The sequence below is a fragment of the Acomys minous genome (genome assembly GCF_964271855.1).
Source record: "Acomys minous genome assembly, chromosome: 13".
In the NCBI taxonomy this organism is placed as follows: Eukaryota; Metazoa; Chordata; class Mammalia; order Rodentia; family Muridae; genus Acomys; species Acomys minous.
The window spans coordinates 24,676,317-25,565,748 of record NC_140495.1 but is presented as its reverse complement, the minus strand read 5'-3'; the positions used below and the strand labels follow the sequence as shown (position 1 = coordinate 25,565,748).

The window sequence follows — 889,432 nt, the reverse complement described above, 5'->3', positions numbered from 1 at the left end:
TGTAGAAACCTCAAAAGAGGCAGGGAGCTCTCAAATTCAATCTTTAGTTGCCGGGCAACCCCTTTGCCTCTGTGAATATGGAGTGAATAAGGCACTCCATAAGCAACTCAATTTAGGCTCATCTGGGATTTAGAGAGATGGTCAGGGGAAGACCATTCGCCCATCGTTAGGTCAAGAAGGCCAATGGCAAGTGTCTTAACCGATGGCAGGTGCAGAGCTCTGGTGTCCCACTTCCCCACACCACCCTAAAAAGGAAGATAAATCTCAGCAGAGAACTGGAATTTCTCTGGGCATTATCATTCAATCTTTTTAAACTATCGGGAGCCTGGGTCTAAGAGAGGTAGCAGTTTAAAGGAACACACAGCTGGCATCCAGTGGAGATGGCCTGGCTAACTCATTCCTGGACTCTACTGCCCACTTTCAAGACTTCCCAAGCCATTTTGAAACTTACTTTGGTTCCCACTTGATCCTTCCCTTCCCTTCCCTTCCCTTCCCTTCCCTTCCCTTCCTTCCTTCCTTTTTATTTTTCCCTCTCTTCTCTCTCTCTCTCCTCTCTCTCTCTCCTCTCTCTCCTCTCTCTCTCTCTCTCTCTCTCTCTCTCTCTCTCTCTCTCTCTGTGTGCGTGCATGTGTGCACTTGACTGCTTATATTAGACTGAGAATCCGGGTTGACACTGCCTTCTGTCTCTCTCTCCCATATTAATTAACTCCTTAATTAATTTATTCTGGAGACAATGTCTGTCATCAAACCTGGAACTTACTCTTTCCACTAGACCTGTTGATTAGGAAGACCCTGGGGTCTGGCTTTCCAGAGCGGGATTCTCAGATATATACACCTGGCTTTGACCTGTGTGATGAGGACGTAAACTCAGGTCCTCAGGCTTGCAGTAGCAAGCACCTTGCTTCCTAGCCTATGTTTCCTTCAATAGAAGGGCTGCCTGTTTCGTATGGCTGGGATTTACATGTGCGTATCATTGTAATTTCAGTTCACTAACTGCCTTAATTAATAAGCCAGGACCCTAAGCCTATTTAACTAGGCTGACTGCAAAGAGTCTAGAGGAGCAGGTTCTTCTCATGCCGTTCTAGAGGCGTGTACAACTTTTTGCGACTTCTCACTTTCACTCGGTGCTCCACCCCCTTCCCTTTGTCGCACCTTGGCAGCTCTTGGATACACCAGAGTCTGATAGATGACAATTGGGCCAGGGGTCTTCACAGTAGTGTCATTGAATGAGTACCAGTTGTGGAAGCTGCTGCTGTTCTGCGGAGGCTGGGCTTCCCCTGTGGCACTCCAGTAGGTGTAGAGGCCGTCAGTTGTCTTGGCGGGCGCGGCCGACTGAGCCCTCCCATAGGCCTCCAGGCCCATCTTGGCCTTCTCATTGTTGGCGCTGAAGGACAGCAAGGAGGAGCTTCGCTGGTAGATCTGCCGGTTGCCAAAGCTGTGGGTGCTGAACGTGACCTTCCTGGCGATCATCATCTCTGAGTGGATAGGGTACTGGGAGGGGAGAGAGTCCCCCGAGGAGCAGGCTTTCTTGGGGCCCGTGGGAAAGAGTTCGTGGATGGCATTGGAGAGTTCAGCAAAATCCAGGGGGACGCAGTGGAGGGAGTGCAGCCGCAGCTGGGGGTCGGGCCTGAAGGTGTTCTGGATGCCCTCCTCGATCTGGTCCACCAGAATCTTGGCGGACTGCAGGAACGCCACCTGGCCTGTTTCCTTCAGCGCTTCTTTGGAGTAGGCAATCAGGCCATCCATTTCGTTGACTTTCATGTTTGTGATGTAGACGTATTTCTCAATCTCCTTCTGCCTGGACACTTCTAGATTCTCTATCTGCTCCATGATGATCTTCTCTTTCTCCTGGAGAATGGCTCGCAGTTTGAGAAACCCGTTACGAATCTCCTTCCGCTTTGCCTCCTTGTCTGCCCTAAAGCTGCTTTTTAAAATGTTGAATTCCATCAGGTCGTTGTCGATTTCATATCGGACTGAAAAACAATCAGGTTGGTTACCGTGAAATTTTTCATTTCCCCAGATGTCAAAGCCCTATCAAAGTGAAACAAATTTCTGTGGACTCAAAGGAGAAAGAGAGAGAGAGAGAGAGAGAGAGAGAGAGAGAGAGAGAGAGAGAGAGAGAGACAGACAGACAGACAGACAGACAGACAGACAGACAGACAGAGGACACTTGGAGCTGGGCTGACACAGGCTAGAACAGGCTGTTTAATTAGATTCCCCTTTGTTCTTCCTCTCCACGTCTCTGTTCTCTGGCACATGTCTCTCTTGTAGCAGAGAAAGAAAGACATTTCTGATGACTACTGAATACTAATTTACAAACAAAGCTCAATCCAGTAGTCTTTAGGCCACTCCTTATAGACGTGGACTATACGTGCTATTGGTCCCCCACCCTCCCCCAGCCCTGCTTTCTAGGTTTGGAGAGTCTTGTCACTGTTCATAGCACTGGTGTTGGGGAGACTGGGTGTGCAGCTTACTAGCTGCCTTGTGCCGACCACTTCATTTGAGCACAGTCACCTCATCCATTAAGGGAGTCTAGTGTCTACACTGTGTGGTGACCGAGTCTGGACCTGGTATAGTCCAAAAGCATTGTGGGTAATCTGGAAAGAAGAAAGTGACTGCACAGGATTGGCCTGTAGGCAAGTCTGAAGGCATTTTCTTGATGGATGATTGATGTGGGATGTCCCTAGCTCACTGTGGGCGGTGCGACCTCTGGGCAGGTGGTCCTGCATGGTATAAAGTAGCAGACTAAGCTAGGCACGGATGAGCAAGGCATGAGCAGCATTCCTCCATGGCCTCTCTTTCAGTTTGGGTTTCCAGGCTCCTGTCTTAAGTTCTTGCCACCACCTCCATCAGTGATAGACGGTGGTACGGAAGCGAAAAATAAAACAAACTCTTTCCTCCCCAAGCTGTTTTTGGTCGTGGTGTTTCATCACAGCTGTAGAGAACCTGATTAAGACAAAGGCTTACATGGAAAGGTCTCCTATAGATGGCGCCATTCCCTAAACGGATTTCTAGGTCTAACTGGGCATGAAGACATAGTTGACTTGGTAAACACACGTTCCAAAATTACGAAATGCTTTACTAAATTTTATGAAATATTGTTGTACTTGGCTCCAACATAAAAAGCAGGCTCAGTTTCGTTTCTAGAAATTGTATTATACAGCCACTATGAGCAAATGTGACCGTGCAGACAGACAGAAGGAAAACGGTGGCTGGCCAGAATATTATTGGCTGTTTTGGAGTTTTCCTCTTACTATGTGCCTATTAATAGCCACTCAATTTGTTGTCTGCAACTTGGACAGAAAGTTCACGGTAGGTAGATAACTTTAATTGAGATGACTCTCAGAGTTGGATTAAATACACCACCCCCCCCCCCCCCCCCCCCCGCAAAATGGGGAGGTGGGAGGTGAAAATAACTGCCATGTTCAGTAAAAAACAGAACAGAACTTCAGGATGTGACTGGAGAAAACGGCTTATTTTTCCTCTTTGGAAAACAAGGCCAAAGTTCAGGAAAATTGTAACAAAGATTACAAGATCTTTATGTGCTTATTACACCCTAGGTGCTGCCCCCCTCCCCAACCCCCAGAAGAGCATGTTCTATAAGACTAAATCATTTACTCTTCCCATTTACCGAATTGGGGGGGGGGGCTGCCACTGTCCTTCCCATCCTATAGATGAAAAACTGAGTCATAGAGACACAGTGACTTGGTGACATTAAATGGCTGGTGATAGCTGTCATGGACCCTGTGACAGTGGCTTGCAGGCCATCTCAGGGTCTCCCAGTGTCTGGATTTCTACACCAGGAGGAGTAAGTCTCTGAAATAGGTTCCTCCACCCACCTCCCCCAAGCCCCGCCCCGCCCCATCTTCTGGTGTTTTCCACAGTTGGGAGTTACTCTGAAGGGGGGAAGCAGGAGGGAAACCGACCAGGACCTGCTTTGAACTTGGCGATGGCACTGAAGAGGGCGGCAGACCTCTCGGAGCAGGCGTCTATGAGGCTGACCGTGTCGTGGCCGTTGTGGAAAGCGACTTTGCAGAAGGTGCAGAGGAGCTGGTTGTCACTGCGGCAATACTCGCTGATGCGGCTGGACGGGTGGTGGATGCAAATCTTCTCGTCCTGATCCTCCGCGCTGGTGTCCACGAAGACGTGGTCCTGCATGGCTACATCGGAGTGGAAGGCCTTGAGACAGTCGTTGCACAGGTTGAGGCGGCAGGTGACGCAGCGCTTGTAGGCAATGCGCCGGCTGCGGCACACCTGGCAGAGGATGGGCCCTGAGGATCGGTCGAAGCGCCACTTGAGGTAGCCGTGCTGCTGCATGTAGCGTTTGGTGAGGCGTCCTCGCAGGTAGTTTTCGGGCAGGTGCATCTGGTGGCTGTAGGGCATGCAGTGCGAGCGGTTGCACATGGGGCAGATGAGGATGAAGAAATTCTCAGTGACCTCGGCATGCTTTTGCAGCTGCCGCAGACACTTCTCGCACAGGCTGTGGTTGCACGGCAGCATGAAGGAGTGCAGGCGCAGCCGGTTGCACATGGGGCAGGTGAGGTGGTTCACTAGGTGGCTGCTGGCAGCCATGGACTTTGGCTCCTCTAGCTGAGTGTCGCTGCTCCCTATGCGGAGGGCGGTCTTTGAGCTGAAAAACAAAGCAAGTCCAGGCTTTAGGAAACGCACACCAAGGGGTCCAGGAGGATCTTTCCAGAGAGGTGGCGCATTGGAAACGTGATCAAATGGCTCCTGCTTGGTGCCTGTCTCCTTGGCTTGCCTCCACTCTCTCAGTAAATGAACTCAGACAAGGCGTCTGGTGCCTGCTGCTGGTACCCATGCCAATAGCGTTTTAAAAGATGGCTAAGACAGGATTTAATGCCAGTATGGACTGAATACAGCCCTCAGATCCAGCAGGAGCCTTGCTGTGCCAGAGAAAAACAGTAGAAGGGTGTGGCACCATCAACTGGGCCTGGATGTTCCATTGCACATCAGTAGCACCACAGAGCACCAGCAGGGTTCAGGACCACGGTGGCTCTAATGGATCAGAGCAGAAGTAATACTGCTTCATGATGCTGGAACTCGGACCAGAGCCTTGTCCAAATGGAAAAAAAAAAAAAAAGCAGCCTCCCACCCTCCTGTGCAGGGGAATATGAGTGATTTTGCCTGCAGATTCAGGCTCCATCTGATCTAGGGGCCTCCTGGACCGGAGTAGAAGAGCTGACAGACTGACTCTGTTCTCACTTACCCAAGCCGCAGTCCTGTCACGCCTTCTTACCCAGGCACCTCACACTGGCACTTAGTGGGACACGTTCCCACTTGATGCAAGGAGTCAATAAATCCAATCTCGCCCATTACAGGCATGCTTCTGGCGGCTGTGCCCGGCATGGTGACATTGCCCTTACTGTTGCGTGCAGGGTGGGACAGAGGAGGTACTAAATGGCCTTTCTAAGACGGCAAGGGCCAGTTTCTGCACTGAGCCTAGAACCCGTGGGCTGACTCCCAGATCAACAGCAATACACAGGGCTTGCCTCGGGAAACTTACATATGATGGGGCATGGTACTTTTAGAGCTGGCCATTTAGAGAGATTATTAAGCTTTTTTTGTGTGTGTGTTCAGTTTCCCCACCTGTATATCAAAGATTACAGCGCTTCCTTCATGGGGGTTTATAAAGTATACATGAGAAATAATCCCCCGTCAGTGTAACTATGGTCCCTCTAATCACTCTCTTGTGCTATTCACACGATAAGAAACAAAGTAGAGGAGGAAATCGCAGTAGAAGAGAGCAGTGGTCCAGCCCGTGAAAGCCGGTGCATGCCTCCATCGCTGTAAGTTAAGGGTCTTTATTCGTTTAAGGTCTGAGGTCTGCTTCGTGCATTCAATGGCAAGGACCACAAATGGTGAGACGGTGCTTGTGGGGTTCAAGTGCATGCTCTGAGAAGATGTAGTCAGAGTGAAAGCAGTTTAGGGAAGTAAGTGACTTGGCTGTGGCAGCGGAGATGCAAGCTGATGCACACACACCCTGTGGTGCTTCCTGTCATTTCTCTGTTCATAGTAAGGCACTGCTCCGGACACTGGGCTGTGCTCTCTTCTGTCATAACCTTCCTGATTCTCCTTCTCTCTGTCTCCTCCTCCTCTTTCTTGTCCAAGAAACCTGAGCCCTCAGAGCACTGGCTGTTAAGGTGCTTCCCAAGCTTGATGCTCTAGGGTGGCCTTGAGGTACAGAATGTCCCTGTGTATCCTTAGGCGTGCAGAGAGCTAGCTCATCCCTGAGGACTTGGATGCTGAGACCCAGGAAACCAACCTCACTGTTTTCAGGCCTCTTTCCTTTCTGCCTCCCAGCCTCCTGCTTGGCCCCGGAGGGTCATTTGGAGTCCCACGTCAATTATACACGTAGCTCTATTGGCTTCCCTGATAAAGGGTAAGACTCGGAACCAGTGAATAATACTTGGAGAGAGGAAGAGGGAGAGATCAGGAAGAGGGAGAGGGGGGGGGCGGAGATACTGTGTGGAGAGGATGAGCAAGGACTCTGTTAATGGTCAAAGGGATGGGAGTAGTTATGAGAAAGGGAGTGAGGAAACGAGTGAAGCCAAGAAAACTAAGTTAGACCAGAGTGAGGGAGAAATGAGGCTGCTGGGCAGATTGGGGAGGGAAGGATTTTGGAGACAGAGAGAGAGACTGGGGGTGAGGGGGGGGGGAAAGAGTTGGAAGGCAAACACCAGTGCATCAGAGCCGACTCCCTGGCTCTTGCATAGCATCCCTGCCCATCCTCAAACAGACTGAAAAAAAAAAAAAGACCTCTGCACTCCCCACCCCTTCCCCGGGCTGAACTTCCAAGCCAAAGCAGTCAGCAAGCCCCACAGCTTTGCCCTCCTGATGAAGCCTCTGCCTCTGGTCCCCTGCACACCTCCCTCCCTCCTAAGTTTTGCCTTACAAGCCTCTAGGTCCCCATCCTTGACTCCTCTGGTTCTTGAAGTTAGAATCACCTGATGGGGGTTGAGTTCTTGCAATTCCGAAGCCCAGATTGTACTCTTAAGATCAATGAGGACATTGAGAGGCGGAGGCCGAACATGAGTGTTGCCATGATCCTGAGGGGATGTCATTGCACTTCTGAGTCTGGGAGCCTAAGACTCCCTGTCCAAAGCCCTGATTTCACGCCTCCTCCCTCTACGCCACAGTCCAGGACCGGGCTGTGATCCTCCCTTCTGTCTGAAGTCTCCTCTTGCTCCTGGCTCCCCTGACATGTGACATAAAAAGAACAGGGTGCTGGATGTGGGGTTTGTCACCTTACCACGTGACTGAGAACCTGAGTGCCATGACTTTGCATGGGAAAGATGAGGTGGCGGTCAGTTCCAGGGTACCTCTGTAGGTTACTAGAGTCAAAAGTGAGCCCCGGAAGTTCTCACTCTTTGGGTACATGTTGCAGTTCATAGGTGGGGGGGATGAAGGACCATTTGTGTATATATATATATATATTTTGCATCACATAACATGGTCTCCATTTTGTAATATGGCGTTTTTAAGAATTAGGACCATTGACCCAGCTCTGGGTTCAAGTCATAATGCCACCCCTTCCTCGCTGTGTGGTTTTTAGCAACCTAGTATCTCCCAGCTAAGTATTTTCCTGGATGCAGTGGGCCCAGGGTGAGAGAGAGGAATGGGTGCACAAACAGTGGCTGGAAGTTATCACTTGTTTGCAGGATGAGAGCATTTGGGGTCAAAAGGGCGCAGAGCGTACACATTCACATAAGTAAAGGAGCTTGGGTTCGGGACCCAGGTGGGGGTCTGTCTATACCACCCGCCACCCGCAGATCTTTGGTTCACACTTAACTGCTACAAATTTGCCATTGATTATTTTTTTTTCCAGGTGGAGTGCACTCTAGGAAGCCCTGGCCTGTTCTGGGGTTCCCACAGCGGGCAAGAACCAACGTAGCCACGCAACGGATGGCCGGCACTTACGAGATGCGGATGGTCCGGAGGAGGCCCCTTCTGAACGTGATGGTGGCGTTGCGACAGCAGCGGCTCTCATAGTAGTAACACTTCATGTTGGTGTTGGTTGTGCAGCAGTACTTACAGTTGGGGTCATTGGCCCAGGAGCAGCAGCACCAGTGGCAATTGGGGTTCTCCGCGCAGGTGCAGTGGCAGAACTGGCAGTTCTTCTCATCCTTGTAGGGGCAGGGGAAGCAGGTGCAGTTCCGCTCCGAGGTGAAGATGAACTTGCAGCATAGGCAGGAGAACAGCCGGGGGCAGCACCTCTGCCAGGTGCAGCATGGGGAGCAAACACACATAGCCGTCTCCATGGCTCCTAGACCCTTGGGATCGGTCCTCTAGAGTTCTGACGGCTTTCCCCTACTAGATCCCTGAGATCACTTCTTCCGCGGAGGGATCCTCTCCCCTTCTGGTGAGCCTGGCAGTTTGGGAGCGGTGGCAGGAAGTTGACCAGTTTCTCCCAGCAAGCCTCTGAGCCTGGCTTTACCTATCTCAGCCTGTGGGCATGTGGTTATGTCATAATCCCTGCTGCCACCATGTCTTCACATGCTCAGTAGGTAAGAGAAAGGGGTGTGAATGCATCCTGAGTGTGTGTTATCCGTGAGACCAACTACATAGGAGTGGTGGCACCCTGAACCTCTTGGAGGCTTTAGCTGTCATTTGTCACCTTTTAAGTGCTCACATAGATTTTTAGATTTTTTTTTTTTTCTCCTTGGACGGTAGGTTCTGCTGCTGCTATTTCGGTAAGTTGACTTCAGGGTTTGTCTTTATTCACTGAAAGGCTGGAGTACGGCTAATTAGAAATACGGGTTGACATGGTTTTCCTCTTGCCTCAACAGAACTCTTTGGCCAGCAAAGCACAGTGTTTATAAGTAACAGCAGCATCACAGTTAAAGAGACATTCCCTATTCAAAGAAGGGACTGAAGGGACAGGCAGGTGTGGTCCCTGCTTACGTTCATGAAGCTTTTTGCCTATGGCACTCACAGGTTTGGGACTCAGGCTTTGTTTCTATCTCCTCAGTATCCCCACCCCACCCCACCCCACCCCACCCCACCCTACCCCACCCTACTCTACCTTGCCTCATCCATGTATCAAGAGGCTAAGGCGCAGAATCACCCGTGTGCACCCAGGAGCCCTAGGAACAGGGCCTTACATATGGGGGGTGGGGTGGGGAGGAATTTTGCTTCCCTCTTCATGCAGCTTGCAAAGATTAAAGGAGCAGAGGCTTCACCACCATACCATCCTAGAGCAGGAACACTGTCTCATTATATTTCCAAAATACAGCAGAAGTGGAAGCTGAATCTGGCTGCAGGAGATTCGTGAATAATTTATTACCTCTTCCCGTGATTATCACCCTTGTAATAGGAGAGAGCATTCACTGAGTGCTAACGGGGCCAGCCTCACGTGACTTTTAGATCTCTACAGTTGAAAATCCTAAATCCTACAGTGTGCACTTTAGGTTTTGATAGATACTCCTAAATTATCTCTCCAAAGAATACTCCAGATTACATCAATACCAGGGATAGGTGCAAGACACTGCCTTTTATGTTTGCCTAAACTCAGTTTTATCAATAAGCCTCCCTACCCTGCAGGCACAGAGGTCTAAGTTCCATTGACAGGCCATTTCAACATTGGTCTCTATAAGGCATCCTCTTCTTTCTCTTAAAAAAAAAAAAACATTATCAAGATGTAATTCACTTACCACTAAAGCGAACAGGTCAGTGCCTTTTGGTATAGTCAATAAATTGAGCAATTATTACAGTTTCTAATTCTAAAACATGTCTTTTACCCCCTAAAGACACCAATTAGAAGCCTTTTTCTCCTGTATTCCCTGAGGCCTCTGATTTATGCATTTGCCTATTCTACAAATGGAATAAAAGGAAGTCTTTTCTGTCTTGTTTCGTTAGCTTAGCATGTTTCAAGGGCTCACGTTGCACCACATACAGGATTTAAGTGTGTGTGTGTGTGTGTGTGTGTGTGTGTGTGTGTGTGTGTGTGTGTGCACATGGGTGCATATATGTGCATGTACACATGCAGCTATGAGAAGATGTGCTTGCCTGCATGAGCATACGTGGAGCTTAGAGATTGCTCTTAGCCTCTTGTTGCAGTGACTAATTGTTTTGCAGAGATTCTTAACTGGTCAAAATGCCGAGAACACGTGACTCTGAATGGCCAGTCACCCATGCGCCATTCATATCAACTCCCCCCAACTGAAGGCTAAGGAACATTATTGAAGACTGGACATGAAGAATGTAAGAGCCAGATGGTGGGGAAGACTATCATTGCACACAAGAATGAACAGGGCTGTGATGACCTGCAGATCAAATGGGGAAAAAGTCCAGCATTATGCGGGCAGTGGCTCCGAAACCCCACCTCTAGCTGAGGAGCTTTGGCAGTTGTTGGCTGCCAAGGGATGGGCGGTCACATTTCCTTGGCGGTATGACATGTGCCTATGCCCTAGTAGATGGTCCTGTGCCCATATGTTCATGGACAGCAATAATTAAACTCAATGGATTATTAATTAAAAACAGTAAGAGGGCATGCAGATGATGGGTGGGGGGGGGAAATCCCTTGGGGGAGTCCTGGTGGCAGTTGGAGGGAGGAAGTAGGGGTGGATATGATAAAAATCAACTGTATACGTTGTGAAACTTTTAAAGAATAATCAAAGATTAGATGATCCCGTGTGATCTGACCAATTATAGAGGCTATCAAATGAAGGGGAGCTCCCTAATTATTTGTTTTTTGTGACCAAAATGAATTCATTAAGCCGAAATTGACAAAAAAAAAATGTAGTTGAGAAGAGGCAAACGAGAGCCCAGCTAATTTAATGCAACACAAATGGAAGCTTTTAATAAAATATTCAGCAGATTGCAATAACACATTTAAAAAGCCGTACAACTTTACCTTTCGTCATTTCTTCTAATAGGAGTCTTCTCACAATCATTTGAGTCATCTGTATGTTCACGGAAGAGGCATTTGGCATAATATGCGTATTCATGTTAAAAATACCAAATACTATGAGGCATTTATATATAGTTAAATTTTTTTTTTTTTAAAAAAGATGAAGTCTTGCTAGGTGACTTAAGCGAACACAGAACTCATGACAATCCTCTTGCCTCAGCTTCCCAGCCGGTGGGATTACTAACATGTACCACCTTACCTGACTTACAGTTGACTTCTTAATATAATGAAGTTTAAATACATCAGTCTCAAAGCACAATACCAGGGTGTTCCTGAGAAATGTAAGATAAAAAGGCAGTGATGCCTAACACCCACTTCTACTCACCCTGATATTGGGGGCTCTACACAGCAATCCAAGCAGGGGACAGGGCTTACAGGAAAATGAGTAGAGAAGGAAGAGAAAAGCACTGCAGGAAGAGCAAAGTCAGGCAAGTCAGACTACATCAGACTAAAATACTGCACAGCCAAGGGAAAGGCACAGGTAACGCAGAGCGCAGGACCAGAGGAAAACATCTGCGAGACGTATATCTGAGAAATAGTTTGCATCACCAAGGCAAAAGGAACGTCTACAGCCTGACAGCAAAATGCCACATAACCTTCTAAGGTAGACGACCCACCCCACCCCAAATAGATGCTTCTCCAAAGAAGACACAGTCTCTAAGTATATGAGAAGGTGCCGAATATTGCCAATTATCAGGGAATCAACCCCACAGGGACACAGTGATACTCCTGCACGTGCATACAAATGCAATACATACGAATCCAATCAGTGCGTTTAATGCTTCCTTCTTAACACTTTGTGTTTGCAGTCTCTTCTGCCCTCTTCACTCCACCCCCGGGCCCCACCCCCCATGGGATACATGCGGGTCACTGTGGCCTAGAGCTCTGCTGTACAGCACTAGAACTTATTCCTTCTATTGCCTTTCATTTTTATTATTTTTTTAAAAGATTTATTTATTTTATGTGTATGGATAGTTTTCCTGCATATATGTGTGTGTGTGTGTGTGTGTGTGTGTGTGTGTGTGTGTGTACTACATGTGTCCCTGGTGGCTGTAGGGGTGTTGGATCTCCAGGAAATGGAATTATGGATGGTGATTAGCCACCATGAGGGTGCTGGGAATTGAGCCTAGGTCCTCTGTAAGAACAGCAGCTCTTAACCACTGAGCCATCTCCCCAGACTCCGCCTTTTTAACTCATTATCTACCTGGTCTCCTACCATCCTATCTTCTAGTAGTCATGGTTCTACATTCGGAATGACTTTTTTTTTTCATCATTCATATTTGAGGGAAACTATGAAGTATTGGTCTTTCCATGTCTAGACTATTTGGCTTGACATATATCCTTTTGTTCCATTAATTACGATGCAAATGATAGGGTACAGTTCTTTTAATGGCTGAATAATATTCCACTGCACTCATACGTGCTAAATTTTATTTATCCTATTGATGATCATCTAAGTTGATTTATATCTTAGTTTTTATGAATTGTTTAAAAATAAACACAGGACATACTTTCTTTGACATGATTTTATATTATTTGAGTGTACATCTAGAACAGCATTCTGATCTGGTAGATCATGATTTCTTTGGGGGCTGCATATCAGATATCCTGCATATCAGATATTTACATTATGATTCCTAACAGTAGAAAATTACAGTTATGAATTAGCAACAAAATAAGCTTATGGTTTGGGGTCACCACAACATGGGGAACAACTGCATTAAAGGGCCGCAGCATCAGGGAGGTTGAGAATCACTGATCCAGAAGAAAAATAGTCATATGATAGATTTATTATTATTTTTTTAAGAACCCCCATGTTACTCACCTAATAACTATTTTATTTAACTTTCTTACCAATTGCTGATGAGTTTTCTTTTCTCCATACTCTTCCTAACAATTTTGTCAGCTTTTTCTTTCAGGTAATAGTTGTTCTAACTGGCGTGAGAGATAGCATATTGTGTTTTTTTTATTTATGTTTGCCCAGTAGTTAAGGATATTGAATATCTTTCAGAAATGTATTGGATATTTGAAATTCTCCTCTTAATATGTGTGTTTGCATCTGCTTATATCCTTTGCCCACTCTAAATTGGATTATCTGTCTTTGCTACTGAGTTGCTTGCCTTCCTTATACATCTTGGGTATTAATCCTTTGGTATTTGAGTAATTTGCTAAAATTTTACCAACCTGTAGATTTTCTCTACAATCTTGATCATTTCCCTTGTTGTGTGGAACCCTTTGTAGTTTGATTTAATCTTCTTTGCATATTTTTGCATTGTTTTCTTATGCTTCAGGGGCCTTAGGCAAAACAAAACACAAAGCCCTTACACACACTGCCTTCCCTCCTGCCTTGAGGCATTTCCCCCTCATACTTTCTTTAAGTAGTTTCATGTCTTATATTTATATACTTGATCCTTTGAGCTTATTTTCTTTCTCTAAGGTGAGAGAGGAGGCTGAACTTCAAGCTTTTGCAATTGAATACCCAATTTCGCACCATAGCATCACCCGAGACAGCACAAAACCAAAAGGAAACATGAATCACTGTGGACAGAGACAGATCAAGGAAAAGGAGCTGCACACAGTGTCGGACTGAGCTGACAAAGGAATGAGGGAGACCCTTGTCTACTGGTCTAAACAGTCCTGAGCTATATTGAAAAGAGCAGTATAGATGTGGTATATGACACACCACCACTCACCTCAGGGAAAGCCTGGAGTCTTTGATTTATATTTTGTATGCTATGTAAAGATAAATTAAGCTAGATTTATGAGAGTGCAGGAACAAAATGGAAGGGCTTAGGTGTCTTAGTTTATAGAATTGATTTTAAAGCTAGTAAAATACATTTTTACATAACCTTAAAGCACAGTAAACTACAAAGAATACATTGGAACAGATAAGTTTAACTATAAGTTGAGTTTTGTATAGAAGGGATTATTTCAAATCAAACGAGGTAGTACGGCAGCACAGTCATCTGAGTAGGCCCTCTGTGAAAGTAATCCTTTAGGGTGCAGCCAACACAAAACAGAAATGAGAGTAATCCTTTAATTCTTTATTAGTCACACAGATTTGGGTGGTTACCATATTGTTAAGAAAGGGATGGGCGTACATTGAACAACAGTGTGTGTGAGAACTTATGCTGCTATTAATAAAGAAAGGACACACAGACAGGTGACAAATGACAACAAGGAAACCCAGCTATACTGAATTGAATTGAAAATATCAATATCAATGCATGCTTTAAAAAAAAAATAAAAATTAACCTCATTTTGTAAGTTAGCTCCGGTTGTGTCTTGTTATCTCTGGAGCCTTTGCTTAGCTGTTGTGATTGGTTAACAAATGAGCCCAGAACATTCCCTTAAAAGAATGATTGACTCTGGCTATAGAAAAGGCCCAAAGGCCATGACTTGCCCAATGCTTTTGTTCCCCAGATTGTGGTCCCTGGATACCACTAAGAGGAAACTTGGCTTTATGGAGGAATGTATGACTTAAGTTTTGAGTAAGTACACAATAAACATGGACATAAAAAAACTAGGTTCATTTTTGGTAGAGGTCACACAGTAGGCAGGACATCAAGCTAGTATGCAGGAGCAAGAGACAGCTCAAAAGGGAGGGGATGAGACCAAGTGAGCAGGTAGAGTGATGCTGAATGTGATGCCTAGGGACCTAGCTGGACTGAAGAGAAGGGATGGGACCAAGTGAGTAGGAACAGTGATGCTGAGGGTGATGCTCAGGGACCTACTGGTCCTAGTAGGGCCAAGGCACTCAGTTCCTCCATTGGCCTATAGTAGCAGCTACTCACAGCTCAACTGAATATTTAGAGAAATTGCTTGCAGTTAGCAGAAGCAACCTCATCGAAGATTATACCCCTGTTCAAGTAGTAATCCTGATTACAGTGGGACAACTTTAAAGGGCTTATCACAGCTGCCAAAGAGGCCCTGTTGGATTGGCTGAGCACTGCATCTCCCGTTATATTACCAATTGTCTTTTATTCCTGTTCAGTCCTGTTTACTTCAGTCTCCGGGACGATGACAAAGCCCCCACTCCCCAATAGCTCAGATATTTCAACACTTGCTTCCCTGTTGATCACGCTGTCTGAGGAAGTTGTGAAACCTACAGGAAGTAGCCTTTCTGAAGGAAGTACATTGGGTGGGGGGGGTGGGGGTGGGGGGTGGGGGGGTGGGGTGGGCGGACCTTATGGGATTATAGTCTTGCCCCATGTCTGTTTCACTCTTTCTGCTTTGTGTGTTCTGTTGACAGTATGGTTGTTCATCTCCTGCTCTGGCACCTGTTTCTGTGCTTCCCCTGCCACTATGGACTCTCTCTCCCTCTCTCTCTTGAACTGTAAGCCCCAATAAACACTCCCTCCTAAGTTGCTTTTTGGTCATGCTATTTTATCGCAGCACAAAAAGTAACTACTATAGTTTCCAAATCTAGTCCCAGGCAAAACCACTTTTGTGCACATCTGCATCTCATTCTGCTCCTGGTGGAACCCGGATGAAGAAAACAGGCATGGGAGCACCTGGTTTAGAGCCCCGCCACCCATCAGACCCAGCACCGTCATTGTGTCCCACGGGAATAGCCCCCAGTGGTCCTAGTCCAGGACAAGACCTGTAGCCACAGCTCTAACTGTGGACTCCCACTAGGTATTTAGTTTATTCACTGTCCTCCCAGACCAAGCGTGGCTTATTATCTGAGGTCATTTTCATCATGAGCAATGTTGCCAGGTAACATAGCTGACTGTCCACCTTTATTAGTTTCCAGGGGAACGGAGCTGGATGGTTAACCCAAGGTCATTTTTCCACAGAGAAAGAGATTTTGCTCTGTTAACTGTTTATTTACATCTTAGAAGCCACGAATTCACGGGGACAACTTCAGTAAACAAAAATGCCAACCACCCTTATTTAGAGGATACTAGGAAACGGCACTTGCTATTTTGAAAACCCGTTAAATAAAGGGAAGGGGTAGTTTATCCAGACTTTCTCATGTATACTGTGCCTTAGGGTAATGAATGATCTGATAAAGCGGATTAAAAAAAACAGAACTACTCCAGCTAATAAAGGAAGGAGGACAGAATTAAGACATCATCGTACTATTGCAGCTTCTAATGAAAAGATGAATCTAGGCCTTAATCATCTGCGACTGCTAATAGTGCCAGAGGGAGACAACTTGATGCTCTGCACCACTGATGGGAGCTCACAACATGACTTACAATATTCTTGCAGAAAATTAAAACCTAAGTATGATCAGAATTCTAGTTCCCATAACCAACTGTCAGAGATCAAGGATCATGCTAAGTGATGCTGTGATCCTGTTCCCAAAATCTAGGCTATGGAGACTATATAAGACAAGTGAGCCAATTTCCTCAATAAAGGCAGTGGCCAGAGAGGAAAAGAAGAGAGTGGTGAGAAACAGTTAAGTGGAGAGATGAGGATTTATAACTCAAAGAAACCTAAAAGGTGAGGGCTTGCATACCAACCAACTGCAATCATGAACTGTATTTAGACTCTGATTTAAACAGCCTGTAAAAATGACTCAGTTGAGGAAAATTTGGAGTTGACTGAAGACTGTACAGTACAAAAATGATTATTTATGTATAGCTATAATATATTGGATGCATATTCTTTACTCAGAATGCTTGGAACCAGAAGACTTCTAGGGTTAATTTTTTAAAAAATTGGAATATTTACACACATTTGTATATGTATGCAGTATGTATGTAGTATGTCTGTATGTCTGTATGTATATATGTATGTATCTTGGGTGCAATCCAAGCATAAAACCCAAACTGACTTATTTCATATACACTTTCTACAGACAGCTTGATGGTAATTTCATTCATTATTTTGACATTCTGTGCACAAAACAAAGTTTTATGGTGGTGAATTTCTACTTGTGGTGTCACATTGGTGTTGGAAACATTTTTGAATTGTAGGGTATATCAGTATTTCGAGGTTTTGGGCTTGGGATGCTCACTTAGTCTGCCCTTTGTATTGTGTTCATTTTAAGGGCACTTTCAACTTTCAGAGGTAGAGACAGATGGAATCACAGATGAAATGGTAAGACAATTTGCTTTTCTCCAAGATAATCTACACTATGGGGAAATGGGTATAGAATTAAGTAGGATTAGCCAGGAATTTATAAACAGTGAAACTGGGAATTGGTTTGTTTGGCTCAGTGTTGTTCCCTCTACAGTTACAAGTCTGAACATTGCTTTTGAAGCGACTAGAAGCACAGATACATTTACACTTTAGTACAATAACCTCAGTCCAGAATCGGTCCATAGACAGCACCTTCATCCTGTGGGTCTTACTATTTACAGTAGCTAGGGTTGTGTTGCTGTGAAGAGAGAGCATGGCCACCGAGACTCTTAGAAATGAAAAAAATTGAATTGGAGTCGGCTTATAACTCAGGGGTTTAGTCCATTATCATCATGGCGGTAAGCATGGCTGCACGCAGGCAGACATGGTGCCCAAGAGGGACCAAGAGTTCCACATCCGGCAGGAGGAAGGATGAATGAGTTGCTGGGCCTAGGTTGAGCTTCCGAAACCTCAAAGTGTCCTTCCCCTTGAGACAGTTTGTCCAACAAGGCCACACCTACTCCAACAAGGCCACACCTCTCAATAGTGTCACTCCCTATGAGCCTATGAGGGCCATTTTCATTCAAATCACCATGTTATTGTATACATTTGCGAACAAAATAGGACTTCCTATAATACACAAGGAGGGAATAGACAACAGACACTGGAAAGCCAGGGTAAGATGTGTCTTTTCAGGCTGCTCTTTGGCTACCTGGTAGCTGAATAGAAATATGGTCCTCTTAATTGTGCATAAGCTAAAGACATGAAGGTCTCAGGTCAAGGCAGTGGCAAGGCCATACTCCCTGTGAGGCTCCAGGGCAGCATTTGGCCCAAGCTCTTTGTTTTCTAATAAGTCATTAATTTTTAGTTAGTATCCAACATAATTACACATGTGTATTGTTGGAACATATCAAAAGAATGACCCATGGTGAGCAATGTCCTTGCTAAAACAAACCAAAACAACAAAAACAAACAAACAAACAAACAAAAACTAAAAAGGGAGAGATACTGAAATATGGTGAACATTGTCTTGGGGAACCGTGAGAGAATCTCCAGGAAAAAAGACAAGAAGACCATATTCAGATTCCGGGTACACTGGCCAGATTGCGTTCCACAGCTATGTTCTGGCATCCAACAAGAGCAAACATGTCTTATAAATTGAATGTGTTTGTCACCCAAGGCATGAAATCACTTCCAAGAACAATCCAGAAAATGAAACGCACCTGAGGTGAAGGCCCTTGGCCTATCTTCCGAGAGGCTTTCTCACAGGCCCCCAAGGCATTGCTCACCCTGGGTCATTCCTTTGACTGTGTTCCGAGACATCGCATCATGATGATTTCTTCTTATTTGTTTTCCTCCCTTGATGCTCCTTCCAATGTTCTGTGCTCCCCATCTGGTTGGCTTTGTTTTCCTGTCAAACAGTCCTCTCTTCTGTTTCCATGTTACACGTATCCTGTCACCCTGTCATTCCTGGGCCCGTGCTCTTAAAATCTCTTCCTCCATTCTGAGGTTCCACATGTATATATGTAATGATACATTTTGTTGTCTGGTGGAAAAACATACAATATTTCTCTGTCTGGGCTTGGATGGGCATGCCTCATTCAATTATTAGAGTGTGTGTGTGTGTGCCCGTGTGCATGTACACATGTGTGCTTGATGTGTGTATGTGTGTACATGCATGTGAAGGTCGGAGGACAATGTTGGATGCAGTTCTCTCCTACTTTTATGTGGGCTCCAGGCATCACATTTGGGGTGCCAGGCTTTCGCCGTGTGGTGGTCTGAATACAAATGTTCCCCAGAGGCTCGGACACTTAACACTTGCTCTTCCGGTGGTGTCACTGTTTGGGGGGGTGGGGGCTTGTGGAACCTTTAGGAGACGGAGCCTTACTGGAGGAGTCACTGGGGCTGGGCTTCGGAGGGCTATAGCCTCACTTCACTTCTGGTTTACTTTCCCTGCTTCATGATCTATCAACTTCCTGCTCTGGCCATCTGCTGCTATGCCGCCCCTCACCATAAGATTCCTTCTGGAACCATAATCCAAAAATAAGATTTTTCTTGCTAGTTTTTTGTCATGATGTTTTATCACACCAATGGAAAGTAATTAACGCAGACACAAATAATACATTAAAAAAAGATTTATTTTATTTTATGTGTGATTTTTTTTCTGTCTGTATGTAAGTACGCTATATACCTGGTGCCTGCACAGGCCAGAAGAGGGCATTGGATCCCTTGGAACTACAGTTCTAGAAGGCTTTGAGCCATTGTGATGTCCTAGAAACTGAACTTGGGTTCTTTGTAAGTCTATCAAGTGCTCTCAACTGCTAATCCATTTCTGTATCCCCCAAAATAATAAATTAAAAAGGCAAAAACCTATGAATACTACCCAACATGCACTTGTATATGTATACATGTGTGCCCACATGAACAACACAGACACAATTAAAAAATAGAAGGAAACTGATGATAAAATGTAAACAATAAATTGTAGAATAGACAGAAGAAAATAATAAGAAAAGTGGATCAAAAGTTCCTGTGGATAAGATGCTTGCATCGGAGACAGTTCTTTGTAGTTCACGTGCCCATCACTGCAGATGCTCCCATCCTGTGATCCCAGTGGTATTAATGTCTCAGCTGCAGCAACTTTCTCTGGCTTAAGTTTTGGTGTGTTCGTTATGAGTCCATCTAGGCTGGAGGTCTCTCATCTGTGACCTGAGACTCTGTCAGGTGTCCAAGCCACAGAACATACATACTAGTGATGCTCCAGAGGGTATGGACAACCGAGTCCCCCGTTCCGCTTTGAGCAGGTGGGGGCCTTTGTCATTGTTGATCTTGGCAGCCTAGAACTGGCTATTTCTAGAAATCTTATTGACCACACTACCCTTCGTTCTCCATCACAGCACATGGTTTAAACTTCTCACTGGACTCAGATCAGCGACTCCCTGCAGCCATGACTGTTTTATGTGACCTCATCCTTTGGCCAATGCAAGGCACAAGGCACAGTGCTCATGGGGACCCTGCATCGTGATCATTCCTGCTCTCTGCTTCCCAGAGCAGTTTAATTTTTAAGGACTGGACCCTTGGCAAGATGGCTCCTGCTTGCAGTGCTCTGAGACGGCAGAGTTGAATTCCTCGACGGTTCGCTCGATGTGCAAGCGGAGTCTCTCTTCAAAACCAGGTGCTTGAAGTGAGCTCAAAGTGGGTAGGAATCATGGGTTTGCCCGGCACTAGGACTGATGGCCTACAGATTTTATCAGTGATGATGTCATCAATTCACCTCATGTGGCAGCCTGTGCTGTGACTGGATCCTTGCTTCTCTCTGGGTGTGCCTTTCAAGTTCTCCAGCTGTGTCCACATCTCCACCATTTTGAATGCTTACAGTATGATTTTTCTTCTTCTGCTAACTCTGTTGTCACAGAGTTAAGTGATAGATGTTGAATGATTGTCTTAAGAACCTGGGGTTTCAGAGATTCTGTCTTGGAGACTATGTAAGGGCAAAAGAGATGCTAGGTGGAAGAACTCTTAGATAGCCATCATCCTACCCCATTGCCTTATTAATACAAGACAATTCCTGTCCATGGTTTGTATAAAGAGGCTTATATATAGGGGTCTATACATAAGGAGTACAATGGTTTATCTTTATGGGCAACATTTCTGGTTTTGGAAACACCTAGGAAACATGTGTCTAGTACGTCTTTGAAGGTGCTTTCAGAAGGTTTAACTTACAAGGGAAGACCCACGCTGAACGTGGTGGCACCATCCCATGGGCTGAAGTTCTGGACTTAATAAAAAGTGGGGAAAGGAGGAAGCCTGTCTCTGCTTCTTCATCCACCAAGAGACGTTTCTGGTGTCACCGCTGTGAGCTGCTCCTGTTGCTAAGTCTTCCCCACTATGGTCTGCTGTATCCCTGGGCTCGGAGCCCAAACAAACCTTCCTCCTTCAGTTGCTTTTTGTTAGGTATTTGACCACCATGGTGAAGAGGTAACCACATACTGCGGCTTATCACAGGATTAAAACTTGCCTTAAAATTTTTTCTCTTACTTAGTTAAGTTTCCACATGTGAATTTTTTTGGTTTGCAATATTTTAAATAAGATTCATTACAAAAGAATCCCTCTTACCTGAGATATTTTAAACCTTCTGAAACTCAGCCATGAACCTCTAATGGTAAAGCTGTATGCCCCATTTCTCCTCCTGTCACTGCACACGCCTTTCAGCCTATGGTGACGATGACACTGATGCTCTCTAACTGAGCTAGACTTACCCGGGCATAAGGAGCCTGCCCCTGAAACCAAAGGAGAAAGGTATGACTGTGAAAGTCATAACCGCACACAGCCATGGAACGTGAGACGTCAGAGGCTCTAAAGAGAAGCGAATTCTGACTTTCTTGTGCCTGAGCAGAATAACTTTAGCGAAGTGTTGGCTTCAGCAAGGTCACCCCAGCACAGCTGGGGGTAGAATCCAGGTGGCCTGTGTTCCAGGTGCCTGCCTTGCCCAGGTGGGCTCAGAGCAAGATGAAAGGGGGTCTCTCCACAGCTGTGGAAGTGAAGGGTGGTGGGAAGGAAGTACCGAAGACAGTCCATGTGACATTTACCATCCCTGCGAGGTTCAGGTTGACAAGCTTCCCCACATCCAAGAGGCTGTTAAACTCTCTAATTGCTTGTTTATCTGATGTTAGAAAATCAGTCCCCACAGACACAGACTGACAGGTAAATAGCTCGGTGAGGATGTATTCAAAATGATAAACTAACACAATATGCCTTCTCTTAAGAGAATTGCCCAAAGCATACTACTGCAGCGCAGCTTGTAGCTCTATTTCTTTGCAGTCACCGCTGGCTGCCATACCCCAGTTTTCTTGGTAGCTGTTGCATCTTTTAGATCCATGAAGTATCGCACTTGAAGTAAAGTTGGCAGGTCCTATGGGGGCATGTGGAACAGAGCAACTTGGTGAAGCCTGAAGAAATCCCGGGTAGGATTGGAATTGAATCTGGAGAACCCTGCTCCTCTCTGCCAGGCGTGTTTTACCTTGAGCAAGAATGTAATTTCATGATGCCTCACTCCCCCTTCCCCACCTCAGTAAAATGAGAGAAAAAATAAATTATAATAGTGTTTACCTCATTGTAGGTTTATGAGAGTTAAATGGAATATAGCTTTACAGCATCTTATTCAGTGTCTGGCTTTTTATAGGTGCTGATTAATAGTGATCTACACTGTTACAGAGAGGCAAAAGAGATCACTGGCTCTAAGTGCCAGGCTTGGACTAATGGCACAGTATACTACAGGTTTGGGGCACCTTGGTATGCTTTTGGATTCTGTTGGCTTAAGTTTCAGTGTGGTTATGCTAGCTACGCAGCACTGAACGAACTGCTTAATCTTCTAAAGTTGCTGTCTGCTCTTCTGTGAAATAGGGAGCATGGTGATACGAGCACCTGCTTTATGGGCCATTTTTATTTTTTACATATAAATGATTTGCTAGTGGATCCTCAAACAATGTCTTGCATTTGTCTAAAATAACTATTACGGGTTTCTAGAAACTTATCTTTCAGATGCACTAAGCCTCTGGTAAAGGAAGCAAATAATGTGGCAGTCCGTATAATGGAAGTGTTGGGCGGAGCGCATGCTTCTAGACCACAGCGGACTGCTGGTTTATCGTGCTGTTGGACCTTGTGAGTGATTAGCACACTTGTGGAAGAAGTGACAAGAGAGAAGGACAATTGCCTTGAGAATACCCTCAAGTGAGGGACCGCACCCCCAGGACTGGAAAGGCATCAGTGGTGTGTTTCAGACTCCTGCTAACTTAAGGACAGCCCCCACCCATGCCTCCCTCAAGCCTCTTTGCACTTCCCTGGCAACAGGAAGCTTTGTCTGCCCAGAGAGACCCATTTCAGGTCAGCTCTGGAGAGGCTCTAGCTAGTGGGACGCTCCTGAGACAATATGTAGCAAAGCCCAAAGAAACTGTCACTTGGCCACCTGGAAATATTGTTTTCTTCTTATGAAATACTTTTAATTGATTTTTATTGACCAACCAATTTGGGGGATGTTAATACTCCCAAATTGGCGAACCACATGTTCCCCCCCACCCCACCCCATGACATACTCATTGTTTTATTTGCAGTGAAAAGCTTTCTGAAGCACACAGGAAAATTAGTAGTTTCTTGCGGAACCAAGTAAACAATCTATTTGTTTTGTATTAGCCTCAAGCTGCTCTCAGAATCACATGTTTCTCTTGTGCTAATTGTATGAAACGGAGCATCTGCCTTATTATCCAGTCATATGTGTAATTGTTCTGAGCTTGCTTGACAATAGCCGGTCAATGGTGCTAGTTTAAATCATCTGTGCCGAGATCTCAGGCTTGACTTCACTGAGCAGAAATGTTCCATTCCAGACGTGGAGGCTCTCTGCAGTGACCCAGGTTTCCTTTGAAATCTGGGGTTGATCACCCTAGGTGAGTCATTCACTACCTGGCATGTTGTGTCACTAGCGTGCAGAGCTTGGTACAACCATCTCTTGCACTTTCTCAACTAGTACAGCCCTGGAGTACAGGGACAGAAGTACAACCTCTTCACTGATTATTGAGGGAACCGATAATACCTAATATTGATAATAAGAAGGCAGCTGGTCTTTATTTGATTCCGAGACCCACGTACAGTAGTTGTGGGAGAAGAAATACCATACACCAGATGTAGTTACAAGAGCACCTTTTGTTAGATGCTGTACCAACAAGCTCTTTAGCGAGTCTTCAGCGCATCATTCTGTGATCCTATCTGCCTAGTAGCTTCCAGGGATTGGGAATGTCATAAAAGCAGCTAGGATTCCATGAGGAGAAACCATGCATTTCTTTGATGACAAAATGAGTTAGTTGGCCAGAAGCAGTAGAGTGAGAAGGTAACAGGTCAGTGAATAAACATTTTCTAAAGTTACAGCTGGGCATGGGCAGCAAGGGCTAACTCATAGCCAGCAGGAGTGTTGAATTCAGTGGGGGGAGAATCATTGTTCCCTTATGACTGAGGGAGACGTGTAATCAGTCGGCTACCTTGTGACTGGATGCTTTTCCAGGAATGGTCCCCAGTTGGCTCTCAGCAGTGATCTCTGCTGCGGGCAGCTTATGCTGAGCAGTGGTGAGAGGCAACCTAGGCTTCATGAAGGTTGAGCGATTTTAAGCCCATGCACCTCTGCCACCCCTGTTACTATATTAGAACCCATTTTACAATAGCCTCAGTGGCTTGAAAAAGAGGTTGGTTGGTGTTGGTCATTGTCCCCCTTGGGTGAACAATCACACAGGACTCAGATAGTTATAATTTGCACCCACGTCAGGAGGATCATTCACATAATTTCTCTCCAGATTTTCTGGCCACAGCTATTTTTCTTTCCAATTTTTCAACCCAAACAATTGCCCAGTGACTATGAATCAATGTAGACCCGATTTTCCAGCAGTCTTACCCAGACAAATTACAAGGAAAATGTGCTGTTCAAATGTTCTGCATACTGGCATGGGGGTCTCCCTTCATATGGTCTTTTGGGGTACTTCTGGTTAGGGTTGGAACTCTGCAGCGTTCCACTTTGGCTTGCGCCAGTATGTCGCAGAGTAGCATCTGCAAATTGCACCCCGGTGTGAGGCCTTTTCAGACTAGTGAAGATGGGAGGGGGGAGCGTGTTGTAGACGTGTTAGAGCTACCTGCTCATGCAATGTGTGTGCCCGCTGAGCCTGGGATAGGTCTCATGGGTCAATTGCCACTTCTCTATGATTGGGCTGCTACATATTCCTAGCCTCGTGGCTTTGAAAGCCATGTATGACCACGTTCATGAGGAATGGCTTATGTGTGGTGCGGTCATTTGGTATTTTATAGGGATTTAGTCTCTCCCACGCTTTGTTCAAAACCCTAACATCTCGTTTTTTGATCCTTTGTGTTCCTTGAGCATTGGAAGGGGAGGCTGTGATATAGAGGTCCCACTTACGGCTGAGCAAGAGGTAATACTTCTTCTCACCACCCATACTTAGTACATTTCTCTGGCATACCAAAAAGATAAATAGGTCTTATAGAATAAAGAATAACTATTTATTGTTGGAATATGAGGGTCTTTAGACTTTAGACCGTCAAAAGATGTAGTGTCCCTGGTTTACCTGTGTGCCTCGGAAACAGTGGCATATCAATTTTCATGTTATGAGACTTTCAATTTAAAAAAAAAGCGTTATTTGTTTTTCTTCTAACACATGAAAATGGAGGTTATGTAAGAAAGTCAGTAGATAGTTTAGGATGGCAAATCAAATATAGTCTGCATTGCCTTTGGATTCCCAAGTCGTCTTAAGCCTGGGACCTCTTTCTTTGTGATAGGCAATGAAAAAGCAGAATTTTCACCTTGGAGGGTGTATTCTAACAAAGCCTCAGAAATGCAGTTTTAGTCAGTTTCTGTGCTTTGTGGTTATTTATTTTCTATTTTCCAGTGTAGGCATCAGTAAGCATTTTTTCAGTTCTCTTTTTGTTTGTTTGGCTGGTGGGAATGGAATTTGTATGATGCATCAGTATAATACTTTGCCGAATGTCAAGGGGTTAAGCTCTAGTAAAGTGGATTATGACAAGCAAAGGGTTACCGTTGCTGTGAATCAGGAGAGTGAAGGCACATTGCTGTCATTAATAGGAGAGCAAATGACTTGTGAAAGGAGATGAGAGAAAGGGGGAAGGAGAAAGGAAAGCAGGCAAGCGGGAGGGAGAAATATTTGCAGATTAACAATCATCTACCATGTGCCAAGGCGGTAATACTTTTTCCCATTACAAGTGTACTATGGTTGGGCCCTTGTATTTCAACAATAAACAGTTATTATTTACTCTCTAAGATCTATTTAGTCTTTTTTTTTTGGTAGGCCAGATAAATGTACTAAGTGTGTGTGGTGATAAAAAATTGTTACTCCTTGCTTAGCCATTAATGGGACTTGTATACCGTAGCCTCTTGTTAACAAAGTTCAAGCAACATCACAGAAGAGGGGTTGGAAAGACTGTAAGGAGCAGACCTTGGAGAAAAGGAATTTTCCATACATGAGAGGACCATTGCCCTCCAGAACCCACAGTGACAGTGGTTGCCTGCACTAGACCCACCCAGGATCAAGCCAATTAAGACATTAGTGTGTGTGTGTGTGTGTGTGTGTGTGTGTGTGTGTTGGTCAGAGTCTCATGAGAACTCCAAGCCGAGGAGTTATTAATAGTTCATGGCTGCTAGTAGAAAGAGAGTCAGTTTTCTTTAAGGGTATGTATCCTGGTATGCCAACCACGATCCATGGATGACCCCACACTTGTGCACATATTGGCCACACAAAATCTGACTCAATGGCTATAAAACAAAGGGAGACATGACCTTGGGAAGGAGTGGAAGATCTATTCAGAAAGAGTTAGGAGTAAATACTATCAAAATGCAAAATTTCACATAAAATTTCTGTGATTCTGGATAGGATGAAACATTTATTTTGGATGACTCTCTGGCATGGATAGAAGGTCCCAGGGCCTCCACTTGCTTCCTTATGCTACCACAATCAGCACTCTATGGTGCAGGGACTTGGAACTGTAGAAGCTTCTAGGTTCTCAGCATGTCTGCGCCGATTACATGTTATGGAAATTGGGACTAACCACAAAGTGCGTTTGTAAGCTCGCTGGACACATGGCGGAATACTGTCAAACCCAACCACCAGTGTCTCTCCACGAGCTTAAGTAAGTGTGAGTTGTGCAGCCCAGTGGTTGAGTTCTCAGCCTCTATTTAGTGATAATATCTGAAAGCCTCAAAGTTCCACATATATATTCCTCCAAGTGAAAAGCAGCCTTATAAAAGCCCTTGTAGAGAGGCTTACACTGTGGGCATGTCCAAGGGGCCTTAGGAAGTGGCAAGAGGAGCTGTCTTCCTACAAGGGCTCACCAGATGTCCTCCTGGCTGCTATAAGCATGTGTGGCTATACAGTTAATTCTTCAGCAGGCTTGCAACCTATTTTGTCCACATGGATGCTGTAACCCACTAGGCAGGTACTAAAAGTTCCATAAAGCCAAAACATTCTGGTTGCCGTTAGTGTTAACTAAACAAATCTTGCATCTCATGATTTGTAACCACTCGGCCTCTGTTACCTCCGGATCCCATTATTTCCATTAAAATTCAGAGTCATTAATATGGTGATGGTATTTCACATTATTCATTAAAATTATTACCAAGATAAGTTGACAGTATTGTAATTTTTAAAACTTTTCAATGATTTACAGCTATACTTGACTTTTATAGATCGCACCTGTATACTATGAGCTTGTTAAATATGTTTATTGACCATAGTAATTAAATTGCAGATTTTTTTTTAGGATTTTTGTATAATTGTCCTTGTACTCTTTACATTGTAATTTTTATAAATGCATAGGCTTGTTTCTGAGTCATCACTTAGGACTTCCAGTACAAGGTTGAATAGAGATGTGAACATCTTTGCCACGCTTGCTGTGTATTTATTGCCTTTATTATTTCCTCCCATTCCTACTTCGAAAATTAAAATGGATGTTGCATTTTGTCAAGAAAAATTCCTGTTCCCATTGAGATATTCAAATGATATATTTTTGTTCTCTTAAATTACCAGTGAGATCATCCATTCTTTTACGTTTCTTCACAAGATAAAACAAAATTATAAATTACATGTCTAATAGTCATGGCTCATATTTTGTATTAATCTTGTCTGATTGTGATAGGTTGTGTTTTCACAGGAAATTATCTATGATTCCCTGAATATTAACATAGTTATTCACAACATCTTATTTTTGAGTACTTATAAGGTCTGTAAGGATAGTCCTGCTTTGATCCATGATGCTGAAAATATAGTGTTTTCTTATTTTGTGTTAGTAGAAGGCTTTCAATTTATTAATGTTTTCACAAAGCAACTTGGATTTCAGGTATGGTGGGTCAGTTCTTCAGTCCTAGAACTTGAGAGGTAGAGGCAGGCTGTCTGTGAATTTTAGGCTAGCCTGGTCTATGCAGCAAGTTCCAGGCTAGGGATACATAGCTAGGGATACATAGTGAGACCTTGACTTGATTTTGTTGACTTTCTGTGTTGTTTTCTGTTTTATTGATTTCTATTTTTATTTTCATTGTATTCTTCCCTCTACTTTCATTGTCACCTAATCATTCTGGCTTTGTTCGTTTATTGTCTCCTAATGTCTTATGTTGCAAACCTCGAGTACTCACTTGGTAACGTCCTTCGTTTCTGTGTGAATCTTTGAGGCTGGGGGTCACCTGACCATGGCTAGTTTGGGTTTTTGCTCTTTTTCCACTCGCAGCCATGCTCACAGGAGAGCCTGATCTAGACAGCTTCCCGGGTGAGAGTCTCTTCCCAGGTGACTTGGGGTTGTGTGAAGTCGACAAAGCTGTCACACGACCCAGCGTTGTTGAGGGGCACAAATGTGAGCACAAGACAAAGACTGAGGGAGGTTGTGTTTCCAGTTTCTGCAGTGATTTCTTGGTTCTCACTTCAGATATGATCAGGATTTCATTCGCCCAGTGGTAAGGATATTATCATGTGTCTTCCTCGGGAAGGTTTTAAAAATGATATTAGAGTTATCTTTACTCCAAATATTTTCTATATTCATATCTAAAACCACTAGGTCATAGTATTTTGAGTGAGTGGGCAATGCTAAGGGGACCTTTAGACGAATTCCTAGTTTCTTCCCTGGCTTCTCTCTCTTTTGGTAGTTTTGTATTTCATATTTTTATTTGGAAAATAACCCATAAATTTCATTAAAAAATTCAAAGTGCCTAATGTATTTCTGGGCAAATGCTCTACATGTGTTTAGATTTCATCAACACTTTGGATTTTTTTTAATTAATTACAAATTTTCTAACCCTGTAGATCCCCTCTTTTGTCCTTGATTAGATTAATTAATGTTATATGTTAACTGTTATGGTCTTTTATCCAAAGAATCTGTTCACAAAATATTTAACTCCATTATTTAAAATTTTAAAAATAAAATATTTAATTCTATTATTTGTTTCTTCTGTTTTTTGTATGCATTATAATAAACCTGTCTAGTCAGGGCAAAGAGGGGCTTTGGATTGGTGTGTTATTTAAGGGTTTATTCCCAAAGCTTATAAAGTTTTTATTTTCCTTGAATATTTTAAATAATTTTCTCTCCATTTTAAGTTTCTATGTTGTATGCTCATAAGTTCAGTAAAACTTTGCAATTTTGAACATGCCCTGGTTCTAATTTATAATGTTGTTGTTGTTTTTTTTTAAATAGTTAACAGTTACTATGTATCTATTATTTCTGATCCAATAGTTAATTAAGAGTGATTCCCTCCCCCCATTTCTAAAGGCTTGGCTTTTCTACATTTCTGTATTTGTTACTTAATTATTGCTTCATTGTGCTGCAGCTTAGAATGAAGTTTGTATTATAAGAGCTTGTTGGGATTTATGTTTAAAAGATGGTAATTTTGTAAATGCACCATAGCAACCTGAAAAGACATAATTTTCATGATATTGTTCCCATGTTTTGCTTCCTTATTTTCTTATGCTTTCTCTGTCAGAGAGCTAAAAAGGGACATTAAAGCCTTTTGTTACTTTCGTTGTTTTGGTCAGGGTCTCTTTGTATTTCCTGTGATTTTACAAATGTTGATGCCTTGCTCTTTGATTCCCAATGGTGTGTGTGACTGTGTGAGCTCCATGCTTTGTAGCCAGCATCACTATCAAGGGCTTGTTTCCAGCCTACATGTGATGCTTTTGACCCGGAGTTCAGTTCTGTCTCCTAGCAGCACCACAATTGCTGACTTTCTCAACCCAAACATCTGTTCCAGGTTAGAACTTTCGTTGTGGGGAAGTAGAAGTGGTGTGGTTACTTATCTGCCCTAGGTCTTACTGCATTGCTTGTCCTTGTAGCAGAGGAAGAGCCTCCTGTGGCCCCCGACTTCTCCACAGTCCAATGAAGGCCAGTGTTTCTGTCCAGCCAAGACAGAACCTTCAATCTTCCCTTCCTTTTTTTCTCCTGCTCTTTTCACTCTCCTCCTCTTCCTTTTCCTTATTCTTCTCCCTTTTCTTGTTAGAAGCTTTGAGAATGAACCCTTAAGTAATACAGAAACCCAAAGCCCCCCTTTGCCCTGACTAGATAGGTTTATTATAATGCATACAAAAACAGAAGAAACAAACGTATACAACAGGAATATGTTAATACACAGGCAAAACTGGATAAAAGAAAATTACTTGAGCATAGACTGCTAATAATATACTTTAAGCATTTTATTAGCATCTGTTCATTACACATGGTAATGGATTTCATTAGGGCACCTTCATAATGCAGATAATGTATTTTTATCACATTTCCTTCAATTACCTTCTCCTGTTCCCCTGATACTTCCACTGAACCGTTTCCTCTTCCTACCAACTCCTCCTACTTTCATGCCTTTATTTGTTTATTTATTTTGATGCCCCAATGAGTGTCATAAGAATTGTTCATAGGGGGTCTGTGCTGGGGGGTTATTTACCATAGCATAGGCTGTTCACCAGTGGCTATAGCACTAAAGAAAATATCTTCCTCTCCCAGTGACTATAGATGCTCAGAGAGGGGTGTGGCTGAATATCTGCATGCACATCCTCATGAGGTTCTCCTCTCTCTTTGCTCTCCTAACAGCCATGTTGATGGGTCCAATCTTGCATGGGTCTTATCTGGATAATCTCAATTGATATTGATCAAGCTTGCAACAGTGATGTTATGTTTGAAAAGCAGCATTCTAGGTCACGCCTCTCCTTCCACGGACTCTAGCGTTCTTTCTTTCTTATCTTCAGTGTTTTTTTTTTCTGGCCCTGGGGGAGGTATTGCAGAGGTCCATTTATGGCTGAGCAGTCAGCAGTTTTTTGTTTGTTTGCTTCTTTGTTTTTGTTTTGTTGGTTTTTCGAGACAGGGTTTCTCTGTGTAGCCTTGGCTGTCCTGAACTTGCTTTGTAGATCAGGCTGGCCTCGAACTCAGCAATCCACCTGCTTCTATCTCTCTGAGTGCTGGGATTAAAGGCGTGCACCACCACCACCTGGTTTCAGCAGTCATTTATTCTCAGCACATTGAGCACTTATGGGTCTCTGCTGTTACTACCGAGCCCTGCAAGAAGAAAGCTCTCTGAGCAAAGCATCAACATAGTTATTTAGGGAACAATATGTTGGGAACACCTAGCCCATTTAGCAAAACAACAGCTTCTTCACCAAGGCCTGTGGCTTCCCCAGCCTTGGATGCTTATGACTCTCCCCATGGAACAGGCCTCAGATCTGATCGGAGAACAAAACCCCCATTACTGATTTGAGGGTGTTGTATCAGTGGGTACATTTTCTCCAGCCATTCTGTAGTGCAGTACTCGAGGTCTACATCTATGAAACACCTTTGAAATAAAAATGGAAGATAGAACACTATAGGGGAAAGGGTTAAGTGAAGAGATGTAGTAGGGCCGTGGAGGAGAGGAGGAGATGGAGTGGGGGAGATTAATAAAAACTAAAGATGTAATAAAGGAAATCAGAATAAAGAAATCTGATAATGGGTAAGCCAGTGAAAAAAGATAGTGGAAAAGAGCTTAAACTGAAATGGATGGGTAAAGCTGCTCCCAGAAACTACAGATTCTTTTTTTTTTTGTTTTGTTTTGTTTTTCAAGTCAGGGTTTCTCTGTCCTGACCTGACTGTCCTGGACTCACTTTGTAGACCGGGCTGGCCTCAAACTCACAGAGATCCACCTGCCTCTGCCTCCCGAGTGCTGGGATTACAGCTGTGCGCCACCACACCCAGCAGCTATAGATTCTTAAACGTGTTCTATCTCTAGAAAGTTCTGTCTAACACAGTTCACCCGGCCCAGAGCTTCTGGTATAGTTGCATCCAAGGCTCAGATAGAATTCTTTTAAGCTGATTTTCCGCCATTGCTACTTGGCTACTATCTCAGGTTGCATGTAGTAATATGACAGAGACAATAAACTTCCACTGTCCTTCAGGATTAAAAGCAGAAATTCAGATAAAATGTTTCTCTCTCTCTGAGAGCCTTAACATATTGCTGCATCTTTTTGGCTCTGGCTTTTTTTTTTCATGTGCCTATCTCTAAGACAATCAATGTAGCCAGGAGAATGAGATTTACATAATATACTCAAGTTACGTGCTCATCTTTACATCTGGCTGTTGGCTCATCTCAGTGCACACAGAGCAGGGGTGGTTTCAGAGAGAAATGAGGGTACCTCACCACCACAGTAGCAAACAGATAGCAGGAGTCAAATGTTTCAGACAACATGCCTAGTCTGTCAAAGGAGTTTTGAACTTCTAGATATAAAACCAGACTGAAAAGAATAATACCATTTCAAGATACTGTCATTGCTGGAATGCATTTTTTTGCGGGGGGAGATGGCCAATGATATGTTAGTCACAGAAAAATCAGAGGTTTATCACGTTTGGAGTGCTACCTCAATCTCTATAGTCTTTATAATTATTTAGTAATATCTTTCCAGAGAAACCAAACAGAGGAGAAACTGTGTCTCACTCAGTCTGGATACTCCTGGCAATTTTGACAGATATTGTTTTGAAAACCTATTTATTATTTGTGTCGAGAAACTACAAATTGCTTTCAACATTTTTTTTTCTCCCAGAGAAGTGTGAAGTGTTCTGAAGACTGCCAATGAAATGTCAAATCGTCCAATAGAGAGAGAAGGGCATCATTGTTTCGCGGTGACTTACACTCCATCAGAATCTGATTGGCTGACCTGAGGAAAGAGAGGGTAAAAGGATGAAGCGCTGAGCGAGCTTCTTGCTAATGGCTTCTGTGGGAGAGATGCCACCTTCATCATTGTAATTCTAGGGGGAACACCCGTAGCCTCAAAGATATCAGCATGCCTTTGCTTGCGTAGCAAAACGTATAGTGAGAAAAGAGACCTCAGCACAAATTTCTATGGGCATCTTTTATTACAGACTTGGACCAACTAAGTGATTCTTCAAGAGATTCTTCAAATTTCCATGAAGGCAAATAAAATTATTAATCATAAAATATTCATCATGATTTTTTTGTGTCTATATTTTAGGGCAAATATGTGACAGCAATGTTGTGCCAGGGCAGTGAGCTGGTGGTGATGGATTCAGAGGGCCCTGGTACATAGACTACACAGTGAGGCAGCAGAGGAATGAACAGAGGCAAGATGAAGCCTCTAAGAACAGGAGCTTCGGGGCTGGAGAGATGGCTCAGCAGTTAAGGACACTGACTGTTCTTCCAGAGGTCCTGAGTTCGATTCCCAGCAACCACATGGTGGCTCACAACTATTGATAATGTGATCTGATGTCCTCTTCTGACCTGCAGGTGTGCAGGCAGAGCACCATATACATAATAATAAATAACTTTAAAAAAAAAGAACAGAGTTTCCAGGGATCCAGGTCTCCCTGCTAGCTAGAGCAAGTATTTAGGCAGGCATTGAACAGAGAGTCATAGAATCACTTTTAGGGCATTTCCCCCCCTTGGGATACTGAGGGGTAAAAATCAATGGGTTGAATTATTTGTCCTTTATATTAAACTCACAGAAAGTAATACTTTTTGGAAGGTTTGTGTGGCAAAAAGTCAATGGCCGTTTCCAGTGGTGCCAAGGTGTTCTAGGGACCTAGCTTGCAAACTTCTAAGCTCGAGAAGGCAGAAGCTAATGATGCTAATATCTTAGCTGATTCAGAGCTGTGAGGTCCCAGTTTAAATTTTCTTTCCCTTTTCTCACGTCCCATATGTTTGGATGAAAAGGGCAAGAAACTTTCTATCCAGATATTGTTTCTCTCAGAAAAGGACTGGATGGCAGGCTACAGAGGGGGCTGGTTCCTGGTGTTCAAAAATCCCTGCCCTTCTATTTTGAGTCCATTCTCTTACGATTACATCCCCTCCACTTTGGCTAGAAAAGATGTCCCCCAGAAAGCTTTGCTTCAGATGCCACCCACACTTGGTTCAGCCTAGCTGTTTGGGGACTAGAACGGACCTGGGGCCCCCATAAAGGAGAGAAAGGCATGGAAAGTGACCACAGAGGTGGCATCAGAATATTTGGCATCTTTGATACAGAAGAATTCAGCCCCTTTCCGTTATCACGATTATGGCAAGAGGATATAGGTGGACTCAGGTCATTCTGACATCACCTCCTAAGCCTTTGCCTCTCAGGAGTAGAGCACGAAGGACAGGCAGAGGGTGGGACAAGGTAAGGCAAAGGGTGTGGTGGCAGTGAGTGCATTGAGGATGGGGGATGGGAGAGTAATTGAGGCCTCTAGTGATGGGCTTATTACTAAAGTCACAGTAGAGAAATAACATCTATAAAGCGGCTCTGTTGAGGGATGTAGTGGCAGCAGAGTTCCTGCAAGAGCCTGGTGCCAAGTGTGGTCAGCTTACCAGTCTCTCTGAGCCACTTCGAGGCTCCACTTTGGTTCCTGCGATTGAGTAGGACATGCTGTTGACTCCTCTTGTCTCAGGGGCTTGTTGCCCAGTGACAGAGGATGTGCAAGGCCCAGGCCCCTCTCTCAACAAAGTCACCTGGAGGAAGAGATAGATGAAAGCATAAAGACTAGTGAAGACTATCTCAGAGTGCCCAGGCAAATAGTGACCAGGTCAAAGTTTTCACATCCAGTCACAAGTGCTAGGGAGAGATGGGAGCCAAGGGAAATGGAAAATGTGGCTCCTTATTTTCTGGTCCATTTCACACAAAAAAAGCACAGAAGGTGCGTGGATTTCAGATGAGGTGACATGCTGTACAAACAATGAAGATGATTTCAGTATAATAAGTTGACTCCACCTCCCACTCTCCAATTATCTTTAGCACTTTGGAGACAGGATGTTAACAATGCACTTGGCTTCTAAACTGTGGAAAGGGAAATCAAAACTGGGGAAAACAAGTAGTGGCTCATTTGTCCAGAGACAGAAAAGGCCGACCTTCAGACAAAAGTCAACCAGGCCTATTGCCCCGTTGCCTGTCTACTGATGCTGCTGCGCTGGGGTTTGTCTGTATTAAATGACTGCCTTTCTATAGTTTTGTGGTTTTATAGCCACAAAACTGCTCCATTCTGAGCAGGAGGGCTTCTCTTTTCCAAACGGTGAGATGTTCTGAATTGTATTCAAGTCTGGACAATTTCTAATGTGTGTGCGTGGGTGCGTGCGTGCGTGCGTGCGTGTGTGTGTGTGTATTATCTTGAAGGAGTTTGGGGAGCACTGTCAGGAATGGTATCCCATCAGTCTCACTCACCCTCTGTTTCTCTACATTCTGGGTGGTCATAGATGGATGTTGGAAGGGAGGTAGCCAACAATGTCCTCTCTGGGGCTGATAATTTTCTCACCAATAAGAAATAACACTGAGCAAGCCACAAGGAGCAAGCTGGTAAGCAGCATTCCTCCATGACCTCTGCTTCCGTTCCTGTCTCCAGATTCCTGCCTTGCTTGAGTACCTGCCTTGGCTTCCCTCAGTTGTAGACTGGAATCTGAAAGTCAAATAAAACCTTTCCTGTTCAAGTGGCTTTTGGTCATAGTCTTTCTTTCTTTCTTTCTTTCTTTCTTTCTTTCTTTCTTTCTTTCTCTCTTTCTCTCTTTTTTCTTTCTTATCACAGCAATAGAAAGCAAACTGATGCAACAGAGCAAGGAACAAGGGGCCCATGTTGAGGCAGTGGGGAGAGGAAACAAACGCCTACAGGCTGACCTCAACCACACTGACCCAGAGCCACAGTATGGCTCAGATTGCTCTGTGATGCACAATCAATGATCATCATTTGAAATTGATAGGTTTCCTTATAGAGCCATATATTCATATATTCGTGTTAAATACCAATAGACCTATATATACTATATAATATAGCTCACAATAGACTTTAATACTGGTTAAAGGCAAGATATTATTAGAGTATACAGTGGTGTTTAACAGATTACTAGAGGTGAGTGAAAAATATTTCAACACATCATTTCCTCCCTCTCTTCATTCTTTCTCCTCTCTCTCTCTCTCTCTCTCTCTCTCTCACACACACACACACATGATCCTTCATTTTCCACTTAAGGGCAGTGGTTGAAGAGCCACCTGCTTCGTAGTGTCACCATAGATTTGAAAATGATGTATTGATAAATGAATACAAAGGTGGTCTCTCTCTCTCTCTCTCTCTCTCTCTCTCTCTCTCTCTCTCTCTCTCTCTCTCTCATTTTCTATGCTTTTATCATTCTTTCTCCTAAGATCTCGACAGGCTTTTGGTTGCTTCTGTCTTGATGAGACACAGGTATTTGGTGCTAGCAATACTGCCCAAACAGAGCACTGCCTCAGGAAAACAGCAAGTCTTCCTTGCTCTCTTTTTGTCTTGATGATGCTTTGAGTCAGCCAAAGCGCCTTCCTACCATAGCCGCTACAGACAGGGTCTCCCCATCGCTGACTCCTTTAGGGCAGGTAACTTTCCCCTTTCAGGCGCAGAGAGTCTTTATACCAGAGATTTAGAGCATGAGAGACTTCTGAGGCAGCCGCGTAGTTAAAGTTCCTTTGGCTCTGTGTTCGGGGTGCTGAGATATAAAACATCACGATGGCAGCAAACAGCACATTTGAAGAAACAAGACTGTTTGTGTCCTGTGGCGAGAGGCATTTAAGAAAGCAGCCAGGCTGCAGACCTTGATAGTGTGCGGAGGTGCCTTGTCCTACAGCAGCCCTCCCACCCATCTACTCCAACGGTCGGCCTTTGGCTGAAATTTCATTTCAAATTGAAAATTATTTTTCTTGCATAAGGCATTTATCTAATTGCGTGCTTCATCTTAGAGCTCTCTGTTATCTGTGGTTTCTACTTATTTAATATTAATTTTTTGGCCTATATTTCCTAAGCCTGCCCCATAGAAGCTCATCCCATAGAATCTCATTTCAGTATGATTTATGTGTGTTTTTTCATGCCACCTTCCACGTGTTTATTCAGATAAGTCTGTCTTAAATATATAGACTGCGCTGTGCATGTTAATTTACACAAATGTTTCTGTGTTATAGACCTCGTTTTGTTGTTTATTTTTCCTACTTAGTCTGTTTTATAGATTTATCCATGTTGCTGTACAAAAAAAAAATCCAATCCATTTCACTCCTTCTCCAGGATGTCATTCCGTTATGGGTAAATGTCACAGTTATTCTTCCAGACAGAGGGAACACTAGGTTGTTTTCCTTTCTGGTTATCGCAAATAACACAGTAGTGAACAGTGTTGCCGCCTTCTCAGTGTCCTTGGGCTTGTGTCAAAGTTCCTTCCTGATAAATGTCCAAGTAGGAGGCTTCTTGCCACTCCCTCCTGCCACAATGACTCCAGATGTGATGACTCTGCTTACTGTCCCTTGAGACTGATCTAGAGAGTAATTGCTTAATATTGGCCAATAAATGGGTGTTTTGTGATGGTGTCAGCTCTTTTGTGTTCTGTTGAAAGGCAGGCCACCAGTAGCTGAGCTGTGGAGACCACAAATAAAACATGGCATTTATAAAAGCCCTTGTTGAGTCCTCTGATTAAAAAATGCAGCTGAACATGTCTTCATATTTTGGATTTCATTTTTTAAATGATTTTTCTCCAAATTAATGTCTACCTTTTTCTCACTGATATTTTAGAGAAAATAAAGGAGAATTTTATTTGGAAACCACAATGTATTTAGCTATATTGTTGATGTATAGGCTATTTTATATTGGCAAGATGCAGAAGATTGATTTCTTATTTGAAAAATCTATCCATATAATTTGCCCTAGTAACTGACTGACATTAGAAGAAGAAAAATTTGGCAAAAATTCACAAGTACTTTCAGATGAAAACTCTCAGACAACATGGAGCATTTAGTATTTCTTCAACCTGATAGAACATTTATTAAAACCAAAAACACGACCAACAAATGAGTCAGGTGTGGTGGCTTCCACTGGCTATCCTAGCAGTCAGGAAGGCATGCTGGGAGAGGTACAAGTTTAAAGGCAGCTTGGATTGTATAATTAACTTCAGAGTGGCCAGAACCTCAGGACAGACAGACAGACAGATAGACAGACAGACAGACAGACAGACACACACAGAGAGAGAGAGAGAGAGAGAGAGAGAGAGAGGGAGAGAGAGAGAGAGAGGGAGGGAGAGAGACAGAGAGAGAGAGAGAGAGACAGAGAGAGAGAGAGAGACAGAGACACAGAGACACAGAGACAGAGACAGAGACAGAGACAGAGACAGAGACAGAGACAGGGACAGAGAGATCATTTTCCCCCAAAGAAAAATGAAGAGAGAAAGAGACAAGATGAAAAAAAAAAGCTTACAGGTAATGCTACATTCAGCAGCAAAAGAAGAAATCACTTCTCCCCAGAATAAAATAATTAGAACAAAGGTGTGACCTCCTAGGCACTGCATCTCCCCCCTCCTCAATGGATTCCTCGACCCCTCTCTCTTTTCTGCCTTCTCTGCCTTGCTCTCTATTCTCCTCTCTCCCTTCTCCTATTCTTCCTAGTAAGATATGGCTGCATAGGCCAGGCCAACCTTGAGCACCTGGTCTTCTTGCCTCAGCCTCGGAGTTGTTAGGATTAGAAGTGTCCACAACCATGTCCAGACCCTACGCTGCTTTATTATCACCATTGTAATAAGACAGGAAAAAGAAATGAGACATATACACTTGGGGAAGATGGGAAACTGTATTTATAGATGCTATAACTATCTTTATATAAAGTTTTCATGAATCTACAAAAGTGCTGTAAGTACTGGGAAATGATTTTCTTGGCTTGAAGAGCACAAGGTCAATAATTAAAATTAACTTGCACTTTACTAGCATCAGGCATTTCAGAAGTGAAGCTGAAAATGCTATCTGAAGTTTTATCAATGATATAAAGTTATTTATATGGAAATTAAGAAAGAGGGGAAAATATAAAATACACAATAAGCATATGCTTATATTTTTTTCTAGTATATTGAAAATTATTGCTGGAGGAAATTTAAAAGGTTTAAGAAATGGAACAATGTTCTGTATAATGAATAAAAAGAGTCAACATTATTAAGATGCCAATTCCCTTGAAATGTTTGTATAGATCCATTGCAATTCCTGTAAAAATCCTAACATATTGGCTTTGGATAAAATTCAGAAGATTGTTGCACAATTAACGCAGAAATATAAAGAAAATAAAATTGAAAACAATTTTATATTAAGAGCAACTGAGAATCTCAATTCCTGATTTCCAGACTTCTGAGTAAATAAGGCTAGATGCATAACTCATTGCAATAAAGAATCCCCAAATAAGCCTGTGCATGTCAACTGATTTTTCAAGAAAAGTGCTCTACTAGTTCAATATGTAAAGGCCAGGCCTTGCAATAAACAGAGATGGATTGATTGGGTCATCACAGGGAAGTTAGCTTTCTCTCAATATCACACTACTGACAAAACATTAGCACTTAATGGATTATTCTTTCATAAAGGATAGACCTATAAACCTTATACAAACACCATATTTATGATCTTGGATTAGGTAAGGGCTTCCCAGCTATGTCACAAAAAGCAGAAACTTTATAAAGCAAAAATTGAAATAAATTGTACTTAATGAAAACCAAAATCTTTTGTCCTTTGAAAGACTGCTAAGAAAATGAGGGCACACCACTCTGGCAAGGAGAATATGTTTGTCAACTATATATTGGTGACACAAGAGTCACAAATCAGTATTCATAAAACTTTCTGAACTCAGTATTGAATATTCAAATAGCCCAAATTAAAAGATGAGCAAAGGCTTAAATGTCCTCATTTTTACCACAGACAGATTTCTGCCTTTAAAAAGGGCAAGCTTGGATGCAGGCAGAGTCAACTGCCTAATTCTGCCAAGACAGGGTCAGCAAGTCCTCAACAGTTCCTGCCTAACAAATATGTCTGTAAAATATTTTGGGCCAGAAGGCTGAAGAAGATGCTCCAACATAATAGAGAGTTTTGGGTTACTTCTCATTTGGAAAACTGCTAACCTGCACTCCTGGCATACTCAGGTAATCAAGTTTATTCCTTCTCAAGTCTCTGATGGAGTTGAAGACCAGGTAGCTTAGTTTTACAATGAAGCTTAGTTGTTTAGGGCTTAAGATGTTTTTAGGTCTAGATAGATGTTTTAAATTGATAATGACAAGATGTGATGGAGATTGATTTACACTCAGAATTTTAGATGCACCAAGATAGGAAAGATGTTTTCTTCAAGGCTGTCAAATACAAATAGCCAAAACTCTGAGAATGTAACATTTATATAATTGCTGATTGTGTCATGGTTATTCTTGCTATAGATAGTTTATTGTATATATGTGGAATAATATAAATGTGTGTGTAAAAAAGATTCCTTCACTGCTTATCAAAGGGAGAAGATGAGGTAAATAACCATGTTGAAAAGGATTTAGCATCCTAAAAAAGAATTCTACTGGTTTGTTGCTGTGCTGGTATTGTTTAGGTGACCATGTTCTTGTGATGTCATACGTGCATCTTCTCTATCATATATGAGAGACACTATCTCGAAGCAGATGTCTTGGTCCTGTGACTCTTACAATTTTCCCGTTCCCTCTGCCTTGAGGCTCCTTCAGCTTTAGGTGAGGGGGTTGTGTTGAGGATGCTATCAGTTGGGGCTGGAAACCCCACAGTCAGTTGTTCTCTGCATGGCCAGCTGATGAGTTGATGCTTTCTGTAGATGCTCTCTCTGATTAAAAAAGAAAGAAAGAAAGAAAAAGAAACTTGTTTCCTGTGGGTATAAGGATCAGCATTTAGAATGCAGTTAGAAATTACGTTGGTTTGTTAAAGTGTCAGCCATAGGTTCTCCCTCGTAGTGTTGACGTGTCAAAACGGACGTGGGAATTCTCAGTAGGACTCATTCTTCACAAAGAGCTACCAGCAGCTAATGGCTGCATAGGGAGGGTCAGTCAGTCTTCTCCAGGGATGAGACCCCCCTGATAGACTGCCCAATTCAAAGTGCCCAGCTCTAAACACATATACATATGAACAAAAGTAAATGGACTCAATGATACATATGTATGTATGTATGTATATATATATATATATATATATATATATATATATATATATACACACACACACACATGTGTGTGTATGAATGCATATGTGTATAAGAAGAGGTCATGGAGACACGGGAAGAGTTGGTGCAGGGAGAGGTAGAAATGATGGAAGTGCAATATTCATGTATGAAATTCTGAAAAAATTCAATTAAAAGACAAACTCAAATTAAAACAGTGAGATATGGCAGTAGCGTAGCTGGGTTCTAAAAGACTAACAACGTCACTGTCAAAGAGAAATCAGTACAGTGATATGACTGAACTCTTGTGACTCACTCGTGTGAGAATATAACGATATGAGTGCTTGGGAAGATAGCTTGATGCATTCTTATGAAGTTAAAAAAGACCAGATCAATATATTGCATATTCTAATTCTACCTATTTATCCTACAAAATAAGAATTTATTCTATATGAAGATTTGTCCGTGAAAAATAATGGATACTTATTTAACAGATATAAAATCTGAAAATAACCCACATGTTCACTAACAGGAGAAGTGGATTGTGATATATTCATCCAATGCAGAGTACTTAGGAATAAAAAGGAGCCTAATAAAGCAAGCAACAATATAGATAGATATTAAAATCAGGATGTTAAATGAAAGCAGCCAAAGCCCAAAGACAGTAAATACACTGTGCTTTCATCTCATGATGAAAGCCTTCTAGAAAAGGCCAAACTATATTAATGGATATGAAATGATGTTAAGTAGTGGAAGAGGTTGAGATGGGAACCAAAAGGAGCTGTCTGGGCTGATGAAAATATTTGGCACCTACTGTGTGGTGGTTAAAGTTTGCATACATTTTGCTGAGACTCATCAAAATGTATATTTTAAGATGGGTAAATTCTTGTGTACTGGCCTGGCCAGAACTTCAGTATATCTCATTTAAAATATTGTATGGTTTGTTGCATTGGCTTAAATGTTTCCACATTATTGCACAGTGAGTGAAATCTTAGAATGCTTTGGGGCCTCATAGGATACTGGGCAGAGTGCTGTGAAGAAAAGGAAGCACCCTGGGCATCCGTGTCCTCAGCTCTATAGAGGAGGTCCCTAGCACCTGCGTGCTGATGTCACGGTTCTTCTTACTGGAGCCCCCATCAGTGACTTGGGAGCCACACTTGAGTGCACAAGTGAATGCCTCAACTCTTTTCTGGTGAAGAGGAAGCATGCCTCACTCCAACAAAACTTAAGGAGGTGAAAGGAAGATGCTAGTGTTCCTACGGAGAGACAAACAGAGTGTTCTGGAAGATGGGTCAGGGTGTACCTGACACAGGCCCACTTGCTGGCTGTTGGAGGCTGCCTCTTCCTGCTCTATGACCCATCGGGACTCTGTGGTCCATCAGGACTGTGCTAGGAGCTTCAGTTTGTTTCTAATTTCAAGAACACCACATCCTAGAAATGCAAGCAGACAGGCAATTACTATAATGCTCTTGGCAGGCGCTGGAATGTAAGATGCGTGCAGGCTAGCAGAGGGCTAGGGCTTTCTTGAGCCCCAACAACGTCACCTATTAAATTAGAATGATAACAACAGCAACCTCCCAAGGTTGCTGTGAAGAATTAATCTAAACATGAGTTCTCGGACTACATATGGTGCAGCGCACGCTGCAAATGAAGCAGGCATTGGCGGCTTGGTTTTGATTCCTGTTTGCCCTTATCTTCATGAAAGGGAGGGTGGCTTATGTCTAAACAAGCTAATCATAATAGCTACCAGGCGCAGTGTAAATATTATAGTTTAATCCTTATAAACATCGTGCAGGGACCACACTATCAACCTGATTTTCCCCGTCCCCCAGGAGAAGAGTGAGTGTTGTCAAGGTTATAGAATTTGGCAAAAGTCACCCAGCCAGTGATCATGGGCTGCAGCAGTGGAAGGCGTTTTCAAGCCAGGGCTGCGTTTATTTATTTATTTATTTATTTATTTATTTATTTATTTATTTATTGTCTTTGTTAGATCTGTGCAGGCTTGGCTGTGCTTATGTTTTTATGAAGGGTTGCAAATCCATACTCCTACAGGAGATGTCAGATGAGGCAAAAGAGGGCGCTATTTGGAGAGCAGCCTGTAGGGGGCAGAGAGGCAGGGAGTCTGTGTTGTTGTATTCAGCCCCGCTACCTACTCCTCCCATATTTAGGCTCTTTACTGTCACCTCACTACTACTTCAAATTTTTCTCCTCCTCCTCCTCTTTTCTTATTGTAACCCAGTGAATCCAACTTGTTTTGCCCAATTTCTTCTGGGCCTGCAGCCTGACCCGAGATGCGGTAGAGCTTACCAGTGGTCACACCATTAGAGAAAACCGACTTTCCTCCTTCCAACAACTATCATATACCAATAGGATCTTAGCTGGTGGTGGAATTTCATGCCTCCCTCTCCCACTTCAAGCTGGGAATGTGTCGGCCTTGAGCCTACCCAGGTCTTGTGTGTGCTGTCACAGCCTCTCTGAGTTTGTACGTTCAACTGTCCTGTGGTGTCCAGAAAACATGATTGGAGCACGCCTTTAATCCCAGCACTCAGGAGGCAGAGGCAGGTGGATAGCTGTGAGTTTGAGGCCAGCCTGGTCTACAAAGCAAGTCCAAGACAGACAAGGCTACACAGAGAAACCCTGTCTCGAAAAACCAAACCAAACCAACAACAACAAAAAACATGATTTAAAAAATGTTTCTAGGCTGGGTGTGGTGGTGCATGCCTGTAATCCCGGCACTCGGGGGTGAGGGTGGGGGGCAGAGACAGGCAGATCTCTGTGAATTCGAGGCCAGCCTGGTCTATGAAGCGAATCCAGGACACCCAGGGTGACACAGAGAAACCCTGTCTCAAAACCAAACCAAACCAAACCAAACAAAACCAAACCAAACCAAACCATTCTACCACTTCTGGCTCTTACAATTTTTCTCCCTCTTTTTCCTCTCAAATTCTCAAGCTTGGGTGCATGTGCATACCATGTATATCCCAGTTAGGTCTGAATATTTCAAAATCACTTATCTCTGTACATCCACAAGCTGTAGGTCTCTGCGTTATTTAATTGGCATCTATTCCAAAAAGAAGCCACTCTGAAGAGAGTTGATGGATGCACTGAGCTACAGGATCAGCCGATCAGCCATTAGGAGTTGTTTTAATGCATTTAGCAGAGTAGCTGGCTCTCTATAGAGTCGCCTCTCCTATTTAGCTATACGTTCTTGGTCCTGTCAATAGTGCAAGGTATGGGTCCAGCTTATGGAGTAGGCCTTGGATCCAACCAGAGTATTATTGGTTACTCCTGTAACATTTGTACCACTACCATGAATGTGGCCATATTTTTTTCAGATTCTTAATTATTAGAGCTTGTAGGATTCACATGTGGTTGGGAATTTCTCCTTAAATCGTGTGTACAGAGCTTTCCAGCACTGTGAAAGCTAGCTGGTAAGGTTGATTTTTTTTCCCCTGGATCTATGACTGACATAAGTAGTGTTTTCAGCAATAGGGTCTTACTCTCAAGTCCTGGAGGGTAACTGAAAGCACTGGATGTAGCCAGTAATGTTTTGGGATCTATGAGAGACTCCATTTGCAAACAACTCAAAATTGCCCAATTTGAGAGAAAGAAATGGACACCTAAGCACAAGTGGCATTTACAACCACAAATATAATCAACCCGACAGTAACCTCTCCAGAACATGTTAAAGCCAAGATGTCAAAAACACACAGCAAAGAAATAAATGCTTAGAGCTGTAGAGAAAATGAACAACTTACCTACAAAGGCACACACATCAGACCTCAGCAACCTGAAAGCCCAGAAACCATGAAATTATATATTTCAAGGCCTAGGGGGGAAAAAAACTGCACTGAACACTGCACATGCAGCAAAGCTCTCTTGTTAAATTGGTGAAGAAATGAAGACATTTTATGGAGTACAAACTGAGGCAGTTCACAGCTACTGTGCCAGCATCAGTTTTTGCTTCTTTCTGACTGGAGGGAGCCTTACAACTGTAGCCCTGCTCAGCTTGGCTTTTCTTGGCTTATCACTGCCTTTCTTCTGTTTTTTTTTTCCCCTCTGTCATCCTGTCACCACCTTTGCAAAACTTTAAAATATGTCTTCCATTTCTTCCTTCGGAGCAGAGTCTTTTCTTCTTCACTGGTTCACAGGGAGGCAGCTTCTACTACGTCATCTCTCCAGGAAGGTCTTCCATTTTCATCTATCTTATTTATTTGATTCTATTTTTTTTAAGTCTTTGTAAAGGTTTGCAAATTTTATCTTTTGGAAAAAAAAGCCAACTCTTTGTTATTTGATGTTTTGTATTTTGTAGTTTCTATTGATTTTTGGTATGTTGGTGTTTCCACCTTAATTTGTAAGAATTATTTTATTGGCATGCATTCATTGTATGTAACAGTATGTTTCATAACGGCATCCAAATATTTCGTGTATTTAGATTATATTAACTCTTGTGCATATCCTAGCACGTCTTCCCCGCCCCATGCCTGCTAGCCTGGTGTCTCAGATAGCCCTTCTTGTGCTTTCCATATAAATTCGCATGTACTTAATCTAACATGCATGTATGATATAAAACATGTAATACTTATCTTTTGGGGTTTGACTTGTTTCATAAATGGTCAACAGTTTCATCCACTTTGCTGAGAATGAATAATTTTGTTCTTCTTTATGGCTGAAAAAAAAACTCCACTGTGTGTATGCATACTTTCTCTCTTCATCTGTAGGCAAACACCTAGGCTGGATTTGTTAATCGTGCTGAAATAAACATGATGTGCAAATCACCTTACAGTATGCTGATTTAGATGTTGGGGGTATTTTCCTAAGAGTAGAATAGCTAGAGTGCATGGTAATTTTATGCCTCATTTTTATGATGCTTTAAATTTATTCTTGAGAATTCCATACACTGATATGATGCATTTTGATCACATCCCTCCCCACTCCAATTCTTCTGGGACACCCCTCTCCACATCCTCCTACCAACTTCTTGCCCATTCTTTTTTTTTTTTTAATGACCCATTGAGTCCAATTGGTGCATCCCATTATACACATGGGCATGGGCCCATCCACTGGAGTATGGCTCATCAACCAGGAATCAGGAAAACGGACTCTTCTCCAACAAACAATCAACCGCCTTGAATAGCTCATCAGATGGGCAATAGGAGTGGGTTCTCATGTGGACTGAGACCCTTCATACGGGGCTGCGACAGGCCCAGGCATTTTGCTTGGCATTCACTGGCGTGTTTAAGTCCTTAGCATTCTGTCTGATACTATGGCTCACCATCAAGGGGCCAGTCTTGGATTTCTTACACAATCACTTGTCACCTACATCTTTTTTTTTTTCCTCCAGAGAGACAATGTTTCTTTCCGTTGTGTTGCCTGGTGTTGCAGCATAGATAAAATTTGTAGTCCTATGGCTGCCAACCCTGGCATGTGAGGGCGTATTCAGGATGGGGTAAGCATATTTGGGGATCTGCACCCATGCTTATCTGGGTTTGTGATCTGTTGTCTGATGTTTGGGGCTTTCATTCTGGAGATGTTGTCTCTGAAATTCAACCAAGTAAAGCCTACAGAGGAGGAAACCAAAGGGGTCAGTAGTTTGTTTTCAGACTCTGCATCCTTAATGAAGCTTGGAACAACTTTTTAAATCAGTACTGGCCTCAGGGTTCAAATAAAAATGCTGAAGAAATTAAAGCTGAAATTTGAGATCCAGTGAGTGAAGACTTCAACTGGCTGCAGAATTGTTAGTGACACCTCAGAAAAGGACACAGAGACTTGACTCACTTCTTATGAAACGAAGAAAGCCTCACAGAGGAGTTTAGAGTGGGAAAAGTGACTGCCTGAGAAAGGCACCGGGCTCTGTCAGAAGAGTATTGCACTTACATTCTCCCACCAGTGCTGTCCAAGCTGTGTTCCTGTGTGGATATAGCCTTAGGTGGCTCTGTGCGATCTGTTGGAGGACTAGGGACACAGCTTCCTGCCCTGACCAGTTTCTTTTAATTTTTAAAAATTTATTTGTTTAGTCATTTTACATCCTGATTGCGGCCCCTCCTTTCTTCCCAGGCCCTCTGTCATCCCCTTTTCCTCAAACTTCCCCCGTTCTCCTCTTTCCTTCTCCTCAGAGAAATGGGAGGTTCCCCATGGGTACCAACCACCCTGACAAGTTAGAGTGCTGCAGAACTAGGTACATCCTCTCCCACTGAGGTCAGACAAGGCAGCCCAGTCAGGAGTATGAGATTCAAAGGGAGGCGTCAGAGTGAGGGAGGGCTCCGCTGCCCTGCTCCAGTTGTTGGGAGATCCATATGAAGACCAAGCTACACATCTGCTACCTAAGTTGGCTGTGGGTCTCTGTGTCTGTTTCCATCAGCTGCTGGCTGAAGCCTCTCAGAGGAGCTATGCTAGGCTCCTGCCTATAAACATAGTACAGCAACATTAATAGTGTCAGAGATTGGTTCCGCTCCCATTGGATAAGTCTCAAGTAGGGCCAGTCTTTGGTTGGCCATTCCTTCAGTCTTTGCTCCACCTTTGTCCCTGCGCATCTTGTAGGCAGGACAAGTTTTGGGCAGGACAAGGATTTGTGGGTAGGTTTGTATCCTTATGCCTCCACTAGAGGTCCTGCCTGGCTACAGGAGGTGGCCACTTCAGACCATATCCTCCACTACTAGGAGTCACAGCTAGAGTGATCCCCGTAGGTTTCCTGGGGTCTCCCCTTATCCCAGGTCTCTAGCAAACCCCAGAGATGCCCCCACCTCCAATTTCTGTTCTCTCACTCCCCCTACACTTAATCCCCACCCCTGGTCCCCTCCCTAGTCCCTCTTGTACCTCTTGTAGCCTGCCTCCACCCACCTCCAATGCCTATCTTATTTTCCTTTCTGAGTGAGATTCAAGCATCCTCCCTTGGACCCTCCTTGAAACTTGTCTTATCCTGTACTTTATGGCTAATATCCATTGATAAGTGAGTACACACCATGCCTGCACATGTCTTTTTGGGTTTGGGTTACCTCATTCAGGATGGTTTTTTTTTCCTACTTGGAGCCATTTTTTTTCCCTTCAAATTTCAAGATGTCCTTGTTTTTGATAGCGGAGTAGTATTCCACTGAGTAAATGTACCACAGTTTCTTTATCCATTCTTTGGTTGAGAGACATCTAGGTTGTTTCCAGTTTCTGGCTATTATGAATAAAGCTGCTATGAATAAAGTTGAGCCAGGATCCTTTGAGGCATGGTGGAGCATCTTTTGGGTATATGCCCAGAAGTGGTATAGCTGGGTCTTGAGGTAGATATATTCCCAATTTTCTGAGAAACTTCTAGATTGATTTTCATAGTGCTTGTACAAGTTTGCATTCCTACCAGCAGTGGAGTGTTCCTCTTTCTCCACATCCTCGCCTGCATGTGTTGTTGCTTGGTATTTTGATCACAGCCATCCTGAGGGGTGTAAGATGGAATCTCAATTGATTTGCGCTCCCCTGATGACTAAGGGCACTGAACATTTCTTTACGTGTTTCTCTGCCATTTGAGATTCCTGGCCAGTTCCTTAAATGTTAAAACATGGAGCACCACTTCTTGCCTTCAGCAACCTCATCTAAGAAACAGGAGAGCTTCCTGGATGAGCTTTTCTCACCACATTTTACACTTCATACTTCGGATTCCCTTTCCACGTGAACAATTCTGTAATGCCACTGTTTACAGAGAGAATTAAGAGGTAGGTTAGTTTTTCCGATAACGTGGTTGATCCACACCTGCTTCTTGAATTGATATCATGGAGAAGCCAAGCAAATTTTAAAGCTGCTGTCACATTTATAAAATGGTTAATCAAGTTTCCTTTGTACATGTCTCATCTAATGATGCATATGCTTAAATATTTGTATATAAAATTACTAAATAAGACTCATAGCTGGGCGGTGGTGGCACATGCCTTTAAACCCAGCACTCGGGAGGCAGAGGCAGGCGGATCGCTGTGAGTCTACAAAGCAAGTCCAGGACAGCCAAGACTACACAGAGAAACCCTGTCTCGAAAAACAAAAAACAAAAAACAAAAACAAAAAAAGACACTTCTGATCCTCTGTGTAATTTCTACAGTTGAGGTATCTCTTTTCTGTCTCGTCTCCTTAAATATGTCCAAGACTTTAAAAAAAATTTTTTTTAGTCAAATCAAACAGATATGTCCTTAGAGGAATTGGCAGAGACATCATCTAAAATTCTCAAAGTAGACAAAGTAAAGGAAAAATAATAGAGATAAAAAGAATGCTTTTAGAGAGCTATCCAGAGCACATTAAATATGAGGTACAGTATGTGCGATTAAATTCCTGTAAAAGATGCACATTTAGCTTATTGTCAGTCAACATTGGTCAGCAGCTGCTGGCCAGGTGGGAAAAAGTCCACAGTAGAGTTACCCTCTGCTTTCTGGCTTGAAACCTTTAAATCCTGCAGCAGTGCCCCAGGGAGCTGGGTTTCTCTACCCACCATCCTGCTGTAATGTTCTAGAAATGGTACTGAGTGTAGGGCCAAGAGAGAGTCAGTACCAGGGTCCTGGTCCCCTCATCACCGTGTGGGAAAGCAGTGCCACCAAATACCAGTAGTGCGGTTCTACCTTATGTGAACCACGAGGGACACGGAATGCGCTTCTATTTTTGTTTATGCGACTTGGAAAGTCTTATAAACCATCTGACTTCCGTTAAGTGAGACCATGTAGCATGGATTTTTAGGAATTCTGGCTTTGCTTCTATATGCTAATGGTTGCTAATCATCATCTCCTCCACCCCCATCTCCTTGTATATGGAATGCAAATTTGAAAGGGTAGCACCAACCCTTCTTGTGAAAATAATGAAAGTGCAAAATGGAAGTTGGCATTTTGGAGAGGGGATGGCTGAGTTGGAAATGAGCATCAGGGGCTGTGACTATAAACTCTGAGATGAAAAGAGTGAATTTTGAATAGTGGAGACAATGTGGAGTAGGATGAGGACGGCCATAGGACACTGCAGATGGAGTCAGTGTTGGAGAAGATGCTAGGTAGAAGAGACAGTGTCCTGATGTCAGAGGGAGAAAGAGGCAGGCTCAGGGATGAGAGTGGTGCTCAGCTGCAGCCTGGGGCTGGCTCAGAGATGGAGAGGGGCTCAGCCACACCCTGGGGCCCTCTCACGTCTCACTGTCATGTCCTATTTTGTTATCGATGCTTTCTGTTGTTATCTGGAGATTTCTAAAGGTTTCTTCTTTATCTTCTCCCTTTGACGAGTTGAATTTAGATTTGTGTTTATCGAGTCCTATGATCAGAGTTTGAAATCAAAATTTCAAGTCATAAATCCCGGAAACCATTCTACTTTCATCTCTTCAGACATCACTCCTCATTATTTCCCCCATCTCTTCCTGCTCTTCCTCTTTTTTTTATCACTATGACTTTATAGTCATTTTCTGGGTTATTTCTTCTGAGTCAATTTCATTTTGTGTCCAGCAGAGTAAACTTTACCCATTGAGTTTATTTGTTTAATTATCTATATATTTCATTTTTAATATTTCTACTTGGGTTTTTGTGGTTTGCCGTTATTTTTACTGGTTTGAATTTTTTCCTCCTAACTTCTGTCTTTTTGGATGATACTTTCTCTCTGAGGATCCTAGTCATGCTTCTTTCAAATCTTTGTCGACTTGTTTATAATTTTAGTTTGATCTGGGGTGCATTGGTGTTTGGCGAAATGTTGGCTTACTCTGTTTTCTGTCTTACTTCCCAACACATTCTTCATGTGTTGGTGTGCAGGCTCATTTTATGAAGGAGGGGCTGCCTCACTTGCCCATCTGCATGGATTTGAAAGCATGGTCACACACAGCTGCAGTTAGGAAACACGACTTTAGATAAGAGGAAATCCAACCAATAGCAGAAAATGCATAATGGAATCTCCTTGTTTCAAAGTTTATTATATTTATTCATTCAGCATGTATGTGTGTGTGTGTGCATGTGTGTATGTGTGTGTGTGTGTGTGTGTGTGTGTGTGTGTGTGTGTGTGTGAGACCGTATTTATGTAGCAGGCAGGGCCCAACCTGTGGACTCAGTTCTGTCCTTTTACCATGAGGGTCCTGGGAATTAAGCTCAGGTTTTGGGGCCTGGAGGCAAGTACTCCTCAGGTAGTGCTGAGCTGTCTCATTGTCCTGCCATTTCTTCCTTTAGAACCTAGAGGCCGAGTGTCCCAAGACTCACTGAAGGAGTCAGTGAATGGCAGACACAATGTCAGCATCTGTCCTTTTCCTGTACAGTTGCAAAAAAAAATCTTGTAATTGTGCAGAAACATCCTGGGGAAGAAGAAGGACACAGACAGAAAATGGAAGTTCCCCTGAAATCCCAAATATTTTATCTTTCAGGGGAAAGAAAAAAGGTTTTGTACAGGTTGGATGCTTCAGTCGCTGGAATGCTTGCCAGGCAACGTGACAGTCTGAGCTTGATGCCCACATCCATCCAGAGAGGACCAACTCCAGAAAGGTTTCCTCTGACCTCCACTCATGTGCTATAGCACACACACCTGACTCCCAATAATAATAAATAAAAAATTTAAATGAAAATCTTTCCTAGAGCCTTGTGACATGAGTCCCTCGGCTAGTTTTTAACTACTCCCTACCTTTGCTGCCAGAATAAAGTTCGCAGAAGTTGTCCTGCACTAACAGACAGCTCGGCAGGACAGATGTTTCAAACCTCCTCACTACTTCGCAGGCCTCTACCACACACAGCCATCTTGAGCTTGACCCTGCTACGACGGCCATTTCTCTATACAATTCATCTGTACAGAAAAATATCATTGCTCTGTACGGCATCAAATGGGACTTCAAATGATCTTGATCAAGATTCCATGCCTGTTACCAATTATGGGATGTGAGTTAGATAACGAGCAACGCAGAAAACTCGAGGAGAGTGACATGACTTGAAGAATGTCGTCAGTGTGCTAAGAAGAGCGCCATCTTCCTCAGCCTGCGAAGCCATGAGAAGCACAGGTGAGGTTAAGAACAAGATGCCGATAAACACTCTCTAGGCAAGTCACCCCCTAAGCGCGGAGCGGGACCCCTGCATGGTCAGCTCACCGGTGCTTGGTGGGCGACTGCCCTGGCAGATTCTGCAGCCCAGCTAGATGTACCATATGCATCTCAAAATCAACCTCCAGAGCCCAAACGTGTCTCTTAGGCTTTGTGTCCGCTGTCTATAGCAGCGGAAGGGCACGCCCATATTTTGTCTAGGTCACTGTTGCATTAGTTGACCGAAAGGTGGCGTAATCCTTGAAAGGGGTGGAGTGGTCACACCTCGCTCCATAGAGCCTCTCTGATTGCCAGGTTGACATAGATGAGCATCTGCAGGCATGCAATGAGATGCAGGCAGTGAGGGAAGACAGGAAAGCTTTTCCTATTCCTCTCCCATGGGTGGCACAGTTTACAAAAAGTCATGATAGCCTAGATCTGGGTAGGGGTTTAAGGTTTACCGCCTGTATTGTCCTTGGCTGGTGCCTTAGTTTGAGCGGGACCCCTGGGCCCAAATCTGCCTATCATAATGTTCTACTTGTAGGCTTCTAGGACCCTCTGGATCCTTCTACTTTGCCATTCTCCCATGCTTCTCTCATCTAGAGTCCCACTAGAATGTCCTCCCCTCTGTCTCAGTTTCCTGGTAAGTGAAGGCTTTCGTGGGACATGCCCCTTGGGCTAATATGCAGATATAAGTGAGTATATACCATTTGAGTCTTTCTGCTTCTGGGTTAACTCACTCATTATGATCATTTCTAGCTCAATCCATTTATCCACAAATTTCGGGAATTCCTTGTTTTTAATAGCTGAATAGTATTCCATAGTGTATATGATCTAGACAATGGACAGAACACCCTCCACAGTAGAGTGGAGAGTGGGATATTACTTTCTCACATACTCTGGTGCCTCAACTTTGACCATGTCCCCTGGAGGGGGAGACCTGGTGGCACTCAGAGGAAGGATAGCAGGTTACCAAGAAGAGACTTGATACTCTATGAACATATACAGGGGGAGGTAATCCCCCTCAGGAACAGTCATAGGGGAGGGGAATAAGGGGAAAATGGGAGGGAGGGAAGAATGGGAGGATACAAGGGATGGGATAACCATTGAGATGTAACAAGAATAAATTAATAAAGTAAAAAAAAATATAAAAAAAAGAAAAATCCAAACAGAATTCAGAAAATGAAAAAAAAAAAGTCATGATAGCAAGTACACCACTGTGCATTTAGCTGTAACTGCAACTCTGTGCTCATCATGAGCTTTCCTAGGTTGGCCAGCTCAGGTTTGGAGTAGAAATGGTGGCATTTCAAAGCCTTTGTTTTCAGTCCATTTTTTTTTTTACCCACTTAAGGCAAAAAAGAAAACAAAACAAAACAAACAAACAAGCAAAAAAACTCCCACCAATTTATTTACTAGCAGCTTTTCCAAGGGTTTAACTAACAACTCAAATGCTGTGTGTCATAATCTTTTCTGCTCTTTTTCCAAAGAGAAAGCATTTACTGAAGACATCTTTTTTCTTATATTAGGTAGTGGCTTCTGATAGGGATACCTCAGCTGGCAGTGCCTGATTTTTGTCTCCCCAGATTTTTCTCAGCTGCTGTTCAAGTAAAAAGCTTGGGGCCCTGACCTATGACCTGTAAGTGCCAGATTATGTCCGCCACCCCACATTACGTCCCACGGATGCTGATCCAGTTTACATAGCTCTCCTGTTTCTGGCCCTTTAGTCCCATCGCACGCTTTGCCCAGTTCCACCTTTCTGTCCCTGTCAGGCTGCTGGTGTGTGTGGCTTGGGTCTGATTAAGGGCTCTCTCTGTCCCCAGGGACCCATTGTGAGTACCACAGGCATGGAGCACGTCTCATCTAAGCCCCTCTCCATCCCACTTGGGGCAGTGGCCTACATCCTTCAGCTTGTGGTACTTCTCTCCTTTCAGCAACTCGAGCTCAGAGCCACCAAGGCGCCTTCATCTGCTGAAGCAACACACTGTCTCTCAGCCCCCACACGTCCCTTGCCCACTTGAAGGAGCTATTATTGTGCGTAGCTCCTCAGCCGCTGCCAAATGGAGGGGACTGTTGCACTAATTGCCTGTAAATGATGAAGCTCACAGCAGATGTTGGCAAAAGTAAACCAACAGTTTACTTAGCTTTAGGGCTGTAAGTACCGTGGGGTGTAGGAAGAGAATCTTTTGGAGCTATTCATCCAGAGGGAGTGAGGTCTCAGTCATTGGTAGCTCAGGGAGACTGCTATAGCCTACAGTAGGGATGGTCAAAATATAACCAGTGGGTTAAATGCAGCCTGCTGCTTGTTCCTGTCAGCCCAGCCACACTCGTGTGTGTGTGTGTGTGTGTGTGTGTGTGTGTGTGTGTGTGTGTGTGTGTGTGTATTTTCTATTGCCAAGCATGGAGTTAAAATGACAACCCAGTGACCTATGGCCCGGAATGGTCCTTTGCAATGAAACTGATCAACCCCTGATCTCTAGTCTGTTGAGTAAAAGAAACTTAAGACTTCCTGCTAACACCAACCCCCAGAGGTTAAGAAAGCCTTTTCAGAATTCTGTATATTCCTGCCTCCCCACTATATTTGTTCTGGCTCCTATGTCCATGGACCAGGAGTATTGTAACTGCATTTAACTTGGTCTGTGTTAACTGCCAAGTTTAGGTGTGAATTCTTTCTGAAAGAAATTATAAAGATGAGGTGCTACTAGGATCAATAAAAAAATTGTGGTTTTGTGTGTGTATGTGAGAAGGGGGGGCTGTGTTTTTGGTTTTCCTGGTTTGGGATTTTTCTTCAGTGTCTTCTTGTTGGGCAGAGTAAGGTTAAGCAAGTCTCATTACTGCCTGTCTTAGTCCAGTTGGACCTGCTCGAGTCTCTTTGATGGTTTGAAGGCCGGGAGGACCAACAGAGCTGTGGGTGCTACGACTGCTCTCAGCCATGCGTAAAAGCCACCACACTGGAAGAGCTCCTCCCTTGACAGGAGATTAACTGAGTCAATAGGGTGCAGCCTGTGTTGGTTCATTCACACCAAGTGGCCTCAACGGCATTCTGGTTAACGGGTCTGCTGGTCCCTTTGCATCTCCCAGGTCATTCGCTATAATATTATGGTCTGTAGAGGACTTAAGGTAAATACACACGCAGCTGTGCTATCGATGGTGAGTGGCATTGAAGGATTAATTTCCTGTGAGAATGACCTATGTTAGACCTTCCTGTTTACGAGGAAGTCGAGCCCAGATGTGGTAAAGTTATGTGCTCATTTGCAGCTCTGTTTAATAGCAAGTCACCTCTTCATCCCCAGTGACAATGTTATTGCCTTGTGGACTCTTAACTAGGTTTGAATCTGGCCTAGAAAGGCCCTGCCCCTGCCCTGGTTTCTTATTCAAGTATTCTGTTCTTGAAAGGCCTTTTTTTTTTTTTTGATGGATGATACACATCCTGCTTCACACACACACACTCTTGTAAGGAGCTCCGCCATCCCGTACTTAGGGAAGAAAGCACGTCAATCGTGTCATTTGAAGCCTATTCTCCCTCGAAGACCCGCTGCAAACACAGGCTGGGACACAAGTAGCAGAGAAGTCTTTGCAGTGCAGGCACATTCAGATACTAGAACAGATAAAAGGGATCGCATTGTATCTAATACCTCTGCAGAATCGTCGGTTGCCAAGAGCGCACCACCAATGCCATACAGACTTGGCCAAACACACTGAGACTAAGAAACAACTCCAGCCAATCCAGACGTGGTAGTGACCTGATGCTGCTGGAGAAGGCCTTTTGTTTTTTTTTCTAGATGGATGTCAGTGTCGTTGCTTTGTAGAGGCCAGATATATTTTAAGGATGCTCAGCAAAGACAGGTGCACTCAGTAAAAAAAAAAAAAGTTTGGATTGCTTCAGAAAAATTGAGTCAGAAGTGACAGGTATGACTTATGGGGCAAATGTGACTCATGCCACTTTTGGTAAATAAAGTTTTATTAAAACATAACCACACATATTCTTTGATCTGTAGTCTACAGCTTGTATTGTGCATCAGTGTCAGAACCAAATAGTCACTGCAGAGGCCACAAAGCCTACAATGGGCACTGCACTCTTAGCCACAGATGGTCTCACAGATCCTGAACAGCAAATACAGTATCCTGCTCTTCCCAACTTGGCCAACACGTCAGCCTTTTGACCCCCTGTCCCTACCCTACTGTCAGCCTGAAGCAGTCAAAGGACCAGATTTCTGCACCCCTTATCCATTTATGATCAACAAAAGGCTGGATGTCAGGTTGGGCTGCAGGGCGTGGCCGGCATGGCCTACCCTCTACCTAGGGGCGGGGCTTCCCTTCTCCCAGAGATTTACTATATAAACCAGACATTTTAGTTCCAGGGCCCTCTTTTTACCCCCACCTCCCTACCCTCTCTCCTTTCTTCCCCACTCCCACCCCCAGCACACAACATTCCTTCCTTCCTCCCTCCCATGCCGCTTCCAATAAAACTGCATTTATATATTATAGCTTCGTCGCCAGTGAGGTCATTCTGTTTATTTAACCAACCATGCACTGCCTGGCCTTTTACAAGGAGATGATTTCTGACTCCTGGTCCTGGAGAATGGTGATTTTAGGGAGCAGAGAGGGCAATGTATCAAGGATAATGTCTTAGGTTTTGCTGTTGCTTGTTTGGTTTTTTTGTTTGTTTGTTTTCCTATGATAAAGCATCATGACCAAGGCAACTTACAGAAGAAAGATTTTATTTGAGGCTTACGGATTCAGAAGGTTAGCGTCCATGACCATCATGGTGTAGAGCATGGCAGCAAGGAAGCAGACGTGGCCACTGGAGCAGCAGCTGAGAGCTCACGTCCAGATACAAACAGGAAGCAGCAGAGAGCAGGCACTCTGGGAACGGCACAAGTGTTTTGAAACTTCAAAGTTGGCTCCCAGAACATACCTCTTCCAACTGGGTCTCCTGATCCTTCCCACACAGTTCCGTCAGCCGGGGACCAAGTATTCAAACAAATGAATCTAGGAGACTGTTTTCATTTAAAACACCGCAGATGGCTTTTCTCCTAAGCCTTGGGGGGAGCTAGAGCCCCCACCAAAGTAGGCATCAAAGTTCAGGCAGATTCCTAGCAGCGAGCTGGATGAGGACACTTTCTGGTAGGTCCTCTCCTTCCTGTACCTCCTCACATTCTGTAGACAAAAGTTTCATGAAGGGAAAAGTTGTGGAAACCACCCTCCTCTCAAGGGTGGGAAGTGTTTACTTCCATCTGATGGAGTGAGCTGAAAACAGGGCTGTTTACTTGAGGTTGTGGAAAACTCAATTTGCAGTAGCAGTGACAGGCCCATGCAGTGGCGGGCTGCTCTCTCCCCGTTGACATTGCCAGGATTAAAAATAGCTGTTCTGTTTGTCCTTCAGCCTGGTATTGAACCGGAGCCTTCGAGCGGCGTTCTCCTTAGCTTCATGCTTAATGAAGCATAATTTGTATTAATAGCAGCTATTAAATCTAGAGTGCTTAATAGGAATTTAGAGTGGAGTCCCTGAGTTACTGAGCTCCTCAAACACGGTCCCCAGAGAGCTGAGCTCAGGCTTGGACACCAAGTGGCAATGAATCACGGGTCTGGTACAACAAACCAGTTGTGGTTGGGCAGGAGGAAGAAGGAGGAGGTCAGGGAGTCAGAGCTCAAAATGTAAGCAGAATAGGGTTCCCTCTGCTCCCAGGTATGAGGTGGTGCCTCATACAGGCGACGGCTGCCTTAATGACAGGGCGGTCTTGGGAGCTGGAAAGGCCACTGGCTTGGTTGTACATAAGTATGTTCAGGTTCAGCTTCTAGTCTGTGAGCTGGCTCTGGTCTCTACATCTCCAACTTCTGGTTTCTCCCTCAAGGACTGCAGATACAAGGCAGCAATGCCCTGAGAGTGGCTGGGAAGAATGCAGACCCAGCACAAAGGCTGGATGGGGCCTCTGAGCCTCTCCGTTTGCCTTTTCTCAAGACTCAGTTCTATTTTACAGGGACTGTGAATGATTTCAGCAAGAAATTATTTGAGAAAGCAAACAAACAACCCTCCCAAAAAACCCACAAAAAACCAAAACCAAAACAAACACAAAAACCAAAACTAAAAACAAAACAAAACAAAACAAAAAACCAACCAACCAAACAAAAAAAAACCCAACCCACAAACCAAACCAAACCAAACCAAACAAAACCCTGCTTTTACTCCCTAACTGGCCACCATTTCAGACTTGTCCATGCCCCCACCCCCCCTCCATTAGCACACATTGTGTTTGCTTTTTGCTTTGGTACAAATTCTCCATTCAAATCTTAGGCCACCCTTCCAGAGCTCTTTGAAGAAAGTTGGAGAAATGCGTCCCGTTGCCCAGCACAGGCTTTGGCCCCAAATAACCGAGTGATCAATCATGTTTGTCATTATCACTGTCATTTCATAATTAAGAGAACAGTGTCCAATACAAGTTCTTCCTGCCTGTCTGTCTGCACATTACCGGCTGTTCTGCCTTGAGCAAATCACTTAGTCCATCTGGGTCTCAATATGTATTTCTGTAAAAATAGGGTTGCCCTTGAAGGCCCCTGAGAGGTTGTTGAGAAGGTAACCATGGCCTCCAGACAGTGCTCTGCCCTAGCCGCTCACCAGAGGAAGAAACCTCAGCAGAGTTGCCTCAGCCTATAGCCTGCCACATACCCCCCACGTTGCCCACTGGACGCGGACATCCTTTACTGCACTGAGCTGTGTGGTGGGTCTGGTCCATATGGTGCAGGTCTGGTTCTAAGCATCGCTTCTCAGAACTTGGACAGGGACAGGCTGTTACAGAATTGAAGTTGCAGAGGAGTTACAGAATTGAGCCGGCTGATGTTGGAAGGCAGCATCTGAGGCAAGTCCAGCTCAACTGTATGTGTCCAGAAGAAAAACTGCTTTACCACTTATGGAGGTCCCGAAGCAGGAGGATTGCACTCATACTGAAGCCATGCGACTTGTCCTTGTTAGAAATCACTACCTGTCCAGTACCTCAGAGCAGGGACAGGCAGCACGGGTCTCCTGTTCCAGTGACTGCATCTTTCGTGATCTTGGCTAAACTGTCACCTCCAATCACAGAGGTGACATCCTCATCTTACAACTTATGAGTTACTTATTGTATTTTTTCCCATTTAATAATTTCAGATCATAGTTGATCATGTAACTAGCACTGTGGAAAGAGAATCCATAGTTAAGGGAAGGACATTTCTGTTTATAGGTTAAATTATACCTGTAAGTATATGAACAGAAATTCATATATGTCACATTTTATTGATCATTCCTCAATTTTTCATTTTATTTCTACCTTAAATCACACACACACACACACACATACACACACGCACACACACACACACACACACACACACACACACACACACATATATGTGCATCACTGTGAGTATGTGCACATGTGCATGCAGATTGCTGCAGACTCCAGAAGACAGCTTTGAACTCACTACAGCTGGAGTTACAAGAGTCCATGAGCTGCTGCTGTGGGTGCTGGGAACAAAACTCTGTGTTTTCTGCAAGAGAGGGAGGCACTATTAACTGCTGAGTCATCTCTCCAGACGTGATCCCTTGATGTTTTTTTTTTTCCTTTCTTTCTGGTTGCTCTGTGGCATGCTTTCTTGGTTGTGTGGATCTTTCTAGTTTGTTGAGATGTCATTTGTCTATCGTGCTCTTAGTTGATCTAGAAAATCACCACTTGCCCCAGTGTTGAGGTGTTTTCTTCTGGTAGTTTCATGTCTTCAATATATGTTTTGATCCTTTGTAAGTTGACTTTTGTGGAAAGCAAGAGCCAGGGATTGAGTTTTACTCATCTTGATGGAGATATGAGTTTCCCAAGTACCTTTCAGTTGAGAGACTGTCCTTTCTTCCAAGTATAATTTGGTCTTCTTGAAGTATTCTCTCTGTTGGGCTGGCTACATGGAACATTTTGACAGCTTCTTATGAAACTAAGCAATCTTGTCAAATGATTCAACAATTGTCTCTGTTGCTAGTTCCCTGAAGGAATTAATAACTGGCCTCACAGAAACCTACATACAGATGCTTAGAACAGTCTTACTCACAATTAAACAAAGTTGAAAACAACCAAAATGCTTCTCAGTAAGTAAGCGGATAAACTGTGGCATACCAAGACTGAGCCTTATTATCTAGTGTTAAAGGGAAATAAACTAGAAAACCATGGAGGAAATTAAATGCACTTGAAGAAGAGAATGGACTCCATCAGGAAAGTCTCTGTCCATTTGGTTCCAGCCGTGAGACTTTCTAGTAACGTGAAACCATGGCAATAATAAGAAAGATCTGTGGTTGCCAAGGGTTTAGGAGGGTTGCCAAGAAGAGAAAGATTATATAATGAAGAATTTATATAATTGTGGTGGATGGAAGTAAACATGTTTTTGTTTTGCTCCCAAGTGTGGCATATGAACCTGCCTTATGAGATGGCTCATGATGTTTGCCCACTGGGAACTGCATGGTTTTAGTTGGCTGAAAAACATCCTGTACATAATCTGGGAGGGCGTCAAAGAACCTCCTTATGGAGATGGCTTCAAATGTGGCAAACAAGCCACTGGGCAAAAGGTCCTCATTTCTGCCACAGACAGAATAGGCAGAAATAGGCCTAAAAATAGGCAATCTTAGAGGCAGGCAGAGTCAACGGCCAAACTCTGCCAAGACAGGGTAAGCAAGTCCTCAATAGTTCCTACCTCACAAATATGTCTGTCAGATATATTGATGCTCCAATGTTATAGAGAGTGTTGGGTGACTGTTCAGTTGGTTAGAGGTTAAGATGCTTTTAGATCAAGATAGGTGTTTTAAGTTAATAAAGATGAGATATGATAGATATTGATCTTCATTCAGAAATTTAGATACAACAAGATAGGAAAGATGTTTACTTCAAGTTTGCCAAATACAAATAGCCAAGTCACTATGAAAGTAACATTTATATAATTCCTCATTGTCTCGTGGTTCTTCCGTGTTTTATTCATGTGTAATAATATAAATGTATACACTTAAAAAGAAACATAATAAAAAATTGACCCAGAGCAAAATCAAATCAAATCAAAGCCCTAAAAATGAAACAAACACAAACAAACAAAAAAAGCAGTAACAGTAAAAAATGGAAAACGAAGTTTCCAGGACACCTCCTTGTGGAGTTCAGGTTGTTTTTCAAGTCCAATGGTTAACTTGGCAGAACTCAAGGGAGCACAGATTTTGGAATAAGAAATGCCTTCCATTTACAGAGGCATGGCAGAGGCATGCTGCGTCCCCTGTGCCTTCCTTTACTGAGCATGATCCCTCTGCCAGCCACGGGGAAGAGATGAAAGAGAACCATGAAGTACAAAGTTCTTGCACACCTGGCAGTGGATCTAGCGCTTTTGTTCTCCTTTACTCACAATGTTACAAGATCGTGACTATAAATATTGACAAAAGTGAAAATTTAGATTGAGGAAGAAACTCCCTGATACTATGTATTCTTCACAGCTGACAAAATAAAACAATAATGCCTTATTTGAGCTCCAGACAATACTACATATCTTCCGCTGCCACGTGTTTTCATCACATCATTGATGATCTGCTCATGACAATGATTTTTGTAATTCTGTTTTCTGAGGGGGAACAGAAAGGTGATCAGGGATTTTGTAGACTCAATAAGAGTGTTTCACATTCTTGGTAATTGAGAAAAGTTTTGTTCGTCTTGTACTTTTATAGAACTGTGTCACATAAATGTGAGAGTGGCTGTGAGTTTGGGGAAATTCCTGTGTTGAGCCTGTGGATTCGGCCCTCTCTCCCTCTGCATGCTTTGTCTTGCTTGGTAGCACTCGAGGTCTCACATTTTTAAAAATACCATTTTAAAAGACCATTTCATTGTCTGTACTTTTGTGAATATCCTGAGTTTCCCCACACACTCACCCGGACCCCCCAGCTCTCAAGTCTATGTGATGTAAGATTTTGATATTTGAAGCCTCTGCTTGTCCATCTCTCAATGGATATTTTGTCCCTTGTCAAGATGCCATCTTTCTGCCATATTATACTCTGGATCAATCATTAATTATGAAAATGTATACTGAGTTGACTGAAGTTAAGACACACACAAAATATTTTAAATGTTCCTAAAAATCAGCACTCTGCATTTGACCACATAAATGAGAAGTCACCTGACTTTTACTCTATGCAACTGACAATGTAGGACTTTTGGGCTGTTATTTTAAGATCAATTTTATTTTTAGTTTATATGTATGTGAAGATGCTTGCCTGTGTAACTGTGCACCATGTGTGTGCCTGATGCCTGTGAAGGGCAGAGGAGAATATTGGCTCCCTTGGGTCTGGAGTTACAGGCAGTTATGAACTGCCAAGTGGGTGCTAGGTACTGAACTGGGCCCTCTGTAAGAGCAGCAAATGCTCTTAAACACTGAGGCTTCGCTCAAGCACCTGGATGGCTTCTTTTATTATTTCTTTATTTTAAAGATTTAATTAGTTCTTCAACAATTTCACACCATATCCACCCCATTCCCCAGCTCTTTCCAGATTCTGTTTCTTTCCTTACTACCAAATTGGACTTAATGAGTATTGATTTCATGATCTCTTCTGTAGTTATTGTTACACACACACACACACACACACACACACACAGAGAGAGAGAGAGAGAGAGAGAGAGAGAGAGAGAGAGAGAGAGAGAGAGAGATAGATTTAGCACTGCTTGTTTGTGGCTGATCACTGGGATTGGATAACTTATCAGACAGCTTGTCCCTGGAGAAAACGGACTGTCCTACTCACAGAGCCTCTGACTGCCTGCAGCTCTTCATCTGGGGGTGGGGGCTTGTGAAATTTCCCACATCAACCTTGGGGTGTCAAATGGTGCAGTTGTTAAGCAAGTTTTATTTAGACAACCTTATTATTGAAATCTCATGGTGTTTTGTTTTGTTATGTCTAGAAGACACTGTCCCCAGTTGACACTCTGGTCCTCCGGCTCTTTCCAATCTTTCTGTCTCCTCTTCCACAGTGTTCCCAAGTCTTAGATGTAGAAGCTGTGTTTTAGATATACCCACTGGGGCTAGTCACCTTATGGTCATCTTTTCCCCCTCTGCTCTCAAAAGAAACTTCTTTGAAGAGCTGTGAGATTTAAGCTTCTCTGTAGGTATCAGGATAAGTATTTAGGCTACAGTTAGAAACTGTATTGATTTGGTGAAATGTCAGTGTTAGGTTCTTCTCTAGAATCTATAACCTTTCCATCCATGGGCAGCTGGCTAGGCGAACAGTACCAGCCATAATGCATCTTCCTACTGAGCTGGTATTAATCCAGCTAGACAGTCATTGGTTACCCCAGGATATAAGTTCCACTGGGGATGTTGTGCTAGGTTAGTCATTACTGTGGCTCACAGGCTTTACAGCTTGCTAAGGCTAGTGATTGCTTCCTCAGATCTTTTGGTCACGGGCATGTAAAGGTAGCCAATATATTTTAGGAGGGATAACTATATCAGACATCATAAGAATAATAGTGAGGCGTGCGGCTCACCACATGGACCTCTGTCTGCAGGGTTAGTGCAGGTTTTCGTACCCCGTAGCCTAAGAATTATGATGTAATTTATTTTGTGACATTCTCATACAGTTGAAAAAGTATCGCTTGCCAACTCTATAACCGCATAACCAGCATAATTAAAACTATCCATGAGCAGAGAGGCATTTCTATGTAGGCGTGGCTGAGCACTGCAGCCCGTGCTTTTGATTTTATTCTCAGCAATTATAGGAATATCACACAGACCAGCTTCTGCTCCGTGCTTTCGGTCTGGTTTTCCCCTGCCTCCAGGCATGGTGCGACACTCTGCAGAGCTTTCTCAGGCCTTTCACTTTATACAAGCTTCTAGGAGTCAGACAGGTAGATGTTGAGTGTCTTCCACAGCATTATCACAATGTGCACCACTAAACCCACATGAGATCTCCCAGACAGCCTCTCCAGTGCTGTCTGCACAGAGCGAAGTGACGCAGAAGGAAGTCACTTGGAGAAAGATGGCTGTATTGCCCAACCATGCCCAAATGCCTTTGTTTTGATAAGTCACATGATTGTGAGAATGCACTGTTGGGGGCAGTGCCTCCAAAGAAGGTTGAATTAGGACATGTTTGAAGCCCTTGTCAGGACCTTGGGAAAGTCTGGGAAATGGAGGATCCTCAGCGTCATGGAGAATATGTTTGTCCTTGCCCACAGAGAGGTGACGGAAACGAACAGATAGACAGAGGGAGAAAAGACAATGACTCTTGTGAGACGGGAATCACGTACCTCTCACCCCGCGACCTGTGAGGTCCAACCTTACCAGAGTTCCTTGGCCATGCACAGCCTGCACTATGCACCGTTTAAGCGTGTGGGGGAAATTCTTTGTCTGTGAGAAATATGTAAACCAGCTCATTATTCTCTTTAAGTTGTAGGCCTCGGTCCCTAAGTTTAGTTATTAAAGACATCCTGAGACCAATGCGACACCAAAAGACACAGAGCGGCATTTGCAGTCTTTGTTAGGACAGCTCAGGACAAGCTCTTGCTCCTGCTCTGTAATGTGCCTTCCGTCATAAACACCAGCTTGCTTTGGTACCCACTTGTACCGAACTTCTTTTCTGCTGTGTGAGTCAGGCTCCTGGCTACACCAGGTAGCGGCCTCTAAAGAGCTGGCAACAGCTTCCACAGCCAGTGTTAGGTAAGGGTAGCTGTGTATGGGAAGACAGGGTGTTGGAAGAGGAAGGGAGGGAGGGAGGGAGGGAGAAAGACGGAGGGAGAGAGAGATGGGGGGCGAGGTTGGAGGAAACCCATAATGTGCTTGAGGTTTTGAGGTTCCTACAGGTCATCTTAAGTGAGAACGAGCATCCCTGGGTACCAGCTGCTCCCACAGTGAGGAATCCGCCAGAGAGGAGGAGACCACAGTAGAGATGAACTCTCTAAAGGGAACAGAAACAGAGTGCTGCCATGTATCCCGTCAGAGGCACAAAACAGAAAGGGCGCGTAGGATGGCTGAGGAAGAGGCACTTGGTCAAAGTGCTGGGAAAAGATTCGTCTCCAGGTTTTCTTTCTTTCTTTCTTTTTCTAAACACCAGCGTGACATTACAGCAGGGTGTGCTCGGGGAGTTTTCAAGGAATGCTCCACAGTTGACGTAGCCCAAATGGCCCAAACGTGATTTACATTTTATAGTTAAAGATAATTTTTCCATGTTGGCATTATCTTATTATTGTACTGATAATTTAGAAGGAGAATAACTTCTATTTCCTTTTATGTTCCCCCCTCCGAGTGACTTAAAGATTTTCAAAAGCATAGAGCTCTCTGTATTGGAGGCATGCAGGCATTTTATACAACAAATGTAGAACTCATTTAAATATAAAATCAGGGGTTTTTCTAATAACTGTGTCTCTATGACCTATAGCCAAGAACTAGCTTTGGCTAGTTCTTTACTATTTACTAATATTAACTCTTATTCTGTAGGCTTATGTAGAACTTTATTTAGGTAAGCACATCCAATCATTATTTCAATTAATTAACCAGACTGAAATTGCATAACTCAGTAGAAGCGAGGCTCCTTATCAGTGTTCACATTGACTATGGGTCACACCCAGACATTTACTCAGGGATCCAGGCTGTTAAGTCTACCTTCCTGAATCTCGGTCATCCAAACACTTGGCTTCTCTTTCTAGGAAAAAGGGATGGGAGTGGATTCTCGGTCACATCCTGGCTCTGAAGTCCTGAAATGCTTTGTCTCAGAATAGACATGCAGATACTATTTTGATCCAAAGCTCTGAAGCCAGAATAGCTATGCAAATACACCTAACTTCATGGGAGAGTGTATCTGTATATGAAAAACACCAGAGGCCTCTGTCACACTCCATATTATGCAGATCTAGAGCCCTAAAAGCTAATTTAATGTTGAGAAAACATCAGCGAATTAATAATAAGATGCCTTATGATTCATGTTAACAAGTATCATTAAAATGTTTTTTCTTAAAAGTATCTAATCAAAGTGAAGTGGAAATGTGCCTATATGATTTTTCCAATTTTGTTTCTTTCCCAAAAGCAATTTATTTTCAAACTACTTATTTATATTTTGAGATGTCTGCAACACTAGTTGTAATATCATTGGCTTTATGCTATGTGTTTTCCAATATCGGTGTAATTAAGAATAACTAGACCATTTTCTATTGTTGCTTTTATATGAAAGTAAGAAAAATCTTAGCCATAATGAGCTACTTTGCATTTGCTATAAATTCCTATCTTGGAATAATTAAAGAATGTCATAATATATTTCTAGTCTTTCTTTCTGTACTAACTGTACACAGAGAGAAAACACAACCACTTATAAAGAACCAAATTTCAGCAAAAGCTTAAATTTACCACTTTTCTCATTAAATTTTATAATGAAATTATTAGACTATGAATTGTTAAATTTCCTACTTTATTTCCTACTTTTACTATATGATGCAATTTTTATTTCTTTTGAACTGAAAAGTATTCAATATAAACTTTTCTAACTTGAAGTTACTGATTTAGGGAAAATAAAGCTCATATATAAGATTTTTTTCCCTTTGGACTACTGCTCCACCCCCTCTCTCGCCTCTGTCTAGGTTACATTTCACATGCCTGGCATAATAAAGGAGAGAATATTTTTTCTCCTTCTTGAAAAATATTTTTATCCCTGGAAGAAATTTTAATATTGTTATAATTTCTTAGGTTCCTATTATTTTACCTTAGTATAATTTTTAAGTATTGCTGGTGTTTGTAGCACAGCAGTTGCTCCCTTAAGAAGAGATTATGTTTAAAAATAAGACAAGTAATTAAAGCATGGTTTAACCCCAGGAGCATGTAGTTTCTAGGCACTGAATAGGAGCTAGAATTGGTTAGAGTCGTTCATTACTTATGGTTTTTAAGAAACATGTATTATGTCATTGTCCTCCTGGTCAGAACATAGGCATATGTCAAGCAGACCTTTAAAAAGACATTTTTTGAGAAACATTTATTTAAAATGAGGTTTGATGTTCAGTTATATATTTTATATTGGGACTGTGCGAAATCCACAGCTAGGTGCCTCTCACTGATTCTTCCCTGGGCACATGCTGCTCTGTGGCCAATGGGCAGAGGGGGACGAGGTCCCTAGGAAGCTTCTGAAGGCAGATCTTTTAGGATGAAATCCTGTGCTCTGGCAGCTCCCACAAGCTAGGCAAGGTCACTGGTCCCCAGTATGCTAATTAAAGAGACACCTGTGAAAGGAGAGGGAGGAGGTTTGCTGAATGTAGACACATTAGGAAGAGGAAGAAATAATGGGCTCCAGTGACTAGTGTGTGTCTTTGGGGTACTGGCATGGGGTTTAAATAGAGGATTAAGGACACACAGACACACACACACACACACACACACACACACACACACACAGTAGAGTAGAGTGCCATTCTACTCCGATCACTGATCCATCGTTGTCTCAGGTCTTGGTGGTTTCATTGGCTGTTAAAACCATTGTAAAATCTCTTCCTAGGATGCATGAGGGCTTCTTCCTTTTTCTCTCCACAGCACGACATTTCCAGGGAAAATTTAAGTCTTTGGGGTTCATTGTATGATAGCAGGAAGGGAGGGCACAAGTAAGTGTCTTCCTAGGCTACATCCTCTTTCTGCCAGGTCAGTTTCAGGAATGGGTGGTCTCCTTCCCATGCACTTTCACAGTCTAGAGCTCCCTTGTTCCACATGAAAATGGCAGCCTTGTGGTAAGGACACTTCTTGGGAGAAGCTTGCCAGAAAGAGGAGGGAAGGTGATTTGGTGAAGATGCAGCTGTCTTGGCCACACGGCTGGTTTAAGTCTCCGACAGAGACCAGATTCTTCTGTAAATACAAATGCTGCTGTGCTTGACATTTAGAGGCATGGAGCTACATCTTTCCACACCACAGTTTTGACAGAGAAGTATCACAATTATACAAGTCCCAGACTAAATTCTGTTAAATGTAGTGCAGTCGTGAATGCAGGGATGCAAGCTATATCCGCCAGTCTTTGCTCTGATGAGTCATCCAGGGCAGGACTCAAGGACCAGCCTGTCTGAAAGCCAAATGCCATTCTGGAGATATGGAGGCTCGTGGGTTGAGTGAGGCTCGAGATCTTTCTAGAAGGTAGTGGATTGCAGAGCTTGCTTTCTTACCTTGTGCTAATACCGTTAGTATAAAAGCTGTGGAAACCCTTGCTCTTTCTGCACGCAGTTTTGTGTCCTGAACTACATGCCATTTCATCAACATAAATTTGTGCCAATTTCCATCTCAGTTGCGATGGGATTTATTGGCTGAACCCCTTGATTAATGTTCTATTGTCACGAGTGGTCTCTCTTAAAGAATCTGTTCTTACTTGCCTACTCTCCCTTGCCTACTCCATTTTTTAGTGTATCTTTCATACGTTGTCTTTCATATGTATACACTTTTTAGAACATGTATCATTTCATGTATATTTATTAATTTATGTTAGTACTGGTAGACTAGAACTCTTAATATCACTTATTTTTTTCTTCCTTTGTCAATATGCTTACAAGATTGGCCCATGTTGTTGTGTCTAATGTTGGGCTTTCCTTGAACAGGCTCTGAGGCAGAGATTGAATTGACCATTGGGAAGAACAGAGGCTATCAGGCCAAATAGAGAGAAAGCCAGCTGGATATTCCTAGGCACTGGAAAACTGAGGACCTGAGTGTTGAAAGACTTCAGGACATGTAGAACGGCCACTCTGTGTGCCGGCCTAGAATCTTCTCACTCACCTCTGCTGCACAGCCTGCTCTATGTACTCACTACATGTATGTCCAGGGTCTTTGACACAGCATTTCAGGTCATGCCATTTATTCATGAGCACTTGAAAGTTTCTTTGGGAATTGCACAGAGGGAAGTCCTGGGTTTCTGGAGCCACTGTCTTTGCCTTCCTTCTCATCAGAAGTGCAAAAGGGGCTCTGGGTCTCACCAACGTTGTCACCACTGTCTCTCCAGATTGTCTGATTCTGATGGATTTGTGATGCTTAATTTTCACTTGTAAAACTATCAGTGACTTTGAGAATGCTTGATACGCTTTTCAGTCTCTCAAGTTCGTTCTGTGAATTACCTATTTATTTTCTTTATCGAACTTTCCGTTGGGTTCGGAAGAACTACCGTGGCCTGTTTTTAGCTGGTGAACAACCCTCATAGATTTTTTTTCTGGTGGTATTGAAATAATTTGAACAACACTTTTAGGTGTGTGGGTTCCTGCTGAAAGCATCTAGGTTTTAACTAGTCACATTTCCTCATTCTTGCTGTCTGTCTCCCTCTCTGTGTCTGTCTCGCTCTCACACATGCACAGCTGTTTGCGATAATTTTGTGGATGATCACTTTAATTATATAATGATCATGTAGTTTTTAACTGAGGGATTTTGAGAGTGGCTAATTTAAAAAAAAACACCTCTTTTTCTCCTTCCCTCCCTCCTTCCCTCGTGTGTGTGTGTGTGTGTGTGTGTGCGCGCGCGCGCGCGCGCGCGTGTGTGTGCACGCGCAACACGTGCATGTGTTTGTGTGTCTACCATCATTCTTAAACTGATGAATGCCAGTTCTGTGTTGGAACTCCTGGTTTACAGTCAGTTGAATTTACACAGGAACTGAAGAGATGAGGGGAGCTGGCTTTGCTGCACCCTGGTCTCTTTCCACCCATCTGTCTTCCTCCCTCCTCCTTTCCCCCAGCCTCATCACTTTGCTGCATTAGTCCAAATAGAACTTTTGTAAGTCAGAGTTTAACAACTTTACAGTTTTTCTGAAGGCCTTGATTTTACCTAAAAATGAAGTAATTTGAGAAGTTTTTGTCATACAAGAATGCAACTTCTGTAGCCATACAATGTAGGAGAAATGGCGTGGTTCTGAGTGGGCACATCCTTGGTCTGTCTCTTCACTCTATGCCTCTCACTCAGGAGGCAAACACCCCCAGGCTAGTCTGTTATCGCTCCCCAGGGAGCATTTATGTCAAGAGAATACATTCTCAGCCATCTGTCTTGGGTTGAGACTTCGTGTATACAGAACCAAACCCTCCAGAGGTCCTCATCACAGAAGCCCAAATTGCCTTCCCAGGGGGCTAACGGCGCCAGCTCAGCCTGCTCCTTCACCCCAGCCAGATTACCGTTTGTAAACAGTTACCTTACATTTATTTTCTTTGCCAGAGGTATCTCTTCTTTATTTCTCCCAGACAGGCACACTCTGGAAGATTTCACTCCTTCACGAGTCTAGACATAATATTTACTAAATGAGTTGAGGAAATCTGGCAGGAAAACCTGGTCCATGCATGCTGGACACACAGACAGACTGCCCCATCTGTGAAATCTCTCACTAGAGGTCTTGCTACTGAGAATTCTGTTCCTGCTCCACGTTGAACACATTTCCTGAGTGGGAGGCTCCTGCACGTAAGAGAATCTGCTTCAAGTTGTGTTTGCGTCAAAATGTGTTAGAAGTGGGCTCTGATGATAGCATTTCTAGCAGCTGTTGGGAGAAAGAGTGTGCGTGGAGGGCATTTTTAGAACCAAAGTCCTCTTCTATGAAGTGACAGAGTGGTGCATTTGTAGAAAGTGAACCATTACTTTATCACTTATTCACAAAAGAAAAATACACATGGCAGTCTTTTCCATGCCTAAAAGTCTTGTCAGAGGCAGTTCACGGCTGCCCATCACCTGTATTGTAGATAAATAGCCACATTTTCCAGAAAGCACGCTGCTTCTTTGTGATGGAGTTTCACTATTCGTACCCCATGTCTAGCTAAGTCTGATGAGCACAGGGATGAGCCTGGCACTACAAAATTCCACAAGGCTGTGGGAGGAGCTCCGTGCAGCCTGTGAGACGTGTTGGGAGCCACGCACTGTTAGTTTCGCATAGACTTGAGGTCTTGGAGCCAACGTCAGCAGGTGAGCAACATAGCCTTGAGTAACAGATGAAGTCCATGCCCAGGTGGGAGGTTCCCACACCTGTACCATGCACTCACTGTTGTGTCTTCGGGTGGCATCGCCCATCTGAGACTTGACAGACTGCCCTGGAGGCAAAACAGGAAAGAGACGTAGAGATGGCAAAGAGCCTTCCTGATCATGTGACCTAGCTTATGTTGGCTGCTGGAGACTTCTGGGGCTTAGACCCGCTATTATCTCAAGAGTCTGTGAACTAGCTTGTATTCCTCCCCAGATGTTGCTCGTGGCTCCAGATGTGCCTCCACTATAGATCTCACAGCCAGTGCAACTATGCATTTATTAACGAGACCAGCTGATTTTTATCTTTCTCTACTTGTCCACATACCCTGTAAGGAGCTGTGGGCATCTTTGGGCAATGACTAGGTAAGTGAGTGAAGGCTCCACATTGCCCTCTGTCCCCAGGTCCCCAGGACACGGGGGTCTACAAAGGTCCTGAGACCATTTTCTGGTGGCACTCTTCTTCTGGGAGAGGAGACGTGTTTGCTGTAGTTTCTAAGTGCATATTTTCACATACTGTGCTCTCCTGCTGGCTCTTTGTACTCTACAGCTTACAATTTTTACACATTTAAAAATTTTTTTTGAAACTGTAGTTATTTAACCAGGGAGTTTTCAGCTTATTTCTGCTGTGTTTGGGGGCCCTGGTGTTAGTCCAAGGTGCTAGAAAGGGAAACTTTGTGCGTCACCAGTTCTGGCACCTGCAGGCCTGGCTTTTGCAAAGGCAACCATTGACTCTCCAAAGCTGGTCTTTCTCAGTGTAGGCAGGCATTTGGCTTAATGGGACAAGCATGGGGCTCAGAACATCATGTTTGTGTGTCATCAGCGGCGTGGCCTTGGACAGGAGACCTGATCGTTATGAGCTCAGTTTTTTCATTCTCCGGAAGTGACTGAAAGAGTTGGATTGGAAAATACCAGTAAAGTCTTGGTCCAAAATAAATCCTTAGCAAACGTGTGTACATCGCCCCCTTTTCCTTTCTTCTTTTTTCCCCCTGTGGTCTCCACTGAGAAGGCAAGGAGGTGAATGAATGAGCTCACCCAGTGGCAGAGTGCAGGAAGGTCTGGATGGATGAGGGTGTGACCCACCCACACTAGGCATTACTTTGGAGTGCTGAATGGAAGTGGTGCAACTTACTTGGGGGGGGGTACGCAAAGGTCTGGACACTGTGGCAGACACTCGAAAGGTGTCTTCTCATTTAATCATCACAAGAACACTCTAAGTAAGGCTCCATTATGAACATTGTACAAATGAAATGAAAGGTCAGTGAGACTGTCGTGGGTCACAACTAAGAAGTTATTTTATTAAGGTACCTGGGAACCGAAGGGCATGGATGGGGCATGTGTGCAAGTTACCAAGGTGACCAGTAAAGGACCACTTATCAGATCAAGGCCTCTTTGTTTCTTTATTAGCGTTGTGATGCACAAGAGAAAATATAATTCAGCACGACAAATGTGTGGGTTACTGTCGTCAAGTGGAAATAATGCTGAGGGTATAAATGATGTGCATGTGTGAGAATCCGCACCTTCTTGTAGGATGATGGGCTTTGGTCGGCTATTCAGAGAGGAAGAGAGGATGATAAAGCTGCTTTTCCCAGAGAAAAGGAAAAAGTACATCCTTTTTGATATCCACCTGATAAGGAAGAGGAGAGGATGCCAGCGAGGGATGGATGAGAAGGCAGATGTGCTTGTGAGGATGCCCACAAGGGGTTAGGAACACAAGGATGCCTCTTGTGACATGCAGCAGTTTGCTTGTCATGTTCAGTGTCTTCTCTATGTCACCAATCTGATTTGAATTTGTAATGTACCTTGTAGGGTTATTGTTTGACTGCTTGGGACCCCAGATGATTGCACTGTTTGGTTGATGTTTTGGGAATTTAGAGGGCTGAACTGGAGGTAGTGGGTCATACATACATACATACTTGTACATACATACATACACACATACATACATACCTGTGTGCATGTAGAACAGAACCTTCTAGAAGAATATCCAATGCTCTAATCACTGACCTATCCTTCCCTCTGTCCAAGGATATTTTGCTTGAATTTTCCCTCCTTCCCCCTGATATTCAGCTGAAGGGTGAAGCTTAGCCTTGTGTTGCTGAAATAGAAACTAGAAGAGAGAATCTGGAAACTACAGCATCTAGAACCCCAGGGAAGTGCTCTGGACCTCCATTGGCTTTGGATGGTGAGAGGGAACTCATCTCTATGAGCTCTTGTGCCAAGGTGGCCCTGAGTGGCATTGTGACTAAGGGCAGGTCAGCATGTGGGGAAAGGGAATGGCTCAGCAGAGGGGAAGGACCATGTTCACAACCACCTTTCCTAGGCAGCATTCTGCATGCCCCTGGGTCTCATGCTTTTCTTGGGGTTATCAGGAGGAATAAGAACATACTTTGGGGTTCATAGCTCCAACAACGTGTAAGTACTCAATAAATGCTTTACCCAGATCAACTTTTTAGTTGTCTCTAAGGGCAATAAAAACTGCTGGCCCAGCTCTTGTGTAACATGAGGCCCCTGAAAGAAGCCTCAGAGGGGTCAGTTTCTTGTGTGACCAGTGTCACATTCATTCACCATGTTTCCTTCACCCATGTGGATCTAGGCTATACCTCTAGAGACGCTGACCCAGACAAAGCAGTTTGGAGCATCTCATACCACCACATGTCTCAACAACAACAACAACAAACTCCCAGAAGTCATCTTTACTGTGAAATTCTAAAATCATATTTATTCACCAATTCACAGGAGTGTCGTAGCGACCACCAACATGAATCAGTTTGTAGGCATTTACAAGCCAAGGCTGAAAATAAATATCTGTCTGTGTTGAATAGGCGTTTAACAAATCACTCAGAAACGGCAAGAAATCGAAATTGTTAGAAATTTAAAGTTTGGGATTTCAGGCATGATAAGATCACAGCCATGGGCAGAGACTCAACTGATTCCCCGAGAGGTTACTTTCCTCTTAAATCTTTATGTACACGTATGCTCTCAGCACCCTTCACTCTGCCTCAGTTGGAATCTAGTGGGGGTGATTAGGCTGGGAGAAGGTGCCAAGGAAAGGGGTGAGAGGGAGGGTTTTTCTCTGGTCCCCTGTGGCTGGGCAACCTTATTGACCGACAACATAATGCGCTGTTCTGAAGTTAGATTCAATTTTCTATGAATTCATAAGTCCTTTTAATAAGACATTTCAAGGTTTGCATTGTATCAGACTCACACACACACACACACCACACACACACACTGTAGCATAGTTACCAAATAAATACATTTTGTCGACTAAGGAGATTCCTTCTTGGAGGCAGCTCAAGAGGCTCAGAAGTCTACTGTGTGCCAAGAACACGCTGGGAAGTAGCCAGGTCAAGCTGGCTCCGGGTAAAGACACTCCAGCTGCAGTGGCCTAACGCGCCCAGTCAGGACCACATCCCATTCAATGTGGTTGGTTTTTCTCTGTGCAGGGTGAACTCTAGAGAGGCCCCAGTAGAGCAACTGGTCTGTCTGCCTTAGGTCATGAACTGAGGTTGAGGGCCTGGGAACAAATCGGCTTCTTTTTACAAGGTTTTAAAAATGGTGACATCGTCTCCAGAGATGGAAGGAGGGGAAGGCCTGAGATTGGTTGAACCCAGAACCTTTATAGTTAGTCCCAGCATCATTGACTGAAGACGATAGGTTCAACAGTATTTGCCAAGTACTGAGGGAAAGGCAGAGACAATGGTAGGCTGGGCAGACTCTACTCTATAGAAACAGCGCTGTAGGTGTTATTCAGATAAGTTCTAAATATGTGCAACACTGTCACTGCTCACTGCCCGAGAACTGGACCCAGTATCTGCGGCTGTCTGACTACAGCATGGATTATGGGAATTCACAAAGGCTTCTTTAAGTTAGGAGAGGTGTGTGGTCAACCTGCTTTCATATGGCTCAGTCAATATGGAGTTTAGTGATATACTGAGTCTTCACCAAGTAGAGAAAAGGTGGGTGCTTCACTTCCAAATGCTTATGACTCCTGCTGTGTTCCAGGTACTTTTTCCAGGGCTTTGAGAGCTAAAAGCAGATAATAGTAAGAATAACCTAAGGCGTCTAGAGAATTAAAGTCTATTCGGACTAATGACCTCTCTGTCTTGTATTTCACTTCCATATTATAGATATGTATATGCATATATGTACATACATATATATTGTCAGCTGGCCTTCACCTAGTTATGCCTACTATTTTATACTTAATACTCTAGTCCCTAAACTAACAGCCCATCACAGCATTCTGACTCCTTACAGACCGTACAATGCCCATGAAATAAACATAACAAAGCCCTTGCTAGAAACGATAGGTTTCCTTGAGGACACCCGGCTTCTATATAAGCTTTCTTCTTTCTGTTCTCCATCTAGTTTCCTCCCATTGCCTGCCACGGCTGTCCAGCTCAAGGCATCATCAGCTTTTTCTTGGAAGCGGATAAGGTTGGGAATCTGGTAGGTGGACTGATGTGTTGTCCACTTCTAGAGGCTTTGACTTGTAAAACTACCGAGGTGACAGTCTCTATGGTCACACGGCTACATTTACTCATGATTCCCTCGACACAGGAATATAGGTTTAACTATAGAGTAGTATACTGGCTTTCCTGGTTGCCTCTGATGCTGTCGCTCCTAATCGACTTCCAGTTCACTCTCCACCTCTTCCGTCACCTTCTCATTCACTATCTCGTCCCTTCCTTTTCAAGTGATTCATCTGGGTGCCAAGTCTAACTTACTTTCTCCAAAACTTTTTTCTCTATTTCCACCCCCTGGAGTGCGTGTGAAAATGCCATCCATACTCCCACGGGCTGCTTCTCCTCATGAAGGCCGGTAATGGTAAGAGCCACTCCCGGCCATACCCAAATGGCCAGGATGGATGCACTTTTGCCACCAAAAATGTATGCATGCATTTTACTCAGCTATGTGACCCGTGGGTCCAGTTGAACCCTTATTCTTGGGCTCCCAAGGCATCCCTCCTGAGGGCAGACCTACATCCTTCCCCCCCCCCCCCCGTCCTCCTTTTTTCCACAGGGGTGCTGGAGTCTAGACCTAAAAACTATGGATTGATTCTGTCTTTGCAAATAGGCATCACCTCTTAACTTCTTTTTCTGACAGTTCATTCTGCAGAGGAGAAGAGCCCTCGGTATTTATGTGTTTGTGTGCCACTTCTGTTCTGAAATGCTCAGTATAAAGAGTCCAGGTAACAGAGGTGCATTTTCATTCCCAGATAAAAGAAAACAAACATTAAAGCCAACATGATTTTGTTCCTGTGATTAATACACCATCTGCACCCTGGAGCCTCGCTTGTCCGCTGTGCTTTCTCATTAGTCTACTGGGGACTGAGCTTCATAGTGATCAATCCACAGTATATCTGACAAAAGGGGTGGGGCAGTGGTAAAGAGCTGGGCTCATTAACAAACCAAGGCTCCATTTCCTCAGTGCTGTGACTCTCAGGTGAACAAGCAAGGCTACCCTGGCTCCTGGCTTGGGGTGGGGGCAAGTCCTTTTACTGGTCCAACCTGGAAAGGGCCACTTTGCAAACAAGTGCCTTCCTGTGAGCTTTCATGAGGAAGCATGGCCATTGTCACCTGCCCTTCCCACTTCTACTCTTCTCCCATTTCTGCTAATTTTACATACGACAACTTATACACAAGACCTGGCTGGAGGAGTCTTTCTCTATAAGGGCATCTTAGCTCTTCAAACCACATTCATTCTCTGAGGCCAGGTGACCTCTGGGATCTTATTCAATCCCACATTTGTTGAGCCCATGCGGTGGGACAGTCACAGCGCTTGAGACCCACTGGTTACGTCCTTAGTGAAGGACCAGGGTCCTGGAACCCATCGGTTCCTCTTCTTGCCTTAGGGAGGTGGCAAGTGGAGGTAAGGAAAGTTGGGGGTCTATATTTCCTAGGGTACCCTGGGAAGGTGGACTGTGGCTCTGCCTCAGGGCACGCCACATCAGTGGTTCAGAAGTACCAGTGCACATATTCTGCTCAAAGCCTGCATTACATGTCTTGCTCCTGGACGCTCTCTTCAGGGACAGCATCCTGCTGCTCACTCAGCCACACTGGAACCCTGGCTGATCTTATGTCCTGCCCCGAGCACAAACTGTCTCCTTGCCCTACATGAGCAAGGCTGCCAGCGAGGGTCCTGCTTCCAGGTTAATCTCTGTCACTTTCTGTTTTGTCCTTTAGGAGGCCTTTGTAATAAATGGCTGGTGTGTAAGAGGAAGCCAGGAAATTGCCTTAAGTCTTGGGAAAGAAGGGTGCCAGCAGGGACTTTATTCCTCTATTTGTTTTCCTTGTATTTCTCACAGGCAAATAACTGGCATGTCCTATATTTTCTTCTTTCGTCTCCCTGCACCCCGCTTTTTCTTCCTCTACAAAAAAGGGGGAGCAGAGTCTAACTTCTTAGAGATGTGTAATCATGACATGGTCTCTGAGCTGGTCTCGGGCTCCCTTTAGAGGACTCAGGGGGCCCAGTGATGAGTCTGTCAGGGAGGGGTGTGTTTCTGAGCAGGATGGGGCTGGGTTTGTAGAAACTCAATATTCCTGGTTCTCCTGGCTCCTGTCTGTTCCTCTCCTGTGCCCTGACTTCTCATCTTGACGCTGAGATCCTGCTATGAGGCTAGCCGGAGGTCGCAGGCACGGTGGTAAAACTCCGCGGTGTTCCGGCTGAAGGTTTATAGTGACTCCACCATAGTGCTTAACAGGTTACACCATAGGCCATAAATCAGGCCAGATCATCTTCTAGTTCTACAAGCTCAATGTTTGGAACCTCGTGCCCACATAGGAATGAGATTCCCACTGGGGAAGAAGCTGCAGTTTTGATTTCTGTTTCTTCTTTTTCTCTTTCTCCTACTTTTAGTAACGCGGGTTACCATCCTTCCAAGAGAAGCGATCCACTCCCCCCTCCAATTTAGCGTTTGGATTGTGACTGCATTCCCCAGTCCCCACTACAAATGAATAGTGCTGCAGTAACTGGGGAGTGTCCTTGAATGACCCTGTTCTCCAGGCGCATGCTGTGAGCAGTGCAGCCTCCTAGTGGCCTGGTCTCATTGCTGCAGTTTCACTGGTTTCATTAAAAAAAACCAAAAACCAAAAACCAAAAACCAAAAACCAAAAAAACAAAAAAACCATGGCTTTGAAGGAGGAGGCTGCTTGGTGCACAGGAACTGGGCAGGTGGCCTCCCTAGGGCTGGGACACTTCAGCACCACCCTCCTAGGCAGTGTCTCTCACTCCTGTAGGAACGGCACATGTGGAGGGGAGGAACTGGAATTGGGGCTGTGTTCATTGAAATGATTGCTTCAGGGGCATGAGCTGCCATCAGCCCTGCTCTCCCCTCCCCCCCCCCCCCCGCCACTTTCCTGTCCTTACTACAGGAGCTGGCTATTTTCTCTGTTGGTATCTGCTCCTCCACGTGATTCTCAAAGCCTGGCCTGCCCAAGGTTCGCTCTTACAGCAGAGCTTAGCTGAGCCTCACCTCTAGAGTTTGCCTCGCTGGTTCCTGAGTGCTGCAGATGTTTCCACTGGGCAGCTCACACAGCCAGAGATCTGGCAGAGCTGTGTGACACAGTGGGCGATCCTCTATGGAGCCCCCAGAGCTCTCTCACATCAGGCTGGCCAGACCCTGGGCTTTGGCTGTCAGCCTCCCCTTGCCCCCCTCCCTCCCACTTAAGCCACTTTTCATAACCATAACCTGCCTGGTCTGCCTGCCTGCTGCTAGCTAACGACTTCCTCTGTCTTAGTTTCACCCAAATCTCAGCCATCAGCCATATTATTTCTACATAGAGGGAAAGGCTTTCCTTTATAAGTGACCTGAGCATTTAGGAGCACATTGCTCACTTCCCTAAAGATCTTCTCTGTCAGCTCATGGAGGTACTTTAGCACTGCTAGGGCCATCCCGGCCACCTGATATAAAATAGATGACTGCAAAGAAATTATTCTACCATTCTGCTTCTTCCCCCAGACAATCCTAGCTGCTTGTGGACAGCCCCCGACACTCCAAGACTAGGACATCCTCAAGGGCAAGGTTTAATTTCATCCTTCTTTCTTTCCCAGTCCTTTGGCTTAGAATCAAGCACACAGAGATGCTCCATGAGGACTTGCTGAGTCTGTTGAACATAGCTACAAACAGAGACTCCCATCTGCCAACTGACTGAACATGGCAGCTCTGCGATTGCTTTCTGATGTGCCGGTGGAGGTAGCTTCTAACTCTTTTTGTTACCACGGGATTAAAAAAAAATCAAGTTTGGTCTCTACTCCGTAGCTCCTGGAAAACCAACTCCCCTTTTCCTCCAGCTAGTGTCAGAAGGAAGCTAGTGCAGAATAAAGGTATAGAGTAAAACAAATAAAGACGGGCAAATGAGAGGGTGCTGGGGTTGACTTAGAAACTTGCCTCGCTCGTTTCCTCTGCCTGCAGATGGACAATGGAAAGTGGTGACATGAAAATTAAACCGTGCAAAGGGCTTTGGCTTGTCTGTCTCGATTAAAGTCTGGCACAGATAGAGAAGCCCGCAGCACCACATCCTGCCTGAGCACATTGCAGGAAGGCTTCTGGGAATCCCCCAGAGGCCACATGTTATGTGAACATCATCCACTTTTCACTGGCAAATTCTCTTAAAGAATTAGACTTATTCCCTCACATTTTTTTTTGCAAAGCCTATCCGGTTAATTTAAACGGGGGAGATGATTAAGAAAAAAGCACTCCTTTCTTTGTCGCTAATATTGAGTCGTAGAGGCAAGAAGGCTGTTGATTTTGAAGAGTGCCGGGTAGGGCTTTCTGCTGATTGCGTTGCTATTGATTCCAGCAGCCACAAGTCTTTAGAATCATTTTTAGAGCGAAGACATGAGCAGGGCCGAAATGAAAATCAGTCCCAGATAATGAACACTCCTGCCTAGAAATCATTATGGCCTGAGCCCCACTGGGACAGTGCTCAAGCCTGGGGACTTAGCTCTTGCCTCAGCAGAGGAGGGAGCTAGTCCTCAGTAATTAGCTAGTGCCCTGGGCCCCCGGGCATCCAACCCTTAGGAATATTTGTCTGATTTCATCCATTCAAAAATAACAAGTGGGATTCTGTCTGTTAGCTTATTTATTTATTTTGCGGTTTTCTCCAATCTCCTGTGAACTTCTAAGAGAGCTTTAATGAAAGAGTCTGGAGTTTTCCAGCTGCTCAGTTCCAGGCCATGGCCACTGGGGAGTTGGTGATGGGAACTTCTCCTGGAAAGTGGGGAAGGGGAGCTGCTTTCTGTGTATTGAGGGTGAGGGTGTGCCCTCTCGTGGATCTGCCTGGTGGTTGGTTGCCTGGATGTTTTGCAGGCCAGGTTTTGAGTGGAAAGTGTGAACTAGAGAGTAAAAAAAAGTTTATGACATGAAAACTCAATGAATTCAAATAACCCTTTCTGTTTTGTTTTGTTTTCTTCCGTATCATAGATCAGTTTTACTGGACCGTAGATAGGGACATTCATTGGAATGCCTCTTTGGGTACTCTCTGTAGAGGCTTCTGTGCCATGAGGCAGAGTTTAGTAGAGTAACAGTGAGAAAAAAATATCCTACAAACCCCATGTTTCCTCTCCTGATTGATCTGCATAAAATTCACTGAGCTCTGATATATGGGAAGAGGGCACTGCTTTCTAGCACTGATTGTCTTTCATGGAGACTCAGTGTCCCTGAAAGACATGTTCCCTTGTTAACTTCAGAGACTTTGGTCTAAACTGTGCAAGGGAGGGCGGTTGATTAATTCAAGGAAGTTCTCACAGATATCACATTCCCCTGAACCCATATCATTTGCGGCCTTGGTCAGACTTACAGAATTTGTTTAGATCTGTTAAAATACACTCAGCATTCCTTGAGACACTTCTTTGACGGGTTTGACGGCTTTACCCTGCTGGGGCAACCCACTCTATGCTGGTCTCTTCTGATCTCACCCTTCTTTTTCTCCTCCTCCCTCCTGTCTTCGGAGTTACCTGAGACTTGTAGCCCACCTATTTTCAAGCTCTGAATGGCGGACCCAGGTTGTTCATTTGACAAGATAAGCAATGGACTTGTCAGCTGCTTCCCTGGGGCTGAGGCTGACTCTGCCTGCCTGGTCACCTCTTCTGAGAGGTTGCAAAGCGTCCAGGTCACCTGGGAGTTTTGGTCTCAAAATACCATCCTATGGGGACTGGAGAACACCAATGAGATTAGTATCTTGCACTCCGTTGGAATATCTGCTGGGAGGCATACGTCATCACCTACCACTCACTCGGATACCCACTGAAACTCATTGTTATAATCCCCTTCCCCCGCCATCTTACCTAAGGTAACCAAGTGAGTACTGGGAACAGGTTAGAAACCTATTGTCCCAGTAGCACATTTAGATGCCTCAGCTTCAGAGCCGGCATACAGAGTGACCTTGTGCCATGAAAGAAGAAGGGAAAGGCTTTGTTTGGTTCATTGTCACCATTATTTCCCTACAAAAATGGGTCCGGTCACCAAATGTCTCTTAAAATGACACATCTTGGCTGCTTTACCTAAATGCCTCTCAACTTCCATCTGCTTCCTCTCTCACCCCCCACCACCACAAAACATGAAGGTCTGCTAATACTCCAAACAGCTCACCCAGCCATGCATGAGTAATGCAGCCACAAGAGTTAGCCCTGGGGACCCGAGAACAGCCTGCCACCCAATTGGAACCGAAAAGCCAGAGCAGAGGGAAGTGCTCTCATAAACCCTAGACTTAAATATTTGCAATCAAAATCTCATTCAAAAAGGATTGGCTTTAAACATACAAAGTGTTCCCTTTACTGCCATAATTTTGGGAGAATTCAGTAGCTCCTAAATGGCTGACTGAAGAATGTCTTTTTATTTAAATAATAGGATTGGGAAAGCCTAACCTGTCCCATTGATTTTTCCCCCCCTTGTAAATGTGCAGAAATAGCCTGACAGAAAAGGGGAACTTGATTGGAGTAATTCATGGGAGATGTGACTGTTTCCTTTCAATGAATATAAAATCTTGAACTTCTTCCAAGTGGGAAAAATTAGGGCGCTGGTTGAGCTGGTAAGTGTGTTCCTGTTCTTGCACTGGTTTCTGCCACGTCCTCCTCCTTTCTCCTGTGGAACTTTCATGCCTGTTTATGTCCCTTCTATAACTCTTAAGTCCTCTGTGGGAGAAGGTCTGTCTTATTCCATTCCCGCTGCTGCTGGTAGACTGCTTAGCACATAGTAGGTGCTGAGAAAACACACGTTAATAGGAACATAAAAGCAGAACCATGGACCAGAAGCAGAGGGTAGTTGATACCTTGGAATGACTCTGAGCAGACACTGAGTCTGAGCCTCAGTTTGCTCATCACAGGAATGTCCCTGCTACCTGTTTCTCAACTATTTCACAGGGTTATTTGGAAGCTCAAGACAGGGAAGGTATACACAAAACACTCCAAAAGATGGGAAAACTGCGTAAAGCAGATCTCCCCAGCCAGAAGGTTGGGAAGAGCTGGCAGGCATCCTCTCTGCTGGAGGGCTCAGTAGAGGGCATCAGTTGTAATCACGCCCTGAATGCTCTGTTTGGATGACACAGGGAGTTTTCAACACTCAGCTGAACCAGAACATTATGTGATGAGAGACCAGCTGTGGGCCTGGGTCAAGCCAGTTCAGGATGGGCTTGGGGCAGAGTGGGATGACGGGGATGACCTATACCGACTGAGAACAAAGAGGAGCTCAAGGTGTTTGAAACACGCTCATCCTCAAAGCCTCGTGGAGTTCTTATAATGGCTTTAATTCTTGCCTGCTATTCTCTGGGCCACAAAAGATTGCCCACCAGTTACTATAGCAACAGTTCTCACAGAGTGCCCATGTTGGGATGGAGATGGAAAAGTCCTCCTTATTAAAATAAGAAGAAAGAACAAGAAATTAGGGTTTTGATATATTTGCCCTCTATTCAAAGCATCCTTCCTTTTATGAGAAGAAAGAAGCAGCTGCTATTATTGCAAATATGCTCTGAATTCCTAGCTGTTGCATTTCCCAACTCTCATCTCAGACTGCTAGAGCCCATATTTGCTCTACTACATCTGAAAATGATGTTATTTCCTCAAGAGAAAACAGTAAGATAGGAGATAAGGGAGAGCAGGCTAGGTCGTGACAGCCTTGTCAACCTTCAGGCTGTCTTTATCTGGGGGAGTCCAGCCATATTAAACCCATGTCAAAGCAGGTTCCTATCAACCATGAAGCCTTTCTAGGTCACCCCATCAGTCCTTTCTTTGGCTCCTGGTGACAGCCATGCCCAAGCTGTCACTTGAGCAGTGCTTGTGTGAAGTGCTTCCTCGGCCCTGTGGTTCTGCATGCTTGTAGCCCTGGATTGGCCAGCCCTTGGGTTGAGGCATTCCCTAGGCAGGTTGGAAGGCTGGTCAGAAAGCCCTATGATGAGGACACAGTCTACTTATGGTCAAAGGCCAACTAATTCTTGGTTTTGAACTTATTACATAGTCTCAGAAAGAAGTAAAAAAGAAAGGCTCTCCAAGCTAGTGTGTGTGTGTGTGTGTGTGTGTGTGTGTGTGTGTACATGTGTATGTCTCTCTGTGTGTGCATATACATGTACACTATGAGCCTTCCCTTGGAAATTCAATTCTGCCCCAACAAAGGCTTTCTTTTCGATTCTTATGCCCTAAGATCTTAGGTGTATGAGATTCCACCGCCTTCCCTGTAATAAAGTAACCTGGAGACCCAGCAAGGGGACAACCTGCTGGTGTAGGTGGAGAAAGGCTATTTAGTCAAGTACATACACAGTGAGTTATAACCCAAGGAGTTTGAAAACACTGAGCCTAGGGGTGGTAAGTGACATAAAGTCAGATCTTCTCCCCTGAAGAAAAGAGTAAGGTGTTCAGAACTCAGCAGACTGGGTGACAGGATGTTGGGTGAGCCCAGGGAAGAAGACGTGAGGGCTACAGGACAATAGAACCACCCTGCAGTCCTCACTAATGGTGACACAAGGCTCTTGGAACTCCCCCCATAAGTTGGGACATAGGCAGTGCCCGAAGCATAGAGGGCAGATTCCAGGAAGCTGATGGCCTTCCCAGACCTGTCATAGAAATCAGAGGCGAGTGTGACAGGCTTGGGCCTACAGTGGGTTGGGCTTTACAGAAGGGGCACACAGGCTGGTCAGCAGACCTGTGGGCCCTAGTAGGGAAGCGTGGAATCATCCCATTCCAGCTGGGCTTGCCTGGTGCCACTCTGCCCATGTCTGACTCTGCCCATCCCTTCTTCCTCCTCCTCTTCACTGTCATCAGAGCCACTGCTGCTGGAGCTCAGGCCTTCCTCTGCTTCTTCTTCTTCCTCCTCTCCTTCTGTCTCATCTTCCCCATGCCCTGGTCCTTCATGTTTCTGGAGGCCAAGGAGAGAAATGAAATACGCATCAAGGACTCAGTGGGGGCTACTTGGGAGGTAAAGGGGCAGCAAACGCTTAAGACTCTTGAAATTCATTTCACTTAAAGCTAAACCCCTCCCCCTACTGTGAGATGGGATCTCCGGAAAAGAGACCCCGTAAGAGGAAAGTCAGAAAGTCAGACAAGGGTCTAAAATAGCAGCAAACCCCAGGACACACAGTCAAGGTAACATATTAGTGCCAATGATGGATGAGCATTTAAACCAGCAGCGTCACTTTACCGACTCTTTCAGACCCTTTTAATGGACATTTAACGTTCGTAACTATTTGCTTCCCAGGGTCAGAATCATTCTTGATCTTGGACACCTTTCCATGTGGGAACACTGTGCTGCTGGGAATCGAAGATCTTCTAAGACGAGGTGCAGGTATGCAGGTGTACTGTCATTCTAAATGGTAATTTTGCAAAGGCGAAAGTTTATGCCCTCCGTTTCCCTGCCTGGCCCCTTATGCCATGATTTGTGAATTAAAACCACACCCCACTCTTTCCAGTTCCACTTTCTCTTCTTCTATCATTTTAGTGACTCCAGCAACACTCTTTTTTTTTTGGATTTATGCTTTGAGTTGGCAAATCGGGTGATATAATGCCTGCGTGGCTACGTGCCTCTTTAGACTGCCTTCTATCCATTTCTCTTGCCTCCAAACCATACCCTTTCTACAAGGCCTCCCTTACTCTAACCTGCCACAATGATTGCTATTTCCTCAGATGGCCAGCCCCAAGACTCTACCCACTGGACGCTCAACAAGAGCTAGTATTACTAGGTTAGCCCTTTTGAAGCTCACTACTGTTTGCTCCTCAGGTCACTCTTGGTTCTCACTTAAAGCTCAGCTCTCTGAGCATGGAAACACTGGGAGTCCCACAGCAGCACGCTTAAAGAAATCAAGCCATGCTGGCATGCTGGCTGTGAGATGGGAGCAGGAGATGAGCTGCTGTTAAACCTGCACCCCGGCAGCAACGATGCTCTCTGTTATTTCCCTCTGACTTTTCCTGATCTTTCTCTGGGCTTGTGTCTTCCAGACTAAGCGCCTTTGGGCAAGAGGAATGATGGTCAGCTACATAGATGAGGGCCCCTGCATGGTCACAGATGGCTTCTGGAGGCCACTGGCCAACTGAAACCAAGTGGACTTCGGAATTGTACTGTCTTGAGTTTGAATGCCGGTTGCGTGAATTTGAACATGCTACAACCATTCTCCCACTTTCTACCTTGGTAAACAGAGGGTGATGCTTCCCATTTCACAGGGTGCTGATGTATACAGAACATCTGGTACAGGGTCTGGCTTTCAGAGGGCTTATTGCATGGCCATTGTTGTTGTTGTTGTTGTGTTTTTGTTTTAACTTATTCTGAGCCTCTCACTGAGCTCTGTAGGCCACCCAATTTGCACTGTTAGCTAATCAAGAACTCAATATTGAATTCCTGCATGTTAGTCAGCTCTGAACTACAGTGGGGATGAGGCAGAGATACTGCATGACTGCCTGCTTTAAGAAAAACATAGTTAAGTTTTGTGGGGTAAGAGTATTTCACACATTTTAAATTGGAGAACACAGTTCGTAGAGAAATATGGTGAGAACCACTGGATCGTGGAGGAATCTGGATCCAGGAGCTGGGCAGAGGAAGAACCAAGTTGATTAGCACGAGAAACACCTCACTCAGAGCTCCCATCCCAGAGAGGATGGATCACCTCCATAGGGTTGACTGTGATCGTCAGTGCGGAGTCATCCCAATCCATCTCAGCCTCCTTGGCGGCCTCATTCTCTTGGATAAAATGCTGGTGGGCAATCCGGACTCGGTATACGCCCATGGCCACAACAAACACTAGCATGCACACAGAGATAATGATGACCACCGTCGCGATGCTCGGGACCACTGAAACAAGAAAGGAGTCCAAACAGCACGGTAATTAAAGATGCATCTCATCCTTCTGAAGGGCAAAACATCCATGCTCACAATAATATCTTCCCTCCCATTTAACAGCAGTAGGGTTCTGGGTCCTTACCTCACTTTGTCTGTGATATAGTTTTTATCAAGTATGTATCAGGTGTTATACTCAGTCTGCTATGGTAGTTGTGAAGAGTAAGGGAAAAATGATCTCTGCGAGTGTCTACATAGGTGCAGATTAGGCATTTAATAAATGTAGATTCCTTTTTACCCATGGCTCTCCTTCTCAAATTCTGTGGAAGTTTCCACTGAAAGTCAGACACTACAAAGTCTAATAGGGACACAAGTGCTACCAGATGGCGACACAATATGGCAAGTGTTCAGACAAAAGCATGGGCAGAGGTCTTTGAATATGCTAAGTATGTGAGCATCCGTGGACAGCTTCTGAGTTAGGATGGAAATGACAAGCATAATTTTGTCCCAGCCCCTTGTACCAATCTGTGTCATTATTGATTGTGTGAGAAAGGGCCTGTAGCTTCTCCACTGGCAGGATTCCCTTCCTCTGAGCACTTTTGGGTACTACAATATAACTGTTTAGTGGCTACTATTGAGTCACAGTGTCTGAGTTGCCATTGAGATAGCCTACCTGAACTGCGCTGGATACTACTCCTGGACTCAGGGTGATGGACAGACTGGAGAAAGGGAGGCTGCACAATAAGGTGGTTGACATGTTCCTTGTTGGAGACTCTGACTTCATGGAGGACACTGACCTGGGAAGAGCAAAGGAGGTGTAAGTAGGTGGTTGTGGTAGTTCTCTGAGGGAAATGGGCAGGCATGGCAGGCCTTCCTTAACAGTGGTGGATACACTCACCTCCAAGTTGAACTCATTGCTAGTGTAACGCCCGTTGAGTTCCGAACACTTGATCCGGAACTTCCGAGTCTCAAAGGAAGTGGGGTGCCAGTTGCGGTAACGGAGGTGGTGCAGCACTTGCTCGTAGCGGCTCATGGACCCCACACCTGCACCAAGAAACCACACCCACTGTCAGGAGGCAAAAAAGGAGGCCAAACTGAGGACACAAGGGGCAGACTGGTACTGTCGGGGCTCTGAATCCAAGGGTAAAAGTCAGAATACTTATGGGTATGGAAGAGCCAAAGTAGAAGTTCCAAAGATTAAATCAATCCACAGAATTTCCATGTAGACTAGTCTATGACTGGAACGTTCGGCCCCAGTCTGCCAAGTATGTCTAAAGCATTTTCTGGGATCAAAAAGTGTATCACTCTCTTAGTCTCTACAGATTGCCCAGGAGCAAGGATATGGGACACTTTCCCCAGAGGCTGGAGGCACTCTAGAAAGTAAAAGTCTAGACACATAAGAATGACCCCTAGGACTGTGCGATCCTCTGCATCCCCAGCTGCTCCCATACGTCGCAGTCTCTGAACAAGGCTGTTCTGACAGAAGACCACTGAGCAGAGGGCATGGCGGGGTCTTACCATAGATGGAGTAGCCAGCAGTAGAGTTAGTGGCATCCAGGTGTCGTTGGTGGAGTTCACTGTGGTTGAGCTCCAGGCACTCTTGTCTTGGATCCAAGTCCCCTCCGAGCACCAAAATGTCACAGAAATCCAAGTTGTGTAGCATTTCTTCCAAGACTGCTGATTTGGGGGCTGTAGAAAGGAGTGCGCATGAGAAACACCAGCGTGAAAAGCTCTTGTTCACCAGGGTATCTCCACTGCTAGGGCTTGCAAACCCAAGTAGGTCAGGAGAAGAGGGTGTGTGACCCATCAGCCATGCCTGCTGCTCAGACATCAGACCATCTTCAAGAAGGTGGCATGAGACAGTGAGGAGAAGTGTGCAGATCAAACCCACTCTGCCACAGAGAAGCCACATAGTACTCACTTTTCTTGTCTGCAGGGACATTATAAGCCACAGCCGTAACTTGCATTTAGGGAGAGCTAAGTGGACCTTCATCCCATTTTTATAGCTTTTTCCCCATGGGGATATTGTGTGTGTGTGTGTGTGTGTGTGTGTGTGTGTGTGTGTGTGTGTGTGTGTGCGCGCGCGCATCAGGCTCTGAGGAGCTCAAGGGAAGAACTTTCTTTAGAATCTGGCACAGGAAGTGCCACGGAGCAGTTATCACTACATTTTGCTCAAACAGAGATGGATTGTTTATTAATTGTCAATGGAGTCATTGAGATATAAGCAAAAGTTAATTAATAATTGGTACATTTGAGTAAATTAATTAGTTCATATGCTCCCATAGAAGCACACTAGCAAGCTGGTTAGGCTAGTGGTCTTTGCCTGATTTTATGACTCCAAATTTCTCAAGGAAATATCTGTTTATTTGGAATGTTAGATCATTTGGCAGTACTAAATGAAAACCCCATTTTAAGACAAAGGTGATTGCTGCTTATGGAATATGTGTTGGGTGCCAGCACAGCGCAGTACAGACACAATACACACTGTGTAATCCACACCCCATTACTGGGGAAATAGTTGATCAAAGAAGTGAGCAGAATTGTTCTGACCCTATAATTTAGAAACTTGTAATCTCTAAGGCCATGCCTTCAGATATTATTGATATTAATACAAATAAAAACATTTAAAAAGATATTCAAAGGACAAGATAATTATTCAAATTAAAAGTTTTTCAGTGGTACCTAAAAGTTTTGTTCTCACTAACTATATACTATTAGAGTTTCCATGTGCCTCATTTTTCACTGTTAGCCAACCACACAGTTCCATGTGTCATTAACGATGTATAAAAGCACAATAATCTACGTTAACACTGGGGCCAACCATTAATGGTAGTGAAGGTGTCATTTCAAATCTCTTCCTGGTGTTTCCTAGCTTCCCGTGAGGCGAAGTTAGGTCACCTTCCTCATGACACGGCTAGCAGAGTCACACTAGGCAGGGGTATGTCCTGGGTGCCATCACATAGCAGAGATGTGTCCTGGGCGCCATCACATTGCTCTTTCCATATGGCATTCTCTTTCATCCCTACTTTCCTGCATTCACTATGTTGAAGGGACTGCTGGATTAGGAGCTCGGAGAGAAATCACCCATGGCTGAGCCCTCCAGGATTTCCTGCTCTGGTTTACCAGACAGTCAACTACAACTAAAAGCTAAAAACAGCTGTGAGCTGGAGGGAAGCACCAACAGTTGGCAGGCTATAAGACTGGGAGATGAGCTCAGCCTAGAGGTTAGGGCAATCATGGGCAGAACTTCTCAGAGGCAATGTTGAAAGAAGAGATATGTGCAAACCATCAGTAACAGGGCTCAGAATGGAGGTGGATACAAAAGAGTTAAGTAGCCCGGAAGCATGAAAACATGTATATGTGGGGGATTTATGAGTGTGTACGTGTGCGCGCGCCCGCATAAATATGGATAGGTGTGAGTATGTGTGTATATGTGTCAGTGGGGGGCACAGTGAGCCTGTCACTGTGGCTTGAGAGCAAACACAGTTAGTCCGCTCATTTAAGACTCTCGTAAAAATGACTATTTCAACTGTAAGTGAAGAAATTTAGAAGTACTAATAATAGCTCTCGGGCACTGGGCTGTGTGCTTTGCACGCACCTCTCATAAATAGAAGGTGAAATGTGGACCCAGTTAACTGGTTTCTCGCGCGTTTGCCTGTGTGCGGTGTCAGCTGCAGTACACAGCTCCTTGGCCCTGCAGCCACCGGAGTCAGCGGACCTTCCTTTCTCAGTTTGATTTTAGCCACAAATGAGGATAACTGAAGAGCAAAGGTCACATGACTTAATGCACCTTGGCATCTAACTCAGGCCCACCCTGACTGGCCAGGTGTGAAATACCAACTTAATTTTTTAGGCACTCGGGAGGCCCTGCCCTTTGAGAATGGAATCACTGGGAACCATCGTGCATTAAGGAGGTGGATAATTGGGACTATTATAGGAGTGGATCTTCAGGGACTCGGGCCTACTGGTACCAGCACCTCATTAGCAGTGGCTTTTGAGTGAGGAGGGGGGCTGAAATTGTGCTGAGTCCCTCTGAGGTGCAAGAGGAAGGCTTTCCCCCATCCCTCTCAGCACACTTCCCTCTCTGATGGCTTCTCTGCTTTGGTCTGCCTCCCAGCATACGCTCTGGCTTTCTGTGTGATCACATGTTTCTTTCCCTGCAGAGAACGGAAACCATGCCTTCCCTTAACAAGGGTCCTAATAGTGACACTGGTGGGAACAATGACCTGGAAGTTCCCCCAGAGCTTGGCCATATTGCCGAGGGAGATGCAGCCTTCTGCTGTGTGTGTGGTAGTGTGAAGCCGGGAATCTCTCATTTGCACACCTTTAGCTTTTCTCCTGGTGCTCGGAATAATACATGCCCACTGCAGGACATTTTTGTAGTCCCGGAAAAGAGAAGGCAGGCAGAAACAAATCATCTCTCTCCGTGCTTCTCAGAGGATGCTGCTGTTAGCACCAAGACCCTTTTCTTCATCAGAGGGTTATCTTTTCCTTACTTGGCCATGGTTGTGCTACCTGAGTACTGCTAAGTTCTGCATGGCACTTCTTTTCACTTATTAGATAGCACCCGTGTCTTCCTTCCTGCTTCCAGTCACTAACATGGGTGTGCTATATGTTGTTAGGCCACCCGCCCCTCTTGTGTTGATCATCTGAGTGTTTCTAGCTTTGTTTGTTTTTCCTATTATATACAACCCTGCCATGGGAGAACAGTATGGCTGTCCTGAGGTATCATTTTACTCGGATGTGAGGAGTTAAGGTTCACCCTCCCGGTGACCCCATATGCACCTGAGCCTGTGGTTCTCGTGTCCCCAGAGGCCTCCATCTTAGCAAAGGTGCTCACGATCTTGATGTCAGGGAACAGAGTGACCCCTCTGGCACTTTCGAACTGGGCAGCAGGTCTCCAGAAGCGTTCTGTCCCCTGGAGGGTGATCTGGGGTTCGCTGGCCTGCAGCACCATGACGTAGGCATCCACATCTGGGATGCTGATGCACACATCTTCTCCAAAGCACCTGGGAAGACATCTGTAGTCATGGCCCTGATCCTGTGATGATTTAAACCGTCCGCCCCAGAGCCATGGGCAACAGACTACCACCTCCAGGCCTTGTCAGGAGTCTTAGAGGATGTCAGGGGACCTTCAGATTTAAAGCCACATTACTAGCCTTACGACTAATGCAGGGACTTAAAAGATGGACTCCTGGGAGGGATGGGACTTTTCCATACTAGCAACAAGTAACCATTAAAGCTTTCATTATCTTTTAGCAAGGTAATCAATGGCAGCATTAAGTAGGAAGCAATTGCTTGCTCTTTGTGCGTTCGTATTTGGTAAGGGAAATTGTTGTCTGGTTGGCTGTAGCCTTCTTACAAAATGAGACTCCAGGGCTAAATGCTCTTGCTGTGGCATATGGGTTCTGTCTCTGTGGGGATAGCACAGGGGTGCACCTCTTCGAGGGGTGAGAGTGGAAGGCTGCTGTGGCTCCATTACTTTACCCTAGTGCACCTGCCACAGGGGTGTCTGGGAGACAGAAATGATTCTACAAGAACCAAGGCTGGGAAGTGAGAAAGGTGAGGATCCAGCCCTGCTAGGCCACTCCTGGCTGGGTAGTCCGTTGCTTTGTACTTTAACTTCTTGCCTATACAATAGGGAGAGCAATGCTGACCCTATACAAGTGAGGTTTAGTTATAAAGATCCCCCCAAAGAGCTACTGCCTGAAGCCTGCATCAGCGTTTGAGTCCAGTAAAGTTCACGTTTTCTCATTAGACTCACTGATGCCGACATATCACTGATGCTCTCCATTATCACTGAATCCAAAGCCTTGGGCAAAAAGAGTGAGCATTGCCTGGACCAATTGTGTGCTAGGGATTGAAGCTAGCTCCCCACAGAGGCAGCCATCATCTTACATGCTGTGGGAAGGTCCCCAATGGAAGAAGGAAGGGTAGTTTGTGTGAGTCCCCTGTGGATTTTTTTTTCTTCTCTTCCAGGCTCTAGGCGAGATGCTGATCTTTGGCTGCTATTGCAGGTCCCCAGTCCAACTTCCTGTTGTCTTTGCCAGGCCTACCCAGTGGGTTTCCCTCTCCTTGCAGTTTACTGATGGAAAGTCTCAAACATGGATGGACTCTGGGCAGTGTCTGCCCTCTCCTTTGCTCCAATTTGGAGCTGACTCAGAGGTGCCTACATCTAACCTTAGGCCTCTGGGGGTGGGAACACCCTTTTCATCACTTTTTTGAGTGTTGTTTCCCACCGTGGGCGTCTCTTCCAGGCCCAGAAATGCAGCAGTCAGCAGAACCCATCCTTCCCATCCCGTTCCTTTCCTCTAAGTTCTTCTATCCCAGATGTCTGGTGCATCCAACTCCCACCTCCTGGGGGTCTCTCTGGGGTCCCCTGCCTAGCACTCATCTCAAGTAGCTGACAAGTCTGGGAAGCAATTTGTCAAGGCTGTAAGTGAGCTGTCTAAAAGCTTCAGTAATCTCATCTCACTAATTGAACTCTGCTCCCTGGGGACAAGATCCATGATGCCTTCTCTCCCTCCGGCTTGACAACAGTATTTGAGAATTATATAAAGCAATGTTGGTTAATTTAATTGACTTTAATAAATATTTTTCAAATATCAGGTGCTATGCCTTAAAGTCAGACCATTTTTCATCTAGCTATTGGAGATTTTGCAGAAAACAGGGCTTTCTAGGCATCAGCTTAGACATGGAATAAAACAAAGTGTGGGTTTGAACAAGTGACACAATATAACAATTCCCTTAAGAAAACGAAAGGAGAGCACAGGTCCCTGAAGCACCATCCCACGCATAGCAAAGTTGAGGAATGCTGAATAAGAGAGGCCCTACTTGCAAAGGAGCATTTTTGAGGGACCACTGTTGCCTCCTCAGCTGGGCCTAGGCTGATTGGCTTTTACTCACTGGACTTTGGAAGAGAGTCTGAGGCGCCGGACACCTGCTGTTGGGAACTGCCTGGAGTTGATGTATGAGACCTTCTGGAGGGCTTGGTTGATGTTCCCAATCTCATCCCCTTCCATCACGAGGACAGACTGTGAAGGGTTGAAGTGATACTGAAAGACAGAATTGGGTATCATAAGAAAGATGGTCAATGGTAGGCACGGCCCTTTGAAAACCACGTAACTCCACACAGAGGCCACTAAGGCCACCAAAGTCATCCCTAGAACTTCCAAGAATGATGAGCCAGCTGTAGTCTCCTCTCTCCAGGAAGTTGTCCCATTTTTTTTTCTGAACTTCAAGACCTTCACTGGGAGTTCTTCCAAATGAATAGACGGTCCTGGTGATATTAGCCTTAATCACGTGATAGAGTTCTGAAAACCCAGTGACACTGTTCCTAGTAAGAGGTATTTTCGCTTTGTTTTGCAGACAGGGTCTTATGGTATGGAATTCATTTATATAGACCAGGCTAGCCTCAACTTCATAGATTATTAGCCTACCTGTGCCTCCTGAGTTTTGGAATGAAAGATATGAGCCATTGTTCCCTGTGATAGTAAAGGTTTTTGGTTATTTTCAATCTTACTGTTATCATAATCGAGAATCTCATACATATAAACACATGGATGCATCTAGAAGACAAATCCTGGCAAGGAAAATTTCTAGGTCAAAGAGTAATACATGCTCTTTGTCTATGCTGGCAAATTTCTGGCTGCTGCAATTGTCAAAACACACACACACACACACACACACACACACACACACACACACACACACACACCTTCCAATGCAAGTGCTCCTTCTCTAACCTCAGCAATCTCTTTGCTATGCTATTAGTCTTTGGGAACAAGGCGAGATAGACTAAGAGGTAACCAAGGCCAACTTACTCTAGTTTTAATTCATATTTCTCTTCCTACATAGGGAATTGAATATATGTTTTAATGGGTTTAAGGAAAACTACTCATTACTTTTCCATGACCTGACTCAATTGTCTTCACAGTCATACTCTTGTTCTGTGTTTGGAGATGGATTGTAATTGTTGGTGACATTGAACCACGTGAGTCACTTGCATGGTGGTCCTCGTTTACTGATGAGTTTTCTCTTATCCTTTAGCTACCATCTAAGTATTTTATTGCTGTCTATTCCACAGCTCCTAGCTTTCCTCCTTTGGTCCCACTGGGATGTGTGCTCTTTTTTTTCTGGTGGCACTTGCAAAATAGTAGTATGATTACTCAGCACACAGAAAAAGGCTTTTTTTTCTGAACCTAGGGACCCTGACTGACTCCTTGATCCAAGAAACTAGCTCCAGTGGTCGAGAACCCCAGCCTGCCACAATTTCCCATTTGTGTTAGCTGGTCAGTGCTTATGAAGGCTTGTATTTCAGAACTTTAGATTAAGGATCTAACCTGATGTGAACCTGATGTGAAGTTTCTAGGTTTCTAGTCCTCCAGACATATTGACCTAGTGTGATGATGATGATGACAATGATGATGATGGTGGTGCTGATGCTGATGACGACAATGATGACGATGATAGCAAGCATTCAATAAATGAAAACTCGGGCTATAATCCCCAGTGCTGTAGAAAGTCCATCTTTGTTGAGTCTTTAGTGGTGAACCTCTGTTGCCTTTCCTTTCCAGCTTTCCTGTCCCTCAAAGCCCTGGGTAAAATCTCTCTGAGCTGTCACCTCAGTCCATGAGCACAGCTCCCTTGCTCTAGATTCAGGAAGTCCCAGGTTCCTGCTTCACAGCCAGCCAGTGCGTGTGTCTCTAGCCACAGATAATCTTCAACCCAGGAGGCTCAGTTCTGAAGTCATCACATCCCAGTGGGTCATCATCAGATCTGAGGCATTTTTTTTTATCAGCCATCCATTTCAGATGCTAGAACATTTAAGGTAATCCTTTGAAAAAACACTTCTTAGAACTCTACCCTGTTTCTCTTTACAGTGTCCCCACTACTACTGTGCAGTCTGGTGCTGCTGCTGCTGTGTGTGAGAGAGAACCTCAAGAGTCTGGTTACTGGTTTTCCTCAGCTTTTCTACAGGGTCTCAGGCAACAGTAGCATGAATATGGCGGGGTTTGAGCCTGGCGTGAAGGCTGGCTAGGACAGTGAACACGTTCCTCTACAGCAGTGGTTCTCAACCTTTCTAATGCTGTGACCCTTTAACACAGTTCCTCATGTTGTGGTGACCCCTCAACCACAAAATTATTTTCATTGCTAGTTCATAAATGTGACTTTGCTGCTGTTATGAATTGTAATGCAAATAATCTGTGTTTTCTGATGCCTTCGGCAACCACTGTTCTAAAATGAGGATGCGATAGCATTCCTTGGCAATCAGCAGAGCACGCAACTCTATTGATTCCTCCTAGCAGGAGCACAGGCTAGCCAGTGTGTTGGCTCTCTAGTTAACATGCTAGTCTGGGCTTAAGAACATCCTTCTCAGCACAGCGTGTGAAGAAGGGCACAAGTCCAGCGGCCAATATAATTCTTACAGGATCAATAAAAGTCTCCACAGATTCTCATATTTTTCCAGCTGCAGTATTCCATGCTCAGGGGATATGTCTATAGTTATGTGGCACACATGTTTAAACTGGCATAACCACAGGGGCAAACAGTACCCACAGTTCCTTGGGATGATGTACTGTAGCCATAGTGACTCAGGAAGAAGATGACAGGCAGATGCCTTCCAGAATGGCCACTTCTCTCAGACACTCAGCTGGTTTCTTCAGTGTCCTTAGAGGTTAAACCACAAGCAAAATTCCTATCCACAGCCTAGACTCCCTGGGCCTCAGCAACAGGCTGGCCGTGGCTTGCTGGGCACCTTGCCATTTGCCACCTGCCAGCCTCCTTGATGTGTACCCAAATGGCTCAGCATACAAAGGCCTTTGCTACCAAGCACCAAAACCCCCCTGAAATTTCATCCCTAAGACCCACATGGTGGAAAGGGAGAACCAAATCCCACAAACTGTCCCCAGACCGCCATGTGAGTATCATGGCATGCACCCACCTCCAAATACACAAGTAGATGTAGTAACAAATTGACAGAAAGGTATCCTTGCCACACCAGTGATTAATTGAGAACCCATTAGGTTTGCTACAGGGATATGTATCTATATGTTTAGTAAACCAATGCATTGCTAAAAGATACATAGTATTAATTCCATTATATACATGGGGGTGGGACTTCAGGGGGTTGATATATCGTCCCCAGGGCCACCAAATAGTAAATAATTATTGGCATTGAGAACCTGGGAGTATCTGTCTCTAAGCTCCTTTCTTGCTCTCCCATACCATGAAGGTGATGATGGCAATGATGGTGCCATGAAAATCAGAACAAGATACTTTTTCAAAACGTGGCTGTCCCACAGTATCTTTCTTACATGGGTCCAAGACAACAGCCACCACAACCTTATAGAACAGTGGTTCTCAACCTGTAGGTCAGGACCCCTTTGAGGGTCACAAGGGTCACCTAAGACCATCAGAAAACACAGATACTTATATTGTGAATCATAACAGTAGCAAAATTACAGCTACAAAGTAGTAACAAAATAATTCTATGGTTGGGGGGCAGGGTTCTCTCTCAATAAGGAACTGTACTGAAAGGTCTCAGCATTAGGAGGGTTGAGAACCACTGTTGCAGAGACTCAAATATGCTCAAGAAGTAATCCAGAAAAAAAAGCATGCTGCTCAGGAAGACAAGAGGAGCAAGGAGCTGTTCCTAGGTGCTGTAAGGAGAGACACTCACTCCTTCTGCAAGTGACGCCTTGCTTCTTTATAAGCCAGACACACAGAAGGAGGCTAGTCACTGGCAAATCAAACGATAGTCATTCAGAAATGATGTGTGGGAGACAGGCAGGGACAGAAGGAAGTTAGGTTTAATAATGGTCAAGGCTATCCTTTAGTCAGACTTGCCGTTAGAGAGGGAAGAACATGGACCTATTTTGGACAAGTTCCCCGAGCCCCAGCCCCCTTGCTTTTGGAATGAGGTCATAATATTTAATTTGTTTTGAGTAGAGATAATGAACCTAAAATAGCCCCCAGTGAGTGCTCTGTGAACTGTGTGTCTTATTAACTTCTCTCACAGACCTTGAGCTCTCACAAGCCATGCCTTAGGGATGGGAGAGGGTCATTTGTGGTGACTTGGGTATGAGCAGGTGGGATGCTGAAAAGCCTCCCTCCAGACCCCTGTCATTTGTGTGACACATATCTTAGCACCTTTTCTTTCCACAGGCTATGACTACTCTGCAGAAATCACTTTGGTTCTTAGTTTATAATTCACAAATTGCCTGGCTGTTAAGTCTGGTATCTTTGGTTTATTTGCTCTGTCAAACCTGAAACTCTGCAACCGTGGTCCCTTGGGATGGTTCAAAGCAGAGGACTCATTCAGAAGCAGGCAGTGAGTTGGAGTGAGGGGAAAAAAAGGGAGGGCATTGAAGGCTGGATCTCTGTAGCAATGGATAGAAAATACCCAAGGAAATAATGCATGCTGACCAGACCAGCTTTTCTGCATAAAGTGGTCTTATATGCTTCCTCCAATGACATGTGATTAACATGTATGTATATGTATGTGTGGGTCAAAGCCATGGTAAACAATATCTGGAAAGTATTTCTTGCTTAACCACGCTTTCTATATTCCTTCTGTCTTCCCATTCTGACTCAATGTTCAGGGTGGGCACCTTAAACACTACCTTGCCAAGATTATTCTTTCTTGCTTGAGCTTTCAATGGCTCCTAGTGGCTAACAGGAAACAAATATACATCTAAATGTGTCTAAGAGTATCCATGATGTGGTCTCCACCCAGATCTTTGGTCCCACTTTTGTGGTAATATTTGGGTGCCCATAACACTGGCCTCGAGGTTCCTGCACATTTCTTGGCTTCTGTTCAAATTCCCAGATCTGCTAGGAAAGGTTATTCTCTTCGCTCCCCGTCCTTTCCCAGGTGAGGTCTTACCTGTCCCTTACACATCCTTCTCAGGCTTCCCCTCTTCTGAGGAGTCTTCTCTGAAGGCCATTCACCCTGAATCTGAAGCTCTGGAGAGCTACTGCCTAGATTTGGATTCTGGCTCAGCCCATCACTAGCTTCAGCATGGTTCTTGAGCATCCTTTATCTTTCAGTTCTCAATACGTAGTTGAGAACGGTCATGGTACCTTTTCCAGTGGGAAGGGGTATTATGAAGAGTAATGGTCATAAAGCATCTAGAACACTCAGTGCCTGCCTCTCAGAGGCCTTTGGGAAATGTCAGTGCTCACTGTCAAGTAGTGAGTGGTACCCAAGCAGGTTTATTCACCAATAGGGTTACTGAGTTATCTGAAGACAACATGTTAAGAGCATCCTCCTTTGTATACTAGTACCTTGCCCATACCTGAAAGATGATATGTTTGCTGAGGTAGTCACATCTTAGTTACATCATAGGTGCTCAGACCAGTAGGTCCTGCTTGGATACTTAGAGCCAGAGTCTTCAACCATCAGGCCCCTGTTAGGAGCAGGTTCTGCTGGAAATTGAGTCCCTGGCTTGGAAAGACAGGCCCATGGTAGGATGGCAAGGCAGGAATGGCAGACTGGGTACACATGGGTGTGGAGGCCCTCTGCTGTTGTCATCTTCCCTTGGGAAATGGCCAAGGGGGAAACTACTATGACTTCTGGGCACTCCAGGAGCTGTCATGGTCTCCAGGACACAGAGAGTGGGACATCCTGCCTTCTAGAAGGGAGCTAGAGAGTCGCCTTCTCATATTGGGGCCTGTGATGATTCACTGGGACCTTAGATGGGACTAACCCTGCTCTTTATTCAAAACTCAGGGGCCCAGGACCAGTAGGAGACAGAAAGTAACTGTGGGAGAGAAGTTTGTTGGGGCCATATCAGCCTCGCCCCCTATTCCCGCCCCCCCCCTCCCCCCGCAAGATACTTTTCTAAGGACGCAGCTCTGATTTCCTGAACCATTCAAATATTTTTGCTTCACATAAGCAATAAAAATCATGACTCTTTTTTTCACATTCCTTTTGACTTCCAGATATTGCTTGGAGGGGACTCAGCTTCAATTTAACAACGCCAGACCTAGTGACTGTCCTATCTGTTTTCCAATTCTACCTCATGTCTGTTTTCTCTTTCCTTCCTCATTTGTGCTTTGGAGTCCCAATTTTTTGTTTACTTTTTATGTTCTTGAAATGTATTCTTGCATGCCAAGTTGTTTGCCTTTAGGCAAAGGAATAGCAAGGCAACCAACCAATCTACAGACAAATGAGGTTTCATTCTTCCCTCCAGGCAGATGTGGAACCGTTTTAACTGTCTACTCTGAAGCACCTGTTCTGGAAGTTTCAGGAGCTGGCAGCAGAAGTCCATCCTGGATGTCATGGTCACTAACTGGTCCCTGTTAAAATGTGGTCACACCTTAACTGAGGAACCATTTCTGTGAGCCTTCGACTCATAAATCAGACTCTGGTCAGAGGCAGTACTGGTGCCTTCCTTACCTTTATTCCCTGCCCAAGGCTTTCCAGGGAATTAATATCCAGTCCTTCTTTGCAGGCCTGCAAGCAAGAAATCACCTTCTGGCTTTCCATTTTTCCAGGACGGATCGTGAGACTGGCGAGGCTGCCATGGAAAAATTGTGCAAACCGTGGTTTGGCCACTTCTCCTCCTGTGAAAACAAGGAATATTGTCACTTGCCGTGAGGAGGCCAGGTAAGAAGGACCAACAACACACAGTAGCATCTGTCCATGGGGCCAAGATCACTCACACTGCCTGTGTGTTCCTTAAGCCTAAGAGATGATTGTCTCTCTCTCTCTCTCTCTCTCTCTCTCTCTCTCTCTCTCTCTCTCTCTCTCTCTCTCTCTGTGTGTGTGTGTGTGTGTGTGTGTGTGTGTGTGTGCAAGCTTAGGGCTGCTACCATGGCCATGTATGATTCGAACTGCTCATATGGCAGCTTCAAGAGCCACGCCCATCTCCTCTGTGGTCTCCAAGCCAGGCTTCCCCTGTGGTCTGCTTATAGCCCGCCTCACTCATATAGCCTTTCCTAATATCTTTACTAATCACAGCGCCCCCAGACCCCACCCCCACTCCATCTTTGGATGGACTGCATGGACAGATCTAGGCTGGATCTTGCTTGACCTTTGGTTCAGAAAGGAAACAAGGACAAGGACATGGAGGAAAGATAGACCAGGACTGAGTCCCCATCTTGACGCTGCCCAGGGAAGGGTTTGAAAATTCTTTGAACCTCCACAGCTCCTGGTTCTGGTCGGCTGTCTCAGCAAGCAGCTCCTGCTGCTTCTGTGCTTTGCTACCTCGGACTTGACAACAGACTGTGCCTGCCTGTCAGCAGCTTTCCCAGCTCCCTAAAGGGCAGCTTTCCCAGCAAGTGGCGCTGTGGCACCTTTGGGGCCTTTTGGCAAGCCAGGGTGTGCCAGTGAGGCTTTGTGGGTGGTGGGTGCAACTCGGGCGCACAGTTCCTATGTTCCTTAGTGTTCGGTATGTCTTTTTTAATTCCCTGATACCCCACTTCTTTTTGCTTTTCTACTGAAATCACTGAGGTTGCTCCCTATTGAATCGTTTCTGCCGACTTACTGCATGGCTCTTCCTACTGCCTAGGTACAGGCTTGACTTGGTTTGCTTTCATACCTGTTGCATTGCTCTCACACTTGCTCATCCCCAACCTTGTCCTCCCTGCTGTCCAGATTAAGCAACTTTCACAGTTTTTCAAGGTCTCTTAGATTTCCCCATCACTGCTGTTTCCTCAGACTCTATTGAGTCCCTGCTTCCTGAGCCCTGTCCCTGCCTTGGGTCCCACTGTGCTCTGGTTTAGGGCTTGGATCACTGTTAGCTGGTTTTATCGCAGCCTCCTCCACCTGGCTTTGCTGGCGAGTTGTTTACATGTATGTGCTTTCCTCAGTAGCTTAAATTGTCATCTTCCACTTTAGCTACAAATTCTAATCATCTGCGGATCTTTAAAAAGATAAACCCCGTGCCTGGTACTTGGTCTGACCCCTTGGAGATTTTGATTTAATTGGTATGGAGAATTTTACAAGCTTCTTGTGCAAAGCAGGTGTGAAGCCAAGGTTAAGAAGCACCGAGCTGTGAGCTTCTTCAGGTGGGTCCTTTTGCATACTCCTTATGTGATCTCTCTCCTTGATGCTACCCGCAGGCTTGCTCTTTGCAAGCTGCTATAATTTATTAGTTTAAGTCTCTCTTTCCTCGATAGGAAGGATCACTCATGCATTATTCATTTTAATGAAGACAATACTGAGCAAGTAAGTATTAGGGGCTGAGGGTGCACCAGACACCGCGCATAAGTTGACTCATTTATTCTTCTCAAGAACACTTGGCTTCTTGTGTCCTCTTGGCATGCTATTCTCTGCCTGGCACACAGCAGACACTTTATAATTGTCTGTTGAATTGAAGGAGACGATGCACTGACTGCCGTCAGAGTCATCATGGTCACTGAGGCTCTGTCACCCATTCCTTCTTGCTAAGGCAGCCCCTGAGGCCTTGGGCATGGATAGACTTCAGGGGGAGAGTCTAAGCAAATTTTATTATGCCACCATTGCTGCAGTGATAGACTGAGGGCTGGGTCTGGGGCCAAGTACCAAAATTAAGCCAATCAGTGCCTGGCATTCAATAAGTCATAATTATGGTCCAAGAATATGCACGGGGCCAAATTTAGGCTACCATCGTGAAAGACGATGACTGGTAGCTCATACACAAAAGCTTCTATTTTTCTCCCTGAAGGTTTTCAATGAACTATTGTTGTCTTTCTACAGAGAACCCACAGCTGCATAAGCCATCTTGCCATCAGACTAGGACTGATAAGGACAATGCAGAATGTAGGGCAAAGCTAGAAGAGTCACATGGGACCAAGTAGGACCCAGATGGGTCTCCCCACTGCTGTGCTTTGGGACATCCTGTGCTACAGGAACCATCTGTCTTTATGTGTTAAGTCATTTTTGTCTCATAGGTTGTTTCCTTGCCATGCAAGGATTCTTTGCTTTGAATATAAAACAAGTCTTTATTTTAGGGCTTGGCTCACAGGGAATTCCAAAATAAATGTGGCTTTGAGGAATGGCCTGAAACAGCCATGGCTACGGGAGGACAATTTGGGTTTTTTTCTGATCTAGACACTCCCCTGTGGATAAAGTGCTTCTCTACAGCACTTGGATGCTCATGACCTAGTGTCATGGCTTGGATGCCAGGTGCCCTCAGGAAGGCTTCCATATAGAAGGGTGAGTCCCTCATGTCTAGAGGGTGGGCTTTTACAAAATGATTGAGTCATCAGGGCTCTAGCCAAATCATTGGCTTAACTCACAGAGGGATTCAAAACATGAATAGACTGTTGGGAGGCGACAGAACTGTGGAGGGTGAGGCCTCATTGGAAGATGCAGGTCACTCTTATCTGTTGCCTGGATGTTTCTACACCCTGACGCTTCACCATGGCCTAGGACCAATGGGACAGGCTGGCCAAGGATTAAAGGCTCTGAGACGATGGGTCAAGATAAATCTGTCGCCACATAAGGATTTTCGTTTTTGTTTTAATTTTTTTTTTTTTAGTATTTGTCATAGCAACAAAATGTCTGATTTAAAATCCAGTGAATGGATAGCTAGATATCTTTTTTTTTTATCTACAGAAAGGGGGATTAAAGCTTGACCCTAAATGGTGAAGTGCTTTCCAGATGGTCCTCTATTTGCCGCCTTGTCTTTACTTTTGAGCAGCAGAGTCGATGAGTAGCAATGACTAGGTGTGACCTGTGTATCCAACATCAGGAGCAGCCTCAATATACATTATCTCCTTGAGTCTTCATGAAACCCATGGAATAGAAGCATTCATTATATAGGCACCTTTGGTGGTTTGAGAAAAAAAATGGCCCCCATAGGTTCACAGGGAGTGACAGTATTAGGAGGTGTGGTCTTGCTGGAGTAGGCGTGGCCATGTTGGAGGGAGTGTGTCATTGGGGATAGGATTTGAGGTCTGAGATGCTCAAGTCAGGCCACTGGCTCATGGTGCTCTTCCTGCTGCCTTCCTATCCTGCTGGCTCAGCTACCTCTCCAGTGCCATGTCTGCCTGTGTGCCACCGTGCTTCCCACCATGATGATAACGGACAAAACCTCTGAACTGTAAGCCAGCCCTAATTACATATTTTCCTTTATAAGAGTGGCCGTGGTCATGGTGTCTCTTTACAGCACTAAAACCCTAACCAAGACAGCACACACACTAATAAGACTTAGGCTTGAAGTTGTAAAGTGTACGTCCTTACAATCTGAGTACACCATCTATCATCTAGCCTTCATTGTCAGGAGGCTCCATCTCAAAGGCCAATGGTTATGGCAGGCTTGGATATCAAGGTATCATATTCTGTATTTTCAACTTAAGAATCCAAGATCTGTGATGCACCATGTTTATGAGTCAGAATTCTCTAGGACATAGATTTTGCTAGCATTTTGCAGTTGGGGACACGTATAAGATTTGAAGTATGTTTTACCCAGTACTAGGTGTGATATTGGATATTAAAAATAATAGATATGCTGAAATTTTTCTCTTTTTAATATTGAAGATGTCTACATGGACTACACAGCTCCTCTGTCAAAATTTAGAATAAATATGGCCATGAATCATTTTAAGAGAACGACCAAAAAAAAAAGTCTCAAAATTTTGTTTCCAGACATGATTTTGGATTTCTTAGATTAGCTCAGCATTTTGAAAACACTTCCTGTGTATCTAGTCTTATGTTAGGTTCAAATTCTAGGCTGTGGGTTAGGGTATTCAGGAATTTATACTGAGTTGAAAGACTAAGGTAAATTAAAATGTAAGAATTAGATGCCCTTAACTAGCCCACATAATCAATTTCTAAACAACATGTCTGTTAGGTCAGAGGGAAAATAGCTACCATGAGGTCCTTGAAATGCAAATCAGGTTATTTCATATGCTATTTCATCAATCATTAAGGATGAGGGCATCCTGGAGATTTTAAGCTCCATTCTTTATATTTTTATTAGGAATTTCTTCCATCTCACTTCCAGTTATGCACACCTCTAGTTTTGCCACATGGATGGTCACAGAAGAGGCCCAGGCTGAGAACCTCCCCAAGTGTGGGTTTCAGATGTATTAACTCTTCAAAAGGCAGCCATGACAGTGGGTCCGCCTTTGGCACATACAGAGGAAAGAATCTGTTTTTTTTTTTCCCCAGATGAGGTAAGTTGGGGAAATGGAGAGGATAAGTTACAGAACAAAGTCATGGACAGCTGCTTCCAGGCTGAGCTCCAACAGGATCTGTGATATTTGTATTGCACTAGGCCGACTGTCCACAGATGGACGTACACAGAGAACACAAGAAACACCACAAGTATTGATGTAGCCTGTGGGAGGTAAGGAAATGCCGATGCAACTGGCAATCCTAAAGGACTATGAGTGACTGAGGACCAAAGGAGGAATATTAGCATCACTGCAGTGAATAACATGGAAAGGTAACCAGGCCCTCATTGCCCTATGACTATATCCTCACCACCCGGGTCAACCAGCCATTTCCCAAGGAAATGGGAAAATGCCAAATTTGAGGAGGTTAAAGCTCTCTCTCACTCACATGGAATGAAGCTTGAAATGAAACAAAGATGGGTGTGAGAAAAAAAACTCATCTTTGTGAATTGAGAGTCTTACCTGATACACTGACAACTCTTTTCACAAGAGAAGTTTACAGACAGGGTTTGAAAAAATTTTTTCCTGGGTCATGTGGCCAGGAACAACTAAAGTTAAGATTTGGCCTTGAGCCCAGCCTTCTCCCCACACATCATCTAATCAGACGTGGATGGAAAAGTTCAAGGGGGACTTATGAGAGGGGCACAGGTTGGGACCGATGCTGCACCAGCAGGGAGTACCCGGTTATGACGGTTCCTGTGGACACTGACTGGCTTCAGTAGCAATTCCCAGGGGGCTGGGATGAGGAGCAATGGAAAAACCCAGCTGTTCTGAAAACCAGCCAAACAGCTGGCCCCTCAGCATCTGTGGTTTCACATCCCCTGACTTAACCGACCACTGACCTGACAACTGAGAGACTGAAAACACCTAAACAACACTAAACACAGACATGTCTTTTCCTTGTCGTCACTCTCTAAGCAACAGGAACCGTTACAGAGCATCCGTACCACTTTAAGCTTTACAACTAGTCTGTAGTTAATTTGAAGCATATGGGAAGGTATTTGCCACTTAGTACTTTATATAAGGAAATGGAGGGTTTCTGATGCTTTCGCACCTGCACAGCATCTGGGGACCAGGAACCCACAGAAACCGAAGGACAGCGTCACTTGGCGTACATGTATGATGCACCCAGTCATATTCTGAAACATGGCATTTCCAGTGAATGGGGGAGGTGAATATCCACCACCCGCCACCCCAGCTTTCTGTCTTCGGAGAGGTGGGGTCTGTTCACTAAAAGTGAAGCCGTAAGAGCAACTAGAGTCAGAAGACCTACGTAACGCGAAGGCACCGAGGCTCATTTGACACGAAGGTACTCGGGAAGCTACTGTCTGTCCTGCCATCTTTTCCCTCGCTGTTCAGTCTAAGAAATACATGGGAAAGAGTGGAGGCTGTTGCTTTCTTTTGCTTGAGTCGAACACTGCTCTTTGCAAGGCTTGGGGATGGGGATGCCCCTCAATGAACACAATTTCACGGATGGTCAGCTATCAATTTTGAGCAATGCAAATGGCCAGACCGTCTGAAATCTTGCTTTCTCTCTCTCTCTCTTTTTTTCCCCCTCATTTCGGTGATGGAGACACCCATGGAATGCAAAGACTAAGTGAAGTGTGTAATAGACCCTCACAAGCTTCGGCTTTAAAACTATGTGCATATAACCCCAAAGGGGGTTCATATAGCTATAAGTTGCAGGTGACTTGCAAAGAAAAATGATCTGTCATCACAGATGGCCATGACACACATTCTCATCAAGCTTTCTTAACCTCTTTTTCTTTAGGAGAAAAAAAAAGGGTGCGTGTATACCATTTTCTTGCTTTTACAGCAAACATTTATATGGTACTATAGAGAACAAAATATATGACTTAGGGATGACCCCAAAAGTCAGATCCCTGAAATTGAGGACTTAAATTTATGGAGTCAGAAGGGTGCTCATGTATCATCCAGAGTATTGATTTCACTCTCCAGACAAAGAAATTGAGAGTCTGAGTGGCAGAACTGTCTTCAAAGCCCCAGAGTTGATAAGCAGGAGGCAGCATTGGTCCCCATTCGTCACTCCAAGACCAACCAACCTTTTCCGACTGTGGCCTGATGCCTGGTGGGTCTGATGCTATCTTTACATCACGGCTGAACTTTGTCAGACATCTTGGCGACTGATTTGCCCCCAGATTCCAGGAGCCTCTCGTCTTCTTTGGCTGTGGTGATTTTGTTCTGGTGATGACTATCTGGTACAGGTGTCTGTGTCACTCATGGCAAGGTCCAGAGTGTGGTGTGGATTATGCCCGTGCCCCATGTTGTTGACTGTCTATGGCGGAGCCCACCTAAGGTGCTCAGCACAGCGCCTAGTCCACGCCGACCATGCAAACATGAAGGCTAGGAGTGGGGGTGCTTTGTGCTGTTTCCTAAACTTGACCTTGGCCTCGTCTTAGAAAGGGCATCCTGTGAGAACGAAAGTTCTGTGCAGCCTCCTTGGGAAATACTGTCTGGATAGAAAGCACACTACGCTGGTACATTGCCTTTTTTTTTTTTTTCAGAAGTGGAGACCCGAGGGATGGAGAATAATGTGAACACAGACTTTATTAAGAGAAATTTGTACTAAATTAGATCAAGCTCATTAAGTGGAGGGATGTAGTGCAAGTGTCTGCACCAATGCTAGAGTCTGGCAGGAAAAAAAATGACCTGAAAATGTACCACAAATCTCAGGGCTGCATGTGGCTCCACTTGTACCATGTGAGCCTCATAAGCCGCTGCTTACAGCCCTTGGGCTATGTCTGCCTTTTGATACCTCTGACGCCATTCTTTGCTTTGTCATCACTTCATAGCTCCAATGAGTGTTTTGTTCTGTCCTTGTTCAGCCTCCATTTTTTAAGAAAAAAAATTCTTTTTAAAATAGAGTTAGGACTCAGCAAGGGTAGGAACCCAGAATGGAATGGCAATCTTCCTTATCCAAGATCAGTAGCATCATTTGGAAATTGAAGGCGGGGCTGTATATTCTAGAACGGCCAGGATTCCTTGGACTGGAGGAGAACATCTTGGCAGAGACAGGAGTTAGGGAGTACAAGGAGGAGAGCTACAGGTGGGGACCCCTATGTTGAAATCCATCAAGGAGAACAGGGATGCAGGTGATGTTTTCCTGAGGGTGCCTCTTCAGCTCCTCACTCATGCAGCCACTTGACTAAAAGACATGTCCCCCTCATATGCCTAACACACAAGAGGGAAGTCTGAGGAACTCTAGCTCACCAGGGTATAGGTGACCTAGCCTGCCACATTCTGTGGCATCCTCTATAAATCTCAAGACTCTGTGAGACACTGTCATGAACTAGCAGCCATCCAACTTACCTCCCTGCATAAGCAGCCTACAGGACCTGGATAATTAGGCCCAATGTAGGTATCTAGGAACTAAGCACATGTGGCTACCTTTATTTTTTTCTTTTCCCAGACAGCGTTTCTCTGTGTAGGCCTGGTTGTCCTGGCATTCTCTCTGTAGACCAGGCGGGCCTCTTACTCATAGAGATTTACCTTCCTCTGCCTCCCAAGTGCTGGGATTAAAGGCGTGCGGCACCACCGCCCAGCCTGATTTTTCATAGTATTTGAAACTCAACTCAATTGACTCAAAATTTTGTTCTTATAAGTGAAAACCTAAGGAAGGGAAATGAACTCAGTCTTTAACTGGTCTACCATGTTATGTCTTGCTGTTGCTTGAGTTTGTCATCCTTAGGTTTATAGGTTAGAGGTTTGGCTGGTTCCCAGAAGGACAATGCTGACAGGTAGCTGGACATTTTAAAACTGAGACCTAGCAGGTAATCATAAGACTGGTCCCTTCCAGTGCTTCAGATTGAAGTTTTACCATGACATCTTTTTTGCTTGTCTATTTTTCTTATCTTTGTGATGCTGTGCATCATGAGGCGACACAGCCAGGAGTCCCTTGCCAGAGCTAGTACCTTGCTCCTTAGAATTTGTTAACACAAATGAAAGATTCAGAAGACTGCCCTTGCAGTTCTGTGATGCTGCACGCACCAGGCCTCACTAGCAATGTTTCTTAAGTGTAAATGAAGTCTTATTTTTTTTTAATTACCGGAGAAATACCAGTGAAAATGAACTTCTGCTGATTGCATGGCTTTCATATTCTCTAACAGGACACAGCAGGCTAATTGGGTCTGCAGAACCCAGACCGGCAATGGTGCTGGTGCCAGCTCCCAGGAGAACCCAACACGCAGTGTCTATTAAATCACTTTCTATTCACTTTGTCTAACCCCAGCCGGAAATTTCACAAATGAGCACAAGTTCCCTAGCCAGCCTCAGGAGCACCAGAAAAGCTCCCCACATTTGCAAGTCCAAGGCAATTAGAGGGGGCACATGCAGGGCTTTGTGCTACGTGTGCAAGCAGACCATAGAAGGAGGAGCCGGTGGAGATGAAGACTGCTCCACAGGCCATTAATTTCACAGCAGCACATCTCCCTGGAAGATCTTTTGATTCGTCATATCCAGACAGAAATGTGGCTCTGGGAAGAATGTAGGGATTCATAGAAATCTAAATTCCTTAGCCAGGCAGGAGACTGTCCTAAAACTTAATTTCGGCTTCTCTCCTCATCCTCTCCTGCATTCCTTCTGGGTCATGTACTTTGCAGTGCTCTGGAGATCTGAACATGCTCATGCCTCCTGCGCTCACCTCCCTTCCCTTCTTGGTGGGGGTCTTACTCATTCGCTATTTCAAAGATTAAGATTTGGGGGTGGGGGATTCATTAATGTGTTGTCATTCCTCTTAGGGAAAGTACTCCAGTTTTCTCCGTGTTCCCCCCCCCCCCCCCGCCCCCGTGCTGCATGATTATGCTTCGGACTGCTTTTCTATCCCTGTCCTTCAAATTTTCCCTTCTGATGGACTGTTCTCCAGACTTCTCTTTGACAGTATGCATGAGCCTTGGGAAGGCGGAGTCTGAGTATGAAGAGCTAGTCCTAGGGGAGGTGAGGAAGCCGAGAGAAGGTAGGGAACCTTGGTAGAGTTGGGGCCGAGGGGGTTCGAGTAGGCCTAGCTCCTGTAGATCGCCTCCTGTGTCTCAGATTTGGATGAAAGGAAGGGAAAGGAAGGTGGAGGAAGACCCGGAGATATGTTAAAGTGACACATCCATTCACAGGAAACACACCAAGCACACACATCGCTCATGGAACCTTGAGAGACAAGCTTCTCTCTTATTTCATAACTGAGAGACTGGAAATTTGGGAGCACAGAGATGACGCGGGCATCATCACAACTCTGGGTTTCACATCATAGCAGAGGCACCACGGGGACAGAACAGCATGAAATGTGCGTGAAACCAGACACAGGGACAAAAGGGAGCAGGATGCAGGCCCTAGAGATTAACCCAGCAACCCAATGGCCCAGCAAACAGAAGCCGGAACTGACTAATGGGCTTATGTCAAATTAAAAAAGCTTTGGCTCAACAAATGGGGATAAAATGAATAGACAACCTACAGAAAAGAAAAATCTGTGCTAGCTAACCACCTGAAAGGGGACCAAAGTCTAGAATATATAAGAACAAAACAAAACAAATAATTTCAACAGTTGTTAAATGATCTAAAAAGGTATTTCTTTAAAAAATACTATAAATGGCTGGTAAGTGTATGAAAATTGTTGACTAGCTTTAATCTTCAGAGAAAAACAAATTTAATTTTATAATGCAGCTGTCCTACTCTGGAACATGTAGATCTGGAGGAATTGAACTCAGTACACACACTTGCAAGCCCATGTCTATTTCAGCACTGCTTACAACAACGAAGATATGGAGTTAATCTAGGTGCCCATTTACAGATGAACTATATGAGGAACACACACACACACACACACACACACACACACACACACACACATACACACACACACACGCGCACACACACACACACACACACACACACACACATACACACACACACACACATACACACACACACGCACACACACACACACACGCACACACATACACATACACACACACACACACACACACACACAGACACACACACTGGAGTATTATCTAGGAAAATGAGGAACGGAATCATGTTATTTGCAGAAAAGTGGATAGAACTGGAAATCATGTTAAAATAAGGCAGATACAGACAAGTATCATATCTTCTCTCATATGTAGAAATTAGAAAAAAACAATGCTCAGCAAATATCTCAGAAAGAAGAGTCCTGTGGGACACAGAGTAATTAGAATCCTGTGTAAATATATTTAGCAAGGGAGAAAGAGGCTGGAATGTAACTCAGCCTCAAAGTTTTATCACACCGAGGCTGCTCTCTCTTTCCCTCTGTTGCTTCTTGGAGAATTAAGGAAGTTTACAGCCTGTTAGTAAGAGGAAGACAGGTGTCTGTGTTTTGCAGCGATAAGGCTACATTCAGAAAGTAAAGAGTTTGTAGCACCTATGTCATGAGTACGCATCAGTTACATGGTGGCTGCTATACTTGTTCGGGTCCCGCACTGATGCTAAAGCAGAGAAGAGATTGGTAAAGACTGCCTAGAGACCAGCCCACTCCAAAGGATCCAAGGACCATCTTAATCACTTACAGACTCACTTTGATTCGGTGGTACTGTTTTCCCACCCCAGGTGGCAAGCACATAACTGGGGAGCAGTCGCTGTAACTGACTTGTCTAAGTAGAGGCTGATTGCAACTTGGGGTGATAGGAACCCAGATATGACCTCTGATGGCAACCAGGAAGGAGTCATGGTAAAGTCTGTAGGAGCATGTACCTCCAAGTGCCTTTTCTTATAGGTTTTCTCCAAGGTGGGCTCAGTAATGGCCATGTTGGTTTCTGGCTGGGGCACTGAGCCACACCAAGACCTTCATTTCAGCACAGCTGTGTTCAGCTGTTCAATCTCTATGTTAGTCCCTTTCTCTATCTGTTATTAATGGATTCTTGCCATAAGGCACATTTGTCTTCTCCTGGTAGCCTAGGGAAGCCTATAATATTGAAAAGACTCTGATCCCTATGTCCTGTAAGGATGGTAAACAAGGCTTGTCACTCTTGGGTGAAACATGCCACATCTGACATGGGTAGCCACAGCTCAGGAATACCTATCTTTATTCCTTGTTCACCTGTGTCTGCCTCTTGGCTTTTATTTCCCAAGGTGCACAGTGACTACTGCACTCTCGTCTTTCCATATGTTGTATCATGAAGATGCCCCAAATTGCTCTTTATCCAGCCCATAGGGACTTGTGTAGCCCCCAAGTCACTCCTGGCTCAACAGATCCACAGAGAACAGATTATTATATGATTGGCCTCTGACATTCACAGGGTCTTCAAGTGTCTCCAAAATACATCTTTAAGAATTGCATCTGCACTTCATGTTTATAGATGTTTAAATTTACTAAAAAAAAAAAGTGGTATAACAACTATTATCATAGTATTTATATTCCATTATGGGCTATAAATAATCAAGATTTAAAGTATGCAAGAGACTGTGTGGGGGTTATATGCAAGGACAAGTCATCCTAAGTGGGCTTGAGGAAGGCTTTGGTGTCCATGTGAGGTGTGGGAACCAGTTTCTTGTAAATACTGAGGGGTGGCTGCATTAAGTGCGCCTCTCCTCTCCCCATCCCATGGTGAATGACTGAAGGTACATTGGAATCTTTCACAGAACCTACCAACACAAGGTTGGGTCTTACATCGGGGTACTATCTGCCTACTTGAGAGAATTCTTGCTCCCTGCTAGTCACCCATCCCTGGTCTTCAAAGTAACGTCCATTACTTTAGAAAGAAGAAATAGACTCCAGCTGAGCTGAGTAAGATTAAAGGCTGTGGGCACTGAAAACTCCTTTGCCTGTTTCCAAAATGTAAACAGGGCTGGGCTGGGACATGAGACGAGAGGTGTAAGGGAGAGTGGAAGAAACAGACCTCTCCATGGGGGATGTCAACCTCTGTCCTAAGAGGTGAGGGACAGGGCTGAAGCAGAGTTCAGGACTGAGGGGTGAGCATACCCCGAGAGTGGACTCAATGACTTCATGGCCGGTGGACAATGTGCTTCTCATGGCCCTGGGCATATAGAGGCCAGGGGTTGGACACTGGAGTGACAGATAATGAGATCCCTGGTTTCTAGGTAACCTTGAGACAACTGGCAATTTCAAAGATTCTACATTCAACCCTTCCTAGCTGCAGCCACAGCTTGGAACCAGTTAAGATTCCAGAATAATAAATCGCCTTGGTAACTCAGAGGCAACCATGAACTTGTCTAGGTTGATGTGAAGCAAACACCCATTCTCCAGCCAGGTGTTCCATTATTACTTAGGGCTGGCGTCTCCATCAATGCTTTCTTTTATAAGCACCGTTTTGTTAGTAAAGGCCTAGCAACTTTTTCCTGGCTATATTTCATCCATTTTTTCCCTTTTTCCTTTTCTATCAATATCTCCTATTGACGGCACACAGAGTCAAAAGAGAGCTTCACTTAAGGTTACCTTGCCAACAGGCGCCGACAGTGAGTTGCATGGCTATATGAGATGGGTGAATGGGCCAGTCATTGGTCACCAGGTATGGTTCATACGTTGCTCCATCCATGTATAGGGTGACCACAGGAAACTCCACATTGATGACATAGTAATGCCATTCTTTGTCACAAATCTAAGGGGGGAGAAGAACACAGAGAGAGAAGCAACACTTAAAATTAAATCTACAATGCATCACCAAACAGACCTTTAAAATCTTATTCTGAAAGGAGAGGAAGATGTTTTGGGGTCACCAGTTACTACCCCCAAAGACTCAACATATTTTTGACATACATCACACATTGAGGTTATCAAACACAACGAGAAGAAGAATACAAGTGGATCCAGTCACTGGCTGATGAGAGTTATCCTTCACTGTTTACAGGATTGGCTCCAGGAACCAATCTGAGTTTAAAATCTGCAGATGCTCAAGCTCCTTCTATAAAATGGCACTGCATCTGCATGTAACAGATGCATATCCTCCTGTGTACTTTAAATCAATGCCATTTTACTTATAATACCCGATGCAATGTAAACTCTTTAAGTAATTGTTCAGCTGTATTGCTTAGGGACTAGCAACAAGAAAAGAAGAAGTCTACTCATATTCAGTATGGGAGCGACTCTCCAGTTGGGTGGGTGCAAGGGTACAGAACCTTTGGGCACAGAGGGCAGACTGCATTGGACAATGGGCAGAAAGACTGTCTTGTACACATAACTACCGTCTACTTAGTTAGGTTTGCACATTTCTGATGGGCAGGTAGGAGCGACTGCTTACACCTTTGAATGACATTTCCTTTACTTCTTCAATATTACAAGAAAGCGAAATTGAAAGCATTTTTCTAAGTTTTGGGATAGACGGAGCTGCGCCAACAATAGTGCCACAATGAAAATAAAGCTAAAGATTAAGATACATGAGGAAAGAAGGAGGGATGATGAAAGAAGAAAACCGCAGAGCAGTTTGAAGTCAGAGCTAGCGAGGAGTTAGAGAAAAGGCGACTCAGAAAGAAGAACATGCAGGAACCCGGAGGAATCTGAGCCCCTAATCCCATTGCTTCTCTGTTACGATCAGAGAAGCCCGTGTAACCTGGTCCTTCTAATTCAAGGAAGAGAAATTCCAAGGCAGACAGACTTTCTAGCAGCACTCTGCCTTCCTCTACCCTGGTGCAACTGGGGAGGCAGAGAAAGGCCACAAATGTCACCTGTTGGGCTGTACTGTTAGGAACTGGGTTCTCTTAGACCTGTCCTGGGAACCAGATACTCTTAACACGTGTCCTTTTACAACCTGTGGTACCCAGGGGTCCTGTTCTTGCTCATGTTTAGAACCAGCATTAATGGACTGGTAGAAGGGTGGCTTGACAGTTGATTTTTGACTGTCATCCTCACTGGGTTGAGAAACACTTGGTGAATTGGTGAAGCCGACCTCTGGCATGTCTAGGAGGACCTTTCTAGGGATGACTGCCTCCATATGGCTCTGCCCTAATGAATGAATTAATCCCTTAATGGCTTCATAATATGACTGTATCACTAGAGGTGGTGAAAACTAGTGTTGTGGGTCCTAGTTGGAGGAAGGTGTTACTCGGAGGGTGTCCTTGGGACTGTACACCCTGGACCCTTCCTGTGTTCTTTCTGTGTCTCCTGGCAATTGGGGATGGCTCTGATCTGCCATTACCTCTCTCTTACGATGGGCTGACATCTCTGAAACAATGAGCAAATGTAGCTCTCTCCTCCTTTTAGGTGTTTGGTTACATTGATGCAACAGTAAACTGTAAGTGAGTAGTCACAGTCCCTGGCTCACACTGTACATGTATAACAAAAGCGTGGGAAGGGAAGCAGGAACCAGGGAAGGCAGCGGGATTAGAGCATGGTGCTCCCCTCCCTCTGTGCAGCCTCGGGCTGGGCTCTCTCCTTCTGTTCCTTCTCCTCTGCTCCCTCTGCACCCTGTGGGATCCTCTGAAGTGTCTCTCATCTGTACCATCCGCTCTCCGTCACCCCTGCCACAAATGGGTGGGGAGGCTGACGAGTTCTACATGAAGTGACCCCAAGGTGAGGGCATCAAAGAGCCCCCTTCCCTCCCGCACTGGATTAAATGTGCTGTTTCTCATGAATAGATAACACCAACAGGGATGCTAAATGATCTTTTTCCCTTTCATTTTGGAATAAGAATTTTCCCCTTAATGTTCTTTTTATATTGTCCCATCTCATGTCTCAGAAAATTACTCCTTTTGAAGTCTCTCAGTCTGATAAAGCCTGATGAATATTTTACGGACTTTAGTAGGCAAACAGGAAAAGTCCAGGCAGTTTACTCCAATGTCTTGTTGAATTCAGTGAGCGCCTTTGGCTCAGTTTACACTCGCTATCATATTGATGTCCTGGATCAGACCAGAATATCTGGATACTGAGATTCTGGGTTGAGATTACGACTGATCACTGTTCACAGGGGTAGTACACAGATGGACCAGAAGATAGAGTCTAAGGCTGTTGGAAGAGTGAGGAACCAAGGGGGGAGTTATCTGAATGAAGCACCCAACCCAGGAGATCTCAATGCACCTTGTGTTTGGAGTTGGTGCCAAGGATAGCCAGGCAGCAGAAGAAACCTAGAAAACCGTTTATGTCCTGAGGCTATTCCAAGAGGTATCTGGAAGCTTCTGGCTAGATCCAGGGAGATAGTGAAGTAGTCCTGGACACAAATCCTACCCTGTGGGAAGTAAGTCATCAGGGATAACCTGGCAGGTAGCACCCAAGGGCTTCCTGCTCTGGGTCTCATCACTACCCTCACCACATCAATCTCTTTGTGCACACGGCAGGTTGATTCCGTGTGCTTCAGCCAATCAAATCACAGGCTGTGATTGCTGACGACGAAGGAGGACGGTCCTCTGCTGTTACTTCTCAACGTCCAATATCTGAGGAAGAGTCAGAACCATTTTACAGCAGCACGGCCCTTCTCAACATTAAAGTTTGTTCTAGATGCATTCCCTACAGTCTTGCTGAATGGTGCTTCTTTGATAGACAGCTTCCACGGTGCCCCTCATAATACAGTGAGCCTGTGTTCTGAGCTGAGCCTCCTAATGGGGGTGAAGGGGGCTTTCCCACTCTTATTAGCATATCCAAGGCTCCCAGCAGCCTCAAATATGCCTCTAATATGTTTTCAACCTTGGACGTGGAAACATTTCTATTTACAGTGTTCGTATAAACATCCCGAGAAACAACAGCCATGAAAGCCCTGTTTGAATCACACTGTTTAACGATTTGAAGGTTTACATGTATCAGTTAATGTTGGCATTCAAATAATAACTTCACAAAGCCTTATTGTAAGTGGGAATGTGATGTGGATATGAATAGCCTATAATATACTTATCTATTCTTTCATTATCAGATTACTTTTACAACAGCGATTACAGATGACGCTATAATCAATTTCTTGGGCATAAATATTGTCTCCACTTCTGATTATATCCTTAGGAAAGATTCCTGAAAGGGGATTTAATGGCTCAAATATAGCTATTTTTATGATTCTTGATACATACACTGATTTTTTTTCCAGCTAAAATTATAACTCTTCATCTTGGATCCACAGAATGTGAGAAGGGTCATGTATTATATTAACGCCACATTAAGTTAAAAAAAAAAAAAAGAAATCAAACTCCTAGAAATTTGTGAAGGAACACATCTTGTTTCATTTTTGTAATGAGTCACAAAAGATGGTATAATTTATGTTTCCAATCAAAACAGAGGCTACTACCTGTGTGAGGAGCAGCCAGGGCTCAGAGAACGAGCAGAACTGTGCTCCTGAGCTCTTAATTGCCCATCCAAATGGTCTTTTAGTTCATACTAAGCTTATGGCTGCAGACTTGTCCCGACGAGCTATGTCAGTAGCTGAAGGAAATGCCTAATTAGAGTTTCATAAATGTGGATCTATGATCAGGAAGAGACCCACACTGACCCTTAGCTGGAACAGCGGGGACAAACTGTAATTGAAAAATGACGGAGCCAGGAGGCAGCAGACATAGAAGTATTGCTACATAGGTCAACCGAGACAGGGAAACTAGGCAAAGTGACCTTTCCTTAGGGGAGAGGTGAACTTTAATTCTTAGCCGCATGTGAATCACTTGAGAACCTACTGGCTGGACACCTGTCCCATGATGCTCTCCTGAATGGATGCCCAAGGCATGACCTAGACAAAGCTACCTCCTTCCCAGAACACCTGCAGATGTGATCCTATGTTAGGTGGCCATAGCTGCTCTTTGGACGGTAAGTGAAACAGAGGCCGGCGATCGAGAGACACGCTGAGAAAGGCCATGCCTCTGGAAGTTTCTCTTCACAGCTGCTGACAGCCTGATTCACATTCCACACCAAGGGCCAAGTTGCAAGTTCTGACTTAGTTTCTCCATTTAAAACAGGTATTTTTTTTTTAAAAAAAATGCAGCTAGCTGTTCAGTATGTGACACACCGAATGGCCACCTTCTGTGACAATTACGATGTCTATTGAGGTTGCAAGAGAGAGCAGAGCTTACGAAACAGATTTCTTACCTTCATGGGTTTCAACCTAATGGACAGGGAGAGAGACCGGGAAGGGGGCTAGTGAGGGAACCACACACAAAAATATTCCAATATAATGGGGAGCGAAAGAAGTGGTGAAACTCAGGCGTGGAGCACTTCAAGGTTGCAGAGAATAGAGAGATCTTTCCAGCTGGGAGGAAGTAGAATGTAGGGTGAATACCACAGGCCTGTTAAGCTTTCATTGGGCATAGAAGGTAAGAATAAATTTCAAGTAAATGAAGCAGAAACCTCTTATTCCTTTAATCGGTCTTTCTCCACCCCCCCCCCCCCACTGTTGGAAGCACCAGTGTGGCAGCACACAGAGCCTAATTCTTTCAGTCATTTCTGTAGAGACCTACAAAACACATAGGCTATTTTGTGAAAAGAACCCGGAAACCTAGCTGCTGCTTCCAGTCCAACTGAGGTATTGATAACAGGCTTCTAACAACCTGGGACTCACAGCCATCCTAGGTTTGTGAAAGGCGCCAGGTAAGCGCTCATTGCGCGCGTGTGCGCGCGTGTGTGCGTGTGATATATTAGGGAGATGGGAGGCAGCAGGCACGGATACAGATGCAAACTGGGGCAGGACAGAATGTGTTTGAGGGAGGTGGAGGACTGTGGACCTGAGTTGCCTTTATTCTGTAGGCAACTGGACATCTGGAGGCCTCTGAGTCGGGGAGGGGTGGCAGTCATAGCAACAATCAATCTTGGAACATGCTTTCCATTTGGAGGCAGATTTCCATATCCTTGTTTAGGCTACCCAATTCCCAGCTAAAGCAGGAGGATCAATTCTGCTTTAGGGATCGTTTGAAAAGATGACGGGCAGACCTGGACCGAGGGCCATCTACTTAAACTACTGCACCAACCAAGGACAATACATGCAGTAAGCATTGAACCCCTACTCAGGTCTAGCCAATGGACAGGACATTCTCCACAGTTATGTGCAGAGTGGGGATTGACTCTGACATGAACTCTGGTGCCCCATATTTGACCACTTCCCCTTGGTGGGGAGACCTGGTGGCACTCAGAGAAAGAATAAGCAGGCTACCAAGATGAGACCTGATAGGCTGTGACCATATGGTGGGGGAGGATGTCCCCTTCTGTCACAGACCTAAGGGAGGGAAATAGGGTGAAAGAGGGAGGGAGAGAGGAAAGAAAGGATAGGAGTGAAGGGATAACAATTGAGATGTAATCTGAATAAATTAATAAAAAATTAAAAATTATTAAAAAAAAAAAAGAGTGAAAGAAATGACAATGCGTCCTATGACAAAGAGCTTGTAAACTTATCGGGAGTTGGAGGCGACGCTCAGGCCACCCTGGGCTTCTGTGTTTAGCTTCCTGTCCTTTCATTTCACACAATAGCAGAGATGCTTGTGCATCACAGTCGATCACACCAGGACCCTGAGCAAAGAGACCTGACCGCTGGGCAGTGGGATCACACGTCAGCTTCCCCAGTGCCTGGAGCTTCTACAGGCACTTCAAGTGCGCTGTGTCCGAAACTGAGCTCAGTGGTGCTTCTCTCCCACGCCAGCCTAAGCACGCTGTCTGTGTCCTGTCTCATGTGATCTGTCATCTAAGCCACCGCAGGCGGCGGTGCTTTAGACGTCTCCTACTCTGCCCTCTGCGGTTCATTTACTGTCTTGCTCTGATGCTTCTTGTCCCCTTGTCCTCTCCCCCCTCTGTCACATCACTCAGTACCTCAAACATACTCAGCACCTGCCGTTCCTGTTAGAGAGGGCCAAGAGGTAGAGGGAGGGACCACAGACCGGGAAGGCAGCCCTGGTGGACACAGCAAGGTGGAGGGGATGCTTGAGCAATGGAGGGGTCTGTGGCAACGGAATGATATTAAAGTGGGTTGGTTAGAAGTGACCAGTGTGCCCTGGGGCTTGAGGGAGCCACAACAGGAGATGGACAAGGAGGCAAAATGAAAGAGCAGGAGAGAGTTCATGTAGACTGAGTCTGGGGTTCTGGGGTAACTGGTTGAAGAGCACGGCTTTAAAAAAAAACTATTAATTTGTTAGGCTTTCTGTTCTGAACTCAGGGAGAAGAATCCTTTCACCTCTTTGCTGATTCATCCGTTAAGTGAGGATGATGGTAACAGCATCACTCGTGGGTTGTTGTTTGGGTTTAGCGAAGGCGCCTGCAACGCTCAGCGCGCACTTCTAGTCTGTCTTCTTCCATCATGTACTGAGATGCTGGGCAAAATGCAACAGCAACAGTAAAACAAAGAAACAAGAATAAGATATCTGGAGAGAGAGAGAGAGAGCTCTTCAGACGTCAAACGCAAAGGACGTAGGTGAGAACTGAAGTTTAAGGCTGCTGAGGGCTGTACCCCACCCCATCAGCAGGAGTGTCAAAGAGCCTTGGAGAAAGGAATGGGCATTTAGGTCCTTGAGCTGCTGCAAAAAAGAGGACTTGAGCTGGGATGGTTGCATGTAGTTTGTATTGTGAGGGGGAGAGCTTGAAGCCTGGATCGCAGGGCAAATACTGCTGCTGACCTAGGCCTGAAGGGTGGAAGTCAGCCAAGCACTTCGTCTCCTAGGTTTGCTCTATGCACGGGCATCAGGTCCAGGTGCAGACAGCTGACACAGAATGGAAGCCCTGAGCTCAGGAACTGACTTAAAATGCATCTATAATGCCCTTAGGGCCCTCGGAAAGCCAAATTCAGATATAGTAAGTATAAGGGGGAATGAAAATAACAGTATCTGCAACCAAGATACGATTGTGTAGCATCTCCGCCCTGCCAAGGCAAGGGTACCTCTCTTGTGGCTAATCCATTTCCGATCTTCCCAGGAGGTCACCTACACTTCTGCCAGTGTGCTTCCTGTGGAGGTAACTGTGAACAGATCAGGTGCCACCCACTGGGACTTCTGTCAGAAAGCTGACTCAGGACCACCTGAGCTTGGGGACCGGAGATAGAATGGTGGCCTGTGTCCAAGTCGCAATCCCAGTAGGGCAAATTGCCAAAACAATCCTGAAAGCTGCCCTTACAACCTGTACTTGGAGCACATAAATCAAGAATTGCTCACTACGCAGGTCTACAGTTACTCTGTGTGGACAGAAAAGCACACTATTCCTTTCTTAGACACTAGTGGTTTGTGTCTGGCACCCCTGCACCCTGGAACCATAGTATGATGCTTTGCTGTGGTTATAAAGAAAGAAAATCCTAATGAGGGCCCCATGTGTCATCACTAAGGAAAATGTTCTTCTGTGTGGCCCTCTCAGGCGTTGGTTCCCAACTGAGAATCTATAAAATGTTGTCTTGCAGGATGCTGCACACAGATGCTCTTTGGAAAATGTCCCTTAATACAGCTCAACAGGTTGGTTCTTGTAGGACTCCTAAAGTAGGGGCCCTAGGCTCAGAGGCAACAGCATCCCTTGAAAACTTGCTAGGAATGCAGACTTCCCTGGGTCCCCAAGCCTAGTCCCCATTTGCACGAAACCAGGGTAAGTAAGACTTTGCAGGCTGTGCTCCACAGGCTGTTTCAGCAAGCCTGCAGGCAGCTCCAGAGCAGCTACTTTTGTTTTTTTTTTTTTTTTTTTTTTGGTTTTTTTTGAGACAAGGTTTCTCTGTGTAGCCTTGGCTGTCCTAGACTCGCTTTGTAGACCAGGCTGGCCTCGAACTCACAGCGATCCGCCTGCCTCTGCCTCCCGAGTGCTGGGATTAAAGGCGTGCGCCACCACGCCCGGCAGAGAGCAGCTACTTTTGAGAGCCTTGGCTCAGAGATGCAGTGCAGGTGGGCTAATGTCTGTCAGCTTGACTGCACTTAGGTGCTGTGCCTCTGGGGCCTGTCTGTGTAGATCTTTCTAGAGAGGTTTAGCTGAGGTAGGAAGACCCACTCTGAATAGGGGCAAAACCATCTGATGCTCGCAGGGTTCTGGTCCAAACTAAAGGGTGGAGCCCCAGCACGCGTCTTTCTCTGTTCCCTGACCACAGATGCATTGTGATCGGATACCTCAGGTCCCAGCCTCCACAGTGAGAGACACCAGCACACCTTCCTGCTGTGATGGGCTGAACTCTTAAACCAAGAGCTAGAATAAAACCTTGCCTCCTTAAGTTGCTCTTGTCTGAAATTTTTTTTCACAGCAACGAAAAAGTAAGAAACACAATTTTAGAACCCTACTTGCTTTATTTCTTACTAGGCATTTGTAATAAAAATTCCCAGAAGATTGTTGCAAAATTCATTCAATTTTCCCAACACATGTTTACTGTATTTTCCCCTATGTCTCATATGGTCCTGGGGATGTGCCAGGAAATGATGTGCCATTTTCCCCTCCTCCCCATCATCAGAAGCTGGCCTTACGTGTTCTTCCTGCCGCTTTTCTGGAACTCTAGGATGATTACCTCTATTACTCCCAATGTCTGTCCTTGGCAGTGAAACTTTCTCTTTCAGACTTGGCTTCTAGCATGAGCCACTGACTTCCTCCAGGATGTTTCCTCATGAATTTCCTGAGCCAGGTGACATCTGTCAGGGCCCTGGGGCACAGATTCAAAGCCGCAGGGGCCTTGCATGTTGGAGGTTGTAAGCGTAAATGTACCAAGCACTTTCCATATTTTACCTGGTCAGGGAGCATATGCTTTAAATTTGCGATTTAGGAAAAGGACACTTTCTCTATGGCTGTTCTGATTCTAAGCAGGATCAACTGCACAGGGTCAACATAGTTTGTGTCTCCATATAGGATGAGTGCTGAAAGGGAGTCATGGTAGGATCCTATGGAGTACGGAGCATGGAGTCTTCTTCCTCCCCCAGCCTGCAGATTTTCCAGTCCCACCACATGCTAGAAGACTGAACAATTAGCACTGACTAGTTCTGCTTGTCCAAGCAGAGGGGTGAAAAGGCCCAGCAGGCACAGAGACCTCTACACAATGGACCAAATCCTTGGTAGGTATAGGGGCTTACACATTAGATCTAGAAGATGGGCTGATGGGTTTATCTGGGAGTCTGGCAGCTCTACATCCCTATTGAAATCCAGAGGCTATGATCAAGTCAGCTCAGAAATGGGGCATACAGCTTACTGAATGCCAGTTTCTGTAGGTCTAAGCTGAATAGAGCACTGTAGGGAGTGAGTGGAGTCCTGAGTGAATGTGTGCTGTTGACATGAGCATAACCACGTTGAGGACTCGAATGCCCCAGACCATAGAAGTCAAGTCACCATTGTGTCTGCGAGAAACCCTTTGGATGAGGTTCAAGGTGTGGCAGGGGTCCATACAAGGGAGTCTATATGAAGAACTCCACTCACAGCCTTGCACAACTTATTTGTTCTGGCAGGGGCTCTCTGGTGGACCTAGGTATGGAGTCTGGAACATGACATTGAAAGAAAGGAGGAGGGTAAATGGGCTAACAGGGCGCTAGCATTGATGGCAGAGGGACAGGGAGCAAGTGGTAGGAAGGGGTTTGTATCATAGGAGCAGGAGGCCTGGGAGGACCTGGGAATCACAGCTGTTTCCCTCTCCTAACCTTACCAGCATCAGCACTAACTGGGGTCCACCCCATCCTTTTCTGCTTTCTGCTCATCCTCATTGCTGTGGGGATTCCCTTTCTGACCCAAGAGAGGGCAGAAGTACAGTCTACATCGAAGGTGAAGACCTAGATCTCTCAGGGACAGAGGCCACGGCATTCTTTCCCAACCTTGTGAGCTCCGGAGAACCCTTGCTGTACCTTCGATTATAACATGGAGCCAAGAACAGAAGCCGCTGCCTCACGGAGTTATGATAAACACAACCTCCTACATATACCGCCTTCCCTTGCCTGTGCTGATGAAGGGCAGAGTCACCATGGCTGCTCACTTCTACCCCCAGTCACGGGTCTACCCACATCGTTCTGGCATGAGCTCTCTGCTGCCAAGAAGCCCCAGCCGCTGCTCTTCTCTGCACTATATGGACCACTTCCACTGCACCAGCCTGTGTCAACAAACCCTGCTGTTCTCCTCCCTGTTCCACATCCATGGCACACATGGGCATTTACATATTTTTATAGCCATATCTAAATAATATAATCTATTAGTCACTCCAACATGTAATCGATGTTAAAAATTACTTTTACACTTTTTTTCCTACTAAATCTTTCTAACTCAGGGTATATTTTATTCTCTTGGTACATCTTAATTTAAACTAGCCACAGCTGAAGAGCTGGAAAGTCACCGGTGTCCTATTGGTTAGCCCTTCCATATACCCTGAGGTCCACGAGGACAAGAGCCATGTCCATTCCATATCTCTGTGGACTCCTGTGGCATCTTGGGTGTCACCCAGGTATTAGGTGGGTTCTCTGTAAGTACTGACTGCACAGAGGGAGGGAGAGGTGATGGGTGCATAGATGAGAGTGTGCCCATGTCCTGTCAAGCCCCTGTGTCCCTCATAAGGGTCTTACTCTGTTACTGAGCACATGGCACTTAAGAAACAAAAGCAACAAATCTGCTTGTGGTCTTTCCAAAAAGAAGCTTGTGTGGGGGCTTAGGACCCCAGGGATTCAAGGCAGCCTCTTGAAGAGGGAAATGCAAAGAAATGTGGAGTGAGGATTCATCTGTGTAGACAGAGGGTCTGCACAGGAGAGTCCTGTGAGGAGGAAGGATGGAGCAGGAGGTTGACAATATCTCCAATATGTCCCTCAGCTTCTTGGGGACTTGACAGTGGAAGCAAAGGACCGGAAGAAGAGATAAAAAGGAGAATACTCTGTTATAAACATGTTTCTTTCCATCCTTAATTTCTCCCTTTGTTCCTTCTTGCTCAGATAAAAATCAGAGTTCTCACAAGTAGCATTCCTTCCCTGGAGGGAGGACGGTGTCTGTGGGAATCTACAGAAGAGCAAGTGGAGAGCTCTCAGAGAAAATTTCAGTCTTTCTGTGGCCCGCAGGTTGCCAGCGACCTTCTCAGTGTAACACGGCTGGGTCATATTGGTCATGGTGGGGGTGGACTCCAGGACCCCTCTCTCTTGTATTCGGGCCTGGCTTTTAAAAGGTATTTCTTGGCAACGAGAATAAGTCTGTAAGCTGTCAGATGGGAACCCCATCACATTAAAGAATCAGGAAGCTCACTCATGGATTTTATATGAGTGTTCTTTTTATTTCCTCAGATGATGGGATGAGATGAGCGCTGTTCCCAAGCCTGACTAATACATGGCTCAGGCCGAGCCCTTGTGCTTCTATCTAACTATCCCTAGGCCTAGGTCTGGAAGCTTCTTGCCTCCATACAATCTAATCTTCTGCAAGCCTGGATCTTGAGGGCTTCAGTTTCCAGCCTCTGTCTGCTAACGTAGAATGTTTTCAGCTTCTGAGACTTACTGTTGAATGAGCTCACCCTTTCTAGTTCTTCCCGAACTCCAGTTGGCTGTTTCAACTCAAGTGTTCTGGCTTAAAACTCCTCTCCAAGCTGACTGATTCAAACTGGTCTCTCTCGCTTCTCACTGAACTGTTCTGCTTAGAAAAATGGCCCCTGAACTCTACTAGTTGAACTGCACAAACTCAGCTACACTCAACTGAAGTGCACTGAACTATACTCCCAAGCTCTGCCACACTGTGCCCATGAACTCCCTTGTGCTCTCTCTCTCTCTCTCTCTCTCTCTCTCTCTCTCTCTCCCTTAGTTTTAAACAGATTCTCTTTTCTGTCAGTTCCTGTGAGAGTTGGGGATATGCTATCTTCGACTCATTTTGTCAAATCTTTCTCTGATTCATCACTTTGTCTGCCCCTCAGTTAGAAGTCATTATTTGGAACTAAAGGTGTATACTAAATTCCAGCCAGCAGGATTAAAGGTGTGTACTAAGGGGGTGTCTGTATTCTAGCTGGAACAATCAGACCTAGGTCTTTGGATGTGATCCCTTGTCACAGTAGCCATGTTGCTGGGTTAAACTACAATTTGAAAAAAATTAATTTTTCATTCTGCTACTCTGAGTATTGAAGTTGGCTCTCTATTAATATAGTCTGTCTGTAAGTGATAAAGGGTGGAATCGTTGGAAGTTAAAAAGAAAAAAATCTCTGTGGATGTCTTTAGAGAAACATAATTGTAATTTTGCTGACATATTTTCATATCTCAGTCTGCTGGAAGAAAAAAAATCGCCTGAATAATTCAAAGAGTAAATTCTGTACCCAGAACAAGCAGAATGATCTAGAATTGAAATGTTTAAGTGTTTTCACTTTTAAAGACATGGTACCTGTTGGCAGAGAGCACGTTCTGCATGTCAGAGCTCACTGGGGGGATTCCTCAGCTGGTGGCTTTGTGACCTGGCCAGTCCCGGGGGGTATGCACTTGTTTATGTGGGGAGCTTGAGAGAACAGAGCACTTGCACAAAGGCTCTGCACGTTTCCAGCACAGAGCGCTTCCTGCACTGGCTATGCTCTGGTGGGGCTCAGGGCTGTCAGCAGGCTATGCTGCGATCATCACATCAACCCTCTAGACAAGCAGCGCCATGCAGTGCCACCCACTGCATCACCTACCCCCTTGGAGAGATTGACATATATTTCACAACTGCTTTTCCAATGAATGCTTGCCAACAAGTTGTCTCTGCTTGGCATCCCACAGCAAAGAAATTGGGTATTTACTCCAAAAAACAAATTAGGCTATTAACTTTGGGGGAATCTGTAGGGCTCTTTGGGGAACCGTTGCAGTTTAAAATCCATGAGAACATCTAAAATCTTGAGCTTAGGCTCCTTACAGCATTATGCATTTTTACCAAGTGGAGTTTTCACACCTGGGTTTTGAGCTCTTAAAGAGCTCTGAAAAACTAGTAAAAAAAAAAAAATCCAGCCATCTCCCCACCTAAGTAAAAAACAAAACAAAATAGAAAGTAAACAAATTGCAGCAGGCACAGACCCAGCTTTCTGGCTCTGGAGAGGTAAGATGGTCCATTCACTTCTGTGCTCTGCCTCCCATGGACCGCTCAGCATAGACTCCTTGAGTGCTCATTACAGGCAAAGTACGGACCAATTCCAAGCTTCAGTCTGGTTGATGTCAAGACGTGCAGAAGTAAATATGCCTCCACTTCCACAGAAGTAGGTGGCTCATTTATCCTGGCTTGCAGCTGAGACACACTGTTCAGGACCATTGAGTGTGAGTGTGTGTATGATCGTGTGATCATGTGTGTTGTGTTGTTTGTTTGTGTGTGTGTGTGTGTGTGTGTGTGTGTGTGTGTGTGTGTGCCCCCTTATGACTCCCATGTGCAGGGCTTTTGGTAGAGAAGCCCAAGGAGATGAACTATTCAAACCCATCACCCACCATGACAGAAAAAGCAAAGTGAACTCCATACACTAATAATGATAATCTGTTCTATATGCTTAGTGGATTCTCTTTTTATATATAAGGAGGACCCCATATTAAATGACTATAGTAATAAGGTCACTCATTAAATGATTTGAAAACTGTATTAATCCATGTGTTCACTCATTGATTATAGGGCTAAGTATGCTTGGAGCCTCCATACAGAGGAAGATGATAGGGCCAAGGACTCCAGCCCTAATCAGTTTCTAGGCTTCCTCTCTAGTCATCTGGCATAACTGAGGCGAATGTTCAGACTTATGACTACTTCAGACAGTTTTGGTTCTTAAACCAGAGATGCTCAGTGATGCTATGGATTTAGCTGGAAGGTGCTGGAAAAAAAGGGACGGGAGGTGCAAGTGTGTAGGCTCTCCCAGGCCCTTGTTGGGTGTGGGCTACCTTTTCTATAGCTTTTTCTTGTGTGTTCCAATACAGCCAACAACTCTTGGGGAATGAATTACTATGTTCTCTGTTTTACAGATAAACTAAAGGTCATAGAAGTTAAATGACTTATTCAAGGCCGCACGGTGAGTTTGAGCTTCCTGCCTTGCTGGACTCCTTTGCAGCGATAATTGTGGGTCGTGAACCAGAGACACCACCATTCAGGAGCAGAGTAGGGCATGTGCCACCTGAGAGCTTTATTAGGGATACAACTCAGCTCAGACTCTGACCTTCTGAATCAATCTTCCCACCTACCAGACTTTGGGTGCTTTGTAGGCACTCTGTTTGAGGACCTCTGCTCTTGGATCGGTGGTTCATGCCTTCAAAACAATCAAAAAACCCCAACCCCTTCCTGGGTATGAATTTGGAATGTTTGTGTAAGGTTCTTGCAGTTTGTGGGGAATTAGACACTGGCTCTGGGACAGGAGAAACAGCCACCGTTTTACTTAAGCCCTAGTTTCTTGGGTATCCTCCTCCATCAGGGCTTTGTAAATTTGCTAGAGGACTGTCACTGAGTTTTCTTCCTTATGTGGTGACAACAGGAGCCAGCATTTCCCAAAGAGTAGCAGGGCGACTGGGCATCTCCTGTAATAGTCCCTGACTCCAGCTGCACTCTCAGCCTGAGCTGTGGAATGAGTGGCAAACACTGCATTAACGCAAGCCATCCCCCACATGGGCGAGCATGAGAGAGGACAGGAGGCAGGCTGAACATGGCGAGAGATGAAATGACCAGAGCTGGGGTGCCCTGGGTGCACAAGTGTGAAAGTGAAGGCTGCATCATCTACCATCTAGTGTTGGGGTTCTTCCCTTTACTGGGGACCCAGAGCAAGAGCAGCAAGATTGCTACTCAATTATTATAATGACTGCCCCCGCCCTGGGACCCATTCATTTAGATGTTATTTATGTATTTACATTCACTTCATTCCTCATCAGATTTAACATTAATCTGTGTTAATAATAGATCCTTAATAACCATCATTAATGGCAACAGAACTAATCGTTTCTCCATTAGTGAAGAACGCTTTATTATTTCCAAAGTGTTCCACAATACTACCCCTTTTTCCTCCCCAATCCCCCCAGGAGGATGAGTGAGTGAGTGTTGCATGTATTCTACGATGCCAAAAAAACCAAAAATGTTCATAGTTCAACGATTCCATCAGAAGCATCTTGGGGGAGGGGGGAGCTGCAGCCAGAGCCCAGCTTTCCTGAATCCTAATGCTGTTTTTTTTTTCTTGGCTGACTTTGCAAAGTGATGTAGTAGCAGACATGGAAATCAAACCGGCAGCAACAACCGAGGATCATCACAGGCAAGGCACAGAAGAGAGCACCCCCTTTATTGACCTAAGAGCCCTTCTCTTCATCCTGATGATCATTGTTTTAGGGTCATGACTCGAGTGATTTTAGGGTCACTTGAATGATTTTCTTTGACTCAGTGGCAGGATTATTCTATTGATTTGGGAAGTTTTTCTCTCACAAGCAGATATTCTGAGTGTATTTCTTCAGTGGTCATATAGCTGTGTATATTGTATCTATCACTCGTTTCCTTGGTTACCAGCTATATTTTGAGTCCACAGTAACCAGCAAAGCTCCTGTTTGGACCAGCTCTGTTCAGTTAGATGTAATGCCTGGACTAGGCCTTGTGTGTGGCTAAGGAGACATTTGGGTAAGCATCCCCTGATGCTCACTGACTCTAAGTCCTTGTGTTAAGATTTGGGGGACTAGTCGGCATGAGCTTCTCTGATCTCCCACAAAGCACCTCAACTTCCAACCTTGGCTGCCCCTCAGTGAGAACCTTTGATTCTAGAGGGTTTGTGTCAATGAAAGACACGCAGAGAAATATTAAGTCTCATCCCATTTTCCACTTCCCACACGAAGGGTGACTCTGTCAGTGACTCTGCCTGGCATGAAGATCAGCTTCCACCATCCTCAACTGCTCTCCAAACATCCGGTGCCATGGTTGGAACCAGCTGGGTCCTTGTTGCTTAGGTTACAGTTCTCAGCCCAGAAAAGTGAAAAAAAAAAAAAAAGAAAGAAAGAAAGAAAGAAAACCCAATTCCAATACATCCTCCCATGCCCTTGGCTGACCATCCAATTACGAGGTCCAATTAAAGTAATTGCACACCAGGGATCTTGAAGACATTAGGAAATTAAAGGCCACCTCACCGCGGAGTTGCAGAAAGGTATATTGCTTTTGCTGCTGTCAGGAGGTGGGGCTGTGAATCATACAGTTGAAAAAGCAAACCTGGATGCCAGGGAATCAGGAGTGAAGGAAGCTGCGGAAGACAGCAGACCCTGTTAGAGCTCTGTGTTGGGCTGATGGGGGTGACACGTGTTATCTGAGTCAGGTGTGTGTTTGTGTGTGTGTGTGTGCTCATGCTTGCTTGTGTGTGCACATGCTTTTGTTGCTAGTTGGTTGGTTTGTTTTTTAGCAAATCCCCATAGGCACATAAATCAGGTTTCTTCATTCAATGATCTAGCTGAGTCCCAGCTGGCGAGCACTGAGTTACATACAGATGAAGCAAAGTAAACCAGGTAATTCAGCTATACTAAATAGTTTTTGTTTTGACATAACCATTGTTAATTATTTAGGCTACTGTGAAAAATTCCTTCTATACTGGTATTACGGGTTCCAAAGACTTGCTGTCTTTGTACAATCTTGAGGTTGTTTTTGTTTTTGACAAATGTTAACCAAGGATATGTACTCAGAAGAAAAAGGTTGTACCTGGCCTGAGATTGTGAGCTCCAGGCTTCCTTGCTTTGAGCCAGTGGTAGTGAACATCGGTTTTCAAGTGCCCACTTTCACCACTCCTGGTAGCACTCAGGGAGGGAAGACAGGAAAGAGGCCTTGGTGGTGCGGTTCTTATTGGGGAGACCAGAGGAGCAATGAGAAAAGAATTGTTGCATTTATTTATATCTTGACCCACCTGAAATATATTTAATGTGCCTTGTGATAATACCAAAACAAGATTTTTTTTTAAAGTTGGGAAATAGAAGCTGTGAAAAGAAAATGTAGATTGGAAAATCTTGTTCTCTGAGACCCCTCAGGTGTTGGTACCAACTGGGGCAATAAAGGTTTGGGACGTGACTGCTTCTCAATGCCATCTGTCTTTATGGTCACCAGCTGCCAGGAGTGGGCATCTCAGAACCTTGCATCAAGATAGGACTGACTCCCTGTTGGCTCGGGCATGGTGGGACTTGTAGCCATGTCGTGTACGGTGTGTAATAGGCCTGGCCTTCCCTTTCTGCCCTCACATAAGACCTGAGAGTTAATTATTGCTACTTACAGTTTCATAGGACACCAATCTCATCTGAATGCAGCTCCATAGCACCCTTTGCCTCTCCCCTCATGCCTTGCCTCGCTCTATACACTTCCAGCTCACCTTCCCATATTTGGTCTCCGCAGTGCTAAGCAAAAGCTCCTCAAGTTCTACTTTAGGCCTCACTTTAAGAGGACCTGGGGCCGGGCACAGTGGCGCATACTTGCAAACCCAGCACTCAGGAGGCAAAGCAGGCAGATCTCTGTGAGTTCGAGGCCAACCTGCGCTACAAAGTGAGTCCAGGACAGCCAAGGCTACACAGGAGTCCCACAAGGAGACCATCAAGGCTGGTGGATCTGGACAAACTACACAAACTGATGCACCAACCAAGGACAATGCATACAGTAAGCCTAGACCCATGATCAGATCTAGCCAAAGGATAACTCATTCTCCATGGTTGTGGGGAGAATGGAGACTGCTCTGACATGAACTCTGGTGCCCCCAATTTGATCACTTCCCCTTGGCGGGGAGGCCTGGTGGCACAGAGAAAAAGAGGAAGCATACTATTCAGGACAAGACCTGATAGGCTGTGGTATTATGGTGGGGGAGGAGAGCCCCTTGTGTCAGAGATCTATGGGAGGGGAATAGGGTGAAAATGGGAGGGAGGGTTGGAAAGGGAAGATACAAGTAGGGGTATAGAATTGGGATGTAATCTGAATAAATTATAATAAAAATAAATAAAAATTTAAAAAAAAAGAAAGACTGAAAAATGGGGAGAAAAGGCTTAGGACAAGACAGAGCTATGGAGAGTCTTCTGAGGCAGTGTACATGGCTTTAGTCCTAAATGTATATTGAAAGTCTTGACACAAGTTCACAGAGGGAACACATGATCTTATGGAAACTTTCTAGCAGCCAGTACAAAGAACAAACCTGATGTGCCACACAGCTTAGGCCCCGGGAAAGAAACAGATACCTACTGTTAAAAACTAAGGCAGCCTTCTCTTCTGTGGAGTTGAGACAGAAATCTGTCTGCGGGTCATACAAAGGGGGCCCCCTATGATGTTTAAACCCTTGTTTTCAACACTCTGGTCCATCTACAGAGTTTTGTGAACGGGCTTTCCTAATGTTCTTCAACGTGATGTGAAGGTTAGGACTGAGGCATACCCTCTAAAGAGGTGGAGTTTTAGAGACCAGTTAAGAGTTATGTGGCTAAAGACAAGCCATTTCAATTCTCTGGCCTCAAGTCCCCTGATGTGACATCTGTGGTGATTCTTTTTTTTTTTACCCATTGCTATAATGGTTAAAAGGCTCTGATGGAGGGGACCTTACCAGTTGCTCCCTTGGTCCCCGTCTACCCTCTCTGCGTTACCTGATCATTACTACTGCTACCCAGACCCTGATCTGATAGAGTAGGGCTTCTGCCAAGTATTCCTCTGTCCCCACAGAACCCAGCTTCCTGTCTGGGGTAAAGCAGGCATGGCTCACAGTATTATAATGAAGAAGCAGACTCGCTCTCAGCTGCATGACTAACCCTGCGGTTCTTAAAACAGCACGACTGAGATTGCAAACACCCCTGTACTGCATGCAAATGATTCTCCGCCATCCTAAATAATAACATAGATTTAATTAAAAACACTTCTAAAACATCCTCTCAAAGTCTAGTCCCAATTCTCTGTTCCTTTTCTAATTCTCATTTTAGTGACTTGAATGTGATTTTCGCTGAAACCTCTGAATGGCAAATCAAATTTTCATCCCCAAGTGTGTGAGATAAAGCCATGTGAGAGAATGGAATAATTAAAGGTCAAAGAGGTAAACGTGGGCTCGGAGGTCAGGAGAAAACAAGAGAAAGGCAGTGCTGTTCACACATTTCCTTTGGCTGATTAAACCAAAGGTCTTGGTTATATATTAGAACCTTGTTTTCCTGAAATACTAATCTATGCCTTAAGTTTTTTTTTTTTTTAAAAAAAATCTCTATGGCTGATGTTAATATTTCAAACTTCTGGAGGAGAATGTCCTTGGTAGAGATAGATAGCTAAAGTTTCTTAGACTCTTTATGGACTATTCCTTATAAGGTGGGAGGCTCTATCTTTCTTGGGGAGAGGGTCCTTTAACTACAGACTCCTCAGCCTTTCCCATCTGTGTTTGCTTCTATCCAGGGCACCTGTCAGTTGATCCGCCTCCCCAGCCATTCAGCACACTCACAGGGAGTGTGAATGAAACGTTACAGTAAGCGCCTCACTGCTACCGGCCAGTAAATCAGGAAGACGTTGTCTCACAGAGAGACAACGCAAACTCAGAGAAACAGATGCAAAGCGAAACCCATCGTTGTCCCTATTGATACTCAACCCAACCAAATTTTCTCCACCGAAGTGCAAAATAGCCAAGGCTCCCAGTGGCGGAGGTAAGTGGCAGTGCTTGCCTGAGATGAGGAGGTCATTTTAGATTTGTGCTTGCTTAGTGACACTTTGGAAGAGTGGTCCTTCTCAAGGATGAGAACGGCGACTCATCTACCTCTTCTCAGAGCCCTACCGAACAGGTTCTTACTCATCCAACCCTGTCTATTTCTTAAATATCATTCTTGTCTATGCATAGGTTTCTCCTAAGCAGATGACTGAGCTGGACCTGATAGGGCCATTGTGGGTATCGCCCCAGAGTTTTCCAGAGTGGCTACATCAGCTGCTTCCCCCACAAGCAATATTCAAAGTTTCTGTTTGCTCTGCATCTCTGCCAGATACCTGTATTGTTCCATTTTTAAAATTTATTTTTGGAAATCTTGGTAGAGGTAAGGTGGCTCGTTACGGACTTTAAATTGACATTCCCCCCCCCCAGACATTTAATAAAGTTGAACACCTTTGGCTGTGTGTTCTGACCATTTGGATAACATTCCTTATATAATTAGTCATTTGGGTCTTTTGGCGGCTACTGGTGGGAAACTCTGTCTGCTTTATTTATTGTGTTTTTAGACTCCCAACGAACAATGCCTGTTAGTATGTAGACACTGGTAAGAAAGACTTCTTAAGCAAATGAGTGAACCCATATGCCTCCTCTGCTCTCATTTTCTTAACATTTTTTTCTCTAAATTAACTCACTTAAACTGACAAAATAATTTTATATCATCTCATAGCTGTGAAATCATGTTGTAATGTGTAAGTTACACGTTTTCTTATACTCATTAAAATAAATGGGTGGCTATTAAAATTTTTTAAAAGTCCATTCATGTATTGCTAATCCCTCTCTCTCTTAATGTCAGTGGTGATGTATTAATATGTCCCAAATTAAATGACTTGTTTCCCTTACTCATTTAAGTGTTCCTGGCATGCTGGCTCTGATGAGCCCTTCTGTAAGCAAGCCCAAGGCAAGCATGGCCTGACGATTCATGAAACACATCCTGAAAGGAAGCAGTGTTACCAGCTCAGGCCATTTGACTGAGAAGGTCACTGGGGCCAGGCAGCACAGTGCACACAGGGCTGGAGGGGTAGCATGGAAGATGAACACACAGAAACATGGGAAGGCAGATTGCACTCGACTTAGGTTGTGATACACAAACTTCGTTTCAAGATATTAAGTGAGCAATTGCCCTTTGCTCTGACAGATAGAAAGGTTTAAGTCTATTAGGGACAGGTGACTTGCAGGGGTTAAGATGGTGCAAAGTCGTATTAAATGAACAGCCTTTTCATGTCCTGCCTCTCCTTGGGTAGGCTTTGTGAGATGAAATGCAGAAATGCTGCAGCCCAGAGTCATAAGAGGTAATGAGGATTCTTGCTGGCTTGGCCATTAACACGAATGCTCCCTGGCTCCACAAGAGCCTGTATAGGGCATCACAGCTGGGCAGAGTAGGCCGTGTGACCTTTGTGAGGTGTGAGGTGTGTAGTCCCTCCCAGGTCAGGTAGCAGATGATGGTGTCAGTGCCCAGCTGCGCTATCGCTCGGTGAACAGACTGCCCATTACCGAAAGGTGGTAAGTCACAGTGACTGTTGAGAAGGTAGCTCTCATGGGGGTACCACATCCCAACCTGGATGTGGGCATCCTGCAGCAAAGGATGAGAGCCTTGCCTGTGGCTCAGCCTCACTTGTCTGAGGTAAGTGGGCTACCCCCATGTAGTCAGCAGATGAGCCCACAGCAGCAGCGTCTCTTTACTGCTGCAGCTGGGGAGAAGTGACACACAGCCTCAGGACCCTTATGCTCAGCTGTGACTTAGTAGCAAGGGGTTCTTTCTCCATGAGATGTGACAGCCCCTTCCTATCTGCAGTGAGGAAATGTGTGGAGATGCAGTGATGGGTGCAGAGTGCAGATGATTGATGGGACATCCTTTTAGAGGACAGGCTGTCATGCTTCCAGTGTAGAGCTGAGCAGTTGGCAGATGCAATGCTTGGGGAAAGACTTAAACACTCCATCTCTTTACACTAAACAAGAGCCAGAGCTCATGTAAACTACAAAGAAGACCTCAGGGCAAGGACTGAGAGGCTCAACTCGTTGAGGCTAATCGAGAGTGCCAGGGGGGCTTCAGCCAGACTGGCAGAGACCCTCCCTGCTGGGCACATAGGGAAGGGTCATCACCATCCCCTTACTGCAGGAGCCCCCAGTCAGAAAGTTACACTTGGTACCGTGTCATACAAACTTCTGCTCAACAGGTGGAGAAACTGAGGCGCCCAGCACTCAGGCCATGCACCCAGCCGTGTCATGAAATCAGGTTCTAGAACATAAGTGCTTCACCGAGCCAGGTGGCCATTCACAACCACGTACATTTGAGGAGGATAACCTCCTGCTTCTCAGCAACCCTGAATGCTAGACTCCCCCAGCAGGGCAGATCTGATCCAGCCAGAATTCTCATCTGATCTGGGGGCAAAGCGAGGTTAATAATAATAATAATGTTAATGTTAAAACAGTGACCATCTCTATTTAGAGGCTGTCCAGCATGAGTCAGATGGATGGATATATGGATAATGGTGCCTGGCAGGGTGAGTGGGGACAGTGAGGTGAAGGTCACCTCTGAAGGCCATCTCTATGAAACCGCTGGTCAGCCTGCATTATGCTCTTCAGAGCCCAAACAGGGTCAGTTGCCCCCTGTATCCTTAGATAGGCCAGCTTGTAGCACGTGTTTCAAACCTGTCAGGTCCTGCCCTCACGTGCAGTTCCTAGCGCAGGTGAGGTGACCCTTGCCAGCTAATTTTCTGCTCTTCCCTCCATTATAGCCCCAATCACGGCACTGTTAATTCTTTTTCTCTCCTACTCAACTCCTAGCTTCAGGAACAAGGTTGAGCTTCATCCATGCCCATAGGACAAAGACCTGCACACAGTGTCCCTCAGTGCATACTGTTTCCTCCATTTAAGCTAATTCTTGCTGGCACAAGGATTTCAACCCACACATCATTTAATCGAGTAGTAGACGGTGGGCTTACACATAGCTACAACTACACCAGCAGCTGGCACCCTCCCAGCTACCCAGAGGCCCCTTCCCTGAACACCTCTCCACACTTAACCATTCTCCCCTCCCCCAAAGAAACCCACTTCCTTGGCATCCACAGCCTTTGTTTCTCTAGTTTTAGCCTTTATCTCTGTTATCTGTTTAACATATTTGACCATTAAAAAACTTGTTATGATTCCAAAATCCTTTGAAATCTAAAGATTCCTCCTCATTATTTTCCCAACACTTACCTGCAAAAGAGTCCTGAGCATGTGAAAAACAGAATTTTTGAGTTTGGATCTTGTTATTTGCACACACACACACACACGTGTAGTTTAAAATGTTCCTTTCTCCCCCTCTTTCCTGTAATTAGGCAACAGGATCCAAGTACACTCTGGTCATCATTGGCACTAAACTCAGAACTAACTATCTTCATTTGAATTTCTTTTTTGGTAGAACTTATATTTATAGACCACATCTATATACAGAGAAAAAGAACGTTGTTTTTCTAGGAAGCACCATATAGTCTGTTCTCACTAGAGTGGTATTTCATATGTCATATGTGTAAGCTGCAGACCAACAGGCTTCATGAACTCATCAGGAAGACACCCTGTCATCCACCTGGTATCTATTACTCACCAATCCTCTCTCTCTCTCTCTCTCTCTCTCTCTCTCTCTCTGTCTATTTGTCTATCTATCATCTATCTGTCTGTCATCTGTCTATTATCTATCCATGCATCCATCCATCTATCCATCCATCCACACATACATACATACATCTCACCAGTGAGAAAACATGGTCACAGAGATGAAATGACTCACCCTAGGCCACAATGGTTATCTGGGGGCAGAAATGAGTTGATCTGAGATGTCTTAATGATTATGTCTCTAAAATACAGTTTTTAAAAAGTTGATCTTGCTCAGGACTTATGAGCGAATGACTGAATAAGTATGTGCCTCAATGGGCAGTGTGTAAACACAATATAGTTTTGCATTTGGCTCACACTTCCTTAAGGGTTTCCAGTATGGTATAGTCTTTTTTTTTCTAGACATGGAAAAGGCATATTTTTAGTATTCTAGAATAAACCTAAAGGCGTATTTTCACTGGTGGCTTATGAGACTCATTTTATTCATAAGCGTACAGATAGAAAAGCACTGTGGCTGGTTATCAGAGGATTCTCCAAGCAATTGAAGTCCCAAATCACATTTATGTTCCAACTGTGGGCTCACTTTTTTGAGTCTAGATAATAGATATGAGTTTATCTTAGCTCTGTGTTCAAATAGCTATAACTTCATTGCCCCCCAGTATTTATGACAGTAATAAAACCTTTGACAAGGTGGCAGTTCATGGGAATCTGAGTAGTGTTTTTTTTTTCTTTAAGGGAAGGACAGAGACTAATGGGATGGTCTCAGTTTCCAAGACAACCTAAAGAGGGATATGAGCTGCTTAACATCCAATAGTCCCTGCAAAGCCAAGGAGGCAGAGGCTGGAATCTCCCGGGAAAGGAGGAAGTCTGGCATACATGGTACAAGGAGTCAAATACAGAGATGCTCCTAACACTCTCCTCTGCCTCTGTCTTTGGATACTGGAGTCAGGAGAGAATCAGAAGAAGTGCCACTTCGTTCTCACTAATGGAGAGGTATAGAGGCCAGATGCGACTTCAATCTTTAACTTACACTAGCAAGAGGAAATTACTAGAGAGCCTCCACTGGGCTGTCCCAGAAAGCAGTGTGGAGAGTAAGAATGGCCCAAACACCTGAAGGGAACAGATGGGGACTCAAAGAAATTCCCAAACAAATGTGTCAAACTGCTGAGGCTTTGTGGGCACTCTTAGCTCTTCCCGTAGTTTCCCCCTTTCATGTGTCAATTTATATTTGGAGCCTCCATGCTTGTAGACCTTATCACTGATTGACACCCGTGACCTGCACACACTGTTTGAGTCATTCTGGGTATCGAGGAATAAATGATTCCTAGCCCATCCTTGGCAGTGCTGTAGCCCTCTTAGAGCATTAGCAGGGCTCCAAGTTCAGACAATGCCAGTGCTACTGCCTGCAGCCCCAAGAGCAACGTACTCTGCCCCTCTCGGGCACTCTCCATATCCCTCACATGCACCTCATTAGTGTTCCTGCTTATTCTCTCAAATCCAACCCTCGGGGTCTTCTGTCTAGGTGCTCTTGAATTCTGTTTCATGGTAACTAAGCAACTCTGTATTCTTAAGTAGTATGTTTGATGTGCCGTCCAGGGTTTGAGGGTGTTGTCTGGAAAGTCCAAGTTTGACTTCTGCCTTCTTAATAGTGGCCCACACCCACGGTCAGTGACTTTCAACTGAGAGCCGGTTGGCCTTTCTGTCTATTGGCTTTAAGAAATATATAATCTTCCGAGCTTGGAAGTTTTTGTCTGCCTAGTCCTTTCATCTTTCCGTGTCTAACCCCAAGCAGGCTTTCTTTAGTATGCATATTTATCATATCACAGCATACTCACGATTAACGTTACAATACCTCATAGAAAATGTGAGAGCCTGGGATCGTTATGACTTATTTAACACTTCTGTTCAGCATGCCTTCCCACATAGCTCACCGCCATCAGCACTAACAGCTAAGTACTTAGAGAAGCTGAGCCGGAAGACTTAGTACACACACACACACACACACACACACACACACACACACACACACACACACACAGAGCCACCATTTCCGGAGCGTTTCCTTCCTTCCCTCCCAATGGTCAATACTCTTTGAGCATCAGTTCCTTTTTACTCCAAGGATTTTCCCAGCATTCCTTTTGCCTTTTACTATTCAAAACTCTCTGTAGTTAATTACTCTTGTTCCTCTCTATTGCTTGTTTTTGCTCATATGACACGTTTCCCCCCCTGAGTGTCTTCAAGATTTCCTCTTTATTTCTGGTATTCAACAGGTTGTAGACAATGTGACTCGGTTGCTTACTTCGTATTGTAAAGCCCGAAGCTTGCTGATCTCCTCCCACCTTTAAAATGCTTTCAACAAGTTTGAAACAATTTGCACCATTACTTCCTGGCGTACTTCTTTGTGCCACTTGGTTTTTTTTGTTTTGTTTTGTTTTGTTTGGTTGGTTGGTTTTTCAAAACAGGGTTTCTCCATGTTAGCCTTGGCTGTCCTAGACTCACTTTGTAGACCAGGCTGGCCTTGAACCAACAGCGATCAGCCTGCATCTGCCTCCTGAGTGCTGGGATTAAAGGTGTGCACTGCCACGCCTAACTTTGCGTCATTTGTAAAACCACCCATTTAATTAAGACATCATATTTCCCACCTAGGCGTTCTAAATTTACTTGTAGCTGATATTTCCCCCTTTGTCTGTTTAATTCACTGACTGTGACAATCTCTACTTTCAGATGTTACCCTGGATCTTCATTTGCAACTTGTGGTTACTTCATGTATCTCACAATTTTTGTTTCACTGAAGCCTGGGGTTGATGCTTTGGCTTCTGTTGTCATTCTGGGAGATTGCTGACTTTAGTTAAAGGACTGGATGGTCCCCTGACCCTTGCGGAGGTTTGGCTTTCTGTTTTATGGAGGATTGTTTGCTTGCTGCTTTTGTTTATCTTTAGTTCTAGGCCAGCCCTTTAAACCCTAATACATGTTCATTAATCTCCAAGAGGGTCTCTTCTGGCATTCTACTAGAAAATTCTAGATGTTTCCTCAGCCTTTCTAGGAAGAAGGACACAGAGGCTGTGGTATCTCTGCTGGTTTTCTTATTCCCTGGTGCTGCTGTTTCCCAGGTTCTTGTGGTCTCCCCTATGTACACAGTTCACAGGGTGGTTGACAATTTGAAGGCTCCCTATCGTCTCTGGTGTTTGCCCTTTCAGTGTCTAACAACCCTGGCATTTCTCAATGCCTTAGAACTTCAAGCTTAGTGTGGCCTTTGCTGCTCCTCTTTTTCTGCCTCCACCCCTCTCTTTTCCAGTTTTTCAATTATTAATAATATATAATAGCTCTATTGAAGTATGATTATACTTCCTCATAGTCACTCACTGTAAGCATATAAGTCAATGGTTTTAAATAAAGTTATATTGTGGCAATTATCACATAATCCAGTTTAGAATATTAGCATCATACAATAAAATTGTCTGTTTTTACCCTGAGCCCAAGCCTATGCATAACAGGCACCTATAGAATTGACTTTATGGATGGATGTTTCCTGTACACAAAGTCATGCAGTGTGTCTGCTTTGTGTTTCAATCCTTTCAGTTTTTCATTTAAAAAAATTCTGACTACCATTCAGAGAATAAACACAAAAAAGTGGTGTGGCTTTGGAGCTCAGCGAAGGCTTTTTTTTTTTTTCAGTGTTCCTTGGATGATATGTATGTGGCCAAACTGGTATTTGTATATCTCTTCAAGAACCACAGTACAGATCAGGTTATGCCATGCTGATAAGTTGGAACATTAATATATATTTACTGAACACATCCTTAGGTTAGAAATGGAGTGAAAGGTTAGCGAGTCAGATATCTCAGGGTAGCAAGCAAGCTAGTATATAAATCAAGGCGGTAAAGTGTGGGAAAACTGGACTGAGTCTTTGTGATCTCTCCCCACAATGGATGTCAAGTCAGTTCTCTATTACTGAGGGACTTAGAGGTCCATCAGGGATGTGGCCCATGAGAGCAGGATTGACAGAAGAACCCAGAATGTGGTACATCAGAGAGCAGGGATGACTTGCTTCTGTGACACACATTTTATTCTTCCAAGCGAGGCAGACAGGTTCACAATGGGGCTGTCCACTCTGCCTGCACTATTGCCAATGGTGTGTCAACAAACAATTTCTGTGGCTTTCGGCTTAGGTCAACAAATGAAGAAATATGGTGCAGGTTTAGTTCTGCCAAGCTACATAAATCTCAACCAAATAAAAGCAATAATGGAAAGTAACAAGGAGCTTTGCAGAATGGCGGGCTTGGTCTAACCCTTTAGTCAAATTACATCCATTTCCAGAGCCTCAGCTGCAAAACAAGACTGCATCACCAAGGTAACTGTGTAGCTTAGACCAAAGGCTCAGAGATCAGGAGTTTACGGAGTGGGATGCAATAGTGTTTTAGCAAATGCCAGTTTCCCTTTTAATTCTTAAGTGTAAGGAGTTACTGTGTAATTGTTTGCCATTCTTGCCTCTAAAGGCACAAAGAGCTAAGGCAATCATAAGGCTTGTTTGTCTTTGGATTCCCATTCCTGTTGCCTCAAGAAAGCCACCATCTTCTAAGAAACGAAGGGATGCAGTTGCTGCTTCATAATGAGGCCTTGCTTTCTTCTAAATATGCACTGATTGTCAAGGTGATGGAGGAGGTTCATTATTTAGAGGCATAATTAAAGGGCACTTCCTTTAGCTAAACTAATGAGCAGTAAGTGCAGCAATATTTGCATGTTTAGACATTAAGGATGGAAACAGATGACTCGTAGGAGATTAGGAGGAAGCAGGGAAGGTAGAACAAATTAATCTCACCGCTGGGCCTCCAGGGTTATTGCTTTTTCAAGACTTCCTCAAAGGAGAGGTCTTCTCTGAGAAGTTGGTTCTACCATCTTCTCTTGTTTTATGGCACAGATGACTATCTCATTACTATTCCTCAGAAGCAAGGTCACTGTGGTGGCCTAAATAAGAATGTCTCCCATGGTGCTGATGTTTAAATCCTTGGTCCCCGGTTGGTGGGGCTGTTTGGGTAGGTCTAATACATGTGGCCTTATTGGAGGAAGTATATCACTGGGGGCGGGGTTCAAGTTTCAAAAGCCTCATGCCATTCCAAGTGCATGTTCTTTGCTTCTTGTTTATGGTTCAAGATGTGAGTCCTTGGTTTCTGCCCTCAGCTTTCCTGTTTCCACTGCCATCATGGACTCTAACCCTCCGGAATCATAAACCTAAATAAGCCCTTTTGTACTTAAATTGTCTCAGATACTTTTTTTTTTAAATCACAGCAATATAAAGGTTCCTAATACAGTGATATCTGCTTCAAAAATGCTAATAGATGATTCCTGATTAGTTGAGCTGGGAACCTGTTTCTGGGTGGACTTCTGTGCCTTGTTCTCAATGCTTGGGTATCATCATATATATTGTCAACTTGTACATTCATGAATATTATAAATGCTCATATGTCAAAAAGGGTGGCTTTAAAAAATCCAACATCTTTTCCTAATAAAAGTCCTAGAGAATCTCGGATGTGGGAGTCGTATCACAACACAATAAAGACGATATACAACAATCCCAAAGCTTAACAGATGCTAAATGGAGAAAAACTCATGACACTTTTACTAAAATCAGGAATATCCACCCTTTTTCCTTTTGGTCAATATATTGCTTGAAATTTAGGTGGACCAATAAGAGGAGAAAAGGACTCTGAAAAGGTGATGAGAGGAAGAAGTGGTGGCGCACGCCTTTAATCCCAGCACTTAGGAGGCAGAGGCAGGCAGATTTCTGTGAGTTTGAGGCCAGCCTGGTCTACAAAGCAAGTTTAGAAAAGGCAAGGCTGTTACACAGAGAAACTCTGCCTCAAAAAAAAACCCCAAAAATTAAAAAAAGAAAAACTCCTATGGCCGGTAAACATATTCAGTAAAGTAGCAGGATATAAAATTAGCACATAAAAATCAGCCTTTCTATATACAAATGACAAACATATCAAGAAAGAAATTAAGAAAACCATCCCATTCACAATAGCCTCAAAAAATCTTGCAATAAATCTTACCAAGGAAATTGAAGATTTACAGTGAAAGCATAAGACATTGAAGAAATAAATAGAAGTTACCAGAAGATGGGAGGATCTCCTATGCTCATAGGTCTACCAGTGGAGTTAACATTGTGAAAATGGCCATCTTACCAAATGCAATCTACAGTCAACGCAATCCTCATCAAAATTCCATGAAATTCTTCATAGATATTAGAAAAACTATTTTTAAAAATCATGTGGAAACACACACACACACACACACACACACACACACACACACGAATAGTCAAAGCAGCCCTGAAGAGTAAAAACAGCAGTGGAAGCATCATGTTCCCTAATTTGAATTAATACTACAGAGCCAACGTTATAAAACATTACAATACTGACATAAAAACAGACACACTGATAAAAGAAATCGAACTGAGGATCCTACAAAAGCCAGCACTCCTATGGCCACTTAGTGTTTAGCAGAGTCCAAACATATTTATTGGAGAAAAGACAGCCGATTCCATAAATAGTGCTGGCCAGAGTAAATAGCTACTAGATCCTTCTCTCTCACTTTGCACCAAACTCAACTGTGAATGGATTGAGAACCTCAACACTACATATAATACTCTGAATCAGATAGAGGAGAAGTAGGGCAAATGCTTCAACTTACAAACATAGGAAAGGGCTTTCTGAACAGGACCCTGGTAACACAGGCATTAAAGCTAGCAATTGACAAAAGGGACCACACGAAACTAACAAGCTTTTTCTGTATGGCAAAGGAAACCATTATTTGAGTGAGCCTACAGCCTACAGAGTGGAAATATTTTTTTACTAGCTATAGATCTGACAGAGGGTTAGTGTCTAGATTATGCAGAGAACTCAATAAACCAAACACTGAAAAACCTACTCCATTAAAAAAATTGTAACTAAACAGAGAATTCTCAAAAGAAGAAAGAGAAACGTCTAAGAAAAAAAAAAATTTAGATGTTAAACATCCTTATCCAATGGGAAATGCAAATTAAACTACTTTGAGATTTCATCTTACTGTAGTAAGAATGGCTAAGAAAAAAAAGAGAAAGAACATTGCTATGGGTGTAGGGAGAGGGAACACTTAGTCACTGGGAGTAGGAGTGAAAATTGGCACAGCCACCATGGAAACCAATGTGGAGGTTCCTCAAAAAGCTAGGGCTAGACTGGGCATATGATCCTACTGTACCATTCCTGGACATATCTCCAGAATACTCCATAGTACCCTCACCCATGTGTTCATGGTTGTGCTACTCTCAACAGTTAAAAAAGACGGAAATAGCCTAGATGGTTATCACAGGACAACTGGATGAAACTGTGGTTCCAATATACTGTTCATCTTTCGAGAAAGACTGAAATTATGAAAATTGCAGATAAATGACTGGAGCGAGAAATCATTAGTCTGCTGAGGTGATATCTACTCGGAAAGACAGATGCCTCACATCCTTTCTCGTACACAGAGACGAGCTTTGAGTCCTTAGGTTTGAAGTCAGGAGACCAACAAAGGTCCATGGAGGGGAGAGGTTCAAAGGGGAAAGATAGAATGATGTGGCTAAGAATAAGAAAAGGGAAAAAGTGGAATAGGAAGGCTTAAGCGGGTGGGGGAGGTGTCAGGGTAAAGGAAGGAGCAGGAAAAGAAAATACTCAAGACCACAAAAAGTAAAAATTGCCAAATGGAATCCTACTCCTGTAGAGGCTGCCTAAGACATATAAAAGGTGTTAAATTGAGTATCCTTTAACAGAGAGACAATACATCTCCCAAGCACCATAGGAAAATAAATGAAAAGTTCAGTGTTATGAATGGGTTGCCTCTCTCTGAGTTGCTGGTCAGAGGGCTTCCATAGACACTCCCCTGACCCACTCAACTACAGGCTGTTGCTGTTGCATACCTTCCAGAACTTGATGGTAAGATTCTATTGTTCAAGAGAACCATATACTTGAGTCATAGGGCGTGGAGACACCAAGCTGGCACCAAGCTGGAGGCTTCATCCCTATTTAGTTTTCATAGCACTGGAAGGTGCTATGCACACTGCTGAGAGGGAATGAGTAATCAATAGACCTCCCCAGCTGTGATCTCTGCAAGCTACAATGATGACGGGCCTGATGAGGAATGCACACTGGTTAACAGTGTCATCGGTGTTATTGGTGTGACCAGTGACTTTCTGATTGGATTTCAGGCTTCTTGCACAAAATGGAACCCATGCCTCATACCATTAACTAGACCAAAAATGTTTGGCTGGATAGGTTATAGGCCTTAGAGCAAAACCTAGTATTATTATTATGGTAAATAAGCAAAGTACTAAACTTCACACAAAGTTCTTGTCTTTATAGCCACAGATTAGCCCTCATTGGACACTCTTCTATTTTACAGTAAATGTCCATCAATGCAGAGACCCACATTTAGTCAAAATGAAGAGAATTGGAGACCAATAAATGCTCAGCTCTAAATGGGAAACTCCTTCAAAACTCAGCCATTGTCATGGAAGAAGGGTTGGAGAAATATACATATATAGAGAGAAAGTGCTGGGCATTCCTAACAAAACAGTATTGTCTGGCCATGACAAGGCTGTTGTGCACATGAGCTCAAAGTGGTTGAGACTGCATTCACAGGACCTTCATGAGATCGAGACAGTCTACAGCCTGGTGTACTAGGAGGGGCCTCCCAGGAGCTGTTGAGGGAAGGGATGTCAGTTTGTCTTCAGGCATTTAGGCCCGAGAGTCTACCCATGTCCCAGTAGATAGCTCTACACCAATATACATACAGGAAACACAGACTCTACTCGGTTGGTTAAAAAAAAAATGAATTCAGGAGTGGGGAGTAGTGGAAAGGATAGGTGAGACCTTGGAGAGGAGGAAATGGTGGGTAGATCTGGCCAAAATGCACTGTATGCACGTATGAAATTCTTAAACCCAACAACACAAATTCCTGTGACCTTCAGAACTAGACTAAAGCATGCTCAAGGGCCTGCCTTCAGAGTTAGTGCGTCAGCGAGAGCCCATAACAACCAAGCACATTAAAAAAAAAAAAAAGGTTCCTTTTCTCCTTAAAGTATGGGCATTTTAAGGTCATGTTCAAGGCTCTTGTATTTGTCAGGCTAGAACTATGTAAGCTTCTCACTGTGTCTTATTCTTCACCTCCAACCTGAGTGCTGCGCCTAAACCCTAAGGTTTTGTAGGTTTAAAACAAAGTGCCGCATATGAAGTAAGAGGCAGAATTATGCTGGTTCCAAGGCTCCTGCACCGGCTATCCTAGTGGTCATTGGCCTCACCGCTCCTGTGGAAGGGGAGTATCATTAGAATTGGCCATTTTACACTAAGATTAGGTTTTGCTAATTTCTTGTCTTTTCTGAGGGTAGAAAAATATCAGGCATACAACTAAAGTTAACATTTGGGTTCTACGCCAAGGCTCTGATGCCTGGAAGAACTGGAAAGGCCGGATCACGCCTCAGCCAAGCTGCCACTGTCAGGACCACCCGAGGCTCTAGCAGCTTAATTCATTATCTGAAAGGGTATTTTTGTTTTTTACGGAGCATCTTTAACCGTGTTGGTACCGATTCCTCATTTAACAATAAAACAACATTCTTTTTTAATGTTGGTTTACGGCCTTCTTTTTCACACTGCTTTTAAATATGTATTAAGGGCTGTCTGTTGAAAACATGCAGCCTTTGCCTCCGGGCAGATATCTAGGCTAAAACACAAATGCTGATTTCATGGGAGAGAGAAGCTGAGCCCGTGCTACCCAGGGAGAGGGGATCTGAGAAGGGCTGAGTTTGCCGACCGCAAGGCAGGAGAATGGAGATCAGGTAGCAACACTGAGTAGTGAAGGAAGGCAACTGACCCACTCTAGACTCCAAGAGGCAGTGGAGGGGAGGAGGAAGCGTAGCTACTCTGGACCACTCTACACTCGGTAGCCCACCCTGTCCTTTTGCATGGAGTCTTCTCAAGAAAACCATTTGAGCAATGGAAGCACTCTGAGAAAACCTGTTGAAACCGACCCTTCAGGCAAATGGCTCAGATGGGCAGTTTTTAGATTCCATCAACCGGAAGGTAGCCAACCTGTGGCAGACAAAAACTAAACCTCAGTAGCTTTATATCAACTTGATCAACTTTAAATTGAGGGAGGGTTCTGTCACTTTGGTTCAGCATTTCCAGACCCAAACACAGAGTATGCTATCTTTCTTCCAGTGATTGCAGAATCTTTTCCTTTTCTCCTTGCTGGTCCCTTGGGCAGCAGTACAATATATCTCGGAGAGGAAGGAGAGCCCCAAATCTGCTTCTTGCACAGCCTCGTCCAGAGTAAAGCCAAGCAGGGTTGAAAGCCAGGCATAAGCAGTGAAGGGGGTCATTGTTAGGCAGCCTTCTCCTCCCTCTGTCCTAGGGCCTTTCTAGAAAGGGAAGAGCTCAGGAAACCTGTGGCTGAGGCATCTACACTGGAGCACAGAGGAGGCGATAGGCCTGTTCTGAAAACATGGCTCAGGGTCACCTCGGTAAGATGCAAGGAGATGAGACACGTGGCTTGATTTATGATCCTGAGACCTCCCCAAGGCTCGCAGTGATGTATTTGTTGCCTTTTGCTGCTATAACAAATCACCTCTAACTTTGTGGCTTAAAACAACATAGATTTATGATCTTACGGTTTTGGAGGTCAGAGGATGAAATAAGTTTCAGTAGACTAAAATCATGGTGTCAGCATGGCCATATCCCTTCTGGAGGCTCCAGGGAAGAAAGTTTTCCACTTTGTAAGGGTTGCCAAATTCCTTGGCTCATGGCCTTTCACACCCTAGTGCATCAACGCATCGGGCCTCTCTTTCCATCTTTATATTTTCTGTTACTCCTACTGTTGCCTCCCTCACATTTAGATTCCTGTCATTACATTGGACCCCCCCCCCCCAAATAATGTGGAGCTATCATCTCTCTATCTTAAGATCATTAACTGGTCACAGATGCAAACACCTTTTTTCTGCCATGCAAGGGAACACACCCACATGGTACTCAGAAGGAGAATGCCTTTGGCGGTCATTTTTCTGTCTGCCACAGGTGGCTGCTTCAAATAAGCAAGGAGGAGGCATGGCACAGAGGGAACCAGGGGCAGCTGCACTGCAGGGACCAAGGGCATGATGGAAGGATGCTGTCAGGCAATGTTAAGATGAAAAGAACTTGGCTCAGCAATGGGTTGCATGCCACCATCTCTCAAAGCGTGTCTCTCACTGCCTTTTCAGAGACCAGTCCACCCAGTACCTGCAGTGCTCACCTGAGAGGATTGATTATGCCTTGAGAGCCAGAGGGCCATTCTCTGTCAGCTACCTCTTCCTTAAGGACCAGAAGCTCTGTTGGCTATGGAAAGAGGCTGGGGAGGGTAGGGCTCTGAGAAGACCAGGGGCTTTGCAGTGTTCCTACATATTCAGAAGTAAACCTTCTAGGTCCTCTTCGTGTATGGTAGTGAGGGTCATTGTGTTAGGGAACCTCTGTGTACACATTATTGACTCATAATAACCATGCAGATTGGTCTCTTTGAAAACCCTGTTATAGATTCTACTCGGCATGAGAAAACAGAGGTTCCATTCAGCCTTCCCTGTCTATTTGGAACACCTGCTCCCTGAGGAAGGCAGGCATCACTAAGACAGCTTATGGGTGGGGATGCTGAGCAGGGCAGTGATATCCCATTGGAAGAAACAATGCCAGCATGTCCGGGAGTGAGTTTTTAATAGCAAAATTAGAGTGCTGACAATGCCCAATTATGTTGCTCATTAAGATGACTGGTCCAGACTGGACTGACCATTCTCCAATTAACTCCTTGGCACTGGCTATAATAATGATTGAACTAACCCATTTGACTCCCAGTGTGGCTGACTGGGCAAATGCAAGGACACTGACTTTGCATCATTCTAACACTCCTCCTCCAAGAATAAAGGATGTGGTCTTCTTAAATCTTCTTCTAGGAGCTTCACGGTCTATGTAAGAACAATGGACTTGATAGGCAAAGTCCTTGGTTCAAGACACATGTGTGTAACTCCTGGTTGTGGGAAAATCCAGGCCTGTGAGTAACTGTCTCCTTTATGCAAAAAGAGAAAGATCATTGTCCATGCCAGTGGCCTGGATGAAGGGAGCCCATGTCCCCAAACTCCTCCCCTCTAGGTGTCGCCTGGGAGTGTTGTTTACCACTCACAGGTCCCTCTCCAAGGAGGTGAGCTATGGATCTGGGAGAATGAGGAGTATTAGGAAGGGCACAAGTAGAGGCTGAGGAGATGTCCCATAGGGTAAAGCACTTGGGGACTTGGGTTTGGGTCGCAGGAACCAACATAAAGCCATGTGTAGTAGAGAAAGCCTGAAATCCAAGCACTCCTATGGCCAGGATGGGAGCTAGAGACAGAAAGAGCTCTAGAAGTTTGACGGACAGCTAGCATGGTATGGTGACAATAGGACACTTTATCTTGTGTGCCATGACATGCATGTACCCGAATTCACACACATACACAAAATTTTTTTAAAAAAGAAACACACAATAAAATTCATCTATGAAGATCCAAACTTCTCAGAGAGGAGGGAGGGGGACTGTTTATCAAAAGTGGCCTTTTTTAATGAATAGACTCAACCTAGTCGGAAGATAAAGGTATACTGAAGAGTATTTGGTTTGGCCTAATGACATACAATTTTAATTGGGAACATATTAAAAATTGGGATGGCTCACAGGAAACCCCGATCTTCAGCTTCTAGACAGTTCCAGGTCTAGATGTATGGCCGAGAGATGAATCTTTAATTCACCCATCTAGGGATGTGGATCCACCTGGCTGGGCCTCTCAAATAACTGCTGCTTCTCCCTGTAGCCCACAATTATCAGAGTCTGGGACTCCTGCAGGAGAATGCTGCCAAGGAACATTAACTGGCCACGAACCAGCAGATCCGTGAGCCTCCTCAGAGTGAATCATACCCTTCTTGTCTCTGTCCCTGGTGCACAGACAAGACAGTGGCCAACCAAATGAGACCAATTTCTGCCTCTTGTGGGGCTCTGCGTTCTTCATGGATACATTATTTTCCTTGTATGAAGTGGGAGACCTGTGCTCTTTCCGTTTCACCGAGGCTGTCCCTCAGGCCATCTCCTCCAATGGGGAGTTGCTAGAGAACACCATTCTAACACCAACCGTTCCAAAAGGAAGATGATCAGAATTCACAATACTGAATCAGGCATATCCAAATAGTTTTAAAGCCAAGGGGATTGATAAACCTTCTCTGTGTGTGCTGGGAGCTCTTGTCTGAGTTTGCACATGACTGACTGCTGGCTTGAGTGTGGATCATGAGTAAAAATCCTTTTAAAATGACATTTCTCTTGCTGTTAGCATCACTTTAGCAAGATGCCCTAGATCCTCAGAGGCATTTCCTGGGGCTGCCTCATTAGACTTATAGGCGATCTAGGCACCTTGGCAAAAAGCCTTCTGAGGCATGGGTGCAGGGAAAAGGGTTGGAAACACATGATGTCTCTGGGGCATGAGCAACTGCTTCACTCCTGGCCACCCCTGGAGAGCTTTGTGGAAAGCATCCTGTACATCAAACCCTAGCTTCAATGCCAGTGAGGAACAAGGTCTTCAAATACACCTGGCAATGGCTGTGAGGATGGTGAGATGGGGAGATTAGTCCCTGCCACTGGCTCAGTGTATTGATCTAGCCAGAGTTACGTGGTTTGATGTGTGTCATACCAGATTCTCCACATTTGCCCACCCGTAACACCCATGGTCTTATATTGAATGATGGATACTTTGATTATGGCCTATTCACCTGGTTTGGGGGTGGGGACAGTGAAATGACACAGAAATCTACTTGGACTTAATTCCATCCTGCTCTACCATTCCTGAGTTCTAACACTTGGGTCCAGTTCACTGTCCGCCATCTTGGATGCCTGACTCTCCACATGGACCGCTCCATTCCAATGCTCTTTCTTCTTGCTTCCTTAGGCTGTTCCCCACAGGCCCACACCAGACAGCCCTGCCCATTGTCCCTACTGTGCCCTGCCTTCTGACCAGGCACTGCCTTCATGAGACCCAGGATCATGGAAACTTCTAGACACCTGAGGCTTCTAGTTCTGCACTGACCTTGAGAATAAAGCACAGAGTCTAACTCACAGAATAAGCTACTTAGGGAAGAAAAAAATAAGTCCCAGCAGGCATCAGAACCGATAAGAGGCTTTGAGAATTCCCAAGGTTAGGCCACGAGTTGAGTTACATACAACGTAGTATTCGACAAGTTTGAATTCGTTTTGGCAAAGGCCAGCTATAGACTCAGTGGTGGTTAATCCAGCTGGATCTTTGAAATAAGCTAACAAGATAAAAGATGAACACTGTTTAAGAACCAGGGAGTAAGAAAAAAAGCGGTAAAAATTGAGAATTCTTAAATGCTCAGTGATATAAACCAAACGTTCAATTCATCGCCAGAAGTTTTTGAAAAGATCTCTTGGCTTTTCTTCTCTCCACCTCGTTTGTTTTCCCCCTCCTCCCGAGCCTCACTGGGTCTCTCCCTCCACATCCTTTCACTGTTACACAGACATTTTTTGGGAACCAACGACGTGCGCAGAGCTGAACCAGACACTGTAAAGCTGGGGATGGGTAAGATACCACCCTGTTTGCAGGAGCTTGGCACTAAGGCAGCAGATGGGAGAGATGGCCGTGTGATGAGAGTGCAGAAAGAGTCACGAGGAATCTGAAGAGTTTTGGGGACAGACGAAATGTGCCAGAGTGGTCCCTGGTGGAAAAGCTTCACCAGGTCTGTATGTTCTGGGCATCAAGTAGTTTACATGACAGAGACTCTGATAAGGTTCTAACATCACAGGGAGCTGAGGAAGGAGAAATGTGGTTCTGCGGGCTAGCCTGCATTACACCGCTGGGTTGCAGGCAGGAACACTGTTGAGAGTTCCTGTGCCCTCCTCACTACAGCCTCCTGCCTTCACCTGGCAACTGTCCTCATGACCTGGAGCGTCTGATAGAAAGGAGTCCTTTAACTTTCACAAGACTCGTGTCTTCAGTACAGAAATGCTGAAGACTGAATTCTGTCCTTCCCAAACTTACAGATTGAAATACTAAACCCCAATATATTTGTAGATATGGCTTACGGCAGGCAACCGATATGAATATATTTGTAGATATGGCTTACGGCAGGCAACCGATATTAAATGAGAGAGTGAGAGTTGAGACTTCATATAACAGGGCTGGCTCCTTTTCAGAGGAGCAGATACGGGGATGCTATCTTTCTCTGTCTGGACCTGAAGATGAAGTGGGTGAAGGAAGTCCTCTGCATCCAGGAAAATGGCTCTTAGAAGCTCCTTGACCTTGCATTTCCCAATTCTTGACCTTAAGTCATGCAGCCTAATATATTTTTGTTAAGGCACCCTGCACGGAGTTAGACACAGGCTAAGACAGAGCTTAATCCAAGTAAATATCTGATAGTTTGTAGGGTTCCATGACAGCTGTAAATATTATGCATAATTCTTATCAATGAATTGATAGATTTGACATTTTAAGTCAGTGTGCTCATAAAAGGAACAGCACAAGAGAAAGGACAGGTGTTGGCTATAGCTTGCTGTAGGACAAAGGCAAGCTACAGGGCTGCCTGGAACAGAGAAAGCTCCAAGGAACAAAAACATCAACAACAGAAACAACAAAAGGGAACATCCATGGTACCAGGGTAGTTTGGAAAGTGCTCAGTGATTTAATTCCCTTTAAATGCATGGCTTTCAGAATTGCTACATCCACTATATATTTATCTATACAACCAGGATTCCTTCTTTGTCTATTTTTAATTCCAAACCCTTCAACTCCATTTGCCTGTATCCTTGCTTCTCAATCCCATCTCAGAAAATGCCTCGGGGTATCTATAATTATCTCTGCCAGTATGGCAATGTTCTTATTAAAGAACCCCTCACAATATGGAATTTATTTTAATTCACTTCAATTTGTATTATATATTTTAAAACATCCCATAAAAGCCATCTGGCACTTCAGGACGTAGCAGAGAGGTTGCTGAGAAATCATATAAACAATGTCAAGATTTTACCATTCCTCCAAGCCCCACGGTTCCTAACACAAAGAAATGCAGAGGAGCACATATGCTATCTTTTCACCCTCCTGGGAGCCAGCAGGGTAGCATTTACACAGATCAGGCCAGACAGTTGCCACTGGCTCTGCACACTGTCCCATGGCACAGCATCCTTGCTTTTTTTTTTTTCATTGAAGAAGTTCCATTAGAGAACATTCTTGGGGTTGAGAAATGTGGGCTTCACAAAGTATACATGTAAACATCTGTGAGGATGGAAGGGGCAGCAACCACTCACATTTTAGTGTGAGTAAATACTTGCTGAGGTCAGTCCCACTGGGAGCTGGTGGGGGGGTTGTTTAAAAGAGGATGGGGAAAAGGCAGAGTAATAAGGAGACCAAAGACACAGGATTATAAAACATGCAGGTCCAGAAAGGGAAAAGTAGCAATACACACAGTGAATATAGAAGAGAAAGAATAGGTCTGTAGGTCACAAAAGCACACAGCTTGGGATAAAGTTGGCATAGAATAAAAAAAAAAGAGTTGAGGTCTGAGGCATTGGGGACTGTAAGATGAGCATCATTGTTAAGTGACATGTCATCCCTGTTTCTAAGCATTTTTCCTTTTGTTGGTTTAATAACCATTAAAAAAAAAACAAAACCCTGCCCATTTTCACCTTTAGCTGAAAGTCATTTTGGTCTTGCTTCCTCTCCATGCAGCACCTTTCACTGCACATGAGTGCTCTCTGGTACCCTCAGTGCTGCACACACATTTCAAAGCTCTGGACTCAACCCAGACACATGCTTTGTTGTGGAGAAGTGTGATGAACCTAGCCCTGTGATCAAAGCCATAGGGCTCCAATGAGTCAGATTTTTCCCCCTTCAGTAAAGAAGCAGACCATTCTCACAATGCTCCATGTCACCGCTTTCTTCTAAGTCCTCAGGTCCCTGTTCTCAAGCACCTGTCACCAAAACCAAGTCATACTGTCACCCAAAGGAGGAAGGGTAGCATCCAAGGAGAGACATGATGGTCACATATACAAAAACAAAACAAAACAAAACAAAAAAAACCCCAAAAAACCAAAGCTGTATCTGTAGGCATAAGGTTATCATGTAATTCAAATGCTGATTTCTTTATCCCCTCATATCTGGTTGCAATCCTTGTTCTGAGAATCTCCTGTCTCAATGTTGTGTAAACTCTGCTCTCCAACTGTCCCCCTAGTATGCCAATAAAGCAACTTACTGCCAACTGCTAAGAAGAGGAGAGAATAGGGCTGGACTTCCCGCCAGCCAGGGGAGGAGGAGTTAGAGGAGGAAGTGAGGGATTCAGCTACTGGGAGAAGTCCAAGAGACATGAGGAAGGAGCCGCTGAAGCAGGAAAAGCCCGAAAAAGCAAGTATTGCAGGGATTTTGGCAAAGAGGGAGTCAGATCAGCATAGAGGGTTAAGAACATACTTAAACTGCTCAATGTTGTGCTATAAAGCTTATTTAACAAATAATATAATAGAGTCTCAATCATTTGGGTCATAGCCAGGTCCTGAGAAACAAACACAATTTTATAATAAGTAACTTTAACATGTATCAACAGAGATCATCAGCTGGGTTGGGGGGTCAGGAAAAGCAGCTTCCCATGGGGGCTAAACTAAGAGTAAGTGGAAAAGATACAGGCATAAAGGTCCACAGGTCCTCTGACTCTGTGGCATCTAAGACAGCTAGCACATATGGCCCCTTTCTCTTCTACTGGCTTTCAGGAGGCAGTGTCCATCCTGACCTAAGATGCTATCTTCCTCCCTGAACTGACTTTTCCAAAACCAGGAAACTGAGCAGACCTGGAGAGCTTACCCACTGGTGCTACCCTGAGAGCAAACTGATGGTCCTTGCACGGGACAGAGGAAATAATGTTCCCTGAGAGCCTTACCTGGTCCAGCTTCCAGTGAAACTCTGCAGGGCGAAAGGTGTCTGCCTGGTCAAAGTCCTTCCTCAGGAGAAAGACAAGGCGGCAGTTGTGCACATACAGGGCGTAGTGATGCCGGTTCATTTCTGGAAGGCAGAAACATGGTTGGGGCGTGAGAGAATTTCCATCTCTTTCCACCCAAAGTGTCTTCTGTTATGTTTCTAGGCATAGCTCAGAAGACAAAGAAATTGTCTCTCTTATTTTCTCATCTACAATTGGTTCCGATAAAATTTCCAGAACATATTTGGGGGAAGGCACTAGAATGAAATAAGCTCTGGGAGGGCCCATAGCAAAACATCTCAGATTTTGCCTTTAAACCCTAGCCCAACCTAAACTCCATCAGAGCCTGGTGAAAGGTGACCACATTGGCAAGTCCTCTGCCAATCACATGGGCTTCTCTGGGCTCCTTCGGCATGGCTGGTTTCTCCTGGAGTTATGGGATTTGTTTTATTTTGTCAGTCTTGACACAGTGACCACAGAACAAGTCTCTTTTGTCTCCCTAATCTATGCTAAGAGGGGCTGCCTTGCTTTTAGCTGCTAGGAGGAGACAAATTGATTTTCCAGCATTAGACATAACTCCGTGGCTCTTCAAAGCGATGAATAATCACCCCTTCCCCAGGCACAGTAATCAATCAATGGAACCTTTTCTTCCTCTGATATAAAGACTTCCTTACTTGCTTAGGAAATCGTATGACATGGTTTTAGCCATGACACTTAAGAGTCACAAGACACTACCAGTTGGCGAGAGAGGAGCTATTCTGTATCAACACATAAAGAAATGACATCTTGCTTGGCTGTAGAACACAGAGAAATTTACCAGGATGCATGTGTGCTGCAAGTAGGTAAATGAGTACATAGCCATGTATGTGAGTGAGCATAGCTGTGTATTAAGAAGTTGGTGGATCTCTTATCTTTGATGATGCTAGGAGTCATTTGGCTTCTTGGTGTCTCAGTTTCCTTACAGGCATTAAGGTAGGGATAGTGGACTAATTTAAAGTAACCTAAGGCTGGAATACTGTGACTGACTCCTGTCTGTCTTGTAGTAACTTTGCTATGATGTCAACACTGGCCTCATTTCTAAAGATGAGCCTTGACCGACTTTGACCAAATAGGCTCCCACCAGTTGACCCAGCACAGGAGCTGATTCAAAATGTCTGTCCAAGGTCATCAGAGAGGGCCATTCTCCTGGCCACATGGCCTCTGCTGAGAACTGGCAGGGGCGGCTTGGTCTAGGCTAATGGTTGGCAGTTTCCTAAGTAGTTCTGGGATAGGTGCCAGCAGAATGTGACCCCAAGAGATGTTGTCTTTCCTTGGGGGAAGTGCAGTGTATAAGCAGAGGTCTGTGGCACCTGCAGCCTTATTTGTTAATCTGAAACAGATGTGTGCACAGACATGGATCTGAGAAGATGCAGCGAGAGGAACGTGGATCTTGATCACACTTTACCTGTGTGAAGCTGTCATATACCTGGGAGTTTTCAGGTACAAGAAAGTCACTGTTCTCTGCTTTTAGTTGGATTCTTCACTTATATGATATCATTTGATCTGGACTTGCTATCTCTGTAATGGATAACATCTTAATTGCCACAATGAGGAAATGTGTGTAAAGCATCTGCTGGGAACAGATGCTCAGTGGCTGTCGGTTATTATAAAGGCCGTTGCTGTGCCTGGGGATTACGGCAGCACAGTCAGCCACGTCAGAGTCAGATGCTGTTTATGCTCAAGCATCAGCATTCTCCAGAACCCAATGCAGAAATGGATGGGCAATTGCTACCCATGTCCAATGTGTGGACATTCTTAGCCTCTGAATTGGCAAAACTCCTTTGGCCTGGTTATAGGGAATCTACTAAGTGCTTCTTGCCCTTTCATGATCATATATACATAATTTTCTGTGTTTCTGTTGAGAATTGTTAGGAAAAGGGAGGAAGAAAGACTTTGTTAGATTTATTTGGAATCAACTAGGGTGAAGAAGTGGACCAAGAAGAAGACCAGAAGAACAGACCTCCTCTGCTAGAGCATCTTTCAGCCGAGGTCATTTCTTCTCCCATCTGTCTCATGGCTTCTGACTCCTGGATCAACACACAGGCTAAGGAATAGCTCCTGGCCAGGCAATGGGCAGCAGGGAGTGAGTTTCCCACCTGCTCTTACAGTTGCAATCCTTCAGGTCAGAGCAGTTTTCTCGACACTCTGGGGCTGCGGGCACACCCTTGTTTTCCCATAGGCTGGAGGGCCAAGTAATACTTCCTACCAGGCTGACGCTCTGCTAGTGCTAAGGCCACACTGGTCCCCATGTCTTAGAATTCCCAGCAGGAAAATGTCAAGCATTATGTATGGCGCTTATCATTCATCATCTCCAGCTGAACTCAAAGTGAGCCGGACAGCTACAGGGACAGGTGTGCTGGCGTGAGGGGTTTATGGAGAGAGGGAAGGAGCTGGGGAGGGGTTGAGGGTGGTAACAAGCAATAGCATCATTCATTCATACAGAGAACAGGGAGATGAAGGCCGGCAAAGGCCCAAGCATCCCTGTGACAGCAGCACTGCTATGTGTGCATCTAACCCTGCTTCCTTTGCTTTGATATGGTTAATTGTATAACTCAGCCTGACCGTGGCTGGGTGACTGCCCTGTGACCAAGTTCTGGAAAGCAGAAGCTAATTAGAGCTGAAACATACAGCCTGCTGTCTTTGTCAATAAAGCCCTCTGTACTCAACACTTTCTTTTTCTTTGGTGGCTAAGTATAGACAGACCAAGCAGTGCAAAGATTCTTGTCACAGAACATCTGGACCAAGCAGAGCTTTTTCTCCGTACCGTGAGAGGAGAGTGGTGGCCACTGAGAGCTTTGTTGGTGGTAACGGTAATGGTGGCTTTCATTTTTTTCTCTCTTTCTTCCATGCAGTTAGCCTCTGCTGACTAATCAATTCTGCTATCCAGCTATTTATAGATGGCTTTATAATGGACCAGCACTGGTAAGTTTTGTTTAGTGCACCAAACAGGAGGCAACGTTATATTCATGAAGGCCAATGTCATAAGTTTCACTAAAAATTTTCTCAAAATCTATATTCTTTGACTTAATAATTCAACCTCCGGCCAGGGAGCAATCGGAAATGTGTGAAGGCTAGGTTCTAGAATGCTCAGTACAGCATTGCTTTATTTGCCTTTAAAAAGAGACACTCTAAGTAGCCGACAAAAGAAGCCGTTAAATAAAGTATGATAAATCCACATGGCAGAGTTTTAAACTGGCAGGCAATTTAGCTTCTAAAGACTATTTTATCAGCCAAGCATGGTGGTGCATGTTTGCAATCCTAGCACTTGGGATGTGGAGTCAGGAGGCTCAGAAGTTAAAGGCCAATGTGGGCAACATGGCATTTTATCACACGCACCCTTCTAAGAAGACTACTTTATTACATGGATATATGACCTCGGCATAGTTACATATAAAACAATAATCTCAGTGTGTTATTAGAATAGATTGAAATGGGAAGAACATTATACTTATTCATAGAAATAAAAGTAACATTTAAATGAAATATGCAGAACGTTAGCAGGTAATCTCTCCAGGTGTTTGGATTTTAGGTGGTTTGCATATTTTGATACTTTCCTGTGCTTTCTCTTTTTCTGTTGCAATATGTATCACTTTTCTACTGGAAAAATTTCTGATATAAGGTAAAAGTCCTAATCAGACCTTAATTAAATCCTAATATTTTATATTTATAGTACTTTCCCTGCAGGGAGCTAAGTTAGGCCAACCCCCTCCCTTTTTAAAAAAAATCTTCTCTGTAACAATCTTTTTCTAACATGTATTTATAATATGTGTGTGTATGCATGTGTATGTGGGGCAGGGGTAAACACATGCATGCATGTACATGCATACATATCAGTGCCTGCATACGTGTCTGCACACATGAACACATTGTGTTTGCGGAGGTCAGGGGGTAGTCTTCAGGAATTGGTTCTCTCCCTCTATGACGTGGGATCCAGGCATCAAACTGTGTTTCGCAGACTTGGTGGCAAGTGCTGTCAACCACTATACCACCTCTCCTGCCCTCTGTGCCAATCTTAAGCTAACTGTATGGTGTGACTTCCTGCGAGGACAGAGCTGAGGTACAGGCCTTGCAGGTCTGTGAGGTGCTGAGCTTCCTGCTGGTGAGCTACTGTAAAGAGAAGGCATCATTGCAGACTGTAGCCATGGATGCCCAGTTGAGTTCCCCTGAGGTGCTGATTTATGGACCTGAGGTGGGGCCCTGCCTGACATCTACATTTTATAAAGCATTGCTGGTTTATTCTAACAATAACTGGTTATTGTTAATTCCTCTGTTGTAAGAGTCTGGCTCTCGGATATGCAACATGAGGTCCTAGACGCATATACACTGTTTTAGATAGTTAGCAGTGTTGCCCTGTTATGCTAACTTTCCTGTTTCAGTTGCTCTTGCATAGGCAGAAACACTGCCTGGCTTCTCTGTCACCCAGGAGTGCTTGACACACATTCAAGAAACAATCCTATCTGTGGCTGCTCAATCTTCATCAGCTGCCTTGCATTTGCACCATCCTAAGCTGTGGCCTCAGTGTGACTTTGGCTCCTGGACCATTATGTCCAGAGCAACCACCAGGTATTGCTAGGACCAGGCCACTCAGCCCAGCTCCAAGCTCAGTGCCATCTCATGCAGGCCCATGGCATCTTCCTTGCCTGCAGGTCCCAGAGAAAAGATGTTGCTGGTGCAGACTCCCTCTGCATAGCCTGGTTTGTGAGTAGGCAAAAAGCCAGAAGACCCTGGAGTTGTGTCTCTCTAGAAGAGAACACATTAGCATAGACTATAGGGATCAACTGGGATGGAAAATGTGGAGGTCCTTGCAGTGGCATGAAGTGAAATAAACCCAGAAACAGCAATAGTAATGGTGGTGCCAGTGATACCATGTAAACTGATGGTGCACTGCCTCGGCATCTGATTTAAACAATTTCATATTTTATTTCAGGCTTATTTCTTCCACTTGGCATATGGGGAAACTGAGGCTCATGTGGCTTAATAGCTCTCCAAAGGTCACACTCTAGCAGCCATCTAGTTGGGCTGTGGACTCGGGTTGTCTGATAGCAGGTGCTGAGCTGCTGGCTACCCTCTGCACTGTCTTACAGTTATAAACAGTGATTTATTTGAGTTATTTTACAAAAGTCACATTTGAAATGGGAGACGGGAATCACAGTTAAAGGCAGAGCTGTAAATCTGGCAAAAGATCTCAAGTCGTGTGTGTGTGTGTGTGTGTGTGTGTGTGTGTGTGTGTGTACATGTGCATCTGTGTATGGAGGCAAATGCATGACAAATTGCATAGGATATGGACTTAGTATCACCTAAATTGACATTCTAGTGCTGGTGTTTATTGGTTGTGTAACTACTTGGGACAAGATGCACACCCTCTCAGTGGCTGTTTCCACAGTAATGTATTCATAAAATTCTTTGCAAAGGTTCAGAAAAGGAGTAGCTGACATCAACCATATATTCTCTGTGCCCAGCACTTTTCTGAGGGCTTCATGTATATTTAAGCTACTTAATCAGTGCAGATAACTCTGAGGAAGATACTGCTATAGCAAGGTCGTGCATCTGTAAGAGATGGGGTGTGGCAAATCCCCAGAGCTCCCGTGTGCAGGCCCAGCATGAGAGAAATGTGCAACACCTCTTAGCTGCCACTGTCCATTTTCAAACGACTGCTTTAAGTTGACAAGATCCTTCTTATTCAAAAGAGGGCTTTAGAAAATACTTACACAATATGGCAAGCGTGGGGTTTCTTTGTTGCAGTAAGGATGAAAAATTGCCCTCGTCACCTCTACCTTACTTACAACAACCCTAAGGTATTTCCACAGACGTGGGGGTTCCGAGGAACCCAGTTTGAAGATCGTGGATTCAAACTGCTGCACAGTCTTGTTTACACTTTTTTCCCCACTCTCACCCAGTCCTGCCTTACCTAAACCCTAGAAACCAGTACCTTGAAAAACAGAAAGCAGAAGATGTTTCCAGGCTACCTATCACTTTTCTACTTCGGCACACCCTCCACAGACACATCTGTCCAGATGTTGGGGACCTAGCAGGTTGGAGACTCACCAGTTTTATCCGAGTTACACAGGATGGTTTCCTTCTCAGCTCTCACGCCAGGGCTGGGGCCATGTTTCATCCACATAGTGATGGTGAACTGGTCTGTGAGGTTCTTGGGCACAATCCCATCAGGGATCTTGGCGCCCTGCCTGCCGTCAAACTTGAAGATCATCTCACTGCTGTCCACCAGCAGCCCTGCAGTCCAGTTGGTAGCCGCGCTAGGGGATGGCAAGAGGTCGATGATGCCCGATGATGCCCCTGCAAAGGGAAGAGATGAAAGCACGGTGGTTATTCCTCGGGGTGGGAGGACGGTGTCCGTGCCTTCCGACTTCTGCTTCTGGGTCAGAATGGAGTTAGCCTACTTACTGAGGTCTGTGCCTACACCTGACCTAGGTGGCTCAGAAAAGAGCCCAATAACATTCGAGCCTCTGACTTGATTCTGGTCTGCTTAGACATACACTGCTAATGTGCAGATAAAAGTGATACATATGTTCAGGCAGGTACAATCAGCTGTTGTACCAGGAAGAGGTGTAAGCAGAGGATAAAGGGTTGGGAGGATTGCAGGGTTTCTATCATCTTGGTTTCCTGTAGACAACCAGGGCTTCTTCGTTCGAGTGAATGGATTCATTCATGCACCCATCAATCAATTACTCTGTCAGTCATTTATTGAACATTAGCCCTATACCCTGACCCTTGCTAAGTCCTGGCCACATGAAGGCCAATAAGCTACTCATTGCCATGGTGACTCCATGAGACAAGATAGCACGATCAAGGCTGTGACTGGGAAAAATTCTAGGCTCTCATCTCGAGAGAAGGTGTGTAAGTCAGTTTGTACACACTACATTTTTCTACAACCATTTGCTAAAGCCAAAGGGTACAGTGCTTGAGAATGGGTACTCTGGGGTCAGAAGCACTTGAATTTGACACCTGGCAGCTTGACTTGGCAGCTCTGTGACTGGGAACAGGTCACTTAATCTCTCCGACTGTGTTCCATTCCTAGGTGCATGTGGGGACTGAACGGGGTTATCCATTCAAGCTTGAAGCTGCATGCTTAGCACACAATGAATGCCCACTCATTTTGCTGGTAATGGCATTAGGCCTGGGATTTGTGCAGCATGAAGCCAACCAATGACTCGGGCATGTATTGTTGGTTCTTGAAACCTGAGGGGGATGCGGAGATGCGGGCTGATCATTAGAACCCCTGCAAAGTCAATAGAGTTTATCCAAGAATGGTGCAGAGGTACACATATGGTGTCTTAGGGGGCCTGCTCTGCCATCAGTGGAGCAGCTAGGGTGGCACATATGGGATCTGGTGTGAGGCTTGGCAGGGATGGAAACAATCATAGGAGGACCCCTCTATCAGTTAAGGGGTTTCCTGTTCTCAAGCTCCTTATTGAATTCCTTCAGTGAACTGATGTGAAATTCTAGAATGTTTTGTGTATCTTGCAAATGTGGAAACTGCAGACCATGGAAGAAAAGGACTAGACCAGGGCTGCACATCACATGACAAGAGGCAGCTGCAGTTGTAACACGCAGAAGATTCAATCAGTAGCCCACTGAGCTCACCACCCCCAGTGAGATGCCCCTTCTCCACTCAGGTGCCTTCTCCCAGAGAGGCACACTGAGGCTACCCAAGGAAAGCTCTGATGTCTTCCTGTGGAGGGGATGGCAGGCCACCTTCCCTTTCCTGAAGATGCTGCCTGGCAAACACGATACATTTAACCAGATGGTGCAGACTTCCACGGAATTAACACAATGAATGTATTTCTTGGGGACATTTAAACAACAGAGGGAGATTTCGCTTCTACTCAGAGTTCTTTCATCTCTTCCTCCCAAAGGATTCCATAGGAAAACAAGACATGTCACTTGTAGACATGCTGTGGCAGCATTTGCACGTTCAAGTATGCTTACGTTGCTCTTCAGGGGTCCCCTGTGACAGTCCCTAGAGCCACTAGCTGCTAAGAATTCATGCTCTTCTGGTGCACTGTAGCTGTGGCCTCAGTGCTAGGGGCTCCAAAACAGAGGTGAGGTCTGATTCCAAGATACTGTGCTTTAGCAAGGTGGAGACGTTGTTCTGAGCAGCAAATGGGATCAAATGGGAAAGATTTATGGCCATAGGACAATGCAGGAGGTCAAATGGGCCATGGAGGGGTAGTCACCGAGATCTTTGTTCTCCTGTACACGGCCCAGGTGTGGATAGGCGGTGTCCTCTCACATTCCAAAGTAGAACTGTGGCCAGAGCGATGCGCATAGAGCCTTCAGAGTGCAGCGCAGGGCGGAGGAGGGGGTGGAGGTAAGTGGGAGGACCTTGAGAAAGGAACTGTCTCATCTAAGGTGAAAGCTCACTCTACAGTATCCTCAGAGGGGCATGACGACGTCATTCCACATTATCTCAACAAATGTGTAGGCAGTGTCCAAGCCATGCCAGGCACTGTCCTAAGACACAACTTTCAATCACATGGGCATGGCCCCATCTTTAGGGACCCGGTAAGCCTTTTAATTTCTTTTTGGAGGAACAGTTAGGTGGGTAGAACAGTTCTGGGTAGAGATTCTTGGCAGAGCCCAGAAAAGCCTCCTGCAAGTGCCTGGTGGAGCACTGGGCCTGCGTGCTAGAAGAGTGCGTGTGTGCGTGACATACTTCCCTTACCCACGATACCAACTCAACCACATGCCCTACGCTGGCCAGAGAAATGGGGATGCCAGTGACATGTTGTATTAGGAAAGAAGGCCACAGTTCACCATGAATTTTTTACATCTTTCCTGAGATGAACAGAGAGGCTACCCCATTAGCTGGGATCTTGTCCAACCCAAGAAGGACAAGTGATAGAAATAATGAACCACTGTCATTTTAAGCCAAGGAGATTGTGAGATGATGTGTCACTGCAGCCTAACCCGACTGACCGTCTTTACTGATGATTCATAGAAGCAAGGGACGTAGTTAAGTATGGTTTCCATTTTTACATCATTATGCTTGATATCTGAAGGTCTTGAAAACAGAACCTTGGCTTTCCAGGTGAAACAAGCTGGTCTTCAGTTGGAAGACCCCTGGGGTGGGGCCATGGGCACCTACTTAGTTTCTGACCATCTTGGGAACCACCAGGGTAGGCAAAAAGGCTTCTCTCAGACAAAAGAAGGTAGTGCTGTGGTAGCTTCACAAGTGGCCTCCAGGGAACAAACATATTCAGAGAGAGAGAGTCCCACTGCTCATGCCGTCGTGAGGAGTCAGTGTGGTCAGCCTGGTGCTGATGTGCTATCATATAGCATGTTAATCTGGTGCCAGATCCACTGAAGTGAAACTCTCTGAAGTAAAGCTTTGAAAGACTAAGGGGCTGCTACTGTCACCCGGGGAACACAACCAATGATGACTTCCTAGGTTTGTGGGACTCTGGGGGCATGGAAGCCTCTGAGAGCACTTCTGTGGACAAGCTCTGCTAAGCTGAAAGCTATCCTAGAAAGCCATGGACTCTTTCTCATACCTCCTAAATGTTGCACCGCAACTCCTTTTCTAACATATTCTGTCTTCCTAGGACACTGAATTATTAAATAGTTGTATGTTGTGGATGGTTCTATATTATTTTAAGAGTTACAGAGCATTTAGATAAGAAAAGAGACATTTGGTGAGGTAATTAATGCATGAACCAATCCCCCAGCTCATCAATATATAAATCTGGAGAAGAACACAGGGTTGGGCTATCCTGCCCTGCTCTGCCTTGGAAAGCTTTTGATTTTAATAGCATGCTCATACACCGTGGCCTTTCCTTCAACAGGACCCATCCTGGGAACTCTTGACTTATAAACAAAACAGCTGCTCTTGGCATTGTATTCAGGAAGTAGTGGCCAGCTGCCAGGAACCCTGCGATCCCCTGAGGAACACCCTGGCCTCTGTGTTACAAAGGGCATATGCACCACAAAGTACTTTTCTATTTCGTATAATATGGAGTGACATGGGGTTAAGGAAGGGAACCTTTTGGGGGGCTGCTGTTAATGTCAACTTTGATTTGTCTGCGAGGTATCCCTGAGGGCTTCTTCTTGCATTTCATCCTCAATACAGTGCCATGACTTTTCACATCTGGAAAGCTTGGTCCCGAGACAGGACCGTCGCCTGAATTCCTGAAGCTGGAAAAAGGAATAGGCAGCTGGCTACCTCCTCTAAGTAGCCTGGCTTTCCTGGGGTCTGGAAGATAGGACCAGCTTAGGCTGTATCTGGTCTGCAATCTGGAGGAGACATAGGACCAGGGCACTCCATTAAGCTGTTCTAAGGCAGAATGGAAGTGTCTCCATGTTTAAATCCTAGGAAGCAAAATGTCTGCCATCCCGCGTTTCTCCAGGTCCATCTCAGATGCTGCCACATCTGCTCATGTGCCTTCGGATACCAGCAGGCATCAGCTACTGCCCTCTTTCCCCTGAGATGGGATTCACTCGTTGTACCACTTAGGAAGCCAGCCTGGCTGGGTCACTGTCCAACCACAGTAACAGAGAAGCAACATTAGACATGGCCTAACTGGGTAAGGGAACAGATGACTAGTGACGGCAAAGAAAGGCTTGGGAGAGAAAAGCAAAGAGTTGGGGATGAGAAGAAACAAAAATACGGGCAGAGCGTGAGGTGGAACGTTGGCATGGAATGAGCTGCAGCGATGGGACTGCAAGGCTGAGGCAGATCCTCAGGAGAATTGAGAGGAGGCTGCCATGTGTTGTTGCACAGGTATGTGATTGCCAGTGATGCCCCAGAAATGTATCCTTACTCCTGGGTTTCTGGTTTAGGGTGTGGCCCCTTCATCAAGTTAGACACTGGTGCTGGTGTGTTAAAACTCCCTCCTCTCTTCCTTCCAACAGCTTACCACTCATTAAATCTTGCTGATTTTGCCTCTTAGCCGTCCTAAATTCATCCCTACTGCCACTCCCCTGGTTCAGAACTCATTATCCGTTGCTTAGACTATGGTAATAACATCCTAATTGCTCTCTCTGTTCCCTTCCAAAGTCTGTAAAGATTTGTAGGATGAAAAAAAAAATGCATAAACGCTGAAGTGTAAAGTGTCACAGCAGCTCTCCAGTTGGGAGACACAGCCAGAAACCTCTCTGCCATCTACCGAAAACCAGCAACTGAAAATACAGACAAGAGCCATGATGCGCAAAAGTCAGAGGGTACAACACGACCATGTGCTGGGCATGACCCAGCCCCCACCTTTTCCTTAGATCCCAGAGGGCCTGACTTCTGATGTTCTACCCTCTGCTTCTGCCCTGTTCTGGTGTACTCTACTCCAGGCCCATCAGAAATAAGGCTTCTGACATGAGGCATAACTCATCTGTCCACCGTGGTTACTGGGCAGGGATCCTATAGAAGTGGTATAGGCTGTGCTGCTGGAAAGGTAGCCAGAGAGAAACATCAGGCTGCCTCACTCAAAGGGCTGGCCCCCAGAAACAGATGAAGCACACCTAGGGAACACAGTTGTCTTCCCCAGCTGAGTTAGCCCGCGAGGCTGGCGGGCCAGATGGAGTGAGCTGTTAGCATGCCACATACAATTTCGTTTCTGCTGTTTCTCCCCTCAAAACACTCTTTGCACTCCCTGTATCTCCCATCTCTCCCCAGCAACATTCAAAATCAAGTCACAGACACGTGCCCTTGGGCCTTCTGATCTTTAACAAGCCGATTCATCATTTCCTTCTAAGCCAGAGTTCGGGAAATGTCTATAACCCATGGTGGACGAGTGGGCGTGAGTTCACTGACACTCCGGGTACACAGAGAATGAAAAGGGATATTCATTCCAAGTAACATGTCACCTACGATGGCTTCATGGACCAAGTAGGGGAAAGGATGGGATTTGAAGCATTCTGTGAGCATTGTAAATCCCTAGATATCCTCCTTTGAAATAGTTGTCTGAAACACCATTTCCCCCCAATCTAGTAAATACACCGCTTCCCCCAAACGAAAACATTGTTCCATTGGGGGCAGGCATCCTCACAGACCTTCTCCTCAAGAATGTGCTGATTAATCAGGGCTTATTTCAATTCTAGACTTTTCACTTGGTTCTTTGGGCAAGAACAATGGGGAAAAAAATCCACCCCAAAGATAGTGTGGTAGAGGCCCTTGTGAGGTGACACATTAAGCTGCACACAGAGGGCCCTCACTTTCCTCTTGAAAAAGCACAGTTCCTACACTGGCCAACTGCAGCCCATTGGAAGAAGAAGTCTTCTCCTCAGCACCCATAGGGAAGTTGGGGAGCTGTATGTATGTCCCTGGGGATCCCTGTAGAGCCAAGGGAGAAGGACTGTATGTCCAAGTGAGATGAAGAGGCTCATCAACACAGTAGCAGTCATCAGAGCATGTGGACCGGCCCCACCTCACAGGACATGTAGCCTCTCTTTCGCTTGAGAGCTACATTCCAACTTGAGAGGCAAGGCTGGCCTTGATAGATGCTCACCTACTGACCCTACCTTTCAGACTGGCCTGTTTTCAGACTCTTATCTCTGACACTGTGTATCTGTGTAAACATCAGCAGTCGTCATACTGTGACTTCTCCAAGTCTCCATCCTTAAAGCTGCTCGAAAACCTTGCAGTAAACACGTGAAAGCTAAACGAAGCAGCACACGGGAATGCCACGGGATACATAACGGTGGGTGTTCAATAAAGGCCTCCCCTGAGCTACTCTCCATGGCATCCTTTTATTAATAATTCCTGGCCCTTCTCCTTTCTTTCAGCCCACGCTCCCTCTCCATTAATAATTGCTGGCCTGTCTCTCTCTCTCACCCCCATGAGTGAATATTTTCATTGACCTGCCTTCACCCTACCTGAAGCGGCTCTGTTACGGGGCAGCCTGGCTCAGCTTCCCAGGCCTGGACCCTGAACAGTTTGCTCAGCCGCAGGCATGTGGATTGGCACTTTGCTGTTCCCATGTTTAACATCCTTAATCGTTTCATTTGCGCTGGGCCTTGGAAGTGATGCGGCTACCCAGTGGAGGTGAGTCAAAGCCTTCGGTGGGTGCCTGGCACCGCTCTTCATAATGGTCTTAGGCAAGCAGCTCTCCGTGACCTAACATGGTAGAAAGATCTAGAGTGCCGCTTGGCTTGGTGCCAGAACCTTTTACTCGAACCTTGCCATTTTATCCCTCTGTTACCCGTGAAGAAGGAGAAACGCTGTCATGCTACTTGCCTAAAGCCACACGGCCTGCAAACAGACTCTGAGTCGGTTGTGTCTGAGGCCAAAAACTGAGTTTTCTTACCCTTCTGCCCGAAGGCTGGTCCTTTTGGTATAATTAGATAGACTTCATTTGCATGTATCACTTGAAAGCCATTAATTGAACAAATTCTCCAAGGAAAAGCCTACCACATAATTTCTGAAGGGATTTCTCGGAGTAGGTCTCACGGTCACAGCCCTTGCCGATGTAATTAGTCTGCAGCTCTGCGGTGACCTGGAGGGAGGACACAGCTCCATCGCACGTCTCCAGATGGATGCTGGGGAACAAGGCCATACTCCCTGAGCCAGGCTGGTACTCAATCCTTTTGGTCCAGTCTGAATAAACAAGGAGAAGATTAAATCAGTCACAGTCAGTCCTGCTAGGCCACTTGTTTTGAAAAGGTGAATTCGTTCCAATAAGTCATTTGTTTTAACAAATAGATTAGTTGAACAGCTGAGGATAATGGAAAGTTTACATTTGCTGCATTAAAGATCCCACCTGACCTTAGAAGAGTACCAGGTGACCCAGTGCTCTGTACTCACTCAGTTCACTGAGCCGCAGAAGACTATGCAGAATATACACGCATATATACCCCAGCCATCTACTTGCTTCTCAGTTCACTATGGTTTGTGGGGAAAAACAGAGTGACCCGTAGCACCCAGAAATATCAGCGATACACAGAAAAGGTAGAAAGAAAAACATTATCACTTCTCATATGAGTATTACAATGACTTTGTCACTTGACCTTGAAGCTGCCTGGCATTTGCTGTTGAGACACGTGACACCTGTGTGGCACTGTGAAATGGTGGGAGGAAAGGCTGGCATGGAAAGTGGAGCCAGTGGTGTGAACAGGTGGATGCCAATGCGCGCTCTCTCTCTCTTTTCCTTTTATGCGCATTGCCGGAGACATTTTAGAGAGCTGTGTCTTACCCCATCTCCCCCATTTTATCTCGTATGGCGATTTTTAGGGACATACGTGTCATGTTTCAAAACAAAAGGGGGCAAGGTCCTTCAAGGCACATGTGAAGTTACAGAGGAGAGTGCAAGGATTCTCCAACACTCGAAACTGTGACTCCAGTCTGGCTGATCATCCTGTCACTGCTTTTCAGTGGGGAAAAAAAAAAAAATAATCGCGAGGTGATAAAGCATTGAAGAGAAGCAAAAACCACAATCAAAATGGCAGCACAGAAGAACGGAGCAATCAAGGGAGAATAAACACTGAGTGGGCTCATGCGGGAATTGATTGATACATACTAGCTTGATACATAATAGCAGCAATCGAACTCCAGAGCCACTGACTCAAGACAAAGACAACTCCCGAAGACTGATAATTCATGGTCCCTGACAACAGCCGGAATTCCACACTGCAAGGGTACATCTGAGAGGCGGTGCAGCCACTCTCAACCACACTTAAATGCAGAAGCGTGAGTGGAGGTGGTGAAAGATGTAAACTACGGGTGGGATGAGCTGACAAGTCCCAAGTGTTTGTCATATAGAGCATCATTAGATAGTATCCTTCTGCCACATAGAAATGGAAATCTATTAGGGGCCTGATCTCACCTGTGAGAACCTCAGAAAGTCCTGGCATCCATCAAAGAGATGCACGGAGAAAGCCCATCTTAGGGACCAGCCGGTGGGCTTCCTTTACCGAGCAGCCACTCGTTTGGTGTTTCCATGTGCCACACCCTGCCTTAGGGACCATGGATGCAGCAAGTGAAGAAGTCCAGAGTGAGTGAAAAAGGTAGGTGATAAATAAGGCTATCAGGAGGAAGGTGACAAGGAGCCTCCAGATTGAGATTTCTCCTATGAACTTGAGGCCTGAATGCCAAGGACTGATCTGTTCTACTTGGCGTGGTGGCAGCCAAGATCTTAGTTTGGCTGTCAGGTCATAGGCAGGCTCTAAAAGGCTTCCAAACTGTAGGGACCTCATCAGGATAGCAGGGACATAGTGGTACAGAGCTGGGATAAGAGTCAAGTGCGACAATGTGTTCCTGAATATAATGGGGTTCTGACTGAGGCTTCCTGGGGAGGCAGGGCCAATGCCTCCTCAGTATGTTCCAGATAACCATGTAATACAGGTTTAGCTCAGAGCCTCTGTGCTAATCAATGGCCTTTGACAGGGTTTATTAAAAGTCATGGCATAAGCAGAAGTTGTATTATCATGGTTGTGAGGTTCAGCCCCAAGGAACTGACAATGGGAGGGTGATCCAAACCCACAAAGGGAAATATGCCCAAATTACAGCCTTGGGGAGCTGTGACCAGACCGTCCTATCAGCCCATGGTCCAATGTCCCCAGTTCAACCCTAAGAATAAACCATGGAACAAAGGAAAGGAAGGCTTTTTGTGTCAGAGCGCTATCTGAGAGCCACGGTATTCTTAAGAGCCACCCACAACTAGCTGGTAACATGTCCCAGATACAAAACATTTCACGTCACTGTGTTTGATCGTGCTGTTTTTCCTACATGCTGTCTCCTCACTTCCGGTCCTACCCTGGATGCATCCTCCTGAGGGGTCTCTCATCTAGGTACATGCCTCTGTCATGTCTACACAGTGCTGGCCACATCATTATGCAGCATTAGGCCCTAAGTTTGGGAGATGGCTGAATCCCCAGCATGTTCCAGGTACCTGGTCCAGAGTTAGATCCTGTTAGTTGGTGGAAGAAAGTGCTCTGAGTCCCCTAACTAAAACTATCCCCCTGTGGCTTGTCTCCTTCAGTAACTGTGAATTCCTTAAAAGCAGGGGTTGTGATGTTCCGTATTAAATCTTCCGTGGCTAGCTCCTGTGGCAGGAAATGTTTGTTAGGAGGATCTGCAGAAGGCTGGAATCCTCACTGCTGCAAAGGCAGCCCATTTTGAGCCCAGACAGAATCCAAAGCCCATCTATAACTTTCTGCTGTTGCCCTATCCACCCTATCTTCAGCCCTTCAGAGCCCCCCCCCACCCCCCCCCACACACACAGCAGCACAAAACACATGCTTCTCTGTCCTTGGCAAGGCACTTGGTCCATAGCTGACAAAGAAGGAATCTTGTCGCAGACATGAGGATAAGTCATAAACTTTGCTCAACAAAGTTCCAGAGACTTCCGACTGTCCAGCATGATCTCTAGACATCCAGAGCAGCTGTTGAGGCTTTGCTTGACAAAGTTCCAAAGATCTCTGGCTGATCACCACTGTCCCCCAAATATTATGTATGGTCCAGTTGTAATGTTTAGAAATCTATTTCTCCTAAAACTGTTTTTTTTCCTCTTTATTTCCCAGACCTTAGGAAATTCATACAGGGAAAACTTTTTTTCCCACAGAGAATGTTGAAAAAGGGCATCTGGCCAAAGGCTCGAGACAATGATAGAGCTTTTTGCTCTGACTGTGAGCACCCAAGCAGAAACTGCATGAAAGAGAGCTAAGACCTTGACATAACAATACCTGGGTAGATATTGTTACCCGTAGAAATGTTTCATTTTAATCTGCTTTGAGAGCAATAGAAGGTGGGCCTGGAATGTCATGCTTTACAGATATTTTACAATAGAGGACCCGTTGGCAGTTAGTGTAGGCTTGGATAGCACACCTGTTGGTCTGGGACTGGAAGTGGGTCAAGTTTTTTCTTTAGAGAATGTCTAGTTCAAGCTATGTTGCTATGAACATCTTGTAAACAGATTGGTTTTAGCCTGGGGAAATTTATGATGACACTTTCCTGTGTATCATTTAAAAGATAACGAGCAGGTTATGCTGACTGTTGTTTGGACATTCATTGATTTTTGTTGTACGCTTTGTTGTAGGTTACAGAACTTTTTGTATTTCTTTGTTACTCTGTTGATTTTTGATTGCCCTAGTGATTGTAAAGATGGAAAAATCGTGATGTAATCTGTAATGAAAAAAAATTGAACTTCATTTAAATAAAACACTGGGGTTGGCCCAAGGAGAAAAGGGGCAAGCAAGTAACAGACATGAGAGAGAAAGTTAGAGTGAGATGGGGAACAGCAAGAGAGATGGATAGATGGGGAAAGACGAGAGAGATAGGTAGATGGGTAACTGCGAACAAAAAGAGAGTTAGAAAGATGGGTAACAGATAGAGAGAGAGAGAGAGAGAGAGAGAGAGAGAGAGAGAGAGAGAGAGAGAGAGAGAGAAGGACAGACAGCAAGCGAGACAGAGATGGAGACAGATAGAGAGCCAGAAGAAAAGTTTCCTGGGCTTTAAGACCTTAAGCTTGTACCACATATGCCTGAGTCTCCAAGTATTTCTTTTTCCTCTATTCCTCAACTTCTCCTCAACAGCTAGTTCCACTAGCTAGTTGTTCAATCAACGGTTGTTTTCCGTTAACCAGCCGCTCACCGCCTGCTCAATCCTCCCCATCTCGGATCCAGCAGATCCACCTCTCTTCACCGTTCCTGGAGCTGGCCTTGGGGAATGGCAGAATCTGCTCCCTTCTGAACAAGATACAGCACCAAGGAGACAACCTGCTTTCTCCCCCAACCCCATTCCTGAGACCCTCTCAGTAAATTGCAAATGGTTGTGTGAAGGGGACTTTGGTGTGGAGGCAATGGCATGAGTCCAGGGCCCTAGAGTGTAAGCACCCTCCCTTACGTGGACTGACTCCATTCACCCTGAGGGCTTTGAAGCCATCTTTCTCATCTAGATGTCTGAATGATTATTTCTGATGAGAACTATCACAGAAAGAGCACAAATAGAACAGAAACTAAATTGTGCTATAAAACCAACAGAAGTCTGGTCCCAACCAAGTGTCCTCTGGACATCCATCCCCTTGGTTGGCAGGGCTGCATTCTCTCTGGCTGTCAATAGAAAAGTCAGGGACAAAAGAGCTTTAAAAGCAACAAACTGCCAGTTGCTTTGGTGACCTCACAAGGCTTGTTTTTGAGGGTTACGAGGAACAAGCAAAATTGCCACTCTCCAGTAAAAGAAATCGCTGAAGCTTTCCGAGCACAACATCCTTGAGAGCACAGGAAGTTTACACAGACATCTCCAAGTCTTGCAAAAGGAGGCTAAGGAGTGCTCAAGAGAGCCAAAGGAAGTCATCACACCCAGCTTTTGCCATATGACATGTCTATGCCTCCTCATCATCTGGAGGGCGAGAGAGTACGGTGTTTAACAGTATGACCCCTCAGGCCAGCCCTCCCCATATCAACACCCGTCCTACCACACACTATGGAACTTCAAGAAAATCATCTGTCCTCTTAGAGTCCAGGTTTCCATAAATTTGTAACAACTACTTAGAATTTTGGGAGAGGGGATTAAAAAGAGGGTGATTTCACCAACAAACACAGGGCCATGTTCAAAAGACACATTGCTGTTAAGTTACCACTTTTTAAATGATATGTCAGGAAGTGGTTATCAGTCAGCGCATCTGCCAAGTACTTCTAGATCATTTAGTCCACCCTGGGAGCCACATGGGGATGCTATTGCCTTAATTGAACAAATGAGGAAGCGACAGCTGAAAATTGGTGTGACTTGCTCATGGCCATACAACACTTTTGCAGAAGTTTCCCACTGAGCCTGAGAATTCACCAGAACTGAGGGCAACTGCCATTTTTTTTTTCAGATTCATTTTTAGAGACCTACTTGTACCAGTTTCTTAGAGGGATAATTCATTATTGGCAAAGGCCGTAGAGCGTAGCTCACTTCAGCCTGACCTTGAGGCAGTTAGTCAATTCTTCGCCTTTGGAACAGGACAAGCAACGGATACATGTGATGCTACCAACAGTGATAGTGCGCCAATCTTAGGCTTCGTGCACACCCATTGTCACAAATGAAACTGTGAAAATGGCAGCTGTTCCCAGTTCTGGCACATCCCCAGGCTTAGTGGGAAGATTTGTAGAAGAATTGTATGGCCCTGGGGACATCATACCAATTTTCAGCCATGGCTACATGAGGCTCAGGTGACTATTCCTATCTAGAAGAGTGGAGAGATTTGAACTGGAACCTCGACTTCTCCAAACTCAGACATGTGACCTTAGCAAAGCCACTGTCATCTCATAGCCTTTGTTGCCTCATCTGAAATGATTCCACCTGCTCCTGGGCTGATCATGAGTCCCAAAAGACACAGTGCAGCCTAAGGGTCCAACCCAAGGACCTTTCCATGATGCCTCTGTATGAACATCTAACTTCTGGGGTCACAAGCCTCCTAAACTGTTCTGCTTGTAAAAAAAAGAAGAAGAAGAAGAATCTTGTCCATCTGTAAAGGGTCTAGATGTTGGTTTATAAGCTAATTCAACTTTTTTTCTTAAGTGAACAGAAAGTAGAGGACTGCCTGCTGTTTTAATAACGAGGCCTAAATTACCCTGCCAGCTTTCCTGAGGATGCTAAGAGTGGAATGGCATTGAGATTTAAACTCCTTTTTGTGGATTAACAACTTGGAAACATGATGATTTTTATTAAGATTCCTGCTAAATTTAGGGATCTCACATTTTCTTATCAGGAGGCTAGTAACCATCTAGAAATTTCACACTAAACACTTAAGAGTTGGAAAGAAGTGAATCAGAGATTTCCAGAGAGCACAGGCTTTGTGGCTTTTTAAAAAAAATACCAAGACATTCAAGTCATTGTTCCAATTTGGCCTTTGGGAATGCCTCGGGAAGATGGAAGGGACAGACATGGGCTTGGCCTAGATAATCTCCTTCCTTCTGCGCATGCCTGGATGTTTCCAGGTCCTTCCGGCCTCAGCTCTTAGCTGCTGAAGGAGCAGCTCCTAGGAAGTTGCTGGATTTCCATAAGCTGAGTGGCTGGACGTTGGGGGACTGTGGAGTGGAAAGTGGGAGAAAGGAGTTCCATGAGGAAGCTTGAACAGGAATCTTTCAGCTCTTTCTCTAAAATACGTAACTTGGATTTGGGCATCAAGAATCCCACCCCGATACCAGGAGAAGCTATCACGGAATCTTGGCTAAGCAGCGGCCATCTTGTGCATCCATATTGGGAGAGCAGATACGGAAAGGGTAGGCTGCAGAGGTTAAGTGGAAGTCAGAGGGTGAGTGCTGCATAAGAGATTTAGATTTCGTTTCAGAGCCAAGGAAGAGCCATAAACATGTGCTTAGAGAGGACACAAAAGACTCAGAGTGGGCTTTGAGTGCTCATTTGAGAGCTAGGCTGGGCTCTCAGTCACTTTCAGAACAGCAGAGCGCTCCTGTCAGCTACCTCATGATCAGTCAGTGCAGGGCATCACTTCTGCTGGGAGCATACAAAGAAAGGGGTAGGGCTCTCCATCCAGCCCAACTCGGTCATCTTTCAGAGTGTCACTTCTGCATCTGGACAGGCAGGGGCTTGAACCCTGGCTCTGCCAACCTCAAGTTCATAAATGTGAGGTCTGATTCACTGGACTGCCCTGACTTCCATTTCTCACACTGTATGATGAGGATCACCCAAAGGCAGTTTCTCCAAGAGTGTTCCAGACTCGGAGGCTGTTGCCATTACTCTCAGCATGTATGGTCCTTTCTTGTCATTATTCCACATGCTATGAACCATACTATGTACCAGACAGAACCTGGGGGATAGGAGGCAGAGTCCATGCCATTTATTTATTTATTTATTTATTTATTTAGTTAGTTAGTTAGTTAGTTAGTTTTTTTGAGACAGAGTTTCTCTGTGTAGCCTTGGCTGTCCTGGGCTCGCTTTATAGACCAGGCTGGCCTTGAACTCACAACAATCTGCCTGCCTCTGCCTCTCGAGTGCTGGGATTAAAGGCATGCACCACCACTGCCTGGCTGGTACCTCTTACTTTCAAGAAATCCACAATCACATGCCAGCTTAAGGGTGACAGGAGCAAAGAGGTAATTTATAGCACAGAGGACACTCAATGGCTTTCTGGAGGAAGTGACTAAGGTGTTTGTTTTAATACGGCGTTTTAACCATTGTTCTTACTATGCGCCTAAGGCCTACACATCAGGATACAATTTCTGTGAGTTCTCAGAATCCTGTTCCCCACCCCACCCCCAACCCCAGCATCTGGGTCCCCCTTTGGGCAGGGCCAGGGGAAGGTAGACGCTGTGGTACAGAATGAGTAGCTGGATCCTCAGTGCAGACACTGCTTCCCCTGCCTACCAGCCGCTGCACCACTGGCAGGCTACACGACCTTTCTGTGGCCTGTATCTTCCACAAAATGGGCATGGGGAGATTGTAGCTGTACCTCCTGAGGCTTTGTTCACTGAGAAGGTACCAGTTAGAAGCTCAGTGGGGCTCAGGAACTGTGGGCTGTCTTTATTAGGCTTCTGAATGCTGACTGCTTTTCCTTGAGCCCTTGGGCATCTGAAGGCAGGCTCTGCTATCCTTGCAACCAGCCCTCTGGAGAGGTGAGGAGCGCTCTCTCTCCTCTGGGTCCTGCCAACCCCGGGAAGGGGCAGCGGTATTCTCTCCTATGGGAGAAGAGAGGAAGCTGGGCTGGCCAGAGGGTGTATGAGCTCCTGGGAGTCGTAAGTGAGGCTGACCCAGAAGTTGTACTGGATTGACCTGAGACCCAAGCTTCCAAAGGCAACCCTTGCCTTGAGCTTCTTTTCCCACCTCAACAGCCATGGTCTTATCTTCCTCTGTTGGTGGAGGTTGGAGTCACTGAAGAGTCTGGGGGTGTGACAGGGTCCACAGTCTGAGCTACTTACTGCATGGAAGGGCCCTGATTGGTTGACTGGTTGGAAGGGCCCTGATTGGTTGACTGGCTGGCAGGGCCTTGATTGGTTGACTGGCTGGCTGTCACTGTCTTTAAATTCCCAATGATTTCAAAACAACAGGCCCATTTTCCATTTGTACCAAACCACACAGATGATCTGACTGGTCCTCTCTGCCAGCTTTCACTAGTCACGTTCTTTAACCTTCCTAAGCCCAAGTTTTTTTTTTTTTTAATCTGTATTAGAATGGGAACACTAATTAATTGTCCCAAAGGGAGGCACCAGAGCATAACTACCAAGACTAGGGCTTTGAAGCCAGCTCTGATGTGGTCCCAGCTCTGCTGTTCACTCCTGGGGGCAAGCCATTGCCTTCTCTCTGTGTGAATTTATTCACGCAAACACCTAGTTCGGAGTCAATTATAGTGTTTATATGAGATAATAAATGCCAGCCACTTAGTCCTGCGTCTGATATGCATAGGCACATACATTCCAAGTGTCTGGGTGGTAAATTATTTGCCTTTCTCTTTTTCCAATTAAAAACAATTACACTCAGGAACCATTTAAAAAGAAACACAACACAAACTCTGTGAACTCAATTACAAATGTAAGGGCTCCCCTCTCTTCCTTTATGACTGACCCTTTGCCATTTGCTATATTTTATTTTAGCAACAGCATTTTTACTACCTTTTAATTCTTACTAAAAGAGATAATTAACTACAAAAAGCAGGGGGGTGGTGGCATGGATCTCTATACCCACATTCTTGGTTAAGCCTCCTCGGGCCAAGCTTTTGCTGGGCCCTCTGTCTGTGGTTCTGGTTCTCCTCCTCCTGCTGTCATCTCCTATGTGGCTCTGGAGAGGAGGCCTCTCAGATTTGCCTTGGTGGAGAGTCTGTTGCCTACCTCCAGCCAGCTCCTGACCCCAAGCAACAATGATTTGCCTATTTGTTTATGTCCCAGCCCCATTCCAGAGTCAGATCAGTGTGTCACACACTGAGTGAGCAAGCACTCAATAATTATCTATAAAACAACTGGTCACATGTAGGACCCAGAACACGAGCACACACACACTCACACATGCATGTGCATTCTGCAATTCTTGCTTCCCAACACCAGGAATCTGTTACTATTCTTATGGTTTGGCACACCTTGCCTATCTTTCATCCCCAAGCATCTGGTTAGCTGCTAAATGACAGGGTACCAGGCCTTAAAATGGGATGGATTCAAGACACCCTCAGTGCTTTGGGGGTGGGAGTGAGTATGTATATTTAAATTATTATAAATTACTTTAATGTTGGGATCTTCCTTGTATTCTTTGCCCTATTTAGTCTCCTTGTTTATTCTTAATAAATACCAGATGAAGTAACTCAAAATTTGTCTTCCCATGACATTTTCTATTGTTTCTGGGGAACAGAGGGGAATTCATTCTGTCCCTGATCAATGCCATAATTACTGGCTCCTCTGTCACACCGGCAGACCTCAGCATTACACTTAGGTCACACCTGTTAGCAGATTCTTCTAGGCACATCCCAGTACACCAGCAAGCCTCAGGCAGAGCTTCCTGCCCACCAGCCAGTCTTCTCTTAGGTCCACTGCCCTGCTTACTGCCAGTGAACAGAAGAGCTTGTACCCTCAGGTCAGGATTTGCCTGGCAAGTGATCCCCATGTCTACCCCACTTTGTGAAGTGTGGGGGCAAGAGCCTGTTCCAGAACACGTTCTCACTTGCCCTGTACCCCGATCCAACCCCTCAACTTGCTTGCTCCAGGCCTACCAAGTCCAGAGACAGAGTGAAGTCATGGGCACTATTTTCCTATTTGTCCAGTCTAATAACAATAAGGTTTGCCCCTTCCCATGTTTTAAAAGAAACCTGTTTCTCTTATGATTTCATGACGTGCTGGTCCATGACTGATTGCGAGGAACCCCAACCCTTCCCTGAAGATAACTTGAGGGTCTCTGCTTTAAACAGCACCCATCAAAACGAGTTCCTAAAACCACTTTTAAGGCATTTGGCTTCAGCTTTAGAGCATCGCAACTTTTTAAGCTGTACATCCGGGCCGCCTTTAGAGCCTACTAAATCTGCACCATGCTTTAGATGGCTCCCAAGGCCAACGTGTCTTCACTCCAGTTTTAGGGCCATCATCATTTCTTACCTGAACCAATTACTATGACAACCTCTTTACTTCTCTTTGTTCCTCCGTCCTATACTAGACACCATTATCCAACCACCACTTTCGACTTTTCTTCTGAGATGTCCTCTGTGACTAGAAAGCCTGGATTTTTCTTTCTCTTCAGAATTCACACTGCATGCAAGCCCCACCATTGCGCTTCTCAAAATTCTGTCCGTAGACTGCATGGGATGGTGGTTGGCTTTAGGATCACACCAAAACTAATGACTATTCCTCTCCTGACCTCAGAAGATTGCAATAGGAAGGTGTTTTGTTTTGTTTTCATATCTCATATAAATTTGTTCCTAAAGTGCTCTAGTGGGCATAAATAGGCTTGGAAAACCCAAGCCTGGATAATATTGGGCAAGATGTTCCATCATATCCATGAGCCTTGGCCACAGAGGAAGAGCTGAGGAAGATCTATACCTTGTGACTGAATTTACACTAAGGGGACTCTGTAGCCTGGACACCGGCACAGTGCAGTGGAACCGCATATCAACGGACCTCATAAGAGGATGCCCTTCCTTTCATAGAAACCACAGATGTAGGACAGGGTGCTTGTGATGTTCTGGAATATGCTTTCTACTGCCAGTAGGGCTGCATATCTCTGCCCCTATGGAGTTGGTGTTAAGGGACACAATTGTTTTTGACCAATAAAACAACAGTGGCTAAAAATAATTTAACAGGTTGTGGGTGTTACGAAAAAGCCCCAGGCCCCAGAATTCCTGGGTTAGAATGTAGGTGGAGAGTCATTCAGTTGCCGAGGAGGCATTGTTGCTTCAGTGTTGCTTTTAGATTTGGTCAAGACGGGTAATGAAAATGGAAGGACTTCCCAAAGTTGGAGCCAGGACTACCACAGAACAGTGCACAGAAGAGCTGCACCTAGAATTTCAAGTCAGGGCCCCTTCACGAGCCTTCCTTCCCCTTGACTAGGGAACTTTGCAGCCTTTGTCTGTAAGGTTGCATCAGTGCTGTAGAACACTGATGGACAGCTGTGGGCTTCCTTCATTCCCTTTCCTGAATGGGACTGTTCACACACTACCCTTCCCTAGGACTAGGTGCTACCTATTGTGTCTGTGTTTAGCAAATACCGTGTTCCTTTTGGACCATGGATCTCTAAACAGAAGTTCCCTTCTCTAGACCTTCCAGGCACCATGGTTCTGGGGTGGTGATCTGAGACACTTTTGAAGATCTCAGGGAGGACATAGACGTATTTTTATAGACACAGAGAAGAAGCCACTTGTGATGAAAGCGGGTCTGTAGAGACTGGACTTTCACCTGTGGCTTTGGGTTTGGTTTGTGGCTCGACCAGCAGAGTGTGGGTGGGTGGCACAGCCGACAGTTCTGTGCAGAGGCTCTGTGAGGCGATGTGTGTTTCTATTCACTTGGGCTGGTTTCTGCATCTGCCAAGAGAATCACGTGCACCAGACAGGCCACTGACCAGTAAAATCTCTAGAATGAGAAGATGCTCAGTAAAGTCCCCGGGGGACCTGGAGCCAACACCAAGTTTGAAAACAAGACTAAGTATCCTGGCTCCAGAAGGGACTGCTACAATGGGTTGACAGTGGGGTGGAGAGCATGCTGGTGGCAGGGGTACGAGTGGGGGTCAGTGAACTGGTGGAGCCATAGGGTCAAGACCCTACCTAACCCTAGCGGAAATGGATTCAGATCAAACTGGCTAAGAATTCCCATTGGTCTGTTAAGGAGGCAGTCTGGGGAGGCTGAATCAGCAGCACTGAAGAGGATGATGTGGTGTATCTGTGATTATTTAGTAACAAACTGCTGTGGGGGGTCTCTTATTCCATGGGTGGGCTCAGTTGCTTCTAGCTTATCTTGTGGCTGCTCTCCTGTAGTCTGGAGGAAAGAAGACTGGGGCTACAGCTTGTCTCTTTGCTGATATTGCCTCTCCCAAACTCCAAGGCTCCAAGGAGACAGATAAGGAGCCTCCTTGGGACCGTCCCTTGAGCTTTCTTCCCACCTGGCTCTGTTCTTGCCTCACGTATTGATTTTCAGTTATTCATAAATACAAATATATGCTGACTTGGAATCAGGCTGGGCCATTTATTACCACCTACCTTTTGGTTGCCTTGTCTGTCTATTGTGTGATTTTCTAATCATTCTCTCTCTCTCTCTCTCTCTCTCTCTCTCTCTCTCTCTCTCTCTCTCTCTCTCTCTCTCTCTGTGTGTGTGTGTGTGTGTGTGTGTCTGCTTGAGCATGGAAAGGTTAGGGGTCAACCTCAAATATCATTCCTTGTGGGCTGTTTTTGTTTGTTTTTTGAGACAGAGTCTCACGTTGGTTCTCACTAAGTATTTCAGAAAGGAATAGCAAGGACACATCACATTAGAAAAGGTGCCTGTGACTGCAGGAATCCCCTAGCCTGCTTGCTATGGTCAGACTTTCTTCATTTTATGCTTACTGCAGGCTCCTTTGCTTAGTCCAGTCCTGCAGGTGATGGATGGCATTCTGCTTGACTGGCTTTGTCATTCATCTTGTATGCCACCCCCACTCCACCCCCAGGACCCACACATCTGTGCACAGACCTTAGGTAGGTCCTGCAGTGTTCCATCCTGGCTCAGGCACCTGAGATACTGTACCCCAGTCCCAGCAGCCACTGGCCGTCCATGTGTTGCGCAAGGGAACCACTCTGGTCTGTACAGATCTGTCGTGCTGGGATGAGTGTTTCAGTTCTTCAATAGTGTGTACTCTTGTGAATATGGGTACCACTTCATTTCAGGCTATGATAGCCCTTTCCTTTATTTTTCTCTGATTCCATGCCTGTTGGAGGGCAAGCGCCTGAGCATCCAACCCTGAAGAGACTGTTCAGAAAGCAGGGCCTAGAGCTTTTCCCCTCTCCCCGGCCCTTTGTCTGAGCCACTCACCTCCACCTTCGTGCTTCTCCAATAGAAGCAGCTTGATGCTGAAGGGATGCAGGCAGTTCAGAGCATCCCCGGTGAGAGATACTTCTCCCAAAGGAGAAATCATTAACTCAGCCAACCAGGGTACTTTCTCATAGATTTATAGAGATGCTTCTCTCACATGCCCAATAAACATGAGCATTTTCCAGGCAAATTTCTTATCTTGGGAAAAATGTATTATTGGTGTAAGATGGAGCATATGTCCTCTGAGAATGTTTACTTTTATGTCTCTGAATTGCATTCACAATGGAAGAGAATGAGTTCTCATGCATGCCTCTTCAGTCCTTTTGAAAAGATGACTTAAGTATGTTTTGTCACATTCTAGCCATGGAAATTTCATTAGTTCATCAGTTGCACACAACTTCAAAACTTAATTTTACACAAACGAACTTTGGCTCTATGTGGTCCAAGAGCACGAGGCTTAATGTTTCACTGGACAGTATTCTCAAGTTAGAATGCAATTCTCATATCTTTGGAAGATGTGTGCCAAGTTTCAGTCTGCTGAATTTATGTAAACCCTGGGGTCCACATGTGAGGTGCTAGGGAATGCAGGTGCTGCGGGATGCAGGTGCTGAGGGATACAGCTGCTGGTGGATGCAGCTGCTGGGGGATGCCACTGCTGGGGGATGCAGCTGGTGGAGGATGGAGCTACTGAGGGATGTAGGCGCTGGGGGATGCAGGTGCTGAGGGATGCAGGTGCTAGGGGATGCAGGTGCTGGGGGATTTAGCTGCTGGGGGATGCAGGTGCTGGGGGATGCAGGTGCTAGGGGATGCAGGTGCTGGGGGATTTAGCTGCTGGGGGATGCAGGTGCTGGGGGATGCAGGTGCTAGGGGATGCAGGTGCTGGGGGATTTAGCTGCTGGGGGATGCAGGTGCTGGGAGATGCAGCTGCTGGGGGATGCAGTTCCTTCTCATGCCTGGGGGCAAGGCTGAGTCACGAGGAAACAGGAAACACTAAAAAGATGTTCAGTAACCTGTCTCAGGCTTCAAAGCCTTCTGACTTTAGGGTAGTCTATGCACTCCCGAGAAAGTAAGTAAGAGTTTAAAGACTGTAGAGCATTCCTCATGAATCTTCATGATTGCTTTGAAAAGAAAACTAGAGCCATGCCAGTGGCTAACAACCATCAGCCTACAGGACAGGGCCAAACACATCTACATATTCCTCTGTAAAGGAACATTATGCAGCTTGTGAGGTTTTATGTGAAATATATGTATGCCATGAAGTGAGAAAAAACATATGGTTTACACATGATGATACTATTACATTATTAGATTATGGGTATTTTATTATTATGATCACCATTATCATTAATATTTCATCTTGTGTGAACATGTTTATGATTGTGTAATTGTGTTTATATGTGGGTTTGTGTACATTGGTGTGTGTGTTTGTGTGTGTGTGTTTGTGAAAGAGGACTCAGGTGTGCCACATGCACATGGAGGTCAGAGGACTACCTCATGCCAGCCTTTGCATTTCACCTTGTCTGAGGTTTTGCTGCTCTGTCTTCCAGGCAGCTGGCCTGCAAGCTCCCAGAGGCTCTCTCATGTCTGCCTTCCATCTCCCTGCAGGAGCACTGGGGACTGCAGGCCTGTGCCCTACCACGTCCCAGGATACATGGGTTCTGGAGACTCAGGTCCTGTCTTCCCTCTTGCACAGCACATTCTTTCCCTACCGAGCCGTCTCTCTCCCCTGCCCAAATGCGGGAACAGTTTAGTTGGTTCTTATTCTACCTGCTGTGATTACTCAAGCCTCACAGCTGGGGGACAAGGCTCCTGCTCCTCACAGCCCTGGTTCTACCCATGTGAACCGAGCTGCTATGATTCAGGGATTCAGAGTCACAGGCCAGAGGTAGACACTGACACTGGGGACACGGAGGGTACCAAGGCTGTCATGGCATCTGTCCTGTGGCACAGGCCTTGGTACTAAAGCAAGACAAATAAAGCTTGTTTTAGTCTGTGCCTAATGCAAGTTAATTAGGTCATAGTGGGAACACTCCCCTAAGAGATTAAATGTTTTATTAAGGGACTAGCTTAGGGCTAGAGGGAACAAATCAGGGCTCAAAGGACTTAATCCATTACCAGGAGAGTGAGTTATTATATGATAGTATGACTCTACGCGTCTCTCACCCCAGCTTCCTCTGACATACTCTTATTTCACTTTCATCTCCCCACTGTGTTATGATACAGAATAAGGCCAACCTGATCCTGGCACCCTGATCTGGTACTTTCTCTATTCTAGAACTGTGTGCAAATATAAACCTTTTCTCTTTATAATTTATCTAGCCTCAGATAATCGAGTATGGCTACACAGTGTAGGCTAAGACAGGCAGGGAGAAGGGATCCTTCTTGCTGAGGCCTATTTTGCCTTTGGGGGGCCAGGAGAACTTGGTGATTACACCCACTGTCTCACAGACTCCTTCTGAAAAGGTCTGGGAGGTCTACTTTACCAGCTGTCTACATCAGAAGCCCCACTGAAAATGAATAGGCAACAACTTTTTTACAAAAATCTTCAACTACATTGTGGATATCTGTTCTCTTCTGTTCACAAAGCAAGCCTAGAGGGCCTTCCCCAGCCCCTCAGGGCACCTAGGTAACTTCACTCACCTTTAGAAGCTCAATTCTGGTGCTGTCTCTTGTGAGAAGAGACACACTGCTGGTCACCTCTCCTGGGCAGCTGGTCCCTGGGACAAGCATCCTTGACCTCACCTATCACACTCTGAATGCACTGGTCAGTGCCCTGGCCACACCCTGAATGCACTGGTCAGTGCCCTGACCACACCCCGAATGCACTGATTAGTACCCTGACCACTCTATATTAGAACAGTCTGACCACTCCCCTGCTCTCACCTCGCCACTGTAGCTCATGGTACCCAGGGTCTCATCATTGGCCAGGGATTAAGCAAGCTCTGGGGACATTTTTCTTGAGCTTTGAGATCTTTCTAATTGATCCAGGACCACGTCTGCAAGGCGGGGTGGCATCAGAGACCCTGTAGCTCACATCAGTGCAAATCCACAGTTCTCCCTTTCTACCAAGAGCCCATGTGGTAGATATGGGGAGACACGGGCCTTATTCTCTACCTGTTTCAGTTGAAAACAGTATTGGAAGAGGAGGGGTTGCCTGCTGGTTGGGTCATGTTCATCAGAAATGAACCTGAGGCTGGCTGGCATACAGATAACATGGTGCCAAAGCTGGCTGGGCTATCTACTTGAGAGCAGAGAGAACGGAGGGCAGTGAGGAAGCAGAGGTCCCTTGCTGGGTGTGTTATGCAAGCCATCAGTGCATATGTTGCCCATCTGGGGAAGGCACTGGCTCATTTCACTCAAAGACACTTAAGGCTGAGATATCCAAGGCTGCACAGCCAGCAAGCTACACCAACAGGCTGGCCAGACTCCCCGGACACATCACTGGCTTCTGTTCTTTCTCTGCCTTCGTGCCTATTACTACCTGCCACTCACACTTGTTCCTTGTGACAGCCTCCCCTTGAGGCCTTGGTATTAGACTCGTTTTGCAGACACCACCTTTGAGGGCCCAGGGAGGTGAACTGTCCCTGTCCAATGTTCTGGAGTCCAAGGTGTGGTAGGCCCTGAACTTGAAGCCAGACTTTTCTGACCCAAGAGGCAGCACTCTAATTCTACTCCTGCTAATTTCCTATGGGGTGCCGTCTCGTGGACTACAGATGTGAAAGAACTCGGTGGCAACCACTCCGTAGCTCAGCCAGGTCCACAGGGCACGGGGATTCTAATGAGGGATCTCATTGGTCCCCTCCTCTAGTCATGGTTTCTCCTCTCACACAGGTGTCCTTGTCCAAGCCCTTTTCTCTTTGTTTGTTCCCAAGAGGTCACTTAAGAAGGCTGATCGATATCTGTGCCCGCATCTCTGAGTGAAGGCAGGTCCCAGTGGTGGCCTTGTATGAAGGAGTGACACTTCCTCCCTCCCGCCATCCTGGAGGCCACGGCCTTTCCTCAGAGCTGCCTTGTGCAATGATACCATGGGATGGTTTGGAGCGCAGAGTCCTTTGTGCAGCTCTGCTGCAGTACTCTAAAGGAAACTGTGCCCTCTGTATTTGCTTTGGAAGCATCAGAGATGGCCAGGCTGGGGAGCCTAGTGTCCACACACAGATGGCCACTGGCCTGGATAGCATGAACCCTGTGGAAAATCTTAACCTTGGCGTCTTCATCTATTAAATGTGTAAGCAGCTTTCAGGGTGTGTTAAAGAGCCCATGGGCCCTTAGCTGACACTTGGCAAATGGCGATTGCTCAAACAGCAGTAACTGTTGTTACAGTCTTTAATACTGTGTGGGTGGTGGCCATCCACCTCTCCCCCCAGAGCTGGCCCATTTCTTCCTAGCACGGGGTGGTGGTGGGGAGACAGGTGGAAGATGGCTGGAGTATGCTACTTTGATCCAGCAGGTCTTTAAGCACATTAGGACGCCACCGAGTAGGTAAATCAGCATCCCTTACAGAGTCATTTGTTGTACCTTAATGATCGGCTATGTCAGAGATGTCAAAACAGGTCGTTATTCACAGAGGAGTGCCCCATGAGGCCTGCAGCCAGAGCAAGCTGCTTGCCTGGCAGCTCTCAGCAAAGGCAAAGCTCGGGGGTCACCGTGTGGCAGCCAGCAGCTCTCAGGCCTTAGTGATAGCTTTGCTAGTTATCTGGGCTAAAATGACCCATTGTGGTTTTAAAAAACCGGAGCAAAGGGAACTCAGATAAAAGAGCTGCCGTATGCTGAGCCTGTTGTGTGGTTCTGTTCAAGGCCCTACGGGAGTAACCTTCCCAGTACAGAGTAGTGGCAGCTAAGCTGCGACTGGGACCACTGTTGTTTTCCCACTGTCTCCCTTTGGTTCTAGTCTTCAGCACCGACATGTGTGGCTTAATCCACAGTCTTGGTGTAGTCTATGGATCACTTATTTCCCCAGTTTTAATCAAAGCATTGTTCACACAGTGATTTTAAATTTTGCAACATTATTTCTACATAGAAATCTCTTTTGGTCCTAAAAAAAAAATAGTTTGGCCAAGAATTACGATTCATAATTTATTGTTGAGGAAACCAAATCTAGGTCAGAGAAATGGCTGAAATAAATCCTGTGGCCAGACGGGAGTGGAGCTAATCTCTGAGTCCAGTCCACACTCCATGCTTAGCCCGGTAATCAATGGCTTGTGCTTGACCCCCAAACCCCTGCACCTTCCAGGGCCCGGGGGCTTTTCCATGTGCGGATTAGGGAACACTGTTTGGGAAAGAGAGAACAGGGGTGCGATCAGAGGAAGATGGTAGAAAGACTGAAGGTCAGACAGAGATGAACAGAGAATAGGGCCAAGAGGAAAGAGAGACTATGGGCCCAGAGGGCAGAGTGAAGGAGGCTGAGGAAGCCTGGGGGCAGAGGGGACAGAAACTGGGGCTACAGGGTAAAGAAACTGGTCCCCTAAAGATGATGCTCAAATAAGCCAGGTGCCACCTTGCTGAATGGACAGGAAGACAGGGAATTTGCATGTGCATTTTCTTTGAGGGGAAGGTGACATCTTCTTGTCCCGCTATAAAGGGCCACAGTAAGGGCCAGCATCTTTGTGTTTGAAGCTTACTCTCCAAGTTCCGGGTTCACTCTGCATCCTCTGGCCTGTGAGATACCCGGAGGCAACTTTTGGTTTGGGCAGAGGGCATCTGAGAGATGCGCCTTCTGCAAGCATGGGTTTGCTTCTTAATGAGCTGCTAGAGCAGCTTCAAGAAGAAATGGCGAGTTGGGCGGGGCAGAGGGAGGAGCCAGACTTACTGCAGTGGCAGTGGGCACTTCATGGGTGCTTTATTGGGCATCATTCTGTTGAATTCTGGCTACCTTCCCACATGAGTCTCACCATCTTTGTAGAGCAACTGAGAAGGTAACAGGTTGCCCAGGAATGCCCGGGGTCACATCTATCTTCTAAGCTTTCTTAAAAAAACAGCCTTTGTAAAGCCTATAATATCCCCTGCCCTTGGGAATTCCCAACCTCTTCTCCCAGCCTCCTTCATGGCCTCTCTGTACTTCACCATATTTTTGGATTGATAACTAGAAATTTGAATCCCATCCTTGCTGTTTAACAGCTGTGAGGTTGGAGGAAACCCCTCAGTCTCTCTTTAGCCCAATTTCCTATCTGTAAGTCGGACTAGAACTGCTTATATCACAGGGTCATGCCTGTCCTCTCTGTGGTGATGCTACAGCTGTCTTATTTATGAACTTTTGCCTTTGTACAAATATGCCCATCTGGTGTCCTGGTCTTTCTAGACTGTGCTAGATAATACAGTAAAACATTTCCTCCTGAAGTGACAGCGAACAATAAGAGCTTGGTGAAGGGGTCAGGAAGCTTTATTCCCCCTCACACACCGTGGGCTAGAACGTGAATATTTAGATTTTGAGGGGCACATGGCCTCTGTCACCAGTTCTACTGTTTCAGGGCATCCATATGCAATGTGCAAGGAATGGAGCTACGTCCCAGTGACCCTCCTGACACCAAGACTTGAATTACTTACAATGCCCATATGCTATAAAATAGTATTCTTTTGACTCTTTGGTAACCATTTAAAATATAAAAATACATTATTTTAGCTCATGGTTCCACAAAAACAAGTGGTTCCCCAGATTTACCTATGGGCTAGAGTTTCTGAACCTTGGCCTAATCCATTAGTACTGAAGGTGGTATTTGCATCTTAAGAGGGGATTATTTCTTTAAAAAGAGTCAGCAGCATCATGGGACATTTCATATAGCCAGCATACAGCAAAGGAGAAGCAGGAGTGGGGGTGGGGGGTGGGGGAGGGAGCATTCCTCTATTCCATGCTATTGCCAGAGCCTTGCGTATCAACAGCATAACATCACCGGCCACTTCTCTAACAGATGGAGCTCCACCTTCTCCGCCCTGAGCAGGTTCCATACACCGATCTGCACATCTCACTGGGCCCATCACCTTCCATTTGGAACCAATTTCCTTCAGAGAATAAAATCTAAACCAGTTCTTCAGTATAAATCTGACTTTTGAAAGGGGTAGAGATGAAGCCAGCTGGCCCCTTGCTGGGCTTTCTTCTCCCGTGTTTGGACCCCTGGGTGAAACTCTAGCAACAAATGCTTGGCAGGAGTTTAAGGCATGTTATCCTTGACAAGGCCTCAGACATACCCAGTTGCAACTTTGACCCCCCAGGTATAGAGCCTTCAGATAAGACTATAAATTGAATCTCTTTTCCTTTAAATTGGTTTTGGGATAAACACTTGGTGTTAGTAAAGTGCACTCAGAAATAATTATTCCTTTTAGCTGGTCCCTGTTCACTCACTCTTTACCTTGGTGGTGAGGAAAGCCTGCTGCCCTGAGATCCGTGCTAAGATTACAGATGTAGGAAAGTCTCTGGGGCTTCTCCTTGACCTCCAAATAACAACAACATCTTTATTCTATGGCCTCAGCCCCTTTGGTCAGCCTAGTCTTCCTCCTCTGTGCCTGGCCACACTGTGGTCCCTCCCACTTTCCTAGTACCTCCTTGGGGCTATAACCTATAACTTTCTCTTCTGTACTCAAAGCCATCTATTGATCTAGATTTGATCTGGGCATGGCTTCCCCAGGGCCCCTGCCTGGTTCAAGTTCAGCATCTCTTTTGCATGTCCACAGGTCCCTACACCTTGCCCTTCATCCTCAGCACACCAGTGTTCCCGCTGCAGGAGTTCTGCTAGGTCAAATCTAGATTAAGTCTCTTTAGCACAGAGAAGGCCTCTTTCATAAGGGAACTGTTTGGTGGTCAGGGAAATACACTTAAGAACATCTCCTGCATCATGATGTGTAAGCAACCTTCAGATCTCTCTTATGAGGTGGCTAGGATAGGAGAGTTAATACCAGCCAACAACTTCTCTGCCACTAGCTTTTCAAAACAAATGTTACAGCCATATTCTGGTGGCCTTGATGACATCTCGATCCTCTTATTAAAAATGAAGTCTATCTATCTGCAGTACTCGGACCTGCCCCGGTCTTGTGTAGTCTCCATCAACATTTGATCCAGGCCTCTGGCTAATTTGTGGTGATCCCCAAACGATGTCATACTTCCTTCCTCTCGAAAGGCTGCCTGGTGAAACAGTGGAATGTCTGGGGTGATTTGATGCACCTGCAGATCATCCAGATCCCGGAGAACACAGGGGCAGCATCCAAGGGCACGGCTGCACCTCTCTTCTTTTCATCTGACTAAGATGCATCAGTGTGAAGGTTTGAGGAAAACGTGTTGTTCGGGCCCATGGAGAAACTTGCAGTGAAGTGAACTGTTGAGTGAGGCATGCCTAACGTCTTGGAGTCCTCTGCTCAGGGATGAGGGGCTTTCTCGGGGACTGGAGAGCTGACTCTGCAGTCTGGGAAGGCCAGATTCACTTGTCTGGTTGTCTGGTCAGTTACACGACCAGAGAAGACATAGTGAAGGCCACCACCAACAGGAAGGACCGTCTGCAGTGCTGCCTTTTGCAACGTATTATCTTGTATGATGGACAAGTGAAGTAGTGGGGTTTGTGTCTCACTTGGCAGGACCGGGTAGCAATTATACATGTACATGTTATGAAAGACAATGCTGTCAGTCTGAAAACACAGAGTGACCAGGGGAGCGAAAAGGAGCATAAGTAAAAGCATGCTGAAGGACAGCGTTCCTCCAAAGAGCAGACAAAATGAAACTAAATGCATTAAACCTCCAGACCAACAACTAAATGGGAAATGAGCCTTTAAGGGACTGGTTAATGCCTCTGTGAGGGGTCCATGAGGTCACACGGCTCAGTTCCATCCCTATTTGGGAGCACTGCTCTTACTGCCTCCACCCTCCTCCGATGGCCTCCACTCTACCTCTTGAATTCTCTCACTCATGAGTGGGTATTTGTTCAGACCTGCACAGCTTAGGTACTGGCCTAACTGGGGTGACGGGGAATGAAGAAATGACAGACATACAAAAAGCTGAGAGTGGGGGACATGCACTGTAATGGAGACACACCAGCGGTAGCTGCCAGAGACTCACTGTGTTTATTTTATGCATCTGTATCGAGGAGGAGGTGGGTTTATTGTATCCAGCTGAACAAAGAGGCGGGTTTCCGCTATTCTCTGTGGGGTGCAGTGTGTGTGTGGGTGTTGTCTCTTGTAGTGGAGCAGCCTCAGGCTATAAATATTGGGGAAGAGGGAGCCACTGTTGACACTTCCTACATACATTGTCAACATTTGCACGTGGGCCAGGGCACAGAGGAAGGCTCTGCCTTTTCCCTGAGCCTGAGCAGGGGAAGATTTTGCCATTCCTGTGGGTCTGAGGTATTGGGGTCCTCAATACGGCCATGCTCGTATCAACAACACACATTGACTCAGGAGTAATCTGCTCCCCACAGGTGTGGATCCTGCGATACACCCTCATAGAGCACCCAGGCCAGCTGACAACAACCAGAGGGAAATGACACACCGAGATGACTGCCATCCGTACATCTTGCAGGAGAGGTAAGATACCAGCCCACCCCTGTCCTGGGTTGAGCTGTGTGTGCCCCTCTTTGCTGGTTCACGATATGTATGGTCCTTCATCCCCACAACTGGGTGTGCCTCAGAACACATTAGCTCTTGAACAGTTGATCAAAACACAAAGGCAGTTTATGCTTCTTCCCTGACCCCACCGTGAAAGAGATTGTTCCCGCCAGTAAAGTCGGCTGACCTCCCACAGTGTGACTTGCCCCCTTTTCACTTGTCTGTGTTACTGCCTTGGAGTCAATCTCAAGAATGAGAGGGGTAAGCACGCCTGGTCTCATGCTTTGCATGCAAATCTCTCCTTCCTCCTCTTCCTGCCAGTGAGATCTCTGGGAAGCACACCCCCCCCTATCTGGGGGTGAAGCTAGCAAGTAAGTTTTTAGACTCTGTGTATGTGATAGAAAGTTCAATGTCAGAAGCTGTGCCAAGTACAGCTCTGCCCTCAAGGAGCTCATGTGCTTTCTGAGAAGATAAGACCAACCTACAGAAAAAAAGATAGGAGCTGGGAAGCCATAGTCTGAGGAGACCACACCTTGGCTGAGGTGTGGAATAAGGCTGGTGGCAGAGCTAGTGTCTTATACACCTTATACACGGGTAAAGCCAAAGGCAGAGCAAGGGAATGTGGAAGGATTACACAATCTCTCTCTCTCTCTCTCTCTCTCTCTCTCTCTCTCTCTCTCTCTCTCTCTCTCTCTTTCTCACACACACACACACACACACACACACACACACACACCACATCCCACTTGTGGACCTCTTCAGGGGCCACTGCTCTGAACCATCATTGGTGTCTGGGGAGGCTCCACCCATGAGCAGGTCCCCTTGCTTGGCTGTGACAGCTCCCTGGGAGCAGCTGGCTGCTAGAAAGGCTCAGCAGGGTGCAGATTGGGAGTGCTCCCAGGGAGGCAGGGTCCCTGAACATGATGGATAGCTTTCACTGAGCTGCAGTCCCCTCCTGCCTGCGGGGAAATGGCTTAGAACAGATACAAGACTTCAGACTGCCAAGCTGTGTTTGCTCCTCAAGCTGCCAGTAGGAAGTGAGCTGGGGGAGGGCCCTGTGCTCTCCTAGGGGACTACCAGGAATCTGACTGGGCACATGCATGTGACTCATGACTCCTTGTCGGGTCTGAGGGGTTGAGGCTCACTGAGGCTCCTCACCCTGACTTCAAGATCTTAGCCATCTACCTCACCGTACCTCTGACCTCCGCAATCGTGCCTTCTCCATTTCCCAATCATATGTTTCTGAAAGCTAGGCTACTCTTCTCCCTCAAAGACATGGCCTTTCTGGGCTCTTCTCCCATATACAAGATGCAGTATTGCACCTCCAGGTATTACGCTCCAGGTAAAATCTAACTTTTCTGCCTCTCACCATGAGGTGGCCTGCCTTGTCTACAGGTGGCAGAGAAACTAGCAAGATATGGTTCACTCTAGGTGGCCCTGCAAGGCTGGGAGAATGAACCAGGCAAGAAAGACAGATCCAGGATCACCTGAGTGCAGTTCTTCCCTGGAGAAAGATGTCCATACAGATTAGATAGGGCCTGTGCCCTTGATGGAGGGTAGAAGAGAGAATGGGGTGGGAGGGGCCAGAGGTGAGAGGTCCTTCCACATCTGGGACCAGGATATTAGGTTGGCAAGAGGAGTGTCCTCTTGAGAGAGAGAGAGAGAGAGAGAGAGAGAGAGAGAGAGAGAGAGAGAGAGAGAGAGACAGACAGACAGACAGACAGAGACAGAGAGACAGAGAGAGACAGAGAGAGACAGACACAGAGACAGACACAGAGACAGACACAGAGACACAGAGAGACAGAGACAGAGACATGACAGAAAGGTACAGTGACCCCTCCTGCCCACAACAGATAGCCTAGAGAGGCCAGCTATGAGCTGAAAGGCTGCTGGGGGAGTAGGTTAAAGAGGGATCTGGTGGAGTTATTAGCTGGAGGGACAGGCTCTCAATATAGAAACTGTGGCAGCCTCTGCCACCACACGTGACCAGCTCAGGCAAGGAGCCACCCGGAAGCAGCTGACTTTAGTATCACACATGTGTAAACTGTTGCCTGCCATGACGAACTAACTGATGCAAGGAACTGATTCTTTGTTCTAGGAAAGAAGCATTAAAACAACAACAGTAACAACCACCACCACCACCACCACCACAACAACAAATGAGTTCTCACTGCCCATTCATTAATCCTCTTAAGGTAGGGAGGGTCTACCTTATGTTTGAGCCTCTTCTGGTGCTGGAAACAGCACAGACAGCTGGCTCCGCCCTGGCTGCCCAACATCACTTATAGGCAGTCTCGGCAACATTACACATCACAGGGTAGGTGCCTCAAACACCCTTCACACACAAAATTAAGCACGCTGACAAGCTTTCTTCTTCTTCTTTTTTTTAACATACACTTAACATTAAATTTGCATAGATTTAACAAGTACAAAACTCTATAAATAATGTTTAAATATAGGCATGAACACTTACTCCAAAGTCTGTAGGTGCCTCATTTGTCAGAGTCAGAAAGTACTGGGATCCTTTTTTTTTTTTTAAGACACAACCTCATGCTTTGCTTTTCCCACTTAAAAGCCTCACTGTGATCATGCTCCGTGCTTACAAAGCATGATGTTGTTTTGTTTGTTTTATCCCCTGCTCCTGGGCTTTCTTTTGAAAGGCCAGGCTTTTGCTGATAATCTTTACAAGTTAAAATAAAACACAGTGACCTCTTAGTCGGGTATTGGCTCCTTCATTCATTCATTCACGCACTCACTCATTCATTCATTCATTGGTCATTCCTTAAGCAGCTTCCATGAGGGCCAGGCACTGTGCTACGCCTGAGAAATACAATAGTCATAGTAAAGCAGGAAGAGCCCTGCCTCCCACATCCTAGCGAACTACACCCACCTGAGCTCAGGCTTCATACACAGAGAAAACAGTTTCCTATTCCAGGCTGGCTTGCTCTGCTCTCTTGTCCTTTCTTTCATCACTGGATCACGTGTGTGTGTGTGTGTGTGTGTGTGTGTGTGTGTGTGTGTGTGTGTGTGTGTGTTTGTGTGTGTGTGTGTGTGTGTGTGTACTTTTTTTTGAGACAGAGTTTTGCTCTGTAACCCAGGCTGGCCTCAACTTCATGTGCCTCTAGACTTGGCTAGCATGGCTCTCTTTCTCTATTGCTATTGCTTGATTCTAAGCTGATTTATCCAAGGTACTCTACTTTTACACACACACACACACACACACACACATACACACACACACACACACACACACACACCATTTGTGGCTCTCACGATCATTTTATCTTCTGTCTACTTAGTTCAAGTCCACACAGTTCCAGATCTCTCTCACGGAGATGAGCTTCTGAGTTCCCAGCTCTCTCCTTTACATTTATGGGAGCTCAGGTTGTGCTGCGGGAAAGCTCACAGAGAGCTGCCTTTTGAGCAGAGCGAGTCCATCTCCTGCCTCAGCCATAGGTGTTTTTGCATTATGAATGACCAGTCCAGCTGTGGTGGGTTGTACTAAGCATGAGTGGCTGACACTACAGGGTGGCTTGGCATCAGTGTGCTCGACAGAGACATGAGTGACTAAAAGAGAGGGGGTGAATGATGAGGCCAGAAGCTTAAAGACACATCATTAAAAGGCAGTAAGCAGAAGCCAGAAGAGGAGTGACCTTGCAGAGCACCATGGGATATGAGGAAGTAAGACTGAGCAATAGCATTTCCAACACATGCAGAAGAAACAGAGCAGTCGGCACCAAACCTGAGACACACAGATAACACTAAGCATCCCTCTTTGGATTGCCACACAGGCTGATGTCACTTAGAGTGGTGGTTATTGTTCTAAAGACCACTCAGCTCTCTGTAAGAGCCACTCCCCTCGGTCAGTCATCTAGGGGTGACTGACTGGAACATGTGTTGTCTTTGCTTCCTGAAAGATCTAAACTGACCCAACGTGAAGCTTCCGCGAGCGTCACTGTCCTTCCTTCCCTGCAGCAGCTTTCAGAAACCCCCTCCCCCTGAGGCTCAATCCTTCTCTCCCACCCCCATGCAATATGCATGCATAAGGGCCATGCAGACATTGCCTAGGTGCTGAGCAGGGATGCAGAACTTGAAGCACATCAGTTAGGCTCAGAACTCTTGGGTAGGTCAACAGACCCTAACAATCTCTCCTAGGCCTTGAAACGTGATGAAATCTGAGTGAGGGAGAACTGTGGCTAGAGTAGATGGCCTCTGACCTTCTCAACTGAAACATGGAGGTTATACACACGGAAGGGTTTTGGGGAAACACACACTACTATTTCCTGCAGGGAAAACAGCTATAGTCTAAAAACTTCCTTTAGACACGGGGCTATGAGATTTGGGGCACACGGTGCCGGAGCTCGAATGGCCTTCACATAGTAGAACTGAGACACCGAGGCTCACCTTGCCAGCCAGGCTTGCACACTGGCTTCACGTCCACCTGCACTAGGGTGTCCTGAGCAGCGGGCTTCTGTCCACAGTCATAAGCAGTTACCAGGATCTCGTACTGGCGTTGCTTGTCATAGCTCAGCTTCTCAGTGTTCCGGATGTTGCCTGAAGAACAAGGATGCGCACAATCGTGTCTGACCACATGGAGTAGGCTTCACTTATTCCAAACCGCTTTCCCATCCCATCAACCTTCAGAGGGATTGAAATGACCACCCTCCCCTGCACCGTCTTCCCTCAACAAGAGGCTCCTTTGCTTTGGTGGTGGGTTCTAGGGGACCACTGGATGGAGCCATCTCTTTGTGTAATGGGCCTGTCAGAGAATTCCAAGCCACATGTGGAATCGACCTGGTCTGTGAATCTACATCTAAGTAGTGGGTTGCCAGGAAACTGCCCTGAAAGTGCACACATGTTCCTCGATGCGGGGCCCAGAGTGTCCATCCACCACGAAGTTTCTGGGAAAGAGACGGAACCCAGACAACATCCTGGCACAGAATTTTTATCATCTGGGCTTGTCGCCAGGAATGCTCACTGCCTCTTCTCACATTATTTTGCTACCAAATAGGAAGTAAAATCAATAAGAAAATGTGTGACCTCCCTTCTGAAAGCTGCACAGAATAACAGATTCCTCGCCCCGAGGAAGGAGACATTTTTCTTTTCCAAGAGAGACCAAACAATGTATTCACAGCCGTTTGTGTGTGTTTGCCCAGAGGAATTCAATATTATGATCAGAAATAAATATTTGGTCACTAATGAGCAAAACTTAGACTAGCTGGTTTCTTGATGGAATGCTAGTTTGTTCCAAAGGAAAAAAATGAATAAAGACCCAAACTCAATGCTCTTAAGTGCTTAGTGTTAAGAGATTAACACCTCCAACTTCTGGGAATCATTTCCTTCCTATATTCTCTCTCTCTCTCTCTCTCTCTCTCTCTCTCTCTCTCTCTCTCTCTCTCTCTCTTCCCCCCCCCTTTGATGCTGGCATTGACTGTAAATGTGAACTCAGATACTATCTCTTACCTCAGAGTGAAATTATGAAAACAAAATCAAGAAAACAAATCAACAAACATAGAATGTATGATTACAACACCTATGTTGTATTTCCTTACCACTAATAGAAACCTATGTAAATACGCTTTCTTCATTTCAACAGTTAAATATTATCCACCCAAAGTGGGACAGTATCCTACAACCAGAATGTCTTAGAAAAATCAAACTTTGCTCTAAAGACTGGGGAAGCTGATTCGGCAAGCACATCTGCCAGCATAGCCTGGAGGGGAAGTGGAGGCTGGTCAACGGCAGAGAAATACAAAGGCACCTTTGCTGTGTGCTCTCAACCATTTATGAAACACAACTGCATCTATGCATGTGGGAGTGTATTTTCTGAGTAAAAATGGGCTTGCTATGTTTCTGTATGTCTGTCTGATGTGTGGAACCCCTTGTACTTTCCTCCACATGTTGGTTTTACTCTGAAGGCTTGCACAGGTCTGGGATGGCTCCTAGGGTTGGTAGCACTCCCTATGACAACGGTGACCCCTTTGGGGACCGACTGACCCTTTCACAAGAGTTGCCTAAGATCATTGGAAAACACAGATATTTACATAATGATTCATAATAGTAGCAAAATTATAGTTATGAAGCAGCAACAAGATCATTTTATGGTTGGGGGTCACCACAACATGAGAAACTACATTAAAAAGTTGAAGCATTAGGAAGGTTGAGAACCACTTTACAAACTGCTCTGTGGCTGCCTTCAAGGACTCTGCCAAGTGGAAGCACCTTACACTCATCACAAGGAATGTTTCCTCAGCACTGGATTGAGTTTTGAACGGAAGCCTTAACTTTCTCTTTCTTCAGAGTGTAACTGTTCCAGAAAGGTGCACCACTTAAAAACAGGAAGGCTCGGGGTTGACAGTCGCGTAGCACTGAGGAGACAAAGCGCTATTGATTGGAGCAGAAGAATAAACACACAAACTGAATCTTTAGCTCAATTTGTTGCAGCTCTACTTCCGGAACAAGTCTTAATGAAACTGTCTGGGAGACTAATTTACTTTCTCCACCACCACCACCAACTCCATGCACGTGCAAATGAGCTTCAAAGCAAAGAGCTTGAAACATTAGGTCACAAATGAGAGAATAATAATGCGGCCCATTGTTGCATGGGAGAGGGTTGTTTGGGGAGAAGACACACATTTAAAATGCTCTGAAAGCTCAGAAAGAGACCAGCCATCTGTGTGTCTGTTGCAAACGTCTCTCTCTCTCTCTCTCTCTCTCTCTCTCTCTCTCTCTCTCTCTCTCTCTCTCTCTCTCAGTGAGCTCCTACTGCTGGCTGCTTACTGGAGCTGGGCCACAATAAACTCAGGTGTAGGCCTTCCCGACCTTCGTCTGTTTATTAAAGTCTAAAGGAATTTGGAAGGTAGCTCTTAATGCCCAATCAGAACTTACCTTAGTTTTTAAAAAATTTATTCTTGTTACATCTCAATGGTTATCCCATCCCTTGTATCCTCCCATTCTTCCCTCCCTCCCATTTTCCCCTTATTCCCCTCCCCTATGACTGTGACTGAGGGGGATTACCTCCCCTTGTATATGCTCATAGGGTATCAAGTCTCTTCTTGGTAACCTGTTGTCCTTCCTCTGAGTGCCACCAGGTCTCCCCCTCCAGGGGACATGGTCAAAGGTGAGGCACCAGAGTATGTGAGAAAGTAATATCCCACTCTCCACTCTACTGTGGAGAGTCTTCTGTCCATTGGCTAGATCTGCGTAGGGGTTTAAAGTTTACCGCCTGTATTGTCCTTGGCTGGTGCCTTAGTTTGAGCGGGACCCCTGGGCCCAAATCTGCCTATCATAATGTTCTACTTGTAGGTTTCTAGGACCCTCTGGATCCTTCTACTTTGCCATTCTCCCATGCTTCTCTCATCTAGAGTCCCAATAGGATGTCCTCCCCTCTGTCCCAGTTTCCTGGTAAGTGAAGGCTTTTGTGGGACATGCCCCTTGGGCTAATATGCAGATATAAGTGAGTATATACCATTTGATCTTTCTGCTTCTGGGTTAACTCACTCATTATGATCATTTCTAGCTTAAGTTTTTATTTTACTTTCAAAAACAAAAATTAAATGTAGGAGAGGAGGGCGAAGTCAGCACACTGATATTCACCCTCTGGCAGGTGGAATTTAAGTTGGGGCCACCCTTCTGGAAATGTGCCTGGTGATCTGTGGCGGGTCCCTGTGAAGTTGCCCAGACCTTTTCAGATGCAATTCCTCATCTAAAACTTGATTCCAGGAAAATGGTACAGGACAACCAACTGAGATATGTGTGATTCCTGTGCAGCTAGGCGTTGTCTTCCAGCAAGTGCCTTGTTGCGTTAATTTACTCAGATAGTTAAATCCCATTTTATTGGTAAGGATTTGAGACAAGGCTGGACTAAGTTGTCAAGGACTCTTATCCCTGTTCTCCCCAGATGAGACATGAAAGGTGAGTGTGACAGCATGTGTGTGCTTCCCTCAGATGTATAAGGTACAATTGACAAACACTTGCATTGTCAGTCACTGTGGCACATATCTGATAGGAAAAATTGAAGAAGGGGAAACGATGTGTTTTGAGTCTTGGTTTCAGAGGTTTTAGTGCACGGTCAGTTGACTCCATTACTTTTGGACCCAAGATGAGGCCAACTGTCAACAGTGAAGAGCATTTGGTGGGCAAAGATGCTTGCTTCATAGCAGCCAGGAATCAGAGAAAGAGAGGTTAAGGAGTATGGACATGACCTACCCTTCAAAGGCACAATCCCAGTGACCCACTTCTTTCAACTGGGCCCCCTCTCAGTTCCCACACCCTCCCAACAAAGCCACTAGAAGGCTCATCTACGGCTGAGGCCAGAGTCTTCCTGACTCACTCATCTGTCAGGGATTGGGTTCACTAGCTGGAGATGAAGTCTTAATATAGAAACCCTTTGGGTGCCTGTTTATATCTGTATCATAGCATATTGTGTACAGTATGACAGCTTGATATAATTGTAGACCTTGAAATGACTCTCATAGTCAAGACTTTAATATCTGATATATGTATACCTCACATAGTTATCTGTATGTGCTTCAGAATACTTGAGATCTATATTCAGCAAAATTCAAATTATAATGCATATAATACATAGCAACAATGGTTGCCATGCTGATTCCCCTTACACGTGAATGCTGATACACTCTGATGGCTCTCCTTTTCCCCAGCCTTCAATCCCTAGTGAACACTATTCTACTCTCTCTGTTACTGTGAATTCAACTTTTTTCTAGCTTCACATATACTTGACATCATAAAATATTTGTTATCCTCTCTTGCTTATTTCACAAACATGATGACCTTTAGGTTATCCAACTTGTTGAAGATGAACCATTTTCCTCTATTTAAGATTCAATAATTTTACAATGTGCATATTTGTATAGCTCACTCATGTGTCTGTGTGAGTGCGTGTGTGTGTGAGCGCATGTATGCACATCTCTTTCATTTTCATCTGTCTACATATACTTTAGGGTTCTGTGTCTTAGCTACTGCAAATTATGTTGCAATAATTTAGGGAAGTGAATTTTCCCCTCAAAAAAGCAACTTTATTTCCAAGAACTGGCAGTGTTAGACTATATAGTAATTCTATTTTTAATTTTTGTTTTCTATAATGAATGGCTATACAAATTTATATCCCAACCAACAATTTACAAGGGCTTCCTTATCCTAAACTACCGTATAACATTTTTGATATGAATCTCTCGGCTTTTTGATCAATGCAATCGTAACAATTGAGGGGTAACATCTTATTGAAGTTTTAATTTGTGTTTCATTTATTGTTGACAACACTGAATATCTTTTCTCAGACCCTCTGGCCATTTATATGTTTTCTTTGGGAGAAAGTCTGTTCAGGTGTGTGGTGCTTATTTTCCTAATGAGTTTTATGAATCCTGTATATGTTTTGCATACCTCATTATCGTGCATATGGCTTATGAATATTCTCTTTATTCTATAGGCTGCTGTTTTGCTTTGTTGATTGTTTTTATTTACTGTAAAAATATTTTAGTTAACTTTTTTTCTTGTTCTATTGCCTATGTTCCTAGTTTCCTAAGAACTATTTGTTTTATCGTGAAAAAAATATTGATGTTTTGTCAAATATATATTCTGCTTCTGTTCAAATGGTCATGTTTTATGTCTTTTATTTGGTAAATATGGTATGTTACATCATTTCATTTGTGCGTGGTGAGATTTTCTTGTATCTCAAAGATAAATTCCACGTGATCATGGCAAACTTCATTGTGTCTTATGGTTTGGATGTGAAATCTCCCCGACAGATTCATGTGTTTAATCACTTAGTCCCTAACCAATGGTACTATTTGGAAAGGAATCCTTAGAAGGTGGGGCCTCACTGGAGGAAGTGAGCCACTGGGGGGAGAGTAAACCTTAAAGGCTTTATAGCCCATCTCCATTCCCAGTTAACACTCTGCTTCCTGAGTGGGGATACAGAGTCACCAGCCAGCCTCCTGTTCCTACCACCATGCCTTACATGCCTGCAGCCTCTCCTTGCCAGGATGGACTATAGCCCTGTGTTTGAATAAGGCTGACCCCTGTAGGCTCACAGATTTGAATGCTCAGTCATTAGAGAGTGACATTACTTGACAGAGATTAGGAGGTGTGGCCTTGTTGGAGGAAGTGTGTCACTGGGGGTGGGGGTGGGCGGCGGAATGGGCTTTAGGGTTTCAAATGCTCTAGCCAGGCCCAGTGACTCTCTCTTCCTTCTACCTGCCAATCTGGATGCAGAACTCTCTGTTCCCTCTCCAGCACCATGTCTGCCTGCATACCCGTGCCTCCCACCATGAAGATAATGGACTAACCCTCTGAAACTGTAAGCCAGCCCCAATTAAATGTTTTCCTTTATAGGAGTTGCTGTGGTCATGGTGTCTGCCTCATCACAGTAATAGAACACTAAATAAGACCAGCCCCGCCCCCGGAAAAATAAACCAAAATGAAGTTTCTCCCTTAAATTACTTTTGTGAAGGTATCTTATCACAGCACTGAGAAAGCAGCTAAGACACAGTCTGATATTGGGAAATGGGGATTTGCTTTGACGAACTTGCTCATGTGGTTTTTAGGCTTCTGGGATTGGCTTGTGGGAGGAATTTGGAATACTTTGGAATTCTGAATTACAAAATACCTTCCATACTCTTTTAAAAAAAAAAAAAAAGAGCTTAATGGGCCCCTCTGCTGGGGGATTCAATGCTGGAAGAAACACAGGTAGTAGAGGCCTGGGTCACAAGGTTTGCCAAAGAACAAGGACTCTTAGATCCGAGCTAGGGTCACCTTGAATAATATTTTGACCAAATGTCTGGCTTCTTTCTCCTGCTTCATGAGAACTTGTATGAATCTGTTTGGCAGAGGGAAGGTGTGTGAGCAAGCTTAGAAATCCAGACAAGGAGACTATTGACAAGGCAGCTGTAACTTGCTGCTAAGAAGATTAGCACCATTAAGGAGGTATGACCAGCTGCCTTGTCTTCTCCACCCAAGATGGAGTGTATTTGAATTGTGAGCCAGAACAAGCCCTTTCTCCTGTAAGTCGCTTTTGTCAGAACACTGGATCACAAGAGGAAAAGTAACTAAGGTACTGTGCTACTGTTTTGTTGTGGATTACTTTTGCTTGTAAACTCCTTGTGGATATTGGCACGTAATTTTCCGTTATGTTAGTGTCCTCATTCTAGTTTTGGTATAGAGGTAATGTTAGCCTTTAAAATAAGTTAGGAAGTACTTTCTCCTCTTTAATCTTTTTAAGGAGTGTTTGAGAAGGACTGGTTCAAGTTAGTCTTTAAATATTTGGTTGATGGTCGTGAAGCTATCAAGTCCTAGGCTTTTCATGGATAGAAATCCATATTCTTTAATTACTGACTCAATCTCCTTACTCATTTTATTTACCCAGCCATGGTAGACTATATATATATATGATCCTAAGAATGTATTCCTTTTTTTTCTTAGGTAATTCAGTTGATTGATGCATGATCATTTTTAGTAATTTCTTACTTTCCTTTGTGTTCCTGTGGTATCAGTTTTCCTGTTTCCCTTTTCATCTCTCTGGTATAGCTACCTGTTTATCAATTTTATCTTTGCAAAATATCCTTCACAGATTTATTTTCTATCATTCACTTATTTTTTTTTTCCTCTTATTTCTGTTCCGATCATGGTTAGATCGTCTTTCTGCCTCTTTAGGACTTTCTGTGTTCTTTTTATATTTCCATGAGGTATAACAGCAAGTTGTTTAAGGTTTTTTGTTGTTGTTGTTGTTGTTGTTTTGTCTCTTTAAACCCCAGCGGTTACCCCTACAAATTCCCTTCCTAGAACTGTTTTTTCAACAGCTTAAGTTTGGATTGTTACACTTCCACTCCGATCTATCTTCAGATACTCTTCATGTTTCCTTTTGGTAACCACCCATTGCTTGGTCAGGTGAATGTTACATAATTTCCATCTGTCTGTGCATTTTCCATCTTTGGCTTTCTTCTTGTTATAATTCTCTAGCATCATACAGTTCTGGTTGGAAAGGGCAGTTGATGTGATTTTATTCTTAAATTTAAGGCTGGTTTTGTGCTCCAGCGTGTCTATCCTGAATATGTCTCCTGTGTGCTTTGTATTCTGCTCTGTGTGTGTGTTGAGCTTTAAAGTATAATTTAAGTGCAATGTTTTCCTATTGGTTTCCATCCAGATGACCTGTCCATTTCTAAAAGCGGGTATTAAAAACTCCTGCTATTATTGTATTATTCTTCATTTCTTCTTTCAGATCTGTGAATATATGCTTTGTATATTTAGATGCTTTATTGCTGTATGAACTTTTTTTTACAATTATGTTAGCCTATTGATAAATTTATCTTTATTATTAGATATTGACCCTCTTTGTCTCTTGATGCAGTCTCTTACTTAAAATCTTTTTTTAAAAAAAATCACTCAATCAGACTGTGAATTTTGATTGGTGAATTTAGCCCATTTACATTTAAAGTAAATATTGGTAAATTAGAACTTAATATTGCTATTTTAAATTATTTTCCAGATCCTCTTTCTATTCACCACCTCTCTTTTCTTTCCCTATGATTTGACAATTTTCTATAGTGGTATGTTTTTATAGCTTTGCATTTGTTATGAGGTTTACATGAAATGTCTTAAAGTTATACTTGTCTTTTGACAACTGAGAATTTAAATTCAATAAAAGCTCTGTACCCACTATCTTCAAGTGTGTGTTTTGATGTCACAGTTTACCTGCTTTTGTATTTATTAGTATATTATCTTAACTATACTTAGTCTTAATACTTTTTTTGTCTTTAAGACATGTTTGTAAATAATTTACCTATCACTGTGATAGTATTAGAATGCTGTAAATTTGATATGCAATTATTGATACCAATGACTTTTATATGGTTTTGATATTATTAAACAACATCATTTTCCTTTAGCTCAAGGAGTGACTTATCATTTCTTGTAAGATAGTTCTAGGGATAATGAACTCTCTTCGCTTTTGTTCATCTTGAAAAGTCATTATTTCTCTCATTTGTAAAAGATTTGCCAGGTAAAGTATTCTTTGTTGACAGGGGTTATTGTTGTTATTTTATTTTTATTGCTTTTAGTATATCACATTATTTTCTCCTGGACTGTAAGTGTTTTTTAAAGTACTTTACATTTTTTCTTTTTATCTCTGTGTGTGTTTTGCCTGCAAGTATGTCATTGTACCACATGCATGTTTATTGCCCATAGAGGCCAGAGGAGAGCACTGATTCCCCTGGAACAGAAATTACATGTGGGCAACGAGAATGACTCTTTCAGTCTTCAGTATCTGCCTGAGCATCTGCAGAAAGCTCAGCTACCTTTTGTAGAGTTTTGGGAATGGCTTCAGAAGTGAAATACCTTCTCTGTGTGGGTTTAGGAGAAACACTATGTCGCCATGTTTACTGTCAAGTATGTGTCTCCAGGTGTGAAAGGAAGAATACGGTGTTCTGGTTCAGGAATTTGGGGTTTACGATATCAGCAATACGTGGTCCTTGGTTGTACAAGGGATACGGTAGCAGAAGGGCACCTCGGTATCCTTATGGTAGCTATGACAAGGATCTGGCCCAGGAATGCACATGATGACAAGGACTGGGGTACGTGCAACTGTGGATGTATGGATAGGGCACTCTACATGCACACAGGTATAGGCATAAGGCTGGTTGGTAACGTGTACATATCCTATTATAAACACCGGCTTTGTTTATCCATTTGGGTCATGGGAGACGGACAGAGATTAGACCAATTGTCTGTATATATGTAACAGTAGGGCTTAAGCTGGCGGTATGAATGCAAGCAGATGCAGGAACTAGCTGTAAATGCAAACATGCTGGTGGTGCAAGTGATGAGGTGATGCAGCCGGGGCTGGCTGTGTACGTTTGTGTAGCTACAAGGCTTGACTGTGAGCACGTGAGCCAATGGGCATCAGTGACCACCTGCAGCTAGAGGCATCAGATCTTACAATGCTCCTGTTTATAGTTATGGGGGCCAGCTGTAGGAGTGAACATGACTGTGGAGTTTCGTGATGGGAGGTAGGGCTGGCAAGCATGCGCATGATTTCACAAGATAGATGCAGACACATGTTTAGCTGAGAGACCTGATAATTAAGAGTTGAGACTAGCTGATCATATGTCACGGTCAGCCTATGCTTGCAGTGTGTACACAGGTCATTTGTTTATGACTCCCTGGCTATACTAGTTAGGTGCCCCTGGAGGAGGAAGCTAGGTTATTTCCTGGAGAGAGCAAGAAGAGGAACAGTGGTTCAAACACCTGGAGACTGAAAAAGTGAAAAACTATGAGCTCCTTAGTGCTTAAAAAAAAAAAAAAAAAAAAAAAAAAAGGACAGAATCTACTTCTACTGTGCTATTGTTGGCTTCCTATGTCGTCAGTGGTGCTGTGACCCACCAGGCCAGACACAGCAGACGGCGTGACAATGAAAGCTACAGGGCTGTGCCGTAGTGACCAAGAGGGAGGGAACGGTACCCAGCAAAGGCTGCTGTGTCCTCTGAAGAGCAGGCCACTGGAGACCACGGTGATTTTGCACAGGGCCGACATTGAGAAACTCTGACCATTTAATTTGGTCCTTGATATTGCCTGACTTCTTGGCTATGTTGGCCTTGCTGGTGATGGGTGAAGGTGAAGCTGAAGTAAGTGCTTTGGAACCGGGGAAGCTGGTTGTTCAGTGCACTCTACCTTTTTTTTTTCCTATGAGAGGCATTGTGAGCCCGGGAATGCCCTCTCTGTGCTGGGCACTGCCAGTCTATGAGATGGGACGAGGAAGGTAAGATGAAACTCATGTTCTCAGCCAACTTTTGTGTACTTATTCTCAATGTTTCTTTCATTGTAACTTTTTCCCTTGAGATATGTTTTTTTTTTAGTCCCCCACTTTTCTTTTTAAAAACACACATATCCCAGCCCCACACTGTAATTCCAGCATGGAGAGGCAAGGCAGGAAGGTGAGCCCCAGCTCTCCTGCCTCCCTCATGCATCTCTTGGCACCTGTCTGCAGCTCAGGTCTCTGGAGTTGAAGGCATCCTCTCAAGGAGCTTTGCATGGACATTTCTGAGTTATGTGTCGGACTCAGCGCTGAACACTTGTTATATGTCCCCTCACGAGTCCTACACTAGTACTTTCAAAGAGCTTTGTTCTTGCGCTTTGAGGCTCAGGGGAGTTCGGAAACCTACGTCAGGTCACACAGTGAGAGGGCAATGACTTTGGATACACATCAGATAAGCCTAAGCTCCCTTCTCTTAACTCCAGAGAAGAGCCAGGCAAACTCACAGAAGCCCAACTCTAGGGTGGCAGGATTCCCAAGGCCCTGAGGGATCAGTGTTTCCTGCCTGTGTGAAGCCGGGTGACAGTGATTCGCTGTGGGTACACATGCTGTGCCTGTTACATTGAGATTCGATTTACTATTATATGGTTGGTGCATTCATATGTTGTCTTGTAACTTCTTAATTTGACCCCGAGCTTTCCTAGAGCAGCTGTTTTTATTTATGTATGGCTGGATACTTGTTCCTTGCTGGAGGAACGAACTGGTACCTCCTTCTCTGCCTCCATGGTGATCTTACTCCACAGTATGTTTAAGACCCTAAACTCCCATCTGTTCCTTCATTTATTATCAAGGAAGGGCTCTGCAGTGGCAAGCCCCAAGTGCCAACAGTATGACGATGTATTAGGAAGCTCTTCCTGCTTTGGGGCTCCTCTTGTCGAATGAAAATAGGGACTCAGATTCTGTTTATCTCAGAGAGGCTGGCGTAGAGCCAGAAACTGCAGCCTGTATAACACCTGACCCAGATCTAGAACTTTCCAAGACGGTGGTAAAAACCTCCCTCCATCGTTAGGTCATCTCAGCCCTGATTTCATGGACAGTGACTAAAGCAAACATCTAATGACTGTAGATTACTTAGCACTGCCTTTGTGGTGAGTGCTCTGAGCACGCCATTGTCCATGGTTTCAGAACCTGAGAGTGAGTTTGGAGCTGACACTGCCAAGGCTTCACATGGAAGGAGGTCCAGGGTTATAGGTGAAAGGGGTTGGGCCTGTAGGTACAGGAGGTCAGCTAGCATCTCCACCCTTCCTGCTGCTGTGTCTTCTCCTTTCTTCCCATAAGCAAAGGGCCTGGTGCATAGAACTAGGAGCATCTACTTAGCTGTAGTAGAGAACCTTGTGGCCAAGGGAGAGGCCTGAGAGTCAGCAGCAGTTTCCATGATATGCTCATCAGCAAAGACCTTCAAGGAGCTGAGAAGGTTGCCATGGAAGTGATGGATAAGGGCCCACTGGGAAGCTCATTAGGCTGGGAGCTGCCTAGGTCCTGTCTTAGTTACTTGGATAGCCACTTTTGCAAACCTCTCTGGTTTGGGCTCCCACATTCCCTAGGAGTATTAACTCTCTTCACCATCTTACATTGTAAACCAAAGTTGGAGGCAGAGGCCTGACAAAGGCCCATAACTCACTTTTAATGAGACAGCCAGGGAAATAAATTGGCATATGTTAGTGGAATGGCTCATCAAGGTGAGTAATTATCTTCATGACTAGGGCAGTTTACCCTCAGATGGAAGAATTTGCATCTCATCTTACCCTGAGAGCTCTTGAAAACAAGGACCAGGAGGCCAAGTGGAACTTGACCACTAATCACAGACGTCTTCACTCAGCTGTCTTGCTATTTACCATGCACTTGTCACGCCCCACATTCCCAAGCTTTTGTGGGGACAGATTGAAAAACTGATGACAAGGGGATAAAAACTCAGAGGAGAAAAACACAACAGTTCTTTTGTAATTTATGGTGTGTATGTGTTTGTGTGTAGTGTGTGTGTATGTGTGTGTGTGTGTTTGTGTGTGTGTGTGTGTGTGTGTGTGTGTGTGTGTGTGTGTGTGAGAGAGAGAGAGAGAGAGAGAGAGAGAGAGAGTGTGTGTGTGTGTGTGTGTGTGTGTGTGTGTGTGTGTAGTGGGTATCAGCCAGCCTTTCATAGTGCTTGGTTTGCTGGAAAGGCTAGGAGAGAGTGATTCTACAAATAGAACTTCTCTTCACTGTAGTATTCCCATCCTTTGTTTCCTGTGCACCAGTGCACCAGTCTCCTGCCCTGCACAATGAGTAATTAACAATGTCCAGACAGGTAGCTTTTCATCCTATGTCATTAAGCATTCTGTCACAACAACTGGACAGATCATCTGGGAAGCTACTTGAAAGTGAGGGTGAAGGTGTTCTCTTGCTTTCTGGACCCTATAGTTGTTCTGAGGATTCAGAAGATTATACCACAAAGCCATCTTCCCTCTGGTCGCAATATTATGAAGCATTCCTGATGACTTGGGTACAAGTGGCTAATTTGTTTCTCACTGTATATGTTGGCTAGCAGGATTCTCCAATCTAATTTGCATTCTAACTCCAATTCCCAGCATGCTTTATACATAATTTTACTCTTCATGTCCCCTTGATACTCTCCCTCCCTCCTCCTCCCTCCTCTTTCTCTCTTTCCTCACTTCCTGTTTGGTAAGATCCATGGGGGTAGGCTTGTGTCTATCTTGAGTTCTATTCTAGCTCTACTCTGAATCCATCACTAAATCTAACACTCGGTTACAGATGCCTCGGGTCTTGTAACCTTTGCACTCTTCTGTGATACCCAAAGGTTATCTGAAACAAGCTTGGTGATAATATAGAGACACCCACACAACTGCAGTGAGCAATGGACTAAGCAGATAGTACCACTTCATTATGATCAAGATATAGTCCAAGAGTACTAGGTTGACTGGGCTTCTGGCCATGTGTACACTATACTAAGAGTCATGTTAATGGTGATGGGAAATACCCAGATGGTTTTATGGGACCATTTTCAGTTCAACTCAAGCTGGGAGGAAGGCTCTATTACAGTTGAAATTCTCCAAGGGCAAGTTGGCAAGAGTTTTAAAGATTTCTTAACAAAGTTATGGTTGGAAGGTGCTTTAAAATTCCCAATTCTGTTAGTATCTCTTTGCCTGGAGCAGAAGTAAGTTGTTGTGGCAGTGACTGGGGAGGGACTCAGAGCTGAAAGTACTGAAAGGAATCCAGATGTGGCCAAGGTGATGATAAGGCACACACCCAGGTGATAATTAAGTAATTTTTCCAGAAAACCATGTTTGAATGCTTTGCATTCAAATATATAAGATTATGAAATCTCCAGACCTTGGGAGCAAGGGCAGTGAGTTTGTTTCCCTGCCTGTACCGGGTCTTCTCAGGAAACTTACCATTTCTGTCAATGGCAAAAGGCACATCCGTTGTGACAATTTCATAGTTGCAAATCTGGCTGTACTGGGGGGAGCAGTCCTCGTCAATGGCTTCTACTTGCAGGATGCTGTCGTAGATCTTGCCCTCTGTGACGATGGCCTTGTAGGCTGGCTCTTTGAAGGTGGGAGCAAACTCATTGACATCCTTCACCTGGATGTGGACCACAGCCCTGGATCACAAATCAGAAAGAAGAAAGGATGGTAAAGAAGGGAGCACACCATATGTTGTGGGGCACTGATCCAGCCCAGGCGGTGCGAGTGAGATGGCCTTGGGACTCTCGGGGCAGTTGTCAGCTGAGCCCTCTGTCTTCCTTCTCTCTGGGAGTCAACCCAGGCAACCTGCTGTTGCCTTGATGCTGAGCAAGTTGGCTCTAGAGAATGCTCCCCATTTCTGCTATTCCCTATCACCCACTTCACGTTATACATCCCCCCTCTATCTTCTCCCCTTTCCCTTAATCTATTCACTCATTCTTCCACACAGTAAGAAGCCAGCCACGCTCCCTTTGTGTTATCCTCCGAGCCAAACCCCATAAAGGAGAGAAGAGAGTTGACTCAAGGTGAGACACGTGGGACAGAGAGAAACAAAGAGCAGAAATGCAGAGGAAAATTTACACTGGATCTGAGGAAAGGGGTGAGCATAAGGAAGCTATGCTTTCACCTGGTCCTGAAGCTGGCCTAAGAGTCTCTCCCCAGGAAGAAAAGCAGGCACAGTATCCCCAAGGGAAAAAATCAGCTTATGCAAAAGCTCTGGGTGGGGGGACTTAACCTCATGTTGGCCACATCTGGGTCTTTTTCAAATAGGACCAGTCATAACATGAGTGCCCCGCCGCCCCCAGTCACCACCACCACAGCCCACTTTCTGCTCCTAGGCCAAGAGATGCTAATAGAATCTCAATTTTTAAACCACCCTCCAACCATCCCTCTGGTGTGACCTGCAGGTGGACATATTTAAAGAACAGTTTGTGAATAGACTAGATGGAGGTGGGTGGCCCAGGACAGAAGAGGGAGACAGGGAGCTCACTTGTGTGACTTCTTCCAGGCTGCCTCCCGGGGCCCCGCCCCACAGTCGTAGGCCTGGATGATGAAGGTGTACTCCTTCTGCAGCTCACAGTCGATGGGGCTCTTGGCCCGGAGCCGGCCCTCTCCCGACGTCTTATTGAGTACCACGGCCTCAAAGGGCAGCTCCTGCCCGTGGATCTTGAATGCACAGATTTCCCCTGCAGAGGAAGAGAATGGTGAGGGTGAGTGCTGAGAGTCTGACAGGCTGAAGACAGTGAGTGAGTGCCTCCGCTGAGCCAGATCCACAGGCCCAAAACTCAGAAGGCTCAACTAGTTCTTGGCCTCTGGAGACTAGACCTACACGCTCATTTTATGGAGAACAAATGGGAAGTGTTTCATGCACTGGGGGTGCCACTCAGCAGGTGCTTGTGTAGTCTTTGTATGGGGAGGGATTTTTTTTTCCCAGTTGCTTAGTCTTCCTGACAGACTTGCTATTGTCTTTTGCCCTGTCTGGGACTAAGGAACTTGCTAACAGACAAGAGACAAAGGACTGTTGATGGAACGAGTCAAAAGCCAAAGCTCTGTCCAGTCTACTGTCTAGTGACAACATTGTCTGTGCTTGAAAGTATGTTGCATTGGGCTGGCAACATTGGCAGGACCAGGAGATGGCCAGGGCCTTTATTCCTCTTATGCATGAAGGTTGCTTTTCTGATTCCTTCACCCTGGTTTACACATAGCACAACTGTTGCAGCTGAATCCCCCTCCCTTCCCTCAGCTTCCATTATGTCTCTCTACTCCCGCCACTGACAGTGGGAGCAGGCAATTTCCTCTTTTGAAACAGTGGGAGTGAGTCTCTGTGAGTTCAAGACTCCCCATGGAGCTTGAACAGCTAACTTCTTAAAGAGCAGAACATGTTGTGAAATTAATGCATTTTTGCCCCTTCCGCTGGGTTAATGTTTATTATAGCTGTTTCTCTGCATTAAAATAATAAGGGCACAAAAATATTCTCTTTTCCCTCTATTTGTGAATATTTATCTCTTGAACTCTGACTATAAAGCAAGTCCTATAGTAAATGTTTTGAAATGTGCTGAAATTTTGAGACATGTCCTTTTGTGGTATAGAGAGAGCACTTGTAGACTTCAGGCAGTGATGCTCAGCTGTCCAAAGGCTACTTGTAGTACAGATGGGTGTGCTAGCACTCGGAGATGGGCAGGAAAGCCCACCTGTAGGCTACTGAAGTACGGAGCAAGATATCTGGGTTCAAATTCTAAATGTGCTATACACAAAGTGATAGGTTTACGCCAAGTGATAGCACTTCTCTGGGTTTTAGGTGTGATGTCAGTAAAGTGGCCCAGGAGATGAAGTTAGGGAGAAGGCCGTCTACTCTGAGACACCTCAGCTTTTGTCTGACATTGCTTTGGCAATACTGCCCGGACCAGTGAGAGGTACATGAACTGCATGGGACATGCCTGGGAGAGTTTGTTGTCAGGGTGACAGAGGCACCAGTTTGTCTCACCCTCACCCAGACCCTGTTCAGATGTTGATAGGAGCTGACAATTCAAGGCCAGGGAACACTGGGATTGATTGCACACGGCTTTGGGCCATGATCTTTGTTTCTAGGCAATCCTTCCTATTTCACCTTCATAGCCAACCTACCCGGCAGCTATGCTATTCCAGTTTATACAAATCATTACCGTTCCTTTGTTGTTGACACTGGGTCTTCCCATTTAGTCCAGGACAGTCTGGCTCTCACAATCCTCCTACCTAAGCATCCTAAATGCTAAGATTATAGGTCTTTATGACTCAGATTTATACAGATTAGAGAAAGGAGGGTGAAGGAGAAGAGGAGGAGGAAAATCCTGAAGGTGCTTGTTCAATGCCACTTGAGCATTGAACCCAGGGGTGGCTGATTTGTAAACCCACATATGTTCTACTCTACCACTCCATCTCCAAAGGACCCCAAGATGTCTGACGAGCCCCCCCTCCACCCCAGGAATGCCTCTGCAAATGACTCATATTCAGACTCTAATTCAAGTGTGACTGAGCTGAGTCCCCCACTTTCCACTTTGGAAGCATGCCCTGATCTCTCACTAACAATGTTTTCTAAGATGTTCAATCAATACCAATTTTACCTGTGGGCTTTTGCTTTTCTTATTATTTCTCTGATCTTTGATTTCATTATGAACATTCCACTTTCACTACCTCCCTTTCTGGCTGTTTTCAAATAGAGATATACATTAGTGAATAAAACGGGTTGCGGGCTAGGTTATAACAGGAATCCAGGCTCCCTTTGGCTACTGCTACCCAAGGTTCACTGGGCATCTCAGCATTGCCCATTCTGATAAAGGTATCACTGTAGCCTTTACGACATAAGAATAGGTTTTAACTGATCCTTTAGTTTAACTCCTGCTCCGAATTAGCTAATGAACCCCATGATTCTGTCCCAAGATCAGTACTGCTGTGACAGTGTTACCAGTGTACTCAAACTGGTTCTGGAGGATTCTCTTGAGTGCCCAACCACCACCATGATTATAAGGCTAATCAGACCATTTCATTCTGAAGAGCCAAGTTAAGCCTAAAATAGATGAGGGTAATTTTCTGCTGGAAACATCTGATCACAACCAAAGTAGTTCACAAGACTCAGCAATCCTTAAGAAGAAAAAAGGGAGGAGGGAGGGAAAGGACACAGAGGAGATCCAGGGGAAGACGAGAGAAGTGAGCTTTTGGGTCACATAGCTCCATCTTGCGTAGCTCAAAGTAATTCAGTGGAAGTAGCAATTTAGAAGGCCAACTGTTATGGTTTGGCTATGATATGACCCTCACCCAAGACCCATACATTGAAGGCTGGATTCCCTATGCAGCAATGGTCAGAGGTGTGGCCTTGGGAGGCGGTTGAATCATAAGGGTGTTAACGTGATGGATGGATTGATGATCCATTGATAAGTTCATAACTGAACGGGCTGTTGGACTCTAGCTATACAAAGTAGGTCCGCAGAAGCATACACGTGAATACTTATGCTCCCATTGCACAAACATTTTCTTGCTGGATAATACATCAATTCATGTCATAAATATTTATTAGGAACTAAGTGCCGGGCATCAGGGAAACAGTGATGAACACAACCAGCCCTGGCTGTGGTCCACACACTACTACTTGCAGTCCAAGAACACAGGCATCCAGAACGCCACATCTCTAGATAAGAAATGGGAAGTGCCACACACACACACTGAAGAAGTGATGTAGAGTCCACATCTGGAGAGGCATGCAGGATATGCTTGACTAAGGATGCGAAATCTGTGCTGAGGCTACAGGAGCAGAAAGGAGATGCCCAAGCCACTGGAACAATATCTTGTTGCAGGCTGAGGGGACAATATGCCTTGAGGACCTTCAGTAGGAAGGGACTAGGTGAGTCCAACACTTCATGGTCCAGTGTGGCAGGAATAGAAACTACTAGAGTACAGTCAGCTTCTTGGGTGTGTGAGGTGAGAGTCACACAGGGTCCTTGGTTAGAAAGGCACCAAGTGCCAGTTAAATATTTGTGTTTAGAACTGGTGCTACTGAGGCTGCGGTACTTAAGGACCTGAATTTAAATCCCTGGCACCCATGTTAAAAATAAAATAAAAGGCAAAACAACAGGCATGTCTGTTCATACCTGTTAACTACAGCATTAAGGAGTGTAGGCCGAGTTCGAAGGCTTCTGGCTCTATGAGAGAGACCCTGCTTCCGGGTAATAAACCAGAGAAACAGAGAACGATAGAGGAACTCCATCCATGTCCTGCTCTGGCCTCCATATGCTCACACACAGGCACATGGGGTGCATGCACCACACACACATACATCAAGCACACAAACTGGCGCTACTTAACAGAAAAAGGGGTTTTTAAATTTTCTATAGTTAGAAGTATATCAAATAGAAAAATTAATATACCATAAGCTGAAAGAAAGACAAAGGCAGGAGAACAATCCAGGATGGAGTTTTGGAATGAAGATCCTTAAACCATCTTTCAGAATCAGTATCTGATAAGCTAGGTCACTTTGGTCTAGAGTCTGTAGCTAATAAAGGTTTTCTTTCTGTGGGAGGATGATGCACTTCAAAGGAAAAAAGTCTGGACTGAATGGTTTCTGGATAAAAAAAAATCACTATCAAAAATCTTGATTTTCAACATGCTTTGAAAGGGAGTTGGCATGGCAGAAATAGTGTATATGACACACCCAGGTTAGTGTGTGCACCAGGTTGGCTCAGGGACCTGAGCTCTCTGAGCCTCTGGGTGCCATTCCTTACCTGGGGTGGGAGGAAACTCAGGTAGATGGAGAAAGTAGATGGACTCAGCTTAATCACCCCCAAAGGCCTGAGCAGAAAGGGCAGTTACAGAGCCTAGGTGGGCTGTGCTAACTCCCAGCCTCTGGGCTTCTGTCTGTAGCACGCAGTTAGACGTTCCTCAGACTCAGCAGGAACGGGTATATCTGTCTGGTCAGCTCAGTCAGAAGTTTCTGAGGAAAATGCCTTTAAATTCATTTTCTTTATCTTTTTAAAGATTTACTCTGTGTGTATGAGTCTTCTGCCTGCACGCATGTATGCATGACACCCATGGAGGTCGTAAGAGGGCATCTGATCCCCTGGAGCAAGAATTACGGATGATGATGTTGACCCATCATGCGAGCCCTGGGAATCGAACTTGGTCCTGTGCAAGCACAAGCGCTCTAAGCTGCTGAGCCACCTCTCCAGCCCTTTAAATTGGTTTTCAAAGGATATTTTTGAAGCACAATTCTCACACTTGAATAATAGATTGTGTTGATTCCACCTTTCAGATGAGGAAACTGAGTCTGGGAGAGGTCAAAGGGCTCATCGGGGGTCACTTTGGCAATAAGGATCAAAAGGTACACCTGTGCATTTAGTCCCAGCACCTGTCAACACCATGGCGCTCAGCACACTGCCACTAGGATGCTCTAGCAAAGTGCTTCTCTTGAGCAGTCTATTGAGATCTCAAGGTTCTTTCTAGGGCTTTACAAGGGTGTGGTGGCCAGCCCATTAACACTAAGATGGTATCCGACTTTCACTGCGCTGGGCTTTGTACTGTTGATGTAAAAGCAATGGTGAATAAAAATCTAGAAGGCTGAGTAGTGGCTGCATTTTTACCACAGGATCCTCATAGTTTAAAAAAATTAAACTAATCATTCAGTATCAGTGGAGAATGACTTTAGTTCCTCGGTGAGAGGTATCAATGTTATAGAACTCTTTAGTCTAAATCCTTGGGTTTGTATTTTCTTCTTGTTACTGTTGTTTTGAGAGAGGGTCTCCATTATCTTGCCCAGGTTAAGCTCAGACTTTGTGATTCTCCTACCTCAGCCTTCTGAGGGCTGACATTGTAAGCACTTATCACCACACCCAGCTGCCTTCCTGGCTTTTAGTGTGACAAAGTTGGAAGTGCAGTTAACCCCCCAACCCCAAGGCACAGCAGGTGTGTTGTCTGGGAATGTGTGAAGAAAGTTAGTTGAGAGCTAAGCAGAGACTTTCCTGAGCATCATTTTTTACTTGAAAGAGTGATGGGCAGGCACACTGGGTCCATCCACACTTGCATGTGTGTCAGGTGTTCCTGAAAAAAATGCCTCTCAAAAAGAGACATGAAAGTGTTTGTTGCTGGAGTTACAATTTGAGCTTTTGGTTTTTGAAAACTGGTGCCTGCTGTAGTTAAACAATCTTGGGCAGTGATAAGGAATGGGACTTTTTGGTACCTTATGATGAAAGGTTTCCAATTTTGAAAGATCCCATTCAACAGGATACATGATACTTAGTAAATGACCAAAGTGTCACATGGTTATATATGGTAAAAATTCAAAGTACAAGACAAATCAATGACTTTTAGTATAACAGTGTACCCTGGGCAAGTTCTTTTTAGAAACCCAACTCTCAAACTGATCACTTTAGAAGGCGAAGCCTTTGGGAGCTAAATGCTCTACTTGTGTCTTCAGCCCTTGCATAAGATTGAGGGGAAACACCTATAAACTGATCCCTGGCTTTGCCCTTAGGACTAAGGATTAGCGCCTTTATAGACATGCTCTGGGCAGACAGCCTGCCTCTTCTATCATGGGAATTTAGAGTGATAAGGCGCCACTTAAAAAGAAGTAGTCCCTGGGCAGACAGTGAGTCTTTCAGCATCTTGATCTTAGATTTCCCAGCCTCCATAGCAGTGAGAAATAAATTTTGGCTGTTTTTAAAATTCCAGTCGGGGCTATTTTGTTGTAGCATCCTGCATGGACGAAGACACATTACATGATAAGTGTATTAGTTTAATTTCACTTTCTGCATTTATCTCTTAAAAAACTACTATAGGATCTCAGATGTATATAAACAAGAATGTCTACAATTTTCAGAAAAGATTATCAAAGTGTTTTCCTCTTTCTAATTGTCATATTTTCTTTACATATTCCAGCCTAAATAACTTAATAATGTACATGGAAGGCAGAACCAGCTTTAAGGCTTTTGATATACTTCTATTAAGCTAGCCATCAGACAGATTGCAAAAACATTGGCAATGCTATTTGTTATAAAATTGCTTTGGAAAATATATTTGTCAAATCATGTTACTTATGCCAGCATGCAATGAGTTTATTATTGCTATTTTAAATAAATGACTATGCATCTGAAAGTGTCTCAGATTTTTGTTTCTAATTGAATAAATATTGATGGATGACCCACATAAAGAACAGCGCTTGAAAGCACTTACTGGTGTTTGAGAACATAAAGAGGTCACGAGAACAAAATTCTTGGGAGCTGCTGTTTTTACCACATTTCATGGGGGGCATACCCTGTTCCTGGTGTACAACTATGACCCCAAGCCCTGCAGAGAACTCACAGACTCAGTTTGCATCTCACAAGTGGGTTACTGGCAGAAGTGTCCAGGCAGAGTTTTTTTTATCCATACAGAAGAAGAGGGATGAGGGAACATCATTTCTGCTTCCCGTGGATGTGAGAGCCAGACAGACCGGGCTGGACCCTTAGCTCTGTGGAAGACTGTCTTTGCTGCCTCTCTGCCTGCTTCCCCATCCCTAGCATGAGGTTCTACTAATGGCAGTAACCTCTTGAGTTGTTGGAGGGTTAGGTGATTTGATATATGCAAAGCGTTTTATGTCTAGCCCGGAGTAAGTGTCCCTATATTGCTTTCTGTGACCTCTGTCATTCTATTAAAAAAAAAGGTCACAGGATTCTGGCAAAGTCCCTCTTCCTACTTGAGAACCAAAGAGAGTGAATGGGCAGATTGTTTAGCCACCAGAAATGATTCCAGTGTATGTCGAACGTGCCATCAAAACAACCTGGTGAGTTCCAGCATCTAGCACTAATTGGCTGCTGCTCATACATCCCGCCCCCTCCCCACCCCAGAATGTCTCTAGCCAATGACAGTGCCTTGGAATTTACATACTATCAGTACTGTGCCATAGGGGAGCTCTGAGTGTGGGAATGGAATGGACTTGCTTGACCGGTTTGACTGGGTGGGGTTTGCTAACAGCCTTTTTGGATAAAGTCAGGGGTGCTGAGTATGCTACCCTGAGCAGGTCATTCCTGTATCTCCAAGATCCATTTTATCCTAACGGCTATACTGTCCCCTCAAGAACCTGTAGAGCAAGCCCAAGGACAGTCTACTTAGAGCGGACATCTGCTCAGGTCTGTGCTTCCCGGAGAGGAAAAGACAGACCTTTGGGAACCACTTCTCCAGACTAGGGAGGTCCCTTTACAGTTTGACAGTTTCCATCAGCTCTACACTCTGACCGCCCTTAGTACCCACGTGACAGTCAGTTAGCAATGGCCACACAGTCCAAGGGTTGAGTACAGGCTTTTGAGTGCCCCGTCCACCTCTATGTAGAGTCATTTGCAGTCACTGTAAGTCTAATGCAACAGAACATGACAAATGCTAATTACGTCCCGGGGTGATCATGCTCAGAATATTAAATGAGAGCTGAACTTGGAAATAAGTTTAGACTCAAACGAGTTGACTTTAAGCCCTCCTACTCCGGATTAAAAATGTATAATCAACCGCCAGTAGAAAATTAAGGGAAAGGTATTTGCGATTGTCACTGTTGGGGGGGTGGGGGCCTCCCAGATCTTGGAGTTCAGACAGATCAGGTACTGAGTCCTTTCTCTGTTTTCCCTAGCTGTAGGAGCTTGGGTGTTTCTGATGTTTTTTCTTTCGTTTCAGACGGGGAGTATCAACGATGCCCAATCGTGACAGTACCACGTGGCCGCCATGGCGCCCTCCACCCTGTATGCAGCTGGGGGAAGTATGAAGGTCACTCAGCATTTTATTATGATTACAGCAAAGCCTGCCTTCTGGCCTACAAGCACTTAGATGCATATTGTCACCTTGCCTCGATTCCCAATAGAAGCCAGAGTGGCGGCTGGCTCTCATGGCTTATAGCTTTCTGTTCTCTGCTTAGTACTAAGCAAAGCAAGGGCACATCCTTTAATTTGAAAAGCCATGTTCCTGAAGTTTTGTACTGACATCAACTCCACACCCTCTCTTTTTTTTTCCTGAAGCCTCACATAGCACAGCTATACGCTTCTGAGAAACTGAAGACAAGGCATTTTTTCCTTTCCTTGGCAGTGTCTGTTGAAAAAAAAAATAGATGCAACAGCTTATATATACACGCTGGAGATGTGGACAGGTCTCACAGCCCAGAGAGCCATTATTAGGTCAAACAAAACCTGAGCAGAGGCTGAGAAGTCCTTTGGTCGGCCTCCTGCCCAGTGTGTCTGCATTTGAAGGGCTTCCAGGACAAAAGCATACTGTACATATTCTTACAGGAAAATGTCCCTGGGGGGGGGGGGGGGAAACAATACAGCAGGACAGAATGAATGCTAATTTTTTTTTTTTTTTTAGAGATCATGGGTGCTCACATTTATGGGGCAGAGGCTTTGGAATGTGGTGGGAAGAGCCTGAATTTTTATTCATTGACCTGCCTGGCTGGAGATACGAGGCTTGGAAGAAATCAAAGTCAGCCCCATCTCTGTAGACAGAAGAGGCAGGCAAGTAAGCAAAAGTTCCCTGCAGTGCCAACTGCCAATGCTCTGAGCTCTGGAATCAGCACCCTTCCTTCCTTCCTTCCTTCCTTCCTTCCTTCCTTCCTTCCTTCCTTCCTTTTTTCCCTCCCTCCCTCCCTCATCCTCCCTCCCTCTTTCCTTCTTTCCTTTTCCAGAGCCCTGAGAATACAGGTAACTATGAATGCATGTCTTTTCAAATACTCCCAGACTTGGTTGTCTTGTGCCGTGAAGCTCCCTCAGAGGATGCTGTGGCTGCAGAAAAGGAGTTTTGGCCTGAACAGCTTTGTGGACACACAATCCTGCCCTATGACCATGGGTAGGAGGACTCTGTGTCGTGCTCCGGGGCTTCTGTTCCAAGGCGTCGCTGAGGCAAGCAAGCCTAGGCTTGAAATTTGGCTATCCACTTGCCATCTTTAGAACAACAGAATCCTGCTGACTCTCACTTCCCCATCTGTGTAATGGAAATAAAATTGCCTTTCTCCTTGAAAAACCACATTATCATTTAAACTCTTGGTTTTTGTTTTGTTTTGTTTTGTTTAAACTAAGAACTAGTGAGTAATGGCAGGATTCATCTCCAGTTTGACCATGTGCTCTTACTCATGTCGCAGGTGTGCTGTCTCTCTGGGATGTCAAGTATCTGCCAGTACAGTCACTATCATAGTGCACAGACAATAGAAAAATCAAAGAAATCACACCGAAAGGGATAGTAACTGAGTCTGTAATGGTTACAAGTTTAATATCTGCCAAAGGATTTTAAAACCCAAGTATCTAAAAAAAAAAGTGTACTCTCTGGGCCCAATTACAAAATTGGGAAAAATGTGGTTTTCATTGTCAAGCTGGAGTGGGATTGTGTTGAGTAAAGTTGGGGGGAGGGTCTTGCTGCAACAATTTTATTCAATCTGCTCACAGCATGTGGTCATCGGTTAAGCCAGACTGAAGCAGAGGCTGTGGTCTAAGAGTCTATCTCTTTCAATTCTCATTTCCCATTTAGGGACGTTAGTAATGGATGCCTAGATGCCTTGGAGGGTGGAAAGTTACATTCAAATATAAATTCAAGTTCCTTGGTAGGTATTGGATTTTATCTTCATACACTCTGGAGTAGTGTCTCTGCCCTGCCCCCGAGAGAGAACTGCAGCAGTTGCAGAGGCTCCCAGAAGCCCAGGACTCTGACCTTGCCTTCCAGAGGCTGATAACGGGGCTTTAGAAGCAGAAGTTAAACATAAAACCGGATCACTAGAGGTGTTTGGGGACAAGAAGCACCTGTAAGATCTCAAGATACCAGGGCTGACAATTGCAGAGGAAGACTTAGAATACAGACAGGGCTGTTCAGAATTGTGCTGAGAAGTCAAATCATTTTCTTTTAAGATCATTTTTTAAAATTTTAGTTTATGAGTATGTATGTTTTTCCAACATGTAAGCTGTGTACCAGAAATGTGCAGTGTCCAAGAAGGCCAGAAGGGGGCATCATAGCCACTGGACTGGAGTTACAGATGGTTGTGTGCTGCCATGTGGGTGCTGGGAATTGAACACAGGTCCTCTGGAAGAGCAGTCAGTGTTCTTAATCCTGGGCCATCCCTCTAGTCCCAAGAAGCCAAACCTTTAAGATCTCATTCTTTTTATATTGCCTGGTCTGCAATATCTTGCAATCTCAGAAAGGCCCAAGAGACATTCCTCAAGAGATACATGGTGAACACTCTGTGTCTGACTTCCGAGGTGTGGATGTCACTCCCCTCACATGGCTCTTGACACTTGAGAGGTGCCTAGTCTGATTAGGAAACTAGACTTTTGCACTTTATTATGTCATTTTTAAAGTTTAAAATTAAAAGCAGATACTTGTTGGAACCCCTAAGTGATTAACTTTTTGAGAAACAAATTATACAAAATCAAAATGCCAATCAAGAAGTTCTGATTAAAATTTAGTGTCCAAATTGGGATATTTTATAAGAATAAGGACTTGTAACATGAATACTCCTACTAAGGTTGCATGTTTGTAATTCCAGCACCCGGGAGGCTCAGTCAGGAGGCTCACCTGTTGAGGGCTAGCCTGAGACACGCAGTGAGTTCCTATCTCAGTGGAATTAAGTGAGATGAAATGAAGTGTTTGTACAACAATAGCAACTTTTATGAGTTCAATAATATGTCTTATTCAAATCAATTCACCTGTGTCTTAGCCATTAGTGTGAGAAAACACTATGACGACAACTGTTCAATGATAATAAATAAAGTGTTAAAATTAACTTTCCTCACCAGTCTTTCTTTTGAAGCCTCATATTCCTAGTGGCCCACTTCTTCCAGTAAGTCCTTTCCAAATAGTTCTGCCTGCTGGGTATTCAAATACTTAAAGGAGTCATTCTCATTCAAAGCACCATGCCCTGCTTCTTCTTCTTCATTTTTTAACCTGTGTGATATACTTACTAGAAAATATAGAGTTATGTGTGTGACTTGGGTCAGAATTTGGTTGGGCAGCTCTACAATACACAGTTAATAGCTCATACCATCAAAGGCCAATTTCCCCATAGAAATAAATGAAATTCAGAGAGAATGCATCGTACAATAACTATAAGTTATTCTTCTTATGTTGATTGTTAGTCTCCTGGCATTATTCATTGCATTGAGGATAACTCTGCCTCTTAAAATAATGGCCCATTTGACCTTCTTCAGAGGGAGAAATCTCACTGAACGGCAGCTCCCAAAGTGCCCATTGACAGGCCTGGAATTAGCACTGCCTCTTTATGACTGTTTGCATAGGACTGTTACAGGATAAAATAATATTTTTAAAACTTTAATAACACTGACGATTAAAGTAACAGCTTATTGGTCACTTGTAGGCATTGGATGTCTGTGTGGAGAAATGGCTTTTACTGCTCTCAGCTAAAGTGAAACTGTTTTAGCCGGAGAAGTCTAGTTTACGATTCACACAGGGTCATCAGAATTGAAGCTATATTTCTCTCTAAATAAATTATAAAACCAATAAATTTAATGCTGTTACACTAGAATTGGTTTACTGATAAAATAAATACTTTTGCAGATCAAGTAATATTCTGGCAATATTTTGATTGGCCCATTTCTAACTGAACAACAGGTTCATTATAAACTGTCATATGCATTGCTTTGTTAACTGATAGAAGGACAGACGCTAATGAGGGATCGATCTGTGGAATTTCGTGTGACGTGGATGACTAAAGTAACGCGTGGACCATTTCCCCACAACACCATAAACCTGCAAAAACTGTCTAACATGGCGGGAAAGGCTGAGCCTTGGACCCAGTTTCGGCTCTAGTATTTTCTCTCTTGGCTGCCATGGGTTTACATGCCTTGCACTGAGACTGCTGGCATTGATTCCTATGGATTTAGCCTTCCTTCTCTTTTGTGCCGGGAGACTTTGTACTCAAGTTTTTAAAAGAAGACAACAAAAAGTGTGTTTCTACCATAAAGGGAAAGCAGTAAGTCCTTGTTCTAATTTGGCCCTTGGCTCCGAGGCAGCCCACACCAGGTGGCGAGCAGGACCATAGCTCTGAGAGGAAACCTGTTGTCTGTCTGCCTTGGAAAAAATGGGATGCCTAGGGGGATGGAAGAGAAAACCTAGGAAAGGGAGACACCCTTCCCACCCCCTTGCTGCCCCCACCACCTCCACCAGGCTGTGGCTGATGCTGGCACTTGGAAATTTTGCAGGTGGGAGGCAGACTTCAGGCCCCGGGAAGTGGATTGAGCTGACTCCATGACAGGCAGAAGAACGCTGCCAGTCTGAGTTTAGCTGAGTTAGTGGATTGCTGGATGAAAACAGCAACAAATTTGGAAGAAATGAGACAATCCACAATATTTCACACATCACATTTAAAATATAGAAATATGAAATATGGAAGCTGGGAAACAGGGCCCTTTCATAACGAGAGAGATGGCAGAGACCGTATTTGAATTCTTAATCCATGACATTAAATAGATTCTTGTGAGTATGCTTAAAATCATGAAGCACTGTTGGACAGCATTAAAAGGAGAAACAGATAATTCCACACTCATAATCAGAGAACTTTAGCACTACCCTTTCAGTAATTAATAGGACGGATCCAAACACCATTAAAGTCACAGATGATTAATTAAGACCCTCAGCTATGCTGTCCTGCCTAATATGTACTAATAGAGGGCTACACTCAATGGCAGAAGGCACGTCCATGTCAACCTCTCATGACTGAGACCATATGCCGGCTCATGAAACGAACCCTACAGTTTACAAGGCTGGAAAAATGCGGAACATATTCTCTCTGAGCACAACGCAAATAAATCCGGCCATCCACACTTAACCATAGGTAATCTAGAGAAACTTCAGATATTTGGAAACTACGCAATGTGACTCTGAATGCACAGATCAAAAGCAAAATGAAAGAGAAACTAGAAATTAAGTAGATCTGAATGTGATATATGCACCATGTATCAAAGCGTATGGGGTGTCATTAAATCAGCATTTGGAGAAAAATGTATAGCTCCAACCCTTGTTATAAAGTACAATCTGGCGGCTGGAGAGAAGGCTCAGGGTTCAGAGTGCTGGCTGCTCTTGCAGAGGACTCAAGTTCAGTCGTCAGCACCCACGTGGCAGCTCCCAGTTCCCTGCCACTCCAGTCCCGGGGGCTTCGGTGCACCTCTTTTGACTTCCACGGGCTCCTGCATGCACCCAGTGCACACGTAAATACTCAGGAGCCCTCACATATATACACAAATAAGCAAGTCACTATTTTAAAATAAAAAATTGACACGCTAAAATAAAGAAGCCAGAAAAAGAGAGAGAGAATCACAAGATTTTTTTAAAACTATGATTGTATGTACGCCAAGTATATCTTCCAAGCCTGAAGTGAACCTAGGTCTTTGAACATGCTAGGCACTGAGCTGTAGCCTCAGCCCTCCTTTTTTTATGTGTCATTTTGAGACAGTCTTGCTAAGTTGCTCAGGCTGGCCTTGAACTCACTCTGAAGCCCAATTCAGTGAGAATTTTCAATCCTTCCACCTCAGCTTTAGATCTAGCTGGAACAACATGCCTGTACCACCACCGTTCAGCGCCCTAGATGGCTCAGCGATGGATTCTATGGTGTATTCAAAGAGGCAATAACCAATGGTGCACAATTTGCTTCTATAAAATAAACCAGACGTGGCACCAGTAGAGGAAGACGCTCAGAGTTCTGCCTGCCACCACAGCACACAGCATGGGTGGGTGGAAGACACCCTGGGGCCAGGCCATGTGGCCCACTTGCAGTGGGAGCCACTACAGTGTACATGTATGTGGTGGACAGATGGGAGAGAAAGAAGCAGAACCGTTTGAGCGTTATGAAGAGAGGTGGAACTGGGGGTGCGAGGGTGGAGAGGAACAGCCTACTGTGAGTAGCCTGTCCTGGCACTTGAGGCCATGCTGCTGCTAAAGGCCATGCCTGAGTTTGTGGCCACGCAGCAGCAGGGGTCCGTATTGATGTCTGTGGCTCATATTACCACTAAAAATCATGCGGACACCCCTGGTCTGGGCTGCCATTTTAGACTATGTTGATGTCCAAGGACTGTCACCAGCTGCAGCACTGGGGGAGAGTGGCCCCTGCACCTTGCCTGGGAAGCATAATAGAGCTGACCCTGGTGGCAGCGGTCTGGGTGAGCTGGCCCGAAGGTATGAGCAGGGAAGAGCGGGCCCTGCCACTAGCCTGCCATGGAGTGTCATGAGCGCTGGTGAGATCGCCTCTCACCCTCACCGCCACCTGAGGCTGTAGGGCGAGCTAGCCCCTCGCCAGCTGCAGCACTTGGGAGAGTGGGCTGTTCATCTTCACTGGGCAGCCCAGTAGAGCTGGCTGCTGTGACATGGGGGCTGGGAAGCTGGCCTGAGAGCATGAGAGCATGAGAGTAGGAGAACTGGCTGACTCTGCCCCTTGCTGGCTGTAGCCTACGGTGAGTCAGCCAGGGCAGTGTTGGAGAATTCATCTTGGTGGTATACAGGTACAGGAGAGCTGGCAGGTTGACCAGGCCCAGAGCTGGGCACTGAGCCGGCCCACCTCACCATCTACCCCATCTGTAAGCTGCTAGAGCACATGAAGGGGCTCGTCTTGCACACCCAAGGCTTCAGGGTCTCCATGACACAGGACAATAACAGGACATCCAAGAGGAGTCCCAGTGAGGATCCAGTATTGGTTGTGTAGTAGAAGCCAGAGTCCTCAAGCCTGACCAATGGCTTATTGCAATGAACATTTACAAGTAAAGACGTGTGGACACACTGTGGCACATTATAGCTCCTATGCTGAGATTTTATTTTTTTTATGTTTTGTTTTGCTTATTTTTTAAGTTTTGTTTTTTATTTTCTTTTGTGGGGGGAGGTACAAGGACAGAGGGTGGATATGAAGGGACGAGAAGATGAGTGATATTGGGGTACGTGATCTGAAACTCACAAAGAATCAATAAAAAGTTTAAAAAAAAACCAACTAAGCAAAACAGAAAGTACTTCTTTCCAACACACACACATACACACAAACACACACAGTCACACACACAAACACACATACAAACATACACACACACACACACACATACACACACACACACACACACACACACACACACACACACACACACACGTGTCTAATCTTCAATTAATCTTAGAAGTCAAAAATTAAATTTCTACTTCCCTGGCTTTAGAGTCCACAAAGGCCTTTATAGCCATATGATAATAATTGCTACAGTAATCTAGGGCCCAGAGCAGGTCCCTGTGCTTGGTTTTCTCTCTACACCTTCTCCTCTCACAGACCCAGAGGCAGAAACTAACCTCTGCTGCTACTCAGCAGGGAAGAGGCAGACCCGACCCAAGGCACTTCCACAGCAGCAGCAGCAGCAGCAGCAGCCAGATTTACGCCCCTCCATCAAAGCCCTGTGCCATCATCCATCAACAGAAACATTCAAGTCACAATGGCATTTTGCTGCTAAAAGTGAGCCTAATTTGCTCATTTTCATTATTTAGAGGCAGTTAATTAAAAAGCCCAGCAGATATTTATTTTGCTCCCTCCTGTCGCTCCCGCACTGTTCACTGCCTGGCTTTCACACTATTACCGTTTTATGGCCTGATGGGGCCTAAAGTGGCTTTCTTATGGCCATGTTTCCCATCACTTTAATTCCAAGCAAGGCACTAAAGCCTGTACAGTTCCAGAGGCTGGGGGAGGCGGCAGCAGCGCTGCCGATGTCTTTACAGAAGAACAGACACCCTTGCCATGGGGGTTGGATTCTTTCCCTGCCACAGGGAAAAGATACTCTCCCTTCTGGGTGTGAGAACCAGCTTTCAGTGGATAAGTTATCTCTTTCTCTCTCTTTCCCATTTATCTATCAATCTATATCTATCATCTATTTATTTATTTTGAGAAAAAGATCTCTCTAAGTAGCCCTTGCTGTCCTGGAACTTGCTATGTAGACCAGGCTGGTCTCAAACTCAGATATCCACCTGCCTCTGCCTATCAAGTACCTGAAAGTGCCTGGCTAAACTGGGTAAGATTTGGAAATTAAGAAAAAAACAAAAACAAAAACAAAAAACAAAACAAAAACAAAACAAGCTGTCTTTAGCACTTTATCAGTGAACAGGAGGCCATGGAAGTCCAAGGCTTGCAAAAAGTGTAAGATGTCATTAAGCAGTTGTTAAAGCCACCAACAACCCTTTGTTGCCAAAACCCATGAGGTATCCTACCTGCTCTTGGTCAAGCAACAAAAAAATTCTTTTTGTCTCTATCTGAAGAATCCCTCCAAAAGCTTGAGACCTCAGTGTAAGAATAGTCTCCTCCAAAGAGCCTGCCCAGGGTTCTTAAGCTGAGATGGGCACTGCTAAAGGAAACCCCCTAAAAACCAGGGCTATAAGACAGACTCCGTCAAGGCTTCACCAAATCTGATGCCCATGAAATTCCGCAAAGCGGCTAATACCCACCAAGGGCCCTGGAGTCTGAAGGTTAGAAAACAGGTGATCTGACTTATGTCCCACCCTGCAGTTTAGAAAAGCATTTTGTCTAGAGAAGCAGTTTGTGGGGCCTGCTTACTCTCAGCTGCAAAAACAAGGCTCTATACTGTAAGTTCTTCCGTATGCTGCGTTGCTGGGTTTGCAGGTGCCACCTCTCCAACCAGTACCAGTCTGCTCTCACTGTCTGAGGTCGGACTGTATTCTTAGTCTTTCAGCCGCTCCCCACCCTGCCCCCATCCTTTTGTGCCTTATTTATTTCTATGGTCACCTCTTTGGGTATCCCCAGGCCCCATCCTTACTTTTCCTTTCCTGTGTTGCCTATTGTCACCTGCATCTGTCGGCTGTTCTTTTCTTTAGGATTTTCTGAGGCTAGAACTTGTACTTACTCATCTCTCTGACTTTTCTGCATAGCTTAGGGAAAGACCTAACTTAACCCCAAATGCCCCCAGAAACCACACCTCAATGTAGGCAGAGGGAGCTTGGCATCGTGGCTAAGACAGGAGTTAATGAAATCAAAATGTCTCAGCTCCATCAAATCATTACTAAGTGTGACCTTGGCCAAAGAAACTTCATTCCAGCCTCCATCTTGCCCCCCCCCCCTATAAGATGGAAGCATACAGGGTCTGCCATACTGAGCTACCATGAAGGTTAAAAATCATCAAGGTTTACTGCATACTGCACTTTGCAAAGTTCTCAGGAGGAAAACAAGTATTGCTGATGTCAGTGGGAGCAACTTCTGGAGGGAGTAGGAACTCACCTTTTTTTGGTTTGACATCCCAGTGTAGAAAAAGCTTCCTAAGAGGGCACCATTCTGTGTCCAAAATATCCTATCCAGGCTCCAACTAGAGCCCCACCTCCTTGCAAAACTCCTCCAATTGTCAACCATCAGTCCTTTCACCAGCCTCATTTCAAGGCCTGTGTGACTGCTGCCCAGGGCCTAGCTTGCTCTTCAAGCCTCATGCAGAGAACACTCTCCCCTGGATGCCAGATTTCAGGGCCCGCTCAAGTACGATGCCACCCCTGAGCTCTGCGTGGCTGTCTTGACTCTTCCTCACCAGTGACACGAGCTGAGTGCATGGCTTCCCAGTCTCTCCCAGATTCACTGCCTGTCACTGTGCCTGCTGTGACGTGATCCCCTCTCTAGGGGACAGTCTAACTGCTGGGTGTGTTCCACCCATTTGACAGATGGGATGGCTTGCTCAAAGCACACAGAGAGCCTTCCCTTGTCCTGGCTCCAGGGCTTGCATTGGGCTGACTGAAGCTTAGTGAGGTAGAACCCCTTAAATCAGCGAGCAGCTGTGGGTACGAGAGACCATCTTTCTACCCCCCAACAGGTCCCATGTTCTATACGTTGTACTGAAGTTCTCAAATGTTTAGGTGAGGAACCCCAAAGGGGCAGAGGTATATTTAAAATGTTTAATTTAAGTCCAGGCAAGTGCCAGGGAAAATCCATATTTTGAGCTGCAAAAGAAAGAGAAATGGCAGTCTAATCAATACTACAGAGGTATATGGACTCTTTTACTGCTCCATCAATGGCTGGAGGTAATAAGTCACCATCTCAGGGGACAGTCTCAAACTCTAAAACAAAAGTGTAGGGGGTCTGCTGTCCACTGGGCATGATTTCTGCTTTATTCCACCCAGCTGAGGAGAACACAGGGCCTTCCTCACACAGGGGCCAGGAGACCTTTGTCCCCCTCCAGTCACAGTCAGAAGTGCTGAGCTGATAGCAAGAGCCTAGGTGGCTTGGCTAATTCTTCATCTCTCTGTCAGCAACACGGTCTGCCTAGCTCCCACCGAAGGCGTGTGGATTAAAATGTTAAATCAAACTCAGAAGAGAAATTTGGAAATCAATTTCAGATTCCTGCAGAAAAGGCCAGGGAGGATAATGAAGACTGAACTCCTCCTAGCGTCAGCTGTTTCGCTTTCTAATTTGAGAGCAAAATAAAACTCTTGTTTCCCAAAATTTGGCTGGTGCAGAAATGAAATGGCTAAAGGCCACATGCCCAGGTTTCCCAGTTCAGGGGTGTGCCCTTCTGCCCACCAGCCTATCAATACACCGACACACTGATGACATGCTGACTCCAAAGTCTCTCCTATTTCTTTTTCTTGTGCCGTTCCCCCTCCTCACCCCCAGCAATAGAAAGCCAATACAAATATAAATAGATGGACAGTCAGTGTCTAGGTTTGCAGTAAATAACTCAAAAGAGCTATAAATTACGGTGTTGTGGTGTCCAGGAGCTAACGTCTTCTAAAGCGGGACTCTCTGCAGCAGAACCAAACTCCTGCTTTGACAGCTTCCTTCACTGAGCACGGACATTTTTATTAGACAGCCCTTGACCCATGCTCTAATTTGCCTGTTGTGACTTGCAAAGACCTGGCAATGTGGACGGGCTGCTTCATTTCCCAGCTGGACCATGGAGAGACAAATGAACAGCCTGGTGAGTCATCTCACTATAGCCAACATCCTTGGCCACCTTACTTCCCATGCAATAAGCCTGCCAAGCAGTTCACTTTTTTTAGCTACTTAGAAGTGAGAGCTAGAATTCCTCCTCCCCTAAAGGAAGCCTCTGTGGATAATCCAGAGCCCCCAGCAGGGATGGTCACATGACTTATACCTCCCCCTGTGAGATCCAAACTTGCACATACCCCAGAAAAAGAAAAACAGACAGTCATTTGTGTTCTTTGTCCCAAATGCCTGTGATTTCCATCGATTGGGAAGCCTGGACTACATGTTTCCGCACGGATTTATCAGCAGTAGTTTTTCATCCTGCTCCTGCTAGGAAAATAGGCTCAACATTGCCAGGATGAGCTTAGAATGCGATCACATATCATTTGCCGGTTGTTCCCAGAGCAGATCAACCCGGGATCAGGATATTAGGACTAACTCACCAGTGCCTTCATGTACTGAACCCCGCAAAGGAGGCAAAAGAAATCCCTTCCCACCTCTGTCCTGCAAGCTGACACCTCCTTAGGAACAAGAGCTGTATTCCCGGATTGCCCCAGAGATGAAAAAGCTCTTCCCTGACCACCCAATTGCCAGGAAACTAAAGATGCCTTCAACTGAGCTGAATAGCGAACTTTCTACATTTGCTCTGTTTAGGGATGAGGAGTACACCCTCCCCCGGCCCCCCACCATACACACACAAACACAAACACACACTGAGCATATGCAACTATATTAATGCTTAGAGTTCACAAGTCTGCACAAAGAAGAGCCTGTAGTAGGTTTGTTTTTTTTTTTGGTGACCTCACTTCTTCCAGGAGAGATGTTATTCAAGGGTTCCTGCTGTGGTAGAGTGGTTAAGCCAAATCCCTGGTTGATGCTATTAAAGACAGTACCTGGGGGAGGTGAGTAGGTTATGAAGACAAAGCTCTCAAAGAGGGAATTCCTTTCCCAGGCTCCTGCTAGGGTGGAAGGGGGCGGGGCTTGTTTGTCTCTTCCGCTGTCTGAGGACACAGAATAAAGACCTTTCCCAGAAGGCCATCAAGCTGGTACCTGGATCTTGGGCTTCCTAAACTAAGAACTGGGAGGAAGGGACCAGTGTTTGTTCTTTGTAAGCTACCCAGTTTATGCTATGTATCTATTTCACATTTTAACACCAACCTTAACGGACAATTAGCCCCTTAAAGTAAGTCCCAGAAGCGATGAGGTGGAGCTCAGCCAGAAGACACAAAGTAGGCGCTGCCTGAAGGGGTGCTCATCATCTGCCTGGAGAGGGACCCGACTTCCTTGATAAATCACACTGACTGAAACACAACACGATCAGGAGCAGACTGTACATCACTCATTCTCCCTGGACGATCAGCTGCTCCGGTATTAAATGCCTACACGTGTGGGGAAATGGTGAGTGATTCAGTGCTGTCACCATCCGTCCAGTAGCCCCAGCACCACTGTGTTCAGTGCTTGAACTGGGTGTGGAGGAGTCCATGGGGAGTAAGCGCTAACAGGCCCACCCTCTAGGAGCTGGACTGATGGAAAGGACAGCGGGTACATCTGACACAGAAAGTGTGATTTCAGACTGCACTAAAAGATAGGTTATATACTCAATGGTCTGGTCTCAAGAACTAAGCGACAATCCATTCCTATTGTACCAGGACACTTAGGTCTTGGTTTTGTTTTGTTTGTTTGTTTTTCTTATGACAGTATTTAGCAGGCTCATACAGACCTTAGACCAGAGAATATAGTCTGCTTTCCAGCTGGTAAAGCCACAACTCTGCTTCCCTTCAGCTGTATGTTAGGGCCATTACTGTTCAACATTTCCCCTCCCCAACATCATGTCTTCCTTCCTTCCTTCCTTCCTTCCTTCCTTCCTTCCTTCCTTCCTTCCTTCCTTCGTTATTTTTATTTTGTGTGTTTGGATGTTTCACCCCTGTCAATCTCTGTGCACTACATGCATGTCTAGTACTTGTGGGGGCCAGAAAAGGGTGTTTGGTCCCCTGGAATTGGAGTTACAGGTGGTTCTGAGACACCACCTAGGTGCTGAGAATTGAACCTAGTCCTCTGGAAGAGCAGCCAGTGTGCTTAACCATTCAGCCATCTCTTCAGCTTCTATTTATTTTTAACAATCCACGGATTCTCATCTGTGCCCCCACCCCACAGACTACTGGATATGAGGCCATCCACTGGAGTATGGTTGACCTACCAAGAGCAACACACTTAAAGAAAACTGACTATTCCTTCCTTAGAAGCCATAACTATCTACAGATCCTCAGTGAGTGGTGGACACTCACTAATTCCTTTCCCCCTCCATGCTGGAAGAGTGACTGGTTTGGTCTTGTGTAGCCAATGGCAGCTGCTCTAAGTTCATGAGTTTAATGGCCCCACCATGTCCAAGCTAGCCAATGGGAAGAAGATCCTTGGTCAATACCAATTTTATCTCTCCATATCACGTAACCAATATATGCCACAGTGGAATACTATTCAGACATGAAAAAAAGGCCTTCAGGCCAAAGAATCTTCCCCTGCTATTACCTGATATTCCACAGAGAAAGCCTATTTTGAGGTTTGCTCACAATGAATGATGTCTCTTGCTTTTTTGTTTCATTTTCCATTTTTATCTTTTTGCCACATTTATAAGAAATATCCAAAGAGAAACAAATCATAACCCTTTGGGGGAAGCAATTGATAGTGACTTCAAGGCATATTTATTCTCAATCTTCTTCCAGTAAGCTTTTTTTTTTAAACATCAGAGAGCATGACTTTATATTTGATTCTGTACCTGGATCTGTATTTTATATTATAAAAACATTTTCTTATCTTATTTAAGACTTCCTTCTAGCATTACTGGGATGGATATATAATATCACATTTGATGAATATGACAGCTGTACATAACCTGTATCCAAATGGTTGAAATGTAGGTTGTTTCCAACTTTATATAGCCACATATAACACTGAGATATTTTTAAACTATCTGACAAATGGGTGATGGATTCCTAAAACTGGTTATGCTGGGCACGAACAACATTTGTGTTGTGTTTTTGTTAAGATATAGCCTCCCATTCTCACCTTCCTAGAAGATGCACTGTCAGCCACACCACCATTCCAAGACAGATAACTCAGGACACTAGCAAGGGCAAACCTTGCCAGTTCTGACGAAGCCAGCAGCCACAGCTGGGAGGACCCGGAGTAAATGACTTTAGAGCCAAGAAAGCATCAGCCATTGAGTCACTCTGAGGAGTCACTGACCAAGTACCCTCTGCAGTGACTGCAGTTTCCATCTCCTATGATACTCTGGGGTCACACCCTGCTCAGTAGGCCTACAAGTCATTTCCTTGGTTATGGTCCCAGCTCCATCCTGAAGACTCTCAGTAGGGAAACCAGGGTTCATGCTTGCTACCAAGATGCTCTTGGCTCCTGCTGGTAAACACATAGCAGCAAACACACGGGAAAGCAGCTTTTCTTTGCTTCTCCATTTCCAAGGATGGGACGGGGAAGTGGGGAGGTGGGGGCTCCCTTTGGGGTTTTCAAATAGCACCAGGCATAATGATGGGAGTGGATTGGAATGCGTGTCCCCAAGAAGCACGGCTGCTAACCTGGGCTGACAGTCGGTAATGGTGGGTGACTATGGATGGCCCTAAGCAGAATTTACTAGGAGCTGGCAGACTAGGAGGTGTCATTTAAATCACAGTCATCACTTCAGAAATAGGGGAAGGAGGGAGCAGGAAGGGAAGGGAAGGGTAAAGCCAAGTATGTTTGAAAATCTCTTATACACCAAGCAATGTGTACACCACATTCATCACACTTCTCCCTGGTGATACTGTGGGCAACTAGCTATTATCATTAACTTTAGGGGAAAACCTGGCACACTGGGAGGCTCTGTGACTCACCTAAGGCTTTAGAGCCAGGGCTTCTGATCCCCACACACAGGTTCCTTTTGGGTTCCAGTCTCCAAAGAAGTCCTTCTTGTCAGACCTTCATAGTCTACCTAGTGCGTCCCTCTTGGCTAATTTCACATGTGTAAGCCTAGTGTCTGTGAGAAAAGTCACGGGCATTGGGAAAATGGGTATGACAGCCCAACAAGAAAGAAATGCAGGCAGCGGTAGCTTGGTTCCTCCCTTCTTTATGCCAGCAGCAGGGAGCTTCTGGTCTTCAGGAGGGTTCCTTTAATTCAGCAAAGATGTGGACTCTGGTCCCGTATAAACTATATAGCAGATGTGTGTTGGGCTGCTTCTTGTTCTCCGGCAAGGTGAGATGGCTTTGCAGCTTACTGAGCATCTACTATATGCCATCCAGTATGAATGCAGTAATCTGCACACACACACACACACACACACACACACACACACACACACACACACACACACACAGAGCTTTGCTAAGAGTTACAAATGAGTAGGGTAGATAATAGACAGCCTGCAAATGAGCTTAGTTGTCAAGTGAAGCCTTGGCAGAGTGTCCCGGGCTGTTTGGAAGGACACAGTGAGACACCAGCAGACAGAAGCCCAGGGAGACAGGCAGGAGATGGTATTTTGGATAAAACTTTTCCCTTTCTAATGAGGCTTGGATATTCATGTCATCATTTCCATACTTGTGGGTGTCCCTCCCAGAAGCCTTCGATGTATGGTGTTGGTCTGGGTGACTACTTCCTGCCACTTAAAAGATCTCTGAAACACTGGACGTGCCTCATGACCAGCTTTTCATCTCAGACTCTCTCTTTGGTGATTAAAGTGAATAAGAAACAGTAAAGTCACAGTGTGCTCTTGGCAAAGAAATGACTCAGGCAACGGTCATTTAAAACAGCATAAAAGGCAAATAAAAAAATTCCAAAATCAAAACAGGTGAGAGTAAAAAAAATAAATAAATAAAGCTCAAAATAAACATTGAACACAGTGGGAGAAGTGGACAAAGTACAAGCCAGGCATAACGGTTGGTCCAAGTGAGACAAAGGAGGCTTGAAAAGCCATCAGTCAGCAGAGCACAATTAAAATGCAGGAAACAAAGGAACAGAATGGATGTTAGAGGAATGGATGTTAGAGGAATATAATCTACAAGTTACAGAGCTAACAGAACCAGGCAATGAAACAAACCAGAAATAAGGTAGAGCTCATATGGCCACGAGGCTAAGTGCCTAAGGCTAAGTTCCAGGGGCACACTGCATGGCCTTGCCAGGCAAGTCAGTCATTGCTGGTGCACAGCCACCCCACCCCCAATCAGTCTTCCCAAGGCAGGAGATCCCAAGAAATGTCTTCTGGGTAGCGATCCTCAAGGGTCAAAGAGCAGGGCATTTATCCTTCGCCTTTGGACTCTCTCCTTTAACGGGTGCCTCTCCCCATCCTAGCTCCTTTAGGATAAAAAATACGGCTCACATTTCAGGTGGAAACCGAGCCAGACCATCTGGTCTCTTTTAGCTCCTTAGCTACATGTCATGAGCAATAAGAAGCAGTGCCGGGGCATGTGCCTATAGTCTGTGTGAGTCCAAGAATTGAGATTCAAAGCTGTCATCGTAGATGAGGAGGCAAGAGGAAAGGCTGAGGAGCCTGTCTGTCTGTGGGTCTGCAATGTACACGGAGGCTTTGAAGTTGGCCCGCATGGCTGAAGAAACTGTCCGGGGCAGGAGAGGGATCTGTCTTCCTTGTTTCCACCCTTACCACGGTGGCAAAGAAAACCTGGTGATTAGCAGTAAGCAGGCCAACAAGGAGATGCGTATTCATGCAGGGAACTCCTCACAGGCTCAGAAAGAACGGACACCCACCCATGGATAACTGCTCATTTCACATATTCAAGAGAACAGAAATATTTAGGCCTGCTACTTCCCACATCAATCCTGATACATGTAACTTTTGAGAAATTTCTCGCATCGCTTGCCTTCAAATTTATTGCCCTAAGTTATTTGCACCACATCTTATTATCACGTAATACATGGCATCCTCTTTTTTTTTTTTTTTCCGTTCCTGGCATGCAGAATATAGGGATCAGATTAGGTTTTATTGTCTTCTACCTTTTTTTCTTTTGCTTTTATAAACATATGTTTAACAACAGTAAGCCCAAAGAGTAAAAATTAATGAACTAGCAGAGAAGTATATAATGCAGAGACCCATAAGGGCAGGGAAAAAATTAAAAGCCGTGCAGGTTAGCTAATAACATGAGAGGAAGGCGAGGCCTTGCAGGCCTTGTTAGCAATGCTGCCTGAGTTTGCTGTGAAGAGCCACTGGCAGCACAGGGAGCCTGGGAAGGGGTGAGAGGGGAAGGTTTGAGGCAAGGTCATGAGACACGTGGCTTTACTGTCTTGGTTTCTCCATCAGATTGAAGGCCAGAGGTCAACAGTAAGAGATGGCTAGGTAATCAAGGGCTATGATGTGGAATCTGGGTGAGAGGGGACACATTCCAAAGCCAATGGCATTCCTGGTAGCTGGGGAATGCTGTCCTGTAGGCAGACCTTTCTGCTGGGGAGCAGAGAGAGAGCAGGTTGGAATAGGAAGGGTCAGAAAGTGCTAGAAGTTGGCTGGATTCAGGGACAAGTAATGCAGTGAAGTTGAAGAGAAGGGCCTGAAGCCTCAGCTGAGGGAACATGGTCTTCCAGTCTATCAGGAAGGACTATGGAGAATTCTAGAAAGTATGAATGGCTCTTTTAGCACTCCTATGTTGGCAGAAGGGCACTAACCTGCACTGACCTTTCTCCTCCCCCTTTCCCCCTGATGGCTAGGAAGATGCACTCCATTCTGGTCATCTAAGACACCATTGTACTGTCCTGATTTATGGCTGTCAGGGTCTCATACAGGATGTGTATGTAGATCTCTGTGATTGCTCCTTGACTGTCAGTGACCCTTATACTTAGAGAGTTCTTTCCCTCAAGCACAGCATTCTGGATGGGTAGCCCCACATCTGGAAGCAAGGAACAATAGGACTGAAGATTTCTGTTCAGAGTGACATACAACATGTGAGATAGATCGATAGATAGATAGATAGATAGATAGATAGATAGATAGATAGATAGATGGAAGGATGGATGGACGGACGGACAGATAGACAGACAGACAGGCAGGCAGACAGATTCAGAGTGGCCCTGATTTGGGAGTGCATGATGCAGAAATCTGATCACTTTTTGTTTGAAAATGATAAACTCTGGGTGTGTTTCTGCCTCTGAGAGATGCAGGGGGAAGAGGTTATCTTTCCTTAATGTCTGAGCACAGCTTATCCCAAGAACAAGGAATGGCGGGGCTCAGAGCTCCAGTGTGGCCATCTCCTCCATTATCCATGTTGGGATGCCACTATGACCGGGATGGCAAGGTACACTCTGCTCTTCACAGTGGGCGTTATGTAAACTCACTGTTCTTTTAATCACTGTATCCATTTGGGAAAGGCTGAGTTAAAGTCAGGTTTCTTAATGGCAAGCCTTTAATATGCTGGAGGGTATTGCAAATTTTCAAGACAACTCATGTTGCCATGCACTCTTGGAGCAACCTTCCTAGAGCGTCATTGTGAGGCAGAAGGTGGCCAAATGACCATCTTCTCTATAGTCCAAGGGAAGGCTTGAGTTCTGAGGGTCACATGAAACTCAGCTCCCCATTTCCCTCTACATCAGAGCATCACTGTACAGGGGAATGGTAATATGTCACCATTAGGGGATATTAAATCCCCTGAAGGCACGAAGGCAGTAAAATGTGCAGGCAAAAGTCTCCAATCTTTTCCATATAGTTCTTCATTCTTTTCGTTCATACGTTTGTCCTTATAAATTTTTAACAAGCACAAATAATTTGCACTAAGACGTTATAGCTGTAGAATGCCCATTGAGCTAACTATGTTCACAGGAATCTCTGTGGGTGTGGGAAAGCAATGGGTTATTGCTTTCAAATACACACAGGGCTGACTGGCAGGCACAGAGATGGAGGCAAAAGTCACAAACCAAGCCTGTCTGTGAGGTAAAGATGCACCATGAAGCTTCTCTCTTGGCTGCTCTAGCATGAAAACAAGTGTACCAAGCACTTGCACTTTGTCCACTTGGGGGTGGACAAAAGAAATGGCAGGGATCTATGAAAGATGACATCTCAATGGGAAAGCAGGGGAAGTGATGCAGACAAACATCAGCCAGAACTAAGTCCTGGAAACAAGACAGCATGCTCTGCTAGAGTGAGCTTCGAGACTGGCAAGGTAAAAAGCACAGGATGGCTTTGGAGATAAGAGCAGCAGGGTGGAACGGACAAGTAGCTGGGTGAGGAGCATGGATCCCCTCCTGGAGGCTGGAGGAGCTTGGCAGCAGAGGACAAACACGAGAACACATGTGCGGACAAGCAGACAGAGCTCTAGTTAGCTAGGACTCTGCTGTGCCCTTCAGCTCTGGGACTGGGCAAGGTTGCAGTGAGCCTCCTCCATCTCCATCCCATCTATGAGAGTGGTACTGCTCTCCCAGGTCACCCACTTAGAAGCTCCATTGCTGCACAGGAGTTAGCGGCTTGGTTTCTCTGGCACCCCGGGTTTACCAAGAAACTTAGTAAGATGACAAAAGCTCTGTCCAGGGAGAGATGGCTCTGATTAATTAGTTTCTGAGCATTATTGAACTCTAACTGATTTGTTAGAGATAATCTGGAATTAATGACTATGTAGCCCTAGGCTAGTTCTATAATCTACCTGAGTTGCGACTGGACAAGTGACATTAAGGATTAAATTTAATTCCTCTCTCAGACTCTCTTCAGAAAGATCACATGGGGAGATGGGTATTTGATCCTAAACTGAGACAAAGGTGCCCAGACTCAGGTGGCCACCCAGGAAGCTGTGAATTTACTTGCAGAGGGTTCCAAAGGCAGTAATTTACATTCCTAAAGGAAGCCATTGTGGGGGTGGGTTTTTGTTTGTTTGTTTGCTTGTTTGTGTGTTTGATTGATTTTCTAGTGCTGCTATAACAAACTACCACAAAGTGGTTTAAACAATAGAAAGGTATTGTCTTATGTTTCTGAAGGCTTAAAGAAAGAAGTAAAGGAGCTGGAGAGATGGCTCAGCCATTATAAGCTAGGCTCACAACCAAAAATATAAGAAAGAGGTAAAGATATTGGCAAGATTGACTCCTCCTCGGGGCGATATAAAGAAGCTTCTTGTGGTTTCCCACAATGTCTGTGCTGTCATCTTCCCGTGATGCCTTTGCTGTGTGCAACAGTGCCCATGTTTTCCTATTTTATAAGGATTATAACCTTGGATTAGAAGCACAGCAAAAGATAGCATGATTTCATTGAGGAAAATTACATTAAAACAAGACTGTTATTCCAACCAAACGCCATTTGCTAAAATACTTAAAGGTAGGGCTTCAGTGCGTGGACATCGGGAGTTATGGGGGAGATGGCACAGCTCCTAAGAGAACATGAGACACCCTGGGAACTCAGAGCCATTGGTGGTTGTAGCCCACATCATGCCAGAGGCAAGGACAGCCTGAGGGGGGACGACATGGGGCATATTCCTAGTTTCTAGTATGGGGGTCCTACTGATATTAAAAGTTGATGAGCTCTGGGGAAACTGGTCGGTGTACAAAAATGCTTGATGGATGAATGGCCAGCTCTTGGCACAGGACTGATGACCCCCAGCTGTTGCCAACCACTGGCTCTCCCCAATCTTCTTGTGTTCCCACTGTGTGTGGAGAGCTGCAAGGTGCCACGCCTTAACATGGCGCAGGCCTTCTGCCATCCCGACGGCGAGCGCTCTCTAAGATAAACAAGTCCTTATATGGCAAAAGGCTGTGCAAGGGTAACTGGTAATCTGATGACGAGCAGTCCTGCTCTGACGCAGACCTATGAGGAGGTGACACCTGGCATGAGCTGATTGGCCCTTGAGTTGTACTTAAGCTTGGCCCTTCTCTTCTTCGCGGCCATTCCCACTGAGCTTAATCCTGAGTAAAGATCTCAAGAAGAAGTCTGGTTGTTGGTGTCTTATTTCCGCTGGACGGTGCGGCGCCGACAACTGAGTAAGTACTTGCCCTGGCCCTTGGCAGATTTGTTGCCACAGCCTTAAAGACCACGTCTTTCCGGCTTAAGCATCACTCTTAGAGTTGGATCAGTCTACTTGCATTCCCAAGCCCTTTGCTTCGGAAGCCTCTCAGACCCCTGCCTCTGAAGGTGGCTGCCACGACGTCTGGAGGGCACCCCTCACCTGGCTCTCTTTCTGCTTTGGCAGTGTCTGTGCCAGGGGAATCGCCTGTGAAATATGTCGCCTCTGAGAAGCGAGAAAATTCCTGCAGAAGATGTTTGCCACAGAGACAGCAAAAAGGTGTTGTTTTCACTTAGCAGGTGTTTAAATTTTTATGAGATGGAAACTTCATGGAAATCACAGGCTTTCAGATGAGGATCTGATAAATAGAATCACCACACTCTCCCACAGCATCACCAGAGGTGCGTGTTTTTTTGTTTGGCTGGGTTAGAGCATGTTCTGGGATTCTGATAGAAGTGTGCTCCTGGGCCTACAATGGCCCCTGCTAAGAGGTGGGCTATAGGAATAGCTGTTTAGTACCCAGAAGACAGTTCAACCTTGAAATGTGTATTTGTTCTTAGAGGCCTGGGTGGCTGTCTTGCAGCTGTGTGTATTTCTCACTTAAGATAAAAATCTATACTGCCTGTGTGAGGGCATGATGGGTAAGTAAAGTTCTCTCTGGCCAGTGGAACTACACTAAGGTTTCTTCCCACCACCCAACCCCCTCACCACCTCAAACATGACGCCATAACCATATCCTAAAACTACCAAAGCAGTGTCAATCAGGCCATAAGACCTCCACAGAAATTATCTCCCGTTTTCATAGACATTCATGAGTTTCAGCCAGACAGGCACAACGCAGAGTTTTGTGAAGGGTGCAGACTAAACATAAAGCCATCATGGGCCTTTGCCCTGGTGGCACAGGCAGAGCACAAGCTTTTGATCTTGGACTATGCTTCAAATCCCGGATTACTGGCCTCCAGAAGACTTAGCCTCCTCAGGGATCCTCCCCATTGGCTGCACATAAGAATCACCATGACGATGTGCTCTCCCCACTCCATGGAAGCAATCTTTATTGACTCCTAGAACAAATATGTGATCTTTCACATTTTGTTACCCAGGAAGAATACTTATATAACACAAAGTGAACCTCAGACATAACTGGCAGAGGACTTATTGTCTGCCCTGCATGAGGCTCCATAGGGCCATGTGTACACCTTTGCAAACACAATGCTCTTCTATCAGTCATTAGTTCCTGCTGGGTAATCCAGGACCAGGCAGCATAAGTGAAGTGGTTGAATGAGAGATACAAGTTGAGGGAGAGGGCTATGATCACAGCAACACCAATGCTGGCTCCAAACCACACAGGACACGATATAACTTCCAGAGATGTAGCCAAACAAGAAATGGGGGGCACATGCTGGCAAATCTTCACAGGTGTTTATCCTTTTAAAATAGGAAGTCTCCCACATTCTAAATGTTGAGGACAAAGAAGTACTTAAGATACTGAAACAAAGTGAAAGCAGAATGTGTCCTGCAAGTTAGGCATGTCAAGTGTTCATGTTCCGCTTGAGAGCTCAGAGAAGAGCAAGCGCATGGCGCAGGCAGGGCTCAGTCACACATCCTGTGATGAGTCGCATAATCAGCTGGTGCCACTTCTCCATTCACAGTGAGGTCAGAGAGCTGGTGTCCTTCCGCTGTGTGTTACGAAATGTAAGGAGCCAAGTTCATCCCGACCTGTGACATGGAATTCTCTCACTTTTCTTGAGCCGTGATTTAAAGTGGCTGTCAATGAGTGGCACCCAAGACAATTAGACAGTAAGCTGTAACAAGTGAGGTGCCCAAGATCTAGTTCACAAAGTGACACGCTGTTCCTCACTGGAACTAAAGGGCCGAGGTACAGCTGGGTGACGAGGCATCCACTCCATAGCCAGAAGTTTATTATTTAAAAACAACTTCTGAGCCTCCGCTTGACGTGCGCACAGTGACACAAAAGAAATAACATGTCCTACCCTGAGAGTCTGCTACCCCAGTGAAGAGTAAATAGTAAGTTAAAATGCCTCAATTATACACAGCGAGGGAGACCAGACAGCCAAGACACTGCAGGGAGCTTCCTTGTCTTTTTTTTCCCCCAGCTGCTTTCATTTTAGAGATGACCCAGAACACTGCAAGACAATCCACAAATGATGCTATTGTACATAAAACAAAATCAGAAATTTCCGCACTGAACAAGCTAGCAGACTGTGGGTGCTCTGCAAGGAAAGGGGCTAGCACAAAGGTCTTTCCTTTGTGGTGCCTGCCTACTTGCCCAGCCTAGATACCCGGAGTCCCCCATGCCAACGCCTTGCAGGCCTAAGTTCCAACTGGCTTGTTCACCTCATAGTTCCTCTTAACCTTTGTCTGGGTGCAAGATGAAGACCCAGAACATAAGGCAGGTGAAAGAGAGATTTGTGTGGAGATAAACAGCAGGGTGTGGGAAGAGTCAGGGGCATAGGCATTACTATAGGCCCTGGTGGGGCTGAGGAGGTGGTTTCCAATGGGCATCCATCTCCTTCTTGGCTCTAGTGGGCTGTGGCAACTGGAATCTGCTGGCAGGGAAACTGCAAAAGGTGCTCACTGCTGAGGAGGGGAGCTCCTGCCTAGGAAAGACAAGGAGGGCTCTGAGAGACAAATGGAGTCCAGGGCACAGCTACTAATCCTTTAGCACCCAGTCACGCCCTTTCATGAGAGGGGGGCTCTTTGGGTTACTACTTTCACCACCTAGGCCAATAGAGTTGCCCCTCCTCTGTGTTCCCAGAGTGTGGGAACTGGTTCATTTCATGTGCTCACTAGAAGTGTGTTGAGTACATGTGTGGATATATGGTTGGATCCAGTTAGTTCCAGGGCTCCTAGAAGCTAATGAAGCCTACAGGTTCCTATATTCTTCATTATATAGAGGGATAGTTTGTTGGTTATACTTTTTGGTCAATGTGATACAAGCTAAAGTCATCTGAGGAGAGGGAACTTCAACTGAAAAATGCCTCCATGAAATCAGCCCGTGGGTTAGTCTATGGAGGCACTTGCCTCATTAATGACTGACTTTGGAGAGCCCAGCCCACTAGGGACCATATTACCCTTGGGCAGGTGATCCTAGATTGTACAAAAAGCCAAGGTGAGCAAACCCTGGAGAGCAATCCAGCAGGCAGCACTCCTCCATGGCCTCTGCTTCAGTCCCTGCCTCCAGTTTCCTGCCTTGCATTCCTGCCCCAGCTTCCCTCAGTGGTGATCTGTGACTGGGACAGAAAAGCCAATTAACCCTTTCCTCTTCGTGTTGCTTTTGGTCATGCTGTTTATCATAGCAGCAGAAAGCAAACTAGGATGGGCAATGTTTGCATATACTCTGCGCACTTCCATACTTTAAATCATTTCCTGACTACTTAACCTTCCTGATACAATGTAAAAAAAATGTAAATACCTATGTCACATTATTGAATGAATAATAAAAATAGTAAAAAAAAAAGCTGTACATATTTAGTCCAGATGCATTGCTCTCTAATATTTTCTATGAGCTGTTGTTTGATCCATACATACAGAACCCATAGAAACAGAGGGCGTACTTTGTCTTCTTACTTGCTACCAGTGGTTCCTCATATTAAAGTAATGAGCTTCATATTTTAATTGATTCTAGGATTCTGCTTTACCTTTTGTCATCAGAAGGGCAGATTTCTTTCCTTTTTCCTTCCTGGTGATATGCCATAGGCCATGCTTGCCTCCTCCTGAGCAAAGATGTTGTTGTTAGAGCCATGTTTGCTGGGCTTCACTCTGCTCCAGCCCGGGGGAATAACTGACAAAGTACAATGAAGGAGCTACTACCATCTGACGCTGCACAAGCAGCAGCTGACGCTTAGATAGTGCCTAACCCTACAGATCTAGGAAGAGAAAGAATCAGACCTGGAGTCAGAACTTTAGGTACAATGGTGAATCTAACAAGAAGACCAACATAGCCAACTACCCAAGGCCCAGAGGGGTTTGTGGAGACTGAAGCACCAACCAAGGACCATACATGGACTAGAGGGGGATGAAGGAGAAGGGATCAGCATGGGTGAGGGGTGAAACAGGGCTCTTCTGCCTAACACCAGCTCTTGGAGATATAGAATCAGGATTTGAAAAAAGTATTGGCAAGTAGACTACGGAGACACTTGCCAGCCAGTGACACACAGACAAAGAGCTGGGCACAGGGATGGTGCTGGGGACTGATTGCCATTTGCCCCCCTTGGAAAACAAATCTTAGGACCAACTGAGTTTATTTCCAGTCAGCCAAGTGTCAGAGACAGATTGAGGCCCAGTCAGGGTTTGTGTTGCCTACCTCTCCTCATTGTTTCTAGATTAGCCCTCAGAAACATGCCTGATCCTCTGCTCTCCAGCTTTCCTGCCCTCAGTTTCCCCCTTACCAGAGTACCTCTACAACACCCAGCTTGGGTTGTTTTACAGATGCTTGGATGACTTCCCATCATCCTTAGCATAAAGTCTCAAACCACTGTGCCTTTCACTTTTTTACTCAATATCTCACCTCTCTCCTGCCTGGAGAAATAGTGAGGCTTGGAGAAATACAAATGAAGTGGCTCTCAGGTCCCTCAGACTGCCAGGCATTTCCACTATCAGGGGCCCCAGAACCCAGGCCCCTGCTACTCCATTGGTGTGGGCTTAAGAACCAGACATTGTGGTGGATGTAAGCATGTTTTTGTTTTTATCCCAAGTGTGGGATGTGAAGCTGACTTGTGTGAGGGTGTGTGGTGTTTTTCCACTAGAAAAAGACTTGTGAAAGAACAGGTGATGTTTGTCCACTAGAAGAGGAGCCACCTCTTGTGGGGGCATCTTATTTGCCAACTGATAAACATCCTAGTATGGACTCTCTGGGGATGTGTGTGTGTGTGTGTGTGTGTGTGTGTGTGTGTGTGTGTGTGTGTGTGTATACATGTAAATATATATGAGCCCAAAAGAAGAGGCAAGGCTTTTTGGTTTTGGCTGTTCGTTACTCCACTTCAAGAAGCTCCTAGAGAGAACTGCTCCAGCAAATGATTTGAGGTTCTGGGTTCCAGCTGCTGTTCCAGGTTCCAGTGGCTGCGGTTGCAGTCACTTTGTTGAATTGCTTGGTTTGTTGTTTAATGGGTCTATAGGAATCCTGCCAACTATGTCAGTGGAATCACTCCAAGAAACTGAGTCTAAAAAAGTCTATTTCTGTTTCTATTAACCTCTTTTCTCTCCTATCTAGGGTAGGTAAGTTGGAAGGAAGGTACAAACATTAAAGAACTCCAAATAAAGTAGGTTTAAAAAAGTTCAAAGCCTACAAAACATTTTGGTCTCTTTATATATATATTTTAACAACTTCAGTGGAGAATCATTTACGCACTGTTTACATACTCCAGAATTCATCCATTGCTAAGTGTACATACCAATTCTTTTCAGTAAGCTTATAGAGTTGTACAGTTATCATAATCCAGTCTTAGAACAATGCCTTCATGCCAAAATTTTTTTTAAAAGACAGATAGGCTTTCTGATTCTGTAGATGTCTTATTTCTAGATATTTCAAATAGATATTTTATTCAATATCTACTCTCTTTTGATAAACTCATTTTAGATAGCTTAATGTTTTCTGATTCATTCATCTTGTACTACACATGAGTAATTTATCCCTTTTTAAGTGTTAAATAATAGTCCACAGCATGGCCACTATACTTTATTTATTCTCTCACCAGTTATTCCCACTTTTAGACTATCATATCATCAAAATTACCATTATAATACTCATGTGTAAGTTGGTACAAAGGCATTTGATTTTTTTCAGATCTCATAATTATCCAGGTATGCTATTATAGGCAACCTCTTACCACTTAAGACTAAGTAAAGTGGCTCCCAGATTGTGTTTCCCCCATTCTCTAAACTAGAGGATGCATAAAGGCTATGGCTTCTTCACATTCTTGCTTACATTCCTTCCTATCAGCTGTCTTCCACTATTATATCCATTTTGGGATCCCGAAGTGGTTGGTAGCTGACTCTTGCTCAAATTTGCATTTTCTAATGATTGATGATGTTGAGTTTATCATGGCAAGTTCTCACTGAACATCTGGGAACCTTAACTCTGAAAAAATATCTATTCAAATATTTAGCCTCTCTTCAATCTGGGTTGCTTATCCCTCTGCTATTGAATTATAAGGACTCTTTATGTAATTTGCATTCAAATTCTTCATCTTGTGTGTGAAAGAAAAGTATGTGGCTTTTTTTTTTCATATTCTTCGTTATCCTCACACAGTTGGAAACAAACACTGCATTTACTTGGCCTGTATAGTAAAAAAGAAGGATCACAGCATGGTGGCTATTTGAAGACTCTTAACTGTCCTATTATTTGTATTCTTACCTTTGCACTAGAGTACCACTGTTCCCAACACTGGAGATTGATGGCGAGTTTTGCAATCATGAAATCTGTCTTCTCACTTTGTCCTTCCATTTCAAAAATGATTTTGGCCTGTTCTGGATCCCTATCATGTTCAAAATCTTCTTGTCAATTTCTGCAAAAACACCTGCTGGGATTTTTGCTAGGGATTGCATTGAATCTGGAGATGGATTTGCAAGGAGCCATACTTATAATAATATTGAGTCTTCTAATATATAAGCCATGACTGTTCCTCCATTGAATTAGATACTCCTAATCTTTTCTAAGTCATGTTTTTATGGTTTGCAATGTTCAAGTCTTGTACTTCTTTTGCTAAATTTGTCCTAGAGAGTTAAGTATCTTATGTCATTTGAATGCAATAGTTTTCTTAACTTCTCTCTCAGATTGTTCATTGCTAATAAAAAAAACCCACAAAGTTTACTTTTAAATATTACTTTGATTCTGCAACTTTGCTCAGTTTGCAGATTAGTTTTAGAAGAGGTGTGTTAAGTCTGTGGATTTGTCTACATTTGTCATTTTTAGCTTCTGCTGTCAACTTCACCAAACCTACAGTCACTTGGTAGTTGAGGATCTATTGCCTCTATTAGATTGGCCTGTGGTATATCTGTCAGGCATTTTCTTAGTTGTTAATTGGTGTAGAAAGGGCCAGCCCACGGTGGGCGGTACCATCCCTAGACAGGCAGGCCTGGGATGCAGAAGGAACCTGGGAGCAAGCCAGAAAGCCCAGCTCCTCCATGTTCTCTGTTCCAGGTTTTATCTTGAATTCCTGCCCTTTCTGTCTTTGATGCCAGCTAATAGACTGTCACCTGCATGACAAAATAAATCCTTCCATCTCCAGGTTGCTCTCAGTCAGCACTTACCAAAGCAAGAAACCAAACAAGAACACTTTGTTTCATGTTACTGTGAATAAGTGCAGTTCTTTTTCACTTTCCTTTCCTATTTTAGTGGTTTATTATCTTTTTAAAAATGTCGATTAGAAACAGCAGATATGTCAGAATGGAAGACCATAAGGGTCTTGCACTGTGCGAGATGGTGGGTGACTACAAGCATATGATATTTTCTGGACACAACAGGGCAGTTTCACATATGAACTCAGGGCATTTGTGCAGTGTGCACAAGCTTGCACAAGCTCAAGCCAGAAGACACTCCGAGCGAGGAGGCAGGAAGGTGGGCACAATGTCTTCCCATTAGCTGAGGTGCTGTTGATAACTGATAACTGCCAGAGGAGGGGAGAGCTAGCTTTCTTTTCTTTACAGGTGAGTCCCCTAATAGGGCAACTCCTCTCCAGGGCATGGCCACACACCCAAGGCTACACACAAAGTCAGCACTAACTGGGCTGGATAGGGTTTTGCAAAGTGCAGACACTAAGTTGAATGGGTAGGGTGGGTAGATCTGGGAGACGCCGGAGGAAGTGGTAAAGATGTTCAAAGTATAGTGTGTGAGGTTCTCAGAGAATTAATAAAAATTAGATTAAAAAGTAAATGATAATTTTAGAGGACCATGAGAGTGAATTTCCCACCCTACTCCATCTTCTGACGGGAAAATCTCTTCATTTTTGATTATTGATTAGGACATTAGCTATAGAGTTTCTGTCCTTTCTAATCTTGTTCATTATTATAAGATAGCATATTATTCTGGTTATTCCATGTGAACCCAAATTTTGGATCCTCGGACAAAAGCTTGGGCATTGTACATAATCTTTGAAGACGTGTTATAAGTCCAGTGGTGGTGGTGGTGGCACACATCTTTAATTTCATCACTTGGGAGGTAGAGGCAGGTGGACTTTTGAGGTCAAGGCTGGCTTAGTCTATAGGACAAGTTCCTGTCTCGAAAAACAAAAACAAAACAACAGCAAAAGACTTGTTGAAAAACTTTTAACATATTTGTTTTATTATTTACTTATGCATATGTATGATCCTGTGTGTGTGTGTGTGTGTGTGTGTGTGTGTGTGTATGTGTGTGTGAACATGTGTGTGTACTCTTAAAGGGAAGAAGAGGGTGTCAGATCCCACAGAGCGGGATTTACAGAAGGTTGTGAGTCACCTGGCCTGAGTGCTGGGAAAGAAATCCTAGTCTTGTGCAAGGGCAGCCATGTCTCTGTGCCACTGGGCCAGCTCCTCAGTTGCAGGACTTGTTAGTGTTTTGTGTAAAACCTCTGCCTTCATGTTCATGACAGGTATTGGCCCATGGCTTTACTGTGACTCTGGAATCTGGACAATGCTCATCCCACAGAAGGGTTAATTTTCCTTTGCATATCCCAAGAAAGACGTGAAAGAGTGATGACGTGTCTTTTTTCTTTAACTAATTGATGAGATTCGCAAATCAAATCTTATGAGTCGCAGATTTTCTGGAGGGACATTTCTAAAATTACTAATTTGTTTTTTACTAAAAGTTCTATATCATTGACACCGTGTAATTTGTTGACAGAGAATCGTTCATCACAATACTTGCTCATTATGCTATTTGCTTTCAGTTTCCAGAGCTCTGAAGTAGTTAATTCTGATGAGCTCTCTTGGCCTTATTGTCCTTATTGGGGAAGAGTTGTTGATCTCTTTGTGCACTACTACAGATGTGATGCCATTTTCTCTCGCTTTAATAGCACATCCTCTCTTCTCACTGTGGAAAACTGTGTGAAGGACTCTCGCAGCCATCCTCAGCCCCTTTGAGAGCTGTTCTTGGCCTGCCTCCCTCTCAAATTCCTTAGGTATGGTGATCAAGTCAGCCAGTTTTACTTCGTGCAGTGCTCACCGCCAAGTAGAATGTTCTGTTTATCTAGTAACTTCCTCCTCTGGGCTCTCTCTGCTTGCCTCCCATGCTCACCTTGACCTTCCTGCCATGATGCCAAGGCCAGGAAGGCAGCGGCAACCCTCAGGCTTAGGGCAGAGAGAAGAACCTAGCCTTTATCTACTGGTAAATGAGTAAGTAAAAGAAGAAAGGAAAGAAGTATTGAGAAAGGAGATAAATCCCCATAAGCTAATTTCCAACACACACTTGTAAATTCCGGGATGTGTTTCCAGGGTAGGCTGATGGGATGGCATCAGAACAGCCTCAGTGTGTACAGGAGCTGAGGGCAGCGAGCATAGATTGCCATGCCCCCCTTAGAGATAGGTTGAGGTCAAATGACTACTTCTGGCCAAGAAGATATCATTAGAGATCAAATACTGTGCGTCCGCTCTCCTAACTCAGCAAGATAAAGACACTGTCCCCCTTCAAAGACAAGACTAGTGTCTGTGGCTAAGCATGGTCCTAAAGCTCTCCCACCTGACCAGAGCTGGAGCCAGACTTCCTTTCAAACAGCTCAACAGATTTGAGATTCTTCTCTGGCTTTGCTGTTCAGGGAAGCTTACAGGGGAGTAATTACGCTGTTAGATTATTATAAACAATTAACACCGTAGATGGCTTATTGTGAATTAGGAAGAGAATCAAAAGCCCCATTTCCTCCTCTTTTTCTTTTCTTAATGTGAATACACATAACGTTTAGCATCAGCGAAGCCTTGGCTAACCATCAAAATTATTTTTTTTTTGTGCTGACTCAATTAAAATGTAGGGCAGATGAGCTAGTTAGGCATAGAAATGATCTCATTATATGACATACATGGCTTAAGCTTAAGCCTGCGCATAAGCTCTTCAAGTGTTTTTCTTCACTCACTCACCCATGGCACATTTTTTTTTCTGTTTTGAGTTCCTCAATCAGGAGATGCAGCGACAAGGGGGCTTGAGTAGCCCTGCTTTATAAGCTCAGAGGGAGCCAGAGCTGGCTACTTCATGCCACTGCCAACGCCAGCAAATCAAACGCCACCTCCTGCTTCTGAGCATAACTCGCTAGCAGAGACTGTGGGTGTGCATGAGGGGATGACAGGCTCATAGACGGCACTTTTGGACAGGAGGTACTTTTCTCTTAGTGTAGATGTCTGCATGTCAGAAGGGGATAGGACTCCTAGCTCTGCTTAGTAGAGTGCTGGACAATGTCCTCTGTTGCTCCGCCTGCTCCCCATGCCCTGGGGTATACCATATAGGAATCCTACTGTTCTCAGGCCTCCACTGTATCCTCACCTACAAAACAACCAGCTGGACCAAATCAGCTTTTTCTCCCACAACACACATCACCGTCACCAGCACTGAAAACCACCCTGGCTATTATCTCACCAATGAGTAAGGGAGGCTGGGTTTGGAGGGATGGCATGGACAGTGGAGGGCAGGCTCCTGTAGACACTCCCTGGTGACAGTCATGAGCTGCCAAGATTGAGAACAAGAGTAATATGAACCTAGAAAAACCTCCTGAGTCCCTTCCAGCTCGGTGTGGAAATTCAAATGAGGAAGACATGACTCACAAAGGAAGGGTCATGGTCTCACATCACATTTCCGTGGTTGGAGAACTTTGCTTTGATAATGCCTTGTGTTTTTCTTATTCATTAAGGGCTGACCTTTGATACTAAGATCATACTGAGGCAGGAGTTTGAGGCAATTTTTACATAGAAAAATTTATTAATGAGTAATTCTTTCAAAAAGAACAGTTCATAGTATTTTTCTCCCTTTCTGGATTACCAGCTAATTAGACATCCCTAGGACTCTAACTGCTCCATAAATCCATTAAGTTTCCAGAAAGTTCTCCAAAGAGAGTTGTAAAAGGTTGGCTATACCTCCTAGATACTCTGATAGACCTCAGAGACAGGTTTCATAAATTCCAGGCAGAGAAGACCCATCAGTTGGCCACCTCTGACACAGAGAGTGTGAAGAGACCCAGCTTGCCCAGCAGGCACTCTGGCAGCTGTCAGCTCTGAAGGGGGATCAAAGACAGTTTAACCCGACTGTGACAGGAGCAGCCTCCCTCAGCACCAGCCAAAACAAGGAGAGACACTCTTGCCAGGGCACTTCCCACTTAACCCCTCGCTGTTGGCTAATGGGCTGTCAGAATTCATATAGGACTGCCTTTTTGCCACGGCACCCGGAAACACATCCTTTCCTCCTAAGTATTAAGTTGTTGAGGCTAATCAGCTCAGCTCTGGGTTTACCAGCTCGGATGGAGAAATCTGAACTGCTGGATTACCCTGGGGGATCATTGGCTGTGCTAAAAAGGACAGTCTGGTTATGTTCAAATCACAGCCCTCTGTGCTCTGTATGAGGCAACCAGGGTCTCCAATATCCTAACTCCTACCCCTCAATCTCTAGGTAGCATAAGGAAATGTGGGCGAGCCAGCTTGGCTCTCACTCCTGCAAGCAACACCCAGCCCCAGTGAAAAGAGCCTCTCTCCCTTCTTCTAGCTTAAGGTCTGTGTTGGGGGTTAATGAGTCAAGTGGGTGTTTTCCGTTTGTTTTGTTTTTGCTGTACTATGTAGCACTGGCTGGCCTGGATCTCACTATGTAGACCATGCTGACGTCGGACTCACAGAGATCCACCTGCCTCTGCTTCCTGGGTTCAAAGGCATGCACCACTACACCCAACGTAATGAGTCAAGTGTTAAAGTAGCCACTATTATCCAAGTGTCACTGTTGAGCTGACACATCTCTGGAACACTCAGCACAGGCTAAGGCAGGGGAGAGTACCTGGAAGAGAAGGTGTCTGAGCAGAGGCATGGGAGAAGAGGAGGGGATGGTGACTTAGCCCTGAGATTGAGGCTTCTTGCTGCTCCATGTTGCCTCAACAAGCTTTCATTCTGTTTTTGGAAAACATAGGGTGAAGTGGCATCATCTGACCTGGCAGTCAGGCTCTGGGGCCGGGTGACCTGGAATTCTCAGGTTTGATGGAGGTAGGATAGTAAGTAAAGTCACTTTGTGCATGGAGTCTTCTGAATCTTCCAAGCCCCGCCCTAGGACACGGCCTCAGGAGACTGTGGCATGCTGCAGTCAGCAGATCCTACTGTGCTTTAGGCCCTTCAGAATTTCTATCAGATCAAACTGGCCACAGGAAACTATGCCTAAGTGTGCAAGATGCCATCTTCACATTTACGGTGCGAGCAGCCAGGTGCTATACCTGAACCTCACCTCATTGCACCGGAAGGTTAAACACACAGATGCCGACACACCTACCCAGCCTCCCCAAAGAGCCAGTCCTGATGAGACAGGAAGACACTGGAACATTCCAGACTATGGTAATCTCCCGCAAGAGACCTTTGTGCATCTGGTCTGGAGGAATAACACCTATGGAACATCTTTCTTCAGAAGAGAAAAAAAAATTCTGAGAAATGCAACTCTCTTGTTTGCAAACAGCTGAGTAACAGCCATGCTTCCTTCCTGTGAAACACCCTGACTCAGTCAGCAGCTCATCGGGGCCTCTGAGAACTCCATCAGGGGCCCATGGCTCTTCCTCAGACATCCAGTTCCAGACCTCATCGGGTGAGCCAGACATCTTCTCAGAATAATCAGATCAGGACAAGGAAGGTGCTGAGGGGCCTCCATTATTTTTTTTAGATACCTATCAACTAGTAGGAGGCCACATGAGGAAAATTCCTTAGACGTACAGCCTTGGAAAGACACATGTTTACCTGGAGGCCACAGTGACAGTGATGGTAGGCAAAGGGGAAGGTGAAATGTCTCTTCCATTCTCTCTCATGCTGAGGACGTTAAAATGGAACCGTGCACTTGATTCATATCAGACAAGGGTCTAGAAGACTCTTGGCACTTCCCTTCTACCCTAAAACCTAAAGACATGCCTGCAGCCTATGAAGGGCCTCAGGAGATAGCTCAGGAAGGGGTCATGGAAGACTGTGGGACAGGAAGAGGTTTACTAACCAATTCCAGAGAACCTATCAAGGTGGGCCTAAATCTAACATGAGTGTAGCCATGGCAGTTTGGCACAGAATCATATGGTTGTCACAAGGGTACAGAAATAATCGGTACTGCTGTCTTGTGTGTAATGGATATAGAGTTTCTTTACAACGTATCCATAAAGATTTCATAAGAGTTTAAGGGAATGGATATGCTAACTATTACAAGTTGACCACGTGCGCACATGAATTAAATATCACATTACACCTCATAAATATGCAAAAATGTACATCAGTGCATGCCAGCTAAATATATTCATGGGTTCTGAGAATTTGGATGTGATGGGGGTAGAATTATTCTTCCTAGTACAAATAACTTACTTATTAGCTTCTTTTGATTATGTGAAATAAATTCTTTATGTCAAAGCTTAAAAAGAGTGTCTAAAACATCTTTAACCACAAAATACACAGAGCCTTGCTAAGCTAGAGACTACTCCCAGTAGTAACAGACGCTGTCAAGGTAAGAAGTTCTGAGGGTCATATACAGTGTGCCTGGCCTGACCTCTAGGAACAGGAGTTCCCAGAAAAAAATATTGTACCTTCACCTTCTTTGCAAGGCTGATTACTGATTAGAACTGCAGAGAGACTGGGATGTTGCAAGTCCAAAGCCTAGTTACAATTTAACTAGCCCCATGAATAGCCTTTCCTTCTCCAACTTTGTGTCAGACCTAACATCCTAGGAATAACATACAAAACCCTTTTGGAATATATTAACTTAACAAAACCCTAGTTTCCACTGACCCAAAGGCCAGAAGTGTCATCAGATGACAACTGAGGTCGATAGCTAAATTTCTTTGCTTTTTACTGCCTACCTAATGTTTCTACTAATGTATTTATCTGTCCTGTTACCAAAAAAAAAAAAAAAAAAAAAAACCAAAATACCAAACAAACAAACCAAAACCCTCTCAAACTGTCACCACATTGGAACATGGACTTTGGGGTAACACAAAGCTGTGTTCTTGGGACACCATCCCTCATAGTTGGCTCCAGAGTAAATTCTCCCTTATCCTCTTTTGATGTGACAATTGTGGTTTTGAAGTAATCCCTCCTCCATCATTTCCGTGTTTGGAAGACCAAAGCCTTGTGCCCAGGTACTTTCCAAATGCCAGGAGCTGCTGCAAAATAAGCCAATACGTTCCTGGGTGCATAGTATGTGATGCACGAGAGGGAAGCCAACTTCCCAGGCTAAACATTTCCACTTGGCATGGCCCTCAGACCTGCCCTAACTCCACTCCCGCTCAGGATCTCCACAAGCTGACCTGTCCTTGGCAGGTCCTCATTCAGGATCCTAAAGCAGTGGTTCTTGACTGAATCTGGCCAGAGACAGAGAGCAGCCCATAGCATTTGCATTGTTATCCTCTGGGCATTACGACTGCAAACAATCTAGAGATACATAATTGTCCTCGAGTAAATCGTAGCAGTCTGTCTTACTGTCTTACTGGGCAGTATGAGTCAGCTTTTGAGCTGCGGTGATGGGAAAAGGTGAGAATATAGCACGTTATAGTGACCTCTCCCTGCCTCGGGTGCAAAGGGAGTAAAGCAGAGACTGCTTCTTGGAACTATGAAGCCTGGCTGATGAGGGTAGGAGTTGGGTGGAAAGATGGATTCCCTTGCTCTGCAGGAGATAAGTTGTTCCAATTAGGAGAAAAGTCCAATAATAGATAGCATCTTGGACAGTGGCTGTGAGTGAACACAAGGCAGTGCTGACCTGGGCCTCGGTGAATGGAGCCGCAATGTTTCTCAGAGAACTGCAGTACTGTAATGAATAGGTGGGACCTCTTGTTAATTAGCACATCCATTGTTGAAATGCAGATGTGCCTGCCCACTCAGGCAGATTCCTCTAAGTACATTACCTGTGTCCTAGTTTATAAGGTGATTGTCCCCAGACCTCTCCTTCTTTATTAATTGCTGCTAGGCTAAGGGTGAGGAGATTCTTAATAGGAATTGCGCAAAACTAAACCCACCTGGACATGGAGGAGGAGACTGAGGCATTTTAGAACAAAGCTGCAAGGACCACAGACCTCAGCTGGGAAGGAATTGATCAAGACTACCCAGCATGCCTCTGGGTCTCATCACAGGCCTTTCCAACCAATGTTGTGGATTCATCTGGAACCCTAGGACCTCAGTTCGGCTTTGATTGATTAAAAAATGGTATAAGGGTTATTTTGTAGTTGAAAGGTACCATTTGAAGAGAACTTGGAAATTGGAAATAGCTCCTTCAATTGTCACAGCACTTTCCCCCTACCTACCCTTGTTGGCTGAAGCCTTATTATCCCTGGAGCAGGAGAACTAAAGTGGAAGAAGAGTAGCTCAGTCCTCTCAGCAGTGTAGAACCAGGTCTGCCTCACTGTCCTGCCCAGGCATACCAGGCAGGCACACTTAGGAACGATGGTGACTCTGTGGTCCAACTCTCTACTTCCCCCATCTCTAATCCTAGCCCACCAAGAGTGGCAATTCAGGATGTTTTTTTTTCTTGCTTCTAACTTCTAGAACACAATGTCTGAGTTCACATCCCAGCATATTTACGTTTGCTGTTTGTTTCTTTACGGCCATTATGAAAATGCATTGAAGCATCCCTGGAGAATAACCTGGAGGAGACCAAAGGCCGCTACTGCATGCAGCTGGCCCAGATCCAGGAGATGATCAGCAGTGTGGAGGAGCAGCTGGCTCAGCTGCGCTGTGAGATGGAGCAGCAGAACCAGGAGTACAAGATCCTGCTGGACGTGAAGACTCACTGGGAGCAGGAGATCTCCACCTACCGCCGTCTGCTGGAGGGTGAAGATGCCAATGACCTCCACCAACCGCCAAATCCGCACCAAAGTCATGGATGTGCATGATGGCAAGGTGGTCTCCACCCACGAGCAGGTCCTGCGCAGCAAGAATTAAGGCTGCTCGGCTCTGCTCAGGCTTAGAATGCTCCCGCGTGGACACAGATACACAGAAAGAGCCCATCTACTGTCCCTAGACACTTCACCCTATACTTGACCCTTGTCCCTCCTGGCAAGCAATAAAGCTTCTTTTTCTGAGTTGCACAAAAAAAAAAAAAAAAAAGAAAATGCATTGAAAGATGATTCAATGACCCTCAAAAGTCATGATACACCAGGACTCTATAGACCTGAGGTCAAATCTAGACAACCACTAGAATTTTATAAAGTTTTATTTAAACACAGGCACTCAGTTTAATGTCTAGTGTTGTGCTTTTGCTTTGCTACAGCGGCTGAGCTGAATAGTTATGGTAGAGTCCGTGTCCCCATAATGTTTAAAGAATTTACTATGGGGACCTCCTTAAGGGGACCTGACTCTGATTTATTATTTACTATTGATTGGGGCCTACGTGTTTTCTACTCTGTTAAAGTTAACAGTGAGCTTGCAGTCTGACAAAGAGATGTTGTTAGAAAGAATCTTAAAGTTACACTTTTATCACCCTAGAAAATTACCCAGCTTTGTATCAACCTTAGCTATCTCTTCCCCACGGTTCTTTTATTTCAGACTATATAAAATCAACACGCTCACATTCTCTCCTGAATGAGTTTTGCCATCCCGGAAGTTGTTGCATTAAAACGTTAAGTCCACAAATAGCCAAATCACGATGAATGTAACATTTATATAATTCCTGATTGTCCCACGGTTCTTCCTGCTGTATGTAGTTTATTTTATTCATGTGTAATAATATAAATGTAAATGTATATGTTTTAAAAAGGAACACAATAAAAAAAATTTTTTAAAGAATAAAGGTCCAGAACCATAAAAAATAAATTAAAAAAGTTAAGTCCAATTGTTATATGTATGTGATTTTTACCTTATCATATATACATTCTCTCATACACACACACATACACACACACACACACACAGAGAGAGAGAGAGAGAGAGAGAGAGAGAGAGAGAGAGAGAGAGAGAGAGAATTTGAAATTTGAGAATTTCATTTTGACAAGCTCCTCCCACCAGACTTTAATACTTGGCTCCTTTGTGCCCTGCTTTGGCAGCCTCCATAGATGACAGACCTCCATCCTGTCCTGTTTCCTGGCCCCTGTCTGTCCCTGAGCACTCTGGGTACCCTTCTCCCACACTTGGAGTGAGTAAATCAAGTCAAATTCTAGGTCTAAGAGGTCTGGTGAGGACAGAGAGGGTGTGTCTGTCTGTTCTTCGGTAGGTTTTTGCCTCAGTGACCATCCTGTGGCTGTTCTTAGTGTGGATTTCTGGCAGGCAGCCTTTCCTGGCATCATTAAAGAGACCTAGCTTTCTGGAATGGGCTCTTTCAGCCTTTCCAAGTTATTGGCTCTCTTCCTGCCCACTTCCGCCCTCACCTGCCATCGGAGGAAGAAGCTGACTCGCATTTGCTGCCACAGAGAATGCACTGTTCTTGTGGACTGCGGGGCCTCTTGTATATTCAAAAGAGGTCATTAGCTCTCAGCCTCCACCTGACTCAGGCCCTCCTCTCTGGACATCAGACAAAGTTGGAGACGGTGTCAACCTCTGTGAGAATGCAGCAAGATGAGACACAGGGAAAGTCAAGAGAAAGTCTTGGAGAGAAATGCTATAATGTCAGACAATGCTTGTCCTCTGTTCAGAAGTCAACTGTGAAGAAAAAGTGAGAGGAAAATGGTGTATGCTCACTACCTCCAACTATAGGCATTTTCCAGGCCCTTGTTAGAGAAGAAATGTGTATGGGGAACTGAGGTGAAAAACAACAACAACAACAAACAAATGGCAGGCTGGTGCACCTGCACCTGGTTGGGCCTACTGTTGCCTTGCACTTCCTTGCACGCACCTGCAAGTTCACATGTCATAGCAGCTGCATCAAAGATGAGGCACAGGTTTCAATCTAAGCATTCATGGTTTGGCTTTGGGGAGGAAAGCTCAGTGTGCATGTGAGCAGCGTGCTTGGGGAAGGAACTCTCCCCAGCACAGGTAAACAAACAAACAAACAAACACAGCAAGGCCAGCCTCGCCTTGAGCAGATCCTTGTGTTATATATGAGGCATAAGTTAGAATTTTAACAGAAAACTTTCCCTGCATGAAGTCATGACCTCACCTGCTACTGCATCTCATCTTTCTGTAACAAGGAAACATTCATTCGATTCTAGGAAAAATTGAAGCCAATCCTTTACAGAAAAATAAGCATGCACAAGGCTCATGCTGAGATGTTTGAGTTGGAGGTTGGTCTGGTGTATTTTGATGCTAATTACTGGTTCCCAAGGTCTGCTTTGCTACCTTGATCCTGTGTAACCTTACCACTCTGTTTGACTTGTTTGACCAGTAAAGAGCAGATACCTGAGCAGGGTTGCAGGAAGGTAGATGTGGCAATGATCCTGATTCCTGGGCTTGGGGAGTGAAGGATCTTGGAAAGGGGGAAGAGACCGCAGAGGAAGAGATGAAGGAAGGAGGCTGCCACTATGGGTTAGGTGGAGGAGGAAGCACATGGCCAGCTCGCATGGATGAAGGGTGCAACCTAGATAAAAACTTTAGCAAGTATTTGGGATTATGGATGGGAGGTAGCTTGAAGGAAATTACTAGAAGCAGATGGTGTGGGATTCAAGGCAGGGAGAAACGGAAGGTAATTTAGGGGATTAGTATCTGCCCTGGCCCAGGTGAAGCAAGGCTATTTTAAAATACAGCAGGTGTCTGTTTTTATTGATTGATAATGGGTTGGAAAATACAGTTGTAATAATTATAGAGCTAATAATAAGCATTTATTAGATACTACCCTTAAATTAACAGGAACATGTCTGTCACGCACACAAGAACTCTTTTGGAGGACAGGCTGGTGCTGATGCAGGGGAGGACAGGAGTACCCTGCCCTGCGCAAAGATGAAGGATGGAGAGTGCTAGGCAACTGAAGCAGATCTTTGCTGACTGACCCTGGACTACAGCAAGAGGAAGCTCCTTTAGGACATTTAGACATATGGGTTGGAGCCCTTAATACATAAAACATGGAACCATGGCATTCAGTCCCTCCACCCTCCCAGCTAGACCAAAGTGCTTGGTTTCTGCCTTAAGTTTTTACGTCAGAGCAGTAGAGTTGTCCTGCCATCTCAAAAACTCAGCCCCTGTGAGAGTAGGAGAAGAGTGTTCCGAAGGCTTAGAGCTCTGTCAGGTGCCCGGAGCTGGTCACTTTCTGAAGGGTGGTGTCTTAGTTTTCCAGGCTGATAGAACTAATTGTTTGACCATGCATGGCTCTTGGGCTGAAAGACACTTCTCTTTGTCGGTCAGGAACACAGAAGGGGTTCCACACATAGCACACATTAGAGGTTCTTCTCTGCGCCTTTTCTGGCTGAACTGAAAGGAAACTGAGAAGACTGCCCTGTACATGTAGAGTGCATCTACCTGTATTTGGTGAAAATTCATGAGAGAGAAATAACGGGAAAGATAGCCCATTAGCAACAGCCCTTGAGACTGTGAGGAAAGAATGCATTACCTGGAGATCAAAGGAGGGTGTTTGCTGTGCTTGTACACACTGTGCCCCTAGAAGGGAAATAACCTACGGAGGCCCTTGCCACACACAGCTCCAGCCATGCTTAGCAAAGAGGGACTGTTTGTCGGCTATGCTTTAATGAGGAATCAGATGCTTGTCTCTCAAAACCCAGCAGAGTCATGGGGAGTTAATATGTCCATAGCAGGTAGCTCATCATCACTGGTGCTCTGGCTCAGGTTTCCAGGACAATGACTCGAGTGCCCCCAGGATGGTACACTTAGAAGCATCACTTTCTAAATGGTCAGGACACCAAACCACAGTGGTCTCAAGGTTCAGCAGCCCTGACAATCCGGCACAGGGACTTCAGCTCTCTTAGCGTCCACGCTACCAGGAATGGCTGAGTCTCTCTTGTTTAAGAATGAAAAGTTCACGAGTTAAGTACGTCTTCTTGTTGTCGATGGTGAACCAGTGGGAGACACTGCTCAGTGTTTCAGTCACTGGTATTTCATGAAGGAACCATCAAGAAAAAGCTATTCTTTTAGAAATGTGCAAGATGCTCAGGAGAAAAGAGAATACAAGCTTCTACTCTGAACATAAAAGAAAAACTTCAGTTGAGCTGTGAAAGCCCTCCTGGGAGAGAAAAGTTGTGAAAAATAAAAGTTAGAAAGATATTCTTCTAGTATTCACTATTTCTGCTGATTTGGAAGAAGAGGAAAACACGGTGGGCTCAGGTGCTGGCTGAGAGAAGTTCACACCATGAGGTCAGGCGAGAAAGGCCCTGAGGAGAGTCCAGACATTAAACACTCATCAGAGCTGGGCCACCCACCCGATGCTATGTAGGTCACTCCAGATCCATACCCCTAAGCCTCACAGCCAAACTCAAAGGCATTGTTGTTTCACTCATGATAGCACATATTATGAGGTACTCGGAGATGAAGCCATCAGCCGAGAAGCTGGCAATGCAAAGATACTCAAAGGAAGCTTTTGAGTCTAATTTGAGATAAACAAAGACTGATGGTATCTCTGTTCTGAGTTTCTGCATGTTGAAGTCTGACATCTACACTTGCCTACTTAGTTATCTCAATCCAACCCTACAACTTGACCTCTTCCGTTCTTGTCATCAATGCCAGTAAGAGACACAGCCCCTAAGACCTGAATGAGCAAACCTAGGACCCTGGGCCACCAGAGAATAGGATAGGCATGCCACTACATGGAGGGGGATGTCACCGAGCAGACACTGGACCACAGGTCATTGAGACACTGAAACCATGGGGTACCCAATGTACACTGTATCTAGCACAGAGCTATATGCTGCAGTCCCCTATATTCTTTTCCTTTAATTTTATATTTTGTTTACTAATTGTGTGTGAGGTTTTTGGGCCCCATGTGTAGAGGTCAGAGAACAACTTGCAGGAGTTGGTTTTCTTTTCTCAACCATATGAAGTACAAGAGATATGAACTCAGGTCCTCAGACTTGGCAGCAAGCATCTTTACCCTATCATCTCAGTATCTTTCATACTGTGGCTCTCTCTTAAATGAAATGATGGCCAGATGATTAGTTTGGGTCACCTTTATATGAGATAACTGCATGGATTCGGCTAATTTGAAATTCTCAATTCGAGTCAATGGTATGATAGTCAATCTTTACAAGTTTCCAGCCATTTCACCTGGCGTGGAGAGATGTCCCTGAACTGCTGCGTGTCATCTGAATGTCTGCATGCTTGTGGGATTAGAGATGGCATAAGAAGAGACAGGAGGCTTTGGGGCTCAGCCACATCTGCCATCTCTCAGGTTCTGTGTATTGATTTGGAAGAGAGTCCTGATTCTCTCTCTCCCTCCCTTCTTTCCATGAAGGCTGGCTCAGGAAACCATACATGGGCTTCAGAGAGCTGAGAAGATGGCCCATTATATCTAAGAGCACCATATTGAACCGCCAAACCCAGATAATTGAGTTACCCTCAGAATGATGGCTCACACTGAAAGCTCTTGGGTTTCTCTAAATGAGGAACAGCTGTGACTTTACGGTACCACCCCGCAAACATATACATCCCCATTTCTAGGCGCGTTTGGAAGGAACTGAAGTCTGGCGCAGGTTGAAAGCAGTCAGCAAGCCTGTCCTTTCCATTCTCACTTTTGTCCCTGGAAAAGAGGGTTGAGTGGCAGCTACGCATGCTGTGTCTTTGAGCAGATGCACACAGCCTGGTGGTCCACGGCCCGCGACCACAAATGCGCAGAGCACCACCAGGGGCAAAGCCTGTAAAGGAGCCCATATCCACCGGTTGTAGGACCCCCAAATTACTTGTGGGGAGTAGGCTGGTAACAAAGCAGATCTTCCCCTTATGCACGACAAACAGGGAAGACAAAAGGCAAAACGGCAGATGAGAGAGCCGGCTGCCATCCTGCCTGCTACATGGTCGGCACTGATTTCTCAGTCTTGACTTGCCCCCAAAGCAGATGGCACAGTCAGATGCACTCAGATGGCTCATATGGCTTGTTCCAAATAGCCTGCCTGCTTGGAAATGGCAAAGTTCCCTGGAGATGCCAGTATGGAAGGGCCCAACCCCCCATCTAGCACCACAAATACAACAGCATGTGTTTGCTCTTCCATTTCTCCAGGCTCTGTGCAGTATGTGGCAGAAATAAGAGTTAAAACACAGCTAGATATTCATGGAGTAACAGGGTAGGTAAAAAAAAAAAATTGGTATTGTTGTTCAGTCCTGTGGGGTCCACATTGAGAGGAAAGGCAAGGAATGGTTCACTACTAAGTGTGTTAGCAGAGATGATCTCCCAGAGGAGGGATTCCATGAGCTGGAATCTCAAAAGATGAGTTAGTCGGAGAGCAGGGTTGTTCGACACCCAAGATGATGCTATGCCACTAGAGGGAACATCGTATCAAAGGTCCAGAGACACTTGTAGAAGACCACTGGGTGTGATAGATGAGATTACTGTTGAGGAAATACTCATGTACTCTCCCCAGATCCTCCAGAAATCCCTCGGAATACAACTTGAGTTGGCAACTGGGACAGTGACTTGCTTGGGCCATCACTATGTGAATAGACGTGATGCCAGCAGACGTTTAATATGAGCATGTGTTTTTGGTCTTCACCTCCCCACATCACTGTGAACACAGCATGTTTTGGAAAGCTCTGTAGCAAAGAGGTGTATCCAGATTAGACACAGACTCAACCTCAGCTGAGCTCAGCCCAGACCTCCAAAGTTCAAAAGACAACAGGCGCATGTCCTTGCAGTTCCAGATGAAAGATCTCTGGGCTGGCTTTGTTATGTAGCTGTGGTGGAAATCTGGGCAAAGAGTAAGGAGAGAGGAGGCCAGAGAAGGGAGAATCTGCCTTGTGTGCTTGAAATAGCTACAGCAAAGAACCATAGGAAGGAGAATGTCTGTGTCATAATGTCCAGGCAACCCCTTGATGACCACTGGGCTACTGATGCCTAGGACTGGGCGTGGGTTTTAACATGAAGCAACTGCTTGGCAGATAGGCAGAGCAGAAATCCAAGGGAATAGGTATATATGCAAGAAAGACAAAATCTCCATCCCTGAGTGGGCACCAGAGCCAAAATTTTAACTAGGACTATAGCCTAGAAATATGTGTTCAAGTTTACAGAATGATCATAGAAAGGTCCCTAGTTTAATCAATGCATAGATGAATGTGAGTTATGAGTCAGGATTCATATTTGAATTATATTTAGTCTAAAGCCCTTAGACTCAAAAAACATGGACTAAGCCTCCACTAGCTAATGTTATGTATAGTGAAAGGCTCAGTTACTGGTATCAAAACTATGTATACAGCAAACACTTAAGTAGCACTCAGTGTGTTTAATTCATTGGTATATCTTAAAGGATAAAAGCAGATAATTTAAAATGGTCTTTTAGACATATTGTCATCATAATCTACTGTTGAGCCAAGCCCATAACAGCCAATGCTGTGGCTTTGCTTTGAGATGAACTTTCCTAGGGTAAAATGGACAAAGCTGTTCTCAGGATCCCTAGAGTTGCAAATCTGAAAGGTTCTCAGTGCCTCTGAGGATACTTGGAGGGAATACGGGATGTAAAACAGCAGTAGCATCTCCTGGCAAGGCTGGAGGTCATTTGCATCCTAGTCTCTCAAGACTCTCTGGAAGAGCTTCTGTGGAGAACGAAGCCAAAGAGACACTCTGTGGAAAGACAGTCAGAGTCAATGGGGGCTGAGGAAGTGGGGCAGGAGGCTGGTGGTATAAGGATGGGCATGCACACTACAGAAAGATACTATCATTGAAAGAACTGTGATCTGCCCTGCGTATTCTCTGAAAAGGTGACTTTTACCTTCCTGTCATCTCAAGGGCTGGGGGCCATAGTTAAAGCAACACCACAAGAGTCACAGAGCCTCATTGTAAAAGGAGATAGAGTTTCCATGCCGTTCTCTTGTGATAGATTGGAGCTTTGAGACACAGTTGAATGACATGCCTATAATGTGGGGAATCCCAGGCCACTCAGAGAGCTCAAGAGTACACGTTTGGAGCCTAGCTCCAGTGTAGTTCCAGATGACAGCTAGCATCAACTGCCAGAAAATAGCTTTGAGTGATCCCAGATCCTAGGACCAGTCTCTTTAACCATTCCATATTACTTGTAAGGAACCCTGGCCTACTTGGCTTTCTGCTGCTGTGATAAGACACCTCAGCCAAAAGCCACTTGAGGAAGAAAGCTGTTGTTTCAGCTAACAGTCAATCACGAAGGAAAGTCAGGGCAGGAATCTGGAGGCAGGAACCTAAAGGCAGGGACTTATACAGAAACATGGAGGAAGGCTGTTTACTGGTTTGGTCCTCATAGCTTACCAAACATACTTTCTTATACAACCCAGGACTACCTACTCAGGGGTGGTAGCACCCAGTATCCTGGGCCTCCTGCATCACTAATTAAGAAATATCCCATAGACATGCCTGCAGGCTAATATGATGGAGGAGTTTCCTCAGTTGTGGCCCCTCTTCATATATGACTCTATCTTGTGTCAAGCTGACAAGCAAAACCCCAAACTAAACCAACCAACTAACCAACCAACCAACCAACCAATCAAGTCAATTAACCAGTGCAGACTGGAACAAGTAACATGGCGATAGTCATGTTCTGTCCCTTCTAACACTCACTGAATCTACAAACAGTAGCTGCTGTGCCTCACTAGGTTTCAGGTATTTTGCTACGTAGTAAAAGACAATTGGAAGAAGAAGAAGATGATGGGGGTAGCATTCCAAGTATTTTCCTGCACCCTTGTGGGGCACATAGGCTGAGTGACAAGGGACAACAGGCATGGGGTCAGAGTGAGGTCAGAGATGGGTCTAAAGCCCCAAAACCCTCACACCTGAGACTGCAAATCTCATCCTGAGACCAGTAGGAGTAGGACCTCTCCTTCCCTGCATCCGTGCCTGCCTGCCTCGGGGCAAGTAGGCTGGTGGTCCCCAACCCTCAAGGTAATCACAGGTGGTCATGTAGCCAGTACCTGGATGCAAGTAGCGCATCACCAGCAGGCCATCCACAACCCATGGGGTGCATTCACCCTGAAAACCCCTTCTCACTCCCCAAGGTTTATTATATAGCCCTGTCCACTTTGAATATACTGGCACAAGCTGATTCACTGAAAATCGTCTAAGATTGCTGTTTCACTGAGCTGTAACACCTGAAGGGCTGTTTCAGAGACGGCTGCTGACCCTCCCACCTGCCCACCCAGCACCCTTACCGGGGAACCAGAGCTCCTGCCTGGTCCTGCGCTGTGCATGGAACTGCTCCTACCCTTGCCGCTCACTGTGTTCCCCCCACCCCCACCCCACTGCCCGCCCCTTTCCCTGACTGCTCCAATTCTCCTCCCTCTTGGGAAGGACTATAATTGCCTGGAAGAGTTGTAAGACTCCGTAGAGAAGGTCTTCTTCTATGCCTCAGCCCCAGCCCTGGGACCTCCCAGCTGGACCTACATAATTATACACCTCACCTGTTCTAGATCTGCTTCGTGCTTCCTGGCTCAGGACAGAGCCAAATACTGAAGCACACACCCTCAGGAGTGAATAGCTAATAGGTTCTCCATTGCAAACAAGGTAGAAGTGTTTCTACCTTCCAGTCCTCAGGCAGAAAGAAAAGCAATTTTTTTTTTTATTGTACAGGACCTAGAATGGCGCTCCATCCATTTAGAACAACAGTTCTCGACTGAGACAATTTTGTCCCCCAAGGGGGAAAATTTGACAGCATCTGCAGACATTTTGGAGTGTCGCACATAGGGAAAGCTGTGCCACTGTTGTGTACTGGGTGACAGTTGAGGGTACTGCCCCACACAGGCCTGCCAGTAATGGAGAATCATCCAGTCCATAAATGTCAGTCATGTTGAGATTAGAAAACTGTTCTTTAGAAGATTGCAACTACTGAGTGATAGGTACTTGGCTAAGAACGGACCACTTCACAGACAACTGTTACCTGGGCCAGGAAGACATAACTGTGACAAGGTGTGACTGCAGACTCTTGCTGGTCTTTCAGGTAATAAAGAAGTAACATCTGCAGGCTGTCTGGCTCCCAGTGCCCAGCTCCCAGCCCCCAGCCTTTAGGAACCTGCCTTCTCCAGCAGGCTCCCTCTAAAGTGGCAGCAATAGGCACCTGTTACTAGTCTCACTCTGGAGAAGGACTTCTTTTGAAAAACATATATGTTCATTAAAGAGAGTGGAGTTTAGGATCTGCTGCAGGTGGCCAGGAAACTCACCGCAGTAAAAACATGCAATTTCCGTGTATCATTCCCTTGCTTCTTTGTCAAAAAGAGAACTAGGAGGTGGGGAGGAGGAGGAGGATGCCGTGACAATTGACTCCTTTATCCCAGGACTGACTGAACAGGATGCACCTGGTCCTGTGCCTGGGGATGACGGTTGGTGTAGAAGGAGACACTGTCCTCCAAACTGCTAGGGTGTTTTCACACAGCTGTGTGAGAATCTCCTTCAGTGAGATTTACACCTGTTTGCCTTCAGCAGTGAGGAGAAAGTGCCTGAAAGTCCCCTTCTCTTTACAGGGAGGACGGAGATTTCTAGCCGGATTTATGGGCCTGCTCATGCCATGCTGTAAGGAGGTTTTTGGGTGTCTTTGTTTTTGTTTTGTTTTGTTTTGTTGTTTGCATGATATACCCTCTGTGAGGCAGGCAGCATGGTCAGAGGTGCCCAGCTGGAATTGAGGACAGAACAGCTACACAGGCTCCCAACAGACTTCTGGAGGAAGGGTGTCCCACAAGTGCTGGAAATGATGACACAACAAGGTGAAAAGGAGGACAATAGGTGGCTGAGGCTGCCAATGCTTCTCCAAAGTGAGATGTTGTTTTGGGTTTTTTTGCTTGTTTGTTTGGTTTTTGTTTTTTGTTTTTTTGGCCATCAGGTGGTACAGGAGAACAAAAAGAAACTTAAAATACAATATGGAAAAGAAAGTGGAGAAACCTGACAGACCCTACTCAGCTGGGGTCAAGGTCAACACCCACCTTGATCTTTCAGACAGCTGCCCTGAGAGGATATAGGGAAAGGGGCTCCATTTTTTAAGGGCCACACCCCTTACACCACAATCCATTCTTTTTATCTTTAAACTTTTGTGGGTTTTTTGTTTTAGGTTTTTTGAGATAGGCTTTCTCTTTTAGCCCCGGCGATCCTGGACTCACTTTGTAGACCAGGCTGGCTTCGAACTCACAGAGATGTGCCTTCCTCTCCCTCCCGAGTGCTGGGATTAAAGGCGTCACAAAGATGCAATAAAAAAGCAAACATATTTTTAATGCATATTTGGGAATTTCACATCCTGTACCAAAATCACAGTCATTTCCCAGTCCTTCCATATCCACCTTCCATCCTTGTAACCTTCTCCCCAAAATAAAATAATAAAATAAAAATTGTTAAAAGAAAGAAAAACCAAACCAAACCAAGCTAAATCAAACCAAACACACACACACACACACACACACACACACACACACACACACACACACACAACCAAATAAAGTATCATCTCGCCAACCCCTCAGGGCAATAGCCCACTCCTCTGTCAGCCTCGGCCTTCTGCGCATGTGCCACTCTGCTCCTCTCTCTTCCCTCCCTGCCTCTCCATTATGTTCATATTTGTTTGTTGCAGTGACATTGGAAGTTGCAGTGTGTCACACAGTATGCTCTTTGGTCTAAACAGCTTTGCCTGCTCATTGCAATGAGTCATTGGTCTTGTTCGAGGCCCCTACACCATTAATACAGGGCTCTCACCAAGACGCCTCTGGGATAGCTTGCTGTTGCCCTGTGTCATGGAGATCCTGCAGCTTTGGTTCTGCAGGACTGGCCCTGGCCCCTTCACACACTCCAGCAGTTCATAGATGGGGTAGTTGATAGGGCAGGCCAACTCAAAGCCTTGGAATTGGGCCTGGGTGGTAGCTGAGTTGGTCAACCCCGGCCTCCGTCAGGTCCCATTGCCTCATGTATCAGCGAGGCGGGCAGCTCTCCTGAACCCATGTCACCACCGGTGCCACTGTGCAGGGGCCGGGTCAGAACCAGCTGAGTGTAGCCCTCAGACATCAATATGGCTTCTGTCTGCAGTACTGACCACACACATCCTCACAGCCTTTAGAGGTCATGGACATCAACGCAGACCCTGCTGCAGTTGGACTACGGACTCAGACATGGCCGCTGGTGGCAGCACAGGACTGTCACATCAGGTTGCTCCTCACTGACAACACATTTCCAGTTCCACCTCTCCTCACCGTGTGCAAACTGCTCCACTTCTCTCTCCCGTCTCTCCACCACATACCTGCTCACTTCTGCAGTGCCCGCCTGGTGTCTCCTCATAATCCAGTCGAAATCGTGAAAAAGCTCTGAGGCAAATGGCGACTGAGAGCATCCCCTGCCCCTCCCCGCACCCCGGTCCTCAAAACACCTCACTATTACTTCAAAATTCTCAGTCATCAAAATTCCGAAAATTCTAACAAATTGTCACAGCCAAGAGGAACCCCAGGAGACATGCTGACTACATGGGATGTAAGGTCCTGGATAAGGGTCAGAATCAGAAGAAGGACATTAATTGGCAATTAAGGAAATCTGAGCAAACAGTACCATTAGTTAATAATAACATATAAATACTAGATCAAATATTTCTTAGCCATATTAGGTGGATATAACAGGGTAGATGAAACAGTTTTTTAAAATTCTATGTCTAACTTTACTTTATTAAAGATATAAAGTTTTCTTAAGCAACAAAGGGAAATAAAATTATCCATGGCGTTATCTTCTTCACAGAGCTGTTAACATGGATAACAGCCGTCTCTGAATTTATGAGAATTCATTTTTTTTTTTGAGACAGGATTTCTCTGTGTAGCCTTGACTGTCCTGTAACTCTCTTCATAGACCAGGCTGGCCTCGAACTCAGAGATCTACCTGACCCTGCCTCCCGAGTGCTGAGATTAAAGGCATGTGTTGCCACTGCCCAGAAATATTCACATACTTTTAATGACCCACGCCAGATATGGAGTTATCCTCCACTGAGAGGTATTTCTTTTTCCAACCCTCTCTATAGCTCCTTTTGCAAGCCTGGCCAGTGTACATTTCCACTATGCTTTGTATCCAAGAGAGGGCAAGCACATGTAAGATATACATTAAAGCCTCTGAAAGGAAACTACACTGTACACACTAGCCTAGGCAGAGACAAAACGCATGCTTCAGGAGGATATCTGCTAGGGAAGAACAAGGGCAAACAAGAAGAGAGTGTGTACCCATTCTGTAGGAGGAGTGGGGATGAACCCCGAGCTCCCCCTTGGTCACAGCACTGTTTCACAAGGAGCTGTTTGGACTCACACAGAAATTCTGCAGTCTGTCAGGTCCCCATCACCACGATAGGGAATTGTGGTTCATCACAGGGACATTTGCACTTTACCAAAGTCATAACTTAGTACGTGGTGGAGTGGTGTCTGGACCCAAGTCCAACCTCCAAACCTAGGCTCCTTCTGCACAATGCAGCACTGATGCTCGGGTCGAGATAAAGTTCCAGACATGAGGAAGCCAGGACAAAATGGACATCTGAATGACAGCAGCTTTGTTGCCAGTGTAGCATTCGTTACCCGTGTGATGTGTCTTATTTTTACAGGGTCTGAATATCTGAGTGGGCCATGCATCTCTGTGTGCATCCTGGGGAGCCACAGGGAAGATGTCATTAAGCTAAGGAGCATGACCCCCTAAGCTTCTGTTTTAAGGCCCCAATGGCTTTGAGAAAGCACAGTGCCTGACGGGATGCTGACATCCCAAGGTTCCAGCCTCGGGGCTCTCATTCAGTATTATCTAATTTGGGAGCTGGAAGTTGGTTACAAGTTTCTCAGGTGAAATAAGATTTAGAAATTACTGAGACGGTCAGTCTCTTTTCGCTTTAAATTTCTAAAGACAACTGATTAGCAAATTAAATCTCCGTAATTACTCTTCACAGATCTCACTGTAATTCCAATGGGCTTCTTACTGCCTTTCCCTGGAGAAAGAGGATAAGTGTGTGTGTGTGTGTGTGTGTGTGTGTGTGTGTGTGTGTGTATGCACATGAGTGTGCATATGTGTGTATGAGTTTCTATATGTATGTATGACTGTGAATATCTATGTATGAGTGTGAGTGTGTATGTGTGTGCTTCTATGTGTGTATATGTGTTTGTATGTGTATATGAGTGTGAATGAGTGTGTGAGTGTATATGTGTGTGTTTGATTGAGTGTGTGTATGTGTGTAAGTGTGCATGTGTGTGTTTGTATGTGTGTGGTGTGTATGTATGTGTGGGAGTGCATTTCTTGTGATTTCAGAAAAGCACAAGCAGTCCAAATGAGAGAAGCATCTCTGTGATTCATCAGTCCACCCTTTGTGCTACAAATGAGGTCCAAAGTCCATGCTGAAACCAGGACTCCCCACCTGAGAAGTGAAGAAGCAGATGGTGTGGCTGTTGGTCATGCCTGCTGATGAGGGCATGTGTGCGTTGGGGGAGGGGTGTTGCTCTGCTGACATGAGACACTGTATCATCATACAACACATCCTCATTTTCTCCTAATACAGCAACATGTGTGAGCTTGTGTCTGCTGGCCAGAGCCTTCATCTCTGCCCCCTGCCTCATTAGAGAACAGCAGACACATCCCACTCCACTTTCAGGAGAAGACAAGCTCAACGCACATTAGGTTAAGGAAGCAACTGGCTGGCCCATAGTGGGACCGGGAGGGGACTGCATCTATGTGGTGAGTACTTTGTGGCCCAAAGGAAGAATGGCTCACTTGTCCCTTTCAGTACCTCTTCATGGGTGCCCCTGGTGTCATGAAGCAAAGCCCACTGGGGATCCGTGTTTGGGCCAAAGCACAGACATCACTAGCCCTTGCACAGTTACCCAACATGGAGTCCCTACAAATGAGATTGCTATGAGTGAGTACCTCACGACCCTGAGAAGGTATCATTTACTGGGTGGAGACACATGGAGTCCTATTACTTAGCTTTTCAAATAAGAGAGAGTACACAGAAGCAAGAGGCAAGCTAGAGCGCTCCTGTCCCCAGAGGCCTGAAGTCAACGGCCCCCAGCATTGACTAAGCTTAGCAACATTAAGTTCCCTGAAATTGAGGCTCTTGAGCTCCATCTCAGATTTGCTGAATTAAAAGACTGGGAGGAGATGCCTTGATACCTGCATTTTCAAGACTCTGGAATCAAGAGCCCAGGCTTCGAAGCTGGCCTCCTCCATGTCCCAGTTGGGTAAAAGATCTCCTGCGTCTCCAGCGTGAGCGCCATGCTAGTCTCCAACAGCAGTCACCAGCTTCATGTTGCTAGGATAAGAGAACTAACGCAGAAGGGAAAAACTTAAATGTACAAATTCACTTTCAGGGAAAAAGTGAAGAGTGCTTCACAATTCTGGAGGCTCTAGTCTAAGATCACAAGGACTTGTTGCTTTGGGCCTTTCCTGAGAGGTGCCGGATGGCAACAGCTATGGGTGCCTGGTACAGCAAACTGCTCGTCTTATGTCCAGGAAGCCAATAACTAAATGGAAATAAAGAAGGACTACCTTCTGAGGTTCCAGAGTACCCCTCAAGTACATACTTCTATGTCCTGAAGACCGCCCATAAAGGTCCCCCGGACTCACAAAAATTCACATTCACCTATACTGCCACTCTGGGAACAAATATGTTGGAACAGTGGTCTTTGAGGGATGCTCATTCAAACTGTAGCATCAGTCCATGTAGAAGTTAGCCTAAGGCAGAAACTTAAGCCTGTTTCCATAAACAAACCCCACAACTAACTCTAGGCTCAGTTACTATCAGATTTTTTTTTAAATGCCAATGACAATCAAATGGCAACTAGTGGAGCTTTAGGCTCCGTGACTCCTGGCCAAGCTGCTTACTCACAGGTCTATTCCAAGGTTCAGGCAATCAGGCCAACAGCTACTACGCTCTCCATCTTGAGTAGACCAGTCCCAAATCAAAGCTGGGTGTGCCTCCATGAGCTCTGATGCCCAACAACATTCCCTTCCCTCATGGAAACCCAGTTATGAAGACACTGAGTCTTACTGTCCTAGGGCTGGATCTGTCACCCTGCCTGAAACCCTAAGCCCTTAGTACCTATCAGTGTGACCTTGCTGGGATATAGACACTTTGTAGCTCATCTAACAGAGATGAGAACCCCTAGTGCACTAGGTAAACTTGAACAAAAAGAAAGATTTGTTCAACTGGACATGGTGGCACACATCTGTGGTACTAACCTCTGGCAAGCAGAAGTAAGAGGGCCAGGAATTCGCTGTCGTTTGCTGGATAGCAAATTTGAGGTAACCTGGGATACATAAACCTCAATCTCACAAAAACCAACCAACCAGACAAGCAAGACCAGTAACAATAAAACCCAAAGCCATGCTCAAAGAGAAGACCCTGGCATGACACAGGAGGATAGGCGTCTATAATCCAAGGAAACCCTGCAAGCTCCCAGACCCTTCCCTCTCAGTCCTCCAAAGGAGCTAGTCTTGATGAAGCTGGATCTTGGCCTTCCAGATTGCAGAACGGCAAGGCAATGCATTTCTCTTACTTAAGTCACTTACTTTGTGTTTATCTCAGCAGCCCTGGGAAATGGAAACACCCAACAGTCTACAGTCGTCTACCAGCTCCAGAGGCCATGAAAAGCCTGGGATTTTCGATTTTAAGAGTTTAAATGTTAAGTTCCTGGTGTCTGTGTCCAGGGCATGGCCTGCTGAACTCCAGCAGGGACAGTGGCCCTCCTGGACCAGCAGCAGTGCTAGTCATGGGAGGTGGCAGCTGCACACTCCTTCCTGGGCTTTCATCCTCCCAGGAGAAAGGGAATGGGGAGGCCACCAGCCCCTCCCTTCCTGTGTTCATGCCTGCTGTGCTGTGTGTCTCATGATGGCTCTTGAACGCTCATCAGACCCTGAGCTTTCTACCCACTGAGTACAGAAAACCGAAGCCTTCGGTGGCCATTTCTATGCAGCATGATTCACGTACAGAGCAGCAGCCAACAGTTCTATGAATAAAAGGCAGATGTCCTCCAAGTCTAGGGATTCAGCTTTAATATCCAGAAAAGAAGTTGGTTTACAATAAAGCCTTGGCAAGTCTATGCTGCCCTGACAGGATGCTGTATGCTTTGCAGAGAGTCAGCTCCAAGCCACACTTCTGTTACTGGGGGAGGTTGTAGCAGACATCACTGCAGGGTCTTTGGGCTGAGCAGTGGGGGTATCTGCCATGGCTCACCCCAGAGGGTGGGCACTGGAGTACTAGCTAAACTGGAAAAGTAGAAACAATGAGCTCTAAGCCTGTCGGAGGGTTCCCAGGACTCCTCACCACACCTTAGAGCTCTTTCTCACTACTTCCTGCTTGGGCTTTACTCCATCCCAGTTCAAATCCCGCTTGGTGACCTTCGCTTCTACTTCTGGATAATGGAGAGATAAACACAAACTCTTTGAGACCATTAAAAGGATTATGTGAGGTAAGCCTCAAGTGCTTCATGGTGTCCGACGTTGTTCAGTGGTAACTATGATCAATCATCATCAATTCACTCATAAATAACCTGATTTGCCAGCATTTAGGCCAAAATAACTGCCAATTGACAACAGATTTAGCAATCATCAACAGAGCAGGAATTGGCTCTCTCGGTTTAGTTCCCCGATTTCAAAGCCCCAGTCACAGCATTGCCAAAGATGAAATGGCAGTTTCCTGGGGCCTGGTTTAAGCTAGAGTCTGAAATCCTGGTTCTATGATGAATTTCCAACAGCTGTAGATTTCAACGAACTCTGTGGGGAGGCCCACCCCTCCTCAACCACACAGACACAGTCCTGTTCAAGTTTTCCATCAGTTCCCCCCCCCCCCCCACTCCTTACCCTATTCTTGGAAACATTGAATTTCTTAAGCTCCTGGTCGCAGACTTATTGACATGTGATAGAATTTACATCAATACTGTGAGAAAGGCAGCCACCTGAAAAGACTGTCTGAGGTCATTTCCTTCTCCCATCTTATTACAAATAATGGCAAATGGATAAGCAATGTGACATCTGAGACTCCTGCCTTTAACTAGCTCTGAGACACTGGCTGGTTCATTCCAGAGAAGGCTTCCATACAGCATTGCATGGAGGGGTCCAGAGCATTCAGAACCCAAGTATGGTGTGTGTGTGTGTGTGTGTGTGTGTGTGTGTGTGTGTGTACACGCACATGTGTGCATGCCCAGCCCCCTGTGACTCAAGCAAAAATAAAGTCTTTTCAAGTCACCTATTTCTTCAGAGCAAGTACATAGGGGTCTGTCTTTCCTCAGCTCCTCCCCTACTCAGAGCCTGTGGTAACAGAACGCAAAGTAGCTAAGCCGAAGCTTGTATTTCTCTAACTTCTGCCATCCCAGTCGTCCATAACCATTAAATGAGAAGCAGTTGTGTCCCTTTACTCCGTTTTCCAAGCCCAGATGGGAGGCCACAGATGGCCAGAGGCAAACTGGGCTGCCCACCCTGTGCTTGGATAGTCAAGACAAAGAGAAAATGCCATGGTATTTTCTCAAGTGAAGAGCTCTGACCTCTGAGGCCCCATCGGGACCACCTTCAACAGAAAGGATGTCTAGCCACAGTTGGGAGCTGCTCATTCTGTTGGAAGGCACTTTACCCGTGCCTCAACTAACTAGAGCCTGGCTTGGGCTTCTGCTCTAAGTCAGCCTGCCCCAAAGAAAGCCACGAGGGGTAGCAAAGGTGGCACATAAAGATGAGCACCCAGGATTAGCTGTCAGGTGGTGTGCTTGGGTTTAAGCTTGCTTACTAGTTGATTGACCACCCACTTTTGTTGGCACTCAGCCCAAACTCCAAGGCCCACCTGACCTTTGGCTTTTCTTTCCCCTGTTGTACATACATAGCTCTGCCGCCTTTCAAGTCCCCTAAGAGTAGTTCGGCTGAGAGGCTGGAGGGGCAGGGAACCCCAGTTTTACATCTTGCCCCTGTGAAGCTGTTCTGACCTCTCTGGGGGTGATTAACATAGCCTGTGACGTCATTCTGACACCTAGGAGGTCACACCGAGATTCTTATTTGTGGGCCTCCCTCTGTAGCACTGAGGGCTTCCAGGCCAGAAGCTCTCTCCTTCCCTCTGCATCTCCCTCCCACCAAGGCTAGCCTGGGCCCTTGTGCAGAACAGGCCCCTTTGGATGCTTACTGTGTAACATAACCGTTGCCATAAGAGTTGAGGTAAGGACACGGGCCAGAACTTTCAGCTAGGCAGTGAAAATGAAGCCATGCAGCCTGTTCTTGCACGTTGATTCCTCACAGCTGCTCCCATCTACTCCACTGATATCTGCAGAATGAGTTATTTCTTAGGGGTTTCAGCAGGTGACTGCCTCTGCTCACTCCAGAAGTTCTTTCTGTAATAAACGACTATGGCGGTAACATTGGTACATCTTCCCTATTTGTTCCCTATATATTATTTGCTACAATTACTAGCTTTGCCCAGGGTAGCTTTGAACTCATGATCCCCCTGACTTTGCTTTCTATGTACTGGGATTACAGGCATGGGACACTGTATTTGTAATTTTGATATGGAACATATTCTTTCAGGATGGGACAGTCTTCCAGGAATGTGAACACTGTCATTTTGCAGACGATAACACTTAAGAGCTGAGAGTCAGCTGCTGTGCCGAAGGTTAAATGGAGAGCTCAGAAAAAGTCAAACAGTCTGCCTCTGCCATCTTTGCTGTTCTGTCCACAAGACTCTGCATGCCCTTGGTGGAAGGGTCGTAGCATCCAGACAGAAAATCCATGTCTATTTTTTCACTTTTCCAGGCTTCTTCCAATCAGCTTAGAACAGCCTCATCAGCAAGCTCAGTGCAGGGCTACAAGCATCTCTAAGGCCAGTGTTTTAGCCCTAATGACTGTCTGCAACCTGGCCTAATTAACCTTCCCACCGTAAATATGATTATAAACCAGAGATTGCTTTGTCTTCCATGCAATAACCATCACAATAAAGTTTCAAAATAGCTCATTAGAGTATTATTCTATGCCTCTTCCATGGCCCATCTTGTCAATTGCCATGATGGAACTGATGATAAGTGACAGGGACACATCTTGTGGGGTGAGGGTCCCCAGTAGTTACACAGGATTTCTCCAGGACATGCACGTAGGGGGTAGGAAGCAAGAGTAGAACCAGAGGGGCAATGGGCATGGGACTCCAGACACTCCACAGCCCTGAGTTCCCTGGAGGGCTCAGGTAGGAATTTGACAGTGTGCTAAGATGTCTGGACTTCATTTTCTAGCCAGTGGAAGCCACAAAACCACAGGGTCTCTATGTCTTCTCTGGAAGAAGGCTCGAGGGTAATGTGTTTCACTCCTCCATCTTAGAGATTGAGATACCGAGGCCAAGAGACAGGATGTGACTTGCTGAAAATCACAAAAGTAGAGAATCGGAGTTCTAATGCAGGCAGTCTACGCATAGAAATGCATTAGTCTATTTGGAGAGGCACAAGATGGGTGATGCTGACACCCGAGGCTCACAGAAAACAAGGCAGAGTCACCTGGGAAGAGACCCCCGAGGAGAAGCAGGTGGACAGGAATGGCCCATCACCCTCTGAGCTTTATCTGCATCTTGCTCAGCATCAGGTCTCACACAAGGGGCTTCAGGCTGTAAGGGCGCCTTTAGTCATCTTAGCAGCCCAGTGAAGAAAGGATCTTGAGCCACCTGTACCTCCAGTGAGCTGGAGATAAAAGTTTTGGAGAAGTTTGATAATCTCCCTAAGGGCAGATGACCCTGACTTTGAGCAAAGTTCAGCAAGACCCTCCAAACCCAACCTCTTTGTGCTCAGCTGAACTCCCTAAATTGTACTGTTGCTAAGGTATAAAATGAAAGGACAGTGGCAGGCTTTCACTTGTGTACAGCCAGGTTTCCCTCCCGCTTGCCTGTGCCTGTCTCTGGAGGAAGGGCAAAGTGACCTCTCTATAGATTTTTTTTCTCACCATAAAAGGCTATTAATGTTCCCCTGGGAGCTGTTTAGATCAGAAAATCCAGCTTGTACTCCGGGAAAGGCAGGCGGGTCAACAGAGGTAATCACGGCATCTGAACTCCTTCACCAACTCCGCAGCATCCATGATAAGAAGAGCGAATTCATGACCACAACACTGCCTCTTCACTTGCCACGGTCCAACTGCTCACCTAAGCACAAACACAGGCTTCCCATGTGCAAGCATGCAGATTTTAAACATGAAATTTCTCTGCTCTGCAAAATATGAGCATGTACAAACCTCACTGCATATATGGCACATCTTCCTGTTCCATGCAAGGTTGGGTTCCAGGCTGTTAATGAGCTTTTTCTCTAGGACAGGGCCTTGAATCCTTTGCCCACGGCCTTCTCTCCAACTTTGTACTGACTCTGGTTTCTCTTGTAGCAGCACTACACAGCACAGCATCCCTGTGTTTTCTGCCACATCTCTGCACCTTCCTCTCCACCATCTTCTGATGGTCCTCAACAGCCCCTATTCACACCCTTGACTCAGTGTTAAGACATCTCAGATGACACTCTGCCAGTACTTCTACCAGGTGAGGGATCCTGTCCTTGGTTTCAAGGCCCTGCATGCCCTCATGTGCTTTGCTTTGACACTGGGTTGTCATTTACTCTATTTTTTCCTCTTCACTAGAGCAGGGATAAGATGGATTCATGTCACCCATACCCAAAGCATAGTGATAGAAAACTCCTGAAGAATAATCAGACAAATAAAGTAAGACATTAGTGAATTCCAACAACATAGAGGAAAGAAACACTGTGAGATTTGGCCTTGGATGCTTCCTGAAGCATAAGGCCAAGGGTCCATTTTTGGAAGGAGACTGAAGGAGGAAGTCAACACTAACCAAGAGCAGACACAGAAATAAAACATATGGGGAACAGTGGAAATATTAGTGACTGTGGCTGTTAGGGTTATGGGATGAAACTAGTTAGACATAGGCAGAGCCCAAATGACTGAGTACCATGGCCATCCCCTGTATAGACAGGGAAACAGTTCCCTTTGTATATATGTCAACCTGAGGCCTCATGTCTGAAAGAATGACCAGTGATTTTGTGTCAAGGAAAAGGGACCTTTCTTTTGGTAGATGCAGCTCAATACTTGATGATGTTGCTCGGTGAGTAAAATCAGTGATAGGTGTTGAATCTTAGGGCTGGGGTAAGGAGGTGTCTTGTACAATGCCCAACATACACAGCTGTGCAATTATGCCCAAACTTGAGAGGCCAGGGCAGAAGTCAACAGGCCAGACAGCTGGAGCTCAGTTCCTTATATAGAGCCTGATTATTTAGAGCTGCATGATTTTGACATTAAATAGTTTATTTTTATTTATTTCTTCATGGGAGGGCAAACTGGGGCCTTCATGTTAGATAAACACTCTACCAAGGAGTGACACTCCCAACCCTATTGGCCTTTCTCTCTGATCCCGAACCTACAAATATCTATTTGCTCTCCAGAAGTCCTTCCTACTATGAACTCAGTCTTCGTGTGGATGCTTGAGATGAGGAGTTGGCCCAGGCGATTTATTTGGGGGATGATTTAAGGATAAGGGCAGAGAGATGAGCAAGGGGGAAAAAAAGACAATAAAACCACCTAGGGATGCAGACTCAGCTGCTTATTTCCATGGATAAGCTGCAGTTCAACCCTGTAAAGCATGGTTTGGAGAAACACAAAAAAATACACATAAAACATGTCCTTCTAAATGACCAGATTCTTGATCGTTGACCACTTATATTTCTCTATCCTCAGTTAGTAAGAGTGGCCAGTAGGAACAGTCCTTCCCAGGTCATATGGAAGTGTGTGAGTGTGAGGTGAGAGAGCTCACAGATATGAAAGTGCTGCCGAGAGCACGGACCTGCCATTAGGTGGACTGAGCAGTATGCCATGGAATACCTAGCTTAGCTGTGAGCCTTGGTGAGTGCGAGAGCTTCTTTATGGGAAGAATTCAGTAAGAGGAGCAGCCTCTTGGGGCCTCTCCCTCCCAGAAGAAGCTGAAGATGCTGCTGAAAGGCATCATGCTCTGTCACCTGCTCCTCCTGAAGTAGCCTTCACTGGATCCTAGAGAAGAGCCTTCCGCTTTAAGTGGGCACTGGCTTTGCATCCTGCTAGTGCTCAGAGGCCATTATGGCTGCTCAGGGCTAGTCAAACCCAAGCAAGGAGCTAGGGATGGACCTGGGGTTATTAGCTTTGTCTCTTTGGTGACTTTAACTTATTCACTCGGTGTTTTATGGCAGGCAATATTGCATTCCTTGGTATCCATTAGAAATGAGGAACATTTATATTTTAGTGGCATTCAGCCACAGGTTCCCCATGACTGTTTTTCTGAGGTTGATCCACGAGTGCAAGAAGCTAAAGGAACACATCAATCAGAGTATGAATCTCAACCCTATAAATGTGATCTAAGGTGTTCATGCAAAATCAGGGGAAACATTTTTTTTTTAGGTTGAACTGAATGTCTTTTTCCAGTGAAGGTTTATGTCACATACATTTTACAAAGGTCTAAGAAATGCTCTGTGACTACATAGGGAAGTGGTTCTCAACCTGTGGGTCATGACCCTTTAGAGGTCAAATGACCCTTTCACAGGGGCCAGCTCAGACCACCAGAAAAACTCTGATGCCCCATATTTGACCATGTCCCCTGGATGGGGAGGCCTGGTGGCACTCAGAAGAAGGATAGCAGAAGAGATTTGATACCCTATGAACATATACAGGGGGAGGTAATCCCCCTCAGTCACAGTCATAAGGGAGGGGAGTAAGGGGAAAATGGGAGGGAGGGAGGAATGGGAGGATACAAGGGATGGGATAACAATTGAGATGTAATATGAATAAATTAATAAGATATATTTTTAAAAACATATTTATATTATCATTCATAACAGTAGCAAATTACAGTTATAAAGTAGCAACGGAAATAATTTTAGGTCTGGGAGTCACTAAAACATGAGGAACTGTATTCAATGGTTGCAGCCTAGGAAGGCTAGGAACCACTGAGCCAGAGTGTAACCTGGGAGCAGATATTGTGAAGATATTCTGACCAAAGGCAGGCACCGGATTCCAGAACCAGGCCCAGGACCATGAAATGTAATGATGTGCACTAAGTACAATGAATGAAGCCAGAAAAGGGGGCTAATGCGACTCACCGACAACACATGTGGGGAAACCAAGGCTCTCAAAAGTTAGGCATTTAACCACTGGGGGATCTACAGCTAGAACTTAGGTCTAGATGCAGTTTATGGTCTTGAAAATTTCATAGTAGCTTCCCTGGAAAAGCCTGGGCAGAGTATCAGTGAATTTCTTGAATGCATACTACACGTGAGGCAACTTTCGAAGACTTTCCCACACTATGACTCACTACGTGCTCACTGTGACCCTGCGAGAAAAGAACTTCTCTTATTTGCATTTTACATGTGAGGAGACTGAGGACAGGAGCCATTAAGTAATGTGCCTAAGGTCATTCAGCAACAGAGGCAGACTTAACTCTAGGTTGGCCCAAGTCCACTGGCGTACGCCTTGTGTTAATACACTTCTCATTAGAATTTTCTACCTCCTGTGTCTCCAGGGAGACCCCATCCACAAACAGTATTAAGAATTGCTCTGCGAGGAAATATCATTTCATCCCATCTACACTTTGCTCTCCTAGGGTGTCTGGCTTCAGCAGAGCTGAAGAAAAGGACCAGTGAGAACCATGGGAGGGTACTAAGTTCATGACTCCAAAGACTCCCATCAATTCTACAACCCAGTGATGGGGAGGAGGTCTGTGTACTGAGAAGCTCCCGCAACCTTGCAGAGAGTGAATCTGGAGAGTAGCTAGACCATGGCTGGAGGGAACGGTCTGAGGACTGCCGGTGCCTTCCTGAGAGCTGAAGGAGGGTCCACGGACAGCCACATTCACTCAGCTTCCCAGATGCCAGGGCACAGTTTGTCTGCTGTGGCTGGTCTGGGGACTTCCTAGTCCAGGCTAACAGAGATAACTTGTTGCCCTCAGATGAAGTTATATCAAGAGCAAAGCCAAGGTCATGGAAGGAAGGCAGAACAGATACCCACAACAACTGCTAAAGCAGGTTTTCATTTCCTTGAGTATCTGGGATGGCTCATGAGTATGGGGTGAAAGGGCACTTGGCCTGAAATGTGAGGCTCCAGGTCTTTCTCCTGACAGCTCAGCTTTTAATGAGTATAACTGTTAGGCTTCTAAGCGCAGTCTCATCAATCACTGTGATAGTAGCTAAGTGCGTGTGAAGGATCGCTGGAAATGGCCAAGACTGCAGTGCTTAAAGAATGAGAAACAAAGGAAAGGAGTCTGCTGAGTGCACAGCGCTCCTCGGAACTAATCCCCACCAAGCACTAGGAGGCAGGTTTCACAGCTACACTCACCTCGGAGGTTAGGAAACAGAGAGCACGCAGGTGAAGCGGCCTGCCTGTGACCACACAGCTGTTAGGAGGGCCAGGGTTTGAACACACATCGTCTGACACACTGTCTGACTCCAAGGCCCCCATTCCCTGGAGGATACCCAGAAATGAATCCGACTTCTTCCCTGACTACCTTTTCTGAGGTTTGAAAAGAACCCTAAGGAAGGTATGTCTAGAGAGCCTCGGGTGACAAACATTCTCAAATGGAGTCTAGTAGGACATTTGACTCTATCTAGGCACAAGAAGGCTTTGGGTCCCTGAACGGCATGAAGATGCTTCACACACCCATCCTGCTGGGGCTACAGGAAAGGATGAGTGCAGGATAATGACCGTGATGTGGAGAGCCATATGAAGAACTGTTGCTGTCATGTGAGGCTAAGCGTGAGATATTGATTGGACACAGTAAGCTTGGATTTAACTCTAATGACTCTGTTTTCCCCATAAGAGTTAACCGTGGCTCCTCCTCTACCTCCCTGCCCACCTCCCCAAGTCTCTGCATGTATGGATAGCTCAGCCTCATTGCTCTTCTCTTGTGCTCTTCCTAGCATTTCTTTAACAATACCAATCTGTTTGCAGGACCTACATACATGATCACTTTAATAAGTTTAATAAGTCCCCCTGTGTCATGGGTAATCTCATTTAATCACATTTTTTTCAGTTATTCTTCAGGGCAAATGGTTTTTTATTAATCTTAGCAATGATGGATAAAAGGTCAGGTATAAAATATTTCACATCTAGGAAATTGACCTTTAACTTTTAAAAGAGATGTCTAGCGCAAGCATGGTTATAGAGGTCAGTTTGAGAAAATGTCACACCAAATTGCACGGGTCATGGAGAGCTTTGTCTGAAAGCACAGGAACAGAAAGGAGGCTGTAGGCTTTAGTCAGCTCTGAGTTTTTCCTCTTGGGTCCCATATCACCAGCAGAATGTCAAGACATTCAGGACCATGGCTAGCATCATGTCAAATCCTCCTTCAGGAAGAGACAGTTGAAGGGGAAGGTAAGGAAAGAAAAAAAATCCACGGGTAAGGACACTTACAGGCAAGGATGATTATCTGAGTTTTATCCCTGGAACCCACACAGTGGATGGAAAGAGCCCACTCTTTCAATTTGTCCTCTAATCTCCACATATTAGTACAGGAGCACACATGCACACATACATAATTAAATATAGTAATCCTCTCTCCCTCTCCCAAAGGATGGTGGCCTTTAGAGAAGCCTAGCTCTCTCAAGGGCTCGAGTCTTTGGAAGGAATGCACCATAGTCCTAAATTTCATATCCACTCTGCCTTAGTATGCCAATCTCCGCATTCCTTAACTAATCAGAGCTAATCATTTGAGCCCAGGAAAAGCCACAGCAATGAAAAGATACGCACGGGAAATTCCCAGTACTGCATGGTTTGAACTTTTCCTTGGTGTCATGGAAACATGAGTTAATCCAGAGCATTGGAGGACTGTGCTAATTGGCAGAACACTCATCCCAGGACGCTTCAGATAGACATGTGTGAACTCTGGAGAACTCCGTCTTCCTGTCTTTCCGAGCCTCCCACCAAGTCCACCCCGCCCCCCGCCCCCGCCCCTGAGAAGCCATAGGTGACCAGTTGCTAATTCAAGATATTTATCCTGCCATGGAACAGTACAACCTGGAGAGCCTTAAGAAGCCAGGAAGTATTCAGGGCTCTGAAGAATGAAAGTTTCATGACAGGTAGAGCACACGGAGGGTTGGGACGCTTTGAATACGGTGTTTGGAGGGTAAGGTCTGACAGTCAGTGCTGGTTACACTTCTCTGAGATGGCACTTCTTATCTTTAACATTTCACTGTAGGGAAGAAATACAAAGAGGATTTTTCAGCTCCCGAGAATCTTTGATATGGACAAAGTCTTTAGAGAAGAGAGTGTCCATGAGTGACCGACTGTTGTTGAATGTGAAACAACCCCCTACCCCTCCCATAGGCTCCTGTTTAAGAATTTTTGTCTGGTGCTCTTATTTTGAAGTCTCTATGTGGAAGCTCACTAGGGGAGTGCATCACTTGGTGGAGGGTGGGCTTTGTGTTTTAATAGTCCCTCCCTCCCTCCTTCTTGAGGGCTTGCCATGCCTTTACTGCTATGACAAACAGTTGTTCTTCTTCATCCATGAGCCAAAATAAAACCTCCCTCCCTTCACTTGCTGCTTCTTAGGTATTTGGTCACAGTTGTGAGGAAGCTAGCAAAGCAGTCTGGGAAGAGGTAACTTTGTCCCCACTTACACACCGTACTGACCTCCGACAATTCCACTCTCTACCCCTGACCAATGCCATCAAGTTTCTTGTTTGGGGACCATTCTCATTTCCTTAAGCTCTCTCTAACCAAAGCAGATCTTCCCTAACAATGATGTATGTCTATCCCTTTTAATTTATCCAAGATATTAGCTGTGGTTTCCTCAGTCATAAGCATTTTTTGACACATCTGCATGCCCAGAAGAGTCCCTAAGCCTACATTTCTATGGCTCCTTTCATTGTAGTTTCACTTGTAGTTGATATGATGTATTCTCAGGGCAGACATGCTTTCTACCTAATCCTCACTCATTTCAATAAATCTGTTTAAAATACATGAGATGAGGAAACTTCCACACAGAGTCTGGACTACCTCTTCACATTGATTTGAAAAGAATAGAAATATATAAATATACATGTGTGTCCATGCCAACCAGGCATTCTCTGTGGTCAAACCCAGGACCATTATTTTTACACAAATTTGTTTTTCTTCCTGTGGAGAGAGTAATTACAGAAAGGAAAAAGCAGTTGACGAACCTTCCACAATCCTACCAGTTTACCGTCTGCCTTTGTCTGTTTCAGGTGCCATACTCTGCCACTACAGTTATTTTTTCTCTCTATCTTTGCTTTCCTGAGTGGAAACATGGTGAGTTATGGCATCATTATATTATCCACTCAATATTATAATAACATGTAAAGTTACTTTCATTATTATAGATGTAGAAGGGTATGATATTGATTATTCTAGTGTTCTAGTATAACCAGTTAAATTCTTTTCTTTTAAAAAGAACTTATATTCAGTGGACATGTTTGCATGGAAGAGCAAATATTGAATGATGCCTTTTGATGAAGTAAGACCACATAACTATTTTTAATTTGTAGGAAAGCTTTCCTGCAGATCTGATGTGTGCATAATATTTTGAAAATTGGTATGGAAGTACCAAATCTTAGCCCTACCATGACACTATATCTGAAGAGCTATAAAAGACACTTTTATCAAGGTACCTGGCATAGACCTACTCACCGGGGTTCATCAAGAGACGGTATCTGAGTATTGACATCTTCAGACATCTGCTTCTGTGCTTTATCTTTGAGCATTGTTGGATGCGGGTGTGAGTTTCAAACTGTGCAGCCATTTTGGGCAGAAAAAGTACAGGGTTTATATAAGAATAGGAACCAACAAGAGAACATGGATCCTTGGGTAATGTTAATGAGGTATTGATTCAACTCATCCTCAGCCAACCTATCATTTAACTTTGTATTAAATAAGAGAACATTCTTTGCTTATCACATATAGATGGCTTGGATGCTTTGTTTCTGGAGATTGGAAGCATCTTTAAAATTTTTTTCAGACTATATTTTATGGTCATATTTCCTGTCCTTTAAGTTCTCCAAGACCCCTACTCCTTAATTCCCCCAAAGCATAACAACAACAACAACCACCAAAATAAAACAAGAAAAGAAAAAACCTCTAAAAACTGGAATTCATTTCGTGTTGGCCAACTATTCCTGAGTATGTGGCCTTTGTAGGGTGTGCTTGGTATACCCAGTGCCACTCCATAGAAGAAAACTGAGTTCCACTCTCCCAGAAGCTATCAATTGCAAATAGCATCTTGATGAGGGGTGAGACTTCTGTGCCCACTTCCCCTTCCCTGTGCTCGGTTTGAACCTGTGAAGGGAGCCTGTAAGAGGCAGAGGTGGGGGATGACCTCAAGGAAACAGCATACCCCAGACACAGAGTTGACACATGCATGAGCTCATGGCGACTGTGACAGCATACATAAGAGCTGTGCTGAAACGGTATCAGCGAGAACCCAGCCAGCCACTCCTTGTGAAGCCTGCTCAGGTACTAGGATCCCTCCCATGCTGCATTCTCTCTTCAGTGCCCAATAGTTGATGTTCTTATTTTCTCATGTGCAGCATCCACCCTGTGGTGTTGTTAACTAATGTAATACATAAGGAAAAGAACTACAAATATTTATGACTGTAATAACTTCCCGCCCCCCAAAAGGGGGCATGGACCACATCATTAGAGAAAAATCAACCCAGCATGCAGTATGCTTTTTTATTTCTCCCTTAGATTTTAATTCAGATAATGTACATGACTTTGTGGGGGTGAGACTCTTCTGCTTGGGGGAAACAGGATTTTTTTCTGTGGCAGAGATGCTGGCTTGCAGACAGGGGATTATTGTTGTTGTTGTTGTTGTTATTATTATTATTATTATTATTATTATTATTATTATTATTATTATTATTATTATTATTCACTTGTAATTGATAGATTTTGTAACTCATAAGTCCCATAGAGGCTTTACAACTGGGACTCGGGGATTCCAAGAGTGACAGCGTTCTGATGGATGTGTGTATCTGAGGCACACGGTGCTTCCCTGTGCACACACTGTCTGTTTTACAACCTGTATTTAGGGAAATCTCTTCGTTCATGTACTTTTAAGGTTCAACAACAAATAATAACAAAGGGCTCTTTCTGAAAGATGCACACAGTTCGACACCATCTGCCCTAGGGATTTCCTTGAATGCTATTGCCCTCAGGTTGGTTTGAGACTCCTCTTCTGTCTGTCACTTGGCATCGCATTTGACTGTGTTCTTATCTGTCTTCTCCACTGGACCCTGAGGTCTTTTAAGCAGACACAACATACCCATGCTTGTACCCCCCGCCTCCCGGCCTCTGTGTGGAGCTTGCCACAGAAATAGGTAGATATTTGCTCAGCAACCCTAGGTGGTACACAGGGAAGAGATGCAGTGTTGCTTTTTAAGCTCAGTGTTCAGATCTAGAAGTTGCCTCTGGCTTATGTCTGCAGCTGAGAGTGTCAGACTTACCCCAGCAACATGTGAGTCCCTAGGAAAGCTCCTGCCTCTCCACAACATTGTGGTTCTGTTTTTTTTCTAACTTGAACAAAGATAGGACAAGTGCTTTGCCCCTCAGCATTCTCCTTGCCCTAAGAGCGTCTCTTCTCCTCTAGGGAACAGAGAGGTGAAGCCATGGAGGTGACAGAAGGAGTATGGAATTTGGGGATTGTTTCTTTCCAAACCCACATCGAGTGTTAATGGTCATAGCCCAGAGGTGACTGGACAAGGGCAGTGCTCTCCTAAGTGGATGGAGACCATTGTTGGAAGAACGAGTTGGTTATAAAAGGGGATCCCAGCCCCCCTTCTCTCTGCCTCTATTGCACATGTGCACTGTCATTTGCTGTGGTATCATAGAAAGGAACCTCTCTCTAGGTACAGCCTCCTTCCCACTTGAACTTTCTTAGCCTCTAGAACTTTCAGTGACATCAACCTCTGCTGTTTGCAACTTTCCCTGTCTCAGGCATTCTGTTATAGCAACAGGAAGTAGGAGAAGGCCAAATTCTATACCTGAACTAGACAAGGCTGCAGCCTTGCAACCTTCCATCTCTTGGAATCTAGGGATGCCAAGGCACATGGAGGGGGCATTTTGAGCACCTATCTATATTTGTCATTAAAATAGCAGAAATTTGAGGAACATGTGTATACCAGAACTCTTCCCTTAAAGAACAATCATGCCAGCTGACAGGTGCTGTGACATTGGCTATCTGAGGACAGCAGATTTTTAGTGTGGTGCTCTGCTCCTTGTCTCCTTGCATTCCTGTCCAAATCCTCACTGATAACATGCACAGCAAACATGTAAGGAATGTTGGTGTGGGGGTTTGAATAAAAATGGCCCCATAGGCTCATAGAGAGTGGCACTACTAGGAGGCATGGCTTTGTTGGAGTAGGTGTGGCCTTGTGGAGGAAGTGTGTCACTAGGGGGTGGGCTTTGATGTCTGAGAAGCTCAAGGGAGGTCTAGTGGCTCACAGTCTCTTCCTGCTGCCTGTGGACCCAGATGTAGAACTCTCAGCTCCTTCTCCAGCACCAGGTTGGCCTGTATGCCGCCATGTTTCCTGCCATGACGATAATAGACTAAACCTCTGAAACTGTAAGACAGCCTCAGTGAAATGTTTTCCTTTACAGTAGTTACCATGGTAGGCTGGAGAGATGGCTCAGCAGTTAAGAGCACTGTCTGCATTTCCAGAGGTCCTGAGTTCAATTCCCAGCAACCACATGGTGGCTCACAACCATCTATACTCTTTAATCTCTAATGCCCTCTAGTGGCGTGCATGCGTACATGCAGTTAGAACACTCATATTCGTAAAATGAATAAATTAACATTATTTTTTAAAAAGTTACCATGGTCATGGTGTCTTCTCGTGGCAATAAAACCCTAACTAAGACAGTTGGCTTGAAGACAGTGCACATATTCCTCTTCTAGGGTCTCCACTGAGCTCTCTCAAGCTGGCTGAGGGAGAAGACAATAGCCTAAGCAGGAACTACTGAGGAATAGGAAGCAGGTGAGGGGGGAGACAGTGCAGGGAGTAAACAAAGTTGGCCAAGAGAAGGAGGAAGTGACAGGTATGGCGCTGAGAGACACAGAGTGACCAAGCAGGAGTCACACAGGAGGCGGGCAGAAAGGCTTACACATTGAGCTAGACTTACTCTCAAGGTTAAAAAAAAAAAGTTCTAGGACCAAACTCAGTTCAGGAACAAGCTGTGCTCTACCCACATGGACCTGCATGCCAGGAGAAGGTAGCCTGTTCCATAGTAACTCTCCACTCTTGACACTTGTCCTTTGTAACCAAGCCCATTGATGTCAGCTCCATACCTACAAAAGATCGAGTGCTCACCAATGCCCAATGTAGTCTTTGTGTGCTATTATTGGGTGGAGCATTACTCCCTGGCACCCCACACAATTATTTAGATCCTATTTTTGGCCACACTTGCTCACCTTTCATTAAAGAAACAGCGGGCACCATCATCCAAAGCTCTTAGGGAATCCTGTTTTTGCTTTGCTCACTTGTGTGATCTCACTTTCCATTCCTGAAGCTGTTTGTGGCCATGCTTGCGCCCTGCCTGTCCTGAATACTCATTCTTCACTTTTAACCTGGTTAAAATGGCTCTACCCATTAATGCACTTGGTTTCAAATTCTGTATAAGGAAGAGGATGTATAAATGTATCACATACACACCACATACACTCTGTTTCCATTACAAAGAGGAGGACAGGCATTCATTCCCTAGTGGGGCCTGCTCAGTGGCAACAGCACTCAGTGGTGACACTAGTTGAAAGCCATGTGTTCAATATCACTAGGGGCAAAGTGTGCCCTGGAGCATGTGACGTCTGCAAATTGTATTCACCAAGTCAGCTATATATCTTGTCACTCTATCCTGTGCTTTAACAACTCTACCACTAGTGCTTTCCCCCTCAAGTAACGATGATTGACAGTTACTTTCATGTGTGTGTCCAGCACGGTGGCTCTTTCTGGTTTCAGGTTTACCAAGTATAACTGTAATAGCTATAAATGGAGATAACCACTTAGTTCTCCAATGCCCAGAACCAGGGATCTCCAGGTAGGCAGTTGTCCTGGCAACACTGTTCCTCTGGGCGAAGTTGTCAGAGCCTTGTGCTGGTGTACAACATGCAGGATTACTAAAAGGCAGCTGAGCATAGGAGCTGTCAGAGACACTGAGATGAAGGAAGGAGCTACGCATCAGTGCCCACAGCCAGACCCAAGCATACCTCAGGTTCTACAACGACACTTTGAGATGTGAATGCATCTCACAGTGGGACAAGGACATTTGTTTAGGACACTAGAACACAATGTTCAAAGAGTGCTGGGAGTACACTTGCAATAAATAGAAAAGCCATAAAGCAGCAGAGAGGGGTTGGCAGCATAAGTCTTTTCTCTGGGGTGACTGGGTTGCCACTTGTCCAGAGCATCAGTAGAATGCTTGCCCAAGGCAGGTTTCAAAAAAGCAAGACGATCATTATTTGAAACAGACAGATGGAAACTCCTGGAAGGGTTTGCACCTTTGCTTATTATTAGAGTGATCTATAACCATGCTAAGGCGTGTGCTCTGACCGCCCCATATCTCCCGGGACAAACTTTAGCGTGGTACTTTCAGTCGATGCTGCTGCTGGCTCCTCAGCATCCATTTCCCCCATCCCTTCCTAGTCAGATTCTTACTTGTTCTGCAATCAGCTCACCTCTAGCCCCCACTGGAGCAGCCTGACTTCTCAGGAAGCAGACTAGTGGTTGGCAGTCCTCTGGCCACAGCCATTTAGATAAACATAAGGACACACACCAGGTGACATGTGAAATAGCACTGGTGGCCATTTGCAATCTTAGGGAAGCTGCCTTGTAGTCTCAGGGACACTTGTGCCGTGAGTGACAGAGCTCAGAGGAAAGGAGACAAGAGCCTCTGATGCCACTGCAGAGCTGCTTGCCAGCCTCCAGGCATCTTGTAGTGGTGATTTTTAATTCAGTGTAAATTGGAAGTACTTTGAAACTTGTAAAAAAAATCCTAATTGATTATTATCAATTAAGCTATTATCATCCTTATTTTACTCATGAAGAAACAGGGTTGAATAGAAACTAACTCAACCAACATAGTAAAGTTAGCTAACACCATAAAACCCAAGAATTATTTTTATCCAAAGTGCAAACCCTTCATTGCCTTGACATATAGGTTCTTAGAACAATATGCAGAAGCCTCACAATTTACCAAAGGAAATAAAGCTATATTAAGCCAGTCTTGTCCTCTACCAACTTAGAAAATATATTATTTTCAGGGGTGAATTGCTTTTAAAAATTTATTGCATAACTTTCACTTTTTATTCAGCTCCCTCCTGAGTGCTACATGTAAGTCTATGTGTATAGCAGGCACTATGTGTATACTTATTAAATAATTCACCTGCAGTTCCCCAGTGGAAGTGGCTCTGAAAAAAAAAATCTGAACATCTCTGGTTCACTTTCTTTACAACACAAAGGAGATAATACCACACATAGAGATATTAATGTCAGACATTTTATTTAATAATGCACCTATGGTATCATTGTTTTCAGAATTGATCACTAATATTTAGGTCACATCATGCAACTTGAAAGGCTTCTGATGGTTCAGGTTCTTCCAGAACTGTTCTGCCAGGTACTACGCCCTAACTTCTGCCTGAACACAGCCCCCACTATCACCTTTTTTTTTTTGAGCACCCAGGTTCCTAAGCATGTGCTGCCATCACTGAGCCTGCCCCTGCCCCTGCCCCCTCTCTCCACAGCCCCAAAATTCACCCACCATTTCATTTCTCATAATTCTCTTTGCCCCTTCACTAGGTATCATAACTCCTTGGTTACTCGCTGGACCACGTATCTGCCTCCACCTAGGACATCCTGATGTTGCCTGGCATTCAGGTACCGAGGGGAGGAGATCACAGCATGACAGCTGCAGGGCTCTTCCACTTCCACTGCACTTTGCTTACAGACAGGTCGCTGAATTCTGTGCACTTCACTGCTCTCCGAGAAGATAGGAAAGGTCTGGGTTTCTCTGGCATGCAGGTTGTATATGGTCCACCAGGGTCACAATGCAATGAATGAGCTGCCCACCGCTGAACAACGTGATTGATAACCACCTTGCTTTCACATCAGCACAGGAGGCCCGACTTTCATGTAGTAAGCAATTAATCCGAGATCATATCGTGGAAAAAGATGTGGCCTGTTAAAGTTTCCATTTCAAGTTACAAGAGTAGAAGGCACTATGCATCTTGCTGTGCAGCTGGAAAGCCTTTCGTAATTACAAAGGAGAGCACAGTTGGGTTTTTAATATGAACCCCAACACTGGCTCCATTCTTTAACCATCACACTTTGAGTGTGTGAGAACAGTAGCAATCTTGATAGGATTCCATTAGGGAGTTGACTTTCCAAGATTTGTTATGCACACGCTATCTATTTGGGTCCCTTTGGTCTTGAGCAAGTCCAGGCAGATAGAATTTCTGTTTTTTCACATGAAAAGCACCAAGGCAATGAGGCTGGTGAGCCTAAGCTTAGCTGATTACTGTCAGAGCTGATTCTGGAATTAGTAGCCAAAGATCACCAGGCTAGAGGGCCTTTTGTAAAAAGGCAGGCTCTCCTGCGTAGGCTGGAGCGGAATGTGGGATCTTTTGGAAGGAGACAGACCTAATTGGGAGGCTGTCAGCCCAAGTCTATGGCTTCCTGGGTCTCATCCCAATTCCCTGGTCTTTGTACCTAAAGTTATACCACAAACCCGTGGCTTGCAGTGACTTGAGGTGACTTATTAAAAGGGCCCTCCCAGAAGATGCCCTGAATGTGTAGCACCTGTGGGTTTTTTGGGGAGATTAATTTATTGTTTATTCTCTAACAGTTTCATATATATAGTCTTTCTGAATGACATACATTTTCAATAAATAGTACAAGAGTAGAGGGCCATTTATACGTGTGTATACTTTTTTCCCATAATTCATGGAGATGATTATTGCTTGTACATTGTTTTGAGGCTTAGTTTTATTATAAGTAATTCTTATTTATAAAAAGATGCACTAATTAGGGAAACCACTAAAATGCTCAAAAGGAAAGAAACATGGCTAATAATTGACTGCATTCTGAGTCTGCCTAACAGCGAGAATTTACTTTCTTGATCTCTTGAATGTCTCCACAGTGAGACAACTTCCACACCAGCACCCCGAGTGACTGTCTCCTCGGCGTTGTCTTCTGGCAAGTGTTTTGCAATCATGGTGAGTTTAAAACTTGGGGGTATGATGATACGAATTTGAGGTGTCTCTTTAAAAGCTGAGTGAGATAACGATCGAGCAACGCCTCTGCTGAGTGAAATGAAAACTTCACAGACACAGTGACGGGTTAGACTATCATCCATCTCTAAGGCATCTGATGACACTTCAGTGCCATCCCCCCCCCCCCCCCCGCAAAATGTGTGACCCCACCCCCTTCAATCACCCCTCACTTAGGTATTTGCGAGCACTTGTTTGCATCCCTTTACTGCTCTGGAAGATCTGAGCTGCATCCCAGCAAAATCAGCACTGGATTAAAATGGCATGCAACTGAGAGGCAACATGGCGACAGGGCACTAAGAAACAGCAAAGGAAGAAGGCAGTGGGGCCCAAAGAAAGGGCTTCATGGAAAATAAGAATAATTTTCAAGAGAATAGGGTGTTGTTCAGCAAGCGCTTAATGGTTTCTGTACCGTGGTCGGTCTCTGGCATGCGCTATTGGATTTGGACTTCACCTCAATCCCATGCTGAGAAGGCCACTCTAGTTCAAGCAGCTATTCCTAGTAGAACGGATGTGACCTCAGCTTTTCTCTAAGGCCTTGATGATCTTAGATGCATGTAAGACTCCCTTCCCTGCCCTGTCCTCCTGCGTGGGGTTGACTTCCTTTAGGCCACTGCTCCCACCCAAAAGGCGATCACGTTCACTTGCCTGTCTACCAGCTGGGTGTGAAGGGCAAGAGTGGGGTTCGCTTCTTACTATTTGCCTCATCTTAGGCAGAGCTGGTGCTCAGTAATGGTGGATTGGATGAAGGGATGTGCATAAAATCTTCAGGCTCCTTCAGTACCAGAGCCAGGGCAAGGCATCCCCCTCGGAAGTCTGCCATGAAACTGCTCATAAAAGTTGAAGGATGACTACTGCTTGTCCTCAGCCCTAGCTTGGGACATTTATTTAAAAGTCATATCTGGAGGACCCCATAGAAGGCAGTTTTCTAGAATGAGTCCCTCCCTTAGGAAACAACTATTTGGTGGATCCACCCCAGGACCCTTGACCTTTTTAATTTCCCTTTAGTAATCAGAAATCAGTTTCATAGAGAAAAGGTCAGAGCTCGGGTACAATGGAAGGGCTTGCATTTGGCACATGTGGAAGACAAAGCAAGCTGCACCAGCGAAAGGATAACAGCGTCTACATGAACAAATAAACATTTTCATAATTTGTCGACTAATTAAAATAGCAAATACAATCAAATTCAATTAACAAGGATTGGTCTGCGGGGCTTTAAATCAGAGGAGCCTGGTTGATAGCTCGGGAGTCATTAATTAGGCCAGACGTGATTTCTCCCAAGCAAACCCTCTTGGCATTCACTTTGCTCAATTACAGGCTTCGTGACTGGCTGGGAGATCACAGGTGCTGTGGGAAGCTGGCCTTCCCCGGATTTTTGCAGGTGCTTTCATTCACTTAGGTCACAGATGGCTGCTGAGCTTCCGGATGCAATCCGTGTGATGGTAAGAAGGTTCCAAGTTGCTTGGTGAAGGCTGCCTTCCCTGTTCCCCACCCTTTCTCTCCTCAACAGAGACTCACTTGTTTGCCCTACGCATCTTGGCCCTGCCCTGCAACTGTCCGTGTCCTTTGGGCCACTTTAATGTCCTTGGCCTCGGCTGGAAAGTGGTCTGCCTCTCATCTAACTGTGGTCACAGAAGTTGAATTCAGCCATGGACTGTCTCAAAGATATTGCTCTATGCTTCATTTCAGAGAGTGTCAGGCTTGCCCTGGGGACACATCCTGGTTTCCTTTGGGGAGATAAGACATTTATAGTGCCCTGGGGGCTGAGCAGGCACAGTGCCAACAAACAAACCTGATGTGAGAACAACAGAAAAGTGTGGGGACCATGGCCAGTAGAACAGTCTCATGATGGATAATGACCCACTGAGTCCTCAGATATCCTGGGCTTAGGCAAAGGGTAGACATTTAGATCCATAAGCAAAAGACTGAGGTTCTGGTTTTACTTCATGTTTTTCTATTAAAGAAAAATAAAAATGGACCAATTGGATGATGTTGCAGGCTATCCCACTCTGCTCCTCCTGCCTGGGTGAAAGGGTACATGGCAAGATCTACATAATGAGCTGCTCCCTGTCAGACTTTGAAGGGTGGGCCAGGTGGAAAGCTTATTAAGTAATAAATATAGTGCCTAGGTTCTGAGGATAACCTGACATTTCTCTCAGGCCAGGGGACTTGGATTTAAAAATGTGATTCCAGGAGCAACTAAAAGGCATCCAAGAATAGGAACAGCAGGTCAGGGGACTGGGTGTATCTGTATGTGTGTTGGGAGTGGGGCGGGGAGTGTGTCTCATGGATGTTGAGGAGTGTGTAGTTTTGGATTAAACTCCAGAAAGTTCACTTCTGCACACTCTTAGGAGCTTGGCTTTGTCAGTATTGGGCTGTTTTTCTCAAAGACAGAATAAGAATGAAATACTTCATGGGATTGTTGTAATGGTTCTGTGAGATGGTGTGGGAGAAATGCCCGGGGCCTGTTCCCTGATGATGTTTGCCCTTTGGGCGGCAACATTTATTGTTGCTGAATACCTCAGAAGCTCAAAGGACTCTATATTCACTTTAAACCTCCTTGCACTAGGCACTCTATCCGCTTGGCCCTGTGGCCACCTAACGATGGGGATTGGAACGGGCAAAAGGGTAAGGGGCGACCCCTTGCTGTCCACTCCATATTGATCTGCCCTCAATATTCTCAGACTGAAAGAGGGCACCATTTGAAAGACAAGGTGACCAATGGCCGGGAGAGTTGCCAGTGCCCACTAGTGACTTGGAGATCAGCGCTCTGTGCTGTATGCTGCAAAGCCATTATGTTGTCTGGACTTTTTAAACCAATGACACACTTCACATTGTGAGTGTTGAAATAGCTTCTGAGTGCCTGGGACAGATGTACTTGAAAGCTTTAAGCGCTGTGCTGTCACTCTCCCAGTCTCTCACTCCTGCAATCATTACGCCCCTTGGCTACAAACTTTATGACCCATTTGTGCGTCTTCCAAAGCCCTAACCACCCTGCCACCTCCTCAGGCATCCTTGCCTCTCCTCTCTGCTCTCAGCCTCTCAGTTGTAATTTGTCATATAATTCAAAATGACACTGCTTGCTTAGGTGACCTGCCTTTTAGGAGGCTCCTCCTTGAGAAAGAAAGGATTCTTCTTCTTCTTTTGGGCTTCTTCTTGGGCTGTGAGGGGAGTAGGAGAATGAATGGAGTAGACTTTAGGGTTAGGAAGACTGGTACCCAGCCAGATATGGTAGTGGACAGTTACAATCTCAGCACATGGGAGGCTATTGAATCCTAAAATGGCCTGGGTTACACAGCAAGATTCTGTCTCAAAAGCCATCAAAACAAACCAAGAACCCAAGCCCTATACCCACCACTCCTTGCTATGTCACTGGAGCCTGCCCAGCATTCCTGAGCCTCAGTTTCCTCTCTGTAGGAGGAACCAGCACCCCTTATTTCAGGGTCCACTCAGGAGGTCAAGCATCTGGGTGTCTGGTATGCACAGCCGTTTGAGGAAGAATTCTACAACCACCTGTCGCACTTGTTTCCTGGCTTTTCTGCTAAGGCTCAGGTTTTGCTCATCTGATTCACCCATCTCGAAAGCCCACCGCCTAGGACCATGATGGCACATGATTTTTGACTCACCAAACATAATCATCTAATCTTTTCCTTCCCATGAATCCCTACTTTGCTTCTTTAAGGTATTTCCCTTCTGTTCAAAAATAAATTAGCAAACATCCCACTAACACAAACCAGAAATTGCCCAAGATTAGGGTGGGGACCTTTAGAATCGAGCTAACCAATACTCCAATTGCTGGAAATGTCAACCCATACAAGGGTTTGCTCTTGATTTTTCAAAACAAAGGCGAATTTCCGTGCCTCTTTCTCCTGGGTCGAGCCCGCAAGGCTCTAAATGCAAGGCACACCGAACTGTGTTTCTCCTCAAACCTCCAATCTTTTCCTTGGCCCCAATTAATTACCATTCCATTATGTTTTTAAGAGTTCACTTCCCCACTGATTGCAGCACACCAGCTTCTCCCACTTCCTGATAAAGCTCACACGATGCAAGCAGAGACTCTGAGGTGGCCGGCTTGCATATTTTAAAAAGATTATTATTATTATTTTTTTTACAAAGGGCTTAAATTGTTCTTGAATGCCCCTAGTGTACAGTGATTGCTTCACTGGAGCTCGCAGTTCAAACTCCACAGAAAGACTTATAAACAGAAGGTGGTTGCCAAGCTGTCAGCATAGTTTGCTCATTCCCCTGGGGAGAACACTACAGAAATAAAACTCAAGAAGAAAAGTCTAACTTCACACATTCTGTGGTGAGGGAACGGGGTCAAAGGTCAAAGCTGATAAGTAAATTGTTAAGTGGCAGCCGCTCAAGCCAGTGTCATCAGGAAGGTCACAGACCTCTCAGGAAGGAGGCGGGGTGGTAGTGGTGCCTATGTTGTGTTGCAGGGATCTGATTTGCAAAGCAATGTTCACCTGGTGATCTGAAACCAATTACTTGTTAGCAAAATGCACAGGGCAAACAGCTACCAAGAGGAGACTCCAGCTTCACATCCTAATGAAACTCCTGGCTCTCTCATTAAAAAAAATCAATGTCTGCATGGCTTCAAAGCATTTGGAGAAGACATCCATTTCCGTACTGTCGGGGGAAAAAAACGGAAGGCGCCGGGAGCCTGGATGAACCTCAGGCTGCAGAGCCGGGCTTGATTGGATTACCTCTAATTGGGTGACTCTAATGAGAATTAACCACACCAAGTACACACACACACACACACACACACACACACACACACACACACACACACACACACACGCACACACAGTGGAAGAGCTGGGGCAGTCTGCACTACTGGAGACACAGCTGAAGATAAGACACTGTGCTCCCTGGCTGCTTCCTAAACGATGTTGGTTTCTTAGGCCCAGGGCAGGGGTGGGAATCTTGACCACAGTCACCACCAGCTCTGTGCAGGGGTGAATTAGCTCATAGCCCCTCACTGCTCTCTTCAGCAGGATGAAAATCATTCAATTACAACAATTTTTTTTTATTTTTTGGCGGGGTTGGGGAGGGGGAAGGCCATGCAAGCATGCACGTGCTGTGGTGGTGTGTACGTGGAGGACACTCTCAGGTGTCGATCACATCCTGCCTTCCACCTTGTGTGACACAGGGTCTCTTTGTTGCCCACTGTGTACACCAGATTACTCGGCTTACATGCTCTAGGCTCCTCTCCTGTCTCTGCCTCCCATTCCATCTTAAAAGGTCTAAGGGCACAGGCAGATTCCGCGCCACTGGGCCTCATGTGGGTTCCGGGGCTCACACTCAGCTCCTCATGCCTCCATGGCATGTGCTTTGCTGCTACCAACTGAACTATCTCTCCAAATTGTTTACATTACTTTAAAAGGAAGATTCCACTGGACCCCAGCCACACCTGCTTGTTGGCTCCTCCCACTGCTTCCGCAACACTAGCCTTCCTCTCATCCCTGCCTGGCTATGCTTTGTCCTGCCGCCCTCCACAGGACATCTGCATAGGCTGTTCCTTTAGGCTGGGATGCTCTTAGAGGGTCTTACCAATATCAGATTTTGTTTATTATTGAGCCTAGCATGGGTTTATAGTCGGCATACAGTTAATATTCATTGAACTAATAAATAAGTTAAAGTTTACAATGTCATTATATATAATAAGAGAGTGAATAATAAGAGCTAATGTTATTTGGTGCTTGCTGTGGACAAACCAGACATGTTTTTAAAAAGTTTTCTTACATCATCTCGTATCTATTCCACACGTCAAGCTAGGAAAAGTAAGGTGGTCCTAGTATAGGAGGGAGGGAGGGATGGAAGGAGGGAGAGAGGGGGAGAAGGAGGATGAGGAGGAGGAAGGAGGAAGAAGAGGAGGGGAGAGAGACCTGCTAACAGACCATTTCAGTCAGAACATAGGCCACTTGATGGAGGACAGCAGAAGGAACTTCAGGAGCCAGGATGGCATTGCAAATGTATCTGCAGACGTTTGCAGTGGCTTCACAGAGGTGACGAACATGAAGGCTGAAGGACCAGCAGTTATTGTCTGCAGGAAATGTCTGGAACTTTTTAGAAAAGGGAAACAACAGAGCCAGAATGTGGAGACCAAGACCAGGCAAGAAATTACAGAGAAGGAAGCTGGGGCTGAGGGTTGGCAGTGGCAGGAAGGGCATGGGCCAGTTGCTTTGCCCATGGTGGCCTCAGAGAGGACATCTAGGTACGTGGTCCCTATATGCATCTCTGATACATCACTGAGTCTGATACACCACTGAGTCCTAATGGGATGGGGTCAAGCAGAGGGGAGGGAAGACAGAGGGGAGACTGTTCCAGTTCCCATAGAGGGAATGGCTGTTCAGACCCAAGCTCTTACAGCAGAGTAGCAAAGGGCAGAAGAAGGGTAGAATCCCCAGAGCACACCTGCCCTGGGATGCTAGAAGGATGGCAGGGAAGAGAAGAACCCAGCAAGATGACTAGGCCATGATAAAAGTGGCAGTCTGACAAACTCATGGCTTTGGCCTTCGGATGAGTAGTGTGGTATATGGGGAAGACTACAGAACCAAAGCCTAAGGATAGGAGAATAGACCCCAGGGACAAAGCAGGACATATGCAATGTGACCATCAGGCCCTATGGTGTATTTACAATAAGGGCTAAGGAGAGACTTCATCACTAGTACAATGTGGGGTGTGTGTGTACGGTCCCTTTTAGTCATGACCTGAAACCTGAAACATCTTCCCTGCTCACTGAGGGACCCTAGTGTCTCTAAGTTCTAATGAGACTCTCAGCCCATGATCTGGGCACCACCTGTGCCTTGCTTCAGCAGCCTACTGCACCAGCCTTCCATGACATCACGTGACATTGCTAAGACTACCCTTCTTGGCTCTGAATAGTGGTCTTTGAAATGCCCTGGTTTCTTGAGATAGAAACCCAATATCCAGGCCCCTTCTCATCTTCTCTAAGTTCAGAAATTTCCCCCACCCCCACCCCCGGGACCTTGCCTCAACAATGATCTCACTCCTTACAGACCTCTGCAACTTGTCCCTGCCTTGCCTTGAGGCAGGGCAAGCATAGGCGGCCCCTTAGTAACCTGGGACTCCACTTACTTTGACCTATGTGCTCACTCTTCTGTACTTGGTAGCCTAGGAGTTTAATCTGGAGGGACTATGTGTGCGCACCCCTCTCCCAACAATGCAGCATGTTAACAATGTAGGAACCCCAGCTGCATTGCGGTGCATGCACACTCTACTGTGAAAAACTGCATACGTGTCTTCTCCCCTTAATGACATCAAACTTAAGAGTCTACACAGTAGTCACACTCTTCTTATGTCTGGCTATGAGAGTGGGGAGCCCATCTGGCCCATTTTGGGGTGCACGCATGATGAGGCAACACTGTGCTTCCAAGTGAACTTTGGAAAAGATTCCTCTATTATCTTATTGCCTTGAAGAATTGAGTATCGGTACATTTGCCTGTTTCTACCTGACCGGGCCTTCTGAGAGATGCCTTCCATTGAAGGCCAGCTAAGCCACTGCCCCCTGTAGCATGTTTTCAGTATCATGTACGTCTCTGAATCTCCCTTGTCAAGACTAATCCAAGTGATCGGCTACTTAATAATGTACTTAATGTGTGACTCTCCTGCCTGCCTAATTCTGAGAGAATACGAACCTCACGGAACATAGCCAAGCATATAGCACGGTGCTGTTGGGTTAATGAACGAGCACATGAATGATGGATGCGACTGTGGCTCAAAGATCACGCAGCGAGCAAAATGCTGAATCAGGGTTCAAATCATCTGATTTGTAGAGGCTTCAGGCCAGAGGCATGGGAAAGCATTCGTAAAGGAAAGCGAGTGTGCCCTGGGATCTACAGCACAGACGCTCTTAGGAGGTAGGGAGATGGAAAAGGATACTGAAGGTATTAGCGAGAGGGATAGGGGGAAAGCCAGGATGGAATTCTAATATGTCAATGGGCGTGGATTTGCTGAAGACACTGGGAGGCTTAGCGTGCGACACGAACGCCAGGCGTGCTTCTAAAATGTTAAACATTGTTTAATAATTTGGCATTGTGTGATGAGTGGTTTCTGTCAGCACGGAACATGCAGCCCTCCAGCTGGCTGAGAAAAGGAGCGGGGCTGGTTCTGAAAAATTCACCAGCTCTCTTCTTGGGTAGGGCCAACTAATCTGATTTTAATGCCCAGCACAATGCTTTGCCATTGGGTTTATTCACTTCCAATGTGCCTGCTAGAATTGGCTAGGTAGTCTCTCCCAAAGGAGAGGCAGCATCCTTTATAAATACCACATGTGGGTTTCTCAGGAGGGAAAAATGAGGCTCAGGAGGCATTGCAGAAGAGGTGGGCTGGCTGGGATCACGTAGGCACAACCTCCTTACTGTGCGCTGAAACCACAGGATCTCGTCCGTTCTGAGTTGCACTTTTTGAACTGGCGACCTTCACTGTGATGCACACCTGCACTGTCAGGTACCCTACTTACCTCAGTCCCAACATCTTACACTGAGTATACACGGCCTGGCCACCTAAGACCCTCTGGTTCTTAATCTATGTAATTATGTCTGCCCCCCTGGAACTGACACCAGTCTTTAACCACTGTTAGAGAATGATGAGGTCTCTGTAAACTTTGAACCCAGAGCCAATTCTACGTTGGTCTAAAAAGTCTATGGTAGAGTTGGAAGACTCAATGTCCAACAAATGTAGGCAGAGATTACCTTGGGCCAGGGTGAGTGGTGGGTTGTGGCGTTTATTTCATTCTTGACTTTGAAGAAGAACTCACACCATGACCCTCTGCTCTTGCTGTTAGCGCTCTCTCTGCAGAGTGCTAAAGGGTTGCTCAGCAGACTGTAGAAGGAGGCTTTGTCATGTTTGTGTTAGCTAGCTTCTCACTGTTGTGACAAAAACTCAAGGGAAATCATCCCAAAGGAAGGAAGATATATTTTGATGCACGGCCTCAAAGTTTTCAATCCAAGGTCTGGTGGATCAATTGCTTTTGTCTGAGGCTTAGGCAGAATCCCACAATGGCATTATGTGTACAACAGAGATGCTCATCTTTCATGGCCAGAATGTAGTGAATGACCTCCTTTCTTTAACCAGGCTAATGCCATAAAATTAGGAATCTGTCAGTGATCCATCTGTTGATTAGGTCAGAGGCCTCAGAATCAGGTACCTTCCCAATGTTTGCATTCACCAGCTGAGGGCCAAGTCTTCGAGACATGAGACTTTGCGGGGGGAACACCACATCTAGAGCATAGCAACACACCTCCTTCCGCATGTAAACATTAATGTATACATAGAAGTTGTGAATCAATCTAGTATTGCTTTATTTTTAATATACTAGAAGCCCTCAAATAGAAATGGCTTAGATCCTTCTGCTCATGCGAATGATAGAAGAAAAATTAATCAACCAGGGTCTCGATACTTTAGGGGAGTTCATTTCAACAAAGAAATAGATTTGATAAGTCATATAGAAACAAGGAAAAGAAAGCTGTCATCCAATTAGAGGCCCTGGACAGGTCCTCACTGCAAATAGCTTCTTTATTGTGGACAGCAAAGCCCTGTGGATATGCTTAAGCATGTTGTTTTGAACATTACTATATGCCATGTACATTGTGTCACATGCTGAAAGGATTACATGAACTAGAGATGAGTATCTGGGCTTGTTCTGTCTACAAAGAGCACAGAGGTAAGATGTTGTGGTGGAAATAGGCACTGTCTATGCCCCTCTGCAAGGAAACAGAACACAGAGTCTGGAGACCCCCGAAGAAACAGCCAGGAAGGCAGAAGAGGGGATAGCTCCAGATCTGCTGGGTTTGCAGCAGGGAGCTAGTTAGTGAGGATCTGGGAAGAGTCCTTGGGGCTGTGGGCTATGAGTTACTCAGAGTTGTTCCCATAGAAACAACAGACATGAGCAAGAAAAGAAGAAATAAAAAATTAAAAAAGAAACCCACAAAAAACCACCCCTGAAATATGTCACTGCTCACTAGATACCCGATGGGGATAAAGCAGAGTGCCCTGAATACTCAGAAAGTCATTTCAGTGGGACAAGAACTGCCTGGGGGCAACTACATCATGAGGTGTTGAGCCCGGCATGCCTGAGCCGTGATGAGGGCTCTGTGTCTGACACACACAGAGTGACCCCAGCCAAACAAGCTCTGTGTAAGACAGCAGGACAAGGAGGACAGGGACAGAAGCTGGGGGAGGGACTTCCAGGTGGCAGACTCTACTCCTTTCACACTCATTTTCTGGACTTCTCAGGTCCTGAGAATCAGGTTCACAGTTAACGTCCGTTTACAGCAGGGGAACCTGTGACTCGGGTTCAGAACGCGCCCACACGCACAAAGCAAACCCAGGCTCGCCTCTCCATAGAGTCCCTTTCCTGTGGACACGGTTCTGTCCTAGAATCATGGCGCTGGGCGTGAGAAGCCTTCCATCCTCCAGTGAGAGGGGATGGAGAGGGTGCGTTACACAGGGCAGCAGGAAGTGGGGCCACACTTCGTGGTTTGGTTCATAGGTTCAAAAGCTACTGCTGAGGGTTGTGTGAGTTGTAGAGACGCCCAGGACCGTCTTATATATACAGCATCAGCATCACAGAAACCCGGTTCACAGGATGAACGCTATGATTACACGGGGCAAGGGCAATTGGAAGGACATCAGACCTTAAAGGATGGGTCCAGTCTGGAGATGTGGGGACAGTAGGAGAACTCTGTGTGGGCTTGAGGGGCCACACTTGAGCCATGGCTGATGGGGTGACTAGTATACATCATCTTTCCCTACTCAGAGTAAAGAGATGAAGATCTCAAAATACCATCCCGTTTCTCATTATGGAAACAGCACACAATGGCTGCAAAAGATCCTTAAAGATAGAGAAGCCTTTGACGAAATGAAAAAGTTATCCATCCATTTCTTGGGGATATTCTTTCAGGCTTTGTTTTGAACACACACACACACACACACACACACACACACACACACACACACACACACACACACACTAAAGCACACCATGATTGGATTGTGTATACAACCTCATACCCTTCCTTGTTTTATTGAATAAGATATTTGTTCTCATGACATATATTATAAGAATCAGGGTTTCCGTGGCTGCTTAGTACTCTCTGAAGGGCTCTCAATTTCTTCTTTGACCCTGTGAACATGCCAACCTATGCTGAAAGATGAGGACCATGGCCCTCTGTGGGGAAAAGGAAGTAAATTCCATAAGGTCTCATTATCTTCCTTTTGGCTCCCAAGAGTCCCCATAGCCTAGACTTTGTTTGCTGAACATGATTTCTTTCCTGCTACAGTCTGAACGCCTTCTTGGTGGTGATGCTGGAGGAATCAAAGGCAGCATCTACATTATTCTAGAAGGAAGAGACCTGAAAACACCTACCCCTGCCACACTGTAAATATAGCAGCCAAGGAATTATAGGAAAAACTAGTGGCAGCGGAGTTCAGGGGAACCTGCTTTAGACTTCTGGAGACAAGAAATGCAGTTTCTATTTTAAAATTATATTTATTTATTTATTTGCTTATATGTGGGTATATATGTGTGTGTATGAATTGGGATGTGTGTTCACGTGCTATGTGGGTGCATGTGGAGGCCATGGGACAACCTGTGGGAGTCATGATCCCCCTCCACCATGTACATCCTGGGGCTGGAACTCAGGTCATCGGGCTTGGTTGCAAGTGTTCCCACAGGCTCAGTCATCTTGTAGACCTTAAGAAATGTAGCTTCTAGTTTAGCTCCTTGTTAGCGATGGTATTTGGGGGCTACTAATATATATACTAATATACATATACAGTGCCCTGCTGACCCTGTCCTGTGCGGTGGCAGCTCAAAGCAATTTACGGGAGCCTTGATATAGGGTAGATACTTCCAAGAGATTAACACTTCAGGTTTGGAATGGAGTGTGTGTGTGTGTATGTGTGTGTGTGTGTGTGTGTGTGTGTGTGTGTGTGTGTGTGCGTGAGAGAGAGAGAGAGAGAGAGAGAGAGAGAGAGAGAGAGAGAGAGAGAGAGAGAGAGAAGAGACAGAGAGACAAAGACACAGAGACAGAAACAGAGAGAAAGAGAGAGAGGGAGACAGAGAGAGAAAGACAGAGACAGAGAGATGGAGACAGAACATGCAGTTATGTGTGCAAGCACCTATGTGTGTGGCAGGAAGCTGGATGTTCCTGAAGGAGCCCTCTTCTGCCTGGTATGGTCTCAGACTGGCAGGTGGGTCTCAGGGATCTACGTGTGGCTCTCCACAGATGTACCATCCTGAGGACAGACTGGACTCCTCAGGAGCCCAGGGCTCTTCTCGCACCCCTGACAACTCTGGCGGGCACCAGGAACTACCAGCCAATGCCAGAGACAACCCTATGGCTAAAGGCCAGCATCAAAACACAATCAACAAATGCCAGAGCAATATGACATCTCCAGAACCCAGTTACCACACAGCAAACAGCCCTGGATACTCTAACACAACTGAAATTCAAGAAAATGGCCTTGAATCTTTGCTTAAGAAGGTGATAATGACCTTTAAAAAGGAAAGGAATAAAACCCTTAAAGAAATCCAGGAAGATACAGCCAAACAGATTGAGGCCTTAAGAGAGGAGATGAATAAATCACTCATAGAAATACAGTAAAAGACAAACAGGTAAAGGAACTGAACATAACTGGGCTTTTTAAGACACCAAAACTGTCATGGCAGTTTACAGCACCTGTTCTTGCAGAGCACAGGGTTTTGGTTCCCAGAACCTACACAGCAGCTCACAACTATCTGTAAGTCCAGTTCCAGAGGATTCAGCATCTGTGGCATCATCAAGGGTATAGGCAAACACTAATATACTTAGGATCAAAATAAATGAAGATCTTTCTTGTTTAAGGAAATAGCTGCATGGAAGGGATGATCATCTGATACACGCTCGTGCACTTGTTTCCTGTTACAACAGGAAGGCTTACACTGAATACCTGAACTCTCAACTCAACCAAAGAATGCTTCAGGCTTGCATTTTCCCTACATCCTCTGCCGCCCTTCTCCACCGCTCCCTGCCTGCCATAGTGGGACCTTCTTCTGTTTGTTCTCTACGCCTGCCTTCCTCCCCAGCTGTGGAGCTGACCACAGCAAATACATGTTTTCTGTACCCCCAACCACCCCGACATCTTGATCAATGCTCTGCACCTGGCAAGTATTCAATAAAAGTTGTGTTAAAACACAGAAACCATCTTAGCCAACATGTTTGACTGGTTTTCAGCCAAGGTTTACTGGCCTTTGAGAGTAAATGCTTTGAGGACCATATTTTTCGAAGAGCGCCTATGCGAACCCAGAATTAATAAGCATCTAAATTACAGTTCTCACCATGTAGAACAAATTGGATTTCTTTTCATTAATAGCAAGGAGGCAGAAAACAAGCCTGATCCCAAGGGAAGCAAAGGAACATAGTTATTCACCATTTTTCTCTCCTTCTTTTTTTATTCCATCTATAAACCCATGTTTATTCAATTACATAGCTCATAAATACGGCTCCTCCATGTCAGCACAGTAAACAGGTGGTCCCCAACTCCAGATCCTCTCATAGCACACCCAGCCCTGCATTGATAGAGTCACACGTCTGGTTCTGGGATCGTTTTTAAAGGAAAACTAAAACAATGGAAACTAGCAAAGCCCAACCAAGCCTCAAATGACCACAGCAGTCCAGATAGGAAGGTATGGGGAAAGAGGCTTTTTAATCAAGCAAATGTTAACATTGTTTTCTATAATAGCATAGAAACTGCATTACTGATGGGAAAGTCCAATTCATGCACAGAATGCTTTTGTATTTGCCTTCTTTAAAACATACTTGTTTTACATAAAGGCCTGGGATTTTTATACAAACCCATGTACCATAATATCGGTATAAAATTATGCTACATAATTCCATAATGATTCTTTTGCACAAGTACCCTGTATTTGGGGAAAGTCCATCTTTTCCTTAAAGCTTTTCTTGTACCTTCCTATGTGCTGACCGGTGGCTGGCTGGGCAGGCGAGGGACGGAAATAGCGACTTCACAACACTCCCAAGCCTCAGGAAAAGCCCTTGTCTCCTGCCCATAGAGGAGAAGCATATTATAGCCTGGAAAGCTGGCTGTTTGTAAATTCACCATCCTTTTGTATCTGTTGTAGAAACTCTCAAGGTGTGAGCAGGAACCCCTGGGCTCTGCTGCCCTTCGTGGGGAAAGATTTCATGAAGTCAAAACTATTGTTATAATTACGTGAAGATGTTATTTGTTATTTTACTCACTCTCTTCAGAACGCATAGTGATGTTCTACAAACCCCACAGGAGGAGCACTACTGTAACAGCAAATAAAAGCTGAGAAGTAAGAATCCCGCTGTCTTCTATTAAGCTAGACCTTAAAGAGATGTGCAGCAATGTAAATCAATGCAATTATTTCCATAGGAGGTGCTTCTTTTTTAAAAAAAACATAATATAGTTAGTTTTCATAAGATGTTATTTGTGTTAAATTTAAAGAGGTTGTGTTGATTTTAAAACACACCCTGAGTAAACAGTTTAGAAATATCTGCTTTAATTTCTGAAAGGGCTGAGTGTTGTAAGATGCAGAGTCATGATGGTTAATTTTGTGTGTATATTTGTCAACTTGGGGAGAAACTGGAGTGCTCAGATTTCTCTTTGTGTCTGTGAAGTTGTTTCTGGGTGAGAGGAGCATTTGAAGCAGTGTACTCAATGCAGTCGGCATGGGTCTGTCCATGTGAGTGGACATCATCCATTCAGTAGAGAGGCTGAAGGGAATGGAAAGGTAGGCACAGGAAAGAGGCAACTGTTCTTTTGCTTTTTGCTTGCCAGCTTGAGCTGGGATATCAGCTTTCCCCAGTCCATGAATTGAGAATCATACCATTAGCATCATTGGTACTCAGTACCATCAGCATCATTGGTTCTCAGTATCAACAGCACCAATGGTTCTCAGTATCATCAGCATCACTGGTATTCCGTACCATCAGCATCATTGGTACTCAGGTCTTCAGACCATGGATTGAGAATTGTACCATCAGCATCATTGGTACTCAGGTCTTCATATATGGATTGATGGCAATATGGTAGCAAGGCTTTGGAACTTATGTAATATGTTATACATACATATACATTATATATAGAATCACATACAGACACATATACCACCTACATATACATTTTACTGGTTTGTCTCTCTGAAGAAAATTTATTAGTTCAAACCTATCATAAATAGGTTATTTGGGGTCCTATATAATACTTTTAAGAATGTAAAGAGGTCCAAAAATAAAAAAGCATGGGATCCCCTGATAAATTTACAAGAGCCGAGCTTGAAGTCTTTGTTGAAGAGTGTTAATAAATATAAATGATCTGCCACAGTGTAGACAACTATTGATTGAAAACCTAATCTTCTGAAATCAAGGCTCAGGTTCCAACAAACTGTGGGTGCATATTATCCCTTGAGTTACTTAATAAATAGCAGATGTGGACACCCTATCCCTAGAAATGACTGAATGTCAAACTCTATATGAATGGGGGTTGAAGCGGAGAAAGATCCTGCATTTTGGCAACAGCTTTGACTTAGGAACTCAAGAGCTTTAGTGCCCTCAGCAAAACTAAGCCATTATGGATTATGTACAATTTGAAAGCAGGTTTTTTTTCCCCCTTCAAAGCATCTAAACAAAGCCATCGCTCCTTGTGGCATTCCCTCAGCCACTCAATAAAAGCATTAGTATTACAAGAGAAGAGAAAGAAAACTTACTCAGGGACCCAGCATACAAGTTGGAAAAGGTCACATCAAATTGGAGGGAAACTAACTAGTATGCTAGGGGCAACATTTGTTGTTGTTGTTGTTGTTGTTGTTGTTGTTGTTGTTGTTGTCAGTCTACAGCAGTGAGCTTTCAGAAGGACTGGGCTGTCTCTGCAAATCAGCATCCCACCCCTCTCCAGCAGAATAATTGAGTATGCAGAGCGAAGCAGAGTGCAGGTCAGTTGGTGCATAAGCGAAGATTGAAGGCCGGCAGAAAAACACAGCAAGAGCAGATAACAATACAGGGGATGAGGAGGGGGCACTGCCCACTCCTCTGTATCTGAGGCTTCAGTAGCTTCGGTCAGCAAGGATTACTATTCACAGAAGCCCAACATTACAGATGGATTTAAACATGAATTCTCTCTGAATATGTATGTAGGCCCACACTTACATGCATGTTACGATTAAGGATAGTGGGCCGGCAAATCGAAGAGAATGCATTCTGTGATGTAAAGTTCAATCCTAAGCTAATCTTTAAAACATTTCCTGAGTAAGAACTCCTGCAGGGTTGGAAAGATGGGTGTAAAGGAAGGGTGCCTATGTAATGACTCCAGTTAGAAACTGATGAGCAAGGGCTACGTAACCCCTTCCCACCAAGAAAGAACTACTTTCAATTCAGATAGTGACAATTGTGACATGGAACAATTTGGGATGGCTTCTTGCTAGAGGGAAGAACTCTTGATACTGTGTTATGGAGACCCATGAGCACGTTGCTGAGAGATGAGGGAAAGAGGCCCTCTCAGCCTTTGGACAGACTAAGTGGCATCAAGGCACCGAATCCACTGCTCAGGGCAAGAACGGTAAAGGTCAGGTTTGTCCTGGGCACTCAGCATGCACACCGGGGGGCTCACTGGTTAGAGCACTTAGCGTCTGTTGGCCTTCCAGTAGCTGACCACATTTCAAGCAACCCGCCAGATCTTAGATTCCCAGTGGAGCTTTGCATGTGGGCTGAACAGCCTCCCTTGGCCTCAAATCCTTATTGTATGTAGCTCCACACTGTCTCTCCATCCGCCCTGGTGCATTTCTACGCTCCTGCCTATTCCCTTTGGTCCTGCAGCTAATTTCCTTTCCCTCTAGATATCACCATACATTCTGGTTCCCTGTATGGGTCACCCCACGGATTCCCATCTGGTCCTATACTGAGCATGGGATCTCTCGGGAAGTGCCTGGCCCTCTGTGGGCCAGATAAGGATTTTGTGAATGAACAAACAACTGAATGAGTCTTCTCCTGTGATCCTGGGCAAGTTGTCCCCCCCGCCCCTGCCCCACCCCATGGTGGCTTCCTGATCTATGAAATCTGGCCATACCATGGCCTCCCACAGTGAGGTAGGAACTCTTCCAGCCAGACCTTTTGGTGCCTCCCACTGAGCACAGCCTGTCCCTGGCACAAAGCCTCAACACCCTGCCAGACACATGGCAAGCAGCTTCTCCCTGCTGACTGACATTTGCAGCTCCTTTGTGTACTCAGTGTTTGTTATCACAGTGTTTACTGCAGTTATGTACACCCCTGCTATCTCCTCCTCTAGACAACAAGCCTCTAGAATGTTCACAAGCCAGTGTGAATCATGGCCTTTTATCATTCACTGTTCTTTCCTTCCCTCTAATGGGCATTTCAGTCCAGACACATTTTAAAACTTTATGTAGATTATTTTCTTAAATATGTACAACAGTTTAGTTATGCTCCTTTTCCTTCCTTCCTTTTTTCTTTCTTTCTTTCTTTTTTTGTTTTGTTTTGTTTTGTTTTTTTGCTTTTTTGTTTGTTTTTGAGACAGGGTTTCTCTGTGCAGCCTTGGCTGTCCTAGACTCACTTTGTAGACCATGCTAGCCTTGAACTCACAGAGATTCACCTACCTCTGCCTCCCAGAGTGCTGTGATTACAGGCGTGTGCCAAGTCACCCAGCTTAGTTATGCTCTTACAGGTTATTTTTAGCTGGATTATGCCATAACCATTTTGCAGATGAGGGAACTGAGGCTCAGAAATATTTGATGGCTTAACTAAAGTTAGACAGCATGTATGCATCCAAGACAGGCATTGTGTTCAGCTCTGTCTAAATCAGAACCAGGCTGGATATTTTTGTTCGAGGGTTTGTTGACATTACTCTGTTTATTAGTGACGAGGGCCGGCACTCAGTAAAAACTTCAGTAAATGTGGATAAATGAAGAAAAAAATGAATGAATGAATGAATGAATGAATGAATGAATATCAGGTAAACTCACTAGGTTGGAACTCAAAAGCCCTGTACATTGTTCTGTGAGCTCCATAATGAAACAGCCTCATAGCTTCCCTGAGTGCGTCTCACCATCTGTTATCTGGTGACACTTTGGTAGGAGGAGGAAATCATGGCATGTGGTAAACAATGGCCTACTAGGTAGGAATGGATACATTAAAAAAAAAAAATAGAAGTTTTAGAAGAAAACGAAACTTGCTTTTCATGGGAGTAGTTGTTTAATTTATTTATTAGACTGCGAAGTCTAATTTTCTATTTGGCATTTTACAGGAAAAATGCCAAAAAGGAAAAAAAAAAAAAAAAAAAAAGGAAGCGTTTGCTGACCACTCCTGTGTTGATCCCTATGCAAGCTCCCTCTGAGAGTCAAGCATAGTTTGCTGGCGGACACAGCTTGGAAGGAAGCTGTAAGGAACACATGCATAAAGCAATGGCTATTAATACTACTTAACGTTTTGAAGCAGAGGTGGCCGTCTTTCCCAAAATCCTTTGCGCCTGTTTCCAGGCACTGACTTGGGCTTCTACCAACTCCAGTGTCTGTGGGTTTGTATGTGGAGGGTCATTTTTCAGTGCCACAAGAGCACTTTAATGCTCGAGGCTGGCTGAGTAGCTACCACATCAGACTAAAACACTTGGCAACGGAGCAAACAGAAATGTGTTCAAATGCTTCTTAATTAGCGAAAAATTCCTAAGGTAATTACTCTAAGTAATGCCCAGAGAGCGGAGGGAAGGCATGACAGAGAGTCCAAACTGCATCTGCAAGATAGCAGGACAAGCAGGAGAGGCCAGTGCTTACCTGGCCACCAGCCAGCTGTCTGTCCACCTGTCCACCTGTCTGTCTAGCAGAGCTCAAAAGGGCTGTCTGCATTATGCCTCTGTCTACTCCCTCTGACTCAGCCCCAGTTTGTTCTTTGTTCCCCACCTGAACCTGGATTGTAGCTCTGTAAATAAACTTGTTAGACCTTTTCTGTCTACCTAACTGGGAGGCTACAAGGAACAAATGGAAAGGCAGATATGACATGTACCCTTTGCTAGGATTAGAAGTAATTTAAAAAAAAAATGTTCTCGTGGGAGGGAAGGTCAGAGCCAGAAACCATAAAGGAAAGTTGGTGGTTTTACTTTATTAAAGGTCATTCACAATATAAAGGATCATACTTTCTATTAAAACACACACACAGACACACACACACACAGACACATACACACACACACATGAAAAGGCAAATGCATTAGAAAGTATTTGCATTATAGTGGGTGACCTAAGGACTGGTGTAATTTATATACAAAATCTCGTATATGAATCAGGAAGAAAATAATAGACATCCCCATTCAAGTAGAAAGGAATGTAAATTAGGGATCCATAAAAAGCTTGTGAAGGGGCTGCACACCTTTGAAACGATGCTCAGTCTTGGTGTAATCGAAGACATGCAAATTCAATGACAGTAGCATATCATTTTCCACTTGAGCAAGGTGACAAAGTCCCAGATGGACAGAGTGTGAAGAAATTATGAGGCCATTGTTTAGTTCAACTTCCTGGAGGGCAGCCTAGCAACATCTGTCAGTATTTTACATCTGTATGTTCTGTCTCTATGGGCCTTGCATTTTTTTTTAAAGGAGTCAACACAGTGGGTTATTTATTTATTTATTTATTTATTTATTTATTTATCTTGAAGATTTTCATCACATATGGGTTCTCTAGAAAGAGGAGTGGGGCTGTCTCTGACATGGACTCTGTTGCCTGCTTTTTGATCACTTGCCCCTGGCGGGGCTGCCTTGCCAGGCCACAGGGGAGGAGGAAGCCCACCAGTCCTGATGCAACTTGATGAGCTGGGGTAGGTGGGGGCTCCCCTTTTCTAAGGAATAGGGGAGGGGGAGGGAGGAAGAAGAAGGGAGGGTGGGAGCGGAAGGGAAGAAAGGAGGGGGCTACGACCAGGTTGTAGAGTGAATAAAGAAAATAAATAAAAAAAGTTTTTTTTTCACTACAGATAAATAAGGATTTCAGACATCTTCCCAATAGGAAGCATGAGAGGAAGGACGCAGCGTTTCAGATCTGAAGATGTCTAAAAGAACTATAGATCGACGGTGGGGAAAAGCCAAGGAGAACAGCATGGAGAACCCACAGCAGAGTCAGCTCAGAAGGCTGCACAGGGGCTGGCTATGGGGCAGACTGCACAGGGCTATTTGGCAAATAAAAGTCGGGGCAACTGTGGAATTTTCTGGAAAAAAAAAAAAAAGAATAAATCAGCCTTTAAACCAAAATAAATTTCAGCAAAGATTTATGTGTAAATAGCACCAGTACATAAATATTGAACAAAAAAAAATGAGTGAACATTTAAAAAATGAATTTGAGGTAAGAAATGCAGGAGCCGTTATGTAGAGGAAAATCTATGCTTTGCATACTGAAAGATACAATTTCAAACTCAGAAAAATAACTTATGTCATGGATAGAAGGCTCAAATCCCCATATATATCAAATCCCCATATATAACTGCTTTTAAAGCTGTATGAAAAATTTTGTATCTTAACCAAAAAGACTGGTAAAGGAATATATAACTTCCTGAAGAAATATAAATTGCCAATAAAGACGAAGGTGTGACAGTATTTTTACCCTGGATTATAATAAAATGAGTGGAAAAAATAAAGACATTGCTTTTCCAAGAAAATTGGTAAAACAATGTATGAAAGCAGATGTTGCTACAAAAATTAGAAATGGGTAAGGAGGTTATTGAGGAGTGAAGGCTTATGTTTCCCTTAAATTCATGTGCTGTTGGCCTAAATTTCAATGTGATGCTAGCTATTTAGGGTGGGGGCCTTGGGGGAGGTACAGAGCAATTGTGAATTTAATGTGTGCTCTTATAGAGGACGCCTTCAGGGGCTCTCCTAACATCTATCTGCTGACCCTCCGAAGAACCTGATTGGCCCGGCACTCTGGTTATGGCCTTCCAGGCTCCAGAAGGCTGTGTGGATAAGTTTTGCTGTTCATAAGGCACTCGGACAATGATGCTTTATCACAGCAGCCCTAGAGGACTAAGACAAAAGAAGGAGTCAGGGGAAGAAAGAGAACATCACTGCTCACCAAAGGCAGGGCGTTGGCACGCTTATTGAGTGATGGGTTAAAAGACGAAAACCAATATCTCAGGCTTAGGTAGTTCCAATGTGGCTATTGGCTAAAAAGAATTGTGCCAATTATCTACTTGCACCATAAGAAATGAGATGGAGTAATAGGAAGTATTGTAAATTTAAAAGTATGGCTGTAGACATGCTAATTACTAGGCTCATAATTATTATGGCTGTATTTTCTAACCCACTATCAATCAATAAAAGACATAGACAACTATTGTTTTTTTTTTTTTTTTTGTTTTTTGTTTTTAAGAATAGCCTTGGTTCACCTAGGCTGGGCATATATTAATCCCTTAAACTACCTTCCACCATCTCCCAGCCTCCATCCCCTGCCATCTGCTTCTAATAACTCCTATCAGGATACCTTCTGTCCATAATCCCAATCTGCTTGTTCATGTTGTCCATCTCCTCCATCCATGCCGATGGGGCTATCTGCTCTCTCCTCCTAGCCCATCGCAGTGGATCTGCTTTCTCCCCTGGTGCCTGTCCTTCCTTCCTCTTCCCATGATACTTCTCTCCCCAAGCCCTGGAACCGTTGCTATGCCTACCTTCCTCTGGCCTTGTCCAGGTATTGGCTTTCTTTATTAATCAAACAGGTCATCAAGGTTAAATAGCAATAACTGGGGCATGTGACAGTCTGCAGTAAGAATCTTGGGGGCAGAGGACAAGCTATTAAATAAGTACAAAGCACCAGACCATACTCCAACATGGAAGTGATTTTTATAAACAGGGAACCATAGCTGTTCTAGTGCTGGGTAGAGCTTGATATATGAACCCCAGTTAGGCCTCTAAGTGGTGTGTTGTTGTTATTGACAACAGTTTCCATCGTTAACCCCCCTGGCCCTGTTCCACAAATAAGTCTCATTTTAAGCCTCTATGTCTTTGCATTTATTGTTTTCTCTCCCTCTTAGGTTAATTGCACCAATGACTGTCCCTACTGCACGCTCGGTTTTCTGCTCCAGTATCATCATAGAAAGGCCTTCGTCCTGATGTGTTAGCTCTTATCTGTGTCCTGCCCTACTCTTACCATGGGCTATATGAGAAGATGAGGATTCTGAATGAGCTCACAGTGACTCTGGGACGTCTTCCTGACACACCCTGGGACAGCCAACACCCTATGGAGCAACGTTTATAAAGTTTAAGATGTGCTTCAAGCTCCCTGATGTCAGTCCTCACAAACGACCAGTTGCCTAAGTGAGGAATCAAGGGGCCTTGTAACCTGTCTCCAATTGGCTAGTGATGGAGTTGGAACAAAAACTAGATTTGAGAAGCAGAATCATATAATGCTTTTCATCCACAGCCAGACAGCTGGGTGTGTGATGAGACAAACTTCTGTGCCCATGTCCTCCCTTCCACAGACACTCCAGTGTTACTACAGTGACTCAGAAACATTTGTCATTCTTCTTGTCAGAGTATGAGACCACCACACATTTGTTTTTCCCTTTCTAGTGCAACTTGCTTTACCCAATGGAATGAGAACAGAGGTGACTTGTCATTTCCGGGCAGAAGACTTATGCTCTAGAGAGCAATATTTCATCTTTCACATGATTTTCCTAGCGTTGCAGTTCATGACGATGGTAACACAAGGCTCTGAATGGAGAAAACTTGGAGGAAATCTTAGTGTTGGCACATACTGCAAGACGGAAATAGGCTTCCATTATTTAGATCTTTCAAGATTACTAACCTAGCCAACCACAACTCCCCAATTTTTATTTAAACTATTTTTTACACTATCAAGTAAGATTCCCCCCTCTCCCGCCATCACCAGAGTGGGTAGATGACATCCTTAGTTACAGAACAATAAACCACCAAGAACTCCCTGAAAAGACCACGCCTCATTTCCTCCTCACGTACACTGTTACCAAGAAGGTCCTTCTGCCTCCCAAGCAATTAGGAAGTCATCCCCAATAAGCATCAAGTAGTCATGATATAAAAGGTGGTAGAACATAGAATTCAGGATGCAGTGATTCTGGGCATCCATTGAGAGACGCAGTCCCACTGTAGATGACTAAACACTGAAGGAGATGCTCAAAATTTATAGCAGTGATTTTTCCAGTAACTACTATTGGAAAGTTCCTCACAGTGGAAAGCACCCATGCCATTGTGTTCAATTTCCCAATTACCCCCTTTTGTGAAAATTCCCCAATTTTTCAATTTTGAGGAATATATTATTTATTCTCCCTTTCACTTGGTCAGTGATGAAATTCAAGGTGAGAGACGGTAAGAAACTTGCTTAACGCTACTTGTCTGATAAAGGTTGGAATATGGACTTACCCCTGACTGATTTTTACACCCTTTCTTTTTTCTCCGGGTGGCGATTCTAACAAGTATTAGAAATGCTGGGGAAACTAGAGATAATTTGTAGGTTTAGGAGATCAGCGTCAGGTTGTCCATTTGCAGAGAAGTTGGTGAATGCCCAGCTGTTTATAAACCATTCAGAACACAATGGCATAGGGAGTAGATGAAGCCTTGAGTGAAGGTGTGTTGTTTGATGTGGGCCCATGTCATAGACCCATGAGGAATGGCATGTGGTGAGGCTCACAGAGATAGTAAAGCATTCCTTGGTAGAGCGAGTGTGAGTGGTGAAAGTGTGTGCAGAACATTTCCACTGTAGCTTTATTCCCTCAGGATATTTACAGCCTGAGCACTGCTCCTCTACAGAGACTGTTCCTATCGAGGTTTGATAAAAACCTGTCTGATGACCTCAGCTATACACCATAAGCCTTTCTCACATGTGTGTAACAACCTGCTCTGTTCAACTATATGCAATAAGCATACTGAGCATCTGGACTGCTCCCATGTCTCCATCGGAGAGCTGAGTCTACCCAATCCCAATGTGTATCTATGTATCTGTGAGCTTTATCTTTTTTTTCATTTCCTTGATGCCCCAGTCAGTTTGGAGCCATGCTAGACACAGCACAAGGTATTCAAGGCAGATGGCATTCTTGTCCTTGGGGTTTGTACCAGTGGGGCAGATAGAAAAGAAAAATACCAATATCATAGTTGACTAGGAGAACCAAAAAAAGCCTAACTGTAGTGGAGATGTTTGGGTAGAAGAAGACAGCAGCGCTCAGGACCACAAACAGTCCTCCATCCTTGGGGAATGATTGAGAAAGACCGGGGAAGGTTTGAGTGTTGCGAGCAAGGAAAAAATGCCCTGGGAGAGAAACTGAGGCAGATCCTAGCGAGGTCATAGTGTGGGGCTAGCAAGGCTGTAAAGAGAATTATTTCTAAGCTCTAAGAAATCAGAGGCTCTTTAAACAGGAGAGAAATATGGTCTACAGCTTTATAAATATGCTTTATAAAGATCCTTCAGGGACTGCAGAGATCGCAAGGTAGTTAAGAATGCTATTTTTCCAGAGGACCTGTGTTTGGTTTTAAGCATCCAGGTTGGGCAGCTCACAACCATTTTACAACTACAACTCTAAGGGATCTGATACCCTCTTCTTACTTCTGCAGCCATATACACCCACGCAACACACACACACACACACACACACACACACACACACACACACACACACCTTAAAATTTTTCTTAAAATCGCCGGGCGTGGTGGCGCACGCCTTTAATCTCAGCTCTCGGGAGGCAGAGGCAGGCGGATCGCTGTGAGTTCGAGGACAGCCTGGACTACAAAGCGAGTCTAGGACAGCCAAGGCTACACAGAGAAACCCTGTCTTGAAAAACCAAAAAAAAAAAAAAATTTTTTTTCTTAAAATCAAAGATCCTCCAACTCTGAGTGGGAATTGTGCTGAGACGGGGCACAGTTGGAAGAGGAGACGGCTAGGGATACGCATACCATTTGAGAGTGTAGCTCAGTGGCACAGTGTTTGCCTAGCATGCATGGGGCCCTGTGTTTCATCCTGAGCACCATCCAAACAAACAAACAAACATCAGAAAACAAAACAGGAGGCTGTGGAGATGGAGGAGAGAAGCCGATTTAAATTACAATCTGAAGTTGCAACTGATCCATCTGGACTGTGGCGTGGAAGGGCTAGAGGAATCATATGCTTCTGAGATGGGGGTGGAGGCTCATTGCTGTCGATGGAAAGAAAGAGGGAAAGGAGGAAACAAGCTCGGTCATTGACTTTGGGCTTAGGTGCCTGTGAGGCAGTGCCAAGGGATGGCACAGAGGTAGGGAATTCAGAGGTCGGGAGCCCATGGGAGGCCTGGCCTGGAGAGGGTGGAAGGCTTCCTGTATCTATGCAGTCAGAGAATAATCTTGAAAGGAATGTGAAAATCAATGGACAACCCCTCCCCAAAAACAAACAAACAAAAACCCCTTTCTGGTATGTGTGTCTCTGGTGGAATAGGAGAATGAAAGGTGACTGAGAAAGCAGATTCAAGAATATCACAGCACCGAGGTACCCGAGAGAGGAAAGTGTCTCCAAAGGAGATGGCAGAGCATGCTTGAATGCCATGAGAGGCCCAGCAGGGAGTGGACAAGGGGACCACCTACACGGTTTAGCTTTATGTCATGTAGTGGTGACCTTGGCAAAAGCAACTTCATCTATATGTCAGGGAGGAAGGACAGACTGAACACAGTGAGATGCTCTGATGGGAGAAGATGGGACCAAGAGTAAAGGAGACTTATTGAAGGTTAGTGGTAGGTAACATATCAGGAAGTCCCAGCACAGGCTGGGTCCTTTCTATATGAATCCACTGATTCCGTTTCTCAGAAGCCCCGTGAGGTTGTTATTTACATTGTTAATATTAGCCTCTTTTTGAGGACAAGAAAGCTAAGAGAGGGGTGTTGATGCTATGCTAGGAAGCTTGGTAGAGACTCTGGATGGAGCTGAAGACGAGATGAAAACGTGGATTGATTATAGTTTTTAACGTTGGGGAGCGGACTCTCTTTGCTGGTTGTTAGGAATGCTATAGTAAAGAGGGGCCTGAAACTGGGGGTATCCTTGCAAAGCAGGTGAAGCGATGCCTGTGAGGGCTCAGGAGTTCCTTCCAGGGAAAGAACAGAAGGTAAGGGCAGTGCCTCTGGAGAGCTCTGTTGCCTGACGAAGTGTGGAATGGGGTCACCAGAGGTGAACAGTAAGGCCTGAGGACAGAGTTGTTATACACTGAGGTATTGGCTCCACATTTCATTATAATTTCCTAGAAGCCATTTTATTTGTAAATTGTTCTATAAAAGCAATAGGAAACTAATACAGACATATTAAATTGGAAAAACCTATTAGTCCTTGAAGTAAATATACTAGAGTTCAGAAGGGAGAACAGGAGGAGATAAATAAGAAAGATCGGGTTGAATTATGGACCATCTTCTCCACATTGCCAACACTATACTTTAAAAAAAATTCACTCCTAGCCAGGCGTGGTGGCACACGCCTTTAATCCCAGCACCTGGGAGGCAGAGGCAGGCAGATCGCTGTGAGTTCGAGGCCAGCCTGGTCTACCAAAGCAAGTCCAGCACAGCCAAGGCTACACAGAGAAACCCTGTCTCAGAAAAAAAAAATTCGCTCCTGCACATTCACGTGTTTTTCTTATAATTTTCAAAGTGTTTGTGAACTCCTATTGACTACAGAACCCCACATAATAATGCCAAAACAGCCTGCTCTAATGTCACAATTTGTGCCTTCTTATGGAGGAGAAAGTCAAGTAACATTTAACCTAAAAACAAAACAAAACAAACAAACAAGTCCTTTTCCTGAATTCTAGTTGCTGAGAGAAAATTGCAACATCACAGAAATGCCTGACCTAGAAGGCTCAAACCATCATCTGGCATGACAGCAACTCCTCTGTCCCCTTCTGAACTAGCTCATCTTCCCCAGGGAAGAGCACACTTATTATTTATCCAGTACTACATGGTCATCTTACGTATTTATGAATATATGTGTATATTATAATAATAATTAACAAAAAAGGATGGCATGAATTTGAAAGAGAGGAAAGAAGTCTATATGGGAGGTTGGTTTGAAGGGAGGAAAGGGGCAAATGGTGTAAATATAGTATGATCTGAGAAAAAAGAAATTATTTAAATTATTAAAATTTAAAAATCAAGGTTAATCTTAAAAGATGAAGCCATGACACCTTGGCCAAATTCTTAAGTTGGTTCAATGTGATTTTTTTTAAGCCATGGCTTCCCAGTCATCTGTTGGTTGCTCTCTCTCTCTCTCTCTCTCTCTCTCTCTCTCTCTCTCTCTCTCTCTCTGTGTGTGTGTGTGTGTGTGTCTGTCTGTCTGTCTGTCTGTCTGTCTGTCTGTCTCTCTGTGTTTCTCTATCTGTCAGTGTGTCTCTGTCTCTCTCTGCATTTCTGTCTCTGTGTGTCTTTGTGTCTGTCTGTGTCTTTGTGTGTGTATGTCTCTCTCTCTCTCTCTCTCTCTCTCTCTCTCTCTCTCTCTCTCTCTCTCTCTCTCTTTCTGTGTGTATGTGTGTGTGTATGTGTGTGTGCTCTCCTCACTATTTATCACTTCTTCCCCCATCCACCACAAAGACCATCTTGTCCCAGTAGCCTTGCCACCTCAAGGGATGCCTGGGCAGCTCTCTGCAGGCCCCTCTTCCATAGCTGCCCTCAGTAGAGAGAAAGCACGTTGAAAAATGCTCTTCCCTGTTTATCACCTTTAGAGCACCCTGCTTACTGCACCACCACATCCCTCCTCCAGGGCTGAGCTTGGTGGCTGACTCATGGGAGCTGTTTCCTAAATGACAGCTAAACTCCATTGTATTCCAAACTAGCCTCAGATGCTTCGTGAAAATAGGCATTCCAAGGCAATTCCAGAATCTATCATTCAAAAAAATATTCAAAGAGATAATGAAGACCTTTGGTGATGCTTACTAGCAAAATTAGAGCACTAAAGAGATTTTCAATCGTGATTTCCCTACCTTCTGCATTAAGTCTATTTTAAAAGCCTTAAAAATAGCTGTTTAGCATCCAGTAGCCTGGTCAAAGAGACTTCTGAGACTATTTTACATGCCTCACAAGGCCCATTTCTAATCGAGAAATACATTTTCTCTTGACTCAAAATGAAAAATTGTCCTCATTTTACATGTGTGAGGATCTTAGTACAATCTTGTTAGGGGTTTCTAAACCCTGTCTGATAGTTAAGAAACATGTCTATGAAACTGTTGGCAGGGTTATATTTTCTAACCTATATTTTACGTCATCATCAAGTTGGCAGGGATGTGATTTTAGGAAGCCAGAAGTGGCTCAGCCCTCTGTCCTCTTGCATGGGTATCTCTGAGTGCATTTAATTTTTTCCTCTTTCATTCAGCAAATGTCAGATCACCCAGAGTATAGCAGCTACTCTCTCTTAAAGAGAAAGGAGTGGAAAGGTTTGTTAAAGTGACTCTAGAGGACTTGCTTACCCTGTCTTGGCAGAGAATAGTTCCTACCTCACAAATATATCTGTCAGATATACTGGGCCAGAAGGCTGAAGATGATGCTCCAATGGTATAGAGAGTCTGGGGTGACTGTTCAGGCAGTCAACTGTCTCTGTCATTTTTTTCACTTTGGAAGCTGCTAACCTGCACTTCCAGTTCACCTAGGTAATTAATTTTATTCCTTCTCTAGTCTTTGATGGGGTTGAAGACCAGATAGTTTAGTTCTACAATTAAGCTTAGTTGTTTAGGGGTTAAGATGTTTTTAGGTCTAGATAGATGTTTTAAGTTGATAGAGATGAGATATGATAGATATTGATTTACATTCAAAATTTTAGACTCACCAAGATAGAAAAGATGTTTTCTTGAAGGCTGCCAAATACAAATAGCCAAAACACTGTGAATGTAACATTTATATAATTCCTGATTGTTTCATGGTTCTTCTTGCTATATGTAGTTTATTGTACATATGTGTAATAATATACATGTATATGTAAAAGAACAAAAATAATAATAAAAATATATTTTTTCTTTTAAAAAAGTGACTCTGGAGGCAAGGAAGATCCATAGGTGGTCCCAAAGCACTAACATTGTGCGACAGAGGGAACTGTGTTAATAAGTTATGTATGAGTTTATGCTGTTCCAACAGCCTTGTTACTGGCCAGTTGCCAATGGTATTTGACAAACTCCACTTCTAAAAATACACCTAGATGGAAGTCCAAACAGACAAATAATTAAAAATCAAAATAAATATAAAACAACCTCAAAACTATGAAAGGAGGCTCTGAACTAGGTTGGCTAGGCTTGGATTCTAGAGCTCTTTAGATGTGTGGACTTTGACAAGTAACCACACTGCTTTGTTCACTTCTTAATCTGTACAATGGGACCAGTAGCTCAGCATATCCAGTAGGGGTGTGAGTTTTATCCCTAGCATCCACAGAAAAGGCTACACGAGGTGGCATATGCCTGTAATCCCAGAGCTGGGGAGGTGGAGACGTAAGAATCCCTTGGGCTTTCTGGCCAGCTGGCCTAACCTACTCTGTGATTCCCTTGGTCACAGTGAAGAATTTTGTCTCAAAACACAGGGTAGACAGCTCCTGAAAAATAACATCAAAGGTTGAATTCTGGCCTCCAGATGCACGTGTACACACAAATATGAACCAACACATAAATGAATACACACACACACACACACACACACACACACACACACACGCACACATACACACACACACAGTAGAGACAAAGTATTTGGCACCATGTATGGTGCACAGTGAAGTCATGCTAGCTCCGTGAGGCTACTGATTTCTGGTGGTTTGTAGAAGTACAAAGGGGAACTCCCATTGCTCTGTTCTCAGGCAGCAGCAGCCACTGGCAACCCCAAAGGGTTCATCACTGTAAGCCAGGCAGCACTGGAGCAGTAGCTGGCCCAGGTGGTGAGGACCAAGAGGAAGTATAACAACTTGACATAAAGAGTTAGGTCACTAGGGACACTTGTGGCCAGCTCCACAGGCTTCTCTGAACCAGTTGGATTTCCCACAGTTACAGATTAATTCATTAACATCTAATCTTGGTTCACAGTTATTTTTTTTTCTATAAATCCCTTGGAAGGCACTAATGGGACCATCCACAGCAAAGATCATAGCATCATAAGAGATAATTAGTCTGTGGTGTTGGTGGGAGGCAGGGGACACTAACCGGGGCTTGGTGAGGAGAGAAATCAAAACAGTTGTTCAGCATTTCCTCAAGCCAACATACTGAAAAACCAGGCCTGGCCCTCAGGCCTGAACGCTGCTAAGATACCCTAGGGAGTTGAAGAGCTTGGCCAGGCATGCTCACTGTCAGAACTGTGTGGAAGATTCTAGAAGAAGCAGGACACTATGTTCGAGGGTTGCAATGGGGGATTTATGATTATGGAGAAGCTCTCAGGGTACCGGTGACATCGGTTGTCACCCCTTACTACAGACAGTCTGGGGAGGACAGAGACATCTGAGAAGATGGCTGGCTGAGCGTTAATGTATATCAGCATGTGCCCAAGAGTAGACGCACTTTCCTTCCCTATCTCCTTTTTCTCTCTCCTTTCATCTTCCCTTCATTGTACTTTTCCTCATCCTCCTCTACTTTCCTAACTAAAAAAAAAAAAAAAGTGATTTAAAGACAAGTATTATTAAATGCTCGAAGATGACTGCAGAGATCCACTTGTGAGGCTAGCCACGCCCACCCGAGCCCTACTCTGCCATGACTGGACTGTTCTCAAACCAAGGCTAAGCTTCACTTGCAGGAAAGAGGGATGACTGGAGAGGCTTAAAGGGTTAAAAATTCAAGCTAAAACTCTTTTTTTTTCTTTTACATTTTTCTTACCTACTACCTAGAACATTTTAACTTGAGGCATTGCTGAAAGAATTGTACATCTTCCCAAACCGGAAGGGCGCAGATGTTCATTCTCAGAAACCTTCATTCATTATTTCATTCTGCCCTAACCTTTCTTCCTCAGCTGGCCTCTGCCTCCTCAGAGGCTGGCTGCTCCCTCAGTTCCCTGCATCAGCTGGCTTCCCAGCATCTCATGTAAAGCTGACAGGCCCTTCCTCTCACCAGTGAGTAGGCTGTACTGAGGAGCACTGACAATGCTCCAGCCTCAGCTGCAAGCCTCCCGCTCCCCTGCAGCTTCCCCCCTCCCCAGCACCCACTGCTTTCCTGCTACTCTGACAAAGCAGTCCACTTCTCAGGAACTATTTGTACCCATCCAAGCTGCTTGGAAGTGTGACAGGCTAACACCCCGGGAGCAACAGAAGCAGAGGTGAGCTGAGGTCCCGTCAGTCCCAGAAGACAGCTTGAAAGCCCATTCTACATGTACATGCATGATTAAAGATGAAGACTGAAATAAATTAAAGGGCTACATGTCAAGTGATCACAAGCCAACTGTGGCTGGTGGTTTCAATACTGGGCAGTACGGAGAATATTCTTGATCTCAGAGGAAGCGTTGCTCAAAGGCTTGATCCTATACAGCTCCTTAGACATTCCCAGAGAATCTGGCCCCTGACTTGCCCACAGCAGTGGCCAACTAGAGAGCATATCTTAGCATAGGCTTGCCCAGCCTCCTCTGTTTTATTCTCACACAATCTTCTGCACTAAAGCCACAGGCAAGCTTTCCATCGGGCGAGCATTCTTGGGAGCAGTATTGGGAGTGTGGCGTGGTATGAACTGCAAGCTTCCAGCTCATTCTATCCAGTCAAGTCTCTCCAGCCTCCAGAGCAGGCTGGGCTGTACAGGCTGCTGTTTCCAGCCCAGCAAACACAGACTGTTGACAGAGGAGGCTTTCTATGGACAAGTGAAAACCTGAAGATTATACAGAACAAAGCCCTGGAAATGGTGGAGGTTTACATTGACTTTGAGAGAGGATTAGTGGTCCTAGAGCTTTTCTCACCACCAGAAATAGGCATGGAAGTAGGGCGCATCCTTATGGAGAGGTACTTAAGTGGGGGTACGGGGGGAATCCACAAAGGCAACACAGCACACACAGCCCAGCACCACCATCTCCTCCGTTTGTGGATAGTGCAATTTTCATACATTTTATTCAGTGGAACTACTCTACAAATAGGCTTATATTGCCTGAATGACTAGTTAAGGGTGATGGTGTTTTAATGTCTTTCAATTCAGTTCAGTCTGACAGGTAATTATGGGGGACTGGAACCTAGCACTGTGCTTTTTAGTCCAGCAATAGATTAGAAGCCCAATTTAATCTTTCATTAGAAAAACAACATCCACCTAGTTTTAATATGTCATTGCTGGAGCTTTATCTATAGAGTAAAGGTTTGTTTCAATAATAAGTACCTTGATGCTTTCTTTTAAAAACAAAGCTACATGCCCCCACCTCTACAGCACCCCACACACAAGCTGCTCTTTTGGATGACAGTTTTATTTGATCAGTAATTGCACCAGTTCCTGGCAAAGGCACACAGTAGCTGCTCAAGGTGAAGTTTAGCAGCTTCCAATTTTTAATTAGCCAGGATCTCCCTTACAGTTGGCTTTTCTAATGAGAATCAGAGCAAAGGAACTCACAGAAGAAAAGGCAAGTCATTGGCAGAAAATGCCAATATCAGTTTCCTAAACAAGTCATAGCTAAAATGCCACCCATTCCATCCCCAGCCCTAAGCTTCACATAGAGAGGCAACCCGAGGGATGGGTTGGGTAGGGAGTATTACCAATTCATGAGGAAAGCCAAGGGGAAAAGGAGAGCATTCAATACACTGGAAATGAATGTAAGCCAAGGCTTGCTATTTCCAGGCAGAGGAGGGAAGGCATCGCTGTGTGGACTCATCTGGCTTTGCCTAGAATTGAGCAACCCTTCTTAGCATATAGGAGCCGCAGCAGCCAGAAGCTTGGGAAGAGGTTCACTTGAGGACTAGTGGAAGGAAGGCCAGGCTGTGAGGCAGGTGGCTCTGCCTAGCAGCTAGCCTTTCCTGGAGTCCATAGTCTTGCTCCATCATGTGTTGTGATGTAATCAACCTAGACTCTCAGGGTTCCTGCAGAGGCTGAGCCAGGTCCAGGGGTGAGCATGAAGCACCCACTCGCTTGTTCTGTGTGCTTAATGGTTAAACACTGGTATGGTCGCACACATGTCCCTAAGTGTGCACGTGTGTGCACAACCTAAAAGAGAACACAGAGACTGGTTCCCAGAAATATCATGGTGTGTCTAAGTTACCAAAATCCCAGCTGGTACTTTCTGGAAGACACACTTAGAAGGGCATGTCGGTAGTAACAAGGAAGTGATGCTTGCCGAGCGCAAGTTTTTTAGACTCTTCCATATTGTGAAGTACTTTTCTTTCTTTTTAGGAGGCAGACAAAATTCTAGGCCTGAATTTGGAGGAGGGAAATAGAAACCCTGGACCTTGGTCTTTCAGATGGTACCTCATATCCTGCCCAACTGAGCAGTCCCTGCAGGTCTGGTCATTGCTAGGAGCAAAGACAGCCCAGTTTCAGCAGACAAAGCCACTAAGGGTAGGGGCGGTGACCATCAGGCTTTTTTCTATAAAGGGAACTTGGAGGCTATTTTGTAATGGTTGCTTATCTTGCTCAGTTTGGCCAGGATGGATTGAATGTGCCCTCAGAAATATGAGGTGTCATTTCTTTGGGATAAGATTGCTAATTGCCCAAATCCTGCAAGCAATGTCCCAGTCCCAATAAGATGGTCTTCTTTGGACCAGTTAGCTAATCTAATATGGCAGCTTGGGTCCAGAGGGTTGGTTCTGAGAGAGGCTGGCAGCAAGCCTAAGCCTGGGCTTTCATGGGCCTCATGTCCATTTGCGTAGGCTCCTCTTATTGTCTTTGGCATTATCATTTCTATCATTGATCAGAGAGCTCCCTCTAGGACTCTGCTCTCCCAACTCCAATTGCAAAACATACTCATTCTACTGAAAGCAAGAAGCGGGTACCTCTTGCTGCACCTGCCATACTTGCGACATTAAAGAAATTCTTGTTAAAATGAGAAGAATCTCAGCATATTGTACTCTTGGAGCGAGATTATTTTCATGTCTAAGGACATGATGCCACTCTTCCTTAGGCTCTCTGCCACAGACACGAATTCATGCCTAGGCTTTGACTCTTGCAGTAATCAAAGAGGGACCACACCCCTGGCCATTATGCTACCTGTGGCATGCAGGACAGGCATTGCCAAGAATGTCTATCACCTCATTCTTTCTTAATGATCCCGAGTCCTTTATGCTCTGGGTATCACCAGATAGCGAGGATTGACTATTGGCTGCATACTATTTGCCAGTCCAGATCAAGGTCAGTTTACCAAAGCTCTCTCTTACTACCTCCCAGGCTAGTCTCAGATAAAATAAGTGTCTACTTGTACAGAGTCTTGAGATTCACTTCAATTGTCCTGCATCTCCTACCCTAGTGTCACTGGCAGTTCATGTCTGCGCAGACCAGTCTGCTGTCACCATCTCTCATCACAGCATATGGGAAGAAGCTCCAGTTCCAGACTTCAAACCACTTAGCAGTATCCTAGTCTCCACTGAGCTCACTCAGAGTCTGTCCAAGAGGGATTCATACATAATGCACACGGAGACAGAGCATCTTGTCTTCTTCCCCACTTCCTCATGGGCATGGCAGCTACTTCCCAGCTACTCTTTCCTTTTGTCAAACTCTTAAAAATTCTCTTCCATCCAGGCCTCACCGCACCTTGCCTTCCAGTTTCCTGTACCTTCCGGATAGCTCTTACTTTCTTCCATCGGTAATTATATGCCTTTTTCATGCAAATAAATCCAGCAAGACTTTCTTCCTCTCGCTTCTTCCTACTTCCTCATTAGCATGATTCTGTTCAGAAAAGACCCAGGATCCAAAGCGACAGAATCAGCATCCTGCCTTTGGGGCAGGGGACTGGGCAAGAACATGGGTATTGAAATGGTAATATTTACTTCTTTTTGCACACATATCTTTATGTAGGACCCAGGGACTTCTGAATGTAACCTACTTTGAACATTTACTCTTCCTCACCTAAAACAGCCCTTTATTTAAGAGGACATGAATATTTTAGCTTGAGCTGCTCTTATCTGGCCTGGCCCCTGGGCTAGCTGTAGGCACAGAGTACACAAAGAAAGGGGTAGGGAGTGTCCCTGGCTCAGGAGTAAAAGAACCAAAGAGTAGAACTAGCTTATGATGGCATGGCTTCCAGGCAGCAGGCTGAACACTTCTGAGGAGCCATTCTCTTCTCTGGGACAGGCTCTTAAGAGGTATACATCTCTAGGTGAGCCTAAGAGGAAAGCCATAATCACTGTCTTTTTTTATTTACTTTTTAATATTTTATTACTTTATTCATATTACCTCTCAATTGTTATCCCATCCCTTGTATCCTTCCATTCCTCCCTCCCTCCCATTTCCCCCTTACTCCCCTCCCCTATGAGTGTGACGGAGTCTTATCCACTACCACAAGGGGATTTTGAAGAAGTAAAGGGTGGGACTCCTGACACTGTTATGGTTTCCATTTGTTACCTGCCAGTATAATTTTACTGAGAATATAACCGCAACAGATGGCAGGAGCACAGAAGCACGTAAGGCAGGTCACCGACTTTGAGAAACTTGCTCCATGCAATGTGGCAGGTGTCGCCTACTTTCTTGATTTCTTCCTGTTGGGGATGCACAGACACATGCCTGCCTTACTGCAGTGATGAGGGAGTTTGGTCCTTCCAGTAACCAGCATGGAGAGAGCTTGGCAGAGCAAGGTAGAGATTACCAAAGTGTTGCCACCCATCCTACCACAGACAGCTCTTAGCCGCTGTTCATCTTGTGGCATATGTCCACCCTCCCATGAACTCAGCCTGGGGTATTTAGGGAGCCAAAGCCTGTGGCATGTCCATCCCAGAAGCCCAAGACTGGTTTCTATCAAGACCCTGGGCTTCTGGCACTGACCCAACCACTGTCCAGATCTCCAAGTCCTGCTGCAGAGCTTTAGTGCCCTCTGCAGCCAGTCAGCTGATGAGACCATTGCCCACAGCTCTAGGCTGTTCAAGGGTTCTCTCAGCAGACATTTGAGTGGAGGGATGGACCAACCCTGAACACAACCCTGTGAGGATGAGCCTTATGCACAATGTCAAGGGAAAGGAGCCCAGGACAAGTGTGCCTGCTGGGTCAATGCTACTTACATGGTAGTATAGAGCAGTCAAAGCTCATTCTAGGTGCTAAACATGAGAAGAAAGGCCTGCTGGGGTTCTGGGGTTGGGTTTTCAAGGAGGAAGGCTTTCCGAGGGGCTGGACTTGTTTTACGTGTTTATACAGCAGACACACCCTTTTGTGCATACATAAAACGCCTCCCTGTACATTTTGTGTGCTTGGCATGTATAACTGACGCGTCAGTTAACAACACGGACAACAAAAATCACCTTCAGGATTTTTGGCAAAGATGTCACTGTGCATGCACACAGAAAAGTCACTCCACTCTAGTCTACTCAGTTGGCTTCAGGTAACAGACAGCTCCTCAACAGTCCATGTCCCCTCCTTGCTGGGCTCTGAGGATGTAAAGGAGGAAGTACAGTGGCTGTCTTTCCACAGCTCAGTCTGGTAGGGACACAGCACTTAAGCTGGACTGTGAGAGGAAGGCGACCTAGAGACAAGCATGCTGTGTCCTGAATAGTACTAGCCCCTGGCCTAGGATTTAAGTAAGAAAGAGCTTTAAGGCAAGTGAGTAGGCTGAGAGGAGTAGTGGGGAGTGGCACCAAGATGCTGATGCTCTGCTGTGCACAGGAAGAAGGACAGAACCTGCTGCAATAGGTGGGCAGAGCAAAGGCAGGGAGGAGGTGGTAGAGGATCAAGAGAACTCCTCATAACATCGTGAGCATCAGCCAGGGCTGTCCGGCATCGCTTACTATTCAGGCACCAATTGTCCAGGGATCTATGATTTACCCTAATCCAATTTAATGCCATTAGCCTTGAATACCAAGTAATGAGAGCACTCAGGAATGGGTCCTTTCAGACTACTCTGCTATGGCTTGCAGCCTCTCTCCACAGCCTGCAGGGGTTGCAAGTGGGGCCTGACTTAGACTCAATGTCTGGTCTTTATGGCAAATGCCTCCCGGTAGTGAGGGCCTAGGCTGCCCGGCTAAGACACAGGTTAATCCTTCCCCCTGAAAGCACAGCTGTCATGACCAACAAAGACTCATTACTTGTCTACATGGATTGTTTATTTCCTCTTTCAATGAAGCCTCGCGGAACATGGATATTCCTTCATTTCCATTTCTATTAATTGCAGTGCCTTTGAGGTTGAATAATAACCCTGCACAATCAATAGCAATGATGGAACTACGCAGGGCAAACAATATCCCCTCCACCCCCTCTCCCTCAGCATCCATCGGCTTTATTAAGTGGCAAAGTATATTTTTTGTTTCCCTAAAAGTGCACTGGCAGGGGGAACGAGTCTACAAATAATTATTTAAAAAAATTAATCGGTAGTATAATTCAATTATGCGTCATGCAATGCAGAAAAGTTTTCTTAATTACAACAGAATCGAGTAGAACATTCTTCAGCCTTAACCTCGTTATTTTTCAAGGTGAGCTATTACTATCTAAATTCTAGGATGGTTTTCAATTGCCTCTTTCTGCAGCGGTTGTCTTCAGACCCATTCAGAAGGAATGTGTCTAGAGCGGGATGCAATTGGAGATCGTTGGAGGATAAGCAGGGAACGGGGACTGTGTGTGAAAAGCAGAGCACGGGCTAGACGTGCCTCCTGACGGAAACAGAGCCAGTGACCTTGGGGGGAAGCAGCCGTTCTCTTTGAGCTTCAGGCTGCCCCCATCACCCCTACACATCCGAGCTCTGGGAATACACTCACAGAATCTTTGCAACCATGAGTGCCCATGATGACTTTACCATGTCCTCTCATTTCAAGTCCAGTTTTACCCAAAGCTACAGAAACCCTTGCTGCTTCTTCCCGCAAGGGCTTGGACATCTCTGTTTCTCTGATCTTTCCTTCTAATGCCGTGATAGCTTGTGAGGAGCAACTTAGAAGCACCCCTCGCCCCACCACACACCTCAGAAGCCATACGAAACCAATGAGGCACATGTCTATACCCTGACTGGTTCATCCTTTGGTACCAAGCACAGCAGTGTGGGAGAAACTGAGAAGATGGCTAAGGCATGGAAACTTCGGGCATGTGGTTCAGAAGACCTCCAGTGGAATAAATTCTAATCACTCTAGCTTTGCCATGTGACTGGCTTTCCTTCTTTTTCTTGCTCAGTGTTTCACCCTGCCTGGGATCTTCCTGGGGTCCCCTCACAGATAAAACAGCTACCCCCGTGTATGCTGAAATAAGGGCAGCAGACCTAGATAGTGGTTTGCTACATGGGCTTCCCTGTTTTCTTCTCCTTCTTCTATTTCGGGACCTCACTTCCTAAGTGGCCTGTGAAGGATGTTGCCCATGAGGTCAGCAAGGAGGGCATGGGAATAAAAGCAGCAGAGGGGTTAATGGGACTCAAACCCTTGATCCTGGGCAGGCCAGGCAGACCCACATGTATCTCCAGGTATTTGAGAATGGATATGGTGGTTCTCACAGTACAAAAAGTTATTGCCACAAAGAGGCAAGCGTTCTGAGATTATCCCTGCCTCCAGCTCAAGTTCTGAGCCATTTGTCTGGGCCCACTGTGTCCTCCGCTGTGTGGTACCAGCCTTCAATTCCAAGGTGTTTTTGGCTTTGAACGTTTCCCTTTCCTTTTCCTTCCTTGCCTGAGAAACAAGACCACTGTTTCTTAGGCCCAGAGCTCACCATGTACTACTTACGGTGCTTTCTGGGACTCCTGGTATGTTACATCCCAAGCAAGGACCCTGGGAAACTGCATGCTTAATGCGTGTTCCCTGTCTCCCACTGCCAAGGACGGTTGGGCTTTCCAAACCCCTGTTTGCTGTCATGTTCTGCTCTTAGCATTGGAAGACACTGGCTCACACTTGACAGTGAGTCTTAACAGGTTCATTTGCCAGGAAGAATTATGGTCAAGATTAGTGGAATGAAAGGGAGGGGCAGGTTCAGTCAGGTTCTCCCATAGGGAAAGGGCTCTGGTGTCTGTGCTGTTCACAGAGCTCTGCCTAAGCTCTCAGGAGAAGCACTGCCAGGGCTCCTTTGCTCTGTGGATTCCTACAGAGGGAGGAGAGCATCATAATTACTTCCGTGGCTTTTCTTTAGTTCATTCAAACCCTCTTATGAGGGCTTGTAGGTGGGGCCGGCAGACATCAATCCCCAAGTTAGTAAGGTGTACCCACTCCAATTACTTCACGGTAGACATCGCTCAGGCTGTGAGGTGATAGTTGGGCTCTTCGTGGCTCATGCTTTGGAGCTGGGAGGAGGCAAGATACAACCTCTGCTCAATTGTGTATCTCTTGAGGTGTTGACAGTGAGGTCAAGGGTCAAACACTCTCTGAGTTTTCTGACCTGAGTACCCAAATGCTCAGAGTCATGTGTTGACAAAGTGAACTAGTAATCTGATCCCCATCATTGTGAGTTGATAGGGTACTTGCATTACCTGAGAAAGTAAGTGCTCACGTGGTTTGCTGAGGATGCCCTCACTGGCACCGAAAAGAGGACAATCAGACCCCACTACTCATTAGGTACCCACCTTACACCAAGCCCTGAGATCTGACTTGTCAGATCATTTAATCACATACGACAATGTTTAGGCATCTCCTGTTCATATTATTCCTGTTCATATGTGGCATAAAACATTATGAGTTCCATTTAAGTCACAGATCTGGAATGCTTTGGCCTCCTCAGCAATAGCACTGTTGTGAGAATTAATTGAATTCCACATGAAAAAGTGACCCGAGGCATGATAGATGATCAATATCATCAAAAAATAAAAATGAGAATATTTCCCAGCCCACAGAAATCGTCAGATGGTGGGTCTGATTTTAAAGGTAACCTTGGTCTTCAGGAAGATCCCTCTAGCACATGGATGCGCTTCCCTCATGTAGGGTACCTCTTTGTGTGCACCGGAGCACATCGTAAGTGACCCCGGAATGAGTGGAGGAGGGTGCGGGATGTTTTTGCAATCAAAAGACACAATCCAAGATAAACAAGAGCTATTTCCTTCAAGCTTTTCAAAAGGGAGCAGAGAGTAAAAAGTGTACCACCAGTCCCAGCCTTCCCCAAACAGTCTGTTCTGTTTCCATCCTGTGGTCAACACAAGGAAGTACAGAGCACTGAATGCTGACGTTTTAACCTGTCATTCGTATCATTATAATTTTACTCATTGGTGATTAAATTCCACACATACTCCTTTCTGTATGGAATAGAGCTCATCCAGCTCCATGAGGCTTTAATAGTGGCCCCTCTATATGGTGCACACAGGTTAAAGATGCTATTGTTCCATATTTTGTTGAGGAAATGAGGAAGCAAAGGCTTCAGGTCTAGGTGGCTTGCTCAGAGTTACTCAGCTAGTCCAGGGGACCTGGGATTTGGGGCTAGATCTGGCTTCTTTCAGAACTGTTTTCATTTTCCTCCAAACGACACTCTATAGCCTTTTAGGAATCTAGATATGAGGCACAAAAGCAGTAAAGATTGTCCTTTCTCTAGCCTAAGCTTCTCCACCTGCATCCTGCCCATCTGGTGGATTCTAGGATTGCAGGAAGTTGATAGCATCCCTGTTGTCTTCAAAGTAGCCCTGGTATTTGCTCTAAGTACTTCTATCACTGTGACTGAGGAAAATAAGGAGGAGCATAGAGAATGGAGAATTGGCTTCTCTTTGTACTTCTGTATGTTGAAAGCTGCGCTAGTTGATTTAAATAAACATGTTTTGTTCTCAGCTGAGAACCTATGTACATTTGAATTGTCTGTATTACATAGACACAGCTTGAATTCCATAATTTTCCTTTTTTTAAAAAGGAGAAAGGCCCCAGCAAGTAGCTTAATGTGTTAAGGATTGTTTTAAATCCTCCAAAAAAATCAGTATGTGGACACTAAATTACAAAGGTGATAATATTAGAAGCTAGACCTTAGAGGGGTAATGAGGTCATGAGGGTGGAGCCCTAATAAATGGATTAGCGTCCTTATTCAAGGAGACCTGAGGCTACTTGTTGGTTCATTTTCCTTTTCTACCAATGTGAGGGCATGGAGCAAGCCCCAACAATGAGGAAGCCCCAATGATGAGGAAGAACCTTCATCAGAGACTACATTTCTTTTCATCTCAGACCCCGCCCCAGACCTCCAAACTATGAGACATAAATGCCTGTAGTTTATAAATTTCAATAACTTAAGAGCATTATGATGGAGGTAAGGTGGGTTATCAAACAAATCACCACTGTGCTTTCCTGTTTGAGAATGGGCCTGACACTCAAGCTTTTGCTCTGGTGTATCTGGGACCTGGGTTAGTAAAGGTGACCTCTGAGAGATTCAGGGATATGACCATGGAATGTACCCCTCTAAATGGCTGTGACTGAGGGAAATGATGCACTGAGTCATCAGCTGTTTGGTGAGCCAGTGCAAAGTAATGATTCTGGTCCCCAGGACGAGACTCCCCAGAGATGTTACAAAGAGTTATCCAGCTTGAGCCTATGAGGAAGTAACTCTTCTTAAATTATTACTTTCTTGTCAGATACATTGGATACAATGATGCCAAATTCTCTCTGGGCAAGGATGAAAGGTCAAAACAGAAATACTTCCAGCCTGTTGAGAATAAATTATGTCGGGGGCAGACCATAGAGTCACAACCATCCCTGGGGATCCCCAAGTCTGTTCTCAGCAACCAGGTGGCAACTTGTGTCCTTCTGAAAGAAGAAGGAAGTTCAGGCTGGTCCTGAGAACTTTCATATCACCCAGAAATGTTGAATGCCTCTTGTATTTTCTATATCCTGGACCAGAAATTCCAGTTTCTTATCCAGAGACCCACCCTGTGGATCTGTTTGTCTCCACCATGGCACCCCTTTTCCGCACTCTTGTATTCACACACAGTTAGGCCTAACGAGAGGAAGCTCATGTGTTCTTTATGGTCCAACTTATGAACCATTTCCGTGGAGATTTTGTGCTCAACAGTGGCTCCTATGTGGTCTTCGTAGTTTGTTTCCAGCTCATGCACTCTGCCCTCACAGGCACATTTCAGGCACCTCTCCAACAGGGACTTGCCCTCATTTTGTTACAAAGATGGCTAACACTGTTGATCACACAACTACTTTTCACTTAACCTCATCCTTCCCAGGGCCACTGGGGCCCACGGCAACTTATGGGTGGAGCCCAGGAACTAGCATGGTGTGTATTGGAGCTCCAACATGTCCTTTGGACCTTAAGTGTCTATCTCCTCACCTGTGTCCACAGCTTCTGTGTAAGGCAAGTGAGCAAATGAGTTCTTGAATGAGCAGCCCTTTGGTCATGGTGACCATCAAATCTTTATGCTTATGACTACTAGTGTCTATGCTTTCTACTTCTCTTGGCATGTTCATCCATGAAATTGGGCTTGATGACACACATTGGCCAAGAAGCTTACACATGTTCCTGTAAGCAACTAATTAAGTAACCTTCCTTTGAGCCCTCTCTGTTTGCTTTCTTCCTTTCCAGCTTGGTTGCTTCAGAACTGCACAGGTCTTCATAAAACTCCAGTTATGTGCAATTATGATCACCACTGTACAGAGAAGATTGCTGAGAGTCTTAGGAGGTAAGGGAGTGTCACCAGGATCACATAGATAGTGAGAGATGGAGCTGGAGTTTGAATCCAGGAGCAAGTGTTCTCTCTTAACACTATTTCAAGCTCTGAAGAGAACAGCAGTGTCCTGGCCTGGGAAGTGCTTGCCAACCAAACATGAAGACTTACTTGCATTTAGGAATTATAGAACCCATGTGATGTTAGGTACAGTAGCACTTTTCTACAAGCCTTGTACTCCTACAGCAAGAAGAGAAACAGATGAAAATCTCTGAAAGCTGTTCTTGCGTATGCAGCCATAAACAAGAGATTCTGTCTCCACAGAGGTGGACAGTGAGAAATGACACTCAAGTTTGTCCTCTGACCTCAACACCACATTCTGGTATCCATGCATGCAACACACGCATGCACATGCACACGCACAATATAAAAACAATCAAACTTCAGTCCCAATTTCTACTAATGCTTGGGGGTGATTCTTCATTGGGTTTATGCACTCCGAGTCTGAGTCAGCAATAATGTAATTTTTCCTTCCAGAAAGGGTCACTGTTTAATTTCCTCCAGATCTGTCCCTATACCACAGGCTTGGGCCAATCTGCCCTGGATCAGTGTTGATTGTTATATTTCCTTTAATTAATGCCAAGTTTAATCTTCTTTGATTACAAACATTGATTGTTGATGATCCCTTGGCCATCTCTGCCAGCGGGTGTGTATCTGAGTCCCAAAACACTCAGGCACCATAGTGCCAAGGGAAAGGTGAAATGAAACATTAAGCTAGGTTTATGGTCAATTTAATTAATGCAAATGTTCAGCTCGGTTCATTTGGCCCAATAATGCCTTCCAATAAAGTGATTGGGGACAAACACTTCCTGACTGTTTATTTTCTATGTCTTCTTTAAAAAAATCCTTTCTGTGGAAACTAAGCAATGTATCGCCAAAAGGACATGAGCAAGTTACAAGCTATTTCCATTAAAATCCCACTTTTTGTCTGAAAACCTGAAAGTGAGAAGTCTCTCAGCAGAAGAGTAAACATATAAATTGACAGGGCTAATGGTGGAAGGTGTGTTTGTGTGTGTGTGTGTGTGTGTGTGTGTGGGTGAGAGAGAGAGAGAGAGAGAGAGAGAGAGAGAGAGAGGGAGGGAGGGAGGGAGGGAGGGAGGGAGAGAGAGAGAGAGAGAGAGAGAGAGAGAGAGAGAGAGAGAGAGAGAATAGAAATAATATAGAAACAAAGAGACAGAGAGAACAATGAGAGAGAAAGAGAGACAGATTGAGGCAGAGTAACAGACACAGAAAGAGACACAGAGGAACAAGTATAAGAGAAGAAACACCATGGAAAGTTTAACAAGATTTCTCTGATCACCTCACCAATGACCAAATAAGTATTGAATAGCAACATTTGACACCCACATGGCACAGCCCAGGGTCAGAATGACAACATACACTGTCTCATTCTGTCTTTGCTTACAGCATCTATGGTAGGAATACCCCATGAGTTCTGGTCTGTACCTGTGGAAGACTCTGAGACTCAAAGGGGCTACCTAATACTACACATCTCATGCCCAGGACATCACCATATGCTTCCAATCCCACTGCTGCCTTGTGCAGTTGTGTTGGCTGCAACCTGTACCAGGGTACCTGCTTCCACTCACACTGTGTCTGGATTATGAGATATTTCTCCTGATTATCATGGCACCTTTATTTCTAGACCCAAGTGTCTATGGATGGTGTCTGCTCAAAAGCACACCATTCTCTAATGTATCGTAAAGTTTGCCACACAAGGCTTGCAGTACCAAGTCCTGCCTGATAATCAGAACTATCATAGCACTCACAACACTGTAAAACTGCACATCTCCCTGTGTCTCTGTCCATTCCCCGCTCCAGTACTGACTTTCATCCTGTGTTCTCAGTACACACCACTAAATGACTGATGGATGAAAGGGACCCACATATATATCCAGGGATCTCTCCATATATGTTTGTGGGTCAGTCCTTGGTTAGAAGAGGCTCCCTCAGAGTCACCTGTGTCCGTAGGAGGTTACTCTTTCTAGATAGTAAGCCATGAGGTTATAACCAATGAGTGTTCTCACCACAGCACTCAGAGCTGGCCAATAAATGTCATTTCCTTCACTTTCCTCTGTGTACACCTCATTCTGGATCAATATTTTCATGACAAATAAATCCTTGTGACAGGGTCTAATAGTTGCCACTGTGGGAATAATTCCATTTTACAGCCACAGTCAGGGGCCAGGCTGGCAACACCTCCTCCATGTACAGACTTTGAGGTGTCTCTTAAGCCGTTCTCCACACAGTCTCATCTTTAATGTTTTGGAACTTCAGAGTCACCTCTTAAGTGTCACACTTCCAAAGCTCAGAGCAGTGAGAAGCTGAGATCCCAAAAAGAGAGTGGAGCCCTTCTATTGAGAAAAACTAGGTGTAAGTCATGGCAGGTTCAGAAGCTTTCTGCCTGGGGCACAGTAAAACCCCACACTTGTGTCTGAAAAGCAAACAACACTGCAGTTTTAGACAGCCTTCCCCCAGCAGGTAGATATCTTGTGTCTGATGAAAGATGTGGTCATGTGCCTTCATCTAATTCATTACTGCTTTGGCCTGAGTCTCTACCAGCTCTAGAAGGTTCCACTTTGCTTCCTCTGCCCTGTTCCTTTGGTTCCATGGATTTTCATGATGCCCCAATATCTAGATTTGCATCAGACCAAGGAATGTGATTTGCAAAAGACCAGAGATTTGTCGATTGTGACGGATGGGTTCTACATCAGACACACTGTACAGAGTGACCGACCACACATAGCTCAGCGGGCCACAGAGCTGCTTGTGCCTGTAATTGATCCTTTTGCTGCATTTTCTTAATCCTTCTTAAGTGAGATCTGAGGCTGCAGATGGGTGATGGATGGCCACACAGGTACCAGTGGGTTGAAAAGAGGGACACTCCAACCGGATAGCCTTGGAGAGCCATGATTCGCTCTCCATCTTGGATTCCTAGACAGAGTCGGTATCCTGACCTTGTGTTTCTAATAAAAACTGACAAACTGGGGCCTCAGTTGTCCCAGACCGCTCAGCTCGCACTCAGAGCAGACACTGCTAATGGATCATGATGCCATTCTCTACGGAATCCACTTCAGATCTAACACTCTTTCCCACAACGTTCCAGGCAAAAACTAACAGCTAGACCCATGAAATGCTGTACATTGCTTTATGCTTGCCTGGCAGATTAAGACAAAGCACCCACACCCAGGCAGAAAGACCAGTAGATCTATGAGCCGGGTCTCGATTTAAGCTTCCTATAAAGGATAATAACTGGTCAGTTAGACAAATAAGATCCTATCTTCTGACTATTAGTCTGACTCTAATTTGTCTGAGCCTTAACACCTGGCATAAAGGAAATTAATGAGGCCAAGCACAACCTATTTACAACTAATGAGGAAATGTAGGAAGAACTGTGTAGACAGGATCCCAAGGATGCATCTCCGAATTGCTCTTTGGTGCCTAGGGTGAGAACTGCCCTTCAAGCATCCACACACATGCCAGTTAAATAAGACACATTCTTTAATATTAACATTGGAAGAGTCTAGCTTCATTATATAACAATGTCAAAATCACTGTCCTCTAAGATGGAGCTCAGCTTTTTGTCAAGTCTCCCATTGTTTTGTGCCTCACTCCTGTTATAAGGTTTTCAGTGCCTTACTTCATCTCCTTCTTTGCTCTTGGGCTCTTTGTGGCTTTCAGTCATGTGATTAAGTGCTTGTATGCTTCTGCTCGAGGACCAGCATCTTCTCTGCATCCATTTCCCCAAGCAGACTGATTATAGGACAAAGTGGTCCCAGGACACTAGCATAGAGAAAACCAGACAGAAAGACAAGGGCTAACCCCGCTCTCTCCCTCCCAGCCTCTGTCTCTGGGGTTGAGCTATCCCGAGTGGCAAGTCTAGTACTGGGACATTTTAGAGGTGCATCCTCCTGTATCACCGTGAGTCTATCAACAGCTGGCTGAACTACACATTACAGTATTGATGTCTGCACCACCTACGACAGCCTAGCAAATGGCGTACAGCGTGAGAGTCTCCATTTGCCAGTTCACAAGGCTTTCAGAATTTATCAGCTTGGATCACAGGAAGGAGAGCTAGACTGCTGAAAATGCCCCTACTTGCCTAATTTTCCAGACTCTATCCCTGAATACCCCCTTTGATGTGTAATGTTCCTGCTGAGCTACAGACTTCCTTCTTCAGTAACTCTAGCAGGAGTGGGAAGAATGATAAAAACCAGCCCTTACCTAAGAAAACTCAAGGCATTGATGGTTCTATTTTTCTTCCAGACAGAACTGGCTTTTATGTCATAGCAGCAGCAGGAGAATTATTTTTAAGAGTCAATACCAATGGAAAGTACATTCAACTGTACTCAATCACACTCAATGGGGATAAGCCAACCAGAGCGATTACCATTTTTTTTTTTGACAAAGGCATGTTTTGTTGAAGACCAGCCTCATTGGGTTCTGATGGTCCCCACACAAATGGGATTTAGAACTCTAATCCCAGAGCACCTACCGAGTCCCCACCCTCCACGCTCCTCTCCTTTGTTGAGCTTTGTGCACATATTCTCTCTCCTCCAATTGGTTCCAAAGCCTTCAGCACTCAGCCTGGCCCTAGGCTCCCTCTCTGGCCTCCCAAGACCTGCATGCAAGGCCAGAAAAGAGCATCCACAACTGAGACCTGGTTTTGTTTCCACAGTGAAACCTACAGTCCTAATGGCAGTATGCTATGGGGCTGAGTACATTGGTGCGTCCACCTCAGCTGTGTGGGACAATTACCAGGCTCAGCCTTATGCACAGTGGACCCAGGCACATTTACCTAACCTCTAAAACATTCTCTAAACAATGACATAGCGATAGTACCTCCCCATAGGGCCATCGCGATGGTTAAATAAGCTATATAGTGCACTACAATGGCCAGTACACACTTCATGCTGCTTATATGCTGTAGTTGGGAGGAAGATATGGACCCAAGACTGTGAGCTCCCATAGCAGAAGCCTGTGAAAACATATTTGCAAGCCCAGCATTGAGTCAGCATAGAGTGAATGCCTGTACCCTAGATTCTTCCCCTGGTGTACCCTTTTCAATTACACTAACTCACCAAGAGCCATCCTTTCTCAGTGGCTCCCCAAACCAAGTGTTCAGAGAGGTTATCTCTGTCCCAAGATTCTTCTCTCTGCCCCAGGCTCCAGCATTGTCTCTTCTAGACTGAGGTAGAATAAGGATAGTTTGGCAACCCGGCACCTTGCTTGGCTTGAGTTACACACACATCTCTCTCATAGCAATGCATTTAACACCCTGGATCCCTGCCTGGATCAAGTAGTGTATACACCTCCTCCAAAGAAAGCAATTGAGTCACTTTGACATATAGCTTCCTAGCAACCCTTAGTAACTCTCATTTTGTGCTCAAACACATCTTGGAACATATCTGGGAGATGGGGCAATGGGCCAATCCAGCCTAGATTGGTTTGGAGTATATGCACAATAAGGCAATCAGTGTTCCCAAAATAAACTTTTAGGAAAAAATCCTCTATTTACCATCTTATACTTATGCATGATTGGATATATACATATGATTAAACTCAGATTCATCATGGGGAAGGATATGAACAGCAAATTAAGGCCAACTACCATATTTTTCAGAGTATAAGACGCACCTGACCATAAGACACACCTGGTTTTTAGAGCATTAAAACCAGAAAAACAATAAAAACAGCAATCAGACAATAAGGTGCACTCTAAATTTCCTCCCACTTTTGGGGGAGGGGAAGTGCATCTTATGGTCCAAAAAATACAGTATACCCAGGGTCTATTAACCAATTCCTTCTCCTCCTGAACCCACAAAAGCCCTTAGCTATAACCAGGGGCTTTTGAGCAAATTTCACTCGGAGCCCACAACCCTCTTGCAGTGTACCTGAACTGTGGTTTTGGTTGGCTTCTGAACCCATCTCTTCTTACTTTACTATCTGGGTATGCCTCTTCAGTTCTTACAACAAGATGTCAAGATGTTGGGAAGAAGCAGTCCGGACAGAGACCACCAGTAGCACTGAGTTAAGGTTGCCTCTCACTGACAGGCAATTGGAGGCATGGGAGCCACCACCACCAGCAGCAGCAGCAGTCAGTGCTTGCTGTTGGCAGCAGTCACAGAATCAGAAAACGCTGAATTGTCGATCCTGGAGAAATACAGGGTTAAGTATCTTGAGGCCCCTGGTTAAAATTTCTGGCAACTGATCATTACATACCTTGTTTTATTTTGCCGTGTTTATTTATGATGTGTGCTTCTGTTTAAAGATGTCACCTCAATAACACTGAGTTTGCAGTAGACAGCAGTGTTTGACTCACGCCTGAATGGAGTTAATCTAATGCGTGTTTTGTCCATCAGGCAAATCACAGTCATTTTTGTGCCTGGAAATAACAGGCACTATTCCAGCACTAGGCTCATGAGAAGGCACACACACACATTTGAAACAGCAAAATCACTAATAAAAAGCACAGCAGTGCAAAATCGTGGCACTGAGGTAGCAGTGAAAAGGATGCCTGTTTACTGTAGGGTTTCTGCAATGTAGAACAGTGTTTCGTTTGATCTCAGCTGGAAACAACTGAGGTGTCTCCTCTGCACATGACCATGGATGCTTGTGAAAGAATCCCCAGTATTAATATGGGAGGAAAAGTTTTAGCAAGCAGCAAACCCGAGGAACAATGTCTACGGGTAATATCACAGTGCGGGATTTTGCAGCATGGCAAGAGTACAGTAGGATGCTCATGATGAACACCTGAAGGGTGACAGCTCCGAACATTGGTCGAGTGTCAGGATTAGACTTCAGACTTTCTTTCAGGGACGTGGTCATCTCCACCGAGTTATCCACATGCTGTGCTGTTAAAATTAATTTTTTGCTCTTTTTATAGAGCAGGGTCCTTGGGTTGAGCTGGTGCTATGCCACTGAGGAAAGGTAGCGTTAGTTTTCTTATAGTCAAAGAAGGGAAGAGATCTGCAGAGTTTCATTTTCTTATTTAGGTGTTACTCTCTGGTACAAGCAGCAGCTGGTACTATCCCAGATATCTGTCTTATTAAATCTGGTTAGCTGATGACAGTTACCAGAGAAAGCTGCAGTGGCTCTATCTCCCAAAGCCTAGAGTTCTACTCTGGATTCTACAAGGTGCCTATGCAAGCATCCACTAAGTCGTATGCAAATGACCCAGGAACTCTTCTACTCCAACTGCCTGCCTATGACCCACAAGTCCCAATCCCATCAATCAATTCGCCCTGTTCTATTCATCCACAGCTTCCCACGCCTGCTGATAGTCCCTAGTAATCATTATATATGGCAACCACACAGTTCCTACCCTGAGTCAAGATTCTGTTGTTAACCGAATCCTCCCACTGTTCCCTCTTGCTCTTCTCACTGGGAGCTATTTGTGAGGCTTAGTAGATAGATGGCTTGGTTGGTAAAGAGCTTGCTGTGCATGCATGAACACCTGAGCCTGCATCCCCAGAACTGATGTGAAAAGCCAAGCATGATGGTGCATGCCGGTAGCAATCCTGGCACTGGGGAGATAGAGACAGGAGAAGCCCTGGAGCTTGGCCAAATTGGCAAGCTGCAGGATCAGTGAGATAATCTATCTAAAGGAAAAAAAATATGGTGGAGACTGAGGAAGACACCCAAGTTGATCTTTGGCCTCCATGCACTCACATATATGTGTGCACATCTACACACAGACACATACACACACCTACGTGCACACACACACAAACATGTGAACACACAGACACACAGATACCACATACAAAAAAGGCTGTCTGTTTTGGGCAAGTAGTACCGTTTATTCTTCCTTTTTCACAGGTCATGGTGCACTTCATTGGACTTTTTCCTGCCACCCTCCTTGTTGCTGTAATCTACCAACACCCTGGAGATAACTTTCATTTTCTTCTTCTTTTCTTCTAGTAGCGGCTTGCTTTATTTCTTTATTTCTTTATATTTAAATTTTTAATTTGTTCACTTTACATCCCAATTGTAGCCCCCTCCCTCGTTGGCTCCCTTTCCTTCCTCCTCCCCTCCTCCCTGTCTCACCCTCCCTCCCTTGTCCCCCCTCCTGCCCTCCTCTAGTCATCAGAAAGGGAGAGCCCTCCTCCCCTAACATCTGACCTCAGCCTATCAAGGGTCATCTGGACTGCCTCTATCTTCTTCCTCTGTGGCCTGGCTTCCTCAATAACAGCATTGCAATTACAACTCAGAAAAAGCCTTACCTCACACCATCCCCCACAATTTCACTTTACTGTCTTTGGTAACACAACTCTCATCACTCTGTGCGAAGTGATCAGAGGTCCAAACTTGCGTCTTTCTTATTCTTCACTATCAATATCATTTTTGAATGTCCATTCTTTACAAATTAATTCCTTAATTCAATATTAAAATAACTTCATTTAGCTCTCTTCTCCCTTCTATTCCCACCGGGCCAAACATCACCATAGTTTAACCTTTTCTACATCATATGCGCAGCTGAACAGGTGACCGTACTGTGGAAAGCACACGGCCATGCTGACTGGTGTTGTGCAGTTCAGACAAATGTACTTTTATTCTTCTTAAAGGTCAGGGAGGCACCTTCACTTCAGTAATCAGTCCCTTTTGCTTCCACTTTGGTTCACTTCCATGAGCAAAAATTTATCTATCTATCTACTTATATATCTATCATCTATCTAAAATATCTCCATAAAAATAAAGCCTTGCACCATTTTTACTAGTATCTCCATTATCTATGTGGAAAAAGTGAGTCTCAGAAATGGGAGGAAATTTACTGAGGTCACAAAGCTCACTGACTTCAAAAGCTGCATTTTTATAGTACAGCTTGGAATGATGACCAGCTTTGGCTGACCAATCATCACTGATAATTGGTAGATCAAGCTCTAAAACCATTTTTGTCCTGATGATAAGTTACAGTGATACATGGAGGTTGAAATAAAATGACTGACTCCCACCATGTGAATGAATACAGTACTATGGTACAGAAATCCAAGCTGAGGTACTATCCATTTAGTGAGAAGGGTAGGTCCATGTGTAGCTCAGTGTCTCCTTTGCATAAAGAGTCATGATGTTATATGCATATCATGACTTTATTAGCAACAGAGGAGATATTGCAAACAGGTTTATGAAAATGAGAGTAATTATGTGGAAGCCTCTTTCTAATTGTTCCTTGTCATAAGAGAGTTTTACAGTTTCTGGGAATCATATGGCAAGTGTCAGGATGATGGAAACTTCCAACATATTGTTGAAACCCAAAGGAATCTTGTTTCAAGATATTAAGATAGAAGTTTCCACAAAAGACATAAAAAGAAGGTGAGGGGGAAAATGAACAAGAAAGAAGTAATGTAATTCAATTCAAAGTAGAAAGTCTGTCTTCACTTCAGCTTTGAACAGAGCGCATATCGCAACAACAAATGGGAAAAGGCAACCCGACTGTTGGAAATGTGACTTCTCCTTCTCATGGTGACACATTTACAGCTTTCCCGGGATTTGACTAAAGAGAGCTCGAAGAAGAAAAAGGAAGAGACAAATGACTTGGAAATGACCTCATCCATAATCTATAGCCACGTGGAGGAGATAATGTCTTCCCAAAGCTCCACCATAGATTAGCTGTCAAATGAAAAAGCTATGTATAAATATTTGACCTAAGCACAAAGTATTAAAGTAATTTCAGCTACATCTGTCTATGGGAAAGTCAATTGCCCATCTGGAATTAGCAAATTGGTAAGATGAAAGTTTCCTCCACGGGCCTTTTCTTAATCTTCAGTTCTGTTTAAATAACCAGGAGGCCAAGGAACTAGAAAGAATCTATGCAGGAGAAAATTAAAAACATTATAAACATCAAGAAGAGAGCACAGTCAATAAGCAATGAATTACAAAAATGAGAGAAATTTGCATCTAGAAAAAAGAAGTGGAAACATTGACCATTGGCAACATTTTGCCAAAGGCATACGTTGAGATTGTTAGTGGGAATGTAAAATAACAAATTGGAAAAGGATGTGAAGAGACTTAGAAATGCTTCTATCTCTTGGTCCTGCTATGTGGAGCTTCTCTCTAAGAGAAAATTCTGAATTCTGGCTCAGAAGTCATCATCAACCTGGGGCAATCCTGTGTCCAAAGAAACCATCTTAGCACTTTCAATATTTTAAAATTCATTGATACTATTTCTTTTGATTGACAAATCATGAATATTTATCTGTGAGATATAATGTGATATCATTTTTTAATTTAATGATGTGTGTGTATGTGTGTGTGTGTGTGTGTGTGTGTGTGTGTGTGTGTGTGTGAGTGCACACATGTGCACACACAGATATAGCAGGCCACACTAGAGAACAAAGGACATTTTTTCTGGAGTCAGTTTTATGCTTGCCTGGTGGGATCCAGAAACTGAACTCAGGTCATCAAGGGTTGTGAGAAAGTGATTTTACCCACTGAGCCATCTCACCCTCCCCAAACCAGCAATGAGATGTCCTTAAATAGTCACACAACATTGCATTGCAAAATCAGGCTAATTAATATGTACCACACCAGAAGTATCATGTCCTCTAGTGGCCCTAATGTGCAACAGACCTGGAAGCCTACTTCATCATATTTTTCTGAAATTCTGCACCCTTTTACCAAGGGCTGCACTTTCTTCCTCCTTTCCTTACCCTTCAATGTGTGGTGTCATTGCTTTCCATTTCCTTGAGCTCAGCTTGACTAACTTCCACATATCAGTGAGATCATTTGCTATTTTTCTGGCTTATTTCTCTTAGCCACAGTGGTCTCCAGGTTTATCCATTTTGTCACAAATGATAGAATTTCCTCATTTTTTAAAAGGCAGAACAATATTCTAGTATTTCTATATAACACATTTCCCCATCTATTCTTCCACTGATACACACTTAGATTGTTTCCATTTCTTGGCCATTGTAAGAAATGCTAGAAAGAGGTAAAAGATCCTCACTGAAAACCATACAGTATACAGAAAAGAAATAAAACACAAATAAATAGAAAGGTACTCTACTTTCATGATTTAGAATAACTGCTACTCTAAAAATTGTCCATGGAACCCAAAGTGGTCTACAAATTTAGTGCAACATCTATCAAAATTTCATTGTTAAAAATTTGAAGAAATGGAAGAAAGTGAGCCATAAATTCATAGCTAATGAACAGGCAAAACAATCTTGAGCACAAAGAATAAGGCTGGAGGCATCACATTCAGGTTTTAAAATATATCATAAAGCAATCCTGACCAATGCAACACAATGCTGACCTAAAAACAAACACAGAAACCAATGGACCAAGACAGAGAACCAAGGAATAATACAAAACAGTTCTCATCAATTGGGTTTTGACTAGTGTGCCAAGAATAAAGAATGTAGAAAGGACAATCATTAATAAGCAACACTGAGAAACCCAAATATTCCCATGAAGAATAAAAATGGACTCTTATCTCACACACCATATATTAAAGTTAATTCAACATAAACTAAAGCTTAAACGTAAGATGTGGAGCCATGAAACAACTAAGACAACAAATAGGAAAATAATCTTCATACAGTGTCAGTCTGGGCAATGATTTTCTTTTGCAAATATCGTCCTGAATAAAACAGGCAACAAAAGCAAAAATAAACAAAAGAAATTATGTCAAACTAAAAGCTACCTGCATATCAAATGAAGCAATCAACAAAGAAAAGACAATCTATATAAGGGGAGAAAGTGTTTGCAAACCATCTACTTAATAAGGAATTAATAATCAAAATAAATAATTCAATAGCAAGGAAAAAAATTGATTAAAAATGGTCGATGGATCTGAAGAGACATATCTGAACATGGTCAGTGGGAACATAAGGAACTGCTCAGCATCTCTGGGCATTAGGGAATTACAACTTAAAATTCTAGTGTACTGTCACTCCACAACTAACAATGAACGATGAGTGTTGGAGAGGATGTGGTAAAGAGAAGGGAGCTCTGTCTCCTTTCCTCTTTCCCATCTTCCTATGATATGTGTGTTGCATGCACAAATATTAATTAGTACAATTGTTTTTGAAAAACAGTATGAAGGCACCTCACAAACTGGAGAGCACAGCTATCACATTTTCCAGCAGTCTCACTTCTGGGTGCATATCCAAAGGAAATGAAAGCAATATGTCAAAAGGATATCTATGTTCTCATGTTCATCGTGGCATTTTTAATATTTATGTCTATATTAGCAAAGGTTTGGGAATAGCCTACATGCCCAGCAGCAAGAGAGTTGCTAATTAAATTATGACATATCTGTATGTCAGAACAGTTTGCAGCCACTTAAAAACACATTTGAAGACATCTTAATGACATGAGAATTCTTTAATATGGTACAAAAAATAATAATTCTGAATACAAAATGTGATCACTTAGCACGCGCGCGCGCACACACACACACACACACACACACACACACACACACACACACACTCGAAGAAATGGGCCAGAATTCTACCTGTATTCACTGCCATATATATAACCGTGAGATTGTCAGTGACTTTAGCCCTCTCTAGAAATAGATGAGCAAACACGAATTTCTGGTACAAGAAGATGTGATTATGGTCCCAGTGGTCTCCACTACAGCCCATCCACCATTGCCCCCAGCAGAGCTTGCCTGTGAGACACAAGACTATATTCTTAAGTAGGTGACTGTTACAGTTGGCCGCGTGCTGTCAACTGGACCACAGTCTTCCATTTTTCACATCAACACTTTCCTTATTGAATCACTTTAATCTCTTAAGTGACCCTTGGAGCCTTTTCCATGGGCCGTATTCTCTAAGGGCTCTTACAGAGCAAACATTTAATTATGTAAGGTCTTTCATTGGCAGGCAGCGTATTTACTTTGAAAGTTTGAAACTGATCCTCTCTACTCTTTTAAAATTTTATTAAAAAAAAATAGTTTTGTGCGCCAGGGGTGGGTGTGGTCACTGACTCCAGTGCCATGCCTATGCAAGCCTGGGCTGCAATAACTTAACGGGTGGTGTGACCTGCCTGGTATGTTTTTCGAGAACGGAACTCAGGTCCTCTGAAGGAGCAGTATGTGCCTTTAACCATTCACCCATCTTTCTTGCCGCTCCCCCTCCCCCTTCAGCTGCTCTGTGAACACTGAACTTAGCTTCATGAATAAATCATTTTATTCATGAATAAATTAGCTTATTGCTAAAATATTTCTCTAGTGTCCACTATCTGTCGTTCTGAAGCACATCCATTGCTCTAAAAGCTTCCTGTTCATTAAGCGTGTCTTTTCAGCTGGATGTGAGAATGTAAAGTTCATCATGAAGCGCACGGCATGGATTCGGGTGTAGAGCAAACACATGCGCAGGATGCCTTTGCTTGGAAAAGTATTCACTTCTGGAATTCAGGCACAAACCAACCAACAAAAACTCAGTGCACTATAAAGCCCAGTAGTGGTCCGTATGGTGTTTTTTAGGTAATAGTTATTTGGCTGTCTTCCTATTTGATTGAATCAAACAGAAGTCTCAGTCAGAAACACTAAACCCGGGAACAGCCCAGCTGAAAAGCAAGCACCCTGGATACCCTGAGAACTGTCGCCTCAACGGCCTGCTCAGGAGACTGACAGGAGGGCAGAGTGAGAAGTGATTCACCCATCCACATCCTACAACAGTGTTCGGTAAACATGAGACACATTGTGCAAATTGGTTTGATCATCTTTTGGGTAAATAGCATTCAGTGAGGTGGAATTTGGAAGTGACATGGCTGAAAATGCCGGATAGAGCCCTCCTTCACCAAAAAGGAGGTGTTTTGGCAGGAGCAGCCCCAGCCTCCAGCAAAGAAAGAGTTGAGGCTGCTGTAGTTTAGAAAAAATAGCCCTCTCATCTTCAGATGCTTTTTCCAAGGACTCCTTAGACTGGGGATGGCTTTGTTGCTTCATATTAGGTATCTAGAATGTCCAGATAAGAAAAAAAACCATGGGGATTGGAATAATTATGCTGGCAGAGACAGAGTTTGTACACAAAGAAATCAGTTTTCCAAATTTAGTATTTGAGAGCTGTAACATTTCACAATGTCCAAAATTTCCTGGGTTACAGAGATGAAACATTTTCTTTTCTTAAAGCTCATATTAGACCTTAAAAAGCAGCAATTTGAACCTTGGGTCTGGGGCCAGGGCTATATAGCTCAGCTAATTGGTAGAACACTTACCCAGAATTCAACAGCAGCACTTTGGAGGTGAAAGCAAGAAGATCCAGAGCTCAAGGTCATACTCCTGCATGTAGGGAGCTCAAGGCCATTCTGGGATACAGGAGCTCCTGTACTTAAAAATGGTCTGTGGCTGGTTTCTAAGGCTCAGTGACATATGATCAACAGGTCTGTTCCTAAGGGAGCAATATGCTCTGTTCTGCCCCACTCGCACAGAGGACATGAGGACCACATGAGAGATTTGAAGGGTCTTCATATGCATCCAATCTGCCAAGAATCTGTAGGTTCCTCAGATATTTTGAGTCATCGCCTTGGAAAGTCATCAGTGACATGGTTCTTCTCATCCAAATGCACATGAATAAAAATTACTTACAAGATCTCCTCACCTTTATAGGGGATGAGCCTTTACTTGTGCGGGAATGAGCAATATTTCTATTTCCTTGTGACTCGAAGAAATAAAGCTGAGTCTCTTCAAGACCCACTTCAGCTGAAGTGAATGAGCTCCGGGTGTTAAGGTATCCATCCAGTCCTGCAGGGCTTCTTCCTGGCTACGTTCTCAACTCAAGATACTCCTGGCCTCTGCAAGGACTGGAATGGAGAGAGCTTAGGAAGCATTTGCTCATGCTTCCCATGCCTGCATTGAGTTGCTCTGGGTTTTTTCCAAGTGAGTTATGAAAGAGTGATTTTACAAATTTGGTTATGTAACAGTGTAAATAAATACAGATGCTGACAACACTAATTAGGAAATATCCCATTCCTCTGGCCTCAAGTCCACAGTTTAGATCCTGGGGCAGACAACATGGAGGCAGCTGCCATGGTTCACTCTGTGAATCCCAGAAGAGCCAGCAGTGACCAGCCATGACTCACATGATGACTTTGACACCCCACCCCCCCCCCACTTAAGACTAGATAACTCCATCTTTGTAGCTAAAACTTTGAAATCTAGAAATGTTTCCTGTACTCCAAGCTTTTGCCTTGGCTATAGTTGGGATTCCAATGGTGGTCTTGTGATAACGTGTTGGCTCTGTTTCCTTGGCTTCTATAGAAATACACAGCCATATCGTGTGCACCACGAATCTTTGGCTGCCCCCCACACCATCAAGTCTCTGAACTGCTTTCCTCAATGAACAAGATCAACCCGGTAAGATGGATCCGTGTTTACCTCGTCGATTACCTTTGTACAACTGCGCCTTCCTTCCATGCTCTTTGGTTTTCACTCATTTCTTGATCACCCAGAGAAGTTGTGGATGTGTGAGGTTGGCTTTACATTTCTTCTGCTTATTTATTTGTTTGTTTGTTTAGGGCAATGCCCTACATAGTCCAGGGTGGTGCTGAACTTACTATGTAGCTAAGGCTAACCTAGAATTCCTCATCCTACTATCTCTACCTCTTAGCTAAAGGCCCAAGAAGCTGGCTTGTTTATCGCATGTTAAGTAGGGACAAAATCAGTATTAGTTTGGGACCTCAACAAAGGAGGACTTGTAAAAATCATCATAGAATTGGAATGTTTTTGTCCTGAGTATAATACGCTTCCTCCCACCTAATCAACCAATCCTGGGGGTGGGTTGCTGACCTCTTGCTATGTGGTTATCAGTCTCACTTCTTTCACCACCTCCCCACTCAGTTTAGTTTTCAGCCTTTTCTTCATAAATAAAACCCATGTGTTGTTATTTGAAATTCTTCAGTGTTTCTCCACAAGTCTTAGAAAGACTTGCTAAAAGCATTACAGATTGCTATGATCTCGCCTGGCTCCTGCTGCAAACTCATGTCCCTCCTTTCTGTCTCCATCCATGCCGCTGCCAAACCCACCCTGGATCCCCCGGCTATGTTATGGCTGCTGTGCCCAGGCTTGACATGTGTCGCTCTACACTCACAAACCTTCCAGCAATCCCCTTCTCTGAAGGAGTTCCTCCTCTCGCTTTCAAGCTTGGCTCAGACTTCCCTCCCTCGTGACTCTACTTGGCCCACTTTGTTTCTGCCCGTTTCCTTGCCCGTGGCCTTCATTGACAGAATCCTGTGTAACAGAAGCATCTCTTTTCTGCTGCATGCTTAACATCCCATTGACAGCAGAGAGTGCAGGGCTTGAACAAAGAGGTTACCTACTGCATTTCAGAGAAAGGAAGATGGGAAGATAGAGGGAAGGAAGAAGGAAGGAAGAAGGAAGGAAGGAAGGAAGGAAGGAAGGAGGGCAAGCAGGCAGGTCCCCTATAGATTTTCTTTTATCCCTGCCATTCACAAGGGACCAGACGTCAACCATTAGGCTAAAGACATTGTCTCCAACCTTCAAGAAATGCTTGTAGTTCTTGCTGACCAAGACAGTAGAAAGTAAACTAGTTCTCCAGAATATGTACACTTAATGCAGATGTCAGTTACCAAAGTACAGAAGCTGGTGCTGAGTAAATCACATGGGTCAAAACAATATTTTTTAGGGGAGGAAGACATTTACGATTATTATTTAAATTTTTTTTATTACAAATAGCAAACTCAATGATCCCTTTGCTCTAGGGGAGATGCCAAGTTTAGTACTATGAACAATGGGATCACCTTCTGGATTACTGTGCCCCCTCCTGCCTGCCTGAGCGTGTAATGCCTGACTTGGTGAGCGTGAGCCAAAGATGTAACTGTGGCCCTCACAGGAGGGACCACACATTCTCAAGTCCCTACATGTTCCCAGGCAGCATATGCTCAGCACAAATGTCACAAACCTGACACATGTGCACAGAGACCCAGTGGCAGAGGGTATAGGAGGGGCTCATCTTAGAAATCATCCAAGTAAAAAATCCTTTCTAATTCCATCCTGTCATTCTGGATTTATTAAAGGTCATGCAAAAAAAAAAAAGCAATATTCTTTCCACACCACACATACACACACACACACACACACACACACACACACACACACAGAGAGAGAGAGAGAGAGAGAGAGAGAGAGAGAGAGAGAGAGAGAGAGAGAGAGAGAGAGAGCGCTCTGAATTAAGGTCTGCCTGGAAATACATTTCACATTCATGAAGACTATATTATTAAAATAGATTTTAATTTTCCTGTTTGCCTCTGAAGTTTGAGAAGAGTGATTAATTAAAAATAATGCTTTCCTTTCTTGTCTCCCCTTGAGTGGGTTTTCACATTTGGCCTAATTATCCTTGGCCAATGGCCCATCCAATGGAGGCTGAACACAGCTCCATGCTTGCAGTGTGGAGGTCTGGCTGTTCCTCCAGGGCTGAGACACTTGCAGGGATGGTGTCTCTGTACTCTGGGACAGCCCATCATGGGTAGCATTACATCTAATGATTATGTAAATTTGACTTCTAAAAAGTAATTGAAATAGATTGTTCTCATTTTTCTCTATGAAAACTTCATGAAACATTACTCTCAAGCCCCAAAGGAGACGTAGCCAAACGGTTGTGACACGCAGCTGTAACCGACATGAAAATGGTCTCCAGCTAACTTTGAAATAACCCAGATACATTTTTACCAGGAGGGTAGGGGCAGATTCTCTGGGAATATCTGGAGGGGTATGAAATCCTGGAAGGCAAGGCCACATCTGTGTTCCTTGCCCCGGGAATCATCTCGGAATGGAGTGGATACAGGGGAAATTGTGCTGAGCAAATATATGATCCCTTGAGACACAGTTGTGGGTACCAAGCGTCCAGATGCTGCATCATTTCTGCCTTCCCAGTGCATTGTTAGTCTGGTTTGGCACAAATTGCTCCCACATTCCCAATAAAAAAATGAAGCGAGTTCTTCTTGTGGGCCACTTTCTGTTTCTTAAAGTGTTTTACTCTTGTCTAGCATCCAAGCTTGAACTGACTGTCTTTGGGGATTGTCGCTACCAGCCGCAGGTCACAAACCAGGACATAAACTTTCCCTTGGACTTCATGTTGCCTCCAGCTGATACCCTGCTCCGGAAGCATCTTTCTTCACTGACCTACACTCATAGGCTTACAAAGCTCTCCATGACATCTTTCACTCCCAATACTACCCTGTTCTCTTTGCTGGGACCCATGGGTTATAGATGTTTTCACAAATGATAAGATGTTCATAGATAGGGGTTGATGTAAAGAAAGGGGATAGCTATTCTTCCCTGACAACCTCTCACTATCAGGCTCCCCTAAGCCTCAGTTTTCTCATCTGTAGAATGGAGATAATAGTGCATTGATGTGGAACAATTCAGTTAGGAGAAATGTATAAAATGCTCTCGTTGTGCCTAGAGCATCATCATTGGCACAATTGGAAGCAATTTGCTGTGAAATGGCCTGGCCCCAGTCATGCTTGCTTCTTAGACTATGAAACATAGCTCAGTTTCCTGTAGAGAGTTGAGACCTCAGAGCAACGTGATGCCAGGTGAGCCTTCAGCAGTGCATGGCTCCAGACCAGGCTTTGTTAGATTCCTTATTGACACAGCTGTCCATACTCACTTGTCATTCCTGCGTGAGCTCAGGGCAGTTGTTCCAGTCAGAACATCTGTTAGTGTTCATTTATCTTCATCTGGGCTCAGATTTTCAGCTGGATTTGTCTGAACAGGGACAGGGCAGCCTGTTCTCCATCCTGTTTGTTAGACTCAGTCAGGCCTATGGAATTAAGGTGTCATTTGCTCCAAGATCTGCCTGTGGACATCTCTGGGAAGGTGAGAAGTGATGGAGAAGGTGCTGTCGTCTCAGTGTCCTGAGAATTTAGGGCATTGGATTTGACACCAGGCAGAACAAAAGGGCCGAGGTCGAGCCCAAGGCACCATTTTATAGTGAGAACACAGGCAACACTGCTCAGGGCCCTATGACAGGAAGCCATTCATCAGAATGCAAGGCACCTTCTGACTCTCACAAGCTACAGGTGACTAGGAGGAGGCTACCAATTCCAGACCTCACAGATTTGGCCACGACGGAGTGACAAGCACTGGGCTTCTTCACTTCCTGTCATAGACAAACTAAGAAATCTGACATGCACCACATGAGGCATTTGCTCACACACACTGGGAAATAGGGGCTGTGTGTCAGGGTGATGCAGCTTAAGACACTGAGTGAGAGTACAGAAACCTGCCTGACAGAGCTCTGATGTCTCTGCTAAGAGCAGTACTCTATGTAACGAACTAAAATCTTACAAGACTAGGTAAGAGCTGATGAGATGAAGTATCCCCAGAGCACACATGCTCCGAGCAACCTTAGTGGAAAGCTCTCCCTAGGGCAGATGGCAGGGCAACAGCCTGCCAGGGCTAAAGGAGGAGACAGACATCTGAAATCCTGCAGCTGGTGCCACAGGTAAAAGATTAGCTATGGACATGAACATAGGGCCCTAGACCTGGCGAGGACCATTTCACCACTTTACTCTGCTGCCCTTCCTGGACCTACCACTACCACCACACGCTTGCCTACGAAGTCTCCTCTCAGAGGCTTGGAGGTAGCAAGTCTAAGCTGCCGTGACAATGGTTACTTAGCATCACTATTGGGAGCCTCACTCCTCACTCCTGGCCCCATCACCGGCCAGTTGATGCAGAGCCTCTGCAGGTATTGCCTGAAATCATGTTTGAATAGCTATGGAGGCCATGCAGGCAGGCTCCCTGTGAGGATGTTTGTTGAAGTCAGTGGGGCACAGGAAGCTTTCTGGGGTTTTGGGGGTTGTGTTTACCTTCATTTCTTGCCCTGCTGGAATGAAGGCTTTATTCTGGGGGAGGCTGTGGTGGGTGAAAATATTCTCAGTTATGAACACTGCTTCTGCCTTTCTGTTGGGCTCTTGCCTTTCCCCCTTGGAGAACAAACAGCGGGGTGGCGGGGCACAGAGCTGCAGCAAAGGAGATAAATTGCCTCATTTTGTTTGAAGTTGTAGGTTCAGGTGCTCTGTGTTCCAGTGTGTGTTTCATTCTGTTTTCGTTTGTTTGCTTGTTTGTTTTCTCAGATGGGAAATCATATAGCCTAGGATGACCTCAAACTTACTATCTAGGTAAAGATGACCCTGAACTCCTGACTCCCAAGGACTGGGGTTACAAGCACGTACCCTATGCCTGGCTATTTATGCTTGGTTTTAGAATGAAGAAACTCTATCTAAATATGTTGCTTTAAATTTCTTCTGGGGCGGGGAGCACCAGAGTTCATGTCACTTGGTGGGGAAGCCTGGTGGCACACAGAGGAAGGGGAAGCAGGCTATCTAGATGAGACCTGATAGGCTGTGGTCATATGGTGGGGGAGGAGCATGTCCCCTTCTGTCAGGTCTAGGGGAGGGGAATAGGGTGAAAGAGGGAGGGAGGGGGGGGGAACAGGAAGATACAAGTGAGGGGATAATAATCAGGGTATAATCTGAATAAATTATAATTTTTAAAAAATCTCTTTTGTGGGCTTCAAATGAAGGTTTCTTAATGCAAATATAGTTGTATTTACTCTAAGTGTGCCAGAGCTTCTGAAGGTCACTCTGTTGGTTGGTGTGGTGCAGGTGAGATCAGCTCACATATTGGCCTGGGCCATGCCATGGTGCATAGACAGCCACAATTTACGACTTCTCAGTCCTCTAAGTAGGAAAGTCACAAGGAAACCTGGGCAAACTGGCAACTTCATCAAGAACTACATCCTCGTTGCTGCTAGTAGTTGGCTGGGATTTCGATAGGACCACAAAGTGGATGCAGTGTAATGAACTGATGCCTTTTAGGACCAGCATTACGGCCAGCTATTTAAGCCAAAACCTCAAGGTCCATGGTGAGTATGCGGGCACCCAGAATCTTAACGATGCAGCTGACAGTAGTGGTCCCTCTCTCTGAATAACTTTGATATTATACCCTAAGTCCATCTGAACTCATAGCCCATACCCTTTGCACTCGTTCTGTGATCTCTGAGGAACAGGGAAGGCAGCCTCAATGTACAAGTGGCCCCACGGTGCTGCCCAGAGCTCAATGCTCACCTCTGAAATTTCACCAGACTCATCTCTTGCCTCCTACCTACCCAAACATACCCCGTCAATTCTCTAACAAGCTCTTGGGTTGATTTATCTGTGATTCTTTTCCCCACTGTTGTTGAGGGTTTAATAAAAATCACTGCAATCATAGTAAGCATAGAACGCTTATGTGTACTGTACAGTCTTGCTTCATGCAATCCTTGCCTGAGGAGTTAGTATCATGCATGGATGAGAAACTTCTGCTTAAGAAGATGAAGCAACAAAGCTGGTGGACAGCTAGCTACCCACCGATCCAGCCCAACATCAAATCCACCTGCTCCTAATTTCGTCACCTGGCTCCAACACACAGGAAGTAGGGAGACCTCTAAATGTTTCAATGGATCTCTCACTATAAAAACTCCCAGAATGGCAGTGTCCACTAAGAACCAGCATTATTTAACAGAAATACTCTGGGATTGAAGAGGCAGGAGATGCATTCAATTAACGTCTCATGCAGAGTCAAAATTCACGACTCTCCTGGGGAAAAATAATAAAACGTCACCTTAATCATAATTAAAAAATGATCCCCAGCTTCCATCTGATATGCATCTAAATCTATTTTAGTGTTATTAGTGTGGAAAGAGATTCTCCATCAGTGTCCTCCCTGGCTCATAAATAAGCTAAAGTAAAAGCAAAATAAATTTTAAGTTGGAAGTATCAAACGTAAATGCATTTTTACAAGTTGTCTTATTTACAGTCACAAATTCGCAGTTTATTGAGTGTAAGCTTTAAAAAAAAAAGCCACATGTATTTGTACTGCATAATAATCACACTTTAAAGATATGAGAAAATGAGTGACATGTGTGCCCTTACCTTATGCTAGCCACTTGAATTAGAGAGGCAGCCACTCAAAGGCACTTTCTTCAGGTCCCAGGAGAACAGCACACAGAGGCAGAGGCCCTGCCCAGTGTCACCAGAGATTAAGGAAGCTGGGAAGAGCAACACCTTTTCTAGTGAGAAGGGGACACTATCTTGGTGAACTGCACTGTCTCAGGAAAAAGGAAGAGGACGAAGGCCTCACCCAAACTGCACTCCCTCAGCTCATACCTCTGTGTTATTGTTTCCTGTTTTGGAAGTCCATGGTCTCTGGGCCAAGGCAATAAATTTATAGTCTCCAGCTCTGAGAATGTATACCTCCTCCCAGTCATCCCAGTACACTCACTGATATCATCCCACAATTCCCCAATTTTGGTCATTTCTAGGTAATCAAATGCTTCCGTCCCAGCCCCTGCTCCACAGACTTCTAAGTGTTACACATCCATAACCTATTCTACTTATTCACAGTTGACAGCTTGCTTCTTTAAAGGATGGTCTGTCCTTCAAGCCTGATGCTTCATGGGCACTGGGCTTAGTTTTCTTTCTGCCTATATTCATCATGCCTATCAGAGATCTCCACCATCCTGAATTAGAACTGAATTAAATTTGCTTTACCCTGGAACCGAGGCTCTTTGACTTTTTAAGATATAGACTTCTACCTCGTTATTCTTTTAGGAAGCATTCATTGGATACATACCAAGCCCTCAATCGTTGAGAATAAAAACCAAGTGCAGGGCTGGTGAAATGGTTCAGCATGTGTGAGTGCCTTACTACGGAGCCTGATGACCTGAGTTTCATGCCTGGTACCTACAGGAATGGAGAGAGAAGAAGAGAGAAAGCCAGAGAGAGAAGACTCCCTCAAGTTGTTCTCTGACCTCCCCATTGCATGTTCTCCTCTCTCTCTCTCTCTCTCTCTCTCTCTCTCTCTCTCTCTCTCTCTCTCCCTCCCTCCCTCCCTCCCTCCCTCCCTCCCTCCCTCCCTCTCTCTCTCTCTCTCTCTCTCTCTCTCCCTCTCTCTCTCTCTCATACACACACACATATACACACATGAAAATGGTTCTGACTGTTTTCTTTTTCCAAGTTGCCACAAACAAGAGTCACCTGGGAAGCGAAATCACCGACGGAGAAATTGCCACCATCAGCTGGCCTGTGGGCATGTCTGCGGGGTCATTTTCTTGAATAATGAGCAATGTGGAAGAGCTTTGACCACCATGGGTGGTGTCACCCCAGGGCAGGTGGTACTGGGTTGTATAAAATGAAACAAAGCCAAAAACTCAAGCAAACAAACAAAACAAAGTATAGCAAGGTATAGGGAGAAAGCCAGGAAGCAGCTTTTCTCTGTGGCCTCTGCTTCAGTTCCTGCTTTCTGGTTCCTGTCTTGAGTTCCTGCCATGTCTTTCATCATCCCATATCCCATAGACTGTGGTAAGCTGTAACCTCTAAGCTGAAATAAAACATTTCCTGCCCTAAGTTGATTTTGGCCAGTGTTTTATCTCAGCGATAGTGAAACAAAGTAGGAAAACAAAAAGTATAGATGATTGCAACGTTAGACGACGGTGTACGGTGTGATTGGGTGTGTAAGAGGAAGTACACAGAAGAGAGCATCTTGACAAATGCCTTCAGAGTATTTTCTGAGTCTCAAGAACATTCCATAGAAGGAGACATGGAGAGGGTACGAAGGAAGCTTGGGCTTCTATACACCTGGCTCCCTGCAGAGGCACCTGCATGTTATCAGAGCTGAAGAGTGAGAGCTCCACGGCAAGATAAACTGGCATCTTCAAATTATGATATCCCAAAATTTACTAGACCATGGAACTTTAGAAATATGAGATAAAATTAACATTCTGTAGGAGCAAGTATCTCAGAGAACAAATTGCAGTAAACATCAAACTAGAATTGCAAACCTAGTAAAATATAAACACACAAGTTCAGGCAGACACCTGCTAGGGAAGGGGGCACGTGTTTGAGTGAAGATTTGAGGCACTCTCTTACTCTTAAATTTGTATCAATAAATTGTTATTAGAGGGTGACTGTGTGCCAACGGATGATCTGGGCACTGGACCGAGCATAGAGTGCGAGTCTAGTCGTGTGTGTGTGTGTGTGTGTGTGTGTGTGTGTGTGTGTGTGTGTGCAGGAATGAAGGAAAAAAGAATGAGAGGATGATGGCAGAAATGAACATGAATCTCTCTCTCTCTCTCTCTCTCTCTCTCTCTCTCTCTCTCTCTCTCTCTCTCTCACACACACACACACACACACACATACACACACACACATGCAAGAGTGAAGTGTGGAGTACAGGAGGAAAGGGAGAGCTGTTGGAGGACGGTCTAATGTATTTTGATGCTAATTACTGCTTGCTGTCTCTGTGACACACCTTTTAATTAATAAATTAATTAATAAAAAGCCATCCCACCTGGGCAGGGCAGAGGAACTAGAGGTGTGGCTAAGGGTCCCAAGAAGGAGAGAGAGGAATTCTAGAAAGAAGAAGAAGAGAGACCACCACAAGGAGGAAAGAGAAAGACCAGGATAAGGACCGGAGGAGGAGGAGAAGGCCGTCATGGGCCAGATGAGGGAGAATCACAAGGCTCGCGTGGATGGGGAATTTGGCCCAGATGAAGAACATTAACAAGTATTTGGGATTATGGATGGGAAGCAGCTTGATAGAAATTGGTGAAAACAGATGGCATAATTTTGGGGCAGGTATTTGAAAACTGCCCCATTATGAGAGGTAGTTTAGAGGATTGATATCTGTCCTGCCCCAGGTTAACTAAGGCTATCTATTTTAAAATATAACAAGTGTCAGTGTCTTAACTGATTACTAGCCAGGCATGCTAATCATACTAATAATACAGATAATATAAAAACAACTGGGAGATGGTAATAGCATCTCAGAAGGGAGTGTGGCAGGACCCTCGTAACATGGAGCCTCAGTGAGTCTAGCTATATATTAATATAATTCCTTTCTTATTAGCTACATCACAAAACCATCCCCTTTCCAGGCTACCCTCTCTCCTACCCATTTAATCCCCTGCCACATCAGCTGTGTAGTATAGACCCACACAGATGCACCCTCAGGTAAGCAGTGTTAAGGAGACTGCTAGCATGTTGCTTTATAGTCCTCACCGACCTGTGATCCTTTTAGAGGTCCTGTGAAAGTTCTCGGGCACCCTTCCCCTCACCTAGTACTTTGACGCTTCTGATTAGCTCTATATCCTGACAGGACAAGATCCACGAACTAGGTAGAGGATGTATATAGATCTTGGTTGAACAGGGAAAACCAGATACATAAATCTTTGCGAGGCTAAGGTTAAAGTCCTAACTCTGACTGAGCCTCTCTGTAAACTTGTTTTCTGACTCATGAAAGACAGGGAGATAACGTAGAGGCTTGTACATCTCAATCATGCACCCAGTTATAAATTACCCAGGGATTATGTTGTGTGTAAACTGTAACTTAGTAGATCTGCACCTGAGATCTTGCACTGTGGCTGACATGTGCTGGTGCTGGAACTGCTGGTCCATGGACCATACTCTGAAAGACTCTAAAAATGTTTGTTCTGTCTGAGCCTGAACTATCCACTCTCATAACTCCTTGTTGAGGCCCTTAGCATGGAGAGAGAAATAAGTACCTGTGTGACTCATTAGAAATAATTACCTGTGACTCAGTTTCCTAAACAGAATGTGAGATTTTTGCTAAATACTCTCAGCCCAGGGCCAAAGAGGTGTCAGCTCAACACACACTTTCGAAGTTGCACATACATGTGTAAACATGCCAGGTGTTCTTCTTCTTCTCCATTCCGTGTCCCATAAATGCTCCCTTCATCTTCTGGCCATGGACAAAGGGGACCATTACTCAGGCTACCAAGACCTCTTCATGACTCATTTATGAGGAAGTGTAGCACTAGCCCATCATTTGCCCATCAGTAGCTTTATGGTCCAGACTAAAATACTGATTCCCAAATGAGTCCTTAGATGATAAGAGATTGGACTTTCACTTGGGAAGAGAAGATGAATAACAAGGTCTATTCCGTGGCCGTGACTGATAAGCTTTAATGTATCCACGCCCTATGCTGTTGCCTGACTACAAATGTACCCCACTGTGATTTGAGGGGGTACAGATGAGACTTCTCTGGGTCTCCATCCGCCGCCCTACCCCAGAATATGGCTAGAAAACTGGGACTGCAGTTATCAAACACAGTTCTGAGTTTCAGGAAAGATCAAATACTTATGGAGCAGCTGTAGTTTTACAAGAATAAGAGTTGAGCTGTGGATAACGCGGAAGGGACACGAGTAGGCAAATGACACGGATAAAATGGAAGACATGAAAAGTGCAGTAACCGTGGCAGTGCTTACCAGTCCAGATGTGAGACTCAAACGAGGGATAGCATGGGTCGGTTCAGGCACTTTATGCGGGGCATAGGCACAATGTGGCAATGATCCGGGGAGGGGAAAGAGGCTCTCAGACAATGGACCCTTTCCCCCCACAGGCTGTTGAGGAAGTGAGGACTCTGTCAGGCCCCATTGCCTCTGTGAATGCCAGACATAAGCAGCCTGGGGAATGGGAGCCATGTCCTCTCATAAAGTTCAGAGTCCCGTGAGCTCCTGCTGCCTGTTAACGGCACCTGAGGGATGGTGATGATTGGATGTCAAAATCTTCAAGGTCCATAAAAACCCTGTCGTTCCCAACCAGGTGGAGACACCCGGGGTGGGAGCTGTATATCTATTTTATGGTAGAAAAAGTTAACTTCCACGGGCTTTGAGAGGCTGAACACAGAATGGACATCCAGGGATGAAAGAGGCCAGGCCTCTAAAACATAAGTAAAAGATACTCTTATACACTGGCCCACGGAAGGTGTAGGGCTACATTTTCTAATATTAGATTTCAAATGTGCTCCATATTTCCACTTATGTAACTCATAGATTTTGTGGCAAGTATTAAAAAGGGACTTGAAAATGAGAAATGTAGGTATAGTTAGAGAGAGAACATTGTTTGGCATGCACCAGGTTCTGGTTTCTGTTCAGTCACACACACACACACACACACACACACACACACACACACACACACACCCCACAATGTCTATTATTTACACAGCTCCCCTTTCTCTCTCCACTAATACCTGGATTAAATTAGGCCCTGTTGCTCTAATTTTCTGAAGTCCCAGTATATTGTACAGGTTCTCTGTAGACTAAGAAACAACATGAGTGTTTGTTTCTTCCCAGCAAAGACTCCAGTGAGTCCATTTGTTGTGCTCACTGATACATCCCAGATTCTACCACGTCCCTCATACACAAGAACTGTATGACAGAACCTGATACATACCACTTTTCACACACACACACACACACACACACACACACACACACACACACACACACCTAGCCTCTTAGATGATGGTCAAAACATTATCTGGAAGGAGGAAGGTTCACAACCACTTAACCATTTGGTTTCCTCTTTATTTACAGACACTCCACCCCCACCTTCCGTCCTATCCTAATCTCTCAAAGCTATGTTGCTCCATTCTTGTTTCCTTCCTGGCTTCATGCTACTAATTAAAAAAAAGCAAAGTCAATTATTATGTATTATTTGAAAATTATTTCAAATGTGAAAACACTGCTCCTCAATTGTTCCCTTGTAGGCCAATAAAGCAGCTTACAGCCAGTTGCTGAGCAAAGTAGAGAATAGGGCTGGACTTCCTGGTAGCCAGGGGAGGAAGAGTTAGAGCAGGAAGCAGGAAGTTCAGCTGGAGGGTTCAGTCACAGGCAGAAGTGCAGGAGAGAGAAGAAGAAGGAGGAGGAAGAGGAGGAGGAGAAGGAGGAGGAGGAGGAGGAGGAAGAGAAGAAGAAGAAGATTCAGGTGGAGCAACAAAAGGACTAAAAGGCAAGTAACTTGGGGATTGTGGCAAAGATGGAGTCAGATAACAGAGGTTTAAGAACAGACTTAAATTGCTCAAGACTGTGTTGTGAAGCTTGTTTTTAAACAACTATAAGAGTCTCATTTATTCGTATGATAGTCAGGTTAAGATTGAAACTAAGAGAAACAAACACATGTTACATAAAAATAACGGTAACACACCTGCCTCTGACCCCCTGGCATGCCCAGATGCATTGTAGGAATTTTAACTGGAGAAAACAAAGCTCATAGGAAGTAAGACACTTCCTCAAATGGTACATACACAACACAGTTAGGTGGGGATTCATGTCCCCACACAATACCATGTACTGTGTGTGTGTGTGTGTGTGTGTGTGTGTGTGTGTGTGTGTGTGTGTGTTTTATTCATGGCAATTTGTTAAATAAGTACTACCACTTTAAAAGTGGCCAATGCTGGGGCTAGGGCTTAGAAATGCTAAGGCCAGAGGTAAGTAGGTAAGTGAACAGATATAATGTGTGTGCAAGGGTACATAGAAAGTATGTGTATTCTATAATCTAATCCTCCAGAGTGAGAGCTTTGATATCTTACAAGATAGAATATTCCCCCCCAATATCAATATGTATACAGAACACACACACACACACAATTTAATTTAGGATGTATTTTTTCTAAACTTTGTTAACATCAATGCCTTCTACAACCAATTGATATTTGACAAAGGTACAAGAATACACACACACACACACACACACACACACACACACACATACACACACACACCACACACACATACACATTTCATGGCACCCAGCACCTTGCCACCTACACACAGCCAGTCTCTATTAAGAGTGCTAGCAAAAAGTTGATTATTGAGGTCTTTGTGCAGTCCAGAAGTGGCCCAGTTGGCTAGCTTGGAGGAGAGGGGTAGAGTAAAATGGAGGAAGGTACGGAAATATCTGCCCTGTGCCACTTCGATTTTTCCCCTCAAAGAATGCTTTCAATTTAGTTGGACAAGCTAACTTCCTTTTAGACTCAAACCCATTGTATTTCATACCATGAATACTGAATTAAAACTCTGGAATTCAAATCCTTTCCAGCCTTAACCGGCCTATTATTTCAATGCATCACAAATGGCTTTGTAGCTAAACTGAAGGCTCTGAGGCATCCTTGAAATTCTCCTTTTAAAGTTGGCATTTTTTAATCACTCTCTGAACTCAAATTAAACCGGTTTTGACATGATGTTTGAGAAGGTTCTATACTTAATAGTAAATAGTCCTTGTGTATTGAGCAGGATTAGCCAATCTAATTCTAAAAGGATGTCATAACGAGAGTACACTGTGATAGATAGGTTAAGATTTGGGCTAAATTTTCATCTAACATTTTTCTTTTGATGTCTCCAGATGTGAATGGAAAGTCCTACATACAAAATGAAGAGAAACCGCTCATTACCAGTCATAAGATAGGGTACAAAGAAAACAGGTGAGTTTTGGCCTTATTTCTTTTTCCTTGTAGAATGGATTAAGCATCGTCATGTTTAGGCAGTATGGTATTTCTCTGCTCTGTTCAGGAAACATTCCTAAAATAGAACGCAGAGAACTTTACCTACTGAAAGCCATGCATAATTCAACATAGAGAGTGAACTGCAATCCCCTTCCACTGTTTGGGTAAATGGCTTGTGCTCAAAAAACAGGAAGCTTCCAGAGAGCAGTGAGAAGTCAGATTGTATTTCTGCTCCATCCCAGGACCTGCCACAACTGGAGGCTTTGGAAATCTATCCCGTGGCCCCAAAGGGTCAGGAGTAACATCTTCAGTCCTCATCTCTAAGGCAAGGTGCAAGGAATGCACTGGAGCTCGTTCTTGGCAAACCATGTTCACCTCTGAACATACACAGGGGCGGAGAGCCTGTCCTGTTCGGCTCTGCATTCTTTCTGCAAACACGTGCTGCTTTCCTTCCTCTGTGATTAGGAAATACCTAATTATCTTGTGTAAATATCTGATTAAAGTTACAGGAACAGTTTTGAGAAGTCAGAGCTTACAGCTGAAGGCCATAACTTCAAATCCCAAGATAATTCAATGGTATAAGCTTCGGCAAATTTTTCAGTCCCTTTGTGCCTCAGTTTGTGTTTAAGAAACACAGATTAAAAGGCTGTCTCCTAAGACGTTTCTTTTATGCTGTGATGGAGCAATAGAATCCTCCTGCATAAAAAAAAATTGGGAAAGTATGTAAAACAGTGTTCCTCACAACTGAGCAACAAACAGCATACTGCAGATAAGGGTGGCCAGCTGCCTAGTCAGGGCTGCCCAGAGTCAGCTTAGTCAGAGAGGGAGAGAGGGAAACTAGGAGGGATGGGGTAGTTTAGAGATCTGTAGAAGTTCTTCCTCAAGTTTGAGTTCTCATAAGAAAATGAATATGACAATACTGGAGGAAAAATAAAAATCCCACTGAAAAAGAGCAAGCAGAAAAACTCCTGAAGTCTGCACACTAGAAAGAGAAATTTTGTGATCAACGAGGTATGGAGTATTATCCTGGAAGTAAGAGCAAATTATGCTGAGAAAATGCTCATCAGGGCCCATATATAACAATGTTGAAAAGTGAGCCTTGAAAAGTAAAGGGTAGCGTCAAACAAATTAAAGATGTTCCAGAAAGATGTCTCCAAATACAATACAGAACGCACAGAGAAGCAGCAGCCCAACAGCATGAAATCCACAGTATCCAGAATCCAATAAAACCATTACCTGGCGTTTCAAGGAAGCAGGAGCACAGGATGATGCGTATTTGGAGGAAAAGCAGCCAACGGAGACAGACTCTATCACATTGACAGAGGTGGCAACAGGATAGAGGTAGAAAAGACATAATCATCACAGCAGCCATGTAAGCATAGTCCACATGTTGAACTGGGAAGTGAAGGAAGCATCACAAGATCAGACAAAACACAGAAAGTCACCCCAAACAACACACACACACGCACACGCACACGCACACACACACACACACACGCACACCCACCCACCAAAATTTCCTAAATTTGAACATATACAAGGTCTGAGATGAAGACTCTCCTAGGTGAATGAACACCAGGTTAGGCAATATAAGAAAAAGAAGGATGAAATTGAAAACAGCAATAGAAAATACCCAAAATAAAATACAGAATAGGAAAACATTGGAAAGGTAATGAATGAAACACTTATGGTTCAAGACAGCATTGTGCAGCCTAACATGCAAGCAATTGAAGTATCAGAAAGTGGGAATAGGAAACTATTTGAAGAAAAAGAGGCTGAAATTTAACAAATTCAACAAAAATCCATACACCCAGAAGATGCTTGGCTCCAGCAGCTAAACAGCACTGGTGTCGGGTAGCACAGACAAGGCAGACAAGGAGGACTCTCACCACAGAAGAGGTTAAAGGTCAGCCAGATGTAGATCAGTCAGTCACAGCACAGGATGAGTTAGCACTCCTCACACCCACAGGTCAGTCCCCAGAGCTCCACAGCACCCACACAGCACAGACTCTCACTTACCAGTTAACACCATTTCCTCTAAGCATTCGTGTCCATTTCTCTCCAGTTAGATCGATCTGTTTCCATATCCAGAAGCATCCATGTCAGTGGTTCCCAGCCTTCCTAAAGCTGTGACTGTCCTCATGTTGTGGTCACCCCCCCAACCATAAAATTATTTTTGTTCATAACTGTAATTTTGCTACTGTTATAAATCATAATGTAAATATCTGTGTTTTCTGATGGTCTTTTGGGGGGGGTCACGGCCCACAGGTTGAGAACTGCTGATTTAAGCTGTCCTGGGTACCACTGCACTTCTAATGGAAAATCTCCACGGAAAAGGATAGTGACAGTGGGTTGGTTTAGGACCTGTCAGTGCATTTTACCTGACTCCCAGAGTCTAATCATTGGCGAGTCTGCTGCATGGAACACATCAATCAATCCATGACACCCAACTGTGAAAATCAAATATGTACTAAAGCCATGAAGGATGGAATGAACATATTTTAAACCTTCTCTGTGCAGGAAGTCCATGTCCATCATAGCTAGTGCTCATAACAATCTTAAAAGCTAAATATTATTGTCCCTATTTCGCAGCTGGGGAAACTGAGGCTTAGAGAGGTTGAGTCACAGCTAAAATGATAGCCGAGTAAGAAAGTGCCACACTGAGGACCACTCCTTCTTCTGGGGTCAAATGAGCTCCCGGAAAGAGGAAGGCTCTGTGGTGGGGGGGGGTGCCCAGGCCAGGGGGACTTTCTACAGGAAGTGAAGCAGCTACTGAAAGAGAGACAGATGGAGAAGAGGTGTGAGACAACTTACTCCTGAAAGAAAGAGGACCCAAAACAAAACACAGAAGGCCAACAGAGTGTGTGAGAATACCCACATGTGGGGACTGAAAGTGGGGTGACCCCAGGATGGGTAAAATGTAGGCCAGTGCTGATGTCATCGAGGCCCTGAGTTGTGTAGACAGCCTCTAGCAAGGGATTTTAGTAAGAAGGCAATAAATAAATAAATAAATAAATAAATAAATAATAAATTTTAAAAATTCAGGCATCTAGCTGTAAGAGGGGGACATGAATGCCCAGGTCACTTTGTGTTGAGGGTTAATCTGGTGCTGTGTATCTCGATGCTGGTTACTAGATCCCAAGATCCAGCTGTTGCCCAGATGAGCACATTCTCACATCCCCCAAATATTGCTATGCAACCTTGCCTCCGTGTTTGACCAACAAAAAGCTGATACCTGGGCAGGGCTGGAGGAAAGGAGGCAGAGCGAAGGTTCATGGGCTAGCTGGACAGCGAGGATCTTGGGAAGGAGAAGTAATCAGGTACCCGAGGAAGAAGCAGGAGTTGGATCACCATGGGGTAGGAACCAGCCACATGGACCTAGAGGAAGAACTTTGCAGTTCCACATGGAAAGAAATGGCCCCAATAAACAACCTTAGCAAGTATTTTGGGATTATGGTTGGGAAGTAGCCCAGATAGAAACTATTAGAAGCAGATGGTTATGGGATGGAGGCTGGGAGAACACGGAAGGTGGTTTAGGAGGTAACATCTGCCCTGTCCCAGGTGAATTAAGGCTGTTCTAGAGTGCATCAGGTGTCTGGGTCATTACTTATTATGAAAGTGGGTTAAATAATACTGCCATAACAATTATAAGCCTAATAATAAACATTTATTCAGCCATACTTTTAAAATAACAGCAACAACTTTGCAATCTCTAGACTAAGCCAAACCAAGCCCTAGTGGCTGACATTAATGATAGGTTGTAGATAATCCAAACACCATGACAACAGAGCCACCCGCAAGAGCCATCTACTTTCTACTTGTTTGTTGGGTGTTATTAATAATTCCGCCAACCACATTTTATAGAGGAGGAAACTTAGGCCCCGAAAAATTAAGTGCTTTAAGTTGTTCCCATTTACATGGTTGGTAGCAGGTAATTTGGGCTTAGATACAGACTGAAGGTCCAGAGCCTGTCCTCGGTAGCCTGGCATCTAGAATCTGGTCAATAGCACATGAGCATGGTATTTTCCTGGGAATAGCTTTTCCTTAGGTACCATGAAAGCATTTAGGAAGACATCAGGCACCACCAAAGGGAAATATTAGAAACAGCTCTGAGGTTGTGACCCTTTCTTGACCTATACCTTCCAGGTCTGAGTCTCAGGGCACAGCTAAAGAGCCCAGATGCTATAGAGTGAGGTCCTAGATCAGGCGTCTGTCACCTTTTATGTTACATCCAATGGGTAACATCCCTAGGTTTTGCAGGCCACGTGATCTCTGTCATGACTACTTTGCCTCCGTGATATCCATGAAAAGCACATATCTGAGTGAGTGGAGTTGTGTTCCAAGTGGAGTTTATTAACCAGTCAACATCTTTTCATTGCCAGGCAACAGCTCTCTCCCCTCTCATCCTATTCTAGCACACCAAGTCTTCTGTTCTAGAAGAGGCTCTGCCCTGCCTGTGGAAGGAGAAAATTCATTTCCAACTATGCAGCCAGCCAGATGTGGGCTATGCTAGTAGAGAGCTACAGAGCTTTACATTCTCCATGTCTGGGATGATTATCATGAGCTATAGAGAAAGCAGACAGGCAGAAGACTGGTTAAGACTGTCCGTCCACATGAGCCTCTTATGAGGTGGATTTTGTAGAGTAAAAGGAAAAGTCAACTGAAGTCTTTCGTCTTTACTGCTTGCATGACTCTGATTTTATAGATGGGATAGATGTAGGTAAATTCTGGAGTGTCCTTGTCCTCAGTGATCCCATTGCCCATGGAGAGGTGAGAGATTAAAGAGACAGCCACTTTGGTGCAGTGTGTTAGAACGGAGACGGCCATGGGGCACTGTGTGGGCCTCAAGGGGAGAACCTTGCACAGACTAGGGGCCAGGGCTTGCAGGCAGATTCTGGTGGGATGGTCAGCCCCTACTGAGACCCAATGGCTTGGAGCATGCACAAGAAACTGAGGAAGATTCATGTGTAAAAAGTAAAGAGAAGAGGAAGACTACAGAATCAAAGCAATGCTAACAGGGAAACAGAGGCTTGGGTCTGAGGGGACAATGTAAGGTGCTGCAGGAGGAAGGCCTGGGACAATATTATCATAGGCATATTTACCTTATGGTAGGTGGGCTAAATCTTTATCAATGGAGCGCACCGAAACCATTTAAACCACGAGGGATTACAGCTGGGTTTCCATCAGAAACCTAGAAGCACTTTTCTTTTTCTAAATATTCACTATGAGAGAATGGACAGGTTCTCGGGGGCAGGGAATGAAGCAATGCAATTGCCAGCAAAGAGCTGCTGTCGTGAACTAAGCTAGAGAGGAAGGTCTGAAGGAGATGGTTCTGTAAGAACACTTCAAGGGGTGGTAGAGCATCAGGGATGAGGGGAGATAAAGGAGACCCCAAGTGCTTGGCTCAGTGGCTGGCTAGTAATGACACCAATTCAGTGAGAGGCTCAACACAGGAGGGTCATACTTGGAAGAGAGGCAAGGGATTCATCCCTGGACACCTGTTGATTCTGACAGTACTTGTCCTCCGAGCAGTTGGGTATGGGGCTCAGTACAGGAAATCTGCATCAGGCGGATTTGGAACTTCAGTCTGTGGGAAGTATGATCAAAGCCCATGGCAAGGATGAGATCACACGATGAGGTCAGAGGGCAAGAAAGCAGAGGACCCAGAGGGATGGTAGAGAGACACGAGCTGAGCAGGAAAGTCAGAAGGGTGAAGGAAGGGGGACTGTGAGCCGGGAAGGAAAGACTCAGACATTCTGTCACCACATTAATTGTCAAGGGTGGGCATAGATTATTCTGCAATGTTTCCAATAACCACATAGCTAGATCTGATTATTCTAATTTCACAGGAAAGAGAACTTGGATAATTGGGGTCAAGTAACCATCATTTTCCTCCCATAGCAATGTCATAGTTCTCAACAAAATTAATATCTAAGACATATTTAATATGTATTGTGCTCTAGGCACAGTTCTAAATATTTTCCATATATTCGTTCCATCAATACTGAAAGCAATCTAATATTATTCAGTGTCAATAAGCCAGTGCCACTATTCTCATATTTCAAACAAGGAAACCAAGATAGAAAATGACCTGCTGAAGGTCACATAGACAGCAAGTGGCAGAGACAGAACTTGAACATTCAAAGGCTGTCTTCCAAATATGGGCTGCGAGCCACTACAATACAAAGCCAGAGTTTTTCCGAAGCCTTCCCCTTAGCAAAAGTTAATCCAAAGTCTTTTGTAGACTGGGTAGCATGTTACATGTTGTATTCCAAAAGTGAGCTCACACGCCACACTTCCTACAGCTATAGATCTTAGTTCAGTATCTTCCAGAATGAATTCCAACCCTGCAACCAAAAATTGAGCGACAAAGAGACAATGGAGGTGTAAATGACAGATAATGGAGAGAGTAGTGCTGGGCACTCGTCTATAGAAGCTCAGGCCTTTGTGCAGGGTCCCTGTGCAGGGTCCATATGAGCTATAATGGGTGAACTAGTTCAAGGGCCTAATCAATTAATATTTCAGACTTGCCTTGACCTAATTTATCTCCCCTGTGTCTTTTCCAGGGAAAAGTATTTTTGATGGTTAAATTGTTGCTTATAAGATAGTTTCTTTGTTCATTTTTACGTAGCTGAAAGCCCCTTTCAATCACCTCTTTGTGATGAGAACAAATTTAGGCATTTGAAATTTAAAGGCTGTGCTGGTTAGAATTTTGTCGACTTGACACCAATTGGGGTCATCTGGGAAAAGGAAATCTAAGAAGTGAAGTTGCTTCCAGCAGACTGTAGGCAAGTCTGTGGAACGTTGTTGTTTTCAATGGCTAATATAGGAGGGCCCAGACCACTGTGTGCACTGCCACCCCTGGGCAGGTGGTCCTGATGTGTATATAAAATCAGGCTGACTGATCCGTGGAGAACAAGTCAGTGAGAAGCATTCCTTCATGGTCTCTGCTTCAGGTCCTGCCTCCAAGTTCCAGCCTTGAGTTCCTGGCCCTACTTCCATTCTTGATGGACTGAAAGCTCTAGGATGAAATAACCCCTTTCCATCCCAACTTGCTTTTGGTGTTTATCCCAGCAGCAGAAGTGACCTAGGGAAGGGTTGTGAGGAATAGAGCTGTGGAATTCTTCCAGTGTTGATAACCCTGAATCCAGGAAGCTGGAAACTACATGTCTTTTAGGAAGAGGGATATGAGATATCAGTATCCACCCTGCAAAATACAAGCCACCTACAGAGTCTTAATAATAGCCCCCTCAACTTCCTGATAATAACTCTACCAATGTGGGATGTGATTGTTAGGATGGTTGAAAAGGTCTGAATAAAGAGACAGGAGAATCTACAAATTGTTCTTTGTAGAAAAATAGTTGACTTAATTTTTAATGGGAAAATTATTACCCTCTTTACAAGCAAGTTAAGGATGTCTCATTGCCTACCAGAACTGCCAGGCTGCCAATTGCTAACTCTCACTGCCAATGAAGTCTACTAAGAACCCAGCAGCATTTTGTCCCTATATGCTTACATGACCCTAAAGCAGCCATAACCAGTGTGGGTTGTAGGCTTTTATCTTTTTAAAACCTACTTTATTTGGGGCTCTTTAATGCCTCTACTTCTCTTCCAACCCACCTACTCTAGATAGGAGAGAGAGAAGGTTAGTAGGAAGAGTGGAAGTAGACCCTTTTAGACTCAGGTCCTTGGGGCAATTCCACACTTCACTGTCAGGATTACAGCAGATTCATTAAACAGCAAAAGTGGCCACACCCACAGCAGCCAGGACCTAGAAGAATCCTCTGGAACCTTTCTCTCTAGGAGCATCTTGAAACAAGGTAATGAGAGGCCAAGCTATGTGAAGCTATACAAAAGCCAAAAGCCAAGCCCCTGGGGTTTTTTTTTTTGGCTACTATTTATCTCCTCTCAGAGTCCATACCAAAATGTTTATCAGCTGGCAGACCATGGCCCCACAAGAGGCAGTTCCCTTTCTAGTAGCCAACCATCATATGCCCTCACACAAGTCTTCCATATCCCACACTTGGGATCAAAACAAAAACATGTTTACATCTACTACAGTGGGTTGTTCAACAAGGTCTCCCTCTACAGATCTAGCTTAGCATCATATGTATGGGTCTCAGGAAGTCCAAAGGTGGCTCTTGAAGTGCCTGTGCCTATTTTACCCTGTAACAAGAAAATACCACTCATGCAAAGACTTATAAATAGAGGAAATTTATTTCTCATGGTTCTAGAGGTAAGAAAGCCTGGTATCAAAGTGTCGATAGAATTGGGGTATGTTGACTTCTTGCTGTGTCCTTTCACGGTTGGAAGGGCCACAGATCTCTTTAGAATCTTCTCGAAAAAAAGGAGTACTAATGCTATTTATGATGTAGTTAACTACCTAGTTAACCACATCTTCCATACTGTCACACTGAAGATTTGATTTCCACATAAGAATGGTGCAAGGAGCATTCAGACCATAGCGAGCTGTATTTTGACTCACTTTAAGCACTGGGCTAGCTCTATTTATTATTGAGGTCTGAAATGCCCACCGTGTTGATATATCTCTTTGCTGTTATGCTGACTACTCATAGACCTGGCTATACTGCACCGTAAAAACCTTCTCATCAAATACATCAGCCTCATGTCACTAAAGTCAATATGTAATGCGCTGTATATCAGAAACCAATGCCCAAACTACTTTTGTCTATTCCTGGAGCCCTCTGTTCTGTTAGTACCCAACTCACGCATCCACCCGCACAGCCACCTACCTATCCCAATCATCCACTGGCCGAGCATGCATCACATGTCACCCTGGGGCAAGGGATAAATCAGGCCTACCCCTCAAGCTGCTCACAGACTGTTAGAGAAGATACACAGAAAAGCAATGACTTCAAAACAGCATTATAGATTCTATAATGGCTGTACATCAAAGCCACAAAATAGCCTGGGTCCCTGCCTCACATTCCACTCAGAGTGACATTTATGACAGACTGTGTGGGAGAGAAAAATTAGCCAGCTGAAGGGTCTGTCTGTTCTCCACAGGGCAGGAAAGAACACTTCCTTGTTAGATCTTTACATTTCAGAGAGCAGGAGTGTTCTTTCCTTGTGTGAGGAATATCCTGACAGGGATGAGATTGGGAAATTGAGTGTGAAGCCAAGGGAATCTATGGAGAAGCCAAGAGTGGGTGCTGTGTTTCCAGGCAATCAGAATAAGCAGGTACTCTCCCCTAGTCATCCATCTTTCATCTGGGTGTTTTCTTCTTTCTTTGCCTTGGTGGCTTTTGTAACCCCAAAGAACAAAGCATCAGTTTTGACTTTGTTTTGTCAAGTGAAAGGTAACACAACAGAAATGTGGCCCAGGGGCCTGGAATGAGAAGAAGAGTAAAAAGGGGGATAGAAGATACTAGAATTCTGTTCTGGGTATTTTATGACACATGGAGATGTAGTATCATAGACCCCCAGCAACACCAGCGTCTGAGTTACCAGATTGGCAAAGAGACACCTGGAAGCTGTTTCTGTTTCTGGATGTAACTGCTCTGATGGCGAGCCTGGGCATGGACAATGGTGAGAAGCAGCTGGAAGTGGGATGAGATGCTGCTGTCACAGCTGTGTGGATACACATCGACAGCTCCGTTGCTGTTCACCAACACACTCTCAGCTCTTGGGGGCCCCGGAAAAAGAGATGGGCAGACACCTTCTACCTGAGGTTCTCCAGATCCTTGTGATCCAGAACTGCTACCAATGCTCATAGCTCTGCTCTGGCCAACTCGTCAGCCATGGAATCCTCCCTCCAGTTTCTGGGAGGACCAGTGAGAAGCCTGCATCTTTCCCCCTGAGTCTATAGTGCATATCTTCAATATATTTTCCCAACATTCTATGGTGAATTTTTCCCTAGAAACATTGAAAATTTTACAGTGAATAATCACATAACCATCTTTCAATTAAGCTTACTTTATAACTATGTACATAGTTATGTAAATTGTAAAAAACAACACAGAAGCATCTTACGCATCCTTTGTTCCGTTTACCCCAATGATAATGGCTTACAAAGCTATATAGTACAGTATCACAGCCAGGAAACTCGGACCAAATTAGTCATGGCAGAGAGAATTTCCATCACCACAGGACCCACATCACACTCTTCTGCAGCCACTGGACTTCCTCCAGTGCCCCTTCTCCTTAATCCCTAGTAAGCTTTTCTCTATTTCTGAAATTTTGTACTTTAAGACCATTATATAAATGGAATCCTGAAATATGTAGCCTCTTGGGATTGTCTTTTTTTTTTTCACTCTGCATGATTCTGTGGCTATCCATCCAAGTTGTTGTACATTTTCCGTAGTCCATTCCCAATATACTAGCATCATCCAAAAAGAAACCTCTAGAAATTTTATGGAAGGAAATATCCTATTTAGACTCTTTCCTTTTTTCAAAAAGTCGACTTACATAGGTTTTAACCCTTAGCGATTACTGGCCAAAAACATTTTGAAATGTTTCTAATGGGAGTTTTTTTTTAAATATGTTTGTGAATTTGGAATGAGAATAAAAATGTCAGTGGCCATATTCATCTCGCATGAAATATTTGAACTTTATGCTGCACTAAAACAATAAATTGTCTCTGCAATAAGACATGGGCAATTAAACAAGCAAGAGAAACAAATCTTGTAGCTTGAGTTGAATGGAAGCAATGCAACAGCAGTAATGTAATCACAGCCTGGGAGTCAGAGGAGGGATGTGTGCCCAAGAGAGGTGTCTGGGTGATGTTTCTTTATATAATGTAAAAGAGAAGTGTAACTTAATTTGCAAGCAGCAATCTTTAGAAATCAATTAGAAGTTTATTCCAAAGAGGGCAAACACTAACGGGAGATTTATAGAATTCTCCACAAGAGGATGCATATTGAGTATTACTAGTGCTTAGACCCTGTACTCCACATCTCCTCAGGAAAGATACCCAGGAACAAGAAACATGGTGGCCAGCTGCCTGGTGGGACTGATGGAAGAGAGTGGCTATCTGGCCATTTCCTGGAAAAGCCAATCAGCCATACCCAAAACAGCCTTTCTTTGTATGGTTGACAAGGATCCTTCTACAAGGACCAGTCCTGTGAGTGGTACAGAAGGCTGGGGTGTAATCCTATGGCCCAACACTGAGAGGATATTTGCTGAGATGGCCGGGCTTCATGAATTTGTGTAAGCCTTAGGTAAATTCATAACTAGGGAAAGCAAATTGGGGCAGGCCCAAGGTAGCTATGTGGGAGGATTGACTGGCACCTGCCAGACCAAGAAGCCTCTTATCCATGATGGTAGGAAAAGCCCAGTCTATGGCTGTTCCTTCCTTGAAGTCAGGCACAGACTGCCTGGTATTCCTTACTATGCTGTGAACTTGGCATTTGTGGCTATCTGTATCCTTTCTAGCTCAACACTGGCCTCTTCTCAGAATGCAGACCTATGGAAGTCCATGGGGAATTAACAAGCAGTGATCTATGGTCCTTTAAATTTCAGAAAGGCTGGTTAAGTTAAAGTTACTGTTGGACTGCAAGGATGCTGAAAATGAAACCATCTGAGGTGCATCTTCAAGGTCTCAAGATGATTACAGGCAAGTACAAATAGTTATAACCACTGCTAAAGCCTTGTAACTAGGACGTCTATAACTGATTTGAACAGAGGCACCATTTTCATGTGAAGTCTTGACTGAAGTTCTCTGGTGTGTGCTTGTGAAAGCCAGTGAGCACAAGAATAAAAGCTCCATAAGTAGGGTTTCTGACTAGATTCCCTGGCGATGCTCCACTGCCTGTACTGCCCAAAACAATGCCTTCTTTGTAGTAGATACTCAATAACTGTTGGCTAGGTGACTAAAAAAATGTTTCTTGAGTTCAAGAATGCTGTTAAACCTTAACTGTGCATTCTCATGTAACTCACAAGAATGGTACCAAGAATTAGTCTCTGGTTGGACCTCCTTGTATAGATGTAAACGATAGAAGTTCTCAATGGCTGAATAATTTGCCCAAGACCATAGAGAAGGGGCATGCTAGGCTGTGCCTAAAGTAGCTATGATTCCAAAGCCAACACTATTAACTGTTCTACTATATTGCTTCCAGAAAGGGTTGAATAATATACAAAGATGAATGACAAAATGTGTTCTCTGATGATCAGGGAATCATACAGTTCTGGAATGTTCACATCTGTAGAAGCTGAAACGTGGGAATGGCAGCAGCCAAAGAACAAGGCTCACCTGGAGTACAGGATCTGATCTCCATTTAATTGTGTGTGATTCTTTTCGAGAAAGGCAATCCTATAGCACTTGGAATACAGTAGCTGCCAGCTTGGGGTTGCACAGAGGGAACAGGGAAGATGAAGCTCTGAAGCGACCACCTAATGACTGTGGCTTTCCAACAGGAAATTAAAAGCATTTTTTTTAAACATGTTAGCTGGAGGTCTAGGAAGGAAGTCATCGCAAGCTCTTCGTGTTCCTAGTGTGTCTGTGTGAGACTTCTCCCCAGCTTTGCAGCAGCAGGAGTTAACCAACCACCTAGAAAAGTGGATGCTGACATAAAAATCTGAGTGCACGCAGTCCATCTCTCAAGGGTTCAGAGCCAGGACCCAGCTCTCTCTGAAGGCTGGAAGCAAGAAGAGCAGACTGCAAAGGGCTGGTCTAGACTCTGGGAAGGGACTGCTTTGGAGGTTCTTTCCCTACCAAGACGTAGTTAAGCACTGCCCTGCCTTGAGTAAGAGCAGCCACAATGGTGTTCAAACATCTTCGCATTGAACAATGGCTGTAATTGGGGATCATGGTGTAGGCACATTCTTAGTAATGGAATTTTCCTTTGACCAGTCGAGTCTTCATCTGAATTTTATTTGAGACAAAGATGAAGACATTGTTGGTCTTAGATGGGATGTCAGATTTGACCAAGTGGGAAGGATCATCTGGTTAAATAAAGAGGACATTTCTTTGCCAAAATCGCTTCTACTCAGAACAGGACACTAGTTACTGAATTGAGGTTAGAGTCTGATTTTTAACTCTGCTACTTACATTCTAAGAATATCTGCTTGGAGTATACTTTTATTTTTCTAGCTTCAAAGTCCCCAAACTCACAAGAGGATAAAAGTGAGAGCATTCATTTCTTAGGATTAAGGGAAGGATTAAAAGTAGGTTTTTTTTTTTCAAGTGTAATAGTGTTTCCTAGAGGTCGAAGAGGACTGGAGGATGGGTTGGTCAACAGTCACCAAGTTAGAATCCTAAACGAGAAATGAGTTCTGGTCCCCTAACACACAGTAGAATGAGTATAGATAAGAACCATGTTTGTAAGTTTTTTTTTTAAAGCTAAAAGGAAGGATTTTTAATTCCTCTCTGCCCTCAAAAATGTGATAGAGGTTTACAAAGATAGCTGTTCATCCTGGTTAGAACACTGTATAGTTATATATGTACCAAAACATCACATGGTACCCAAGAAATGTGTACAAATACTTTGTGTTGATTAAAAAGGACGTAATTGACTTTTTGAAAAGGTGGAATAGTTGAAAGGCATTTAGGTGCAAGTCCTGACCTACAAGTGTCAACTGCCATTATTTTTATTCCTAGTCTGCATTTCCCTGACCAAAATTACTTTAGCCCGCTGTGTGCCACAATTCAGATATTTTTAGAATTTAGAGAAGGGACATGGTGTGTGCAATTTACATTCTGTAGCACCACATGCCGAGCGGAGGGCAATACCTCATCATCAGAAATGTTATTTGTGTGGCTAAACCTAGGGAATGTTTATATTAATCAACATTAACAATCTCCCAATGAAATAAGTCTGGAGATCAAACTTACGAAAAGTCTTTTTATCTGTGAGCTTTTTAAATTTAGGGCAGTAGGCTGCTCACCTGTCAAGTACTCTCATGATGGGCTTCCGTGTCTACCTGGGGGACAATGTCCTCCCATTTGGGGTTTCTGAGCTTTTTTTCCTGACTAACCTTGGAGACTTGGTTCAGCAGGCATAGACCCTGTTCATGAACCCCTGGCAGTGATGGGGGAACTCACAGAAGTCAGGATCTCCACCCGGTAAGAATCTGACTGGTACACTGAGCTTGGTGTCTAGTGTCTGAGGTCCAGTGCCTGCCAGGGTCCACTTCCTAGCTTCTGAAATTCTATGGTCAGTACCAGGCACTACCATCAGCTGCCACAAGACCTTTATCAACTCATAGAGTTTAAAACAACCCAAATATGTAAGAGGCAGAGGCAGAAGTTTGAAGCCAGGCTACATAAGTCTCTGTCTTCAGACAAATAAACAAATGCTTTGTGAGCTAGAACCTTTGTTTAGCTATTTTTTTTTTCATGAAAATCATGAGTCAACTGGAGATATTAGCACTGAATACTGGAAACCAACAGGACTGGATGCCTCTGCTAGAACATGTGCTGTCCTTGAAGGTGGTCTATTAGGAAGTGAAAATAGACATAGCAGAATTTCAATATGAGTAAAATAAAAGCATGCCAAATCATCTAAGTTTATTTATAGCCCCGATGTTAGAAATACAATGATCTTGTTATTTAGTGAGGAGAAAACTAACTCACCTTTTGGGCAAACCTATGCTAGTCTCATGCATGGTTACACAACTCACTGGCCTTGGGGACCTCTCATCAGCTGGCGCATGTTTAGATACACCATGACAGACTCACAGTATTGAATTAGCTCTGCAGTACGGGCAAGTTCAAGTTTCTTGGCTGGCGTCCTAGGGCCCAGTCATGGCCACCATCTAAGCCTTCTGAATCTACAGGCCAACCAGCTTACCCCATGGGTAGCAGCATCTCACCATAGACCACAGCAGTGCTCAGCACAGGCAGTCCACACACACCAGGCTGCAGGCATCACTAGAATCTACAGGGACAATGACAAGTCCTGTTCAACCTCCTGCCTCCCTGGATTCCTTAAATCTGATAGTTGCCCAGCATCCATGTTTAATTCTTACCTTGAGATGTACTCTGAGGGGTGGCTATTGAGAATTAAAGTCATAGAGGAGATCTGGAGAACAGTAATTGTCACTCTTAGGTTTTCTATCTCTTTGAGTATCCAGCATCTCTGCACTTAGAAGGCCTCAAATGGTATCATTAATTTATATTTTTCAGTAACAGAAGACATCTTATGGCAGTGGTTCTCAACCTTCCTAAAGCTGTGACCCCCTTAATACAGCTTCTCATGTTGTGCTGTCCCCCAACCATAAAATTATTTTCGTTGCTACTTTACAACTGCGATTTTGCTACTGTTAAGGATCATAGTGTAAATATCTGATATGTAGATGGTCTTAGGCTCATGCATCTTGAGCTTAGAGCATCTGGAGATATTTGGACTGAAATAAATAGAAATGCTCTTGGCTAATACGACTCCAACACTGCCGACAAGGCCAGATGCCATACCACAGCTGCACCAGGCTTCAGCCTTCCCACTGTATTTACTCATCTCTAGGACGCTAAGGCAGAAGAGCAGAAAAGCATGAAATATTAAAAATTACATCAAGAAAAAGAACCCTAGAAATAAGATCACTCCCAGATAAAACACCACCATGTTTCCTTAAGAAGCTTTGAATCCTTTGAATTAAGGAAGTGTAGCTGGAAAGGTTACCTGCAGGGAATCGGAGCTCTTAAAGCCCTGGGCTTTAATTAAAACTCGCCCGTGTGCAACTAATGTGTGAGCCCCTGGGTCCCCTGCACGCTCTGGGGAAAAGCAGGGTCAGAAAAGGTCTTTGATGAGAAACTCCCAAGTCCTCAGCTGCAGCTGCTCATGCCAGATTCTCATTGCCCGACCCTAGTCCTTAGGAAAGCCCATGCACCCTTCTCTGCAGAGGTGGATAGACTGGACATTTCCAGGAACTATGCTCCTGAGGGCCAGGGCATGGTAGAGCTATGGACTAACTCAATCAAAATGAATTCTTAGTTATTTTGTTTAAATGTCTGTAAAAAGGAAAAACAGTTCTATGAGGAACCTACAATGACCTTGCGTGTACCTCCACCACTGTCATCCCCATGTCGGTAGAGTCGCCTCCTGTCTACTCTATTACCTCTGCTCACACTGCTGTTCACTGAGATGGCAGAAAGGACTGTGTCCTTTAATCCTGACTCCCTGACTGTCTGAGAAGGCCACTTCTATTATCTCCCTGCCAGGCATCCCATAGACCTTGCTATGAGAAGCAACCTCAAGTCATCATTTCTCTCGATAGGTGCTGGCCCCAATATTATCTCTTCTCCACTCTGAAAGGCACCTTGTAATAGCATTCCCCAAAGCTAATGTGGCCTACTTTTCCTTGATCTGCTCGGTGTTCCAATACTTTTCACTAGGTGTTAACGTGAGGAAATCAAGAGATTTGGGGTGTTATTTTGTTTGTTTGATTGCTTGGTTTTCCCACGTTAACTCAAAAATCCTCTTGAAAGACCAGCACATCTAGTCACATGGCAGCAGTCCAACAACAACACAGAAGATGGGCTTCTGTTTTCACTGAAAGCCTTCCAACAGGTCTAACAGCCCTTTTGATTGACAGCTCACTGCCTCACCTTTATTTCCTGCTTTGCCCAAGGATGATCTTTCCAACTCAACGATAAAGTTAGCAGTGAAAGGCTTTTTAGTGCCTGGATTGCATTGGGAGCCCCACCCCCAGAGTGCGCCAACTTGGGGGACAAGTGAGTTGCATCTGTCTGCCCTCCCTAGACTGAACATTAGCACAGACAGCACAGCAGAAAACAGGGACAAAAGCTGGAAGCTCTTGGCTAATAGACTGTGGCTATTTCTGGCAAGAACTGGACACTTTCTGCTGGGGGGGGGGGGCGGCGGAATGTAGCAACAAAAATGCCATGCTTCAGAAATGACAACGGTCACATTTCTCATTAAGACCTTCTTGGTTTGGCTTTTACTTGTCGAATCCCATTTCCTTGATTGGAAAATGGCTGCAGAATCCCACTCCCACTTTTGTCTTGTGCAGCCTGCTCTTGGCGAGGATATGCCAGTCATTTTGTGTCTGCTGAGTCATCAGGTGAAGTTTGAGGGAGGATCCTGCCTGTTTCCAGTGCACTTGTGCTGCTAATGTGCCTCTGGCTGAAGGAGATCTGGGTTGGCTTCTTCCTGCCCGCTGTGGAGAGCTTCTGAGACTCACAGGCACCGTATTCAAGCTCCCTCTGCACTTGACCTTTCTTAAGGAGTTTCATTTTCTTGCCCAACAAAAATTCTCTGGCTTTCTTAGGCAAACACATCTTGTTTTGCTCTAGAAACTGCTGACTCAGGGGAAATGTGAGGGAGGGAGATTAAAAAGATGTGTGTCAAACGAGCTACCCGTCGAGGGCCACAGCTCTCTGTCAAGATGCCAACATTTTAATCCTTTCAGATTTTGGAAAGTACACAGAACTTTAGAATCACGTTGCCAGGCAAGGACGTGGTTTAATGCATTTTCCTGTGCATTGTTGGTGTTGTTGTTATTGTTGTTGTTGTTGGTGGTGGTGGTGGTGATGATGGTGGTAATGGTGGTGGTGGTGGTGATGGTGGTGGTAATGGTGGTGGTGGTGGTGGTGATGGTGGTAATGGTGGTGGTGATGGTGGTGGTAATGGTGGTGGTGGTGGTGGTGATGGTGGTGGTGGTGGTGGTGGTGGTGGTGGTGATGGTGGTGGTGGTGGTGATGGTGGTGGTGGTGGTGGTGGTGATGATGGTGGCAATGGTGGTGGTGGTGGTGATGGTGGTGGTGATGCTGGTGGTGGTGGTGATGGTGGTGGTAATGGTGGTGGTGGTGATGGTGATGGTGATGGTGGTGGTGGTGATGGTGATGGTGGTGGTGGTGGTGATGGTGGTGGTAATGGTGGTGGTGGTGGTGATGATGGTGGTAATGGTGGTGGTGGTGGTGATGGTGGTGGTGGTGGTGGTGGTGGTGGTGGTGGTGATGGTGGTGGTGATGGTGGTGGTGATGGTGGTGGTGATGATGGTGGTGATGGTGGTGGTGGTGGTGACGACAGTGGTGGTGATGGTGGTCTTTCCATGTACACAGTCATTAACCTTTCCTTTTACAGTAACTGTTTAATGATGACCAGTCTTTCCTGGGTCGCAGAAGACCCACTGAGAGGATGGCACTGTGAGTTGAATGAATCTAACAAGGAGATCTAGTTCTTACGTCAGGTGACAGCTTCCGGACAGCCACCCAGGAGCATAGTTGCGTATTTACCTTGGCCACAACACATTAGTAGACTGAAGTAGGAACCCATGCTTTAAAACACAACTTTTGCTTTATGGATGAAAGAACTAAACCAATGTAAAGGGTGCTTGGTGGCACCCAGCTCCAGAGCAAAGTTGGCAGACCTCAGCCTGCATGTCCCTCCTTCTCACAAGAGTGCGGCAGTTAAGAAATTAAGCCCTGAAGTTACAGCTCTGATAGTCAGTCTTGTTGTAACCATGTACAAGCCATGTGACCTTGGGCATATAGTTTCTCTGCAGTGTGTTTTCTTCACCTATAAAACATTCAGAACGATATTACCTCCTGCATGGATTTTGTAAGAATTAAAAGAATTGGCCTGTGTAAGACATCTGTTATGGAGCCAACAGTATATAAATCCTTGATGTGTCACATTCTCTGTGGGACTTTATTGCGCTGCATTGTTATTTGATTTCCAACATTTCCTTTCTGGTCTTGGTTTCACTGTCCCCCGTTTCATTTCCTTTGCCACCAACATTGAATATCTGCGTGCAATTTAAATTTTGCAGTATGTATTACACTCTCACTTGGCTTGATGGGTCAGGCAAACCAACCTTTCCCCTTGCTCCACCCCATGTCCTGGGAAGTGGATTTCTTGGAATATAGTTAGCAACTAAATGTGTGTTCTGATTTATTTATTTTTATCTATTTATTGTTTTTGAGACAGGGTTTCACTCTGTAACTTGGCTGACTTGGAGCTCACTATGTAGACAAGGCTACTTTTGAAATCTCAGAGCTTCACCTGCTTCTGCTTCCCAAGTTCTGGAATTAAAGGTGTGTACCACCAGCTGGGCACTGTGGTGCAAGCCTATAATCCCAGCCCTAGGGGAGGCAGAGGCAAGTGGTTCTCTGTGAGTTCGAGGCCGGCCTGGTCTACAAATTGAGTCCAGGATAGCCAAGGCTATACAGAGAAACCTTGTTGCAAAAACAAAAACAAAAAACAGAGAGGGGGGGTGGGGAGAGAGAGAGAGAGAGAGAGAGAGAGAGAGAGAGAGAGAGAGAGAGAGAGTGTACTACCATACCTGGCTTGGTTTTCTGTTTTGTTTTTTAATATGGTGACAGCCAAGAGGTACACTGGTTGTGGTGTGCCCCAGGGGTGCAGAGGCAGAGCTGAGATTGCCCTATAGTGGAGAAGTGTTTAGATCACCAGAAAAAACAGATGGAGTGAGTGCATCCTGAGAGATGCCTTGTGGAAATTTCTTTACCCACCCCAACTTCCCCAGAGACCACAGAACCTCTAGCTCCCTCCAGAAAATTCCTTTCTGTGTTAAGGACTGAGTGTTTTCATTTCTCTAATAAAACTCAGACTGATGCACCTGCCTAATACTGTATGGCACACGGGGAGCACTGTTTAAGCATCTTCTATAATTTAACGTATTTCATCCTTATAGCAATGCTGCTTGGAAAGCAGCATAATTCCTCTGACACAAAAGAAAATGAGGCAGGCACACAGAGGTTGAGTTTCTTGTATGTGACTGTTACTACGTTCTGCCAACAATTTCAGCTTACTGTTTGTGATCTGTCTAGCACTGCGTAGAATGCAAAAGGAGTCTCCAATTTTCCCCAGATCACCGAGATAATCATGAGCCAAGGGGACATTCCCATCTTTGTCAATTCTAGAAGTGAGCCAGACTTTTTTCCCAGAGCTCGGTGCTGAGAAACCTAGCATTGAAAGAAACAACAACAACAATAACAACAACATGTGCTAATTTAAAGGGTATCCAACCAAGGACAAGTTTTCCAGGCCTGTTTTATCTGCTCTTCACATTTTACTAACTAAGCTTCTTTATTCCAAAGAATGAGCCTATCGTGGATCATGGAGCCCAGGGAGTTCAGTCCTAACATGTAAGGCAGAGGCAAGGTGAAACAGGAGAGATAGGAAGAAGTGGAGAAAGAAGAGGAGAGAGCAGGGCTAATGGGTGGCAGAGGGGCTTAAAGACCAGTAAGGAAAGGGGCAAGACACAAGGAGAAACAGAGAGCCAAAGCTACAGTCTCCTGATCCTCAAACCTGCCAGCCATGTGAGCGAGCCCAGATGGTAGCAAACAGCCCTTCTGTTTCCACTAGGGTCTTGGGTTCTTTGTGGTCTCCTGGGCTAAGTGCAGCTACTGAAATATTCATCTTCTTTCCCTGGATTTATGTCATAATGCACAATACATAAGTGTTAGTTATTTTGGTTCCTTGATAAAAATTTGATACATTCTGATTAACATACACAAAATAAATAGTCTAGTTTTATTATGTTGTATAAAGACTTAAAAAAATATATGGAGCCTGTGCTTTTTCCAAAGTGTAAGAAAAACAGATAAGAGTTGAGACAGTCAAGAAAAATTGCTTTCATTAAACTACAAAGTTATTGGATTTCTCCCCCTGTTCTGTCTCTCTCTGTTCTCAAAGCTGTCTGCCTTTGAGTAATCATTTGGGTGAGGATTTTCCCTGGATCTCTGGAAGGGATCCTTGAAGACATTATTTAAATGATTAGGAGGTCCTTTAGCAAAGGTCAGTGAGCAGTGAAAGTGTGTTACAAAGAAGGCAAGTGGCTAGTGTCACCAGGAGCCTTTTTGCAAGTAATGCAAGCTCTGTCTTTAGTCACAGGAACATCTTGAAGCTGAAGAGCACTGACCACCAACTCTCTCTCTGCCAAGTACCTTTAAAACACTCCTTCTAAATGGATGGATACACACCCTTCCTCCTCCTCCTCTTCCTCCTCCTCCTCCTCTACTTCTTCTCCTCCTCCTCCTCCTCCTCCTCCTCCTCCTCCTTCTTCTTCTTCTTCTTCTTCTTCCTTACCAATGCATGGCCTCTTATTTTAGATTAGAACTACATCAACTGAGCTTTTTAGATCACTGAATCCTGAAGGGATTGACTCTGCCATTGAAACTCAAGCTGCATTTCTCATTCCTTGTAACACATCCCATCCAACCTCAGTTCCTCTCTCCACTGTTGCTTCTAAGGAGCACGCTAGGCTGACTTGAATACCCCCTGAGGCTAGATTTAAGCCTCTACCCCCATCTTACTGAAGCCAACACACAGGCCACACTGACCTCTAGTGAAGCAAATGGGGACTCTGCTCTCTTATTAAATACATCAAAGAACCCTGCACTCTACACCAGAAGGTCAGTCCTCAGATCGGAAGGTAGAGACAGGACTCTGAATAGAATATTGACCATATCAGTATTTCCTCGGCATGGCACCTTTGCCCACACCGTGGAGTGGCCCTAGCCCGAGTCTCTGCACAGGCTTGGGGGGAGGGAGGGCAGAAGCTGCTCCTTTTACTCTAGGAAGAACCTACAGACTTCCCAGCTTCCATGGATGGGACTGGCTTCCTCCGTCACTCGAAAAATTAGGTCAAGTAGTTATAGACTCTGTCCACCTTTTTGTTGGCACTTTCCAGGGCCTGTGGAATCTCCCTCTTACTTTCCAACACCTACTGAGGTCTACACTCTGGGCAAAGTCCCTTATCTATCCATCCCCAGTATTATCTGAGCACAGTCACCTTTCTTACTGTGGGGCCCAAAACTTTGTTGATTATTTGCAGTACCACAGCTAGATGAGAGGAGGAGACAGCCCATAGCTGATTGGGCCACATTTCATTTAGTTCACTGCCTCTGATCCCAAGGGCGACGCTTTAAGGGAAGAGGTTCAGAACTGAGGCGCACTGATTGATGTTAACATGGCCCAGAAAACAAAGGACTCAGCGAAGGATTAAGAAGAGAGGTTAGTGGGAGACATGACAGTCCCTGTCACACGAGGAAGTACAATTAATACAGAGATTCTAAGAGTTATAAGTAAGAAAGAAAAGTGGGAGATAAAAAAGAGAGGATGCTGGTTTAACAAGGAGGCAGATATCCTTGTTAGGACCTCCTTCTGTGGTAGTAAGGACCTCGTTCCTTTAAGAATCAAAGCAGGGGTGGGAGATGGCAGCGTTCCCGACTTCGAGGAATCTTCGAGATCACACAGTGCGCTTAAATATTGATGGACAATAGGGCAGTAAGTAAATAAGATGTTTCAAGCACACTCTGCAATCCAGGCAGCCACTAAAAGAAATGAGTTACAGCTGTGGGTGCTATTGCAGGACCAAGTTTACAGCTTGATATAAATCTGGAAAAGCAAGCTCCATATAGACATTTCTGTATAATACTACATGGAAAATAATAAAGATATCCTTTGGATGATATGTGTACCTATGAATACAAATGCACAAACACATACACAGGTTACAAAAAATAAGGCTAAATATAGGGGAGGATCTTAGGACTGGAAATGGTAGCTAAGGAGGTGCTTGCTTCATTTGCAAGGTTCCCTTTCTTTCCTGTTTTAACAAGGAGAAATGTCCATATATTACTACTGAGATTCAAAATGAAAGGGAAAGTGCTGATAGCTGTGAGACTATTTGAGGTTTAATTGCCTGATAATTAGTTCATTCCTTCACCATTATCCATCAGACACGTGTTGCATGGCCAGGAGTTGGAGCCTACAGCAGAGGGCTATAGACACAACCGAGTATTCAGGAAGCTGTGTCTGTCCCAGAGCCTGAAGGCCAAGGCCAGATAGGTCTTTTGGTAATAAATGAGTACTTCAGGGTTAGGAGACAATATGTGGCCAGGTCTGCAGCGGCAGAAACATGGTCTTCTTGACAAAGCCAAGTAAACTTGCTATTGCTCCTAGGAAAGGCAGTATAAGATGAAGCTATGGGCATGGGCAGATTGCAGACAATGGGTGGTTTTGTCAGTCATATGGACTGTAGCCTAAAGGTTATGAAGAAGTGTAAGTAAATGAGAGTTGTCGTGTGATCTGAGGCCAGCTGAAGGAGTTTCCCAGGCTGGGAGGCTCTGAGTGTCCTCGGAAAACAGCCCAGAAGCTTTCCACTTCCATACACGCATGCTTAATTTCCAAGAAGTGCAGCAGAACCAGCCTATGATTATCTGTATCCAGATAAATCGCCTTGTGGATTACCGATGGCAAATGAAGAATGTTAATCCCAAAATGACTTTCCATTCTTGCTTAGGACACTGATGGCTGTCTCTCTGCCATCAGTCACCACTCCCATAGGTCTATAAACTCATTTTAACACTGGACTGAGACAAGCCAAATCTGGGAAGTAATTTTCTGCTAAAAATGATTAGCATAATGCACCAGAAAGCCACATGCCAATGACTGCTTAGTCAGAGGAATCTTCACAGCATGTGCCGTGACTAGCCACACCTTTGGGGCAGCACAGTGACTGTGCTTGAAATGTGCTCCTTATCAGATCTGTAATGTTGGCACATTATTAGCAGCTTGGCACCTGATCCTTCATGCGATGTCTGATAAGATCAATGCAGGGGACATTGATGTAGGATTAGCATCAAAAGTCACCGAGCATGGGGGGACTGGACAATCAAACACAGTCCAAACTACACTTGCAGAAAACGGTCTAAATCTTCTTTCAGATGTGAGCACTGGGTCCTCAGAAGGGCCCATAAATCCATTTCCATGCCCCTCTTTCCCATTTTTAAACCAACTTACTGATGGCTAAAGCTTACTTTGGAAATTTGGAGAAGAAATGAAAAGTAGGGTGGATGGCAAGTTATATAAAAGATTTCTAACTATCCAAATACAACTTAGATCAAGGAAATGAAATATTACCTATCATTTAATCCCATTTTACTACTGTAACTTTTTTCAAATACCCCTAAAGCTTCTTTGTAAATTGTGGGACTATACATAAACATACAAACCACATATGGAAAACAAACAAACAAACAAACAAACAAACAAAAACAAACCACATACGTGTGTACATGTATGAACTATCCAGCATGCTTTCGGTGTTCTGAGGCCTCTTTTTATGTCTCTTGCTCTTGGCTATTTGAAAACTGATCACCCGATCTTATCAAATGCTTAGGCAAGAATGAATTGTATGCAATAGAACTAGAATTTCTTTAAGGTAATCATGATGGCTGATCTTGGATGTCAACTGAAGAAGAGATAAACCTGTTTTTGTTATGATCCCAAATGTGGGATCGGAACGGTCTTGGTCTTGTGAGAACAGGTGAGGTTAATCCACTAGAAGACAAACCACCTCATGCGGGAGCTTGATTGTTGCCAGCTGAGAAGATCCCGTGAACAGACTCTGGGAGGAGATACATAAATGAGCCCAGAACTGGAGTCTTGGCTTTCGGAGACTTGGGATAGTTTTGGCTGTTCATAGCTCCACTTCAAGATGCTCCTAGAGAGAATCGCTCGAGGGAAGGCTTTGGGGCTCTGGCTCCTGCTGAGGTTCCAGGTTCTGGTTACTTCAGGTTCCAGCAGAAGGAATCCTGCTGGCAATGCCAGGAGAATCGTTCCTCAGAACTTATATTTTTACGGTTTTGTTATTCTTTAATCTTCTTTTCTTTCCTATTGTTTCGGTTAGTCAAGTTATAAGGGACGTATGCTCGGTGAATAAGTTCATAATAAAATATATTGGTTAAGAAAACGGAACCTACAGCCAACATCACTGTATCTGGAATCAACTAAAACCTAAGCAGCTGGGGATATATTGTTGGGGATGTCCTTAATAGGATAATTTGAAGTGGGAAGTTCTTTTTTTTTAAATTTTTTACTAATTTATTCTTGTTACATCTCAATGGTTATCCCATCCCTTGTATCCTCCCATTATTCCCTCCCTCCCATTTTCCCCTCCCTCCCATTTTCCCCTTACTCCCCTCCCCTATGACTGTTCCTGAGGGGGATTTCCTCCCCCTGTATATGCTCATATGGTATCAAGTCTCTTCTTGGTAACCTGCTGTCCTTCCTCTGAGTGCCACCAGGTCTCCCCCTCCAGGGGACATGGTCAATTTTGAGGCACCAGAGTACGTGTGAAAGTCATACCCCACTCTCCACTCAAGTGTGGAGAATGTCCTGTCCATTGGCTAGATCTGGGTAGGGGTTTAAAGTTTACGCCTGTATTGTCCTTGGCTGGTGCCTTAGTTTGAGTGGGGCCCCTGGGCCCAAATCTGCCTATCATAATGTTCTACTTGTAGGTTTCTAGGACCCTCTGTATCCTTCTACTTTGCTATTCTCCCATGCTTCTCTCATCTAGAGTTACAATAGGATGTCCACCCCTCTGTCCCAGTTTCCTGGTAAGTGAAGACTTTCGTGGGAAGTTCTTAATCTGGGTCTTTTGAGGTCTGAACATGTATCCTAAACCTGGGCCACATCTTCTAGTGGCAGTGGACATAAAAGGACATGAAAGAAGGAAGCATTTTGGTTTTTGCCTTCTTGCCTTTTCTCTTGCAGGCAAGTTCATCTATCCTGTTGCTAAGCCATTCCTTTGACAGTCTTAAAACCTGCTTCTTCAGGATTCCATAGACTGAGGACCAGCTGAGATATCCAGCCTTATGAACTGAACAACTACCAAAGACAGTATTAGATTAACCTGACCACAGCTTATAAGCCACGCTAAAACAATTCCATATATATATATATGATATTCCTTTTTTAATCCTTTTTATCATTTCTGTTCCTCTAGAATAATGTTCTCAACCTATGGGTAGGGGCCCCTTTGTGAATCACATATCAGATATCCTGCATATCATATATTTTACATTACAATTCACAACAGTAGCAAAATTATAGTTATGAAGTAGCAAAGAAATAATTTTATGGCTGGGGGCCACCACAACATGAGGAACTGTATTAGAGGGCATTAGGAAAGTTGAGAGCCGCTGCTCTAGAGAATCCTGACTAAAACAATAATCTAGTGTCAAGATCTTAAATTATGAAAAGGAAACTGAGGCCAGGACAGGGAACAAGCCAGGAAGTCACCCTGCTCAGAACCAGAGAGCTGGAAGGAGCCTGACCTTCCCAGCTGTACCTTCCTGACTCTCATAGAAGCCTGGCTCCACCTGTCTAGGGCACAAGACCCCTCCACTAAAGTCTACAGAACATTAAATAAAAACTATGTCCCATTAACATAGCAAGTGGATTCTCTGGATACTATTGATGGGGTTCTTGGATAGGGAAAAGGAAAATGTTATGAATTAGGGACCTAAATTGCCCTAGAAAGCTGGCTTATCCTCAGCTAAGTGGCCTTTTAGGTTCTGTCACCACCTCATCCCTGTCCCCAAATCCCACCTTAATAATTGTAAATAGGTCTCCATCTTTTAAACATACTGCAGAGATGAAGACCACCAAGATCTCCCAAGAGGAAACACCCAGAGAGGAGGCCCCTTTCCCAGCCATAGCACCAAGGCTGCTCAGGATCCTAGGACTCTCCACAGTGAATTAAGCGCAGTGGCTTGATGTTTCCTGAAGCCTCTGTGACCTCAGCTCAGGCCAAAGTATGATTTCCCTGTGGATTACATGAGGAAAACTGAGAAGTGCTTTCAGACTTCAGGCATCTGTACCCTATCAGGGACGCCACTTCCCTACAGGGTGTGAAGTTATATTGGTTGACTGGCTCACTGCTGCCAAACACCCGCCTAAAAGTATGTAGCACTTCTGAATGTGTCTCGGGAACCAGATGTGCAGTGGCTGCTACATCTGTCACATTGAATGCAGTGTCTCCGCATTAGGAGTGAGAGCCTCATAAATACCGACTCCTCATGGGATATGAGATGGGGTGGAATTAGGAAATGTGTGCTAGAGCATTGCAAAGGGTCAGGCCCTAGCCCCTCACTATTATACTCATCAAGTGTACCTCAGTCCCCCATCCGTGACATGAGGAAGAGACAGAGGGGGCTCTGCCTTGTTCACTGTTTTTTTTTTATTTAATTAATTTATTCAGATTATAACTCAACTGTTATCCCATCACTTGTATCCTCCTGTTCTTCCCTCCTTCCCGCTTTCACCCTATTCCCCTCCCCTAGGTCTATGACTGAGGGGGACCTCCTCCCCCACTATATGGTCATAGGCTATCAAGTCTCATCTTGGTAGCCTCCTTACTCTTTCTTTGAGTGCCATCAGGCCTCCCTATTATATCTCAGCACTTAGAGCATGAGGCCAGTGTACAACAGCAATGAGTAAGGGAATGAATCTGTGAGCACCTGTGTGGTTTTTGATTTATAAACCTATCTGTGCTTTTAAAAGTCCTTGAAATCTATCCTGGTAGAATCCAATGTATTACAGGTCCACTATGGCATAAACATATAATTAGTACTACTTCAAACCTGAATTGCTGAAAAGCCTGCTTTTACATGCTGAGCTGAGTTCCTGCCATTTCATTGTACCAGCCTCCTGACCACTGACTCACAAGAGAAAACAGTGTACACATGAGGTACCTCTTCATTCACTAAGCGAGCGGGCACTGTGCCCTTGGTGCCAAGCTTTAAGTTCAGACAGCACTGTAGACACATGGCTCCTAAAAGACCCAACCACAAACAGGTTATGCAGTCTCACTTGGCACCCACAGAAGTTAACACAAAGCCACAGGGATGACCCCTAGTGCCTACAGCACTAAAGCTTAACCCTCAAAGTAACCTATTTCCAGAACTGAGAGGAGAGTTGTATCTCCTACCAATGTACTAGAAATGAACAGCCACCAATTGGCCAAGGCTTAGAGGAAGCCACGCTGATGACCTAAAAGTTCAAAGGATTAGAGTCAGCTTATTCCTTCTCCTCCTCCAACCCAGAAGTGAAATTTTCAATGGCCACACAAATACTGGTCTTTTGAGCTAAGTCCGATTTGAGCAGCCTAAATGCTATTCCCTAGAACCAGCTCAGTGTTGCTCCCTCATTCTGGCTGACAACCACCAAAACATGGCTGGCCTTTGGTTCTGTAGACATGGAGACCCCAGCTTTCTAATATGAGAGCAACATGGGTATGGAGATATAATAGGGGAAATAATATACAGCTTTTTCCATAAAAGAATAACACTGACCAGAAGGGACAATGACAATGGCAAACAAACAAACAAACAAACAAAAAATCTGTAGCAACACTGTTTACATGTCGTCTCCCTTTGCAGAAAATGACACAACCAGACAGAACTGGGGATGTGCTGTTTATAGCCACAGGTAAGCTTTTCTGAGTCCCCCTTCTGTTCTGGGCAGTTACAGCATTCTGTGATTGTTGACTCATTGCATTTTCCTAAGTCCTCCCCGCCCCCCCCCACCGCCTCCTCACCCCCCCCCCCCCCGCAAGATGTACTGGGAAACTACACGTTACTGCAGGGCCTTGTTTGTATAGACTTGCATTCAAAGTCAGGAAGGAATATAAATACACCTTGGGGTGAACCTGAAAAGATGAGAAAGAGAAAGGATTGCAAGGGGGAAAGAAACCCCACAAATCAGCATCATCCTGAAAATGTATATTGTTAGTACAAAACCAAAATGAACACGGGAGGACTGAGTCGATGTGAAGCATAAGGTGAAAATGTCAAAGCAGCAAGCACAGTGTTGGAACGCACCTTGTCCACAGGGGATCCAAAGCATTATCTGTATTTGTGGGGACCAAATCAGCAAAGTACTAACAAAGAGAGAGTAAACGAAACCTTGCCTAAAGCAAAACAAAAAGACCATGGTAATGGTTAGATAAACAGGTTCCTTTACATGACACAAAAGAGAAAGGAAACCGTCAAAGAAAGCCTTTCCCCGGTGCAGAAAGCTTCATTGTGCGGTTTCAGGGTAGTACAAAGGATCCCGGAGACAGTGAACTTCTTTTATTAAAAAGAGAAGTCTAGTGCTTATCTGTTATGTATAAGGCCCTGTGCTGAATCCTCTCGACGAGAGAGAGGGGTGGGTAGAAAGGCAGGCAAAGAAACTAAATTGGAGCCTCCTCGCCTACATCAAACCGGATTTTAGTAGGTTAAAGAACTAATTTTTAAAAAAAAAATTAGCCTCAGATAAATTATAACAGCATTTGAATTTTTGAAATGAAAAAGGTTTCTTTCACATAAAGAAAAAAAAAAGAAAAGAGAAAGAAAAAACTGAGTCTTGAAAGAAAACATAAATGGATTTAACCAATATAGGTAAATTTTTATATCCCACACAACCTACTACAAAATTTAAAGCCCAAGGGCCAAAAAGATGGTTCAGTAGGTAAGGTGCTTGCCACCAAGCCTAAATAGTCCAGTTCAAGCTCCAGAACCCAAATGTTAAAAAGGAGAGAGCCAGCTCCAGTCTTCCAACTCCCACATGCACACAGGGGCACATGTGCACACGCCCGATGAATAAGCAATCATAATAAAAAAAAAATCACAAGAAGGAATACTTATTTATGTTGTTAAAATATGAAAGGGCAAAAATTGATAGGGTTATTATTAAAATGAGTTAGTTTGAGATAGACTTTTTTTCCTTTTGTATTTTACTAGAGAAGAAATAATCACTCTGATAATAAACACAGTAGACAGGAAGCTTACCCAACAAGAAATGCATAACATTTTCGCAATGTTCACAGTCTTCAATAACCAACAAGATACGAATTAAAACGTGGTTAGCAATTGTGTTTAGCAAATTGGCAAAGCAGGGAGAAAAGCAATTACTTTCTTAAGTGGCGAGGAACCAGTCTGTCCAGGACAGCCAGCCCCAGAGTGGAAAGAACAGCGAACAGTAACCATGCCTGTGTTTCTCCTGTCACTTAGACTCCAAGGCATCTATTGTATGCATCAATCAGCAAGTGCCTCAAGATGTATATGTGGGGTGTGGGGGAGGGGAGCACCACGCCCGGAATAGCCTGTCCACTCTGCTCTTTGCAGGACATGATAATTTTAAAAAAAAACAAAAAACCTACCACCCACATTAATCCACAGGTGTTCTGAACTGATTCTATAAGGCTTGTTCAAAATGTCAACTTGTTTTTTTTTTAAACAGCTTCTCGGGCAAGGCATGATAATGATAATTATGTGCCTTTAAAGGCGCCGAAAGACAGAAGGAGTCCAGGAATTGCAGTCTGAGATGAAGGGCGGGGCCATGTCTCCACCGGGTCTGAAATCATACCTTTAAGACTGAAATGGGTCATTTGTATCACTTTTCTCACACACATTCAAGAACTGGCCTTTAGCGGCTTCTTTCCCACGGGGGTTCACGGGGCGGCTCTGGAACACCCTTTCTCATGAGGCAAGTGAGCCTGGCACGGAGGGGGGGGCATCTGGTGCTACTTTGTTTTCCCTTTGCAGCTCTGAAGTTTTCCAGGTAAAACAGGTATCCTAGAAGTTGAAAATGGGACGAAGGATGGTCGATTCTCATGGAGAGATAGGGAAAGCTGAAGAAATGCCACTGGCACATGGGTATCTATGTGGGCACGGGGATGGGCACAGGAGAAGGGAACCAGTACCTGGTGCCTAATCACCCTCTTAAGCCAGGCAGGCCAACGCCTAGGGATCCTGGAACAGGTGGGGCGCCAGCACCGTGTCCTGGATCCTATGCAAGCCACGCAAGCACCAGGCTGCTTGCAGACTTCTGAGCAGTCTCTAACCATGGACAGTGCCCAGAGAGCACAAAGCAGCAAACCTTCTTTCGCATGTCACTTACTCTAAGCATGTCCAGGAAAGCCTTGGAAGGGAGGTTTCCTACTTTGTGAACCCGGTCCCTGCCTCTTTCCTCTGCTGCCCCACTTTGCAGCACATTTATCAGGTGCTTCATTATTTAAAAGAGGAAGCCCCGAAGAGTTGTCTCGGGGAGCCTAGTCCAGTCTCGAGAGCCCTGTTTGCTTTGCACATGTCAGGTCACATTTGATGAGAACGGAAGGGTACGAAGGAGGTCAGGGCCCTTTAAAACCGTGCTGCTAAATCTTTGCCTTGCAGCTTCTTCCTAGCCTCTGCCCAGGAGCCAAGGGAATATGGCTTAGGGGCTCTGTAGGGCCAGTCCCATGTGCTGCGGGAGTCCTTCCCTTACCCTACACTTCTCCCTGCTGAAGCAAGAAGGAGAAGCCAGCTCACCAGCTCCATCTTCGGCTGTCTGATTCCCATGACTCCATTACCTGATAATCTCCTCCCCCACCCCCATTGCCATGAACAGACTAATTTGCAGTTGTTTGCAGCTCTCAGCAGCAGAATTTCCACAGGCACAAACTGGTTACTAATAAAAGCCTAGGCTCTGAAGTTGCAAATGGTATCTTCTTGATTTCGTTTTAATAAGAGTGAATTCAAGGTTACATCCATGATAAAAAAATCCTTACTTCTATGCGGTCTACTGTATTTTCTCTGCAGATAAGAGATGATGGAGCCCCCAGACCCAGGGATACAGTGCATGCTCTTGTGTTATTTGTGGCTCTGTAAGCCTGGCTATTCGCATGCATCAGGTTGCTGCTTGGCGCAGGAGCCCTCTCTAAGCTAAGGCCTCCAGCTCTAGACATGGTAGCCAGTATGGTGGGTGACTAGCCATCTTGGGTTAGTAAAAGGCAGGGCTCAGGCAGTCAGGCTCACTGGGAAACCAGACTGGTGGTTGAGAGCATCTAAGGAAGGTGGTCATGCAGAGGTCAGGTCCACATAGCAACAGGGCTTATTCTCCCACTGGCCTCACTGCTATCAGTAGCTGATCTCTAGCCTCAGTTACAACATCCCCAACAGGACCTCCTCCCAGAGTCTCCACACAACAGCTAGTGCAACCCCTTGTGAACAATACTGAACACTCACTATATAACCAGGCCTTTAGATGCACATGTTTGGCCACTTCAAGCAAGGTCACAATGTGCTTATAGGATGGTGTTGGCGTACCCTATGAAATATCAAGATTGAATAATGGCAGCAGATAAAATAAGAGATGGTGATGAAGCCTGTATATCATCCATTATCATGTGTAATCAATAAACAACTTAATTCTCTTGAAAAAATGCATGTGTTGTGCATGTGTGTGTATGTGTTCCCATGAATGTGGGTGCACATGGAATGTGTATATGTGTGCATGCATGTGTGTGTTTGTTTGTTTGTGTGTGTGTGTGTGTGTGTGTGTGTGTGTGTGTGTGTGTGTGTGTACATGCATGCACAAGAACGCACAGACACATGCATGTAGCCCTGAGTTTGATGTTTGTAATTGTCCTGGTTCACTACCCATCTCACTCATTGAGGCAGGTTGCTCGCTCCAGGGATGCCCTGTCTCTGTTTTCTAAGAAGTACAGGTAGGTTGCCATGCCTACCTGGCATTGAGGTAGGTTCAGGGACCCAAATTCTGGCCCTGATGTTTTCGTGACAAATGCTTTAACCATTGAGCAATCTCCCCGGCTGTTTAGCCTTCTTGTCTACACTGTGCATGCCCCCCAAGGGAGACATCTTGTCTATTGTTCCTGTTGACTTTGTCTTCCACCCAAAATGCAGAATTTAACGTGAGATGAAGAAGTAATTGAATCGAGTTGACAGGTAGATTACACATATTTATAGAACTTAAAAAAATAAGGAAAGCACAGGACTTTATGAGATACTAGCAAACCTCCTTGGACACTGTATGGTATTAGGCCAGTTAACCTCTCTGACTTTTCAGTTGCACGATTTTAAGATTCAGATAATACATTTCATTTCCTTGTGAATAAAATGGGCCATAATTAATATAAAATGCCTGCCATCTTTCTACAGGTACCTCAGCCAAACTTCTGCCTACTTCCTCACTTTCCTGACTCTTTCATTTCCTTCAGATTTTAAACTTTCTGAGGATCATTAGTAGGTCAATAATGCTTTGAAGACCATCCATTTATTGTCATTTGTGAGTGCCAGTCCCTTCCCAATGTCCTCAGATAGTTAAAAAAAAAAAAGGAGAGTGGTCAGCTCAATCATAGCCCTGCTGCGGTCCGATGGCCTGCGAGGCAATAACGGAATAAGATGTGGACCACTGCAAGGACCTTACTGAGTTAGTTAGTGTTGCCTCCAGACGCGTATTTATTCACAGCTCTCTCAGCTCCCCCAGGGAGGGACATAGGGGTATATCTGGAATGACAAGCTAAGCATCACATTGCTGCCTTTACCCCAGATCTCACTGCCACCCGTACATTCTGTCATTGATAAGAAAGTATTTCCTTTATAACCATCAGCGCACATTAGCACAAAAGTATACACATATGCAAATAATTCTAACAATTAATCCATTGAGAAGTCATTATGTAGAGGCATGAAGTATAGTGTACATACACATGCAAATAATTTTAACAATTAATCCATTGAAAAGTCATTATGTGGAGGAATGATGTACAGTATATACACATATGCAAATAATTCTAACAGTTAATCCATTGAGAAGATATGTGGAGGTAGGAAATATTTTACATGGGCTCTCTAGTGACTTCTGCAGCCCTCGGGTCTGAGGCTGGTGTCATAATTTACTCCCCCTCCTACTTAAAGCCACAGAAAAAGTACAAGAATCTTGTGCAAAATGGAATGAAGGAACAAGGTATGACTCGAAGCATCACCTTATCCTGGACAGTCAAGATAATACCAACTACCACCTATGAGCATCTTCCATAGATCAGAAGCCACTGTGCACATCATTTGTTAAATATATTCCAGAAAGAGAATTTAGAGATTTAAAGAGATCAGAGATAGAATATTGTAGAGCAGCAACTGAAAGTTGAACCTTTTCTGATGTCCCGCCCTGTAACGCAAAGGATGATTTTCCTTGGGAAAAAAAGAAATCAAAAGAGAAAGGGGCTGGTCCAGGAGACTACTGTAGGATGGTAGTGCATAGTTCGGTGGCTGTAGCTGCCTTCTCTTAGTCAATACCTCAAGAAACACTTGTCTCGTTGTCTTTGTCCTCCTCCTGAGCCCCATACCAATAAAATGCAATACAAGTTTATGGTTTACTTTCTTCCCGTTCTCCAGGACCTACATTAAGTAAAATCTTTGCAGCCTGGCCTTCTTCTTCCTCTTCCCCCTCCATCTTTGTGCATTACACCATTCATTACCAGCCTGGAGTCTCTCCAAGACAAGCGCTGCCAGGAGAAGCCATTGTCTTGTCAGAGAAGTCCATTAAGGCTGTCAGGCTCCCTAACAAATCAATCAGGCACCAGGAGGCCTTTCAGAATGATATCATTTGCCATTCAGGCGGAAACAAATAAGTATCCCAGGTGAGCAGCAGTGGCATGGGCCAGGAGCCAAATTACACCATGGTCTCAGGCACGGAGCTAACAGCTCCCACCAAGGAATGGCGCCGTGTGCCTATTACTGTCGCCTTAAAAGATCATTCAAACCACAGGATTCACTCCTTCTCTTGGTGTTTCTCCCTCATCAGCAAGGGCTCTATTCTTTGCTCTCCTTCACAGTCTTAATCCTCAGAAGATAACAGGTCCCAGTGCACAGTCCCCTACAGCTCCCATTTTCTAGTGAACTAATGCCAGTCAGGCTTCTGTTGACTGTTCACCCTGAAACTACTTTTAAAGCCACTGGTGAGATCTGGATTGCTAAACGCAATGATTCTTTACACAGTCATTATCAACTTACCAGCAGCCTTTGACCAAACTTTGTCTTTTTCAGGGTCCCCAACTGCTGTAACAACAGAATCATAGTGGTTTATACAATGGGACTGCATTTCTCCACTTGGAGGGACACTGCTCCATATGGTCACTGTGGGGTCAGATCATGCCACCATGAGATTCCCCTTAGATTATGGGGTGCTGCACTACTCCAAGAGTAGAGGACATTTTATGGCTAAGCCTGGGGTTCATACATATCAGCTTTCCTCCACTGCACTGTCCAGAACCCTGTCATATCCATTCCCAGTTAGTGCCTAGGATAGGGAGGACCAGGGGTGATGCACACACTACTCAGTTTTTGGTGATCTGTCACCTCTTAGCTTTGCTTCCAAATACCTGACCTTCTGGGTTTCCTAACACAGCAGCCATTACTTCATAGATTTCATTGCCTGTCCCATCTCTTCCTTTGGGCAGATGAATGTCCATGGCTTTAGAAACTTGCTGCATGCACATCAACAATCCTAACCTTCATCCCAATAGGATCTTTCCGTAAGCTGCAGACTGATGTATCCGACTGCTTACTTCACTTTCCTACTAGGGATCCAGAAGTCACAGCAAAGAGAACATTCTAAGGGGAAAGCATCACCACCCTTCACAAGCCCACTGTCCTTGCAGCCTTCCCTTAAGCCAGGCTGCAGCACCTCTAGTTATTTAGGTCCAAAACCATGGGGCGCTTTTAGCCATGAGATTGAAGATACGGGATATTTGGCTAGCTCTGCCTGGAACAATCTCACACCTCTCCTGCGGACCGAAGCCACTAACACTCTGGTTTGTTGACTTGGGTTCTCAATGGCTTCTCTGATACCACCCTGGTCGCGGACAGTTTGTTCTCAGCACAGTAGACAGAGAGCTCCCCTCAGAATGCAAGCGGGAGCGTGCCACTTCTCTGCTCAGCTTCCTCAGCCACTTCTCTCCAGAGCAAAGCTCAGCTTCAACCTATGTCCATGGCTCTGCCTTATCTGCCCTGCTCCACACAGCTATGACATCCAGCTCCCTCCAAAGCACCAGGCTTTTTCGCTAGCAGTCTCCCTGCCGGGGGCATCTCACTCAGCAGACACAGGGTACACCCACACACACACACACACACTCACTATCTGCAAGCCAGGCCCCTGCCACCTGCAAGTCAGGACTACCCTGCTACTCTCAAGCTCCACCCCATGCTATCTTCCTAGGATTTTCCCCTGCTTCACTTTTTACTCAGTCAGCTCTGTCATTCACCTGTTGGCTGTGTCTACTATTTATTGTCTATGCCTCATGCTTAGCCCTGTAAAATGTAAACGTCACAAGGATAGAGAAAATTTTTTGGAGCACTGAGATATACTGAGTTTCTAGAGCGAAGTTTGGCATGCAGTAGGTGCTCAGTAAATATCTTACATCGGGCGATTGGTACTTGTCCCTTCAAGACTTATTAGTCATAGTTACTGTCCCAGTGGCTAACATATGCCAGTCTGACTGATGTGTCCTATGCTTTTGTTTCAGTCAAGCTACTCAGAAACTTCCCTGACTCCCCACTGAGAATTTACTGCAGGCAGCAGTGGACCTCCTTTGTATTTGTGTCACACTGCTCTTTAGTGACTATAATGTTTCCTTTCTCCCATGAAGCCATGTGCAAAGCACATTGACTATAGGCTGGCACCTCACAATGTTCCCTTCCGAGTCCTTTTCTCCAATTTCCTTCACTTTTTTGAGTGCAGAGCCCAAACATCTTCCAATGGCTATTTAAAGAATGACTCTCACCGAAGCTTCTCCTGAGGTCCTCAAATGGATTCAGATGACAACATGGTGCTCCTAGGAGTCCCCCAGGTTTTTTTTCTTGCCTGAGTGAACCTTTCTGAGGTCAAGGACTATGCTGTGTACATCTCAATCAACGAGCACAGGTCTTTTTGCTCTTGGCCCCTGCCTCTCATTGAGCAGTTGGAACCAGTGGTTACAAATAGGAGAAGAAAACAGTGGCTGAACAAGCAGTTTCAAAGTGTCATCAAAGTCCTGCCAAGGTACATATTAGTGACATGTCTTCTGTGAAGGGAAGAGAGAAGACTAAAGGCTTAGCAGATGATAGGATAAGACCTAAAGAGAGTTAGGCACTAAAAGGAAGAGGTATGTGGGTAGCACAGACAACCCTAAGACCAGATAGCCCAGGCCTGCAATGCTGATGCTCAAGTGGCTGGGCAGCATGGTAAGTTCCAGGCCACCCTGGGCTATAGAAGAAGACACTCCAATCAAACAACAAATTTAATACTATTTAGCAAACCCCACTTAGACATTTGAGAATTGTTCTTTTTAAATTCAAATATTCAATGCCTTAATAAGACTGAAGAAACCATGATGTCTTAGAACAAGAAGAAGAAAGAAGAAAGAAGAAGAAGAAGAAGAAGAAGAAGAAGAAGAAGAAGAAGAAGAAGAAGAAGAAGAAGAAGAAGAAGAAGAAAGAAATGTAACCTATAGAAATAGGATAAGAAATGCTTCTAGATGCTTTTATATGCATAATGTATAGGCATAGTTTTATCACAAGTATGTTGGTGACATTTAAAGCATTGTTTTATAGATTGAGAAATGAACTTGGAAATGATGTATTTCTAGGTGACACCGACGAGCACATCACTCGCTTTTCAACCCAGGCTTTTCTCTTCCTCTCCTAGATTTTCTGCTACCTTCTGAGGCCATAATCTGGAAGGTAAGGATGGGGCCTTATGATGGATCAGTGGCTCTCTAATCTCCTGAGACATACGTACACATTCCCAAGCATTTTTTTTTTCAGGGCACCAAGTTCTGTACTTTTCATTTGATTTCAAAGAGACTGTGATTTTTAAACCATCTCTAAACCACCACAGCACACCACAAGCTGAGGCTATTTAGAAAGATCAAAGGAAGCTCAGCTTTCACAGAGTCTCCTCTGAAGCACACAGCCTCTGTGGCCTGGACTGAGTTCTCCTAGGAGACACCTGGAATCGAGCTGCCAGCTGCTCCCATCTGAGCATAAATAATCCCTGCCAGGCAGAAGCTGAACTCTATTTCTGCAGACTGTTTGGGTTCAGTGCCACTAAATTTAAAAGACCTTTGCAATTTCTAACACCCACTGTCTGACTTGGATTAAATGTCATTAAAGTCTAATTAAGTGATTGCTAAAAGCGAAATATACGGAGTCTATGGGTCTCAGGTGTGCGTATTTGGTTTGTTCATCCCAGTTGTACCTATAGTTTGGAGAGCATCAGACTCACACGGGTGCTTCTGTGCAGGCACCCTCTCCAGTCTTGCTATCCCTGCTGCTGATCCCTGAGAGACAGATGCATCGAATGAAGTGTGTGAGGAACTGGGATTAAAAGAGATGGGAAGAAAAGATTTCCACTCTGCCCTAGTCACCCTATTTGACAAGAACCACCTGGGCAGGAGCTTGGATGGCACCAAGTTTGAAAGTTTGAGATGTACTCTAGTTGATGTTCATCAGCTGACAAGATTCTTTGTGGACATTAGCCTTGCACCAGAAATACCTCAGTTTCAAAGCCATTTTGACTCCAGTGTCCACTGGAGACCTACTTGGTTGAACTGTCTAAGGAGAAAACTTAAGCCTGTGTTTTTCAGAAAGCTCATCTTGTGATTCTGATATTCAGACAACGATAGCTATAATTGTTGTAATATAAAAGGGTGGTTTCATAGAGGGAAATCGGGCTCCTAGGAAGCCTTTCTCTCCTTTCTGCATCAGGGCTATCCCAAATTCCCTCACTCACCCAATTTGAGGGTGCGCAATCTGCTTATGAGACCGGAAAAATCTAGGGCTATATCCTCCCCCTCCCACCCCCCACCCCCCGCACCTGGGAAGTGAGGAGACTGAACCCAGAGTGTCCCATAGCAAATCTATCTGTAGTTGCTGAAGCCCTGGGCTCTGGTAACTTGAAGAATCCAACCTGAGAACCAGAATCAGACTCCTCCCCCAACTCAGCCTCTGCTGCTCAATCAAGGAGACAGTATCCTAAAGGCCCGCGTCTCTGAATCCTTGTCGCTGAAGTATGTACAAAACCTACATCAGTATAACAAAGTGAACAAACCACATCTCAGAGGCTAAATTCAGTCAAGGTAGTTTACAGCTTGCAAGCTAAAGTTGTGCTTATATTTTAAGTGTTTGTATTTGGGTTTCTACCTTGCACTCAGAATGCTCTCAGTGTTACCCCTTGATCTAGGGGACAATAGAAAAAAATTAATAATGGATCCTTTAAAAAAATTTGATGGCTCCTGGTTGAAGGAGTTAAATAAAGGATGGGATAGCATCTCAGGCACACACTAGCTGCTATTATCTTCACACAGTATATGGAATCAGGGAGCATGCCTTGGCTAAAAGTTAGCAACAAAAGTGGGACCACAGCTGCATATCTGGAAACTGAATTCACCAAGTAACTAGGGATCCCAGAGAAGGACTCAGGCTCCGTATGAGATGACAGACAGGCTGACCCCTGAATTTCAGCCTGGAGAGATCCCAAAGAGAGGACCCAGTCTCCTGACATGTTGAGTCTATAAAACAGCAGTCACTAGATCTGTGGTCCTTTGTTGCACAGTAAAAGAAGATGCACATAAATGTTCTGATATGTTGGGGTTGGAGGTTTAGCTCAGGGTAGAGCTCTTGCCTAGCAAGTGCAAGGCCCTGGGTTCGGTCCTCAGCTCTGGAAAAAAAAGTTCTGATATCTAAAAGCTAACCATTCTCGCCAGGAAGGAGAGGTGCTGCATCCTGCTGTCTCACTCCTGGAGTCTTTCTCTCTCAGCTTTCAAGTTCCTTATCACCTGTAAAGCACCAGCCGGCTGCCAGAAAATATCAGGGAGGCTGAATCCTTAAAACACAGGAACCTTTGTAGTATGGAAGGATTAATCTCCACCTGAGCCAGGTGGAGAGAAAGCTGAGGTGAACAAATCAAGCAGAGGCTGCTGCCTTCAGCCTGCTCCATGAGGAAGAACAGCAGGAAGTGCCATGTGCCCATGCAGGTATGTGTGGAATTATGGGAGTTGCTTATGAGGACTCTGTTGTTGTGTTCCACCATTCTCATGGGTGCCTCTGTGTGTCAGACACTCTGTGCATCCCTGGCCATGCAGAGGAGATGGAACCTGCTAAAAGCCCTTAAAGGCTATTCCTCTGATCTGCTGCAAATATTTCAAGATCCACATTTTCCTCCTACCCAGGCTCTGGAGTACCTCTCCATAAGGAAATGGTTGTCCTTTGACCCACACATATCTACATTTTAATACCCAGCTCCCAAAGCCTTGAGAATTTGGGTCTGCCAATCTATACATTTTAAACGTATCCCCTTCTCTATTTAATCAGATTACTACCTTTATTCCTTCACTGACCTTCACAAATCAGCAATACATTTTTACTACAACAAATTTCTGTTCTCCACAGTTCCAAAATCCTGGATGAGGTTATCAAAGAAACAAATGATTAAAAGGTTTAACCTGTTGCTAAATTTGTGGGTTAATCTTATGTGCCCAAAGGTTTGTTGGTGCACATTAGCCAAGAAGTAAATCTTGTAACAAGGATGACGCCAAGAACCCTAAGTCAAATTCAAGCTTGTGTGGTCTGCTCCACATTTTCCTGTCTACATGCCCGTCATACAAATGCCATTGGTCACAGTTCTATTCTTAATGATTCATCTTCTTGAACAGTCTCAACTGGACCAGCCCATTGAGATTGGCTTGGCTGGTTCACAATGGGCAATTATCTATTATAATAATTAAAACTGTGTTATATGAACATCTTTTTTTCTATTGAGGGATGTATAAGCATAAAGCACATACATATATGTATGTATGAACAAGCTTATGCATCACCCATGTTTTATATAAATCTATGTATGTATGTATGTATGTATGTATGTATGTATGTATGTATGTATCTATCTATCTATCTATCTATCTATCTATCTATCTATCACTCAGTGGCAGCTTGAATGAGAATGACACCTATAGGCTCATACATTTCATTATTTGATCCCCACTTTGTAGAACTCTTGGAAGAATGGCATTGTTGGAGGAGGTACTTTGAGGTTTTAAAAGACTTGAGTCACTCCTAGAGTACCTCTCTCTGCCTTGTGCTTGAGATCATGTTATTTCTTGGCTGTTCCTTCCACCATGCCTTTGTTCCACCATCACAGATTATCACATTCTGAACCAGAAGCCCAGTTAAACACTTTCTTTCATAAGTTGCTTCAGTCATGGTGTTTGTTACAGCAATAGAAACACTAATTGATACACCCTTCAAAAATATCTCTCTGGTACATTGGTTACTCTCTTTGTCACTTAAGGACTTAAGACCAACCACTTCAAGTTCAATGAATGAAATTCTAAAGTTTCCCAGAAACAAAAGCTATTACAGGAAAAATAACTTGAGATCCTCTAGGCCAGCCCATTTTACACATTAGGAAACGGAGCCTCCAGGAAACAAGATGGGATATCCAAGACCACATTCTGAATAAGATAGAGAGCAGACAGAGGAACCGAGAGCCCCTGTGTTTTAGATCAAGGATCCACTATAACACTTTGGGCCAGATTATTCTTTGAGATGGGATCTCTTCTGCATAGTACAAGGTAATAGGCAGCATCCTTGGTCTTCGCTTACTAGGTACCATAGCAACTTCCATTATAACAGCTAAGAAGTGTCTTTGGATTTTATCGGGTTATTTCTGAGGGGCAAAACCACCTCTGGTTGAGAAAAAAAGTTATCTAAAGAACAGTGATGCTAATCTTTGGGAAATTTTGCTCTAAATGTATATTCCATGTGACTATAGCAAGTCACGTAAACGTTCTAACTCTAGGGTCCTTATCTTTAAAGTAAGCCTGCTGCTGCCTTTACAAGTTCATGTGGATGGTGAATATAAATGAAACTATGTCTGTCAGTCCCTTGGGACAGTGCCCGGACACACAGAAGGTTGGCAGTAGCTATTATTTTTATTGCATTTATGAGATGTAATAGCCTGATACCAGGGTCCAGTCTATCTGTATCTAGCAATCTCTGTCTCCACTCTCCAGTCAGCTGTAAATACCAGTGAGCAATCATTTCGTAGTGGGGACAGCTACCTTTCCTGTGGTGAGCCGAGGCTTTAGTCTTCTCACATTTAAGGGAAAGAGGAACGCTTTCAAGCCAGGCAGGGCTGTGTTTGCCCATGCAGGAAAACAAACTATATGCTACTTGTTTGTTTTCATCATGTCTTTAAGCTTCTTTATCTCCAGCTGCAGGGTTCTGCAAAGTAAAATTCAATTAGCATTTATCATCCTTCTCCTTGCTGAGTGAGTCAACTCTTTTTATTTCATAAAGACATTAAAAAACGTGGAATAAGTAGCCAAACATCTCTGAGGATTTCAAGGGTTTGCGGTGGGAAAAGGTCTGGGTGTGAGAGGAAGGGAGCAGTAATGGTTTCCAAAAGCAGAATGGCTGTGCTGCTCTTGTAATGACACCTTGTTACATGAATATTAGCAGGAACTTCACTTCTGGGGTTGTAGTGGTTGGCTTGTCGGTTGCTGTGGGAAATACCGTGATCAGAAACAACTTAATGAGGAAAAGGTTTATGTGGCCTCCACATCCTGATCGGAGTCCATCACAAGAGGGAGCTCAGGCAGGAGCCCAAGGTAGGAACCTGAAATCAGCAACTGAAGAAGAGACCATGGAGGAATGTTCTTTACTGGTTTCTACCAGACAGCTTGTACAGCATAATTTCTTATGCCACCCAGGACATACGGGTGGCACCATCTATAGCGGGCCGCACACTTCTACATTAATCATCGAACAAGAAAAGGCTCCAAAGGCTTGCATAATGTCCAATATAACGGAGGCATTTTCTCAATTGAAGTTCTCTCTTTCTAGGAAGACTCTAGTTTGTAGCAAGTTGACCAAAACAAAAAACAAAACAAAACAAAAAAAACCCTAACCAGCACAGGACTGGGTACACACTGAGTCTAAAGAGGCTCTAGGGCTTGGTGTCGCACAACACAGGAGGGTGGATGGCTGTAGCTGCTGGACATGACCTACTCTTTCATAGCTCCACTCTTGGTGTTTATGCTAGCCAAAATTCAAGGGTACTCAGAGTTACATATGCATTTCATACAGGGCTGGTTATCGCAGACCCATGCCGATGACCAACAAGGGTCCAAGAAGCATTGGCCTGAGATGTCTTGTGTTCATCCCTTCCCCCTTTCCCCTTTCTATCCAGCCATTCTAGAAACCTTGGTCTGGTCCGGCAAGACTGTGCTGAGACAAATGTCCTATAGGTAACAACAGAGACAGCTGTCCCACGTTATTCTTTGGCAACATAAACAAAACCTTAAGAAGAAAGGTGGCCACCTCAGGGGTCTGTCCATAGAGTCCTGGTTCTGAAATAGCCCCATCATGACATCTACCACACAAAAATGGGTCTTGCTTGCCTGTTGATGATCATCACTGCGGTTAACCGGAAGTATACATTCAATAATTTCATATGAATGAATGAATGAATGAATGAATGAATGTGAGATAGAGGGAAGATTCCTGTCTGGAGTACACAAACCCCCAAATGCACTCAGCTTACAGAGTCTCAGTACCTTAAATCATAGGTCACAGACTGATGGCCTGGATACACATTCAGTAGGCAGTGTGGTATTATCCACAGACCATGTACACAGTACATTATAGGTATGACTGAATTAGTTATGGTTTTGTTTTGTTTTTTTTAACATTTGAATTTGTGACTTTGGAAAATGATGAGAGGTAGCAGTCCTGGTCTTACCTTTCTGCACGAAAAACATTATAAACTTAATTTTTTTCTACTAAGTACTGAAAACTGGGGATAAATAAAATAACATTTGGAGAGAGAAAGCCATGCCATTTAGGGGACATTCTTGGCACCTAAGAAATTACATAAAGCTGAGGTTCCTGGGTTTTCTTCTTGCCTCGCATATTCTAAATGAAGAGTCCCCAATGTAGAAACAGTGATAGGTTTAGGAACAAGGCAAGAAAAGAAAAGTTGCTCTCCCAAACTGAAGGACTGGGAAATGGGCAGTGCAACCAGAGGAAAACCTTTTCGACAACAGTTACTTTACTCAGATAAACTGTAAGTAACATGAAGCCTTGCCCCTACCTATGCCATCAAAAGCTGGGCAGAGATCCAAGACCTCCTCAAACCTCACTGGGCAGTGACAGGGTCAAGTGAGGAGGTGGAACATTTATCCTCGACGGCTGGTAATGAAGGCCCTCCTATAGGCAATGACCACTACGCAGAGGACCTGGATGCTCACTCTTGCCAGGAATGACTTGCTCTAATTTCCTCTAGATCACTAGGTTGATGTCAGGAAAGGCCCAGTGACAAGTCTGGGCTGTTAACATCGCTCAGCGATGGTGAAGCTGTCCCCACTGCAGAATGACTGAGGCCACATTAAAAAACAAACAGACAACCTTGAGGCATGGGGGTGGGGCAGTTGGGAGAGCTGGCCCCACCCATCTCTGGCTATAGGACTTGGGAGAGTGAGCCATGCACCTTGCCTTGGCAGCCTAGGAGAGTTGGCCCTGGTGGCAAAGGTGCAAGTGAGCCAGCACAGGGGGTGTGAGAGCATGAGAGCCAGTTTGTCCCCACCACAGCTGTAGTACTCAGTAGAGTGGGCCCCACTCCTTGATTGGGCAGCATAGTAGAAATGGCTCTGGTAGTTTGGGGTTGGGGTGGGGCCAGCCCAGAGGACATGAGAGTAGAAGAGCTGACCCTACCATCTTCTTGGCTGCAGCATTGAGTGAGCCAGCAGTGCAGGGCTGAAGAGCCCGCCTTGGTGGTTCAGGTGTGTGTGTGGGAGAGGTGATGGGTTGATCAATTCAGCTGCCACCCAGGCCCAGATCCAGGGCTTTGAGTTGGCCCACCCCAACAGCCAGCTCATCTATGAGCTGCTAAAGTGTGTGAAAGGGCAGGTCCTGCAGATCCAAAGCAAGAGGATCTCCATGGCACAGGGCAATGACAGGATATGCAAGAGGAGTCTCAGTGAGGACCCAGCACTGTTGGTGAAGTAAAACCCAGAAGCCTCGAGCCAGATCAATAACTCATTGCAATGAACATTTGCAAGTAGAGATACGTGGATCAAAGGACATATTGTGGGATACACTGTGACACACTACAGCCTCCATGGCGAGATTTTTTTTTCTGCTTTGTTTTGTTTATTATTTTTTATTTTCTTTTTGGGGAAAAGGTTAGAAGGGCAGATATGAAGGGATGGGGAGGTGAGTGCCATTGGGATGCATGATGCGAAACTCACCAAGAGTCAATAAAAAGCTAAAAACAAAACTTCTTTCACAAATAGCTATAATGAAGGCCCACCTCCCCCCCCACACACACACCAGTCCATGCTCATGTTAATGAAGGCTAAGTAGAAATCTAGAAGTCTTGGGTGTCAGTAAGATGATGGCAAACCCATCCCCTCCATTCATGAAGCAACTTTTGAATAAAAGCTGACTAAAGCAGAATACATAAATAAGACCCACAGTCTCACCTCACCATCTAAATATTCTGATAAAAAAAATCACTCACTTTTCATGAAATAGAAATACCTCACACTGAATGTAGACAAGACACCAGTAGATGTGACAAGAAGATTACACACGGCTTATATTTATTTAACCTCTATAGACTGAATATTTCTATCCGCTCTCCAGATTCATACATTGAGCCTAATCTCAAATGCAATGTTGTTTGAGGGTGAGACTTTGGCAGAAAATTAGATCAATAGAACAAAGCCTACGGTCTTACAGAGATGAGTTCTTATAGAGATCCCTAGGAACATCCTTATCCTTCCTGTCATAGAAATATATAAACTGAGGAGTGTCTGGAGGATGAGAGGACCAAGCTAAACCACGGAGCATAAAGCGAGGTGTGGGCAGTCTTAGCCCCTAGCATGCAAGGGAGGAGGAGCCGCTGCTAGAGAGAGTAAACTTCTAGCAGACACCCGACACTTGTCCAGTATAGTCTCAGCATCAGCATAAGTCACAGGAAAGATGAGTCCACCAGCTCAGACCTGCCCACACCCAACCACCCAGAGAGCTGTTGTTCAAGGGCCCAGAGAAAAGCTCCAGTTCTTCATCTTCTCCATTTGTTTCCCTTCTTACCCTGTTTCCTATACTCCCACCCATACTTTAATTCTATCTTACTTGTTTTAAGAAGCTTTCATGTTTTGACTTATATTGCATTTTTACACGTATCTAACTTTGTTTACAGTTTTAAAATTACCGTACAGCCTAATTTAGTCCCTTATATTTCCCCATTTTTCCTTTTAATATACTTTCAGGAGCATTTTTACTTGACTTATATTTTACAAACTTTTATAATTTTATTCCTATTTTTATCTAATTTTTGCTTGTAAGTTTTTATTGCTAGGAAATATTTGACTCTCTCTAAAAATCTCTTGCTCTTTCTCACTCATTTTCTTCATACTTCATCATTCACCCCCATCTTTATTCATTTTACTTTATTTCTACAATTTCCATACATAATTTGGTCTTGCTATCACACTCTATGTTATTTTTACATTTTCTTTCCTGTAGTCACGGGTAGCACATTGGTGGGCTTTAATCATTTTGATGTGTATCTCTATTTCTGTATCTTGTTCAGTTTGGTGTTGTTGCTGTCACCACAGTTTGCTTTCTCTTCTCTAAGTGAAACCCCAGATTGGGCCCCCAAGAGTGGAATGTACACTAGGAAGATCCTGAAATAAAACTGGAAGAGATGTTCCATAAATAAAAAGGAAAGGAATATAACCAAATCTATTCTATGAAGCCAGAATTATTCTGATCTGAAAACCTAATAAACACACACACACACACACACACACACACACGCACACGCACACGCACATGCACATACACACAAACCCTTTCCTTCATGGGCATACATGCAATAAGTATTAATAAAACACATGCAAAAACAAACCCAAGAGGACATGAGCAAAGCACATTGCACACATGTGTGAAAGTCTCAAAGAAAAATACACAGTCTTATTTTCTTTTATCAGATGAACGGTTAAATAAACTGTTGTATGTCTGTGTCATGGAGTACTACTGAGCAACAAAAAGGCTGGACCAATTGCCAAAATTAACTTTCATAGAAAGCAACAGAGTCAAAATCCAATTCTAAAGGGTTGCTTACTATGTGATTTCATTTATATAACACGTGGAATGATTAAGTCACAAAACAAGAACAGGAGTGAAGAGTTGTAGGTAGGAAGGGAGGAGAGGTAGCTGTTTATGGGTGACACAGAGATGCTCTGTATCTTGGTTTTCATCCATATCTATGCCCTGGTTATGCTTCCATAATATGGCTTCACGAGATGTAAGCAGTATGGGAAATGAGGCAAAGATCACACGGGAGCTTTATATGTCTTCTTACAACCTTCATGACAATCTACTGTTATTTCAAGATACCTTAACTTTTAAGACCCTTCTTTGCAAATATTAACTCCTTGCTGTGAGGCAGCAACCTGTTGTTCTATTGAGCTGTTTCCTCTTTGGTCACCAAAGGCCACTCCAGCTCAGCTCTCCCTTGGCTGGGCCTCTTCCTTTACTGGATACTTCAGTCATGGCAGAATTGTTTGAAAAAAAATCAGTGGCTGTGGAGGCATTGCCCCTGAGCCAGCTTTGTCCCTTGCAAAGAGAATGGCAGCAGCATGGATGACCCCTCTTGAAACCTACATCCCTCTCTTTGCCCCATCCCTTTGCAATTTAAAACTGAGCTGTAAGCCACTGGTCCCTTTGCAAACTGAGTCAACCAATATGTACAGAACATTTCTAACCTAGATCTAGTCCTAGGATTTACAGATGGACAAGCCTGCTCTGGTAGGAAGAGCAGACAATGAAACAGATTACAGGGAAAGTACGGCAGAACCTGAAGCTGAGCCCAAGAGCAAACACGCCAGAGACAATGCGATAAGGTCACAGGTCAGCTTAGATTTGCGGCAAGCCATGTCTTTCAGCCATTCACCAAATGCTCATTAAGCACCAACTAGGACACTCCTGCTCAAGGCCAAGGAGAAGGCAGGCTTGTGAACAGACAATTACAGCTTTATGTGCAGGTGCTGAGATAGAGGTGAGCACTTCAGGAGTTGGGGGCCATGATGGTCTTACTTGGAGAGAAGAGTCAAAGGACATCAGTGCAGAACAGGACCCTGAGAAAGATGGAAGTGGGAGCCTGATAGAGGGCAGACAGAACAGTACAGCTCCCATTGCGACTTTCCTAACACCAACTTTCAAATGCTGGATGCCAGGTGCCTCGGGAGCCTCTCTGTTAATCAGTTTTGTATATTTCACTCCCAGATGTCAGAGAAGGAGATGGCTAGGCATTGTGGAAAGTATGTGGGGGTAGGAACATGTAAACTTGAGAGCAAAAAGACTGCTTTGCACAAGTGCGGTACAGATGAGCAGCCAAGATGGGAGTGGTTGAGTGGCAGGTTCATTAGCTCAGAGCACCACAGGCTTGAACTCCTACCTCAAGCCTGGGAGGGGCCTTCTCCACCTTGGGAGGGAAGAAGGCTTTTGTGTTTACACACCAAGGACTGGATCGCAAGGCACTAGCATGGAGAAGCTGTCTATGGGAGCATGGGTGGGGAAGAGACTGCTAGAAGTACCTTAGTTGTCTGGCTCTCCAGGAAGATATGTGATTAAAGGGGAGTGGGTCCATAGGGCTCAGTGCTCTCTACAGGGGCTGATGCAGGGGAAGCTGATCATCCACGTAAGCCAGTGAGGACACTTTTGTAGTAATAAATACGCAGAGGCAGTAACTGGCTACCAGGGGTAGAGTGGCTAGAATACCCCTCAAAAGGTGCTGGCATTAAGTCTGATCTCCAAGGAGCAGATCAGGCCAGGTGGCCGTGCAGCAGATCCATAGTGAGCATGGACAGCTGACAAGAGGCCCAGGGGACAGCAGAAGTCTAGGTTGTACGGGAATGCTGTGGCTGATAGCTAACTTCTATACAGCCTTTAAGAAAGACATGGAAAATCAAAGGCTAAGGAGTAAGGAGTGTAGTCTATAGCCTAGTGGGTTTCAGAGAACAGGTACGGCATGGTCCACATGCATTTTTGGCCTCTCTTCCTTGCCCCATTAACACCAGCCATGTGCAGAGAGAAACACTGTCGCACTAGCATTCATCTTTCCATTAAAAAAGGCAGAATATTGTGTTTTGATGACGTTCATGGCCACCCAAGCCAAGTATTGCCAAGTATGTCATTTACCATGACACTCCATGGGAACTTAGATAAATAATAATAACTTTTAAAGTTTTTAGATCATATTGAACTTGGCTTAATAGGCCCTCTCTTCAAGACTCTGAAAAGATGGCTCATAAAAAAGTAATTAGTTTATATAGACTGTCAAGGTTCATGGGGGACAGCTGGCCTTTGATGCCTCATCTGTGATTACAGGCAGCTACAAGATAATAAAATCGAGCCCTGAACTCACGCCAAAGTATTCAGTGATCTCACCCTCACTTCTCTGCCAGGCAGAATGATCTCTAAATGCCTGCTTGTAGTCCTGTCCTTTGATGTGGGTCTCAAACAAGTCTAAGATATTTGGAGCTTGTGTTCACGGGCCCCAGATTCCTATTAAAGTAAAGCCACTGACCTTACAAAAGCCTATTCATAATTAATAACCGTGGTGAGCTCCGTTGCCAGGCCTACTCAAGTGGCCACTGCAGTATGCTGCAGAGTGGCTTCTGTAGCAGAGATCGGAATATGTATTAACTTTGTAAACAGTGCTATTAAGCAGTCCAATTATTGACAGTCAGGACTGATTTTCAGTCATTGATTTTGCTGTGATGATCACCCACTGCAGCTTTTAAAGAGGCTTTCCTGCATGCTCTCAAATTCCTGGTTCACATTCCTCTATGCTGTTCACTGAGCTGAGCCTCCATAGACCCTTGGTGTTTCTGTGGCCCAGATGATGCTCCCAGTGTGGCCATGCTAATACATAGGTTCCATTGGCTTCTTTAACTCCTTAAGATCTGAGACATAGGCATCTCAGGGGATGGAGGTACGATCAAAAGTAGCAATGAGCAGCATGGGAGTGCGAGATCATCAGGACAAAAGAGCCACTTGAGAGCTGATACTCATAGGGGTACTTCAACGTTCTGACCCTCCCTAACTCCAGACCCCTCATAGGCAAATGTACTCCAGATTCCCTATGACCAACAAGAGGCCATTTGGCCTCCCTTAGCTGTTCAATCCAGGTGGTCAACCCAAGGCTGTAATGGAGGAGTCAGGAGCCTACCCCAGACCAGCTACTGGTAGGTGGTAGGCAAGGTCACATGGCTTAGAACTTGGCCATCAGAACACTGAATGAGAAAGCCCCATAAGCTCATTGATGTGGTAACAGTCAATAAAGGCATGTTATAGCTTTGAAATTCTTCTTGCTCTAAGATATCTACAACTGGGAACTTCATGGATCCTCTGAATTTCTTTTTCAACAATGAAACAAAAAATGGTCTTTTCCTCTAATTTTCCTGATTCACTATATAAGACCCCCCCATATTCCCCTGATTTTGGTATTCTAAGTTCTTCCCGTGTCCTTCCACTGAGATGAGACCCAGTCTCTGATGCCGAGAAGAAGACAAGTACAGCTGTTTACCCAGAGTCTTAGGATCTTGGTCTCCTCAGCACTATGCTGACTTCTGTTGAGTCCAGCAATTTGGGATGGAACAGAGACAAACAGTGGTGAAAAGAGCTGACTGAACAGCATATGGAGCAGAGACGAAGATGGGTAGCAGAACTTCAAAATGAGGAGACCTTCCAGCAATATATCAGGATTGCTAATGATCATTGTAGATTTCCCTTTTAGTTTCACCTTGAATGGGAGTGTTGACTGAGGATTTCTGTCTCCTAAAAGGCAGAAAGGTAACGTATCTTTGTTTTAGTTCACAGGCCTGTGGATTAAGATTGGCTATAGCCAATTATGAAGAACTCAAAATCTTGGGCTCCAATCATGGTCTATGACTGGCTATGACTTCTGGGATTCTGTAACAGGGGACAGTGTATTCTGCATGCAGAAAGGTTATGGATACTTGTGACACAGTGGTAGGTTGTGGTAAAACTACAGTGATGACTCCATTTCCATGTATGGTATGGACTCTGACTCTGGCAGTGGGTGTGAGACTTTTTGTTAGCTAATGAGACAGTGACAAAGCTGTCAGAGGTAGTTGTTGAGATCGGGTTGTGTGTGCTTGTACTAGCTGGTTTTGTGTGTGAACTTGAAACAAGTTAGTCATCAGAGACAAAGGACCCTCAGTTGAGGAGATACCTCCAAGAGATCCAGCTGTAGGGCATTTTCTCAATTAGTGATTAATTGGGGGAGAGCTCAGCCCCTTGTGGGTCGTGGCATCTCTGGGCTGGTGGTCCTGGGTTCAGTAAGATAGCAGGCTGAGTAAGCCATGAGAAGGAAGCCAAGAAGCAGCACCCTTCCATGGCCTCCACATCAGCTCCTGCCTCCAGGTTCCAGGCCTGCTTGAGTTCCTGTCCTGATTTCCTTTGGTGATGAGCAGGCAATGTCATGGTGTTTCATCACAGCAGTAGATATCGTAAGACAGTACTTTTGCCTCTTAGGCAGCCTACTGAAAGAATACATAGAGACCCGCGTCATCCTAGCTGTGGCTACTCTAAGCTAGCCTCTCAGAGCCACTGCTTTCTTATGGACCCTTAAACGCACCCAGCAAGGATCAGCTGCACCGGGCTCAGACTGACAGAGCTGCCCAGTTACCAGGCAGAGTAATGAGCAAGGATGAATGGGTGCTGTCCTGTGGCTCCTAAGTTCTGGTGTGGCTGCTGCATAACAGTACTTAGCTGAGCCATCCAGGCTAGAATTACAACTTCATTACCACTGTGTCCTGGGCAAACTGTATAATCCAGTTTAACCTCAGTCTCTCCTATAAAATAGACATAATAATGATGCCTATTTTAGAGGATCGTTGTAAAACTTAAGTGACGCAGTGTTTGTAATACAGTATGGAGGAACCATAAACCTTGGCCAATTTTCAGTGCTGCTGTGTGCAAATTGTTTTCCGCATGAGGATACAGGACCAAGGGGACATATAGGGGCTGAAGTGCTCCTCTCTCTTTTCACTCACTAAGCTGTGTGCTGTGGAGTGGGGCAGTGCCCATCCATAAAAAGGAATACCTGTCTCCAATCTGCATGGTCACCATGTGGGCTGGCAGCACTCTCACCATTATGTTCTTTATTTCATTGCTCACATTTCATCTTGTTTTCATACAGCACTGTCATTAATGCAGGGTCCCAAAAAACATGGGCTTTCCACATCCAGAGGCTTTTCTCAAGTTGTCTCCTAGTGGCATGTTCAAGCGGCTTATTCTGAAATACCATTATCACCCCACCCAGGGTTTCCAACTCTGGTTTCACCTGTACCTTGCCAGTTTTGGCTGATAATCCCACATCCTAGGATCCTCTTCAGCATCAGGTATGCCAGGATAGCGTCTCTTCCTGGATGCCTCTTCAGCCTACTGATGGAGAATGAGCACTAGTGCCCACTGGTCGGTCCTTACACATGAACCTGGCCTAAGGAGGATTTAACCAGCATCTTCTCTTTAAGGAGGATTCTCCTGAGTAAGGTAGTGCATGGATAGTACATGCATAGTACTCAAGGGGCTGAGGCAGGAAGACTTTCCAATTGGAAGCCAGCCTGGCCTATATGGTGAGATGTTGTTTCACAAAGGCAAGAGTGCCTGGGAGGCCTGGGGAAGGTTCTTCATGGATGTACTCCAGCTACCCAGGCCCCTCTCCTTGCTTCCAGTCAGACAGAGATCCCTCTGGGTGCATTTGATTTGTTTGAGACCTACACTCTCTTTCTTCCCTGGCTGATGTGCTTCACTGCACATCCACACAGGAGCCCACCTTTGCCCACCGAACACAGAGAGGTGCGAAGCTAATGTCAGCAAACTGTCTCAAGCCAGAGCCCCCATAGAGATGCTGTGGTCCCGGGATTTAGCAGAGAACGTGAGTGGAAGATGAGAACGGGCCATCCAAATGAGGCTCATGGAGGCTGAGCTGCCGCACAGGAAATTTACAAGCAGCCTTCACAAAAGAAATAAAAAGACGAAACACGAAAGCACCTAGTGACAGAGGCTACACAAACAGGCAGTGTCAGGGACCCCGGGACAAATTGGTGGGGAAGGAAAGAGGGAAATTCATTAGAAAAGGGTAGGAAAGATTTATTCCAGAAACAATCAGGGCAAAGACCTCAAGCACCGGCAGGGCAGAAGATCTGGAATGCTTCCTTTCTCTTTTGCCAGCATCTCCTCTATAGTGAGCACCATTGACAATGTCCTTAGCAGGATAAATTGCACCCCCTGCAACCCCCACCACTCAGGCAAAGCCTTCCTATACTAGGATTTGTGAATGGGCCTCCTACTCGGGTGGAAGCCTGCCTCCTACACTGACAGTCATCAGCAGGTAAGAAAGAGAAACTACAATTGTAGAAGTGAACAGCTGGGAAGAGCGCATTATGTTTTGTATAGATGGCCAGAGAAAGTCCCCAAATATGGCCCCACTATCATACCAATCCCTGGCAAGGCTGGGAGCTGGCAAGCCAGAAGTCAAAAGCAAAGAGCAGGGCCAAATCTGTACTTTATCTCACACTGATGGCACATGGCGGCTTGCCCTCCCAGCCTGACTGGCAGGACCTCGCAAGCTCCCACAGAACCAGGCCCCCTGGCTACGATCACTGTAAGGACCATGGATGGATTTTTTTCCATTGTGACCTTCTCCAGAGATCACCATGTCACCTTGGCCAGGTCTTCCATCTTCTATACAGTCTGCTGTTCCCATTACCCCTCAATTGTTTCAGTTTTAAAGTCACAGGTAGGAAGCCTGGGGATCTGAGGCCATGGTGCTCCCCTGTAGGTGCAGTGGGAGTGCGAGTCCTCCATCATCCTGTCTACTCTGAACCCACTAGTTGCCATGAAATTGGCAATCACAGTGTATATCAGCAAAACATTTGAGGACACAACACCAAACCATTGCTGAAAGAACACAGCTGTTTTCATTCACTATGAGTTAAAACTCAAAAATGAAACCCAAGTTAGGTTTGTTTTAAAAAGTCATTTCATATAGTTGACCATGGAAGGCTTTGTTTAAAAAAAGAAAAGGAAAGGAAAGGAAATAAACTTATTGAAAATAATCTACACAGCCCAAAGTGGGGGGATGCCTAAGTAACTGTTTGTGTGGTGCATAGTTTTGCTGGTAGTCAACTCTACATGACTGTATCACTTTAGGAAGTAGCTGGAAGCAGTAAAAGACACAAATCTATCAAAGAATAGAATCTGTTCCTGGAAAATAAGTGGATTTTACTTTCTTCTTTTTACTCTTTTTCACATACACTTGGACAAACAGACATTTAGTTTATGTTTTCCTGACTTACTCTAGATTTCATCTCCGTGAGGTCTGAGGACCTCAAAGGACTGTGGACTCCAAACAGAATGCAGCTTTTGTCAGGAGGGATATGCTGTAATCTGGGCTAGATCCAGGCACTATTTAGAAAGACCACTTTTTTCTTTAACTCATGCTGCTGGGACTAGAGGTTGGAGAGCCACAGGGCAACACAGACTGAAGATGGCTTGGGCCCTGCAGCCATTCCTTGAGGACACCAGATGAGGGCACCCCTCTCGATGAGGTTTATCTACTATGTCTCTGTGTCCCATCACAGACCTCTTGAGTGACCTATGATACTTCTAAAAGCCACAGAAACATATTTGCTTGTATTTTTCTTTAAGTGGGATTAAAACAAACAAACAAACCTCAATGATTGCTTAAAATGAAAACACCAGAGATGATTAACAATGCTACTAACTTCAGTAGGAGCTGCCCTAACTAAAATACAACAGAATGCCATTAAACTTAACTTTGCTGCTGTTGTCTATGGAAGACTCTGTGACAGATCTGGTTCCTGTCTCATCAAGAAGATAATTAGGTAAAGGAGATGCTGGTGACGATTTGAATCTCCCAAATTACATGTTTCTTCTTATATGATCAAAAGGAAAAAAAAAAGAAGTTAAAAGAAATGAACCTAGCATGAGACTGACATTACATGAGGCCATGACTAAGCCCATGTAGAAATTCTAAAGCCAGTAAGAACAGCCTCCCACAGTGGACAACTGACAGAGCGGAGAGAGACCTGCAGCCTGGGAGCCTGGGCTTCTTTGGTAGATGAACCTGAAAACTTCACAAGCTTTTATAAAGTCAACCATGTCCTTACTTGCAAAACAGCCATAATAGCTGATCTTCCTCCTCACAAGCTGGTGAGAATTAAATTGCAATCGAATGAATGGCAGGTGCAAGTGTGTGTGTGTGTGTGTGTGTGTGTGTGTGTGTGTGTGTGTGTGTGCACGCGCATATTAAAAGGGTACGTGGTTTGCAATTATCTGAAAATGTAGCTTGCAATAGATTATTCCACAGGGATAAATTGTGGTTAGAATCTCAGACCATTTATTCCCAGCTAGCTGATATTTATTTATGGCGTTGAACACAATCTTCAAACTATATAATTTAGCTGGCCGTTCCCACACCACCATGCCACTGAGGAATCAGGACAGCCATCTGATTGGATGACTGTATCAAGCCTTAGAACAGACTCTAGACTTGTGTTTCTCTTTCCTTTATCATCAACATCACAGATTATAATTGCGCCATTGTAATCAACCGAAAAAGGAAGCAAACACTTGTGGCTTATTGATGAGAACAAGAACCACAATTACTCTGATGACTCTCATTATTACCACTGCTATGACTAACACAACTATGATTTATTGGGCACTTTCTGGCTGCCAGACAGGGCTCTAGGCACTTTTCATTAATATCTAATTATATCCACACATTAATCCCAGGAGGAGGTGCTATGAATGCCTCCGTTACGAACGCTGCGTTGGAAAAGTTTAGTGAGAACTTTGAGATTATAAAGTTAGCCCGCGCAGAGCCTAAATGCATAAAACATGTGTGTCTGGCCAGGAACAACAAGCCAGCAAAAATAGACCAAGGCAGCTGATTTTCCCTCTTTGGTGGAATTTGAAGAATGCTGATACCAGATGTAGGGAGTAATGATGGTGGTCGCCAGAGGCTGGAGGGGCAGGGGGATGTTGGCTACAGGATGCACAACGGCAGTGTAATTGCAATGACTGACTGAAGAGCTCTACTGTCAAGAAAGGTAGCTATAGTTTGTGATAATATATTACACTCTTGGAGAGAGTGGGCTGGATGTGATAGCCTCTCACTAAAAGACGACAGCCGTGTGCCCCGGCTTCTTTCCTGCTCACGCGATAGAATGCTGTGAGAATAACCCAGAAGCAGAAAGACTCAAATGGTATATACTCACTTATATCTGCATATTAGCCCAAGGGGCATGTCCCACGAAAGCCTTTACTTACCAGGAAACTGGGATAGAGGGAAGGACATTCTAGTGGAACTCTAGATGAGAGAAGCATGGGAGAATGGCAAAGTAGAAGGATCCAGAGGGTCCTAGAAGCCTACAAGTAGAACATTATGATAGGCAGATTTGGGCCCAGGGGTCCCGCTCAAACTAAGGCACCAACCAAGGACAATACAGGCCGTAAACCTTAAACCCCTACCCAGATCTAGCCAATGGACAGAACATTCTCCACAGTAGAGTGGAGAGTGGGATATTACTTTCTCACATACTCTGGTGCCTCACCTTGGACCACGTCCCCTGGAGGGGGAGACCTGGTGGCACTCAGAGGAAGGACAGCAGGTTACCAAGAAGAGACTTGATACCCCATGAGCATATACAGGGGGAGGGAATCCCCCTCAGGAACAGTCATAGGGGAGGGGAGTAAGGGGAAAATGGGAGGGAGGGAAGAATGGGAGGATACAAGGGATGGGCTAACCATTGAGATGTAACAAGAATAAATTAATAAAGGAGAAAAAAAAGAATGCTGTGAGAAAAGCAATTTAAAGGAGAGAGGGCTTATTTCAGCTCACGGTCCCAGGTTAGCCGTCAGATCTTGCCGTGAACTCAGTGGCAGGAGCTTGAGGCGGGTGTGCACATAGCGCCCATAGTTAGGCCTCAGAGAGCAGATGATGCATGTGGGCTGTTCAGCTCCCTCTCTCCTTTCCATTCGGTTCAGGGTTTAGTCCATGAAATGGTGCCTCCCACACTGACCTTCCCACCTCAGTGGGCTGCTATGAAAGTCCCGTCGTCTCCCAGGCGATTGCAGTTTTTGTCAATCTGACAGCACTAATCATCACATTATGCAGGGTATGTACTTGCCACTTAGCCGGATTTAAATGCTCTACAATATATTGATATGATTTTAAACCTATTTTATCTTATGAAGCATACAATGACGTCTGTCGATCTAAAAGTAATAGAAGTAGTGACTGCTTATGACCTCTGCCTTCCCTGCTTACTATAAGATAGCACGGCCAACTGAACCCTGAAAGGTCTCTGCCACTCGGCTCCTATTGAGCCCTAGGTGGGAGCCAGGTACCTGGACAGGCCCACCGATGGCGAGGACAGGCAGGTGACAGGCAGACACTGAGCTGAATAGGAAGAGAAGTGGAGTTAACCACAAAAGAGAGAGCAGTCCTTCCCACAGCCTGCACGGTAACCAGCTGATCAAACCAGGTCAAATCATATTCTAGATAATTTTCTGGGCAGCCTCCAGAGAGTCACCCAGGCTGAGAAGCCAGTCAATTATGCCTGATCATCCTCTGCAGCCCTGTCCTTACAAGAGACAAGTCCAGGCTGGCCCAATGTAGACAAATGAGTCGTGGTTCTATTATCTCTGAAAGGCAATCTAATTCCCTTCAAATTTAAAAGTCTTCACAGTTTCCTAACAGGCCTCAGTGGGGGCACATGTAGAAATTAATAAGTTCACGGTGCGCCCAGCTTGCTTTCATTATCATTTTTTTTGTCGGGCAACGGATGGGATTTCCATTATTACTTGAGGAATTATCTGTGTCTGATTCTTTAAGAAGGTCAAATCTACAGAGCTCAGACTCTGAGTCGAGAAGTAAGCCAAGCAAGTCTAATGGAACTGGCTGAACTCTCTTGGAGCTTTTGCTGGTCAAACAGGACAGGGATTCAAAGCGAAAAATCATAGGGACAAGAATTCAGAGTGTCCTATAGAAGGCAGGCTCCTGTCCCTGTCACAAGTTCACCCATCCTAGAACACTGGGAAAGTCGCTTAGTCTCAATGTGGATTGGGTGTTCCCTCTATAAAATGAGCATGGAGAAAAGGCCAAGAAGGAAAATGCCAATTTCTTAAACACCTACCACATTTGGGACACGCAGCATAGACATTTTTTAAAAAGTTTGTCCAAATTACAAGCCTGGAAAACAAGACATCATTCACAGACGATGTTATTTAAGCTAATATGATCAGCTGCACTGCCACACTGTCACCAAATCATTAACAGAGTGAGCACTATGGGAGCCAGGGAAGGAGGACTCAGAAGGTGCGACTAGGATTCCAGGCTAAAGTGTTTCAGGAGCTTGGAAGTCTTTGAACCATGTCGTTGTACGGCGGCTGAAAATAAATCCGCCAGTAGACTCGGAAAGGCAAATGTGTTGTAACAAAATAGAAATAGATACCCTGTCAATAGGGAGAAGGTAAGTTCTAGAACACTCAATTCCAATGTTAAATGTAAGACATGATGATCATTTTTAGCAAGGAATGGAAACGAGACTGAAAGGAAGAAATGCTAAGAGTCTCTAATGACAGGAAGGTGTGCGCTCTGTGTGTGCACTTTACAGCACTTCCCATATTTTTTCCCCCACTTGATGCCTTCCTTTTTATTTAAACGAACACTGCTTACGGTAGCATGTAATTCTACATTATTTTTAAACAGAATTCTTGGGGAAGAATTTTATTTTTTCCTAAAAATCCTAAAAGGCAGGAGAAGATAAGAGAAATAAAGTTGAACAACAACAACAACAACAACAAAATGACTTGATCAGAAGGGCCTGTAATGAAGCTCGGCTCAGTTCACTCGCTCGGCAGGAAGTAAAGATGCAGGTAGAAGGCTGGAAAAGCGACCCCCCAGTGCACAAGTGGTTGTGAGGGGGGACCAAAAGCTCCAGTTGACATGGAGGGTGATGACGAAGGCAGATATAAATTTTTCAATTTTATGAGAATGATAGGGATCTGAAATAAATCTTTGGTATTTTCTTTTTAAGATAAATGTTTTAAAATAAATGCCCGTAGCATGGATGGATGGCTTGTGTCTGTGTCCTGTCTCACAGCTGGCCATAAATAATACTGAGAAAAATAGCTTTGACCACAGTAAAAAAGCACCTTTATTTTTTACTCTTAAGAGCTTGGCAGATTATATTTTGATGCATTAAGCCAGATTTTTTTTTAAGGCAGCTGCAAAAATAACAGGTGGAGTATAGAAATTGCCTCTGGTTGGAAATAGCTACTCAGGGCTTGGTTGAGAGGCAAATCTCTGTTTTAAAACACGCCTGAACAACTGTGAGCACGTCGGATAAAATTCAAATTCAAGTTTAAGGCACTTGATGGGGCTTCAACTTATGAAATGCCTTGATGAATCTCCAGATGAATTTGTAAAAAATTTTTATTTTAAGTAAAATTTTTATTTTATTTTTATTTTAAGTAATTTATTCAGATTACATCTCAATTGTTATCCTCTCACTTGTATCTTCCTGTTCCCCCTCCCTCCGTCTTCTGCCCTATTCCCCTCCCCTCGGTCTGTGACACAAGGGGACTTCCTCCCTCACTATAAGATCACAGCCTATCAGGTCTCTTCTTGGTAGCCTGCTTACTCTTCCTCTGAGTGTCACCAGGTCTCCCCACCAAGAGGAAGTGGTTAAGTAGGAGGCACCAAAGTTTACGTCCAAGTCAGTCTCTACTCTCCACACAATTGTGGAGAATGTGCTGTCCATTGGCTACATCTGGATAGGGGGGGGGGGTGGTCTAGGTTTAGTGCTTGCATTGTCCTTGCTTGGTACAGCAGTTTGAGCTGATTCATCTGGGTCCAGATCTGCCAGTCTTAATGGTCTTCTTGTAGGTTTCTAGGAACCTCTGGATCCTTCTATTTTCCCATTCTTCCTTACCTCTCTCACGTAGATTCCCAACATCTATTCCAGTTTCCAGTTAAGTGAAGACTTTCAGGAGACATCTCTGTTGGGCTAGTGTCCAAATTATATTTGAGTATTATATACCATGCATATCTTTCTAGGTCTGGGTTAATTCACTCAGGATGATCATTTCTAGTTCCATCCATTTGCCTGCAAATTTCTGGAATTCCTTGTTTTTAATGGCTGAATAGTATTCCGTAGTGTAAATGTATCACAGTTTCTTTATCAATTCTTCTACTGAGAGACACTTAGGTTGTTTCCAGGTTCTGGCTATTATGAATAAAGCTGCTATGAACATGGTTGAGCATGGGTCCTTGTTGTGTGATGGAGCATCTTTTGGGCATATTCCAAGGAGTGGAATAGCTGGGTCTTGAGGTAGCCCCATTCCCAGTTTTCTGAGAAAGCACAGATTGATTTCCAAAGTGGTTGTACAAGTTTGCACTCCCACCAGCAATGAAAGAGTGTTCCCCTTTCTCCACATGCTCACCAGTATATGCTGTCACTTGAGTTTTTGATCTTAGCCATTCTGATAGGTGTAAGGCGGAATGTCAGAGGTGAATTTTTAATTGTCTATAAGCCCCAACAAATGAGAAAGCTAAGTAATTGGATACGAGTATACACTCTCAAATATCAGATTTATCTGAATTTAAATTTATTTTGATTGTGGTCTCTTTGTTTGGAGCGGGTCACTATACTACAGACTTCGGTTCCTTGCTCACAAAGGGACGCAAAAAAGATTTTCTTATGGGCCGGCATAGTGAATACTCGGACATAGTGCTCATCTTTGAGTTCCTCAGCTTCCTAGCACTGGAATGACTGAAGGACACGCTGCTATTTCCTGGAAGTTGGCCAGCAGTTTGCTCTGTTATGCTTGAAAGAGAGGTCAAGCACCAGACAGGAAGAGGAAAGACTAAGCCTTGCTTAGTGGGAAGGCCTCTGTGCATACAACTGTGAGAGAAAGGGCTGAGGTGGGGCTCATACAAGGGTGAAAGAGAAAGCCAATTGAGTGTTATGATGAAGATCTGTGATTCCACCCTCAGATGGCTCTGGCCAGAGGTCACAGGTTTGAGGACAGCCTGGGTTCTATCCTGAATTTCAGGTCAGCCTAGATAAGTGCTGCCTCCTAAAAAGGAAGGGAGGGAGGGAGGGAAGGAGGGAGGGAGGGAGGGAGGGAGGAAAGGCTAAAGGAAGGAAAAACAGAAAGAACTGGAGGAGATTGTGACTCAGCTCTCTCTCTTTATTTGAGATCTGATTCAGGGAGATTAACCAGAATCTAGCATTTTATGATAAATCTACCAGTTTCTAAATGTCATATCTATCTTTAAAACATATGTTGAATGCCAAACCAAACATTCCCATGATCCAAACACTTTTTTGTTGATACTCACTTCATAAACCTTATTTCCAGACACGGTTAAAAAGGTGTTGGTTAACCCCACTGCCATATTAGTTATATCCAGAAGAATGTAAGGTATATTGTTCCTGGGCTGCTAAAGAAGGGGAGGGGTGGGACCTCATCTTTTGTAGAAAGAAGTGGCATGAGAGTTATCCTTCAAAGCATCATTTGGTTAGAGGACATTTGGAAGATGTTTGAGGATTTCTTCAACCTTAAACATCATGCAAGTCACAGTTAGGTGCCCTTGATAGTCATCACTCTATACAAAAATAAAGAGACAGCCTCCCAAGAGTCTTCCCCCATCTCTGTAAGAGTGCTTATGGGTTTATCTCCACAAAACACTGAGTTTAACCCAGCCCACCGCTCCTGACTTTATAATGTTCTGTAATGAATAAAAGGCCTGTGCAGAGCATCTCTCTTAAAAGTGCAAAGGAGTCTTTTTTTTTTCTGCTCAAGTAGCTCATAATGTAGCAGACAAACTGTCAGAAAAAATAGACTTCATCATGGTGAGAACCCCTGCCTGGCACCCATCGATCATAAAGCAATCTTCTAGAGGTCTTGAAAACCTTCATTAAATTTCCTGTCTTTCTCTTGACAGTTATAAAATGTTAACAATATTCCTCGTGATTCAGGCATCCTCAGCCATTCTTTGTGTAAGGCCTCCTAGGCAAGGCTTTGCCCATTTTCTTGTCTTTACCCAAATACATGGAAGTGGTTGATCGTATAGTGTTCTCTGCACATCCTTTCTGGAGTCTGACCTTTGAAGGAGGTCAGGGTGAGAGCAGCGATACCCTTGAAGACACCGAGAAAGCTCTCTAGCCAAAAGACCCAAAGGGCAAAGTCACTCTGACTTTATATTCCTCTTCTAAAAAACCACACTCATGTTGAAAATCAAGAGCACAGTCCTATCCTATCTTTAGCAAGTATTTTTTATATGTTTTATTCCCCCCCCCTTTTTTGCCACTCTACCAAGATATAAGACGCCATGTGATATATAGGTAGTGGGGACAGTGGTTGTCACATTTTATCATATCTATAGACTATATCTCTAGGAGCAAAGTTTCCCAAAGAGTTTCCCAGGTCCAACTCCTCCAACTCCCCCAACTCCAACTCCTCCAACTTCAGCAAGTTATCACCTCTTAGAAGAAAATAATTGGCCTATGGCACATATCTTTAATCTTAGCACTTAGAAGGCAGAGACAGAGACAGGCTGATCTCTGTGAGTTTCGGGGGGCCACCCTGGTCTACATAGAGAGGTCCAGGACAGTCAGAGATACATAGAGAGACTCTGTCTCAAAGAAAACCAAAACAACATAAGCAAACACCAACAGAAGGGACACGGGTCTTCCACGGGAAGCAATGTGAAGAAGAATAACCATAAGGAGAAAAGGAGTGCACACAGGCAATGAGCAAAGCACAGGCTGTCTACAGCAGGGTGGTGACGAGAGCTTTTAGGTCCTAGCTAGACTTAATGGAGGTTTCACATCAGGCCTCCAGAATGAGGCCAGCCCAAGAAATCAGTCATCTTACCTGCAAACGGCACTGGGGCATCTTTATCCAGGGCGACCAGCGGAGGGTCCAAAATGACTGTGTCGTTGTTCTCAGTTATGACTCCATGATACGACGTCTCGATCCATGGCTTGTGTTTATTGACTAGAAAGCAACACGAAGCAAAAAGATCACTATGTGAATAACTGATTTGTAACAGAGCTACCAATATTTCCTGTTTGTCCCATCGTAGTCTCTCATCCAACGACCTCGGTCATGAAACACAGCAGCCCACCTGATGTGTAGAAAAGCTTTAGAGATGGGCACCGACAGCCTAATGACACACCCCAGGCCCACATATGGTAAGGGGAAACATCAGAATAGACAGATATTATGAAGAGCTGAAATTTCTAATTTTACCTATTAATAATGTTTCTGAGTTGAAGTTCATTATTAGTAAACAAAACAAAACAAAACAAAAACAAAACCAACCAACCACCTCTGTTCTGGGAATTCTGACATCAACTTAACTGAGTATATCCGTAAATGCCATTAGTAGATTAACACACATGCAAATATAATACATATGTGTACAAGTCCCCATATATGTCAATATTTAACAAACACTGAGTATTTTATGATTATTTAAAGACTATTAAAATGGTCTACATTATATTACAACTAAAATTTCTTTTCAGTAAATTGACCAGTTCAAATCATACATCATCTAATGAACAATTGATAAACATATATATATAATATGCTGCAGGTTTAATGTCAGTCCACCTAAAACTTATGTCAGCATGCTGGCCTCTTGTGCCTCAGAATTAGTCTTTAATAAAATCTTTACAGAGGCAATCTATTTACAACGGGACTACTAGTAGGTAGGTCCTCCATGATGATGACTAATGTCTCTATTAAAAGGGGAAATTTCCTCGCAGAGACAGCCAAGCATGCAACAAACAAGCACATTATGGAAGCCAGAGCTGGCCTGGGTAAATAACTCATCTGGCAAACCGCTTGCTGCATAAGCATTTAGACCTTTTGGATCCCTAGATCTTAGGCAAAATGCTAGGCATAGAGGCCAGTGCTTATAATCTCAGAACCAGGAAGGCAGAGACAGGTGGATTCCTGTGACTTGCTGGACACCCAACCTGTAAGTGAGGTCCCAATGAATGACCCTGTACAATAATGAGGAGGATGATGATGATCATAATAATAATAATAATTTTTGACAATGAGTCTAAGCATCTAATTGGGCGATGCATAGGGAGTCCTGTGGAAAAGTGAGGGGAAGGAGAAAAGGACCTGGAGGTAACAGGAGCTCCACAAGAAGACCAACAGAGCCAACTGACCAGGGCCCAGAGGGGCTTGTGGGGACTGAAGCACCAACCAAGGACCATGCCTGGACTGGACCTAGGCCCCCTACACAGATGTAGCCAGTGGGTAGCTCAAAGTTCAACTGGGCCTGCTAATAATGGGTATAGTGACTGTTTCTGACATGGACTCTATTGCCATCTTTTTTATTACTACCCTTCCTCCCCCTTCCCCCCCATAGGACTGCTTTGCCAGGCCACAGGGAAAGAGAACATTTTTAGTCCTGATATGACTGGATGAGCTGAGGTGGATATGAAGCGGGGGGCTCCCTCCCCTTTTCTGAGGAGTAAGGGAGGGGGAACTGGGAGGAGAGGAGGGCTGGGGCTACAACCAGGATATAAAGCAAATAATAATAATAATAATAATAATAATAACAACAACAACAATAATGTGGGTAATGCCTGAGGAATGACATTCAACCTTGATCTCTGATCTCCTCTTATAGGATACATGTACACACACAAATACACACACACACACACACACACACACACACACACACACACACACACACACACACACACGAGTTGTGCTTCTACTGCCCACTAGGTACTATCTAGGATGGGAGCTTCAACCTGATCATTTCCCAGAGCCCAGATGAAGCATGGCCTTGTAACACTTTCCTTTTAGATGTCAGGCAGTCAAAAGTGTGACAGAGTATACATTTCCATTTTTCTGAAGGTACTCAGTTCATGATGCTATGTAGGAGCCCTACCAAGCAACTGTAATATCTAACAAGGACTAATAACAGCAAGAGGCTTGAGATGAGATGTGATAAGATTTTGTATGTTCACATGTGGACATCTCTGGTGATTATCCAACTTCTACCATTCAGCCATTCATCTCCTTGGGGAGTGTTGTCTAATTTTTGTACTGGTCCCTATGATGTCATTTGGGTATCTGCAGGGGCATTTCAGCGCATCTCCCTGCCTCCTCCAGTAAACACTCTACATCAGCAATAACAGTGTCCTTGCCTTTGTGAACTTTCTGGTCTCTCCTTTGAATCCTCCACATACATCCACAGAAATAAGAAGGCAAAGCAGATACTTTAAAAAGCAAAATGACACGCCAACCTAATGTGACCCGCCCTCACATTCTGCTCCATAGATTCAAAGCTGTTGTCATATATGTTCTGCACAGCAACCTACGAAATTGTGTGATCATTGTAAACATGGTAAAGAAAAGGCTTCTGCAAAGAGTGACTTACCTCAAGATGACTACATGTTTCATAACGGGTGAGAAAGGCAAACTTTTAACACTTCGCCATATCCCAGAGATATTCACAAACACAAATACACATTTATTATTTCATGTATAGAACACACACATTGCACAACGCTGTCCCTCATAGCATGACGGCCATACCATCTAAGTGAAAGCAGTCGTGATTACCCCCAAGCATCCCTCATGTTGGGCCTACTGAGGTTCCCTCATAGGAGACATGTCATTAGACTTTCACCAAGGATTCCTATTCCCTGACAGAACCCCTCCTGGCGGCATGTAATTCTGCCCTAGCTGCATGTGGTCTCCAAAGGTCCTGGAGTGGAGAGTGGAACACTAAATCAAGGGGATACTTCACCTAGGCAGGCCTGGGGCAGTCTTCATCTATGCCAATGTGAGACTTTTGGGTGACATGACTGGGGGGGGTCACACATTACTGTAAGTACCCCCTCATTTGTGCTGTTGCAAGTAAGCTCAATAAATTCATTACTTCACCAGGCTGGATTTGATTGGAGTCATTATTTTGCCTTGTCATTGGTGCCCCCTACCCGGGGTGGGTAGACGTTTGTTCACAGCTCTCCAGGAGAAGTTCATGGAATACTACATTACTGTAAGGTACTATACCAATTTTTCAGTAGCTCTGGAAAAATCTGAGATGAACTCTGTTATCCTTCCCTTTCCCAATCTACCATCCATCAAAAGTTCATTTAAGAGCGGTCCCAGGATTGCAGGGGGAACCACACCCTAAATCACTACTTATTTCTTACCCCTTCCCCAGCAGTCAAAAACTAAGTGTGTGGCTGGCAGTCTGCTGGGGACAGGAATATGTGCCCAGCTGGTCTCATGTCTGAGCCCCTGAGATCCATTTCTGCTGACTGAATCCTGCTCAGAGCAGAGAGCAGTTCTGCCCATTTCAGGTATGCACAGGGCAGCAGGCTCATCCATTCTTACATTTTGTCATTCAGACCTGCACTTCATTACAGACTCTGTAAGAATTACAGCCGTCCCAGGATGTCCCCATACTCCTTTGCTCTTTTATTAGCCATCAACATGAATGCAATGTAAATAATTTGCAGCTGTTGGGAGAAACAATTAATCTCTTTTCTCCTTAATTAAACCTAGGGGCCTATTCATTAGAAATGGGTATTGAGCAGACACCAGGAGCTCACCTAGAGTTTGCGATCCACTGTGCCACCTGGCTCAATGTAGGCAAAGTTCCTGCTTTCATCTCTGGCTTAGTCAGTATTGGGTGAGACCAGTAGCTTCTCAAGCGTTTCAATGCCTTCAACTACAAGATGCTGGTATGATGTCACATATAGCACATCCTGCCACTCAAATACCCTGTGCTGGATTCCCAAACTCTGTCTTTTCACTATCCGGACTCCCTGTGCCCTCTGGGTAATGATGCTCCTGCACAAAGCGGGTGGGTGATATAGACTTTAGGACTGAGGCAGCTCCAGCATCAGTAGGAGTTGATTTCCTTCTACCTACAGGTTTGCATCCCTTTATTCCTGTCACCGCTGCAGCTAGTCAGGTGGCATTTCATGCATATGGGTTTACTAATCCCCTTCACATTTGTCTGTCTGTCTGTCTGTCTGTCTAATGTGCATGTGTGTGCATGTGGGTAGGGTCAGAGCACAACAGAGAAGAGAATCAGTTCTCTCCTTTCACTGAGTTGTGTGGCTCCAACTTAGGATCCCATGTTTGGCAGCAAGCACCTTTACCCACTGAGCCACCTCCCCAGCCAAGGCTCATTAATCTTTACAATAATTGCAGTGCTAAGAATTTGTATCTCATTTCATAGGAGAGGAACAGAGATCCAAAAGGGCTTAACTGTCCCATTTGGAAAATGAAAATGCGAACATGCCCCAAGTTTTCTTACTTTTCCCCAATTTTCTAATTTCCTCAACCCTTTTTATTTTATTTTTTTTCAGGGCTGATGAATGTCTTCATCTTGATACATAAACAAAAATAATGTCTATGCTTTGTCTGTGGGTCAATTCCATAAGTTATGGGTTGCAAACTCTCAGGCTAAATGTGCACCATCTTACTTAACCGTACTGTGGTGGTTTGGATGAGAATGTTCTTCATAGGCTCATGGGTTTGAATAATTGGTCTCCAGTTGGTAGAACTGTTTGGGATGGATTAGGAGGTGTGGCCTTGTTGGAGGAGGTGTGTCACTGGGCTTTGAGATTTCAGAAGACTCATGCTATCCCAGTATATTTTTCTCTCTCTCCTCCCCTTCCCTCTCTCCTACTTGTTGATCAGGATGTAAATCTTTACTACTAGGCATGACATTACTTTTAAGCTTTTGCAAGTGTCCTTTAGAAGATTGATCTTCTCAGTGATCTACTTAGCAGAAGAGTGATCTACTTAATCACTCTCTAATAGACACATTTATGTGTAGATATTGAATTTTTACAAACGTTTTTCAAAATGTTTCCCATTTTACCCTAATGCTCAGAATGCTTTCTGTGTATTTTATGCAGTGTGTGTGTGTGTGTGTGTGTGTGTGTGTGTGTGTGTGTGTGTGTGTGAATCCAAGCTAGATATCTCTGAGAGGGTGAGACCAACCTCAGGTACATGAAGGAAGCATGGAATGGAGTGGGAAGATTATGGGTGTTGGATGATAATTGTACTATTTTTACCTAAACCCTTGATTGAAATTTTCATAAAAGGCTTGAGACACAAACATTCCCATTTTATGAATAGAGAATGGAGAAGGGTGGAATTACTTAAAAGCTTATGCACAACGGAGTAGTGGGGAGGTCTCAATTCAATTCAATATTCAAAAAAACACAAGGCAATCATTAAGTTCACACAACAAAAATATCTGCAAAAGAGGCTGCTTCCAATGTGATTCAAGTTTAAATGAAATATGATACACATAGTGGGAAAAGAAGGAATGCATTTTATTTCCACAGGATGAATTTTGTTCTTGGAATGAGCCACTAAGAAAAAGCCTTGTTGATATAAACAAGGACAATCCTAGGATGTCTACTCCCCACTTACACTCACATTTTACTGGTGCTTCAAGCCAATGCAATTAATAAAGTATAAGTTTGCAATGGAAAAGGTAAAATTGTCTTATATACAGACAACATGACCTCCAGTTTCAAATTTCTCTATATTAAAAAAAAAAATCCATCTAAAAACTGCATTCAGTAATGTCATAGGCAATGTAGTCAATATAATGAAGCAAAACCAATTATAGGTACTAACTATGGATAAATAAAATTTTCAATAAAAAATGCTGTTATAATAGTGTCAAAAGCCAGGAGACACTTAGGACTAATTCTCTGATATTTATGGCTCTGTTGAATGGATTTAGAGACCTAAATATAGAGACAGTGTTCATGAATTAGGAGACTCAATAAAAACACAACTAACTGTCCCCAAAATTGACCCAGAGAGTCAAAGAAAGCTCATGGCTACCATCTCAGAATTTGGGAGAGGAGCTAGGGAATGAAGAGTTTATATTCAGTCCTTAAAAAGTATCAGCAGGAATTTTTCATATTGAATTTTTAAATTCATATGAAAATTTAAAAGACACCTGACATTGCCAAAATAATCTTGAGGAGAACAAATTTGGGAGATTTACACTACTTGATACCAAGATTTAATGAAATGCCACCCAATCAAGTCAGTGCAGGCACTGATAAAAAGGTGAGTAGGCATTTTGCCCAGTGGCTGGTTTGCTACATTTGAAGCCAACTCCATAAGGACGTTCTTTGATTTTCATCATCTTCTTTGAGGTAGGCTGGGTGTTGTCAGGAGTTAACTTGTCTTGTTGTCCAAGAATCTTTAGAATAATAAAAACATCTTTAAATGACATGCTCTGTAGGTTTCTGAGGCTTTTGAAGACCTTACTTAACTATTTTACCTTATATATCTATAGAATCATATCTATCTGTTAGACCTAGGATATATATTTTTGTGATAAATTTAGACGAGCATTTGACAGGACCATGGTTTGTCAACTAACAATTCGCTTGTATTACTTAATTATCCTAAATAGGTTGGAGCACCACTTTCAAGGTATTGGGAAAAAAACCTTGTATTATAATTGAGTTGGATGGGTATACCTCATATTAGAGTATATATTGTGTGTGTAAAGAATGATCTTAGATTTGAATTCTATACCAATGTATCAGAATTACACTTATTTTGCATCAATATACAAAATTCTATAGCAATGAATTAAAAATAACCTTATTTGTGAGTAACAATTAAGGCCTTGAGTTGAGGAGTAGATTCAATAATCTATCTTTTGTTTTATCCTCCCTCTATATTTTATATCCCCTTATCTTTTTTTTTCAGCTTCTCTCTCCTTACCTATGAAAGAAAGATAAAGTAAAAGAGAGACATCCATGAGTACAACCTAGTTTTTTCTCTGTATAAGACCAATAATAACTTATAACCAACTCCTGATGAAAACAAGCACCTGTAGACCAAGAGAGCAAACAGAAACCTACCCACCACCCTTAGAGGAAATGGGTTGAAGACCAGATAGTTTAGTCTTACAATTAAGCTTAGTTGATTAGGGGTTAAGATGTTTTTAGATCAAGATAGATATTTTAAGTTAATAGAGATGAAATATGATAGGTACCGATTTTAATTCAGAAATTTAAACCCAATAAGATAGGAAAGATGTTTAAGTTTGCCAAATACAAATAGTCAAATCACTATGAATGTAACATTTATATAATTCCTGATTGTCTCATGGATCTTCTTGCTGTATGTAGTTTATTTTATTCATGTGTAATAATATAAATAACTATGTTAAAAAACATAATTTTTAAAAAGTGGGTAGGCATGTAGCTCATGGAAAGAACCAAGTCCAGAAATAAACATGTCAGTGGTCATTTCATTATTAACAAAAGATTCATTAGGGAATGGACAGACCTTCCAGTAAACACTCCTGAGGTGAAAAAAAAAAGATAATTCATACACCTAAAACAAACCTCAATCCTACTGCACAGTGTTTATAACAACTGTCTCTAAGTGGATCAGAGCCCCATGCATAGGAATTTAAATTATAAAACCATTAGAAGAAAGTATTGAAAGAAACCCTAGTGTCCTTGGATTAGATTATTAGAAGAGACATGAAACAAACTAGATAAAATATAATTAAGAAATAAAATGCCATAAAAATCATAAGCTTCTTTGAAAAAAAATCACTCCTAGCAAACATAATTTTGAAAAGCCACAGGCTGGCAGAGATTATTTAGAAAACATATCACATCAAAGGCTTGTATCCAAACTATATAAACAATTCTCAGAATTCTCTAAGAAGAAGATAAGCAGTGTAATAAAAATGACCAACAACTAAACACAGCTGTCATCAAATAAATATATAAAGAGAAAATATGAACACAGAGAGATACCCAGCCTCGATGGATATCAGAGACATTACATTGAAGGTACAGCAGGCTCTCATCACACTGCCGCCATGGTGAATTAGGTAATATCACCTTCTGATGGAACAACTGGGATCCTCAAACTCATTGCTTCTAAAAATGTAAATCAGTACAAAGTGATCCAAACAGTTTAGTTAGGATTTTCCTTGCTTTTGTAAAACAACTCAGCAATTCTAATCCTATATGATTTACTCCTGAGAAACTAAAGCATAAACTACACAAAAGGCTTCTAGATGATCATAAAGCTTTTACTCAGAATAGAGCCAAGCTGAAAGCCAATACAGTCAACAACAAATGGGTGTGTCCAGACAATGGCCACTTGCAGGACAATAAATGCAGATTAGATCAGATGCTGATACTGGGGCAAGGGTGGGGATGTGGGGATTGGGTCAATTTCCAAACCACTCGCTGGTGAAAGAAGTCAAACAAGAAGACTGCGTGCTATTTGATGTCATTCTACACATTTCTAGAAACGCAGGAGCAGAAGGACAAAGGGGGCGCGGAGCATGCTGGGATGAGAGAGTTGTTTCCTATTTTGATTGTGGTGGTTACAACATTCATATGGTCATTTTTCAAAATGTACCAAGCCACAGTTAAAGGAGGAATCTTCTTATGTATAAACCTAGCCTCACTGTGTGGAGCAAGAATACAAATCTCATCCTCAGAGGGCTGTCAGCCTAGGAAAGAAGCCATGATAACCAGAATATAACAAAGGACAGGGAAGAAAAAAAACAGACTCAAGCTAAAGAAAAAGATCAGAGCATCAGCCCAGCCATAGCAAGACAACATTTATTCCACGATGAGGATTGTGATGGATAGTTACAAACTCATGGTCACACAGATGATCCTGGTTAAAGTTGGTGGGTCTTAAGAAAAAAATCCAAAACAAACAAACAAATAAACAAATAAAACAAAATCAACAACAGTAAGAACAAAAATGTCATGTATGCAGGAAGTGGACTTGTAAGGTGGTTTATGGGTAATAGGGACAGGAGGGAGATGGGGAGGTTATAATAACCAGAATCCATGTTATACAGGTATAAAATTATTGGGGAAGGGCAGAGAGAAATGGGGTGGATGACAGGGACAGAAATAAAGAGAGAACATGAACCAAGCAGGGACGAATGGAGGAGAGGAGATCAGGCCAGGGACCATCTCTGGGCAAAGCTCTAATGGTAAAAGCAGCTAGGACACTATGGGGGGATGTGAGCAGTTAAGTTTGTCCAGAGATCAGAAGGAGCCAGCTCACCACTAGGACGAAGTGACAGGAAGCCTGCACATGATACAGAGATCATTCACCTATGGGCATCATTCACAAGCTGCTTCCAAACTGTGGCTTCCTGGGAAACTGGAGCACTACATTTTATCCAGGAAGAAGAATTAAGTATTGATATTTGCAGCCTGGCTGGTACTTCTTATCCAGCCCCCTTCTGTAATGTTTGAAGCTTGAACAAAATACTTCACCTGTTTGTTTTGATGCACCAAGGCTAGTCAGTTCATGCTTGCCTTGCCTTAGATGCACCTTCAGAACTGACCTTGTATCCCTTTCCCATAGGACAGTGTTCCTGTTTGCTGCATACACCTTGATGGAGGCTGACCCACCACACCTGCTTCTTGCCTGTCCTGTCTCTTCTCCAGATTTCAGAATCTGGAAAAAAAAATGCCTGTGTCTTTGCACTTGTTGGGAGGTGGGCGCCAATGTGATGGCTGTGCTCCATTTACAGAGAAATTAGGTCTCACCACCCCATGCGTCTTTAACTAGAGCACGAAGCATTTCTCATGGGAGCACATTATGTTCTTCTCTTTGCTTCTACATCTGAAAAAGCATGTCAATGCTCTCACAAGCAGCAGGGCCCTGTGGCTGCGGGTTGACCCTTTGGCCCTTTCTCCTTTCATCCTAAAGTTCACCTGTGTGGAAACTGTTAGTTCTCAAATCCTGAGAACGCTAGTACTGGTCCCTGTGTAAAACTGAGGAAAACGCATGGTTTCTTGGTGGCAAACACTTTCAGAAGGCTAACCACACTCTGTCTCAGATGGTATTCTAGTAGCCAACCTGGTCTTCTGCATGCCGTGTCTGTCCCAGTTCACCTTCTGGTCTGCTCTGCTCCATAGCTGCTTAAGCCAGGGTGGCTATCACACCCACCAGGAAATGGATAGATGACAAAGGCTGGGCTAACGGTATTTTGAAAACTTTGAGGTCCAGACACTATAACTTGTTTGGGGGAGGAGCACATGATATGGCTGTTTCTAAAGAGGTGGAGATGGCATTCATGTAATGATGACTCAAAGTTGGGGGAAACTGAGAAGTCATTAGAACCAGAGGAGCCAATCTTTCAGAAGATGTGTGATTAGGGAGTGGTCCTGGAAGAGGAAAGCTGCAGCCACCACACATGGAGAGCTACAGAGGACAGGGGTTCACTCCAGCCCTGTCCCCCAGCTCCCTCTTCAAGGCACATCAGCCTGCTGTGGGTAAATAAAGACTGTTGGTTCTTTCTAAAACCACTATTTTAAAAAAACGGTTTGGATGGGTGTATATTCTTGCGATGAGTCATAACTACAATACTGTCACATTTGTAAAAGTATTTATTTGCCTGCTTCAGAGTGTGGGTGGGGTCCCTGGCTAGACAAGACTTTCTACAGTCTCATGCCTGGCTCCATCACCAGCTTCCCTGAGAAATCTGGTCTAACCATCCTTTGCTACTCATGCTCGCTCGTTTCTCCCTCTCCTTGCATCCCTACCTCTCTCTCTCTGCCTATCCATCCTTCCAGATTAAGTCAAGCTCTAATTCTACATACCCTGTTGACCTCTATCCTTCCTCATCACCCTACACCGCCTACTCTCATGCCTAATCCATATTCATTAGCCCTTTCTCTGTCATTCTTCTCCATGAACTGTGCTAACCCTCCAGGGTAAGCAGCGCCTTGGATCTAAGGATGCCTGCAGTTCCTAAGAGTTCCCAGAATACTCTATAGCATTAGTCAATGAAGCAGGCAAACCTTTAACTTCTAGGTACCTCCAAGATGGCACATTGGCAATGTTTGATCACAATAAGCAGGTATCCAACATCACCCAGATAAGAAGAGAACATGCGTTACAAGTCTTATTGAGAGGCAATGTACTCTGCTGGACATACCCACTAGAGAGTTTTAAATACAAACTCCAGGTGTGTAGCTCACACATGCTAAATCCACAGACAATGAGGCTTACTTAGGTGTTAGCACTATTGTGGAAAGTCATTAATCCTTATCTGCTTGATAGGGGGCTTTTTGCTGAAGGCAGAACTGATCTTTCCCTTCTGTTCTCGCTCCCCATCACTACCCCTCCCCTTCTCTCTTTTCATCAGCTTATCTGCCATTTGTATTTTCTTCTTTCCATCCATCTTCCCATTTCTGTCCACAAATAGTTGTGTAGCATATGAGTACTTTCAAAGCTGTTAACTGGATGTTAGTGATATCAAGATGAGGCATATATCACTCACCCGTATCGGAAGAAAGGTAGGAAGAGCTATGCATTGGGGTGCTATGCGTTGTTACAACAGTGAGTTTTGAGGTTGTCTCCTTACAAGGCACTTGGAGATGTGACCAAAATTGACCCCAAGGTGGAGTGGAAGGAGTTCTGAAATTTATATATTCAATGAAATCCCAATCAAAATCCCTGGACATTCTTCTGAGAAATAGGCAAAAACATTCTAAAGGCCACATGGGACCACAAAAGACTCCAGATGGCCAAAGCAACCATAGCAACAAGAACAGGACAAGAGGAATTACATTACTGGATTTCAATCTATAATACAGAGCCATGACTTTTAAAAATCACCATGGTTGTGGCATGAAAACAGGCATGTAGAGAAATGGAACAAAATAGAAGGCCCAAACATGAGTGCATATAACTACAGCCATTGATATTTGACGAAGATGTTAAAAATACACACTAGACAGAGGAAAATGACATCTTAAACAAATGGTGCTGGGAAAACCGGGTGTCCACATGCACAAGAATGAAATTAGACACATAGCTATCAGTCTGCACAAAACACACAAACAAACAAAAAACAAAAACTACAACAACAAAAAAACCCTCCAAATGGATCAAAGACCTCAAAGTAAAACTTAAAATGCTGAAAGTGCTAAATTATAGCCAATGGCCTATAAGATTTAGGGGGGGGGGGCTGGAAGGGCTTTCTGAATAAGACTCTATTTACCCAGGAATTAAGGCAAACAGCTGAGAGAAACTGAACTCATAAAATTATTAAATTTTTGTACAGAAAAAAAAAAAGTCAATCGATTGAGCCCCTCAGAGTGAGACAGGATCTTTGCTAGTTCCAAATTTCTAGTGCTATAAACCAGAAGAATGTCTTTGCCAATCTTTTAACCCTTCCAAAACTCTATTTCTTTTTTTTTTTTTCCACAAAGTGTGTAACTACAATCCCACAGGCTTGTTTGGAGAGTAACTGCCCAAGCTGGCTCGATGGTGCATAATAACTCACAAGTCCCTAAGAAGGCTCAAATCCGAAAGCTGAGATCAGGGCAGAGACAAGGATGTGGTGCCCCAAATAGACACCCCGTTATTGATAAGTCTCTGTTTGAGTAAAGACCCTCTTAACTCATAGGGCCTGGGAAAATCAGAGTCTCTGAAGAAGAGCAGGAGTCGTTCAGGAAATGACGGTACAGAACAGGAGTGGGGGAGGCTGCACTGTTTTATGCTCTCTTCAGTTGCAGGAACTGGCGGTTCATTTTTCCACACAAAATGTCTTACCACCTGAACAACATTATTGGACTAAAGTGTGCACTAAATTGTTATATCTGTAATTCCCTGAGATTGTTATTACTTCAATATCTCATACTTCACTGCATTTTAAACATTTGAACTCCTAAAGCCAGACAGCAACTTACTTTCAAATTTATGCTCCTGAAGATAATTGTCTAAACCTCTTCTGTAATTGCCATAACCAGACCAGAGCCATCATATAATTAACCAGAAGCTGCTGCTCCTGGGGACCTACTGTGTGCCGGGCTTCCACAGTCACCACCTAGCTAAATCCTCCCAGTCACCTCGTGTGAGGGCAGCATTACTTTCACTTCATGGACAAGGGTATAAAGATCCTGAAAGCTCAAGGAATGCAAGCAAGCTCATGGTCCCTTGATGGCAGAGATCAGATTTCCATCCCAGTTGGCCATTTTTCTCCTAGCTATAGGTCAGTGTACGAGCAGACATTTGTTCCCACTTCCTGTGGGTCAAGCATGGGAACGAGTGCTTAGTAGGGCACCAAGAAATAGCATAGCCAAGACCAAAGCTTCCTGGAGAGCAGTTAGGACCATCAAGGGAAGCAGAAAACTTTTATGTCTAAATCTAAATATTATACGTACACGCATGCGCACGCACACACATTGGCATTGTGCAATCTATATAATACTTGTAGAGAGGAGGGAGGAGGGAGAGAATATGTGTATGTTTATTCCAGGCCTTGGCTCATGCATCATGCAGTTTCAGGGGTTAGCAAATCTAAAATCTGTAGGCAGGTCAGTAAGCTGGCAACTCAGCCAGGAGAAAATGCTAGTCTTAAGACAGACTTTCACCTTTTCTAGGGAAGGTCAGACATTGCTATTAAAACGCTTGTATTTGAAAGTAATCTCCATTAAAATTAACTAAGTGTAGGTGTTAACCAGAGGTAAACAACCGCATGGTACCACTCTGTATTAGTGCTAAAGTAAATAACTAGCCATTACAGCTTAGGCAAGATGAGTTCATGACATGACATCTTCCTACTGAGGCAGAGACATGGATGGGAGTACGGCTTCCTCTTAACCTTGGATAAAGATGGTATATTTTTGTTGTTCTACTGGCAACTAATAAATAAAACCATTGTGGCTTATGCTATCAACTTTGTTCTAGAAAATAGCAAATGTGCACGATACATTTTTTTTGCTGTGAGTTCTACCCACGCCTTAGATACTGAGATGTTCACAAAGATGGATGGCAATTATCTGTTTCACAGTATATTGGCTGAGTGGTGCTCACCTTCCTCCCAGTGCTCCAGGAAGAAAGCACTTGCAGGCAAATTTCAGTTCTTATTTATGGGAGCTGTTATCTGGATTTTCTCAGCTCTGGATTCTACGTAAGAAGGGGAGGAATATTAAAGCTAGAAAGAACGGTAAAAAAAAAAAAATTCCCCCCTCCATATATCATGATATGAAAGCTGAAAGCCAAATACACTAGGCCATCCTCATGTTTAGTTCTGAGTACAACATAGCTGATAAGACGGTTTCAATTTTCATGAAAATACTTGTGCTTCTACCTGCTCAATTTAGGCAGCAAGTGAGCTGGGAACTCTGATGCCCCGCTTCCAGATGCATCCTGAGACTGAGTTAGATTGCCCCTCCATGTCCTTCCATTACCTCTAGTTATTGCCAGAATAGCATGGATCGTACCACATGAAAACCCTTTGTGCCTGTCTTCCATCAGATGGTAAGGAAGATGCTGGGTCATTTATGTCTCAAGCCTAGGACAACAGTTCTCAACTATGACCATGGATACTTGGGAGGGGTCCGTGAGACCCTTTCTAGAGGTCATAAGATCAAAATAATTTCCACAAAGCATTTATTTGCTTTCATTCTGAAAGAATTTTCCCAAGGAGTGTGATACTGTTGTAGATTTACTGCAGACACAGATATGAAAAGCCAGCTGTCTTCTATTAAGCCAGACAATAATGATATTTGCAAAACTATAAAATAATGGAACTCTCCACTTCTTAAAATTTTTGATATGGTAATTTTCAATAAAATATGTTGTTCTGTTATACTATGGTTCACTGTGGTTATTTTGAAAATGAATTAGTAAATATACATGTTTAATATGGTAAGTTTTAATAACTAAAGTAGTAAAAAGAATTGGTAAATATCTACAACAAAACAAAAATATATCGGATTTTATTAATATTATTTAGGAATATCAAACTGTTCCAAAACTGGAAAGTTGATATATAGCCTGGCAGTGGATTTGAAAGGAATACAGACAACTCAGGAAAGGAGAAAGAAAGAGTGAGAAGTAAAGAGCCAGGTACAAAAGGGAAAGAGACAGAGAAAGAGGGAAGAGGGATGTAAAGTCACCAGTGCAAGTTCCCCATTGTCAACTCTTGAATTCAACCCACTGGGGTGAAGTGGATCAATGTAGTGACTGTAGTGATAGTCAGTTCTGACCAGAAGGAAAGGCAACTGGTTGAGCAAAGGGCTTTGCATGCAGCTTCCGGGACAGTCTACAGGTGGTAGAGCCTCTCACTCTTAGGGAAGGAGGGAGGGCCTTTCCTTTTGTATGGACTGGAATGTGTGCACTAAGGAAATCACAATCTTAGATCTCGTGAAACCAAGATGTAGAAACAGCCCTTCACAAGTCATCCCTACCAAAGATGTCAAAGGTTAAAAGCATCCTGATGAATTTCTGAAGTGAACTTGGTTCCTGAATCTTCAGAGCACTTGACAGGCAGCCATTGTGTGTTAAAAGAGAAATCACCATCGCAGTAATTTTAGAGGCACTTAAAGTATCCATTTCTCACAAAGGTAAATAGAAGAGGTATCTATCTGTTGAGACTCTCAAAGCCTGAGGTATCCTTCCTCGAATTGATGTGTGAGACGTCTGTTCTCACTGATTCTAACCATGGTGCCTCTCATAGGGTGGTGTTCCAGGAATGTGCATTAAGAGATCAGCAGTGAGTGACAAGATCGTGCTGCCGATGCTAATTATCTAGACAAAGCTCTTCGACAGTGATTCTTCCCGAATGAACAGAATTGTCCTAACCCAGATTTCTGGTTTAGAAATGTTTAAGGACAACTATTGGTTGACTAAGGAAATTTTAGAGTGTGTGTGTGTGTGTGTGTGTGTGTGTGTGTGTGTGTGTGTGTGTGGTCTCTGTGTGTGTGTGTGTGTGTGTGTGTGTGTGTGTGTGTGTGTGTGTCTGGAAATAACTAAGAGTCAGGAAAAGCATAGATAGTACATAAGCAGAGTAAATAAAGGCGATAGATAGTGAGCCTAGGCCTAGAATGGGCTTAGCAACGGAAATAGGAAAATTCCACAAAATTCCAAAAGTTCTAGGGCATCTAATTTCTAAGTCACTAAGGCATGCACGTCTCAGATATTTGGAATGTGAACAAGAAATGCATATTGTCTGGCACAGAACTCAAGAGATGTATGAGCAACAACTTGATTTATGATTGAAATAAACCAAAAGATTCTTATGAATATGGAAAAATAAATGGAATTATATACCACAGGGCTCATTATGTTGAGCTTCATATGGGGACCTTGCCATTGACGGCGCGCCATTTGGTGTGCCGTGTAGTAATGAAAATGAAGATCTTTATAAAGATAGTTACATGTTATTTCTTAGTATGTTTCCTCAAGTCATTTTTTTAAAAATAAGAACTGAAGTTCTTAGCAGTGCTGCCTCCCTCCAATGAACATTCAAGGGACACAATCTGTTTCCCACTGCATCTTCTACAAAGGATGGGGGTGACATTTCCTGGACGCCCAACTGGCATTTGTGGAGTTAAGAGGGCCCTTCCAACTCTGTTGTTAGCACAGTAAATTAGTCCAGGTCCACAAGGCAGACACCAACAGGAGATTAAACGTGCATACACACACACACACACACACACACACACACACACACACACACACACACAATTTTATTGGAGAAAATGCCATGTGAAAAGAAAATCAAAGAGGGAGCCATGACAATCTAGGAGGAAACAAATGCTGTTAGCACCGTTAAGTCAAACTTTCATGCAGAGGCATACTTCTCTCAAGAGTGCATCTGCCTGAGCACCCTCAGAATCTTCACCCATAGTCATTGGCTGGGAACACATGGGGAGGATGGCCAAAGTATTTATTTCAATGCCTAAAAACCGGGGCCTGCCCTTAGGTGCTCTGACATAATGGAGTCTGCAAGATACTTCCTCAGAGCAGACACAGTGCCTGGCCATGTCTTCAGTCCCCTCAACCATCAACTTTAAACACTAACCAAATATTGTTCATTCATTTGATAAAATCTTATCAAGAACTTGTAATATACAATACCCTCTTCCAGGCATAAAACTGAAAAAAAAAAGTGTATTCCCAGAACTGTCTAAGGAAATTTGATTATAATTTACTTAGACTAAATTATAATTGAAACATCTTACAACAAGTGGACAGAAAATGTTCTCCTCTCATACCCACTGTGGACATGAGTTATCAATCCTGCTGAGCTTGGACATGACCTCAGAACCTTTCTGAATAGGATGCTTCTGGCAGCCTCTGCAAATCAATAGCAGCACTTAGGATAAAGCTCACTCGATATCATTGTCTTAGTAGCTGGGGATAGTGGGAGTGGGGACTGGACTGTGAAGACCATTACATAGTCAAATGAAGTTGTCTATGCTGTGAAAGAGTGTCTCCAAGAAGTTTGTAAATAAATCTGTTTTAGGAAACAAATAAAAGTATAATTAAGGCTATAAACTTAGCATCCTACTCTTTCATCTTGGCCCCAGCTATCTTCAGATATTTTCTAAGACACTCGGATCTCAAGTTATAACTGTTTTAGAATTCTATAACCCTTGACTTGTGGATTGTCTCATGTCCATAGGGTTATTATTGAATGGGGGAAGCCAGCTAAGGATGAACACTTGGTGAAATTACAACAAGCTGGGTTGAGTCAGGTTTTCATGATAGTCATTCAAGTGTTATCAATGCGCTTTTCCAAGGCACCAAATCAAGAGTGATTGTTAGGTAAAGCCGGGAAGCTCACAAAATTACTGAGGAGATGAAAAAAGTAATGTAGAAAGTTGAGTATTAATATTTACTATTAATACATATAAATATTACAGTGGTTACTATTTAACCTGATATCCTATCAATAAATGACACAGGCACATGTTAGATTTTTAATATGCCTAAGCACTGGAATTGGACCGAACTAACCCCACTAAGCTACCTTGTTATCTCCTAGCTCCACATCCCATGCCACTTACTTTAATTTTTCCTATCTGGGCTACTTCCCATCCAAAAATCCCATAAGTACTTGCACCTGTTTTCCATCTGGGCTGCTTCTCCCCATCTCTGGATCCTTAGAGCAAGCACTTCCCAGCCATATGATTCTTCTTTAAGTCAACCCATAGCAACCCTCCTGGACTTTCTTCTTCCTCTTCTCCAGTGCCTCTTTCCTTCTCCTTGCCCTCCTGTGACCCTCCTGTCCTCCAAGCCTGCAAATGTTAGCTCCACCTACCTTTCTCCTGCCCTGCCCGGGTGTTAGCTTTTTGTCTTTTTTTTTTTTTAATTGGCCAATCAGGGAAAATTTGGAGGCAAGGTTACACAGCATCACTTTGGTCACATGAGGGTTTGCTAGTGGAACAGTAAGTATCTCAGGGGCAAGTACTTAACATTTGAATACATGGTGTCTCCAGATCAACCACCACAGGAAAGCCAGGGTGTCCAGCCAGCATTATCATCTGACCTATATGATCTTTTTAAAAAGACAAGCCCCTGACCATATATAATTTATCAATGCCATTCAGATAGTCAAAACAAAAAACAACCAACCTCTTCCTTTCCATTGCCATTTGGGAAAAGGAACAAACTTCTTATGCCCTCCCAGCCTTATGCCTTTCCTCATAGGCCGCTTCTCAGAAATTGGTCCCAATGTAGCTGGACAAATGAACATTTTAAGAAACACCTTGGCCTACCTTTCCGTGGCCATCTCTCTATACACAGCCATCAGCAAGCTCAGTCAGTTTTATACCAACCCAGTAGAATGCAGAACTTCCCTTTCTCCTACCCGCCAATGCCCTATCCCTAGCCAACACCACTGCCTCCCACATTCCCTACAAGAGCCCCCAGTTGCCCTTCCATCTCACCACTTTTAGCCCCTATAACCCTTTCCACAGAGCTGTCAGTGAGGTCAGAGGTTTCTCTCTGACACTAGTGTCCTTTGTAGAGCCTTTTTCCTGGCCAGTCAGCTCTTCTGGAAGCCCCTTTCTCAGCACTCACAGCTTGTCGTCACAGGCCTCCCTTTCCTATGCCCATAAGTCACCAAGGCATCAGTGTGGATTGTCTCAGATGCCTACTATAGCCAGGGTTTCTTTCTTTCTTTCTTTCTTTCTTTCTTTCTTTCTTGTTTGTTTGGTCCTAAAAACATTTGAGATATCCAATAATCTTTTTATTCTCTAAAATAAAGAAACCCTCAAAGAAGGAGGGAAGGGATTAAGCAAGCTGTCGACAATGGCCTCTTTGATTCACCTATGCTTGGGTTCTTTCCTCACACCTTTCCGCCATATTTACACAAACACGCTGGCACATCCATGCAAGCTGCCACTTACCCAGGCCAGTGGGGAGAAGTTAACCAGGCCTGCCCCAAGATGGGAGGGGCTGCCCTGTTTCATATCGCTGCTGGCCAGAGTGCTACAGCTCCAAGCCAGAGCTCTTGCCCACTTTCCTCCATAGAAAGGTAGTCCCAAGCCCATGTGTTCCTGCAAATGTTTCTTTAGCTGTCTGGCAGCCTCTTGTATGTGCTGTGCCAATGGGAGCCCTTGTCCTTCCATCCCTCTGTCTTTATAAGGCAGCGCCAGCCCACACGGCGGCACAGGGCCAGAAACAAGCTGAGAAGAATGACACAGGGGACATGTACCAGGAACCTCCCCTTCAGTGATGTAAAACCTTAAACCCTCAGCTACTATGTTTTAAAAGCCCTACACCATGCCCTGGCATGCAACTCTTCATGGCAAAAAAAAATTTTTTTTGAGATACCACATGAGCCAGACTGCCATCCAAGCCCCTCTGCCTCCAGCCTTCCATCAGGGGTACATCAGGGTTCTTTTTAGAACACTGGGGGAAAACTTAATGCATGTGGTGATATATGGGAGCTTCCAGGTGTGTTTCAGAGCTTTAAATATCCCTTAGATTACAAAGCATTTGTGCCTAGACTATACTGATTATCCCTAAACTCCACTGAGCAGAGAGTAGGTAAAAGTAGGATCTCCTGCAACATAAAGGAAGTTGGCAGATTCCTGCAAAGCTTTGGGAACTGAGCTGGTTAATTGATGCCAACTTGACACAGACTAGAGTAATCGGAGAGGAGGGAATCTCAATTGAGAAAATACCTCCAGAAGATTGGGCTATGGGCAAGCCTGTAGGACATTTTCTTAAATAATGATGGATATGAAAGGGGTCATCTCATTGTAAGTGAGTTCTTTCCTAGACTGGTGGTCCTGGGTTTGGTAAGAAAGCAGGCTGAGCCAGCCACGTGAAGCAAGCCAGTAAGCAGCACCCCTCCATAGCCTTTGTATCAACCCCTGACTCCAGGTTCCTGCCCTGTTTGTGTTCTTGTCCTGACTTCCTTCGATGATGGACTATATACAATGTGTCAAAGCGAAATAAACCCTTTCCTCCCCAACTTGCTTTTTGGTCATGGTGTTTCATTGCATCACTAGAAACCCTAAAGTAGACATGAGCTCCTTCTCCTGAGATATGTGATCAGAGGAGGCAGTAGCATCATCACTCTGGACAAAACTAACCTGGGTTCCTCCCACAGAAAGAACAGGGCCAATGAAATCCACACATTGACTTCCCCAGGCACAGTGAGGTCCACGGCAATAATTTTATTCAACAAATATTATTTGGTAAATATGTGTATATGCCAGAAATTTAGATGCACGGCAATAATAATTATACTAATTACACTAAATAATTATGCAGATAGTTTTAATCAGTGTAAGTGTTCAGAAAGAGGACAGGAATATATAAGGACATATGTCAAGGGGCAGAGACCTAATTGAGTGTGCTGGTGAGGGCTGTTTCCTTTAAAGTGACAGATGTGAGGCTGGGAGTATAATTCAGAGACAAAAGACACCCATTAAATATATGACACCTAATGCCCAATATTGAGAAATATTAATAAAAACTTAAAAATAAGCTAAGTTATGACAGTTGGATCATTCTATAGAGAGAGACTAGCATGGGAGAGGGCTGTAAGACGTAGGTGTAGTCCATTTGAGAAACAACTATAGACAGTTCTGTGTGCGACGAGGGAAACAAGAGATTGCTTCTACTTAGAAAAGCTCCCAAGGATATTAGACCAGGATTCAGAATACCTGAATTAATAAATGCATTGATCAATAATGATGTATCTGTCAATTATTAATGTTGCATATATAATTTTCTGAGCATTTCAGAAGAACTGAGGTCAGTGATAAACTCACCCTTGCAGGCTTTTGGGAGCCAGGGTTGGGGCTCAGCTGATCCAGCATGATGGTGTGAGTAGGTAGAGAAGCAGAGCAGCCAAAGCCTGAAGACCTACCTAGAGTCCTCCCTGCCTAGACTCCTCCCTGCCTAGACTCCCCCTACTCAGACTCCTCCCTGCCTAGACTCCCCCTACTCAGACTCCTCCCTGCATAGACTCCTCCCTGCATAGACTCCTCCCTGCATAGACTCCTCCCTGCATAGACTCCTCCCTGCCTAGACTCCTCCCTACATAGACTCCCCCTACTCAGACTCCTCCCTGCATAGACTCCTCCCTGCATAGACTCCCCCTACCTAGGCTCCTCCCTGCCTAGACTCCTCCCTGCCTAGACTCCTCCCTGCCTAGACTCCTTCCTGGTTTTCTCATGAACCAACTCATTGATCAACTTGTCAATGTTTCATCCCTTATTAAAATGATTCTTTCCTAAGTCAGCTTTCCTTCCCCATTGCCTAGGCATCTGTCTTCACTGTCCCTTGAAAATGGGCTGGAAGCAGATATCCTGGAGGTATTTCTATTTTGCAAGCGATATGTCCAAAAGGAACAAAGTTTTCCAGCTGGTCCTATGAGGCCGAGTAGCTAAGCAATGCCCAAGAATTTATTAAATACTTGATATGTTCCTTGCCTTATGTCAGTCACTAAAAGAAGCTCCTGGAAGACACAGGCCTCTCACTGTGCAAAGCTAATATCGGTGATATCACCACAAAGGAAGCTGTTTTAGCTAAGAATGAGATGCAGCAGGTGCTATGTAAACTGGGTCATTTTTCTACTTGACTTCATTGTTTTTGTTTTGTTGTTATTTTGGTTTGGGATTGTTCTTTTTGGTATTTGTTATTTTGGTTTTTTAAAGAATTAATGCTGCTTTCTATAGTGTGAGCATATGTCCTGTGTGCTGGAAAATGTTTTGTGTCTGGCAACTTGGGTTCCCTGGGAAGCAAACGCTTAGGGTAAGTATGTTTAGGAGCACTCCTGAGATCAACATCTGTGAAAAAAAGAAAAGAAACAGGAAGGTCAGAAGAGGGTCTGTGCCTCAAGTCCAGCAAGAGCCCTCAGTGAGCCCAGGCTGCTCAGGAGCATGGAACTTTCCCAGCTGCCCTGACCTGGGCGATCCTGTATCTATTTGCATTCTTGGGATGCTGTATGAGGACCTCAGGAAGGTGTATGACTTTGGGTCAATTACCTCTCTGAAGCTGAGGCAATGCCTAAGGGGTAGCGAGCTGTTTCTACCCACATTCCTGACACCTGGAGCTGCATGGCCCCCGGGGGGCACATGCCTGGGTCTATCGCTACTTTGAAAACTGGCAAAGCACCAATGATGCAGGTAGCATACCTCATACAGATCAGCAAGTGAGAGTTGTTTTTGACTGGACGCCTAGGTCACATTTAGTTCTGATTTTTACAATATTCGCTTCTGTCACTGTCTGATGCTCAATCACTCCAAGTAGGTGGGTGGGAACTCACCCTGCACTCCTACCACCATCCAGCAAAGACTGATCAGCCCATGGACCAACTATGGCTGCTTTTAACTGAAATAACTAAGATGGCAAAAGTAGGGCAGCTGGCTCAAGGAGAGCACAGAGAGTGAGGTGAGTATAGTACCCACATACCTTCTTTTGGGGGCTGAGGAGTAACATCTCATCCCAGGATCCATTTGGAAACCAGGGAGTAATATCAGTGACAGAACTTGTGGGCATGGCTGCCTAGCTGAGCAAACAAAAAACCCAGGGTACCCAATGAGGTTTGGCTTCTGGTAGAAAGGAATGGACGTATCCGGCATGAATGTGTCTGCGCCACAGTTGGGACACGTTTCTGTGAAACAAGCCATGGCTGCTTAGCCAGCTCTTTGACTGTAACCGCAGCTCTTTGTGTTCTGTGGTAACCCTATTCATAGTGAGGAGGAAAGCTCCTTCCACGGCTCTAGGGGATTTCGATGCCATAGTTTTTCTCTGTCAAACCCTCTCCCCAGTTTGTTCGATGGGATCTATTTAACTATATCCAAATTTCTCACTGGACAGTTATAGGCAATGCTGGGAGTGTAGGCCCCTTTGGTAAAGTGTTTACCACTCTAATTGGCTGCATGAACCTGGGAGAGCAGGGCATACAGTGAGGCAGACTAAAGTCTCATGCAATAGCGACTTTATTCAGAGCATCAGACAGGGATACTCCGAGGTTTAAGAAGAGCCAAGGGAGTAAGGTGTTTAAGCACAAGGACATGCCACACATGGCAAAGTAAACTCAATCCCATCCACTACAAAAGTCACATTCCAAGGACAGTTCTGTGTTAGGGAGGAACAGAGACTGCAAGAATCTTGTCTTGTTTACTTGGAGTTTTCTCCCAAGGTCTCAGAAACCTCCTCACACAGCTTTGCACATGGACCGTGTTCTGAAGGCAGAGGGGACACGGAGGGCAATGCCGGCTCTCAGGGGGATACTAAAGCACAGCTGAGTAGAAGTGAGCTGGAGGGAAGGGCAGGGAACAATTTCTTTTTCATGAGACAAAGGATGCAAAGAGAAAATAAAGCCAGTGGAGTACAGGGTAGTCTTTTGGGAGTCTGTTTCCCCAGTACTTTAGTATTTTTCAGAAGACTCCTAAGTTTTCCTTTGTCCAACTTCAAGAATAAACACTGGATTCACCTTTATGGTAGTCTCTCGTCCCCGAGCAGCCAACTGTACCCATGGGCTGTGTGTCACCATAAAAGTCCGGTCCCACTTCATCTGGAGCCGACCAGGGATTGCAAAAGACCCAGCTTTCCCCACAGTCACCTCACAGCGAAGCTGGCCCAGAATTGGGCTTTCTTTGCAGCTGTGTGATAAGGAAGACAGGTATACGTAATCAAATGGAGCCAAGTGACTAGAAAGTCTCTCATTTCTCCCAACCTTCCAGAAGAGCCATTGCCTTTTATTACCCAGGGATTCATAAAAATGTGTAAGTGAATGCAGCAGTTTAAATAGTTTTCTTTTAGGAGTTTGGCACTAAATACATTAAATAAATTCCCTCGGCCCTTGGACAAGGGGCCATTAGACACGGACTATTACATGCATTATCATTACATTAGTGGGTCATTATGAAAAATAAAAGTTCTAATCAGCATGAACATTTATAAAGTGCCACGATAGGGAACATGCCAGGCTGGGCTATCTCAAACATCCAAACTAACCACAGTGAGTAATGACTTTGGACAAAAAAATAAAAGTAAAAGGTTGAACACAAAGAACCACTTCAACAAATCCCACTTGGAGTCGTTAGCAATTAAAGCCTTGGAAAAAAAAAGAGGAGGCCCACCTCAAACTTGCTGGCTAAATGAGAGAGTTCCCTCAGCTCTGCTCGGTGCCTGGTGATAGTATTCTATTTACCACCCCCCTCTCAGCCTCCAGATGGAATATGAGGATTTTGTAAGCCCCATAAGTTCTAGGTAGCTCTGGGGTCCTTCACAGGTGGCTTTGAGGCTGATATCAGTCACAAGAGCAATGTGGTGGACCCTTCACTCCTGCCCACTGACTCATTGTGTAAGTGGTAAATAATCAGGTCAGGGATGCATTCCTAGGAGTTAGAGCCCCCAGGGGTAGAGTCTATGTTGGGCTAGAGGCAAGGCAGAAGATAGGAACACGTTAGACTATCTCTGATGGCTAAGCCTCATGGATCCCCCTATCCTCCTCCTGGGGTTGTTTTCTGACCAGCAAAGATGATTTCAACAGGTTTCCTCAGACCCCTATATGAAGAAACGGAAATACCTTTGTCCCTGGAAATATCCTTGTCCTACTTCCTTGTGTCCATGTATTTGATGGTGACCTCTATTATAGAAGACAAGCATCTGTACCAAATCAATCACTCCATCCATCCATCCATCCATCCATCCATCTATCCATTCACTTAATAACATTGATCCACTCAACACACTGAAAGTCCATATATTATTTTCAGTGCCAAACTGTTGTCTATTTCCAGCACCTAAAGCAGATACTGGTTTCCAGTGTGCACTCACTAAACATTTGTAGGTAAATGCAGGGGTGCTTGCAGACTTGTGCTATAAACAGGTGTGCTAGGTGTCTGGTCAGAGAGATGATGTTGACATGACAAATAGTTTCAAGATCTGGGCCGACACAAACATCCCAGGTGAACAGAAATATCTCCTTCTCCAACTTCATCCCAAATTGTGGGAACTCTTATGACCAACATCATGTAACTCTTAGATTAAGATATTTCTTTGCATCACCAGTGAAATGTTTGCTGGGTCATTTTGCCACTGTTTAAAGCAGCACAGTCTCTTTCAATTGTCTATCTGCAAATGGCTTACGTGCTTTCTTTTAGGCCTGCACATCACCGCCCACCCTGCCTTGCATGCTCAGCAGAATGCCTGGGTGCTCCTGGCCTCTCTTCTTGCCTGAACCATCCATTATCCAGCCATCTTGCTTTTCAACCACAGCCCAATGATGCTCCCCTGGGCCCTTCCTTTTCCTGTTACATTCTTTCTTTTCCTGATAAAAACAACCTGTGTTGGGCACATTTTTTTTTTTTTACTTCATGTTCCTCCTCCCTCACTGTATGTTCAGCAACTTTAGGGCATCCTAGCTACTGTAAGTTATTACATGCTTAGTTTAATTTACTACATTCTACTTGCCTCCAGTTTCATTGATTTCATTTCTGTAATGGACTCTGGGCCACTTCACATGCACTTTTTACAACAGGCTTTGCAAACCAGCAAGGATCACAGAGCATGCAGCCTCAGCAGGGGATGACAAGTGGGATTGGGACATTCTGATGACAAAAAATGTTCTCTGCATTTGTATTGCAGCTCCAAGCATTCATGGCCTTGTGGACCCATGGCCAAGGCTAACCGACTGACTTCCAGAAACAAATCGGGGCTTTTTAAATACCAGGGTCTCAAGGAGCCTGGGCACTGTCACACGTGGGCAATGATTGTCACTGGACAGAGTGTTCTGGAATGCTGTCTCACAAGGAGGAGGTGGCAGAAAGATCATCCTCCTGCCTCTAAGAATGATATTTATTGAACTCAAGAAATGCTCCCGGGCTGGCAAGTGGCTCTGGAATATCACCCAGGTCTTGTAAAACTGCAGAAGCCTTGGAAGAACATGCGGACAGAGCTGTCAGTGTGTTTGACTTTGCCACTAGGACCTCCAGGCTCAAGGCCAGGGAATCCCTGTCCTTGCTCTGTGAGAGTGAGCTTGTAGGCAGAAAGTGAAGACACCTTTCCCCACATGGGCCTGGGTCTGCTGAGCCAGCCAAGAGTGGTCTCATCCTCTCACTAGACCTATGGGAGCCCATGTGGCTAGCTGAAGCCATATGGGGTGGGGGTGGGGGTGGGATGGGGGTCTTCGGAATCCATGGTCCCTTTGGTCAATGCTGTTCATGGAGTGTGTGCTGTCCAGAGAGCCTGACACATCACTCATTTCTTCTAGAAGTGAGTCTATGAAGCATTTAATTTCTTGTATACGTAAAGAGGTTTTAGACTCAGAGATATGGGGGATGTCTTGACACCAAGGCTACATTGCTTAGACCCACTGATCTTCTTGCTGATGGCTACCAACAGTCACTGAATAAATATTTGCCAACATGGCACCATAGATCACATGCTGTGCTAAAAGCAGCAGTAGAGGGGGTTTAGGAAAGGCCCAGTGGTCTGATCTGAAAGCAGTCATACTGTGGGAACGACTCTGTAACTCAGTCACTGCAAGATAGTAAAAGTGCCAAGCAATTGACGAGGGACACCAGAGGCGCAGAGGTCGGGGGCCCTGTCATGTCCTCCTCAGTTGGAGATACCACAGCACCTCATTCATAGAAGGTATAAAACGACTCTTCAAAATTAGCAAGTACCAAAGCTTGAGAGAGAGGGAACTTGTTGCAGGCAGAAGAAAAGCCCCAGATGCAGATCATGCAAACTGATGAGTGCTGGGAAATGGTCGAGAGCAGTGATTCTCAACCTGTGGGTCGCAACCCCCTCGGGGGGGGGGAGGGGAGTAGAGCATGTCAAAAGACCCTTCCTTGGGGGATCGCCTAAGCCCATTGGAAAACACAGATATTTACATTACGATTCATACAGTGGTAAAATTCCAGTTATGAAGTAGCAACAGAGATAACTTTATGGTTGGGTGGGGGGCAGAGTCACTGAAACTGCATTAAAGGGGTGTAGCATTAGGAGGTTTAAGAACCACTAGTCTAGAGTGACCTGGACCCAGGATGATTAACTCAGTGTAGCGTTTTGAGCCGGGTCCGACCTGCACTCTGAGCATGTTCTAAGAAGGGTGTTTTGAGTACTTGCAGTATAAGCGGAATAAGCATTCGGTCTGCAAGACAGACTGATGGTCACACATCAGCCTTCATCGAGAGGCCTCATACATACTCACAGGAGCCGGACTTGTATCCACCCTGCATAATTTCACCTGTCGTGGGGAACACTGATAGAAGTCAGTTCTCAGCGATTCTCGGTGACAAAAGCCAGGTCTCCTAATCTTTGAGTCCGCTGCCTTTCATGGGATTTGGAAGTTTGCTAGCACCTCTCACTCACAGGCTCAGCCAGAGAGAAGATTTTTTGAAAGTGTTGGTTAATTTTATCAGGCTGGAGCACTGGGGAGCACGCTCAGCTCAAAGAGACATCTATTAAGTTGTCAGCCGTGATACCGTTTGCCTTTGCAGTGTTTAGTATCTACCAAGAAGAAGCTGACAGACAGCACAAAGCCTCTTTGTGGGGTAGACAACACACAAAATGCTAATTAGCATGGCACCTTCCACACGCCCTCCCCTCTCAGGAAAGCTGGAATCATAACATGTCTTTCCACGTTCTTTTCTTTCCAAAGCATCAATTAACAGGGGTCCTACCAGACTATCCCACCTTCCCATACAAAGTCCATACCACACGCAAATGAGCACAGAAATACCCACTAAGACTGACAGAGCACAGCATGAGGGAGAAATTTCTATGTCAACATGACCGGACCAAAGGGATGCTCAGATGCCGGCAAACTGCAATTACTGAGTGTGTCTGTGAGGGTGATTGCAGAGTCAGTGAGCTAGCTGTTGGATCATTAGGCTGAGTGAAGAAGACTCAAACTCTCAGGCTCACGCGCAGGCACCGTTCAACCTGCTGAGGGCCAATAGAGCAGAAGGGCAGAGAGGCCAACTCCTTTCATTTTGAGGTATGACAGCCATCTTCTTCTGCCTTCAGGCACTGGCACTTGTAGTTCTTAAGAGTAGTGCCAGGTACTGTGGTGCATGCCTGAAACTCTAGTTCTGGAGAAGGCAGAGGCAGGCGGATCTCTGTGAGTTCGAGGCCAGCCTGGTCTACAAAGCAAGTCCAGGGCAGCCAAGGCTACACGGAGAAACCCTGTCTCAAAAATTAATAAAAATTAAAGAGAAAGAGAGAGATTGAGATTGGGGGGGGGTAGGGAGGAGGGAAGTCAGGCTGGCATGGACATCATCATTTGCACACACAGGCATGTGTCCACGCCTCACACTGCAGCGTTGCTGGAGTTCACACTATCAGCTGCCCAGGCCTCAGACGTTGGCCTAGACTGGATTACACCACTAGCTTTTCCATGCTTTCTAATTTCACGAAGATAGTTTCCAAGAGTGGTTGTCAACCTGTGGGTCATGACCCCTTTGGGGTTGCATATCAAATATTTATTTACATTGTGATTCACAACGGCAGCAAAATAGCAGTTATGGAGTAGTAATGAAATAATTTTATGGTGGGGGGGGTCACCACCACATGAGGAACTGTATTAAAGGGGTCACAGCATTAGAAAGGTTGAGAACCGCTGGTATATAAGCTGAGATGCTTAGGTCTCCATGGTGATGTGGTCCAATTAGGAAAGTTATTGATAGATAATTGTGTGAATTAATAGGATATATATATATATATATATATATATAATCAAACATATAGATATCCTGTTGATTCTTTCTCAGGAGAACACTGAAATTTTTCAGTGGGTAAAGTGGACCAAGCATGAGCTGAGAGGTTCTGGGAAATGCTCTTCTTTCAGCTTGCAGGGGGACTCAGTCAGGCTTAAACAGAGGGCTGTTAACCACTGTGGTGAGAGAGAGGAAGAGGCAGTTCCACAAGAGTTGGGTCGACCTAGCAGAAATGCCTATGCTCACACACGTGATGATTACATACATTCATTGCGGCGATTACAGTCATTACAGCAGCAGCTGCTGCTTTAGGTTTGCATCCTGCAGGAGGAGCGCTGTGCTGGTGGCTTTACACACACTTTGTTACCATAGCAGCTCAGCATCCTGCTGTGGTGAGGCACTGTCCTCCCCATCAGGCATATGAGAAAACAGGTCTCAACACTGACAGCCGGCTTGGTGGGACGGTTAGTCTTGGTCACCTGAGGGATATGGGGTTTATGTAGGTGGCAACTATCTGGGTGTGCCTCTGAGATTTCCCAGGCAGGATGGACTGGAGAGAGAAATCCAGAAAATATCCACTCTGGAGATGAGCAGCAAAAATCTCATGGCCTCCTCTTTTATTGGGTCTGGGATCCTCAGGTTGATGTTGAGAGTTGCTTATTAAAATCTACTATTAATCCATATAATCATTACAGCAGTTGTTACTTAACCCAATACCAGATCAATAAAAGACAGACACCTGTTAGACTTTTAATATGCCTTAAACTCTGGGGCTGGGCAGAAACAACCCCCCCTAAGCTGTCTTATCCCTCCCAGCCCTACATCCCATGCCTATTGATCTAAATGATTGCTAGCTGGGTACTTCCATCCAATATCCCATAATTGCTTGCACATGGTTTTCATCTGGGCTTCTTCTCTTAACAAAAACCCTCAGAGCAGGATCCTCCTGCTATTTGTTGCTCTTTGTTCATGCTAACCCATGGTGGCTCTGCTCTCATCTCCTTGCTCATATGTGTCTCTCCTTCCCATGATCCTTCTGTCCTCCAAGGCCAGGAACCTTAGCCTTGCCTACCTCACTACCAACCCCGCCCAGGTGTAGGCATTTATTCAGCCAGTCAGGGATAATTTGGAGGGAAAGTTATATAGCGACATTTGCGTATGCGTGAGGGTTTGCTCATAGAACAGTAGGAATCTCACCCGGCAAGCAATTAATTAAACACAAAGCACAGAACAGGTTGTTGCATTTGTCGGATAGTTTGTCACAGCCACTGGAAAAGCAACTAATAGAGTTGGCATGTAGCAGCGATGCTCTTCCGCACAGGTTCATTTGCTGCTGCCGAAATGTGCATGCAGGCTGTAAACTTGCACAATACCCCAATGCCCTGTCATGTGGATCAGCACCGCCAACGTCTCGCTGGGTGGGTGCTATTATATATATTTCCATTTTACAGATGGGAAAACTGAGGCCCAAAGAAATAAACTGCTTTTGCATGATATACCATGCTAGATTCAATGTGTCACTTCCTTTTCCTCAGAGCTTACCTGCCGATCACAAGGGCCCAACAGCTTAGGGCTGACGCTACTTGAGCAGAAATGCTGAGACCAAGTCGATGGGATTTGAAAGTAGTGAGAAATCAGAATTTGAAAACAGCAAGGGAATATATTCCAGGAAGCCATGTGCGCAATAGGACCATTCATGACATTTGCTGCAATTTACAGGAATGGAATGTGAGGGTCTCTGGCACCTGCCTTGAGTTTAGGTAGCTGTGGGCACAGCTCTGTTAATTTTCTCAATATTGCTCAGTATTCTGCCCCCTCAAGGCTGAGGAGAGCCTTCCCACCACAAAGCCAATCCCAGCCTGGGCTGGTGGAACACTTTTCTGTCCTTCTAAGCCAGACTGAGAATACGTTAACAAGGGGCCCTTCTGTATTCAGGTGTCTCCTCCCTGGAACATTCCAGTCTTGGACAGTTATATCCACTAGTTCTGATGATATTAACAAAGAAACTGTGAGCCCTACCCTCTGGCCACACTAAAGAAGCCATGGAAGCCAAGTTAGGGTACACAGGCACCTCAGAAGAGAGTTACAGAACCCCCTAGCCTACTTAGCTCTTTATACAAATGACAGATGAGAAAATCAACCTAACAAATGAGCAATTGAGGCCAGGGGCCAAACTATGAGACTGCTGCCTCTTTGAAGGTATATTTTCATTCATTTTCTCTCCTTTCCTTCCCTTCCTGTGTCTCCCTCCCTTCCCCTCTCCTTCCTCCAACCTAGGGAAGACCAAGTTAGGAAACTACTGAAGACAAGACCATTTGTGGGGTCAGCACAGCTCCTTGAAGCAAGGGAACTCCCTCCAGCCAAGAAGCAAAGGCCTTCTGTTACCATGAGCTCTGCAGGGTATAAACAGAGGCTGCCTGGCTTCTCCTCTGCTGGTGGTGAAGACAGAGCAAAGACCACGAACACCAGGCCATCTGTGTGTTGTGTGCCCTGTGCTGTGTGCTCAATGGGTCTGAGCAGGGCCAGGGGCTGATGATCTGGCTGACAAAGCTGCTGAAGCTGTCTGGGTCTACTTCTGGGACTGTACAAGCATGCTCTCCATCAATCACCTCAGGAGGTTATTAGGAGGCTCTGTCAGTGGCTGCTCCCTGTGCTGACCAGGCTAACATTCTCTCACTATTTGCTATTTTTATCATTGTGCTCCTAGACAAGCTGGCTTCCCAGAAACTCAGCCAAAGTGACTTGAGGCAGAGGCAGCTGTAACCATACCCCTCTTGAACACCCGTGCTAAGCCCATCCATTTACCACTCACCTCCCCTTCCCTTCCCCCACAATTGCCTCTGCATGGTCCCTACTGCCATCCAATTCTGCAGATGACAAACAATCCATCTGCTATCAAAGCAAAAGGGAGAGCTGGATGCTCCAGAAATATGAGAGCATGTCACACTGATGGGATTCAGACGCCAGAGAGCTGCCAATATACAGGAGTAGAGATTTCCTTTTAGGTTGTCTTGAGACACTTCAACTGAGGCAGGGTAGACTCTCTAACTGTGGCCATGAAGGACTACTTCCCTCAAGAGTTTTTCTGAGCCTCAAAGTCCATAGCCACCTCCACTTCTACTGAATCCTGTGGTATTCTCTTGGGGGAGCCTCTGTACCCCAGTCACTGGCATGCATGGCAAGAATGAGATCTTAGTATTGTGGTACAAACCTGGATGTCTCTCTAATCTTCCGTGATGGAGGCAAGAAGAGCTTGTGAATGAGCCATGAAAGGGTCACTTGTCAGTCAGTGGTGCCAGGGACACAATGGAGAACAGGGCGAGAACCTAACACCAACCATTTAGAAGGAAGAGTAGTTTATGAAGAGGGGGTAAGTTGTAGAACAGGACAGTCCTAAGTTCAAATTCTGACTGTGCCATCTGGCAAGAAACCTAGAGGAAGAGTAAACCAAAACATCGAGCTACTTTTGTGAATTTTCTAATGTGGCAACAGATCTTCATGGCCACATAATATTTTGGAAGTTAGAGGTAAATAATGAAAGGATATAGATGGTGTGGAAAGGTAGTTCTTCAAGTGTGAGCATCAATAGCATCAGTATCGACATCAGCATCAGCATCAACATCAGCATCAGCATCAGCAGCACCTGCATCAGCATCAGCATCAGCATCAGCATTAGCATCAGCGTCAAGGGCAGCAGCAGCAGCAACAGCAGCAGCTGGAAACTTGGTAGAATAACAAATTTTTGGTCCTAATTCCAATTTATTGACCCCACCCCTCCAGAGGATGGTGCCCTGAAAATGCACTTTAACAAGCACCCTGGGTAATATCAATACAGATATCACTGAGAACATCAGTAAATGAGAGTAGGCATTCTGCAAATGCCAGCACTCTACCACCCAGCCCGAGATGAAGGGTGACCTTCTGGGCTGCATTTCAGATGGAACTGAAATAAGGACATGGCCAGTGGCCAGACCAGTCATGTCATAACCATGATCATTTAGGACAAGTCACTGCCAAAGGAGGGGAGCATGATTCCACTGACTTAAACACGAGCCAAGAGCGTGTCCAATTCAATCTAACCCAATAACAACTTGAGCAGGCGGCATTACACAGAGTAATGAACTTGCCCTAAAAGCAAGCACCCGATACATACTGAAAGAGTCAGAGCTAGCTAAATCTGGGCTGCTCCATATATTTCCTTAGGTATGCTGTCCTCTAAAGCTGTGGTTTTCAACCATGGCTGCACATTAAAACTACCCGGGGAGCTTTGAAAACTACAGACACTAGGTTGCCCCCCTAGACAAATCACATGTGCATGCATGTGAAGGCAGTAAGACATAGGCATCGGTAGTCATTAATGCTCCCTATGGGAGTCTAATGTGCAGTCTGGAGCTTTGAGGCATGGAATCAGGAGCACTGGGGCTTGCCATGCTGGGAGCCTCAAGCGGCCGGGACAGAGCCCGGCCATTCATGGTCTCCATCCGCATTCCTCTGGTCACAGTCCTAGGCTTTCTTATTGCACAGGTAGAAGAGAAGCTCAAACAGGAAGTCACTTGGACTCCAAAGAAACCTTAGTGAAAGAAAGAGAAAATGTTTTGGCTGCAGCATGGTGGCCTGAAAACCTAGAATTTGCTTCTTGTGATCCTGAGAGGTACGAGCAGCTTGCCTGGGGTTCGAGGGTATTCAGGGCTGAGCTAAGACTTGGTTCCCTGGCCTTGGTCCTCTGCGATGCAAGCCCCTTTCTACTTCATCTCCATCCAGCCTACAAAGTTCCCGTGTGCCATATGCTGGGGATGTACTACACAGACAATACTTGCTACCATCCCCCATCCTCAAATGCTACATTGGCAGAAGGGAGGAGCACCACACTTTTCCAACAGAATGCATAGGTACAGAGAAAAGCCCCCATTTCCATATATCACAATTGTAACTGATTTGGCAAGAGTGGACCGGAATCTTTTGTTGTAAGTACACCACTGTCCATGATACCTCAGTGCCGTTGTTGGCGAGAAGCCATGAGAAAATAACCAACCCAGCCTCTTAATATGGATCCGTTACAATAAATTAAATCAAAATCAGAAGTAGGCTTACAATTTCTCTTGTCTTTTCTATAAGGTCTGACCCAGCCAGAAGCAGAGGATGTACACAGAAGCCGCATTGAACTTGGTCATGGGAGAACAGCCCAGGAGTGGGAAATGGTTCAAAGACAGCCCATCAGTTCTACACTTTCATGTCCCACTCACCTCTAAAACGGTGAGTGGCCATAGTTTTCAGTTCTTGATGAATCTGCCCCCAGTGGAGGTTCACACTGAGGAATTCATACCTACTTGGTGTTTTTCAACTTAACACTTCTCCTTTGCAGTGGTACTCAAGGATGCCTCCACTGTGTATCCCTCCAGGTGGATTCTGAGCCAGGATTGAGGTTTCTCTCTGATTTTTGGCCTGATATATAGATCAGGCTTCCATGTCACTGGCCTTGGTAAAATCCAGCCAAATGGACTAGCACACACAAAAAAATTCATGAGGAATAGTTTTAGAAGAACAACACAGATTATTTCCTTTTTGACTTGTCCCTGTCTCTGGTTGCAAGGTGCACTGTCCTCCTTTTGTGGACCTTGGGTCTCAAGAGAAATCTGTTTTCTCTGGGATTTGGAATAGTTACAAATATTGTATCTGCAGCCAAAGGTGTGCTAGGTCATCAGACCTTGTTCCTAGGGAGATACTTCAGCTCTCTGAAATTCAAGCAATGGTAAATAATTCAAAGGAAGGAGGTTTTCAGACCAGGGAACTCTTTGCTCATTAATCCTGAATGTCAATTCAATTAGACTGAGACATGGCTAGGGATAATCAAGGCACATCCGGGCGTGTCTGTAAGAATGCTTCCAGAGATGACCAGCATGGGGACATGTGGGCTGAGGAGTGAACACCTGCTTTGACAGTTTCCGGATGAAACAAAGCAAAAGGAGAGAGCAAGTCATGGCAGGCTGAGAGTTCCATGGCCACCATCAGGTGATATTCTTTATCCTATGGTTCTCTCTCCTCCATGCTATTTCTGGCTTACCACAGCCAATTGTGCCATCTGGTTATGGACTGACATGTCCAACACCACGAGAGGGAATAAGTCCTCTCCCTCTAATTCGTTTATCTGTGATTTTTGTCACTTCAGTGGAAGTCTGAGTAATGGTGCTGTGGTTTGAATGCAAAATGTCCCCATAGGGGTGTGTGTGTGTGTGTGTGTGTGTGTGTGTGTGTGTGTGTGTGTGTGTGTGTGTGTGTGTTTAAACAAGACAGTCTCTGTTGTGAAGGGTTGATAGTCAGCAAGGGATCATGGTCCCATTGTTCAGTAGGGTCAGCCTACTTAGCAAGTTTCGGGCCATCCAGGGTGACATAGCGAGGGCTTGTCTCAGAAAGAAAACAAGCAAACAATAACAAGTTTTTAAAAATCTAACAAAAGTAAAGATTACAGACTAGGAAAAAGGTATACCCAACCCGGATCTATGGCATGCTGGGGCTAAATTGTGAAGAAGACACAGGGCAAGAACTATTACTCCAGAAGAAAGGGGTTTAAAGAAATGTGGGATGCACAGAGGCCTTGTGGAAGACATCATTCTTGGGCTATTCTCAGAAGGATGCTCTAGAAGGATGCAAATTGGGATGCTGAGGCTGGTGAGAACCACTAAGGAAAGAATATCATATGTGATGAAGCAAAGCACAGATAGCGTGGCTAATAAAGCTGAATAAAGATATGGAACTCAAGTAACTTAATATTCATAAAAGAAGTCCTCAGCTTCTTCCCTGTAGCTTCATATCACTGAGCTCTTAAGCTTTGCTGAGGCTGGGACGGGAGGGGAAAGCTCTCTTGCCTGATTACAGAGGTGTCTCTCCATCAATTGCTTTCTGTTTATATTAAATCATCTTATTGCCAGTACCACGCCCAGGTCAGGGCATGTGGTTAGTATGTGTTCATTAATGAAAATAAATAAATATAGCTTTAACTTGTAATATAATCTAGAGACAGCAGGCTATGCTTATGACAAAAACAACTGGAGCATCAGATAGTCTCACACACTTCAGCCATTTCATTTATAAACTGACTTAAGCTATCTCTTTAATGATCTGCCATGTTTTCTGTCACCCATTACTCACTACTCCTGAAAATCAGTCCAGCTATATACCTATCACACCCACAAAACCCTCTCCCTCAAACCCAGAGTAAAACTAACCCACATTCACTGATCCTGCCAGGATGATACCAAGAGGGTTTCTTCTTTCCTTACTCAGTTCTTACAACTCTCTAGGGAGGTGGGGTATCACATTGTTTACCAAGGAAGGAGCCAAGGCTCTTGAGAACCCAGATGATGTTTTTCCAAAGTCAGACAGATGATAAATAAATCTAATCAAGATTCTCACTCCTGGCTCTTTGATTTCAAACCTGAATTCTTTATTTTTCCTTTTTAAGATTTGCCTTATGTGTATGAGTATTTTGCCTGCTTGTATATGCCATGTGCCAGCGGTGGCTAGAAGACAGATAGGCTCCCCAGGAACGAGTATTATAGAAAGTTGTAAACAGCCACATGGGTGCTGGGAATTGAACTCAGGTTCTATGGAAGAGCAGCCGGCACTTTAACCACTAAATCATCTTCCTAGCACATAAACTGAAGTTCTTCACGTCTCTGTTGTCCAAGCATCTACCTGGGTAAAAGTCAAATAACAGTGATAATGAAGAAATTGCAGTTCTGTGTGGCACGTTACTTAGTCTGCACAAGGCAGGTGAACACCACTCTCCCAGTTTACAGTGGACCTCCAAGTTCAAAGAGCCTAAGTCACTGTCTCTGGGACACAGCTGTAGAATCACTTTTGCATACTTCCAAAACTTGTCCTTTTAGCAGTTTCATTTTAGTGCTGACTTACAAACACAGAAAGACTCAAGAGAGAATTTTCTTATTGCCAACTGCATCCAAGATTACACCGAGGCAGGGTGACTTGGGGTGATAGGTGCACATCACCTATAGTTATATCTAGAACTGTGTCTATAGAAATAGCTCTATCATCTGTACATGCTTTTACTTACCAGGACACTGACTGCTATCTATCCAAATCATTTCAGGACAGCATGGCTGAAGGACCTAATCAGATTAACTCTATTTAATAAGCACTGGAGGAACTGCTCCTTAACAGTGAAAATGACCAGTCTTCTGCCTTCCTTAAGTCCAAAATAAATAATGAATGACTTATGTGCATACAATAAAATATGACCATATCCCACCTTTCACCTCCAAAGTAAAGTTTCCCATTCTCTGTTTCTTTTTAATGACTTACTAAGTGCAGTTCTTGCTGGTACATATGGGCATGCATGTGGAGCCATCCACTGCAACATGGAAAACCTGCCAGTGGCCACACCTTCGAAGAAGAACGACTCTCCCTCCACCAGCTGCTGTCCGCTGCCATGAACTCTCGCTTGGTCTTGTGTGGGTAAGCACAGCTGCTGTGAGCACACGGGTACAATAGCTACTGTGTGTCCAGAGCTCAGCATTTCCCAGGACTTCTCTCTACCCTCTGGGCCTTAAACTCACTCCCCCCTTCCAAGCTATTCCCTGAGCCTTTTAAGGGGATGGTAGGGAAAGAGATGTCCCAGAAGCACTCACAATTGCTCACTTTCAGGACTTTGAACAATAACGGAGTCTCTGTATTCACCACTAATTAAGACTGAGATCAGCATGAATATTGGATAAAAGCATACTTATTTAGAAGGTAGTATGACAACATGACTATTTTAAAAAAAAAAGCTATCAGTAGGTTCTCCCATAGGACCTATGACTTCTCTAAACGTGATTTAAAAATTCTCTCCTGGGAAACAGGCCTCAGATCTAATGAAGAGAACAGTTGGTTGTTCCTGTACTAGTCTTTCCACTGTTGCACTACTGACTGGTTCTTGCTTGGCAGATCAGTACTCTACCATGCAGGTCCATTTCTGCATACACCTATTGATGCCCTTTTCTCCCAAGCAGCATGCATAGCACCTTAAAGCAATAAGAAAGATGGTGGCAGGGAGAGAGTGTCATGGTCAGTTCAAGATTGACTTAATGTCCTTCAAAGTATATAGCATCTTTGGTGATGAGTCTACCATCTAGATGTGATGGGCCATCAAGAGCAATGGCAATAGCCTGTCTGTCTGGTTTCCTCTTGTGACAATACCTCATAGGGCGGCATCTCAAACCTTTCTTTAATTCATTTTTTTCTTCATGAAGTGAACTACATCCGGGGGCAAGGGATGCCATATGTTCTTCATCCTTAAGTGGTCTTATGTTCACTTGGCAACCTTATTTTTTACAAAGCAACTTAGGAAATTATTCATAAACTACTGTGGAAGGGGTCACTGCATGCATCTTGATGAACATGATGTTCCCTGATGGATTAGGAGAATGACAGCTCATGCATTTCTGGAACTGACAGCTGCCCTCCATCCTCCCCTCCTCACCCACCCGAGTTCTACACTGATGAACAACAGTGCACACAATATTGCTTCATGGCTTCTGCCTTTTTGAGAAAAACCTAAAATAGTGAGGCCAGTTAGCAAGTGTCAAGCTCTCCTCTCCTAAGATGATGCCTAAATGATAACCCCCCTATGTTCAGAGACCCCATTAAAAACCCAGGATTTCTCAGCATTGGCACAGGATACATTTCTATAGAAACATTATCTATGGGATATGGCTCTATACCACTTACATAGCCTTGTGAGTCCCACACGTGGTTGATTCATTCAAGGAACTGGTTGGGGAAGGTAGAATCTTGGAGACCAGTCCTGAGTTACAGAGAACTGCTCTGTCTGATGTCAGCTAGAGACAGACCCAGGCAAGCAAGAGATAGACAGACTCAGGAAGACAGAGCTCTGCAATCACAACAGAAACACCTCTCCCATGTCCAGAAGGGAAACATTCAGTTAAGTTCAAGGCATAAGCATATACGCAAGAAGCAAGGGCATAAAATCAGGTTTGGTGCTCACCCTATATTATAATTGATCCTGAAGAAGTGAGGGTTCAGAGGAGGTAAAGTCATATTCCAGAGACTCAATAGGTATAGATCTGGGGCTCCAAAACCAGATGAGACTAGTTCCAATAGCATGTAAGTTGCTCTAATAACTCTTAAAGATGACCTGTTCCCCAACGACTATGGGTAGGAAGCATGAGGTACCTCACATAAGCTCTGCCACCTCTAGGTTCAAACTGTGGTCAGACATGTTCTAACGTCTTCCCAGTTGGTTGGAGCTATTCTATTAAGCGCTGACACTACTTTCCCATTTCTAGAGAGAACAGGCCAGGTTTTCTGCCTTGCATGGAGTACCTTGAATGGAGGGCTGCCTTCTGAGTTGTCCCAGTGTGGTCAACCACTAGGACTCTTATACCGCAACCTATCAATACTTTCAAACCTGGCAATGGAGGCAAAACACTGGCCACCCAACATCTACCCTTTTCTAGGAGTCTTACACTAGGGAGAGACTCAGGCCTTCTTAACCTATAATGTTTCTTCTTAACTTACATGTTTCTACTCTTGCTCATTGCCTTACAATGTGCCAATGGTCTCCAGGTCCCTCTGGAGACATCTTTGGTATAAACACAGATAGGCTGGGTACATATCATATCCTTGTCTGTAATTTCCCTGAAGAATATGGCCTCTACGTTGTTTCAAGGTCAGCAAAAACCAAGGCAACGTCCTTGTCCAAGAGCCACACATTTTGAGAGTGAACTCCATCTCCACATCAGGATCCTTCACAATGTTGATGTCCCTGAACACATAAAAAACACAACGCATTACAGTAGCTCAGATATAGGAGGTCTCACCAGTGGACTAGCGGATACAATTTCTGTCTCCACGAGGATAGGGCTGTAATTAGAGGGGGCAATCATTGGCTAGCTATTGATTGCAGTCGATCCAGTAATGTGATGCTTCGGATGCCCTTTGCTGCTAGCAATGCATTTCAACTTGAGAAGAAATAAAAAAAAAAAACAACTTTAAGAAACATAAAAATGTTTTCAAAAATAAAGCCTGTCCCTGGAATACCTGTTTCCTGCTACACTTTCACATCGACTCCTTTAATTCTCGTGAGACTATTAACATGCTCTTAGATTGTTTAGCTTTCTCACAAAAGCCAACCAAACAAAAACTCCCACAAAACAAAAACCTGAAACTAGGTCTCAGACACATCAGCCATCATCTCTCTGTGTCTAGCAAACAGCAGAGACTAGGCCTCTGGTCCACGAAGCCCCTAGTCCATGTGACTTTTCCTATCCCAGCTCTTCCTCCCTTCATATTCTACAATGCAGAAGAATAATCCTGTCCTCTTTTTCTTCCACAATGCTGGTTTACCAAATATTTTTAGAAAGATGTATGCATCTGAGGTGAGGTTACATGTATGAGCTTGAAAAAAAATAGGAAGGTACATCTGATCTACTTATCAGTCACCTTCAAAACCAGAAACAAAGGAATTAATTATTTAAGTGCTCTTGGTGAAGTCATTGAAATCAAAGGAAGACATTCCTGCCTCCTGGAAAGTAAGGAGTCTTTCATATCCCTACTCTCTTGTGAAACTTCAAACCAATATGATGAGTTATGTGAGCCCGCCATGCAGAATAGTGATATGTATCATAATTGCAGCTCTCTGTGTGAGCTATCTATCAGGAACCTTAATGTAATTGCCAGACTGAATCCTAATTCATCTCTGAGAGAAGCTTATTACTTTGGGGGTGTTGTATCACCTGCTTTTAAATCACACACAAGTATAGCTGCAACGATCTATTTAGTCTTCAACGTTTTAAATGCCCCCGCTTGGGTCTCCATTAATTCTCCATCTGCCGCCGGTTCAGAAGAGATACTGGTCAATTGGAGGGCAGTTTTAGGGCCCTAGATGCTGGGTCTCCCACCTCTGCTTCCTTCCTTTCAATTCACTCTCCTCTACATAGCTGACAGAATGAGTTTCCTAAACCAAAACAAAGTTGTCTGTGGGATATTTTGCAGAGAGGCCGTGGGTCAGCTTCCTGTTACCACTCACAGAAGAAGCCGTCGCCAATCTCAGCGTCTTCATCGGACACTGACACTGTCACCAAAGGGAAAATTATAGACCATAGAGGAAGTGGTTGATATCTGGCTAGAAAGACTAGACAAAGTACTCAGGCCTGCCCATCATCTCCCAGGGGCTGTAGACATTCACTCTACTGTGTTGTACAGTACAGACAACCTCCCAGAGCACAGAGGAAAAGAATAAAACTGTCACCGCAAAGAAAATGACTAGGGACAATCACAAGCAGTTCAACAGACACAGTGCCAATATGGAGGATATTCCTGAAGACCAACAGCCGCAAGAAATGGAACTGGCAGAGTCAAAAAGGCCTAAGAGAATTATGGTAAAAATATCTTTGAAATTCTCATTCTTAGTAACCTGTAAAAATGTGGGTTTAAAGGAAAAAATACAAGCTAATAACTACCCAAGTAGAAATCATAAAATGGATTTGCTGTCTGTGATGGTCAATCTGGGTTGGTAATTTGGGTGGACCTAAGATCAACTAAGAAACACAGACTCTTCCTTGGAAAGGGGTGTGTAGTAAGGATATCTCCTGACATGGGGAGACCTCCATCCCCCATCCTGCCCCAGAGTAGGTAGTAAAGATGCCTGAAGGAAAAGCTTACTGCTTTCGGCTGCCCATCTTCCCTTCTTCCTGGAGTACATCTGTAGTACAGCTGCCACCGCCATCTTCTGTTGACATCGTAACCCACCGTCTTCAGTGTTCCAATATAAACGGAAGAACAGCAGTTCTCTAGGCACCCCCAGCCTTGAGCATCAGATTATGACTGCTAAGACCTCTAGGCTTATGGGTTGAGCAACCACCAGGTTCTCAGGCTCTCCTGTATGAGGCAGCCATTGTTGGACTACCCACCCTGCATCAAGCAAGCCCCCTTAAAATGCAGCCATCCTGTTACCTCTATTCTTCTGGAAAACTTTCACAAAGAAATGCTACAGATATGGAGTCTGACTGCCCTGAGAATTCCCCTTTGGTGCATTGAGTGTCACAGTGGAGACAAAGCAGGTATGACCCGACAGAAATATGACAACTAAGTTTATTTATGAAAGAAGTGGAAAGATCAGTGTCATCCTTTGACACTCAGAAAGTAAAGCCCAGATGTGCTCATCTGATGGTGATATGAAAAAAGATGCAGGAGACTGAACTTTATTCAATCAAATCAAAGAGAAGCAAAAGGCATGCAGACAGGAGGTGGCTATGGCAGGAACCCTACCTCTGAAGTCAGTTAAACACAGAAGTTAAGCATGACTTTAAATTGTGCTAAAGACTGTGATATTCAAAACTTGGTTTCCTTTTAAGTACAAAACACCTAAATCTAACATTAATAAGGTGAATCGAGCTCCCCCAAGGACAGCCTCCAGGACCCGTCAGCCTGAGCCCGGGCTCTGTCTTCTCCTTCCCTGTGACCACTGAGCTCCTCTGAAATAAAGCACCTGCCTCAATGATGCACATTAAGCTTGTCTTACTCATAGTTAACATTGCTGTGACAAAACACCGTGGCCAAAGCAATGTGGGGAGGAAGGGTTGTTTTGTTGTTGTTGTTGTTGTTTGTTTGTTTGTTTGTTTTATCCTTCTACTTCATAGTCCATCACTGAAGGAAGTCAGGACAGGAACTCAACCAGGGCAGGAACCAAAAGGCAGAAGCTGATATAGAGGCCATGGAAGGTTGCTGCTTATTGGCTTGTTCAACCTGCTTTCTTATAGAACATAGGACCACCAGCATGGTACCACCCACAATGGGCTGGGCCCTCACCCATCAGATAGTAATCAAGAAAATACCTTATAGCTCTATGTTATACAGGTATTTTTTTTCAACTGAGCTCCCCTCCTTTCAGATAACTCTAGATTGTGTCAAGTTGACAAAAAACTAGCCAGCACTGTTGTTTCAAGGCAGGACTTGAAGGTAGAGGTCCCGTATTATGCAGGTAACACCTACTATGAACATCCACACTTTACATAAAGAGCCACGTGATGGATATGTCACAGTATGAGTATGGAGGTCCCACAAACACTGGCGTCCTCACTACCACTCTGAGAACCCATCATGGCCATTCCTAGAAAGCAGAGGAAGAAATTTAGGCAGTGTAACATCTCCGAGTTCTCATGAATGGACAGGGTAGAATAGAATCTGCCTGGTTCTCTTTACCTATCAAGTCTCCATCCTCTCTTTCTTTCTGGCCCCAATCCTGTCCCAAGACAGAAAAGCCATGTCAGAAACAGTCATATTATGACACACAGGAATTTTATCTCGCAAGTGTCAGCAGCCCAACGCAGCATCTCTCCAAACCAGGCGCCTCGCCACGGCCACTCAGCATGCTGTAGGCAGACCTCACGTTCACTGTACATTAGGCAGTTTAGTTTACCAGAAGAACGCTGTGTCCCCTTGATAAATGGGGCCCTGGTTGCATTTACATGAGAGGGGGACTGGGGAGCAGGCTTCCTGAGCATGATAAGGGGCTCAGCAATGCATCACTCCCAGTGTTGGCAAGAAGAAGTCAGGGCTGATAAATGAGGCCCCAGTGGGAAAGGCTCCTGGAGCCTCAAGCCTCAGCACACCAGACCCAGCTGATCTAGTGCCTGATTAGGGGGTTCAAGAACAGAGGCTCATTGAAGATCCAGCCCCTCATATCATCATCCATCTATCAGCAATTGCCTGAGCATCTTGTTTGAGAGCTTGCTAGGTGCTACAAGGATGGAAAGGAGACACAGCCTTTCCCTTAACCCACCACCTAATAATGAAAATATTAATTATTGAGCGCTTAAACTCATGTTAGCCCATTTGCCTACACAGTCTCAGTGAGTCCTGTCCATTTCTGCGAGGGGAAGACACACTTCCCAGTTAAAGAAGAGCCAACCTGAGACCAAGGATAAACCATATATCCCAAAGTCATCACAAGTTCACTGGCCCAATGTCCTTATGGATATTTTTCTCCAGATCTGCAGACAATTGGGGTCACTAAGGTGCACCATGCATCAGCTGTTCTGCATACTTTATTTATCCCTATTTCACAGTAGGGCTGTTTTGTAGCTTTGTGAAAGTCTATGATTAGCTCAAAATAAATTTCAAAAATATATACATAGTACAAATCAACTCAGTGTGTCAAACACTCATTAAGTACCCACATTATGTCCAGCTCTGTCTAACAGCAGGGGGCACTGATATGGCTGTTGGGTTTCCAGATGCTTAGAATAATTGGTTTGGGCTAGAATACGAGCTATACCCCTCAAACTGTTCAAACATCAGCCTCCTAGCTGAAGAAACACTATTTACTAAGTGTGATGCCTCTTTCTGTGATGCTCACTCAAGTGACTCTCACAGCATCCACCCACTTCTCAAACCCTCCCCCTGGCAAAGATTCTGAACTGGGCACCATCCTTTTGCCCATGCAGACTGATTTTCCATTCTGTACATAGATAGGCCTGGGGTCATACAGACTCTAGAAAGATGCTCGGGCTGTGGGCTACCCAGAGTCGGGGTAGCAGTAGAGAATACTGCAGACATGGAGGGAAGAAGTCACTTCCCTCACATCAGCACCAAAAGCAAGGCCACACATCTATCCTCTGGTCCAGCTGGTGTAGTCTTACCTTCATGTTCTCTGAGGGAACTCTTGCCTAGGTCCTACCACACCTACACCCAGAGCATTACATTCTTGTAGTCTGTGCTATTCTGCTCACACGGTCATAAACAACACCTTTAGAAGCCTCCTTTAAAACTACCTAATCTGAATGTGCTGCCTGTTTCTTGCCAGCGTGCAGTGTGACACCACTCAAAGCAGGAACCATATTTAATGCATTGTCTCATTACTGGTAGACCCAGCAGAAGCCAAGTAGGTATCAGTGGGTGGTGATTACTTGATTGGCTGTCTCTTTGCTTGCTCAAAAGTTGGCCTTATGGCACATCTATTTCAACGTATTATTATGCACCTATATATTTACCAATGGAATTGCTTTAATTGGGAGAGCTTAATGTTTCTTAACCTATTTGGGGCACATGGATTTCTTAGGAAGTCTGATGACAGCTTAACCTAGAAAATTATACAGATGCATGTTTTCATCCACATTTGCATAAATTTCCAGGCAGTTAGTAAGCCACAGGTTAAGAGCTCCTGTGATGAAACCATTATTTATTAAAGCAAACACTCCTACCATGGCATGAATCCTCGCTTCACAACTGTAGCACACAGCCATTCCTAAAGCGCTTGCCCTTATAATAGTAATTATCATTAAAGTGAGATGGTGCTAGAGTTTGGTCACTGGTGTCTTATTGCTAGAACTTTTGTTTTATATCTTCCATCGACCATTTATACACTGTAATTAAACCCATATGTTATATAAGGGGAAAATAATCACATACATACAATGCTTGTTCTGTTTCTAGGACTGTTCTAATTTCTTAGCACGTAGCAACTAATTTAACGCCCATAGCAACACCACAAGTTCATCTGACTCTCATTCTGCCTTCAGCTCTGCAGGTCCTGGAGACCAATCTGGTCCTGTCCACAAGGAGGCAGGGCACCACGTTGTGACTCTGCCTGAGGGATGTGAATACTGACAAGCCTCTCATTTCAGGCCACCACAGCATTTAGTTCTTAGCACTTTCTCTGGCTCGGCCACAGGTACCATGTCTGCTGCTGGTCTACATGTCATCCTGCCCTCACAGCAGTGAGTTTTCAACACCGTTCCTTCTGTGACACGTGACTCAGAATATCTACCACTGCATACTAATGATATCAACTAACCTAGCATGCTTTGAGACTTCTTTTTTTAAAGTCTTTTTTAAAAATTAATTTATTTATTCAGATTACATCTCAATTGTTATCCCATCACTTGTATCCTCCTGTTCCTCCCTTCCTCCTGCTTTCACCCTATTCCCCTCCCCTAGGTCTATGACGGAGGGGGTCCTCCTCCCTCAGTATATGGTCGTAGACTATCAAGTCTCATCTTGGTAGGCTGCTTATTCTTTCTTTGAGGGCCACCAGGCCTGAGAATTCTTTACGATCTGGGTTAACCCTACCCTCTACGTTTTGGATTCCACATCATCAAATGCTCATCAGTACCACTGTCCTCCTTGATTAGAGGCTAGCTGGTAGAGGAGTCTTATTTGTCAGAGTGTGGATCTGTGAACGTGTCTAGGATAGTTAGTCATGATGGTCAGCTCCATCAGACTTAGGAGCACCTAGATACCCACACATATGGGTATATCTCTGAGAACATTTGCAGAGGGCTAAGGGAAGAAGACCCACTCACTCCCCATCCATTCTGCATGTGGGCAGCACCCACCCATATGGGGGTGGGGCTGGATGGAATAAAGGGGTAAAGAGGTGAACCTCCCTCTAGCCTAGGTATTCATAGCATTCATATTTATACTCCCCTCTCCTCCTACCCGTGGTGTGTGTGTGTGTGTGTGTGTGTGTGTGTGTGTGTGTGTGTGTGTGATGAAGCAAAGCCTCTCCAACTGGAGCCATAATAAACCCTCCCTCTCTTAAGTTGTTGTTTTGAAGTTATTTGACTGCCATGATGATACAACTAACTCAGTGTCCTTATAGATACTGCTTGCTACTTCAAAGCCCACACCCTGCCTTCCTCGTCTGAGAGCCGAGATTCCTCACACTGCTGCCATCCAAAACTTCCCACCCCCAGACAGATGTACAATAACCTCAGGTCTGGCTTCTAGGCCTTCTTCCTCTTCCCTCTGTCACCTTACCTTTGTGTTGTGTTAGCTTTGGATTCAGATAAGGATCATTTAGTAGCCCAGGTTGAATACCCTATGGTCTGCGTATCCTAGATACTTAGATGTGCCCTCTTGGCTATGCTGTTTCAGTTTTGGTGGGTGAAACATCCATAAGAATGTTTGATGTACCCACAACCATGGTGCCCCAGTTTATTGACTGTCTCAACCCGTCATTCTCTTCCCACTTTGGATAATTCTGTGGTCATACATCATCATTACCAACAACTAGGAAAAGCTCATATTTCTCATCCAACTATCTGGTGGCAATGATTTCCTTCTGTCTTTCTTTTCACTCATTACTGAACACATGCACCCTGGTGTCCTCTGACCTGTTCACTGTCTTCCATGGTCTCATTTTCATCTTTCGTCAGTTTCATGTAGGACTGGACTCTTTCCCGAGAATCTTTCCTCTCAGTCTTTGTTCTCTCACATTCCCTTTCTCCAGCCATGAAACCAAGTCTAGGTGGACCCAGAGCTGGGAGCTGGGCACATACACCTTGAGAACACCAAGCCAATGGTTGCTGACTGTGCTTAATATGCACAGATGAATCTAGTCTCCGTGGGTCTTCATGACCACAGGGCACCCCAGCTCACACGTGCTTATGTCAGTCACGCCTTCCTCTCTTCTCACAACCCTATCTCCTCACTTCTCACTCTCTTCTGTTGCGTGACCCACTTTGCAGAAAGAAAGCAGATGACATCTCAACCTCCAAGTCTTCTACCTCCCTGGGAGCTACTTTCCTTTCTTGTTCCTGAGGCCACACTAATGCCTCTATTGGGACTTTGGGTACATCTGTTCTCTTCCCTCACAGACTTTCTTCTTACACATTCCTTCTTTCCTGAACACGTGATTCTGTTAGCTAGAACTATGCCTCAAAGTTGATCTGAACTAAGACATAATATTAGAATGTAAGATTATCAAAGGCTGTGATCCCAGGTCACTTCAGCCACTGTGTCTCACTAGCTCTGAAGAGAAGGAACGCTTTGTATACAGAGGCCACTAACTGCTTCCAACGTGGGCTTCTTCGATGCTGTGCTCAGGTAGCTACATCAAAGTGCTATATACTGGATGGATTAAATGGTAGAAGTGTTTTTTTCTTAGTTCTGGAGACTGGAAGTCTAAGATCAAGGCACCATGATTAGATTTTCAGTGGGGGCCTCTGACAGACGACCATCTTCTTGCTGTGTTCTCAATGGACCATACCTTGGTGCATGTGGGAGATAGAGAAGGGGAGAGAGGACTGGGAAAGGGAGGGATGGGAAGATAGAAGAGAGAGAAGAGAGGGGGAGAGAGAGAGAAAGGGGAGGGAGAAGGGAGGAAGAGAAAGGGATTGTTTTATACTGTAAGGTCATTAAGCCTATCAGCTTAGGACTCTCCTCACATAGAGCTTAATTAATTAAGCATTAACTACTTCATAAAAGCCTCCAAACTATAATCATGCTGGGAATTAGGACTTCTGGTTTTGTTGGGACACACATGGCCTTCCAAAACTCACCTGGAAACATATTCAACAGGATTTAGCTATCAGGATCTCAGGAGGGGACTGAGCTATGAGTGCTCTGCCTTCCCAGAGGCGATGGGGGTTTTGTAGAGGCTTGGAGGGAGCTAGGTAGAGCCTTTCACATTTCTGCTCTTCATTCATAAGAGGGTACAGCACCCAGTCTCTCCTGCGGATGCATCAAGAAGGCACCATTTTAGAAGCAGAGGGATCCGCTCTAGCCAGACATCAAACATACCAGCACTTTGAGTATATAGACTCTCCAATTGCAAACTCTTGTTCTTTGTAAGATCATGAAGACGGCAGTGTTTTGTCACAGCAGCACAAACAGAATAAGACACAGATGAACTAGCTGACTCTCCAAAGCTCCGAGACAAACCAGCTAACTGAAACCGCACTCTGCAGCCCTGGGAACTGTGATGTTATGAAATAAAATGACTTTTAAAAAAAATCAAGGCTGAAAAGAAGGGAAAAAGAAGCAAAAAGAAGAAGAAGATTGTATGATCCTGAAGGTGTGCCTACAGTTTCTCACCCTCAAACAGACATTCTTTCCTGTGACCTCCCTGGCACGCTCTCTTCCTGCACCACTTAATACCAGGTTTCCAGCCCATTAGGGGAGGTAATATGGTACTTAGAAAGCGCTCTGGAGGTTCGTGCATGGGAATTTTCTAAGAATCCATTTCTTGGAGTAAAGACATTCTTTATTATCTAATAAAATAGTTATACTGTGCATCAGGAGTCCATGATTCAGCTAGCATGATTCCATTAGTGGTTACGGCCAACCTGTGCAGCGCTTCCGTAGTGTACCAAATGATCTTCCCCTCACATCCATCCGCTGCATTTTGATGGCTTTAAAGCTATGCAGGCCACCCAGGCTTGCCTTGTCATAAATGCCATGCCCACACAGCTAATAGATTCACACGCTGTTAAGGAGGCAGTAACAATCTTGGGGCAGAGATGCACCTCCCACTGCAAAATATGTTGAGAACCCAGGTGGCCTGCAGAAGCTCTATTGCAGGTACCAGTGTGCTTCCTAAGAACAGCAGAAATGTGCAAAGCAAACCAGCAGGGGGAGAGAGAGAGGGGCTGAGGAGGGGGGGGGGGAGAGTGCCAGAGAATGTCTTCACTCTCCTCCTGTTTGGGTCTCATGATCAAGCCCCACCCCCATGATTGGCACTTACTAACTCCTCCTCTTACTCTAGGCTTGGTAAGACTGGTTTTCTCAAAAGGGCAGTACCACGAGGCCAAAATCTTCTCTGGTCTTTTTATGGAGGCCAGACCTCAGAAGACAAGATGTCTTTTTGTGAACATTCCTGATGACAAGTGACACTTTCCCACCCAGCTCATCAAACAGTGGGACAGTGTCCTAGCTGCTCCTGTTTTCTTTCCCTGACTCAAGAACAAGTTCTCTGGTTTTAGCTTCTAGTCACACAAATGTGAAGGGTGAAGGGGCTGAGGACTGGGGCGAGTAGTGGGGAATCTGGATCATAGGGCCTCATGGGTCTTGCTCCTTGGACCTGGAGGTCCAGTTTAGACAGTTCTTAGACTCTTCTTGCTCTTAGGACCACACACATCACCATCGCTCTTAAGTGTCATCCTACCTCACCATCCCTGCTATAACCAGAGGAAGAGGGGCTTGCTGTAAAGAATCCATACTGTGAAGCTTTGTGCAAGATCCTGTCCCTATAGATACACTGCCCTGTCCTGTGGCTCTGGGTTCAGGAGACTAGCCTTCTTGCCCTGCATTAGCAGATTCCCCTGCCTCTTGCTTTGGGTCTGACCATCAAGAAATCTCAGGGAGAGAGTTGCCTTCTGAGGCAGCTGCCACCCTCCACTGAGGGCTGCAGATCTCTCAGAGCCCTCTTTGCCTTCAGCCTTTGGAGCTTCTCCATCCTTGCAGTAATTCTTGTCCAGAGGAGGGAACGTTACATTGCCCACTGTCCCTGAGACACTACCCGACTTAGGTGGACCCTGTTCTTAAGGACTAGTGTATTTAAACTAGTCGGGCCCCTTCAGATTTACCCAGGTGACCCAGATTTACCCATTTGCCCACCTGCACTCTGACTAACAAAATGCCTTGTCTTCATTTCCAACCAGTGGGTGATTGGAAAACATCTTTAGGCTCACATCTGTAATTGCATCTCTCAGGAAGCGGCACTAGATTGAGGCTGTCCTAAGCTGCATAAAGAACACCTTGTATGAAAAAAAAAAATGAAAGCTTAAGGAAATGTACCTGGTGGCTAGGGGTTCCCAATGCCCTTCAGAGCAGGGGACAGAGCTTACTGCACAGAAGGAAGGAATCTCCACACTGGAAGGCGAATGTCACCCCCACCCCCACCCCCACCCCCATCCCCGGGTAACAAGTAACATCCTAGACACAAAGCCTTGAAGATACCAATTCTATGTGAGGGAAAATTTGGGCTTGGGGGATCCTCCACCCAGCCATTATGTGGTAGTTAAGGATTTCAACCCATATCTAATGACTGACAGGCTGGTGCTCTCTAAGACAGCACAGCATCCTCTGCCTTCCAAGCATTCTTCAGTTAACTGCATTCTCATCGATGGCTTCTAATAACATACCTGTCTATGATAGGCAATTTAGAGCATCACTTGCCTAAATTATGTCCTGTCTGCCAGCTCAACGGGATCCAGAAAGGAACTGAGGTCCCGCCCTGCCCTCCTATTCCCCGCCGCTCCCCCCCTCCCCCCACTGGCCCTAAATGTCCAAGGCAAGGGACAGGCCCTCAGGTGCTCTTTACTGAAAACTAACTGGCCTGGGGTGGACTCTGTTCTGGGATTTGAAAGAGTAGGAGCCAGAGTCATCTCGGGTCTTTTCTGCATCTAATCTGGGAGAAAGACATTAGAAATGCAAGCAGTTGACAAAGAAGAAGCCAGTCATCTCCTGATGCTTTAGAGCTGTGATGTCCTGAGTACACACACCCTGTCCTTTGCAGGCCTCTCATCTAGTGTGCACAGGTCTCCTCTCCCTCTCTCCCATGTCCTCTTGGCTCTACCTGCCTGTCCACTATTTGTGGATACCTTTTAGTCTTCTTCCCCGCCTTTGGTCCTACTGTTCTTGCTCCCTGGGCTGAGCAAGGCAGGAGCAATACTGGAGGAGAATAGCAAGTGAAATGTGGCCACCACCCTTCCTTCCTTTCAATTCCAAAGGGAGAAAGTCACCCTCTTTCACCTCATGGTCAATTCATATTTGTATGAAGAACCTAAGTCTTCTAACCTGGCTATGCTCTGAGTTCTGAGCAGATGTCACCTGGGCTGTAATGCTGTCAAGCTTTAATTCACAGAGTTGCTTTCATTTCACCACATTTGCTCCTACAGATTCCCAGCAAGTGCTAATAGCTTTTTCCGTTTGCACTCAAATATGGTGTTTCCTTTCAAAATACATTTTAAGTTTTAAAAAGCAAGTTTGACTGAAGATAGGAATGGAAAGACAGCTCTGTTGGCAGAGTTTGTTGTGAAATCATGAGGACCCGAGTTCAGTCCCTAGAACTCACTCTGGAAGGCAGGTGACCACATTTAACCACAGCACTGGTACAGTCAGAAGTAGGAGTGGCAGGGACAGGTGGATCTCTGGGGGTGGATAGATGGCCAGTCAGAATAACCTAATCAGTGGGCTCCGAGCCAATGAGAGACCCTGTCTCAAAAAGAAAAAAAGTGAAGAAAAGAGAAAGAAGAAAGATAGACAGACCAAGCCCCAAACTCAGTATATATGTATATAAAATTGCCAACGAACACACACACACACACACACACACACACACACACACACACACACGCGCGCGCGCGCGCGCACGAGAAAACCAAAGTAAACACCCAAGAGCCTCGTAGCACCCGGGGTCAGCATCCTCCCTTGCAGGCACTCCAGACTTCTCCAGAGTTCATGAATCTTCACAGACCTATTATAGGAGGCACAGTCAGGGCTGCTGCCAGATGTTCTGATTTACCAATACCTGGTACAGTGACATGGTAATAAACTGGCATGGGGGAGAAATTGGGGCAGAGACCTCAATTTGTAGTGTTTGTTGATTTCCCCGATGCAAAAAAAAAAAAAAAAAAAAAAAAAAAAAAAAAAAAAAAAAAAAAAAAAAGACCAATTTCAAGCCACTAACAGCTCAGCAATCGAGTGAAAAAAAAAAAGTCAGAATGTTTAACAATTGGCTCCTGGAAGCTGGCAGGAGCTGCTCCCACAGAATATGGAGGAGGCAGCCAGCCATCAGAAGGACGGCTTTAGCTTCTTAGAGCCTCTCCAGGAAATTACTACAAACAGATTACCAGCCATTTTCTGTAATAAGCATTCACACTTCAGTTTGGTTAAATGAAAATCAGCTGCAAAGGGATTTCTATGGTGTGTTTTTCCTCATGCTCCCTGTCTCTAATGGCATGTTTGCAAAGCAGAAAGACACTTTCAAATCTGCTCTTTCACTGTGTGGACAGACAGGATTTGCCAGGAGCTCGAAAGGGCAGACCAGCCCGCCCGCTTGCCTACCTATATATACCAGGTTGCTTGCATGCTCCGGTGGGCTGCACTCCACATGCTCATGTGCCTGTAGCCAAGCCTTTCCACTAAACTATGCATGTCCACGGGAGGCCAGAGGCAAAGCAGATTCAGACCCATCAACAGGAACACAACTGAGCTCATAACGGACATTGTGGCATTGCCATAGAGCACAATGCTGTGGTTTCCTGCAGTGACAGCACTGGCTCATTGAGATGTCCCAGTGAAGAAGCACTCCCAGAGATTACAAGGCTCCTTATTACTGAAGGATTTATAGGTGTGTTGGCTATTCTTAGAAATTTTGGGAGAAAGTAATTATGTGGACTGAAATGAAAAGCACTTTTTAATATTAGTGCCTTTTGTCTGGAGCCTCACTTCATCTGTGATTTCAAAAGCAAAATAAACTCTGAAAATACTGTGTTCCTGAAATCTCTTAAAAGACAAGTAAGGAATTGTTTTTCTTTCTTCTTTTTGTTACCCCCTTACAGAACAGCCACAAAAAAACCATTCCATCCAAATGAACCTGCCCCTTCCTTTTTTTTAATGCAGGAGGCAAATGGCCATTTTATTCTGAAGATACTAGCTACAGTCAAATGAGAAATTCCTTTTAGTACTTTCACTGGGATTTTCAGTTGGCTCACAGGGATGAAGCTTGGTAATTACACACTTAGATGGCTCCTTAGCTCTGGACGAAGGTTAGTGCACACGCCACTGGGTTAGTGTACAGCCCTCTCTGTGTGGTTTCGGTTAGTTCTCTCTGTGCTCTGTACGCCTCAGCTTCCTCGTCTATAGTGAGTGGACCTTCCCCAGACACTCTGAGCATGAGATGAATGGAAGAGCCTCAGGCACAAAGACTCTAGGGAAAGCATGGCGACTCAATTAATCAGTCACGACTGACACTCTGCAGCTGGTCCAAACATATGCATGGTCTCTTTTCAGTGAGACTCTGACTTCAGGAAGTGATAGACCTCACTTTTCTCCTCTCATAGGCTTGGCAACACGTGACATACCAAGAGGAGGCAAGGTTCTATGGCTGACGTGCTGTAGAATCAGAAGAAGATGCCATGAGGAAAGGGAGCGGGGCCTCTCATAAGGACTGTTCCTCTGAGGAAATGGCAGTACTTCCCAAAGTTGACACACCCTGTCTTCAGCCTCATAAGGGACCTGCTGTCCAGGGTGGTCCATCAGAAAAGATCTCCCTAGATGCCATGCCCCAGTGGCTCACTTTTCTACTGCAGTGATGGCCTCTCAGACTTGGATGATAAAGGTGATTATAAGAGCACTTTGGCATAGACAAAGGAGATGAATAATGACGTATCACCTCATGTGGTTAGGGCAGGACAAGGATGGGCAGGTGGGGCAGGAAATGGGGCTGTACCTATGGAGTCAAGAGAGAATTCAAACCATAAAAGATTAGATTTCACCTAAGGTCTCAGGGACACCATTGACTTTCTATATCTCTGGTAGACCCACTGTCCGGTCTATGAATAAAAGCCACCTCAAAAAGAAAAGCCCACAATGTGGGGAGCGTGGTGTGATGCCAGGTAAGCCCAGAACCTGGAGAATAGGAGAAAGAGGTTATCTTAGTTAGGGTTTCTAGTGCTGTGACAAAAAGACCACGTTCCAAAAGCAAATTGCGGGAGGTGGGGCGCGAGGGTTTATTTGGCTCACCCTTCCAGATCATGGTCCATCATTGCAGGGAGTCAGGACAGGAACTCAGGCACGGCTGGAATCTGGAGGCGGGAGTTGATGGAGAAGCCATGGAGGGGTGCTGCTTACTTGCTTCCCATGGCTTGCTCAGCTGCTTTCTTATAGAACTTAGGACTCTGGGCCCAGGGATGGCCTCACTCTCCATGGGCTGGGCCTTCTTTCATTGATCACTAACTGAGAAAATGCCTTACAGTTGGATCTCATGGGGGCATTTCCTCAACTGGGGCTCCTTCCTCTCTGATGACTCTAGCTTGGGTCAAGCTGATGTACAAAACCAGCAAGTTCAGGAGTCAAGGAGCATAGCACACAATAAATATTAGGAATTCTTGTCCCCAGTCTGGAAATTGGATTATGCTTCTGAAAATAAACTAGTCTTCATTTCTTTTCTAGGAATCAATTCATACTTTTACCTAGATGGAGGTTGTGAGGGAAACTGAAAACGAAGTCAGTACTCCAAATTTCTAGCTACTTAGCATCTGTCTGGGTCACACCCAGATGGAGATGCAGCGGACAGCAGCCATGACTAAGAGTTAGAAAGCTAAAGTCCCACTCCCAGCATGACCATAAGGCAAGTCTGGGATTTCCCCAATCTAGACACAGAATTATTATAATAATGAGCCCTATCTACCCTCCAAGAAAATTGTTTCAGAAGAATCTCTTGTAGTTTTTTCTCTGATAAAATAAAACAAACGAAAAAGCTTTTGAATGAGCAACAAAGTGCAAAGTCTTGACCTCAGAATTAAAGTTCTATCCTCACTGTAGAAGCATTGAAATTAATTTCTTAATCCAATAAAATGATATCCTATGGTGTTTAAGGGTTTACATTTTCCTCTGTGCATTTCTCAAAATATTACTGAACAAATAACACTGAGCTTTCTCTATTGGAGAAACCCATTTCAGATCTTGGAATTTTCCTTGTTAAGGACTATGGATAGCTCTCTAAGGCTAGCTCTAATTTGTTTTATTTCTTTTGTTTTCCGTTTTTAATCATGCGGCTTTATCCACATTTTAACAGAGGTCCAGCTATTACTGAAAATTTTAATATCCAATTAAAAGTCAACAAGCCTAAGAGATGGGCGCGGGGGCGGGGGATCAGGAACTGGGCCGGATGTAGGCTTTTGAAACCTTCTCCCAATAAGCCACAAGTACTCCAAGAAGGCCAGGCTTCCTAGTCCTTCTCAGTCAGTTCCACTGCCTGGTGACTAAGTTTTTAAATATATGAGCCTATGGGCACCATTTTCACTCAAACCACCACACAACGCAAGTACTCTACGAACTGATCTACATTCCAAGCCCCATGACTCTGAATATTAAAGCAGAAATATTGCCTATTTATGGATTCTACAGTGCATAAGGATTTGACTTGAAATTGCCAGATCTTTAAGGTAAAAGAAATATTTGATCAAATCCAGGGCTGATGAGATAGCTCAGTGGGAAAAGGCTAATGCCATTAAACTTGACAACTGGGATCCATATGGTAGAAGGAGAAAAACGGACTCCTGTAAAATTTCCTCTGACTTCCACAATGCTCTGTGGCACACACACACACACACACACATACACACACGCACGCACGCACGCACGCACTCACGCATGCACGCACACTCATGCACATACAGAAACATAGTTTAACATTTTAAGAACTGATATAAATGTGGCATACATAACTTTGAAAACCATGTACCTGGGGAAACTGATGAGGACTCTCATGATGTCTGTGGGACAAATGACTGACCAGCAGTTGAACTTGGAATAAACACAAGTGAACCTTAGCAAACTCCTTTCTCCTCACTACTGGAGAAAACATGCCCACAGAGAAGCCAGACCTCCATTTGGTCTTTGGTCACTAGGATGTCACCTGCAAAGCTGAACTAGGCACACAGTTCTGCAGGAAGATCACACTAGAGACCCATCCTCTCACCCTGGCCACATGTCAATTCTTTCATCTCACCTATTTGCTGACTTAGAATTCTTGTGTTGGAGACAATATATCTCTTCTGTAGCCTGGGTACCTGCTCCAGTCCCCTAAAGACTTTCCTTTGAAAGCTTTTTTGGTGTAGAGACACAACAGAGAATCCCCTAAAGTCAAACGAGCCTTGCAAAGACCAGAGGGTGTTTTTATAGCATCCTAGTCCTTCCCTTCCCTAGAACTGGCATCCAGAGCCACTAACAAAGAAGATCTGGAGTTCCTCTAGACCAAGACCTCTAGTCAGACAGAAGCACCTTCCCTGATGGTGATGGATCAAGGACTCTGAGCCTGGTCCAACAAAGGCTTCCTCTACGCGTGACTCCTTCCCAACTATCTATGCAAACCCTGAAAACGGACTGTGTAGAGTGTCGTGACGCTGCCAGGGGGTTATTCTGATGCTCCACAGCAACAGTTAGGATTCTGGAGAGCAGAGCACTCCACCCTGAGGCCAGTAGCCCTAGAGTAGGAGAAGAGCAGTGGTTGAGGTGATCCCTTTCTACCTGTGGGCAAGGAAGGGACAGAAGTAATTTTCATGTGCAGTATACCATGACTAATGAAAAGCTCAATGCAATAAACACATCCCTAAGCCACAATACAAGGTTAGTAGGCATCACACATACCAGTCTCTGTGTCTAAACATGAGCCCTACTGCTCACAGTAATTGGACTTGAACACCTGTTGTTCACAGTTGATCACAGTGCTGGGCTTGAACAAGATTCCTGATCCCTTGGGCCTATATTTGTGGTACCTTTACAATAGCATCCCAATGTCCAAGTCTGAGAGCTGCTCTCACGTTGAGAGGGTAGAAATGAAACTCTACCAGTGTCTGGCACTCAGCAAGGAAGTAACAAAGCCTGAGCAATTCCCTCCTCTTTGGCTGAAGTGCTGCCCTCTTGGGGTTCAACTTTCACAGTGACTATGTTTAAAGAGGAAATACATTGGTTGCGTTTACTTGCACCGTTCTTACCAGAACAAATGGGAGCGTGAGCTGCAGGGAAAGAATTAGGTAGATAGGAAAGGGGAATGACATGAAGAGAAAGCAGAAGTAGAGAAGAAGAGTCAGCCCCATTGCCACCCCCAGGACCCAATGGATACAGGAATTGCTAAGGAGCATCCTCTCTATGGCTAAGGGTGGTAAAATAGAGACTTATTTCTAAGTGCATAGTTTCACATTGCACTGTACTGAATGCTGAGATCCAAGACTCCAAAGAGTATGTATATTTCATGGCAAGAACTTCAATTTCTCCACACAAGTTCTCTTTGAATGTTGGAAATGGCTGGTGTCAGCCTCTGGGTTGGCTGATAAGGTAGTTCTGCTTACATTTGCATAACTATTAGAAAGGTAGACATTAACATTTCAGAAGAAGATGCTGCTGCATGAAAACTTAATTACTACATTTTTCTGTGAGTAGAAGAGGGATGTGTAATGTTTGGAACACAACAGGCCATCTTCCTCGAAGGGCTCTGTTGTCAAGCCTTCCCTGCTCCAGCAAGGACATGGCAACAGGAGAAATTGCCCAGCCTGACCTCATGCGGTGCCTACTTGCTGCCTCAAAAAAGTCCCTTGACTTTGCCGGAGCTCCATTTTCCTTGCCATCAAACAGCGAAATAGATGCCTGTGCCCTTGCAAGCTTGTGAGAATTGAAAGATTAAAGAGACAACATAAATTAATTATTCTCCAGACAAAATGATGAGTCCATTTCTTTTAGAGTAACAGAGTGAGTAGCCTCGGAGAATGATGCATCGCGCATCCTACTGTTCAGCTACAGGAAGAGAGGTGAGAAGCCAAACCGTACAATGCGTATAGACTTCATTGGCCCCACTGGAACAAAGCACCACTGGCTAATGACATAGTGAGGCTGCTTACTTCCACTCTAAAGATATGACTATACTCAGAAGATCGCTGCTACCCTTGAGAAATTAATATACAGATGTAGGATCTATAAGGCGCTATGTTGAGATGATCAGGTAAGTTTGAATTCAGCTAGGAACACTATGGCGAGAACCCACGCCATGAAGAGCCACCCTGTTGAGACTCTTCCCAAAGGCTGCTTATGGGCATCAAAGAGCAGCGGGGACACCAGGAAGAAGGCTTAGAACAGCAGGGACACCAGGAGGAAAGCTTAGAACAGCTAGAACAGCGGGGACACCAGGAAGAAAGCTTAGAACAGCAGGGACACCGGGAGGAAAGCTTAGGAAGACCTAGAGAGAAGAGTGGACCCAGGGAGAGATGCCTTGCATTGGAACAGGGCAGTAAAGAGCATGAGAGGGAGATGGAGACCCAAGGAGCCCGCGCGACAAGTGGAGAAATCAAGGGAACTATAAAAAGACAGAGGCCCTTGTCAAAAAAAGATGCCATTACAAAAGGCGATGCTATTGGGGAAGCCTCCTGGGGTCCCCACATAGACTCTGACACAGAGAGAACTTTTAGGTTATTCTTAAGTGCATTTTTGGGGGGCTGTCTAAGCATTCGGCCAAATAATTTGCATAGCTTTTTGTGCAAAGGAGCTCTATAACCGGTGCCCCCAAATTGTAAGAGTGTGTAAAGACAGACAAGTTGACATGTCATTTACTGAAGGATCACTGATAAGGCCAGTTCCCGCTCAAACATCCTCCTGCTGCCACACGCTAGTGCTGGAGATATGACTGCAGCACTTGAAACAGCACAAGCAGAACATAGATGCAATTACAGTCTTGTTGAATACTATAAGATAAAATTAACACGCTTTCATGATTCTAATTATGGTTTTCACAACAGAGTTCTAAAAACTTATCAAGGAATTTTGCCATCTTGTTTTCATGAAGATTTAGTTTGCGAGTGGCCTTGCTTCTGTATAAATTATGCTCAAAGAACTGGCGTCTGTACGCTCTAAAGCCTGGAATAACGGTTCACAGGGACATAACTGACCCTGTCACCACTTTTCATGACATCCTCCAAAGGTGACTTCTTGAATGCCACTGTCTAGAGTTCCAGGCAGAAATGGGCATGGTGATCTGTGGGGGGGGGGGACACCTGCCCCTTGAGTATTAGGAGGGACACCACCTCCAGCTCTACGGCTACTCTGCATCTTGGGCCACAAAGATCCTGTATGAGAGGATATATATCCTCTCCAGAATCAGGAAAAGACTCTGATACAGGGCTGGTCTCACTAGCCAGTAACAAGAAAAATACACTTTTAAGTCTAATCTGTCCCATCCTCAGAGAATTTCCTGTGACAATTTCTTGAGATGGATCTTGGGGAAAGAAAATGTTAAGACAGATGTAGACCACTTAGGAGAGCCTTTATCCAGGACAAAACAGGACCCTCACCACCAGCTACTCAGAGAGCCTGTGTGTCTAGGACATGCATTGTTTAGCCTCTAACATAGATAAGGGAAGAACAGAGATGGATCTTTATAGACCTCAATGCATGCCACGTGCATGGATGCTTGGGGGAAAAGGGCTGGTACCATCTGTCCATGCCACAGAAGTTACAATGCTTTGCAGGTAAAACCAGGCCTCCATCACCCAGGGTCCTGCAGACTGGCAAATGGGAGATTGCCACACAGAAACGAGGGATTCAGGATCCACCATAACTTTGGTACCTGAGCCCCATTTCTCTTCAAGGGAGGCTCTATGCACAGCACAGCACAGCACAGCACAGCAGCTCACTACCCCCATAGTACCCCTCTCTCAGAAGTCTCTCTCTAGACATCAGAATTGTCAGGGAACTACGAAAGGCAGGGCCTGCATTCAAGAGCATCATGCCACATGTCTCTGAGACCTGAATGTACCTTTTACTTTTTAGCCTTGAGGTCTAAGAGAGCATTGCCCTACCCACCCTCGATTATTGGACAATGTATTACTATCATGGAAATACCTGGGCACAAATTGGGTGCACAGTAAGTATTTAACTAATGAATAAGTCCAAGGATGCCTCCCAGTGTAGATTCTTAGGGCCTAGGAGTGAGCAGCCACTCCTTTCACAAAGAGTGGAGACAATATAAAGCTGAGCACTTGGGGTAAACGCAGCAGTTATTGCAGGAGGGTCTGCAGCCCAGCAGCAGGGAACACAGGCTTATCTGACTACTGTAATAACCACAGCACAGCTACTAAGATGTGTGTCTTCTGATGGCCTTTCAATGACTGGGGAAGGAGTTTGAGGAGAGCATGGGATATGATGTTGTCATTCCAGACATTGTTTTCCTCTGGGAATTGTCGGCCATGCTATACATTGTCAGAAGCTTTAGTAATAGAAATTAGAAAGAGAAAGTAGAACCTAAATATTATACATCTTTAGAGGGCTCATTGATACACATAAATCTCTGGATATGCTTGGTTCTGACCTCGCTTGTTCTTACTTTTTGCTTGTGACTTTTCAACTGAAATGTAGAAACATCAAAATACTTGAGGGCTCGTTTCCAAGGCATTCTGACCTCTGCCTTGGGATGAAATTTCTTATGTACTATCACTAGAAACTGAGATTTTTGCTTTTTTTTTTCCTCTCAGTAACAGTGTCTCTCTTTCATTTGGCTTAGGGATTTTCCTCCACTAAGGACAGCTATTTGTCTTGGGGGAACCCTATAGACACTTGGAATGGGCTGGTAAGGGGATTCTTGGCTCAAGTTCTTCATTATCTCGTTGGCCTGTGGAGCTGCAGTGTAGGATGCAAAGGGAAGATTCTTGGATGCTTACTTGGGAAACAGAGAAAGAATCTGGGAACATTTGTTAAGAAGATAGAATTACAGCTTCCACTGATGTCAGCTCTTCTTTGAAGCCAACAGTGACCCTCCACGTGTGGATAGTACGCTTTTAGGGGCTTCTCTCCGCCCCCCCCCCCCAATCCCAGATTCCAGCCTGGTGCTGGGCATTAGGACAAGGCAGAGAGCTATCTTTGAGAGATCCCAGGTCATCCTTGGGAAGATGTCATTTGACTCGTGTCTCCATGAAGTTCAGCATGGAGAAAGACATCCTCACTAAGCGCATGTCATGGAATTGCACAAGTTGGCAATAGCTGATTAAAGCCATGTAGTTCCTTCTTGCTGGCTACATTGGCCAGCTTTTAAAGTGAGCAGGTATTGTCTTGTTCCCTGATAAGAACAAGGTGAAGATAAAGTTCTAATCAGCTTGTGAATTTCCCTCCACCTTCTCCATCAATCATGCCCCATTCCCTGGAGAGCAGAACGGAGCACTGCTTCAATTACTTTTGGGCACTGTTCTCTGCTTTTTTTTTTCTGCTCTTAACACCATGTATCCTCGCTTTGTGTATTTATCAACTTCCTCCAACTAGTCCAGAGAAGCATTAGTCCTTGAGATACTCACTGGGGATGGGTACTCAGTAAATTCCCTGTAGATGACAGCTATATTGGGTATGGTCACCTGAGGTTCCATGAGGGAAAAAAAAGAAAATTAAATATTAAATATCAGCCTTAGAAATCTGCTTTTTTTAAAATCATTGCTAATCTAGGTACAGCTGAGCATATGAGACAGCTTAAACAAACATCCCGATGTGATGAGATGGTGAGAGCTCTGTTAAAATGCTGTCTTCAAATGGACACTAAAATCCATGAATGCATCTCTGACATGTCCACAACATTGATGTGATGATGCACACACCATCTCCAAATGAAGGCACAGGAAGTCTATGGTGGCAGAATTAGAGGCTGAGGAGTGGACAGCAGCTACCTGGCTCCCCAGGAAGCATGCTGTGAGGTGTTGTGGCCTCTTCTCCCCACCCACGAGGGCAGCTCTGTTCTATCCCTTCTGTTCTACAGCAAAGAGTGTAAAAGTGGACTGGTTGGTATACTGCTACTATAACAAATTCCTGAGATAACAATATTATGGAGAGAAAAGGATTGTTTGGGCTCACCATTTCAAAAGCTCTGGTCTGTGACAGGCCAAACCTCTTGTGTTTAGACTTCTTGGTGGGAGTTATGAAAGCACATCATATTGGGAGCACTGGGAAGAAGCAAATAGCTTACTCTATGGTGAAGAACTCAGGAAGAAAAGGAAAAGAAAAGAACAGAGCCTGGGACAGTTACTTGAATACCCACCTTGAGGCTCTCTCTCTAAAAAGCTTCATCTAGTCTGGGTAACACCATGGACTGAGGATGAAGTCAGAAACACTGGACACCTGAACACCTGAATTCCCTGGGTTACCTGCACAGACACTCACCTCCAATCACCACTTCTCCCACATTCCCTCTAGTTGCTGGAACTCCACATGCTAATAAGCTACAAGTATTTCTCAGAAATATGAGCATGACCAACTAGCCTATGAGAGGCCAGCCTCAAAGGGAGGATTATAGCACAAAAGCTGACTTCCACCTTGTATTGAACAAATGGTTGTCCTTCTGCAGGTGGGGAGCTACATTACTTTCTTACTGTTGCAAACTTTTATAATAAAAGTCAATATTAATGTCTGTATTTGATAGATGAGGAAACTGAGCATGGAGGGAGATGGCTATTACAAAATACACTTTAGACTTAGGATACTAGATCCCAATCTATGAGGATCCAATGCTCCTCCAACCATGGCTACTCGACCTTTTCAAATGATATTCCAATTCTACAGTGAGAGTTTTCTTTCAAAATTATGTCCACCATGACCTGGATGAGAATGAGAGAGATATGCTCCTCACCTCTTAATATCAACATGTTTAATAATGTGAAATAACAGAGGCATTCACATATGGGCCATATGACAATGTTAATCTTCAGTTGAAGGTTTTTAATTGTCCAATCAAGAAATCACCTCCATATGATAAGTCTAGCTAGGCAGTGCTCATTAAGACATTTAAAGTTTCTATGTGAAATCAGAACCATATTTTCTGCAACACATCTCTTCAATCTGCTGCTTTGCCTGTGTTCTAGGGTCCTAAAATGTCTACATACTCACTATGGAGCACCATGGCCATTACACTGGGCTGAAAGGATTTTTGAGAACAATATAATTTTGACAGCTGTTTTTCCATTTGGGGATTCCAGTTCCATCCACAAGCCTCTTTAATAGGTCAAGTTCCTACAGCATCCCCTCCATGGAGGGAGCAGTAATGGAAAACTGGCCACTGTGGACAGTTGTTTATCAGAAGCCTATTGGCTGGCTGGCAACTTCCATATGACAAGTGCCATCAGGTTTGAAGTGCAGATCTGGACAAATGGCCTTTTTCAGTAGTTGAACTACTGACACTAGATAAGAAATGCCTTACACACCACAGGTGTGGTAGAGATGCCCTTTGTTCGTCTTCTAAGCACATGTTCTCCGTGCTCACCTTCCTTTGTATCTGAGCTGAGCTGCAGGAGTAATTCCAGCCAATGGACTATGAGCAAAAGGGATTTTTTTTTCACTTCTAGCCTAGTACAGCTAAAGTCATGCATTTCTTTCCTATTACTCTGACCCCTTCCCTGCTCACCAGCTGAAGAGGGCATACTTATAAGATGGACCAGCTTCAATCTACAAGCTGCTGCACAAATGAATGGGCCACAACAAGCTTTGAAAGAGTAACAGACTACCCTTCTACCTTTCATTGTGGAGGGTGGTTGTTATGCAGTGGTATTTGGTCTACACTGAGGAATATAAAGGAGAGGTGCTGGTAAAAAAAAAAAAGTAGGAAGATTCTGACACACAAAGAAAATATGGCAAATTGATAGGCATCTAAGATTATCCAACCTGGAACGGGGTCAGACCAGCCTTATGGTTTCTGGTGTTCTACTGTTTCTGAATTCCAGTGGAATGTACATAAAACTCCCAGTGTGAATGCACACTGGTGCATTAGCAGAGCTTATCACATGCAGTAATGTCCAATATTAGCTTGAGTATTGTTGTCTGGTGACTAATTGATAAAATAGCAAGTCAGAGTAAGTCTGTGGCCAGCATAAGGCAACATAGTCCACTGGTGTGGAAGGGAGTCGCAGACGAAGGCATGAACGGGAACTCAAAATAACTGAGTGGCTACTGCATACCAGAAATATGACCTCACGTGACTCTTATAAATCCCTAGTAACAGCATGGTTAAAAGACAATAACCAATAGCCCTGGATACCATTAGTGAGGCTGCATTTGACCTGAGCGCACCAGCTTCTCTTTCCCACACAAGCTCCCTGTGACCTCGCTTTTCCCATGGCTGTCCACAGGGGTCTGCATTCACACTTCCTGACCGGTAAGGGCATCATAACAGCTGCCAACTAGGGCTATTTAAGCCTCCTGTTCAGGATCATGACAGGGTATGAGAGAGTAGAAGGGTGATCATGCACTGGCACATAAGCAATGGTACCAGGAGATGTCACTTCGGGCTTGTGGTATGTGGTAAACCCAGAGCAGCCTCCACACTGATCATGTTCCCACTACAATAGAACTCAAGCTTCATACTCCCTCTACTATGTTGATTGTCCACCACAGACACTACTATGTTGTGTGTCCCCCCCCCCCCATTCATCGTGGCTCCATAGCAGGCCATGTGGTAAGGTGGCTGATCAGAGGTACATTTAAGAGAGAGAGAAAGAGAAAAGAAACCTTTCAATGACTTCAAATTTATGATTTCTTATCTAAGATCATATTCTGAATGGAAGTTCAGAGCATGGCAGTGTCTGCTCCTTCCCTTAGACCTTTAAAGCTTATAAGTGAATATCGAGACTTGTGTTTTAAGTTAATGTCATTGCTTAAAGGAAAGGGTGCCCACCTTGGACACAGAGTGATGTTAACAGTGGATGAGGACACAACACGGCAGCAGAGGCACGGGTGGTAACTGTGGTACCTTGCTACACTGCAAGCTAGTCCAAGAGGCTTGGGATGGGGAACACAGCACATCACAGGACAGGGCGGGGAAAGAGAAAATATAGACATTTATATGGGAGTTCAAGAAAGAAGTGTGATCACAGCAAAGGGCTGGGGCAGTGTTAGAGTACATAAAGAGGGATGTACTTTCCAAAATTAACTCACATCATAAGTTGTACCTTCCAGCAGGATGGAAGGAAGAAGGCAAGGAGGATGAATGGAGAAAAAGGAGAAAATTGGGAAAACAAAAGGCGGTGATGAGGGATTTGGGAGAGAGTGATCCACTTGTGTCTAGGGGTAGGAAAAAACAGTCTTATCTCAAAGTAGAGCAGTAGCAATACGGTCCACAAGCCAGCACTGCAGCCTGCAAAGACACTTTTGCAAGTTCTGACCATGGTTGGCAAAGGAAGGAGGTCATAAGGGCAGTGTGCTACTGCTTCTGAACCTTGTCTTGACGGGGTAACCCAGAAATTGAGCAACAGAAACTAACACAGGCTCCTATGTCTACCTCTGGCTCCAGTGCTCAACAGACCCATTTGGCCAATTTTTCTCAGAGTGGTCACCTGGCATTCTCGTGGTATGCCAGCTCTAGTTGAGCCTCTGTAGAGAAAAAAATCTACAGCAGACGCTCATCCATTTAAAAATGGCAGTGGCAATGACTCAGTTTGTGACAAGGAGATGACAGCAGAAGTGTTTTGGGGGAATGGAGGCTCTTCCAAAGATAGGTCCATATCCATGTCCCTGTGAATATGATCTTACTTAGAAATGAAATCACCCATTATTATCCAGATGGAAACATTAGCAAGAAACATGGAGGACAAAGGAGGGGAGCATACTAAGAGAGAGGCAGAGACTGGGATAACATGGCCATAAGACAAGGGATGCCTGGAGCTATCAGCTAAGAGAAGAAAGGAAGACTTGTCCCTCAGAGCTTTCAGAAGACCCTAGTCATGTTGAAGCCTTGATTTTGGACTCTTGATTTCCAGAATTGAAACAGAATAACTTTCTTCTGTTTAAGCCATCTCACCCATGGTAATTTTCTGCAGTTACCCTAAAATGCAGTGTAGCTAGATTCTCAGGGGAACCCTATAAAAACCAACAACCACTTTTTGCCATCTTGATTATTTTAAAATCAACTCCAGGAGAAAAAGTTGAGGCTGGGTGACACTGTCTTTCCAGCATATTTAAGTGTCCATCCTTGGGTTGTGGTGTTACCATACCCATCACCGGTCTCTATACCCTGCCCTGTAACTCTTATCACCTCAGATATCTCAGTGTAATCTCACCATTAACTGCATGGTCCTAGGGATCTCTCCTGTTCCTCATAACAGGCTATCAAATTCTAACTCTTACATCTGTTGTTAAGAGGCATTCAAATTACTAATGTAGTCATATAAAATGAGACTAGTTGTCAGAATGGTTAGGATCAAAACCTCAAGTGACAGCACATGTTGATGAGGATGTGGAAAAGGGGAACACTTCTCCATTGCTGGTGGGAATGCAAACTTGTACAACCACTTTGGAAATCAATCTGGCGCTTTCTCAGAAAATTGGGAATAGTGCTACCTCAAGATACAGATATACCACTCCTGGGCATTTACCTGAAAGATGCTCCACCATACAACAAGGACATTTGCTCAACTATGTTCATAGCAGCCTTATTCAAAATATCCAGAATCTGGAAACAACCCCTGGATGTCCCTCAACTGAAGAATGGGTAAAGAAATTATGGTACATTTACACAGTGGCATACTACTCAGCTATTGAAAAAAAAAGGAAATCTTGAAATTTACAGGCATATGGATGGAACTAGAAAAGATCATCCTGAGTGAAGGAACTCAGATCCAGAGAGACACACATGGTATATACTCACTTACAAGTGGATATTAACCCAACACAGATGTCCTCTAAGAGTCTCCACTCAGTGGGGGATCAGGACAGATGCTGGAACTTGCTGCTGGACTCCAGGAGAGAGTGGTATGGAAGAATGGGGGAGGTGGAGATGAAAGGACCCAGAGGGTTCAGGAACCCCACAAGGAGACCATTAAGGCTGGAAGATTTGGACCCAGGGGTGCCTGCACAAACTGCTGTACCAATTAAGGACAATGCATGCAATGACCCTAGACCTCCCTGTTCAGATCTAGCCAATGGACAGCTCATTCTCCATGGTTATGGGAGAGCAGGGGCTGCCTCTGACATGAACTCTGGTTCCCCCAATTTGATCTCTTCCCCTTGGTGGGGAGTCCCAGCTACACACAGAAGAAGGGAAACCAGGCTATTTGGATGAGACCTGACAGGCTGCTGTCATATGGTGGGGGAAGAGGTCTCCTTTTGTCATAGGTCTAGGGGAGGGAAATATAGTGAAAGAGGGAGGGAGCATGGGAAATACAAGTGAGGAGATAACAATTGGGATATAATCGGAATTTTAAAAAGACTAGTTGTTAATACTTTTAGGAACAAAGTGTATAGCTCAGTAATTCAGGGCCACCAAAAAAATCATATCTGGCATCCAGACGGGAGGACGACAAGAGATTTCATGTGTGTTATAAAATTGTGAACTTTATTCTGAGAGAACTAAATTTTTAGAGTACTTAGTAATTGCCTCTAAATTCAGGGGAATAAATAAAGTCTGTAGCAAAAAAAAAAAAAAAAGTTTTACCGCCTTCAAAATAGTAAATATTCAGTGTCTATACATTTCCAAGCAAACATATTTTGATTAAGTCATTAATGTCACATTATTGCTCTTTCTCCCTCTCCCTCAGTCTTGCTGAAGGATTTAACGTCAAACAATTCAACAGTGACAGCTGGTGAGAAATCAGCTTTGAGATTTCTCATTAAAAGTAATGCTGTGTTAGTAGCCAAATACTTGGAAATGTGAAATGTTAAAATTTAATGGTGTGGAAAGGCTTACTCTAACTTTGCAGATTGTACTATCTACTCACAAGTTGTAGGAAAATAACAACTGAATTGTGGTAGGCCTGGGATAGCTGTAAAACTGACAAGGTCCTGTAGAAGTAGGCACCCGTGAGTAACAGAAGTGAGTGTGCACCTGAGCTGCAGTGCATAACGTGTTCTGCTCTGTGACACTCATGACAGCTCAGGCTAGCTCCACACTCACACGATAAAGTTTCTCCTGGGTTTCTCTCTCTCCCCCTCGACACTCTCACCTTTATTGGCCAGTATGCTGAACAGACAAATTTATTCAGCTTATATTATCTCCCCAGTGCTGTTTTCAGAATTAGTCTCTCCAACGTCTGGTATCACCGCATTGTGCTAAGCATTTAGGAAATTCATTTCTCTGAGAGGAATACCAGGAAATAAAGTTTCATTGTATTTTTTGACAGAGAGGGAAAAATACGAGGACTCACATCCAATGTAATCAAGGCAACTCATTTGCATTTGGGGAAAATAATTGCATTCTTTATCTCCTGATCTTAAATCACTTCCTGAAAACCTCAACCACCTGTGACAATAAAAATGTACAACTGCACAAATTATTCAATGGATCCCATCTGCAGGTTTTAACATCGGCACCCCCAGCCCTATTACTGCACTGTAGCCAAGGACGGCCAAGAAAAAAGGAATGTGTGTGAGCTCTCTGGCTCCCTCTGTCTGTGTAGTTTCTGAGTTGTGAAAGGACATGGAGTGGTTAAGGCTTATCACACAACTATGTGTGCATCTGAATAATTTAAACTGTGTTATATAACTATCCACCTTACTATGTCTTATCTGAACATTGTGTGTGTGTGTGTGTGTGTGTGTGTCACACACACACATGCATGCGTTATGTACATTATGTGTATTCATGTGTGTAAAAACAGGTGTACACATGTCATGGCACATGTGTGAAGGTCAACAGACAATCTTGTGTATTGGTCCTCGGTTTCTTTGTTGTTTGAGATGTCCTCTGTTGTTTTGTTACTGAAAAAAAGAGAGAAAGAAAAAAAAAAAAAACAACAGGCAACTTGGTCAGTGTTTCCCTGTTTCAATCTCCAACCTCCTCACAGGGCCACTGGGATTATGGAAAATCATGCTTATGTGTCTGGTTTCTACATGGGGTTTGTAGACTCAAAGTCAGGTACTTGTAAGAAGCAGGTGAAGGTCTTATTGAATGTGTATTGCTTGACATGAGCCAGCTAGGTCCGAGGCCCCAGATGCATGGGTAATTGGCAAAGCCTTTCCCATAGGGGTCAGGCTCAGAATGGAAAAAAAAAATCTTCCTTTGGTCCAAGTCCTTATGAGAAGGATTGACCAGTGTGTGCAAAGACTAAAGGTCACAGCTTCCACTTCCTGGATGTCCACAGGCTGAGACTCATCACCAACAGACATGAAGACTAGATAATTCCTCCCCCTGTGCTGCGCAGGATAAACACACCGAGGCTCCAAGTTGTTAGATGGTTGGTATGGCTCAAGCAGGGTGTGTGCGACTCACTTGGCCCCAGACTTTCTACATGTGCGTCCACGTGTCTGTTCTTTCTTCATCCCCTCACAGCTGACCCAGTCGGGTTTCCTGACCCAAGCTGTGAGAGCTGTGGCAGATATTCATGCCAGTGCAGCAAGTGCTTTTACACACCGAGCCGCCTTCCCAGATCTCTGTCCCCTCAATGTGATTGTAAGGTGCTCAAGGATACATGGGAACAGCTGAAAAATATTAGCATTATAGGTATTATGCTGATGACCAAGATGAGGAGGAGGAGGAGGGAAAGGAGGAGGAGGGAGAGGAGGAGGAGGAAGAGGAAGAGGAGGAAGAGGAGGAAAGTCACCCCAAGAGAAAGAATAGCCCCTAAGTAAAGCTGTTGATGCTTCAGTAAAGAATAAAAAGCCCCAAATCAGGAGGCCACTGTACTCCTCCAGACCAAGGATGGGCAGAGAGGGGAAGGAACTGGAGTACTGAGTTAGAGACAGGCCCAGGACATCAGCGCCAGTACTTCCCCTTGTTCTTGGATAAGCCACCCAAACCGTCTGAGGTGCATTACCATCATTTATAAAAAGTAACAATTAATTGATCATATTTCATAAAATATATGTGAAAATATATATCTGGGCACATATAGGACTCAAAAAGTATCCACTCACTTGACAATAATCTCATAATGGTGTACCTAATGTTGAAGCTCGGAAGAGCCCTGAGAGGCCAGTGAATCCATTACTTCTCTCCAGATGAGAAATTAAGCTCAATGCAGGGAGCTGGTCTGCACCTCTCTCCCAGGAACCAGCCTAATCAGAGTTAAAGGCCACGTTAAGCTAGGATCATGTGTGACTATGGGATTCCCACCCTCTCACACAAACCTTCCCATTGTATGCTTCTGTAAATAAAACCTCAGGCTGAGAGAAATGAGAAAATGCCCCTCCTTCCTTATCTTCCCCCAGCAGAGCCTCCTAACCCACTCTAAGAACCCAGATCCAGACTTGATGTGAGCTACAACAGGGTCAACTCTGAATCCAGAGGCTAGGGCTATGGCCAGCCATCCTCAGGGACCCAAATCTAGCTTTGGGTCTTTCCAAAGGAGACTCTGAAGGATCTCTATTGGCGCCTGTGCCCCTGACCAGAGAACATTTCTAGCCGATATAGTCTTGACTTGTCACCTAAAACGTTTCCCCTGTACAACTGGGACAAGCATTAGCCACTGTAGTGGAGTCAGCCAGACAACTAAGGCACAGAGTCACAGGAGAGTTCCACCCAAGACTCTCCCCCACCTCCTACCACTAGTGACACAGAGCCTATCATCAGAGCTTCATCCTTCCCCCAGTGGCATTTGTCCTAAGATGTCACAGAACCTCTTGGGACATGAGAAGTATTACAAGCTATTACCACCCACTATATTATCTGAAGCATCTTAGCAGAACATATTTTCACCAGATAGTGTTGGGTTGAACAAGGAAGGAAAAAGGCTAGGGGTAGTATTCGTTATGTTCTGAGCTGTTTGGGGAGCTGGGGGCCTCATGAAACCACTGGACACTGGAAAGAAAATTAGATTTCAGGAGCAGGATGCATGAGGACGATGAAGTGAAGCCTGGGCTTTGCAGTCATATGGCGAAATCAGATTACTTTCTGAAAACCTCCTCTCTGAGAAAGGCACTTTCGTCTTCCAAGAGGCTGACTAAATCATCATCCAGTGTCCTTAAATTTCCTCTCCTACCCATTCTGTTTTATCTCCTAGGAGAACAGCCCGACACAACTGCACAACTGTTAGACACAAGAGCTCGCTACAAACAGCTCACTCACCAACGGGGGGGGGGGGGGTGGGGGTGGGTGGGGGCGGGGGGCGGGGCAGCTTGTCACTCAATTACATCCAAGTCCTGAAACCCATTTATTGATTTTGGAGTGGTTGTCACTATCCTTGGAAAACATGTAGCAGTAAAAGGACACAGATGTTTGTCACCAATCACTAACATGCTCCAAATGGCTGGCGTTCACTTCTATTCACTAATTCTCTCTCTCATTTTGTGCAGAAATTTGGCACCCTGACCAGTGAGGATAGAGATGAGGAGGCTCTCTCCACACATTCTGAGAGCTGGAGGTGTTTGTAGCCAACACGGAACAGTATTGTCTGCAATGGCAAGATGTGATGCTGGTGAGACGCTAAGGTGGAGAGAGCCTGTCTCTCATATTAGCTAACTTTATTAGCAGTAGAATAAATGACAGACAATGGGACCCTGCAGCCCTCCACTAACAGCGCCATGTTCTCTTAGGAACTTATATATGGCTATGTAACTTTTAATTTTGGATGTTTGTCACGAGAGCATCACAGAACATGGCCAAACAATCTCAAGCATCGAGGCAGGTGCATGACACTGACTGCTTCAGAGACAATGCTCTCAACGAACATAGTCAGAACTCAGGAAGACATTTCAGAATGAAAGCCCGCACTCCACATTGGCTTCATCTACCACCCTCTTACTACTCTGTCCACTGTGACTGTTCCTAACCCTTAGATACCCCTAATGCACCAACTGCATTCTGGTATTGAGAGGGCAACCAGATGAGTCAAGACGGGACTGAGAAATTTTGCTTGCAAATATCTATCATTGGGGTTAAGGACACTGGCAACCCCTCATAATGCAGTCCAGTAAAATCTGCTTAAGGTTTTATGGGCTGCCTAAGCATTAACGTTGTTACTTCAAGACCTCAAGTGCACAGTGCTGTTTCTGCAGCTTCTGGCACAGACTGGGAGACCCCAGCTGACAGCGGACAGTGGTTGTATGGCAGAGTCACTCAGCAAAGTTATTTTGCTAAGATGACACCTGTCACAAAGGGGGTGAAGACAGTGTATTCTGTGACCTTAGAAAATTGCCAATTTCCATATTAAAGGGAGCTTGCCTGACAGTGTAACTCAGGGCCATGGACACCCAGAAGGACTTTTTATGTGATTCTCCTCCAGCATTTGTCTGCCATGCTGGATGAAGGGACACAGTATTAATACTACATAAGGCTCTAGCTGCTTAATGCAGCCACTTATGATGTTGTAATTTTAAGTTAAAAAGAGTTTTGAATACCAAACATTTCATTTGCTAATTTTTTCTCTTTTCTTTCTCACAGAGGCTTCCAAATTGTTTGAAATAAAAATTCATTTCCTTAAACACACAGTATTGATGCTAATTAAAATGCCCATGAGAGTTGAAGGAATCTGCCAGCCCCGGGAAAATAGAAGGTCAATTTTATTTTTCAAAGGGCATGGAGAGAAATTAAAATACACTTAATTCAAGCCATAGATTTTGTAGTTTTAAGATACCCTACAGCACCTCTAGGAAAATAAGAGAAAAAGCATGGTCTCTGAAGACAAGCAGAGGCATCTGATGTGGGGTCCTGCCTCCTCCTGGGTCTGTTACCTCAGGCAAGGAGAGTCACCCAACTCCCCACAGCATAGGCTCTGAAAGAAGAGGCTGTAGTGGCAGATCCTGACTGTCAAGTTTACCCAGTCATGTTTCTGCTATACCTTGGGTTTGGTGTTACTCTAAAAATGGGAATATTTGGTGGATACAACTGTAGTAAAATGAGGGAACACAGTGGTTTAAATAGGTATTGCCCCATAGACTCATGTGTGTGAATGCTTAACCTATAAGGACTGGCAGTATTAGGAGATGTGGCCTTGTTGTGGAAGTGTGTCACCGTGGAGGTGGGTTTTGAGGTCTCATATGTTCAAGGTCTGCCTAGTGTGGCTCACAGTCCCCTTCTGCTGCCTGTGGATCAAGATGTAGAACTCTCAGCTCCTTCTCTAGCACCATATCTGCTCTGTTGGCTGACCTATCTGGTGCCATAATGTACTAAATCAGTTAGAGTTGACTCAACTCTAAACAGACTAGGGGATTTTATTTCTTGGTTTGTATTTACTTAGACTTAATTAGTACTAATCCAGCTTGGGAGAGATGTAAGGGGGCATTGCCTCAGCCTTCACCCAAGGTGGGGGGGGCTGGGAAGCTACAAAGACAGACAACTGAGTCTGAAGCGCCTCTCTCTCTGTCTCCCTCTCCTGCCTTCTGTTCTCACTCTCATTCCCTGCATTCTCTGGATCTCTTGCTATGTAGCTCCCATCTGATTTTTTTTTTAATGTAGCAAAGGGCCTCAGCCTTACTGGAGTTCAGATAGTCTACAGATATCGCAGAAAAGTATGGGTCTGATGCTTCTAGATAAGTTAGACAGTGTCCTCCCACCAAGCTTCCATTGCCAACAGAGGCCATAGAAGGAGGCATAGTCTTGCCTAGGGCTGCAGCTGAGAGTTATGCCATGTGCTCCAGGATAACTGGATTTGCAAGGCTATGAGGGGAAATGACCTCACAGATGGCAGTGGCCTGGGAGCCAGAGGACCTTTGCATATGACTTCTGCTTTGTAGGCTTATGCCTGTGGCACTGCACAGCTCCTAATCTATGAGGTTGTATGTGGGCTGTGTGTGGGGAAAGTTCCTGCAATGTGTACTTCCCACACTCACACATAGACACCAAAGTAGTCTTGCAGGGAACCATTGATCCCCATTATAGCCAGGATACCAGATCTTGTCCAGGGCCTGGTAACAAGGCCCTGCTTGTATGGTAAACACTCTGGCCAGCATAGGGTCTTTCTCTCTGAACATCCTAGGTAGGAACGGATGCTCACATGTCCTGGAGCTTGTCAAAAGCCCTCAGCTTGTCAAGCTGTGCTCTCAAGTGAGGAGGACTGGGAGGACTCCCCTGTAAACTGAACAGCCAGGCACAGCATCTGAGCTCTAAACTTTATTAAACAGGCTCAGAGCATTTGAGTCACACACTCTCTGCTCTCAGGAACTGCAGCCCCATCTGATTCACATCCTGAATCTTGGAAGACAGACCTGTGGTCAGACCTGGAGGGTGCTACCAACACAATCCCTGTAGGGGAAGCCTAGGGCTCACTGCCTTTTAAGTTCCCTGGGTGATTTTTTTTTGAGGTACAGTTGGTCTTAGGAGCATCTTTGTTTATTCAACAAATATTGACTGTGTACCTACTGTACTCTGGGCATTGGCTAGGGCCTGGGAATTCTAGGATGGATGGGGGAAATTAGGCACAACAAATGGAAATTACAATGTTATGTGGTAAGACAATAAAGGTGAACACAGGAGACCATTGTCCCCATTCATAATAAAACTTTAAAACACAGCATAACTTTTAAGCACATCATCAATAGTTTCCCTAATGGGACATTTTTCTTTTGTATTGGTGTCTGTGGCTTTGTGCTTGGCTCTATGGAGCTCTTGAGAACCTGCGGTGGTGCATGGCCTATGCTCTGATCATTTCAGCATCAAACCGTCAGGAAACAATTTTCTTTTCCTGAGTGATTTCAAAGAGAACGCAGCAAGTCACCTAAAGCACTCTTACCATATCTCCGAACAGACTTGGATAATGGAATATTGTCAACTTCTCTGGCTATCTCATGCCACCCAGGCATACATCCATGTTTTCTAAGCAATATCTCCTTCAACAAAATCTGGGAGCCAGCCAGTGGATTAAAAATATGTAAACCTGTCACTGGTTCAGCCTCTTGAAAGCCAGTGGTGGAAAGCCGGGCGTGGTGGCACATGCCTTTAATCCCAGCACTCGGGGGGCAGAGGCAGGCGGACCGCTGTGAGTTTGACGCCAGCCAGGTCTACAAAGTGAGTCCAGGATGGCCAAGGCTACACAGAGAAACTCTGTCTCGAAAAAAACAAACAAAAGAAAGAAAGAAAGAAAGAAAGAAAGAAAGAAAGAAAGAAAGCCAGTGGTGGGATGGGTACAGGTGGAGGGTGGGCACCCAGGAAGACATCTGCTTTTTGTCTCTGAATTCTCACCAAGTTCAAAGTTCAATTCCTCTCACCATGCTGGCCTTGTGCTTTTCAAGCTGGCCAGCAGCACAGGTTCCCTGCTCATCTACTCTGTACTGTCTCCACCATGGCAAGCACATGTGTATAAAGCCCTGATCATCCACTTGGCATCTCCTTGTTCTTTGTGTATAAGCTCAAGACAGATTGACAGAGGTCATGCTCATTGCCTTACATTTAAAGTTAAGACATGGGGACTGAGTCTCAGAAGTTCAAGGCTTATGCCAGCTGGCACAGCTGGTGACCAGGACTATGGGGTCCATGCTCTCACACTGTGAAAAGCCTCACTGCTATGATTTAAGTCTGTACTGTCCCCATAGGGCCATATATTAAATAGTTCAATACCATTGGATGGCAGTGTTTGAGGAAGATTCTGGAGAATTCAAGAGCTGTGGTTTAGCTAGTAGATCTTCGTCACTGAGAAAGTGGCTAAGACGGCAGTCAAGTTTCATGTTGTTGCTGTGATAAGAAAACATGACCAAAAGCAACTTAGGAGAGCAAAGCATTTCTTTGTCTTACACTTCCATGTCACAGTCCGTCACTGATGTAAGTCAGGGAAGGAGCAATCCAAGGTAGGAACCTGAAGCAGAAATCACAAAGTGTTTTTTTCTATCTTGATCTCTACCCAGCTCACTCACAGGTTCTCACTTAGCTAGCTGTCTTATACAATCCAAGACAACCTGACCAAATAGGGATGGTGTTGCCCACAGAGGGTTGGACCTTCCTGTGCCAGTCAATGATCAAGGCAATTCCCCATAGATGTGCTCATGGGTCAACCTAACCAAGAGGATTTCTCAATAGAGGCTTCCCTCTAAGATGATGCTAGGCTGTGCCAGGCTGACAATTAAAGCTAAGTAGGATGAGGTGGGGAGTACAGCTTGCGTGCCCTGTCTTATTTTCTGTTGCTTGGCCACCTTGAGGCACATGGTTCAGCCACCATAATGTTCTGTCTCTTATAGTGATCAATGTGATTGATCAGTTTGACCTTGGAGTGACACCACTAAAAAGGTCAGTCTTGAAAGATCCCGTCTCCTTTAAATTGTTTAGTTAAGTATTTTGAGGGAAAACAGTCTAACATCTACATTGCTTGGAATTTTCCTATTGGCTCCACCCACTGATGCTTTTCACGATTAGCCTCAGGCTCCCTCTTCTAACTTGATGTTTGAAGGTCAACTTCAAATCGGAAAGCTGTTTCATCTCTGTGACACTGACTGCCTTCACTCACCTCTTTTCCTATTGCTTGCCCTAAATATGTCCAGCAACTTCTAGATCTTAATACCCTGCTTATCATTTGCCTTGTTATACATAGACCAGCCCCTCACCTCCTCCAGGAGGCCTTCTCTGGCTGATAAGGCCTGGTTCTCCCATGAGGGTGGCCTGTTATTATTTTCCCTGAGTTAGTGTCTTAAGTTTCCAGAGTACAGGTGTCAAGACTTCATCTTGAGTCTATTTGACATGTGCTAGAGTTTGTCAATCCACTAACAATGTCTTTATCTCATTGATTTGGAATGGTACAGATGGGCTGTAAAAAGAGGCTGAAAAGAAAGGGCTTCATTTGATGCCTTCTTGAAAATGCAGCCTGCAGCTCTCCTTCAATGCGATGGATACCTTGGGTGACTGCAGCCTAATAAACTAATTACTTCCCTTCTCTGCTGTGTGGATAGAGGAATTGTTCTGGAACTTCTAGAGAAGACAGTTGGGTAAAGACATAAAGGCCTAGGCTGAGGAGAGGCAATCAGACCACATATGAGCTACAGCATCCAAGGGAGAACTTGAACCCTAGACAGAAAAGGAGGGCAGAAATTAATCCGGGAAACTAGCCAAACACATTTGACTTCTGTAGATCTATCTGGCCAGATAGAGGAAAACGAGCCCAGATCAGCATCCCAGGAGACCTGAGGAGATGAAACAGGAGGTTAACAATGATGAGCTGAGATCGGAGCTCAGTGACCTTCGATGACAGAGCTGTGGCTGTGTCCAACATGAGAAGCCTCTAAGTCAGTGGCTCTCAGTCTCCAGAATGCTGAGACCCTTTAATAAATTTCCTCTTATTGTGGTAACCCTCAACCATAAAGTTATTTTGTTTCTACTTTATAACTGTAATTTTGCCACTGTTAGGAATATCTGATATGCAGGATATCTGATATGCAATCTCTAAGCGGTCACGACCCACAGGTTGAGAACTTGTGCAAGTAAAAACACTGGTCAAGATGCTTGGACAAATGAGAAAGAAAGAGCAAGAAAGCAAGAAAACTCATAACCTCGGCATTGTTCTGCTTGTACTGCTGTGTAATCATCGTGTACTAACCATTTTTTTTTCATTTTGGAAGCTGCTAACCTGCACCTCTGGTTCACTCAGATATTTAAGTTTTATTCCTTCTCAAATCTCTGATGGGGTTGAAGACCAGATAGTTTAGTCTTTCAATTAAGCTTAGTAGGTTAAGGGTTAGGATGTTTTTAGATCAAGATAGATGTTTTAAGTTCATAGAGACAAGATATGATAGATATTGATCTTCGTTCAGAAATTTAGACCCAACAAGATAGGAAAGATGTTCACTTCAAGTTTGCCAAATATAAATAGCCAAATCACTATGAATATATCATTTACATAATTCCCGATTGTCTCGTGGTTCTTCCTGCTGTATATAGTTTATTTTATTCATGTGTAATAATATAAATGTATATGTTAAAAAAGAAACATAATAAAAAATTTTTAAAGGAAAGCAAGAAAATGAGATAGGAACATGAACTTTTATATGCAAATATTAACTCAGCATTCCACTGCTATGAAGTCCCTCACAAGAGCCCAAAGATGTGGTGTTGACCATCACCACATCCGTGTGCAGGTCAAGTCACCACAGGTCTAGAGATCACCTAGGAAACCAGAAACACCAGGATAAGGGACTTTAGACAGGAAGGAGCAATAGGAGGGGCAAAGGTAGTACTGACAGATGCCATGGAGAGCAGGCTTCCTTTCTTTTTCTGCAGTTATAATTCTGTGAAGGTTAGATTGCATGACCTTAAATGTCAGTGTAACATGGTGGCCATAACTGTGGAATGGAGTGGGGCTAGGAGACTGTGGCTCAGCTGAATTCCATATTGGAAATAAAAGCCTTGCAGAGAAAAAAAAATGTCTTTGCTAACAAGTTATGGTGTGTCCAGGTGCCACATAAAAGTCAACCTTGATTTATATGCCCTGTCCGAGAATAAAGGAGACGCTGGATTACAAACTGTGTCTGGAACTCATTGTCTGCCCATTATCAGAACAAATCCCATTCCCAGATAATGGACATCTGTTAAATCTTCCACTGTTAATAGAAAATGTTGCCTATGGGACAGAGGCTTTTATGACAGCACCATCTCTTCTGTGATAAAAAAAAAAAGTGTTCTAAATCTTATTTTAACCAAGCCACCATGTTTGCATCTGCTCTTCTAACGGGGGAAGGATAACGGGCCTCAGAAGAATCCAATGTGTTAGAGATGTCGTGGCATAATGAGGGGAATTCTCCTGCCGTATGGCTTTCATCCAGCCATAGAAATAAGCGCTCCAGCTCCTTGGTGTCCTCACTCCTGGCCCTGCCTGATGGGACCTATGGGGATAGAACTCCTGTCTCCATCAAACTGGCTTCACTGTAATTTACATTACATGCGTGCTAACATCTTGACATATCCTGAACATTCCAGATGCTTCCATCTCCCCTTGCCTTGTTACACACTGCTTCCTCTGCTCCACACTCCTTCCCAGGTCACAAATTACCATATTTGATGATGTCAAGCTCACCTCCTTTGAAAAGCCTTTAATGGCATGATTTTTCCATCTTAACTGAAGAATGGAATCACCTCCAGAGAAATTCACTGAGAACCAAAGCTAGACCTTTCTATGCCAAATGCTCATAAATAGCTAGGTAGAGAATATTTTTATTAACCTGCAGGAGGGGGGATAGGGGCAGAGGTGAACCTCAGGGTTTGTTCCTCAGGTGCTCCCCACCTTGTTTTTTGAGGCAATGCCTTTTGAGGCATTGGCTTGGAGCACATAGAAGAGGATAGGCTGCAGGCTGCAGGCTGCAGGCCAGGGAGTCCCAGGCCCATCTGCCTTCTTTTCCACCACTGGAATTACTGTCAGGTCTCACCTGTGTTCTACTTCTTTACATGGGTTCTTAGGATCGAATTCAGGTCTTTATGCTCGCACAGCAAGCATTTACCAACTGAACTATCTCGCCAGTCCCCTTACCTAGGACCTTAAAAATACAAATTCGATGTGAAACCTACGTAAACTTTTAATCAGCTAGTGTGCCTCAGCTTGGATCCATAGCAACATATATTTGGGCTATGTCCCAGGATTGTTGGCCATGATCTAATGAAGGAAGCTAAGGCAAGATAGATTATTCTTCTACTTCCATTCTTAAAGTCTACAAAAGCTGAATAGGTACGGGACAAGTCAATCTATGTGCTCTTAAGATGTTAGTTTTTATTCTGGAACAACTCCCCCCACACACACACAAGCGCACACACACACACACACACACACACACACACACACACACACACACGCACCAGCTCTCCATCTGGTCTCAGACATCCGCTGTCACTCTCCTTCTTCTCATCTAAGGATTTCAAATCACCTTTCAGGTAAGCTATGTCCTGAGTTCAAGTCCAGGCTCTTCCATTTGGCAGCAGAGCAACCTCTAGCAAGAGATTTGACGTCTTCAGACTTAAAAGTCTCTTATTTGTAAAAAAAAAAAAAAATCCACATGACCACAGTGCCAACATGAAAGAAAAGGCTGCCACAAGACAGAAATGAGACAATGAATTACAAGCTCTCAGGAGTGCGGGTGAGTTTTAAGTCAGTACTTAAATGTGGTCCTAGGATTTGTCAATGACAGAATGAAAGTGGTATCTTGTGATCAGGCAGCAGTAGAAACATTAATTTTGAAGCATTTAAACAACGTAGCACCCAGAATATACATCTGCTAAGTTACAGACACCCAAGGAAAACGTGTGTGTTGGGGGGGGGGAGTTGTTACGGAATGAAAACTAACATCTTAAGAGCACATAGATTTGACTTGTCACTAATGAGTCAAATCTCCATCTGGAGGGGAGTCTCAAAGATCTGTACTTTAGTTGGTGATGTGTAACAAAGTTGACCAAGTTGATTTGTGTGATATCCTGGGCTCAGCCATGGGGAGGGGGACTTTAGAAGGTACAGAGTCCCTGATGGAACAGGTGGATAAAAGAAGTCACCTAATCTTACCAATGAACTCCAGCACGATGCTCTCGATAGTAAGTTGCTTTCTGCTTTCTGAATATATCAAGTTGCCTCCAGATAAACTGGATTCTCAAGAGAAGCCTGCACTGTACAAAGGGCCCCTCTCTGCCTCCCCATAAAGTTAGGATTGAGAGCAAAATATCTTGGGCCGTAGCCCTTGTATGGCAAAAAAAAAAAAAACAGCTTATACCTACAGCTTTGCACACATACGGCCAAAGAAAGGAAGAAGGAAATATAGTTGCAAAAGAGAACAAAACGGTCCAACCCACATCTTTCAGGACAGCAATGCAGTGGCACCGATAACCATCTGCATGTTGATGCCTCTTCTAAAGCAGGAACTCAGTCTCTACAGAGACCCTGGATGTATATTGCATGCCTCTGCAAACAGAATTAACCCTCAACTGCACAAGTGAAGGAAAACCCCAAGAATTCAAAGTGTCTGATGAGTCAAGAAAAGTTCTACTTCTCTTTGGAAATGTTGCCGTGGAAAACAGGAGATGCAGCCAAGCATGCTGAGAACAAAATTCATGGATTGTATACAATCCATTTACCTCTATAGACATAAGCTTACATGCAGGTGCACAAGTACACACACACACACACACGCGCGCGCGCGCGCGCATTTGTTGAGTCCTGATTCAAAGTGAGTGAGATTTCTCAGGGGTGTTACATGCCTTCTTACTGTGGCTGGGTACATATATATGTAAATAGACACATAATACTATAAGAAATTGGATTTTTCTCAGGCAGCTGCAAAAAAATATGAATCCAAATATTTCCATATATACCCCTGTATCTCAATTTAGTGAAAACCTACATATTAAATGACTTATCAGAATTCATAGAGTGGGTTAAGAGCTCTGCCAAAAAACAACCCAATCTCTCCATACCTTTCTGGCACTCTGTCTACTTCTGTAAGAAGTAAGGAAGGACACTATATTTACTCATTTAATATGATCACAACCTCAATTCTTCCCCCATGTACCTGCCTCTCTGTCAAGAGACGGTAACATTGCAAGCATGCCAGGAGGGCAGGTGAGAGATGAGCATGTGCTCCGTTTGCCACAAGGAAGGCAAAGAGAAGGCTGGTGTGATGACTCACTTAAACGTGGCCTCTCATTCTTCTGGGGTTGTTTAGTGTCATGAAGTATCTACATTCCCAGATCAAGAGGACTTATTACTCTTCCATGATAAGAGCCTGCTGGAGGCAATGAAAAATGATTCTCACCGATATCCAGGTTATGTGTCACATAAAAATATAAGTATCAAGAGTTCACCTTTGATGCTTATTGAAAGAGGCTGAAGATCAGAACAAATTACTTAAAGTATAAAGAATAGACAGAGAAAATGCTATTTTTTTTTTTGCTAAGCATAGGGTACATAATAATAATGTTTTCCTTCCCATTTATTGTCCATTATTGCCTCCAGTTCAAAAATATCTCACAGGCAGTGAGAACATCATAACCATCCATGTGGCATTCCTGGGCTAAGAGGCAACAACCCAGTGGATAGAAGTCCTTGACAGAAGACAAACTCCATGTGTACCACTCAGCACAAGCAGCAAGTTCAGCATACACTCATGCCTGAAGGGCGACGGGGTTATGGAAGATCAGAAGTGCAAAGAATGGGCAGCAACGAATGAAGAGGAAAATAAAGGCACACAGCAAACACCTGGATGTGTACGACTGGTCAGAAGGTACTGCCTGGGAGGTCCACACTTTATGCTAACATCTCTTCCTCCAGCAGTCCATGAATGTATACACTGATTCATCCATCTATATCCTGCCATTGGTTTGACACACATTCATCATGTAGCACCACAGTCGACCCCTGCCTATGTCAAATACTGAGTACAGAGTGGCACCCACACTATATTGCTCTGAACTGTAGTTGCAAACATGAGAATGAGTCAAAAACTGTTGAAATCAGCAAGAAAAGCAAAGGAGCGTGTGATAACGGTAAGGCTAAGGAGGACTAGAAGCCTCAGTGCTTCTAACACTACCCCTCCTCAACAGCCGTAGGGCTTACCAGGAGGAAATTAACAGTTCAGTAAGCCATCACATGGTTTACCAGGCCAAGAGATGGGAAAGATTTGTTCCAGCAGAGGAAATAGAAGTGTGCCATTGGAGCAGAAGGTGGGTGTGTGCATTGATGCAATCATTCAGAAAGGATGTATTTCCTGCATGCTCCTTTAAGTATGTGTTTCCAACAGAGACAAAGATGAATATAGGAAGATACATGGTAGCTATGAGGCTACTGTAGTGAGATAATATACCCAAGTTTTTAATGTTTTTCTTTTCCCATTGGGGTGTGTGTGTGTGTGTGTGTGTGTGTGTGTGTGTGTGTGTGTGTGTGAGATGTGTGCATGTGCTTGTCTGAATGTGTGTGGGCACACATTTGTGTAAAGATGTGAGTGTGTTTATGCATGTGAAGGCTCAGTGTCGAGCTGTTGAATGTAACAGTTTTCATGTTTTTGTTTTTTTGTTTTGGTTTTTTTTTTTTGGTACCTTCTTTATTGAGGAAGGGTTTCTCAGTCAAACCTAATGCCCACTGATATTGTTAGTCTATTCAACCAGCTCACTCCAGGCATCTTCACCCTCAAAATGCTAGACTTGCTGGTGAGCTGCTGCACCTGACACTATATGGGTTTAGGGATTCAAATCCCAATGCTCATTCTTGCTGTTTGTGTAGCAAGTGATTTAACCACTGAGGTGTCTTCCCAAGCCATTGCTGCTTTTCTTCTCTTCTTAATGGCCAATTCTTTCTCATCTTCCAGCACCCCTATTATTGCTGACAGAGATTACTTCTCAGACTGAGAGGTAACTAGGAGTCTGTGTGAATTATGAACCCAGCCAAGAGATCTCAATTGGTTCATCAGAATGACCAGGTAACTTCAGAAAGGGGACAGTGGGAAAACATGGCTTGATGGCAGTCATATGAGCAAGTTTTGCAAGAACAAGAAAGCAATTCCACTAACAAAATGAGTCTATGAGAGCATGATACTGTGGTCAGACTTGAAGAAGTAAACAGGGACTAAGTCATAAAGGCTCTTAACATCCAATGTGGACCCACCTCATTTGGGACCTGGAAATGAGATGTCATAGGGATGCAGTGCCCAACTCTTTCTGACTACCACCTGAAAAATGAAGCCCAGAACCAAGACAAATTCTTAAGTTTCTCCACAGCTAAACACCAATCCAGAAAGCAGGGTGTGTGCCCATCCCACCCTCTGCCAGGCCTTCCAAGGTAACCACAGTTCTCAGAGGTCAAGGAATGAGCTAGAAGAAAATACCAATCCCAGGGGAGGAGCCTGCATTAGACAGTTTTCAGGGGAAGTATGCAAGAAAAGAGAAAAATAGAGCATATCCCTGCAATATCTCCTGCCCAGGAACAGAATATGAGACTCAGGTCAGGAGTGCTGCCTCAGGGGGCCCATCCTTGCTGTGAGTCGGGTCCTATGGAGGTCCTCTCCATTTAAATGTTTTTGAGCATCCGAATAGGCTTTCTGTCTCCAAACAGCTGGGAAGGAATATCCTTCTTGCCATAAACTCCAGGTAGATGAAGGGTAGAGCAACACACGGGGTTATAGCCACTTAAATAAATCAACCAATGGGCAGTTACAGCTCTAGTGTATACATAATAATACACATGGGTAAGATACATGGGGAGGGTAACAATTTACTAAAGGTCAAATGGCTATTAATTTACTGAACTTGATCATATGCCCCTTAGCACTCTGTGGTCTCAAAGAATGAAACCTGAATTCATACACCTGAATGAGAAGGAACCCCCTTCCCCTCCACACAAGTATGTTATGGAGGTCAAAAGGGGTAACCGAGTACTTGAGTACAGACTAGAACAGTATTGGAGTGAACTAGAGGCAGCAGCAAAGAGTATACTAATGTGGCCAACCAGTATGTGGGGGCTCCATACAGAAACCCAGAAATTTCCTCTCCCAACTCTCTACTAAATAAAATAAATGTCTTTGTCTTGTGTCACAGTTCACATTTTGAATCTGATTCATGGAGAAAGCATTGGCAGGTAATCTCTATCCATTTCAAGTGTTTAACTTTTCACGCAGAATACTAATGAAAACATGCAAAAGAGGAGAAACATCAACCTTGGCACCAAGAAATCAATCTTTCAACACAAAGAATAAATGAAACTTCCCAACGCTTTCAATACCTTTGTATTCTCTGTCTTCCCCTCATTATTCATTGTTAGTGGCTTCTTGACAGTTGAGATGGATTTGCCCCAAGGAGGGTAAAAAACTAAACTGACGAATTCTGCTATGATACAAAGTTTTTAACCATTGTTCTCTTGCCTTCTCTAACATTTTTACCTTTCGTCCCCATCCTGTCATCAAGAGAAGCAACTTCCCTTTTCTTGGAGGCTCACTTCTGAGAGAGAGAGAGAGAGAGAGAGAGAGAGAGAGAGAGAGAGAGAGAGAGAGAGAAAGTGACAGAGACAGAGACAGAGACAGAAACAGACAGAGAGACACAAAGAGAGAGAGAAATCTGGAGATGTGGGTTTGAAGATTTGGAGAGGTCAGCTAGCCACTGATGCTATCTTTAGGACTCTCCTCTGTATAAAATATTCTCTCAGTCTCAGAATCAAATGTGTGCCTTGGAAAACTTATCTTGTGATGTAGATCTTTTGGTCTCTCACATGGATGAGGAACCTCTCAGAGGGTTGCATGCACAGCTGTTAAATGGCAGCAGTGCAGGTGACATTGCAATCTTTCTATTCTTGCAAAACTCTGTGTACTCAGCTTGCAACTGTAGCAAACCATAGATGTGCCTAGCAGTGGAGAGGGGGCATTACAGAGCACCAGCTTGGTGAGAGAAGTGATTGAAGGATGCCTGGGGCAGTGGCTTCCTGGAGCTCTCAGGGAAAGGAGAACAGTAGACATGGACACAAAAACAAAGCCTTGAAAGCCCATGGAGCTGGCAGCACCTTGGACAGAGCACAAGCACCAGGGGGAGGTGGTTGATCCAGAGACAACTGGAGAACATTGGTTTAGTGAGAAGAGATGCATGTTCCAGGGAAAGTAGCTGGAGTGATCCTATCAGAACCTTGAACAGATGCAGCTAAGACCCCTGTGGCCCAAAAGAAAGGCTGGAGAATTGAGTACCAACTCCCAAAACTCAGTCAACCTACCCCAAGAACCTTCTATGTGTCAGCCACCCCTGCTAAGGTCAGGAGGGTCTGAGAAGTAGATACTATCTATGTAATCTTAAACTTCACTTAAAGACCATTAAACCAGATAAGCATGGTGCAGTGAGCTACATGAGCAACAGTTAAGGCCTACCTACTGTCAGAGTCTAGGGCAGTGATTCTCAGCCTGTGGGTTGTGACCCCAACCCTTTCACAGGGGTTACCTAAGACTACTGGAAAAATACATATATTTACATTATGATTCATAACAGTAGCATAATTGGAGCTACAAATAAGCAACAAAAATAATTTTATACTTTGGGGTTTACTATAACAATGAGGAACTGCATTAAAGTGTTGTAGTATTAGGAAGGTGAGAACCACTGGCCTAGATGAAAGGCTCTAACTAACCCCAAAGAGGACGGAGAGGAAAGGCAGTTTTCCAGATGCCAGCATCCACTCTGTACCATGTAGTGGCAAGAACATGAGACTGGGGTGTGTACTCTGACCCACGCTAGCTGTGCAAAGGGAGGAAATGGGTTAGAATGGAGCTGAGACCAGGAATCCAAATCCAGCTGTGGAAGTTTCTAAGAACTTCAGGCTCATCATGAGGCCTTCTTAGGAATCATCTGTAGTTGGTCAGAACACGTGACTTTGCCTAAGTTTCCTTCTAGTGGGCTCTAAGGCTCTGTAAGGTGTGAATGAACTGAGTTGTAATGCTGAACTATGGAAGTAATGCCTAAAAGCAAATGTAGCTCAAAGCCAATATATGCTAATACTCCTTGATAAAAAGAAAACTAAACTAGGCCATCTTTTAGATAGTTAATCCAGCTCCTGAAATGCTAACTCTATTGTGACTACTGTTAATTGTCAGATTGAATAAGGTATTTAGATGATAAAGCTCTTTCTTGTCTTTTGGCTAGGAGGTCCCTGAACTGGGGGCATACAATGAGGAATGAAATCCCAAGATGATGGCCAGCCTTGGCAGAATGTTGATGGGTAGCTACTTCACCAGGCCCCGTGCTGGATGCTGTTACAGTATGTGTGGTGTGGCTGGAGTCTCAGCAACGCTGCCTAGTGAGATCCCATCTCAGTGATGAAGAAATTTGCCAATGGCCATTCAGCTCATAACAAGCAGGACCGGAACACAAAGCTTCTCACAGAAAGCAAAATCATGCCCTTCTTGGTGGCAATCTCATCCTTTCCTACTTAGATATGGGTAGCATTCTCATAGCCTCCTTCCCCTGGATGCGTGCTCATCTCTCAGTGTTCCTCTTAAAAGACTATGGAAACTCTGGCTTTGGCCAACATGGCTGCAGTGCCTATCAAACAGATTTCCCCCCTCAAAAATCTCATTCCTTCCAACTTATAACCTAAAAAGAAAAGGATCAAGTTCAAAACCAGCTCGATAAAAACCATCCCAGAAATAAATGATTGCATTTATTAACACGACTCTGTTAATACTATTGATTTTCCCCTGCTCCATTTCCCTTTTCTTTGCTCTCTTTACAGACCACTAGCAGTGAGAGAGCTCACCATTAACCCTACAGACAGTGTTAATAGATCACCAAGCTGTCACTCTCAGCCTCCTCTGTGTGCAAATGGAACAATTCCAGGCCATGGTACAGCCTTCTGCCTATCAGTCATGGGGACCTCCTATTGGAGACAACACACTCATTAGAGGAAGCCCTAGAGACAGGCTGCTGTCCGCTTTGCAATCCCCGATTAAAAAGTCACTTTAATTTTGTAATGCTTTCAGTAATAGCTTATATCACAGGTTGGCTAAAATGTAATATGGTTCAATTCTGCCCCCAAACCACAGTGTCTACATACTGTTCACTGGGCAATTCCAAAATTCTACTTTGCTATTTAATCACCTAAGTAATCACCAACCACCCTTGAGAAGTAAGGCCAGTTCACATACAAGGTTGAAGATTAGAGTGATCTGTCAGTGGCAGGGCACTGGTGCAAGTATTTTCTAACACTGGCCCAAAGGAAGAGAGGGGTCAAACTGTCTGTGGAGCTAGGGATGCAACTCAGCCAGGCTGCTGGGAACTCCCAGGGGCCACCAGCACACATGGTGGTTCTTGCTTCCCCGTACACCTCCTTCCCTTTTCATCCTTGTTATCTGAAAGTAAGTCTCTCAATTTACCATTTTTACCACCAATCTCAGCACCTACACAGTTGACTCCCTTCTGTCCCATTTTAACCTCTTCCCCTGAGATGGAGCTATAGACTTTAATAATCACACTAAAGTCCAGATCAGAGTCAAGGAGAGCAACATTTCAACACAGCAAAGGGATAAGCTTATTGCAGGTGCTCCCAGGTCCCGGAAGATGACCATTTGTGATTAAACGAAAGAATACAAAGAGAAATAACTTAGAATATGGTGCATGTAAGAGTCCTCTAAGTTTGGGCACTTTAAACCTTAAGTCTTGGGGCTCATAACCACTCATAGTGAGAAGTGGCACCCTCTTCTGTGTGTAGGCACACATGTAGGCAGAACACCATATACATAATAAATAAATAAATAAATAAATAAATAAATAAATATTTTTTTTAAAAACTCTTAAGTCTTCCTTCTAAATGAAAGGAAAGTAACAAAAATTTTCCCATGCAGGCATCATGGGATTTGTGGGCTGTTTCACCAGGGAAAGACATTATAGGAGTGCCCCTCAAACTAAGAAGATTTTGCCTATTACATCTCTTCTGCTTGCAAATTCACACAAGGCAGCTATAAAAAACAGAGTGAGGGCAATGGAAAAGCCTACTAGAACTCTCAGGTTCTCCAAAAGCCTTGACTTCACTGATTAACAGAAGGGACACTAGGCAGAGATACCGGGGACCTGACAGTGTGTCTGAGAGCAGTTTTGGTAAGAAACCAATCAGTCCAGCGTGGCATAGAAGACACAACAGTAGCAGGGGAGAAGGGCACAAGCAGGCATAACAGCTGAGAACCATAGAGAAAGCCCACAGATGGAGCTGGAACTGGGAACCCAGATCCAGAGGTCCTATTCATAACTAGGTTATCTCTGATATCATTCATTGCTTAGAACGCAAATTTTGCTTGGATTTGCTTCTAACTGCTACCATATGCTTTGCATTTCATTGAAAGAATTGGTTCTTTTCCCTCTCATCTTAGAGTCAGTTGCTCGTGTAAATTTAGAGTTGAACAATGTACTCCAGCCATTACAATCCAGCGAGGCACACTAGAGAAGGTAGGTAACCAATGGCTAAGAAGCATGAGTCCTGCATGGACCTGGCGGTATGCATGGAGCGTCCATGAGTGTAAAGTGAAGTGTCATTGGAGCTGTGAGCACTTAGAGACAGAAACCATGGCGTTTATATCCACCATGACCCTTCCAAGTGTCCTGAAGCCAGCTAGGGAGATCAGAGAGAGGGAGCCACAAAATATAGAGGAAAAAGCACACCACCTAAGTTAAATGCCAGATAAGCCATTCAGCGACCCACACTTTAGAGTGTATTCACCATTTTAGGGTGTGCAGTATGTCTGGTTGTCCAGAGGAGTCATCAAAGGAAGTTGGGCCTTGACAGGAGGAGAAGCAGCTCCCTGTGAGGGTCCAAACAATGGCTCTATATCCCAACTGCACACAAGCAGGAGTTTCTCTCTACTGTGTCCACTGAAGTATCTCAGTACCTGGGAAAGGGCCCAGCACGTTGGGACTAGACAGGTATTTATTAAATGAAATGCACACAGTAACGTAACTGAGTTCTACAACAAGCCTTGGAACTATAAAGATAGTAAGAATTGTTAGCCAGAATAGCTTTGGGTCTGGTGGGAAGGACAAAAGAAGAGCAGATGATTATCAACTAATGTGGCAGAAGCAGCTGTCAGGAAGCTGTGCCCAGGATGTGCATGGCCAGCAGGCCTGGGAACATCCGTCCAGCTTGCATATCACTTACTGAGACAGACATGCCTTCATATTCAGCCCACACAAGTCCTGGCAAGGAGGAGGGGACTGGGTGGTAGCTAGTGTAGAACTCATCCAATTTGGATTAAATTAGCTATAAGCTTGCTTGTTGCAGCACAGTTTATAAGAGAAAGAGAAAGCAGCAACACTATAATTTTAGTTAAATACTTTACGATGTACTCATGTACCAAAGTACAACACAGTCATTAACACACAGTGCCAGAATGTTTATTGACACAGAACTGTGTCTCCAATATATAGTTACTTGAAATGTAAAATTCAAAACAAATACAGGCAATGTGATTCATTTTGGTAAAAAAAAAATCCTTATGCAAAGTAGGAAATGATGTGCTCACAAAAGTAATATTTTTATTACAAAACAAATAATAATTTGTAGGTAATAATATTTATTTTCTTTTTTCATTCTTTTTTCTTTTCTTTAATTCTTTCTTATCTGTTCTTACCCAAAGTGAATGTACATTATTTTTAATAAGAAAAAAACTTGTTTTAATCATAGTTTTTTTCCCCCTCTGCCCCTCATGGGTTAAATCATGAAGTCTGTGGAGTGCAAAAGGCATGAAGGGTTAGATCTGTCCTAGACAGATCTGCTGCCAGCCTCTGGTGCCATGCTCTTCCCAGTCCTGAGCCACTTGTGGACTCAGCATTACCCATCCCTGAATGACCTGATCCAGGCAGGCTAGGTCTCTAGCTCTCATCTGGGCTGGACACATCCTCTCACCCTTTCTCCTTGAACACGTACACAGGCTACTCCAAGCTTGAATGGCCTCATTACAAAGCAGAAGGCTTTATAATAAACCCCCCCAAGTTTATTGTTATTTATTGATGATCTCTGAAAGGAGTGTAGAGGAACAAATTCCCCAGCTTCCTTGGGTAATTTAACAGCAAACACATTATGCCAGGAGGGCAGTGAAAACATGCTGGGAGATGATACAACAACAACAAAAACCTGTGCACCAAAAAATTGACCGGATGCCTCATTTTTCTCCCTAATATTTTGCTAAGTACGAACCGCCTGAAATGGGAGTCATAAAGGTGCTTCTTGCTGACAGGTCTGTGGGTCACCTGGAGTGTGGGTGGATGGCATTGACATCCACGGGCTCAAAGAACAAACGTGTCATTCACATCTCAGACAGGCTCTTCCCACTAGGTATGCTTGCTCTCTCCCTCTCTTCCCGCTCCCTCCTTACCCCCTTTCTCCCTCCTTCTCTCTCTCTTCCCCACCCACTCTCATTTTTCTGCCTTAACAAGGAAAGTATGTGATAAGGCCTAGGGTTTCTCAAACTCACCCAGGGAATATATAAGAAAGCTTTTAAATAGTTTGACAATGAACAGAAGAAGAGTGGAAACCAACTCGGATTGCTCACTGGTGGATAAATGGGTAAAGAAAGGATGATGTACACCCACAAAGGTATGTTATTCAGTCTTAGATGAGAAAGCCAGCCATATGTAACGTATTAATGAACCTTGGAGAATCTATGTTAAGTGAAACAAACCAATCATATTACAAATATAATATGATTTTTTACATGGTGTGCTTAAAACCATGCCATTGCTAAACACAGAAGGCAAGTGTCTGCCAGGACCTGGGGGAAGAAAGAAATGGGATAGTTCCAGTCAACAGGTACACAGTTTCAGGAATGCAGAATGATTAACTTCTAGAGCTCTGCTTACAACCGGTGCCTACAGTTGGCAATACTGTGCTGCACACATACCAGCTTGTTAATGAGGAAGGGCTCACAGTCAATGCTCTTACTACTTGTCCTTAAAAAAAATGAAGCCAGAGCTAGAGAAAACTGGAAAGTGAGAGATGTTGGCATCCATATGGATGAGGATAATGTGGTCTCCTCTGCCCCACCAACACTGATGATCTCAAGTCTTAATGTCCCCAGTGTCTGTGGAGTGGGGACAGTACAGAAGCAACAGCAAAGTGTTGGAAGCAGGTACCATGCTCTCACAACCCACTGTAACACGCATGTAAGAACTGCTGACACAAGGTGATGCCTTTAACCTCAGCTTCTTCATGATCTTACAACAATGGCACTTCCTGAGAAAAAGTGGTAAAAGAAGCTGCCACGATGAGGGCTGAGTCCTGCCAAGGCTGGGAGGTGATAAAAGGGGAGGAATTCTATTTTGATATAAGAACATCAATGTTTAAAGAATAATCAATAATACAAACAAACTAGAAAAAAATCCACCCAACCAGAATGTTTGAAAGTTAAAAAGCATATCTCTCAATAAAACATAAGTAAAAGAGCAGTTTTGAGACAAATAGGAACCACTTGGGTTTGGTTTTATAGAAATGCACACACTGAAGCACACATGATATAGCACATTTAGAGGACAATGCAGAACTTTAAGGGGAAAAAAGGGGAAAATGAGTTCAAACTTCCATGTTCTTCAACTAGCAGGATGAAGCAAACGAGGGAAAAAAGCTTAATATACCTATTTTTAACTTAAAAATGTAATTTTGGAAGAGCAAAAAGAACCTTAGAGAAAAGTAATCGAACAAACGCATGGTGAAGTTGGTGAGACTGGAGGAAACAAATGGTCACTATCAAGGAGTACTAATGAAGACATTTTCTAGGCATCGCTGGAGCATTCAGAGACAAAGTACTCCAGAGTCTTGATAACGTAGGGTAAAAACAACCCATGAAGCCATGTGAGGCATTAGAAGGCAATTTGGGAGACTAATTCAGGTTAGAGAATCATCGTAGTGTAGGCCTTGACTAAGGAAGCCGGTATGGGCAGTCAAGAACCTTCCAGGTCCTAGGATGGGAGTCTGTAAAGGCCACGTGGGCCCAGGTGATATGACTGTGGATCACAATATCCCCAAATTCAGGATACAAAACCAGGAGGAACTTCAGTGACATCCCATCTCAGCACCTAACTAGCTTCATGACCTTACACAAACTGTCAGTCTCTCTGTGCCTCTATGTATTATGTCTCATAAAAAGTCATCATAAGCGCTAGGAGGTATTGGAGGCAATCCTATGCTGCAGAGCAGCATTGCTGAACATCATCATCTTTACACGTTTACTGTTATAGTCTAATCTACTAATTCAGGCAGGAAGGCAGTACCACACCTCTGTGAACAGGCCAAATAACAGAGCATCCTTCATCCCTTCATGCACTCAGGATCATTTTCTAAGCACCACCTATGTGTTAAGATGACAATCCTTCCACTAGGTTACCCAGGTACTCACCAAAAGGAAGGAGGACCTTTATTCAATGTTTAGGTCACTGGACCTCCACCCCCAAATGGGCCTATGTTCTTTTCCCATTCCATGTAGCAGATAACTCCATAAGGAACTGTCTTGGCACTAAAGAGTTGAAAACACAAGATAAAGATGGATGAAATGTCCCTAATCATCAGCAGTGTGAACTCTTCTGAAATAACCACTTTAGCTAAGAAAAACGAAGCATCAAAGGAATAGATGGAAAAACAAACAATATAAAATAACTGAGTTAGAAGGTAGTTGCAGTTTTAACCTCAGTTTTCTTTTTTTTTTTAATACATTTTTATTAATTTATACATATTACATCTCAGTTGTTAGCCCATCCCAAGTATCCTCCCATCCCTCCCTTCCTCCCACTTCCCCCCCCTACTCCCCTCCCCTATGTCTGTGTCTGAGGGGGATCTCCTCCCCCTGAATATGCTCATACGGTATCAAGTCTCTCCTTGGTGACCTATTATCTTTCCTCTGAGTGCCACCAGGCATCTCCATCCAAGGGACATGATCAAATATGGGGCACCAGAGTTTGTGTGAGAGTTAGATCTCCTTCTCCACTCAACAGTGGAGAATGTCCATCGGCTAGTCCGGGTAGGGGTTCAAGGTTTTTACTGCCTATTTTTTCCTTGGCTGTTGCCACAGTTTGCGGAGGACCCCAGGGCCCAGACTCTCCTGTAGTTTTCCAGGACCCACTGGATCCTTCCATTTCCTCTTTCTCCCAGGCTTCTCACACCTAAAGTTTCAATAGGATGTCCTCCCCTCTTACCCACTATTCTGATAGGTACAGTTTTTCATGGGGACGTACACCTTGGACTAGTGTCTCGATATAAGTGAGTATATACCATTTAGCTCTTTTTGCTTCTGTGTGAACTCACTCATTATTACAATTTCTAGTTCAATCCATTTGTCCACAAATTTTGGAAATTCCTTGTTTTTAATAGCTGAGTAGTATTCCATAGTGTAAATGTACCACAGTTTCTTTATCCATTCTTCTGTTGAGGGACACGTAGGTTGTTTCCAAGTTCTGGCTATTATGAATAAGGCAGCTATGAACATGGTTGAGCATATGTCCCTGTTGTGTGGTAGTACATCCTCTGGGTATATTCCAAGGAGTGGAATAGCTGGGTCTTGAGGAAGCCCTATTCCCATTTTTCTGAGAAAGCACCAGATAGCTTTCCAAAGTTAACCTCAGTTTTCTTGCCAAGAACCCCGTTGCTGCTGTGGCCAATGACCAGAAATAGAAGGGGACAATCCCGGCTGACCAGCCACCAGGGAGCAACATGAGAAAGTAGGCCTTCCTGAGCAGAAGGTGGAGCCATGTTTTCCTCAGCCCAGCAGAAAGAGCCTGCTTCCCACCAGGGCAGAGTCTGAGTGAACGAAGCTCAGAGCTTTCTAAGAGAGATCGCCAGCCACAAGGATCATAAATCACAGAAATGGAAAAACAAGAGTGAAAAATAAAACCCATGGCTTCCTGCGAAGTGCCAGCCACTTTCTTTTGGTTGTAAATAACCACAGTTAAACCAGGCAGCCTTTGCACTTCCTGATAGGAAAGTGCATGAAGCATCTGATGGGAAGATTTTAAGTGTTTTCTCCTCCAAATCGACCTCGCCTTCCAAAGCTTGACTCTTCTGGCTTAAAAAGAACCTGGCACGCCTGCTCCACTCTCTCCCTCTGTTCACGCCCCTGGCCCATTTAGAAAAGGCTGCGTTGAGGCTTACTCTGCATGGCAACCTGAATGAAGACTCAATTGGGCCTTTAGCTGAGGACCCAGACACCCTCAGTGATGGTTCTTATTCTCATCATCCTGTAAGCCCCATGGTCACAACAGTCAGCTGGAGTATATATGACTGAGCCTACATTAGAACCTACATTGTAAGTCTAGGTCTAGAATTCATGTGCACAGCATGCATCACACCTGACTCAAGACATTCATCAGGGTTGCAAATGTGTCCCAAATCAGCTGGAAGAAACCTTAAGAGAACAATGCCCCATTTCCCTCACCGGGGGATTTGGTAGGTTTTTGATTGTTTTCTTGCACTGTAGATGTTTATTTTCATTGGGAGTTGGTTATAAGTTATAATTGGTCTTATTCAGAGAGAAAATGAGGTTGGACTCAGGGATTTCTCTCTTTTCTTTTAGCTTTGTTTCTTAGGTATGGAGATAGGGGTTAAAAAGAAAGAAGGTTTCAGAACTATAGAAATATATTGGGATGATAGGACAAAAAGTAGATTATTGAATCTCCTCCTCAACTTAAGGACTTGTTACTCACAAATAAGGTTATTTTTAATTCATTGGTATAGAATTTTGTATATTGATACAAAACGTTTAATTTTGATACATTGGTATAGAATTCAAATTCACACACATATATATTTCTATCCAATATGAGGTATTGTACTCATACAATTATAATACAAGGTTTACTTACAATACTATGAAAGTGCTATTGCAGGCTGTTTAGGATAATTAAGTAATACAAGTTAAATGTTAGTTGATCAACTTGAAGTCATGTCAATTACTAGTCTAATTTTTCACAAGAATATACATCCTAGGTTTAACAGATATATATGATTCTATAGATAGATAAGGTCTTAAAAATCTCAGAGACCTACAGAATATGGCATTTAAAGACTTTATTATTTTATCATTATTATTTTAAGGATTCTTTGACAATAAGATAGGTTAACTCCTGGCAACACACAGCCTACCTCACAGAAGATGATGAGCATCAAAGAACTTCCTTATGGAGATGACTTCAAATGTGGCAAACCAGCCACTGGGCAAAATGTCCTCATTTCAGCCACAGACAGAATTCTGCCTAAAAATGGACAAGCTTGGATGCAGGCAGAGTCGATGGCCAAACTCTGCCAAGACAGAGTAAGCAAGTCCTCAATAGTTTCTGCTTCATAATATGTCTGTCAGATATACTGGGCCAGAAGGCTGAAGATGATGCTCCAATGTTATAGTGTTGTGTGACTGTTCAGGCAACAAACTGTCTCTGTCATTTGTTCATTTTAGAAGCTGATAATCTGCACTTCCTGTTTACTTAGGTAATTAATTTTATTCCTTCTTGAGTCTCTGATGTTGTTGAAGACCAGATAGTTTAGTTTTACAATTAAGCTTAGTTGCTTAGGGGTAAAGATGTTTTTAGGTTGATCGAGATGAGATATGATAGATATTGATTTAAATTCAGAATTTTAGACTCAACAAGATAGGAAAGATGTTTTCTTCAATGTTGCCAAATACAAATTAGGCAAAACACTAAGGATGTAACATTTATATAATAGCCTGATTGTTCTGTGGCTCTTCTTGCTTGTAAGTAGTTTATTGTATAAATGTGTAATGATATAAATATATATGTAAAAATAAATAATAAATAAAACAAACAAAAACTAAAAAATAAACCAAATGAATAAAGTAAGAATCGTTCTCACCAATACTTCACTTTTTCCTATTCTTCTCTGTAACTTTAAATATTTACTGTACTACAGAACATTTTGGGGACCAAGACTTGGTTCTGTTTAGTCACACTAATAATCTCAGGACCAAAGGAGTTAAAAAGAGAAAAAGAACAGGGGGCATCAAGAGCGCTGCTTTCTAACCTAGGGCTGCCTACACTTTTGTGTTTACCCAAAGGGAAGTGCAAACCATGATCAAAGGCATCATGGCAGCCTGTGGAGACAAGAGAGTTTGGTATAATTTCGAAAGAGCAAAGTAAAAAAAGACAAATTGAATCCTATGGTTAGAATAAGAAAGAAATGGAATTTGAATGCCCTCGCCAGCAGCCTGGGCCTGGGTGACAATGTGCCTCGGATCATTAGCAATAAGCACAGCAGTAAATACTCCAGGAAGCATGTTAGTCTTCTCCATTCCAGGGATAATTAGATTAAATACTATTTTACTCACATTTCAATGAGCCACAGTGCCAACCTTATCTTCAAATAAACTGGGTGGCTTCAGAGAATTATCAGTGACAGCTCATTAAAACTGGCTTTTGAAGATTTTGATTCATCGTGGATCGTGGAATCTTAAGCTAACAAGCAAAGTATAAATATATTAATATAATTTAAAATCCCATTTCTAAATGTAGTCCTTCCTTTCATTTGCATTATTGAACTAAAATGATAGACTTCATATAAAACCAAGTCAGTGTCTATACAGCCCCATTATTAACACATCCACTCCATAGTTTCTGCAGAATATGCTATACATTGCACCAAATTAATACAGTTGATTTGAATTTTACTTGCATTCAGTCTTTTATATAAAATAAATTTTCTTTTTACTTAATCATAAGAATCATATCTTCTGATGGTCACACTTAGTTTAATAGTTTAACATAGTTAAGAATCACCAGACTAAGACAAATTATGTTCAACAGTAAGGGTTTCTGAGAATTTCCTCCTTTTAGTGGGTGGAACTCATATGTGCTTCAGACATGATCAACACTGAAAATGAGACATCAGTGGTGGCATATAAACAATTGCCCATTAATTCTCTGACTGAGCATGCCTGTAGGGTGAGACTCGAAACATAGCAATGCTGGGTCAAACTGTAAACAGATTTACAATGTTCACCAAGTCTGCCCAATTACCATCCAACAAGGTGGCAATTACGCTTCCTAAACTAGGCATAGGAGCATCTACTCCCAAATACCCTTGATATTTTTTCAAGTCCTTGAAAATATGTTAATCTGACAGATAAATTAAAGTAAATCATAGTTATTTCATTTATATTTCTTTAAGGCAGAGGAGAATGAACAGTTGACATGATTATTTGATATTTTTCATTCCTCTACTGTGCATGGAGGGGCTGCATGCTGGTGCCCTTTGCGGATCTCCTGTTAGATTGTTTTACTATTTTCTCATTTAGTTCTGGGGGGAAATTTGCATGCCCTCTACATTAGAGGAGTTTGTTCATGTGCTTTTACTTTCTTCTTCACCATCATCGTCACCATGATCATTTTAGCTATTATTACGTAAAGTTGCTAGAGATGCTTTAAAATGCTTTTTACAGTAAAATCCATCAATCCTCTTTGTTTCTTTTCATGATTTCATTGATCCATTATGGCACCTGATACTCATCCAGGCTTTTTTTATTAAAAAAAATTATTCTTCTTTCCAAACATCAACCTAATTGCACCAGCAATTCTTTCCTAACGTTATCATGCATTAGCTATGAATTTTCCTGGAACTTGGCCTATTTCTTCATCCATCTATTATGATGGACATGAAGTAGTAGCCTTTTAGCCCTGCACTAACACAAACCCCGTTTAAGTTTTGTGTACTTACAAAGTGCTTTGCAATTTAGTAAGGATAGTTTGTCTCCATCCTTTGTCATGTTTTCCACAGATATTCTCATGGGTTTAATTTTCTGGATCAGAGGTCTGAAAACTATTCCTCAAGGGGCCGGAGAAAATGCTTTAGACTTTTGTTAAATATACGGCCTTCACTATGCAGTTATGCCTTTGTAACAGAAAGTCAGCTATGGATAGTCGGTAACCAAATGAGTATGTCGGCATGCTGATAAAATTTTATTGACAATAAAGGCCAGGCACTACATTTGAGAAAGCCACAGACTGCTGAGCATTGTGCCTGATGAACCCTAGCCTGAGTTTTGTGAAACTCCTTCCATCCAAACAAAAATTATTTGGGATGAATGTTTGAGATTTCTTAGACCTTAATGGTGAATACTGTTAGAGTTACCATTGTTACGTGCTGAATTATAATGTCTAAGACTGTTCTACTTACTGGCAACTGTGTTTGTTCTTCAGTGAGATCCTGAGTTTCTATTCTAAGAGCTCCCGCACATTTCTTGTTAACTCTGCATTTGTTTCCATTGATTTCTCTTCCAGCTGCCCAGACATCAATGTTCAACATACTAGGTTCAACACACTAGGTTCATACATGGCCTATTGCTAGGCCTACAGCCTTTCTTGGGGTAGATAGAGAGAATCTTGTGACCTTGGGTGTCCCTGGCACTGTAATGCAACACTTGTGAAGATGTGTACTTCTGTGGGAAGAAAGTCTAGGCGTTTTCTCAGGCGATAAGTCAACTATCCATTCACCTTTCCCAAATATGAGCTCTTGAGCTATGGCAGGTAAAAGCAGGGCCTTTGGCATTGGACTGGAACCTGCATCTAGGTAGTAAGGAATCAACCAACTTCAGGCTTTGGGAGAGTAAGGCTAGCTCCTGCTATCTCTGAGCAGGAGACTTGCACAGGCATACGGCAGGCCTCCCACTGCTGGGAATGTGAGCAATGCCGTCTGAGGCCTGAGGCCTCTATGAGAGCCTGGGGCATCTGACTTTCAAACCTAGATGTCTCCTTGTCTCTTCCCCCACAGAGCCTGGCTCTGCCAGCTTATTAGGGGAGACAGCCCTCAATCCTTGCCAGGACTATCTCCTGACCCAATATCTGTCTTGTAGTCCTAGCCTCATAGAAATGAGCAGCATGAGATGAAACAAAAAAACACTGGTTATGGGCTTCAAGAGATCCACGTTTAAATCCTACCTTGTCAACTTTGTGCTGCAAGGCAAGATTTGAACTTTTCTGGCCTCAGCTTTCTTATAGCAAACAGGTCTTGGGAATCTCTCTTTATATGGCCTTGACACTGAAAAAGATAGTAGTGGGAGCAGAAAGCTGGCCAGGACATGGCACTTGTCATTCAGCAGTGGTATGGTCATGGTCACAACTTGCTCAGCATACATCATGCTGTCGTTGGCAAAATGTCTCTTCTTATGAGACCTATGGAGGTTACATCATGCCCTACCCATCAGTAGGGGTTTATTTCTGTGGCACTCTATCTCAGAAGTCTATACTTAGGAAAAGTCTATTCTGGTCTTGCCATTCATCTGGTAACATGGTGCCATTCTGTTCCTGGGATACTCCATGTGGTCAAGCTAAAGTGGGAGACCTGTTCCATCTGTATGTCCCATGTCTTCCAGCAAGGCACCAGATTGGTTTGCTCCATGCTGAACAGGAAGATGGTGGCTTCAAAATTTAAACAAGACTGAATATGGGATTATCCTGAGATCCATAGTTGGCTCTTGGGACTGATTTAAACTTGAAGTCTTCTTCTGGAAGAAGAAGAAAACCCTCTCACTCTCTCTTTGAAGCCCTGCTTTGTCTATCTGCAAGATGTGGAAATTTTTTAAAAGAGGAAGGAAAATAAAGTTATCAAACCCCTAAATGGCTGGAGAAAATTCCTCCCCAAAACCATATGGGAGATGCTCTGTTATCATTAAAGAGCACAGAGCAGATGAGTCATACACTTGAAGTAGCAAAAATGGAACCTAGACCAGGTGGTATGGTGTTAGAGCTTCATGGAGAGATGAGGCTAATGCCTTGCCCAGCTTTGAATCATTATTTTGCACACTTATCTTCTGGTACACTTTAAAAATAAAGTCTATAAATTCCCCGAAGTGGGTCCATGTGTTATGATTGGACATAAAGTGTAGTGCAAAAGCACTCATTGGCTGAGGGTTATGTCTCCACGCCAGTGGTACTATATTTAGGACACAGTGCATAGCTGGAGGGTATCAGTCACTGCAGGAAAAGTTTTTTTGGGGAGGTTGCATCTTACCCCAGACCCTATTCTGCCTTTCTTTCTGCCTCCTGTCTACCATGAAGTAAGCTGCCTTTCTCAAACACATGCTCCCTTCCACAATGATCTCTCTGCTTGGCTTGGCCCAGGAACAATGGAGACAGTGTGTGGACTGAAACTGTGAGTCAAAATAAATCCTTTCTCTGTTTAGTTGCTTATGACAGGTATTTGTCACAAGTACAAGAAGTTTTATTGGCAGGTAATAGAAATACTCAATTAACAGTAGTTGCCCCTGTTTGAAGAAGAAAGTGGCTCTTCCTACTGACTTCATACCTACCACCCATCACATGAAAAATTGGTCAGATCTTTAGACACTGGCCACTATATTAAAAATTGGACAACGGAGATCCATAAGGCTACTTCCAACAACCAGGGCTCTTACTAAGAACCCTCCAAGAATCTGAGTGTCAATTCATCTCAGTGAGATTCAGAGCTGAGAAGAAAAACATAACATATTATTACAATTTCAAACCCAAGGCCAATGGGCTCTCTGAGCCCATATAGATGAAAGGAATGAGGCAAGGCTATAGGCTCAGGGTATGTTACCTACATGGGGTCATCAGGTACTCTGCTGTATGCTAGTCTCTTTGCAGGGGCCTCCAAGAATCAAATAATCTGGGCTTTACAATGGCTCTGATTGGTTCCTTAGCTTTACTTATAAAAAGACATATATAGAGACTCCAAAGCCCAAAGAGGTAGAGTGGATTATTGAGACTATTGAAGTTTATAAGTGGCAGGTCTCAGCTTCAAAAGCAGTGGCTCAGGGCTAGGAAGATGGCTGCTGTGTAACCATAGGGACCTGAATTTGGATCCTTGGCACCCAGGTCAGAACCACATATGCTATTTCGCACCACCCCCATCTGCTTGAACACCTAATGCGTGCTCCACGCTAGGGAAGGAGGGTTCTTCAAATCCACTTGTCAAGTGGCATAGGCAGCTATAATCCCAATGTTGGGGATTCAGAGACAGGTGGAACCTTAGAGCTCATTGACCATGAAGGGTAGCATGTCAAGTAGCCCAAGCTCAGTAAGAGATTCTATCTTAAAGACTAAAATGGAGTGACTGAGCAAAATACCTAGAATTGTCCTTTGGTCTACACATACACACACACATACAGAGAGAGAGAGAGAGGGAGGGAAGGAGGGAGGGAAGGATGGAGAGAGAGAGACACGGAGGGGAGGAAGAGAGGGATAGGGGAAGAGCAGAGAGAGACAGACAGACAAACAAATAGACACACACACAGAGAGAGAAACATAGAGAGAGAATGAGCAGGATCAGTGGCTGCAGGTCCTTTCTCCTAAATGCCAGTGTCATCCTTCACCTAGCTACAATATGCCCCAGAAAGACTGGCAGATGTCCAGGACATATTGTGCCTCCATCAGAATTGAATTTGTCCCAAGTCTACACCGGTCTCTTTGAAGCATCCTCTAAGGGGTATCTGGATTTACATGTTTGCCTCTGCCCCTGGCTTGGGGGTCCTAGAATAACAAGGCTATGTCCGTATAGCTAGCACAAAGCTAAAACACAGTCAACAGAGTCTCATACAAATACAACGAATACTATGCCAACACAAGTCCTGCCAAGATGGCAGCACTTCATGCCAACCAAAGCAACAGTACCTAAGTGCACAGTGCTGTTACTTAATCATTTCAGCAGGGCAGAAATGCAGTGAGGAGACACACTGTTTCAATAAACCCAGTAATTGAAGGCAGTAAGGCAAAGATACGACATCAAAATGATGGAAGTTGCCATGTTTCTCTCAGAAAGCTGCCCTTTCTCAAATAACCACTCACAGGGGAGCCCTTATGGTCAGAGAGGTGGCAACATCTGCCATCTAGCGCATAATCATCAGACACACTCAAATTTATATCCCAACATCACCTCTGTACCATGTGTGATCTGGCAAATCCGTAGGCTTTTCTAAAACTGCTTTCTCTCTCTCTCAAATGAAAACAGTAGCTATATTCCCATGCTGCCATCTTCTACATCTTGCTGTGTATCTCTAGATAGCCCAGTACTCACTATGTAGACTAGGCTAGCCTCAAATTCAGAAATCAGCCTGCCTCTGCTTCCAGGGCAAGGGCTAAAGGTGTGCACCACAATGCCCAGCATGTTCCTAGACGTTCTTATGAAGGGAATGTGATCAATTATAGAGCATGCTCAGGACAGATGATTGCTCAGTGTGATGGCCCTTCTATAGAGCTGACACAGCCCCAGCAGTATGACCCTGCAGAGGCAAAGGTATCTGCCTGGAAACTGGGGAGCAGAGAAGATTGGGTGTTGCCCCATCAGTAGAGCTGAGTAACTAAGGACATTATAGTTCAGATAATTATAGCAATAACTGTTACTTCTAAAATCACCAAAACAAAAACTTTAGGGAGGTAAGGAACCAAAAGCTATTCAGCCTTGACCATGCACTACTTTGTAGAGCTTTGCACATATAGTCATCAGAATGGCTCTTAGCTTGGCAAAGAGGGGCCTGAGGCCAGAGCACCTGTGTGACATCATTGTACCCCTCTGGAAGTGTCAGACTCCTTCCTTGTCTCTCAACACTACCATGTATTATGTCCCATAGAGTCACACGGACTGGGGGAGCCTGAGGTCACACCTCATCTCCTTCAGGATTGATGGAATCTCCCCTGGGTGTCTCCTCCTCTGATTCAACTACATTAATGCTAAGTGATTCAAGTCCTTGACATGAAGATAACATGAAGATGATAACACAAGCACCAGGCGCAAGGGGTTCTGAGCTGTCACCGTCACAGAAAAGGAAGAGCAGGGATGTCCACCCTGCCTCCCCACCATCACTCCTAAACATCCGTGGGGAAGGAGCACTCCACACAGCTGATGCGTTAGAAGAGGATCTGGAGGGCACTGTACTCAGGGAGGAACTAAGCTGACAACCTGCATTTTGGTTTGGTCTTTTGGGAGCCTTAATAGGCCCCGAGGTGGCAAAGCTATCAAATGGCTCAAGTGTCCTGAAAGATGCCAGCCCCTCCCATTTGTGCCTCTTCCTCTCCGATGGAAACATGTCTGCACACAATGTTGGTGTGTTCCATCCTAGCCCTCCTCCCTTCTGGACTTTCTCCTGAGGAACACAGCCCAGGGATCAGTCATATTGTGACATTGATATAAAGCTTACTGGGCTCTCTACGATGGTTATTTGCCCCTGCGACCTTATCTTTCTTTCTGGTAGCAAAAGCTTTGGCACCTACAGTAGAAATTTAGGTGTCAGAGATGTGGAAGCTAAAGAGGACAACAGCCACAACAGCTCACATGTGGCACTGCACACACACACACACACACACACACACACACACACACACACACAAAGCCACTGGGAACTCCACTGGCACTGTGCAAACAGGATGGAACTTTACCAAAATACTCTGCCTTTACTTCTGCCTGTCTGGAGGCCGAGGTGATAAAGTTGAAAAGATGAGAATCTAGCCTAGAAGTATATAAATCTTTTACTACCACTTTCACAGCTAAAAGGCCACTGACAAATTATTTAATTGCTTAAAACTTCATTTCCTCATTCTGTTGCCTGATATCTGCTTATCTCTCTGTAAGGGTGAGTATTACGTGTGACAGGGATTCTATAGAGATGGCCAATTGCAAGAAGCAGAGATCCACTGATTCCTTTATTGCTCTCCACCATGGCTGAGTAGACCACATGGTATTAAGGATTCCAAGGGATGGTAAAAGTAGAGAGCGGGGGTCTAAAGTTCCCCCATTTTATTGCCCAGTGTGGCAGGTGCCCCTTATTCTCAAAGGTGAGCTACCAACATCATCCATTAAACAAAACAAAGCAAAATGATGCATTTACTATTTCTAGAAATAGAGCCTTTAAAATTTTAGCACTCTATGACCTTCTAGTACTGAGGGAGTCAAAGAGTTTATGGAGGGAAGTTAAGACCAGGTATTGGCTTGGAAAATAAATGAATTTGCATCCTAGGGTATCTCGCTCTCTCTCTACTCTTGGCCTCTCCTTTCAGTATTATACATTCACCTGCAGTTCTGAAGTTCCCATCATAATAGATTTATAGGAATAAACGTTCTAGCCAAGATGAGAACAGTTCTTGCCCTCCAGTAACTGTTGAAGTCATTGCACCAGTCTTTGGACTCTCCCAGCCCTTTCTCGTGGGCATTCACAAGCGTGGTGATTAAGAGGTATAAAGAGACTGCCTCTCATTCCCTGGGTGAAAAAAATGATGGCAAATGGGATACAAATGTTTACTTCAAGCCAAAAAACCTCATGACTTTGTCTCCAAACTCAGTGTGTCCTGGGGTCCCAACGGTTTGAGCCCCTGACGTGGCCCTGGCTACTCAATTTCAGTCCCTGTGCCCTGAAACTTGCCTTAGTAGCTGTCTTGTCTCATCAATGCCTCTATTCTGAAACCCCAAGTTTGTTTTATTACTCCTCTGAAATTAATTTCTTTCTGGTTTTTGAGAGTCCATACCTTTGAGTAAAATCTGAAAATGTATTTTCTCAGAATTTCACACACCTCAGGGACCTTTCAGTGACTCAAGTTAACAGTTTGAGTTTCCTTCTTGAAAATTAATTTCATGTATCCCATATCTGTGAGTTCCCCCTACCTTACATCATTTTAATCTTGTGTTTTCATTCTTATATTCTTGATGAACCAAAGATGATCATGTACATTTTATGGGATTTTTTCAAAAGATAGCTTTATATTCATGACTAAATTCAAATGATATTTTCTAATATGCTAATTACCACTACATTTTTTGTTTCTAATTTACTCACATTTCCCTTTTCCTAGCTTCTGCTGTTGACTGCTTTATATGTTTTAGTGTTTTTTCTTTCTTTGTTTTTAATATATGTTATTAATTTATTCATATTACATCTCAATTGTTAGCCCATCCCATTCCTCCCTCCTTTCCATTTTCCCCTTATTCCCCTCCCCTATGACTGTGACTGAGGGGGACCTCCTCCCCCTGTATATGATCATAGGGTATCAAGTCTCTTCTTGGTAACCTGCTATCCTTCCTCTGAGTGCCACCAGGCCTCCCCATCCAGGGGGCATGGTCAAATATGGGGCACCAGAGTTTGTGTGAAAGTCAGACCCCACTCTCCATTCAACTGTGAAGAATGTCCTGTCCATTGGCTAGATGTGGTAGGTATTTTTTCTTATTGCTTATGAAGCACTTAAGACTACGGACCTGTTTCTCATACAGCTTTGGTCACATCCCATAAGTTCTGGTATATAACTTTGCTCTGTTAATAGCTTGTAGTCCTGATTTTGATTTTCATTTGTATCCAAAAGCCATTTGCAGAAGCTATATTTTTTCAAGTTATTAGGTTTTATCTAGCATTTATTTTAATTATTGGTGTTAAGCCATGATCCTCCACAGGCGTGGAATACAGTCTACACCACTGGTGAGAAAGAACTTGAAATGTGGCGAGGTTGAGGGGTCACACTGAAGTTTCAGAACAATTAGCAGCAAGGCAGAGAAAGGGGATAATCAAAACTTTCTTGAAAACAAACCCCTCACCCAGTGTTTTTCTTGAGCAAAGGGCGCTTCCCAGAGGCTGATGGCTTCTTCAAAGTCTGGGGATGGAATCAAATAGATTTTCTGGAATGGATTTAGCCTTAGAGGCCAGGGCTAGAATGGCTAGACTGTCCCTCTGTCCGGCTGAGATGCATGACCCCAGAAATCTGTGCTCTCAGTTCATACTCAGCCCCTGGGCATGATACACAGAGGCCAGAAGACACTGTTGCATCTTTGAGACCAAGTCCAGATTTTGTTAGCTTGATGTGCTGATAAACAATTGCATGTATATCAAAGAATCACATTTTTAAGTATTTTTCAAACCCAATAGTTTCCTTTAGAATCCCATGTATTATATATTTGAAAGCATTACTCACAGACTTTACCACACTTCTTCAGATAATGTTGCCACAAAAAAAACCAAAAAACCAAAAAACAAAAAACAAAAAAAACATGTTACGAACTTTGGATAGAAACAAGGAAATAGGTCCAGAGAAGGGAACATATTTGCCCAAAGTCACACAGTAGAATTAGGACAAGAACCTCAGTTTATCAACCTGAGTGGCATATCACATACTAAGGAAAAGCGGGAGGACAGAGAGTGAATGCTGAGCTAACAGCCCAGTCATAGAGTGATGCTCAGCCAGGATGGGCAAGGGAAGATGAAAAGCTCGCCTGTGCGATCTGCAGCCCTGCCAGTTCAGCCAGGGACGCTCAGCGCAGCAATTACAGGTATTTATTATTTGCTTTCCTGAGGTCTGCTCACGTGGAACCAAGTAATAGATTACCTGATCCTCCTCCATCGGCCTCATGAGGAGACTTGGGGAGGGGCATGTCGGCTTGGCTTTACACTTAAAACCCACATCATGCACCAGATCGGTTTCACGTCTCACAATGATAGATATGGCTACCTGGAGGATTGGAACTCATAGAATCATAGCTTGGTCTTTTTCTTTTGCTGCCTATGGTCAACAGTGTGGAATCAGAAGAAGCTGCTTTGAGGAGGACGGTGCTCACATATTTAGGGAGGGTTGACATGATGCACTTTGCAAGGTAGACACTTAGCATCCCAGGTACACTCCCCAAGTCTCCAGTTTGTTGATGTCTTACCAGGAGTTCTTGCTCTCCATTCCTCTGTCACCACCAGCAGTCATAACAACAATAATAATTAGATATCAAGTCAGATGGTTTGAAAACGGCTGGCAGGCAGGCTGCTCAGCATATACAAGCTACCCAATTAAACACTGGATGATGGAAGCTCTGGGAGGTGAACCCAGATTTCTGGGGCACCAGGAGGAGCACAGCTTTTAGCCAGCCATGAAGAGGGACAGAAGCAGGAGAGTCCCAAACAGAGAGCACAACACATGGAGGACGTGGTGGCAAGAAATAGCATGGCCCGTGTGGACCACGAAGGACTTTTTGACTTGTCTGCTGCAGTCTGCAAGCATGCCGTGCCCTGTGCAGGGAAGGTCGCCATAGGACACCTAAGTGTTTCTCAGGGATTCGAAGAGGTTCCCTTGGTCATTATTAGAGCCTAGCAGATATTATAGTATGGAAAGGATACTGTTAGAAGGACTCCAGCCTGGAAAAAACAGTGCAGGGGACTTCCTGTCTCCAACTGCAGGTCATCTACCCAAGGATTGGGAAGAAGGATGGTTGGCAGGTGCATGTTATTAGCCATGAGTAGTCCTCCCAGGACACACTGAGGAGGTCTCCTACCTTGAAAGCCAGGGACAGCATGGTGGCTGAGTAGCCCACTAGCTTCTCAATTCCTCCATGATAGGCAGTCAGCTCTTCTCACTAAATTCCTTTAAGAAGCATGAGTTCATTCAGGTCTCATGGATCTCTGCAAGTGCATGACTGATAAAGAAAGCCATGCATTGACAATACCTCCTCTCCAGACTTTGAACCCCTCTCCTTTGAGTCTTTACCTTCCCTATTGGTTGGAAGATAATTTTTGATCGAGAAAAACTCACCTTGAGACAATGTGAACTTGCTCATATTTTCATATGAAGTAAGGAGATTGGGGACTTTAAGGCTGAAGAGAAATCAGGAAAGCCTTGAGAATCTTGTTTCCTGGCCCCCAAAGTAAGTAGGTAGTGTCTCCTTCCATAGCCCTTGGCTATGAACTCCCCTCTGCCACAGGGCTAAGGCCATCTCTGCCCATCACTCTATTTTATTTCCAGTCTCTCCATCTTTCACTAACTGACCTCAAGAAGTGCCAACCTTGCTTCCCCAGCTACCCTTGGCTTGGCACAAGATCAGGCACTAAGAAATACCTAGAGGTGAATGAATGAATGAATGAATGAATGAATGAATGAAAATTAATGAAACAGCACATTTGTAAACCCCAGATCTAGAAAAACCTACTGTATCTACTAAGCTCCTGTGACTTCTTCCTATTGTGAGAGGCAGCAGTTATCTACAGGTCACCCATAGGTATGCCACTCAGGATTCTTTACCAGGCTGCCCTACTTGGTAAGAGACTCGGATGCTGAATGACCACTGTAAGACAAAAGAGCTTCTCTGGCCATACCCCCCATCAGGCCGCAAGGCTCAGCTGTGCCATTATTGCCCTCCCTTGCTGAATCTTAAGATGCTCAGGTGCCCAGAGTATGGCTGAGCCAAGACAGCCCTCTTGACTCGGGGCTTTTCCTGGTGTCTACACACACACACACACACATAGAAAACTTAAGGCTGCCTTTGCCTATATGTAGTTCATGTACTTTCTTGTGGGTGGATTAAAGTATCTCCCTTCACTTTAGCAAAGTGACGGTGGCAGCCATGGTTATGGTCATGTATAGTCTCCCTCTGTCAAGCTTGCCTGTTAGTGACAGCACATCCATGGTGGCCCTCAGTGCAGAGACGGTATGGAAGACTAGCCTTCCACCTCTCATTACGATATGTACACTATAAGTTTGTGGCCAGACAACATGTACATACAGTGTACAATAAAAATAAAAATATTATATTGTTTTATGAGAAAACTCCAAATGTTCCATTTTACCAGTAGAGACTCAGGAGACAGGTGCCTGGGTGAAAACCTGCTAGATCAGAGAGGCAGAGAAAGCACCGTTAACCTTCCTAGTCAGCTCATGTCCCTAAGGCTCACTAGCTCAGTAGACAGCCCCAGGTGGAAAAGGTAAAAAAACAAACAAACAAGGCCGGGCGTGGTGGCGCACGCCTTTAATCCCAGCACTCGGGAGGCAGAGGCAGGCGGATCGCTGTGAGTTCGAGGCCAGCCTGGTCTACAAAGTGAGTCCAGGACAGCCAAGGCTACACAGAGAGACTCTGTCTCAAAAAAAAAAAAAAAAAAAAAAAAAAAAAAAAACAAACAAACAAACAAACAAAGAAACCCAAAGTCAAGGAGCTGAAGAGCTGAAAAGCTAAAGAGCTAAAGCCTAAAAGTTAAAAGCCTAAGAGCTCTTTCTACCTCTACACGTTGTCTTAGATAGTGCTCAGCCCAAAGTCCCTCCTACTCTTTAATCCCTGTCAGCTGGTTTCCTGCTCCAGCTCTTGACCTAGGGTTAACTTTATCAAATCCTGTGTGCAGAAAGCTGTTGGATTAAAGATGTATTAGGGCTCAACTGCACCAAAAAAAAAAAAAGACAGGTTTTTATAGTTCCCAATCTCGGAGATCACAATGGGATCAAAGATCCTGCAACAATATTAAATGCTGAATACCAAATAATCTAATCAATAAGTGGGCTAATTAAATGCACAGTTTCCAAAGTGAACTACAACTGTTCAATAAAACAATGAAAAATGTTTGACATTCTTAATCGTCAGCTGTGGGAAGTGGAGGAACCCCCGGGTGAAGAATGCCTAGTATTGACTTGAGCACATCCGTGTCAAGAACCTTACTGCCTCAACCCACGGGAATTGGCAGCCTTCCCCAGTTCAGGGTCAGGGAATTGTCAAAGCATCTCTCTTGTTTTTCTGCAGATGCTGGCAGTGTGTGCAGATAGCAGGCACACATAGTTCCCTCTTTCTCAGGATGACTGCAACTTTGAGACTGCTCCCTTACAGAGACTAGCTAACCCCCACCCCATTCTAGGCTGAGCCTATGTAATAAAAGCTCTGAGTTTCCAAGTTGCTGCTGCTGTTTCAGAACAATCATAGCCCATCTGGTCCATCTACACTGTGTCTGTATCTCTCCCTCATCACCTTGGTCAGGTTTCCAGGACCAAGTCATATAGGAGGCAGCAACTGGTGGGATGCAAAGGGAAGCTGCCTTCCAACTTTATCTTAGCCAGTCAGAAAAGCTGTCATCAAAAAAAAAAAGCCAACAAATGACAAATACTAGGAAGAATTGTGGAGTATGGAGCTCTTTTACTTTTAAAGATTTGTGTGTGTGTGTGTGTGTGTGTGTGTGTGTGTGTGTGTGTGTGCGTGTGTGCGTGCATGCGTGTGTAAACTCAAGTGTACCATTGCAGTCCAGGAGAGGGATTGGATATCCCAGTGCTGAAGGTACAGGCACCTGTGAGCCACTTAACATGGATGTTGGGAACAGAACAGGCTCCTCCCGTCTTAACCACTGAGCCATTTCCCCAGCACCAAAGGACCTCTTCATACACATTTGTTAGGGATGTAAATTGGTTGTTACCATGGAAATCCATATAGAGACGCCTCAACAATGTAAAAATAGAACTACCATAAGATCCAGGTATACTACTCCTGGGAAGGCACAGAGAGGGCTCTAGTGTTGCGTACTACTGAGATAGTTGCCCATCCGTGCCTGTTGCTGCACCACTCAGAACCACCAGCAAGGATGTCCGTTGACATTGCAGAGGATGGATGGATAAGAAAATGTGGTGTGTGGAGTTGTATTCAACTGTAAGGAATGAAATTATGTCACAGGTGGGAAAATAGATGGAACTAAAGATTCTTCTGTCCAGCAAAATAAGCCAGACTCAGTAAGGCAAATGTCATGATTTCTCTTATCTTTGAACTTGACATGCAAAAGCATACATGGCATGAAAGTAGAAGGAGGAGTATTTGGGAAAAGGAAGGGGGAAACTGGGAATGGTTGGCAAAGAGGGTGATAGAGAGTGTGAGTATGGCCAATGTAAATGACGTAGTTGTATGGAAATGTCATAATGAAATCCTTGATTTGGATAAAGGGTATTCAGTAATACAAAAAGGGAGAAAGAATGATGGAAAGATGCTGTCGCATTCTTCCCACATACCAGGAGCCCTGCAGAGCCAATCTTGAACATGCTACTAGCAGTTCAGGAACAGGGCCATCACTCTTATTTTATAGATAAGGAAACTGAAGTTCATTAAGTAAACCATTCATGGCCACAGAGCTTGTCAGCGAAAGAGCTGGGCCATGGCTCTGGTTCCTCTCAGAATCTGTATCAGGACATTATTCTCATCCTAGTCACTAGGCAGAAGTTCACCCAAAATGAGCTCTTTCTATGCTACCAGGTCCCCAATTTATTTATTTTTTATTAAAATTCTTTCTTTGAACAATTTAATTTATAAAATCAATGAGTCCCTTCCAGTATAATTGGGGAAAGTGAGGCTGCTGGGATGCAGGAAGGGATGCAGAAGGGAAGGGTGTGGTGCCAAGGACAAGGACCTCCTCACAGGGCCTGAGCATCTTAGAGGGGCACGCTTCTTTGTTGCCCAAACCTCAACCTCACTCTTGGAAAACAGGACTGCCTTTATAAACTGCCACCCCTGGGAAGAAGACTAGCACCAGAAGTCCCCAGGGACCACTCCAAGTCCTCTGTGTGTATTTGCTCCCTCAGTCCTCTTCCTTTAAACCCTTTGAGACAGGAGGTAATATCACAGTCAAGTAAACAGGGGAATAGGGATGCTTGTTATGCCGCCCAAGTTGTTCAGGCAGGGAGAAGTCAGGCTGGGGTTTGAGCAGGGGAGTGTGATACCAGAACCCACACTCGCTAACCTATCATCCACACCGTGTCTTACCTGCTGATAACATGGCAGGCCATGTCCCCTGCCTCTCCAGTGTGTTCTAGCTTCTTCTGGATTACACTCTTACAGCTCCCTGCCTGATCCCGCTGCTTCCATCCCAACTCAAACCGCAGCAGCCACTCCCTGGCTTCCTGGTCTTCATCTGTGGACTGCTCAGATGCCATCTAGTCCCTCCCACCTCTGCTCTATCCCACACCCTCCCCCACATGCCTTCCAAAAGGCAAGACCCTCATGGTCATTGCTGCCCACACTTCTGTGTGCCTCCCTGCTCCCCTGGGCCCAAGCCACGTGCTCCACTCTCCAAAATACTGGCTCTAAACTTTGAGAGAACTGCTACCGCCCCTCCCCCGCCCCCTCGATTTGAGTAGCTACCAAAAGTAGAAGCCATCCTTCTGAAAGACAGCAAATTTACATTAGCCCTTCCCAAAGCCAGCTCCTCACTACTGGGCTTTTCTAGTTTAAGCTGTCTCCCCCAAAGACCCTGCCTCTGTCCGCACATCCCATGACAGCTCTTAATCCCTTAAGCGGGACACATTTCTACATCTCCCTCTCAACACTGATCATGCCATTTCTTCCACTAACAGCATTCTCTCTGTTCTCAGAATGAAACTGTAAAGATATCGTACTAACTGCCAAAACTCAGTCCCCAAGTCACCAAGCTAGGCAAAAACATTCCTTTAAGCATTTCCCCCACCGATTCTAGCCCTCCCTTGCCTGGAATTTGGGACCATGTCTCATTTCCCCAGCCAAATCAACACACACACACACACACACACACACACACACACACACACATACAGGCCCCATACACACACAGATATACCCCCATACACACACATACACATACACACACATACACACACACACATACACACACATACACACATACACACACACACATACAGGCCACATACACATATACCCCCATACATACACATACACACACACATGCACACACACATACACACACATACACACACACACACACACACACACACATACACACACACACTGCCTTAGTCAGCTGACCACATTTCCCTCTGCTAAGCAATTGGAGGGTTCACAGATAATGCTTACACAAGGTTCAGTTGTTGAGAAATTGGAAAACAGAAGGAGTCATCTTTAATGTCAAATAAAGAATGCTCAGATGTTAATGAGATGGACTTTTTTTTTTTTTACCATCTACGTCTTACTAATAAGGTTTTTCAGATGGTAAGCTTCTGGAAAAAAAATCACACCAGACAAGCATTCATTCCCCATGACCGCAGGTCTTTGGTTCCCACCAAAATCCCCATTTCGCTGGTAACATTGACCTAGTTTACGGGAATGTATGGCTGTGAAATAAGGTCAAATCCTGATAATTAGTTGTGATCCATATTTTGTATCTGATAATTGGTGCATAGCCATGGCGATAATTGGCCCCTACATTTTAGGGAGGAGGCATATATTGAAGGAAGCAAGGTACTCTGCATGTGCTCTGATCTTGTCTCTGCTTTGTTAAGAGGTTGTTAAAATTGAGAACTACAACCTAGGAGAAAAATGAATGCACTTGCTCTCGAGGATGCAATTAAAACAGAATGTAAATATGACTAATGAGGCGATTAGCTTTTCTGGAAATATTGTGCAGGAAAATCAATCGCTGGCTTGTAACATTTCCATGCTAAGAAATTCAGTTCGGTAGCATTAGTGACCAAAGGGATCTGGAGAGATGGGGCACTGATGCTGTCAGAGGAGGCTGGGGAGGGCAAGGCCCTGGAAAAGAACCTATTTTTTTTTCCAGTCTGACTTTCTCAGATATAAAGCATTCACTGTCACAAATGCTCCCAGCATAGGTTCGCACTTGTGTGTAGCATACACGTGATTTCTTTCAACATGGCACCAGCCACCCACCCCCCGCCCCACCCCCACCCCACCCCTGCCAAGAATGGCACTAAGTCAGGAATCAAGGTTGCTGGGCCCATTACCACAGTTACTCCATTTTTAATGCAGTGGGTCTGGATCACCCATTTCTCAGCTTCTTCTTTTGCAAAATCAGGATCATGACCCCTGACCCAAGGACTAAGGATCATGGGAGCCAATGCATGCCAAGTGCCTGGTGCAGAGAAGAACAGGCTTGCGTGTCCTGGAGAAACTGTGTCTGAAGCTGGGGTGCAGCAGCACAAGAGCTCTCTAGTTCAAGGAAGAGCCCCTAGCGCAAAGTGCTGGGATCCAGCAAAGGAGATCCAGCTGTCAGGAGCTTTAGGCTCCACCTGCCTTCTAAGGTCAAACCATGTGCTTTTGGACACGAGTGTCACATTTGCACTATCTGTAAAATGGCCACGCTGTACTAAACAATTCCTAAGGCTCCCCTGGGAACCCAACACTATTCAATGCAAGACACTATTCACATTCCGGTAACTATTTTAATTCTAGTTAGCCTGAATTTCTTCAAATATGACCTACTATCAACTGAGTCAGGATTAAGCGCATGCCTAGTGCTGCTCATAGTTGCACAGAAATTACACAGCCCACAGCTGTGTCCCCAAAGGGCCTGTGAGCAAGAACAACCCTCTTCTCAGTTTGCTTGCTCTCTGTCTAGAAGCTTCTCCCTATCCTTTCAACGCGGCCATGGGCATTTATCCAGGCATGTGTCCCTTGAGCCAAGCTTCTCTCCCAGGCCAAGAACATGCAACAGTCATGTTCTCAGAAAGACTGGAGAGGAAATATTGAAGGGGAAAGATGAGAGACCAACAAGGCAGACCCAAAGCTGTGCAGAGAGGAGCACCTGCAGCTGGAAGGTGAAGCCACCTCCCTCAGAGTAGAACTAGACAGAGGTAGAGCTGAGCCTTGGCTTAGCGGCAATTCACCCAGGAGCAGGCAGCAGCTATTGATCACGCACTGACGATGAGATGAGCCAGACAACGCGGAAACAATACAGAGCAGCGCCCAAAACCAAGCAGACACACACCGCCTTGCTGTGCCACTCGCTCCAGTTGCCTCCGGTGGTCTTCTGCCCCCCTGGCATGACTAGTCCCGTGTGGTTCCAGACTCCCAAATGAACAAACCGTATCTTCCCAAATATCACCAACACGAGAGGCACTCTCCGCAGTCACTTAGGCCTAGAGCCCTCAGCACTCTCAAAGTTAGCTTCTTTCCTACCCTCTTTCCTTTTCCTCTGTACACACCAGGACTGGTGGGCCTAGTGTAACGACACTCACATATTCTTTCTCCCTACCCCTCCCCACGCCCTACATTCTCACGCAGGTTTCATGATCCTTTGAGCTGGGCTCTGCTTCATCTCCCATGCCTTTTTGTGCCAAAGGCAACTCTAGACACTGAACAGGCTGATAAATAAACTGGGCTCTGAAAACGAGATGCTTCCTCCTGCTTGCTACCACCTTCCCAGAGGGGAGCTAAGCAGAGTATGTTTTGTTTTCCTCAAGGTTGTGACAGAAGAAAAGGATGGTTGAGCCCCTATTGCATACAAGGCCAAGCTGGATGCTTTAACCTTATTCCGGCTCTTTATCCCAATGCAATCTGCACACAGGCATGGCTATCCATCCTTGCACGTGCAAAAATCAAGGCTTAAGGAGGCAGCTTTACAAGGCCCTGGTCTTGGTCTGTAAGTGGAGGCATAGGGCTTTCAACCTAGCGATGGGATTTTGAAGTCTTAGCTTTTCTCCTCTATCATGTTTTATTCTGAGAACACACGTCCTCTTCTACCTCCAATGGCATACTTAAACGCTGCAATCTGTAAAGATAAACAGAACTATTTGCTGTGTGGTGGTGACTCAAAATTAGGTGACAACCCAGGGTTCCCTCAAGGGAGAGGCAGGCCCCTCAGAGCCAGGGCTTAAGCAAACAAGATAAGCCGCATAGGAAAATGGCCTCTGGACCACCATCCATCTCTGAGAAGGCTTAGCTAGGAAACAGCAGGTGATGAAATGGAATAAAATTCTGAGCAGGAAAAAAAGATAAAAATGGAAGTTTTACACATCACTGAGCTGCCTTCCTATCTAGAGGAAAAGTCCAACATTAATAAAGCAAAAAACCTTCAACAAAATCAAAGCCCATTTTTCTATCACGCTCAGAAACAATATATAAACCTACAGGCATATCCCAGGTGAGTTCCAGAAATAGCCACATTTCTGAGAAGTTGAGTGGAAATAAAATTTGGGGTGGACTTGGCACTATGACACAGAAGAGAGAAAGCTGACTCTATGGCTAAAGAACTGTGTAGCAGTAATGCCTTTAATGACATCCGCTTTGGGGTTTTTCTCCTGAACTACTTTGCTCCCTTCCTGTCCCCAAACAAAGTCACACTTGAAAGACAATTATTCAGTCAACGAATATTGCAATTTGACAAAAGAATACTCAATTTAGGAGTTTATTTTTTTCCCAATTTCATACACACATGCACACACACCTCACCCTTGCACAGTGACATTTCCTGCTGACAGACACACATGCATTCTGCATATTACTTCATAGACAGAGACCCTGTCCCACTGCCTTGCAGAGACGGTAAGTGGGTGACTGTGAAGATAGGTGGGTGTATTGGTGACTGAGCAAATGTTTGCATAGCCAGCTAGATCTAGGTTGGGAAGCTAGCTGCTGGTTCTTTGTCCTTGAGAAAATTCACTTTCATTACCACTGGCAGCTGCCTATTATTTAGGGTTAAGGTTATGATTAAATATTCAGGTATGGCACCATAGAACTGCCATCCTAGTTACGTGGGAGGTTTAGGTAGAAAGAGTGACTTGAACCCAGGAGTTTAAGTCCAGCCTTGACAACACAGTGAAACCTTGCCATGAGTAAATGACAACCGAAAGTGCTGGGCATTGGGAATTATTATTTGGGAAGGCACTTCATGACTGCCTGGCTGCTCACCATCCCTACATCTGGTTTACCTTTCAAGACACAGCTCAACATCACCTCATCCAGGAAGCCCTCCCAGACCCCGAGAAGCAACTCTGCCTCCATGAGCTCTATGTCACTGTTGGTCACCACAAGCCCCTGAACCTTCATCACTCGCTGCCCTAACCCTGTACATCTGTGCATCTAGAACCCTGGAAGACTGAGAAGGGAATCTGCTCGTGTTGGGCCTGAGGCTAACTCAGATAAGGTAGCCCACAAATGTGAACCTGCAGATGAAGCATGGAGTTCTGAAGGAACTTTAGTGACGAAATGCTCCAGTGTCCGCCGAGCCTCCTGTGTGACGCAACTGTTCTGGGGCCAATCTTACTCCATCTTACATGAGCTTATCTACTAAGATGAAAGGTCAACCCCACAGCTTAGAGCAGTATGAATGGAAACAGACCATAGGAGATGAAGTAAATATGAACAGAGGACAAGAAGAGAGCAGAGGAAGAGAAAAGTCAAGCGTGGGAGAGATTACTCATCGCCTATGTGTGACATTTTTTTTTCTTTTGCAAGCTAGCCTTAGGCAGACTACACCCACATCCTTTCTTTTCACACTCACCACCGTGCTGAGGCAAGTGACACCTTTGGGACTCTCTAAAGCCTTTTGCTTATCCTGCCCAGTGAAAGCTAGCAAGACAGAAGCCATGCCCTTGACCACTACCCTTACCCAGCTGACCAGTGAGTGCACACTCAGACACAAGCCAGTAACTCCCAGAGAACCGACATTGGAACTAGATTGCTTTCGCCTAATAAAATTTACGGTGTATACAAATTCAATTACATCATCCAGGGTGCGCAAGGAGGCTGGAGAGGCAAGGTCACTTACACACATCCATCACCAGGGCACAGAGAGTCAGGGCCGTGAAATTACCTCCCACCCAGAGCCCAGAGGCTGGCAGGGCAGAGTTGAAGCTACTGGCTGGGAGAAATAACCTTGCAACAAGAGAATGCTTGAATTTAGACCTTGTCCTCCCAGCACTCAGAATAACAGGAAGTCTGAGTGCAGACACCAGGGTCCCCGACTGTCAGCCCCACCAGGACAGTGGGCTCTGTGTACCCATGCAGATCCTTGGCTGGCTTGGAGTTTTTTAAAGATCAGCCTACCTCTGCCCCCATATAAGAGCAGAAAAACCAGCAGGTCTGTTTATGCTTGAAATGTCCTGTTTAAGATTCTCAGAATCCTTGTGTGTAGACGTGGGGCTTCCAGAAAATAATAGAAGGCTCTTAGTGGTCAGGTTATATGGCCAAGACCACACATTTGGTACATTTGGTATTCAATTAAGTTGAGTTCCAGAGCCCAACAAAGCAATGAGCCTTCTTACAGCAACCAGCAGGGCAAAGAAAGTTTGCTTAGGAGAACTATACTTCAGAGGTGAAATGCAGAAAGACCACTTCCAAACCTTCTCCCCACTGGCTATAAACAAATAGGGTTTAAAAGCAAATGGACCTCATGTTGCTTCCTACCAGGGATGCTTAGGAAGTTTATTAAGACAGAGCTAGAAGAAGAAATCTAGAACAAATGTAAATATAGGGGAGGATTTGTTAATAATTTGATATAGATACATCCGATGAAAACACCAGCCTTCTGTACAGGATCAGCCAGCCAGGCCTGGAGAGATCAACGACTTTGATTCTCCATTCACTGAAGGTGTTTGAACTCTAAACTCTCAAAGCTTCCAATTTCCATGAAGGCACTAGTTCTCAAAGCACAGACCCTGGACCGCCAAGCAGCCACATCCTCTGGGAATTTGGTAAACATGCACACTCTTGAGCTACATCCCAGATCTCCAGCATCAGCATCCCTAGGGCTGAGACCCAGCGGTGTGTGCTTCCCCGGTCATTGATGGGTGAAAGGATATTCTGATGCAGCTTAAGTTCCAGCATCACAAGGTAGGTATAGATCCTATATGCCTAGGCAGGACCACATTCAAAGTATTTGCAGGACTAATGATTAAAGAGTCTGGGTCACATTCCAGACCAACGATATCATCACTCCTGATGGAGGTCAAGTGGCCCATGTATATATGCATCTTCATATGTCTCTTCGCAGGAGAAGGTACATGGATGATGAAAGCTGCTGTTCTGTGATCCTCACAATGAGGGGAGAGCCAGGAGTAAGATCAGAAGAGGAGAAACACGAGTGGGAACATAGCCTTCTCATGGTACTAGCAGCCAGCAGTAGGCCCTAACCTCCTCTGTATTCTCTTGGTACCCAGCAGAGCCCTACATGCTGCAGACAGGGGAGGAGGAAGAAACGAGAGAGCTGTTTAGAAGATGCACAACAAACTGTGCCGAGGATGGATTGGGAACAAACTGAAGGCAGGACGGGTTTCGACTCTGATTTTTAATGGGCTCCATAAAAGTCTGTGATATTTCATCCAAGTCCGATCGTTTCACATTCATCAGGAAAAGTCCTGAAGGTCTGCAAACTTGAGCAAATTGCACATGCCACAAGATTGATGGCTTCTCCCGGCAGCTTCTCCCTGATGCAATTTGCTATTTAAACCCCAGTTCTACCAAAGACCTTGAAGCTATTCATACCATCAGCCGGGCCTGGCCTTTGAGCAGGCAGTGGAGATTGTCCCCTGTTCCGTGCAGCTGAAGGAGACCCTGAAGACAAGCAAGGAGAAGCCAGGCCCGAGCAGGCTAGCCTCAATGGGAAGGCAGAGGCTGTGCTGAATCTCGGATAACCTAAAAGGCATGTTGCTTTGCTGTGGTTCCTCAAGTGCCGTGTCTTTTCTCTTCCTTTAGTTATTGCTGAAGCTCTGCATGCTTGGTCACCCACACATGCCCTTCAAAACTTCAACATAAAAGTAAGACTAGGAAGACACTCTCTGCTTAGCAGGAGACCAAAGGCTTGGCCTTGTGGACTTATTCTTTTGTCATTCTTGGGAGCTCATTATTCTGCTATTGCCCTCCACATCTGCCTCTACAGTCTCTCTGGCTTAGTCCATCAGCCTGGCTCCTGCTCTTCCACAGAAAATCAGTCATGGTTCCTTCAGCCTAGCTTCTTGCTCAACCAGAGCTCTCCAAGAGAAGATGCATGCACGAGGAAAGCCCAGCATTTGCTCATAGTGACTTCCCTTACTCCCCTTTACTATGGCATGAAGATGCTAACAGCGTTTGTCTTGACTGCCTGGAACATTTTGCCGTACCTTCCTGGTGGCCTTTAATCTTGCCCACTTCTTTGATCCATGTGGAGTTGCCATATGCATGTGGTCAAGCAGTGACAACTTCATGTGTCTCAATGTAGGAAACAGTGCCATCCTAAGTGCCCTCTAATTGCCTACTCTGAGTGGCCCCTGTCTCATCAGCAGGCTTGGAGAGAATCTCTCCTCCATACAGGTTCCAGAACAGGGGTACAGAGGGCCAAGAGGAAGAAAAATGATCAGTTGAGAGTTTGCTGTGTGCCAAGCCTCATGGTTAGCTCATCTAAGCGCTAAGGTTAGGGGTGCTTATGCACACTGTAATGGGGAAGAAACTGAAGCTGGTACCTAATCTAGGGGCATCTTTTGGTCAGACTCTGCCAAAGGTATGGAGGCAGGTGACCTGAACCAAGGTGGTCTGCAGAAGGCCAGTGCTGGTGCAGACCAGAATCCTGAATATGGAGAAGAGGTCTCTAGAAGAGGGTAATATGATCCATGTTTCCAGTTGAAGTAAAGGGTGCTTAAAGCCTTGTGTCTTGGTATTTGGGAGGGGGCACTGGAATCATTTATGTCAAGAGATTTATGTTGCTCCTTCCCATGACCCCATAACACTGCTGAGTAGCCTCTAGAGCCCCGAGAAGCTTCTTATGAAGAACTGCAGTCTACACCTCGGACACTTGGCCTGCCTCTCTACAGACCAGGGGCTGCCTTCCAAGAAATGGGCTTGACGAGCAGAAGAAATAAAGATAGTACAGACAGAATGTGTAGACGCTAATAAGCATTTAATAAATGGCTGCGTCTGTTCTCTTATTCTAGAAATAATATTTTCTAATCTGGAGACTTTAATTGGCAGTTTAAGAAGGAAGGTTAAAACTGTTTATCACACATTGATTTTCTGCACCTGGGATTAGAAATCTCACCTTAAAAGATGGTTTTCTTGATTTTACTGTTAAGTCTCAGGATTTCCTTGGCAACAGCCTTCAGAAAGACAAGGGGTTCAGTCAAAGGCCACCCTATGGGGAGGGAAGTTGAAGGCGATTTATTCCTCTTTGGAGCTGGTCCTCTGCAGGGTGTTTGGCCAGTGTGGTCTCAGTAGAGATAACTCAGCTGCCTCAGATGGAGGTAACCACAGCTGCCTGGTTACATGCCCCATGCTGCCATGTCCTTCTTGCTGATCCTTCAGCTGGTACTTAAGTTCCAGACAGTGCCAACTTCTTGGGCCTCCTTAAGAGACAGTGTCTGGTGGGCAAGGACTATCACAGGAGCCAAACAGAACTGTGGGGCTGATTGTTTTCCAGGGGCACGGGGGAGGGGGGGAGACACAATGGAATAGGCAGGGATTAGAAATACCAGGTTGGCATCTAGGAGATCTACAGTCCTGGGCAGGACTAGGGACTTCGGTCTTTTCCTCTAGGAGTGGGCAGCCTAATGCAGCTCCTAGAGAGCCCCCGCCTAAGCACAAAAGATCACACCTGTGCTGGCTCCTCCTTCAGCCTGCTGAGGTCTCTACTGCTGGGACAGCACCCAGGAGAGAGGCTCTGTATCCTCACCAGCTGATAGGCAGGAGACACTGAGATGAAGGTAAACAAAGAAGGAAGGGGTGAGTTCACAGCTGGCTGTTACTCAATAGTTTTGTTTTGTAAGACCAGGTAATCAAATTAGCTTCCCTCCCCCCACAGACTCCTTATTTATAATGTAGAAATCATAAGCATAGCTACCCAGCAGGGCTGCCTGGAGACTATATATATATATATGTAAAATATAAGGAATATTGCCTGGTCCCTGCTGAGCACTGACTTGGGCTAGCTGCCTTTACTGGTAACAAGGCAGTCATCTCTGAGAGTCACCCCATGTGGGCATAGGAACCGAAGAAACCTTTTACTCTCATAGCAGTTCACACCCCGCCCCCATATAGGCATGGTGTCTGAAGCACCACTGCAGGCCCCTCGTTCATTTATGCACTTATTTGCTCAATGGGAATATTCTGTATATCTCAAAACATAAAGTTTTATATTAATTTAATAATCATGCATCTTTTTAAAATTTTTTTATTAATTTATTCTTGTTACATCTCAATGATTATCCCATCCCTTGTATCCTCCCATTCTTCCCTCCCTCCCATTTTCCCCGTATTCCCCTCCCCTGCATCTTAAAAGTTTTAAATCTCAGCATCTAAGGCAAAACCATCAGGTTTCCACCTAAGTAACGATCCCATATCATATTAGGGTTTCATCTCTTTTGGTCACAATGCCCTAGCCAGTATTCCTTTTTTTCCTCTCTTCTATATATCTCCATGGGAACAATAGCCTTATCATTCTTTATATATCATATTTTAATTTTTACAGCCATGAAATTGTTGTTTTATTGTGTCATTATTTTAGATAACTTAGTAATCATCTTTTATATTCATGGTGGTCACACAGCTTTCTTTTTTAATTAATTTACATCAGAATTGAGTTAAAAGAAAATGCTAAGTGATGTTGTTGGTCTCATCAAGATGGAGAAACATCTGAGTCCCTGGGGAGGAATTTGGAGAAAGCTGAAAAAGTATCACAAAAACAACATATACTCTGAACATCTGGATAAAATGCCATTCCTCCGGTGGCAGCTGCAACAGCAGAAGGAAAAGTCCGCTTTTAAAAAGAAGAAGAAAAGAAAAAGCAACCCTGGCCTTGGAGTTGGATATAACCAATAGAGCAGTAGATGCAAGATGCCATTTTAGAAAGACTTCTGCTGGCAGGGCAGCTAGACAGCCTGAGACTGCAGTAAGCCACACTCTTGGGGGACTCAGACAAAATCTCATGGGCTCGTGTGCTGAAACCTCAGAAAAAAAAATACTGTGAGATCGAAGAAATTAAGTCTTAAATCATATCTGCGCACTATTCAGTGACCTAAAAACACAGTGAGAAGTACAGTCTATACATGAACTTTCACACAGACACCAAGCAGCTCACAGGACAGTGGTAACAACTGCACAGAGGGGCAAGAATTTGCAACAGGAATCCTGAATAAATTCACAGACCTGGGACCAGATCTGAAATGATTCCAGTGAAGGACCACCCGAAGACCAGGATGGCACCAATAATCCGATCATCTGAAGGAGTTCCAGAGAGAGCTGGATGTCCATCACAGAGATAAGAGCCAAGGGAGGTCAGTTTTCCGTGTGTGTGTGTGTGTGTGTGTGTGTGTGTGTGTGTGTGTGATTTATTCAGATTACATCCCAAATGTTATTTCCTCACTTGTATCTTTCCTTTCCCACTCTCCCTCCTTCTTCTGCCCTATTCCCCTCCCCTAGACTGCTAACAGAAGCGGCTCTCCTCCCCAACCATATGACCATAGTCTAGCAGGTCTCATCCAGATAGCCTGCTTTCCCTATTCTCTGAGTGCACCAGGCCTGCCCACCAAGGGAGAGTGATCAAATCAGGGCACACCAGAGTTCATGTCAGAGGCAGTCCCCACTCTCCCCACAACCATGGGGAATGAGCTGTCCACTGGCTAGATATGACCAGGGGGTCTAGGTTTACTGCATGCACTGTCCTTGGTTGGTGCCACAGTTTGTGTAGCCCCCCCCCCCCGCTTTGGTCTAGGTCTGCCAACATTGATGGTCTCCTTGTGGGGCTCCTGAACCCTCTGGGTCCTTCCATCCCCCCTCATTCTTCCATACCACTCTCAGCACTCCGGCCAGAGTCCAGCAGCGAGTCCCAGCAACTATCCCAATGCCCTGCTGGATGGAGTCTCTCACAGGACATCTATGTTGGGCTAATATCCACTTATAAGTGAATATGTACAATGCATGTCTTTCTGGGTCTGGGTTACCTCACTCAGGATGATAATTTCTAGTTCCATCCACTTGCCTGCAAATTTCAAGATTTCCTTGTTTTTAATAGCTGAGTAGTATTCCATTGCGTAAATGTACCACAGTTTCCTTATTCATTTTTCCATTGAGGGACATCTATGTTGTTTCCAGATTCTGGCTATTACAAATAAGGCTGCTATGAACATCGTTGAGCAAATGTCCTTGTTGTGTGGTGGAGCATCTTTCCTACATCTCCATTCGGCTCTCTCTACTTTTATATCAATACGATCTTTGTTTAATGTCAATGCAATTTTAGGAGGTTAGCTTGGCCCATCTCTGTTCTTGTCTTATATTGCTTCTCTCTCTCTCTCTCTCTCTCTCTCTCTCTCCTCTTTCATTTACTTTTTTATCTCACAAAGAACACAGTCTGCCCTGGTTTTCAGGATCTTTGTGGCTCAGCATCCTGGAAAACAGGACTCTTTGACATCATATAGTAACATGTTCTCTTTCCAACCTACATTTAATAAAAATGCCTTCACCTTCTCCACAATTTCCTCCCAAATTCCTATTTTTAAACAATCCCCTCTTCTGCGTTACAAATATTAATATTTGTATTATTAGATAACAGTAATAACTAGTGTTACTGTGTTCTTTTTCTTTCTTCCTCTTTTTTTCTTTCCACTAATACCTACAATTACTGATATGTTGGGACACACAGCACTGGAAACGTTCTTTTACTTTCTAAAGTGATTAGTGCTTCACACATGACTATTACAGTTTCACGGTGGGCCTATCCCCAATAGGGACTGCTGTTACACATGACTATTACTGTTGCACAGTGGGTCTTCCCCCAATAGTGACTGCTGTTACATGTGACTTTCAGGGTGTCACAGTGGGTCTACACCAGATAGTGACTGATGTTACACATGACTATTACTGTTTCACAGTGGGTCTTCCCCCAATAGTGATTGCTGTTACATGTGACTTTCAGGGTGTCACAGTGGGTCTACCCCAAATAGTGACTGCTGTTACACATGACTATTACTGTTTCACAGTGGGTCTACCCCCAATAGGGACTGCTGTTACATGTGACTTTCAGGGTGTCACAGTGGGTCTACCCCAGATAGTGACTGCTGTTACACATGACTATTACTGTTTCACAGTGGGTCTACCCCCAATAGGGACTGCTGTTACATGTGACTTTCAGTGTGTCACAGTGGGTCTACCCCAAATAGTGACTGCTGTTACATGTGACTATTACTGTTTCATGGTGGGTCTACGCCAGATAGTGACTGCTATTACAAAGATCACTCTATTTGTAGGAAAGACAGAGAATAAAGTGTGCTGCTCAGAACACCAGTCCAACAGAGGAAAATGACATATAAACTATTCCCTCCTGAACATCACAAACAAACACTTATACTGAAAGAAAAAAAGTGACTTTTTAAAATTCAAACAGTGAAATAGCACACCGGATGCACAAGTCCCAATGCAAAAACACAAGTAGCATAAAAGGCCAATACAACATATCTCCACAAAATCTACTAATATTAGAGTAATAGTACCCATGAGAGTGACTCAGATGAAGTTAAAAAAATTCAAGAGACTGGAAATAAATATATTCAAATACATGGAAAAGATGTGAATAAACTCCTGAATGGATGCCAAGGGAACAGGGATAAACAATGAAATTAAATGGAGACACTAATGCATGATATAAATATGGAATTCAATACAGAGAAAAAATACTGAGGAAAGAAGCTGGAGAGATGTCTCAGAGGTTAAGAGCACTGACTGCTCTTCCAGAGGACCTGAGTTCAATTCCCAGTGCGCATACACACACGCACGCGCACACACACACACACACACATACACACACACAATCAATCAATCTAAAATTTCCTTAATCAACCAATAGTTGTGTGTGTGTGTGTGTGTGTGTGTGTGTGTGTGTGTGTGTGTGTGTGTGTGATCTGATGCCGTCTTCTGGGCATGCAGGCAGAGCACAGTATACATGATAATAGATAAATCAATCTCTTAAAAATACTGAAGAAAAACTGAAATATACTGGAAATGAAAACTCCAATATGTCCAAATAAAAGTTTAGTGAAAAGTCTCACTGATTTAATGGATCACAGGGAAGACAGAAGAAAAGAGTTTAAAGACCAGGTAGAAGAATTGGTGCATTTCGTCAAGGACAACAATACATAAAAATAAAGTATACAAAAATAATATGCACAATATGTGGTATTCTATCAAAAGATCAAAGCTAGACATTGTGGGCATGGAAGGAGGAGAAGTACTCTATGCCTAAAGAAAACATTTTCACTGCAATCATCCCAGAAATTTCCCCAAATCTAGGAAAAGAAAAGCACATCCAAATACAAGAGGCATATAGAACACTAAATAGACAGGGCCAGAAAAAGAAAATCCCCACATTATAACATAATTTAAATGCTAAATATGCAGAACAAAGAAATTGTACTGAGAGCTGTGGGAGAAAAACAGCAAATCTCACATTAAGGCAGGTCCATCACAATAACAGCTGATGACTCAGCAGAAACTCTAAAGCCCCCAAATGCATGGAACTGTTGCATCTGAAGGTCTGGAAACCCACATCTGCTAACCCACACTACTGTACCCAGCTGTACCTGCATGTACCCTGCTAACCTCCAACTACTGTATCATTAACACCATCTGCCATGGTTGATGGAGAAAGAAAAATAATCATGATACAATCAGGCTAAAGAATATTGAGACCACAAGTGCAGCTCTACAGAGGATACTGGAAGGAATTCTTTGAACTGAAGAAAATAAAGAATGCATCTAAGAAGGCACAGGGGAAAACTGAAAGATATTATAATAGCAGATAAGTAAATGAGGACTGGGAAAATGCCAAACACTACAAAAACAACAAACAGCCAAGAATTAGCACAAGTCTTTCAACAATGACTCTGAATAGTAATGACCTCAGTTTTCCCAGACGTTCTGCTATTTTCCCATGAAAAAGACATAGATTAGCACATTGAATTAAGAAACAGGGTCCATCTAGTTGCTACCTCCAAGAAACACAGGTCACCATTAAAGGTGGCTATAAAGTGAAAGGAAGTTTTAAGTAGGAAGTGGAGAGGTGTTATAAGCATACAAAACCAGGAAACAATTATTTATATTCTAACATCTGACAGAATAGACTCCAAACCAAGATATGAAAGATAAAAAAGGTCATCTGTGTGTTTACATTTATATGGGGCTATAAACACCAGAAAAACTACACCATGGGGGGGGCAGATCCTTTGATCTTTTTTTTTTTTTTAAGACAAGAGATTCTTTAAAGGGCTTGCAAGTAGTAGATTGAATGAGACAAAAGTGGGAAGGGGAAATATTGAGGGTGCAAAGGTTTGAACAAAGAGGGCAGTAAGGAGATGAGGGGGAAAAGAAAGTGGAAGGCAGGGTCAACCAAAACTCATGATGAGTAAAATGGCCCCAAGAGAAACTGATACTTGATAAGCTAAGCAAAATAAGATTAAAATACAACAAAATGAGTTTAAACAGAGATACTCACTGGGGTGGGCAAAGCTGCCTCTAGAAGCAATAGGTAACTAAATGAACATCCTAGTTCCAGTGGTAAGCTAACTACCTGTGAGTTAGCTCAGGGGAGCTCTCAAAGTCCTCAAAACAGTATAAGCAACTGCCACTGTTGTTGGTTGCTGTAAGACACTGGGAAAACAAGCTGAAATTATACTGCAAATTTCCTCCATGTTTATCCCTCACAATACCAGAGATGCTGTGTGTGTTATTGGGAAAGCATTTTAATGCTCAGCTATGGAACCTGTGTGCACTAATATTACCTGGCTAGGCCAGATGAGCCCACTGATGCAATAGTGGAAAGTCTGGTATAGGGCCAACCAACCACTTTCTGATTAGATTTGATGACCATTACCCAGGAGGGTACTCTAGTTTTTTTTTTCCTAAGCATACATGATGTGCCCATCACACTGATTTCCAAATGACAGTTTATGATTGTAGATTAGAGCTGCTGTCAGCTTTAGCCAAAGAAATTTTGTTTTACGGTGGTCAGCAATGACTACAAAAACTCACAATGGGTTGAAATGTTAAGAATAAATGGTTGTTGAATGTTCAGTCACAAATAAAACAACTACATTACCCACTCCAGGGCTAAGGGGAGAGCTGGAGGAAAAGGGAATGAGCATATGGAATTAGAAGTTCCAGGATGGTACAGCTGTTGCAGTCTTGAACTCATAACATCCATGACTACCTGAAGAAGGCCTGTCTTGAAAGATGAAAGAGCTCCTGGAACACCACTTGTTGCTGAGGATTTATTTGTAGTTAATGTTGCTGGAAAACAGACAGATATTTCTACAGTGTTGTGGCCACTGGTAGGGTGTCAATCTTCCTGTAAGTAAAGGCTCACCTATGCTCCTATGAAAAGTCTTAATGAAACTCATTAGATCACAAAAAAAAAGACATAAAAGTTGAATGGGGGTAGTTCAGAAGAGGAAGGTATCAGTGGGATACAAAAGAGGATAATGAGAGAGTGACTATTATTATATATTACATACAGCTATGAAAATTTTGTAAGTAGACCTGCTGTTTCATATAACTAACATAGCCTTAAAGAAGAAAGCCCTCAGGGGAAAAATGTTAACTGCAAAACCGAGAAGCATTTTTGTTAACTGTCCTCTCATTTATCAAGTTTTGTTTGGTTGTATGTTTAGGGTGTCATAACCAGAATAAACCTTTGTCCAAACCAGATCCCTGAAATACTTTTCTTATGTTTAGTTCTAGTAATTTAATAGGTAGGAGTTTTACTTTTGAGTCAATGATCTGCTTTGAGTTGGCTCTTGAATATGGATATCTGGTCTATCCAGAACCATTTCTTGGGAGAGACTGTTCTTTATTTATCCAAAGTACATTCTTGCTGAGTTTATTGAAATGAGTTAGATAATACACATATACTAATGTTTGCTTTTCTATTCTGTTTTATGGTTCTATGTGTCAATATTCATGTGAGTACCATACTGTTCTCGTTAACATAGCTTTATGGTATGTTTTGAGATCAGCTCTTGTAGCCTCTAGCTTTGTTCTTTATGCTCCAGTCAGCCTTTGCTATATAAATTTTAAAGTGCTTTAGATACTCTATAACAGCTAAAAATGGGAACCAGGCTTCTATATCAACACATAAAGTGAAGGCTCGCAGATGAATGAGTAATAGAGTTATAGAGCAGTATATACTTTGTGTCAATTGTAGAAAACTTCAACTATCTACAAAATAGTAATAACTGATAATGTTCATTACTGATCATGTCTATCTGTAAATATATACAACATTAACTTAGAAGGCTGGTGTTTCTCAGGAAACATCAAAAGAGTCAGACTGATGATCAAAAGGAATGTAAACATTCAGAAGGCTTTGATTCTTTTCACAGGTTATTTTAAAAGAAAAAAATGACTTGAAGGAAATAGGACATAGTTTTAGTGATCTAGATTAAAAAGCAATGTGGATGTTTACTAAATACTCTTTACTAAATACTAAATGCCTATCACTTCATTTTGTAAACCTCTCAACATAGATGATAATTTAGATGATACTCAGATGTTTAAAATCTCCCACAAGCACTATGGAATATTCCTGAACCATGAGAAATAATAAAGCATCAATCCATCCTACAACATGGTTAAGTCTTGAAAACATCCTGCTAAGTCAGGAAGGCCAGACACAAAAGCCCACTTGCTATATGACTCCACTGATGTGTAATATCCAAAATAGACAAACCCATGGGCAGAAAATGCATGAATAGTTACTGTGGATTGGAGAATATTGGGTAATCAACTTCTTTGGGGTTTCAGAAACACAGAGCATCAAATAAATGTAATGGTGCTGCTCATGTACGCAAAGTTTCATCAGTAAACATGTTTTAAAATTATGCTGATCTTCACACAACTCTTGCATTTGTTCTGGAAGCCACAGCTACTCTAAATGATAGAATTACATGGCATATGGATTCTATCTCAATAGAGTTGATGTACATTAAATTAAACACAGACTTGAGGCTGGGGTGTGGAAGAAGCAGGGGAGACGGGTCACTACTTCCTAGAGGTGCTCTGCCCCTTCTCCCAAGGCAAAAGTGCGCCTTGCCTACTCAGCATTGGCTATGGCAGGGGACGTAGCAGGCATGGTGGAGAGCCGATGGCTCTGGGCAGATCTTTGCCTGGTGTTGAGAGAAGTGATGACTCTGTTGCCTTTAGAGCAGATATGTCTCAAAGATTCACAGGAATTGGTCAAACCCAGAAAGTGGCAAATGACATTTCAGGCAGAAAGAGTGATGAATACAAAGCTGGAAAGCAGAAGAGGAGGGGACACGAGCGATTGCAAGGTATCTGTGCAGGCTGTAAATGCTGAAGTCATAGGAACTGGAAAAGACAGTCGGGGCTGGCTCTCCATGATGAGGACCCTGCTGAGACCCAGCTCCTTCTGCATCATATACCACTTTCTATAGCTTATGAAGAAAAGATAGCGTTTTCCCTGAGAAATTCACTGAAAACCTGTTCCTAAAGCAAGACTGAATTCTCCTGTTACCCCAACTTGCTAGATCTGGAGAGATCCTGCCTTGTAGTAGGTGCTTCTCCTACTAAAAACTTAAAGCCTGTCCATGGAAACCAAAGGCTTTGAAGTACAGTGGAGTCAGCTATCTCAGCCATGAGCTGCCTGTAATGGCCAAGTGACCTTCCTGGAATCCTTATATGGCTTTGGGAAGTGGGTCTAAATAAACTAGCTTCAAGCCAGTTAATTAAAGTCAAGACCACAGATCGTGTATCTCGAGATGATAAAAATGAGCAGCCATGGGTGCCCACTGCTCTCCTGATTTAGGGTGATGAAGGGAAGAGGCGGCATGCTGTATGGAGAATGCTCACAGCCACTCTGGTAGGAGAAACCTCAGATCTTTATTACCATGCCTCTCTGCTCCACTCAGGTACCTGATTTGGAGGGTGCTTATTTCCTTCATTTATCACAGCTGTCTGCAGTATGAGCTTGGTGTCAAAGCTCCATTTTCTTTCCTCATCCTCCCATCATGCCAGACATAACTGATTCACTGCTGGGTCTGCCTAACAGTCAAATGCATACACTCCACCTTGTAATAGTGAAAAATATTCTCTCCTCTCCAAGAGGGCTGTCGCTCGCTCTGCATTATCAACAGCCTTCAAGCCAAGGCTTTATTCTTTTTCTTTTGCTGCAGGGTTCAAGCTAAGTAAGAAGCAAGGCACAATTTTAAAGGAGTGTTCCATTTTCTTTAATCTCTTCAAATTGCTTAGCTACTCGAACTTTCTTTTCACTAGTGGGAAAAGTCACCAGTGCTGAACAAAATACTGGGGCCTCTGGCAGAATCAGGATGAAGTAAGTTTAGGCTGCCTGTGAGGGATGTTAGCAGGTGAGCATGTGGACCACACATCATTGATCATCTTCTTCTTACCTCCCAGGCATAGAAATAGTACTTAAGAATGATACAGAAGGTGGGAATCTGATTGTGATGAAAAGCACACCTTGTAAACACAGAGAGAGAGAGAGAGAGAGAGAGAGAGAGAGAGAGAGAGAGAGAGAGAGAGAGAGAGAGAGAGAGAGAGAGAGAGAGAAGAGAGAAGAGAGGAGACACAGACAGACAGACAGAGACAGACAGAGACAGAAACAAAGAGTACCACTGGGTCTTCCCAGTCTCAAACTGACTATAATTTAGCCTAGGGGATGTGCAGTTTGGTTTCAATGTTTCCTCATTTACACATGAACACCCTCGGAGCACTGAGTGAAACTTTCATGATATGTTTCTATAATAAATGGCAAAGATGAACAAGAATACAGATGGAGTATCAACACCTGTGTCAGGGATATTGCCTCTGCCATATGCAAGGAATCATTATTTAAGACACAGAGCTGAGAATAATGGACTAGGCATGTAATTTCAGTCTGAAGGAAGGAAGAAAGGAAGGAAGGAAGGAAGGAAGGAAGAAAGGAAGGAAGAAAAGAGATTAGGATAACGGAAACAAGGGGAAGGCAATGAATAACACTCTGAGCACTTGGTGTCTAGGGATGGTGGCTCAGACTCTCAGGATCACTGAAATGAAGCAAAGATAAATTCATTGGGCTATAGCAGTGTGTTGTCCCTTAAAAATGAGATCAGTGGTGGCAAATTTTCCATAAAATACCACTTTAATAACACATAAGGTTTATATAATTTAAGCTGATCCAGTTCTCCTAGCTCTAACCAATGTAGAATCCACAAACAACAAAAGCCCCAGCAGCAATGAACTATCACCCCTGGCGTCTAAAGATGCAAAAGGAAAGAAAGAAGACTCCACAGAGAAATGTCTAGTTCTAGGGCTGGGTCATAAAATGACCACCGAGGGCCTGGAATATCTTACCATGAGAGAAAACAAGGATGTAAAAAACTTATAGGGTTATGTCTTAGAGAACACAAATGCCAGTCTACACAGACTTCTACTGATCAAAGACTGAGTGAATTGGAGATTGATAATATTGTTGATGGAGATAGACTGAAACACATCAAATATTGTGAAATTCATAAATTCCCAAATAAAATAATTTTTAAAAACATTAGCTATCTTTGAGGAAGAAAGATAAAAAAAACTAATCCTTGTTCTGAAAGCTGACAGGCATATAGCTCATGAAAAGAAGTTTATCTTAATAACAATCTTTCAACTAATAAGTGAGAACGAAAAGATTGGACTATCGCTGTTTCCACAAAGAAGTAATGAATTAAGCAATAATCTTCACGACTACCAACTTCGCAAAAATGAAGACAATTGGACATTGTATACTGCCTAATGGAAATATGCCATATTGTATATGAGCCCATCTCACCAAAATTCAAGCTAGAACCCAGCAAGGCTAGGCCACCTGCCAATGTATAAAATAGAAACAAAAACAAAATACACAGAAGACATATGCTTAGGTGAGACCACACACACTGGCAAAATCCAAAATCAAATTAACAGATGAGTTACAATAGGAAAAACACATGTAGAGCAGAAGAAACTTTATATTAAAATGCCCCTATGAGCCACTCATACATAATTTACAGATTTTGCTCCTATCCTCATTCAAACAAACTAAAAACTTTCATGAGACACCTGGAGCAAATTGCAGAGTGACTGTTTTCATGAGTCTAAGGCATCATCACCATCTTCTAGGTTTGATGGCAGCATCATGGCTGGGGAGGTATTTAACTGAAGAGATCCTTCCTTGTCTGTTAGAGATCCACCTGGCATGTTTATGGGAGCAATACAGTGCTGAAAGTTGCTTCCAAACAGCTCAGTGGCAGACTAAAGAGTGACAGACAAGTCAAGACTGATGAACCTGAGTGACAGCTACCCAGAGGTTTTATAGAGTTCTGTTTCTGCTCATACATGTTTGACATTCCCACTCTCTAAATTAAAAAGTAAAATTCCAGGCTTTAAGAGAAACCCTTGAGTTTTTAGGAGGCGGAAAATAGCAGTTAAGAAAGAGAATCCCAGCCGGGCGTGGTGGCGCACGCCTTTAATCCCAGCACTCGGGAGGCAGAGGAGGGCGGATCACTGTGAGTTCGAGGCTAGCCTGGTCTACAAAGCAAGTCCAGGAGAGCCAAGGCTAACACAGAGAGACCCTGTCTCGAAAAACCAAAACCAAACCAAACCAAACCAAACCAAACAAACAAACAAACAAAAAAACAAGAAAGAGAAACCCCCCTTCCCCCCGCCCCCGCAAAAAAGAAGAATGTTACAAAGTACCCGCATTGCTTATTTCCAGCAAAGATGCTACAAAACTGCAAACACTGTACAACTCCACCATACAGGGATACAGTCATAGGTGCAAACAAGAGAAGAGACTGAAGGGCTAAGCTCAGAATGCAGACTAATTATCTCAGAGCCACAGGTACTGTTATCACTGTTCTCTTCTTCACCTGTTACCTTATTTTATACCTTCTTTATAACCATCACGTGTCTTAGTGAAATATTACATTTTACATCTGTTAGCATACATTTCAGGATCAGACAAACTCTGCCCATCACGAATAACTAGAACCTAAAACATGGTAAGAAGTTAATGACAACATGCTATATATTAGCACCTTTCCAGTGGATGGCAGATGTCTTGTCTTTTACCTGATGCTCAAACTCCTATAAAACACTGTATCCTGGAAGTATCCTGACTTCCGTGATCTGAATGCTGGGTATGGCCAGGTATACTTCAGAGGATGCTTTTATTAATTCACTCTGTGCATAACCAGGGAGAAGAAAGAAATCTTTACACAAAAGTCTAAATGTTTCCAAAAGACTGAATTTTGACCAGATTTGGATCCTTTTACTTCTACAACTATATAACAAGATAGTATCCCCAATATTCAAACACCAAGACAAACACTTGACCAGGCTATGGAGTTCTTCTAAGCCTGGGCTGAGCTGTCTCAGAGCTAGTCCTAATTAAAATCAGCATAAATCACTCCATAGATTTGGGGATGGGCTGTAATTGTTTTAGCTAATGGGATGGAAACAGTTCTAAGAACGAAATAGAATGTAAGTAGAATGTATGGAACTGTTTAAGCTTTAGAAGCTAAGTGCTCAACCACTCACTCACCCAAAAACAATCCATCATTAGACTGGTGTTGAATACCTGCCCAGGCAATGAGAAACCAGCATGTCTGGGCAAATGAAGGTGACCCTGCCCAGAGGTAAGAAGGTGACTGGGGGAAAAACTGATGACTCATTACAAGTGCAGATAACTCATGGATGGAGGGAAAAGGCTGCCTGAAATACCCATGCTGGTGTCCAAGGCTAGACCTTCTAAGCTGAAATGCATTATCTAGAGGGGTGTTTATGTCACTCCAGGAACTGAGGAAAGAGTGAGAGAAATACACCAAACAGAAATGAGTTTTCTGAGCAGATACTTTCTAGGAATAACAATAACAACGATGAAACTGAGCTACAGGCTGGGAACTCAAAGCAGCGTTTTAGCGAAAGGCAGAGTGTGGGTATTACAGGTCTAAAAGGCCATTTTAAAACATCTGGCCCTAAACTAACGGCATAATTTTGACAAAACAGTAACTCCTAGTATCATGGAGCACTTATCTTATGAATTCTCAACTTGCGTGCAGTCTCTCATGCAGTCTACACAGCTACACCAAGAGACCAGCCTTGTTACTACCCTAGATGGAGAGACGGAGGTCGAGCAAAGTTAACTAACGTATACAAGTCCCCTCATCTAGTAAGATTTAGGGTGCAAATTTGTGCTCTAATAATCTATGGGGTTCTGTTGCCCTTTTGTGATCCTGTCTGCTGCCATGTTGGAAATAGATGGCAGGGATAGGATGAAAGGGAAGTCAATCCAGCAGGCAACACGAGCCATCTGATTCCTATTACCCCATGCACCTTCTCCAAATATTATGGCACGAAGAGGAAAGACACTCCAAACCACTGGTCATGAGAGATAATTAGTGAGTCCTTTGACAAGGTTGTGTAAGGATCTGAAAGTCCTCCTCTAGTCTTGGGACCAGTTAAAAAATCTTAAAGGTGCAGAGATTCAGTTAGAGTTCCATAACTGACTAGGTTACTGAGACCTACACAGTCAGACTTTAAGGTTCCAAAAGGAAAACATTTACTTTGGTAGGTTCTACTATGTACAGTTAGGCAGGAAATGACATTCTTTGTTTGCCAGTCACCCTTAAGCCAGCTGAAAGTAGGCTTCTAGAAAGTCCTATACTGGCAGGTAAGGTCATAAGAGAGCCAGGGCCATTATGAATGAATCTCCAAAGCTCAAGAAAGAATGTGTATGTGAGTGTACTTCTCACCCAGAATGAGACAATAATTCTAAATTTTACTATGTACCAGCCACTCCCCCTGCGCAAAATTTTGTAAGCAATATACATTTCTGCTACACTATGTGGTAGGATTTATGATCTTGATGAGTGAGAGCTGCATTTGGATCAAAGTCTACTTGACTCTTTTTCTACCTCACACCATTGAAGGAGGTAGTCAGAGGAAAAAGGCTGACTGGAAGAAAATACACATTAAACAAGTGATCTCTCTGCCCTCCCTAGTTCCCTCCTTTACTTAATATTGGCGACTGGAATTCCAGCTGCAGGAGATGCTGTGACAGAGAAGGAGGTGGGGCAGGTTCCCTATGCCTGTGCCCCTCTCGGAAGGAGTTCCAGAATAATCATATGGAACGCATATGGTAGAAGGAAATAACCTAAGGGAAAGATGCTAAGTTCAAACTTTGATTGCAACTTAGCCTTCAAGATTCCTGTAGCTTGTGGGGTTCTTACTTCCTCTTTCAACGGCAGGAGGATGATTCCCTGTTCCATGTTGATGACCGGAATATGAAATGTCTGTTTAGATGCCACACTATAGCGCAACCATGGACACCCTCTGCTAAAACCAGTTTTTCCTTTCCACAGTGCATATGATTTAGATTTAAGCATTCATTCAGTTGTTTCGGATTATCACCAAGAAACTTATTATTAATTTCTATGCACCGAGGAGCTAGAGATAGAAAAATAGAGAGTTGATTGGAGATTGTCAGTTTTAACTCCACACACTAGCATTGAGCTCTCTATCAGAGCCTAGAAATGTTTTTTTATCATAGAGTCACATACATCTGACCACATTTTCAAAATGAAAATTTGTTCAACAGTAATTGAAAATGTTCATGAGTGAGGTATTGAAAATTGTACATTTAATTAACTGAGATTTTCTCCATATATCTTGGTAAAGATAATTATTTCAACCTCTCCCTGTCTATAAAACAATAAAGCTCAAAGATTAGTGAGCTATAACCTCTAATCCTTATCTCCTTAAAAATACAAGGGCAGCCAGGCAGTGGTAGTGCATGTCTTTAATTCCAGTATTTGGGAGGCAGAGGCAGGAGGATCGCTTTGAGTTCAAGGCCAGCCTGGTCTTCAAAGCAAGTCCAGCATAGTCAAGGCTACACAGAGAAACCCTGTCTCAAAAAAAAAACCAACCCCCCAAAAAAAAGAGTAACAGAGAACATCTGTATATTAGTCAGGGCTCTTTAGAGGAACAAAACTGATAATATATATTATTTATTAAAATGTCTTACAAGCTATGGTCCTGCTAATCCAACAATTACTGTCTACCAACAGAAAGTCCACGAACCTAGTTGTTTTCAGGCCACAGGCTAGGAGTCTCAGCTGTTCCTCAGTATATACTGGAATCCCAAAGAAGTAGTCTCTAATTCTGATGAAAACATGAATGTGCCAGTGAGAGGAAGAACAAGCAGGCAAAGAGAAAATGTTTCCCCCCTTTATATAGCCTGCCACCAGAAAGCTCAGATTAAAGGTAGATCTTCCCATCTCAAAATACACAGATTAAAGGTGGATCTTCCCACTTCAAATGATTTAATTAAGAAAAAAATCCCTCACAGGTGTATGCAACTGCTTGGCTTTTAGTTAGTTACAGATATAGTTAAGTTGACAATTAAGAATAGCCATTACAGTCTCCCTTGAAAGACTATAATTTTGTCCCTGCTGCACTCGCACAAACACACAAAAATCATTTTGCATATATGTGACAATATCAACCATTTCCAAGCTCTTCTGAGACCCGGAAAATCCTGAACATAGCTACCTTTATTCTATTTCCAGTCCATCAATTTATGTATTAAACTGACAGCTGCCTGTTTCAAAGGTGGTACTGATATTGAGAGAAGGTACTAAAAGCACCATTTGTGTTTATTTCTCTGTTTCCAAGCACAATTATCAGTATTTTTGCATATACATTTAAAATATGTTAATGCCCAGTTTGAAGAATGATTGACTTCCTTTGGAACTGTTGGCCAGTGAGGTCCTACATACACTCAAACATTATAGGCTCTTATGTTATTGGTTACCCTCCAGAACTTGATGATAATACCCTATTGCCTAAGACAACACATATTTTGAGTCCTAGAACATGTATCAAGTTGATGCCAATCTGAAGCTTCATCCCCCACAAGCTTCTAAAATGTACTGTGAGTACTATCCAAGAGGAGAAAAACAATCATCAATCTTATCCATCTGTGAACACTGCAAGCTACAATAACCACTTATCTAGCAAGACGTGCTCATGGGTGCAGTGGCATGAATGTCATGGGAGAAACCAATCACTTTCTGATTGAATTTAGGCCCTCTCCACAAGCAGAAACACATACTTGTCATCATTATTGGTGTCATGGACTTGTGGCTAGACAGGTGATAGACAATATAGAGAAACTTACTACTCTTATTCTGCTAAGTGGATATAGTATTTACCAGCTTCTAGGGACTTAGCATTATAGCCAAAGACTGGTACTTCCCTCAACAACTATCAGAGAAGCATCTTATTACAGTAGATGGTAAATAACAGAGACAGACAGTCACTCAAGAAGAAGAGAGTATGAGACTGCAGAATGATCAACCCTAAGTCTACATCACATCTTCTCTTCCAAAGGCTTGGATGAGGGGGAAAGATTGTAAGGGGCAGATATAGCAGATGCCCACAATGAAACAGAATAGTGTTTTATGCACACAACAGAGCAGTTGTACCTATCAGCTCACAGTGCTTGTGATATCTTGCACAAGACCTGTGAGAGCTCAAGCCAGAAACAATCCACTCATGGAGAGAGGAGGTGCCATGGAGTCCCACACCTAGCAGAGGAGCTATTGGTAAATGACTGCTGCTCAGAGTGGGACAGTCAATTTTCTGTAAGGGTGTAGGCTAGGTTGACCACTCCAGTAGATACCCACATACCCAGAGTATATGGGCAGCACAAATTGTACTAAATATATTTTGTTAATGAGGACACAACATTAGGTGAGTAGTGAATGGGAGATTGATCTTTCAGGATTTTGGTATGACTATGAGTAAAAAATATATATATTGTAAGAAATTCTCAAAGAATTAATTTTAAGATGTGCTAATGACCACTGGAGAGAAGAGTTACTAGACACAGCATTGGAATGGGTCTAAAGAAAACACCACCGGATGTGAGTCAGAACAGAAGAGGAAGGTGCCTTCTAACCCAGGGCAAGCGCCTGACACATGCTGTTTGGTATTGACATATTGTGGATCTCTTGTCTTTAGGGGTGCAGAAACTACTTTCTTCCTGATCCTCTGATGAGTAAGGTCAAAACTACCACAGTACTGTGTCCCTTCTGCCTAGGCAGGAAGACTGAGCCTCACGACAGCTCCTCAGAGGTCCCAAAGCATGCTACTGTGTTTATGTGTTATCTATGATGTGCTGGTGCTGTTCCATTTATATTTTTTTAATATTGAAACAACTCTCTGAAGTAGGTGCCACATTCCAATTTTAAAAATAAGAAAACTGAAATTACAAAGGCCAAAGGGCTCACACTGACTTATGGGCCGGCAACGGGTACAGTCAGATTCAAGAGAGACCATCTCATTCCAATGTTTGTACTCTCCCCGAGGGGCCAGGCTGCTTCTGTCATCTCCACGGAGGTTTTCACTTGGCTCACACATCAACTCATTTCTCACACACAAGCCCAGAGGAGTATTTCGTTACTCTCAGTTGCCATTCTATAAGTAGAAATGTGAGGGGGCAGTGAGACCAAATTATTAGTGCAAGGTCATACAGTAGCCGTATGGCTAGTAGTAACTTAGAATCCTACCCTGTGCTTGATGCGCAGCTGGCAAGAAGGGTAAGCACACCTCTGAAGCCCTGGGCCATATCCGGACCACTCAGAAAATGTACTGACTAGCCCTAGAGTCTAGTCTTTATTATTGTGTCCAGTGTAGATACAGAACATTAAATCACAGGATCCCCAGAACTACCAAGGGTTAGGTCTACTGTGAAGTTTGGAAAGCTGGGGTTACATGAGGGTTCATGGGGTTCACAAGAGCAAGGACTTGCTGGAGACCACACAGCCAATTATGCAGAGCTAAAGGCCCAGACACTGAAATCAGACTGCCTTTGACCTTTACTTAAAATGTGACATTGAACAGATTAGTGCACACACAGTTCAGAGAACTTCAGACTCGGGAGTCATTACACGTAAGCTGCTAGCTACCTGATATCTTCCCAAAGTGACGCTTGATAAACCCACCCAACTGAGCTGTCGCAGTGAGGACCCAGCTCTAACAGAACTTCTAAGTCTGTGTTCTCTCCATTGTCCCAGATTCAAGTCATGTGTGCTATCCTGGTTGTTAAAAAATGCCTAGAATAAGAAAAGAATATATTTTTCCATATCCAAACCTATAGCGTTGGAAGAAGACAGCCTGGATGTGTCTCTCAATGGAGAAGGCTATCTCATCTAAAGCTTTACAGTTCCTGTGAGTGCAATAGTGAACCATCATGATGCTAGCTAGTCATCCATACCTCAAGTGTCTCCATTAGACCAATTAATCTACACTTGGGAGCAAGAGTTCAGGTAGTGAGGCTTGCTGTCATAGAACCCTGTCCACACAGATACCAGGGTTCAACCAATCCAAGGATGCCAAGGCCTTCTTCTCACCACTACCAGAGAACGATACTTTGCTCCTCATTCACAAAGAACCAATAAAGACAGAACAGTCTGTTTCCTCCTCATGCCACATGCAAGCCCAGTTTCATTTTGACCACAACCCTCAGAGGAAAGGGTTGACCCATGTTGGCTTCTTATGAAGGTTGCTGCCTGCCTTTTAACTGATTTTTTTAAAGTCCCTTACAAAACCAGGAGTGTGTACTGATGTCCTTGGTAGAAGGTCATCCTAGCTTTCTGATATGGGACCACCAAGGGCAGCAAGAAGCAGTGGTGTGGGTGCCAGCTCATCTCCATTGCAGGGCCAATGGGAGAGGGAAAGAGAGGTGTCCATTTGTCTGTTCCCTCGGCCTAATTTATGCTGCAGAACTGTTCACAGTTTCTCAGACTTTAATAATGTGCCCACCGAAGGGAATTCAAGGTGTAAGATGCAATTTATATGCCATTTTGGGTAGTTAGTAGAAAACATTGCTGGCCATGCACTTTTTAATTAACAATGCCAAAGGTGTATTAAGGAATTTTGATTTCAGTCAAATTATCTCCAGTAAAGTGATGGAGCTGGGTTTTCTTCCTCAGAAAAATCACTGAGTGTCAGGTTACCAGAGTAGTCCTCAATCCTACCCACCCTTAAAAAGAGAATGTTTCTTCTCTGTTAAAACTATAAACACTTCCAATTCCAACAGTTCCTCAGCACTGGGTGACCTTTCTTCCACTGTCTCCTGAGTGGTTCACAGTAGTTCTTTTAGACTCATTAAAGACCAAGGGAAACGGATCACCTTCTATGCCCTCCCCGTTTCTTTCTTTTCTGTCTTCTTATGAGGCAGTTTGTCATTTATCAAGTTTAGAAAATCAAAACCAAGGAAAGAGGAGTGTATGATGGCCTGCAATCAGACACCTTAGGGAGTCTATTCTACTTAACTCCAGAGACATAATTTCAGGAATATTACCCAAGTCTCCATGTTCTTGTTTATATTGGATGTGATATTATGTATATCAAAAAACAGCTGTAAAGGCTAACCTGACATGAGTTGAAGAGCCTAGTACAGTGCCTGACATGTAGCTACCCTCTAGGCAGGAAATGACAGTTTCTTCTCCGTGGTCTTATGGAGATCCTCCACTCTGCCATTTTTACCAACTATAGCAGCTGACAATTCTTGGTACTTCACAGTGTTGTGATGGGCATTGTGTTTCATCACTGAACAAAGAACAGAAGATGTGACACCAAGGAGAAATGTATGCAAGCCAGATGAAATCACTGTCTCTCGGGAATGGCTCCAGCTTTTTAGAACTCAGTGTTAGGGAAGTTCTGAGAGTTTTACCATCTACTGGTGGCTCTGGCTTAGATATTTGGAGAGCTTGTATAGGGCCAACTTCATGATGCGCAGGGACCAGCATATGGGGAGTGGAAATAAGTTATCCGAAATGGATCTGAGGGGGAAAATAAAGGTACAAATGCAAACAATAAAAACATTACTAAACTCTAAATCATTCAGGGAAATTTAATTAAATATGTGGAGATACCTTCACCTGAGGCATCAATTCACCCCCATGTGCTTGGCTTGTGTTTTATTTTGTTTTCTGTTGCTATGATAAAATACCATGCCCAAAAGAAGCTTGGGGGAGAGAGTTTATTTCAGCTTACAGTTATAGCCTGTCGTGACGAGAAATAAGGAAGCCAGGGCAGGAAGACAAGGAAGGAACTTTGAGGCAGGAACTGAGGAAGAGATCATGATGGAATGCTGCTTGCTCAGTCTGATTTTATGTACTCCTCAGTACTACCTGCCCAAGGCAGCAGCATCCTCAGTGAGCTGGCACCATCCACATCAGTCATTTATCAAGAAAATGCCCCACAGATTTGACTACAAGGAATCTGAAGTCATTTTCTCAACTGAGGCTCCTGCTCCCAGATAACTCAGGATTATGTCAAGTTGACCAAAAAACAAAGCAAAACAAGAACTAATCAAGATAGTTTCTAAGATCAATATATTTCTAAGGCCATGGGCCCAACCAAACTCACTGTGCTTTCTAGAAAATAACTTCAAATTGTAAACACTGAAGCCAAAAACTCCCATAAGGAGCTCAGGCCCAGAGTGCATGGGCCAGATGCCCCCATGAGTAGCTCTGTTTCTTTCCCACATCTCTTACAGATCTAAATTTAAATGCTAATTTAAGAATACAGTCATACCATATGTATTCCCGACTTTTAGTCACAAAAATCATTATTTTTGCTACCATTAAGGTGTAAAAAAAATAAGTGAAGTCATAAAGGACAGAATTTATTTTCCCCCAAATATTCTCTTCTTATTCCAGATCACTCCTACTTTTATGTTATGGAGCTTGAGAGGCATTTAGAAGAATATGCTAGATTCTCAGAATGAGGACGTCCTGGGCCCTATAAAGTGTGGTATGCAGGGAAATGAAGAAATGTGCCTAATTTTAATATGGGAGTCAGCAGCACGACTGTGAAAGTATCCACACGAAGTTGTGTCTGATTCCAGGACCAGGCTGCAGCATGTATGCAGTCATCACCATCCCCTCTGTGAAGTCGCTCGTTCCTGACCACCTGACACAGAAGCCCCAAATTCGTGTCCTTTACCAACATGCTATTGCCATTGGTCCTCCTTATACTGTCAGGTCCATGGCCTAGCCTTTCCTGTCTAGCATACTGCATCATCTCCCAACCATATGGCGGTGGATGCGCTCCCGCAGCAGCCATAATGATATGGACCCAAGGGTCAGTTCACAGTCAGAGTCAAAGGGCCACATATCATTCTATCTCTCTTATAATCTGTTCTCTGAACCCCGTGTTAGTAAGAAATGCCTTGCCTGCTTCTTCTGGCATGCTGCCTCCACAGTAACGACTAGCAGAAGATAACACTACTGGAAGATGATAAGGGACAATTCTGGCCCTGGAGTAGAGAGACCTCTCCATGCTCTCGGTTCACATGCAATAGGTAACTGTTCATCCTTCCTTTATGGCTAGTACTCCTTCTATTCTTGCAATCCCTTGTCCATAATTATATCCACACACGCACCTTCCTCAAAATTTCTATTTCTGTCTCTAGCTTTTGAGACATGGGATCTCCATCTGATGAAGATTCATGCAGGCTCTGTGCAGTGACCCCCGTTTTAATGCAACAGCCTTCCCTCCCTCTTCCCGTGCTTCACATTCTCCATGCAAAAGCCCCTTAGGTCAAGTCTACACTGAGTCGCAAGAGAATCACACTGGGATCTATGCTCTATGTAAAGAGAAAGACAGCCACCCTTGGGCATGAAACAAGGGGCGGTGAGCACATGGACACAGCATTTCAAGGGGAGTGCTCTGAGATGGTACAAACATATGAGCCTTTATTCTGCAAAACATCAGTCGTCACACCTCAGACATCCCTGCCTATAAGAATGAGATGTAAAGAAGAGAGAGTCTGTCAACATCCACTGCGATGCTCAGCACACCCGGCCTGAAGGACCATCTAGCAGTGGAGCTTAAAGCTCTGGTAGGTCAGAACATCTGAAAAGTGGGGACCAGCCATCTCCCCTATAATCCCAAGCCTAAAATCAATCTAAGCAAAAGCAAGTAATGGGTCAATTTCTCAAGCCCCACAGCACGTTATGACAGGGAAAGAGTCAGAGAAAAGATAGCCCTTTCTAGAAAGGGAAATGTTTTTGTCCATTTAGCTTTTTCTACTCCCTGAGTCTTGGGACACATTTAGCACATACATACCCCAAACAACACAAAAATGGTCTGGTGATGTATTTGTCAGAACTTCCACATACGATTTATTTTTACCTACCGAAATATCATTTCTGTCTGAGAAGGATATTTGGTATGGTTGGCTTTCATACTCTGAGCACTTTCACCTCTAACAAAACACTTCCCTATAAATCTTTGTCCACAGAATGACTGCAGAAAAGACTTTAACAGTCCCCAACCCCACTATTTTCCATATCAATATATCCACATGTCAAGAATACTGAAGTGTGAGCATTTGAATTTGTCAAACAGGACTCATCAATACCTTGAGAGTGGGAATCTTACTTTGTCTACTCCTATCTCCTGAGGAGTAAAACAGGGGTGAGGAGCAGATCACAGAGAGCAAATGAACCCAACATCTCCCATCTCTAGGATCTGACAGAGAACTGGATAGGTGACTCAGTGGTTAAGGGCACTGGCTACTCTTTCCAGAAGGCCAGGGTTCCATTTCCAGCACTCAAATGGTGGCTCACAACTGTACCTCCAGTTCCAAGGGATCTAACTCTCTCTTCTGTGCTCCATAGGCACTACATGCATGTGGTGCACATACATACAAGAAGTACCATATCTATACATATAGTATCTGGCAGGCGTAGGGCTCTTGGAGGGACCAAGGTCCTTGACACATACTTAAATTCATACCCAAGACCTAACAGTTCCCATAGCATCTAGCCCAGTGTCAGTCATCATTTCCTTCCATGGATTCCAAGAACTGCTCTATCTTGTCCCATTTCCAGCTCTGCTGGATGAACCACGTCCTTATCCCCATGAATCTATCCCAGATTCATGCAGAACATCAAGTGACAGATATGACTGCAGACTTTGGAGTGATAGTATCAAGCACACCAAGAACTTCTTTTAAACCTTGAGATCTTCCCAGCCATAAACTACCTCACTTCTGTCTCCTTCTCAAGAGAGAAACATTAGCTCTTTCCACTTATGTTGGCTAGTTTAGGGAAGTGGGAGGTTGTTGTTGTTGTTGTTGTTGTTGTTGTTGAGGATGATGATGATGGTGATGATGATGATGGTGATTTGTCAATTTGACACAGGTTGAAGTCATCTGACAAGACAGAAACTCAACTAAGAAAATGTCCCCATCACATTTACCTATAGGCAAGCCAGTGGGGCATTTTCTTAATTGATGACTGATGTGGGAGGGCCAAGATCACTGCGTGAGTGGTACCCACTCTGGGCAGGAGGATCTGGGTGATATAAGAAAGCAGGATAAAAAAGCCAAGAGGATCCAGCCCACAAGCAGCACTCTTCTACGGTCTCTGCTTCAGTTCCTGCCCCTAGGTTCCTGATTGGGCTCCTCTAATGATGATCTGTATTTAATCTGTAAGCCAAATAATCCCCCTAAGTTGCTTTGGTCATGGTGCTTCAACACAATATTAGAAAGCAAACTAAAATACTACCTATCACAGTGTGAGTAAGAACATCCCTGGGGAGGAAGTAAAATCATAAAAGTTGTCCATTGACAAAAGAAAATACCATGCACGGCTGTGTTGGTTTAGCCTCATTTCTTCATCAGTTCCATCTCTTCAGATGAAGAAGCTATGGCTCAGGGTACATATATGGCTGAAGGTCAACAGAGCAAAACAGAATCCAAGCTCACTGCTTCTATCGCTCTGCTGTAGAACAATGACTCGCCTGCCTGATCCATGGTGCGTTCACTGCCTGAACTCACACTATTAGTGTGAGTCAGCGTGTCAAAGAAATACGTTTTGCTGAGCAAATTTCGAGTTTCTAACATTCCCAAGGCAGTAAACAGAAACAAACCCACTTAAAAATACAAGATTGAGGTGACCTCAAATTTGCTATTTGCAAACAGAAACCAAAAAGCCAAAGGAAAAAACGATGAGAAGCACAGTCAAGTTTCTCAAGAAGGGAGACCCTAAACGGGTTAGTTCTCAGTCCTCCCTGTAAGCCTCAACGTCCCATCTACTCAATGTTAGAAACTGTTATTTTTTTTCCCATCTCTAAAACGTCTGGTCTAGTTCAAATAATTGTGTATATACTCACTGTTCATCCTAACAGATCAAGTCCTTGGCACTGGGTTCACCTATTAAATAAAAATGGCAGCAACTACTAGTTATTGAGCATAGCAGCTGTGCAATTAACTGACAGCATCTTGAGTTTTAAGAGGCTCTGTAAAGTCAGGATCACTGTCCCCATCATATCAGTATCAAAACCGAGACTCAAGGTACCTGATTTGAGCTGGAGTTTGAGCCCTGTACCACTATAAAGCCATAGCTTCTATCTGCTCACCAATCAGTATCCCAAAAGACCTCTACTAAGTTTTCTGTTTTGATTGGCTATTATAGGACCCACCCAGATCCATCCTGAAGCCTGAGATACAGGGAACCTGCTAAAGAGGAAACCTCTTATGGCCAAGCTGAAGTTGTCTATGGGATGAGAAGGTCCATCTAACACTTTCCTGTTATACCTTGCTTCACACATCCAAAGACACCCATCTGGTATTGAGGTCCTAACTATGGCTCAGTTTAGGAGCCTTGAAGTAAGATGTCACACTGCTCAGGCTACCCATGTTTATGAGGGGCAAAGTGAACGTGCCAAGGAGATATGATATAGAAAATTCCTTCACACTGAAACATGCCAACCTAGGGGAGATTCCTTAAGACTTGATATGTAAAATGATTTTGCAATACTGAAGAAGAAACATCTCACAAGTCTCAGGATGTTTCTGAAACTTAGGATTCACAAAGTACTTCTTCAAGAGTATATAAACAGTAGGGAGATGAGATTAACCAGCTTAGCAATATGCCACACAGCTTTCATGAATTAACACACATTCTAGGGTAGTCTTTTTTTATGATGCATCTGATTTTGAGTCACCTATGTTCCTGAAACTAACTCTTGACCCAATACTATTGTTAAGTCACCCAAATAAACCTACTGGTTCACTGAGGACTTCAGGTAAAATATCTCTTTGATCTGTCATCAGTGCCCATATGAATGTAATAGGGCATTTGTTCACATCTTCTCAAGAAAAGTCAAAGACCAGCGGCTGCCCAAATGTTCTGAGTCACCCTCACTGTGGAACATTCCTACTTCAGTGATGCATTGTAGGATCCTGTTGGTAATAGCAAAGTAGCCAGCTTATGAAGAGGCCTAAGGAAGGGTCACAAACTCTGGTAAGGCCCTTCCATATGCATGCTCTCATGCAACACTCACTATTATATGAAGCAAGTCTTTGTTGATCCCCACTTTACAGATGAGAAGAGTGAGACCAAGACTATCTGTGTGCTATGATCTGAGCATGTCCCCTCCATTTAGTGGGGTAATGTTTGAGTTCACGAGTTTCTATATTGTTTATATTTAGAAAGGAGCTTTGGGAGACAATTTGGATTAGATAAAGTCTTTCAGATGGAGTTCCCAGGGTGGCTCTAGAAGAGAAAAGGGGAGCTAAACTTCCATGTCTGTCATGACTCTCCACATGATGCCCTCCAATTACATGGGGGTGCAACAAGAAACAGCTCATTAAATGTTGCTTCTGGCTTCTGGAAAAATTCCACTCTCTAGAAACTTGTGCCAAACAAACTCCTATTCTTTATAAATTACCCAGTTTTCAGGATTCTGTCATGACAACAGAAATCAGGCTAAACATGTTGTACAGTTGCAGACCTAGTATGGCGATCAAAAAAGAGAACGGCACACATAGGCTCATATATTTGAATTTCCAATACCCCGTTGGTGGAACTATTTGGGAAGGATCAGAAGGTGGAGCCTTGTTGGAGGAGCTGTGTCACTGGGGTGGACCTTGAGGTTTCAGAAGCCCATGCCACACTCAGTTTGCCCCTCTTTCTACTTGTAAACAAGGATGAAACCTTTGAGCTGCTGCCCCAGTGGTATGCCTGCCTGTGTACTGCAAGTCTTCCAATCGTGATGCTCATGGTCTCTGACCCTTGAAAAAACGTAAACCCCAATAAACCCTTTCTTGTTTGCCTCGGTCATGCCATTTTGTCACGGCTATAGAAAAGTAATTAACACAGCTGGGATTTAAAACCAAGCAGTCTGGCTTTAGATGAATAGCTAACCTTTGAGGAAGGCTGCCTTTCTCAAAGCAGCTGAGTCTCCGCCTCCCCAAATATCCCTTGGGCTGTAGAAGTGAAGAAGGGTAGCACTGAGACTTAGGAGAGGGCCTAGAACCCCAGGTCTGATGGCTAATGAGTTCACACTCAGGACCAGTGCTGTCAAATTAAAGCCTCGCTTTCCTCTGGGACCAGCCTTCTGCTGCTAAGCAGCAGCACACTGGGGAAGGCAGGGTGAGGAGTAGGCAGAGACAAAGCATCTAGGGAGAACCTCCTGGTAAACAAGGAGCCTGTGTGGTGCTCCTGTGAGTTAGTACCAGGGCACCTGGTGCCAGCCAGAGCTCTTCTTTGTCTAATAAAGTCAGCCCCAGCACCTGCTGCCAGGCAGCAGGCTCCTCTTCCCTGACCTTGTCAAGGGGATAGGTGTGGAAGCTCCACCCTTATCACATGATCTGCTCTGCTTTACAAATGGAGAGAAAGATTCAGAAGGAGCAAGGGCTGTTAAAGACCAAATATCAGTTTATGGACTCAGGAAAACGACTTTGTGTGCCCTGCTCCATTGAACTTCAGTGAGTGGTAGCATCAAGAGTCCAGGGCTCAGGTCCTTTTAGGTTAAATGTTTCCCATTGGTGAGGAAGCTACTCCATGAAAGACAGAAGCCTTTTCTGCGTGATTTTCCTTCGTTTTCCCTGCCTACCCGCCCACCACCTTCCCCACATTGAAGAAGTAACGAAGAGATACTGAGAGTTTGGCCTATGGGTGGGGCTCAAACATGGGGAAGGCTCCTTTACATCCTTAATAATTGCTCAAAGCATCTGGCTCTGGGCTTAACTGAAGAGGCCCATAACCTCTCTCCATGGGTTCAGATATCACATTAAGGAAAACACTCTATAGGAATCTATGTGTCACTGCAGCATCGTTTATACTTTCCAACAGGGACTAGATACTCTTAGATACACTACGCACACTTCCAACCAGAGCTTCACTCACCGCTGTGTGATTTTTAGCCCTTCTAATATGAGTCACTTCTCACTTAAGGGGCCTCAGCACTGCCACCACTACCGGCATGACCAAGACAACAGCCAAGCCTAGCCTGGCTCATTGTGTAGTCTCACCTGCCACCGTTTGGCATCTCCTGGCCTCAATTTCAGCCTCATCTAAGCACTTACCATAGTTGTAATGCAGTTTGAGCTTCTCTATGCCAACTCCTCTCTGATGGAGTGCTCTGGCATCCATCAGTCTATCTGCTCCCTTAGATGGTTGTTTCTGTCTCAATATGGGGCTCTTGAAAGCATTCTACGGGCCAGTTACATACATCATACACTGTTTCAACTGGAACCTACTCATGACACAATGTTGAGACTTTTTCTGCTGGCAGCAAGGAAAAAATTGGTGTCGGTAAATATTTAACATTCGATAAAATATCTAAACCCCACAAGAAAAATCACAGTTAATTATGCTCTTGATTTTGCCTACATTGAATCACTTGGTTTGGTTTTAAATCTCATTTAATAGGATGTCCTCCCCTCTGTCCCAGTTTCCTGGTTAGTGAAGACTTTCATGGGACATGCTCCTTGGGCTAGTATGCAGATGTAAGTGAGTATATACCATTTAACTCTTTCTTCTTCTGGGTTAACTGCTATTGGGACTCTAGATAAGAGAAGCATGGGAGAATGGCAAAGTTGAAGGATCCAGAGGATCCTAGAAACCTACAAGAAGAAAATTATTATAGGCAGATTTGGGCCCAGGGGTCCTACTCAAACTATGGCACCAGCCGAGGACAATACAGGCCGTAAACTTCAAACCCCTACCTAGATCTAGCCAATGGACAGGACATTCTCCACAATTGAGTGAAGAGTGGGGTCTGACTTTCACACGAACTGTGTTGCCTCATATTTGACCATGTCCCCTGAATGGGGAGACCTCAGAGGAAGGATAGCAGGCTACCAAGAAGAGACTTGATATCCTATGAGCATATATAGGAGGAGGAAGTCCCCCTCAGTCACAGTCATAGGGGAGAGGAGTAAGGGGAAAATGGGAGGGAGGGAGGAATGGGAGGATACAAGGGAGGGGATAACCATTGAGATATAATATGAATAAATTAATAAAATAAAATTTTTATGAATAAATAAATCTCATTTAAAAGTGACTTTGGGCCCTTTCTGCTACAAGATCACAAGTGGGCCAAGACATCAGTTCGGGGAAAATGGCCCACATGTTACATACAGCAGCAGCTCTGGCCACTGGAGCAGGTCCTTTCTCCTTGCATGTCACTATGGAGCCTGGAACCCAGAAGTCAGAGAGACAGCCCTATGCACAGAGGAGGAAGAGTCCTCTCAGCGGCTTCTCCCCTGCACATAGAGATGGACTGGACCTTCTGAGGCCTTCCATTTTCTCCCTTGACACAGCAAGCTGCCAGCCTTTATCTAGAGTCACCTATAACGTGAGGGGCCATAAGCATATGGCGCTCCAGCACCCATGAGCTTCTCTTCTCTCCTTCAGAGCTCTTTGGAGCTCCCTAGCTATTCACCAGCTACAAACTATTCCTCATTTGCCACTTCCCAGTGACCCTGCCACCCCAGTTTAGACCCACAGTTCCCAATATAATCTTCTTCCTACTCTGTTCAGAATACTCTGTCCTGTGTCACGTTTGTCCAACATGGGAAGATCTATACGCAGGTTTCCATGTACCCATCGCACAACCTGCAGAATCCTATGCTCACTCTGGTCTGTAGTGTTCTCAATACCAAAATGAGTGTACAAGATGGCATTGTCCCTCTTTTGACATTCTGTCACTCCATACTCTAATCAACAACAACAAAAAAAAAATGTTCACATGAGAAATCCTTATAAGATCCCTCTCATCTGGAGGTTAGCATCAGTCTCCTTGAACTTTAAAGCAATGCACATCTCATGAGTGGATTATCAGACACAATGGATGAGAATGAAACTTCTAGACTTTGATGATGAGGGCCCCTCAGCTCACCCCAAAGTAGACGTGTGAAACCACTTAGCTCAACCCAGACACAAATTAAAATCCAAGCCCCGACTTACAGACACACTCCTCCTCCACACACCGTACCAGGAACCACACTACAGTATCAGGTACATATTCACAGCTGCCCCTATAATGAAGGAAGTTTCTGACAGATCTGCCAAGTGTCTGACAGCCAATCATAGTGTCCTGCTCGCCTATCTCATTATGTTGCTTCAGGTAAGCCAAGTCGTGCAGTCAACCTGTATTGACTCAGTGGGCCTAGACTGCTTTTGCCCTCTCACTGGCAAGCATCTGTCACCACAATCTACTTCTATAGCCTTCTACGCTAGGGGCAAGTCTCCTGCGAACCTCCAGATCCCATCAGCTCACAGGAGCATGAGTGAGCCACACGGGGTAATAACTCAGGGTCCTCAAGAGGATGCAATAACATCCTAGCACTCAGGAGGCTGAGATGGTCCACGGAGCTAACAAGGATGCTTCTCTCAAGGGTGGAGACCTAGGGAAACCATGGTTACAAGACGCAACAGGCATCACCGGGGAGAAGCACTGAGCCTCATATCATAAAAGTTATCATCTCACTGGGAGTAGGTTTTTTTTCCCTCTGATTTGTATCTAAATATTAGGTAAAAATGAGTGCTGGGTGGAGAAGAGCACACGCGGGCATTTAAGTCGTTCAGAGTTTACATTTTTACAGCACAGCAGAGATCAGCATCCGCTTTCCAACTGCAATTAGTAGACAGAGCAGTCTGCCAAGCCGCTGTGTAAATTGTGCCTATTAAAAGAATCTACGCCATGCAATGATTGATCAACACCAAGGATTTATTCACTGAGAGAACAGCGGTTTTTACTTTTGCCATTACCCAGGGTGATCCATAACGATTTAGATAATGTACTTAGACAGCTGCATCCACAAACCGGTGTCAAAGTCCTGCCTTTCAGGGTGGCCTGGAGAAGAGGAGTTGCCAATGCTAGTCGGGCCAGAGAGCCTGGGGTTCGCTGGGTGCTGAAGAAGAACCATAGAGAAGACGACACGGGGCAGAGCAGCAGCCTGCCTCCCCAGCGGCACGCTGAGCTTATCTGCAGGCGTGTTCCCATCACCGTCCTCCTCTGTCAATGGGAATGGCCCAGATGTCACAGAATGGAAGGGGAATGCATTATAGCTTAAACTGAGAGTACCATAATGGATCTAGAGAGATGCCGCTGTCCATAATGCACATGTGGGTTCTGCCTAGCATGCACATCTGCATCTGGTACCAGCAGAGGGCTGCCTCTGCTATTAGTAACAAGTCTCTTCCCATCGGTGTGGGATGTTCCAATGGGGTCCTTTGTTCTTCTCTTCTTTTTCTTGGCTGGCACCAGATGGTGTTTAATACTTTTTCCTAGTCCTGGTGACAAGTACTGATGTCCCCACTGCCACCTCAGCGTTGCCAATATAGACTTTGTGTCTGCAGGCTCTTGGATGGCAGACCTCAGGAGGGCACTGCAGATGTTGTCCTGTGGAAAACCAGCTCGGTGAAAGCAGAGATGGACTCTGCACAGTTCGTAGGTCCATCCCTTCCCGCCGTCCCCTGCCAACAACATACACGTACATACCAGTTTTTCCCACTTCCAACCTGTTTCCTGGGAGCTCCCACAGATATCCTAGAGGCTCCTCCCAAGGTGACATACCACATAGAAAAGCCATTTTCTCCCCTAAACTGCTACCCCGGCCTTCATCATCTCTGATTACTGTCATCATCACCACCTGTGTGTTCATTTCAGCTGAGACCTTGGTCACCTTGAACCTCTCTTTCACCCATGCATTTCATCCATCCCAGTCTCTCTGCTTTAGTGCCATCCTATACCACCCCTCTCTGCTCCATCCCCATTGCTGCCACCAATCATCATTCTCCACGTCCTCCTAATCCCAGGCTCTCTCTGACCCTCCCCAGCATTTTTCTAGAACACAAATTCAATCGTGGCTTTTCTTCAATTTGCATTCATCAAAGGCTCATCCAAAAGTACCCTGGGCCCAGAGAGCTTTTCCTGAGAATATGTCTGGCAAACATTTCTTTAAGAGACCCAACTATGCCATCTGCATACTATAGGTTCTCCAGAGAAACCAATCTAATAGTCTATGTGTATGTGTGAGGCAGAGGTGTGCATGTGTATGTGCATGTGTGTGCATGTGTGTGAACAATGTGTGTGTGTGTGTGTGTGTGTGTGTGTGTGTGTGTGTGTGTGTGTGTGAAGAGAGAATTGAGGGAACCAAAATGTTTTTTTTTAAATTGTCTATGTGATTCGGGGGACCCCAAGTAGAGTTTATTTTCATCACCAAATTTCAAAGGCACTTAGGATCAGAAGCCCTTCTTGTTCAGTGGAGGACATCTTTCAAAAAGAATGCACACAAACAAGCCACTTTAAGCTGTCTGGCAATTTAAATGTTAAACATATCTAAAAAAAAAAAAAAGATGCCTCACAGAAGCATCCAGAATAATATTTAGCCAAATTCTAAGCAGCTTAGCTTAGGCAACAAGACACATAAAGCTGACCATCAACACCATCTGTTACCACAGAAGATAGGATGAGGCCTTCAGGATGAGGCCTGACATGGAAACAGGGCTTAGTTTCCTCCTCTGTCTGAGACAGACACACGAGTGGCATGGCTCCAGGCAGAGGACTCCAAAACTTCCGAGTGGGGGAGACCCTGGGACCATGCTATTGGAACATGTCTTGAAACAATGGGAAGAGAACCCCAAAGAAGGCCAGAGTCTTAGTTATATGCAAATTGTCTAGAAAAGAAAGGCATTGTGTCTCAGTTCAGGAAATACTTCAAATAATAACAGCATTAAAGAATATGGAAGTTTGCCAGGTGACACACACCTGTAATCTGAGTACTCAAAGAGGCAGAGACAGGTGGATCTCAGTGAGGTTGAAGCCAGCCAAGGCTACACAAAGAAACCCTGTCTCAAAAAAACCAAAAAACCAAAAAAAAAAAAAAAAAAAAAAAAGTTGGGTTTCACCTGTAATATGATATTTATCAATGAGTACATGTAGTCCTCAACTTGAAATGGTCCCAACTTATGTCTTTTGACCTTGTAATGGCAAGAAAGCAATGGTAACTCAATAGCCACAGTGTACCTCTAATAGCATAATATTGAAGTTTTGTTATTTCTTAGCCTAGCAATACCTGGCATGACACTCACTTTCAGTGGTGGGCAGGGAGACCAGCCATGGCTGCTGCTACCTACAGCCAATAAGGAAACTACACAATATGCTGCAGTGTGATGTGGCCAAGCTGCGGGGTTCAGCAGGCTGAGTGTACTAAACGCTTCTGCAAGTTAGGATATTTTCCAGTTATGGGGTGTGCCTGGGACCTAACCTTGCTGTAAGGTGAGGAATATCTGTGTCTATTATTAAGGAGACCAAGTGTCTACTGTCAGCTATTGTGCTGTACATGTGACTCATGGGAGATGTAGGAGGGTGGGTAGCTGGACCACGCCCTGAAGTTACATTTCCATAGCTACCGTACAATGACTAACCTTGCCACTTTATCCAGACAAATTTGACACAAAGAATGAAGATAAAAGGGACAATCCTCTGTGACTTTCCCAAGCTCTCTAGAGCCTGGGTCTTCCTCTATAGATATAAAGTGCTTTATAGAAGTAACTGGTCAGCGTCCTAGAGCCGATGTAGAGCTCGGCCTGGAACTGGGACAACTCACAGGCTACTCTGTTCCTTCTAGTAATCTCCTCCTTTCCGTCAGTGAGGCTTTAATATATGGTAGTTCTCTCCACTTCCAGGGAGACAGGGGCTCACACTGTGCCTTAGAAACGGACTATATGCCTAGACGAGGGCTAGCCTGTAACTCACTCAGCTCCAATGCACTCCAGCTTCTGTCCCAGGTTTCACAGCATACACAGCCCCCTACATACAGGAGGGACCTCCGTCAGGAAAGACAGCAGTAAATATTGCTGCTCCCAGAGTTAGGCTAAGTGTGTCCCCTCGAATCTGAGGACATTAGGGAGTGTCTGTCCCACTGCAGCCTCAAGGGGATTCCATCTGGGATGAGGAGCCTGAGCAGAAGCGTTCTACAGCTTTAAAAACAGCTTCTAGACAACACACACAGCAGAGCGGAGCCAGCTGCCCAGCTGCTACCACCCAGTGTAAGGAACGAACGATGACATGGTGACTTCTTTTCTGGAAAAAAAAAATGTGGAGAAAAGGGATACCCTGAAGTAATACTTCATAATTTTAGATCCGTTTCCCAGCCTCGAAGAACATACCACTCTACTGCTCCCATTCTTAAAATAAACAAAAAGAGCAAAAATAAGCTGTACTAGGACTGGTCTGCACGGCTACCAAGACGTCATCTCCCATTCCTGCTGCAGTTATTCAGGGAAACACTATCTCTGGGACAAGCCATGTGCTCACAACTACCCCCGGACAAGTCACTTCAAGAGTTCCCAGGCCCTGAAGTGTATTTCAGCCTTTGGGCACTGGTCTAAGTCTCCTAAAGCGAGAAGGAAAATCCACATAAGACCTGCAGGCCATCTTGGCTTACAAAGGAGGTTGATACAACGAGGCCCACCACTCCATGCCTCCTTCACATGGGTTGCATCTGAAGAGCCACCTCTCCCCTTCTGCTGGAAGACATCACTGCATCCTGGGCATGGAGAGTTTGACGTGACCCTACCCTGGTGCGTTTAGTCTGTCTGTTCTCTGTCCACCTCAACACAGACAGACACCTGATAAGGGGAGAGTAAGCCCACTCAGCTCAGGCTTCGTAAGGTGCTCTGTAGCCAGAGAGGAGACAGAACAGGAACCACACAGCTAGTACCTCCAGAAGGTCAGAGATAGGTGTGGGGTGTGTGTGTGTGTGTGTGTGTGTGTGCGCGCGCGCGCATACATTCATGCCATACAGTGCATGTGGAGGTCAGAAGAGAACCTCAGGTATCAGGCCTCCTCTTCCAGTTTGTGTGGGACAGGGTCTTTCTTTTGTTGTTCGTTGCCATGTACAACAGGCTAGCTGCCCTGCAGGCTACAGAATCTCCTTGGCTCTACGTCCCATCTCAGTTCGAGAGCCCTGGGGTTACTGATGTGCACTAATGTGCCTGACTTCACACGGGTTCTGCAGACTTGAACTCAGGTCTTCCTATCTGTGTTGCCAAAACTTTACCCACTCAGTCATCTCCCTAGCTGGGAGTATATTATCTGTTATCATGGCATCACTTTCACGGGTCTAGCCCTTTCTGAATCTTTCTGACCACTATGTTATCTATCTCTCCAACTCAACCTCCTTGCTCTCAAAACTTCAATGTCTCTCTGTCTCTCTGTCTCTCTGTCTCTGTCTCTCTCTGTGTGTCTCTGTCTCTCTGTCTCTGTCTCTGTCTCTGTCTCTGTCTCTGTCTCTGTCTCTGTCTCTGTCTCTCTCTCTCTCTCTCTCTCTCCCTCCCTCCCCCTCTCTGTATCCCCCCCAATGTGCATGCTAGTGTGTTTACATGTGTGCATATGTGTGCCCTTCTTGCCAGCACTTTGCAGATTTCTCCCATTACAGTATACAAAGAACTCTATGACCTCTCTACTGGAGGCTGTCACTGTTTCAAGGCCACTTGGTCAGACTCAATACCATCTCCAGGGATAAGATGCCAAACCACTACATACTTTATCAGCTGGGAACATGTAACTAGATCTTCTAAACACTTAACAGGATTACAGGGAGGATACTACAAAGGCGCAGGTCCAGGACACAAGCCTGGCACACATGAAACAATGCCTTCGCTATAATCTATTCCCATACTGTCTCCATCCGTCTCTCCTCACTTAGAAACAGTGGCTGTTTCTTATTAGATTGTATATAGTCATTTAGTGGGTTGTGAGCCAGTTTGAAAAGCTGCCAAGTTTCTTGGGTTGGCATATGGAAAGATTTCAAGGCCAGCCCTGCTCTCCCCGTTTCTTGCCAACTTCCTTCTCTCCAGTAATTTCATGTCCTGAAGCTCTTAAAAGCTCCAAGTCCTTACCCATCCAAGTCACTGTACCAGCTACTTCCTGTCCAGCAGCCAGATCTTCTTCTATGCCTAAATAAAAGCCCAAGTCCTGAGTATAGTGCCTGCAGATTTGACCAGACTGACCTCCTGAGCTGAGGACCCTTGGCAGCTGGTGTGTGTCCATCTCAACTGTGCCCAGAAGGGCCTTGCCTAGGGCAGAGGCTGTACAGTGTTGCTGAGCAAGCTTCAATTAAGGTGTTCAAAGTCAGTGACTATAGCCAGAGGACAAGTGGTGAGCAGAAGTCCCTCCATCTCTGACCAGAGCAGTCACGCAGGTATGATTGACAGGCCCTGGGCTCAGTTTCAAGCCTCAGCTTGGGACAATTCACAGGCTTAAAACTATGTCTACAACCCCTGGTCTTTCCCACACACACCCATTCTTCCTAGTGTGTGTTCCAGCTAGGCTGACAGAAATTCACCCGTGCCTGACATTGCTTGGGTCTAAACTTTGTGGTCCTCCTGTCTGTGTTTTCTCTCATGCTTCCTGTCTAGTCTGTTGCGAAATCTTTCTGACGTCACCTCCACTGTACACCTAGACTTATTTTTGGTTCTCCTATGGAGCACTCTAAGACTATGGTCCTGTACACCATCTACTTTCTTCCTCATCCTTCCTGTTTTCCCATCTTCTTCCTGTTTAGGCATCACAGTATAAGGTCAGTTCTTCCTGTATAATAAGCCTTGGTGTTTATAAATAAGCATCTGTGGGAGACAGAGTAGAATATCCCTTCTGGACAGAGCACAGTGTGTTCCTTGACCAGAGTCATAAAGACACTCTTTCTCCTGGGCAGAGTTCAGGCAGATTTTCAAATAGCCTCTTACAGGACTGGAGATTTTCTAGCTTCACAGATTCTTGGCTGCTGTAAACTGTACCCATGAGACATGAGCAAGAGAAGTGAATGCAGACAGGAGGCCCACGCTGGCTGAAGTGCATGAGTTCAAAAGCCATCTCTGAGGGGCAGGCCCAGTGTCCGGCAGCCCCTGTGAATATGCAACAAGCAGACACTTCGCACTTCTGGATGGCAGCCAGATAGCTGCTCTAATGCTGAAATCAGGTCAGGTCATTCCTCTGCTCAAAATCCTATCATGAGTCCCTATTTCACACTGAGTAAAACTGAAAGTCATCCCAATGGCCTAAGACCCAGCATGGCCCTCCCCAGCCTACCACTTAGGACGTCACCTTTTGCCAGTTCCTCTCTCCATCCGTCTTTCTGGCCTAGCCAACAGTTCTGCCCGTTGTTCTCAGACATGCAAGCCCATGCCTTCCTGAAGACCTGTGACCTTGATGCTCCTTGTCCCCATACCCACATCATCCTCCCCTCCACACTCTTAGCTCTCTGCTTAACATCACCTCTCCGAGACTGTCCATAGTTTCCAAAGTAAAGTCATGCACTCCACCGTCCTGTCCTCCCATCATACTGCCTCCCTAAGCACCAGATTCCCAAGGACCACTTGTTTCCAACCTATGCAGGTGCTCCTCATACCTGCCTTTCTGGGGAAGCAGCTGCAGCCCTCTACCTTTCCAGAGGGAAGGAAGCCAGGACTGAGGGATCAAGTTGTGGCTGGCTCACATGGGTCTACAGAACTTAGACAAGAGAGCATGGCAGCTCCAGACAGCCACGTGGAAGAAGGCACACACGGAAGCCGCCTCCACTACCCTCACCTGTTACACAGGTTTGTGAACCCTGGAAAAGTCATCAGCATTGCTTATTCAACTGGTTCATTTTCCACAGCGTCTTCTACAACTTTCCGTTTTTGAGTTTGGTAACTCGGACAGGCCCTCTCTGCTATTTGTGTTCGGGAACATTTTTAGTATTTTGCAATGAGATTTTCTTAAATTAAAACTTGTGATCTAAGCACAGTGTTGTCTGTAAAGTACCAGGCTGCGTTCATAGATGCAGCTTTATATATTTGGACCTCAGAAGCCTCAGGGGAAGATATTTCGGTATTTGGCACGGAACAGCACGTTTCCAACGTCACCCACATGTCTCCACGTCTCTGTGCGCTGCTTTCTGTCCCCCACCCTCCCTTGGAAACAACCTTCAGATCCCAGGGAGCCAAAACAAAGAGGAGAGGGAGGCAGCAAGGCTCAAGCCCAAAAGCCTGCTCAGCAGATGCCTTTTCCCACCCAGCATCACCACTGCTGCACCTGCGGACCTGGCCCTAGCTCCAGAGCTGCAGAACCTTCTGGGCTTTTGTGTTCCACAGTGAGATCCATCAAGTTTCAGTAGGGATCATTCTGTAGTATGTCTGTATTTAATTCCTGGCACTAAGACATTAAGTGATAAATATCTGCTGAAAGGAAGGGCCCTAGCTTTCTGCTCTGCCCTGTCAACCTTCTCGGCTGTCCCCATGTGTGATATCCCCGAGGAAGCTCTTTTCCCTCCCTCCATTTGTCCTTAGCTTGTCCACCTGCTGGCAGACCTCCTGGCTTGCATCCATCACCACCGCAGACAGCATCCTCCTCCTGCTGCCTGAACTAGGCCATGCACAGTCATCCCCTTCACTCCTCCATCCTAAGGCCACAGCATCCAAGCCCCAGTCTCTACGCCCACCGCACCTCATGCTCTTTGGACATCCCTGGGAATCCCAGACTCCTCCACTTCTTCCCAGTGGCCCTTGTCCTCCACTTCTCATTGTACTGATTCAACCTTCCACCCCGCTAAAGCCACCAGGGGATCCACAGAGCGTGCTGTCTCTCTCTGAACAGCCATTTCCATCTCTGCCTGTTGGCCAGATTAGTATGGAGGCTGAAAAGGTCAATGTCTCTTCCTCCTTGCAGCTGGAAGTGGACATGAGGCACAGCTCCAGCTGGTAACCTGGAACACAAGCCTGCTTGCAAGTGTGTGATGGTTGCTGGATTATATGAGCCACATAGTCCAGAGAGCAGGTATCCACTCCCTTTAGTTTCTCTCCCAACACCAATATGCTATCTGCAGCCCCTACGTGCACAGGCTGGGTGCTGGATGAAAGAATAAAATGTTGGGGACTTTATTGCCTTTACTAAAAAGCTCTGGACACCTTATCCTTGGAAAAGAGCATGTGCTTTCTCATTGTCTTTCATATCCTGACCTATGAGCATGAGGTCATTCTGTGTATATTTCCTCCATCCCCTCCCTTCACTTGCCTGCAGACTCCTGTTATAAATGCCTATTTGTCTTTGCCTGTTTGCTTCTTCATCCCTTCTCCTGCCTTTGGCAAGCACTTTTTAAGCATCCAGCATGGGCAGGCTTGGTACTACATGGTAGAGAAAACACAAGACCCAGCCACACATTCAAACTATAGGCAGATGTCCTGCCATGCCACTTGTAACAAAACTGGCTGAAAATTTGCAGAGCTTGTCACTATGCAAACAAAATACCAATCAAGGGACTCTGAAGCCCTGGAAAGACCTTTTCCTGGTAAGTAGCCAGGTTAACAGCACCTTAGCTCAGGGCCAGAGGCCTCGGAGGGCAGGACCCTTGAGGAGCATCTGCAGAAGCAGCCTGCATGCAGGGCAACAACCTGTCCTGGATATGTGGGAGGATTGGCTTCTGCAGATGTCAGACTCTGTCCTTTCAGCCGGTACCCACCTTAAACACTTCCATTCTCAGGTCACCTGAGACATGGAAGACAGGCATTGTCAATCCTAGACTATGAAGAGCCCTTCTCTTTTCAACTCGTCACGTAACCAACAAAGTGTTAGAGGTTGGGTGATGACAGCAATAAAGTCAGTGTCACTTGGACAATTTTCAAACTAAGCATAGACAGCAAAGCATGTAGGTGGAGAGGTCTCACAAGCCAAAGCCCAAGCTCAGGAAGACTTTGGGAGTAAGAATTTTCCTCATATTATCTTGGACAGATTCTACATGAGAAAAAGGGAGTAACCTAGGTCTCCTCTCCTGGAAGACAGATGAAAATAGAATGCGTAAGTGACCCTAAAAATTCCACCTGGGAACCCCTACAGCTAATAAACACTTTCAGTAAGGTAGCTGGATGCAAAATTAACTCACAAAAATCAATAGACTTATTTATATACAAACAATAAACTGACAAACAAATATAAAACATCTCTGGAGTCAATCTAACCAAGCACTTTGTATGACAAAAACTTTAAGACACTGAAGAAAGAAACTGAAGAAGATACCATAAGATGAAAAGCTCCTTCATGCTCATGTATCAGTAAAATTAATATAGTAAAAAATGACCATCCTACCAAAAGCAATCCAGATTCAATACCATCCCCATCAAAATTCCAACACAATTTCTCACAGATCTTGAAGGGGAAATGTTCAGCTTCAAGTGGAAATGTGCACACACACAAAAGCAAAACAAAACAAAACCACAACAACAAAAGAAAAGCAGGAAAGCTAAAGCCATAGTAATAAAAACAGCATGGCATTGACATAAAAGTAGACATGTTGACCACTGTCTAACTGAAAGGAGAAGTGGACACGTGCTCCCATCTCTAACCCAGAAGCTGGTAGTCAACTTCAAATGAAACAGTTTTCTCCAAGGGAGTTTCACTGAGGAAACAAGCTACTCTTAAGTAGGTGGGCTGCATGCCCAACAATAGGCAGCCAACAGAAAACACACTCAACAACATCACTGAAAATTCCTTGTCTTATAAAGTTGTTTTGGGTTTTTTTGTTCGTTTGTTTGATAGTTTGCTCGCTTTTTTGTTTTGTTTGTTTTATTTTCTTTTGTTTCAATTTTATTTTAATTTTACTTTATTTATGTATATTCTCTCTCTTTTTTTTTTTTTACTTTTACAGGACACTTAAGTGTATATTATGGCTTCTGATTTAGTGTTTTTATGTAATTCCTGTGTGCGTGAGCGAGTGGGTCTCTGCATCTGCATCTGTTCCTTGTGCATTTCCTTGGACTCTTTTGCTTCTGTTTGTTTGTGTTATCACCAATCTTGGTTGGTTACTCCCACAAGCTTTGGGCTACCATTGTCCTAGTATATCTTGCAGGCAGGACACCATTGCAGATCAAATGCATTAGTGTTTGTTTTATCTTATTATATTGTGTTTCTTTATAATCCATTAGAAGCCTGTTTGTCTTCTAATGAGAGACAGAGAGAGGCAGGTGGATCCTGATGGGAAAGGAGGTGGGGAGGGACTGGAAAAAGTAGAGGGAGGGCAACCTTTAATCAGGATACCCTTGTCTGAGAGAGAGAGAAAGGCTAAAGGAGGAGGGGCATAATTTCTGCTCCATTTTGCTTCCCATTGCTGTGACAAATGCCATAACCAAAAGCCACTGAGGGGAAGAAAGGATTTGTTTCATCTTACACTCCCACATCACAGACCATCAGTGAAGGAAGCCAGGGTAAGAACTCAAGCAGAAACCATGGAGGAAAGCTAGAGGCTGACATACTCCTCTGGCTTGCTCCCTGCTCCTGCTCAGCTAGCTTTTTGATACGGCCCAGGAGGAGCTGCCTGAGGAATGGTGCCACCCACAGTAGGCTGGCCTCTCCTACATCAATGATTCAAAACAGTCTTCTACAGACACATGCACAAGCCAAGCTGATCCAGATAATTCCTCAGTGGAGCCTTTCTTCTCAGGTGATGCTAGACTGTGTTAGACTAAAGCTAACTAGGGCATTTTCCAAAGGCACACAGTCACTCCCACCCATTCAACAAAATATACATGCCCGATAAGGTTAGCTCATTGAAAAGACTGCGGTGCTCTGAAGAGACCAGTTGTCTGTGTTTGGTTATGACACCAGGACCCTTAGATGTCTGGGACTGCTGTTGAAGGAATGCAAACCCAGGCAGGGAGTTGTCAAGAAGGACTTTCTCAAAAGACCATGTTTAAACTGAAACTGATGGTCAATCCAACTGTCTCAAGAGACAACTCTGGGCTGGACAACAGTGGGCAAAGGCCACTGTGGAGATGGTCATTTTATTTCCAGTGACTCAGGAGCAATGGAACATTTCCTTAGGAGGATTATATGGGCTTTCTGCTTCTTGTTTTGTACCTGGGAAGTAATATGCATGAAAAACCTTCTGATCTGATTGGATGAGCGCGCAGAGAAACACTTACAAGGACTTTTTTGCAACGAGAAGGCTTAAAATGGCAATAGCCAGCAATAACTGGGAGAAAACTAATGACAAGGGATGTCAATAGGCTCTTACTACTGAAAACTATTGTAAACGATACTATAAACACATTTACTGATGTGGAAAAAGACCCACATTTCCAGAAGTAATAAGCAAGTCTCAAAGAATATATATATGTAGGATGACTCCATGCTGAGCACAAAATAGGAATTCAATAAATATTAGCTGATTGAACGGCAAATAAAGATGTCTGAGCAGATAAACACCAAACAAAACATTCACATTCATTATTCTTGGGTGATGGGATTATTGGTGATTTGAAATTTTTTTCTGCATCTGCCTGTCTGAACTATCTGGTGGTGGTGGTATTATTATTATTATTATTATTATTATTATTATTATTATTATTATTATTATTGAAAATGCACATGAGCTACTTGCACAAAGGGAATAAATTTTTTTAGGATCCATTCAAGGCAAGCAAGGACTTAGCAAGGTCAATTGTAAAGATCAACACTTGTGATTAGAAAGTGGGGCGTCAGGGGAGAGCAGAAAATAATGTGACCATGTGAGTGCAATGAATAGAAAATAGCCTTCCTGTGAGCACTGTGGGTAGATAGATCTGCCCTCAATGTCACAGCAAGAAAAAAAAACATGCTTAACATGAGTCCATCCCACACTTATTATTTACTCAGCTATCGGTAACACAGCACATTAGTTAAATATTAGCAAAGGAAAACATTTACATTCAGGCAAAAATGAAGCCAATAAGGCTTACGGTTGTATGGTGCCAAAATTTTTAACTGAATAAAGATCTTTGTGTGCCAAACATCAAAATATCTGGGAAAATCTGCAAAACAAATGCCATTTGGATCAATTTCTAGGGTGACTGATTGCACTGTCCATGTTTCTCTGATGGTTTAACATAACAGCAACTATGGTCTCCAATCAAGCCACTGGCTGGACACAAACACAGCCAGCTCTGTGACTGCCATCACTGAAAGCATGTGCTGGGCAAATAACACAACGGATTCTCTGATGTCCTTTCACAGCCAAATTGTAATCCTCTGATTGTTCATGTCATTAAGAAAATTCTGTTAACTTTGAAACTCTGGAAATCCTGATGGAGGAAAGCACTGGCTCTGATCCATGCAAGTCTGAAGAGAGCAGACAGCAGGTGCTATGGAGAGCTGGCCAAATGGTGTTAACTGTATCTAGAGGGACCTCGATAGCTTTCAAGAACAGCTGCTGTATCCTGCATAACACCCCCCATGCCCTGTATGAGCAAAGTGGCTCCCACCTTTTTGAGACACCTTGTGAAACAGGATGCAGGCTCTTTACTCATGGAAAGTACACACAAGAGGGTGAAGAAGTCAGTAAGGCAGACTACAAGGGCAGGAGGTGGCTGATGAAAAGGAAAAGAAAATGCCAGAAGATATAGGTAGATTATCTGTCATACACACTAGGCCCTAGGTTCATTCCCCAGCAACAAGCACACACACATACACACACACACACACACACACACACACACACACACACACACACACACACACGGAGGGGGGAATGCTGGGATATGGTTGCATTTGCCTGGCTCATGAAGAAACTCACACAGTTCAGTTGTTCCATTGAGAAAGCATTGGACAATCATGTGACAAACTCAAGGAATTGGGTAAGAAACAGGCCATCACCACACATAACCACACTCCCAACTCTACTCATCCAATACTGGAATTAACTGTTGGCAGGAGTTTAATTTGGGTGAAACAGACTCTTGAACCTGGGACTACATCTTACTATGCTTATTACATCTGAGACAACCTTGGATGCAATGTTCACTTAGTAGCCATTACCAATAAACCCAACTCAGTGGTGTAATTGTAAACTAGCAGAATTATACTCCCAAAGGCTAGCTTCAAAATCAGCACATGATGCCACAGTCACATATGACACGTGTTACCAATGGGAAACCCTTATACTTCCTGGAAGGTAAACAGAGCCACCTAGCCTTTTCCCCACTCCACACTGGGAAGGGCCATTGGATCATCTGTTGAAAACCAGAGGAATCAGGTACCTGTCAGGAGTTACAGGTCTTATTGCCACCTCACATGGGCACACAGAATGAACACACATCACAGCATCCCGTCATAGGTCCATGGAAGCCGAGGTCCACTGAGTGGAGTCCCAGGTAAACCTCCCACCTCCCTTGCAGGCTCACCCTGTATGGCCAGCATCAAACTATTCTTATTCCTTCCTCTTTAAAATAGCACAAATAAGCCAACGAGCTAAAATCCTATTTCATGGGACTTGGTTGCAGTTCTGTAGTTGGATTGCTGTAAACTCAACATGAAAGAGGAGAAAGCGCAGGGGACTGGCCCTTCAGATCTCAGACTTGTGCTCAACACGTCAGTAGCCAACACCCTGAATGCCCTGTCCTTGCACCCACTTCCACAGGGCCTCTGCGCTACCTCAACAGGGCTTGGTTTAAGCTTAATTATTCAGGCTACAGACTCCTGTGCACACTTACAATATGTGAGTCCTGTTGCTTCAGCAAGCCCCAGAGTGTGGTGAGCATGTGCCTAAGACAGACAACCTTGACCTCCTGAGTCTCCAAAGAGAACTTGGAGAACCAAATAAGAATAAAGGTGTAAGAATAAGCACACATTACTATCAGCACATGCTATGCCATAGCAGAGCCTGACACAGAGAAAGAAAATAACTTGATCTTGTCTTGATTAATAACTTTGATATTTTGCTGGGCATGGTGGCGCACGCCTATAATCCCAGCACTCAGGAGGTAGAGGGCAGATGGATCTCTGTGAGTTTGAGACCAGCCTGGTCTACAAAGTGAGTCCAGGACAGCCAAGGCCACACAGAGAAAACCTATCTCAACAAAACAAAACAAAACAACAAAAACTTTTGATATTTTGCTCAGCATGATGTTGACGGATATAATGATGTCCTAAAATATTGCATTCAACAATATTTATCTTGGCTTCTGTGATTTGTTGTTGTCTCCTTCAATGTTTACAGTTGAGGGCCTCACTCACTTCATCCTTGTCTCTACAGAGCTACCGTCTGTTGCGTTCTAATAATACATCAGACTCTGCATTTTAAAAATTACACACGACCCTTACAATACTCTCGCCAACACTGAGGAATGTTTTTGTTTTGCAAGTAGAGAAATAGAGACTCAAAAGGTAAATGGATAAACAAGGATCCTGAGAGCTATTAAGAAGTAGCAGGGAGCCGGGTGTGGTGGCGCACACCTTTAATCCCGGCACTCAGGAGGTAGAGGCAGGAGGATCGCTGTGAGTTCGAGGCCAGCCTGGTCTACACAGCGAGTCCAGGACAGCCAAGGCTACACAGAGAGACCCTGTCTTGAAAAACCAAAGAAGGAGGAGGAGGAGGAGGAAGAGGAGGAGGAGGGACAGCGAAGAAGAGCAAGGACTAGGGCAGCTCACTGGATCTTCCTTAGGAAGCAATGATGTGAAGAATGCATGGGGAGGCACTATGCAGGCAGACCTAGATTGGGGGTGCCTACAGAGGCTCTCAGGGATTTGGAGGGGCCTTTGAAGACAACAGCTTCCTTCAGCATTTACATATGTGCTAAGGAAAGCTTCCCTACAGAGGGGTCTCATCCTAGTGGGTGTTTTTTAAAAAATCAGGCTTCACATTTTTATAAGATTATTTTAGATTTGAGGGAGGAAATTATTATAAAAATCTGTGACCAAAAGTGTTTTTGTTGAAATTTAATTTTCCACCAAGGAGAAAACAAAGTATTTCACACATGCACACAAAATGTCTAATTTGAATTAAAGCCGTGGGTCAGCGTCTTCATCTGTCATGAATATCACATTCTCATTAACTCCCAGGGATCCATGGAAACCCCACTGAGAATCTACAAAGCTTCAACGTGAATCGAACAGGGAGCTGTTATTTTTTTGCGAAAAAAAAAGTGTATGTTATATTGAATATCAATACATTAACTCTGGCTCCCAAATGATAATTCTGCTAATATTAGCAGTATTATGAATGAGTTGCAATGTTGTTAACTCTTGGGCTACATCAAATATGCAATGTTGATCAGAATAAGCCGTCAACAGTGGAACTTGTTGGTTATCAACATTATGCTGTGTGTGGGCTGGCACCTTTTCACAACTCTGTTGACTGTCTCATTTATGGTCGTGGCGTCCCATTTGCAGTTGATGATGACATTAGCCGAAGTCCAGGATGGACAGAAGGCAGATCCCAAATCAAGCTCTGCTGCTTCTCTCACGTCAATCCCCTTCGTCAGAATAGTGCCAGCATCTTTCACCACCACACCATTCAACGCTCAATTAAATATTGTCCTATCTCATTAGGAACTGAGACATTTTGTCTCCTCCAGTAGTACTGGCTGCTCAACAGCAGGAGTTGTGTTTTACTTGCTCCCACACACTCACCTAAGAAATGAGCACAAAGTAGGCAAGCAGGTAAATGACTTACTGGGGCCAAAGGGAGACAAAGAAAGGCAGATGGGACTCTGTGTGCAAGTTCTAATGCACAGAGGATCTGAGAAGACTTGGGTCCAGGTAGGACTATTTCAGACAGTCTATGAAAATGTATTGAGAGGATGAATCAACACCAAAGCAGTAAGAAGCTAAGGTCATTAGAAAGCAAGTACAAGTGGAGAGAGACTGAGAGCAGAGAACAATGCACATTTGAAGGGTGTGTAGTGAATCAGTCCAGTGTGTGGTTAAGCATGTGAGATCATGCTTAACATGGAGAGTGATGGCCAATGAATCATGTGACCCTATCCTCCCAGAGATGCATACTATGAACCTCCTCCATCTTCAGGACAACATCACTAGTGCTCCATTCCTTTATCACTGGGTTCCCAGGGCTTTGCTTAAACTCCTTTTCCCCTGGATACATTGGTATGCAGGACTAGCCACGTTCACCCTTGCCTACCATAGGCCATGAGAGAAAGAGGACCTCAATATAACCACCCTTGTTTGTGATGCATAAAATTAGGTTTCAACTGATTGTTTAAGGAGAGCTGGGTGACTAATACCATGACAGCTCTGGCCACAAGCAGAGGGCATGCTCCTTCTCAGTTGCTGGTGGTGGTTGCTAGGGTTTCCCTTTGGTGATGATGGTAATCAATCTAGGAGTTCGGGTATGCCAGGTAAAGCACTCTACCTCAGGAACAACCCTCTTCTCTCCTGAATGTTTTATACTTTACTCAGGAGCCAGTGAGTATCAAGCCAAGCAATTCACCAGGCTGCTACAAAATATCCAGGAGCAATGAGCAAACGATTATAAGCGTTCTGTATGTTGGATTTTCCCCCTTGTATTGATTAGAGGGTTAGAAATCAGATCTTTCCAGCTAGAAATCGCCATTGCTAGTTTACACAACTTCTCCTACCCTTGCCTCCTACTTAACTCAGACGCTCAATGTGCTGGAAGATCGCTACAGTCCATGAATAGCAAGAAGCTAGCTCCAAGGGAGGACCACCACCCAGGTCTTCCAACTAGCCTCAAAGGTTCAACCTCCCCACCATCCCCGACAGTGGCTAGTTGGTGATTTCTGGAGTTCTCCTGCTGGAATCCACCTGGTCAGATGGTCAGAGGTAGATTGGCACTGTCTTCTTCACCTCACCTCATCAATGTTTGCATCCCCTGGAGTGATCTCCATATGGCATTTGTCATAAGTGGAAACCAAGGTCAGATTAGTAATGTGTTTACATTAAGGAAGTCACCTTCAACATCACCAGTGTTCATATGCTCTCTCACCCGCCCGTGCTCGCTCCTCTCTCTCTCTCTCTCTCTCTCTCTCTCTCTCTCTCTCTCTCTCTCTCTCTCTCTCTCAATTTTGTGACAAAGCAAGAGAGTTCACATTAATAAAGGTGCTGATTTAACCCGCTGCCTATGGAAATGTCAGCATTGTGGATCACAGCACTGACTGGTGTGCAAAATACAAGAGTATTTTCACTGAATTAAGCTCCTTTCTCACTCCATCACAGAGTGAAGTGGAGAGCGTCTTCCGGTGTGTTGTCTTTAATATGCATTGTCTAGCGTATTATAAAAATATGATGCAGTCAGGAAATTTTGATCAATAATCAAAGGCAGAAGCCACAGGTGACGTGATTATCGAAGTTGCCAGATAAAAACTCCAAATAATTGTAACTGACAAGCAATATAAAACAAAGATGGAGGAAAGCCACAGACAACAGACACTGGAACTCATAAAAATGTTTCATAGCAAAGCTTTTTTGTTTGTTTTTGTTTTGTTTTGTTTTTCTGAAAGTGTCTCATAGCCCAGGCTGGCCTCTAACTCCTTACGTAACTTGAATGCCTGGTCCTCCTGCCTCCACCTCCCACGTGCAAGCCTATGACACCATGTCAGGCTGAAACAAAGCACTTGGGAACTGAAAGATGCACTATATCAAGTTAAGAATTTACCAAGATTATTCAACAGCAAACTGGACATAGCAGGAGAAAAGCCAGAACACAGCTATAAAAGCCATAAAGGAAAGAGAATAAAAGGGAAGGCTGAAAGAGTAAAGACCATGGCAAGTATGTGGGATGCAGAAAACTGCACATCCATGTGATGAGAGCGAAACCAAGTTTGGAGTTCAGACAGATCTCAGCTGAGCCAACAGGCTCTTGGTGAGTGCAAAAGCTACACAGGCATTAAGAGCTGTGGGGCAGGTTTTCCTGTCCTATGGTCAGCATAAGAGAGCACAAGCTGGGTCAAGAAGATGATGAAGACCAAGGATGAGCAAGATGGCTGCCAACTAGAGCAAGGGTCAGCCAACTGGTAGCCCGTGAGGCCACCTGACAACGAGCTCAGCTCTGAGAGTTGTTTCTCCAGGCCATTTTCTGATGATGAGCCATGAAGGGACACCCTGCAGACTTCAAGAGGAATACCATCTTGGGGCCCAGCACTTTCTATGGAGTCCCCTGCCTGACCCTTTCTATTTGGGTAGCCCCTGTTTTATGGATCAAGATGGATAAAATGAGGTAAAGATTCTAATATTAACTTTCTAAATTTTGATTGTACTAATTGTTGACTGTTAGGATTTCTTTTATTTCCTTAATTTATAATAAATATTTAGCAAATTTATATGGTGTACTGGGCAACTGATTTAATATTTCACCTGCACATTACATCATTAATACAACATTCCAGGAAGAGTGTTACCTAAATATCTACCATGAGCCACCAGCTAACAAGGGTCTCTAACGAGCCCAAAGTGCTATTCAAGGGATACGAATGCCTGCTGAGGGTCACTAGACACCAAGAACCATTTATTGGCCTCAGGTGAAACCAAACAGCAACACCAAGGTTCAGACCCCCTCATCAACAATTAGAGTTCTGCTGTTGGCCATCAGAAGTGCAGAAAAGCTAAGCTCACCCACTGTGAGTTTGCTCAAGGAGATAATTGTAGGAAGTGCCCATTACAGAGACCAGCAACTGTTAAAGGCTTCCATTAATTTGCCTGACAACAGAAATCTCGGGAGAAGCAGGAGGAAAGAAGAGAAGGGAGAGATAAAAGAAGGAAGAGAGGAAGAGAGGGAGGGAAAAGGGCCAGAGGGAAGGAAGGGGAAAAGGAGGGGAGGATGGAAGGAGAGGGGTGAACCTGGGGTCTGGAATCAAATGACTCACACATTTAAATAAATAGAGAGTAAGACAGGAGCAGCTACTTTTGCTAAACTTTTTTGTGTAGTGAATGGAGGTTCAAAGAGCGATAAATGTGTTTTCCTGCAATTAGTGATTCTGGTTGTATAGGAGAGTGTCAGAGCTTACTGAGGTGTGCCTCAAATGCTTTCTTAGTCAGTTCCTGACATCTCTCAAGTCTAGACCCTCAAGCCAGCTTCACCATCACTGGAAAGCAGAAACTCACAAGGCCCACCCGAAGCACAGATGCAGCTTGCCCATGCAGACAGGCAGACATATGGGATTACTGAAAGATTCAGGAGACATACATGCATACATACATACATACATACACATACACACACACACACACACACACACACACATCCTCTCATGCATGCATATCATAACATCATGTCCGCACCGGAGAGGGAAGCTAGGTCTGATACTCTCACCATCAAAAGTAATCTTATTTTAAGGTTTGCCTCAAGGTTTTGATAAACCTGTTGATGTTTTGTGCAGCCCTTGCATGTGACAAGGACATAAGGCTATCACCAGAGCAAATGATGCTGTCAGCTTCTAAGTATATGCAGAGGCAAGCCAGAGCAGGAACCAGGATGCTTGTGAGGAGGGGCACGCTGTTCCTAAGGCTGAAGGGAGATCCTCAGCGGGCTGGCCTGGACCTGATCTGGCCCTTACTAAGCTTTGGCCTTGTAGCTTATACCAGTGCTAAACTGTGCACTTAACAAATCTCACCTCCAGAAGCTGTATACTGTACTTCATTAAAGTTAAAAAAAAATTTTTTTTTCTTAGCTGGGCATGGTGGTGCATGCCTGTAATCCCAGCACTCTTTGAGGCAGAGGCAGGCAAATCTCTGTGAGTTCTAGGCCACCCTGGTCTACAAAGCAAGTGAGTCTAGGACAGCCAAGGCTACACAGAGAAACCCTGTCTCAAAACAACAATAAAAATCTTTCTTCATCAAAAGATGATTCATAAAAAAAGAGAATATACAAGTCACTACATGGGAAGATAGCTGAGAAATGAGCAAAAAAAATAGGATGGGGAGGTATATACCACACAATAGAAAACTATCCACAGATATGACCAAGCATTTACACAACAGAGGAAGGTATGCCAATAATAACATATAAAAAATGCGAGGCCACTGTAGCAACTAGGAAACTGAAAAGCCATGAACCTAAGCTTCATGATGAATTCAGACAATTGAAAAAATATGAAATCTGACAACAACATCCAGTATTGGGGAGAATGCAGTTTACCATGGAGCATGAGCGAATTCTGCACACAGAGGCTGGGCTGGGCTTTCCAAGGATGCAGGAAAGCTAGAGAAGAAAACCATAGGAATCCCAGGCAAGAGGAAAAGAGACACATGGGCTAAGGAAATAAGATGCATAGTGAGGCCACCATATGGTTCCTGCTTGAGAGAGCCCTGGGCACTCCCTGCCATGTGCGGGCTCCCTGTCTGCCCACACTGGTTCCTGAGAGAAAGAGAAGATGAGGATAGACAACAGCATATTTAAGTTGACATGTGGGAAATATGCTATGCCATGAGGTGTGGAGGCTGGAAATGGAAACCAATTTCCCAAAGAAATATCTCTCTTCATGGATGACGGGGTCATTTGGGGTCCCTGAGGGAAAATTGGATGTTGAGAGCTCAGGAGGGAATGTGATTCCTCTGGTGAATGCTCCCAGCAGACAGGTCCTGCCTAACAGATGACTCCAGAGTAAACCAGGAGGGCGTGGCCAAAATCAGCATCCTCCAGGCCTCAGCTGGCTCACAAGGCTAGTGTAAGCCAGTGCTACATGTTGGAATAATCATCCTACAAATGCCAGGGCAATAAAGGCATCACACCAGGGCTACGAGGCTCTTATTTTTGCTTCATAATCAAAGTGCTTTGAGTCTTAAACCTGAGTCATTTAAGGGGAATGCCAAAATTTTAAAGGGGATGAAGAAGTAGGAGAAATAGAAGGGGAATTTTATTCCCTTATAATTATTTTTCCTTTACATCCTAACATTTACTTATTTGTTTTGTTTGTTTGTTTATTGTACAGTTGTGTTGTTTGGGTGGGGGACGGCATGACATATGTGTAAAGGACGAATAGAAGTCAGAAGACAACCTGTCTGTTCTCTCCTTCTACCACGTGCATCCCAGGGAACAATTTTTCTTAGCTCACCATGAAGAGAGAGATATATCCATGAAAAGAGATAGCTCTCGGAGCCATCTTGCCCTCCCTTGTCTTCCCAGTAGGTATTATTGATTTCTGCATGAGGTTTGCCAGTTCCAGAAGCCCATTTAAGCAGTAAGGAATATAAAACGGGGGTTGGGGGAAGAATGCACTTGGGGTCAGGTGTCATGTAAGAATTGAGCAGGAGTAGAGGCTGGGCAGAGGCGAGCAATGGGGAGACAAAGGGAAGCACGTTTTTGACGTGCTTGCTTGCAACCTAGAATCTCATGTAAGATGGAAATAGTAAATGGAGTAAATACCTCACACCAATCATCTACATGTAGGATTAATAAAATAAAATAAATAAAAAACCCACAAATTTCCCTCTGTAGTAGCCCAAGGCTCTAGAGTGAGCACAAGGTCAGAAATTAGATAAAAAGAAAGCGTCAAGACTCACTTCCATCGCCTGCCAAGTAGGTGTTATGCCTACCAAGATTGTATGAGATGCGAAGTGTAAAACACTGTAGGAAAGCTCTTTGCAGGCACTGAGCCCACTCCAAGAAGTGGAAGCATGCAAGCGAGCTGCCTTTGCTAAGGATAAATGCATGTCCATCTAGGAAGGCACAATGTCCTAGTCCAAGACCTTTGAGTGAGCTTTGTTCTCCATCCCCAAGTCTGGCAGATGCAGAAAGCACCAGACCACTAGGACACGGTCCCTAAGATCTTGTGACAGTCCCATCCCAGGTGCCCTGTAAGTTAAGCACTAACAAGCCAAGGGAGCACCCCAGCAAGCACGATGAATGACTGGGATGGCCCTAATCCCAAGACTTCACTGTACTAGTCACAAATCTTTGAGTGGAGCCCCTCTTATTTACCACTCAGTGGTCATGTGCCTTCTCTGATTTCTTTCAACTCCACTGGGTATGTCAGAATCGCTAGTTCCACTGCACAGATGAGGAAACAGAGATGCAAACCAGCCCAAAGCAACACAACTGCCTTATGCTGAATTAAGATTCAGTATGTGGACTGTTCACCAAGCCCACAGTTGCGCCCATTAATCAAACCAACAGTCAAGAAATGCTAGGCATGGTTGATGAGTTTTTCTTTGTGTGTATAATTCGGGGGTTATACTTTTGGAGCAAAATTTCCTTCAGGAAAAAAAAGGCATGTTAGGAATTAAGATAAGGTTTTGATACCACAGACCCCATGATTGGGAAACTGGCCAATGTGTGCCCCCTCCTCTTTCTTGCAGGTTCTAGAGAGGGAATTAGGAGGCTGGTGGGGATAAAAACGGGTTACCCAGTATTCCGGAGTGCAGGGGTCTATTGATGCGAGCTGGGCTGGGATACAGGCCCAGGCCAAATGAGACTAGTATACTAAAACCTCTACAGGCTGAAAGTAAATGAGAAAGACTACCGGGTCAAAGAACAAAAGAGTTTGGCCTAACCTACCCATTCAGTGGTCCTTTTCAAATGGAAGGATAGGAGAAAGGCCAGGCTGAACTTTCCCATGGAAGGAAGAAGGAAGGGAGGGAAGGAGGCATGGAGGGAGGGAGAAAAGAAGGGGAGGAGGGAGGGAGGGAGGGAGGGAGGGAGGGAGGGAGGGAGGGAGGAAGGACCTATGTCCCAGACATCCATGATGCTTCCACCATAGATACTGTACCACCCTTCACCCTTGTAGAATAATTAAAATAAGGGTTAGAAAGAGGGGCAGAACTATAAAATAAATTGTATAGTTTATTATATAAATTCCATTTTAACCCAATAGGAAGCAGGAAGAAGACCTCAAACAGCACACAAACACCCAGAAATACAACATTGGAGTACATGGGAAAGGAGTAACTTGGAGACTTTCCCCAGCTGCATGTAGTCCTGAGACTGGTGAGAAACTGGCATGCCTATAAACACCTCTCAAGTGAAGTCTGACTTTCTTCAGTGAAGTTGAGAAAGACAAGAAAGAAATGATAGGGGAGAGAAGAAGAAGAAGAAGAAGAAGAAGAAGAAGAAGAAGAAGAAGAAGAAGAAGAAGAAGAAGAAGAAGAAGAAGAAGAAGAAGAAGAAGAAGAAGTAGTAGTAGTAGTAGTCGTAGTCATAGTAGTAGTTGTTGTTGTTGTTGTTAAAGGACATCTTCCCACTTCTCAGGCCTTGCATCTTCAGGATGCAAATCTTTGCATCCTCAGGAGCATCTCTGAGGCTCATGGACTCCTGTGCATCTTTTCCTTTGACTTCTTACCCAGAATAAGCATGTATTCCTCGTATTCCTCTTGTCTGGTCCTCCCCTGGATCCTCAAGGAATACTCTGTTTCTAAACAACACTTAGCAAATAATGTACCAGCTAAGAGGCATCTGTACTCTGATTCCATTAATAAGCAATGCATACAGTAGGCATCCAATAAATGCTTGCTGAGTGACCAGCTGAGGAGCCTGTTTTGCCTATGGGTAGAACAGAAAAGAAGCTGCCAGTCTCCCAGGAGATCTTCTACCTGGGTGAGCTTTGCACAACCGACTTGGCATTCCTTCTGGGGTGCCTGGGCCACCATTCCTCAAAGCCATCATCTCTCAGGAGAGAGGGGCACAAGGAATCCTTCTGACTCGCCTCTCCATCCTTACAATTCACTGCACCTTGAAGCTCCAACTTCCATCTTCTCAATATGCCCCGTTTTCACACGAGCCTCCACGCTGTGTGTGAGCCCCTTCAAAACTGTCCTCTCAACACTGCCCTTTTGTCAAAAATTATCTTGCTCCAAGGTACATTCTCCCCAATGGCCAGTGACCCCATCCTCAAGCCGCTGCCAGCGGGGATGCTGTCGAAATGATCTTCTATCATCACTACACACAGCTGACCACAGGGTGTCACATAAAGCCACCTAGTCAGTGAGGCTCGGTTCGCCACACAAACCTACATGGAGGTAGATATGTTTGGAGATGTCACCCCAAGCCTCCATTCCATCCACCACACAAATCTAACAATTGTTTCAGCCAGGGCTGAGTCAGATTTCTGTCATTTCCACCAGGTACGACCTAGCCTAGCTCCCTCGTGAGACCTAAGGGAGGACGGCACACAGGGCACACTCAATCAACACTCAGTTAAACCCAGCACTTCTGTGTCCTCCAAAGTACAGGTTAACACCAGCCGATGTCCCCGCTCCATCCCGACTGCTCATCACTCCAGTTGCTCAGGAACTCCTGCGAGGAGACGCTTATTGTCTTCCAGCTTTCCCAAGAGCGCTTCTGATTAAAGCAATATTAAACAGTAATAACTGTCTTCTCGTTTTATGGCCAGGCCCATGATCACATAAATAAGCATTTTATATCCAATTAACATTTTATATTTATTCAATCCTAAAACAATCTAGCATTTTTATTAATCAAATAAAATAGCATTTAATAGATAACGGTTGTTTTAGTCTCTGAAATTAGCCGCATATAAAGTAGCAGTACATCCAATTATGCAATATATCGCCCCAAAAGAACAATGGGTGCTCAGCAGGGTTTCCATCAACTCAGTGCCAATATTTACCTAAATGACATAAAGCCAACAGCTTCCAAGACTCTATCATTTACATAATACTTTGATAATTTCTGCTACATGCCACCTGTACTATTGTTTACTTAAAACGTCTGCTTAAACAAACCTATTTTGTTCATTTAAATACTTTTATTTTAAAGGGAAACTCCATATCATGAATTTAATGTGCTAGCTATGCTTTCAGGTATATTAAAATAAACATGTGATTATTAGCATCAAAGCAGTTTACCTTGTACTGCTCTAAAGCCACCCTGTGTACCAATGGGTCTCAGTCTGTGGTTGACGACTCTTTGGGGTCGCATATCAGATAGATACACTGCATATCAGATGTTCACATTACAATTCACAATAGTATTTCTGAAGTAGCAAAAAAAGATAATTTTATGGTTGGGGGTCAGCACAACATGGGGATATATATATATATATATATATATATATATATATATATATATATATATATACATATAAAATGGTTGCAGCATTGGGAAGGTTGAGAACCAGTGCTGTATACCAACAAGGAAAGCCAGAATACACTGGGAAAATCATGTGACTTAAACCATTAAGGGCACCTCCTTCAGCATTGTTTTTTTTTTTTTTAAACCTACCTGTGTCACACCACATCTTGTATTAGTTCTAAGATCGTCACCTTGGGTCTGTCTGTAGAGACTCAATGCCTCCCCATTAAGCAATGACTATTGATATACCAAGAACCTGGCAGTAAAAGTCAGGTTTTTGGGTGCCCCTTTGACCTTGCAGGACAATTGCATTTTAAGCAGAAGATGCATTTTCTGAGAGTGGCAGACAACTGAAAGCAGATATGTTCAGGACCCCGGGATAAATAAGACAGAGGGCGAATCACAGGACCATCTGAAACGGCAAGCTATTTTACATATTTGCTTTGACAGCTGCTTTCTATTTTATCAGCACTGGCCTTACTATCCCATGGAGTCCTCCAGCCCACATTTGCATGCAGGGGCTCTCTCAACAGACAGCTGACCTTCTCCGTGGTTATTAGCAGTTTTACCTTCTGGACCCAACTTATTGGCATTCCAGTTCAATTTGTAAGACTAGCACTGCCCCTTAGTGAACATTTAGATGACATTGTTATGGAGTTTTAAAAAAAAAGATTTCCAATTATAACAATAGAAAACATAGTAATGTTAAATATACTCAGCATAGTAATGTTTCTAAAAAAGCAATACAGATACTAAATATAGCGTTAAAATAGCAATAGGATGGTTACCGAAGTTGAATTGAGCCCTCCAATGCATACAAGCAAGCAACACGGGACTTCTCAGGATGTGGACACTGGGTGCTCTTTCCGTTATCAGTTCAAGGGTGAGTATAGATCCCAGTTCAGTTCTTTGGCTTTGAAATCATGTAGTTTATTAAGGAAATAAAATGGGAGGATGAGATTATTTCTGCATGAAATAATACTTCTAAAACCTTCATGTCACACTTTTTGAGTCTGCTAATTCAATTTCACATGGATTACTGGCAAGGATCTTTCAGAAAGGAGGCGATTCAAATGTGCCGTAGACTGGTTAGGCTGGGAAGCAGAGGCCTCCCACGCTTGTCTGAAGGCAGATTTACCAAGCACTGGGAGGAGGAGGGAGTTTGTGGTCTATCAGTACTCCAGATGCATTAGGGAAAGAACAGAGCTGATTGTCATGTTTCCCTTTTAGAGATAAAGAATAGGAGAGTGCTCAGCTCTGCGGGGACAGGGGTGAGACCTCACTTGAGTCCAGGGTGAAGAAGGAAGGCAGGTCAATGTGTCCTTACCATATCCATCAGTAAGGAGATTAACAACGTGATGAACTATCATGTGGAGGTGATGGGTATTAACTTTATATGCACAGCGGGTTCTCCATCAATAGAAGAAAATCACACAGGAGTAAGTAGAAGGAGTCAGGAAGGCAGGAGGACCAGACCACATCTGTCCGACAGTATCAGAGAGGGGGGAGCCAAGGAGGAGACAAGCAGTGGCTCTCAGCCCATCTCATTGGCTGCTATCAAGACTGGCTGAACAACAGAAATCAGTGTATAAAACAAGCACAGGAGGGGCTGCCCTGGCAGAGAGAGCTTGCCCTGACCCCGATGAGGCGACAGTGAGGTGGAACTTCATTCCCTATCACACCCAGATCACTTTCTCACCTTGAGCATCAAAGTCGAGAGAGTCCAAGACCATTTTCATGGCAGGCCTGCAGCAGCCCCTCTGATACTCACTCGAACCGTTCCAAGCTCTCTGATGTCCCCTGAGAACTTTCTCTGCTAGAACACTCAGCCTTCATTCCCTACCACAGTGTTGCCCTGCCTCTCTGTGACGCCAGCCAGACAAAGCCTAACTTCCCAGACCATCTAGGTGCCTTTCCCAGCGAGTGCATGGCCTGCAGGTGCCTGTTCTCTTCTTAGTCCCCCTGTCTTACTCATCCCGGGTCTCACTAGAGAAACTGCAAATGCTGAACACAACTGAGGGAAATACTCAGATGCCAAGCAGTAAAAATGACACAATGGATTCTTCATAAATAGTGTGGTCACAGGTCACCATATTTGAAGGCTCCTCTGTCAGCTCTGTCCCTCCTCAGGCAAATCCCTAGTTCTTGCAAGCAGCATTGCCATTAAAGTGCTGTTAGAAAAATGCCATTTTTATCAAGCCAACTCAACTAGAAAAGTGTGGAACCACCTAGCATGAGGTTTCTGACTCTAAATAAAGATGCTCGCTGTTCTGTTTCTCAAAACTCAGATTGGTCCTCTCTTCCGTGAGAGAACGACCTTCCCTGTCCTCACTTCTCACTGTAGTTTGGAGGAACAATGGCAGTGCCCAGAAGAGATGAACTTTCTAGAATGAAATCTAAATCACCCTACTAACATGATTTCAGCTCTTGCACCTCATACTCTGTGCTCTCTAGAAAGTTGATGACAAAACTGCTGCCATCAAAGATGCAGAAGGACATATGTCTCAGCCCCTCATCAGATCTCGCCAGGACAATCAAGGTCAGTGGAGACAGGAGACCTGATGGCCCTGTCCCCCTCAGGTGAAGCAGCACCCCTGTCAACTGCAATGTCCCTATTCTATTTGCATTGGGGGAAAAAAAAGAACATTTAAGAAAAAGTTTTTACTCTCTACTTGAATATATCCTTGCTTACAAAATATAAACACCAACCCAGTGAGATATTGTGGTGGCTGTTTGAAAGACACCCTGGTGGTGAGAGAAGTGGGTCACATGAGACTAGGGCAGCCAGGTGCAGTGGCGCATGCCTATAATCCCAGAACTCGAGGAGGCAGAGGCAGGTGGATTTCTGAGTTCGAGGCCAGCCTGGTCTACAAAGCAAGTCCAGGGCAGCAAGGGCTGCACAGAGAAACCCTGTCTCAAAAAAAAAACAAACAAACAAGAACAGGGCAGCCAACTTTTGGTGACTTTATTTACACTCCAGTTCTTATAACTGTGAATATGAAACAGTTTATATTTTTAATATTTCCCTGCCCAATTTTAATACCATTTCCTCATGGTAAGGATACAGGGGGATGAGCATGAGCAGTCATTTTCTACATCCCTCCCAAGGACACCGCCACCAGCGGTTTGCAAGGGCCCAGAACCAGCCCTGACCAGCACTCGTTATCTTTCCAAACTACACAAGTGAAAAGGGAAAAGAAGTTCGACTTTCGGTTTAAATTAATTGGATTTTCAAAAATACCTGACTTTGCAGTAGACAGCAGAGCTACACTGCTGGGGGGAAAGATTCTCTTCTTAGGATGAGGGTGCCAAGGGGGATATTTTAAACGGCGTCAAGCCGGATGGTGCTACATATGATCATGCATAAGTCAAGGGGAGAGCATGAGAGCAGCTGCCGGGCACAACTCAGAAGTTTATTTCCTGTAGACATCCAGCCGTCATGACTTTTTTCTCCACTTTCAAATATGGTGCGTGAATACCACCCCCACAGCCGGCCCCTGGGTCTGTAGCGGATCATCCCATAAGCCCTGCTCCTAGAACAAGGCTAACCCTCAGGAGACCCACTACCCTTACACTACACAAAAACACACTTAACCACCAGTTCTCAGCATGGCTGAGTATGACCAAGCAATACAGAATACATAATTCTAAGAAATAGTATCTAAAAGTTGAGAAAAGCCCTCACCAAGGGCACCAGAGAAAACTTAGTATGCGCTCTGAGTGGTTCTCTGCCATTTAAGGAGCTAGAAGAGAGAAAACCCACAGTCCCAAGCACTAGATATTAATACTAAGAAAACTAAGCTATGCCGTGAGATGAGGGCAAGATTACACAAGCACCAACCCCCCCCCCCCGCCCAGCAGCATGCTGGGCTGGGTTGGGCAAAGGGAGTTGGACATGAAGGTTGCCTAGAGAAGTGTAGACACCCCCAAATCAGAACACTAAGCCTGTCACTTATATTAGTCAAGGGGCCCTAGATTTGAGGGTTAAGGTGAAATATCATAACAGAAGTAAGCACAATGCCTACAGCCAAACAAGGTGTGCAGGAAAGCATAGCAGTTATTATTAATAATTACAGCAATGATTTACAACAAAGGCCTTTATGTGCACATAATAATTCACTTTAAACCTGTCAATACATTCTGGAAGTTGCTCTATAAAATTACAGCTCTGTCCTCAGAAACCCAGACAAATCCTGCAAACAGGAAGCATCTTTCATCAATAGTATCACAGGAAAAGAAAACAGCAGCAATCTACCTCTAAGGGAAGGCTGTCTTGAGATGAGAGACACTTAAAGAGCTTGAAAAAATTTCAAGTGCTGAAAACGCCAGCAACAGCTGCATGCAGGACCAGTGGCACAACACAGTCTAAATCAAAAGCATCCACCAGGGTGCCCAGACACTGTGCATTGCTACTTCAGCTTAAGCTAGTAAATAGAACTTCAGCACTCAGTTTCTTGGTTGCACAGGCCCCACTGAAATGTGCATGTAGCTGCCACGCCAGACAGCCAGATGTCGGAATCTCTACCATACCATTAAGCTGCTCAGGTGATTCACCCCAGAAGAGTTCCTGAAGCCAGCACAGAGGCTCTTGCCTAAGACTGGAACTGGCCTGTCCTTTTAGTTAGCATCGATCGGTACCTGCAACTCTTTGTGCCCACAGCCTTTCCGAACACACCCAGTAACTTCCTCAGGCCCCTCCCCTCTCGTGCTGAGTATCTTCACAAATGCCATTGTTTCCGATATAATAAGCCATTGCTTGGCTAATTAGAGAGAAGGGTCAACTTGTGAGCTGACATAAGCTTTACCCTTGGTCCCATGAGAGAACCAGGAAGGGATAAATATTAAATGTAATGAAGAAAATTCATTTGGGGAGGTTGAATCAAATTATAGATGATTAAGTAGGAGAATCACTTGATGTATGCATTTTAGAAGCCTTTGATGGCTGGATTTAATTTCATGCTATGAAAAATGTACAAAGCTAATAGCATACTACTGACTGGGGAAGTCCCCATTCAGAATGCAGAACATTTTATAAAAACCAAAGCAGGAGACACAATACCAAAGAAGTTGATTTTTAATTATGTTTTTTTTTAAAAAAAACATATATATTAAATGATTACATAGCTGACTGCTATACAGTAGCATTGTGAAAGTAACATCTGGATTCACCAGAAAATTTAAACCGTCTGGTATTTAAAGATTCATATTTTTAAAAAAAACACTTAACATGTACAATTTTGCAGAAGCCGATGAAGTCTCGGAAACATGACATATTTCTCTTAACCCTAATGTTCATACACTAATGGCACATAAGATTCATGGCGGTTCATTAGGTGGGATTGTTTCCAGGAGGAACGAAAGGAATGCACAGACCCAGTCACGACGCTGAGCTAAGGGCCAGGCCCTCTGAGGGCTGCTTTGCTTCAGGTACACTTCTGCAGAGGAAACTCACAGCTTACCACTTCGTTCCTCATTAAAATTCCAATACACATAGATTATGTTCTATCAAATAAAAAGCATCCTCCCCATAATTTTGTATGTATATTTTTATTTATTCTTAGGGAATTTCACACATATACACTGCGTTTTTTTATAAAATTCACCCCCTGATTCCTTCCTTTCAACTCCTCCCAGTGCGTGCTCTCACCGTGCCTCTTTCCCAACTTCATGTAGTCTTTTGTAACTCACTGAGCCCTTCATAATTCACTGTGCTGCTTCTATGTACCTTGCTTTGGGCTAGCCACTGGAGCATGGGATAGTCCGAGGGAAGCCACATCCTTGAAGAAAACTGACAATTTCCCTCTCCTAGAAGCCAACAACTGCCAATGATTTTTGAGGCCCCCGACCCCTCCCCCGGCTCCCACTCATACTGGTATTTCGACTTGCTTGATCGTGTACAGGTCTTGTGCGTTGCAACCACAGATACCGTGACGCATGTGTACAGTGGCCCTGTCACATCCAGAAAGCACGGTCTCACGCTAGTCTTCTGCAATCTCTGGCTATTATAATATCTCTGCCTCTTCTTCTGTGATGTCCCAGTTAGGGCTGACCACTCCATAGTTTCTTCTTTTCTAGGCTTTGACCGGTTGCGAGTTTCTATATGAATCACTAATCCATGCCCAAAGAAAGGCTTCTCTGCTGAGGGTGAAAAGCTATGTTAATCTATGACTATAAGGATAAGAAGAGGGCAGTTTGATATTGTGTCCATTTAGAGAAATAACAGAAATAACAGTAACCGGTTCTCCCCTATAGCCTGTGACCTGATACACGGGTTCTCGTCTTAGTTAACAGTAGTAGGCACGAGCTCCGTTTTGTAGAACGGACCTTAAATCCCATCAGAAAGCAGTTCATTACTCACAACATTCATGGCACTATATTGCATCAATAGTCATATCTCGCCGGAAAATTCATTATTGTAGCTCATAGGCTTCATAGATGCGTAAGACTGTCTGTAGCTTTTCTCCTCTTCCAGCACCAGGAAAGCTATCCAGGAGGGAGGAAGCTTCCAGGCCAGCACCAGCATGAGTTTTATACATCCTGGGATTCACATATGTGGAGTCTTTAGCCAAAGGGTCTCAGCATTAAGCTATGGTGGGTAACCGAAAGCAATGGCAGTAGCCTGTGTTGTTTGGGGATGTACGGGACCCCAGGGCCAACAAGTCTAATGGTCGTACTCCACACCTGACACGGGGTTCTTCTTTGATACCCTCTGGCACCTCTGAGAGGCATTAACCCTTCAATATTGAATAACTACATTCAAACTCTTTCTGTATGCGTTTATAGTGGGTGTTAATACGGCTTTTTCAATGATCTTTAGTATTGCTTATTCCTCCCTGCACCCATTTCTCTGCTCTGTCCTTTTATCACCCACCCACCCTCACCTAACCACACCTTTCCCTGTGTCACTCTCCTTCTCCTCTTTGCGACACCTATATTTTACTATCCCACTTTAAAATCCCCCGTGGACATTCTCTGGTTTCCTAGCTTCTGCAAGTGCTCCAATTTAAACGTAAAATCTGAAGATTCAAAGCTAGGATCTCCAAGTGAGAGAGAGAGAATACGCAGCACGCAGTCCAGTGTGTCTGTAAACTGACTTCTTCCACTTGAACAACTGTTTGTGGAAAGTATGAGAAAAATACAACATCAAGTTCACAACAAAACTATGACTAGACCAAAGCAAAACCAACCATGAGACTTTCCAGTTAAGGAAGAAAAATACTAAGTCTGAGGCTAATTTTGCATAAGAGGGAGTGAATCTCTGAGGTATTCATTTGCTGGTTTGCATGCACACAAACACACACACATGCACACACACGCGCGCGCACACACATATGCACATGCACGCGCACACACACACACACATACACACACACACATACACACACACACACACACACACATACACACGTGTGCACCCACATGCAGTTTAAACAAGTGCCTACCATTTGCCAAGTATAAGCATTAGCCCACTTACTTCAATATTCCCCGGTCATGTCTAGAGTCTGCTTATTTTTATTGGGTCTAGAATGAGGTTTTTCTCAACTATCTATGTTATGGGACTGGCTTCCACAAAAGTTGATTTCTGCCATGAGGCGACTTTTCATCCAGTGAATTTCAGCAGTGATTCAGTGAACCACAGCTGGAGCTGTCCTCAAACATGTGGGCTGTGACCCTCCCCTACCCCCAGCCCAGGGTGGATAGAGCCCTTGCTGTGGTGTAAGGCTTTCCAGGTCTGTGAACACTGGCCATTTTCAGATGCTATTAAAGAAAGAAGTGTCTGAGAGCGTTGTCAAAACACCTGGCACTCCAACTGTCAACAATATTGTCAGTAGAATGGAAGGCCCCTTGGCAGCATCTTAATAGCAAAAAAAAATTATCATATTCACTTAGAAATTTATGGCTACATTGTAACTAAAAACAAAATGAGACTTATTTGGCAAACTTGTCCAAAAATAATTAATAATACTGATAATATTTGAAAATATAAAAATTCAACCAAAAACAAATAGATGAAGTGACGAGTCATGCACAATACTCCTTATGCAGACGCTTGGGACCAGATGTATTCCACGTTCTGGTTCTTTTGGATAACAAGGTATTTGCATATACACAGTAAGGAATCTTAGGTAGAAGACCCAGGTCTAAACATGGTTCCATTTACATTCCACATACGCTTTATGCACATAGCATGATGATAATTTCACACAACATTTTAAAAAAAAAAGAAAAACAATTTTGTCCCCAAAACAAAGTCATAGGGTCTAAACTTTTCTACTTATAGTGTCACTTTACAGTTCAGAATGTTTAAATTTAGATGCACTTGGGATTGGGGACTAAGTGTGTTCAAGGTTTGGTATGTCTTAATTTGCTGATGAATACTTAATTCAGTTAGGAATTTCTGCCCAAAGTGAATTTGGCTTCTTCTGAATAGCAAATGAATCTTATTGGCTGAGTTGGCAAGCTCCCCATCTCACAGGGCTAGCTGTTTCGCTTTGCCAAGAAACGAGGCCTGGTGCACAGATCACAGCAGTCCTCCAACTCAGCTGCACCTGAACTTGTGGTCAACAAGAGACTGAGGGACAGGGTGGAGCAATCTGAAATTAGAATCACCTTCAGTATCGATAAATACAAAGCTCCAAACCCACCTCTTCACTGCTTTCCTTGCAGCATGAGCCCAAAATGCAAAGTCAATGTGTGAGACTGAGAACAGCAAAGATTCTCTCCAAAAAGCAACCATCTTGTTTCGAAAGGCAGCCAAGCGAAAGGCCTTAAGGCAGCTAATTGAAATTGATTTAGCAAATGCAGGGACACAGTTTGGAATCCTGAACCCTTTTTGTTCCTTTGATTTAGTCTGCCTAACCTCTCTCACCATTTAATTCTAATTAGATAGAACCAGAAAATTGAACTAGCAGGAATAGTCATTGACATTTAATTAATGTCTGCCTTTCCATTTGGTGAAGAAGAAAGTCAACGTAATGGGGGCTTGGCACAGTCATCTTGAAATGCAGACTGATAAAAGCTGTTCAGGGCCTGTGTTTCCAAAGGGCACCTTTGCCCCAAGTAGACATATGCTCTTTATCTGGCTCACACTAGCCCCTATGAGGAGACATAAACCTGGAGCCAATGGCTCCACCTGGCTCCCTACAGCCTAAAACAGAGCTAAGAGTGCAGTAACACTCAAAAAGGTTTTGTTAAATATCACTTTCACAAAGAGGGCAATTTGATAATGGGGGGGGGCTGCATACTTCCCAAATGCATAGCTAAATCTTTTCAAAGAGCCAGTAGAGAGAATGACATTTTCCAAAAAAAGGTGAGCGAAGAGACATGGTACCTTTGAGACACATCAGTAAAACTCACCTACATGCAGATGACCCATCTAGAGAGATAGTTTGGCTTTGCCCAGTCGGACCTACTACACATAAATCCCCAACTGCAGGGAATTCTCTGTCCCATACCCCATAATAGCACACACCATTTATTCCAGCTAACAAGATGAGAAGTCCAAGAGAGAACTGAGAAGGCATACCCCTTCTCCACAATCCATTAGGGAAGCCAGTGTGGCGTTTCCAATCAACCACTAACCTGAAGCAGGCTCCAGCCCCAAGCCTGTATTGCTGTCATACCTGGAAAGGCTCTGCTCACAGTGGGTGTGCAATCTATTCATTGGTGCAACAAGTATCTACAAAGGGCCTACTAGGCTGGGTGGTAGCCATATTTTGGGCCTGTGAATAAATTAGAGGCTCCAAATGACAGAGGTTGCCATGAGATCATAACCTCAGGAGAATGCATAGATATATAAGTAAGATAAAAAAAAATAGCAAGTGCTATAAGAGGTATAAAACAGAAAGGGGGACAGACATTGATATAGACGGGAGAGAGGTCCTGTTATGTAATATCCTCTTGAAAGGCCCTTCTGGTGAGCTTACATCTAAGTAGAGAACCACGTGAAACTATGGGAAAAGCATCTGGCTACCTAGAAGAGTCTAGTAAAAAGCAACTGTAAAGACCTAAGGCAGGAAAAGCTTGATGTAGTGAGAGAACCGCGGGAAGAAAGGTATGGATGAAGCGGAGGAAGCCAAAGAGGGAATGGTGGAAAGTGGGACCAGAGAGATAGGTCAGTCATATAGAGGCTTGTCCTTCACTGGGAGGACCACAGGCTTGACTTGAGAGATGTTGGATGCGTTGCTGGAATGTGTGTGTGTAGGGATGTAGGTTGAAACAGGGAGGCCGTCCAGAGGCCAGTATGAGCATTTCGGTAGCCTGAGCAGAGAGCTGACAATACAAGTTGAAAAGAGAGAGGCTCCAGATGCAAATAGAAGCAGAATTTACATGATCCCTTCAGGTGTGATGTGGAGTAAGACAAACAATGGCATGAACAACTGGATTCATGAAAGTGTCACTTACTGTGACCAGGAGTGCAGAGTTCGAGGGGAAAGGAGGCCAGAAAAGAGCAAGCTGATAGCCAGTTTGGGAACACACATATATGGACTAACAGTAGTGGTGGCACGCAGAAAGTACAACTCGATTTTCTAACAGCGAAAAGAAGACCTCACATCCAAGCAGGAAGCCCCTGGAGTTTTTGTCTAGGGGACCCACTCTTCAAGGGGAAAAAAGGAGTGGGGTGGGGGGTGGGGTAGGGGGCAAGGCTATGTTGAGTTCCATGAACAAGGAAATATACAAAGAAAAAAGAAAAAAGAAAACAGGTCTACTCCAAAGTCACCCTGGGCAATTTCCATGGACAGGTGACAAAGCTTCAGGGCTCTGGTTTCTAAAGAATAGGGTGGCTGTGGACAGGCAGGGAGCCCGGAGTCCCCTCAGCAAATCCCCAGAGAACGGGATGTCCATAACAGATCAGAGTTCTCTAGAACAGCGGCCTCAGGTGGCAGAGGGTCAGGTGCTCAGGGTTACCTAGACCTGGGGACATGAACAAGAGAACCCACTAGGAATGACACTTTTAGTATTTCCTTCCTATTGCATTTGTGACTACTTTCTTGTTTTGGTTTTTTTTTTTTTACCCATTTTAATTAAAATACAATTACATCATTTTCCCTATCTTCCATTCAGCCTCTCCCAAGTCCCCCTCCCTCCAGCTGCTTCTTGTCCCACCCCCCCTCACATCAATAACCCTTTTTCTTTATTATTGTTGTGTGTATGTATATATATATATGTGTGTGTGTGTGTGTATACATATATATATATATATATATATATATATATATATATACACATATATACATGCATTGATATATAAATACTACCCGCTGAGTCTGTTTGAGTTGTCCAAGGCAACCCTTTATACTGGCTTTGCTACTTTTTATCAAGTCTCTTCCTGTATATTGTTAGAAGAATCAAGTGGTTATAGAGGCTTTGTTGCAAAAAGAAAAAAACATCTCCCAGTAATCTTTGAATCTCCTCTCTGTTGCATTTTCCACTTCTTGGATGCAAGAGAAGCACCCCGCCCCCCACCTCCCAGGGAAGAGCAAAGTCATCCACATTTCCACCTCAATTAGCTCAGCTTTCAGTGAATGTGACTGTGACAACAGGACATTAATCAGAGCTGGGCCCCAGAGATGGCTACAGTTACTCTTTCTCTGATAATATTTTATATCCTTAAAACTTAACACCCACCACTGTTTGTCTTTGTCTTTTCCTAGATACTCCCTATGCACACAGTATAAGGAAGCCATGCCTGAAGCTCCCAGCACAAAGTTTCCACGCCTGTTCTCCCACCTGCCTCTGCCAAGTGCACCCCCTCTCGGGGAGTTCTTTGTGAGGATGGAGACACAATCCCCATGGCAACATTTCAAAAACAGGGCATCCCCAGAGAAAAGGGTTTCAGCAGCAGCAAGACTGAGGAAACCACAGCACTCAGCACCAGGAGACACTTGGTTTTGTTGGATTCAAATTTTATTTATTTGTTTTTGCTTTTGTTTTTGACCTCTTGCAGAGATAAGCCCAGAGTCCCTTGCTCCCCTCCCTGACTCCTGGTTCAGCTAAGCAAAATGTCCCTTCTGCTCCTTTGTCTATGCTGCAAAAGGCCCTCCTCTGATGTCCTCTGATGTTTCTACCTGATGCGGAGTTTCTCGGAAGCAGGTGATGCTATTTGGGGGTTTCTTAGAGCCAGCCCCCTCCTACTGTCAAAATGAGAAATATCAATTCCTCCCATGTCACCATGTGCCATGGAAACAGGCCAGCAAGGGAACTATTAAGAGCACACTGAGCAGAGAGGATGAAGAAATAACCTCAATTCCAAAGCTATATTTATCTCAGCAGGTAAAGATGGCAAAACAATGTGGCTGACCTCCACCCTGGCCCCACGTGAGAAGCGGGCATGGTCTGCTCTGTACCATCCAGCAGCTTTGTGTAATGCCGAGGCCACTGGACCAGGCATCCCCCCACTACCCTGAATCTCTGGGCTACATGGACTTAGCAAAACTCCAGCATCAGGAAGGGGAAGGACTTTCAAATCGTGTGATCCAGAAAGGTGCTGGCACGCAACTGGTTATTCTGATGCCAAGATATTTTGTCTAAAAGCTTCCTGGAAGATTCACGAATAAGGCTAAAAAGGCACAGGTATAAAATCTACACAACCCTTGCACTCCAGAGGCAGAGGCATGAGGACCAGGAGTCAAGAACATTCTTAGCTAAAAGTCAAGTTGGAGGCTTGGGCTCCATGCCATCTTGCCTCAGAAAAACAACCATGAGATGACCCTGCCCCTGTTATGGTCAATGCTGACACTTTACTCAGGCCAATCTGAGATTCTAGAAGAAGAACAGAGAGCAAAGGAGTAAGGAGTAGGGGAGTTTGTGGGGACACAATCCAAGGGGACCAGTCAAAAGATATCACTAAGGCCTCCTCTTGTTTCTCCTTCCTTCTGTCTGCCTCCTTTATTCTCTCTTCCACCCCACTCACACCACGAGTCAACTTGCCTATGAGGTTCTGAAATGCTGCCCCACTAGCCCTTGGATGGAAAGGCATGGAGGGGTGAGAGAACACAAAGGACCGGGAGTAAAATGGCAGACATCACACCATACACATTCTCACCAGCAGATCAGCATCTGTGCTGCCACACAGACCTGCAGGGTTTGAGCCTGTACAATGTCTTCCCCTACTCGGCTAGCCAGTTTTGTGTCCACTTGACACAAGCTAGAGCCATCTGAAAGTAAGGGAACTTCGATTAAGAAAATGCCTCCATAAAATCCAGCTATAAGGCACTGTCTTAATTAGTCATCAATTGGGGAAGAACTCAGCCCATTGTGTATGGGACCACCCCTGAGCTGGTGGCCTTATGCTCTACAAGAAAGCAGGCTGAACAAACCATGGGGAGCAAGCCAGTCAGTCAGCAGCACCCTTCCATGGCTTCTGCATCAACTCCTGCCTCCGGGTTCCTGCCCTATTTAAGTTCCTGTCCCGTCTCCCTTCAACGATAGAGTATGATGTGGAAATATAAGGTGAAATAAACTATTTCCTCCCTAAGTTACTTTGGACATGGTGTTTCATCTCAGCATTAGTGACCCTAATGACGACACCCACTGATTCCGATTTGCAGCTGGAGTGGCTGCTGTCCTTCCCAGCTGACGCCCAGGAGGCAAGATGCTGGAACAGGAGCAGGAGGCGGATGGCAGGGCAGAGCTTCACTGTGGGTGGTCTTGCAATGACAGATATGTGTTTTTAGGAAGTGTGATTGCCGGGAAGAGTTAAAGGTCTTTAGTTTACCATTATGCATGCATACACACATGTGAGCACACACATACGTACGTGTGATAGTCCAAAAACAACCTCAGAAAACCTCCCCTTGGCAATTTCAGCACCTGTATAACAGGGTTAAGGAAGAAGAGATTTAGCAATGTGACACGATCTGCCTCTGGCTACCATAGTAGATATGAGCTGAGCCAGAGGTGTCACTACTGTTCATTCTTAAGATGTAGCTGTCTCTTGCTGGGTATATGTGTTGCATCATCAAGACCTGATAGAATAGCTTGGGGGGGGGGAGAGCGGATTACCCTGCTTCACGGTTTTTGAAGATACAGTCCATCAGAGTGGAGAGGTCAGGGTGATAAGAGATCCTGCTGTCGTGATATGAACATGCGTGGTTGGCTGCTACCTGGCCGTGACCGGAAGTAGAGAGAAGACTGCGCAGGGAGCCAGATGGTAAGCCCATGCTTCTACTACTGTGGAACTCCACCTGCTAGCTAAGCCTGGTGCCCACACAGTCCCACACGCTCTCAAGGCAGCACCACAGGTTGGGGGGGTTGGCTGGTTCTCAGACACATCAAGCCATCGTAGTACACTCTACCCATAGCAGGGATGATAGGCCATTTAGCCCCAGACCAGACTCCTTGCTCTACTACTTATAAACAAAATGGCCTTGGGCCAGTTGCTTAAGTCCCCAGCCCACGTCATTTTTTCCCCACACTGTGTATTTAGGAGAAGAGTTGCTACTTCCTGTTATCATTTTAGGAGTCTGTGAGACCCCCCCCCCCCATATGTGCAGCACCTGGCCCGGTGCCTTGCACACAGCAGCTGTTTCCCTAAGTGACAGATGTTAGTGATTCTCGCCTTAATATTCACTCATAGCAAACATGAAATGGCTCCACCCATTGTGGAAGAGCTTTGCTGCGGGGTGAACTAACCAGGGAACTACTGAGACACCGCAGCGTGATAAGGGGACGCTCCTGCCTTCCTCTGCTCTCTCAAGGCAGCAGAACAGGCCCTTCCTGCAACACCAGCAAGCTAGCCTGGTTAGGGTCATTGTGGCAAAGCATCTGATGGCTAAGACTTGGCTGAATTCTGAAGCTTCACTGATTTGTATCTGTATCAAGGACCCTCCTACATCAATGCATTGTCTTTCTGAGTCTTTTATTTGAATTAAAAAGCTATACTAATATTACTGCAAGTCCCCGTCTCTTCTTGTCCTAGGACCCATCCCATGACTTGAAGGAATGTCATGAAGCAAGGAGCCAGAAGCCCTCCACAGAGCTCAGGGATGCTGTGAGAACTCACAAAGGCTTCTGGTCATGTAACTGAGCTCTCAGACTGGCGCAGCTACTGTGAGTGACTGCAGACATGATTCAGCAGCTGCCCAACAGTCTCCATGAGGAATGTTAGGACATTCTCTGCAGAAAGGCCATAGGAAGGTGTTCACGCACTGACTCGGCCATTCACTGAACAAACACCCGGGAGTCCTACTGTGCCAACTTGATCTCTGTGCTGGGTCACACATATGAATAAGTCCAGGTCCCTGCTTTCTTGGAGTTTATTTTAAAAGGCTAAAATATCTAACTTCTATTTCAACCTATGTCTAAGGATCAGGGCCATAGGTCGTTCATTAGGACTGGGACTTATTTTGCAATGTCCCCATCAGCTCCTTGGTCCTGATGAAGTTGAATAACTTTTATCACAGTTCGATTCCACGCTTGCCATTAGTGTCAGCTATAACAATAGCCACATCCTTACTGTAAGTACATATTCTACCTTGCATTAGAGAGACAATGGGCCCCTGAGAGATGGTCTCTTTCCTGAAAGCAGAGACACAACCACTTGTAGCCCTGTGCTGGGCCTGAGGGCTTCACCCTGATGGAGACACCCTTTGTTGAAGATACTGCTTGGCTGACACCCACAGCCCACCTCCCACTGTCCTTATTGAGCTTGTGCCTGCTCAAGTCACCCCTCATCAGGACTCCAGGAAGCTACAGGCCTTACAGCAAGAGCCATGGTGGGCATCCATATGCCTAGCTCTACAGAGCCAGCTGCAAGGCATTTGAGGATGCAGTTCTCCACTAGGAGCCTCAGGTTCCTGTCTGCAAAGGGGAATGAATGCAAGGGATGCTTCAGGATGACGTGAGATAAAGTACAAGGGAATGCCACCCAGAGTGAGGCACCATCCCTCGCTTTCCTCTCCTGTGAGCACTGCATTGTTGACCATGACGGCCTTCTCGACTTGCCAGTCTACAAGGAACATACATAGGGCTGATAGCGCTCAGCAGTGAAGAGTGCTTGCAGATCTCCCTGAGGACCCAAGTTGAAGTCCCAGAACCCACATCAGCTTCCAACTACCAGGAACTCCAGCTCCAGACACATGCCTGTTCATGCATGCACACACTCCTGAACGTATACATGAATAAAAAATAAATCTCTTTTGAATGAAAAGAACATCCTAGGCATCTGTACAGGGCTAGAGGCTACAGTTTGGCAACGCGTCCTAGGCCTGATGATCCAGGATAAATTACAACACAAGAAATTCAGCTTTTTAGCAGGGAACCAGACATTGATTTTGTATATAATTTGGAAAGAGGAGAGACTGCTGTACTTGTTTTCCTGTGGCTATTATCCCCACGAGGGCTCACTTCTACCTCTTGACAGGGATTTACTTAGACTGAAGAATTGGTTAAAACCCTTCCTACCCAAGTTCAGTTTTCTCGGTTTGGCACATGCCGTAAAGCACTGTAAATCTGGCCAGGCTCCCAAGGAAGGGTGCTGCTCTTCCAGGACACCTGTCCTGTCTTCAGCAGAGCTTTGGCAGGATAACCACGTGACCAAGGACAGATGGCCCAAACTCCCTAGAGTCGGACAACCAGTGGCATATCTCAGACCCCATTCTGATGTAGACAGGGGCCTACCGATGGTGTCTCAGAGGAAGGTGCAGATATGTCCTAGCGGAGCACAGGCAGAAAGGTTTTAGGTTTCCACACAAGGCTCCTATTCCCTAGATCGTAAAGCCTGTTGCTTCATCCTGCCATGTCAAGATCTTCCCAGAAGTTTTACATGAAAGTCACTTCCGCTAGACCAAACAACAGCCTAACCTTTGAATGAATTTGCAAAGTCATCAACTTGGAACAAAAAACAAAGGAGCTTCCATACCAAATTCCAAGACATGAGTCTACAAGTTCTGACCCAAGACCACTCTCGTGGCATAACCATAGACCCCATCCATCATCTCTCAGGCCCCTTCCAGGTTGGCCAATGCCAGCTTCCCAAAGTTCCGTTCTTGCTCATGCAGGGCAGGGCGCAGAACCGTATTTCCTAGCTGCTCTCTGCGCTACACCCAACATTAGTGCCACGCCAGCTGGAAGCTACTTCCTCTTGAGGACAAGTCTTTTTTCCTTTGCGCTTATCCTGTATCCTTGCCTTTAAGATCAGACACATCCACGTCTTAAAGCCATACTCTGAGATGAGCCCTCTTGGCCTCAGCTGAGTTTCTAGGTTCCCACAACTAACCTGAGTTGGCCAATAAGGCAGATGCAGCTGGGTCACAGTTCTTGGAAAGAGCAGGCCCCTGCCTTGCTTCTCGGCTTCATAATTCCCTTATCATCCAGCTAGTTAGAGAGACGCGTTCTTCAGTAAAGAAAGGGTTAGGGCTAGCTAGCATGTGGCCGTTCACCACTGTCAGGCCCCACATTGAGCTAGAGCCCTTGGAGTCAAGAGTGCTGGGCTTCTAGGTCTTGCCCTACCCATCCCCTAAGAAGCCTTCGGAGCACAGCTCATGAAAAGCAGTGGAAATGAGTCAGTCTCCCTTTACGCTAGCCTGATGGAGAACCTAGCCATCCAGCACAGCAACTCACAAAGCTCTGCAGGAATCCTTCCTTGTTCTGTTTGATTTTTCGAGATAGAGTAAAAGAGCAATTAATTTCTAACTACACAGAGAGATGAGCAGACAAAGAAAAAAAAATCGTACAAGCCCCTTAATGAAAAGTACTGGAGGGCCAATTCTGATACTTTTCATTCATCCAGTCACCCATTTAAAAACAACCAAGGCCTGCCTGTCAGATCTGTGGTCCTCACACTCTAACATCCCTCAGCTGCAGGCCAATAGCTGTGGGAGGTACTGTCACTGGTTACTATTTGCTAAGTGTTGGCAGTGGCCTAGGTCCTCTGGGAAGGGCTTTCTTGGATGATCTTGTGAACTCGAATAAGCTTGTAACTATCTTGGACGCCCTCATATTGCTGATAGAAAATGAACAACATTAAGAAGCGGGGTGGCGCTGTGGCAGAGCTGACTCTGCAGCCCTAACTAATCCCTGCTCTCTGCCAGACTCAGAATGTACAGAGGACTCCAGCCCTCAGAGAGATGCTCATAATAACATCATTATTCACTAAAAGTGGCAGTCTCTGCCTGAACCCTGAGGGGAGGCCAGAGGAGACCAATGCCACTAGTTGGACAAAAATAAATAAATAAATAAACAAACAAACAAACAAATGAGCACCTACAAAATCATGAGACCTCAACTCCCAGAATCCTTCAAACCTTTTCTTCCAAGGAAGCACTATAGACCTGGAGTCTTTCTGACCCTCCTGGCCAAGGACACAGAGACCATTAGATGCTACATTTTGTAACAAGGCAAGGTCGGTGATGTCATATGGCAAGCCTTAGGGAGAATTGGTGTCTTTTGTCTCACTTTGTTACCTGCCAATTGCAGAAAAGCTAGCCTTGACCAGCCCTGGGTGGTTGTGGCTCAGACCTAGTCTGACTTATAGCCAAGTATGGGCTCAGGATCCAGGTCATCCGACCGCCCATACAGAAAGTTCTACCATCCTTCCTGAACCCAGCTCCCCTAGAAATAAGACCCTATCTTGACATTTCTTCCCACTGTGATGTTTTGCTCAGGCCAAATCTCCATCAGTCTGTCCGTACAGCTACCCATCCTTGTCTTTCACCCACTATACCTATAGCCCTGAGCCCAGAGCCTAGCACAGAAGGGCACTCAATAAGTGACTGTTGAATAAATTTTGTTGAATATACCAGAAATGATACAACAGCCTCAGGCTCAGATAGATATTTCATTATCTGGTGGGGAATTAAAAGATGCCAACTCATCTTTAAAATAATTGACTGCTCTTTTATGAGGCCTCTCATCTCATTTCTCTCCAGCCCTGCAGAGCACTGAAGCTCTTAAATATCCTTTATAATCAGAGGTAGTATTTATTCCATAAGCATTTCACTTAACAGTACCAAGACCTGCATCATCAGTGGTCATTCCTTTTCCCTGGCACCAGGAATGACGACTGATAGCTGTTCCATCTTGGAAAGAGCAGATGAATGCAAAGAAGGAAGCCTGGTAATGCTAAGCCATAATCTTCCCTTTGATTGATCTCCTGAAGGCAAAAGCTGACCATTAAAAGCAGCATTGCCTACCCAAACTTTTTCAGAGGCCATCAGCCCTCCATAACACAAGGCAATGCATTGACATGGGGCAAAGGGCAGGGGCACAATGGGTTTCATCTCTGAAAATGGAATCTCATAATTGCATTTAAGGGCTATTCCTGAAGGGTACATCTTCATCTGGCCACTGGCCTGTCATCACTTGAGACCTCAGACAGGCCATGGTTGCCCTTAGAAAGAACAGCATCAGCGCCTAGTCAGCTCTTTCTGAGTGGAAGTGAGTGTAGCAGCCTCAGGTAGAAATTCTGCAGGAGCCAACCAAGACTGGGAGCCCTCCATGGTCAATGCAAAGATGTGCAAGTGTTTGACAAACTGAAATGGTACCAAGCCCCGATTTCATCAGAGGAGCCCTCGATGAAAAACCAAAGCCCGTGCTAAAGGTTTGAAGATAATCCCATGAGATCTTCGCAAGCCTTCATGAGCTTACTAATAGGTCAATTTCTGCCACCAAAGCATGAGCTTTTGGGGTTTCATATTTTAGCTGCGGGCTCTTCCTCTCTCCAGGCCATCATAGTAGATGTCGTGACAGTTACAAAATTGAATCATTATCATACCGAATAGCACTTATTGGCAGCATATAGAGTGTTCTCCACAGCACAGCAGCTCCCGTGCCACAGGAACCCTGAGTGGGAGGCATTTTATCAGACAGTGAATTTGGCCCATCTGCTCAAACACAGGAAATAAATGGCTCAGAAGCTGTCACACATGGGAATCTCTAAAGAGCTTCCACAATGCCGATGCCCAGGTCACTCCATAGCGCAAACAGCATTGAGAGCTTCCTGGGGAGGATACCAGCATCAATTTTAAGTCCTCCAGGTAATTTCCACACTAGCTAGTGACTGGCTCAAGTCTCTCCCCTTGTGAGAAGGGGGACCAAGAGACAGGAACCTGGAGGATCTGACTTCAAAGCTATCCCTTCTATCACTCTCTTGGATGGTCTCCGTTGCTCACAGGCACCAATAAGGGGGAAGGGGGCAGTCTACAGTGCCACAGAGTCTGTTGACACTCTACTGTCGGTTCTACTGGATTCAGCATTCAAAGGAGGAGACATCTCTAAAGGGAAGACGAGAGACGATGGTCTCTTTAGGAAATTCTCATTTAAAAGAGGACCAGATACACCTCTAGGAGTGAAGGGGAGTGTTGGAGTGAACACCCTGCACTCACAAAGCAAGAGGACGGGAGAGCAGGCAAGGTCCATAGTTAGGTTGGAGCTTAGAGGACTTCCAAGTAGTAGACAGGGGTAGGGATAAAAAGACTTGGGGAGTAACCAGGAGGCCTGAGCGGGAGAGGGAGGAGGTGATGGTCCCTGTGACTGGTAATAGAAAGCCTCGGAAGACAGCATCTTGCAGTGTTGTGATCTACTCAAGGAAGAGTCATGTAGCCATGGACCAGAGAAGGCACTCGGGCATGCTGCCCAGAGGGAAGACTTGAGAGGACAGAGGTTCTGAGGAAGAAAAGGCAAACAGGAGAAAGTTGCAAGCCTCTGAGGAGTTAAGACCTGACCTAGGGTGGGGCAGTAAGACTAGGAGTGAGAGAGATGGTAGAAGAGACAAGATAGCAGGGACTGGCGGCAACATAGGGCCTTTGCTCTGAAGAGCAGCCTTGACACGTTAGGTGGTGATGCTGGGCCTGCTTCATAACTTCTCATGCCTTAGTATTCAGTTCAAGGCTTGCTTTGAGTCTTGGGTAAAATAATGATGCACATGAAGATAGAGGAATAAAAAGACATTATCTGGAATGTTCTACACAGTTCATGGAGTTGCCAACACTCCGCATGTTCGTTTTGCATTCCCAAGCCCTTAAACTCGAAGTCTATGCAACCATACGAGGAAAAGGTGTTAATAATGATGTCTTTTATTGCTCAAAGTTATGAACAAATAAAAAGGCTTTATGTCTTTTGCGGTTGCTGGAGAGCAGACTTACCAACATGAATATAAATGAAAATGTCAATAATTTTATTTGAGCTTCTTAAGGTATATTTAATTTCTTTTTACCTTCCCCCCACAACTTATTTTATGAAGCAATATATTCTACATATTAAGTTTCTGAAATACTTCAAGATCCAAACCAACCAGAACACAAAGTCGTTGTCTTGCTCCGTTTGTGCCACTACAACAGAGCACCATAGACTGGGTCATCTCTAAGAAGAGAGGTCGGTTTCTCCATTCTGGAGACTGAAGAGTCCACGGTGAGAGGAGTAGCATCGTGCATCTTCTGGAGGCCTTTGCTGCTTCCTTACACGCAAGAAGGCAGAAAGGCAAAGGAGGGGATGGACACTGTAGTCTGCCAGGACAGAACAGATGCCACCAGACCCATTCCCATAAGCCCTTTTGATAGTAGCATCAATTCATTATAAATGAAAACTGTATCTCCCATTCGGCACTGTCCCCATGACTGTCACACTAATATTTGCTTCCAACAAATAAATTGGGTGAGTAGTCACTTTGGATATGAGAAACAGACTCCGTGTGGCGTCATCTTACCAAACAGAGAAAATAAATTAACTATCAAGGCTGTCAGAAGATGGTGCCCATAAGACTTGTAACGTTAATGCTAAGGGTCCCTCACCAGTTATGTCTCAAAGTGTAAGGATACACAAAGAGATTTGAAGACATTCCCAGTTATCCAAAGAATCCCATTGGCTAGTATTATTCCACTATTCCAGGGGAGCCCCATCCTTGGAACTATAGGATTCTAGTTTTTTCTTTGTTTGTTTGGTTGGTTGGTTGGTTTGGTTTTGGTTTTTCGAGACAGGGTTTCTCTGTGTAGCCTTGGCTGTCCTGGACTCGCTTTGTAGACCAGGCTGGCCTCGAACTCACAGCGATCCGCCTGCCTCTGCCTCCCCAGTGCTGGGTTTAAAGGCGTGCGCCACCACGCCCGGCTATAGGATTCTAGTTAATCCTGCCTTCTAGTTGACTTTGTAGTCTCTAAGTATTGAATTTGCCACTGGTTCCATAGGACATGAGGGAAAACACACCATCTATCTAGAGAGTCTCCTTCAGGAGTCTTAGCCAACTTTAAGCCAAATGTCCAATGCCTATTTTTCCTGTGTCAAATACAAATTGTGCTGACTATTACCCCGACGCATCACATATGTATTCCATGTACATACTTATGTTTGTCCTCATAACAAAAGTAAAATGACTACCTGCTTTGAGGAGGGATATTATACCAATCTCCAAGGGCCACACATATGCCTCTTATGCTGCCAAACACCTTATCCTACCCAACACCCTGCCTTCAATCTGCATTTTCAAAGAACCTACATACAAGACTATGTGATCTACGTACCATCGTGTGTGGTTTCTTCTCTGTAGTAGAACTGACAGGACCACTCGCTTAGCTGTCCTCCTGACAAACGGGCAGCTTCTGTCTGCACACCATCATGTGTAATATTAAGGTAAATGTATAAAGACACGGAGTGGTTCCATCTTTTAAAATAACTGCTTGCTGTGGCTTCCAAGCACCCGGCACACAGACGAGTTCCCATTTTTCAGGACAAGAGTAAATTGGCAACCACACATAATAACACACAGTTTTTCTAGAGAACAGGAGGGAAGGCAGGAAGGCAACACCACCATGGAGACAAATATACAGAGAAAGGAGTGAGGCTCTCAGAACACATGGGTGTTGTCCTATAGCTGCCTTGTAAACCACAAGCTGAATCCTGATGGTTTCTTCCCAGAGGAGAAACATGGGGACAGCCTCAAACAGTCTGTGGGCACCCTTTGTGGCCAGCCTAGGTATTACTGGGGGGCAGCTGAAAGATGGCAGTACCCACTACTCAGGCAACCTCACACTGACTTCAATGTCCAGGAGGCACAATCAGCTGGAAAGATCACAGCTTAGTAGGTGAGGATGTATTTAAAATTGCACATTTTTGAGAATTTCATACATGAAAGGTATGAGTTTTTTAAAAAAAATGAGGTCACTATCAGAAGATGGGAAGAATTCTCCATTCATCCATAAGTGGTTTGCTCTCAGGATCTAGCCTTCATCCATCATCCCTATAGCTTTCATGTGGACCCCTGATTTCTGCCATTATCTAGTCAGCTGTTCAAGAGCATCAACCTGGAGTCAGCCCTGTGAAGCCCTGCCCCTGGATGGCAGCAATTTATCTAGCACACCTTAGCAACCAACCTGCACCCTGCCTCTGACCTCAACACATTTACACAGATCTACCTTTCTAGGCTGTTTGCTTTTTTGATATCTCTTTTAATTTCCTGGTGGGGATAGTCTAGAACCCTGGCAGCATAGTACCCAGTGTTGACGGGGACCAGCAGACTCTGTGACAGACAGAGGCACATGACTTCAGTGTGCAGATCATCAGAACATGTTAGACAAGTGTTCACAAAGCTGATTTCGAAGGAGAGTCATGGGTAAGAAAGCCATAGGCTTGGTGAGGGACAAGCGCAGGGGTGAGGGATGCCTCCAATAGTTTTGGCAGCGCACAGGCTTCAGGAGGACTCCAGAGCCCTCTAAGGGTAGCAGAAAGCTCCGTAAGATGCTGGAGACTTGCATGGCAGATCCCATAATAGATAAAAGCATAGGCCTTGTTTATACCTAGCACCAAAAAGTACTTGGTCATCCTTGAAGTCTGTACCTAAACAGAGGAGTGGGCCTGTCCCTTCCCCTGAGAAAACATGGTAGTTCTTTGGATAGCATATGACAGAGGTGGCTGCCCTACCTCACCTCCAAATAGGGCCCTGACATTTACTCACAGCTATCTCTCTCTCTGCCTGCCAGATGATAAACCTAAGACCATGACCCTGAGGCCCAAGATATAGACATGTCACTCCTCCAGCACACATGGAAGAAGAAGCACCTGAAATTGGCTACCGAACTGCCTGGCATCTGTCTCCAAGACTGCTCAGGACCCAGAGGTTGCTCAAAAGGACACTGCAAGAGACGTTGCCTTGTATACAGGGAAGGGAAGTTGGTTCTGACAGGCCTCTTGTCAAGGGATCAATCAATGCCAGTCCTTTACCTGCACAAGCATCGCCTGCGACCAGTCTTGAGAAGTGATGGAGCCTTTGATTAATTCTTTTAAGCAGCCTTTGAACAGGATTGCAGGAAAGCATTTTCTTTGCCAAATGACACTGTAAACTTTCTGGGGACCACAAGAAGGTGGCATGAAAATCAAAGGCACATTAAAGAAATCACTGGGAAAACGCTCCCAGCGTACAAAATATCAAGCACAGTGATGTTGTCTGAAGCCTGCCATCAAGATGAATGGGGGGCTGGGAGAGACATCAGATGGCATTTATCAACTCGCTGTTCTGAAGGACAAAACAGGTCACTCTCCATTGAAGAGAAGTAAGACAAGGTACTGCCATGAGCCAGGGATGTGGGCTGTGCATAAAACTCAGCACCGGCAAGCAACACTGCACGTCCCTGGGGAAAATGCCTTTCCCCTTCGCCTCAACAGAGGCTAAAGGAGAAAGAAATAAAATCATGACAAAAACTGTTTGAGGGCTAGGAAGATGACTCTGTAGGTAAATGCTTTCTGTAAAACCTGAGGGCCTGAGTTTGGAGCCTGGAATCTATGTTCTCAAAACAACAACAACAACAACAACAACAACAACAACAACAACAACAATTAATGTCTTCTGGGCAATGGAGGCCATGCCTTTAATCTTAGCATTGAGAGGTAGAGGCAGGCAGATCTCTGAGTTCAAGGCCAGCCTGTTCTGCATAGTGACTTCCAGGACAGCCAGGACTACAGAGAGAGAGAGAGAGAGAGAGAGAGAGAGAGAGAGAGAGAGAGAGAGAGAGAGAGAGAGAGAGAAGAGAGAGAGGGGGGGGAACACTTTAAATATTGCAGCATGCATCTGTAATCCCAGCATTCCAAAGGCAAAATGGGAGAGCCAGAGATGAGAAAACTGCTCTGAAGATTGCAAGCCTTCAGGCTCCACCTCTGCAGATATACTGGGAGCTGAAGGCTGTTGCGGGAGAGAGAGTCACTTTCCTTTGAGGACATGGCTGTTCATGCCCCAGTGGATGGCCATACATGTATCCATGTGCATGACAGGCAGTACGAATTGGATTCGTTGTGTTATTAATAATAAAAATAAATAATAAAACACATGAAGCTGAATAGAGATGAAGTGTAGGGCACTTGGAGGAGTTGGAGGGAGGTAGTGTGTAGATGGATATGATTGATATATTTTGTGTGGAACTTTCAAAGTATAAAAAAATGTTATCAAAAATGATTGTGGGTTACACAGTCCCTAGAAGACACATGATTAGCCTTCCAAAGTACAAGGATCTCACTCCTCCCAATTCCAGATGTGAACTTTCGTCCAACCCCACAGCCTCCCCTGAGCACCTTGTAGTGGTTGGCTCCCCCACGGGATACTGAGGCACAAGGGCAGGATCGTGCACTAACTCGTGCCCTCCGTGTTCTTTTAGCTAACACCTAGAGGCCAATCTTGCTGTTGTGCTGCCTCCACACAAAAGCTCCCCCTGACTGTGGGTTGGACAGCCTATGGTTTTACCACGCCCCGCTCCTGCCTTTTATCATCTCAGACTCTCTTGAGTGAAGGCTCTTAGAAGGTATTCTACCTGCCTTGTCCAAGCTGCACTGCGTGACAACCATTTCTTGCACATCCCATTGACCTGCTTTTGCACTAGCAGGTCCCAGCAGGCACTTTCTGAAGATATCTACCCCTGAGACAACAGTGAACGCAAAGAAACAGTGCTACCTTCGCCCTGTGGTATAAGATGTTTCACACTGCTTTAGCAGGGTTAGTTTGATTTATGTTCAAACATAAATAAGCATTATATTTCTTAAAAATGACCTATTTAATACACAGAATTTGGGGGCACTTTTGAGGGTATATCTAGTGGCACTGTAAAAACTATACTGTGAGACACAGGGTGCTATGGGCCAATAAAATTGGGGGAGCTCTGCCCGTGGGTGAAGTAAGAGTAAGGAATGTGAGCTCAAAGACCTTTCCCCAGTGACAGCATCCAGGTCCACCTGCAGTGCTATTCTGTCTGCCCACTTGTTCACATTAACATTTGCTGAGAGCCTACTGTGTGCCAAGTATCGTGTTCATAGAGTGCCTCCAGGCCAAGGTCCTGCCATAGTACTTAGCCTAGTAGCCAGGCCAAAAAAAAAATTTTTTTTCCCTCAAAAAGTTGGCTCTTTGATGATCTTCACTGACTGAGATGTGCAGAAATGTACATTGATGTAAAACTTACCATCAATAGACAAGCATCTCTCTGTCAGAAGCCTTGGTATCCGCATGATGAGTAGCTCCAAATAGAAATTAGAAGTCTCAGAGGACATTAAAGAAAGACTAGCAGGTAGACAATTCTAATTTCTGTCCATCTTCCTTTCCCCAAGTAGCCCGAAATGCTGGGATTCAGGACTCTCAAGACATATCAGATGTGAGACGTTCTCACTTTTCCTGCCCTCTGCGAGTCCCCGTCTTCATATCAGGAAAAGCCACAATGAACAGAGGAGAGAAGGCAGTGGCGTGAATGGCAGGGGAAGACCAGATCCTTTCGTTATGAAGTGCTATCATTAGGAAGTAGACTCCAACCAGAACGATCAAACCAAAGACAAAAAAAAAAAAAAAAAAAAAAAAAAAAAGATGTACATCGGCTCCTCTGAGGGAAACCGAGAAGGGGTCTGAAAGTATCTGAGGTGGGGCTCGGGATGCAGATCTGATGTGCGGAGCGTAAGTTGAAGAAGGTTCTTTGAGCCCCTCTCTGACGCTCAGCAGAACATAAGTGTGTGTCAAGGAGGTAGTCTCCATCACCCCCTCTTAACTCTCCTCTTTGAACAGAGAAACTGTGAAGTGTTCAGTAAAGCGCATCAATAGGAATCAACAATGATACTAATACATCCATGCTTCACCATAAGAGGGGATCACTGGTAGCGAAGGACCCCACTCAGTTTTGCACACAGCTACTATTTAACACAACTAGTCCATTCCTCAGTGTTTACCTGAGGGAATAAACCACGTGTCCACTAAAGCCTTGTACATTACTATTTACAGCAACTTTAATCTGGGATAATAGCAAAATAAAACAACAACAACAAAAGCTAGCAGCAACCCGTGTCTATCAACCAAACATCATGCATCTGTATGATGGAATACTATTCACCACTTAAAATGAACCGTGAGTCCAGGCATTGACAGGTAAATCTCAAAATGATTAAGTCATGTAAAAGAACCCAGACAAAAAGAAGTATATGGGAGGGAGTGTGTGTATGTAAATTTCAACTTGGAGAGTACAGACTAATTCATAGTGAGAGACAGCAGATGAATGTTTGCCTGTGTGGTAGGGAGCAACATGAAGGAAGATAGCAAGAAGGGATAACAAAACAAAACAAAAAAAAGGGATGTGGGGATCCAGAAGATGATGGATTCATCCGGAAGATGATGGATTCATTCATTGTCTTTTTTGTGATTATGGCTGTAGGGGTGTGTGTGATGTCAAAAGTGAGGAAACTGTACACTCTAAATAAGTGCTGTTTGCTGTGTGCTAGCTACACGTGCTAGGAAAATGTTAGTGGAGACTGTTGTAACAGGCTGTATGCAGCACTATAAATTGATGGATTCCTCTTGGAAAGCAGTTTGGCTTTTCTTTGGTACTACTTTTAAGTCTGTATCCTAGAGACGTGAAATGAGATACAACAGTTTCACTCCTGGATCATTTATAATGGCAGAAAAAGCCAGGAAGCACTAATGTATTTGATTGGGAAAAAAACCTGCCCCAATAAATCACGGTATCACACATATTGAAATATTATGTAGCCATTAAAGGCCATGCTTATGAGAAGCTTTTAATAACCTGGGAAAATGCTTATGGGATAGTGCCAAGTAGAAAGCACCAAGATATAAATTGTATATATGGTATGAATTGAATTATGTAAAATTATGCACATAAAAAAATCTCTGAAATATCTTTAGGATTATTTCTGAGTGATGGAGGGTATGGGTGATTTTTAATCTCTTAATGCAAATTTTAAAATGTTCCTATTTAAAATGTATTTCCTTCGTTTTCTACAATAAAACTACATTTTTAAAATGTGAAATAAATAAGCTACCTTCAAGGAACTCTAATTTTTCTTGTTCCTTGAAAAAGCGGGCTCTTACAAGGCGAAAACCCAGACTGCATTTCTGTAACCCTCTCTTCTGTGAAAATGTAGGCATGATACCTACACAAGCTGCCAGTCTGGAACTTGAATCCCCATTCCCGATCTTACTTTCCAGCCACCTGGAGACTCGTCTGATTGACAGCACACATATCATCTCACTGCCTCGTATGTTTTGTTTAAATCTGCTTCCATCCACATTTCAGGGTAAGGCCTTGAAGGCAAAGGATGGGTCTTTCCCTTGCTTATGCACATCTCCCATTCCGCCTTGCCTTGGGATGCAGGAAAGAAATCAGAATGCGTGCACACACAACACCGATGCTGTATAAGGTGTTTTTATAACACCCATCCTGCCTCTTTCTCTCTCTCTCTTTTACCAAGACCTTAGCAAAACAACAGCTCATGCTGTGTGGGTGAGTGATGGGAGTGGTGGTTCTTTGGCCTTATTTTTTTGAAGAAGAAAATGATGAGGATCAAAGTTCACCCATGTTGAGACTGATTCAAGTTGTTTCTCCGAAGTGTCTGTTTGAACAGTTGGAAACACTGGGGCTCTGTAGTCACGCCATAGCCTGTGAGCTTATTTCATGTGCGCCTCATTTTTCTATCTCCAGGGTCCAAGGCAAAGATTTGTAAATTTCTATTCAATGATTTCTAGAGGGAAAAAAAAAAGCTAAGAAATTGTTAGAAAAACAGCTGTGGATCTTGTTCTGCATTCTCTATTGTATCCAACAGAAATTTCAGCTTTTCAAGACTTGCTATTCTGTTAAAGGTGTGTCTTAGTTTGAGTTACTATTTCTATGATGAAACACCATGACCAAACGCAATCTAGGAATGAAATGGTTTGTTTGGTTTACGTTTCCACATCCATAGGCTTCTATTCCTTCACTGGAGGAAGTCAGGACAAGAACTCCAACAGGCTGAGAACCTGGAGACACGCGCTGATGCAGAAGCTGTTTCCTGGCTTGCTCACCCTGCTATTTTATCTAACTCAGCACCACTAGCCCAGGGATGACCTCGCCGACAATGGACTAGGTCCTCACTCATCAATCACTCAGTAAGAAAGTGCTCTACAAACTTGCCTACAGCCCAGTCTTATGGAGACATTTCCATAGGTGGGGTTCCCTCCTCTCAGATGACTCTCATCTATGTCTAGTTGACATAAAATTAGCAAGCACAAGGTGTGACTCTTGAAATAATCATTTGGCTCCTGAGAGTCTCTGCAGTAGTCCTACATGACTGACACCCCATGGCCATCCTGCACCCTCAGCTGAAGGGTCTTCCAACCCTGTTCTCTGGACCCCCCACCCCCGTTACATAGCTTACTCACACTGCAACTTCTATCATGGTCACCAGTCCCCACTTTGTTTATCAGCGAACCTTCTAAGATGGTTAAATGCTCCAAAAGCAAATTGATGGACACAGAAGAAAATGACGGCAAAGTCAGCAGGTAGGGGTGAGTGACTAGGGCTACAGGTCCACTTTCAGGCCTTGGAGGAGAAGTGAGACTATAAAGCGTCCAGAATCGGCGCCAAGAAACTTCAATGTCCAGTACCTTTGTAAACCATAAGAAACCACTTAAGCTTTCAGGGGCTGCTGGCTCAGCTCTAGTGAAGCATATCTGGAAGGAGGAAGAAAGTAAACCACATTAGGGCATCTATCTCACTGTGATGGTCTAAGAGAAAGATGGAGTCTTAGCTAGGGTGAGATGGTTCAGGTTGCAAAAGGACATGTTTCCAGTCTGGATCCTGGGGTTGATGGGCTCTGTTCCTTAAGATAGAGAACTGAAGGTGGTGGAGGGAGTGAGCTAGCTCAGCCAAGGGCATTTTTGTTTGACAGGTCTGTAAGACAGCCTAAATGACGTAGCTCGAAGCAGTGATGTGTGTGCTGAAGGTTGGAGTCAGTTCTCGGCTACTTTTCATTGGTACGATAAAGCACCATGACCAATGCAACATGCGGAAGAAAGCATTCCATTGGACTTAGAGTTCCAGAAGTTTAGAATCCATCGTGGCAAAGTAAAGATATGGCAGGAAGAACAGCTGAGAACTTACATCTCAACCTGCAAGGAGGCAGAGAGCACACGGGGACCGGCATGAGTCTTTTGAAGCCTCAAAGGCTGCTCCTAGTGAAACCCCTCTTTTAATATGACCACACCTCCTAACCTTTCCCATATGGTTCCACCAACTGGGAACTAAGTAAACATTCTCATGACCCAGTGGGGGCCATTTTCATTCAAATTACCACAAAAAGAGGAAGTATTAAAGCCAAGGACATAAGGAGTGGGGGGGGGGCAGGGTGGGAGGCACAAAATGAATGACCCCGACTCTGAAGAGCTTACCACAGTAAGAGTCTTACCATATAGATGCCTGGGGAAAGAGAGCAAGGGAAATTCAAGAAACAACAGGAAAGGTGGGACAGGAGACCTGGAAGATGAGGAAAGAGAGGGAGTCAACAGACAAGGGAAGCTATGCTATCAAATGCTGCAGATCTGAGAGAATCCGCTGAGCTTGGCTTCAGAAGGATCACTGATTATCTGAAGCAGCCTATAGTCTGCAGAAGACATGCTCCATGCCTAGTCTTGTGATGATGTATCATTATATGGAGCACTATCTAAACCGGAAAACAGTAATTACGCTGGGTATTTCCAGAAAAAAATTTAATACAAAAAAAAAAGTCAGACAACCAAATATCATATAGCAGGTGAAAGGAAACTCAGAAGGCTCCTGAAACCTACAAGAAACTTACAAGGCTCAGGGTTTAGGAAGCTTACAAAAGTCAGTAGGTTCATCTCTGGGGACCTATAAGCACAAAATAACTTGGAGAGTCTTGTTTGGTGGAGCTGTTTGAAAGCTGGTCAGGAACTCTAGTAGTGTGCTGGGTGAGCTTTTTAGACAAGAAAAGAACTGACTAGGTCATCCATACCTGTAAGAAAACTCTCATCTACACTACTGTAATATCAATAAACTTTTTGGTTCACCTATCTGAACTTGGTGGGATTATTTCTTTGGTCTGTCTTTGTCCTCTGTCTCTGGTGAACGAAATAACGTCCTCAGGAAAAGTCACTTAATTACAAGAAATAAAGAATCAGATCACTTGGCAAGGCAGGGAACTATTCTAACCCTAGGGCTGAAGAGTCAGAAAAAGCAAGCAGGGATCCCAGAGCCCTTAAGGTAACAGCCATACAACAGATATATAACACAAAATTTCCCCTTTAAGTAATGGGAGTCAACAGAGACAGGATATTAGGCCAGAGCTACCAGGAAGAGAGATCACTGAAGTCACTCAGGGCAAAGGAGAGATGGAGAACCAGCCAATGGCTTCCTACCATGCTCTAGTCTTTCATCAGGGCCTCATCTTGGCTCTACCTAGCTAGATAGATGCAAACTGGCCAGACATCTGGAGGATATAGTTTTCTTCCATACAGCAGAGCATGAGGGGGTTATGAATAGATCTGAACAAACCAGACAAATGACATGTTCTGTTATCACATTGCTTCTCCTCTAGGATACCATCAAATCAGACCCACTTTGACTTCAGAGATGCTTAACATCTGAAAAGATTGTCACCCGAGAAGGATGCAATACTGTATACTTATGGAAATAGAGCCAGATGGTACAATGCTTCATAGTATACCCATTCTCCCAATAAATTGCACATCCTTTGCGTGAAGTTGCTGTCTAATTCTGATTTCACAGAAACACCAGCCTCCTGAGAGAAACAACGGGCTTCCGGGTGTGTGGAAGTGTCTCTGTGGGTCCCTAATTGTTCTCTTTCTCCTGATGCTCTATGCCTGATACAGATATCGGGTGTGTCAGGGCCAGCCATACCTTCATGTACATCATGTCATCCTCAGTAGAAATCAAATTTATTCCCTTACCCACTGATACCTTCCCACGTTCTTCAGTGGCTTTCAGTCTTTTATATACAAAAGCATGCTGTGCCACAGGAGGAAAGCAACCACTGGACCAGAGGAAGGGAAAATACAGGCTGCAGAATGCTCAGGATTCACCCAACTCATCCTGCTTCCAAGACAAGTGATAGAAGTGCAATACATGGACAAATGGATTGAACTAGAAATGATCATAATGAGTGAGTTAACCCAGAAGCAGAAAGAGTCAAATGGTATATACTCACTTATATCTGGACACTAGCCCAAAGGGCATGTCCCATGAAAGTCTTCACTCACCAGGAAAGTGAGTCAGAGGGGAGGACATCCTATTGGGACTCTAGGTGAGAGAAGCAGGAGAGAATGGGGAAATAGAAGGATCCAGAAGGTCCTAGAAACCTACAAGAAGAACATTATGATGGGCAGATCTGAGCCCAGGGGTCCTGCGCAAACTATGGCACCAGCCAAGGACAATACATGCAGTAAACTTCAAACCCCTACTCAGATCTAGCCAATGGACAGGACATTCTTCACAGTTGAGTGGAGAGTGGGATCTGACTTTCACACGTACTCTGGTGCCTCATATTTGACCAAGTCCCCTGGATGAGGAGGCCTGGTGGCAATCAGAGGAAGGATAGCAGGCTACTAAGAAGAGACTTGATACCCTATGAGCATATACAGGGGGAGGAAGTCCCCCTCAGTCACAGTCATAGGGGAGGGGAGTAGGGGGAAAATGGGAGGGAGGGAGGATACAAGGGATGGGATAACAATTGAGATGTAATATGAATAAATTAATAAAATACATTTTTTTAAAAAAGTGCAATACATGCACCATGGCTGACGAGGCCGGCTAAGTGTGGCCAGAGACATCCCTTGTCCTCACTGGCAATTCTCCATCTTCAGGTTATTAGGAGACATCACTACAGGGCATGTGTTTCCAATGCCCATAACTCTGTGATTGGGCAAGCGTTCACACAACACATGTAGCAAAAGTGGTGCTTTGTCCTGACCAGTCTCAAGTGAGAGTTAGCCCTGGCCACTGACTCGTCCTGAAAGAAAGCGAGCAGCTAGGGACCCTCTCACAGAGGCTGTGTGAGGCTGGGTGCCTGGGAATGCTGCTGCCTAGCAACAGGCAGTGGCCCAGCTCCTGTAACTCTAGGGCATGAGGCCCAACATTATAGAGTCCCTCTCCTCCCTAGGACCTAATGTTGACATTCTGTGAAGAAGGCTGGTCTCAACTAGTGCCCAATATGCCATGAACCCTCTGCTGGCTTTGGGCCTTTAACCAACATCATTCCTTATCTCTGGAAACCTCTGTAGCTTCATAGCCCCTCAGGACTCCACAGGCCCCAAGGCATCTCACTGAACCGCTTCACTCACACATTCCTCTATCCATGCAGGTGACAGTTCGGGTGCTAGGGCATCATCAGGAACTCAGAAATGAGCCCTGCTCCCACTCAGGGCTTGTTGTGTGGTGGATCAATTGGGCTTTTCAAATTAAAAAAAAAAACGATTGTATGAACTCTCCTTGAGGCACATTCGAGTTAAAGTTGGAGCACCACTGCGGGAGAACGCGAAGCTTCGTTTGAAAAGGTATTGAAGATGGGAGTGTTGAGAGACTTTTCTTCCCAGTGATTGGAATCTACAATAGAGTAGGGTGAAGGGGTGATGGACCCAGGCTCCTACAGGGAGAGGAAGTGAGGACTCTTAGCCTAAGGGAACATCTGCTTCTGTCCCAATTTCAAAGTGTCAGCTGTAGCAGATCCAAGGCTGGAGATATACAGGGTCCCAGAGGGCCTCCCCACCCAGAGTGGGGACCCCCCTGTCTGTCGCATCACCTCCACCAACCAGCTCTGCTCACAGTCTGCGCTGCGCTCCTTACAGAGAATTATCACTTACTACTTTAATCTGTCATCTTGTTGGTTCCTCTATCAAAACTCAGATCATCTCGAGGACAAAGAGGTGTCGTTCAGACAGACAACCGTGGCTTGAAGCACATGCTCCAAACAGTCTGTTAAGGCCAGAAGAAAGGAAGAAGGAGGGTTATGAAACAGACACAGCCTTGGTGAGAGGTTAAGTTCCTGGAAGTGATATCCTTGCCTGCATAGCTCCCGAGGCAAAAAAAAAAAAAAAAAAAAAAAAAAAAAAAAAAAAAAGCATTTACCAGCACCAAATAAAGTATGTATTTATTTAATTAAGATTTCTAGCATTTCAAGAAACCCTATTACTGGTGGATGACAAGCAGCATTGTGCTCGGTTTTGTCATGCAAATGTGACATTTACGCATCAGCTTTAACCTGTCAGCCATTCACAATATTGTTCAGAGACCTTGCCTTCCGTTGGCTTCCTGATTGCTGCTTTTAACCTGAAAACAGGGGAAAGGAGAGTCCCCCTCCGAAGGGGAGCATCCCTGTAGTAGGCATTCTGTGTTGCAATTTCAAAACCGGTACTTCAACAATCAACCAGAACAAAATCCCCTTCAGAGAGTAGACTGCGAGGGACAATGCTTTCCCTGGGCTCTGGCTGCCCAGGGCCAGCGGGTGCCTCTAACAAGACAATCACCATGCAGAGCCACTTCAAAGGCATAGGGGCTTCTCTGTCAAGCCACAGTCCTCATTTCCAAGGCCCTCCAATTGTGCAGGAGAGGAACATAAAAAAGACACACTCTTTTCTCTACAGGCCTTTTATCCTCCTTTCTCCCCCCCTACCCCCGCCACCTGCCACCCCTGCTCTCCTCAGGCCGGATCTTTCTGTGTTTCCTCTCCTGCTTTGTTCCCTCACTGCCTCCGTCTATTCTATTTTTCCTTCTGAGTGAGGTTTAAGCACCCTCCCTTGGTTCCTCCTTGTTATTTATCTTCTTTGGGTCTGTGCATTGTAGTATGTTTATCCTGTACTAAATGGCTAAAATCCACTTATAAGTGAATACATACCATGTATGTCTGGGTCAGGGTTACCTCACTCGGGATGATCTTTTCTAGTTCCATCCATTTGCCTGTAAATTTCACAATTTCTTTGTTATTTAACAGCGGAGTAGTATTGGGTGGGCCATCTCTGTGACAAGCTGCAGATCTAAGTCAGGGTAAGTTCCCAGGGAGACTCTAGCAGAGACTCCTAGTAGCAGGGGCCATAGAGACTGAAGAAGACACTCTCTAACTAGACAAATCTCCTAATAGAGGGAGGAGAACACCAACCCACCCACAAAAACTTTGACCCCAAAATCTACCCTGCCTGCTACAAGACAACGAGGATGAAGATGAAGCAAATAGAGTAGAGATGGAGAGAAAGTCCAACCACTGCCTGGCCCAACCCAAGACCCACCCCATGGGAGAGAACCAACCCCTGCCACTATTAAAGATACTCTGCCAGACCTAGCCAAGGGACAGGATATTCTCCACAGTTAAGTGGAGACTGGGGACTGACTTTCACACTAACTCTGGTGCCCCATATTTGGCCATGTCCCCTTGAGTGGGAGGCTCAATGACACTAGGAGGAAGGATAGCAGACCACCAGGAAGAAATTTGATACCCTAGCATCATATTCAAGGGGAGGAGGTCCCCATCAGTCACAGTCATATGGAAGGGGAATGGGGTGAAAGCGGGAGGGAGGGAGGAATGGGAGGATGCATTGGATGGGATAGCAATTGAGATATAACATGAATGATTTTATTTTTCAATTGAAAGAAAGAAAGAAAGAAAGAAAGAAAGAAAGAAAGAAAGAAAGAAAGAAAGAAAATTAGAAGAAGAAAAAAAGATACTCTGCAATGCTTGCAGATAGGAGCCTAGCAGAGTTGTCCTCTGAGAGGCAACACCCAGAAGCACCACAGAAAAAGATGCTGAGACTCACAACCAAATATCGAGTGCTGCTTAGGGAGCTTTGCAGAAAAGTAGGAGGAAGGAGAAAAGGATTCGGAGGTAACAAGAGCTCCACAAAAAGATCAACAGAGCCAATTAACCAGGGCCCAGAGCGGCCTGCTGAGACTGAAGCACCAACCAAGAAGGACCTTGCATGGACTGGACCTAGGCCCCTTACACAGATGTAGCTGATGGGCAGCTCAGGATCCATGTAGGTCCCCTAGTAGGGCTATCTCTGATTTGGACTCTTTTGGCAGCTTTTCAATTCCTTCTCCCTGGCAGACAGGACTGCCTTGCCAGGCCACAGGGGAAGAGGGCACACTCAGTCCTGATAGGACTTGATGAGCTGGGGTGGATGGGAAGGGGGGTTCCCCGCTTCTGAGGAATAGGAGAAGGTGATGGGGGTAGAGGGAGGGAGGGAGGGGGAGGGAGGGAGGGGGAGGGAGGGAGAGAGGGAGGGTACAACTGGGTCAGGTGAAGAGAAGTGGGACTATGACCAGGCTGTAAAGTGAATAAATAATTTTTTTTAAAGACACACTCTTGTTCTCAGTGAGTACAAAATGGGGCTGGGAACACGATATGGGCCTCACAGTGTTTATATGGGGTTACATGAGCTGAGGCACCTAAGTGTCTAGAACATGCATCTCTATGGTAAGGTGCTTTTTGTGTTAGCTGCAGGGCAGGTTGAATGCAACTTAACAAAGCAACTATCTTCAGACTTATAAATCCTTGACAGCATGCTTCAGCCCTGGGGTCTAACTTACCACAGTCTTCTCAGAGTGCTCTCTCTCTCTCTTTCTCTCTCTCTCTCTCTCTCTCTCTCTCTCTTTTCAAGGGTTTCTCTGTGTAGCAGACCAGGCTGGCCTTGAACTCACAGAGATCCACCTGCCTTTGCCTCCTCAAGTGCTGGGATCAAAAATGTGCACCTCTACGCCCAGCTCAAAGGTTTCTTTATGGATGCTGACTCTCTCATAGGGAATATTCCAAATGTATTCTCCAGTAAATGAGTGTCCCTGTCTACTGTCCTTCCTCAGGCATAAAGGCCACTCTAGGTAAGACCAAGGTCAGACACAATATATCAAGGAGGAAATTGAAGCCACTCATTCAGGACAGCCATGCTTAAGGTGTGAAGGTCCTCGCTCCAGCTGCCTTAGGAGTCCACAAGAAACCTTGCAGATTCTGCTTTGTGCGCTGGAGCCCCAAGCTTCCAGGTTGACTATCTTTTATTTTCATGCATTCAGGGAGGCCAGCTATGTGTGGAGGCCATCAAAGGAGCTGGTTAGCTTTCCCAGTAAGGGCCAGCCGTTGAGATATCTATCCCAACCATCTGAAGAAAGCTGTTGCTGTGAGACTGATATCAGCGGATAACCACAGCACCAGTCCAAGCTCTATAACCTTGAACTTTTTTTTTACCTTTTTCACTAAATATTTTTACATATACATTTATATTTATTACACATATATACAATAAACTACATATAGCAAGAAGAACCATGAAACAATCAGGAATTATATAAATGTTACATTCACAGTGTTTTGGCTATTTGTATTTGGCAGCCTTGAAGAAAACATCTTTTCTACGTTGGTGAGTCTAAAATTCTGAATGTAAATCAATATCTATCATTTCTAATCTCTATCAACTTAAAAACTCTATCTAGACCTAAAACATCTTAGCCCCTAAACAACTAAGCCTCATTGTGAAACTAAACTATCTGGTCTTCATCCTCATCAGAGACTTGAGAAGGAATAAAATTAATTACCTGAATGAACCGGAAGTGAAGGTTAGCAGCTTCCCAAATGAGATGGTGAGAGAGACAGTTTGCTGCCTGAAAAGTCACCCAACACTCTCTATAACATTAGAGCATCATCTTCAGCCTTCTGGCTCAATATATCTGACAGACATATTTGTGAGGCAGGAACTATTAAGGACTTGCTTACCCTGTCTTGGCAGAGTTTGGCCGTTGACTTTGCCTGCATCCAAGCTTGCCCATTTTTAAGCAGAATTCTGTCTGTGATAGAAATGAGGACAATTTGTCCAGGGGCTTGTTTGCCACATTTGAAGCCATCTCCGAAGGAGGTTCTTTGATGCTCATTATCTTCTTTGAGGTAGGCTGAATGTTGCCAGGAGTTAACCTGACTTGTTGTCAATGAATCTTTAAAATAATAGCATCTTTAAATGCCATATTCTATATGTCTCTGAGGTTTTTGAAAACCTTTCTTTACAGCAACCTCTTGGGCTAAGATTTATTGTGCCCATTTTTGAGATCAGAATAGGAGTCTGGAGCAGTCCTGTAACAGCTTCCAAGTAACATAATCAAGACCCGGCCACAGCTCACACACCACACACCAGTCACCCAGAATTAAGAGAACGTTTCCCATAATCAGATGTTGTACTCAGCTCCAGCAATTCCCTGTTTGCATCCCTTTTATGTGCTGATAACACTCATCTCTGAAAATAAAGTCATTTGTCTGCCAAAAGAAAAAAAAAACCTACCAAATCCCTGTGAGCTAGCTATGATACCAAGCTAAGGTGATGGTAAGTCACATCAACCTGCACCTGTGACAATGGATCAATTGATCTAGTCTTTCAGAGAAAGGGCAGAATTTTTGTCAGTGAGGGTTTCGGTGCCTTGCCTGGAAGATTTGAACGGCCGTAGTAACTCAGACCTGTGAGCGCTCGAGGCTCTGAGAGGAGGGATTTCAGCTCTTCAGGGCTGTTTCAGACTGGCAAGGGAAATGCTGAGGATGGAGTTAGCCGCTTCACAAAGTCCTTTATAGGTGCTCTGAGAAAACACTGAAAATAGACACTCAGGAAATCTGGCTGTGATCAGGGGTGCCAGATGTTCCCCAAGACACTTGGATTTCATGGGGTGCAGGCACCAGGCCTAGTTCAACTCTTTTCACAGCCGGGGCGGGGGGGAGGCCTTCATAGCACAGACATGGCGAAAGGAACTGGGGCAACCCTGTCCTCAAGGAGCCTTCCAGAAATAGTTTCTACTACCTCCGAGCCCTATGTCTACATCAGCTGCAGATCCCTGCACGGTATATTTGTTCCAGCAAAGTCTTCCAGGTCCAGATGGTATGAAGGCGGGTTCTAAGTCCTGCAGATGAACACGGAGAGTTCCCAAAAGTCATATACAGTCTTCCAAATGTCCCACCAAGTCCCATGGCTGCCAAGCAAGTCTGGCCGGATGTCTGAACGCACTGGGTGTTCCAATCTTGATGGATTGGCTTCAAGGGATCCGGAAGGTATGGCAAGGACACTTTTTATAAATGGCTGTCTTGGTCTGGGTTCCCTCAATAGCAGGCCCTGAAAGTGGGGTCCAAGGTAGGTTTTGAGGGGTGATCTCAGAGAGGACAAGGAGTGAAATACAAGACTAATACAGGAAAAGAGGGAAGGCAGTTACTACCACCACAGGCAGCTGGAATGCTGGGTCCCTCAGATGTCCTCCACCTACAGGGAAAGGGAGCGGTGGGGTGGGGGCGGATAAGCTTTGCTAACTCTTGGCAGCCACTGATAAAGACAAGCCCTGGGAGTACACATTTCCTAGAACTTGTGATCTGCCATGCCGGCAAGCAGAGGATTCCCGTAGCCAGAGAGAACGCATAAGCAAATGGCTGGATCTGATTGATTGGGCTACAGACACAAACAGGGGAGATGTGGTCAGGAGCTGTTACAATCACCCTCTGTGGAGAGACAGAGAGGCCTGGCTCTATCCATCCATGTGCATCTTACATCACAGAGACACTGCTCTCTCTGTGCACACAAATCTTACTTTGGCCTCTAGCCACCTCATTGAACCTGATGAACAACACAGACGAGGTCGAGATGAGTCTACAGCACAACCTAAAGCTCACCTCCTTTTTTAAGGGGGAGGCTCCAGTTTCTAAGGCACTGCTAATGGGTTCTCCCTAACTCAATACTACTCTACGCTGCCAGCTTAGCATAGTGGGGCTAATAACAGAACCAGCAATTCCTCACCCTCAGCTGGTGAAATATGAGGCCGTTTTCCAAACAGCCTTGTGGTCACCTTGTGGAATAGAAACACTCAGAGTTACATGAAAGCTAGAAAAGCCCTGTACCCCATAAAACTACCACAGTCCAGGCCTGCCCGAACAAGATCCTGACCTTAAGTGCTGCCTAACACCGCCATATTGAGAGCTCAGGGTCCGTTTTGAGCATCTTTTACTTGGAAGTGGCCTGCATATATGCTGAAATGCCAAAGAGATGCTAAAATAACACACGCTAACCATCTGTTTTACTTCTCAAAATTGCCCAATGCACTTTTGTCTGGCTGTCAGGTATTTCATAACCCCACACTTTTGTTACCGTGTGTGTGTGTGTGTCTGTGTGTGTGTGTGTGTGTGTGTGTGTGTGTGTGTCTGTGTGTGTGTGTGTGTGTGTGTGTGTGTGTGTAAGTTCAAGTATTTCTGGAGCATCAGGAGGTAAATACTTCAGAAAAAGTACAGACATTCTCTCTTTCTAAATATACTTCAGGACTTCAAGAAGGAACCGATGTGGCAGATTTGGGTTGGGAGAGCAGCCTCAGGAGGAAGTATTTAGTAAGTCAAGTCAGAAGGGTGGGTGTGAGAACCCCTCCCACCAAGGTTTCCTCCTTATTACACACAGGCTGCGTCTGTGCGGGAGCTTCCAGGAAAGCCATCTTTAAATTCACAGCTCATCATCTATCATAATTGAAAATATGGTGATGCATAAGAAATGATGTTGACTTTGGAATCAGAATGTCAACCAGGTCTTCTCATTTCAGAAATACATACATCCCTCGGTGGCCTGAAGTTACTGTTAGGCTAAAAATTTTATAAACTCAACTCCAAGTCAAATATTACAGAACTACCAAATGTCACCAAAGCACTTAGTAAGAGGATGAGGTATTCCCTATTAAATCAAACCATCAAGTTGGTTTTTCCATCTCTAAGTTGCTGAATCTCTCTTTGGCGATATAGTCTCTTCCTTAGCAACATTTCTACCTTATAAGAAAGGGAGAAGAGAGATTTAACCCCAAAACTCTGGAGGCTGAGGTAAGCAGATCTCTATGAGTTGCTAGCCAAGGCTACATATCCTGTCTCAAAAACAAAAACAAAATTGGTGCTGGGGGGACAAACCCATTCATAGGGATTTAAAAACAATAAAATCAACTTCCTCTACCTTATCAGTGAAAGCATGAAGAAGAATCTTTTCATCAAGGACAACGTTTCATCTCTGGAATAACAGTGCTGACTTTATGTTCAGCCAGTTGTTTGAGGCCACCGTTTCATATTTTTGCCCTACCACACGGCTGAGCTCCTCTTTCCCAAAGGATGGCAACCACCTAAAATGTGTTCCAGCCAGGTTCATGGCTTCTCGTTTTGCTTCTGGTTGCAGACTTAGTCCAGATCATTTTAAAATTTTAATTTTAGTCTTTTATCTGCCCCCAAAGGAGTCACCTACTCCAAAGGAGTGAGGCATGCTGAGACACACCAGCCCCACTTACCACTTTCATGCGTCAAGGCCAGAAGGAGAGAAGCAGAAGTCTCCATGTTGAACCAGGTGAAGAAATGTTCTCTGTATTGTTGGTGTCAATTATGGTCTAGTGTGTGCTTGGTGGGCTCCACGCCGAGATGCCTCCTACATGACTTAGAGGCAGCTAGCCCACTGAAAGTAAGTACCACCTATAGCATCAACAACCCATTCTGAAAAAGCAACTGCAAACAGCTACAGTACTGAAAGTTTCAAAATTTCCCAGTCAGTTTCTGCCTCTTACTTGACTTTGGGGAAGGGATGAGCATTGTGAAGATCTCATGGAGGCCCCTGAGCCTGGAACCACTCTGAGCCCTGTGAGCTTGATGAATTTACCCTCTCCTTCCACAAGGGAATGTTCATAGACCTCGTCCCATAAGGAACGTAAGTGAGTGGTTGCGGCTGCTCTGATTCAATGCAGCCTGAATCTGGACCAAGCTGAAGGAGAGAGCTACACAATACCTGGTAAAGTCAACCTGTTTCACCTGGCTACCAGCTGGTAGAATTTTCCTCTTTCCCACAGACTGTCCCCAGAAAGGATGTATTTATAAAAATAGTTGTGTATAGCATAAATCAATTTCAACTTGTGAGCATATATGAAATCCGTCCTTGGTACCTGGGGGTATGGGGGGGGGCATGTGAGCAGTGGGCACCTGTGCCTGAACATCTCCACCTGAGCTCTTCCGTTCTCTTTTTGACAGCAGCCGCCCCAAAACAGGTCAGCTAGATGTCCTTGGTGTAGCTCTAACAGATCCTGAGTCTTCGGTCCTGAGGACCGAGGCCAGCATGCGTCTTGTCTTGGTCAGAGTGTTGTCAGAAACATTTCACCAGTTGTACAAGTCACACTATCACCTTATTCATAGCGTCATTAGCACCTGGATCCTAGGCACCTGGATGTGCTGGTGGCTACTGAATTCACAGTGACTCACATCACATCACTGTTGAGTTCACAGCAAGCGTCTGCTTCATTTCTTCCTTTAGGACAGGTAGGCCAACGCATTTGTACATTAGAATGCATGTTACCATGGAGTACTTCCTTTTGGTTCCTGTATATTTCAGCTTAGGCATCATATTGACTTGTTAAATTATGTACATACTTTTTCTCAAGTGTCCCTAAATTTCATTTGAGGATAATAACAGTGTCATTGCAAATTATGGATGGAAAAATAAAAAATAAAAAAAGACACTCTTGGTTCTAAGATCCTTTGTGCTTACTTCTTGTTACACATTCTGAAATCAGTAAAGCCTGCTGGATCCACACTCCAGTCTTGACATCCCAAAGGCAATGCTGTTCTCACTGAAGCGGAGTTGTGGGAAGGGAGCTGCCCTGGGTGGGTCCAGAGCTAGCCCACTTGGGGAATAATAGAATTACTCAGAGAACAAATCTTACTGCTAGGAGAAAGGGGATTTCAGGGGCAAAATCATGACTGCCAGACATCTACCCTCCATTGCAAACCTCATAGCCTAAGCCACACCTCTAGCTACTGTCCTCTGGGAGAGATCCCTCCTAATGCCAGCCTCGGGAGTTCTGGGCTTTGGTTTGACTGAGAAAAGCACTATTTCCCTGTACATAAAGTCATGCATTAATGCTCAGACTTGAACCAGCATTTCCTTCAATCCCAAAGTAAACGTTCTGGCTTCAGAGAGATTCCCATTTGTGCATTTCTGCAGATGAGATATCCCCAACCTGGAAAGCTCAGCCAGAAATCAACACCACCCTCCGCTCCCTGATGCCCTAGCTGTGGGCTTAGAAACTCACAGGCCCCTCTTGCAAGTGCCCATCCCACTCTAACTGATAACAAAGCTTTTCCAATTAAGAACCTCGTCCTCGCCTCTCTGTACACGTGCATCCAATATTACAAATTGCAAATCGTTTCTAACGATCTGTTTGGAAAGCAGGCATGCTTTATCCACTTAGGATTTGTACAGTCCGGGGATTAATAGAATGCTGATGGGAACAAGGAGGGACTCAAGGGGCAACGCGAGAGAACATCAGATCTGAGGCGGTTGATAGTTACAACTCAATTCTCACTGCTGTGTGACAGGCAATGTTCTTCCATAGTATCCTGTGCTACAGAGAACAAGGCAGGGCTCAGGACCACGTGACTTCACTGGTGGTTAATTTACAAAAGACAGTGAAAGCCACACACCACACACGGGGTGACAGATGCTGAGGACCAGGGTTCGACAGACTGTGGTGCTGAGCTACACAGAAGCCAAGCCCTATGCTTCAAAGTTTCCAGAAACTGCCTTGATCCAGACAAGAAGAACAAGAAGGTGTCTGTACCCTCCCATAGCCACAGAAACTTCTAAGGCAAGATTCTCTTCCATTGGGACCCACCACCATTGGCATTCAGCATGGGCAAGAGCCCTGTTCCTAAAGACAGGAAGCCGGCCACTGACAACCTAGTTTAGATAATAAAAGATGTGTCCCACAGACCCTGTATTGGGTCCCAATTTGGGGGCACAGAAGCTTCTATTATTTGAGCGTGGTTTAAACACAATAGACACCTGCTTACCTCAAATGTCCGCCTCTATTGCCCGAAATAGTCTGCCGCCCAGCTAGAGTGTTACCATGTGAAAATCAGACTCCAAACACTCAGAGATAAGAGCAGGTATCATGTGTCAGAGATGTCCCCATGATGATGAGATGACAAAGTAGAGTTTGAGAATGCCAATGTCTTGTAGACATGGGTCCACAACAGTGACAGCTCCAAATTTTCTTATAGTAGGCCTTTTGGCTGGAAGTGTGAACTAGGGGATGTGGTGTGAAGACATCGCTCATCACAAGCCCCTGTCTTTGGTAAGATTGGCTTGTTCTGTTCAGTAGAAATCGCCACAGTTTCAGAAAAAGCTTTTGTTCACACTGTCCAGTAGATTGAGAAAACACAACCAAAAGCTATCATGGTGATGACTGTAGTCGCTATGGGAGGTATGTTAGGGAGTGGCTTCAAGGATGCAGCCAGAAGCAGCCCTTGGTGGTGCTGCCAAGGAGAGAGAGATTGATTCTGGAGTGTTCAGTGCAGGCAGATGTGTTGCAGGCCAGGGAGGGTAGGACAAGAGACACAGTGAGAGGTGAGGCAATAATTGTGCAACCTCAGGGACAAAATGGTGGCACCTGGGTTTCCTGAAAGGAAAATTCAAGACAAAGTTACACCTTTGAAGCTCCCTGGATTTCATTTCCCTCCTAAGGAGAATTATACTGGGGGGGGGGGGGCGTGGGGGTTGGGGGCTGCAATTAAGCTTCTGCAAGTTTGGAGTGGAGATGAAGCAGGAGATTGTTCAATTAATTTTAAAAAAAACTTATTTCACTGCTTCTAATTTTCTAAAAGTATATGTCATTGAAATGTCTTCCAAGGAATTTTAATTCAGAACATGGCTGCTCTGGCAAGAGGTCACATTCAGAGACCTTCTAGGTCTGTGCGGTCAGGCTGGAATATGGACACGCCTTTAAGCCCACGACCCACAGGCAAGCCGATCTCTGAGTTCCAGGGAGTGTTGTTCAGGCAGTTCAGCTGAGGCAGGGGCTTGAGAGGCAGTCAGTGGAGTGAGTCTGGGACAGTACAGTTCGTGGAATTTAGAGGCCGTTTTACTGGGAGAGTTTTACGGAGACAGGTTGAAGGGAGAACAAGCCAGACACAGGTGAAGGTAGAACGAGCCAGACAATAAGAAGGAGCCAGATTATAACATATTGCCAAAGTTAGCATGAGGCCAAGCAGAGCAATTCAGTGAAAAACAGAGAGAAACCAGGTAAAATCAATCAGCCCAGAGAAGAGTTTGAGCCAGAACAGCAGAGTTGAACCAGCCATCCAGAGTTCTGAAAGAATTAGAAAGGGTGAGCTTATTCAGCATTAAGTCTCAGGGGCTGAAGCAATAATTCTATCAGGTAAATAAAATTTACTCGTACAAATGTCTTAAATATAATTCTAAAATTAGTAATCAAGAAATGGCCATCCTGAGATTGCTGCTGAGGCTGCAATAAAGCATGAATAATTGGTTTTTCCCTTGGGAAAATAAACAGTATGAACAATAAAAAGGAAGCCAGGCGAATGCACCAGGCCTTCGTTGCAGCTTTCTTCCACTTTGATTATGAATGATCTTAGCCTCTTTTTCTGTTCTAAACGAGAACTCGCGTTCCCACAAACAAAAATACCACAAAGAAGATGTAAATAAAACTGAATATGGCTTGTACTGCAAGTGCAGCGTTTGCCCCTTCTCTAGCAGTCTGTGAGTTTCCCTGAGAAGTATCCTGGCTTTCCGTGCTTGGCTCTAAATCCTAATCTGCCTTTTCTCCCAGATGGTGGCATAGAGAGGGAAGCTGGGGGCATTCTGAAGCCGGGAGAGATGAAGTGAGACCCTCGGGCCCGGTGAGCTTCATCTTTCCTTTGCATGTTAGCTGAAAGGACCAGAGTCGGTGGTTTTATAACTTGGATGCATAAAAAAGAATCCTCCACACTCCAAAATCACGCCCTCTACTTTTAATTTCATGTCTAGTCATCCTTCTAGGTTGGCCCTTTCCGCAGTAAGTTTGCCACCATTAGTCACAAGGAGACTGTTTAGATGAGACTTACTGAATTTCAAAGGGGCCAGATTTGTGGAATGCAGTCTATGCGTAAGAAACTGCTTTTTGGGGCCGGGCACGGTGGCGCATGCCTTTAATCCCAGCACTCGGGAGGCAAAGGCAGGCGGATCGCTGTGAATTCGAGGCCAGCCTGGTCTACAAAGGGAGTCCAGGACAGCCAAGGCTACACAGAGAAACCCTGTCTCAAAAAAACAAAAAACAAAAAACAAACCCCCCCCAAAAAAGGTGCTTTTTGGGTCTGAGAACTTGAAGGGACAAAAAAAAGTTGGAGAAATGAACTGCTACCAAACCCATATGCACTCAAGCTGGGGAGATGCCTAGTCTCCCTCGTGAATATTCATATGCTGCTAAACCACAAGACCATCCATTCCCTTCCTCTCCCCCCACCCCTCCCCCCTTTCTCCCCCTCTTCTCTCCCCCACCCCAGCATTCCTGTTTTCAGGAGCCTCTGCAATGACAGAAAGGCTTCCAAAGACCAAGAGCCCAGTGGAAGATGGAATCATCCCAGTGGCAAGCTTGAGACCCAGCTATCCACCCAGTACCTAAGCCCTAAGAAACAGGTTAATGACCTGGATGGCTAGTGGGTCCTCCTTTGCATTCTACCAAATGGAGGACTAGAAGTCTTGCCCCTCCCTAGGGGGCAAGGAGAAACCTGGAGCAAGAAGTTTAAGTCTCACCCCCCATCCCCGCCCCCCCCCCCCGCCCTCGCTTCCATCTGCCCCTTGCTTCCCCTCCACTGATCTCTCAACGGCTTGTGGAACAGCCCATCCTTTAAATCCAGATGGGCAAGTACAGGGAATGGAAGGAAGTCGGCAGCCTGACCCAAAGAAGACCACCCTCTGGATGCTCACGTGAGTCCCACAGCTTTATCTACCTGCATCCATTTGAACAGGCCCTGGTCCCACACCAAACCTAGAGTTGAAGGGGTATATACCTTACTCAATAACCCAGAAGTTTCTTTGCAACGTATGAGGCAGAAGTGTCTCTGGCTTCAGATATAGGGTGCTAAGTAGTTCCTGGCAGCAAGAGTGAGAAATCGTGAATACCTACCCATGTTCTCAAGCTATGGACGGCCAGAGAAACTGCTGCTTCACGGCAATCATAAATAGCACATCCTGAGGCCGGAGCTTCCATAGTTTTGAAGGGTTTCCTTTTTCTCCTCGCTTCCATCTTTGATATATGTACTTACTTAACAAGGGTCTGGGGAGGGTTAATTGAATTAATATATGTAAAGTGCTTTAAGTTTGAAGAGAATGCACAGTATAAATGGAAGTGTCACTAAAAAGGTTAATCTAATTTACATCTAACACTTTCAGTTCATGGTGTTAATGAACTATATCCTTTTAGAGAGTGATTAATTTATAGAAATGTGATTATTTTTCCTAATGCTATATATGGGTCAGCTTCTCCTATTACTATATCTAACTTTATAGGAAAACTCAACGTTTTATAAATTAAGATAATAAATCAAATGCCCCTGTAATGGTTATAGTTCATTAATTACAAGGAGACATGCATTAGATTAACATTTATCTGTTTTAATTAATTTGCTGCAATGCAGTTATCCATAAAGATTGGAAAATGGACACACCAGCCTGACATAATAGTAACAGTTTGTGCTGGTATTTTGCTGAAAATTCTGGGCGTGGCACTGCTGTATTCAATGTATAACCATGGGGACCATCAGCAGTGTGGCACGTGCATCAAAGAACTGGGGAGGGACTTCTCGCTAAATTCAAACTTCAGAAAACATAATTAACTGAGTCTATAAGACAAGATGAAGGAAGAAAGATCTAAAGCTTTGTTTGGGGGTTTGGAGTCCCAAAGTCTCAAAACAAATCTCTTAAATATGATCATTTTATATTCTTAGCTACTTTATCCCTTTCAAAGGACACACAGAACCATCTATCTCGCTGCCTGGAACTTCTGAGGTAGAGGAAGTGGGTGGGCACCATGGATCTCTCTCCTGCCTACAGAAAACCAGATCCCCAGAGGCTCTGAGCCCAGAGACCCTCCCAGCTCATTGGTGAATCCAGACCATGAGACCTGAAAACTGAGGCCTTTCCCTAACACTCCACAGTGGTTTTCTACTCCAAATCAAGTGAAGGAAGCATATTTATCTAACCACATAATAAGACAGACAGTATGAAAAGAGAGTATCAGAAAATACAAACAAAATAACGTGCTTTTATTTTAAATTGACAAGTTTCACATGACGACTCAATGCAATGACTCCAAAGAAGTCAGTCAATTTTTTAGCTAATTAGACTTTCTAAGGCACTGCAAGAACAGTGTCTGCAGACTCCAGGTACAATTAAGGAGGCATCTACAAGATCTGACTCCTTCACCCATCTTCGTGTGCAGTTAGCGTCCTGATTCATCTGCAGGACTGGGTATTTTAAACCCCTACAAAGCAGAGGCTGTAATTTGGTAGGGAAAAGGCCAAGGCAAAAATCAGGAAGTAGCTCTGAGATGCATGGCTGAATCTTGGAGGACGTTCAAGTGCTATGAGAGGCATGCTCTTGAATACAGTGCTTAGCAACCGTCTCAAAGGGGTAAGCGGTACATTTCCCCTTAGGGATCCACAGTCTTCTATGGAAACAGGAAGATGACATGCACTTTGAAGGGCAATAAATGAATGAATGAATGAATGAATGAATGAATGAATAAATAAATAAATAAATAAATAAATAAGGAGCAGGTGATCATTGGAAGAACAAAGCCCCCACCTGAGATTAGGTGATCAGGAGAAGGGCAGTGCAGTGGAGCGCCATCCATGTCAGAAACTCTGGGGCTTTTTAAAGGAAAGCCCAGGTTGCAGCAGACTTGTGATAAGGAATGGTCCAGGAAGCAGCCAGCTGCCTTCGCTAGCTGCCTGACATGAGACACAGCAAGCTGGGAGAGTTTCAGGAAAAAGAGACAAACCAGGCTCACTCCAAATCAAGAAAGAGGGCTAAGAGTGAGGCTTCCACTAAAACAGACTCCTGCAGCAATTTCTGAAGGATTCTCAGACAGAAAAGGCATGACCTTTAGGTCCCATGGAGCCTCTCTGACCATCAAGCTGACATCAAGTGACTCTGCTAAGGGAGACTACTTGAGCAGGGAATCCACGCTGACCGTACTGTTTCTAGGGTGGGAATTTCAGTTCTGCCACATCTGTGAGGCCAGAAATCAGTTCTATTCCTTCTTGGAACTGCCGATCCCCGCTCCTAGAGTTTGCTTGAGAGTCAAATTGTGACAAGCATTTACGGTAGCATGCTCTCGATAAGCACGCACTATTCTAGCAGCTTCCGAGCCTGGATGCAAGCAACAGAGTCACTGCTCCAGGAGCTTGCCCCTCCCTTTTGTCAGCCCACCCACCAAGAGCGCTCCTGCCACTTTGCATTTACCTGTTCTGTACACACCCCATCCAGCTACCCAGTCTCCCCTCACCCAACAAGAGTCCTTTCGTTTTCTCCATAAAGCTCACACCCCACCTCTCCTAACCTTGCCAAATTTCTCCTCCCTTAGCCAACTTGGGAGGGGGGCGTGGCCTCAGGCTCCATGAACAATCTGCTGCCTTTTGTTTGGGGGTTTGTGTTATTGTCTTAATTGCCCTCAGATAGGCAGATGGACTCCAGCTACCATGCTGGCTAATCAGGCTAAATAACAACGCCCACGGCAGGATTGGATAATTCTAATGCCCATCACGGACATTTTTCTGACCTCTGTGCACTCCTGCCTCCTATCTGTGTCTTCCCCACAGCTCCTCTACAGCATGCCAGTGGCTTCAGCTCAGTGGCTTCTGAGCCCTCCCCAGGGTCCTTCCTTAAAACCTAATTTTCCAGTGGAACCATTTCCACAGTTAGGTCCAGTTAGGACTGGGCTAAGTAATAAAGAAGAAAACGATAATGAGTCTCAAGCTGTCTTTTGGTCGTCCTAGTTTGGGTCACCCTCATCTGTGTAAATACAAGTCATTTCAGATGCTGTTGCATGTCATTGATGAAAAGGAACACTTATCTGCTATCTAGGACAGCAAGCTGGGAGGCAAGTAGCAACCCGGCTGATGATCTGTTTTTATAAGCCAAATCACACCACACAAGTTCCTCCGCCAGGAACTGGACCTCCCACATCTCTGGTACTTGCACATGGAGACACACTTGCTTATTTACGTGTGTACAGCACACTGCCGAGCTTCCCTCTCCACTGGCTCTGTATTAGGTTTCAGGCTGGCCGTTAGAGAGGAAACGTGGTTTCAAAGGCATTCACAGAGCAGTGAAAGAAGAAGGAGGTTTCACAGCTTACACCAAAGTGTGGATGTGGATGTGTGTTTTTATGTATATGTGGCATTTGCCCCATACATACACACCCTCACACAAAGAGAAACTAAAAGGCAGAGAAACAGAGAGAACCCAGTTTGGGCTGATTTTTATCTAAGGAAGTCAGAAAAGGAAGGTTTCACCAAGTCTTAGACATGATGACCAGGTGTTTTTAGGATTGATAAAGGTACTGTATATTCAGTGCCTTTTACACCACAGTCCGAGGGAGAAGCTTTCTGAATACGGTTCTGACAACCACCTTGCAGGACAGGGCCCTGTATCCCCACTTTATAGATGTGGAAGCCAAGGCTCAAAGGATTCATTCATTTGTTTATATTATCTAATGAGGGAGTAACAGGGCCAAGATGCAAAGTCAAGTTTCTCTTGCACCTACACTCAAATTTTTACTTTACAGGAGAGGAGAAAAAAATTGTAATGTCTATGTCAAAAGGAAAAAAAAAAAAAAAGACACCACTCAGGATTTCATGCAGGTCCATACACTAAGCCAGACACTACCGGCTGCTCCTACAGCAACTTAAAAGACCAGCCCGAGCAATACAGAGGAGCCCTGAGGGTCCCCGGGTCAGTCTGGAATCAGGCAAGGGAAGACAGGCATGAGTGAGGCAGAGGCATGGCTTTCTGGGAGGGGCCAGCCTCGGAAGAATCCTAGAGAAAATGATACCCTCACCTGACTTCACTTGCGTAACAGTGAGAATCAAGCTGAGGAAGACCTTCTAACCGCAAGGCCAGAGGGGACTCGGGATAACTGCGGGTCAGAGTATACTGCACTTCAATGCTGAGAAATGGTTGAGGGCCGCGGTGTCTCCGCCGGAGAGGTAACCCTATGAAGTCCTTCAGAGCCACGTGCTACTTGCCCAAGATGATTAAGGACAAGTCACGGAAGGGGTCCGCATCACCCTTCAGGATGGCCGCTGCCGCGCGGTATTCAAAGGTGGTTTCGGGTCTGTGGATGAAAGAATGACGCTTCTTCCTTGAGCCAGAAAACTGGGTTGCACAGATATGAGCAAGTTCTGATTCCCAGCACACACTCCAGCCTGCATTCAGGCTCACTAGGTGAGCTTGAGGTGACTGATGCTCTAGACTCGACGGCTGTACTAAATGACCTCCGTGCCTGGAGTCTGGCAACCAGGAGGAGAATGTATACGGAGCCCTGAGGTAGTGAGACTGCTGGCATTTTATTAAATTCATCATAAGCCTTCAAGGTGACATATTGCTCTAGAGGCTGCTGACTTACAGGTGTTCAGGGCCAGGACGACACCTGCAAGCAGTTGTCCAGAGGGTGTGCACAACTCAGAGAGGGTGTGCACAACTCACCCAAGGGTGTGCACAACTCAGAGAGGGTGTGCACAACTCAGAGAAGGTGTGCACAACTCACTCAAGGGTGTGCACAACTCAGAGGGTGTGCACAACTCAGAGGGTGTGCACAACTCACCTAGGCAGCTTCTTGCACACTCCAGCTGTCTTCTTTTTCCCTTCTTTTTTCCCAGAAGTGCATTGAAAAAGAAAACTATCTCTCTGTTGAGTGTCCCTCACAGGCCCTCCCGAATCTTCTCTTTTTCAGTGATGGGGATATAAATTACAGGAACCTTAAAAACAGCCAGCAGTGTCAGGGGCAGGGTGTGTTACATAGAAAACTCAGTTTTATTGTTCCTCCCAAATATTCCTCAGGGGTTATATGCTCTAGTAATGAAACTCCAAGCGCATTGAAATAAAGAAGGTCTGCCCTGTAAATATAAAATAAACTGTTATGATAAATGTATGTGTTGTGACCAAATATTACTTGTCTCAAAATAAATAGCAAATGGTGCTCTTTGCAGCCCCCTAGTGGTTGGAAGGAAAAAGACAAGAAGAATTCCCAGAGTCGCTCCCATTCTCAAGGCCAATAAACTTTTACAAATGGCTTGGCTTTAAACATGAAATGGTTATGTTCTAAGCGAAGAAAATGAAGAAGATATATTATATAGTGTAAGTATAATAGATAATGTGAATATATATTCACATACTCTAGATCAGTGAAAGCCTACATTGCTGTTGATTTACTTTCTCTCCCTATGTTCTGTTTCCCCGTTCTCACCAAACTCAGCAACTGTTACACACAAGGAGTTCTCTTAAAAAATTAGTTCTTCCCTGATCTCTACTCACTGTGAGCTCCCTACCCTCTTATAAATATGCCATTTAGTCTACAACAAAGTGGTAGACAACCTTGGAAGAAAGAAGGCAAACCATTTGAATGTTCGTTGTTTTTCATCCTTGTTTTCACCAGAACAGCAGCATATCACATTGGTCCCTTCAAACAGACACCCCTCTGCCATACTACTTTTTAAAGACATTTTCATGATGGGTTTGTCCGCCTTTTCAAAGACTCCTTGTTAAGGTACGGGAAGGGGCTGAATGTTAGAAGGCACTTGTGTATAAAATCTTTTTCATATTATGTCACAAAAATTAATAGATTAAAAAGAATGGAAATATCACTTTCCCCAAATGTATTATCAGTGCGAATGACAGGAGAGGCAATGGGCTGCTTCCCCAAATCCCCAGTCTCCAGAGAGATCGAGTCTGCTGGGCATTCCTTCTCCCTTTCTGCTACCAAGCCTCTATATTAGGCTGTCTCTAATTGTGAGGCTTTTTCCAACAAGGACAAAACCTCTATCTTTAAAACACTGCCAGCAGGATTCTAAAGACCACATATCCCCTCTCATCTTCACCTGGCAGAGACCAAAAGCATGCCAGCCCTCTGTCAACAGCGCAGAGAATCAACAAGTTACTGCTTAAGCTCTTCATCCTGAAATCAGCCACATCCTCCCCTGAGCCCACCATCACCTACCCCAACCTGCCTCCTGCGACACCACCCAACCTCAGGCTAAGGCGCAACGACCTTCTGTTCCAGACCCGCCCTCCAGACACTGGCTCCCTGATCCGCGCTCCTCCCCGCGCTCCCAGGCAGCTGTCAAAGTCTGGGGCTCGCCAGCTTCTAGGCTCCCCTGATAGCGCCAGCGTTCAGGAGAATCTTGGAGGATTGGAGAGGTCAAAATCAATTAGAAAGACTAGGAAGAAGCTGCGGAGCTCGGAGACTCAGACCTCCTTAGAAAAAGCAGAAAGCGAGCAGTTGTAAGGACCATCACACCCTGCGCTTCTTCCCCCGACTCTGTCCATCTGGAGGGCGTGCGTTCCCAGGGGAGCCCGAGCCTGAGCCGGCGCTGCTGAGCCTGCCGAGCGCCTGGTTGCGTGTGGGCAAGGCTTTCAGGAACCTACAAGTTCCCACGCCATCCCCAAGCTGGAGTACCAGTGCAGCTCCGCACGCTCCTCTGAAGACGCTACTGGTTTTTGCCCTCGGGCAGGAGCAGACAGACACCTGCTTTACCCACACCTCTGCACCCGCTACAGCGCCTATGCCCTGCCCTGCTCCAAGCATCCCAGAGCAGAGCCGGCGACGTTCCCACCCCAGCACACGCGGCCCTCAAAGTTCTCTGCACTCCATAGACCTCGTCTTCTCCTTGGCACCTGGACCCCGCCCAGAGGTTGGACTGGAGAACCTCTTGGGTCCAAAGCTTAGGGCGCTGACTTAGGGGGACTATGCACGCAGAAGCCGAAGCTGCCAGAAGAAAGGGTGGATACTGCACGCCTAAGTCCGCTATCTGCACCCTCCAGCCCGCCCTGTCTCCCTTCTGAAGAGGAAAAAACTTCCCCAGCACCCACCTTTCGCCGCGAGGAGGCGGCGCCGCCGGCTGTCCCCGCCGTCGCCACTGCCGCCGCCGCTCCCCACGCCCAGCACCAGCAGGAGCGGCACCAAGCAAAGACTCCCTGGCAGCATCCTCGCCGCCTAAGCCGCCGCCAAGCTGCCTCCGCCGCCTACCGCTCGCGCCGGCCTCGCCTGCCGGTGTCCGCCGGTGCCCGCCGCTCCGTGGGCCGCCTCGCTGTCGCTGCCGGGTGCGCTTCAGGCGCCACCGCCGCTGCCGCCGCCGCCGCCGCCCTCACCCTCGGCCTCCGCTGCCCTCAGCCGGGCCGCTTGCTCGCCGGCAACAGCAGCACTCACTGGCGCGGACCCGGAGCGGCTCTGGCGCTCACCCCGGGACGGCCCGTGACGTCACGGAGGGAGGGAGGTGGCTCGTGCATATTCATGAGACGCGGACATTGGCGCGGGGTTGCGCGCTCCCCCGCCTCGCAGCTCTGGCCCCCAACTTTCCTCAGCCATCCCCAAAGCTGCGCACTCGCGTAATCAGGCTCGGTCAGCCGCTGGCTCCCCGAGGACCCTAGTGGAAGGCTCCAAGGAGCCTTTAGGGCCTGGCGTCCCCCCATGCGGCTCTCCAAACTGCAGCTACGAGGTACGCCTAGCTTCTTCACAGAGTGATCGCCCGAGGCCTGAGGAGCTTCTGTAGAGATGCCGGCAACCCTACCCTGATGAACCCTTTGAACCCACCTCCCTGAGCAGGGCCCAGGATGGTGTCTCTGCAGGCCCTGCCCTTGGCTATGGAGCTATGGTCTAGGGATGGACGCTCTATGCTGCCTGGTCTGGGGAGGGCGCCAGGCGCTCACTAAGCTGCAAAGCACTGGTGCCTCTAGGAGTTGTAGAGCAGAGATCGCCAAGGACCTGCTTGCCAATGCTTGGCATCTGCGCCATCTCAGAGAAACAGGAACAGTCATTCCTGGAGTCTGAGGGACTAGCTAAGTCAGAAAAGGCAACCTTCAGTCTTCAGTGAGAACCATGTGCAAACTTCCCCCTCAGAAGTTGCCAGCTTTACACTGTCACTGCCTCTGTAAGAGCATGGGTTTTGTTTTTTGTTTTGTTTTGTTTTGTTTATTTTTTGTTTTTGCTGTCATGCCTTCTAAAATCTCAGGCCAGGGAACACCTTCCCTGGAGGTGGGGTTCATACTACTCTCCACACCCTTAACCACACTCAGATTTCAAAAGGACCAAGAAGGTTCCCAGCAAAATCAACTAAGGGGAATGGGCTGTTCTCTCACAATCCAGGGACCATCATACGTAGTTGAGAAATGAGGTGAATAGAAAAACACAGAAGCATACAAAATTAGCCCTTCATTTCTCATTCGTTCAAGGCATTTCCTGAGCACCAAACAAATTGCGACTGCTGCCTTAGGCAAGGAAGGGCACACAGGCTTTGCCCCTCTAAGACACCAAAGGGGATGAAAGCAGCTGGAGTGGACATGCTATGGCCCTGCACATTCTTCACTGGTGCTCGATGTGAGCTTACACAAATCAATTAGCCAAATGTGTATATTGAAACACTGGCTAAACAGCATCGCATAATTAATAAGTGTAGTTTAGAGTACTCAACCAAGCCATAAAATGCATTAAGAGCCTTCTGCTGTCCAGTCTTCCTGTGTGGTCCTAGCAGCACAGCCGGGGGCGGGGGGTGGGGTGGGGTGGTGGAGGCCCTGGGGTGGTGAAAGCAGACTTCAACATTTGAGACACCAAGAGGTAGGTGCTCAGGAACAGCTGCAAATTCTGGCTGTCAAGAAGCAGGGGGTGGGGGGGGGGTGCGGGGGGGCGGGGCAAGGGGGAGAGCAGAGAGGTGATGGTGGTGTTCTGACCAGGCGATGCTTTTCACATGCAGGTCCCCTTTAGTCCACAAAGCAACACCTGTGCTATTGTTCTCCTTTCACACTGAAGGCAATGGGGGCTTATCAGAGTTCCGTTTTCCCCCCCGCCCAACCCAAGGTAAAAGAGTCTAGCAAGTGCCAGACCAAGACCAAGACCTCGCCAGTCTCAGATTTTTAAAGTCACAATCCAGAAAGAATGGCCTACAGAGGTGGATGCTGACTGTGCAAAGTCAGAGAAGCCAGTGAATGGGAGAACTGTAAAACTGGTGCGTTTTCTTTCATTTGTCCTCCATCAGACTCAGCTGATGTTTACTCCCCTTGTTTACTCGAAGTAAGAAGCTCCTTACTGACTAAACACCATCCCATCCCTGGAGGTCCTTATGCTAACTGTTGTTAAAAACCAACCGGTCCCAAATATTTAACATGAAGTCTCTAATTCAGACCAAATAATGAGAAGTAGAACACAGAATGATTTATAAAGCATCCTCAAGCAGGAAATGACCAGGAAAGAACAGCACAGAGAGAAACACAGCAGGGATAGGGCACTTACCAACAGGCACAACATGGCTTCCATCCATCTCCTCACCTCATGAGGGAGGGTGAGAAAAGGTTGCTAGATCAAGCTCTGCAGTGGCCTCTGTTTAGTCATGCCTCTCTGAAGCTGTTCCCTGTCGTGATGCTCTGTTACTTCAGCTCTGAGTTTGGCTGTGTGGTTTGCTTTGGTCTGAGCAGGACCATGCTTGATGTTTTCTTTTTTTTCTTTCTTTCTCTCTCTCTCTCTCTCTCTCTCTCTCTCTCTCTCTCTCTCTCTCTCTTTCTTTCTTTCTTTCTGGGCTCCTGCATTGGGCAGAGTTAAGCTGTCCCATCCAGCCAATGCCACTCTAACCTGGCCAGTACAAATGATCTTCAAGTTGACCACAGACACATGAGCAAGCTCAGGCAAGATGGATCAATCCAGGCTCACATCAGAACTGTCCAGCTAGTAATCAAAAAATATAAATGGGAGGATTCAAGATGTGGTGCTAACCATGCCTTCTGTTTGATCCACAGGACGGCGCCTAGAGACCAGGCTGGGAGCTACAGACCACAAGACCTGGAGAGCCCCAGGTGAGAGGGGTCGACACGGTGCAGAGCATAGGTGGGTCTGGCCTTGGACCATCCAACTGGTCCATGGAGGACTGGTTCCCAGTCCCCAGAAGCTGGCCTCATACCTGCCTACAAGCAGTAACTATCCTCTATATCTCAGACTCAGTATCTGGGACTGAGTATCTGTAGACGGTGAAGTACCAGCATCTAGATCTTCTGACCCAGGGGAGAACTCAGGAGAATGGGTGGATCTAACCTCAGACCACCCCGTTAGTCCACACAAAGGCCCATAGTCCTGTGGCCTCAGGCAGAGTCTCCAAAGCCGAGCCTACCCTATCAGGCTGTACCTGTAACTCTCTCTCTCTCTCTCTCTCTCTCTCTCTCTCTCTCTCTCTCTCTCTCTCTGACTGGACTCTGTGGATCTGGAATAGATATGACTTCAGATCACCCCACCAGTCCATGGAGGGACCGAGGGTGGCTACAGTGCAGTACCCGCACTCTCTGGCAGACTGAAACAAGGACCCAGAGACCCAGGGCCCCAGTGGCGAAGGGCAGGGTCTCCAAAGTCCAGCTAAAGGCAGGATAATGGCCTACACCTACACTTTCTCATACTGAACCTTGGGCTGCAGAGCACCAGCCCCAATCTCTGCTGGCCCAGTAGGGAGCCCAGGGTGTGGAGCAAAGTCCCCTGGAACTGGACCCAGGTCACCTGCCTGATCAATGGAAAGGTTTCCTGATCCGCACAGGTGAGGGGTCTCAACCTATAGACACTCACCAATGAACTGCTCTCAATAGCCAGTGAAGTACACCAGAAACTACCTCCCAATGTTAGAAACAGCAAGATGACTAAAGGCCAGTGTAAAGGCACAAACAGCAAAAGCCAAAATAATATGGCATCTCCAGAACCCAGTTATCCCTAAGATATCAACCCTAAGATCTCAAACACAACTGAAGTGCATACACACACACACACACACACAAAAGACCTCAAATCCTGAATAATGAAGGTGAAAATGAAGGAAACAAATAAAATCTGTAAACAAATACAGGAAGATTCAGCTAAACAGATTAAGGACTTTAGAGAAGCCATGATAGAAGCCTATCAAGAGGAAATGAAGAAATCACTGGAAGAATTTTAGGAAAATGCAAACAATCCGATGAAGGAAATCAATAAAATGATTCAAGAACTGAAAATGAAAATGGAAACAATGTTAAAAGCACAAACAGAAGAAAGCCAGGAATGAGAGAACTTAGAGAAGAAAACAGGAAGTGCAGAGGTAAGCATCACTAACAGAATTCAAGAGATGGAGGAAAGAATCTTGGGTGTAGAAGATACAAATGAAGAATGTGTTGAAACCATCAAAGAAAATGTTAATTCTGAAAATTTCCTGACACAAAACAGCTAAGAAATCAAGGACACCATGAAAAGATAAAACCTAAGGATAATAGGAATTGAGGAAAGAGAAGACACCTTGCTCCAAGGCCCAGAAATATTTTCAACAAAATCATAGAGAAAATTTTCACCAAATTAAAGAAAGAGATGCATATAAACATACAAGAGGCCTACAGAACACCAAGTAGAATAGACCAGAAAACAAGATCCTCTGGCCACATAATAATCAAACCATAAAATGTACAGAAAAAAAATATTAAAATCAGCAAGGGAAAAAGGCCAAGTAACATATAATGGCAAACCTATCAGAATCACACCCGACTTCTCAGCAGAGACCATAAAAGGCAGAAGAGCCTGAGCAGAGGTACTGCAAACCCTAAGAGACCACAGATGCCAGTCCAGACTACTATACCCAGTGAAACTTTCAATAACCATAGATGGAGAAAACAAAATAGTCCAGGACAAAAGAAAATTCTAGTAGGACCTATCCATAAATCCAGCCCTATAGAAGTTGCTAGAAGGAAAACCTCAACCCAAAGTGACAAACTACAACCAGGATAACAAAGGAAATCGATAACTTCAATGTAGCAAAACATAACCAGACAAACACACAAACACTCTACCACAACCAACATCAAAATCAAGGGACTTAACAGTCACTGGTCATTATGGACTAAACTATCCAATAAAATGACACAAACTAACAGAATGGATGAAAAACAAGACCCAATAGTCTTCTACATTCAAGAAACACATCTCAGCCACAAAAACAGACATTACTTCAGGGTAAAAGGCCGGAAAAGGGTCTTTCAAGCAAACATTCACAAGAAGTAAGCTGGTGTAGCCATTCTAATATCTACTAAAATAGACTTTCAACCAAAATTAATCAAAAGAGATGATGAAGGACACTTCATATTCATCAAAGGAAAATTCAACCAACATGACATCACGATTCTAAACATCTATGCCCCCAATACAAGGGCACCCATATTTGTAAAAGAAACATTAATAAAGCTTAAACCATACATTGATTCCCACATATAAATAGTGGGAGACTTCAACACCCCACTTTCACCAAAGGGTAGGGCAATGAAACAGAAGCTAAACTGAGAAATAATGACACTAACTGATGTCATAAATCAAATGGATCTAGTAGATATCTACAGAAATTTTCACCCAAACACAAAAGATTATATCTTTTTCTCAGCACCTCAGGGAACCTTCTCCTAAATTGACCATATAGTATGTCACAAAGCAAGCCTCAAAAGATACAAGAAGATTGAAATAAAACCTTGTATCCCATCAGACTACCACGGACTAAAGCTGGACTTCAGCAACAACAGAAATAACAAAAAGCCTATACACACATGGAAACTAAACAGCTCTCTACTCAATGACAACTGAGTCAGGGAGGAAATAAAGAAAGAAGTTAGGAACTTCCTAAAAGTCAACAAAAATGAAGGTACAGCATACCCAAACTTATGGGACACATTGAAAACAGTGCTAAGAGGAAAGTGCATAGCACTAAGTGCTTTTATAAAGAGACTGTAAATATCTCATACAGGCAACTTAACAACACATCTGGAAGCCATAGGAAAAAAGAAGCAGAAATACTCAAAAGGAGTAGATGGCTGGAAATAATCAAACTCAGGACTGAAATCAATAAATTAGAAACAAAGAGAACAATTCAAACAATCATCAAAAGCAAGAGCTGGTTCTTTGAGAAAATCAACAAGATAGAAAAACAGCCAAACTAACTAAAAGGTAGAGAGACACTATCCAAATAAACAAAAGCAGAAATGAGAAGGGAAACATAATGACAGACACTAAAGAATCATTAGATCCTACTTCAAAAGTCTATATGCCACAAAATTTGAAAATCTAAAGGAAGTGGACAATTTTCTTGATGAATTTCACTTGCAAAAATTGAACTGGTAAACAAATTAAATAGTCCTATTACTCCTACAGAAATAGAAGCAGTCATCAAGAGCTTCAAAAACAAAAACAAAAACAAAACAAAACAAACAAAAAACAAAAACAAAAACAAAAGCAAGCCCAGGGCCAGATGGTTTCAGCATAGAATTCTAGCAGATCTTCAAAGAAAAGCTAATACCGACACTCTTCAAGCTACTCCACAAAATAGAAATAGATGGAACAATACCAAATTCATTCTATGAGGCCATAGTCACATTGATACCTAAACCTCACAAAGACTCAACAAAGAAAGAGAATTTCAGACCAATTTCTCCTATGAACATTGATGCACAAATACTCAATAAACTACTCACAACTGAATCCAAGAACACACCAAAAATATCATTCTCCATGACCAAGTAGGCTTCATCCCAGGCATGCAGGGATGATTCAATACATGGAAATCCACCAATGTAATCCATCATATAAACAAACTGAAAAAAATAACCTCATGATCATCTCCTTATATGCTAAAAAAGCATTTGACAAAATCCAACATGCATTCATGTTTAAAGTGTTGTAGAGATCAGGGATAAAAGGCATATACCTAAACATAATAAAGGCTATATACAGCAAGCCAATAGCCAACACAAAATTAAATGGAGAGAAACTCAAATAAATTCTACTAAAATTAGGGTCAGACAAGGCTGCCCACTCTCTCTGTATCTCTTCAATATAGTACTTGAAGTTCTAGCTAGAGCAATAAGACAACAGAAGGAGATCAAGGGGATCCAAATGGTAAAGGAGGAAGTCAAATTATCCATATTTGCAGATAATATGATAGTGTACATAAGTGACCCCCAAAATTCCACCAGAGAACTCCTACAGTTGATAAACACCTTCAACAAAGTGGCTGGATAAAAAATCAACTCAAAAAAGTCAGTAGCCCTCCTGTATACAAATGACAAGCATGCTGAGAAAGAACTTAGGGAAACTACACCCTTCACAATAGTCACAAGTAATATAAAGTATCTAGGTGTAACTCTAACCAAGCAAAAGTGAAATACTTGTAGGAAAAAAATTTTAAAATCTCTGAAGAAGAAAATTGAAGATGATATCAGAAGATGGAAAAATCTCCCTTCCTCATGGACCAGGAGAATTAACATAGTAAAAATGGTCATCTTACCAAAAGCAATTTACAGATTCAATGCAATCCCTATCAAAATAACTACACAATTTTTTAAAACCTTGAAAGATCAATTCTCAACTTCATTTGGAAAAACAAAAGAACCAGAATATCTAAAACAATTCTGTTTGATAAAAAATTCTCCACAGGCAACTCCGCCCCTGATCTCAAGCTTTACTATAGAGGAACAGTAATTAAAACAGCATTTTACTGGCATAGCAACAGGCTGGTTGACCAATGGAATAGAATTAAAGACCTAGGAATAAATCTAACACCTATGGGCACTTGATTTTTGACAAAGAATCCAAATCTATACAATGGAAAAAGGATAGCATCTTCAACAAATGGTGCTGGTCTAACTGGATGTCTAGATGTAGAAAAATGCAAGTAGATCCATGTTTATCACCACACACAAAACCCAAGTCAAACTTGAATAAAGACCTCAATATAAAACCAGAGACACTAAATCTATTAGAAGAAACAGTGGGGAAGAGCCTTGAACTCATTGCCACAGGAGACAACTTCCTGAACAGAACACCAACTGCCCAGGTGCTAAGGTCAACAATTAATAAATGGGACCTCATGAGGCTGAGAAATTTCTGTAAGGCTGGAGACACTGTCAACAGAACAAAATGACAGCCTACAAACTGGGAAGATCTTCACCAACCCTACATCTGACAAAGGGCTAATATCCAAAATATATAAAGAACTCAAGAAATTAAACACCACAAACCAAATAATCTAATTAAGAAATGGAGTTCACACTTTCCCTTGGTGGGGAGGCCTGATGGCACTCAGAGAAAGGGTAAGCAGGCTACCAGGATAACACCTGATATGCTGTGATCAAATGGTGGGGGAGGAGGTTCCCTCTGTCACAGACCTAGGGGAGGGGAATAGGGTGAAAGAGGGAGGGGGAACAGGAATATATAAGTGATGTAATCTGAATAAATTATTTAAATAAAACTTTTAAAAAATAAATGGGGTTCAGAGCTAAACAGAGAATTATCAACAGAGGAATATCGAATGGCTGATAAACACTTAAAGAAATGCTCAACATCCTTAGTCATCAGAGAAATGCAAATCAAAATGACTTTGAGATTACAGAGATATACCCAACAGAATGGCTGAGATCAAAAATTCAAGTGACAGCACATGCTGGCAAGGATGTGGAGAAAGGGAAACACTTTTTCATTGCTGGTGGAGGTGCAAACTTGTACAACCGCTTTGGAAATCAATCTGGTGCTTTCTCAGAAAATTGGGAATAGGGCTACCTCAAGACCCAGCTATTCCACTCCTTGGACTATGCCCAAAAGAGGATCCACCACACATAAAGGACATATGCTCAACTATGTTCATAGCAGCCTTATTCAAAATAACCAAAATCTGGAAACAACCTAGATGTCCCTTAGTCGAAGAATGGATAAAGAAACTGTGGTACATTTACACTATGGAACACTACTCAGCTATTAAAAACAAGGAAATATTGAAATTTGCAGGCAAATGAATGGAACTAGAATTGATCATCATGAGTGAGTTAACCCAGACTCAGAAAGATACACATGGTGTATACTCACTTATAATGGGACACTAGCCCAACATGGATGTCCACTGTGAGTCTTTACTCAGCGGGGGATTGGGACAGATGCTGGGACTTGCTATTGGGACTCCAGGTGAGAGTGGTATGGAAGAAAGGGAAATAGAAGGACCTAAAGGATCCAGGAACCCTATAAGACCATTAAGTCTGGTACAGGGGGACCTGCACAAACTGCTGTACCAACCAAGGACAATGCATGCAGTAAACCTAGACACCCTATTCAGATCTAGTCAATGGACAGTGCATTCTCCACAGTTGTGTGAGAGTGAGGACTGACTTTGACATGAACTCTGGTGCCCCCTATTTGACCACTTCCCCTTGGTGGGGAGGCCTGGTGGCACTCAGAGGAAGGGGAAACAGGCTATCTGGGTGAGACCTGATAGGCTGTGATCATATGGTGAGGGAGGAGGTCCCCTTCTGTTACAGGTCTAGGAGAGGGGATTAGGGTGAAAGAGGGAGGGAGGGGGAACAGGAAGATACAAGTGAAGGGATAACAATCAAGATGCTATCTGAATAAATTATTCTTTTAAAAAAAGAAATATAAATGGTTGTTCCATTCAGTCACTGTGTTTAGGAGTAACTGATTAGGCAATCCTATAGCTACTGCATAAGGTCATTACAAAAAGTGAAAAATTCATATGAGGTACTCAATATGCTACTGATGGTCAATGTTTCATAAATGCAAAAACGTCTCCTTCACCTGCTTTCCAATCAAACCATGATTTGGCTTGCTTGGGTGGCAGAAAGACAAAATGACCTGGGTTAGAGTAAATGAAAGTAAGAAAATTTATCTTAAAAATACTCAAGCCACAAGAGCTTCCAGCTATGCCATTTGTAAGGCTGCCCCAGATCAAGGAAACCAGTAGCCAATGGACCCCATTCCCTCAGAGCTAGCCTGGGTAGTGGGGGTCATATGTTTCATAGGCCCTTTAATCTTTGCAACAGTGGTTGCTATTTCTCACTTTGTGGTGATCAGATTTCTACCTCCCAAAGTTTGAATAGCTTAGCACCATTCACATAATTGAGCAGAATATCAATTCACATCTGCCTGATTCCACATTCCATCTCTCCCCCATATGTGATAGATTCGGGGGAGAGGCACGGGGGACAAATAAGCAATTGGAAAATAGTTTCGGGTCAGAAAAGGTAGCTTTGGGGTTTGACTTTTGAAATCATTATCCTTCATCACCTCTGAGTAATGACCATTTAAATAACCAATTACCACCAAAGTGGTGATACCCAGCTCTGCGTTGTTAAGGCTACACTCCTTATCCTTGACTTCACTCTCATTCTTTTAAAGGCCTAGATCAGAATTTCACAGGGGAGCCTTGGCTGCTGTAAGCCTCAAATCCAGGGCCCCACCTGCAAGGCAGTAATGAATCTCGGGCAATTCATCTGGGTCAATAGTTTTAATAAATAAATAAATAACTCCTCTGTTACAGAAAATAGAATCTAACAGGAACAGATCTCACATAGACACAGCAGTTCTCTCTCATTTTCAACAGGGTCATTAATGCTTTGCCCAATTAAGCCCTAAAACACAGCCCCTGAATAATTTAAGCTGAATAAACGAAGAAAATAAATAAATTATACCTACTTATGGCAACGTACTTTTTAAAAAGAAAATTAAATGGAAAATTTCTACATGACTCACATTTAATTTAACTAAGAGTACTTAACTTTGAGGACAAGGGTAATGTACTGGCTGGTTTTGGGCATCCACTTGACACAAGCTAGAGTCATCAGAGAGGAAGGAGCCTCAGTTGAGGAAATGCCTCCGTGAGATCCAGCTGTAAGGCATTTTCTCAATTATTGATCAGTGGAGGAGGGCCCAACCCATTGTGGGTGGTACCATTCTTGGGCTGGTGGTCCTGGGTTCTATAAGAAAGCAGGCTGAGCAAGCCAGGGGAAGCAAATCAGTAGGCACCATGTTCTTGTGGCCTCTGAATCAGCTCCTGCTTCTAGATTCCTTCTATGCTGAGTTCCTGTCCTGACTTCCTTTGCTGAAGTGTAGGTCGAATAAACCCTTTCCTCCCCAACTTGCTTTGATTGCTTATGGTGTTTTGTTGCAGCAATAGAAACTCTAAGGCACTCAGAGGAAGGATAGCAGGCTACCAAGAAGAAACTTGATACCCTATGAGCATATACAGGGGGAGAAGGTCCTCCTCAGTCACAGTCATAGGGGAGGGGAGTAAGGGGAAAACGAGAGGGAGGGAGGAATGGGAGGATACAAGGGATGGGATAACCATTGAGATGTAATATGAATAAATTAATAAAATAGAATTTAAAAAAAGAAACTCTAAGACAGGTGAAAAGACAATGACATTCAAAAACTAAACTTGTGTATGTTTCCTCCAACCCCATCTCTGCAGGCAAAACAGGGTCTCTGTGGCCCTGGAGCAACTAGGAATATCACTGAGTTTTCTACTTTGTTCTGAAAAACTTGGTACAAGGACAGATGCTGCTGATGCAACAGAAAGTTGGTTGGGTGGGTGGTTGGTTGGTTGGTTGGTTGGTTGGTTGGTTGGTTGGTCGGTCGGTCGGTCGGTCGGTTGGTTTTGTGTGGAGAGCCTCAGAAAACTTGGGTAAATGTGTAAAGAACTTATGGAGTTAGTTCTGAGTGAGTGTATATTGTTGCTATGTGCACAGCCAGGTCAAAGGACCCATGGGCATGGCAAAGCCTCCCACAACCACTGGGGATCATGAGGCTCAAAAGGAAGGTAAAGCCTTTTCCTCTGGTCTGAGTCTAATATTGATAGTGCGTGAAAAATCTAGCAACTGCTGCTTCCTCCTTCCAGAAGTCTACAGCCAGAGACTGCTGCCTGCAGGCACCCACTACAGGGACTAGCTAACTGCTCCCTCTGTGCTACACATAGCATTCTGGGGGTTCTAGGATTTTTTTGAGTAGTCAGTGACACTCCACCAGAGTACACGTGGCCCACTGGACCCCTGATTTTCTGTCTATGTGTCTATGTGTCTGTCCTTTCTTCATTCCCCAGTCACCCCAGTCAGGTCAAGTCCCACAGGTTAAGCTATGGTTGTGCTTGTTTGCTTCTGCTTTGGGTTTTGTTGTTGTTGTTGTTTGTTTGTTTGTTTGTTTGTTTAAGTTCACATGTTTCTTCTTCAGACAGCAATAAAAAGTGCTTGTTCACAACCCAATTCAGTTCATGGTCAATGCCCTTTGCACTTGAGTGTTTTAAGCTTAGTAAGAAAGAATGAGTGGCCAAAACAAAAGAAAGAGAGAGAGAGAGAGAGAGAGAGAGAGAGAGAGAGAGAGAAAGAGAGAGAGAGAAAGTGACTAGAAAAAGAAAGCAAAGAAAAACCTACAAGTAGAACATTATGATAGGCAGATTTGGGCCCAGGGGTCCCGCTCAAACTATGGCACCAGCCAAGGACAATACAGGCGGTAAACTTTAAACCCCTACCTAGATCTAGCCAATGGACAGGATATTCTCCACAGTTGAGTGGAGAGCGGGGGATGACCTTCACATGAACTCTGGTGCCTCATATTTGACCCAGGAAACCCTGAGACCACTATGTGTGGGCACTGCAGGCCATGTGGAAAGACTTCGTGAAGTAACATTGATGGTCTGAGATAAATCCAATATTTGAGTCATCCAAGAACCTCCAGATACTGGCTAGCTGTGAAGTCACCCTGTGCCCAGGATCCACCCCCTAATCCAGATATGTATCTTGCCAGATGTAGCCTCGGGTACTATGGTCTTGACTCCTTGCCACAGAATTCAGGAATACAATTAGATGGCTGTATATGCCATTAAGGTGTGGGGTGGCTTAAGAGTAACATCAAGAGTAACAAGAATATATTTATTCTCATTTTCCCCCCACATTAAAGATTGGTAGGAAGGCAATGTGCTGGGAAAGTCAAGTGTAAGTACCCTCCCCTTGGGTAGCCCAAATGTTGAGACTTGCAGAGGTAAGGCAATGCAATGCAATCGGTTTTAAAAAAAAAACGGAATTTGTGTAGGTTGGTAATAAGAAAGTAACTTCTAGGCTCAGACAGGTGGATGTAAGCACAGTTCAACTGTTCTCTTCTAGGTATCTGCTGAGAAAGGTCTTTACCATTTGCACCTCGGTGTCCTTTTCTGCAAACAGAGACCAAGGAAGCTTTGGTTGCTTTCCAGGCTAAATGGAAAGCAGCTAAATTCTCTTTCTGCCATGCAGCAGGGACACAGTCGATTCAACCACTGATAGTTATGGTGGCCGTTCACCCAGTGTTCCACAGGTCGCAGGTAATATATACTGATTCTAACGTTAGCATGTGGTGTTTTTATACAGGTAAAATGTAGATCAGTGTGGACACACATGGAACCACAGGAGTCCCAGCACCACATGCATCTTTTCCAGTGTTGCCATGGAAGCAGCAGCCTGTACCATCTTGTCAGAGGACTTTGGGTGTATTGAGAGTACTGAAATCTAGCCAGCCTGTCATTCCAGAGTTCTATTCCACTTACGGGTACTAATGGAACCCATCCTTTATGAAGTGGGCACAGTATACTCTACTTCATTGAGGCCAGCAAAAGACTGAAAAAAAAGAGAGAGAGAGATTTCTTATTTCCATTCGTCATCTAGGAAAACTAAAGCTTAAAGGTAGCAAGTGATCTGCTTCAGGAGATTAAAGAGCCTTCTTGTGGTGAGTCAATGAAGTCCTGACTGAATGTATGATTGCCACCATCGTATCATGTCAAGGACCCCCATACCCACGATCCATGGCAGTGGCAAGACCTTCCCTAGATGAGGTTCAGGGAAATAGAGAGGCTTTCCCCTGGTCAGAATACATGTGGCTAATAATGTCTGCAGAAAGCATCAGCCACAGCTTCCTGTACCATGATGACTGCAGCCTGGGACGGATACCTACCTCACTGAGATCAGCTAACCCGCCTCCTCTTCCAGGTATATACAGTAGATGCCCCTCCCCCTCCTCGTTCATCAGTATCTAATGAACCTGCTGAGTTTCTAGGTTTCTTCTCCATCAGGGTGCACGACCCACCCAATCACAGCTTTTCTGCACACATGTCTGTCATTTCTTCATTCCCAGGCAGTATGCTCCCAAAGCCATGCAGGCTATGACACTTTCTACAGACAAAGGGAGCTGAGATTTGAACTTGGTTTTTCAAACCAAGTAGGGCAATGCTGCCTCCCTTCCAACAGCTGTAGGTATGGGATTTGAGCAGACACAGTTAGGTGTGTGGCCTTGATTCACCACACTTTAATCCCAGGACAAGTTTTGTGAAGCAATGTTTATAAGACCTCTGATATTTCCCAGTTTTGATCCTATCTCTCCTTATTTCTGTCAGTGCAGAGTGTCCTACTTCCTCCTAATTTTCTTCCTTTACCCTTAAGGGCTGGGAATGACTTTCCTGTCACAAGGGACCTTCCCATCCCTTCCTCTCACACATGACTTTCACATAACTGCCTGCTCCACAATCAAAAGCTAGCTCTTCTTTACTGCCAAGACACTCCCCTCACGGCCCCATTTATGCTTATAAGCAGAAAACCAAAGTTTTGTGTCCAGCATGCAAGACTTTGGTCAGGCTGACTTCTGCAGCTATTGATAACTCAACAGTGACTGCATTACAAGAGTTCTCTGTGCCCACCCAGGCTGATGTCTTCAGTGTTCACCAATAGAGACCAGGCTAATCCTTATGCTACTCCTTGGCTCAACTCACAATTACATCATCTACTGCTGTAGCCTTGATTGTAAACCTCATATCTGTATGTTTAAGACCTAATAATCCTCAGTACGTCGAAAGGTGGCTGCCTTTGAAAACAGGGTCTTTAAATAGGTGGATAAGTAAATGAAGCCCGTGTGGTGAGAACTGATCCAATTTGTCTAGACCCTTACAACAAAAGTTGAACTCGCACATAACAAAGGGAAGGCCATGGGAAGACAGAGAAGGTTGCCATTTTTGAGCCAGAAAGATCTTAGAAGAAGTCAAGGCTGTAGAGGCCTTGACTTCAGATTCCTGGTGACCAGACTTGGGGTGAGGTGAATTGCTAATCCATTTCAGGCTCATGCTTTGCTCTGGCATCCCTACAGATGAGGCCACCTACTACTAGAGCACCTCTCTCTTGGTCCCCCACCAAATCTCCTCAGCCCTGCCACTAATCAAAACCTCTGCTCTCTCCCCCAACACACCTCATATAAGAGAGATTTCCATCCAACTCACAGAACCCTCCTGGATCAGCTCCTGCTGGCTTGACCGGCCTCACTCTCCTCATCACTGGCCTTTGGTCTCTTGAGCATTCAAACTCTTTTCTTAGCTTTAAACTACATCCCAGGATGGCACTTCCTTTGTATACTGCATGGTATTCAGAGCTTATCATAAACGGCACCTGTCCAGAGCCCGCCCAGGCATCCTCTAAGCATCTTCCCTTTAAAACGTCTGAACCATTCCTTGTCAATCCTTTTCTTCTGATTTTACTCGACATTCTTAATTTGCCTCATGAGTTTCCAGAACTATCCTAATAGAAGGCAGACTAGGGGAGAGAGAGGAGAGAACCCTGTGCCCCAGAACAGGATGCCATGCCCTTTGGTGAGTGAGTGAATGAAGGAATGTTTTGCCTTTATTTTACTTTTTTCCCCCTCTGTTGCCCATTATTTTTACTATATCCCTAATCATCTACTGCAAATCCACTTCAATGGACACTGCTTTTCCAAAGTCTAGAATTTCTATTTCCCTGTGGCTTGAGTGTGATGCTGGGGAGCAGGTTACTGGAGACGGCAGCGTTTTTGAGGAGCAGGCAGTGTGAGCGATGCTTTCATTGTCTGCTTAGAGAAATTGAAGCAAAAATGTTGCATTACTGGTTTGGGGTCACAGTCCGGGCTAGATTCTAGTTCTCTTGAGTCTTGGTATGACTTTGCTTTAGTCATAAATATACAAGCATTGATGCTTAAGATGCCTGGGGCAGACTGTGCTGGGAGTCAGGACTTGCTCTCTCCTCGTAAGGGAGTGAGGCCACAAACATATATTCTCTTTCCTAGCTCAGAGGAAGGCTGCCTGTGCCTGCTCCTCAGGCCCTGTGTGGGGATGACAAGCTGGCCTGCAAGAGTGCTCCAAGGAAACTATTTCACCTAAGTAATTTTAAAATTTTATGTCTTTCAATTTCTCAGTATTTAAGAACTTCTTTTCCAGATTGACATGGTTATGGGTAGTGAATCACGTGTCCAAAGGGCGAGGATATATTATATCACCTTGCCACACGGTCTGTAACCTCTGGAGTGGACGGCATATGTATGATGAATGGTAGGTATTTGCCAGTGGGGGGAATTGAAGAAGATAGTAAACCTGACGCCATTCCCAAATGGCCTTGTGTGGCTCCATTCCTGCTCAAGCCCACGAGCAACTTAACACTGGAAGCTAACATCATTGTCAAAGACACTCAACCTCTCTTTCGTTTTTCTTTCTTTCTTTAATTTTTTTCTTTTTCCTTCCTTCTTTCTTTCTTTCTTTCTTTTTATTTAGAGTTGGAGAACCAATATGCTCTTAAATCAGGCTATTAGGTCCAACCTAAATGCATTTCCTTCAAATTGATCTGGAGATGGATTTAATCCTGCAGCTGGCTGGAAAGGATGGTGGGGTGACGTGCTTGAGTTAAATTTTTGCTAGTGGGTAATTGTGATAAAGATTTTTTTTGAGACAGTCAGTGCTAATTTACAGCCATCAGGCCTGTATAGAGAGAAACTTCAGCATGAACAACGTTACTGAAGACAATGTGTTAAGGGATCAGAGCAAGATCTAAAAATAATAGCTAAGATAATGTGTGCTTTGACCAACATGCATATACACTAGCAACAAAATCCTAGACAAAAATAGTGTAGAAACTATAAAGGAGAAGTCGTGAGTAAAATGTTCTACCTTCCATGTATTGTTCCAAAGCATAGACACAGATCACCTGTCAACACTGTACATGAAAGTGTTCTTACCAAAAACTGTGACATTGGACCTGTGCTTGGTAGGTAAAGGTGCTTGGTGCCAAGCCTCATGGCAGGAACTGGACACCCAGCACTCATAGCTAGAAGAAGATAATAGGTTCTCAGTGGTTACTCTCTGGCCGCCACAGGTACACTATAGTGTGTGTACCATTGGGGCTAGAGAGATGGCTCAGTGGTTAAGAGCACCACCTGCAACCACATGGTGGCTCACAACCATCTGTAATGTGATATGATGCCCTCTTCTGGCTTGCAGGAGTACATGCAAGCAGAGCACTGTATACATAATAATAAATAAAAACATCTTTAGTGTGTGTACCATGGCATGTGAGCCAACAACACACACACATTCATACACATAAATAAAAATTCAAAATAATTTTTATAAAAGCACACAGAAAAGATTGATTAGAACAAAATATGTCAAAGTGATACAAATATACTATTATTAAATAGAAAATAATTAAGCTCATGCATTAATTATAAAGATTAGAAACATACTTTAATGTTGCCTTAAGCTGTACATTAGTGATACATTTATAAGCTAAAGTACACAGAAAAGTTTAAATTTATGTTAGAGTATGTATTTATGTATATTTAATGTGTATCATGTACATATATGATATATATGTGTATATACATCCTAAATACTATATTTCATTTCTAGATAAAATAGAATTTAAGGCAAAAAGTATTATTAATAATTATGATTACTATGTAAGTGCAAAATGTTCAATTTGTTGGGAAGGCAACATAATTTGATGCTTTCCATATTCTTAATAACATAATCTCAAAATCCATAAAACAAAAATACATCATCAGAAACCCTGTTGAAAACCCATCATTATTGTACTTTTGTAATCTGTGGGTCAAACCAATACAATTTAGCAAGGCGAGAGGGAATCCAAACACCACTCTTCTAATTTTTCCTCTAGTGACAAACTTAAATGTGGCAATTAACTCTTAGGGGAGCTATGACTTCATTGTCAAACACCAGTTGAACATTTGCAAAGCAAGTCCCAAGAAGTACCAAGCAATCATACATATATCATGCAGATAGTATTTGAACACCATTTTACTAAAACACAATAACAAAAAAAATTCTTTTAAATGATTGACACAGTTTTGGACTTGAGGGAAGGACACTTATGAGTGGTTAATGATTCACAGGGAAAGTAAAAACAGAAATTAAAAGCATTTAGGACTGAAGAATGCTTGGAACACCACCGAGCAGTGCTCACAGAGCATGCTGAAGAGTTGAAGAGAAAAGATAAGGTAAGCGCACCTCAGAAAGGGGAAGGCCTGGTGTTTCCCAGCTGCTCACCCGACTTACAAAGATGGAGAATGAGCAGTGAAGACTGGGTGATATTAGATAGAGAGGTGAAGCGTGACAGAAGGACAAGAAACAGATGAGCTGTACGTAGGATTTTAATGTACACTCAGATGTCAAGGGAGGAGCATGAAGAACCACTCAAGCAATGGTAAATAAGAGAGTACCAGGAAGGAGCAAGGCTTACGTGTACATCTTAAGAGAAAATTTAGAATAACATTTATATAATAAAGATAGAGAACAATTTCTTAAACAAGCAACAAAATACATGAATCATTGAGAAGGATATTGACATATTCAGTACATCGAGATTGAGACTTCTTTTGGACGCTAAAAAATAAAGCGAAATGTGACACTGCTGGGTGAGGATTAGTATCTGCAACTGTGACTGGGTCTGAGAATATATGAGGAATTCTAGGAATCCTTAAGGGGGAAAAAAGAACAATTTAAGAAAATAAGAAAAATTTACCTGTAATCTATTAAAATCTAAATGGCAAATAAAGAACAAAAGGGGACGTTAGATATCATGGGTCATTAGGGAAATGGGAATTCAAAACATGGACATATCATTTCACACTTGGCAAATTGGAAAAGCTATAAAGGTTTAATAACAGCGTATGCTGGTGAGGATGTGGACCACTGAAAATATCCAGGCATGCCTATTAAGAATATCCTGGTATCACATTTACATTTAATGAATATCGCATAAATGCTCCTAAAGCCAAGTAAGCAACTAGCAAATTAGTGTCACAGGACTGCTGTGCTAAGTGCCAGCCACTGCCTGGTCAACAGCACTAGGCATCTATGCTACCATAAGGATGGAGGCTGGGAAGTCTAAGTCAAGGTGATGGTGGCACTGTGCTCTCTCGGTGCCTTTAGGGGTGTCATTCTGGCCTCTTCCCCTTCTGGTTACCCCAGATGTCTGTTGGTTCCTGGGGCAATTTTGTCTAATCTCTTAACCTTCGTAAACTAGTTTTCTTCATCAAATGGTCTTCAACGTGGCCAACTTATAAGAGCATCAGTCATACTGAATTAGAGGCCCATTATACACCACTGACCTCATCTTAACAAACTACATACACAGTGATGGTTTCCAAATAAGGTCACTCTGTCAGGTGCTACTCTTAGAGAAGATGACTTTGTGCCTGTAACATCAAGTTGCAGCATGTTCTATGAAACTAGAAGTGGAAGACTCTTGAAGAATGTCATCTGAGGTTATCTACACACACACACACACACACACACACACACACACACACACACCATTTACACTGCCCAAAAGAGAACTTTAGAAATAAAATTATTTGTTGAAATAAAAAGTCCCAAATGAACAAATCAATCAGCATATCTTATACAGCTAAGAAAAAATGTCTTCCATAAAAATAAATAAATATCCAGCATTTAGGCCAAGATGTTAAGAGAAGGATACAAGAGTCGGAGTACACAAGTGAAGGAAGAACCCTACATTAATGGAATTCCAGAACACAAGAGAGAAAAAGCAGTACTTATAATAAAAAGAGCAGAAAATTTCTAAGACTGTTCCAGAAATATTGAGAATCACAGATTCAATCTCCACAGTGATTTCAGCAAAGAAATTAATATAGATACTGATTATCGGGGAACTAGAATAAGAGTAAAAGAGAAAAACAAACCATACAGATATACATGAGAGATGGCTAGTATCCTTCGACTTGGTTATAGTGCCCAAGGGAGAGTTTCCACCTTTCTTGGGGCTCAGATGTAAACATCACGAGAGAAGCAGAACTTGCCCCAACAGCTGGTGGAGAATGACTCAGGAGTAGTGCTGTTGGGACTTGCTGGAATCTACCCTCCAGGATGTAAGTAAAGGCTACGATCAGAGAGCTATGAAGTCTTAGCATTCAGAAGGTTCTAGGGAAAGCTGCTGGCTGGTAATGAAGCCATGGGCTGCAGTGGCGGATCCCTGTGCTTCAAAGCCAACTACATGGGCTGAAAATCAGGTGGAGTCACTGTAACCTGGTACAATTTATAAGGTGTCCACTGCATCCACTGTCAAGGGAGACACAGAGGAAGTGACGACCAAGCAAGTGTAGCCTTAAAGTAACTTTCAAGCTGAAAAACACAGAATGAAAAATGAGTTAAGCATTCTCACAGAAAAGTGACAAAGTACACAAACAACCTAGAGGATAGAAAAATAGAACAGAAAAGGGAGCTAATATCTAGAAACTATAGACAACTTGAAGAAATAAACACCAAATCATCTAGTCAATATGCAGACACATAAACTGAACAAATTGTTCTCAAAATAAAGAAAAACAACTGACTAATTGGCATAGGAAGAAATGTTCAACACTCGTCGACACCAGAGAAATGCAAATTGAAATGTAATCTCATCCCAGTCAGAGTGATATGTGTGATCTATGTTGTGTATAAATATATAAAGTCACATGTTTACAGATGACCTGAAAAGAGAAATAAAATTGTGTGGGGGAAAGAAAAGGGACTGACAGGGGTGAGACAGGTGTGATGGGGAGGGAATCAGGATATGGAAGGAATTTGCTCAAAGCATATTGTGTACATTCATGAAAGTGGCTTTATGAGAAGAGAAAAGAAAAGGCAATATACATATAGAACAGAGTTTTGTCCAGATGTCAATATGAATGAAGTTATGTCAAATGGATGGATCTGGAGATCAATCACGTTAAGTGAAATGAGGCAGACCCAGAAAAACAAATACAGCATGCGATCTACCTCATCTGCTAAATCTGGATTTTAATTTAAAAAGAGACATGAGATAGAAGGAAGGTTCCATAGGAGGAGGAAAGGGATCGTAAAGACAGAGAAGCAAGGAAAGGCAAGGGACAAAGGGCATGGAAGAGTGTGAGCCAAGCACATGACACATATGAAATAAGGAAACACCATTATTTCTTTCTATTAATTTCTAAAAGATGATACATGATATTAAACTTTTTCTTTTAATTAAAATATACAACTTAGAGGCTGGGGAGATGGCTCACAGGCTAAAGGCTTGTAATGGAAAGAGCTGAGTTTGGCTTCCAGCATTCATGTGGCTCACAGCTATCTGTAACTCCCATGACCAGGGTATCTAACGCCCTCTTCTGGTCTCTATGGGCAATTGCACTCACACAAGCATAAATTCACATGCAGATACGCTTAAAAATGTGAAACACATAAGCTAAAATCTGAATTACAAAATTCAACCACACATATACCAAACTATTCTATATTTAAAATGATAAATATACCCTATATTAACCAATTCAGTTATTACTAAGCTAGTGCTTAAAGAGAAAATATAGCCCTAATTCATGCATTAGAAAATTTTATAAATTTATATTTAATGGGTTAAGCATTCAACATAATAAGTCAAAAAAGAACACCATATTAACACTGTAAAAAAAGAAAATGAAAGTAATTATAAAGATTACAAGAGAAATGAGTTATAAAAAGGAAACAAAGCATTAATAATACTGAAGACAGTGCTTTGAAAATATTGAATTAGGCAAAACTCTGGCACAATTAATCTATAAAAGGGGAATAAAATACACATTAGAACTCCTAAGAATGAATAGAAGTACAAAACCAAGTGTGCTAAAGATAATTAAAAGATAATAAGCAGATTTTATGAATAATGTATGCTAATAAAATTTTAAACTCTGATGAAATAAATAAATCCTGAAAAACTGAAGATCCTCTTCAAGTGTTGAAGTTATTTAACATATTTGGCAAGCTTGGAAATCATTCTAGTATAAAGGAAAGTAAGGAGAAACGGAAAGCACGCCATATCCTTGGCACCTGTGTCAATGAAAACAGCACCCACACACTTTTAAACATCTGACACAATCGGAGCACTAGGGACATGTGATTCCAGGCTCTAACTAGGCTGTAGAGTTATACTGATGAAACCATGCCTGAGAATGGCGTTTGAGACACACTTCAGAAAACACATCTACAACTAAATCTCTCTGGTTCAAGAAAATATGTATCTAGATGTAGTCATGTTTTTGTTTGCATGTATGTAAGGAACAGAAAAAAGAGAGATGGAAAAAATAGAAGAAAACAGTTTCACACAAGCAAGTGAAACAAAACAAGTTTTTGACAAACCATATATTAAAGGAAGTGTCCATCAAACTGGCCTTGACACTTATCAGAACTGAAAAGTATAATAGCAATTCAAATAAAAGTTAGCAATATAAAATACATTCCATGCAAATGCAATAAAACATTATTAAGAATGCTCTAACAATATAGGAATTGATCCAATGATTTTAATATTTGAGCTCAGAGAAAATTGAATGCTGTATTGAGTTTTCAGGGAGCTGAGCATTTCAGTTTGACATTAACATTTCTGAAGAACAGAAAAAAAAACCTTGAAATTAACTTTGAATTTTCATAGTCCTGATGTCCAGATTTGACAAGGACAGCGGAACAAAAGCCAAATTTCATGGCCAGCTCACTCACGAACATAGCTGAAACACTGCCGCCCCCACCAAAAAAAAAGGGATCAAGTTGACTTAGTATCAGGATTTATTTCAGAAATGCAAAGTTCATTCAATTTTACAAAATAGAATAATATAATTCACTATATTAACATATTTAAAGAAATAAATGGAACACTAAAAGATGCAGAAAGGTGGTTTAAAATCCAATATATATTCATGATTTTTAAAGTCTCAGGTAACTGTGGATGGATGGAGTCTTTCGTACCCTACATGAGAACTAGATGTTACCATGTAACATGCCATCATGATAACTAGATGTTATCGTATAGACATATGTAAGCATACATACCTCTATATGTGTCTTTTGTACAAATACGTGGCATATATTATTCACTACCAGCTATTAATCTTGCATTAAGTATCATCATGAATTCCAAAGGGTTGTAGGCTGTTCTTGGGTGGCCTGGCCTAAGGAAAGATGATGGCCTTTGCATTTGGGCTCAGCTTCATCGTAGAAGATGGAACTAATAAGCAGGACTCAGAAAAAGAGAGAGGAGGAAGGTGTAAGGACTAGAAAGAGGCGGAAGCAAGAAAGGACTGTTTTCAGATTCTATGATGCACATGCAGGAATAAAGTGTGTGAAGACCGCAAGATCAATGCAGAAACAATGTGCCTGTATGCACCAAAACCACGGGCAATTACAAACCAAACTCATTTTTAATTTTGAGCATTGAAAATACGAAATAAGCAGAAATACACGAATGAAACTTCTCCAGATGATGTTTTAAGACATTATCAAGAACTATTTTAAATCAGCTAAAAAATAGTTGTATTATTTGTTGTAAAGATGTTATTTCCCCCCACAAAGCATACACGTTAATTCAATAAGATCCCAATAAGAATCGACAATGGCTTGTTGCTTGTTTTGTAGACCTTCATATGCTAATCTAAAGTGTGCTTATAGATATAAGAGAAGAAAAAACACCCAAGATACAGGCATGCTAATATTCTAAGTATGTTTTAAAAACTTATATAAAGATGTGCTTGGAGGCCCAGGCTTGTAGTCTGATTTACTTAGGAGGCTGGGAAAGGGTGATAACAAGTTCAAGGCCGGTCTCAACTGCAGAGTGAGGTTGAGGCCAGCCTGTGTAACGTAGTGAGACACTATCTCACGTAAAATAAACAATGAAAAAGGGCAGGAAAGAATTTAGCTCATTGGTAGTGATAATTTGTAACTATGGCAAGAGAGGGGTTTTTTTTTTTACAGGACTATGTGTGGAAGGATACTATCAATAACTATGACTGCATTAAATTTAAAATGTGTATGTTTATCTAAGAGCATAAGAAAAGTGAAAAGGGGGAACCACCGTTCTAGAAAACTGTGTGCAATGTACATAGTGACTAAGGCCTAGCTTCTTAGATGCTTGCAGACATTAACTTAGAATGAGAAGAAGAATCATCAGAATGTCTAGAAATGAGTCTGAATTGTATCAGACTTTATTCGTGGCAAAGGAAATGGCTACAATTCTCTAACCATGTTCTATGTAGTTAAACTTAAGGTGTGTACGTAGTGACCCATCAGCATAAAGTATGGCTTATGCCTCTGGATCAAGAGGTTTGTAGAACAGTGTTTATGGAGGTACCGTTACAATAGCTAAATGAGAAGTGCTCCCCAAAGGCGAACTATGGGAGAAGTAAATCAACTGTGACATATTCACTCAATGGAATATTATAGAGCAGAGAAAAATCAACAACAGACACATGTTTACCAATACCAAGAGCACAAGATGGCCAACACAATCAATGCAGTACCATTCTGTTCATGCGAATTGTAACGTAGGTAAAAGTAAGTATGAAATCTACAAAGCGAACCACAGAAATCATTATGGCAAAAGTCAAGATAAAATTCACCTGCAGTGCTCAAGACACCCCGCCCCCCACCAAAGGCAAGGGCTAAATATTTTCCTCTTTATCTCCAATGCCTGGCACAAGCCGGACACACAGTTAGCCTTTGTCTTAGGGTTTCTACTGCTGTGGAGGGACACCATAACCATGTCAACTCTTGTAAAGGAACACATTCAATTGAGGTTGCTTACAGTTCCGAGATTTAGTCCATCTTTATCACGGCAGGAAGCCTGGTGGCACGCAGGCAGACGTGGTGCTGGCCAGGTGCTGAGAGTTCTTCATCTGGGCCGACAGGCAGCAGGAACAGTGAGGCACTGGGCCTGGCTTGAGCGTCTGAAACCTCAAAGCCCATCCCCCCCAGGGGCCCTTCCTCCAACAAGGCTACACCTCCTAACAGTGCAGCTCTCTATGTGCCTTTGGGGGCCGTTTCATTCCAACCACCACAGCATTTAAGAGACTTCCCTATCTGGCTGTTATTTTAGGGAAAGCTTGATTATTGCCTGTTCTCGGTGCCACACTTAACCTCCATTCCTGGATGCAGGTTCCCGACTGGCCACTCATAAGATGTCCCTGCTTGTGAACTCCCTCGTTTGTGCTGCAGGGAGCGTTTACGATTGAATACCACACTCTGGTAGGCATTTTAAAACCAGCATCCAAAGGTCTTTGCCACTGGCTTCCCACACTGCTTGTCACTGTCCCCAGCTCTAACATATTCTGCTCCTGTGTTCCCACAGCTGTGACCTGTTGTTGTCACCCAGTTCTGGAAGAGACTTCTATCCTAGCCAGACTACCCAGAAGCACAGATAATCTCCAAGTGGTATTTTAGAGGTCCTCATGGCAGAGAGAGAGAGAGAGAGAGAGAGAGAGAGAGAGAGAGAGAGAGAGAGAGAGAGAGAGAGAGAGAGAAATGGCTTTTATTACAGATGCCAAATCTCTTGTGAAAACACATTACTTTGTTAACAAAGGTCTGTTAGCTGAGCAGTCATAGAGAAAGACTGTGTGACATGGTTTGCCTACTTAGAAAGGAAAGAAAGATTTGCCAAAGATCCAAGATCTCATCATCTTCACTTAGTATTACCATTACATGACATGTAATTACTTCCCAAACAAAACCTCTCCTCTCTCTCTCTCTCTCTCTCTCTCTCTCTCTCTCTCTCTCTCTCTCTCTCTCTCTCTCTCTTTCCTTTGTACAGCAGAGAGAGCTAGATACCAATCATCCTGAAGACAGGAAATGACATTAGTATCCATGGAAGGAAATGGTCACATGTCAAGATATTGTATTTTGAAAGGAGGCTTGAGACTAACGAGACATAACACCACATTGCCCTGGTGAGGGTGGTAGGTGGAAGTGGCCTCTAGCTGGGGTAATGCAGCCCAGATCTCTTGTAGGAGTCCCTAGTGTATAGAGCTGTCCATTACTCTGTGTTCATTTCTTAGGTGCTATCCAGGAGTTTGAAATAGAGTCTTGGTTTAATATTCCTGAATGATGACAGCTGTTGCCCACAAGGAAATTAGCGAAAAGCTTTAAGACATCAAGATTTTGGAAAAATGGCATCACCTACGGTCACATGGTGCTAGCTGTGGGGACCTTTCAAGGATTTCCAAGAGGATACTAAACAGAATATATGAATAAAGGCTACCAAGGCCAGCCATGGCCCCCTACCCATGAGCCTCTTTGCTCAGCCAGCCCCACAGGTCAGGATATGTGGTTTTCCTGGATAGTGACTTCATCTCTCTCTAGAATAGGGTGATGGGTGGGGTGTCGCTGCTGCTCCCTATGAGACCATATTTCTCTAGGACTCAGAAGAAAGAGATGCTGAGGAAGTTGCACAGTGGATGATCATAAACATGACAGATGGGCAGATCAAAACCGCTCTTCCAAATATATCTTGAAGGGCATTTGAGACAACTGTGGGGTGACTCTGCTGGGAGCAGATGTGGAGACAATGGTGAAATCTGCCCAAAATCCAATGTCTCAGAGGCCTAATTTGTCACTCTCAGGTCAGGGAGCAAGCGTGGGCATGTGACAGATTTAGTCTCTGCTTGTCGCTTGCCCAACTATAACAGATCCTGCCCCCGAGGTTCCACAGCTGTGATCAGTTGTCACCCTGTTCTGGAAGAGACTTCCAACCTAGACAGTTCTCCCCAAAGCACAGACAGCCTCCCTCCAGATGATAAGTTTGAGGCAACAACTTCCCATCCGTTCACACAAAAACCCCAGAAGCCCCTTGTTTGGTAGCTCAGGCTAGCTCAGAGGGGGAGCATTTCATTTTCTCACTCCTGATTCCAGACTTGAGTGGCTGACACTTAAATCTCGGATGCTACACATAAGCAATGTGTGGGAAGGGAGTTTACCTAACAGTTTTAATTAAGTCAAATAACAATTACCTAGAGTCTAGTATCTAGATATAAGTGAGTATATACCATTTGACTCTTTCTGCTTCTGGGTGAACTCACCCATTATGATCGTTTCTAGTTCAATCCATTTGTCCACAAATTTCGGGAATTTCTTGCTTTTAAGCCTGGTGGCACTCAGAGGAAGGATAGCAGGCTACCAAGAAGAGACTTGATACCCTATGATCATATACAGGGGGAGGAGGTCCCCCTCAGTCACAGACATAGGGGAGGGGAGTAGGGGGGAAGCGGGATGGAGAGAGGAATGGAAGGATACAAGGGATGGGCTAACAATTGAGATGTAATATGAATAAATTAATATGTTTTAAAACAATTAACTAGAGTCCCCGACAAACAGCTCTTACAATGCCCCCAAGAGCGGTTGGGTGCCGTGTGCGGGCCTATTGTGCCATCAGGGTAAAGCATGGGTCTGTCAGATATGGCTTCTCAGCTATAGGACCTACATCTTCTCCTGCTGGGCTAGCTTTCAGCACAGCAAAGAGGTCAGCACTGTGACTCCAACACTGACTTGCTCCTGACAGAATTGTCTCCACGTGCCTGTCACTGAGACACAGAGCAGGAGCTTTGGGAGATGATCTTATAAATCTGAAAGTGACAAAAAGCACTATACTGGTCTGGAGCAAAGACAAGATGGGTGTGGCTGCTGGGATGTGAATAGAAAAGGCATCGAGAGCGACGGTGAGGTGACTGGATTCAGTTGGCATCAAGGCCTCACCCTTCTGCTCACTTTTACCTGTGCTAGATTGAGATGCCCCAGCTGGAGGGAAAACTCAGGAGCCACTATCCGCCCAAAGATTAAAGCAGACTGTGTGCTTTCAGGAATGAGCAATGGTTTGAGAGAAGTGCAGAATTTTCACTTCTGATAAACATAAAATGGAAATGCCATGAAGAGGAATGAAAATGGTTTTCTGCAAAGAAAATAAATTTGGTAGTTCTGACCAATGGAACATGACCAAATACCTATCATGGAACAGAGCACAGAGCTACAGCCCATAAAAACTGACAACCCAAGGAAAAAAAAAAAAGAAACAGAATATGGGAATTATGGCCAAGCTGTATTCTGTAGGCTGGACAGGAAATTCGGAATTAAACAGGCCAGATGCTGGCCATGCTTGAGGAAGTATCTTATTTGGCCATTTCCACACTAGCACTTGGTGGCAGGAAGTTTGGAATCTATTCTGTGCTTCTGTCCTTTTTTGCATGCTGTGATTTGCAAGCTGATGGACACTGCCATTTGTCCAGTGCCCATGGCCTGGCCCGACAGAGTTCTCTGTGCCTTGCCAGGCTGGCCAAGTCCATCAGGAAGCACTTTGCCAGGCTCCCTGTTCACCACCCTCCCAACTGCGGAGCTGTGGCCTGGCATTGTATTCAGAGCTACCCCTGTGCCACTTGGCAGCTTGGAAACACAGTCAAGAACAGAGAGCAACATTGTGGGCAGCTGGCCTCTTCATCTACCCAACAAAGAGAGGACAGCAGGTCCCTCCAGAGGGGGTTAAGATGACATATGTAGAAAATCTTTCCTCTCCTTGGATCTTGGAAGGCTCCTGCTTTTCAAAGGAAATTCAAACTTTAGGTGAAGAGATTACAAGTGTTTCCTATGGGAAGCAGTAGACAGGTGATCAAATGGCTACTTGTTGGCTACTGCTGGTTTAGTCTTACAAGATTATATGTGCAGAGCCTCCCAAAGCATTTTGACCTTCATGAAAAGTTAATGCCTTTAGCTTTGAAATATTCCCCACATAAACATACACAGACACATAGACAGACAGATGATAGACAGGCAACACACACACACACACACACACACACACACACACACACACACACACACACACACACACACTTTTCCAGGATATACATGCACTTATAATACAAGATTTACTTCCAATACGTTAAAAGTGCTATTGCAGGCTGTTTAGGATAATTAAGTAACACAAGTTAATTGTTAGTTGATCAAATAATGATCCTGTCAATTACTAGTCTATTTTTATCACAAGAATATACATCCTAGGCTTTACAGATAGATATGATTCTATAGATAGATAAGGTAAAATAGTTAGATAAGGTCTTCAAAGAACCTCAGAGACCTACAGAATATGGCATTTAAAGTTGTTTGTATTATTTTTAAGACTTGTTGACAAGACAGGTTAACTCCTGGCAACACCCAGGCTACCTCAAAGAAGATGATGAGCATCAAAGAACCTCCTTATGGAGATGACTTCAAATGTGGTAAACCAGCAACTGGTCAAAATGACCTCATTTTGGCCACAGACAGAATTCTGCCTAAAAATAAGCAAGTTTGGATGCAGGCAGAGTCGACAGCCAAATCCTGCCAGGACAGGGCAAGCAAATCCTCAATAGTTCCTGCTTCACAAATATGTCTGTCAGATATACTGGGCCAGAAGGCTGAAGATGATGCTCCAATGTTACAGAGAGTTTAGGGTGACTGTTCAAGCAACAAACTGGCTCTGTCATTTTTTTCATTTTGGAAGCTGCTAACCTGCACTTCTGGTTCATTCAAGTAACTAATTTTTATTCCTTCTCAAGCCTCTGATAGGGTTGAAGACCAGAAAGTTTAGTTTTACAATTAACCTTAGCTGTTTAGGGATTAAGATATTTTAGGTCTAGATAGATATTTTAAGTTGATAGAGATGAGATATGATAGATATTGATATATATTCAGAATTTTAGACTCAGCAAGATAGGAAAGATGTTTTCTTCAAGGCTGTCAAATACAAATAGCCAAAACATTATGAATACAACATTAATATAATTCCTAATTGTTTTGTGGTTCTTCTTGCTGTAGGTAGTCTGTGTAATAATATAAAGGTCTATGTAAAAAAAAGAAAAATAAATAAATAAAAACTGGTTATGTTCACTTTTGGGAATATGAATTGTGATATGATCCCATCTCTTAACATGAAGTGGTTTTAGTAGAAACAAAGATATATTGTGATGATTTGCTCTTTAAGTTAATAATTGGGGTTCATGGAGAGCTTACCACCAGATGAGCTCTGGGAGGCTTACACGAACCTCCCTGGAAATGGCTAGTATGTCCCTCAGTAAGCTGGCAGCAGATCTCAGGTCCCTGGATGCAGCATGGCTCTCAGTCTCAGGCAGCAAGTATTTTTGGAGCTCCTTGCTAGGTCCCATGCATGAGTAGAGCTATGTTGTCATCACTTGCCAGACCCTGGGTCATCCAGGAACTGCTGGATCTAGAAAGAGTGGAGGAAGTGTTGGCTGTGGTCGGGGACCCCTAAACTTCAACACAGGGTTGAGTTGTGGGAGTTTTCAGCCCTTAGAGTTTGCTAATTATCTTTATCATGGATCCTTCAGGGGTAGCACGCTGTGGATGTTGCCACCAAGTATGATATGGATGTTACTCTCGTGAACTCTCAGCAGCTATGATTCTCTGGGGGATATCTGGGGCTGGCCCAGTCACAGGGGCAGCTCACAAGGTCCCATCCCTGTTGGACAATGTATAGGGAGTTAAGCATTTCTAGGAAGAGACATTTTCTTCAGTGCTTATAAGTTGCTAATACTTCTCATTAGCAACCATTACTAAGCTCATTGTTCCATTAAGCTAGACTTGAATGGCCTTGTGTCTTGAGTCTGTTGTTGATATTCAGTATGGGGTGAATAGACCTTTGTTAATCTACCAAGTAAAGGGAAGCTGCTCCACAGAGATAGAGGCCCAGAGGTTGCAGGCACCTTTGCTGTCCTAATGCGCAACTTCATTTGTGATTTAGAGCTGAGCTTCCAGAGTGGCTATTCAGGATTGAGTTCTGACTCTAACACAGGGAAAGCCTCACTGCTTCCTCATCTACAAAGGAGGAAGATGGGGGATGTGTGAGGTGCCAACGAGATCATTTAAGCACGTTGGCCCTTGGCACACGTTAGCCATCATTCCATTCATTTCTACAACAAATACACCCTGCATGCTTATTAAGTCTGAGCCACCCCTAGTGCTCTGGGCTGCACAGAAGTAAACCCGGAGGGAATGTTTGCCCTGTAGGAGCAGACACCCAGAGGGAGGAAACACTGACAACTTCTAACACAGGGAGGAGGTGTTATGACAGGAAGCCAGAAGACCAAAGAGAAAAGGCATTGCCTATGTTGATCAGGCAAAGCATTGGGAGAGTTTGATTCCCAATTTCCCTTTAAAAGGTGACAGGGGCGGGGGGAACATGAGCAGAGTAGAAACGTGGTAAAGACCAAGATGACAGTGAGAAGACAAGCTCAGAACGACAGCCAACATGGGCCACACTTCAAAGATGCTGACAAACAAGGTGATTTGGAATGGAGTGCCAGTGAGCTTGGGGCTGTGGCCACAGAACTTGGCAGGACCAGGAGCTTCATAGATTGTACCCAAAGGCCTGGCTGCTCTCTGGGAGGAAAGAAGGCTCTAGATGTACACAGCCAGGCCTTGCATTCTGGATAAGTTGCTATGGTACCCTGGGAGGGCATAGGAAGGCAAAGTATCTAGGATTTTCTGCAACCAGTCCATGCCAGAGGTAACAGGCGGATGCTGGAGGGCAGTGAAGTACAGACATAATTAGGAAGCAAACTTGACAGAACTCAAAGGTGAGTTGTACATCAACAACGGAGGGAGAAACCCAGGCCTCTAGTTTGGGAGACTGGGTAAATTTGTACTGATCTCTGAAGCAGGCCAAGCAGGGAGAAAGCAGGCTGAGGAAAGCAGCTTAGACCTGGGACAGGCTGGGCTGGGGCTGGGCTGGTTTAAAGAACCAAGGACAGGAACTTCGAAAGAATAGGGAGGTGAACTTGGAAATGAGGCTGAAGAGGCAGGCTGGGCAGACACCTACCAAATACACTGGGCTGAAGCCTGGCTCCTTTCTGGCTCACCCTCTACCGTCTTATCCAGGGCCCAAATGTGGGGGCCTGCATGACTCGCCAGTCCTTGCAGATGCCCCCTGGTACCATAACAACAGCATCTTCACTGGTCCTCTTACCTTTTATCTGCTTTCAAATGCATCTTGCTCCTCATTGCTCCCGCAGACTGACCTTTCTAAGATGCTACATAAACTGGGTTACTTCCATGCTTAATAAACTTCAATGGCTCCCTATTGCCTTCAGGATTGAAGTAAATCTTCTCACTGTGGTGGTTTAATAACTTTCTACTCACATAGGCGCTGCACTTTTTTTTTTTCCTCCAAAGAACTGAACAGAAAAGGGAAGTAGAGAAGTCAGCCTCCTGGTGTGTGAAAACGGGCAGAGGTGGCCTCAGAATTCCTCAACACCCTCACTCTGCCTCCATGTGCATTCTACTGGGTGACAACCTGGCCTCATATATTGCTGAGCACAAGAGTGTCCTAGAGTTCAGAAATAGGAAGGTTCACAGACCCTGCGTGACTCCTCGTCTTGGGAAAGACCTTCACGATGTGGCTCTGCTTCTTTCTTTAATTTTCTCATTATCATGCCTACTGCCTTGCCTCAGAGAAGTGCTTAGGAACTGCAGGCCTCTGGCGCTATGCTCTCCTGATCTACAAACTCTTCCCTCTCTCTCTCTTTTCATTCTCTGACTCTAGCAGCATCCTTTCGCATTGGGGGTAATTTCTGCTTATTATTTAGGCGTCATCTTCAAATTTTCTTCACCACTCTTCCAGAAACCTTGTGCAATGCATCTGGATGAACGGTCATGGGTCTTCTGCACTCTCGCTCCTGGCCTTCCTTTCCTCTGTCACATGTCACTCCCTCTCTCGTCCCGCTCTGCTTCCCTAAGGGCCAAGGCTGAACGTAGTTCATGTTTAGATCATTGCTAATATCAGAGTAGCCCAGGAGTAGAGAGTGGACCCACTACCCCATAGGATTTCATTGCTGTCCAGGAAGTCCCATGACCAAGCCTGGCTCCCTGATCATGCAGATCAGAGCCCCCAACTGCTTAACTCTTGCCTCCTCCAGAGTCAACAGCCTTTGCAGTAGTGCAGGTCTTATGAGCAGGAAGAGCCATTAACAAAATGGCATGGGAGGTGTCACTGTAGGAAAGGTGTTTGTCAAAGTGTGTCAGGAATGGGATTATAAACTGGAGCAAGTGGACTTTGGGGAGTAACACCATTTAATTGTTGTATCCTGCTGTCTCCATTGTTCTAAGGAGCTGGGGGTGGAAATGAATATAAAATTGTTAAGTCATTCCCTAAAGGAAAACAGCTTAATAACATTCACTAGAGACAGTGTCTGAATGGAAAAGGAGAGAGTAAGTCAGTGTGTGGCTATTTGTGACTGGGTGAAATGGTCTCAGAACCTCTCAGCATCCTCAGCCCTTACAATCCACTAAGTGATACCCTGGCTCCGTATATCCCAATAAACCAGTCAGCTTACTGGGTTGATATTCTAGAATTAGAAAGATCTTATAGACCATAAAATCCACAGCTTCATTTCAAACATCAAAGAGTGAATGCTTTGACACATAAGTGTACGTGTACTATATCTAGTGAAGTATAGGTCTCAGGGAGTAAAGAAACTGGAAAATATTTTAAGGTCAAGGGGTTGAAAAATAATGCCCCAGGAATGTGGAGCATGAGGTCCTCCCCGAAGCTCACAGACTGTATAAGAAGCAGATCTTTTTAAATGGATGCTCACCCGAAACCAGGCAGAGTCAGAGGTAGCCTTTCAGAAATAGGAAGTGTGGAGACAGCCACCCCCAGGTACGAGTCACATAGATAAGGAGGATAGCCCAGTGTCCTAGGCAAAAACAACTATGCTCACAAAAATGCTACCTTCGGGAACAGCGAATAATCACACACACACACACACACACACACACACACACACACAAAGCTATATGATGGATTTGAGCAGAGAATGGAGAGCACCGGGGAGGAAAGGGAGCGGAGGTCAAATGTGCGGAGCGGAAGTGATGCTGGAGAGCTTAGAGCTTTTCCTGAAGTCCATGGGGAGAAGTTGAAGGGAAGCAATATGGTCAGAAAATGCATCCACCACCCCTGCAGGATGGAAGATAGGACCTGGGAGCCAATGGGAAGCTACAGCCAGGCAAGGGATGCGCTGCAGAGGAGACAGGGATGGGAAACCAAATGACACAGAAAGACCTATCACCTGCTATGACTTATCACTTGGGTCTGGATTGGTCTGGGTGGTTAAGGACAGAAAGGAGTCATGGGGTGACGTAGTGTTCTGGTTTGGGTGACTAAGTGACTGGTGATGCCACTCAATAAATGGAGAACACCCAAGTCCTGTGTGAGACACAGACAGGGGGAGAATTGTCATTTAATTCCAGACATTACTAGCAGCGCTTCACTTGTTATTGCCTCATTCAACCATCACTAGTAATAGTGATGCAATTTCTAATATTATACTCAATCTGCAAATATGATATTGCACAGATATATGTGTGCTTGAGTGTCTGAGCTCAACTCAGGCATGGAGCTAGATAGAAATCAACAAATACACTTGAGTTTGAAATGCTAATTAGACATACAAATTGGAGAGTAGCCAAAGTCCAGATTTTGGGAGAGAGTCACCCTCATATCCCAGCAGATAAGGATAGAGAAGGTTTCAAGAAAAGGAGAGTGAGTGATTGGCAACACAAATTCTACTAAGGGATTAGGGCAAACACTGAGATAGGCTACAGGACTTGGCAACACGGATGTTATTGATCTCATCCAAAGTGACCCAGTAAAGCAGTGAACACAAAGACTACTTGGGGTGAGCTCCAAAAATGGGAGATGATGGCAGTGAATATACGCCTTTCCCAAGAGCTGTACTCTAAAGAGGAGCAAAGAAACAGAGCTATGGAGAGAAACATGGGGTCAAGGACAGGACCAATCATTTTAGGGACTGAAGCCTGGACTCACCTCAAAGAGAGTGTTGATGTTATAAGGAGATACTGGTTCTTAGGTAGAGTGGTTGGACCCTGAGTGACACAAATACAGATCAGCTAGTGGAGGTACTGGAGGGAAACTGAGGCAAGTTTCTTCTCACTCTAATTTCTCAGTGAAAGCAACTAAATTACAGAAATTGATCAAAGAGATACTGGGATGGTGAGCAAAGCCGAAAGGTATGAAGCAGTTGTCCAGGTCTGGGACCCACTTGAGATCTGAGGTGTTAAACTTAAAATAAGAACCAGTGTTCTTTCCCAACTGCGATTCACCCTTTAGATACAGGAATACAGTGAGTGGTCAGGAAGCTTTAGCCAACAAAAAAATACCAAGGTTCATCTAGGAAAGTACCATAAAAGGGAAAGGAAACAAGGGTATATTAAAAAAAAAATACAGTGATGGACAGAAACTAGAAAGTTTACCATGGGCAAGGATAGTAGTGCTGAGTTGGGCAGAAGTGGTGGACATAGAGCTGGAAAATCCATCAGTCCAAATGGCTGAACCGAAGGTAGCAAAAGAAGCAATTTGGAAAGATAGAGTTGTCCAGAGTTTTCTGCCCTTGGAATTCAGACACTGTGGTTTCAGAAGCTGTCTGGTGTTCCTGTAGGTGAGGGTGAGTAAGGTGGAGTGGGGGAAGGTGTCATTATGGAAGAGAGGTCAGTCACGAAGGAGGGTGAGTCATCTCCACAAATGCTGATGTTAGGGGAAAAAGATGATGGCAAATGCAGTGATCCAGGAACTCAAAGGTTTGATGACTAATAGCTGAGAAAGAGTGAGTACAGGTCAGCATACGATCTCATCAGACAGGGTCGAGGGTGCTTGAGGCAACAGCTTGCAAGTTGACAAACTGGGATTGAGGCAAACAAGGAAAAAGAAATGACAGCATGGAGTGAGGAGGCAGCATCTCCTTGAGTAGAAGTCGGGTGACCTCAAAAGCAAGAGGTTAGAGGAGTAATTCAGCTGTGTTCCAGAAGGCCCAGGAAAGAGCTGGGCAGGGGCTCGATCAGTGGGCAGCTGTACAGAGCTGCGTGGATAAACCTTTTGACAACGCTCACAGTGATGTAAGCCCTGGTGAGGACCAACCATTATTGTCTCTCAGGACTATAGTGTCCTCAGATTTCCTTGGGGAATGTCCTGAGTTTGGTCTAGAACAAGGATGGAGCTAAAGGTCTAGGACAGAAGACAGGGTCGAGCTGGAGACGAAGAGCTGATGCCAGGCAGCCTACCTATGGCTATTACAGCTGTTGGAATCTATGATACCACCCAATGACGGGCACCGTGTGAGGGGAGAAAAGTGTGCCATGCAGAAGCCCCATCCAGTCACATCAACACCAAGAAGTGAGAGAGACGAGCAGAGCTAAACAAGAGACAGGGGAGTATCCAGAGGAGATGAAAGTTGAAAGCACAGGACTGTGCTGAAGACAAGGTCCCTGGCGAAGGCTGCAGAGAGGTCACATAAGGTAAGCACTGAAAACTTTCCATTGGATCTGTCATAGTGAGCCACTGGTACTGCAGAACCATGCAAGAGTCCAGCTTGTCACAGGCTAAAGAGGGGATGAGAAGTGGGGAGAAAGACAACCTCATCCCATGTCTCCTCCTCCCAGCTAGAGAACTCCGAGAGGCCTGTAGGACCACTCCAAACCTCTGTTATCAAACCCAGGAATAGGAATATTAATACTAGCTCACTGGAATGTTATGTTTAAGTAAAATCAGGTAAAACATACCATCTGGTGAATGGATGGTATATCATAAATAATCATGCTAAACATGGCATAGGTGGTTGCTGTTGCTTGCCTATGAGGAACTTGAAATATAGGACTGCAGTAGGAATGGGCCGTAGTGTTGGTAGATTTGTGTGTGTGTGTGTGTGTGTGTGTGTGTGTGTGTGTGTGTGTGTGTCCGTGCGCTTCACATAGACTAGATTTGCTGGAGCAGCTGGAGCCTTAGAGATTGAAAATATAGCTATAAGAAGGGAAGACTACTGTCCCTTGTTGAAATGAACCCTTAACCCTGAAGGTATCCGCTCATATTATAAGGAACAGAGCTGACTCGAAAATCCTCAACTGCATTTGGAAGAAGTCACAAGGGTTCGCAGGAAGTGTGGCTGTTCAGAAACCTCAAGCCTTGCCTTCCACAGCTTCAATGGGCCTTATCGCTCCAGCTGTAATATGCTTTCTGGAATGAAATGCTGTTGATTATACAGCCAGGCGATGATTTTCTGATTTGTGCAACAATATCTTGCTGGAAGGAAGATGGATTGTCATGCATTGAATTCCTAATCCAGTGCCTAATTCTGTCCCAGGTACAGTAAATCTTGATGTGTTACTTGAAGGGAAAGCTTCGATTTCTGAAAAATGAATATTATAGAGTTTCCTATGACCCGAAGAGGCTTGCGCAGCAGGCGCAGGCTGCGCACTGTGGCTTTTTGCCAGCTACATTAAGATGCTGTATCTGGAAAATAGCAAATGCGCATCCTGGCTGACCATCACCTGTGCCCAGTGGCTTCTCAGCTTCAGCAAACTCAAAGCACAGCAGTCAGAATTAGCAGCTACTCCTCAAAGATAAAGTACAAGAAAGGCCAACTGTGAATGTCAGTGCCGTGGGTATTTTCAGTCTGACTACGCTGGGAGGAGGAGAAGGGCCAGGAAAGGAGACTGCAAAGGCAGCTGCAGAAGGGTTAGCAGGAAACAGACTCCTATCACTCCTTCAGGTGTGACTCAGTTTACCACCTACTAGAAGTCCTCTCTGCTTTTGCTGAGCTCAATGGACAGGATAAATGGGAACCAAAAGGAGTCAGGAGAAAGTGCCTTCCTTCTCTTGTCACTGCCCCTGGAGGCTAGCTGTGCTCAGTCCCTCCCTGGTACCCAACTACTGCAGCTGCTTTCACTGATGGCTCCAGAGCAGTGGTTCTCAACCTTCCTAATGCCGTGACCCTTTAACACTGTTCCTCGTGGTGTGGTGATGCCCAACTGTAAAATTACTTTGTCGCTACCTCATAGCTGTAATTTTGCTAATCGTAATATAAATATCTGACATGCAAGATATCCGATATGCGACCCCCCCAAAGGTGTTGCAACCTACAGGTTGAGACCCTGATCCTGAATCTCTCCACAGGAATGGGGTGATGGCTTCAGTGTGGAACTATAGTTTCTTATCTATTTCCAAAGCCTCTGTCATTGGGGGAAGGGTCAGAAAAATAAGGGAAGACATAGACACTGGTGTGCACCTGACAGTAATAAGGACCTAGAAAGATGCTTTGGGAGAACCTAGTGATGGCATAGTTTTGAGATTAGAGTCAACTCATTTACCATAGCTCACTGTGCTCCACATCCTAACTTTATCCTTTGACCACTCCTCCAAGAAGGGCCGGGCACAAGAAAATTGAATTTGTATAAAGAGATGCAAGATTCTAAATTAGTCTCCAACAAGAAGTGAGCTATTGAGAGTAAACAAATGGGGCATTAGTAGAAATCTGGGCTGTGAGTGATGGGATGAGGAATGACCTAATGTGGACTCAAGTAGGTCACACATAGGATGAGAGGGAACCTAGGGCCATGTTATGGAGAGGTCTAAGTGCCAAATCTAGGACTTTGTATGCATTATATAGTGTGCAATGGGAACCACTGAAAGCTCTGGAACAGAAGGGGACTGACAAAGCACGGTGTCAAGACATGGTTGCATCAGCTTGTGATGAAAATGATAATGTTCTTTAATGCCTATTGTTTGAATAGTGAGCATTGTTAGGGCTAATCATTGTTTCTTAGAGAATGCTATTAATATGTGTGCATCTTTTTCATAGATAATATAAACAAGGTCATCTGGATATATCTTCCATTGTAAATAGCTCATTTAGCTGAGAAATTCATAATTGCGTCCCCACTGAATCCATCACAGTGCTCTGGGTACAATGGGGCTCCAATGCACAGAATCGGATTTCCGCCTCCAGCTGAAAACTTTTGGATGCAGAAAGATGAGGTAAGTGTAATTCATTGCAACAGACATCCAATTTAGTCAAGACTCTTAAAGTCTTAAGTAGCAGACACCAATTCGAGTTACCTAAGACTAGCTGTGAATGTAAGCCACAGAAGCATTCGCTAAAAAGTAATGGTCTGACTCAAGGGGACCCTGGGATGACAGGGAGCTGCTATTCTCTCCAAGGGCTAGAATTGTTGATGTTGTGTCCTGCTTGCCTCTGTTGGTCACTGCTTCTTCTGCATGCATCCCATGGCTACTCCTCAGTCTAGAGATACTTCCAAAGGCCCCTCGAAATCAATGTTTCCCCTCTCAAAGCAGAGTTCCCAGAACAGAAACTGGACAGCTACTTATCTTCACCCAGTCAGTGTGGGAAGGGAAGTAAAGATGTCTTGTGTGGGATAAACAGTGCTGAGCTCTGCTGGTGCCTATGAAGTGGTGGTCAGCCCAATTGGGAAGCATGTGTGAGCACACCCCCAACTGATTTACCATCTTTGCCAACATAGTCTCAGAAGCTTCAAGAACACTATAATTTAGGGATCAAAAGTCACTCAAAGTTAATGCATTCTTGGAAGCTGTCCCGAAGAAACAGCCTTTAAGAGGTGCCATCCGGGGTCACCGAGTTAAGAGTCTGAGACACATCAGGGTGTCTTAAAAAGAAAGTTTCTAATGGCAAAGATTAGAGGTGAGAGAACTCAAACCCTGCATTGAATTCTGCAGCTTTCTCTCTTCATGAAAGACTCAACAGTTCACACATGGGCTGGTAATTTCTGCAGTAAGATGAAATATCTTAAAAAAAAAAAAACACCAACAAGAAAATGACCTCATTAGGTATCAGCTTGGATACCAGACTCTGCATCCATCTCTAAGGACACAGGGGCATGCTGTTAGTCATCTGAAGGAATCAGAAAGAGAAAACCCGAAGGCCACAGTAGATTTTCTTTTCAGAGATAATCATGTCTGGCCTAGCTAGCTGGAGAGATGGCCTCAAGGGCAGAGATTGTCCTCAGAGAGTGAGAACTCCAACCCTGTTCTCTCCAGGAGTAGGGCCTAAGTCAACAAGCTCCCTACCCCAACAGCAGACAGGAAGTTGTGTCATTATCTCCAGCTTTTTGCTCTAGTAGGGTCATGCATTCACGGAAGTGATACCTTGGAGGTTGTTGGGTACAGAAACCTGCAGGAGATTGCAGACAACCTTCAAGTCAAAGATAAGATCCTGACTCTTACTCCCATAGCTGCCTTGGAGGCAGGCCTTCCAGACTCCCTCAGTTTACTGCTCTTCCAGGATGCTTGCTGCCTCCCTGACCCTGACTGGCTATCTGCAGTTAGCTGTGCTTGGTTTCAGTGAGACCAAGGCCTGTGTGATATGACCACTGGCATTCAGTTCTCATCCCCATCCCTACTTTCTATCTTGTTCCTTTCCTCCTTTCTTCCTGAAATGATGTGGTAAGGTACGGCTAGCCAGGTGAAGTGACATACTATGGGAGAAGGGAGGAGGCAAGGTAGCCCTTTCAATGAATGGGATGTGTGGTGGTTAAATATTAATGCCCCTCATGGGCTCATCTATTTCAATACTTGATACCCTGTTGGTGGAACTGTTTGGGAGGAATTAAGAGGTGTGACCTTGTTGGAGGAGGTGAATATTTTTTTTTGCCAGTGAATTTTAAGGTTTCCAAAGCCCACACCATTCTCTGTTAGCTTTCTCTGCCTCATAGTTGTGAATAGGATGTAAGTTCTCAGCTACTGCTCCAGCATCATGCCTGACTGCTGCCATGTTCCTCGCCATAACAGCCATGGATCCATCCTCTGAAACCATAAGCTTCCAATTAAATCTTTTCTTTTATAAGTTTCCTTGGTCATGAAGTCTTATCAGCACAATGGAAAAGCAACTGAGCCGGGCATGGTGGTGTATACCTTTAATCCCAGCACTCAGGAGGCAGAGGCAGGTAGACCTCTGTGAGCTCAAGGCCAGCCTAGCCTAGTGAGTCCAGGACAGCCAGGGCTATACATAGAAACCCTGTCTTGAAACAAAGAAAAGGAACTGGGATAGAATGAGAGATATGGGTGAAGTGTGCTCTGGAAACAACACTTACAAATTGAAGGTTAGTTCTGTAATTTGTGATGCCTTTGAGTTTCCTAAGTTTAATTGCATTTGCACAAAACTGTAGTATGGAGGGGTGCTCTGGGTTAACCCAGGCATTGATGGAAAGAAGCCTATCATGTGAGCTTAAGTAAAATAGGAAGCATTATGGAGACTCTCACTAAACCCCAAAGCAGAATTAGGCAAAGGCTTCCCTGGAATAAACCCCTTCAACCACTCCCCTGAGCAGCCTTTATGCTTCTAGGTCTTTGGTGGGCTCTCACAGTCTGATTCAGTGGTTACACACACACACACACACACACTCTCTCTCTCTCTCTCTCTCTCTCTCTCTCTCTCTCTCTCTCTCTCTCTCTCTCTCCTCTTCTCTTCTCTCTCTCTAAGTTCTCTTCCCACCCCCTGTGTCGCTCTCTCTTTCCCACCCTACTTTTATTTTGTGTGTATGTGCATATGCCTGTAGTGCAGATATATATATATGTGTGTGTGTGTGTGTGTGTGTGTGTGTGTGTGTGTGTGTGTGTGCAGATTCACATGCACATGTATGGACATGCATGAATATGTTCTGTCATTGACTTGGCACCCATCCCATAGTTTAGGCTGGTTACCCAGCCTCCTCCAGTAATACACCTGTCTCTGCATCCCAGTTCTCACACTACAACTGCACATCAACACACTTGATATTTTTAACAAAGCGTCTGAACCTTGAACTCGTGTCTTTCTGTTTCTGCAGCAAACAGTTTACCGATTGAGCTCCCCAGCCCTAAGCCTTCTCCTTTCACATTGTTTCAACCCCACATGGCTGCCCCATTCCACCTTCAATCTTCACAGTATTTTCCAGTCCACCTGCCTACAAGATACTGACGAGCAATGCTGAGCCATAATTCCAAATTGCTTAAGAGAGAGGCTCGGTCTCTTCATGTATGGCTCAATTCTACTGTGGCTAGAAATGGGCAAACCAAGAACAAGGAAATGCCAGAGAATTTAAACGTGATTATAGCTGGGTGGTGGCTCAGGTCTATAATCCCAGTACTGGGTGGGGCTTGGGGGTGTCAAAACAGGATAATTGCCATGGGTTTGAGGCTACCCTGATCTTCTCAGTGATTTAGAAGCTAGCCTAGGATACAGAGTGAGACCTTGTCTGAAAACAAACCAAAACCTCAGTGATTATAATTAATTGTATGATACTGAGAGTGAGAGAAGAACTTTAAAAACCTACTCAATACTTGGAAATGTCATAGACAGCTATAAATACCAACAGAGTCAAGCAGAAGAATAAAATAAAAAGCCCGACAAAGCTGATGCATTGAAGAGGAACCTCAAAAATCATCTCTTTGCACTAGTAGTAATCAGCTGGGAATTTTAAAAAATAAAATTCGTAATAGCAAAAATATTATAAAATATACTGAATTTTAAAACTTCCATGGAGAAAACATCAAAGTTCCAGTAAGTACAGGCATAAATGGTATTCTGGATAAGAGATTTGTGCCATAGTCCCAGACGGCACAACTGAGTACTACAAGAACACCGCACCTTTCATGTACTTATGAGCCATTTATACTCCATCCTTAGAGAATAGCCTGCTCATTTCATTAGCCCACTCATTGACTAAGTTGTTTGACTTATTAGTATTTCATTTTTGTGTTCTTTAACTATTCTACATGTTAATCTTCTGTGAGATGTGTAATTAACAAAGATTTTCCCCCATTCTGTAGGCTATTTCTTCACTCAACTGGACATGAAAGTAGTGGTGAAACTGTCCGAGGGAACAGGAGAGATTAACAAGGGGTCAGGGTGGAACATGGTTCATAGAAGACACTCCATGTCTGTCTTATGATTGTATGAAAATATCCTCATGGAACCCAGGACAATGTTTAATAAACGCATGCCAATAAAATGTGGGAATGCCAGCTATCCCCGAACTAGTCTATAAAGTCAGTACAGTTCCAGGCAATTTTCTATGCAGGGCTTAGAGGAGCTTGATAGATGTGTCACACAGTTTACATGGAAGCACAAGAACGACAAGGATTCCCTGCGAGACGCTCAGAGCTAACCCATGTGCAGGACTCGGAATCGGCGGGGAAGCTGCCCTCTTTGTTCCTCAGCTGACATGCAGCGGGGACGTGACCCAATCAAACTGTCCAGAGGACTTTTAATAAAGACATTGAAATGGTGACTCTAGACTATAAGTGGAAATGTGAAGGGCCTGGAAAAGAAAAAACAATCCGGAACAATAAAGAAGGGCCAGTGCCTACACAATCAAAATCTACAATAACAGTTTTTTTAAAAAATTAGGATGCTATGCTTTTAGCATATAGATTAACAGTATAGGAAATACAAAATATGACCACCATGTATTGATATTTTACCAAGATCTCACACTAATTTCATGGGACAAAAAAAAATATTTTTAAAAGAACATTGACATTTCTGCAGAGGAGAAATTAACATTGAAATTTATCTCAAACTTAATACTCAGCTATTTAAAGAAAAGAAATCATGAAATTTGCAGCAAACGGAGGAAACTGAAAAAAAAAGATTATCCAGAATGATTTAGCCCAGACACAGAAAGGCACACATGGTGTGTACTCACTTTGAAGTGGACTTTAGCTATATAGTAAACAGGATAAACATACTACAGTGCACAGACGCAAAGAAGAGAAGTAACAAGGAGGGTCCAAGGGAGGATGTGCAAATCTCACTCAGAAACAGAAACAGAATAGACAGAGGTAATGGTTCAAGAGAGGGAGCAAGGTAGGAGAGGGAGCACAGAGAGAGATGAGGGTGGAGATCAGACCTGGGGAGACCATGGGGACAGGGGATGGAGGATGGGAGATGGGGCTGGTGAGGACAGAGGGCCTGTAGAGAAAAGAGAAATTGCGGGCAGGGGGCATCTCTGTGACAAGCTGGAGACCTGAGTCAGGATAAGTTCCTGGGAGGGTATGAGGGGGACTCTAGCAGAGACTCCTAGTAGCAGGGGCCATAGACTGAAGAAGACACCCTCTGATTAAACAAACCTCCTAGTAGAGGGAGGGAGCACCAACCCACCTACAAAAACTTTGACCCAAAATCTACTCTGCCTACCAGACATGCAGGGATACAGATAAAGCAAATAGAGCAGAGATTGAGGGAATGTCCAACCAATGACCGGCCCAACCCAAGACCCACCCCATGGGAGAGAGTCAACACCTGGCACTATTAATGATACTCTGCTATGCGTGCAGGCAGGAGCCTAGAAAAGTTGTCTTCTGAGAGGCTCCGCCCTGCAGTGGTTCAAAAATGATGCTGAGACTCACCACCAAACACTGGGTGATGTGTAGGGAGTCTTGTAGAAAAGTGGGGAGACAGAGAAAAAAGACCCGGAAGTGACAGGAGCTTCACAAGAAGACCAACAGAGCCAACTAGCGAGGACCAAGAGGGCCTTGCTGAGACTGAAGCACCAACCAAGGACCTTGCATGGACTGGACCTAGCCCCCCCCCTACAAAGATGTAGTCAATGGGCAGCTCAGTCTCCATGTGGGTCCTCTAGCATGGGCAGCAGAGGCTGTCTCTGATATGGGCTCTGTGGCCAGCCTTCTGATCACTCCCCCTTGGCGAGACTGTCTTGCCAGGCCACAGGGGAAGAGTACATACTCAGTCCTGATGTGATTTGATGGATGGGAAGGGGGGGCTCCCCTTTTCTGAGGAGTAGGGAAGGGGTGGGGGAGAGGGAAGGAGGGTGGTACTGGGAGGTAAAGAGGGATTGGGCTTTGACTAGGATGTGAAGTGAATAAATAAATAAACAAATAAACAAAACCTAAAAAAAAAAATGAGATTATGCACTTCAATGTAGAAGCTAGCATCACAAACTTTCTTAGTTGAAGCAAAACTCATCTTTGTGATCATGAGTGGTGTGTGAGTTAATTTCAGCTGTCAGCTTGACACAGCCTGAACAACGGTTCTCAACCTTCCTGCTGCTGCAACACTTCAGGGCAGTTCCTCATGTTCTGGTAAGCTCCAAGCCCAACATTATTTCACTGCTACTCCATAGCTTTGATTTGGATATTGTTACGAATTGTAATGTAAATATCTGATATGCAATGCCCTGAAAGGCTTAGAGCAATCTGAGGGGGAGCCTCAGTTGAGGGAATTTTCCAGATAGAATTGCCCTGTGGCTATGTGTGTATGGAATTGTCTTGCTTTGTGACTGTCATAGGAGGGCCCAGCTTACTGAGGGTGCACCACCCCTGGGCAGGAGGGCCCTTGCTATATAAGAAAGTTAGCTGACCCAGTGAGCAAGGCAGAGCAGAGTCCTGATCCTCCATCATTTCCGAATTTGAGTTCCTGCCCTGACTTCTTTAATGATGGATCGTCACCTGGAAGTCTAAGCCAAAATCAGTTCTTTCCTCCCCATGTTGCTTTTAGCCAGGAGTGTTTCATATCCCAGCAACAGAAAGCCACTCAGAACAGGTGGGGAAGAGTCTTCTAATCAACTCAAACGTAATTAACTATAATTTTCATTTTTAACAACTCGGTAAATTGGAGACCCACAAAATTAAAACTTTCTACTAACCAAAAATAAATGATGAAAAAGGCAAGACAAATTGGAGAGACACTCACTATTTCTCTGGCGAAGCTTCATACCCAACAAGTTGAAAGGATAGGAAAATACCAAATGCTCCTATCAGCCATGGAAAAATAATCCGAGAAAAAAACTGATAAAAGTGTCTAAAAGAAATCACTCCAAAAGAAACTAGCTGATAAGGTGCTCAATATCATTAGCCATGAGGGAAATGGAAATTAAGGCACAGCAAGGCTCATCCCAGGCTCACTAGAATGGCTTCTATCTGAAACTATACTAGCAATACTCAGTACCAGCGGGGACTGGGCAGCGATCACCCACGGCCTCCAGGGGAAGGAAACTACTACAGTGATTTGGAAACGTGTTGGTCACGCTTCTGAAGTTAACTGTAAACCCGCCCCTAAGAACCAAGTTCTTTTTCTTGGCTAGCTTACAAAAAGTAATGAAAAACATATCCACAAAAGATTTTTTTAACTGTGGTATATATAATAACCTTTCACATAACATAAAAAAAAATTATGAGTAGCACAAATGTCTATCAATAAGAAAGTGAAAAATATTTACTTTGAAACAAAATGGATTGAATATTAGTACATACAGCAACAGTAATTGATCTCACAGAAGACAGTGACTACCTGACTCCATTTATATAAAGTTCTCAACCAGGTGAATGCAGTCTATGGAAGTTGTAAATGGAAAATAATAGAGTGAGGCTGATAAAAGTGTTTTAGACTTTAAGGTTGTTCCCTATAATTACAGGTTTTTCTACTTCTACATAAATCATTGAGCTGTACCTTGAAATATAAACATGAGGAGATGATAAACACTCAGTTGAATGAACTTGAAACTGTAACTTTTGATGTATGCAAGTTATACCTCAATGACTTCTATGGAAGAAATAAAAAATCTATAGTTAAATTAAAACAACCCAGAGAAGAAAAATAAACAGGAGAAACCCACTTTATCAGATAATAAAATATACTATAAAGCCAAAGCAATAAAGGCACTCAGGTATCGGCCTACAAACAAAGTACAGATCAATAGCACACAGTGGAAAGAGAGCCAGGGTAGACCTCACCATATATCTTATATGATAACAGCAGTACAAATCAAAGATAATACTGTTTAATAACAGTATTGGAGAAGCTAGAACACAAGAAAACTAAAGCTGGATCCTTACTTAATATATTACTGTATTCCAAATGGATGAAAGATCTAAATGCATAAAATGACCATCTGAAATGGTCAGAATTAAATACAGAAGAATGTGCTGCAGCACAGCAACAGAAAACCACCTTCTTAAATAGTACTTCAAAAGCACCAGCTGCCGTAGATAGACTCAACTACGTCAAAATTATGTGTTTCCCAGTTCGATGAGAGATATCCAGAAAGTGCTCATAGGTGACAGAATGAAGGAATGTATTCGTGACATTCGATATCAACAAAGAATGTATTACTGAAAGGTTACAAGAAAGTCCACTAAGTCAAAAGGCAAGTGGGCAAATTAAAATAGTCAAAGGCTATGCCTTAACAGTTTGAAAAGGGAATTCAAAGGGCATATGGAGCATATAAAAAGACATTCAACCGCTTTAGTAATCAAAAAATGTTAATTAAATAATAATTTGATCAGAGCTTATTAGGCTGATAAAACTGGAAAGCTAGATAATCCGGAGAGCTGGGGAAAAGGTTAGGGGCATTACAAGTCGCATGTGCTACTGTGCAGCCATTCCAGAAACCAGCCTGGCGCTGCTCCATCAATGTAGGTACACAAGTGCCCGAAGCGCCCCCTGCCTGTCTGCTAGGGATGCACACCAAGAAATTTCCACTGATGTCCAAGATGTTGAGCTCTTTCAGGTTTCAGGGGTGGAAGGGTGCCTATGGAAAAGGTAGTGGGTGTGGCATATGTGTACGGCTCAAATGTCTACCCGCCAACAGTAGGCAGCACAGACATCTACAAGGGTTGGTCTGGAAAACAGAGCACAGGAAAACAAGGAAGGGAGCTTGGGAAGGACAATACAGGTGGTGAAAAACAACCTGCCATTTGCAAATATTTGCAAGAGGGTACAAGAAGGGGGCGGATAGAGAAAGAGAAAGGGATAAAATAAGGGAGGGGCCCTGGGAGCCAGTGACAACCCTGAGCCACATGCTGATGAGGACTAATTGGTATTTTTTTGCCAGGTAGGCATTAAAAACTAGTTGTTGAAATTTCCTCTTGGGGAAGAGTGTGGATGGGTGTGAGTAAAGTGTCCTGACTGGAGAAGGTGATGCCCAGGAAAGTATGTTCTTTCTTGGTTTTATTTTAAACATTTGAAGCTTGAAGGAACTAATAAGCAAGTTGCCCAAGGTCATGGTATGCAAGAGGCAGTACCAGAATTCAGACTTGCTATCAAAATGAGTTATCCCTTTGCAGTCACCACCCCAGGCCAAGCCAATGTTCTCAGCTGGGTGGCCGCCATGGCTACCCCACCCCACCCCACCACCTGCCCCAGGGCCTCCTGAACCACCTTAATCTAGCTCTACAGACCATGTGCACAATCCCTGGAGTGACTGCTTACTGCACGTACCCAATCCTGACACTGCAACAGCTCAAAGCCTTTCACACAGCTAGTCTGGTCCTATTACATTGAGGATGGAGTCCAAAGTGCTCAAGCACCGGGTAAACCCTGGAACTCAGCTCTGGTCCCCATTCCCGTTCCATCTGGCTCTTTCTGCTCAGCCCATACTGAATATTTCACTCTCCATTAAACAGCCCCAGAACATTCCAGCCCCAGGGCTTTCCCACTGGCCTTCTCATTTTTTTTTTTTTTCGCCCACTGCATCACTTGGTCTGATCCAAACACGGAGAACAGCCTTTCTCAGAACAGCCTCTGATAACCACCATATCTAAAATACCCCCATCTCCCACTCTAATCAGTTTTCAGTCCTGTACCTTGCTTTGTGGTTTTGTTTTTGTTTTTCCCACTTAACCTTACCCTGTATTTGTGTTTGTCCCTTGGGTTTTGTCTCCTGTGTTAGGATGGAGACAGACACCACGCTGACCTACAGACTGTACAAAGTCTCATTCAGTAGACACAGTTGAGTATGTGGGTGCCTGAACCCTAAATCTATGTCGCTCTCCATGACGCCACTCACGCCTCACAAATTCAACTGAAGATTGCACAGAGCCAGTGGGGCCAGCGGTGAACATCACCTTAGCAGGAAAACAAGCTGATGGTCTGTGGACCAGAGAGGAGCCAGTTCCCCTGAGCTAGCTTGTAGTTAAGAACAGGGTCTGAAGCTCTGATGCCTTGGGGTCAAGACTCTCTGAGACACACCTGTTTTGCAAAAGATGAAAACCATCTGGTCAATCTGACCTCCTACCCCAGACCAGCCATCTCTGAGGTTGTTCTCATGAGCCCTACTGGTGAAAGAGACTTCATAGAGGAGCTACAAAGTCCCTTTCCTATGTCTACTGGGCAACAAATTAGAAATGCATCCTTAATATGAGCATAAATTTCTTGGCTGCAATTTTATCCCATTTCCTCCCGGTAATGTACTAGATAATCGAGAAACAAATAAAAGGATAAATGCTATGGAAATACCACATATTTAACCAAATCAAACAGGAGATTTTATCCTGGATTGTAATGGTGCCTCTCTTGTTAATCCCAGCTGGCTCTCCAAATCTGGCTCTTGGGGCTGAGTTTGGCAATCAGCCTCCATAAATATGCCACTTTCTGTTTTCTCTCCTAAAAGAACTATTGAAAAAGGACCATTAGGAGGAGAGCTTCCTCAGTAGGAAGGAGAACAAATCATTTCTCAACAACATAATGTCCTTCTTCTAAAAGCACATCCCTACCCATCTCCACTCCCATGAAATGTGACATTAGGAGACCCCAGGAACTCTAGCTGGGCCATCCTTCCTCCTACGCCTATTGAAGTGCCGTGTGCACAAGCATGGCTTCACTACTCGGAGGTACGCCTCAACACTTCAGTCTCTGCACCTATGGTGTCACCAGCTGCAGGTGGAGACTACAGGTCATTCATGTACCAGGGCAGTGGGCATTCGTTGCTTCTGCAGGTGTGGCTCTCATTTCTGGGATGCCCGTCTGCCTGATTGCTAATTCAGGCTGGCCTCTTCTTATAAAGCTGGCTTGATTGTGTTGCATGTGTCTGTCGCATGCTTAGCCATGTTCTAATAACATGTTAGAGGTGTAAAAAACGGTGGAGAACTGTATAAACTCTCTAAGGTCTGAGCTCAGAAATGATCCTCTCCACTTCTTCCTATTGGCTGACGTCTCATGGCCTATGCAAAGGTAGGGTGGGGAAATTGTGCAACACAGCAGGCTTTCCAGCTGGCTCAGGGGGTCCTGCAATTCAGGACTAACCAGGCCGACCTCAGTTCCCTCCCTCAAACTGCAGCTCTCTCAGGTATCATTTCAGAGGTAGACTTGAATCTTCTGGTCCTTCTCTTCTCCAGAGACTACAGAAGGCATCCATGCCTTCCTGCAGTTCACTATGGACTGCAGATCCACCACTCCAGAAACAAAGGGAACTTAAGCATTTACCCCTTCACCTTTTATAATGAAAGTCTACACATTCCAAATCTAAGCATCATCATCATCATCATCATCATCATCATTAGTCATATACAGTCATATGCAATGTATATTCTACTGTATATTAGTTATCTATAATGGCCGATATGCATTTGCATTTGCTCTCACATTGATCTTGGTGCTTTGACTTATACAAATGGTGTCAGTACAAATTTCATTTGGAGTCTTCAGTTTGGTTTTTCCCAGTCAACCACACAAGATATACAGCGTTGAATGCATATTTCCTCATCAATTTACCATAGGATTATTGGGACAAGACCCCACAATAAATTGAGAGGCATCTCTCTATTCATTAGTATTTCACTAATTTCTATTGCTTTCCCTTCATGACCATCCTTGCCTCTTTGTTGTGTTAGGTTCATTTCAGTGGATTTCCTTTTTTCATATCACCTGTTGTGTCTTTTTCATTCTCAATTTTCTACTTTGTTCCTCCTTTTTAGTGGTTTCTCTTTTTCTATTACTATATTTCTTTTGTTTATGGAATGCATGCTTTCATCTACCTTGTCAAGCCTGGCAACGGTAGTTTCTCCATCTTTCCTCAGCTCACTTTCCTCTTCTGCCTCTGGGCCCCATTGCTTTGTCTCCCCATGTTGAGAATTTTGAGTAGTCCCTGGTTATTTGGTGTGCACACTCTGGAGTTGTTGCTCTCCTTGAAGAATGTACTTACCTTTCTTTGAGCAAGGGACTTCCTTAGAATGAACCAGAAACTCTCATCGTTTAGGTGGCTCAAATTCCACTTATGAGTCTGATTTGGACTGAGGTGATCTGAGTCCCACAGCAATCTATCTCTTCATGTTTCAACCCTCTAAAATCTTCTTCCTTCCCTCTCTCCTTTCCTTCATTCCTTCCTTCACTCCTTCCTTTGTTCCTTCCTTCCTTCTTACTACCGAGAGCCTCCAAGCATTCGAGTGAGTTTTTTGTATCGCTGTATCATTTAAACACGTTTACTGTGGTTGTTGAGTCTGTAGCAACTTACTAGCCTGGTCCCCACATCGTTAACCTCCTGTTGTTCACTCTTTCATCTCTCTGTTTTTACTCAGAATAATTTTTGTGCTGCCTAAAAAGTTTTCTTCAGTATCTTCCATGGCATATCCTTTCATATAATGGTTATTTCTATTGGAGCTTATCTTAAAATTACTCCTTTCATCATTTTTTGTGTGTATGAGTGTATATAAATATGTATTCATGTATGAATGCAAGCATACGTGGCATAGCACATGTGAAGGTCAGAAGAGGACTTCAAGTGTCACCATCATCCTCATCTTCCGCCATGCTTGTTGTATTTTTGCTGTATACACCAGGCCAGCCTTCCCTGGTTCACCGATCTCTGCCTCTGAGTTTCCTGTAGGAGCACTGGAATTACAAACACTTGCCCCAAGCATCTAGTTTATGTGTGAGTTTTGAGAATTAAAGCTGAGGTCTCTACTCTTGGGTGATAAGTTCTTTTACCCACTGAGCCATCTCTTCAACCTCTCACCTTTATTTTTGAAGATTATTTGTCAGGCTATTATTCTAGATTCGCATTTATAATTTCTCATCGTCTAAAGACGCCATTTCTGGGCTTAACAGTTTCTGCTGAGAAAGAAGTTCCTGATGGAATTATTGTTTATATGTGAATATCGTCTTTCCCCCAACTCTCCCAGACACTTAGAAGATATTTCCTTTGGTCTTGCATTTCTAATATCTTGTTACAAGGTATCTAGGTGTAGTTTTCTTTGTGTGAGTCCTGCTTAGGTTCTGCAGAATTTCTTTGATGCGTTGCTTGGCACTCTTTAAAATCCTCAGCCACTTGAACTTCAGATAATTGCTTTTTCGTTTCTGTTCTAATGGTGCAGCCAGGTTAGACCTTTTCATTGTGCCTGCTATGTCTTTCTTTCCTGTGCCGAGACTGTAAAGGTTTTGTTCTTTTCCTTTGCTATGCTTCATCCTCACTCTCTATTCCCCTGATATTTATTTTACTGGTTTCTTTGGTTCTTTTCTGATCTAACCAAATGGTGCAACTAATTATTAGGTTTCAAATTACCATATTATTAGTTTCAGAATTTTTATTTGATCCTTTTAAAATGTCATTTTTGTCCTTTGCTGCAATTACTTCCTTCCCTTATACTTTTCTAAAACATACCAGTCATATTTTAATTTACACTAACCTGATACCCTACAGGTATTTTATATTATAAACTTGCTAATCTTGATCATTAGCCATTTAATTTTCATCTTTTTCTAGGCTCACTAATTTTACCATGTATCAGATATTATGTATGAATAATTGAACTAATAATTCGAACCACCAGAAAAATGTCATATTCTTCCCAAAATCATTTTCTCATTTCTACCAGAAATTCTGGTAGGTTAACTAAACCCTGACAAAAACTGAAATGACTCCTAGCTGGACTTATAGTCATTTGTGTATATAATGTCTCCAATGTGACTTTATTCCTTGGTTGGACACTTTTAGCCTTAACCAAGGGCTGTGGTTGTTCTAACCTTCCACATATCTTATATTCTGAATTTTCATTATTGTCCTCCAATAGCCATCTTCAAAAGATTCCCTTCTTCATTGTCCCAGCCTCAATTTAATCTCTCAAGTTGGCAAATACACCCAAGAGAAGAAAGGGCCAGACCTTAGGCTTTCTTTCAGCCTGACTCACTAACTTTCAGTGTATATAGTTTTAGCTGCATCTTTTGTTTTGTTTTTTAACTTATTTCCGGTCTGTTCTGGCAAAAGTAGATGTGTAAAGCCCTCCGTTCTTACAACTTGAGATTTTGAGAACATAAATCTAGAGGCTGGGGCAACCATATTACCAGCCTGAGGGAGGAGCTGCCCAAGAATAAGACTCTCTATTTGTTATACTGCGAAATGATGGAGGTTAGGCACACATCAGACACGTAATGGCTGATCTAAGCGTTCAGTTAATATATTTATGGATGGATAAGTGAAGATCAATCCAGCTTCTGTCCTTAGTGAACTCACAGCGAGATAGGAGGGATGAGACAGGAGAAGGGAAATATACACAAAGCAAATGGGAGGCACAGAGCATCATGAGATGGGTGAGGGGTACCAGGAAAGTATTGTGAAAGCGTGAGAAGGCAGCTTGGTGGCTGGTGTAGTTGCCTTCCCTGTTTTCCTCTTGCCTCTCTGACCTCCCTCAAGAAAGAATTGTATGCTGCACAGACAGAGAGTAAGCAGGCCCACATCCCTCAGTTGTTATATCATAACCAGATTCCATCAAACATTCCCACTGCTGCTAACGAATAAGCACCTGTTTCTCTTGAGATGCCCAGAGGGCAGCTAAGTCTAGGTCAGCAGTTTTTATTTGGTACCTGAACTAGGAAAACCAGGATCACTCAAGAACTTCAAAAGGTGTGACTTGCCGCTACTCACTCCAGAGTATCTAAATTGACAGCTCTGTGTGTGTGAGCGGGGTTGGGGAGGGCTGAATGGGGGGGCCGACCTGCCAACTAGCATCAGTGGGAACCTTCCAGATGTACTCAATGTACACATAAGTTTGAGAGGCATGGCTGTTTGTTAAATTCTCTCCAGACTTTCTATTTTAGCTTCCTGCACATAGAATCTAGAGTTCTCTGTTGAATAGTGTATGAGGTTAAGAAAAACCACCAGCAACAATTATTCAGCTGGAGGTCATAGGATGGGCAAGGGTAAGGGCAGGGGTAGTAAATTGGTAGTGCGATTGTTCTTAGCAAAAGGAGGCTGAGACACGTGTAGAGTACTCGAGGAATGAAGTCTCTTCAATTCCTTCCTAATGCCTAAAATTGGAAGAATAAAATGCTAGATTATATTTGTCATTGGACCAAGTAAACAATTTTACACTCCCATTTCCCAATTTAAATCTAAATATAAATAAAATGTCAGACCACACACAAAAGCCAGTAAAGCTAGAACGAGACGTCACCATTTCTCAAGAACTAGAGCGGGAAGGAATCTGGAAGACCCATGTTCCCTCTGAGAGACAAATCAATGACAAAACATCCCTTAGAGACCTTGTCTGTCCTGCCCCAGGGTCCAGAGCAGACCAGGCTCTACTGTTCTCTTCACCCTATCACCCACATCTCTGTGCCCTTCACTCCCACCTACACGGTGAGTCACTCAGACTGAGTGCACCACTGTTTCCTGAGGCCTGAGCAACAGCTCAGTGGGGCCTGAGAGCGGGAATAGGACCTGCATTCTGGTTCTGTTTTGGTGTTCCCCTGTGGAGACAGGTTTCTTGATCTTAACTTATAATCTTTGCACCTGCTTCATATGAGTGCCAAGCTCAGATTTTATTTATGTTCAGAAAATGGAGAAGGATGGATTTCTGCTCTGTGTGTCATTTATATGCAGCTGGACTCAGTCTTGTATTTATAACATATCCATGAACCCTTGATCTAATCTTGGGTGTAGACTCACCCTGAGACAATGTCAGGGCTTTTCCCCAAACCAGATGTGGCCTGTCTTCAGGGCTATTCCTCTAATGCTCTCTTGTCTCCTCATCAAGCTTCGTGTCTCCCACATGTCACCATGGCTATCAGTTGGGAGTCAACATGATGATGATGATGAAGGTTGGGCCTTAGGGATACAGGGCTCCCCATCTGTTCTAGACTGATCCACAGGTCTCAGTTTCCTGGTGTCTAAAGGAAGACTAAGGTCCTATGATGGTTAACCAAATGTAGTATACAAAGATATTGAGAATTGTCCTGTTTTTTTCTACTGCTGTGATGAAGACCAGGACTGAAGGCAACTTGGGGAGGAAATGGTTTATTTGGCTTATATATCCCAGGCCACAGTCCATTGAGGGAAGCCAAGACAGGAGCCTGTAGGCTGGAGCTGGTGCAGAAGCCAGGGGGAGAATGCAGCTTACTGAACATCAAAAAAATAAGGTGTATGTGTGTGTGTTTTTCTACAAGATGAAAGAATTGGGACACAGTCACAGTCAAGTCAAAGAAAAACTAAAATTAAATGGTGTAAAAAGTTCAGTGCCTGATCTCTGGGACTCACTCACAATCTAGGCTCCAAAGGGCCCATACAGTGACATTTCTCCAGCCCTGTCATTCATGGCACATGTAGCTCATCTCACTGGGTTGGGCTAGCTGCAGTATAGAGCTGCTGCTATCATTAATAGTCACCCATGGCCCTGGCATCTCCAAACTTCTGGAGTCTCCACAGGCTGCACATGGACTCTCAGCTTCTCTTCAGGGACTCCAACTTTGCCACATGGTGTCAAGTTTCAGGCTTAGCCTCTCTCCAAGGCTTTGTAAATCCGGGGGTTGCCACAGCAACTGAAGCTATGCCTTTGCCAATGGCCTTTCCTACCTTTTCCCATGGTTGTAAACCTCAGCTGCTCTCCATGAAGCATTCATGCCTTCAAAACCAGTACTATGTGGGAGACTCTTACCTATTAACCAGCTCATCTATCAATACAAGGTACAGTTTTTTGCATCCTCTGGACCAAAAATTCTGTAAGACAAACAAACAAACAAAAACAAAATGAAACACTTCCCTGAACATTTTACCTCAGTAATGCTGGTATCTTAGTCACAGCTAATTCTTTAGCCTCTGCTAACCAGCTCAATTGCCCCAGTAATGCAAAGGTTTTACTTCAGTGGTTCTTGACTCTTGTTAATCACAGTTGCCCAGCTCCAGATGGCCATAACCACAGTTCCTAACTGAAATTATCACATAGCAGCCCCAATCAAATCCTTTCTTCCATCTGAGACTTCATAAGCTAAGTCATCAACGCTTTCATCATTATCTTCCATGTTGTCACAACAGCTTGTTAATTTCTGAACACTTTTCCAGACCAAAGCTCCAAAATCCTTCACAAGCTTTTCATAACTACATGGTCAGGTCTATCACAACAATAACCCCACTCCTGGTACCAATTTCTATCTTGTTTTTTTTTCTGTTGCTGTTATAAAATGCTGATGGAAATCAGCTGGGGGAGTAAGGATTTATTTCTTCTTATAACACACGGGTCACATTTATCATTAAGGGAAGTCTGGGAAGGAACTTGAGCAAGAATCTGGAGGCTGGAACTAGAACAGAGTCCATAAAGAAACACTGCTTACTGGCTTGCTCCTCCTGGCTTGTTCAGTACATACATACATACATATATATATATATATATATATATATATATATATATATATATATATATATATATATATACACATATATGCCCAAGGACCATATGCCTAGAGATGGTACCACCTACAGTGGAATGGCTTCTTCCACAACAATCGTCAATAAAGAAAATGCCACACAAGGTTGCTTACAGACCAATCTGTTAGGGGCATTTTCTCCATTAAGGTTCCCTTTTCTTAGATGACTCAAGGCTGTGTCAAGCTCTCTCTCTCTCTCTCTCTCTCTCTCTCTCTCTCTCTCTCTCTCTCTCTCTCACACACACACACACACACACACACACACACACACACACACACACACACACAAACCCAGCTAGCATAATGACTGGAAACTCAATCAGTATGTATTATTACTGGCTTTAATTATCAACTTGGCATAGCCTAGAGTCCCCTGAGGGCATAGTCTGGACTGAGCAATTGCTTAGATCAGATTGGCCTGTGGGAATGTCTGTGGGGTATTGCCTTATTAATTAATGTAGGAAGGCCCAGGCCACGATGGATATATGAAAAAGCTAGCTAAACTGGAGTAAGACATAGCATAAGCCAGTAAGCAGAATTCTCAGTTTCTTCTTCAGTCTCCTTCCCTAACTTCCTTCCTGTTAGGCTGAGACCTGAAAGTGTAAGCCAGATAAACCCTTCCCTCTCTAAGCTGCTTTTGGCCAGAGTGTTTTATCACATTGACAGAGGCACAGACTAGGACAACGACTTTAGCAAGCGTTTTTGTTCTGCTCTTTCCTACTAGGTATTATCTTAAGTACTTTATAAATAGTACTTATTTATTTGATCTTCATAAAACTCCGAGGCACAAATGCTGTTATTATTCCCTGATGTCATTTTGTCTTATATATGAGGAAATGAAGGCAGAGAGACTATGTGACTTGCCCAAGATCACATGCTAGTGGACTGCAGAATAGGACCCATGTCTTTCCTCTTAGTCCCTGTGGGAGACTGCTCCCACATACTGTCCATCTCACAGGCTCTTTCTCTGTCCAATGTCTTCATTCACCCTTCTCCTTTCATCTTCCTTGTCTTGGCCAAATCCTACCTGGGTTCTGATCTCAGAATCCCCATCACTTTCTGAACTTAGCCTTCCCTAAATCATACGATCAGAAGTCACTTCCATCTGCATCCCTAAATCATCTGCAGTTGTCCTTTTCGTGCTTTGTATGGAAATTAATCATGGGCTAAGTGCACGGTCAGGCCAGTTATCAAACACTGCAAATGCAAACAATTGTAAGGCACCCTTTATAATCATCAAACTGGAACGGCTAAGCAAATATGGAAGCTCAGGTTGGTAAAGTGGAATCAGCTAATCTTAGTGGAAAGATAATCAACTGTTAAATCCAGTGCTGATCAGTCAGTCGGTCAGTTTGAGGTAGACACACAAAGTCATGGGGTTTATCCTGAGCAAACAGTCAAAAAAATCACGCCAGGGTTATACACGTGTATCTAGTGTGATCAGAGTTAAATATGCAACATTAGAAATGAAGAAGCCACCCACTTATGAATATATCTGTGCTTATGTGGGTACATGTGCTTTTGTAGACATGTGTGCATGTGTGCATACATGTGTTTACAGGTATTTGTGTCTGTGAGTTTATGTGTGCTTGTGTGTATACAAATGCTTACATGTACACAACTGCAAGCATATGTACATGTATATATGTGCTTGTTTGTATACAAGTACTTAAACGTATACATGTGCTTGAAGTTGATACATGTCTTGTGTGTATACATGTGCTTGCTTTTATACATGCTTGTTTGTACACAAGTACTTGAATGTATTCATGCGCTTGAGGTATATACATGTCCTTGCGTCTATCTATACATGTGCCTGTGTGTATATGTGTGCTTGTGAATATATTATTCATTTCACTGTGGATACCAGAATCTATTGTAAGCTGTGTTGATTAGGGAACATAGACAAGAAAGATTTATATGTGTTCAATACAGACATGTTTTGCATTTTCAAATATTTTAATCCATAGTTTGTTAAGAACATGAGCTAAGTATATGCATTTATATACACATATGTGCTGCATTTATTTATTTATTTATTTATTTATTTATTTATTTATAACTTCCTGTCATTCCTGGTCTCTGTGTTATTTTTCTACAGCAGCTGCATTATTCAAGGCAAACCCTATTATTTTGTGGCCAGTAGTGCAGTGTGCTCCATCCTGCTTAATGTCTCTTTACCTTCCTGCTTTCTTCAGAGTGTCTCTCCACAATGGTCTCTAACATCTCTTTTATTTATTTAACTATGTATTTTTATGTATACATTTATATTATTACACATATAATAAACTATACACAGCAAGAAGAACCACAAAACAATCAGGAATTATATTGATGTTACATTCATAGTGTTTTGGCTGTTTGTATTTGGGTACCTTGAAGAAAATGTCTTTCCTACCTTGGTGAGCCTAAGATTCTGAATGTAAATCACTATCTATCATATCTCATCTCTATCAATTTAAAACATCGATCTAGACCTAAAAGCATCTTAACCCCTAGACAACTGAGCTTAATTGTAAAACTAAACTATCTGGTCTTCAACCCCACCAGAGTCTAGAGAAGGAATAAAATTAATTACCTGAGTAGACAAGAAGTGCAAGTTAGCAGTTTACAAAGTAAAAAAAAAAAAAAAAGATGACCGAGACAGTTTGCTGTTGGAGCACCATCTTCAGCCTTCTGGCCCAGTATGTCTAATATACACATTTGTGAGGCAGGAACTATTGAGAACTTCCTTACCATGTCTAGGCAGAGTTTGGCCGTAGACTCTGCCTGCATCCAAGTTTGCCTATTTGGGTGGGGGGGGGCAGAATTCTGTCTGTGGCCGAAATGAGGACATCTTTTACCCCTAACCTGGCACAGCTGGCCAAGCTGGCATCATGACGATAGTTCTGTTCAGTTTCATTACTGCCAATGTCTGACAATGGGTTTGAAACCATTTAACTCAGAAAAGAGAACGGGAGAGCCAGTGAGCCTCCTCCCCATCCCGCCCCACCTCATATGCTCAACCTAGAAACTGCATCTTAGTGCACATTTGCATCTGGGTTATAGGTCATTCCTAGTTTGAGGACATGAGCACAGCCCACTAGGCTTCTCAGCCTGTGGGTCTCAACCTCTTTAGGGAATGCATACCAAATATTTACATTATGATTCATAACAGTAGCAAAGTTGTAGTTATGAAGTAGCAACAAAAATAATTTTATGGTTAGGGTGAAAAACACTGCTGCACTAAGCTAAGAGAGTTCTTCTTTGGGGGCATCCTGACCTCAGGACTGCTGTCAGTCATACCTTGAAAATGGGTTTTCTGCACAGAATGCACCACAGAGACCATTACTCAAAGGCTCCCCGCGGCAAACCATTTGCAAAGGAGCAAGCTGTTTGTAGAGTGAGTAATCATTCTCCTGCTTGAGTTTCACTCATAAGGATTGTAAACATCACTCATGCTAATATTGGAGGTTTTCAATCCTTCATTTTGAGAATAAAGCATTACTCATAAATCCCTGGCATATGCACTTGAAAAAAAATGTACCTGGTTAGCAAATGTTTTCAGTTTATACTTCAAGTCTAAGTTAGCTTTGATTTGGCTTTTAAAACTTGGATGACCTCCTAGGACTGCAGGAAAATTTTTTTGTGACATGGAAGAGAATGGGATTGTGGGAAAATTCAAATTTGGGTCTTGTGTGAGGACTAGTGAGTTCCTGGGGATGAATGCCACTCTGTACAGACAGAGAAGCAGACCGAGTGTAGCCATCAAAGGTGGGGGAGGTCTCAAAAGGAAGGGATATAAAGCACGTGAGGTCTAAGAGTATGATGGGGGAAATGCCAGGACTGGAAAGGTTTAACTAGGAATGGGGGAAGGGCTAGTCAAGCAAACCTAGGACATAGAAAATAGTAATGTAGAAGCACACTATAGCACAGGGTAGTAGGAAGATTTCATTAATTTTGAAAAGTTTGAATGAAAGTGCTCTGCATGAATGAATAATACTAGTTCCAGATTCCATGCTTCTTTAACCAAAAGTCTTAATACCAGATATGAGGTGTCTTCCTGTAAACGGTTGACCAAGGAGCTCCCAGAAGCTCTCAAAACATGCAGCTTATTGCAATTATTCTTGATAACCCACTAGAACTAGGTAGTATGGCCCTATCACTAAAGACCAGCCAGATAAATCAAACTGGAGGTTAGACAGAAATTTCTACTATACTGGCTAACATTGGTAGTGCAACAAGACTCTATGCCTGGGGAGGGTTCATCAGATTCTGCTGCCTTGACCTGCCAAGATGTCCCTACTGGTACAACAGTGGCACAAATTGTTGGTAGCAACCAACTGTCTGATTCGATTTGCAGACTGCTTCATGAGAAGTTAGCCTCACCTGTTTCTATAAACCTGGACAAAAACCTATGGCTCAGGCTGTCACAGGCCCTGGAGCAGAACTTAGTACTGATATTAAGCCAAATATATAAATGTAGCCAAGCTTTCTATTAAACATTTATATTTATATCCTTAGTCTAGCAATGTTTAAGACCCCACGGAAATCATAACAGAGATGGGGAGGTTTTAAGGGCTGGATGATGGGATGGGCCCTATGACAGACTGTGTTCTGGGTGTGGTATGGGCAATGTCACCATGACTACACAGTAGTTATGGCTAACTGGACAAAAACTCTGACCTAAAAATTGGAGGGGGAGTATTTGGGAAGAAAGGAGTCTATAGGCAGAGGAAGGGGGTGAAAGAGTGAATCTGTTCACAGTGCATTGCATACATGTGCAAAGTACAAAAAATTAAATAACAAAAAGATTTTTAAAATAAGAGAATAGATGGTCAAGTAAGCAAAATAATCACTGTTTGTTTTGTAAAATTGGAACTATATTAAAATTTTTCCTCTGAACTTTACTTTCCTATACTCTAATTCATTACCTGAATTGTTTGTAGTGGTCTATGATGTACTTAACTCGTTATTTGTAGATTTTTAAGATGGGATTTTTGACACATATTCAAAATAAATAAGAGAAGTGTGATTGCCGCCAGCTTCAACATTATCAGTGTTTACACTTTACAAATCTTGGCTTATGAATCCTTTCTCATGTAAGCAGATTGATGCCCGTCCTACCCTTACCCTCACTCCTGAAGTCTACATCCTAGCCCTCTGTGAATATATCATGTTGTGTGGCAAAGGGACTGTTCAGGTGCTTAAATGTGAATGCCCTGAGATTGGGAGCTTGCCCAGGATTATCCAGAGGCGCCCAATATAATCATGTAAATACTAAAAGTGGAAAACTTTTCCTAAATGCACTCAAAGAAGATGAAACTATGGACAAATGACCCAGAAATTAAACCTTGCTGTCACTGGAGAAAAGTAGGCCTGTGAACCAGGGTCTTGGAGACTGGAAAGAACCAGAAAATAGACTTGAAAAAAAACTTCCTCAGAGAGGAGCACAGCCCTGCCAAGCCCTTGATCTTATCTCAGTAAGATCCATATCAGATTTTTTAACTCACAGTACTACCAGATAATAAATGTGTAGTGTTTTAGGCTAGAGTGTTTATGACTTTCTTAAAACAGCAGCAACATCTCTCTCTCTCTCTCTCTCTCTCTCTCTCTCTCTCTCTCTCTCTCTCTCTCTCTCTCTCTCTCCCCATCTCCACCCTCACCACCACCACCACCACCACCACCACCCTCACACACACTCAAAGGGACCAAAGTATTTTAAAACCAACTTCAACTATGGCATTATTTTATCCACAAATATTTTACCACATACATAAACAGACGGAGAATTAAAAACTAATCTCACAAAATAAATGACTGTTTAATGACACGCACTAATGTGTGTCAGAATTTCCCTGTTTTCTAAAAACCAACCTACTTTATATTTGATATACTTAATTAGGTTCTAAAGAAAATCTTTCTATTATATTTAACCAGTATTTCCCTTAAGTCACTTCTAATTTAGAATAGCTTTCCCCTTTAGATTACGTTTTCTTGCATGCATATCTGAAGAACCTAGTATATTCACTCAGTAGAAGTCTCTACGGATCTGATTTAAGCTATCCACACCTTCAAGTATTAATTAACTCTAATGGTGAACCAATCCCACTCACCTCATTCACTCATTCACTCATTCACTCATTCATTTATTCACTCATACATTCATACATGTGTGAATGCCCATGTGGAAGCCAGGATTGATGTCAAGCATCTTTCACGACTGCTCTCCACATTGGTTTTTGAGGCACAGTCTCTCATTAAACCTAGACTTCACCTATTGCTAAACTAGCTATCCAGCAAGACCCACATATTTTCTGTCTCCGCCCCTCACCTCTGGAGCTGATGTTATTGGCAAGTATCACCATGCCCGGCTTGTATGTGGGTGCTAAGGATCAAAACTCAGGTCCTCAGGCTTGCAAAGCAAGCACTTTGCTACTGAGGCATCTCCACTCCTCCCCAGGCTTTCTGTCTTCTTCGGATAGGCAAACTAAATACAAAATGGCCACTTTAACTGGAGGCAGTATCGTGGTTTCTGGAACAGAGATTCATAATGGCAAATGGAGCTAGCTGGGTTTTCCCAGAATCTATCACACACCGACATTGCAGGTTACAGTAGGGATGGAGGAAGAATGAGGACCCAGATGCGGAGGGATGCTTCAAACCCTGATCTCATACACTTCAGTTCCATGCTAAGGACCACTTGGAATCCCAGCCACCCATCATCCCTGTTTGAGTTTCTCCTTCCTCTTTTTCTTTTCTCCCTATTGGCCAGGCAGTTGGCAGTAGTTTAAATGTGATTTAGAACTGTGACCCAGACAAGGCATTTGGACTTTTTCCGGAGTTAAAAATTGTGCAGTTCATGTGATCAAGTATTGCTAATGTCACAGACTTGTGAGTAACTGTAAAGAAAGCAAAATCCTCCATTTCATCATAGGCTGCTTGCCAAGATAGTGAATTATCACAAGGGCAAGCCAAGTGCAGAGACACTCTTTTAGAGGGAGAGGAAATGGAGAGAATTATTTATACTGTGGATGAAAAAAAAAAAACAGAAGGGGCGGGGGGAATCACAGCACAGAGGTGTGGAGAAAACTACTTCGCCTTCAGTGTGAAATTAGTTTACCTTTGCTAAGATTTCGATCCCATAAAAGCTATAAATATAGCACCCTGATTATTTAAGAGAAAAACGCTAATTTTCAAGTTTGTGCTATTTCTAGAGATTCCAATCTGCTATGCAGGAAGTGTGAGCATGCTGATAATTAAGGAACACCGTGTTGGGCGATGATAGCGTGCTGCCTCTGGATCCCAGCTCACAGTACCTTGTAAATATGTCAGGCACACGCGTTAGCAGCTCTCTGATTTCAACACAGCTCAGTGATGTTTAACTCTGCGCTGCAGTCCTGGTGTCAGCGTTCCTTGTCATAAAGCAGACAATGCGAATTTGAGATAATTATTACAAGGGAATAGCAAGATGCTACAAGCTGAAGTAATTTACAAGTCACTTCTTCCTGTGCTTTCTGTCACCCGCCTGTATCGATTGCACAGTCCACAGCCATGGGGGCATGGGGACACTGACTGAACTTCTCGATGGCTTTTGAAGCCTGATGCACTAGGCCCTGGGCTCACGTTTATCTTCACTTAAATGTTCTATCATGCAACCCTGAATTTAATGGGATGCCAAATTGCCCATCTTGTACTGATCTCGTCAGTTTTGGTCACCTTTACCAACTCCTCCAACGATAGCTTCTGCTTTGGGTCTTGCCAGTCTCTAAAAAGTTGGGGCCCTGCTTTAAAACCTCATAAAGGCTCCAATTTGTACAGCTGGACTGCCCTTAGAAATCTACACACACGCACACACACGTGCACACACACGCGCACACACACGCACATGCATGCACACACCTCCCCCATGCCTCTAAATAGGTGTACCTCCTACCACACGCCCTTATCTTAAGTATCTTAAGTATGTGGGACTCCCACGTATCCCAGCCTGTTCCCGCTGCCTGATTTCCTTCACACCTGCCTCACCCACTGCCTTCACACGAGAGCAGCTCTCAGCCTTAAGTGCCCCCATCACAGACATTTTGCGGTTAATCTTCCTTCGGCTCTGACAGCTGGGAGACTCTGATGATCGCGTCCCACCCATCCTCTCATCCCCAGCATTGATCAGCACAACGAACGATGTAGGATTGCCAAGCGGTCCAAGGTACTGGATATAGAATTTGAATCTGGGTGTGGCTTTAACCTAGTCACTGGAATAAACTGCACAAACTCAAGAGTGTATGAGGGTACTGCACTGCCTTCAACCCCTGAAATCACTGTAGTAAAGGAAGAGAAGAGATTCGAGCATTTATTTAAATGTCATAGAACTAGTAAGTTCTTGAACTATATATATATATATAGTAATCTACATCCAATGTGCATGGTTCTATATTATAGAATTAACACACTGGCCACATGAAAGCGGCACTTTTTTGTTTTAGCTCACATTTCAGAAGCTTCAGTCTACACTCACTTTGCCCTTTGTTTTTGGACCCAGGATGAAACAAATCAGGATGATGGATATGTGTGAAGAAGGAAGCCGCTTACCTTATAACAGACATGAAGAAGTGGGCGGGGGGCACAACAGGAAATGGACAGGACGCACCCTAGAGACAAACGTCTAAAAGTATCATTTTTTAATGCTTTGAGATAAATCTTGCTTTCTTCACTCAAAAATGCATTTTTAGATTTGCCGGTGTTGCCACATTTATGATCTGGCTCATTTCTATATCATATCTAATGTATCCATTACCGTTATATTTTCTTGATGGAATACTTAATAAATACGTAGGGCCCTTTATTATCTTTAAAATTCCCTGTGCATCAAACTCTCTACCATCGTTCTCGGACTGGAAATGTTTTAATAGCTTTTTTTTTTCTCCTAACATATTTATGGTTTTAGTTTGCCCCCCCCTTTATGCATGAGATGTTCTCTGTGACTTTGTACTAAAGAGACCTTTAACAACAATCCTGGCTTTGTTATTTATAACAAGTACACTAATTATTGTTGTCTGTGTTTTATAAGTGATTTTAAATTTATGAATGCTGATATATTTAGATCTAATTACGGGTGAGTAGCTTTCTGCTTATTTGCTGTTTGCCTCTTTCAATTTTCTATTTGCCTTCTTTGCATTCCCCCCTTCTCTCCTGGGCTGCTTTGGAAGGTATAGACTATTTCATGCTAATTGTGTTGATTTTATTCTGTTAAATGAAAAAAGATAGATTCCATACACAATACAGTTCACTAGTCGAAGTGTGCAAATCAGTGCTCTCTAATACGAGCGGAGCTTTGTACCCAGCTGCTGGTCAGTCTTAGAGCATTACGTCACCCTGACACCCACGCCTCCTGGCATCTCCTCTTCGTTCATGCTTTACCCTTCCACCCTAGCCTTAGGCAACCAACAGTATATTCTACCTCTATGAGCTTGTTTGCCCTAGACATTTCTTAGAAACAGGCACACAATAGATGTGCTTTTACAACTGATGGACTCACGAAGCATAATATTTTCAAGCATTCTTGATGATGTAGTGTGTATCGGGCCATCCTTACATTTTTATTGACAACCAATATTCTGCTCTGTGAATAGAACACATCCTATTTGTATAGAAATCAATTGATGAACAATCAGTTGTTACTGCTTACGGGCGCCATAAGCTATACTTTATACTCCTGTATATGTTTTTGCATTGGCCCATACTTGCATGTCTAAGGACATGTGCCTAGGGGTAGGCCAATGACAGCTCTGCACTTGCTCTGTTGAGCACGTGCTGGCTATTTCTAAAGTGTCCGTGCCACGGTGCATTCTCACCAGCATCTGCTACTGTCTGTCTTCTGTTGCAGCTATTCTAGGGCATGTGAAGTGGGGTTTCACTGTGGTTTCGATTTGCTGTTCCTGATGGCTTATCTTGTCAAGCATTCTTCTATACCTTTAGGGGTATTTTGAACGTCTTCATACTGAAACTACTAACTGGGATATTTGCCAGTTTAAAAAAAAATAGTACGCATTTTTAAGCTCTGAAAACATCATAACTTGTATACAATGCATTTTGATTAATCCACTGCCCATTTGATTAACTCAGCTATCTCCTGACCCCCCCTCACCCCCCCTCAAGTCTCCCACATCCAGCTTCATGTCTTCTTCTTTAAAAAAAAAATTACTCTACCCACTAAGTCCAACTAACATTACCCATGTGGCACACAACAACTCAGCAGTCACCGTTCATCCCCCTCCCCAAATAATGACTACCTCTTTCCCAGTCACATCAACCACAGACAGCTGCTCAGCTGGGACTGCAGCCTCAGGAGCCCCTTTCCACCAATGCTGGAATTTGATAGGTTTGACCTTGTGCAGGTCTTGAGCAAGTAGCCACAGCTGCTGGAAAGTTCCGGTGCAATCACCTTACCCAGGAAACAGCATCACACAGCAGTCAGTCCCTCTTATCCTCTGGTTCTTACACTCTTTCCGCCCTCTCTTCCACAGTAGTCTCCCTGGGCCTCGGGGGGAAGAGATTGATACAAATGTCCCATCTATGGCAGAGACCTCACAGTCATTTATCCTCAATACTTTGACCAGTTATGAGTCTCAACATTAATCACCACCCACTGGGGGTGGGGGTGGGGGAAGCTTTTCTGACCACGGTTTAAGGCAGCACAAATCTATGGGCGTAAATATAAACATTTATAAGGCAATTTGACCACATAACCGTTAGCAAAACAACAACAGTAGGTCACCCCATTCCCACCCAGGGACTATGACCTCCCCAACCATGGCTTTTGATCAGGTTTACAGTATTAGGCAGGAAATTCTCACAATGGAGCAGCCCTAAGTGGTTGTTACCTCCACAACTACCAAGCTCCTATTTCCTGAGTCAGCAGCACATTGTTCATGGAAGGTCAACACTAGACCACGCAGGATCTATCATTGTATATGAACTTTGATGTCTTCTCTCCCCCAGTGTCCTACATGACACTTTCACCATTATGAAAGCTAGCCAGTAGGGAGAGACTTCTATGTCATTTCAAAATTGATTTCTTCATCCAGCAATGCAAACTATCTAATTAATTATAGTGGAAAACCAAGAGCAACGACAATACCCTGTGTTGTTGTGGGTGCCCCACGCCCTTCTATTTCTAACACATCTCACCTCTATTTTTGACAATGCTCCAAGAAGTGGAATTTCCTAAGTCAACTTCCTTATATTTTCCATCTGATAAAAAGACCAAGGCTCAAAGAGATTAAGAAGCTTTCTTAGTCAAGACAAGAAGAGTGTCTCATACTTTCAACCTAAGCACTAGGCAGATGATGCAGGACACTTGAGGACAGTTTGATGGCAGCCTTGGATACCTGATGAGTGCCAGATTAGCTAAAGCTGCGAAGCAAGTTTTTGTCTCAGGCAAAGACAAAGGTAAAGAAAGAGGAGAAGGGAGGAAGAGGAGGAAGAAGGATGGGGGAGGAGGAGGAGAAAGGAAGGAAGGAGGAAGACCACCTTGCTCAAGCCTATCAACTGATAAGTTGTGAGACTGGGATTTAACTTCTTTTTCTAACTCTGGAACTCAGGCTCTTGCCATGTGCTTAGCTTTTCTGAAGAAAGTAGACAGCTGCTGACCTTCTCCACGCTGGCCCCAGGGTCCTTGTCAGAGACCACAAACCCCATAACCTTAGGAACATCCCGCTGCCCTGGTGGGTACCTACAAAATATTCTCTCTTCTGTCTGAATCAAGTGGCCTAGAATCTGCTTGATGTGTCCAGAGTCTCCACTCTACTCTAGGTAGAATAGTACAGTCCAAACCCCAGCCCTGCCTCCTGCTTCAGGGCTGTTGGGGTGAAACATAACACAGCTCTGAGTCCATTCCCTTCGCAATGAGCTAAGGGCAGCGGTATTCATCTTGTTCTGTCACAGCAAGGGCTGTGTGAGCTGACGCACACAGAGCAGGTTCTGCAGTGGGGTGCTTGCTTTTCTTTCTATAACCATAGTTGATTTCGCACGGGACCTAAATACTCTTGGTCACTTTCCATAAGTCTGAGGAACAGTGTGACAGTTTTCAATACAGTCATTGATATATGACACATTCCCCTACTGATTGGTGTTCGGGTCTTGGTAAGAGGAGCAGCAGAGAGAAGCAAGAACCATATCCTTGAAGGCCCCGAGCCTAGAAGCCAGGAAAAACATTTTCTGTTGATAACCTGGACTAGCCCAGAATCCGTGGGAGCCAATAACTCTGAAACTGTCTTAAGAGGAAAAATAGTCAACCAGAAACTCAGTATTTTCCTGAATAATAATGCATCTGAAAAAACAAACAAACAAAATAATGTATCTGAGTCACAATACGTGGACAGGGTTTAAACACCAAAGACTCATTGGTTGAAGACTTCGCCCTGAGTAGGGCAAATGCTTCCTAACTATGACATCACAATGATGGTTATAGAAACATTTACAAATTATACTTCATTAAGAAATCTGTGGCCACCCCATCTTATTCCAGAGCATACAGCTGGACCTCATTGCCCAGCTTCCCTGGAATTGGGTGCAGCAAAGAGTCTGGCCAGTATAATAGGACCAGAGGTGACAGTTACTCCAACCCATAAAAACTGCCCATGTTTAGTTCTCCCTAGGTCTCTTCCTCTGTAGCTGGGTAAGATGGAAGTGAGTCATTGTAGAGTGACTTTGAAAAGGAGCCACATGCTGATAACAAGAGCCAGCCTGTGGTCCTGAATGGCTGGGTATAACAACATCACGCATCTCTTCACCTAGCTCAGCACTGAACAGCACAAACAGGAAAGAAACACATGCTTGGAGCCATGGTTGGTTACGGGGCAATTGTTCACAGCGGTTAGGACGGTCTATCACAAGTTATCAGGGTCTTGTGGCACAACGGTACAGTTTGAGTTTCTGTCTAGGGAAGGGCAGCGGGAAGGAAGGGGAGGAACATGTGGGAGAGACAAGATTGGATTCGTAGCCCAGGCTCTAGGTGTGAGGTTACTCATCAGTCAAGAAGTCATTATCACAGTCTTAGAGAGACGGCTGATTGTGATTTGAGTGGAAGGCTTAGAAAACATGGGGCTGAGAACTGAGGAGATGGCTCAGTGGCTGAGAGTACTTGCTGTGCAAAGTATGAGTTCAAGTCCTCAGTGCCCACATATAAAAAAAAAGCCCAGCATGGGCTGTAACCCCAATGTTTCAGAGAGCGAGGACAGAAAGATACCTGGAGCTTACGGGCGGGTCAGCATACAGCTCTAAACAGTGAGCTCCAGGTTCAATGAGAGACTCTGTCTCAAGGAAATAGTGCAGAAAGTGATAGGGCAAGGGACACACACACACACACACACACACACACGAGTGAAAGAAATTGTGAGACTGTGAGTGATCGCATCGGGGACCATTTTGAAAGGGGAGCTGATGTGGTGGAAATGGAGCAAGTGAAAGGGAATCAGGCTGACTCGTGATTTGAGGCGACATATTGAAATGAGAACGGAGGGAGAAGTGGGAAGCAAATATGTCAGACAGGAAGTCTAGCTTTAAGTATGCTCCTGCTCAAAGAGCTGGCGATCGGTTAGTCATCAGATGGGGCTATGAGGGAGACGGGGTATCTGGGCTTTCAAAGAGTGAATTTGAGATTGAGGGGAGGAGAAGCATCAATGTGTGTGTTTCAGGAGCTGGTGAGAGACTCCACTGGCTGTCTGTAGGGGAGAGTGTGACAGAGGAGACAGCTGAGCCCTTGTCTTGCTGGCATCCTGAGTGCTGGCTGGTGAGGAACAGCCAGCTGTGGAGACGGAACTGTGCCATCTGAGCAGGAGAAATGTCTGGAAAGTGTAGAGCCCCCAGAGCTGGACTGGGTTTCCCCAGTCATGTTTGGCACCCTGGGTATACGTGAGGAAGACACAGTTTTAAATAGCTGGGCACTCTCCAGTCAAGTGCACAAGCGGTGCTGGATTTATCGCTCACTGCTGCCACTGCCAACTGGTGACTTGAAACAACAGAAATTAATTCTTCTGATTCTGGGGGCTGAAAGTCTGAAATTAAGGTGTCAGCAGCATTAGATCCTCCCCTGGGCATCTACCAAGATTCCCTTTTCCAATCAAGCTGTGAGTTCAAGGCCAGCCTGGTCTACAAACTGGGTCTAGGACAACAAGAGCTACACAGAGAAACCCTGTCTCAAAACAAAACAAAAAGCAAAACAAAACAAAAAAGACCACAAACAGCAACAAAATCAAAGAGGCTGCAAATTAAAACTCACAAGAATCACCTGAATATTGATGCTTTGTAATATATATAATATTATATATATACATTATGGTAGAAAAATTTAAGTAACAAATCATCCAATCCAATATCATGAAAAAGTCCAGAATTTTAAAAAATGTACAGAAATAGTAACAGTGATGGCAGAATTATTTAGAAAAGCCCTTTGCTCACACATAATAGAAAAAATTTAAATTTGGAACAGTGAAAAGTCCGTGTTTTGACAACAACAAAATAGCAAACTTCAATAGAAATGAAAAAAATAAAATTTAAAATACTAAAAGGGTTAAAAAACATTTAAGGTAATGCACTATAGAAAAATTTTAAAAATGTAGATGCAAATGGATAGCCTTTTCAGAAAATATTAAATGCTAAAATAGACTCAAAAGAAGCAGAAAACTCAAGGAGTCTCAGATCCAGACAAAAAGCTAAGTCATTTTTAGCAAATCTTTGGGGGTGACACTTGGTCCATTTGAAGTGTGTCCTCTGGTGTCTGCAGGGACTCAGCTCCAGGCCTCACTCAGCTTTGTACCTGAGTGTGGATGCCAGATTTAGCAAACCAAAACATAGGACACTGAGTTAAATTTGAATTTCAGATGAGGAAGAAATAAATTTTAGTACAAATAGTCTCGTGCAATATTTAAAGCACACTCTACTAAAACTGGTTCATTGTTTATCTTAAATTCTAATTTAACTAAGGATGCTGTATTTGATTGACAATCTAGGATTTCAACTGCTTACTTCGCTTTCCTGTGCCTCTTTATCTCAGCTCTTAGCTGGTGAAGGTGGTGGTGATGGCAAAGCAGTGATGATGATGGTGATAGTGACCACCTGCCTCACAAGCATAGTGAGAAAATTAAATTACTCATGGGGCTGATACATCACAGAAGCATGCTATAATTTCTCCTTTCTTTCCCTTATCCACCCCCTCCTTCAACAATTAAATATCAGATACTTACCACGACCCTGGTCCTGGCCTAAATACTGGAACAGCCACATAATAACATTAATTTTCCTGCTTCCCACAAACCCTGTCCCTCCAAGGACACAAACCAAAGAGCACACATTAGCTGCAATTGTAGCTGGTCGATCACCCAAGGTACAATATTCTTTCTTCTTTACACATAGGACCCTTGGGAGCATCACTGTGCAACACTCAGAGACCAGAGGCTCTCAAACCCATGGTTGGGTGTTTCACATCCATAGCTTTGGAGTCAACAAGCTGTGGTGCTACTGGACAGCCTGTACCACTCTGAGCCCTATTTTAAAAGACAAGACGGAGGTGAAGAATGCATGTGAGTGTCCGTCACTACATCGCCACACAGAGGATGCTAGCAGGCAATTACTGTGATCGTCAAGTCCTGGGGATTTTTCTGACACGGCTTTTCCCTAGGATTAGTTCTGTGCTTGTCGTTTTCTGGTGAGAAACAGTAACTGAAGAAATGGCTCCTGCCCAGACTCTGCTCTCAGCTTTCCTAGTAAGCATCTTGCTCTCTGGTTTCGACATAGCCCTTTGGAGCCAGGTCTCAGAAACCCACAGGCACATAGAGGCTCCTAGCTCAGGCCCCTGCCGGGTGGTTCCACTGTAGCCTACCTTTGCTCCTCAACCTGGTCTGCTCCTTTAGCTTATCCAGGTGCATGCCTGGCTCACCTGAGTCCGCCCCACCCCTGGGAGGACTGCAGCTAACTAGTGCTGTGGAGTCCTTGCTCTAGACCCTTTCTGGACTGCTCTGGAGAAGATGCCACTCCAGACTCAGACTTCCTTCCGGTTGAGCCCATCCCCTCCAGGACCATTTGTAGGCTCAATTTTCTTAACCAATATGTTTTATTATAACTTATTAACCAAGTGTGCGTCACTTATAACCCGACTAATCACACCAATAGGAAACAAAGATCAAAGAACAGAATAATAAAACCATAAGGATATCAGTTCCGAGGAATGATTCTCCTGGCGTAATCGGCAGGATTTCTTCTGCTGGAACCTGGAGTAACTGGAACCCTGGAACCTCAGCAGGAGCCAGAGCCCTGAAGCCTTCCCTCGCGCGGTCCTCTCTAGGAGCATCTCGAAGTGCAGCAATGAACAGCCAAAACTATCTGAAGTCTCCAAAAAGCCCCGCCTCCAGTTCTGGGCTCATTTATATATCTCCTCCCAGTGTCTGGTCACGGGATCTTTTCAGCTGGCAACAATCAAGCTCCCGCACGAGGTGGTTGGATTTCAAGTGGATTAACATCACCTGTTCTCTCACAAGACCTTTCCCATCCCACACTTGGGATCCTAACGAACAGGTTTATCTCTCCTTCAACCATTCACCCCCTCCTTACACCACGGTACTATCCATCCAAGCCCCGCCTCCCACCCACTCAAGCTCCATCCCAGGAACTAAGGGAGTGTCTTTGTTTTCAATACAAAATGGCATCTCTGCATTAAGGAGTGTATCCCTTGGGTAGCTGGAAGCACGGCTTTGTCTCCACCTGAAAAGGAAGTGTCATCCGAGGCACTTCTACTGAGTGCGGGCAGCAGGCCAAATGACTTCCCATGTCATTGTTTCTTTTAACTTGCTAATTACGTAGCAAAGTCTGAGTCAGGGTCTTCATTTCACAAGTCCCAAAGCACAGGTTTAGAGAGTGTGGGTGTCATCCCCAAGGTTACGTGTAAGGAACAGAATTGGGATTTAAATCCAGTTTAAAAAAAAAAAAATCTAAAACCAAGTCCTCAACAACAGTGGTTTTCACCTTGTGGAAAATTTGCCTTCATATGCATGGATATTAGTCGGGACCTTTAGTGTCACCTAAGCCCCCTTCCATTCTCCCGCTTCCTCTCCCAGCTTTTCACGGTGTCTTCTTGCGCTGTGTTGGGTTGGTGGTAGCTTTTGCATTCTGTCTCTCCAGTCAGTTCTCAGTCGGGTCCCAGGAGTAGCTCAGGAAAAGCAGGGCGCCTCAGTGCACTTGCTTCCCTTGTGTCACGGAGACCAACATAAGAGCCAGGCAGTCTTGCCTTCTCTGGAAACACAGGCCCTGTGGATGAGGGTAGTAAGCAGCTACCCTGGCGTTCCCCCAGCCTTGCCCTCCTTGTATGCAACCACAGGCCAGCAAGGTCTTGTCTGCATGCTTACCCACCCCTAAGCCTGTTCCTCTCCTCTTTCTATCTTTTCTCTCTTTACAGAGGGATCCTGGGAATTTTGGGGTGGTAACAATCTTAACCAGGTGCATTTTGCACTTGGAGAGTTGAGAGAGCTACAAAGATCAGGGCAGGCAAGCTATGGAGCTGAGTCTGAAGTACAACACAAGCCCTACTGGGTTCTGTGGCTGAGACATCTTAATTGAAGTCCACTGTCCTACCCACAGGGTCTTTAGAGCCTCAATTAAGTAATTTTTTTTATATTTTTGTTTTTATTTCAACTATCAGTTAAAAATATTAACATAAGTAATTTGGAAATATTAGGATACCATTGAGATGCAAGAACCACCTTCATCCTCTTGCTGATGTTTCTGCTCATCTCCACCATTGTGAGGGATGTGTATGTTCATATAATATTTATTCAATGCAAAGGCTAAGAGTGTCACAGCACCTGGCGTGAGCTAGAGATTCGTGTGTTTAGTTGCTGGAAAACGTGACATAGGTGTGAGAACCGAATCATCACACACTCGATTCAAAACCTGGACTCACAGATTTAAGCCCCAACTGCATGCATTATACTAAGTTAACAACTTTTACTGTGCTGCTCTTAATTTTACCAAATTTTAAGTGGTTAAAGTTGTTGATTTCATTTGGAAATTGTGATTAACAAATTTTGAGTTATTTCTGGGTTTTGTTTGCTTAAGTCTATAAAGATGAGAATTAGAATCTTATTTTATGTTTTTACACACTTAAGAAACAAATCTAGTAGCCGGGCGTGGTGGCGCATGCCTTTAATCCCAGCACTCGGGAGGCAGAGGCGGGCGGATCACTGTGAGTTCGAGGCCAGCCTGGTCGACAAAGTGAGTCCAGGACAGCCAAGGCTACAGAGAGACCCTGTCTCGAAAAACCAAAAAAAAAAAAAAAAAGAAACAAATCTATACTCCTGCTTAAGAGAGAGTAGATGGCACCCTAATTCACTCCTTGAGAGAAAACCGTAAGAGCTGTGTAACCACGCAAAACATCTGTCTAGAAGCATCAGAGAGTAACCAAAGCATCCCAGACTCTCGGGCCTAGCATCCTCAAGGAAGGAAACACTTTCTGATGAGCCCCGCATCTTCTTGAGTCGGTTATTCATATCTAGCATTGAAAATATAAAAACAACGACCCAGAGCTCATAGCAGCCTTCTTGGTTTGGACAAACTAAAACTGGAACTCAAACAAACAAACAAAAAGAAAGGGAAGAAAGGAAAAAGGGAAAGATCAGAATTTTAAACCCAAATAAATTATTGGAAAAGGAATGGCAGAGATTAGGGGAGGAGAGGGAGAGGGCTGGTACTAAAACCCTAGCCAGCTCCCTAGCTAGTGAGAACCTAAAGCCGGCCCTTCACTAGACCACATTAATTCCTAACTGTATTCTAAAACACGTCCTTATACACACCGGTAAGTGTAGCTGCCACCTCTCATCAAAGAAGCTTCTTTTTACAGATTGTTACAGAAAACCACAACTGGTTATAACAGAGACAAATGGATCATGGGGTTGGGGGGAGCCCACCCCCAAAAGATACATATACTATGCAACTCCTGCATCCGAGGCTCAAGGAACACTGGGAAAGAGGCGTTGGAAAATTTGTATGAGCAAAAAGACCAAAAAGTCTGCTGTGAGGTTATATCTCTAGAAATGACAGAGGAGCTACACCTACAATACTTTAACAATAGGGCTACACAAATGAGACTTAAACAAGATGGCAGTCTCCCAGGGTCCCACACCAGAAAAACAACTACAGGCAACTAACTGCTGACAGAGGGAGAATTAGACTTTCCCAAGGAGGAATCTCCATTGTTTAACCAATACAACATGCTACAAGGTGATCCGCCCTGAAATCATATGTGCCCAAGCCACAATAATGGATTCAGAAGATTATATTTATTTATTTATGCACACACACCCAAAGAATAATAAAAAGGGAAAGAAGTAATGTAATTAGATTTTAATTTGTAATAAAAATAAAATATTTTAAGTGCTTTTATTTCCTCAAGTGAGAGGATGAGATAAGAGCTATTCCCAAGCTTTTCTAGCATGTTCTCACTGCATCCTGTCTCTGTAAAACTGTTCTGGTATAGAGAGTGTCGGGTGACTGTTCAGGCAGTAAACTGTCTGAGTCATTTTTTTCATTTTGGAAGCTGCTAACTTGCACTCTGGGTTCACTCAGGTATTTAAGTTTTATCCCTTCTCAAGTCTCTGATGGGTTTGAAGACCAAATAGTTTAGTCTCTCAATTACACTTAGTAGGTTAGGGGTTAAGATGTCTTTAGATCAAGATAGATGTTTTAAGTTAATAGAGATGAGATATGATAGATATTAATTTCCATTCAGAAATTTAGACCCAACAAGATAGGAAGGATGTTTTCTTTAAGTTTGCCAAATACAAATGGCCAAATCACTATGAATGTAACATTTATATAATTCCTGGTTGTCTCGTGGTTCTTCCTGCTATATGTAGTTTATTTTACTCATGTGTAATAATATAAATGTATATGTTTAAAAAGAAACATAGTAATAAAAATATATGTAAAAAGTAAAACAAAAAACCTGTCCTGCTTTTAAACAGACATCTGTTTCTCTGTCTCTGTCTCTGTCTCTCTCTCTCTGTCTGTCTGTCTCTCTCTCTCTCTCTCTCTCTCTCTCTCTCTCTCTCTCTCTCTCTCTCTCTCTCTCTCTCTCTCCCCCCTCCATCCCTCCCTCTCCCACCCCACCCCACCCCTCTCTCTCTGCACTGCTCTTAAGCTCTTAAGTCGCCTCTCTTTCCTGTGCTGTTCTCATGAGGGTTGGGCATATCTTATCTCTAATTAGACACCTCAATTAGGTGTGACTTTCAAACATGGCTGCTTCCGTCTGTAAGGTAACCATACCTTCATTGTTTGAGATTAAAGGTGTGTACTAAGAGCGTGTCTGTGTTCAAGACAGATCATACTGTAATTCAGCGTGTGTCTGCATTCCAGATGGATCACACAGAACTAGAAGGTCTTTGAATGTGATCCCTTGCCAAAGCAGTCATGCTGCTGGACTAAAAGTCCTCTGTAAGCTTTAAAATGTCAAATAGAAATTGTGTACTATTAATCTCTCAGTAGCTTGATCTAGAAATTCAGATGATCCGTGTGTATGTCTGTGTGTGTGTGTTTGTGTGTGTGTGTGTGTGTGTGTGTGTGTGTGTGTGTATGCGCACGCGCACACACACATGTGCATATCTGGGTACATTCCCATGTGCATACGAAGAGGCCAGAGGAGAAACACAAGTGTCCTGCTGTATTTTTCTCTGCCTCATTCCCTTGAGACAGAGTCCCTCACTGAACCTGGTCCTAGGCTGGTGGCCAGCCAGCCCCAACAATACTTTTTATTCATCACTCACCCAATTACACCTGCCTTTTTACATGGGTTCTGGGGATTTGAACTCGGGTCCGCATGTTGGTGCAGCAAAGCCCTTTTACCCCCATCATCTTCCTCAGTCTGTTAGCATGCTTCTTCTGCCTTACCAGCCACCAGTCTCTGCTACTTCCCAGTTAGGATCAACCCCATGTCTTCCCTGTACCTACACGCCCCACCATGGAATAAACTTCCTGTGCCGTGAATATCACCCTGTCTTTCTTCCTCATAAAGTCGTTCAATGAACCCCTGTTTTCTTCAGATTAAACTCCTGGCTTCTGCCCATACACAACTGTTCTCCCTTCCGTTATGTGTGACCCCCTTCCATCAGCATTCACAGCCCTTGCACGCACCTGCCCTGCAACTGTTACAAATGAACTGCGGCTTCTCAGACTCACCGCCCCGTCTCTACCTCTTTAAATCTGAACATGTCTGTCCCTCCCAGGGATAGCTTCGTTCCTTCTTCACTGGGGACATTTCTACCTACAGTCCAGAAACTTGTCTTTCAGGAGAACCTCTGATCCCTCAGGATCTTGTTAGGCTCCTCCAAAAACAGCAACTCCTCACAGAACATTTATGATGCTCCCTCCCTGACCAGGAACTTGGTGAGGGCAGGGATGATGCCTCTCCGAAAGTCTAAATCACTTACATATTGCAGAAGCGTTTCAAGACTGGTGGCTAGGCAGCGAGACTGTGGTTAAGTCCTCGGAATAGAAACGGCATTTTAGAAAGAGGATTCCATCATCCCTGGACCTACCCACTGTATGGTGCTGACTAAGGTTTGTCCCCACTGGCGTGTGCCTCTGGTGTAAAAAGCCAGCTCCAGGGAGGCAGGTGATTACAGACATCTGGGAAGCTCCCTGTCACAGCAGTCCAGAGTCAGCAATTCAGGGTCAGCCATCCATTTCTAGACCCTTAAAGGGCAAGTGTGCAAAGACCAGATTTCCAAGGGCTCTACGGAAAGCCAGAGGCAAAAGGCACATGGGCTGTATATTCCATGAAAGACTCCATTCCTCGCCCCACCCCCATGATCTTCCTCTTTACACCTGTATAGTAAGCAGCACTGTTCTTCTCAAAGGCCTGGGCGAGGAGAGGCTTGGAAAAGCCATGCAAACAGTGGGACAGATTGGCACGGGGCAGGCATTATCTAGACTACAGGAGGCAGCATCCTACCACAGGAGCCTGAGGTGGTCTCCACGCCCTGTCTCCCAGAGCTTGGCTGCACCAGTCCTCCTGTACTACCACAGGCTCCCATGTGCCTCCTTAGAACTCAGGGGCTTCAGAGATAGGCAAAATATTTTCACTGCCAGTCAAGCCAGCTGTGGAAGCGACTGTGGGACCCACTTTTTTTTCATCTTTAGTGGCTCTCAGCATCATCCATTTCAGAGATAAGGTGAGGCCAAGTTGCTTCTCAAGTAACTCCTGAAACCCACTTTAACCGATGTGCCTCAACTTATAAACTTAGAAACTCTAACCTGCAAATTGCAACCTCTGAAAAAGTCAAGAAGTGAAGCCATTTACACTCCGGGGAGCTGCAGTTGAAAAGCTGAGGGCCATCTGCTCCATCCCTGTGACAGCTCTGTTCTCAACAACAGCCTTCTCGCTCAGGTAGGCATTTGTGTAGAGCAATCGCCCCTATATGAAAGGCACAGGGCTCCCGTGGGACTATTAAACTAAACGTCTGTGTGGCTGAAATCTCCTTCCAAAGGAACACCGCCTCCCCTGGTCCTCTGATCACACTTGATGACACAAGATAAAGTGGGAAAGAACGCTCTGTAATGATAACGCAGGATTTCCTGCTGTGGCCGTGGGAGTGGGAGACCTGCCACAGCCAACCTCACAACAACGTAGAGCGGCCTGATTCACTTCAAGGCAGAATCATTATTAGCTTGTGACCTAACCCCAGAGCCTGTGAAATAATGTTTCAATTAAATACAGAAAAAGAAAAGAAAAGTCTCCAAAATAGATTGCTGATAAAAAAAAAAAAAAGGTTTACACTCAATTTAACTCATTTTATAGTAATGGTATTTTTTTTAAATGTGTTTTTTTTCCCCCACGAATGGCTCTGCAACACAGAATGCAAATAAAGAAAATTGGCACAATTGGCACTGCAGAAAAGATGACCTCTTTCCTGGAGCTGATGGCTTTGGCACACATTACCTGCTCCTGCCAAGTCCGTAGGTACCGATAGGTCACCATGTGACTGTCTTGGTACGTCCTGTCAATACCCACAATCAGGCCACTGGAAAGCGCCAGATGGTTGTAGGCATCGTGGCAGCAGACCAGAGTCCTCTAAACACTTACTCAAGGAAACACAACTCAAAACATCCCCGGGCACCATGGAAACAATAGAAACTGAGGACATGACGTAGCTCCCTGACCAGTCTCCAAATGTTTGGCACGAGACAAATCTAAACTGAGAGAGAGACTCATGGGCTCCGTATAGAGGGAAGAGAGATGCCAGTCTAACTCGGAAAAACACTGTGACTTCTAAGCATGGCGGATGTCCCAAATCGTCCTTTTAGATAGGACCCTGCAGACAATAGTAAACACTAGCCTGTTTCTCTGCTAGTGAATCACAAGGAGGTGTCATTATCTGCTATAACTCCCTGTTCCCAGCCAAGCTCCATCCCATAAATGGGAGGAGGGCAGGAAGGTGAAATCAGGGTCACATCCTGGCAAGTGGAGAGTTGTCATTGGTCACAGCCACTAGAGTGATAGAAGATTCAGTCATTCAGTACAGCGATGAGTACAGCTTAGCTTTCCCCAATTTTTCCTAGACATGGTGTCCTAGGAGACACCTCAGTGCCAGGCACAAGCTAGCGTAGGCACTCTGTTCAGAGAGGGGAACATGAAGTCTCAGCAGCTTCCTGAATACATAAACCCATAAGTACCAGGCAATGCAGGACTCAGAGGAGGCACCGAAATCCCTCCCAAGGCTGAACTAGCGAGGAAACCATCAAAGACACATCACTGAGCATCTGGAGGGAAAACATGGATGTCTTAGCCAGGCTACTCTGGGCCACATGGACACAGCTATGCAAACCCAAGAGGCTGATAAAGGACACTCTGACACACTAGTTCTCCCAAGTTCTTGCTGGCACTGGACATGGAGACCAAAGCCTACTACAAATCTCTTACGGTTTACAGAGAATTATGCCAAGAGAACCAGTGTCTTCTCTCTCTGGGTGTGGGCTGGGCTTGCTCAAGTTCAATGAAGCCATGTCCGCTCACCAAGTCCTTGATTAGGGAACCCTGCTTGCTCATGATTCTGTCACAGCTGGGCATCTCTACAGAGCAGGCTTGGCCATTCTACTGAGGTAGTGTTTTGACCTAAACTGTACTTCAATTACCTTTGCTTCACCCCTTCCTGCTCCAAAGACGCTAGAACATGGGGGTGAAGGGGTGAAGGCTTCGTGTAGACACTAGGTTGGCTTCTCCATGGTCAATGAGTTATGTGGGAGTTGTCCTCAGCAATGGGGCCCCACTGTCAATTTGCAGAGAGCACCCCTTTGTCTTAGCAATGGCTTGTATTGTTTGGGGAATTCCATGAGACTCCCTCAATCAGCAACTCAAGTGAATGTGTCCTAATCCCAGGACTAGAAGCTTCTCCTGGCTACAAGAGATGGCCAGTTGAGACTCTTATTTTCCATTATTAGGAGTCCTCACTAGGCCTTCATAAATTCCAGGAAGTTTCCATTGTTTTTACGTTTCCACACAATTCCCCAAACGCCACATAATTCCAGCCATCTCTCCCCATAGCCTCTCCTTCCATCCCCACCAGCCCCCTTCCCTGCCCCCATGTGCACATAAAATGCATTCTAATTTTCCTTCCCAGGGAAATCTCTGCTTCCCCTCTAGACCCTCCTCTTTACCTGACCTCTCTGAGTCTATGAATGGTAGCCTGGTTTTCATTTACTTAACTGCTAATATCCCCTTATAAGGGAGTACATGCCATATTTATCTTTCTGGGTCTGGGTTACCTCACTCAGGATGATATTTTCCTGGTTTTTTTTTTTTCATTTGCCTGCACATTTCATGGTGTCATATTTTAAACAGCTGAGTAATATTGCATTGTGTATATATACCACATTTTCTTTATCTATTCTTCTGCTGAGGGACAACTGGTTGTTTCCAGTTTCTGGCTATTGTAACTAAAGTTACAAGAAACATAGTTCAGCAAGTGTCCTTGTATTAGGATGGAGCATCCTTTGGGTATATATTCAAGAGTGGTATAGCTGGGTCTTGAAGTAGATTGATTCTCAATTTTCTGATTAATCACCATATTGATTTCCATGGTGGCTGTGCAAGTTTGCATTCCCACCAGCAATGGAGAAGTATTCCCCTTGCTCCACATTATTTTCCAGAATGTGCTGTCACTTGTGTTTTTGATCTTAGCCATTCTGATGGGTGTAATATGGAATCTCAGAGTTGTTTTGACTTGCATTTCCCTGAGGGCTAAGGATGTAGAACTTTTTTTTTAAACAATTTCTCAGCCATCTGAGATTTCTTTATTGAGAATTCTATTTAGATTTGTCTCTCAATTTTTAATTGAATTATTTTGTTTTGATATCTAGCTTCTTGAGTTCTTTATATATTTTGGGTCATAGTCATCTATTGGATATGGAGCTGGTAAAAATCTTTTCTTATTCTGTAAGCTGTTGCTTTGTCTAGTTTAAGGGGGAAGCTTATAAACATCTTTTCAGTTTCATGAAGTTCCATTTATTAATAATTGATCTTAGTGCCTGCACTATAGGTGTTTGGTTCAGAAAGTTGTCTGTGCCAGTTTTTACTCTGTTAATCCTATCTATCCATGAGCATGGGTGGTCTTTCTGTCTTCTGAAATCTTCCATTTCTTTCTTCAAAGACCTGAAGTTTTTTTTTCATATGAGTCTTTCACTTGCTTGTTTTGAACTACCTCAATATATTTTATACTGTCTGTGGCTATTGTGGAAGGTATTGTTTCCATGGTTTCTTTCTCAGTAAATTGTCTTAATTCTGTTTAGGTATGTCCCTTGTATCCCTGATCTCTAAAGGACTTTTATCATGAAACAGTGTTGGATTTTGTCAAAGGCCTTTTCTGTATCTAATGAGATGGTCATGTGTTTTTTTTTCCTATCAGTTTATTTATATGATGGATTGCAATGGTGATTTTCATGTATTGAACCATCTTTACCTCTCTAGGATGAAGCCTACTTGATTACAGTGGATCAGCTTTTTTTTGTGTCCTTGGACTCATTTTGAAAGTATTTTATTAAATATTTTTGTATCTATATTCATAAGGAAAATTGGTCCGCAAGTCTTTCTTTGTTGAGTCTTTATGTCGTTTGTGTATCAGGGTAGCTATATCCTCATAAAAATGAATTGGGAAATGATCTTTCTGTTTCTATTTTAGGGAATAGTTTGAGGAGTATTAGCATTAACTCTTCTTTGAAAGCATGGTAGAATTCTGTGCTAAAATTGTCTGGGGATTTTTGCGAGGTAGATAGGAAAATTTTAACGACTGCTTTTATTTCCTTTAGGATCGTTTATCTGATATAAATTTGTTTTCGATAAGTAGTACCTATCAAGAAAATCAACCATTTCTTTCGATTCCATTGGTAGACTCCATTTGATGGAGTACAGGTTTTTAATGTATATCCTTACTTGGTGCCTCTGGTTATGTCCTCCTTTTTGTTTCTAATTTTGTTAATTTGGATATTATTCCTGTATATTTTAGTTGGTTTTGATAAGGGCTTGTCTGGCTTGTTTATTTTCTCAAAGAATCAACTTTTTGCCTCATTGATTAAGTTGCTAGTAAAAGATCTCAAAAAAAATCTCTCCAAAAAAATTTTTATGTAGGCACATAGTGCTAAGAACTTTCCCATTAGCACCACTTTCATCATGTTCCATAAGTTTAGATATGCTGTGCGTTCGTTTTTATTGAATTCTAGAAACTCTTTACTTTCTTTATTTTTCTCTCTTGATCCCATTTTTAACTGAACAGATAGTTGTTTGGTTTCCATGAGTTTGTAATCTTCCTGTTTTTTTCTGCAGTTGATATCCAGCTTTAATCTGTGGTGTTCTGATAGGAGCAAGGGTTTATTTCAATTATTTTTACATCTACTGAAACTCGATTTGTTTTTTTTTTCTCCTTTATTAATTTATTCTTGTTACATCTCAATGGTTATCCCATCCCTTGTATCCTCCCATTCTTCCCTCCCCCCCCCATTTTCCCCTTATTCCCCTCCCCTATGACTGTTTGAAACTCGATTTGTATCTGAGTATATTATCAGTTTTGGAGAAAATTCCATGAGGTGCAGAGTAGAAGGTATATTCTTTTGTGCTTGGGTGAAATGTTCTGTAAATATATGTTAGGTACATTTGGCTTATGACACCTCTTAGCTCCAATATTTCTCTGTTTATTTTTTTGTCTGAATGGCCTGTCTGTTGATGTGTTCAAGTCTCCCACTATCAGTGTGTGAGGGTCAACATGTAATTTAAGGTGTGGTGGGTGCCCTTGTGTTTAGGGCATAGATATTAAACTTTCAAATGTCATCTTGGTGGATTTTTCCTTTGAGGAGTATAGAGTGTCCTTTCTCATCTCTTTTGATTAGGTTTGGTTTGAAGTCTATTTTGTTAGGCATGAAAATGGCTGCACCAACTTACTACTTAGGCCCATTGACTTAAAATATCTTTTTGAGATTCCTACATTTTTTGTTTCTAGAATTTCCTAGGTTTGTGGGTTTGTGTTTTCCTTATTGCTTCTATTTCTGTTTTCAGGTCTTAAATAGTTTTATTCATTTCCTTCAACTGTTTGTTTGTGTTTTCTGGTCTTTCTTTAAGGGATTTAGTCATTTCTGTTAATAGTTTGTGATTTCCTGGGTTTTTTTTTTAAGGGATTTATTAATTTCCTCTTTAAGGACGTTCATATAGTTGGTTTTAAGGTCATTTTCTTGTGCTTCAGCTATGTGGGAATATTCAGGACCTGTTGTGGTTGGATAGCACATGTCTCTGGTGGAGACATACATCCCTGGCTGTTATTGACTATTTTTTTATGCTGGTGTCTTGGCATCTAAGATTGGGAAGATTATAGGTCTAGGTACTGATCTCTGGACTTGTCTTTGTTGGGTGGTGTGCTGGATAGACTTATGGCAATTTGACACAAAATATAATCATCAAAAAAGAGGGAACCTCGGATAAGAAAATACCTCCTTAAGATTAGACTGTGTGCCAGGCTGTAGATGTAAGTCATTTTCTTAATTAGTGATTGACAAGGGAAAGCTCAGACCATTGTGAGTGAGGCCATCACAGGACTGGTGGTTGTGGGTTCTATAAGAAAGTTGGCTGAGCGAGCCATGTGGAGCAAGCCAATAAGTAGCACCCCACCCCCACCCCCATGGCCTCTGCATCAGCTTCTGCCTCCAGGCTCTGCCCTGTTCCTATTCTGGCTTCCTTTGGTGATGGACTACAACTTGCTTTTTCAGTCATGGTGTTTTGTAGCAGCAATAGAAACCCTACTAAGATGGGTGGTTGTTTTGTTTCTTAGTTTCTGTTGCCTCCTCAGGTTTTCAGCGAGTGTGGTGGCTGTTTGTTGCCTGCTGTCCTTGCCTGTCCAGCTGGTGTGTTCACAGGGAATGCCTGCTAGTATTGGAGGCTGGATGAGTCGGAGGAAGGAATGTTGGAGGAGAATGTCTTGGTGATCCATTGGGAACTGAGTCCGAGAGGAAGTGGAGACCACAGCAGGTCTCCAGCTGCAGAACTGGGGATGACACTGGACCACAAATGTCTGGGCCTGAGCTGAGGAAGATAGGGGAGAGCACCGAGGTATAGCACCCTAGTCAAGGACCACCACAGACAAGGACCAGCCTCAGTGCACGGTATAATACATACACCTTACAGCTGAGCCTGGTGGAAGCCAAGGAGGCACCAAGAGGTAAACAGAAGCCATAGGGCAGCCTGGCTACTGCAGGAAGTGAACCAAGAGCAATGGGACTTGGAATGAGCCATGGAGATGGGATTGTGAGAGGAAGCCTCTGGTGTGGAGTGGTGGTGCCCTGCAGAACAAGAAGAGATGCTGAACTTCCCTGAGTTCCTCTGGACTAAGGCAAGAAAAGCAAAGGAAGAAAATGGTCTTAACAAAGCGCCCAAAACCTGACCAGGAAGCAGAGTAGCAGTCACTGTGTCACAGGCCAGGACATATGTGTGCATGTGGATGGTCACAGGGGAATGTGGGGATGTGAGAAGAGAGGATGGTGGTGTGGGGCATGCCCTGTTCCCAAGTGGAAGGGCAGGGGACACTGGGAACAGGAAATACCCTCAGGTCGCAGAAGGCTCAAAGGAGGCGTGTAAATTCAAAGGTTTAATAAACAGGGGTTGAGGTTGGTTAAGATGGAACTTCAAGTAAGACGGATGGGCCTGGAATTACACCGATGAATATGCCAGTCAGTTTTATTGGCAATTCTGCTGAGCCTGAGAGGACGAATATTTTCCTTCTGTGTCTCACATTTGTTTTCTCCGTCTCCCTATCCCCAGATGTCACCAGGCATCTGTTGTATCCCCATGGCTGGCAGTAGAAACATGGACTCCGAGAATATACTGTTGCTATGCTAAATTTGGTAGGTTTGGGGCTGTGGCTGGGATATTCTCGTACATCCTGACGTTCAGATTTTACAAAGCAGGCCCACGAGGGCCATGGGGCGGGATAAATATGACCTCCTCCTGCTCCCGGAGACACACCCACCTGGAGTAGACAACAGAGGGCAGGAGAACAGCTGTTCCCAGACACACATCCATCAGAGGGGCTGGGCCCTCTCTGTGAGAAATGCAAACTTCAGGGCAAGCTTTGATTTCTTTGAGTTTTAAATTTTGTGAAAGGAAGCGAGCTCTGGCATTGAGCCTTGATTTCTCCTCTGGAAATCAATAATGGAGGGCTCCACTGGGTTCAGGCTCCGGGTATTTTGGGTGGCTCGTGTACTGGGTAGATATTTTTGTACTGCCATGTGGTGTTTGCAGTACAGCTTCCTCAGCTGAGAATATACTTGACTCTGTGGCTTGAAATCTGAGATGGGAAATACAATCTGGATGAATTTTTGACCCAGGGTTCAGCAGGGGACTTGGTATGATAGTGCTGAACGCATTGTTTGGGCAAATCTCAGGGGTTTCTGGAGGCAACAGCTGAACTCCCCACCCATGCTTGCTGGTCCCCAAGGGAAGCACCTCTGGCAATGGGGAGGACAGAACCGCTGGACTCCATCTCTTGAAAGGACCATAAGGTTGATATATTAACCTAGTCGGACAAGTGGAGAACAGCAGTTGGAATCAGGGCAGGTGACTCCCCCCACCCCCACCCCCACCCCCTGATGTCTCTGCAAATTGAAGGCTTCTGCTTGTATTCACCTGCTGCCTTAGTCTCCCCAAGCATAGAGTTGTTCTGGCAAGAGATCCCATCCAAAGACCTTCCAGGCCTGTGTGGTCTGGCTGGAATACAAACACCCCTTTAATCCAGGAGACAGGCAAGCAGATCTGAGTTCAAGGCCAGCCTGGTATAGAGCAATTTTTAGGTAAAGAAAAGCTAGCCGGGCGTGGTGGCACACGCCTTTAATCCCAGCACTCGGGAGGCAGAGGCAGGCGGATCGCTGTGAGTTCGAGGCCAGCCTGGACTACAAAGTGAGTCCAGGACAGCCAAGGCTACACAGAGAAACCCTGTCTCAAAAAACCAAAAAAAAAGAAAAGAAAAAAAAGAAAAAAGAAAAAAGAAAAGCTTAGATCCAGGTTTGAGGGTACACATCTGTAATCACAAACAATGGAGGTAAAGTTAGTTTGTAGAAGGAAGCACCTGTGTTTGAAAGTGATGTCTAATTAATCTGACAAATCAGAGAAATATTTGACAGAATAGGATATGTCCAATTCTCATGAGAAGAGAGAGGGAAAGGAAGCTACTTAAAGGAGCAATGCAGAGGCTAGGAGAGGAGGCAGTTTTACCATGCAGAGTTTTACAGATAGAAGTGAAGGCAGAGCATGCCAGAGAATGAGAAGGAGCCAGGAGATTAGAAAAGATTGACCGAGTTAGTTTGAAGCTAAGCAGAGCAATTCAGAGGCTGAAAGAGAAGCCAGGTTGAATAAGTCAGCTGGGAGAGGAGTTTGAGCCAGAACAGCTGAGTTGAACCAGCCAGCCCAGAACTCAGTAAGAACAAGAAAGGGTGAGCTTAATAATCAGTAACTCTCAGAGGCTGAAAACATTCTGGGCCTCGGTTAGGTTGTACGGAGGCTAGAAGCTTCCAGGACTAGGCCTAGGTTAGCACATGGAGCAACAGTCTTCCAAGACAGCAACTGAAGCTGGTGCATAAAAGTTCTCTCTACAGTCTATAGATGTCCTACTGTGTTCTCAGAGCTGTCCTAGATGTTGTGACACAGGAGCACACAAGACAAGTTTCCTGACATCTTGGGGTTCATGTTTAGGAGTAGATCCATCCCACATCTAACCCGCACCTCACTCAGTCATGATTTCCCTGACAGCGCCCACCTTCCCTTCCTACCAACACCATCCTACATTTCAGAACTTGCAGCACAAGTGCAAAACTGCACCACAGTTTCCATTCCCAGGTGTCACGCCTTGGAGTTTGTCTTTACGTGTGTATTCGTTAACTTCCTGTTGCTGTGAGAAAATAACCATGTCTAAAAGTAACTCAAGGAAGAAAAAGTTTATTCTAGCTTACAGTACCAGAGGGCTAGAGTCCATTGCAGCAGGAGCAGAAAGCTGGGTGGTTGTATTTCAATCCACACCCAGGAAGCAGAGCAACAACAGGAAGTCGGACAAGGCTCTAGCCCCACCCCCCAGAGACACACTTCCTCCAGCAAGGCTGTACCTTCTAATGGTGCCATCACTTCCTCCAATACTGCCACCAGCTGAGGACCAAGTGGTCGGCAAGCCTATGGGGGACGTTTCTCTTCAAAACCACAACAATACACTTGAAATATTCTCTTTGTTTCAATCAGATCTTCCCTTCCCTCGTCTGTGGAAATTCACTTCGACCACTACACAGGCAACTCGGCAGTCAAGCCCAGGTCTGCCTTCACTTCTACCACCAACTCCTACCAAGAGCTTTTAAAGCCCATGTGAGATATAGCATGGCACTAATGTCAGACAATTTGATCCATGAAAATGAAATATACTTTGCCTAGCCAGAATCGCCATGTCTGTTTTTGTACTGATGATCTTAAATCTACCAGTACTCTGAGGTAAACTCCATGACTCGAGTTCTTGAACACACCATAGTTTGGAGGCTGTACATAAAAAAACACTTCAGGCTCAGTTTGAGAACATAAAGCAAAAAGGACTTTTAGGGGCCTGTGACACAGGTGTAGGATCCCAGGCAAGTATCTTTTTTGGTCCTAGAAGAAATATAAAACCAGATGAAAAAAGTAGTATCTGAGATAGGTGAACCCGTGCCAACAATATATGCCTGGTGCTAAAAAAATTTAGAATTCCAAAGCCTCTAGTTCTCAATTCTACATGGAACACAAACATTTATGGCAAGTAAGGGTCCCCCACCAGCTTTGGTCTGCAACACCAGCAGCCACTATGCCTGAGTTTCTGAAGCCACATCAGTCACTGGCATGCACTACCTGTCATCACATAGAATAGGCCATCTTGCAGAGATCAGAATCCTCTACATCTCAGTAACCAGATGGGCTGATTTTTTTTCAATGATTCTACATTCCTGTCATAGGACATCTGGAGGAAAGACAAGCCTTGCCCAGAGTCTCTTTGTTTGGGACATTGACAGAAGGCAGGCCTAGGCCCTTCCATAGTCATATTGTTTTCAACCATCATCATCATCATCTTTATTTCTAGAAGAAATATGAATTTCACACAGTCCACCAATCAATAACTATGTCATCTAATATTACAAATGCCCATCTCTCGGCCTCAGTCTCCTCATCTATCGAATGGCAAGATGAAGTCACAGGAATTCCTAAGGGCATACACATTTCACAACATGCACGTTTCCCAAAAAGGAAAGGAATTGCTGAGTGTTGAGTATGGGTTCTCTACAGTCCTCTAGAAAGCAAAAGTATCCTCATCACTCAGAATGCTTGCTTAGAGAAGCTAGCTCACTCAAGATCACAAACGATTGCCAGTGGATGCAGGATTTGAAGCCTGGACTGTTGTATTAAAAACTCTCCTCTCTCCTCTCTCTCCCCTCTCTCCTCTCTTCTCTCTCTCTCTCTCTCTCTCTCTCTCTCTCTCTCTCTCTCGTGTGTGTGTGTGTGTGTGTGTGTGTGTGTGTGTGTGTGTGTGTGTGTTTGTGTGATCCCATTTGTGATCTGGCACTGTACAGAGAAAGAAATGGAGAGAAACAGATAGTGCTGTGGCATGAACCAAGGATCAGGCACTGTGGGTCAACCTTAGAGATTAAACAAGAACTGTGATTTCATTTTCTTCTTCTTCTTCCTTTTTGATGATCCAGTTGACATTGGTAACTGCAATATTTATCACACACTAGACCCTGGACAAGGTGCTGGATATACAAACACTAATTACACCTGGGAAGGGAAGAACACACACATTAATTATGTAAATAGAAACCACTTTATGGATTTCAAGAGGCAAAGATTTATTACAACAAATAAAAACTACTCCCAAAACTAACAAGAGGGCTGCGAAAGAATAGCTGGGGCCATCTGATGCAGGCTTTCAAGGAAGGAGAAGATAAAGAAAATGCCAACACGGGCTCAATCAGCTCACCTCTCTGCCACTCTTGAGATAATGACTCTAATCTTTTGCCTTCAAAAATCTCCTACCCTGGGTTCTAATTTAAAGATCGAAACCGGAGCTCCTAACCAGCCTTGCCTCATGGCAGCCCTTGCTTGAAAAGGACAGAGATGACGCCACACTCTGCTGGCAAATAGATCTGGATAGTCTCAGGACTTACGGTGTCTAAGACATGGGATAAGCCTCAAAAGTCAGGAGAGCTATTGAGTCTTGGACCCCAACAGCCAGCACAGCACCCTCATTCCAAATGGAAGGGTCAGGACTGTCCCCTGAATGTGGTGTGAGCTGTCTTAAAATGATCAAATAGAGCAGCCTCCTTCAGATGGAGGAAAACTAGAAGGAAGACCACCTCCTACGGGACACAGGTCACAAGGATGCAGCCCAGAGAGGTGGGCTGTGCCAAGGAGTCAACTGCTCAAAGTCTTTGAAGGCAGGTGGTCATAGAATTGGATGAGTGTTATGTTAAAGACTCCATTGTGGACATTCAAAAAACAGAGGAGAGAAATAGAGACCAGTGAGATGAATCCATCATCATTCAAAGGCCAGACAATGAGAACTTGGCAGAGCAGTGGTCATGAGGACAAAGATGAGGAGAACACGATTGACATACAGTGAGCAATTGGATGTGAGAGTGAAAGGAGCCCACCATGCTTGAAGCCTGGCTGGATGTCTAACAGGGTGGCTGGACATTCACTGAAACAGGCACTTGGAGAGAGGAGTGTGTTTGTCGGGGGTGGGGTGAGGGTGGGGGTAAGGGACATGAAAATTGTTGCATCTGACTGCTCACAAGGTAAGTCTAATGTGTCCAGGTATGAAAAGAGCTCGGGACACTGATGAGGTGTGCATTGGTACCCTACACCAGAGGGGAGGCTGGTGCTCAGGATCAGGAGCTAAATATGGAGATCTGTGTCTCAGAGGGGCTGCAGTTTCATTTGGTCTCTGAATGCCTGGTTCCGGGGGAGCCTGACAACAGAAACCTATTGGGAATGCTCAAATCTCACTTGAAGTGAGTGTTTCAGTTCTAAAGTGTCCCCAAGCAAAATTTCCCTGGAGACTCTCAGAAGCACACTGGAAATTGATGTTTATTTCCTTTTTCTCCAGGTCCCAAAGTTGAGGAGAAAAATCATAAAAATTGAGGGGAACCTCTTTTCTGTGCTTTGAGGGTAGTGAAATCCTAGTGATAGGGTTTTGGACAAGAATGTGTTTACTAGGACTTTAGAGACTTTTTTAGCCATGTGAAACCAGGCTGCAGCTTTGTCCAGCCAGAGGACACTCTGCAGAACGGAGATGAAAATTTCCTGACACCCAATGAGGAGTAATAATCTACTGAGGAGCAGGTGTGGGGACAAGGTACCATTGTTTCATGTGCTTGTGCTATCTAGGATTTGAGAATTCAATCTCCCCTAGCCCTAAATTTGGAGAGCTGCCTAGCCAAGGGTCCCCATGAAAGCTTCCATATAGATCGGTGATGACGCAAGACACCCCGGGCAGTTCCTGCAGCTCCAACCAGACTTGCCTACCAAGCACTAGCTCAAGTTCAGTATGAAGTGCTTACCTGAGCCTAACAGATGCAAAGCCCTGCGTTCTATCCCAAGCACTGTGGGGAGAGGGAGAGAAAGGGGGAGGGAGAGAGAGAGGAGGAAAGAAGGAATGAAAAACTAAGAGCTTCCTGGTTTCATATTTATCAGCTAAAGACCGCAGCTCTTTCTCCTGTTTGGTTTTCTTCTTGTAATTTAATATTGTAAACAGTGCGTCTTTATCGCGGTCACTCCCTATGGCCCCTTCTTACTCTTCCACTCTTGATGACTTCACTATAGTCACTCAACCAGTGCACATCTACTTTTGTGTCCTTCCTCCCTTCCTTCCTCCCTCCCTCCCTTCCTTCCTTCTTTCCTTCCTTCCGCCCTTCCATCCTCCCTTCCATCCTCCCTTCCTTCCTCCCTTCCTTCCTCCCTTCCTTCCTCCCTTCCTCCCTCCCTCCCTTCCTTCCTTCTTTCCTTCCTTCCGCCCTTCCATCCTCCCTTCCATCCTCCCTTCCTTCCTCCCTCCCTTCCTTCCTCCCTCCCTCCCTTCCTCCCTTCCTCCCTCCCTTCCTCCCTCCCTTCCTCCCTTCCTCCCTCCCTTCCTCCCTCCCTTCCTCCCTCCCTTCCTCCCTTCCTTCCTCCCTTCCTTCCTCCCTTCCTCCCTTCCTTCCTCCCTCCCTCCCTCCCTCCCTCCCTTCCTTCCTCCCTCCCTTCCTCCCTTCCTTCCTCCCTCCCTTCCTTCCTCCCTCCCTCCCTTCCTCCCTTCCTCCCTCCCTTCCTCCCTTCCTTCCTCCCTCCCTTCCTCCCTTCCTTCCTCCCTCCCTCCCTTCCTTCCTTGTTGATGTTGTGTAGGTAGTCATGGCTGCTGGCTGTGTGTTTGGATTAGCAACAGTCATGTCGTATCCTGAAGACAGGGACTCACAGCATTCCTCCTCTTCATCCCCTGACTCCTACAGGCTCTGCACTCCCTCTCCTACCATGTTCCCTGGACCTCAGAGCGGCTGCTTGGATTCTGGATTTGGTCCATGGTATTTCTCAGTTTCCAGCATGGGGTGCACGCCATCACTGTGCTTAGATTCCTTTTGTTGTTGTTGTTGTTGTTTTTGTTTTTTTTCGGTTTTGGATTATTTGTTTGTTTATCTGGATGATAGTGGGGATTGAACCTAGGACCTCAGGCATATGAGGCAATCACTCTACCACTGAGCTATAGCTCCAGTCCTTGTTGTATTGTCTGTCCTGTTCTACTGGAACAGAGACTCTATATGGGATAAAATATTTAGCTGTGTCTGGTTCCTATGTTTCACATTCAAGTGGTCCATCCTAAGCCCTCAGTATACACTGCTTGAATAGATAGCCAACAGTCAATCTATAGTGTTTTAGAAGGAATATGACCAATCCTGACATTTTTTATTCAAATGAGACTGAGGAGACATTTGCATTGTTTCATATTCAAAACCTACTGTTGACACATTTAATCTTGCTAAACTCACCAAGTGTGGCGGCTTTCTCCTGCCAGCGGGGTTGCATAATCTTCCAAGCACACATTTGAAGTACCAAGCTAACGTTCGCGCATGGCAGCTATGGAGCGGTAATTGCGAGGGGGTGTCTCTGAAGGGCTGGAGGAGACAGGCCATCTGCTACATCGTCAGGGACAGCCAGGGGCGAGGAGGCAGGGACTCCTGTAATGGCTCATCTGCCAATTTGCTCTCTCCATACCAGCTGAGTAGGCGCCAGGCTTGGCAGGCAGGAGCTGTGATTTGAATAGAAAGGTCACCAGCATAGTGACCAGACAGCCATGTGCTGAAACGGTAAGACGCAGGCTTTCTTATAAGAAGGAGAATTAAAGACAACGGGCGTGGAAATACTCACAGGGAAGGCCATATTTTGTGTCCATATTTGGTGGCAGGCTGGGGCTGGCACAGCTCCTGAGTCACAGCGTACCCAGAGTCACCTCTGTGTTCTCCCACACGCTGACTTCAGCACAGCAGTGCCCTTTCTCCCTCTTGATGGCCTGCTGACTGCATTTTGCCACTCAATGTGGGTACTGAATTCGGGTCCTCTGGAAGAGAAGCAAGTGTTCTGAACTGCTGAGCCATCTCTCCAGTCCTAGATTTTTGTTTTTGTTTTTGTTTTGTTTGTTTGTTTGTTTGTTTTTGAGGGGTAATGATCTGCAGTCTGCTTCCAGATGTCTGGTGTAGCAGAGGGTGTGGGAAAGAGCTGATGAGGACATGAGTCCAGTGGGCAGCCCAGTAGAAGCTTGGCCAGCCACAGGGGTGCACAGTCCTGCCCGGGCTCTCTGAATGGTGTCCTTTAGGAGTCTTCAGGGCTGCCATCTTTCTGCTCTAAGACCAGCGGCAAACAGACAGAATTACCCTACCTCAGCAGCCACGGGGGAACTGACACATCAATCCCAGACAAAGGATGACTTCTCTGCTCCCATCATCTCCAAGGCCTGGAGTGATGCTCTGTCCTTTGAGATGTATTCTGCCCAAAATACATGTTGACCAGAGGCTAGAAAGAAGGTGGATCTACTAAATAGCATCAGCTCCTTATTAGTTAAGACCCCAAAGTAGGAGCCAGGAATGAGAGAACACCTATTAAGCACCTCGTTTGCCATTATTGCTGCCACTGCAAATAAAAAACAAAACAAAACAACCCCTGTGCTCAGAGAACTTAATGTCCTGCCTGATACTGTACCTGCTCTTGCATCTCTGTCTGTCTCCAGGGCATTTCTCTCTCTCTCTCTCTCTCTCTCTCTCTCTCTCTCTCTCTCTCTCTCTCTCTCTTTCTCTCCAGTATGGTGCAGTGGTTTGCCAGATGTTTGCATCTGCACAGCTTGCCTTTCTTCGGGTGTGAAAGGACTGAGCAGATACATGTGCTTCCTCTTCTTTACAAGGATGCCCATGAGCCATGAGCTAAATGGAGAGATCACTTCCGCTTCTCCTGGTTTCCTCTTCTCTTTTATGTATGTTTAGTAAGTAAGCCCTTTTCAAATCTTTGTCTTTCCTTTCCTAATTCATGGGTAAGCTGCCTCTAATCCACTTGAGAGAAAGAGAATGAGTAACAAAATTTAAATAGTTGGTGTAGACAGTACTGCTTGGATATGGAGTGTGTGTGTGTGTGTGTGTGTGTGTGTGTGTGTGTGTGTGTGTGTGTTCAGAGAGAGTGAGGTCCACTGGTTAAGAAAGTATTCTGTTGAGTAGATAGATGAACAGGCTCCATCCTCAAAGGGAGTATGAGACTGATAGTTCACATGACATGATCTGAGGGGCTGGCTAGCAGGAGCCTGACACGTGTGACCGGGCTTTCCGCCTCCTCTGACACCTGGAACACCACAGTTAGCTCCGTTCTTTACTTTTTCTTACCTATTAAACTTGAAACCTCTCAGCAAATGTGCAAAGTAGAAGGGAAAAGGTGTCCTCTGAGCTGGTCTCAGATATGGCTGCTTCATAATAAGCCCCCTTCCTGCAGGCAGGTACGACAGAGGCGGAGACACCATGTGTGTAGCATGCCGTCTGCTAGCACCAAGCCAAAGGGCGTTTATCTTGGTGCGGGTTGTTGACACAAGCTAGAGTTATCTGGGAAGAGGAATCTTAAATTGAGAAAATGCCTTTGTAAGATTGACCTGTAGGCAATTCTGTAGGCCATTGTCTTGATTGATAATTGATATAGGAGGGCACAGCCTATTATTGTGTTTAGGGTGGTCCTGGGGTGTATAAGAAAGTAGTCTGAACAAGCTAGGAGGCGCAACCAAGTAAGCAGCATTCATCCATGACCTCTACTTCAGTTCCTGACTCCAGACTCTTGCCTGGAATTCCTGGCCTGACTTCCTTCAGTGATCGAGTGTGGCCTGAGGGTTATAATCTGAAAGAAACCCTTTCCTCTCCCAGTTGCTTTTGGTCATGGTGTTTTATCCCAGGAATAGAGAAGTAAGTAAGGAAGACACCATCCTTTCTTCCAGTGGCCATGACAATATCCAGCCCTTCCTCTCACCACCCACTACCTCTTCCTGGGCTTTTTCACCTCATTCTGCTGTATTTTTATTATTAAAGCACATATTACCTCCAAATACAGTCTTATGTGCCTTTTGCCTGACTTCACCTATAGTGTATGGTCCACGTCATAGAGCTTTGACTCCCGCTGCCTCTCAGTGCCCAGTGTTCACTCATGTTCAATAAATGTGACAGAACTGTGCTTTGGGTCTGGCAGCTCTGAGCTTGAAAGTCACTGTGTGCTTTACACTGTCAGAACACTTCACTGCTGCAGGCCTCCTGTGTGTGTGTGTGTGTCTCTCTCTCTCTAGAAAGATGATGACAATATTACATCATGATATTTAGGGATTAAGTAATGTAGGTGTGGAACAGAGGACCCAATAAGTGTTCAACAGGTGTCACTTCTCTTTTTCCTCTTGTTCCTTTGTAGGATGTGGAGCTGTTGTTTGCAAACATGGTTTTGATTTAAAAGTATTGCCCAGATAAAAAGGGACAGAAACCAAACCCAGTCCATAGAATGACAGAACTGTAGAAGAGTAAATTGGTCCTCCCAACTGCACATCCACCTGGAACCTAGAATGTGGCCTGATTGTGAAAGAAAAAAAGATCTTTCTCAGTACAATGAATTAAGCATCAAGAAGAGTCATATTTCTGCAATTTGGCAGCTTATACTAATCCTAGTGCTCAGGAGGAGGAGGAGGCAGGAGAATCTTGAGTTCAAGGCCAGCCAAGACTACATACTAAGTTCTAGGCTGCAGGAAACCCTGGGGGCATGGGGGCCAAGAAAGAGGAGAGAGAAAGAGACATAACACTGGATTGGAGAGGTCCCTGACTCTAATGAATGTCTTCATGAGAGATAATATAGGGGGTGGAGACGGTTAAGTGGCTAAGAGCAATGTTTGGTCTTCCAGAGAATCTGTGCTTGAGTCCCTTCTTTTATATAGATTTTCACAACTGTTTATAACTCCAGTTCCAGGGTATCTGAATTCCTTTTCTAGACTTCACAGGCAACAGGCATGCACATGGTGTGCAGAAATGCCTGCAGGCAAAACACCCATATACTTTAAACAAATTTAAAATGAGATAAAGAAACAACATGGAGAGTAGAAAGAGAGGAGAGAGAGAGAGAGAGAGAGAGAGAGAGAGAGAGAGAGAGAGAGAGAGAGAGAGAGAGAGAGAGAGAGGAGAGAGAGAGAGAGAGAGAGAGAGAGAGAGAGAGAAGAGAGAAGAGAGAGAGGAGAGAGGGGGGAGAGAGAGAGAGAGAGAGAGAGAGAGAGAGAGAGAGAGAGAGAGAGAGAGAGAGAAGAGAGAGAGAGAAGAGAGAGAGAGGAGAGAGAGAGAGAGAGAGAAGAGAAGAGAAGAGAGAGAGAGAGGAGAGAGAGAGAGAGAAGAGAGAGAGGAGAGAGAGAGAGGGGAGAGAGAGAGAGAGAGAGAGAGAGAGAGAGAGAGAGAGAGAGAGATGGGGCATGCTATAAATCCTATGACTTGGGAAGCTAAGGCAGAAAGATTGCTGAGTTTGTTTCATGACTAGCCTCATTTTAAAAGCAAAAGAAAAAAAGAAGCAGTAGAGACCCAGAGAAGAAACTGATGCTCTCATGGAGGGATGTCGACACTGCAGTGAACATCAACAGGACTAGTCACCACCAGACGCTAGGTCACATTGCAGGATACAAAGAAAGACAAATGCTCATGCTCAGACAGCTTTTTCCTATGTAATTTGGTCCAGGACCCCAATCCAGGAGATGGTGCCTCCCATACTCAAGATGAGCCTTGCTTTGTTAAATCTGTCTGCAGAAGGCCTCTCAGATACAGCAGCAGTGTGTCTCCTGGGTGATTCTAGATCCAGATGAAATGAGACTGAAAAGTCACCACTGCAGTGCTGTTGGAGTGCCAGCACACAGTTGAACCTCACTTCCCTGGAATCCCCCCAGTGTGAATGTTCTCTGGTTCTCTGTTGTTCCTATACATTGGCTGGTGATAAACTTGAGGCATTTGTTCCTCCAGATGACAGAGCTGTTCTCCCCTGCTCTCGGGGTCCAAGTGACAACGTATTTACCTGTAGGAAGCTCACAAGGCCCACAAGACCCAGAGCTATGGGACTCATATTTGAAGAATTTCTATGCATGGAAACTAAGTTTCAGATCCCAAGGGATCTGAGGGTTAATCCCCACCCCTGCCCAGTTAGGCTGAAATCCTGAAGCCCATCCCTCAGCAGTCTCCCTTAAAAGCCTAGGCAGCTCCCCCTCCCCTCCCTGGCTGGTTCCCTATATGAAAGAGGCAGATGTCTGGTCTGAAGATGAGAAGATGAACATGCTTCTCCTGGCTTTAAGTGGGCCCTCCATCTGTGTCTCAGGAGCAGTAGCCTCCAGATTGCAATACAGGTGCTCTGCTGGGCCACGGAGGTAGCGAGCAGGTGCAAAGGAAGAGTGTTACTGACACAGACACTTTCTGTGCTTGTGAGATGCATTGAACACACTGATCATCCTACCCTTGCCTCTACCAGCAAGAAACCCTGGAGCAGAATCCACATAGGCCTCCTTTGCCAAGAGGTCGGGGAGTACAGCGGAGGGGAGGTCTTTGCTTCCTAGGGCATAGCAACCACTCTGGGAATCAAGACTTTGGCTGGCCCATGGAGAGGTCCCTTCTATTTTTGCATCCACACGGATGGACTCACAGACACTTCTGAGGGAATCTTTATCTACATCTTAAAAAGTAACTGACATGGTTCCTCAGTCAGGACAATGTTCTCTGTTTATGCATAGATGGACTAGAATTTTTTGGGGCTCTCTGATTTCAGTAGGCACCCCCCCTCACCCTTTTTTGGATCTTTGTCTAATGCTGTGTGGGACTGTGTGTGTGTGTGTGTGTGTGTGTGTGTGTGTGTGTGTGTGTGTGCACGCGCACTATCAAGTTTGACTTTTTTTCCCCGAAACAGGGTTTCTCTGTGTAGCCTTGGCTGTCCTGGACTCACTTGGTAGACCAGGCTGGCCTCGAACTCACAATGATCTGCCTGCTTCTGCTTCCTGAGTGCTGGGATTAAAGGCATGTACCACCATGCCCGGCCCAAGTTTGACTTTTAATTCTTGACTTGAATGTTTAATTCCAAAGGTGAAAATTTGACATCTCCGTGCTCTGTTGCATTCTGAGGCTCCTCTGTCCTCAGAACAACAAGGCTCCAAATAATTTGTTGATGATTAAAATAAAATATGATTCTACCACACAATCTAGCTTGAATTTAATACACAAAATTCACACACTGAAAGTCATGACTAATTACCCCAGAAATATTATTGAGCATCTACTACATAGTTTACGGTAGGAAATATGCTCGGGTCTTGGTGGGGAAAGGAGAGAGATAACATAAAGATGAACAAGACAATTTCTATTCTCATACAATCTCCTAAAAGCAGTAAGATGTAGCGGCATTACTATAATTCAGCACTGACTATAAAGGCAATGAGATAAATTATAGAGTGCTTGTAGAAGAATGCAGGCATTAAAAGAAGAATAGCTGAGATATAGTGGAAAACATAGACAACCCAATCCCCTACCTAGAAACCCCAGGATAGTGTACCAAAGAGCCATTAAAACCAACAAGCAAGTTTAGGAAGGCGATTGAACGTAACGCCCAAGGCAGCCAGGAGGCTTGCCCCGTGCCAGCAACAGCCAATTACCAAACGTCCTCGGAGGGAAACGCTTCGCTCGTGTCTGCAACCAAAACTATAATAAGCCTAACAACAAATGTTACAAGAAATATTCAAGACCTGTTCAGAGAAAGCCATAAAACTGTATCAGAGGATATAAAAAAACGGTATTGAATAAATGAAAAGATGCCTCCTATTGTTATCCTGAAAGATGCAATATTGCAGAGACCGACAACTCTCTCTGAGTTAACTTACTGTTCGGTGTAATTCCAGTCAAAAGGCCAAGAGACTTATTTTGGATTTCAAAAGTGAATTCCAGCTTTGTTCTGGAAAATAAAGTATATAGTAAAAATCAAGAAAATGGGCTGGAGGGAAATAGAGTGAAGATAAAAAATAGAGGAGTAGTGTATTTGGGGGGGGGTGTTTGTTTTATAATGTATTATAATCTGAAGTTTAAAAATCTTAGCCAGTATGATATTCGTGCAAAACTAGATGAAGGTGAGGAGCATAGGATAGTCCAGAAATGGACTCTATACGCTGCACCCTTGTACAGCTCCATGGTCTTGTACCTGACTGGGAATTAAAAGACAGACAGATGGACATACAGACAGACTATTGGGATCGGGTCGTCTGGGCTCTAGGCTGGAGAAGTCACTGCATCCCAAGGGCAGTGTGCACCCAGGAGCTTAGTATCTTTGCTATGTAGAGTTGAGCAGCGAGTTGGGTCATTGCCTGGTTATTACAGACAGATAAGCAAGGAGTGTATAGTATACAGCTGGACCAAGGAGACGGGTTTTGTTAGTCTCTAGAGGGGCAGCTTGTAAACTCCGCCCCACCACCCCACCCCTCTGGGGATGGGTGGGTTGGGGAAGCTATGGTGGGCATTTTCTACACACATTGCCCACACTTGGTCTTCTCAGCAAGGTTTGGCCAGTTCTCTGAGCCTGAGACTATGGGAAAGTTTGTCCTTGGACACATTCTTCTTTCCCAGTGCTGGATTAAAAAGTCTTCTCCCTTTAGAGGCAGAGAAAACTGGATCTTAATCCCACCGTTATTAACAATACTTCTGAATGTTATTTTTAAGGGGGCTGGAATGGATTCCCTGTCCGGTTACCTCATGGGATGCTGATCACAAATAAAACTATCTGTATATAACCAGCGCGTGAGCTATAATTTCTCGGGATATGAGGCATGAAGATTCTCAGGCTCAAAATAAACAAATGCTTGTGTGCCCAGGGGCCAGTGTCACCACTAAAAAGCCTTGCCCAAGTGTTCTCATGTGCTCGTCCAATAGGCTACCACAGTGGAGGATGATGGGAGGGATGAGGGTCTTCCTGGGTTCATTACACACAGTGGCATCTCAGTAAGGGACAGGGGCACTGGCTACTTTCCTCAATAAACCTGGAGTAGCAGCTCCTTCCTGCCTGGACAGGCCCTGCACTGTGAGCCTTCTGAGTCCTTCTGTTATCTGCCTGTCAATTCTCTGTGTTAAACTTCATTATTTGAAAGACCGAGAGTCAGTTCCTTTCTCCTGACTGATGGGTAGCCTCCCATGGAAAACAAACACTTAAAACTAGCATAATGTGCATTTTTCTGATCGTCCCTGGGCACCAAACCTTGTGATGAGGGCTTTTGACTGTTTCTCTTTTTTTTCCACTCAGTCAACCTCATGAAGTATGATATAATTAAAGCCTTTCTCTGAAAAGAGTTCTTAGTAAGACCTAAATAGCTGATTCTGGAGAGAGAGAGAGAGAGAGAGAGAGAGAGAGAGAGAGAGAGAGAGAGAGAGAGAGAGAGACAGACAGACAGACAGACAGACAGACAGACAGACAGACAGACAGAGACAGAGACAGAGACAGAGAGAACACCAAGGCAGCCCCAAACCCCTGGGCTCTTGTTTCAGTAGGCTGTGTGGTGGCACACACCCTGTGTTGGCAAGTACATTACCCCTGGGACCTCCAGTATGACTATACCATCTTCTGCCATCTCCTCTTGTTGGACTCTGAGTGAGAAAGCACAGCCCGACGAGCACGCAGCCATCTGTCTGTCTGTAGACTGTCAGAATGTCTTTGTGGTGACTTTGATGAGGAGTGCTGGGGCTGCTCACCACAACCATTTCTAATCCTGGAGTCTTTTCTTTACCAGCCTAGACCTTTGCTGAGGTTTAGGGCAGTGGGGCTTTTTCCCATCACAATCTTGTCTTTGATCATTTTGCTGAGAAAATACGAGGTGTTACTCAGATGACAGAAAAGCCTGCAAAGTGCCCCTCTCTGTCCTAACGCAGCTCTAAAGCACTACTTTGCCAGCACTCCCACAACTTAAGCCAATTTTCTTAACATCCTTGCAAGGTAACTGCTATCAAAACCCCATAAAGGGTAATTCTAGGAGGTCCTCTATCTATCCCACTGTCTCTTCCAAGGCTGAGAAACATGGTTACTGTCATCTCATGTGTTTTTCACACACATCTCTCTGGCATATCTTGGGGTCTGAAGCTCTTGGGCTCAACACACACACACACACACACACACACACACACACACACACACACACGATATATTATTTTCCTAATTTGCTTGCCTGATACTTTCTAGAGAGACTTGTACCACACTTTCTGAGTGGAAACACACTTAATTCACTTTATTTGATTAAAGATGAGGTAAAGGGGTTAGAAGGCAAGAGGTGAAAGGAAGAGATGAAAGAGGTGGAGGTGGGGTGACATGAGGGTCAGTTTCTCTCCTATTCCAGCTCCAGGGAATGTGGAGACCAACAGAACAGCAGGGAGATGTTTGTATTCTGATGGAGGGAGCTGCCCATGCCTAGTTCTTTAAGGCTTGACTTCCTAATAGGAGAGAAGAGAGAATGGACCTGCAGTTCACGGGTAGAGCACCAGCCTCGCAGATGCATGCAAGGCCTTGGGTTGAATCCTCAGTGAGAGAGACAGAGATGGAGAAAGAGTCAGAGAGAGACAGAGAAAGAAACAGACAGACAGACAGACACAGAGAGAGAGAGAGAGAGAGAGAGAGAGAGAGAGAGAGAGACAGACAGACAGACAGACAGACAGACAGAGACAGAGACAGAGACAGAGACAGAGACAGAGACAGAGACAGAGACAGAGACAGAGATATCTTACAAGGTGTGGTGTTGCACTTATACCATCCCAGACCTTGGGAGGTAGCTGCAGGAGTGTTAGGCGTTGAAGGCCCGCCTAGGGTATATACTCAGTTTGAGATAAGCTTGATATAAGCTTGACTGTGAAGAGAGACTTTTCCTCACAATAGAGGCCTTGCAACCAAAAGTCTACCTTGGCTCAGAACAGACACTGCCCTCCTCCCATTACCTCAGCCGTGAGTGATGTGGGCTGTGGCTTACTCCCTCCCTGGCTTCTTCGGACAGTAGAGCCATCTACACAGGAGGGACCAGCAAAGATGGATTCAGCCTGTGCCTCCCCTCTTGAGTTCTACTCACTTTTAAACGCAATTAAGCAAAGTAATTTGAACAATGTAAGCAATTACTTTAAACTAATACAGCTTCTCACCATGTCAGGGGATCTGCTTTGTGAAGGAAGCGGCTGCTCCGAGGAGAGGGAACCAGGAGCTGCCTTTTCTGTCAGCCTTCAGCCTGCCGCTCTCTAAGGGCAGCTGCAGCAGTGACCCTGCGCTGCCTGTGGGAGAGCAGCCTAGGCTGACTGAGCCCTTAGACCTGGAATTTTCCGTGGGACATTAGGAGACGTGATTCACGAAGCCATGCCTTCGTTCTGAATTTCTCTCCCCTCAAATGCGTCAGGCGTGCCTTTAGGCTCCCAACAGACGCACATTATGTTTAGAGAGGGGTGTGGGAAGCCAGCTAAGGACATAGCCCACCTAAAGGCAAGGTCCATTAAAAGCACGGGAATGTGGCTTTAGACGGACAGACAGGTTGACACTAAGGGGACCTGGGGTATGATTCTGAGCCTAGCCTGGCTCCACGGGCTACATCCTCTCTCGGGGGAGAGAAACAGCAAACTCACTCCGAAGCCTACGCTAGGAAAACCACAGAAACAAGCATGAATCAAGAGAGCTCGGCTATTTGTTGGGACTCGGCTTACAAATAATGGAAAGCGGTGGAGGTTAGATTAAACAGGAAATGCGAATTTAAGAATATGCTCTGGATGGCAGTGCCCAAGGCTAAGAATGTAGCCAGAGACAGAAAAAATGCAAACTAGGAACAGGAAAATAGCAGGAGGTGCCAAGGAGTCGCAAGAACCTCCGAGACTCTTTCTTTTAACCCTTACACCTGCGTGGAAGCTGTAAGCCTAGGTTAGCTAAGGTTAGCTAAGGGGCTTCCTTTGCTCCGGTTGACCATGGCCGGAGACCATGGTCACCCTGCAGCCTCACGAGGCGTGACACAGCCAAGGCATTGTAGCGACCTGAGTAAGCTCCTGCTCTGCTTCTCAACACGGCCCAGGCCGCCATGGGCAAAGGTGTGGGAGACACGGGGCCACTGCTGAGTTTGGGCAGGGTCTGGAGGCACGCTGTCTACTGCAGCTGTGGACCACTTACTAGGAACAGGCTATCTCCTGGACACACATAGTGTGGGTGGCACAGTGGGGACAGCCACCGTGGGTAAAGGATATGCTGTATCAGTGAGTTCTCATCCAGCAGGAGGGAGGGGAGTGTGGAAGGACATGGAGGGGCTGAAGATTCTGCAGAGCAGGTTGGTTGGAGGAGAAGAAACCAATGCTTTCTGCCTTCAGGCTGGTATGACCTCAGATACACACACACACACTGGATATACACGGGAAATAGTTTCCGGCACAAGCTTAGAGAACAGAAGGCTTTTGGAAAAGCAGCAAGGGCTGGCAGGGCCACTTACAGAACCTTTAAATATTTTATTACAGAGAATGTAAACCATGCCCTAAGGACGGGGGAATAATGACCCTCTTCACAAGGCCAGCACCCAGCCCCAACAATTGGCAGCTCACAGCTAGGCCTGCCCTATGCCCACTCCAGCCACTTCCTTTTCCTTATTATTGAAAAATAAATGCTTGACTTCACAGCCTTTATTAAACATTTCAGCATTAATTTCAAAAATATTAAACTTATAAAATATAGCTACAATTCTACTATTACACGTAGATCTTAAAAAACACTGCAACATTAGCAAATATCTAATTCATGTTTTTAAAAGAATCAATTGTGTCACAGATTCTATCCTACTTTTATGTATTATTTACTTGACTCAAGACCTAAACAAGATCCATATGTTGCAACTTGATGATATGTTTTTGCATTATCTGTTACTCAATAGACAGTTCCTTCATTTTTTTTTCCATTTCTCTTTTTGAAATCCTTAATGACCCAGGGTCATTTCTGCCCAGCCTTGACTATGGTCTGTATTTTGCTAACTGTATCTATCTGGTATAATTTCATTGCTCCCCTTGCTTCTTCGAATGTATCAAATAAGACAAGTTTACCCTCATACGCCGTCTGACTTGTCAGTTCACAAGCACAAGGCAGGCGCGTGCTTCTTTCTTGTTATTTTCAAAATGATAATTGAGCGATGGGGAACTCAGCTTTCTATCCTTAGGAAGCCATCCCAGAGCATTGAGCTTGCCTTACTCCTCACATTCTGCACTGTGACCTGGCCCAGCCCAGTGTTGTATTGTGTCGTGTCTGCTGGGACTAGATCACTCATAGTGGCTCCATCACTCATTTGTCTGTCATTCAGCTGAAAGAGCATGGGGCTTGTGCTTCCTCATAGCATGGTGGCCTACCCAGACTTTTGAGATGACAGCCAGGTTCAGAGAGAATGTGAGGAATATGCAGACACCACAGGTCTAAGTCTCAGAAGACACATGTGTCACTGTCACCACTCACTTGATGGACACAGGGACATGACATTGCTCAGACTTAAGAAAGGGAAACACAGGTGCCACCTCTCTGGAGGAGTGACAAAACTTCCAACCATTCTTACATCTAGCACCTTTCAAGAGTCATTTTCTTTCCTTTCTTTAGTGTTCTTTTCTTAATGCTATTATAAATATGTAAACACACATATACGTAACACACATATATAATCATATATATGATTCTTTACGGTTTTCTTTTTTTTTTTAATTGTGTGCATATGTGGATGCGGCTATGTGCATGTGAGTGTAACACTCTCAGAGGCCAGAAGAGGGAGTCAGATTCCATGAAGCTCAACTTACAGACAGTTGTGAGCTGCCAGATGAGGGTTCTGGCAATCAAACTCAGGTCCTCTACAAGAACAGAATATACACTCTTAACCATTGAGGCATCTCTCCCTGCCTATATGTTTAGGGCATAAACAAATGCCTATAAACAATGGATGTTTTCATTCATTGTGGCTACTTCCTTTTTTAATTAATTTTAATTTTATTAATTTATTCAGATTACAACTCAATTGTTATCCCATCACTTATATCCTTCTGTTCCTCCCTCTCTCCTGCTTTTACCCTATTCCCCTCCCCTAGGTCTATGACCGAGGGGGACCTCCTCCCTCACTATATGGTCATAGGCTATCAAGTCTCATCTTGGTAGCCTGCTTATTCTTTCTTTGAGTGCCATCAGGCCTCCCCACCAAGGGGAGGTGGTCAAATATGGAGCACCAGAGTTCATGTCAGAGTCAGTCCCTGCTCTCCACCTAACTGTAGAGAATGTCCTGTCCATTGAATAGGGGTTCAATGTTTACTACTTGTATTGTCCTTGGTTAGTGCAATAGTTTGAGCAGACCCCCCCCCGTGCACTGATCCACCCGTCAAGATGTTCTTCTTGTAGATTTCTAGGACCCTCTGGGTCCTTCTATTTCCCTATCTCCTATATTACTCTTATCTAGGGTCTCAGTAGCATGTCCTCACATCTATCCCAATCTTCTGGTAAGTGAGGACTTTTGTGGGACATGCCTTTTGGGCTAGTGCCCAACTATAAGTGAGTCTATACCATGTGAGTCTTTCTGCTTCTGGGTTAATTCACTCATGGCTGCTTCTTTTGTAAGTGCTCAGATTATTTCCCATTTGGTTACTTAAGTTTTCTTACAAATCTTTTTAGCATTGCTGGATTGATTCACTGTTCCCTTGATTTCTGTGTAGCAGTGTTTCCAGCTCCTCTGATAGATTTCCTGCCCCAGACATAGAACCACCTATCCCCCCCCCCCAAAGAATCCCTGAGTCCTTTAGTGGAAAGTGTATCTGGAGAGCACAATCTGAGTGCCAGATATACTCACTGGGATTCGGTTAGTCATTTCTCCTAGATGTCCTCTAAGGAGAAGGCTAAGAAAGATGATTTACATATTTTATCCTCACTCCTCTCTTGTATTTGATTCACTATGACATCTGCACCACCTACTCTGTGGGCTTCAAGAGCATCAGATATTTTTCCATGTTGAGAATAATATACGAGCTGGGTTTAGTGGTGCTAGCCTGTCATCCCAGACATATAGGAGCCCGAGGCAGAAAGATGGCACATTCAACGCCTGCCTGGGTGACAGAGCTAGTTCAAGCGTAGGCAGGATTGCTTAGTGAACCCTATCTAAAAATTCAAAATGTGGTAAAAGACTGGGGATGTGCATCATTAGTAAATTACCTGTCTTATACTACAAAGGACAAACCCTAGTGTAGAAAGAAAAAAAAATGATGCTGATGTTGGGCGGTGCCTCTGTGCCACAGTAATCATCAGAAGATGACCTGGAGGCTGTTGCACGCTGACACTTCATGTACACTCTACAGAACCATTCCACTTTAATGACTGTAGCATAGCCTGAAAATCCAGGCTTCCCTATAGGCATGTCCAACCTGTGGCCCAAAGGGTGCACGGCTGAATATAATATAGCCAAGGAGAGCTATGAAAGCAACCCAACAGAAAATTATAAACTATAGACATATTTGAAGCATTAGGAAAACACATTGTTCTGTGTGGACTCTGTAGATGACAATATTGTGTCACAATGTCAAAAAGTTGGACATGCCTGGAAGGCTTACACAGCTGTATCAGTGTTTGCGGTATGTTTCTCAAAATCTTTTTTTTTCCCCTCACTTTCTAGAACTCAGTAACGCCTTATCCTTTCTGCAGTTGGTTTGTACCAGTCAAGGGAGTCCTAAATTGTCCCAGTTAGAAGAAATCCTCTGGTTGCTGATGGACAAGAAGTACTTCCTCTGGTTGATATAGCACTTGAGCATGAACTGTGCAGTAGTTGCCACCATTTTGCTACAGGGGGTCACCTAGCAATGACATTATCGTTTTCTACCTTGCCATTCATTGGGTATGAGTTTCATCCTTTGCTGGGTGACTCTCCTTAGCATGTCTCTATCAGTATCACTACCCCAGGTGCCTCGCATTTGTGAAACTACATGATGTGTCACTGTCTGTGATACTCCATTGTATAAATAACCACGTTTTGTCTACTCTACGCATTGTAGTCACTTCCTTTGGATATGTGCCCAGAAGGGAAGTTACTGAATCCTATGGGAAACATATGTTTTGGGGGGAAGATGTCATATTGCACCACTTCAGAATCCAGCAACCACAGGTCTTCTGGTTTCTCTGCATCTTCACTAATACTGATTATATTCTGGGTTTTGTGGCAGTTGCCTTTTATTATTATTATTATAAGCATCCTCACAGTGTGATTCATGTAATTCCTTTCCATCTTTGATAAGCTGCTCCCTGGTCAGGCAAAGGTACCAGGAGGTCAGACCTTAATAACAGCTGGTGAAACACTGGAGGGCCTAAAATCAGTCCCCAATGAACATGGAATTGACAGGATTATTCATTAAGTGTTAAAAGAATGAATTAGTGCACAATTTATTCAAAGTGAAGCTTTCTCCTCACCAGAATAATAAATAAATAAAAATAATCCACTCAGAAAACTCAGCTCGTGTGGGAAGAGTGGGATTCTGGAATCAGGTGGTTATAGGGTGGGCAAATAGCACAGGGAGGCGGCAAATAGGAAGGATGGCTGGTGGGATATCTCCCTAACGATTCTCACAGGACACCTGATGAAAGCCTGCTGTATTAATTGTTTTCTATTGCTGTGATAAAACATTGACCAAAAGCCAACTCAGGAGGAAAAGGTTTAGTTCACCTAGTACTTTCTGAGGCCTAAGGAAGAGACCACAGAGGAACAATGCTTCTTGCTTGCATCCTCTGGCTTCCTTCCTCTCAGTTGCTTAGCTGGCTTTCTTCCATGGCTGGGCCCACCTACATCAATTAACAACTTTAAAATTGTCTCACAGATGTGGCCACAGGCCAGCATGATGGAGGCAATTCCACAAATGAGGTCCCCTTTTTTGGGGGGGGAGGTGTATCAAGATGTCACCTGAAGCTAACTATGACACACCCTAAATCCCTCCTGCATTATTTTACCAGTTGGCCTTCTCTCTCTCTCTCTCTCTCTCTCTCTCTCTCTCTCTCTCTCTCTCTCTCTCTCTCTCTCTCTCCAGAACCACCTTTGATTTTTTTTTAAGGTCCCAGCCTTCTGAAATTATACGTTATAATCAGGTCGCCAATAATAGCCATACTTTAGCCTGCCTTGGCAAGATGGCAGTGTGAACACCCAGGTGGAAAACCCCTACAAGGTCTGCATGCTCTTGGGCATTAGCAGGAGGTCTTCTCAGAGGACTTAATCATACACTCCTGAAAGCAGAAACAGAGCTTTCCTGAGGATAGGAGACTAGGAAAGACCCAACTGGTGTGAAGACCCTGGAGATTAAATTCAGAGTCTTTTTACTGGCACCAAAACTCATCAAAACATCTGCAAGTTAGGATGGGAAGGCAACCAGATATTTATCTGAAGCTTATCCAAACCTCTTTAGTCTAGACACACCCCCTTCTGAGGATCACTCAGGAACAATGCAATCTTGGTTCTGTGGTTTCCTTTCAACTGATCTGGACATTTGAAATCCATCCATAAGCAACCAAGGGAGGTTGAGCAGGCACCTCATTCCTTCTGATGATAAGAAGAACCTTTGAGACCCAGGATCTCAAATACGCAGGAATTATTTTTTTCTAGAATGTCCTTGTTATAGCTAGATGGTTCCCTTGGTGACTGCTATCAAATGCTTTCAAAGAAAACACTATTGCTGATGCTAAGAAAAGCAGTGACCACATGAGTCAGCCTGCAACAGCATACGTGCATCTCTTTCCTTTTGTAGTACTTGGGAGAGAACCCACAGTTTCATACATACCCTTGGCCACTGGCCTACATCATCTTCCAGCTCTATGTGCATGAAGTTCAAAAGCATTATGCTGTGTTGTGGATATAAATGGCTCTATCTACTGGTTCTTATATTCTGCTTATATATATTATATATTTATCTATAATTCTTATATTATATAATATATTAAAATCAATGGATTGTCAATAGTGTGTGTGTGTGTGTGTGTGTGTGTGTGTGTGTGTGTGTGTGTGTGTTACTGACATGGAAGTAAGGGATAGAATTCAGACCAGCTGTTGGAACATGCAGGTAGGTGAAAGAGAGTGAGTGAAAGAGGCCATATAACTCCAGGTATGGTGGCCCACACCTTTAATCCCAGCACTCGGGAGGCAGAGGCAGAAGCAAACAGATCTCTGTGAGTTTGAGGCCAGCCTGGTCTACAAAGTGAGTCCAGGACAGCCGGGGCTGTCTCGAAAAATAAACAAAACAAAACAAAAACAAGTCGAAAAGGGCCATATAGAAACTTGGGAAAATGCGGTATTAGTCTGCAAGTTGGTCGCATTGCTCGTTGTAACTGTATGCATTTTCTGCATTTTCTCGTTTATTGAGCTTTACTCTGGAAAGGTATGGATTTCGTTCTATTACATTTTCTCTGCTTTGTTGAATTAAGACAAGTGAACTGGTGCATTAAATTTTAACTTCTTTTCCGTAAAATTTGCATTGAACGTGCATTCTGCACTCATTATAAAATATATACATATTTTTATCCATAGACATTTGTATCTATTTTTGTTCTAATTTTAGGTTAGTACATCATCCCTAAGGACCAGAATCAAGGCAGCTTCTCATCCGCCCTTGGTCTCTGTGTGCCTCTGTCTTTATCAGTCATCCTGATAAAGGAAAGTGAGTCTGTTCCAAACTCCTCTTTGTGAACAGACCCAGCAATGAAACAACCAAGGCCAAGGTCAGGCAGTGCCCTCAAGAAACTTAAACCTTAGCAGGCACGGAGGAAATCCATGCTGCAAAAGAACTGTTTGGTCTCTCTACTGAGATCTGAGAGACACGGTGTGTATGGACTGCCATGTACAGAGCCAGGCCTCCAGGAATAGGAACTGGTTCGGTATTTTCACCCACGCATCTGCACCTACTACATTTTCTGTCGATTGCCTTTCCTGTGGTGTCAGGGGCCATTTGTTGACAGCGACTTAACCTTATCCCAGGTCTCTCTCCACCTGCAGATGTGAACAGGCAGTGGGAGAGCCTAACGCTGTACTGTACGCTGGTGCATGGGGCTCCTCGTGATAATCCGGAAACTCTTCTGTGAGAATCATCCTCCCCGTTGTGGAAATAACTGCATTAGTCCAACATGGTTTACATGTTCAATACACACTTGCCAAAAGCCTAACATATGTCAAAGCTCTCTCATGTTCTAGGGATGTAGCAATGAACAAAACAAAAAAGGAGGAGGAAGAGAGAAGGAAGGAAGGAAGGAAGGAAGGAAGGAAGGAAGGAAGGAAGGAAGGAAGGAAGGAAAGAAAGAAGGAAGGAAGATTAGGATTAGGAGGAGGGAAAGGAAGAGGAGGAGGAACAAATTAAAAAGAAAACTTAGGGTTCTTTTTCTTTTTCTTTCTACCCCCAAGGTGACCTATATAAAAGAAAAACTACTTCACACTATCAGTCTCTTCTCTCTCTCTCTCTCTCTCTCTCTCTCTCTCTCTCTCTCTCTCTCTCTCTCATATCTAGAAATTCTCCAATATTAGACAGAGGATAAGCCTAAAAACATAGAGGAAAAAAATCCTAGGAGAGTTTCCACACTGGAGCAATGGTAAGAAACCAAAGAACACTTCAAACATATTAAAGGAATAAATGTGAGGTGCTTACATGACCTTCCTATCTCCAGACATTAAGAGTATGTGGCAAACTTCACTGCTGCAGAAGAAAACTAGCAAAAGAGCTAAATGTAACAGCACACAAGAGATAAAGATAAGCCTAAGAAAGAACTAGAAGGTAGCAAAGGTAGCGGCTTTGTTCAATGTGTCCCTAGAAAGTGGGAGATGCTTTGGCTGAAAATTCACAGAAGGCTTCTCACATTGTTTCCTGGGCTGCCTCAGTTTGAGGTGAATCGCTATCCCCCACAGTGCCAGAGATATGATCCTAATTGTCCTCAGTACAAGTCCCATTAAGCAGAAACCTAGACTGTTAATCCACCCAGTGGCCCTGTCCTCCCACTGTGATCTGGGCAAATGAGGTTGGCCCTCAAGGACCTCTGGATCTAGTGGAAGGCACACATGAGCACCCAATGGAGTGATCAGTGTGTTTACCAAAGGGAACACAGGGCTGGGGGATCATTCCCCGCACTATGCACAGGAGTCATGAAAGAACATCGCAGGAGGTCATCTAAGATTAATTTCTCATGATAACCAAACGGTCAAGGGCCAGAAAGATGCGTAGACTGGCAGTATTCACACAAACTCTCATGGGCCTTCTCGGTAACAGGACAGACAGTATGACTAGAGTTTCAGATGCCTCTGCTCCTTGAACCAAAGCAATAAACTCCAATCTGCTTTAGGTCTTCCAAGTTCACTAACGACCTCATAGCAAGTATAGTAGATCTCAACACATGCCATAAAACATCAAGCCAGTAAGCATATCCCAGAGTCTGCGCCTCCTGCCCTTGGGTATGCTTTCCAGAGCTCTGGCCCTCCTCCACTGTGAAAACACAAAGGCAGTTTCCTGATGGGGAAATTTTCCTAAGAGCCCCAAATTCAACCAGGCCTCCCCCTGTCTGCCATTTCACATGGAAATGAGGGCTTTGAATTGCAGGATGAGATCCCAGGAACTAAGTCCATTTCTCTTTCCAACAGAAGAAGCCCTGTGGTTACAGAGGTGACATAAGGACCCAGTGTGGCCCCAGGGGCTACACCAAGGCATGGTTCTCCTCTGAGCCCTCACTTGGTGCTCTAGACATCGTTTTTTCCACACCAAAGGTAGCACCAGGAATATACCTCAGAAGCCATCCTTACCCATTCCTGACTCCGCCCTCCTGAGAACTGCTGTTGTATCTCCCCAGTTATGGAAATCCCACCTTCCTCCATGCTTAGATTTCTTTTGGCTCACCAGGAACTCACACTCTGCAGAAGCCTAATCACTTCCCATTTAATTTGAATGATCTTCTTTGATTTGGAGGTGTAATTAGCCTTAATAGCATGCTAAATATAAAAAAGACACATTACTCGGAGCCAGGACATGCTGGTGAAAGATCTGCAGGAGGGGCCTTCAAGTCTACTGTATTCTCCAACAGGTGCCAATAAAGCAGTCGACGAGCCACCATTAAGGAAGATGGTCTGTCGATGGGGCAGGAGTGCTAGGAAAGGGATCTCACGGGTGAAGGTGAACACTTACCTCAGTCCAAGTCGCACAGGACATAGACTCTCCAGTGTGTGAGAAATGGGTTTCTAAGGCATGGGATGTTTGGTCAGAGGCAGCGTCAGCCAGTTGCTTAACAACGTTCACTTTCTATTCTTATCGGGGAGGCCCTGTGACGGACATTTGGTCATACCCTTGGTCCTCAGTAGAAACTCTGACCAGTCGCTTTGATTCTCCAAAGGTTTTTTCTTTTTCTTTTTGTGAAATAATTAAAATGCATATATTCTCTCCTTCCCCAAGAGGATCATTATGAAGATGAAGTGAGGCCACTTACAAGTAAACGCCCAGCCCCATGCAGGTGCAACGGTCTGAATTGAGATATGGTAGATAGCGTTCTGAGCATCTGCAAGGGATTCTCCGCAGAATGAATGGATGTGGTTTCTAAGCGGCTTACTAATGACTGTCTAGAAAGCACAAGCCTCTCCCCACACCTGCTCGCTCCTGCAAAGGTGGATAGGCATGCTTGCTCCAGGCTCCCAGCAAAGCAGTGCTCTAAACTGGCCCCTGGCAGCATCAACGGCATGCTCCAGTGAAGTCAGAAACAGGTCAGTACGTTTTGTATAGGGGGTCCTCGATGGCTCTTCCAAATCGCTGGCTTCTCAATTACAAAGGAAATGAGCCTGAAAAATGTCTATAGCTTAATCGTTAATGGTACTTTTGCTGAAAACCAAAATCTATAGCTTTCCCCCACCTTTAACTAGAAAGTGATGGTTAAGCATTTACAGTACAGAGTAGGGCTCTGTCCCTTCTGTGTGGATGTGGGTTCATTGCCCAGTATGTGCTAAGTGGGACTCCTGAAGGCCTTGAGTCTTTGGCTGTAATGGTATTCCTCATTCTCCGTGGCAAACACTTAAGCTTCAAATACTCTGAGTGGAGAGGGAGAAGGCTAACACAGAGATAGCCTATCTCAAAAAAAATTTTTTTAAAGAGTGAAATATGTAAAAACATTGCTAGATGAGGACCTGCATCTCAAGAGCAGGCTTTAAGACAGTGGTACTCAGACATACCCCCATGCACAGCTCATTCTCCACCATTGGGGGCAGCGGCAGTGGGGACTGCATCTGGCATAAACTCCAGTGCCCAAGATGTGATCACTTCCCTCTTGGTTGGGAGGCCCCGTGGGCACACAGAGGAAGGGGATGCAGGCTATCCTGATGAGACCTGATGGGCTGTGGTCAGATGGTAGGGAAAGAAGGTGACTCCCAACCATAAAATTATTGTCGTGGCTACTTCATAACTGTAATTGTAAATATCTGTGTTTTCCTACTGCCTTTAGCTGACCCCTGTGAAAGGGTTATTTGAACACACACACTCACACACATACACACACACACACACACACACACACACACACACACACACACGGGTCACTACCCACAGGTTGGGAACCACAGCTTTAAGATGTTCTAGGCTTGCTTGCAAGAGTTTGTATCTGATGCATTTAGGAACTTGAAAGGAGTAAACAATGACAAAGGGCTCGGACATTTTTCTAAAGTATTTCTGCCGCCGAGACAGAGATGGTGTGTAGGGGCCTTAACGAGTTGGGCCGCATATTCCTCTCCTGGCTGTCCTCCATCCCAAAAGCCTGCCCAAAAGTATTGCTTCCGACCTGGGCTCCTTTCTCGTCTCAGCTTCCTTGGAGTTGCAAAGAGACATACTGCTCATTAGTCTATGCTACTCAGGAGTCTAGTAATCTTCCAGTGCATTATCAGGAGGCATTTACAACCTCCTGTGACGTCTCATCAGACAGACCCAGTGCTGTTGAGAGTGGATGTTAGAGGCAGGAAGCCTGGGAGTGAGGCTGTGGTGTCTCTGTGTTTATCATTGCCTGCTGCTATGTCCACCTCCCTCCAGAGGCACTGCACATCCCCTGCTGGCCTCCTGCTATTTGTGGACCAGTTGCTTTCCTAGCCTCCAGGGAGGGCTCTGCAGGGAACCTGCTGATGGTTCAGCTCGTGACTAACCCCCCTTGGTGAAGCACCCCTGCGTTTCTTGGCCAGCTCACAGCTCGCTGTATGTTTTAAACAGATTTCTCATGAATCAGAATTGTTTCTCTGTCCCGTTGGCAATGGCAATCCGTTCTGCTTCTTGGAGCTGGGGCTCAGGGCAGAGCACCACTGGCCATGTGCTTACCAAGATGGACGCATCCCAGGGCAGGACCTCTCTGATGGCATTGCTGGCAAGTGATGGAGATAGCAGAAACAAAGTCACTTCCTGTGTCAGCAAAATCCAGAGTGAAGGGTGCACGTGCCCACCTGCTGCCTGAGACCACACGCAGAGTACAACTTCAACGTGTGGATTTGAGAACAGACTATATCTGTCTCTCAGCAGCGCTATTTGTTGTAATGCAATCCTGCAAGGGTTACTTGACCTTCTCTGTGGTAGTTATTTTTCTCAGTGCTGTGACAAAATACATGATCAAACAACTTAGCAATTTCTTTCGGCATAAGGTTTAAGAGGGCAGTCCATCAGGAGAAGACAGGATGACAGGGGCACGAGGTGGTCAGCCGTTCACACTGTCTCTAGAGTCAGGAAACCAAGAGGGATGAACCCTGGTCCCCCACTAACTTTCTCCTTTTATTCAGTTCAGAACCCCAGCCTACCTTCGCCGTTCCCCAATATTCTTACCAGCAAAATAGGCGTATGAATTAAATCTATTAAGTTGGGTAGCTATATAAAAAGCATTTGGGTAGTAGTGGGCATCCGACACTTATAATGTAGTCCCTGCCAATTCATTTTGCAGAGGGCTTGCCTGGACACTCTCTGGGCCGTTCCCCGACTTGGAATTCAGCCTAGGATAATGGATTTGAATGCAAAGGCTTTAAAAAAAAAAAAGAAGTTCTAAAAGGCAAGTGCCACCTGTAGAAGTTGAACCTTAAAGGATGACATTGTGAGTGCATTAGAACCACAGGGATTAGCTCACGGAACCGGGATCATCCGTGACGGTTGAGAAATCAATATCAAACAGTTCCTCAGCCCAGACTCAGCCGCAGCAGGGGTGTTTCTGCCAGTGGTGATACCTCCCTCCTGACCTATCCCTAGCCAATCCAGTCCATCAGGCTGCCTCCGTCTAAAAGCACATCCCTTAACGCGGTTCATCCTTCCTGCTGCCTTCCCTCAACCCTGTCCTCCGCATTCATTGTACCTTCCTGTGCGGGGAGTGCCAGCATTTACTTCCTGTCAGAAGTGAACATATTTCCAAGACAGACACTTTTGGCTGTCCTGCCATTGAAACAACAGTCCTCAATACTTTAAAGCTTCCCCAGGAACCTCCTGATGGGAGAAGAAAAGGCTAGCTCCCAGCTAATGATGGCCAGTGACGGGTGAGGCTGCTCCCTGACCAGACTACTTAGCTATGCAAAACTGTAGCCCTCTATTTAAACCTAAACCTCATGTTAAGACCCCCCAAAGATGGACTTGGAAGTCACCGAACCCTTTTATTCCTGCCTCTTCCTAGTGTGGCCAAAGATTCTGCTTGTCTCGTTGTTGGTGCACTGAGTACCGGTGGCCAAGCCTGGCTCGTCAGAGCTGCCAGGGCTCAGGTTCTGGCCTAGCAATGCCAGTAACATTGTCTGCACACTTGTCATCATCTTCTTCCCTCAACACCAGGGTGTTCTCTGAAATACACGCATCAGATTGGGTGGCACTCTCGCAGCACCCCTGACACAAAGTGGCTATGTTCCTCCACCAGTCAGGTCCACCCTCTCCCCAACTCCCCACCACACTCAATAACAGCCTTTGCTGGATGTCTCAACAGTGGCTCAGTGTGGGTGGCTTGGGACCCATTGCCACCAGGGTCTAGAAGGACCCTGTTCTTTTTGTCTGGATCTCCCCAGGCTATCTCTGATTGTGTTCTTGGGTAACGCTGACTCTGTGTTACTCATCTCTTGCACCTCTTGTATTTCATTCTTGGCACGTGGCTGTTGGCCTTTATTTATTAATGTGATTAGTGTCTGTCATGCACTCCCCCTGGTATACCCGAATCTCTAAAAGCTCAGACCATGTCCGTTCTGTTTATCATTGTAACCACATTGCTGAGCTCAGCTCAATAAGCAAGTAGTGGTTGGGTGAATAAAATTAAATATCATCTCTCTAAGCAGAGGCAGACGGTAGAGGAAGTCCCTGGGCCTCCCAACATCTCAGCAATAACTACCTCAAAGTCCCCCTGAGCGGGTGGGGCTGGACTGAGTGAGGGCCTAATTTTAAAGGAGACTATTGGTTTTGTCACATAATGTGGTCCAGGAGGTCTTCCCAGAAATTCTAAATTGATAACAGGGCATAGTGGTATGCCACCATAATTCCATTAGTCAGGAGTCTGAGGCAGAGGGACCATGAGTTTAAGGCCAGCCTGGCTCACATTGCTAGTTTGGGTCTTACTAGTAAGATCTGAGAGAGAGAGAGAGAGAGAGAGAGAGAGAGAGAGAGAGAGAGAGAGAGAGAGAGAGAGAGAAACACAAACTGAGGGTACAAGAAGGGTGTAGTTGCCACATATCACCAGACATGTTTTCAGTTGTTTATATTGCTAGTAATTTTTCAATTGACTTTCGAGGCTTGAGACGTGGCTCAGTGGTCAAAGGTTATTCCTGTGTCTATACATGAGGACCTAAGTTTGAATCCCTAGCACCCACCTAAACAGCCAGTCATGGCTGCAGGTGCCTGTAAGCCCAGAATGGTGGGGCAGAAACTGACAGGTCCTGGGAGCCTGAAATGGTGGCCTTCCCGTTCAGTGAGATGTCCTCTCTCAATAAAGCAACAAACAGTAGAGGAAGACACCTGCTCTCCTCCTCTGTCTTCCAATCCACAGATGCAGGCACACAAACCCATGTATGTATGCCTGCATACCCACAGGTACAAAACACACACACACACACACATCATATAGGCAGGCAAACAGACAAACACACACACATATGCACATACATCATATAGACAGACAGACATATACATACACACACACAAACACATACACACAAACACAAACCATATTAGGCATACAAATACCAAAAACTGATGACAAAGGCTGAAAGTCATTTATTGCTGTGTAACTTAGGACACAGTTCTCACATTGTTGACAAAAATTACAGACCACAGACAGCTTCTTAACAGTAAATAGGCTAGACCTATTTACTCCTGTCTCTGCCACTCCCAAGACCTTAAGAAAATTGCTTAGCCTTCCTATGCCTAAGTTTCTTTGTCTATAATAGTGTGCGGTTTTTAGTCTCATTGTGAGAATGAAATGAGTTAACACATAAAGCCCTTCGAAGATTGCCTAACAAATAATAAGCTCATGACATTGTGAGGGTCTTTAAATTACATGTCAACAAAACAACAACAACAACAACAGCAAAAGGACAATTTTGAACACATAATAGGTACAAAACAAAGGCTAGCTCTCCCCATTCCTGCTCCTGCATTCTAGTCAACACGAAGCCTGGCTATGCCTCTGAGCAGGCAATATTCACACTGTAGTCAAGGTCACTTTCATTAGACCCCACAAATAAGAATTACTTGGGATTTTTGTTTGTTTATTATATTTTCTTCGTCCTGGTCTTCCGGTTCTTATTGTAATTCAGGAATCTCTTTCAAATGCTAACTCAAAATGTCTGTACACCACACCAAGAAACTCCTCAAAATTCACATTTTCAAAACAGACTCATTATCACTGCTGTTTTCCACTCCATCACGCTACTCCCTAGAGCTGTCTCAGTTAATATACCCATGTATGTTAATCCTTTCGTGTGCCCAGTCATCTAGCTAGGGGACAGAAATTCTCCCAGATGCTCCACATCCTTCCTTCATCCAGGGTCCACCTCTTCTTCGTAAGTAGCACCTATGTGTCTGGCTCAGAGTCCACCGTCCCAGGAGAGACCCTTTAGAGCTAACCCTGATGTCTACAGCAGCCTCCTTGTTCAGCCTCCTGTCTCTAACTCTACTCCCGTCATGTGAGAGCAGCTTGATCTTTCCAAACCATGCCAGGTTATCCTTATCAACTCAGGATGCAGACCTCGTGGTCCTTTCCCTGATAAGTTCACTTCCCTGGTTGTCCTTTGTCTCCAGGGCTGTGATTTGCATCTTTAGCTCCTCCTCTAATCCATGAATATCACATCCTTATGGTAATGTTTACAACACTCCTTGGGCAAACCTTTGTGGTAATCACCATGCAAGAAGACCTGCCTATTCCTTACGCCCGTTCCCTGTTGAAGAGAGTTGGCTTGACAGCAAACGGGCTGTTGCAGAAGTGACGGATTGTGCAGTGTATGCCTGCCTTACATTGCTCGCTCCAGAGGAACCAGCTTCTGTATTATGAGAACTCTCCAGCAGCTCTCTAAATAAGCACCCTCCCCCCGCCCCCAAAGGAATGAGGCCTCCTGCCAATAGCCACATGAGTGAGCCAGTTTGGAAGCTGTCTCCCAGCCCTGTCAAGGTTTTTCAGATGGCTACAACCTCATACACAGCCTGGAGCCAAAACCACCTTACCAAGAGGATGCTGGATTCCTGACGTGCAGACACTGAATTTGGAGGTAATTTGTTACACTGTTTCTCCTTGATGCTGCCTGCCAGACTCTAACATACTCTTCAGCTTCTGCTGGGCCAAAGCTCAAGGAAGCTGATTCCCAGACGGTTAGACTGCCACGTTTGTGATGAGAGCTTCTTCCAATAGCGTGTGCGCATGCACGCACAGAGGCGGCGGGGGGGGGGGGGGGGGGGGGGGGGAGGGTAGGGAGGGAGGGAGAGGGGAGGGAGAGGGGGAGGGAGAGGGAGAGAGTGTGTTCTCTTCACTTGCCTGGGTTTTCCCCCCACTAGACTTAGGATGTTACAGAGCATCATCCAGGACTTGCCTCTACACCTCTCTGTTTTCCAGCTTGCAATGGCCCAACCTCTACCTAATGATACATGAAGGGAGGAGGGGTAACTGAGGGTGTCAGGGGTGGACTGGGAGTGTGTGATTTCCGTCCCAAGGCCCTCCTCCAGCCTGGTGTTTCCTCTAGAACGGGATGGCTCTTCACTAGGGAAAATCCTCTCTATTGTTCTGGGACTCACTTCCAGTCCCACTTCATCGTCTCCAGCTCACTCCACCCAGCGTCCCAGCCCTGTCCCGGGGAAGCTTTTGACCTTCTCCTTCCCTGGAAAAGGCCTCTTTACCATTCCTGGATAGACCAGGGAAGCCATTTTCATAAAAACCCAAATCCCTTACCACTCTGTTAAGCTTTGAAAGAGTCATTCTGCCAATTGTCTGCCCACTCACTTAAAAACACAGACGACTGGAGAGATGGCCTGTCCTCAGGTGTGGAGGTCAGATGTGCCATATGGACCTCAGAGCAGAACCAAATGCTGGCTGCTCCTGTGGCGCTGGCCTCCTGCAGGCGCAGGTGCTTCGACTCTCCCCTGGCAGACAAAGGCAGCCTGGCAAGCTTCAGTGGAGGACACTTAGCTATCACAATACCTCAGGGGACCTTCTAAAGCAGGTACTTTAGAGGAATGTGGGGAGTGGATACAAAACCCTTCCTTCCCTCCTTCCATCACTCCTTTCCTTCCTTCTTCTTCTTCCCTTTCTCCATTCTTTTTTCTCTTTCCCTCTTTCTCTTTATCTGTCTCCTCTCTCTCTCTCTCTCTCTCTCTCTCTCTGTCTCTCTCTCTGTCTGTCTGCCTCTCTCTTTCTCTCTCTCTCTCTCTCTCTCTCTCTCTCTCTCTCTCTCTCTGTCTCTCTCTCTGTCTGTCTGCCTCTCTCTTTCTCTCTCTCTCTCTCTCTCTCTCTCTCTCTCTCTCTCTCTCTGATTGACACATGGTAACTGTGTATCTTTATGAGATACAGCGTGCTGTTTCATTGCATAAATACAAATGTGTGATTACCAGATCAGAGTAATTGGCATATCTATTACCTCAGACACTTATCACTTCTTTACATTGTAAATATTCAAAATCTTCCTTACTACTCATTTTGAAATCTGCAATTTGTTGCCTCAAACAGTTATCGTCATGTGCGGTAAAACATTACAAGTTGGTAGCCCCGTCTAACTGCACCTATGGACACATAAATGGTCCCCTGCCTACATTCCCACTGCCTCGATCTCTACAGCAGCATCCTCGATACTTTCTTGGCTTTTGTTCCCTCCCCTTCTAATACCCATCCACAGGCACTGTCTCCAACCTGCAGTGAGCTGGGACTGAAAGAGAAACTTTGCATCATGAGGGCAGGACCACCCCGGTCTGTTTAGGTTGGCCTCTCCACTCACCTCTCTTCTGCCCCTCTCCTGCTTCCCTTGTCGGTATCCCTGCCCGATACCCATAAGCTCAAGCCCACCTCCCAAATCCACCTTCTCCCTTGAGCCTCTAAGCTTAAGCTTTGGTTTGTCTGTTTTAGGCCTATCGGCACATGCCTAAAGATCAAAATAGAAGGATCCAGAGGGTCCTAGAAACCTACAAGAAGAACATTATGATGGGCAGATCTGGGCCCAGGGAGTCCTGCTCAAACTATGGCACCAGCCAAGGACAATACGTGCAGTAAACTTCGAACCCCCACCCAGATCTAGCCAATGGAGAGGATGCTCTTCACAGTTGAGTGGAGAGTGTGGTCTGACTTTCACAGGAACTCTGGTGCCCCATATTTGACCACGTCCCCTGGATGGGGAGACCTGGTGGCACTCAGAGGAAGGATAGCAGGCTACCAAGAAGAGACTTGATACCCTATGAGCATATACAGGGGGAGGAGGTCCCCCTCAGTCACAGACATAGGGGAGTGGAGGGAGGGAGGAATTGGAGGATACAGGAGATGGGATAACCATTTAGATATAATGTGAATAAATTAATAAAATTTTAAAAATGTCCCTTAGGCCCACAGACTCAACTCACTTTAAACCAATCTCAAATCAGGTTTTCCTCTGGGATTCCTCATTTCTATACTAAGCAACCCTCTCTACCTCACAGAAACATGTCTTCTGAACCCCAGATTTTAAAATCTTATTAATCTCACACTGCAGTGCCCCCCCATACCTGCCTTTCCATCTATTCACATCACTTGGTTTGGGGACTCCATATTGAGAATGTGGCAAGACTGACGGTGGTGCAGCTGTCTTCAGACCAGCTTCTCTGTCCCAGGCCCTGGATCACCAGTTCCTAAAGCACAATGATGCTTTGTGCAATGTTGTGTAAATTTCTCCTATGGAGATGTGAGCGAGCATTTACTCACATCAGTCAGGGCACTAATGGCAGATGAAAGCTATGACTCTGCTTAAGTCTTGCTTAGTGAACCCAGGAGTTTATTGGCCTTACTTAAATGAGCGAGGAGGATTCACGGTAGCACTGGTAACACCTAAACTGCCACATCACCAACTCACACCAAAAAGTCTAGCATGAGCAACAACTTCCCCATGACTTCCCCTTCCAAATGACAGGCCACTTTGATTAGCCTCCCACACTCTACACTAGCAACCCCCAGATCATGTGCAGCCAGAGTGTACACACACCTGGCAAAGAGACACAGGAGAAGGTGACTAGGACTTCAGAAGAATGTCCAATGGCCCTTCTCATATGTGCTGGTTAGTTTATGTCAACTTGGCACAAACTGAGTTCATCTGGGAGGAGGGACCCCCTCAACTAAGGAAACCCCTCCATCAGATTGGCCTGTGGTCTAGTCTCTTAATTACTAATTGATATGGGAGGGTTCAACTCACTGTGGGCAGCACCATTCCCTAGGCAGGTGGGCCTGGGTTGTATAAGAAACCCAGATGAGCAAGCCATGGGAATTAAGCCTGTAAGCAGCATTCATCCACGGAAACACTGCAATCTTTAATACAGTTCCTCATGTTGTGGTGACACCCCCCCAACCATAAAATTACTTTCATTGCTACTTCATAACTATAATTTTGCTACTGCTATGAATTGAACAGAAATATCTGTGTTTTCCGATGTTCTCAGGTGACCCTCGTGAAAAGGTCATTATTCAAATCTCCCAAAGGGGTTGTGACCCACAGGTTGAGAACTGCGGGTCTTATAGCATCAACTTGAGTTTCTGCTTCCAGATTCCTGCCTTAAGCTCCTGCTTTGCTCTTCTTACTGATGGACTGTAAGCTGTAAGATGGAAAAAGACCTTTCCTCCAGGGTGTTTTCTCACAGCAGCAGCTAAGGTAAGGAGGGCACCAACCTTCCTTCCAGGGGGAGCATCAGCAGGCTGAGTCTTGAGGGTCTCTTGTGGGTAGTCACACCTTCTCTGTTTAAGATAGCGACGGCTCCTATGCTCTGAATACAATGTCCTGGAATGTACCACCAAAGGTGGTCTCTCCTCATATTTGGTGAAAATAGTACATAAATGGTCATTTATTCATTTATTTGAGTATCTTTTGACTACAGAAATATGCACTAAACAAAAGTTCTTGGTTTTTTTTACCCAGGTTCCCAGCCAGTGGGGACGGAAAACAGCAAATACACAATTAACAGGCAGGGAGAGCAATACTGTGGAAACAATTAAGAATAGTAGAGAAAAAGTGATGGGGGGGGGCTGTTTTATCTAGAGTGTGAACAGGGACTCCAACCTCTGAGCAGACACCTGAGGGAGAAAAGAGAACACTGCAGACAGCGTTCCCGGTAGAGGGGACGGTACACATCCTCGTGTCACAATCCTTAACTGAGTCACATCTACAATGGCCCTTTTGCAGGTGCAAGCTAAGATAGTCAATGTTCTGAAAATAAAGATGTAGCCATTTCTCCACGCCCCCCCCCAAGGGTCATTGTTAGAACTACCACAGGGCTTGATGCAAGTTTTCTATTCTCGTAGGCAACCTGTCAATCATGATTGTTTTGGTGTGGAAGAGGGAGTTTGTCATCCAGGGTCACTTTTCTTTGGAAGCCTACCACTGCAGGGCTCCCTGTGACTCTTCCAATCAGCTGCTCTCTCACTCAAACCCCTTTGGGGAGCATAGAATCCAAGCACAGCTGAGCTGCACATTTTCCCCAGCGATGCATGAATCTGACATTGTCTGGATGCTTTTTTTTTTTTAACTCATCCACATCTCTGGGAGAAGACAAGGAGTCATTCCTTTGAGAGGCTTATTGTTTATTGGTTCACTCATCTCTCTCACCTCACTTTTTTCCTGATATCCAGCTTCATGGCTGAGACCCATGCTCCATATAGCGTTTGTTGAAGTGGAGTGAGCTGAGATGTGGTCCAGCAGCATCACTTCCCCACATATCTGCTCTGCTGGTCTGATACCATTATCATCTTCATCTTATGCTTCATGGTTCTGAGCAAGAAATGCTTCCCATCGGACTAGGGGCGGGGGCCAGCTGAGTGCTGGGGATTTGGGTTGTGCGTGATCTTAAGCCTAGCTCTCCCTGCCCCCCACCCCCCGCCCCCCGCCCCCCGCCCCCACGACGCTGCACAGTGAGAGGCCTGGGCCATTTGGAGACTGTGACTTGGATCCATAAATACTTGTTGCACAGAGCAAGTGCCTGCCAGGTCTCGCAGACACAGGAGGGACTCCAAATGCACTAAAGGAATGAGCTTTTGCCACTAAAGTCACATTAAATATTTATGCCCAAGAAACTGCCGCATTTTCACCCACAGAGGAATAAGCTAGGAATGCTCTAGAATGGCTGTCACAAGTGGGGAAAAATACCAGCAAAAACAATCAAGTGGCACAGACGGCATCCACAATCATGTGTCGGTAATGAGGCGGTTGAAAGAATTATTCATTTATTCCACAAATAGTAATGGAGTGCCAGCTACATGCCCAAGCACTGGTCTGGGCACTAAGGAATTGGAACTGAAGAAAATAGTCAAAACATTGGCCATTGCAGAACTTGCCTTTTTTTTTTTTTTTTTTTTTAAACTCGAAAGCTAGGGACAGGCAGTAGAAGTCACTGCCCTTTCTGGATTGCTGAGCACACACCAGGCACTATGTTCCGAGATCTATGCATGACCACTTATTTTTGTCATCTAGAGACTTTTATTTTTATCCCTGCTGTATGATGGGGGAGAAAGAAAGAGACCGCAGAACAGTCTACTAACTCACTGATGTCGGCAAAGCTTCTGGTTGGGCAAGCTGCGGTTTTGAGCCAAGCAGCCCTGAGCTGTGAGTTGGACACGGAATTGTTTCTTGCAGCTGTTCCTTTTCACGTTATAAGTAAGGAATTGGAAGACAGTCTTAGTCTCCCAAGAGCAGACAAAGACAAACTTTCTGGCCCCTGGGATTGAGCGTTGAAAAGCAAGTGGAAAAATGAGAGGGAACAGGGAATTATCTAGGAACCCCCCACCCCCCCCCAGACGGAAGTGCTTGGAGACCTAGCATGACAAACACTTCCATGGTCCATGTTCAGCATCCTTGGGGTGAACTGAACTAAGCTGTTTTAGAGGCCAGGGGTGCAGCCAGTCATTTGGAATACGATACCTGACATCACTTGAATGTATTCTGTAAAATTCAGGTTTAGAAACTGAATCCCTAATGCACACACATGTGGTACCGGAGGATGAGGGCAAAGCCCTTGTGAACGGACAACACAGCTATCACTAGAGTGGGCCGGTTACCTCAAAAGCCTGTAATTATAAAGGCAAGCCCAGCCACTCGCGCTTTGCCTTCACACGCACGCTTTCCACCACGCAGTATGAAGTGGCTGGGCTACTGTCGCCACCTGTGACGCATGAAATCAGCCTCGGGGGCTCAGCCATCAAGAGCACCAGCTGCTCTTCTAGAAGACCTGGGATCAATTTCCACCGCCCATGTGAGCTAACAACTGTCTTTAGCTCCAGTCCAAGGGGATCTGACACCCTCTTCTAGCCTTCTCAGGTACCAGGAATGCGCTTGGTGCATAGACATACATGTGGGCAGACACCTGTACACACATTTAAAAAATAATAATAACTTTTAAAAAAATAAGCCTATTAGAATTTGTTCTTAGGTGGTAGTACATGCCTTAATCCCAGCAAAAGCAGGTGGATCTCTGAGTTCGAGGCCAGCCTGGTCTACAGAGTGAGTCCCAGGACAGCCAGGGCTACTCACAGAAACCCTGTTTTGAAACAAAACCAGCCAACCAACAACAACAAAAAAGAATGTGTTCTTAGAAAACAGTCAGAACTGAAAGAGAAAAACCACATGATCATCTCTTTAGATGCAGAAAAAGCATTTGACAAAATCCAACACCCATTTATGTTTAAAGTTCTGGAGAGATGGGAATACAAGGCACTTATCTAAACATAATAAAGGCTATTTACAGCAAACCAACAGCCAACATTAAATTAAATGGAGAGATACTCAAGGAAATCCCTCTAAAATCGGGAACCAGACAAGGCTGCCCTCTGTCCCCATATCTCTTCAATATAGTTCTTGAAGTTCTATCCAGAGCAATAAGACGTCAAAAGGAGATCATGGGGATCCAAATGGGAAAGGAAGAAGTCAAATTATCCCTATTTGCAGATGATATGATAGTGTATATAAGTGACCCCAAAAATTCCACCAGAGAACTCCTGCAGCTGATAAACACCTTCAGCAAATTGGCAGAATACAAAATAAACTCAAAAAAGTCAGTAGCTTTCCTGTATACAAATGACAAACAGGCAGAGGAAGAAATTAGGAAAACTACTCCCTTCACGATAGCCACAAACAATATAAAATATCTAGGAATAACTCTAACCAAGCAAGTGAAGGACTTATTCGAAAAAAACTTCAAACCTCTGAAGAAAGAGATTGAAGATGACATCAGAAGATGGAGGGATTTACCTTGTTCGTGGATCAGGAGAATCAACATAGTAAAAATGGCCATCTTACCAAAAGCAATTTACAAATTCAACGCAATCCCTATCAAAATACCTACAAAATATTTTGAAGATATTGAAAGATCAATTCTCAAATTCATATGGAGAAATAAAAAACCCAGAATAGCAAAAACAATCCTATACAATAAAAGATCCTCTGGAGGAATCTCCATACCTGATCTCAAGCTGTACTACAGAGCAACAGTAATTAAAACAGCATGGTACTGGCAAAGCAATAGGCTGGTGGATCAATGGAATCAAATTGAAGACCCAGAGATGAATCTACACACATTTGCTCACTTGATTTTTGACAAAGAAGCCAAATCTATTCAATGGAAAAATGATAGCATCTTCAACAAATGGTGCTGGTCTAACTGGATGTCTACATGTAGAAAAATGCACTTAGACCCTTATTTGTCACCATGCACAAAACTCAAGTCCAAGTGGATTAAAGACCTCAACTTAAAACCAGAGACATTAATTCAGTTAGAGGAAAAAGTGGGGAAGAGCCTGGGACACATAGGCACAGGAAACAACTTCCTGAACAGTACACCAACAGCCCAGGCCTTAATGTCAACAATTAATAAATGGGACCTCATGAGGCTGAGAAGCTTCTGTAAGGCAGGAGACACTGTCAAGAGAACAAAGCAACAGCCTACAGACTGGGAAAAGATCTTCACCAACCCTTCATCTGACAAAGGTTTAATATCCAAAATATATAAAGAACTCAAGAAATTAACCATCACAAAACCAAACAACTCAATTGCGAAATGGGGCTTGGAACTAAACAGAGAATTCTCAACAGAAGAATATCAAACAGCCAAGAAACACTTAAAGAAATGCTCATCCTCGTTGGTCATCAGAGAAATGCAAATCAAAACAACACTGAGATTCCACCTTACGCCCATCAGAATGGCTAAGATCAAAAACTCAAATGACACCACATGTTGACGAGGATGTGGAGAGAGAGGAACACTCCTTCATTACTGGTGGGAATGCAAACTAGTACAACCACTCTGGAAAGCTATCTGGCGTTTTCTCAGAAAAATGGGAATAGGGCTTCCTCAAGACCCAGCTATCCCACTCCTTGGAATATACCCAGAGGATGCACTACCACACAACAGGGACATATGCTCAACCATGTTCATAGCTGCTTTATACATAATAGCCAGAACATGGAAACAGCCTAAGTGTCCCTCAGTAGAAGAATGGACTAAGAAACTGTGGTACATTTACACTATGGAGTACTACTCAGCTATTAAAAACAAGGAATTCCCGAAATTTGTGGACAAATGGATTGACCTAGAAATTATCATAATGAGTGAGTTCACCCAGAAGCAAAAAGAGACAAACGGTATATACTCACTTATATCAAAACACTAGTCCAAGGGATATGTCCCATGAAAAACTTTACTTACCAAGAAAGTGGGTCAGAGGAGAGGACTTCCTATTGAGACTTTAGGCGAGAGTAGCATGGAAGAATGGGGGAAATAGTAGGACCTACAGGGTCCTGGAAACCTACAAGAAGAACTTTATGACAGGCAGATCTGGGTCCTGGGGTCCTCCTCAAACTAAGGCACCAGCCAAGGAGAAACAGGCAGTAAACTTCAAACCCCTACCAAGACCTAGCCAATGAACATGATATTCTCCACCGTTGAGTGGAGAGTGAGATCTGACTCTCAGACGAACTCTGGTGCCCCTATTCTGACCATGTCCCCTGGATGGGGAGGCCTGGCGGCACTCAAAGGAAGGATAGCAAGTTACCAAGAAGAGACTCGATATTCTTAGAGCATATATAGGGGGAGGAGGTCTCCCTCAATCACAGACATAGGGGAGGGGAGAAGGGGGGAAGTGGGAGGGAGGGAAGAATGGGAGGAAACAGGGGAAGGGCTAACAATCAAGATGTAATATGAACAAATTAATAAAAAAAAAAAAGAAAGAAAACAGTCAGATAGGAATAAAAAGTTGGTTGTAATCTTATTTGTGGTGGCAAGTTTTAAAAACAAGAGAAAAAAGTAACCCAATTCAACTAATAGTAATCTAATTAAATTAGAGAACCCATTTAATAAAATCTATGCAATACTTCTACAAATGACATATTTATAAAATGCAAAGATATGTAATGCAACAATTAATCAAATTTTGAAATAGAGTTATACATGTGTGTATCCATGTAATCCATGTGATTAAAAATAAGACAAAGAAAAAGAAAAGAGAAAAAACAATCCTGAAGACAGAGAAGGTTCAGCAGTCAAGAGTGCCGCTGCTCTGGCAATGGACCTAGATTTGGTTTTCAGCACCCACAAAGCAGTCCCAGGGCATCCATTGCCCTCTCTCATGACCTCCATAGGCTCCCGCATGTGTGTGATACACAGATACACACTCAGGCACACTTGCTTGTCCACGTGATCTCTCTCTCTCTCTCTCTCTCTCTCTCTCACACACACACACACACACACACACACACACCAAACCCAACCCTAATAGGTATACTCTAAAGTGCTAAATGTGGCTATCCGCTCAGAGTAATCCTAAAAGGGACTCCACCTGACTGCCTGTGATATTTTACAATGACATGTTTTTCTATATAGAACACAGACTGTTCTTTCAGTCAGAGGAAACCTATTAAATACAAATAATTAGGAACATAGACTATTTTGGCATTTCTTCTCCAGGAGTGTGCTGTCCTCTCAGGTGTTATGATCTCAGAATAGATTTTTTTTTATAAATGATCTGGTTCCGGTGATTAAATTGAGAACTCATGACAAAAAGAGAACAGTTGGGAAAATTGATTTGTGAAATGACTTTTTTTCCCCTTCTGGAAACATTTTGAGTTCTGAGTTATCAATCAAATTATGTGCAACCTTTAAGGTAGTGAAATCACTGGACCATCCTAAAACTGCATGAGATGGATGCAGCTGAGCCCTGGCCTGAAGAGACTGTCTAACTGGCTGAATTAACTGCAAACAAGCTAATCAGAGGCGCCTTCAGATCTAAGGGAAAGGACGTGTGTTGATCCAGCGTCTTCCCCAGCACACAGAATCCTAACGCATGGGAGGCAGGAACTTGCTCTGTTCCCTTCAGGTCAGATACAGGGTGGCTTACAGGAACCTTTAGACTCTGAGGCTCTGGGAAATGCAGGATCAACTGGAATTCTTGCTAGGAAAGACAAGTGAACGCATTACTAAATATGCCTCAGCAACTATGCTCTGAATGCAAAGGAAGAAATGCAGGACTCCTTCATCTGGAAAATCTGATGGCAAAGGAAGCCCAGCACATGGTTCTGGCCACTGTGCCTTCCTGTTACAGCCACCACTTTTAAAGCAAAGCCTACAGGCTTGAGGATCATGCCTCAGAGATGCAGAAGATCTTTAGGATCATGCCTCAGAGATGCAGAAGGCCTTTGGAGCTCTGCCTCAGAAGCTCTGCCTTGCCTTGTTTACGCTGACTGACTCTGGCTCTTAGATTTCCTCTCACACAGTTGTTTGCTGGTTGCTTTGTTGAGGTTTCTTCCTTTCTTTGCAAAAGTGAATCATCAAGGACGGAAGCCGCCCATACAATTCCGGGCACATCACAGATAAAAACAAAGAAGATGGGGCGAAGTTTAGAAAACAGTTAAGTATATGCTTTTCACCATCCCTGGCATAAAGGGTGCGCGGCTCCAAAGCGGACAGAAGAGAGGACGGAGCCAAAATGACAAATGGGGACTCTCTTTTAAATGGGGGTTTGATGTCCAAGCCCCATCCTGGTCAGCTAGATAAGAGAGAGGGAATGTAAAAAGAAGCAGATGAAGGTCTGTTCTGAACTCTGTCCCTAGGCGAGGAGACTTGCAGATAAGCTGAGGACACAGAAAAGACAGAAGGCCTTTTGTTTTGCTGCCTGCTAGGGGCTCACAAGGTCATCAGCAAACACACAAGGTCACCATAGACTCCACATGACCTCTGGATATTAGATTCCAGATGAGCACTGGTGACTGCCCTTGGCTGCGGTGGGCACAGAAGGAATAAGGCAGCCAGACTTTATTTTCTGGCCACCAGGCCTTACAAGATTCATCGCCATACACTCAGGGCTCCCACACCTGTCCTGAGCCTCGAAAGCCGTATCCATCTTTTGCTCGGGCTGAGTCCAGTCTAGGGACTGGCAAGGGGGAATTGAGAAGTTGCTACCCAGCCCTGGGAGTTCCATTACTAACAGAGCTCACTCTGGTTCCTCTCTTGCCATCCCAGAAGCCCCCACACCTCCTGGGAAGTCTTCAATTCACCTCAGGTGGCCATGAAGTAGCTAGCTCATATCAAAAAGTACAGTAATTACCCTCCAGAAACAAAGAAGCCGAAACGTGACGCTCCAGCACATGTAGAGCCTCTGGCTTCCCCCTCCCTCCCCCCCAAAAGAATATAAATCAAACATCCCACTTGCCATCCCTCCTCCATTGCTCCAGAATCAATTTTGCTCCCCCAAATATTTATGCCTTATGGAATGTAATACAAGCGCCAGACTCAAACACAGTCCAGAGAGAGCCAAGCCACGCTTTGTCTCCAAACCTGTTACCAAGGGAGAAGGCTGCTCTGTCAGGGACAAGGGACAAGGAAAAGAATTTATACCATCTTCCCTCCAGCCACTGACACCGCTTAAGATTCACAGCTATTGAATGTGCGCATTTCATCCACGCATCCAGCCCTCCGGCCGGCTAGCACCAAGCAGGCACTCCCCACAGGCCAAAAATTATGCTCACTCTTAGAAAGCACCAGAAGATGCATACCCCTCCAACAATAGTTCAGAATACAGAGCAGGTGAATGGTCATGCCTCCCCCAGTGCTGCATATCCAATGTCACAAGGCCCAAAATCTGGAATTGCCACCTTAGATGAAAGAAGGCAAAGTTAAGCTAAGGGATTAGGGAGGAGAAGCTCGTAGGAAGGGCCCTCCATGCAGTCACCTGCAGACTGTTAAGGGATGCCAAGGAGACAACATGGGAGGGGAGGAGGGGCTGTGACCATACAGTAGGGACAGGGAATTTCAAAATCCATCAAAAGCTCGGGGAGGCAAGGACAAGCCTCTGGAGAAGGTGTGGCCCTGCTGCAACCTGCAGCACAGCTGTATTGTTTTAAACCGTCAGGACTGTGGTAATTACGGTAGTCACAGTAAACTACCATCCCACTTAATAAAGGAAGTCTTGCACTGGCACTTACGGGGTCCATGGGGACAGTATCGGGGATCTTCTCCTGAAAGCAAACAGAAGGAGTTTAGGTCCAGCCACAGTGGGTCAGATTAATCTTCCACATTATATTGGACTCTGGAGAAAAATGATCCGCTCTCCTCTGTTCTTGCTTAGGAACAGGATCCCTCCAAAGTGCCTGCTGACTAAACAATTTCAGTCTCAAATGCTGTCCCTACCCCCCCCCCTCTCTCTCTCTCTCTCTCTGTGTGTGTGTGTGTGTGTGTGTGTGTGTGTGTGTGTGTGTGTGTGTGTGTCCCACTTGCTCTTGCTCGCTCTAGCTCTCTTTATGCTACCTAGTCTCAGGCAGCAGCAGCCAGTGCTGACCAAAGGATGGATGGTCTTTGGTGTGATTCTAGGTGAATCTCCAATGAGGCTGTCACATTGCAAGGCCACCTGCCTCTGGGAGGGCAGCTGGCCCAGGCCAGGTGGTAGGTGAAGAAAGCAATTCTTTAGAGCCCAAGAGCTGACCTTCTGAAAGGTTTTGGTCCTCTCCTGTGGATCTAGTTAAAGCCGATGCTAGGCTACTTTTAACTTGTTGATGACTAGACACTAAGATGTGTCAAAAGTTCTAGTACTGTAACAAATACCCAAAACAATCAATTTATAAAGAGAAAAAGTTTGCTTTGGCCTGCTAGGCCCATTGGTTTGGGCCTGTGTCTACACACAATGTCAGAAGTATGTGGCAAAAGAAACCATTCACCTCAGGGCAGGCATTTTTAAAAAAGGGGGAAAGAAGAAGAAGCCAGGGTCCTGCCATCGTCAATGACACACCCCCAATCATCTCCCACTGGCTTCTTCTTAAGTTTCCAGCATCTCAGTTGTAGTTGGTGGGAACCAAGCCTTACCCGTCGCTGTGCATTATGCTTGGAAGGTAGATGTCACAGCACCAAGACCAGGACCAGCTGAGCCAGGCATAACTTTGGCCCCTACAGTTGCGCAAGGTGAAGAAAAGTCTATGGGAACACCAACACCCTGCCAATCTGTTGAAAACCATAGAGTGGATTGCTCAAGGCAAAACAAGGCATATATAAGAAAGGGAGAGAGAGAGAGAGAGAGAGAGAGAGAGAGAGAGAGAGAGAGAGAGAGAGAGAGAGAGAAGAGAAGAAGAGAAAGGAGAGAGGAGAGAGAAGAGAGAGAGAGAGAGAGAGAGAGAGAGAGAGAGAGAGAGAGAGGAGAGAGAGAGAGAGAGAGAGAGAGAGAGAGAGAGAGAGAGAGAGAGAGAGAGAGAAGCAAGGGGTCCTGGGATAGCTCCTAGTCAGCTAAGAGTGTGGGAAGAGTCTTTAGTGCTGAGATACACTCGACTCACATTTCTCCCTAACTTTTATCCTGTGCTGTCTGGGACTCATCCACGATGCTTAAATAATTAAATCTACACTACTTAATACTCACTATAGTGTGTGCTGTGGGAAGCTGTCCAGCTCGGTGTACCTTATTACAAATCAGCCACATACCTGGGAGAGCCTGCGCTTGGGGTTTTGATTTGGGGGGCACACTTTGGCAAGCTGTTTACCCTGTGGGCCATGGCACGTTAATATGCGTGGTGTGTGTCCTCTGGCTGGCAGTCCCCGCAGCCTCTCTTTGTACCTCATTCCAGCGGCTGCAGAGATTTCTGCTTAGCTTTGAGGTGTCCCCTGGGACTCCCAAGGATTTCACAGAGGCCACGTGGTCTATACTTTAAGACAGCTCTTCCCACACAGACGCTCTAAGCTTTGTAAAAATCAAACCAACTGCTTTTATGTTTTGCAATAACAGATAAGCGCAAGGGAACTTGGTTTCATTTATATAAATTCCAGTTCAATTTCTGTCTGAGCATCAGAGGCCCCCTGTGGAATAGAGGAATCTTTGCCTCCAGGGGAAGCTTTATCCAAGGCTGCTAGAGACACCATAGCCAACATGGGGAAATGGCCTGTTCCTCCAAGGACCCGTGCTCATAACCACGGCTTGCAGCCAGAAGTGCGTGTGAGGATGCAAAATAGAGCAGGGCCAGGAAATGGGTCAGATAGGCTGTTGAGAGCCTGACAGAAGATGCCAGGTAGCTCAACAAAAATACCTGCAATGCCTAATAAAAAGCCATGAGTCTCTCTCCATATATTTTTACACACACACACACACACACACACACACACACACACACACACACACACACACGCATGCACAAAGGAGAGACAGAGAGAGAGACTTGGAGAGTTTATTAACATTATTTACTTAATTTTTATGTGGCATCAGCTGACTGTTACCCTTTCTTCTTTTCCCCAAGTTTTATTCAGAAAATATTAATCTGAAAGGAAAACAAACTAAGTAGGATTGGGAAAGCCCACCTACACCTGGAACGTGTTTTTGTCTCTTAAGTTCAACACATCGCTCTCTCCTTTCCCCCCTCTCCCTCTCTAAAGGTTTGACTAACATGATCTGAAAGGACAGTACAGACCCCAGGGCATTTGTCTCGCAAATGCACACCTATCGTTTTAAATCTTTGAAAACTTCATTTTATTACCAAAGGCGTAATTCAGCCAACAACTCACTTAAAGAGAGTCCACATTTGATGCGCTGTGTTCCTCTGTCCTCAGAGTATTGCCTCATTTTGCACAATGCAATTTGAAACAACACTGCATCTTTGTAGACGCATGGTATAGTAGACGCTCTACTGAGGGGAATATTTCCAAATATCAAATTGTCAATTATTCAGGGGTGTAGTGAGAATTTTGGTTTCCTTTTTTAAAAAAACTCAAATATGTAAACACATTTTTGTTTTAATCCCAGGTGTGAGGCTATGTGGCTGCTTCAGGTTGTCCACAGCAGCAGACGATTTGCCTCGCGAGGGCACTAAGAGTGGTGTGATCTTTGCCAGCTGCAAATAGTTTAATGCTGGGGACTATGAGAGGGTATAAATGCCAGAGTCCAGGTAGGGTCTAAGGACACTCCGAGGAAGACGGCTGCTCTCCATTGCTGCTCCTAGCAGCTGCTTCTGATTGCTGTTCGACGAGAAGAAATCGGAGGTATCCTGATGATGAAGATTGCGCTTGCCCCAAGGAACGCGATAACCCTAACCAGCAGGAAGTAGCCAAATGGAACTATGTGCCCTCTCCCCTCTAACCTTCTTTCTCTCCTATCTGGTATTGGGGTGTTAGAAGGGATTGGGGTGAAGGGAGGTAGAGGCATAAGAAACCCAAATAAAATAGATAAAAAAGTATGCCTACCCAGGGGTGCAGTGGTGTATGGAAGATTACTGTGTGCCCCTCCCCCAACAGGTGTAAGAGTAGAGGGATGTCTGGAGCTGGAGGAGAGTAGGGGTGAGGGTGGGGGTGAGGGTGGGGGTGAGGGTGGGGGTGAGGGTGGGGGTGTAGTGTGGGCAGGGAGGTCAGAATCCAGCCACCTGAGTATCCTCTCTGTGTGTGATACCCTGGAAACGGAGTGTGTGGACAGAGTGGGAGAAGCAACCCCCTGATCCAGCGTGAAGACCAGAGATGTGAATGCTAACAGCGAAGGCAAAGCACAAACATAGCTGAGGGCCATGACAGCAGGCAGCACTGATGGGACACCCACCCTGGCCCTGGGAATGAAAGTCCAAGGAAGTATTTCTGCTCTTCTAGACTCCCAAGTCTACCTACCTTTGTTTAAAAGGAGCAGACAAAGCTTGTCTTCTGTTACTATATTGAAGTGTGAGAGACTGGTTAACTTAAAAAGAAAAAAGGTCTATTTGGATCTTGACTCTGGTCAAAGGTGGAAAGCTGTATTTAGTGATATCCTCCTCACTGACCGAGTCCAGTGTTGACCTTGAGAGCTTCTCACTAGCCTGAGACAGTTTCTCTGCTGGGGTACCATCTGAGCTGAACCCTCCCTTACCCTCCACAAGGAAACTAAGAGGGGAGGGATGTCATCCTAAACCAAAGGGACCCCAAGCTCCCCTATTCCAGTAGTCAAACCCAAGCAAAATGCCCAAGGAAGGCCAGTTGAGAGGATAGCTCTGCAGCTCAGATAGCAATGTCCCATGAAAAGCGAAGCCATGACCACCTATTCCATCACAACAGAAGCCCCACCCTGGTACCTAAGCTACCACCTTCCCCCACTAAGTGGTCAGTGAAAGGAAAGACCCTCACTAGCCTTGGCTCTGGGGCCCTCCCACCTACCACGGTGCCTACCCTGAGTAGCCCCTGTACAAGTCAGACCACTGAACTTAACAGACCACTCCCCTCATCAACTGATTTCAAGTCATAGGTTTCAACCAACCTCGGTTCAAAAATACCTGGAAAACAATGTGTCTGTATTGAACATGTGCAGTGTTTCCTTCACAGTATTCCCCGAAGAGTCGTACGTGATGACTGTTACAAAGCATAGCATTTGCACCGCATTAAGAATTATAAACAATACAAAAACGGCTCAAAGTGTACGTGAGGGTGCGTGGTAGGTATGGGCAAACCCAACAGCACTTTATACAAAGGAAGCCAACATCCATGGATTTGGTGTCCTGGCCCCACCCCCACTCAGACACTACTCTACTACATACTAAGGGCTTACTGTTTGCTAGACGTCAACAATCACTGGGGCTTGTGTGTGGCAACAAGTTTTTCTCACTGTGCATGCATAACTCTAGTGTCCCCCTCTTCTGGAAAGGACACCGGTTAACACTAGATGCGTCCTCATGGCCACCTTATGACCTCGTTTAGCGTTGCTTCCAAACATGGGTACATGGAAGCTAAGGCGTCAGTGTTTGCCTTTGGTGACTACGTCATTTAATCGATAGTCACTTCCCTTAGACTTTTCCTGACCACTCACTCCTTTTCCATCTTGCCCCTGGCACTTGATTCTTGCCAGGAAGCAATGTAGGATGCAGGGCCTCAGAATGCGCGTGCCAGCTGGTACCCACCACCCAGCCACGCATGGAATAGAAGCAGCAGCCAGACCAGGCAACCATCTGAGTCCTCCCTCTAGGGCCCTTCCACCCCCAGCCTACAGCTTCACTGGGCCCAGGTTTTGCTTCTCTCCTTCATTTAATTAAGGAGAGAGGCACATGAGTGCTTCCTCAAGTTTAATGGCTGCTCTCACTTAGCACCATCCAGCAAATGACTTCTTAAATTGAAGACCAGAAAGCACTCAATTTTCTGGATATTTACTGTCACAGCGACAACAACACAGCTGCCACTGAGCGTGTGATTCCCAAGGCTCCTGCTGAGATGGGAGGTGAGGCCTGTCTCATGGCGCTGAGCCCTCCAAATGAAAGTAACAGTTGCCTGCCACTCTCTGGGGCTGGCATAGACCGTGGCCATTAGTCTAGGCTCTGTGTTCTAGGGTAGCCTGACTCTTCACACGGGACGGTGTGCAGCCACTAACAAGGGAGGCTGGCAAAGAGCATCAGATCCTCAGGTGAGGAAAAGAAAACCATCTTCTAATGAAAACCTAAGGCAGAAACATGGCCCCCACTTTGGTCCCATTCTCAAAAGAGGTTAAAATGTTTCCTTGCAGGAAATGTCCCAGTGTGGGACCACAAAATATTTCTTCTCAGCAAGAGGCTTGAGTAGAAAAGCTGGGTTTATAAGATCCACTGTGTGTCTGTGTTGGGGACGTATGCTTTGTTCCTGGATTTCTGCTTGGCTGACTCAAGAGAAACAACTGCTGGTATCTCTGCTGGAAGAGACATGCCCTCGTGCCACCTCCTTCACAGGGTCGCTCCACTGTCCCCTCTTTCCCCTCCTCAGCGTTTCTCCAGCAACTGAGACAGATTAGAAAGCCCAGAATTTGGGCTGGAGAGATGGCTCAGTGGTTAAGAGAGCCACCTGCTCTTCCAAAGGTCCTGAGTTTAATTCCCAGTAACCACATGGTGGCTCACAACCATCTGGTATGTGATCTGATGCCCTCTTCTGCAGATAAAGCACTCATATACAATAAATAAATCTTTAAAAAGGAAAGAAAGAAAGCCCAGAATTCTAGGTTGTAGCCACAGGCCAAGGAGGAAGGACGACACATTGCAAATATTCTTCATACAAGTCTCTTCTGGTTGCCCTCATCTGACTTGTCCATGGTCCTGAAGAAAGAGGCCAGTTGCATATCTACCCCAGGTACCATACTTTCTCCCCCTGGTGGCTCAGCTACTACCTGTCTATCAGGATTCTGCTTAGATGTTACCTCACCCAGGAAAATTCCTAGACATCTCCAGAAAGACTCAGCTGCCTTCTTAGGGGCTCCTAACTCTCTTATGCTATCTCTACCAGAGTCCCTGTCACACAGTTCCGGCATCATCTGTTCGTTCATCTGCTCTGTGAATTCCTCGAAGGCAGGATCTCAGTGTCCCCTAGGCCTGGCTCATAGCGAACAGTGACACATGTAGGCTGACACTGGTTAACATGTGAATCACCTGCCACCCACCTGTTCCTCCAGTTGTCTCGTGGCCATTTTGCCTGTTAAGTACATCCAACAAATCCGCCTGAAAACTATACCCTGCTATTTCTGGCCTAGGGCCTGAGGTCATGACCTTGGTTTCTCTCTGTCCATTTCAAAGATACTGGTTTTATTTGATTCCAAGTATGTCAGACATAAAAAAAGCTTCTGTAAGAGGCTGAATAAACATGGCTCTCCTTTCCCAGCCCCCAGCAGGCATGTGCTCCCAGCTATCCAGGTCTGCAGAATCCGCGAGCAGGCTGCTCCTAAGGAACTCTAGCAGTCTACTGCTGACAAGAATTTACCTGTGTATTTGCCTCAGTCTTAACCTCCAGACACTGTCTCCCTCCTTCTTAGCCAAGTAAAGTAGACAGGCCAGGTAAAGGCTAGAAGGAGCAAGACTTAGGTGCATAGTAAGAATAAAACCGAAAAGCAATGTGTCAACTGCTCTTTAAAAAGAGGGGATTAAGACAAGATACTAATTTCCTACTCTACAACAAGTCCCCAGAAATCTGGGAACAAAAATAACTAAACAAACAAACAAACACATAAACAAGCCAAACTCTAAAAGTAGTGAAATAAGATGGCTCTGGGGATCATTTAGATAAAACTGGTTCTTAGATGAAACATCTCAGATGGTTTCACTTACATTTGAAAAATGCAAAGTGAAAGATTTATAACGCCATTTTAAAAAACTATTGCATGGGCAAAGATCACAGCTCTTGGTTCCACATTACGCTGATGAAGGTGTGTGGGCAGATGCTCTTGTACCTCAGGCAGCAGGAACTGGCATGCCCAGGATAGATAGCAGATTAGCAATATGCGTCTAAACTGGAGACATCAATAAAAGGTCCTCTTCTAGGAATCTAGCCTACACACATACACACACACACACACACACACACACACACACACACACACACACCTGCTGGCCTGGCATGCCAGAAGTATGTAAAGTTTAAATGTCCAGCAGGAGCAGTGAAGCTAAGTAAACGAGAGCATATGCATGTAAAAGACTGTTCATTACAGCAAAATCAATGAAGAAACTGTTCATATCCATTGAAGTTCTCTGGAGTGTGTTAATACGTGTGTGTACATACACATCTGAATATGTGTTTGTAGATACACATACATAGACTCGTGGCATGAAATAGCACTGGATGACAGGAGAAGGGAGGTTCCTCTTCCCATTTCACTTCAGTTTTCTGCCTATAGATTCGTCTTGGGCTCCTCACTCAACATGTGGTCTCATTGTCTGAGGCTTTCTCCTCTAGGAAAGGAGTCATTGTCAGTTTGTCATCCCCTGGTCATGAGGATGTTTGGTGGGAAAGACAGACCACATGGGATCAAGGTTGGCTGTCTTGGTACAGACATAGCCTCAATGGTACTGTCAACCTAGTTGTTGATGGCTCCTCATCTCGTAGCCTCCTTCAGGGACTCCCTGGGTGGCTCTCTCTGTCATCTGTAATGGTTATGCCTAATAATTCAGCTCTGACTGAGGTTTCTTTCTGAAGTGGACATGTCCCTGGATATAAATTCATTTCCCTGTCCCCCCTTCCAAATGTATATGAGCACAACAAATGACAGAGAACCCAGATCAAAAGATTGGGTGTCGTTATGAACAGCCTCCTTCCATTGTTGGTCCAAAGTCTTACGGCTCCCACCTCACTCAGAATCTCAAGTATTTCCTTACACCGCAGGCCACTATCCCAGTGCCTGCCTTCTGCTCTACCATCTCACAGCCTTTTATCAGCTCTTCCTTCCTCCTGCTCAAGCCACGCTACACATTGCTACAGAGGTGTTGAGCCTAAGGCCCCAAGCTAACTAAATGAAACCTTCTCATAAGTTCTCTCTGTGGTTCCATATGCCCTTGAAATTGAAGTGAATTAACATATTTGCTTTTCCAGGCACCCTGCAACGGGACTTCCCACCATCTCTCCAACACACACACATATACATTCATGTGTGTGCATACATATCTGTGCACATGCACACAGACACACACACGTACACACACACAGACACACACACACACACACACACACACACACACACACACACACACACCATCTCTTCTCTGTAACAGTGCCTTTTGAGGCCTTCTTGATGCTGGTTACTGTTTTTAGCCAGGGATTCAGTAGTGAATAAAATGGACCAATTCCTCTCTCTGAATGTGCAAGAGATACAATTCAAAATAACCCATCATAAAAACAAACAGGTTAATATCAGATTTGGCCAATGTTATAATAAAATCTTAGGTCTATATTGCACAGGAGAAATGAGCGGAAGCTATATTGAGATGCTCCTTTGGTGTGCAATAGGGAAGGCCTCTCTGAAATGGTGCCTGTGAACTGACCACACAGGGACCACCAACAATATCAAGTGTCACAAATGTCACTGCTTTGTGGTCACCTGGCATTTATTTGGCTGGGGACCCCCCCCTTTCTTCTCCTCCCTAATCCTCCAAGACCCCAAGCTCTCTGCCAGGAAGTCTTTCTTAATCCCAACTTGGTCTGGGCACCTGTCCGCCACTTGCTATAGCTGCTCTGCCTCCTTGTGTCACCCTCTTGGACCCCTGTTGCATAATTTTTTATCCACCATGAATTTGCCCACACTGATGGAAGCTGCTCTAAGACCAAGTAAGATTGTGGAAAGCTAGAAGCCCTAACCAGAAGACTCGGCCCTGCTCACCATAAAAGCTAGAGCCACAAGGTAGCAAATTGGAAAAAAAAAAAACTAGGCTGCTTCTTCCACCAGCTCATTTAATGGCTAAAAGGAAACATTCACTTGATAAACTTTGGGCCTGAAGATGCTTGAAAGATAAATATCTTTTGAAATGAAGAAACATGTCCCCATACCTCTCTTTGGATTTGAAAATAAAATCAAAGGCCTTCTTTCATGTCAGTTTAAAAGACTCCTGAGGCTTTCTCGTTGCCTCGGCTCTGGGTGGATGCTCCCCCACAGATACTCATGGCTGGTGGAGAATTCTCATAACAGCATGGCAAATATGTGCCACTTGGACCAGAGCTGTCTGGGACTGGAGGCTAATTCTTAGGCAACTATACACAAAAATCACCATATCGAAACTCTTCCACAAGCCCATATGAGCAGCATCTTGCTATAAATCAGCCCTGAGCTTGGGCATGAGTGAGATCTGAACAGGAGATCTTCAATGCACCCGAAACCCCAGATGTGTCATCATCCATTTGGACACAAGTCCTAGGAGCCAGTTCAGATTGGCTGATACTAGAAGGACTTGATGCAAAGCCCAGGCCAGCCGTGTGACTGCCCACAGACCTGAACTGACTCTGCAGTTGACTCAGGCCTGCTGGGACTCTGCTGCTCACTCACCCTCAGCTGTGCCAGGGTCCAACCACCCTGACTTTCACTAGGGCTCTGTATATAAGTCAATTGGCCCAGCAATTCCACTGGCCTCATCCCTGAGACTTTCAGTGCCCAAGACTCACTCTGATTGGCTAGACTGGGTCATATAAGAAATTAGAGAGATGGCTCTCAGCAGTTAAGAGCGCTGGTTGTTCTTCCAGAGGTCCCAGGTTCGATTCCCAGCACCCACATGACATCTTACAACTGTCTATAACTCTGGTTCCAGGGACTCAGACACCCTCACACAGACATACATGCAGGCTAAACACCAATCAATGTACATAAAATAAGATGAAATAAAACGAATCATTAAAAACAAAATGAAAGAAACTCTAACATGGAAAGCTAAGTCTGCTCAAGCTCACCCCAAGGCTTTCAAGTATTGATCTTCCCTTAAAAAATTCACAATTTGACCTTACAAAAGGGAACTAGGAACTAAACCCAAAAGCAAGAATGGCCACTGCACTAGACAAGTCATTGCACCCGCCTGGGCCTCGGTTTTCAGACTCTACTATTCAGGAAATTGGCTTAGCTCCGGCAATTACTAAAAACAGTCTAACAGTGGTATAAGCTGAAACATTTTTTAAAAGAGAAATTTGAGTGAGTCAGACCTGACCCTCTACTGAGGGGTGCTGATGTTTCAAGGATGAGGTAGTGAGATGTCCGGAAGGGAAAGTAGACCCTCCTCCTTAGAACTGAAGCCAGCCTGGGGACTGATTGAAAACTAAGGGTGTGCAGCTCCCTCCTCCTCTGCTCCCCATGGCACCCCATGGGTCTGCCTCTACATACTGCCTCTGGTCCTACACTGAGGTTTCTCAGTTGGGAATGGGTTTGTTTCCATAAGACATTTGAAAATGTCTGGAGGCATTTCTGGTCAGCACAAAGAGCGGAAGCTATTGGCATCTGGCAAGTAGAGGCCAAGGAAGCTATCAGAAGCCCTAAAGAACACAGTAGAGGCCTGCAGCAGAGTGATCCTGCTCCAAGTGTCAACAGTGTTAAGGGAAAGAAACCTCATGCAGGAGGCACTGTTAGGCTCACCCAGGCCTCTGTTCTGCACAGCTGAGGACCAGGGCATCAATTTATACAGGATCACAGCAAGGAAGTCACTGTGGCTGCAGCAGGGAAAAGTGGCTTCAATGAATTCAGGAGAAGAGGGGAGGGTACTTGTCAAGGTCTGGGTGAGAGCACACCTGGCTTCACGGTGTGTGGCCTGTACACTCACACAGGGCTCTGCACTTAGGAACACCTGCTCTTGCCTTAACTCTCTCTCTCTTATCACTCCCTTGAAATTCTTAGTACCCTTTGAACCAGGGCCACTTCTTCTCACACTTTCCTTGGGCCTTGCAAGTTAGGTGGCCACCAGGGACTTGAATCTAAGCGGCGACAATAAGAACACAGCTTTGTCTTTTTTCTCAGAAGTCTTTTAGGTCTCCAGAGTCCTGGCCACCAACCCATTTAGGAACAGAGCCTGAGCATGTAGGAAGCTGATTGGTTCAGGTGATTGGATTTACCAAAAAGGTCCATAGGCTAGAGAAAGTTGGGAGAGAGAAGAAACACAAGTGAGCAATGGAAAAGGATTTGGAGTTTTAAGATGGAGAAATGAAAACAACATTGTTCCCAAGAGCCATAGGCTAAATGTTGGGCAGCTTCCTACAGGTGGGCTGGAGGCCAGGACTCAGCACGGCATCCAAACATGGTCATTCGAGTATACAGCCCATAGCCAGAAGCAGAAGTGCCCGCTCACCCCACCACTTTAGCTCTGTGACGCTCTTTTAGCTCTCTGAGTTTATTTCTACCAAAAGAAAACCCAATAGCACCACTGGCAAGATACACTGGGTGAGTCAAATGGGGGGTAGCTCAGTGCCATTGAATCTTCCAACATCTCAGCCCACTCTAGTCCCCATCATGGGGACATGTCACAGGACTGAAGGACTAAAGCAGACAGGTCACAGAGTTCTGTGTTTTTTTGTTTTGTTTTTTGTTTTTGTTTTTTACCATTGCCTGGGCTCTCCAACTCAGAATCATTTGCCCCAAGACTGCTCACCCCGATGAAGCTGCTGCCGTTAGGAGATGTCAGAGGAAGCAGGGTCTCTGTCCTCAGTGGGAACGTCCCCAGCCAAAGACCCCGGAATGACTTGTGTCCTTCCCTCTATACCTCCCATAAAGATTCTTATGTTTCCTCAACAGCCCCCTAAGTGACGCTCAAAGAAACCTTCAGTCCATATTCATAGCCTTTTCTTTATCCTGCAGCCCACAGTCTTAACTCTGGCATTTGGGGGCTGGAGTATGTGATGGCTTTCATGTAACTACAGTGGGCTGAGGGGACATTTCCTTTGCATGGCTGAAGGTGACTGTCTAGGTTCCCTGGAAGCTGCTGTCCCTAGCAGAAAATGACCCAGGAGGCATGAATTCTGCTTCTCCCTCCCCACCCACCAGGGACCAGCTTGGACCGGTGGCCGTTTTTGTACTTTTGGACATGGATCATCTCGAATCTATTTCTGAGACCCGGGCTGAGTAGTGTGAAATAACAAACTGCCCTCTGGCAGCTGCTGAGGTCATTTAATAGAGAAAGCCTTCTTTCAAAACACTTTCAAATACTTTTCACCGGCAAACTAGGTAAAGATCTGAATCACCAGACATAAGGTGACAGAGAGGGAAGGAGCTGTCTCTTGGAGGCCCCCCTCTGCTGTTCTACAAAAGGGTTCTGCCCCTGCCTCTAAGGATGGACTGGGAAGTGCACCGGTGACGTCATTGCTGACATACTTTCAGCAGCAGCTGCCATTTTGAGCATTTACTATTTGACAAGCACTGAGTCACATCAAAAGCGCCCTGGTTAGCCAGGCACGACAGCACTGGCTTGGAATCCAAGCAATTGGAAGGCTGAGGGAGGAGGGTTTGTCACAAATGGTGAACCTTATCTCAAAAGGGGGGTGGGGGGACTAAGAAGATGGCTAAGGGGGTAAAGCACTTGCCATGTAAGCATTCGGATGAGAGTGGGATCCGCAGCAAGTGTGACCATCCACCTGTAATCCCAGCGTTTGGGAGGCAGACGTGGGGGATGGGGGGGGGGTGCCCCTGGAGCAAGCTGGCCAACTAGGCTAGGTGAAGCAGTGATCTGTACGGTTCAAACGAAGACAGTATGCTTCAGCACCTAAAGTGAGACACCATGAAGAGACGCACACCACATCAACCTCTGGCCTTCACATGCATGCGTGCATACTGCGTGTATGCCTGTTCATGTGTGTGTGTGCCCATATATATGTGAACAATCATACACTCGTGCACACATACAAACAGAACAAAAACAAAAACAAAAAAACCCTGCCATGGTCATTTGTGATTCTTCTAACAGTCCCATAGCAGAGTGAGGCTAAAAGGCCACAGTTCTGGACAGTCTGAGTCAGAGGGATGGCCTGTCCTCAGTACCTATGTGAGCAAGGTCGGCCCCTGAGGCCTCTGAGGGTGAGCCTCATGTTATGAACACAATACAAGTAACTGATGGCCCTTCCCTCCTTCACTCACTCCACAGATATGCTGGGTGCCAGCTCCCCTGGCTTGGGGAGTTGACTATACACCTCCCACTCTTTCAGTGTTTAACTGCACCAAGTTGATAGATTGAAATCAGCCGCAGTGAAACTGCATAGAAATCGGCAAACCGCGAACCGAGGCTTGCTTTTGCAGAAATCAGTTGATAAAATTTTCCAGCTCACTTTATCCACCTCTCACACATAAAGTCTAGGGGGAAACAGCGCCTTTACAGTTTTTTTTTAAATTTATTCATATTACATCTCAATTGTTAGCCCATCCCTTGTATCTTCCCATTCCTCCCTCCTGCTTCCCCCCTACTTCCCTCTCCTATGTCTGTGACTGAAGGGGACCTCCTCCCCCTGTATATGCTCATAGGGTATCGAGTGAGCAATGTGTGGGGTAGAAGTGCTCGAAAGCTGGTACCCAGCGTTCTGATTTACATCCCATGGGACCACTATCTGAGAGACTTCATCACTGGTCCTCGGCCACACAATGGGTACACTGGCAGAACCTGTCATGCCCCATCTAGTACCACTGCATTCCGTATACTTCTGTACCAGCTGCCTGACAGAGCGACGGGGCATTACAGAGAAAAGGGGAAAGGTGTTGACCAACATGGTGACGCCTGGATGAAGGGGCAGGTGTGACAGCCAGAGAAGTTTTGAGTAGATCAAAAACCGTTAGGGCTCAGGGAGGCCCGGAAGCCTGTGCCTTGGAGGCAGAGGAATGGAATGGGCGTGGCTCCTGCACGCAAGTGTCTGCACCAAGCTCAGGCAAACACCACCCTCCAACCCACCCTCACTTTTACAGTTCTCTTATGTTGCCAAAGTCCTGGGTCTTGAACCAGTCTGTCCCTTTCTCCACACTTAGCCATACTAGCCTCCTGAAAGCCACGTGCCCATCCTTCTTGGAATCTCTCAAACAGCTCCAATTATTCCAAACTGCTCCTCCATGTCCCATAATGTGCCGTTTGGTTAGAACATGTTTATGAATTAAATAAAATATGACCCAATTAGATTCAATGGAAAGTAGTAAAGCTTTTAAAATAAAGTCATCATTTTTATTAGTCATAGCAGCGCCTTTATAGAACATCACTGTCGCACTGCTCAGCTCTTCCTGTGAGGCAGGTGCCACCTTGTACACAGGACAGATAAAGAAAACAAAGCTCAGAGGCTACGCTATAGTACCTCCCATGAAGGTGAATGTGGCAGACCCATGTCTGTCTGACACCAATGCTCCTGTTTCTTACCCCAGGCCACCTCCTCATTTCCTTCAGACTGTTTCACAAGACATTTGATCCCTGACAACAGTTCTGGCTGCTTTCTTCCAGGACACCTGCGAAGAACCCAGAACGCACGTCTCCACAAGCCTTGCTCCACCAAATCAATTTTGAGACTACAAAGTCACTCCCACTATGTGGCACTGCAGAGCGGAGCCTGTGGAAAAGTGGTCTTTGCGAATCGGACAGGACGGAAGCTCGCTCCCTGGTGCTGCCAGCATCAAGCTGCTGTCCCAGAGATTCGATGCAGTGGCCGCTAAGAGGGAGTCGGGATCTCCTTCTCAGTGCTAATGCTGGGTGCCTGGCTTTAAGCAAAGCCTTCACTCTGAGACCTGAGCCGCCTCCTGCCAAATGGGACTAGCAGGACCCACTGCCTTTGCTTCCTACAGCAGCACCCTCGTGTGATATAGGGCCTTTAGTGGCTCAGTTTATCCAGAAGAATCTCTAGAGTATTGCAAAACAACAAGGCTCTGGGGGTCTAGAGAATTTACTCACATGTTCTAGTTCTAAGCATAATGCTTAAAAAGGAGAAAACAAATGTAGGTAGGTGAGTAGGGCAAGGGGGGAGGATCTGGGAGGAGTTGGTGAGGGCTAACTATGATCAGAATACACTGTAAACACAAATTTCAAAGAACTACTTTAAAAAAAAGAAAAATAGGCATAATGTATGTTATTGGAGAAAATTAGAAAGCACATAAATGAAAAGTGAAAGTATTCATAAATACATATTTTAACATTTATTATACTTAATGTATATATATATATATAGGAATTAGATAACACAGTTGCAAAAACATTTTCCTCGTCAAGTGTTTTAGAAGAATTTCGTGGTTTTAGTCTAAAGCTATTCCATTGTCTCCAGAAGCGCATCTGTTTAACCTTCCCTCTATCGCTGAACATTTAAAGCTTCTGGGGTTATGAGGTTGTAAAATACATCGCATGGACATCTTTGCCGATGAAGACTCTTCTCCACCTTTGATGATTCCCTTAGATTGCCAGGAAAATGAAATCATCTGCTCAGAGGGCAGCAACATGCTAAGGCTCTTGTGGCATATAGACATGTCACCGTAATGTGCGTGTCAATCAGCAGTGCAGGACACGCCAGTCTCCTGCCGCCTGTCCAGCATCTGCCTAATTATCTCCACTCTTAAAAGCCTTGCTATTCTGGTTCAGTTAAAAGAATCTCGCTGCTACTTCATTCAGTTTTTTAAAATTACTTGTCGGGTACTCCACTCATTTTCGCAGTGGGTTTAATTCTGCTTCACGGATTGATTTATTTACTTTGCACTGTATAAGCCTGTGTCTTCTCTCTAATCTCTTTTGAGGCCAGACGTGAGCCCACAGAGTTGAACCATACGGAAATCCCTCCTCTGGCCCACGTTCTTATGTTCCGGTACATTCCTATTACTTTCCCATTTCTGTCTACCTGCCTGGTCTTTCTTTGGCTGTCTTGGAACCCAAAGGGCTACCATGATGGTTCTCAGACAGCAGGGCCAGCAGCCAGGGTATAGTGTGGTGATGGATTGCTTATTCATCTTCCTCCCTATAGGAAGGAGGGGGAGAGGAAGTTACTTCACCAACTCTACCTTCAGAGCCTCTTCCTGTGGGAGACACAGAGTCTCTAACCTCCCTGAGTTAGTGAACTTCAGCCAAAGCAAAAACAACCAATTTGGAATTCTCGTCAGCACTACCAAGTAACAGTTGCCCTTCCTCCGTTCTCCCAGACACCCATGCCAATGTATGAGGCACTTCCAAGGGGTCACATCTTCTCAGTCTCTAGTACCAACATCCGCAGAGCTGAGGGGAGACAAGGAACAGGAGGCCCCCAACACCTTGTGCAGGACCCCTTTGCTATGTGACCTCATTATCTATAATGCAGGTGTTCAGGCCCCTTCCCAGCTCTGCCTGAGTGTCATTAAGAGTAAAAGAACTCTTGGTATCCTAGATTCTGAAACATTCACAAAGTACAACAAAAGGTGGTACCCATCCATGATCTAGCTGCACAGTTCATTCTAGAATGTTCTGGAATTAGAAAATAATCCTTAAAGGCCGTGGAATTGACTTTTTCTCCTAGACTACTGTTTCTAAAATCTGTCTCTACTCAACTTTTGTAGGTTGTGGCTGCGATTCACATGTACAGGATAGCTCCATGTCCAGTTTTCACTAGAAAAACTGTTCAAGTAAGTAAGTAAGCGTATTAACCACACTTCTTAAGGATTTTGAAAAGGATATATTGTGACTCCTCAAGAGAAGGCTGAGGAATGTATTTCTCATCTTTGACTTCTTAACTATTCAGGGGCATTTTATGGTGCAAAGTTTCAACAGAACACCCACATCATGCAGCCTGTATCTCCATCTTTATACATTTGAGAAAAATAGATTTGGGGAGGAAGAGAATCTCTGACTATAAGTCCCTAAACCAGTCATCTTTCTATTCAAGTCCCATTAGAGAATATGGTTCTAAGTCTGTGAGACAATATGTAAACAAACAGACATGACTATGTTCTAATAAAACTTTATTAAGCTTTGGGACACAGTGGGTTTATGAGCCATGACTGGTGGTCTTTGCTGTAGTTCATCTCAGCCCAGGAAGGGAGAACCTCTAGGCCCCGTGTATAAAGAAGTAAATACTGGAAAGGCCAAGTCACTACATCCATTCAGAGAGTATCTCGCTCTTAGGTGAGAAGGCTTCACTCATAGATGCCAATTTAACTGATGGAGACCTGTGCTGTACCTTCCAAGTTCTGAGGATCAGGAAGCATGGCCCCCGCCCCATGCCTAGCACTGCTGGGATACAATCCTAGGAGGTCAACAACCAGAGCCCCAAAAGAAGACACATGAGGCCTGTGTGACATCTCAGTATTACGAAAAAATGGACTTCTTTGGGTGAACTGAGTGTCAGTGCCTTTGTATGAACTAGGATGCTTTAAACAGGAAGCAGGAGCTACAGACAAAGGGGAGGAGAGTGGGACCGAATGTCTGCACACCCTCAGTATGGTAGTCTTCTCTCCTGGCCCAACTATAGCAGAATGCCCATGGAGTGTGAAGATTGTCAGCAGTATGAATCCCAGTGCTGAGCCTCGTGGACTGTACAGGCTTCCAAGCTAATAAAACAAGCACCCTCTTCATCCCTCAGTTTATAATGGGGCGGGATGTGGGGGGTGGGCAATAAATTCCTATCAGAATAAAAAACAATTCATCTGTGGGAGGGGTGACTGCAGAGGAATCTAGTCTAGAGAACCTCTTGAGGGGCACAGAGGACCTGCACCTCCAGCGTCTGACCCCAGCAGCTGCCCCCAGCACTGGTGGACAGCCATCGCTTCCTTAGAGGCTCTTCAGCACAAACCATCTGACCACTGGCTTACCCGCAGCCCAGAGCAGACCTTATCATGTTGGTATGCCCTGGATATCCTTGAACATCCCTGGTTTTCCTTTCCTCATGTTTACCATGAACTATGATTTATAACTTGGAACTGCACAATACTGACAATCTCTGTGAGGATAACCATGGTAACCTAAGGTCTGGTGAATTTGGAAGCCCTTTCTACAGAGAGGCAGCTGCCTGGGAGACTCAAACGGGAAGATGCAGAGATATTGAACTTCCTGGGTCATCTCAGGAATCAAGAGACACTCCGGTAACTATGGTGCAAGACGTCTGGAATAAGATGCAGCTGAAAAGGCTTTTGTGTGGGTAGACAGCAGGATTTGGGCAGAGCCCCAAAAACACCCATGATAATTGTCTAAACTATAAATCAAGCCAGCACCAACTAGATGCCAAGAATTTCACAAAGAGCCGCAGACAAAAAAAAAAAAGGCGAAAAGAAAACGAATCTAAATCAAGTCAAAGAGGCCTTCCCCATATTCCCTCATCAGGCATTTATAGCAGCCATATACAGAAAGCCTGTGTGGGACAAGGGACCAGGGCACTTACCTTGACGAGTTTATGATCTGCCTGAGTCATTAAGAGATTAAGAAAATCACCTAATAATAAAACATATCCAACAAAATATCCAAATAAAAATATCACTATTGGGTTATGTTTTATAACAATGGGGCTGAATAGGATAAGGAAGTCTTTAAAGAATGTCAGGGAAAGTTTTATGACAACTTTCCCACATTTTTAGCTGGAGACCTTCAAGACAGTCCATCCAAGGATATAATCACTAGACAAGAACCTTCTCCCTCAGCCATGGTCAGCACCACTAATCAGCCATGGAGTTCTTTTCAGCTGATCCGAGTTATGCACAGCTCCGAAAAGGCACAGCTAATTGACCAAAACATGGTGCACTGAGCAAAAACTGCCACCCTGGGAGGAGGCAGGCAAAGGCGGTCAATCATCTAAAAGGTTAAGAAGACAATCCAGACAAGAGCTCAATCCCCGAGCCAAGTCCTGGGTGTTTTCTTGACCCTGAAACAGAGGTATCAGGCTCCCTGGTGTGGGTCACATTGTTGGAAACCCCAACTGCCTCCAAGAAAATCTCATTTCTGCTAACCACTAAAACTCAACAGAAACCAATTCTGATGGCAGTCCTTAGGACAAACTCTCCCCAGAGATGACGAATCTCTTCCCAGAACTATTCCACGAGAAGAGTGCAAGCTTCCAAAAGAAAGGGATCTTCTCTTCTGAAGAGACAGGAGCATGGAATACAAAGAAACAGCAGCACAGCCCTGTGCTAGAAAGAGCTAGCAGAGCTTGAGGGGACGGCCAATCTCCAGCAGCTGTACATGGCATTCAATGGCTCACACTGTCCCTTTCCTCAGAAGTGATTACCCTTGGCCCTGTCAAGGAGTCTATGCCAGCTACCTCCTGGCCTGCTAGAAGTGGGCTATTCTCCTTTTGACAATTTGAAACATGGGAGAGAAACAGAAATCAACTAGGATGGATCTGCCTAATTTTGCAGCTTCTTTTATTGCGCTAAAGCTTGTGGTTTCGGCTATAAATGTCCCCTTATTGTCCCTATGTTGAAGGCTTGATCTCTAATTCAGCAATGTTCGAAGGGAGAGCCTCCGAGAGGTGCTTAGATCATGAGGGTTCAGGCACCATAAATAAGTCAACTCACTTAGTACTCAGAATTGGATGGGCCACTTGGAGGTGGTAGTGTAGGCTCAATTTTCTTAACCAATGTATTTTATTACAACTTGTTAACCGAGCATACGTCACTTATAACCCAACTAACCAAAACAATAGGAAAAGAAGATTAAAGAATAACAAAACCATAAGGATATCAGTTCCGAGGAGCGATTCTCCTGGTGTAATCAGCAGCATTTCTTCTCCTGAACCTGGAGGAACCAGAACCAGGAACCTCAGCAGGAGCCGGAGCCCGGAAACCTTCCCTCCAGCAGTTCTCTCTAAGAGCATCTCTAAGTGCAGCAATGAACAGCCAAAACTATCCAAAGTCTTCAAAAAGCCCCGCTTTCGGTTCTAGGCTCATTTATATATCTCCTCCCAAAGTCTGTTCATGGGATCTTTTCAGCTGAAAACAATCAAGCTCCTGCACGAGGTGGTTGGTCTTCCAGTGGATTAACCTCACCTGTTTTCTCACAAGACTGTTCCAATCCACACTTGGGATCCTAAAAACAGGTTTATCTCTCCTTCATGGTAGAAACTTTAGGAACTGGGACCTAGTTGGAGAAGTAGGCCATTGGCGGGTACCATTGAAGGGTTTGTATTTTTCCCTAGGCCTATCCTGTGTCTGTACCCTGGCCACCATGAGGTGAGAAGCTTTGCTATACCACAGACTTTGCTCCATGGTGTTCTGTTCTGCCACATACCCACAGAAATAAGACCAAGGCACTGTGAGCTACAATGTCCGAAATGGCTTAACCTGTTACTCAAGTGTTACATCTAAGAAATGCTGACTAACAACTTGAGAGCGCATAAGACTTCAGCCAAAGGAGAGGAATCTACTTCTAAATATTCACAAGCTTTATGCTCAAGATGACTGAAGGGCAGAAGTGAAGGCAAACTGTGCAGCCCTGCACAAGAATGCCTGAGTGATGGGCATGGGCACCAGTTACTTCTGTGATAAACATCAAACTCTGTTCCCTGTGCATAGAAAAGTCCAATACCACTCTAGGCCCAGTCAATCCCACCTCACGGGCCTTCTATAATCCCCTCTCTCTATTGAGAACTATACCTTGTCCCAAACACCAGACTCCTATGGTCACATGATTTGCTCACAATTTACCTTCTTCTTCTTCTTAACTATAAGATGCCTGGAGACACAGACTCAGTCTGGTTTGGTTCCTGAGCTAAATAATAATAGTTTGCTCAAGTGGCCTTACTACATGCCATGTACATGGCCTTACTACATGGACATGTAGTCCAGACTACATGTATGTCTGGACCTCTCTATCCAAGGTTTCACTGACTATTTACAGTTTACAGCATTCCAAGCCAGGCAAGAGGCTCTGGATACATCCAAATGAAACATCTGCCTCACACTTTTCTCACACATGAAGAATTGTGTGTGTCTGGGTTATAATCACCAAAGCCTTCTCTAACGATATCTTTGGATTCTCAAGCACAAATACAATGCCCAACCTTTGAATCCGAGCCAGGAATGGAGAACTTCCATTCTTAAGTAAAATAATAGAGTGTGCCCAGGGTGCTTATCATTCAGTCTTCCAACACACACACACACACACACACACACACACACACACACACACACACACACACCTGCCTTGACAGAAATGTAGCCTACAGAGGTTGCGGCTAGACTGGAAGTTTGCCTCTGCTCTGTCCTTGCATGTCATCTTTGGACAAGGACTTCTTAAAGACCCATTAAAAAGCCAAATGCCAAGTACCAAAAAGAATCCTCCTCCTTGGCAATGCCTTGTTTTCCTGTTGAGGTATTTTAGATCTACCCCCAAATACTTCCCGTGGCATCATGGTGCTGATACTGTCCAAGTCATTTTATTAATGGGAGGAGGTGTCTTGATCACTACTCTTCAAGTCACCTCAAAGCTCTTAACCCCTTAGTCTAAACTAGATCAGCCTTCTACAACAGAGATGGCATACTTTCATGGCTTCCCTCAGCTAAAGGTTTGAAATAAAGGCACAAAGAGCACAGTGCCTCCCTGTCCAGATGTGTTGGTTTGAGTAGGAATGGCCCACATAGACTCATGTGTTTAAATACATGGTCCATACAGAATGTCACTATGAAGAAGTGTGGCTTTCTGTTAATGATACTCAGCTATGCTTGCAGACAGGAGCCTAAATGAGTTGTCCTCTGAGAGGCTCCACCCAGCAGTGCCCTAAAACAGATGCTGAGACTCACCACCAAACATTGGGCAATGCATAGGAAGTCTTGCAGAAAAGTGGAGGGGAAGGAGAAAAGGACCTGGAAGTGACAGGAGCTCCACAGGAAGACCAACAGAGCCAACTGACCAGGGCCCAGTGGGGCTTGTGGAGACTGAAGCACCAACCAAGGACCATGTCTGGACTGGACGTAGGCCCCCTACACAGACGTAGCCAATAGGCAGCTCAGGCTTCATATGGGTCCTCTGGTAAGGAATGTGGGGGGCTGTCTCTGACATGGACTCTGTTGGCTGTTTTTTTGCTCACTTCCCCTAGGCAGGAGTGCCTTGCCAGGCCACAGGGGGAAAGGACATGCTCAGTCTTGAGGTGACTTGATGAGCTGGGGTAGATGGGATGGGAGGCTCCCCTTTTCTGAAGAATAGGAGAGGGGAATGGAGGAAGAGGGAGGGGGTGGGACATGGAGGAGACGATGGGAGGGGCTACAACCAGGATGTAAAGTGACGAAATTAATTGTTTCTTTGTTTTTTTTTTTTAAAGAAAGACATCTGAAAAGAAAAAAAGAGGCATGGCGTTGTTGGAGGAGGTGTGGCTTTGTTGGAGGAACTGCATCACTAAGGGGTGGGTTTTGAGGTCTCAAAATCAGGCCTAGTGGCTCCCAGTTTCTCTTTTGCTACCTGCAGGTCAAGATAGAGAACTTTCAGCTCCTTCTCCAGCACCATGTCTGCCTGCACACCACCGTGCTTCCAGCCATGATGATAATGGACGGCACCTCTGAACTGTAAGTCAGCCCCGATTAAATGCTTTCCTTTATTCAGAATGGTTGTGGACATGGCGTCTCTTCACAGCAATGAAGCCCTAAGACACCGGAGAAATCTAGGGCTGAGCCTCTGCGAGGAGGAGACCTGGCGAGGCCACAGATGTGCAGGCGTCCTTCACCCACTGTGAACAACACTCAAAGAGCTGCTGACACTGCCAGGAAGACAAATCTGTGGCAGCTGAGGCATGTGTGGGTAGGCAGGGAGTCGGGCATGAGACCAGACATGATGCCTGGGCCAAAGCTGGCTTTGTGGAAAGGCAGAAAAGGTAGCTGTTTTTAGGATTGGAGAAGGGGTACTATAGAAAAGTCCTGGGTATCAATTGCCTGTATTTCTAGCCTGTACCAGAGCTAAAAAAAAATCTTTCTTATGCCTCCCTCTGGGCTAAAGCTATGTCCTCTTTTTTTCAGGCACACTGGCACATCCCACAGAGAGCCGTTATACTGTGGTAACCCAATGGTGCGCTGATGATGACAGAAGAGTAAAACATTCAGGAAGATTTCCTTTTGTAATCTGGGGCCCAGACCATCCAAGACCAATGACTTCAGAATCTCTGGAGTAATAACGCACGAGTCATTTTTAACTTCCTAAATGTTTCCAACCACACCTCGGTAAGGAAACTGAGTCTGAGAGCAGTGACACGACACAAGACCATGTGGAGAAACCAGCTAGGGGCAGGTGCTGCAAAGATGGGCAACTCGTGATCCTCACATTCATCTTGATGATAGATCGTGAAAGGCTTTATCACCCTAGCTTCCAGAACCAGACTGCAGGTCAAGGGTGGAGAGAGGTGCAGCGTGTGAGTAAGAATCAAGAGACATTACTACACCCCAGCACCCTGGGTCTGTCAAAGGATAAGAGCACTGTTATTGGGGACGCTTCGGACTCAACAGGAGCTAACCTACTTGAGTTGTTGCGACTGCACCCTGAGTGGCAGGCTCTGCCCCATGGAGAGAGCAGACACCAGTGTCTTTCCAATCTTCTGAGGAACATTTCTAGTTTCTGTCCCTTAAAGGAGCAGGTAAACTGGGCTTTCTTAAAGAGATCGCTTATCAAATTGAGACGGTTCCTTCCCGTCCCCAGCTTAACGTGTTCATGAATGGGAGTTGAATTTTGTCAAATGCTTCTTCGGTAGCTATTGGTACTGCCTGTTGATATAAGGTGTCATAAGCTTAAATTTTTTTTAAGCTAGGTTTGCGTGCCTAGGACAGATCCCGCTATGTCGTGGTGTGCAGTTTTGCTTGTATCTTGTAGAACTGTAACTGCTAATGTTTTCTTGAGGATTTTTGCAGCTATGCTCATGAGTGACATGTGTGCTCTATTATTTTTCTTTTTAGCATATCGCCGATCCCATCTGATCTTCGGATAGAGCACAGGAGGAATTATTATGGCTTCTTTCTTAACTATTTGGTGTAATTCATACAATGTGCCGGTGAACCACCTGGGTCTGGGCCTTTCTGCTTAGGTTATTAACTATTGATTCAACTATTTTAATAGCTACAGACCTATTCTTGTTGTCATGTCTTTCTTGTAAACGTACTGACAGAATGAATGTTCTGAGATATTGTTCCACTTCTAAGTTACCACATCTGTGGCCATAGAGTTGCTCATGGTATCTCTCTGATATCTTTTCAATGCCCAGGGGATGTGTAGTTATAATCCTGCACTCATTCCTGATGTTCATAATTTAATTAGTCTGTCTAGAAACTTATTGATGTTGTTGGTTCACTCACAGAGCCAACTTTTAGTTTATTGATTTAATTTTCCGTTTTAAACGTAATTGGCTTCTGATCTCAGTTGTATTATTTTCTTCTGTTTAATTTGGGCTCCATTTGCAATTCTTCCCTGGTATGGAAGGCCAGGCTTCGGAGTTTTAGGGCTTCTTGTACCGCTTTTCTTCACTAACATGTGCCTTCCACACCCTCAGCTTCCCTCCAAGGGCTGCTTTCACTCCAGCTCACACATTTTGCTAAGTTCCATTTTTGTTTCTATCTGCTACACACCTTTAAATTTCTCTCAAGATTCTTCTTTGAACTCTGTGATGTCTCCAATTGTGTTGTTTATAATCTGCAAGGATGCTGGGATACCCTGGGTGTCTTTCTAGCTCCATTCCATAGTAAGCCAACATCAGGCACTGTGAGATTTATGATCTTTTTAGTTTCGCAGAATGTTCTAGGTTCCATATGAACTTGAAAATAACAGGAATCTCTCATTGGATGATTTCTTCTATATCTGTCCAGTAGGAAGTCCCAGTGCCTCATGGTGGCCAAGGTCAGTGGTGTGTCCATTGTCTGCCTACTATCTCTGTTTGTGTATGTTAAAGAGTTGCTGAAATTCCCAACTGTAGCTGTGGATTCACCTATTTCCTTTAATAGTCTTAGCTCTATGTCTTGTGTGTTTTAATGTTCTTTTGTCAGGCATACGTATGCCGAAGAGTGTTGTGTCTTCCAGAGAATTGAACCCCTTTATCATTTTCTCGTACTCCTTTTTATACACAATGGGCACCGTTATTCATGTCTGCCCTTTCTAAGGGCAGTGACACTTGATTTCTTGTCATTAGTATTAGCATGGGATACTTCTTTATAGCCTCTACCATTTGGTTGATTTTTCAGTCTTTGTATTTCAAGTAGCTTCTCGTACACAAAGATATAGTTTTACTCTTGTTTTTGGATCCACTGAGACGTCCTTTTAATTTTTCATATTTATTAAGTTTCTGCCTGTGTGAATGCACACGCACATGTGGCACATGTTCCATAGTGTGTGTGTGTGTGTGTGTGTGTGTGTGTGTGTGTGTGTGTGTGTGTAGAAGCCAGAGGAGGTAGTATAATCCCATGTGCATTCTAGGCATCAAACTCAGGTCTTCAGGCGTGGCATTAAGCCCTTTTCCCAATGAACCATCTTACTGACCTGACAAGGGCCGTTAACTGATGCATTTAGATCACTGACATTCAAAGTAGAAGCATGGTTGAATTAATATCTACCATATTTATGGCTGTTTTTATTCGCTTTACTCCCACCTTTGTAGGTTAAATTAAGCATTTTATATAATTCCATCTATAAGCTGTACAATTCCATTTTCTAGTTTTTATTCCTTTTAATCATTGGAACATACATTTAAACCAGTTCATATCTGCTCTCTCCCTCCCCGTCTCTCTCCCTCCCTCCTTCCCTCCTTCTCTCTCTCTCTCTCTCTCTCTCTCTCTCTCTCTCTCTCTCACTTTTTCTCCTCTTTCCCTCCCCCTGTCCCTCCCCCACCTCTCTCTCAGGTTTGGGTTTGGTTTGTGTAAGTTAACTTCAGACTCCCAATCCTCCTGTCTTAGCCTCCTGGATGCTGGGATCATAATACTTCCTTCCCCCGCTCCCCATTCTTCTTCCCTCCCCATCCTCCTCCTCCTCCCCTTCTCCTCTCCTTCCCCTCTGTTTTCATGCAGGGAATTCAATCCAGGTCTGACACTTGCCAAGCAGGTGCCCTCTCGCTTGCCTATGCATCCTGCCCTAGGAGAAACTTCTTGACATTGGTCTTGGCAATGATTTATTGGATATGACACAAAAGGGATAGCAACAAAAGCAAAAACAGACAAGTGGCTCATGTTAAAATGTTTCTGCACAATAATCTACCGAGTAAAATGGTCACCTTCAGAATTCTCATCCTTTGTGAGTGGATACATACATATATTAAAACTCACCAAATCTTGTACATAACTCTGCAATTTTCTGTCGAAAGGAAACATTTTTGTAAGAGTGCTGTTAGGACAGAAGTAGGTAATTTTTATAAGAACATTAAATGCATCACTTTAAAGAGAAAACAACACGAACTTAAGACAGAAACTTGAATCTATGTAGCAAAAGTAAGAATATTGGAGAAAAATATAGTATAATGAAACTTTTGAGTTACTGACTTCACAACTGGTCTAATAGGTAACAATTTGTTCAAAATAATAGCAATGCCATATTTAGTTATGTATATATATATATATTCATATGCTTATGTATAAGTAAAATGAATGGCAGTAATGACACAAGAAATAAGAGAAAGAAATAGGACAATTACACTAGACAAGTTATTTCCACTATGTGAGAAGAAGTACAGAGTTGTTTGAAAGTAGGCTTAGGGACCTATGAGATGGCTCCATGGGTGAAAGGTGTTTGATGCAAAGCCTAATGACCTGGGTTCATCCATGGAATACACATGGTGACAGGGGAGAGCTGGTTCTGAAAAGCCACCAGCCAAGAACACTCCTCTAGGGAAAACTGCCCTCTAAAAGTGAAAATAAAAATACAATGCTTTTTATGTGTAACTTTTTAATACTAAAATTTTAAATAATTCTAATTAAAATTAAAGTGATAAGGATATAGCCACACAAATAATGACAGAGAATTGCTAACAGACCTACCTTCCAAGAAACATTGAAGGAAGTTCTTCAAGTCCAAACAAAGGAATTAAATAGGACACAAAAGCATATGAAAATACAAAACTCGCTAGTGATGGGGCTTGCATAGGCAAAGTGCCATAGTAACCTAATGGTAGCGCACAAACTGCTTTTAATTTAAGAATAAAAGCCAAAAGACAAGCTTACTAAAAATAGGAGTTACAAAAATTTGTTAATGAAGACAATGTAAAAAGACATGAGTTGTGACATAAATAACATAAAGTTTGAGGGGAGCAGAAATATAGAGTTTTTACATGATTGAAGTTGAGCTGTTGTCAGGTTATATTACTATAATTACTATAATTATGATATGTTTTATGTAACCCTCATAGTAACCACAAAGAAAATATTTATGTAAAAATTAAAAAATGGCATATCAAAACATTAAAAGAAGAAACAGTAAAAGAAGAGAAGAACAGGATAGCCAGAAAACAGTTAACAAAATAGAAATGGAATGTTCTTTCTTATGAATAATTAGTTTACTGTAAATGGACTAAATGCCTCAGTGAGAAGACACAGAATGACTCAGTGGAAAAAATAAAGCCAAATTGTTTGCCATCTTTGGGAAACTAATTTAGGTGTAAGAATTATCATGTTTCACACCTTTAATCTCAGCACTGGGAGGCAGAGGCAGGTAGATTTCTAAGTTCTCAATTAACCTAGTCTACAGAGCGAATTCCAGGACAGCCAATGCTACACAGAGAAGCCCTGTTTTGAAAAACCAGAGCCGGGGGAAAAAAAAGAATACATATGGGCTAAAAATGGATAGATGATTATATCTAGTAAAAATGATGAGTGAAAGTGAGAACTTTAGCTCTGCTTCATTGAGCAAAGTAGATTTTGAGTAAGAAACTTACTCAGGAAATCATGAATATCCTAATATAACAATTAAGCATCAATTCATTAGTAAGATGCAGAAATTACAAGCAGTATGTACCCTATTGAATACCTAACTATATAAAGCAAATACACATAAACATACAGAGAGATCGTAGCAGACTTCAATAACTCAGTTTCAGTGCTAGAACATTCTGGCAGAAGGCCAAACAGGAAACAGGAGACTTACACAGTGCTGTAGACCAATGCACCTCCCAAACATGCAGAACATTCCACCCAACACAACACATTTAACATCCACTCTCACACACAGCGTTCCCCAGGACACAGCACATAATAGCTGACAAAATAAATTCTAACCACTTTAAGAACACTAAGTCTACACTAAATATCTTTTTCCAGCCACAATGAAACAAAACCATAGATCAACAACAGGAGGAAAATCAGAAAGTTCACACGTGCAAAGTAAATAGCACACTGTTAACAAATGGGACAAAGAATTCAACAGAGGAATGGAAAAACGCATGGACACAAATATGATGAAAACACAACATACCAAACTTTACAGTATTCAGAATAAGCAACCAGAGAATTCATAGTAATAAATTCCCCACCACAGAAGAAGAAAAGTCTTGACTCAAAAACTTTAGACCTGGAGGAGCTGAAAAGAAGAAAACATGAAGATCAGAAGAAGGAAAGAAATCAAGATTATATCAAAAATAAATGAGAGAAAAAACACAAAGGACAATAGAAAAAAATCAATGGAACAAAAGGTGCTTGGTCTTTGTTGCTGTTTTCGTTTCAAAGATAAATGAAATCAACAAATCTTTTGCTAGAGTCAACTAAAAAATAGAGAACACTCAAATAAATAAAATCAGATTGAAAGAGGAGGCATTACGACTGAGGCCAAACATATAAACAAAATCATAAATTCTGCTAGCAACTGCACACCAACCAACTGGATAACATTGAAACGAACAAATGCCTGGAAATACACAAACCAGCCCAAACTGAATCAAGAAGAAACCAACACTCTGAACAGACCAAAGATAAGGAATAAAATATTTTCAATTTGTGTTTGCCTCTTGCAAAATATTTGATCCCATTGTGCACCCCCGAGATTATGAACTGTAAAAAAACTCTTTTGTTTGGTGTGACTAAGCCCTAACACATACCTTTAAGAACTTTCTGTTTATTGTGTACAGGTGGATAAGGTGTGGCTCAGCCCTAGCACATACTTTTAATCCAAGAGCTTTCTGTACACAGGATTTAATAAAGTTAACCCTAGGTCAAGAGGTGGAGCAAGAAACCAGCTGACAGGGATTAAAGAGTAGGAGGGACTTTGAGTTGAGGGGTATTTAAGACAGTGTGTAGAAGAAGAAAGGACTTCTGAGCTTTGAATTAACAAGCCTTTGGCCTTGGGGCTGTTTGTTTGTTTGGCCTTTTCCTCCTGGTCTGTCAGCTGAGCTAGTGAGTTTTTCAGCTCTTTCCTCTGAGACGCAAGCTGAGTAGAACGGTCAGCTGGGTGCTCTCTCTGCCTCTCTGAGCTAGCAAGTTTTCACCCCAGCATCTGGCTCCTGAGTCTTTATTGATATAATTGAAGGATTGGGGTTTTCATTTTTAATAACAACATTTGCCCTAAAAATTCTCCATTTGTCTTTCACTTTTGAAAAGTCATTTCACAGGACACACACTTCTAGGTTGGCAGCATTTCCTCTAAACTCAGCCTTCTTCTAACCTGGCTAATTTCCTTTGGTCTTGCACCCAGCTAAGGAGGACAACACGATGTCTTAGAAATCAACACGATGAAGTGGTTAAGAGAACTTGGTATATCCATTACGTTTCATAGATATTCTTAGTAGGAAAAGGAGCTAATGACTTCCAAAATGCAATCTTCTAATAAACCAGTAAATAGTATAATGTGATAATCTTAGTGCTGCCTTCTACATTAGCAGTCTCGCTTATTCATGCTCTTGCCTCTAAGTTTGTTTCCTTTAACCACACCCACGATTTCTTATGTCACCCTTCTCCATTTTTTCCTTGGTTTCTGTCATTTTGTTCAGATCATGGGGTTTGGGAGGCTACATGTGTATTGTCCTCTGGCTTCATTCACCTTTTAATTTCTTACAGTTTAAAGTGTCTACCTGGATGCCAGTGTGTGTCACTTTGCATGGCTTTCAACTCTCCTCTCTCTCTGTCTCTCTCTGTCTCTCTCTCTCTCTCTCTGTCTCTCTGTCTCTCTCTCTCTCTGTCTCTCTCTGTCTCTCTCTCCTCTCTCTCTCTCTCCTCTCTCTCTCTCTCTCTCTCCCCCCCCTCTCTCTGTCTCCTGTATCTATGGAGTGGTGTCTGAACTTAATTTGGGGAAATCATCAGTCATTGTTGTATCCCTATTTCTTCATCTCTTCTTCTCTTCATTGTCTTTCTGGTGTTCTTATTGTATGTAAGTATGAGATTTGTAGCCATCTCACAGTGTTTGGGGGATTTTTTAAAAATAGTCTGTCTCATATTTTTTCCTAGTCTTTTTAGTCTGTCAGTCTGGGAGGATTCAACTGACTCTGAAAATTCATTTCTCAGCTATATCCAGGCTGCTAATAAGCCATCAAAGTAATCCTCAATGTCTGTTGCAATGTATTATCCCTAGCATTTCTGTCGTTGTGTATCTCTGGCATTTCCTTTGCAGCATGTGCTGGTTAGTTTTGTTTTTGTTTTTGTTTTGTTTTGTTTTTTGTTTGTTTGTTTGTTTTGCCAACTTGACACAAACTGAGGGTCATCTGGGAAGAAAGGACCTCAACTGAAGAATCATCTCCATAAGACGAGCCTGTGAGCAAGTTTATGGGGGCATTTTCCTGATAAATGACTGATGGGAGGTGACACCCCTGGTCAGGTGGTCCTGAGTTGTAGAAGAAACCAAACTGAGCAAGCGACCCAGTAAGCAACATTCCTCCATGGTCTCCACTTTAGTTTCTGCCCCCAGTTTTCTGCTCTGACTTCCCTAAAGATGGACTTTAAGCTGTAAGCCGATTTCCTCCCAAGTCGCTTTTGGCCATTCATGATTTTTATCACAGTAACAAAAGAAGCTAACCGGGACAGAAATTGGTGCCAGTGATGAGGGGTATTGCTTTGACTAGCCATGACCACGGGATTTTTCTTCTGAGGGAAGATTGTGAAAAGAAACACTTTAACTTTAGGGTTGGAAAAGCCATTGAGTGCTGTTCTGTGGGAGTGTGGAAGATAAGAATGTGGAGGAAAAGAAGGCAGATACGGAGGCCTGGCTTGTGAAGTTCCAGAAGGAAGCTTGAGAGTCCTTCAAAGACTTGATCAGGGCAGTTTGTGCGATATTTTATATTAGGATGGTTTCTGCTCATCTGAGGCTGAAGAATCAGTGTGATTAACAGATCAGCACCACTAGAGCAAAGCCTTTGCTTTACTGAGACAGTCTATGCTGGTTAGATGGGCATAAGAAGCAATCTGTGATGAATAAGAAGAGATCGCCATCATTGTATGAAATCGACTGGGAAGTATTTCCTTGGGAGCATCACATAGAAACTATGGTCCAGAGAGGGCCAAAGCTACTCAACAAGCTGATGGCAGAACTTGGAAAATAATTTATAGATGTTCCCCAAGGGGCACTGGTTCTGAAGGGTCATGGAAAAAGGACTGAGGTGTGGCCAGTGGATAGTATTTTTTGTGGCCTCTGTTTCAATTCCTGCCTCCCACTTCCTGTTTGAGGTCCTGACTTGGCTTGCCTTAAGATGGGTTATAACTTGTCAAGTTTCTTTTGGTCCCAGTGTTTATCACAGGAAAAGCTAACCAGACACAGTGTTTTATCTCTGCCTTTGTGTTCCAGCATGTTCTCCTCTCATTTATATTGAGGTTTTGTCTCTCACATATCTGTTTCACTATGTTATCACTAGCAGGTCTACTGTAGTGTGTTATCTCTGGCATGCCTGTTGCAGGTGTTGTTGTTTGTCTCTGACTATAGCTAGGTCTTTTAAGGAACTGACTCACTAGACCATTGAGTTCCATATCTTTCATCTCCCCCCTCCCCTCTGATGGAACAGATTAGCTTTAGTGGTCTGCACCTGAGTGTTCACCTTCTCCTACACGGTAAGCTAAAGTGTGCTGGTCTGAAGGAGGAATGTCCTCCATAGGCTCATGAATCTGAATAGTTGCTCCCCAACTATTCTGAGCTATTTTGAGAGACTATAGAAACCTTAGGAGGTGGAGCTTTATTGGTAGACAGATGTCACTGGGGCATGCCTTGAAGGTCAGTAGCCTCACCTCAATCTAGGGAATAAAGTGTGAGCACCCAGCCTCTCACTCTTGCTGCCACGTCATGCCTTTCCCGCCATTGTGGATTCTTGATCTCTGGAACCATAAATCACAATGAGTTCTGGTTTTTGGTTTTTGTTTTTTTTTTTTTTCCTATGCTGCTTTTGGTCATTGTATGTTACCACCGCAGCGGAAGAGTAACTAACATAGCTAACCAGAGTCAAAGTTAGCTGTCTCCCATTCTCCATGTCAGTTTGGTTTTGGAAAAAAAATCCCTACAGCTCAATGTGGTTAAGATATGCAAAGAGGGAGGTGACTCAGATAAATAAAGACAGGATAAAAAGGGAAACATTACCATTTGGGTTCTTTTGTAAGAACAGAGTCTGGCTACAAACAAAATGGCGTCTTTCCTGTCACTCTGACAGAAAGAAAGGAAGCTTTTTTTTCCCCCCAGTGATCACTGTGGAAGCACAGTAGAGATCTCCAGGAACCAAAACTCACAAATGCTGAGAATTTTCCTATGCCTGGGTTCTCTTTGAAGCTTCTATTCTCTCACATTTGCTCATATTGAGCATCCAGCAAACCACCTCTGCAAGCCATCTCTGCTCATCTCCCATATCCGCTCATCTCCCATCTCCACTCAGCCCCCATCTCTGCACATCCTCTATCTCTGCTCATCCCCCCATCTCAACACATCCCTCATGTCCACTCACCCCCATCTCTGCTCACCCCCATCTCTGCTCACCCCCATCTCTGCTCACCGTCCATCTCTGCTCACCCCCATCTCTGCTCACCCCCATCTCTGCTCACCCCCATCTCTGCTCACCCTCCATCTCTGCTCACCCTCCATCTCTGCTCACCCTCCATCTCTGCTCACTCAGATGCTGGGTCACCCAGAGATTTCTGAACATGGGGTTCTGTGTCTGCTTGCTGACCTTTCCATTTGGGGTCTTGTCACCTCCCATCATGTAGCTAAGAAGAGGTATTGGTTTTTCATATTGCTCAGTTGCTTACTTGCTAGAATGAAGCATTGATGACTTCCACACTTCTGACATGTTAGATTCAAATCCTGAAGTCACAAAGAGATTCTAGATATATATAAAAAAAAAAAAATAGAACCCTCATATCTCAAGTTCCTTCGAAGCACATGAAAAGAGAGGACTGTAAATGAAGTCTCCAGGTGAGGGATATTCAAGGGACAAGACAAGTCTGATGAGACCAGAACTCATGCCTCTCTTTTGTGGGTAACCTTGATGAAATGTGAGGGTCTTAATGTTAGGGCCCTTTTCATTCAGATTAAAATCTTAATGTGATGCCAGATTTTGCAGAGCAGGGGCCTGCATTAGGTGAGCTGTTCTTTAATTTCCTCTCTGAAGGCAGAGTCTCCCTTGTTCAGTCAGCTTCGTTTTCTGTCACTCAGGCAGGCAGCAATGAAATAGTGCTCAGAAAAATTACATTCCCAGCAATTCCAGAGCATGCCTGGCTCATGAAGCGTGCACACAATTGCTACTTCATAAAAGTTTGATGAATGAGATGCAAAATATACAGCTCCCTTCCTCTGAGCAATGTAGGGGGCTTTATTCCAAGGGTCATTTTGGATAATGAAAAACACGATTAATGAGTTTGATTAAAGGATTCATTAACAGTGGAGAATGTTTAGAAAGTAAAAAAAGAAGAGTCTTGGCCTGGGAGTATCAAGCGTGAGAGTAACTCAGCCTAAAGCTGTGGCAGTTTGCCTTTGGGGGAAAGTAGCTTCTGGGATGTGCTCAGGTACCTTGACCTTGGGCAAGTCTAAAGAGACCTTGGACAAGTCTTGGACCCTCTGTCTGCTTCACTTTACCCAACGGAGGAGCCTGAGACTCTAAACTGTGCTCCCTGCATTGATGTTCTTTTTCTGGGGCTGATGTTTGCCACGGAGATGAGCCCCTTGAGTCAGCTTGCTGTTCAGTAGGACACCCAGAACAAAATTAATGGCAGGAGTTTCCATATAGGAGTCCAGTGTTTGACCACAGTAAAGAGGGTAGTATTGGGACAACAGGGCAGGTTCCATCTTAAGTGACCATTTCAGCCGTCCATAAAACTAAAGAAAGGCACAAATGCAAGTGTTGGTCTGAATCAGTGCGTAAACGTGTGCGGGGGTTTATGTGGGCATTTGTTATGTGTTTATGCATAAATATCCATGAGTTTGAGTGTGAGTGTCTGTGGGTGAAATGTGTGAGTGTGGCTGTCTGTATGAACTAGTGGCTAAGTGAATGTGTGGGTAAGATTACAGGTGAAGGTGTACTCACTTGTATGACTGTGGTGCATGTGTATATACAAGCATGCATGCGTGTTTATATGGACACATATGTGCACACATGAGGATGTGTGCGGGTGTGTCTGTGCATTTGTAGATGTAAGAGTGTGTCACCGCACGGAGGTACAGGTTGTGCATACGTGTACACTTCTTTGACTGCCCTGCCTCCTTCGCACCCCGCTTCCCCGCTGGTAAGTGCACTCTGTCTCCTGCTGGCCCACTTCTTCATGAGCTCTCTCTTTATAGTATCTCCTTGGGGTGCAGTAACCATAGGTCATTTAATAATGCAGCCTGCAGGTACATAGAAAGCAACTTGTAAAAAAAAAAACCTTTAAGAGAAACGTGGCCGAAGCAGAAAACTCCAGCCTTGCAGCAGTCCTCTGCTGAACTCATGCACATTTCATTGGGGAACAGGAAAAAGAAAAAAAGCAGGTTTGCAGAGGAGGAGGCCAACTGGCCCCCAGGACTGAAGAGCCTGTCAGCTGTGAGAAAAGAATTTATATTTAGAAAAGGGACCAATTATTTCCATGACACAAACAACTACATTACTAACCCACACATGCTTCCCTCCTTTAAAAGCCTGCGTATTTTATGCATGAAGACAGGCTATATTTGAGCTGAGTCCTTTCCAGCTTTAACTATAAAAAGTAAACACCTTCAGCAGGACGAACTAAGGACACGTGATTGGATGTAGTCAATGCCCTTGCATCTCAATAAGCACGTGAAAACACACTAGCCAAGTCCTCATCAGTTTCTGAATTTAAAAATCCATCTGTGGAAGGAGGTGCCTAGCATTCCGGGATGAGAAGGATTGGTTCAAATAGAGCTATTCCAAGAAGGGAAGTGATACCGATAGGCTAGGAGACAGAAGGTAAGTTCCCTCAATCTCAATTTTCAGCACGGGCTCCTGGACATAGCAGATGCTAAAATATTTAGTTTTGTAAAGTAAATGAGTGCATCACTGGAGGGATCCTTCAACTGATAAATAAAAGTTTTCCGTGGAAAGGGGAGTGAAGAACTACTTCTTGGCTTATACAGAAGCCTTCTTTAGGACCAGCCTGTCGAAAGGTGCTGCGTCCTGAAGCTTCCATGCTCCTCCAACATCGCGGTTTCCCAGAATGCTCTGCAACCATGAAGTAAGAGCTTCCGGATGCTGTAAATCTGAAGGGCTGGATCCCGTGCTTATGAGGATGCAGTCCTTGCCACGGTTGCAGTGATCGTTCCGCTCATCTTGAAGATACCTGAGGTGACTCAACTCACTGTTGTTGAACATCAAAGGGCAGGAGTTAGGATACCTGTCAGAAACGAGATGCTGGTCCTTTGCTACGAGGCCCCGTGAGTCTTGCCGCAGAGCCTGCTAACTCTGAGTTAATACACAACTCTTGGAAGTGGGTAGCTCTCCAAGATTCAATGTCTTGATCATTAGTTAGAAGCAAGATTTCTAGAGACAGGCATAAGAGTACACGTAATTTTGTCATCTATAAAAAGGATAAGTAATTTATAAAACTACTATAGAGGGACCTCTATGCTAAACTAAGTGCAAAAGCAAGGTAGAAAGTGTGTATTATGCTATCATCTACAGAAAGAATGTTTATAAATGGATAGAAAGTATTCAGAGATTTAGAATCTTTCACGTATTCTCTCAATATACCCTGCTTTATAAATTTAAAATATTAAGCATGTAAATATTGTAAAAATTACATTTTAAGGAACTAATTCCTAAAAATAAAATGTAAATTAAATAAACGAACATAACCGTATTCACTGGCTAGAATAGTCACCCAGGCAAGCAAGCTCTGCTTAAGACATTTCAAAATATCTTGATCTCTGATGGAATATATTCTAAAAGCAGAAAGAACTGCAAACTTATTTTTGCTTTATTTATTCATTTAATTTCTTTGTTTTTTTATTCTTCCTTATTTTTTGATTAATACGTATACAGTAACTTACTGTGATTATATTTGTCCAGCCCCAATTGCCATCTGGTGTCTCCTTTTCTAATCCTCTGAACTGCTTCAGTTCATTGGCTACACAACCAGAAAGAAAAACAAACAAACCCAACTCATACTGCAGTGATCATTGACAGTTCACAGAGGGGTGAGGCCTCGTGGGTACCTCCTCTATGCATGATGGGATGTTTCAGGGCCTAATTTTGTCCAGACATCCACAGCAGCTGTGTGGTTTTGATTGCAGTGACAATGACGCATTGCCACTTCCTGACAGTCTTCCTCGTCCTCTGGCTCTTAATTTCTTTCCACCCTTCCTTCCTTCCTTCCTTCTTTCCTTCTCCTTTCTTCCTTCTTTCCTTTCTTTCTTTCTTTCTTTTTCTTTTTTTTTTTTCCTTTTATCAAAGCCTTGACTTGTAGTCCTGGATAACCTCAAATTCCCAATTGCAATCCTGTCTCTGCCTCCAAGTGCTTGATTAAAAGCACCTAGCCAATACTTCTTAAACTCATATGTGTTTTCGTCATAGAATTGGTGGTGCTGTTTACCCAGTTATGCTTTAGCAGGTAGGTGTGTGTGTGTGTGTGTGTGTGTGTGTGTGTGTGTGTGTGTGTGTGTGTGTGTACAGTGCAATAAAGCACACGAGTAATTAGGTAGTGACAGTGAAAAATGATGTGTTCAGTCAGGGAGAAAAGGCATATAGACAGATGATCAATGAGGCTAAGTAAAATCCTATAACCTTAAGTCTGAGTAGGTAGCAGCAGAATTAACTCACAATAAATTTAATCTTAAATATATTTACTTATGAATTCAGGTTTACTCGGCTCTACTCATTAAGAAGTATAGAAACAAGGCACAGAGCTCTGTGGATGCCCATTTTCTCACTAAATGAAACTGAAAATCCTTGGAGAAATGCTTGATGACAAGTCTGGGACAGGATCTATATGAGACAATTTGGGAACATTTCCTCAAACTTGAATAGCAAGAAAATACTCAAAGGCTTCCAGTGTAATGACAAAAAAGACTCGGGAGAAAGCTTAAAGATGCTCCCACTGGCCAAGGGAAGGTGGTTTGCGCTTCAGTGATGATAATGGTTGAAACGGATGAAAAGACATCAAATATCCTTAAACCCACAAGTCTACAAAAATCAAAAATAAACTAGTTACCATTGGAAGGCACAAATTAACCAGCTAATTATCTTAGAAGACGATAAAGAGAGAGAGATAATCAAGCATTTATCTTGTTTTTCCTAAATGAACAACCCCTCAAGGTAACTGCAGAGTTTATGGAGGGAATTATCCATTTATAGATGTATTCCAGCTAATAAGTGAAGGCGGCAGGGCTGAATTAGCACATGAACATCTTGCCAACTCCAATAAACTCATGGATGTAGACAGTGAGCATCGGTGTCTGCAGCATCACGTGCAGACAGTGAACACTGCTGCATCCTGGTGCAACCAAACAGAACCATCCATGAGACTGGCTTCGGAAAGAAATGTAGCCTGGATGTAAGCAAGCTTCTAGATATAACTACAAAGACAGATTGTAGATAGATAGATAGATGGATAGATAAATAGATAGATAATAGATAGATAGATAGATAGATAGATAGATAGATAGATAGACAGACAGATAAGCAAATATACAGATACGTAGACAGGAACAGAGCTTGTTAACATGTACCACAATAAATTCTATTAGCAAGATCCAAAGTGTGATAGCCTCTCCAGGACAAGTGACCCAGACTCTACAACAGATACTTTACAAAGGAAAAACACTTTTTGACTGGCAAGAAAACAACACATTGTTATATTACTTAAGTAAATACTTAAGCAGGATATCAATTTATCACAATATATGAAGTTTATCCTTCAGTTCAAACAAACTGCAAAGACCGTATAAAGCACCAGAGAAATTTGAGTATAAATTGGTTGTTTCATAAAATTAAAATATTGTTGGTAAATTTTAATATAAAAATAATATCATAACTATGATTTTTTTCAAAAGGTTCTTTCCCTTATAGAGGTATTCCCTGGGATGTTGAGAGATGAAGTCCATAAAAATAGCTGGATTCTCTCGTCAGGAACATATAATGGAGAGGGAAAGAGTGAATAAAACTTACAGAGGAAAAAGGCTGGCGCTCACTTGGTAATCCTGAAGCTGGGTGGTGGAAAAGGAGAGTCTGTTATTCCATATTCTCTAGTTTCTCGTATACTGTGAAACTTCTCATAATGACAGGGGTGTGGAAACATGGCAACTGACAGCCCTATAAATGCTAGATAAAAGATACCCAAGCCAAACAAAGGGCAGTAAAGCAGCGGGGACTAAGAAAGCAGAGGCGTGTAGTGGACTGTAAAAAGTCTTTTAAGCCGGGTGGTGGTGACACATGCCTTTAATACCAGGACTTAGGAGGCAGAGGCAGGTGGATCACTGTGAGTTCGAGGCCAGCCTGGTCTACAAAGGTGAGTCCAGGACAGCCCAGGCTACACAGAGAAACCTTGTCTCTAAAAAAAAAAAAAAGTCTTTTAAATTAGAGAATGAAAGAATACGGCAGCTTCTTTAAGAGGCCTCTCGTGTGATGGTTTAACATCTCTCTGCAATACCATTGTGACTCTTATTTTACAGATAGGAATTGTGACTCTTGGGGTGTTAATGACCTCCCCCAAGGCCACATAGCTGGTAAGTGCTGAATGGATCTTCTAGAGCCCCCCTCAAGGAGTGGTTTTCAACCTTCTTAATGCTGCAACCCTTTTTTGTTGTGGTTGGTTGGTTGGTTGTTGTTGTTGTTTTGCATTTTTGAGACAGGGTTTCTCTGTGTAGCCTTGGCTGTCCTGAACTCACTTTGTAGAGCAGGCTGGCCTCAAACTCACAGCGATCCACCTGTTTCTGCCTTCCGAGTGCTGGGATTAAAGGTGTGCACCACCAAGTACAGTTCCAAATGCTATGGTAAGCCCCAAACGTAAAATTATTTTGATTATTACTTCATAACTGTAATTTGCTACTGTTGTGATATCTGATGTGTGACACCCCCCCCCAGGGGTCGCGACCCACAGGTTGAGAACTGCTGCTGTGGAACTATTGTGCACCCACCCACCCACCCTTGTTATCACCTCTCTGGAAAAGGCACCTGTGGGCTTTAGTAAACTTACCAGACAACAAAGACCCCTTTCTGATCTTGAACTATCCAGGATTTTCTCTTTGTGGGTGGGTGTGAAATACTTCCAAATGTCAGCAGTACTTATCGCTTTGAAGGGCGGATTATACATGAGTTTTTCTTTTTCTCTCTTGGGAAAAAAAATGGCACTTTTATAAACAAGACTGCATGTCAAATGTGAAATAAGCAAGCCTCCCACAATCCGTTGACTCCCACCCACCCTTTCCCACAACATGCCACCACTGCCTACTGTATTCAAAGCATCTTATTGTGCTGAAGGATGCTTTTCCCTGGTGTTGAGCCATTGCTCTCCCTACCCCCTCGGGATAGTAATGTTTATTTGAGGGTGGCAGCTCTCCATTCCCAAGAGGCCATGTTTCCTCTCAGTATACACCGTGTGGCAGCATGGAGCAAAATTTCTATCATGGCACCTGCAAGGTGCCTCTGTGTGAACTAATAATTCCTTTTTGTTTCATGGCCTTAAAGGGGGTTTCTTCTCATTTTGGTGGACACTGGGTACTATGGTTTACATGTATAGCTCCAAAAGCATATGTGGAAAGTGTAATCCCCAGTGTAGAACTGTTAGTGTGACTAAGCAGTTTAGGCTCTTCTCTCATGAGTGGGCCAGTATCGCAATCAGAGAAAGACATTTTTTATGAGTGACTAGAGTGTCCCTGTTTATTCGTCTCATTGTCATCTCACTATGTGTTGCCGTGTGCTACACAACGCTGCAGTGAGAAGTCCCTGTGCAAATGTCAGTACCTTGGCACTGGACTTCTCAGTCTCTAAACCCATGAGAAATCAAATCCTGTGCATTATAAAGTTCCCTCATCTGTAGCATTGTGTTGTGAGTAGCACAAAACAATTTAAGATTGGGGCTGTGTGGCTGAAGAATTTATACCAAGCACAGACAAATTCACTCAGCACCTTGCAAAGCACAAAACAATGCCATGAGATGAGAAGGTTAGCCAGCCTGTCATCCTCTGGGCCCACTGATGTGACATAGTGGCCCATAGTGGCAGGATAGGACTTTTGTGGCACACTTTGCCTCTGAACCACACAGCATGCATCTCAGAGAGAAAAGACAGTCTTTATCAACCCTGCCATAGTGGGAACAGAAGCCATCCCTGAGGGTGTCTGTGACTACTGATATTGCTGTGACACTGTTATGGGAGCCAGACCTTGGAATGACATCAGGAAAAGGAGCCTGTGGCCAGCAAGTATTGGTGGTGTTCTGAGCACAGGCTTTCCCACATGTCACCTTCGTGGAGATGGCAAGAAATAAAGCCAACAAAGTGATAGACACTTACACGAGATGACACCAGTGAACAAGGAGATGCTAACTGTCCAGGAACCAGCAAGTACAGAAGGGAGCTTTGAACCTGGGTTTTCTGGTATTAAAGCACTGGAGAGTGCTAGCCTCTAAGTGTAACAGCCATCATCCTCATCGGAGCAATTGTGGCTATTTGAAAGGAACTCTCAGATCAGGCCTGACTACTCCGTCAAAGAAAGAGGAAGAGAAACATTAGATCCTCACTTAAGATTCCAGATGCTTCAGCTACATCTCCCATAGTGCTGTGGTCTCAGGAAGTGCTGGGTGTAGAGTTGTGTGGATGGGTGATTTGGTCTATTCATCCACAGAAAAGTCCTTCATCCTGGAGTGAAATGTTCCAATGGTTTGATGCCTTGGAGTCTTGTACATTCCTATATCCACTTCCCCAAACTTTGAAAATTAAGCCCAATAAACTCATTGTTTCCTACTTGTTGTGGTAAATGTTTGTGGCAGAAAAGTTAGAAGATTGCAAAGAAATTTATTAAAAAGATTAATACTTTACCCTTCAGAAACTAGGTGCTCCTAGCATTTGGATGTAGTGCAGAAAATCTAGGTGGCCCAATACTTAAAGTGGTCACTGCTATCTCCTCAAAATCCAGGAAAAGATGTTGTGCACAAGTGATGGGATTCAGCAGAATGACATTACAGCGACCATAAACATTCCCATAGCTTTGGCATATTGCTGATGTTATTTTAAGTGCGTTATATACTCATTTACCAGCAAGGAGGAGAAAAGCCAAGATAGTTGATACATTTCAATATTTTATACCATCATAAAATTTGGCCCAACAATCTGAAACTCCTCTCTTTCCTTCCCCTGATGCTCAGCAGGAAACAACAGAAACTCTTAACTTATGGCCAACAGCTTATTTAAGTGGCTGCTTATCAGAGCATCCTGCGTGGTCCTTGAATAAGGCCCCTTCTCCATCAAAAGTTGTCTTTGACCACTAAGCATCCGTTATCACTTTACACCAGCCACATCTTTTCACTGATTGAAATCAAACTCCTCAGCTCTCCTCTAGACCTGCAAGCTAGAGTTAACTGCCCAGTTTGTGCCTCAACAAGCCCTCTAACATTGTTAGCGCATGCTCCCTCTCTTGGGAACCCATGATTTAAGACATAGTAGGAGCCTCCAGCACTCTGGAGGATGACAGGAGGATCATGACTTCCAGGAAAGCTATGACTTTATGGTGGGCTCCTGTATGCCTACCTCCTGCCAAAGACAGAGTAAAATGTTAGTGCTGATCACACCTGCTGTTGGACTATGTGCTGGAGTAGTTAATTAAATAAGCCCTTGGAGAGGAGATGAACCTTCCCCGGCATTCAAAGAGGTCCTCTTCAGAGAGGGAGAAATTGAAAGCAAGGCAGAACCAGGCTTTAAGACTTGGACAAGGATGGGGCCTCACTTGCTGCACTTGGTGTAGAGATGAGACACTCTCATGACTCTCACCTTCAGCTCTCAGCCTCGTCACCAGCAGTCAATAGCTGTCAATGGCCATTACTGTAAAGAAGCAGAGAATGATGACTGGGCAGAAAGGGAGGGAGAAGGTGCAGTCAAGAGGAGGCCAGAGGTGGTGAGGAAGTGAACCCGGGGTCCACAGGCTACCATCATCAACCATCCTGCCCATGAGGTCACCTTGCGCTTCTTTCCTATTACCAGGCTGTTTAACATGCACCCTAAGACAGCTCAGAAAAACCAAGACACAAAAGTCAGAATATATGTCAGTCTGTGGGAGATTGCCTCAGAAACTGTTCTCTATGAACAGCCATGGGGGTTGGGTGTCACAAAGTATGCCCTGCTGTCCTGCTGGCCCTGGTACAACTTACTCTAGGGTCAGGAAAGAGAGGCTCATGTCTGTGCTGCATTTATCAATCTCCTAAGTCAATGGGTTTCCGACCAGCCAACAAGAGCCGGGGGCAGGATGAGCAAGAGAAAAGCCCAGGTTGTCCCAATATCTCAACCTGTTGAGCCTCTCAGCCATGACTGACCATGGCCCAATCCACTTTCACTATGCCCTATCAAAGCCTTCTCGCCCCTTCAGGCTCCGTAGGAACACGCCTGCACACGCATGCCTGCACACCCATGCATGTACACACACATACACTGCTTTCAGGAAGCACCCTGCCCCCCTCCTTCTCTCCTCCCATCTCTCTTCTAAACCCTTGCCCATCTCACATACAGCACAAAAACATCTACCAGGAGTTTGCCCAGGTCTGGTACCCAGTTAATGTTTGGACAAGACCAAAACATTCTCTATTTCTGTTTCTCCAATAGCATCCAGTAAAGGTCCTTCCCTCAGATGCATCATAACTGTTCCCCGCCCCCCACTCCAGATGTATCTTCCCCATCCATCCTCTTCACTACAACCCCCAAGGCCCTCTTTAAATTGACATGGCAGCTTCTTTTCATTTCTGCAAGCCCATAACAGCTCTGCTGTCCTCAGGATATACGCAATATTTCTTTTGAGTGGCCTCCTCCTGGGGCTAGGTCTACAGTGACTGTCCCAAACAGATTGGTGGCTTGCATGAGGGGAGGGGGCACGTAGTGTATCTTCTTCTCCTTCTAACTTGGTCTCCCCACTTGTCCTTCATCCACGCTTAACGACAGCCACTCAAGAACTGGAATCTGGTTCCTCGATGGATGGGCTCTCTTTTAAGAATATGTAGTGACTAAGGCAAAGCCAGACTTAAACCCCAGCTTCCCCGTTTCTCACTTTCCTGTCTTCAAACTTGTAACTCCTTCCCTGAAACACGTGAGTACCTCCTTCACAGGCGATACAGCAGGTATCCCAGCTATATCACAGGTAATAACAAAATAACTTGATCCAGGCATCCCGGACGGCATGATGCAAGCGCCTACTGTGTCAGTGTTGCTGCCCTCTCACCCAAAGCCCCGAAGCCCTAAGGAAAGGTTGGTCTTCTCATGGGAAGATAGATCTTTATCAGCGCTGTGTGGGCCTGCTACCTCTGTCATTTTGGCGGATTTTTAACATTTCTTTCTTCATTTCTAACCAGTGTAAGGGCATTCACCTCCTGCTCATCCCGGAGCTCATTGGCAGTCTAGAATTCTGCAGATCAGCACAATTTACGCTTTCTGTGATGAAAAAAAAAAAAATATATATATATATATATATGGGTGTGGTTGTGCACACCTTTAATCCCAGCACTCAGGAGGCAGAGGCAGGCAGATCACTGTGAGTTCGAGGCCAGCCTGGTCTACAAAGTGAGTCCAGGACAGCCAAGGCTACACAGAGAAACCCTGTCTTGAAAAACCAAAAAGAAAAAAAGAAAAGAAAAGAAAAAAAGAAAAAAAAAAGAAAGAGGGAAAAGAAAAAAGAAAGAAAGAAATATAATGCCCTAGTAGAAACAACACCGGGATTCTAGAAGTGTCTTTCTTTGAGGCAACTTCTCTGTAATATACAGTATATTGGTAAATTATCGTGTGTTGCTTAAGCATATTGAATGCAGTCACTGGGAGCAATCCTGTCCCAGATCTCAGCATGTTTATTTCATATATTCACCTAAATGTTTTCCAAAACATATTTTTCTATGGCAGTCTGGCCCCCTGACTCTATGGTGGAGGAAGAAAACAGCAAAATGGTTCAAGTGTAAAACAAAACAAAAAAAATGTATTCTTGAGAACAGTAATATTGTGAGCCATTTCCAGTAGACGCTACTGTTGTTTATCCCACAATGTAAACATGTCAACCCATGGGGAGCTCACCCATCAAAGTGACAGAAAAGGTCCTCTGCCTGAGATTCCCAAGTGGAAACTTCAGCTACGGCCTCAGTCTGTATCTGCTGGACGGTTTTAAGTCCACCCCAATTTGATGATGCTCTCTATTTGGTGCTGCTAGCTTTTCCTTGATAAAGAACATCACTCAGAGTGCAACTGTCATGACCAAGAATGCCAGCTAGAGGCTACCAAGAAGAGACTTGATACCCTATGAGCATATACAGGGGGAGGAGGTCCCCCTCAGTCACAGTCATAGGGGAGGGGAGAAGGGGGGAGAGAAGGACGAAGGGAGGAATGGGAAGATACAAGGGATGGGACAACTATTGAGATGTAATATGAATGAATTAATAAAAAGGAAAAAAGAGAATGCCAGCTAGATGCCAGGACGGGAAGTCTCCAGTTGACAGCTGTCGGCTGTTGATGGTTCTTTTTGTTTGCTCTCTCGATTGGGCTTCTCGATCATCTCTACTCGGTGCTTTGAGCATCTGATTGGGTGGTGTTCTATGATCTAGCCGCAGCTTCTCTCTGCTGCTTGCTCTCTTCTTCTGCTTTTGCTTGCTGTGTCCGTAATAAGCTCGCTCGTTTAATCCTGAAAGCATCATTATTGGATCACACCGAGCATCCACCTAGCTTGTCCCACCCTGAGATTCGGGTACCATGGCTCTGTCATCCTACCAGTCTCTCAGTGCTGAAGACAGAAGATACAGGAGCATGGAACAGAAGCATGGGGTCTTGTGTGCTGAGGGCTGGTTGAAAAGTAATGAGGGTAGGGAATCATCTTTGGAGAGGCAGCTCTTGGCCATCATTAGCTAATCTCTGGTCAACTGCTTTCCTTACCTTCTTTATCAACCATGTCACACATCACTCTAACACGTGACTTTTGTCTCCTGATTCACACAGGTACACAGATGATTCCAGAAGTTTCTTTCTTTTGATGATTTAGGTGCTTCCTGCTGGTTCCCATGCCATCTTAGACTGGAACACCTGTTTATAGGGCTCTCCCTCCAGCTAGACTGAGAGAACCTTTTAGGGCCGGTCTTACAGACCACCCCCCAACTCATCAGCCCAGTACATAGTCTAAACCAAAGTAAGCGCTTAGGAAACATTTGCTGAAATGAGAGGTCCATACCTACTCATAGAGTAAACATTAAACACCTGCACCATACAGTCGAAATGACTGATACACCTGCCCTGGATTAGCCTGCAATAGGGAAAACTCAACACTAAGACCAGCACTTCTAATCCCATGATTAGCACTCTTCCTTGTGAGCCTAATAATGATCCTGAGACAGACCAGGCTGCCCACCAGGCCGACAGGCTGCCATTGGCCATGGCAGTACCCACAGCAGGAGCAGAGGTCCCAGGACAGCTGTCACAGGGCAGCTTTGCCTCTGTTCATTACTGATCTGGACATTTGTCTCCCTGCTACTCATCCTCTGATGACACGGGATGAACGGATGTGTCTGGAGGAGCTGTGTGGGTGGAGGCAGCTGACATATGGCTCCTATGCCTTCCCATTTATACGTGTTGATATTTCCACCACACCATGTGCTAAGCCCATAGACACTGTTTGTTTTGAAGTTAGCCTAATTAGTGAACTGGGCCTTGCTTCTCTCCCTGTGCCAATTTTTAACTTACTCTGGAAAAAAAATGGCTCCGTTCGAGAGCGTTCCCTGGCACACAGCTACTGTTGTGGTCCCTTCACCTTTGGAGAGATGTGCCAATGGGCCAACACCCAATACCCATAGAGGCAACAACATCAGCAGAAGAAAAGGGGATGGAACATAATCCTTCCCCTCATTTCAACCTCTCTATATATCTGTATCAAGAGACAGGCTATCCAAAAAGTGTTTTCAGCCCACTCAGGTGGCAGTGGCCCTTCTTACACTGCTCTTTCTTGGCTTTAAACTTCTCAACGACACCCCTGTGACAACAGGCTCTTCAAAAGCACCCTCCACTCCAGCTTCATGACCTTCCGCCCTGCCCTCCTACCTCAGTTCTGCTCTCAACTCTCCCGTCAATTGGCCAGGCGCCAGCCATTTCACCACCGCACATCTGTGCACCTGCCATTCCCAGAGGCGAGAATGCTTTCCCTCCCCACCTAAGAATCAGCCCGTCCATCACCACACCTTAGGGACAGCTGCTGCAAGGTCTGCTTCTTTAGACTTATTCTGCAGGTGAGAGGAGTGAAGTTCAGAAACATCATGCCGCTTGCCCACACAGCTGATGACTATCAGAGCCGAGACATCACTCCAGATCTCCATGCATGCATCCAGTGTTCTTAGAAATACCTTTCGGTGTTGATCCCCAACCTCTCATGCTTCAGTTTGCTCTTTCCTTCCTCTCTGAAGTCTCTCTTGAGCCCTATATATCCTGTTCAAAACTCCTCCACACCTTTTCTCTACGTGCACGCGCGCACACACACACACACACACACACACACACACACACACACACACACACACACCCCTCTCCTGTAGGCAGACTCCTAGCAGAGCCTTGAAATTGTGCAGCACTCTGTCTCATCTCTGGTCTAAAAGCCCCCACAAAATGGGAAAGGGCCCAGAGCCCTGGCACTTCCGTGGAGTTCTGACACATCTGTGGGTGTCTAGTATATTGTTTTTGAATGAGCTAATTAATGGGTGATGAAGACAGCCCGAGTCTCGGTGGATGTAAAGAATGGCTGGAAGGAAAACACACTCTTCCAAGTGACACGACCTCCTCCCATCACCACAATACCTGCCGAGCCTTCTGCGCATCTTACAAAGCTACCAGTTTTGTCTTGGGCAGCTTGTCAGCGCTGCAGGCGTGCTGATCTCACATGACAAATGATACCTGAATCAGAAGCTGGCTGCTGGTGGCTTCCAGAGACACAGCTGGACCAAGTATCCTGCCCACTTGTTAGGTCCAGCCAGGATGGAAGTGACATGTGACTGTGATGTGCATGCTGCCAGGCCAAGCATGCCTCAATCATTGTAAACACGTGATCATGAGCCTTCATGGAGTTGTGTTCTTAAGGGTCCAGGCCAGAGCTGCCTGACTTTCTCACAAGCATGTAGCTGAATGTAACCACCGCCCCATGCAGGTATGAGCTGTACCCTTTCCTGTCAGGGATTTCATGCAGCGCCTTCACCCAGAAGCAGACTCCCAACCCAGCCTTCCCTTCCCTTAGTGTCACCATCTTTAGCAGTAAAGAAAATACATCCTTACAGTTGTTCTCAACATCCACTAGGAAATGGTCTTTTTCTTCCCTCCTCAAACACTAAAGTCTGTAGGGTCCTCTCATGCAGACAGTTATGGACCATTCTCATCTTTTCTTGACATCAATTGTGCATGGGATTCTCATGTTAAACTTCGGTCATTTTCACACTGTGAAGGACACTTTGGAGAAGGAGGTGACCATGGATCTGAGCAGATCACATCTGTCTCCCTTGCTCCCTCCTTATACATCCCCCCCACACACAGAGCAGTTGCCATGCTACATTCGTTCTGTCTCTGCTATCACCCCCTTTCTCACTGTAGAATGAGCTCCTGGATGAAAAGATTTGCCCTATCACCTCTAATGTCCCTGATGTTAAGCGTCCTCGCGGTTTAGGAAGATGTTCTGTATAAATACTACATGATAATTGATTGGACCTCTGGAGCATCCCAGGAAGATTTTCTGAATAAATGAATATATGAATGAGAAAATGGGCCAAAGTAAGAAGACTTCATGATCTCTGCTCCAGACAGTTCCCAGATAGAGACTTTACTTTGACTTACTAACCTTCATATTCTTCACTGCTAAGGCCGAGAACTACAGAGTCCACATGAGTCGGTTTCCTCTTCCATGTCTGCACTCCGACTGTGTGCCAGTACCATGCATAAGATGTAAAGAAGAGACACAGTCCGGAGCACTACAGGCCCCGCAGCTATGGTGCAGGACTACTCAACTAGAGGTTTCACTGGGGCAACTACAGAGTTTGCACATTTCAGAGCAAAATGAAAATGCCAAGCACTGGCCAACAGCCAGTAAATCAATCAGATCTCCAGGATCAAAGCCTCAACTCGTAGCCAATGGGCCATCCTCAAGAGATTGCTTCCTCCACATCAGGACGTGCTTGGCACCTGGGTTTAAGGTGCTGTGAGGCCTTTGTAAGTCTCTTTCTACATGTGCTGTGGCACATGTGGCTCAGAGAGTAGTGTCCACCCAACCCACACTGAGACACTAACCTAGCCCTTGATATTCCTGCATCTAGACCTTTTGGGTCAGAAGGTGATCTCAGACCACAGGCTTCTCCCTAGCAAGGCAAGGAAGCTCCTCCTGAGCTGTCAAGCATGGGGAGGAGAGAAGAGTAGGCAAGACCCTTGAAAGTGGATGGTAGGCAGCTGAGAATCCATACCAGAGAAACAAATAAGCTGAGGCCAGGTGTGAGCCAATATTCAGCTCCTCCATGTAAATTTCAAGAGAGCAACACTGTAATATTAAAATGCAGCCATGGGACTATTCTGAACCCAAGACTATGTGTCTACACAGATACATGTGCCATGTACCCATGATAGAGGCCCTGGGCTCAATAGAGCATCACCAACCGTGGGCTGCCTAGAGAGTCAGAAAAAGAAGGGCAGGAGTAAGTGAGGGGTCAGAGGGGGTAAACACCACTCTACTGGGACAACTTGAAGGGCAGAACTGTGGAGACGCTCTGACAGCCCACCCTGCTGGGTATCAGAGAGGTCACGCCAGCCTTCCTTTACCCATAGTGCTCAGAGAGGCATCTCAGAAAAGTAGCATCAACTTCACCTACAATAAGGTTATAAATATGCATTCTCCACCCTCATCTTAGTCCCTCTGAATGAATCACATCTGGGGAATGATACCCTTGATGTGATCTGACACCTCTCCAGGTGGGGCCAGCGCAGAGAGGCCCCCAGGTCTAGACACAGCAGTATCGATAGCCCATCAGTATGAACAGTAATCATAGGGAATCACTCAACCAACTCAAGCTGCACAGAATGATGCTCAGAAAAGAAGCCACAGTGCCGGGCTGTTTGCAGTTGAGCCCCAGCCTTTGCCATGGCCTAGATGTGTGTCCTTGGATAACGTGGCTAACCTCTCTGTACATCAACTATGATCTGCCATCTGTCACATGACAATGCTCCCATCTTCTGATGGTCAAAAAGCTAAGATTCCCAAGCTACTTGGCACAGTGCCTTGGACACAGGAAGTGCTCTGCATTTGGTAATGGGAACATTAAGATAACAGTGAGAGCTAACACTGGTCAGGCACCACAGACCTGGCTCTGGTCATATGTTTATGATGACGATCTCATTTTGCCCTGCAAATCCTTAGCTACTCAACCTATCACGTGCTAAAAAGACCATTCCTAGAGAGTCCACAAGGGCAAACATATACCAAACCCTTTTTGCCCTGGGCCTGTGTCTGAATTTATTGCTGATACATCAAGCCTCACTCCTGGCCCTTTGGGTGGGCCAGTCAAGTAAAATCCCCATCTATCTTGGTTGTGGGAAATTAGATTAAGTACTAACAGGAATCTGGCACCTAGCAGTCCCTGAGTCCACACAGGTTCTTCTATAGTCACACAAAACCTGCTGCCTTCTAGTGGGATGGCCTGTCACCCCCTGCAGAATGAAGATGATGCTACAAGCTCAGCCCTTAATTGCGGCATCCCCGCTAATCAGGGAAACATCGTCACTTGGCTTTAGCCCTTCCTGTTGGAAGCTCTGAGGACAGGGCCCTCATATTTCCCTCCGTCTTGGCCCTTGCTGCTGCTTTTCTCCTTGAAGAAAGCATACAAATATATTCAAAGAACACTGGCATTTGGATGCCCTACAGTTTAAGGGCCTATTTAAAATTAAGCATGCTGAATAAAAGTCCTTTATGAGGTGTTCTAAACCCTATAAAATACCATCGCTGACACCTCAGTCAGCGAGTTATTTGCAGCTTCATAAACAGGCCTACGTGGTGGGTGTCTCAGCCACACTTGGCTCTGCACTTCTTCCTTCTTGGGAGTCTAGATAGGGCCCTTGGAACACGGTGACCATGTCCCCAACAAAGGCACCAAGTGCAGACTAGAATTGATGATCTATTAAAGAATTACAGTCCCAAGGAGTTAAATTATGTCCAAGTAAGCAGAAGTGCGAACACCAAGTCAGGATTTGGAAACCCTGTACATAATTCTCAAGGTCTGAAATGTCCTACTTCCTCCATGCCCGAGGGTTCTAATAAGCCCGGATAGCCTGCCTGCTCACGTGTGCATAACCTGTGAGGATCCTTTGTGTAGGAGAGGGGCCGATACACTCCGGCCAGTTGCACTTCGGCCAGTGTGTGCTGGGGCAGCCTTTCCACTGTCTCTACTGAAAGCCAGCCTCCACTTTCTCAAAGATTGGAGGGTAAAACTCAGAGAGAGAACTGCACACCACTGTACTGATGTCAGTGCTGGGGCTGTGCACTCTACTCCCATCACACACCATGCAAAGGTTCGGAGGAATTAGACGATGGAGACACAGGCCTTTGCAGCAGCCTGTGAATCTGTTAGAGGCTTATTCTAAATGAAAAGGTAAATCCAAAAAGAGATTTTTAGATTTTAAGAGGATTTCATGGCTACTCAGTAAATGACCCACAATCTGCTAGGCTTATGCCCCACCTCATTCCTTAGGGAACCAAGTGCTAAAAGAATTAGGTCTATTTTTCTTTCTTTCTTTTTTTTTTTTAATTGCTCTTTGTTTAAACTCTGAAAGGAAATCTGACCCATTACAGATATATCAAACTGTCTGCAAAGTCCTATATTGTTGAGTTGGTTCTCAGGAAACTTATTTATTAATGATACTAAATACCAGCATTATGTCATGTTTTATACTATATACACTAAGTTTTATACTATATACACAAATCTCCACATGGGCTAATTCCTTGGTCATTGTGTGATTCCACACTGCTTTTTCTGTATGTTCTGATTAACTTTGATTCAGTTAATGATTCAATAAGCAAGTGACTACTGTGCACCTATTGAGTAAAGTAAGTCCTCAATCTGCACAGCAACAACTCTGGGCTAGCTGTTATCTTCACCAGCACCGTGTCATGGGTGAAGTGTGAAGAACTAACTCTCTGAAAGCCATGCAGCTGGTGGACAGAGTTCTTTGGGCTGAAAGGATCTTGTGACACCCAGGAACAGCAAGGATGGCCTTAGGAACTCAGAGAAATTTTAAATTTTTCAGTAAGAGGCATGTGCCAGGAACTTGACCTTCCTAAGAAATCTCAGTCTAGTGTGGCAATGTTAACTACAGATGTGTTGTTTAAAACACATCTAACAGAATTGAAATTCTGATAAGAACTTGAAGACAGTTGACAGGGTTCCAAAGTGGTAGGGAATAATGTGGACACTGTCCCTGGGTGCTAAACACTGAGACACTATGTCTGACTAATCTTTAGACAGTTCCCAAGCAGAAAAGTAATCTTAGCTGCTATCTTTTGAAATGATTTTTACCAGTGCAAAATAATTACCAGTGAGAGTAAGTTAAGAAATCAAAGAAATGGAAGGGAAAAATGAAATGCTCTCTTTCTATAAAAAAAAAAAAGAAAAGAAAAGAAAAAAATACAGGAGATCACTTTGGAAATGTCAGCGTTACAAAAGGAAATTGTCCAAAGAAGACTTTACAACCATTGTCTGGTGGGCACAGGGGTGAGAACCCACTAAGCTCTCGCTGAAATCCCAGTTCTGCCTCTCAGATGCTGAAGCTGGTGTTTCAACTCCATGGGTATAGAAAATTAAAAATGAGATGCCACATGAGGAAGCCCTTTCTACACTTTAAATGTATTAGCACATGATATACTGTTGCCGCTAATCAAGTAGTAAACAGTGCAGCAAACATTGCTGGGTTACATCGATTTATTAGCACCAAATAAAGATCTATTAGTGCTCTGTTTCCTCACAAATACACTAGGCTAAAGCCCCAAGTCTTCTTTTTATGAGATCAGCAAAGCCTGCTAATAAAAGGAAGGCCATGCGTGCCTGGCATCTGTAGAGAGATAAGACAGAACATTCGATAGTGATCTGCTGACAGGACAGGGAATTCACCTTTTCTTCTCTGGGACAGAAAATGAGCAATGTCGGAACATGGAGAAAGGTCTCAGGTTAGACCCCATCAATCTGAGAAACAGGCTGACTAGGTTGGTGTCGGGGCCTAGTATCCAACTCGGAGCTAAAAGCCACGCTCCACCTCGTGTGCACAGAATCACTTGGTTCAGTCACCAGACTCTGTAGAACCCTGCACTGCATGGTCTCTGTTACTGAGAAACGGACTGGGATGAGGGCTAGTGGTGAAGCTGTGACGCGCGTTTTGAGATTTTACTCGAAGGTTTTAAATGTCACCTTGGAAATTTGGCTGAATGGTGCTAAGTAAAGAAAGGCAAGGTCAGGATTGGAGGTTTAAAATATATTGGGATTCCCCATGAGACAGGGATGGTGAGTAAGGGGGAGAGGGTTGTCTCAGTGAAAGAAAGTGAATCCCAAACAAACAACGAAGATGGACAGGCAGCGTCCGGTTCTCAAACGAATCTGACGGAATGCCCCTGCTGGGCTTGATATGACTAGGGAGGAAAAATGACCTCTAGAATGAGGCCTAATTTTCTGATGACATGTGAAATTATGTGGATATCATTCAGCAGGAGAAGGGACACAGAAGGAGGAGGATCAGGCTGGAGGGCAAAATGGTACTCCCCCACCCACCCACCTGCTCCCCTTCTCCCTCTCAACCCCCACTTCCTCCTAATCCTGTTCTTCTACTTCGGTGTTGGAAATTGAATGTAAGGCCTTGCAAATGCTGAACAAATGGTCTACCCCTGAGCTTAACCCCCACATACACACACACATACACACACACACACACATACACACACACACACACACACCATACACACATGGGGGAGCGCCTTTTAGTCTTATTAAATTGTCCAAAATACGAGCCTTGGACTCGGCACCCAGCCTCGTGAGTGGCTGAAAGCACCTGTTTTGTACTGACAAATATTAGGTTAACAAAATGAAGGTTTGGGTCCTGAGATTCATGAGCATCCAAGAAACAACAGAGACAGGCAGTGTTGGGAGAGGCTTTGTAAGAGGACTTGACATACGTAAAGTGACGCTGGACTGGGAGCCCAAAATATAGAAACCCTGTGGGGCGCAGCTTGCCTGGACTCGGTGCTGCATGCTTGCTGACTTCCTCCCTTGCAGACTGACATGCAGCCCTCCCAACATGTCAAGCTGCCACAGTCCGGGGCCCTGGCATGTTCGGTGCCTCCTTCCTGGAGCACCTGGCACTCCATCGCACAGGGAAGCCCGACCATACTCACAGAATGCCTAGGGAAGGAGTGCTTGGCGCACATGCTTTCTTTGGATCTATCATTAGACTTCATCTTATCGAGTGCAGAGCTATCTAATCTCCATGTCCCTGGCTCCAAACTCAGCACTATCAAATTAGCAATATCACTTTGCTGAATAAATAATGGAATGCTCAGAAACAACATGAAACCAGGTGGAAAAAGCAGGGAAGACGCCCTGAGAGGAAACATGATTGTTAACTGATTTACCAGGTGTTTGGGCTTATAAATTGTCTTCATAATACTCCGATGAGAGACAAACTGACAGATCAATAGATGTGACAGAAGTCATGTGAGGCCTGAATTTGATTTGGAGAAGAGTAAACATCATCTCTAGAATTATAGGAAAATCATTTTTTTATTAGCCTATCAACTTTCAAGCTACCAAATGCATTTTAATCCAAAGCACACTGAATAATCGCTTCTGAAATGGGAGCCTAGTAGTGTGGAAAAATGAATATTTTCTTCTTTGACTTTTAAATAAATATTCAGAGTTATTATCCTCATATAATTATAGTTAGCCAGTTGCTCCTCCCTGCTGGGTAGGGCACTGGCACCTTGCCACTTAGCAAGACACAGTCAAAAAGTTGGGTTCCAGGGCATCTAACTCAGAGGACTTTTCTCCTCAGCTCCTTGCTGGAATTGATTCTCTTTCTGACCCTAAACAGCCTCCCTCAAAGGGCTCAGAATCTATTTCTAACATTGTCTAGCCAAGTCACACTAAAGAAGTCACTTCGCTGTCCTGAGACTTAAGTGAAAGCTATGATGCACCTACCTTGGAGGACAACGAAGCTCGGCTAGGACAGTTTTGATCCCTGGAGAACACTGGGCAGTCTGATTGACAGAGCTGGAGTGTGGTGTGGTGCGATGGTTGTCAACCTCCTGTGCACAGAATTGTGTTCACACCAAATAGAATTAGCCAGCCTAGACAGCACAATACAGGGGATGCTGGGAGGGAAGAGTTGCTGGACCAGTTCAAGATCCACAGTGTTCTGTATCACTAAAGCATCTTTAGGCAATACCACTTATGTTCTGATCACCCCAAAGCACTAACCCCCAATGGAAGAATAATTTAGGGATCCTCTCCCAAAGCCCCATCCCCACGTCTAACTTTATTTCCCACCATGCCACGTGAGCCTTTCTTTAAAGTCACACTACTATGTCTGCTATCTCTGGGACCATTCTCATCTTTTTTCCACACATCATCAGGAACTCCCTAACTCAGTAGGTTCTCCGTCCTTTTTACATGGCCAGACTCCATCCATCCATCCATCCTTCAGATCAAAGCCCAAGCCTTATCCCTTAAATGTTTTCTGGCAAGCCGAGTCCATCAGCCTCACTCTCTGTTCATCTGTTGCAATCTGAGCTCTTCTGTAAATGATTGCCATGACATCTTGTTCATCTTTCAGAGATTCAGCTTCCTTTATCCATGAACCAAGTACTGGTAGGGTCTCTTATGAATCCCAATATTCATAACCTCCAGAAAAATCTATCAAAACTACTTAGAAATAAATCAAAGTTGAAGAGCGCTTCATGACAAGGCTAAATTGAACTGAAGCCCACAGCTTCAGACATTACTAATGCCCTAGGCTGCGTCTGGTTTTTCCTTAAGTCTTCTGATTTTGACTGGACAATTCTTCCCCATAAGAGGGCAGTTCTTTTATTCAATTGTTGGGAGGGCAGGAAACACCAAATGTTTATTAAAATCCCAGCCTCCTGTCTTCCCATGATTCTCAGCCGCAGGCTCTTGGAGGTTGTTGGTTGACCATATGTTCCAATAAGCATTACTCTTAGAAGCTTTTGATTTCCATTAATAAATGTAATAGAGAAGAATGAAACATTTGGATCTCAATTTAATAAGTCAATAAAATATAAATGGAGCCCATGTTTGGCAGAATCCTTCTCTCCTGGAGAAGGGTTCTCTCTGTCGCCACTGCCTGAGGATGGAGAAGGGGGTGCAGGGAGGAGGGAACTCTTCCATAGAGACAGCATCCATGGCTGACACTAAGGAGCTCTCCACCTGCCTCTGGCCTTCATCTGAGACTGCTCATGGTGAGTTCACTGTTGCCCACCTCTGGCCATCCCACTGGGTTGTCTTCTAACAATGTTGAGATTTTCTTTTTGATGTTTGTTTCTCAGTTTAGGAGAATTTGAACATGAGTGTTTTGCTTTGTTTTTTAAGGCATAACGAGGGACTGAGGGTATATCTCACTTAGCACAGCACTTCTGTGGCAATCCCAAGGGCCTGGGGCTTAGGCTCCAGGACCGCACAAAAGAAGGAAGAAGGGAAAGAGAGAGGAATCTAGAAAAGGCCTGAGGAGTAAAGGCTCAAGAAACAACATGCTTGTGAACACCTGGTGAAGATGTCTGTGGCACATAGTGATCACGGAAGTCACACACCATTAGGGTCTGACTCTGACATGTCTTCCATTGGCTTCCGTGTTTGAACACTTTATCCTCAGTAGGTGGGGCTCCAGGAGGCTGTTGGATTTTCAGGATGTAGGGCCTACTAGGAAAAGTAGATCACTCTAAGCTTTGAAAGTTATAGCCTGGACCTGCTCTCTGCCTCCTGCACAGCCTGCATGTGAGGATCCCCGGAGGCTCCTGCCTCCTTTCATACCCTTCCCACCGTGACGAACTGCAACCATGAGCCAAAGTGAACCCTTCTTCCCTTAAGTTGCGTCAGTCAGGAGTTTGACTACAGATGTGAGAAACACCAACCTTCAGCTGTCACAGTTGAGCTGCATGGACGAAGGTGGCAAAGAACTTCCTCTTGGTGACCTTCCTGTCAAACCTGGAGTCTTTCCCACCAGAGCCAACCCATCAGAGAGAAGTTAAAGAATGAAACTGCAGTAGGGCTACAGAGCACGTGGAGGAGCCGACAGCTGCCATGGGAATTACCTGCTATGCTTGCTAGAGACAGAGTTCTTCATTCACGGTGAGCAAACGGAATGCATTGGGTCTGCCCATTGTGTGATAATGAATATGTAAGTTGTCCGAGGTGGCCGTCTCCTGGATTTCTCTGAGGTTGATCCCCATGGAGGGCACGTTTGTGACAACCATTGAACTCAAGAAGGGCAACAGCAACCTCGCTCTGGATAGTTGCCATCCAGATACACCAGCATATTGAGAGTTTTATACATACAGATACTTGGGACCACATTTTTCATGATGGCAAACAATTGGAGATATCTTAAAATGTCCATCAAAATAACACTTAATTGACTTAATATAGCTATGGGGGAAAAAAGTGGCCATTGCACATTCCCAAGTGGAAAGCTATCTGACATGTTTTGCTCTATGAGGAAAGCAAGGCATTGGACAAGAGAGGACATTAGAGTGTCTCTGTGTGTAAATACACAGACCTTCTTTAAAAACACATAGAGCTAATGGTGGTTGCCTCAAAAGGGAAGAAATGGGTGGAACAGCAGCTTCATCCATGGCTTTCTCACCTTTGTGTTTTCAATCTGTACACTGTCTTAGTTGGGGGTTTCAATTACTGCAAGGAAACACCGTGACCACAAAGCAAGTTGGGAGGGCAAGTGTTTACTTGGCTTCCTCTTCCATATTGCTGCTCGTCACTGAAGGAAGTCAGGGCAGGAACTCAAACAGGGCAAGAACCTGGAGACAAGAGCTGATGCAGAGGCCATGGAGGGGGTGCTGCTTCCTGGTTTGCTCCTCATGGCTTGCTCAGCTTGCTTTCTGATAGAACCCAGGACCACCAGCCCAGGGATGGCCACACCCACAATGGGCTGGGCCCTCCCCCATCAGTCACTAGTTAAGAAAATGCCTTATGACCAGATTTTATGGAGCATTTTCTCAGCCGAGGTTCCCTCCTTTCAGGTAACTCTAGCTTGTGTCAAGTTGACATAAAACTAGCCATAACATACACTTTTGGGGTTTTCCAACATATTTATTTCTAAAGACTAAACAGCACAACAAAATGAAAGAGACTGAAATCTGTACTTAGACAAGGGCAGGAGTCCCCGCCCTTCCCCCTACCAGCTATGAACCTAGAGTATTCTACCATGAAGAAGGCTTCCTCAGTTCCCAAACAAGGACAATGTTACCTATTACACTGAATTCTTTTGAATTGTAGTAAAGACAGTAGACCCTGCTAAGGGAGGGTTCAATAAGTTATATCAGCCACCACATGACAAGCACAGCACAGCTTCAAGTCAAGAGCACCAAGCATCACTTATCCATAGCATCAACTGTGGACCACCCCAACCTTTTACTTCATCTATACTCAACATCCTGTTAATCCCCTTTGCATGGCCAGGGCAGGGTGTTGGCCTAAGTGGAGCCTACAGGAAAATGTGCAAAATGCTGTAGCGAGGAGCTAGTGACAGCCAAATGGTGCTGGCTTCAAAGCCCTCCCAACACAACCCCTCACCATTTACAGGAGGAAAAATTGTTTCAACGCTTATCCAAACTGCTAGGCAGTATCAGCTAATGCTAAACATAAACATGTCCTATAAACGGCAGCTTTATTTCTCAATGCATAATCAACAGGGAAGAAGGCACATGTCACAAAGACCTATGCAAGAACGTATGCTCACAGTAGCTCCATTTGTGATGGTGGAGAACTGATCAAGTGAAAAATCCACTCTTTAGAAGAATGGACAGCAGTGCAGTATACTCATGCTGCGGCATGCTCTCCAGAGTCAACAAAGAAGGAACCATTAGTGCCCAAAACAGCGTTGACAGTCAAACTCGAAGATGAGTATGCCAATGAATGCAGCAACTGGCAAGATATCAGGGGTGGCAGAGACAGACAGAATAGTGATGACCTTCAGAGAACAGATACCAGCTGAAAAGTGACACAAAAGAAGTTTTGGGGATGCAAGAAATGCTTAGTGTCTTAGTCTGAGTGGCATCCTATGGGTGTCCTTCTAGTCAGTTGCCATCAACTGTGTCCTTACAATTTGTGCCCCGCCCCCTGTGCATCTACAGTGTAGATCATACCATAAGTGGAGAGTAAGTGGGTGACCATAAGGGTGAGGTTTTTCTCTCGAGCTTTTTCACAAGCTCTCCCCATGCCAAGCGGCTCTCACCAGCCAAAAGGTCCATCCTGTTATCTAACTTAGCCTTCTGGTGAGCACCCACGCCTCTCTCACCTGGCTCTGTTCAAATTGGTCCTTGAAAACATGTCTCCTCAAAGGGTCACTTTCTTGGGAGGCTACCTTCCTCCCGGTGTGTATTCATCATGTGGGGACTCATGATGAGGTGTGGGCAGCAGATTCCCCTTGCTAGGACTTCCATCCTCTGTAGGAAGTTCACTAATCACAGTGTGGAGTCCAAGGGAGACTGAGCTCCTCTGATCAGGGCTAGTAATCCACCTACAGCTTTAAGGAGGGGCCTTCCTTTCTTTGTTTGGTGTCAGAAAGAGAAACAGATGGAAATCAGAATTGCTAATACGCCATCTGAGCCCCTTGGAGGTGCTTGGCTCCAGCTCCTTGCTCCCTCTGCCGGTTCTCGGGGAAATGCAGCCTGGCCAGTGTCTACGCTCCAGACAGAACTGGCCTAGGGGAGGGCACTGCAGACTAGAAAGCCAGCCCACAAAATCTGCTTGCTCTGCGGCCATGGCTTCCTAGAGCCCCAGGGGCAAGGTTAGTCTGATCAGCCTAGTTATAGGAGAGTCAGGAGGCTGGGGGACCTGGGAGGGTTTTGGTTAGGATGATCACTTGACTGCCACCTCCCCAGACACACTTTCTCTCTAATATATGCATGAACACATGAACAGAGAGAGACAGAGACAGAGACACAGAGACAGAGAGAGGGGGGCAGAGACAGAGGCAGGAACAGGGTCGGGGACAGGAACAGGAACAGAGAGGACACCAGTTAGAGAGGCTCAGAATATTCCTTCACAGATTTCCCAAGAAACACGGAAAAGCACCCCAGATATCTCTATCTGGGAAGCCTAAGCTCACACAGAATGGAAGTGGGGAGGGGGAGAGGCGATCATTAAGACCAGGGTAACATGCTGTTTAAAATAGATAACATCTATTTCCATCTTCAGGAACTCTCATCTCTCGGGAATTCTCAAGACTGTTTTTATCTAGGGATAAAAGCTAGAAGATTTGTGAACCACACCCAACTGAAGAAAGGCGCCTGCTCTGTCCAACTTAAGATTTCAGAATCCCCTCCTGTGTCATTAAAACCACTTGAGGGGTAATTATAGGTTGCTGCCCGCTGACCCTTGGGAACAGGAGCTCGGGAGGCCAGAACGGAATGCATTCTTCGTAGATTCCGCAGCGCTTTCCCAAAAGATCCTATTCAAAGCCCTAAACAGAGCGCTGAAGACTACAGTATTATCAAAACATCTGTCTTATTTTTCCAATCTCAAGTCTTGTTTGGATTTTGGTTAAAAATATCAGTTCAATGTCCTCAATGAATGTTTGAATTTAATAAGGAAGAGAGAGTGTGGATCCGTGCAAAACTACCTCTGCTGGGCTCTCTGTTTGGGCCAACAGCCAGGGTTTCTGGAGTCTTCGGTGTTTGTTCAAATACTTTCTCCAGAATGTATTTATTCAGATCCACAAGACCTGGTAGGGTGAAATATAAACATCACAATAGCCTGGACTTGAGACAGGAGATTCAGAAACATCTGGTTGGTTGTTCGGTGTTATCCAAATAACAGTCCCTGCCATTTGTCTCTAAGAACAAGGCTTCAGGTTGCAAGCAATCTGGACCAGGTGATGGATGAGTATTACATGTATCCCGAAGGCCTTTCCTGGGCTATCTACCTTCCCCTTCCTGGCTCTACTCCATGCCACCTCTCAAATTCAAGGAAGCAGCTGGTAGCTATGGGGCACAAGGAAGCTGCCCTAATTTGCTCAAAAAGCAAATCTGTCACTCAGATAGCAATTTGTAGAAAGAGGTTATGGTGGAAAGTGGGTGTTCAGTAATGCACCTAAGGAGATGATCATGTGGTCTTTTTCTTTTAGTTTGCTTATATATTTTGGATATTAGACCTTTGTCAGATGTAGGGTTGGTGAAGGTCTTTTCCCAGGCTGTAGGCTGTCACTCTGTTCTGTTGACAGTGTCCTCTGCCTTTTTTTTTATCTATTTTTTTAATAACACATTTTTATTGAAAATTAAAAATAATTCACATTACATCTCATTTTCTATCCCATCCCATGCATCCTCCCATTCCTCCCTCCCTCCCACTTTCACCCCAATCCCCCTTCCCTATGACTGTGGCTGTGGGGGACCTCCTCCCCCTGAATATGGTGCTAGGGTATCAAGACTTTTCTTGGTAGTCCGCTATCCTTCCTCCGAGTGCCATTGGGCCTCCCCAACAAAGGGACATGGCCAAATATGGGGCACCAGAGATCCTGTGAAAGTCAGTCCCCAGTCTCCACTTAACTGTGGAGAATGTTCTGTCCCTTGGCTAGATCTGGGTAGGGGTTTGATGATGACTGCACGTTTTGTCCTTGGTTGATGCCTGAGATCAAGCAGAATCCCTGGGCTCAGATCTACCCATCATAATGTTCTTCTTGTAGGTTTCTAGGACCCTCTGGGTCCCCCTACTTGCCTATCCCCTATATTTTTCTCATTTAGAGTCTCAATAGGATGTCCTCACCTCTATCCCCGTTTCCTGGTAGGTGCAGACTTTCATGGGACCTGTCCCTTGGGCTAGTGGCCAGTAATAAGTGAGTATATACCATTTGAGTCTTTCTGCTTCTGGGTTAGCTCACTCATTATGATCATTTCTAGTTCAATCCATTTGTCCACAAATTTTGGAAAATCCTTGTTTTTAATAGCTGAGTAGTATTCCATAGTGTATATGTACCACAGTTTCTTTATCCATTCTTCTACTGAGGGGCACTTAGGCTGTTTCCATGTTCTGGCGATTATGAATAAGGCTGCTATGAACATGGTTGAGCAAATTTTCTTGTTGTGTGCTGGAGCATCTTCTGGGTATACTCCTAGGAGTGGAATAGCTGGGTCATGAGGAAGCCCTAATCCCAATTTTCTGAGATAGCACCAGATAGCTTTCCAAAGTGGCTGTACTAGTTTGCATTCCCACCAGCAATGAAGGAGTGTTCCTCTCTCTCCACATCCTTGCCAGCATGTGTTGTCACTTGAATGTTTGATTTTTAGCCATTCTGATGGGTGTAAGATGGAATCTCAGAGTTGTTTTGATTTGCATTTCTCTGATGACTAGAGATGTTGAGCATTTCTTTAAGTGTCCTCTGCCTTACAGAAGCTTCTCTGCCTCATGAGGTTCCATTTATTAATTGTTGACCTTAGAGCCTGGGCAGTTGGTGTTCTGTTCAGGAAGTTGTCTCCTGTGCCAATGAGTTCAAGGCTCTTCCCTACTTTTTCTTCTAACAGATTTGGTGTATCTGGTTTTATGTTGAGATCTTTAATCCACTTGGACTTGAGTTTTGTCCATGGTGACAAATATGAGTCTACTTGCATTTTTCTACATGTAGATACCTTTTCTCTTCTTCAGTAATGGAAAGCTATCAGAGAAAATTGCTACCAAGAGATGGAGTGAGCTCTGCTCTAACTGTCTTGCCTGACAATGTAGACATACCTTCTAAATTGCTTTGCGAGAGATTTGGGAAAAGCTCTGAGGAGCAGGCTAGCTAAAACCTAAAAGGGTGTTGTAAAGAGGGTTTTCATGGGTGGCTGTGACAGGACTAAGAAGACCTGAATGTGGATAGAAACATGGACAGTGAAGACTATGCTCTTTTGGTTTCTAGGTGGAAATGAGAATTCTAATGGCAGCTGGATGGAAGGCCATGGTTGCTACACCAGGGGCAAGGAGTTCAGTGCATTGGGTCCAATCTCTGAGATGTTGTGGGAGGTTGAGGTTAAATTAAATGTGCTAGTTGATCTGGCCATGAAGTGAGCAGTTCTTCCTCCAGAAACACCACCCCCACCACCTTCTACATGCACAAAGCAATGGCCAGGCAGTCGCCAGCAGAAACCTCCAAAGCCGAGACACACACACCATGGTTTTCTTTCTACATTCACAGTCTCAGGTGCTTATTACAGAAGCAGGAGGTGGACTATCAGGATCATTTCCGCCTTCCGGCTCTGTCTGCTGCTGCATGGTGTCTTCATTGGAAGTCTGTTCTTTCCTTCCCTGCAGCTTACATACACAAAGCCATACTGGCATCACTGGGACTTCCAAGGTTTCAAATGCACATTTTTCTTATGAGAATGAAAGGCTTTCTGAATACTTCTAGAAATACATGAAATTTGGTGCACAGTGCACAGTTGACCACAGAAGCTCCTGATACCAAAAATGCTTTCTGGCTAGTTGGTGCCTGAGTATTCAAATGCACCCAAACATGCACTTCATCCCAAATTTTCATCTTACTCTAAGGAAATAAAAGGAACCAGAGCAACAATTGTGCTCAAGTGAGAATTGCTATATAACTCCCAGAGGCAGGACAGTTACATCTTGCCCTTTGCTATTCTCTTGACCTCCACTTGGGTCTTTGGTAAACCTGATATGTTATTTAGATATAAAGGAGGCCAATGTTTTAAAATCAAGAGTTATATGTGAGATACCCCCCCACACACACAATAGTAAACTTTCAAAAGAAAAATACAGCTAAATCTTAGTAGAAGGAAAGGCCACTTGTAGCTCCAGAAACTATCGTGTCAACTCTACAAGAGGCAGGAGGGGTTGACGCCATCAAGACTTACTGCATAACAGCAAAGAAGTAGATCTGCTGTCTGAAGGCCCATTTAGCAAGACAAAGAAGATCTTTGCTTATGCTGTAAGACCAGGAAAAGGGGTTTTAAAACAGCAAAAATATACTGACATCGCTAAAAGAAAATAATGTACCTCTTACAGAAGTAAGAGAATTCTATTTCCACTTACATACCCAAGAAACTGCACATGCCTTGTAAGGAAACCTGTATGAGGGTGTTTACCAATGCTGTTATCAGTTCTAATAGTATGAGATTAAGCTCAGGGATCCATCATTGGGATGGCAATTAAGTGAAATGTACTGGAGAATGAAATGCCAGGCAACAACGAGAAGCTGTGGACTGGATACACATAAATCAACACGGATGGATTTAAAAGCATAGATTTGAATGGGAAAAGTCAGAACCAGGATGGATTCTATGGAACATTACTTTTTATACAAATTAGAACCTCTAGACATTTTTTTAAAGAGACATGCCCATTGTCAACCCAAATAACAAACAAAGATTCTCCAAAGATAATGGATTTAATCAGGAATGAACATTGCCACGGGAGTGGGCATGTCACAGTAAATTACCGGCATGTTCAAGCAGGGAAAAGAAGACAAGGGTTTTCAAAGGGGAGGGATCCATAATTTACTTCGAAACAATTATCATGGTTACAGGGATCAATAATAAGAATGGTGTCAGTCCAAGGTTGAACAAGCAATTGTCGGGCAAATATCCTTCCAGACATAGCTATTGTGTAAGGCTGGGGCACTCTTGTGCAATGTGGTAGTTTCAGAAGATCCTTTTGTGACATTGCTTATTATGATCCAATATACATGTAAAATCTTCTCCACAGTCCCTTACAATTATGGTTTATGTTAAGATCTGACACGGGGCTCCATTTTGGAGTTTGATGTTGTCTATGCTTTTACATAAAACTCGGCATAGGAGACAATAAAGGGTGAGGGAGTAAATATCGAGATCAGAGAAAGGAGGAGAAATAAATAGACTAAGAATGGATGGGCTAGCATGAGAGAGTACCTCTGAAAGGTGCTGCTGCTGCTGCTGCTGCTGCTGCTGCTGCTGCTGCTGCTGCTGCTGCTGCTGCTACTGCTGCTACTGGAATACAAATCAGGAGTTTGTCATAAACAGAGAAAGAAAGGCAACCAGCAAGAATAGCAGACACACAGCAGAGGCCCTGGATAATGTTGCTGGACTCACAATGCTGGACTTCACTGCTTAATACATTTGACCTTTGGCGAATGATTTCACTACATTCTGCTCCTCAGTAAAGCATAAATGCTAAAAGTACTTTTGCCAAAGGTCATCCATGCAAGGTACCTGACAGGTAGTAAGGATTTGGTGGACGTTAGCCACTCAGTTGTTTCTGTGCCAGTTCTGTTTAATAATAATGTAACAGTTTGAAATAACTAATGAAATAATAAAGCATGTACAACGAGATCTTCTCATAGGTCACCTCCAAAGATTGAAATTAGCATAGCCACAAAGTTGGTATGAGAGGGCCACTGAGATGAATCAGTGGATAAAGACACGTGCCATCAAGTTGAACCTGAGTTCAATCCCAGAATCTGCAAAATAAGAAGCGGGAAGCTCTTCCCACAAGTTGCCCTCTGAACTCCACAGGTGCCATGGCACTGTGTGTAAACACAGGTATGCATACTAAATAAACAAATATAACAAAGTCACAGGCTGGAGAGATGGCTCAGAGGTTAAGAGCACTGCCTGCTCTTCCAAAGGTCCTGAGCTCAGTTCTCAACACCCACATGGTGGCTCACAGCCATCTATAATGAGATTTGGTGCCTTCTTCTTCTGATCGGCAGTTGTACCAAGTTACTCAAGGGTAGGTGTGTACAGAAGCTTCTAGTGCGCAGCAAGTGTTCTGCAAATATTACTTTCTAGCATTATTGCCAGGAGTAGCAGAAGAGCCACCCAGATATCTTCAAATGGAAAGAAGGTTCCATGTCAACGTCCTTCTTGAGTAATAGTGAAATCCTTCCAAGACTTCTAAGCATGTGTGCGAGTGTACCTCTAAATCCACGATGTCACTTCTTCAGACCCATCAGCATGCCAGGACTTCCCAGTTTTTACAGTCTGTGTCCTGTGAAAGGGGCCCATGGATGGACCTAGGCCATGTTGTCTTAAAACTCCTTTCCCTTCCGCTCTGTGGGAACGAGAGCGGCATGGTGGGGAGGGTTTTAAGAGATGGCTTCTACTTTTGGAATTAAGTAGCTGGAAGCAATTCCAGGAGTCAAGCTGTCACTCCCAGGATTTTCTTGTCAAGGGCTCTTGAGAATTCTGATACAACCTTGGTAGAACTACTGACTCTTACCCAAGGAAAGGTCGGTTTCTATGTCTCACATTGTTCATGTCTAGTGTCTGTTTGCCAAATGGCGTCTCTTTCTTTCTGTTGGATTTTATTCTTCCAGCTCTTTAATGTTCACATTTCTTAGGTGTGAAAATTTAAGGAACCTTTAGTCACGTGACATATCTTGGTATGCTAGGTAGGACAGGAGGATCTCTCTGTCTTGGAAGAACAGGTCCCAGTTCCTAAGCTCCTGCTGGGCCTACACTAGACCGAAGCTCTATCAAATTCCTGCCCTGGGGACATCATTGCGCTATGACTAGTCACCCCAAAGATGATTCTGTTGACTAAGGTGTACTGAACCAAGTCTTGACTATAATAACATGGTGGGGCACCTCTAGGCACTTCGGATTCCATGGGCCACTTTCTCCATTTTAAAAAAATAGATTTTATGATTGCATTGGTATAAATATGAATACGATTCAGATTATACTTGTTGATTGACCTACTAGGCTCAGTGAGTTCACCATGAACATTTGATATCTCTTCAGACCAGTAATAACTATAGGGATATAAGAAATGATGGTACAAAGAAGCAGAGGAAGCAATGATAATGACAGATACCATCAACTGGGGGCTTGCTTACATGGCAGGCACTATGCAAACCATTTTATACAAATTATTTTTAATATAGCAATAACTGAGTTGCTGTAATTCTCATTTTACACATACAAACGTCGAGTCTCAGCAAGCTTACTTTACTTACATAAGTCAGTAAATAGTAGAGCCAGAGTTGGCGACTTACAATCCACCCCTACCCCATTTCATAACACACACACACATACACACACTCACATACATACACACATACTCACACACATACACACACACTCACACAATATACATACACATACACACACACACACACACACACACACACACACACACGTATAAACACGGAATGCCCTCCTCTTTCCTAGGCTTAGCTAAGAAAGAACTTACCAATCAGAATTCAAGGGAGAGATCAGAGAATCTACCAAAACGAACTCAGATGGCTCCAGTGAAGGCTCAACTGAGAACATCAGTAAATAAGGACAATCTTGGGGTCTATGAATTAGTCAGGGTTCTCTAGAAAAGCAGACACAACAGGAGGTAGGTGGGGTTTACCCTTGGAACTGGATCACATCATCATGGAGGCCAAGGGACCTTCCCATGCACCATCTGCAAATGAGAGCTCTGGGATTCAGTGCTATGGCTCAGTCCATATCTAAAAGGCTGGAGTCTGGGCAACAGGATGGATTGTGGATACCTCAGAACCCCCAGGCCTGAGACTCAAGGGCTCTGATGGCCAGAGGTGATGGAAGTCCAAGCTCTAGAAGAGCAAAGAAGAATATGCCCTTCTCTGCCTTTCTGGTCTAATCTGGCCTTGGGCACTGGGTCATGTTCACCTTCATTGGTAAGGAAGAGGTGCCATCATTCAGTCTACCCATTCAAATGCCAAGCTCAATGGAGGAGATGAAACACATCTGTAAGAGTTCAAGGCTAGCCTGGCCTACATAATCTCAACCCCCATCACCCCAAGTGCCACCCTCTTCTGGAAACACCCTCACTGACATGTACAGAATAATATTTGCCAATTGGCTAGGTATCTCTTAGCCCAACTCCTCACAAAATTAACAGCTACAGTCTAGAAACAGGTAGCACATATGAAGGGGAAAAGGGAATGTTCAGGTTAAGTAATATTGCTTAGACAACAGTGGGGAAAGATGGGAAAGTCCACAAGAAGCCCCGCCTCCACCTGCTGGGTCTCAAGATGCAAGCTGAAGATGTGCTGTGGGCATCTGCTCTTAAGTGACCCCAGCAGTTCTGCGATGCTAAGGGACAGGGTTCGTTAGCAAAACAGAGTCCCAAGGATGGGTGCCTGTTTCAAGACCAGCTCTGTTGGGAAACATATGTTGTCAAATGGAGAAAACGATTTTATTATTCTTATAAATGATTATTCAACTTGGGAACTGAAAAAAAAAAAAAAGCTTATGAGGGAGAAACTCGGCTTCCCAAAGACAGGGCTGTTTTCAAATCGGAGCTGGCATTCGCATCAATTCTGCTGAGCAGGAGCAATTCTCCTCTCCCTAGCCTGCAGGATGGGAAAGCCTGGGTTCCTTGCACAGGAGGAAAATAACGTTTGATACTGCAGCCAGGGGGTGGGGGAGGTAAAGGCTTGTAGGCTCAGTCTTTGTGATGGAAAAGATAACAAGTAAAGAGAAATGCTGCTTGGGGCTGGTGCTATCCAATGGGGGGTGGGGAGGACTTTGAACAGAACCCCTAGGGAAGAGAGAGTTTGATTAAGAGGAGGGGCTTCCTCAGCACCCATTGGGGTCTCCACCTGACTCAGAGCATGGGGGGTGTCCAGAAGCTGCTTTTCTGGTCCTCCCTCAGAGCCCCCTGCCTGCAGTCTCTCTAACGTCCCATCAGAGCCAGCAGAAATCTTTCAATGGCTCCTGTCTGCATTCGCTGGCTCTGTCAATGTCCCCACAACCTCTCAAACCATAGAGAAACCACAGATTTATATTCCTATCTGGTATCCAAGGCCTTTCAAGTCTGTCTTTCTGGCCCAGTGTCCCCAGAGGCCTTCAGGTCCTCCGCAGATTCCTGTCCCCTGATAACACTTTTTTTTTTCCATATGGCTTCCCAACCTGAGCTGTCCTCTCCATGACTTCCCATCTTATGTCAATACCACAGTTCAGTGACCTGAACTCCTGTGTGGGGCCAGTCCTGGCTTGCAGGTCAGGGGCACAGAGAGAACAAAGAGGGTTCTGTTCTCACAGAGCTGGAGCGGATCAGAACAAGAGCTCTTCACGTATGCTGTGCTGGCCTGATGGAACACCTTAGAGTGCTGACGGGAGGGAGCAATAGGAGTCAGTTTGTCTCAGGAGCCTGGAGTGTGGGAAGTCCAGAGCACTAGCTCCTGGCCAGGGCCTTCATGCCCTGTCACTCCATGCCCAAGAGTGGGCAGACAAGCAGGGCCGAGCTCTTTCTATGACAACATGCCTTTAAGGCACAGTGAATGCAGGGCTAAGAGCTCACAATTGGAGTCTGACTGCCTGAGATTTGAATCTCACTCCCACTTAATCGGAGAGCCTGTTTCCTCATTATGACATGGAGATGGTAATAGTGCAGATTGAATAGAGTGATTACACGCATGAAAGTGTATAAATATGTAGTATTCTGCTTAAAACAGCAGCGAGTGCTACAAGACACTCACTGCTATGATTCAAGCTCTTTATAACACATCCCCTGAGGGTCTTCTCAAGCACACCATAGGGCCCCCAAAGCACTGTGGGAAAGTGGGGTTCAAGAAGACTCTGATTTCGTTTACTTAGATATAGTTCTACTGTCCCGCTCAAACTAAGGCACCAGCCAAGGACAATACAGGCGGTAAACCTTAAACCCCTACCCAGATCTAGACAATGGACAGAACACTCTCCACAGTAGAGTGGAGAGTGGGATATTACTTTCTCACATACTCTGGTGCCTCAATTTTGACCATGTCCCCTGGAGGGGGAGACCTGGTGGCACTCAGAGGAAGGACAGCAGGTTACCAAGAAGAGACTTGATACCCTATGAACATATACAGGGGAGGTAATCCCCCTCAGTAACAGTCATAGGGGAGGGGAATAAGGGGAAAATGGGAGGGAGGGAAGAATGGGAGGAGACAAGGGATGGGATAACCATTGAGATGTAACAAGAATAAATTAATAAAGTAAAAAAAAATAGATATAGTTCTACTGTTATACCCTACCTTTGTCTCCATAATGACAAGCCGCTCTATCCCCGTTGACTTGTGTACTATCCTAGACACCCAAGGCAGGCTGATTGGATTACATTATGATTGGCATGAGAGAAAGAGAGAGAAGCTTCTGTCTCAGATGTCCAAGAATAGACTCTGCACAAGCCTTGAAACTCCAGGCCTGGGATGGAATTGGAAAAGGAAGTGATCATTTGTCATCTTTCTTTATAGCCTGCGTTCCTGGCATCACTTTTATGCTAAGTGGGACTTTTTTAAAATTAGCCTTAACAAGCATTTTGACAGAGACTCCATTATGGATACCACAGGGATGTGGTCACGGAGACTGGGCGTGCATGAAATCTGGCCAGTGACCACAGCCATTTCCAAGGGGGTATCAGGTGGTCGGGAAGACACTGTCTCTGAGGAGTGCTTGGGACTGTGGTATTGGTGAGATGCTAGTTTTCCAGCTGCCTCGGTGCCAGGGGTGAGGGTAGGATTCCCCACTGCTGCTTCTGCTGATCAAATCTCCAATATCAGCAAACACTGCCGAGGACCTTCATGCATTAGAAGGCTTGCCAAGGATGAGAGGGCAGTACAGAGGAGGAGACATCTAGATAGTCACTGAGCTGTACAACAGCGGGGGGTGGGGAATGGAGAAAATGGGACCCCCACATGCAAATACAGTTGGACCCTGGGGAGCTTCTGCAAGTGTCCCAATGGCTCTGTATCCCTATCTGCAGAGTGGGAGATATGTAAGGAGTTGTATCACTGACTGTTGTGAACACAGGGTAACTGCTGTGATGCTGACATCACTAGACTATAAGGCCTCTGGGGACAGGATGTTTCTGAACACAAAGAAACCCACAGACAGGATGCTACATTCCAAGAAGAAAAGTCCCTGCTGCCACACAGGATTCCAAAGTAGTGGCTATAATGACACCTCTCACCCAAATGACTCCAAGAGTGACCAAATGATGCGCCCAGCCTATGCCTGGAGCTGCCTCCACCTTCTGCAAACCCATAGTCAGAAGCTGAGGCCAATTCTAGGACCCCTGTCATATCTCATGCAGCCAAAACCACCATGGCTCCCCCTTCTCATCCCCTCCTCCTTCCTCTGCCCATTTTCCTCCTCCTCCTCCTCCTCCTCCTCCTCCTCCATCTACTCTAGCACCCTGTTCTGCCTTTTCTTCTTTGGCCCATAAGGAAACTGAGAAACCTTGGGATTGGGAATCAAAGGGGGAAAACAATCCCTGACTATTATTCTCCACTCTAGCACACACAGCCACTGACACAGCTAGAATTGTGACGTGGGGACAGGACGGTCACTGTTGCTATAGGACGAGGTGGCCCCAGAACCGAAAACAACCCAGCCCACAAGGAGGAAGGGGGAGCAGAGCCTCGCAAACCTGTGTCAGAGCCTAGCACTGCAGTCTTAGTCGGCCTTGCCCTCTCTCGAAGGCTGCAGCTATCTCTAGGTCTTCATGTCCCACCCCTTCTTTCATAGCAGGGATCAGAGTTCCAGAATCCAGCACCACGATGGCCAGGAACCAGCACAGCTGGAATTAAAATGCAGATCATATTGTTCTTCTACTTTCCCCTTTCTCTCTCCCTCCCTCTCTCTCTCTCCCTGTCCCTCCCTTCCTCCACCCCTCTTTCCAACTCCTTCCATGCCCCCCTACAACATACACACACTCTCACACTCTCTCTCTCTCTCTCTCTCTCTCTCTCTCTCTCTCTCTCTCTCTCTCTCTCACACACACACACACACACACACACACACACACACACACACATACACACTCTCTCTCTCTCTCTCTCTCTCTCACACACACACACACACACACACACACACACACACACACAGAGGCAGGTTGATAATGGTGCACAGATGTTGGAACTGTTTGCCTGTCTATGGTTTATCTGCCTATGATCTGATAAATCTGTGTGTGAACAGGCTTCCTGGTACTTAGCACTGGGCTTACTTCCCTGCGCAATCCAAAGTGACAGAAGGCGCCAAATTTGCTCAGACGTAACTCAAACTTCAAGTGCTAGAGAGCAGCAGATCCAGAGAATGCCCACACCACACAACTCGCCTGCCACAGTGTAAATTAAAGTGAGGTTTCACATAATTCAAACAAGCATAACAAAACCACAATTTCTAACCTAGAAATAAACTTTGCCCATAAGCAGCGGCTCCTCCTCCCTTCTCCCGTCAGCCAGCTACTAATCTACTTCGTGTCTGTAAAGTTGTCTAGTGAACATTTTATATAAATAGAATAATGTGCTACGTGGTCTTTTGGGACTGGCTCATTTAACCTCCCGGGGCTTCACTCCTTCCATGGCTAAATAATATTCATTCCACGGTGTGGATATACCATATGCAGTTGTTCATCATCCGATAAACACATAGGATATCTCCACTATTCATCTGTTATGAGCAATGCAACTCCAGACACTCTAAGACAAGTTTTTGTGTGGCCATATGTTTTTGCCTCTCGCAGGTGTATACTTAGAAATGGAATTTCTGGGTCTTATGTAACTCTTATGTTTAACATTCTGAGTAACTGCTAGACTGTTTTCCAAAGCGGCTGTACCATTTTACATTCGCACCAGCAGTGTGTAAAGGTTGCCAGCGCCTATACATCCTTGCCAAAGCTTGTTATCTAGTTGGTTATAAGTATGTCAGTGGGGTGATGTGCTTCAGTGTGAGCTTTTTTTGTTTTGTTTTGTTTTGTTTTCCTACTAACTGGCTGTGCCGAGCATCAGTTCGTGCAGCTACTGGCCATTTTTACATCTTCTTTGGGTAATTGTCTATTCCAATTCTCTTGCCATTTTTAAACTGTGTTATTTGCATGCTTGGACCTGAGCCCCCTTCTGTAAAAAAAAAAAAAAGAAAGAAAGAAAGAAAGAAAGAAACAGAGTGACTTTGATTGATATTAAACTTTGTAAATATTTTAGTCTAATCAAGTCTACAACTAGTCGTTTTAAAAAAAAAATATTTATAGGTTCCTGGGCCCCAAACCAGATCGTATTTTTTTCACAACTATTCAATGTTTTAAGATGCGGAGGAGGGGTGGGGGAGGAATGTCAAACAGCTGGAGGAGCAGGAATGAACTTCTAGGCAGGTGATATCAAGCAGTCTGGTGTGTGGATTTTTTTTTCCTGGGGAGATGAATAAATGTCTATTTAGTACAGATAGGACATCAGCATCAGACCAAAAGAACAATTAATCTAGCTTGCTGAGCCAATGAGTTTAATTGGGGTTGCTTCTAGGAGCACATGAAACCATGATGTGAAGAGAAGTCTTTTGGGCCCAGATACTATATGTTGTGTGTTTATGTTCAGGGAGGTGGAGATCTCCACGAGCCCCTCCCCTCTGCTGGCTGTCTTTCAACAACTATGCAGGCACAAACTAACTGAAGAAAACTGGCACAAAACTGACACCTGTCTCAGGGGCTCATGGCCCCATCTGTCTCAGAGGCCATGAATCTGGAAGTGACTCACACCTGTGGGAAGCCTCTAAGCTTCCAAGTCTGTACCCACCCACCTGTTCCCTCACCCCACCCTTCCACTAACCCAGCCAGCTGGATGGGGAGAGCACGTGACCCATTTGGTGTAGGCAGCACCCACTGAGTACCTGATGTATGCCAGATTCTGGACCAGGTACTGTTATATTCGACAAAACATCTCCTGACTTCTATTAGCTATGGTCTGGTGGGGAAACAGCCACCTTATTTCCTGTGCAGTCTGGAAACTGATAGAGGGGCTCCTGGAATTGTTGGGGCTGAGAGAGAAGAATTCACTCAGCCTGGGTGCCCTCGAAGTTTTCCCAGAAGGAGCCCAGGCTGGCCCTCCATGATGTAGTGGGAGTTAGTTAGACACCCCAGATCTCAGAGCAGTGTACATCAACAAACCACAGGGAGGGGGAAACTGCAATGACAGCAAGGTCAGGGTTATTTGATCACCAATGCTGACTGATAATAACAGAACATCTGTACTTTTGATTTTTTTTTGTATGTGTGTAAACTTAATAAATCTACAGCAAAAAAAAAAAGGACCAAATCCCAGTCTACAAGAAACTCCCCAGGTGTGATAGCTTTATTCACCAGCCCAGAATGCCACTCCAAGAGCTCTGGATCTAGACCATGTGCCTTGTGTTTACAGAGGGCCCAGAGCTTTCCCAGAAGCAAGAGCAACTTAAGTCTCATCCTTTCTTTTTCCATGTTCCCCACCAATAAAGGGGCCTCCCAGAAGGCACAGGATCATGTCCAATGTACGTTTGCCCTCCCAACTTGAAAAATAGACTGTGGCGTACTGAAGGCCCACGTAACAAGCGGGAAAGGTGAGGGCAGCTAGGAGACTGTGCTGGACCTCTCAAGCCTGGGGCCCATCATGGACTCTTGAGGGCAAGGGCAGGTGTTACTCATTTGAAATCCCTCCAATGGTCACTGTGGGGTCCCTCCTCTGCAGGGCCTTGTCCAGTGCTCAGTGCACAGAGCACCATGGTGCTCACGTGGCTCGAGTGCATGTGGTTGGGATACTTTGAACATCAAGCCCAAGATGAGCCATCTCTGGCCGAGCTTTCTGTGTAAGCCTTCTGGGCAGGTGCCTTGGCGCAATCGCGGTAAGGCCAGCTGTAGCTCTTTAGGAGAGGCTCCACCTCATCAAGATCAGCCTCCATCTCCGGTGTCTCCCATTCTGGCCCTTGATTCCAGTGTGAGCTCAGCCACCTGGCATGGGGGCATCTAACACGCTCACTAAGCTGTCCCCTGAACCCACAGCTTCCATTTCATGGGTACAAGCTGAGGTTCCTGGAGCTGTGGGGAGCTGCCTCAGATGACTGATCCTTGAGAGCAGAGGCGGGGCAACAAAGGGGCTGTCAAGGATGTTTGTTTTAACTTTGTGATTACTGGGACTCCTGCTTAAGCAGTCAAAAACAAGAAAATTCACTGCAGCCCTCTTAGAGTGGGGGGCGGGGGGGAACCCCAACTATGTGTTTTTGAAGTCGTTACTTTTCTCTTTTCTGTGACCAAATTCCCAATGAGAAGCAACTTAAAGGGGAAATGGCTTACTTTGCCTCACACCTTGAGGATGCAGTCTAGCATCTTAGAGAGGAAGTCATGGTGGCAGGAATGGCTCCCAGATGTGGTACCAGGTATGTGGGGCTGCTTGCCTACATCTAGCAGAGCAGAAAAGCAGAGGCAGAGGGCCAGAAGTGAGACTGGCTATATCACCCCAAGGCACCTTCCAGGCACCCACTTACTCCATCGAGGTCCCCCACACACACACCTGGTAAAAGTTCCACAAACTCTCAAACAGTACCACCCATATGTAGAAACATTTCACATTCCAGGCCACAGCATCCACCAAAGAAGGACCAGAGATGCACAAGGCCAAACCATTTTGTTCCCATAGCAGACGTGCAACCAAAAAGGGTCATTGAAATGCTATGTCAGCTGCGTTTCAGCAGCGCACTCACTGTTTCCTTCTTAAATATATGGATGCGGTAACACATGGGATGTTAACACATGCTGGTGAGCAGAGAATAATGCCTTGGAGTTGCCTATGACCCAGGGCCTCCTAGACTATGGCATTGGTGTCTGGCCTCTGATTGGACAAAGCCCTCCAGAGCCTTGTCCCTAGCTATGTTTCTGTAATTATCTTTCTTGAATGGCCCCACATTGTGTAAGTTTCTGACATCAAAAAATTCTAGCTCTATGTCTTAGTTAAGGTTTGAGTAAGAGAAGAGACAGCACGGTCACAGCAACTCTTACCAAGGAAAGCATTGTAACTGGCTTACAATTTCAGATGTTTAGTCCATTATCACCATGGCGGGAAGCACGGCAGCAGCACGCAGGCAGACACGGTGTTGGAGAAGGAGCTGAGAGTTCTACATCTTGATCCACAGGCAGCAGAAGGAAGCCGTGTCACGCTGACCAGACTTGAGCCTATATGAGACCTCAAGGCCCGCCTCCACTGTGACGCACTTCCTCCAACAAGGCCACACCTACTCCAATAAGGCCACACCTCCTCATAGTGCCACCCTTATGAGCCAAGCATTCAAACACAGTCTATGGGGGCTGTTCCTACTCAAACCGCCACACTCTAATATCCAAATACAGTTTGATCAGCCTGCTTACTGTAACTTGTTTGCAGCTGTTTGGTACGTAACAACAATTACTGAAAAAGACGCGCCCCTGAATTTGAAAGCAGACAAGTATACATAAGGGTTTGGAGGGAGAAAAGGGGAGGAGGAAGTGATGTAAATATAATCTCAAAAAATAAAAGAAATATTTTTTAAAATCCCGCTTTGCCTGTTGCACTGCCTTGTCCTGCCCACACTCCAGTCCAGCACCTCAGAGTGAAACGAATCCAACTCTTGAACATTTCCTTGTTAGTGTTTGCATCTTCCATAAGTAAGACGCTTAAAAGCTAAGTCTATTTTAAGCCATAACATATCAGCTTCTACCTACAAAGGTGGTTGGATCTGCTCCCCATTCCTGCCTCTAACATGTGCGTACACACACACACACACACACACACACACACACACACACACACACACACTTTCCTCTCAACATCATCACATCAAAAATGCTTGGGTGTGCCATTTCTTTTGGATCATGTGCATGTTGCTCATGATTGAGACAAATAGCATTTTATAATTACATTTATTTTCTTGTGTCTTTCATTTTTTGCTGAAGTTGAAATTGCCTTACCTTTTCATTTGGTTGGGGTTTTTTTGTTTTTGGTGGTGAGGAGAGTTGTTTGTTTGGTTTTTCTGGGTGCCAATAATTAACTCAAACTAAGCACACCCCCAGATGTAAACAATTCTCATTAGAGTCCAACATATGAGACAAATCTCTAAGTGTCACTATTTCTCTGGCTGTTTCTCCATGATCCTGCTACCTGCCTCCTGGACCACAAAACTTCTTCCTTGCTCCCCTGCACAGCCGTCAACCAGTGTCCACCTGTCACCAGCTTTCTGGCTCCTCCATCTCCTATTTGTTTGTTTGTTTAGTATCTATTTTTTTTTTTTTACATCCTCCTCTAAAAAATCAGGGGGATGGCCAAGAGGCAATTGTTTTATTCTTGACAGTTTGGTCATGTGAAGAATTCTATTGGGTAATAAGTTCCCTTACGATTTTGAAGTATTGAACCTTGTCTGCCGGCATTCTGGGTTATATTGTTAAGTCTGATGCTATTTTGGTTCCCACTTATTTATATATGACTCTCCCTCCCTCCTTCCCTCCCTCCCTCCCTCCCTCTCTCCCTCCCTCCCTCCCTCTCTCCCTCCCTCCCTCTTATCCTCATACCATCTCCAATACTTTAGCCATTATACAGGTAATTCACCCATGACACTGAGCATCTTCCCAGGACTTTCTATCTACAGCTCATGTCCTGAAGTTATGGAAATTATGTAAAATGTATCTATATTAATGACTCTTCAGTAATTCCCTCTCACCAATATTTGCTCTTTCATTCTCCTTCGTTCTCCCGGGGCCCCCTTCTCTCCTCTCCCAGTTAGCTGAGTTTAGGTCTCACCATTTATTGAGCCCATAACTTCCTTCTCTTCCCTTCCCTCTTTTCCTTTCTTTTGTTGTTGCTGTTATTTGTTGTTTTGCTGACAGTTTTGTTTCTTCTCTTATTCTCTGTCCCAGAATATACCTATACAGGAAGTGAAAATATTTAGGACCACAAAACCATAAGAGCTCTGACAGCTAGGCTGTCGACACTCTTATGAGATCTGGCCAAGGAGAGGGGCTGGTCATCCCAATCTGCTGTGGGCTTTGACTGGATCCCTCTGTCTTCAGTGTCATCCTCGGAGTCCCCTGTGCTCAGTTTTGAGTGTCCTTATGAGGCCCTCCCTGGTACAGTTTCTACACTCTTCTCCCATGAGCAGCAAAGAAGATGTCCAGAGTTTGCCTGCTCTTTGTACACGCTTGGGGTCTGCCTGTCTACTTCAGACCTGGCCTTGGAGGCACCAGGGCCTCTCATCCTGAACCCTCTGCCTCTAGGTGAAGAGATGTCAGGTTCTTATCGGTTCCCTTGAGGTAGAGAGAACGTTCCCACTGTCCCTAGCACCCATGGTCCCACACTCCCAATCACGTGACCTTTCTCCTCTCTTGTCATCTTTGCTTCTATTCTCTCATAACTACAGATTTATACCACTTGAATTTCCTTTTTCTGCCATTTTATTGGTAGCTCAGCAGAGAGTAAGAAATAGGCATGTATACAAATCACCCTGTTCAACTTCTTTCTATTTGTACTTCTTTTGTTTAAAAAAAAATATTGCAAATTTATGTTGTTGCATACCAAACAGAGCTGTGATTTGTATTTAACAATTTAAAATGCCACATCTCTTACTTTTGACAGTTCTAACACATTTTAAAGAGCTTTTCAAAAAGTCTTTTCTGGGAATTTCACAGATACACTCCGTTCTCCCCACCCCCTCTGGAACCCGATGTGTTCCACATAGGATCCAGCCATCGAATGTGTGACAGGAGCCAACAGAATTGTCACTACATCATTAAAACTAGAACCTTGGACTCCGTAAGATCTCAGGTGGGTACAGTGACTGTGGAAAGATGGGTGGGTGTCACACAAGGCACACAGGTGCACAAGGCACCTGATGGGGGAGTCTGGATGGATGATGAGGGGGAAAAAAGGAGGAGGATTTAGCAGACACATAACAGTTCAGTCCAGCTGCTGCCACTCTCACGTGACCACCAAGAGGATGGGCCAGCCGCATCTGTAAGGGTGGAGTTGAGGTGTGAGTTTAGCTGTGTCTGACTTCTCCAGAAAGAAAGTGGTTCTCAGATACTGGCAGACTGAAGAAGTGGGGTGATAAATCTAAGGGCTCTTGGAAAATAAGGGGACTATATAAATTCACAAGGTCATTATCAGACCCAATGCAGTCCAGACAAGTCCAGTCTTAACCTGCTATAGCATTGTCAAGCAAGTACAGTACAGTACAATGATCAGTTGTACAGATAGACAAGCCAAGCCATTGGAAGCATCCGTGAGGAGACGTGGCATTCATTGAAGCCCATGTTATCTGAGACTGAGGAAGAGATCTGCCCCAACCCTCATCTGCCTGTATGGAGCTCTCAGAAGACATGAGCGAAGGTATCTTAAAATGTTGTACTCCAAGTCTCCAAGTGACCAGATAGCGGCTCTCCCTTGCCGGCCCGCAAGTAGACTGAGTCAGAACACCATGGGGCTAAGCCACAAGGATTTGGGTGGGTTTATCATGGAATAGCTTATCCTTCCCCATCTGAGGAGCCGGACTCGGAAGGATGCTGCCAGACCCGTGGCTTCTCTCACCCCCCCCCAAGGCAGTTTGCCCAGCATAAGGCAAGCCTAGATGCAAAGAAGTAGATGGTGCTTTGAATCCACTTGAGATTTGAGGCCAAGGATCCAGGGTTGGGGGGTTGCGGGCGGGGTGAGCTCAGCCACGCTGTTTCTGTGCACAGAACCCCGTGAGTTTCAAAGACGTTCACATCCTTATCCAGACAATTGTTCTTGTGTTGGCCAGCAGCCAAAAAGAAGCCCAAAACTTTGAAGGTGTTTTGGTACTTTGCCACTTTGGACAGCCCACCCACTGAGTATTGAGTTTTAAGATTGGACTCTCCCAAGGCCTAGGAGAAAAGGACCAGGAGAAAATGTGAACAGAGAATAGAAATTCCATGCCCAAATCTTTTAGGGAAGAAAATGTGTTTTCAAGTTTATCATCAATATCACTGAATTGTTTCATTTTTTCAAAAATTACCGCCGGCTTCCTTTTCCCGTTAGAAATTGAGCAAGCACAGCACATCTCAGGCATGCCTTGCTAACCACGGATTCCATTATGTGTTTAATAATTGACTATTCAATAGAGCATTGATGCATTTTTGTCTGGAACTAATTCACCTTTGTCTGTGCCTGAGCACGGATGTTTGGTGAATCACAGATGGACTTGTAGAAGCGTTCTAGCACTGGCTGCCCGACACAAACCCACATCCTGAGGATTATTCACATCAGGCCCTGTGCTCAGGAATGTTCTAGCATGCTAAAACCACCTGAAGATGTGATTTATGAAAGCCGTGGAATGCGCGACTACACCTTTTCCCTTCTAATGAGAGCTAACAGATCTCCATCGGCCTGCGGCTTAAACCGGCAAAGAAACTGTCAGCTACAAAATTAACAATGAACACCCTTAGAGCCCTTTAAGGCCCCCAGAGCTACCCAGTTGAACATTGGACTATGATGGGTTGACTGGGGAAGGGGGAAATCAGCCAATGCGAGTGTCTCGCCGTTTCTGTGGTGAAAAGAAAATCCCTCACCTCCTGAGGCGTTGCCTTGCCTTTCTCTGTTGGGCTTATAGATCTGAACAGCCCAGCAAACAACCCAATATTACAGAGCTTTGCGATGGACCAGGTACTCCATCCTGCAGGGTGCTTGTGCCTGGACTCAGGGGCTGAACGGGGCTGGTGTGGCACAGGGTGGCAAATCTGGGGTGGCAGATCTGTGAAGGGGCAGGAAGAACCTACTCCCTGGCAGTCACCTTGGCTGCTGCAGGAGCCAAAGACTCAGCAAGGTCTCTTGGGAAATCCAGTCCCTGAGGGAGGCGAAGAATGAATGAGAGAAGAAGATGGCGGCCTGGGCTTACAGCCAGCTGTGAAACACTTCAGCCATAAAAGACAAAGGGACTACGGGGGACGACTCCCTGACTCCCTGTTCTATTCTATTCAACCATTTGTGGAAACTGGGTATATAGTTTGATATCCTGTGTGTTATTTTCTAAAATTATCTAAAATTCAAACTTGCAGGGCAGACTTAGCTGTCTAAACTTTGTTCTTCTTGTAGATTGAGGTTCCCAATGAAATTTCCATTACTGTTTTAAAATTACATGTATTATCTGTAGGCCCGGCTAGCAATCAATTAAGACACAGACACTTGTTATATTTTAAAATAGCCTTAGTTAACCTGGGGCAGGGCAGGTATCAATCCTCTAAACTACCTCCCATAGTGGGGCAGACATGGGATCCTTGTCTCAATCCCATGCCATCTGCTTCTAATAACTTCTATCAAGTTACTTTCCATCCATAATCCCGAACACTTGCCAATGTTCCTCATCTGGGCCGGATTCTCCACCCACACTGGCCACGTGCTTCTCCTCCAGCTAACCCATGGCGGCCTTCCTCTCCTCATTTCAGGTCTCCTTCCTCCTTCCTCTCTTGGCATTCCTTCTTCTTCCCAGAATTCCTCTCTCTCCTAGCCCCACCTATCTCCTGCCCTGCCCAGGTGGGATGGCTTTTTATTAAACAAAAGGTGGGTCAGACAGCAAGCAGTAATTAGCATCAAAATACATCAGATTGTCCCAACATTTCCATTGCTTGGGATGCAGGACCTGGTTTATTATTTACCAAGTGCCGAAAGATAATGAATAGCCTGCTTCATTCCACCCAAGGATTCGATGCCTCTGTTAAGTTCTGGATAGAGAAAGCGGAGCATTTCTCTCCCAGCTCTGACCTGCTACATCCAGCTGCCTTGAGTGCAAGTGCAGAAGGCAGCACACACTCCCAGCCAGGGCTGAGGAAGGCTGTAGTCCTTCAGGTACCAGGAGGAGCATGAGACTGAAACATAATCACAACCAAAGCTGCAGCTGAACCAAGACTGGAACAATTTGGCCTGATGATCCTTCTTTTTCTACTATTTTCTTAAAATATCCTCAAATGCAACACCCTGGAGGCCTCTTGAATGAACAGGAAATATTTACTTTTTTGTGTGTGTCTTCCCTAACTTTGTTGGAATAACAAGGCCAGAGAGCCCATTATCCCCAGCTACAGCAATAACCTAAGCTGGCTGTGATGATGCTACATACTTGTAATTACGGCACTTGGAAAGCTGAGGCAGGAGAATCATCATGAATTTGAGGTCATGGGATACTGGGCAACATGGCTGTATAATGATTTCATGACTCTCCTGTCCTCGAGCCAGACTATACGGACAATGTCTATAAACAAACAAACAAACACATAAATCCAATTTGTATAGTACTAAAATGAATGCTCTGTTGTAAGTGTATCTACAATTAAACTCTAATAGCTCCCTTAAAATTATAGATATAGAAACTGAGGCACAGTAAGGTTAAGCAACTTGCTCTAGACTATGCAGCCAGTGGTAGGGCAGCTTGGCAGTCATAGCCTATGTACCAACATGCCGATACCCTTCATGGGGAGGAAATCATGCAGCTTTCACTTTTGGACCATAAAACTCCTTTATTCGGTGAGGACACTGTGACAACTCTTAAAGAACAATGCAAGGTAAATAGGGAGTCTGCTCTTCCCCTCTGAGCTCCAAATAAAGGGTGAACACCATGGCATTCTGAAAGGGGTGTGGCTGCCTATGCCTCCTGGCGGCCGGGTGGACTTGGCAGCATAATTTACCTTGCAGAGCTTCCATTTATAAAAAGAAGATGTTGAGCAAGGCCCCAAGGCATCCCTCTCCCAGGCATCAGGGCTGCTCTGCCAAAGGCCCACAGTGGGTGGTCCCCGCTAGGGCGTGCTTGAGCTGGTATAAGAGAGGGTCCAGGTCTGGGACGATTAGCATCTCACGGTCTGGCTTTGGTATGCTGGTGTTGGTTTCTTTAGAAGGTGTCACAGAGCCTTTCACAGGGGACAGGGGACTCAGGGGACTATGATTTGAACAGAAACCCTGGAGTTGTACAACATGGGGACTCTTGTTTAAGAAAGAGAGGCACACCATGAGAGGCCGAAGAGGGAAGACGTAGGAAAAGGCAGATGGGTGGACATACACAGAATATTTTAAAAGGGTCCTTAGAAAAGTTTGTAACAGACATGTGGCATAACTGCCCCCTCCATCTTCCTATGAGACCGTGGAGGGCAGGAGCATGCCACTAGTCACTTGAAGTAGCAGAGTGATTTGTGAGGCCTAACAGCAAGAGTAGAAAGAAAGGAAAGCCAGCCTTTCAGCAAAAGCAGAGAAATCCAAAGGACCCACCACCGTTCGCTGCGGAGCTCAGCGAGCCATCGCACCAGGTGTCAGTGTGAGAAAGCTCGCGCTACAGAAAGGAGGAAGGGCAGTTCAGGATGGGCTCCTCCAAAGAGGAGGAGAGTAGTGTGGCTTCCAGCATCCATGGAGACGAAACTGTCCTGTGAGCTCTGAAAACTCCGCCCCTGTATCTATTCCAGGCCTAGGTGGCCCTAACAAAATGGCACCGTTCTACCCAAAGCATAGAATGAAGCCCTTCTAGAAAGAGATGTGCCTGACACACCTGACCAAACCTATCACCGTGCTCTCTGGATGCAATTTTTTAAAAAATTATTGAAGAGGCAATAGGCAGACACAGTTTTAAGATCACTGTGTCCCCAGTCCTGTGATTTAAGGCTTCTGACAGTGTGGAGTGTGTGTGTGTGTGTGTGTGTGTGTGTGTGTGTGTGTGTGTGTGTGTGTGTGTAGATTACTGGAAAGAAACAGAAAATGGGGTGAAGGAGGGATGAGGAGCCGATGGCGCATGGACTGATCCAGTCACCTTCATCTGAGCTCTGAGTCAGAGTCTGAGAGACGCTGGGGTGCAGCCTGGTGCCCCTCGATAGAACTTTTGTCTTTAAAAGACCATATAAATATAGCCAGTGCTTCTAGACAGTGACTGCGAGTCTATGGCCATGCCCACCCTCCATGAAGTGGCCACACAGCATTCTGAGAGAAGGTCACCCAGTCAGTCTTCCTTCTGCCTGGTTTCCCATGCCATACTGGTCTATTAACCATGCCTGGGAAAGAGAATGGGGCGCCATTTTATAATTGCCTATGTGAGCCACACACTGGCTTGGAGGGGTGCTATGTATCTGACGAAAGCAACTTACAGAAAGGGGTGCTTGATTGTGGCTCATGCTTTGAGGGGATACAGTGCCTTGTGTTGGGAACGCCATGGCAACAGGAGTGTAAGGTCACATTGTACCTGCAGAAAGCAGCAAGATGTAAATATGCTCACAAGCAGCAGTTTTCTCTTTTCTCCTTATTTTTTGGTATTGCACATGTATATATGCATGGTCTACATGTGTACATGCATGTGCATGTGAATGATTGTTCTTGTGGAAGGCTGAGGCTGACATTACGTGTTTCCCTTGCAGCTGGGCATGGTGGCACACGCCTTTAATCACAGTACTCAGGAGGCAGAGGTAGGCAAATCTCTGGGAGTTCGAGTCCAGCCTGGTCTACAAAAGCAAGTCCATGATAGCCAGGGATGCACAGAAACCCTGTATCAAACAAACAAACAAACAAACAAACAAAAAACTTTCCCTTGATAGCACTCCACGTCACACACTGTGGTAGGGTCTCTCACTCAAGGTGAGAACTTGGCTAGCCTCCATTAGCCTGTTTGCTATGGAGACCCTAAAGCTGAGGTCACAGGTGAACTGGCACACCTTCCTGGCTCTTATGTGGGTACTGGGGTTCCAAACTCCAGTCCCCTTGCTTACCTGGTAGCCACTTTACCCATTGAGCCATCTCCCCAGCTGCCCTTTTGTCATTCAGATGCTCCTACGATAGTGCTGCTCATACCCAGCTTAGGTCTTCCTTTCTCAGAGAAACTTCTCTGGAAATACCCTCAAAGGGATGCCTGGAGTTGTGTCTGCTAGGGATCCCAAATCCAAGCATGCTGACAATGAAGATTCACCATCTCAGGTGTCTTATGAAGCAGACTTGAGACATGCCCTCTACATAAGTCAGGAAACTGGGTGTCTCCACATGACAAACAGACAATCAGCAATCCAATTACTAAGCTGGAGCCCTGGGCCTTGAGGCCTGTAGTCACCAGACCAGCCTGACTCACACTCACACCTCTCTTGGCCTGGCTTGTGGAGTCTCACTTTTTCTATGCTGCCCTTCTACCCTTTGTTCACGCTGGATGGCTCCTGTCAGTCACATGCCATCAGTCCATGGCTCGGGTTATCCTAAACCCCTCCTTTGTCTAGCCAGTGCTCCCTAAGAGCTTGATCATGATGACTTTTCTTCCCAAATGTTTTGCCCCACTACCTTACTAACCAGCAAGGCCCTTCATCATGGCTGCTCAATGCATGCCATGTCCTTTACTTCTCTTGAAACCAGAGCTGGGTCAAATTCATCCTTGAGCTCAGCACCTAAAAGAGGACCTGGCTAAACTGAGACCCCATAATTCTCTGTAGGGAAGAGGGGAAGGAGGAGGGGGAAAGGAGAAAAGCTGTCCCCAGGGCTGGCACAGGCCTCCCTTCCCATCCTGTGCTCTCTGACCTCCTACTCCAACCACCACCTGGCTCTCGGATCTGACAAAGAGGACAACAGCGTCCCCATCCCCACATCAAGGCACAGATTCCCAGGCTTGGGCAGCAAATTGACACTGCGGTCAATTTTTAGTCTTCCCAAAGGGCACAGTTTGTTAGCTGGTGATCTGCAGTGAATCTGTAATCACAGAGCCGCCACTCCTGCTCCCCGCTGCCCTGACAGTCTCAGCGAGGCTGTGTGCCGAGGGATTCTGTTTGACGAGAACCCGCAGACAGACTGGTTAACAAGGAGATTGTTGCTTAAGCCTCAACACTAGCTGCTGAAGCCTTGTGAAAACATCTCGTGATAGCTGTTCTCTCAGCCCTGGGACAGTGCAGTGTGGAGAGTGTAGGGACGGTTTCCTCACTCTGGACTAGTAAGGACTGTGACCACTGTCATGCCAGGGGCATGGAAACAGATGCTATGACAGGGACCAGTGTGGATCTAAGGTTTCTCGGATTATAAAGTCTTCTGGGTGTGTGGCGTCTTGAAGCCTTACAACAGCAACGCAAGGGATAATATCACAAACATCACTGCCTCTCTGGATGTCTAAAACATGCCAGGTAGGACATCAGGATGTCTGAGTGGGTCAGCGCACTTGTCACCGAGGCTGGCAGTCTGAGTTTGAAACCCAAGACCCTCACGGTGGCAGGAAAATAAACAAGTCCTGCAAGTGTTCCTATTATCTACACACACACACACACACACACACACACACACACACACACACACATGCGCGCACACAGACACAAAATGTGAAAAAATATATATATATATATATATGCCAGGCACCGTGCACACTGCCTTTATGATGTTACCCCTTTTATGAACTTGGCATTTGCGAGACAGGTGTATCTTGTTTTACAGCTGGCGCTTTGAAGATGCTAAGTGCTTTGTCTGAAGCCGCACAGCGAAAAGGGAAGTCTCGAGCTTTAAAGGTGGGTCTGTATGATAGTAAGGGTCCCCGCGCTTGACCTCTTTGACAAGCTGCCACGTCCATTGCACAGATGAAAAGTTAATGCCTGGCAGGCAGATGGGATTTGAGCAAAGAGACAGCATGGGGGCTGGGACCGGATGTATGGAGTTTAAATTTGTGCCTAGCCACTGACAAGGACCTGCGGCCTCGGGCGAGTGGCCAGGCCTCTGGAAGGCAGGGACAATACTTCTAGAAGATAATGTACTGCAAAACCTTTGAAGAGAGCTCTTCTGAGATGATTAGAAGAGTCTCCCTTCGATGGTCTTCTAGGAATCCAAAAGTCCCTTGACAGCCCCTGTCAGCTCACGTTCTCGCCTTAAATTCACTCATCCAGTGGTCATAAGACAAAAGAAATAAACAGTGCTGTTGAGGCCTGACCACGCTTCAGCCACTGTGCCGGGGGTACGCCTATGTGCTTGAGAGCAGCATACAAGGGGCGTATAGTCATGCACAGATGCCGATAGGAAGGCGGAGAGAGATGAAGTACTAGTCTTAAGTTTTGTCTGGGCAAAGCCCAACCCCTTAGCTGTCTACTTTGGCTACAGTTTGCTACATCAACTGTCAGTCATCCCCCCAAAAAACTCTCCCTTTCCGTGCTCAGTGACCCTGCCCCTGCCTAACAGAAACTCTCCCCTGGCTAAGTTAGGTTCAGTTCTAAACAGCATGACTCCGGTAAGTTAAGAACTTAAATACTCGCCTTTTTCTTTTTTATATTTTAAGATAAATGCATTCCATGTGTGTATAAGACAGAGAGGGCTTTTTCCTTCTGTTTGCAAATAGTATTATTCAGCCCTCTTGTACCGAAGGGAATTTACTTAGGAGGAAAAAAAAGAAAGAAAGAAAGAGGGAAAAAAAAGGAAAAGAAAGGAAGGTACTACAGTGAACAAAAGACCTGGGGGACATAATTACAGAAACGCCGCAGGTTCTGCATTAGCTGGAAAATTGCAGCCATTTCATCGTGGGAGCAAAGCTATTTTCTTTTATTTTAAAGTGGATCCTTCACCTTCCAAAGGGCTAATTATGGTACTGCCTACATGTTGTGCTCATAGGCTCCAATTTCATCTTTTCATTAACCACACCAGCAAATAACAAAATTGTACCTGCACTCTGGAAGCATCTTCGTGCCAGCTCCGTAGCAGGCAGAGACCGTGGCAATCACTCACTTGTGACTCGGTCCATGTTTTCCATAATTGGGCTCCCCAAAGACCTTGTCAATGGCTCCTCCTCCAGTTCAGCCAAAAGAAATTCATAAAACAAAGCAGGTGGGCAGCAGGAGGGACAGGGAGGGCAAAGTGATGCCTTTTAAGCCCTAAATGACAAAGTGATGTCTATGGAGAGTTTTAATGATGTAGGAGAATTTCTGAAACGCAACCCGTATAGGAGAAACAGCAGATTACACAGTGTGGGGACAGTACGTTTTCACCTGCGTTAAAAACATACAGCACGTCATCACATATTATTTATAGTGCTTTGTGCTTGCTACAGAACTCTTCTCTGTCCTATACTAACTCAAGCCCTAGTCACACAGGAAAGAAAGCATCTGTAGCCTTTCCCTGAGAGTTCAGGGACGCCATCAGAAAAGAGAACTCAGTTTTTCTAGTAGCTGCCTCTGACTTCATCTTCCAAATCCTCTGTTTGTCTGGGTTACTAATCTCTATTAAGATAACTCAATGCCTCATTGAGAAATGGGGCTCAGAACTAAACAGAGAATTCTCAACAGAGGAATATCGAATGGCTGAGAAACACTTAAAGAAATGCTCAACGTCATTAGTCATCAGAGAAATGCAAATCAAAACAACTCTGAGATTCCATCTTACACCCATAAGAATGCCTAAGATCAAAAATTCTAGTGATGCCACATGCTGGTGAGGATGTGGAGAAAGAGGAACACTCCTTCATTGCTGGGAATGCAAACTTGTACAACCACTTTGGAAATCTATTTGGCGCTATCTCAGAAAACTGAGCATATACCCAGAAGATGCTCTACCACACAACAGAAACATATGCTCAACCGTGTTCATAGCTGCCTTATTCATAATAGCCAGAACATGGAATCAGTCTAAGTGTCCCTCAGTAGAGGAATGGATAAAGAAACTGTGGTACATTTACACTATGGAATACTACTCAGCTATTAAAAGCAAGGAATTCCTGAAATTTGTGGACAAATGGATTGAAATAGAAATGAGTGGGTTAACCCAGAAGCAGAAAGACTCAAATGGTAGATACTCACTTATAACTAGACACTAGCTCAAGGGACATGTCCCATGAAAGTCTTCACCTACCAGGAAAGTGGGATAGAGGGGAGGACATCCTATTGGGACTCTAGATAAGAGAAGTATGGGAGAATGGGGAAATAGAAGGATCCAGAGGGTTCTAGAAACCTACAAGTAGAACATTATGATGGGCAGATCTGGGCCCAGGGGTTTTGCTCAAACTATGGCACCAACCAAGGACAGTATGTGCAGTAAACATCGAACTCCTACCCAGATCTAGCCAATGGACAGGAAATTCTCCACAGATGAGTGAAGAGTGGGGACTGACTTTCACATGAACTCTGGTACCCCATATTTGACCACGTCCCCTTGATGGGGAGACCCGGTGGCACTCAGAGGAAGGATAGCAGGCCACCAAGCAGAGACTTTATACCCTATGATCATATACAGGGGGAGGAGGTCCCCCTCAGTCACAGTCATAAGGGAGGGGAATAGGATGAAAGTGAGGGAGGAATGGGAAGATAAAAGGGATGGGATAACAATTGAGATGTAATATGAATGAATTAATAAATAATTTTTTAAAAGATAACTCAATACCCACCCAGTGTGTACCCTGCCCCTCTTCCTAAACACTTTACCCCTCTCAGGGTAAGCATCCCTCTCCTGCATGCCCCAGGGCATCCTCCACATCAGAGCACTGGTGGAATAGGATTTGGGAAAAGTTTTTCAACTAGCAATGGCTAGGACTATGATCCTTGATCAGAAAAAAAAAAAAAGAAAGAAAGAAAGAACGAACGAAAAGAAAAAAGAAAAAAGTAAGGCTTCTTTCTGTCCCTATCTTAGGAGTTCTGTGCTGTGGCAAAACACTATGGCCAACAGCAACTTGCGGAGAAAGGGGTTTATTTCATTGTATAGCTTGTAGGCTATCATCCAGGGAAATTAGGGCAAGAATTCAAAGCAGGAACTTACACAGAGGCCTTGGAGGCATGCTGTTTGCAGGCTTGCTCCTCGCCCCTTGCTCAGCCTGCCTTCTCACTGCACCCAAGACTATAAGGGAGTGGATGGCGCCACCCACAATGAGTGGGTCCTCCCACATTAACCATCACTCAAGAAAAAGCATCACGTTCCCTCCCTCCATCTGCTTCAGATATCTGTTTTATTTCCCCTTCTGAGCGAGATTCAATCATCATCTTCCCTTGGGCCATCCTTGGGTTCTTTGGGTCTGTGCATTGTAGCATGGTTTTCTTGTGCATTATGTCTAATATCCACTTATAAGTGAGTGCGTACCATGCACGTCTTTCTGGGTCTGGGTTACCTAGCTCAGGATGATATTTTCTAGTTCCAACCATTTGCCTGCAAATTAATTGCTCAGTGTCTTTGTTTTTAATAGCTGAGTAGCATTCCATTGTGTAAATGTACCACATTTTCTCTATCCATTCTTTGGTTGAGGGTAGATAAAGACTGGGCTGCCTTGTCTGGCCGCAGTGAGAGAGGATGCTCTTAGTTCTGCAGTGACTTCATGTGCCATGATGGGTTGGTACCCATGGTGGGGAGGGGCTCCCATGCTCTCAGAAGAAACAGAATGGGGAGGGAGGCATGGAGGGTGGGGCTAGGAGGAGAGGAGGGAGGGGACTGGGGTCAGGCTACAAAGTGAATAAATAAATAAATAAATCAAAAGTATGAAGCAAAAGAGGGAACGCCAACATTTCTAGTAACGCTGGGGCCACTGTATGTTCCCGTCTGTGGGCACGCAAGCACATGTTTGCTTGTTTGACAAAGAAAAAAGAAAAGGAAATGGACCACAAACCAACATGCTGGGGCATTTTCTCAATTGAGGTTCTCTCTTTTAAGATGACTCTAGCTTATATCAATTTGATATAAAGCTGCCAGCATAGTCTCTTGTCCATTCACAATCTATCTTCCTCTCTGCCAGGCTCTCTCACACTCTGTCTGCATCCCTCACTTTCTCCCAGCATACCACTGTCTTGGGTGATCTTTTAGGTGTCCCAATATGTTCAAACTTGTCTTTTCTAATTTCCAGAGCCCCAGCTATCTCTTCTTTCAACAAAGAACTGAAAAAACATACTTGATTAATATGCAGAGAATTCAGAAAACTCTTTTATGCCATGCTTCCCATGCAGACTAGTCCAGGAGAACAAGAGAGGGGAACTAATGAGCCCATTAAGGTGTCTTCCTAAACAAATGCTCTCCCTGTCCTTCCCCCCCAAAACAGAAACAGCTGCAGTTTTAAAAATAGCATGCTTTCATCTTTTGAAGGAAATATGCCAAGTTTTTAACACCAGCTATCTTTAGGTGACATGGAGCAGTGTAACATTATTTATTTCTTCCTATTTTTCTGGATCTTCCAAATTGTCCTTAGCTAGCATGAAATGCTTTATCATAATAAAAATCTCCAATGTACAATGCACCTGCCCAGTATCTGATTTCATCTCCGCAAGAGCCCCAATAAGGAGATATTTATATTCTCCTTTAGAAGTTCAGAAAGGTTAGGCAACTTGTTCAAGGTCATACGAGCAGAAGTAGGTCAGACTAGACCTTTGGCCTCTCAGCCACTAAATCACAGGCTACGTGCCAAGACCTAGTGTCTCCTTCACGTGCAGATAACATCCTCACACTGGCCTCACACTGGCCTCACCGGACCACGCGACTCTCCATTGCAAGTGTGAGCAAGTCTATACAGTATGATTCACAAGATGGCCGCCCCTAGGGAGAATTCGGTGAATTCTGTGTTCTTTTCTCATCCAAATCAAACTCGGCCCTGTGACTTGGATGGCTTGGGTGGGGAGGGGGCGGGGCTGTTGGTCCATGGGTCCTATAAATGACACTGGACTTAATTAACAAAACTTAGAGGAAAATGACATGTCACCTCTATGCCAAAGTGATGGGGGGGGGGGTGACAGCTTATGATTCTCCATGCCCCTCTCCTTCTGCTTCTCCATAGCAGTGTGTAAACAATGTGTGTAAACAAGAGATAGACAGGCGACAAGTGTTTCTCATACATCCTCCTCTTAGAAGGAAAATGCAGAGGACATCCTCACCGAACCAGTACAGTGAAATGGTCTCGGGACAACTCTCTTATCCCTGCCATGCTGCCACAGCGGCTTCCTGCCAGCCAGAGTCATCCCACCACAGGCTTTGGAAACGCCCAAGGAAATGCAGGCCAATTGGTGCTTGGCTCTGAGTCATCCCTAGATTAAGAGGAAAGAGGGTTTGGCCTCTCTCTTCCCCTCCAGGGACATGAGCTCCTGCCAGCTGTGGCCCCAACTGGAAACCGCAGCCTCGGGTGCCATCCGGGCACAGTGTGAAGCAATAAAGACCAACTTAAGGAAAGCTCCGGGTAGCGCAGTCAATTACCACCTTTCTGCCTGAGACCAGGGAAGCCACACAGCCCTCCCAAGCAGTCTGCGCTCTCCATGCCATTAGCAGCCCTGTCTTCTAGGGAAGAATGGTGACTTACGCCAGGAGCTGCATGCTCAGACTGAAAACCAAAAGCCCCTCTGCACTGAGATATAGGCAGCGGAGGAAGCAGCCAGCAAGGGAGGTTCTCCTGATCTTGCAGGGCATCCCCGGCAGGGGAGGCTCACCTCACCTCCAGTGACTGGGTGGTGGTTCAGTTGCTGAAGTGTCCTTATTCGTTTTGCTCTTTTCTCATCACTCTTCCAGTCTTCCATCTGGGCCATCACTCCTTGTGTCGTTTATCTTTGCAATCCATTCATTCCCTGGTTTACTGGTCCAGCAGGAGGTCTGCGCATTCCATCCCATCCCGAGCATCACAGGAAGATGGAGGGAAGAGGCCCAACCTGACCCAGTTTGCCAGAAACTTTGGCTTACAGCCATGCATAGGTAGGGACCGAGGCCCCTGGGTCAGCTCCCTTACACACATTCTTTTTGGTAGGAGGAATGGCCCACAGGGACTGTTCAGACCTGCTTTCAGAAGGGATTGGCTTTGAGGGGCAAGTGGTCTCCAGATGTCAACATCTTCATAGATGCCTTGCTCTCACATCAAGGTCAGGGTTACTGGGCAGCTGGTGACCAAGTATGGGTGAGGTCATGGTCTGGCCACTGCTGCCCAAGGCAGGACTTCTCTTGGGGGGTTAGCATCCAGGTCTGGGGACTTCTCCTTGCCAGCTTTTCTTTTGTGTCTTCCAAATGAGGCATGCCTTGTAGAGCTTTGGGGCCTGTGTGTCCACCTCAGCACCTGCCTCCTGCAGAAACAAGCCACCCATGGAGGGGGTGATAGAGAGAAGAAAAAATGAGCAGACTCCTCTCTTTTGCCAAGAGCTCTATAGCTCAAGAGTGGATGCTGTTGCTGCCTTAAAGTGGTTTTTGTTGGTCCATGTTCACCCAAGGAAGCGTCATGACAGCTTTTTTTTTTCTCCACATCTTGACTGAAGCAGGGCAGTACCAAGTTTCTTTAGTTGGTAGAAAAGATCAGGACAGGCCTTGTGGCTCTTTAAGATCTGGACAGACTGGACAGGGCCACACTGCTGACTGTGAGAATTAGTGTCAATATGGAAATGGTTCCTGGGTGTTCCAGGTCCGAAAGGATCATTGGTTATTGGGGCCTTGCTGAGGCACTAGAAAGCAACATGACTTGTCTGTAAGAATGTGGATCTGGGAAGGCTGCATGGAGGAACAGGGGGAGGAAATGTGTTGGAACATGGTCCAAGAATGGAATCAGAAGGGGAGAATGCTGAATGCTTGTGAGAAAACTCCATGAAAATAAGACGCAAGTCTTGTGACATCAGTTTCTTCAAAAACAAGCAATTATTTGGATTATGCTTTAGTGGCCCTCCAAGGTGCAGCAAATAGGAGTGAGTTTACTTTAGATTATTGTTATTTGTTTATATGCCTCTATGGAAAAAGCATTTTTGTCATGAGTGGCTCATCCTTGTGATTGTATACATGACTCAGGTGGTTCTTCTTAATCCTTGGAGTATAAATTGTCTGATGCTCTAAATAAACTTAGCTGTTGTGTGAGACTTTAGTCCGCCTCATTTTTTAAGCTCCGATCTCTCAGGTTCCACTGCCTCTAGAGTGGTAAACAGAGGTGGTGATGTGTGATCTGTGATATCAGAGCTCCTAAAGGACAAAATACTAACCAGGCCCTATGGCATGCTTTGTACACACATTTAGAACATAGATTAGACTTCTTTAGACACCAGCAAAAGAAGCAGATTCTGGTTAAAGTAACAGGAAAGGAGATTGTCTGGAAGGCCGCTGAGAAGCCGAGGCAGAAGAAAGCCTGCTGAGCAGCTATGGGCTCCCACATGGTGAGAGGCCCTCCCACAATCCCACCAGGGCATGGGTGTGGAAATGAGTAAATGCCACCATCTTTAGTGTCTTGTTTCTATGTTCATGGCTCAACTTCTAAAGATGGGTACAGTATTTTGCCAGGTAGGGTAGGTGTGGTGTCTTGCACAGTCCTGATGATCTAAAAATCGCTGTACCTTCCATTTTGAATGAGTGAGTTTATTAACAACATAACAAAATAAATAAATAACAAATCATGACTAGAAAAACATCATCAGATCAGGCTTGCAAATATCCAGCAGAAACTAACTAGGGAAGTCCGATTAAGGCAGCCAGCTAGCTGTTCCAATCAGAATGCAACAAGAGTAGATTGTCCCCTCTGGTGAGGCTTCCATGTAAAATGACAAACAGCAACACAGAGAGACGATGTCATCAAACTCGGTGCTCACAATACCCAACAGAAACTGACTGGGAGTTGAGGCAGTCAACTAGAATTCTCAGTTGGGTTTTCACTCCATAGATGAGCTTCCCATGCCTGAACTCCCAGCTTCCCTTTCACACAGGAGGCTCTTCTATTTCTTGGGATAAAGAATTGTAACCTCTGTGGTTTGCCTTCTAGCTGTGTTTCAAGGCTGTGGTGTTTTTACCCTTGGTCAGTTTGGTTGTTTTCCTGCCTCCCCTGTCCTGGACAAGGGGCCTTTGAGGATACTTTGAGGCAAACATACTTGTGTCTGATACGGGGTAAAGTAACCCTCCTCCCAGGGCCAACCTCTCTGTGAGCTCAAATAACATGTGATAATTTACAAAGATCATGCGCGTTACACCTGGCAAGGCAAAAATGCATCTCATGACACAAGAAAAAGAGTGAGAGAGTGCAAGGTTACAACAGGAGGAGTTGCCACCTATGAAGCCAGGGACCACCATCATCCAGTGAGGCACACAGGTCCAGGGAAGGGAGGATAAGGATGTGCTGGGAGGAACTGACAGTCAGAAAGCAGATCTGGGTGCAGGCAAGGATAGAAGCTAGATTCTGGGGGCTGAGGATTAACCAGAGGAGAGAAGATGTGGGCAGAGCCCTCCTTTGGAAAACTTAGAGTAGAAGAGTAGGTGAGGACGTGTTTAAAGAGGTCTTTGGTAAAGGGTGGGATTGGTTTTTTTTGTTTTGTTTTGTTTTTCCAAGATAGGAGAGAGTTGAGCCTCTTTGTGGGCTAAGAGGAGAGAACAGGAGAGATGAAGCTACATCAGAAAGCGGTCACATCAGACAGAGAACAGGGACAAGAGGGAGGGCAAACAAGCATGGGTCCATGCTATGCCTTGAGCTCAGTCTTTGCCATTCTGGTACATTCCTAGCTGCTAAGAATGGCTTATAGGGCAGGAGAGATGACTCAACAGAACAGCACACTGGCTGCTCTTCCTGTGCGATTCCTAACGCCCATATTAGGTGGCTCGTGACCGCCTGTAACTCCAGCTCAAGGGATCCTACAACCGCCTTCTTCTGAGGTCCAAGGGCACCTGCACTCGTGTGTTCCTATACACACATTTTTAGAAAATGGATCATGAATTAATCTCTTGCTTCCTAGTTTCTTTTACTTTAGCCTCTGTGACGGTTCATTTTTGCTTGAACAAATGACAGCCAGAGAGGAGGGAAGACATTATCTCTGGGTGAAGTGAAGATGAGGTTTGGAGGAGACTGGCATTTGAATCACGGATCTTCTTGCCTTCCTTCCTGCTCTCTCCCTCTTTCATTGAGTTGGGCTGGGACACCCAATATTTTCTTCCCCTGCCATCAAACTTTGAAATTTATCCTAGTATTCTTGGCACCCACCCCACCTGCTCCCCACCCGCTCCCCACCCTTACCCACTCCCCATATCCTCCTGGGCTCTCAGGCCTTCAGACTCAGACTAAATTCCACCAGCTTCCCTGTCTCTCCAACTCGCAGAAGGTGACAGATTGTAGGATTTTTCAGCTTCCATAGTCACGGGAGCCAACTCTCATAATAGATCCTCTCTTCTATAGCTCCATAAATCATAGTGGGTCTGATCCGCTGGAGAACGTTGTATAACACGACCTAAACTTGCCTTAAAGTCAAGAACTGTGTCTTTGTAAGTAGATAGATTGATGCTGCATAGGGAGTCAAAGACCCTGAATGTTAGACTCCATTTATACTGCGCAGTTGTTCTAGACTGTTTCTGAGCTGGTCAAGTCAATGTTCAGTGTTCTTGTAAGAGGTCACAAGGCAGGAAGCTCGGGTTGGTGCCAGAGCTCATGATGTGTTTAACCTGATTTCATTGGCTCACTCCGTCCTTCTTAGCAGAAAACTCTAGATGTTCTCTTTGTCATCATACAGGTTTAAGATGGAGGCCTAGCCTCCAGGACCATATCAGCATTCCATGGCTAAACAAGGAAGAATCTGCATTATGCAGCCTGTGTCTGGATGCATTATCTTCCTGGTTGACTCAAGATAAGTCCCGTTTGCATCTCAGGCCCACTTTCAGCTGCACAAGGCACTCTAAACAAAAGGAGGTTGTCATTGCATCTGGCTTCTCTGGTCCCTGCATTCCTCTAACAGCACCCTGGGCTTCCGCTGGGATGTGCTGCCCCCCATCCCCCGCCACAATGAGTCTCAGAAGGTGAGCAAATTAGACATCTTCCTCTCAACATCCAAAGCCAAACACCTTCCCCAGACGGTGGAATGGAGTGTATTCTAACATCAGCCAATCAGAGGGCCTCTCTCAGGATTTGCCCCCACGTGCTGAGGCCAGAAGAAGCAACTAGAGTTTAATCAACCAATCCCCGCAGTGCATCCCGATTAGGCCACTTTCACTTAGGGCTCATTTTCTAAAGGTTCACACTCTAGCTTTTTGGAGCCTTCTTACTACCTCTTTCTAAGACCAGATTGTCAGTCAGCCAATAAGTTCCGAAGGGCCATTCATGTCAACCAGGTCCCTTCTACTCAGTGAGAAGAGATTATAGCTGCTGCTTATAACGCACAAACAAAAATCAGACTGATGCATGAATATCATCACTGGTGAGCTGTTGTGTGACCTTGTGAAAAATTACCTTCCTGCACTGAGCAGTAGAGTTCATCACCAAATGATAGGTTAGTCCCAAAGGGTCTTCTTTTCTCCATGACTACTGTTTGATTACTTCTGGATGACCATTTGGTACCAAGGAGGTCCAAATGAACATCAAAGCCTCGATGCAGGTCTCAACAGAGGCTCTGTTAGGAAAGCAAATTTCAGAAATGGGGTGCTGTGACTGGAAGAGTTCTTTAGGACAGCCAAGCGTAGGTAGAGCCTTTGGTTATGGGTGGTACTACAGCCCAAGGTTTCCAGGAGCAAACTTGCACTAGCTGGTGTCTTCCTTGCCTTAACTGCAAGTCTATCACTTCAGCTGTGTTTCATTGTAAGCATCTAAATTACACCCATGAGACAGGACTCAGGGAGCACGCATTGTCCAGGGGAAGGCCTCAGCTCACTGCATCTGCCCTACAAAAGCTCATCATGCAGGAGAGATGAGTTTGTAAATTCAAACTTTGTACCTTCAAGGAAAAATTATTTTGTTAGAACAGCAAAGCGGCCTCAGTCTGGCCTTATGTTCCAGAAAAAGCTCATTGCTTAGCTGCATTTAATAATCCATGAAACGTCCCCATTAGCTTTGGTGTGAATTGTACGATTGCCCGAGTAAAAACAAAGTGAGGGGCAGAAATACAAAACATGCAAAAAATGAAAATAAGTGAGATCTTAAATATTTGATCAAGGTCTCTATTTTCAGGTAGGCAGTTACCATCATAGGCTCTCGAACACCAACAAAAGGCATGGAAAACCATACTGAATTATTCAAATGACCAGGGGAACCTTTTTTTTTTTTCCTGTTTACTACTTTTAAATGAGCACGCAGTCTTTCAAGCTAACCTATACTTAAATATTTTAACACCGACACCGGGTCAAATATAAAATAGCAGAATTTCTCACTCAGAAACTCAAGCTATAATTGTGAACCAGCTCACAGAACGCAGCTCAGCCCCCGTCCTGTGTTTCAGCAGTTTCTCGTGTGGGAAGAACCGGGTCTACGCTAGGTGAAAGTCCGAATTTTGAATTTTTGAACACTCTGGGTCCCAGGCACTTTCCTAGGAGCGGGATTATATCAGGAAGACTCAGTTCCTCTTGATCATGAGACAGATTAAAAAGTGCCACAAAGGCAGGTTAAAAAAAAATAGTATGAAGGGAGCGTGTGGGACCCTGATGGCTGGGGATTGACGGAGGAAGGGTTGAAGAGAGTTGAAGAGACTTAATGAGGACAACAGGCGTTGGCTCCCTCTGCTCCCCAACCTGTCAACAGTAAGTCGGCTGCCCCACCACTAACCCTGGTAAAAATGTACTACCCTGCCAGTTGTCAGGCCTCACTCTTTGTTTGCCCTTCTTACAATTTCCCCCCTTCAGACCCCCACCCCCAACCTCTGAGTACGCAGATGAAGTGTTTTTCAATACCCCTGTTCTGGCCAAATGTACAGAGCCACACTAACCTTGCCCCAGAGACCCCGCCCACCTCCCCAAGGGGATAGACACCCTCCATAAACTGAAGCCGTTCTCCAAAGCTGTTCCTGAGTGTGTATCTTCTATGTGTGTGCACTCACTGCTGATCAAGACCTTGCTTGTACCCACCTGCCCCTGCCTAAGGCTCCCTCTCTTCACTCCAATGAGCGAAGAGCTTGGCTATCTGGAGGGGGGTCCGGCCCCAGTTGCGCAGGGGTGATGTATGGGAATGTTTCCTTGAGGGCAGCCTGTTGATTGGGAAGCTGAGGAGTTGAGCAGGTGGCCTTGAGAGTAGGCAGATTATGTCCACCTGTGGGTGAGAAGTGCCACACAGGCTCAGTGTGCCTGCTTTACTCTTCTTGCTGTGACTCCACACCTGAACAGACAATTTAAAGGAGAAGGGGGCCTGTTTGTGCCTATGGTTCAGAGGGATGAGTCCACTGTGTGTGTGTGTTGGGGAAGGCATGATGGCGGAAGCAGATCCCGGTGGGAGGGCCTGTGGTGTGGCTTGTTCATAATTTGCCAGATCAAGAACACAGAGGAAGGATTGGGAGGCAGCTGCTATAATAATTAACGCCTGTCCCTCGTGGTGTGGCCTACGTCTGACTTAAGCACCATGTTCCAAAGTTTCCACAGCCGACCAAAAAGGCTCAGAGTGGGGATCAAGTGCTCAAAACACAAGCACATGGGGACATTTTACGTTAAAATCACAACAGTGTCTGGGAAAGAACAGAAAAACCAAGGAGACTGACGAGTAGGAAGGACCAATTGCATGATGTAATTAGAGTGTGCTGTGGGGGCACTCAAATTCCTGTGCAGGTTATGGGGGAGACTTGGGGTGTTAGCCTAATTGTGATGGAAGCCAGTCAGGGCTTCTGTGTGGTGTGGACTGATTCAGAGTTTAAAAGGCTTGTTCTTGCCCAACATAGAGGCTTTCTAATGGCTCGCTTGAATAGCCGCAAAGGAAAGACCTGGCATGAATGGGCTCTGTCTGGTCTTTGGTTGTAAGAGAGCACTCACCTTCTGAAGCACTCATAGTGTTTGAAAAGCCTGCCATCTTTGGTCATTTTAAAAGTCTACCAGTCTCCTTTCACACATTGTATTTTTCTTTATTCAACCAAAGCTTGTTCTTTCTGAATGAGAACTTAGAAGTCAAGGCAAGAATGCCTCATCTAAGTGCAGAGGTTGGCCAGTCAATGGTCCCATGCAGAGGTTGGCCAGTCAATGGTCCCATGCAGAGGTTGGCCAGCCAATGGTCCCATGCAGAGGTTGGCCAGCCAATGGTGCCACGCACAGATCTTCTGAGGACCAGTTCTTCAGAATGTCCTCAGAACACAGCCTAACACGGCCCCTCTCAGCTAGCTATTCACCGATGGCTGCCCAAAGTACTCCCACAGAGGGAGACAGCCTCAGAACGTGCTAAGTGGCAGAAGGCAAGAGCAGAGCAGCGCTACACAGCTGCTGACCTCGTCTTGGTAAGAACAATTTCATGTCTAGAAATAATTTCTGAATTGTTCGAAAACACAAGCTAATTTGTCAGTTCCTTTCAATTCCTTGGGGGTGGGGAGCCTGCCTCCTAAAGGTTTTCCTTGGGTGGGACAATCCCAAGCCATGCTCTGCTTTCTAGACTATTTCTTTAAGATTACACTCCAATTCTAATCACCTGCTATATAGGTGAGCTGGCTTTACACTGCCTCATCATGGAACTCTCTCCCTGTTCTAGTTGCATTTTTTAAAACATTTTTTATTGAAAAATAAAATAATTAATATTATATCTCATTTGTTATCCCATTCCATTCCTCCCTCCCATTCCTCCCTCCCATTCCTCCCTCCCTCCCACTTTCACCCCATTCCCCTTCCCTATGACTGTGACTGAGGGGGACCTCTTCCCCCTGAATATGCTGCTAGGGTATCAAGTCTCTTCTTGGTAGTCTGCTATCCTTCCTCCGAGTGCCATTGGGCCTCCCTATTAAGGGAATATGGCCAAATATGGGGCACCAGAGTTCGTGTGAAAGTCAGTCCCCAGTCTCCACTTAACTGTGGAGAATGTTCTGTCCCTTGGCTCGATCTGGGTAGGGGTTTGATGATGACTGCACGTATTGTCC

The 889,432-nt window shown here is 44.5% G+C and overlaps 2 protein-coding genes and 3 long non-coding RNA genes across 8 annotated transcripts in view; 2 read left to right on the top strand and 3 right to left on the bottom strand.

Moving 5' to 3' along the window:
• The window catches only part of TRIM42 (tripartite motif containing 42), a 21,346-nt gene extending 12,914 nt beyond the window's left edge, over positions 1 to 8,432 (bottom strand). Inside the window, exons 1-3 of one of the 2 annotated variants that reach the window (XM_084752202.1) lie at positions 7,939 to 8,432; positions 3,927 to 4,630; positions 1,153 to 1,973 (exon numbers count right to left, since the gene is read on the bottom strand). In XM_084752202.1, coding sequence (XP_084608328.1) covers positions 1,153 to 1,973; positions 3,927 to 4,630; positions 7,939 to 8,279 — 1,866 coding nt within the window. In that variant the 5' untranslated portion in view covers positions 8,280 to 8,432. The remainder of the gene's footprint in view (positions 1 to 1,152; positions 1,974 to 3,926; positions 4,631 to 7,938) is intronic. The other variant, XM_084752203.1, reaches the window with a different exon arrangement.
• Positions 8,433 to 14,286: 5,854 nt separating this feature from the next.
• LOC311581919 lies at positions 14,287 to 32,854 on the top strand. The gene is made up of 3 exons (XR_014773930.1): positions 14,287 to 14,421; positions 16,932 to 16,981; positions 32,602 to 32,854. It is a non-coding gene; the product is annotated as an uncharacterized lncRNA (long non-coding RNA).
• A 34,074-nt stretch (positions 32,855 to 66,928) lies between these two features.
• CLSTN2 (calsyntenin 2) lies at positions 66,929 to 657,999 on the bottom strand. Of its 2 annotated transcripts, none has more exons than XM_084751748.1 (18): positions 657,663 to 657,999; positions 426,159 to 426,281; positions 209,940 to 210,135; positions 208,880 to 209,088; positions 195,074 to 195,223; positions 167,658 to 167,843; positions 160,346 to 160,594; positions 154,226 to 154,347; positions 112,688 to 112,850; positions 99,545 to 99,711; positions 93,049 to 93,197; positions 90,928 to 91,151; positions 87,661 to 87,831; positions 87,041 to 87,186; positions 86,816 to 86,939; positions 85,973 to 86,157; positions 84,074 to 84,234; positions 66,929 to 67,156 (listed from the first exon to the last, which is right to left on the bottom strand). In XM_084751748.1, exons 1-18 carry the CDS (start codon positions 657,775 to 657,777, stop codon positions 67,141 to 67,143), a joined length of 2,856 nt encoding a protein of 951 aa, XP_084607874.1. In that variant the 5' UTR covers positions 657,778 to 657,999; the 3' UTR covers positions 66,929 to 67,140. The 2 variants fall into 2 exon arrangements, with proteins under 2 accessions (XP_084607874.1, XP_084607873.1); XM_084751747.1 differs by lacking the exon at positions 66,929 to 67,156 and adding an exon at positions 73,565 to 74,915.
• A 147,865-nt stretch (positions 658,000 to 805,864) lies between these two features.
• On the top strand, positions 805,865 to 813,232 carry LOC311580319. The gene is made up of 4 exons (XR_014773426.1): positions 805,865 to 805,975; positions 811,375 to 811,425; positions 811,597 to 811,837; positions 812,285 to 813,232. It is a non-coding gene; the product is annotated as an uncharacterized lncRNA (long non-coding RNA).
• A 9,739-nt stretch (positions 813,233 to 822,971) lies between these two features.
• Positions 822,972 to 864,946, bottom strand: LOC311580315. 2 transcript variants are annotated; one of them, XR_014773420.1, is made up of 5 exons: positions 864,826 to 864,946; positions 831,591 to 831,641; positions 828,803 to 828,937; positions 825,660 to 825,736; positions 822,972 to 825,150 (listed from the first exon to the last, which is right to left on the bottom strand). It is a non-coding gene; the product is annotated as an uncharacterized lncRNA (long non-coding RNA). The 2 variants fall into 2 exon arrangements; XR_014773421.1 differs by lacking the exon at positions 831,591 to 831,641.
• Positions 864,947 to 889,432: the final 24,486 nt, after the last annotated feature.

Coding starts and splice junctions, on each gene's coding strand:
- CLSTN2 (XM_084751747.1), bottom strand. CDS start 657,777: ATGCTGCCAGGGAGTCTTTGCTTGGTGCCGCTCCTGCTGGTGCTGGGC. Junction 210,136..426,158: donor TGCCCCAGTGCCGTTTGCAG/GTAAGATGACTG, acceptor CTTCCTCTGCAG/GGGAAATCTGTGCATTCAAG. Junction 209,089..209,939: donor GCCTGGAAGAAGTCACACAA/GTGAGCTCCCTG, acceptor TTTGTGATCCAG/GGCTGTGGTCCACATCCAGG.